This window comes from Marmota monax, unplaced genomic scaffold (assembly GCF_021218885.2).
Source record: "Marmota monax isolate L192 unplaced genomic scaffold, Marmota_monax_Labrador192_F-V1.1 WCK01_AAM20220418_F8-fsc00022, whole genome shotgun sequence".
NCBI classification, from domain to species: Eukaryota; Metazoa; Chordata; class Mammalia; order Rodentia; family Sciuridae; genus Marmota; species Marmota monax.
The window spans coordinates 15308748-16385965 of record NW_026695215.1 but is presented as its reverse complement, the minus strand read 5'-3'; the positions used below and the strand labels follow the sequence as shown (position 1 = coordinate 16385965).

General features: G+C 44.6%; 2 protein-coding genes, 2 non-coding genes and 3 pseudogenes across 5 annotated transcripts; 3 read left to right on the top strand and 4 right to left on the bottom strand.

Annotated features, from left to right (window-relative positions):
- Positions 1 to 231532: 231532 nt before the first annotated feature.
- Positions 231533 to 822086, top strand: Clstn2 (calsyntenin 2). 2 transcript variants are annotated; one of them, XM_058574797.1, is made up of 17 exons: positions 231533 to 231719; positions 460320 to 460442; positions 680720 to 680915; positions 681618 to 681826; positions 693449 to 693598; positions 714592 to 714777; positions 725449 to 725697; positions 732138 to 732259; positions 772447 to 772609; positions 785736 to 785902; positions 802342 to 802490; positions 804501 to 804718; positions 808156 to 808326; positions 808823 to 808968; positions 809097 to 809220; positions 809996 to 810180; positions 811999 to 822086. In XM_058574797.1, the coding sequence occupies exons 1-17, from the start codon at positions 231605 to 231607 to the stop codon at positions 812200 to 812202; spliced, it is 2877 nt and encodes a 958-aa protein (XP_058430780.1). In that variant the 5' UTR covers positions 231533 to 231604; the 3' UTR covers positions 812203 to 822086. The 2 variants fall into 2 exon arrangements, with proteins under 2 accessions (XP_058430780.1, XP_058430779.1); XM_058574796.1 differs by having other exon boundaries at positions 804501 to 804724.
- Trnaa-ugc (transfer RNA alanine (anticodon UGC)) lies at positions 384373 to 384446 on the bottom strand. Its single transcript has one exon. It is a non-coding gene; the product is annotated as a tRNA-Ala (tRNA).
- Trnaa-cgc (transfer RNA alanine (anticodon CGC)) lies at positions 662543 to 662610 on the bottom strand. Its single transcript has one exon. It is a non-coding gene; the product is annotated as a tRNA-Ala (tRNA).
- Positions 822087 to 907814: 85728 nt separating the features above from the next.
- On the top strand, positions 907815 to 931229 carry Trim42 (tripartite motif containing 42). The gene is made up of 5 exons (XM_046431776.1): positions 907815 to 908167; positions 911723 to 912420; positions 917303 to 918123; positions 921045 to 921269; positions 931143 to 931229. Exons 1-5 carry the CDS (start codon positions 907815 to 907817, stop codon positions 931227 to 931229), a joined length of 2184 nt encoding a protein of 727 aa, XP_046287732.1.
- An 83628-nt stretch (positions 931230 to 1014857) lies between these two features.
- On the bottom strand, positions 1014858 to 1015400 carry LOC124084471 (chromobox protein homolog 3-like; annotated as a pseudogene).
- Positions 1015401 to 1018010: 2610 nt separating this feature from the next.
- Positions 1018011 to 1018971, top strand: LOC124084618 (putative monooxygenase p33MONOX; annotated as a pseudogene).
- A 1765-nt stretch (positions 1018972 to 1020736) lies between these two features.
- LOC124084470 (small ribosomal subunit protein eS8-like) lies at positions 1020737 to 1021347 on the bottom strand (annotated as a pseudogene).
- Between the last annotated feature and the right edge of the window lie 55871 nt (positions 1021348 to 1077218).

The window sequence follows — 1077218 nt, the reverse complement described above, 5'->3', positions numbered from 1 at the left end:
TGAAAACATTGCATTCTGGCGCTCAGTGGATTCTGACTGGCGTCTACCTAGGCTTAATTGTCTACGGAATGCTCCAGCAGCTGCACCCCAGTGCTTCCGTTGTCTTTCCTAATGGAGCTTTTACATCCTACCCTTGCCTCTAAAACCTGAATGCAGATCTTGATGTTCATTAGAGCCTATTTGGTACAAAAGGGCTTTCTGTAAGTGATCAGAATTTTAAAATTGTTCAGAACGGTCACACTTACAGAATAAGCCATCATTTTATGATGAAGAGATTGTTACCCAAAGAGGTTAGAGGATTTTCTCAGGGTCTCACACAGCAAGCCCATGATGGGGATGGACTGTTAGGGTTTTGTTCATCTGTTTGATACCATCAACAAACACAGTCTCCGCTCACCCCATAGAAGAGGCTTTATTGGTAGGATTGGACCCCAGAACGCACAGGAAGATTGGAGATCAGGGCTTAGAAAGAGCCGTGAAAAGCTAGAAAGCAAGAAGCTGAGGAAGGAGCTCTTAGTAGAAATGGTCCAGTTGGGATGTCACTGCAGGGTACCGATCAGATCTTAGACATTCTTATGATCTCTCAGTCATTAGACAGTCCTGGGAGAGGCCCTCTGATTGACCACATTAGTACACACTCCCCTGGCTGTCCTGAGGGAGGTGTTGCCGACTCCTTTGAATTTCCTCACCTACTAAGACTCACATAGTGGAAGAGAGGCCACCCTCAGAAGGAAACCCCGAAAGATGCTATTAGGAGGGAGACAGGGATGCAGAGAAGCCAGAGGGTATTAAAATCCCCACAGGTGGATTCCTGGCAGCTCCAGGTGGCCATAAGAAGCAAATAGGAGTCTACTTGGGATAACTAGGTGCCGCAGCCCGGCTGGCTGGGCAAAATAGCTGGGGGGTGACGAATAACTTGTGTACGTTGATACAGCAGGAGTAGGAGCCATTTATTGCAGGACAGGAGCAGTATTTATACATTCCACACAGCTTATCTAATTAGCATAAACTAGATACATCAGTCAACCAATCAGGAATCTCCACACTTAATGGCTTGCTTTTGTTACTTCTCAAACCACTCCCTCTGGCATTCTGCCAGGCACCATCCAGACTTGTTTACGAACTTTAACATTCCCCTGGCAAAATGCCAGGTGTTATTTTGACTTGTTTACAGACTCTAACAACTAAGAAGGTTTTGCTTTACAAACACAGGAGCTCCCTGTCCCTCTCCTTCTTCTTTCTTTTGGTCTAGACTGTGGATATAAGACCAAGCAGCCATCTTGAGTCTGTGAGGTAGCAAGCCTGATGTCCAAATCCATCTGCTAAGGGATGGGTGAGTGGGTAAATAAAAGGAGCCTGATATGTTAAGTACATCATGGAGCTGCTGTACCAACTGCCTCCCCCCAGACTTCTTATGAGAAGAAAATTAAAATTTGATTTGGCCAAATACTGTCGTAGAGTATCAGAACACACAGTCTTGCACAATCCAATAATGCAAATTGGTCCTAGAGTGCTGTTCTTGCAGTTCTCCATGCAGCACGGTTCCTGTTCTATTTACAAAGCCTTGGTTTCTGTCTACAAGGACTCATCGTCAAACTGGGGCTTTATTATACAGGGCTCTCCCGAGGAGCAACCAGTAAGATAATATACTGAGATCATAAGAGGGGGAATCTCTTATGGGAATCGGATCCCATGATGGTGGAAGGAGGGAAGTCCCACGGTGGGTCTGTCTTCTGCTAGCTGGAGAAACAGGAATGCAGGTGCTGTAATTTAGTCTGAGTCTGAAGGCCTGAGATCAGAGCAGGGGTAAGATGGGAGCAGAGGGTTTGCTCATGTGAGTTCTAGGGGCAGAGGCAGGAGAATGGGAAACCCTTTCATTGAGGTCAAAGATAGATGTCCCAGCTCAAGGAGGGAGAGAGAATTCGCTTTCCCTTGCCATTTTGTTCTGTTCTAGCCCCTAACAGCTTGGATGATGCCCACTCAGATTGGCAGATCTTCTTCACTCCGTCTACTGATTCACATGCTAATCTCTTCTAGAAACATCCTCATTTCACCCAGAAAAAAATTGTTTTACCAACTATCTGGTCATCCTTCAGCCCTGTCATCATGAAGGTTAGAATAATATTCCTGACCAACGACAGAGCAAGAAGCTGATTGATGGAGAATTCTTAGCAGCCAAACACAAACTGCAATGACCAAGACACAGTTCAAAGGCCAGCCCTTGCTCAGGCCCTCACCCCTTCTTGCTGCCTCTTGGCCCTGTCCTCTTCCCTGTGCCTCCTTTTGTCCTAGCAGTAATCCTTGCCATATTCAGGGACTTCTCTAACAACCCATCATGCACCTCCTCTTATCTGTACTTCTCAAACAAGCACCCTGTCCCCACCTTCTCTCCTCCCAAGAATCCTGATCCCAGAGCCTCTAGCTTCTGTCTTCACCTCCACTCTGAAGCTTGCTCATGCCTGGGAGCAAATCTTCATTTTATGGGGCCTGCATTGGATGCTGGTGGCCACCTCCTTCAGAGAAACTTCTCCCTGGGCTCCTCCTGGTCTTCTCCTTCTGTCCTGGAGTGCACCATTCTGTCTGGCCAGGACTGTGTACCAAGGCATTAGACCATGCCCCAGCCAGTGGGAGGGACAGTCCTAGAAATGGAGCAGAGGAATGAAGACCCTAGAAGCGGTGGCATCCACCTGTTTTCAGAGCAGGGCCTGGTGGAACCGGGGAGGTGCTCCTGCCACGCAGGACCCAGAGCTGCTGGGTTTCTGACTGCCCTCCCGACTGGCTCTTCAGCTTCCCAGAGGTTTTCCTGCAAATCTCCTTTCCTTTTAAGCCAGAATCGGTTTCTTTTGTGGGTGTTCATAGATACCTTTGTATCTGTTTGTAACTGTGTCCCCAGGAAGCTCGTTATCAAAGCTCAGAATCAAGTCTCACCTCCTCCTCCAGGCAGCCCTCCTGATCCATGTCCTGGTGGTCAAGCCTTGTTGCCTGACCACCAGGACATGTGAGTGGTGGCCAGGTCTCCTTCCTCCACCTGCTGGCTCTGCCCTGCCCCACTTGCCGGCACCTCCTCTGCATGCCGCTCAGGCTGCAGAGCACCAGCAATCCTGTGCTGAGTCCTCACTGGCAGAGTGAGGGGAAGAAGGAAGGAGTTATGTATGAAAAGAGCGAAGGAAAGAATTCAGGGAAGAGCAAACTGGATGGAAATGTCATCAACAGAGCTATCAGCTAAGTCACCGAGGGATGAGATGACCATCTCCATTCCCCCAGGGATTCTTTGCCAAAGCACTTGACCACTTCATATGGTGGCAGAGGCAGTGTCTGCTTCCTCTCCCGCCTGCTTCCCAGCGATGACAGCTACTCATTTCAGTCTGAGCCTGCAGCTGGAGGGTTAAGTCACCGTTTCCCCTGGAAGGCAGAGTTGTTAAAGGCACAGAGAGCACAGATTGTCTATAAAGGCCGTGTGGCTCTCTGGCTCTCAGACCGCAAGGTGGTAATTGATGCACTACCCCCAGTCTCTCTTCCGTCCATCTTTATTGCTTCATGCTGTGCCCAGATGGCCCGTGAGCTTCCTGCCTCCAGTTGTGAACGCAGCTGGTGGGAGCTCTGTGCCCCTGGAGGGGAGGAGAGCGGGCCAAGCGCTCCCCTCCACATGGTCCCATAATGTCTCAGAGCCACGCGCTAATTGGCCTGCAGATCCAGAGCCCGTGATGGGGACGGATTCTGACAGCCTGTCCCGTCAAGAGAGCATGCTGTGGAAGTACACCCCGGAGGAGGAGATAATTGTCCCAAGATCATTTTCAGAAAGGACAAGTGGAATCTCATACTAATGCTTTGGTGAAATGCAGACGGCTCTCTTGCTCTGCCCTCCAGGATGGCGGACTAGGAAAGGCCCAGTAATTGCTTCTACATTTGCAGCTTTACATATATCAAGTCAGTCGGTGCAGATCAAGTCCCACAGTGGTAACAAACAACCCCACACTCCAGCAGCTTAGGAAAACAAAGGTCTAGTGCTTTCCCAGGTCACCTGTCCATCCTTCAACCCACGTTTGCACACGGATCTTCTTGGGGACGGTTTTAATCAGGGTTTCTGCTGCTGTGACCAAAAGACCCAATGAGAACAATTTTAAAGGAGGAAGATTACTTGGGACTCATCGTTTCAGAGGTCTCAGTCCACAGATGACAGACTCCATTGTTCTGGGCAGAACATCATGGGGGAAGGGTGTGGTGGAGGAAAGTGGCTCAGGACACAGCAACAAGAAAGGACAAAGGGAGAGAGAGAGAGAGAACCTCTTCACACCAGGGACAAAATACATACCCTGAAGGCACTGTCCCCAAGGACCCACCTCCTCCAGCTGCACCCCACCTGCCTACAGTTACCACTCAGTCAATCCCTATCAGGGGATTAATGCACTGATTAGGTGAAGGCTCTCACAGCCCGATCATGTCACCTCTCAACCTTCTCCCATTGTCTCACACAGGAGCCTTTGGGGAACACCTGATACTAAACCCTACAGGGACCTTGCCTGTGGCAGAGGAAAGGGAGGGACGGGGAGAAGTGTGAGCTGGCTCCTTATGTCATGTCCTCCCAAGTTGTTATTAAGTGAAACAAGTCACATTCCACTTCTAGGTTCCATAGGCCTCTGGTGAGGTCACCGGGGCCAATTCTGAGGTTGACGAGTATAGGAAAGTCGACCCCCAGGAAAGGCTAGCCTCCTGGGTTTCAATGTACTGAACCTCTCACATGTACAGTGGGGAGCCAGGCAAGGAAGTTCAGGCAACCTGGTAAGCTTTCAGGCACGTGCCCACTCTGCACCTGCAGGATGAGCACAAGCTGGGCTGCTGCACAAACAGCATGATTTAGTGGCTGAGGGCCTAAGGTCTAGTTTGATTTCTACATCTGCCTGTGTGACCTTGAGCAAATTGCCTAACCTCTCTGAACCTCTAAATAGGCATATAAATATCTCCCTATTAAGGCTGTTGTGGAGATTAAACCAGATATCAGGCAGGTTGCATATTACATGGGAGAATTTTATCATGATAAAGCAATTCATGCTGGCTATGGACAATTTGAAAGATTTAAGGAAATAGAAAGAAATAAATAATACCAAACTTTTCCTTGCCACCCAAAGGCAGCCAGTGTTAAAATGTTGGCATATTTCCTTTGAAAGATGAAAGCATGCTATTTTTAAAACAGTAGCTGTTTCTGCATTTGGGCAGAAGGACAAGGTGCCTTAATAGGCCTATTAGCTGTCCCATCCTTTGCTAGGCTGGATGGTAAGCATTGTTAAAAAAAAAAAAAAAAGTTTTCTCAATTCTTTGCATGCTAATCAAACAAGTTTTTTAAGTTCTCTGCAAAAGGGGTGAGAAAGGGGGTTCCAGTATTGGGGCTCCAGAAATTGTTAAAAAGACAGGCTGTGAGCCCAGTGGGAAGTCTAAGGGATCTTGAGACAGAGATACTCAGGTAAGTCGGAGCACAGCGGCTGAACAGTAGGCGACACAGCAAGACTAGTGGCATGCAAGGGACAGAGGGGACTGAGAATGCTCTTGCGCATGCGCACGCGCAGAACAGGACACCCAGAGTGCCATGGGTACCTGCCTCATAAGAGGCGCCAGGCAGTGCCTGGGGCTTGGCAGGTCTTATCACTCTAAAGGCTGAAGCTGGATCTTCCGTTGGCAGCTTTTCCTGCCAATCCTGCAGCCCCCCCCGCCCCCCTTTTAATTTCAAACCTTGAGGCTCAAGTATTTCCCAAATAGCCTGATGTTGCTGGTGCCCTGGGGGGTGCGGGCGAGGGAGGCTTGTCCTGAGAGGGATGAAGTGGCTTAGGGAGAGGAGCGGGCGAGATGGAAAGGTGCTGAGATCTCTCAAGGGGATTAATAACCCCGCTAAGAGGGTTTGCAGAAAAAAGGTGAGAAGCAGCTTCTAGAAAAAAAAAAAAAAGAAATCCTTTTTCTCAGGTTGTCCTTGAAAACTCAAGGAGGCGGCTTTGGATTCCTTCCTTTTGGTGAGCTTTTGGGCTTGAGTTCTTATGTTTGGATATTCAAGAATTCTGTAAGATGATATGTATTAACACTAAAATATCATAATGATAGATAATGGTATTCTAGAGCTAATACATCCTAATTTGCAGAATATAAATAAATATATTTGTGTGTATATACATATACATTTAACGTAGTTGAAATCACACTGTCTACCTATTGTATATCCTGCTTTTATTCTCCTACAACATTAAAAATGCTCCATAAACATCATTTGGGTTTTTTTTTTCCCTCTTAATAGGCATGGCTGTCGGCCTCCCGGGACCTCCTTCTGCTCCTGCCGCCCACCTGCTTTGTTTCCTGAATTTCTCGTGGCTGAGCCGGGGGAGGGGCCTCCGACAAGGTCCTTGGGGGGGCTCAATTATGGAAAACACGGACAGAGTCACGAGTGAGTGATCGTCGCCTCCCTCCTGCCTGTTATACAGGACCATCAGGAAGATGCTTCCCGAGTGCAGGCCCAATTTTGTTATTTGCCGGGGTGGTTAATGAAAAGATGAAATTGGGGCCTGTGAGTGCAACATGTAGGCAGCACCATAATTAGCCCTTTGGAAGGTGAAGGATCCACTTTAAAATAAAAGAAAATAGCTTTACTCCCACAATGAAATGGCTGCAATTTTCCAGCTAATGCAGAACCTGCAGAATTTCTGTAATTATGTCCCCTAGGTCTTTTATCCACTGTAATTTCTTCCTTTCTTTCTCTCTCTTTTCCCCCTCTCTCTCTCTTTTTTACTCCTAAGTAAATTTCCTTCAGTAAAAGAAGGCTAAATAATATTATTTGCAAACAGAAAGAAAAAGCTCTTATACACATGGTAAATGCATTTTGTTTTGAAAAATAAAAAATAAAAGGCAAAATAATTAAGTTCTTAACCTACTCAGCTGTTCTGTTTAAAGTTCAGCCATACGTGTATCCATGATACTTGGCAGTTTGTCTCTTTTTTTTTTTTCTTGTGGTAAGAGGCTCACTGGGAGGTGATTGACAGGTGCTACGGCATATCAGAGGCGGGATGTGGCAACAAGGTGGGTGGGGCCAGACAGTCTGGGCCATGCCCCAGACGGAATCTGATCTCTCTGTGCCCCATTCTCATCTGTCAAGTTCATAAAAATCCCCACTTTGCAGGCTGCTCCCAAGTACAAGTACGGTGCTTGAAACATGGTCAGGGCTCAACAGTAGCTTTTACCCTGGGGCCATTGTTGGCCTGAGTTTCAAGAACTCATTGGCTTCCAAGAACTTCAGGTTTTAGAAATCTAGAAGACAGTGAGAGGGAGAATCTTTTGATAGTCTCAAAGCAGCACTTTGAGGGGTTTTGCAGAACACAGGCTTCCAAGACCTGTGTGCTATCATCCCTGTTTTATATCCGAGGAAGCAGAGATCAGAAACTTGCCCAGGTTATGCATCTTTTAAGTCAAGCCAAGACTTAAATTCCACTGGATCCAATTCTACTTCTCTGCTCATCTCTCTGTGCCTTTGCTCAAATCCTGTTATGTCTTGACGATGTACTGTTTTTTTTTTAAATCTGTGAAATGGGCATGTAGTTTGTCAAAGTGGTCAAATGCCTGGTGTTGGTTATCAGATCTGAACTTAAGCTCCAGAACTTCCTTTGCTTAGTTGTGTGACTTTAGGCAAGAAATTTAACATCTCTGAGATAAATTAAAAAAAAAATTAAAACAACCCACCTATCTCATAGATGCATGTACTTAAAAGAGGCAGCATTTGTAAAGGCAGTGAGTATAGAGCTTCACATCTTGTAAGTGTCCAGTAAGAGAAGAGCTTTTGTGATGTCACCCCCTACGCTTCTGTGATGAGGATTCATTGAGGTCACAGACACAAAGGGCTTTGTAAGTTGGGAAGCCTCAGATCCATATTGGCCCATATCACAGATTCTGCATCACTGGTCTCCATACTCTTCTGGAGATACCGCTCACAGGGCCCCGTAAGCAGGGGTGACAGAATCACCCACATGAGGCTGATGCTCTCCACTCTGAACTGTTCCAGAATCAAGAGGACAGTTATCAGGTGCAAGTGTTTGCAGGAGGCTTTAGCAGCCTGCGTGAAGGCTTAAGCCACAGTCCCCCTTCCTGATTAGTTTTCCTACAGATTCTAGGCAAACAGAGTCCCTGTTCCCTCAGCACATAGCAGCCCTGGAGACCCGTCAGGGCGGCAGGAGGGGGAGCGGCTGATCTGTGATTAGAAATTCACTGCAGATCACCAGCCGGCAAATCGTGCCCTTCGGGAAGACTAAAAATTGACTGCAGTGTCAATTTACTGCCCCAGCTTGGGAAACTGTGCCCCTGATCTGGGGATAGAGAAGTCACTGTCTTTGTCAGATCTGAGGTGGGGGGTGGGGCGGTGGTGGCAGGTCAGACCTTGTAGGATTGGAAGAAAGGCCTGTGGCAGTCCTTAGGAGATGGTACCCCCCTTCCCTTCCTCCCACCTCCCTTTCTTCCTACAAATAATTCTTGAGTCCCAGTTGAGTCAGGTCCCAGTCCAGGATACGAGCTAAAGGATCAATCTGAGCTGGCTCTTGTCTCAAGAGGTAAAGAGAAGTAAAGGACATGACAGGTGAGTGGATGAGGGTGTCCAGGAAAGTGTTCTAGAGGAAATGACATCCACTAGAGGTTTTAGGAGTGCTGGCCAGACAGGGGTGGGACTTAGAAGAGCTCCACAGGGGTTCAGAGACATATGCAGGGCACTGACCATTCAGCAGGGGTGGAGTGTGGAGCGGAAACATGCTAGAAGCCAGGCTTATCATGTCAGCCACTGATGTCACATGTCCCATAGCCTTGAATCCTGGTCCTGCCATTTGCAGCTGAATAACTGTCTGCAGGTGTCCATGCAGAGAGTTTCTCAACCTGTTGATGGCAATACTCACACCTAACTTTTAGAGGTGACTCTCTAAGCCAGTGTCTGGCTCATGTCAACACCCATTCTTCTCCCCAGGTGTGATGATTGGAGAGATGTGGCACAGGAGACCATGCCAGCAACTGGCCAGAAATATATTTCCTCTTCTAGAACTATCTATTGCCAAGCCCGTTAAAGTTCATACTGTTGCTGGAATCAGAACCCAGCAGTCTTCCAAGTTCTTTCTGCTGGGTGTGGATGTGCAGGGGACCCCTCTGTGTGTGTGCAGCCCAGGTACAGCCAGCCCAGCAGCCAGTGTCATTTGGGGAGGCCCTGAGTAGAGGCCTTGGCCTTAGGGAAGATGCAGATATTTATAGTCTGATTGAATGCAGATATACTTGGTTTTTATTTATATACTCTTGTCAGAGCAACACTCTTGGAAGGGGGAAACAGGGTGCACCCCAGCATCTGGCAGAACTGCACAGAGCTCAGTGGAGGTGAGTTGAATGAATGCATGAGCCATCTGCTCGTTCCCATTTTCTCTTTCTTTCAAGTAATGCCTTCCCTACCCCACACTGTAGGAACCCTCAAACCATGGGGCTTGGGGAGGTTATCCTAGAAATAGCTCAGCCTGTTGCCCTCTAAATGTCCTGTTTCTACCCAGATAGTTGGTAGACTTGGCCAGATGTGCTAAGTGTGCTTCCTCGTTGAAGCAGGGGTGCTTTTCACATGTCAGAGGTTATTCTGTCGTGCCACAGAGGCCTGAGACAGACAGGCAATGGGTCAGGGGCTTCTTGGTGCCCTCACAGGTCACATCATGGGACAGCTATGGCTCCTAATATTCTGAAAGCCATCTTTACTTTCTGCTTCCAGCCAGTTCATCCTCCTCCTCCAGGAAGCCTGCCCAGGACTCTTCTGCCGCCCTGCCTTTCTGCAGTGTGGGTTTCCAGACACTTACGTTGGTCCCTGTAATCTTGGAGTTGGCTCTTTGGCAAACAGCAGTGGGGATGTGGACTTCTCTGTTCTTGCCCAAAGGCCAAGTTCAAGGTGTTATATTTACCCTCCCCATCAACCTCTTGTAAAGCACTCCCAAGTCCAACTCTCAAAAGCATTGAACAAATGGCTTGGCTTTTGCTGATGCTTTCATAAGGAGATGGAGCAGGGACAGCATGTATTTTATATTAAACCTTTCTAGATATTCCCTTTAAAAAAATCTTTCGGCAGCAGCCCCCTCCCCTGAAGTCTCTCCTCTTTAACCTTCACCTGTATGCTCTTCTCTCCCACTCCAGGGTCACCATGTCACACTACTCCAGGGACTGCATTCACATCATAGTCCCTGCATCTGGTGTCCCCTGTCCACTCTGAGGCTACAAGAAGGTGGTGGCCCTGCTGTACTTTCTTTAAAAACCCACACTAGCATACTGTCCCCAGTAGACCAAAGCTATATACCAGGACATGCTGGCTGCCCCAACCCTGGGCGTAATGTCTTCCCACCTCAAGATGGTCCCAGCCGGGACCATCTACCGCAGGCCAATACGAAGACTACCTCGCCGCACAGGAGCAGGACATCTGGAGGCCAAGCTCAGTGTCTGTGTTTCATAAACAAAAAGCAAACTGAGTCTCTGAGAGGCAAGTCACACTGCCAAGTTCACCCAGCTGCCCAGAGGCACCGCCTGTAATCCCTGTCCACAGGCCCATGCTCTCCACCCGCCCACGAGTCTTGTCTTTCTATCTGGATCATGGAGTTAGAGATCGTGTTCTGTGCTCTTATTTTACTATTCGTTTGAGATTTTTCATAATGCCACACACTTAGTAGGGACTGAATAAAGAAATCCAGAAAGATCAAAACCTTTCAGACCATGAATGATATAACAGCATGCTCTATTTCTATTTCATGCAAGGCCGTAGCCTGGTGATTTAGGACACAGACTAGAGCACTGCATAATCTGTGTCCCCAGCCCAGCTCCCCAACTGTTGTGTCTAAGAGCATGGTGCATAGCCTCTCTGTACCTCAGTTTCCAAATCTGTAATTTGGAGATAGTTACCTTATATAGTAGTTGTGATTAAATAATAGGTACAGACAACTTAGAAGAGAGTCTGTATTTCAGTAAGTGCTGTATGTCATAGTTATAGCTAAAAATGTTGGGCATTCAGTCTTCAGCCAGATGACTCTGACAGAGGTCAACAAAGTGAACACAGCATCTGGGTTCTGTTCATTCAGAGGCTCAAGACCTGGACAATGATTTTAAGGGCATTTTAACAACTTTGCTGATTAGTGTAAAAAAAGAAAAATTGATCGGCAGGCCAAATCCTTCCCATCTTGGCCCAGGTGTAGATTCAATTATAATGGCTCTGGCTGCCCCAAGAAGCACAGGCCATCCTCAGCCCTTGGGTGCATGCTAATTTGCATGCCTGCATTCAAGTAAAAAAAAAAAAAATGGAACTAGTCAAAGCAATGTGTGATGGAAGAGAAAGGTATTCTCTTTGTCCTCTCCTGCCCCCTAACTGAGAAGCAGATTGCCTTCAAGGAATAAATGAATTCAGTCATCCATTACTATAGGGCACTCACTAAATAAAAATCCAGATCCCAGGTCCCCAAGCAGAGCAAATCCCATTGGCAAACTTGAGCTGCACCAATAAGGAGGCCTGGACATCTAACTGTGCCAGAATTTTTGAAGTGAATGGATACAAAATGATACATTAGCTATGGAATTAAATACCCAGCTTCTACAAATGACTAGAAGAAATATTTCTCCTGTGATCTCGTTCCCTCCATTCCCCCATTGCAGTTAATTCATATCTGGGAAGAGGCCCAAGCAACCAGCCTTTCCGGGCTGGAGGACCCTTCCCCTCTGGGGGGGCTTCTCCACCCAGACCCATGCCACATTCTCTGTTTCTGGTATAAAAATAGCAAAAGTGATTATGATGGCTGAGAACAATTTGGGAATAAGTTCTAAGCTTAAAAACATCTGTGATGTTCACCAGGCATAGTGGCACAAGGAGGCTTGGGAGTAGGCTGAGACAGGAGGGTCACGAGTTCAAAGGCAGCTTCAGCAATTTAGCGAGGCCCTAAGCAACTCAGTGAGACCTTGTCTCCAAATAAAATATTAAAAAAAGGGCTGGGAACGTGACTCAGTTAAAGTGCCCCTGGGTTCATTCCCTGGTACAAAAACAAAAAAGAAGGAAAGAAAAAAAAAATCTGTGATGATCGTGCCACACTAGCCCTGCTCAGCCTCTAAGCGTGGGCACAGAGCCGGTCCTCTCCAGGAAAGGACCCTGCAGGACCATGCACCCAGTTCATCACAAGATTATGCACCATTTGTGCATTTGCAGAGCTGCCCAAACCCAGAAATCCAAACCAAGAAAGCGTGGTGGAAACTCTTCAGGGTGTGTGTGAGGATTTTCCTTTTACTAAAGAGAAGCCAAGATATATGCCTTTGCTAATACTCCTTCCCAAGTCAACAGAGCTGGGCCCGATTTCCAACTGGGTAGCTCCACGGCCTTAATGGGCTGTAAGGGCGTCATTTTTGTTAATTTTGTAACCGACAATTTCTTCTCTGGCTTAAGCGGCCTGCAGACTGTGATTTGTTAGTTCTCATTAGAAGGGAAAAGGTGTAGTCCCGCACTCCACGGCTTTCATAAATCACATTTTCAGGTGGTTTTAGCATGCTAGAACATTTCTGAGCACAGGGCCTGACATGAATAATCCTGAGGCCATGGATCTGTGCCGGGCAGCCTGCACTCGAAGCACTTCTACGATCCCATCTGTGATTCACCGAACATTCGTGCTGAGGCACAGACAAAGGTGAATTAGTTCCAGACAAAAATGCATCAATGCTCTATTGAATAGTCAATTATTAAACACATAATGGAATCCGTGGTTAGCAAGGCATGCTGAAGAGGTGCCATGTTTGCACAATTTCTAACAGGAAAGGAAGGCTGGCTCTGTACGTTTTGAAAAATGAAACAATTCAGTGGTATTGAAGGTAAACTTGGAAACAAATCTTTCCTTTCCTGGGGGGTGGGGAATTTCTTTACTCACATGTTCTTCCCTTAAATAGGCCTCGGGTGGTCCACTCCTGAAGCTCAAGGGCCAGCAATTGTGGAGAGAATGTAATGGGGTGGACTGTCCAGGGCGGTAGAATATCCAGTTGTCTTATGTTTGGGGCTTGTTTTGGCCTTTCTTCAACTTACATGTGAATACGGGGGTGCCCGTGTCCTGAATGTGCATGGTGTGGCTTGTCTTCCAGCCCTGTGTCCTTGGCCTCAAAGTCTCTGATGGATGCCAAGCCCTGACTTCAAGGCACTGTTCTGTTCAGTCTAGGTGTGTGTCTGCACCACCTCAGAGTGTTCTGGGGTGGAAGAAGCTCTTAGGTGGCTTGAATCCAAAGAGCCCCTCCCTGCCCCCGTATCCCCAGCTGGGTGATTAGGATGATGCTAAGCCCTGGTGCTTCCTTTAACCCTATCAGAAATTAGGCATGAGCTGTTCTGGGTTCTTCTGCTTGGGCATGTGTCTTGGGGTGAACCATCTTCCTTTTGTGATAAAATGGGTGGGTTAAATGAAAAGAAAAATAGGATGATTAAAGAAATCTTTGATTGCTCCGAAAAACATTGAAATCAGATTACAAATTTGTGAGGCCCCCTGTGATTTGTGGCAGTCTTAATTCACCTGGGGTGAAATAAATAAAAGTCGGGATTTTTTTTTTTTCTCTTATCATTACCTTTGCCTGGGCATGTTGATGCTTCTCCAGCCTCAGCAACTTCCTGGGTAGATGCCACCACTGTTCTGTCACCTTCACTCATTAGAAGATGAACCCAGTTTAAAGTTTCAATCTGAAACTCCATTCAGACCTCCTTGCCAACCTTCTTCCAGAGAAGAGCTCGACCCTGGCCCCAGGAACTTGTAGGAAGGAGAAAGCCATGGGCGGATCCCCTTCCTGCCTCCTTGGACTTGGGGGTATGGAGATTGCCTTTCAGACACCTGCACCCCTCTCCCTTTTGAGGGTCTAGGTCCTCCAGGGTTGAGGGCAAGGAGGGGGAAGAGAAGGAGCAGAAGTCCTCCCTCCTGAGAACTGGTCAGTCGTGGGGTGACAGGTGCTGCTGGCCTCCTGAGGTTTGGTGCAGGTCTGACTCTGGCTGGTGGCTCATATGGTGGTCTCATATTGTGTTGGTCAGCTTTTCTTCACTGTGAGCAAAACACCTGACAAGAACAACTTAGAGGAGGAAAAGGTTACTTTGATTCATGGTCTCAGAGATCTCTACCCATAGATAGCTGGTTCTATTGTTCTGGGCCCAAGTTCGAGGCAGAACATGGTGATGGCAGGACATGGTGGAGGCGTGCAGCTCTACTCAGGGGCCAGGAAGCAGAGAGAGGGAAAGGGAAAGGGATCACAAAAAAGATGAACCTTTCCAGGTCAGACCCTCAGTGATCCGCCTCCTCCAGCAACACCCTATCTGTCTGCAGTCACACCCCATCTGCCTGCCATTACCACCCAGTTAGTTAGAACAGACTGATTAGGTTACAGTTCTCAGAATGTAATCGTTCCACAAGGAGACAGCTCGTATCCAAACCCTAACCCACACCAATGGTACACGTGGACTTTGGAGGCAGTATTTAACTTCCCCGTAGCTGAGGACTTATCCGTAAAGAGGCAGTCAGGCTTTCCTTCTTTCTATTCCCCTAGTGCTCATTCCTAATCCCCTTTCAGGAGGAGAGAGGTTCTCTCTGGCGCCAGCTGTCGGCTGCATGTGGTAGTGAAGGTGGTGTTTTCTCTACCATATCCCCACGCTGCTTGCTTGTGTGAGCTGCTACAGCCAGCCTCCAAGCTTCAGAAAATCCTAAGAGAGATGCAGGCTCCAGCCTCTGTCTAGAATTTGCCCCAAACTTTAGGGAACACCTGTCGAGCTTTCTCTAACAGATACATACGCTAACCTGAATCCCAAGTGGCACCAACAGTAGAGGCACTGATGTATGCCAAGGGTACTGAGCCACTTACAGGCAGGTGAGGCCTGCCCTCCCCTCTTACAGCCTCCATCAGCCTCCAGAAGCCTCATGGTCTTGGCAAGGGACTGGGATGCTTTTCTCCATGGACCTCCCTTCTCCTTAGAATATTCTCCTACCCCCTGATCAGACAGGTAGAGAGAGGGTAGCCCAGGGCTGGAGGTACCAGGCCTGGTTCTGCTGTTTCCCCCTAAGTCTTAGGTGGAAAGTCTGGATGTTGGACTCAAATTGCTTTGGGCTTGCTTTCAAATATAGGATACATGGTGACTCCATTCCCAGTTCTAGAACCACTGGAGAATTCTACATTCAACACTTTTTTAGAAAACTAATATGTAGGTTGACGTTTTCCAATTTCGTTGGATCCTCACAGGCTCACATGATTCATAAAGGAAGAGCTTTTGAAACCTCTGATGTTTAAGGGACTTCAGCTTTTCAAAGTTGAGGACTTTAGTTGGAACCAAGGTTCCATGGTATTTCCACCTTAGTTGGGAAGGTTGGTCAAAGGTAGCTGTCCTTTCTGCACCTTTCTGCATCTGCCTGTGTGTCAGACACTGAGGAACAGTGACGGTGCAGCTCTAAGGAGGTTCCCAGAGGAGGGTCCATGTGAGAGGGAGATCTCACACCTCAGGGCCAGGGGCAGGATCTCTAGTCAGGGAGGACATGACTGATGTTGCTTGCTGGTCCAAGAAATGGGGTGGGCAGAAAAGGATCTTTGTGAGGCTGAGTTTCAGAATGGGTCTGAGAGATGGCACTGAGGGGCCTGCCACATGGGGGACACCAGGAGACAGAGAAGGCACCATGGTGCACTATAGTGGAGAGATTGTCCAAGTGAATATAAGAAATTCCACAATGTTTAGCCAAGCCCTGTCCAGGAGGGTCCTTCTGGTCTCAGCTGAATCTCCAGGCATGAACAGAAGGGCCTTTGCATCCAATTCATTCTTTCTCACCATACACCCCTGAATTCTACAGGGGAGCTTTTCTTAGCCCAAGCTTCTTAGCAAAGGCCAGACTGTATCTTTGTCACAAATCAGTCCCCAAATCCCAGTGGCTTAGTAAACAAGAGTTCATTTCTCCTTAGACAAAGCCTGGTGTGGGTCAGCCAGAGCTGGCTTCCACCTAGTGGCTCAAGGACCCAGACTTCCTCCATCTGGGTATCCCACCATCTTCCCACAAGTCCTCCAAGAGCTGCAGGGCAGACAGGAGCACTGGAACAGATCTATTCCTGGGCCAACCTTGGATGTCATGAGCTTTAATTTCCTTAATGAACACTACGTTTCTTCATAGAGACTTCTAGACATTTGTCTTGTCCAAGGGATATTCCATGCTCAAGGGACATTTCCATGTCCCCAGGAGATGACTGTAATGTACTTGCCCAATAATGTTACAATGAGTTAGGACTGGACTTGTCTGAACTGCACGAGGTGGTAGTGACACTGTGCATTTATATAGCCCTTTTATTTTCCAAGAGCTTTCCAATTTATCATCCCATTTCACTCTTCCAACATTTTTCTGGGTCTTGTAGTCTGCTGCTCCTCTATACTGTTCAGCTGAAGGAGCCAGGACACACCTCTACCTGCACAGGTGTAGCCAGCTCATTCAATGGCACCATGAAATGAGGGCGATGGAAGATGGACGGGACTCTCAGGTCCCTTTGGGATCCTCCCTCTCCTTCTCTCCCACTGCCTGTCTAGGCCTTGTGTCTCTTTCCCACGCGTATGGAACCCCTTCCTCGGTGCTCACTGCCACTCAGATCTTGCGGAGACCAAGAACCCAATTTTAATGATAGGGAACTAGCACAGGTGAATTGCATCAAATACCAGATGGCTGGACCTAAGCAAAGTATGTGGTCCCAGTGGGGGTGGGGGGAGCTGAATGTACCTGTTCTTGAAATTTCAAAAAGATAACTTCTTAGGGTTCTTGAAAATGTGTTAGAACTGTCAGAAGAAAGAGAATTGACAGTTTCAATTGTTAAATACAACAGCTCTGTTTGGTACGAAACAACGTTAAAATTGCAATTTTTTTTAAACAAAAGAAAAATAGAAAATTTGAGCTAAACAGGGTGATTTGCACATGCATTTTCCTTATTCTCTCCTGAGATTCCATTAAAATGGTAGAAATAAACATGGTATACATCTGCAGAGACAAAGAAGACAGTGGGTAAGAGAGAGCTGAACAATGGGGAGGAAGAAACGCAGGTGGTGGAGATAGCAGAGGGGCTCCGTCTGCAGCAGGGCCACCAGTGAGCACCTGGGTGGTCCACAGCCAGAGTGGGTGGTTCAGGGATGGGAAGCCCAGGTACCTCCCAGGCAAGGATTGAGACAGGCAGGTAAGACGCAAGTCTGCATAGGGAGCAGGAAGGCTCCATACCTCCTCTTCTCTGGTCCTAGGAGGTGACTCTGAGGTAATTCCTCCAGGATGCCGTGATCTCAGGACACACAGCGTGTAGCACAGGGAGCTCTGGGGGATGCTGGTGAAAGCAGGATCAAGTCAAAAGTCCACGGTTGACTGGGAAGAGCCCAGCCCCTCTCCCTCCCTCCACTCCCACAAGAACGCAGGTGGCCCAGCTTAACGTCATTATGTAGGGATTTTCTGAATGATAACTAGAACACAGAAAAAGGACAAAAAAGAAAAATGAAAAGAAAAAGAAGGAAGGACAGATGGAAGGAGAAAGAAAAGGAAGAAGGAAGGAAAATTATGGACTCGATCTATAGGTCTAAAGCTATCTAACGGGAGCGGCAGAGATAGAGAACAGACAAGATTGGTGGGAAATTATTGAAGAGATAATATAAATACATTTTCCAGGGCTGAAGAACTTAAGCTGCAGGTAGATAGAGAGGGCCTGCCGGGTGCTCAGCCCAGGGGATGAAAAACGACCCACACAGGCCAAGGATCCAGAGACCGTGCAAAGATCCGAAAGTGGGTAGAGGATATATCATATAAAATAAATGGGAAGAATTGGCAGCGGATTTCTTCACAGCAACCCAGGAGGCTGGTGGATAGAGCAATTCTTCAAAATCCTTAAAGGAAAAAAATTTCCATTCTAGAATTCTCTGTATGGCCCAACCTTCAAGAAGAATAAAACGGTGACCTCTCAGGCACCCCTTATGTAGGTACAAAACAGAGACATGGGATCCAGGAGACAGAGAGAGGTGACTGGGGTTTGCAAGCTGGTGACAAAAGTGACCTGAGAAGACAGATGTGCAGCTAGAAAATGACCTTCCAGACAGGGAGCAGGAGGTGGAGGGATCCAGGAGAGATGTTGCCAGAAAAAAAAAAGAGAGACTTAAAGATTTTTTCTTGCACCCTTGACTCTAATAAGAACCGTTTTCCAACTGTGTCTGGGTTGAGCATGAATTAATGACTGATGCTGAGGAAAAGCCAGGGAACAGAAAAGGGAAGGCAATTTCAACTTCAGGAAAAATCAAAAACATATTCAAGAAATTAAATGTAATTACAAGGTACTGTTTGTCTCAGCTTTGAACAATGTTTTCACGGTCCTAGAAATGTAAACACTACAATGATTCACCCAAAAATTGTGATGTGATGGAGACGAAAGGTCATATGTATGTGTGTGTGTGTGTGTGTGTGTGTACTGGGCCACAGGAGTGAGAAAAGGCTCGGTCACCACCTTTCATAGTAGAAATTGCTAGATACTGTTTAACACACTTACACTTGAAGCACTAGCTGTCTTTTAAGCATCTTATTTAGAAAGATGGACATAAAAGTCAGGAAAACATGGGCTGGGGCTGGGGCTCAGGGGCAGAGCACTTGCCTAGCATGTGTGAGGTCCATTGACAACTAATATATATATATATATATATATATATATATATATATATATATATATATATATATAAAATAAAGTCAAGAAAACATGCACCAGAGTTGGATTATTTTTTTTGCTCTGGGTTGGGGTGTGCGTGAGAGTGGTCAAACAGGCTGGGTTGGAGGTTTTGGTGCAGAGGCTTCCACAATTTTGGGAATCCCCTAAGAAGAAGAATTTCCAAGTTAGGAAACAAACTTTGGTGCAGTTCATTCCAAGGAGGGGCTCTGCAGCTTGAACACAGATTGCTTCCTGGTGCAGCCTCCACCAAGGTTGGGAGACACTGTTCATCACTGTAAACCTTAGGGTGTTATTTATTGCTTCATGCTATGGACTAACACACCATGTGTATCATTTCATATGCATTTAAGAAGAAGAAAGAGCACACCGCTGACATGGGACTCGATGCCACTTCAACTGAACCAGCTTCTAACCAGCCTTACGTAGCGCTGTTGGGCAAAGGGATCTGCTGTGGCTCCTTGTCCCCTCTTTGTATGGCTCAGCACATGTGGTCCTTTCTCTCCATTTGACAAGGGCTGAAGTGAATTTCTCATAGTGCTTTGTGCTTGCCTGAGAGCCTTAGTGCTAATAAGTTAAAAATATCGGTCTCCTTCTCTCTCCCTGCCCCATCCCCAAGGGTCAGTCATTCAGGGCCCCTTGAACACAGAGACAACTCACCTTAGTCCTAGCAACCATCTCAGCTGATAGATGAGCAGTGGAAGACCTAATTTTCAGGAGAAAGCTCCTTTCTCTCTCCGTCTCTCTCTCTCTCTCTTTCCTTCCTCTTCCTTTCTTGTGGCATTTGGGATTGAACATGAGTGCTTTACCACTGAGCTACATCCAAGCCCTTTTCTAATTTATTTTTTAATTTTGAGACAGGGCCTCATTAAGTGGCTGAAGTTGGCCTCAAACTTGACCTCCTCCTGCCTCAGATTCCTAGGTCACTGGGATTACAGGCGTGTGCCACCGTGTCAGGCTTTGGTTAGTACTTTAGATGCTCTATTTCAGGAGGCAGAGCTCAGACCAGAACTCAGGGTAGTGGGAAGAAAGGGGATTAAGATTGCTGCAAATTTGGGTAGGGCAGAGTCTCTCTTAAATGACTATAGCTGTCTCTCTTCTTGATCCCTTAAAGTCACATAAAATAGAGACCATCGTTCTATCAAAGTGGTGCAGCTGCATTGGATCATTCAGAATGTTCCAACCATATTCAACAGACGTGTGGTGAAGGCCAGCTGGGCACCAGACAGAGCTCTGTGCTGGAGGGAGCCCACAAGAGGGCACTTGGCCCTGCCCTTAAAGAGTCCATGGCCCAGGGTGCAGGCTAGCTTGGACCAGATCAGCTCTGAAGCTGCTCCCAAACCTTCCAAAGCTAACTGGACCTTTTTGTGTGCCAGGCTCTGCTTCCAGAGCTGGGGATGTGGATTTAGAAGAGAGACAGTCCCTGCCTTCTGGCAGAGCACTGTGTTGCTGAGGTCCATGGAAGGCAGAAGTGCAAGTTGTCCTTGCTTCTGAGAATACTCCGCCCACCTGTGAACAGGAAGCACACCTGTTTAAGTCTAGAGCTGGCTACAATGACATTCAGGGCAGGTGAAGAAGAAAGTGATTTTAACTAGGGAATTTCTTGTAGATTGGGGTTTTGTCCTTTTTCTTTACCTGGAATGTATTAAATTTATGAGCAAATGAATAAAAACCAAGGGCACAGATATTCTGTTATTAAAAACATATCATTGTTGAGTAAGCAAACTTGAACTTGAAGTCAACATAGGTTTTTTTTTTTTTTTTACCCTTCTGGAGTTTGTAGGAAGAGTATGTCCTGAGCCATGGATGTCTGAATAACTTCTAAACTCATTAAGAGCCATCCCAGGGTCCTTCTTCTAGGAAGTCTTTGAGGTCATCAGGCTGAGAAGGCTTCCCCCGCATGTCTCTTACCTTCCTCTATTAAAACTAGCTGTTTCCCCAGCAGATGTGATAAACTGAGGGCAGGGAGTAGTTTGATGAGCACAGCAGTGCCCAGCGCAGAACCTGGCCCGTGGGCAGATGCTCTGAGGGTGCTTTCCACAATGAAGGGGGCACCTGCTCTTGCTTACATAATGGACCCTCTTCAGGTTGGATGGGGTAGTGTGTGCATGTGGTTGAGGAAAACAGCTGTGGGGGGTCTGGAGGACACAGAAGTTTTCCCTCAGGTGTCATTTCCGGCTTCATTACCTCTAGGACAGTTTGGACACGGGTGCCATTTTTCCTCACTCTCAGGTATTTCCCAGTCTGCTGGCAAAGTTCTAAGAAAGACACCAGCATGATTCCCCTCTCTGCCCTGTGCAGGCCGGCTGGTGGGAAATGGGTATTCAGAAACCCTGATTTGAAGGATGGCCTGCTTAAACTGGTCTCCTCCGAAGTTAATGTCTATTCCTTTGGCTGTTTGACCATCTTTCTCCCCCATCTTTGGAATAATGTAAAAAATATGATATAATTGAGAACACTGAGGCCAAAAAAAACATTTTTAAATGAGTATTTCTAGATTTGACTAGTATGAAATATTTACAAATTCCTAACATAAATGAAAATTCATCTGTTTCATAGGAAAAGGGTTAAAATCCAAGTGGGCAAATAACACCATTTAATAACAGGCTATAAATCTGAGTAGGCAACTCCCCCAAAGAAGATATAAAGATGGCCAATGGATGCATGGGAAGAGGCTTAACATAATTATCAAACAGGCAAACAGAGACCAAAACCACATGAGATCCCACTTGATACCCACTAGCATGGCTACACTAAAAAAAGACAGATAATAAATGCTGGCAAAGATGTGGAGAGATTGGAACTTTCACTCATTGATGGTGGCAATGTAAAATGGCTCAGCTACCTTGGCAAATAGTCTAGCAGTTACTGAAAACATTAAATATTGAGTTATATAAAACCTGGAAATTCTTCTAAGTATATGCCTAAGAGAAGCAAAAACATATAGCTACACAAGAACTTATATTTTAATGTTTACAGCAACATTAATCATGAAAGGTAAGAAGTGGAAGCAACCCAAATGTTCATCAATGGGCCAATGGATAAACAAAAATGTGGTATATCCATGCAATGGAATATTATTTGGCCACAAAGAGAATGAAAGATGGATGACCCTTAAGCATGAAAGAAACTTGAAAGAAGCCAGGCACAAAAGATGAACCACGGTATGGTTGCTATTTGTGTGAAATGTCCAGGAGGCAAATTTATAGAGATAGGCTGTAGATGAGTGGTTTCCTAGGGGAATGATTGGTGATGGGCACAGCGCTTCTTCCTGGGATGATACAAATGTTAGAAAATTGATTGTGGTTTTGGTTGCGCAGCTCTGATTATGCCAAAAACCACTGAATCTTATACTGTAAACGGGTGAATTGAGTGGCATGTGCAGTTTTTTTCAGCTCTCCTAAAAAAAAAAAAGAAAGAAATCCGAGCAGGGAATCAGCTAGTCTCTCCAACACACATTGGGAGTTCTTTCAGGGCAAATCTGGCATCTTCTGCTTCTTTGGTTTCCCATGAAAATAAGCACAGTGCCAGGCCTCAGGAAGTCTGCTTGTTGGTTGATTGAATAATTGAAAAATATCTCTTAAAATGGAAAGAGGCCACGATTCCCCCACCTGTCATTATCAACAGATGTGTGTGTGGGTGGGGGGACTAGGTTGGGGTGTTTGCTCCTCTCCAGTCCTTCTCACCCTGATAGGTGGGTGAGGCAGCAGCAGAGGGAGGAATGGAGGGACTTCCATCTTTATTCCAGCTCAGCTGACTCCTGGCCCTCAGTTTGGGCTCTGGGACTCAGCTGTCTATCCATAAAAGAGGGGGCAGGCGGTTAAGTCTCCGAGACAGCTTGCTTCCCTGGAGAAAAAAGGGATTCTGACTGGGATCTGGTACACGAGCTTTGCCCCAAGATCTCAAGGTTCTAACTGCCCTCCTGTCCTGGGGAGTCCTTCTTCTGGGGGTGCTGGGTGGGCGGGACTCTGGGCCTCCTGTCATCCCCCCAGCAGAACTCTTCTGAGGGGGAGCACAGCCAGCTCCAGGCCTCCCCCTAGGGGTGCAGATGGCCCCTTTACAGGATGAGTCAGGGTGCCTGCTTTCCCTGTTACTTCTTAATCCCAACTTGACGTTTCACTTTCCCCCTGGGCCAAAGGAAGAAAAGGCAGAGCAGTGTGATTACAGTCGACAGAAGAAGATCAGGAGAAGGAGAAATAAGAGGAGGAGGAGGCAGAAGAAGAGGAATGGGAAACAGCCCCAGCGATGGGGGCTGCCACCCAGCAGGGCAGGCGTTCTGGCCGCTCTGATGAGGGCTTTGAGGAAGGACAGGGGCCGTGACAGCCATAGGGTTGTGGACATCAGTTAGTTGGCCTTGGAGCCCATTTGGGTGGGTGCCATGATAGAAGCGACTTTGGAATCCTGACTGGCAGCAGATCCCCATCTTTCTAGAATGGCACTCCTGCCCCCACCTACGGTAGCCTTTGTGGGCAGACTCACCGGCCTCCATGGGGGGTCTTATCTCCAGTGGTAACTCAGTATGGCAATGTCCCCATGAAATCATTATTATCCCACTTTACAGATGGCCCCGGAGATGGGCACTTCCTAACGCTCTGCAGAGTCAGATGCATCTACCTATGAGGGCCCAGCCCTTTCCACCCATGATGCTCCTCTTCATTGACAAGAGTCTGGGCTTTTCCTCTCTTCACATCCCAGCCCACACCAGCCCACTACTTACAGATAAAGGCATTCAGCCAATGTTTGCTGACATTTGAAGTTTGATCTGGGCTTGATTCTGCAGAGAGAAGGCTCCAAAAAATAATCACCTGGAGTATGTCCCTGAAGGTCTCTTTCACTGCTCCCCACAGAACAGTGGGCACGGTAGGATGAAAGTTGCCTTTCATTTGGTTAATCCCACTTCACACTCCCCGGGGAAAGAGGCATTTAGAGCTTTAACATCAAACCAATACCATATTTCCAGATGATTCTCTTGAGCCAGTCTCTCCACTGCCACAGGCCTCCATCCCTGGGAGAATGGCCATTTGGCTGGGGTAGGATGGATTTCATGCCTGCTGACTCTCTGTGGCTACACCCTCTGGTAGCCATCATGGAGTCTCTGTCAAGATGCTTGTTAAAGACTATTTTTAAAAAAGTCCCATTTAGCATCGAAGAGATGCCAAATATGCAGTCTATAAAGAAAGACGGCAAATGATCACTTCCTCTTCCAATTTTGTCCGAGACCCGAAGCTGGAAGACTTACTGCAGAGTCTATTCTTGGACATTCACAACAGAAGTTTCTGTTTCTATTATTTTTAAAAAACGTCAATCAAAATGTAATGCAATCAGCTTTCTCTGGGAGTCTCTGGATAGTGTGTGAGCCAATGAGGCCAGAACATTGCCAATAGAATTGTCATTGTGGAGGAAAAAGCAGAATATTAGAGAATAAATGCATCCAAATAGATGAAACCAATACTTTCCCAAACACCATCTTCCAACAGTGTTTATGGGGCAGCTATGGTGTACTAATGGAGCCCCACAGGAAGTATGTTATGAGGACCCTGGATAGTAACAGCAAACACTTCTGAAGCATGAACACTGGGCCAGATGCTGTTTTAAGTGCTTTGCATATTTATATCATTTAATCCTTATAGCCACTCTAGTAGGTCAGTACTATTATTATCTCCATTTTACAACAGAGTAACTGTGTCTCAGAGAGTTTCAGTGACTTGCCTGTAGTCACAGAGTAGAGCAGGAATTCAAAACTCAGGCATTCAGGTCCAAAGTGTGGCCTCTTAACCCCTCCCTTGACTGCCCTCTCAAATGCATGCTCAAGAAGGTCATGCTGGCAGGGTCAGGGGAAGCTGCCTGGAGGTGGTGGAAGAAGCTGGATTTGGCATTTGGAAGGGGGCCTCCTGCACCTCCTCTGGCCATTTCCCCATGTGTGACTGAAAGGCGCCACGTATTTCTCATACTATTTTGGAGAACATACCAGGTTTCCCAGTACTTTTGCCTTGTGCTATGGACTGAATGTGTCTCCAAAGTCCATATGTTGGAAATTTAACCCTCAATGCAACAGCATTGGGTGGTGAGGCCTAATAAGAATAGATAGGTCTTTGGGGCTCTGCTCTCATGGATGGATTAGTTATAACCCAGGAGGGGGCCTGTAATGAAAGTGAGTTCAGCCTCCTTTTGTTCTCCTGGTCTCAGCCTTTCTCATTCTTCTAATATGGAATGGTGCAGCATGAAGTCCTCACCAGAAATTAGTGCTATCAGATTTCCCAACCTCTAGACTTGTGAGCTCCCCAAAAGCTTCTGTCATGTGTATCACCCAGTCTTGGGTATTTTGTTATAGCAGCAGGAAGCGCACTAAGACTTCTTGTCTCACATCCACACTTGCTCCATGTAAGCAGGATCTGTGTCTTCATTACCTTTGTGCTTTTGACTCCCCCGCCCACACCCCACACCCCATGGACTGGCTCAGAATAAGAGCTCAGGAAACTTAGTCTGGATGGCATTGTTGACCCAAGGTAGAAAGAAGTGATGAGGAAATCTCAGGTTGGGCAGCCATATGAACAAAACGATGGCAGTAGGAGGGACTGGGGATCTGCAGAGCCCCTGGAGGGCTCATGGTAAGGCTAGATCAGAGGGTCAAGAAGGTAGAGGCCTTGAATGCAAAGGAGGAACACAATCCACCAAAGTCACTATATGGCAAAGAGAGTTTAGGTCTGACCAGTTCAGGAAATCTTAGTGAATTTTGGGATCATGGGGAGCACTGGAAGATCACGGACCCCAACAAATGCAGACAAGAGCATTGGGAGGGTTTCTGATGTCTGCAAGGGGGCAGCTTAAACGGATTGCATATGGGGGGGAGGTTCAGAGGAGGACTCAGAATCAGCTGATGGAGCTTCATCATACTGTGAGACAGGTGGCAAGCCCAGTGAGTGGTGTTGGGGACACACTCTCTCCCTCAGCCCTCTCTCCCTTTCCCTGGTGTTGCCACAGAAGGATTCCAGGGGCTCTGTTCAGCGTCACCAGTTGACTGCGTCCTATTGGACACCATCAGTTCTATACAGCGTTTCTCATCACAGTTATCTTTCCCGCCACAAGGGGTGAGCCTACAAGCCTCCATCTTTCCCCCAAGGCTGCAATTTCAAGCATTATTTTCCTCTCATGCAAGGAACTCGACTCTTTTATCCTACCCCATAATATAGGATTGGGAAAAAAAATAAGAATTGCTCCCTCTCAGCGAAATTGATGCAAATGCCAACTCTGATTTGAAAACAGCCCTGTCATTGGGAAACCGAGTTTCTCCCTTATAAGCTATTCTTGAGTTCCCAAGAGAAGCAGAATAATCATTTATAAGAATAATAAAATCATTTTCTCAGTTTGACAGTACCTGCTTTCCAGCATAGATGGCTACGAAGCAGGTGCTGATTCTTAGGACTGTGTTTTTCTAAAGAAATAATCTCTTTTAAGCACAGCCAAAAAATCAAAAAAAATAAAAAATAAAAATAAATAAAAAGTGCTGGTCATTTAGCACTAGAAGCCCCCCAGAATACCCTTAGCTAGTAACTCAAAGGTAGGAGTGAGGAAGTGATAGCTCCTGGTTGATTTTACACCCCTTATCTTTTCACCTTTGCACACTTAGATGTTTTTCCCCTAACCTAAATGTTCCTTTCTCTTCCTCAAGTTCATTTCCAGCTTCTGGTCTCTGATGGTTAATTTTGCATCAACTTGACTGGGCTAAGAGATGCCCAGGTAGCATTATTTCTGGGTGTGTCTGTGTTTCCAAAACAGATCAGCATTTCAATCAATAGATTTAACAGGGAAGATTCTTCCTCTCCAGTGTAGGTATGCAAGATCCAATCTTTTGAGGGCTGGAACCCAAACAAAAGGACCAGGGAAAAGCAAACTCTCATTCTTCTTGATCTAGGATATACGTCATCTCTTGTCTTTGGGTGTCGGAGCTCTGAGTTTTCAAGCGTTTGTGCTGGGACTTACATCAGGTCCCCTCCCTAGTTCTCAGGCCTGTAGATTTGAGTTGAATTACATCACCTATTCTCCTGGCTCTCCAGTTTGCAGATGACAGATTGGAGGACTCCTTGTCCTTGTGTGACCCAATGTCCACAATTTATAAATACCACCCCATCTCCTATAGTTTCAGTTTCTCTGGAGAACCTTGACTAATGCACAGGCCTAGAACAACTGACATCTGTTTGGTGTGGATGTCCACAGATTTCTCCTCATCTGCTGGAGACCTTATGAACTATAGTCTGAACCATTTGAATTACCTCTAGCAGATTCTTTGATGCTGCCCTTGGATTCTGTTAGTTTTCTCTTATCAAAGAGGAGGCCATTGGATGAGGGGTTAATAGCCAACCAGACCTGGCTCTACTATTTACTGTTTTATATTCATTTCTCGGAGCCTCAGCATCTGTATCTGTAAATGGGAATTATAATGATAACTTCCTTGGTTGCTGTATAAGAAAATAACTTGTATAAAGTTGTCATATGAGTAAGCTCTCAATTCATGGTATCTGTCATTATTACCTTGTTCCTCCTCCTTCTGCTCCTCCTCCACAGTATCATCATCCCGTATATCTCTAAAGAAATAAAAGGTCTGAAGCACACATCAAATGTTCAATATAGGGTTAACTCATTCACCAGGCTCAGTAGGCACAGAACCTAAGGCCCATGATAATTTCAGGGACCCATAAAAATAATTACAATTACTTTTAGGTTTAAAACTGAATCTAGCCTGGATTGTATTCATAATTATAACAATGTAGTGATGAAATACAATTTTTATTTTATTTATGGAGAAGTTGACCCACAAAGGCAAAAATTTTTACAGCTGGTCCATGAAAGTTATAATGGGGATCTACCTTGGTTAGGGTCCACCTTTGGGGCTGCTGTCAAGAGGACAATGTACTTCCAGAGGAGGAGGGTGTTGAAGCCTCAGGGGCCTAGTGCAGGACTGGGTACCTGGCAGGAGCCGAGGAAATGTGAGTTATTCTTCAGAGACAGAAAAACCTCCTCTCTTCCCTAGCAATCCAAGATATGCCATGTGACTGAAAGGTTTTCAGAATTTTTATAGATTCCAGAAATGTTAGCATCAGTGATCTGGAGGAATAAAATCCAACAGAAGAGAAGAATCATTGTTTGGCAAATAGACTTTAGGCATGAACAGCTTTGGAAATTTAAAACATCATTTCCTTGGGCAAGAGTGAATATTTGTACTAAGGTCAGAACCAGAATTCTCCAGAGGCTTTGATAAAGGGCTGCTTTAGAAACCGTGAGGGAAGCAGCCTACCTCCGAGTCCTCTCTGGCAGTTTGAATCCACCAGCAGAGGCTACCGCCCAACCCTCCCACTTGAAACTCCTTTCACTTCCCGTCGGGAGGTCAGGGAGGGAGTTGAGGGAGAGAGAATGCAAGCCTGTATCCATCCACTGAGCCCTGGGATGCAGGCACCAGAGGCCAGGGAGTCCTGCTACTCTCATAGATCCAAGAAGGATTTGGCGGTGGGCTCACTCATTGTGAGGCTTGTGTTTGGGTGTCTTGGGAGAAATTTACCATGACCCAAGGGGGAAGACTTTTACATGGAATCTTCTTCCTATTTGAAGACTCCTGGATGGGATTTTCACTGCTTCTAGAACAATATTAGCAACTAATATTTATAAAGTACCATTCAGGGGCTTTCTGCTCACATTTATTCTCCTAGCAACCTTGTGGGGATATTTTTATTTCCTGGTGGATCTAAAAGATTCCTGAGAAAGCCGATTAAAAGACCCATGTTTGTGCTCCTTATCAGGTCCTTTAGTTTTTTCAAAGTACATGGCATTACTATTAAATACAATTGGTTTAGAAACAATCTTGGCTGATGGTCCCCGAGTCCCCACCACTCATCAGGTGCTTCTCATGGAGACTCTTAACCTTCCACACGTCCTTTGATGGATCCTGTTAGCATTTCTGTTTACATCTGAGGAAGCTGAGGCAGAGTTCAGTGAAGTAACTCGCTGAAGGTCAAGTCTGTTAGTGACAGAGCCAGGACTAGAAGCCAGGCACCTTGCTCCAGAGACACCACTAGCTCTCTGGTTCTCTTGCTGTGTGCTTTCTTCTTCTGCTCTTTCTTTCTCCTTTGTGAGGACCGTGGGTACCACCGTGGAGCTCCTCACAACCCTTGGTTTGAACCCAGCCCTCAACTTCTGTCCACACAGGGCCACTCCTGTTTACCATTTATCTATTCATTTCTTCCCCCATCTCTGATCTCCACACTCATTCCTCCATCCTTCATAGTCTCCTATGCTAACAAGTTTTATAGAAAAGTTTAAATAGTGTGAAAGTTGTCAGAATGGATCTCCTGTGCCAAACCTGAGCAAATAAATCAAAAGGGTTATGGAGGAGATCACATGTGGGTGTGTCGCTGATAACAAAGACCATCACAAGAGACTTGACCAGAACCACCGCCTTGCACAGAGACCAGTATAACCTCACACAAAAAAATTCTTCAGCAAGGACATCTGCCTAGTATGCCTGTCCAACCTTGGACTGAGACTACTCTTATTATCGATCTTTGTGGTGAAGGATAATTGTTTCAAAACAACTTATGTAACCCTCCTCATTTTACCTTTAAAAACCCTTGTCTCCCTTCGCCTCCCTGAATACATCCATAATCTAGTATTGCACGCCTACTCCCAGAAGCAATGTTCATTCCTGATGAAATTCATTATCTTTCTCTATTTGTTATTTAGATTGAAAATAGCCATGTCACCTTAGAACATCTCTGGAAAGTTTTTTTTTTTTTTGTGTGTGTGTGTGTGCATAAGCTTAGGTTCTAATTTATATAAAAGGTGTTGACCTATAAAATCCATTCTGGTTCTGACTTTTTTCAAAATTTACTTAATTATCCTTCCAATGACCTCCAAATTTAACTTCTTGTGATTAGAATTAATAACATTGTTGATAAACATCCTCCTATTGGTTCCCTTACAAAAATTATGCACAATCTCCTGGGATGCATAAATGCAAGTAGAATTGGCAGTTTATAGACATAAATAACCATTATTTTACCAAGTCCTGTTATGTTGTTTTCCAAGACAGTTGTGCCAACTCAAACTTCCAGAAAGAGGCCACGGTGCTTTGAACTCTTCACATCCTCTCCTTGACAGCAAATTACTCACTTTTCCAATTTCTGCTTCTCTAATGGGTGTAAGCCACCACCTTATTCACGACGTAATTTGCATATATGGATTACTAGGTAGTAAGAAAATTAACTTATTATTCACTCAGCTTCCTACTTTCTGACTTGCCTATTCATATCCTTGTTCATTTAAAAGAAATTGGGTTTCTCATCTTTCCTCAATGATTCAGAGTTTCTGATACAGTCTAGAATAGAAATTAATTCATTATTGGCATTAGATACTGCAATATCTTCTTCCAGCCTGAAATTGATCTGTTAACTTTGCGGTGCTCCTTGTTAAACCCCATGACTATTAAGTTGTGATGTTTATCATTTTTGAGGATTTTTTTTGTCTTATGGCTTATGCATTTGAGGATTTGATTATAGGCATTCAAGTTTACTTTCTTCTACGAGTTTTATAGTTTTACTTTCAGTGCTTAGGTTTTTATTCCATTTGGAATATTTCAGCATAAAATAACCACCCAGCTTTCTCTTCCTTATAGCAGACAAATTCCTAACTCTGCTGACTAAACAACACTTTCTCATTTCTCTGTGGAAGCACCTTGATCTTCTTGTGTTCTTCTATATAAAGGGTACCATTGGTCTATTGGGTACCATTGGGCTATTTGGTACTATTGGTCTTCTTTGTTCCTATGCCAATATCATTCTGTTATCACTCCTATGGCTTTATAGTAGCTTTTACTGTCCTAGAGTATGTCTCTCCTCTTGGCTCTTCAATTTTTATTGACTTAGCTATCTATGAATCTGTATTTTTCCTAGAAGATTTTGCAATGGGTTTGTCAAGTTCTTACAAGAACAACTGCCGTTTTGTTAGAATTGCATTGGATTTTTTTTATATTCATTTGGGGGATTTAACTTGCTTACAATATTAAAATGTCACTGAACATGGTGTACCTTTCATAGTACTCATGTTTTTATGTATACCCTCTTATAGATTAAAACGAATCATCATATAGATTTTGTTAGATTTGTAGAAACTTTACCTTTTTTGAACTTTCGTTCTAGCTAATATCCTATTTTTAAAATTTATGTTCCATAATTGATGACTGTCTGTATGGCAGAATGCTATTAAATTTTGTGTGATTATCTGACATTTAGCAGCCTGGCGAAATTCTCTTAAAGTTGTAATAGATGGCTGTAATTTTTTTTTTGTTTCTTCTGTGTGTATCTTAAAATTTATTTTATTTTAAAATTTATTCTTTTGCCTCTTTTTTTCCCCCCTGGTCTTATGGCATAGTTGGGGATCTGAAGTGCCTGGTTAAATGGTGCTACAGATAGCAGAACTACCTTCTTTGTCCCAAAAGAGTAAGTCTCAAGGGAATCAACTCTTCCTGCCTCTGTTGGAGTCCACAGCTAAAAGGTTATAGGACCACAATTTGCCTTTTCTTCCCTTAAGATTTATTTGCACTATGCTTATGAAAAGTTTGCCATTTTTACTGGGAGAATGGAAATCATTTCGTTTTTGATTTAAAAATATTGGCCTTCTTTACATCTAAGCAACACAGCACATTTACCAAGAAGACAAAAGGACACATTCCTTTCTGTTGAAACAGCAAGTGTGTCCAATCTTTCTGCTTTGCTTCTATTTGCTCCAGATTCTCACTGTAAATTTGACTAAAGGCACCCAATAACACTCGTGCCACTACCTGCATGTTTTGCTGCCTTGAAATTTTCTCTACCAAATAAGTTAGACCACCACATCTCATGGTTTGTGGGAAGCCGAGTTTATCAAAAGTCTCAGGGAATGAATAAAAGCACATCCAAATTCTTTGCCACATAATAATAATAATAGTCTAAATGCTAACAGTCCTTATTTCCACCTGAAACCTCATAAGCATAGTCTTTACTGTCTGCATTCTCACAGAATCCTGGTTTTATGAGTCTGCACAAGAATCGCCCATTAAGTTCCACTTACATGATTGTAGGGTTCTTCTAGCCCAGTCCTCTGAATTTTCCCAAACCCCTTCTGCAGACCAATTCTAAATACTCTTCCTCATCGTCAGGCATATGGTAATGGCAAACATCACCCCACTTCTTGGAACCAATTTACTGTGCTAGTCAGCTTTCTATTACTGTAAGAAAGGTGAGATAATCAAATTACAAAGAGAAAATGCTAATTTCAGCTCACAGTTTTGGAGGTTGTACTGTTTGATATGTTGGTCTTATTGATTTGGGCCTGAGCATGTGGTGGGGCAAAACCTCATGGTTGGGAGCAAAAAGAAAGAGGAAGAGACTGGGGTCCCATAGTCTTCATTTGAGAGCACAACTCAGTGGCTGGAAGACTTCCCAGTAGGACCCTCATCTTAATGTTTCCACCAGTTCCCAGTAGCACCAAGCTGAGGACATGCTTTGAACATATGGGTCTTGGTGGGGGGAGTATTCCAGGTTCAAATTATAGCAATAAGGAAAGTTTTCATTAATTCTCCCTCTTTCATTAGAACTCACACACTAGTTAGACACGGAGTAATGCAGCTTCAACACAGTGGGTGGACATTCAACCAGAGGAATGAGTAAGGCACCCTGGACCCATGGAGGAGGGAATACAGGTGGCTGTGACCAGGGAGAGGAGCAGAGTGGCCTTGTAGAGTCAAGTTTTGGAACTGAGTCAAGTATGACATTGAAGGGTGAGTGGGAGGTTTGGAGAACACTTGGATATATGGAGTTATGAGATCCCATCAAGGGCTTAGGGTTTTTCAAGTCTGGCAGAATCAGGTGTGAGTCGACTCCTCACTTATAAGCTGTAGACTGTCAAGAAAGCAACTTAGGCTGGGTGCAGTAGTTTACGCCTATAATCCCAGCGGTTTGGGAGGCTGAGGCAGGAGGACCATAACAAAGCCAGCCTCAGCAAAGATGAAGTGTTAAACAACTCAGTGAGACCCTGTCTCTAAGCAGAATACAAAATAGGGCTGGAGATGTGGCTCAGTGATTTAGTGCTCCTAAATTCAATCCCTGGTACAAAAAAAAAAAATGAAAGCAGTTTAGCCTTGCTGAGGCTAAATAAATAAAGCAGAGTAGATAATTCTAACCATCTGAGTTTTTAAGTGAGATCAGAGGTGATATACGTAATGCATTCAGTATATTCCCCTCCCCCCCCAACTCACACTCACACACACACCACAGATGCATACATGTGCACATACAGATAGACATGCAGGCAGGCAATGGGAATAACTAGAGTTCAGATGGATCATCTGGTGAATAGATGATGGGACAACGATCTATGTACAAATCAGCAAGGTCCTAATTGTGTTTTGGAGAACACAGGCAGGGAGACGTGGCCTTAGCCTCCATCCTGGTGTTCAAAGAACAGACTGAGTAGATGCTGACTCTTAACCCCTAGTGTGAGGTGCCAAGAGCAGACAGTGTGGTGGCAGGACCTGGTCTTGACCTTCTGGTTATGCCTCCTAATGGCTCTCCCTGGAGAAGTCAGGAGTGGTTCTCAGGTGTACAGGGATTATGACAATGTCTGACAAGCAGGAGTCATCCCTTGGCAGAGAATTCCCTTCTGAGTGAAGACCAGCATTTCTGTGCCCTGCCCGGGTAGTTCCAGAGACAGCCAGACACTCTTGGTGTCTGTCCTTAGGAAAGATTGCTCTCAGGTGGAGTTGGTGATCTCTAGATCTCCATTCTGAAACTCATCAGGATGCTGGTGAAAGATGCTGGGGTGACCTTAGTTTTTGGCTCAAACTTGCTTCAGAGGAACCAGTCCACATGGCACATACGATTATATGTGGATTCAGGCTCTGATCACAATGGTCTGAGTTTAAAGTCCAGTGGTACCACGCAGAAGCTGGGTGATCCTGGCCAAATCATTTAATTTCTCTGAAACTTGATTCCTTACTTGTATGTGGGGCTACGAGTACCATGCCTGTGTTATAGTATTGTCAAGGGACTCAAATGGAGTCCTTTGCATATTTTCTGGCACACGGGAAATGCTTAATAAGTGATACATACCTGGGTGGAAAAGCTTTGTGCAAAAGGTGGCACTTGAAAGAGGAACAGATGTTTGCTAGGCGGCTCTGCTGGGGGGCTTTTGGGTGGGAGGGAGCAGATGAACAAAGGCCCTGAGGCGTGAAATAGCCTGACATTTCAGGACGCTTTAAGTGGTTTTGTTTGGCTGGGAACATAATGTAGGGGAGAGGAGAGACGCGTTGTTGGTGGCATGCACGGAGACAGTTAATTATAGACAGGCATAGGTGGCTCTCTAATTGCTTTGTGTGCATCTCTGGCTATTTCCCTAGCATTGGCGCCTCCTCTTTGGTAACTCTGCTTGATGGTCAGCCCAGGCTGGGCATCCATGAGAAGTGTCGCCCCTTCAGATTAGCACAGTGAGCCAAGGCGGATAGGAAACTTCAGAGGTTTGGGGCTAGGAGACCTGAATCCTTGATCCTGAGACCCTCCAGCCAGCCCCCCCGACCAAAGCCCTCAGCTGCCTCTCTGCAGGATGCAGGCAGGCTGCAGTTTGGGGACACCCGTGACCTTGCTACTTCTCCAGCCACTGGCTGCCAACGGGTCCTAAAGCCAATGTGACTTGTTTCCATTTTATTACAGCCGCATTTCACTCCTAGTAACAATTCTGTGTCAGGTACAGCTAGATAAAGTAGAGCGTTGTGTGTGTCATTGGACAGGAATTTATTATAAGAATTAGAGTTTTCACAATGGTGGAAGGAGTCGGGAGGGGGAGGTCTGTGTTATGGGATGAATGATGTCCTCCAAAATTCGTACGTTGATGTTTTATTCTACAGTGCCTCAAAATAGGACTGTGTTTGCAGACAGCATCTTTAAAGAGGAAGGTAAGCTTGAATGAAGTCACTGGCATGGGCCCGTCCCTCGAAAGCCCATAGGTTGAAGGTGTGCTCCCCCATGCAACAATGCCCAGGGGTGGGGTCTTTGGAAGTGATTGGATCACGAGAGCTCTGGCCTCACTGACAGATTAATCCATGGCTGGACTCATAGCTTCATAGGTGATTAGGGAGGTGGTAGGGTCTCTTGGGGGGAAGTAGGTCACTGGGGTTATCCCTGAAAGGTTTGATTTTGTCTTCTACCCCTTCTTCTCTCTGCTTCGAAGACACCATGAGATGAGCAACTTGGCTCCACCACATGCTCCTCGCCATGATGTTCTGCCTCACCACGGGCCCATGGCTATGAAGCCAAGTGACCCTGGACTGAAACCTCTGAAACCATGATCCGAAATAATCTTTCCTCCTTTTAAGTTGATTTTCTCAGGTATTTTGTCACAATAACGGAAACTGACTCATGCAGGTCCTGATCCAATATGACTGGTACCTTCATAAGAACAACAGTTTATTAGGACACAGACATGCACAGAGGAAGACCATGCAAATTCAAAGTAGAGAAAGACAGTCATCTACAAGCCACAGTGTGAGGCCTGGGAAAATCCCAGGCTTGATGGTGGACTTCTAGCTTCCAGAACTAGAAAATAAATTTCTATTGTTTGAGTTACCCAATCCGTGGTATCTTGTTTTGGCAACTCTAACAGGATAATGGGATCTGGAAGGGGAAGTTGGCAAACCAGAAAGAGTCACTATCCATCCCTCTAAAGCCCTGTCATGGATGGACAAGATGGAGTTTGCGGAGAAAATTCTGAGAAGTCAGGTAGATCCAATTGTAGAAAAATGAAGGTAGGATTAACGGAAAAGCACAAGGAAGCCTGTGGCACACCTGTAGCTGCTACCTCCGTGGTATCCAAGCATCTGGTGGTGGGTCTGAGCCACTGTTGGTGATTAGGGATAGAAATTAGAACAAAGAGCCAGGCACACGGTAAGGGAGGACAGGCTGGAACTCATTGAGTTTTTCTGCATCTTCCTCCATCTCTGACCTCAGACACCTTCAGGGAGAAATGGTTTCTGCCTTACCTCCACTTCCCACAACTCAAGCAAGTTCCACTTTCAGCCAAGTTGAACTTGAAACCATAGACAGAAGGGGGTTCTGGGAAACAAAGCTTCAAACGTGACCAAACAGCTACGAGAATGGCGCAGCCCACGAATGCTTTGAGATGGCTGGGGGGAAGAAAAAGGAAATCTAAGATATAACAAAATATAGGCCTATCAAAAACTATAAACCTCATCGTTTACACATTAATGGTTCTTAGAAGTCTTTTGAAAAGAAACCTATTTAATTTTGATCTTTTTCCCAAATTTCTTTGGCCTCCGAAGTCTCTTTCTCCTGGGGATGGTGATATCCATAGACTCAGAATGGATGTGGGAACTGCTACCAGGTGGAGCCTGCCAAGCAGGTGCCCACCTTCCTGCTCAACCTTCCTCTGGACCATGCCCCACCTCCTAGACAGCAGTCCTCCCTCAGAAGACTCTTCTGCATGAGAGTCCTCCTCTGTGTCCTCCTGCCAGCTCCTGTCCTGCTCCTGGGACTGCATAGCACCAACCTGGAACATCCAGCTCTCCTCCTAGTCACCCTCAGTGGGCTGAATGGAACAGGGCTAAGGGGCATGAACCTCAGCACTGAGGTTGTGTTTGGGGATCCTCTGTGGAATCTTGCCTGCTGTTTCCTGGCTGTCTGTATTTCAGCAAGAGTCTGTTCCCCCCAAATGTCCCTTGGGTGACAGATTCACTTTTTAAAGCAATTAAAGGTTGCCTTCTCTTTATCCCCACATAGTGTCTCACTCACCCTCTTACACAGCACGATGCTCCTGTTATGGTTTGGATGTGAGATGTCCCTCAAAATCTCACCTGTGAGACAATGCAAGAAGGTTCAGAGGACAAATGACTGGACTGTGAGAATCTTCAGCTAATCAGTGAATCAATCCCTGATGGGACTAACTGAGTGGTAATTGGAGGCAGCTGGGGTGTGGCTGGAGGGCGTGGTTCATTGGGGGGGCGTGACTATGAGTATATATTTTGTATCTGGCAATTGGAGATCTTTCTCTCTCCGCTTCCTGATCATCACGTGAGCCGCTTCCCTCTGTCCTACTCTCTTCTGCCATGGTGTCCTGCCTCACCTCGAGCCCCAAGGAATGGAGCCAGCCTTCTATGGGTTAAGCCCTCTGAAACTGGGAGCCCTCAAATGAACTTTTCTTCCACTACAATTGTTCTGGTTGGGATTTTCAGACACAGCAGCGAAAAAGCTGACTCAAAACAGCTCCCTTGAGCCAGACAGTGTGGAGCAGAGTTGATAGAGAGTCTCCTGGGTCCAGGAAGGGCCCCTGGGAAGGAAGCACAAACAAGCCTCCCGTTGGACACGTGGGTCCAAAGTGCATGCCAGACGAAGCCTGTGGTTTTAGAAAGAAGGACAGGGATTATTATTTGGATAACACTTTAAACATCAGCCAGATGTTTCTAAATCTATTGCCTCAGGGTCCAGGCTATTGTGATGTTTGCACTCTGCCCTACCAGGTCCTGTGGATCTGAACAAATACATTCTGGAGATGTATTTGAACAAATATACTGGAGATGCCAGAAATCCTGGCTGTCAGCCCAGACAGAAGCCGAGCGGAGGTGGGCTCTGCACGTGTATCCAGGCTCCTGTTTTTCTTTGTCAGTTCAAACATTCACCGAGGACTTTAAAGCTAAGTTTTCCCTAAATCCAACCAAGCCTTGGAGTTGGAAAAATAAAAAAAAAATGAAAAGACAGACATATTTCTGAAAAGATTACAGCCTTTGGTTGGCTTGACAGGGCTTTAAATAGCTGTTATTGGGAAAGCGCTGAAGAGTCTAAAAAGAGTGCATTCCGGTTCTCGCCTCCTGCGCCCCCCACCCCCAGAGGTCAGTGGGCAGAAGAGCTATAATTACACTTCAAGTGGTTTTAATGACACAGGAGGGAATTCTGAAGACTGAGGTTGGAACAAAAGCAGGCGCCTATCTTCAGTTGGGCATGGTTCACAAATCTCCTAGCCTTTCTCCAGATAAAAACAGTCCTGAGAATTCCTGAGAGATGAGGTTCCCTGGAGGGGGTCTGGAGATGGAAATAGATGAACTTATTTTAAGCAGCTTGTATCCCTGGCCTTAAAGACCACTTCTCTGTCCTTCAGCTCCGTGTAAACTAGGGCTTTGAAGACTGAAGTATTTGGGGGTGATTTTTCTATATTTATTGGAAGAAATTCTCCTGTGAATGAACATTCCTAATCTCTCCCTGAGGAAGCAATGTCCTCAGAAAGTGCTCTGTGTGTGTGTGTGTGTGTATGTGTATTTGGGGAAGTGGCTAAAAGGTCACCTTAGCTTAAAAACTGGCTTTCCCCAGCTTCCTGATATGGGAATGGCTAAAATACTCTGACCACTTGGGACTCCTGGGAAGAGCAGGTGGCAGAGAAGGAGACCATCCAGAGGACTGGCTTTCTAGCCTATAAGGCCTTCCCCACAGCCAGTTCTGTCTAGAGCTGACTCAGGCCAAGTAGCTGCATTTCCCCCCAAGGACCAGCAGAGGGCGCATGGAGTAGAAGCCAGTCCCCTCCAAGGGCCTCAGATGGGAGCCTCAACAATTCCCATTTGTTTCTCTGTTTTTGACACCAAAGGGACAGCCAAGGGTCCCTCCTTGAAGTTGTAAGTGGATTTATGCTCCTCAAACCACCAGAGACACCCAGAGTCCCCTTTGGACAGTGGACTTCCCACAGAGTGTGGCAGTCTTAATGAAGGGTATTCTGCTGCCTGGATCCTGAGTCCCACCCAAACCCCATGCATAGAAAGCCTTGGGAAAGTGGGAGCAGCTGCCCCCACAGCCGAAAAAACCCAGTGCACTGTCACAACCTGACACCTGGGAAGCCACGTGGCCTCTCAAGGAGGAGGCTACTTGAATAGAAATATTTTCCCAGGACTAATTTGAACAGAGCCAGGTATGAGAGACCTGGGCCCTCCTGGGAAGGATGACATCTTAGACAACTGGGTGGACTTTCTGGCTGGCAAAGGGGGACTTAGCATGGGGAAGAGGCAATGAAAACTTATAAGAGAGAGCTTTGTTTTATTGTCACCCATTTCTTTTTTATTTGAGTTCTATTCCTTACCATAAAGTGTCTCAAGCATGAACCTCTATGAGTCCTGACTGGGTAGACACCCATGTGGCATCACCTGGATCAGGATATTGGGCATTTTTGGCATCCCAGAAGTTTCCTTTATGCCAGTTCCTGGCTAGCGCCTACTGCCTCAGGATGATCACTGTTCTGACTCTTGTCACCATGGGTCCGTTTTGCCTGTTGTTAAATTCATATCGTATGCTCACGTTTGTGTCTGTGCCAATTGTCCACTTTGTGTTGGACATTGATGAGTCATCCTTGATGCTAGATGGTATGTCATTGCACGGGTATATGACAATTTGTTTATTTGTTCCTCTAGTAAGAATACTTCACTTTTTATCGGTTTTGGGCTATTTACAAGTAAAGCTGCTAGGAGCATACATTCTTGTACAACTCTCTGTGAGGACAGATGTAGTCACTTCTGTTGTGTATGTGTTGGGAAATGAAATCGCTGGTTGTAGGGCAGGTTTATGTTTAGCTCTAGTAGATAGATGCCACCTCACAGCTTTGTGAAGTGTTGAACCGACTCACATTGCTGCCAGCAGCGAGGGGAGCTACACTGGAGGGCTTTTCAGCCAGGATTGTCACTGCCTTGTGTCTGGTTTGATTCCACGCTGCTTTGCTGGTTCTTCCTGCAGATGCCACTCCCCTGCCCTGGCCATGACTAGGTTTATGAACGCATGATTATCTTAGTAGGACTTTTGAGTGTAGTCTGAGTTCAAGGCCAGGGTCAGTCCATGGTCAAGGGATCAGTCTGGGGTCAAAGAAAGAGGGAGACCACCTTCCAAGTCTGATGGTGGTGCCCGGCGGGCGCTCTTCACCTGCTACAATGCTAGTGTCTGTGATGGTGGTGGAGGGATAACCTACTGAGCCTTAGCCTGGGCCACTGTCTCCTCCAACCTTACAATAACCTGTTGCGGTAAGTAACATTATTCCTGTTTGCAAATCAATGAAACCAAGTCCCAGGGAGGTTAGCTGGCCCACCCTAGGTGGAAGGGCTTGGATGCATGCCCTCCTCTAACTACCAAACCCACCGGTTTCTTTCCTTTTTTTACATTACTTATCCTTTGAAAATATGCACTGGTTACAAATTCAAAAGTATACAAATATAAAGAAGAGCAAGCTGTCCTTCCAGCCCCTGATCCATTCTTTTCTTCTCCCCAGAGCCTACTACCATAACCAGCTTCCTGTGTGTGCTTCTGGAGAATGTCTGCTTCTACAAACACAGAACATCCAGAACAGTTTCCCTGCTCACGTAGGGTCCCACACCTTGCTTTCTTCATTTAACAAAACATGTCGGGTAGCTTTTCGCATTGGAATACACAATGACCTCGTTTTCAACAGCTGTACCAATTTATTTAAGCATTCCTATTTTGGTGGACATTTAGATCGTTTCCAATTATTTGTCATCATGAACCATGCTGCCACAAATATCTGCACATATGCTACTTTACTCATGTCAATATATCTGCAGGGTGAGCTTCTAGAAGGGGGGATTGCTGAGCATACTTATTAAGTTCCATAAATATTGCCAACCTCACCCTCCACATAGCAAAACCTGCAGGCCAACCTCCAAAAGTCCAGGAGACATCTGATCCAAGAGGACTTAAATCCTCATCTGCACCCCATTGGTGGACGGGCAGGATTGGCTCACTCTATTTGCCCAATGGGATTGAAGGATCCCCTCCTCCCTGCAGCAGGGCAGGTAGATCCTGTGAAGGCTGCTGCTTCTCACCCACGTGGCTTTGCCCTTGAGGGTTGACTCCCAGGTGAGATGGGAAGAGCTGAAGACAGAAACGTCTTTCCCACCTTTGTCCATTACATTTCACCTTTGCCAGTTTGAGGCTGGGGCTTCTGAATGAGTGTGAGATGGCTATTTAATTATGAAAGGATGACCATTTAGGAAAGACAAGTTCATCAGGCTCTCAGAAGAGTGCAAAGTCCCTGGAGTGGGATTTCAGGCACTCTCTCCGGGGGTGGGGTGGTGGTGGTGGCGAAGATCAGGGATAGGAGGGAAATGGGGCTTCTCAGTGCCACTCAAGCCTCACCTGTCACCTGCAGGTGGTTTCCTAGTCTCTGGGTTTTGTTCCCTCCTTCTCTCTAAGCCACTGAACAGGGCTGGCAGCAGGTGGGAGACACGCCTCCTCTTCCAGGACAAAAGGCTTCTGCCAACTGCCGTTTTCATTTACATTTTGTTGACTTATTAAAGTGAGATCCAAATGTTTCATTGCTCTCAATTGCATTTATTAATGGAGGCTAAAAGCTTCCAAGAGTGAAGCTTATTGGAACATATGGTCCACCTTCCACCTCTGAGAGCCTGGGGCCTAGGAACACAAGGAGGCAGGAGGCTGGGATTTTAGTAACCATTTGTTTTTTTCCTGTTCTCCCCACCCCAAATAATCACATAAAGATCTCACCTTCTTAGATTACTGTTAAAGTCAGGATAACAAAAGCTAGGAGATGTACTCAAATAATATGAATAATGTCTGTGGCCATAGTCATCAGAGGTGCGTATTTGCCTCATTCTCCAAATTTGCCTTATTTCGAAATAGTTTTAACACTTGATCAGAGAAGGCTTATGGACACCCAGCTCTATTAAAGACCTCATCAGTACCTGGCTCACAGAGGAGGACACTGAGTCTCAGAGAGAGGAGCAAAATGGCAGGTGACCATGAGCAGCAGAAGAGTTCAAACTGGGGAGGTAAAGAGAGAGGGACCCTTATGGATGGGGGTCACTAGGAACCCTTTTAGGGAGGGTGTGGGTTTGAACTTTGATTTGAAGAATGGATAGAATTTGGTCACCTGAAGAAATGAGGCAGGGACATCTGATGAACAAATGCCCCGAGAGAGGGATAGAGGGCACATGTTTAATAGACGGTGAGCATGGGATTGTGAAGGAAAAGGGTGGTGGGCCCTGAAGTGGCACGCGGAGGCTGGGACCTCAGGAGGTGGCACCTTAGATGTTTTGTACATTACCTTTGAGTGACCCTTGGGGCTTAGTGCTTGGAAGAGTGTTGGAACAGAAGTGGTGTTTCAGAGGGATGGTCTGGTCCTACCCACGTCCCACATGGGCAGTGGGAATGGGGTTCCCCTGGGTGGAATAGGCTGGTGAGAAAAAACAAACCCACAGAAAGTAGTTTCAGAGAGGGGGCCAGCTGATCAGACGGATCAAGCTTCTAGACCAAGACGGAGCTTGCACCTGCTTTATTTATATCAGGAGACATCAAAGAGATTCTATAGAATGTTCTTCTCCAAAAAAGGTTCAAGTTGTGCTGTTCAGTTCCTAATGGGTTACGCCCATCTCCAGAGCTAAACTATGAGGAACCTTCCTAGCAGAGAGGAGGGAAAGGTCACATGGATTGGGCAATCTATTGCAGTGGGAGAGTCACGGAAAGGTCCCAGTGCCAGGCAGGCTACCTCTCCCTGACTATATGCTAGGAGAAGATCCTCACGTATTTCTCGGATGGCTTCCTGCAGTCTGGCAGCTCTGTGGGGTGTGGCTCTCACGCTGGCCCTCCCAGCATTCACCTGGCACTTTTTGTATTGTTGATGGGCATTGGGACAGGGGCTGAAGATCCATGGAATAAAGTGCCATGTCCTGATCGTGAGGGGATCCTGGTATCATGGGGGAGCGTTGGTCCACGGTGGGGACTGAAGATCATCAGGATGCAGAAGAAGGTCCCAGGTGTGAAACGATGTAGGGTTCAGTCAGGACATTGTGACAGGGCGGGAGGAAGAACACAGGAGGAAAAGATGTTGTTAAGGAAGCCAGGACCCAGGGAGACGGTGGGATTTTGATGACCAAGTTGGGAGGAGCCAGCATTCACTGAATGCTCCCTGAGAGTCCCATGAGCGGAGCTTCTCCATCTCTGCACTGTTAGCAGTTTGGGCTGGGTTGTTTTCTTTTGTGGGGACAGAAATGTGCATTGTAGGATGCTTAGAGCATCGTTAGGACCCTCTCTAGTAGATGACAATAGCAGCACTCTTTTGTCATGAAATTAGATAACCAAAAATGTTTACAGACACTGCCAAATGTCCCCAGGAGAGCCACTGCTCCCCATTGAGAATCATTGCCCTAAGAAGTAGGAGTGCTAGAGTCCTCACTGAGTCCCAGGAAAATGGAGTAACTTCCCCTGGGTCCCTCAGCTGAAAATGGTTGCAACCAGGTTTTAAACCCAAGCAGGCTGGATGAGTTGGGGAGGGAGTTTGATTCCCAGCTAGGAGGGGAAAAAAATGACTGCTGAGCTGGGCGCTCCTGGGAGCCCATCCCCATCCGTGCTCTTCAAAGGGACTGTATGGCAAGGTGGCCCAGCCCAGCACAGTAGAATATTCAAGAACTAAAGAGGGAAATGTTTATTTTTTCCATAGAGCGAGGTTCCCAGGCTCAGGTGATCTGTTAGTGATACGTTGCAATATTTTAGAAGTGATTACCCAGCCTGCTCTGGATTAAAATGCATTTTGTAGTTTAAAAAATTCTCAAATCTAGAGATGATGTTTGCTTCTCTCCAGAATCTAATTCAGGCCTCACCGTGCTAATATATATATATATATATATAAATAAATCTATTGATCTGTCAGTTTGTCTCACATTGGAATAAAGTAAATTTATAAACTCCAACACCTGGTGGATCTGTTAAAGAACCCATTTCTTCTCAGGGCATCTTCCCTGCTTCGTTTAGCTGATCTCATGCGGCTTCTTAGCATTCAGTGATTTATTTAACCAATGTGATGTTGGGAATTTTAAAGCACTGAGTTTGGAGCTGGGCCGTATTGATAAGATAGAGCTTCTGCCCTCAAAGAGCTCACAGTCCATGGTCAGTCAAAGGCAAGCTTGTGCACATCATGGAATGCTTCCAAGATCTTTGAAGTAGGGCAGGACTTAGGTACATGAAGGGGTGCAAGGCATTCCAGGGAGTAGGCACAGCCTAAGCAAAAATCCTGGAATCACAGCAGCTTGAAGTTTTAAAGAATTGCCTGTCCTTGAGCGTGACTGCAAAGAAGAACCCAGGTGAAGGCAAAGCATGGACTTCAGGCCAGTTGTATCCCATGGGTCCTTCTTTCCATTCTGGACTTTGTGTCTGTCTTGTGGACTCTCATGCCACCCTCCAGCACCTTACGTGTTTCAGGGGTCAACCCCCCTCCAGGAGGCTTCCTTCCTGTTCCCTGGCCCCTCTGTCCCCACCTCCATGGCGCGCGGGAGGCATGCCATCATTTTGGTAATAATTGAGCTTTTGTTAATAGGAGGCAGGAGCTCTGCTGATGCTTTGAGGTGTTTTGAGGGCAGGAGTGGTGTCTTATCATCCTGGATTCCTGCAGACCTCTAGGAAAGAGCTGGTCCTCAACAAACCTTCCATTGTTCGTTTCCCTTTGAATTTCAGAACATGGACTTCAAGGCCTGGTGTCATTCATTCTGGACAAATTTGACTGCTCTTTCACCTCCTGCTCTGCTTGGCTTCATTTTTCCATTCTCTCCCGCCCACTTCTTTTGTGAGTCCTTCTGGGTATCTCATTAGACCTTCTCTGCCTCTGTGCACCAGGGTGTCCCCGAGGTTATGATCTCGGGTCTCTGATTTCCTCACTGTCTGCATGCTGTGTGGCTGAATTCCTACCCCGTGGTTTTCATTACCACCTACTTGCTGACAACCTTGGATCCAGCTGGAAGCTCTGTCTGCACCCGGACCTCTCTTTACCCGAACTGCCTCTGCCCCTGGGGACTCCACACAGAATTCATCATCCTCACCACCCCCAAACCCAGCCTGCTCTTCCTGCTCTGTAGGCTGCAACCTGGTGAATGGCACCAACGCCGGCCATGGAGAACTTTAGACAACGTTCTAGAATTCTTTCTCCTTCCCTGATCCCATCAGACATAAAGCCCAGTAGAGTCTCCCATCAAATTACTGATGGGAGTAATCTGATCCTTCCCTCCATCTCTTTCCACTGTTACTCAGAAGACTGGCCCTTCACCGCCCTTCCTGTTTTAAAGGGAGTCCCACTGTCTTTCTAAAGTTCAAGGCTGATCCTGCCACTCTTGTATTAAATTATTAAGGATTTAAGGATAGTATTTAAAATCCTCAAGTGACACCTTAAGATACTTCATAACCTCACTCCCACCTCCCTTTCCAACAAGTTAATGGATGGCAGGGACTCCAAAATAAAGGGGATCCCTAGTGTTTGGTGAATGAATGAAATGCTTTTGACTCTTGTGGATGTGCTTTGGGCTTGGAGTTGGATGGTATAACTTCCCAGCCCGTGTCAGCGCAGGGCCTCTTGTTCAGATTAGCACTTCTGACGTGAGACCTCTCTCTGTGTTCTGACATTTCATTTTCTGTCCCAGAGAAGGTGAATTCCCTGTCTGGCCATTAGGTCATTACCTAATGCTCTGCCTTATCACTCAAGATATGTCCGGAATGAGTGTTCTTCAAAGGGAAACTAGTCTTCTTTTATTAACAGGCTTTGTTCACACCATAAAAAGAGGACTTAGAGCTTTGTTTCTGGAGTATTTGTTAGAGAATCAGATGCCTAAGAGGTTTTTATTTGGTAGGAATAAATCTGTCTAACCTGGCACTGCTTGCCGCACTATTTATTATTTTACTTGGAATACAATATCTTATGTGCTAATGCCTTGGTGATACAAAAGTGCTTTCTCATGAAGTATTTCATTTTTATTTTTTGATCTTGGGGAGGTTGGGATGGCAGATGTAGCTATCTGAGATGAAGGACAGGATTTCAGTGAACTCCCAGCCCAGTAGACTCCCAGCCCAGTGCTCATTGACAACAGTCACGATGTCCTCTTTTGGAAAATGACCCTCTCCATAATACTGTAGTTTCCAAAGTGGTCTCATGAATTTTTTCTAGTTTATTTTATTTAAAGGAAAATGTGTCCCTTTATGTCTTTGATTTCTATCTTAATTCAACACTGGTAAGATAACTGAATAGAACAGTAGCTAAGATTCTTTCTGTTCTAGCATTTTCTGAGGACTAACCAGAGAAAGAACTGTTGTGGACATTAGCATTTTTAGCACCTTGGACAGTGCCCACTTGGCTCTCCCCCGCACCTTGATACTCCTCAAGTCTCTGTCTTCAAATTCATAGCTGAGTTTTGATCAGGTAAGGTGGGAAAGTTCTAGAGATCCATACAACAATGTGTTTATAGTTAACAATGCTGTACCAAACAGTTAAAATTTTTGTTAAGAGGATAGAATTCCTGGGACAAGGGTATTCTTGCTGTGTTTGGGGATCAAAAGTGGATTGCAGCCCAAAGATCCAGGACAGACAGCTATGCTATCTGTATGGCCTTACACTTTTAGGTGACAAAGCTGGTTCTCTTGGAGAGCTTCCAAAGCAAGGGTCAGGTTGCACTGATGGTTGTCATCTCTGGTCACGTGGACCAGCGTTCTCAGAGCTGTGAAACACAGACATCATTATGCAATGATGAGAAAACCAATGCTTGCTATGATGGGGAAGGATTGCGTCTGATCGCTGGGCCCTCACTCCCCCTGGAAAGCTTCCTCTTCGGCTTTGCATACTGGATTCTACCCTTTACAACTCTGGAAATCCTTCCCAGCCCCTCTGAGAAATCCTCCCTCCTTCAATTCAGAGTGAACTACTCATGCTGATGGGATCCCATGATGCTTTGTATGCATTTTGATGATGTCTCTTAGATAGAGGTAGTGGAGCTTAAGTCGAAACTCCCGCTCTGCAGCTGGGCTGTAGAGTTTGAATCCCGACTCTGCCACTCACCAGCTGGGTGACCTCAGGAGTGCAAGTTATCCCCACTTCTTTATCTATGGTGTGAGGATGTTGCTGATGATAACACCCACCATGTGGAGCAGTTGTACTAGACCACACAGTGCAAATGTCCTGTGACCAACATGGCCGCTAGCATAGCTTGGCCACGGTTAGAGTTGCTTACCTTATCCTCACTGAGCACATAATCAGCTTTAGTATTTGTTGAGTTCCCAACTCTACAAATAATAGATACTCAATAGTTATGTGTTTATTGATTTTCACTGAATTGAAATTTATCAAGACATATAGGAAAAACCATATTGAATTAATCAACCAATCAATGAAGATTCTGTTAAGTGCCCACCAAGACACTAGCCTGTGTGAAGATTTATAGGCCTTTGTAGAGTATAAATCATAGCGCTCTCCATAATATAATATTGGTGTTTACTCTAATTATAATTAATAAATTCCTTTAAGTACCAAACTCAATAATCTAGCACAGAGCAGGATACTTAACAGATATTTTAACAAACATCTAGTGACTCAAATTTCCCTCCTGCATTTAAACAACAAGGAACAGTTTACAAAAAACTTCAATTACCAAAATTTTATTAGGAATCTGTTCACTGGGACAGGTAGTGACAGCTGAGCACACACTGTGTCATTTAAGAGCAGCCTGGAATATAGCCTTTAAAACCAGGTGCCTCCCTTTGAATTCATTTTAACTTCTTATTCAGAGACAATTATAGATTCCCAGGAAGTTGAGAAGGCAGTGGCCCTCTGTTCCCTTTACCCAATTCTTCTCAATGACTGCATCTTATATAACTGTGGTACAGCATGAAACCAAAGAATTGACCTCATCTGTACAATGTGGGTATACAGTTCTTCCTCTTTATGTTCTAGCATATGTTCTAACCCTGCCTCTCTGTGAGAAAGCAGGGAAGGGGCTTTGGTGGAGATAGCCCACAGGCCACCCTGAGCAGGTACTGGCCCAAGAGCCACCGGGCAGGGGTGTCAGACCCTCGCATCCACACCAGACTCCTAGCAGAGATGTAGCAAGGAACTTGCAAATCCTCTAGGTTCGCCACCAGCAGAAAAGCAGAAATACAGACGTGGGAGATTGAGATTTATGTGCAGGATTTCCCAAACATGACTGGATTTGCTTTTCCACTTAATCAGAGATTACCGCTACCCCAGGACATAACTCTTCGATGGATCCCCGATCCTAGGCTGGGCTCGGGGCCTCCCGCGGGGCTCATAAACACAACATTCCAAGGGTCCAATCCACATTTATGAGAAGGAACAGAGGGAGCGCCAAGTGCGGCCGAGACACCCACCATGTAGCCTGTTTATGAAGCTGCAAATAACCCACTTTACCGAGGTGTCGGCGATGGTATTTTACAGGGGTTTAGAACACCTCATAAAGGCCTTTTATTCAGCATGCTTAATTTTAAATAGGTCCTTAAATTGTAGGGCATCTAAATGCCAGTGTTCTTTGAATATTTATATGCTTTCTTCAAGGAGAAAAACAGCAGAAATGGCTAAGACAGAGGGAAGCAGACCCCGGCTACTTCAAAGGGAAAGGAATAGGGGGGATGGAAGGAGGGGTCTCTCTTATTAGCAAGGCTAGGAGGAGCTGTGGCCATTAGGGGCTCTCTGGCAGCTGTGTGCTGAGATGGCAGCAGACAGACCTCACGCTGCAAAGAACATGGGCAGGCCTCCCCACAGAATAGGCAGCAGACCTGGTCACTACGAAACGGCCAGTGGGCAGCCGGGGCCTTGTGTGTGCCAGAGTTCTTCCGGAACTTAATTTGATCCTCACTGCAATCAAATTAGAGAGAGGCTTTAATTACCATTCCAGAGAGAGCTGAAGGCAGGCTGGAGGTTAGGCACCGGAATCTAAGACACGGGGGCTGGCATACAGGGGACCCGGAATCTAATTTGTTCGCCCTTGTAGATTCACCCCACCCCCACAAGCTTCTTCACTGCAAAAGGAGGATGAGGAGAGAAGAAACACCCATGTCATGGGCAGATGAGATTATCCGCATAAACATGACTCACTGCCGGGTCTATAGTATCAGCTCCATGTTAACTTTCACTGTTATTTTATTTATTTGGACTAATAAACACTTACAGAGAATTTACTGTGTGTGCTAGACACTCTTCCAGGCACTTAACAGATCTCAACTCGTTAATCAGAAAAGCCCCAGGATGTGTGATCATAATTGTCTTACAGATGAGGGATGGAGGTACAGAGAGGTTGGCCAAGTCACCCAGGAATGCACAGCTACACCATGACAGGTTTGGGGCTCTACCGCAAGCAGTCTGGCTCCAGAGCTTCCGATGGGGACACGTTTTGGGCTTCCTCTGCTGCTGGGTGGTCTCTGGGATCCATGTGGGTACTGACGGTCTACACGGACTGCTGGGTCTAGTCCTGGATAGCACAGATGGATCTGTTTCAGCGTCATAGTGGGTGAGTCATTCAGTGGGGGAGTCATAGCAGAGTCATAGCAGACCCCTGGGCCCCACCCTGCAGTCAGGGTCCAGAGGACCTGGCTGAGATCTAAGAATGTGCATTTCTAATGGTCCCCAGGAGATGCTGGACCTGCCCGGCTGGGAGCACACTTTGAATAGGACAGGTTTAGAGCGAGACCAGGGTCCCCCTCTCCCATACTCAGCAGGACTGGTGGTAACAGCCTCCCTCAACTCTGCCCATCACGACCTAACCAGGCTTCAGTGAAGTTGGGGTTTGCCTCCTTCTTGATGTTGGCTCTGACCCCCCAGTTTCTCCTGCTCTTTTTTTCCTTGACCCTCCAGGGATCCTATGGTTGGTGACACCCTAGCCAACCCAAAGTCACTTTATGGGCACATGAGCAGTGCAGACACCCAGGCCCTGTGTTCAGAATACACCCATGCTTGGGGGTTTAAGGCTTTCTGGTTGTCGTCTTGAAATTCATAATCGGTGATCTTTGAATTTGTGTTTTGCAAGTTACGTTTGATAGGATGATGGCGCATGAGCTCAGGCTGAGCCTCAGCCCCCACATGGTGCCACCTCCTGCTGCCTCTCTTGGGTACATTCTCGGCTGCCTGCTCCCCCTTACCCTAGTGTCCTGGGCCTTGTCTGGTCTCCTGACTTCTCATTCTTGTCCTGTACTGCTCAGGGGGATGGAGCAGGTTAGAGGAGGCCCAGGTCTGTGCCTGGGAAGATACAGGGATTGGGTAGTGCCCTGTGGCATCTCAGTGTGCGGCAAGGTGGAAGCTGCTCTCCCTGGGGACCTGCAGGGACACTTCATGCTTAATGTGGAAACTTGCAAGGGCCTCTCCTTCACCTTTAATCCAGGTGTCAGACATGTCCATGTGTGGAGACACAGTCCCCTGGGGGTGACCCGCCTCTGTGAGTTGAGGCTACAAGTCTTGGGAAGAAGGTATGGTTGGTTTCCTAGCCAATGGCCAGGGCTGTGCATTTTCCTGTTGCTCTGAGAGCTGCAAGTCATGTAGCTGCCCTGATGTGGGCCCTCAATTGTGCCATCCTGCCCTGTAGCTGTGGCTCTTGTGTCTTCTCCTACATTGCTCAGTGCTCACGTGGACACCCCTAGCAGGACATCCGCACACTGGATGCTACCTCAGTGGTGTTTGTGACTGTGGTTACGGTGTGCTCAGCCTGAAGGGTGCATATGTCACTCTGATCTTCAAAGGAGGGCAGAATACATGGTCAGCTGTGTGCCCAGAAGCCACCATCGGCCAGCCTCAGCCATAGGTACTATGTGTGTCAAATGAGGTTAGCATGCATGTGGTTTAGGAAAACTGTCCAAGAGAAAATTGGTGATCTTTTGAGAATAAGTTCTGGAAACTTGAAAAGCACGTCAGGCATTGTGTGATGAGAGAAAGCAGCATCACTGGAAAGAAGGTAAGTTTAGGTTCCTGCCACCCTTTGCATTTACCAAGGCTTGGGCTGTCTTTGTCACCCATTACTTAGCTCATTTAAAGACTCTGGACTTGACACCTATACATGTGTCAAAACCCCTAACAAGTGTCAGGGATATGAGTCCTTTCTTGTCTTGTGGAGCACCCGGCCAGTGGGAAGAGTAGTATCTCAGGTATAGCATCTCAGGAGCTCTGCTAAGATTCTGCCTGGAGGATGGGTGGGGAGAGAGAGAGAGAGAGACTGACTCTTTTGGCAGGGTATACTATACTATACAGGGGTCAGGGCAGACCTCAGAGAAGAGAGGACAGCGAATTGAATTCTGAGAGAGAAAGGTACAGCATCAAGACATCTAATCTCTATAAGCATTGAGTGGGAACAGAGATCACATTTCAAAATCTCAGCTCTGCTATTTATTAGCTGTGCGTCAAAGGACAAATTAACTTTTCTAAACCTTCATGTTCCCTTCAACTGTAAAATGGGTACACTAAGCCTGATTTTGCAGCAATTTCATAACTGTTCTCACTGTACGGTACCTAATGGGAGGTCTTTGAGGGGTGGGGTGGAACAGCAAAGGCATTCCAGGTAGGGGGAGTGGCAGGTGCACAGGTGAACTGCTGGGAAGTGGCTGGAATTTTGTGAACTGGCTGAAGGTGAGCAGCAGGGCAGAGCTGGAAGATGACAGAGCTCGAAGGGCGGGTGCTTTTGAAGTACCCTGTGGGACAGGGGTGTCTTGGAGCCTGTGAAACAAAGGCATAGCAGAGCCACATGGAGCACTGCTCCCAAGTGAGCTGACCCTGTCTCCCGATAGCCACAGTCATGGAGGGAGGGTGCAGGGAGGGGAAGCTTTGCGTCTTTCCTCTCCACTGCCACTGACCGTGGGTGCCCCATTCATGGGGTGGCACATGGCTGTCGATCAGCACATCTCTGGAAGTTGCAAACAGCATCACAGCATTGACACACATGTCAGCAAGACCCTCTAAGGGAGCCATTCTGCTAGAAGTGAGCCAAGAACTGGCACACAGAGAGAAGTCAGGCCTGGTTCGCTCATTACGCCAACTTCAAAATAAACAGAGGATATGGGCTCAGCAAACGGCGTGGGGAAATATCAGCACCATAAACGGGAAGGCACAGGAGCCATATGTTGGCTGCTCTCCACCCACACAGCCCTCCAGACGAGCGAGCTCCCCCCGCGCCCCCCTGTGTCATCTGGGGATGATTGACAGGGCAGCGAACATCCAGATCAGACATGAACAGATGCTTCGAATCGACTCTGACGGCTGTGCGGGTGACCTCCGTCTGCTGTCCGTGCATCATGGGCGGTGGTGCCCGTGGCATCTTCTAGGCCAGGGGGGCGGCTACCCATCTCAGGGGCATTCGTGGTCCCCTCTCCTGGGAATCCTAGGATCTTGCAAGGGACAGCTCTGGGTTCAGAAGTGCTGCCCCTCGCTGGTGGGGTAGAAATTACGATTGCTTGTTCCTTCAGCAAATGTGTCCTAAGCACTCATCTGGCCTAGGCTATGTGTTCAGCCCAGAAAATGAGGACACATAAGACAGGTCCTCCAGGAATTCCCAATCTAGCTGGGGGGGGGGGGTGGTTGTCACAGCACTACATACAGCTGTCCATACCTAGGGCAGCCAGGAGGGGACATCTAAGCCAGCTTGAGAAAAAAGATTCCTGGAGGGTTTCCACATCTATGTGAAGCAGGAGAGAAGGTCATGCACTGTGAGCCAGGGGCATGTGTGATTGACAGGAGAGTATAAGAGGCCATTGACCAGGGATTGACAAATGGTGGCTGCGGGGATCATGGCGGCCATGGAAGGAGGCTGTGTGTAAAAGAAAGCAAAGGATGAGCAGCTAAGAGCAATGGTGTTGTCAGTGTTTGCCAACAGGTGCCCTGGTACCTACTACTACCTCTCCATAAGGAAGCTCCACCTGGTGCCCTGCTGCATCCCACAGTCCAAGAGCAGGTATGGTCAGTTCAATGCCACCTCATTGACTAAGGTGGCCTCTCAGCTCTGTTTCCTGACATGTCTGTGTGTATTCCGACCCTGTCTCTTTGCTCACGTGCCCCTGATTCTCTTTCTCCTGGCAAGGTGGGAGTCAGTGGCGGAAAGGTGTAACTGCCAGGACCCATGTTGGGGGCTATGACCACAATTGTGATTAGCCATGGCCGCAGAGGCCACCGGAAGTCACGTGGCAGGAGAGAAACACCCTGGATTCTCTCTTCCTCTTGCCTCCTGGTCAGCTGCGCCAGGAGCGGGCTGACCTGAGGGCTTGGCAAATGCAGGATGAGGTGTCAGCCCCTTCGTCCTGCAGAGAAGGGGATGAGCAATCAGTAGACCCACAGGAATGCAGTCCCAAGGCCAGCAGGGGGTGCTTCGTGACACCACCCTCCCACCCCCAAGGCTGCTCACGCATGATAGGCCCTTCTAAGGCAGATACCCTGGTTCTTGTGCTCTGGGCTTTTTGTGCCATCTTTGGGGACCATGGAGTCCTGGAGTACAGGCTGAGCAGCCTGGTGGTGTCCGGGGACACGGAGGATGACCTGGGGATCTTGCAAGGGACAGCCAAGGGGGGTAGGGCATTCAATGAGGACCTGCACATGGGCTCCAGGTTGACTCACCTCTGCCTCCGAGCTGCCTGCACCTCTCCCCGCTTTTCTGCCCCGTCAGCATTTTCTTACCTCTTCACAGTAATCACCATTGACAGCTATTGACTGGCAGTGACAGGGCAGAGAGCTGAAGGTGAGGGCATGAAAGGTTTCCTTATGCAGCAAAGACGGTGGTCAGCTCTTGTCCAGAACCTCAAGCCTAACACTCCCTTGCTGCCAACTCTCTCCCTTCAAAAGAGGACCCTTTGGAGCTTCATGTAAAGATCACCTCCTCCAGAATGACTTCCTTGATTGCTGCATCTCACAGTCCAAGAGCAGGTATGGTCAGTTCAATGCCAAGAGTAGCATATTCTGAAGCAGAGCTTCTCTAAATAAGCAGGCAGTAGCATCAGCTGGAGGCCTTATGAACCACAGATCAGGGGATCCCAATCCAGCATTTCTGACTCTGTGGGTCCAAGTGGGCCTGGAGGATTTGCATTTCTAACATGTGTCCACTTCTTTTTTGTTTTTTAAGAAAGAAGAGAGAGAGATAGAGAGAGAGAGAGAGAGAGAGAGAGAGAGAGAGAGAGAGAGAGAGAATTTTTTAATATTTATTTTTTTAGTTTTCGGCAGACACAACATCTTTGTTTGTATGTGGTGCTGAGGATCGAACCCGGGCCGCACGCATGCCAAGCAAGCGCGCTACCACTTGAGCCACATCCCCAGCCCCATGTGTCCACTTCTGATCTGAAGTGACAGTCACAGCTTAGTGGGCCTAGGTCTATTTCTTCAATGGCCCAATGAGATAGTTTGGCAGAGAAGGGATTCTCTTTACCAAGAGCCTTTCTTAGTGCTTTGATAAAAGCAAGTGCTTAATAACTCATTGGTCCTACGTGAACTGAAAACCTTTTGATTTTTTTGTTGTTTTTTACTTATGAGCAAAGGGAACGGAAGAGAGAAGTTTTAAAGTTACTGCATTGAATTTTATAATGATCTCAAATGTTGAAATTTAACTATAGAATAGCTCTTTCTCCTTTAGGTAAATGAATCAGGATATAAAATATTCTGAGCAATTCCTGCCATACATTAAATGCAACAGAAAGTGTTATTATTATTATGGAGGCACTATAATTCTGCCGAACCCCTTGGCTTGCACAATCTCTGTTCCAAGACACAAGAGGAGAGAGAGCAAAGACCACTAGAGGCTTTGTGTTACCCAAGATTTTCTCTTTTTGGAGGGGGAATAAAACACACTAGATTCAGCAGTTACCTTCTGAAGGGTAGATTATAGATGAGTTTTATTTTTTTCTTTATACTTCTACATGCTTTCCTAAGTTTCTTTTTTTAAAATAATATTATTTAGTTATGGAGTGTGGAAATTTTTTCTTTTTCACTCTCCTAGTTTTCTACTACAAATATGGATCATCACCATGATTAGCAGAAAGATGTTATTTACAAAACCCTGGGCATCTCCAACACAAGGTACATAAGACGTCCACTGGGTACCCTCGGTGGTTAAGAGTGCTGAGCAAGCTCTTCACCAGCCATGTGGGTGAGATCCATCTGGGGTAAGGAGCGGTTAATCACTCATTCATTCTTTCAGTTGGTCATTCACTTATTCACTTAAATATTAATTGGGTCCTTAGCACCTGTTAGCCCTGTTCTTGGATTCCAAGGTAAGAAGGCAGCATAGCAAACAGTTCAAGGCACGGATGCTGGCATCTGCAAGACCTGGGGTCCAGCCCTATTTCTGCCACCTTCTGGCTGCTGCCTGGACAATTAATTGACTTGCCCTCGGTGAGGGTCAGTGCCCTCATTTGTAAATGGGGATCATCACGCTTCCTTTATTACAGGGTCTCCATGAGGGTGCAAAGGAAAGCCCATGCCCAATACCTTGCCAGTACTTGCCAATCGGAGGCTGCTGTTCCTATAGTCATTGTTCTGAGATCTGGTTCCTATCACAGTGTCATAGCATCAGCAGCAGTCTCAGGACACCTACGTGGATGACTTTCTCACTCTGGTATACTAGGTGGGATTCAAGATGGAGACCATGTGGTCTAGATGATAGAGCACTGACTCAGTGTGCCACGGAAGTACCTAGAGTCTCACTTTGCCCTGATGGGACCTCTGTGTCACATTACTGGGCATGTAGAGTGACAGTGTGATCAACTGTCTCAGCTAATGGCTTTGCTTTGTGCTATATACATCAAAGCTGCTAAGTCAATTTGGCTGCTTTTGGAGTAAATTCCCCAGCCCCAACATCTTAGTCCATGTGATGCTGCTATAACAGGAGAGTACAGATGGGGTAATGAACAGAAATTTGTAATGAACTGAAATTGAGTTCCCATGGTTCCGGAGGCTGGCAAACCCCAGCATCTATCCAAGGCTTTCTTGCTGCACCATAACATGGTGGAGGGGAAAAGAAATGGTGAGAGAGGAAATAAAAGGGGCCAAACTCCTCCTTCCATAAGGCACCCGTTCCCATGGGAACATTAACATTCATGATAGCTGAGCCCTCATGACTCAATCATCTCCCAACACCATTCCATTGGAGATTAAGCTTCCAACACGTGCTTCCTGGGGTACATGCTTAAACCACAGCAGTGGATGTCCACTGCACTTTGGAAAATCTTTCAGGAATGAAGTCTAGAGGAGGTGTTCTAACTTAGATCACATGGGACATCTCACACCTGCCATGGCAGCCATAAAGCTCCCCGTGCTATATTAAGTGCATTGAGATGAAACAAGGCCTCTTAGGAGGTGAGAGCTTCCACCTGCAACTGAGTGCTTCTATCCAGGGAGCACGATGCAGCCCTAGCACTAATGAAAACATCCTTCAACATTAATAATATGATTAGAATCGATTAGACAATGATGGCATGTGGAATGAAAAGTGGGTGCCCTGGGAACATGGGAGTCAATGGATCTTAGGAGGTTTGCTTGCTTCATGTTGGATGAGTTATTTTAGAGACAAAGCCACCATTTTTTTCCCCCCAAGGGAGATACCTGGTGTGTTTATTAATGGTTGTTGGTATTCTTCCCAAAGAGGAACCACCAGGGATAGGTGAAAACCCAACGTCTTTGCCAGCAAAGTGGGAGACCCAGTCTGTGGTCCCAGCTTCGGGATTGATCCACTGTGTGGCCTTGGAGAAGCCATTTAGCCTCTCAAGACTCAACATCGTCATCTGTAAACTCAGAGTGATAATGGCATTCTCTCACAGAGATGCTGGGAAGCTAATATTAGAGTGTATAGAGAAGTTGTTTAAGAGTGAGGGAGTGCTATATGAATGGCACTTTAATAATAAACATAAACATTTAGTAAAGATTCACTGATGGGCTATTTTTGCTGGAGAGTCTGGTCTGGGCCATTTGTCTTCCAGAAATAAAAATTTTCAGAGAGGTAGAACTTTTGTGGGGTTTGTGGTTTATCGTTTTATTAAAAGGCTCTTTTAAAAAATATACTACTTTTTTCAGATGGTCCCTATGGCTTTATTTATTTAGCCTTTAAGAGGCTGCCCTTTGCTCTATATATTTTCTTTTTCATGATGGGAAGTTTCAAAGACATACAAAAGCAGAGAAAAAAAACTATAACACACCTCCATTCACACTTCACCCAGCTTCAGCAATTATCAGTATTTTCTATCCACTTTCTTCCCACCCCACTCCAGTTATTTGAGAATGAATTCTAGCTACTCTATCATTTCATCCCCCAAACCCTTCAGGTTATACCTCTTGTAAGAGAAGCTATCTTTAAAAAGCCATAGCTACAATATCATCATATAAAAATTAGCAATAGACCATAATTTTATGAAATAATCAATCTGCACTCAAAATAGTTCCTTAATTTTATCAAATCTCCAGTCTGCATCCAAACTTCCCTGAATGTTTTATATATGTGCTTTTCACAGTTTGTTTGAATTAGGTTATAATTAAGCTTCTTGTATTTTGATGGATTGATGTGTCACTCTTTGTTATATATATATATATATCAGGAATTAAACCCAAAGGCACTTAACCCCTGAGCCACATCCTCAGCCCTTCTTATTTTTTATTTTGGGTCAGGGTCTCTCTAAGCTGTTTAGTTATATTTAAACCTATAGGTTCTTCCTTCACTATTCTTTTGCTCCGTCATATATTTTTGCTGGAGAGTCTGGTCTGGGCCATTTGTCCTGAAGAGGTCCTCATGCTTTTGGATTTGCTAATTCGTGTGGTGTTGTTTTATAAGTTGCCTGTATTTCTTGCTTGTGTGTTTTTCTTAGCAAAATCACTTCTTTTGTGGGGGGCGGGGGCCGGGGTGCTGTGCAGGCACATCAGGAGGCATGTCGAGTTTGGTTGTCTCGTGCTGGCAGACGCTGATGCTCATTTTCTAGATTCATTAATTGATTGGGGCTGGCACGACGCTGAGACACCAGTACTGTGGTGCCACCTCTGTTTGTTCGCTAGAATACATCTATAAATAGATGATTCTCTTCATCAACCCTGCCGTTACCCTAAGGGAGGGTTCATTTTGGAAAGGCAAGATAAATGTTTGATTAGCTCCCCTCTTTTCACCAGTTTTGAAGACCATCCGTTGGTTAGTTTGTGCTTTACAATGAGGACTAGTTTATTTTTTGATTTTTTTTATAAACTCGTGGACTTACACATATTCGATATCTTTTAATCCATCTCAGTCATTGTTGAAGCTCAAATTCCCTGCTTGGCCTGTGAGCTCGACTTTGAGTGTGCTTTTCGGACCTTTTGACATGGCCCTAGGAATCTTTGACATTTTCTTTGCTTTTCAAGTATGACAAGGTGTTCCAGAGTTATCTTGTACGATTCTTGTCTTCAAACATTTTTTCTTAAAGGATTCCCGGTTTCATTGAGTGGGAAAATGGGTATGGACATTGACTTACCCCTAGTTTTAGGCATTTTTAGTGGCCAGAGATAGGGAAAAATGTATATATGCATGAAGGTTTAAGATTATATACATTGTGAGCAAGCACTACTGCTACCAATTTGGACTTAGGGCTATAGAACTGTACTTAACCTCATTGATCTTGCACTTATGTACCTTTTCTCGCTTACTGAAAACATCTTTCTTTCTGTCACCGCATAATTATTCATGTGCTTTATTGCATGACACATATGCCCCAGTCTAAGAACAACAATAGAACCATCACACGAGCCCTATGATTTAAACATTAAACACGAGTTTAAGAATTTTTTGCAGCTCTTTTTGTCCTTAGGGCATATTCCACTAGGGATAAATGTAGAGTTAAATTACTGTATTTGAAAATTGCTGGGAATAATTCTGCCCTGTGTGATTATTCTACCCACTGAATACAGAGTTAGGTTCACCTACTTCCTTTAGCCTTTGATTCCTACAAATTACTTATGTAAAAATTTAATTTCATTTTATACTTATGTAAAAATATTTTCAGGGTTCCAAAATTAAATCTGCAAGGCAAGGTATATATAAAGAAGTCTAGCACTGATCTACTTTTGATATAAGCAAATATGTTTTATGCATTTATAAGTCCTCCTTTTGTAGATTGTCGGTGGCATATTATACATTTTTTTTTCTACCTGGCCTTTTGCACTTAATATATCCTGGAGATTCTTCTGTCATAGCATACAGGCTTATTAATCTTCTTTTTTAAGTGCTGGTATTGTTTCTTGTAAATACTGCTATCCTGCTGAGCCTTTGTGTCTTGAAGAACAGCTCTCCCAGCTTACAAAGGATAGTGTGTTAACGAAGAGTTAACAGGTTCTAAATAACGGCTCAAAGAGCTCCACATAAGGAATGGGTCTGGTCTGACAGGTATCCTAACTGCTGATTTTTATTGTTCAATAAAAATTAGTTGAATCAAACTGCTTCGGGATATTCCAGACATCTTGAAATTGATCAGAACAAGCATCACTTTGTTGGCATGAGAAACACCCAAGGCATTTGGTCCTTTTTGGCAAAGACAGAAGTGTCTGAAAATCATTCCTTTGCGTTTGGAGTTTCTCCTGGGAAAGCTGCAATTTCTGGGGATCATGCAAGTTTAAGGATAAAGCATCATTTGGCAAGATCCATTCTAGGGCTTTTCTTCCATAGCATGATTTTCTTTATCAATTGACTGATTCACCCACTCATGTGTTCACTAAACTTATAAAATAAACATTTCTCGAGAATCTACTATGTTTGGATGCCATGCTGGAAATTGGAACCGAGGGAATCTTCCTTCCTCCTCTGAGCCCATTATCACCTTTTCTCATCTTTTCAGAACAATCCTACATGACATGATCATTTTCAGCCCCCAGATGCCAAATTCTCCTTCCACAGAGGCATCTCAAACCCCAGGCAGGTGGTAAGAATGGGCCAGGGTTTTCACACACCTGTTGAGATGTAAGGAGAACACTGGGTGCTTCCATTCATGTGTCCTTAATTCACCCATCTGAAAGCATTTGCTTATTTTTGGTAGGTAAATCTGGCACAGACTTGGGTCAGATACATCCAAGTAAATACTTAGATGTTTTGAAGAATGAAAGATTTTATGGGTTAATAATGTAGTTGTGTGTGGCATGAAAATAATTGGTCCCTTTTCTGAATATAAACTCTTCTCTGGTTTCTCAGTGCTGGCAGGCTCTTTGGTATTTTCAGTATTTGGGGCACAGTTTGCATTCTTTTCTGCAGAACCAACTCTTGTTTTCAATAAAGTTTGAATGGGTTAAGCAGAGTACCGCTGTGTAATGCTGTAGTTTTCTGCTTAAAACAATTTTCTTTTAAAGTCTTTTACAAATTGCTGTACACACACCTTCAGGCTGCGTCATTAAGCTACCTCTTGAGGTTACTGTGCACAAAGAAGATAATATAAGGAGTGAACCTCTGAAGGCGTGGACCAGCAGGAGGCATAGCACACTTAGGAGGGGTGAAAGGAAGGAGCCCTCAAAAGTGTCATACATATGCATGCATCTGCACGTACATTGACACACTCACATGCACACACTCTGATGCACACAGGCACACTCTGATCCATGCATGCACACGCACCACCCTCACATGCACATGCATATGCAGATGTACTAAGCATACATGCATACTCGTGTACAATCCACCTACTCACGTCTACACCCACACACGTTCACACAAACTGGGCCAGTGTTCACATACGCTTGTTCAGATGTAAGGAGAATATACAAACATTCATGCTCATCTAAATACTCAGTGTTATAGTTTGCATATGAGGTGTCTCCCAAAAGCTCCTCTGTTAGTGCAGAAATATTCAATGGTGACCTAACATTGGTTTGATCCATAATAATTTGAAAGAACTGGCTGGGTGGTAACTGTAGGCAGGTGTGGTGTGGCTGGAGGAAGCAGGGTGTGCCTTTGGGGTTTATATTTTGTACCTGGGTCTTACTCTTCTCTCCTGGCAAACATGAGCAGAGCAGAGAGGAAACTCCATCATGTCTTCTACTATAATGTTGTGCTTCATCTCAGGCTCAGAGCAATGATGTGGGCAGACCACAGACTGAACCTCTGAAACCGTGAGCTCACAATCAACTCTTTCTCCTCAGTTGTTCTTGTCAGGATTTTGGTCACAGCAATGAAAAGCAGACTAACACACCCACATAACTGCTAATCCACATTCAGACACAAACATCTTCACTCTCACTATTCACCCCCTCACATCGACACCCTCACACTTATGCATACTTATGCATAAACATGTATAAAAGACACACTCAGAAACAAATCTACACACACACAGGTTCAAGTTGACAAGTGCACTTTTGCCTTTCTTCGTTATTCAGAGGTTTGAAGTGATCATTTATGATGGAAGCTCTTCTATTCCACCATTGCTACCCTCCTTGCTGTGTATAAAAACCAGATCCATCAGGAAAGCTGGATAGTCACCTATTGCCATTAATCTTGTCCTGGATGTCCTAACAGGCAGCAGGTCTATTATGGTTCAAACCCAAGGGACTGTTTTTTTGCAGTAAATGTTGGCCCCGGAACCAAAATCTAAACCTCTAGGGGTAAAGTTTTGCAATCTCCGCTCCCTGGCTGGAGAAGGTAAAGCAGAAGGAAGCCCTGGGACTCTTCCAAGGTCTTCCAGGGAGGTCAAAGGTTTTAAGCACAGCCCAGAAGGAAGGTGCCCTGAAACCATGGCCACTGTGTACAAAGGTTACTGAAGTGTCTCGCTTGCTTGACACTCCCAGGCAAGGATGCTTATTTTTAGTTTCTAAACATTTTCTACCATTAATGAATCCCTTAATCAAACTCATTAATTGTGTTTTTCATTATCCAAAATGACCCCTGGAATAAAGCACCTTACATTGTTCAGAGGTAGTAGCTGTACATTTTGCATCTCATTTATAAGACTTTCGTGAAGCAGTAATTGTGTTCATGTTTCATGAGCCAAGCATGTCCTGAAACTGCTGGCGATGTAATTGTTCTGAGTACTATTCCATTGCTGCCAGTCTGAGTGACAGAAAATGAAGCTGATTGTACAAGTGAGATTCTGCTTTCAGAGAGGAAATTAACTGTTTGCCTAATGCAGGTCCCTTCCCTGGAAAGACCAGATTCACATTTAAGTTTTCCTTTGGATGAAAAGGACCTAAATTAGTCCCTCACATCCTGACATGTCCTGTGCAAGTTCGCATCACATAGGGCCTTGAGTTGTGGCCCAATCAGACCTGCCCCAGCCTGGGAAAAATCCCTTACCCTGAGCCTCTTTTTAACCTCTCCTTCCTAGGGGCTTTGGAGGAGCTGGGGATGTGCCATTGCTTTTTATCCAGGACACTTTCATGACTTTTGGTTTGCAGTCCTGCATTCGAGAAGTTTGGATATTACAACCCCATTCTAACAAGTAAAATTTGAACAAACAGAAAAATCAACACCTCTTCTCAGACATGTAAAGACATAAGTTTACAGGACCAAATGTTGACGCCAAAATGGGAAAGACCCACAAGTAAATACGGAATCACAACTCCCCAGAGCAGAAAGCCAAGAGCAGCAACCTTCAAGGGAACCAGTCCAATGTAAGGAGACCTGAGACTTAACTGATGGGTTGCTGGAGGCTCAATGTGGACAAATCCAAGAGGACCCAGTTATGGGGGTGGGGAGGCTCCGACACTTCTGTGAGTTTCATCTTCTGGATCTCACAGGGAGTACTGGAGGAAAATCCCATCAGGTTTCTGGCAGAGAAAAAGATAAAGGAATCATTTTGAACAGAGCCACATTCTGTTCTTCTTAACAACAACAATAACAAATTCCACAGGAGAAACTTTTTCAAGAGACCCAAATTTCCTGGGATCCTACTGGAGTCAAACTGACATGGTAAATGGGAAACACCCAACTCCAGCCTCCTCTAGCCTTCCGTTCCCCAACTGTAGGCCCTCTAGCCTTCCATTTGGGAGAAGGTCAGTGTCCCATTCCAGCCCCCTAGAGCCATCCTGTCCTACCAAAGGGAAGCTAAAAAGCATGTGAGGTCTAGCCAAAAGACACAGATCTAGCCTTAAAGCTTCACAATGCTTCTTCTATCTAAAAACCTCACCAGCACATCACTAAAGGATTATTTTTTTTTAACCTGGTATATCAGGTATAGCTGTCAAGAAAAACATACCTGACATACTAAAAGGAACAAGAACAATACAGTTTGAAGAGAGATGGTAAGCACTAAAACCAGACTGATACATGGCATGGATGTTGGAATTATCAGAAATTTAAAACAACTATGATTAATATGTTAAGGGTTTTAATGGATAGACAGTATGCAAGAGCAGATGGGCATTTAAACAGAGAGATGGAGATTCTAAGGAAATATAAGAAGACATGCTGAAGATCAAAAAATGCTTTAGTGGAAATAATAAATTTCTTTGATGGTCTTATTAGTAGACTGTACACAGTGGAGGAAGCAATCTCTGAGCCTGAAGCTATCTCAGAAGAAACTTCCAACACTAAAAAAGGACTGGGAGAGAGGGGAGAAATATAAGAGAATATTCAAGAATTGTGGGACAATTATCAATGGTATAACCTATATGTAATGAGAATGTTAGAAGGAGAAGAAAAAGTAGAAATGTTGATACAGCAATGACATAATTTCCTCCAGTTAACATCAGACACCAAACCGTGGATCCTGGAAGCTCAGAAAACGGCATGGCAGAAAAATCCAGAAAAACCATGCCTAGGTATGTCATTTCCAAACTACAGAAAATCAAAGATAAACCAAAAATCTCCAAGGAAACCAGAGCTGGGTGGAAACAACTTACCAATGAGCAAAGACAAGAATTACATCTGACTACGACTTATCCTCAGAAATCGTGTGAGCTGAATAATAGAAACAGAATAAAAGGGCAGTAGCTAGTCGCAGGTGGAGGGAGTGGGAAATGTGGAGATGTTTGTCGGACAAAGCTGTAGATTGTAAGATGGATAGGCTGAAGGACTATAATAAAATATTGTGTTGTGCACTGGAAAATTGCAAAAGGGTTCTATCGGAGGTGCTCTTAAGCACAAAATATCAGGTTGCTTTCTCTCCAAAGTTCTTCCATGACTTTGGGGGTGCTCTTAGACACAAAAAAGAGTAACTATGAGAAACGCGAATTTTCTTGATCATGGCTATCATTTTACCACGTTATATAAAGATCATGTTGTACAGTTCAAATATGTACAATCAAAAAAGGAATCATGCAATTAAGAAGAGAGTGAGGTATTTTGTGTTGAGAGCGAGCGAGCCCACCAACCTAGAATCTTGAACCTGTGAAGGTCTCTTTCAAAAGTTAAAAAGAAATGAAGACTTTCTCAGAGAAGCAAACATTGAAGGGATTTCCTTACATATATTTGGTCTGTTCAAAGTTTCTCTTTCTTTGTGATTCAGCTTTGGTAGGCTGTATGTTTCTATGAGTTTATTCATTCTTCTCCATTATCCAATTTGTTGGTCTATAATTGTTCAGATTAGTATTTGAGATCTTGTTTATTTCTGTGGCATAAGCTGTCATGTGGTCTCTTTCATTCTGATTTTGTTTATTTGAAGCTTCTTTTGCTTTGTCTAGATAGGTCTAGATAAAGGTTTGTTAGTTTTATATATTGTTGCAAAAAAACCCCAAGTTTTAGTTACATTGATTTTTCTATTGTTTTTCTCTTCTCTATTTGATTATTTCTGTTGTAATCTTTGATATTTCCTTCCTTCTGTTAATTTTAAGTTTAGTGTTTTATTTTTCTAGTTCTTGAAGTTTAAGTTTCTTTGAGATCTTTTATCTTTTTTTAATGTAGGTATTTATCACTATCAATTCCTTCTTAGTTCTGCTTTTGCCCCATCCAAAATATTTCAGTATATTGTGTTTTTATTTGTCTTTATGTATTTTATGACTTATTTTAAAATTTCTTCTTTGATACATGAGCTATTTAGTAGTGTGTTATTTAATTTACACATAGTTGTGAATTTTCTGATTTTCTTTGTTATTGGTTTCTAGTTTTATTCCATTGTGATTAGAAAAAAAATTCAATACAATTTCATTCTTAAATTAGTTAAGACTTGTTTTGATATATAATATGTGACCTACCCTGGAGAATGTATCACATACAATTGATAAAAATGTGCTGCTTTTGGATGGACTGTTCTGTATATGTCTATTAGGTTCATTTGATCTGTAATGTTTTCAAGTCTGCTGTTTCCTTACTGATTTTCAGACTGGACCTTCTGCCTATTATTAAAACTGGGATAATGCTTTCTATATTTTCCTTTAGTTCCATAAATATTTGTTTTATATATCTTTATATAAATATTTGTTTATATATTTGTTTTATATATGCTTCGATGTTGAATGCATACATATTTATAATTGTTATATCTTCCTGATGAATTGATCCTTTTAGCATTCTATAATGGCATGTAATATTTTTTTAATCCCTTCGCTTATTTTATGGCATTACAAATAACTTTTCCTATAGACAGCATTTGATTGGGCCTTATTTTTTTTTCCATTCAATGCCTTTGCATCTTTTCATTGAGGAGTTTAATAATTTAATTATTGATAGAATAGAACTTTCTATTGTCATTTTGTTAATTGTTTTCTGTCTTGTAGTTCTTTAGTTGCTCTTTTCTGTTGTTTTCCTTTGTGTCTTATTGTTTTTTGGTAGGAACGTGTTTTGATTCCTTTTTTTTTCTTCTATGTATAGGTATTTTCTTTGTGGTTAATGTGAGGCTTATATAAAACACATTACACTTCTAACGAAATATTTTAAACTGACACAACTTTACTCCAATCATATACCAAAATCTTACATTTAATATTATTTATGACACAACTAATATCTTTTTCTATTGTGTCTTCATTAGCTAATTTTATAGTTGTTTATTCTTAGTACTTTTGTCTTTTAGCTTTTATACTAAAATCAATAGTGATTTACATATCATTAGTACAGTATTCTGTATTGTTTTTATCTATATATTTATAATTACAAGTGAGTTTTATAATTTAATATGCTTTCATGACCTATTTAGTTCAACTTGAAGAACTTCCTTTAGCATTTCATGAAAGGCAGGTCTTGTGGCAGTGAACACCCTCAACTTTGTTCGTCTCGAAAGGTCTTTATTTGTTTATAAAATACAGTATTTCTTTGTTTATAAAAGATAGCTTTGCTGAGGATAGTATTCTTAGGTGTCACATTTTTCTTGAAGAACTCTGACTAGACTATTCAACTGTTTTCTGCTCTGGAAAGTTCCTTCTATGGAATCTACTGATAGTCTTGTGGATGGTCTTTGTGTGTGATGAATTGCTTTTCTCTTGTTCCCTTTAGAATTCTGCCTTTGAGAATTCCGGAAAACATTTAAAGAATTGATACTAATCCTAATCAAACTAATTCGAAAAAATGAAAGATTAGGGAACAGTTCCAAATTTATTTTTTAAGGACAGAATTACACATATACCAAAGCCAAACTACACATATACCAAAGCCATACCACACATATACCAAAGCCATACTACAAGAAAAGAAAACTACAGGCTAATATCCTTGATGAATATTGGTCCAATCTTCTCCTTCTCCTTTTTTATGCCTAGGATTGTGCATGCTGAGCAGGTGCTGTACTACTAGGTACACTCTTAGCCCTGGGAAAAACCTTCTTGACATTGATCTAGGCAATGCTTTCTTGGATATGACAGCACAGGTAACAAAAGCAAAAATAGACAAGTGGAACTATATTGATTTTAAAAGCTTCTACATAACAATAATCAATAGAGTAAAAAGGCCACCTACAGAATGGAAGAAAATATTTGCAAACCTTATATCTGATAAGGAGTCAGCCATCCCAAATATATAAGAAAATCCTGCAACTTAATTCAAAACAACAACCTGGCTTAAAAATGGGCAAAAAACCCAAATAGACATTTCTCCAATGAAAGCATACAAATGACCAACAGGTAATTAAAAAGGTATTAAATATCACTAACCATCAGGGGAATTCAATTAAAAATTATAAGGGATCACCTCAAACCTGTTTGAAGAGATATTATTATTATTATTTTTTAAAAAAGGCAACAAGTGTGGGTGAAGATATAGAGAAATTGAAACACTTGTACACCCCAAGTAGAAATTTAAGGTGGTAGAGCCACTATGGAAATCAGAATGGAAGTTCCTCAAAAAATTTAAAACATAATTAACTATTATATGTTCCAGCAAACACACTTCTTGATATATACCCTTGGAAATCAGGGCCTTAAAGATATCCATGTTCAGTTGATGTTATTCACAATAGCCAAGATATGGAAACAATGATCAAATATCCACCAAAGCAAATGTCCATTGCAGGTAAATGGGTAAAGAAAATGTAGTTACAGATATTCAATAGAATATCTTTATAAATCCTTCCACATAAAACCACATGCATGAACTTTGAAGGACATTATGGTAAGTGAAACAAATTGGTCCAGAAGGAGAAAAACCAAAGAATCACACATGTATGTGGTACTAAAATACCTCATGGAGACAGAATAAAATGGAAGTTATCAGGAGTTGGGGAAAGGAAGAAATGAGGAATTATTGTTCAATAAGTATAAGGTTTCTATTATAAAACGTGTAAAATATAGAGGTCTGCTATATAGCAGGGGGTTAATAGTTAACAATACTGAATTGTACATTTGAAGATTTAAGAGAGTGGATCTCAAGGAAAGTGATCTTACCACTCAGACACAAACATACACACACATGCACAAACACAAAGGAGGCAGAGGGGAAATTGTGAAAGGAATGTGTTTATTACTTTGATCATAGTGATGGTTTCAAGAGTGCATGCATTATGGTCAAGGCCATCGATTTATATACACTAAATATGTGAAGTTTTCATTAGAAAAGAAAAGAATTTAAAAACATACTCTTAGTCCAAAAAAAATGATTGAGGGAATTTCTTTCCAGAATATGTGTCTTGTAAGAAATGTCAGAAAAAAAGTTCTTTAGAGAGAAGGAAAGTTATGTAAGTCTGAAACTTGGATCTATATAAAGAAAAGAAGAACCCTGGGGAAGAAATAAGTGGAGGCAAAATAAAAACTTCCATCTTTCTTATTCTTTTAACTGATTTGTGTAAAACCGTTTATTCAAAATAATAGTGACAATGTATTTGGTTATGTATAAATGAAAGAATGTCATCAATGATACAAGAAGTGGAAGATAGAAGTTAGGATAATTTTGTTAAAATGGTTTTATTTGAGGGTAGACTTAGATTAGTTGTAAATCTTAGCTTAGTTGTAAATGAATATTGCAAATTCCAGGGAAACAACTGAAGAAGAAGGAGAAGGAGAAGAAACACAAATGAAGTACTAAGAAAGGAGAGAAAATTGAATCCTATAAAATAGTTGATTAAAACTGCGAAAGGCAGAAAAAGTGTGAATAAAGAACAAGGGCAGGGGCTTGGGTTGTGGCTCAGTGGTAGAGTGCATGCCTCTCACACGTGAGGCATTGGGTTCAAACCTCAGAACCACATAAAAATGAAATCAAGATATTGTGTCCAACTACAACTAAAAAATAAATATAAAAAAGAACAAGGGCAACAAATATAGGCCTTATTAATCCAATTATCTCAGTAATCACTTTGAATGACAGTGGTCTAATTGCCTCAATTGAAAGAGATTGTCAGAGTGGATCAAAAACAATCCCCAACTAAATTTTTTTTATATGAAATCCACTGGAAATATAAAAGCACATACAGATTAAAAGCAAACGAATATGAAAAGACATACCATGACATAGCTAACTAAAAGAAAGCAGGTATGGCATATAAAATTTAGACAGAAAAGACTTCAGAGAAAGGTTTGTTATCAGAGATAAAAAGGGCCCTACATGATGGTAAAGGGGTCAGTTCTCCAAGGAGACACCACAATCCCTAGCAGCACAGTGCCAAAGTGAGGCATAAGCTGATAGAACTGCAAAGAGGTATGAATGAACCCCCTATTAGAGTTGAAAACTTGGACCCTTCTCTATCAAGTTTGTGCCTTTGCAGGAAGAAAATCAGCAAAGGGCCCAGTTGAACTCAACAGCACCATCAACCAACTGGATATAATGGACATCTGTAGACTAATTCATTCAACAACAGAATCCACATTCTTTCCAAGCACACAAGGAGCATTTCTCATGCTAGACAATACTCAGGGCAATAAAGATATGTTAAATTTTGAAAGAATAGAAATCATACAATATTTCCTTTCAGCCACCATGGAATTAAGCTGGAACCAAGATTAATACCTAGAAAATATGAAACTACTTGTAGATTAAAACAACACACTTCTAGATACCATAAAGGTCAAAGAAAAATTATAACAGAAAATTAAAAACAAGTTGTATTAATTGAGAATAAAAATACAACTTGCCCAAATTTGTGGGATGCAGTGGAAGCAGTATTGAAGGGGGACTTAAAATATTGAAGACATAAGTTAGAAGAGAGATCTAAAAATCAATAACCCAAGTTTTCATGTTAAGAAACTAAGGGGAAAAAAAGAGAAAATCAAATCCAAAATAAGTAGAAGAAAAATCATAAAAATGAGAGCAGAAACCAATGAAATTGAGAATAGAAAATCAAGAGGAAACCAATAAAACTGAAAGTCTATTCTAGGGAAAGATCAAAAAAATTGATAGGGCTCTATTGAGACTAAGAAAATCAGAAAACAAAATTACTAATACCAGAAATGAAAGAGGGAACTACAGATCCCACGGATAGTAAAAGGATAGCAAAGGGGTGCTATGTATAATTCCATGCCCAGAAATTCTTAGACAAAATGCACCAATTCCTCAAAGACACTATTTGCCAAAATTTACCCAACGAGATACAGACAATCTGAATCTGTTAAAGAAATAGAATTAATAACTAATGACCTTCCCAAAGAGAAAACTCTGTCCAGACAGGTTCACTGGTGAATTTTGGTGAATTCTACCAATGTTTAAGAAAGAAAGTATAATAATTCTCTATGAGTTCTTTCAGAAGTTGGAAGCTCAGGGGAAATGTTTTCTAGCTCATTCTATGAGACCAGCAATGTGCTAATAGTAAAGATATAACAAGAAAAGAAAAATAGAGACTAATAAATAACCCTCACGATCACAGGTGCCAAAATCCCCAACAAAATATTGGCAAACTGAATCCGACGATGTGTAAGAAGGATTATACACTATAGCCACGTGGGATTTATCCTGGGTATTCAAGGATCACTCAAAATTTGAAAATTAATAAACATAATGCTAAAGAACGGGCTAAAGAAAAATCATACAATTTTATCAGTATAGATTTTTTTTTTTTTACAAAATTCAATATTCATTCATGATCAGTGAAGTAGGTACTAAAGGGTAACTTCTCTACGAGAAGCCTATAGCTAACATCACGCCCAATGGTGAGAAACTCTAGGCTTTCACACTGAGATCAGGAAGAAGACAAGGAGGTCCCTTCACTATTGAATGGAGCCTGGCACTCGGGGTACCTCATCCTATAATAGGACAGTCACAGTGAACTCTCAAGTGTCCCGGTCACCGTTCTTAATATTCCTTGTCAAGATAGTACCCATGACAGAGCAGCATCTTGAGAAGAAAGAAGACTTTGGGGTCCCACTGACCCTGGCTCCCACACTACTACTTCACTTCCCTGAGCTCCAGACTCATTCCTGCAGACATGAGGATAATAAAGCCCCCTCCTGTTTGTCTGGTGGAAGATGAGGATGAGGCCTGACTACATCTTTGGTGCACCTGGCTGGTTCCTCCACACCTGTACGTCATTTCTTTGCTCTCAGACTGGGCTTACCTGTGAAGCTGATCCTCACCAAGGTGTGGGTGTAGGGATTCTCACTCAACGGTACACTGGAAACACAGGAAGTTAAAAAACACTCGTGCCTGAGTCCTTGCTGCAGAGATTCTGATATAACTGGTTGTCTGTGGCCCAAGGTCTGTATTTTTAAACTCTTGTTAGGTGTTTTTACTTGAAGTCCATCAAAACATCATTGGTTTACCAAAGCATGACAACTTTCCCTGATGTGCTTTGCTCCAACTTCTGAGTGAGGACCCTGGGAGCCTTAGCCCACGGGGATGTGTAAGGGCACTTCTGTGCTCCGATGAAGACCAGGGGACAAGGAAGAGGGGGGTCATCCCTTCACACGCCCACCCCAATCCCAAAGGCAGTTGCCTCCTCTGCTGTTCCAGAAGGCCGGCCTTGGCTGAGGCATCTGAGCTGGTCTGATGCCCGACTCCCTACCCACGCTCACATTGCTCAGCTGTCACGGATTTATCTTCCTGGCAGCCTCAGCAGCCAGCTTTTCACAGGGTGCTGTTCCTGATGGGAGGTGCACACACCTCCGTCCACCAGGGTACCTGTAGCCTTGCCAAGTCTCCTCTTCTCAGCTGCCCAGCATCGGCCCTCCCTGGATAGAGGGGCACTACACCCCCTGTTTCTTCATTCCAGGATTAGCCATGATGTCTGCCTTTGGGTTGTGGAAGACCCAGCTTATTTAGGTCAAGTATCTGAAAGCTATGAAGTGACATGAGGCAGGATTTAATAAAATGACCTGGATGGAGACTGGCATGTGTGACAGGGGGTATCTTGGGTGGATGGGTGGGTGGGGTCTAGGGCAGCTTAAAATTAAAACAAGTCACTGGGCTGTGGCTGTAGCTCCGAGGTAGCGCGCTTGCCTAGCACAGGTGAGACACTGGGTTCCATCCCCAGCATCACATAAAAAATAAATAAAACAAGTCATTGTCAGAAATCTTGGACAATTTTTGGCACTTGGCATTGGGTTGGTCACAGATGTTTAAACAAGTCCTAGGTCTGAGCCTGAAATACAGGGACAGAGCATCTCAAAGTGCTGGTTCCTTCCCGACTTCCCAGCATGGTCTCAGATCTGCCCAGAGCAACCTATGCTGGGATCAGGATGTGGAGGGGCAGAGAAGGACATCCTGAGGGCTAGACACAGTACCTCACTTTACAATGAAAATTCTTCCCCCATTCTGAATCAGATTCTAAGGTTGGGTTTGTGTCAACCTTGGACATTTCAAACAGGTCATCACAAATGGCTTTGGAATCCATGAGTCCAACATCCACAGTCCTACATGAGTGACAGAGTGTGTGACAGGTTCATCCTGATGTGTTCAGGGCCTGACCATAGCAGATACTCAAGTCAACATTTGGAGGAATCGTGGAGGGTACCCGAGACATGCCAGGACAGAGGTGCAATGGCAAGGTCACTTTGTCAAGCAACTGATACTGGTTAGCTGGGCACTGGGCTGAAAATCAGCAAAACCCAACAAAGTCCATGCCTCCAGGCAGCTTCGAGCCCAGAGAGGGGGAAGGCAGTAGGCAAATCATCCCAAACATTATCACATGGATACATTTTTCAGGGTGGGGTCTGTCTGGTATGGGGAAAGGATATTAGGGGAGATCCTGGAATGAAGTATGAAGTGGGAATGACTTAGGCCAAAAGAGGAATTGGAATTTTCTTTGTCGAGGGGACAGCTTCTGTGAGGGTTGTGAGATGGCGAGACTGGATGGGTCCTGCAGGTTCCTCGTGTCCAGGCACAGACAGCAGAGGAGGAAGTAGGCGAGGCAGGACTGGATGACCTCAAAGGCCTCAGGTTGGTATCTGACCTGGAAGAGAGGTGTCATGGACAGCCAGCTCTGTCATCAGGACTTCTTCTGCAGGCTGCAGTGCTTACTGTCACCCATAGCTCTTCACTCATCTTGCGCCTAGGGCTTGAGAGTCGGCTTGTGAGAAGCCCCCTCTCCCCACTGACTTAATCAATGTGAGGTTGCAAAATGAAATGAATCGAGGCTGGTTGATTCCTCTTTCCCTCCATCTAGGGGACTGGCAGAAGAACGGCACACTCACAGTGAGTGGGTGGGTGGTGGACACCCTCTTGTACAGGGCTGAGAGCAATTCTCAAGGAAAGAGGCAGCAGGAGCCATTGCAGTCAGAGTTGGGCACATCCTCCTGCCTCCTGCAGCACATTCAGCCCCATCTTGAGGGCCCTAGGAGCTGGTGAACTGGTGTGCATTTCATGCTTCTTATCTCTCTCTCCAGGAGGGAGGACCTTGTTCTCTTTGGCACCAAACTCAGGGTAGTACTGGCCTCAGGAGGGCTCCTTCTTTGATCCCGAGAAGGCCCTAGTATTCCTCAGGATCTGGGTTTCTTTTAAGGAAGAGGTTCTCCAAGTGGGGTCTGGGGTTTCTAGCACATGACACACACTAGGGAGGCCCAACACCTCTATCTGGCATGGGGAGCAGGAGCCATTTAATTTTGCAACCTCACATTTCTTAAGCCGATGGCTCTTTTCTTAACCTCCTGAGTAAGACCTCGGTGGCCGTATGTACTTACTGTGCCTGTGCTGTCTCTGCCCAGTGATGGCAGTTTTCATTTTTGTGTGCCATGTTTTGATCAATTCGTTGTGCTTTTTTGGAGAAGTGCCATCCTGGGCTCTGTTGGAATGAATTCCATGGTTGATTATTGATACCCGCCATGGCGGAGGGAGGGAAGAGGTTCATGTCTAATGGCTGTATCCTTGAATGGACAGTTTTGAAGGTCTCTTTCAAGCTAAGGCATCAGTAAAATTCTACCTAAAACTTTCCCAACTCAATTCTTCTTCCCTTTCTTTCTCTCAGGAAGATTTATTTTTAAATTCCTATTCAATTCCATTGGAAGCTACAAAATATAGCCTAATGCTAGTTCCATTTTTGTTTTCATATATTACTGGACTTCAACATTATTATGCAAAGTCGTTACTTAACCACATCCTCAGGTAGATAATCAACTCCTCAAGGGTAAGTCTTCTGCACCGTACATTCCCTAGAGGGCTTCCTATGCAGATGGCTGCCTGTTGAGGAGGATGTGGAGAGGCCTTGATTTGATTTAATTTTATCTGCCCACACAGGGGTCGTTGTTAAGTTCTTGGCACCCTCTTGGTTCTGGCCTGTAGACTTGATTTATAATGTAGACAATTATCATGGGTGCTCTTGGTGCTCTGCCAAGATCTCCCCATTTACTTACATAGGGGTCTTTGCAGCGGCAGCTCATTTGAGATATTTTTTGTGACATGGTCTCTCTTGATTCTTGAGATGACTCAGGAACTTCAACACTTCTGCATCTTCTGGCTTGGACCTCCTAGGCAGCTCCTGTACACAAAATTAGCTCCCCAATTTTTTATCAGACCTGAGGCTACCATAGTTATTTCTTTAAATAGGGTCACTGTTGTGCATTTACTGAGCATATTAGTGCTAAACATGGGGGTAAAAACTTCAAGTCAGGACTGTTGAGGGAAATGCAGGGTGTACAGTCATGGTGAGCTCTGATCTGAGGTGTGGATAATCAGGAAAGCTCTGCTCTGGGTTCCCTGGGAAGTGGTGGGGCAGGCACTTGGGGGGCTGATTTCTGGGGGTGTAGGTCCTTTTTTATCTCTCAAGGAATGTCCTAAGCTGGTTTTGTCTGCAGCCACACCCTCCTCCTCTAACCCTCTCACTGCTGAGAAAGCCCCTGATTCAAAGAAATGGGACTGCCCAGTCCCCTCCATCAGAGGTGGATGGCCTACAGGAAGGGACGCCCATGTCACTGTCTTGGAGCCTGTTGGGTCCACATGGCCCCACACTTTGACGTTTGCATTGCTGACAGTCCTTGCATTCCCTGTGTGTCCCCCTGCTGTGGGCCCAGGAAAGAAGAATGCTACGGGAATGTGGGCAGACATATGACCCCCGCTCCCCTGCCTGAGGCCTGCAACAGCTGTGCCCCAATTAAGCATCCTGGTTCAGACGAGGCCACTGACCCTCGGTTCACCCAATAAGTCCAGTTCTTCAGGAATGCTGGGGATTTCACACAAGGCCCCATGGAGCTTTGGAGCTTTAGAGGCACAACCTGGCAGCACGGGGCATTGGGTGGCCACACACTCTGAGCCTCCAAGCCTGGGAGGGCAAGTGACAGCTTCCCCTTCGGGTAAACTGTGGTAGGCTGGGAGTGAACTTTCTCATCCCAGAGCTGGTCACCTTCTAGAGGGCTGTCATGACGACGTCCTTTTAGTACTTACTTCCTTATACTTAGTGTCCAGAGGAACTTCCTCTCTAACCTGAGATGCCCTACAGTAAAGCTTACCAAACTATGACCCAATGGACCAAACGTGGCCCGTGACCCATCTTTGTATATAAAGTTTTATTGGAACACAACCAGGTCTGTTTCCTTGCATGCGGTCTGTGATTGCTTCAGGCTACGGCAGCAGAGCTGAGTGCTTGTAACGTTTACTTTCTGGCCTTTAAAGCCTGAAATATTTCGTATCTGACTCTCTATAAAAAAAATTTGCTGAACCCTGTCCTATACCATGGAAACCAACTGAGCACCAAATCCTATGTTGGTACTTGAATAGGGAAGGGATTGATTTAGAGAGAGACTTAACCCAAGAGCTTTCTCTCCTACCAGAAGCCCCTTCTGGGAAATAGGAGCATATGACAGAGGAAAAATCATAGGCTGAATCTTCCTCCCAGAGAATTTCTGATGGGCCCTGGTTGTTTAAGATGTACCCAAATAAATAGGTTAGAAGCCAAAGATGTTTGAGAAAACCCATTCCTTCACCTCTTCTTGAAGATTCACAGCATATATAGTATACTGAGGGCTTTGCGAAGTCTCTTGGGTAACAGACTTTATTCACTTTGTCTAACAAAGTCTTTCTAACGGAAATTGATTTCAGAAATATTTTTTTTACGTATGCACCTCAAACATAACCCACAGAATCTAGAAACGGATTTGGGAAACTATAGTCTAAAAGGGAAGGTAAATTTCATGAAATGTAGGAATTATTTGTTCATTCCAGAGCACTCTCACTTAGTTCTAGAAGGGGCTGGCAAGACCACAGGAACAGCCTTCCTTGAACAAAGCAGCATTTGTGAGTGTTGCTCAGTCTGGGGTTCCCAGAGTTCTCTCTGTTTTCTCTTCAGTGGCTCCTGGCCAGTGAGTTGGGGAGAAAAACCAAACATTGGCATTCTGGAGGATTAGGTTGGCTGGATGAGAGAAACCTGTACTAGAGGTCATTTGGGTCCCCCTGTTCCTGCTTCCCATGTACTCTCTTCTCAGCACCAGCCATGCATATAAAGCGTGCCTCTACAGAATGCCCTTGGCATCTAGGCAAGGAGAAGTGCAGGCCTCATGAGGACAGAGAGACCCACTGGAGAGAATCCCAGAGACCAGCTGGAGCTGTGAGCCTACCCAGGCCTCTTGCCAATCTCTCTCTTATCTCACTCGCTGGCATGAGTGGCTGGGAAATAGGGGGGCAAGGAGATGCCTCTCTCCCTGGTACCTCTGGTGGGAGTTGGGGTTGGACATTGCTCTTGTGGGCCAGGGCTCATTCACACAGAGAGACTGAGGGAAAGGCACCCCCTCTAGCGAGAGTTCATGAATGCACAGGGGTCTCTCAAGGAACTTGGGAGGGACGAATGGAGCCCCCACAATCTGGTGTCCTGGCGTTCAAACCCTGCTATGTGAGTTTCATCCTGGAGGCTTTTTAACATTCCTAGTCAGCAAAGGAAAAGCAAGATAGACGGGCAAAAGTGGGCCAGTAATGGGAACATATGGAAACATGAGAACACGGGCTGGGGAGGAATTCCGGTACAGTCCATCACTATGGGCTCAGACCTGGACACAGTGGAGATTAGAAAGAAGAGATGCATTTATGAGATGGAAAACGAGCAATTCTGGGAAGCCAAGTTAAACCCACTGAGAAAATGAGCAGAATGCCTAACAAGTAATTAAAAAAAATGAACAAAGCAGCCTGGAAAATCTTTTTTATCTGAATCAGAATAGCAAGGCTTTTCAAAGGGGAGATAATTGAGGGATGGCAGGGCTGGGGAGGCTGGCCTGTCCCAAACTGCTGGTGAGGATGAACACTGCTGCCACATTTCTACAGTTGATACCCTTTGACCAGATGGTTTCATTTCTGGAAATCTGTCTAAGGCAACGATCAGATGTGTTCTTCATGAACAAAGAGGTTCAGGTCATGCAATTTACAGCATCAAAATATCAGAAGGCTTCTCCATGCTCAATGACTGGGGAAGGGTGAATTAGATGGATACCTGCATACAGTGGAGGATCTTATAGACTTTAAAAATTACGCTTGTAAAGATTTTCATACAGTTTTTGATACAGAATTAAAAGAAAAAGGAAAGTACACAAACGTCTGATTCACTTATATCTGTATACCATGTATCTATATGTTACCATGATAGATAACAAAATGTTTAAAAAATACTTTTATTGGCTGGGGATATAGCTTGATGGTAGGGCATTTGCTTAACATGAACAAGGCCCTGGGTTCAATCCCAGCACTGCAAAAATAGGGAAAAACATATTTGTAAATGGTGGGATTGTGAATAGTTTTTTTTTCTTTTATGTATTTTTCATATTTTTGTAGTGATCATACATTATGTTTATCACCAGAATTGTTGAGCAGATTCAAGTGTTCAGAGAGGGGAAAGGACACAGCCCTGAATAATCAGATGCTTCCTGAAAAAGGTGAGAATCGAGAAAGGCCCCATTTAAAGTGACCAGTGCTGCCACACGAGGTGTACCCGGTGGGTGTTACTCTTCCCACTTGACAGCCAGGGAGCCAGAGACCTGGGGTAAATATGTCACTCGAGCTTGTGCTGCCAGCTTTCGTAGTCAGGAGGAGAACCCAGCTCCCGATTCTGGGCACGTGGACTTTTCATTAGGCTCAGCTGCCTGGTGACCAGAGGAGCCCGTGGGCATCTGCTCATTATCTCTCAGCCCTCGTCCTCTGATTGCTTATCTGGAGTGACTGCAAAAGCGAGCCTGGGATGCCTGCCCCTGGCCAGGCTGGCTTGCTCCCTCTCCCACCGTGTCCCTGCAGACATTGCTCCAAATCACTGGGGCAGCTGCTCAGAGCTGGCATCTCTGCAGAGCCTGCGATTCTCAGGATCACGGAGACTAAATCCCCAGCAGCACGGGGACAGAGACACAGTATCTGCTCCACACAGCAGTGCCTCATGCAGGGGAGACTCTGCAGGCCCAACTGCTATTTTTTGGGAGCAAACACCTGATCAGACGTGCATTCTGGGTTATTTGAAGGTGTCCCAGGGAAAAACAGCAGCTGGGGCTGTTGCCAGGAAGCAAAATGTGTCATCAAACAACCCACGTAAAAGAGTGGGTCCCTTGAGGTGAAGCTTAGGAACCATGGTGTCAGACATACTTGGGATTGAGTCCTGCCTCAGCTACCTCCAGCTGAGGTGTCCTTGCCGAGTCAATGAATCCTTCCGAGGCTTAATTTTCCTTACCCGTCAAAAGGGCATGATGATACCTACTTCTCATAGGGAGAATAAGCAACATGAAAATGATGTTCCATAAAGGTTTGCTGCAACTCAAAAAGTGGTGACTTAATATTTCAACAAGCATCTACAATTTACCATCAAATATACTTGGACAACATTTTATTTAATTTAAAATATGTTCCCACTGAATGGTTCATCATGGGACATGGAGGAGCAGTTTGGGACAACTGGAGCTATTTGAGAACCTTCATGAAGCTCATGGTGGTGGCTCTTAGAAGGACAGTGTTGCTAAGCAGAGGACAGTGCAGATTGGAAGACCAAGTGTTCCATGACCCTGAGCTTTGTCAACATCAAGAGAAAAGTGAAGAGATCAGGGTTGGACCGGGCTTGGGTGCTTATACCCAGATAACATGGCCTCCCATGTGCTCAAGGGCTGCACCCATTCCAGTCCCCTGCCTCTGCTGCCTCTTTCCTGAGTTGGAAAGGCCCCTTGGCCTCCTTGACTCCTGTTCTTCTTCCTGCTCCACCCCTGCTTCTCCATCCAGAAGTCACACTTCAATCAACACACCCTTTCTCCCCTCTGCCTGCTCACCTGTCCCTCTGTCTAAGAGGCTGTGCAGCATAACCGGAAAAGCAGTGGCAGCCACAGAATCACACAGTTTCTGTCACATCAGTTCTGGGGCCAAGGGAAAGTGACACACAGCTCTGAGCATCAGTTTCCTCATACGAACCTGTGAATTGTACTGACTGTTACCAGCCCTGAGCACTTACTGTGTGCCAGGCATTCTGCAAAGAGCTATAAAGACATTATTTCCCTGCATTTCTGTGTACATGAGGTAGGCAGTGGTGTGCTGGTAATGTTTAACAACTGGCTCTCTCTCTCAAAAAAAAAAAAAAAAAAGCCAGCCGATGAGTAATTTGCCAGTTCTGTGGTGTACATGTTTCCACCCACCATGGTTAATTCCAACTTTGTAACTTGACATCAGTGACCAAAGTGGGAGAGAGACGTGCACAGCAACTCCCACACACCACAGAAGCCAGTATCTAGCATACCCTGGACCAAGGGAGGGAGATGCCATCGCTCTTAGTCTATGGGTGAGAAAACTGAGCCTCAGAGGCCTAAGTGACCTGACTGTCACCCAGAAGTGAGGGCAGAGCAGCACTCTCTCAGGCTAAGGACTTCTGCTTCACTCCACCATGGGACTCTTAGGAGGATCTTTATAACTAGGGTGCTCTTGACATGGCCTGGTGCCTTGCAAATAGTGGATGCTCCCAATGGCGGCTGCTATTGAAATCATTGTCAATGATAATGTTACCAGGCTTGGAAACTTCAGTGGAGACTCTTGGACTGTTCCTTCCATCTCTGTCCCTTCATATAAGTGATTCAGATCTTTACCTATTTCCCTGATGAGGAGAGCATTGGAAAAAAGTGTCTTCTCTATTAAGTAATGACCTCTGTAGCTGCCAGAGGACAGTTTGTTATTTCACACGACTTAACACAAAGTTTTAGAAACACATTCAGGAGGGTCCCATGTCCGAAAGAAAAGGAATGGTCAGTCATCCTGGGCTGGTCCTGTGGAGTGGAGAGGGAAGGGCAGAGCTCATGCTTCCTTGGTGGTTAGGAACAGAAGCTTCCAGGGAGTCTGTGTTTTTGCTCTTGGACATTGATAGAGAATGTCTCCCTCAATCCAAGAACAAGCCCATGAAAGTGCCCCACCCATGCTTGAAGTCCCAAACGCTGTGAAGTTAAGAATGCAGATTACAATGGGAAGGAGAGGGTGGTGGATGTGGACTGAAGGTTCCGTTGGGTGTCACTAGGGGAAAGGCTGAGGTGTTCATGTATGGAGGGATGGGTGGAGGGACGTAGCTTCCTTCAGAGCCCTGGACCAGAAGTGGGGTCATGGTTTCCCCATGACAGGACCAGCACTTTTTTCTCACATTTTCTCTGGGAGTAGCTTCTTCAGGGACATCAGTGCCGCAGTCTGGCTGGGCACAAAATAACCGAGCCGCCACACAGCCTTGTAGGTTCAAAACTGGAACTCCTTTATTCTCCGCACTCCCGCGAACGCCACACAGGCGGCCTTCCCCCCCACCACACACACACACACCCCACACCAACCAGAAATCCCTCCTCCGGCACTTCCCCAACCAATGGGAACTCTCCGGGAATCCCCTGGAGAACTTCAAAGTAGCTGGCCAAGGCAGACAGTAGGGGCCTAATATGCAATTGAATACACAGCTTAACATAATCATTATCATCTCAATGGCTTGCTGGCCTTCACCTCTCAACCACTCTGTTCTGGCAAAAATGCCATGCGTCATTCCGACTCAGCTATGGCTCTCAGCACATCAGTCTCAGCAATGGCTAAGACTTGGGAAGTCCAAGCAAATGGTGGAAACAAAAAAGTGATCACCCAATACTAACATTGTGGATCATGTGCTTTTATCCTCCCAGACACACTATGACACAGTAGCTAATTTATATCTCTGCTTCATGGTCCAGCAGACTAAGGCTTAGGAGGCTCAGCAACATGTTCAAGGCCAGGCTTTCTGCTAAGGGTCCACACGTATGATATCTCATTAAATTCATTCATGTTAGTGGTGATATTGGTTTTCCTTTTGACTCAAATGGACTCACAGAAGTTAAGCGAACTACTCAGAGTCACAGAGCAAACCGTGGTGGAGTGAATGGCCACTTCGGTGTCATTGACTGCAGGTCGGCACTCATAATGTTTACCCCATAAACCTGCTTGGACAACTTGAGATTATTACCTGCCTGAGTCCTGGCCTCTAGCCTGACTTCTGGGAATAGTTCTGGAAGTACTGCTGACCAGCATTCCACCTGTGGCTTTGGGGAGAAAGGTGATTTTATTTCTCAATATTAAAACTCCAAAAGCCATCTCATTGCTTACAGATAATACACAAATTCCTTCTCTCTCCTTCTCAAAGCATGCCACGTGGGCAAGAACTGTCATTTCTTGGTTGGTAGCATCATTCCAGCCTGGAGAGAGGAAAGTCAAGCATTTCTCTGGCCTCTGGACTCCTTCACTTAACCCACCATGGATTATACTAAACCTACAGTAATCAAATTTCTGCACTGCCAGCCTGTGTTCCTAACGGCTGGTACCCAGGACTCTGGAGAGCTGGAAAAGTGAAGGTTTCTTCTAAGAAAAAGGGTGGACCCTCTTCTTATTGTTACCACCTTTATTTAGACCTTCATTAGCTCTTGTCCAGGGATGGCTACACCATTTGTAGCATTCAGGGAAAAACAAAAATGGTGGTGGTGGTGGAGGAACTGGTTCCATAAGTAAAGAATTTCAAGAGTGGCAGCAGAGATTTAAATCAAAGTGTGGGCCCTCCTAAGTGTGGGGCCCTGTGTCAGTATAGTCACATGATCATGAAACCACCCACTCTCATAATCTAGATTATGGCCATCGCCTCCCTATTGGTTTCCCTGCCCCTCCTCTCAGGTGCCTCTCCAAGCCATTTTCCATGCTGCAGCCACAGTGACTTTCCTTGATGGTTGTTCTGTATAAATCATGCCCTAAACCACCCCTCAGGGAGTGAAGGCCCATGTGTACCTAGCAGGTGCTCTGGAACGGTTCCCTCCTGACCCAGGCTTCTCAACCTCCACACTATTGACACTTGGGCCAGGTCATCCTTTGCTGTGGGAGCAGGACACAGCATCTGTATTTGGCAGCATTGTTTGACCTCTACCTGCTAAAGCCAGTCGCAGCCTCAGCTCCTCACTCCCTCTGCAGCATGATAGTAAACAATGTCTCCAGACATTGCCAAATGTCCCCTGGATGCAATACAGTAATACCCAGCTGAGAGCCACTGCTCTAGGCCCAGAGACACTGAGCAGGGGCAGAGCTCGTGCAATGCATGGGCAGTGCTGAGGAGGGAGCCATACAGCACCTATCCCTCCAAGTCAGACTCCAGTTGGGTTTGGCTCTGTGGGGGCTATGGGAGTGAGGTTCCTGACATTTCTTTCTAACTCTTTCTTGAAACCTCAACATCCTCAGGTAAAATCTCAAGTCTGACTCAGGAACATATTTTATAAAACCAGTTTCAATTTTCGGCTCTTATCATTCTTGCAATATTTCAAAGGATTTTAGAGACTGCCCAGCCCAGGCTCATTGCCTATATTACAGATGAGGAAATTAAGTCCCAAGAGGTGCCATGATCTGTGTAGCACAGTGGATATCACTTGCTTTGGCTGGCCTAGTTTCCAGACCCCTCATATAAAGTAACATGGCTGTTATTTTCTCTGAGAGACCGCTCTAAACTCTCTAAGTCATGTCGTGGACTTGAGCAGACTCACCCTTCTTGCTTTGTGGGTTATCACATGACCCTAAACTGGCCAATCAGAGTGGGACCTGGGATTTGTGCTGACATTCTTAGGAACAGGGTCTCTCTTTTTTTCTGGAGTTGCTGAGTTGTTCAGAAGGAGGTCTGGAGATTTGGGGCCATTGTGCAGGGAGCCCAGTGAAAACAAGGGTTGTGTGGAGACAGGCAGAACTGAGGGATGGAGCACTGGGGTCCTGAGGGCCTGGGTGAGCTCTGAGTCTGCCCAGGTCTGCATGTAGACCAGCTGTTGTCCTTTGCAACTTTGTGAAACCATAAAGTCCTTCTTCTCTCGATCAACTTGGGGCTTATTTATAGTAAGGTGCTGCTCATAAACGATTGTGCGAGAGCTTCAACATGGCCAGTCATATGTGTGATGGCTCCAGGAATCGGCCTTTGCTCCTGGCGTGGATCACAAGAGATAGTGCCTAGTGGCATAGACTTACCATGCCACTGGGCGATTTCTTTACCACTCATTAATGCATTCGTAGGGAACATCCACCCAGAGACACAGCAAGGAACAGGCCTCATAAATCTTTTAAACTGACATGAAAGAAAGGCTTTGATTTTTCCAAATCCAGGGTAGAAAGGGTAGCTTCTCTGTTTCAAAAATGTTTATCTTTTAAGCATCTTCAGGCCTTGAGTTTATCAAGTGAGTCTTACTTTCACCATTAAAACAAGCTGTTGAAAGCAGCCAGAATGGAGATGTGTTTCTCTTTCGTTTTGCTACCTAAGGACGCTAACTTAATGAGGTTCTTCCTTGATAAGGCCAGATTCCTCCAGCCAGTGCTTTGGCCTTTGCATAATCTCATCTGGTTCTGGAGTGGCTTCCATTAGGTGGGAGAGACAGGAAAATAAGTAGGAAATTATTCTACAGGGCTGTGTGTGTGGAGGAGACGGGGGACTATGTGAAGCCAGCGGTAGTGTGCCCAGGCCAATGTGGGGATCAAGAAAGACTTCCTGGTGCTGGGGCTATGGCTCAGTGTTGGAGCACTTACACCTCTGAGGCTCTGGGTTCCGTCCTCAGCACCACATAAAAATAAATAAATAAAAACAAAGGTATTGTGTCTATCTACAACTATATATATATATATGAAGACTTCCTGTAGCAGTGACATCTGAGTCTTGAAGGATGAGTGGGGATAAGGTAACCAGAGATGGGGAGGGGACATTTCAGGGGACATGCAAACTAAATGGTAGGTGGACACAAGGAGGTGTGAGGAACCTGTGGTGCTTTGAGATGGTTCATATGCTTGGTGCTCCCTGTGCAGTCAACTCACTGGTCACCGCCTCAGACAGGCTTACCTTGGTTGCCCATGTAAGGAGTGTCCAGCTCCCATGGGTTTATACTATATCATACCAGTTGGAAATTTCTTATGGCATTTGTCAAATCAGAAACCATCTCGTTTTTTGGATAATTGGAGGGTTTAGTTTTCATTGTGTCTTTTAGAGAAGGAAGTCTGTCTTGTTCACTGTCATCTTCCCTAGTTGGGAACAGGGTCAGGCATACAGCAGGCCCTCCATCAAGACTCCTGCGTGGATGAGGTGGATGTGCATGTGTGTGCCCAAGAGATGGAGGGCCCCATGCAGAGCGCCTTGAAACCCATGTGAGTGGGCTCCTGTTTTAATTTAAAGAACCTGGAGGACTAGCTTAAAGAATATATGCAGGGCTCTTCACTTAGTTTAAACCTTGGAAATATCTCTCAGGTAGCAATGTGGAGGTTGGCTTGGAAGGAAGGGTGAGTTTAGAGGCAGGAAGAACTAATAAGAGGTCATTAGGGTGGTCCAATCAGAATAAAGGAGGCAGGGATTGGGGTGATGGTGGAGGATAGAGCAGGAAGGATGAATTTGAGTCAGATAGAAACCAGGACAGGGTGAAAGGAAGGATGCTACTGTTGGGCTATTCATCTTGGATTCCTGGTCCATGTCCTGGATGTGTGAGGTTGGGGGAGGAGCTGTTGTGAATCAGGTCCACCATGCACACAGGGATGGGAGGGAAGCCTGGGTTGGAGGTAGAGCACGGGCTCATTGGAGCCCTGCAAGTGGACCCTGAAATGGGGATGTGGATTGAGAGAAGCAGAGGCCATTGGGGAGAGCATCAAAATTTAGGTGACAGTAGAGTCGAGGGCCATGTCTTTCATCTGGACCAAGGCACCAACCTTGATACCATTATGTCCACCTTTCCCACAAAACATGACCAATGGATGGCAAAGTTTCCTCCGTGTGAGCACAGTGGGAAAAGTCTGTAAGTAGGAAACTGAGGCATGGGGGGAAAGAAAAATCCTGCCCTCCCTGTCTAAGATATTTTATGTATTACACAGCAAATGTGTCAGTGTGTCTATATGTACATCTGCTCAGGTACACACTCATGCGTGTACACACGTGCATATATAAAACGTGCATCCTGCAGAATTTTTGATATGGGTAGAGAGCTTCCTTATTGCCTTGGCAGTTGCCTACCTTCCCTGGTGTACATCTGCCATAATTTATTGCACCCAATCTTCTCTTGATGGGCATTTATATTTCCCAGTCTTCTGATACTAAAAACAATGCCACCACAAATAATTCGGGCATGCCTTATTTTGTTCAGTGCGTGTTCACGTGTGGGGTAGATTCCTAGAGGGGAAATTGCTGTTGGCATTTCCAGTTTTGACGCTCACGGCTGATCGGCTTTCCATTACAGGTGTGCCAGCTCCTGCTCATCTGGAGTGCAGGTGTGCCCACCTTCCTGCTCCCATCAGCAAAATGAGAGATGGAACTTTTTGATGTTTGCCAATCCACTAGGCAAAAAAATGTCATTAGAGTGTTCACTTTTTATTTAAAAAAAAATATATATATATATATACACACACACACACACACACACATATGGTGAGCCAACCGCTATTTTAAGTGTTCCAGAGCCATTTATCTCCTTTTGGGGGCGAGGATTACTTGTTTTCATCTTTTTTTCTGGGGGCTCTTTAGATATTAGGACATTAGCCCTTGTCCGAATTGCAAATATTTTTATCAGTTTATACTCTGTCTTTATTTTTTTAAAAATTTTATTAGAGCTTTATGGTTCTACATAGTAATTGGGTTCTTCTCAACAGACTCATACATACATGGGAGTTGGTCTCTGTCCATGATCCCCCACCCCCAATTTTCTCCCCCTGTTCCCTCTTTTCCTCTTTCCTCCTCCATTCTTCTCCCTCTCTTCTAATTGACTTCCTCTTACATGTTTATTAATTTATATTTGATGGTTCTTTATATTATCCTATATATTCTTCCCCTTTTCCTTTATTTTACTCTAGCTTCTGAATAGGAGAAAAAAAAATTCGACCTTTGAGTTTCTGAGTTTGGCTTATTTCACTTAGCATAACAGTCTTCATTTCCATCCATTTACCAGCAAATACCATCATTTCATTCTTTTTTATGGCTGAGTAAAACTCCAGTGTGTGTGTGTGTGTGTGTGTGTGTGTGTATGTATATATATATATATATATATATATATATATATATATATATTACAATTTCTTAATCCACTCATCTATTGACAGCCATCTGAGTGGATTCCATAATTTAGCTATTGTGAATTATATTGTTGCAAACATTGAGGTGGCTATATCACTATAATATGCCAATCTTAAATATTTTGGGAAAATACCGAGGAATAGAAGAGTTGGGTCATATGGTGGCTCCATCTCTAGTTATTTGAGGAATCTCCCTACTACTGTTTCCAGAATAGTTGTACTAGTCCACAGTCCCACCAACAATGTCCAAGTGTACTTTTTCCCCCACAATCTTGCCAGCATTTATTGTTGTTTGTATTCTTGATTATTGCCATTCGGAATGCAGTGAGATGAAATCTTAGTTTAGTTTTGATTTGCATTTCCCTGGTTGCTAGAGATGTTGAACTTTTTTTTTTTTTGTACTGGGAATTAAATCCCAGGCACTTAACCATTGAGCCATATCTCCAGCCCTTTTAAAGATTTTATTTAGAGACTGCTGAGTTGCTTAGATGTTTAGTTGTTTAGGGCCTTGCTAAGTTGCTGAGGCTGGCTTTGAACTCGTGATCCTCCTGCCTCAGCCTCCTGAACACTTGGATTATAGGCATACACCACCATGCCCGGTTGTTGAACATTTTTTCATATATTTGTTTATCACTTGTGTTTTTTCTTTTCCCCACCTGTCTTTATTCTTGATGAGCTCCTGGTGTCTTGTTGCCAACAGTACCTAGCAGGAGGCTGGGCCAATCATGGTACCCAGCAGAGATGGAGGGAGCCCTAAGCGTTTGGAGGTTGAAATTGAACGAAGAAATGGAGTAGGTAAATCCTTAGTAGGTTCCAAGAATTCCCATGGAGAAAGCTGCCCCATAACACTGCAGAGGCAGGCAGCCCTGGGGTTGTGCCTCGGTGGGGGCTGGGAAAGGAAAGCTGTGTTTATTCAGCCTCTTACAGAAAACTCCCCTTTCCAACACCCCTGGAGCCAAGTGAAATCGATATCCTTGAAATAGGCTGAGGCAAGCAGGGGTCATAGCCCCAGGCCCTGGGCCAGAAAAAGCAGGACACAGTCTTCAGACAAATCTGGTGGGGGCAGTGTGCGGGCAAAACGGACCAGAGGCAGCTGGAGGTGCAGGTGGGTGGCAGGTGACTCATACGTTACCACTGCCAGCCCACATTTGTCACTGTTCACCATGAGCCAGGCCCTGGGGACACGAAGATCCTGCCTTCGAGGAATTCACAGACCAGATGAGTGAACAGATGATGTCAGAACTGTGTGACAGGAACTGTGGCAGAGACAGCAGGAGGAGGCCCGGAGCCCCAAAGAGCGTGGCACAGTCTGTCTGGAGAAGTCTTCTTAGACAGACAGGTAGTAGTTAGGAGTCAAAAAAAGAGTGCACCAGGGATAACCAACAGGTGGAGGGGGGATGGAGGGTGAAGTCCTGGAGGGAGAGAAAAAATTGTCCTTTACCCGGTATAGCCAGAGGGCAGGTATTGGGAGATGATGGAGGAGGTAAGATGCACCACCCAGGGGACCTGGAGCAGATCTCGAAGGACAGTGTGAGGGCAGAGATGGGGAAAAGGACTGAGAAATGATGCACAAGTAGCATCCAAAGGATTAGGTAGAATATGCTTGATTGTGGGGAGATAGGGATTTTGGAGTGAGAGACGAGTCTGTGACCTCTATTAAGTAATGACAAGTGGGGTAGAAGTAGCAGTAGATTTTGGGAAAAACTGATGAATTCAATTTCACCATGTTGAGCCTGTGGGGTATCCCCACAGTGGCAGTTCGATCTGTGATTCTGAAGCTCTGTGGATCCTGGGGGTGAGGATGAGTCACTGGCCGGTTGGGGACTGAAGGTACGGAGTCAATGGTGTTCACAGAGGTGGAGAATAAGAGCTGAGAAGTGTACAGGACAAGGGGACCATGGGACTGGACACAGATTTTGGATATTAAGAACTGGCCAAACATTATCAACCAGACGGAAGGAATGGGGAAGGAACCAGGGCAGGAGTGGTCAGCAGTGACCCCAGCTACAGGGAAGGGTGGTGGGGCCTGGGTTCAGCATAAATCTGCTCAGCTGGCCCTTGGAGCTCAGAGGGTCCACGTCAGGGAGAGAAGACCTGGTCATAGCCTGGGACTTGATCAGGGGACAAGAGCTGGCTTCTAGAATGTGCAAAGGTAGGTGGACGGCCAATTCAGAGCTGAGTCCCTGCCTGACCTGGTGGGAGGATGGCAGTGGCTTTTGTGGCAGTGGGAGGTCCTACTTTCCCTCCTCCCATCGTCCTTTTCTCCTGCATCATAAACAGGACATCCTGGTTCTCGAGCTACTTCATTTATTCGTTAGGCAATGCTTAGTGAGAGCTAAGAAAAGTGACTTGCATGTTGTAAGAGCTCAGTAAGTGGTAATTTTTATTCTTCTTTTTTAATTTGTCATTTTGAGTTGTGGTTGGCTAGCAGACCACCCTCTGGTGACCCCAATGAGTCCTTTACTTCTATAATCTCCTCCTCTTGGGTGAGACAGAAGCTGTGACTTGCTTCTCACCTGGAGAATGTGGAAATGGGATGCTCTTGTAGGATTGCATAGCGAAGGTGTTGGGCTACACTCCTGTCGTCACGTGATGTCTTACAAGGCTCTTCAAATGCGGGGGGGGGGGGGGGGGCAGCTCTACTGCTGGTTGTGACGGTGCAAGTTTCCCTGAGGAACAGAGGCCCTCAGCCCTGCAAACACCAGGACCTGAATTCTGCACAATGGTATGAGCTCACTGAGGGACCCCAGATCCAAAAAAAGAAGATAACCTGCTTGACAACTTTATTGCAGCCTGAGCACAGGGTTCAACTTACCTGAGCCCAGATTACTGACCCACCAAAGCTGAGATAATTGACATGCGTTTTAAGCTGCTCGGAGTTGCAGTTACTCACTCAAGTTGTATAATTTGTTAAATTAGTAATAGAAAATGAGTGCATTGATATTCACTTAATTAATAAATGCATAATAAGTGAGCTTTACTGGTACAGTGTGAGGACTGTGGGGACACTAGATGCATGAGATACAGTTGTTATCTTCAAGGGCTTCCAGTGAGTTCCTAAACAGTGGGTTCCCAAGCATGAGTTGGCTTCTGGGCAGTGAGGTAAGGAGGTCAGGAGGGGACTTCCAGGCAGAGGGACAGCATGTGGCAAGATCCACAGGCTTAAAAGGGTTGGAGCATCCTGGTGGGTAAGAACTTCAATAGAAGACTGCGTGGTACCTAGTGTAGATGGGAATGGACCTCTGTCCCCCAGGGCCATGACAGCCATACAAGAGAGGCTGTAGAATTCTGAGCTGAGGAGAACTGCAGACAATAGATGTGCTGAGGGCAGGTGGACTGGTCTTCACTGCTGTGAGGGCCATCGTGACACGGATGCTCTTTTCCTGAGATGTCGCTATCATCTCAGCTGTATCCGTGGAACCTGCTGGGTTGGAGGTGGCGCTTCTCAGCTTCAGGCTAAAATAATAACTATGGGTGTCCTCAGATCACCTTGTGGATAGGTTCTTCCTCCCAGAGCTGCAGTTGCAGCCTAGAATTCTGGGGTTTCTGATCCTTCTCAATTGCTAGAGAAAATGTTCCTGCCACAGAAGGGAGGGAGGCACCATTCAAAGAATCCTTCCAGAGGAGGTGGCACCAGGACATCTCCCCACCAGCAGATACCAGCAGTGCCTTCTCCTTGTGAGTTCTGCCTTCTCCAGTCCACCAAATGGAAATTCAGGAACAAGGCAAGTTTTCCCAGATAGAACCACAGTGGAACTTGTGAATCCAGCTTTTCTTCTCCATCCAAAGCCTCTTGCTGAGAGGAAACACTGATTTCCAGGTTTTGAAGTCCTGCATACTCTGATTTCCCCTGCAAGGAACATTCTACCTCTTCTCAGAACAGAGCTGGGTGGGGGAGCCAGCGTTTCCTGGTGAGCTTTTTACAGGAAGGAAGCGCTCTCTCCCAGGATCAGTGTCTTCCTCCCACCTCTCCTCCAAGGCAGCTGTGCACGGTGGTGTCTGGTGGATCAGCTGCCCCTGGGATTGCGATCCCCAGGGCCTGGGCTAATGGCCTCGGTGTTGCCAGCCCCTGAGAGTGACAGGATGTTGTCATTTTTGTTTGGAGGTCTCAGCACCGTGAGACTGGTTTCCCCTCCCATCTCAGCATGAGTCTTGGGAATCACATGCTCAGTGGCAGCTGTGTTGCTGTAGATGTGACAATAAATATCCAGAAAATTGAGTGCTTTCTGGTCTTCAATTTAAGAAGTCATTTGCTGGATGATGCTAACTAAGAACAGTCATTAAACTTAAGAAAGCGCTCGTCTGCCTCATTCCTTAATTAAATGGAAGAGAGAAACAAAAACCCGAGCTTTGTGATGCCCCAGGCTCTGCGTGGAAATGCCCTGGAGGGAGGAGGCTCAGGTGGAGGAGTCTGGCTGCAGCTGAGTGCCTGCGGGTGTGGGCATGAGGATTCCTAGACCTGAATCCTGTCTCTTGGCCAGAATCCAAAGGCAGGGGGCAGGATGGCAAGGGGGAGTCGGGAAAGGCCTGAGAAAAATTGACTGTCACAGATTGAATTGTGACCCCTACATTCACCCATTGAAGGCCCTAACCTCCAGTACAGCTGTATTTGGACACAGGACCTTTTAAAGAGGTAATTACACTTAAAGGAGGCCATTATGACTGGTGTTCTTATAAGAAGGGAAAGGTTCACCAGGGATGCATACCACCACAGAAAAAAAAGATCATCGAAGGACACAGGGAGAAGGCAGCCATCTACAATCTGGAGAGACCTCAGGAGGAATCCAATCTTCAGACACCTTGATCTTGTGGCTTCCAGAAATGTGAAAAGTGCATTTCTGCTATTTAAGTGGCCGCGTCTGTTGTACAGCCTTTCCTCAGTGTCTGAGTGTGACTGGTTCCAGGACCCTCCTCCCCCGTACCAAAACCCACGGATGTACAAGTCCCTTATGTAAAATGCTGTAGTGTTTGCACGTAACCTACACACATTCTCGGGTATTCTTTCCATCATCCCTAGATTTCTTAAAATACTTAATACAGTGTAAGTGCTATGGCACAGTTGTTATGCAATATTGTTTAGGGAAAAATGACAAGAAAAAAATCTGTACACATTCAATACAGACACAGCTTTCTTTTCAATTATTTTTAATGCAAATTTGATTGAATCCTTGGATGTGGAACCTGTGGATATGGAGGGTCTACTGTTCTTGGTTATGGCAGCCTGAGTAGTGACCATCCCCAGAGGTCAGAGAGGGCAGCGGGGCAGACAGCAGGGCAGCACTGAGAGGATCTGGCAGGTCCTAGAGGCTAAGACCAGTGAGGCTGCCCTCCCTTCACCATTTACCCAGAGGAGGGTGGTGACAACTTAGGTCCCAGGGACCTATTTCAATGTCCTAATTATGTTTACTTATTTCTAATGCAGTTAGACTTAAGTTGATGAGGGTTGACTTCCCTCCCTGGCAGTAAGTCCTCACTAGGGTGGTCTCTACTGGGTACTCTGCTCTGGCTAGTAGGATAGGAGAAGCCTAGAGTCCCTTCTTCTTGGGAAGATACCCTTCCCATTCTGTAGGGAGTCAGCAAGGACCCAATGCAGGTGTCACCTGTGTAGAGAAACCTGAGGTCTCTCTCTTAAGCCAGTGTCCTTGGGCTAATGGGAGGGAAAGAAGGCTCTGGTGATCGCCATTAGGCCAAAGACTAAGAGAATGAGCTATGGAGCTTCCTAGGCTGGCCATGAAGAGACAGGACTCAGTCCTACAGGGATAGAGGTCCCCTGCCTGTCTTCCTCAGGAGTCCTTGGAAGTGGTCAGCCACTGGAGGGTACAGGTTAGGGGTCTGCTATGGTGAGGCCCTGGTCTGAACCCAAAGGTTCATGCATTGAAATTTAATCCCAATTGAGAGGTACTAAGAGGGTGAAAACAGTCTGGCCATGATGCTTAGAGGTGGGGCTTTTGGGAGGTGATTAAGATTAGATAAGGTTATCAGTGAGAAGCCTCCATGATGGAATATAGTGGCTTTTAAGGAGAAAGAGGGAGAGACTAGGGGACGTGAACTCATGTGCTCCTTTTGTTCCACTCTATGACACCCTGCTCCATCTTGGGGCTCTTCCAGCAAAAAGGCTGTCACCAGGTACGGCCCTCCACCTTAGATGAGAACGTGAGCCCAAATGAACTTTTTTTCTTTATAAGTTATCCAGCCTCAGATACTTCATTATAATAGAAAAGAGACTATTTCAAGGTCTTAATTATGTTTATTTATTCCTAATGTAGGTAGACTTGAGAGTCTAAAGGAGTCCAAAGGCCCTTGGGTTTCAAGAACCTTGTAGAGCCCAGCAGTGTTTGCCCCATGGCTGGAGCATGGTCAAAGGAACTCTGTCCACTACCTCAGCAGAAGCTTCTGGAGGTGACGTGTCCTCTGGCAGTGGGCTGCTTGTGGCCAGTGTCTGATCTGAACTCCCCAACATTCCCAGGGCCTCTGCTCCTTCTTTCCTGACTCCCAGCTTTAAGGGAGCTGCCTAAGACTCACCTTCTCACCTCTGCCTGCACCCAGGACAAGACCCCTCCACAGCTGTTAGAGTCTATAAACAAGTCTGGATGGCGCCTGGCATTTTGCAGAGGGAGTGGCTTGTGAAGTCACGCCAGCGAGCCATTAAGTGTGGAGATTCCTTATTGGTTGACTGATGGATCTAGTTTATGCTAATTAAGATAAGCTGTGCAAAATGAATAAATACCTCTGTTGTCCTACAATAAACGGCTCCTACTCCTGCTGTATCAATCTACACAAGTTGCTCGTCAGCCCCCTGGTTATTTTGCTGCAGCCGGACTGCGGCACACAGCCATGTGGGAGAAAGGGAAGAGCATGAGACCAAATGCTCTGGGCTCATCCTGTAGTGTGGCATGGGCAAACAGCTGGCTCTCCCAGTTATATGAACCCATATATGTATTTATTTTTTTGTTTTGACCAAAGTTGTTGGAGAATAGTTTCTACCAGCATCCTGACAAGTATCATGAATTGGGCATTTTCTTCATCTTGACTCCTTCTCAAAAATGAGGGTAATGCCATCCATTTCCAGATGTTGTGGGGTTAGGTAAGTAGCCAGTCCCCAGGGCAAGGAAGGAGCTCCAGGAGTGATGTCTGGCTATGTTGCTGCATCTACAGAGCTGGGTTTCTGTTCCGCCCTTCCTGCTCAGCCTGGTCATCTCTCTGGTCTTGGAATTCAACATGGCACCCATTCTACTGGAGCCCAGTTGTTGTATCACGATGGCATCATACTCTCAGAGGGGGCAAGCAGGCGGCCAGTGCTGACCCTCTGTCCTGTCTCCCTTCCCCAACCATGTCCCCTCACCACCTAGGGCCTCCCCAGCCTCTTGCACCCCAGCGAAGGACAGACACTCCTTTGTCTTATGCCTACTGCATCCCTGAAGACTTGATATTTGGATCTCTTTTTTTTTTCCTAGTAGAGAATCGACAATTCCAGTGCATCTGAAAAGATTCAGTGTTCTCTTTCAAATTGTATTGAGTGAAAATTTGGTAGTCAATACTCCACGGGCTGAGGAACGCAACACATTGCTTGTGGAGTCGTCATAAGTGAGTTTTGTGCTTGTCATAAATATGCTTCTGGAAATGAAATAAAATTTTCAAAAAAAAAAAATCAAAAACAATTGGTATTGTTTGGTGGTGAAATGCCCTGGTGTCTGTACCTAACTTTCAAATAGTTTAACCAAACCACTGGAGAGAGAGTGTGTGGCCATATGTGATGAAATTAGGTGACAAAATCATGTTCCCAACACAGATGGGTTTTTCCAACACTATCTGTTTCATTTTCTTCAGGATTAACATTTCCTAAATAACATTTCTGAATAACATTTTCAAAATATTGGGAGAAAGGGTAAAAGCCAGCTGCTGATAAGAACACAAAGAACAGTGGGTAATATTCACTGTCAATAAACTCTCTAAGTCAGGCACACTTACATTTTGGAACTCACACGTAATTTATTAGTTATTTCAGCTGTGTTGGTCAAACCGTCTGGAATCTTTAATCAGGTTCTCAGGGTTCACCGTTTCAGTCCTGAGCAGCCTGCCCTGACCCACTTCTCATGCCTGCTGTGTTTTGCCTCCTCGTACCCCTGACCATGACCTGACAGTTCATCCTCCCTTTTCTACCTCTTTCTTCCCCTTGCCTCTGAAGGTGGCTGCTGGGGAGAGCAGATCTGGTTCTCTAAGCTGACCACACGGTCTCTGCTGGCCTTGGATAAATCTCTCTCCTGGTGGTAGAGATTCCCCTATTCCTTGGAGGCCTCTGATGCTCCGACAGAAATTGAACTAGAATTTATATAAATGAAACCAAGTTTCCCTGTGCTTATCTGTTATTGCAAAACATAAAAGCATTGGGTTTGATTTCCACAAAGCTTAGAAAGTCTGTGTGGAATGAACTGTCTTAAAGTATAGGCCACGTGGCCTCTGTGAAATCCTTGGGGGTTCCCCGGAGGCATCTCAAAGCAGTTAGCAGACGGCTTCACTGCAGCCGAAATGAGGCATGAGGGGAGGCCAAGGGGTTACCAGCCAGAGGACAGACGGCAGGCGTATTAACAGATCACGGATCTGCAAAACAAACAGGGCTTTCCAACATGCACCCCTAAATCAAAGATCCCAAGTGTTGGTTCTCCCTGGTTCACAGATTGACTTGCAATCTGGCTATGTCTCACACAGGCAACTTCACATGGCCTGTTTCCAGGTGAGGAGAAGTAGGGATTTCATTTACTGAAAAATCATGGCGGAGTCCCAAACGACACTGGGTGAAAACTAGAGGGAAATGAATGTCCTGCAGCACCTCTTTCTGCAGTTCCCAAGCCCAGTTAAGCCCCCTGACTTCCAAGAATCCTTCCCTCCACTCTCTACTGACCAGGAGACATGCTCAGGGCTTCTGGCTTCCAGGGTCCCCTCCCACCTTTCTCTGTGCCCTGCTCTGCATTGAGTGATCATTCTGTGATTTCCAACCGCTTAGTGAACTTCTGGCTGTCCATGCCATGTCCTTCACCTGGTGTAATTTCAGGGGGTTCCATTCAAATAAAATATGATATTGGAAGAGAAAAGAAATGGGTCGAAGTTATCATGGGCAATGTGGCTGGTGAAGTGGGGTAGTCCTTGTCCTTGAGGAGAAACATCTTACTGCCTGCATATTGTGTACGATATCCAAATATTTTAAACCACCAGTGGGGATCTCACATTGGTTGAGGGGATTACTTCATGCTATGGGGTGGATAAATGTTTCCCAAAGGTCCATTGGTAAAGCTTGGTCCCTGGAATAGTACTATTGGGAAGTGTTGGAAATTTTAAGAGGCGGGGCCTCATGGGAGGTCTTTAGGTTGTTGGGAATGTGTCCTTAAGGGTGCTATTAGGACCCTGGCCTTTTCTTCTCTCTCTCTCTCTCTCTCACACTCTCTCTCCATCCCTGCCATGAAGGGAGCAGTTTTGCTCTGTCATGTGTTCCTGCCATGATGAGCTGCTTCAGGCCCAAAGCAGTGGTGTCAACCAGTCATGGACTGAAACTTCTGAAGCCATGAACCAAAAATAATCTTTTTTCTCTTTATGTATAGATTATCTCAGGTATTTGTTCTAGTAGTAAAAAATCTAACAAACTTCAGTATCTCTCCATCAATAAATTCAAGCTAAATTAGGTAAGGACCATCTTCGATGGGATCCCAGAAAGAGGACTATAATCTGTCAGGAGGTCAGAGCCTGGGACTATAGTGTTGCCTACTTCCTCCAGCACTGGCCTGGATTGTGGTCCACTAGGTCCCCCTGATCAGAGCCCACCACCCTTCCAGAGGCAGATAACCTTGGATTGGGATAGTCTTATGGGACCCTCAACTGGAGTCATGCTGAAGATCAAATGTCTGCACAGTTGGGCCCTGTGACATTTTGGGGGAGAAAGTATAAATGTTGATGGGACTGGAAACAGGTTCACCTAGTAGCTACATTTTGGAAGAATCCTTTCCCTGAGCAAGGATAGAGAGAGAATTCTTTCCCCTCCAGAGGCGTGTATATTACAGAAGTTTATTCTGATCCACTGGCACTAGTTCTAAACCCCTTCTTATCTGCCTTCAGGAGAGACTCCTGTTTTTTTTCCCCCAGGGAAATGCCTGAAAAGACTCATGTCCCTGGTCCCCAGGAGTTTCTGGAAAGGCTGACTGTGACATTTCCTTTGTTAGGTGGTGTGTTAGTTTCTGTGACTGCTGTAACAAATGACCACAAATCCAGTGGCTTAGAACAGCATGAATCTATCCTGTCGTAGCCCCAAAGGCCAGGGATCTGAAATCAAGGTGGCACCAGGGTCACACTTCCTCTGAAGGCTGTCTGGGAGAATCCTTCCTTGCCCTTCCTATATTTGGTGGATCCCGTCATCACTTGTCTCTGACTCCTTCTCTTCTGCATCTCCTCCTCTGTCTCCCTTACCAGAATGTATGTACTTGCATTTAGAGATCACCCCATAACCCAGGATGAGCCCCTCAGAAGATCCTCATAACCTAATCACATTTTTCGCCATGTAAGGTGACAATTCGATTTCTGGGGGTTAAGACACAAATATACACCATCTTTTGAGGACCCATCATTCTACCCACCTCATGTTGTTAGCTGCTGGAGGGGTCTGTGTCTTACCATATTCTCCAAAAGTGAGCACAATTTTGGCAGGTAGGGTTGGCCCCTTGATATCAGTGGGGTGGAGGGCCAGGTGCATGGAGGAAATGCACACATTCAGAGGCCATGAATCTTAAGAGGCATCAGTGGTTGGAAAAAAGATGGCATAAATTCTGTTCCTGTCCCTGTTTCTGACAGAACAGCCTTCTCTCCTGGTAACAGGTTTAAGACAAAACATGGCTGAAGTCTCTCAGAATCGTGTCTGAGCCAGACAGTTGTGTTACATTCCATAAGTCATAAAATATTTGGGGAGCAAAATCGATTCCTGCAGGAGTAGTGGAGGGATGGTAAGTGGAATGTTTGAATTTATTCTTTGGGTCCAGAATGCGCACATTGGAACGCACTGTTTCTGCTGCTCTTCCCAGCAGGGGGACTGCTGTACTCTGATACAAGACAACTACCTGTGGCCACCTGAGGTGCATAGAGGACTTCCAAGGAGATGGGGCTTGATCTCCAGCTGAGGGACTCTTGGGGTGGTGATAGTTGGGGGGCTCATGTGAGCTACTGGCCCTCTTGCCTCTTCAGTGATGACCCTTGGTGGGGATCCACCAGGATTGGACTCCATAAAACAGAAAGCTGGGGAAGTGGTAGGCTTGGCACTTTTGGATCAGATTCAGCCAATTCTGGTCCATCTGGGGAGGAACCAGAGGGTGAGGCAAGCTGGCAGGGGCTGACAGGCACAGAAATAATTCTCCTAAGGCTCACAAGCCAAAAAAATAAAGTTTGACTCCTTCATTCGACCATCCTGGGTCTCTTCTATGCCCATAGTGGTGAGCACAGTTGGGAGTGCTAATTTGGGTTTCCTCCTGTTCCCCATATTGAACTGCAACTCGGATTCTATCAAGGTCTCCCCAGATTTGCCTCTGGCCTCCTGAGCCCCGCACAGGAGGCAGGACAGAAGTCCCCTGGAGGTCGTTTCCCCTCAGCCTATCTACAATCCTTTCTTCCCACAGAGGAGTTCGGAGCAGACTCTCACCATCTGCTTTTTCTACTTATTTTACTTTCCCCTTCTTTTTATCCACCAAGGGTGGGATTTCTACTTATGGTTCCTATTTAAAAGGGATTTCCCCATATGCCGTGTCCTCCCCCTCCTTCCCTCCCACCATCATGGCTGACTGACTGCTGAGAAACACCATTTATGTAGGAGAAGGTGAAAAGCCCAGAGTTTCATGTTTCCCAGATATTAACCCCATTTTTCTCATTTTTATTGTGATGTACGTAGAATTGCATCAAAAGTGATTTCTGTCCTTGAGGAGCTCATGTTTCCAATGGAAGGAAGGACTTGATACTTTAAAAAAATAGAAAGAAAACAAATAAATGACAAATCAAGAGTAAGGGCCAGTCGCTTCAAACAAGGAAGAAGGCAGAGCTCTGGAGGGCCATTTCCTCTGGGGCAAGGGCCCTCCAGGCTGGAGTTGAGAGTTGAAAAAAGATGGTCTTGGCTAAAGACTATAGCAAATATGTGCAATATGGAAACACAATAATCAAACTAGATATTGAGGTTTCGTTGACATTCCATTGGCAAGAGGAATTACGTATTTAGGTTCCTTGCATTAAACGCATTATTGCTGATGCATATTTAATTATGCACTTGTTTTTCTTAGCAAAGATTCCAGTTTAGTCTGTATTTTCTCATGACTCAAAGTCTGAAGTCTCACAGACTGACCTTAAGGGAAGTATAAACAAGATCCTGACTTCCATGTACTGCAATCATTCTTTCTAGAGATGAGCGTTGGATCATCATAGCAACCTTGACTCTAGACCCCTAGCACCGCAGATTAGCTGGTCTGCAGTTAATTCAGTCAGTTACAAATTCTTCATAGGCAAGGGCTTAGCTTTTAATCTGATGCCATATCCATCTCATGCAGTTTTGAGATGGTCCAGTGATTTTGCTTCCTTAAAGGTTGCACATAATTTGATTGATAACTCAAGAGCTCAAATGTTTTCAAAAGGGGGGGAAAAGTCATTCCACAAATCAATTTCCTCAACTGTTTGATTTATATATATATATATTTGTCATGAGTTCTCAATTTAACCACTGGAACTGGATCATTTTTTTTTTAAATCTATTTGAAGACCATAACAACTGAGAGGCCAAATATTCGTCTTAAAAGTAAATGTTAAAATAGACTTTTTATGTTTCTGACTATTTGCATTTATCTTAATAGTTTTTTCCTGACCAAAAGAAGAGCAATGAATGCACATTGTAGAAAAAAAAATTAACCATACTAAAAAACAAACAAACAGTAAGTTGAAAATCCTTTAGAAACCACCATGAATAGATAACCACAATTGGCATTTTGGTCTACATCCATCAGGCTTTTATTCCTGTTAATTTTAACCATGTGTGTTCAAGCTTCTACATCTATTCACAAGTAGGTTTATTTTAGCCTTATATATTCAGAACAATTCTCTATGCTTAAACATATATTTTATGAAAGTATCACATGTGCTTCATAATTGATTTAATTAGTTTCCTGTTGTTGGATATTTGAGCTATTCTAAATTTTAAAATTTGCTAGGAAGAGGTAACAACCTCCCCAGGCCAGAGGCAAACCTGAGGAGACCTTGATAGAGTCTGAGTGGCAGTCCAATATGGGGGACAGGAGGAGACCCCAATTAGAGATGACAACAAACATTTTTATACCTATCTGATTATTTTCTAAAAAAAAAAAATTCTTGAAGCAGAGTTTCTGAGTCGACAATTTTGAATATTTTGAACAGTATTGATGGTGCAGACGATAAAGGAAATCATGAGGGGGCGAAGAGCATTAGCCAAGGCGGTACCCATACCCAGACTGGAATCTTTCCACCTGCATTAGCCTAACTTGACATTATCCTTTGATAATGGTGTTTTATTGACTTTAAAGAACTGATATATAGATTCAATAAGATCCTATCTTTGTTTTCTGATGCTGTAACATAATAGCACAGATAATTTATAAAGAAAAGAAATTAGTCACCTCACAGTTCTGGAGGCTGAAGTCCTAGCTTCAATGTCTAGTGAGGGTTTTCATTCTATATGGTATGTGAGTAAAACATTAAAAAAGAGAAAAGGCAGGTGAGCAGATGCAAAGGAGGAAGCAGAAGGGAATTGGCTCAATTCTAAACAACTTCCACTTGAGATAACAGACCCATTCCAGAGATAGGGACCTTAATCCATTTCTGAGGGCTCCACCCTCCTAACCCACTCATTTCTTGTTGGGTGCTGCCCCAACCCTACGGCTTTGGTGATTAAGCTTCTGACACATGAATTTGGGGGGACACCTTCAAACCATAGCAGATATCATGAACAAAGTGTCTACTCCATTCCTGACTTAAGAAGTTAGCTGTGCTCATACTAAGGCTAATTAACAAATGACATGGGAGCATTTGTCCAAAAGACCCTGTGAAAGGACTTCAGACATCATGGAGGCTCAGTTTCTCAGAGCTTCTTCTCTCTCTTGCCTCCTAACCCCTCATCCCAGAGGATAGTTTGTTTCTCTGTCTCTAATTCTTGGAGGACCAAGACTTTCTCCTAAATTCTCCACCTCTCACATGACAAGAAGGAACCAAGGGACAGTTTGGTGTAAGATTCATAGCATTCTGCTCCCTGGAACTAAATCCTAACTTGTCCGACGGAAGCTTTGCCATCTTGGGGAGGTTAATCGAGTGTTCCATAATGAGTCTCCCCATTTACAAAGCAGGAATGAAGAAGAACAGTCTCCAGAGGACAAGGAGAAGTTCATGTAGGTAAATCACTTAGTGCACTCAGAAAATGCCAGCTGTTACCACTCCCCAGCACCATTCCTACCTCAACCAGAGTAACTCTGCAAGAGTACTTATTTTTGACTGTCTCATTCCCTGAAGATTTCTCAGTGCCAGAACAGTGCCTGGCATGCAGCGGGCCCTCTGAAGGCGTTTGTGGAACAAATGAACGATTCCCTGGACCTCTTCATCACCAAAACGTGACTGTGGGTACTGTTTGTGGCCACTTGTTGTTGCTGTTGTTTTTCACTCCCTACAGAGCCATTCTGGAGTTTGCCTCTAACTTCTTCCCCCATGGGAGAAAAGGCTACAGTTTCTTGGGCATAAATATTTAATGTGACTTTATCTGCAGAAACTCATTCCTTTAGTGCTTTTGGAGTGACTCCTGTGTCTGCACAATCTGGCAGGCACTTTCTCCATGCAACAAGTATTTATGGATCCAAATCATACGGCACAGCGGCCCAGGCAGCTTGCTGGGTAGTATCCTGGGGAGAGCGATCTCCAGTCAACAGACTCTTGGCTTTAGGAGAGCAGACACATACGTACACACACAGCCCACACCCCCTGCCCTCAGCTAGGGTCCCAGTCTAGTGGGAGTTGTTTCTTTCTCAGAACCATGAGTGGTGAAAGGATTGATGAGAGAAGAGAGAAATTAGGGATGATGCTGAGCAATATCTCAGCTCCATAAACTTCACTGAGCATAAGCTATCCACCAGGCATGGGGCTGGATATCAGGGAAAAGATGGGAACAAGTGTTATGGTTTAGATGTGAGGTGTCCCCCCTCAAATCTCATGTGTGGAAGAAGTGTCTATTTCTAAGGAATAGTGATGGAGCATTCTCATGGGTATCCCTGCAACACCTGGCTCTAAAAGGAAGTGACCCTGGATTCCAAAATCATTTTTCTACACCCCAAATAATTGGGATGGGTGGATTAAAACAAAAGCTGAATTGGAGCCGTGTGGTAATCAGAAGAATGACTCCTGAAAGAGAACTTATGAATAGTTTACCTTATACCCGTGAATATTTTACCTATATCTGCAAAAGGGATTTTGTTGATGCGATCAGGGGAAAGCTCTCAATATGAGAAGATGATCCTGGATTTCATGGGGTTAAATCCCAATGTAATCACAAGGGTCCTCATAAGACAGAGGTGGAGAGATCAATGTTTGAGCAAGTGATGAGAGGATAGGAGCAGAGAGAACACGACTGGAAGATGCCATTCTGCTGGCTTTGAAGACAGAGGAGGGGCCATGAGCCACAGGAAGCAGGGGAATCTAGAAGCCAGGCAAAGCAAGGGACTGAGTACCCTCTTGGTCTCCAGAAGGAATGCAGCTCAGCTAACTCCTTGACCTTAGGACTTCCATCATCCAGAACTGTTAGGAAATAAATGTGCCAAGTTTAATCCACAAAGTTTGCAATGATTTGTTACAACAGTAATAGAAAACCAGTAGAGGTCTTCTTGGAGGACCTTGGTATCACACTGATTGTTTCTCATATGCATCATACAAACCGATGCAGTTACATCTCATAGGTCATGAGGAGACACCAAGGTTTTTGCACTTGAACTTTAGGAAAAGACAACCCAGGGTTCTGGATGGAAGTGGTAGGTCCAAGGGCAAGAATCATGGTGGTAAGGTCACCACTATACTTTGTGCATGGAGGTCCTAAGCCAAACCATATGACTAGAGAAGATAAGATGAACACAGGAGGCATCCCAAAGTGGGATTAATAGGATTTATAAATCCAGGGTACAGAAGACATTGTTCCGAGGGGCAAAGAGGGTCCATTGTGGAAGAAACAGGGAACCCAGGGGGAAGACCTGATTGAGTTTGGCTGAAGGTGGCTTGAGTTTGTAGACCCCGAGGGACAGCCAAGTAAACAAGATGGGCAGAACACAGAAGAACATTCTGAAGCTCAAGGAAGAGGAGGGAGCTGGAGATTCAGGCTTGGGAGTTTCAGAGTATTGGGCAATGGTCCACCATAAGGGGCAATTGGGGGTGGGGAGCTGGAGAGGTGAGGTGGAGCACTCACCAGGCTCTGGTGGCCCTGTCCTCGTGGTTAGGAATTCAGGCTTCAATCCCAGCCCTCTCGAGGTTAGGAACAATGACTCTCTGGATGCTCACCAGAGGAAATGGGAGCAAAGGCCAGGAGACCAGCAAGGAGGTTGCTGCAGAAACTCAGGCCACAGGGACACACCAGGGAGAAACTGTAGGAAATGCTACTTGGAATGGGCACAGGGATGCAGATAGACAGGAGGAGTAAATTCGAATGTTCTACAGCGCAGTAGGATGGCTGCGGTTGACAGCAACCAATTGAATATTTCAAAGTAGCTACAAGAGAGGATTTCAAATGTTCTTAACATACTCAGAGAAATGATAAATGTCTGAGGTGACAGATGTGACAGTTACCCTGATCATACACTGCATATCCGTGTTGAAATGTCTCACTGTACTCAGTAAATATGTATAATTGCTATGTATCAATTAGGAAGGGAGGGACAGAAGATGCACTGGTTTGGCTCCAGCCTCCAGATGGATGTTCCGCTGAAGTACCTGTTTAAACAGCCTCCTTCTGAGCACTGTGATTGACAAGTCTTACCTAAAGCTGGACTGACAGCCTCCACAAGCCTGGGGAGGATCGTATGTACAGCACCTGAGGCTCTCTGGGGCCCTAGGACCCAAGGAGCAGCCCACCTTTGACTCTGCTGTGTCTGGAGGCCTGTGTAGCTCCCTTGAGCTCCACCTTTGAAGATGGGTCAGTCACCTCAGGCTTTGCATCTTTTAGCTACAGGGGTCAGAACGTAAGCTGAAGGGTCATTTCAGAGCCAACAGACATGCAAGGGGTAGGGTTTCTGTGACATGTCCTCCCTGGTCCATTATGAATGGTGAAGAAAAGAGGTGAGCTTGGGAGGGAAGGGGAAGCCAGTGGGTTTCTTCAGGAAAGGGCTGAGTCACCAGGTAGGGTAGCATGGGAGGGGCTTCTCAGTGGAGGCTGAATGAGAGAGGTCAGATGCAATCCTTATGGTGATTGAAAGAAGCACATTTATTTCCCCCCAAAGCTACTTATTGGCTGGAAATACAGAGACTGAAAATTCTACAGGAAACACAGAGAACACTGAGGGGGCTGGGAGGAACCAACTCTCAGTCCACTCCTGGCTCCTTCAGCAACTGGCTCCCTCTCCCCTTCACTCCTCAGAGGCAGGGAGATTCTAACTGCATGTTAGAAACTGAAAGGAAATCAAGGCAAGCCCTGCCACTGCTCTAAAGCATCCCGAGTGTGGTAGGGAAGAAGGAATAGAAGAGAAAACGGCATGATGGGAGGTGCCACCAGAGGATGCTTTGAGCACGATTGTGGATGCCTAACCATCTGGGCATGGCCAGAAATAGCCTGCTTCAGGAGCTTATGGCTGTCCAAAATCTGGAAGATGCTTAAGAGTCAGACGGGCAGAGACTAGGAGAAAGAGACCCTTAGTTATCTGTGCCTATGCAAGGCATTATCCCCGAACTCAGGGGGTTAGGCAACAGTGAACATTGGCCTTCTCACAGCCTGTAGAATTCAGGAGCATCTCATCAGGTCGCAGTCAAGATGTGAGCTGGAGCTACAGTTGTCTGGAAGGCTTGATTGGGGCGAGGATCTGCTTGCAGGTGGACTCACTCGTGGCTATTGGCAGGAAACCTCCTTTCCTTGCTTGTGGGCTTCTCCAGAGGGAGGCTCGAGAGTCCTCAGAATAGAACAGCTGGCTCCCTTGGTAGATGATGGAAGAGACAGAGAGGCAGAATCTGCGTGCCTTTTATGATCTGGTTTCAGAAACCACACACCCACTTCTGCAGTATCCTATTTGTTAGGATAGTCCACCCTATTCAGTATGGGAGGGGACTGTCCAGGGCAGGAAGAGCAGGAGGTGGGGCTCATTAGGGGTCATCTTGGAGGCTGGTTACCGTGAAGGTCCATCCATCCCAGGGGAATAGCATAAGCAACGTCCCAGGTTGAGACACTCACAGATTAGATGAGACACCAGCAGCAGTTTGCTTCGGGGACAAAAGGTACAATCGATGGAGAGATAAGGCACCAGGGAAGGACTTTGTACTTCTGAAGGAAGTTGGACAGCACTTAGGTGATGTGGAGGGCCAGTGGGGACCGGGGTGTGACGTGGAAGTATCATCCCACCTGTCACACAGAGGAGTCAAGTTTGAGCCAGACGGATCAGCAAGGAGGCAACCACCGTCATCTGGTCACAGCTGCAGGTGTTCTTTGGAGACCACACGGAGCATGATGCCCGTCTCACACTTAAGAAGTGACAGGCCCTGGGAACTAATGAGTGTGGGATGGGAAGAGTTGAAGGAGGCTTCCTTCCCTTTAGTTGGACGTCTGGGTAGATGGAGGTGCCTTTAACTGAGACTGGGGTCCCAGAGAGGTTCAGGGTGGAGTAGAGGAAAGCATGGAGATGGTGAGTCTGTTTTGACCATGTGGATTCTGAAGAACCTTCTAGATTTTCCCTGCAGGAATTGTGAGGCTCTTGAGACTTCCCAATTAAAGATAAGAGCTGCCACACCCCAAAAAAGCACAAAAGTATAAAATTCTCATTTGGGGTCTAATTAAAGTGATCTTTTTAAAAATATTTTTATTTTTTAGTTGTAGTTGGACACAATACCTTTAGATTATTTATTTATTTTTATGTGGTGCTGAGGCTCGAACCCACGGTCTCGCACATGCTAGGCGAGAGTGACCTTGACTATAGTTTGGGTCTTGCCCGCTCGGAGGTGTGACCTATTCTAGGATGCAGGGAGGCATAGAGGTGGCCTTTGTTGTACACCTACTATGTGTTCGGAACTGTCCTGGTTCTTCTTTTTTCACATGCATTATCTAATTTTTAAGACCCAGACAGCATTATCAAGAGCGTATTAATGGTCAGACAGTCTCCTCACTATTTTATGTGTGTTAAACCATTTAATTCCCACAGTGAAACCACAAAGCAGCTACTATGGATAAGGAAACAGAGGTCTCCCGGGAACTAAGCAATTTCCCTGAGGCTTTGGAAGTGGGAGGCGTTGTTGGTCAGGGTTTTGTGTTGTGTCCAAGGTCACACTGATATGAAGGACAGAGCCGATGTTGAGCTCTCTCCTTCACATCTACTTAGATGTGATAAGTGGAGGTACGAGGAGATGGCTTCCTGGGTGGCTCATGGTACCAAAAAGAAAAAAAAGAAAGAAATAATGAAGAAAAAACATGTGAACATAAAACCAGAGACATTGATAAAGCCCAGGGGCTCAGGGGTCAGGGAGCCTCCCGTCCTCCTCTGAAACCACCCTGGTCTTTGCAAGCAGGAGCCCGGCACCTCTCCTCTCTTCTCCAGTCATTTCACACTAGGTCAAGGGGAGGAGGGGACCTTCTATGTACTAATGAAAGAAAGGAGAGTAGAAGGTCACCGCACTTCACACAAATTCAGTGATATGTGTAACTGCTACCTTCTGTGTGTAACAAACATTCCCAAACTCAGTGGCTTAAAACATTTACTGTCCCTCAGGTGCCTGAGGGCCAGCTGAGTGGGGATAGGCTGATGGGCTGGGCTGGGCTGGGCTGGGCTCTGCCGGATGTGGCTCTAGGCTGTGCACCACCTGGAGCAGTTTCCTGTGTCTCTCATCCTCCTTGGATCTGTGGCCAGCCCAGGGCATGCTGCTCTCATGTGACGGCAAAGCATAAGGGGTCACAACCAGCCACCCATGCACACTGTCGGTCTCTGTTTGTACCAAGGCTGGTGACACCCCATTGACCCAAGCAAGCTATGCAAGTTATGGACTGCTAGGGTCAAGACCTGGGGAAGCAATTTCACCCATCAGGAGGCCCTGGTGACACAGATGTAATACTACTATAGAGGAGTGAAGAATGGGGGTGTGTACTTGTTGTGAGGGTGAGAGCACTTGGCAGGGACCCCAGTGTGGCAGTGTATGCCTGTGATCCTAGTGATTCAGGAGACAGAGGCCAGATGATCACAAGTTTGAGGCCAGCCTCTACAACTTAGTGAGACTATCTAGTAATAAAAAAAAAAAAAATAGAAAGACTGGAAGATGGAAGATGTAGCTAGGCGGTGAGCATCCTGGGTTCCATCCTTAGTAGTGCCAAAAACCGTACCAGGCAGAGGCAGGCTCCTCAGATCCGAGTTACTCACTTCCCACCTTCCCACCATGAGTGCTTTACTCCTGAGTAGGGTTGGGGTGACAGGAGGATGGGGACACAGGGGAGGCTGGCCGAGGCAGAGGAGCAAACAGGAGGTGATGGGCAGGGTGCTATGGATGAGACTTGAGCTGGGGTTCCCAGTTGCCATGACAAGGGAGCAGTCTGCCTTCTCAGATGGAGAAACTGAGGCAGGCTTGATTAGGAACAGGTTTGGGGCCACCATCAGGGGCTTCCGGATGCTTCAGTTTAGGATCATCCCACAGAGTGAAATCAGGGGAGGTTGGTTGCGGGCCCAACTTTGAGAGCAGGCTGCTTCCCAGCAGCTGCCCCTTTCCTTCATCAATGAGACTCATGTTTCCAGCCACAACAGCCCCAGATGGAGAACTCAGACACAAATTGAAAGGAGTTATTGGGCTTGAACCACAAATTCCTAATCTCTGCAAAGATCCCTGGGTCACATTAGGTGCCAAGAAACGAGCCAAAAGAAGAAGAAGAAAACCAAATGGCGGGGAGACTGGGCCACTGGCACCCATAAACTGCAGTGCGTGATCTTGTGACGGCCTGAGACCCTGGGCACAGTGACAGCGAACTGCCAGCCCTCGGGACCCCTCCACTGCCTAACTGCACTGAAAACCATTTCTAACCACAACCCTTGGCCTGAGAACTTGGCACAGAAAGGGAGAGAGGAAGGGTGAGCTGGGAGCAGACAGGGCCTGGCTTTGCTAGAGGGCGCGAGCTGTCTCAGATCTCCCGTGAGGCCAGGGAGGTATGGAGGTGTGGTGGGAGCTAGAGAGCTCATCCCCGTCAGAAAAGGGCAGTAGATATTTCTGGTGTGCTGCAGCCACGTGGATATGTGAGCTTGCCATTGCTGTCGCTTCCAGCTTTTCAGAATAATCTGGCACTCTGCTTATTAAAGTAATTTTTAAAAGATCACTAATAATACTAGCAAAAGAAAGCTGGTTTATGAGCCTAACTGGGCTCTTGGACCACAAATTCCTAATCTCTGCAAAGATCCCTGGGTCACATTAAGTGCCAAGCCCAATAACTCCTTTCAAATTAGGTTTCCTCAAAAAACAGCTACACGGATCCGGGGATGCTATGAGGTGGCTCTTGCTGTGATCCCTGGAGCCCCGGAGCTTCCTTTGCTGGCTGCCTCTGATTTCAGAGATCATGCTCGATTTTGTTCATTCAACCAACACTCATTGAGCTGAGCTCAGCACTGCGGTTACAATGGTAATAAGGACAGACCTGGTCTGTGCTTTCAGAGGTGCCTGGTGTACCACAGGGCATGCACAACAGGCACATAATCATGGGAATAAATACAGGCTTGGTCATGGATTCATGCAGAGAGTGAAGATCAGGAGGAGCAAGAGACGGTGTAACGGAGGAAGTCAGATTTAACCTGGGAGAGTGCTCAAAGAAGACCTAGGGAGACCCAGGTAGAGAGAGCAGGGAGCCTTCTCTGCCCTGGGGCAATGTGTGCAGGGCCACACAGACCTTGGAGCTTCTGAGGAACCCTGTGGAGGCTGCACAGCAGGAAGGCAGAGAGTGTGGGGAGAGGTCAAGAGAGAACTGCTTAACTATGATCTGGGACCTCACTGTCCGCATTGGGGAAGACCAGGGAGCATCTGACCTGCTCCTGTGTCAAAGCTTGCTCTGGTGCTACCTACGGAGGAAGCAGAGTGTATAAAGGGAAACAGTGAGAAGAGTCTAGAAGAGGGAGAAGGAGGATGGAGGATGGGCTGCGGGGCAGGGCGCAGGCAGTGTAGAGGGATAAAATAGTAGAGAGTTATACTTGGACGTGGAGCTAACCAGACACCTCATAAATGCACTTCCATGGAATACTACTACTGGGACAAACCAAGAGTTACTTGCTGCTACTAGCAGCAAAGTCCCTGGTGAGGCTGGATCTGGGCAGAGGATAATCATTATCTCTTCAGTTCTCAACTGCTGAGGATCATTCGTGCTTCCTGCACTGAGTCCTCTGGCCCCTGTACCTGCAGCCTCAACAAACATGGCTTACTGTCTGCAGATTAACAAGATGAGGCACTTACTACCTCTTAGCCCTGGGCTGAGTCCGAGGTGGGGGGGACATAGCAGAGATTCTCCATGCAAGCCTCCTACCAGATTAGCTATAGCAGCTAGCTTATCAGGTGCTTGGTGCTCCATACTGTCCTAAGTGCTTACCTGTAGTTAACGTAGTTAACCAATTTCACGGGTTTAATTGTTATCCCTATTTTGCAGATGAGAAGACTGAGGCACACACAGGGAGGGTTAAGTCACTGTATTTGGTTGCTTATGGAACAAATATCATTCTGGGAGATGAACCCAGTCTGTTCCTCGATCCACACACTCAAACTCTACTCTGTGTGGGAACACGACATAGTGGTCTCCGACAGAGGGGTGTCAAGTGTATGCTTCATTCTGTGTATTGTGGAAGGCTTTGCTTGCATTGTCCCCATCAGACTCAGCACTGCTGCCGGAGGACACGTCCATCTCAGTGTCTGGATGGCCTGTGGTGCTCTTTCCTGACTCCCGGTTCAAAGGAGCAGTGGTGGCTGCTGGTTCGACCAAGAGTCAGCCCTTGATTCAGGAAAGATCTGTATAAAGGGTGCCAAGAGTCCTGAGGTGGCCAGAAATGCAGGGCTGCTCCTCGAAGCGGGGTGTTGTGAACTGAGCCCATCAGCAGCCACCCTGCAGGGCTTTGCCTGGAGGATAGAAACACAATTGGTCCATAAATAGCCAGAGGCCAGCAGGGTGGATATGCAGAGTTTAGCAAGGAAGGTGGACAAGACAGCAGGTGACCAGGTGACACACAGGTAAACACAGAGACACCACAGCCCCACTTCCAGGCTGAGTTTCCATCTCACAATTGCCTCTGAACAGCAATGAATTTTGCTGATAAAGAGGCTTCCCAGGGAGGTTGTAAACGCCTCAGAAGGCATCTTCCTGATAAGGAGGCTATAGGGCAACTATGCTGCCGAGAAGGTGACAGAGGCTGGCCAGTTACTCTCAGTTTGCATTTCCAGGGAAGCTGGTGGAGGTGAATCCTGAGAAAGGGGGAAGAAACTGAGTTCTCTGCTGGCAGGCTTCCGGACAGAAGGGCCTGAGTTCTGTTATCTATGGGAGCAGAAATGGGTGAGCTGTATGGCTCAACTCCTTGGGAGACCCCAATTGCCATATTTTTTTCTGGGCAGAAATTGATTTGACAAAGTCTGCGCATTTTGTCATTATACTTTGCTTCATCTTTCAGATTCTTAAATTTGAGATGCACATTTCTGCAAGCAAGTCCAGGGAAGTGATTTTTCTAAAGCATGTGTCAGGAAACTGGTCATATAGCATCACCTCTTTCCATTTTTAATCTCCCTCTCCCCCCACCCGCAAATTTTCCAAGCTTAAATAAGTTTGGGGACACTTGAGATGAGTCTCCAAGTCTCCAGGAGCTGGTACAGAGTCCTCCATGTTGGAAATGTTTAACCATCACTTTCTAGTTAAGGGAGAGAAGCTATGGATTTTGTTTTTCAGCAAAAGTACCTTTAATGATTAAGCTATAGACATTTTTTCAGGCTCATTTCCTTTGTAATTGAGAAACTGGTGATTTGGAAGAGCCATGGAGGACCCCTACACAAAACTTACTGACCTGTTTCTGACTTCACTGGAGCATGCAGAGTTGACGTTGCCAAGGGCCAGTTTAGATTACACTGGAACAAACATGTCTGTCTACCTTTGCAGAAAGTGAGCAGATGGAGAGAGAGGCTTATGCTTTCTAGACAGTCATTATTAAGCCACTTAGAAACTGTATGCCTCCACTCTGCACAGAATCAATTCCTTGCAAGTGCGCAGGACAAGAGCTCCGATTTCTCAAAACCGACTGCGCACCAGCATGGGGCTGGGTGTTTTCCTGCGGGTTATCTCATTCAATCCTCTTAACAACCCCCTGGGGAAGAGGGATATATTATTCATTTTAATTATGGAAAAAATGAACTTTGGAGATTTAAAGTGACTAGGCAGGAGTGTCTTGTTGATGTTTGGAGACAGATCTGAGTGCCCAGTCAGATTATTTCACAGTGCCTCCTATGAGATGGAAAATGAGTGTTTTCAAAGATGGGCCTCCATTGACCCTTCCTCAACATGTGGATAGAGCACCCAGTGCTCCTGCCTCTGAACTATCATTCTGTGTATTGAAAACCCAGACATCAACTCAAATTGCTCAGTCATTTGTAACTATCTCTCAGAGAATGCACCTCTGAGAGATAGTTACTGAGCTGCTCTCGCTGGTAAGATAAACTTTATTCTTCACCTTCTCCCAAATTACCCGCTTTCCATCAAAAGATCATCTCCTCTTGTGGTTTATTGACTGTTTTCTCGGTAGATAGTGGAGAATGAAGAAAATATTAAGCACCCCCCCTTCAGTTCTCTCTTAACTTATCACGTCCTAGAGATGAGTGGTGTACCTTTATATTTAGCATGCTATTATGGCTAATTATACTTCTGAATTAAAAGAGTTTGCTCAAATTAAATGGGAAATGATTAAGTTCAGCCCAGTCTGATTTTTCTAGTGAGATAGGAACCAAAAGAAAGCTAAATGTAGAAGCAGGATTTCCATAACTGGAGAGTTGCAAGAGCAGGTCTCAGGAAGGTAGGGATGGAGGAGGGTGAAGCTGGCTTCTTCCACTAGGTAGCCCCTGGGGAGGAGCCAGCAGCTGCAAGCGCTGTCCTTGGTGCTGAAGCATCTTCCAGAGTGATTAGTGAACGGCTCAGAAACCACCTCGTGACTTAGCACCTTGGTTATGTTGGGTTCTTATTTCTCCTCTACAGTCACAGGGTTCCCCTTGGAAAAGGAAATCAGCTCAGTTTCTTATGAGCACTCCAGTGCTCATTAGCATGTCTGAATGGAGAATTAAAGAGGTCTGGTTGATTCTGGGGTTCATGGAGCCCTTTCGGACCCATGAACTGTCTCTATACTTCCAATGTTAAGTCACAAGCTTTGGAAAGCATACCCCAGGCTAGCAGACACACCCTTTTGGACATGCTTTACTGAATTCATTTTTTTCTCTCTCTCTGATGTTTTCAGATGCAAAATACCTGAGTGAAAATCTTAAATGGATTCTTGAGATACATAACAGATTAAAATTCACTGCTTTGGTTGAAGTAGAGGAAGTATCTGAAACTCTGGTCACATAGTCCTGTCCTGTCACAGGGGACATCCCCCTAAGAGTCTATGTGGGTACCCTCAAGGATCATGGTGCAAGCTTGAAGTCACTAATTGTAGTCCAACCCTTTGCTGGCCCTTGACTTCTAGCTTGATTCCAGTTTATTATTGGAAAAGAATCTCAAGTTACCTGTTGCAACTAGCTTTCCCTGTCCCCTGTGCAGAGTCAGGAGGTGTGTTCCCCTAGCCCTGGGCTCCATGTCAGTCATTCCATTAGATAATCATGTGTTTCCATCACTGGACCTAGAGGTCCTTGAGGGCCAGGAGCATGGGCCTGGAACATAGTAGGTACACAGCAAATACTAGAGGGTTTAGGTTTCATGGAACTCTCATACAGAAGACTTCCAACACCTCCAGGGATGGAGAACTCATCCCAAATCGAGGTGGCCCATTCCACTTTAAGTCTACTGTGATACTAAGAGGCTCCTTCTTCATTTTAAGCCAAAATATATCCCTCTGTAGTTCCCACTTGCTAGGGCTTATATGTTTTCTATAATTGGATCTGCAAGTACTTAAGGAGAGATAGCAAGCACATCCATAGATCCTAGGATTAATTTTATTCCTCATGGAATATCATATCTTCAGTCCTTTTACTTTCCTGTTTTCTTCTGCACACAAAACAGTTTTCTGTATCCTTCTTAAGGTCTGGAGTTGGGTTATAAAATTTGTATAATCATTTCAAATTTATTCGTCTTAGCCAATTAAATTATTCTTTAGTTTCATCCTACTACTCTGGTTTGAACTATGAGGTTTTCTCTTCTATACTTTCAGGATATTTTTATATCTAATATTGGAGAATTTCTAAAGTAAAAAAAAAAAAAAACTAAGGAGGTGCCCTATAGCCTTTGGCCACTTCTTTGAGCAGAATGACTGACGGTGTGAAGCCAGTATTTCTTTTCTATGGGTCACCCTGGGCTAGCATTTAAAAGCTGGAGGGCAGAAAGCTTTATCTGTTTTGTTCACAACTATATCCCCAGCACATGAGAGAGCTTTGACTAACTTAGGTGGTCAGTAAATATTTGTTGAATAAATGAAACAAGCCAGACTAATACTGGCATTTCCTGGACTTAGATACAATGGAGATACCAGACACATGTTGGAGGAGGGGGCCTCTTGCTTCAATATTCAGGGCCAGATTCCCTCCCACCTGCTGTTCATGTCTGCAGACTGGGATAGCCATAATCTATTTCTAATAAATGGTACCTAACAACACAGGAAAGTCAAATGGAGCCTGATGATAGGAGATAAAATGAGCTTCTATTGCTGATAAAAGTACCAAGATGAGTTTATATTTGTTGAAGGTTCACTATGTACTCAGCACTTTATGCACATTACCTCACTTAAATCTTACAACATTTCTATTATTTTAGAATGAAAACCACATAATTCTCAAGTCTACTGCCCATTTATAGGAAGGATCCCTTGAGTACCCACTCAAGTGGTGACCCTGGCCTTGGCTGAGTCATTGCTGGGTGTATGCCCAAGCAGAGCTTGGGAAAGAGTCACTGCCTTGGACAAAGAAGTTTGATGAGAGCGAGTACAATCAGAGACAAGGGCCAGTTGAGAAGCTGTTCTTAGTTATGACTTTGGAGATGATGGGGTAACGTGGCAAAAATAATACGTATATACATATGTGTTTATTTGTACATAAATGTATATATTTAACCGTAAATGCAAAATGTATTTTTAAACTATTTCTTTTGTTTTGTTAGTTCTAAGGATTGAACCCAATGCCTTGTGCATGCTAGAAAGCACTCTACCATGAACAACATCTCCAGCTATTTTTATTTTGAGACAGAGTCTCACTAAGTTACCCAGGGTGACCTCAAACTTGTGATCCTCCTGTCTCAGCCTCCCGAGTACCTGGGATCATAGGCATGTACCACCTACCTCCATTAAAACTAGTTTTTAATAAATTACATTTTAATGCTCTGAAAGCCAGGGTTTCCTTTCTTCATTCTTTTTTAAAAGTCAGTGATAATGAGATATAATTCAATAAAACAAAATTCACTCCTTTTAAGTGTCTAACTCAATGAATATGGACAAAGGTTTAGGCATAACCACCAATGTGATTAACATATAGAAGAGTTCTGCCACCACCAAAGACCCAAGTGCCCCTTTTTATCCAATCCCTACTTCTTAGCACCAACCTCTGACAACCACCAATCTGACTTTATTCCTTTAATTCTGTATTCTTCTAAAATATCATACAAATGGAATAATGCGACAGAGGCTGTTGTGCCTGACTTTTTTTGTTAGCATAATGCTTGTGTGTGAGATCCACCCATGTTGTTGCATGTGATTCCTTCTTTTTTATTTCTGTCTCTTCTATTTTCTGGAAGAGTTCATGTAACTGATATTATTTCTTCGTAAAATGCTTTGTAAGATTCTCCAGGGAAGCCATCCAGGACAGAAAGATATATTTAAAGATTCCAGTCAATCACTGGATATTTGGGACCCTTTACCATTGGGTGTAGGGTCGATGCTCCTTCCTTCCCTCGTCAGAATGGGCGGAGATGCCCACATACCCGTGGGAGACTCTCCTGGCTGCTCCTGGGTGGGTTATGGATCACAATGCACACGGGAGGAGCAGGAGCAGAGAGAAGGAGAGGGGTTCACCAATGGCTTGGGAAGAAGCTGCTGGGAAATGGCGTGCAGGACTTCCAGAGCACAGCACAGGAACCAGGAACCCAGGAAAGCCTAGTCCTCCCCATGGCCTGTTCATTTGGGAGAAAATTACAGCATGGGGATCACTTGTTGTTTGTTTGCTATTTCCACTCTCTTTAGAAGAAAAGACAAAGCAATCTCCAGAAAGAGGCTTCTCAGGAGATTTCCAGCTGTGTGTCTAGACCAAAGTGGTTTTGACAGGCTGTAGATAAATTTGGGGTTGCCTGTACAGCCTTGGTAAGGTGAAACTTCCAGACCCCAAGGAGTTCCTGATGCTACTGAAATTTTTCAGAATTTAACACCCTGGGATCTTCCCAATGGGAGAAGTATTGATTTTGTCATCTCTGGTCTCATATCCTAAGGAGAGAGCTCTCAAGCAGGTGTGCTGAACATCTGGCCCCCGTGAGGGCTTCTACCTGCTGAAGCCTGAGAGGACGTGGGTTTTAAAGAGACCCCCCTACTTGAGTGGCACAACACATAATGCTGATGTAAACTAAGGCACCACCATCGCTGATGTTCTGATGATTATGTGCTGCTGTTCCAGAAGGCTGGGACTTCTAAAAATCAACAAGGAGGGTTCTGGACAGAAGGAAAGGCAGACCATAGAGAATATGATGCAGAAGGCATTTGGGGTGCCAGGACCCAGGGTCCTGAGAAGGTTTACCATGGAGTGACCTCATCCCCTGTCCTTCTACTCATCTGTCACCCTAGCAGTGCCCCAACAGTATCCTACCGTCAGCCTGCCACCCACCTCACCTTTCCAACTCCTCTGTTGTTTTCTGGTTTTCTTTTTGTTGTTGTTGTTGAGTGGGGGGAGAGGCTCACCTAAAACAATTTACCAACTCTTTTAACAAACACTCATGGACTCTCCCTATTTGTCAAACCCATGCTGAGCTAGGTGTTCCCTCTTGAGCTCCTCAAACATCACTAACTGGTACCTAAGGTCTGACCTCCTTGGGTTTCCCTTGCCTGGTTGGTGGGCAGCCTATTAATGATGAAAAGAAAAACACACTTCACACGCAGTAGGATAGCTATTATTAAAAAAAACTCTCTTTGAAATGAGAAAATAATCAGTGATGGTGGCAATGTGGAGATGTGAACTCTTGTGCATTACTGGTGGGACTGTAAAATGGTGCCATTGCTGTGAAAAATGGTATAGTAGTGCCTCAAAAAAATTTTTAAAAACAAACAAAACATAGATTTAACATATGATTCAGCACTTTCACTTCTGGCTATATGTCCCCAAAAGTTGTATGCAAGGACTTAAACAGATATTTGTCCACTCACATTCGTAGCAGTATTATCCAATAGCCACAGAGCAGGAGCAATTTAGGTGTTCATCAATGTGTGGGTGAATAAACAAAATGTAGTTATATATACAATAGACTATTGCTCAGCCTCCCAGAGAAGGAAATTCTGATATATGCTACAACATGGAAGGTCTATGCTAAGTGTGAAATAAGTCAGTCACAAAGGGGCAAAAATTGTATGATTCCACTAATCAGAGGTATCTGGTGTAGACACATTTATAGTCATAAAATATAATGGTCTGGGGGGAAGGGGAGATGAGGAGTTTTTATTCAATGGGTGCAGAGTTTCAGTCAGTGAAGATGAAAATATCCTGAAGATGGATGATGGTAATGATTATAGAACAATGTAAGTACACTTAATGCCACTAAACTGTACACTTATTGGTTAAAATAGTAAATTTCAAGTTAAGTATATTTTGTCACAATAAAAAAGTAATACACTCAATCATCTCTATCTACTTAACAGAATATGAGAGCAGAATGCCAAGCTACTTCCAGACACGAGGTAAGTTTTATGTCAGTTCTTGACTATAAAGTACTGTCCATATATAAAGAACTAATGTGATTTTTCTGAAGAACAGGAAATCTTTGGTGGTTTGGAGGTCTAGGTTGTGGTTAATGGAAAAGCAAACAGACAGGTTTGTGCACTACAGGGGATTCCCTGGATTTCACAAGTAAAATGTGTAGTGGTGATCTTTTTTTTTCTTGCTCTGTCATTTATTGTCAGCTTCATCTTCTGCTAGGTTACACTCATTTATGATGGTGGCCACCACAAACCTCACATCTACACATCCTATTGTCCAGAGAGGTGGGAGGGGGGGCTCTCTTCTTTCAGCAACCAGAGGTTTTTTGTTTTTTGTTTTTTTTTTTTTCCCCAGGATTTTCTCTAATTGGGCCAACCTAGACTCCACTGATTGACTCAAGCCATTTGGGAACTAACATGCAGAAGGAATAAGGAGGCCAAGTTCACCCTCCTGTGGCTAGCCTCAAGTCAAATCTACATATGGAGGCTTAATTAGATGAGCCTTTTGTTCCTGTGGCTGGCAACCAAAAGATTCTGGAAGGACTTACACCCTTAACCATGGAGGTGGGGAGGGAAGAGGAAAAGGATGGGCATAAATAAAATTAGACTTTTATTAGGGGGAAAGAAAATTGAGGGATTGAGTCCCTTTGGATTCTTCACGTGGGTCAGATGGGCCTGGAATATCTTGTTACACCAGAAATCAAGGAAACATTTAGCCAACTAGAATGGGGTTTAAAGGACTTGGAAGAAAAATATTCTCCCACTGGCCTAACATGAAATAATTTGAGGATCCATAAGGGTAATACCTGAAGTGGATTAAAGCACACCACAGTCATTCTAAAAAGAAAGGAAAGAAAGAAAAATTCTAATTAGTGACTCATGAAAGATAAGTGCAGTGACTTAAAGTTGGTTGTCCACTTTTTGCTGCTCATCTGAGTCTTCTTTCTTGAATCTGGGCAGGTGCCTGTGTCCACCAACGGGAGGGGTTGGACTGAGGCTGTGTGACTTTCAAGGCTGAGACTCACAAGGTCTGTATATTTCACCACTCTCTCTAGCTGTCCTATCTCCTGTCCGAGGTGCCAGGACACCACCATGCTGTGAGGAAGCCCAATTCAGCCACGTGGGAGAGAGCCACCTGCACAAACCCCTAAGCATCCCTGCCATTCCAACTGAGGGGCCAGAAAAATGAGTGACAAAGCCGTGGTGGAGGATCCAGGCCCAGCAGACACCACAGGAAGGAGAAGGGCCACTGAGCTGAGCCAGCTCAGATTGCAGAATTGTGAGGAATTAAAAATTTGCCTATTGCTTTAAGCTACTAAGTTTTGAGGTTGTTGGTTACCTAGCAATATGTAACTGAAGCCCTTGGGAACGGCCTCATGATTTAGTCATTATTTTGAAAATAAAGGGAAAGAATTTACCTTCCCTTTCATTTGGGAAAACCAAATAGGAGATGAGGGTAAATTTCTCTTATTTGATACATTCCAACAAATAAATGGAGAGAAAATGATGGAAATAAAATGTCAGAATTTTGCGACCCCTAATGAATTAATGGACTTTGGCATTAGACAGTAACTGCTAAAATCCCAATAGAGAGAAACAGGCATTTATGGTTTGTCTGTCTGAGACAGGATCTTGCCAAGTTATGCATGTTGCTCAGGCTGACCTCAAGCTGCTAATTCTCCTGCCTCAGTGGCCTGAGTAACTGGGACTACAGGTGCAAGACACCATGCCCAGCAAGAAACATGTGGTTCTTGATAACAGAATATCCCACCACCTCCCATGAAATTGTCTTGCCAAAAATAAGAGGAAAGAAAGTCTGTATCTCATTATGCTATTTGATTTAATTAGCAATTTACAGGAAATGCAGAGAGCAGGAAAACATATTAATCTACACCAGATAGACACAATTAGAAAGATCCAGACCACAGTCAACTCTATAGCAAAATGACCCAGTTTTGTTAATGATCTCAGGAGGGAAAAATGAAAGAGATGGATGAGGGAGTGGTTTTTAAAACATATCAATTATAATGTATGGATCTTGTTTGGATCCTGGTTCAAGTAAACATATGAGAATTTATGAGCTTCTTGATTCTTTAAACACAGATGAGATATTGGTAATATTAAAAAAAAAATGTAGTCAGCCTTTTTATTGCTGGAACAAAAAGACCTGACAAGAACTATGTACATCAGGAAAGTTTTATTTTTGGTTCAAGCTTTCAAAGGTTTAGTCCATGATCAGCCAACAACATTGCTAAGGGCCTGAGGTAAGGTAGAACATCATGGTGGCAGCTCAGGATATAGCACTAGGAGTGGGGGGGTAGGGGGAGAGAAAGAGAACATGCTCTGCTCACCGGGGACAAAATGTAAACCCCAAAGTCACACCCCCAGTGACCTACCTCCTTACCACCTGGTTAATCCATATCAGTGGATAAATACGCTTGGACTCTCATAATCTAAGAATTTCACCTCTGAAATTTCTTGCATTGTCTCACACACGAGCTTTGCGGGGTACGCTTCCTATCTAAACCACAACAAAGAATTTTGGGGGTTTTTCTTAGGTGTGACAATGGAATTGTGACTATGTTTCAAAAGTATCCTGATATTTTAGGAATTAATAGTGAAGTGCTTTTAGATACAGTGATATGAAGCCTCGTGGTTTGCTTCCCAGTAGTGTGGGTAGGGCAGGACTGACCATGAGCTGAAGGTTGGTGTGGCTGGGTTCTCATTCCTGAGTATGTGTGGGGGTCATTATTCTGTCAATTTTAGCACATGGTTTAAATTTCCTGCAATAACATTTTTTTTTAAAACTCTGTAAACAGCCCCACCCAGCTCTCACTGTCTTTTGAAAGACTTCTGCTCTCACAGAAGCAGCCTCTGTCTCAAAGGTCTTACATGCTGTCCACAGTGCTACTTTATAAGTCTCTAATATGTGTTTCTGAGGTCACCAGGCTGACGGTGAGACTGACAGACAGAAAAATGTCTTTGTCTCCCCTGCTCCCACCTGCCCTCGAGGGACTTGAGCCCCTTCACATTCCTCCTGATTTCCTCTACACCTGTGTTGTCTTCTCTTTTGAGGGATGTGGACACAGGCTGCAACTGCTGTGCGTGTCCCCACTGGGCTGCCCACTGTTGCATCAGTCCCTGAGAAAAGCCCAGCTTCTGTACCCACAGACTATCTTTCTCCACAACCACAGTGGACAGCCGTGCCTCCTGCCCCAGCCAAAGCCTGGCATGGCCCTCATGTTTCTGATGCCGTTTACTCTCGGTGGGGCAGACATCCTAAGAAAAATAGTAGGTACCTGTTCCACCCACTGCTGTGGCCTTGATTATACCACTGAATCTGCCGAGATGACTAATCATGCTGATGCTGAGTGACTAATCTCCTTGGCCACAGACAATTGGATTGAGGGAGGCCCCTTAGCTTACTCTGAGTCAAGAGTTTTCTTGGAAATGTAGGATTAAGAGAAAGAGTATGGCTAGAACTATACCAAGTAACCTCAGCCCGCCATCTAACCTACAGCTACAAGGGACAGGGTAGCAGATGTTTCCAGTTTCCTGAGAAATAGCATCACCCTTGTGTTGAGCAAAGCAGAAAAGAGAATTGAAGAGACAGTACTGCTATTTTTTCCATCCCTAGTTTAGACCTTTTTGGTCTTCAACTGCATCCTGAACTTCGGGTACTAATATCCTTCAATTCCCATTTCCTGTTAATCCAATCTCACTGAGTTCCTGTTATTTGCAACCAAAGAGTTCTAACAAATATGCTAGAACTCCTTTAATTTATATATTGCTTTACAAAAAAGGATTGGAAGTCCCCTTTGGCGAGGGTTCTGAGTGAGTTTGCTCCATAAAAAGACCAGACTCCAAATTAGTTCCCAAACTTCCCATCCTGGCTGCCTGCCCTGAAACCACACCGGGCATGTTTTGGCCTGTCCTTTCCCTTGGGGGGATTGTTTCCCAGGCAGCTTCACATCAACAGGCTCTCGCTGAGCACAGCACAATTGCACTCCTGACACACTTGAGGGGAGTACCTTTTAGAATCAAGGTGTGGCCCTTACCAGCCGTGTCTCGTGTCTCCAAAATCCTATGGAAAATACCAGTGCAGGAGCTGAGTCAGCCATTTCCTGCCCCTTCCTAGGGACCCGCATAGAGTAAGTGCTTACAACTGTGCTTAGAGACGGATTGATTGATTGATGGTTGAAAGACAGCTTCGCATTTCCAATTTCGCACCGCAATTGTCTACTTTTATAAAACCTCCCTAGACATGATAAGAAGTTAAAGTAATTGCTTACATTGTTCAAATTGCTTGGCTTAATTGCTTTTAAAAGCAAATAGAACTCCAAAAGAGAAGCATGTAAAAACTGAGTCTGTTCTCTAGCAGGATCCTCTGGTTAACAAGACTGAGGGCAAACTAGAGTCCACATCCCTGACCCCAAAGTCATGGTAAAAGGGAGGTGTCTGTTCTGCACCAAACTTTTGGTTGCTTAGTTTTTGTTATGAAACTCAGTTCACAGAACACACTGGGCACATCTCTTCCCCAGACAACAATACTCAGGTTTGTGTTTTACCCATCCTACTGTTATGTTATTTCTGGTCCTCATGAAAGCTCTCTTGCTCTTTAATGTTTAATCAACTGAAATAAATTAAATATCTCCACTGAGCAGGTAAAATATGGGGCTTTCTTTAAAGGGGCAGGCATGCAAATCAGGAGAAGAATCTGGTAAATTTATGTGTGAGTCCAAGAATTCTCGATCTCAAGATGTGTCAGAGGAAAGTCGTATTTAGGAACACATGAGAAAACACCAATTACCTTCCTCAAATTGGACAGAGGGAGCTGAGGCGGACAGAAGACCCCCCTAGAAATCAGCCTTTACAGGATTTCAACAACATAACTTCCTTGGAAGTATATTAAGAAAATAGGCAGAAGTTGTGAGAGTGCTGGGGATGGTAATGTTTTAGAGAAGCATTAGGGAGACAGGAGCAATTTGCAGGCTTTTCTGTGTTGTCTGAGTAACACCTCAGATTTTCTCTGCAGAATGATCAAAGACTAGACTCAGGTAGGAAAGGCCCAACCACCCTAATCTTTAACAAAGACTCTGGGCTGGTGATAAAAGTTGCCATGGTTGGAAAATGTCTGAGGGGGCCAGCCCCCGCCTACTTCATCAAAGCTACTGCAGAGATATTGAGCAGAGGAGGGAAGAGGACCATCTGATGGTCATAGTCATCATTTTTCACTTAGAGAAGAGCCAGGCAAGGGGTCACCAGCCAGACTGTTGTTCACCTCAGCTAATGGGATGGCTGCAGCCATGCACAGAGGCTCCAGTGGGATTGTAACTTAGGATGGCCCTGGCAACATGCTGGTCCAGCTGGAGTGCCCGTCACTGTGGACCCTCCTGAAGACTGAAAGACATTGCCAGGGAGCTCAGGGTTTTGTGGGCTGATTTAGGTCTTTCCTCTTTCAGAATCGATGAGTGACTCCCAAATAAGAATTCCTTCCTGAGAAAGACAGGGCTCCAACTTTGAATGTAAGCTGTAAGTTTCTGTCACTTAAAATTTCAGGGTGTTAATGTGACTATTGCACAAGGTTGATTGGATTGGGAAAAAATGAAATTATCTAAAGTGTTTGGCACAATGCTTGGTGTATATAGATGTTCAGTAAATGTGCTGTGAGCATTAATATTAGTGTACGTATGTAAGATTTTCTCTGGGAAGCTATTAGTCAGGAAAACAGAAGGGACTCTAAATCTTTCAAATAAAGAAACTTACCACAGGGAACTGGTCATAATGGACGATCTGAGAAGCCAAACCATGGATCAGTGGAGAATCGCAGATATTTGCAACAATGGAAAATGCTGTAGTTTTAGTGCTGGAGGAACAACAGGCGGAGAGCTCAGAAACCAGGTCATCAAACTGGATTTGGAAGCATGGTGGAAGCTCTTCAGCAGGCTGTGGGACAATAAAGGAAGTGTGCCACTCCAGAACTAGAATTGCAGGAGAAAAGCAGCCATTGCTACTGTCCCTTCCTGAGACACCACTAGGGGCCATAAATGCAGGACAAGAAGATGTGCCCTGACTTTATTCTTCCCACTCTCCAGTCTCCCACTAATGTCTGCCGTTGACTGAACCTTCTTGGGAGGATGCTCAAGGGGTCCTGGGAAATGTAGTTCTTCCCACACAGAGTGGAGCAGGGATGGAGAAGGAAGAAATAGGAGAGCAAGAGCGCAAAGGGAAGCATGTTTTACCAAAGCCAGGAAGCTCACTTCCTGGAATGCACAGAAGTGATAGAGGTGGTCATTAGTTTTCCTAGACTTTTTGACCTTGGGCTTGTCCTTTGCTAAATATTCATGCTCATCTTGCTCCTTCAAGCTTGCTTCCAAAGAATTTTTTTTTCTGTCTGAGGGGGTCACTAGTGGCAATAATTTAAAGAGCTGCCTCTTAGAGAATTTTCATGTCACGGATACGAGCCCAGATGACAAGGTAGGGAAATGTTATGGTTTGGATGTGAGGTGTCCCCCAGAAGCTCACGTGTGAGACAATGCAAGAAGGTTTGGAGGAGAAGTGATTGGATTGTAGCCTTAACCCAGTCAGTGAATCCATCCCTGATGTGATTAACTGAGTGGTAACTGGAGGCAGGTGGGTGCTGTTGGAGGAAGTGGTTCATTGGGGGCGTGGGCATGGGGTGAATATTTGTATCTGGAGAGTGGAGTCTCTCTCTCTCTGCTTCCTGATCATCATGTGAGCCGCCTCCCTCTACCACACTCCTCTGCCATGATGTTCTGCCTCACCTTGAGCCCCCAAGGAATGGGGGCTATGGACTAAGACCTCTGAAACTGGGAGATCCTGAATAAACTTTTCCTTCCCTAAAATTGTTCTGGTCAGATCTTTGAGTCACAGCAGTGAAGAAGCTGATAAAAACAGGAAAGATGTTATAATGGTGACATTCCAACGTCATGAGCTTCAGACACAGGAAAATGTACTTATTTTAAACCCCAGATTCTGAGAATTACAACACGTGAGCTGTTTATGTGGATGCTTTGATTTGTCATCATAATCGTGACGGTAGATGGACTGGGTGGATGTCCCCCATTTTACAGGAAAGCACAGAGAGTCAAAGGCACTTGCTCAGTGTGGTACAGCTATAATTGGTAAAGATGGAAATAAAATCCAGTTTTCTCTAATTCTAAAGCCAGTTGTCTTCTCACTCAACATTGTGCCTTTCTCAATTCTGCCCAATTTAATCTATATATCTAGACCTGCCTGGGTATCATTCTGTTTAAGATAACTTTTGCTTTAGAGTATATTTTAATTTATGACAAAGTATATCATCATCCCTTCTATTTTTCCTCCTCTTTGCTGCATCTCTCAACGATTTTCTTGATACTTCTTGTATATTTTCTGTTTCAGCATCAACTTGGAATCTACTCACCAAATTCCAACATAAATCTGTTGGGCTTTTGATTAGGACTACATTGAATAACAAGTATATCTTGGGAGCATGGTCATCTTTGCAATGTTGAATCTTAATATAACCACATGAAGTAGAATTCTATTTATTCAATTCTTTTGAAAATGTCCTTTGACAAAGTTTTAAGGCTTACTTCAAGTGGGTCTTGCATGTGTCGCCTTAGATTTATTCCTGGGTTTATTAGAGTGTTGGTTGCAGGCATGAATAAGGTATTTCCTCCCATGACATTTTGTAATTGGCTATTGCTGATGCGGAGAAAGCTCTTGATGGTTGTGTTCCATTGTATCCACTCTCCTTCGTAAACTCACCCATTGGCTTTAATGGCTCTTGAGTGCACTCTCCTGGGTCTTCCAGGTAGGGAGTCGGGTTGTCTGTCTTCCCTACGGTATTTAAGCTGTTCTTCCTTTTGTGTTTTTGTTCCTCCACAAACACTCTATAATTTATCTTATTGCTTTTATATTCTTCTTGAATTATAGTAACGTCTCTGCATTTTATTGCCTTTAGTAGATTGTCTGAGAGTAGAAATTGTCTTATTTATCTTTGCGCCATCTCTCCCCATTCCCCCAAGACCTTGGCATATTACCTGGCATATAGTATATATTAGATGCTCAATAAATATTTCTGTGGTAACCAGTCATGCCTGTTAGTGTAGCAGATTGTGTATATTAAATACAGATTAGATTACGTGGTAAGATAGCATTTTTTTTTCCACTAACACATCTTAACCTGATTTCCTTGTATACCGCAGTTCTTACCAGGTCAGTTAATAGGAATCACATTGTTCTGAGCATGGAGGGTTTCAGAGTATAGCAGGGAGAAAAGATGTCACATTCTTGGCTTTGGAATTAAAAATTCAAGTCCAGATGAAAAGCCAAACTTTGTAGTACATTGAACTTTCACTCTTCTTCCCATCCCACCGAACACACACACACACACACACACACACACACACACCCCTTTGGACTAGACAAAGGTTCCACAATAAGGAAGGGGAGGAAATGTGGGGCTGCACCTGAGTCAGCAGGAAGAATCCCACCCCATGCCTGGAGCTCTGTCTGGGTGGAGGCCATCACCGACCCCCTGCAAACCTACAGTCTTGTGCACGAACAAGGAGCCATGGTAGTTATCTTCTAAGATGCAGCAAAAAAAAGGTTCACGCACCATTATCTGCCAGCAGGTCTATGTAGGTGCAATGGCAGGTGTGACATCTTCCTCCTCCCCACCCCATTCCAACACTCTGCTCTCCCTGGGCCAGGACATTCCTAAGTCTTGACACCTCAGGTTGTGGTGGTGGCAAAGCTCTCCACCCTGCCCTCACCCAGCCCTTGGCAAAGGGGGCCTAGGAGGACCCTGCTGTGGCTCCCACACTGGTGGAGGCAGAAGTGGAACAATTACCTGTTTACAATAAATCCTTTAGAGGCAGAGATTGGCTGAGTCCATGGTGACTCTTCCTCTGCACGTGTCATCACACTGATGGCCTGGCCAAGAGCCTGGTGCAGGAAGGATGTTCAGTAGCAGGTGGTTGCTCTGGAGATGCACAGATGCAGATGGGGGACACCTAGGACAGCAGGGTTAGAGAAGGGGTCTTCTTCTTCTTCTTCTTTTCAGACCAGCCCTCCACCCACCACTTCCACCTATGAGGAACCAGCTCGGGAAGGAGGCTGTGGAGGGGCTGCTGCAGGGGCCTCCTGGGGAGACTGGCGGCAATAGTTCCAGCTCCTCACTTCAGTGAGCTCTTCAGCCCAATGGAGGAACGAACTTCAGGGAACAGGCTGGGGTTTCCATGCATGGATTTGATGGCCCCGTGAGCTCCCTTGGAGTACACTGCCACATCAGACTCAGAAGCAGAGGAAATCCAGAACAGTGTCACCTGGAGAAGTGAGTTGGGCACTGTTAGGGAGCTTCCAGCTGAACAGCAGACCAACTATGGAAACTTTAGAAAACCAGAGCATGTCTCTATCAGGAGGGCTCCAGGGAGGCTAAGTCCAGCTTTATTCTTGTATTTCTGGGTTCCCTGCTGGAGGCAGCTGTGACCTGTGTCCCCAACAGCTGTTCAGTGTCACCTCCAAGTGCTACTCTAGTCCTTCCAACCCCCCACCCCACCCCCAAGCCACAAAATAGCCATGGCCACCTGTCTTTTCTTCCCAAACCTGTGCAGCTCCGTGTTTATATCTGCATTGCTGCCTTCAGAGAGAGGTCCCCCTTTCCTGGAATGCCTGCACGTGGGTTGGTAAACAGAAGACAGCTCATAAACATTCGTTGAGTGAATGAACCCTACCCTCCCACTGCTGAGTCAAAACAAGGAGCTGGAAGAACTTTCTACCATATCCTACCATAGCCCTTCTGCTGCGTACCTTAGGAGCTTCATTTGCAAGATTGGAGGAGTCATGGATCCTGCAAGGACCTGGCAGGATCATGCAGGAGCTTGCACTCTTCCACAATATCCAAGTGCTCTTCTTTTTGAAATGTGCTTGACTGTCTCTGAGCATGCTCTAGTTTCTAGGACTAGTTCCATAGCAAGGAACACAAATTGGGTGGCTGAACAACAGAAGTGTCTTCTCTCTCTCTCTCTAGAAGAAAGCCAAGAGTCTGAAATCAAGGTGTCACAGGGTTGTTGTTTTTTGAGGGCTCTGAGTCTCCTCTTGCCTCTGCCAGTCTGTGGTGGCTGCCAGCAGTCTTGGTGTCCCTCAGCATGTAGACACAGATCCAATCTATACCTCTGTTGTCATATCAGGTTTTTCCCTTGGTCTCTATATGTCCTTTTCTCTATATTTTATAAAGTCACTGATCAGATTTAGGGCAACTCTTATTCAATATTATCTCATCTTAATCCTTACCTTAATTGCACCCGACAATATCATATTTCCAAAAAGGTCACATTGTGAGATTCCAGATGGTCATAAATTTGGGGAGGAACTTGCTCAGTCACTATGGGTCTGTAATCCCATTAACTGGATTTAATTCTCTGTTCCAGTCCATCCAGGAAAATACCTCTTAGTGATAACTAGGTTCTCAAACAACAGCTCCCACATCCTGCAAAGGAGCAGGAGGGGAAAGAGAGAAGTGACTACTGTCAAGAGTCTGCATGTGCCCAGGTCCCATGAGGATCTGCAGGGACCTCAGTTTATTTAAATCCATCACAACTCCATGAGATATTCCTGTCCTTATCTTCTTAAAGAGAAAAACAGGCCCAGAAGGATTAAAAGACTTTTCTGAGAAAAGGAATAAAAAAGAGATCTCATGCAAAAGCAGAGGAAGGGGATGAAGAGGGAGGGAGGAGGGCCTAGGGAAGTGCTGGGAACCAAATCCACTGAATTATGCTATGTCCATGTACAAACATACCACAGTGAACCCCACTCCTATGTATCTAATTATAATGCACTAATTAAAAAGTAATAATAGGAGACCAGTAGAGTAGAGGAAGACAATCAGGGAGAGGAAGGAGAGGAGGTCCTAGGGAGTGAGATTGTACATGTGTAAATATGTTAGAATGAATCCCACTGTTGTGCATAAATATAATAGACCAATAAAAACCATAAGAAAGGACTTTTCTGAGATTTTGAATTCCATGCTAGGGCTTAAGCCCAAGGCTTTCCAACCCAGAGTTCTATTCCTTATCACATCCATTATACCCCTGGGAACACGGGGCGCTAGAGATACAATCGTGACAAAGGCTCTGTGGCACAGACCTTGTTTTGGTGGAGGAGATGGGCAATACACAGCATGGGACTACGATAGGATGTATATGTCTCTGATGAGGTGACAGCCCCTAGGAAGAGTGGGAAGAGTGATGGCTGGCAAAGACTTCTCTGGAGAGAGACACTTGCCCTGAGATTCAGAGTCGAGTGAAAGCCAGCTATGGGAGCAGCCCAGGCTAGAGAAGTGGAGAGCACATAGGCCTTGAGGTGAGAGTGAGTTTAGAAAGTTAAAAACAAAACAATCCTGTGGGGCTGGGGCCAAGTCAGGGAGTGGGATGGTGTGAGATCATAGAGGGGCCAGATCAAGCCAGGCCTTGTGAGCAGGGATGGAGGATAATGGAAGCCCTGGAACGTGACCAGGTGTACAATGTGCTTTCATGTGGACCCTTAGACTCTGCGTCAGTACTGATTGTTTCCGACCACGGGGAGGCAGGAGACTGGTTAGCGGGTATGGTGAGCTGGCCAGGTGAGAAGGGAGGAAAGATGGTGGCCTGGGCTGGGATGGAGGCCGTGAAGATGGATGGAGGGCTTGGAGTGAGGGAGTCTGGGGACCGAGTTAGGATGGAGGAAGGATGAGCTGGATTTGAAGGAAGAAGCAGGACGGGTTCTATTTAAACTTGAGCAACTGGTGGAAGGAGGTTCTTCTTACTAAGAAGGGGTGTCTGGTGGAGGCAAGAACTCGGTATGTGTGGGGTGTGTTCGGAGAGGGGAAGATATTCTGCCACTCTGCTTCCTTACCCCTCCACCACAGTTCACGTGGTAACATATTAACCACCACTAAACTCCTGGGGTCCAGGAGATCATCGTGTTGGTCATCAGTTCTTGTCAGTTACCTGAAACCCACCCAGGGCAGTCCAAATCGGTTTTGGGTGGAGGTGAAGAAGAAGAATCCTGGAGGCTGGCACTGCTCTGGAGGGTGGTGTGAGGGAAGCAGAGATACTGCTGGAGCAGCTTGGGGACAGGCACCAAGGTCTTCTGCAGACAGAAAAGCTCGAGGTGTGGAAGAGAGAGTCCAGGAGAGGGAAACTGAGATGGGGAGGGCAAACATACACACTGCTGGTGGCAGGAACAGGGCCTGAGCAATGGGGTCAGAAACTGGGACAGGAGGAGAGGGATGCCACCGGGCAGTGGGACAAGCAGTTAGATGATTGCTAACAAGTAACACCAAGGCCACTAAAGAGGCAAGATGGCGCCCTTTGGTGTGGCACTAGCAAATGGCATGGTGCAGGTGTGGTGTTACCATGAGCCCCTCAGGGTGGCCCCTTCCCTGTCACCAAGCCCACCCTCCTGCAGAAAGGAGCTAATTCAGAGGTCCACCAAGGGGTCTGTGTCTTAAACCAGCTGGCCTGAGGTGCTTCCCCTCTTTCACTTTCTACGCTCCTGAGGGATTTCAAGTTTAATAGATTCAGAAAATATTAATCTAAAAGGTGAGACCCAACTGTGCTGTACCAGGCGTCAGGCAGGAGTGGGGGAAAGTGTCATCTGACACATATGGGCTCTGACATGCCCCTCCGATCACACCCCAGAGCTGCCAGGTCCCACTCCACTGGAGAACGGGAGCCTGCTCGTCCCTATCCATGAGAACCTTCGGTTCATCAGAACATCTCACTCCCAGAGCCCAAGTTTTCTGTATCAAGCACTCTCATAGACAATGTCTCCGTTTAAATGTAAATATTTAAAAATCATAATTCATTCTCTATTCCTAGAAGGATCTGAGGCGGCTTACCAATGAGTTAGGGGAGCTTAAGCAAAGATTTTTAAAAGAGCTTGCGGAAGGTACTTAAAAGAAAGGGAGAGGAAATCACATCAGGAAATCAGGAGAAGAGGAAATGAGCACTAAATTTAGCTCAAAGCTCAGGCATCCCTAGTGGGGGGGGAAAGTGCACTCGTTTGTTTAGTCTTGCACACCTGAGAGAGGCGAGCTGCAGAGGTGAACATCTGGCAAAACACTGTGTCCTACTGCAGGGGGAAGTGCCTTGGTGACAGACACTAAGGCCAGGTGTGACCCTGGGCCAGGCATTAAATTCTGTGAGCACAAAAACTCTCTGTGGTAAGCAGGGTGCATAGTAGGTACACTCCGGGTTCCTGGCTCATAATTCTAGGAGGAATGTGTCATGGGGACTTTGTGTAACAAAGAGACAATGCCATCTGATGCCATCTGGTCAAATCTGCCTCTTCTCTGGCCTCCTGGCCAAAATCACTTGGAGGAACACGTTTCTCAAAGAAAGGGAACAGAGACACCTCTTGAGCCCTGCGAGTGGGAGCAGGAGTCCTCCTCTGCCCCAGACCGACTTCTCAGGTACCCAGCGGCAGCTGGGATCAGGTAACTTGGGCTGGTTTGCAGTTCCTAAAATCGTGCCTTGTAGCAAAAAGCTGGCCACCCTGGCGGCTGCAGAAAACGCCTCCATTCCTTAGAAAACCCAAGCACGCTGCTGCACGACGCTGGCCAAGCTTCTGTCTGGACCATCTCGCCGCGTGCTGTGGAATCCTCCTCCTTCTTCTGGTGCATTCAATGGGACCCGTGTCCTCAGGAGACCCCTTCCATCCTCTGCCCCAGGCCAGGCTTCTTAGAGTACAAACGAGATTGCAAAATCATTTCTGCCTGCTCACTTGTCATCCAAACTGCCCCTCCCCTGCCCTCAGCAAGACCTTGCTCCCTGCTGGGGACACCAGGAAAGGGAACAGAAACAAATTCTCAATAAGGTAACACTGATTATAATAAATAATGATGATGGTAGCAGCCAACATGGACTGAGTGCTCAGAGTGTACCGAGCACTGTGCACACTTATCTCATTGAACACTTGAGGTGGCTCAATTATATCTGCATAGAGGGAAATTAAGGCTCAGAGAATGTCAGCAACTTTTCTAGGATCATACAGCTGATACCTGAGGGAAGAGGGAGTCAATTCATGCCCAAAGTATTAACCACTTCTCTTATCAATGTAGTGGCTTCTCTTGGCTTTTCTGTTGGAATCATTCTATTTCAAAAGAGCTCAAAACTTTTGTCCTACAAAGGGATGCACTAATTATAAAAATCAGCTCTTAGTGGAAGAGGTGTTTTGAGTGAAGGAGTATCTACTAGAGCCCCTTGGATGACGTTATGGGTATTTAGTCTCTTGTGCCTCAATTTCCTTATCTATAAAAGGATAGTAAGTGATTGGCATGCTTTAGCTGTTGTTGTTACTGTTATTAATAGTAGTAGTCGGGGAGTAAAGTAGGTCAGTTTAAGCACATTTTGTTGGCAGATGGCCAGGAAGATTGCAGAGAAGAGGTGAGCTCTTGCAGAGTTTGGAAGGGAGAAATGCTGTTCATCAGCTCATCAAGAGGGAGCAGGCCACCGCAGGTGTTGAAATGAACATGCGCATAAGCACAAGTTAACACTCAACCCTGTGTTCAAGCAGACAGACAGCACCGTCCCTGCCTGCCCTGGAAGACAGATCACCTGACAGACTGCTCCACATCCTCAGGCCCGTGGAATGACCATATGGAAGCAGCTCCCTTTCTCCTTCCTATGTAGGACATGCCACATTCACCCAGCGCCCAGTGACTCCAGCACAGGACTGCTGTGGAGTTACTGCGCCAGGGACCTTTCTATTTGATCTGTGGCTTTGGCCAGCCAGGCCTGGAGGCCCATGCAGCCAGTTCGGGGGCGGGGGGGGGGGGGGGGGGGGGGGGTGGGGGGGGGAGCTGATTGGCAGATGAGCATGGCAGGAGGTCCAGTGTCCTCATCCCAGGCTGTCCCCAATGCTGCAGCAGATGGTTTGTCTCCCCCAGCCCTTCAGAGACCGCCCTTCGCAATTACCACTCCACAGCTGCCATGCGCAAAGGTGAGTTTGGTGCCTCCAGTGTGCGCCTGAAAGATTATGTCACCCCTGCTGGCAGGAGAAAGCCGCCACACTTGGCGAGTTTAGCAAGATTAAATGTGTCAACAGTCGGTTTTGAATATGAAATAATGCAAATGTCTCCTTATTGCATCTGAGTTTTTTTTTTTTTTAAGTCAAGATTGGTCATGTTTTTTTTCTAAAATGCTATAGACGGTGGATATGTTTAACTCATTCGTTCAATACCATGAATGTATGCCAGGGGCGTCTGCGGTGCCAGGCAACTGTGAGACATCTGGAGTCAAACACAGTTAATCTCTTCCTCTTGGTGCTTACGTTCCGCTAGGGCAAGACACACAATAAATAATAAAGACCAAGACGACATCTACTACCTAGTACGACAGACACTGAGAAATGTCACTGGAATAAAATAAAAAACAGCAGGGGAGAGGAAGATGGGGAGTCTGGGAGGAACAACGCAGAGTGCTAAACGGGGCCGTCAGATCTGACGGAGGCGGTGGGCTTGATGGATGTGCGCGGGCGCCTCTTCACTCTGGTTGATAACCCGCTCGGTAGGTAGGTCTGTGCAGGAGTGGCTGGAACTGCCCTGTTGTGCCTTGGGACAGAAGCTCTTGGGGGAAGACTGGAGAAACAAACCCCACCCCTGTCACCACCACCAAAGGTGACCAGCTGGGAAAGAAGGCGCTTCCGGGACATGGGAGATTCAAAGACAGAACCTGGTAATCCAGGCAAATGGGGACAAGTGGTCATCACAACCCCATACCTGCACCTCAATAGTGAGCCATCAGGCCAGCCGCTCAGAGAGGACTCTGGCTGGCCCAAAGCTTCTCTTGCCTGTCTTTCAAACTCCCCCAGTGCCTCAGTTTAAATGCATTTCTCACCTGAAATCCAATCATCAGAGATTTCATCAAGTTCCAACAACTTGATTCTCTCCCTCTGCGGTGAATTTTATTGGGTCCTGGAGGGAAGGGAAATAAACACCAATTTCCAGCATGGTTTTGGAGGTCTCCAGGGAAATTGTGCTTGAAGACACCAAAGAACTGAGACACATGCCTCAAGTGAGGTTGGGGGATTCTGCAAGATGTCAGCTGTTAAGGCTCTTCTGGAAACACAGATGGGTAGGGCCCCATGGAATCCAGAGCTCCTCCAGCATTGGAAAGTCTGGAAACGACATTACCCAGATTTATTTGCCAGCGCAGCATGGAGTGGTGTGGACCCTCTTCATACAGGGTCTGCTCAGAGGCAAGACAGGCAAAAAGCTCCAGTTTAAATTCTTTAAATGAGAGACCAGTGCCTGAGATTTGAAGGGCAAAGGGAAAGGATAAATCATTATTTACTTCCCGGAATGGTAGAGAGATGCACTGATAAATGGCACATGTCAGTGATTTTATTATTATTTTTTTCACTTTCTGATTTCTTGAAAGACTGCATGTCTATTACCACAAAGTCCTTAGCTCGCTCATCAGTTTGGTAAGGATTGAAGCTCTTGCAATAAATCCCTCTGTCTTGAAATGTGTAAAGCGGTTTCCATTCCCCTAACTCATATACATATCCCTTGCTTCCCCAGATAGAATTAGTATGTATATATCCAGGACCTTGTCCAGGATCTAGCACTTAATAAGTACTAAATAGTGTTGTTACGAAGTGAAATTGAATCATAAAAAGAAATGGAAACAGCATAGGTCATTTTATGTCCCAAGGCTACCCAATGAGACACGAGTGTGGAACAAAACACAACAAAGACAGGAACAGGAGAGCCATGCGTTCTGGTTTATTTAGAGGTGCACATTTATTACCAATTATCTGGGATCTGTAGCCAGTTAACGCCTCTTAGTCTGTTTTCCAATCTGTAGAGTGGGGGGTGGGGGAAATCGTGCTTTTCAGAGCACTTACGAAAGTCGATAGTCAATAATCATTGTTCCTTTCTCTTCCATGGAAGAGGAAACAGACGGGTTGAGATGTAAACAGCCTTAGAGGTCACTCATGACCTCATCCCCTCATTTTGCAGATGAGGAAATGGAAGCCCAAAGAGGGAAAGTAACTGGTGTAAGATTGCATCGTTCTTAAATGGTGGAGCAAGGGGTCAGTCTTAAAGACTGCAAGTGCAGTTCCTTCTAGACATGTCAATGATGATGATGACAATACAATTTCAGAAATGTAGAGATAGATCTCCCCTCATTCAAGGTCCCAAATGGAGAAAATGCCAGCAAGGCGCCCCTTTCCCCTGCCAGATGTCCTGTGACGTGAATGTAGTGTGATTGAGAAATAAGCATGTGTTTGGCTACTGAGGTTTGTGGACTTTTGTCATGGCAACATGATGTATTTCCTCATTGACACAGGTTGTGAACTGACTGGAGATCCAGAGCATTTGGCTGATGTGGGATACAACAGTTCAGACTGAAATTAGGAGATGCCTGAGATTCTAACTTGCCAGAAACATCCATGCTTCAATGGAAACGGAGAAGTAGAGTGTGAAGTAGGCCTTTGGAGTTCTGGAATGTTAGGGTTGGGCTGGCTAGCACAGCCTCACTGGTCTCAAATGCTATTTTTTGTATCGAGTGTTAAACTGCACCTAGAACCAAGAACAATATCTGTGGCCCGTCTGGGTGGGGTCCCTATATCTGGCTCATGGGTTCCTGAAGCCACCGCCTCCTTCTTGCTCTCCAGCTGGCTCTGGATTGTTCGTGCATACCATCTCAGCATTCTGGTTTATTCAGGGGTGTAAATATGGGGGTTCCCCTCGAGAAGGAATAGATTTTAATCCACAGTGGACAAAGAGGCACAGAGATTCTGGTTAGACAGAGTATATGCCGTTTTCCTTTATTGACGTGCCAGGAACTTAGATGGATTTATTAATCACTCTGTGGCTCAGAAGGGAAATAAAATCTTTATCTAGAAAGAATTCACGATAAAAGTGATGGGGGCACCCCTGCTTGAAGGCCAGAGTAGCTAGCTACACCTGGGGGCTACGGAGGGTTCACATAAATTTGAGAAGGGGAGATTTGAATGGCCCCAAGAGAACAATTCAAGCCATTAAGATAAATTTCAAGGTGAGACATTGAGCTTGATGGGAAAGCAGACCTGGCAGAAGCTTCTGAAATGTGACAGAATAACGTGAGGAGTGGGGACTGGAAGAGAAGTCAGGGAAACCTGGTAGGAACACCAGGGCCGAGTGAAGTCTAGGGTAGGTGTTGGCCGCTCCTCCTGAGCACAAGTCCCAGCAGGGCAGGGGCTGGCCTTGCTCACGGCTCTATCCCAACATACGGGACCGTTCCTAGAGCCCAGCCAGGCCTCCAGAGATAGTGGTTAAGTGAGTACTGTACACAGGATGCACCCTGATGGATTGCCTTTTCTCAGAGGGACAAAGGTAGGGAAGATATAATTAGACAAAGGATTCGTTTCCCTCTAAGTCTTTGGTTTTCTCTCTTGCTTTGGGGGACTGTTCCTGACAATTGCAGTTGAAGGCTAGAAACTTAGACATCTGAGCCAGGAACAAAGACACAGGAAAATGAAGAAAAGTCCTAGGATCCGGCCAATACTACAATCCTAGCCCTATGTTTGGTAGAGAAGGAAAGGGGCCCGCATAAGAAGCAGGTTATGCATTTCAAAACCTAGCCTAGCAAGAGACAGGGAACTACCTACAGAGGGAGTTGGACCTCCAGATGGCCACCCCCTGCTGCAGGCGAGGAGGGGCGGAGAGCAAGACGGCAAAGAGGGGAGCGAGGTTCTGGAGAGGAGCCCACAGCACGAAGCGATGGCCTTCTCCAGAAGCACAAATGGCAGCTTCAGTTCCCAGGATTCCTTCAGCAGAGTTAAAAAAAAAAAAAAAAAAACGAGGAGGAAGAAAAGAAAACTGCCCAGGTCTGAGCAGGAGGCAGAGCAGTAGCAAAGGAGGCCAAGGCTGGGAAGTGCCCAGGGATGCCCTGCCAATCCTGAGAAAAGTGGGGACGTGAGAAGATCAGAACCATACGCACTTGGCGCGGGCAGTGTGTATGTGTATGGATCACAAGAGGGAAGGGCAGGGGACACTGATCATTTGGGAGAGCCCCAGGGTGATAGGAACATTATGCTTAAAGGGAAAGTGGGAATTCAGCTTTATAAATATAGGTCAGATGCAGAACAGTTGGAACTTCAAGTGAAACCGTGTGGGATTGAAGCTGCACCTGGGCACGTGCCAGTCTTGTTGGGCAATTGTAGCAAGTCTGAAAGGATTCTTTTCCCCCTATATCTTAACATTTGTTTTCTCTATCTCCTTTCCCCCAGATGTCACCAAGCATCTGCTATGTACCATGGCTGGCAACAGAAACTTGGGTCTGAGAACATATTGTTGCTGGGCTAAATTTGGTGGCTTTGGGGCTGGAGCTGGGATATTCTGGTAGATTCTATTGACTTTCACGCTCTTTGCAAAGCAGGGGCCTTGGAATTGGAGAGACCCCGTGCCCCTGTTGTCTCAGCAGCCACACCCGGGCCCACTGAGTGGACAATACTAAGAGCAGCTGCTCTCAGGGAGACACTTGGGCTCCAGCTGGGAAGCTCTCCTGGCAAGTCTTTGGGGAACACAGACCTCAAGGGGTAGGGCTTTTGTTTCTTTGGATTTTAATTCACAAGAGGAAGGGAACCCCAGCTTTGAAGTTCGATTTCTACCTTGGAATGTAATCATGGAGAGGGTCCGCGGCACTCAAGCTCAGGGTGTTTTTAAGTGGCTGCTCTTGTGCCTCTTGGGGTATTTTTAAGCTATCGCATGGTGCTCCTGGAACAGCCTCCTCTGCTGAGCTATATTGGACAGCGTGGCTTGAAATTTGAGATGGGAAATACAAACAGGGTGAATTTTTGACCCAGGGCATGGAGGGGACTCAGAGTGACTTTACTGAATGACTTGTTTTGGCCATTTCAGAGACTTTTGGAGGTAGCAGCTGAGGCTCCTGCCCCCACAGCCCCCACAGGGAGGGCGGAGCTCCTCTGCTGGTCACCACCCCCAGAAAGGTCAGGCTTGCTCTGACTCCCAGTCTCCTTGGCACTTAGGCTCAATTAGATAAGTCGGCAGAACCTGGGTGGGATTCAGGCGGAACGCTAATCCCACCTGCCTCCTGTTTCCACCAAGAAGAGGCCTCTACTTGTCAGCCATCTACTCACTTCATTCCTTCCAAGGACAGCGGAGTGGCTAACACGCAGAAGGCCAGGTGTGTGGACTGGGAAGTGGAGTTGGAGACTGTGGTGACACCGCTCACAGACAGCAAGTGGGCCTATAAGGGGCCTCTGTGAGTTCAAAAATGACATCCCATCTGGGCAGGCCCCGTGGCACCGGGGTTGGTAACTAGATGCACGTGTGCCAAAACAAATATGCCTTTTGCTTTTGTAGGATGCTTGGGGAGTAGAGCTGGGCTAGGCTCCAGTTCTCACTCGTTCCCTTAAGGGAATGCTTCTGTGCAGGGCCCAAGCTGCACCGCCTCGCCTGCAGCCCTAGGTCCTCCCTCCCTCTGCACACCAGGGAAGCCCTCAGCAAGCCTGCCTGGGGGGGGGGCACCTGACCTCTGTTCTCTGGGTCCAGCCTGTGGCCCCCAAGTCCAGGCTGAAAATGAAGCAAAGTATCCTGTCTTCGCGTACCTCGTCCAGGGGCTCTTGTGCCTGGGGGTTATCAAGTAACTGACTGAACCAAGAGTAAAACACCCTCAGGTCTCTACTTAGCTAGCAACCACTGTGATGCCCTGTTTGCCAGAGCTTAAAGGGTAAAAGGGGGTTAAATGAAATAAATTCTACCCAAGTGCCTAACAATCACGATAATTCAGATTATCTGTTCCTTACATAACAACGACCTGAGGTCTTATGCTAGTAAAATCCCTTCCTTTTAAAGATAATTTTACATCATAAAATAAAGATTTTACATTGGACCCTCTGTCCAAAATGAATGATATATAAACCCACACTTTACTTGTTTGTTGGAGACAGGGCCTGGATATGTTGCCAGGCTTGTCTTGAATGGCTGGGCTCCAGCTATCTTCCTGCCTCGGCCTCCCACATAGTCAGGACTACAGGTGTGTGCTAGCCTGTCCAGCTTAAGCCCACACCTGCATCCGTTAGAAGAATTTCTTTTGCCTCTCTCTAAACCCTCTTGCTGTCGCCCTGTCTGTAGCTGTGAAATCCAATCTGTATAACAGGGAACAGTCACAGACTCTTGGAGCCTTGTTAAGACAGAACTCTGAGAGGTGTGGGGGTGGGGTGTGCGTGGAGCACAAGTAATTTAAGCAGAATTTAAACCAGCACGTACTCCGAGTAGTCAGGCCCAAGCCTGTTCCATGGAGGTATTCTCCTATGGAATCATTAAGAAGGATTCTTTAAATGAGGACTTCATTAGGTGGACAATGGAAAGTACTGAGAAGGACAGAGCCCAGCCCATATCCAGAGAGGAGAAATCGATATGTCCTAGGACATAGTTCCATATACTAGCGATATAAGCCACATAGTAGGTTCTGGTCACCGTGCTCAGGTCCAGCAGGGGACTTTCAAGAACCAGTGTGCCCACCTGGACTTGTCCTCTTACACGCAGGTACCTATGCTCGAGAGCTGCCAGCCCTGGGAAGGCCACATTTTACCTCCAGACACTCAGTGCCAAGTTCCTTGACTTCTCTGCAAGTCCTCCACATTCACCCTAAACGCAGCCTTGAAGAGCTCCCCCACCTCCCCCTGGGCTTTGCTGATCTGCCTGCTTGGGTTTGATGCAGGAACGGCCACCAAGGCTGCAGCATCTGCTTCTCTCCAAATGGAGTGCCCTTGTGCCAGGGTCTGCCTAGGACAAGGAGGTCCCCTGGGACATGGACTTTCAATGCTAATTCTGGGAAAGTTTGGGGCACACCAAGATGTGCTGGTCACCCTATGTGGTGCCCTGATTCTCTCGTTATTCTAGTGACTGCCTTCTCTGCACCTGATGGGAATCCTCCACCTCTTTGGACCTTCCCACCTTGCCCACCCGTCATGCTGTGTGATGGATCTTGGGTAGGAATACCAGTTACAATAGATAATGAAATTGAACTCTTCCCTTTCTGTGTGTCCAGAGTCAATAAGAGAGAAAGCTTAGGGACACAGGTGCTCCCCATCATCTGCAAAGTCCTCCCTAAAGGTTAATTCTGGAAGTGGGTCTCTCCTTTAGCATCCACATCATGCTTAGAAGTTCTGCTGTGTTTCTCTGGGTTAAAATAGCATCTCTGTTTCTTTTGGGCAGAACGGACATCTTTCTCATTTCAGGTTGATTCCATGCCAAACATGGAGACACTGGTCAGGGAGCTGGTCATTTCCTCAGTTTCTCTTGTTTTCATGGCACTTACATGGCCAGTGACCAGATCCTTAGGATGTTTCAGCTAGCTATTCATTCCTTCCTTCCTTCCTTCCTTCCTTCCTTCCTTCCTTCATTCATTCATGTGTTTCAAACAGACTGGGCTGCTGCTATGGTACTACAGCCAGATGGAGCCTTCCGGTGGTAATTCTGTGACTCCAGAATGCAATTTATAGGATCTGCTGGCAGAGTCATGTGACAAATCTGCACCCATGGGTTGGAGGTTAGGTGATGTGCCGATACCATCCACTCCAGGACAAAGGTAATCTGTTTGCAATTCCAAACTCATTAGTTCTTCATTTGTATTCAGTATGGCAAAGCCATTCATGAGAAACACATTTTTAAAACATCGTTACTATAAAATTTGCTAAGCTGAGTATAAACATTTTACCAGCAATACGTTCCAAAGAGTTGTTTTCTTTTTCTTTTTTAACAGAGACGTTACTGCCTAGCTGCCTAACTCGTGGGTTGGGTCACCCGTTAATAATGTCTCTACCTTGGACTGCAATGGGGCCGTCTCTGCCTGTCTCATGAATTAGGCCACAGTGAGGTTTTTATTCCCCGTGGCTGCGGCAGTCAGCTGTGCCTCATCATTATGAAGCTTTCTTTTTTACTTTGTCTCATGCCATCAAGTGTAATCAGAGGATGGGAGGGCCTGTGTTCCTTGGAAGGAGATTTCAGGCACAAAAACAGTTGGTTTACTGGTCTCAGAGGAGCTCTGTGTCTGTCACACCAGGGAGATTGCTCGGCACAAATGTTACTCAGACAACAGATACTCTTGAAGAAGGACCTTTCGAAGAGGAAGAGCAGATTCATCTTTGGCTTTTAAACTCTTCAGCGTCCTAGAGTCTACATGGCTTTGACCCTTGACCTTTTCTTTTATAGTTTTCAAGTTAAGGCTTACAAATCAGAATTGGGTTTGCCTCTTCTCAGACACATTGGTTGCAAGTGGATGCTAGGTCCCATCACATGAGCAGTAGTGACTTATGCTCAGAGCAATTGAGGTTTTTCCAGATGAGGGGAGAATGGAGAGGGAACAACCCTCATCCATTAGCTTCTTCTGAGTCTGAATCCTTGCTACATCTAGCTGTGTGACCTTAGGAAAGTTACTCAGCCTCTCTGCTTCATTTTCCTTCTTTTTACAATGGAGACAATGAAGCTTGCCTTGGAGACTCATTAAAGATTAAAAGGTGGACTACATAAAACTTTCAGTAGTAGCTATTTACTAGTGTTATTACAATTTCAGATATTTTAGAAGCTGCCACTTCTGAAGAGAGTCACAGTAATATGTAGCAAGAAGAGGGTGTTGAGCTGTGAGCAGGAGCATGTGCTGTCTTCTGACTGGGTTGGTAAGAGGTCGCGGCCTCTGTTCTGGTTTATGGGACAACCAGTGGTTCTTCTCTGATCACTCCAAATGAACTTTCCCTCACTCCATTCCCTGGGGGAAGGGATGAGCCAATCATCCAGATAAGTGTTAAAAGAAAAGATCACTTTGGGGAAGAACACAGACTTTTAGAGAACATTTGGAAAGCAGTTACAGCCCCATAACAGCTAGCATTACACTTTGCCTGCAGTTTTTAGCAGGGCCTTTGGAGACCACGTTCCTTACATGCATACCCTTTGTGGGGTGGAAATGGAATGCGGGTGTTCATGCTACCTCTGGAGTGGTGTGTGGAGGAGCACATCCAGGGGCCTTGTGCTTGGCTATAATCACCAGCCCTCCACGGAGACTGGCTTCACCTTGGGAACCCCATGATGGATTGCAGCATGTGGCCCCAGAGCAAGGGCTTTGTTCTAGGGTGGGCTGAATCCTTTTTATAAAATGGTTTCTGTCCTCAGAACCTTAATGACCATGCCACCTCCCAGCCACCAATCCCGAGAGTTCACTCCTAGGTAAGTTGTTCCAAATTTCAGGGAACCAACGTCCCTGCCTTCATGGAATAAAAAACTCATGATCTAATGGAGGAGACATGTGTGCCTCTGTCTAATTACCACAAGCACGGTAAACGCTCTGGGAGGGCTTGTTATATTAGGAAGAAATCTAACAAGGTCCTCAGGGATCAGAGAGTCTCTTGAAAGACAAGTTTCTGAAGGAGAGGTGAAATTTTCCAAGTGAAAAGAGAGGGAAAGAGGGTTTAAAGAGAAGCAATATATGCAAATTTCAGGAGGTAGAGAAAACCTGGCACATTGAAGTAGCTGGAAGTCATTGTCATAGTTGCAGGACAAGTGCCTGCTGTGGTCGTGAGTGGGCAAGAAGCAAAGATGTACATAACCGGGAGAAAAGCGAGAGAGTGAGATCATGCATGACCTCGCAGAACACCAGAAGGACTCGCAGTTTATCCTGAAGACGAGGAAGATCCACTGAATGATTTCATAAAGAGGATCCACAGGGTCAGATTTACAGAAGAGGAAGTTCATTCTGCAGTGTGGGGTGGAGATGCAGGGAAGACATGATGTCGGCCCTAATTAAGGAAGTGGCAGTGAGCATGGAGAATGGAGGAGGAGAGCTTTAACAAGCTGAGAAAGATGAAGGAATGAAAAACAAGGCCTCCATTCTGAGACTAAGCTGCCGAGAGGTTAACAGTAGAGAGGTCTTGCCTATTTGATATAAATATTTTAGATACAATTCACTGGCAAAATACTCTGTTTATCTATTTTCTTGGACATAGTGATTATTGTTATTTTCAAGTACTTAAAGAATGTGTCTGATAACTCCAATATTCGGCGTTGCATCTATTTATATTATTTAGAGTGACTGTTTTCCTCATGGATTTTGGTGATTTGGTCCAGTCTCCTGGTATGTCTGGTATCATTTTTATTGAATTATGAACACTATATGTAAGATGAAAACCTCAGCTGCTTTACTTCTGCAGAGAGGAACAGAGGAGTGAGTCATTGTCATCTTTTCCTCACCTCCTTCTCTTTTTGGTTTTGAACATTAAATGAGAATGAAAAAAAAAAAGTTTAATATTGAGTTCAAGAACACTCTCGTTCAGTATGTCCTTGAGTCAAGTGTTGGGAACATAGGTGACAGACCTAACAAACAGAATACATACCCACAAGGATACACACAGCCACGGAATGAAATATTCGCACCTGGCATGACTAAGTCTCTGTTTCTCAACACGCAGCAGCATGTCGGGGACCTCATGGCTGATGGAGAGAAGATGTTCAGATTCTAGGGATGGTAGGAGCCCCCCAGCCACGTCCTTCATGTGCTGTAGCCACTTCCTGCTGCCCACAGTGTTCCTCCTCATGCTCAAACCTCTGGATCAGCCTCATGATACTTCGGCCAGATGCAAGGTATCAGCCACCTGCAAATCACTGCCTGAAAGAAAAGTGGCATAGGACTGATCACAGACACATCAGGGGCCAGTAAGTTGTCTCCTCTCTCTCAGTAACAGAACAGGGAGAGACCGGCCAGTAGGTTTTATCTCAGCTACTTCCTATTTCTTGGGAATAAGAACAGTATTCATAAAGTGGGGGTGGGGAAGAGGAAGATGGTTGCAGTTGTGCTAACACTGCCCACTCCACCTGGTGGGGTTCATACCAAAGGGCGGATGTAAACCTCAGGGCTAGAAGATGGGGAGACCCATGGGGCCTCCCCACACTCAGGATCTCAGCTGGTTATGGCTGAGCAGCTTCATATTGCCACAATTGGTCTCCCCATGTTGGAACTGGAAGGAGAACAAGACTTCTTATAAACAAGCAGGAAACCACCTTGATTCAGTGGGGACTTTTCTGGTATTGGTTTTGTTTTATCCCTAGGGCCTAGTGCTTTGGGGTCTCAACTGAAAAGCTGGGGGTTCACCAGGGCCTGGTACATGGCAGGCCTCGCCTTCCAATTTTTGTCTCCTAACAATGACAATGACAGTCTTTACTCTCTTGGACACTGCTTTCCACTTGATTTCTCTGTACTTCGTCCAGCTTGTAGCTTGAACATCTCTCTCTCTCTGTACTTCGTCCAGCTTGTAGCTTGAACATCTCTCTCTCTCTCTCTCTCTCTCTCTCTCTCTCGTTCCATTTTCTCCAGTTTCTGGGGCTGCAAGTCCTGACTTCTTTGTAGCTTGAGTGGCCATATGTGTCTGTCCAAACCAATGAGACACTGTGAGCTCTAGACCACTGCTTCTCACTTCTGGTTCCAGGAATGGACAACTGGGTCAAGGACAGAACACCTTGTGGAATGCAGGGCTCGTCCCCACATGCTTCCCTTTCCTGGGGACCTTGACCCCTCAAGTCTTAGAAAGTTTGCTTGTTCTCTGGTGTCTTCAAACAGCTGCTTTTAGATTATTCTCCAGCTCTTACATTTTTTCTTAGCCAAGAGTTAGTCTGGTACCATTGACCAAGTGTAAGTCTGGACTGAAGATTAATATATTTCTTAAATGCATAAAAACTTGAAACTAGATTCAAATTCTTAGGAACTTACAAAAACAAAAAGGCCAAACAGATGAATAAATTTAATCTAATGTAACACATGTGATTAACACATTGTACCAATATGGTTCAACTTGTTAATCATGTGTTAAATTCAAAACAAAAACAGTCAAATTAAAATCATGGCTAACTTAATAAGATTAATGATGCATTTAAATATGTGACTGTCTCCTAACTGCAGCTTTTTCAATGTGCTAATGTGCTGTGTGATTCAGTATCAGTTCTCTTTTCTTTATCCCAGCATCTGAATAACTTAAACTATACTTCATAGCATGAGCCACGGCATTATTTGGCCTCCTATTGCATCAACATTATATTTCTTTTTTTTTTAATTTTGATTACATTTTTATTTGTATCTTTAAAGAAGGATTTTGATTTTCAGTGAATTCAATACAATATGTACATGCCTAAAATAGTTTTTTTTAAAGCTCCCTTTAAAAATATTTTTTTTAGCTGTGATGGACCTTTATTTTATTTATTTATTTTTATGTGGTGCTGAGAATTGAACCCAGAGCCTCACACATGCCAGGCAAATGCTCTACCTTTGAGCCACATCTCTAGTCCTCTAAAATAGTTTTTTTTTTTTCATATTCCACACTTTGATTCAAGTGGGTTATGAACTCCCACCTTCACCCCATACACAGATTGCAGAATCACATCAGTTACACATCCATTGATTTACATATTGCCATACTAGTGTCTGTTGTGCTCCGCTGCCTTTCCCATCCTCCACCCTCCCCCCTCCCCACCTCTCCCCTCCCCTCCCCTCCTCTCTCTCTACCCCCTCCACTGTATAACCCTGAGGGTCTCCTTCCATTACCATGCAATTTCCCTTCTCTCTCCCTTGCCCTCCCACCTCTCATCCCTGTTAAATGTTAATCTTCTTCTCCTGCTCTTCGTCCCTACTCTGATCTTAGTTACTCTCCTTATATCAAAGAAGACATTTGGCATTTGTTTTTTAGGGATTGGCTAGCTTCACTTAGCATAATCTGCTCTAATGCCATCCATTTCCCTGTAAATTCTATGATTTTGTCATTTTTTAATGCAGAGTAATACTCCATTGTGTATAAATGCCACATTTTTTTTTACCCATTCGTCTATTGAAGGGCATCTAGGTTGGTTCCACAGTCTTGCTATTGTGAACTGTGCTGCTATGAACATCGATGTAGCAGTGTCCCTGTAGCATGCTCTTTTTAGGTCTTTAGGAAATAGACCAAGAAGGGGAATAGCTGGGTCAAATGGTGGCTCCATTCCCAGCTTTCCAAGAAATCTCCATACTGCTTTCCAAATTGGCTGCACCAATCTGCAGTCCCACCAGCAATGTACAAGTGTACCCTTTTCCCCACATCCTCGCCAGCACTTGTTGTTGTTTGACTTCCTAATGGCTGCCAATCTTACTGGAGTGAGATGGTATCTTAGGGTGGTTTTGATTTGCATTTCTCTGACTGCTAGAGATGGTGAGCATTTTTTCATGTACTTGTTGATTGACTGTATGTCCTCCTCTGAGAAGTGTCTGTTCAGGTCCTTGGCCCATTTGTTGATTGGGTTGTTTGTTCTCTTATTGTCTAATTTTTTGAGTTCTTTGTAGACTCTGGATATTAGGGCTCTATCTGAAGTGTGAGGAGTAAAGATTTGTTCCCAGGGTGTAGGCTCCCTATTTACCTCTCTTATTGTTTCTTTTGCTGAGAAAAAACTTTTAAGTTTGAGTAAGTCCCATTTGTTGATTCTAGTTATTAACTTTTGTGCTATGGGTGTCCTATTGAGGAATTTGGAGCCCGACCCCACCGAATGTAGATCGTAGCCAACTTTTTCTTCTATCAGACGGCGTCTTGATTTGATATCAAGCTCTTGATCCATTTTGAATTCATTTGTGATGGCGAGAGAAGGGATTCAGTTTCATTTTGTTATAGATTTGTTCACAATTGTTTTTTTTTTTTTAATTTTTATTGTGGTTGTTCAAAACATTACAAATTTCTTGACATATCATATTCCACACTTTGATTCAAGTGGGTTATGAACTCCCACCTTCACCCCATACACAGATTGCAGATTCACATCAGTTACACATCCATTGATTTACAAATTGCCATACTAGTGTCTGTTGTGCTCCGCTGCCTTTCCCATCATCCACCCTCCCCCCTCCGCACCTCTCCCCTCCCCTCCCCTCCTCTCTCTCTACCCACTCCACTGTATAACCCTGAGGGTCTCCTTCCATTACCGTGCAATTTCCCTTCTCTCTCCCTTTCCCTCCCACCTCTCATCCCTGTTAAATGTTAATCTTCTTCTCCTGTTCTTCGTCCCTACTCTGTTCTTAGTTACTTTCCTTATATCAAAGAAGACATTTGGCATTTGTTTTTTAGGGATTGGCTAGCTTCACTTAGTATAATCTGCTCTAATGCCATCCATTTCCCTGTAAATTCTATGATTTTGTCATTTTTTAATGCAGAGTAATACTCCATTGCCAGCACCATTTGTTGAAGATGCTATCCTTCCTCCATTGCATGCTTTTAGCCCCTTTATCAAATATAAGATAGTTGTAGTTTTGTGGATTGGTTTCTGTGTCCTCTATTCTGTACCATTGGTCCACCCGCCTGTTTTGGTACCAGTACCATGCTGTTTTTGTTACTATTGCTCTGTAGTATAGTTTGAAGTCTGGTATCGCTATACCGCCTGATTCACACTTCCTGCTTAGCATTGTTTTTGCTATTCTGGGTCTTTTATTTTTCCATATGAATTTCATGATTGCTTTCTCTATTTCTACAAGAAATGCCATTGGGATTTTGATTGGCATTGCATTAAACCTATAGAGAACTTTTGGTAATATCGCCATTTTGATGATGTTAGTTCTGCCTATCCATGAACAGGGTATATTTTTCCATCTTCTAAGATCTTCTTCTATTTCTCTCTTTAGGGTTCTGTAGTTTTCATTGTATAAGTCTTTCACCTCTTTTGTTAGGTTGATTCCCAAGTATTTTATTTTTTTTGAAGATATTTTGAATGGAGTGGTTGTCCTCATTTCCATTTCAGAGGATTTGTCGCTGATATACAGGAATGCCTTTGATTTATGCGTGTTGATTTTATATCCTGCCACTTTGCTGAATTCATTTATTAGCTCTAATAGTTTCTTTGTAGAGCCTTTTGGGTCTGCTAGGTATAGAATCATATCATCTGCAAATAGTGATAATTTAAGTTCTTCTTTTCCTATTTTTATGCCTTTAATTTCTTTCATCTGTCTAATTGCTCTGGCCAGTGTTTCGAGAACTATGTTGAAGAGAAGTGGAGAGAGAGGGCATCCCTGTCTTGTTCCAGATTTTAGAGGGAATGCCTTCAGTTTTTCTCCATTCAGAATGATGCTAGCCTGAGGCTTAGCATAGATTGCTTTTACAATATTGAGGTATGTTCCTGTTATCCCTAGTTTTTCTAGAGTTTTGAACATAAAGGGATGCTGTACTTTGTCGAATGCTTTTTCCGCATCTATCGAGATGATCATATGGTTCTTATTTTTAAGTCTATTGATGTGGTGAATAACATTTATTGATTTCCGTATATTGAACCAGCCTTGCATCCCAGGGATGAATCCTACTTGATCATGGTGTACAATTTTTTTGATATGTTTTTGTATCCGATTCTCCAGAATTTTATTGAGGATTTTTGCATCTAGGTTCATTAGAGATATTGGTCTGTAGTTTTCTTTCTTTGAAGTGTCTTTGTCTGGTTTAGGTATCAGGGTGATGTTGGCCTCATAGAATGAATTTGGAAGTTCTCCCTCCTTTTCTATTTCCTGAAGTAGCTTGAAAAGTATTGGTATTAGTTCTTCTTTAAAGGTTTTGTAAAATTCTGCTGTATACCCATCCGGTCCTGGGCTTTTCTTAGTTGGTAGTCTTTTTATGGTTTCTTCTATTTCCTCAATTGATATTGGTCTGTTTAGGTTGTCTATATCCTCCTGACTCAATCTGGGCAGATCATATGACTTAAGAAATTTATCTATGCCTTCACTATCTTCTAATTTATTGGAGTATAAGGATTCGAAATAGTTTTTTATTATCTTCTGTATTTCTGAAGTGTCTGTTGTGATATTGCCTTTTTCATCCCATATGCTAGTAATTTGAGTTCTCTCTCTTCTTCTCTTCACTAGCATCACTAAGGGTCTGTCGATTTTGTTTATTTTTTCAAAGAACCAACTTTTAGTTTTGTCAATTTTTTCAATTGTTTCTTTTGTTTTGATTTCATTAATTTCAGCTCTGATTTTCATTATTTCTTGCCTTCTACTTCTTTTGCTGTTGTTTTGCTCTTCTTTTTCAAGGATTTTGAGATGAAGTATGAGATCATTTATTTGTTGGTTTTTTCTTTTTTTAAGGAATGAACTCCAAGCAATGAATTTTCCTCTTAGAACTGCTTTCAATGTGTCCCATAGATTCCGATATGTTGTGTCTGTGTTTTCATTTATCTGTAAGAATTTTTTAATTTCCTCCTTGATGTCTTCTATAACCCATTGATCATTCAGTAACCTATTGTTCATTCTCCAAGTGATGTATGCTTTTTCCTTCCTTCTTTTATCATTGATTTTCAGTTTCATTCCATTATGATCAGATAAGATGCATGGTATTATCTCTACTCCTTTATATTGTCTAAGAGTTGCCCTGTGACATAATATATGATCTATTTTTGAGAAGGATCCATGTGCTGCTGAGAAAAAAGTGTAACTGCTTGATGTTGGGTGGTATACTCTATATATGTCAATTAGGTCTAGGTTATTAATAGTGTTATTGAGTTCTATAGTTTCCTTATTCAACTTTTGTTTGGAAGATCTGTCCAGTGGCGAGAGAGGTGTGTTGAAGTCTCCCATGATTATGGTATGGTGGTCTATTAGACTCTTGAACTTGAGAAGAGTTTGTTTGACGAACATAGCTGCACCATTGTTTGGGGCATAAATATTTATGATTGTTATGTCTTGTTGGTGTATGGTTCCCTTAAGCAGTATGTAGTGTCCCTCTTTATCCCTTTTGATTAACTTTGGCTTGAAATCTATTTTATTTGATATGAGTATGGACACTCCTGCTTGTTTCCGAAGTCCATATGGGTGATATGATTTTTCCCAACCTTTCACTTTCAGCCTATGTATGTCTTTTCCTATCAAATGCGTCTCCTGTAGGCAGCATATTGTTGGGTCTTGTTTTGTGATCCATTCTACTAGCCTGTGTCTCTTAATTGGTGAGTTTAAGCCATTAACATTTAGGGTTATTATTGAGATATGGGTTGTTCTTCCAGCCATATTTGTTTATTTCTGTTACTAAACATGGTTTGTTTTCCTCTTTGATTTTTTCCCCCCCTTTACTGTCCTACCTCCCACTGTTGGTTTTCATTGTTATTTTCCATTTCCTCTTCCTGTAATGCTTTGGCGAGGATGTTTTGAAGAGATGGTTTTCTAGCTGCGAATTCTTTAAAGTTTTGTTTATCGTGGAAGGTTTTAATTTCATCTTCCATCCTGAAGCTTAATTTCGCTGGATACACAATTCTTGGTTGGAACCCATTTTCTTTCATAATATGTTTTTCCAGGATCTTCTAGCTTTCAGAGTCTGTGTTGAAAGATCAGCTGTTATCCTGATTGGCTTACCCCTAAATGTAATCTGCTTCCTTTCTCTTGTAGCTTTTAAAATTCTCTCCTTATTCTGTATGTTGGGCATCTTCATTATAATGTGTCTAGGTGTGGATCTCTTATGATTTTGCACATTCAGCGTCCTGTAGGCTTCTAGAATTTGGGATTCTGTCTCATTCTTCAAGTCTGGGAAGTTTTCTCGTATTATTTCATTGAATAGACTGCTCATTCCTTTGGTTTGGAGCTCTGTACCTTCCTGTATCCCAATGACTCTTAAGTTTGGTCTCTTAATGTTATCCCATATTTCTTGGATGTTCTGCTCATGGTTTCTTAACAGTCTTGCTGAGCTGTCTATGTTCTTTTCCAGTTGAAATACTTTGTCTTCATTGTCTGATGTTCTATCTTCTAAGTGTTCTACTCTGCTGGTAGTATTCTCCATTGAGTTTTTAAGTTGGTTTATTGCTTCCTGCATTTCTAGGATTTCTGTTTGTTTGTTTTTTATAACCTCTATCTCCCTGTATAGTTGATCCTTTGCTTCCTGGATTTGTTTGCGTAATTCATTGTCCAAGTGATCTTTCATTGTCTGATTTTGCTGTTTAATGTCTTCCTTGATACTCCAGATCATCTGAAGCATGTATATCCTGAATTCTTTATCTGACATTCCATCTGCTGCAGCTGTTACCTCTTCTAAAGTTGCGTTGACCTGCATTGCTTGTGGTCCTTTCTTTCCTTGTCTTTTCATACTGCTTGCGTATCTTTCCTGCAGGTGCGGGTGGCGGCTCTGCTCTCTCCTTATTCCAATTGGGGTGTCGTGGCTACCACGCCGGCAGGTCACTGGGCCTGTTCTGGGCGCTGGCGGCGGCTCTGTTCTGCCCCTACTCCAATTGGGGTGATGAGTGTACCACGCCGGCAGGCCACCGGGCCTGATCCGCTGGTCGGTTGCAGGTTTGCCTACCCTGCAGGTGCGGGCGGCGGCTCTACTCTGCCCTTACTCCAAATGGGGTGACGTGTCTGTCGTACCGGCAGGCCACTGGGCCTGTCCCGCTGGTCGGTCGCAGATCTGCCCACGTTTCGGGCACGGGTGGAGGCTCTGCTCTGCCCCTACTCCAATTGGGGTGTCGTGACTACCCCGCCTGCAGGACGCTGGGCCTGTTCCTGGCACGGGCGGCGACTCTGCTCTGCCCCTACTCCAATTAGGGTGGTGTGTGTACCACGCCGGCAGGCTCCTGGGCCTGATCCGCCGGTCTGTTGCAGGTCTGCCTACCTTGGAGGCGCGGGCGGCGGATCTGCCCTGCCCCTCCTACCACGCCTGCGGACCCCTGGGCCTGATCTTCAGGTTGGTCACAGGTCTGTTCACCCTGCGGGCACCGGTGGCGGTTCCGCTCCGCCCCCACTCCAATTGGGGTCACGTGACCACCACACCGGCAGGGCCTGATCCGGGCGTGGGAGAAGGATCTGCTCTGCCCCTACTGCAGTTGGGGTGACGTGTGTACCACACTGGCAGGCCACTGGGCCTGACCCGCCAGGCTGTCACAGGTCTGTTTACCTTGCAAGCGCGAACGGCGGCTCTGCCCTGCCCCTCCTACCACGTCCATGTACCACTGGGTTGCGGGTCTGCCCACCTTGCGGGTGCGGGTGGCGGTTCAGCTCCGCCCCCTCTCCAATTGGGGTCACGCGGTCACCACGCTGGCGAGCCGCTGGGCCTGCTCCAGGCGCTGGCGGCGGCCCGGCTCCTTCCCTCTGGCTCGACGACAAATTGAGGAGACTTGGGTGTCTGTGCCTCACCCCCCCTACCAGGAGACCAACTCTCAACATTATATTTCTGCATATGATGAAAATATGCTCTTTTCTCTTTGTGTCAAGTGCTGTCAGCACTTAGAATGGTGTTCTTCGGTGCCAACTTGTGTTCACAGAAATGAACACAAACACAGGCCCTGAAATCTCACTTCAGTCCCCACATCCGGTGGCCATCTTGACATGTCAGGATGTGTTTAATGCTGATATTCTCGGATGATCGTTGAGATGAAAACACAAATGTAAAGAACTTCCCTAATGAGGCTTCCAAGATTCTATGAGAGAGGACCCCAGTAACTGAGATGGCTGGACGGTGACACCTGGCAGGGTACAGTGGGTCTGCTTCAATTCTAAGTCTCCTACCTGTTTCTTCTCAGCCTTGCCACTTCCACAACTGAGAAGAGCACCAGGCCCAAGATCCCTTCCCTGAACTCTCCAGGATCCCCCATGAACCTGGTCCACTCGCCCTCCCCTCCCCAGTCCTGACCTGCAATAGTAGCAGCTTCTCATTAAGGAGCAGGTGGTGACGCACCTGAGTTTCTCTCCTTGAGAGAACCTGAGGGACAGGAATCCCCAGTGAGACAGGTGCAGCCTGCACCCAGTATTCACCTTCTTCTTCTTCAGTGGGTGTGTGAGAGAGTCTGCTCCAGAATGAAGTGTGCCCTGCCCAGGCTCTTACACGAGTGCCCTAGTCCTCGGTGCCTCGGGAAACCGGTGGTCTGTGGAGGCAGGGTCTTTGAAGTCATGGAGTTAGAATGAGGTCATTGAGATGGGCTCTGAACCAATATGCCTGGTTATATGGGCCTTATTGAGAAGGGGGAATCTGGACAGACCAATGGAGGGGAGAGGGAATGACAGGGACAACACAGCCATCCACACAAGCCAAGGAGAGAGGCCTGGGAGGACACCAAACCTGCCAACATCTAGATCTTGGACTTCCAGCCTCCAGATCGGCACAAAAATAAATCTGTTGTTTCAGCCACTCAGTGTAGACGGGTACTCACGTTTAGCAGCCCTAGCAACTAAGGAGGGAGGAGAGGGAGGAGGAGGGGAGAAGAGGACAAAGCAGAGGGAGGGGTGAGGAGAAGAGGGGCAAGGAAGAAGCCCAAGGAAAGTGCAAGAGGAGAGACACAGGTTCAGGGTGCGGCAAGCACGCAAGCGTGATCCTGGGGTTGGGGGGTGCGCCGAGGCTGGGGAGGTGCCAGTCTGACTGCCTCCCACTCAGTGAGGTTCTGTGCCTTCAGAGAAGAAAAGGCACCGCCTGGAGGCTTTTATCCTTGGATCTGTTACACAACAGCAGCAAAGAGCCACAGACAACATTGCTTTTCCTGAGCTCCTGTGCTCCTGAGGACTGGGCTGAGGATGGGGTGCAGCAGGCAGGATGAAACTGCTCCCAACCCACCCCAGAGCAGGAAGAAGCAGAGGGGTGGGAGGGGAGGAAGCCCAACAGATGAACCTGGGTGCCACTCAAAGTTAGCACACACACATACAAACATTAAAGCAACATTTCCACTGGAAGTCACTGTGAGATCGTAGAAAAGATATTGGATTTAAAGAGACTTGAGTTTAAATCTCTTCTCTGTCACTTACTTATGTACCTTGGGAAAGACAATCAAAACTCTTGAACTCACGTTTCTGAAAATGTAAAATGGAGACACTGACATCTGCTTCACTCCATTATTAGCAAATTGCATGAGGCAAGTATGGGGAAAGGGACCCAGCCTAGTGTCTTGCACATAGTGTCACCAGGTGGCACTTTTCCTTCAAGCAGAAATAAGCCTTTCCTTCCACAACCCAAGTGCAGGGTCCCTAATGTCCAGTGATCACTTTAATAAAACATTCCTGATGATGTCTTGAGTTTGAATTTGATGGGAGTGAAGGTGGGGAGCCTGGGCTGGGGTACCCAGCTGTAGGGGTGAGCATGGGGCAGGGACTGAGGCTGAGGAGGGAGGAGAAGTCTATAGAAACAGGGAAGTCACTTCATCAAACCTAAGGGGCATGCAATAGACAATCCTCAGCAGGAGGACCCTGCAGCAGTGTCATGGGGAGGGTTCACCTGGAGGCAGAGTGAGCGGAGGTGACCCAGGTGTGTGCAGGGCAGCTGAAGGAGAGAGGCCTGGCTGAGCAGCCAAAGTGGGCTGCAGCAGAAAAGCCTGATAGGGGGCAGGACCTGAGCTGGGAGACCAGCTGTGCTCCTGGCCAGCTTCTGAGACCTGGCCACCAAGTGGAAAGTAGAAACCAAGGGAGCCAGAGGCACTCTGGGGAAAGCCCGGCACAGAGCCCTGGGCCAAGTTTCTGTCTTGGTTACTGCTTCCATCAGAGAATGGCAAACCCAGCTAACCCAAGGGAAAACCCAGTGTTGGCAAAACCACTAGAGATTTGGTAATTATGGTTTTCCCTGCAGAAACAGTTAATAGTATCTGTGGCGCGGTGATGGACACCCGTAGACATTCATTGACTTCTTTGAATGCCTCGTTTTGCATCCGGGAGGCTGAAAGGCAAAGGCAGGAAAGCAAAGGTTGTGGGTTCCAAAGTTTTGAGCGTCAAGCAGCCGACCAAGGGCAGGCTCCACAGCCTCTAACCTCCATGGGTGACACAGCCTCCTGGATGAAGTGAGCATCATGGTGCTGCTCCTGACCCTATCTGAAGAAGACCCTGAAGCCTGTGATCAGCTGGAATTGTTTCTAATAGGGGCTTGTAGGTATGTGTGCTAGGGATGGCCAGTGGGAAGAAGAAGGAAGGAGAGATGCTTTGTGATTTTCATGTTGTGTCTGCTCCAATGTCACGACGAGAGCCAGCTGCTTACTCAATATTAGATACATGTGCACTGAAGGGAATATTGTTTGGGTGATTCTCATTGGTTTTAAGGAGGTAAGGAAGCCAAAGGAGGGGAAAAGAGCTATTGCCAGACCAAACTGACGGGTACGTAGTGCCTACCGTGGACCATGCTTTCCCTAAATGCCTTTTCATTCTTTCATCATCCTTCTGAGGTAAGTATTTCTTATCACCCCCACCAGCAGCAAGATCATTACGATCACCACCATTTTAGAGATCAAGAAACAGAGGCACAGGAAAATGAAGCAATCTGCCTAAAATCTAGGGTTGCCAACAGAATACAGGGTGCTCAATTAAATCTGAATTTCAGATAGAAATGAATATTTTAGCATAAGTGGGTCTTAGATATGGCATGGGGATAATTGGAAAATTATTTGTTACTTATGTGAAATTCAAATTTAACTGGGTATCCTATATATAGTATACTCTCTATATATTACATATACAATTTTTTTTCTAAATCTGGTAACAACACTAAAGTGACAAACTGAGCAAGGATTACAGCAAGTCTTTATACTCTTAAGCTACACTGCACATTTGAAATGTGCCCAGTGTTTTTTTAGGGCTATATCTAAAAATGGCTTGACTCTTTGCCTGTTTCTTGGTCTATTTAAGCTTTCTACTTCTTTTTGAGTCAGTTTCGTAATTAATGTTTTCTTAGAAAACCATCCATTTTGCATCTAGATTTTGAAAGTGATTGGCCTAGTCCATTGTCTTACACTTTTAAATCTTCTTAGTGTTTGTAATTTTACCATTTTAAAAATCATTCCTTACTGGCTTTTCTCCTGTCAAAGGCACACTCTTTTTATTGTCTTAAACTTTTTTGGAGGGACAATTTTTTTGTTTTATTATTTATGACCACTGGTGTCTCCACCCAAATATGGCTATCCATTTTCTACTGAATATCATTTGGGTGATTCTCATTGGTTTTAATATGTCATCTTCTCAATTTTTATTTTTAATTAAAACTCCAGTTTTGTCTTTTCTGTATTTCAGAGATTATTGAGAGTTGTCAAAATATCCATGTGAGTTTTCTATTTGTTTACTTTTTAAGGACAAAATTTTTCTTGACATCTTCTAATTTTAGTGTATGATTTTTATTTGCTTTGTAAGTACTTGATATTCCATTTGCACCCTAATACATAGCCAGATATCTAGGAATGTATGAAAAGAATGTGTATTTTTATCTGTTGATTATGAAGGAATGTGTATGTGCATCGAGCTTATCAATTATTATCCAACTACCCCCTAGATTTACTTTACATTTATCTAAAGGACTTGAATATTTTTGAGAAAAGTGTATCTAGGAGTACTAGAATTGCTTTCTAAAAAATTTGTTTAATAATATTGAATATTTATTAAAAGAAAACAGTGTGTAAAACATACTTACAAATAGTTCCATACAGGACTCATTCTTAACTTAGGATATGGATTTGCCAGTTTACAGTGCATAAGATTTTCTCTAGTGCAACTATGTAGCTGAGCTTTGTGCAAAAGAGAATTTGACTTTAGCAAATAGTTACATTGAGAAAAATGTACTTAAACATATATATATATATATATATATATATATACATGTATATTTTAGTACATTCAGAGTAAGGAAAGAATAGGGTTTTCTTTTGTGTAAGTTGCAAGAATTCCTGTTTTTTCTTTAGATAAAACTGTCTTAATATTGTATGGATAAGGAAAAAAAAGTTTCAAAGACCTTTTTATTTTGTTTTCAGTGAAATCCCTCTTCAATTATTTATTTATTCTGCTTGACAACTTTTTATTAATGTGGTTATGGATTTGATTTTCTTTTATATTTACTTCTGTAAATATTTTTATACATTGTGAAGTTATGTTATTGGTGCATTTAGAGCTATTTGACAGTCAGGGAATCCTTATGGATCTTATCTTTTATCATTCGAAAATATACATATTATTTTACAACAGTTTTAGGCTCAAATCCTCTTTCTATGCCATAAATATTGCTATCCATCCCCATTTTCTGTTTGTTCTCGCATCTCTCTTTTCAGACTTTGTTATTTTTAGATCTAAGCATAGGGCAGAGCATTGGAATTTGCTTTTTCCCAGTCTCAGTCTTTGTTGTTTTGTCTTTAAAGTAGCTTTCTTGGCTGTAATTGATGTACAGTAAAATGCACACGTTTAAAGGCCACAAATGTACATCCGTGACAAATTACCACAGTGCTTGCTTTCACCATTGTCTAGTTGCTTTTTCATCATTATTTGTAATAGGGATGTTAGATAGAGTTGTCTTCGTTGAAATAAAGGACGTGTTTGTATGTTTGTCCTTATCTTATGCTTTTTGTACTATTATATTGTTTTTGTATTTTTTCTCATGCAGTTTTGGTGCATTGAAAGGGTTTTATTTTATTACTCTTTTGACCCCTGTTAACTTGGAAGCTTTTCTGGATGTTTCTGGGGTTTAGTGGGTCCATATATTTGGAAGAGTATATTCCAGCTTGTGCTTCTCTATCAGTACATTGACCATCCCAGTGTCTCAAGAGAGACATTTTAGTGTGGTTTTCTTCAGTTCAATCCCAGTCACATACCCCACCCTGAAATGAAGGGTCTTGATGCTTTCACTTCTTCACTATGTTGGGCCCAACCCCCCAGCAACTCTCGGGGTTTGTGGACACCCTTTGAAGTTCTGGTTTCTAGGGTTTTTTTTTAATATTTATTTTTTAGTTGGACACAATATCTTTATTTATTTATTTTTATGTGGTGCTGAGGATCGAACCCAGGGCTTCGCATGTGTTAGGCGAGCGCTCTATACTGCTGAGCCACAACCCCAGCCCTTGGTTTCTAGTTTTAAAAAATGTTCATAGAATGTTCTGTCTCTTTTAGTCCCTCCTATTGCAGGTGTCGGTCCCCTGACATTCCTCTATTCCAGTTTAGCCATGACCTTCACCTGGACAATCCTAACTCCTGGCCTGACCCTCAGTCATCGGTCCCTCTAGCACCCACTCATGTCTCCTTGTCACCTCTCCTGCCATCATTCCTGGGCCTTCATGACCACCTTGGTGACATTCTATACCCTGACCTCTGAGGCCCCTGCCTTCCTGTCCTCCAGTGGCATCCAAGCCGCCCACTCAAGTGCCCATTGCTCAGACTTTGTCATCCTCACTATTACACTCTGTCAGCTACCATGATGTCACCCACGATCTTTCTCCCTGTTCCCCCACTGCTTTGCTCAGCTGCTCTCCAACCTGATGACACTGCTCTTCCTTGCCCGCCACCTCCCCATGAAGGACCTACTTTCCCTCCTCATCCGGATTCCAGGATCTGGAGTCTCTGCTGCAATTCCATTTAATTCACTTGCCTGTCCTTGCAGAGAACTGAGTAGTGTCCCTGCCACCAACACAAGCCCACCTGGAATCTGTGAATGGGACCTTATTTGATAAAGTTATCTTTGCAGATGTTGAGAGCCACAGCGGAAGGGGCCCCAGCAAACTTCCAGCTGCCAGCTGATGATTGGCCCACAGCGCCCCAGCAAACTTCTAGCTGCCAGCTGATTGGCTCCTCTGTGGTGATGCTCATTGGGCTGTTTCCCAGCCCTTTCAGACCACGGAGCTGCTCATTGGGGGACTTTTTTGGCTGCGCCCACGTGACCCAGCCAATCGGCCTCAAGAGCAGGAGGAGTGGGGGAGGTTGAGAGGCTTGTGGGAAGCCGGTGGTGGCAGTTGGGCTCTGAGGGAATTCCTGAAGAGCTTGTGTGGTGTGGTGTGTGTGTTCTAAAAATAAAGTTCGTTTCTGCTTGATAAGTGGTTGGTGAATTGTGCCCAGCCAGACTGCAGCAGCAGATGTCATCAATTTAAAGATCCAGAGATGTGGTCATCTGGATTAGGGTAGGCCCCAATGTAATGACAAGTCCTTAGAACAGAAAAGAAAACAGGCCCAGGGACATACAGAGAAAAAGTCAATGTAAAGACAGAGGCAGAGACTGATGAGTCTGCAAGCTGAGTAACACACCAGAAACCAGTGGAGAGGCACGGAGTAGATTCCCTTTCAGAGCCTGGAGAAGGATCTGATGCTGCCGACACGTTGATTTCAGACCTCTGGCTTCATAACTATAAGAATAAACTTCCATTGTTTTAAATTACCCATTCGCAATGGCAATCCTAGGAAACCAATACACTCCTGCTCATGTACTGAACCAGAAAAGGCTTGAACTACTTAAAACCAACTACTTACTAGTACTCCTTACTTCTACTCAGGACCCAAACATAGCTGGGGAAAATCCCTCCAAGCTCTTGGAATTCTGTGCGTTCTAGAGTTTTCTCCTGCTTGGTGGCACATGTCTCAGTCTCCACTGCCGGCTCACCCTCATCGACCAGCACTCAGGGCCCTGGGATCTGCTCTGTCTTCTCAGCCAACACTCTGCCCCTGAGAGAGCTCGCTTGGGTACAGGCTTCAAAAACAGGTACATTGGTGGTTTTCATCGTCCTTTCTCCAATTTTTAACTTGCTATTTGCAACTCCAGACTCATCTCTCTCACGTCTCCCCTTGGATGTCTAATTGACATTTCGATTTAACAGGAATAAACCGAAATCTGGATTTCCCATCTGACATATCTGCTTCTTATTGCAGTTGTTCACGTCTCAGTAAATTACTTCAAATTCATGAGAAATCCTTTTCCCTCTCAACATCTCCCATTTCAAACATGTCAGCTCGACCTCCAACATTTCTCCAGATGGAATTGCTTTCTGTCTCTCAATTTCCAAAACTTCCATCCATATCACTTTCATCTCTCTCCAAGATGGTGACAATGTCCTCTTCATTGATCAGGAACTCCACCCCCTAGATCCTCCAGTATAAAATTAATCATGTCTCTATACTGAGCTCCCTCCCATCCACACACACACACACACACACATATACCCAGTCATTTTCACTAATTTGGAGGGAAATTCAAACTCTGTACTATAGTCCCATGAGACCCTGCAAACTTGTAATGGTCAGAGTGTACTGTTAAAATAAATTTGCCCAGGGGATGGGGATCTAGCTCAGTTGGTAGAGTGGTTGCCTTGCATGCACAAAGCCCTGGGTTCAATTTCCAGCAGAAAGAAAGAAAGAAAGAAAAAGAAAGAAAGAAAGAAAGAAAGAAAGAAAAATAAATTTGCCCAGTAACCAACAATAGCTCAAACCATGCAGATTTTTGTTTCTTGCTTACATAACAGCACTGAGGTTGGTAGATTGGCATCTTTGTTCTGCACATGCTCATTGAAAGATACAGGATGGGCATGTGGCTCCCATTCAAAGTCTCCCTGGCAATATTTTCCATTTCAACCTGCTGTAGGGGAAGACACTCAGGGAGGAATGCATATGGGTGTTTTTTTTATGGGGAGAAATGAATGTAACTCCTGTTCACGTTACGCTGGCTAGACTGGTAAACACTTGGCTTCCAGGAGATCTGGGAAGTGCAGTCAAACTGTGTGCTCTGGAAGAAGAAGAAGAGCCTGGACTTCAGGGGGCCCATGCTGGTCTCTACCACACAGCTCCATGACACTATCCTCCTGCACACCTGCTGAAGCTCTCTATGCCCAGCCATGGTGGTTGGCTTTCCCAATGACCTAAACACCCCAAGCTCATTTCTTGTTCAGAGACCGAGTTTCTTCTGCCCAGCTGCCTCCTCCTTCCTGTCAATTCCCAACTGCCATGTCATACCTAACTCTAAGAAAGCAGCACCAACATGTCATCCCTCGCCTCATTAACACTCAAAACTTCTTCCTTATACTTGGTACCTGATTCTATGCTTTTGAAGTCCGGGGGCTCTGATATGTTCACCACTATATCCTGGTATAATATAGAGACATATTAAATATTTGCTTGACTTCTACTCTTTGAATATTATATCCTACCTTGAGATTTTTGTTTTGATTGTTATTTTAGTTATCCTTTTGAAACAGGAGTTTTGAGATGAAACTAGATTCTCTGCTTCACCAATTTCTTTCTGGGTTCTTGTCTTGCAAATTTGAAGAATAAAATCCACAGACAATAGTGAATGGGAAGAGTGAATGGAGTAGGGTTTATTTAAGGAAAAAAGAAGAGATAGAACTCCTACAATTCGGGAGGGGACCTAATAGCAGGAAAACCCATTCTGCTGTGCTAGCCTAGGGGCTTCTATGGTTTGGGGGGTATAAGCATTGAATAGAGTTGGCTGGAATATTCCCTGGGAAAGCCTCATGGTCTTGACAGATGAAGAAGACCTTAATTGGGTCCCCATTACCTTGATGGGCTAACTTGACTATTCATATTCACATTCAGTAATTTTTTTAGAAAGCATACTTGGGTGTCATACTTTAGGAGTCCGGTGGTCAAGAAAACTTTCTACGTGGGTATTTTATTAGAGTAAAATTCTCAGATCACAATTCTTTTCTCTAAAAACTAAATGCATTTTGTCCCATTGTCCTTGAGTTTCCAGGTCTACAGAAAAGAAATCTTTTGTTGGTCTAATTTTATTGAAACTCGTCTTTTCTCTCTGTTTGGAAGTCTATCAGCAAATTTCGTCATCCTCAGCATTCTAAAATTTCACCAGATATGAGAGTCTTGTCTTCTCTTTCTTCACTATTTCTTTCTGACACTCTGTGTGCCTTTTTAATTTGAAAATTTATCTTTCTTCAGCTCTAAGCTTTTCCTTCTTCTTCTTATACTTTAGCTTCTCCTAGGTCTGTTCGTTGATCTCCAAAAGCCTCTGCCTTCTGTATATGACATTTTCTGGATCTGTACCCTGTCTCTCTTTTTATTTTTACTTGTTTTTTATTTTCTTTGTATTTTTTGCTGTTGTGTGGGGAAATATCATGTGATGTTTTAGACGAGTCATTCAGGTCTTAGTTGAATCAATTCTATTTTTTTTTTCAATTTTGATTTTTTTTTAAAAAAAACTTAAAACTCCTGTTGTATAGATTTCTGCATTTTTATGGATCTTTGTCTAGGTTTGTTGTTGTTGTTTGTTTCTGGATTCAAGTGCCCTTGTTAGGCAGGGGTCTGGCCCTCTGCTTGGTCTTCCTCCATGCTCCAGTGTCACCTGGCTTGTGGTCATTCATTTCCTCATGCCTGTTGGTGGCTCTGGCTTTCTTCAACATGTCCAGGTCAGGCGGTCAGGATGATGGGTCTCTTGAGCCGTGGGGCACTGAAAAGCCAGAAGGAAGATCTGAAGGGCTGTGGTCTTCTCTCAGTGCTGAGAACAGAGATGGGGAGGGGGAGGTGGCAGCAGCTTTCAATGTGCCTCAGAGAGCAAGCAGCTCAGCATATGGGGCCTGCTCGGTGGTCAGATATCACTGGATCCTAGGTCCTCCATTGGCAGAAGCACGTCTCACAGAGCAGAAGCCGCCTACTGCCCTGGTCTGCCTGGGCCCCTTGTCATCTGTAACCACAGGTGTGAATGGTCTCCTCTTTAGGGTTCAGCACTAGGGCTCCCACCTTCATTTTTTTTTCTGCTTTCATGTAGAATTACAGCAGCAGAGGGCATCAGAAATGTGGGCCAAGGCTGCCATCTTCTCAGAATTTTTTCCTGATGCTACTTAATATTTCAGTTGTCTGGTAACTATCACCCTCCAACTGAAGAGTCACCTGTGAATCCAGTCCCTGGGCTGACAAGACCAGTCTGCATCAAGGACCTGATAAGAACAAAGACCCTCAGGGACCACCACATTCACCTGTCCCAGGGAAGCAAGGTGGGATAAGGGGGTAAAGCCAGAAATGGAAGGAGAAGATAGCAACCTCCATTATTGACCACCTAGGGACACTGGTCAGAAAGGGCTGAGGCTGTTTCCTGTTTCCTGGGCTTTATCCTAGAGGAAACAGAGAAGAAAAGTGGGGAAGGAACAAGATTATCCTGATAAGGTTAAATCAGAGGGACAGGAGAGGTTCTCACTCTTCAGGCCCACTCCCCAGGCTGGGGAAGAGTCGGTGAGCAGCATTTTCTCTGAAGTGAATTTTCCTAGAGTCGTTACCCTGCTATCCTGCTAAAGTCCCACTTAGAAGGCACGCATGGGAAATAGATTGGCTTGAGATTTGAGATCCAAATCTTGGCCATCTCTCCTCTCTTGAAACACAACTCACAGAGTTTTCTGGGTGCTGGACAGGATTGAGAAATGTAATGTACTTGGAGAGAAGATTTGAGTTCATCTAGGAAGAATAAATAGATTCTTCTTTCCTCTAAGACTTAGGCAGCCTCAAAAGCTTATCTAAGAAGAGAGCCAAATGCTTTTAAACTACAATGATAAAAATCAGAAGTTAAGGAACGACATTGGCAATAGAAGTTGAAGGAAACCCAGATGATTTCCAGTCTGTCCACACAGACTGGCAGGTCCTGCAGGTCTTGTGGTTCTACAATGAGTGAACTTTGGGGTCTTCTGTCTCCTATGTGCCTGGATCTGCACTGTAGGCTGAGGATATGGAGATGTGCAAGGTGAGGATCCTCTTCTCCAGAGCCTCCCTAGTTGGGAAAGGGATGTAGGATGGGGCAAGGCAAGAAACAGAGAGAGAGTGAAGTAAGAATAAAATGGCATCCAGAGGGAAGAAAGAACACCCAGCCAAGCCAAGGCAGTCTGAGAGAGGGAGGTTAGGGAGTGTCTTCAGGGAGATGCTCTGAGCCTCCTCTGCATATGGCCGCCATCTTCCCCATTGGTCAGGGCCATGGGGATGAGTAAGAGGAGATAGCAAAGGAAAGTAAGATCAGTGCCCTGAAGGCCCCTGTTCTAGCCCTCAGGAGAGAGCATTTTCCCTTGATAACCTAGAATAGTCCATGGCCTGAGAGACCCTCTGTTTTTAACTGCATCTAACCCATGATATCACTTATCGAGGTAAGAAAGCAACCCAGATGAAGCAAATCTGATCCTCCATTCCTAGTTCTACCCTCACCTTCTACAAAGAGGAACCTGGTTCAATCCTAAAACACCTTAGTTGGGCCAGAGGCCTACATGGGTGACCGGAAGTGGTGGGCCAGAAGACAAAGAGTATAAAAAGCCAGGTGCAACCAGCAGGCTGCAGGGCAGTAGCTGGCCAAGAATGGATGATAGAGCCAGGATTTCAGGAAGGGAAGCAGGTTGGAGCAGAGGCAGGGGTGTGGGCCAGGATGCCAATGTGACCTAAGAAGTCACGGCCATGCAAATGACTGGGAGTGGGAAAAGAGGGCCACGGGCTCAATGGCACTCCATCAAACACTCGGAAGGAGGGGGAGGAGCAAATCCCAGGTACCAGGTGCTTTCCAAAGATGGATCTTCAAAAGTTCCTTAAACTTTTAAAAGCCACCCGAAAGACCCACGATTTCCCAATAAGAATTTCCAAATCTGAGAAAATATTTTCGTACTTTGGAGCTTTTGAGAAAGCTGATTCTTCCTGTCCTAGAAGAATCAGTCAATAGGTGAGAATCACTGACACGGATCTCCTCCTCTGCCTCCTCCTCCCCCATCCACCCAATGCTTTAATGGAGTACAATCGGCATACAATGAATGGCACATATTTAAAGATGAAACTTGGATATGTTTTGCCATAGGTAACCATCACTCCCCATCATCATGCTCTCTTGTAATCCTTCCCCATTCATTCATCTCTAGACCACCATTGGTGTTTCTGCCATCATACATTAGTTGACATTTCCTAGAGTTTCATATTAATAAAGTCATGCATTTTTTATGTGGCATCTTTTACTAAGCATAATTATTTTGAGGTTCTTCCAAACCTTGTGTATTCATAGGATTTTGCATTTTATTGATGAGTAGTATTCCATTGTATGTATCTCCACAGTGTTTTATCAATTTACCTGTTAATAGGGATTTGGGTCATTTCTAATTTGGGAGCAATAACAAATAAAGCTTCTCTGAACATCGAGTACAAGTGTGCCTATGCTTTCCTTTTCTCTTTGGGAAATATCTAGGAGGTGGATCATGTGGTAAGTGTAAATCTGACTTTTTAAGAAAGTTTATCAAAGCTGGGCACAATGGCTCATACCTCTAATCCCAGCATCTGAGAAGGCTGAGACAGGAGGATCAAAAGTTTGAGGCCAGATCCAGCAACTTAGTGGGGCCCTAAGCAGTTCAGTGATGCCCTGTTTCAAAATTAAAAAAAAATATATTTTAAAAAGGGTGGGGTACATGGCTCAATGGGTTAAGCACCCCTTGGTTTAATCCCTGGTACCAAAAAAAAAAAAAAGAAAGAAAGGAAGAAAAAGAAAAATGTTGTCACTATTGTCCTGTGTTCTTCCATTTGACATTCCCATCAGCAGTGTATGAGAACACTATTTCCTCATCAATTCTTGCTGTAGTGAGGATTTTTCATTTTCTCCATTTTAATAGGCATGTAATGGCATCTGATTGTATTTTTAATGTGCATTTTCCTAATGACAAATGATATTGAGCTCCTCTTCCTGTTTCTTTGTGATCTACCCATCTTCTTTGGTGAAGTGCCTATTAAAATTTTTGTCCATTTTAAAACATTGTGCTGCTTATTTTCTTCCTAAGGAATTTTAAGATTTGTTTATATATCATAGATAAATGTTCTTTATGTAATTTGAATTTATTTTCTCCCAGCCTGTGGCTTGTTTTTTTTTTTCACTCTCTTACCAATATCAGCAAAAGCTTTTAATCTTAATATAGTCCAATTTATCAACATATTTCTTTTATGATGATACTTCTGATGTCAAAGGTAAGAAATATTTGCCTGGCCCAGGACATAAGCCTTATTTTAAGTCATTTCTGGCATTCAAGTCCTGTCCAAAAATTAGAACTCTGATGCATTATTTAGAAAAAAAATCTCAATTCTTTTATTTTTATTTTCTTTGAAACCATTGCATTCCCTCTGTTTGGACAGCTGCTGGGGTGGTCACCCAGAGTTACTGCCTCTCAGAGGCTCTGGACATTCCAGGGTATCCAGGGACTGTGTTCTCTCAGGATGGTGGCAATGGGGCCCTCATGGGCACTGGGCTTGCTTTCCTCCACTGCGCCCCTTCCCATCCCCGTGTGCCTGGTCATCAGGAAAGTATATCTCATAGCAGGGGTGTGTCAAAGTCTGGTTTTGGCTTTTCCTGCCTTGGATTTTCCTGGTGGGCACTTTGTTCAGATTCCAGGAACACGAGGAGACCAAGTGGGTTCCCTGCAATAGCTAGGCCCCTGAGAGTCCTCAGGAAGGAAAGCAGGCACCACCATCTGCAGAGAACATGCTCTGTGCACTAATCAGCTCCCAGAAACCTCGCCATGACGTGAAGACGAACATGACTGTCCTTACTTCTCAGCTAGGGCTGTGGCACAATCTGTCCAAACTACCCTGAAATGAAGTGGCTGGGCTGGAACTTGCACATGTGTCATTTTAACCACATGTCATTCAGACAAAGGGATATTTACTTAACAAGGGCATCCTTCAAGGGCATCCCTCTGGTCCCCATAGCTGTGATTTTCCCTCTGGTCTCTGATTGAGACCATCGGGGAGCTTGGAGATCACCTGTATCACCTACTTCCAGAGAATCTGGGTGAAGAACCTGGGCTGTGGAGTCAGAAAACTAAATTCCAGCCTCACAACTTATCAACTGTGTGACCTTGGGCAAGCATCTTGATGTCTCTGAGCTTCATTCTCCTTCTCAGATAGAAAATAGAGAAAAGAAAACAGATCTGGGAAGCCCTGCTGCTTACAGATATATCTGCCATAAAGCTGCCTGCTATGGAAGTGAGGGGCACAGACACAGACACAGGGAGGAGCCAGGCCAAGCTGTAATTTGGCCACCCACCGGTTTGGAAATGGCAAAAATATCACCAACGGACAAGGACTGTGAGCCACTGATATGAGTCCTCGTGCTGGAGAAAAGTTGAACTCAGAAGAGATTTTAAAAAGTAAATCTTCCTACTCAAGGTGATCACGTAAATAGAACTCCTAAAACCTAACAGAAACTCGAATGCTAAGAAAGATTGACAGTCGTGCGCTGAATCCACTCTAGATGAAATAAAAAGAACAGATAATGTGAAAATTACATATGTAAAGGTAGGTTTAGGATTCTCAAAGAGATAAAGAAATGGCATCACGAATAAAAGAGAACTTTATGAAATTGGCAACAAATGAAACAGGACCCACGGGTATTAAAAAAAGAGAGCAAGTTGAAATGCTAGAAATGTAAACAGTTGAATATTAAAATAAAAATACAAGTGGAAGCGACTTTAGATGGGAAGTTGCTGAAGAAGGAGGGATCATTAACTGAAAGGCAGTGGACATGAATTCATTTGGAACATAGCACATGGGAAGACTTTGAAGTGTGTTAAAGAGAATTTCCAGAAGGAAAGAATAAAGAAAATAATGGAGCAATTAAGTATACATATTAAAAAGTAAAACCAGAAAACACAGATGTAAAGCTTTAGGCAACAGTTTCTTAGCTGTGACACCCAAAGCACAAGCAACAAAAGAAAAAAAAGAGATAGATTTAAAAATCTTTGGGCTTCAAAGGACATCATTAAAAAATGAAAAGACAGCCCATGGTGGAGGGGGGATTTTTGCTAATCATATAATTAAAAATTTGAATGTAGAATACACAAAGGGTTCCTACAACTCAATAACAGAAAGATAAATACCCCATTAAAAACATTGGCCAAGGATCTGAATAGACATTTGTCCAAAGAAGATTTACAAATGTCCAAGAGGACATGAAAAGATAGACAATGATATTAGCTACTAGGAAACTACATTAGCCATCATCACCACACTGAAATATCCCTTCACACCTGATTGGCTCACAGCGGTCCCAGCAACATCTAGCTGATTGGCTCCTCTGCAGTGATGCTCATTGGGCTGTTTCCCTGCCCTTTCAGACCACGGAGCTGCTCATTGGGGGACTTTTTTGGCTCCGCCCATGTGACCCAGCCAATCGGCCTCAAGAGCAGGAGGATTGCGGGAGGTGGAGAGAGGCTTGTGTGGTGTGGGAGAGAGAGGCTTGTGGAAAGCCGGTGGTGGCAGTTGGGGCTGTGAGGGTTTTTCCTGAGAGGCTGTTTTGTTTGGCGTGTGTGGTTCTAAAAAACACCCACTAGCATGGCTACAATAAGGACAGACAATGAGAAGTATTGGTGAGAAGCCAGGGGAATTGGAGGTCTCATGCTCTGCAGGTGAGAAATGGTGCAGCTACTTTGGAAATAGCCCAGTGGTCCCTCCACAGACTAGACACAGAGCTCCATGTAGCTTAGAAAACCTATTTTTTAGGTATATACCCAAGAAACACAGGTGCATATCCATGCACATGGCTCGTATACTAATGCAAGTTTAGAGCATCTCTCAGAATAGCCCCCAAATGGGGACAGTATGATTCTTTGCCAACTAACGAGTGCACAAATCATAGGTTCTATGGTCACACAATGGAATATTATTGGGTAATAGAAAGGAATGAAGTTCTGACACATTCTATAGATCAATGAGCCTTAAAAACATCATACTGAATGAGAGTAGGCAGTCATGAAACATCATGTACTGGGTGACTCCGTTTATAAGAAGTGTCCATGTTTAAGAAAAATCCATAGAGGTAGAAAGTAGGTTCAGATTGCCTAGAGTTAGGGTGCAGGGGGCCAAGGAGAAATGAAGAGTGGCTGCTAATAGGTTTGGAATTTCTTTATGGGATGATGAAATATTCTAAAATTAATTGGGATCATGATTGCATACACCCATTAATATATTAAAAGCACTGATTTGTCTACTTTTGGGGTGAATTGTGTGGTATGTGAATAATATCTGTATTTTTTATTTAAGAGAATAAAAGTGAACATCATGTAACAATTAGTCTATAGCTTCCAAACCAGCTAATGAGAAAATGAGAATAATATATATTAAAAACCCCTATTAACTCAATAGAAAGCAAGAAAGGAAAAAAGAAAGAAAAGAGAGAGAAATTAAACACAGCAATAAAGCAAGTACATTTAAAATTACCCACTAATAATTAAATCTAAATACATCAACATTCTTAAGTTTAAGATCACCTATCGAAAGAGAGACAACAATAACTACTTCCACTGATTTAAATAATAAAGATTAAGCTTTTTGTTCCTTAAAGGCATCCTTAGTACAAAGTCAAAGAGAATGTTTTCAAATAAAGAGGTGGCCAAGCTGTAACTCTAAATACAAATCAAAAGAGAGAAAGCTTCGTGGCATTTCCCATATGAGAACATTGAATTTAATGGAGAGAGAATTATTAGAGTAAACAAGGGCCCTATGTATAGATCAAGGATTCCACCAAGAAAATATAACCATCCTGAGCATATAAGGCATGATATATTCACACAACAGAGTACATCAGAGCAATTAAAATGTATGCGATAGATCTTAAATGCATCAACATTGATAAATCTGAATAATGTCTTATTGAGTGAAAAAGCAAGATGTATCTCAAAACATAAAGAATGACACTTTTATGTAAATATTATGTGAGTTCTAGAACATGGAACAATGTATATTAGATATGAATAAATATATATATGCCATGATTTTATAATTTTATGACATATTTAAATAAATGCTTGGATCTCTCTTTCTGCTTCTTTGATATAGGAATTTCAGGGATCAGAGAAGGTGAGTTTTTACTCCCCATAGAATCTAAATCTGTAGTTTTCACCAATGCCTTTGAGGTGCCCACAACCTCCCTGGTCTGCTGTTCTGTACATGGGATAAGAAGATAAATAAGATCTAGCCCCTGCTTTGAGGGGTCTCCCAGGCATGAGGAGTGACAGAGAGATGAAATGCAGAGAAAGCACACTTCTTCCTCCCTATGGGCTTCCTGGAGGAGGTGCCTCCTACAGAGAATGTCAATGGAGGAGGGTCTCTCTGGGCAAAGGTGGTGGGCGAGGTTGCCATGAACCGTAGCACCCAGCCTGACCAGCACAAGGCAGGGAGAACTGTAGTATGAGGTTTGGTGTTTCTGATGTGGGCGTTGGGTTTCAGGTGCAGGTAGCAGAGGCCTGGGAGATACCTAGTCTGATAGATGGGCAGGGGCACATCACCAGGGATCACAGCACTATGCCAAAGAACTGGAGCTTGAACCTAGGAAAAGAGTGGAGGGTCCTTGGGGTTGATAACAAGAGCGTGGCCAGATCTGTGTCTTACCTATGACACTCAGGTTCAGACTCAGGGTTGAGAAGCGATTTCAAGAGATCAGGAAGGTCTGATCTGAACCTGGGGCTGGAGAAATATGTAATGTGGAGAGGACTAAGGAGATGGCACGAGGAGATGGGGAACCTGGAGATACAGCTAGATTGGAGCTTGGGTGACTTCAGCAGCCGGGTGGTTGATGGGTTCAGAGATGGTTAGGCAGAGGAGTGAAGAATACCATGGGTTCGTTTTCTGATGCTTCACAGTCCTGAAGGCCCCTGAGGAACTGGGTTGGCCTCCTTCATTTTCATGGCTGCGGGCTGTGTGCAATTTATTCGGGTTGGGGACAGAAAAGCCCAGTGAGAAGTGATCTGTACATTATTTCAGCTTGCAGCTTTTGGATATTTGCTTGTAATAATTATCTCGAATTCACGTTATCTACTTTATGACAAGGAACACGGGCACGGGGATCGCAGCGTGAAGTGAAGCATCGCTGAATTGTATTGAAATAAGAGGATTGCTAACGCGCGTCCCTGACATTTCGGCAGTATCGAATCTGATTCTGTCACATTTACAAGGTACCCTGAGCTGGGATCCAGAGGCGGTGTGTTATCGTCGCCTAACATGGTGTTCCTTAATTATCAGTGCTCACACTTCCTGCAGAGCAGATTGGAATCGCTAGAAATAGCACAAACTTGAAAATTAGCGTTTTTCTCTTAAATAATCAGGGTGCTATATTTATAGTTTTTTATGGGATTGGCATCTTAACGAAGGTAAACTAATTTCACACTCAAAGGTGAGGTTGTTTTTCTCCCCCCACGTTTACTGTGTGATTCTTCCCTTTTCTGGAAACTATTTTTTTTTCAGTCTCTCAAAATTTCTGTAGCTTGCATAATTCTCTCCAATTTTCCCCTCCCCAAAGGGGTGTTTCTGCACTTGGCTTGCCCTTGTGATCATTCACTATGTTGGCAAGAAGCCCCTGATCAAAGGGAAGGTTCTGCTTTCCTTTACAGTGACTCACCAGCTTGTGACATTGCAACACTTGATCACACCAATCGCACCATTTTTAAATTCTGATGAAAGCCTAAATGCCTTGTCTGGGTCACTGAATCCTAAATCCAATATAAACTACTGCCCATTAACTGGCAATTGAGTGGAAGAGGGAAAAAGAGGAGGAAGAAACTCAAACAAGGGCTAATAGATGGATAAAATTCTTCATGGTCCATGGCACAAAAGTGAGGCTTATAAAATCAGCATTCGGAGGTTCCCTCTCCATCTGGAGGTCCAGCCTTCCTCTGTGCTCACCTTTTCCTACATCAGAGGCCCAGAATGCCTTCTGGGGAGCCCTGTGCAGAAACCCAATATGGATCTCTATATAGATCCCTGCTCTAGAGTCCTCCACCCCCACCACTCACACACTGTAACTGCTATCCTGCATTCGGGTCGATACTGCCCATCTTAAGAAGGCAAATTTTTGGAGCTAATTAATTCTCCATTGTAAGTGCTTGGTGTATAGCATACTAGAGGTTCTCAGGGAGTATGAAGAGGTGACATGAGGAACTTTCAGAACCAGAGAGGGCAAGGTATTCTGGGGCTTGTCGGGCTCCCTGAGCTCTAGACTATCAAGCTACGCTGTGCACAAGGCCAAGCCTGGAGAGTGCAGCCGGGACTGTCAGCATCAGTCACAGAGACACTCACTCGTTAGACTTCCCTGGTAAGCTTTGCAATGAGTGATAGGTTCTTTTTGGCAAAGACATTGTAAACTTGAAGAAATGAGTATAAGTAATACATCTTTGTTTTTGCAGTGCTGTAGCTGTGCACAGAGCCTGACAGTTATGGGTGTTTGGTAACAGAAGGAAAGAGACAGAGAAAGAAGTGGTAAAAAGAAAGAAGTGGAAGAAAGAGAGAGAGAGATTTAGAATTCTAGACTTTTAGGCTTAGGAGGGGCTGGGTGCCATCTGAGAGGGCACTGAAATCTCTTCTCATCCAACGTGGTAAACATTGGAGGTGTTACTCGCTGGCCTATGATATAAAAGCTTTGCCCAGGGTATCATGACCCAGAAAGGAGCCTGTGGTGAATATTGACTGCTTTTGCCGTCTACCATCATGCCCTCTTCCTTCTAAAATTACTTCACTTCACTTTTGGAAGAGCACTCCTCTCTACTCTCAGGCTAGGTGCTGTGAGCAGCAGAAATTCCCCCTGGGACTCTGGGGTAGACCTGTGCTCAGGCCTGGCCAGTTGTGGTATTGCACCCCCCAGGACACTGTGAATGGCAGTGATGGCTGAGTGACCCAATCCCAATCTGAGACAGTAGAATACAACCTTGTCACTGGCTGGGACTCTTGAGAGAGAAGGCCAGCTCCAAACAGTCATAAGTGTAAAAAAAAAAAAAAAAATGATGCCCAGAGACTTCTGGTACCAGGGAGTGAAGAGATTGGTGACTCTTCTGTTCAAAACAAGAACATTCAGCCCATGTTGTAAAAAAAAACAACCATCCCAGAAGATCTGGAAATTGACCAGAGACAACATATTGAGCAGTTTTTATTCTTGTAAAAACGGCTGAGCTTCAGGTAAGAATGGTGGGAGGGTACAGCCTTCTAGCCTGGGACTGCTCTTGTTCTCTCAGGGTGGGGTGGTGCATGAACACCAGCAGCTTACTCATAACTGTGAAAATATTTGCAAATCATGCAAAGGATTTTTATCCAAAATATCTCAAGAACTCTTTCAATTCAATAAGACAAAAACATGGAAAATAGCCAGAACATTTGAATAGAGATTTTTACCAAAGAATGTATATGAATGATTAATACACACATAAAAAGGTGCTCAACATCACTGGTCACTAGGGAAAGGCAATTTTAAAGCACAATGAGATCTAATTGTACACCCACTAAAATAGCTATAATCAAAACAACAAAGTCAGTGCTAAGGATGGTGTTGTTAAAGAGAAACCTTTTCATTGTGTTAGGGGAAAGGTAGATTGGTACAGATACTTTGTAAAACAGTTGGCATTTAAAAGAAAAAAATTGAGCATGAACTTCTCATATGACCCCCAAATTCCATTTTTCGATATCAACCCAAGAGAAATGAAAATATTTGTCTACACAAAGAAGACTTGTACACAAATTTTCATAGCAGCATTATTTATAATAGGCCAAAACAGAAACAATCTAAATGTACATCAGCTGGCGAATGGATAAGCCAAATGTAGTTTATCCATCCAGTGAAAAATCATTTACCAGCAAAGATAAAGGATATTCTGATGCAAGTTATGACATGGATGAACCTTGAAAACGTATGCAAAGTGAAAGAAGCGAAACACAAAAGGTTTTTATATAATTCCATCTATAGAAAATGTTCTAACAGGAAAAATCTATTTCAACAGAAAGCAGATCAGTGACTGCCTGAAGCTGGGTGTGGGAGCAGGGATTGATTATTGACAGGCACAAGAAACTTTTGGAAGGAATAAGTTCTAAAGTTGCATGATGGTAATGGTTGCACAACTCTATCAATTTATTAAAATCATCCTTTTGTACAGTTACAATGAGTGAATTTTATAGCATACAAATTACAACCTAATAAAGCTGTCAAAAACATAATAGAGATGCCTGTCTTCACTAGTGGTCAGAGAGACATGTAAATTAAAGGATCCAAGAAATAAATTTGTTACCTACCAGATTTACAAAATATTAAAGAGTAAAATTATGAATCAGCCATAAATATGGAGGAAAAACTAATAATGATTTTAGCTTTTTATAGATAAATATAGAAATAACTATTAAAATTAAAATATCTATATTCTCTGGCTGTGGAACCCTTCCTTGAAATGAAGACACAGCATTTAAGTATATATTTTAAAGGATTTTATTGCAACATTGTATTGAATAGGAAAATTTTGAAATCACCTAGAAACAAAAGGAATGTCCATTAATGTGGAATAAATAAATAGCAATGTACCCACAATATGGCTTCAGAGTTCAGCTACCTGTATTTGAAGGATGATGCAAGTTGGTACGAGGCAATTAGGTAGGTGCACAATCCTGCTGAAGCAGAAGGGTCTAGGTGAGATTCTAGGGACAACCTGAGTTTCCAGGACACCAGCACAAACCTGGCCCACCAAGTTTTCTGGCACAATCAGCATTGGTAGTAGATTGTAATTATTGTTCTCAATGATTCATTCCTCTTACTTGTAAGAGGCTTATACTTCTCCACCCCACCCACATAAAGCTGGACCTCATCTTTATTTTGACCAAAGAAATGGCAGTGAGGTGATGTGTGTCAGCTCCAAAGAAAAGGTTTAATTTCCTTTTTAGTGTTCTGCAGCCTTTTCAATCTATTGCAATGATGATATGTCTTAGATAGGGGCTGTTCCTTCAGCCCGGGTCCCAGAATGACAAAGACAGAGGAGAAGAGGCAAATCAAACCCAGAGCCAAAGTGTAACTTCAAGGAAAAAATCATTCTTTGTTTTAACCATTAAATTTTTTTTAAAGCAGCATCATCTCACAAAAGCTGACCAATAAAGCTGGTGAGTCATGAAGCTGTAGCCTCAATTGCTGAATCCAAGATGCACTGCAGTATTTATGAACTAAAGCAGCTTCTATCCATGAAGCTAGGCATGTCATGAGGATTCCTTGGACAGTCCCATACAGCAGATTCTTTGACAGCAGCTGGATCAAAGAAGCAACCAAAGCAAAATTCTTCTACATATCTGACTTCCAAACTTATCTCAAATACCTGTTCAGTATGAGCACTAATAGGTCCAGGGGAGGCAGTAGAGGTAGTCCTTAATACTCAAGAACACACATCCCAGCAAGGGTAGAATGCAGTTGCATGAGCTCACCTGCAATACTTGCCACTCATATTATCGTTTAGACTTTAAAAAGAGAGTTGACCCTCATCACTCAAGTTGTGGTCTCCAGAAAGCATTTCACACTAAGAGAAGGCTATCAAAGACTAATGGGGCATGCCCAAAGAACACAGCTGTCAATCATAGGGGCTCTTATTGGCTAAAGTTGTGAGAAATTGAGTATTAAAATGAATAATAATTGCAAAAGGTTAAAATGCATAAAATGCATGCATGTGAGTTTTAAGTATACTCAAATGATGTTAATGGATTAAGGCAATTGATTCCCAGAAGCACTGGGTGAAATGCTTTGGGGGAACTTCATAATGAATGGATAGGCTGCCATCACCTGCAGCACCAATCTCTCTATCACTGGAAGTAGGAAAATCAAATGCAGAATAACAGGAAGCCAAAAAAGCTGAATCTGAATTCTATCAAGCCTCTGGCTCCGACTGCTAGTTTCCAGGAAGTAATGGAGGTAGAGGAACATGTTAATTGAAATCTTGAGGATGTGATTAGCTTTATTCAGAATGTGGTCAAATCCTTTGAGCAAATGAACAGTTCTCTTTAAAAAAAAATAAAGGTAAGAGAAAAAGTCCTGTTTAAAAGGGGAAAAGAGCAAACTATTATGAATTAAAGGTGACCTAAGAGAAACATCAATCAAAACTTGAGGACCTTTTTTAGGACCCGAATAAGTATACCAAGTAAAAAATTCTTCTTTTAGAATTTTTTAAAAATTTCCCTACATTGAACAATAGGGAAATTCTGAATCCACATTATTTTATGACATTAAATTATTGGTTATTTTCTAAGGAATGCTAGGTATTGTGATTATTTTAAACCCTTTATCTGTTAAAATGCATGGTGAAGTATTTATGGGTAAAATGCTATCTGAAGTTTGCTATAAAATACTCTAGCCTCCACCAAAAAGATAGGAAGAGAGCGAGAGGGAGAGAGAGGGAGGGGAGACAAGTATATTTGGATTTTGTTGTTATTGTTGCTGCTGCTACATGTAAGTAATTATCCCAAATTTAGTAGCTTAAAAGAACCATATATTTACTATTTTGCAGTTTTCTAAGTTGGAAATCTGACATGGGTCTCACTGGGCTAATACCAAGGCATTGGCAGGCCCGTGGCTGTGTTCTTTTCTGGGGAAGTTGGGGAGAATCCTTGCCTTATCCAGGTTTCTGGAGGCCCTAGTTCACAGCCCTCTTCCTCCACCTTAATTGCCTCCAAGAGTCATTTCTTTGGTCATTCTTCCATAGTTAACAATCAGGAAAAGTTCTCTGATTTTAAGGATTCACATGATTAGATTGAGCCCACCTGGGCAATTCAGGATAATCTACCCATATGAAAGTATTTAAATTTAAGCATATTTGCAAAATCCCCTTTGCCCTGTAATGTAACATATGCACAGACAATTCAGATGTGGACATCTCTATGGGAATGGTGGTGAGAGTATGGGTGGTACAGGAATTATTCTGCTTATCACAGGAGAAATTAATGGGAAAAGATTTGTAAAATGTAAATATTGATAGTTGTTGAAGTTGGGTGATGGATAAGTGTGAGTTCATTATATTTCACTCACTTCTTTTGTGTATGTATGAAAATCCCATAATAAAACCTACAAAGAATGCGTTAGGTCTACTGCAGCTGACTGCACACAATTTATATGATGAATTATAAAATGGGAAAAGTAAACTTCAGAGAAGTATAAGTAATATAATTCTCATTTTATAAAACAAACAGTGACTTAAATTCTGTATATTTATTTGTTTGCCTGTTTATCCCTCCTTTTGATCTCATTTTTCTATGTATGATGGGGTGAACCTGGAGAAAACTAGGCAAGGCTTTAACATGTTGGTGATGTAAGATGTATGCATTGGAAGAGGGAAGAGGAAAGCACAACCCAAAAAGAGTTCAACAAAAAGTCACTTGAATTAAAAAGTGAACATAAAAGCCCATTTACTAAACATTTGCAAATGGAAATGTATAAATATATATTTACATATAGACATATCTGTTTGAACAGTGGCCCAGCTCTAGTTATCTCACGGTAGAAGGTATGCTGTGTGACTGAAATTTCTGTCCCTTCTATCTTATAGTTTGAAGATGATTTGCAATAGATACATTGGTTAAAAATAGAACCAAACCAAAAAAAAAAAAAAAACCATGAAAAATATAAAAATCACTTTAATTGCAAAGAGTAAAAAAAAAAAAAAAGCAAGTGAATATTCTAAATAATCCTAGCACCATGAATGTAAATTTTGTCCCCGGTGCCTTTTCCTGTCTCACCTTCTCAGTAGAGGTACAACTAAAATATTGACACTGAAGATAATTCTGTGTGATTTAGAGGAAGGGGATAAGGTAGGATATCCCAAACTTTACACTTTGTTAGTAAATACAAGCAAGGAAAGATATATATTAAAAACTTTTGAGCAAGTATTAAAATAATACATAGAATAACTGTCAAATCAACAAAGGGAAAGAAAGGGGGAGAGGAAAGAGAAATAATACACTCAAACCAGTAGGGGTGTTTTAGTTGGCTTTTCTGCTGTTGTGACCAAAAGACCTGACAAGAACAATCAGAGGACAAAAAGTTTATTGGGGGGCGGGGCTCATGGTTTCAGAGGTCTCAGTACATAGATGGCTGACTCCCATGCTTGGTTGAGCCCAAGGTGAGGGAGAACAACATGGTGGAAGAGTGTGGTGGAGAAAGCAGCTCAGGGCTTGGAACCAGGAAGCAGAGAGAGAGAGAGAGAGAGAGAGCTTCAACTGAGCAAGGACAAAATATAAACCACAAAGGCACTCGCGCCTCCAGGGACCTACCTGTTCCAATCACTCCCTACCTGCCTTCAGTTACCACTCAGCTAATCCTTATCAGAGGATTAATGCACTGAGTAGGTTAAGAATCTCAGAAACTGATCATGTCACCTCTAAACTTTCTTGCATTGTTCCACGCATGAGCTTTTAGGGGACACCTCCTATCTAAACAAGAAGAGGGTGGGAGATAAAGTTTAGGAAAGAGAAAAATATTAACATGAAAAATAATTTTTAAGATGTCAATAATCACGTGTTTTCAATTAACCTGTTAAAATACAGGGACTTAAAAATTTAGAAAATGTAAAATTCATTTATCTACTGTTTATAGGAGTCAAAAATAAATAAAATCAATGTAGAAAGGTTCAAATTAAAGGATGGAAACCACATGTTAGGAAAATATTAGCCGAGGATGGTGATTCTATTTTACAAAATAGAATTAAAGGGGCAAAGCACTAAGACTCTGCATGATAAATGCTATAATTCATTGAGATAGAGTAAGTGTGACCTTGTACGACTAGTAATATGGCCCAGAAATACAGGATATGAGGAGAAATGGACACCCCCACCCTGGTGGCAGTTGTTAATACAGAGCTGTCCCACTGGTGTATTGACAAGACAAAAATTCGTCCCTGTCTCTAGGACCCAGGAGACCCAAGCAGAAAGACACAGATATAGGGCTACTGTGGTTGGCAGTGATGGGGAGGGGGAGCCCACATAAGACTCATATTTGACCTTTGCCTTGATTTCATTCTCCTCTGTTTCAGACAAACACATCTGTCATCCTGTAGTCGAGGGAGGTCAGCTGAGACTTTAAGTCCAACTGAAAACCAGTCCAGATTTTGAAATACCAATTGAAAACATTTGCTAACCAAATACATTTTTTTTTTGTCAAGTGTATGTATGCTTTGGACCAGGGACTGGTGAGGAATGTTTTGTTCTGAAAATGGAAGATTGAAAAAAAAAAACCCCAAACAATATTAACATGAATGATGTTTTCAATGTGCTGTTAACCATCCCTGAGTGAAACCCAAATGCTAGAGCGATTCCTCACGCTACAAACAGCTTTCTCACTTGGCGGAATGATTTGCCACAGGGCGCCTTTGAGTAATGAGCTCCTGGGTGCATTCTCTGCCCTGCACCTGTTTCCAAGGTGCAGCCAGCGGCAGTTCTGGGGCATGGAATCCTTCATAAGAAGGCGCTCCTAGCCAAATGGGCTTCCCTTCTTGTAATACTTTGGTAGCTGGAAACCAAACCACAGCCCAGGGGCAGGTGTGCACCAAGCTGCAACCTCCAGATGGAGTCGGGGAGCCAGGGGGCCACTGCTGCTCCAGTTCCCATCCCTGAACTATAGAGTTTCAGGGTTATAAATCCAGTGCCTGAGCATTTGTGATAATGAAACTGGAGAGGGTTATGGTTTTAATGCCAATCTTGGTCAGCCATGCCAGGTCAAAGGGATAGGGGCTTTAGAGTCCATTGTGGGAAAAAAAATTCCAGGAAAAGTTGTGAGCTAGAGAGACTTTCCACAGGATGGTTAAACTGCATAAACTGGCCTCATTGTCATAAGGCTTAAAGTAAATGGATAATATAGCCCAACACAGGAAAATAAGAAAATAAAGACAAGGACAGAAAAATCCCATAACCCAATATAAAAACATACAGTGACACCCTGAATCCATGAGTTCCATATCTGTGGATTTAACCAAATGAAAATTAAAAATATTTTCCAAAGAAAACGGCATGTGTACTAGATGTGTGCAGATTTTCTCTTAAAATTATTTCATGCATTTCCTAATGTTGGAATTCAACTCGTCTCCTGTTTCACTAGATGTACTTGTGCACCCATCTTTGCAAGCCCCTCTGACCATTGGCTTAGGATAAACCTTCTAGGTTAAGGGGACTGCACATTTGCCAAATTACCACACGTGGAGATTTACTTGATTCCGTTCCCACCAAGTATAAGAATATCCAACTCCATTTCTCCCAATTCATGGCTGGACATTGGAGTGAGGGAAACCCTGCAGTGAGGAAGAGGCTGGAACACACATGAGATGGAAGGAAGGCCAGTTGCCCGGGGAAGCCTCACTATGGGTTAAGAGGACAAACTCAGGTCCTGGCTTTGCCATTTGGCCAGCATTTGATCTTGAACAAGTCATTTTTATTCTCTGTACCTTCATAGCCACATGTATGAAGTAGAATAACAATAAAACTTGTGCTTTGAGGTTATTTTAGTTAGCTTTCTCACTGCTGCGACCAAAAGACCTGACAAGAACAACTTGGAGGACAAGTTTATTTTGGCTCGCAGTTTCAGAGGTTCAGTCCATGGTCAGCCAACTCCATAGCTCCGAGCCTGAAGTGAGGCCGAGCATCAAGGTAGAAGGGAAGGAAAAGCAACTAGGCCATGGCAACCAGGGTTAAAACTTTCATATGCGGATCATTTCACCTCCGAACATTCTTACGTTGTCTCATGCTTGAGTTTTTGTGGACACTTCAGATCTAAACCACAACAGGGGTTGAGGTTATAATGAAGATCCAATATGCTACTGTTTATAAAGCATTTAAAACCATATCTGGAAAAAATAACAAGAATAAAGATATTTGTTAAATAAAATAATTATAAGCTAAGTCCTAGGATCTTTGCCACATGAATTTAGTCCTTGTGGTAGTCCTGTATGGTCCTCCCTTCAGAGATGTGGCCACTACAGCTCAGGGGTCCATCAGGGAGGTGTTGCACACCTCGAGCCCTTAAATCCCCAACTGCATCAGCACAGAATGATTTCCCAATGGCAAACTGTGATGAAGGGAGGGAGATGTGGGGCTCAGTGAGGAGGCAAAGCAGCATTGAAGAAAGTCCTCGAAGACATTCAGGCCAAGGCTAGTGGAAAGAGAGAGCCGAGCCGGTCTCCCTAAAGAGGGGACTGCAGATGAGTCCCAAACCCAAGGTCATATCCAAGGTTCATGGATGTGCTACAATAGGAGACTGGGTCCATGGAGGGCTAAAGCCTCCGTTCTTCTCCAGCCTCCGAAGTAGCTTTTTGAATACAGGTGAAATTCAATCCAAGTACATCTTCTCCAGGAACTTTGCCCTTACTAAGTGTGTGCTTAGTATTTGAATCAGAATTAAGAAGCTTCTTTTTCAAATGAGCAGCTTTGCCCAAAGCAGAATGACATGGCAGTCCTCATTCCTGTCTGAAGTCTCCTTCCCATCTGGGAAGCTGAGAAGTGTCACCTCCACACTGCAGGTGAGAATGACTATTCTGGGAAGTATTAGCAGGAGTGAGGAAGGAGGGGGGCCAGGCCTGGCTCTGCACCACAGGAAGGACGAGCAGGCTCTTTGAGGGACAGCATCTCCACTGGGTTTTTCTGGCCCCTTACTTCACAGATACTCCAACCAATGCTGCAGACAGCACATAGTTTCCATTTTACTTTTTCTGTATGTGGTCTTATATTTTGTTTATATAAGAACATGAATTAAGGACTAGCAATATGTAATTGTTTATTGATTTTATTCGATAATGAGGATAATCTATTTTTTAAAATTCTGTTCTGAAGGATCTAGAAGAGAGTAGACTGGCCCCTATTCTTCACATCACTTACTTTTTCTAACCATCCTTTTGCTAAACAGAATTGGAGCACCCCTGGCCTGTCCTCTTCTCTCCTAGGGACTCCCCCATCTGAAGTGTTCTTTTCTTGCACCTCATGTCTTCCATTCAGCCACCAAAGGGCCATGGAATATGTGACTTTCAGGTTCTCTAAGCGGGAAGCCATGAACAAAGAGGAAATATGTCCTAATGCAATGGTTATCAAACTTCAGTATGCACCTGGGGTCCTTCAGTCACAGGTTCCCAAGTTCCCTCCCCGACTATAGTTTCTAATTTAGTAGTTCGGCAGTAATCTGCATTCCTTGCAAGTTCTCAGGTGGTGCTTATATGTCTGGTCTGGGAATCAAGCTTTGAAAACCATTGACCTAGAGCAGCCTACCTCCAGGTTCTCCCAGGAGCAACAGACACCTTAGTGACGAGAAAAAGAAGGAAGTCCTAAGTGTATCTAGGTGAGCACCTACTTATCCCCCAGCTATTCAGTCCATCATAAAGGTTATTCCTGATGGAGAAAAGACAGGTCAAAAGGCCAAATAAAGAGGTCGAACATGCCAACAACAAGTGTTACCTTCCCATAAGTTCAGGGTACTTTCTCAGTATCCACTGCATGATACTTTGGACTTCCTACCTGCTATGTATGCATAAAATGCTATGTTGGCATTTTTCACCCTTTCTGTTCCATGTCTCATATCTCATGGTGAGCTCACTGAGGACACAAGTGGAATTGATCATTCATTTATTCATCCATAAAAAAGATTAACTGAACACTCACTCGTATTAGCTATTATATATCTGATATTGTGCCTCATCAACTTGCAATATAACAGAGGGGGCCTCAGGCCCTCAGGGGGCCTCTATCCTGAGGCTGGCACCACAGATGCCAAAAGCTCTGGATCTACATTCTCACAATTTTGAATTAGAGGAAAAGAGACTTTAGACGTCCATTCCTCCCAATGCAGACTAGCATTTTTCTCCAGGACAACTCTTTCACCAAGAACAAGATAAAAAGCTGAACAAAATATTTATTTACACAACAATTTGTAAAGCTGAGGCAGGAATATCTCAAGTTCAAGACTGGCTTCAGCATCTTAGAAAGACCCTCAACAAAAATAAAGGACTGGGGATATAGCTCAATGGTAAAGCATCCCCAGGTCCAATCCTCAGTACCCAAACCAAAAAACTTCAAACATTAAAAAACAAACAAACACAAAACATATATTTAAAAATAATTTTTTGAAGGTGTTGAAAAGCTACTAAGTTAGAAAAGGCTTCAGTGGCCAAGGTTATGGAGAAACAGGAATTATAGAAAGGTAAGCCTGGTATCTGGCACTATTTTTTTCCTGGAAGCGTTTGCTAGGTTGAAAGACCAAATAGAGGCTAAGATGATCAGTAGAGCTTTAATAAGCCTCACAATGATGGATATGGGGACAAAAATATGAATTATGAACCCAAGATAGAGAAGAGGCCTCATAACCATTCAAGGTTTTTGCTTAGAACTCCTAAAAGTGTATACCCTGTGTATAAAGGTGTATAAAAATAGACCATTGTTCACAAAGATGTAAGCCCAGCTATGAATTATCTCACGTTCTGTTTAGGTGTAGGTAATCTGTGCCCCAGCTAAGTTTCTGGTAGAACGAAGACCAAATTATTTTTGAAGTAACATTGTTCAGGGCTTCAAATTATTTCTTCAATTATTCAAACATATTATCTGACATGCAAAGAAATTAAGCATAGAAAAAAGACAAAATCAAAGTGAGTCATGATCCAAAAAATCATAATATAAAATACCTACAAGGTATTCAGTTATTGTAGACCTTAAATTCATATTAGTACATTTTATAAAAATAAATATTTGTATCAGAGAACTGAAAACAATATGTGAAAAAGTATTAAGTGGTAATTCTGGAACTAAGAATAGTGATCAAGAACTTAATAATTGATTTTAGCATTTGGTTATATCAGCTAAAAAAAAAGAAAAGTAAGTTAGTGGAATAGAAGATACAGGTATGTTAGAAGAATATCACTAGAATGAAGTGTGAAAATACACACAGACATGCAAATTGTTAAAAGGTCTAACAAAGTGCAAGTGGAATCCTGGGATGAGAATGGAGACATATGGAAGAGAAATTATCTCAGGTTCAAATTGAGAATTTTCAAAAGGGATGAAAAATACTAAAGTGATCGATTCGAGAAATGCTACAAACCTTAAATGAGATACACATAAAGAAAACCACATTGAGGCACCTAAGAAACAAAAGACAAAATGGAGAACCTTCACAGCATCTGGAGAAAGGGAAAAGACACGTTATCTTCCAGGAACAGTGCTTCTACCAACAGCTGACTTCTCCACAGACTTTAAGGTAACGAAAGAAAATAAAAGCAAATCTAGAATCCCATGTCCTGGCAAATAATCTTCAGATATAAAGCCAAGAGGGGGAATTTTTAAGACAGATCGCAACTAAAGGAAATAATCACTATCAGAAGGGCTAAAGAGTCTACCAAAGGGAATTTTTTAAGATAGGATGAAAGTTATCCTGAACAAAAATAGGGAACTGAAGGAAGAAATGTAGACCAATAGGAACGGTAAATTTTTGGAATACCATCTAATTTGCTATTCACACTGTCACAGAGAACATCTATAAACTCTGAAAAAGTACAGCAGACAATCCCAGTGACCTGCAGGCAATAAACAGTAAACAAAAATAGGAAGACTGTGAAGTGTTAAAACACGAAGAAACCAGAGGGAAGGGACTGGTATGGGACCCAAAGCACCACACACACACACACACACACACACACACACACACACACACAGAAAAATAAAGAAAAATAAAATAAAGTAATAAATAACATTTGAGCTACCCAAGAGACAGAGTTTTGAGTCTAAACAAGTTGTTTGCTGAAACAAAAACAAGAGTTTTTCTTCAGAGGACTGTAACAGATGGGGTACACCCATCTTAAATGTATGATTCAGTGAATCTTCATATCATCTGATTCAAGTGTCCAGGATACTGCTCAAAATGACTCAATATATGAAGAAAAAAGAAATGTGACTCAGACACAAGAGAAAAGACAATTAACTAGTATCAGTGATGAGATGATGTAGATATTTGAATTAGCAGACAAAAGCTAAAAAGAAGTCATTATAACTATGTTCAATGAAGTAAATGAAAATATGCTCTCAATAAATGAAAATATAGAAAAAGAACTTATCAGAGAAGTAGAAACAATGAAAACAATAAAACAGAAAATTTAGAGTTAAAAGTGTATCTTATGTTAAAAATTTACTGATCGGACTTAGCAGCAGACTAGATATAACAAAGAGAACTGTGAACTTAAAGACAGCTCAATCAGAATTATTGAAATCCTAAAGAACACATACAGATGTGCCTCAATTTTCTATAGTGTTAAGTCCAAATAAACCCATCATAAGTTGAAAATGCATTCAGTACACTTCAACATGCTGCCCTTCATGAGTTAGCCACACAGTTCAATATCCAATGTCTACCCCTGGGACTGTGTGTCTGACTGAGAGTTGCCCACTGCCCAGCATTGCAAGAGAGCATCATGTCATAGACCATTAGCCTGGAAAAGATCAAAATTCAAAAATGGTGGTTATGGGCTCTACTAAGTGTGTTTTGCTTTTGCACCAGTATGAAATTGAAAAATCATAAATCAAACTATCCTAAGTTGGATACCATCTACATGTGGGTAAATATAAATGAATATTATGATGTGGACTTATAATATGTAGAATTAAAGAAGAAGACAATGATATCACCAAAGCAGAAAGGGATAAATAAATGTTTTAAAATCCTTTGTCTTTAGGAGTGACAGAAGTGCAAATTAAGATTAAGCTAAAAGGAGTCATGAATACATGTTAGAATCTTTGGAGCAATAATACAAGAGAAGTGATCAAGCACAAGTCCCAAATGTCACTCTCTTGTGTTTAAACAATAGCTGCAGCTGGAGAAAGGGGTAGGCCAGGGTCTTATGGCCTGTTCTGAGTGGCAGGCATACTCTAGAGAAGAAAGAGAGCCAGTCCCTCTTGGACCAATTGAGTAACATGGTGTGTTATAAAACATTCCTGTTCTTACTTTGGACCAGGCCATGTGACTTGTGTTAGCCAATAGAAAAAGGTAGAAGTGATAGTGTGCCATTTCTGAGCATAGGCATGGAGAGAGTTGGTGCATTTGTAATCCTCTCTACCATTGATATGAGAACCTATTCAGCCATGTGACAGACACACAGAACAGTCAAAGTAAACCAACTGCCCTAGCAGCAGGTCTAGGTATTTACCTAATTTACCTAAATTGGTTATTTGCAAATAACCAAATGGTCCCTGGAAAAGTGAGCAAGTCCACACAAGATGAACCCATGGCTGATCGTACTTATACAAGCAAATTAAACCTTATTTCTATAAATGTTGAAATTTTGGGATGAATGGTTGTGCAGCATTAGGACTGCAAAAAGAAGACATGACTAGTTGTAGTTTCTGCAAGAGAGACAGTCTGTACACAGTTACCGGAAGAGGGACAACTAACTGACTTCACGTGGCAAAAGCAACAAAGGCCCAATATCCTGAAGCATGGTCTCTCTCTTCTGCCCTTTGTTGCCTTTTAAATACAGAACCTGAAGGGGCAATGCTTACCACAGGAGTCATTCCCTAAGGATGGATTTCAGGAGTGCTGAAGGAAAACAACCCAGCCTTCTTTGGCAGACCAAGGGTGCGTTTTATAGCCAGGCAGAGTTCTCCAGGGCTCCTAATATCACCATTTAGTGGGGGGTGAAAATGGGTAGTGGATGTGCTTTTAACAGAAGGGCAATAAATTGTTTGAGAAACGATTTGCTCTTCTTTCCACCAAGGAATCTCTCCTCTTAATGATCCTGTCAATGGTGTCTCTTACAAGAGATACACAGTAAGTGGCATTTCTCTGGAAGCTGATTGCCAGCCCTGAGAGCTAGATTTCTGGGAGCTGGCTGGGATTAACAAGACAGGCATAATCACAATCCAGGGGGAAGTCTTCCATTTGAGCTGTGTAAATGTGTTATTTTTCCATAGCACTTTACCCCTTTATTTATTTCTCGACGATCTAGTATATTAGAGAAAAATGAGACAAGATTGCAGCAAAGAATACTTATGTCTAAAATAAGGATGGATTTCTTATTGTGATGGTTCTTAGGCTTGGCAAAGGGATTCTCTTAGGCATTTCTGTCCCCTGAAGCTCTGAGACATTGACTGATCTGGGCCTGGGGAAACAGGTTGGTCAGTTTGGTTTCATCTTTCCTGGAGGCAGAAAAAGAAAGATCAGAGAATCTAAGGTTCTAAGATTTCCTCTCTGACTCACACACCTGCTTTCTAGCCAAGGGCAATGTTTGACCTTCTCTACTGGCTTCATTTGCCCAATGCTCTCTTCCCCTATTCTGTGTGGGAGCCAGGGTGATGCCACCAGGGAAAGAACATAGATTTTGAGCTTAGACACCCAAATACTGAATGAGGGTACCATGGGCTAGGCATTGTGCCGAGCATACAGGTTTGAGTGGTATCCTGCCTTCATTCTAAAGTGGGAGAGAAAAACTAACAAATGAAGATAGATAAGGTGCTGTTGAATAGGAATCAGTGGGAGAAACAAAGCAGGGTAAGCCATTAAAAATTGACAGGGGAAGAAGATGGTGCATTAGAGATAAGGTGGTCAGGGAAGGCCTTCTCCGGGAGGTAATATTTGTGTGGACACCTCTGTGGAGTGATGCAGAAACCCTGTAAAACTGGAGGAAAGGGCTAGTGCCAAGACCCCGAGGCTGGAATGCTCTGGGAATGTTTAATACACAGCAAGAAGTTCAATATGGCTGAGAGAGGAAGGAGCCAGATGGAGCATGATCAGACATGAGCACGGGGGTCCAGACATCTGGGGGCTTGTGGGACATAGAAGCATTTTGGATTCATTCTCAATGCTATGGAACTGGGAAAGCCTGGAATTGTTTTGAGCTGGGAAGTGACAAGATTTGCAAGGTTTCTAAGGGGCTACCCAGGCTGCTGTGTGAATGCTCCTAGTGGCCCCCACAGGGCGTGGTGGGGGAGGCCGTCCAGTCAGGAGGCTGTGGCAATCATCCAGGCAAGAGATGATGTTGGCTTGGGCCAGGGTGGTGGCAGTCAAGTGATGACTCATTTGGATACTGAGTCTGAATTCTGGCACTGTTTTCCATAAATTGTGACCTTGGGCAAGTTGTTTAGCTTCTCTGAACTTCAGTTTCTTCTTTTAAGAAAATCGAGGATGCACATGTTTCTTTGTAAATTAGTGACTCTACAGCTCCCATTTTCTTTTCTGCATAATGGTCCTCCTTGTCCTGCGAGGGAAGTCCTGCAACAAGTGTTTAAGCCTTGGGTGCAGAAGGGAGGATTATTCCCCCCCATCAGTTTGGGGTCCATGCAAGATCCCTCTGTTATCTTACTTACTTCATTTTTCTCCATTCCCTACTTCCCTTTTCTCCTCCCTTTCATCTTCAACCCATCATTCCAAATTCTTCAATGTGTATCCTCTTGCAAATGGCATATTGTTGTCCTGTGTACTTGCATTTTAAATTTACTTAAATGGAATCACACCGTATATGTCATTCTTTCTTATTTTCCTGAGCTCTGTGTTTTCCATATGGAGCCTGGTTATCAGGTAGGTAATTTGGTCCATTGCTGCTAACTGCTGACTAGTACTACTCTACCAGTACTACCATGGTGAGCATACAGCGTGATTTACCTAGACAGACAGCCTGCAACTTGAGACAGCTCAACATCTCCATTCTTGTGCCTCTTGGCCTGGCAGGGACATGTCTTGGGGTGTATACCTGAGAAGCAGAACAGCAGGTCTAGGTATTTACTTAATTTGACTGAGTACCACTAGACTGCTTTCCAGAATGGCTGGAAGCAGCCAGTGGAAATTTCCATGCCCCCTCCTTCCCTCCAGCACATGGCATTATCCAGTTTTCCAGTTTTACCAGTCTAAATAAATCCTAAGCTCTTTGTTTTTTAATTAGCATTTCTTTGATTATCGAAGAATTTGAGCCTCTCTTCATATGCTTATTATCCCTTTGAGTTTCCTTTCTATAAATTGTTAAATTACACCCTTTGAATATTTTTTTTAATTTGAGGTTGCTGTCTATTTTTTTTTCTTTTGACTCTAAGAGTTTCTTATAGCTTCTAAGTAAATTCCTTGCTGATATTAAATGCCACGAATACATTCTTCCATTCTGTCATATGTTAACACTTTTCAAATGTCTTTCATTGAACTGAAAAATACTTAATTTTGATGGGATGGACCCAACCCATCTTCTGCCTTGTGGTTTGTGCTTTTGAGGTATTAATTGGAAGTGCTTCCCTACCTCTATGTGGCAATACACATGCTATATCTTATTCTGATCACTTCATATGTTTACCTTATACATTTAGATCTTTCATCTACTTGGAATACATTAATGTTAGGTTGGGGTACGGCTTTATTTTTCTTGTATCCCAGTTGTTCCAATAACGTTATTAAACTATATTTCCTTTGATTTGTGGTGCCATTTTATCATATAATAATGGGTCTGTTTTGGCTTTTCATTCTGTTCTATCGATCTGATTTCTGTTCATGGACTAATACTAAACTGTTTTTATTACTGTGGCTTCGGAGTGTATTTTATTGTTTGATGAAGCAAGTTTGTCCTCTTTGTTCTTCTTTTTAAGTGTTCAGCTATAGATTTTTGTGTCTTCCAAGGAAATGATTGAGGTCTAACTTTCACATGTCAAAAGGTAGACATAGTTTCAAGTTCATTAAACTGAGAACTTATGATCTTTCCATGTTGATGTCTCACATTATATCTCAATAATTTATACGAAAACATAAAAGCCTGTAAGTAGCTGAGACAACCTTAAAATGTAGCACATTTTTAGTCACCCCAGAAATTTTTCTTTGTGGTCTCCTGTCGTTTTTCTGTTTACTACTTCCATAGGTTGGGTTTGGCCTGATTTAAAACTTAATTTAAATGGAATTAGACAGTCCATAATCCTTTACATCTAGTTATTTTTAAAGTTTCTTCACTGTTGTAAGCATTAGCATTTCATTCCTTTTTGTTGTTGAGTAAATCCAGAATTTTTGATGCTGTGTCCAAGGTCATTAGAAACACGATTTTTGAAGTCTTTGTGAACTTTGCTTCTTTTCTCTTTGGTTAATACCCAGGAAAAGGATGGCTGGGTTTTAGGATAGGGCTATATTTAATTTTATTGAGTACTGCCGAACCATTCTTCAAAATCACTACAGTAGTTACATTTTCCAGCAATCTCTGGAGTTCCCGTTGCTCTACCTGCTCACCAATATTTGGCATTGTCTATATTTTAGGTGGGCACTATCCTTATGGGTGTGAAAGATACCTAGATGTGGTTTTAATTTGATTTCCATAGTGACAATGGTATTGATCTCCTGGACCTATGCTTAGTGGTTAGTCTTTTTTGTAGTGACTTTAGATCTTTTGCCCCCTTTTTATTGGCTTACTTATGATCATTTCATGATTGACATAGGAGTGCTTAGCAGTCTCTCTTTCCTTCCACTATTGGATATGAGTCTTTTGTTCAATATACAGAATCGACGAAGAAAATCATTAAATTCTTTTCTTAGGTAAAAATTCAATGTTTTGCCATCAAATGTGATTATAGCTGTATGTTTCTCACCAATGCCTTATATTAGATCCAGAAAGTTCCCTTCTGGGATAGGAAAAATAATGGCCTCCCAAAAAAATATTCCATAGTTCCAGGACTCTGGAAATATATTAAATTACATGGCAAAGGGGAATTGTTTGCAGATTGATTTAAAGATGCTAATCACTGACCTTAAAATAACCGATTATCCTGGATTTTCTGGATGAGACCAAGTCATCAAAATGGTCCTTAAAAGTGGATGGAGGCAGAAGAAGAGTGTCCAAGATACAATGTCAGTAAAACTGATCAGTGAGGTACAATGTCCCTGGCTGAATGTTGAAGATGGAGGAAGAGGGCCCTGCGCCAAGAACGTGGGTGACCTCCAAAAGCTGAAAAGTACTAGGGAACGAATTCTCCACTAGAGCTTCCCGAAAGTTCCAGAGCCCTGCCAACACCTTGATCCTCATCCAATGAGACCCATCCTGGACTTCTGACCTCCAGAACTGTAAGAATAAATTTATGTTATTTTTAGCCATTAGGTTTGTGATTATTTGTATGGCAGTGATAAACAATTAATTGACCTTCAATTCCTCGTTAGTTGAGAACAGAAGTTTTTTTGTTTGTTTGTTTTTTAATAAATAAGTGTTTTGTTGCTACCTTTCTTGACTGTGGCCTGTCACATTGTCTTGATGGCTTCTGTTTCTCACAATTTTTGAATATGCCCCAGAGAATTCCACCTTTCTGTGTATCTATAAAGCATCAATTAAAAAAACAACAATAAATAGATAGAAAGAAGACCAGTAGAATAGAGGAGGGGGAATGGGAGAGGAAGGAGGGGAGGGAAAGAGGAAGTACTGGGGACTGAAATGGAGCAAATTATATCCCATGCATGTATGATTTTGTCAAAATGAACCCCACTATTATGCACAACCATAATGCACTAATAAAAATGTTTTTAAAAAATGTTTTTAAAAATGAAACGTTTTGTTGACATGTACAAAAGAACAGTGGAGATGGAGGTAAATACTTTTATTCCCCTGAAAGAGGTGTGGTCCTTTAGCTCAGACTGCTAGAGTGGGGGTGAATTCATTGGAAATACCAATGTGCTGGGTCTGGGGCCTTCTTGTATTTTTAATTGGTTTCACCACGAGTTTCAGATATCTTGAGGGCAGAATCAGGATTTCCTCTTGGATACCTTGTGGATTTGAGGCTCTGCTGTCTCTTTATACTTTATAGCTCAACTTTCTGGCCATGGGAGCATTCTGTTGCTGCAGGGAGTCCACTGTGGGCTCTGTCCCCACCCTGTCTTCCTCTGCTTCAGGAGATTTTCTCTGCTCTGTGGCCCTGTAATGTCCCAGAGCTGCTGCACTACACACCTACTTATGCTCAGGAGGTTCTTAGCAACCCCGCTCTCTCCAGTAGACAGCCGTTCCTGTGTAGGAAGGCCCAGAGAAACTCAAAGAAAACCGAGTTCACCAGCTTCCACATAAAGGATAAAGAGCATTTATCAAGTTCCTTTAAGTTCCCCTTGGTATATTGCTTGGAATTGTATTGGCTTTATACAATAATTTGGGAAGATATGACACTCTTATAATATTAAGTTGTGCCATCTCTGACCTTGAATAGATCAATAGATCTCCCCTTATTCAGACTCATAATGTGTGCATCTTTATATATATATATGTGTGTGTGTGTGTGTGTGTGTGTGTGTGTGTGTGTATTTATGGTTTAGATGAGGTGTCTCCCAAAAGCTCATGTGTGAGACAATGCAAGAAGGTTTGGAGGAGAAATGATTGGGCTATAGCCTTAACCTAATCAGTGAGTTGATCCCTGATGGGATTAACTGAGTGGTAACTGGAGGCAGGTGGGGTGTGGCTGGAGGAGGTGGGAATTGGGGCGTGGCTATGGGTTGTATATTTGTATCTGGAGAGTGGAGTCTCTGTCTGCCTGTGAGCTGCTTCCCTCTGCCACACTCTTCCATCATGATGTTCTGCCCCACTTCAAGCCCCAAGGAATGGAGCCTGCTGTCTATGGACTAAGACCTCTGAAACTGTGAGCCTCCAAATAAACTTTTCCTCCTCTAATCAGGTCATTTAGTCACAGCCATGAAAAAAACTGACTAAAACATATATATATATATATATATATATATATATATATGACTAAATCATAATATAGGTGATTATGCATACACACACATATATATATATATAAATTATATCATTTTGAAGATCTATTTTCTAGTTAGTTATTAGTGGTGTTAAAAAAATGACACTCAATTTTGAGGTTGATTTTTAAAATCAGCAACTTTTCCAAGCTGTCCTATTCTGCTTGGTTTTCCTGGGATTTATAGGCATATGTTTATAATATTTCCAAATAGTGAGCATCTTATCTCTTTTCCCAAGTCCATTTATTCTCTCTTTTTTTTCTTTTCCAATTGGCCAGGACCCCTGTGTTCCTTTGATCCGCAGCATACAATCATTCCTAAACCACCTCACACTCCCCTGCCCTTGCTTCATGCCTTCCTGGCCACAGTAGAATTGAACTAGAAATGAATGCCTGACCCAAGCTGGGCCAGTCAGATGCTCTCCACCAGGAGTTTAGAATTCTAATGCAGAATTGGTGGTCAGACTCTGCTAGGCAGGTGAATTGGAAGATATTATAAAGGTTGCATAGAAGCAGATATGTTTGGTCACTTGCACACAGGAGCAAGGAGAGAGAAGGAAGCCATGTAAAAGAAGGTGGTTTAAGAGAGGGTACCACAGAGAGAGGAAAGAGGGCAGAAGCAGAAGCACAGACATTCATTCATTCCTAAGCTCATGAAAATAAAAAAGGAAGGAAATAACCACGCAGATGCAAGATCAAAGGCCCAGGGAGAGGCACAGACCCTTGCATGCAGGGTTTTGCAGAAAGAGACGGACAGGCAGGGAGAAAGAGAGACAGACAGACAGGAGACCAAACTCCATGGGGCTGTGTGGGATTCCAGAGATGCAGAGACAGAAAGGCTGCTTTGGCGCTAGGGGTCTGCAGGACGTGCTGGCTGAGAGCCTCAGGAGGCCAGCCTGCAATTTCTGCCTCAGCTTTGGTGAGATCATCTGCATCCTCCTACCAAAGCCCATTTTAAGCTCACTTGAGGGTCTTTTCCACATTAGATGCTTGGGTCACTTCAGAGCTCCTCCACACTCCAGGTTCACAGGAACCAGACTGCACCTAGAAGGTTCAAAGACATCACAAACCTAACCATTCCTAACTGGAACTCTGTACTGCTCCCTCCAGCACACACCTCATCTCTCCCTGAACTCCAAGAAGTGTAGGGCCAGCTTCAATTCCTCACTTGCCCTCAGCTCCTGCAAAAGCACGTCACTTGGTCAGTCATGCCTCTGACCTGCCCACATTTCTCCCTTTTCCCATCTGTGTCCTGGTCTAGCCACAGTTGTCTGTCTTTGGATCACTGTAGCCACTTCCTGACTGATCTTCCTGTTTGTGCTTTTGACCCCACTCGTCTATTCTTCATACAGTCGCCAGAAGGTTCTTCCAGAATTTTTGTTTCATAAACTGTCCCTGTTTAGAAACCATTAAAATTTTCCTATCCCATTCTGCACAAAATCCAGTGTCCACTGCAGCTAATGAGACCCACACAACCTACACGTATGCCCTCCCTTAGTCATTGGGCTCTGCCTCAATAGCTCATGTTGACCTCAGGGCTCTTGCACATGCAAGGTTCTCTGCCTTAATATTTTCCATTGACATTTTTTAAATTATTGGGTCTCACCTAAATGTTACTCCCTCAGGGAGAATGGAGGGACAATTTACTAGTGTGAGACCATCTAAGGTAAACACTGCTCCTCCGTCTTTTCTAGTTTGTCCTTGATGATTTCCTTCATAGTACTTATCTGGCTCATTTTAACCTATTTAACTTCCTACTCTTTGTCCTTTGTCCCCATTGCCTTTGACCTTTGACCCCATTGCCTCTGACCTTTGTTCTTTGTCCTTTGACCCATTGCCTCTGACCTCCATGGAGGAGTGGCCATGTCTTGATCATACGATCTTCACGCAGTGCCTGACACAGAGGCAGAGGACATAAATATTGATGGATGAATAAGGGGAACGAGGGGAGAATGGAGAGAAGGAATGATGGAAGGAATGCTCCCTGAGACGGAAAGTGGGAAAGGGAATGGGGATTGAATGGCAGTGACCAAAGCAAGCATGACATCCCACGGACACTGGTCCCACTTGACACTCCCCTACAGAAGTCAGCCTGGGCAAGGCTGGGCGGTGGAGGCAGTGGGCATAGAGAGCAGGAGCGCTGGACAGTGGTCTAGAGACCTCTCTTCCTCCAGGGCCAGCTTCAGATCTTCAGGTTCCCCTGCTCTGTCCATCCTTCTGGAAGGGCAAGTTGTAGAATTAGCACGGAGGGTCTCGGGGTGCTCTCCCTCGGGGACAACTCTTAAGCGCTCCCCTCAGCTGGCCTGGACTCAGGTCTGGTCATCTCTGAGGAATGGACTGCAGCGGGGAGACCTGAGCCATGTCCTTGGAGTCTGCTCCTGCTGGCTCCGTCCCTTGGGCTTCTCATACTCCTCCCACTGAAGGCCGCAGAGTCTGATGTCACAGTTGATACTTTACAGAGTCAGTTTCTGGTTTCGGCCTTTTAAAATTTAATTCAAATTACAGCAATTAGTAGCCTACATGTGAATATTTGAGTCCTTCATGAAGAAATAAAACCACATCTGGGTGGATGTTCAGTCCTCCTTCTGGTTTCTTGGGCACCAGGTGATTTCCCCTCATTAGAAAGCCCTTCCTTGTGTCCCAAGATGGATCCTGTGATCCTGGATGGCACAGCTCAAAGCCTGCCCCCAGGATGCCATCTGAGAACCCCTCAACCGTGAGGAGCCATCTTATCCTTGTGTGAATTCGAAGGTGGCCTCTCCTGAGGCCACACCAGCAAGGAAGGCGTATTTGGGTGGTGTGTCCACAGATGCCTCCTGTTTGGACAGACTGTCACCCCACAGACACAGGGAGAGTCTCTGGAGCTGTGGACACCAATGTCCCATCCCCACGTGTCTTCTCTCTTCCATCAATGGAATGAGGATGGGCACCCAACCCAGCAGCCTCCATACCACACCCATTCTCTGGGAACTTGGCTTCGGGCCTCAAGGGCATTGATTTTAAGGTGGTATTTCAAGATCCAACTGGAGCCAGGGCATCAGTGGGCAGCCACAGGACATGTGCAGAAGAGTAAATGAGCCAAGGGAGAGGGGCAGGGTGAAAGACAGGCACGGGAGTGCCCTCTCGTCTCTTGTGCTGGCCTTTAGAGAACCCAGCTGCCCTCCCCACTCACAGGGGCCCCTTAAGTCATGACTGTGTTTTTCTAATGAACATGTCCATAGCTTGTATCTGTAGCTGCTGTTAGCACATTTGCTAACAGCAAATAGCACAAGACCACAGAGAGTCTTCATTCAATTGCACATTTGTTGCCTAGTAGTGCCCATCTCTAATCCCAGCAGCTCACAAGGCCGAGGCAGGAGGATCACGAGTTCAAAGCCAGCCTCAGCAACTTAGTGAGGCTATAAGCAACCTAGTGAGAGAGAGACCCTGTCTCAAAATAAGAAAATAAAAAGGGCGGGGGATGTGACTCAGTGGTTAAGTACTCTTGGGTTCAATTCCTGGTACCAAAAAATAAGAAAATGCATATTTGTAGTATAGTGAATTATAGTTGCTATCTTTCCTCTGAGCTTTCAGCTTTTGAAAGGCAGAAATCTGATCCCACAACTTGTACCTTCATAGTGATTAATTCAGTGTGATATATTCAGTAGGGGCTCAATTACAATTTTCTCAAATAAACAGACTATTCAGGATGGAAAATATATTCAGATGACCTTATTTATACCATCTACAAAATACACCCAAATGCAGTTATAACATTTTCCAAGAAACGAAGATTAATCTTAAAAAAAGTGCGAAGCCTTCAAACAACAGACACTTAAGGAACTTATCATTTTAATGCGAACTCACAGAAAGAACCATGTTATGTAGGTAACTATTTTTGTCATTTCTCTGTCCAGAAACTCTGGTGGCTCCCATTGCCTGCGAGATTCTATCCAGAGTTTTGGCCCTGGCCTGCAGGACCCGCCACCATGTGTCTCCCTTCCTCCCATTCTGTCTCCTCCTTCACACTCCTGTCAAATGAGACCACTGCTCATTCTGTTGGTCAGAAGTTCGACGATTTTTCTCAGACTTTTACAACCCAACCAAGCCCTTGGTTCATCTTTACCCTCCAAAATATTGACTGGTTCTTGGAGGCTGGTTGGGAATTTCATGCTGTTTTTCTGATGAATACCAATTCTACTTTCTCTTCCTTCCGAACTCCTTGAAGGAGTGGACATAGGGCCAAGGGAGCGAGGGACATACAAATAACCAAGGGACAGGAGATGACTCAGGTCACAAATAAAACCAGTCCATCAACTGTACACTCTCAGGAAACTCTCCTCAGGTCCTTATGATCCGCCGGCATTGGACCAATTACTGAAGTTTTCCTTATTTTCCACTCATCCTTCCCAAGATTGTTGACATGATGATAATTTTTTCCCAATCCTTTAGGAATGGAGAGGGAACCACAGTTTCAAGTGGCCCTACCCCCACCACATTGAAGCTCATTACCCCATTCTGTAGAGAGATTCTGGGGCCCTCATTAAACAGCTTCAGGACTGTGAGCACTGGAGGCCCACAAGCTGCAGCTTGTAGAGGCTGGCTGGAGAGACTAGAAGGATCTCTCTCTGTCCTGACTTCCATCTCCATTCCCCTCAGGTCCCTGAGCTTAGGAATATCAGGGAGGGATTCCAGGTGGAGGTGCACAGGGTTAAATTCACAAGTTGCATGTGATTCTATTTCCTGGCATCTTTCTGAAGCTGCCATTGTGGTCTTCCAACTCTACGTTTCCCCTCCTCCCAAGCCTGGAGAGGCAGCTGAGATTTGGCTGATTCTCCTGCAAACCCTTTTAGATAGACCCCAAATACCCCCGTGACACATTCATAATGAACCCTTTGGCACTTTTTTTTTTAAAGTAGATTCCTGCTGCTGATTCTGACTTTCAGAGTCATGTTTGCTGAGGTGAGGGGGCCATCAGAGACAGGTGACAGTCAGGATCAGCACTGGCTTCTTCTGTATTCAGCATCTTAAAGCCGCTGGCAAAAATCCATACTGTGCAGCTTGCGCCTGCTGCCCAAGTCTCTTTGGGTCATAGAAAACTCTATAATATTCATTTTTCAGAAATCGAAGGTCTCCCTTCAGGTAACACATCAAGATTTACAGTACCTGGGACAAAATTAGGCATTGGATTAGGAATTCAATGCATGACAATCTATCTTCCTTCCGGAGGGATATTGTAGCACAAATCAGAAAATCATAGCCTGGCTGTATAATCAACAACATTTCATTCCAGAAAAGCGTATTAGAGCTGGAGCGATAAGGCCTATTGAAGCTGTGGATGGCAGTTCTTGAGGTTTCTGAACAGCCGTACTTTCTAGAAGCCCTTGTGGCTTTACCAAGTACATTTGGGGGATTTCAAGTCAGCTCTGTTCATTATAACGGGTTGATACAGCCAGGGTCCTGGGGTTCATTTCAGTGAGGGTCAGTTGTCCTCATTTTCAATATCTAAAGATGTTCCATGGAATCTATTACATGTCAACAAGCGAACAAACAAATCCTCCCTAGGCAAGGGGCAGGAAGGAGGAGAAAGAAAAGAGGACATACTGGGGAACAATATTGGCCAAATTATATTGTGATATTGTATGTATGGGTGACTATGTAACAACAAACTCCACTGTGAGGTATAACTAGAATGCACCAATAAAAAAAATAAGAAAAAAAATTAAAAAATAATTGGAATCGTGAAAACAAAAATGTAAAACAAGATAAAAAGAATTCTTCATGGAAAGCAACACCAATGATACGTGACATGTTTACCATAACTGCTATTTATGGCACACCTACTGTTTGTCAAATACACTATGCTTTACCTATTTTGACTAAGTTGCAACAACCCTGTAGGACCAGTATTAGTGCCCCTATCTCTGGGCTGAAAATGGGGGTTGGGAGAGATCCAGAAGGCTGTTTAAGAGGGGGCATAGCACAGGGGTGGGGGCATTTGGCTTTCTTCTACTTTCTACTCTCACTTTAACCTACTGCAGCTTGGTCTCCTCTTGCAAGGAGCTGCAGCATCAAAGGCACCGTGGCTCTTTATTGCTAAGCCCAATGGAAAGTTTTCAGCCCTTACCTTAGCTGACCTCTGCAGCATTTACCATTGTCCCCTTGCCTTAGCCTGCACTGGCCCGTGCCTTTTGATTTCTTCCTCTATTTCCTCTAGATGCTTCTCTGTCTCCTGTGGAGCTCTTCTCACCTCTGTCATTTCTTAATGAGAATCTGTGCCAGGTCCTTTCCTTGTCTGACAGAGGTGCCCACCCCTGGATGATCTCAGGCACTCCGGTGACTGTGGCAGCCTTCCGCAGCTTCCCAACACCAGCCCTCTATCTCCAGCTCAGCCTTTTCTTCTCAGTCTTAGACCTGCAGCTCCCACCACCCAGGGGACCTCAATGTCCAGGATGCTCTGCAGGCATGTCAAGTTCACCGTTCCCCAAAGAGAACTTAGGACACAGCAGTCCTAAGGGACAAGGACTAGTCCTGTCAGGCCTTCCACCACTGAGGGCCTCAGTCAGTGGGTCTCTGAACTCATCCACACAGCTCTGTGCAGCTGTACGGCTCAAGATGACCAACCTCCATCTACCTCTCTGGAGCCTTCTAGAATGCACCTGCCTCTTCTCTAATCCTCCCGCCTTCTTGCTTTCCTGGGCACCTGATTCCCCACCAAGGACATGACTCCCTCAGCAATCTTCACAGGTGGACAGCCTACTCTCAAGTAGACGTCCTCCTTGATGCTTCCCAACATGTTCTAATGATCCTAGACATCCTCCTTGCTGGACAGGCCTCCTTCCAAGTCTGTTTGACTTGCACATCATTGGCTTATCCACCCCCTGACTCTGCTGCCATTATATGCTGTCCTCTTCCTTGATCTTCTTTGGCTATGAGTCATCAAATATTTTAGTACCTGGCTCACAGTTTTCCTCTCCTACACTCCTCTTGCCATCAATTTTGGTGACTTGGGCATTCACAGAGATGAGTCAGCCACTGACCTTGCAGTTCCCTAACTGTCTCATCTCCAATGGCACCACGTCCTTTCCAGTGGGCAGCCCTGAGACCTTGTCATGAGTAACCACTGAACCCCGTGGCCTTGACTTTCAGCACTGCCAACTCTGACCCCTGCCAGCTTTCCAGCTTGTTCCCTGGAGTGCCCTGACTCAGCCACTTCTTGGGCTCATGTGGGGCCTGCCTCGTTTTCCTAGCCTTCACCACAACTGCCCTCATTTCAAACTTCTGATGCATTACCATATTTTCTCTTTTGTATACAATCTTTCTTTTCTCTCCTTTAGTCGTACTTTTCTGGGGAAAAAAAAATATATATATATATCTATATCTAATCCTGTTGATTGAAGCCAGATTCCCACCCATACTACACCTGCATCGAAGAGGATCATCACGACAGGAGACAAACATCAGGTCTCTTTTGAAATTTACCATCCCAGGTCTCAAGTATCCAGATCCCCAGATTTGGACAACAATTTCACATTTCTCTGTTTTTCTCCAACTTCCAGCATCTTCTGACTCTTGGTTTGGGAATCTTGCTTCTTATTTCGTGGAGAACGTAGAATCCATAAAAAGAAACCTGCCTCGGTTTCCCACCAGCACGTCCACCAACCTCTCGGCTTTTGTGTCCAAAGGCTCTGCGCCTTGTCACCATGGATGCGTTGACTCCTGAACCTCTCCAAGGCCGTCCTTTCCAGCTGTGTCCTGGCTTCCTCAAGAGCTCTTCGCCTATAGTGTCCCCTCTCCTGTAACCTCAGCATCCTCTCCTGTGTTGCCTGGTTCTCATCTACCTACAAACATTCTATGCACTAATTATTCTCCCATCTGAAAGACAGACTCTTCCTTGACCCCCAAGGCCTCTCTAACTGGCCTATGTCTTTATTCCTCTTTATAGAAATATGAAGAATAGAAACTCCTTGCCTCCACTTTCCTCACCCTCCATTTTCTGAGGCTGCCCTCAAAAGCTTTTTTTGATCTCCACCACTTTTCTGATTCTGGTCTTGTTGAGATCAATAACCTTCACATTGCCAAATCCAATAACCTGTTCTCGGGGCTTGTCTTAATCTCCCAGCAGCATTTCACTGTGAATCATTCCCTCTGTCCTGAAACCCTTTCTTCCCTTGACCTCCAGGACAGCGGGTGCACTTCTCTCCTGCAATCTGGATTTTGGTTCCTATTTGATTTGTATGTCTAATTAGCATTTCAGACTTAATAGTCCTTGTTGATTTCTACCTAACCCGTGTCTGAATCCTGGCTTAGCCACTTGTTCCTTGTGAGATATTGGGAAAATACCTATGTCTGTGCCTTGGTATGTTATTTATAAATGGAACATAATAATATTACCTAGTTTATAGGATTGACAGAGGTAATAGCAGCAAAAGCATTGATCTTAAAGCCTGGCATATAGTAAGTGCTCAGTAAATGACACTTCTTCCTGTGTCCCTGCTCTACATCAGTGCCTCCTGGTGTAGTGTTCTCCATGCAGTGAATGGCATCCCCCAACCCCCCAAATCAGAACCTGATACCACCCTTGCCTCCTTCCTTTGCACAACTTTACACATATAGCCAAGAGCTCTCAAGTCGATCTTTTAAATATTTCTCAAGTCCCTTTGTTTAGTTCCCATACCTGCACCCCTGCTGAAGTCCACCTCTCGCCCACCTGTAGCTTCTTCCTGGTTTTCCATTCCTGTCCCCTCCCTGCAGCCAGTGATCAGTGCATTCCCTGGTCATATCATCCCGCCCCCCTACCCCCTGCAATCTCTCTTCCTGGGCCTCAGGAAAAAAAATCTAAATTCCTTAGCATTGCCAAGTGCTACTCCTACTCACACCTGAGCTGCCAGTCCCCAGATTTCAATTTTGAAGAGGCTGGGGCGGATTCCCATGCTCTACGTGTGCTGGCTCCTCTTGCCACTGCTCACAACTTCTTACGTGCTCCTGGTAAAGGCCCATTAAAATGATCTCTTTCCCACCAGGGCTCGGAGATTCTAGAGGGAAAGACCCAATGCCCCAAATTCCTGGGAGAACACATTTTTAATTCCTTGTCCTCCTTAGAATACTCTCCAGTTCCTTAATAGTTGTGCATGTAATTGAATGCAACAGACGTGTACTTACAAGTGTTCCTGGACATTAGGTTTTTTGACATTTGAAACGAAGCTGTGGGATTATATGGTATCTAAGATTCTTGCTCATTCCAAAATGCCAGAACTTCCTGGTGTGGGGCTCTCTGGGACCAGACAGTGACCTACCAGACTGCTGAGGTATGGGGATCTTCTAAGACCATCCCTACTCAGTCAAAATAGTAGTTAGTGGACTAACTGTATATGTTTCCATCCATTTGTTTAGGAACCATGCAGACACCGTATAAAAGGAAAGTTACTAAACTGTTTTCTTTGGGGAATGAATTTTCTACACCAGCTTCTTAGAACAATGGAGACGGCAAGACAGAACAATTAAACAGTGCTGGTCCCCAAAGCAACCTGCTCCAGCGTATGATCCCATTCCTGCCCCACCATGGCAAGCATCCTGCTACAGTGACCCCTCTGCTCTTGGTTTGTTAATGGACCTTAGAGATTATAAACACATGCTACTCTATGGTGGGTCACCTGCATAACTCTGGGCCTAAGGCAAGGCAGCACATCATGGCAGAAAACTGCTTGGTTCATGGCACCAGGACGCTGAGGGGGTTGGGGAGAAGAAGAAGGAGGAGGAGAAGGAGAGGAGGAGGCGGAAGAGAGTCACTAGGCAAATGAACCCTTCCGGGCATGTCCCCAGTGACCCACCTCTCCCAGCCATGCTCCACCTGCTTACAGTTACCACTCAGTTCATTCAAATGAGGATGGGCTGATTGGGTTACAGTTCTCATACCTAATTGGAATATTCATGCATTAGCACAGGATCTTTGGGGAGACACCTCATTTCCAAGTCACAACCATAGCCTATCTATTGCCATGTGCCCACTCCTGAGTCTTCGTGCTGAATCAGTGACCTAAAGATGAGCAAGATGAGCAAGGTGCAGCTCTGGTCTAAGTGATCTCATTAGCTAGAGGAAGAGTTTTACTCAGCTTTTTCACTGCTGTGACTAAAAGGACAAGACTAGAACAACTGTAGAGGAGGAAAGGTTTATTTGGGGGCTCACAGTTTCAGAGGTTTAAGTCCATGGACAGCCGACTCCAATCCTTGGGGTTCAAGGTGAGGCAGGACATCATGGCGGAAGAGTTAATTCCTGATCCCTTACCGCTTCAGTTACTAGTTAATTCCTATCAGGGGATTAATTCACTGATTGGTTTAAGACTCTTACAACCCAATCATTTCTCCTCTGAACTTTCTTGCATTATCTCACATGGGAACTTCTGAAGACACCTCACATCCAAACCACAATGGGAAGAAAGCAAGGACATCAAGTGTGGCACGTGATGTAAAAGAGGGAAAAAGCCCAGGTGTGGGTGTGCAGAAGACAGACAGGTAGTTTTTAAGATGAACTCTAAATAATGAGAATTAATTAGTCTGTGGAAAAAAAAAAGATAAAAGATGTGTTATGGTTTGGATCTGTCCCTCCAAAATTATGTGTTAAGAATGATCCCCAAACCAGCAAAGTTCAGAGGTAAAACTTGTAGGAACTGATTTGATCATGAGGACAGTAACCTTATTAATGGGTTGATACATTTGATAGATTAAAAATTTGAATAATCTATTAATTGTTAACTGTAGACAGGTGGGGCCTAGCTGGAGAAAGTAGGCAACTGGAGTCATGTCACTGGGGACTATATCTTATCCTTGGCTTCTCTCCTCTGCAAGACCTTCTTTCATAGTATTTATGCCTTGGAGTCAGTCCACCATGGAACTAAATCCTCTAAAAGCATAAGCCAAAATAAATCTTTCCTCCTCTAAGTTGATCATCAGGTATTTCGGTCACAACAACAAATGTCTGACTAACACAAGGTAAAGGGGCATTAAGAACAGAGGGGGAAAAAAGGAAATGCCCATGTAAAAGTTCCAAGGCATGAGAAAGGATGACAACAGAGACCTTCCGTTCATATGCATTTCTCTGAGAAATGGCAATAGAGTGTTGTGAGGGAGGTGATGAGAGACAAGTCAGGCCCATACCATGAAGGCTTTTCCCAAATCAGGAAATTACCTGGTATGTAAGAGCTTTCCTACTTCGGAAACTCTAAGACACTCCAATGCTTGGCAATATGTGGGGTCCAGGTAACCCCCAACAGAATGGATACTGAAGGATAGCAAGAATACTGGAGAATTCTAAAAACCATCTCTACCCATTCTGAAATACCCCTGGTAACTAAGTGCTCTTGTTCCTTTTTTCTTTTCAGTTTTCTGAAAAAAAACAAACAAACATGTAGACACTCTGTGAGAACAGAGTTATTAAACCACCATGCTGAAGAGATTTACTTGAATCCTGAAGGCAACAGGGAGGCACTGGAGTTTATTAAGCAAGGAAGTAACCTGGAGTATGTAGCCTTTTAGGAAGGTCAAGTTGCAGGGACAGGGAGGAGGAGAATGCATTTAAGGGCAGGGATGGGAGTAAAGAAATTATCATGGCACCAGTATCATCTGCAAGGAGCAGACGAGCTGTGATGTCCTCACACTGCTGCAGACAGCCACAGCTGGGACCCAGATGGTATGGCAGAGGGTGAGACATGCACGGGAGAGCCGAGAGCAGCCAGACTTCAGCCCTCCAGTCCTGCTGGGAGCTCCGTCTGCCCAACCAGCCTCTTCAGCTTCCTTCACCCTTCTTCCTGATACCCGCACTCTGGACCTTTAAACCAGTCCAGCCTGACTTGTCCCAGATCCAAGTTGTGCACCCTCCTTTCCTAACCCACCTTCCTCCTGCTTGATCTCTTGCAGAGATTGGCATGACATCCACTTAGCCTCCCATGGGAGAAGCCAGGCCTGGATTTGTCGCTCCACAGTTGCCCTCCTGATGCCCAACTTCTTCTTTATCAAGTTAGTTTCTATCTGCTTTTTAAAGTAAATAGTTGCCCTCTCTGGGGGCCTTGCCTAGCTGCAGCCTGGATCCCAGGAACTTTCCTCTATGGTCTAGAAGCTTCTAGCTTCCCCTTTCATAGCATTCTTCTCTCTGTGCTAGAATTTCTTCACTCCTCTCTTCTGCTCTGGGATATCTGTTCCCACAAGACAGAGATTCCTTTGGGTCTATTTCTGTGCACCACAGAACACAGGGACTGGCACAGACTTCATAGGCACTTAATATACATTTGTTGAAGAAATGAATGAAATGATCATGATCGGTGATGTGTACTGAAGTCTTCTCATAAGCCAGACCCTGTGTGTAAATCTCACCAATAATCTCACGGGCTCCTTGCATTGGCCCTTTCCAGGATGTCCTGTTGTATGATCCCCCTTTGTAGATGATGAGGCCAAGGTTTATAAGTGTGGTGGCGCCAGAATTTAATCCCAAACATATCCACTGTGAAGCTTGAGGTCTTTATCACACATGAAATCACCCAGTCAGACAATGAAGGGGGCTGGGCCCCTGGCCATTACCACTATGGACCGTTGCCCTCTGGAGATGCAAGATGATGAGTCGAAGGGTCCTGGGGCTTTGCTTACTTGGCCACCAGTAGTGAGGGCAACCATTGCATTTCAACTCCCTCTCTCTTTTTTCCAGGCTGCAAGTCTGCTGCCTGCTAGGACCAAGTTCAGCACAGTCTCAACTTTCCTCTGTTCTGCCTCTGAATTGGGCTTTTAAATTGCCCAAATATTGTTTGAATGTGAGGTGTTCCCCCAAAGCTTATGTGTGAGAAAATGCAGGAAGGTTTAGAGGAGAAACCATGGTGATGGAGTCTGAGTGGTAACCGAAGGCAGGTAGTTTGTGGCTGGAGGAGGCGGGTCACTTGGGGCATGACTTTGGATATGTAATTGTATCTGGCAAGTGGAGTGTCTCTGCTAGCTGATCACCTGTGAGCCACTTCCCTCCACCACACTCTCCCTCCATGATGTTCTGTCTCACCCGCTGAGCCCCAAGGAACGGAGCCGGTTGTGAATGGACTGAGACATTTGAAATCGTGGGCCCCTAAATAAACTTTCCTCCTGCGAAGTTGTTCTTTTCAGGTCTTGTAGTCACAGCAGTGAAAGAGCTGACGAAAACAGCCCCTAATGTGCCTCATGTCCTGGGTAAATACTGATAGTTTTCACCTGCAGAAAGAAATCTGAAAGACTGAAACATCCCAAAGCCCACAACTGCCCTGAACTTGGGAAGCATTTGCCCAGCGCCTGGCTCATCCTCCTCTCTGGCTGGAGCCAGCCACCTAGCCTGACCCAGGGTGGGGGAAGGGTGGCTCTCCTCCATCCTAACTCAGGCTTGGGGCACAGCAAGGAGCTCCACAAGTACTTACTGAATTCAATTGAGAACCATCCCATAGCCTGAGATCTGTGATTTGCTGCTCTTCCCGCTGGGAGATGTTCAGCCATTCCCAGAAGGGGGGTTTTGTGTCAGCCACCCACTGCTTCTACTGCCCAGAGTCCAGGTGGGGAAACACCCCATGAGACCCAGAAGATTAACCTATAAGAACAAATCATCATAATACCTTTTTTTGTTCCTTTGGAAGGTATTTTCCCAGGCAGCGCTCTGTTAAGAAATAGGATTGAGTCCTGTTTATTTCCGCATCGGTGAATCAAATCTGTTTTTATAAGATGTGCGCATTCTGAAAAAATTTTTTTGCACTCGTGCACACATATTCACATCTGAATGCATGGTAAATATTTTAAGGCTAAAGGGATTAAGTTCTCTTGGAGCTCAAGATTCCTTGGGGGTTTTGTGCACATGAGCCTAAGAAACTTTGCGATACTGAGCTATGATTCTCTCCTCAATAGCTAATCAATTGTCTTCCCATTACCCCAATTGCAGACACTTGTCATTTAGTCTCCTGGATTTTAAATTTCTTCAAGAGAGCAAAAGCTTTCCAACCCGAGGAAAGAGTCCCCACATACGTCATCTTTAGCCTCCTTTCAAGTGACCTGCCATCCCCTCTTTGTTAGGAAGAGGAAGAGGCCAGCTGCCACACTGCTCATTTCTGTACTAGTATTTGTTTCTAGGCTGCCAAGTGGCACCAGTCGAGCAGTGGACATGAGGCCAGGCCAGGGCTCCACATTTGGGAGGGCGGAGAGCCTGGAGCTTGGTGAAATGCTCTCTACTGGACTTGGCCAGGCTGGCAAGACCTAGAGAACTCTGCCAGGCCAGGCCAGGAGGCACTGGGCAAATGGAGGGGTCTGATGGCCTGCAAAGCACAACATGGTCTGAGGACTGAGTAACAGGATGGATTCCAAACTGCCTACCACCAAGGGCTCCTGTGCAAATAGCCAAATAAGATACATCCTCAAGCATGGCCAGCATCTGGCCAGTTTAAGTCAGAGATCTCTGCCCAGGCTGCAGGAGCACAGCTTGTCCATAGAATTCCCACAACCTTTTTTTTTCCCCTTTATTTATTTCTTTTCTTTTTTTTTTTGAGTTATCAGTTTTTGCAGGATGTACCTCTGTGCCCTATGCTATGAGAGATATTTGAGCCATGTTCCATTGGCCAGAATTACCAAATTCATTCCTTTTCAGAAAACCACTTGCATTTCCCTCAATGGTAATTCAATTTTTATTAGAAGTAAAAATTCTGCGCTTCTCTCAAGCCCATTGCTCATTCATGGAAGCACATTTTCCACTTAAAAGTTTGGACAGACGTGAGATTGGGAGTTTTGTTTTTTTTTTTTTTCCCCACTCTGGCAGAGGGCATCTCTGCTTGAGGAGGAGTAGAGGAGATCTTAGCAGGAGTCGAGTTGAGTCAGCTCAAGGTGGTTCTCCACAACCCCCTCCATTCCTCTCCAGTCTCATCTCCTCGACCACCAGGAGAGGCCTCCACCTTCCTTCCAACCAATCCCATCTTGCTTGTGCAAATATCCCAGGTGGAAGGAAAACCGGGTTTCAGCACAATGACAACAGCAAGTTTCTAAACCGTGTGCCACTTTGGAGATTTCCAGGTTTCTGTCGTTTCATTTCCCTAAAACAGCATTTTGGAAAATTGATGAGATGCACATGGAGAGGTGGATACTAGGCCAGGAACTTGGTGCCACAGTATGTCTTCGACTGAAAACCAGTCTGTGGGGTGGAGACGAGGGTTGTGTTGACAAGAAGCCACACCCAATGTGCTTTGATGGCAGCAACATGGCTGCCAATGGAAGGCGACTGCTCTCCTTGGCATCTTACGAGGCTACCTGTCTTGGACTCCAGTTGATCATTATTTCCCCACCGTTTCTGTGTTGGTGGTTGGTTGTTGCTTCTCAAAGATCCCGTGGAGAGTCCTGTCTGGGTGACAGCAACACAGAGCGCAGCTGTGAAAACAGGGGCAGGATCGGCTGCCCCTGGGAATCTCTCCCTCAGAAACTGAGAAGGCAGTGGCTAAATTGGGAACATGCCCACACTGGCTCCCTGACCCGAGGATGATAGAGTAGGCCTTGGAGAGGGTTGCTTTAGCATAGTTCTCCCCCCCCCCCGTCTCCTGCGGAGCCGCCCACAGTTGTCTCAAATACCCTCAGAGATATATTTGGAAAAGAAATTTGTCCAAGCCCATCTGTCCTGTCTCGTGATCCCCCACAGTGACATCTATCCCCTGAGTTCTAGGGAAATGCTGTCTCCCAGTAAGAAACAGAGTCCCTCCGTCACCCTGTGCTGGCCCAAGAGGGGAGCACGGTCTGCTGCCCAGGAGAATCAGAACCTGCTCGCTCCCTCAATAAGGCCAACCTGAGGCCCTGTGGTTGGCAGTTCAAGGAGGCACTGGTGAGGGAAGGGGCAGCTGAGCTTGGCACCCCTGATTCCTGTCTTCTGTGTTTGGCGTCCCCTTGGAAAGTACTGGCAAGTCACCGCTGCCATTGCCACAGTGGTCTCACAGAGCCATACCCCTCCTAAATCCAAATGACTTGCAGCTCTTTACTGATTTCCCTGTGGACAGTGCTGGCAATAGGCAGGAATACTTAACCAAGACTCCACTACAAGCTACTTGGATAGCATTAGGGAAGTCAACAGGCGGGAGCTAGTGACAGCTCAATCCGTCAAGGGCTGTACAGGAGGCCTCCTGGATGACCTCCCCTAGACAAAGGCCATCTCCACCTACCACCTCTGGTCAGCATGTCCAAATCTCTGAAGCCCAGTCTTTCCCAGGGATGTCACTCCTCTTTGGTTCCACATTCTCCCTTCTAGTGCAATATCTTGCCAGGTGACCATTTGCTTCCGAGACTGATGTCCTACAGCCTCCTTCTCAGGATACATGACCCCAATCCTCATTATCAAAGTGCAACAGAAGGTTCCCAGTCTCTGGTGTGTACACCAAGTAGAAGGGGTGGGGGAAGCAGATGAAGGGTAAATGAAAGCAACACTTTTTTTTTTCTTTCTGGAAATAGTAAGTAGCAAGTAGTAGTGATAAGTAAAAGTGGTAAGTTTGGGAACCTCCAGCAAATCTCTCCTCCCTTCCTTTATGGTTGGCCACATTATCTCATGCAATCCTCCTCCTATGAGTGCCTAGCTAAAGGATTGACGATCCTTGTTAAAAATAACTCACTTTCACAAGAGAGACGGCGGGTTTAATCGTTAATGATTCTTTAATGCCCTCCACTCTTTTGCCAACATATCTTTCCTCACACCGCCCCTCCGTGATGCAAAAACCTAGTGGGAAAGATCTTTGGGTCTTTTTGTGAAAAAAAAAAAAGGCGATTGCTTAAAACACAGCACAGGCTAAAGCAACACGGTGACTAATAGTAGGTACTTGGATTCACACTGCACCAGGAGTCATGACCAGCAGGGACAGTTTTACGATTGCCCTGTGTGCCACCTGCAAACCTGGAATGGAGATAAGTTTAGAGCACAGAATAAGCAGCAATTGAACTTTTATAACTTATATTTTAGATACAATGACATCCAATAAAATGTCTTGAGGGCCAACTGTGTGTCTGGCTTATGCTAGTCACTGATAATAAAGATGAAAAAGGCTTGGTCCCTGTCCTCAAGGGGCCAAAGCTCCAGAGGTAAGCCTCTTCTGACTTCTGTCATGATCAGTTCTGCGCTTGGCCTTATTTACCATGTGTGTTTGCATTCATAGGAAATGTAACTACCCGCCAGCCATGGTGGTGCATTCCAGTAATCCCAGCAGCTCAGGAGGCTGAAGCAGGAGGATTGCAGGTTTGACGCCAGCCTCAGCAACTTAGTGAGGCTATAAGCAACCTAGTGAGACCCTGTCTCAATATAAAAAATAAGGACTGAGGAGGTAGCTCAGTGATTAAGCACCACTAAGTGGGTTCAATCCCTGCGAGGGAGGGAGGGAGGGAAGGAGGCTGGGGTAGTAGCTCGGTGGCAGAGCACTTGCCTAACATGCATGAGGCACTGGGTTTGATCCTCAGCACCACATAAAAATAAACAAATAAAATAAAGGCATTCTATCCATCTACAACTAGAAGAAGAAGAAGGAGAAGAAGAAGGAGAAAGAAAGAAGGAAAGGTAGGCAAATTCCTTGTGCCTGTGTTAAATTTTATAAAAGCAGAGGGCTACCACAGTTGGTCCGTTGTGTCTGCCTTGCTTTTCTTGCAGTTATGTGTGTGAGATTCACCCCTGCTAGTCTGTTCACTTTCATTACTCTATTGTAGTCCATTGAATGAAGGCATCACAGTTGATTTAGCGCTTCTGCTGTTGAATTGGCACTTGGGGAGTTTCCAGTTTGGAAGTATTGCAAACCATGTAAACACTTTTGTGTCTCTTTAAAAAAAATTTTTATTCGTCCTTTTTCGATATACATTACAGCAAAATGTATTTTGACATATTATACACACATGGACTATAACTGACTCTCAGTAGGATCCCGTTCTTGTGCTTGAACATGATGTGGAGTTTCACGGGTCGTGTATTCACATGTGGACATAGGAAAGTCATGTCTGATGCATCTACTGTCTTTCCCATTCCCATCCACCTCTCAACTTTTCATCATGTCAGCTTAGGAACTGACATCCTCAAAAAGACTCCTAAAGTGCAAGAATCAATAAATGGGATGGAATCAAGCTAAAAAGCTTCTTGACAGCAAAGGAAACAATCAAGGATGTGAAGAGAGAGCCTACAAATGGGAGAAAATATTTGCCACCTGCGCTTCAGATAGAGCATTAACTTAGAAACCTTTGCACTAAAAATACAAATAACTCAATAATAAATGGTCAAAGGAACCGAACAGGGACTTCACTTTTGTGTCTTCTGACCCATGTGTTTAAACATGGGATACTCTGATAAATATCTAGGAGTGGTACTGTTGGTGCACTATTAAGTGGTATCTTAAATTTTAGTTAAGTACCAGATTGTTAAATAATTGTAGCAATTTCTTCTCCCACCAGTGGGGTAAAGTAACTTCCACTGTTCCAAATTCTCACCAATGTTGGATACAATCAAGACTTTTAATTTTGGTCAATTTGATGGTCATAAGTCTCATAAATTTGTAAGTATCTATGTGTATTTAGGATACTAGAACCTTAGCCACTTAAATGTATTGCAAATACCTTCTCCAAGAACTGGTTCTTATTTTTGCTTTCTTATAGTACTGGAAAAATGTGAATATATTTTTAATTTAATGTAATAGCATTTATTAATCTTTTCATTTTATGGTTAATACTTATGCATTTTTTAAAAATCCCTTTCCACAAGATCCCAAAGGTATCATCCCATATCATTTTCTAAAGACTATAGTTTTCAGGCAGATTTTTCTTTAATGTACATAAAATTGGTGTGAGGCAGGGATTGCAATTATTATTATTATGTAATTAGCAAAGCTTTAATTCTATGAAGTTATCAAGAGATCTCAATTAATGCATTCAATTTTGCATGTCCATCTCATCTTCCTTGGGTCCACAGATATTTTCCCTGTCTTTCCACGGGCACCCTCCTCCCACCCTCCTCCTACTTAAAGGCAAAGCCTCTCTTCCATGATGGAGACTGAAGTGTCATTTCTTTCTGGTCCCAGCTACCCTTGCTGCCAAGTGTGACCATGTCATCAAGTCCTGCCCCAGAGAAAGTCCGTGTGGAGGGTGGATTCTCCTTCTTGGAGACCCATGGAGCTCCTCTCCTTGGGGTTTTCTTTCTTCTTCTGAGTTCCAGGGATGCCCCATCTGGTCTGCTTCTCTACCTGCACCAGGGGCTGTGTCTCTTACTCAGCTCACTCCAGTTTAGTTTTCTCCTTGATGGAGAGAAGTTCAGGTCTTCTGAGTCCTCTCTCAAAGACAACATTGCTCAGGCTCCGTTTTCCTTTATGGATATCGTTAGTCCTCCAGACCTTATCATATTGGTATTATGTCCTCATCTATCTCCAATATATGCATTGGTCTCTTTCTTCATACTCTCCTAGTTTGCTGGGCTACTTGCTTCTCTGTGATTCTTATTACTTTAGCTTATAATATTTATTAATATCCTTTATGGTATTCTGTCTCAATTACTGCAGCTTTATAATAAATCCTGATATAAGGAAGGCAAGATTTCCAACCTTGTTCTGCAAAAGTGACTTGGCTTTCTTATTATTTAATATTTATGAGTACATTTTAGATAAACATTAAAGCTTCACAAAAGAAGCAAAGCACTCATTTTGTATTTTTATTGGGATTCCATTGAAGTGACACAGCATTTTTTGGAGATATGACAGTGTTACAATAAATAATACTTTTGATTTTTAAGGTCTTTTAAATGTTTTTTGATAATGTTTCATAATAACCTCTGTGTAAATGTTTTGTTAGAGGTGTTGCTAATTATTTCCTATTTTTGATGTTTGCACTTAAAATTTTCCATTTTTAATTGTGGCTTGTGTGTGGAAAGGCAAAAGATTTTTGTTTATTGTTTTTTAAATAATCTTGCCGAGGGGCTAGGTATAGTGGCTCATGCCTGTAATCCAGTGACTCAAGAGGCTGAGGCAGGAAAATTTCAAGTTCAAAGCCTCTTTCAAAAACTTAACAAGGTCCTAAGCAACTGAGAAAGACCATTTTTAAAAATCTTTTATTGATTTTTTTAAATACATGACAGCAGTGCAATGCATTACAATTCTTATTACACATATAAAGCACAATTTTTCATATCTCTGTATATAAAGTATGTTCACACCAATTCATGACTTTATACATGTACTTTTTTGCATTACAATTCTTAATCCACATATACCACAATTTTCATATCTCTGTATATAAAGTATTTTGACATCCAATTCAAGTCTTCATACATGTACTTTGTATAATGATGTCCATCACATTCCACCATCCTTGCTAATCCCCTGCCCCCTCCCTTCCCCTCTCACCCCTCTGCCCTATCTAGAATTCATCTAATCCCCCCATGCCCCCCCTCCCTAGCCCACTATGAGTCAGCCTCCTTATATCAGAGAAAACATTCGGCATTTTTGGGGGGAGGGGGATTGGCTAACTTTACTTAGCATTATCTTCTCCAACACCATCTATTTACCTGCAAATGCCATGATTTTGTTCTTTTTTATTGCTGAGTAAAATTTCATTGTGTATATATGCCACATTTTTTTATCCATTCATTCACTGAAGGGCATCTAGGTTGGCTCCACAGTTTAGCTATTGTGAGCTGCACTGCTATAAACATTGATGTGGCTGTGTTCCTGTAGTATGTGAGACCATATTTTTATTAAAAAATAAATAAATAAAAATTTAAAAAAATGGCTGGGAATATGGCTCAGTAGTTGAGTTATCCTCAGGTTCAATACCTAGTGCAAAATAATAATAATAATAATAATTAATAATTACTACTATTATTATAGCCGAAGACTCATTGATTCTATCTAGCTACAGATGTTTTTTACTTTATACACATTTAGTCATACAATCTGCAAGCAATAATTACTTGCTTCCCATTCTTCCTAGTCCTCATACCTTCCTCTTTCTTTCTTTTTTTTCTTTTATTTTTTTCCTAAATGAATGTTTACTAATCCTTCAATGCAAAAATCCTTCAATGAAAAACTGAACAAAAATGATGATAGCAGAATCTTTGCCTTATTCCCAGTCACAGAAGGAAAACGTTTCAAAATTAAATATGATACTTAATACAAGATTAATATTCTGTTATGTATAATATATAATGCAGATTTGTAAAAACACATTGAGATATATAGATATATATGCAGATACACACATTTTCTTTATATGAGAGTGAAGAATTTTCCATCTATTCATAATTTTCTGAGACCTCAAAAATCTTGAGTATAGATTGGATTTTTTTAATATTTATTTTTTAGTTTTTGGTAGACACAACATCTTTATTTTTTTATTTTTATGTGGTGCTGAGGATGGAACCCAGTGCTCCCATGCATGCCAGGCGAGCACGTTACCACTTGAGCCACATCCCCAGCCCCTAGATTGGATTTTTTATTAATTTTTTAATTTGTTTTAATTAGTTATACATGACAGTAGAATGCATTTATGCACTTTGATATATCATACATAGATGGGATATAATTTCTCATTTTTCTGAGTGTACATTGCAGAATTATATTGGACATGCAGTCACATATATGCATACAGTAATAATGTCTGTTTCATTCTACTATCTTTCCTATCCCCACATCCCCTCCCCTCTCCTCCCATCACTTCCCTCTACCTAATCTAAGGTAACACTATTCTTCCCTAGTGCCCCCCACCTTATTATGAACTAGCATCCACATATTAGAGAAAGCATCTGGCCTTTGGTTTTGTGGGATTGGCTTATTTCGCTTAGCATGACTGTTTGACTCTTGAAATTGAGAAGAGTTTGTTTGAAGTACGTAGATGCTCCATTGTTTTGGGCATAAATATTTATAATTGTCATGTCCTGCTTATATATACTTCCCTTAAGAAGTATAAAATGTCCTTCTTTGTCTCTTCTGGTTAACTTTGGTTTGAAGTCTACTTTATCTGAGATAAGAATGGAAACCCCTGTTTGTTTACGATCCTTTCACCTTCAGCCTGTGGATGTCTTTGCCCATGAGGTGAGTCTCTTGAAGACAGCACATTGTTGGGTCTTGTTTTCTTAATCCAATCTGCCAATATATATCTTTTGATTGATGAGCTTATGCCATTAACATTCCAGGTTATTATTAAGATATGATTTGTATTCCCTGTCATTTTTATTTATTTCCTTGTCTTAGTTTCTCATTTGGTTGAATGTCCCTTTAGTGTAGATCTATCTCCCTTTGCTGGTTTTCACTTTTTTTTTTTTTGACTTCATCCCCATGGAATATCTTATTGAGAATGCTCTGTAATGTAGGTTTTCTAGTTATGAATTATTTTAATTTTTGTTTATCATGGAAGGTTTTAATTTCATTTTCAAATTTGAAACTTAATTTTGCTGGATATAAAATTCTTGGTTGGCATCCATTTTCTTTCAGAGCTTGAAATATATTATTCCAGGACTATAAATAATATATAATAAATATATTATTCATAGCTTTGAGGGTCTGATGAGATCCAAATGGTTCCCCCATATGTAATTTGATTTTTTTTTATCTCACAGCCTTTAAGATTTTATCTTTATTCTCTGTTTTAGTCATTCTATTATAATGTGTCTTGGTGTGGATCTGCTATAATTTTGTACATTTGGAGTCCTGTAAGCCTCTTGTATTTTATTTTCCATTTCATTCTTTAGGTTTGGGAAATTTTCTACTATTATATCATTGAAAAGATTGTACATTCCTTTGATTTGTATCTCTGCTCCTTCATCTATTCCGATAATTCTTAAATTTGGTCTTTTCATGTTATCCCATAATTCTTGGATGTTCTGTTCATGGTTTCTTACCATCTTCTCTGCATAGTCAACTCTACTTTCAAGATTATATATTTGGTCTTTATTGTCTGAGGTTTTGTCTTCCAAGTGGTCTAGTCTGTTGGTGATGCTTTCTATTGAATTTATAAAATTGATTCACTGATTTCTTCATTTCAAGGATTTCAGCTTGCTTTTTTTTCATGATCTCTAACTCTTTATTGAAGTGGTCTTTCATTTTCTGTATTTTTTCATTGATTTCACTCCTTATAATATTCTTTACTTCACAGGTCAATTTAACTATGTACAATTTGAACTCCTCCCTGGACATTTCTTCTACTGTGTTATCAGTGGCTTCTGTTGTTGAAGCATCTTGGTTTGTTTGGGGTGCTTTATTCCCTTGTTTTTTCATGTTGTTAGTGTGATTTCCCACCTTGAAGTATAGATCTAAGGCAGCATAAATTCTACCTGTAGACCTATAGTGTCCCTGAAGGATTCCAGCGTTTTGTCTTTAATGGTGAGACCAATATCAACAGCTCTTAGTGTACACAATATGTAGCCTTAAACCTAATAGCTCCCACTAAAGTGTCTTTTGCTTTCTTGTATTAAACCAAAATAATGAGTTCAATAATTATTTATAGTATAAACAGAATATTTGTTAAAACGGTTTACAATTTCAAATGGTGGGTGAGAGAGCAGAGGTAGTGTAGTATGTGATATTCGTGAGGGAGAAAGAGAGAAGCTAGAAGTAAAAATTCACAGGAAGAGTGGAAGAGGAGTTGACAGAGATTGGCTGTTGATTGGAAAAAAGTTGGAAAGAAAATAAACAAGAGAGAGGGAGAGTATGAACAAAGAGAAAAAATTAAAGACATAAGAATACAACAAAAATGTAGAACACCATTCACATATCATTGTTCTCTACACACTGATGCATAAAAAAATCCTGTTCCAAATATGATAGAGAGATTAGTGAATTAAAAAAATAAAATAAAATAAAACAAATCTTGCTGGAAAATCGAATTATCTCTGTGAGGGTTCAACAGTTTCTCAGCCCTGTCTCTGATGTCTCTCAGGATCACCAAATCCAGATCAGCCCTCAAAAACCCAGTCTCTATCGCACGGATTTGTGCTTCAGATACCTTAGGCTCAGCCACACAGCAGTCCCAAGATCTCAATGCTGCTCCTATTGCAGAGAGACCACTATGGAAACAATCACGCAAAGGAGCAACCCCGAGACGCAGCAGCAAGACAAGGGCCACCAGCACTCTCAACAGGAAGACCCCAGGTTCCTCCAAACCTATAGGCACTCCAACACTGGACCTGTAGGTCCCAGCTGGAGTCCCTAGACAGAGGTGCTTATAGTGGTAAACCTACTGGCACCCTAGCCCCAGGTCCTGGCTGGTGTCCCCAAATGGGTGCAGCCATGTGCAACCAAACCTGGAGTCTCCTTCTAAGCAGTCCTCTAGGCCATGATAGCAGTGGTAGTGGTGGTGGTGGTTGGCAGAAGGTAGCGGGTCAGCAGATGCTGCGGCTGCAAATGCAGCTATCGGGTGACGTCACCAGGCGATCTCCAGGGGTCAGCAGCAGTGTCTGCTTCAGTAGCATCTAAGACAATGGTGTCTTCTGTTGTAGCAACACCCAAAAAGAAGACCTCCAGGTGACCGCAGGCTGGCAGCAGAAGAATCAGAGACAGCAGCAATGGTGGTAGCGGTGAAGAGGCAGCTGATTGACAAGAGATTTCTGGTTCATTGGCAGAGAATCAGAAGTAGAGTCAGAAGTAGCTTCCAAGGTAACTGAGGCAACTGAGTCTGTGCCCAGAGAAGACACTTCCGGGCACAGCAGCAGCGTCTGCCTAGATTGGATTTTAAAGACATCTTTATGCATCTTCTAAATTAGCACTCCATTTATTTCTTTAAATATGTTAATGAAGTGAATTACATTACTCTATTTTATGAAACTTGGGTTTCTGAAACAAACGCTAATCTTTAATATCATTAGTTCAGCTTGGTAATGATTTTTGGTGGAGAGGAGTACTTTCGTGTAAGTTCATGAGTAAGGTTGTCTTGTAATTTTCTTTTTCTCTGTACTGTCCTTATCAGATTTGGTCATTGAGATTATATAAACTCAAAATGAATTTGGAGTTCTTTTTCTATTCTCTAGACCATTTTCAGTGAGATTGAAATGATCGATTTCTTGAAATTTTATGAAAACATTTGGTGAAAGCCATCTGAACCTGGCATTTTCCATGAGGTATGCCAAAATTACTGGATCAATTCTTTCATTGTGTTCAGTCAGTATTATTAATAATGTTTCATTATATCTGCATTTTGTGTATAATGTTTACACTGTGAATTTGAGTTTGAATTAGGAGAGTCTGATGAATTCCCACACACTTCACCTAGATTCGCCAGTTGCTACACTCATGCCACATTTCTGTTCTCCTGCTTGTTGGAATTCTTTCTCTTTCATTTCTCCGTCTCTCTTTGCTTTTATCTCACACACACAAACACAAACATAACTAAATCTACAAATACATTCTGTACCATTCATTAGTTGTAGATATAATGATATTGCATCCTTAAGCATTCATTCATTATGAATGGTTTTCCTCCTGCCATCTGACATTGATGTAACTGTATTATCTAATACATAGCCTCTATTCATATTTCATTATCACTGTCCTGATAGTGTCATAGGTTTAAAATTTTATCCATTTTTCAAGGCTCTAGGAAAATATCACCTGTTGTAATTTACATTTTTTCTTATTAGAATAATTCCCAAGCCTGCTAAAAAATATTTTTTATAACACTGACATTTTGAAGATGATTTTCATATTTTTTGGAATTTATTTCATTAAGACTTTAAATTTTTATCAGTATACATTATTGATAATAACCTTTTATTATCTTTTTATTGTCTAAGGCATTTTTGGTTTTATATTCCTTTGATTCCTAATAGTGCTTATGTGTGTTTTCTCTCTTTTTCCTCTGGATTAACAGGACAGAGTTTTGCTTATTTCAAAGCACTAACTTTGGCTTTATTGATATTTTAGATATTTCCTTCTTATTTCAGTAATTTACCTTTCATCTTTGTCATTTCTTTTATTGTATTTACTCATAGTTTCTTTTTATTGATTTCTCATAGTGAATGCTCAAATCATTAAGTGCAATTTTTTTTTTCATTTTCTGGTGCAAGCATCAAGACTAAATTTCCCTCTAAGCACAGGTTTTGCTCTAGGTAAATGGTTTGATATATAAAAGTTTTGTTCAGTTTCATAACTATAGTATGTTTTGTTCTTTGATTTATGAATGTTTTAGTTTTATATCTTAAAATTTCAAAAATATAAAAATTGAATAACATTTGTCCCCTATGTTTTTTTTTTTGCTTTATAGCAATCACATCATATACAATTGCATGAAGTATATACAAGTCTTTTGAACTGAATTGAGATTGTCTCTATTGCTTAATAGAAATGGGTATTATGTGTTTGAAAAGAATACATGTTCTCTAATTGTTGGGTGCATTGTGGTAATACTTCCTTTTATTCATCTTATTAAGTTTGCTATTAAATCTTCTATTTACTTATTTCTGGTCTACTTACTCAGTTGCTACAAGTTTATTAAAATTAAGTACTTATAAATATTAAATAATTATACTTCTTTAGTTCTGTCAAATTTTTATGGGTTTGGGGTCTTGTTAAGAGACCAGAAGGTTAGAATTTCTTTTACTTTCCTTGTAAATATAAAATTGGATATTTATGTATTGATTTTTTTTTTTACCATCAAACCTATTTGGGTCTGTATTAGTATAGCTACTCTGGCCAGTATGGTGGCACATGCCTGTAATCCCAGCAGCTTAGGAAGCTGAGGAAGGAAGATTGTGAGTTTAAAGCCACCCTCAGTGAAAGAAGGAACTAAGAAACTCAGTGAGACCCTGTCTCTAAATAAAATACAAAATAGGGATGGGGATGTGGCTCAGTGGCCAAGTGCCCCTGAGTTCAATCCCCAGTACCCATCCCCCCAAAAAATATGTATATGTATATCTACTCTAATTTTCTTTTGATTAGCTTGGCTTGGTATCTATTTATTCATCTTTTGAATTTCATCTGAGTCCTTATGTTTTGGATAGTATATTTAATTACATCTCTTAAAATCCTCATGCATATTTTTTTTTGCAATCAATCTCTGTCTTTCAAGAATAATTAAATTTACATTTTAAAAAAATTCTGTTATTTCCACCCTGTAATTATGTACTTTTTATTTATCCCAGTGTTTCTGCTTCTATTCTCCTCCACTCTTTTCTGGCTGCCTTCGGATTGAATTGGTGCTAATGTTGTTTTTCGTCTTCTAATGTTACTTTTTTTTTTTATTAAAGTTGTTTGGCAGTTATATCTTCTCTGTTGACTTTCTCGGTGGTTGCACTGCTATTTTAACATGCCTACTTATCAAATTATAACAGATTCTAGTGACTCCTTCACCTGATTTTCATCCAAGAAGCTGGCCTGGAAGCACACTGGCTAAAGCTGCATATGGAAGGTCACTAGTGTTCTGCAAAGGGTGGCCTCTCCAGCCCCTGGTTCCAAAGCAGCCTGCAGTTTCCCACTGCATCTCCTGAGTTCTGAGGGCTGACAGCTCCCTGACTGTGTTGTCTCTTTGCAGAGGGTGGATGCGAGCTGGCCCCACCAGCTCTGTACTTCAGTGCTTCTCTGACAGACAGTGAGGCAAGCCTTCCCTTTCCGAGGATGTTTGGATTTCAACCCTGGGAGAGATGAGAACCCTTCCTGGGGCACTCTGACCTCCCAAAAGGTTGCCAAGTTCTGAACTGCTTTCCTCTGCCATGTTTTCCACCATGATGCTCTGCCCTACCTAAAGCCCAGAGCCATGGAAACCGAGCAAAGACGGTACCTGTCTGCTGCACTTGTGTCTACAGCAGCACCCTTCACAGGTGGGAATGGGTTCCAGACTCCTGAAGATAACAAAACACCTCTGCGTTGTTATAAATTGTCAGGTATTTTGGTCACAGTGAAGCAAAAGCTCATAAACACTCGCCAATTTCATATTACTCCAGTTCCCTATTTATAATCGTTTATATTAAAATTTCCCTGTTGAAATCATTGTGGGATTACTACCTTCTGAAAACACCTGGACTAATATATTGCCTATAAAAATGTGTCATTGTTGTCCAGTGTTTTAAATGTATCCCATTTCCTTCAAAATGGACATTGATCTTGTTATTTTATATTGTAAATATTTATCTTTAAAGAGATATTTGTCAATAACTCTCATCCTCATTTGCATTCATTTTCTACTGCTGCTGTAAAAATTTATCAGAAATTTAGTGGATTAAAACAAAACAAATTCATTATTTTACAATGCTGTAAGTGAGAAATCCAAAATGAGTTTCACTGGACCAAAACCAAGGTGTTGGAAGAGCAGCATTCATTTCTGGATATTCTAGGGGACAATTCATGTTTTTAACCCACTTTCCAGCTTCTAAGAAGTCCCCACATTCTTTGGCTAGTGGCTGTTTTTTGCCATCTGCACAGTTAGCATGTTGGGCTAAATTTCACTCCTGGTACTGTCTTTCCTCCTCTTCCACCTCTTTTTCACATGGAAGAACTCTTGTGATAACATGGTGCCCAAACAGGTCCAGCATAATCTCCTTATTTCAAAATCAGCTGATTGGCAACCTTCATTCCACTTGAAAACTTGATTCTCCCTCGCCATGTAAAGTGGTACATTCACAGGTCCCAAGGATTAAGAAGGGGACAACTTTGGGGGCATTATTTTTCACTCTGGCAATTCAGATTCCATCCGGGATTATTTCCCTTGTTCCTTTACAATTTTTCTCACTGGGAATAAGAAAAGAAAGCCTCTCACTTTTTTTTTTTTTTTTTTGGTCATGAAAGTGACTTTATGTTATTTTCATTCTTGAAATAATTTTCATGGACTTAGAGCTCAAGTTGAAAGTGATCTTCTTTCAGCTCTTGGCGTTTGGTTTCCACTGTTACCATAGCAAAGTCATCATCAAGTCACTGTCAGTGACCTCCCTGGGTGCTTTTTAAGATCTTCTGTTTCTGTATAGGGTTCTGGGTTTTACATTGATGTATTTTGGTGTGGGCTTATCCTGTATTGAAATTTATTATTTATCCTGTATTGAAGTTATTAGAATTTCTTTACTTGAGACTTGGCAACTCTCAATAATTCCAATATAATCCCAGAATATATCTATTTTTATGTCATCTTTTTTTTTTCTTTTCTTCTGGAATTCCAGTTATACTGGATCCCTCTCTACTATTTATGTCTTTTGATCTTTCTTTTATACTTTTGAATCTCATCATCTCTAACCTGAATTTTGCAATTCAATATTTGGGAATATGCTGCGGTACCAAATTTCTCAACTATGTCTGACCCGTTGATTAATTTGCTTCTTTTTTCAATGATTATATTTTTATTTTAAAGTTTCTTCCTTCTAAAATCTGTTTGGTTATTCGTTATGTCCCCGCCTGCTGATATTTCCAAATTTCTCTTTTAATTTCTCTAGTTGCACTAAACAGAATTATTTATATTTTTGTGTCTTTAGATTCCAGTATTTGATGTTTAGTACATCTCTTTCTCTCTCTGTTGTTTCTACTGGTTCATATTCATGTACATGTATGTAGTTTGAAAATTCATGCTGTTTCTCTCTGAGCCTTCCTTGTGGGAGTTCTTTGAGGCCTATGTGAAGTTTCATTCCTCAATCCATACACTTTTTTTTTTGTTTGTTACCTGTAAGTGCTAAAACCTTGGGACTTCAGTTGCAATTTTCTCTTGGATTTTCTTGAAATACAAAAACAGCATTGATTTATTTACAAATGAATGAAGGTGCTGGTTTGTGTTTGTGGGAACTCAAGAGAGACATGTTTTCCATCACCCAGGATAAGCTGTTCATACCTATGTAGGAGGTTTAATCTTCATTCACTCTCACTGTAAAGGTGTCTTTTAGGTGGAATGTAGACTTTATGTTATGTACCTTGTGTGCCAGGCAGAAATTATAGGTGAAATTCAAGGTCTACAGGTTGGCGAAATTCCTCAAGACACAACCAGCCTTGGGACACACATGCTTCTTGGATTTCCTCATTTCACTCCATTTTGAATTTTGCAAAATCCTTGTTTTTATATTAGGTCAGTAATGTGTTTAAAATTGATCTATTTTGTCTATTACTCTAATCTGTTGTACTGTTGGAAATGTAAATGGAAATTCCCAGCTTGTACTTTATGTTTATCTGATGTCATGTATTTTGGTTTTCCAAAATATGGTTTTCATGATATGAGAATTTTTTTTCCTTTTTTATATTTTATTTTGAGACAGGATTTTGTTAAATTGCTTAGGGCCACACTAAGTTGCTAAGGCTGGCTTTGAACTTAGTATCCTCCTGCCTCAGCCTTCTGAGCCTCTGGGATTACAGGCAAGTGCCACCAAGCATGGTGAGAAATTCTATTGAACTGTTACATAATATTCTATTAGATGACTATATTATAGCTGAACTCATCTTCTGTTGAAACATATTTATATTTTCTAATTTCATAATTATGAAAATGCTGCCATGAACATTCTTGTACATATGTTTTGCATGCATGTAAAATTTTTAAAAAGATGTGGAAAAAAATAAAAATGTGTAACCAATAATTATGGCTAAATATTACGGTGGAATTTTGTCCCTCCAAAAATAGCACCTCAGGATTTGACCTTACTTGGAAAGAGTCACTACAGATATATTTAGTTAGGATGAACTCATAATGGTTGGTGTAGGGTGCGCTCCTAGTCCATTATGGCTGTGTTCTTGTAAGAAGATGGCCCTGTGAAGGCCCAGAAACAAAGGGGAATGAGCAATGAAGATACAGGCAGAAGCTGGAGTTAAGCTGCCATAAGCCAAGGATCCTCCAGGGCTACCAGAAGCTTGAAGAGGCAAGGAAACCTTCTTCTCTAAATTGTCTCAGGGACGTCTTGGGACAATCAATATCTTGATTTTGGACACTAGAACTGTGACAGAATTGATTTCTATTGTTTTCAGTCAGCTGTTGTGGTGTTTCGTTATAGCATCTCTGTGAAACTAATATGTTAGCTCATAGAGTATGTGCATAACAAGTTTTAGTAGATCCTTTGTAAAGTCTCCTAAAGTGGTTGTACCTGATTTCCTCTGACTATGAGTGTTCCCTGTGCTCTTCATTGTCAACAATGGATATTACTGTTACGCTTTTTAAATGTTTCTGATTCAATGTGTAAAATGATAAATGTTGTTTTTAATTTCTATTTCCCCGATGACCTGTGATATTGAACATCTTTTTGTAGGCTTATTTGTCATTCAGATTTTTTATGGATTATAGTTCATAAATTTTCTGTATTTTCTTAATTGCTTATTTTATTTTTATTGATTTTAGAAATTCCTCAGATATTCTGGGACCAATTCTTTGTTAGTTATGAGGGTTAAAAATATCAATCCTCAATTCATGACTTCATAATTCACTTTATTTTTGGTGTCAGATGAGGAACACATTTTTTTTTCTTTTCTTGGTGCTGGGGATTGAACTCAGGGCCTTGTGTGTGCGAGGCAAGCACTCTACCAGCTAAGCTATATCCCTAATCCTTATAAACACAAATTCTTAATTTCAATGTACTGGGTATGTCAACACTCTGCTTCAAAATTTGTGCATTTTGTTTTGTGTTCAAGAAATTATTTTCTATCTTTAAGTTATAAAAGTATTCTCCTAAAATGTCTTCTGAAATTTGTAATTTTGCAGGTTTCAGATTAATTATTCCTTCCATCTAGAATTCTTTCCTTACCATTAATTGAGTAGTCCATCTTTTCCTCCATTGACTTGCAAGCACTCATTGTGTTTCTGTGATGTGTTGTATTTCTTGACTCTCCATTCATCTCATTTCTCTATCTCTGGCTTCTGTAAAGCACACAGTCTTAAATACTATTGTTCATTTTCTCACTTTTGATGTTGCATGCTCAACTGAAAAATCTCTAGACTTTCATCTCTCCCAGATAAGCATTGAAAGCTATTATTTTTAAGAATCACTTTAGCTTCTTTCTGTGTGATATGTAGTATTTTCAGTTTTCAGTGTTTTCTAATTTTTATTTTCACTTTCCTTTTGATCCATTAACCTTTTATAAGCCTTCCCTCTAGTTTCCAAATATGTGAGCATTAAAAGAACATTTTTTTGTTGTAATTATATTTTAATAGAATGGTAATTATATATTGTCTACAAAATATAAGATTCCTTGGTATTTGTTGCTACTACTTTGCAAATATCCAACTTATACTTAACAATTAAATTGTACCCTTTAATTGTCAATTGCTGCACTTAAATTTGTCCATTAGAGTAGAATTACTGATAGTCTTGTTCTGATTTTCTCTATTGTTACAAACTTTACCAGTTTGACCTACAAATTGCAAAATGAAATACATTAATGTTTTTAATTGTGATTGTGAGTTTGAGTCTTTTGTACACTTTTTTTTATATATTTGAGATTAGGTTTTGAGTGTAAGGAAGATAAGAATTATTATATCTCCCTGGCAAATTAGACATTTTACCTTTATGTAGTGCTCTTCACTGTATTTAGTAATACTTTCTTACTTAAATTCTATTTTATCTGGAAATAAAAAATCAACAGGACCTATCTATGTGTGTAACTATATGTGTATATATACATATAATACCAGATAAGTATAAATATGTACACACTCCTAAATATTATTAATTTCAACCTTTCTGTGTACTTATGTATTAAGTGTGTCACTTGTAAACAGCATATGGCAGTTTTAATAATATATGTGGCTTTGAAATCTCTGTAGTATATAAATTTATTCCTATTCCATTTATTGATGGGGTATTTGGATTTATCATATCAGGCTTAAATCTGCCCTTCCTGTGCTTCTTTTTAAAATCCCCTTTTTTTTGTCATTTATTGTATAGATCAAGTTTTCTTCCTTGCTCCCTTTTTCTTCTTAATTTTTGGTAAGTTATTTGTTCTATATAGAATCTTCAACTGCTGATCTTTAAAATTTTCAACAAGAACATTAGCTCGAGCAAAGACTACAGTTAATTCACATCTCTGTTCTCCTTTTCAACAAAGTGGTGAACCTAGAATATTTTAATTCTGATGACTCCACTCCAGTTTCCATGCTATTTTTGTGTACTGTTTTGTGATTGATATGTTTTTAGACTACTCAATATTACTCCTTATTTTGACTGCTATTTTATCACACTGTCTAGCTCCTATGTAGATCTATAGCATATAGTGTTTGCAAACTTTTACTTTTTCCATCTCAAGGTTTCCTTCCATGAGGTCCTGTTGGCTATAAACTAGCATCAGGTGTCTGAAAAAAAAAAGTCTTTATTTTGTATTTACTTTTGAATAACAGCTTGGTTGTTAAAGAACTTCTTAATTACAGACCTGTCTTAAACACTTTGAAGATATATGTAAATTGAATCAGTTTCTGTGAAGAGTTTAAAAGAGGCCCTAATCTTTGTTTGCAAAGTACAAAGTTTCATATTTGTGTATATGAATTGTATTATATAAATCCTCAAAATCCTTAATCGCTGTTTGTGCAGGTGCTGTTTGAAAATGCCCCCCCCCTTCCTAGGTAGCTGTAGTATTTAAATCAACCTTTGAGCCAATTTTAAGGAAATATATTTAGTTTGAATTTTAGTAGTCTGATTTAAGAGTACTGATTCCCAAACTCAAAAAAAAAAAAAAAAAACCTGGGATATCTTTTACAATAAAGCCAGCTTCCAGTATTCAGTTACTCGTGGGCTAAAGCAGGAATGGAGTCACACTTGGCCATTTAGGCCCAGCGCTCGGTTGTTAATGTCCTTCAATCCCTCCGCTGGCGAATACACGCCATTTATCAAGTGCCATCCACTCGACACGGCTTCTTGACATTCCCAGGTGTTAGAGAACGTCATGAGAAGGTGATATAATGTACCCTGTCCCCTTTGGACGCATGATTCACGACACATAACCATGCCAACCTGAGGGAAAAAAACTTCTTAAATACTGAGAAATTGAAAGACATAAAATTTTAAAATTGCTTAGTTGAAATGGTTTCCTTGGAGCAGTCTAGCAGGTCAGCTAGTCATCTTTAAGGCTGGAGGGTTCTGAAGAGCAGGCCTGGGCGGCCTCTTACTTTGAACTGGGGAGGAAAATGGATGCTTATTCCTTCATTTCCCTTTCACAGGGGCCTTCCCACTAGGGTGGGAAGGGATTTCCTGGCTCAGCTTAGTCAGATCTGGGCATTTTAAACCTTGGTGTCTGCAAACTTATTGACCCTCACTATCTACCACGGTCAGGACTCAAGAGAAGTAGAAGCCAGTGATCTTGCTTCCATTTCCTCACATACGAATTGAAAGTGGTACCTGCCCTGCCTTCCCTTCCACATGCTGTCTTACTTAACACGCCTCCCTCCACCAGTAAGACGTATTCAGCACCATGCTCAAGCTACCTGCAAATACAAACTCTATAGACTTTTATAAGAACAATGCACATTTAAGTGGTTTTGCAGTGGAATGGGGAAAAGTCAAACAAGAGTGATGCAGAAAAAAATGCTCTGTTGAGAGAAGGTAAAGCATTCATTCATTCATTCAGCAAGCAAGCAACTCTCTAATAAGGACCTGTGCCAGGTGCATAAGTTTCTCTCCTATTCTACAGTTTACTTTCTATTGGGAGGACACTGGAAATCTTAGCAAGAAGAAAGGATCAGCAAGAGTGAGTCAGAGCATTAAAAGAAAGCAGGGGTATAGAAAGTGATAAGGTGGTGAAGAGGTGATGCTGAAGATGAGAGCTCACTGTCAGGTGATGAGGAGAGGGGAGTACCATCCCAGGAAGTGATTTAAGCCTAGGACAGAAAGGAGTTTGTATGTTCAAAGGCCCAAAGACCAGTGGGCAAGGAACGTGTTCAGAGAAGCAGGCAGGAGCCCCTCAGGTAGGTTATGAGTTAGACTGCAAGGTCTTCAGTGTGATGGAAAGCCTCTTGAGAACTTTAAGATCAACACGTTCTGAGGAGTTAGGAGAAGACTTGGAGGTAGTACTGAGTAGGTTGGGTGGGGAGGAAAGAGGAAAGACTGTAGATAGGTGGCTTAATTTTGGGGACTGACATCACAAGGTACCATAGCCTGATTGGCTTATGTATTTAATTTCCTCACATTTCTGGAGAGTAGATGTCTGAGGTCTAGGCATCAGTGGTCTTGACTTTTTCTTTTTGGCTTGTAGATGGCTGTTTTCTCCCTGTGCCTTTACACAGTCTTCCCTCTGTTAAATGTTGAGCGTGTTCAACTTTGCTCTTCCTATGAGGACACAAGTCCTAGCAGACTGAGATCCACTCTAATGGCCTCATTTTAATTTAAGTACCTCTTTAAAGACCTTATCTTCAAATGCAACACATTGTAAAGTACTGGGAGTTAGAATTTCAACACATGAATTTTGGGGCAGGGGCACAGGAGCAGCCAATAATAGTAGGAGCTATAGTGTGAGCAAAGGCTTATGGCTGAGTTGGCATGGTCCCTATTGGTGAACAGTGAGGGAACCATCCTGCCTGGGCAGAGGACATATGTAACAGAGACACAAAAGTAAGGTGATCAGTGGACGTGGAGGCCAGGCTGGTGAGGCTCTTGAGATCAGATTACAGAGATGTGACCATTCCTGGGGTGCCTTGGAGAAGAACTAGGAATGGATGGTTAATCTTCTGGTTACCTGAAAGCCACGCATGAGAGGACTGGGTCAGGGATAGTTCAGGACATAGGCCTTGACTTCAACCCGTAGGGCTAGAAAAGAAAGAGGAAGGAACATCTCCCAGGAGGAACTGCCAATACTGATAGAATAAGAGGAGACAGGACTCCACCTGGGAAACTGAGAATGAACCTGAGATAAGGATTGTCCTGCAAAACCTGTGCTGGGATGGCAGTCAGGGAGATCAGGGCAGCCCAGCGTGTCCCCAGCAGGCATGGTGGAGGCTGGATGTGTTGCCTTACTTGGATGGGAAGGCACTTCAGGGTGTCACCTCAGGGTCAGACAGACCTCAGTTCAGATCTTACCTCCTTCATTTGCAGGAATGAACTTGAATCTCATTGAACAAGTCACTTAATCTCTTTAAGCCTTAATTTACTCAAATGTCTAATGGGAGTAATAAACTAACATTCTAGACTTTTAGAGGGTTGAATGAGGGAATATGCATGATGCCTGGGTCATAATAGTTGCTCACTGAAGGGCAACTACATCCCACTTAGTGGATCAAAACCTTCAAAGCACAGAATGGATAGATTTAGGTGTTATGACACAGGACACAGCCTGGTGCTTCCTGCAGCAGTACTGAAAAATAGAGCTGGTGTGGCTGGTCCTAGTGTGTTTTCTTATCGGACCACACTTTACTGGCATAGAAAACAGTGGCTACCGAATGAAGAGTCAGGGAAAAGTCTAACTACAATTTGTGCATCCCGGGTGAGAATCCATTGCAGCTACCAATGATTCTATTTATTGTGTCCCTACCACCCACCAGGGAAGGATGTGGCTCTTTCCATTTCATTTAACTCTAAAAGCAACTTTGCTTCCTTGCTCCCAGATTGTAGAGAAGGAACAGATTCAAACCAAGTAAGAAACTTTTTCAAGACATACATAATTGGAAAATATAAGAGCTGGGTTTGCATCCTTAGCCTGATTCTAGAAGTGATCTTTTTCCACTCGGCCCTACTGCCTCCATTTCTTGGCCACGACAAGTCTCAACATTTGAGGTACAGATGGTACTAATTACACATGACTTATCAAATACTACCTTCTCTTCCCAAGTCTGTGTTGCAGGAAACAAATGAGAAGAAAGATGTTCTAGTTAATCTTGATGCAATTGTAAACCATCCCCAAACCTTAATGGTGTAAACAACCACTTGATTACACTCATGGATTCTGTGGGTCACAAATTTGGAAATGGCTTGACTTTGTTCCAGAATGTCCAAGGCTTCATCTGGGAAGATCCAAACAGCTGGGAGGGAGGTGACTCCTCAGCCAGCAAAATGGGATTATCTGGAGATTCTGGGATGACTCAAATGTTGGATTTAGCTGGGGCTGTCAATCATACCTACAGTTAGTTTTTCCAGGTAGCTTATGATCTTTCCAACATAGCAGCCTTACATAGCTGCACTTTTCCATAGAATATCCAACTTTCAAATGTGAGCATCCTAGTAAACAGGGCAGAAGCTACATTGCCATAATGATCTATCTGAGAAGACATGTAGCCTTGCTGACTGAAGTCTACTGGTAGAAGCAACATTCAGATTCAAGGCTGCTCAGATTCAAGGAGAGGAGAGATTCCATCTTGTAATGGGAGAATTGTCACTGAATTTTATTATAATAACCACCAGGGTGTAAAGGTACAAGAAAAATACATGGAAGTGTTTAAGAAAAAATGTATTGCTGCAATTAATGACATGTTTGTTATTTTTCTTTCTTGCTGAGCTTAAAATACTCAGGCCCAAATAATGCTGAACATGAACTGGATTTGATTGCGAGCAAGCTTTCCTTGCTCCTTCCTTAACAGAAGGCCTCAACCTACAAAAGTGACAGCAAGTTCCTGCAGCAGCAGCCACATTTCTGTCCTAGCACCAAACTTCTGAGAGCAATGTTGAAAATTCTGTAACCTACCCAGTCACCTGGGGGTCATGATGACCCAGTGATAGCAGCAGAGATGGTGAAGGGGAAGAACAAATGGATCCATTTGTTTAAAGATCAGCTTTTCAACCTTCCTTTTTAAAGTTAAGTGCTCTCAGTTGAATTAAATTTGGGTCACATGTAGAAAGTCTCAGTTTGATTTTCTTTTTAAAAATAAGTTTTCATAAGTAGGTGTAATTTATTTATTTTCTTCATTTATCCAGCTTAAATTACTTAGGGGCTGTGTTTTGTTGCTCAATCAGGTATTAATGACCCATGTGAAAATGAAAGAGAATGGTTGTGTTTGCGTGAGGCCTGTTCATTAGATTCTATTGTCTAGAAAGAAGGAGTTATTTACTTATTAAAAAGTATTGACCTAGATTAATTTCCTGGGAGTCATTATTACCTTGCAGGTGGGACCTTGGACTTGGAGCTTATAGTGACCGGTCCTAACATCATTCTGATCTCTAGTTTCTTGAGCAAGACCTTTAAAGAAATGTGCCCCAAGAACAAGTCAAGAATAAACATAAGCAGTGCAGACTCCAAGAATTTAGAGAATTCTATCACTGTGTTGGTGATAATTGTACATTTAAAGGGTCATTGCTCAGAGGCTATGAAGGCTAAAAAGTTTTTTAAAAATCAAATACCTTAAGCTACCTTTTCTGATTTGAAAATACTTTTTGTTGTTTATCTGTTGCTTATCCTTTATGCCACTCCCCAAACCATCATATATGGGAGAAAGACGGAGTTTGGCTGATGTGAATTGATGTTTTGCACAATTATGTGAATGTGGATAAGTTCCTCAAACTTCTCGGGCCAGTGGTCTGATTATAATAAAATTGGAAAAAATAGCACCTGGTGTTGCAAGAATTAAAGGAGATATGGAATATATGATCCTTGTTGCCAAGTCTGGCACTAAGTAAATGGGGATCCTTTAACTTCTGGGTTACTTGGTCTAATTTTTTGCATCTGGGTTGGGGGTGTAGCTTAGTGGTAGATGGTTGGCCTCCAATGCATGAAGCACTGGGTTCAGTCTCCAGTACTGCCAAAACAACAGCAGTAAAACACACACACAAAATCAAAACAAGCAAGCAAAACCCCCACCAATTTTCACATATGCAATAGTGCAAAAAAGCAGACAGCACAACAGTGCTCCATATAAATGATGTGGACCTGAAGCTCTTGTGTCATTCCTCAAGTGAACCAAATCAAGGTTGTGACTGGCATTTCAGAAACTTGTGAAGTAAGAGGAGGACATTTTTACATTTATCAAACATTATGCGCAACTGACTGTTTCATATACATTTTCTCCTTTTCTTCTTATACAATGACCTTACCCATAAACATCATACGACTTAGTCAATTGCTCCAAAACACAGGGGCTAAATGAAATACTCATTCATTATTTCTCATGAGTCAACCGGGCAGTTCTGATATGGACCAGAGTTGGCTGATCTTGCTTGGGTTTGCTTATGTGTCTTTGATGGGTTGCTGGGTCATAGGGCACTAACCAGGTTAGAGTGGCCATGACTGGCCAGGACAGTTCGACTCCAAGTGGTTTCTTACCCTCCTACAGGGTTGTTTTGTTTTGTTTCTTCTCATAGCAATAGCAGGAGTCCAGGAAAGAGAGGAAAACATACATGCTACTGTCCCCTGGGCCAAAGTGAATCATATTTTGCCAAGCTCTGAGCAGGAGGGCACTTCTACTGGAAATAGATGCATGAACAAATGGGGCCAGTAGGGCACTTTCACTGTTATAATAAGCATTGTTCTTCCTTATGATTGTAGGCAAGGAGATGGAGGCTTGCAAAGTCATGCTGTTGGTCAGGGGCCTGTTTCTTTTTGCTGTCTTCTTTCCCAGTGACCTCCTGCTTGGAGATGTTTTCTAATCAGTTCTGTCTCCCCAATCTTTCTCATGCATGAACTTGAAATTTCATGTAAAATACTTGGGATCAACCAAGTGATCTTAACAATACCAAGTATAATGACATCATGGGACAGCGAAGGTAAATAGGTAAGGTAGGTCTTACTACTTAGAGAAAATCAAGAGAGAACAGATATGTAGCTGAATGTAGTTTAAATGGAAGGAGGTGAGTTAACATTTATATTTATCCTCTGCATATTGGCTTCCCTGATTTTGCCTGGGTCAGCTTGCACCTTTCTATGACACTCTTCCTGGAATTTGATACTCAAATCTAAGAAATGCCAGGTCTTGGTGTGTGGTGTTGGCCTGAGACGCTTCCTAATTTGTTGTTCCTAACAGGTGCTGATTTGTGCCTTAAAGAGGACCTGCAGTGAAAAGCGCAGCCTGGTCAGAGCCCCATGCACTGTGAGGAGTCAAGGCTGTCCTCAAGCATCTCTTGGGTGATGGAAATGATAAGAGATTTGACTATCAGTGCTCTGCCAGAGGGGTGCAGGAGGGCTGAGTAACACAGGGCTGTTAATAGATTTTATGGCTTTTTGAGTACCCCAAACTTTACTTATTAATTATAAGATGTGGTTTAGTCACTGTTGAAATATGTACATTGTGTTAATTGATTTGTATAGGCTCATACCAAGAAACTAAAAGAATATGAAGGACTATAACTCGTACAAAGGGACTGTAATCACTTTACTAACTTTTCTTTCTCCCTCTTCAGGGAGAAAGGCTTTGAGGCCCAACAGTGTCCAGTCCAGTGTTCCCTGGAAGAGTGACACAACCTGTCTGGGTGTTCAGGAAATGTCTTGAATCAATGAATAAATAAATGATTTTGTTTGCTTCTATGTTTCCCTACCTACTTTATTTCCAAAGTACTTCTTATGGACCTTGAATGGTGGCATGTATGGAAATAGGGTTGGGGTTTCTTCTGAGCCATTGATTGTTGTTTATTAAGTACCTTTGGGATCCTTTAGAGTCCTACGTGTGGTTGAGGATGTCTAGGTGTGTATGGTCTCTGTGCTCAGGGATCTGACAGTTCTACCTAGCCTGTGTTTTATAAGGCATGAGGTCAGGTGGTCTGCTTAGAGATCCAAAGTGACAACATAAAGTGGTAACTTCTTGCAGAGAAGTTTAAGTGTGATCCGCACTGCAGACCCAAGTTTGTCTTTTCTGATTCAGCGAGTTCATCAGCTTCTGAGAACCACTGCTGCTCCTGCTTCTCCGAGATGGTACAGAGCCCGACTGCAGCCACCCAGGTCCAACGCAATGGACCCTGCAAGTCCAAGCAGCAGTTAAGTTTTTCGGTTCTGGTGTGCGGCTGGCGCCCTCCCCAGACCAGGCAGCGTAGAGCGTCCAGAGACCCAGCCAAGGGCAGGACCCGCAGCGACGCCCGCCGGGCCACTCCGCCCAGACGTCAATTCAAAAGGGATGGCAGGGCAGGGCCCCTGGGCCCCTGCAGGCGACCTGCAGGCGACCCCCAGGCGCCAGGCAATCACTTTCTAGGGGAGCCCATCATTCCTGGCAGCAGCTGTTTGGAGAACCTGACTGGGGACGCCGAGCCAGAGGGCTCCGGGGAGTCGCCCACCAGAGTCTTTTGGGTGCTGGCTCCTGACGGAGGCAGGAGAACGCGAGTGCCCAGTGTGGGGTCCGCGGGAGGAAAGTTGGGGGCCAAAGCCGCCAGGCTGGGAGCGCGGAACCCAGGGCCTGTGTCCGCGTCTCATGAATATGCACGAGCCACCTCCCTCCCTCCGTGACGTCACGGGCCGTCCCGGGGTGAGCGCCAGAGCCGCTCCGGGTCCGCGCCAGTGAGCGCGGCTGCTGCTGGCGAGCGAGCGGCGCGGCGGAGGGCACCGGAGGCCGAGCGCGGCGGCGGCGGCGGCGGCGGCGGCGCCTGAAGCGCACCCAGCGGGCACCGCGAGGCGGCCTGCGACGCGGCGGACACCGGGAGGCCAGAGCCGGCGCGGGCAGTAGGCGGCGGCGGCAGCTTGTTGGCGGCATCGGCGGCGAGGATGCTGCCTGGGAGGCTGTGCTGGGTGCCGCTCCTGCTGGCGCTGGGCGTGGGGAGCGGCAGCGGCAACGGCAGCAGCGGGGGCAGCCGGCGGCGCCGCCTCCTCGCGGCTAAAGGTGGGTGCTGGGGAAGTTTTCTCCTCTCCTAGCAGGGAGGCTGGGCAGGCTCGAGGGTGCAAACGGCGGGGACTCGGCTCACGCTGGATTTGCCCACGGTCCTTTACCGCAGCTTCTCCGGCTTCTGTGCTCCCGCAATTCCCGAAGTCAGCGCCCTATGCAGCGGACCAGGGAGGTTCCGCCCGCCCGCGGGCGCGCCGACCCCATCCCTGGGTGGGGTCCTGAAGCCAAGGAGCAGGCGAGGTCTGGGGAGTCCAGACAACTTTGGGGGCGGTCTGCGCCAGGGTGGGAGCGTCGCGGGCTCCGGCCCAGGGATGGCTTCAGCAGGGCGCTGGCGCTGCCGCGGGGAGAAGCAGGTGTCTGCTCCTGCCCCGGGGGAAGGACCGGCGGCGGTGTCTTTAAAGGAAGCTGAGCTGTGACTGGTCTCCCAGGTCGAGGATGGAGTGGAAACTTGGAGGCTCCAGGGAAGGCCCCGTGGCACTCCGCGTGGTCCCCCAGGGCGGCCCTGGCTCCCGTGGGAATGCGCGCCCTCCGGGTGGGCGGCAGAGTCCTGAAGAAGTGCGCGTTGTGATGCTCCCCAGTTTCTCCGACTCTGCTTGGGCTCCCGAGGTCCAAGGCGCCGAATCTGGTACCCCTCCCTCGCTCATCCAGTTGTTCTGAAGATGTTGACCTCCCCACCTCTCCAGCCCGGAAGGAAGCTGGAGCCCGGTGAACGCCTGGAGACGTCAGGCGAACCTGGGAGCTGGCGAGCCCTGTACTTTGCTGCTTCGGAGCATCGGGTAGGGGCTCCGGGAGGGCGGGTCTGAAACAGAAGGTCACGTGCTCGCAGGCAGTGTGGAGACATCAGAAAAGCAGGGCCGCGTGAGGGTGGGTGCAGGTGGGCGCAGGGGAGGCTGTGGCAGATCCAGGCTAGAGCGCTCAGCTTAATGATAACTTGTTGATTCTCTGCGCTGTCGACGAGGGCGTGCGTTTGGCTTGCGGGCTGTGGCCAAATTTGCCCGTTGACAAAGAAGAGGGTACATGACCCTTGGAATCTTGCCTGGCGGTCACCTTAGGGCGGAGGGCTTTGCACCAGCTGGAAAAGAGGCTCTCTATTAAGAGACAACCTGATCTAGAGGCTGGCTTTGAACTATAGTGTACCAGTGGCTCAGAGAAGGGAATGCGTATCAGGTGGAATTACTCTTGGCGGATGGAGAGATCCAGAGGCAGATGGTGCGTCTTGTCTGAGCTTTGGGAACTGCTTCTCCCATAACTTGAGAGTAATGAATTTGAAAATAGGAGAGTTTCTGTTTATTTGTAATCTTTAAATTTTTTATGACATGATTTCAAAAAAAAAAAAGCTTATTAGCAGGCTTCCTATTTCTTTCTAACTGCCCCCCCCTTCCCTGTGTATCTTTGACAGTTTTTCTTCTGCAAAGACAAACTCATTCCAGAAAAATGAAACGTCTTAAACATAGGTAAAGGTGACACTGAGATGAAGGAATCAAGCTAAGAGACTGTTTCCGTGAAAACAAGAATAATAAAAGAAAGAACTTCCCAACCCTTTGCCTTGGTTCCTTAGTATAGATACTTTGTTAAGCAGGCAAATTACATTCTGAGGGGAAGATTTTTCTATTTCTTTGTAGCAGAGCAAGTGACATATTTATAAGCAGATGTCTACAAACAGGGGAGGAGGTTCACAGCAAGTGAAAATCAGGGAAGAAGTCATTTGGGAAGAAAACCTGGTGTGCATAACACATTGCTGAGTTCTCATGTCAGGGTGGAAAGATGAGAGAGCGAGGAAGAGAAAAATAAGGCTATCAATGATTCACTTTATGTGAATAATTATGTGCATTTTAACCAACATCCTTCATCTCCCCCACTTAGAACATATCCATTTCACGGTTAAAACCAGTCATTTGTCTTCCGAGTATAAAAAGTTTATAGATTCTCTGAAGTGAATCCCCCTTGTTTCCGCTTCTTTCCCCTTACAACCACTAGGGGGCGGCAAAGAGCACCATTTGCTGCCTTTTTTTGAGACAAATGTGTAATATTTGATCACAGCAGAGACATTTATTCTGACACTTTAGTGTGTATTTACAGGACCGACTTTCTTCATTACAATGCACTTGCAGTTTATGTTTTCAAATCACATAATCTCTGAAGAACGTTTGAATTTAATAAAACTATATGCTTTCGGTATGATGCGCCCTGCCTCTGATTTTTTTGCCATTTTTAAGCTTCATGTTGTTATTTCCATCACAAAAAAAAAAAAAAAAAGAGAGAGAAGAATCAGGAGGCATGTGAAGAAGATTGAACAAAAAATTCTCTTTCTTCTTCCATACACTTTTGTATCTATTGTGGGAGAAAATCGGGAGGGTGACAGGAGCTGTCTTGCAGAGTTGATGTGCCCTCTGGACAATGACTGGAAGTGTGCGCTCTCAGCTTCGGGCTGGTGTGGGATGCCTGTGTCTATGGGGCGCAATATGCCTTCCTTGTTTCTTGTTATAGGAGACCAAATAGCTAATCCCCAGGAACAGTGTGAGGTTTTCACAGGATCTCTGCACTTTCAGGGCAATTTCAGAAATCATATAGTGTCTGGGCAGTTACAACCCTTTCCCTCCACCCTTCTCTATCTCGTCTATCAAAAAAGAAAAAACTCTTATTGGATTCCATGAAGAGACCAGATTACTTACCATGTGTTCTATGAAAAAAGCTGGGGAGGTATTTTGGACCCAGGGAGTCTCTGGGAAAGAGAAAGACATGTCTTGCCCAAGGGAAAGAAGACAGTACAATCTAGATATGCATCTGAAGGCTTGTGGTAAATCTGGCAAAATGTGTGGGTCTCATCATCTCAAAGACCACTAGTTACACAGTCCCCTTTCAGTGCCCAGCATCCAAGCATAGAAGTCACATGGGACAATCCTGAGTATAGATTTTCAGTGATTGGGGTGCTCACCTGTGTGCCCAGAGCCTGGACCAGGGCTCTGGAAGTTTCTGAGCAGATAGCTGAAGACCATCATTATTCCACCCCTACTTGTTTTGGAGGAGTTTTTGACCCACTATCAAGATAAGATTTTTATATGGAAATTTTAAGCAAATGGCAATAGACAGAATTTGTCCAAAGTGTAATACTAACTGAGTGTTAGGAACATAGGCAAGAGACATGGGGCTGGGGAGAGAGAGCTTGCCAAAGTAGCCTCTGGTAATAGGGAGGGGAGAGTACAGAGCAGAATTCTAATAATAATAGTGCAGTTGTAATTGTAGCGTTTGGAGCCCCTTTTTAGCATGTAAACAGGTGCTTTGCTAATCCCATTCATGGGCTGTCCTGAACTCCTCCGACAGCACATGCACAGCCTGTCTTAGCCCGTTTTACACATAAGAAAGTGAGTCTGAGAGAGGTCATGTGACTTGCCAAGACCTTCAGCAAGAGAGTGTGGCTCTGGGGTCAGAATATAAAGGGTTGCCACACCCATGCCTTATTTGCCAGAGGTTCTTCCCTTTGGATTTGAAAACAGGTTTAGGGATCACCAGAAACTGAGCTGTTTGTGTGTCTGAATCACCCAGGAGACTTTGAGGGTCCAGGTTGCAGTATTAAAGGGGCTGCAGGTAATGAGACAAGTGGGCCTTGCTTTCACCTGTGGAAACCAGGGTGCTTGCTCAGAGCAGTGGCCTCATCCTCCTTCCCACAGATTCAAAGCCTTTCTTGAATATTCCAGTCTGCACACTGTAGAACTTCCTGCAGGGGCAAAGATGGTATGGAATTGTGTGATGAATTTTCCTTAATCATCTTGAGCAAGTAGCAGGTGCCTCCTTGGGACATGACAGAGCTTTTTCCCTGCCTGCAACAGAAATGCCAGAAAGCCTTCAGCAATATATCAGAGCATCTGTCAGAGTCATCCTGAATCACCGGTGGTTCCTGGACCGGATTGTGCTTCATCCTTGCCCTGAACCCTCTGGCCTTCTGGCTAGAAGGTCATCTCCCTTAGCTTCATTTCCATGGTTACCCAAGATGTGGCCAGACGTGGACTTGGCCGTCCCTAGGAACCTTCCCAGGCTGGCCACCCAGGAAACACTGGCTGTCCCTCTGCCTGCCTGTGTTTCCTTGTCCAACTCCTGCACTGCTGTCTTCTGAGCCCTGAGAGCTGGAGCATCACCCAGGCTCTTGCCGCGTGTCCAGGCCTGACCTTGAGACATGAGATGATTAGTCAATGGTGTTTGGCTTAGTGAATGCACCTGTTTGTAATTCAGGGCATTATCATTTCTTATCCTAGGCATTTAAGACTTTTCTCCCCTCCTGTATGAAGTAAAATTTTGGCTTAATTGCTTGAGAAATCTGAGTTCCAGTCCAGGCCCTATCCCTTGTTCATAGATATCTTGGGCAAGTTAGTTAACCCTTTTGAGGCTCAGTTTCCTCATCTGTAAAATACAGGTACAGAAATCTACTTGCGAGTTTGTCAGAATAGTGCTTAGAAAACACTTCGATTTATTTTGTGGTATACCAAAGGCACTAACTATTGGGAGCTGAGGCCGGAGGATTACAAGTTCACAACCAGCTTCAACAAAAGCAAGGTGCTAAGCAACAGTGAGACCTTGTCTATAAGTAAAATACAAAATAGGAATGGGGAGTGGCTCAGTGGTTGAGTGCCCCTGAGTTCAATCCTTGGCTACCCCTCTGCCAATAAAAAGGTACTAACTCTACAATGATTGTAATTACTGGTAGCTTAAACATGTGTCTAATGTAGGTGACTGATGAAATTCCCTGTTTCTAATCTCTTAGCAATTCAGCACCTCTGTTCATACTTTCTCCTGACTCAAACTCGATTCCATTTCTCTGCCTCTCGGTCTGTCTTCTTGCTCTTTCTCTCAGTGTGTGAATGTGCGTGTTTGTGCAAATATCATATATAAGTATAAATGTACATGTACACATGTATTTGACTTTGTTTATAAAAGCCTCTTCTTCTTTCTCTGGTCTGTAAATGCCTTTGAAACCAGATCCCCCATTTATCACCTCAAACTTCCAGGAGCTTAATGTAGGGTCAGCATTGAGGAAGGATCAGCTGTTGTTGGCTATGTAAACAAATATACAAATGTGATTCCATGTGCAGACCAGGGGTGTGGGAGGTTCTGATCTTTGGAGGAAGAGCTCATATTGTGTGATTTGGGGTGTAAAGAAATGTTTCCCACCCAGTTAATGCTTTCCTCCCAGCTCTGCTGTCCCAGAAAGTAGAGAAACATTCTGTTTATGACCTTTATAGTGTTTGCAATTATGCATGTTTACATAGACAGGGATAATCCAAACTAGGACACCCAAATAAAAGACTGAGACAGATCATTTATTTTATCATTTGCTTTGTATCCCACCAGTATTGGGCCCTGTGGAAATGGTTCCCTTGGAAAGTCAGATTTTGAGGATGGACTGTGGAGACGACTGAACTTGGGGAAGAGTGTCAAGCTGAAGACACTGGTGCTATTTTAGCACAAAGTATCGCACTGCAAACTGTGGGGAAGAAACATGCAGAGGCAGGAGGGGGCAGTGGTCAGAGAGGAGTCAGGCTCATGAGCTCTGCTTGTTAGCCTTTCAGCCAATGGCTATTTTTTACTTCCTTTTATTCTCTCTGAGGGGAACAAAATATTAAAGTAAGTTCCAGATATCAAAGAGTTCACCCTCTGCCGATGGCAAACCTCACACATGACTGAACCCTTACAGAACTTAGTAGTTTATAGGAAAATGGTAGATCTTGCATCACAGACCTCAAAAGGTCTTGTAAGAAAGACATTGGTGGGGCTGGGGATATAGCTCCGTTCGTGGAGTGCTTGCCTGGCATGCACAAGGCCCTGGGTTCAATCCCCAGCAACCTCCACACACACACACACACACACACACACACACACCACAAGACATTGGCAAGGTAATGAGAGGTCCGGGGAGGCTTTATGGAGGAAATGAAAGGAACCTTGATGGATGAGTAGGCATTGGGCGAGCAGCTGGCCATGGGGCAGGACTGGTGAATGCCAGATAGTTAGAGTGCCCATGATTGGCACACAGGTGCCAGCGAGGGAGACTCAGCCAGCATAGAATATATTCTGCATACAGACTCCAGAGCTAACGAAATGGCAAAAGTTATTGAAGGCATACCCTGTCCCGGGCACCATTTTGAAGCACTTTCCATGTCATTTGGTTTAACTCTAAGGAGGCAAAGCTATTCCCCCATTCTTAAAGAAGAGGAAATTGAGGTCCCAACTACCTACTCAATACCTCACAGCTCCAAGGTGGCCGAACTGTGGCGCCAAACGCAGAACACTGTGATCACATGGATTGCTTCCCCTCACCGGGGCTGACCTACCAGAGTGACTTGCTGTGTGCCTCAGGGAGGCTCTGAGTGGATCAGAGAGGCTCAATAGGCCCCGAGGGCATCGCCTCCCTGTCTGATAATATTTGTGTGAGTTTCATGTCAAAACTGCTGTGAGAGTCCATTTCTCGGGAAGCCTCACTGTCTGATTCACTCCTTGATTCAGAGTGAGCAGGATTTGTCTCTTCCGGTGCAGGCATCTTGAAGTCCTCCCTGCTTCCTGTCATGTCTGGCCTGCACTGGTCTGCACTGATGTGTTTGGAGGAGTGTGCTGTAGCAGAAGACTGCCCCAGCTGGCTGGCCTGTGTGTCCTCGGTTCTGTTACGGCTCTTCATTTGGATCACACCTTGCCCTCTTCTGACTGTTTCTGAACCATGCAGGTTAATGGAGGATACCACACATATTTCCAAGTAGGTTAGATGGTTGGACACTGGAAGCTGAAGAGAGGATGCTAATGGGGTGTCCAGAAAGGCAAAACAGGAGGAGGTTTTTCAGAAAGAGAAGCAGGTGTCTGACTGTGACAGTTAGCTTGACTGTTCATCTTAGAGCAAGAGTTCATATATGTCAGTTGCATTTTTCACAAAGACTCATTTCACAGGTCTGTGAGTGGACATCACAGGACCCACAACAGCCGAGCCAGGAATATATCAAGGGGTCAGACAGACTGATTGTAGCTGGTTGTAATCCAGGGCCAGGGCACCAGCATGACAAGCCAGGTAACTTCTTACATGAAGCCATTTGTCTCATTGCTTTAGAAAATTTTCTAATTCTTGGAGCAGATGTCTTATCTCCAATACCTCCTCAGGACCTTGCTTGTCCCCAGCCCAGAGCACCCTCTGGTCCCATCCATCCTCCCCAGGGGCATCATTGGCCCTGACAAGAAATTTTTCTCCTTGTTCACTTTAAGCCCATTTTACCCACCTCTGGCTCACTCACTGCCCCTATTGGGGTGCTCCAGAGTACGACGCCCAGCCCCCTGTATCCTAACTCTCATCACCCCTCTGAGAATCTGCTGCTTGTCCCTATTTGGGCAAAAGGAATCCTCTCGCTTATTTATCTCCGTACATCCATCATCTCCTTTCCTTTATCATGTCCACCTGATTCTATCAGAAAAGATCTAGAACTTTTCCTCTATGAACTCCAGTTCTGCCTGGCCTACAAGAAATCCCATTCCCCATGAATTCCATCCTCACTAACCATTCCGGGATCTGAACTGGTCCTGGGATTATTCGATCCTGCACAGGTTGCTCCTTGTTATGAGCATTGTTCAAACAGCATGGCTCTTTGAGGTCCTAGGATCCTATTTCCACGGGTTCTGGGGTCTTCACTATTAGCACCTGGAATTATAGTCTCTTGCCACAGTTCATCGTCATGGTCCCAGAGGTACTATCACCAGTTCCTGTCCCTTCTCATAGTTTAGGTGGGTCCCCCAGAGCCTCTCATTTCTTCCACCTTCCACTTTTCTCTATCAGACCTTAATAAGGAGCTCCGTCATTCCCAGAGCAAAGGCCAGGACAGGAGGTGTCTGCAGGGACCTTCTGTCTTTGCCCGATGCTCAAATCCCTACTGGAGCAAGAATGCACAGGACCCTGCAGCCTTTTTAAAACTGGCCGCTGTACCCTGCTGACAACCCCCACAGAAGCTCCAGTGCTCTAAGATAGATTCCAAGCTTGCATTAAAATCTGTTGATGGTTTCACCCCTGTCTTCCTCTCGGTGAGCATTCCAGAAATTTCCAAATGGTAAATGGCTTCATCTTTCAAAAATTTACTACATGCCAAGCCCTGTTCTGAGTTCTCTGTAGATGTCAACTCCTAGAACTCTGGTAGCCAAACAATAAGGTGTAAACCCTTACTGTGCCCACTTTTCAAGTGAGGAAACTGAGGCAAAGAAGGCTAAGCTACTTGTCCAGTTCACCCAGCTAGTCAAACAGTAGAGCCAGGAATTGAATCCACAGTCTAGTTTCAGAGTCCCCTCTCTGATCTCGCCATGTGAAAGAGTTTTAAAATAACACTGATGCCTGAGCCCTGAGTGTTGTAGGGCAGGAGCTGGGATTTTGTGCCAAGCTCAATCTCTCTGGTGTTCTTGAGGTTCAGGCAAGATGGAGAGATGCACCCTGTGTTGTCCTGCTTCTCCTGATGTTGCTGTTCCTGCGGAGAGAGGGACTTGTTCCTGTATATTGCCCCCACCCCTTGTTTATCCACCCCTTCAGGTACTTTTTGCCTTCCTGTCTGCCCAGTGGATTAGGAGCCCCTGCAGTGGACATGTCCTGCTTTGGTCGCCCTTGTGCAACCAGTGCCCAGGACTGTCTGAGGCCCAGGATGGATGCTGGGTGCTAAGGAGGTGACTGTGTGTAAGGGTGCTGCCACTCACCCTGTAGGACGACTCTGCCCATGCATGTTTTTCTCCTGGTCCTGGCCAATTCCTGCCTTTGGTCACAGGGAGAAGCTACCCTTCTGGCCTTCCCCCTTTAGTGATCTGACTATCCACCCACACCAATTTGCAACATTCACTTTGTAGGGTCTAAAATGCTCAGTTCAACAGCTGAATCAGGAGAACAGTAGCTGCATCAAAGTGTGTGAAAGAGGCAGGTTCTGCACGTGCCACTGGAATTGGCACCTGGAGAGGTTGCAGATGGTTCTCTGAGAATGCTCCATTGACTACAATTTTGACTTTTTCCTTTGGAATCAGTGCATTCAATTGTCATGCAAAAATTGTCAATTTTTTTAAAAAGCACATCATTTTTGTACTTCTGTCACTTTGTATGTTCATGATATCTATTGTACTATGTGGTTAAATAAATTTGCATCCTCAGTCAAATGTGACTAGGAAATCCTGTGGAGTGTTAAGGAAAAGCCAAGGTTCCCCCCTCCCACCCCTTCCCTGGGGCCTGGATCCACTGATTGGCTGTGAGGTTTAAGCAAATCACTCAGTCCCTCTGGACTGGGGCTTTTTCACAGATTGGAAGGATCCCAGGGTATCTGCCTGCTTCCTTTTAGAAGTTTCCAAATGCAAGACACTCTGAACACCCTTTGAAGATACGAAGTGCCTAACAAAATAAAGGGATCAGACTTAAGAAATTTGTTTGGAGACTTTGGGACTCCAACCCCCCAAACAAAACCTTCCATCTTTCTTTATACCGTCATGTAAATTTAGTTAATTATACTTTCTGAAGTTTGAACTGAGCATTGAGACCCTTCCCAGCTCTTTGATATACAGTCACACACTGGTGGTCATCCTGGTTATGCAACAAATGCAGCAGTTGCGGACCCATCAATTTTCAGGAAGAACCAGTCAAAACAGTTAATATCATCAGGCTGATGTGTCGTTTTCCAATTTGCATGGATAACTGCATTGCAGCAAATTAATTAAAACAGATAAATGTTAATCCAATGCATGTCTCCTTGTAATTAATGAAATATAACCATTACGGAGATGTTTGATTTATTATTTTAATTTATAAAATGCGGAATTCTCCCATAAAGTGAGATATAGTAATAGGCGAAGCTGACCCATATAGAGCATTAGGAAAAATAATCACATTTCTATAAATTAATCACTCTCTAAAAGGATATAGTTCATTAACACCCTGAACTGAAAGTGTTAGATGTAAATTAGATTAACCTTTTTAGTGACACTTCCATTTATATTGCGCATTCTCTTCAAACTCAAAGCACTTTACATATATTAATTCAATTAACCCTCCCCAGACCCTTGTTAAGTAAGTACATATATCAAAGTTGGAAGGGCGGAGAAATGAAACCCTTCAAAAATATTGAAGTCCTGGTCTTAGGATGTATTATTTATGATTTCTTCTGCAGCAGTACACTTTATCTGGACTTATATAGCTTGAGAACATGGGTAGGTATTCACACTTTCTCTCTCAGGCTGCCAGGAAACATTTAACATTCCACTCCAGACCCGAAGCCAGAGACACTTCTGCCTGATGCTTAGACCCAATTCTGCTTTATTTAGTCAAGTGCATCCCAGCCATGCTGGGCTGGGTGGGTGTAGGGTATCTCTAAGCGGATGCAAGTGGCACAAAATTAGTGCTTGGGCATCCAGAGGTCATCTTCCCTTTGGGATGGCTGCTGAGCTTGGAAGACAGACTGCAGCTCTTGAACACTGTGTCCTCAGCAGCAGGGGACATGTGTTTGGTGACCCCTTGGCCTACATTTTCACGTTTCCAACTCTTTCTTATCCTTCAAGTTCTCAAACCCACAAGCACTCTTAGAGTATTTCACAGATCGGGCCCTTTTAGAATGCCCAGGGTCTCCTGTAATAGCTGGTCTTGTAACTAATGGCGCCAGACCTAACCAAGGTGATGGCTAACCCAAAGGAATGAACTGCTAATGGTGACAGGAGATTCAGTCTAGGAGAATAATTCTGGACTGCAGGGGATTCTTCTCCATGCCTCTGGAGTTAGCACATCACTTACTTTGGTCCTCTCAGCCAACAGACAAGGACAGATGAAGCCCCCGGAGTGCTAGCATCTCACTCCCTGTGCTCTCCAACACTTCTAGATCACTTGGCTGCAAATTAGTTCCAGCTTCTCCCCTCTGCAGCCCTGCCTTTGACAGGTCAAGAGTCAGGGTTCAGAGCCAAGAGCTGAAAGACAAAGCTATCACTCAGGAAACACAGAGATGCTGGAGTTTGGGACAAAGTACTGCTTTTGCATTTCGTGGTATTTTAAGAGTCTTCTTCTTTTTTTTCTTTTTGGTATTTTTGTTTGTCCGTGGGAGTATGGGTTGTCATTTGGAGAAGAAAAGGAGGCTCAGATCATTCATAATCAGAGGAAGATGAATGTCACAACTAACACCTAGACCTCACCTTCCCGGCTTTCTTTTCTGTGGTTGTCATTGTTGTTTTACAAACCAATTACTTCGGCTTTATTACACCAACTTCAGAAATGTCAAGATGGTTGTATTTTGCTTGATTGCCAATTTTAGAATTACATTTAAGACCCATCTAGTGATTTCCTCTTCTTTAATTGGAAGTCATTGATAAGGCATTTTTTTTTATTACACTCATATCTTTTTGGACAACCCCCCTGCCTCACTTCTACCCTAGTCTTCCAAAAAGTTAAATGCTAGCTCTCCTCACAAGAGGGACTCAAGTCAGGGACCAGTTGAGAATCTTTGCTAGAAGCTATAGCTTTTCCTGGAGTTTGGCCTTCAGATATGTCCCACCACCACTCTGTCCCAAAGCCCATTAGAGGATAAGGTGAAAGATGCCAGTTTCAGGACCCCTCTTGTTCCCTCATTCCCTCACCATCCCCATGCCCCTTGCATGGTCTCTGCCTGCCCTTCAGCATCTCTTTCCTCCTGTCCCTCATGCCACCAATAGTGGCTTTTTGGAGATGGGGCTCTCTTGCTCCCTGGAGCCACTTCTTAAAATACTGCTAATAATGATAAGAATCATCATTATTTAGCTTCACAATCGGTGTTTCCTCAAACCAGTGGAAAACATGAGTAAAGCATCTTCAGAAAATATTTCTGCGTGTATTGATCAGAGCCGGCCAATCCTGCCGGAGATGGGGGGGCTTGCCATGAGCCACAGCTTCAAAATAAGTCACCTGTTCACACTTCCAACCAAATGATCTCCTGCATAGAAAAGTTGGAGCTGCCATTGATTTGGATCCGTCTACAAGACACTAGGGCCTCTGAGCTCTTCTCTCTTCATCTTATCAAGGAGGAAACATCTCTGACCTTCATGCAGACTCTGGTAATGAGACATGATAGATGATCTCACCTTGCAATGTTTGTTTTGAGAGAGGGCACTGCTCACCCGTAGTGAAGCATGCTCACAGGACAGCATTTTAGCTAGCATGGCAGACTGTCTGGGGCAGTGTGGGTGGACACGTGAAGCAGATGAGTGTCTGCTGTGGCACTCAAGTTGTATTCAGGTAATAGCAGCATCTGTGTCCCCGTTGTGTGGCCCCCTCCAGGAATGAGTGTGTGAGACACATCTTCTAGTATTTAAAAGCTGGCAGTGAGTGGTCACAGATCTGTAGGAAACCGGGCCCAGGCTGCATGTCAGCTGCAGTGGGTCTTAGATTCTCATATGGGACAACCTTGTGCCTTTTCTGGGCAGCTTCTGTGACAGCAGGAAGACATGTGCGCTTCCATGTTCCCTCTCCTCTGGATTAAGGCAATTTCTGGGAACTTTGAGGCCTGCTGAACCCCAGTCTACCCACCTGAATGTCTAGAGAGACACCTTTGAAGGGATAGAAAGGCTCTGTCATCCAAGGGGTACAGGTGCCTCCTGTGTGCAGCTGGCAGTACTCAGGTCACAGAAGCCTCACCTGGACGTGGACATGGGGCATCCAGCCTGGTGTCTTCCCTTGTTGAACCTGGAGATGCCTGTTCTCCATCTCAACCATGTCTGCTGAAGGAAGGGCTCCAGGGACCCTGTCCTCCCCATCAGGAGCACGGAGTGTATGTTCTCTTCACTGTGTGGGCAGGTTCTGTCTCTTGTCTTTGGTGTCATGGCAACGACTGCATCCCTGACTCTTTCCCCCCTGTTTTAGCCCCTTAGGACCTGGGGAGAGGGTGGAAGGCCAGCAAGTGCTCTGTGGGGGCCTCATTGCTCAGGGAGTACTTGGTGACATGGATTCTCCTTGCCTGTGACTGTGGTCCTATATGTCACCAGCCTGTGGAGGGTTCTTTCTTCCATCCCCAGCCCATAGAGAGGGTATTCCAAACACCCACACCCGGCCACTCCCCTGAGCAGAATTCCTCTGTGTCACTTTTTGACTTTCAGAATTAACTCTGCCTGAGTTGGTTCATCTTAAAAGGCACTCAGTGCCCACCTGGGCTGGAAGACAAGCTCTGCTGAGCATAGCCCATCCCAGAGCCTGGTGCCTGAGTGAGAAAAGCGGGTCCTCCGTGTGCACCCCCCGTCCAGCTCACCTGCGTGAGACTCAGTTCCTGCTCATGGAACCCACTGGTGCTCAGCGCTCTGCACGCCCTGCTCAGTCTGTGCTTTGCCCTGCCTGGCTGTCTGGCCCCTCACACTACTGGCACCTCTTCTGGGACTCCTCCTGGCTGACGGAGCTCCCCACTATGTAGCTCCCATGCAGACCTCCCCAGTGGCTCTTTCTGATTATATCATCATTGTCCACCTGCTTCCCTTCACTCGACTGTAACTTAGCATTCCTGTGTCCCCAAACATAGTCTAGCACAGGGTTGGTGAGTGGGTGGTAGAGAGAGCTCCCAGGGACCCGAATCTTTGCTGGGGGTGATGTGGAGATGTGATAGAGGTTTTCCCTGATTGCTCTTTCTCCTCTGTGCCCTGGGATCCCCAGAGTCTTGAACCTCTGTGGCTGATGATTTAGAAGCAGTTTCCAGAGTGTGTACATATCGTTCTTGGATAATTGATGGAAGTTAACTTTGCCATCCGTGAAAACATGTAGTCAGGAGCTCCCCCTCTGCTCTGTAGCATCGGATACCCTCACTTCAGGAGAATACTTCCATCACACCCTGGTGAGAGTCCAGTTGTAATCACCGGCTGCTGCAGATGGGATGCTGTCCCTCATTGCTCTTCAAATCCTCCTTGTCCCCATCAGCATTCCGTTAAACCTCAGACTGTGCAAGTCTTAAGTGTATAAAGCGTGCTCTGCTTTCTAAACAGTTTGCTAAAAATGATTTGCAATTTATGATATCAGATGCGTGTAGAGGCAAGATGAGATTTTTAATTGGGAAAGATTTGTCATCGATTCAAGTGGGACAGCCACAGAGGATGAGACCTGTGGATTTCTGAGCCCACAGCTACAGCACTAGGAAGCAGGAAGAGGGGCTGACTTCTGGCTGTGCTGAGGTTTCTGGTTTGTGTGTAGATATAGCAAATGGGACTCTTTCTGAAGTCAGAACATTTACATCTGGATCTAAGGATATACTTACTGGCTTAGTTCTGAGCATTGAAGCTTTGACACTACTATGCCCAAGAAAACACCACCTTTCTCAACAACCTGAAATCCAGAACTTCTGAGACTCCTCGGGAATGGTCCTGGGTATGGGCCATCGCTGCTGGGAGTTGGTAGCCCTGGGAGTTGGAGTTGATTCTGCCCCTGAAAATCCCTTTTTCCTAGACCTAGGGTTTGTTTTTTTTCTCTGAATCATGCTGTTGTGACATGGGCTGGGTCAGGGCCCAGACATCTCTTTTGGTTTAGATTTAAAAAAAAAAAAAAAGAAAAAAGAAAAAAAAAACTGGTTGCAGTATTTGTTGCAGTCAATTCTGCTTTTCCAGAGATAAAACATTGTTCTATTGATGGAAAATTCTCCCTTCATGTGTTCATTGATAATTTAGAAGGACAAGGATTTTTGATTTTGTGTTGTATTGTTCTTCATCCCCAGGTATCTTTTTTTTCCCTCTTTGTTCACATACACTTGAGGTACTGCTAAGAGAGAGGCTCGTTCGCCAAAGAGAGTCTCAGTTACTTTGAGAAGAAAATGCATTTGAATATTTTTCTTTAATGGGGGATGGTATATCCCCTTAATACATGGCTTGGTGACCTTTGGTAGTTCTGTAATGTTTGACATGGAGTTGAGTTTATAAAAATCTCAGCCCAACAGTAAGTAACGTCGGGGCACTAAGGGATGTATGTATTTCTGAAATGAAAAGACCTGGTTGACATTCTGATTCGAAAATCAACATCATCTCTTATGCGTTACCATATTTTCAATTATACTGGACAATGAGCCGTGCATTTGGAAGTGGCTTTCCTGCAGGCTCCCGCGCAGACCCGATGTGCAATGAAGACAAGAGCTTGGGTGGGAGGGGGAGTTCTCACACCCACCCTTGGGACTCAACTTACTACATGCTTCCTTCTCCCCGACTGTCTCCCCGCAACTCTGCCATCCACATTGGTTCCTTCAGGATTTTATTTTAGAAAGAAGAATCTTTTTGCATTTTCAGGAAAATTGCATCCTGACTCCCCTGAAATAGTTGAACCCCAGAAAGGAAAAATCATGGCAGTAAATGCCTAATATTGTATGAAATACCTCTGACAGTCAGATGAAAGTACATCTAGCAAAAATTTAGGGGGTGGGGTAAGACTGTCAATCAGGGTATGATGCTTTTTTCATCTCTTCGGCATTTCAGGATAAATCCTGGTTGTTTTCCATTTCCTTTTCTCATGCTCTGAGCAGAAAATGTCTTAAATGGTGTTCCGTTCCCAGCATGGTTACTCTTTGTCACAGATTAAGGTCAGGGTTACACTCAGGCAGCCCTAGGATGCAGTGGATTTAGAGGGTACTAGATTTTTCTTTCCTTTCCTTTTCTTTTTTTACTAGGAGGTTCAGGAACAGGCCTCCTTGTCCAGAGGGTAGTCATGAAACCAGGTTGGAGATGGCCCCAAATTCTCTCCATGGCCAGCTGAGGATGGGGCAGGCCGGCCATCTTTCCCACTCCTCTAGGCCGAGCTGGAGGTGCAGAATGGGCTTAAGTTAGGTGGGACCTGCTTCTAGTGGCTTAGAAGGTGGAATCTCCTTCTCAGAGAAGAAGGGAGCTTCAACTTGGGCCTCACAGCTGGTTTTGTCCCTCTCTCTGGGATGCATTTTTTTCAGATTCAATAAAGTGCAAGTTACATGAGCACAGCGGTGGCCACCAGGGTGCGTGGGGGAGAACGTGTGGGCAGAGGGTGGGTGTAACAGATGCAATCAGTGCCCTGCCCGAGTCTCCTCTGCTTGGGCTGTTTTTATGCATGTCACCTGGCTTCTGTCACAAAAGCCTTTGCTGTTGGCTCTCACTGGATACTACAATCCTCTGTTTGCAAGTTGGGCAGGTCACAAGTTCCAGGGAATTAAATTCTTCTAGGAACTGTCCTTACTAATGGCTGACAGGAGTTGGCAGTCAGCATCCCAGCGACCTGTTCTCTGGGTGGCAGGACATCCCAGTTACTTCACCCAGGCCTCCAGGGCTCCACATGAGGACTTGCTTCCACCCCTTCCTGGCTTCCTTGCCTCCTGAGTAGCTTCTCCTCCCCTTCTGGACTTTCCTAAGATCATTCCCAACAACCTGCACTCACATCTTTGTCTCAAGGCTAGATTTGGGGGGAACTCCAAAAAGGATCCATAAAGGAGCAACCAAGAGAAGGGGTTTATGGAGAGTCCTTGCCGTGCCTCCTCTGCAGTCAGTCCATCAGGATGGGAAGACTGGGGCTCCTTTAGACATTGGATAAGATTTGGGGGACATCTGCAAGGCTTTGTGGGACATTTGGGGGGCAATCTGACCCCCTGACAGGTGTCTCCTCACATGGATCTGTCAGTCCTCATTGGAATCACACTGCCTTCCTTCACACCCATCTGAGGTTGGGAGACTTTGCTGGAAGAAATTTACTGTGGAGTGGTCTGCAGCTGTGGCGAATGGGTGGCCTGGTAGTGGTAGTGATTCTTCCCCTGGGCCCAGGGTTCAGGAGGCTTCTTGAGGGTGGGGTTGCCCCAGCTCCTTCCCTAAGCTCTGGGCTATGGCAAGCACCCACCTTCGGGCGGTGAAATGAGTTGAATTAGGCTGAATGCCTGCAGCCCACATATTCCAACTGTCTGGGGGAACATCTGGCACCTCTGATCACAGCCAGATTTCTGAGTGTCTATTTTCAGCATTTTTCTCAGAACACCTCTAAGTGAATTTGCAAAGCAGTTACCTTTGTCTTCAGCACCTCCTTGTATGGAACAGCTGAGGAGACTAAATATCCCTCCCAAGATTCAGATCACATTGCCCGCTCATCTCAATGACTGTGGTCATTCAGATATTTCAGGTAAGGCACTGGAAATCTGATTCATACAAATCCTGCCCTTTCTCTCAATGACCTAAAGCATTGAGTCATAGTCAGAGGAGCAGTTTGAAGCCCAACTCCAGTGGATGGGATTTAGTATTTTTAATTTTTTGACAGCCCAAATAACTTTGAGAGGTGAGTGTTATCAGCATATAGAGAATATGTAAATGGGCAATTGCAGGTACCAAGAACAACATCTGACTTACTTTAAATGTCCTCTTAATTCTGGGTGTCGAATGATGCATGGTGTGTGAATGGCACCTGGATCCTGATGATACCACTCCTGGGGGAAGGGGGGGTCGGGATCTCGGACAAATTGTACAACTCCTGCAAGACTCCAATTGTCATCTTTAAAATAGGTACAGTAAATCCTAGTTTAAGAGGCTTCTGTAAAGATAAAGTTAAGGATACAAATACTTGGACTAGAAGAGACTAGTGTTTTGGTTATCTGCTGCTGCCTAACAAGCTACCCCACAAGTTAGTGACATAAAACAGAAGCACTTTATTATGCTCATCGATTCTGTGGCTTAGGAATTTGAACTTGAGGAAGTGATCATAGCTTGTCTCTGATCCATGATGTCTGTGGCCTTAGCTGTCTGGGGGTTGGGATCATCTGGAGGCTTCTTCAGGTGGTTGGATGCTTCAAGGGCTGGGCCTAGCAGGGGCTACTAGCCTGGGCAGGGCTTCCACATATGCTTTGTCTTCCTGGCTGCAGGGGATCTCAGGATGGTCATACTTATTGTTTGGAAGCTCAGGGCTGCAGTGCACAGAGAGAAACTTCAAGGCTTCTTGTGGGCTCTACTAGGTCCCACGCTTAAATCATCTGCAGCGAGGCCCTTTGCGTCTCAAGTGTGTCTCTCCTGGCTGGTGACTTGCATTTCCTCTGTTACTCTTTGCTCTTGACCTTGGCTTCAGCTAGAGTTTTCTCTATGCCCCAAGAAAGGAAAGGTGGACCGAGGGCACTCATTTTCTGGGGAACGGGCCTCAAGTACACCTTAAGATGTGGGCAGATCACACAGTGGGTACTCTAGAGGAAAGATGGGGTGCTGTAGGAGGTCACACCTAATGAGTGGAGGGAAGTGGAGTGTCAAGGGGATAAGACTTAGGGATAGTTATACAACTTCATTGAGTTGTGTGCAGCCTCCCTGCAGCTCGCTCTTAGTGAGCTCTACCATGAACTAGCATTTCTAGAGAACTAGCTCATGTCATCTTCAGGCTCTGTCAGGTGGGTCTTGTGACCTCTGCATTTTGTTGTTGAGGAAACAGAGTCTGAGAGTGCTTCAGTAAGTCCCCAGGTAGTGGCACCAGAACTTGAACCCACATCATCGGACTTCAGAGCCTGTGTTCTTCACCGGGCTCTGGTTTGTGCCTCCCCACCCTTGGTAACATGGTCACATATTTTATTCTCTATTGATTGTGCATTCATCATTCCCCCAACTCCTTTCTGCACAAATTGAAGGCAAGAGCGCATCTCCTCCTCTTATGTTCCCCTCCTATGTGACGTGAGACCCTGGGAAAGCAGGTTTGGGGCTTGACCATGCAGCCACCATCCTTTGATGGCCCTAGCATAGCACTGGCTTGTGAGCCACACCAGCAGGTTGGGGTCTGTGAGAACAGGGAAGGCCTTGCTGCCCATGTCTGATCTCCAAAGGAAATTTTTTCTAGTTTCTTATTGAAGGGTTGATTTTGAAATTGATACGCCAAAGGTCTACCAAAGGGATGTCCCATTTTGGAATGGACTCTTTTTTTTTTTCTTTTTCTTTTTCCTGTTTTCAGGTTCAAAGCAATAAGCGTGAAGCAAACAGAAAGATAACCCTCCAAAGAGTATTGTGAATTGCTCTGACAGGTTAAAGCTGCTGCTGCTGGGTAAGTGCAGAATTTACATGACAAAAACTCCCAGCACAAAGCTGATTGTCATTCACCAGTAATAGGATTCCCTGAAAAGCTAAAAAATCTTAATTAAAAAAATACATAATTTATTTTTGCTGGTAAGTGTCCCTTTGCCTCAGGAATGTTCAGGCTAGCATATCTCTCTACAAACTTAGCCTTCCCAAGCCATGTCCATCTCATAACCCCTTCCCACCTCCTCTTCCTGGGTTTGGCAGGCTGCTTGGAACTAGAAGGCTTCCGTGAGTGTTGTCTATTTGAAAGACAGGTCTTTGCCCTCAAGATGATCTAAGTTTTGATAGGGAAACTAACAAGATGACAGAGTAAAAGCATTAAATGATGATGCTGCGCAGGAGGGCAGCAGACACTGTGTGAGGCTGGAGTCTAGTTGGCAGGGGTGACGAGGGCGGGCGATGCCTGCCTGGGCAAGAGGCCCTCCATGCCTTGGGACTTCCCAGCTCTCCCAGCCTCGTCTCTGCCACACCAGGCACTTAGAGCTTTCGAAGGTACCAGGTGTATTGTGGTTATTGTTCCTTCTCCAAGCAGCATCACTTCCTGCCCTTGCAGGACCTGCCTGGCATGTCCGCTATTGCCCCTGACCCTCAGCCTCCATCCCAGATCCTGGACATGCCTCAAATAGAGTTCATGCAATCCTTACTCTTTTTTTTTTTTTTTTAATTTGAAAATCCTGATTAGTCTACCAAATAGGGAAATCCTAGAAAGGGGCAGGGCTGATATCTTAATTCATCCCTGTGCCCTGGATCCTGGTAACCATTAACTGGCTGAGTAGACAAAGGGACGGCTGAAATGATTCAGTGAGATGGCCTTGGAGCATGTGGGATGCTGAGAGCCTGTGAAGTTGGAGAGGATTCCAGAGAAGGGAAATGAGGAAGACCAAGGCCCAGGTCTGCAGAGGGCATGTGTTACTCAACTGAGCACCTGTGGAGACCACCTGCTCACCAGGGCTCCCGCTGGAATGCCTGGGAGGAGAGGGACCCCTTTAGAATGTTGGGCCCCTTGGCCTTGAGCTGGGTGGGCTGTGATAGTGCAGCCAGCACCTCAGGCACCCAGAGCCTCAGAACCACCACCTGTGTGTGTTGGGCTCTTGCTTTGTTTTCCTGTTGGGTGACCGTGTATGTGAAAGCAGCAGTGGGAGCCCCTTTGTTTGTTGTTGATTCACCCTGCAGAAGAAGCCAGGTGCCCGGCTGCTTACTCTCCCTCAGGAGGAGAGCCTGGAGCTAACTCTCACTCCAAGTCCTTCCTCCTGTTTAATTTGAAGTGTGGATGCACTGTTACTCCAGAACACTTGCCCATAGTGTTGGATATTACTGGCCACCTTGACCTCTTGGCCCAGCTCCTCAGCCGTGTAGTGCATTTGCTGCACCTCTGTCATTTATCCAGGAGGTGCTGAGTGACTTAGGTGTGCTCATTTTCTTCCCAGTTCTTGCTTGCTGCTATTCAAGTCTTCCCTTCCATTGCTCGGTGATTACTGTCCCTTTTTGGCCCAGGATGCATGTAGACACAAAATATGGAAATGCATTATAGAATGTGGTGGGGAGTCAATGAATAAAATAATAAACTTGATTTCTGGCCAGGGTGACATGATGAACAGGAAAACATGGCTGGCTATAATACAGCAGGTGGGTTGGGGGAGTGAGCACCGGGGAAGGGAGAATAGTTAGGAACCTGCAGAGAATCACATCCAGCAGCCCCGTGCGCCTTCGAAGAGACTGGGACGTGTTTCTGTAGATTCAGGATTAGACAATAATCTTATGCAAAGAAAATACAATATGTCAGGAAAATAGATACGCCGGGAAGTATTATGCCATCGGATCCTGTCTCCAGAGGTATACCATATCTCACCAATGCCAGGGTGACTGTTTTCCCTCAAATATTAGCATTTCTGAAATCAGGATGGGTCTGTTATGGGTGGTGCCCTAGATGTGATGAAATGGGGTAGATGATTACATCAGTTGTTTTCCTGTTTGCTGTCAGATCTGTTCACACCCTTCTGATGCTCTGCTCTGTGTGGTGGGGAACTGTGTCCTACAGAGGCCACAGAGGCCTGGCCAACTGGGGTGGATGCTGCTGTCCAGGTTCAGCTAAGCTGAGGCACTGATGGAAGACTAGAGGGTGGAAGGAAGCCACAGCCCGCTCCCTCTCTTCCTCTGCCCTGGGCCATCTCACAGTGGCTACCTCTCCTCCTCCGTTGCTCTGCCTCCTGGCACCATATCCTGCCCCTGCTGGGTCCTCTTCTGCAGGGGAGGTGCCAGGGTTCCAGGTCTGCTGTGTGGCCTTCACTTCCTGGGCTATGGTGACCCCGTTTGCTCCTTCTGTCCCTCTAGCCCTAGTGGCTTCCTCTCTTGCCATTGGTTTTTTTGTCTTCCGGTTCTCCATCACTTGGTTCATCAATGCTTTGTGTTAAATTTCCTCTTCCAAGTACCTAGAGTGTTCCTGGTTTTCTGATTGGGTCCTGATGGGCACAAAGATTGATCCATCACAAGAGGAAACAGAGATTGAGGGGATGTTATTTCTCTTCCTCAAATCTCTACCTTTTGCAGAATCTAGTCTAGTTGGAGTCTCCAGTGACTCCTTCGATGCTCCTAGGTAGTAACTCTTTGGCAAGTCCCTTACAAGTTGGGTTCTGAAGAGTTCCCGAGTCATCCTCTGGTCCCCCCACCCGCCATTTTAATTCTAACTGTTACTACCCCTGGCTTTCAATCAACCTCACTCCGCAGCAGGGAACTGCCTCCCAAGCTTCCAACACAGAACACCTCTGCCCTCAAGTCACATTATTTGGGTTGTCTTACAGATCCCTCAAACTCAGAATGGTCTCAGCTAAGCTTGCCTTCTCTACCCATGAGCCTTACCGCCTCATTCTCTGGTGTCGCCTCTCTCCAGGGTTGGAGCCTTATCCAACCTGAGATTCAGACTAGAAATAGCACAAGAAGTTATCCTGGTCTTCACTCTCCCTTGACCTCACCAATCCAGCTAGTTTCTAGACCCTGTCCTCAGTGGTACTTGTAAATATTTCAAAACCCACTTTGGGGTGGGGAAGCCTCTTGTTTGATTTGTAACATTTTTCCGAATTCTTTATTGTAAATGTTCCCAGGATACCAGTGTGAAGATGGATTGCTTTTTGGGTTGATTCTGGAGAACACGGGCCATGACATTTCTCCACCTTGTCTGCCTCCCCCCACCACCCACCCTGGGCTTACGCTGGACTTGTGCCCCTCAGGGACAAGTGGAACATCTGTCCATGTAGCTGGCATTTGCCACCTTTTCCTTCTGTCACTTAATTGTTAAAACATTTGGTCACTGCAGAAGGTTTGCTTGGTGGGCTGTGGTGGTGACCAGGAGAGAAGCTAGGGTTGACTCAACTTTACATTTGGGGACTGAGAACAGTGCTGGGGGCCTCTTGAGGTAAGGGAGCAGATTTCTTCAGTGTGTCAATCACATAGGGATGCTGCAAAGACTCTTCTGAAATAAGTAATAGTCTATAGGGTCAAGACCTCAAGTAGATCTTGGAAAAAAGTGAAGATTTTCTTGGCTATAGGTTACAATAGAGAAAATGGAATCAAGTGCAGAGCCATTTGTTTGCAATTTCATGGTCATTCTTTCTATTTCCTTCTAGAAATCACTCAGCAAAAAGTTGTCAAATCCCCTCCTTGCACATTGGAGATACCAACATAGCAGGTCGTGGTACAAACTCACAGGCTGTGAGTGACTGCAGACAACCCATGTTTCTGTTTGTGGTTTACCCAGGGAAAGACTCTTGAAATTAGTCCCAGTAGCTTAGGGTCTGGGTCTCATTTATCTTTTCATAAAATGGGACCAAAGTACCACCGAGCCAATCACTCACCTTCCACCCTGCGATGCTGTTTGTTGAAGACTTGATTAAAAGAAAAAGGAAAAGGAGATGTTTTAAGAACACAGGACAGAGTGTGATCATTTGCTTATGTTCTCATTTGTGCACCTGTGACGTACGTGTGTGTGTGTGTGTGTGTGTGTGTGTGTGGTCCTCTACTCTTTCCTGGACACTCTGGAAGGCTGGAGTGGGAGCGGTGGGGGAAGCAGAAGCCAAGGGAGACATGGTATTTTTTGTCTTCAGGGGCTTATTCTCAAAATATGAATAGTTACAACAAAACATATGACAAAACTAGGTGACTGTGTGGCACCGATGAGTTGGTTCACTAGGTGGTTTCAATGCAGAAAAAGGAATGTGGTTTCGAGAGAGGCAGCTTGTAGAGAGAAGTTTCTCCCTTTTCGCAGATGCACGGATTAGAGCCAGGCAATCTGGCTCTTATCCTTACAAGGCCTTGCTTTTTCAAGGAACCAGAAAGATTAGAGGATTTCCTTGAATACTGTTATAGTTTAAAAAAAATATGTTCTCATTGTAGAAAATTAAGGAAGTGCATTAAAAATGGGAACATGGTTTTAAAAATTCTGTTAAAAGATTAAAAATCAGCCATACCCACCATCACTCAGAGATAATCCTAAAGGTATTTTGGAGATTTTTTTTTCTGTGCATATTTTTACATAATTTAGTTCATACCATATATGCAATTTATATCTTGGTGTTTTTCACATAACATTGCCACATAAGTATTTTTCCGGGTTATTAAAACTCTTCATAAGCCTTTCCTTTAATGGCTACATAATATTTCAATATGTGAGTGTACCATAATTTATTGGAGCAGTTCTTTTTTGTCAGATATATTAGTGATTTCCATTTTTTTTCACTATAAATAATCCTGCAGTGAAAGTTTTGTATCTCGTTTTATGCCCCTAGGATATAGTTCTAAAAGAAGTATCAAAGAATATGAACATTTTAAGTTCCTGATACATTTTGCCAAACTACTTTCCAAGAGGAATCCATGAGTTTATATGCATATTTATAACCTTTCAGAGCTTTCTCCACTACCATTTTCCCTAACAGGTATAATTAACATACAGTAAACTGCACATATTTAAAGTGTACATTTTGATCATTTTTGATGGAGGTGTACAACCCTTGAAGCCATAATCACAGCCAAGGTAATGAGCAAATCTATCACCTTCCAAAATATCTCCATCTTCTTTCGTCATTCTGCCATATTGCCCTGATTTCCCCCACGTTACTTCCCACTCCACGGGCAACCATTCTTCTGTTTTCTCTCAATATGGGTTAGTTTGCATTTCCAAGAATTTTATATAAAAGCAATTACACAAAATGTTCCTCTTTTTGTCTGGCTTCTTTTACTCGGTGCAATTATTTTGAGATTCATCTGTGGTTGCATGCATTCATACAGAGTTCCTTCTTTTTTTATTGACGAATAGTATTTCATTGCATGGAAGGCACCACAATTTGCTTATCCGTTCAGCTGATGGGCACTTGGGTTGTTTCCGGGTTTTGCTATTCCAAATAAAGCTGCTATGACCACATGTGTGCAAGTCTTCCATAAATATCTGCCCTAATTTGTGTAAATACCTAGGAATAGAATGGATGGGTCCTGTGGTAGCTGTAGGTTTAACTAGCATGTTTTGTTACCAGTGATCCCCTTTAAGGATAAAACACTGATGGATTATTATGACTATTATTTTAATTAGCTCATTAATGTTTCCTCATCAAAAATGAGAATGCTTTGAGGAGGACAGATATCCACACACTTCCTGCCACTATATACTTCAGTGAGAGTAACCAAGATGGATACTGTGACATAGGGACTTCATCCTCTGTTCCTCACACAGGGTCTGTTACCTTAGCTCTGTCCCAGGTACCTCCAGACCCTTTCTGTTTTTCCCAGAAGAGAAGACTTGGGTCTTTCTAGTCTTTGGTCTGAGCATTCTTTTTGGATCCAACTTCCTTTCTCTTTATAGTGAAATGTCCCTTTGACCTTTCTCTTGAAGGAGAAATGTTCTGGCCCTCCTCTGTCAGTCACATCACCTCTTTTTCTGTCTCTGTACCCAATTGCTTTCCTATTATGAAGAGTGGCATGGGTGCTGGTGGGTAGGAAAATGCGGACGGAGCTCACATATAACCTGCCTTGGAGGCCCTGCACCCCGGCACCTCACGTATTTAGGACTGAGGCAGATGGCCAGGGATTGGTATTGTCTCTTTGCTACACTTGCCTCTTTCTTCTCTGAGCCTTCTATTTGGAATCACATCACATTTTCCCTAAAGTTTCTGACATATGTAATAAATCAGGGTAGTTTTCTTCTTTGGATGTCAGTTTTGTGTCTGAAATTGCAGGCTCTCTAGAAGACCTATAAGGATGAAAGCTGTAGTTTGTGTGGCTCTCAGTCTGGCTTGTCAGGAGCTCTTCCTGAGCCACATCTTGCCTGGCCGCTGGACCAGGTGCTGCGCAGGACCTTGCCCTTGACCCAATGCTGAACACAGCATTGCACATGGTAGGAGCTCAATAGATGACCTGGGTGGACAGGGACAGGAGCAGTGCAGGTGGGGTTGGATGACATCCCCAGGGCAAGCTGGGAGTTGACTCTCCCATTCCCTTCACTCATCTCACTGTAAGTCTGGGTTCCCTATTTTTTTTTCTTATCTCACAGCACTCTTTGTGTATTGGAACTCTTTTTAGAGTGCTCATAGGCTCCTCCTCAAACACCCATCCGCTGATTATTAGATTTCCTAACATTTAATAAGTACTTATGTCCTAACAGGTTAAGCAGTGTAGATACTATAATGCCTCAGAATCAAGGTTAGACTGTCCTCCCTTCGTTCATCCCCGTGTTTACTGGGTACTGACTAAATTGGAGCCACGCAGGAAGCCCCCTCAAGGACCTTCTCATCCAGTGGGTCAGCGGGATGTGTGATTGATCCCAGTAGAAACCAACTAGGGCCATAATGGAGGTGCCTGCAAGCCTCGTAGGGCAATGTGAAGAACTCCCTGCATCTAAAAGAGAACATGGCAGGATAGGATCAGTGTGGGACATGGTGCAAACCTATCTGGGGTTCTAATCCAGCTGAGTCAGGGGAAGCTGTGGAGCAGAGGTGATGCCCTGACTTGGTCTAGGAAGATGGTGGAAGAGCCTTAGTGAAGGGAGGAAACTTCCCTTGTGTCCAGGCACCCAGTATAAGCCAGCCCACCTCCGAGGAGCTCAGGACAGGCTGTGGAGTTGCATCAAAGATCAGCACATGGGGACTGTCGTACCTTCCAGAGGGAGTAAGACGATATCAGGCTCCAAAGGGCTGAGTCCTGTGTCTCCTCCCAGGAATTCAGGGCGGTGCAACCCCATCCCTCTGCTGTAAGGATTTTTCTTCTCTCTCTTTTTTTCACTTTTGTTTAAATAAACGGAAACAGCATTTTGCCAGTGGCATATAATGCTGTTTCCAGGAGTTTTAATTTTACTTCCAGCCACGCATCTCTGGCCCGTGGCGGTTGCCTTACTTCTCTTCAGTGGGGGAATGACCTGCTTTGTCCTTCAGAACAGAGTTGACAAATACCATCTGATGGTTCTCCCAGGAACCCCCATTCATCTTGATGGCAGGCTTCAGACAACACCGCTGAGGTTGATATTTTCTACTTTGGGAGGTTTTTTTTTTTTTTTTTTCCCAGTGATTTCATTTAATGTGCTTTTGATTTCCGTGCCACCTTCCCTTGGTCCCCAGGAAGTTTACACAGTGTCATTTGGTGGAGAAAATGCTTTTTCCGCAATCCCGTTCAAAGGCTGTTTAAAAGAATTAATCAAAGGCTCTGTCATTTGCCCAAGAATGGTTGCAGGCGATGGTTCTGCAGGTGAAGGATTGGCATTGATTGATCCTTTGACAAGAGGCTGTGTCCACCTGCTTCCCTGCCTAAGTAGGCCAGGCAATCTCTCTCTCACCATCTTTGTGGTGGCCCCAGAGGGCACAGGAGGGGGAAATTTGTACTTCTGAGCAAGCCAGGGATCCTGAGCAGCTCTGCAGACAGAGCCCAGGAGGTTTGTCTCTATTCTCAGGCTGCATCCAGGTGTTCTGAGGGATTGGGACCCTTCACACCCAGGGCTTCTGAGTCATGGTCTTGGGGCCTCCACTCTGGTGACCATGGAGAGGGAGACAGAAGGCAAATAGAAATGCCCTGTCAAGATGCGAAACAAAAACAAGGCTGTCTTTGTTATATGGTATCCAGATAACCGCTTGCACTTTCTTTGGGTACAGGGGGACAAACACATTCCTCTGTGAGGTCACCTGCCTCTGGGCTGGCTCAGCCCTCTAGAGAATCAGATATGGCACCAGACCCTAGCCCTGCCGCACCTTCTTGCAGAGGGCTAGAACCCTCACAAAGCCTCCTGCTTCCTCCAGAAACTTCTGGCAGCCTTTGAGACCCTATCCCCAGTATGCTCCTCCCACCCCCCTGAATGCTCCCCCCGCCCCTCCCCCTGTGTGCTAAGGCACGCCCCCTCAGGTGCCAGCCAGGAAATCCATGCCCTTCTTCCTCTACTTCTCCCCTTCAAAATCAGCTTGCTCTATCAGCCTGCCGGATGGTGGTTCGGAGGTGAGTCCACCAAGGTAGTAGTGTTCCTCTGTTTGCTCCTGGGCTTTATCAACTCTGACCAGTGGAACACAGGCAGGTTCTGGAAAACTGGAGCAGGGCCAGGAGAAGGGACCTGCTAGTGAGAGGGATAACATCGATGCCAGGGGCTCTTACTTACTGCGACCAAGTGGTAAAGACCTGAACTCATCTGGGCCAGTGGCCACCCAAGTGGGTCTTACCTGTGAGTGGGAGTGGCATTGAATCTCCATGTCACCACCCCACCTGGGGTGACTGCAGGGGCTTCCTACCCCGTCTGCACCTCCTGTTCTTTGCATAGTCCACTCTACAGCCAGTGACGTCAGCCTCAAACCCCGATCTCCCGTGGCCACTCTCTTGTTTAAATCCCTCCTGTCATCAAGCCACATTAAGGATGTCGTCCCAGCTCCTGAACATGTCTCTGTGGTCCTTTTTGATCTAGCTCATACTCGGCTCATGGCCCTGTGGTTGATTGTGCTTCCACCCAGATGCCACCATGGCTGTCATCTCCTGCTCTAGGGGATGTCGTTTCCTCTGCCTGGGAGGCTTTTGGTTCCCTCCCTGCCCCCCTCACCCAAATCACCAATCTCTATTCAGGTTCGTATCCCTTCAGAAAGCCCTCCCTGGTGTTGCTGGGCAGGTCTGGAGCCCGTTAGCCTCTTCCTGAAGTCACCTGGCACCAAGGTGTCCCTTGAAGCACACACCACGCTGTGCTCTCATGGCCTGTTTGTTTGTCTCTCCCACTACAACATGGGGAGAGCTGAAGTTAACTCTTGCAATCCTCAGAAGCACCTAGAGTTTGTTGATGGACTGAATGAAGGGAGGGTGTTCAAAGTCAGGCCTGTGGCTAAATCACATTGGAGCCTTTGTGTGAAAGGTAGGCAGGACCCAAACCATCAGTTGAGGCATTGAGAAGGGTCACCAGAGTGAAGCAGGGAGTCATTACCCTATTGTGTTGCCAGGGTTCTCCTGGGAAACTGGAGTGTGTATCAGAAAAGAAAAACATCTAGGGGCACAGATGTGTTTAAACACCTTGGGGACAGAGGAAGCCTACAGCTCATTAAGGATGCCAGGTAAATTGCTACCATCCCCACATAGGACCTGGCAGGGCGGGCCTCCCGGCTAGTGCTTCTGAACACCTGCTTCTGATCATGGCAGAAATCAGGGACAGGCGGGAAAGCCACAGGAATGATGTCTGAACGGGATGTATTCTGAGATCAGGAGAATAAGGGCCCATTTAGGGGAGACCTCCTGCCATCTTGCTTTCTTCCCTGACTGGCCAAATAGTAACCTACAAGGTGGCCTTGTCTTTTAAAATATGTACCCATTAGGACATGATTAGTCCAATTGATTGTGACTCTAGCTTCCCTCCTGAGCATCAGGGTCAGGAAGAAGTTGTCACGCAGTGGACACTGCCACCTTCCAGCTGCCCCTTGGCAGCACCCAGGCTTATGAGAAAGGATGGCCAAGAAATGGTCATGGTTATCGGCCACGTTTGTCCTGGAGGAACAAGTGGAGGGAATTTGCATGTGGGATGCAGGCGGCTACTGGAAGCACCCCCTATATCCCTGGGAGCCTCAGTGTGTTTGTTTTTCCAAGGCCAAGTTGCCTTTCTGTCTTCCCTCCTGCTCTGAGAAAAGCTGTTTTGCTCTTGTAAGTGGTTGCCAATTCATTCCTTTTCTGAAAATGAGAACTCCCAGTTTCCCAGGAGTAAAATATTCCAATTGTGTGCTGGGTGTTTTGAAGTCATAGCAAATAGCTGTTTAAAAGTGGTGAAACAGCTCTGTGTTTTTACACGTCTACACGAATGTTTATGCATGGTGGTGTGCAGGCAGAAACTGCCCAGGTGTCAGGAGGCCCGTGCAACAAGTGGCCCTGCCTGTTCTGTCACAGGGAAGAGATCCCCCAGGAGATGAGTCACACCTCTTAGATCTCCTACTTAGGTCTTCTGAAAATGGAAGAGTGAGTGAAGGGTATTGGGAACGCTGAGGTATTTATAACACAAAATGTGTGGCCCTTGGCAAGTTATGTAACTTCCTCTTCTGAAAAATGGGCAGTAATTTTTAGTTGTTTGTGAAGATAAAATAAGGACATTACATTATATATCCTATATTATACCATAAGGATGTTATATAATACCTATGTGGGGTGTGTGTGTGTGTGTGGGTGGGTGGGTGTGTGTATACCAGCAAACATAGGTAAATATTTTGTTCAATCAATAAGCTTAGCAATTGGTTATTTGTTCCAGAATTGGTTGAGAAACTCAAATGAGGCTCTCCATTTAGATGACATATCTACCTCTTGAGCATTTAGAGTCCCTGAAAAAATTAGCACCACATATAATCCATTCCAGTAAACTGGAATTAACTAGAATTTCACAGTTGTAAGCACTGGGTTCCCTTGGAACTGTGAAGTAATACTAGTTAATGGAATTCTGGGGATAATTGAAGGATATGTCCTTAAATCTGTTCTCTTCTGTGGTCTCCTTTGTAAGTCCCCTGAGTTTCAAGATATATAATTGGTGGAGGACCTTCAGCCTAAACATCAGGAGCTTCATGATGCCATCTTCTATCAGCCCTAGTAACCAATTTCTTTTCCTTTAGAGGAAACCAGAAGGTAACTTTTTCATGACTGCCATGGTCTGAATGTGTCCTCCAAAATTTATGTGTTAGAAACTTAATTGTCAATGCAGCAATGTTGGGGGTGAGGCCTGTGGGAGTTCTGTATCATAACAGATTAATGCTTCTATCTAAAGGGCTGTGGGAGTTGGTCCACTGACTTCTGTTTTCTGCCATGTGAGGACACAGTGTCCATCCCATTCTTTGCCTTTCCTCCTTCTGCCATGTGAGAAAGTAGCAAGAAAGCCCTCACCGGGCACAAGATGCTACTGCCTTCATCTTGGACTTCCTAGTCTCCAGAACTGTGAGGCATAACTTCCTGTTCTATATAAATTACCTAGTCTGTGGTATTCTGTTATAGTAGCATAACAGGCTAAGCCAATGACTTTGTGTTCTGGTTAGTTTGGATCTTGAAGTATTCCAGAAATATAATATGTACAAGATATTGCTCCATAAAATAAGGGGAGAATATAAAAAGAAATTAAACATATTTTAAGAAACTCAAATAAAAGAATATTGACATTTTAATTTAAATTCATGTTGGTAAGTCCAGCAACCACAAAAGACATAAACTCTTTTTATTTGTTCATAACTTTGAGCTATAAAAGACATCATTATTAACACCTTTTTCTCATATGGAAGCATAGCCTTCAAGTTTAAGAGCATAGGAAAGTAAAAAGAACATGCAGAGTGTTATTGACATCATGAAACGGTGTAGGATTTTCTAATATAACTCTTTTTTATTCCTCTATTTTCACATGCATTGTCTGAGACTCTCAGCCAGCCTGTGAGTTGGGCAGAGAAGGTGTTATTCCCATTCACCAGAGCAGGATACAAGGCATAAAGGGCCAAATGACTTGCCCAAGATCACTAGCTAGTAAAGGCCAGGGCTGCTACCCAAAGCAAAGCTTACTGCTGCCAAGTCCTGTTCTTTCTGCCATCCCAGAGACTCTTCCTCCTTCTGGCCCTCCACTGGGTCAGCTCCAATTCCTGGGAAGCCTGCATCTTCCTCCTAGTTGATCTCTCACCTCAGTCCATCTGACCTGTCCATCTTTTTTTTTTTCAATGCAGTAGACCTAGGTACCTTTCCTGTTCCTCTTCCTAGATGACTCTTCCTAGCATGTGTCCACAATCATGTCATTGCTAGTTGGAGAGTCTCTAGGGGCTTTCTGTTGCTGTCCACATAAATCATGGCCTCCTCCTTCTAACCCTCAGGGCCTCTCCACACCACCCCCATCTTTCTTCCCTGCCTCAGCCCATGGCATATCTCAAAGCTCCAACCTCACTGCCTCTCTCCAGCCCCTGCTTAGTGCCTGCGCCCACCTATGACACCTCCCACCTCCACTCTTTGAGGTGCATGTGTGCCTCAGGGCCCTTTCAAATGAGACTTGCTCTCCAAAACCCATCAACACTTGCTCTCAACTCAGGTCTCTCTCCTCCCTTGAATTCTGGATCCCCTTGGACTCATCAATCATGGCATTGATGGACTCTCCTCTGGGACCCTCTAGACTGGTCTTACTTCCCTTGTTAGAGTCTGAAGGCAAGGGCTCTCAGAGTGACATACAGGAGAGGGCACCAGTTTTGGAGTGAGACCACCTGGGCTCAAGTGTCCCTGTTCCCCTTTTCACCAGCCAGGGGGACTTCAGCCATTCAGGAGGCCATTGCTGAAATCACCTGAGGGACTTATTAAACCAACTGTGTGCCTTCTGCTGTGAGAGGTGTTGACACGGTTTCTGCTGAGGTGCAGCCTGGGCATCAGAATTTTTAAAAGCCCCCTAAACCATTCTAGTGACTAGCAGAGCCTAAGAGTCATTTGTTTCATCGGCCTGAGCAGTTAGGTTGAAACTTACTCCCCAAATAAAAATCTTTGTTGCCCAGGCACTTGGCACTGTATGGACTGGTGACTGGTGGGGCTGCTCTCCAGATGTTGCCAGTAAATGGTGGGTCATTATGATTCTGATTTTTGTTTTATAACACGACACTTAGCATTGTGTTCTAGACAGTAGGTGCTCAGAGCCTCGTTCTAAAACATGGAAGATAAGAAAATAAGTGCTTTTGTGATAGACGTCTGATCTGTCAATAACCCTGCCAAGGCTTGTGAAGATCCCGTGAGCTCATCTATGAAAGCCCTTAGTTGAAGGCCCAGGCATCTCCTGAGTGTTCCTCTGTCCTGGGCCTCTGCACCATCTCAGCTTATCCCAAGTGGCCTGCAAACAGCTCTGTGTTGCTCTTCCTGAGCACAGCTGTACTGGATCGCAGTGGGCCCTTAGCCCCTGTGGATTCGTGCAGGATCCACCTGAGGCTGCCTCCTGCACTCCTGCTAGGAAGGAGCTGACTCGGCGCTGACGCTGTGGTTTCCAAGGGCAACTGTGACCTCTCTCAAGTCTCCAGTCGTGATGGGCCAGTGGCCAGGAGAGGATGCACACTTCAGAAATCACTCTTAAAATGGTAATGATGGAACTTAGCTTCCAGAAGGGCTGAGGAATGATGACGAGACCCATTGCACCCCTGCCCTTTGCCCTGTGTCACTGTGCTGCCTGATGTTATGGAGGCCCGAGAGTCCCTGTAAAAACTTGGGAAGGCAACACTGATTTTAATGGAGAATTTTTGCCTTGAGGAAGTCAATCAAAAGAAAGATTATGGCTTAGAATTATCAGGCTTTCTTCTTTGCATTCATTTGCTCGTCTCAGAACTGAATAGCTATTAGTAGTCCTTGCTAATGCCAGAGAAAAGAAATGACCGCTGAAGACATAGGGTCTTAGTACTGTTAAATGAAATGCTTATAGAATAAATAGTACCTCTGATTATGAGAGAGACTGAAGAGCCTGGGTGCTCTGCAGGGCTCGAGAGAAATGAGACGAGAGGCCTCATAAAATAGCAGTCAATTGTTTTAAAGATGAGTTGGCATCTTTTAATTCCTCACCACATAATGAAATATCTATTTGAGCCTGAGGCTATTGTATCATTTCTGATATATTCAACAAAATTTATCCAACAATCACTTATTAAGTGTTTCTCCATGCCAGGCCCTGGGCTCGGGACTGGAGGTCCCTGGGGAGTGGGCCACAGTGGCTGTCCTTGGGGAGGTCCAGTCTGCTGGGTAGAGATGTAGGGTGGTGGGCAGCACAGGCTTCCTGGAGGAGGTGTGGCCTGAGCCAGGCTTGGGGGCGGGGGAGGAGTTGTTAAACAGGGGAGGGGGCTTAAGCCTATGGAATGTACCTCCCTCTAATGTAGCACTGGAGTCTTTGCCCACATGTGGCTGCAGGTACAGACCAGGTCAAGCCACAGTTATAGAGGCTGGAGAGACCAAGCCTCCATGATGCTCAGCCAGTGGAGTGCAGTCAGGAGGAAAAGAGACGCAGACTCTGGCCCTGCTCTGCCTCAGACCTTCCTACAACATCAGCAGCCCTCGCCCACAGCAGAGTGCAAGCCCGGGTAGCTCTGAATGCCTGGCCACAGGTGTTGAGGAAGGTCAAAAGACTCCAAATCGGCAGAGGCGCCTTTAAAGAAAGGGTTTGATGGGACCTGGGGGATGGGGTTTCACCATTTGGTGAGTCCCCCTTTAGCCTTCTAGAAGCATTTCAGTCTTCTACCCTTAGGTAGGGGCTGCTCCTAGGAAATAATGATGTCATTATGAGCATCTCTCTGAGAATTTAAATCCTCTGTAAGTACCAAGTCTAGTGGAGGGGAAAGAGCAGGGGCGTGGGTCCAGTCCTGTCACCTGTTGACAGCACTGCCCAGCTCCCTCGTTATATTTTTTATTTATTTAAATTTCTGGTCATTCAAATGAAGGTGATCCACGGTGGTATTCAGAGACTTGTGAGGATTCTGCGAGATCATCTATGAAGGCCCTTAGCAGAAAGCCTACCGTATTGACAGCACTCGGTAAATTACACTCAGTGACACGGACAGCACCATGATGGTTCCTGCTGTGAAGGGGCTGCTGATGGGGAAGCAATGCTAGCAAGAAGCCTGAGGATTTCAGGACCCCTGCTCCCCTCCCCGGCCCACAGATAGCTCTCGGTATTCACTGAATGAATGGCCGAGTGAATGAATGAATGAATGAATGCATGCATGTATGCATGCAAAAATCAGAACTGGCCCTTCACTACTTTTTGCCAGGAATTTTGTCTATACATCTGCCTGTGTTAGAAATTAATTGCTCCTTCAAATATAAAAAGGATTCCTACAGAGTTTTATGTATGAGTAATATGTTGGGTAATTGGGCTCTCGATTAGGCTGACAGGAAAGGAAACCAACTCTTATTCAGTGCTCACTGTGAGCTGGGCTGTGAAGGCTTTCCTGATGGACACTTGGGGTGAGACCGTGAAGCCAGGAGCCTTGGTCCAGACAGCTACATCCCTAGGTGGGCTCTGGAAGGGTGTTCGGCCATCAGTCATCCCTTCATTTCTGCTAGGTTCCCTTCATTGCTGAGGAGTCCAGTATCTCCATGACTAGAGGGCTATCAGGGGGATCATGTGGGGGAGAAGCAAGGCAGAGTCTCTGGTTTTCCCCAGCACTGAGTTCCAGCCACAGCCTGGTCAGTGGCTGGCTCAGGTTAGAATTTAGAAACCTGGCCAAGGACAGGAAGGCCTATCTCAGAGGATGGCTTTAAAAAGCAAGGTGTGCAGAGAGAGTGGATGGATGGGGGAGACAAGGACTTTCCCCATCACCTGGTCTGTAGTACCTGAGATTGGGTGTAGGGCAGGGGGAGGCTAGGGACTTGGGGTTCTGGACCTTCTTGGAGAGGAAGAAGGGTACTTTGAGGAAGCTGGCATCACCCACTGTGACAGGATTCTGAGAAGGAAGGAGCGGGGCCCATGGGCATGTGGGGTTGAAAGACATCACCCCGTGAAGAGCTAAGACTTTGTGAAGTCTGCTCCTGGGACTGGAGTAGAAGCTGCTGAATTACCCTTAACAACCCAGTCTTGTGCCTGTCCCACGCTGCCACACCTGCACTTCCACTCTAGCTCATGGTGCATTGAGTCTGAGAGAAAGTGATGTTCATATAAACCTCCTGGGGGACCTTGAAATGACAAAGTGAGGCTGCAGGCTGTGGGGCCGCACGATGACCCTGCCTGACCTGTGAAAAACAGTTGGGGAATGGGATCCAGGGGATGAGGACTAAGATCACTTTCCCCTGGACAGGATGTGTCCATACATCTTCAGCCATAACAACCTCTCTCTGGCCAGGCACAGTGACATACACCTGTAATCCCAGGAGCTCGGGAGGCTGAGGCAGGAGGATTGTGAGTTCAAAGCCAGCCTCAGCAACTTACCGAGGCCCTATGCAACTAAGTAAGACCCTGTCTCTAAATAAAATATTTTAAAAAGGCCTGGGGATGTGGCTCAGTGGTTAATTGCCCCTGGGTTCAATCCATGGTACAAAAAACAAACAGGGGCTGTGGCTGTGGCTTAGCAGTAGAGCGCTCACCTACCACATGTGAGGCCCTAGGTTTGATCCTCAGCACTACATAAAAATAAATTAAATTAAATAAAGGTAAAAAGAAAAAAAACCAACAACACTTTCTGCACCACTGTTCACATCAGAATATGGTCCAAGATATGCCATTGGATGTTCTGCCCTGAGAGTGATATGGCAGGGCTACTGTGGACCACTTATCTCTGGTTTTCTAGAGGTCACCCTATGACTTACCCAAAGCCCTGCCAAGGAGAGATGGGACATCTGTGGAAGGACGGCAGCCTTCTGCAGGGAGCTGCATGGATGGGATTTATACCCTTGCTAAATGTTTTACAGTGTGTGGCGAACTGAGTAAATTGAAATTGGGCAGGGAGGTTTTTTTACCAATTCATCAGTCCAAGTTAAGAGGTAGAAATGAGCTCTTATGGGGATAATAGCCATAGGAAAACAAAGTACAATAATATTCTTCTCTTTCCAAATTACATATAAAATCAATGGCTGGTTCCCTGCTAAAAAGCCTAATGCCCTGCACTAACATTCACTGCAGGAGTTCAGGCCTGTGGGTGGGGGCATGCTGGCTGCCCTGGGGCCCTGCACAGAGGTCCAGGATGCTCATTTTAGAGTGAGGAGGGTCTCCAGCTGAGTGGAGAGAGGTGTGGCCAAGATGGCAGTGCTCAGAGGAGAAGGCAAGATGGAGGGTGCCACCTACCTCACCCTGAGGGCCTCAAGAAGTCCCAGAGGAGCGGTGGGGGGTCTCTTTTGCAGACAGGAAACTGAGAGTCTGAGGGAGGAAGTACATTCTGAGATGCTGCACAGCTGGTCAGAGATGGAGCCCAAGTGGTAACATTCACCTAGGGCCTCCCTGTGAGGCCCTAGGATGGGGATGGGGGACTTCAGGGCCTGACTTGACGGTGCACCCTCTCAGGGAGTCACATCATTCCCAGGCCCATTGTCTCCCTGTGTGTGAGCTGGTGTGGGTGCCCATGAAGTGAATGAGTGAATACCCTTACTCCCAATATGAACTGCAAATATGAAGTAGGACAGGGGATAGGAGTCATTTGACATACTCAGGACTAAGGGACTCATGGGCCAGGATTCTGGTTCTAAGAAAGGACCTGTGCTGTCTGACCCTTAGACAGGTGTAGAGTAGCAAAAGGCCTCAAGCTTTTAAAATCAGAGCTCCATGAAGACAGGGACTGGGTCCTGACCATACCTGTGTCCCAAGCACACCTGCTGGCTAGCAGAGCGGGACTCAGAGAGTGATTCTCCAAATGAAGGAAGGAGTGGACAACTTCCCCGTCACCTCTCTGCAGAGTGGGTGTTCAGGTGAGTTAGAATAGCCCCAGTGTTTTGTGTAGAGACCTTCTTCCCTCCTCCCTGGTGTCTGAGGAGATGACTGAATCAGGCCCCTGTCATTGCAACAGCTACCTCAACATGACCGCAGCCTCCCCGGAGCACAGATAGCGTGGCAGCACCATGGTGAGAGTTTCTGATCCCTTAGTTCACATAGTTCTCATGACAGTCATCAGTTTGGGACTAGCCCAGAGACACTGAGGCTTATAGGTAGCCTCATGGGGTCCATGAGTAATGGAAGTAGCTGCTTCTGCCTTGGTGCAGAGAGGAGGGAAACTGAGGCTTGGGGGACTTGAACAATTTGCTCAAGGCTGCTCAGCCCATAGATAGTAGAGCAAGGGTTCAAATGTAAGCTGCCTAATGCCAAAGTCTCCACCTACTGGGCCCACCATGTACCTAGCAAAGGACAGCTGGGTCAGAAGCAAGAGCAATGGTCTCTACTCCTGGCTCGGCATTCAGCTGGTACTGTGGCCTGGTACACATCATCTCACCTTTCCAAGCCCCTTGACCTGTATCTGTACTAGAAGGTGCTAAACATGCCAAGGTTTGATTCTCTGAATACCTGTGCACCACCTCTATGTGTATGAGAGAGAGAGAGAGAGAGAGAGAGAGAGAGAGAGAGAGAGAGAGAGAGAGAGAGAGAAACGTGCACACATCCACGTTTGCTGGCAAACTGGACACCTACAACCCTCCAAGGTAATCATACTTCCTAGAAGGCAAATGTTCAATCTGCTCCTTTAGAGACCTTCAATAATGAAGTGCCTGCCTCTCCGTCTGCCTCCTCTTCCTGCTTTAGCCAGTCGTCACCTGGGCTTGGGGTCTGGGGAGGACATCAGCCACTCTGCTTTGCAAATGGGAATCAGTAGGGGAGAAAAGACAAAATCTCGAGTCCTGCAGGTGGCTCCTGGCAGTGCTAATGTGGGCTTTGCAGGTGAGAAGAGCACAGTGGGACTTCTGCTGTTTCCTCCAGGGTTCCTGGTCCCTAGCTGACCTCCTAAGCCCACCATATACTTTACACCTCTGAGCCCCACAGGCAGGCAGCCTGAAGATTTGGAGAGGGTGAAAGGCGGGGGGGGGGGTTAAAGGAGAAGGGACAGGAACAGGGAGAAGGAAGGCCACAAAGAAGCCGCTGTTGGAGGCAGAAGCATGAGCAGGGATACCCCTTGACTGCCCCACACCTACTGAGCCTCTGCCCTCTGTTCTTTTGTCCTCCCAGAATCACAGATTGCCTTGAGTAAAATGACAACATTAGCCATACACGGTGTCAACTAGTGTGGACTTTAAACCTGTGTCTCTTTTTCTTTACCCATGAATCTCTGAGGAGCCTTCTAGATTAAGTGTTTTGGCATCAGAATGACCGGTTCTGTGCCAACATCATTCCAGTTCACATGCTTCGCAGCCTTTCCGAGGCCCTTCTTGCTTTGTGTTGACTTTGGGCCAGGTCTGGGTGGCCTGGAGGCTGGGGCTGGGGGTGGGGAATGACAACCAGGCAGCCCGGGCACGGTAGGAAAGCCGCTGCCTGGTGCGGAGCAGACTGCATCTGCTGCTGCACGTTGGCCGGGGCGGAGGTCAGCCCCATTATTTCTTATTCGTTATGTGCTGAGAAAAATATAGCTACAGAATTGAGGCTATTTTCCCATGTTCTCTGCTCAGCATGTTCTTAATGTTTTCCTTGCTGGTCTGTTTCCGTGACACGTGGTGACATGGGAGGGAACTGATATTTCTCGTTTTGATAGTTGGAAGGGGTCAGCTCTGAGAAAGGACCCCAAATAACAGCATCTCCTTCTAGGGAACTTTGTGTCAAGTACAGACACCAGAGAAATGGCTCAGGCAGAGGAGCAGGAAGAACAAAAGGGACAATCTGTCTTAATAGAACCAGATGCAGAAGAAATCAGGGGATCCTGAACTCATCTCTTTAATAGTTCAAAAAAATGTTTTGAGTCCAACCAAACCAAGCACCTGCTACTTCAAGGTGCTATGCTGGACCTTTGCCCTGTCTTACTGATGACAAAATTCTTTTCTCATACCTGAGATGTTTCTGTGGGGTGATGTCTCCATCCTCCCTGAAATCTCTCCAAAATGTGCATGGCACGGGGCAGAGGCAGGAGAATTGGCACGTGATGTTGGCACTTGCAGTTTCAGTTCAGCTTAGTTGTATTGTCTTGCTGGAAAAGAGCAAGATAGTGATGGTGAAAACTTGGGAAACACAAAATGTCAGAGAAGGGTGACCCTGGGCATCTCTGTGACTTAGCCAAGAGTAGCACCGAATATAGTCATGCTTGTGCAAATGCTGAACATGGAGCTATCTGCAGTGCATCATGACCAGCTCTGCTGGGAGGGTGATGGGCGGTATGCATGTGTATGTGTCTGCACGTGTGTGTGTGTGCACGCACGTATGTAAGTGAATGGGATAAAGAGAAAAAGAAATAAATAAATCTTTATCTTCCAAAGCAGAAAGTCAATAGATAATGCCTCTCAGGGACAACTGGGTGGAAACATAAGCATATTATTTATCAACATGCAGGAGGAGAGAATATGCAAAAAGAGTTAAAAATCAGTTGCCTCTCAGAAGTAGAAAATAGGACAGAGAAAAGATTTACAAGGACAGCTGTTCTTTGCGAGGAGCCCTATTGAATGATCTGACTCTTTTAACCAGCTACATGGAGAAGACCTTTGATGAAAGGTATTCACCAATTTAATAAAAGGTGAAATTAAAAATGGACATTTATTACTCAGTGGACCCCTTTGATGTCCAGGGGTACGTGGCCCCATGCTGGGGGTGGAAGGCCTCGGGGACTCGGAGTGCTTGAATCCCTGAATTCTGAGGCTTGTGCACCGCGAAGGACCAGGGTGCCAGGCCTGTTGCAGTGACTTTGTGGTCTCCCCACCTTTGCACTTGGGCGTGCCTGCGTCTCAGAGCAGCAGAGCCCTTCGATTTGTCAGCTGTTTGTGGAGAGTGTCCAGGGTGAATGTAGGGCAATTCTCTTATTTATTTTTAACATTTCTTTGTTCATGGATCTCAAAATAACTTCCATCCATTTCTTGTCAAAGAATAGATTCCTCTATGAGCTCCGGGGGCTTCTTGCTTGGTCCTGTGAGGACTTCTTTTTAATTTTCAATAATTGGGATCCATTCCTTACCATGCTTTCTGCTGTTAACCACCACCACTATCATCTTCAGCACTGTATATTTATGTTCCTAAATGAAAATGTTGGCTGCCCCCTCTCAAGCTCATTCCCTACCCCCTCGTGTTTCTTAGCTCCATAAAGAGCATTTTCAGGCATCCATTTGTTCAGGCCATCTTGCAGTCATTTTTGACTCTTCTCTTTTACTCTGCATCCCACCCTCCAGGAAATCCTGTGAATCCTACTTCTAAATGCATCCAGAATCCACCCACTTCTCTAGCTGTATGGTCACCACACTGGTCCAGGTCACCTTCACTTCTTACCAGGAATACTACACCAGCCTCCTCCAGCCTCCCTGCTCCCACCTGGGCCCCTAAGGTCTGAAAATGCATATCTTAGAACTCTGAGGGCCCTGGGAGCAGAATCCTTGGTCCTTTCAGTGATTGGCAACCTTCTGTGCGATGGGCCTGCTTCGGTGGCTTCCTTTCCCGTCATTCTGTTCCCACTTTTCCTTATTTACCCTTACCAGCCTTCCTGCAGTTTCTTGAAACCTTCAAACCTGCCCGTCTTGGGCCTTTGTACTTGTAGTGTCTTTCTAGATTCTTCTCCCAGGTGGCCACTCCTTCACTTCCTTTAGGTCTCTGCCTCAATGTAAGATCATTGGAAAGCCCTCTAATGATGATATTTTGGGAAATGAGACACCCTTTCTCTGTACACCACTGCCTAGGCCCTTCTTTTTATATTTCTTCATGGAATTTTGTATTTATCAACTATATTATACATCTAATTTTTTTTTTTTAAATTCTGTTCCCCTCAAGACTTTAATCTCCATGAGAGCATCTGTCATTTTAATCCTCTGATGGATTTACAGTGTCACTACATAGTGGGCACAGAGTAGGCTTTTGTTAAATGTCCCCGTGAATGCACGGTGCTATCACTGTAAGCAGAGCCCTTCCAGGCACTACAGGTTACAGGGACTTTGGACCTGTGCCTGCATCAGATTTTTCACATCCATAGAGAGTTAGGTGACCACAGGGAGCGGCCACACTGTCTTCCAACAGAAGTTGTGGAGAGAGCCTATTGCCTTTTTAGTTCCCTCTTAGAACTCTGGTCTTGATGGCCGGAATAAATGGTGTGTGTTGTTGTAGGGTATGGGGCAGGCAGTTCTCTGCAGCTGGGAATTTTATGTATGGGTTTGACTGGGCAAATCAAAGCTATCTCTGCCAATGGGTCATCTGCACATATTTAGGTTTTACTGATGTGTCTCAGAGGCATCATCTCTTTTCTCTCACCTTTTTGGAAAATGTCATTCTTTCAACTGACTTTTTGAGAAGATTTAGCTATGCACATGGGAAGGAATTCAGCCCCACTTCCAAATTGCCCTCTTTGTGAAAATGTGGTGATATTTAACAAATCCTTTAGAACACTGCTGTGTTCTTAGCTCTGCTCAAGGCAGTGGAGAAACAGGTGGAATATCAGCCCTGAGTTGAAACCTTTTCACAGGGGCAAGAGTGAACCATGAAACAGAGCACAAGTCTGCTGGGGTACTGGTGCCCTTTGAAAGTATGTGCTCTGGGTAACTTCCATCATTGCCTATACTTCAAGATGGCGTGCCAAACCTCCGTTACTTTGACTTTCTCCTTCTACAAATGGAATGCCAGACATTAATTAAATGTCAATGACTATTCCTGCCAGTTCAATTTTCTGGCTCTATCTAATTAGGATTAAATGGCGAGAGAGGTTAGGCAGACTAAATCAAAGAAACAAAGAAGAGTTCAGGCTTCCAAACTGGGTCCCTGCATTTGCTAAATCAATTTCAATTAGCTGCCTAAAGCCGTTTGGCTGCTTTGTGAAGCAAGATGTTTGCCTTTGCAGAGAGAATCTATGCTCTTCTCAGTTACCCACATTGACTTTGGGCCACCCCATGGCTCTGAGAGCCTGTATCCCCTCTGGGCCATGCTGCAAGGGTAGCGAGTGAACAGGTGTGCATCTACCTGGAGATTGGCAGGTGCACAAGGCGATTCTGTTTCCCAGGATGCTCCACCCTTCTCTGCCTTCTTCTGCTGATCAGTATCTGTCCTCGGCATTCAAATGTGGTTGGGTGGGGGAGCTGACATGATTTGTGTGTTCCCTTCTGTCTTTTGGCAGAGCAAGGAAGAATAGACCTGGGAGATGAGCAGCTTGCTAATTCAGCCAATAATAATTTATTTGCTATTCGGAAGAAGCCAAATTCACTGTGGGCAGCTTTTCCTAACTGAACTAAGTGTTCATTAGCAAATTAAAATATGCTACAAATTGGACATCTTTAATCCCAAATCCTGGAGGCCCCCAAATCTGAAACTTTTTGAGTACTGACATGGCACCCCAAGTAGCAAATTTGACATTATACAACTTTGTTTCATGCACAGAATTATTCAAAATATTGTTTAAGATTACCTTTATGCTATGTTTATAAAGTGAATGTGAAACAAACATAAATTTCATGTTTAGGCTTGGCCCCATCCCCAAGATAATTCATTATGTACATTCAAATATCCTGGAATGTGAAAAAATTCAAAGTCTAAAACATTTCTGGTCCCAAAGAGTTTGGATAAAGGACACTCAACCTGCACTAATTTCTCTTTGTATGTTTGGTTTTGGTTGAACTTTTATATTTTCAGGCATTATTGTTATTAATTTGTTCATAGATTACTGTTGTCCAAAGGAACTTAACATATGCTCAAGTTATATTTTGGGGGAGTCTTTTGACATGGACTTTTAATATACTTTTGTTGTGAATGACAGAATATCATATTAATGTTAAAACATCTCAAAGTATTACAAAATGTTCACTGGTTCTTGCATGACTGTGATACCCTTGGTATTTAAATACTTCTATGGGGCTTCATTTCTACTGACTAATAATTGTGGATAGATGCAGATGGTTTAGTCCCTTTAGCAGCACTCAGAGAATCTTCTTTATTTAGCACCTGCAACTCACAAACCTTCACAGATTAGAAAACCCTGTGCCAGGGCAAAAGCTTGGGCACTGTGCCCCACACTGCTATTGGGGTTCAGAACTTCACCTCTTTGTGAGGAGAGGCCCATCTACAGTTTCACTGCATTGCAACTGAAAACCCTCCTGTGGAGAGTCCCCTCATGGCTGACGCCTCAGGCCAGCTTCTGTTGCGGCCTGGGAAAATAAATGTGCATACAACATGGGTATAATAGGCAAAAAATTCATTAAGGACTTAATAAAAACAGAAAGTAGATGTGAGTAAATAATAAGTGAGCTAAAGTTGATACTGGGCAGAATGTAGGCGTTTGTTCACAAAAGATATCTAAATATATACACAAACATGTCCACACATACCTGTATACACACATACACAAAACACATATGTCTGTACACATATATGCACACATATTATATATATGCTCAGTATAAACATATCCACCTGCACATTCTCAAGCACACACACACACATGCATACGTTCATGTACAAACATGTACACACACATGCATGAACATGCAGGTATACAAACATATACAGATGTATACTCATGCATACACACATACACATGTACACAAATGCATATGTACATATACATGGCTGTGCATGAGGGCTCTCTAAAGAGACATACTCCAAAGCAATCACTGATATATTAGAAACAAAGCAACAAATGAAAACCTCAAAGATTTCTTTTTTCCTATGCAAAGTCCACCGCTAATTTGGTAATTTCCCCCATATGTTACTGGGAGGATTTGAGGCTGGATTTGGCATGATCTATCCACAGGGGCTGATCAATGCAACTTGCTTTTGTGCATGTTACTCACCTTTAATAAGCAGCGAGCCATGGGGAAATCTGTTTATGAAAACAGCAAGTGAAAGAAAAAAAATGAGAAGGATGTTTTTTATCTGATTTAATATAATCTAACCACATTAAAATCTTAATTAGGAGTTTTAAGCTGTGGGTCTCATCTGCAGAAATATGCCTGAAAGCACTCCTAAGAGGGAGTATGCCTGTGCTTTCACTCACTGCTGTGACTGGTTCATGTATTCATTCCAAGGCCTTGAAACGATCCTGTTTTAACCCACAGCCATGAGAATCCATGTGCCATTGTATTATGAACTTCAGGGAGAGATTATTTCACATTTCTAAAGACTGCTTTTCATTGGATTTTATGAAATGGTATGTGTGAAGCCTGTTTTTAATTAAATCTGTAAGTATCATATGACTTAAAGTTCTTGGTGCATCAAAATGTCACTTCTACTATGTTCTAGCATTAAACTATGTGATAATTTGATATGTTGCTTTTAGCATATTTAAAAAGTCAACTTCCCAGATACTGTAGATGGCGTTTTGTTTTGTGTGAGGAGCTTCACACCCTGAGTGGGGCTTACCCAATCCATAGTATGTTATTAACTTGGTGTATTTGTCATAACATGAAATTAAAATCTAGCAGACTCATGCTTCTAAAAATGAATGCAGCAATTGATTTTTACTTCTTCATCATTTCTGTTTGGATTCAAACTCCTCAAATGGTCTTCCTTTATCATATTTCTTTCTTTCTTCCTTCCTTTGTTCCTTTCACTTCCATTCCCCTCCCCTCCCCCTCTCTCTCCCCTCCCCCCCCCCTCTCTCCCCTCCCTCCCTTCCCTCCCCTCCTCCCCTCCCTTCCCTCCCCTCCTCCCCCCCCCTCCCTCCCCTCCCCCCCTTCCTTCCCCCTCCTCCCCTCCCCTTCCCCTCCTTCCCTCCCCCCCCCTCCCCCCTCCCTCCCCCTCTCTCCTCCCTCCCCCTCTCCCCTCCCTCCCCCCTCTCTCCCCTACCTCCCTTCCCTCCCCTCCTCCCCTCCCTCCCCCCTCTCTCCCCTCCCTCTCCTCCCCTCCTTCTTTCTTTCTGTTGATTTTGGTTCTCTCAGGGAACCAAAGGTAAAGCCTCTTGACATCAGCCCACAAACTGACCCATCTCCCCAGTCAGCCCAGTGAGGAATTATTTTCAACAATGACGTTTGAAAGTACTCATCACATCACGGGGGAGAGAGAGCTAGAGGGAGTGTTGTAGGGGGATGTGTTGTAAAGGCAGTGGGGAGGAGCTGCTGCCAGTGTCCACCGCAGTGCCACCACAGGGACTGGTCAACACTGATCCTCACCCAGAGCCTGGCTTCCTACTCCAGGAGCTGATTTCAGGATGGGCCTTGGTCTTGGAGACTGCGGGTAGGCAGTGTTCCCCACACCAAGGAGTGCCATCAAAGGTACTGCCCCAAGAGGGAAAGAGATGCCTCTAGTTGCTCTGTCTGCTCCTGTTGTCCCTTCACCCAGTTCCTGTCTGGTTCTGTAGCCTCAGGCACTGAACTGCCCTCTGCTCACCATGCCACTGGGTCTTTCCCCTTCTTACCTGACTGGCTCTCTCAGCGGTACTGAGCACTGAGCACAGGTGACCAGCTTTTCCCCCCCAGAACAGCCTTTTCCTAGCTACTGGCGCACCAGACCCCTTCCTCTTGCTCCTCCTGCACCTCTCCTTCCTGATTGCTCTTCCTCTTTCCCGTTCCTCTCCTGGTTTTGTTGGCCTTTCCTGGGGCTCTGTCCAAGCTTTCATACATTGCTCCCTGGATACTACCCCCCCAGTCCTGGGATGACACATTTTAAGTGTCATCTATAAGATGAGAGTTTCCAAAGTCGATTCCTCATTGCAGCCCAAATTGCCAGCTCTCTGCCTGATCCTTCCGCTTGGACACCAGTTGGCTGTCTCAGGTTGTAACAGAATACTTGTTCCTACATTCCCTGTCCCCGATCCCCAGCACATCTGTCCCTTTTCAAATCTGCACCACAGCTTCTCCAGCCCCAAAACTTTTCTCTACCTAATGCATCCAAACCAGCACCAGGGCCATCCGCTTCAGCACCAGAATGTGTCCCAGGCATGCCCAGTTCTCTGCATCCCTCCTGCCCTAGTCACACACAAGTCAATGTTGCCTGTCACCTCCTCCCTCTTCACCCACTGCGTGGCTTCCTGCTTCTGCCTTCTGTACCCTCTCAAGGGTTTGTCCTTCACAGGAAACTCTCCATGCAGCAGATTTTTAAGGCGAATAAGATCATATCATATCTCTGCCTAAAACTGCCCAGTGGCTTCCCGTGGTCCCCTGCCTAAAATCCAGATTTGACAGTGGCCTATAAGTGCAGAGAGGGGTGGACTGAGCCAAGCGCTGAAGAGCTGTCTAGGGAGTTGGCTGTTTCTAAATAAGAGCTAAGGAGAGGGTGCCTGGAAGAAAGTCACCTGCAGCAGGGGTGAAAGCTCTTTGATCTGTGTTCCCTCACACAAACTCTCAGACGTCCCTCCCAGCTTTGTATCAGCCAATAATTTGAGGCATGGACCTTCTGGGCTGTTCTCTAGATTGAGTTTTCTAGCTGAGGGTCCCTGGGTGTTCATCTACTGAAACTCTGACATCATTCAAAAGGTATGTGTGTGTGTGTGTGTGTGTGAGTATGTGTGTGTGTGTGTGTGATTGTGTGTTTCTCTTCTCATGTGTGCTGTTTTTCCTGGAAAGAGAGACCACTGTTTGCATCAGTTTCTCAAAGTCATCTATAGCTGTTTTCAAAAATATCCCATTTGAATATAGCAACTTAGGGTTAAAGTTGAGGAAAGGAAGGTACTGGGATCCTAGTGGCTCTGAAGTTCCTTGGGGTCTGTGTTTAGGGCCTGACTGCCATGAGGCCTAGTTCTTGTCATCCAGACTGTGATGGTAAGCAGTAGGCCATCCTGGGATGATGGGGCTGGTCCACATCTGTGCCGTTCAGTACAGCAGCTGCAACATATGCACTCGAAATGTAGCTAGTACAACCAAAGGGCCGAATGTTTAAATTTCACTTACTTTTAATTAATTGAAATCAGAATGCCCCACGCATGGCTACTGGCTACCATATTGGGTGCTGCAGACTCCAGCTTTGTTCTCTAGCTATAGCTGGGCATAATTATTTCTGATGCTCTTTAGCACTCAGATCTTTCCAGCCTCCTTAGCTCTCTCTTTTCAAGTCATCCTGACTTTGCGGATAGTTTGGATGTGTTTTCTTCTGTGGTATTATTGAAGAAACAGTCATGTTTGCATGATTTGTCTGGGTTTCCGAGACTAGAACTAAAGTTTTATAGAGCAAGTTCCAGAGTGTATTGGAAATTCTAAATTATTACATGTACATAAAGATTTTTGTTGTGAATAATTACTATGATTATTAATAATCACAGTAACCTTTTATTGCATGCCCTCTGTGGTACAAGGTACCATGCTTTGTTATCTTATTAACTTTCACCCCAGTAGCTTGCTCCTGGGCTCAGACGGGCTCAGACAGGCTCAGTGTGTTGGCCAATGTAAGAGGCAGAGCTGGGCTTCCCACCTCTGTGTGCCTCTACTCCTGCAGCCAGTCCTCAACTCCATTTCCCTCCACCTTCCACAGAGACCATCATACCATAGGGAGGCTGCTTGTTCAATCAAAATCTGCTGCCCTCTTCTCATGGAGCACATTAGGTCAAAGGGATTTTTCAAAATGGCATCAAGCTAGATAAAATGTAATGTGTGATCCATCTGGAAGTCAAGGAGAGGGCAGAAGCACTGTTGCTAGGGAGTACTAAGTAGTACTAAGTAGTACTAAGTAGTAGTAGTACTAAGACCATATCTAGTATAGGGACTCTGGTTTTTCCCTCTCCTTTAGCTCAGACTCTTCAGATCCTAAAGTAAAATTTCTCTGTTACTCTTGGTGGGGTCTCCCCGAATCCTTTTTGGATTTTTAAATGAAATTGTGTATTCCCATTTTGCCTTATTGTGCTCAGCCATGCTAGTTGGCAGTTGAAATGCATGCAGACATAAGGACATGGGTGAACACAGCTCCAGCACCAGGACCATGGAGCTGGGGTTGTTTGTACCATCCATTGCACACTTGAGGGCTGGCTCTGGGGTGGGGTTCCTGGGCTGTATTTGAAATGTGGCAGAGATGTCTGAGAGACTGTCGTGAAGGCTGGGTATCTGTAAGAGAAGATGCTTCTTGATCATTCCTAGCAACAGCGCTTCTGCCCTCTCCTTGACTTCCAGATGGATCACACATTACATTGCTGGGACCCTGCAAACGTCAGTGGCAGAGTGCTTTGGCAGTATGTGTAAAATGATTGTAATACATTCCTACCTTTACATTCAGGCATAGAAATGTGCCTGAAGGCATGAATATCAGAAATGGGTAAAACTTCTTGAAAATGTTAATGGTGGTAGGGTCTGCCACAGGAATTCCTGAGTTGCAAATGGAACCATGGGAAACAAGCAAGTCAAAGAGCAGGGCTCAGAAGTCCCACCTTTCTCACCATCAGGCTTTCTTTTTAAAAGCTGATGCTATTTCATCACTGGTTTTAAGCTTATATTTTAGAGGTAAGAGAAATAGGAAGTAAAAATTAAAAGCACTTCTTCCAAATCATGTTCTGCCAATCAGCAAACGAGCCCAAGGACACTGCTGTTGGCGGTGGGATTTATCCACCTTGGGTGGTCCAGGGTGTCCAGGTCTCCTGCCTCTAGTGTCCTTGATCATCCCTATGAGAACTGTCAAGGTGCCAGGTGCACAAGTTCATTTGCATACTAAAGGCAACAGGTTAGTCTGGGGCTGCCTGGTGAGCTCAGGCCCTGAGCTGCAGGAACTGGAATAATTTTAATAGGTTGCTTTTGATTTTGTTCTAGAAAATCTGTACCTCCTGTCTTCGCAGCTTCTGTTGTTACTTCACACTACAGTAAAAAGTGAGGAAGAAGAAAGAAGTTCTCATGGGGAATAAGGAAGGTCATCCTGGATTCTCAGAAACAGAGAAAGGGCCAGATTCTGGGTTTAGCATCAGAAGCCAAGTGTTAGATATTTTCCAGCTTTTCTAGTTTCACGAGCTGCGTTTTCTTTACCTTCTTAGGCCCAATTAGATGTTCCCTTCATATTTCATGCATTAAAAACAAATAACAAAGAAACAAGAAAAAAATGGTGCATTCACAAAGATAGGCAGTTTCCTGCTGGATACAACTTTCAAGTACAGTGTTGGGAGCCAGGCTCAGCATAATGAAGGGAACCCCCAAATATGGTGACCCCCTGGCCCCATATCCCACAGCATTTGTGGAGCTTCAGACACATAGCCAGTTCCCACTTAGCAAATGTTTATGGAGTTGAGTTTATTATGTACTAGTTTCTCTGCTAGGTGGCAATACACAAGGATGAAGAAGAGGTCACCTTTGCCTTTGAGATTGTCAGTCTTCATGGGGTCATTAAGGAGCAAGCAGCATCCAGAGGCCATGTGCACACTGGGAAAGTCAACTGCGCTGGTCTATGGGGTCAGGAAGACCTTCTGGAGAGGGAGGGTGATAGTGTGGTAGGGAGGGAGGGATGGGAGCGTATCTGAGCAGAGACAGATGTAAGGAGACATCAGAGAACTTGATAGAACTCCAGCATCAGGGATCTAAATATTGCCCCAGAGCAAATAAAAGTCCTCTTCTGGCTGCTGAATTTGGAAATTCTTGTATGAACAAATATTGTCAGGGGTCTGGGACTGATAAGACAGATGGCTTTGTACAAATTGACTAAGTTCAAGGAGAAAAAGTGACAGATCTTATGGATGTGACGTGGACAGGAGTTCAACTCCTCCTGAGCAGGGGCAGGGAAAGCTCTCTGCCCCAGGACAGCCCCCTCTCATCTGCTCTAGAGCTTCTGGAACACCCTGATTTGTGTTGTCCAGTCAATCTGCACAGCAGGCTTTGAGACAGGCTCTCCAAGAGCCAGCTCAGTTTCACAGGTGCAAAGTGGTCACGTTGGATCCAGGATGGCCCCATCTTGCAGCTCCGGTGTTGCAATCTCTGTCAGAGCCTCCTGCTCTGCCCACCTGTGCCTCAGGCCTGGTGGGGACCTCAAAGGCACCTTTGCAACCATCTACAGCCCCACCTTACCCTCTAGGGGCAGGGGCCCCTCTTCCAGAGCCCACCACAGACCCTGACTTGCTTCCTCGTCTACTCACCTTCTCCCATGCTCTCAGTAAGCGGTTCTTCCTCCCACTGACTTTCTGAGGCCTTCCACTCCGTCCCTTATGGCTTTCTGACTCCACTTGCAGAGACCTACTGCCCTTATCTCTGTGTGGCCTGTCACCAGGATCTCCCACTCTCCCTCCCTCTGGGTATGGCAGGGCCCTTCTCTTCATTCCTTTTGCCTGAAGTGAAGGCTGTCTTTCTTTGGCCCTGCACAGGTGGCCAATTCCCCAACTTCTTAGCTCTGAAAGGGGGACGTGAGAATCAGTTAACGTGATGTTTCCAACATTTTTGCACAGACCTTACTACATCTGGGATGCTGACGGGTGACCGGCCCCTTCCCTGTCCTGCACTTGGCCAACTTCCCTACAAGGGACCACTTTGAGGCCTCTCCCACCCATCCTGCCAGTCACTGGGACTTCTGAATCCCCTCTCTCCTGAAAGACCCTTGGTAACAGCTGTGTACTCCATGTGGAATAGAATTAGCGGATTTGAAAAGTGTAATGTGAATGCTTTAAAAATCTCACGTCACATACAAAATTAGAAATACCCTGGCCTTACCCCCTTTCTTTCTTTTTATTTTTATTTATTTACTTATTTATTTATTTTAAAAAACTACATGATTTCAAAGCCAGATAGCAAAACTATAAACTGTGCTCATCTTGGAACTGGTAAATAGAAATAATCCCTTCTGTATTCACGTCCTGTGAATTCTTTGTTGCTGGTATTCATTGGAAGTCTCAAGTCATTTTGGTAGCCATTAGTCTGTTATTTTAACATTCACTGTTATTATAATTGGAAATCTTTTTTTATTCCCTGTAACAGTGTCATCCAAGTGTTCATTAAGGAGCATTGCTTGTCTTAAAAAATTGCACCTGAATGCCAATAAGTTTGGTCCAGAAGGTAGAGTCGATAGAACACCATGAAAAAGGTCGGTTGGCTGCCATGATAAACTGCACCCTCGGAGGGTAGATGGAAAGACCCTGTGTTAGAGCAAGGCTAATGCTGAGAAAAGGAAAAGCAGCTTTAAAAGCAAGTCTGCAAGGTAGCTTACAAATTTAGGTGCTCCGTGATTGGTCTCCCTTCCTATGTATTCCCGAATCTTAAAAAAGACCTTTTTAAAATTGTTTGACACCTTCAGAAATGCTTTCTTTACCTAAAATGCAATTGCTCTGTAAGATCTAAGAGGTCATTCAATAATCAATTGCTTAGTGGAGAGGAAGAAGGCTCATGGCAGGGAGGCACAACGGAGAGGCCCTACCTGGGGTGTTTCTGCCAACAGGTAGATGTTATATGACGCAGGTAGCTCAAGGAGACGCTGGACAGGATGGCCTTGGAGTTCCCACTGGGATGGCTCAACTAGCATGCTTCCCCCAAATGTGCCATGACTACCATTGTTGGTACGATGACTTCAGAGGGTGCAGAGGGAAACTCTTTATGTTAATTGTCATGCCTTTATTTCAGTGTTGTCTTAAAGCATCGTTAGCATATTTATTTTTTAAAGTTTCCTTTAAAAAATAAAACTATTCAAATGAACAGAACAGGTTTACTTAAAGACACATTTAAAGGAAATCATAGTACACGTGGCACATGGCTCTAGCAGAAATGACTGGAGTATTATGCAAATGATAGACCGTTGGAAGATGTTGGTTTTCACTTATTTAGGAAAATATGGTCCCCGTGTTGATGGAAATCCTGGTGAGCACGTATTGTTCTTTTGGGACAATATATCACATAATTGGATATAGTGTTATTTTATATGAGGCTAATTTCGGAAGCTAAAACAACCATATCTATTAAATGCTATTTTATTTGATTAATAAAAATGCTAGATTGTTTTAGGATTGAATAAATATAAAATGTTAATTGGATATAAAATGCTTATTTATGTGATCATGGGCATTGCCATAAAACTATAAGACAGTTATTACTGTTTAATATTGCTTTAATTAGAAGTGCTCTTCCAAAAGTTAGAAGACAATAAGCTTCTCCTTATAACAGCTCCTGAGGAACCAAGATGATGCTCCCATAGATCATCAGTCAAAACAGAACAGGGCGATTTTCATTCTCCCAAAACCACGTAGGGTGAGGTGAAGTTGCAATTTTGCAGGCTGGTGTTTCAATCAGCCACCGTGGACTTGCTGAATTCAATGTAATATGTATTGGATGTGCATCACGTGCCAGGTTCCATTAGGTCCATGGGACTGGTTCAGGTGCAAGTGGTAGAAAAACCCTAACTTGACTGGCTGAAACAGGGTGTGTAGATTCACATGGTGAAGAGTCCAGGTGTGGGCCAGGCACAGGGGAGCACGCCCACAATCCCAGCTGCTCCTGAGGCTGAGGCAGGAGGATGGCAGGTTTAAAGCCAGCCTCAGCAACTTAGCAAGGTCCTAAGCAACTCAGTGAGACCCTAATCTCTGAAGAAAATATTTTTTAAAAGGCTGGGGATGTGGCTCAGTGGTTCAGTGCCCCTGGGTTCAATCCCCAAAGAAAAGAAAAAGTAAAGTCCAGGTGTGGGATTCTGTCATGGCGAGGAATCCAGGTGCTCAAGCAAATGTGATTGATCGCCTCTTCTGTCCGTCTCAACTCTTCTTTCATCTTGAGATGTGGCAGCCCTTGACAACTTGCCGTCATCTACTCGATTTCAGGGCTCATAAAAAGAGGATCTTATATCAGCTTCGACATCAGTCTTAGAATTGAGTCTCCTTCACCAGGCTGTGACACCTAGGCTGGGGTGTGATCACCTGTGTGGACTGAAGGTGGAAGGAAGACAGGACACATGTTGCCAGAGGAAAGGGAATGGATGATAAATATGGTCTTCCACAGACGCCCTGCCATAGCACGGTCAGTAGCTTGAGCAAAACTTTCAACAGCTGGACAAAGGTGCCGGGGGCGATTTGGAAGGGACGCAGGGGCTTAGAGATTTGAGCAAAGATAGGGCATTTGGGAAAGTAAAAATTGGAGATTGCTGGCGCAAAGAATTCTAGGGAGGGGGAAGGGCAAGATTCAGTCCTGTTGGGATTTTCTGAGAACCAGGAGAATGCATCCTTGTATTTGACAGGTCTTCCTTCTTACCTCCTGAGACATGGCAGAACTGGGGATGGTGGATGAGGGACCTCAGCAGAAAGCTCAAAGACAGCATGTACAAAGGGCCAAGGCACCTGCTTTTGTGCTGCTCTCCCTGTGGTTGGAACGGGGAACTTCAGCCATTCATTCTACAAGTGCTTACTGAACACCTGTCTTGTGTCAGGCACTGTGCTGGGCTCACTAATCAAACCAGAACTCTGATGCCCTGTATCTGGTGCTTTACTAAGCACCTCCCAGGCCCCAGGTATCCAAGAGGAAGATCAACCCATAGGGACAGGGTATCTATCCTCAGGGGAAAAGATGCATAGTGGGGTAGGAGCTTCAGACAGGAGAAGGGGACTCCTGAAGATGCAGAAAAATTGGGGTATAGAGGGGTAGACAGTCTGGAGAGAGGAAGGCTTTTCTCCTTTAAGCCTCCTTATCTCCTGCTCTTTGTTTCTCTCTCTATTCCTCTGCTTCCCTGGAGCAGACCAGGCTACACCTGAGAGATTTTTCAAAGGCACAGGGCACAGTACCACAAGTTCCTTATGATCCTCCTCTCCCATTGGCTCTGATGGCCTGTCTCAGAGAGGTTCATCTCAGAGATGGCCTGAACTCTTTGAGGTTCTCTCCCTATATCCTTCAGGCATGGACAACAGATTAATCATTTCCTTTTCTCTCCTTTCATTCCTGCCTCTCCTTCCAAGCCCACTTTCAATTCCTCTGTGAGAGAGGAGGGACAATTGGTCGGTGCTTGCGATCTTAATTGTGCCATGGTTTCTAGGGTGCATGTATATTTCTGTATTTCCGAACTCTGGGACACAGGTTTTCTCTCTCTCTCTCTTATGCTCCCTTAAGGACATCTGGCCTGGCCTTTCCTTCTTCCCTCCTTTCCAAAAACACCTCTTGGTGTATTTAGGTCCAGCCCTTCTTCTTGGGTCTAGTGGTCTCTCTTTATCTTTCTGATCCTACTTGCAGAGGTTCTTGCACACAGTGGTCCTGAGATTTGGATTCAGGTGGCTCTAGGTTCATGAGTTGTGTACTTGAGCCCTGGCCCAATGTGCACCACACACCTCTGATTAGGATACTGGGTGTCCCTTTTCTTCCCCTTAACCTGCTTATTCTTCTCCTGGGACCTGGAAGGTAGAGGAAGGGTAAGCAATGGCTGGTATCCAGCTAATTTGGGGGATGTGGCATCCAAACCTCACCTTAACCCCAAGGTGCCCTTTCCTGAAGGGTCTTTGCCCAAAGAGTACATGTCGCCATCCCAAACCAAAACACAACAAAGAAACTCCTAAACTGTGTCTGCCTTTTTTTCTGCACGTTGGTTTGATTAATTTATTAATGGAAATGCTCCAGTCAGTGGACACAAGTATGGGCTTTGTGGACAATCATTTATTGGTTGAAATCCTAATTTAGTTGCAAATCAATCATGTGACTTTAAGCCAATTTAAGTCTCAGTTTCTCATCTATCAAATGGGGATAAAAATTCAGACTGCTTTGGTGGGGTTGGGAAAAATCAATGAAAGTGTGTGACCAGTGAGTGTTAATGGCTGGATACTGCACAAATGGGACTTGTGACAGGTCCAGGGAATGAATGCTCCTGTCTTCAGAAGCTGCTTGCTATTGCCAGACCCACAGGACTCCTGTGGGAGGATCTTTACTGGGACATAGGGATGGTGTCCCAATGGAGCACTGACTTAGCCTAGCTCAGCCTTTGGGGATGATGGCTCTTCAGTTCTTTGTACCTGCCAGGTTAGGGATGGAGAATCAAAGGTCACTCACACAGCTCTTCTTATCAATCTGGTACTCCTCTACTGTGCCTGAACCAGCCTGTCTTGCATTTGAGCATTGTAATCTTTCTGGACTGATGCATGTCTATCTCCAAGAAATGGTGGCCACCTCTGTGACTTGGCTTAGCACCTGACAAGGACCTTTCCTTGCTTCATTCTTTTAGTCGGACTTCTGCATCAAAATCCCTCAATCTTATTACAACCTTGTTAAGTATTATACCCATTGAACAGATGAGGAAAAAGAATACATGATACCTTTCTCTAGATCTCCTAATTTCTAATCTTATGCTAAAGATCCACTGCCCTGAGCCACCACATATGGCCTTCTGTCTTCGTTATTCTCATGTGGAGGTGAGTTTTGGTGAGATTTTAATACTTGTATTATTCTAAACCATCAGAGATACGGCCTGCAAGCAAAACCTTTCAGGATGCACAGTTCCCTGGAGAGATCTGCTCCTCTTTGCCTCTCCCTGGCTAGCCCCTGTCCCCACCTCTGCTCCTGTTCAGTGCTTATATGACTCTTACCCTGGGTAAATCTTTGCCTTGCATATTCCCTGTTGCTTAAATGAGCCTCTTGGATTGGAGAAGCTGATTAAGAAGTCAGCTCCACTTACTGCGTGTGTGCTATGCTGCATACGCTGCCAGGCTTTGAACGTGCCATAAGGAATTAAAAGCCATTTTCTTTGACACTGAAGCACTTACAAAGGAAAAATGGACACCCTCCTTTTGATTTCTTCTCTCCCTTAGAATCCTAGCATCCTTTCTAAAGGACTCAGGTCTCGGGCTCAAAAATCTTTTGTTTTTGAACCAAAAGAAAGAGCCACGCAATCGCTGGTGTCTCAGACTTTATCTGCCTGATGTTCTCTGGGTTCCTGTTCTGACCTGTGGCTCTGGCTTTGGGGAGCTCTGGGGACATTTGGAAAGTTGGATCTGCTGACCTCAGCTCTGGAGGCTTCTTCAGCTGTCAGGCTAAGGTACTGCTTTCCACGAGCCTCCAGGGACGTGCCAGAAGAATCACATTTCTTTCCTGAGCTCTCAACACCCCGTTTTCTTTCAGGGTCCCCAAATCACCTCATCATCCATGAACGGAGCTATTTCTTCGGGAAACGGGTTCCCATTTCCAGCCTTCACACCTCATGGCAAAACGTATTTCTCACCTGTCAAGTTAAATATGCTGTCGTCTCTCCTGATTTCCTCTTTCTTTCAAGAACCAAGCAGGCGGGGAACCACGGCACTGTGGGGAGGCTCAGGGCCTTGTCAACCAGGGGGCCCCACGGCCAGCTGTCCCAGACTTGACATCCCTTTTCAGTCGCCGGCTCCCCTCTCTTCCCTGGCCTGGGATCCCTCCAGTTCTTCTTCTCCAAACTGTCTGCCATTCTGGGCATCCTGATGGAGCTTCTGTGTACAGAATGTGCCCACTGATCCACACGCCTCATTTCCAGGGACTGTGGAGGAGTTTGACATTTTAGCAGGTCTATTATGGATGTCTGCTGTGGCCAAGACAAGGAGAAGGGATTGTAGCGTTAAGTCAGCTGCACATCAATCTGCTCTCTGTGCTCAGATATGCAAGGGGGTCGGAGAGCGTCCTGGCTGTGGGTCTCTGATCTGCGTGTGTATACTAAGAGGAGCTTTTCATAGATGGAATTGTTTTGGAAATTGCCAATGTTCAATTGCACTTATGTTCGAGACTTTTTAAAATAGGATCTTAGGGATACAGAATTGAACTAATCACAATTCTTTTCCTGATATAGTATTCTTATAAAATCTTAGTTATCATGATATACTCTTTTTTTTAACTCAATAAATAGCAAATTTTTGTGTACTCACAACTTAAACCGAGAGTAGTGGATGACCAACAACTGTCTCCTTCTATGGCTCCTTCCACATTCCATCAATCACAGAGGTGACTGTGATCCTGAAGACTTCTTGTCTTAAAAAGGTTTTATCATGCATAATACTTCAACCCCCATTTATGTGGTTTGACTTGTCCTGAATGTTATAAAAAGCACTACTGGATATTGTTTTCTGGGACTTTGTTTCCAGTCTGCTTTAAAATGTTACTGTGTATACCTATATGGTACTCTAGGGTGTGAAGTATCCATGCTCTATTTCTCATGCTGCTGCTGATGGGCCTTTGAATAGGGGCCTATAGGAATTTATAGGTTAATGCTAAGCTATTGTTCAAAACATTTGGATCATTTCATACTCCTCCTGGCAGTGTATAAAATATCTGTGTTAAACTGCTTTCTTTCAAGCACTGAGTTTTGTCAGACTTCTTATTTTTCCAGTTGAATGAATATACAATGAAATCTCGTGGTCTTGGCTTTTCAGTCTCCTGATTTTCTTCAAAATAGAAGAAAAATAGGTGGAGGAGAGGGAAGGGAACAGGGGGAGGGACGAAGGTTGGGAAAGGGGAAGTCAGTTGGAGCAAATCATATTATATGCTTTCATAATTAAGTTAATATGAGTTCTAATGTTATGTATAACTAAAAAGAACTATTAAAAATAAATAAATCTAACTTTAAAAAGATATCTTTTTCTTTCCCAAAGTCAGAAAGATATATACGTGTGTACACATGTTTCCCTCCCCCGCAAGTACAGAGTTGATTTTTGTGAATGATATAAGCTGGAGATCTAATTGCAAGTTTTACACATGGAGAACCAACTTTTTCAACTCAAATCCATCTCCTGTACTGAGTATGCCATTTCTTTCATGAGTTCAATCCTGTGAGTATGAAAACCTTCTCCTGGGCTTTCTATTCTGGTTTCTTGGTTGGTTTTTCCAGTCGTATCTAACAGCATTCTGTTCTAATCATTCCGCATCTGCACTTAGTGTTTGAATCTTGGGTCAAGTTTCTCCATTCTATTCTTCTTCAGAAGTGGGATGACCCTGTTTTTGTCTATTTCTCTTCAAATGTACATTTAGAATCAATCTGTTGGGTCTGTTCAGAAAACTTGTTTTAAATTCATCAGCTTTTTGGTCAGTTTGGAGAACGCTGACATTTATCTAGTTATTCAGACCTCCTCTCCATGAATATGGTATACCTTTCCCTGAGTTGAAGATGTGGAGTTTATAGTCTTTGTAATGTCCTGCAATGTTAGGGCAGATCTCAAAAATAGTGCTAGTTTCCTTTCTCCTTGCCAGCTGCAGCTGTTAGATTAGACAAAGCCTTCATGGACATATGACCTGACTAGAAAGTTTTCTTTCCTACTCCCTGGGAAGTCCTGAGAATGTTCATGAAGTTGTGTCGTAGAGGATCTAGTGAAGTGTGTGTGTCCAGAGCTCTCCCACAATAGTCAGATCTGAAGTTCTGGAGGGAGATGAGGCTTCCTGGGCTGAAAAGTTAGACAGACTTTGTAATCATGCACTCACCAACTTGGAGGCCCAGAGTGGGGACTCCAGCTGCCCAGCTCAGTTCCTTTTATTTACTTTAGAGATATAGCACCTGCAGCTTGCAGCTTCTGGAAGGTTCCATGGAGTGTGCAGTTCAGCCTCATGCTTACTGCAAGGCCAGAGCTCAGTCAGGTATGGCTCCTTTCCCTAAGCCAAGGCCAAGCCAAGACCTTGAGGATTTCCCTTCCAACTTCAGAGGCTGCATGACCCTTCTTGTCAGGAGCCCCACCTGCCCTAGCCTGGACCAGAGTGGACTTAGAAGCTCATGGCCCCATTCCCTCAGCTGATTTCCTAACTTACATTCTAGTCACATGCAGAGACTACACGAGATCCAAATAGGTTTCTGGAAACCTTGAGGCCAAGTTTAAAATGAGATTACTTCTGATGGGAAGAGCAGGAGTGTCAGACCCCACTCTCTTCTCCTGCCTGGACTTTATAATTTCTTTTTTTCCCCTTTGTCTATTTCTTTATAATTTCTTTTTTCCCCCTTTGGTTCTAAATCCTTCAGTGATGCTGTTAGGTCTGCCTGTCCCCAAGGCCGGAACACCTGGGGGCAAACAATCTGCTGGTGCCAGCCCTTTGGAGAGGTGCTGTCTGCAGACATCAGCCACTTGGGCAGCCTTTGTGGCAATGGCTGGAGGTGGCCTGACTCCTGGGAACCTGGAGATGGGGAACAAATCCAGCATCCTGAGCCTATCTGCTTTAGGCCCCAGGGTCGTTCCTTTACCTACATATTTTTAAAAGATGCATTGGAATCTTGATGGTGACCCCTGCTTGGTCAGAGATAGGAAAGCTGCTCTGGGGTCTCAGATTTGCCTGAGATGGGTGGATTAATTAAGATAGCACTCCTGATACATCTCAGTAAGCTCTGATACTATAGTTTACAACCATAGTTTCTCCAGATTGAAGACACACAATCCTTTTATTTAACTTCCATTAAAGTACAGAAAAAAGTGCAACTATTAGAGCAGATGTTGGCAAGCTTTATTTTCTATGCAAATTATATGTATGGAACTTGTAAGTCCTTTCCTTCTATGTTGTGACACAAATGAAAGAGACAGATGCCTAAGAAGTGTTGGCAGTTGCTGATCATGGTGACGGGCACTTGTGATATTATCTCCTGTAAGATTCACAGAGGGACGTTCAATATCTTGGGACTAGTGATGACTCCAGTACCACCACACTTGTAGATGAGAGGTCAGAGTCTGGGTGGTTGTCATTTGGGTTCAGTGAGGCAAGTATAAAGGGTCTCTCACATATAGTGGCAGAATTGTATTCAGTAGCCAGTTTATCCATCCCTTGATGCTCCAGGTTTGACAAAGAACCTTGCTAGACAGGTGCCCTTGAAGAAGATGTCTCGCCATTACTTTTTAGAAGGTGGTTGTTCTGAGTTAATCAACATGTGGCACGTTAAGATGGGGGTCTGGCATACAGTATGCACTCATTAACTATTAATTATAATTGAACTAGTATGTAAGAAATCTTCACAGTCATTAGCTAACACAGTGTTGGAATCATTACCTAGTTTTATCCATAAATTGATCCAGAAAACAGGGATTGCCCGAATGGAGAGAGTCAGATGGGAGACTTCACAGAGTCAGGGCCCAGAAGAGTATTGTTCACCTTGCTCTCTGCAGATTGTGCCATCATAGGAGTCGTCATTGGACAATGGCAGCAAGAAGACTCCCTAAGAGCAGAGCTATTTCCACGGATCTTGAGTTCTAGCAGGGGTGTGTCTGCTGTAATTAGCAGCCTAGGTTTTACATCTTGCTTTCTTCTGGCCCACTTTATCTTTCTTTTCTCCAATTTCCTATCCTGGGTCATTGCTCATTTTTCTCAGGAAAAAAGAAAACCCACCACATGAGTCTTCATTTCTGTCTTTCCAGCTTTTACATTGACCAAGGCCTTGCTTGTGAGCCAGGAATCCGTTATGAGGGGGTCTTTATTTTACAGTTCTGCAGGTGTTGGCACTTGTCTTAATTCTGGGGCTAGTAAGATGAAGGGACTTGTTAGACTGCAAGGAGATGACTGGAGATGCACATAGATAATACTGCAAAATTATTTGACTTATTTGTCCCATTTTGCACATGCTAAAAAGGAGGCTCGGAGGAGTTAGGACACTTATCAAGAACAAGATTTACTGAAAACTACAGAACAGTATAGAAAGAAATTGAAGAAGACCTTAGAAGATGGAAAGATCTCCCATGTTCTTAGATAAACCGAATGAATATTGTCCAAATGGCCATAATACCAAAAGCACTGTACAGATTTAATGCAATTCCTATTAAAATTCCAATGTCATTCTTCATAGAAATAGTAAAAGCAGTCATGAAATTCATTTGGGAAAATAAGAGACCCAGAATAGCCAAAACAATCCTTAGCAAGAAAAGTGAAGCAGGAGGCATCACAATACTAGATCTTTAATTATACTACAGAGCTATAGTAACAAAACTGGCATGGTTTTGGCACCAAAATAGACTTAGACCAATAATACAGAATAGAGGACATAGAGACAAACCCACATAAATACAATTATCGCACACCAGACAAAGGTGCCATAAATATACTTTGGAGAAAAGATAGTTTCTTTAACAAATGGTGCTTAGAAAACTGGAAATCCATATGTAGCCAATTGAAATTAAACCCTGTCTCTCACCCTGTACAAAACTTAACTCAAAATGGATCAAGGACCTAAGCATTAGACCAGAGACCCTCTGCCTACTAGAAGAAAAAAGTCAGCCCAAATCTCTATTATGTCAGTTTAGGAACCTCCTAAAGCACAAGAAGTAAAATCTAGAGTCAATAAATGGGATGGAATCAAACTAAACAGCTTCTTCAAAGGAAACAATCAAGAATGTGAAGAGAGAGCCTACAGAATGGGAAAAAAAAATCTTTGCCACCTGCACCTCAGATAGAACACTAATCTCCAGGATATATAAAGACCTTAAATATCCTAGCACCCAAAACAAACAAACAAACAAAACCAACCCAATCAATAAATGGGCTAAGGAACTGAACAATCATTTCACAGAAAAAGAAATTGATTCGTAAACAAAAATATGAAAAAAGTGTTTAACATCTCTAGTAATTAAAGAAGTGCAAATTAAAACTAGACCAAGATTTCATCTCACTCCTGTCAGTAACAATAAATTTTGGCAAAGATGTGGGAAAATAGGTACAGTCATACATTGCTGGTGGGACTGCAAATTGGTGCAACCACTCTGGAAAGCATTATGGAGATTCCTCAGAAAACTTGGAATGGAACTGCCATTTGACCCAGTTATCCCACTGCTGAGCATATAACCAGAGCACTTAAAATAAGGATACTATGGTAATGTGGCCACATCAATGTTTACAGCAGCTCAATTCATAATAGCTAAGCTATGGAACCAACCTAGGTGCCCTTCAACAGATGGAAGGATAAAGAAAATGTGGTATATATACACAATGGAATATTACTCAGCCATAGAGAAAAAATGAAATTATGGCATTTGTGGGTAAATGGATAGAACTAGAGACTGTTATGCTAAGTGAAATTAGCCAATCCCCGCAAACCAAAGGCTGAATGTCCTCTCTGATATGCAGATGCTAACACACAACAAGGGGAGGGTGGTGTGGGAAGAATAGAAGTTGAATGGATTAGAGAAAGGAGAATGTAGGAGGGTGGGAATGAGAAAGGCAGTAGAATGATCAGACATTACTTTTCTATGTTTATATGTATGAATACATGACCAACGCAACTCCACATCATGTACAAAATGACCTATGTAACACAACCGATGTAATTCCATATTACTCCACAAAAATGGGAAGGCATACTCCATGTATGTGTATGATGTCAAAAGATACTCTAATGTCATCTATAACTAAAAAGAACAAATGAAAAAAGGAAACTCAAATATGTACAGATAGATGTAATAAATAATAAATATCTCTAAAACATTCAGAAAAAAAGAACAGCATTTACATATACAATAAGTGAGGAGGCTGAGGTTCAGCTCAGATTTATCTGAAGTCAAAACACAGTATAGCTCTCATCACTTGTACATGAGACTGTTTGGCCATTTCCCATATACCCCTGCTGTGCTTTTCTCTTTTTTGCCCCCATTTATTTTTCTCCCTGGCTTTAGTATTGCTAAGCAGTAATCTTGTCTGCTGCTCTGTCAATCCCGTTTGTGACTTAATATGCCTGGTCAGTTCTTTTTTGTGGGGGGCACAGTTACTGGGGATTGAACCCAGGGGTGCAAAAGAGCCACATTTCCAGCTCTTTTTAATTTTATTATTATTATTTAAATTTTGAGACATGGTCTTGCTAAGTTGCTCAGGCTGCCTTTGAACTTGAGATCCTTCTACCTCAGCCTCTGGAGTTGCTGGGATTACAGGCGTTCACCACTGTGCCCGGCTAATTATGCCTGATAAGTTCTTAGTGTGATACATTGCATATATTTCAGTTGCAAAATGTCTTTTAAAACTTTTATCTAGTTTCCAATTTGTTATAATTCTCCATCTTTTCATCCATTTGTTTTTCTTATACTTTATTATTAACCATGTTAATGACATTTGCTCTAAAGTTGTTCCATCTTCTGACTTCAATATCTAGATTACACGTGGGTCTCTTTCTAGGATCTTTCGTCCCTTGACTATTGGTCAAATTTTCCTGCCCTTTCACATGTCCAGTAATTTTTTTTTTTTTACTGTATGTTGGCCATTGCATATCAAAAACTGGAGATGTGCTGATATTATATTCCACCAAAAGGAGTTCTGCCTTTCCTCTATTAGGCAGTTAGAGTGAGAAAATTATAATTAGATTCAATAAGAATGCATACTCATATTGTGAACACCAATCATTGCCGATGCCTTCTTTGAGGTTTCCATGATCAGGTTGCCTACATTGCAATTTCTCTTATACCAATTAATTAAATAAGCATCTTCATTAATATACATGCCTCTTGTTTATCCATAGAATTAAGATGAGAGAGAGAGAGAGAACTAATCATTTTGAAGGTGACTTTCTTAATATACAAGGATGACTAATCTGACCTTGGTTTGTATTCATGACAAGTGCCATCAGGAGAGCCCTCCAGGGGAAATGCACAGGTGAGGGGTGGGAGAAGTCAGTGAAATCCACCCCCGGCGTCTGTATCCAACAGGAAAACCCCATACAGAAATCCACCACCACCAGTCATTTGCAGGGGAATCAGGGAAGATAAATATTTAGGAATATTTGAGAAATCATTCCTCAGGGAAACTTCCTGAGGCTGGAGCTCGTCCTGCTATTCACAGATTTCTACTGAGTCAATAACATAATGGGGTTTTTCAACATTAAGAGGAAAGCCATGGAAACATTTCCTGAATTGGGAAAAGAAGAAAATTGGTAGTCAAGAAGATCTAGTTTCCAACCCCTTCCATTAATAGAGGTGGAATCCAGTGTGAGAGGCTTCTTGTGATAATGTTTTTTGTTACTTTTAGCCATTTTACAATAAAATCCACTGCATTTTTTTTTCCTGAGCCTCTGTGGTATTTATTGGGTGCTGGACAAGATATAAAAATTCCAGTCAAACTCCTCTCTACCCTATAGTTGGCACACTGTTGTGACATTCTTTACACATTGACCGTGCAGTCTGCCTTTTTTATTGGTCAATTGGTACCAAAGTTTATGATTCATAAATAGGTGCTGTTACAAGTGGTCTGGATCCCCAAAGGCCATTGCAAGTGCTGGGGAGAATGGGGATCAGTGGACACTGCTGGATGTCATCATAACCAGGGAATAAATGGAGCTTCACCTCAGCCCCAGGAGTTTGATGGTGAAGGAGCTGAACCCTGTGGATTTAGGCTTGTGGATGGAGGAAGCTCATGGCAGGGTATCTCTGGGAGGACAGAGTTCCCTGATTTCTTAGCCATCAGGTAGTCCCCAACAAGAATAGCAGGCATGATCTCAGCCCTAAACCACATACCTGGACTGATTTATGTACTCCTCCATCCAAATTTAGGATTATTGGTTTCCCTGTGTTAAGACCCTCCCCATTTTCTGTGGCTCTATGATGATCTTGGCCTCTGTACATCTGTGGTGTGGATCTAGCCTATGAATACATTTCTTCAGACTGTTCCAAATAGTCCTACCAGTCCCCTTGGTCTTCTCCCACTCTCTGCCCAGCGGGACCTGCACATAGCACCCCATCTGCCTTGCTTGGTGTCTGTCTTTGGTCCCAGTAAGCCTTTCACTCAGTAGCCTAGTGTTGCACTCAGCCCTAGGCCAAGCATGTGGGAATAAGTAAAATAAGATTCCTGCTATCGAGTAGCTAATTCTACCCAAGGAGACAAATATTTCTCCATTTTCAGCACGATGGCCTGCATTTAATCAAGCACTAAATGCTTCTGCACTGACAGATGTTGGAGAATGTTAGATGAGAGATGCTAATGTTGTTTGAAGTAGAAGAAGAAGATCTTGACCTGGGACCTTCTGTCCACTTCTGGACTTTAGCCAGTGTTATCATCAACTGGCAAGGTGGGCAGCAACCACCCACACATAAATACGAGGTGATCCGGAGAGTTGTAGAAAGGTGCCAACCCACATGCAGCAGAATGGTGACAGCCATAGATCTCTCAGGTTGACAGATCAGTCTGAACACCATTGTGTATTTGATCTAGCCCAAGAATTAACGATATCTCAGCTCATTCATACTACTGTAATATTAGCAGAATCACACTTCAGAAGCCAGAGATGGTGCATTGATATTCGGCGTGACATGCACATGCTCATTGAAACACAGCTCCCAATTCAGGCTCTGTGGTTTCCAGTGAAGTTTGCATAGATCCCTGGGTGTTAACAAGAATGTGATATCTATGAACAGATGAAGAAGCTGACCTATGGCTTTAAACCAAATTAGACATTTGTGTGTGAGAGAGATAACTTTGTTTTATTCTTTTTGGGAAAAAAAAATTAAATCACAAGAAAAACACTTTTGGCTGCAGATTTCATAATAATTTTTCTCCCACAAATCTAAAATAATCTTGTGAAAAATTCAAAGCCTGGATTTTGAAACACCCACCAGTATGTGAATCCTCTAGCAGGGAAGCCTTTCCTTAGTCCCTATGCAAATGTTCATGGAAGCCGCTGGTCTCCACAGCCTCCTTGAGGTCCCTGAGAACCCCTGAAGGCCCCTTGGATTCCACTCTAGATCTCTCTGGAAGCCTGTATGGTGCTCCACCGCACATTCCCCAAGTCACTTCTCCCCTAAATAAGACCCATAGTAGGCTGGTGTTTTCTAACCAAATATGCCCCCACTACCTCCTACCAGCTGTTGTGATACTCAATGCCTGATTTACTTTCTGTGCCTCAGTTTCCCCATTCATCAAGCAAGGCCATTCCTCACCAAGTCTCACCAGTTGGTAACTCTGGTAAGAGCTGAGAGGAATGAGTACGTGAAAGTCATGTATTTTGTTTTTTTAAGCGAGTGTCTGGCATGTTATTGGGAGTTCATAAATAATAGCTCTATCCACAGGGATTACTGTGAAATGAGTACAGCATTCATCCCAGCTGTAGAAATTAAGGAGTTGCCAAAAAAAGAAAAAAGCCTTCAGCAATTAAGATAAATTATACATAGTATGGTATTTTAGAAAATCAAGATTAATGCAAAAATTTATGGTGAAACAAATATCCAAATTCTTTTCCATCTTTTTTATCGGTGTGTTATACATAGGAGCAGGATTCATTGTTACATATTTGAATGTTATGGTTTGAACGTGAGGTGTCCCCCAAAAGCTCACATGTGAGACAATGTGAGAAGGTTCAGAGGAGAGATGTTTGGGTTCCGAAAGTCTTAACCCACTCAGTGAATTAATCCCCTATCAGGGGATTAAAAGAGTGGTAACTGGATTGGCAGAGTGTGGCTGGAGGAGGTGAGAATTGGGGCATGGCTTTGGGAAAGTGGAGTCTCTCTCTGCTCTCTGATCACTATGTGAGCTGCTTCCCTCTGCCACGTTCTCCCACCATGATGTTCTCTCTCACCTCAAGCCCCGAGTAATGGAGCGGGCCTTCTATAGACTGAGACCTCTGAAACCATTAAGCCCCTAAATCAATGATTCTTCTGTAAAATTATTCTGGTCAGATCATTTAGTCATAGCAGCAAAAAAGCTGACTAAAACATCGTACATACACACAATAGGACAATATAATTTGCTCACTATCATTCCTCACTATTTAAAATATCGAAATTTTATTTCAACACAAAATCCGGGTTACTGATTTTCCTTTTGCTTCAGGCTCCAATGTGGCACTGGCAGGAATGAGGAACCTTACAGCCATGATGATGCTTGCCACTTTATTCCTGTTTGTCCCACGAAGAAGACCCTCTTCCTCTCTCACCCATAAGCAATAGCACTCCGTGGGGGTGTCCAGGAGCAGACAAGTTCAATACCACCTTAGAGCCAGTCAGAGGCTGATTGGCTGGTGTGGAGGTGGGACACAGAGGAGCAGGAGAGCCAGGGGTGCGGGCAGCTGGTTCAGCAGGTGTGGGGGTTACCAGCCAGCCCTGCAATCTGATCTTGGGGGTGGGGCAGCCTGCTCCCTTCCCCCAACCCTTACCTGTTTCATTTTGAGTTTATGATAATCCAGTTGCAGGAATGCAGTGGAGTCCCATGGGATAAGAATTTTACTCGTTCACTTACTGTTAACTTTGAAGAGGAAAGAAAGAACAGCGAAAATAAAGCTGGGAATCCCAGCTCCTGTTCCACCGCAGACGAGTGGACCCCGGTGTCAGCAGGAGAAGGGCTGGGCCTGGCCCTCCTATCACTGGGTCCAGGTTCCTATGGACTTACCATGGTACAAGGGGAATGCTGAGTGTGTCCTCGTGTTCGATGCTTATATGCAACTGGGTGAGTCTTTGGAGCCGGACGATTCCCTGAGCAAGGCACCCACTTCCTTTAACTTTGGAAAGAAGAACTAGTGACCTCATCCAGTGGTGGAAGAGAGATGGGGGTTGGCTCTGAATGTACCTTCTGGAAAATAAAGGGATTTCCTGGAGATAGTGTGCCCATCTATGATTATTACAGTGTGTGCTTACATAGAGCTTAGACTTTGGGTAAGATGCCCGTTTGCTAGTTTCAGTCTCATTCATCCATCACTCATTTAACTGCCAATAGTTACTGAAGAAAGGGCAGATATTGTGCTAGGTGCAGGGATGCCAAGCTGGTCAGTTCCCATCCCAGCTTTGGAAGTTCATGTTCCACATAGTAACGGCAGATTCCAGCACTGGGTGAGTAGTAGCATTGGGGGCATGGTTCCGTGGGGTGATGGCTTCTCTTCTTTCCCACATCTTTGAGTTTGTCCCTCGAGTGCCTCATGCTTTTTAGATGGAACAGCAGTGAGCTGTCTGGAGTTATAGCCTAGGTCTCTCCGGGGACAGGCACAGCCTGGTGTATGAAGCAGGCTCAAGAAGGTGGGAGCCACACTGCTTGTGCAGGGTCAGGGAGGCCAGGAAGAAAGCAGGTGACCCCTCTAGTGATAGAGGAGGGACCCTCAGGGCCCAGTGTCCTCCATTTGGCCAGCTCTTCAAAGCACCTGCTGCCAGGATCAGAGCCAGGACTGTGCCTTCATCAGGGCTTCCAGAGTTAACAGAATTTTCCTAATGATATGAACAATCAGAGGATTACAATTTGGCTGCAGGAGGCCATCAGAGAGTAGGTAGTGTTGTTTGCCCAGCACATGCTTTCAGTTATGGTGACAAGGGAGCTGGTGGTGCATGTGCCCGGCTTTGGCTTGATGGTTTGAGGCCACAGTCTCTATTTTGCTAAAACGTTAGAGGAAAATGGACAATACAACCAGTCACCCCAGAAATTGATCCAAATGGCATTTGTTTTGCAGATTTCCCCCAAATATTTAGCTGTTTGACACACATAGACTTTTTTAGCGTAATCTTTTTTTTTGGCATCGTACAGACATAAGCCTTGTTGACTTCATTTTTGCTTCAGTGTAAATGTTTTCCTTTGCTAATATTGAACTAATGTGCAGTGTGACAGTGGAATAAATAAGAAGTGTGAGATGGACCTCTGTTCAAAATGTTTTGCTGTGACATTGACGAAAGTTTCATCTCCTCTCCATGTTTGTAAGAGGGATATTTCCTGTCCATTGTACTTATCTAGCCAAGTTATTTTCTGTTCTCTCCTGAAGTCCCATTTTCTAATTATGAGTGTTGATCTTTAAAACTGACCTTGGTAAGTCATTGCTTGCTGTGTATAGATTTTTTTTTATTTATTCTTTTTTTATTGTGCATGTAATTCATATGCATAATGCAAAGAAAACAGATAGATCAGATAGGCAGATACAGAAAAGAATTTTAAATCACCAATAATCCCATTGCCTAGAAATAATGAATGTGAACATTTTGTTTGCTGTTTATCTGCTGATACATTTATTTTCCATTCATTCAGCAAATATTTATTGAATTTCTAACATGAAATCATCCTATACATACTCTCTGCTGCCTGCCTATTTCTCCCAGTGTACATCTTCCCACATCAATAAATGTGTGTTTACATTATCTTTTAAAATGTTTTTCAAGAGTCAAGTCCTATCGACAGACCTTGCTGTTAGTTTTAGGATTCCGTTGTACGTTTTTGTTGTTACAAACACTGCTGCAACAGAAATCCTTGTAAATATTTATTTGCTTGCTTATTTGACTAGTTTGGAAAGATCTGTATATGTTTTTATTTCAAAGCTACCACAGAAGATATAGGATGCACTTATATCCTGTCTGCAGAAATGTACCATTACTTGCGAGTGGCTAGTGATGAAATTGCTGTCTCAGGAATGGGTTTTGTGGGTATTGTGTTCCTACCCAGAAGTGCTTCTTGAGGTTTCAGGTTGGTTGTCCCTTCTGTTTCAATGTAAATGTGACTTTAGGAGAGAGTCTTTCCCGACCCTCCCTCTGACTAGGTTTGTATTATTGCTGCCATCCCAACCCCTCCAACAATGCCTGTTTCGGTCCTATGAAGGTCCCTGAGCATGGGGGACCTATCTTTTGGGCTCACTACTGTCTTTCCAACCAATTAACATCATGCTCAGATATTGCCCATAACTATTTGTCAAATGAGTAAAAGTAACTGTCTAGGGTTGGAAACCTATGCTTTTCTGTGATTTTAACTTCTATTTAGGGGGAGATTTCTGTGCCCTGCTGCTAATTAGGCTTACTCTTTGTTTTGGTATGGATACTGTTTATGTTTTAAGCAAGATGAGAACATATTGATTGACATTACTAAAAACTCCAGAGGTGGTACCAGCTGCAGGCACGGCTGGAGCTGTATGCACAGTAAAGTTCCAGAAATCCATCTCTGCATTTGTATAACTGGCTCTCTTCTAGGCCAACCTCAGTGCCTGGCAGGCAGGTCTCAATGCTGAGGGGGTAGCCTGCCTTTGTACCAGGCTGACATATTGCTCTTCCCTGACAATTCCATCGGACGTTCCAGAGAGGATGCAGAAGGGCCAGAGGAGAGCCATGGGCCCTTCCTTCCTGTTTTGCCTAATAAGGTGGGACACCCAGGGCACTGTGTTCCACGAGCACCAAATGAAAGAAGAGAAAGACATCACTGATTGCTTCCCATGTCCACTGCACTCTGGGATTGTGGTGAGGGCTTCAGCTGGCCAGGCCTCTGTTGATGTTCCCTGTAAAAATTTTTGAGAAGTCACATTGCCTTTACTGCTGTGAACAGCCAATGGAATAATACATGTGGAAAACTTTGGAAATCATAAGACAGTAGGAAAAGTAAAAGTAGGAAAAAGAAAGCTCTTTATCTCCACTCCATGGGGGTGGCTGTGTGGCCTGTGTGTTCTGGTAGTTCCAGTGGGCTCCAGCTAGCGGGGTGGTGTCTGAGGCTGGCAGAAGCCCAGCCCCCACCTGCACAGGGCATATCACCATGGTGTGATATGGTCAGGGTGTGAGCTGACCTTGGCAGCCAGGCTGCTTCCACAGTCCCTCCTGGACAGACCCAGGGACCTGCCTTGAGGGCTGTGGGCTCGAGCCACCATGCTGTTAACCTGGCAGCTTGTTAGGGAGCGATATCCCCAGGAGTCCACAATCTGCCTGTTGGCCTTTTGTCTGCATGATGACAAGTGTGGTGATGTTAGGGTTGATTTTGTAATTGATCCTGTGCTAATATTTGCTGGGCTTAAGGAGGGGTGTCAGCAGTGCTGAGGAGCTACTGGCAGTGGGCAAGGGGAGACAGCTGTCCTCTGCTCCCAGGACATGCAGTCTTTACCTGCACACCGCCAACTCCTCCAGCCTCATTGCTCTCTGTGCTGTGTCACTCTGCTCAGTCACTCTGGATCTGAGGAGCTCTTTCTCTGTAAAGCTACCCCAGTTGAGCCTTTTCAAATGAGATAACACACAGATGGTACCTGACCCTGGGCTTAGTATATAGTGTGTTTATGTACTGGGCATCTGTCCCTGGCCTTTGTCCCTACAGGGCTGTTTGGATCTTGTGCCTGAAGGCAACTCTGGTCCTTCCTAAGTGCTTTGACCACTGGGTCCTTTTCCTGGTACTGTCACCTTGCATCAGAGATGTGCTGAGTTCATGCGGGGGACAGTGGTGTGAAGTGTCTGGAGAGTGGCATGGAAGTGCTGAGACCAGGGTCTTGGTGACAGGCAGTGGGTATGGGGTGTGAGTGGGGCTGAGGAGGAGGAACCCAGCTCTTGGTTACACAATGGTCCTAGACAGGAGTGGAAGGCTGTGCATAGAACCCTCTAGAGGGAAGGCTTAGGAACAGACCTGATTGGAGAACACCTAGAGGCATATAGGGAACTCTGAAGAGGGCAAAGGTGATGGTGGCAGGAGACTGACAAGCTGGGCACTACCAGGGTAAGGAGCAGGGGACTATGGGGGCAGAGCCCTGGCCTGGGGGCTCCCTGCATCCGTTTTCTTTCCACCATGCAGTACCATGCCCGTCCAGAGGGGGCGCTCAAAAAGCATTTGGCAAAGAATTGCCAAGAGAAGGGAGGAAAGCAGGAAGAAGAAGAAGAGCAATCAGGTCCTGAAGTCTGTGTGGGAGTGGGGGGAGGGGGAGGAAGAAGGAGAAATAAAGAATAAACTGCATCTCCATTATCAGTAAGGAGGCTCTCCCTGCAAGCAGCAGAAGACAAGAAAAGCATGTATTTACTTCCCAAGATGAGCTATCTGGAGCTTGGGGAGAGCTCTTAGTATTTCTTCCTCCCTTTGACTCTTATCACATTACTTGCTGTCCCCTATCGTCTCAGGGTTGCAACAGCTCCAGAAAACACGTCTGTGCTGCGGTGCAGCGGGGGAAGGGGAAGCTGGAAGGAGGGGGAGGAACTGTGACATTTGTCCATATTTTCCAGAAAGCGGCAGCTTCCCAGACTCCCCAGTAGGCTTCTGTTTCCAAACCACTGGAGAAAAGACAAAGCCTCGTCTCATGACCACTCCCAGTTTGCAAGGAAGGAGAATCGCTGGCTCTTGCAGCCTCTGCAGAGGGGCTGGCCTGCAAGAAGGGTTGGAAATGGGTGTGGCTTGAGCCTATGCCTGGGACAGAAAGGGAGGACAGGAGGCAGGGAGGGCTTTGGAGGGGAATTGAGTCCCAAATGCCAACACGCATTTGAATAGAAACAGCACTGGTGTTGGAATTTCAGCCTGGAGGGGAGGTTGGACCTAGAGACATGGGGTGGCTGTTGCAAACATGGGGTGACAGCAGCCATGGGGAAAGAGTGCTGTTTTAATCCAGGCTGCAGGAGGAAGAGAGGGGAACTGTCAGCCCAGTAGAGGTCCCCAAAGGGAGGGCCCATCAAGGGATGAGTGAGCCAAGGAGCAACCCAGGGAGGAGTCTTCTCAGGAGAGCCTCACCCACTGGGAAGGGTGTGATGGGGTCCTGGATCCAGCAGGAAAACCAGGTCCCCCAAGCACATGTTTATCATGTCCCTCTGTAGCCAGGGGTCAACCCAGGCGTGCTTTAGAGTGAGTCTTGCTGGTATCAATAAATATAGATGGGTAAGGGGAAGTCTAAAAGGACCTGCAGCTCTGGAGACCAGGCTCGGGACAGAAGCCCAGGATGCAGTGTGTGAAGGGGAGGCTGAAAGGCAGCAGCTGGGCCTGAGAGAGGCCGTGCTGCCTCTCCACTCTTTGTTGTGGCTCCCAGGGATCTGCAGGTTGTCTCTGAGGGTGTGGGAATTGAAAGCAGCGCACGGAGAAGTGGAGACATGTGGGTGATGTTGGAAACAAGCCTGTTGAGTGCCAAATATTGAAATATCCCCTCGCTGAGGTTTTGCAACCCAAAGATATAAACTGCATATACGATCACAGCACGGTACATTATAGACAAGCCCATGCTCAGGTCTCAAGTTTTAATTTAAGAAAATTTAATTGCAAAAGACTAAAAATAATCAGAAACATAAATAGCAGAGCAGGCCTGTCAAAAATCACCAAAGTCATAACAGGAAGGAGTTGAAGATTCTGTAGAAAATGTAACAGTTGAACAAATAAGCTGACTCTTCCAGACGTCACCAGCCTGAGCTAGAGGTGGGGGTAGGTTTCACACAAGGCTTGAATGCCCAAATCACTGCAGCCTGAGCCTTCTTCTAGATGAGTGATTGGCACTCAGCCCTGGACCACAACATCTTCCCCAGTACTTCTGCAGCTCCTCAGAGATGCCGGGCCCTCCTTATATCACCTGTTCCAATCACCCGGTGCCAGCTCTCTTTTGGACTCCTTCTGCTTGATCCAGCTGCCATTGTGATCCTGGGTGCTCCTGGTTCCATGCCACAGCTGAGACCTCAAGTCTACTGATGCCCCATCTATCCCTCACTGTCCAGTAGGGCTGAAACTGGCCAGCACTGCCTGCAGTGAGGTGGTGCTGAGAGTTACTTAACAGCCCAGGCCACACTTGAGGAGATACTTGCACGGGTGGGAAGCAAATGGCTGTTTAGGGATCCAGGGGCTAGAGACATAGTGTTGAAGGCCTGGATGAGGAGGATGTGATTTTAAATAGGGTGGTCTCATGAGAGCATGACCTCCAATAAAGACCTGAAGGAGCTTATGGACAGTCAGGTGGACATGGGGGGGACGAGCATCTAATGCATGAAACAGCAAGTACCAAGTCTGCAGCTTGCATTTCTGAGGAACCCTGAGAAGACCAGCATGGCTGGGGCAGAGTAAGGGATGGGGAGAGGAGGAGGAGGGGTGAGCCAGGTGTCATGGTTTAACTGTGAGGGTCCCCCAAAAGCTATTGGTGAGATAATGCAAAAGCTCTCAGAGGTGAAATAATCCCATTACGAGAGGTGTGAACTAATCAACAGATTAATCTACTGATGTGCTTAAGCAGGCAGACACTGTGGGCAAGTGGGGTGTGACTAGAAGAGATAGTTCACTGAGGTCTTTGGGGTTTCCATTTTGTTCCTGGTGAACAGAACTTTCTGAGTTCTGATTACCGTGTCCTGAGCTGCTTTCCTCCACCATGCCCTCTGCCCCATGTCCTGCTTCATCTTGGGCCCAGAGCAACGAAGTTGGCTGTCTAAAGACTGAGACCTCTGAAACTGTGAGCCCCAAATAAACTTTTCCTCCTCCACATTGCTTTTGGTCACAGTGGCACAAAAGCTGACTAACACACCAGGCATCAGGGGATGAGATGGGGGTGAATTGTGCGAGGACTTTGGATTTTACTCTGTATGTGTGGGTGGTGGTGGTGAGGGGTTGTCATCATGGGCTTCTGAGTAGAAGAGTGATTTCATGTGACTTAGAAGGGAAATGTGCATGTTGCCAGCTAGGCATGAGTTGTGAGGGGTCTGCTGTCGTGCTAGTAGACACAGTTTAGCCTGACACAGTTTCGCAGGTGCTGGTTGGAGACCCAGGATTCCTGGTCAGAACTTTATTACTCATGGCACAGAGGTAAACTTGAACCCCTTATTCACATCATTCCTCTTTCTCCAGAAGTCCCATGGGGTCGATTTAGAGCAGCTGAGGAACCCCCAGCTTAGGAAGTCCTCAACTTCATAAAGGGTTTTTAGCAAATCTGTCAAAACTTCAGCTTGGATTGAGACCACATCTTTATTATCCTTTTAGGGAAGCAGCCTCCCCTGTGGCAAGGAAGGACACCTTGCCTCTGTGTCTTCCAGGGCTCTTTATATATAAACTTCCTCAAAAAGGTGGCCCAACTGTCACAAGACGTGTAGAAATGCCATGGAGACCTGCACCAGCGTGGCCGTGACTGTAAGCTGGGAGGAGGTGGAAAGTAGGGAGATGGGCCAGGAGGCTGTGCGGTCACCCTGGAAAGATGGTGGTGTTGGACAAGGATCATAGTGGTGGGCCATGAGAGAATTAAACCCAAATTCCAGGTGCATGCAAAGGTGAAGTCAACAGGGTTTTCTCCAGATCTCACGAGGGGTGTGAGAGAAGACAGTGACAAGGAGACACCCAGGTTTGTGTCTCAGCAATGGAAGGATGGTATTTCCATCAGCCCAGCTGGGGAACAGGACAGGAGGACCAGGGTTGGTAAGAAGATAGTAGTCATGGTCATGATGTTTGATTTACCTGTCAATCAGTGACTCAGAAGCAAGACTGTGGAAACTGGGCCAGAGGCCCATTGATCAGACCAGTCCACCTGAAGCAGCTGCAGGCACGATTGTGGTCATGACCATTTTTGTCAGGGAGGGTCCACCGAAGCGCTCTGTCAGCTGTTGCTGTACATTCTCGCCACTGGTCCTCTCAGACTTTCTCTTTGAGCTCCCCACTGCAAACCTGCTCAGCAACCTTGCCCAGCATCTGCCTGATATGGCCCTCTGGACACAGAGTTGAGGTCACATCACAGTCCATGAGGGTCCCCTGCACAGAGGGGTAGCCAGATCACTCATCTGCAGGTTTAAAGACAGAGAACTGAAGCAGGTGTAGAAGCAGAGAGGGCTCCTGACCAGGAGGGATTGTGTGGAGACTTGGAGGAGATGAGGCTTGGACTTTCCAAGGTGTTAGGATCTTTAGACTACTGGAGTGAAGGAGGTTGGCAAGAAATGAGGGGGGCTGGGCCTGGCCTTGATATCCCCCAACACACAGGCCAAGAAGGCCAGCAGACCAGTGATCTACAGACTACAGCCCAAGACCCACTGATTGGTTATACACTCTGTTTAATGGGATACAACCAATGTTATTTTAAAAATGGGACTGTATGGATTGAGATAGGATACGGTAAGATAGGATAGGTTGGGGGGCAGGAGAGACTAGAGTATCTGGGAGCACTGAGTATAGCAAGGGCACTCTTATGGAAGCTGTCTTTTAGTTAAGTGCCTATGTTGTGTCTTGGCCCTGTGTCATTGTGTGGCTATCTGTGGACCCTGCTGCATGTTTGGAAGCCCCTAATAGTGTGATCTCAGCTGATGGCATGCATACTGATTGGACTCCTCATCCCTTCATCTGGGCAAGTAGCCTCCAGACAGGACAGCCTCCCATGTACACCCTTGGCCCATGCAGAGGTCATTGTTTCTCTGTGCTGTGGAATGGGAAGCTTGGGTGGTGCTGGTGAGCCACTGAGGATTTGCAGGTAAGGGTTGGATAGATATGGCTGTGGAGAGAGGATGGTCTGGGAAAGGTGGGGCCCAGGTACCTGTCACTGACCTTCTGGGAGAACTGACCATGTGGCTCTAACATCTGTCCCCTCGGCAGAGTTCTTCAAGTGGCCTGTCCTGGGCCAACTTCTCCTCCATCTCCCAGGGGCACATGTAGAGCTGAGCATGCAGCAGAGCCCAGACAGGCTGGAGACAGTGTGCAGGGTGGGTTCCTTGGGGTGGAGTGAGTTCTTCCCAGCATGCCAAGGGAAGTGGCGATTCAGAGGTAAAACCTGGAAAAGAGACGTGGGGTGTGGTGCTCATCCTTGGAGCCTCCTGCACAAGTGAGGGCAGGCACAGGTGTGATTCAGGCTTTTCCTTCTGCCTGCAGGTGATGTAGATGAGTGTCCCAAAGGGGGACATTTTGCCAGGGCCTGGGAGCTGCTTTATTGCCTCCTGCTGGGATATTTATGAGCACATGGATTATGGCAGAGACTGTTTTTCCTAAATAACTCTGCTAGAGGAAGGAGATATCATCGTGGTGCCTGGGTAGACCAGATTAAGTACAGTCTATTTTTGCTGGTTTTGTCTTTTAAAGAAAGAGACAGTAGAGTGGGGTGCTCTTTAAGGCTGAAAAGTGCATCTAAAATTATAAAGTCTAACTAGAGAGGACCCCTTTTCCTCCATATTTTTTTTTAAGAAAACAGGCCTTCCTTCTGCCACCCCATCATGGCGGTCAAGCGACTGGCTGTGGCTCCTGCGTATGTATGTGTCTGGAAGATGCTTTTCCTCTGGCATGATGCTTCCGGGCACAGTGACGCATTGCCAGGTGAAAACCCACTTACCGTTGTAACGTGACATTCTGTAGATGAGTCCTCAGGTCTGAGGGGACACATTTTGCCATTACTCTGGGAACATAATTTTTCTAGCTGTCCTTGCTGATGGGAGTCCCTCCTTTGTGCAGGGGACTGGCTGTAATAAGTAACCCGTGCAGAAGCTGTCTGGGCCTGCGCCTCACCTGCACTCTGGGCAGAACACTGGTTGAGAGCTCAGAGACTTGGGGTGCATCGGTGGCTCTCTGGGGAGGAGATGGGGAAAAGGCAGAGGGCAGTCTGTGGGTTGGCTCAGGGTCCAGGCTGAGCTCCCAATTATTGCACATGAAATCTTGAGGGACCATTGATGTGAGATGTTCTTCATCTGCAGAGGAAGACCGTTGGTGTGAGAATAGTAGCACTTTCCATCTGGGAGGGTCTTAGAACCTTGTTCCTTTCATCTTCTTTGTGCTTTTCCCCAAATCATGCCAGATAAGGAGACAACCTAAGTAGAAACTGTGAGCTAGCTCGGAAACGTAACTTCAGGACAGGCCCCTGCTACCCAACCTTATCTGCTTCCAGCTGGATTTCTGCCTTAGGCCCTGCAGGACCCCCAGCCCCAGCCACAACACATACTCCAGATCAGATGTACAAGGCAGGGCCTGCCACTCAGTAGGGACTAGATTCTGATCAGTGATAACTGTGGATGCTCTTCAACTGACACCAGAGTTATGTCCCAGTAACCCATTGTAAATTAAAGCATCTTAAGTTAAAAATGAACTTCAACTACCGAGTATCACTGCCCACTGCAGAGTATTGGTTGTGCACCCTCGATTGCTAACTGGGAGCTGTGGCTTGCTGCTCTGCCCTGCCTGGAAATGGAGTATTGATAACCTAGGAAAAGATCCAACTTTAAGGTTTGAAGCATGGTTTCTACTGAGTGTGTATGATTTTTGTACCATCATAAAGTAAAAAAATTATCAATTGAAACCCAGTGGAAATTGAAGATGGGGTTGGGTAGCAGGAACCTGTCCCAAAGTTATGTTTCCATAGCTAGCACACAATTTCACAAGACAGGATTCCTTAAAAGTGCATCTCAATCTCAGTTTCAAATTCCTTCCCCCCCACCCCCTGTGCGTAAGTGTGTGTGTGTGTGTGTATGTGTGCGCGCGCACACACACACACACACATACACATACACCCTATTGATTCTGTTTCTCTGAAAAACCCAGACTAATACAGATGGCATAATCAGGTCTTTTAAAGAGATGTTTGTCAGATATATTCCCAGGCAAAGCAATTTGAACCCCATCCTGATTTTGGCAAGAACCACTAAAGAATTTAAAGCAGAGGAGGTGCATGATGGGATTTATGTTTTAGACAGATTCTGGGAAAGGTCAAATGATGTGTGGGGAGACTGAGAGCAGGGGACTGGTGTATTTATCCAAGTGGGAATTGATGAATTTGTGGCAGCTGTGGGGATGGAGGGGGGTCCACGTGGGGAAATATGTAGGTAGAAGAGCCTCAGGGAACCAGGACTCAGTGTGTGAAGGATGCAGGAGGGAGTCAGTTCCTGGCTCGGGTTGCCTGATGGTGTGAAAGCTGGGGAAAGCAGGTCAGAGAGGGCGGTGAGTTTTCTGCAGGGCATGTCACGTCTTGAAGGAGCTGCCCAGGAGCACAGATTTGGGAGACGGGAACAACTGGTGTGTGTGTGGAAGGGATCATCGAAACCCTGTGGAGTGTGCAGAACTCGTCTGTGTTTTCACAGAGCACATCTCCCGTGGGACAGCCATCGGGAGTGCCTTCCCAGCATGCACTCCTGCTGAGGTCTGTCACCCAAGAACCCACAGACAGAGTAGACTGGTAATGCCGAGAAGGGAACATTCAGCACCTGTCACCAGAACTCAGCAGAAGTGTTAAATACCATCTGGTGCCAGCCAAGAAAAACAAATAAAGACTGTGAAAGACCCAGTACCAAAGGGGAGAGGCTTTTTGCTTATGCAAGAGGGGTTTTTTTTCCATGGGTGCTGGAGGAACGTGACACACCCAGGTGCACGTGCGCACGTTCTTAGGTAAAAGGGACATACACCCGCACACGTGCACCATGTATCTCATTTTAGCTTCAAAATCCCTCTCTTTCCACCCACCGCAACAACTCTCTTATCACCAGTAACAGATGAGGAGAGTAAGGAAACTGTCTGCAGCAGGCTTAGTGTGCTGCTCAGGGTGGGCAGCAGCTCTGTCCCTGTGCCTACCCTTTGGGTGTAGGGTGCATGTCATCCTGGGAAGGCAGACCCCAAACCAGACAGACTCTGGGCTCTCTGCCCTAGCCAGCAGCAGCTTCATCTCCTCCTCCAGACTGACCAGGCTGAAGACAGGACTCTGACACCGGCTTATAAATGCATCTGTCTGGGTACATTATCTAAATTGTTATGGATCACCCTGGGTAATGGCAAAAGTAAAAACCGCTGTTAGCTCAGTGAATAAATCCTTGGTGTTGATCAATCATTGCATGGTGTAGACTCTTTTAATAGGCACAATTTACACGAAGCCTTGGCAGACTGTTCCGTCTACTAATTGCAGTTGGAAAACGGATGCTGATCTCTGCTGTGCCGTAAAAATGTAAACTATAAATGACTTAAATGCTCGCACACTCCCTTCTCCACCCGGTGCTCATTCCACCTAGTATTTAGATACAAATCGGAGAAAAAAACTACTCCCCTGCGAGACAATAACTTTGATGATGTGAAGCTTGATGCTTCTCCCATCTGATGCCCTCAATGCTTTCCGGAGCAGTGCCTTCCCAGGTCTCCATCCACAGGAGAGGCATCGTGGTGAGCTAGAGGAGCCCCAGCCTCCTGAGCGCCATGATGCAATTGCACTGTCTTTAAGTACCCTGAGTTACTGCCCCGGTGCTCACTCCTACTCCTCCAGGAAGACAGGATCTGGAGCTTCTAGGAAGGCCAGATCCAGCACAGAGCCCTGGGAGAAGTGGATTCCAATAGCGTGTGTGCACCTGTAGCAGGCACTCAGATCAGGTCAGGTCAACACAGGTGCAGCCCTGCCCACCCAGGCTTACTTCACCCTATACTCAGCTCTCAGACACCAGCGAGTCCCTTCCTGTAGGAAGCTTGTCCTGTAAAGTGGAGGGCTATGGGGTGTACCTGACATTATAATACCATTCGGGTGGGTTGTGTAGGAATGTGTCTCCGTAGATTGGGGTTTGTTTTCAATTAATGCTCTTGGGACCATGAAAGAAGCACATGTGCCTATTTCGCAATGATATGAGGGAGGTCCTCTCAGCTCCAACATTCTTACTCCTCACATGCCATTGTCCCTGAAATTCCACCCATAAGAGGTACATTTATTTGAGGTTTAATGCAAAAGGACCCCTGTTAAACTCCAGATGAGAGGGCTGTCCCAGGAGTCTTTCTCCATTGTTAATAGCTTTGTTCAGATCAGAGTGTGGAGTCCTGGGATATTGAAAGTGAGATGATGGTACCAGCACACTTTGGGAATACACAGCCCAGAGTGGACATGTAACCTGCCCAGTCAGGCAGCCCGTGGACAGCTCTTCTGGCAAGATGCCACCTAGAAAGGTGCTAGAAGAACGTGACATACCCAGGCAATTTTGATGGGAGAAAAAAGAATATTGGAAACTCTGGGTCCAGCCTGGGTGGGGGGGGCAGGTCACTGGCAGTGGTGGGATGCCCTGGGGAACTCTGACCGACATGAGAGAAGCACAGAGGTTCTGGAACCCCAAGATTCTCCACTAGTGGCCCTTCACTCTCCCAGGGGACTTCAAATGAAGCCTGGCAGCTTGCTGGGGTAAGGGGGAGAAGCATAGGCCACAGAGGGCTTGAGTCATCCTGTGGGCAGATAAGAGTCCCTGAGAGAACTGTTTCTCCTATATAAACAACATGCTGTCCCTGTCTCCTTGACCTGTGGCCCATGGCCTGCCTGCTGTCTGAGAGCTCCTGTGCCATATAAATACAAGGGACGGGGAGGAGGCGGCTTCTGTGGACTGGTCCCCTTTTGTGAGCAGGTGGCTTGCTTTCCCTGGGCTGATGGAACATGCTGTTTGAAGACTAGTAGCAAAAAGGGCTCCAAGTTATTTTTAAGTGAGATTTTTTAAAGTAAGTCTAGTGATTAGTCATGGCCAAATTGAGGAGCATCATTTAAAATTGTGATTGATTTTCTTGGCTATTTTCCATATTTTATAATGCCCCTAAATGTTTACAAAGCTCATTTCGTTCTGTACTCTGGCCCATTGGATGGTCTCAGAGAAAGCCTTGAAATAGGTTCATGAGGAGGTACCAGAAAGGGTCTCTAGAAGAGAATGATGAGCCCTGTGCTAGCTGACCAGAAGGGGCAGTAACTGAGCCAAGAACTTAGTGACCAGGGGACATCTCCTGCAGAGAGAGATGAATAGAGAGTTCCAGATGCGTAGCACTGGGGGTAAATACAAGCAGAGACCAGGAGACATGCAGCAGAGGCAGGTGAGTCTGCACTGTTGAGCTGGGCAGGGCTGTTGGGTAAGGGTTCTCGCGGGCCACTCTGGAGGTGATGGCAGTACCAGGGCCCATTAAGCAGGGGGTGGCTTCTGTCAGAAGGACTCATAGCACCGCTGTGTGGAAAGTGGGGTGGAAGTGTGGGTGGGGGTGGAGGTGATGGTACCTAACAGCAATGCTGGTGAGACTTGTAGAATCTTAGGAAGGGTCATCCTCAGTGTGATGCCGGGCTGGCCCCATGGGCCTAGGTCATGGACCTCTCCAGGCAGGCCCAGAACTGGCCTTTCTAAACAGATGCATCGGATGGAGCCCCTTCCTTGGGCAGAGCTCTCAGTAGCCCTCTCTGACCTCTGAATGTAGGAAAGGTGCTGGGAAGGTGAGGAAAGTGAGGTCGTATGAGGAAGAAGAGGTACAGCTGTCCCTAGAGCCCACTCCTCCCCACTGGGAGACATGTTCCAGAGGACCCTCCTCCTGGGCCCCTGGTTCTTCCACCTTGACTCCTGATCATACAACTCCCTTGAGTTCAGTGGGTCAGATTCTCGGGTCTCACTCTGTGGGGAAGGGGAGCCAGGCCCAGGACATCCAGAGGAGAGGTTGTCCTGCAGGTGGGGTCCCCTTCAGGGTGGGGACCACGAGGACAGTGGCTGCTGCTATAACCAGGTAAGTAATGGTGGGTGGGCATAACAGAGGGGGAGGGACAAGCCAGCTTCACCAGTGCAACCTCATGACCACTGCCAGGTGCACCGTGGGGGAGGAGCCTGGGGTCTCCTTGTGGGGGAGTCTTTCGCTTCTGTCTCAATCATGGTTCAAACAGGGAACCTGAATGTGGGGAGTAGAAAGAGAACGCAATGATTCAGAACGAGAAAAACTGACATGTCACCGAGAGCAGGCGGGGACCTCTCCAACCCAGGAAGCATGTTTTTTCTTGGGTCTTCACAGAAAATGGTTGGGTCCTGGATAGCCATGGTTCTTTCTTGGCCTGTTTCCCCATTTGAAAAAAAAAAAATCAGAAAGCAGACCTGAGGATCCTGCAGGGGTGGAGCCACCCTGAGTCCCTGACTTGCACTCTTACTCCCTCAGCAGGGCCCAGGCAGAGGAGGCCCCTGGGGCAGCTCTTGCTGCTAAAGCTGAGTCTGCTGCCTGAGGAGGAGCTCCCCCTGGCTCCAGGCGCCTCTGTGGCAGTTCAGAGCTCCCTGAAGACTCCTTGTTTACCAGGAGCGTCTCCCTTAATGCCCTGTGACTCTTTCCCACCTCCCCTGCCCTGCTCACCTGGGGCACTGCTGCCTCTCAGGAAAAGGAAGTCTCTCAGCCTGGACTCACTGAACCTCAGCCCCTGTAGGTCTTGGTGCCCACCTTCCTTGCTCTCTACAGCCCAAAGGGACCTCCAGGGGGAACTGTGGCTGCTCTGAGGCAGCCAGCAGGAGGTTCAATGTTGAGGCCAGACTGCCTGTCTTTGCCCCCTGGCTCTGCTAACTCCAGAACATAGTGTCTCAGGCTGTATTCTGCTGCTATGACGGAATACCACGAGCAAGGTAATTTATAAAGAGTAGATGTTTGCTTAATTCAGGGTTGTGGAGGTTGGAAAGTCCCAGAGCATAAGAGCAGCATCGGGTGGAGGCCTTGGTTATGTCATAACATGGCAGAGGGCACCACCTAGCTAGGTAGAGCAGGTGTAGCTGCTCAGGTCTCTCTTCCTCTTCTTATAAAGTCACAAGTCCCATTCAGGGCCTTACCCTAAAGGCCTCTCTAATCCAAGTCACATCCCAAAGGCCCTGCTCACAAATACCATCAGCACATGAATCTGGGAATTACAATTTCAACCCAAGAAATCTGAGGGACACGTGTCCACTATAGCACCTAGCCAACCTGGGCTCCAGTCTCATCTGCAAAGTGAGGATAAGTAATGATCAGCTTCAGAGAATGGTGAGGCTTCAGGGAGGGAGGACACCTGGGAAGGCTCACCATCCCGGAGGTACCAGCCGCATCCTGGTTGTTACTACCAAGATGGTAACGGCATGAAGCACGGTGGTAGGAGTGCACCACAGTGGGCGGTCCCACGGCACAGGGACATTTTCATCTGTGTGTGTTCCTTACACACATGTGCGGCCTGGGCAGTGGGCTTCTCGTCTTCAGGAGCCCTGGATTGACCCACAGGAAAGACCCCCCTGGATGTCCTTTTCCTTGTGAAGTGAGGTTTTCTTTTCCTAAGTGACATTGAAGATGTTCAATGGGTTTTGTGCAGCCCTCAGCCCCTGTGGGGAGGATCCTCACTAACAGACTTCCTGTGGCTCTGAATTTGGCTGGGCAGAGCTCTCTACAGCCGATCCTTGTCAGAACAGGGCAGTCCATCTTGAGTCTCACTGTGTTCCTGCTGGTGAAGAGACATGAACTATGATTTAGAGAGTTCTGGGCTCCAATTTCAGCTCATAGCCTCAAGACAGTCACTTAGACTCTCGGTTTTGTCATTCATATAATGAGGATGGAAATCCTGATCTGTAAGATCATCTTAGGACCCAAGACACGGCACATCAAGCACCTGGAACATATTTGGTGCTCACTAAGTACTGCCATTTTTGTTAAATGAATGTACCCAATGCCAAGAACTCCACTTTTTCAGGATTAACCTTGGGATTGTACAATTATTTTAACTAGAGTAAGAATTTTCAAGCTGGAGAAATCCATAGTCAATTTTGGACTTTTTTTTTTCGGGGGAGGGTGGATTTAACTCAGAGGCACTCGACCATGAGCCACCTCCCCAGCCCTTTTTTGTATTTTATTTAGAGACAGGGTCTCACTGAGTTGCTTAGTGCCTCACCATTGCTAAGGCTGGCTTTGAACTCTTGATCCTCCTGCCTCAAACTCCCCAGCTGCTGGGATTACAGGCATGTGCCACCTTTCCCACCCTGGGCATTTTTTCATTTTTCAAATGGTAAGGCCCTGGGTGAGCTGGTAATTTGTTTAAGGTCTCTCTGGACAGGAAACTTGCTGATTCTTTAGTTGATTTTCTTTAGCTTTCAATATTTTGGTTTGTAAAGAGGAACTTTGAAAGTGACTTTTTGTCTCTCAAGTACGTTGGTTTCTATTTAGAGCTTGGGTACATTAGAAATTTGCTCAGCAAGACTTTATTCCTGGCTATGCTGACCCACACCAAAGGTGTGTACATCTAGTGGAAGGCCTTAAAAACACTCACAAATGTGGTGGAAGTACAGGCTGGTGTCTCACTGACGTTGTTCGGGAGCACGAGTCTGGAGAAACTGGGTTTGAATCCTGGAGCTGCTCTTTATTGAGCTCTGAGACCTTCAGCAAGTTATATACCCTATCTGAGCCTCAGCCTTCCCATCTGAGGAAATGAAACAATAGAACAAACTAAAAAAAAAAAAAACTGGCTCAAACTTATAAGGCATTTGCAATTATTAATGTTGCAACTGGTTATTTCTGACCTCCCAGGGGTTATTCTTGATGGATAGATGGTGTGGAAGGTTTGCATCAGGAATAATGCAGGAGGAAGAGGAGAGAGAGGTGGAGCATCTGATGAGAGATACAAGGAGGATTCATAAGATGTTTTGGGTGTGACAGATACTGAGGTCCCCTCCAAAATCTGCAGTCATGTCTGTCTTGCTGGGTGTCCTCTCTGAGGCTAGATTTGCTTTATGGGGATAAAGACAGAACTCAGTCTTGCTTCAAGATGGGAGGGAATGGGGACTGAGACATTGATGGGGGCCAGGTAAGGAAAGGATGCTTGGCCCTGGGCTGGTTGCTGTGGAAACAAGGAAGCTTGGTGGGTGGAGTTAAACACGGTCCAGGATCCGTGGTTGCTGTGCATAATAGTGAAATTGGTCCCTTGTGTCCTTCCCTCCAGGAGGCCCAGTGACTGCTGGATGCTAGAGATAGGGGTGAGAGGAGCATTGGTGGGTCCTTCTGCTCATGGGGATCTCCCCTCACCCCTACCTCCCTCCAGTGGGGCAGGAGTCCATGAAGTTCCTGACCCCACTCTCAGGGTATTGATGAGTTCTGTTTGATGAATTCAGGCCTCAGCTCTCCAGTATTCTTGACATGAGGATATATTGCTATGGAAAACATAGGAGTTGGGGACTATTAAAGTGTTTTCTGAAGTCAGGCCGTGGGCCGTAGATTTATAGGGAAGGGTTTTGTGAGGGGGGAAAGTGCCCAGAGCATAAAAGCTGACCATACCCAATATCCTTCCCAGACAGAAATGATATTTCAGTAGGTAAAATAAATAGTATATGGAAGTGCTTGCAAATACATCACCCCACTCCGTCTGTGCTGTGTGGGGTGTGTATGAGCTGAATGTGTCCCAAGGCTCGGGAAGTGGAAAAATCTAAATGGACAAGAACATTTGCCTTCATAGAAGGGCCATCTTTTCTCTGCTCCCTCGCTGTCACCGAATGCCGTGGGCTTGAGGAATTGAGCTGTTCCTGTTCCTTGTCGGATGGTCACAGGGACAGAAAAGGAGGTGGTGGACACTATTCTTTAGAAGTCCTCCCCCACAGGGCCCTGAGACCCCACTGTGAGGGGACCCCTCAGGGCTAGTGGGCTGGGGTGACGCTCTCTGTAGACAAGGCCCCCCTTCTCCACTAGCTCACTCTTTCAAGGTCACAAGTGTCAGATCCAAGAGCTAACTTCTAGATTTATAGACCAAGGTGTCCAGAGAGGATTCTGTGACTTGTGTCAGGGCTGGCCACCTTCCTCCCACCCTCCGGGGCAGCCTAGGCTTCTGAGCCCAAGGTGTAAGAGAGACTCAGAAGCTGTGTCACACAGCCACTGAGGGCTGAATCACCTCTCCCTGGGGAATTACAGCCTATAGAATCCCAGCAGAGATTCAAGGCCAGCTGCAAGACTTCCCTTCAAGCTGCCTAGCTCAGTGGCTTTGCAAGACAGTAGCAGCCAGGGACAAGAAATGGCTTAACCTTGTGACTCTGTCCTGGGTTCAGTAGTGTCTTCTCCCAGTTCCCCAGCACAGAACCCCAGCATGTAGCCTAGTGTGGAAAGGGGGTCTTTATGGATGTAACTAGTTAGGATGAGGCCATACTGGATGAAGAGGCCCGAAGTCTAATGACCGGTGTCTCTATAAAAGGAGAAAGTGCATGCCTGTAATCCCAGCAGCTCGGGAGGCTGAGGAAGAAGGATTGTGAGTTCAAAGCCAGCCTCAGCAACTTAGAGAGGCCCTAAGCAATTCAGCAATACCCTGTCTCAAAATATATTTTTAAAAAGGTCTGGGGATGTAGCTCCGTGGTTAAACTTCACTCCTAGGTTCAATCCCTGGCACAAAAAAAAAAAAAAAAAAAAAAGTCACAGGGATAAGACCATGTGAAAGTAGAGGCATCTCCAAGCCAAGAAAACCAGGAGCCCCAGGAAAAGGCATGGCAAGATGCTCCCCTAGCACCTTCAGAGGGAGCGTGGCTCCACCAACATCCTGATTGCAGACCCCTGTCCCCCAGAACTGTTGGAGAATGAATTCCTGTTGTTGCAAGCCACCCATTTGTGACAGTTTTTGCTGCAGCCCGGGCATATCAGAGCAGACTGCTTGGTTGGGTTTGCCGGCCCCAATCCATATGGAGGCACCTTCCCAAGAACCTGGTGTCCAGTCTGGAGCCTGCTCATGGGTGAACACTGGGGCTGCTCAAGCCTCCAGAGCCAAGGGTTCTCCATGGGAAAGGAGCTGCTGCAGCTCATGTTCTTGCTAACAAGACCTGGGCTGTGGGAATTTTTGCCTCCACAGAGATAATTATCCCGGAAGGGAGGAGACAGAGGGGACATGGCAGGTAGCCCCTCACCAAGTGGTCAAGGGTAGGAGTCATGGCACGGCACGTCACCTGACTAGAATCACAGGTTTGCCACTGACTTGCTGGTTAATCCTCAAGCCAGTTGCTTTCACTCTCTGAGCTGAAAAGTGAAGTTGTTGCATCACCCTCCACAGTGTGTTGTAGGAAGTGAGGATTGTGCTTGGGTCGGCACAGGTGTGGGCGGTAGCAACTACTATGATCCAAGAGGCCTTCCCAAAGTCTCAGAGTCTACTCTCAACCATGATGATCATCCCCAGGACTCCTTGGTTTCCTGGCACAGGATGGGGACAGCAAGTGGAAGTGTGTACTGGCCTGTCCACTCCCAGCAGGTATGAGAAGAGGAACACTGGGACCTGTGGGCAGCTCCTGCAGGCCTGGTGACCCCTCTTCTCAGGTGATGGAGCCCCCGCCCTGCACAAGGGCAGCTGTCTTTAGCTTCATGTAGACTCCCAAACCCCAGGGTACCTCCCTGAGGAGGCTGTGTGCGTTGACCCCAGGACTGTGGGTGGAGGTGCAGGGCTCCGAGAGGGGAAGGCAGGCTCCTGTGTTGAGATGTAGCCCTGCGCAGGTACAGTGTACTGTGTCCTCCCAAGATCATCTCCATGTTCCAAAGACAAAGACAGAAAGAGAAATCTGGGGTAGAGGTTTGTGTGAGGGAAGTCAAGAACAGGAGTGCCAGCCTCAGCAGAAAGGCCGGGCAGATGCCCGCGGAGTATGAATGGGGGACAGAGGGCCCTCCACATCCCCGAGGCCAGGATGTCCTGCATGTCCTCCATGAGTGTATCTCCCAGGTTTTCTCATCCCAGAGCAGCCGCCACTGGGAGATGCAGGCGAGAGTGATATTCTGTTAACATGGAAGTCAGAGGACAGGATCAGGGAGAGCCAGGCTGATGGGTGACCCCTGGACTTTGACTGCAAACTGACCCTCAGTCCCGTGTTCCCGCTGGCAGTGCAGGGGTGCTTGGCCACTGGATAGCTCAGCAGGAAACCTGGGGTGCGTGCCTGATCAAGAACGGTGGGACCTTGGTTGCCTCTTTGAGGAGGGCTGGTGGCTTGTGGGGCATTGGCTGAGGGGAAGAGTTTAAGAATGTTCCAAATGGGGGCTGCTGTCTGGGCAGCTGTGATGAACTCCCAAAGGGTGAACAATGACACTTGAGGACACATTGGAGCCTTTGTCCTGCAATCGCAGCATGGGTCAGGTGGGGTCACTTCTGGTCCATACTGATGTTTTGTCTTAAAATCACCTACTTCCTCGTTTCTCTGCCTCCTCCAAAAACTCTCATAGGATCCAGGTTCTGAGAATCCAATACATTTTTCAAAATCTCTCTCAGGGTCTCTGGAGTGAAAATAAGGGCTGTCTGGAATAAATGGAAGATTTTTGAAAAGAAATTCTATTCTTTTTGATATTTTCTTTTACTTTTTTATATTTTAAGAGGAGCAAAAAAAAATGATGAGTTTTGAGACTAAAAGTCTGGGATACATATGGTATGTATGTGATCTTAAGTTAACATTTAAATTTAGATCGCTAAAGGATATGGGGGGTGGGGGGGAGAGAGGATCAGAGAAACCCATAGGGACCTCTGGCCCGTGTCTGCAAGGTCTGGGTCCTACAGGTGAATTCTTAACTTCAGTGTTTGAAATTTGAACTCATTTTTTTAAATGCACAGTGAAGCCTTCATAACAGTCTCTCCAAAACTCTTTGGCTGAATAGATTAAGATTTTGGTGAGGGGATCTGGGCTTGGGGAAACCTATATATATAAAGTGCACAGAAGCACAGCACACAGAGATGAGTGATACTAAAATTGCTGCTGTCTAAAATGTTACAAATTTTCTGTTGTTTTCCCCCAGGTTTTTGAGTCTGAGGGTATTGTTATCTCCTGTGTTGGCATCATGATTTCCCCTCAGATCCCTCTAGGATTACTTTGAATTTCTACTCTCCCTGTGCTGATCCCGCTGCGTCCAGGGGTTAGCCAAACACGGAGATCTCCAAAGACCCCAGTCAGAGACATCGTGGAGTTTCAGAGTTGCCAGAATGCAGCAGATGTCCTCAGAGGCTGAGTTCAAAAGAGCCAGAGCTATTTCCGAGAGGTCACGGTTTCAGCTGGTCCTCTTAGCATTTCACCTTGGCCCCACATTTTCTGTCTTTTGTTCAGTGATAAAGCTCAGTGCCGGCTGCTGTGTTTTCCAGCAGGGACAGCAGGCTGGGGGATGGCTAGAGGAGCTCAGAGAAGGAACTTCCTGTCCTGTCTGGAGGGCTTGCTGAGTGCTAGGTACCGTGCACTTCATGTGTCCCACCATCCTTGGCAGCCCTCCTAGGAGATGTGTGACATTTTACCCACTATAGACAGGGACATGAAGAGTCCCCAATAGTATCCTTCTAGTGTGAGGAAGAATCCACTCCCCGGGATGGCTAGGCCCAAAGCTCCTACTCTTTCTTTTTTCATTGACTCTTCCCAAGCTGGATCAATGATGAGCTAGCTGCATCTCAGGAGGTGAAGAAGTGGGCAGAGACATATGGATTATGGGGACGCCTCGCCCCCGTGGCTTTCATTTTCCCTGTTTTTTAATGAGTTCAGGGGACCTGCTCTAGGCTACCCAGCAGACAGTGGAAGAAAGACCCAGAGAAAATTGGGGTGGGGAAGGCTGTGGAGAACTTGTGGTCCCCCGGGTCTTTACATAGAGGAAGCAGCCCCAGAGGACACAGAGCCACTCAGGTACGTGACCTTCAGCACTTTCCTGCAGCTCTCTGCAGTTCCTTACCAAGAAAAATGGTTCCTTCACTTGGTTGGAGATAATGGAACTGAAATCAAAATTCCTTAACACCCTTTTGGAAATGTTAATTAAAAAATGCCTTCTCTGCCCCACAACATTTTAACTAAGTGACCAAAATGGCAGATCCTTAGTATCTTCCGCCTTGAATTCCCTTTGGTAGGACACATTATTAAAGTCAGAGAAATGGCGTACTGGCTCTGAGGCATAAATTAGGCTGAGGGACTGTTAGAGTCTGTAAACAAGTCAGGATGGCGCCTGGCATTTTGCCAGAGGGAGTGGTTCGTGAAGTAATGCCAGCAAGCCATTAAGTGTGGAGATTCCTTATTGGTTGACTGCTGTATCTAGTTTATGTTAATTAAGATAAGCTGTGTGAAATGTATATATACCCCTCCTGTCCTACAATAAATGGCTCCCACTCCTGCTGTATCAATCTACACAAGTTGTTCGTCACCCCCCGGTTATTTTGCTGCAGCCGGACTACAGCAGATGGTGGCCCGTATGGGGAACCCCGGGAATCCTCTGTCCGTTTTTTGATAACAGAGTACCCTCTATGGTGGTTTGAGAACGGCATTCATTAGCCCAATGTCTCCCTCTATGGCATCATGGGCAAATACCCGGTATTCTACTCCTTTGATACCTAACTTTGTTAAACCCTCCTCCTATGGGGCAATTCCTTTTAAAATGTCCTGTTTGTTCACAATTGTAGCATGTTTTTGGCCTGGCATCTAAAGCCTGTTGTACTGCAGCTGCCAAGACTTGCCCTTGTTCATTAATGTCTCCACATAATTTAATATATGTGTTTAAATCTCCATGTTTCCAGCTGCAGCAAAATAACCGGGGGGTAACGAACAACTTGTGTAGATTGATACAGCAGGAGTGGGAGCCGTTTATTGTAGGACAGGAGTGGTATATATACATTCCACACAGCTTATCTTAATTAACATAAACTAGATACAGCAGTCAACCAATAAGGAATCTCCACACTTAATGGCTCCCTGGCATTACTTCACAAACCACTCCCTCTGGCAAAATGCCAGGCACCATCCTGACTTGTTTACAGACTCTAACAAGGGACAGAGGAGCCCCAGACAAATGGATCCTTTGTTTCTTTGCCCTTTACACAGGGGCCCTGCAGTTGGGAGATGCCCCTGTCTCCACACTCCCTCTTCTTGCATCTATTGCCCAAGGAACATCTTGACCATGCTAGGCCCTAAGACATTCATGCACAGTGCTGTTTTTCAGGGACCTTAAATAAACAGAGCTGAAAGACTGGCAGCAGCACTCTTAGAAGCCAGTGTGGGATGGGCTCTGTTTCTGTTGGTTATATTATCGATCAAAGGGGTACTCACCTGGGGCACGTGAAGGAAGAGCCTTGGCTATCCCAGTCCTTGTGACCACTTGAAAGTCTTTCAGGGAAGTGACCCTCACTACCTGGACTCTTGGTGTCCAAACATTGGAGATTAATAGGGTTGTGTAAATGTTCTGAGACAGGGCTGGTATCCACGGGTAGCCAAATTCTTGCTGCCTTGCTGCCTAACACTCAGAAACTAAGTAGATTCAGATAATTAAGTAGCCTATGTTTTGGGAGACACATCCACATTCTCTTCTTCCCACCTGTCTGGGTTTGAATATGAAGGAATATTTGTAGTTTTCTTATTCCAGGCATTTGTTGACAGCAGGGACTGCAGGCGTGCATTGGAAGTTGGTGTGATGGAGAGGACACAGACTAAGAAGGTTTTAGTTAGAGCTAGGCTTGCTGCTATGTCTCAGTTGGGTGGGGCTCTCAGAAGCTAGCTGTGTGGTGGAGTCAGGCAGCTGGAAGTTTGCACAAGTTGAGATGATTCTGTCTCCAAGTGCTCTGCAGTATGCTTAAATTAGCCTGTCCAAAGTCAGACAGTTAGTCCAACCCAAAGATGGGATGCAGAGGAGGCTGTGTGCCCTTAGCCACTGCATGATTGACTGTGTGACCTTGGGAAAGTCCTTCCTTTTTTTTTTTGGACCTCAGGGCCCTTGTGGAAATGGGGAGATCATACTCCAGGATGCCAAACCACTGACCATTCTTAATGCTCTGTACCACTGGGGACACTGTGACAAGCTGTTCTGTACCCAAGTCAAACACAAGCTGAAGTGGGAGGGACACCTTGACCACCCAAGGAAGATGCCAGCCCTGGAAATATTGCATAGACTGGCCATGAAAATTCTATCTGTGCAAAATGAATCACTCGCTGGAGTGAGTGGGCCTATAAATTTACTCATGAGAAAAAAATAATTTATTAAAAATATATTTCACAGGTAGCCTTTTTTACAGGTCTGCCTGCTCTCTTTTGCATCCGTGAAGACTAGATCCTAGGGCCGTTAGCTATTTTTACCAGGTGGTCAAAAGCTGGTACAGGGATGCAGAGATGTGTGCACCTCTCCCTGCCAGCTGAGCATCTGACATCCGGTAGGATCTGCAGTAGCTCCTAGCTGCACAGTCACTGCTAGGTGTCTGCATGACCTTGGGCAAATCCCTCCGTCTCACTGCCCCTCCAGTTTCCACTTACAGGATGGCAATCGAGGGTAACAAAATACCCCTCCGGGTTTGTTGGTGAGAAATGAGTTGGTGTGTGAGCAAAGTGAAAAGTGCTGTAGGGACGGCAGAGGCAGCCGGGCCCTGGGGATAGAGCAAGGACATTGGAGTGAGAGAGTCCCTGTTGAATCTGGCTGCACCAGTTGTCAGGCGATGAGCCAGCGTGAGCCCCTCACCTTCCTGAGCTCCAGATTTCTTATTTTTAAAGTTGGAATATGATACGTACCTCGGAGAGTTGTTTCAATATTAAAAAAGAAAAAAAGAAATAGGACAGGCATACGGTAGATCCCACATAAACATGACAATATGCGCTGAGACAGCTTGAGGACAGTAATACTGCACAGCCCTCCTGTGCAGACTGAAGGGTCATTGCATGGTGACAGGATCAAACTAACTCACGGGGGAACATGTAGGAATTTGTCTCTGTGCCCCTCAAAACAACAAGTTCACAACGATAGCATGTTTATTGAACATCTATCGTGTGCCAAGAGCTGGCCTCAGATATGAGAGCACCTTCTTCTTCTACTATGCCTTGCTTTCGATGCCAAGAATGACATTTTTCCGTTTCAACGGTGCATTTCGCTAACTGTCTCCTCCAGAGGCCATTAGCACATTTTCAGTATGTGTGCAAAACACCTGATAGTTGAACTTGGGAGCAGAGAAGTAAACACAAATACCACTATCATTCTGCACTCAATACCATTCCCATCAGTGAAACAGGCGGCCATCAGTTAAATAAATAAATCAATGGACTAGAAAAAGAAGAAAGGCAGACATTCTTCAGGATTCTCAGGCTCTCCAATGGATTGGGAAATATAGGAAGTTATTTTTATGTGCTAAGTAATCTGTGTGTGTGTGTGTGTGTGTGTGTGTACGCACACATGCATAGGTAACAATATACATTTTTTTTTCTGGGGAGATGATCTATATTGCTCTGCACATTCTTAAAGGAATCAGGATCAGAAGGTTGCAGTGCCTAAGCTACTGAGCTGTTAGTCTTGTTTAGACAGAAGGAGGTTGGAATAATTAGCTTTACCATAACGTGTTGGTGAAGATGTCCCTTGTTTAACAGCTTGAAAGGATGCAGGCTTTCAAGACTTCACCGGCGAGCACTCTCAATTACTGTTGAGTAAATTTGCATTTTGTAAATGTTATCAAATGTATATGATTCCATATTAGAAACATTTCTAGGTTCTGACAGAAAGCATAAAACCAGTGCATAGGGGTTAGCACCAAGAATCCCAAGTGGACTCTGTCTTTGTTTTGGAGATAGCTTTGCAGTGCTTAGAAATTTATAAGTCATTTTCTTGGTGATGGCCTGAGGCAACTGCATAAGTTGCAGTCATATGTAGAGTGAAGAGAGCATGTGTGGGACCATGGAGGGGGAGGACAGTGCTATGGAGGGGCATCCAATGGGAATTCTTGATTCCAGAACAGGGATGTCACATCCTATAAGAGAAAGAGGGACTAAAAATCCCAGAATCCACAGGAGCTGAGAATGCCAAGTTGGAATCAAAGTTTGACATGGGGCTTGTTCTCTCCCTGTGCTATTCCTCACAGTTGGTCCTTGCCCTGAGACAGGCATTCCACGTGGGCAGCCCGCCCCCTTAACAGCTCCAGGAGCAGCCTTCTTCCTTCTCCTTTATCAGATCCTCTCCTTCAGCTGGATCCAGCCTCTGAAGGTGCAGGAGAGTGAGGAGCAGGGAGGAATCAAGGGTTTGGGTGTTTGCTATCCATTTATATCAATCAACCTTTTCCCTCCACCCTCTTCATTCTATAGTGTGAGATAGAGACAGGAATAGACCCAGATTTCAGTGCAAATTTCTCATCCATAAAATGAAGATCATAATGCATACTTCACAGGGTGGCCAAAAGACATATTATTTATGTACATTGGGGTTCATAGTGGATACATAATAAAATTTATGATTGAAGCATTATTACTCCATTACAGGGAAGAAGTGGTCTACCCACAAATCCTTTCTTGAGACCTGTTCTTGACAGTTCTCTTATGCCCCTAGTGGCCAGTATAGGGATTCCTGAGAGCCTCCTTTACCTAGTTTAGGGGATGACTGACACTCTTAATATTGTCTTCTGCTTAATTATACATATTGGAGCTTTTCTGAAATAAACATCTTTATTTAGGAGTTTTAAATCCTGGCCAGCTGGGATGCGATCTCAAGGGTCTATACATCAGGTAAGAAATACTTGCTGAATTGCTGCTTCCTTCGGAATTCTGATCCATTCCAAGGCTGGAAGAGAACTTGAGATCCCAGTGGTCCCTTATCAAGGGGATTGCTAAGTATCTGGTGGCCCACGAGTTGGAATGACTTCTTCATGGTGCTTTGTGTAAGGCCTATGTGGCAATAGAAATGGGTAGCTGCAGTTGCTTATGGGATTATCTTCCTTTCTATCCCTTCTCTAGTCCATTCTTGATGTGGCGGCCAGTGTGAGCTCAGAAAGCCAAGAGTGTACCATGGAGTACTGGAGAGTCAACTTTGGGGCCAGGACTTGGATCCCAGTTCTATATCTGCTAGCTGCGGGAGCTTGTAGATGTTTCTATAGATCCATCCAGGATAATGACAATATCTGTGTCACAGGGATGTTATGCAGATTAGATGACAAGATGCTATAAGCCTCAGACAGCACCTGCTTTGTGGGTGTGCTCGGTGATATTAGCAATTATTACTATTTTGTCAGTCATCTGCCTAAAAGACTTCATGAAGACCAGAAGCTTTACTGTAGACTTTGAGACCCTACAAGATCAGCCCTCTGCCCACCATATCAACCGCATGCTGAGCTCCTGGCCTGTGGTCCAATCAGATTCTTTTTCTTTTTATTCCTGGAAATTATCACTCAAAGATGGCTCTTTTCCACCTGATGTGTTTTCTCCCCAATTTACCTCTCTAGTTGCTTGGGTGACATTTGCTGTGTCGACATCTTGGAGAAGCCTGCTCTGACCACCGGCACTGCAGGCTTAGGGCCTGTTGCCATCCTCACACACCATAGCCTCCTCTTTGGCTTCATGGTATTTATCACCCCTGTCATGGTACATTGTGTCTTTATTTAAGAAAAAAACTCTTTGTACCAGTAATCTGTGAGCTCTGTGAGGACAGGGACAGTGTTCATTTCCCTGCACTTCCTGTTTCCCAGTACCTGGCCTGAGATCCCACACCACCCGGATGATGAATGCTATTTGTTGAGTGAGTGGTCGAGCACTTATGTTCCAAAACACAGCTATCAAATGCATTCTACTTACATACTGTCTCCATTTTAAGAATTGTTTCCATTCCTTTAACTAAAAACAATGAAATCCAACCTCCAAATCCTTAAGAGTGATTTATGCTGCTTTTAATTAAGGTAAGCTCTGAGACAGTGTGGCTCAAGCCCAGAAGAACCCCATGGCCTTGGCAGGTGTGTGCCCTGAAGAATCAGACGGCATTGTTCATCTCTACTTTTTCTAGTTGATACTTTTGTTTGAAGTAAGTGGGAAGTAATGATGTCCCGGGGTACTGTTTCAGCCTGCAGATATGCAAGTAGAAAAGCCCCAAATCTGAGCACAACTTGGGACATCTGGGAGCATTTGGATTTTGTTTTAAGATTTCACCTTTCTTCCAAATTGTGCATGAAGTGAATGTGATATCAATATCCAAATCAAAAGCATCCCATTATATGCTCTGGCCACCGCCCTTATTCTGACTGCATGGGTGGGATGCTAGATGTTCTACAGGGCACTGAGCATCAGATAAAAATGCAAGCATTTGCATTTATCAGAATGTCACCACTCTTTAGCATGTTGCTATTAATTTCTGACCTACATTTTAGATTATACTTATTTAGGAGGGTAGTATATTTAGCCTAATCCTTGAATGTTTCATATACTGTTAGATGTAAAAAAGCAATAACTTTTTTTTATTAAAACACATGTGATAATTATAAAGAAAGTGTAAAATACAGGAATGTATAAAGAACACAAAAATCTCGCATAATACCTACACCCTGAGATAATTGCAGTTTGCATTTTGAAGCATATAATTTTAGTTTTTTCTCTTGTGTTATGCATATAACTGTATTTACGGACCCAATTGGAATCCTACAGTGAGTGTATGCTATATTGTAGCATCCTTCTTTGAAGACTCAATGCATCAAGAGTACTTTTTCATATTCTGAATTATGATTTTCAACTTCTAAAAAATTTTTTAAGCCTGGAAAGTTTCAAAAATATATGAGAGCTGGACATGGTGGTACATGCCTGTAATCTCAGTGGCTTGGGAGGCTGAGCCAAGCCTCAGTAACTTAGCGAGGCCCTAAGCAACTTAGCAAGACCGTGTCTCTAAATAAAATATTAAAAAGGACTGGGTCTGTGGCTCAGTGGTTAAGCGCTCCTGGGTTCAATCCCTGGTATGGATGGATGGATGGATGGATGGATGGATGGATAGAATGATAGATAGGAAACAGAACGTCATAACAACTCTTTGTGTACCCATAATCTAGGTTCCACACTTTTGACTCATTTGTCACTCTCTTGTCTGCCTTGGAGCTATTTGGAAGCAACTCTCAACATCATATCACTTTCATGAATATGTAAGTCTGAATTTCTAAAAAATAAGGACCTCTTTTATTAAATACATACCCACAATGTCATTACATCTCACCTAAAAAAATGGTGATAAATTCCTTACTCTCATAAACATTTAGTCACTGTTCAATTTTCACCCGTTGGCTTATAAAAGGTTTTGTTTTTATCGTTTGTTTGAATCAGGATGCAAATAAAACCCATAAATTACAATTGGCTGATATGTCTCTTAAGTGTATTTTAATGGAAAGTCTCCCTGCATGCTTTTTTTTCTTATGGCAGTTTATCTACTAATTTGCAATGTCGAATTCTCCACCATCTGCAGATGCATCCCTGCAGCGTAGTCTAGCAGGCTCCTCTCTCCTCTGTATTTCCATTGCATTTATAAGTATTGCCTAGAACTCTTGCTAGGTGCTGATTAGAACTTTTAGCAAGATGACTTCATGTCTGATATAGCAGATTTCCATCAGATAGTATGTGATATCTAATTGTCTTTATTTTTGGGACACTGGCAGTCATCAATGATTATTGTCTGATTCATCATTTCATTGGGGGTTGCAGAATACTGATATTCCAATTGTATCATCCCTCTGCTCTTAGTTAAACTAATTCCAGTAAAATAAACTTCTCTTCATTAACCATGTGGTTGTCAGTTGTTGAAACAAGGTTATGGTTCTTTCTTTAATCTTTCTGCCTCAAAGGTAACTAATGTGTGTTTTGTGAACTAATGGATTTCAGCTGGTTTGATGTGTTTCAATCCATGTAAGTTAATACCGTCATTCAGGCTCAAATTGCCTCATCTTTGTTTGGTGGAAGCTTCTTCAGGCTGGTACTTGTGTTGGCTGAGACATAATTCCATAGTTTTTGTTTTAATGACATCCTTGCTTTCTATGGCAAGATAGTCTAGGCCCATTTTGTTCATCGTCCGACCTAGACCTAAAACTAGCTATTTCTTTTTTTCTTCGTACCAGAGAATGAACCCAAGGGTGCTTAACCACTGAGCCACATCCCCAGCCCTTTTAATTTTTTTATTTTGAGACAGGGTCTCACTAAGTTGCTTAGGGTCTTGCTAATTTTCTGAGGCTGGTCTTGAACTTGTAATCCTTCTGCCCTAGCCTCCTAAGCCACTGGGATTATAGGCATGCACCCACCATGCCTGATGAACTAGCTATTTTCTAAGGAGTCTTTCTTTCTTTCTTTTATTAGAAATTTTTTTTTTGCTCTGTTTTGGTTTTTTGGATATTAGGGGTGTTCATTGCTAGTGGGATATTCATTGTTTCTAGTCTTTTCCTTGGACGTAGATAGGAAAAATGGATTAGGTTAAAACTATATGAAATGACATGCTATTAAAGTGGTCCAATGTTGGCTATTTCACATAGTTAGACTTACTTTTAAGAGAAAGCACATTTTGAGTTTCCAGTGATAGATCCTAATGAATTCGTCTGTATTCAATTTCATCGATCCTGACGGTCTGCATCACTTATCCCCTGATATCGGTGGTGATTGTTTCTTCTTGTTGCTTTTCTGCTCTTAAGGGCTGTTCTTCATTTGGAGCCTCATCCATCCATCCATCTATCCATCCATCCATTCATTCATTCATCCAGGAGTTGTTTAGGAGTTCCTCCTTGGCTTTGACCTTATTATATCTTTTTCCTGGATATTTTGATTCTAATTTTTTTCTATTGTAAACGTGGCTGTGATGAACATAGTTGCCTACAAAGTTTGGTTTTAAGTCTTTAAATATTTCCTTTGATTATTTATTTATTAGATAAATTCCTAGAATGTGGAAATTCAGGGTGAGAGTCCCTTTTAAGGCTTCGATTCATTTTTTTTCCAAAATGCTTTCCTTCCCTGCTTCCAATGCTGGTTCACTGTTAGCTTTTTTGGAGGAATTCTGTCTTCCTCACCACCGGAATGTTTCCAGAATGTTTCCAGTGGTCTGTGCTTCCTTCACCTCCACGTTAACACTTATATCATCAATGCTAAAAATTTTAAAAAGCAGGAGGAAATGTTTGAACATAAATTAGAGTTTTAATTTTATTTCATAACCATGCCTGACATTCCTGAAGCAAATTCAGATTTAGATCCTTTCTTAACAATACTATTGATTTCTTCCCTAGGACAATACCCTGGTGTCTGTCCCCTGTCAGTTAGGTTATTTGTAGGACTGGGAACAATTTGAAAGCTGCAATTCTAGGCTCTGGGTGGGAAGTTCTATGTCATGTGTGTAAAGTAAATATATATAGTGTGTATATATGTAGTATATACATGTATTCTACATGGAATTTAACCTATTAAAATTATAAACAGATGTATTAAGCAATATCAATCAGAGTACAAGTTATATCAACTTCTTCTTCTTCTTTTATTTTTTTGGTATTGGGGATTGAACCCAGGGGTTCTTAACCACTGAGCCATATCTCCAGCCCCTTTTATATTTTATTTTTGAGTCAAGGTCTCACTGAGTTGCTTAGCGCCTCACTAAGTTGCTGAAGCTGGCTTTGAACACTCTGTCCTCCTGCCTCAGCCTCCTGAGCTGCTGGGATTATAGGTGTGAGCCAGCGTGCCTGGCTATATCAACTTGTAGTGTCAGAAATATTGGACAGATCAGGTGAGGTGGTGCACACCTATAATCTCAGAGGCTTGGCAGGCTGAGGCAGGAGGATCCCAAGTTCGAAGCCAGCCTCAGCAATCTATCAAAGCCCTAAACAACTTAGTGAGACCTTGTCTCAAAATAAAATGTGAAAAGAGCTGGGGAAGTGGCTTAATGGCTAAGTGCCCCTGGGGTTCAATCCCTGGTATCAAAACAAAACAAAACAAAAAAGTTCTACAATACCAAAATTATTTTGAGTTAGATAAATCTGACCTCTCCTCTTATTTTAAACTATTTTAAGAAATTGAGGCTCTACTATTAAATTTCATGTCAAACAATAGAATTCATTATCCATCTTCTGTGGCCAGGCATTGCACAAGGTGACTCAGGCAGTTTATAACGTTGCTTGCTGAGCTGCTAAAGCTATCATGTACTGAATTCACCGGGTCTGGTTCTCACATAGTTTGCACATTGCCATTCTCTGTAGTTGCTTCCCCACCCCCACCACCCCGCATCATCTATTTTGGTGTCTGTCTGAAGTAATGGCCCCTCCATATGGCTGAGGCAATTCTCACCCTGAAACAGACGGCACCACTCGATCCACATGCTCTTTAGTTCCTCTTTGCAATTTATCAGAGAAACACATTGCTAAAATCTTACTCAATACTTCTAGGGTGCTAACGGGAAAAAAAATAGGGAATATTTTCAGGAGCCATCCTATGCATTCCATAGGTTACATACAGTCAGATTGGGGCTGGGGGTGTAGCTCTGGGGTAGCGAGCTCAGCATGCATGAATCCCTGGGTTCAGTCACCAGCATGTGTACACGTGTGTGTGCGCGCGCACACACACACACACACTCTTTTTCTCTCTCTATGTGTGTGTGTGTATACACATATATACATATATATCCATTTATATATTTGATAAAATGAAAATATAAAGTATATATAATTGATGTTATTATTTAGGTGTGAGGCGTCCCCCAAAAGCTTATGTGTGAGACGGTGCAAGAAAGTTTGGAGATGAAATGATTGGGTATGAGAGCCTTTCCCTAATCCATGCACTAACCCCTTCTTGGGGATTAACTGGGTGTGACTGTAGGCAGGCAGGGTATGGCTGGAGGAGGGGGATCATTGAGAGGCATGCTTGGGGGGTATATATTTGTTCTTGGTGAGTGGAGCTCTCTCTGCTTCCTGGTGCCATGTCCTGAGCCACTTTCCTTTACCATAATCTTCTGCCATGATGTTTTGCCCACCTTGGACCCCAAAGAATAGAGTAGGCTGTGTATGGACTGAGACTGCTGATAGATACCGTGAGCCCCCAAATTAGCCCCCAAGTAAACATTTCCTCCCCTAATTGCTCTGGCCAGGTCTTTTGGTCACAGAAGTGAAAAAACTGACTACAAGGCTTATATATTTATTTGTATATAAATATATACACACATATATTTATGTAAAAATAAATAAGTGTACACACACATATATATTTGGCTCTGAGGATTTAACTCAGGGTCTCATACATGCTATGTTCTCGGCCACTGAGTTTATAATCCCCAACCCAATCTGAATGTGTGTGTGTGTGTGTGTGTGTACCTATAACAGATCCACATTTCACAGAATGGTTACAAGGCTTATAGACAGAAGTGGATTCTCATGGCACTTTCTTTCCCTTCGAGGTGGAAAGAATGTCAGTGGCCAATGTCCCTCATGGGCACCTGCTGGTGATCTTAGCAGGCAACCCGAGCCCACCTCATCCCGATTCTACCAGGGGTCTGAATATTTTGTTCAGTGCTGGTAGCTTTTCCCGGGGGTGAAAAGGAAGTCCGAGGAGCTAAGCAACTTGAGATTAAGGAAAATGGAACATTTCTTACTTGGTTTGAATCGGATGGCAAGGGCCAAAGAATCAAGTTGTGGCTCGGAGGCTGTTGGCACTGCAGTGTGAGTGACGGCCCCTCTGAGGGGGAGGGAGCATTTGTCACCATCACAGGGTGGGGTGTGTGGGTCTGGCTGTCAGGCGGACCCAGCAGTGAATCAGTCATGTCTGGTATGACGCGAGGACAAGGAGAGAAAATGGGGCTTTGACATCCAACTCGTGTGGCCGTCAGCAGTGATAAATGAAGGAAATAAGCGCCCTCCAAATCAGGCACCCGAGTGGAGAGGAGGCTCAGTAATAAAGACCAGCCTCTTCCCCCGGTGCCCGGGAGCCCTCCCTACGGTGTATTCCTTCCCATTCATCACAGTCCATCCCGAGAGCAGTGGAAACATGGAACTCTTCATTTTTATCGTCTTGAGACATACGAGCTATGGTCCCGACTTTAATTAACTGACTTAAAGCACGTTTATTTAGAGTCGCTTCCTAAAGCCATCTGAGTAGTCGCTGAGAGGGGCACTTGGCCACATCCGGCCAGCTCATGGCTGAGAGCCTACCACCTGCACCAATGGCCATTTGGGTCACACACACTGGTTTTCACTTTTCAGGGAACAGAGAGGTGAACAGAAGAGGCCTCCAGAGGTCCTGTTCTCTCCGTGTCCAGGGAGCTCGGGCAACAGGAGATCTCAGGCTGCCTTAGAAAAGACATTTACAGAGAGAGTCCCAGAGAAGTGCAGGTCACTTCCCTCGCACATTATGAAGGGCCCTTGGTAAGGACACGGGGATCTGGGCCTCAGCAGAGGTTTCGCCACAGAGAATCCATGGTTCCCAGGCCCTCCCTCCCGCTCCCAACCCTTAACATCCTGCACAAACTCCCGTAGTCCCTCAACTCCTTTTCCTTTCTAGCTTTGCATGGGCTACTTCTTCTGCCTGAAATGCATTTTCCCCGCCCTCTGGACTTCACCAGCTCCTGGGCATCTTTGAGGCACATCTGTTTCATTTCAGAACCTCAGCATTGATGCTTCCCTAAACCCCCCAGGCTAGGACCTGCACAGAGGCAGGGGCCTTGATATTTGGGCCTCCACTCTGTCTGCCACATCCTCCACCATAGCTCATGAAAGTTGGTGAGGCTTTGCTGGAGGGAAGTGGGGCTGATCTGCTTTCAGCTGGTAGGATCCCTCTCCCCTGTTCCTTCCACACTCTACCTTGTGTCGTTATATATTATAATATATAAAATTCTTAATTGTATATCAGCTTTATTGAGATAGAATTCACATGCCATACAATTTGACCACTTTTTTTTCTTTGGAGGGCCTTGAACCCAGGTCCTTGCCCATGCTAGGCAAGCAGTCGACCACTGAGCTACATCCTCAGCCCAGTTCAACCACTTAAGGAGTCTTCAGTGGTTTCTAGCACATTTGCAAGAGTTGTGCAACATTTTCATCCATGAAAGCCCATCCACAGCAGCAGTCAATACACAAAATAGATTTTAATTTTTATTCTTGGGAACCAAAAAAGGATCAGAATTCCATTACTCATTAGCAGTCTCTCTTTCCGCATCCCTTGGTCCCCATCACTAGTCTCCTTTCTGCCTCTGTGTGTTTTCCTCCTTTGCATATTTCACACAAATGGAATCATTTGATAAGTGCCTGGCCTTTTTATCCAGCCTGGTGCTGTCTAGGCTCACCATGTGGTAATGCTGTAATGTGGATCAGTTCTTCGCTCCTTCATTGCCAAGTAATATTCCATTGTATGGACATACCACCTGTTATTTCTCCATTTGTTAATGGATCCTAACCCTAATTCTTAATGATATCCCTGGTGTTACATCCTTCCATGGCTCTTCCTGGCTCACCTGTTTGGAAGAGTTATTCAGTCTCCCTTCCTCTGCTCATCATTTGAGTATGACACTATGAGAAGGCACTTGCCTTCCTTCCTGTGTCCCTGAAACTTGGGGTCACTTGTCTTCAGCTGTCCCTCTGGGTGACTACTGAACATCTGTTTATCATCTGTATTATCATTTATGTTGAGATATTTATAAAGCATAGGAAGAAGGTAGAATATTTAGCAAACCTTCAGATTGTCTTGATCCAGGTTGCTAACATTGTATTATATTTCCTTCAAGTCACTTTTCACTTTAACGATAACCAAAGGAGTTGAAACCTTTTGTAGATTTATGTCCCCTTAGATCATCAGTCTTTGTCACAGCCCCTCCTCTTCTCTTCCCCTTTATCTTCTGTGGGAAACACCAGCCTTCTAGTTAACTTTGTACATCTTTCCAGATAGTTACATGTAGTAATGAGAAATATCAGTAGTAGTATTTTAAATATATTTAATGCTTCCCATAATTTATGCCACAACATACATATAGCTCTACAGTTTTCTATAGTGATCCTGAGCTAAAAGAATAAAGCTAGAGGCATCACAATACCTAGCCTCAAAACATACTACAAAACAATAATAACCTAAACAGCATGGCATTGGCTTAAAAACAGATATACAGAGCAAAAGAACAGAGCAGAACCCAGAAATAAATCTGCTTGTTTACAGCCAACTGATTTTAAACAAAGATAGTAAGAACATACATTGAAGAAAGGACAGTCTCTTCAAAAAATGATCCTGGGAAAATTGGATATCCAGGTTCAGAAGAATAAACCTGCACCTTGTCTCTCATCATACAAATATCAACTTCAAGAAATGGATCAAAGATGTAAATGTAAGACTCCAAACTATGAAATGTCTAGAAGAAAGCAGAAGAAATTCTTCAGGACTTTGGGATAGGCAAATATTTCTTTTTTATTTATATATATTTTTTCTTTTTATGGCCTCAAAAAAAAAAAAAAAACATAAGCCACAAAGTCAAAAAATGGACAGATGGGACTAAAGTCAAACAAAAAAGCTTCTCTACCTGAGCTGTTTACTTACATAACATTTTCTTACATAACATTTTGTAACTCTCTTCTAATGTAAATTAATTTAAGGAAAGTGTTTGTCACCCACTGTAAGTGGGAAATGTTGACGCTTCACCTTAAATGATGAAACCAGGAAGTAGCGAAGTGTGTGGCTATGAACATTAAAATAGGAAGTATGAAGAAATGACCAGGATATTGTTCCCATGGTGACCGAGGGGAGAAGGCAGAGGAAGGAGCATGGCTAAGGACCTTGATCAAAGGGGCTGTAAATTTACGTCAGATGCCATCATTATTTATTTAAATGGAAAGCTGGGGTTTCTTGCCTTAATACTGATAAAAGGAAACTTTAAAAATGTGTGACTGTTAAGATTAAACCAAAATGTACCACGTAGCCCTAACCATCAGCTTGAACACCTTGAAGTAGGGGGACTGCAGGCTGCAGGCCAGTGACCAGGGGCGACCTGTGGTCAGGCTCTGCCCTGCTGCACACAAGATGACCCTCTGAGACAAGGGTCCTGCTAACAGTAACAGCAGCTAGCCCCCTACTCCTGGTGCCCCAGGAACCAGGCTCTGCTCTGTGTTGTAAATGTCCTAACTTTGGTCTCCCCAGTGGCCTGTTGGGCAGCAATGTTTATTACCATTCCCACTTTACAAATAAGGAAACAGAGGCAAAGAGAGGCGGAATGGATTGCCTAGGCTCACTGTCGTGATGGCAAAAGGTGCAACTTACGCAGTCGAGGGGGAGAGGTAAAAAATGTCCACGCACCTCTGCCTTTGTCGATGCTTTGTTCACTCAGATCACTCAGTGCAATTTCACTCTATAGGTTCTTAATCAAGAAAATGACAATCCTTAATGCTGGGCACTGCAGTAGACATCATCAATTCACAGCAAACAACTCTAGATTAATTAATTCACAGCAAACAATTCTAGATTAATTGTAAGCACTGTAAGCACACTTGAGCATGACAGGACCATGACAGACATTCCCTCTGCGTGCTAAGTTCAAGTGTCAGATCAAAAGTCTCAAGCCTTAGGCTCTAAGTCCAGCAGATGCACACTCACTCAGACCATAGTGATCCGGTCAGGAACCAAGGCAGGCTTCTCCTAGGGTGGAGCTGACGGCCAGTTTAGGAAAGGGTCAAAGGGAGAAGTTGCAGCTGTCACTAGGGTGAAGACATGGCTGTAGAGTTTGAGAGCCGTAAGGAAGATGCAAGGATCAAGCAGACGATGAAGAGTGTTGGGGTGTCATCAGGCTCTCAGTGTGAGGGCATCATTGTCAACTGGCTGAATGTCTGTTCATTTGCTCCATTATTCATACCAAATTTGGGGGCTTTTGACCCTGCTTTCAATCCTTATTTGCTGCCACCGGGTCTCCCTGGGGTTAAAACATCTGGTCTGGGGGTCCCCATCCTGATCTTTTCTCCTTTCCCCCTTATGGGGGAGGACAGCCTGCCAGAGGCTTCACTCTGAGTTTGTCATGGTGGGGAGAAGTGACTTGTTTGTGTGTAAGGGCCACACTGGAGGGCTCCTTGGGTGTGCCTGGTGAGCCTGCAGGCTTCAAATTGGAGTTTTAAAATGGAGTTGCTTAGGCTAGGCCCAAGGCCATCCACACACACACACACACACACACACACACACACACAGCTAGTGAGCAGAAGAGCTGGGTGTCATGTGCCGAGCCTTCCTCTGGAGGAACTTAGGGCCAGCCGGGCAGGGATCCAGCACCCTTCGTGCTCACATATAGAGGCTCTAGCTCTCCAGCTGCCCCAGGGAGCGCCTCAGGCCCACTGCACTCAGAGGGGAAGACCAGACCCCCTCCTGGCCAGGCCTGAGCTCTCCCACTCCTGTTCCCCAGCCCCACCTGCTTTGCTACCTCCTTTCCTCCTGCTGTGACCGGCTGTGCTGCTCTCTCTGGCCCTAGGGAGCACTGCTTGTGCCAGTCCTTGCCCCCTGGAGACTGTCTCTTGGGGAAGCACACGCAGGCAACACTGGTTGGAACCATCAAAGGGACCTGGAAGCTGGGAGTGAGGAGTTAATTCTGTCTGAGGTGGGGAGGCCTCTCCTCTGACCGGCAACCCTTCAGAGGGCCAGGCCAAGAGGTGTAAATGACCTTCCACTCCCATTCCCTTTGGGGGCCCTGACTGACTTCTTTGTCTTCCTGAAAGCTGTTGCCAAAGAAATCCAGGAATTTAACAGTGAAATCAAGAACACCATCTTTTAAGGTGAGTTTTCTAATCCCAGGTGCAGAAAATCAATGTGTGATAAACAGTTTTAACCTCCCTTCTGAAACCATTAGTTATAATCTCCAGATTAGAAATATTATTCCCAGAACAAAGGAACAGACCGGCTGTTTATTAAATGTGTATTCGAGATACACATTTTGCCTGTACTCAGTCTTTATTTCATAATCTCCTTTGCCTATGACCTCCCCCATAGGAAGGACCCTATCCAAGGGGTGGGGACAGAGGTGCCTGAGTTGGATCATGGTCTCTCTGGCTCAAAAGCTCCCTGTCTACCACATTGCTCTGAGAGAGGCACATTGAAGTCCCAGTGGCTGGACAGGAACTTGATAAGATCATGGAATGGAGAGGAGGTGACCTCTGGCCCTGCAAAAGGTTACTCGGTTTATTTTAACTGAAGAGCACAGAAGCTTATTATTCCCCTTTGGTCCCTCTAGACGCCTTCACCTTGTTTATTCTGGTTTGCACCCTGTTATTGTTTAGATGTGGTGCCCCCCCAAAGCTCATGTGATACAATGCAAGGTTTGGAGGAGAAATGATTGGGCTATAGCCTTAACCTAATCAGCGAATTAATCCCTGAATGGATTAATTGAGTGGTGGCTGGGGCAGGTGGGGTGTGATTGGGGGAAGTGGCTCATTTGGGGCGTGGCTATGGGGATATCATTTTGTATCTGGTGAGTGGAGTCTCTCTCTGCTTTCCGATCACCACATGAGCTGCTTCCCTCTGCCACACTTTTCTGCCATGATGTCCTGCCTCACCTCGCGCCCTGAGGAGGGGAGCCAGCTGTCTATGGACTGAGATGTCTGAAATCATGAGCACTCAAATAACTTTTTCTTCTCTACAGTTGTTCTGGTTGGGTCCTTTTGTCACAGCAGCGTAAAAGCTGACTAAAACACACCGTTGAGCTCAGCCTCGACAGACTACTGCATCAGAGCTCACTCACCTTCTTACTCTGGCTGGGTTTGACCAAAGGAAGCACTGGATTAGGTTCCAGAGCCTCTGTTTCTTCACTGGTAAAATGGGCATAACTACGGTCCATTTTGCCATTTGCAGAGTTTCAAGGATTCCGTGAGTTAACCTGTAGGAATTGCGTAGGTGTCTGGCTCTAACTCTCGACCTGTCAATTATTATTTTTTCAACACTATATTAGATGGCTTTGGGTCATTCCCTGGGGCTGTGTCTTGCCTATTTGCCATGGACAACATCTCTCCACACCTGCTGTGTGGGTTTGCAGGAATCAGCCTCCTAGAGGGAGATGGAAGAGAGTTTGAGGTCAGGGATATTTACTGGGTTAAGCCATCTTGAATTGCCATCAGTTGACTTATCAAAGTTTGGGGGAAAGTAAGGAACACCAATAAGAGGGAGGAATTATTCAGGGCTTGCAAAACGGAAGCCATTAGCAACCACAGGCTGAACGGGAGGAAGGGGCTAGGGGAGGTACCAGTGGCTGACCCTGGGCTTGCTGAGGGCTATAGTTTGGAAGAGGGGCTCAGGAGCTGTGTCCTCTGTAGAAGAACAGAGGCTCAGTCTCCAGGGCCCAGGAAGGAAAGTGGAAATGGATCTGGAGGGGCAAGAGGGGAATGACTAGCTTCTGTGCTCTTGGTTAAGACAGAAGGAATTCTTCTGCTGCTGAGAGGGTGCCTTCTGGCTATTCTTCTTGTTATTGTTGGGGTTTTGACGGCCAAGCAGGATTGAACAGAGATGCAAAAATTCATAACAATCAAAACAAAGAAAGAGACCTAGCACTGAGGTAACCATTACAAAAACACTCACAGAGGTCAGCCTGGAGGCTGTCAGAATTCTATAGCCTCCAAAGTTCCCTGGCTGGGCTCTGAGGCCATCTGCACCTCCCCCCCTCTCTTCTGCCCACCCTCAGGGTCTCCCACAGGTCCAAGGGAACAGGAAACAAGGCCTTCAATACCCATTCAAAGCCCAGGCCCTGCTGATGGTGTGAACAGCTTCAAGGTCTTTGGTAGAACTGGGGTTTAAACAGCAAATTACATCAGGGAGAAGCTGTTGGGAGAAGCCATCAATCTTGTGGCATGTGCAATTTGCACAAGTTTGCAGACCTTCAGGACTTTTTCTGATGAATGAGAAACAATCAGACTTGGATGAAATATCACGGAGTTTTATGGAGCCCATTAAAATCAAAGTCGAAACCCTTCCTGCCTTCAGTCCGTTCCTGATCCATCCTCCACGCGGCCGCTGTGCATCTTCCTAACAGTCCTGTCACCGTGGATCACGCCCCACTGTGCCCTTAGCAGGCTGCAAGGGGCCTGGAGCAGGGGTTGCTCACACCCCTGTTTATTCATGTGTTACCCCAGGTTCTTCCCTGTCCCTGAGAACCATAGAATGGGAGCCTGACTGCACCTGGGATCCCCTGGGGGGGGGGGCTCAAATAATATTCAAGCCTAGGTCTTACCTTTTATATCAGTAATGGTGAGGACTAGACCATGGCCCAACCCCTCCAAGTGATCTGAATGTGCCCCTGGGCATGCGCATCAGAGCCTTCTTAAGCTAGAGCAGAATACCCTGAAGGACTCAGGAATCACCATCATTGAGTCCCAGCCCCCAAGTTGCTGCTGCAGTAGAGCTGGGCTGCAGCCTGGGAATGTGCATGTCTAACACCTTCCCAAAGGATGCTCATGCTGCTGGTCTGGGACCATAATTTGTGAAGCCTTGCCTTGGTGGATCCAGAGACTCCAAGAGTTTAGAAGACTTGCTTAAGGTCAGATGTCCTCAGTGGGCGGACAGTTGAAGTCTGTGGATTCTTCAGTCCTGGCTGGGTGAGGCTGTGCAGAGGGACATTTCTTTCAAGTATTTTTGGTATTAATTATTAAGGGCCAACCCATGCTTTCCACCCCCATATAGGTTTATTCTCACAAGCCTGCCACCACCAAGAGGTGAGGTTTGAAATGTGCCTGGAGTGTCCGTCTCCCCTTGCAAACCAACTCCGTTCAGCTGGTCAGTGTGAAAAGGTTTATTGTTTTCTTGAGCCCTGGAGCCCAACAAAGTTGGGTTCTAAGCATGCTTATCAATTCACCAGCTGTGTAGCCTTGGGCATGTTATTTAACCTCTCTGAGCCTTTTTTTCTTCTCTGGCAGCCCTGAAGGAAAGTGACCACAACGGAGCAACCAAAAGATCTTTATTGCAGCAGTGCAACAAAGAGAAAGGAAAGAAGGAAAGAGAGAGAGAGAAAAGAGAAGAGATGAACAGGGAGAGAGCAAGAGCAAGAGAGAGACAGAGAGCGCGCGTAAGAAAGATAAAGAGCAAGAGAGAGAGAGCAAGAGAGAAAGAGCAAGAGAGAGAGGGAGGGCGGGGGGCGGCAGGAGGGAGTTTTTATAGCCCAAATCTAATGGGGCCTCTGGGTCTGCAAGCTGCCTTGTTGGCCCAAGGGGGGTTGAGTGCTCAGCCTTAAGCGGGACTTGACACAAACAGGTGATAAAGGACCAGACAGAGGGGGGTTTGAGTGCGTGGGCTATCTTGCAGCCAACATCTGTTCAGCCTGCCCTGCAGACAACACAGTTCAGCCTGCTCTGCACCCAACATTCCTCCCTTTTTGTTTTTCTAAGTGACATGGGGGATGGCGTAAAGTCCTCTGGCTTCTTCCTGCTTAATGGTGGGCGGCGTTAGACCTAGAAGGGGAAGTGGAGGAATGTTCGGGGGACAGGTCTGAGAACACCAGCGCAGCCAGAAATAACACTCAGTGGCTACAGACAACTACTGTGGTAGGGGTAAAGTCCATAAAATTTCCTTGAAGCCACAAGTCCTCGATGGCATCAAACCAGTCCTAGATGGAGGAGATTCTTGGTATCAGCCACTGGTCCTGTAGCAGGGATTCTAGGAAGTATTGGAGGTGGCTTGGTTGAATCCAGTAATGTTAAGGGTGACAGACTGCTTGCAGCCAGTGGAAGGGCAATAGCCTTGACCCATAAACTGAGAGTGGGTGGTGTCATCCTGGTGTCATGTCACATTGATGTAGAAGCAGTATCTGTGGTTTGAGATAAAAACTTGAGAGAGAATAATGATTAGTAAAAGAAGAAGAGGGTTGGCAAGAAATTTTGAGTTTGGTGGGCGTGGTGGAAGTCCAGGACTGGACATTTGGAACAAGTGCCTTTTTAAGGTGGGAGACATGGTGGTACCAGGGGGAGTTTAGGTTTGATGCTTCCTTGTGGGGATATTGTAGAGCAGACAGAATAAGCAGAGTGGACGTGCTGGAGAGTAGTTCTCATTCCTAGGAAGTGAAAGAGGGGTTGTGAAAATTGGTAAAAGGGTTAGAGAGGGTTTTAGATGGGCACAGAGTCTCTGGAGCCAGAGGAGTTGGTCATGAGTCGTAGGTGTCCATCTTAGGCATCAGGGCTGGTAGTCTTAAACAAGTAGTTGATTGACCAGCTTGTTGGTGAATTTGTGTATCTGATCTTGCATGAACTTCTGTAGGCAATTTAATAGACATGGTTCTATTAGGAGAAACAGAGAGAGGACTAATAGGGGTCCTGTGAGGGGGAGGAGCCAAGGCCATACTTAACTGATGTTGGCTTAGTTGCTGTCTCCTCTTTTCTAGCTGTTCTTGTCCTTCATTACTCCCAGGAATGACTGTGTTTTGGCTTAACTGGTTTTGGTAGGTGTTTAAGATCAAGTTGGTCAAAATTGACTTTGTTTCTATCTATTGTTAAGAGTCAGCTGAGTTCCCATAGGGGTCTCTCGTGGGGGAACCTGAGAGCAGCTTCTTAGTTCTGCTAGTGCCATTTGCTCTAGGATGGGTCCAGGTCTTGCTTGACCATGTGGCTTCCCTTGGAAGCATCAGGGATGTCTCCTGTCTCCAATGACCCTCCTATTTACAGCAAATGCACTGATTGGCTTTTCATTCTCCAGTGGTCTCATTAATCTCCCTGATCAGGAGGTTATGTGGCCCAGAGTTGCAAAGCTCTTTAGAGAAGTTCCCTGGATTCAGACTGACTCAGAGGGCCAGAGCCAAATATTGGTTTTCTTGGCCATTTTGATTTAACTTTAAGTCTTGATCATAAACATCCAGCAAAGTCAGTTTCACCCTAAATTAAGAGTATTGGGCTTTAGCTGAAGTCTGGCCTACTTTGGAGTCATTCTTACATGTAGTAAGATGGGAAGCACAGCCTTATCCCAGGTAAGGCTAAGATTTATAAATCTTAGGTAAAGTGTTCTAGTATTGAAGCTGATCTTTTTTTTTTAATATTATTTTATAAAATTTACATATATTGTTGATGTCACATGAATACTAGGTAATACAGTATATTACATTTAAATTGTACCCAGTGTATAGAACTTTATATTAATCTTATTGATAACAGGTCCAGTTATAAAACATTAAATGATATAAATAAGTCTCCAATATGTTATTTTTATAAGCCTAAAATAACCATGCAACCTTTTGGAGAACACCAGCTTGATATAGTTTTTTAAAGCTTCTATCTTAATGACATATACCTGGAAAATATGAGCACATTTAATATACAAAGAAGAGTAATAGTACCACAATTATTATTGATGTTTTTATATTAGTTAAGTTTAGCTTTTAGAGAAATAACATATTACAATATTGCAAAATAACAGTTGTTGTTTAACCATAGTTGTATAATGTTTAATTCCTTCAAGATTACTTGCTCAAAAAACTTACATATATAACCAACTTACGTAGACCTTCTTTAGCACTTACTTAAACCCTCTTATTTACTTAACAGACTCTCTTATCCAGAAACACATTTTCCTTCTATTAAATCCATACCTAGAACCTTCTAATTTCTCTTTCCTATTTCTTAACTCTTTCTTTTTTTATATTTTTAAATAATCCTTATAAATTTCTGAATTTAGGCAAATTATTTCATTTTAATAAGAGATATTTTGTTATTTGCAGCACACAGTTAATCACATCTGTTGACCATTTCATGAAAACATGAACAATGTTTAAGTATATAGAATTATATTGTTGTAGGAACAGACAAGGCAAGGCACCTAAGATAGCACTGAAGATAGGGAAATAGTTTTATTTGGTTGCAACCGGATTCAGAGGGCACATCTTCTGTTGTAATCAATTAATCCCCTGAACCCCAAGTTTAGGTTGTTTCAGAATTTTGTACCAAACATGTAAGGGAAGGGGCTCAGAAGTTCGCAGTCTGCAGAAGTTCACAAAAAGCAGTTTGTTTGTTTTTTTTCCCTCTGTTCTGGGCAAGTTAACCCTTTAAGAACACTTGGGAGGGGGAGAGCTTTTTCTTTTCCCTTTCTCTCCTCTTCTCCCCACCCTCCCCACCCCTGCCAGCTGTTATCATGGAGCCCATTTGGTAACTTTCTTATCTTAGAAATGTAGCCTTCTCTGTGAAGCCCCAGCTTAAAGCCAGAGAGGCCTTGTTCACATATTTTGTGAAAAAACTAGTAAGGGGGTGTCTAACTTTTTGAGTGCTGATTTTTCCAGCCAGTGACCACGTAAAACAGGGCAACAGGAAAATAGGAAGTTTATCTACATTGAATTCTTTTTGTAGAGATTCTTTTGCTGAAAGTCATAAAATCAGCCATGGTGAAGATTTCTGGAGAAGGTCAGTTAAGCCTTTTCTGTGCGCCTGGTAGGGAGGGGAAGACGGGAAGGTGGGGCTGAGAGCAGCTTGGTGGATCTGAGAATGAGGAAGGAGTGATGTAAAAGAATAGGATTTTCCCTAGCAAGGAAAACTTGAGCAGCAGAACAGGTAGAGCAGAGGGGAGGATGTGAGTGAATATCCCAAAAAAGCCTGTAAGGGACAATTCTTAGTAACCTGTTTTCAGTGATGACAAAGCAACTTTAAAGGTCATTTTCACCAGATCTCTGATAGGGGTCCAAGGGCTCTCCTCAGCTTGTTTGAGCTTTGGGTTAGCTGGTAAGAGGACCTGGTGGGACCTGGTGTGGGCGCTGACAGAAGAAGAGAGGAGTGAGTGGGTGAAGGGATTCCTTCAGTACTTGCTACCTCAGAAAAGAGGCAATGTTTTGAGGAAAGACGGTTGTTTAGGTTTTTGATCTAGTGAGTGGAGAGAAGTCACTTCAGGTGGGGGAGACAGTGGAGGGGCTGGGGCAGAAGGTTGAGGGTGAGGACCTATTTGAGCCGGGCGATAGGGTGGAGATTCATCAGTAGGGTCAAAAGTAGTGGATGAGTCCAGAGGAGGAGAAGATTGGGGATCAGTGGTTGTAGGTGTTGGTTCGTAAGCTAGAAGAATTTGCAGAGGTCTGCAAGAGGTGCAGAGAGCACAAGCAAGAAGAAAGCTTTGATATAGCAGCTTTTTACCCATTTTTTCAAATGCCCACAGTAATTGTAGAGATCCCTTAGAATGGAGGGATCCAGGGACCCCAAAGGGGGGCCATCTGCTTTGGTTGTCTAAGGGATAAGTGGGCCAGGCCTGGGTGCTATATTTGATCAATTTTGGGGGTTTGATGTCTGGTGTCAAGGAGAGGGTTTTGAGGTTATCCAAGAGGCATTGTAGGGGAGAATGGACTGGCAGAGAGGACACATTACCCATGTCGCAAAGTAGTATAAGGAGGAGGGAAGGGGATGCAAACAGTTTAGAGGAGAAGGAAGGGGACGCAACCGTAGTATAAGAGAGAAGGAGGAAACTGATTTATTGGCAAAAGGGGCGTCCCCGCTAGAGCCAAAAATCAGGAGTGCCTTAGTGGCAGGTTCGAGCTGCAGAGATTGGTCGTCACCGAATCCTGACAGTCGAAGCTCTCGTCCTGGACGGAGCTGGAGCCGTGGGAGACCTTGGCCAAGGCTTTTCTTTTCGGGACCCCTCCTGGAGAGGCCAGAGACTCGCAGGGCCGGAAAGAGGGGAAAGAGAGAGACAGGGGAAGAGAGAGGAAGGGGAGGGTAAGGTTCTCTCTAGCAGCTGAGTCTTGAAGGTGTGAGGACTAGGATTTTAGGAGAGCCACAGAGATGGTGAAGGTCTGGGTGGGATGTGATGTTCAGTTCTCTGTTACGTGTCCCTGGAGGTTACACAGTCCTTCGAGGGAGACCTACAAAGCCTATGCTGGTAAACTACCAGCTGGGAAGGGAAGGGAATAATTTTGAACCCAGGAGTCTATTCTGCCCTAGGAAGGAGTCCCTGAGGGCCACCATAGCCTTAAGGCTGTGGTGGGGTGTTTTCCTCCCCGCAGGTGGGCAAAGAGGTTTGCCGGACAATCAACGTCAAATCCTCTCCAGGAAGGGGAAACTCACCAATCGAAGGCTGGTGGTGGATGTAGTTCTGGAGATCGAGAAAATGGGAATTTCCGAAGGAAGAGGGACCCAAAAGTGGGTTTTAACCCTCTCCCGGGTTTCGGCACCAATGAAAGGAAAGTGACCACAACACTCGGAGCAACCAAAAGATCTTTATTGCAGCAGTGCAACAAAGAGAAAGGCAAGAAGGAAAGAGAGAGAGAGAAAAGAGAAGAGATGAACAGGGAGAGAGCAAGAGCAAGAGAGAGACGGAGAGCGCGCGTAAGAAAGATAAAGAGCAAGAGAGAGAGAGCAAGAGAGAAAGAGCAAGAGAGAAAGGGAGAGAGAGAGGGGCCCGGCAGGAGGGAGTTTTTATAGCCCAAATCTAATGGGGCCTCTGGGTCTGCAAGCTGCCTTGTTGGCCCAAGGGGGGTTGAGTGCTCAGTCTTAAGCGGGACTTGACACAAACAGGTGATAAAGGACCAGATAGAGGGGGGTTTGAGTGCGTGGGCTATCTTGCAGTCAACATCTGTTCAGCCTGCCCTGCAGACAACACAGTTCAGCCTGCTCTGCACCCAACAAGCCCCACATTTATACAGTGAGGATTTCAAGAGGCTTAAATAGCATATTTTGGGTGTGAATAGAGCCTGTTGCTTCTCCTGCCCCTGCGCAGAGCTGAGTGAGCCTGCCGAGAGAAAGCACAGATGACCATCATGGACTTGAGGGGCTGAGCACAGGCCTCTGCCATGTTGGACTTCAGTGCATCCACTTGGGTTCCCTACCACCCCGGGTGCTGGGAGGGCGGGACCTGGATGCAAACATCCTCCCACCCAGGAGGCACCCCTCCTGCCATCCCCTGAGCCCTGGGTGGGAGGTAATTTCACGCCCCTGGCTCTCTGCACCCTGGTGATGGATGTGTGTAAGTGACCTTGGCCCCTCCAGCCACATCGGGCACAGGGGATGATGTAATTGAATTTGTATACACCGTAAATTTTATTAGAGGAAAGCAATCTAGTTCCAATTCTGGTTCTCTGGAGTTACTGGATTGTGTCTGAGGATATACTCGCCGGTCAGCTGAGTGGGAACAGAGGGCAGGGCCACAGTTACTCTCTCACTAGCTTTCATCAAGCATGATAAACAAAAGGGTGCAGCGAGTCCCAAGGGCACCAGATGTCTCCAGCTGGGCTGGAGAAGGGTAGTGTGCAGAGCTGTGCTCAGGAAACAGTGAGCTGGGCTGTCTCTCTTACTGGATGCTGCTGCTCATCTTCCTCACACCCTCGTCTCCCTCCTCTCTCTCTCTTTCCATCCTCTCTTCCTGTCCATGATTCTGCCTTCATTCCTGCCCCTCTGAGCTGTGGTGCACTGGGGAAGCTGCTAGCTCACCTCCTTGGACCTCAGTTTCCTAATCTGTGAAATGGAGCTGACAACTCATCTCAGAGGCCATGCAGGCTGGAGGGAGATGGACATATGAAGGGCTCCCCCAGTAATGGTGACTTGGCACAGGAAAGGAGCCCTTGCCCCTATCTATAGGTACATGTCAACGAACATCCTGTCTGAGTTAGTTTCAGGCTCAACATGGGTACCACTGTCAGTCCTCAGATGGCTGTGGACTGGCTGGGAAATCCCAGCATGCACAGACTTCTGTCTCTCAGAGGACCAGGTGTTGAATGACCAGGGACCAGGGGCTGGTGTGACCAATAGTACCGTGGAACTCATTGGAGGGAGAGGTCCTCGGAGACTCAAAAGATCAGGGAGGGCTTCCTGGAGGCGGCGAGGTTGAGCTGGGTCTTCAAGAGTAGAGCAGAGCTAGGGAGGCTGAGCAGACCAAGGGGGCCAGGCACTTATTGTCACCAAAAGCTTGGTCCCTGTCCCCAGTGCCAATCAATGCCAATTTAATAATGAGGACAAGGTTTTGAGAAAAAAGAAAAAAAGAAATTTTATTGCTTTGCTAGCAAAGGAGAAGCACAGGGGACTCCCGTCCTACAGACTGTCAGGAGGGACAGGGAGCTTTTAAAGGAACTTCAAGGGTTACACTCCAGGTGTGCTCTGGTAGGGAGTCCCAGAATGCCCTGATGGTAGGTGAGGATTCACCTGTTAGTTTGGGAGATACTCATTTCCCAGATCCTCAGCAGGCATCTCCTTCCTGTAGGTGGGTTCCTTCAAGGGCAGTTAACTAGAGGAAGAAAAGATAACGCTGTCTCCCTAATCTTGTTAGGGCGAGGGGAGAGAGAGAGAGAGAGAGAGAGAGAGAGAGAGAGAGAGAGAGAGAGAGAGAGAGAGAGAGAGAGAGAAACATTATTAAAAAAAAAGCCTTAGAGCAATGAGAGCTATATTCAAAAGTCGAGGGACCACTGTTACATTATCGATAGCTTTCCAGTGCTCAGAACTTTATATTGTCATATAATCCTTATCTTAACCCTAACTTGTAGGCATTCTAATCTCTCTTTAGTAGATGCTAATAGAACAGAGCACCATAAAAGAAGGTGATTTGTTCAAGACCATGCAGTTACAAGGTGGGGAGGACTTTCAAACCTATATCTCTCTGACCTCACTAATCTAGCCCTGGCCATTGAACACACCCTCTGGTTCACCATTTCTACCAGAGGCCCTTACCTGTACACGTGAGGAGACAAAATTCACACGTGTTGAATAATCCATAGAAAGCACATGGGTTTGTCTATAGGAAAAACCACTGCTCATAAGTTTGTGTGAGTGTGTGTGTGTGTGTGTGTGTGTGTGTGTGAATGTGAGAACTTGTTAGAGGAGGTTGATTTATGGAACACTCTCTTGTGCAATTAAGAGTCTGTTGAGGCTGGGCATGGTGGTGCACACCTGTAGTCCCAGTGGCTTGGGAGGCTGAGTCAGGAGTTCAAAGCCAACCTCAGCAACTTGGTGAGGCCCTAAGCAACTCAGTAAGACTCTCTCTCCAAATTAAAAAAGAGAGAGAGAGAGAGAGAGAAAAAGAGCTGGGGATGTGGCTCAGTGGTCAAGCACCCCTGGGTTTCAATCCCCAGTAACAAAAAGAAAAAAAAAAGTCTATTGACTCTGATTGGCTGCTTATCAAGGGTGACCCTGTTTAGGGTGGGGAGAGGCAAGGGAGACAGTTTAGGAGAAAAATGTAAAGCTGATGTCCCAAGAGGCCCTACTTCCATTCCTTTGCAACAGAGGTGGCCCTTTCTCATGGGGGTATCAGGGACAGGTTTACCCCAAATTTGATTTCCACCCAACTTCTCAGAAATGTGGTCTATTTCTGGAACACACCTGAGAGATGCCTGTAGGTTTATGTACTATTGTTTCTGAACCTACAGAAGAAAAAAAAATTTGACTTTGATTTGGTTGAAGGTTTTCTGTTTTATTAATGTTGGGCTTCCCCCTAGATAGGAAGGCGGCTCAGTGATGTGGAAAGCTTCCATTTCTATCTCTTTTTTTCCCCTCAGAATTTCATTCCCTTTCATTACCTGCTACTTCCTATCTAAGACTTCCCCGAGATGGATGGCAGTGTCCGGAAACCATTTTCCTATTCAGCTTATGTTGTTTGCTTAAACCCTGGCATGGGTGGGGGGGGGGGGTCTCCCTGGAGGAAACCTGGGATTTTCACCTGATTCTGAGCCCCTGCCACACACCAAACAAGTCGTGCTGATCTTTCCAGGTGGCAGTGTTAAGCAGGCCTTTGGAGGTAGGAGAGGACATGTGTTTTTTGGAGGGAGCTTGGTGGTGGAAGGGGGGCTGAGATTCCAGAGCCACATGACTGTGTCTAAATCCACTTTTGTCATTGCTGGCTGGGAGACTGCAGACGTGTGAAACAGCCTCCCTGAGCCTTGGTTTGTGTTCATGCCACAAGGAAACAGCAACGCTGGCCTGCCAGAGCTGTGGTAGGAGTTCCAGAGGGGATGGAACGAAGGCCCCCAGCCCAGTACCTCGCACGGAGTAGGTGTTCTCTCGTCTTCTGTCTCCTTGAACAAGCAAGCCCCACCACGTGCTGTGGTTAGCTCTCCTCTTGGAAAGGTGGCAACTGGTAGGAGGAAGCTTCTCGTTTTTGGAGCCCAGTGAATCTGTCTCTCAGTCTGCTCAGTGTCTAAAGCCGTCTTTGGCACAATGAGGCAAAAAGAAGAAAGAAGCAGGGCCCCAGCTCAAAGAATCATAGCATCTAAATAGGAATGTAAGATGCCTCTGTGACCTAGCCAGGTCCCTGGCCAGCTGTGTCTAGCAAGGACGATGTGCACAGGGGCATGTGTCACTGATGCAGAGAGAAGGTTCGGGAATGAACTGGAGACTGCTGAGGGCTCTGGGTTGCATATGTGTGGGGAAGGGGACGTACTCGTTCACTAGGGAGGCTGGACCACATGGGGGATGTCATTTTGGGGCATCAGAAGAGTATCAAACAGATGCCAGTACAAGTGGCTAGAGGAAGCCATCGTGGCTGCCTGATTTGGGAAGTCACGTGGTATCATTCTGAAATGTAGCTTCAGCATCTAGCACAGCGCCTGGTATACAGTAGTTGCTGACTGATGGTTTCGTGAATGGTTGGAAAACCAAGGCTCAGCCCAGGCCTTGCCTCCTCCAGGAAACCTGACCTAACCCTCCTCCCAGCTCCCACCCTAGCTCAGATCACCCCCAGTCCCAGTATCTCTATGCCTCCTGGGTTGGCCTTGTCTATTTCTGGTCTGACTCCATATCCTCAGCCAGAGTGGGGCTCATGGCTTATGGAAATATGGGCTAAGTGCCCAAGGACATGCCCTGGAAGAATAGGGTGTACATCCTGGAAGGAAACTGAAAGAGAAACAAGAGAGAGAAAGAGAGTTTGCAAACTGAGAAGGTTTGAAAAACTTAGAGGCCCTTCAGGGCTGCAAAAGAGATTAATGACATTGTAACTGTGGGCACCTGTCGCTGTGCACTACAACCGAACTAAGTTGACAGTAAGTCATATTTGGAGAAATCCAGGCTACATAGTAACAAAACATTTGAGGAAAAAAAAATATGAATACTGTTTTGTAGCATTGAGCAACTGCTGGGTTCCTAGGAGAGTGCCTTGGAAATGGCTTAGTGAAATGCTGTCATTTTGTAGACATTAAAAGCATGACTCCAATGCCCAAGGTCACAAGACTTGAAAGAACAGGGAAGGGTGGAGCTTAGAATCCTGACCCTTGAGTCCCCCTTGTTGAAGCGCCCTGCTCTGTGCTAGAGCTCCCCCTGACTTGAGGGATTACTCATGCCTTCCCCACTCCACAGCTGTAACAGCAGTTTCTCTGGGACCTGCTGACCTACTCTTCTGTGTTCCAGGCACTTGACCTATATCAGCTCATGTGCATGAGCTCAGCATCATTATGTGTATTCACAGATGAAGAAACTGAGGTCCATTTCAATGGCATGGGTCATCCAAAGCCACTAAGCTGTAACTGGTGGAGCTGAGACTTGGGCCCACCACTCCTGACCCCTGAGTTAACGCCATTTTGGGGGCACCCTGTTGTAAACAATCACTGGAGCAGCGCACCCCAGGCAACCACTGCTGGGAACATTTCCAGCAGCAACTGCTTCATATCAGACACAGCAAGCTGGAAAGAAATGGGCCCTTTTCATGGTCCTGGCCCTCCCCCACCTTTGCTGACAGTAGCAATGTCCTTTCTCCTTAGATCCCTCTAGTCACTGATGCCACCAAACTGAATTTCTTAGCATGGAAATGTTATATCCCAGGGATTGATTTTTTTTTGTGCGTAGTATTTCTGGAAAAGCTAATCGCCTCATTAGTCATATTTACATTCTGTTTTAATTGCATCCTTGAGAGCCAATGCATTCATTTTTCTCCTATGTTGTAGTTCTCACTTTAACAACCTCTTCACAAAGCAAGAGGCAAGATCAGAGCACACGGAGGGACCTTGCCTTCTTAAAATATGCCACCTCCCCCAAATGGGGGGGCCCAATTACCACTGTGGCTATATGCTAATTATCAGATACAGAATATGGATCTCAACTCATTATCAGGATCTGACCTTAATTCGAAGTCATAGATTCCTGTAAACTAGGTTAACGTTACTGGAGAAGTAGAGATTTAAGTGGGAACTCGAGAACTCTGGTAACGAGCCAGAATGGATGCTCGTATTTCTGACAAATGGCAGGAAGGGCAAGAGATAATTTTCCTAGGCTTCTGTCTGGTGAAATTCTTCACAGCTCACCCTGTGCAAGTCCTTATTAGTGGGACACAGATGATGAAAAGTCCATTTCATTAGCATCCTGGAATTCTTTATCCTGGAAATTAAGATGACTGCTTCCATTTATCAAAGTCTCAAAAACTAAACCCTATATGCCTGCTGTCTCCCGAGCTCTGAACCAGGGGAAGGCAAAGATGATGAATGGATGAATCGACTAAGCCAAACATGGTCCTTGCCCTCAAGGGGTCAAACTGAGCATATGGAAATGAGATGTGGTCCCGAATTCCAGCAGTGACCGCTGGAATCCCATGTGGGTAGCTCAGATGAAAGCCTCAAGGGAGGGTCCGTCGTATCCATCCTCCAAACATTGGAACTGGGCTTCCATCAGAGAGTGGAATCTCATTAGGATTTCATGAATGAGAAGGGAGGTAGCATCGCGGGTGGAGGAAATGGTGGGAACGATGTTGAGAGGGACATACAGACATGCATCCAGTTTGGGGAATTAGGGGACAGTAATAAGGTTTGCGTCTATAGCAAGAGTCCTCATGGTGACATCTGGAGCTGGCAAAGTCCAGGAAGGAGGTGCTAACTCTGGAAAGTCTTTGCACAGCTTTATTTTCCTTGGGAGAAGTGGTCTCTCTCTCTTGTTAGCTACTCCAAAAGGCCAGTTATTCCTCTCCAAGTTTGGACCCATGGTCTTGGGGAGCAGCTTGTGCAAACTGGGCATTGGAGAACCGAGGGAGGGATTCGGAAATATCAGTTAGGACCCCTGTTGGGGGGGCCTTGAAGGTCAGGGTTACCCATGGAGATACTGTTGGGGAGTTGACCCACAAGGCCAGCGGGGTAGGGTGAGGGACAATGTGGAGGCATGAGAGAGAGCTTGCTGTCAGAGGTGCTGCGAAAGGCCCAGGTAGAGGGGGGCTGCTGGGTTTCCAAGAGAAGGAGTGAGCCAGGACCAGGGGAGGCAGCTGCCAGGAAGGAGAGCAAGAGCAGCCTGGAGAAGCTGAGGAGGATGGGGGAAAATGGTCCCAGCGCCTTATTAGGAAAGAGGAAGCAGGATAACAAGGAGGCAGCGGGGTGTGATGGCGAGTGTGGGCTCTGGCCCGGACTCCCTGGGTTTCAACCTCAGCTCTGTTGCTTCCTGTCTCTGCACCTCGGGACAACTTACCTGGCTTTCCTGTGCCTCGGTTTCCTAGCTGTCATACTTTCTTCTGCCTCCAGGTTTGGAGGGGAGGAGAATGAAGCGAGCAAATACACACAAAGGACGTTGTAGAGTCTATAAGTCCTTACTTGGGTAGCTTTGATTTCTAAGTGGTTGAGAGTCCAAGGAGGTAAGTCTTTTTTTTATGTCTGCACTGCTGTCCCCCAGGGCCTCAAAATTGCTTAGAATATAATAATCACTCTACAAATATATGCTCAGTGTGGCTTGCAGACCCAGATCTGCTCATGATTGAGACAGAAATGGTCAAGGGAGCTATGTGGAGAGGGTCCCAGGGGGACCGTGGACCCCACCAGGCCTCTCCCCAGGCCTATGTATCAAGGCCTTGCCAAGCCTCCTCTGAGGATGGCCCTTTCTAAGACACTTGGAAACAGTTGACAGGCTTGCTCCTTGGCACTGTGTCACCCCCATCCCATCTCTTGCTGCCTCCCAGAATCCTCAACTTTTTTCTTTGCCAGATCTCAGTGAGAGGGACTCATTTATTAAGAAAACAAAAATGTCCAAAGGAATGATTTTTCAACAGCAAAAAATTAGAGACTCAGTCGTGTAGAAAGAGCTCATTCAAGATGCAAATGCTGTTTCTCAATGGTGGGGTTGAGAGTGACACCCTGACACACAGGTTCTGGAGGAGCTGGGGTCACACTCTAGACCTGCCACTGACCAGCCCTGTGGCCTTTGGTGAATTCTCAACTGCTCTCAGTTTCCTCATGAGGCCTAGTTTCCTGGGCTATTAGCAGAATAAAATAGCATGTTTATAAATAGTTCAACAGGGTTCCTGGTGTCGAGGAAGAATCCAGTAAAGGTTTGCCATCACTCTTTCTTAACATCGTTATGCCTCATTTGTACCCATCGCCTGGCCCCAAGGGAATAATATGTGTCCTCAGCAGCGAGGGCTGGCGTGGGTGTGCAGTCACCAGGAGAAGGGAGGGTGCATCGGGGGTGGGCTCGGGGAGGAAGATGGCCCATGACCATGACCAGGGCTGTCCCACTGCCAACTGTCAGGTGTTAAAGAGCTGCTCCAGGCTTCTTACCCGTGAACTCCACAAGGGCAAGGGCAGCCTTGACCTTCCCAGGCACAGGGAATGCATAGATTCCAGAAGAAGCCCTGGCCTCAGGGCAGTCCTGCCTCTGCCACTCTCTAGCTGTCCAAGCCTTCTGGGCCTGGGCATGGGAGGGCCAAATGGGATGATAGAGGGGCACCATGGGAACCAGTGGAAGCCTGGCTAGAGGAGGTGCTTTGTGTCTGGCTGTCAGAGCGACCTCTAGTGTCTAGGCCCCTCGCCAACAGGCTGGCCTGATGTGGGATCTGGAGGAATGGCATGTGGTGACTTAGTGGATAACCAGTGTCAATCACAGTGGTGGGCGACACTGGGAAGCATCTAGGTTTGTTCACATCGGTGCTCTTCTAGATCTGTTTCCTGACTGTGCTGTTCTTGTCACTCATTCGTCATTTCCCGGCCATCTCTTAGGGCCAGGTCCTGTGCCAAGCTGAGGGACACTGGAGAAGGAGGAATGGTCCCTGTCCTCAGACAGCTGGCAGCAGGAGAGGGGGACAAAGGGGTCGACACCATAAGCAGAGGTGGCATCAGTGCTGTGGCAGAGGGCAGCAGGAGGACACACAGCCCACTTATCCTGGAGTGGGGGAAGCCAGAGTCTCTGAGGTTTTTCAGATTTCTCCTAATCCTCCAGGACTCTAGCCTTCCCGATTCCCAGGGAAATACTAATGTTGCTCATTTTCTCCAAGTGAGCCTTTCTGGATCACATTCTATTTTGCCACCAATACGGCAGGCACTTACTTAAATGGATGCATAAGGACACATTTCCTTTATCTGGAGCATTAGTTGGTTGCTAACACAGGGGCGCCAATCTGTTCAGGCCCCATGCTCTCTAACTCTGTGTTAATGAGAAGAAAAGCTAAATCAAACAGCCCAGCGCTGCAGAATCTCAATTTGTCCTCCCTCTTTCTCTGTCCCTGGCTTTCCAGGTAGGAGACTGCTCCAGGCTGCCCTGGGGAATCCCAGGGGTGAAGACAGTGCACGAGAATGGTCAAGGGAGCTATGTGGAGAGGGTCCCAGGGGGACCCTGGACCCTACCACTCTACCCTACCATCCCTGCTCCTTTATGGGTTTCCCAGAACTGGAGATGTGATTCTTGCATGGGCCTCGCTGTTTCTTCCCACAGTGCCTTGTGTGAGTAGTTCTCTCTGCCTGAAACTCCTGATGCTCCTATGCAACTTCTTCAAGACTTGGCTAAAAGGTCCATTCTTCCAAGTGCCCTGCGAGCCTGTGCTCACCTTACCTAGCATTAATGACATGTATTTAAAATGATTGTTCACATAGGAGCCTCCCTTACAGACTGGAATTCCCAACTGCTGGCAGTCTCCAAGCCATAGGAATTGCTACCCAATTGTTATTATTGTCGGTTCTTATTGTTATTTGCTAGTGGTGGTGGTGAAGGAGTGTGGAGAAGGAATTTCCGGTGAGGGTTCAGCATGAGCCGTAAGTGACATGAGTCAAGCAGGCAGAGAGAGGCCCCGGGGAAGGTGAGCCTGTGCCTTGGAGCCCCGGGTCCAGTTTACATACTACAGGACCTGATGATGTCAGTCCTCCCTGGATACAGGGGCAGCCTCCTCCAAGAGGCACTTCTGTGTGGTTCCAATTGGTTGATCTCCGTAAGTCTCAGTTTGCAAGAAAAAGAACTATACTTTGAGTGGAGGGCTTCCTGTTCTATAGGCAGCTTACCTGCCCCCGGGAGGGCATAGACTGAGGTATTCTATGATCTCCCTAAGCTGCTCAAATACAATTATAAAGGACACATAGGCATGATGTGGGTCTTAAGTGTAAAGACAAATCAAGCCCTGCTACCTTCTCCTGTGGCCACTGAAGGATCCTTTAATCTATGACTTCGTTCCACGTGAGCAGATTTCAGGAAAACAAATAATAAATATCTGTAACCACAGCTCTGAGGGCCTCTCTGGCCTCGCTGGTCACTCCGGTGGGCTGCAGCCTACATGGCTTGGCTTTTTATCTTCCCTTGTCCCATTCTGGCAGACCCCCTGCCCCCATCTGGCCAGCCACTCTTTCTAAGCACATAAGTTAAGGAGGTTGGAAAACTTGGGTTCTTGTTCCAATTCTGCTGTGTGACCTTGACTGAATCACTTCTCTGTTTCCTTGTCTGAAACCAGGGTTTTAACATGTTTTTGTACCAGGGACCTGTAGCAATCTGGTGAAGTATATAAGCCTCTTCTCAGAATAATGTTTTTTTTTTTTAATTCAGTAAAGTAAGACATTGTATTATAAAAGAAATTATATTGAAATGGTTCTCAAAATATTTGAAAATCTTGTGATTCGTTTGCTCACTTATTAACACATGAAGTGACAAGCCCCAGCTGTGGGTGGACTACCTATCCTAACTCTGAAGTGTGATGAATGTCGATATTTTGATATGTCTGGGGACAACCTTAAGTGCCATGTAGCTATCTCTGATTTCTATGGGTCACAAAAATCCCAAGGCCACAGTGAATGTTGCAATCTGTTGCCAACATGCAGCAATGAAGGAAATCCCACGTTCCTGTGAGGTTGAAGGTGTGTTTCCCATTCTCAGTTTTAGTACTGTCCCCGAAATCTACCCAGGAATCCTGGACTACATGTTGTCACTGGGTTTTTCCAGCCCTGACATATTAATGAGGTCTACTTTGAGAAGGAGGCTGTCATCTCCCAGCTAGAAACCAGAGGCTAAAAGGAAGGAGGAGTGAGCCCCGGCCCCAGCCTGTACTAGCAGAGCACCTGCCAACCTAACGCTTACATGTGTCCCCAGGGCTCACAGTCTCACAGTCACACTGCAGAGCAGCTGAGATCACCCTTCATCTTAGGGAACAAGAAGCAGCCATGAAAAGAATGTGCAAAAAAATTCATCTCAGAGTTAACGGTGTAAACAGTGACTCAAAATCCTGGCAAAACCCAGAGGGGTCCATCATGAAACCAGCCCCTTCGCTGCCCATCTGAAACAGGAGGGGCCAAATCTCCGCCACATCCTCCTGCAATACCTTGTCACCCTTCTGTAATAGGGACCATCCTCCACCATGAATCCTGATCTGAGGGAAGCTTCTGAACCTTTCTGAGCCTCAGTTTCTTTATCTGTTTAGGGAGCTGATAAAGACTTCTGCTAATTCAGAGGATTTCATGACACAATTATGGGTGTCGCCCCTGGAACAGTATGGCCAATTGGCTCCCTCTGGACACATCTGACTGTGACCTCTGGTTGTGCACCTGGAGGGCTTGTATTCAGCCTATGCCAGGGCCCTTGCTGGTCCACTCTGGTCCTGGTATGGAAGATGCGACAGTGGCCGCTGGCCAGCATTCACCCTGCTCAGTGAACAAGTCCAAACAGGCAGCAGAGCAAGTCTTGGAAGTGCTGTCTCAGACTGAGTGAGCACCTGTGTGTGCTGTTTTAATCTGGCCTCTAGCTCCTGAAACTTCTTCCAAAACACAAATCACATTTCTTCCCAGACTGAGAAAAGGCCGTTAATGGTTGTGTCAAGCCTGAAGAAAGATCTTAGGGAGTATCTACTCTTGCAAAAGGTTTTGACTCTTGTTTCCTCTTTTCTGCTTTCATTGCTAACTGCCCCTAAAAGTCTATGCTGGTGCCTCCCCCTTACCCCTTTAGCTTCAAGTTCTTGTCCTCTCCAAAGTGGAGTGTCTTTCCCGACTATGGAGGATCCTCTTTTAGCACTTACAGTTAAAATCAGTGCAACATCGAAACCTCGTCACTTGGAAAGAAAAAAGTATATAGCTTTCTTAAGTGACTTTAGGGTGCAAGTGAAAATTAAAACCATAATTACAAACTATTAAGAGAGCCAATGTTATAGACCAAGATTTATGGGATGTGAACAAAGCTGTACTAGAAGCTCATCCAAAGCCTTAAATGTTTTCATTATCAATAAGGAAGAATTAAAATAAATAAAACGGTCAACATAGGAAGTTAGAAAAAAGAGAAATCTGAGGAGACTACTAAAGAAATAAGCCATAAATATAGTAAAAATTAATGTGTTAGAAAATAGAAAAACATTAGGATTTATAAGTGAGTATAAAACTGATTCTTAAAGAAACTCATAAAAGGACCATGCTCATCTTAGAAATCATCAAGAAAATAAGAATGGAAACGTAAGGTACACAAGAAAGCGAACACTTGAACAAGGTGCGGTTTTAAGGAGGGTGAGGAGAAGGTCTTCCCTTTCTGCCACCCATTGGGAGGCTACAGAGCTTCCGCCAGGGTGTTCCCCCTACTCTCTGATACCCCCAATCCCGTTCACAGGCACCAAACCTTTTGCTCCACAATAAGAGGCCTAAGAAGCAAATGGCTTTAATGGAAGTGTGACTGGTTTCCAGGTGATGCTTCCTGGGAGAAAGATTATAAAGGAAGGGGATTTGAGTTGGAGGCACCAAACCATATGTTTTTTTTGGCAGGAATGTTTCAGAAAAGAATCAGCACAGACTGGGGGCTGATGCTTGCCAGGTCACTCTGTGCCTTTTACAGCTTTGCTACCTCTGAGGGCTCAGAGTGGGGATCTCTTCTAAGCCTGCTTACATAGTAAACAAAAGCAGTGTGTTGCCGGCTCACGTTATCTGTAACCACTCTGACCTCCAGATCTCCATCTAAAGCGTCAGCTGCCTTGCCCTCAAACACTCCCAGATGTCTGGGAGTCAGAAAAAGACAGAAAGTTGGTAGACTACATTGCTGCCCTTCCTTTTTCTGTGGCAATCACCCCAGACCTGCTGTCTCTGGCACTTCTATCATTCATGTCTCCTTGTCAAGGAGTTTGGTCATTTATCATGGGTGCATTTTAATCAGAGCAATAGATGCCTAAAGTGGATCTCATCAATCTTGAGGGAGGAGAGGTTTGACCTCTGACCCTCCCCCACCCCCAGTGGGTGTGACTCCCATGATGGATTAGGCAAGGTACTGTGGAGGGAGGGTCTTCCTCATTCAAAGAGGGGTACAGTGATGTCACGCAAGCTCTCTGGCCTCTGCCTCCTCCTCACCAAGAGGTGGACATTGTGACCTACTTGTCAGGGCCATTCTGACAATGACATGCATAAAGCTGTGAGCGCAAGAAGTATGTGGTCAGGGCTGAAGAGGTTTTGTTTTCTTGGGTCTCGCCAATTTTCTTTTTAATAACAGTTATTACTATAATTTTCTGAAATTATAAAGCTCTTGTTCAGTGACCCAGCTCTGTCCCTGGGGCAATTCCTAGCCTTCATCTGCTCCCGACAGTTCCCCGGGCAGATAAATGCACCCTGGTTTCTGCAGTTCCATGTCCATGCACTCCGGCTCCTGGGAGGAGACACCAGACTGAACACCTACTGTGTGCTGAGCATCTTCATGAACGATCTCATTTAAACCTCAAAGTCCAGGAAAGGAGACATCATGCCCATTTTTGAAAAGAGAAGAGAAGACAGAGTTTCAGAAAGGCTAAAAGATTTCCCAAACAGCCACAGTAAGCAGGTAATATCAATTTGAATGTGTCTGATGACACATTCTGCTGCCTTCCTAAGAAGGACTAAATAATAACAACATGCATTAAGAAACTTCTGGTCACTAGTGAGGCTCTGCCGTCCAGGCAGGAGCTGTGTTGGTACAGTGCTGGGCCTCTCTGTGTGAGGCTCTGACGGCCCTACTCCATGCACCATGCTGAGCTCTGTGGATGCAGCCCTGTTATTCTAGGACTCCCAAGTCCAGGGTGGTGTCCAACAGTTAAATCCAGGTGGTCCTTGGGTGATGGTTAAAGGGCAGCAAAGAGAGGTGGTCCAGAGCAGGGCCAGACTCAGGGTTCATTTAGGAAGAGGCAGACTTGGTCCTGGGCATCTACTGACATTGAGACACCAGATTAATGGCAGGAAGAGAATAGACCCTCTCTCCATGGACACATTGCATCCAGATGGAAGATGGCTCAGAAGTTTGGTGGAAGGAGCCCCAAGTTACTGCTTTTAAATTCTAAATTACCACTCTTTTTTGGCTCTAGGAATACAGACAATTCACTTAACATCTTTGGACCTTGAAATCTTTATATATAAATAAAACCAAGGAACCCAATTGGAGTTATCAAAAGGTCCAGACGAGCTGACATCTGATGTCTGGAAGTTCCTGGCACAGTGCTCGGCCCATAGTAGGCTTCCTAATACCCCACATAGGCTGTTGGCCCCCAGCCCAGGGCTTTTCCTCGTTTCTTCCATCCAGATGGAGTTACAGAAGCCCTAGATATGTGCATGTGAGAAGCACTTGGTGTTAATGTGCTCTGCTTCTCTGTCCACTTAGGAACAACACATAGGTTGAGCTGATGTCTACCTTGTGACAGTTTGATTCCTGGACAGGCATTAGCCGCAGCATTGACTTTCAGAGAAATCCTTATGAGATTTCCAGTTCCTAATAGAGTGTGGTGCCTGACGGTATCACTATTCCTGATGTGAGGCCGGTTCCTCACATCAATTTGTGTCTTCAAGAAAAAAAAAAAAAGACAACTATCATGCATGGAGCCTCAACCATGGACCCACAGGGAATTCATAAGTGCATGTTTGTAAAGCCCCCTAGAGATTAAGAACCCGCTTCTCACATCACTCCTCCTGGTTCTGATTTCATTTTTGCTACTTCAAGCTCCTGGCTTAGCCACTCTGTGCTCTTGGATGATAATAGACTCTGTCTCCCTGATAGGGTATTTGGAGACATTTTCTCCTGCTACACTGTGCAAGGATTCACTAACATTTAACTCTCATCCCTGTTTAAACCCACACCTTGCAGACAAGGAAACAAAGGCTTGTGAAATGTCAGTCAGAGAATCTTCTTCTTCAGGGAGAAAAATTCAAGCTTCAATCCAGCTTGAGATCCAATTTCAGATCTCAGAATTATTCTATCCTCCCTTTTAACTCAGGCCAGCCCTTTGCCTTGTGAATACAGGGCCTTCCTGCTCAGCACACACCCAACCAACCCCTACTGGAAGTATGTGACCGGTACCTACTAAGTGAGCAAGCACCCCATTTTAACTTGGCTGTGGAGAGCATCTTGGGTGCACCATGATACTGAGACACCAGATTAAAGGCAGGAGGAGAATAGACCTCTCCCATGTGTAGACTGCTGAGATGCTGAGACTCCTTGGAAAGCAGAGCCCCTGCTAGTGGTGAGGTCAGAGTGCAGTCCCAAAAGTCTCACGGGCAGAGACCAAGGCAGGTGGATGCCAGTTGATTGTATGAGAAGCGAACTATGAGCATCCCAGCACTGAATGACAAGCTCCATATGAGAAGGGTGGCTTTCAGCTCCTAATGCATTATCTCCTTTAATTCCTACAACTATTTTAGCAAGGTATTTCCATTGCCCATTTGCTATAAGAAAGCTGAGGTCAGAGAATTCACATCTTGTCTTATAGAACATGCTGCCAAAGGCATGTTTTAAACTTGGGTTTCCTGGACCCTGGGTCTATGCTTTCCCTCCATCCGTGCTTCTTCCCCCCCATGGGGATAGGACTGCAGGGCTGACAGTGGACCAGAATAGGGCCTTGGCAAGAAATTAGGGGATTGGGGCCAAGTTCATGATCCCAGTAAGCTGGGAGAGCAAGGTTCTGTGGGAAGACACCTCAGCCTGACAGAGAAGGCTTATCATGAGCAAGCTGGATGGCTGTGGGTCTTCTGGAATGTCTTATCCAATGCACACAGAGGCCATGATGGCAAAGGCTTCCCTGGACCTGGCCGTCACTCCCCCTGTCCGAGAGCCTGGCAGGTCGGTGGTGCTCACTCTCTTTGTTTCCTGAAGTCTGATTGTTCCTAGTCACTTACATTTGGATTCCACTTCAATGCTAAAGCTGTTGCATTTACCCACGTTAAGTCAGGGATCTCATGTTTTAGGAAGGGGAATGGAGAGTGGTCTTGAAATTCTGATGGAAGGTCTAGACTTTCTTTCCACTAGTGTTTCGTGTCAGCACTTACACAAGTGCCGTTAAGATCTCTCCCACCACCTCGGGGAATTCTGTTGACCTGGTTATAAGCCTTCTATTAAACTAATGGGTTGAACCCTGATCTATGAGCATCTTGAACAAAAATCAATGCAAAACGAACAATTCCACGTACAATAACAAGCAAACACAGAAATAGATAAAACCTCTCACACTAAGCTTAACAAGAAATGTGCAGAAGCTCTAAGAAGAAAACTTCAAAATCCTATTGGAGGACAAATAAAACTGTGAATAGGTAGAAAGAGTATATTCCTGGATGCTAAGATTTTAACATTTGACAATGTTAATGCTCCCACGATTAACCATTAAATCCTAAGCAATCTCAAGCAAGACAATAATCCAAAATAATTTGATTCATTGGGTGGAAAGAATTTAAAAAATGATTCAAGAGTTCACTAAGCACAGGGCTGAGCAATCTGCAGCTTGCTCAAATCCAACCCAATAAATTTTTTTTTTGTCAATAAAATTTTATTAGCACACAGTCACACTCATTTGGTTACATACAGTTTGTGGCTGCTTGCCTTCCACAAAGTCTTGGTTGAGTAGTTCCTACTGAGACCGCACAGCTCCAAAAGTCTAAAATATTTACTACATATCCCTTGAAGAAAAATTTGTAGACCTCCGATGTAGAAAATTAAACCCATGAGAATATCTTTGAAAATCTGAGAAAAGAAGATTGATGTGGGCAAATTTCAAAATGTTTCCTAAGTACACAATACTTAAATCAGTTTGGTATTGTCACTGAAGTAGAAGAACAGTTTATTGTAACAGAAGGGTTGGTCCAAATATTGGAAGAATTCATACCTAGTATATGATAACTTCACATTTCAAATAAGCAGGTAAAGATGGATTACTCAATCAACTATACTGATATTAAGGAAAAGGAAAAAAGTTATCAACACTTTTCTCATGATTTCCATAAAAGTAATTCTAGATAACTACAATTTTTAATAATAATAAATAAAATCATGAAAAGTTAGAAAGAAACAAATGCTACAAAGAAAAGAAGGTTGATGTATTTCACTGTGAGAAGAATTCTAAAGCTTACCCAGCTAATTTTCTACACAAAAACAAAGTTAGAGAGAAACATGACAAAATATCTGCTCTATGGAAGATGAAGAGATAATATGTAAAGAGTGCTGACAAATCAATGAGAACATAATAAAACAATCAAGCAGAAAATAATCAATAGAGGGTATCAATTAGCAGTTTATCTGCAGATACTAAAGAAATGAAAAATATCATGTAAATATATCAAAGTACTTAATTGTCTTTTGATGAAAGAAATGTAAATTAAGACATCTATTATAAATCTGTATTTACCTGCCAGATTAGCAGATTGACAAAGATTTAAAAAGTGTCAAAGGTAATTAGAAGCAGATATTCTCATACCTGGTTTGAGAGAAAACTTGCAATCTTGTCAGAGGGCAATTTGAAAGCATTTGTGAATGTTGTAAATTCATTCACAGTTTGACCCAGCATGGCCATGGTTAGAAGTGTATCTTACCAGCATGCTCAAACACAGAAAGCTATGTGGAAAAGAGATTAATTGCACATTGTTCTTGTTAGTAAAGTAACCAGAAACAACCTACAGACCCACGGTGGGTTTCATTATGTCAGTATCACTCAAAACTGAGCAATGTACGGATTGCACTTAAAGGAAAAAGAAACTCAGAAACCCTTCCCATTGAATGTAATTATTTTTATTGTCTAATATATGCAATTATTGACTAAGTATGAGTCTCATGAGCTTATAGTTCTGATAAATCAATAAACAAAAAGCAAATGCATTAAGTATATATAAATAAAATAAATACAAATAAATTTCAAATAGAATGTTAATTTTGTAAGATGTATGGTGTGTTCTACTGAAACTAAGGGGTGGATGTTGGGTTGACACAGGGGTTGTATAGACACAGATCAATTTTATTTATAAAGTCTATAGTTTTTAGTTCAGTAATGCTGGTGGAGAGAAGGGCTGTTTACAGAAATAGACTTTTAAATTATATTAATATACTCAGGCTTTGCTTGTTAGTTCAAGATTTTCAGATCCATGATTAATCAAAATCTTCAAAAGCCAGTTTTAATGAGCTATCATTGATAATTCTGTGAAGCTACCCGGTTTATTTGAAGATAAGGTTTGCATTGTGGCTTATTGAAATGTGAGTTAAATAGTATTTAATCTAATTATGCCTGGAACTGAGGGCAGAGGCGTCCTTTTCCGGTTGCTGGGCTCATTGCTAATGAACCGAGGCACTTTATCCAGGCTCAGAGTGCTGGAAAGGTTGTTTGAGTTCCACTTTTTGCTTATTCTGGCCAGAGGACTCAATTTCTCTTCTCATTTTTCCCTTTTCAAATTACTTGGAAACCTCTGTCTCCACAAACTGCCATGAGGTCATGTGATCTTTGTTCACCCTGACTCTGAGACACAAAGCAAGGTGGAAGTGTCAGGCGGTTCTTGGTTAAAAGACAACCATCTGGGTCACCTGAACTTGCCCTTTACCTATGTACTGGTGACATGTCATCGAAATGATGATGCACAACCAGCAAAGGCTTAAGTTTCCAATTGTTCTGTTTACCAGGAAATTTAAAGTTACAGAGAAGGAGTAGGAAGGAGGAGGAAGAAGTCCCCCCAACTCTTTGGCCACTTGGGCTACCCAGGGTGTTGTTGAAAATGCTCCTGAGCTTGAACTTGGGATAAGGTAAGTGCAGATCTGGGTTCAGTAACTTACTCACCAGCTGACTGGTGAGTAGGGGCTTGCAGGACAGTGAGAGCCAGAGCTGGTGTTGTGGGCAACTGGGCCCTCAGCTCAGGACGGACCACCCCTTCTGCCAGGCCTACTTGACCCTCCTTCCTCATTCATGATGCTTTATAGCCACCTGCCCCTGCAAAGCCTCTTCCTGTGGCCCAGGGTGGTTAAGTCGATTTTGGCAGGGAGCATTTAAAATCCTCACATCAGATGTTTTCATGCACTTCCGTGCCGAGAAGTGCAAAGGGCGCTGGGTTTAACTGTGGTTATTTACAACCAAAAGAAAGTGGCTGGCAGTTTGCAGGAAGCCAAGGGTTTTATTTCTCGCTCCTGTTTTCTATTTCTGTGATTTATGGTCCTTGAGGTTGGCAGAACTGGCCTGAAAAGATCTGGACTCTGTCCACTCAGGATCTGCCCCACAGAAATTAGGCCCTGCTCTGGCTGGCCTGAGGGCAGCCTAGAGACCCACACCTGGTGCTGCTGCCTGGGGGCCAGCCCACCAGCATGTCCTCCTCCATTTCTGGCCCTGGGCACAGCAGCACCATAGTGCTTGGCAGAAAAACTGAGTTCAAAGCTCTGACTCGCTACTGTTTGGTTTTTTTCTTTCTCCATCTGCCACTTGACACCTGATTTTCCTTAGGTAAAAACGTTTATTTTCCAGAAATTGCCCACTTCTGCTACTCCCCCTTTTCTTGATTCTTCAGTAACACTTTCATGTCTGGGACTATTCTTCATGAAATTATCTGCCACCATGGGGGAGGTGGACAGACAGCCATTTCAGGGTGTCCCTTGACCTGGCTGTTGACCATAGCTGCCCCCCAGTCTGGGAAAGACTGACAACCTGGTGGGAAGGGCAGTTGTCTTAGCTCATGGGAGCTGTTTAGTAAATTCCTGAGTAGATGGGATAAGGGATGCCCATTGCCTGTCCTGTCCACAGAAGTGCATTACTGGCTTCCTGCCCAAATTGGATCCTTAAACTAAGTTAATAGAGGTGTAATAATAACAATAATACTCAGTAATACTTAATGCGTTTGAACATACACTCAGTACCAATTTCTTTTAATGTTCATGATAACCTTATAAAGGAGATACTATTATTATTTCCAAACAATAGTAGAGACACGAAAATATTATCAATTTACATAAGGTCGCACAGCTCATTGGTTGCAGAAATGGGATGCAAACGTGGCTCCAGTGGACTTGGGAGCCTGAACTTGGAAACATGATAAATGTGGTCCTCTTTCAGATCATCCAGGTCCCCTTGGCCATGAAAGACTCTTCCTGGCCATGGAAGCATCTGGTTCCATGGATCTGGTAGGAGTTCCACTCCTCCCCACTCTGGAATACCTTTCATGGCTTCCCCTGTCTGGGCTCACTCTCTGCTGAACTTCCTGCCTCGAGCACTCACTTGTCCAAATTGCTTCCTGATGCTTTTGACGGACATAGGTCTTGTCCCCTCTGCCCCTTCCTGTGTTTTCTGGATCCTGAAGTAGGAGTCTGGCCTTCAACTCGTGATGTTCCAATCTTGTCTATAAAAATGGCTTCAGGAGTAATCCCCAATGCTGACTATTGGCTCTTCCCTTTTAAAATCAGCCTTACCAGATGTTATCAATTTTAATAGCCTTTTCAAAGAACCTGCTATTGGCTTTTTGTGCTCTTTCTAAATTACATTTATTATTTCTACTAACTGCTTTAAGCTTGATGGTTTTCTCTCTTCCACTTTCCTTGACTTGAGTTTGCTCTTTTCCCATTTAGGAAGATGGATGTTTGGCTCGTTAATATTTGTCCTTTTATAAGGCTATGCATTTTCCTCAAAATACTGCTTCAGCTGCATCCTATCTATTTTGACATGTGTATTTTAAAAATCATTGAACTGCTGATATTTTCCTACTCACACTATGATTTCTTGTTTGACTCCTGGTTATTCAGGGGTGTGTTTTTGAACTTCTAACACATGGGGGATTTTTCAGGTTTATTGTTGAATGATTGACTTCTCCTTATATAGCAGTACTCTTAATTCTCAGAAGAAATGCCCTCTCATTTATCACCGTCACTCCCATCATGACAGCCTCTTACACTGTCCTTGCTGGATGGTGCCATTTTCTCCATCTTATGGCTGAGGAAATTGAGATGGAAGGCTTCTGCTGGTGTCCAGCTCTTCCTCTGCAGGAGTAGTTATTGTACAGCTGGTGAGAAGGGCAGGGGGCTTTGACCCAGCTCTTCCTGGTTCGTGAGCTCATCTCTTGCCATCACCTCCCTTCGTGATGCAGCCCTGGGAACATGAACAAACCAGAGTCCTAGTGGAGGACAGGGAGGTGGAGGGCAGGGAGGGGTCACATCATCATCCCTCACATAGGTACCCACTTCTCCTGCCCCTCTTTACCTCTCCAGTACCTGCTGTGTGCTCATTAAAAAACGAAACAAAACTGTGATAACACTTAACACGAGATTTATACTGTTAACAACTTACGTGTGCAATACAGTGCTGTTAATTATAGACTCAGTGTAGTTCAGTGGATCTCTAGAACTTAATTGACTTGTGTTCCTGGAACTTTATTCATGTTGATTGGGGACTTCTTATCTTCCCCTCTTTCCAACCCCAACAATTCTGCCTTCTGCTTGTGAGTCTGGTTCTTTTAGATACCTCGTGTAAGTGGAATCAGGCAAGAGTTGTCCCGAGTGTGGCTTATTTTTAACTCTTGGCATGGTGTCTTCAAGGTCCATCCATGTTGTTGCATGTGCCAGGATTCCCTTCTCTTTTAAGGTTGAAAATATTCCACTGTATGTATGTATGTGTGTGTGTGTGTGTGTGTGTGTGTAGATATATCTACACACACACACACTTTCTTGACCCACCCATCCACTGGGGGACATCTACTAAATTCCACACCAGTTTTGTGCACATATTCACTCATTAAAAGCCTCCTCTTATATTTCCTGGATGAGTTTTAACAAACTCCAGCCTCTGATCACTCACTCTCCTTGATTCAATCACCCACAGCAAGAAGCAGTACTCCTGTAGTTACAGCAGGAAAGAGAGAGAGAGAAAGAGTTGTAAAAATGCAAAAATAGCTCAGAGGGAAGGGTCTGCTTTGGGATGTGAGTGACATTTCATTTGAGCCACGATGGGTGTCAGTGCCATCCTCGTACACTCTAGCTGATGGACAGTCCTATTGCCAAGTAGCACCTTGATGGTTCCTATCATAAAACAAGCCCATGTGGGTGGCTCATCCTTAGCAAATATTAAGGAGAATAATGAAGACTCTGGTCATTCTTTGGCTAAAGCTTTTCATTATTATGTTGTCCCACAGCCTGTTTTGCTCTGCACTCCTGGAGGTAATCTCTGAGCTGTCAAATTACCCAAGGCAGCTGGAGAGGGAATTTGCTTCTGCACATGTCCTTTTCGAGATCATCAATAAATAATAAATAACTTCGGGTTTTTTTTTTAGAACTTTCTGTTTTATAATGAGTTCATTTGAGCTTGAAATAGCATGAGGATATGTTCTATTAGGAGAAAGGGAAAGAAGTTGTGGTCTGGGTATTCTAAGTGTTAGAGAGCTAACCTGCCAGGTATCAGTTCCTCCCAAGTCTTTAAAAGGTGGTGTTGAATGCTGAATTGATTTACACTGAGTCGATAATTAACATTATAGACATTCAGGTGAATGAATGGTGTTGAATGCTGGAAAGAGCTTGCAGACAGTGAGCCAGCAGCTGGTCTGTCCCTAGGGAAGATGGCCTTTCATGCCCTTTGGTCTTCACACACTCTATATGAGCTGGGTGGGCAGTTCAGATGGTGATATTTACTCATAGTGTGTATGGGGAGGTGGAGTGAAGGGAATGTTTTTATTAAAATAACATTGTTACTCATGCAAACAATAAAACATGTTCATTCTAGATAAGAACAGTTAAATAAAAAGAAAGAAAAAGAACCCTATTGCAATGTTGGCATTTACAGACAATCACTTTAACTTTCTTGAGTATGTTTTTTTCAGACTTTTCATAGGGAAAATATATTTGTACAGAAATGAATGATACTGTATACATTTTTGAAAATCTTATATATTTTCAGGTAACTATGTATCACAGACCTATTTCCGTGTCAATAAATATTCTGGTACATTGTGTTAATGCTGCTTTGTATTTATTTGTATGAATGTATCATAATTTATTTAACCAATATTATATCATTGGTTTTTTTATTATTGTTATTTTGCTGTAATAAACAGTAATAACCTCCCAGCTAATTTGATCGAAATTGCTTAAGAGAGTTCCACTAGCATTGAACCCAAAATGTCCTCACATGATTTGAAGATGAGGGCTCCATGTCTTCCATTTTACATAAAAGACTCAAAATCCTGGAATTGCACTCCCAGGCCTGGCTGTGGCTGCGCATGTCCTGAGCAAGTGCGACTTCCTGATAGTACCTAATACATTACATCAAAATCATCGCCGCTTTTTCTGCCTTCCCCTGGACTGGGAAGCTGCTTGAGTTCAGGATTCTTCTATTTCTTTGTCACTCCAGCACACTGTAGGTGCAGAATAGGAGCTCAGTAAACATTTCTCCATGCATTTAGTAAATATCTATGGAGTACCTGGGTGCGGGCACTTTTCTAGGTGCCGGGGTACCACTGTGAATGAGGCAGCTCGGCATCCCCACTCTCACGGAGCCTAGTTGGAGCTAGTCTTCCTGGTCAGTGGCTCCTTTCTCCCCATCAGTGTTTTCTCCATCCCCCAAGGCCCAGCTTCTCTCTGAAGTCTTCCCTGACCACCCTGGACCACACTGTTCCGCTGGGAACTCCACAGCAGTAAATGTCTGAGTGATTTATTTGGTGCTTAGCCTTCACAGTGTGAATTATTTTCCATATTTTTATAGCTCTCTGTGGCCTCTCTGGCTTGACTCCGGACACCTGGCAGGGTGAGAACACCCTGAGAATGGAGACCACAGTTCTGCATTCTTGAGTTCACATCTCCAAACACTGCTTGGCACAGAGGGATGATGCTTGGCCCATGGGACCAGGCCCAGCTACACACTTAGGCTTTGTGGTTGCTGCTATGCCCATCTTTTTTAGTCTGGAAAATGCTTGGATTACATTTTCCCCACTCTGAATTTACAAAGATCAGTGGCTCTAAGATGAGTGAAGACCATTCAATTTTCTCAAAAAAGTAGAAAGCATATAGAATTTCTTAGAAGTAAACTTAAGCAAAAAATCAAAACAAACAAACCCCATTCTGGTGGTCAGTGATGCCCAAGAGAGCCTCATCATGAGCCCAAAGCCCTTGGAGGTATCCATAGCTAGACCTGGATTCCTGGACTTAGCTCCATTCTGAGTCTTCTCCTTCCTAGCAGTATATTGCCAATGGCTGACTCCTCCTTTGTTCTCCGCCAGGCTAACCCCACCTCTGTCCCCACTCGGATCTCTTCCAAGCCACTTGGGGCTGACTTTTTTTTTTTTTAATCACAGGGCTCTTATATACATGGTAGGATTCTCAGTCTTTTTTTCCTACACCTGCTCAAAATTCTTTCCTTAAGGCAAGGTTTTTAAAGAGTCTAAAAACTGTTGGTGTTTCTATTACTCCAGTTATTTCTGTTTCTGTTGGCAAAGAATGTCTTTGCAAATGTAAGAGATGTGGGAGTCACCCTTTTCTCAGAGGGCTCTGCCAGTGCCGGTACATTGGTGAAGTTTGCCTGCAAAACCCCACCATGCCTTCAGGGGGAGGGGTTTTGTTTACCTTCCTTTTATTTGGGGGTGGTTGAAAATGCTTAGACCTAGAATACTCTTTTGTCAGTTGCCCACAAAGCTATGTGGCAGGAGAAATCAGCTATGTGAATCTGCTGGGGTTGTTGGTGAAATTTCTCTGCCAAGGTATGAGAAGATTAATGTTGGACCACAGGGTGGAGGGAGAGAAGGGCAGATGGAAGGTGCAACAGGGATCAACATGTGCACTAATGTCATTTGAGATCTCTGTCCAGACAACTTGAGCTCAAGCCTTGAGACCCACAGAACAACCCCCCGCCCCCGACTTTTTTGTATGGTGCTGGGGACTGAACCCAGGCCTTGCCCATACTAGGTAAGTGCTCTACCACTGATGAGCTAGATCCTCAGCCCCTACCTCTTCCTCTTTAAAAATCTATGTCAGGAGATGCTTGTAGCAGCTCTCCTGCGATCAGCTCTAATTCTTACCTTTGCGTGTGTACGTGGCCCATTTCCTTGAGCTGGTAAGTATGGAAGCACTAGACTAACTTCTGCTGGTGATTGGTTGGTTAAATTGGATATTAGAAACTGCAACTGCTCAATGCACAGTATCTGGTCACTGTGCTGCAGAGGAGGTGGCCAGGGAAGAATGGTGACCTGTGTTTTTGCAAGTCTGGAAACCAAAGTGGGATATAACATGTGATTGGGAGCATAACAAAATTAAGGTGGCTCTTGGGAGCTTCGGAGAATGAGTCCATTGTCTCTAGCAGGAGGCCTCAATGACTGATAGGTGGAAAGCTGTGCCCCAGCCTGGAATTATGCTCACACACAAAAGAGGGCGAGAGTGACAGCGTGATGATCTATTAGAGCTGTCTGGAGGGCTAATGGTAAGCTTTCCCACTGCTAGTGGTCTATAAAGAGAGTAAAAGAAAGGGAAATGGTGCAGGGGAAAATCAATAGGGTTAACAGAGTCATGGTAATAAATGCAATCATTTATTTCTGGGATGGTTTTTATTGAACTAGTTTTGAACTTGATTTTTTTTTTCTTTTTAGTTTATAAATTGGAAAGAAAGAGATTGTGGGGGTGGGAATCCAACTTCTGATAGACACAGCAGCCATGTTGGGTTAACAAAAGCTACAGTTCTGAAAGTCTGTGAAAAGGAAAACTGAGAAATGAGTATCTATCCATAAAGAGAAGACCCTGGCAATGCTAGGGGATAGAGTGGCATTTTTAAAACTTTTTTTTTAGGTTAGAAAGACCTGTGTTTGTATCCTGGTTCTACTAGTTATAAGCTCCATGACCACTGGACAATTTCTTCCTCTGTGAAACAGGATTTTCCTAGCCAGGAGGTTATGAGGTTCCAATCTCATCATACATACATGGAAATATGTAACATGGGACCTGGTTAAAAAAAAAATAGCTACTCATCAAACCCTGGCTCTGATTGGCTGCTGTCACCGTTATCTTGCCTCACTACAGTCTCCCAGCTGAATGACCTCTCAAAGACCAAGGAAGATTTGTGCTGTTTTTTGTGGCCTTGTCAACTTGTAGATTAATAATAATCATGTAGTATCAACATTTTTAGGAGATTTCTTTCTACTCTAAGAAATGCAGAAAGTTATTCCAAATGATGACAAGCTCTAGAAATACCCAGATAGATGTGAGAGGGTCACACATCATGAACACTGTGGAAAAGAATGCTAGGGTGAATGGGAAGGACAAGTAAAATCCTACCTTTATTGACTGATTTTTATCTTAAATAAGTTTCAAGTCTTTTTTTTTTTAGAAGTTAGAAACAATTCTGAGAACTAATCGATTGCACTTTGTGTTTTGTTTTTTAAATGGTTTAAGCTTTTAAAACTTTATATGCATAAGTTATATGCTTTTTAAACTTATATGCATAAGTTTTATTATTTAGCATGGAAAAATTAAGATATATAAGCTTTGAGGAAGATGGGCTTTATACATTTTTTTTCTGTACTTTAGTGATGTACGACATTTTACCAACACCTCACAGAATTTCTTGAATTTACCAGAAGCAAAATACACATTCTGATCTACTACAGCTAATGCCTAAGAACTTCAGCCCCATTGTGAACCTGAAGTTCTCTCAGGCATCCTTAGCTAGACCTGGATTCCTGCTCCTAAGACCATCCTGAGTTTTTTCCTTCCTAGCAGGTCTCTGCCAATGTCTGTTTTTTTCCTTTCTGAGATTGAGAACAAAATATTTCATGAAGACTCAAGTTGTGTAGTTGTGAGCCAGTGTGCACTCCTCAGCCCCTGATCTTCTTGATGCCTCCTGGCAGATTGAGGATCCTGGCACCTTCCTCTTCTCCTTCCCTCCACAACCCAGTGAGAAGCCTTCTTCTGGGTTCTGACAGCAGTTGGGCCACTGGCCATCACCCCAGGTAGCTCACTGTACTGTGCTTATCTTTTCACTAGTCTTCAGATCTTTAAGTAAAATCCAAAATTAAAAAATCTGGGTTCTTTCCATCTCACAATCTCCAGAACCTTAGTAGGTGTGGCTGAAACATTGCAGGTTCACGGAGATGATTGCTTAAATGCATGAAAGATAGTACCCAGGTGTCCCTCTCCCGGGACTTCCTGGAAGCCATGGTGGGTCTCAGTCTTATCTAATCACGGTTGTAATTGGATTCATGTTCATCCCAACCCAACCTTCCTTCCATGAGTCTCTTTCATGCAGAGGAGGCTCTCGGCCCACCACCCCTGCAGTCCCTGAGCATGCGCTCCTGCTCCCCAGAGTGTGTGCTCTGTCCAAGGTGCTGTCGGCTTCCTAGGCTTCTACAGCCAGAGTTCTTGCCTTGTCTGACCTCTCCCATCAGTGAGGACTCCAGGAAGCCACTTTTCAAGACAGCGCTCTTACAGGACGTTGACAAGGCTAGAGGGGTAGAGACTTCAACCCCACTTTTCCCATTTATCAGCTATGAGACACTGAATTCTCTGAGCCTCCTTTTCCTCATCTCTTCAATAGTAATAAAGATAGGTATCCTGGGTTTCCAAAAGCACAGATTTTATTCAAGGACTGTGGAAACCTGTTGGTGGTGGGTCTCTAAGATGGCAGGGATGGAGGCTAGCCAACCTCCACAGCATGTGCAGTAATATAGTGATGTGACAGGTACGCTGCTGCTTTGTGGAATAGGGGTCTTCCAGAGACAGGAAGGTGCTTCTGTTGATGACAGGACGGGACCAAAGGTGAAGATGTGGGAGGAAGTGATGTCTCCCTGCAAGAAAATGGACTTTCAGTGGAGGAAATTTTGTACGGTGATGGAAAATTTGTCAATGTGGGTTTTTTTTTTTCCCCTCCTTAGGGCAAATCCCTTACAAATGTCAAGACACTACTAAAAATGAACAATGAAGAAAAGACAGAGAATACGAAAGTATTGAAAGCACTGGGAAGTTTCATTTGTTCCTTTGTGTTGAAAGATTAATTTCTCAGTGCCAAGGTTGATGTTTCTCCTCTTTTGCATGTTTGTCATTAGTATTCTGTGTGAAAAGTTAAACACCTGAAACGGATAAAGATTACCTGCCAATGCTTTCTCCATGAATCAGATTGAAAATGCAAACTGTGACGTGCGGCAGAGACATTTATTTTATTTAGTAGGGAAACGGGAGAGGAAATGGCTGGGTATCTGGGCTGCAGCCTCAGGCGCTGGTAGGTGACACTGGCATATTCCTCCCCTTTTCTCCTGTCCCCACCCCCACTCACATCCTCCACTTCCTGCTACTTCTCGCCTTCCACTTCCTTTTGACAGGCTGTGCCCCGATCCGATCCTGTGCTACCCCCTTCTGAACTCCCCAAAGCATCTGCCTGAGCTGGAGGTAGAGCGTCGCTCCTTCGGATTGACTGAATTTAGCCCTCATTCTACTCTGGAGACCAGAGAGCGCTTGAGGTTAAATTATCAAGTTCTGCCACTTAATAGCTGTTTGACTTTCAGCAAGTTGCTGAACCGCTCTGGATCTAGCTTACCTATTTATTACTGCTTTTATATAAGATGCAGCTCTAAGTTATCTATCGGCGGATTCCTTGGAGCAACCATAACACCTTCATTGTTCTCCACCCTCCACTTGCCTGGAGTTAATGTCAGGCAGGGCATCTCTCTCCAGCTGTTTGGAGACAACAGGTCTATTAGGAGACATTCAGTGACTCAGACACCTCAATGGAACAGCCGGAGAGGAGCAGGTCCAGCTCCCGACTCACAGCAGGTGGATGCCCACCCATAGGCAGCACCACTGTTGAGAGCATTGCTCTGTGCCCTGGGCAGAGGAATTTTGCAGGAATGCAATCCATTCTGCTCTGCTCTGTGATCCTTTTCCCAGTTATCTGACTGCTCTCGGCTCCTCTCTGGTGGTGCTTCTCTGGTGACCGGCAGCTTTTGCTTTCTGTTTCTAGAGCTCTGAGGGCCACATCCGGAGGGTTGGCCTGGGGAGGGTGGATGGTGGAAATGTGCATTGCTTTTTGCTATGGAGAAGCTGGGAGTGGGCCATCCTTCTGGTTGGCTTTGCAGGTGACAGGCAGCAGAGGCTGCCCAGTGCATCCTTGAAATGGGCCTATCTCCGTGGTGCCTCATTTCTGGGATCAGATGAATTGGGTCCACCCTGCAGTTCATAGTCTTCATCCCCTGATTCCTGTTTACTCTGCAAACCTCTAACTATGGTCTAATCCTCCCCACACCCTGCTTAAGCAGAAGAGTTGCTTTTTAGTTCCTCTCACACCCCACTCATGTGACTGCCTTCAAGCCTTGTTCTACCCCGTCCCCTTTCTGGAGTTACCTGGCTACTCTACTGTACCCCTTCAGATACTTTAGCCCAATCCATGAACTTTTTATCATCCACCATCATTTCCTATTTATTAGTCACTCTGAGGCTTGACCTGTGCCCACAGCTATGTTAGGGGCTGGGAATGAAGAAGTAGTGATGGTCCCTGGCTGCAGGGGACCCAACTCCCAGTGTGGCTATAGCTTTCATGTGTTCCTCATCTTTGTCCCATGGTAAGCACAAATCTCGTCATCCAGGTACATGCAGAAAATACCTGCATGGGGCTGGGGATATAGCTCAGTTAACAGAGTGCTTGCCTCACATGCACAAGACCACAGGTTCAATCCCCAGCACCACCACCAAAAAAAAAAAAAAATACCTGCATGTTCTAAATGGTACAGCCATGGACAACAACCTCATTTCTACCCCAGACCCTTTACACATGGATTTCCTCTGCCTAGATAAGTCTCCTCTTCCCCTTACCCGCCTCAGACTAACTCCATTAGGTCTTAGCTGAAATGTTAACTTCCTATGGAAGCTTTTCAATTACTGGGCACTACATGGGGTCATTTTTATTAAGCACTGTGTCATCTTGTGGCTTTCTGTCAGAATTTCTGACATTTTTACTGATTTGCTTATATGATGATTTGAACATTTTACATCTCCCTCTCAGGATCATCGGTTCTGTGGTTTAGTGTCCTCTAAAGGGCGCAGTACTTCATGCTCAGTATCTGGCACAGTGCAGGTCCTACTCCATATTGATTAATTGGTATCAATCAATGGATGGACATCTGGATGAATGAATGCATGGGTTAATGGGTGATTGGATGACAGAGTGATTGACAGGACAAAACCTGGCCATCCCAAGCAACTGCTGGCTCTTCAGAGCCATCCAGAGGTTTACCATGGACCTTCTTTTCCTCCTAGCTTCTGGCCCATTCTTTGCCTTCCAGTCTTCTTCACCCTGCGTCCCTTGCTCAGGGGTGCTCGCTCCTCCGGAGGCAGAGTGGAGAGCCTGAGCTGGACTCGATGAGCTGTGTTTGCAGCTCAGGCTTTCCTGTCCACAGGCTTGCAGCCCAGTGTGCTGGGGAGTCTCCTCCAGCACAGAGAGGCTATACAGTTCCAGTGGTAGCCCAGCCTGAGCGACATCTGTGGGCAGGACACAGCCAGGGACAATAAAGGGAATCGAGAACATCAGAATCAAGTGTCCTAAGCTCAGAAATCTTTTTCTGAGGTCCTTTCTTTCTTTTTTTAAGTGGTTAACTTTGATCCGGTGCCTCCATTCAGTGAGCATCAAAGGTGGACCCGATACTTACATTTTTGATGTGACCCACAAACCAGAGATCAGTTGGAGCCATTCTTCATTGCTTTTAGAAGAATCTTACCGAAGAGAAGTAATAGGTTCTCTTGATCTGGGAATGTAGACGTTTCGTGATGCTGTATGTGACCCCAGAAGAACGGGAGGTCACATCCCAGTGAATCAGCACGTCAGGGCTCTCTCTGCCTTTCTTGTGGCAAATTGGATGTATGTGCTTCTCACATCTGCCCTCCTGAGAGGCACTGACACAGACTCACAGCATCAGAACCCTGTGCTGATGATCAAAAGGCAGCAAGCTATGTACGCGGGGTTGAGAGGGGAGATGTGGCTGTATTAAGGGAATGTGAACAGTATCCTTTCTCGCGGAGGGAAGTGGACGGAGTCCTGGGCAAGGAATGGAGACATGAGGTTCCTATTCAGCAAAGCCCTTAACCACCTGTGTGAGCCCCGGCAAGTCCTTTAATATCTTTGCAGTTTCACTAAGGTGAGGAGTAAGGGCGTTTATGGGTATATGTGCATCGATATGTATTACAGCCGCCTGACAAAAATCTAATTTCCCACAGTAGCTAAGGGTCTGCTGCAGTCTGTCAGAAGTCAAGTCGACAGACAACTGCAACAGAATGTGCTGCTGTTTTTTAATGGTTATTTTACCCAATTCACAGGCTGATGGAGACAGTATTCGAGGTTTTTTCAGATGCACTGCATGGTGCAAGACACACTGATGGGGGATACAAACTATGGCTGAACTCCAGCAAATTCCAGAATCACGAATTCTAAGAGTTTGAGGGCATCCTAAAGGCATTTCTTGAGCAGACACTGGAATCCCTTTTCCAGCCTGTGCAACAAGTATTTTCTACTTCTGCTTACCCATATGTAATAACAGGGAAACAGCAGCCTCCTAAGGAATCCTGCTCACTCTCAATTTGGACTTGACCATTGTGTGTGTGTGGGTGTGTGTGTGTGTGTGAGCGAGCATGAATGTGCGTGCATGTACATGAGTTTGTGTGTATGGCTATGCATGTGGTGTATGCACAGGGTGCCTGATTCATGAGTGTCTTGCCAGGGTGTGTGAGGGGCTGGGGGGGTCAATCTCCTACCATTTACCTCTCCGATATTTCCACAGAGAAATCGACTTTCCTGGAATGTTCAGATACTAGGGATTCTTGCGGTTTCCCTCCACTGGAACAGTTGATTGAGGGTGGATTTTGTTTGCAGTTGTATGCATTATTCATCCAAGGTCTCCACGGACATTTCATTTCCTGCCTTAGGAAAGAAATCAACCAAGAGATAAGTATCATTGCTGTTGTGTTGTTGCACTTAAAGAAAGTTGGTGGGCTGCCACATTTTGTCTTCATCTGCACATTTGTTCTCTTTTCTGTCACCAACTGGAAAGCCTCGTTGACTCACGATGGCCCTCTGCTTGACCAGCCGTAGCCCCGCGTACTTTTCTCATCACATACACGGAAACAAAGCTATTGGTATAAGCTAATATTTGAACACACCAGGGGCATGGTTCCAAGTGCTCTCAGTCCTATCCTGGGGGCCATCCCCACCCAGAAGCAGGGAGGAAACTTACTTTGTCTAAAGACACAACTGATTGCCTGGGGCAAGGTGCTGGAGTTCATGGTGCAACTCAGACATCATCTTCATACATCCCGGCTGGGTGCCATGCCTCTTTGCCCCTCCTTCTGGTGTGGTTCTCAGGAGCTTAGCCAAGGCTGGCTGAATCCAGACTCAATAGAACTAAGACTGCACACTTGGCCTGCAGACTCCCTGGTATATGGAGCCTTGGAGAGTTTGCAACTGTGATCTTCTGTATGACGCAGTGATGTGGTCACCAGATCCCATGCTTTAGCTCTTTGTGCGTTTTCTTGGTCTCTGTTGCATAGAACCAGCTAAAGTCCAGGTCTCTTGGGGTAATTCCTGGACCTCCTGCCAGAGGGGTATTGCCTCATTACTATATTCAGCCACCTAAAAAATCTACCTTGGGTCTTTTCTTTCCATCTAATTCATAAGAGCATTGCAATAGAGGCTTCTGACTACCTTGTGGACATTTGGATGCATATGTCAATTGACAGGGATGGTAAAGGGCAATCCTCTGGTATGGCAATGCCAACAATTTAAGTGTGCTACCTCTGAAGTACAATCTTGCAAAGAATGTTGAGGCTGTGCCTGTTTTTAATGACATTGAGCGCTGGTATTGATTAGCAAAGTCTGCTGTGGGATTGGAGTCTCAGAGGGATGGTACACACACCCTGTAGGGTCTGGAGCTGGACTTCATCAATTCCAATCCTACATATCATGCTTACCACGGAAAAAGTCTCGGGAAAGTTACTTCAACTCTTTCTGCCTCAGTATCTTCAACTATAAATTGAGGGTATTGATAGCCTCAACCTCATAAAGCTTTTTTGTAGATTGAATCAATTAATACATGTATAGTGTTTAGAATGATGTCGGCATAGAATATGTGCCACATAAATATTTGCTGTTATTACAATTATTAATACGTACCTCTTCAATCCAATGAAAATCATTAATAAGTTCATTTTGGGTCCTTAAGCTTCCACTTTAATTTCTAAGTGCATATAAATCATCTCTTTAGGATGATTTGTGCAGCTTTCCTGGGTATCACTGTACACCTCTCAGACTTGTGGTTTGGGATCTATGTGTTCTGGGTGCTTCAAAACTAGGGCTTTCAGCTCATTTGCAGGTCTGGCTTTCATTGCCTGTTACATTACAGTTGTCTTGGACAGATCCTGGTGCCATGGTGAAGAAGACATTGTATATTACATACATTCTAAGAACTTCTAATCATCTCAGCTATTCTTTGCAACAGCCTTTTGAGATCGCCACTACGATCATTCCTGTTTTACACACAAGAACACCAAAGTTTGGAGAGATTATATACTTTGCTTGAGATTCCTCAGTCCAGCATATGGCAGAGCCTTAATCTGAACCCGGGTCCTAACCTACATGGAAAGGTGATTTGAAGACCTTTTGTCCTGCAGAGAGGATTTTAAAAATGATAGGAGGAGGGTCACAGCTGACATGCGAGACAAGACTGGGGAGCTGACGGGGAGGTTTGGCTCAGAATCCAATTTCTTAAGACCAAGCAGACCAGAATTAGGACATGTAAGGATGGAGGTAAAAAGAAGACCCTGTTCTTGGACTAAATTTTCCCAGTAGGTCAAAGGAAGGGTTAATGAGATTAGGACAGAATCCAAGTAGAGCTATGAGCCAAGGATCCAACACATGAGCTGATTAAAAGCTAACATAGGAATTATATTCATGTTTCACCTTGAATTTGTATTTCTAAAGTCCTAGGTGCATTTAGATCAACCCCTGATTTTTTTAGCTGCTTCTCGGTGTCCTGCATTGGAAGAGTCCAGTTTTTACCTTTGAGCATCTTTATCCATCCTTCTGGTCAACCAGGCATCCACCAACCCTTCATCCACCTGGCCATCCCTGAGCTAGATTCTTGTATTATTTATAAGCAGGTGAGTCAAATAGATGCCCTATTCTGAGGAATGTACTTTCAACATAAAGTCAGAAAAATAAAATAAAACAAACACATCAGAGTATAAAAGTAAGGCTGATAGATAATTAATAATTTCTAAGGAGTCCCCAAAGTAAACACCTAACTCAGCCTGAGACGGGAGAAGAATATTGCTGAGGGCCTCTTAGAGGGCATGAGTTTTTAGTTAACCAGGTATTAAGTTGTCTGTAGCTTAGCAAAGAATTGAAGAGCTGAGTTTAGGGCAGAGGAAGCAGCCTGGGGCAAGGCAGGGAGAGATGGTAGTGACTGGAACATTCCAGATACTTCAAAATGTTGTCAGAGTGAGTTGTCAGGGCAGCAGCGCCCGCAGGGTAAGACCGGGTCACATCCCTGAGGGTCTCAAGAGCAGGCCAAGGAAGGAGGACTTCAGGGAGTTTGGAGCTGCTCATTTCTGTAGCCTGGACAAAGGCTGGAAGCAAGAGGGTCTACCTCCATTGTGTCGTGACGTCGCTAACACACTGGATTCTTTGTGGCAGTTGTTCTTTCCCCCTTAGAAAACTAGATGCAAACACAATCACTTGGTTAAAATAAGATTTAGAACACTTTTATCACAGAAGAGATGGTGCTGTCATAAAAGTCCCCGTCCCATAGGCAACATTTTCTATTAACAGTGGAAGATTTAACAGATGTCCATTATCTGAGAATGGGATTTGTTCTGATAATGGTCAGACAATGAGTTCCAGACACAGTTTGTAATTCAGAGGCGCCTTTATTCCTGTGCAAGGCACATAAATCAAGGCTTACTTTTATGTGGCACCTGGACACACCATAACTTGTTAGAAAAGGTATTATTATTATTTTTTTTGCAAGTCTTGTATTTTCTATCTAGAAATCAGCTGAGCCACAGTCTCTAACCCCCACCCCAATGCACATTTATGGCCACCATGTTTACACTGACCTTTAAGGTCATTTGAACTGACCTTCGCAGCATTGGAACTGCAGAAAAGCCAAGAAGGCTGCTCTTTGCCGCAGCTGTCAGTACCAACTTCGTCCCCTCTTATAAGTCTCCCAATCCAAAGTCCTTCTGCCCATCATCTCTGAGGGTCCTGGGACATCTTCATCTTGGGGATGACTGGACCACCTGCACGCTGGATGTGGTGATGCTGTGCATCCTCCTAGGGCTCACTGGTACCTCTGGGAGGGACCTGCATGGCTTCCATTGGGGTATCTGTGGCAAAACCTGCAAACAGGAATTCTGGGTAGTTGTCCTCATCTCCTAGTTTGTCAGTCTTTTTATCTATTTCCCCAAATCCTGAAGATGTATCAGCTTAGGGGCCACTCATGGAAGACACAACCCAACTCAGTTTACCTCAGCTGATGGAGCTCTGGTCTCACATTGCCACTCTTAACCTCGTGTACTACTTGGGATTCTGACTTGGGGCTTGTTTTCCTGTGTGTGACCTTGTGAACCTTCCAGAAATCAAGGTTGTTCTTCTGCTCTGTCAGGATTAACTGACTTTGGCCAGGGTTGAGACTTGCCCTTGGATGATGTGGCTTCTGATGGCTCTAATTGAACACCTGAGATGGCTCCACCTTAGTGCAGAACTTCAAGTCTGTGTCCGTGCCCTGGCTTCTCCAGCAGGGCACTGTCCCAAGGGCAGCCTTTCTGTCTGCCCTTTGGAGAAAGCCACCTATTAGTTTTGCCGGCTCCAAGGCATTGAAGCAGTATTCTCAAGGTGTCACCTTCTGATGGTCTTCCTTTTCAACTTCTCTTTATATTGATGAATCTATTGATTAATCTATCCCATCCAGGATCAGTGAGAAAAAATGCATTACCAATGGATTAACAAGTGGAGGCCAAGTTCTTACTGGTGTCTAGCCTATGTCAGGTGGATCCGAGATGGAGTCGTGGGTCACCTGTGCTCTGGAAGCTAAGCCCTGTTGCAGATGCAATAGGAGACATATTCTAATCCACAGAAAATAATGAAGGACGGGGAATTCTAATGGGGGGAGTGGGCCATGGCAGCCAGGGATGGCTTCCTGGAGGAAGTGAGGCTGAATGTGATCCTTGACAGAGAGGGAAACCTTAGCCAAGTTCTTTTGAAGCATGAGATCAAGACTCAAAGAAGGCTGTACATAATCTGTGCAAAAAAGACAGGAAAGGGGTAGCGTGGTCTGGGAGTGAGACAGCTCTATGGTATAAACCAGAGACCCTCAAATGCCAATTTGGGAAGAGAGAACCACCCCATCCTAGGGGTGGGAAGCAATGAATATGGTAACAGGCAGGAGAATTCTGAGAAATGAGAAGCGTCTCATAGTATGGGGTACCCTGTGTGACTCAGTCACCATCTGTGTCACCTTGGGTCAGGCATTGGACTTCCAGAGTCAGCCCCCATTTCTGATGTTATATATGGAAGCCTGACCCTGACCCTGACCCCTGAAGTCTTCCTGTTGTGCACAAACATCGAGCACCATGCCCCGGGGACTGTCCAGTACTCGATCCACATGGGACCCCTCCCTGGGCAGAAGGTGGACAACACAGTGGAGCTGGGGAGGATGAGGCTGTGCTCAGGGCCTGGATGCCAGAGTCCAGGGCTAATGGACCTATCCTGGGTGATAGGGGAACTGAACAGATGCTCTTGAACCTTAAAAAACTGGGGAAAATTCAGAGACAGAAAACAGCTATCTTCCTGGAAAACTGTACCTCAGCTGTTCTCATCAGGCCACTGACTTCCAAGGAACCATGCCGGGGAACAGGCCTCCACCTTGTTAACCCTCTGGCTAGGGCCCAGCTTTCGTTGGGAGAAGGGATTCCTAGAAAACATGGAAACCTGCTGGGGACAACCTGTGACAGTCAGAGAAGCCAAGAGCATTTCATTACCAAAGTACGTTTCCAGTTGGAGACATTTTGAAAATGTTCATGGCGCCTGGCTGTAACTTCTCTATGGAATCAGTTTTTGAAATCAACCAAGAAATGAAAAACATTTCCTTATGTTTGGATGAAATGCCGCAGGCATGGGCCACCCACGACTCTAGGCTCTCTGTGGCTCCTCTGCAAAGTCCAAAGCCACAGAAACAAGCCCAAAAGAACAATGTCCCATTAGGGATTCCGTAGACAGTGCGCTTCAGTTACACTGTGTTTTAAAGTTTTATTATGAATAGGAAGAGTGGCGTCCTGGGTTCACCTTCATTACCCCGCCACACAATATTGCAATTGCATTTGCTCTACTTTCCTCCATTCACGTTGGTAGTCTCAGTCCACAGTCAGTGCCCATGTAGTGGGTGCTCAGTAAGTGTTTGTTGAATGAGCAAGGATGCTCTATGGAATGGAATGACCATGACCATTTGACCCAGTTATCTCACTCCTCGTTTTATACCCACAGGACTTAAAATCCGAATACTATAGTAATGCAGTCACATCAGTGTTCATAGCAGCTCACTTCACAATAGCTAAACTGTGGAACCAACCTAGGTGTCCTTCAACAGATGAATGGATAAAGAAAATGTATATACACTCAGTGGACTATTACTCAGCTTTAAAGAAGAATGTAACTATGATATTTGCCAGTAAATGGATGGAGTTGGAGACTATCATGCTACGCGAAATAAGCCAATCCCTTTTTTTTTTTTGTGGTGCTGGGGATTGAACCCAGGGCCTTGTGCATGCAAGGCAAACACTCTACCAACTGAGCTATATCCCCAGCCCAAAATAAGCCAATCCCACAAAACCAAAGATCAAATGTTTTCTCTAATATGTGGATGCTAATTCACAATGCGGGGGGCACTAGAGAAGAATACTGTTACCTTAGATTAGGTAGAGGGAAGTGATAGAGGGGGAGGGGAGGCGATGTGGGGATAGGAAAGAGTAGAATGAAGCACCCATTATTACTGTATGTATATATATGACTGCGTGACCAATCTGATTCTGTAACATGAACACTCAGAAAAATGAGAAATCATATCCCATCTATGTGTGACATATCAGAGTGCATAAATGCATTCTACTGTCATGTATAACTAATTAAAACAAATAAAAGATTAACAACAACAACAAAAAAGGATGCTCTAACTCAAGTCTGGCTGTGCCTGGAAATCATCCAGGGGACTTGTAAAGACAGCGTGTCCTGGGCTCCCTGGCCCCCAGCCTCTGGGCTCAGCAGCACCACTGAAGTCTACCAGAGAGGCTTCCACAGGAGGCTTCAGACTCTGGATCCTTGATGAGGCCGTGGGGCTCCCAAGACCCTGGAGTATGCCACTCAAGCCTCCTTGCCCGTTTGGAGAAGCTCGGAGCTGGGATGCTATCTTCCTGTTCGCTGGGCAGAGGGTTCCTCCTGTCATCCGGGGGAGGGGGGGTGACACACTTTTAGGGCCTGCTGCGTGGTCCTGCCAGGAACAGGGAACTTCTTTATGAGAGGGTTGTGTGGTTTGAGTCTCCACCAAAACCCACCTGGAGGCTTGGTCCCCATGCAGCAGTGTGGGGAGGAGGGCCTGGGGGGAGGGATATTAGATCATAGGAGGAGCCCTTCTCCATGGGTTAATGTCTTTCTCTCCAGAATGGGTTTGCTACCCCAGAAGTTTAGCCCTTTTCTCCTTTGCATGCACCCGTTTCCCCCTCTGATTTCCACGGTGGGTTGAAACAGCATGAGGTCCTCAGCAGAAGCTGAGCAGATGCCAGCACCAGGTTTTTGGAGTTCCCAGCCTCTAGAACCATGAGCCAAAATAAACCTCTTTTTCTAATAAATTACTCAGTCTCCGGTATTTTGTTACAGTAACAGGTAAACTTAAAGAGAACACGGATGTCTCAGTTCTGCTCTGAGCCCTAGGCATGCAGCACTCACAGCTCCTAGCAGGAAGCTGGCACTCACTCCACATGTGCTTGGTGTTTACACATGTCCCCAAGGTTGAGGGTCTTGCCTAAGGGGCAGAGATGGGAGGCAGAGCAGGTGTCCCCATAGCCCTCCAGGCTATATCCAGGCACTGCAGCGTGCCCCGGGCTGATGAGGTCTGGAAACTGTCAGATGAAGTGACGTGGTGGAGAGCCGTGATCTGGGAGTCAGATGATCTGTGTGCATTTCCTGCTTTCCAGCCTCACACCTGTGGCCTCACACAGCAAGGGAGCCCAGGATCAGGAAGGTTCCAAGTGCTCCCACCGTCAGCCACAGCCACATGGAGAAAGGATGGAGCGGCCTCCTGAGGGTCTCCTCCAGCCCTGCCCTCCACAGTGTGTCTCAGTGGTCCGTGGGGGCTGTGGGGGCTGTGGGGGGTGTTGAGTCACTCCTCCTGCCACTGGGGTCCTCCTCTCTGAGCAGACCTGGCCAGTAGGCCAAAGACCAGGAATCAGAGGTGTTCATCTGGACTCTTCTGGAGGCCACCAGGCTCCTCCTGTTCCCCTGTGTGTGCACAGCACCTGGGCTCCCGGGAGGAGGCCGGCTCTTCATTACTTGAGGTGTTCACATCGGACCAGAAGTCTGGCCCTTTTCTCCTTGGCATGAGCCCGTTTCCCCCCTGATTCCCTCAGTGGGTGGAAACAGCACGAAGCCCTCGGCAGCTCACAGGCTCTAGACCCCTGTGGCCACCTGTCTCCCAATCACAGCACTGTAGCTCTGGACTTCCTGGGGTAGAGGCTGAGTGCTTCCTGCTGTGGTCACTCCCCAGACCCTTCCTTCACAGAAAGCTTTAATTATAGCTTATTAAAGAATCTGAGTCTATTTAAAGTCAAGTGATAGTTGCAGTCATAGTAAAGGCGCCAGGTCACCCAGCCTGGAGGCGTACTCCACACCCACCTTGGCCTGAAGGTGTCTTTGCCACCTTCCTCTGTCCCTGTTCAGTCCCCTCTTACCTCTCTCCCCACAAGTACCCTGACCCCTTTCTTCCTCCTTCCTTCTCATTCTTAAGACAGAGTCTGGCTCCCTCTAGTCCCCTCAGGTTCCTACATTTCCCATTCTTGAGTGTTGAACCACAATGTCGCCCGTTTCCAATGACTGTGGGTTGGCCAATAGTGGGGTGGGCTTGGCCTCAGTGTCCACTGCTCTTCATAGGCCTCAAAGGGGACAGGGAGGGAGCCATAGTGGTCTCCCACTCTAACTGGCCCCTGGGCAAGTATTTCCCAGCAGCACTGTGCACGGGGTGAGCATGCTTATTTATAGCTGAATTTTTATTTCATTGTATATTAAAATGCATGTGATTAGGATGTCACACCTAATATTTCTCTGATTAAAGCAATTATATCTTAAGGATAAACCAATGAAGTAAGTTCATTCATAATCAAGTAAACAGTAAAAACAAGGAGAAAATTTTATATATATATATATATATATATATATATATATATATATATATATATATAGTTGAGGCATGGCAAGAACTCTTGAAGGTAGTGGGGGAGGCTCATGGGAATGCTGGAACACGGCCCCAGGGGATCTAAAAATAGAAAATCTAATGCCTAAAATGATGCATTTTCTTCTGAAACCAGCTCACCTCTTCCATGTAAGAAATCAACAATCCCTCTCATTAACAGATCTTCGATTTTGATTTTTTTTAATCACTAATATTCTTATTTTAAGAGAGTGACCAATTCTCAGTCCCCAATGCCAAGGTAAAGCAGAAGCACATGCTGCCTAAGTTTGGCTGTCAGGCCTTCCCTCTGCTAACGGATCTTCTTCCCAATCCAGTGGACAGGGGAGTGGGGCATGCTTGTCCTTGTCTAAGGTCACAGACTCAGGAAGGGGCAGAGCCAAGCTTCAAACCCAAGACGGTCTGACTTCAGAGACAATGCCCTTTCGCTCATTTTCCTGGAGGAGCTGTAAGTCTCTTCAACTCTACCAAGTCTATGACTTGAATTAAGAGTATTTTAATTTCTTTCCATGCCCTTTGAAAAATAAAATTGACCTTATATTTTCCCGAGGCCAGTTGATTCCTTTAACTCTCCTGGGCATTTTAATTAACATCAATTCCATGTATTCAAGGAAATGAATTTTTATTTCAAATGGTTCGGAAGCCTCTGAAGGGAAGAAAGGAAAAAAACATATTAGCAAATGAAATGTTCGGCATTCAAAACTTTTCTAATTTCAAAATGCAACCTCATAAGTGCCTAAATTAAGCAGCCTGAGCGCCGTGCAATATTAAAACTGCATCCTTTAGTCTGCCGCAGCAACAGCAGCTAAGAAAATGCACACAAAAGTCCCTCCCAGGATCTGTGCCCCCAAGTTGGACTGTCGAGGAGGCTTCCTTTAATGTGGAAATTGGCAATTTTCTGAGGTCTCTTGAACATTCTGTCTTCTCCTTCGCGTCAAACTAAATTCCCAAGAGCAATGTTGTACTTCAACAGTCACATTGTAGCTGAGGCTTCGAAGTCATTGCCAGAACCAGCCTCTCGATGCCCCTTTGAGGTCTTACAAGTGCCTTAAATGAAGACTGAGACTGATTATAAAACCTTCAGCAGATTTTAATGAATGTAGGATGATTTCACCTTAGGAGAGGTAGCCAGGATCCCTAACCCTACCAGAGATTTTATGAGCTAAATTTCCCTTTTCCCTTCTGATCAATGCCTGGTCTCCCTCCCAATACCATACCATATTAAGGTTCCCATATTAAGGATGTCTGGGGGTTCACAGCAGTATTGGTGGAGACAATATTAATAGAATATTAGTATAAACTTGCAACATTGACTTTTGTTTGGAAAGTTCTCCAGGAATGACTACCATGTGGGGAGAATGGTCTCTGAAAAGGTCAAGTGGATGCGTTCCTATTTGGATATTCCAGATTGCTCAACTTTATTCCTTGATGCCCTCAAGCCAAACATCCAAAACTAAAAATTATTAGCTATTAGGTATCTCAGGTTAACAGAGACATTTTCTATGGATGTTTAATACAGGACAACCCAGTGCTGTTGATAGAGACTTGGAGAAACTAGTTGACTATTTATCATTATTCCATTTCTTCTAATGCCAGCTCATGGAGATTGAGTAGCATGCATTTCCTCTCTCACGTGATAATTAGCATCGGGCCTGGGCATGAGTACTAATACGATGCAACTTCAGCTACAAATACCTCCAGTTCTCATAAAGTGTGTGGAGAGGATGGCTGTGTCCTGATCCTAGGCATCTATCACACTGTGCTCAACTTTCTGCACACAATGGAAGAGGAAGAGTGAGTGCCTGTGAACACCTGGGGGCTCAGGCCCACGTCAGTGACAAACATTGGTGTCCCTTTCGTGCTATGTGTCTTCCAGGGACAGTGGCAGCCTCTCCAAACCCTGTACATTAGCTTTCGGACTTGAGAGTAATTGAGTTTGAGGCCGCCCCTGCCCTGCTGGGAGTGGGCCCTTGTTTCTCATGGCTGCCCAGTTGTGTCAAGCTACTCTCCAAGGAGAGAGAGCAAAAGGGGGAGAAGAGGATATATAAGGACACTGGATGATGATTTAGTGAGCTTCTTGGAAGAACGAAAGTACCTTTCTCAGAGAAAAGATTCTAAGGGAAAGTAATTTGATTTTACCAAATGACGGTAGAGCCTAGTTTCAGGGTTCTCCGCTTCATCATTTCCATGCCTGCTTGCTCCACAATCTCATCCCCTCCTCCGTCCCCAGTGACCAGTGGTTTCATGCTGTCCCCAGCTCCCCAAGCAGCTCAGGACATAACTAACACTCCTTTTAGCTTCTTTCCTTTTCCTTCTCAAGCCACTGTTAGCTAATGAAAATCCTGTTCAGCTAGGAAGTTTCTTTGGAAGGTTGCTGATAATTCAATTGACGTCAATGGCTTGCACTCCATCACATCGCCCAGGAGAATTTGTGATGTGCCAGAGGATTCAGGACATCACTGGAAGGGATGGAAGTCTGATGGCAGACTTTGTGAAACTGGTGGTAGGATGCTGGAGCGAGCCTTGGGCAGGAGAATGTCCCTTCTGTTCTGTACTTCAGTTGGAAAATTGGTCCCTATTCCCTTGGCTGTTTCTTGGGATTGTTGGGTAGGACCAGTTTTCTAGGTCATGACTCAGGACCCTATCAGCTAAGCACATTAGCTGGCCACATGCTTTGGTGCAGATGGAAATCTATTCAGGTCTCCTTTGAACATGCTCAAAGCTAGATGTGGCCCATAGTGGAAGCTCAGTCATTGTCCCAGGCTCTGGATTCAGAGTTGGTTTCCTCCTGTTACACAAGGGGTCTGTGGTCTCTTAGTCTAGACTAGGAAGCTATGCTGAAGAAAGCAAGAAATGAGGGGGAATGTCTCATCCCCCTTGGACTTGAGGCTCTGTTTGGAGAGATGTGAAGTGAAAGAGGTAAGAGGGGAGGTGGAACCATAGTCTGATGGGAATTCTCTTCTTATAATGGCACTAATCCTGAGGGGCCAGTTCCTGGTAAACTGGTGCTCGCTGGATGCAACCCAACTCTTTTCTCTAAGCTTCAATTTCTTTCTCTATTGCAAGAGCGAGAACTCGAACCAATGGAGCCCTTAGACTTCTCCCAACTCCAATGTTGGGTACAACACATAGGACCATTGCTTCAGATTGGTGGATGCTTTTGAGTATCTCTAATATGCCCGGGCCTCTACATATATTTTTTAATAGAATAACAATTATATATCTTCACTTTATACATGAAGATGATGTGTGCAAGGGACTTGGGTGACTCATCCAAGAGGACAGAGTGGAAGAGCTCAAGCCAGGGCACAGGGCTGGCTGCCTCCAAGGTCAACATCCCCTCCTCTCTCCACCTTCCCTTTAAACTGGAGAGCTACAGTCGCCCTCTGATTCGCACTTTGCTTCTTTGCCGAAGCATCCCTGGCTTGACTTAGGAGCTGCTGTTTCTCTTGGGATCACCACCAACCAATACTCACAGCAGCTCACGTTCTTCAGACCTTACTGTGTTCTCTTGAGCAGTTTATAATTAAATCGAGCAGATAAAACACAGTAGTACATCACAATTAGGTAAAACTATATAAATTATTCAGATGGATACATAGTTTTATATTAAGCCTTATTGATTCCACTCCTTGTGCTTTCAGATTTTAGAGAGAGAGAGAAAAAAAAAGATGAGCTCATACACATCCCCCTCTTCCCAATTAGCCTCAGTCTGAATGCAATCACAGGAATGGAAGGTGCTGGTGTTAACATCTACAGATGGGATCCATTGAATAATTTGTGTAGTTGTACATTTTTATTGTCACAGGTGGTTGAGGTTTTCAGGAAGTGATTTAAGATCAGGAGATAAAGAATGTAATTATTTCCCTCAAAATGCAAATGGGCAGGTTTGATTACACTGGATGTGAGTCCTCATATTTTTGTTCTCCATCTCAAATACAATGAAACTTTATTTCCCCGCTATTCCTCTCAGAGAAATGAATTTCCTAAATGCTTAGCACAATGCAGTGATATAAGGCATTGGAGGGAATATTCCTGAAAACAGCATTGGGGAGATAATATAACCTGAATAAATTTGTCTGTTCAGCATACTGGCCAATAATGGTGAGAATATAGAGCGAGGAAGCAGGGACCCAGGAGACATTTTATTTTGTGCAAGTTTGAGAGCTAATCAGAAGTTTCGAGACCGCTATAAAGCAAACCACATTAAGTATCTCGGCTCAGGTGGAAACCTGCTTCTGCACACTGTGGATACCTACTTCTGCAAACTCCTGTCATTTTTACTACTACTCGGGGCCTTCCACAATCCAAGTTGTTATTTTCTACCCAACTTCTGCGAAGATGGTACAATCTGCAAAGTTAGAATAAGCCTTTTCCACACCATTAAATTTTAACATTTCACATTTCGAAGTATTTGGCTACTAACACAGCATTACTTTTAATGAGAAATCTCAAAGCTGATTTCTCGCCAGCTGTCACTGTTGAATTGTTTGACGTTAAATCCTTCAGCAAGACTAAGGGAGAGGGAGAAAGAGCAATAAAGTGACATTAATGACTTAATCAAAATATGTTTGTTTGGAAATGTATAGGCACTGCATATTTACTATTTTGAAGGCAGTGATTTTTTTCCTGGAGATTTTATTAATTCTTCTTGCTTTAGAGGCAATTACTAAATACTAAAACCGATTGTAATTCTCCTTGAATATAGTTCACTGTTTTATAATGGACATGAAGTCCCTTGTCTTCCTCCCATCTGGCTTCCAAATATCTTATTCTGTGGGCCCTGAATTACAGATCTAGAGCCTTTGTGCTCCTAAAATATTATTATTAGTATTATTCTCTGTGAAAACAATTATGAGTTTGAGTGCCATCTCCAGAGCAGAGGGAAGAGATAAAATCCACTGTCAGAACAGAACAGACTCTCTCCAGCCAGGTCATAAATCCAGGACCCCACGGAGGCCAGACTTAAAGGTGAGATCATGGGTACTTGAGATGGTGAGAGTCACGTGTTGGGGCAGAGTACCTAGTGATGGATATGCTACAGCTTCTTCTGGGGTGAGGAATGGTGGTTGGCTTTTAAGGGCCTTTCCCAGAAGTCACACTGTATTAGTTTTCTAGGGTTGCTATAACAAATTACTATGAGCTGGGGCGGGGGCAGGGGGGCTTCAAACAGGAATTAATTCCCTCAGGGTTCTGGAGAGCCAGAGTGTGGAATCCACATGTTGACAGGACTGGGATTCCCTGCAGGCTGCAGGGGACAATCCTTCCTTGGGATCATAACTCCAGTCTCTGCCTCCATCTGTGCACAGCCATCTCTTATCTTATGAGGACACTTGTCATCAGATTGAATGCCCACCTGGATTACCAGGGTGAGCTCATTTCTAGATCCTTAAGTACATCCTCAAGGACCCTTTTTCTAAATAAGGCCATGTTGCCAGGGTCCTAGATATAAAGGTGTCTTTCCGGGAGCCATGATTCAACTCTACACCCACTGACTGCTGCTGCTTCTCATTGACAAGCTGCCTCTACCCGCACAGGAAAGTGAGAAGATGCATTTTGAATTGGCTGTTTTTCTGCTGCAGAATTCCTCGTAATGTAATGCTGCAGGTTCGAGGAGAGCTGGCATAGCAGATAAAATCAATTTGCCAACCCTGAAGGAAATGGCTGTCACAGCTGAAGGGGTGAGATGAACACAGGGTTCAATGGTGGATTTAGGAGATTGGGTCAGTGTCTGTGGATCAGGCTGTGGGTCACCCTGTCAGGAGATGCTGCTGAGGTTGTAGCACACTGCCCTTGTGACCTAATTTTTCTGGAAATGGAAAGTCATAGCTTCCAGAAGCCTATTTAAAGGCTAGCAAGGCTGGTTTGCTGGCCATCTCCTGTCTCCTTCTTGCTCCTTCTGAGAGGGCACATGGTATGTCTCTCCTCCAGCCTGTCATAGACACACTTGCTCTAAAATCCCACATGACCATCTTTTGTAAATTGCATTTCTTTCTTCTTCTTGTTTTAGCCATCTGACTCTTATTTTGAGAAGTCTAGTGCTCTCTTTTACCACAGACACCCTTCTTATCCTTTGCTATGGACTCACTCCCTTCTTGACTTGAAACTGTTGTTTCCCTTCCCCTCCCCACCAACCCTGGAGTGTGCCTGCTCCCAACCCTTTGGCTATCTGGAGTCTTTACCCAGGTATTATAATTGCCATCTGCGTCCCTGAGCAATGCCACCCCCTTCTACTACATTTATTAATACCATGCAGTGATTAAGGTGGATACCTTTTTCTTAAGCAAAGGAAAATGATTTAAAATGTTGCTTTCAATATTCACTTTTCAACTCTAAAGATAGAAGGGAAGGCTGGAAACGATGAGATTCTCTTATGTTCCCTTCAAAACATGACCTTGTGATAGAAAAAATATAAATTCACAGTCACTGAAAAGCTTTGCTTTTATTTTTCCTTCTTAAATGTGTTTCTGATTAGCCAGCCTCCCACACAGCACGCTAAGGATTCAGCCCTGTCTGTGAATGGAGGGTTATGCTATGTCCATGCCCAGCCCAGGAGGGCTGTGAGGCTCCTGTTCATGACAGGAGAGCATCGTCAGCCACGAGGGTTGCTGTGGTGGCAAGATATGATAAAACCTGAAGTGAGACTATCTTCTCCTCCCCATACCCATATGTATCTACTCTTATCTTGTGCCCCTAGTGCTCCTAGAGAGGAGGCCCAGGCTGTCTTTACTGGTAGCTTTTGGGATGCCCCTTGTGGTCAGGATGTATCACTGCAGGTCCCCATGGAAGGCTAAAGGAAAGTTGAGGTTAGATAAAGGGCCACTGGGGCTCAGGAGTCAAACCCGGCTTTACTAATGACGTTGAGGACTTTTACTCTGTCAATTTTCATTTGTAAACTTGAGTTGATAATATCTACTTTGTTATTAGAATTTTAATAAGAATCAAATGAGGCCATATTCTTGGAACAGATACTCATTCACTAAGTATGGGTTCCTGTCCACTCCTCCCTGCCCAACTACTTCCCTGCCAATGGGCTGTGCTGCTTTATGCTGGCCACAGACTTACCTTTGTTTGCCACTTTATCAAACAGACACCAAACAGTAGTGGCTAGTGTCCACCATTTTTAAAAATACAGATATATTAAAACTACAACTAAAAAAAGTATATGTGTGTATGTGTGTGTGTGTGTAATTAGTTGTAGTTGCACACAATACCTTTATTTTATTTATTTATTTATTTTTATGTGTTACTGAGGATTGAACCCAGTACCTTACACATGCTAGGTGAGCGCTCTACCATGGAGCCACAACCCCAGCCTCAGTATCCACCATTTTTAAAGTATACAAACTTTTAATGTAAAATTAAGAGTTTTATATGCATCTTATGGGAATTTGGTAAGAGCTGAGCCATTGAAAGTGGCCAACTCTTCCAGAAACATCTCATTTTCAAATTTCTAGGTGTAACTGCATGTTTCTCTTCTTTCTCCCAGCTCCCTTCTTTGCATGAGGCCCATAATGGTTTTGACCCTGTGTATTAGTCAGAACAGGATAACTTACATTGCATACACACTAACCCCCAAATATAATGATGCAGTAAAAGTTTGAGCTTTTGCAAAGCTTGATGTGCATTGTTGGCTTTCTGGAACAGTGGTCTCCTGGTGAAGAGTTCAGGGATCCGGGTTGTTCCATCGTGTAGCTATGTCACTTGCAATATGTAGCCAAAGAAGGGGACAGAATAATGTAAAAGACACAACTGCTTTAAACTACGGTGGCCCCAATGTGAACTACTCAGTACTGCTCATATTCCAGTGGCCAGAAGTAGTCATATGGCTTCAACTCAGTTGCAAGGGAGGCTGGGGCACGGAGGAGAGCATGTGGATGTTTGGTGACCATGAACTGTCTCTGCCACTGTGGGTCTGCAAAGTCTTTCACATCCAGTAACCATAGGTCCCTGGTGACTTCTATGAGAGTTTCCTAGTTGAAATTTTTGATGGAACAATTTTGGGTGGGGGTTCTCATTTCAAACTAGACCATACTTGTCATATAGAAGTTGCTGCCTTCCTATAAATAATTGTCTGCTCTCGGGCTAATCATCTGTGACTAAGACGGTTATAGCCACATGCCCTGCTGCCTCCTTGGAAGGGAGCTGAGTTAGGAACATGTTCTCTAAGAAGATGTTGTGGATGGAGCTGACCTTCTCAAATGGAAATCAACCAATGGGCTTAGCATGATCTAAGGGACCAATTAAGACTAGCAGTCCATGATCTGGGATGAAGAAACCTATTGTCCTCAGGCATCATTTCTGCCAACCAAAATCTCATGGTCATTGCTTTAGTTCCCCATGGTGACTGACCAGGCCATTTCAGGCCCTGGAAAGCAGGGCTGGGGACAGATAAAGGTACATATTATAGAGAAGCTTGCCTCTGATTCCAAATAGAAGCTTCAAAGTCTTATTGTGTCTTGTCTAGCAAGACTTTCCTTACGCAGGAGGTAATTTTCTTGTATAGACAACAAAAATTCAACTGAAGATTTTATGTTCCCAGGATCCAGATAATTGCTTTATTATTTCACATTCTTAATTGCATTGATATTAAGGGATGGGGAAGAGAAATCCCAGCTCCTTCCAGTTGATGATGGAAGTATTTCTGGCGGAAAATTCCAACTGTGGTATCTAGAATATCACTTGAAAAGGTAGAAGAGTCACAAAATGACCAGTAGTTGAAAGAGCATTGAAGTCAGAAAGGTTGGGATCTAGTAGCCCAGGTGTGATACATCATTCACCCAACCCCTCTGACTCTCAATTTCCCCATCTATCAAACAGAAATATTAATATCTATTTTATTGTGAGAATTTTTTAAAAATATGTGAAAATCATGTAGCCCGTTGCCTGCGGGAGAATAGCTACTCAATGCAGCAGCTAGCCCTGTTTTAATAGTCCCTTCAGGGTAGACCTGTCCTGGGTTGGCCATGCTTAGATACCCAGGTGTCAGTCACAGCACGGTCTGTGGGGTTGCAGCTGCAGGATGGAACACGTAGAAATATCTTCTTTAGACAAGATATTGGCCTGTATCTTTAGCCAAGCCAGGGATTGTGAACCTCTGCCTTGCTTTCTGCAATGATTTAGATAAGAGTACCCCCAAAATCCAGGTGGGAGAGGCAGGGTTCCCAGCTCATGGCACTAACAGGAGATGTTGAAGCTCCTCAGAGGTGGGGCCTAGCGGGAGGTATTTAGCTCATTGGGGATATATTTTTGAAGGGGATAGTAGAACTCCAGCACTGCCTTCTTCCTCTCCTTCCCCTCCCAGCTATAAAATAAGTGATTTTGCTTCACCACATGCTCTGGCCATGACTTACTGCCTCTGCCCCTCCCAAAAGATCTGAAAGCAATAGGTCTGCGCAGTCATAGTCCAGAACCTCCAAAACTGTGAGCCAAAGCAAACCTTTTCTCTTCCTAAGACGGTTATGTCAGGTACTTGTGATAGCAACAGAAAGGCAAGCTTCTTCACCCGGCCTTCTGTACTCTGCTGAGACTGGGTGTGGCTCAGCTACCCTCCTGTGGGTGGAGAAGTGACTGTACCCTATACGATGTGCTTTCAGGGGAGACAGGACACTTTTCTCTACCTCCCACACCTGCGATACTACCTCCAATTCTATCCTCACAGGCTTTTGTGACTTCATTTAGAGATCATACATTTATCTTTCCATTAGCAGCACAGATAAAGGAGTTACGCACCTATGTATTTTTCAGTATTCTTTCAAAGATGGCATTTTAGCTGAGATCTCAGAATTCTGGCCACAATATATTAAAGTAAGATGAAACTGGCTGGTATGCTCAGCCATGTTTAGATTGTCAAAGGTAAAACACAAAGTAGATTTCTGGGAGATACACACACACACACACATGTATATGTTTATATGTGTGTGTTTGTGTGTGTGTGTATTTCCTTTGTTTTCTTGGCCTTATTGAAGTCCTAGGGAATCACGTCTCATGTGACAGGCATTTATAGAGCACCTACTGTGTACCCAGTCCAAGTTGGGCTTTCAAGGACTAGTTGGGGAAAGAAGATAAACACATGAAGAGAGAATTCATAGCACAAGGGCCGTGCACTGACGGAGAACAATATCTGCCCGTAATTGAAAAGCGATGGTATTCTGATCTCCAGAGAAGTGGGACATGATTGATGGAGAAAGCAGAAGGAACAGGGAAAGCTGATTAGAACTTTATCTTCACCTTGTTCTTATCAGGGAACAAGGAGACACCTGTTCACATTAAAAGCGGGCCAATTTCACTTAGAAAGGAAGGAATCGCACAGCTTTAATCAAATATTGCCAAGTGGTCCGATTTCCTATCATGCCGTTAGTGAGGATATCTGCCCCTGCTGACTCGGACTGTGATAAGGGTCCCCTGGCACACTTCAAAGGATGACCTGGATTTTTCCAAAGACAGCCCTTTCCACCTGCCCTCCTCATCACAGAGCAGCAAACTCGGGCCGGGAGAAAGAGACCAACCCTCTGAAGTGTACCACCCACACTTGGAAGATCATTGTTCTTCTTTAAGCAAGAACTACCAGCAGCAGAAGTTTTAACTCTGTTCTCAGTACAAATGTCAGGAAAATCTAGAACTCTCTCTTTGCTGCCACCCAAGCCATGTCAGCTGAGAGGGGCTCCTACTTTTCTCACCTCCCATCCTCAGGCTCACCAACTACCAGTAGGATGGAGTTCTCTGGGCTGACTCTACAGCTATGGTAACTATGCAAAATATAATAATTCCAACCCATGCCTGGTACCCATGATTTACCCCCAGAGAGTGTAACTGTTCATAATTAAAGGAAAAAAATGAAAACCATGTGGGATAAAAACAGACTATTGCTGAGAAAACAGGCAACAGTTAAATTCCTCATGGTGACATAGAAAGAATCTTATTCAAGGGTGAGGATTGGAAAAAAATAAATAACCCAAAACGTTCATGTCTTACAGTGTCTCCAGGTACAGGTGACACAATGGCTAATAGCAGTTAGGAATTACTTAAGTTCCAAGTTTATCATCCAGGGACTAATTTTTAAACATTGATCCTTTAAAGGTGTATCGTCTTTAAATACTCTGTTTACTCTGACTTCAGCTGTGTGGCTCAAGTTGCTGGTGATGGGCAGTCACATGCCTGATAATTGCCAAGCTTAGGACAGACCCTGGTTGAACTTTGAGGCTTTCTCTGTGGCTCATGCCCAGGGACAAATGTTGTGCCCGAAAGGAGGCATCATATCCTAGCCCATCCCCAAACTCTCGCCCTGAATACTAGAAGGGCCTGCCCCAACACACATCTTGTTCATTTTTGTGTAACTAGTAACTGGACCTCAGTCTCTGTTCTGCTGTCCTGGGCTGCAGACCTTCATGTAATGATGGCATATGTATCTTTCTCCCCAGCTACTCAGCTTTGTATCCTCTCCCCTCTTTAGAGTACAGAAAGCAGGTTGTCTGCCCAGTCCTACACCCTGGGCATCTATCTATTTCAGGCAAATTTCTTAGTCATTTTCTGGGCAAATATTTGTTAAGCATCTAATGTGCGCCAGGCTCCTGCTAGGATGCATGTGTGTTAGCTGAGAATGTGAGGTTGGGTGGGCTGCTCTTCCATCACCCCTGGGGCATCCTGCGCCCAAATTTCCAGAGACTATAAGATGCAGCAGGCCTCAGAGATACGTGGCATCAAATATCCTGTGTGCAGGACAAGCTGCGTAGCGTCCGGGACTTGCTTTCCCCAGTTCCTTGGCATCTGTCCCATACCCTGAGAGACACCGTGGATTGGTGTGCTGCTTGGCAGCACATACAGGCCCACTTGGATCAAAAGTGAGGCTCGGTCACCTAAGATGAGGTGGGGTCTGAGTCCACTCTCCTCGTGTGGAAGCCACCCTGTGCAATCTGTGGGGCCCATGGTAAGGATGTGGTCTGATTTTAACTCTGAAACATGGTAACTTCCATTGGAAAGATACATGGTGTCCTCATCTTTTCAGATCTCCCTGAATGTGGCAGGCTTTTGAGGTTGCCTTGTATCATGAGAGCAGTCTTTAAAGATCCAGTCTTTGACCTTCTGTTTCCCTTTACAAACACCTATTTCAGATCCACAAGTTCTCAGACTAACTGGTAAAGAGGGTCCATTTCTGTTCTGGAGAGAAGCTGGCCTAAGCGACGCACATCCTTCTTAACATATGCTTCCCTGACAGCCAGTTGCAGGAAACCTCTGCAAAGCCCACCTGTTAGATTTCTCCAAGGAGAGGACAGACTTGACCGGAAGGCCTTTCTTCCCACTGGCAAGTGAGCATAGCATTATGTCTGGGTCTTTAGCCTGGACCCTGCAGGCTAGGCACCCACTGCTTCTGCCTTCCCAAAGGGTAGCCTCTCGGACACACAGGGCAGAGCCGGATGTGGGGTCTCTGGTCCCCCAGCATCCCAAGACCTCATGCCCCTCCTGTGCTCTGGGGGTGGTTACTGTCTCCAGCACTGCATTGTCCATTTCTGTGTGAAATTCTAGGCAGTGAACCTTTTTCCAGGGTAATGCAAAGGAGGTGGGAAGGTCAATTGTGTCTCCCCAAACCATCATACCAAGGAAGGACAGTGTGCAGGGCTTGGTTCTTTAATCACAATTTTCACAGAAGGAAGGCCGCTTGCAAAGTAAATCTTCATAAAAGCAAGATAGCAAAATTTCCTGGTAGGTTTTCAGAATTGTTATGAAAACTATAATTAAAATATGAAAGCATGTTAATTTTATCTTATAGAATTTAGCAAAAAAAATCATAATTGCTCCTATGCTCTACTTAGGCTAACTCAAATGTTGAGTATGTTTCCTCAGCAACAATGATCAGCAGCAAGGGGAATATTTGAGTGGGAACTCATCTTACAAGTGATCAATTAAGGACAGAACAAGTTGCATTTTTTTTTTTTTTACAAATTTTTGGGACTAAAGATTCTTTTTAAGAAGACCACCAATCTATTGAATTCTTTTGCTGAATGCTGAAACTGCTAGGAAAAAAAATGCAGGTAGGTAGAAGGAGAGGTCCCTACACTAGATCTCTGCAGAGCTCACAGGGAACTTCCCCAACAATGTAACCCTGAGTGATGGCATATGCTTGGGAGCCCCTTTGCCCTACCCTGGCTTCCTGCTGTCTTTATTAAGGAGATTCTGTCCTTTGGGCTCTTTGACTCTCCACCCACTCTTCAGATTGCTCCCCACCTTCCCCCCAATGCTCTCCTCCTGTCTTTATTTGGCCATGTTGCAGGAGCAGATGTGGTTTTCCCGTTGCTCTTAGACACTCAGAATAGCTCTCAGGAAGAGTGTTTCAGGGTGAGTCCTCAGGGGAGGGGTTTCCTGCTGTCATATCCCCCAGACGAGTGCAGACTTACCTGGTCCTTTTAACACAGCATCTACTGAATCAGACAAAGTTGACAGTCATGTTCTGAGTACAACTGTATCTCAACTGTGGGAGCAGAAGGAAACAGCCCTGCGTGTCTCATTAGCCAGGGGCTACCCATTCATGTGGAGCAGGTGAAGTTCACAGCAGAGCGGGCGCAGGAATCACGTTGTTCTCTAAGGCTGCTCCTTCATTACTGCAAGAAAAATGCATTCACCATTCTATTGGGGGATTAATGGGAATCATTTTGTCCTCTTCAGTTTTTTTTCTTTTTTAAAAATTCTCACAAGGCTGCAGGGGCATTAGTGTCCACCTCCCAATTGGATAGCTAAGAAAAAGCTTAGAGAGTTCTCTGAGGCAGCCAGTGGCCAACAGAGGTCGATCAGGGCCAAGTGCATTGTTCTCATCATTCTGTTGAAACAATGAAGGTTGACAATGGACCCCTCAAAAAAGATGGCCTGCTATGTCCCAGGCATTATGTATCCCTCTCCCATTCATAGAAACTATAGAGATTAAGTTTTCAGACAGCTTCTTCTTCTGAAACTTTAATGTCTACTCTTTTAATAATTATGCAAATGTAGGTGGAACCACACTATATCATCCAGACCTGAAGCTGACACTGGCCATTGTAAACATTCCATCATAACCGGTTTGGGGAAATTGGAGTGTGTTTGGCATAACATATGCTTGCTCTTTAGATTATTGGACCTCAGGACTTAATAGTGTGCTGTGTGCAACTATGTACGTAGAAGTCAAAGTCCCTGTCATGCTTTATCAAGCCATACGGAAAGCCTCCTTGATGGATTCCTGGCACGAATGAAACCTGGGAAGCTCACCCTGGAGGCAGTGGGGCTGAACCCACCCTCCCTGCATGACTCCAGCCTTCCTCCTCCAGGTACTTCCTTCTCCTGTCTCTCTGCAGCTCTGGGTCCCATCTCTTCTGATAAGGACCATGCATCTAATACACTCACAAGGTTTCCTCTTTGGACAGTCACTATAGAAGATGAGCCCCCCAAAAATAGCCCTTCCCCACCAAAGGGGAAAGGAAGGAATCAACCTTTGCTGTGCCCTGCTAGGTGCCAGGCATGGGGAGAGATCCATCTACATCCTCTTGTCCAGGGGGCAGCTCTATGGGTATCAGGGTCCCTTTTAAAGGTGGAGAACAGGTGACACTAAGGCATCAGGTATCTTGCTCAAGCTAGACAGCTATGACATGGTGGAGTTTATTTTTGGACACACAGACTGGGGTGGGCAGAACTCCAGTGGTGGATTCCCAGGTGCTGTGGTTTGTGGCTTAGGGAGCTAGATCTGGGCATTGGGGTTTTTCTTGGATCTTAGCAAGTTATCCATGGAAATGACTACTTTGTCCCCCTTGCCTAAAGATAAAAAGATACCATCCTAACCATTGCCTCTTATCTAGTCTTTGGTTACTGAGCTGAGGATAGTACTCACTATCTGCTCTCCAGAAATCCAGGTTGTTACCATGGGCCACCACATTCGGCCCTGGCAGGGCCACAAATCTTAGCCACAGGCTGTCTTCAGTGTCTGTGAAGCTCCCTGGGAAAGTCTGAGATGTAAGCTGGAGGGAGATTTTGCTGGACCTGTGCTGTAAGCAGGAATATCTCTCTTACCTGATTGGAGGTGTAACTGGGTAGAAGAAGATGGAGAGTCTCCTTTCCCATTGGGTCTAGCAATGGGTGGGATAAGAGGCATGCATTGTTTGAATGAATAGACTGCTTCTTGGTCTTTTCCAGGATGTTATGGGGTTGAGGAAGCCCCCATAGTGTCTCTACACTGAGCTCTGTAGAGAACTTTAGAAGAGCTTCCAGAATTCTTTGGGGACTAAAGAAGTTCCCTGACTTGGTTCAGAGGTCCACTATTTCCAACAGCAGAATCCAAGGGCAGTACAGAAGTGGGATCAAAGGATTGGCCCAGGGCCCAGGCCAGGAGGACCTGAGTCTGGAATGATCTAGTCAGGAGCTGGGCTCCAGTTCCAGCTTTGCAACCCACACCCATGTGACCTACAGAAATTCTCGCTCCTCTCTGGGGCACATTTTCATCAGCAGTAAAGGAAAAGAAATTTGCTAGAGGCTCTCAGTCATACTTCCCACTTGGTCCTCTCAGGTCCACCATCCTGAAACTTATTTCTGCCATTATTTTATTAAATGTCTTTTCTTTAAAGGGTTGACCATTTCCACCCATATCAACACCTGTGTTAAAATCTGCAAATATTGGAACCGTTCTACCTTACTATTCAGGTTTCACGTTGAAATTTCTCAATTCTTTTATTTCCGAAGTTCATGACTAATTAGAAGGGCCAGGGCTTCTTTGAACTTTTTAATCAGAATGAATTTCTTGATTTCCAAATGAATGTTCAAATGACCAAAACCTTCTTTACAGAGCTGCCTACACCCTGATCATTAACACAGGAAATTCCAAAGACCTGGCCTGGGCCCTTTGTGAGGGAAACTTCAGATCCTATTTGAACAGTAGTATTTTGGAACAGCACCATGGGGCATCATGTTATTGAATTAAGAAATTAATTTCTACACTTCTGTAGAGAGGGTAGAACTTTGAATCATGAGGTCAGGACATTTCACTTTGCTGTTCCTGCGAAAGCTCTTTCATTTGTTCCTTATTATTAGAGAAAAATCAAAAAGCCAACTGTGGATGTTCTCAAATAATTCCCCTGGAGGTCACAATATGTTGCTGCAAACTTTGGGATCATTATTTTCATTATCCCTACTGTAGATCAAGGAGAGCTGAGGCTTCCCAAGGTCCAAGGCCTCGCAGGCATGCAGGGAGAGAGGGCTAGGCTTTCTGACTCTCAGTCCTGACCTCTCTGCTGCATCTCAACCTCTGGGTGACTCATAGATGTCACCTGGGTGCCCTGCCTCCCAGCAGATGGCAGGACTATAGGAGGTGGAGTGTTGGTTTCTTCTCTTGCTCTCATAACAGCCCCCAGATCAGGTGAGGATTGCAGAGCCATGTCCAGTTTCCAGATTGTGGAAACAGAATCCTCAGGGCGGGTCATCCATATTGTGCTCCTAGAGCTGTCCTGGGCTCCTTACTCCTGCTCTCCCTTTGTTCTCAGGGGAAGAGGATGCACCTTCAATAATGTCCAAGCCCATCTCCTGGGCTTTTGTTCTTGAGATGGCTGTTGATCCAAGGATGGGGAATGATACTCTTGTGTGCCATATGCAATTGTGTGCCAATTTTCATCTCCTCTGGCAAGAGCCAGAGAGCACAGTCTGTGCCAAAGAGCTCATGGCTGTGGGCTCCAAGTGTTCCCATCTTTGTTACCTAAATCAGAGAGGTGATCTCTCCAACAGAAGAGCCACCAGGTCAAGCCACCTGGGGAGATGTCTTCAACAAGGCAACCTTGAGACATACCCCGAAGCCACGTGCTAGAGGAACAGGGTCCCTGTTTAGGCCTGAGCCAGGATGTCTCATCTTAGCAAAGTGCCCCATTGCCACAGAGGAGGCCTCCTCGGCCCTCCTTGAGGTCACCCTTCTTATCTGGGGCTCGGCTCTCTTTCTTCCTGTCCCACCTCCTGATTCAACAGCATATCACTCTTTAAGACCTTGCTTTGTATCTACCCCATGTGTTCCTGAGACCTACAGGAGGAGAAATAATGGCCTATCCCTTCATGAAATCAAAAATATGTGTTTGGAGAGCCAGAGTGTCACCATCATCACAGACTGAGTGCCATACTGCACTGAGTGCATCACAGACTGAGTGCCATACCACACATCTAGAGCCACTGTGCCAAAACCTTTCTCTGTACCATCTCATCTAATCCTGAGAACTTCCCTGGAAGGAGCACCCACTCTATAGATGGGGAAACTGAGGCAGGCAGTACAAGGGACTTGTTCAAGGCCGCACAGATAAAGGGCTGCAGACTGAGCTTCAAACCCAAAGTCTGACCCCTGGCCTGTACTCTAATCTTCTTACATACAAAAGTATGTGGCTCCTGTGCAGGTGCCAAGTGTCACTGCAACAGCTCCGTTGAAAAACCCAGTGGAAGAAATGGAAGGAATGAACGGAAGAATGTGGATGAATCCAGTGTCTTTCTTCAAGAGAGGGTTTGCATTTATTTGTTTCCTGCTTCAGAAGAGAAAGGGTCATCTTGATGGAATTTTCTTTTCTGTTCCTTGAGGGGGTGAGGAGGGAAAGAGCATCCTTGAACCACTTATCTTCTAAGAGATTTCAGGAGCGCTGTTATTTTTGGAACTTATTTTGCTTTTGAAATCACAGATGAAGTGAGATTACAGAGAAGAGGAGCAAATATTAAAAGTGTTTTTCATACTACTCCAAATAATTACTTTTCTTCTAAATTTCCAGGAATAGCACACACATTTTTAAAGCTTGCAGCCACCCAGAGCCTTCTCACCCACCCGAGTGCGCCTTCATGGGGACCTCTCGATGAGCGACTGGTGAGCGTACAGACATCACTTGCTGATGGCTAAACACAGCACCATTATTTCCTTCCTGAAATTGTCCCATGTGAATGGACACGAAGGCTGGGATCACTCTCACCTCTGGCCTCTCCTGGTTGCAGACAGTCCAGGAGAAATGCAAAAGGAAGGACCTGTGCTGAGACTGTGCCTCTGATCTGCTAAGCACCACCATGTGAGGAAGAACAGTTGGTTGGTCTGCCTTCAGACCCCTAGGCAATCCGGCTTGTCAGCCCCAGGACACAGTAAACTTGAAGATGTCTCTCTGCTCTGCAAACAGACTTTGGAGACAGACACAGGAAAACACACCATAAACATCCCTTTGCAGCTGATTTTCACTTAACCAAACTGAAGTGCAAACGCTTATTACAGAAAATGGCTCCTCATTTGTTTGTGCTAATTTCCTGGAAAGGCTCTAAGAAGTCCAAACCATTCTTCTGCCTCCAGTTGGAGCTGGTTCCTGCTGGCTAGTGGGGAACAGGGGAGCAATTGTTGAATATTCCTTTTTTTTTTTTTTTTTGAGTCAATGGCTTAAAATTGACCGTGGTTGGAATTTTCACACCATGGAAATCAGCCAACACTGTAAATTGAGGTTTCTGCCCCATCCCTGAGCCAGTTTACTCACATTAGTGTGACCAACTGCTGTTGACTTGAGAGCATCCAACAGCAACCCAAGCTGGCCAGCTACAGAGCACCTGCAGAAGGGGTACAGACCCCAGCTTGCTCTCTCGGTAGCCACAGGGCTCCCTGGTCTTCCCCCAAGCTTCAGGATAAGAGCTGCATTCAAATAATCATCCAGGGACTGTCATTGGATGTTCACCAGAGCTCCTCTTCGGGATTGTGCCCCTCCCATCGCCCAGCTGGGGCACCTCTCCCCTCCAGTCCTGGTCTGGGCACAAGCCACGCTACTTTCTTCTTGCCCTGTGTTCGTACCATTCACTCTGATAGGAAATGGAGCTGTGGGGTTTCGGGGCTTAGTCACACAATCCCATGGCTCTTGTGTTAAACTTTAAAAATCTTCCTAGGAAGCATCTCACTTCGTATTAACCCTCCCAGTTAAGTTGGGTGTGATCATTTCTACTCCCCAGGCAAGGAAACCGAGGCAGGCCCGGGTAATGTCACCATCATGAAACGTGGACGGTGATAGGGCTGTGAGGCTGAGCAAAACGGTTCATTTTAAATCTTCAGATAAATGAAGCAAGTGTGAGTGTGTGTGTGTGTGTGTGTGTTTGTGGTGTTTTGTGGATATGAATATGTGCTACAACGTGTGGGAAGCTGTTTATGATGACGGGAAGCCACCAGCTCCATGAGAGAGCTGTTAGGTCAGGCTCTAGGTGCACACAGGGATGGCACGCTCTGGGGTCTGTGTGGCCTGCGGTAACTCACAAATGGCCTCTGAATAGACATGCACAGTTGCAATCACCGGTTTGCTCCAGATGTCTCCTCTCCAGCAAGATCTTGGGGTCCCCTCACCTGCCTAGGGAGTCCCCACCTCAGCTTTCTGAGTGACTCACTGTCCCCAGAATATGCTTGTGCACAGCTGCAGTTGCTTCACCTGTGTTGGGTCCTCACTGAGGATGCTCCCGGTACCAGTCCTCACCCAGAGCTGCCCTAATGGGCTCCGCTGTCTGTCTGTCTGTCTTGACCCTCTTCACACAGCATCTGGGCTTATCTTGGGGCTGTCCTTTGTCTCCATCACTGACCTGTAGCCTCTAGGGCAACAGACATGGGAGGCTAGTTCCTGAAGCTGTATCCCCTCGTCCAAGCTACTCAGTACAAAGGGGTGGTCTCAGAGGGACGATGACTCTCACAGGAAGATCCAGCCGGCTGCTGTATTCCTGTATATCCCTGGGTATTCAGATGAGCCCTTTCCTGTGAAGGACACTGACAGCTAACGCAGCCCCGCAGCCCCACATACCCAAGGACATACATTCTTAGAGACAGGATATACTACCTGTGTCATATCTATTCCTGGTTCCTGACACACAGTAGATGTGTCTTCTAAATATTTATTGGAGGAAGAGAGAGAAAGAATGAACAACAAGAGCAATGATTTTGTCTCTGTCCAGCTGTTTGTTTTCCCCCACCCTCTTCCCCCACCCTCCATCATAGCCTGGTCCAGGCTCTCTCATGCCTGACACTAGCCATGGTTGGGAGCCTCTTGGTGATAGCCACCTCCATCTCTCTTCTCCTGTCCACTTCTAACTTACCCCTCAATCCTCTCCAGCTCCTGCAGAGTATGTCTCCCTTCATGATAACAAGGTCTTTTCTTTGCCCAACACTTCTTCACGTACCGTGTACTTTCCAATGATTTTGAGTTTTTGCAAAAAACTGGCTCATCTTACATCGAGGAACCTGGGGCTGCAAGAGGGTCGCAGGACTTACTAAATCACAGGCTGTAGGTGAGACGTGGGTCTGAGAGCTGCGCCTCCCTCTTCGTCTTCTAAACCTGTTTCTTCTCATTCTATGTGATTCTGCCTTTGCCTCTCGGATTAGTGGGGAGCATATTTCCTTCAAGCAGACATAGATGTTCCTCTGTGTGTGTACACTCCAAGGCATAAGATCTGAAATGCAAAGTATTGTCTGTCCTCTGCTTGGTGCATGTGTGTGTTGTTCAGGGATCTTATATCTCCTGCTGTCCTTGTCCTCTCCTCTGGCTCATCAGGGCTGGAAAGAGCCCCCCCCCCAACCCATCCTTACTGGCAGAGGCTGAGCAGACATTGCCCTGTGCAGGACAGCAGAAAAGGCCCCACTTCTGATTACAGCTTCTCCCCTAACCAGCCTGTCCCCATCTCACCCCTGCCCTTCCAGGTCAAAAGCCTCCTGGCTCAAAAGCTTTTGTATCTGGAATTCTTCTGAAATCACCAGAACTAGGTCCTTGTCAGTCATTAAGATATCACACCTCAAGGATGGTTTGAAGCATTAAGGAAGACTTGACTGAGAAATTGTCCCCATTACATTGTTGTCCCTCAAAAGAAACCTGCTATAGGCTCCTATTGTTCAGGAAATGAAAAATGGCTCCCCAGGATTGGTGGGAAATCTTGTAGAGGTGCTGGCTGAAACCACCCCCGAGCAGGCTCAGCTGTCATGTGGAGGTGACCTAGAACAGAAGTCTCCCTGGAAACTCACAGGAATGTAGGCCCAGTGGTTTGCTGGAAATGAGAGCCTGCATTGGGTTTCCTAGGGCAGGAGCGGGTTCTGGGTTCAGTGGGCAGAATGTCGGTGCAGTGTGGCACAGGGAAGGGGAGCTGCCCTTCCTGGCTCTCCCTGACCTGACCAACTTTGGTCCACTTGTGGGGCAGCCAGCATGGGGGAATCTAGCATCTTCCAGCCTCGTCAAATGCATCCGCCTTCCCAAGTTTCCATTCATCTGCTTATCCCGGCTCTATTATTCACTTAATATTTTTCTTCAGATAAACTTAAAAAAACACTTAGTGAAATTTATCTTAAAAAGAAACTTTATATTTTGACTGCAAGTGGAAAGTGAATATCACTGGCTTTAAATCTGTAAAAGTAAATATGGTATTTACTTCTCATAAGTAGTAGTATTAAATTCTGGTGAGATGTTGTTGTCTCTAAGCCAGAGGGTATAAAGCCAGGTTATAAGACATATTTGCCTTCTCCTTCAGGAATAAGCAATGACTTTGAACATAAAGGGGGCTGTCTTTCTGCCCCCTGAGCAGGGCCAAGACCAGGGTAATATGAGTGAAGGACCTCACCAGCTCACAGTGAGGGCCTCCTTACATATTTCCCCTGGGCACCTGGCATGCCTTACCTGGTTGGAGCCCTCTGTGAGCAGGTGCCCTTCATCACACTTCATCACCAGATCTCTGCCCTACCTACATTCATCACCAGAGCACCAGCCTCCTTGGCAAATCTTCCAACCATCTGCCCAATCAGAAGAGAGCTTGCACAGGTGTGCTTGTGCTCAGGCAGCCGCGAGATGGCCCAGTACCTTCTAAGTGCTTGCACCCCTCAAGCCTAGTAGATCCCACTGCAAAGTGCAATGAGTAGTTTTACCCCACCTTCCAGGTCTAGGTTCCAGATAATTCCATTTTGTCCCATTAGGAACCTGGATTCTTTGTGTTTGGCCAGTCTTCAGGAATCTTGATTCCACCCTCTTGACGGTCCCTCTTCTTTCCAACTTACAGTTCCAGGCCGTGTGCACCATGCTGCTTCCTGGGCTGAAAATTCCAGCCCCATCCTATCTGCTTCCCATTCCCCCAAAGCTCTGCCTAGGTGTCCCCATCTCTCCGTGAGTGTTCCCTCACCCACCCCATGATAAAGAAAGACCTCTCCTCTGCCTGTCTGTGGTGGCCTCTCTGCAGCCTGTGACCTCCTGGGAGTTGAGGATGTGTCTTGCGTGCTCAATGCCCCAGTGCAGGCAGCTAGCACTCTAGTGGCTCAGGTCTGGGGTCAGAGTCCAGGGCTGTGTGCACTCACTGCACCATTGGACCTCTAAGCTATGTTTCCTCTGAAACAGAGCTAACAGCATCTCTTGTCAGCAGGCAGATCCCTGCACCTGGACTCAGCCTGTGACATGCTCCCACAACCACCAGCTCTGGTGGCACGGAGCCAGACAAGGCAGTGGGCCTGTGGGTGGGCTCAGAGAGGGGCAGAAGAGCTAAATTTTCTATAAACAGTACTTACCATCATCTGTTCCTTTTATTTCTCATGGGAATTTTAGTATCAATTGCTTGGGTCCATTTCTTTCAGTTTCTCAAAGACTTTTCCGGCCACAAACTTTTAGACTTACCTGAGCAACGTTGGACCTGGGCAGAATAGTTGTGCTTATGAGGCAAATGCAAAAATCAGGGAAGTAAAGTGACTTCCAAGTTCATAAGGGGAGCACGTTGCAGCTAGCCCTGGGGCTCGAGTCTCCAAGCTGGATTTCTTGTTCCTTGTATTTGGTCCCTTTCTCTCTAAGTAATCTTGTCGTCATGTGCCTTAATGCTAATTGCTTCCTTCTTAGGCTATCTTACAGGCCAAATTGTGTCACCCCCAAGATACGTATTTTGAAGTCCTAACCCCCAGTATATAAAAACATGGCTGTGCTTTAAAGATACGACCTCTAGGGCGATAATATGGTAAAATGAGGCCATTTGGATGGGCTCTACTCCAACATCACTGGCACTTTGTAAGGAGAAGATATTAGGCATAGACACACATAGAGGGAAGCCATTGGGGTCCCATTGAGAAAGCGGCTTCTGCAAGTAAAAGAGAGAGACCTCAGGGGGGTAAAAAAAAGCAACCCTGCTGTCACTTTGATCTTAGGCTTTTAGCCTCCAGAACTGTGAGAATGTAAATTTCTTTGTGGTGTGAATTACCAGTTCATATAGGTTATATGTTGTAACTGGAAGACCAAAAAATATGTGGGATATCTGAGCAAGAGGCATGATGGGGAACTTCGCAATTCAGAGAGTACTGCATCTTCATGATTTGGTCTCACTGTGGGGACTTTCTGAGATATGTCAAAATGGAAGACATTGGCAGTGCTGAGGTTTGGGGCAGAAACTGAGTTTTCTTTCCTAATAACCATGAGTGGGAGGGGAAAAATGGGCTTGGTTCACCGGGGATCCCCAGGGACCCCCACCTGGAAGATGGAATCAGGTAAAAGACCAAGGGGTATCAGGCCTCTAGTTCTGTTGGGGAGGATGGAAGAGCATGTGGTTGAATTTCAGATAATTCCTGGGTTTGAATTATAGATCCTGGGTAAGCTACTCAATCATTTCTAGACTCCGTGTTCTCATCCCTAAAATATAGGTGATGCACTCTGTACTGAGGCAGAAATGGGAATGTAGCATCTGGAATGGACAGTGGCTCCCTAAGTGGTGGTTGTCACCATTATTATCACTTCATTTATTAACAGTTGGTTTGATGTCATCCTTGTACTCCCAGGACACAGAGCGGGAATCGCAGGGCTGAAGATTGGGAGGAAGCTCCAGAGACCTGAAAACCAGCAGAACAGGCTGGCAGGAGCCAAGGAGGGCATAAGGGGGGAGAGAGACACACAGACAGTGAGATTAGCTCCCCACTAGCTAAGGGCCTGAAGGGTCACAGTGCCTGCCCAGAAAGTAGGGGTGCACGTGTCACAGCTCAAAGTCATAACATCTAATGATCACATTTCTTCCACTCTCAACTGCCTAGTTCTCCAAAGGTCTTTCTCCTGAACTAGAAGCAGAAAGACTCTATATCACTCCATGGCCCCCCCATTCAGCAGAATTCCAGAACATTCATCCCAGGGGCAATCGGTAGTTAGCAATGAGCACTTGTGTGTTCTCAGCCCTGCACTGAATACTGAGAAGTGGGAGGAATGGGAAGCCTTAGTTCCTGCCTTACTCCTGCTAGGCTGGCAAACATACAAGAAATTAAGTCAAATAATGGTGTGAACCCCATCCCCTAGTACATGTTCAGTAAATGCAAGCCATTAATTAGAGCATAGTTAATTAATTGCTAGAATGAATGGGAAGCAGAAAGGTACCTTAGTGTCCCCGAGGAAGCAGTGACTTGGGAGTCTCTGGACTTGAGGTGGAAATGTCAACTCCCACTTGGGTGCTGGGTAGCGGCTCCCTAACCCTTGAATGGGTGTCACAGGGCTTCCCCACAAGGCTATGAGGTGTTCCGAGTGGGTGTGCCATCTGTCTTCCGGGCTGGAGAATTCCTCCATGTAGAGGTCTGTCCTGTGCATTTTAGGTCACTGGGTGACCTAAAAATGCCCTGCCCACTAAACACCCTGGCAGTGAGCTTCACATATATTTCCAGTGCCCCTTAAGCGTTTTGAAATCACTCACCAGTTGAAAATCAAGACAGAGCTTCTACCAGTGGGGGTACCCAGTGGCAAACAGGTTATGGTAACTGAGTAAGTTTGAGGAGAGTTTAATAAAGGGACTAAGGAAACCCTAAGAAATAAGGCAGCATCTCAGGACTGGTAACAGAGAGCTGTTACTACCTCTGGGACAGAGATGACAGTGTGATGGGGAGAGGCTCCAGGAACCCCAACACAGATAGGGCTCTCAAAGGGACAGCGGCTTTCCACAGATGGATGCTGCCAGCATGGGTGCACCACAGGAAGAGAGTTGGGGCATATATGCTAGTCTCCCTAGGATTCCCTGAGGGTCAAACCCAATCAGAAATAAGAGACCAAGAGGCCTTCTCATGCAGGCAGATAGGTCAGCTTCCAGGCCCAGAGCCCAGGAGTGCAGAGTTGAAAGAGAATCTACAGGGGCTGAGAGAAGGCCCAACAGACACCTTGACATGAGCAGTATGGACTTAGCTGACAGCAGGCCCTTTCTCCCTAGGGCAGAGCCCTTGCAGGATGCAGAGATGAGGAAGGCAGAAGGAGCAAGAGGAGTTTAATAATAGGCTAAACAAGACCTCAGACCCCCCCCAGATGTAAGAGCCACAAGGGGCTAAGCCCCACCTCCCTCTCCAGTCCCCATCTCCAGGTTTTTACTTGTTCTGACATTGAGGAAAGAAGACACAAGGTGTGGCTCAGATACTGTTCAGAGAGGGCTCAGAGAAAGGAAGCGTGTCACTCTTCATTGAGATCATCCACAGCAGGGTGGCATCCATCTCTGCAGACAAGGCCTGAGCATCCTTGACAGAGACAGCACCCCAATACAAGATTGGGAAAGCATGGGGAAGCTCTGGCTTGGTCTTACTCCCCCTCCTGAGAAAACCAATCTCACTGAATCTGAATCTGTGTGTGTGTGTGGGGGGGGGGGGACAACTGACATTTGAAGTGGACACAGTAATAGCTACAGAGAGAGAGTAAATAAGACAGTGATGGGGAGGATCCTTAATTACAGTTTTGATCCAATCAGGGGCCCGAGAAGCCACACCATGGTTCTCTACCCTGTTGTCCATCAGCTGGACATTTCTCATGCTGCCCTTAGAAAGCACTCAGGTTGACCATGGTCCCACCTTCCACGGGTGCACACCCCAGCTTTAGTGCAACTTGGGCAGGATGGATGCCTCTCCCTGTGGCATGAGCTTGTCAATGCGCGTCCTTCATGGCACTAATCTATTAGCCACGCGGGTCTGGCATTTATGAGAAAGCAAGCCTGGATAGCCCCGCTCAACTTCAAAGCCAGAAAAATGCAGCAAATGGATGTGAGAGGAAGAGCCTTTGGTGCACAACAGAAGCTCAACCACGAGGGGTGGTGATCACGGCTAATGGAGTCACGTTAGCTGAATCATGGGCTCCTGATTCCCAATATAACTACTTTATTAGATAATAAAGAATGTCTTTACTCCCAAGAAATAGATTCTTAGAAAATCCCTATGAAGAAACCTCTCAAGCACTCTGCTCTGGACTACATTAGCTCCCCTAATGGGCTGGAAAGGTGGTAGTAATGGCGCAGGGAAAGGGTGTGCCAGTTGGGGTCACATGGGAAGAGCATCTTAGAGGATGGAGAGGCAGTGGGCAGGCCGCCACTGGTACATACTCTGCTTGTTATTCATCTTTTTGTGTCCTTTTCAGAGCTTAAAAACATAAAGCCATTTTTAGCTCATAAGATGTACAAAAACATGGCAGGGGATAGATGCGGCCATTGGGCCCAAGTTTGCTGGCCTTGTCTTGGAGCCTTGGAGAGGCAGTCATTCAGGAGTGCCTTGCTCTGCTCATGTGGCTATAAAGAAATACTTGAAAGTAAGAATTCTATAAATAATAGGAATGCATTTTTCATGGTTAGGCTCAAGATCAAGGTGCTGGCAGATCTGGTGTCTGGTGATGGCTGCTTCCAAAATGGTACCTCATTGCTGCACCCTCTGAAGGAGATGAAGCCGTGTCCTCACAAGGTGGAGGAGTGGAAAGGAGGAAGGGAATCGCTAGTTCCTCCAGCCCTTTTATGAGGTGCTAATCCCATCTCTGAGGGCAGAAGCCCCCATGGCCTAACCTCTTCCCACAGCCCCCACCCCTTTCAGTGATAAGTTTCAAGATGGATTTTGGAAGGACACATGCATCTAATGCATATCCTCAGCCCTGCAGATGGGGTGCAGCCCTGAAGGAGCCCCATGTGAAGGTCAGCCTCTCAGATCGTACATCTCCCCAAGGGCCTTCTACATGCAAAACACTGTATGTTCTAGGAGATAGCTCAGAGGGCACAGGAAATGGGGATCCCCGTGACTGTTCACCTAACATTCTAGGAGTATCTTAGTCAGCTCACATGGCCAAAACACAGTTCCATAGATGGGGTGGCTTCAATGACAGGAATTCATTTTCTCATAGTTCTGGAGGCTGGGAGTCTAAGATGGTCAGGTTTCTGGTGAGTCCTCACTGGCAGCCAGCTGCCTTCTCATAGTGTCCTCACAGGGCCCTCCCTTGGTGCATGCATGTGGAGAGAGAGAGAGAGAGAGAGAGAGAGAGAGAGAGAGAGAGTGAGTTGCGATATGCGGGCTCTCTTCCTCTTCTTATAAGGACACTGGTCCTATCAGATTAAGACCCCATCTTTATAACCTCGCTTAACCTTGATTAGCTCCTGAAGCCCTGTCTCCAAATACAATCACTTTGGGGGATTAGAGTTACAACATATATTTGGGGAACACAATTCAGTCCAGAGCATCAGTGAGAAAGTCAATTAAAAAAAGACACAATAAATAAGTATATCAACACATAAGTATTAAGAAGGATATAAGCAGAACAGTAGGATCTACAGAGGAAAGTGTATGGGGAAGAGAAGGTTCTGCTCCCCCTTGCTTCAAAATCTGCTCTGACCTATTCTAGGCTGTATGACCTTGGATAGTTTCCTTAACTCCACTGAGTCTCAGTTTTCTTATCTAGAAAATGAGGGTCATCTTCAAGGGCAGGTAAGGGTATGAAGACAGGGCCACTAGGGGAAGACATTCAACAAACAGAAGCAGATGCCACCACCGTCATCCTAAGTAATCATGTAGTGGTGGCAGAGTTAGTGGTGGTGCATTAATGACAGTAGCAGAATTCTCAGCCTCCGACATCAGAGTTGAACTCCCAAACCAGCCACTGATTCATGCCTGTGCCAAAGGTACCGATTATGGGCAGCACTGGAAGACTCATTGGAGTCATCAAGTTTTGAGTCCTTATTTCCCTAATGAAGAAAATAAAACCTACAGAGAGATGGCTTTGCTCAAAGTCACACAGCGAGTGTCGGAGTTCCTCCTATTCCCAGCCTCAGACACATCTCACCTCTCTGCTCCTGTGCTAATCACTTTTTTTTTTCAGTGTGGTCCCCAGGAAAGAAGAAGGGCCCTTGGACGGCATATATCCCAGTGTCTTCACCTGAACCCTGATGTCAGACCTTGGGAAAATTACCTAATCTCTTGTGTGTGCTAATATTTGTAACATACTTAGATTCTGGAACATAGTACGTATGGGTAGGCAATGAGATGCAGAGGAAAGCAGGGCCAAATCAAGGGCAGCTTCAGAAGAGTTAATTTTTTTTCTAGTGCCACCATTAAGCAGGCTCAGGGTTTTGGGCAGTGTGGTGGAGGGGTTGGCCTCTGAGGGGCGGTGATGAAGGCAAAGACAGCAGTTGCTTCCTCCTACAGGGGAACAGGAATGGGATGGTGGTCACTCACACAAGAGAAAATGTAGTGCAAGGTGGAGCAAAGTAGATGAACTTGTGAACATTTTGAAGGTAGAGCTTAGGACTTGATGATGAATGAGATGTTAGGAGAGGAATCAAAGATGACTCCCTGGCTTGGGGATTTACTGAATGATAGCGATGCCACGAGCTGGGATAGGAAAGACTGGGCATGGAGCTGGTTCAGGGGAGTTAAGCTGGAGTCCCAGCCGGAGCATGTTGAAATGCCCTCGGGACATCCAAGTGGAGGTGCCAGGCTGGTACCTGAGTCTTCAAATCTGAAGCATAGAGGAAACCTCAGGTCTGGCAATGAAATGGTGGATGGATATGCAGAGGTCTAGGGTGGGGTGCACTAGGTGAAGATGTGTGAAGTTCTGGTGGGGAGTGAGTGCAGATGAGAAGAGGGACGGGGACAAGGTCCTCGGGCGACATCAAGTCTAGGGAAGAAGAACCCAACAAGGAGAAGGGGCTTCAGCCATGGAACAGAGAGAACCCCAGGCGAGTGCCATGACACAGAAACAAAGAGAAGGTAGAGTCTTAAGAACGCCAAGGTGGCGCTCTCAGGAGTCGGTGAGTCCAGCTGGGGTGGGTGGAGGGATGGAGGAAGGAGAACAAGGGGGGGACCATGGGCATAGCAAGGCCATTGGAGATGCTGCAGAACAAGCATGTGAGGAGAACAAGATGGCGGCTGGAGGGGAAGGGGAATTACAGGGTGGGAGTGTTTCAGAGCATCAGTGTTGAGGCTCGCTTACATATGAAAAAAAGTTGACTGTTCAGGAGAGAGAGGGACATTACAGGGGCAGAGCCCCTAGGCATGAATGAGTAGAGGGCTCTGCCTCAGGAGCAGGGTGGGTTCTACCAGATGCCAGTGGGGTGGAGAATATGGAGGAGATTGTCAGCCATAGAGGCCTGGGAAAGAAATGTGGGTTTCTTCAGTGATTGACATGTAGCTTTGGGGTCCCTGGGGGGGCGGGGCGGCAGAGATTGTGGGGTTGAGAAGGTCAAAGAACTGGGAAGAGCCCATTCCCATGCACTGGGAACCATTCACCAAAATGAAGACAGCAGAACCGGGTATGGTGGCACTCAGAGTCCCAGCTACTCCGGAGGCTGAGGCAGGGGAATGATCTGAGACAAGGAGTTTGAGACCAGCCTGAGAGACATAGTGAGACCCCATCTCAAAAGCCAAACAAATAAATAACAAGGTCACAGAAAAATGAAGATGGCAGAGGAGATGCAGGCAAGAAAGGGAGCAGGTTTGAAGTCATTGATGAACGGAGGGTGGGAGGTGACTGGGGGGCTGGCAGATGGCAGCAGCAAGTGGGTCCACTTCAAGAGCTGGGGTTCCTGGGTAAGGAAGGCAGGGAACGGGTTTGGAAGTAGCCACAGGGACCCAAGAAGACATCTTTCAATCTCCAGATCCCCGACTATGGAAAATTAGCCTGTACCTCCAGGGGGCCTGTAAACTAGGGTAACAGTCTGTCCAGATGGTAGAACTGCCGTGGGGAGCAGCTGAGGTATCCCTGAGATTGGGGCTGGTGAATGAGGAGGTCTCAATACACTTCAGGTTTAATCATGATGACTAATATCCTACCCTTTGGGTCAAGTGTGTCACAGTAGGAAAGATGCTGAAAGTCACAGGTCTGAGGGCAGGGGATATACACACACAGGTGACTGTGCAGAAGGCAGAGATGGAGGCAGGGCTAAGAACCAGGTGCCCTGGAAGTCAGGGGAGAGGTCCAGGGCTCTCAGGCCCTTGTTAAGCTCCGTTTCATGGTCCCTGACCCTTATGGACAGGCTGATCCCAAGGGCTGGGGGAGTGTAGGGTGGAACGAGAATAGGACCGACCTTGCGGGGGTGCGGGGAGCATTAAATGAGTTATTTGTTAAGCAACAAGAACAGTGCTGGGGACACATGAAGGGTTATATGTGTCCTGTTATTTTTCTTTGTAATTTATGAGCTTAATAATGATAATATGTAAATGGGCCAGGGAGGATGTTGTGAAACAAAACTGACCATACCATACTAACTTATAAATCCAAGCACCATAACCACTTTAATGAAAATATCAATTATGAAAACAAAGCCTTCAGAGTTGACCAGGCCTTAGAATTAGGAGGCAAGCCCTCACATCCTGAGAGGGCTCTCTGCTTTAATGAATAATGGACTTGTTGCAGGGATTCTTAACCTCTGGCTTTGGAACTGCCTGGAAATCTAGGCAAATGCCTATGAAAACATGCATATGTGTAATCTATGCAAATGTTTATGATAGCAAGTTTGCATAATTTATGCAGATGTTTATGAAAACATGCAGTTGTATCATTTTGCAAGGCTGAGCTTTCATCAGATTTCCTAAGAGATCCATGTCCCTGAAATAGGTTAAGAGACATTAACTCCTCCCAGTGAAAATAATTCCATTTGCATGAAGGAATAATAACGCATCGAAGTAAATTTGCCATAAGAGTAACTTTTGGGCAAGAGAAGAAAGAGCCAATGAGACAGTCTCACTCTCTGTGGGCCTAATTCTGCTCTGGTGGCAGATTCCACAGGTAACAAAACAATGCATTCAATATAGTTGCTGCTCCCAAAGATCCAAAGATGGTACCTGACACAGCACCCTGGCAAGAAACAGGGCACCTCCAAATTAGGTAGTTTCAGGTCGTCCTTTTTTTTTTTGGTTAACTTCCGCATATGAGAGAGAACCTGAGAACATGTGATCTACCCATCTTTCCGTGTCTGGCTTGTTTTGCCTAACATGTAGAAGAGGGATAGCAGGCATGGGAGGGATGTCAGTGGAGGGAGCAGGGTTCACGTAGGAGTAGGCCTGCATGGGAAGGTCACGGTGGATCCCATTAATTTGTGCAACTGGTAAGTGTTAATAATTAAAACAAACAAACAAAAAAACATAATTGAGGTCACAAAAAACAAATTAGGTAGTTTGAGGAGAAGTTTGTAAGGGGTTATTTAGGAAAGCGTGGGCAGGGTTTTGTAGACTACAAAAGAGAGCACGATACTCTGGAGCTAGGTGTGGTGGGACACAGGGGGCAGGATTGTTAAAGAACCTAAAGGTAAGGGTGGGAAAGGAGTGTAGCCTTCCATTTGGTGGAGGGAATCCATCATGTTGCAGTGACCTTATGGGGAGGGATTGGGAGTGTTAATACCATAGCCTTTCTCTTTTTTTAATATTTATTTTTTAGTTGTAGATGGACACAATATTTTATTTCATTTTTTTTTAATGTGGGTGCCAAAGATCAAACCCAGTGAACCCAGTTCCTCACGTGTTCTAGGCCAGCGCTCTACCACTGAGCGACAATCCCAGCCCCAACAGCCTTTCTTCTCCCTTCCTGCATCCCTGAAACATTCCCCACTTGGAAGCCAGTTGGAAAGCCTGGAAGCAGAGCTCTTTGATATGGTCCACATGGCCTCTGGGGCCCAGATCTGAGTGAAGAATCTAGAGGAGCAAATGCATGATGTCCAGCTCAGAGACTGTGGCCAGGGAAGGGGGTAAGGCTGAGCAGATCATGTGAGATTCATCTAGGGGACCATCAGAGGTCGACGTGGTGTGTAGTTAAATTCATCTCAGCAGGAAAGAGTAGAGAGTGTGCCACAGTTAGGAGGTGGAGAGTGAGAACATGCCCAAAACACTTGTACTCCTGAGCTCCTGGAAACCCAGAAGTCATCTCAGTTTCAACCAGTGTTTAAGAGAGCTGAGCCCACTTTGGGGTGTTTAATAGGTGATTGTGACGTTGAGTTGATTCCTATCACTTCTTTATTTAACTTTATTTTGAACTTATTATAGACTTATAAGAAGCGGCAGAACAGCACAGAGAAAGCTGGTGTAGTCCTATTTTGTCATGAAAATAAAATCAGGTACAGTATGAAGAATGTCTGGCACCCTGGCACCCTCCTCTTAGCAATCTCCATTGTGTGCAAAACAGGTCAAAACTCTGAACAAAATACTCTGGGGTCAGATGGACTGAGTTCAAACCCAGGTTCTTTTACTAATTACCCGAGATGACCTTGGATGGAGTGTGAATCATTGTGGCCTTGGATTTTCAATGAGGAGTCTGCCTACTCCATGGGGAAGGGTGGAGATTCAGTGAGACAGTGTATATAATGTCTAGTGCAAAGTACACGCTCAGTAATTGATGTTTCCATTATTAGATGGCAGGTTAAAGATAAAGACCACATCTTCTTTCCATCTCTGCACCATCTAGCCGGTTGCTGGTTCAGACAAGGTGCTTAGTAAATTGTTGGTAAATGGATGAATGCATGAGGGATAGGATCTTCAATGAGCCGGTGTTCTTGAATCCCTAATCGGGAACCGGATCAGCTGGTTCCAGGGTGTTGGAGCTTGGAGCTGCCAGGAGCCCTTCCTCCTGGGGCTGCATTCATCACCACTGACTCCTGCATACCCACACTGAGAAGTGATTCATCGCTGAGCCCCTTATCACGTGGAGGAGGCCCGCTCTCCAGTCCCCCCACACGTAAATACAACCAGGACCCCATTCATCAAAGGGACACAGCATTCTCCTGGTAAACTAAGCTGCCTAATGTACAGTGAACTTGAATTCCACCTACAGCATACTGAGCATCTAGGCCATGCTCCTGGATGGACACTGAACTTGGCCCGATGACATTCAGGAGATAAAACTTCTACAGTGTTACAACCTGACTGTCTTTGACAATGGTTTCCAAGCTAGGGAGAGGGTGAGGGCCAGAAAGAGGAGATAGAGCCTGAACTTTAGTCAGAGAGATCCAGCTAAGCTCCCTTCCACCTTGTCCTTGTGAACTTGGAAATGTCACACTACCTCATGAGCCTAGGCTTCCTCCTCTGTCTCGTGGGTGTGGCAATCAGGAACTCTCAGAGCAGTTGTGAGAAGCATGGTGTTTTCTGGGTCATCTGAGATCACACAGCAGTAAGGCTATTACACAGCTCCTGGGTAACTTGCACCCAGCGGTTTTTTAGGGGACACTCCAAGGGAGCCTTCTCTGATGCTCAGAGTAGGTATTACATGCAGATTCCAGGAGTGTCCTGCCCAAGGAATCAGAGGTCATGCCCTTAGGGAAAGTTACCCAGGCTACTGTGAAAGATCAGATAGGATTTTCTCAATCATTTTTTTAATAAGTTATAGGTCTTTTAAATTTTTATCTGTTTTAATTAGTTATACATGACAGTAGCTTGCACTTATGCACTTGGATATATCATACACAGAGGGATATAATTTCTCATTTTTCTGAGTATACATGTTGCAGAATCACACTGGTCATGTAGTCAAACAGATACATACAGTAATAATGTCTGTTTCATTCTACTAACTTTTCTATCCCCACATCCCTTCCCCACCCCTTCCATCACTTTCCTCTACCTAATCTAAGGTAACACTATTCTTCCCTAGTCATCTCACCCCTCCCCGCCCAATCATTGTGAATTAGTATCCACATATTAGAGAAAACATTCGGCCGTTGGTTTTGTGGGATTGGCCTATTTTGTTTAGCATGATATTTTCCAACTCCAACCATTTACTGGCAAATGCCATAATTTCACTCTTCATTAAAAGTGAGTAATATTCCATTGAGTATATATACCACATTTTCTTTATCCATATATCTATTGAGGGACACCTAGGTTGGTTCCATAGACTAGCTATTGTGAATTGTGCTGCTATAAACATTGATGTGGCTGCATCACTATAGTATGCTGATTTTAAGTCCTTTGGGTATAAACCAAGGAGTGGGATAGCTGGGTCAAATGGTGGTTCCATTCCCAATTTTCTGAGGAATCTCCATACTGCTTTCCATAGTGGTTGCACCAATTTGCAGTCCCACCAGCACTGTATGAGTGTGCCTTTTCCCCCACATCCTCACCAACATTTATTGTTGCCTGTGTTCTTGATCATTGCCATTCTGACTGGAGTGAGGTGAAATCTTAGAGTAGTTTTGATTTGCATTTCTCTAATTGCTAGAGATGTTGAACACTTTTTCATATGTTTGTTGATCAATTGTATTCCTTCTTCTGTGAAGTGTCTGTTTCGTTCCTTAGCCCACTTATTGACTGGGTTATTTGTTTTTGTGGTGTTAAGTTTTTTTAGTTCTTTATATATCCTAGAGATTAATGCTTTATCGGAGGTGAATGTGGTAAAGATTTTCTCCCAATCTGTAGGCTCTCATTCATTTTTTAAATAAGCATTTATAGTGATAAAACATATGCCACTAAATTGGGTAAAGATGCAAATAGAAAAAAAATCCCTGCTCTTTAGAGACTCATGTTCTTCTTATGGCAAAGAAGATAGGAAACAAGTTTCAAGTGCAGCAATTTAGCTGAGTGCCCAGGAACATGGGGGGACCCTGACCCAGCCTGAGGAGTCCTGCAGGCTTTCTCAGGGGAAGAGGGAGCTGGCTGTGTTCTTCTGTGTGTAGATTCCCAAGTTATATTTTGCATCTTTTAAAACTTATTATTTTAGAAGTTTTGACATTTGCAGTTCTGTGGCCCAGTTCAAAACAATATTTGAAACATGTGTTCCACTGGCTTTGGCCATGATGGTCCTTTTACACCATAGCTCCCTGTCCCTGAGCTGTTAACTTTGCGACTCTTGAAGTGGATTGAACTGAGCTCGTTCCTCTTCGCCTTCGTCCTTACCATCACCAGAAGAGCACATCAGGTCTGTGCTTTCTGAGTGGTTACAGAAGGAAGGTGATCTTCCCACTGCTTTAATACATGCAGGACAGCTGAGTCCTCATATTTCCACTGGGTCACAATCACTTTGTCCTTCCAACTTGATCTTTATGTGCCATGGCAACTCAGCGTACTGAAGGAGAATCCCGAGGGCAGCGGGACTGGCCTTCTTTGGCAGCAAATCCATTTTATACCTTCTAGTTGGATAATCTATTAGACCCTATTTTGGCCTTTCAAATTCTTCTTTTTTTTTTCAGGTTCCTAAGAGTGAGTTTCTGCAATGATTTTTTTTAATATAATGATTATGTTAGGTCATTTTTTGGCTAAGCCAGTTTTTTTTCTTTTATGTCTTTATTTGTTGCATCTGCAGAATATACTCTCTATTGATGCTTTCTTCTGGGACCCAAGTCATGTGTATTTTGAAGGTTTGTGATGTTCTGTATCGATCGTCTTCTCCTTGGTAATTGTTTTCTTTCCTTTTCTTCTTTGTTCTGGGAGCAGTTGTCAAGATTGTAGTTCACACCTGGAATAAATATCCATAGCCTCTTGGAGGCAAGAGAAAGCCTGATCACTTCTCAGATTCCTTCCTTTCCTCCTCTCCTTCTCTCCCCTCTTCCTTCCTTTACTTCTTGTGTTACTGGGTACCAGAACCTCACACATGCTAGGCAAGTGCTCTAGCACTGAATTACACCTCCAGGCCTTGTTAAATTCTATTTTGAGACAGAGTCTAAGTTGCCCAAGCTGGCCTCAAAACACATGATCCTCCTGTCTCAGCCTCCAGAGTAGCTGGGATTCTATGTGTGCCACTGCCTGGCTCTCAATCTCAACTTCTGCTTGACCTCCACTATTTCCAGTGTGGTCTAGGATCCTGCTTATTCTTCAAAATGGCAGTGGTGTGAGATGAAGTGGGACAGACAGGCCATGGATGAATCATGAGGGGTCTGTGTCCTGTGGGTGATAGGAGCCATCCAGAGCATTCAGTGGGCATGACACAGACAGTTCATGTTTTAAGAAGCTCACTCTGGCAACCACATAGGAGATAGATAATGGATTGGAGGGAAAGAGAGGTAGGAATGCCAAAACAGAGAGGAACCTAAAACTGCCCTACAATTGACCAGTATCTTGTCTGAGCTGGCTGGCAGATGGGGAATTAATGTAGACATAAGCCGCACCATTTAAAACATCGAAGACTAAATACATCATTGCAGCTATACTTGTGTGTGATTTAAAAGCAAGTGATACAACACCCCCAAAGTAATAAGCTCTTCTCAAGAGATGAATTAGGATTCAGTCTGGCAATTACATTAAGGTTTCTGATAGATAGCTCACATGGAGAACTGCAATTATGATACATATCGCTATTCTGCATGGTGGGCTCACATAACTCATCATGTTGGTTTGAAGTTTAACAAGAGAGAAAGAATGTAAAAGAGTCCTCACTTTAAGGGGAAATGCCTTCCTCTGATTTCTATGATTTTACCGATAGCACTTAAATAATTAACTCCTTTTTCTGTGTTAGAAGGTGAATAATAAGTAGATCCAGATATACCTACCTTCCTTCTTATTTTCCCAAGCTGATACGGGTAACTTCACTTTGAAGGCATAAATCTTCTAAAACTACTTTGGAAACCAACATCATGTCCCTAGGCAGGAAAAGAAGAGGAAATTATTCTCCCGCACTACAAACACAGAGGAGAGAAAGGGTGGAGCAGGACAAGGCTCCTGGGTCTTGGGCTTTGATGGGACCCATTTCTAAGTCCCTGCTGTGCTACTTTCTAGATGTGGGGAGTTATTTTGTGTGTCTGAGACTCAGTTTTCTGCCTGAAAGTTGAAAATTCTGAGAGTGTCAGGAGAATTCAGTGAAATAACATGTGAAAATGTAGCACAAAATAGGTGACTCGAGGAAGCGAATTATTTTTAGACATGTTTAGATTTCTTAAAGTTGAAATGCGTTGTCCACAGCAAGGCCCATCCAAAACAGTTTTTAAAGGAGCAACTCAACTAACATCCACGGCTAGAAAATGATTACTGGCTTATAATCATGACTGTGTCCTTCTGGAGATGGCAAAAATCTATCCCTCAGTCCATCCTGGAGACCATATATATGTAAGATACTGTATTGAAAGTGTTCTCAATGTCTTTGGGAAATCTCTTCATCTTGGAGGGTTTTTAAATGGAGAAGGGTGTGCTTTTAAAATGTTCGCTCCGTGGAGCAGGCGTTTATCTGCTGACTTTGGATTCACTGAGGTCTGATTCTTCACTGGAGTCATGGAGAAGGTTCTGATGCAAACCCAGGCTACTTGTGTTTTATCACCAAGGGCTCTCCGGGAGACCAGGAGACAGCTGGCACAATCCCTATTACAAGGGACTGGGGTGAAGGCATGCCTGAGGTTGTGTTTTGGGAAGGCCCAGGGCCCTCCCAGAGCTTCTGAAGGCTGACTCTTAGAGAATGGCAGAGGTAGGCCAGCCAGGAACCTGCCTTCATTGCCAGGTTCAAAGGCATTCACAGATGTTGCTGGAGGCCAAGCCTGTTACACAGTACTGGTAAAGCTTGGGACGCAGGAGCAAGGAGATCCACATAGGACATTCCATGCAGGACAGGACATCTTGGATATTCTCTCTGACCATAAGAGTATACTTTCTTTCCTTCTTAACAGAATAGTTGCAAACTCCCTTGCTGGCAAGAGGACATGTTTGACTTTTTATTTGGATCTGGTGGTCATCACATCTTGGATGGGGCATCTTCTCCTCCCCACCCATGGTCTTTGGGTAACAGGTTGTAGTTATAGTCCAATGAGCAATTGACTTGAAATTAGAGTTAATCTCATCTGGCGGAGAGACCAAACGTCATCATTTACTTGTAGGACCTCTAAGAAATAATTCTACCTTCTCTGAATCATTTTCTCATTTAACAATGTGTCCTATAATGGTAAGGACTGAAAAGGCCTTCACCTGCCCCATCCCACCTCACCTAACCTTGTTTATACAGTTATACCCTGAGCTGGGCGTGTCCAGAAGGACATAGGATAAATCTTTCCACTTGTTTTGCAGAGTTCTCTGCTGCCTGAGTCTGCCCATCTCTTGTCTGGCCGGCTCTCTGCTCTCGCTGGAATCAGACAAAGCAACTCCTCTATAAATCAGGGCTGCTCCCCAGCCCCCCCCCCCTCCACCCAACTGGTTTCTTGGAAGAAGCGACCATGCACCAGAATCATAAGGCCAACTAAGTGGTCTGGAAAGCTAAATTATGACATTCCCTGTAAAATAATGTTTCCATAGAAACCCAGCCTGTGCCAAAGAGGAGAAAGCTTGGATTTTTAATCAGCCTCTTTGGGCTGAGGCTCTTCTCATTTGGGCACCAGCTTAGAAGATAGCTTGACACTTGCTGAGCATCCTCATTACAGATTTCTCCCAACACAATCCGGAAGCCACCAGGCAATACAGGATAGAGAGCTGGGCTGGGGGAGGGAGGGACAGGTGGAGGCAGCAGCTGTCACTTAGTGCCAAAGATGCATGAGCTGTCATTTTACTAATCCATCATGGAGAATCATATTCATCAAAGCTTTCAAATGCATGCAGGGACCCCCACCCCTACACAATGGCTTGTGGAGAATTTCCCAAGTTGGCTTGCAAAAAGATGATCAGAAGGTGAGCATAAGAACATTTCAGAATGAAGAACACATTGGAATTCCACCAAAGGATGTGGTTTACTTCGCAATGGGTGCAAGAAAGGTTTAGATGGTAGTGGTTTTGGGTTTTTGTTTGTTTGTTTGTTTGTTTGTGGTGCTGAGTATCAAACCCAGGGCCTTGTGCATGCAAGGCAAGGACTCTACCAATTGAGCTGAATCCCCAGCCTTTAGATGGTGTTTTTAAGAGGCTGTTCCCCACAATAGTCCAAGGTGATGTTTAATAGGATTAGATATATTGGAATATTCTGGATACCACAATCTTCTCATGGGGTTATAGAGTGCTTGCTCACTTACATATCAAAAGCTCAGAGTAAAGATTGCTCTTTAATTTTGTTGCATGTAATGCTTCTCAAATGTAGTGATTCTGGAACCCTTTGGATATCCCTAACAGCATCCCGCCCTCTGTCATGTACGGCCCACATGGAAAACCTTGGAAAGCTTCCGTCATACTTTCCCTCCTCAGGGCCACACTGGAAGGCTCACTCTGGAGTTTGATGAGAATGAAGTTGACACCACGAGTCACTGTGGCTCTGTTTATATTCTCACAGAAAAAAGTAACTTGAATAGGAGGAAGTCACTAGCATCAAGGAAAAGCAGCTGAAGTAGGAGCACAGATAACAGAGCCATAGGGACAACCGGTGGCACTTGCTTCGACGCTGAAAGTAGAACCAGAGCCAATCAGCACACACAAGCACGCACGGGACAGCACCATCTGGCTGTTCTGATAGAGAGATTAATCTGGTGGAAATGTTGAATGATGCCGAAGTTGGAGAATATGTCTCATACAATATTTTTCAGGGTGCCTTTGGTGGGTGAGTCTCTTCCTGTCTGGACTCCCTCCAGTTTAAGTAACTGACCTACGCTCTAATTTCTGAAATCTTATAACTCCCAACTGTTATATTTCTGCATCTCAAATTGAATACAGTGGTGAATGCAGATATATGTTTAGGAGATTTAGATCTCTATCTTGGAGCATTAATATGAGTAAGTCATTATTTATCTTAGACTTAAGAAGATTTGAAGGTTTTAGATCCAGGAAGGCTGCGTGAGGTCACTTTCCTTCTTAATGAGCGGCTCTTTCAGAGCTTATTAAATAGAGCGAGGCTGATTATTGTCTCTCAGCTACAGCTTCCCTGGAATGATTTGGATGGATAACAATGTTCTGATAATTAAAAAATATAGATCACTCTTATTCATCCTGCCTCAACAGGATCTTGGATTCCTATTGAAAACAAGAGGCAGATCTGTCCCTTGATTTTTGCTATGTTTGTAGTTGGCACTGATATGGTATTATGAAAAAAAAGAATACATTTTGAAATTAGGTAAAATTAACTCTCTAATAGCTGTGCCCTAGAGGAAGTGACAACCCCTTTTAGGACATCAAGCTTTATGTCTATAAAATGGGGACAATGATAATTACCTGCAAGGTATTGTCCTATGAATTAAGCAAGATGACAGACAGTACTGGGCTGATTTTGTTGTCACTGCTGTTATTGTTATTTGGTCCTCACCTATGTCCCCTGACTTCACCCCCATTGGAGCATGAATGAAAGTATGGCGAAAGCCGGGCACAGTGGTACACACCTGTAATTCCAGAGGCTCGGGATGCTCAGGCAGGAGAATCACGAGTTCAAAGCCAGCCTTAGCAATTTAGTGAGGTGCTAAGCAGCAAAGAAACTCAGGGAGACCCTGTCTCTAAATAAAATACAAAAAAGGGCTGGGGGGCTGGGGCTGTAGCTCAGTGGTAGAGCACTTGCCTTGCACATGTGAGGCACTGGGTTCGATCCTCAGCACCACATAAAAATAAATAAATAAAAAATAAAGATTTCACTCTCCCCTCCAAAATACCAAAACAAAAACAAAAACAAAAACAAACAAACAAACAACAACAAAAAAAACAGGGCTGGGGATGTGGCTCAGTGATTGAGTACTCTTGAGTGCAATCTCGGGGAGACTTGAGCGGGAATCCTGACTGTATTTGTCAACCACCTGTGTGACTTCAGGACTTCAGGCTTTTTCAATCTTGGGCTTCTTCATCTGAAACCAACAATGATGCTCAACTTTCCTGTAGAATTGTGAGAATCAAGTAGGAAAACTTGTAGACCCTTCTGAGCACAGTCCTGGCAGGGAGCAATGAATGGCAGCCATTCTTACTCTGGGTTTGGGGGAGGGGATATTGTGGATGGTTCAGGCAGAGGCAGCTGAGTTTAAGTTCAGGAAGAGTGGGTGGCAGAGAGAACGGCAGATCCCTGGAGAAGTAGCTCTTTTAGTCACAGCAGCAGAAAAGCTGACAGAAATTGGTAATGTCATGGTTTAGATGTCATGTTCCCCCCAAAGGTGTCCCCCACTCATGTGCGAGACAATGGGAGAAGGTTTGGAGGAGAAACGATTGGATCATAGCTTTGACCTAATCAGTGAATTAATCCCTGATGAGATTAACTGAGTAGTAACTGGAGGCAGGTGGGGTGTGGCTGGAGGAGATGGGCATTGGGGGCGTGGCTATGGGGAATATAGAGAGTGGAGTCTCTCTCTGCTTTCTGATCACCATGTGAGCTGCTTCCCTCCACTACACTCTTCTGCCATGATGTCCTGCCTCACCTTCAGCCCCAAGGAATGGAGCCTGCTGTCTATGGACTGAGACCTCTGAGATTGTGAGCCCTTAAATAAACCTTTCCTCCTCTACAGTTTTTCTGGTCCAGTCTTTTAGTCACAGCAATGAAAAAGCTGACTAAAATAGTAGCTTAAGTCAGTTTATAAATGTAATGGTTAAAAAATGTGGGGTTATTTGATACTTTGGTTACTTTTATCCTAATCAAAGCCTGCTGTCTTTACATTGGAAGTAGAAGATGTACTTATTCAATACACACAATTAACAATCAGCCACGTGCTGGGACCTGGGCTTGGGAGTGGAGATACCTTGATCTAAGAGAGCACCATTGATGAGAAGTGCCTCTGTGATCAGGAACAAAAATAATTCCATCCTCCTCCTGTCCTGGCCTCAGCAGGGCTCAAGAGCCCAAGACATGAAATCACTTAGGCAAGGGACTGAGGACCTTTGCAAATATCAGATTACTGGAATTCCCATATTAGTGTCCATAGCACCTTGGCTCTAGTTCATTGCCCATGGTTTTCTTCCTGGAAGGTCCTCAGCTTCCCCCATGTTCTCCACTTCCATCTTTCTAACATCTTTATGAGCACAGCTCAAGGGTCACCTCCTCCAGGAAGCCTTCTTGGACCACAGACTAGATTTGGTACCTGTTCTCTGGAACCCACCGTTCTTGCTCTGTGCTTCCTTCCCTACAGTTTGGCTCAGTATCCTCTGACTGTGAATGTCTTCCCTCTACACCATAAGATCTTGATATTAGAAATCATATGGCCCAGGAATTGTAACATTAGGGGTAGAAATGATGTTATTTGAATGCGTGTGACATGGAGTACTTGCAAACCACAAAAAAAGCTATAATAGTAACTGTTGCAAAAACTATGCTATTATTTACATAATGCTTTGCAGTTTACAAAGCTCTCTCAGCCTTTCCTAAGTTACTTCTCACCGAGCCCCATGAGGCACCTGCTATCAGTAGATAAGACACAGCTTCCCAACTCCTGTGTCTTCCAAAAGAGGAAGAGGAAGCAATGTCCAAGTGGTTGAGTGATGCAGGTTTGAGCAGTGTCAGGTCGGAACTCAAATCCATGTCTGTGTGATTCCGAATCCTTCTGCCATTTCTATTACAAAAGGCCTTTAGTTGGCTTATTTACTTGTTTAATAGAAAAGAAGGACATACATGAAAATATACCACATAGGTATGTGCCGCAGTCTGGCTGGGCACACAATCACGAGCCACCACACAGCTTGTAGATTCAAACAGCAACTCTTTATTCCCGAACTCACACCAGCCGTCTACAATCACGTTCTGGGGAAATCCACGTTCTCTCCCAAATCCACCTCCACTGGGCTTCTATCTCCCAAAATATACTGTCTGAATCCCGTGAGAACTCAAGGGGAACTCAGGCAGCAGGATACGCCCTATTCCCAGCAGGAATAATCTTAAACCTTAAACCTGGAACCTAAACTGGGAATGCCCTAAACACGATTATCTTAAAACCGGGAACACCCTAATCTGCCTTGGTCCTTGAGCAAGGTCACGTACATTCAATGTCACTGCAACATGGGGTACGCTGGCAAGGAAATTGTCATACCTACTTGGCTAATGGCTCCCAGCAGGTATGTGCACACACAGAATCTTGGTGGCTGGTGTAAGTGAGGGGATGCTTTAGAGTCTCCTTGTTTAGAACACACCTCCCCTGAATTATTTACCCCTGCCTAATTATCTGAGACTTGGCATCTGTCCATACATACAAAACCAAAAAAAATCTAATGATCCATCTGGGGTGAGGCTGCAAATATTCAAAATGGCAGATAGTACATTTATCCAGACAAGTAAGTGCTTAGCAGCAGGACAAAGCACCTTGCCAAAGGAGACAGGAATAGGTCAAAATGGAAAAAAGCGATGTTGTCTCTATGATACTGCTGTCCAGGGATCCTTTTCTGTGTCGGTTCACCAGTCTGGTTTTTACTAGGGTCAGCGAGGTGGGAGCCCCATCAGCCACCAGGCCAGTGCTCAACGAGGAACACCCTTCCCGGGTCAGAACCCACGTGAGGTTAGGTCTGAGGTAGCAAGTCAAGGCAGGAGTGTTTAGGTCAGGGCTGAGTGAAGCCAGCCTGAAACCCCAAATCAGAAGGATGAACTCACCAAGAATTAGAGGATGTGTCAACACGTTATTCTGGTGGTGAACCAACCCTGAAAGTGCAGAACTCCCTGTGAATGGCTCTCTGGGCCATTTCCCATGCCTGTACTGCTCCCTCCTCTCACCAAGATCCTCCTCTTTCCTGGTTGAGTCAGCACTTGTAGAAAAGATGGTGGAAAGTGAAAAATCAGAAGTTACAGAGGGTGTGCCTCTTTCTGGCTTTGAGTGATTTTTGTCATAATGGCTCCAAGTCCAAGTGCATTTGAAGAGGCGGTGTTAGCATCTCCGCTTGTCCTCTCTCCAAAGAGCGCTTTGTGGAGTAGTGGAGAGAGCACTGCAAGATCTAGGTCTAATGACAGCTCCGTCAATTACAACTAGTGTGGGACAGAACGAGGAAGAACTTCTCTGCACTTGGGCTTCCTTTTGGAGAAATGCGAACACACACCTCTCTGGCAGTGTGGTCAGATCATGGCATGTGGCAGCTCTCCAGCCATGACGCAGAGCAATGCATATCACAGTAGAGGGAGCTTGTGTTGTAGATGACTAGGGCCAGGCATCACGTCTCAGCTCAGTTCCTAACCACCCTTCAACTCAGACCAAATACTGAGCACCAGCAGGGATCACAGGAAGCAATGTTATTATTATTATGATTTTGTACCAGGGATTGAACTCAGGGGTACTCTTAACCACAGAGCCATATCCCCAGCCCTTTAAAATATTTTATTTAGAGACAGGGTCTTGCTGAGTTGTTTGGGGCCTCACTAAGTTGCTGAGGCTGACTTTGAACTCACAATTCACCTGCCTCAGCCCCCTGAGCTGATGGGATTACAGGTGTGCACCACCAGGCCCAGATGCAATATATTTTTTAATCCACAAAATTGAAGTCAGAACATTTGCCCTTCCTTTCTCTTAGGGATTTTGTGAGGTCAAGTGACTTCTAGCTCCTGAGCTGATTTCCTACCTCTGCAAAGAGAGAGCTTGGGCCTTTGGCCTGAGGGATGGGGAAGGAGATCATGAGAGGCTGGGCTCTACTCCTGTTGCCTGAGGGTCCCATCGGAATTTCACCAGCTGGGTTGTACCTTGGATGTCCTTACCACCCCTTGCCTGGAATCTTTAAAGAAAACTCATGCCTCCCAACCAGGGTGGAGCTGTGCTTTGTCTAGGGTGCAACCTGGGTATCTGGATTTTTCCAAGTTCCCCACGTAGTTTAAATGTGTAGCCAGGGTTGAAAACTATTGCTTTAGAAGAAAGCAGATCGAAAGAAATATATGTGGCAGCCCATATTTAACTAGCTCTGACTCTATCAGTGTGTATTGAGTGTCTGCTTTTAAGGCGAGTTCATTACTCTGTGTAATTGCAGCTGCTCAAATTCTCATTGGGCTAGATTGAATTGGACATGCTCTTGGCTCATATTGAAGTCAGGGGAACCACACTCTCCTCTTGCCCAGTGACTTGTCCTGAATGATCATGGTATGTCATGCCTGGTCTGGCCACTGGCCGTGTCCTTATTTCAGCTCTGTATCTGAAACTTAGCACAGATGAAGGTCAATTCTTCATCTCTGGCTGGCATTTACTAGAGCCTACAGATGTTCTCCAACTTCAGGTACATCAATATTGCCCAAAGGGCTTATTAACATGCAGGATTCTGAGCATCATCCCCGTGGTTTTTGATTCAGTGTTTGAGGTAGAGCCAAGAATCTATTTCTAACAAGTTTCCAGGTGATGTTGATGTTGCTGATCCAGGGACCACAGTTTGAGAACCTCTGGTCTAAACAGCCTATATCCTTTTTATCATTTATCTCTCATCTCCCCAAACTGCTTGAGTACCACGACTGTTGCTGATTCAGAGAACTCACTGAAGTAGCTTATTATTTTGTTTTATTCTTCTCCCAAGTCATTTTTTAAGTCTTTAGGTTGCAAGGTCAGAATTTTAGCTTGGGACTGCCCAGTAGCATAGCCCCTTTCTATGTGCTACTTAGCCTCTTCTGAGGTCACTATTTGGCTCCTGCCATATTCTCAGCCCTGTTCCAGGCACCACTGAGTGACAAGTGATCTCACTCAAATTCATTTCAAACCTCTTTTGTGGTCTCCATCAGGAAGGATGCTCAGAGACTTAGATACACAGTGGATTTTGCTACTAAGCAAATGTGTTCCTTCCCAACATCACCTGTTGGGTCAGTTGAGGTGAAGACGGTGGGGGCTGCAAGGTCAGGAAAGACTTCTTATTGTGACATGGGCTTTTAAGGGCATGGCTGGAGCTCAGAAAGGGGCATTTTTGGTTCTACTCCTGCTTTAATGGCTCTCGCACAGAGCAAGGCTGAGAGGAGGTGGGGGTCTCTACTTCTGATTAGTGGCCACTCCCTGGATATGAATTCTCATCCCTACTGGGATAGGCTCCTGGATTCTAGGGACCTGCCAGCTTAGTGCCTTGATGAATTGGAGACTGTCATCAGCATTCTTGGGACCAGGGACCAGGTTGGAGCTGCTCAGGGGAAGACACAATGAGGAGTGGCAGGCACGGCTCATTGCAGGAACTGTTTTAGAGGAAGAATTGCTGAAGCCTGTCTTAGGAGAATAATGGCAATAAAACAAGCAAGAAGACCCCTGACCTGGCCAGTGCAGGGGACAGCTACTCACAGAGGCCCCCACTGAACTCTGAGGTGACTGCCAGGTGAGGGGCATGCAGTTCCAGGAGTCAAGCCAGTCACTCCAGCAGCTTCTGCTGCCCAGAAACCTAGCCTCAAGCCCTGTTCAGACCACAGCATGTCTCTGCACACAGGGCTGGGCCTGTGTGCATGCTCTTGGCTTGGGTCTCACTACTCAAAGATGAGAAGCCTGTGTCTTCGCACTGCACAGACCTATGTCACAAAGGATTTTTGCTAGACTCCTGGAAGGACTTCCCTAGGAGGCTCCCTTCTGTCTACCCCAGAAGAGGTCTTGTCCTGAGTAATTTCCTACTTTGTCTCCCTCAGTTAATACAGAAATAACAATAAAAGAGAGAGGAGTCTTTCTTTCTTTCTTTTCTTTCTTTCTTTCTTTCTTTCTTTCTTTCTTTCTTTCTTTCTTTCTTTCTTTCTTTCTTTCTTTCTTTCTTTCTTTCTTTCTTTCTTTCTTTCTTTCTTTCTTTCTTTCTTTCTTTCTTTCTTTCTTTCTTTCTTTCTTTCTTTCTTTCTTTCTTTCTTTCTTTCTTTCTTTCTTTCTTTCTTTCAACTCAGGGGCACTCAGCCACTGAGCCACATCCCCAGCCCTATTTTGTATTTGATTTAGAGACAGGGTCTCACTGAGTTGCTTAGCATCTTGCTTTAGCTGGTGGTATTACAGGCATGTGCCACCGCGCCCAGCTAGAGAAGAACGTTTTTAATAGAATAAAATGAGACAAGGACCCCAGGTTCCAAAGCCCTCTTCATAAACGTTGGGGTTTTGGATACCTTACTTTATTCTTCCTGGCCTTGGCTACTTATTGGCCACATCAATAGCATCATTTATGATTTGCAAGAGGAGGTCAGTAGGCTAGTGGGGACATTCTTTAGTAAATCTTGGCATTCAGATGTGTGTTTGCAAAATCCTTGCCTCCTGTAGCTTCCTCTGTGGGGACTCAGGTCAGGACTCATGGTTCATTGTTACTATTCATCAGGAATAATGGTGGTAGCTGTTCAGGACAAGGGATGCCCAGGAGAGGGAGCAATTAGGTGCAGAAATGCTACCTGTAGGGGGACCCTGAACCTGAGGCAAGGCTCAGAGGACCACAGGGTTGTTTGGGCTGCCCAGGCTGAAGTGGGTCTCACTGAAAAGCCTTCCCCCAAGGGGTGTGAGGGAGCAGAGCACCCTTATCTAATGCTGAGCTGAGCAGACCTGGACCCATCTATTCCACCCCACCTGGTGCCATAGACTCTCACCAGCTGGGCACATGTCATGAATGACCACATTTTGCATGTGGCTTTGTAATAGCTATTCTTCTTGCTTTCAAATCCCCTTTCATGTGATGATAATTATCTTTCTTTGTCTCTAGGCCTGGGCTTCTGCTCAAGTAGTGACTGTCCTAATGCTGTTGGGCCCTTCTTTGATCTGGAGAGAAGCCCTAAGAAGAAGGAGGTAGAATCTTGATCCTGAGTTAGCCCATGGTGATCTAAGGCAGAAGCTCTTTATCTCTTTGAACCTCAGTTTCCCCAGCTTCACCCCTCACCCCTGCAGGAGTGTCGGGCTGCGATGTTGACATGTGTGCAGAGCATCCAGCCCAGAGCCTGGCACACAGAGTACAAGCTGCGGCTGCATCAGCTGTTATGATGATTATGCTCATCACTGAGAAAATATATAATCATCAAATGTATGAATACAGAAAGTTCTGCCAGGAAAGTCCAATTCTTTCTTGGAATTCCCTTCCCTTCTCTTTCACCTCCATTTAAGCCTTGCTGAATCTTCCTGTAGGCTGAGTGAAGAGAATTTTCTAGAGCCCCTGGGATTCATGCTCACTGCATTTTACCCCATTTGTATTAGTCAGTGTTCTCCAGGGAAACAACCAATGGGTATGTATATATCCTGTTAGCACGTGTGTATGTGTGCGTGCGTGCGTGTGTGTGTGTGTGTATATATGTAATTTACTATGGAAATTGGCTCACATGACCATAAAAACCTACGAGTCTCACATTCTTACAATCTGCCATCTGCCAATTGGAGAGCCAGGAAAGCTATTGATAGAATTCAGTCCAAGCCAAATGGCTCAAGAACCAGAGGAGTGGATGGTTAACTTCAGTAGACCCGAAGCCCTGAGGACTGTGTGTGTGTGTGTGTGTGTGTGTGTGCACATCCCAGTCTGAGTCCAAAGGCCCAAGAACCAGAAGCACCCATGTCTGAGCACCTCAAAGAGAGAGAGAATAAACTTTCCCCCTTTCCTGCCTTTTTTATTCTATCCATTCGCTCTACAGATTGCATGATGTCCGTCCCCAGCATTGAGGGTGGATCTTGCTGTCTCTGTGTACTGATTCAAATCCTAATTTACTCCAGAAACACCCTCACAGACAACACCCAGCAGCCAGGGCTTCCCAGCCATCTGAGCATCACTTAGCCCAGGCAAGCCGACACACACGGGAAATGAACCATCACCCCATTCTGTCAGTTTTAAAGAAATGTTTCTGGGCCCACCTACAGGCAACCGAGAATTTTCCTAATTATTTGTGTCGGAATCAGGAGGCTCTGATAACAAACTTTTGCCTGAAGTCTTTGAAAGGAGCGAGCAGAAAGTCGTGTTGTGGCTCCCGCCTTCCTGGCTTGGCCAAGGCATGTGGCGGGTGCAGTGCTAATTAGCATGTTGTATGTCCTCTTCCCGACAAAGGGCCTTTGAGCTGTCTGTCAGCTTCCGCTTGGTAGATACTAAACACTGTTAAGGCAATGATATCATGACTGACAACTTAATAGACGTCTCTTTAAGCTGAATGTGCTCCCCTAGTGCTCCAGCCAGATAAAATTAGCAGAAGCCGTCAAGATCGTCCTTCTCAGGCTGAGGCTGGGGGTTGGGGGGGAGGCATGCCAGAGAGCTGTGCTGGCGAGAGCCTCCTGAATGACATGAAAAGCATCAAACGGAGTGAAACTGAAGACCAGGGGTTGGAACTTTGTCAACAGGGTTAGGCCCATGACAGGTAAAAATTATGAATGGTGGAGACAAATGGGACTCCTGTTAGAGTGAGTGGGCCTCACAATGAGGGTTGATATTACAATGAGTCCCCCTAGGAAGGTTGCATGCTTATGCTGATTATATTGGAAGGATTCAAATATCGCTTTTTAGAAAAATGCCAAACGAGTGAAGGTCACATTGGCCAGATCAGGCCCAAAGTGCTATCTGTTCTAGAATGTATTGAGGCTGGGGTCCTCTCTACATCCCTGTCCCCTTCCTCCATTCATTTGAAATCCAAGTCACCCTAGATCACTTTTTGGTCACTCGGCAAGCTGCCTCTGGGCCCTTTGCACATGATATTTCTTCTGCCTGCAACAATGTGTTGTCTTTGAAGAGTCATTCCAGCTCATAGTTCCTGTGAAAGAAGTTGATATTTCTTCAAGAAGACAATTTCCTGCCCCTGCACCGCTGCCACCCTTTGTCCACTGCTTGACTCACTTTTACCAGCTTGGAGTTTTTAGTTTTTAGTGATTGCTTTAGTTAGATAAGCTCTTTAGATCTTTACCAAACCCTCTGTAATCTGGCCTCTAGCACAGTACTTGCCACATGGAGTCACCTAAGTAAACTTATTCAATGACTGTAGGCAGCTCTCAGTAGGAAGCACAGCAGATGTGCTGCCAGAGAGCCCAGACTTCAGATTCTTTTCCTGGCCCTCAAGAGGACATCTTCAGTGTCTCCAAGCCTAATATTTCCCCATGCGTGGAGATTCCTAAAAGAACACAGTTTGCTGGAGAAATGAATCTCATGGGTCAGAATCTCTGGCCAGCACACATGGGCCCATAGCTTCTCAAGGCAGCTGTCAGAGAGAAGCACCCCAAATGGGTTCAGCAGCTCTCAATGGTTGGAGCAGGAGTACAGGCTCCCAGGGGCTACTTAGAATAAACTTCCCTCAGCAGGCACTGGCATGTGGTAGCAATGCCATTTCATTACTAAAACCTAAGCTCATACACAAACAACACCCTGTCCCAAACTGCCCCAGTCCATAGCCTGAAGATCCTCGTGGCCAATTCCAACACATCACCTGCTTCATCTGCATTTTCTGTAGTTTAACAAGTTCTAGGCAAGACCCCAGAGTTTCTCTCAAGCAAAGGAGGGTTCAAAGAATATCATTCCTGAAGCCAGCAGAATTACCTTTCTGACATGTCTTACCTTGTGGGGACAGATGGCATTACAGAACACTCTGTCCAGTGAAAACCACTGCCCATGAGTGAGATGGCCCAGCCTCCGGGATGGCCTGCCATTTCAAAACATGTTCCCATAACATGTTTTCTAAGAGTCAGTTGGACAGACCTGGACATGAGATGACAGATGCTCACAGCCCAGGTTCTGGGAAGATCCTGACCCAGGATGTTCTGAGCCTACCTGTCACCTTCTACTGAGGTATAATTTCCTGTGGATCCTGCAGGTTTTGAAAGCTTGCTGTAAAATATGTATGAGGGGACTCAGACCCCACTACCGAACTGAAAATCAACAAAACTGGAAAGAAGTGGAATTTAAGATGTTCAGCTGAGCATATCATAACTCACAGTAGCTGGGGTGCCCTCGGGTTGCTGAACACACAATAAAGGAGGAGGGATTTGACTATAGCTAAAGATGCAGCATGCAGCACGGGTGGGTTTTATTAGGAGAAGGATATTATAGGAATAGCAAAAGCTCAGAAAAAGGCTAGATAATAAAGAGCTTGGACAAAGTGAGAGGGGGAGGCGGCAGGCAGGGAAAGCGTCAGGTGGAGTGGGCAGTGCTGTGGAGACAGACAGAAGCCCTTCCCTCCTCACTGGCTACTCAAGGCCTTGCTAAAGATGGCAAGCAGGCCATTCAGAGGAAGCTTCATCAGGGGAAAGGAAACCTTGGGAGAAATTGTGTGGCACTTAAAAAAGTGGCCAAAATTACCCAGTAAACACTTCACTAGCGATGCATGCAGGAGAATGTCTTCATCCAAAGGGTAGTTGGGCTGGGAATAGAATTTTCATGTTCTGAGATGGACCAGCAAGGGAGACCTTTCTAGTTAGTTGGGATATTTGTGTCAGTCAGTCCAGTGTTTTAGTCAGCTTTTTTGTTGCTGTGACTAAAAGATCTGACCAGAACAATTTTAGGTGAGGAAAAGTATATTTTGCATCTCACAGTTTCAGAGGTCTTAGTCCATAGAAGGCTGGCTCCATTCATCAGGGCTGGAGGTGAAGCAGAACATCATGGTGGAGTGTGTGGCAGAGGGATGCAGCTCTCATGATGATCAGAAAGCATCAAGAGACTCCACTGGCCAGATACAAATGTATGCCCCAAAGTCACATCCCCCAATCTGGCACCTCCTCCAGTTACCACTCAGTCACTATCAGGGGATTAATTCGCTGATTGGGTCAAGGCTCTCACAAACCAATTGTTTCTTCTCTGAACCTTCTTGTATTGTCTTACCTGTGAGCTTTTGGGGGACACCTCCCATCCAAACCATAACAGTCCAGAATCAGAGACTCATCACCATCCCCCAATCCTCTCCTTCCCCCTGCGTCACCTCCTCCCATCCCTACAAACAAAGGGACACCTGGGAATGCAGCCCTGTTTACAGAGCAAGTCCACAGGCATCTGTGCGTGTGTTTGTCAACATTTACCTCGTGCCTGTCTATGCCAAGCTCTGTTTCCAGGGCTGGAGACACAGAGACAACGTGAGCACCTGGCACTGGGAAACAAGCATGCTGACTCCCAATCTGTTGAGTGATTCAGTGAGTGGAGGGATGGAGGGGTGGATGGATGGAGGAACAGAGGTCACAGACAGATAGGTGGAAAGAGAAGTGCAGCAAGACTATGGGACCCAGGGAGTGGATTGCTCAGCCCCTGAAGTCAGGGAGAACATCTTAGAGGAAGATGCAAGGACCCCGAGAGTAAGCCTTCAGAGGTGATCTGCCTTCCTTATGCCCACCATGCACCTGGCCTCCAGCTCCACATGCAGACCCCACCCTTGAGGGAACCCTTGTTCCTAGGAATGAATTGGTACCTGCTGGACCCTTGGGCCACCTGCCTAGAGTTTGCTTCTGGCTCACTGACTTGATCTGTTGCTGGTCACTCCAGGATCATCTAATCCAGCCCTTGGCCAGAGACTCAGTCATGGTGTCAGCCTCTGATGCCTGTGACGGACCCCCTACTCCCATGGACAGGACAGAATCCCCCACATGTCAAGGGAGTAACTCGTGCACTGTTCAGATTCACCTTGTGTTAGTAGCTGCCTGGTTCATTGTTGAAAGTAAATCCAGGGGAAGTTAACGTAGCTCACAAAGAGATCTGCAGTAAAAACAAGGGAGTTGGAAACGGCAGGGTTAAAGATGGAGAGGAGGGCCCACCACAGTGATCATGAGATGGTTGCTTAACCACCTCTGAAGGACCCCAGGGCTGCCTGGAACCTTCTGAGGACCTTAGAGGATCCTCTCATTTGAGCTGGAGGCTGAGGGTCAAAAGGAAAAGACATGGAGTATTGCCACCGGCCGCCAAGGAGAGCTTAGAGAACGTGGGCCTCGCTGGAGAGAGAGTGGTGGACCTCTCCTTTCCACACAAGGCTTTTAATCGCTGACAACTTTGAGTGGGATTTATTGAAGCTATTCTTTGGGTTCCACCTTTTCTGTGTTCAAAGTCATTACTTACTGTGGTGAGTTTGGATGTTTGAGACGGCCCTGCCTGGCATATCCCCTATCATGGCACTTTATAAATGTTCATGCTGATTAGAACTTTTATTTTTCATAATGACTCGCTAATGTAATGATAATGCAAGTAATAGTCCATATCTAATGGCTTCTTGTCCAAGGGCTGAGGGAATTCATTTAATGTATTTAGTGCCAAACTCCTAAAAGAAAACTATTTAAGCTGCTGTATCCACTTATGCATTTTTATGAATCTCTGGGTAATAATGGAGAATGGCTGCTCTGGAAAGTTGGGAGAAAGGGAAGAGGCTTGGGTCACTTATGATAGCATTTTGATTGTCTACAATATTGTTGGTTTCCCTACACAGAGCTGCTAAGAAACTGCAGGTTCTAGTCCAACTCCAGGATGAGGAGGCTCAGGGGCTTTTGCAAAACTTGGCCTGTTCCAGAATCAGTGGCCCTGGGCCAGCAGACTCCTAGGTGGCCTACTAGCAGGTCATGGGTACAGCTGGCTGCTAGGGAAAAGGGGGTTACTGTGGGGGAGGGGACAGAGTGTTACCCTTCCAGCCAGAGAGGAGAGCCCAGGAGCGTTCTAGGCAAAGTTAAAAGACTGGGATCTCCTCTGCATAGAGTCTGACTGGGCAACATGGAAACATCTACAGGACTAACCTGCACCCCATCAGCTTCTTATTTTTCCTGCACCCTTCACCCCCATTGAAGCGCCAGGGCATCCTGGGGTTCTCTGAGACTGTCACTGAGATTCATCACATCTGTCCTCTCCCTGTGCCCTTCCCGCTTCCTTCCCTTGTCCCCAACAGGTGTTCCTCCCAGAAGCGCTCCTGAATAAGACCTTGCACATTAAATCCCGAGTGTCTGTCCCCCAGGAAGCCCAACATGCTGCAACGTGGCACAGTTCCCAGGATATAGCAGAGGTGCTCCCCCGCATTAGAGAACACCAGCGACAACAGAAGAAAGGAAGCAGCAAAGTTGGGTGGACAGTTGGTCTAATTTACACGTACGTGCTCCTTGACATCATTCTTGGAAACTGCTCCTTTCCTTATGGTGATGTCACTGACCTTAGATGTTCATGGTGAGAGGTCTGTGCCAGCCCCAGGCCTCTCCGCGTGGCTGTCATGGGGCTGTTCCACAGGACGTGCTTGATGAACTCTTGTGCAACACTTACCTTCTTGGCCATATGTAGGGATCAACTTCTTTTGGACATGTCATTTGGAGATATAACATTCCAGGAGGGTCTGTGTCCCCAGCCCCACTGACTGCCCAAGGGTAATGATGGCGATGGACCTAGAGGGAGTGTATGGAAAGCTAACTCAGAAGAGAGAGGTTTTTATTATATATATATATATATATATATATATATATATATATATATATATATATATATATATATAAATAATGTGGTGAGCAATGGTTAGACAGATGAGAGAGAAGGAAGGAATGTAGGTGGATTCCTAGGTTTTTGACCTTCCTCTGCTTCACTTTCTACTCAAATTATCATGCAAGATCCAGCTGAGGTCTGGCTCCAGCTCTTCACATCCTGCAAAGATGACTTCATCATTGACCTCCACTTCCTCTGGAGTCCCCATGAAATTTCATCTGTTACATTAACTATTAATGTATCATTACTAATAATTAATTCACTTATTAACTCAGATATTCCTAAATAACATGGAGTGCAAAATCCTGGTCTAATACCCTTGGGAGCTTCTCCAGGTGGAAGTTGTCCCTTGTCTCCCTTATACCACCCAGTAGATTACCTTTTATAGCTCTTTTTCAAATGGATAGTGCACCCGACTCTGTCTTTCCCGTGCAATCCTCTCTTCACAGAACACCTACTGCTCTCCCTCTCATTTGCTAGATCTCAGCCCGCCTGCCACTTTGAAAAGGCCCCTCTGACACTCTCAATTAGGTCTCTTCCCCTTGACATATATCCATATAGGATTCTGTCTTTCTCCTTCTTAGCACTTATCCTAATTATAATTATTAGTATAATTGCTTAGCATAATTAGGGTGGTTATTAGTGTAATTACTAGTGCTGTACCTCTAATACCTAGCATAGCCATACACACACCCACACCCACACACACACATACACATATACAGGCACAAGCTACTTATTAAATATTTGTTGAATGACATTATTGTTTGTGGACCCCACTGTGCATGCGGATATTGGTGTTCCCATCCTGGGTCCTGCCCTTGTTGGGGGTGGAAACCATTTTGAAAGGTTTTCCAATTGGGATGAAGTTACTGCTACCCTCAACCACCCAGCCCAGGATTGAGCATGAAGTTCCCCAAATTCTGCCTTCCCGGTAGTTCCCTTCCCTTGTGCTGTTGGAAACCCCATTTTTCCTAACCTGTGCTCTGTGGAATTGGAGATAATCAGCATACCCAAGACATAAATGCTTCATAGTCTCAGAGACATTTAAGGAACCTCCTATGTACAAGCCACACAGACAGGCTCTGAAGTCCAGGTCTGCCCCTGAATGCACTAAATTCAGCCCAGATATTACAAAAGGAAGCCAGATTTATCTGTGACTATAGCTGTGTTGGCTGAGGAGCTTGGGTACCTGCCTGGTTTCCGTGGTATCTTGAAGAGCTGTTTAATGAGACGTTGGATCATGTGCCAGGGTATTTATGTGAAGCTTGTAGAGGAAGGGTTGAGGTCTCATGTTCCACTGTTGAGGGAAGGGGGTCCTGGCACTTCCCCCCAATGATTCCTCTCAGCTCTTTTCTGTAGAATGTGGAGACAGGGGCTGCTTTAGAGGACATAGGGTCCAAGAACAGGTACACTCATTGGCAAAGAGAAAAATCTAAGGCTTCCAGGCAGCTAGAATTTTTAACCCTCCAAAAAAGCATGAGCATACTCTCCCTTTGACTGTGTAGCACTCCAAGCCTGGAGTACCCTCCCTGTGTTGGGAATTTGGCAAGAGCTCTGGTTTGGAGTTTTGGCATTCTGCCTAGCAGACTCGCAGAGCAGAGCTGCCTGTCAGGTGCTGGGGTAGGTTCTTACCATTGTTCTCCACTGACATGGGCAGCCAGTGGTATGGAAAGGGTTGTGAGGGCTGGGTGCACAAGTTTGTATGTTGTGGGGGTGTTGGAAAAGAAAGCAAGAGACAGGTGAATCAAAGAGGCCATTCTCAAAATGGTCACCTTGCCCCTGATTCCTTCTGAGAGCATCATCTCTCCTGAGGGACTTCTAGAATTCCACTTGGACAAAAAGAGAATTTTTTCATGGAGAATGTCTCAGCTGATCCACTATCAATACCTTGGAGATAATGGGAAGGGGACAGCAGAAGACTGTGATGGAAGCCATGCAGGTGAGAAGACTTGTAGGAAGAGGGCTTCCAGAAAGAGCCAGCTGAGCCAGGAAAAGGCTCTCCAAGAAGGGGGTGGTGGTGGAGAGAAGCTTCTCCGACCTTCCTGACAGCCCTGGTGGTTGCTATTTCATTCACTGGCTGAGCATATATTTATTGGTGCCTACCATGGGCCAGGCACTGTCAGAGCTCTAGGAAAAACAGATGAGGCAGCTGTTCTCAGGGCTTCCAATCTGCAGGGTCAAGATGGGTAATAAAAAAGGAAAAAACTTTCAAAAGGTAATTTCAGGTATGATCAGTGCAATAAAAAAGAACAGAGATGTTATCAGGTGAGTTGTGGGAGTTGCAGAGAAAGACTTCAGATGGGGTCTTTAGGAAGGAGTTCCTGGAGGTCTGAACAGAGGGTGATGATGAGGGAAAGTTGGTCATGTAACTAGGGAGGAAAGCACTTGAGAAACAGCTAGTGCACATACCCCACAGCAGGGCTGAGCTTGGCGAATTTGAGGACTAAAAAGGAAACTAGCATGACTTGACCAAAGTGGTGAGGGCTGAGTCAGGAGTGGTTCTGGGAGACCACGGGAAGAAGTTGGAACTTTAGTCTAAGTCTTTTCTCTAACCTTGAGAAAGTCCTAAGCAGATACTGCTCTGGCCTGCTTTATGACCAGACTTCTTTTTTGAAACTGTCACCCTGGAAGCTCTGTGGAAAGGGATTGCAGGAGATAAGCCTGAAGAGATGGAGGCAAATTAGGGGATTCTTGCACAGGTGAAGGTGGCTGAGATGGGATATTGGCAGGTGGGCAGAAGAGAAGTTCCATATTCTGTGTTGGAATCCAAAACTGGCACTTGTGTCCAAGTGTCAGCAAGAGGCCAGGAGTGTCCTGAATGCTTCAGTAGGAATGATTAAATTACATATGGCCAGGGGCTCACCTTAAGGAAAGAGTAGATAGCTCAGACTCCAAAGCAGGTTGAGCATCCTTGTCTTTCTCTCTTCCCAAAGTCAGGGATCTAGGATATATTGAGTATATCTAATAAGAAATCTATTTGCTGGGTGCCTTGGAAAATCTAGATGATAACATCCAATGACCACCATGAAAATATGCCTTCAATCCAGTGAAGTACACACTTCCTGGGTGCCCATTCTTAATGGCTTTCACCATCAGTAACCCCCTACAGTCCCAGAAAAACCTAAGTCAAGAGATCCCCAAATTCCAAGACAGTCATGAGAGTTCATTTCCTTGAGATCACAGTATATCTCCAAAACCATCTCTAATCTATGTGCGCCCAAGATGTAAGGCTAAGAAGCTAACTCTATGTCTTTAGCTATGCTTTATATCTCTGTTTTTTGTCTGTTTTTCTCTCTTTTTCCTTAAGATAGATTTATTCCCCGTCTTCTAGGGGACAATCTTGTTGATCTAGTTCTTGCCCTACTTTCTCAGTGTAGATACTTAATTTGAGTATGTAATGTTCTTCACATCCCTACCACACTATCCACCACTTATTCTAAGAGAGCACTGGCAAATAAGTTTGTTCTTAAGTGCTACCTCTTATTGATTAGTAGAAACTGCCAGAAATATAGTGTTGGGAAAGAGTCTGAGATCATTTCCAAGCTCAGTGGGATTGATTATTCATGTCTGCCATGGGTATGATAAGAAGACAGTTCCTGTGAGCTTGTTACAAGATGCTTTCATTACATTTTACTCTAAGTCAATCATTCTTAGACATTTCCAGGAATTTGCTTCTTTTCTGCTTCGTTGCTTATGCCTGGACCAGGGTATTGCACAATATAGTTTCCCAGTAAGTATTTATGGAATGTGGAAATATTATTGGGCAATATTTTTTAAAGTTAATTTTAAGGGGAATGAGGGCATGGCCAAGCACTCTTTGTCAGGCCTGAGAAAGTGTCTCACAGACTAGGATCCCAACCATCAAGCAGTGAAATGACTTGGCCCTGAGGCTATGCCTGCCAAGGTTGTTCCGGAACAGCCAATGACTGAGGGTGGGGTTACTCAGGGTCACTAAGGCAGGCTAGCTTCCAGGAGAGATGAGGCTCCTCTGGCGATGAACTTTGACTTCAGGGTGCTGATTGCATGACAATCTAAGAAGCCTTCACCCAGCCCTGCCTCCCTTTCTCCTCCACTGGAGTTATGCTTTCATCAAGGTCTGACTTTCTCACCAGCCTTGTTTTCTGTCACACGTCATTTCTCTAATAAAGTATTTGCTTGTTTGATCTCATCTTGGTGTCTGCCTGGTGGAGAACCTGGACTAATGCACCCTGCCAACATCAAAGGCAGAAGGGCTCTGTTGAGCCTACGTGATGCCATCTGGGCATCAGGGAGGACTCACCCCTGCCCTTTGTAGATGATACAGTGTGAAGTAGATTGGGTTGTTGGAAGTGTTCGATGGAGGAAGGCATAACTCCTTAGATATCCTTTTTATTTTAAGATGTGAGGAAATACATTGAGAATTAACATTTAACCATTTTTATAAATATTTTATAAATATTAGTAAAGCAGTCAATGGCATGGCACTCACTTAAACTCAATATAATGAGCCCTACAGAATTAATCCCATTTGCTGTTCCATGTTCATAACAATCTTTGAGATTCTCCCAATCCTAAGCCACCTTACCGTTGGTACATTTATGTGCATTATTGCAGATAATATGCATGTCTTTTTCTCTACTCAAACATCTGATGACAATCTAATTTCAGACTCAGGAATTACTCCTCCTTCTGGAACCGTCTCAGTTTTATGGAATTCTTCTCCTTTCATGTTGGACTGTTCTGGGCCAATGTTTATCATCTACCAGTTTCCTTTTATCTCCTCTGTCCATCTGTCCTCTTCATTATCTTTTTCCTGGATTTCTTCTGGTCTAATTATCCCCAGAAATGTTGATGTATATTCAATCCAAAATTTTCTTGATCAATCAAACGTTATTCAGAAATAAATATGTTCAAACCAGAAATCTTGGTGAACGTGATTTATAACTGGGGCAGAAATCACTCTCTCTGAGGGGTTGCCAGGTAACTGACATAAGCAGTAAGAGCTTATTCATTCATTGATGATCCTTTGACACACATTTGCGGAGCTGGAGCACCCACCACGTGCCAGGCCCCAGGATTGATACTTTCAGGAGCAAGGGTCTCCGTCATCAATTTTGGGAAGGATGCCTCAGGCCTTGAGAGTCTCTTCCAGCTGGCAAACACCTGTTCTATTTACCTCTATGAGAAATTGACACCTTCAACACCTTTAAAATTGCTAAGCTCATGATTTCTCTTTTGAGACATAGTGATTGCCCCTCAAATGCTCTAGAAATTCAGAGTCCAAATTTATTTCAGAAATTCATCACGATGCTTTTAACCTTTGATGCCTTGTACAAGGGGTGATTTATGAAGTTTGTTTCTTTTTATGGTGGTTCCTCCAACCAGGTGGCAAGAGATATACAGACGGTGGTTTCAGATACTTATTCTCCCGACAGTATTCACCCTGGATCCCATAATGAGGAAGAAGCTCTTCTTTCTCTTCCCAGAAGCAACTGGCTCCATCAGCTGGACAGTACCTCAGCAATGCTTGTGCAAACCACTCAGTCTGCCGGTTGCCTTTCCTTCACAACCAGAACCAGAAAGAGAACTGATCTCGTCCCTGCATTGATCCACTTCCCAGAGCTAAGCTGAATCTTCAGAACCATCTGAATCTCATCTTAATGACTTTAGATAGCCTTTCCTCTCTCCACTCTGCCCCCCTTCCGTCCCCCTCTGTCCACCCCATTCACAGTCTTGCTCATTCTTCTTATCTGAGTGGTTTGTACCATCTTTCAAGCCACCCACCAAGCTATATATCCAACTTATTTTTGTCTCAGAATACTTGGACATTCTTAAATATTATTGATAACACCCAAAGCATGTATTTCTGAGGATTGTACTTACTGCTGTTGATTGAATTTGTAATTAAAACTTTTTAGATTAATGTGTATGTATATATTTATTAATTCAGTTAAATATAATAATCATAAACCCATAACTTAAAGGTAAGAGTAACAAACTATTAAAAATAACTGTAGTGGGGCTGGGGATGTGGCTCAAGCGGTAACGCGCTCGCCTGGCATGCGGGGGGCTCTGGGTTCCATCCTCAGCACCACATAAAATAAAATAAAGATGTTGTGTCCACCGAAAACTGAAAAATAAATATTAAAAATTCTCTCTATCTCTTAAAAATAATAACTATCATATCAAAAATTTAGAAATAATGGGGAGTGGGGAGCATGCCATTGTTCCGCATTTTTGTAACTGTCATTAACGTCTGGCTTAATGGAAGACAGCTGGCTTTCCATTTCTACTTTTGCATTCAATCTGTTCCAGCGTCACAATCCTCTGGGAAACTCCTCCAGAGAGAATAAAAGTAAACAGAGCGAATTGTATCTTAGTACTTTTATGAAAATAGTTTTGATCTTCTGAATCACTGAAAGGGTCTGGGGGAGCCCCCAAGGGTGCCTGGCTATATTTTGAGAATGTTGTGCTAGGTTGGGGACACAGATATAAAAAGACACAGCATCTTTACCCTCCATCTGGTAGTGGGAAGACACAAAAGGGTCCAACACGGTCCTCGCTATGCTAGAGATAATCAGGGGGCCGTGGAAGAACAAGGACCCAATCCAATCCCAGGTGTGTATTTTTGAGGGGAAGGAATGAGGGAGGGTCAGAGTCCCTGGCTCAGTTTGTGCCTAAGCTGAGCAGAACAGAGCAGGCAGAAGTATACTTGAGTAGGAAAACGGAGGCTTCTTATCTGATAGACAGTGCTGAGCTAGACCCTGGGTTATGGCTGTTGTGACTGTGTTTTAGTGGGGATGGTAGGGAAGGAAGTAGGCTCTTCTTTCTTTTTCTTTCCTGCCTGTCCTCTGCCTCATGTTCTCTTCTTCCCAGGAAGGAAGGAAAGCTGAGGAAATGCATATAACAGTCGACGTAAATAAGAAGGGGAAATTGGCCTGCCAGTGCTTTCTTTCTGAAGCATGGAGAAGCAGGCTAGCGTTTTGCAGGGAATGTAGTGTAAACCAGATAATTGCCATCCATCGTCGCGAACATCTTGGGATCTAAGGCATGAAATGGAGTTCGCAATAAAAATGTATCACACACATTTGCTACCTTCTAGAACAAAGCGGATAGCATAAGTCAAAGGTTTTATTTATTGATTTGCCAGTACAGAAGGGAAAATATGGCGATTCCACCGGGGAGTAAGAGGAATGTATACCATTCCATTGTATCGTCTCAGGTCAATTTGAGCACAACATTTCAAAAGGCACTTCAGTGGGTGTGATGATTAATTTGTGACATCTCAGCTAACTAGCCAGTTATTTAATCAAACATTACTACAGATATTGCTATTGAGGTTGTTTTTTTTTTAATATGTGGTTAACATTTACTATTAGTTAATGTTAAGAAGATTACTTTCAGTAACATGGGGAACCTCATGAAATCAGGTGAAGGATTTTAATAGCCCAAACTGAGTTTTTCTAGATTTTTTCTTTTAGGAAACCTGGCTTTGAACTGTAGCTAACTCCTGTCTGAGTTTTCAGCTGCAGGTCTACCCTAGATTTCAGTTTGATCGCCCCCTCACTTGCATGATGTATAAGCCAATTCCTTGAAATCTCGCTTTCTCTTACATGTACACACACACACACACATGCGTGCACACACACATGCACACACACACATACATGGACATAGACATAGTGATACAGAATGTGGGTATATCCTGTGTGTGTGTACACACACCTAGCCTTAGACATAGGCATAGAGACACCCAGCTATGTTATAGCCTACGGTTCCTGTTTCTCTGGAGAATCCTGACAGTTGTCCAGATGTCGTCTCTCTTGCCTCCATTGTCCCCTTGTGCCTCACCAAACACTTGGCCCACAGGAAATAGAAGTGAAGGCCTGCTGCTGCCTGGCCTGTGGCTGGGGACAGAGTGACCACTGGCATGGGAGTCCTGGTTCTTCTTCAAAGGGCCATGAATGTGCATGAGTTCTTTAAGCTGTCTGACCCTCTGTTCCCTCCTCCACGAAGTGGGGCTAATGCCACCCTCTCAGGGGTGCTCGTGAGGATTGAGTGAGGTGGTGACGATAAAGCTTGGCACATAGTCAGGCCCCCAGGAGTGGCAGCTCTAGCTGTGCCACAGTCCCCTGGGCTGACAGTGGCAATTGCAAAAAGAGGTTTAGGCAATTACCTTCAGCGGCATAAATTCCAACGTTAAGTTCAGAGCTGGTTTTAGGGGTTAAAGATGTTTAAAATGCAGTGAAGTATGAGATATTGAAGTAATAACAATCTTGGGGAATTATAGATATAACAATTTAATGCACACTTCAGACCCATAACGTTTGTTGTGTAGTTAAGACATTCTGTGTGGGAAAATGACTTGGTTCCAGCGACTGAAAGGGAGTATTAGACACTGGCTGATTCTCCCCTGCACTTCCTGGTCTGATGATGTTTTCCTGAATGGCTCCCAGTCTTCTTTGTAGAGTTAATCCTGTTCTTCCAGTTGGAGGGAGTGAGCCTGGGGCTCTGTGAGGTCTTTGACCTGACAATAGGTTAGTTGGTCCATGGCATGTCTGTTGGAGGCATCCTAGGTCCCATGTGGATCTTGATCCCAGCCTGCATATGTGGAGGTTCAGAATGACCCTTTGCCTGGGACCTGTGAGCTGCTAGTCACCACAGGGTCAGCTCTGACTTAGGATCTCATTTTATCCTCCTCCCCGCAAAACCAGTGGGATCGGCATTGCTTCCATTTTATATAATAGAGTGGGGTTCTGGGAAGGTAGGAAGACTTGACTGGGACATCCTTCTTGTCCCCAGTGTTAAGACTTTGGAAAGAAGCTGATGCTCCTTGTGCCCAATCTTGGGCTTTGTCTTAAGGGGAGCTTTGGCCAATTGACTTTATCTTATGACTTATGTAAAAACAACTTGAAACCTCACTGTTGTCAGACCACATGGTTCCCCGGGACACTATTCGTGGTCCTCATGCCTCTACCAAGGGGATACTGATATATGGTTCATCCCCAGGCTGGAAAAATGGCGCTAAGGACTTTGAAAGTCCTCACACTCTCAGCAGTTATTTGTGGATGGAAAGGGATACATGGAAGAGAAGAAGAAAATGGGATTTTTGGATAGATGGATGGATGGAAATAAAGGAGAAAAGGAAGGAGGGAGGAAGGGACAGAGGGAGGGAGAGGAAAGCGTTCTGTACCAAGTGAAAGAGCCTATTGAGCAGCCAAAGATTAATGATTCGGTCATCTTTTTCCACAAATTCTTTTTGGCGGAATTAGAACAGTGCAAATAAGCCTCATCTTCTGTGAATTTTTGTGCATTTGAGTCACACACATGGGTTTTATCTTTAAAGCACTCTGATTGATACCCCCAGCAAGCTGCATACATTCCCTCTAATTCAGCAAGGGTGTCACCTCTTTCTGTTTGGGCAATGTGAGCTCCTTACTCACTGGACTCCAAGCATTGCTGATTGCTTCAGGGATCGGAAGTACCAGGAAGGCAGAGATGCACTCACCTCAGCGTCTTCCCATATGCCTGGCGCCGTCTGTGAGCTATGGTCATTCTCACGACTGGACTGCTGTCTCCACTCAAGGAAGCACATAGTTCTGTGAGGAAGAGGGACGAGGACAGAGCTAATGGCAATACAGTGAGCCTGTGCGTGAGGGTGGAGACAGAGGTATAGAAGAGGGCACCTGGGGGAGGTGGGGCTAGAGCTACACCCAAAAGGAGGAACAGGCAGAGTCCGGGGTAGGATGAAAGGAGAGGGATAGGGGCGCAGTGAGGGAGCTCAGGGCCTGGGGTCACCTCATCTATCCCCTAGGAGAGCTGTTGAAGAATCCAGGCTAGAAAATCCAGGAACAGATTTGCCTAGAGAGGGATCCCATCCCCTCTGCACTCTGAAACAGGGATTAAAACTACCTTAAAATATGAGATTGTAATTACTAGAAATCATTTTGTTGCAAAAAGAGACATCCACCCAAATGAGCACAAATAAAAATAAAATAGTGGTTGGGGAGACACTGTTGAAAGGCTTCAGGAGATAACCTCATGTACCCCATGGTGGGCTGATGAGTCCACCCAGGGCGAGCAGGGGCTGGGGCTGGGGAGCTGGAGTGGAGGTCCCGCCGCCATGTCTTTTGCAGCTGCCAGGGATGCAGTTCTTCTTTCTGCATGTCCACTCCCAAATCCTGCGTCTTCTGACAGATTGACATTTTTTTCATTTCAAAGGCTTTCTAGCTCTTCCCTAGACTTTGAGTGATCATTGCATGAATGCTTGCTCCAGCTCTTTAAAAGCTTGTATCTCAAGATCCCAAATTCCCATCACCAAACCAACTCCCCATCTAGTCAACAAATAATTAAGCTCATCCCACCCCACCCTTCAATTTTCTCAGGGATCCAAGATCCACCCTGGCCTCAGCAGCTCTTCCAGGGGATCAGGTTAGAAGGATAAGTTGGGCGTGGCCAGGAAAAGATCAGCTTGACCACTGGAATAATCAGTTACTAAAGTGTCCTTAACTCACTAAAGCATTTTGAAATCAGTAAAGCATATTTTTTTTTCTCAGAGCTTATTTTTACCCAAGTAGCAGTATTGGAGTTCTGAGGATTTAGGAGCTAGCAGTGGCCAGAAGAATGAACTTTAGGATGAAAGCAAAAAGAGGCAAAGGGTAAACCACCAGCCATGAGGTTCTGCTGCTTGCATCAGGCATTAACACACTTTTTCAGGGTGGAAGCAAAGAGAAGAGAGGCGAGGAGCTCTCCTGAGATGTGCCTCTGTGCTCTAGTTAGAGGCTCATTGGGTGGCAAGACCTAATTTCTCTGTAAATGGAGCAGAAATATCACACCAGTGTTCCCTCTGCATGAGTGCAGAGACACGCATTTTCCAGACACTGAAATATCATGGAGAAGAAGCAAGACAGAGGCAAGAAGCAGTCCTCAAGGGGCATGATACGACAGAGCTCAACCTCAAGAAAGGGTGTGCGGCAAAAAGGAGCATTGCCTTGTGAAGAACTGATGGGGGATCTGTTCTGAAATTCCATCTAAATAGAGCAAAGCATGAACCCCCTGACCTTAGTCCATTGGAACAAAAAGGCAAAACATTTTGTTCAGGGAGGGAGGGATCAGCACAGGGGGTGACTGAGTAAGAAATAACAGCCAGCCACAAGTATCAACACCGACTGCTTCTTTATGGATAAGACACAGCTCTGCAGAATCCCGTGAAGCCAAAAACTAAATAGCTTCTGGAAGATTCTGCATATGCCCATAAGCCCTGTTCGGGTGATGTGGGTGCTGCCTATCCATCAGCCTTGCGCTGGCCTTGCCCCCTCCAACATTGTTCTCCAGCCAAACATAACTACCCACATTTTCCCTGTAGCACATCAGCAGCTTCACCTTTGGGTCTTTGCTGGTCCACACTCCTCTGCCTGGAACCTGATGCATCCTTTGTATTTGCTTGATTCTTACTGCTCACGGCTGAGGAGCTGCTTCCTCCTGGAGGTAAATCTGCATTACCAAGGCTGGGGTATGCTTCTGCTCTCTTTTTCCGTAGCACTCTGCACCCCTCTTCTTACCTCCCTTTTGCCATACTGGTTATCATGGACCCCCCTCTAGTATAACAGGACAGAATTCACTCTTGCTTCACGCTCATTGAGGTATAATTTATACACCGTGAGATTCACTCTTTCTAGGAGTGCATTTGGATCAGTTGTGATAAATGCACATGCACAGGAATAACCACACCACAGTCAAGGTATAGAATAGGTCCCTCATCCCACGAAATTCCCTCATGACCCTTTGCAATCAAATGCTACCCTCATGGCTACTTATCTTTCCCTATATTTTTGCATTTACTACAATGTCACATAAATAGCACCAAACCACATACCGTCCTGTGTGTCTGACTTCTTTCATCTTATTTAATGAATGAATGCTTTAGAGATCCATCCATTTTTTTAAATGTGGATCAGCCATGGATCTCTTTTTATTTTGGAGTAGCATCCATTAGCTGGATCTACTGCAGTTTGCTTATGCACTCAAACTTGATGGCTATTCTAGTCTCCAGTTTGGCACTATTCTGAATTAATGCCCTTTGATCATTTATATAGAAGTCTTTTGTGTAGTTTATGCTTTCATTTCTCATGGATCCATTGTAGGAATGGAATTTACCAGTCATTCTGTAAAACAAAACAAAACAAAAAAAAAACAACTATGAGGCTGTTTTCCAAAGTGACTGTAGTATTTTGCATTCCTACTAGCAATGCATGACAGTTCCAGTTGCTTTGTCCAAACTTGGAATTATTGACCTTGCTAGCCATTCACATGGTCATGTGTGATATCCCACAGTGGCTTTCCTGTGCATGTCCCTCCTGATCCCTGTTGAGCATCTCTTCACGTTCCTGCTTGCTGCTCATGTATTTATTTTGGTGACAGATTTGTTTGATTTTTGCTCATTTCAAAAATGTAATTGTTCATTATTGAATTCAAAGAGTTATTTATATATTTTGGATGCAGGTCTTTTATGAGATGTTTTACAAATATTTTCTCGCAGTTTGTGGCTTTTAAGTTATTTCTATTAAACATGTTTTTCAAAGAATACCATTTCACAATTTTTATTTTTATTTTTTTATTTTATTTTTATTTTTTTTATTATTGGTTGTTCAAAACATTACAAAGCTCTTGACATATCATATTTCATATATTTGATTCAAGTGGGTTATGAATTCCCATTTTTACCCCGTATACAGATTGCAGAATCACATCGGTTACACATCCCCATTTTTACATATTGCCATACTAGTGACTGTTGTATTCTGCTATCTTTCCTATCCTCTATTATCCCCCCTCCCCTCCCCTCCCATCTTCTCTCTCTAACCCATCTACTGTAATTCATTTCTTTCCCTTGTTTTTCTTCCCTTTCCCCTCACTTCCTCTTATATGTAATTTTGTATAACAATGAGGGTCTTCTTCCATTTCCATGCAATTTCCCTTCTCTCTCCCTTTCCCTCCCACCTCTCGTCCCTGTTTAATGTTAATCTTTTTCTCATGCTCTTCCTCCCTGCTCTGTTCTTAGTTGCTCTCCTTATATCAAAGAAGACATTTGGCATTTGTTTTTTAGGGATTGGCTAGCTTCACTTAGCATAATCTGCTCTAATGCCATCTGTTTCCCTGCAAATGCCATGATTTTGTCATTTTTTAGTGCTGAGTAGTAATCCATTGTGTATAAATGCCACATTTTTTAATCCATTCATCTATTGAAGGGCATCTAGGTTGGTTCCACAGTCTAGCTATTGTGAATTGTGCTGCTATGAACATCGATGTAGCAGTATCCCTATAGTATGCTCTTTTAAGGTCTTCAGGGAATAGTCCGAGAAGGGCAATAGCTGGGTCAAATGGTGGTTCCATTCCCAGCTTTCCCAGGTATCTCCATACTGCTTTCCAAATTGGCCACACCAATTTGCAGTCCCACCAGCAATGTACAAGTGTACCCTTTTCCCCACATCCTCGCCAGCACTTGTTGTTGTTTGTCTTCATAATGGCTGCCAATCTTACTGGATTTTGGTTTTGATTTGCATTTCTCTGACTGCTAGAGATGGTGAGCATTTTTTCATGTACTTGTTGATTGATTGTATGTCCTCCTCTGAGAAGTGTCTGTTCAGGGCCTTGGCCCATTTGTTGATTGGGTTATTTGTTTTCTTATTGTTTAATTTTTTGAGTTCTTTGTATACTCTGGATATTAGGGCTCTATCTGAAGTGTGAGGAGTAAAGATTTGTTCCCAGGATGTAGGCTCCCTATTTATCTCTCTTATTGTTTCTCTTGCTGAGAAAAAACTTTTTAGTTTGAGTAAGTCCCATTTGTTGATTCTTGTTATTAACTCTTGTGCTATGGGTGTCCTATTAAGGAATTTGGAGCCCGACCCCACAATATGTAGATTGGAGCCAACTTTTTCTTCTATCAGACGCAGAGTCTCTGATTTGATATCAAGCTCCTTGATCCATTTTGAGTTAACTTTTGTGCATGGCGAGAGAAAGGGATTCAGTTTCATTTTGTTGCATATGGATTTCCAGTTTTCCCAGCACCATTTGTTGAAGATGCTATCCTTCCTCCATTGCATGCTTTTAGCCCCTTTATCTAATATAAGATAGTTGTAGTTTTGTGGATTGGTCTCTGTGTCCTCTATTCTGTACCATTGGTCCACCCGCCTGTTTTGGTACCAGTACCATGATGTTTTTGTTACTATTGCTCTGTAGTATAGTTTGAAATCTGGTGTTGCTATACCGCCTGATTCACACTTCCTGCTTAGAATTGCTTTTGCTATTCTGGGTCTTTTATTTTTTCATATGAATTTCATGATTGCTTTATCTATTTCTACAAGAAATGCCATTGGGATTTTGATTGGCATTGCATTAAACCTATAGAAAACACTTGACATTTTCAATTTGTCTTTCGTCATTCATTTTTTTTTGGTCCCCTCTAATAAGTCTTTGCCCACCCCAAACCACTAAAGTTTTGTTTTATGCTTTCTTTCAAAGGCTAAAAGTAAAGTTTAGCTCCTACATTTAGGGATTCTGATCCTTTTAGAGATAATTTTGTGAATGATGCACGGTAGAGTGGAAGTTGTTTTTCTTCTCTTCTTTCCCCTTCCTTTTCCCCCCAGCAGCATTTAATGAAAGGGTGATCCTTCTTCCCATTGAAGTGTTATTACACCTTTGTCAGAAATGAATTGACTGCATCCATGTCTATTTATGACTAGACTTCATTATTTAATGCCAATCTCTATGTCCATCTTTCTCTCAATTTCACACTATCTTGATTCGGGTGGCTTTGAGATGCCTTAAAAATCAGGTAAAGTTCCAACTTTGTTTTTCTTTTCCAAAATTATTTTGACTATGTCAGGCCTTTTTCATTTTTTATATAAATATTAGAATTAGATTCTCTTTTTTAAAAAGTCCTTCTGGCATTTTGATAGGAGTTGTCTTGAATCTGTGGATCAATTTTAGGAAAAATTCACTTCTTAATTATATTGAATCTGCCAAATCATGAACATTGTCTATCACTCCACTAAGACCTGTTCAGTTTTTTACATGCATTTTATGAAAGTTGTTACAAGTCTTTCATGACTTTTGATGCTACTATAATATTTTTGTATATAAGTATTCAATTGTTTATTGCTAATACATTCAAATGCCATCAGTGTTTACACATTGACTCTCTATCCTATGACCTTCCTAAATGCTCTTATTAGTTCTAATGGCATATTTATTGTATAGAATTTTTATGTTCTCTATGGATGAAGACAATTTTTCTGTTTGATTTCCAAACTGATTTTTTATTTTATTTTATTGCACTAGTTAGAACTTCCAGTGTGATGTAAATAGAAGCAGAGAGAGTGGGCAGCCTTGAATTCTTCCTTCTCTTAGGGGAAAAGCATTCAGTCTTTGAACATTAAGCATGCCATTTGCTGTCAGTATTTGTACAATTCTTTATCAGATTGAAGTCACTCCCTTCTGTTCCTCACGTTTAATTAGAAATGGAGAGGGAATTTTGTCAAATGCTTTTTTCAAGGACTTTTCTCTCCCATTTGACTTCAGGTCTTAGGATATTTTCTATGTATTTGAGGGCTTTCATAAATATCTATTGCATGAATGAAGCTGGACTAAATATCTCAGAGAGTAGAAGGCCACACTTTAGCTACCCAGGAGCATGAAACGGACGAGGGGGGCGTCAGTGTTGCAATGCCTGCTCCGAGCTGAGGTGCTAGATCTGTCCATATTATCTCATGCAATTTTCACAGGAGTTTTGAGAAAGAAGTATCTCCATTTTACAGAAAAAGAATGAGAGGGGGATGGGAATAGGGGAGACAGTAGCATGAATCGGACGTCACTTTTCTGTGTTTGTAAATGACTACACCACCAGAGAACTCCATGTCAGGCAGAACCCTAAGAATAGGATTCTAATTGAAATCAGTTTTACTCCTTGTATGTATAATATGTCAAAGTACACTCTGCTGTCATGGGTATCTCAAAAGAGCAAATAAAAAAAATGCCAACAAAAAAGAATGAGCAATAGGATGATTTAAAAACTAATACATGGTTGGAGAAGTCCTTTGTTTCACAACTCAATTATAAATAAGAGGGCAATTATTAAAGTCAGAAAAACGAAAAGATATACAAAGGGGGCTCCTTTCAAATATGATTGTATACACATCAAAATGTGAATCTTTGTCAACCTTGATAAAGCAAGAGTCCACCCAGGTCTGAGGGAAGTGGGAAGTTGGGAAAGGAATATGAAAACTTTAGGGATTTAGCATTCTTATTTTCCCATATGGGAACATTTATACCCCTTCGAGTCTCTGACCTAAAGAGGTTGTTGTGATGATTAATGAATATATGCGTGTAATCTGTAATAGGCACCCAAGGAACTGTAGCAGTGAGAAGTCAAGGGAGGTATCCCATAATAGCAAGAAATCAACCCATCTCCTCTGATGAGCTTTAGAATTGGTCCATATACCACCTCTGTCCAGAGATAGGAAGGAAGTCAGCCATAAAAGGGTAGAGAATGGGAGTCCAGCACAAGATGGGTGACAGGAGGGCCCTCTGAACGATGTCATCATCCCTGTTTTACAGTGGAGGGAACTCTGAGGGCCTGCCTAATTCACCTAAGCCAGGATTGAGACCAGGGATAGTGACCCTAGATTCCATTGCCTGCCCTGAGCCAAGTGACACAATGCAGCTGAAACCCTGGGCGAGCTCCTGGCGTATGCTTTGTACACATTTCTAATGAATAGGCCCCTTGGTTTAATTAAGGGGAAAAAAAAGAGATTAATTGATTCTCACAACAGCTGCAAATTATTTACATTGCATTTGTGTTGATGGCTAATAAAAGAGTAAAGGAGTGTGGGGACAGCCCAGGGTGGCTGTAATTCTTCCAGGGTTCATAATGAAGCACCAGTTTCCATGCCAAAATGCAAGAATGGATGAGCCTGCTGCCCCACGCACACCTGCAGCGGGCAGAGCTGCTCTCCGTCCTGGGCTTGATTCAAGAGACAGAAAGGGATCTCAGGAGCCAAGACCTGAGACTGGCTAGGCATATGTCCCTGCCCCACAGATTGCCTCCCAGTTAGTTTGTGATTGCTGGGGAAGGGATAAGGAAGAGGAAAATGGTGGTCCCTCCAATCCTGGGACAGCTGTTCAGTGGCCTTCTGAAGGATGTTGGGTTGAGAAGGCGCAGGGGACTCTGTGCAGAGCTGTTCTAAGTTATATAAGGTCTTGCTTTGCAAGTCATTGAAAAATTTATAATGAAATACATACAGTATGCGTATTGCACATATATCATAATACACGTGTGTGTGCATGGGTGTGTCTGGGATATCATAAAATTTGAAAAGAGATTTTGGTCTTCCCACTTAATAATTACTGACCACGTGGCCGTCCTGGGAAAGTCACACCTCAAGGCGTTAATTTCTTCATGGTCTTTACAGTGATCATGCTATGTATCAGGGTGCTCTGGGGAGTATTACTTTGAAACTGTGAAGAGGGGGTGAGAGTTGGCATTGGGATAACTGATTATCCTAGGTCTCCCTCTAACCTGTTATTTTGTTTTTAAATCATTTACTTTGCGCTTCTGTGAGGGTATGTGGGGACTGAATAAAGAGAGAAGAGTCTCAGTTGAGTTACCAGATGCAGGTTTTCAGAAGATCATTCCTAAGGCAAGTGTGGAGTGTGGACTAGGTGGACCTAGGATTTTCTACCATGAGACCACTCACAAGGCTACTGCAATGATCCAGATGGCATTTGACTCAGATGAAACATACCAAGGAGACAGAATAGACAGACATTGGATGTGCATCAGATAAGAGTCCGACATAGGCGTATTATACCAAATCCTGGCACAAGTCTAATTTCCATTCTCTATCCATCATTAGCAACTATTGACTATAAGCATATTATACTCATTTTCTAGGGTTCCATACAAAGTACCCCAAGCTGAGTATCTTAGAATAACAGAATTTATTGTCCTGCTCTTCTTCGGGCAGAAAGTCTAAAATCAAGGTGTTGCAGGACCACGCTCCCTGGGAAGGTGCTAGAGGAAGTTATAGTCCAGGCTCCTCTCCCAGCTCCCAGGAGGTCCCTGGCCTGTGACAGCATAGCTCCTGTTCTCCTGGCATTCCCCCTGTGTGGGTGTCTGTCTCTGCATCCAAATTTCCCCTTTTGATAAGGACATCAGTCATGTTGGATGAGGCCCTACCTAGGGCACTCATTTTAGCTTGACCATCTCTATGAAGACCTGTGTCCAAATATGGGTACTGGGATTAGGATGCTGATCTTTCTTTCTGGTAGACAAAATTCAACCTATAATGTTAGATATTTCAGTGTATTACTTATTCATCAGATAATACATCGTTTAGCTCATCAATTTATTGAAGAATGACTTAAATTGCTAGATAACTTAAGCCATTTAGATAGTCTTTAGATGGTCAGAAAATACTAAAATGTTTGTTGCATCATTACATACATATTGGTATATATATATATATATATATATATATATATATATACACATTATGTATACATGCATGTCAATAGCTCTTCAGGATGGGTCCAGTTAGGTTGACGTCAGAAATTCCAGCATACACAGCCACAACCTGTCAGTTTGTTGATTGATAATGGATTCTGAAACATCTATTAACAGACAGTGGGATTTGAAAATTTAAATTTTGTATCAATTCTTAATAATCTCTACACTGGGCATTGAGAAATCGAAACAATGGGATTTGATGCGTCAGAAGGCCCATAGTCTTAGAGATGAAAATGTTTGAGTCTTGGTACTGCTGTTTAGCTTAGAGGTAGCTGGGGTGAACTGTGAAGTCCTCTGTGCATGCTCTGAAGCTTCTCTGGGTATCCAGTGGTCTAACATGGTCCTCCTGGGGTTGTTGGATGGGAACCTGTAGTTGGGCAAATGTGCAATATGAATATTATTATGGGCTAATTGTTCACATGATGATCTTTTTGCTTTGTTCTGTTTTCCTCCATTTGTTCTCTAGTCAACAAACATAAGCCATGGATCGAGACCTCTTATCACGGAGTCATAACTGAGAACAATGACACAGTCATTTTGGATCCACCACTGGTAGCCCTGGATAAAGATGCACCAGTTCCTTTTGCAGGTAAGATGATGGTTTTGTATGTTGCACTTGACTTGCTTTGGAGATGTGTTGTGAAACCTCTGAGAAGCCAGGCTAAGGCCTTATAGCTATGGTCACCATGCTGTGTGTGTCCTAGATCTGCCCAAGGTGTCAATGCTGTGTGCCTCTTCTCACTTCTTGTATGAATTCTGTATCTCTTTGCAGTTCCCCCCATCATGTTGCCACCAAAGCAAAACGCTCTTTCTTCATAATGATAAGTTGCTGAAGTAGCCCCTGGAGTTGGAGTTAAACTAGTAATGTTGTTAAGAACACTTTTATCTTAATAACCCATAGACACAGTAAAATGTATGATGTGCTGTCACCACAACTCATGGATCAAGGATAAGTTGATAATTGTTGCTTATTACCCTGGCAAGAGAAAAAGATAAAGAAAAAAGGATCAGGAAATATTTGCTAAGGGTAGGACAAGGTCAGGCCCTTGAACTTAAATGTGTGTGTGGCTCTTGGAGGAGGAATCAGAAGGAAAAAAAATGTTTCCCTCTGTATCTTGTGGCTAGAGAGCTTTCCAACTATTATCAAGACTACTATGGCTCCCTTCTGACCTCCTGTAAGCATGGGGTCCCAGGACAGGTACGTGCAGGGTACCACTATTTCACATGTTTCTACAGATTTGGGCAAAGACAAGGGGATGGGTGATGGGTAGAAGGGATTAGACAAAGAATTTCTGAAGATCCCTGCATCGTGAGTAATACTGTTAACATTTTATAACTGTCAGAAGAAAGACAGGAAATTTAATGAAGGTATTCAAGACTTCCAGAAGATTGCTTTATGATGGATGGGTGCCAGGCAGAGGTTTTCACCATGATGAAGTCAATTTTTTCTGACAGTTTGTCTGCTTCACTATGAGCCACTTGGGCAAGAAAAAATGGGCTCTTTTGCACTTTTAAAAGATAAGTTTTGGGCAGGCCCCTTTTTCATTATGGAACATTATAAAGTAAGGAGGGGTGGGGTGGGTTCCAGTCAGCATTATGTGAAGACAAACCCAAAAGCATCCTTGAAGACAAAAGGGAGACACTCTGGACTCTCAGAGGCTCTATCTTACTTCCATGGGGGTTTAGAATCCGGGCACTTTCAAACCTCTTCCAGATGTCCTTCAACCAACCGCCTATGCAATCTTTTCCACTAAAGAGGAGGTTTCTTCCCAAAACCTTCTGGGCAGAGCCTCAGGATACTCCAACTCATCCTTTCTTGGAGATAACTAATAGATATTGGGATTAATCATCAATTCTTAGCAACCCTTGGAAAGGAGATTTTTAAACAAATATTATCCAAAATGTTTGGGTCATAGAAATGTCTGTGCATTTAAAAACTAGAGAAGACATTTAGAAATTGGGAGATTTAACATTAAAAAAAATGAGGATTCTGATTTATCTTGGTTAATTGGATCTGAAATACACAGCTGAGTTGTGGCTTCCTCCACACCATGTGCCCATTGCAGCAATGCCCCTGTCTCAGAGCTCCTATGCAGAGGCCTTTCAACCATTCAGCTCATTCAGCTTTTATCAAGTGTGTGACTCCTTGGAACATAACAGAGTAAACTAAAGGGAAGTAAACTGATGACATTAAGTCATTTCGGTGTAATGAGGCTAACGCTATAAAAGATGAGGGATGTGTCTGACTATTCATTATATCAACCCTTAATGCTCTCATCCAATACGGAGCAGGGAAGCTGAAGTCTACAGTAGTTATAAGCTCTCCGATGTTCAGACCAGAGTAGAGAAATAAATTTTTCAAGAAAATATGATATTTACAATCTTATGTTTACAAAAGATTATTTAACTTTCTGGGTTGTAGGGCTAAAGGACAATTAAGTTCTACCTGGAAGTTCACCAAAGGATTTGTTAAATCAGAAGCCCATCAAACATGAATTTGTATTCTGACCATTGGATGTGCCCACAGTTTTTCGGGTTCATCTTGAAACTAAGGTTCATTCCTAAGCCAAGCCCTGAGTAGTTATTTCCAACTAAAGACAATTTCTGTACTCCAGGTATTATTTGCAGCTACCCTAAAAAAAAAAATCTAGCTTAATGCATCAAAATGTAATCTCCTGAGTTCATAAGAGTAAAAAATAAAGGTGCTTTCTAGAATGGTCAAAGCTATTTTTCTCAATGTTATTTATGATAAGCTCCAAGACAGGACACAGGCACTAGCCATCCATCCATGCTGCAAGCATTTATTTTAAAACATTTATCTTAAAAAGAAAATACTGGAGATTTATTTCAGATCTCTATCATTCTCATAAAATTGAAAAATTCATATCTGTCGGCTCTATCACTCCTCCAAGTCAACAGAAGCTTTTAGTCTCCCCCCCAAAACCCCCCACCCTTATCAGCCGCTCATGCTTCGAGGGGCAGTTTTCTTCCCCTTTCCCTAGGGTCTTCATTTTCAATTTAGCCCACAAGGTGAGCCATAAGCTTTGTGGAAGACAGTAGCCTCTATCATTTTTGCTCTGTCTTGATTCTCTTATCCACTCCTCCTCTTTAAAAACTTATTTTTAGCAAAAAAAAAAAAAATTCTCACATATAGATTCTGCTGTAATATCATTTACAATCATCTGCAATCGCAAATGATTGTCATTTAAATAAAAGTTGTCATTGCATTGTGCACATAGTGCAAAATGCAGGGATATCAAATAGCCTTTATATTGCCTGCTCATGACATAATAAGCATTGAATACTGAAAATGTGAAAAATATAGTGAAACACACAAAAAAGCAAAGGCATTAACATTTCAGTGTATTTCCTTTCAGTCACTTTTCTAGTTTTTTAAAAATTATGATTCCCATCTCATAGTACATTAAAATTTCATATTAATATTCTATTAACATTATTTAGTTAAATAACACTAATAATACCATGTACCAAATGAAATGAAACAATTAAATCAATCAGTTTAATAATATTAATACTTGCCCTATTTTTCCCACTAAAATAAAGGGAATATATCATTTTATTAAATATTCTTCTGCAGCTATTTAAAATGGCTATGTGAGTTTTAACTTAATGAGTAATTCTAAGGCTTACCATCCTCTAGCTGATGGGAAATTTGTCTGCTTTCATTTCTTTGTTATGGCAACATGTGCCCACATCTCAGATTCTGTCATTTGGATAGATTTTTTTCATGATTGGAATGAATTGGCCAAGCGTTTTAAAGTTGCTGAAATGTGTTCAATTGCTCTCCTGAAAAGTGTGAGTCTTCGATCTTATTACACCCATATGAATCCTTGTTCCCTGAATCACATAGGAGTCATTTTGATGGTATGATTTAGGGATGGTACGGCAGAGTAGCCTCCCTGTCATTATCTGTCAAATAATACAGGCTTTCCAACATTGTTGGATGGAATTTAAAGCCTGTCTATGACAGGTGTTGCGATGATTCAAACGTGGAAATTTGACAACTTTGAGTTTCATTTTCCAGACCCTCCTCCCTGCTTATGTCACTGAGGAGACCCCTGAGTCAAACTGAGGCTGCCTAACTTGCCCAGTATCCCAGAGCAGACCAGCGTGGGCCGGAATGGATTCCCTGTCCCCTCGGATACTGCCTTTTGATCCCTGCCCCACCTGAACAGGAAAACCTCCCTCAAATTTCAGTCTCAATTCTCAGCCCAGAGTCTGAGCTCTATAGACTTGACCTTCTTAGAGAATCAGATACAGAAAAATCCTTGAGTAATAATGGAAATCCTGTCCACTGCATGGCAAAAAATGATAATGAAAGCCAAGCTGGGCACACCGTGAACTTATTAATTTCTACACGTGCCCCACTGAGGCCCGTTAGGATACTGTGGAGACTTTTAAATTTGAAGGGAATTAGATTGCCTTTCAGAGATAATAGAACTGCTCATTTGTCTACATTGGGCCGGTCTGGACTTGTCTTTTGTAAGGACAGGGCTGCAGAGAATGATCAGGCATAATTGGCTGGCTTCTCAGGCTGGGTGAGTCTCTGAAGGCTGCCCAGACAATTGCCTCGGACATGATTTGGCCTGGTTTGATTAGCTGGTTAGTGCTGGTTACAGTAGGAACGGCTCTTTCTTCCATAGTTAACTCTACTGTCTACCTGCCCTGCTCTCTTTGGGTGGGCCTACCTGGGGGCCTTGTTCCTACCTTAGACCCTACGGATGCCTAATAGCAGATACTCACCCAGGGTTCCAGGTAGCCATGATGTGTCATGGTGAGAGGGAAAGCCTGAGGTTTTAACTCTTTTTTAAAAATTTAATTTTGCTTTTTTATTAAGTTGACAGAAAATGTTATACATTTTTCTTATGTTCAATATGGTATTTTGAAGCATAGAGGCATATACTGTGGAATGGTTTAATCTAGCTAATTGGCAGATGCATTACCTCGCACAGTTATCGTTTCTGTATGTTTGCATGTAAGATCCACTCTCTTTACATTTTTTCCAAGAATGCAGTGCATCATGGTTAATGATCACCTTGCTGTCTAATAGAGCTCTTGAAATGTATTCCTCCTCGCTGACTGCCATTATATAGTCTCCTCCCTCGGCACCCTGGATTCTACCGCTGTGCCTCTGTACTTCTATAAGATCCACCTTTTTATATTCCACATGAGTGAGGTCATGTATCATTTGTCTTTCTGTGCTGGCTATTTTCACATACCAGACCCAGATTATTTTACACTTCTGCTCTGCCATCTCAGATAAGTCACCAAACTCCTCTAAGGAAGGAATTCAAAAATGGGAGGTAATCAGAGTACCTACTCCTGGGATTGATATGTGAATTAAATAAGATATTATTGCAAAGAGCCTAGAGTCCTCTCTGGCAGCCAGAAGATGCACAGTGACTCGCAGTTCTGATAGTCATAGCAATGGTAATAATGAGAATCATCAGAGCAATTGTGAGTCTTGTTATTATCAATAAGCCACAAATGTTTGCTTCATTTTCATTGTAATCAGTGGCACAATTATAATCTGTGATGATGATGCTAAAGAAAGGAGAAAAGTAATTTTGGAGTGTTTCTAAGTCTTGAGATAGTCATATGCTTGTAGCATTAAGCTAAATTTCCTTGGTATTTAGTTATGTGATGGTGCAGGGACAATCAGTTAAATGATGTAGGAGAAAGTAGTTTAAAAATTGTGTGCAACTCTACAAATAAATATTAGTTGGTTGGAATGAATTTCATTACATTCTACCTGTAATCCATCCTTGCGAAGTACTCTATTACTTGTGAAATACATTTTCAGACTGTCACAAACCATGTGCCTTCTGATTATAAACACATGAAAACACACACACACACACACACACACACACACACGATGCTTGCCAACTTTGAAACAGGGAGATCAGCTCTCACAAGCCTGATTTGCAAATGAGGACATTGAGACCAACCGAGGTAGATTTTGTGAACTCTGCAAGGTCACCTCCTCAGCATGGATCCGCCCTGCCACCCATTCCAGACTCTCAGCCTCTAGTGTTGGCCTCTGTCTCCTCTGCCAGTGGTCCAGTGTGGGTGACATGTGTCATTGGCATAGGCGATTGACCTGGTACCCAGATGACAGGAAAGCAGGCTGAATGCTACGTCCTTCCCCTTTAAGTTCTCTTTCCATCTTTCTGATTGTGTTCGAGAGAAAGATGCAGCTCGGGAGGGTAGAGACATCGTCAGGCACTTGCTGATGTCTCAAGAGCAGACTCTACCACAGAACCTTCTATAGGCAACAACACAACTAGAGTCTGAATGACATTTTATGTTATTTAGTTTACTTTTATTTAAGGCAGGTATTGCTGGTTATTCCTTTCAGGCATTTCTTATTAAATAAATTCATATGACTTTTAAAACATTTCAATTTGAAGGAAAAAATGTATACAAATAGATATGTAGTAGTTTATAGCAGCAGCAAAAACCAGGAAAGAGGTCTATGAGTGAGTACCAAGTAGGACAGGGTGGAACAACATACCCGGGGGTGAGCTCCCTCATCCAGTGCCCTCAGGTCCACCTGCAGGGACCCAGCTCTTCAGTCCCTCCTGCCCTGTGGCTCTCCCAGCTCCAGCCTTAGCAGCAGAGAAGCCACCTCTGTCAGCCTTTGCATCCTAGCTGGTTGGTGTGGGGATCGTCAGGGAGGCTGGAGATCAGCTCTGCTCTCTGTGCAGTTACTTGGCCTCAACCCAGGTCAACCTTTAGCCTTCGCTGCAGACAGTCATGTTCAGACCTGCCTGAAACCCCCAGCCTGGGGTGCTGCCCCAGGCCCCACAGAGCTGGAATCAAGATTAAGTCAGGAAAAACACGAACTAATGTCTGTTCATGCAAACACGTGTGAAAATCACTGAAACAGAAAAAAAAAAAGAAAGAGTAAGCCAGAATTCACCCATTCCCCTACAGTTTTCTCTTCACACACCTTTAATTAATACACACCTTTAATTAAATACACACCTTTAATTAATGTGGATCATGGTATATATGGTGCCAAGTCTTTGTCTTCTCACTGTCTACAGATATTTTCTAAACTTAATAAAGCATGTTCAAAACTGTGGAAGACCAGCTTTAAATCTATGGCACAGAAACATACCATAATTTATTTAACCAGTCCACTATTTCTAGACCTTTAAGTTGTTATACATGATTTTCCCTTTTTTTTTTTTTTTAAAGAATTCTTCCACGGTCAGCTTTGACTGAAAGGCCTTCCTTCGGTAAGCCTAGGAGTAGGAATTTTATTTTTGTGGTTTAGTTCATGGACAGTGACTCCAAACAGATGTGTTCTTCTTTCAGTGACAGACTGAGACTGTGCCCTCGAATGTTCTTGCTGATGAGATCCACCATGGCCAATTTCATGGCAGCTGGTGGGGTTCAGATTAGACAGAAGAGTAATGAAGGAGCGCACACTCCCACACGTGTCTGCCACCTGTCCCCATGTCCCAGACTCTGGGCCTCCCTCCCTGTGAGCAGGTCTCCACCCTAACTAGGGGACTCTGATCCAAGGGCTTCTGCTTGTAGCAAGGGGTGACTTAGGAGCCCTCGGGAGCAGAGCTGATGTTTCTTTAGAGCTGAGGACAATTGAGGGGGCAGAGGACAGCAGCCAGTGAGTCACCTGGACGACTGGTGAAGTTGGTGCTTGTGACCCCTGGAGAGAGGACACTGGAAGGTCATCTATAGCCCCCAGGAGCAGCAAGGCCCTGGCGACAGCCATTCCCCTGGCCTGATTCTGTTGGCGCTGGAGGGGTCACCGGGCAGACTGGGGGAGGGAGCCCTGACCCAGCCGTCACTCTGGAATGAAAAGTATCGATTTGGCTTTGGTCTCTTTCTCCTGCCAGTCTGACAGCCTCCAGCCAGTGATGGACATGGGGTTAAGGGGCACGCCTGGGACCTCTCCACCACTCCATTCTTTCCCTTCACACTTTATATTCCTCTCTCCTCTCTGCTGAAGGCCAGTGGCTCAGGAGGCCGATCTCTGCTCCCCTAGTGTGGTCTGGGCCATTTACACAGTCCTTGGGCCCAGAAGCCTAGGGCCCAGGGTGCTTGCCTTGCTGATAAGGGAACAAAACATGACCCCTGCATGGAGATCATGGGTGGCCCCTTTCTATGGGAGACAGGTGATGGCTGGAGGGAGAGTGAGAAGCTCCCAAACCCAGGCATTTGGGGACTTTGTCCTGCTCTTCTCCTCTCATCTGTCACAGATCCTTCCAAACCTTTCCTCTCGTGAACTCTCATCCTCTTTCCTTCCTCCCCAGTCATTGGCTCACAGAGACCCCGAAGCTGCCCGTCCGTGCAGTCTTTGCCACTGAGCTGCTTTTGATTTTATTTTGTTCTTCATTCTCTTTAAGTTCAAGGCCATTTGCGGTTTGGCTGTGTGGCAGCTCAGCCTTGGGGAGTTTGGGAGGGCTCATCTCACCTGGAAGACTCTGCCTGCACTTCTCCATTGTGTGCACCACCTGGGGCCTGGGGCTCTTCATAGGGCCCGGGTGAAGAGAGTTTGTTGGAAGCAGCTGCAGACCCTATGCAGTCTGCTCACACCAAGCCCCTCCTGCACCAAGTGGCAGAGGTGGCCTCTGAGGAAAGGAAGGCAGAGGAGAAAAGCTGAAGGAGCGTCCCCCCAGGGGACCTGGAGGAGGGACTCAGAGAAGAGCATGGTGGACCCACAAGGGCCTTGGCTCCATAGTCTCAGTGGTGGTAGGAGAGGAGGAAGGAGGCTATTGGGGACTGCCACACTCATCCACTAGGGGCCCTGACCCAGGGCCCAGGATCTTCTCAATGAGAAGTCTCCAGGTGGGTCCTGCTCTAGATCAAACTCACGTTCAAGGGATAACCAGTGAATATTTGTAGACCCTTCTCCATCACTAAGGTTGGAGAGGAAGGGGCATTTAGGGAGGCAGCCATCTTAGTTTGCTTGGGACGAAGGGGTTTCCTGGGATGTAAAGCTTTCAGTGCCAAAACTCAGAAAGTCCTGAGAGATATGGAGTCCAAGTGTAGAATACTTGGGCTCTGGCACTAGGAAATAGTTTGAGAGAAGCCCATGAATATAGGAATGTCACGTTTGCTGGAACCCCAAGTTAAGGACAATACTCTACTAAAACAAGATGAAAAGTGAACAATGAAATAAAAGATAATAGCCAGACTTCTGCCAGCCCATATGGTGACTGTGCAAATTGGAAACAGGTGCTCCTTCTTACAGATGGACACTCTCCCACGCCAGAGCGCACAGCTTGGCAAGTGGAGAAAGAGGTGGTTTTCATTCCCCACTTGTCCCCTCAGTCCTCCATCCTCGGATCAGAGACAAACTTGCATAAAGCAGCTCGGAAAATTAGCTAACATTTATTGTGACTCCACACAAGACACTGTGTTACAAACACTGAATCATTGAATTTTTACAGCAGTCCTCTAAAACAGGCATTATCATTATCTCTACTTTATAGAAGGAGAGACTGAGGTTAAACCAGATCATATAGTTTGATGAAAACACAGTAGTAATGAAGTTGTAATTCCAACCCAGATGTCTCAGTTAAGTATGACTGTGCCATCCCCACACCAAAACTTAGGAGCATAGCAAACGGCGGCCATTAATTCTCTCTCATTAGTCCACCTACTGATGGGGCAGCTGCGCTGATGCGAGCCGGGCTCAGCTGATCATCGCTGGCTACCAGCAGCCCGTGTGTGGGCTGCAGGCTGGTTGATTTAGGGTGACCTTGGCTTGGGTGAGACTGTATTCTTCTCGTAAGCTAGTGTGATGTCCCTATCATGATTGCTGAGAAGCCAGAAAGTAAAGAAATGTGCAGGCAGTTTTGCAAGCGGCAGCTGTAACGGGTTCATTACTGACCCCCTGTGAAAGCACTCCCAGGGTCAGTGTCGCGGTATGGTAAAGAGCACGGTGGGATGACATTAGGGTCACTGGCGTGATTGTTCTACCCAGTCTGCCTGTGGGCTACAAGTGTTCACATCCCTCCTCATTCAAACAATGCTTCTCACTACCCTGGGATCCCAGGAGGTTGCAACCGATCCTGGTATGGAGCTTGCAACCCAAGATTTTGTGATGTTCGTGAAGGCTGTATACAGCGAGTCTTGATTCAGAGACCTGTGAAAATTAAAAAAAAAAAAAAAGGTCATCTTCCCATACAGACTGACCAGGAGAAGGAAAAACTCAACTAACCCCTTTCATTCAAAGAAGAGAAGGATGAGAAGCATACAGCAAGCACTAGCAGTGTTGAGATTCTGCAGGAAAACATTGCCAGGTCCCCCTCCTTTTGAGGATGTTTGTGCCGCCCGGGGCGAGTGGACATTATCCATTATTCTCTGATGCTCCCTGTGACCTGGTCCTCTTTTGCCGTCTTTTAATTCTGCTTCCTCACAAGCCTGGGGGATTCAACAGGAGTTGACATCCTGCTCTTGCAGCCAGGATCCTGGACTCAGTCACTGGGGAAAATGTCAATTTTTGTCCCATGTCAGTGTCCAGGACTCTGTCTAGCCTCAGTGAAAGAGGTGGCCACACCCAGAACACTAAAGTCAGGACAAGAAATCAGGAAAAACAAGAGAACACTTTTTTTTTATTGTTGTTCAGAAAACAATTCAGAAGATCCAAGCTGGAAGATCCCAGAATATCCAGGCTCCAAATCTATAATGTAAGAATGACACCCAACACATTTAGAATGTTTTCTCTTTCATTGCTCATGCTGGGCAAATTCCAAGCCATGTGACCCAGACCCCCCTCTCCTGCGCCCAAGTTGTAGGGACTGCAAATGAGGCTTCCATAATACGTGAAAATCACAGTTATGGATGCTGGGTCAGCAGAGGGAGGGAAGGCAACTGTCCTAAAGAGAAGACCTGTCTGCAGGGGAGAGAGTGTAAGTGGCCCCTGTCGGGTATCCTTAGTTCCCAAGTGGTCCCTGTGTCCTGGTGATCCTGCAGACCCATGAAATCATCCTCATTCATAATTTATGCCTCCGGACGTCCTCTCCTGAGATGACCGTGCCTTTGTTCCTACAAACCAAGGAGGTCTAGTGAAACCACCTGTTGGCATGGTTACCGGATGCAGGGGGCCTGGGTACCATCTGAGCTACTGGAAAATAAAGGTGCTGAGAGAACAGGTAAGTGGGCCCCAAAAAGCATGAACTGAGAATTTGAAAACATTTAGGAAATCCTCTTGAAACATCCTGACTGGTAATCACAGCAAAATGAAGGATGATTGAAAAATCAGCACCAACTCGTAGTAACTGGACCATGTGATGGCCAAGCTTAGACAAGTTAATACCGATTCGGATCCCTTCTCCAGAAGCGGTGGCTATGGCCTGCAGCAGTGACCATGCTGAAATTGAAGCCCACCGCAAACATTAATTAGGAGCACGAACTTATAAGGTCAGTGGTTTTACTTTAATAGGAATTGGGGGCTGATGAACGCAAGTCCTAAATGTCTTAGGCTTGTTTGAGATCCCGAATCAAAGGACAGGAGTCTGAGCAGGCGTTTATGGGACCCTGTGCTTGGCAGAGTGCTCAGGGTGAGATCGCTGAATACCTTGGCGTGAGTTCAGAGCTCGATTTTATTATCTTGTAGCTGCCTGTAATCGCAGACGAGGCATCAAAGGCCAGCTGTCCCCCATGAACCTTGACAGTCTATATAAACTAATTACTTTTTTATGAGCTATCCTTTCAGAGGTTTGGAGAGAGGGCCTATTAAGCCAAATTCAATATGATCCACAAACTTTAAAAATTATTATTATTTATCTAAGTTCCAGCTGAGCTCCCCGGCAAATGACATCCCTTGCAATGGTTGGCTTGGGTGGCCCTGGACGTCATTAAAATACAATACTTTGCATCTTTTAATGGGAAGGTGAGTCCCGTGATGGCAGGGCTTCTTTATGCTCATTAATAATATCAAAGGCATATTTCTGAAGTGCAGAAAGAGAAGAACAAAACAACCCTGGGCATGAGCAGGGTGTGGAGAAGGCAGCCAGGAACTTTGCAGTCTAGGCTCCTCAGTCCAGAGCACACTCTGGCAGTTTCCCTTTTAGTATGACTCTCTTGAATGTGGCGAGCCACCAGATATAAACTCACTGCAGTGTGTCCCTCCTGGGGCCATTCCTCCCTGCTCTCTGGGGCCACCAGCTGTGAGGCCTGCTGTACTGACCTGCCTCCCTGTGATGAGACTCCACACCAGGTCACTTGCAATGGGAGGACCACACCATTGTGAAGTGTCCTGCCTCTGCCTCTGCCACTTGGTTGTCACTGACTGCACCATTGTCCCCAGAGGTCCACCAAGAGGCTGTCCTGCCTCTGGGTCAACCCACCTGACCTCTCCCCTCTACCCAGCCGGGAGAAAAAGGCCTTGCTCTTCTCCTGTCTATCCTTGCTCGAGGGCTGCATGGACCACCCCTGTCAGGACAGGTGCTCTCTCGTTTTCCTATGGAGTCCTTCCTTTCCAGAGCCGGTTGGGGGCTCCCAGGTTGTAAGAACGGGTGCTGTGTTCAGATTCAGGCTCAAGTCGCAGCAGCCGATTCTGACTTCCGCATCTCTTGTCTCGTCTCTTTCTTCCATGTTTTCATTTGTGCATGATAATTCTACACAGAGGTGGGTTTGCTGGACGTTCACATGTGCACACTACATCACGATATATGATGGGTCGATAGGGTTCCCCCGTAGTTCCCTTTTTCTCCCCCTCCTCCCTCCCCTGGTCCTTTTCCTCTACTTTTCTCCCTCAGATTGTCATGAGAATTCCCGCCACCTCCACCCCCCCACACACACATTTCTTTTCCTTTTTCCTCTGGAGCTTCCATATATGAGAGAAAGTAGGAACCTGGACTTCGTGAGTTTGGGATGTGGCTCAGTTGTTAAGTGCCCCTGGGTTCAATTCCCAGTACAAACACACACATACACACACCCCACATGCACACACACCACACACTACATACACACCCCACATACACACACACACCACACACATACCACACACACATACACACCACACATACACCACATATACACACACACCCCACATGCACACACACACCACACATACACACACACACCACACACACACACCACACACACATACCACACACACATACACACCCCACATACACCACACATACACACACACACCACACACACACACCACACACACATACCACACACACATACACACCCCACATACACCACATATACACACACACACCCCACATGCACACACACACCACACATACACACCCACCACACACACACACCACACACACATACACACCACACATACACCACATATACACCCACACCCCACATGCACACACACACCACACACACACACCACACATACACACACCACACATACACACACACACACCACACATACACACACCCCACATGCACACACACCACACACTACATACACACCCCACATACACACACACACCACACACATACCACACACACATACCACACACACATACACCACATATACACACACACACCCCACATGCACACACACACCACACATACACACACACCACACACACACCACACACACATACACACCACACATACACCACATATACACCCACACCCCACATGCACACACACACCACACACACACTCCACACATACACACACACACACACTCCACACATACACACACATAATTTTCTTTACCCATTCATCTACCGATAGCCATGTAGGCTGATTCCATAATTTAGCTATTGTGAACCGTGCTGCTATAAACATGGAAACGCATGTATTACTATAGTATGATTTTAATTTTTTAAAGTATGTATCTCCTAAGTATGTATCCTGCTCACCACCTGGTTTCCACTGTGTGCAGCCCCTCCCACCCCCGCCCCCTGCGTCATGTTTAGATTTATGAGTAGAATATCTTAACTGGGAAGATGTGAATTTGATTGACAAAGAGGGTCCTGAGTCACACGCTACCCAGTATGTGCAGCCGGATACAGGGGAGTGGCAGGAGAGTCTGTATAACTCTATCGGGGTCTTGCTTCGGCCCCAGGACTTGGCCCTGCCCTGACACATGTGAAGTGGATTCTTGCCCCCAGTGCTGTCCTCGTGGCTCTTGGCTACTGCAATGCTAGCACTTGCTACTTGACACATCAGGCTGCAGTCCTCTGTTCCTGAGCCTCTCTTCTCCCTGGTCTGGAGCAGGAGTGTTCCTAGGACTGAACAGGAAGTAGGTGCTCAGTTAGTGCTCTTTGATTGAGTGAATGAATGACTTAAGGTTAACTTACTACAAGCTCAAGCTGACCTATCATTTTTCTCTCACTTCCTTTGACATACTTGCTCCTGGGCTCAACCCCAGGTTCTACAGCCCTTTTAAGGCAGTGTATTTAATTGTCCATTCTTCATGCCACGGTGGGTTTGTTTATCCATATGTCCTCGCAAATCATCTAGGTTAGAAGTCCTCAGTGAGTTTGCGCTGATGTGACTTAGAAAGGCCTGAGTGGTGTATAAACTACTCCTAACAGCTCAGGAGTAGGGCTGGGCAACGCGGGAGCTCTAGGAGGTCTCCTCCATGCTCCTTATGTTGCGCCCTGCAGGGGCCAATACGGATTCCTGGTGGCCCTTCAGGGTAGGTGGGAGCAATGCCACCTGACTTAGGGTGTTTCTCAGATCATTAGTCACATGCTTAAAGTAGCCAATGAAAGAAGAGACCTTGCTAAAGGAAATCTGGAAGGGCTGTGGTGTTCCAAGAGGAAACAGCCTCAGGGAAAGAATGGCTGCTACATAGCAGCAGCTAAACTTTGGAAAAGAATGCTGGTTTTCTAAAAAATCAAATTCTTTATGTTTAGGAAATCATAGATTTACATGCAGTTATAAGAAGTAATACAGAGAGATCTGGGTGCCTTCTATCTCGTTTCCTTCAGTGGTAACATTTTACGAAGCTAGAGCCCAGTATCACAGCCAGGACACTGACACTGGTTACCTTGGCATCACCCCAGGGCCTGCATGTGATCTTTCTAAGCTCCACCTCCTTCCTACCTACTATCTTCTTAATCCCTGGCTCCCTCTTATTTGTTCTCCATGATTTACTCATTTCGAGTGTGTTACAGAATAGACTCACACTGTAAGCATCCTTTTAGAACTGGCTCCTTTTTTTCTCACTAACATCACTCTGGAAATTCATCGGGGCTGTTGCTTATGTGAATTTTATTCATCACACTTCTTTTTTATTGCTGAGCAGTATTCCACAGCATAGATGTACCACAGTTTGTTTAACCATTCATCTATTGAAGGACATCTGAGTGGTTTCCATTTAGAGTTTCAGTGCATAAAACTGCTATAAACATTCTGGTACAAGTTTTTGCGCAAACATAAGTCTTCATTTCTCTAGGATAAATAACAGGAGTATAATTGCTGTGATGTATGATAGTTGCATACATACATAGTGTTGTTGTTGTTGTTTTTTAAGAAACTGCTAAACTTTTTTCCATAGTGGCTGTACCCTTTTATTTTCCCATTAACAATGTATAAGTGACACAGTTTTTCTGCACCCTCACCAGCATTTGATGGTGTCACGATTTCTGTTGTAGTCATTCAGATGTGTGACGTGTTATTATGGTTTTAATTTGTCCTAGTGGCTAATGAAGTTGGATGTATTTTCCTGTGCTCGCTTGCCATGTGTCCATACTCTGCCATCAAATGTCTCCTGTCTTTTGTTCTAATTGCACTGGGTTTGGGTTTTTTGTTTGTTTTAAAAATATTCTTACCATTGAGTATCAAGAGTTCTTACGTATTCTCAATACTTGTATTTTTATCAGATTTCTGATTTGTAAGTATTTCTCCCATTCTGAAGTTTGTCTTTTCACCTCCCCAACAGCCTATTTCTCAGAGAAAACAATTTTTATTTTGATGAAGTCCAGTTATATGGATCACACTTTTGGTGTCAAATCTACGAACTCTGCCTAGCCTTACACTCTGAAAATTCTTTCCTCTTTTTTCCCCCTAAAACAGTTCTACTTTTTACACTTCATATTTAAGTGTAGAATCCATTTTGAGTTAATTTTTGCATCAGTATCAGGTAAGACACTTAGATGGAGACTACTTTCTCTCTCTCTCTATTTCTCTCTCTTCCTCTCTTCCCTTTCTGCTTATAAATGTCAATGACTCCCATGCCCATTTCCTGAAAACTTTCTCTCTCCTCCATTGAATTTCAACTTTGTCAAAAATCAGTTGGGCATGGTCTTAGTCCATTCAGGCTGCTATAACAAAATACTATATATAGACCAGGTGGCTTATGAACAACAGAAATGTATTTCTCATCGTTCTGGAAGCTTGGAAGTCTGAGATCAGTGTACCTGGTAAGGTAAACTGTCCCTACCATCTATGAACAGTCAGCATTGCGGTCCACAGATGTCACCTGCTGCCTCATTCCTCACATGGTGGAATGCAGAAGCCACTGTCTGGGGCCTCTTTTATTAGAGCCTTAATGCCATTCATAAGAGCTCTGTCCTCATGACTTAATCACCACCTACTATCATTACATGGGTGATTAGGGTTTCAATATTTTATTTCATAATAATAATAATAATAATAATAATTATTATTATTATTATATGAATTTAGAGGGAGCACAGACATGCAGACACTATGGGCATAGTTGTTCAGGGCTCTTTCTGAGTTTTCATTTCTGTTCTATTAATCTTTGAACCTACAGCTCCACTAAATCTACATAGTCCTGACTACTTCATGTACTTGATTCTCTATCAGTATAAAATGCCATGAAATTGGATAAATGGATTACTTTCAAATTATTTTTCATTTGCAAAATTGTCTTAACTATTCCAGTTCCTTTGCCTTTCCAATGAAATTTTAGAATAATTTTATATATAGCTCCCCAAAATCCTTCTAGTATTTTAGTAAGAACTGAGTTAAAAGTGTACTATACAATTTGAGGATAATTCCCAACTTTACCTTTTTGAGTCTTCCAATCCATGAACTTGGTATATCTCTCTATTTATTTAGATTTGCACTGAGTTTTTAATTAGTGCTATATCATTTTAAACACATATTTCTGCATGTTTCTTTTAAGATTCATACCTAAGTATTTAAATTTTTGAATAGCTATAAAAATAGCATATTTGCAGTTTTGTGGTTTATGCGTTCATTTCTAGAAGGTAAAATTGTTTTTTATCTTTATGTTTTCATATTTTTTATCATGCATCCTTTTTGCATTCAATAGCACTGGGAGATATTTTTTGGTACATTACTTAGGATTTTCTATAATCAAGTTATCTGCATTTAGGACAGTTTTATTTCTTCTTCTCTGATCTGTTGGGGTTTATGTCCCTTTGTTGACTTACTTCACTGACTAGAACTTCCAATATGATACTGAGTAAAAGTGATGAGAAAAGGTAATTTTGCCTTGTACTTGGTCTCATGGGAAAGCATTTAGTCTTTCACTACTAGGTATGCTAATCTGTAGAGTTTTAATAGATGCTCTTTTTCAAGTTGAGGCACTTTTTCTCCTCTCTTGTTTTCTGTTAGGCTAGTTGGTGGTATTATTATTATTATTATTATTATTATTATAAATGGTTGTTTGATTTTATCAAATACATTTTTCCTGCATCCATCAATATGAATGTTATTGTTCTTCTTTGGTTTGTTAATATGGTGATAACATTGGTTGATTTTCAAACATCAAACCAACCCCGCATCCCTAGAATAAATTTAATTTAGTAATAATGTAGAATTATCTTTATACACCACTGAATACTATTTGCTGACATTTTATTCAGAATTTATTTACCCAAATTCATGAGTGCTGTAGTCTGTAATGTGGTATGCTGGTTATTATTGTCATTTGTATCAACCTTGTTCCATTTTTATGTATTAGGGTAATACCACTTCACCAAATGCATTGAATATAGTCCCTTCTCTTTTATAGAAAAAAATTGTGTGGAATTGGTGTTAATTGTTCTTTAAATATTTGATAGAATTCTTTAGTGAAATTTTCCACAAATCATTTTGGGAAGTTTTTAAAATATGAATACAATTTTATTAGTATCTATAGGATGCTTCAAATTGTCTATTTCATACTGGGTGAATTATAGTAGGTTGTGATTGTCCAGGGATCAGTTCATTTTGTCTAAGTTGACAGACTTATATGTAGAAAATTGATTTTGGTGATCTTTTGGTAACTGTAGGCTCTGTGGTACTTTCTGCTAGTTCACTCCAAATATTATCATCTGTTTTCTCCCTTTGTTGCTAGGCTCATTGGAAGTTTTTAAATTTTATTCATCTGTACAAAGAAATAGCTCCTTATTTCATTGATTTATCATTGACTATCCATTATTTAAAAGTTTTTACTTCATTGATTCTTTGCTCTAATCTTTGCTCTTATCGATTCTACTTGTTTGGATTTACTGTGCTCTTCTTTAAGATAGACTTGAGGTAGGAGCTTAGATTATTTAATTTCATCATTTCCTCTTTTTCAATTCATACATTTAATGTTATAAAATTGCTCTCAGAACTACTTTATCTATCTGTCCTGCAAATTTTGATTGGTTGTATTTTTATTTAATTCAATGTATTGGTTATTTGTTTAGACTTCCTCAATGACTCATGAAGTTGGAAGTGTGTTACAAAGTGTCTGAATGTATGGAGATCTTCATGTTATCCTTCTGTTATTGATTTCTAGTTTTGTTCTCTTTTGGTCATGGTACAACTTCAATTTGTGTACTCGGTATGGGTTATCTTTGGACCTGTTCTGTGGGCACTTGAAAAGAATGCATGTGTGTTGTGTCAATTCGATCCTGTGGGCGGATAATGCTGTTGAGATTTTTTTATATCTAGATGATTTTCTGTCTAGTTCTATGAATTATTGAGGGAGGATGTTGAAGTCTTCAACTATTGCAAACTTGTTAATTCCCCCTTTTAACTCATCTTTTTTGCAACATTCTATTTAATGCATACACATGTGTGATTGCTTGTCTTCTTGATGGATTGACCCTTTAATAATTATATAGTGTCACTTTCTGTCTCCAGTGATTTTCTTTAACATAAACTTTGTTTATCTGACATTAACATAGCCATTCTCTTTTCCTTGAAATAATGTTTGCCTTATATATCTTACATATCTTTTCCATTATTTTATTTTCAATATTCGAAGTAAATTTCTCATAAATAGTCTATTTGATCTTTTTTTTTTAGTCTACTCTGTCAACTTTCACCTTTTACTTGTTGCATTTGTAACATTAAATTGAATGTAATAGGGGATATGGTAGGAATTTGCTCTGCCATTTTACTTATTGGTGTTTGTCTCTGGGTGTATTATTTTGTGTATCTCTGTTTTCTTTTCCCTGCCTTCCTGTCATTTGTTTGAACTTGTCTTAGAACTCCATTTTGATCTAAGTGTAGTGTTTTTAATGTATTTTTTTCATATAGTCTGTTAGTAGTTATTTCGAGTATTATATATGCACAATTTACCTCACTCCACTTGTATTGCCATTTGACCAAAATTATGCATAGAAAACTTACCTCTCATTACAGTCCTTTCCCCTTTTTTATTTATAATAGAATTCTTTCAAAGATCAGTTCTACATATGTTGAGAGCCGCATCCGTATAATATTTTTCCTTCCACTGTCAAATATAATTTAGAATACTCCAGAGGAGAAAGAAGTCCTATTGTGTTTACCCATAGTTTTGCTTATCTTGTTCTTTCCCCTTTACTGATGTTCCAATTCCCTTCTTTGAGAGTTTCTCTCTGTTTTGAAAACTTCCTATACTCATTCTTTCAGAGTAGGTCTGCTGGTGGCAATTTTCTAAGTTTCCCTTCATCTGAGAATATCTTGATTTTCTCTTCATTTCTGAAGGATATTTTTGCTGAGTATAGAATCGCAGGTTGCTGGGATTTTTTTTTTTTACTTTCAGCATTTGAAAAACATTCTTCCCTTCCTCCTGGCACACTTCATCTCTGATGAGAGATTCACTGTCATTCTAATTGCATTCCCCAGTAGGCGAGGTGTTATTCCCATTCCGGCTGATCTAAATGTTTTTCATTGTCTTTCATTTTCAGATACTTAATTATAATGTCCTGGTGTGGGCTTCTTTGAAGATACCCTGGTTTCGTGTTTACTTAACTTCTTGAATCTATAGGTTTGGGTCTTTCGCCAAATAGGAGGAGATTTTAGCCATCATTTATTTGAGTACCATTTTTCAGCCCTAATCTCTTTCCTCTCCTTCTGGATGCCAATGGCAACAATGTTGGATCTTTTGTGATAAGTCCCATAGGCTCCTGAGCTTCTGTTGTTTGTTTTAAAGTCTGCTTTCCTTCTGTTGTTCAGAGTGAGTCTGTTTTTCTCTGTTCCATGCACTGGTTCTTTTCTTCATTCTGTTGACCAACCCGTTCACTGAGTTTTTATGTAGTTCATGTTGCTTTTTTAGTTCTGAAATTTCTATTTGACTCTTCTTTATATTTTCTGGTTTGTAGCTGGGATTTTCTGATTCTATGCTTGGGATTTCTACTTTTTCTTTAGATTCATTAGTGTTAATAATTGACTACTCAAGCATTTTTATCATAGTTGATTTAAAATCTTTGTTAATCCTAGTCCATTTGGGATCTCAAAACAGAGTCCCATAGACGAGGAGACTCATAAACAGTAGACATTTATTTCTCACCATCTGGGAGGCTGGTGAGGTCAGGGCATTGCCAGATATGTCTGATGTGGATCCACTTCCGATTCAGAGAAGGCTCCTTTCTTACTGTGTTCCCGGCAGAAGGGATAGGGAGGCTCTCAGAGGTCCCTTGGACAAGGGCATCAATCTCCTTCAGGAGGGTCTTCCCTTAGGCCTGATCATCGCCCAGGTCTCACCTACAAACGCTGTTGCACTAGGAGTAGGTTTCTACGTATAAATGGAGCCTAGACATCCCGTCTGGAGAGAGTGGGTAGTTCTCTGTGATCTGTAGGGTGGCACCTAGAGATTATTTTCATTCAGTTTGAGATCTTCCTGGTTCTTGGCACAATGAGTGATTTTCTACCCAAATGAGAGTAATTTTGTATCATGCTCTGAGGCTCTGAATTGTATTCAAAACTGTTTCAGTTGACTTTTTCTGTCATTTGCTTTGGCAAGGGAAGGGGACAGTTGCTATCTCCTTACTGCCCGATGAAGGTAGGATTCCAGGTTCTCTACTTAGCCTTCGTTGATACTGGAGGGCAGGGCGGGTGGGGGGTGTCTCTTTATTAGTTCTGAGCGGTGATCTCCATCAACTCCATAGTGGCTCAGTTATGGGCAATATTGAAAGTCCTAATTTTCCACTAAGCTTTTTCCGGACACCACTCCAGGGTAGAGGGGAGCAGAGAACCTCGTGTGTGTCTGGTGAGGATGAACATCCAGGCTCCCCATGACTCTAGAGGGGGTGTTCGTTATTGGTCTTGGAGAATGAGAGTCCTTCCTCCCTACTTGACCTTCTCTTATACCACCCCAGCCACGTGTGGGGCACCTCACTTTGGCTTCATGAAGATGGAAGTCTAGGCCCCCTATACTGTCTTTGCCAGCACAGGTAGAGGTGAGACCACTATTCCTTACCTTGTGGTTGAGCAGGGTGGCTACTTGAAAGTTTTCGGTCCTGAGTGACTGCTAATGTCCAAGTCCTGTGGCTGGAGAGCCCAACCTTTCCTCTTCTGTGCATCAGCTGGCATTTCTAAGTTGCTGTCTCCTTCAGCTCCAGGTTCGAGATACATGAGATTAAAAGAAAAAGAAAACCCAGGGAACTCACCACTAAGCCATTCCTCAGGTCCCCAGGACCCTGGCTGGTCTAGCTTCTTATCTCCAATTCCGAGTCTTCTTAAATTTGTTTTATGGATATACCCAGAGTTTTTAGTTGGTCTGAGTATAAAAAATTGTTGGAGCTAATATTTTTCATCCACAAGGGTAAGCCCAAGGCTGCCAGATGGGATCATTTTTTCAAAGAAGCCAGAAATCCAGGAATTTTTTGCTATTGTTGTTGAATTTCCAATTGTTTTTTTAAAAAGTCACTAATTCAGGTTTATCTGTCAAGCTCTGAGTGTACACTCCATAAAAGAAACACCACCACTGGCTGAATTTGACCTTATGCACTGGCTTGTGACGCTGTGGAGGCGCTGTAGGTCTACACTGGGAGGTTCACATGCACCAAAGAAGGGCACTTGTCCTGTTGCCACACTTGTTCAGTCTTGCAGAATTGCTGGTGTGTGCTGCCCGCGAACCATTGTGGTGAATGGGAAGCTCCGGGACCTCTCACTCTGGGCTCATATGATCAAGCCAACAAAGCACCCTCTCGTAGTGGGTGTCATGGTGGAGAGGAGGTTTTGAATGGAGATCTGACTCTGTGGACAGCTCCTAACAGGCCATTTTCCCGACAGTTAGTCATAGCTGAATTTCCACCTGGAGGCAGGTGCCCTGGCTCCAATGATGGCCAAGAGGGACAGAACAGGAGCCTCTTAGCTACATCCGGTTCTGACATCCAGTCATTCTGTCTTAGCTGCTGGTCATTGTCAGAGATGGCAGAGCTTTTACAAATCTCATGGTAGGGGCAAAAAAATCCCGAGGCATATTGCTAAAGGGCAAGGAGACCAGAGGGCTAAGACCAGATGGAGGTTTACGGCATGAATTGTCCTTGCCTCGCATCCTAGAGATGAGAGCAAAGGCTGGGGACACTTGGCTTAGGACACACTTGCCTGATCAAACAAGGGTTGCTGAAAGGGGCTTGAAGGAATGGGAACCACTCACCATCTCTAGGGGATAAAGGAGGCAGGGTGGACCCAAGTCCCCAAATCCACATTCATTTGACACTTGTTGGTCATCCGAGTGAGAACAAGATAATGAGTCCTGGCTTGGAAAATGCATATGTGATTTCAAGTCCCCTGGAATCTCAGCCAACCTAATTATACAAAGAAGGGGTACAAAATTAGAGGGGCAGCAAGCAGGGAAAGCTGCTTCCATGTTCATTTATTGTACAGTTTTGAGCTTCTGCACACAGGTTTCATGGAGAAGCCACATTTTGAAAGCCCAGGAATTGACTTTTCTGTTTATATTCATATAACACAGTGTGATCACAATGGCAACGTGGCTGATGTGTTACTTAAAAAAAATTATTTCTCTTCTCCTCTTACACCAGGCCTTTACCATCTCCAAACCTTGAAATCTTCAGAGGCATTGGGCAATTTCACATTTTTTTATGAGTTTCAGCAATAAAAGCAGTTGACTTACTCAGCTAGGAGAAAGATGATAAATACTAATTGAATTTTACTTTGCAGAATTCTGCAGCTGGAGATAAGGAAGCTTAAATACACGACAAAAACAAATAGCTCCTAGTTTGTTTTCCTGCATGGGTAAATACAACCCCTCCTGGCCTGCAAGCTCTCTTCCCTTCCTCCAAATGTGCAAAGGCCACCATCTCAGCTTGCCACTGCCAAGGAAGCTGTCCCCACTATGAAATGATTGTTCAGTGGCATTTACAGCAGATTGCAGAGAGGAGAAAGGGCTTGCTGGGTATAGACGAACTAAACCCTGGAATCAGGCTCTTTCATCTCATTAAAATAATAGCTACCACCAGGCTCCTGTGGGCCAGGCGTTGTACTCAGGGGCTAACGTGTAATATTTCACGTACATTCATCAAGCACAGGAACTTGTAAAGATGGCAGTATTTTTGTTTGTTTGTTTTAAGGTTAAGGAAATCTTATCCTCAGAAAGGTTGTGAGACATGCTGAAATGACAGGTAAATATTGGAGTCATAATTTACATAGATTGGCATTGTTCCTTGTTCAGATCACTAGTCGTTGACTTGGGGTGACTTCACCCCTCACAAGACCTTCCACAATGCCCAGATACATTTCTTAATTGTCTTAATGGTGGTTGCTATAGCTTCTAGTGGGTGATGAGCAAGGATACTGTGAAATGTCCTACAATAGACAGACTAGCTCCCCACACCAAAGAATTATCTGGCCCAAAATGTCAACTGGGTTGAGGTTGAGAAAGCCTGGTCTAAGAAGCAGGATGGCTGTATCCGTTTCTGGTCTGCTTCTTGCTCGGAACATATTCCTTGGCAAATTACTTCCTCTCTGGGAACCTCTGTTTTCTCATGTGTAAAACAAGGGTCTCTATTGACCAGGTGATCACTAAGGTACCTCTGGCCTTTATACCCTCTCAACCCTGGGAAATTTTAGAATTTGACTTGTGGCTCTCAAAGCATTCTTCAAAATCCCTATGAATTGGGCTAATGCTTTCAAATAAAAGTAGAGGAAACTTTTTGGAAGGCATGAGATATATGGAGTCACTTTATATATACTTCAGCAGAACAAAAAGTCTTTACATCATATTGCATCTGGGTCTTAGTAGTTGTATTGATTTTGGCTTCTTACTGTAATTAAAGTACTTACTCTGAACCAGCCAATGACTGTCTCCATGGGCTGCCCCAGGAAGGTACTTCATGGTGTGTTGGGGCCTTTTGGGGAAAGTAACTGAGCTGAGAGTCAGACGAAGACAGTGTGTGGCCATAACACTGGGTCATGACCATGCAGATTCTGAAAAACACAGAGGAGACCCCATGAGCCTTACCATGGCATTAGCCTAGCTGGCCAGTGGTGTAGAGGAAAAACATGCCTCAAAGCCCCCAAATTATTCCTTAGTAATATGTACCTCAGAGGTACACACAGCTGAACCCACACATTTGGGAACACATTAGATCTTTCAATCACTTCATCTGATTATTTGATGAAGTTTCAACTCTGTCCTGGGTTTTTACATTGTGGAGAAAAGACCTACAGTGTAGACAGGATTCCTTGCTAGTGCTACTGGGAAGATAGTGTAAGGAAAGCAGGAGTTTGCTTGATGCTATGGTCTAAGCTTGTATTAGACAACGCAGGAATGATCAGAAGTGAAATGACTAAATTACAAGAGCTGTAACCTTATCAGTGGATTAATCCATTTAATGGTTTAATAATTTGAATAGATTACTAGGTGGTAACTGTAGGCAAGTAAGCAAGTTGGTCACTGGGGGATATTTTGTCCCTGGCTCCTCACTCTGTCTATCTGCCTATCTATCTACCTACCTACCTACCTACCTACCTATCTCTACTACCTGGCTGAGATAAACTGAACAGCTCTCCTCCACCATACCCTTCCACCCTGGTGTTCCACCTCATCTTGAGCTTGGAGCAATGAACTGGGCTGGCCATGGACTGAACCTCTGAAACCTTAGGCTCAAATTCAACTTTTCCTTCTCAAAGTTGTTCATGTCAGGTATTTTGGTCACAGGGATGAAAAGCTGACCAAGACCTTTGACTTTTAGAGAAGGTAAAGGCATTTGATAAAGTAAATTGGTAGGTTAGGTCCTCAACATTGTTTGAGTCATGGGGTAGAATGGCGATATGAGTGTAGTCAGTTCTTGCCTTGAAGGATCTGGCCGCCTCTTCAAGGGGAGGCATATCAGAGGTGGGTTGGGAGGGAAGTGACCTGGGGATGGCCCCAGCACTGCTGTGAGACAGGCCTGAGTAGCAGGACCGAGAGCTTTTAGCAGGCTGGTCACTTATGTACCTTCAGGGATGAGCAAGTGCCAGACACAGAAAGACCCAGGAACATTGCTCAGCGCAAGAGACCCAGGTGACTGGCTCTCCCAGTTCCACTTAAGCCATACCAAGGCCTTGCTGTGCCCTGCACTGCCCCCTGCTGGGAACTCCTGAAAGCGGGAGCCCTGACTCCATCCCAGTAGCCTCCATGCTGAGCACAAGGAATCCCAGAGAGGGATGGCCTCCAAGGCACCACCTTGTGTTTCAGGGACAAAAACTCCCTGAGGGCTGAGGTTTCACAGATGACAGGGGACCTGCAAGATGAGGCAGAAAGAAGTGAGAGGGAGACTTCAGGAACAGGGGACAAAGTCGCGGTGCTTTTTTCTCTGGTGAGAATGGGCAACTTTGGGGTGTCTGAACACCTACATGAGTTTTTTCTTGCAGCATAACAAAAAGCCACGGATTTAGTGGCTTAACATAACACTGCCTATTCTCCCACAGTTTCAGGGTATCACGAGACTGGCTCCCGTGTTTAGGGATTCGCCAGGCTGAAGTCAGGGTGTGGCTCAGCTGCCTTCTCTTATCAGCTCGGGTCCTTTCCTAGGTTCATGGGTTGCTGTGAAGTCCTGACATAGTGTTCGAGGTCCCAACTTCATTGCTGCCTGTCAACCAGCAGAGGTTTCAGCTCCTAAAAGCTTTGTAAAGCTAATAGCAAAGAGTATATGCCAGCCCTTCACATCGATTATCTCATTTAACTCTTTAAACCAGGGGTCAAAAAAACTTGTTCTTAAAAATCCAATAGTAGATATTTCAGGCTTTGCAGATTGAGAGGTTAGGCAAGGCTATTGTATAAGTACCTATGTAACCATTTGAAATGTAGAAACCACCCGTAGCCTGAAGGCTGTTTAAAAATATATAGCTAGCTGAATTTAGCCCCTGAGCCGCAGTTTGCTGATCCCCTGTTCTGAATATCCTATTAGGCCTAAGCTGATAGTATCCCTGCTTTAGAGATGAATAAAGTGAAACATGGGACCTTCGGATTGCTTGCTGGACTCTCAGCACCTAGACTGGCTCTAATCTGATTCCCAGGTCTAATTCTCCAAGGCTGGAATGCAGGGCTGCCCTTACCAGCTATCCAGATGTTGACTCCCTCTTTTTATTTCAAAGGCAGCAGGACCGGAAAATAGAACATCACAGTCTAACTGTTGCAGACAGCGATCCTGAGCTAGATGTTCTGTGAGCCCCGCTCTCCTCACCTTCTAAGTGGGCTGAGTATTACCTTAGACCCTGCCCTGATGTGGGGTGGGCAGGGTGACCAGGGCAATCCTGGGGAGAATAAAAGAGAAGACGTGGTCTATGGACAGGTTTTCTCCATCAGACTATTCTTCCATCTAAACTTTGATCGTTATCCTTGTCTGGACATCAGAATGCCCTGGGGAGCTTTTTTAAAATCATATTCTTTGGAATTCCTCCATGGAGAAACTGGATCCGGTAGGTCTGGAATGAATGTGGGAAGCAGAATTGATTTGAGATCTTCTAGGCGATTCTGAAACAGGGTGAACCCCAGAGGATCTTGTCTGCTGATGAGAATCTGCTAGGGTGCCAATCAAGCCTGGAGCAGCCCAGGCCCCTTCCTGGGAAGTTATCATCTTCAGGGATGGAGGGACACACAGGAAGTCTTCTCTTTCAATCTCCTCCTGCCCCAGAAGCCCCACACATGGCTTAGAGATAGGTCACAGCCTGGTAGGAACTGTGGCCAGCTAGACCACCAACAAGTACCCCAGGTTAATCTGATGTTCTCCAAAGTTTGGGAGCCCACTAGCATGAACAAACTCAGTGCACCTGGCCATCAGGTGGACTCTGTAGAATTTGCTTCAAGCAATCACTTAATTAGACTTTAATAACATTTAATCCAAATCAGACAGTGGGTGTTAGAAATTGAAAAGGTCTTTTAAATTTAGCGGCACCAAACCCAAACACTGCGCACAGATAGAGATCCGATCCTTGCTGCAGAGTGTTATTTATGCCAAGATGGGAGCAGCTGGTGGCTGTGTTTCCAGATTCTTCCTAGGAGGCCATTCGCCCAGACTGTAAGGCGGTTCAGCTCAGAGGAACCTGAGGAAAGCCAAGATTCCTTCCGTCCTTGACTGTGTCATGGTGCTGAAGTGGGTACACGTTTTTAAAATCACAGTCCCGTTAAAATGTGATGAGAAATATGGCACCTAGGCCCCGGGAAAATGCCTGGAAATTTTTACATAAGATCCAGGGGATTTATGGAGGCCCTGAACCATTCTAAGAACCTCAACCTTAGACTCCAGATAACGACCTCAAAATGTAGCAGGAAGTCGGGAGAGGGAGAGAGAGGCTGTGCTGAAAGACAGAGTTAGCACGCCTGTCAGTGGTCACCCAGCCGTGCGGCATTTCCAAGTTCATTTCTAAATCTGTGAAATGGCTGAGCTAATACCATGCTCTTTATATCTACAAGATAGTTGTGGAAAAACAAAATATATCATGGGTGTAAAAGTATCCGGGTGTGTTAACAAGGCCGTTCCAGCATTCAAGATCCTGTTATTAGGTTAAAATTTTTTTCTGATTCTAAGGCATCTGAGCTTTCCCTAGACCTCAGTAAGAAAGACATTGTGCATATATAATCAAGCATTAAAAAATACATTAAAGACCAAAAATTTTCAATGATCCAACTGAATTTAACAAACAATATGGACTACTCGGCTGGTCTTTAAGACAGCTCTGCCCTCTACCTCTCCTTCTTTAGGTCTTAGATCAGGCATCATCTCCTCACCTAAGCCTGTCCTTTCCATCACAAGAGGTACATCACTCAATTCGTACCTCTATAGGACCCTGACAGCATGACCTTGGAACTGCTTCTTCACCGAGGTATCTCCTTTCCCAATTGTTAAGGTTTGGATATTAGGTGTCTCCCAAAAGCTCATGTGTAAGACAATGTGGGAAAGTTTAGAGGTAAAATGATTGAGTTATTAGAGTTTTAACCCAATTGGTGCATTAATCCCCTGATAGGGATTAACTGGGTGATAACCCTAGGCTGGTGGATGTGGCTGTCCTTATTGGGTGGAGCATTCCCTCTCCCTCTCCCTCTCTCTCTCTCTCTCTGTTTCCTGGTGCCATGTCCTGAGCTGCTTTCCTCTACCAGGCTCTACACCCATGCTCTGCACCACTCTGGGCACAGAGCAAAGGAATCATCCATCTATGAACTGAGACCTCTGAAACTATGAGCCCCCCCCCCCCCAAATAAACGTTCCCTCCTCTAATGGTTCTTGTCAGGTCTTTTGGTCACAGCAGTGAAAAAGCTAATAGAAACATTGATTGTGAGGGTCCTGAAGTTAGGGAGAGTGACCTCCTTACCCCCAGGTCCCCAATTCTGGCCTACAGCAAAATTGACAGTTAAGTGGAAAGCCAAATCAGTGAACATAAAGCCCTGCACTGTGGCTTGAGATGACTGTAACCAAAGCCTTCCCCTCACTGGACAGACAGCCACCAGCCCACCCAGCTGGATTGCCACAGTGTCCTCCTGAGTGGCCTTGCTGATTCTGCTCCTGTCTCCAACAATTTATCCGCCACACAGGAAGCAGAGAAATCCTACTGGAATATAAGTCAGATCATGTCACTCCTCTGCTCAGGGGACAGACAGGAGGGACTCACACAGCAGCCTTTGGTGTTTAAGGACTCGTGTGGTCTTTGTTCACTTGGGGACATCAGAAAAGGCTTCAGTGTGGGTGACAAGTCTTTGTCCTCTGGTAGATGACTGGGCCCAGGGGCTGCCTTCAAAAGAAAAGGAAAGGCAGGATCAAGGACTCCAGGGGAGATGACAGTCTGCTTGTTCGGCACACAGGCCTCACGTGGGGCAAGCAGGGCTACAGGAACCAAAGAGCAAAAGTGCAAAACTGCGGGGGGACATTTGCTACCAGCGCACATGCATCCTCAGTGGGGGCAGGAGGTGTTGAGTGGCAGGACAGGAAGGAAAGCCCCGGAAACCCAGGCCTTTCTTGGTCACAAAGAGAGTCATTTTGAACACTTGATACATTTTCATGATGCAAAATACTAACTACTTATTTTTAAAATATTTATTGGGCACCTACTGTATGCTAAACTCTGTTCTAAAAACTTAGGAAAGTGAGTCAAAAAGTGTTCCCTGGCTGGACCCGGTGGCACATACCTACAATCCCAGCTGCCTGGGAGGCAGAGGCAGGAAGATCAAAAGTTTGGGGCCAGATCAGGCAACTTAGTGAGACTCTGACTCAAAATTTTTTAAATAGAAAAAAAATAAAAGAGATGTGGCTCAATGGTAGAGAACCCCTGGGTTCAATCCCCGGTACTAGGGGAAAAAAGTATGGGAAAGACATAGAAGATAAACAACAGCTATAGCAAATATATTAATGACAGTGGGTTAGATAAAAATTGAAAAGGGGATAAAACTTGGAGAGCTGGAGCAGGAAGGGGGAGAATGAGAGTTCAGAATGCAGAGATGGCATTGGGCAAAGACTTGGAGGCAATGGGGAAGTGCCCTGAGCCCCTTTGCAGAGGCCCAACTGTTCAGGGAGGAGCTGGGTGATGGAGACGATGGAGATGTGTTGCCACAGTGCAGATGGAGTAGAGCTGTGGGCACACTCAGAACTTTGACTTTTCCTCTGGGAGAAGTGGGAGCCACTGCAGAGGTTTGAGCTGAGGAGTGACATGATTGGCTCATATTCTGATAGGACTTTCCCACTTCCTTTGTGGAGGACAATTGTAGGAGTCAGGTGCAGAATCAGGCACCACAGCAATCCAGCTGAGAGTGCCGGTGGCTTCTGTTGGCCCATGGGAAGTAGTGGGCTTGCTGAGGGAATATTCTGCAGGAAGGACTTCCTGATGTCTGAGGTGTGAGAACAACATGGGGGTCTGATCTGCCCCTTAGGTTTTGGACCTAATCTGGAAGGAGAGAGTTTCCAGGGCCTGGGTTGGAGGAAGACACTGCTGGCAAAGTGGCTGGCAAGGCGACTGGACATTCCTTCTAGAATGTTCCATTGGCTGAGTCTTCTGAGCTCCAAGTGGAGATGTGAAGGAACAACTGGATAGCTAATTCTGGAGTCTGGGAGAAAGGTGTCACAGATGAATACATTAGGATTGTTGGGACACAGCTAGTCTTTTAAGCCAAGGAGCATTAATAAATGAAGATGTCCAAGGAGAGAAGTGAGAGAAGCCAAGGAGACTAAGAAGAAATGGCCAGTCTGTTAGGAGGGAACCGAGAGAGGCAGGGGACCGGATCAGCAGGAAGATAGCTAGAAGGAGCACCCGGGGGCTAGGCGGTGACCGCCAGGCCAAGTCCTCTTTATCCTGGGTGCATAGCTGGGCTACAAAAGTCAGGTGCATCCACATGACTGAGTTCCTGCGAGTGTGACGTGGTGACAGTGATGTGTGCAGCCCCAGACCTGGCCAATAAAATCTCCCGCCCCCTTGGAGCAGCAGAGAATCCAATGGGATCCTCTGGGTGGGAAGATCTGCTTCCTAAATGGTGACCTGCAGCAGTGGTCAAATTACTAGACTCAAGCCCCTGAGATCTCGTCTCTGTGGCAGTTAGCATACTCTGACAAAGATAAGGAGTCATCAAGTGACCCAAGCTGAGCAAGGATCATGGGATGTAGCAGCCTGGAGGTCATTGGTGACCTTGAAATAGTGGCTTCAGTGAATGAAATTCTGAATGGAGTTGGTTCAATAGAAAAATGAGAGGAAAGAAGAAGGTGACCGTGAACTGAGTCCCACTCTCTGAGGAGTGTGACTGTCAGGGAGAAGGGGGAATGGGATGGGCGATGGAGAGGTGTGAGTTTTGCTTGTTCGCATTTGTTGAAGACAGAGACGAGCGCCTGCTCGGTGCCACGCGTTGGTGGAAACGTCAGCTCTTTTCCGGAGACGGTGGTGCAATTTGGCACGCGGCTGCCTCTGCGGCACACCTGGGATGGTTATTTGTTTCCGCCTGAATGGCAAATGATATCGTTTCAAAAGGCCCCCTGGTGCCTGATTGATTTGTTAGGGAGCTTGACAGCCTTAATGGACTCTTCTGACAAGACAATGGCTTCTCCTGGCTTTGCTTGTTTTGGAGAGATTCCAGGATGGTAATGAAGGATTTTATGCACAAAGACGGAGGAAGAAAGGAAGAGGGAGGATGTGAAGATTTTAGTTAAGGTAGGACCTGGAGCATGGGGAGAAAATAAACCCCAAGGATCTGTCTTATTGATAGAAGAAGGAGAAATGTTCTCCAGGGTCTGGGTGAGACCTGGCCCTAGGACCCCACCCCCAGGAGGAGACATCCTCTTGCAGTGAATCTCCCTGGAACTCCCCTTTCCTCCAGTCCCCCACATTCCAAGCAGAAGCTCCTTTGGGATTTAGCGTGGCATGTCAGGACGGCTGGACCATCATTTCTGCTTCACCATTTCCTGTCTCTGTCGTCCTAAGTTGCTTAACTTTTCAAATCTCTAATGTCTCTCTCTGGAATATCCAAATGGTGACATCCGAAATAGCGTCGAGGCAGGGTAGGTGGTCACGGGTGGCAGTTGTCATTTGGAAGATCAGGAAGCTGCCAGGCCTGCAGGCAGGCAGGGTGCTGTCAGGAGCTCTCTGGCCTCCTGCAGCCCCCTCCCCTCTCTGAGCCCTGTCTCAGCATCTGCAAAGTGAGGGTGATGGTGACCACTGCCTCGGGCTTGAGGGCAGTGTGCATGAATGAACCCGTGTGAAATGCCCAGTGTCTACCGCATGATGACTTCTCAGTGGGATTAGAATCATCTGCATGCATGTGTGGTTTTGTGTTCATCTGCACCCGCTGGTTGTAAAAGAAGACTTTACTATCAAGGACAAAACTTGGGTGGGGGTAGGATCTGTAATGAAAGATGAGATTGGGGTACTCAGCCTGCCACTGCAGACACATCTGAGCATCTCTTCTTGGGGATGCTGAGGATAACGACCCATCAGAAGCCACCTTAGGTCCTTGCAGTCCTAAGGTCTGATTCCCCCTGGTTATTGCCCCATAGACAGACTGAAGTGGTACCCATGAGGGTCAGACCTGCGGACATGTCCCCCATTTTGTTTGCATGGTGACACTGGGAAGAGACTGGCATTCCCACATCACAATAATTGGTAGTCTTCGAGCATTATTGACCTGCTCATGCTTCTTAGAAAACTGAAAATCCTTTTTCTTTGAAAGGGAGTAGAGAAAATCAGGAAGGAGAAGGGAGGTAGGGACACAGTAGGAGACAGAGGCATGTGAGAAAAGGGCAAGCATTTCCTGGAAGTCGTGGTCCTTGTTCCACCCATGATAAGGTAAACCTTACTATTTGCATCTTAAAAACTCAGAGAGGTTAAGAAACTTTCCCAAGATCATACCGCATTCAAAAAGGTTTTCTAGGGTCTGATGCCCAAATCCTATGGTTTTATTTCTTTATCATCATACCTGTATGTGTACCTACCTATCAACGGAGTTCAAACACTTATTGAGCTCTGGTTGAGTCCTCAATGCTGGATGGGAGACATATTCAACAGAGGCAGCGGGTCTGATGTTGTCCATGAAGCATGCACAGTAAAGACAAGAAAGTAACCTGAATGTGAAGATGTGGTAAGTGTTCTGTGAGCCACACCCGGAAGCAGGAGTTTAGAGAAAGGCAGTTTCCAGGTGCTGCATGGGACGTGAGAGGTGAGAACATCAAGGCTCCATTAAACTAGGACTGGAAAGCAGTTAGGGCAAGTAAAGCCACAGGGGGAGGGGTGAGGGGGAGGAGGACTGGGGGCTGGGGTGCAGTTGCTGCGGGACCTGTCTCCCTACACAGCCATAATTGTGTGCATGCTCCAATTATAGATCTTGGCTGGTCAATGAGCCCATCATTCTAAATATCACCTCCGGCTGCTCCATGATGATCACTCTCCTGCTGTGTTCAGGCAACACGTCTGAGACTAGAGCCAGGGGCGGAAAGTCCAGGTTGCTGCCCTAAGGACCTTTTACTCTCTGGTCAGTGCAACCACCAGGCCTCACAAACCTCCAGGCCACATGCCCCTCCCCTAGAGTAGAGGGAGCTCACAGGAGCTGCACCTTCATATGGGCAGAGCAGGAGCTGGCATGGTGTTCCTGGGGGCCCGGGACTCTGTCTTCCCCATCTGCAAAGAGAACATACCAGGATGCAGAGGAGCAAGGGCTTTTATTACAGGTCTAACCTTGAATCCACTCCTATTTAAAAAATTAAAAAGAAATCATTCACTAACTTCAGAACATTTGCTTTTATTTAGTAACACATTTCTGCTCGTGGAAATAGGCTGCTGAGATTCGGAGCTGTAAACAACTCCAAATTAGTCTGTTCCTGAGAGCAGGAAGGCATGTTATCTGGTAATGGAGTCAGGGGAGTTCAGAGAGCCGAGGAGGAGCCAGACACTGAGAGCCTCTGCTCCTTGCTAGTGCAGACCTGGTCTCAGAAGGAGGCAGAACCATGGAAAGGGGACAGTCCCCAAGATGGGGGCTGGCCCTGCAGAGACTCAGCTTGGCCTCCCAGGGTTGGGGGCAGAGGCTGGGGGAGAGTGGCAGGGCAGGGATTTGGCAAAGTGGTCCTTGAGGACCTGATCAAGGAATTGCAGCCTGAGCCAGCAGGAATGAGCTCGGCCTGCTCAGGGAGAGCCTGGCTGCCTTCATGCCCGTCTGCTCTTATCAAATATGAGGGCTCCTGACACGGGAAAGCCAAACACCGCTCTTATCTCCCAGACCTGAATGAGCTCCCCAAACCAGCTCTTCGGGGCTTCCTCTTTTAAATAATGAAGTATCTGATAAATCTGCCAGGTGCATTCAGAGCAGCTGAGGAGAGAGGCGGAGACCAGGTTTAAAACCTCCTGGCGAAGCTGTCCTGGGAGGCATGTGTACTTGCCCTGTTAGAGTCTTTGGTTAGGGAGAGTCTGAGGGGGGTTTATTGTTGTCTGTGGTTTCTCCCCACTTGGATCAGGGAATCCTCAGGGGCTCGGGCACCTGGGTTCCTGCATTGGCAGCTCTGGGATCCACAACAGTGCTCTGGCACCTGCCACATCCGGGGATTCCCACTCCCAGGAGGGTAAGGGGTCTGCCTGGCCTGAGGAGCAGATGAAGCCTTTAGCATTGGTTCCCTTGTACCCATCCAGGTGTCCTGAAGCCCAGAGCCCTGAAGGGTGAGGCTTGGTGGCCAGGGAGATGCTGAGTCCCTCCTTCTCCCTCGGAAGGGACCCCAATGTTGCCTGTCCCAGTTGCAACCTCCTAGGTGCCTGTTTTACCCAAGGAACTCACAGACAGCAACGAGAAGGGCTCTAAGAGGAGTCCATGAGGGGCTTCTCAGGAGTGTTTGTGCTTCACAGAGATAGTGCCAGAGAAAGAGCATCCTGGAGCCACCTTGTGAACCTAAATCAGGAACGTCCCCTCTCTAAAATGCCAGTCCTTTCATTGGTAAGAGAAAGGAGTTGGTTCACCGTTTCCATCTAACACAGTGTTTTCAGTCTTTAATGCAGAACTTCAGACATCAGGAAAAACACCCTCTGACCTTTAACTCGAGCTACTTAACTTGACCTACCCCTTTTGTCTTCCAGTATCTTTTGGTGAGTATAAGAGTCACAATGGAATGCCAACGCCTTCCAAAGGCATTAGAGAAGGGGATGTTTGGGAACATGCTTCCCAAAGTCAGAAGTTCAAAACACCTGCAAGGGTAGATGATGATAATGGTTTTTTCCAATAACCCTGAGCAATAGGAACAGGGTGGAGGGAGCCCCCATGTTTGGGGGAACCCTCCTGCACTCATCTTAATGCACTTGTTTGAGGGGTGCATAGAGTAGATCCCTGGGAGTGGAATCACAGGACAAATGTAGATAGTGCTAACTAATTTGTGGTACCCAGGGCAGGGCTGGTTCCTCCAAACAGAGTGGCTGGCCAGCAGTTAAGAAAAGAACTGCTTGCCAACTCGATGAGCAACTCTGTGGCCACGTTTTATCTTGCATTATATTGGTGACCTGGGAGGGTGAACATTCCAAAATTGTGGTGGGGTATTTGTAAATCCCATATTCATGTATACTTATAATTAAAGTGGTTATTGCTTCTCTATGAACATATGAAAGTGTCTAACTTCCTCTTTTCCATGGTAACTCCATGGCCTGCTGCATTCCTGGACAAAATGTGCTATTTCTCTTTTGTACTTTTAATTTTTGATGGTGTCACTTTGGAAATAAATTTTAAACTGTATTAGTCTAAACTGTGGATGTTTTCTTTTGTGTGTTTTCTCTTTTTTTACCTTTTATTCTAAACAAAATGGAAAAGGTTCTCCACCCCAAAATCCCAACAGTGCTAATACAGTTTTTTTCCCCACTACGCTAATTTATGAATTGACTCTTTAATCTCTTGAAATTTCTTTTAATGTCATCAGATTAGAGATGAGGCTCCAACTCAATATCCTTTTTTTTAAAAAATAGTTTACTAATGGTCTCAAAATAAGTTTTACTAACCCTCAAAATTTCATAAATTTCACTGGATTTTATTTTTCACTGATCTTTCCTTTTGTAGAAGACCAAGAGATCTTTTAATCCTACAATAAGTTTCCCTGTTATTTTAGGCAAGAGAAAATTGCTACACCTTTGTCTACCAATTCTGTTCCCAGGGAATTGCAGATAAAGCTCAGGCTCCGTCCTCGGCCCGTGCACTGTGCTCTGGGGCTGCTGTTTGTTGCTTTGACATTTTCCTGCCTTCTCTGACATCTTCTCATTATAGTTTTTGCATGGCTGACTTAGTTTTCCAGTTGGTTTTCCCTTTCTGTGCACTACCAATGCAGATTTCCATTCTGAGGCTGCATTTGGGGGTTCTGTTGCAATCTCTTTTATTTCACTGTCTTTTGGGGTTCCGTCTGTTGGGTTTTCATAGGACCTGTCTTTTAACCCAGCTCTGTGACTTCAAGTGAGTCGTGAGACTTCTCTGTATTTCTCATGGGTACTGGAGAGAATAAAATGAGTCGATGCTCATCGAGTGCTATAACTGTGCCTGCCACATGGGAAGGGGCTCAGTCAATCTATTAGTATTAATGCCCTTCTGCACCACCACTCTCTCACGGTCTGAAAAGATAGTGTATAGAAATGGCAGTTCCCAGCTTGAAATGCCCTCACCCCATGTCCCTTGACATCTGTCCACTCATAATCCCCTTCCATAAGAACCATTTATTTGGACAAAAAGATGTCACTACCTTCTACTTCACACCCATGTTGCTTTCAGATTTGAAACCTGGGGATCCTAAGCATCTATAGAATCCCAGGCAGTGCTGTGTGCATTGTGGTGGCCCTCAGGAGGGGGGTGGAGAATATATGGACCAGCATTCTAAATGCTCAAATCAGGTTTTGCTCAGTAGAGAAAAAAAAAAGACATCCCTATTTGGATGGTGTTGAATTTGCATTTCTGGATTTTGGAAGAAGACAGGGAATTTGAATGGACTCTAACCCCTGATACTTTCAGGTCAGCAGGTTCGCTTCCTTCTGGCCACTTAGCTTTGGTGGCCTTTGATGGATTTTTTTTTTCATTTTCATTTTATGGATGGGAGAGAGCCCTCTCCTCTCAATTCTGGATTTCAGGGCTTTTGTAGATACTCTCAATGTGCCCAGGGAGCTCTGTCAGCTGCTGCTGGTCAGGGACTTTTGGGAGCCAGATGTAGCTCCCTGTTGAAGTGCAGCCCTGTCCGCACAGCTGCCTGAGCCTGAGGCACAGGGCTCCCTATTATTTGGTGGTGGAGAAGATCCACCACCTGTAGCCTCTTCTGTCCCATAGGCTGGCAACTGGGAAGTCTGGCTCATTGAAAGGGAGTGAACTCAGTTCCAGAGGTGGCAGGAGAGGGATTTCCAGCGATGAAACTTCAAAGTGTCTCCTCCTCTCTATGTTCACAGTAGAGCCTTACTTAATGGAGTTTGGCAAGCACAGGTTCAAGGACTTTTCTATGCACATCCTGGCCCTCCAGGTGTCCATGCATTCACTCCCCTATTCATCCTTACTGAGCTCTGGCCATGCACTGATGCTGGGGATTCACCAGCAAACCAGACAGAATCTTCCCAGTTTCTTCTGAGAAAAATTTGTCTGCATTGCACACCTGCTATGTCTCCTTCCTCTATCAGGAGTGTCACGTGCATCCCCACACCTGTGTAATGACTCTGGCAGGTGCCTCCCACTGTTCCCATTGCACAAATGAAGAAGGGAGGCACAAGGGACTTGCTTTCTGTGGTGGTAAAGACCCTCTGCTTGTCTGACTTTAAGGCCCTCAGCTCACACCCAATCTCACATCCTAGGAATGATCCGAATGTTTGTATCCTGAAGCAGAACCATGGAGTTCAACTTGAGAGAAGTGGTGATAGCTGGAGCAAACTGAACATCTGGTTGTTGCAGAAAACATCTGGAAGTAGTCCATGCTTTCTGGCAGGTGTTTGGCATCGTGAGCCAGCATGCTGCACACCCTGAAAGAAAGAGCTGTTCCCAACTGGGGCATAGAAAAGTCCTTGAACCTGTGCTTGCCAAACTCCGAACTCTGAGAGCAGTTTTCAGGTTTTTTCTTGAAATCCTCCTGGAAGCCATGTCCTTGCCTGAGCTGAGGTCACAGGGTTCAAGGAAACATCCAGGTGCTTCTGGTGGGTTGAGGGCAAGCCACGCTGTCCTGACCAGGTGTACGGAGGGGGTGGCTAGAAGAAAAAACTTGGATTGCAAGGTCTAATTGGCCAGGCTGAGGCTGTGGCTTAGCCATAGCACACTTGCCTGGCATGTGTAAGGCACTGGGTTCATTTCTCAGCCTCGCATATAAATAAATAAAATAAAAGTCTATACTCCCAAGGAGGAAGGCTCCTCTCCTGGATGTTCCACCGTGGGTGGATCTTGGTGGCCCTCTCGTCACAGTGGGTGTAAAGGAGTAGGGTCTTCACAGAAACCTACTTGCAGCTGTTGAGGTGGGTTTTGGGGCAGGGATGGGGTGGTGACAAGGGTCTCAATGGCCATAAAGTTGAGGATAACAACATTTGCTCAGCGTCCTTGGAAGCTTGGAGTCTTCTGTTTATAATATCATCTCTCCTTCCCCGCCAGGAGCACTCCATCAACAGTACCCAGAGAATCTGCTCATTATACTAATGTGAGCCTGGTTTTTAAGAGGTTTTAGGGATTTGGGGTTGATGGTGGAGCGGTGGTGTCTCATCCCTTGAACAGACAGAGCCAGGCACCCGTGGAAGGTCAGTGTGCTAGAACAGAAGGAGCAGGAATCGGCTGCCAGAAGGCTTGGGACCACATCCCAGTGAGCTCCCCACCAGTGTGGCTTTGGTACATCCTTCCATTTCCTGGTCTCAGTTTCCTCCTCAGGAGTCGAACTCTTCAGATTGGATTATTTTAAAGAAACTTCTAGCTTTATTATTGAAAATTCAGTTTAGAGTGAGTCATTGGCAGAGATGGGTAATCAGTTCTCAATAATCCATGACCAATAGACATAGGAGAGGTCCCAGCATAAGATGTGCTCAGTAACACACACACACACACACACACACACAACACGGTGCCTAGGCACATGTATGTTCAATACTAAAATGCAATTGAATCACAATACACATTTAATTACTTGAACGGAACCATATTTGGACAGTGGGACATCTTCAGTATGACCTGCCCCTCACCCTACTTACCATTTCTTCCTCACCTCTTCAAAGTCAACTCTAATCTCTAGTGAATTCATAAAATATGGGAAAAGGAAGGGGCGGAGAGGAAAAAGAAGGAGATGTTTATGGGCTTCCAAGGGCCTCCCTCGTCTTCACGAGTTAAAGAGGATTTCAGGGTTTGGAGTTGTTTGTCTTTTTGTTTTGTTTTAGTGTCATTTTGACTGGCACTTGGTTTTCATGCTCAGCTTTCCCGCTGACTTTGGACTCTAACTGTGCATAGATTCCCCTGCCTCGTCTGTGTTAGACATCAGATGAAGAAACTCAGGCCTAGGGATCAGGAAATCCGCCAGATACCACAGATCTAATGAGGCGCCAGAGTGAAGCAGCTTCGCCCAGTGCTGGCTGAGCTGGTTCCAAGGCGGGCTGCTGCATTCCTCAGGAACACAGTGGGCGCTGCCCCTGATGGGCAGCCATTTACCCCAGGATTTCTCATGCATTTGGTTCATCATTTCTAGCAGAGAATTACCTTCTGGATTTGGTTTGGCTCAGTCCAGTGGTAAAATGAGTTTGCAGACTTAGAGGAGCTGGTGACTGATGACAGAAAAGCAGCCATCAGTGTCCTTCCCGAGAATGGAAAATCAGTTCGGGATTAACATTTTTCATTTGCCACAGGTAATCCACAAGGCCATCAATCTGCATATAGGGAGTGAAGAGTTGATGTTATTGTGCTTCTTTGAATTCAGGACTGTGTGCATGTGAGTAGAACACTGTGGTGGTCAGAAGCCCTCCCCAAACCTCCAGCCAGGCAGCTCCTTCAACCCACTTATGCAGCACTGTGAATCTCCCTGTGCTTCTGCTCTTTGGTGCTTTTAAGCTGAAATAAATATATAAATATATAAATATATATATATATATATATATATATATATATATATATATATATATATATATTTTTTTTTTTTTTTTTCTTTTGTTGTTCCAGGGATTGAACTCAGGGGCACTCAACCACTGAGCCCCATCCCCAACCCTATTTTGTATTTTATTTAGAGACAGGGTCTCACTGAATTGCTTAGCGCCTCTCTTTTGCTGAGGCTGGCTTTGAACTCATGATCCTCCTACCTCAGCCTCCCGAGCCAATGTAATATAGGCATGTGCTACCATGCCCAGTGAAATCTACACTCTGACACGATCCACAGGGCCCACTGATCCACATTCTGCCTGTATCTAGCTTTTTCTCTCACCTCCAAGCAGCCACAACAAACTCACATGATTTTCTCAAGCAGGCTGTGCTCTTGTTCACCCTAGACCTTGCCACATATTGTCCCTGAAGCCTGAAGTATTCATCCCCTACCTAAGACCCACTGGGCCTTGTCCCCCAGGCTTTGAGACTTCCACCCAGACCCCCTTCCTGGGCTGTGTAATTCCCCACTGTCCCTTTCAAATTCTGCTGTATTGCTGACCCTTGCCAAGAGCTCCTGGGGGAAGCTCCATCTCTTCCCTTCTCCACCGTTGCTGTGCAGCGTCAGGAGGTGCCTGATGCATATTGGTGAATGGACAAAGCAATTTTCAAGCAATTAAACTTCAAATAGCCCCATAGCCATCAACCCTTTTCCTTTCATTTTTAATAATAGAGGTAATATATGAATATGTTATTCTTGTTTTTAAAAAAAGGAAAGAGAAACATCGCAGATGAAGCTGAACACTCCTCTTAGTAGCGTTTGCAGTCTCCAGATTTCCCCTGTATTGGGTGTCATTTCCTGGTGTGTGCGCGGCTGCATGATGTATTCCTGTGTCCACATGTCATTCAAAGAACACCTCTGGTGTTATATGGAAATCTCTCTCTGCAGCTTGCTTTTTTAAAAATTTACAGCATGCTGTAAACTTGGTCCTGTGTTAGCACCCATAGCTCTAATTCATTCTTTTTAGAGGCTGTCAAGATTTCAGAGTGTGGATGGAACAGTTTATTTAGTTACTCCCCTATTGTCTATCAATATTTAAGTACACTGTGATCCTGGCATCTTCAAGAGAGAAGAGACAGGAAGTCCTCTGAGCCTGGAGTTCCTCCTGTGGAGCAACCCGTGCAGAAGTCCCTGGGCCTGCTTCTATACAGGAGAACAAACACTCACTACCAGAGAAGGAAACTCCAATTGTGACATTTGGTTACAGTTTAAACCATCATCTTCTCCCTTTCAATTGCCACTCTTCTTTCTTCGTTCTGTCCTCTGGAACCCCTTCTACTAATTATTCTTCCTCCACAATGTGACAGGGACTGTTATGACTAATGTTGTGACATTCTTCTTACTCCTTCACCAATTCCTTTGCAATTTGGTTTCTAAACTCCGTTAATATCAGTGCACCTTTGCAGAGTCACCAGAGTGCAGAAGATCTTCTCTTAATGGCTGCTCTTAGGATAGGATGATGGAGTGTAGTACCCAGATGTGGCCTTAATTGTCCTGGGTATTTTGGGTTATCATCTCCCTCATTCTAGCCACTATACTTCTTGTAACATTATCCATCATCTGCAAAGTCCATGCCTCAAGGAAAAAGGACCAGTAGATGTGAACCATACTAGAAATAGGTCCTGGATGTCCTGGGGAAGGGACTTTTCTCTGGAGACTCAGGCTTCAGCAGGGGTTGGAGAGCAACAGGAGGATCCTGAGGCCAATCAAAGGGGCCAGGGAACATAATCCCTCCACCAGACCATTTGCTTGGTATGAGCTGTGGGGGAAGCAAGTCCTACGGAAGTTGGGGACTCAGCCCTGCCTGCCAATTCTTACCAAAGACAGCTGCACCTGGCCCCACAGGACTGAGCAGGGATGTCAAGCCTCGGCTGCCCAGCATGCAGAGCAGGAGGCCAAGCTGAAGAGCAGCCACTGGGTCCAAGCCCTCTGCTCTCTGCTGCACACAGGAGATGCCTTGTTCTGCCACTTCATGCACTACTGTAGGTGTGACCTGGTGATGTGGAGTGCAGAGCCTCCGGATGGACCTCATTTATCTTGCATAGAAGGTCAGTGTGTCCTTATGTATTGGCCTCAGCTAGACCGGGGCTCCAGCCCAACCCTGCCGTGCATATCAATCAACACACTTTGGTTGCAAGCAACAGAAACAGACCCGGGCAACTAAAGCAGAAGATTTGCTGGAAGGATGAGAGAGAAGAGGGAGCTTACCAGTCACATAGGAGGTTGAAGACTCAGATTTCATTTCAATCCTGGAGCCAATTTATTCAAAATTCAGTGATCTGAAAAGTTCAATTGGCCTGGCAGTTTGGTTTATAGTTCTAATCTAAAATAAGAAGCGATGAGTGAGGCATCCCCATGGCAACCATGGTAGCTCTATCTTAGATAAGGTTATCTAAGCCTCAGTTTCCTTATCTACATATATTTCTGAAGGATGAATATGTCTACCCATTTAAAAGTTCCTAGCCCAGAAGAGGTGTTCAGTATTCTTCAGCTTTAAGATGTCGCGGGGACCAGAGCCAGAGCTGGCATTACCTCTGAGTAGCCTCTGTATGCCACTAACCAGCTTGTCTGACTTCTTCCTAATACCTCCTCACTGCTCACAGACCTTCAGTAAAGAACCTCCTAATGATTTAAATAGTATCTTCAAGGCACACTTCCAGAGATCCAGGGAAAATTCCCACCCCAAGTGATTACTCATATGGCAGACAGCTTTGAGAACGGAGAGCACGGTGGAAGGGTAGAAATTCAATAACTGCATAATTTAATGAAAGCAATCTTTCTTTACTGTCTAAAGGCTTATCTGTTTCTTACTCCTTGGAAAAGCACAGATACCATATATTTTTGAAGTCTTTATACAATGCAATAACATTAGACTATTTATTATGTGTACGTTCATCAGAATGTATCAAATTTTTATCAAGCAACCAAAATAACTAACGCGCTAGGATTTGTGCATTATGATGTAGATCTAGGGCGAGGGGATGAATATTTTAGCAACTGCACTTAGTCCCTGCAATGACAGACAACTTGATCCCTGGTCAAAATAGAAGGCAGGAAGGTTTGGTCTGTTGCCTTTACTCTTTTGAGCGGCTGATAGCTTTTAGGAACAGAAATAGTCTGTGGTTTTGCAGTTTTCTTCCTCTTCTTGCCTCGTCCTTTTCTCCTGGTTCATCTCTCTTTGCCTCCACCCTACCCTGCTTCTACTATTTGCTGTCTCCTCTCTGCCTTTCTTCTCTCCTCCTCTGTCTCCCCTCCTTCTGCCTTAAATGTCAATACCCAACAGTCCCTGGGCTTCAAGACCCACCATTACAGGGTTATTTTTTAGAATAAAGCAGTTTCCTGGGTCAAATGTAAAAAGCACCTACAATAGTGGGGGAAGGTAACTTGTTAGTCGGGAACCCTTTAAGTGTGGGCATTTATCTGTCCATTTTCTCCGTGGTAGTTATCTCTCTTAAGAGTTTAGCAGAGGTTTTAGAGAAAGAAACATTGGATAGGAAGTCAGAAAGGGATGGGAATCCCTGCTTGGCTTTTGACTAGCTGTGTAACCTTGGGAAAACCCGAGGCTCCTTGTTCATTAAAGAACTTCATGCAAAGTCATTCATACAGCAAACATTTGGTAAATTGAGTCCCGTGAAACATAGTCATAATCAGGCATGAGTAATTTAACCTATCTGTGTCCTGGTTTCCTCATCTTTTAGATCAGAGGACTGGTGCCTCTTTTTGAACTGCACTGTTGTAAGGATTAAATATGCTCATTTATATAGAAAGTTTAAAACAACATATAGCACTTAGTAAGGACTGCATAAATAGTACCCAATATAAAGTGTGAATTTTGTCAGGAAAACGGAAAACACTCTGAATATTTCAAACAGGAAGGGATTTAATAGAGGGATTTAGAGGATCCAGTTCTATGGATAAAGGAACATACACCCTAGTGTTTGGGAGGTCAGGAACTATAGCCCCAGTCTGGATGGTTCTCAGGAGGAAGCTCAGATGCCTGTGGTCCCCCCTTTATACCATCTGCCTTCTGCTGGGAGCCTGGGTGGGTGCCTCTTGCTGCTACAGGAACAATAAGGGTGCAGCTTCTCCTCTCCTTCACGCTTCTCCTCTGTTACTCTTATGAACCCCAGAAAAAGATGCTGGCTAGAGTCTAGGAGATCCAGTTCTCAGGCCTTGTGACCCTGAGACTCAGGGGAAGTCACAGAAGAGAAGATGCTGCTGGGTTGCCCCAAACCCTCAGGCAGAGCGGGGTCTAACCCAGGGCTGGTGGGAAGGTGATATGGGATTTACAGTGTACAATCATGTGGTAAAGCTCAAGTTCCCTGTAGACACTAGATTTGGATGGTAATGGAAGTGAAGTGGGAAGAATACACCCAGCAGATCCAAGGCCAGGCAGGAAAACTTGGAAACGCAATGACAATGAGGTAAAGGCGGCCCCAAAAATGATGCAGCTCATGGGAGAATTTATGATAAGCCAGGCTCTGTTATGAATGTTGCTCGTGTACTACTCACTTAATCCTCACAATCCACCCCCCCACACACACAACCCACCCCCCCACACACACACACATACAGTAAGCACTGTTACTGTGCACATTTTCCAAGTAAGAAAACCATGGCCAGAGAAGTAACTTCCCCAAGTCACACTTCTGGTAAATGATCAGCTAGGATTTACTTAATCCCAGTGCTGGGACTCCGGGATGCAGTTTCTTAACTGCCACATTCTTGTGCATGGCCAGGACGCTCAGACTGAGGTCTGCTGACTCACCCTGGGAACTGGCTTTGGCCAAGCTATCCTGACACATGGTCCAGCCTAATCTCTGCATCCTTACAGAAGAGGTTGTTTGTTTAGAGCATGGGTTCTTATTTTACTCTTCTAGAGGCAATTATGTGCCATGGTGAGGATCTTCTCTCCTATTAGGAAGAATTGGACAAGGTAACAAAGCAATTATACTCATGGCTGGCTGTTCCTGAACTGCTCCCTGCCCTGGGAACCGACTTCTCTCATTAAATCTCTCTCATCAACCCACAGTGGTACCACCTCAGAAGTCTTCTGAGATCCAGGAGCCTGGTTATCATTCAACAGTTAATGTTATCAATGTTATCATTTAACAAAAAAGAAAAGATTCATTAATTACTATATGTACAGGCAAAACCAGGAAAACACATTAAACAAAGCCATCCTCATCTTAGACTGTGATTAAGATCTTTTCTGTGCTTTTTCCAGATCTGGGAGAAGTAGGAATGGTGGTTGTCTCAAGCAGGGGGCTGTGGCCCTAGGTTTGCGGCTAGATGAAAACCTGTCTTGTCACCTCCAGTTTCTCCCAGTCAGCTGCTTTTAGGGCGGGCAGGGCATATTTGCCTTAGAAAGCCACAGCACAGTTGTTGGGCAAGAAAATGAAACTATTAAAGAAATGTCAAGCGCAGAGGAAGCTTAGATCTGATGACATGAAACTTGAAGTTCCCTACAGCAGAAAGGAAGAAACCAAACCAAATGCCTCTCAGCCAAGAAGCTCATTAGCAGCCAGTGTGGTCTGAAATGAAGGGGATGCTCCCCAAAACTTTCAATGGATGACTCCCCGTTCATGGACTGATTGATCCATCTGCCTCAGGGGGCAGTCTTACCAAGAAGAGGACACTGGAGTCATTTTCCAAGAACTCATCCAGGGGCTGGCATTCAGGAAGTTAAAGCAAAACTAAATAAATGTTGATGGGAAAATGTAACAGTTGTCATTCTTAAAACACAGTGTTTTTATGTTGTTACATCCCTGTCAGCAGAAATTGCCCAATTCTTGTCAGAAATAACCATCCCAGTATCAGGAGCCAAACTCTCCTGAGTCACTGAATTTGCTGTTCTGAGTGTCATTTTTTTTCTATACTATGCAGGCAAAGATGAGGCTCCCCTGTCCCCTTAGTTGTAAAGCTGTTAGGGGTCTTGGGTGTTGCTCCCAAAACAACCCAGGCATTAAGAAGCCTTTGATCTCTAACTGCATCCTCCTTGAGTTGGAATGATCCATCCCTGGGCCAAATAGGAAGTAACAGTGAGTTACAACAGCAGGGCATCAATCAAAACGACCTCTGGGATTGTGAAACCGTGGAGGTTCTGCTCTCTCTGAAAGCAGAACCCAGCCAATGGTGGCTATGTGGGAATGTTGACCCCTATCACTAGATATTTGGAATTTTTTTCAAAAGGAACCTGAGTTGGTATGTAAATCCTCTTGATGAGCAACAACTAATTCAGAGTTGCTAAAACACAGTGTAGATCAAGCAAGCATGTCTTTGGGCCAGTTTCGCTCCCAGGAACTTTCTTCCCAAGACCCTTCCAGGTGGGTGGAAGCTTTATAAAATAAAGCCCTAGGAAACCTGGATCAAAGATACCATTTGGAACAGGACTTACTGAGCAAAATGATAACTTGGGGTTGTTTTTAATAACAGAGTATGTGCCATCCCCAGGGGAGGAAAGAATATAGAAACAACCTCAGGTATTCAGTCTCGAGAGACAGGATTGAAGGGTGCAGCCATTTGAACCGTTTCAGTGAATGACATGGGCAGAGGTGGCTCAGAGGGGGCACAGGGAAAGGCAACCCAGACAGAGAAGAACCCTGGCTGACAGCGTCGGGTTTGCACGCATGGTTATAGTAGGCACCACATGGAACGGAACTGTTTTTGTTGTGATTGCTTTTTCAGTATAGTTTAAGAATGGTAATGTTTTAATTCAGGTAATGCATCAACTCCAACCATGCCCTGGCCCACTTGGTAGCACCGCAGCGACCCTGCTACATGAACCGCAGGAATAATGGACATTCGGGTGCCCAGTGCATTAGCCTGGAGAGTAGGGTGCACGGCCTTTCTAAGGAATAGGGAAGGAGGGCAGAAAGGGCCCCGCATGCGCAGCAGAGGACTTTTAGAGTTTCTCATCAAAGACCTTCTATGACCCACCTTCCCAGGAGCACGCAGGGGACCTCTGGGCTCATACATTAGCTGTGCACGAGTGAGTTTTAATTAAAGCCCAGGGCTTTAAGAGCTCCAGATTTCCCGCAGGTAACCTTTCAAGCCACAGTGCCTTAATTCAGAGAATCCGAAGCTTCTTAAGAAAACAAGGTGGCGTTTTATCTGGGAGTGATCTTGTTTCCAGAGTTCTTTTTCTTGATGTATTTTTTAATATTTTAGGGTTTACTGCTCACCAGTCACAGTGAGCCCCACCGTGGAGTCCTGGAGGCTGGTAAATGCAGTGGGGAGGTGGCCCCCCTGTGGTGCCCAGCCCTTCCGCACAGCCCAGGGAGGGGGGTGGTCAGCTCTGGCAGGGGGCTGCAGGGCTTCATGCACATCCCATGTGGGAAGATGCATCCTGGAACAGGCGCACTCTGGGAAGCCCTGCTTCTTCCACGATCCCCAGTTGGTATGGGGACCTTGCTGTGTGTGCCATGTCAGGTGGCAAGACACAGCATAGTCACTGTCATGTGTACCGACTCCACATCACTCCAGTCTCAGGGTCAGTGGGCACTGTCATTATCTCCATTTTGTGGGTGGGGGATGTGGAAGAAGAAAGGGCATAGTTTACATTTGTAGTGGCTGAAAGTGGCAGAGCCCGGCTTCCCATCCCTGTTGTCCAGCTCGGGATGCTGTGCTCCAAACGTCTGTGTCACCCTGCCCTTCATGCTTTCCCTGCAGTCTGCAAGATAAGAGCTAAATGCAAACAATCAGACGCATCTGTTCAGCAGGAACACCTCTGCGCTGTCACCTGTTGCTGGATTCCCCAGAAAACTGCCCACAGCGCCCCCTGGTGGACCTGCGCCTTCCTGGTGGCATCTTCTAAAGCTCTTAAGGTTGCACTGCGTATGTCAGTCAGCATGATGAGGTATTTGGCCAGGAGCCTGGAACACTGGAGCAGGCAGGGAATGCAAGAGCCCAAGGAAAACAGAATTTGGGCATTATCAGAGCCACTGGTGGAATTTGGACTGTCTTCTTCCCACCTGAGCCCCATGGTTAATTTACAGACAGTTCCTGCTTTGGGTCTTAAATTCATCTAAATGTTCTTCAGCTTTGAAACCAGGCATCCCGGTCTGGGCAGCATTGCAAGCACTCCTCCCATGACTATTGTTATTAACTCCATAACTCATGAAGAAGATTCTGGATGCATTCAGAGGCAAACATGCCAAGAGACATTTCCATTCAATTCAATTCAAATGTCTTCAAGTGCCCTGAGCTCAGCATCCATGAACAGAATTGGCAACTCCTTCCACAATGTTTTCCATAGGATTGAAAATCCAAAAGCCAATGCCCAGTATCATCTTGTGTGGATCTGCAAGGGAGACAGGGCCATTCCCATCCAGAGGAGGGAAGGACAGGGAAAACTGCAGACGGATCTGTGTGCCAGGAAGGCTGTGCCCTCAGACCCTCCACCAGATGGGGGTTTAAATATTATTTTCTGATTAATAAATGTGTCTGGGCTGGGGATGTGGCTCAAGCGGTAGCGCGCTCGCCTGGCATGCGTGCGGCCGGGGTTCGATCCTCAGCACCACATACAAACTAAGATGTTGTGTCTGCCAATAACTAAAAAAGATTAAAATATTAAAATTCTCTCTCTCTCTCTCTCTCTCTCTCTCTCTCTTTAAAAATAATTTATAAAAAAAAATTAAAAATAAAAAAATAAAGGTGGCTGCTGGGGCCAGGAAATCAGAATATAAACTTTGTTTCTAGATCTGAGGACCCCAGGAGTACACTGTGAGGAGATCAGGTTGAGAGAGGGTGGAGAGTGAGGGACAGGTGGGAAGTTAGCCAGGCCAGTGCTGGACATGAGCTCATCTTACTGAGACTCACTTCAAATACACAACCAATCAAAACCGAGATCAGGGTCTCTGCCGTGTTCTTCCTTATATCTCCACAATGTTGGGATTTTACCAGCTACTGAAACACATTGCAAATTACTGGAAGCCATAAGTTAATAATGCTTTTGAGTGTTCCTGTACCAAAAACGTGATAAATGCTCAGAAAGAAACAGTCATGATAACTCTCCTCAAGGCCTCTGACCTTAATTCTCAGTGGTTACTCCAGATACTCCTTAGAATGTGTCAGAAGCAAAGAACTAAACTTCCCACCAGAATGTGGGGAAATGCTTGAGACTAATACAATCTGGAGGATGGGTGCAGGATGGGCTGGATTTGGAAGTCACTGAGTACCTCATTCTAATTCCCAAGGACTCTGGGCTTCTGGTGACACCCACATTCTGCATTCTGCATTATTTGATGACTGTGCTGAAGATTGGCTGCTGCCAATAATGGGACTCTTGTATCTCTGGGAACACTGGCCGGCACACTTCTGCAAGACTAGGGCATCCAGGACTGTTACCCCAGCAACTTGACATCACCAGTGCCCCAGAGTTGATCCAACATGAAAAGGCTGCCTCACGTGTGCTCCTCAAACACACTGAGGCTAATGGGGACACCAGAAGGGAGACAAATCATCATGAAGAAAATAAGCCATATGCCTGCCTGACTAGTAAGTTTTCTCCTTATAAAAAAACAATTTTTCATATATTTGTTGATAGAGTGTATACCTTCTTCTGAGAAATGACTGTTCAGCTCCTTAGCCCATTTATTGATTGGGTTGTTTTTTTGTGTTTTTTTTTTTGGTGTTAAGTTTTTTGAGTTCTTTGTATATCCTGGAGATCAGTGCTCTATCTCACCTGTGTGTGTGGCAAAAATTTGCTCCCAAAATATAGGCTGTCTGTTTACCTCATTTATGGTTTCTTTTGCTGAGAAGCAGCTTTTTAGTTTGAGACCATCCCATTTATTAATTCTTTTTTAAAATTTTTTTAAGAGAGAAAGAGAATTTTTTAATATTTATTTTTTTAGTTCTTGGTGGACAAAACATCTGTATTTTATTTTTATGTGATGCTAAGGATCAAACCCAGCGCCCCACACATGCCAGGTGAGCGCGTTACTGCTTGAGCCACATCCCCAGCCCCCATTTATCAATTCTTGATTTTATTTCTTGCACTTTAGGAGTCTTGTTAAGGTAGCCAGGGCCTAATCCGACATGATGAAGATTGGGCCTACTTTTTCCTCTTTTAGGCACAGGGTCTCTGGTCTAATTCCTAGGTCCTTGATCCACTTTGAGTTGAGTTTTGTGCATGGTGAGAAAAAGGAGTTTAGTTTCATTTTGCTGCATACAGATTTTCAGTTCTCCCAGCACCATTTGTTGAAGAGGCTATCTTTTCTCCAATGTATGTTTTTGGTGCCTTTGTCTAGTATGAGATAACTGTATTTGTGTGGGTTTGTCTCATGTCTTCTCTTCTGGACCTGCCGCAGTCTGGCTGGGCACAATCAGGAGCCACTTGTCAAAAGAAACTAACTTTATTTTTAGAACCACACACGCCAAACAAAACAGCCTCTCAGGAAAAACCCTCAGAGCTTCAACTGCCACCACCGGCTTTCCACAAGCCTCTCTCTCCCACACAAGCTTCTCTCCACCTCCCTCAATCCTCCTGCTCTTGAGGCCGATTGGCTGGGTCACGTGGGCGGAGCCAAAAAAGTCCCCCAATGAGCAGCTCCGTGGTCTGAAAGGGCAGGGAAACAGCCCAATGAGCATCACCGCAGAGGAGCCAATCAGCTAGATGTTGCTGGGGCCGAGGAGCCAATCAGCTAGATGTTGCTGGGGCCGCTGTGAGCCAATCATCAGCCGGCAGCTGGAAGTTTGCTGGGGCCCCTTCGGCTGTGGCTCTCAACATGGACCATTGGTCTACATCTCTATTTTTGTGCCAATCTAATGACATTTTTGTTACTATAGCTTTGTAGTGTAGTTTAAAGTCTGGTATTGTGATGCCTCTTGCTTCACTCTTCTTGCTAAGGATTGCTTTGGCTATTCTGGGCTTCTTATTTTTCCAAAATCTCTAGTAATTAGAGAAATGCAAATCAAAACTTCTCTAAGATTTCATCTCACTCCTGTCAGAATGGCAGTTATCAAGAATGTAGTCAACAATAAATATTGGTGAGGATGTGGTGAAAAAGGCATACTCATACATTGCTGGTAGGACTACAAATTGGTGCAACCAATCTGGAAAACAGTATGGAGATTCCTTAGAAAACTTGGAATGGAACCACCATTTGATCCAGCTATCCCACTCCTCGGTCTATACCCAAAGGACTTAAAATCAGCATACTATAGTAATGCAGCCACATCAATATTCATAGCAGCTTAATTCACAAAGCTAAACTGTGGAAGCAACCTAGGTGCCCTTCAATAGTGAATAGATAAATAAACTGAAACTGTAAGATGTATATATATATATATATATATATATATATATATATATATACACACCTCACAGTTTATTTTATATATATGTGTGTGTGTGTGTATATATATACACACACACACACACCACAATGGAATATTATGCAGCATTAAAAGAGAATAAAACTATGGCATTTGTAGGTAAATGGATGGAATTGGAGAATATCATGCTAAGCGAAGTAAGCCAATCCCCAAAAAATCAAAGTCCAAATGTTCTCTCTGATAACTGGACGCTGATCCATAATGGGGAGTGGGGAGGCATGGGGAAAAATGAAGGAACTTTGATTGGGCAAAGGGGAGGGAAGGTAGGGAGGCTCATTGGGGCAGAAAAGATGGTGGAATGAGATGAACATCATTACCCTCGGTACATGTATGACTGTATACATGATGTGAGGCTATATCGCATACAAACATAGAAATGAAAAGTTGTGCTGCAATTGTGCACAATGAATCAAAATGCATTCTTCTGTCAAATATGCCTAATTAAAATAAATAAATATTTTTTAAAGTTATTATGTATTGCTCAAAAACCAATGTTTTGAAAAAACAACAAATATATAATTAGACCATTGCATATCGAAGACCAAGATTAGGAGGAAAACTCAGACAACTCACCATTAATTCTGATATGTCTATCTTTACTCCAAAGTAGACCATTTACAGGGAGTGGACAAGACATGTCCGGGAGGGGCTCAGTCTCCTCTGGTTATTTCTTGGGTGGGCAATGCTATATCTCCAATGCTCTATCTCTACCCATTATTTTTATGAGAAAAAGCGTTAGTCCAATTAGTGGTTCTAGCTCAAGTTAGTGGTTCTAGTCAAATTAGTGGTTCAAAGCATTCTGTTATTGAGGTACGTTTTGCATCTCTCTGAGGGTCTAACAGGTGTTAGGGATGCAACACTAAACTAGCAGGAACCAGCAAGCAGATCAGACTAGACACTGGGCATTTGGGCACTTGGCATCAGACATGATGCACCAGTCAGGTCCTCACAGAATTGGAGACCCTGACTTCTGGGGACCACCTGCCTTTCCCAGGCACAATCAGGAGGCTCACTGGAAGCTCATGGACAAGGTCCCTGTAGGAGGAATCTGCTGCTGGAGCAAACCCCCACACTCAGCTAGGAATGAAGCTCAAGGGACCCAACTAGAAAAAGGATCTTTCTAGTGCAGACACAGTAACCCAGTACAGAGGTACCAGAGAGACAGGTCAGCACTCATTTATCCAAAACTCAAAAAGCTTGGAACAGAGAGCATACCTGATGCCCAACTCATTTGGTAGAAAAATTATTTATCTCACTTAATACAAATGTTCCTAGGTTTAGCCATGGAAATAACATTTGTGATTATGAGGTAGGGCCTTCAACTATGCAGGGGGTGCCACATTATATAAATAGCATGTACCACATCGCCTTGCTTAATTCCAAAAATATCCGAATCGTGGAGCACAGCTGGCCTCAATAATTTTGGATACATAAATGTAGACCAGGAATAGAAATACTGGAAGCTAACACTTCTATGTCGGGCCTTGCACCTAAATGCCTTACTGCTACCTTTCCTAAAGTTTATTATTTTCTTTTTTAATGGGCACATAAAATCACACATATTTCTGGGATACCATGTGATGCTTTTGATTCGCTTATAGATCGTGTGATGTTCAAATCAGGGCTAACATATCAAATATTATTCATTTCTTTGTGAGAAAAAATAACCACATTCAGAATTCTTCCTTGAAGTAACCAGCACTATCAGTCTCTATAGTCACCCTACTGTGTGATAAAACACCAGAATTTCTTTCTCCTATTAGCTACAACTTAGTACCTGTTGACCAAACCTTCCCATCTTCCCTGCCCCCTGCTCTTCCCAGCCTCTGGTAACCATTATTTTTCTTCTAAACTATTCTTTTAATCCTTGCTGTATAGAACTGAATGCTGTCATTTTTAACTGTTTTGTGCATATGGGGAAACTGAGACCCAGAGAAACAAAATGTGTTCAAAGCAGACACGGTAAGTGGCCAAGTGGAGAAGTGAACCCTGAGAAATCTGCCTTCTTACACCACTGTCCTCGGCTGGGTAGAGATACTGTTGGCCAGAAAATGTCCTATCACTGCCACCAAACAGCCCTGTCCTCCTGGGCCACAGCGGACATCTTTCCTAGAGCCAATAACAGGGTCTCCTGTTTATCTCACTCCATCTGCATGGAGAAACCAACCGGTCAGAGGGAAAGTCTTCTGTGAGAGTGTGCCTACATTACAGCACGACCCTACTAACAGCAGTTGCTGGCATCTGAACCCCAGTAGTGGCTGCTCTTCCTCAAGACAGGGACGGGCTTGGCCAAGTCTTGTTGACAGGGACTCCCTAAAAAGCACAGCAGCTGCTCCAGAGCCTGGGCCAGCCTCCTGCAGTGCCTGGGGCCTGTCGCGTTGCCAGTCTTTGGAGGAGTGCTGGTGCTGACTCTGCCCTCTGACAGATGCATTTCCAGTTTCCAGAGAGGGGTCCTAGGACCCCTTTTTGCACCTGGCTCTGTACCACGCCAACATCCACTTTCCTCGGCAGTGCTGGGGAGAAGACGCTGGGTCACACTCAGAATGAAGAAAGCTTGCACACCCTCCTTCCTGGGCCTCCGTCTTCTGTGCTTAAACAAATGCTTTTAATTTCCTGTTTGAAAGCCATAGCAATTACTGGTGGCTTCAAAGGCCTTCATCTTCTCCACCCCCATCCTGCACCCTGTTCCTGTGGCTGCTCTAGTCCAAATGCTAAAGTGTTCAGTGTTGACTTTTTTCATAAAGAATCACATGTAACTAAGTGAAGGTCAAATGGAGTATTGCTGGTGAATCTTATTCTTGGTGAAGCTTCCCACGGAAGCATGTTTTATCCTCGGAAGTGTGTGTTATTCCTCATGGAAGCAGACATTCCATAGTGCATCCATTAGCCCTGTGGAATGGGGGTGTCAGAGAGGTGATTAAGTTTATGCCCTTACTAAAATTTGTCCTTACGTGAGTTTAGGATTTGTGTATTTACTTATCCATCCCTTTCTGGAAGCCATGTAGTGAATCAGTTACCAGCCTGGGCTTTGGAGTCACGTACTCTGTGGTCAATCCCCTCCTATTAGCAGGACCTTGGGCAAGTTGTCCAACCATTATTAATACTCAGTTTTCTTCACCTATAGGAGAAGGTTGGACTGGAAATTTGTTCTCAGGATCATTTCGAGAATTAAATGAGATAATATCCAATAAAAGTTTAGCACACTTACTGTAACTCAAGACATTATTCTTTTTGAGTAATTTAACCAGCATTTAGTGACTGCCTGTCATGAACCAGGCACTGCCCTGGGCAGTGGAGACACAGAAGAGGATATAGTGGGCAACCTATCCTTATGTTCATGTGCATGCAACTTCTTAGACCAAGCAGATCAGAGTCCAGAAAGTGAGATTTGTCAGGACTTCACAAGAGAATGAGGCCTCTTGATCATATTAGCTGTAAAACTCCCAATAGCATTTTTATGATCAGTAATGATAACCATATACTTGTACTTAGAATAAACCTCGAGATCTAGCGGATCCCATGCTCCAGGGCTGAGCTGTCCTAAGCAGCTCTTCAGTAACTTTTATTAAACCAGCATTTCCCATACTTACATGACCACAAATCCTTGTTTGCTAATTCCTATTAGACTCTCAAAGACCTATGCTTTGAGAATCACAAAAAAATCACTGAGCTAGAGACTAGTGAGTAGGCAAGTACAGGCTACAGTGAGAAAATCAGGTAGTCTATTCCCAGGGCCAGGTAGTCCAAGGGAGGGGCAGCCATCGAGAGGACTTTCTCTACTCAGTAGGGCAGGGAGGCTTGCTGGCAGGTGCCAGCCAGCCCTCCTCATATCTACCCTGGGCCTACCCCAGGTTTCTCTGCCTCTGGGTGAATTCAGTGAAAACTTGCAAGGACACTCAATCCCAGCTCATCTGAGTCAGCATCCCCCCAGCTGAGGGGCACGGGATCACCCACCATCAATCAGATCACCCAGGGCAACCTCCTCCACCCTTCACTCACCTGCTGCTTGGTGGCAGGGTCTTGCCATCCCTGCAAAGAAGGGCTCCCCAGGCAATGGTCAGAGAGACACCCTCTTCCATCCATCAGACCAGGCTGCCGCCACGTCCCTCCCCCGAGGAGTCTTTTCTGCAGAGATGTGGAAGGCAAGATTTGAATGCTAACTGCTAAATTCCCATCTTCATGTGGAGAATTCCATAAATCTCTAACCGTTGTTTGCTTTCTTTGGAGTAAACTCTTAATTGATTTCTAAAGATTGCTGTTTGCAAATTAAATTACTCTTCCCTTCTAGGTTATATAAAGAAACAACAGCCAGTCACCTCTCCTGGGCCCAGGACTCCTCCTCAGGCTCCTGGACTGTGATTATATTACTGCCATTGGGCTCTTTCCATTCAACTAAAGCTACATGAATTGTTTCTCTTGCTTGTTTAATTGCCCATGTCTTATTACAGAGACAATTTATTGTTTTAGTGCAGCATAAAGTACAAATATTTCATGCAAGATGAATATGGCCACTGACATTTTTATGCCCTTCTCAAATTCACACATACAAAAATCATGCTGGAAACTTTTCAAAACACTTGTGGCCAATAACCACAAAGTGTCAGTACCTCCATAAGTTCATTGTTTAAAAAAAAAGAAAAAGGAAAGGCTCTAAATAAGATTTCCTTCCATAAAATTGCGAGGGAATTTGTTGGGTGACATTGACATATTGAGAGTGAACTGTTGATACACAAGAACCCGGATGAATATCTAGAGGTTTATACTGAGGCGACAAAACCAATCCCAAGAGGTTATGAACTGCATGTTTCCATTTATGTAACATTTTTGAAGCTGGAGATGATAAGCAGGGCGTAGAAACACATACCTGAAATCCCAGCTACTCCAGAGGCTATCTATGTTGATGTCAATACCCTAGTTGTGATATTGTATTTTAGCTTTGCAAGATGTCCTCACCAGGGAAACTGAGTACTCAGGATTTCTCTGTATTGTTTCTTACAATGTCATGTGACTATACCCGTAATTATCATAGCATAATTCATTTAATCACAGCCTAAGCTTAATTTAAGAAGCACAAGGATAGGGTGGATCAAAGGCTGAATCAGTGGGTAGACTGGTGATAAAGGTGGATATATGGGTAAGCGTTGTAGAATTCTTCCAACTTTCCTCTGTATTTGAAAATTTCCATAACACAATGTTGGGAAAACATCTTGGCAACGTGAGCAGAGCCTAATGGGGAACCGATACAGGACAGGACTTTGCCTGCTCAGTGCTGGAGATCAGAGCTGACCCTTCAGCCCCCAGCATGGAGCAGAAAGAGCAGGTACCCATTCTGTACCAAAGGGAGGAGGAGGAGCCTGAGATGGGAGACCAGGAGCTGGGAGTATGAGGGCTTCTCGCTGGTCCTCCCAGCAGCCAGAGAGGAAGCTGAGTCCATCACACAGACTGCTGGGTGGATTTGCCAGAGCCCAGCTGTACTGGTTGGGATAGCCCCAGGCAGGAGCCAGCTGCCTCTCTGCCAGGATTTGCTGGAGAAACCCTCAAGGTGCATTCACCAATGGTTAGAAGAGAGGTGCTGAGCATAACCGAGTTCCAAGTGTGTCTTCACAATGGCCACGCAGATGCTTCACTGTCAAAGTCATGAAATCCAGCAACTATCCTCCAGCCCCTCAGCGTCTCTGTTCCAGCCTGGTCACTCAGAGGCTGGAGCTGCTGAGGGGTCTAGAGGGTGCCTCTCCACCTCCCAGCGACACACAGAGCCAGGCTCCCTCCTGCCGTCTCTCCTCCTCCTCCTCCGCCCATCCACACCTCTGAGCTTCAGTTCTCAAAGGTGTCTTCCTTTTGACCAAACAAAAACCAAATTGATGCTCCTCACATGGCCAATCAAGAGAGCAGAAGCCACTGGGGCAGGTAAGGAGGTAAGTACTCCCCTGGGTGAAGGACTGTGGAGCTGCCCTGCTCCCACCCCACTGTCTTCACGGAGTCCCTGGGCCTCCTTTAGAGCCAGTTCTGCAGTCTTTCCTCTCTAGACACTCTCTCACAAAGGCAGATGGAGCTTCTGCTCTCTGAAATGGAAAGCGTTCCCAAGGAAGCTTCCTCCCTGCCCCATGGGGAGCAGACGGAGCCTTCAGTGGGCTAGCGTGTCTCCCCTGGTCTGCCATGATTGCCACTCAGAGCAGATCATGAAGCGGTAGCCCAATCTATTTTTGTTTTTGTTTTTGATGTACAGCTATTATAGAATTTCTAACACCGTGTTGAAATTATCCTTTTTCTATTTTTCTTCTCTAATAGCCTGTGAGCAGTTTGAGGCATGTGTCTGATTTATCCCCTGACAACCAGGGTAAGGCTGGATTTATATTTAGCCAGTGGATTACTGGGATGGATGCATGGATGGATGGATGGATGTATGAATGGATGGATGGATGGATGGATAGATCGATGGATGGATAGACAGACAGATGGATGGATGGATGGATGGATGGATGGATGGATACTAATGGAATATCAGACCTCAGAAGCAGGGTCAAGAGGTAGTTTTGGCATGGACTTCTGATGTATGGAACATTACATGTTGTAGTGACATGAGGTGAATGTATTCATTAGAAAGATTTTACACAGCCATGTAGTGTGGCTGAGTAGCCGCATAGAATAGGAATATCTGGGTATTTTAGACCGACCTAAAATGCACTCAGAAAATAGATCTAGTGCAGTGCCTAAAGCAAGCCTAAAACAGTAAATACAGCCTGCGGTGTTGGAATGCTTATGTGAACCCCTCACCCCCACCATATTTGTACATTGAAACTGAATCCCCAGTGTGTTGGCCATGGGAGGCCGGGCCTTCGGGAGGTGGCGAGGTTATGAAGCCAGAGTAGGATTAGTGTCTTATTCTACAAAGGCCCCAGAAAGACGCTTGCCCCTCTGCCATGTGAGGACACAGCAAGAACCTGTCCATTATGGTGAGCTCTCGCTCTCAGATCACCATGGACCTGCTGGCACTTTGACACTGGATATCCCAGGCTCCATAACTGTGAGAAATAAATTTTCATTGTTTATAAGGCTCTCAGCTTATCTTATTTGGTGACTGCCACCCAAATGGTCTAAGACTCAGCCATTTCAGAAAACACCTTGGGACATCACGTACACCCTATAGAGGATGCTAAGCTGGTGGTATCTGTAGCAGGGCATCCCTCCCAAGCCATCCTGGTGAATCATGGCTTCTTGGGGGGTCTTAGAAACACTATGAAGACGAGACCCTCAGAGGTTCTCAAGAGACTTCATTGGCAAGTGAGGTCAGCCTAAAATTCTAGAAGGCAGTGAGGTGTCTCAGACGAGGCTTATAGAGTGGGGAATAATTCTCCCATTTTTAAAAAATTAAGTTAACCACTTCTCTACCCTGAACCATCTGTAGACCCTCCCAAGCAGACCTTTCTATTACCATTACAACTGTGACCCATGTAGGAGATCATTTCCAAGAAGCAATAGAGAGCTCAGCTTCTCTGGGGAGCTCTCACGTCTCATGATGTCACCCAGAATCCTTCCTGTCTAAAGAACACGTCCTCTCTCTCCTTCCGGGCTCCAGAGCTAGCAGTATCCTCCCCATCGTCTGTGACAGGAATTCCACAAATTTATAAATCCCAACCCTCTGAGTTAAAAATGCCTACATTTGCTCTCATCACAAAAAGGGGACTGAAAAAAGCTTGAAGATTGTTTTTTTTAAATGGAGACTGACTCATGAGAAGCAAATTATTCACCCACAAAAATACCTTTCCCAGGAAAGCACACAAGGGGAGATAAATTCAGGTCAAGGCAAGTTTAAAATACCCACTGACTGTGCCCTTAAACTAGTTCACCCCATTAGAGCTCCTCTCAGGTCTAGAAAAGTACTCACCACTGAGGTATGCAAAAAAAGATCTGGAACTGGTCCCCAGTTCAAATCTCCTCCACAATCTCTCTCTCAGCTCCACTGTCTCTTCAATGTTCATCTTTCCCAAGTAAAATTGGAATCCATTCTATAAGGCACTGAACTGTAAGATCATTTGGGTAGGAACTGTGACATTTTAGCTCATTTTTTGAATTTTTCAACACCTAACATAATGCCTGGTATATGATAGTCATTTGGTCGGTTTTGCCCAGTGGAAGGCTGCCGATCCGTCTAAGCTATATGTAGGGTAGTGGTTAGAGAGGAGACTTGACTTTCTCTGTTCAAAACCCCACATCTGCAACTTTTTAACTGTGTGGCCTTCAGCAAGTTCATTGTACCTAAGTTTCCTCATTGGAAAAACGAGGAGAAAATGGCACTGGATTATTGTCACTGGATATTATTGGATGACTGTGAAGACTGAACAAATGAATGTATTTTAAGTGTTTAGAACAGTGCTTAGAGCATAGCAATACCTTAATAGGACGTCAGACTCTAGTTTTCTAGACAGTGGTATCTCTTGTATAATGGAAGCATGTAGATAGACTTCAAAGAAAAACAACTGTGGGTTCCAATCCCATCTCTACACCTTACTAATGTTATAAGCTTAGTCAGGTTTACTTGACCCGGATATCCCTAGGTGCCTTATTTATGAATTTAGGACAATCAGATCTAGCCACCAAGCTACTGGAAGCGTGCCGCAGTCTGGCTGGGCACAATCAGGAGCCACTTGTCAAAAGAAACTAACTTTATTTTTAGAACCACACACGCCAAACAAAACCACCTCTCAGGAAAAACCCTCAGAGCCTCAACTGCCACCACCGGCTTTCCACAAGCCTCTCTCTCCCACACAAGCTTCTCTCCCCCTCCCACAATCCTCCTGCTCTTGAGGCCGATTGGCTGGGTCACGTGGGCGGAGCCAAAAAAGTCCCCCAATGAGCAGCTCCGTGGTCTGAAAGGGCAGGGAAACAGTCCAATGAGCATCACCGCAGAGGAGCCAATCAGCTAGATGTTGCTGGGGCCGAGGAGCCAATCAGCTAGATGTTGCTGGGGCCGCTGTGAGCCAATCATCAGCCAGCAGCTGGAAGTTTGCTGGCAGCTGGAAGTTTGCTGGGGCCCCTTTGGCTGTGGCTCTCAACATCTCCCCCTCTCTGTTTAAACAACAAGCATGTGGCTTAGGGACCGTGCCTGTTAGGCAGTCCAATTCAACATATGGTCCTTACCCGTCATCGGATGAACTGACCTCTAGGCGTCAGCCTCCTGTCTTAGGTTGGTACCACTGCAATTGGATCATACCGGTCTAGCATACAGCCATACTTGTGGATAGGCCTTTGCACCTGTGGGGGGGTGAGGTTCTTTGCCTCACCTCTGTTGGCCCCCAAATTTTAGACCATCACTAGTAGAGGAGGATGCAAAATGCCATGACATTAAGCCAATTGAGGGCTCCCTTGAAAAATTGTACCACCGGTGACATCATCAGCAAAAATACCCCAACACTACCACAAGTCACTGCACCAACAGATAGTTCACAATGCATACAGGTGAGCTCACAATGTGTCCAGGCAAGTTCTGCAAGCAGTTCAGTGATGGCTATTGTAGAAGCTGTAGATTGGTTTTATCTTTGACTTCACCAGCACTGGGATGAAGATAGGAATTCTGGCAATAATGGCTAAAGAAAAAATTATGTAACATTACAGAAGGCACTAAAAGAAAACAATTTTCTTAACAATTTACATTGTCTTCACCGGCACTGGGATGAAGATAGGAATTCTGGCAATAATGGCTAAAGAAAAAATTATGTAACATTACAGAAGGCACTAAAAGAAAACAATTTTCTTAACAATTTACATTGTCTTTAAGAGAATTATTAAATATAATGAAAAGGAAAGGTGAAAGTAAACAAACAGATCTGTTAACCTTCTTTTTTGTTTACATATTAAAACAATCCTCAACAGTTGTTTACCCAATTTAAATTAAACCATATAAATCACGTGAAAAAAAATATTTGGATCCATTTTATCATGAGCGCTCATCATATATGATATATGGACATACGTACATTCAAACATATAACACAAAACACAAGTGTGCACACATAATATAATACATACAACACATAACATTATAGTAAAGGCCTTATAACTTTTTACAGGTGAAATCTCCATTGCAATGTTTAAAAACTCTATAGTCAAAAAATAGAACTGATCAGCAAAACATTAACCTAGGTCTGTATGAGCTCAAAAAACAAAATAGAACTTCATGATATGGCAAAGGGCAATAATAAAATAGATATTGAAAAAAGCACCCTGGTTCTGTTGCAGATGTAAGAATAGCCAAACTGGAGTTTTGGATATCAGTTGTTATGGATTTGAGCCAAATCATCTTCTTTTTGGTCTGTAGATATCGCTTTAGTTAATCTTTCTGGAATCCAAATCGGCTGCTGTTCTCCCTGTGGAAACACATAAACAGACCCCCGACTCCAGACAATCACTGGGTCAGGACCTTGGTTAATCTCTCTGGAATCCAAATCGGCTGCTGTTCTCCCTGTGGAAACACACAAACAGACCCCCGACTCCAGACAATTACTGGGTCAGGACCTTTCCATTGTCCTGTTAGAATATCCTTCCAAAGTACCTTGGGCTTATGTACATTTTTTGGACACATATGCCTTTCCGCAGCACTAAGTCCTGATGAATCCAAATTTAAAAAGTTTAGAGTAAAAAGGGTTATTTTAAGTTTATCTTTGGGAAATATATACCCCTTCCCAATTCCTTCTTTTTGCTTTAATAAGTACATTTTAATAGTTTGATGAGCTCTTTCAACTATGCCTTGTCCCTGTGGATTGTATGGGATTCCTGTTATATGAGTAATGCCAAATGTTGAGCAAAATTGTTTAAAAGAGGTAGAAGTATAACCAGGGGCATTATCTGTTTTTAACTGTTTTGGAACACCCACAGTGGCAAAATTTTGTAAGCAATGAGCTATAACATCTTTAGTTTTTTCTCCGGCATGAAGGGAGCCCATCAAAAATCCAGAAGAAGTATCAACTGTAACATGCAAATATTTTAATTTTCCAAATTCTGGCAAGTGTGTGACGTCCATCTGCCAAATATGGTTAGGTATCAATCCTCTAGGATTGACTCCAAGATTAACTTGTGGTAAAAAGGTCACACAATTTTGACATTGTTTTATTATTTGTCTAGCTTGTTCCTTAGTTATTTTAAAACGCTTTTGTAAAGTATTAGCATTGACATGGAACTTTTTATGAAAATTTATAGCTTCTTCTAGTGTAGAGAAAATATGTATGTCATGTGTAGTTTTATCTGCTAAATCATTGCCCAAACTAAGGGCTCCAGGCAATCCTGTATGTGCCCTGATATGTCCTATAAAGAATGGATCTTTTCTGTCCCAGATTAGACTTTGTATAGTGGAAAGCAAAGAGAAAACAGTAGAAGAAGGGGAAATCCTACCAGCATCTTCAAGAGATACTATAGCATTAACTACATACTGACTATCAGAAAATAAATTAAATACAGAATCTTTAAACATCACAAAAGCTTGTAAAACTGCATTAAGCTCTACCTTTTGAGCTGATTGTTTGGGTACTAAAAATGTAAAAGTTTGATCAGGGGTAACGACTGCTGCTGTACCATTATTTGACCCATCAGTGAATATATTTGGAGCATTCATGATAGGTGTTTTTCTTGTCATTTTTGGAAAAATTACAGGATGCAATGACCAAAAAGACAATAAAGGATTAGATGGTAAGTGGTTATCAAATGAAACATTACATTTGCACATGATTATTGCCCAAGTATTTAACTCATTAGCTAACTCATCAATTTGATTCATAGTATATGGAGTAATAATTTTATTGGGAGAAATTCCAAACACTCCCTTTGCTGCTTTTATTCCTTTGAGTATTAATTGTCCTACAGCCTCAGGATACCTAGTAAGAATAGTGTTAGGAGAATAAGATAAATGTATCCATAATAATGGACCTTCTTGCCAAAATACTCCTGTAGGAATATTTTTTGTTGGTAGTACAATAAATAATAAAGGCAAACTTATATCAATTCTATCCAAATGCATATTTTCCATATATGTTTCAATGATTTTTAATGCCTTTCTTGCTTCAGGCGTTAACATTCGGGGTGAATTTGGATCTGATGGACCTTTTAGGATATCAAATAAAGGTCCCAACTCTCCTGTTGGTATACCTAAATAAGGCCTTATCCAATTTATGTCTCCTAATAACTTTTGAAAGTCATTAAGTGATTTGAGTTGATCTACTCGTATTTGAATTTTTGGTGGACGGACCATGGTTGAGGATAATAGAACTCCTAAATAATTAATTGGAAAATTTAATTGTACTTTATCTATTGCTATCTCTAGATTATAATTTTTTAATAAGTTTGTAAGTGTGGCATAACATTCTAGCAATGTGTTTTTATCTTTGTGTGCTAATAATACATCATCCATATAGTGAAATATTTGTAGTTCAGGATTTTGATTTCTAAGTGGCTGGATTACTTTGTTAACATAAATTTGACACATAGTTGGGCTGTTAGCCATCCCTTGAGGGAGTACTTTCCATTCATATCTCTGATCAGGACCTTCATGATTCAGTGCAGGGATAGTAAATGCAAAACGTGGACTATCCTCAGGATGAATTGGAATTGAAAAAAAACAATCTTTAATATCTATAACTAAAACATACCAGGTTTTTGGCAAAGCAGACAACTGAGGAATCCCTGATTGAGCAGGTCCCATAATAACCATCTCATTATTAATGGCTCTTAAATCTTGCAATAATCTCCATTTACCAGATTTCTTTTTGATGACAAAAATGGGAGTATTATGGGGAGATACAGAAGGTTGTATATGTCCTTCCGCTAATTGTTGTTTGACCAGGTCATGGGCCGCTTGTATCTTTTCTTTAGTCAGGGGCCACTGAGGAACCCATACTGGTCTTTCTGATTTCCAAGTAATTTTTATTGTCTCAGTGGCCCTTTCTGAAAGTCCAACCCATGTCTGTCTGTTCCTTGATCTATTTTTATTGGTGCTGCTATAACTTGTTCTTATTTTTCTAATCTTTTTCCTTTCCTCAAATCTTGTCTAGTCATAATAGTGGGTGCATTTTTGTTGATGTTATTTGTTAATGTCAAACCTAATTGATCTAGGACATCTCGTCCCCATAAATTTATAGGAAGATGATCCAATACATATGGCTGTATAGTTCCTTCACATCCTTCAGGATCCTTCCAATCTAATACCATTGCACTTCTATGGGGATTAGTCGCCACTCCTAGGCCTTGAAGCGTTTGAGTGGCTTGTTGTAATGGCCAATGTTTTGGCCATTCTTGACGAGAGATGATGCTAAGGTCTGCACCTGTATCCAGTAGTCCATTAAATTCATGTCCTTGAATATTTAGTTTTAGCATGGGGCAAGAATCTAAATTTAAAGAAAGCATAGCCCAATCTACACCTGTGGAGCCTAATCCCTTGGAACCTCTTTCTACAGTACGACTGGAAAATTTATCATGTAGGCTGGATATTATTAGTAACGGTCCTATTCTATCTCCTGGTGAAATTACTGATATACCCTTTGGAGAACTGGCTATAATTTTTATTTCAACTTCATAATCGGGATCAATTACCTCAGGACTTATCATAAGTCCTTTTAGAGTAGAAGAGCTGCGTCCCAATAATAAGCCTACTGTTCCTTTGGGAAGAGGTCCTTTCACCCCTGTGGGAATGATTTGAATTCCCATCTCTGGAGTTAGTACTGATCTGGCGGAGGCGCAGATGTCCAACCCTGCACTCCCTCTGGTTTGTGTGATGAGGGATCTGATGGACAATGTGTCCTGGGTACTACCCTGATGGGGTTTCTGGGTTCCTCCAGTGCTCCATATATTTGTGGTTTTGGGCCCCTGAGCATTGGGCCCCCCTGTCCATTTTTTGGCAAGGGGGCCCGATGCCTTTCTCCATGATATCATTGATAAACACCTGGTCCTTGTTCGTTTTTTGATAATGGAGTACCCTCTATGGTGGTTTGAGAATGGCATTCATTAGCCCAATGTCTCCCTCTATGGCATTGTAGGCAAATACCTGGTATTCTACTCCTTTGATACCTAGTTCTGTTAAACCCTCCTCCTATGGGGCAATTCCTTTTAAAATGTCTTGTTTGTTCACAATTGTAGCATGTTCTTGGCCTGGCATCTAAAGCCTGTTTTACTGAAGCTGCCACAATTTTCCCTTGTTCATTAATGTCTCTGGCATCTAAAGCCTGTTTTACTGCAGCTTCCACGACTTGCTCTTGTTCATTAATGTCTCTACATAATTTAATATATATGTTTAAATCTTCATGTTTCCATGGTCTAATGATATCTCTGCACCAACGATTCGCTTGCTCATAAACCAGGTGTTTTAGTAATGGCATTTCTTGTTCTGTATTCCCAAAAACTCTGGTAGCTGTTTGAATAAGTCTATCTACAAATTCAGCATAAGGTTCATTAGCTCCTTGTATTACCTTAGATCATTGACCTTGTAAACCTCCATGTCCTTGTAAAGTCTTCCATGCCTTAATTGCATCTGCAGCAATTTGTGCGTATACGCCAGGATCATATGCAATTTGTTGCTGCTGATCCTCATAAGGTCCCTTTCCTAACAACATATCTAGATTTCTCTGAGGATAACCAGCTGCTGCATTTTTCCTAGCCGTCTCCTTGCAAAATTCCTCATTGGCAACCTTCCATAATAGGTATAGTCCTCCATTTAGCACAGTTTTACACATATTAGCCCAATCTGCTGGCGTCATGTTCAAGTTGTTAATGGATTCGACCATGCTTACAGTGAAGGGTGCTTGAGGAACTTAGGTTGTTACAGCCTCTTTTAGCTGCTTCACTGTTTTGAAATTTAAAACTTGGTAAAATCGCTGCCCTCCTGCCTCAAATACAGGGCATGTTAATATTTGAGATCTTGTCTCAGGATCCCAACTATCAACTGCGGGGATTGGGGGCCTCCCAGCATATGGAGGTGGCGCTGTTGGTTGGACACTTATGCCCTCTGGTGATAGAAAGGTGTTAGTAGCAGTCTCCTGTAGAGGTGGTGCTGTTGGTTGGACACTTACACCCTCTGGTGATAGAAAGGTGTTAGTAGCAGTCTCCTGTTGTAACTTTCCCCCTGATGGCTTTTTCTGTTTTACACTTTCTTTCTCTGTCTGACTAGCTTGAGAGGCCTTCTCTTTTACTTGAATCTTTTCCTCTGTCTGACTAACTTGAGAGACCTTCTCTTTTACTTGAATCATTATGTCTTCTCCTTCCTCTACCATTGTCTGAACTGAAGGCTTTGGACTAAGCAAACAAGATATGAACGTCCACAATGGCAATGTGCCAACTGGCAGAGTCCCTGGGCTTTTCTTTTCTATTCTTTTTAAATCTTCACCATGATGGTTCCATTGTGATATATTTAACAACTCCTCCTTAAAAAGCCATGGGCTACATTTTTGTATTGTATCAACATATGCCCTGATTGTTCTTGATTTTACTGAGATGCCTCCTTCCTTTAACAATTTACTTAACACTCTTTCAGTTTGTTTTTTACTAATTTCTGATCCCGTATTTCTACTATAATACAACCCAACAAGATGACGCCAAACAAAACCGAGACAGAATGAAATAAAAAGGGAACAACAAAAAGTCATTATAGCCTTTCTATCCTCCTGACATGTGCATCCGTCCTTTCTCCCTATCTGTTCCTCAGACGTAAATAGTTTTTCCTCAGATGTGAGCGGTTTTTCTTCCGTCTCACTCATCTCCAGGGACAGGCAACTTAAAACAAAAGTGAAGCAAAATAAAAGAGGAATCTTAAAATGGCTACCCATCCTCTCGCCCTGCCCTCAGGGGAGAGCAGTTTCACTTACCCTCAGTCGTTCCCCGTGCGAGCCACCAAATGCCGCAGTCTGGCTGGGCACAATCAGGAGCCACTTGTCAAAAGAAACTAACTTTATTTTTAGAACCACACACGCCAAACAAAACCACCTCTCAGGAAAAACCCTCAGAGCCTCAACTGCCACCACCGGCTTTCCACAAGCCTCTCTCTCCCACACAAGCTTCTCTCCCCCTCCCACAATCCTCCTGCTCTTGAGGCCGATTGGCTGGGTCACGTGGGCGGAGCCAAAAAAGTCCCCCAATGAGCAGCTCCGTGGTCTGAAAGGGCAGGGAAACAGTCCAATGAGCATCACCGCAGAGGAGCCAATCAGCTAGATGTTGCTGGGGCCGAGGAGCCAATCAGCTAGATGTTGCTGGGGCCGCTGTGAGCCAATCATCAGCCAGCAGCTGCCAGCAGAAGCGTACATGGCAGTGAACCTCAGGCCACTCTGGCTCTTCTCCCTCCCTCCTCATAGTGCCTTTCCCTTCCCTTTATGGTTCCCCTTCACTGCCCGGGTCTTCCCAGGGGTCCTCCTGGATCCTCTGCTCTTCCTTCTTTACTCAATCTCTTGTGTGATCTCATTCCTGCATAGCTTTGATCACAGGCTAAAGTTCCAAATCCTACCTCCCACCCAGAGCTCCCTGCTAAGTTCCAGCCCCATGTACCCACCACCTCCTCAACCTCTCCACTGGTCCATTCTCTTCCCCAGACACACATAGTCAACATGTCCTAGGCTGAACCCATCACCTCGGCTCCAATCCAGAGCCTTGTCCTGTATCTGATAACCTCACTAAGCAGTGCCGACACCCGCCCAGCGACTCAACGCATTTGGGTTTAAACTCCTTACCTTAAACTACATCACTGACATCTCAATGCTCCCCAGGCTTGATTGGTTCTCCTTCTACCATTGTTCTTTTGAATACCAACTGCCTTACCCTGACAGGTTTAGTTCAGGACACCAGCTCTCTTCTGGTGACTTTCACAGTTTTCCAAGTGGCCTCCCTTGTCTTTTCCTGCCTCCTCTCAGCCTCCCTCATTTCTACTTTTTTAAAGTTTCTCTAGATTTTTAAAAGAGAAATAGAGGCATAATGTCGCCAAGGTTTAAAAGGCTTCAGTGTACCCCTTTGCCCTAAGAACTGGCGCAGCTCCTTCAGAGGCTGGAAATGTCTTTCCTAATCTCACCCCAGCCTCCTCCTCACCAGATTCATGTCTGGTTCCTTACTTCATTACTTCAACTTCTCTCCATTCCTCCTATCTCTGACCTTGACCCCTTGATCCTTCTTGGGGGATTTGGTCACATTTGCATCCTCCAAACCTTGAAGTCAAGTTGCAGAAGAGACTAGGAAACTGCTTCTGCCTGCCCTGCCCTGGTCAGTGTGGGGTGCTTCCTCACATGGCGCCCCGTGGCTGTCTCCATCCCAGCATGCACTGCTCAGATTGGCTGTCTGTTTACAACTTCATTCCCCAGGAGCTCTGAACTCTTTGAGAACAGGGACGCTTCATCATCCATCCTATATTTTCCTACCTGCCATATAGTAGTCGTTCAGTGGAGAATGAATAAAAAGTAATTGACATTAGTTGACATTTCCTTATATGCTACTGAGCCCATCTACCAAGAATATGATATGGACGGGAAAATATCCTCCCAGTCATAAAAAGTCTACTGCTCTTCTTTCTACATCCTGTTGGAACTTGTGATATTCATCCCAGATGCCTAGAATTCCCAGCTTTCCTATCCTTACTGACATATCCAGCCTCTGGGTGGCTAAAGGATACCCATTTAGCTTGAAGAGTGCTTTCTCCTTCCATAGCTGGTCTTCCAGAGGGGAACAATCTGTCCCCTAGAAGGGGGAGTGGCCAATGGTGGCCTGAGGGCCAAATTCAGCTCCCCTACCTGCTTTTATCAATAAAGTTTTATTGGAAACAGCCATACTTCCTCAATTACATACTGTTTAGGGCTTCTGCTGCGCCACGGTGGCAGAGTTAAGCAGTCATGACAGCATTCTTATGGCTTGCAAAGGCTGAAACATTTACTCTCTGTCCCTAATGATGAAAAGTTGCAGACACCTGCTCTGGGCTTTATCCAAGAGCACAGAGGCCCACCCGGCTCTGAGCTGAGATTCAAATATGCAAAGCATCATGCCAGGAAGGGGCATGGTCTCAAATTCAATTTCCAAGGCTGAAACGCATTTCTAATACCTTCTCTTTGATAATGCTTCATGTTGTTCTAAGTACTTTAGGATCCATTAAGGGAAAGACCTTTAAATAGAAATGCCACCGCTCCCGGCTGAGGTCTCTCCTGTGGCACCGCAGACCAGTCTCTGAGTTGCCAGGCCCTTGAGGACATCTCCCGGCCTGCACCTCGGTCTGACTCACTACTTACCAACTGTGTGAACATGATCAAGTTAGGACATTTCAGTTGTCCGGGCCTCAGTTTCCTCCTCCATAAAATGTGGTTCATGGGATTAAATAGCCAACTACCAAGTCATAGTGGAGATAGATGGCTCACAGAAAGCTCTTATCAAATTTAACTTATTTAAAATGCTTCATATGTGTCAGCTGGGTTGGTTTTGTTTGGCTTGTGCTAGAAATTCCAAGGAGATCTGGATTTGGGGCTCCGTCTCACAGCTAAATTCCTAAAAGTTGCTTTCCTTCATATTTTTCTTCTGCACAGAATCTTGTGTGGATCTCATTGCCTACGTGAAAAGATTTAAATTGGGCTTCATCCGTTTTACCCATTCTGATGTCACTCAGCTATAAAATAGGAATAATAATAATATATACCTTTCAAGATGGTTGGAAGGATTAACTACAAAATAATACAGGCTTTTCTTGCACTTAGTAGTCTCAAATTCCTTTTCTCCTTCATGCTTTTAGGACATGGCTTTTGGCATACACACTTGGGCACAATGAACTGATGGTGGGGGGGGTGCATTGCCCAAGGGAGCACAATTGCCAAAGACTGACCTCTGAGGGCCACATGGAGAGCCCTGACAGTCCCTGTACCCTCCCATTTCCATGAAGTCTTTCTAGGTCAGCAGCCCTCTAAGTGGAAGGGTGGTGGTGGAGGAGAGCTTCAATGCTCCTGGGTATGGAAGCAGATCATCTGTCTGGGGAGAAATTTAGATATGTGCTTGGTGATACAGTGTTAATTGATGAACCAGGGCCTAAGTTCTGTCCAAGTTGTGCAGCTCTGGGGACCACTGTATGTCTGAGTGACTGTAATTAATCTTATTTTCTGTGGCTAATAGAGATTCTGGCCTTCCGTTCTCTAGCAGGGAGCCCTTGTTGGCTACCTTGTGGGCCATCAGGCTCCAAAACTATTTTGCAGGTGACACTGAGGGATCAGAATGGAAGCCTCAGAGGACATCCAGGACTCCTAAGCTCTCTCTTACAGTGCCTTCCCAAACTTGGGGTACAAGTGTGACTTGTCTTTACCTAAGGTTTAAACTCTGCTTTGAGCTAAGCGATTTAAGAAGATGAGGGCATTTTAGCGGGAGGGAAGAAATAAAAGAATCAATTCCTTGAGAAAAGCCACAGATATGGAGAGGTGGCCACAATGAAGAGCAGGGTGTGTACAAGGCTGGAGAAGTTCAAGGGGGTGGTTGTGGATGGTGACCATGCCAGATGGTGTCAGGGTGAACCAAGAGTCACAGGCTCCTGGAGCTGCCTCTACCTGCAAGCCCTCTGGGCTCCTGAGTAAGTGCCAGCCCCATTCTGAGGCTCAGTATCAATCCCGTGACATCTGGGGTTTGCATTTGATGGTATTTAAGGGCATTTCTAGGTACCTGAATTATCTGTGTCGCTTGGGATAGGACCCCTCTGATTGTAATTTATTTTTAATTTATCAAGCACTTAAAATAACATCTACTTTGAACTTTTAAAAAAATAATAAAATTTTTTATTTTTTTTAATAAAAATATTGTCTTTTTTTAAGCATTAACAGTGCCCTAAGAGTTGTAACTCCTAATTTTTTGAACTTTAAGAATGTTACTCTGCTGTCTTCTGAAATGTGTTACTTTTTCTCTTCCCTTTTTATTTCATGTTGGACCGTCTCTATTTCTGTCTTCAAGTTCATCACCTCATCTCCTGCAGTGTCTACTCTGGTGTTAAACCCATCCACTACATTTAATCTCAATTTTCTTAGTTCAACTCTAGAAGTCATATGTATAATTAATATATGTATATTACATGTATGTACACATAAAATTTCCCAAGTCTTTTCTTATCTCATTGTGCTTTCTTTTCTCTTTCTTCTTAAACATATGTAATATATTGATTGTGCTATAATTGAATGTTCTTGTCTGCTCATTCTATCATCTGGGTCACTTCTGGGTCTGCTTCTTTTGACTGGTTTTTTCCTCCTCCTTATGGGTCATGTTTCCCTGCTCCTTTGCATGCCAGGTTATTTTATTTTATTGGATTCTCAACATGGTGAATTTTATGTTGTTGGGTTGCTACATGGTTCTTGTTTTGTATCCCTTTAAATACGTGGGGAATTTCTTCCCAAAATCTTTTTGATTATTTGGAATCAGTTTGAACTTTTCATATTTGCTTGTAAATATCGTTAGGTTGGGAACCAGATCAACTATTTCCCAGGGATAATTGAATAATAAGGCAATTCTTCATGCATCACATATTACCAGGGTTTTCTTCACTGGCTTGTGGGACTATTCCTAGCCCTGTGTGAGATTCAGGGATTTTTCTACTTGCTCATTTTCATCAGTTCTTTCCTCAGTCCTGGTAGTGTTCTTATGAGCATTCTCTAATCAAAACCTGAGGGGAATCCTCTGGAGATCTCCAGAGGGTTCTCTCTCACTCAGCTCTATCTCCTTTCTCTCTGATACTCTACCCCACAAATCATAAAATTATAACTGCCTTGACCTTTCTGAATTTCAGACTCTGACTTCTTAACCCAGCATATCTGCTGAATTCTGTTTAGGTGCTCTCTCTCTGTGCTGGTAGCCCTAAAACTGGCCAGGCAGTTAGGGAAGGAATAAGGTGCCCTCATTTGCCCTGTTCTTTCTGTTATACAATATTTGAAAACCATTGTTCAGTACATGTCTCCAGAGTCCTGGATTTTTAAAGCAAAAAGTTCCTGTTATGTCATCATAGCATGAAGCATGAGTCCTATAGATACTGTTTTTATACTTGTTCCATAGATGCTGAAACTGAAACACAGAGGTAAATTATACCTGCTCATTCTATCATCTGAATGTCCCAATCTCACACAGTTAACAATTAGCCAAGGATTTGAAGTCATGTTCTCAAACTTTAGGTGCTGTCATCTCAAAAGCATTTCTGCAAATCTTAATAAAATCTATACACTTGATAATTGGGTATTTCCAAATTAGAAAGGAAGTCCACCCATGTTTGCATGTAAACCTATTCTGTATTCTAAGGGACAAGCCCACTTTGCTTGTTTATGTGCTCAGAGTTAAACATGGATGTTTTTCAAAGCATCAGCACTGCACTTGGACCCTATCTCAGATCTAAGGACAAAAGGCTTTTCTCTTGACACTTAGGGCCACAGGGTAGATTTTTCTGAACCTTCAGTTGTGACAGGTACTAGTATTGAATAGAAATATAATCTGAACTTTCAATGCTATCTGGAAAATTTCTGTTTTCAGAGCACAAGCCATTTACCCAACAGTGTAAAGAGATTATGGTTCACTGTCTATGCTGAATTATGCATGGTTCTGAGCTAGGTAAAGTTCTCTATGTTCTATTTTAGGGACATTTCCTGCATACAGAAAGCAGGAAAAGAAAATTCTATACTGTCCATAAGCAACTATTCTCAATATATTTTACTCTAGCATAAGGGAGTAAGCCTGAACCGCATCTGTTTTTCTTGCAACTCATTTTATAACTGGTAATCAGAGGTTTCTCTTCATTCTCATAAGTGGAATTTTTCCTTCGTGTTCCAAGACAAAATAATGGAAGCTAATTTGGCCCCAATTTTAAAGCATCTATTGAGGTATACTCATTATGACATCTTTTTAGAATTAGACTGACTAATCCTGCTTAATACATGAGGAGTGTTTGCTGTTAGGCACTATGCCTTCTCAGAACATCATGTCAAAACCATTTTAATTTGAGTTAGGGGTGATTTTTGAAATGTCAGCTCTAAAAGGAAGATTTCAGGAATGCCTCAGAGCCTGCAGTTCAGCTACAAAGAAATTGGTGATGCATTGAAATAATAAAACGATTAAGGCAAGGAGGGATTTGAATTCCAGAGTTCTAATTCGGCTTTCATGGTATAAAATACAATGGATGTGGGTCTAAAAGAAAAGTTAGATTGTCCAACTCAATTGAAGGCATTCATTTAGGAGGGAAAATCAAACTGACACATGGAAAGAATGTTTCTGAACATTTCTCAAATGTACTCTGCACCTCATCCTCTACCTAGCACAGTTTGCCACATGTGAGTTACAGGAAAGCCTCAACATCCCCAGCATCCCTGGTATTTGCTGAGAAGATGGGACAAGGTAGGTGGTGGCATGAAAAGCAAATGAGATGGCTTCACAATTTTTATGCAGACCAGAAGTGTAACTCATGTTTCTTTAGGGGCTCAGGATAGGCAGACACATGCCCACGTGAGTACATACATGTATAGCTACATACACACATTACACATAGGAGCTCTATTTCTTGAATCTCTAATGCCATCAATTGTGATATACACCATTGTCTTATGTACCCCTAGGGAAGTTAAAAGGCTCCCAATTGACCTTTGACACGCTGTCTTTTTAATATTTTGAATTTCTGTTTTATACTTTTAATTTTTTTAAAATAGATAAACGTTATTGCTTTATGCATAGTTAGATGGTAATGTAGTACAGGCAAAATTAAATGACTGTTGTGTTTCCAAATCCACTTCATGATCAGAGGTTTATCAACTCCAATGCAGACTTGTCCCAGCCCCAGTTTTTCCACACAGTATCATCCTCTGAGCCATGAAGAGTGTAGCTAATGCAGTGTTTCCCAAAAAGTGCTTCATTATTGTGTCCAGGACTTTCTTTGAGTGCTAAAAAACATTCTTTGAATTTTGATATGAATGCACTGACAATGACAACTGTATCATGGCGACACAGCCTGTCTAGAGATAGTGAGATGCCACTGATTGTAAGATATAGCCTGACATCATTTTTGTAACAATTTTTTTTATATTTATTTTTAACGGATGCATAAAACGGTGTGTGTGTTTGTGAGTAGCATGTAAGGTGTCAGCACAGGCATATGATGTGTGATGCTAAATCAGGGTAAACGTGTCTGTCTTCTCAAACACTGTTTCTCTATGGTGAAAACTTTCAAAACTCTTTCTTCTAGGTGTTGAAATGGACAGCACATTATTGGTGTCTGTAGTTACCCAATGGTGCAGTTCCACACCAGGACTTCTTGCTCCTATGTAGGCTAGTTAATACCCACTGGTCAACCTTTCACCATGGCTCTCTCCCTCCTCCTCTTCCAAGACTCTAGTTTTTTTTTTTTTAATGGTTTTCAACTTGTACAAGACAAACTCTGATAGATGTTGAGTGAGGGAGACCATGAGGTATAATCTTTCTGTGTCTGACTTCTTTCACTTAATATAATGACCTCCAGTTCCATCCATGTTGCTAGGACAGCATGCCATCACCCCTTTATGGCCAGTTAGTATTCCATTGTGTATTTGTACCACATTTTCTTTTGATGGACACACAGGTTGTTTCCATTTCTTGGCAATAACAGTGCTACAGGAAACATGGGAGTAGATGATTCTTCAACATACTAATTTCGTTTCCTTTGGGTATATACCCATTAATGAGATTGCAGAATTTTATGGTAGTTCTGATTTTAACTTTTTTCAGGAACCTCCATGTTGCTTTTCATAATACCTATATCACTTTACATTGTCACCAACAATATGTAAAATTCCCTATTTTCCACATCCTTGCCAGTATTTGTTATCTTTTGTCTTTTTGAAAACACAACAACAAAAAAACATTCTAACTGAAGTGGAATGACATTTCATGGTGGTTTTGAAATGCATTTGCCTGATGATTAGCGACACTGAGCATTTTTTCATATACCTGTCGGCTATTTATGTATCTTTTCTTTTGAGAAATATCTGTGTAAGTTTATTGCCGATTTTAAAATCGGATTACTTGTAGGATTTTGTTTTTCCTGTTGAGTGTTTGAATTCTTCATGGATTGGAGATTAGCCCTTTCTCAGAGGTATAGCTAGTAAACATTTTCTCCCATCCTATAGGTTGTCTCTTCACCCTATGGATTGTCTCCTTTGCTGTGCAGAAGCTTTCTAGTTTGATGTCATCACATTTGTCCACTTTTGCTGTGGATGCCTATGCTTTTAGGGTCTTATCATAGAAATTATTGCTTATTCCAATGTCCTGATGCATTTTCCCTGTGTTTTCCTCTAGCAGTTGCACAGTTTCAGGTCTCATATTTAAATCTTTAATACATCTTGAGTTGCTTTTAATATATAGTGAGCACTAGGGATTCCCTTGCATTCTTCTGCATGTGCATATTCAATTTTATCAGCATCCTTTATTGAAGAGGCGGTCCCTTCCCCAAGATGGTTCTTTGCATCTTTGTTGAATATCGATCTGCTGTAGATGGTATCAATGATGTTAAAGAATGAAAAATGTGCATTTTAGAAGAGTTAAAATGATATATGTGTTTGGGTGAATGCACATCTTTGTATCTATATACATTCATGCATATTTATAAATATCATTATGTATATGCATATATATGTGCGTGCCTGTATAGGAAGAGATAGAGACATTTAATGGAAAAGAAAATTTTGTCTTATAGAATTTCAGAGAGTAGGATAATAGGATAACCTTTCTACCTGTCCTGGGCTCAGGCATTCCATCTGGGTGCTTATGTCTGGCCTTGGCATTTCCCCAAGCCCTAGCCCCAGCCTTGCCCATAGAGCTCTACCTTAATTGCAACTGGATGTCCTGCTCTTTTATGGTAGTTCTTATTGAGCAAGTTATCAAAATAAAATGAGCATGAGAGATTGCATGGCATTGTGGAAAGAGAATGAGACTTGGAAACATGGAGATTTAAACCCCCTCCAAACTACCTAGTATAAGATGTGAGCTCTTCCCCCAACCTGAGAGAACATGAGCAAGTGACATATTCCCTGAACCTCCTTTTATCATGTGAAAATGACCATGCATTAATAATACTAATAATCTGAGAGGGTATATGAGATGACATTTATACAGAGGTAACTCATTATGCACATGAATTATGCTCATATTGCCCATGTACAGCCATGCTTCCCATGAGCCAAGAGGCAGGGATTTTGCTAACAGTAGATGATCCTTCACCTTGATCTTAAGCAACAGAATAGAGAGTTGGGGAGGGAGCAAAATTGGAACAAGCCAGCTTTAAGAGACTGAAGCAATGATGATGACCAGGAGGCAAGGGGGACTCTGGTACTGGGGTCAAAAACAAAGCCCAAGTTTTAAGTGGCAATACACTGTCCATGAGAGAACTGTCATCTTCTAAAATGAGGTGCTACCCATCATCTAGGAGGTTAAGAGTGGGTGAAATGATGGGTGTGCCCCTCCCATCAGCTTTTAATGTGCTGAGATTCTAGGAAACAAGAGATTGTAATTATTGACAAAGTGACAGCACATGAAAAATGAAATTAACTTTGAAATTGTGATTTGTTGTTACAGCTCTATGTCTTCTCTTCTCAATATTAGTAACAATATATAAACATTTAAAAAGAAAATGGAAAGCAGACAGATATAAATGGGGAAGGAAAGAAAAGAAAAAAAACAAAAGAGAAAGAATACTAAGAGTGCTATCTCACAGAGTGACTCACACCCATTGAGTCAAATTGTGCCTGCTCATGCCCACCACCTGTGGTCAGCATGACAGGTAGTTTTCACATCTCCTGTAATTTTCATTCAATTGCCAGTGACTGCTGGGAATGCTCTGGTGACCAATATTCTATAGCTATGTTCATGTTCAATAAGCAAGTGTGTGAAAACACATGACTACTTGCCATGGATAAAGGAAAAGAGAGTTGACTCCATGTTTGATGAATCCACTGACTTCCATCTGTGATCCAGGCCACTAGTCAAGATCTGAATGTGGAGAGCCACTGTGTAAGAGCTGGCTAAGGAGGGAGCTGAGCCTGCACTGTGCTCCACTCTTGATACCCATGTCCTATACTTGTTCCTAGGCATCTTTCCCTGATCTTGCTTTCCAAGAGACATTTAGCATAAGTGATTAGTACACCATTGATTCACTAATAAGTTTTGATTGGGTACTTGTCATGGACCACAGCTGGTGCTGGAATCTGGGGATATATTGGTAAACATGGCACATGGAGCCCATAGAGGCTGGCTGTCAGGAAAGAAAATAGACCTTCAACAAGCCCATATGTTCTTTATCATAGTCGCACCATGGGCTATGGAGGTCCTAAACAGCACAGTGTGAATACATAAAAATGAGAATAACCTGGCCTGACCCAATCCTGGAATCAGTGAAGGTTTCCTCAAGAAAGACTCATGGACACCAGGTTAACATTTTAAATGATCCTCAGTACTTCCCACCAGTACTTCTGTCTCACATTTCAAATGTGAGACAGAAAGCACATTTGAAAGCACCTTAAAAAAAAACAGAAAAGGTGGCCCCCACATCTACTGCGGGCTAACTTCTGAGGGTATTTTTTTAGAGAACCGTTGTGGGGGCCTGGCATGCTTCATCCAGAGCTTCCATTCTCTACGTGCGGCCTCCCAGGGCCCGGGGAAGTTGACGCTTTCTAACACAAGACAGAGACACAGCTTCACCCCAGATGATTGCACTTGGCTGGGGATGATGGCATTTTTATGGAGCTCCAGGGTTTTGACACTCAGCCACTGAGTTCCCGTGGGGATAGTTAACAAGCAGCAAGAACTCATGGGACTCTGAACTTTATGGGAGGACACGACTCCCATTCCCCAGGCTGCCCGTGTCTGGCACTCACAGAGGCACTGGGGCCTGACGGAGTCCTCACTGCCAAACTGCCTGCAGAGGAATAAGTGCTCCTTCCCCAAGTGCTTCTCTCCGAGGAACACTGCAGTCCTACAGCCCTCCCTGGGTGAAAGACCTGAGTTCACCCTTGCTGTCCCTCATTTGGGACTCACATACAAACCTCCATCTACCCCGCCATGTCATTGTACTCTCTACGCAGTGTTTCTCTTTATCAGCGCTCACCCTCGTGCCTCCTGCCTTACACACTGTTGAACTCTGATTCTTGCTAGGCCTCTGCAACTCCTAAGCTTTTCTGCTTCCCTGAAACTCCAAATCATGTGTTTGCTAATCCTGAGTCCTATTTTCCAAACCGCATCCAGGGTCAAAGGGCTTCTCTAGGGTCATAATTCACCTCTCCATTGTGGTGGAAGGCAGCACGTGGTCAGTGGACCACAAAGGAGGTGTATGCAATCGATCCAGGGTGTAATGGTTGGGGACACAAAATGCTTGGGTTTTCTCTTCCCAGGCTGGGCTATTAGTGCTCACTCTCCAAGGGCTATGCTTCCCCCTACGTGGCTCATGAAGGCGTCTTGGTGTCTGGAGACATCTAGGTAATGTTTCTTTCCTTTTCCCATGGTTTAGCAGATGAAGGGAGGTTTAGGAGAACACAGGTAGAGGAGAGGGAGGGCCATGGCATGTATACAGGCGCATGCATAATTCCAAAGGAACATATGCTGTGTGGGGCCCTGTTATTCCCCATGTGGCTGCCAGGATGTAGCAAAAGCATTACATTCGGGCCTGAGCACTGAGGGCCACCAGGAATGGTCGTGCTGCCTGTGTGCAGGGCTCCACCAGGAGTGCTGAGAATATGGACACAGTCCACACGGGGAGAGGGTAGGGAGTCAGTTTTCATGCTGTGACAGATGCTGGACAAAAACAACTTAAAGGAGGAAAGATATATTTGGGGTCCCTTTCAGAGGTCTCAATCCAAGGTCAGCTGGCTCCATTCTTTGGACCTAAGTTGAGGCAGAGCATTGTTTGAGTTAGGTCTTTGTTGCTATAACCAAAATACTAAACAAGAACAACTTACAAGGAGGGAATTTTTATTTTGAGCTCAGGGTTTCAGAGGCTCAGTCCAAGGTCGGCCAACTCCATCACTCTGGGCCCAAGTGAGGCAGAACATCATGGCAGAGGAAAGCTGCTCACCCTGGAGTATCCCAGAAGCAGAGGGAGAGGGAGGGAGGAGCCCAGGGGACAATAAAATCTCCCCAAGGGCATGCTCCCAGAGGCCTGCTTACTCCAGCACCCACTGCCTACAATTACCACCCCAGTTGGTCCATTCAAATTATTAATCCATCCCATGGATTAACCCACTAACTAGGTGAGAGCTGTCATGATTTAATCACTTCACCTCTAAACTTTCCTGCATTCACATAGGAGCTTCTGAGGGACATGTCCTACCCAAACTGTAACAAGCGTCATGATGGAAGGGCATGGTGGAGGAAAGCTGCTCACTTCATGCCTTCCAGGAAGCAGAGAAGGAGGGGGAAGAAGGGACCAGGGACATGGGATAGTCCCCAAAGGCATGCCCTCAAGAACCCACTCTTAATAAGGCCTCACCTCCCACAGCCTCCCAGAGGTATATTCAGCTACCAGTAGATGAATTCATTGCTGACATCAGAGCCCTCATGATCAAATCAGTTCCCAAAAGCTCCTCCTCTGAACATTGCTGTATTGTAAAACAAGTCTTTATCCCATGAGTCTTTGGCAGACGCTTCTTATCCAAACCAAAACGGAAGACTAGAGCCTTGCTTCTCAAAGTATGGTCCAGACCAGCACCATCAGCATCACCTAGAAGTTGGTTACACAGGCAAGAGCTGAGGTGATCAGAGATTACATTCTAGACTAATCTCTAGGTGACCTATAAGTTTGTTAATATTTGAGAAGCCCATGCTTACAGTTCATCTCCTTTCATTGAACAGGTAAACAAAAAAGATCTGGAGAGAGACCATGTCAGGGCTGAACTATAGCCAGGTCTGGTTATACAGAGTACACCTGCCCAGCCTGTGGCTCCTGTCCTTTCAGGAGCTAGCTCTCTTAGAAATGCAGAGGACTAGTAGATGAGAAGACTGTCTATGTTGAGTGCTGAGGGAAGAAGTGCTTGCCTCTGAACTCAGTCATGGCCAAGAGAAGCAGAGTTGTGAGGCCAGGATTATGGAGCAATTCCCAGGGTCTTCCTGATATTCTTGAAACTGAATGTGCCCCTCATACTACACCACCTGACTGATGTGGCTGATTGGTGGAATGATGGGTGCAGAGAGGAGTACCCTGTCAGGGGATGGCTTCTGCAGGGTGATAGTTAGCAGGAGGGAATTACTTTAGTATGAAGCCAAATTCAGATCACTGGCATCAGGACATATGCTATATGAGAACAGTCTGACCCGTTCAAGAAGTGCCATCTCCCCCTTTCTCTCCGTCACTCCATACCTAACTGCCTGATCATAATATTTCTGGGAAGGATGCTTGTGTTAGGCTGCAGGCATGCATGCATACACATGTGCACACACATGCTCACAAAGCACCAGGCCTCAGGCCCTGTGTCCGGCTCATCTCTGTAGCCCCAGCCCTAAAGCTCATGCCTGGCACATAATAGCTTCTTAATAAAAGTTTATTAATGCAAACTCAGGATTAAGACAATGGCCCGTCTACAAGACCAAGGCCTGATATATTCAAAGGAGAGGCCAGTCCCATCAGACCCCTGCTCAAACAGATTTTCTTTTGTACTTGTGTTTCCATTTTCTAGGTCTGCAGTTCCAGTTTGAAGTTTATTGTAATTTGTTCTCTGTAACACTTGCTCCTACAGAATGTTAATCTTATCACGTAGATAGCTTAGTCAATTTTCAAATGTCGGGATTTGAAAACACTGTAGCATGTCTTTGCTGTGGACTTCTCACACCTTTGCTGATCCTCTGCAGGAAGCCGGGGCTGTTCGGGTGAGGGAGATCCGGGGGCACTACCTGAACTCAAAACGGTTCTGTTTCACTATTGAGAGCCGCTTCTTTAGAGCGTTTTGGTTTCTCAGAAGACACTTTGAGAGACCTTGATCTTGCTGTTGTGGTATGCATATCATTTATCTCTGAACCCAAGAACCCTGCTGTGTTCGAGGACTGATGATGGGTTTTATGCTTGTCTGTTATTCCCCAAGGCTGAGGACTTCGTAGGTATTCAAGGAATGTCTACTGCATGAAGGAGTAGATGAAAGTATTCCTATGAGAAAGTCAGGCAGACATAAGCTCCAGGGTGAAACAAGTTCAATTTCATTTTCATTCAATGCAATGAGCATGTTCCAGAAACTGCTGCTGCACCAGCACTGTCTTAGGCATGGTGAACCCAGAAATGAAGAAAACTCAGTTCAATTCCTGAGAAGCAGCAAGGGTTGAAGGAAAGCCTGGCATTTAAATACAGAAACTGCCCAGCTATGAATAAGTGGAACAAATGATGGATGTACAGCCTCAGAGGTTGCAAAGAAAAAGGAGTGTTTCATTCTTAACCTAGATGTTGACTAAAATAGGTTTGTGGAAAGGTGACAGGGAGTTTACCAGGTTTGCAAGGAGTGAGGAGAGTTATCTAGGGAGAGGGTACCCTGTGGTCCAGGGCTTGGAGGTATAAATGCATCTCCATGTCCCATCGACCATTAACTTCCAGTAAAGAGAATACGGAGACTGGGAAATGGAGTCAAGATGTCCCCAGTCATGATGGGCACTTTCTTCTCTTCTCCGGGGTCTGATGGAGCTCTGCAGAGCAAGCTCTCGCTGTGATTAGAATCTCCAACTTCAGAGATTCTTGGTGGCTTTGGGCAGTGGCCTCACCCTTTCTGAGCTCCCACTTAGTTTCTCTTCTCCCAATAGTGAAACAGAACCGTTTTGAGTGCATCCGCTGCTCTAGTACCAATGGCTGGTGGCATCCACTTGGAACATATGTGTCACTGATTTTCTTGTTTGTTAAATTTTTTCTTATTATGCAGTACAGATATGTGTAGGGTTTTTTTTTTAAAGCTTGCACTCAATAAACTGTGAATCTGTGACTGTAAATAAGACAACTTGTAAAAATGCATTTACGTTGATACTTCGAACTAAAAATTTATTTTGCTTTTACTTTAGCTTATTTATGAGCCAGGGACGACACTGATGGAGAAGCTGTTTCCACACTAATAACACTAAAATAGATTTAGATGCATATCAGATGGAAGCTGAGTATCATTTTTAATTATGATGAAGGTGACGTTTTTGTTATTTTCCCCAGGAGAGCCATGAATTTTGACTCTGCGTGAATGTTAATTGAATACATCTCCGGCCCCTTCAATCAAAGGGTATTCCTGATAAATAATTGTGGTTCCTAGTGGGCAGTTGCCATGGGGGCAGTTATTACTACCAGGAGGTACACGGAAACCTCTAGAGATCTTGCTGCTCCCTTGCCTGGGTAAACCAGGTGAGGAGATCAGATGCATGCAGATTTGATGACTGACAGTGTCCCTTGCTAGCTGTGCCTGCTTTTAATCTTTCCCAGCCAGAGTTTCCTCACCTGTACAATGGGCATGATGCCATCCTCACAGGAAACAGTGTCATGAAGTGCATTGGAAAATGCCCAGCACAAAGCAAATGCTATTATTGCTATTACTGTTGGCATTTTATTGAAGACTTAATGCAAATGGAAAACCTCAAACTAATAAATTAGTCTACAAGGTGGGAGCAGAGTGATAAGAGAACATCTGGGCAGGTAGGAGGCAAATCTGGAGAAATTCTAGAAGGGAATGTCTGGCTCCTTAGCAGCTGCGGGGGGAAAAGGGTTGCTTCTATTCCAGGTCATCCTTGCCTGCTTCTGAGTAAGGGCTGTGAATTCAGATGGACTTGGGCTCTAATCCTAGAGTTAGAAAAAGGTGATTAATTATTCTATTATCAGTTATTGTGAGGATTCTTAATTATGAATGAAGGCATCATTGGAATTCTGGGTGCCAAATACCTGGGGGCCATGGTTATGGACTAATACCTAAAACACAGAATGAGGGATGCATATACCCTGACAGGCTTGTGAAGTTTCCTTTTCCAATTAAGAATGGATGCCATTGAAATGTGGGTTTTCCACTCAGAAATGTGAACTAAATTTCATGAAAGGGCTTTGCCATGGGCCTTGGGGTCTCCACTTAGCTGTCAGTAATAGCTGTCCTACAAGGCTCCAATTTTTAAACCTGTTTCTCATTTATGGCCCTCCTGAGAACCCAGCCAAATACCAGCAGCAATTAGGATCTAGTTTTCACTGGAATGACCAACTTGGCCAGTTTTCTTGGGATTTCCCCAGTTGTAGCACTGAAAATCCTGCATCATGCTAGGAAAACAGGGCAGGTGATCCTCCTGCCTGTCCCCCTATAGGTGAGAGGTGATCTTTATTATAGAGCCCACAACAGCCTTTGCATTAAGCCACCTTTACTTGAAGTCTAAAAAAATCTTCTAACTGCCATATTAGATAGAATTCTTTCATATATAATACAAGCTCAAGAGCAAGGAACACCTGAGTCTCTAAGGTAAAACCAACGAAGTGACTTATTTCCCTGGCTGAAGTCCTACCCTGCTGACAGTTTGAGACCTGCCTGTTGGTTCCTCTAGTGGGAAAAGCAGGCAGCTGAGTGGGTGGGGCGAGAAGTGATGCCACCTCTAGTCATCACAACCTCCCCAGAGAAAGCCTTTGCCCCGTCTGTGGCAAGAGATGAAGGCATAGAACATCTCTAGCACCCTGGAAGCCTCCCTCTGCCCCTTGGCAGTTAACAAATGTCCCCCAGGGAAACTTCCTGCCTATGCCTTCCTCCTTCCTGACTTACAGCTTTTCAACATGGGGATTCCTAGGCCACACCCACAGGGGTCTGATGCAAAGAGGCTGCAAAGGACCAGGCATCAGGATTCCTTAAATGCTCCTTAGGAGATGCTAACGTGCCACCAGGGTGGAGGTCACTTCTCTACTCAAGCAAAATGCAAGAACCATAGGAGATTCTGGATGCTGATCAGAGCTCAGACCTGCTACCTCCTGGGCATCTTAGAGCAGGAATTAATGGGCAATTGCCCTGTAGCTCACACAAGAACATTTAGTCGGTATGCACAGTGGAGAGTGGAAAAAGCCTGACAGAGCAGCAATTTGGGCCTGTGCTCTACAGAAGATTGATCTGCACCATGTTGCTTTGGGGAAATGGCCTCTTTGGAGGAAATGGCCATGGGGGGGGGGGTGTCAAGGAATATGTTTTCTGGTCTAACGAACAACCTGCCCTAAGGGAATATCTGCAAACGCTTCCATATTGGCCACCTACAGTGATCCAGGCACAGTGTAGGCATTTTTTACTTAACCTAATCCTCTTACCAATCCTATAGCATTATTATCTCTGTTTTACAGATGAGAAAATCGAGATTTGGGGTGACTAACAAGGAAAGAGTGTCAGTTTGTACTCCAGACTATGGAGTGAAAACCTATTTTCTTTCCTCTATTACATACTAAGTTTGAGCTAGCTCATTTCACTTACCATTCTTGGAAACTACTATCCCTCATGGGTCCCACCCAAGAAACCTTGGTACTACAGGAAGTGAGAGGTGTCAGAGAGGGGTTTGGAAAGGCACCAAGTGAGGTCAGTGGCCTAAGAGCTTTGCCCAGGAGGGCACCAGTTAGAGAAATCCAGCATGGTTTGTGGCCTGTGGAGGGCACAGAGGGACCAAAAACACAAGCAGTGTGACCTTGGGGTGCAAGGCAAGAGTCTTGTCCATGGAAGACATGACAAAGACCTCTTTTCTAGAGGCACATGCTTAATATTTTATCCAAATGTGGGATTCATTTTTGCTATGGAGCCATAAAGCCCAGGTTTATAGACAAGACGCTAGGAAGACAACCATTGTTCAGCAACCAGATGTTTGGTGCCAGCAATGTGTCTTGAGGGATCATGTGCTCACTCAACACAAGGTTCACTGGCATTCGCTCTGTGCTGAGCATGGTACCAAGGTCAGGGAAACTGAGGAGTGAGCCACCCCTGGGCCCACCTTACAGGAGCTCACACACATTCAGAGCCCTCCAAAGAATAGGCCCTCCCCTCCTGGTGGGATGGGGCTGGATGATCTGAGAGTAAGCTGGAGACCATTTCCATGTCAGTCACAGCTGAGAGTCACAACTGTTTGGCTGTGCTTCCTTTGGGGATTGGAACTAATGTCTCATGAAGATTTCATAGGGGAAAAATGAGAACAATCCATTTCAATTACTTTTTAGAAGTCACATTTACATAATCATTTGATGTAATGCTCTTTGTGATGGGCTTCCCCGGGGTGTCAGAGCCACTGTCCCTGCAAGAGTCTCAGCCCTGGAGGAGCTACCAGACGTTTCTCCACAAGGGGAGAGTCGGGCTGCAGTCAACTGCCACCAGATGGGCCCTTGGCCAGGGATAATTAGACCAAATGGGTGTGGAAACCCACGGGTGGGGGAGAGAAAGGAAAACATTCTCTTTCACTAATCACTCTTTTTTCCAAACTTCAGAGTAAAGCAGTAAAATTAAAATCCATTGTGATAATATAGTCTTTATTACCATGAAATGTAGTTTTAGGCAGACCTTAATTCAGAACTGGCTTTTTTTTTTTTGATGGAAAAGAATATTGCTTTCTGTGTGACCCTTAATAAATCCAAAATTGACAATATGGAATTGTAAAGGATTTCTTAAGCAGCTGAATTCTCAGCAAAGCCTTTACCCCACCGACTGGTTCTCTATGTGGCAGATGGGTCCAGGCTGTGACATTTGTGCCAAGCATATGTTGACTGTGTGCATGAGGGGAATTGTGAGTGCCTGGTCCCCTCTGTGGATGCTCTGAGGTCATATCTTCCTTGGTTGACTTTCTTTAAGACTAATCTTACAGATGTGTAGGTACCGTTTGTGCAAGGAAGGAAGGGACAATCCAGAAAGTGACTTTGTGGTTCTCTGTACTAAAATCGGTCACATCTTTTGGGGCAGAGGAATCATTGAGTTTGCCTTTTGTAAAAACAAACAAACAAAAAATTAACGAAATAAGTATCTTCTATTAGAAAATTGCTGTGTTCTGAAAGATGTATTCAGCGTCTGTTTCTGTACTTTGGTAATTTGCCTAGGTATTAAATGAATGTTTTGTGACTAAGAATCTGAAGAGCTAATTTGCTTTCCTGAAATCTTTGGCAGGAAGAGCTAAAACTGTTTCATGAAGATTGAAGACAATATCATAGTCTTGCCTGGTGATTGACACCAAATTCCTTGATGGGTATCAGGAGAAAAGGAAAACCTTTATGAAGGGCAGATGCTTGATTCCTTCCTTCCTTCCTTCTTCCAATGGTTACTCAGCACCTTCTTGGAGTCAAGCCCTGTGTTCTGGGCTATTAATAATTCATTAGGATGTAACAGAAAAAAAGCCAAAAAAGTGCTGTGGCCTTCATGGGGCTCTGTCAGTGAAGGAAAGAAAACTGGGAACAGACAGTGGAAAAGAATGGTCTAAGTACTCTGAGGAGGTTGGGCAGCGGCTGAGAAAGAAGACAGGGCGCTACAGTGAGAGGCAGGGCCGAGCTTATACGGAGCCAGGAAGCGTGATGGAGCTCTTCAGCCTCGACCCATTTAACCAAAACCAGGAATGGTGGAGGCTGTGCTGCTGTGTGTCTGTGGAGGCTAGGGAGGCAGTGTGTTCACATCTGTCCCCACTGAGTTACCTTTCTGCAAGCCACACACGTGCATTTCGGGCTAGACTATGATATTAGAAGACGGTGGATGCACGAGTCCATTGATCATGGGATCCAGCTGGCCACATAGTCTAGGTACACTGGGCAGCAGACAGTGGGAGCCCTACCAATGGCTGAGGCAGAGTGTTGGAGTACTAGAGACAAATTCAAATTCTAGATTTCAAAGTTCGGGTTGCAAAACAAGAGTCTGCTAATCACGGACAATAGGAGCAAGGTGGGGGCTGGTCAAGGTCAGCCTCATCACTCCAGCTCTGTGGCTCCAGAGTGGGCACCACAGGAGGGTCTCCAGCCGTTGTCAGCTCCCCTCAAGTCTGTGCACCATGCACGGGGTACCAGAGGGATGTGACGGTTCCTAATTAGAGTTGGCAGCCGTTCTATGTGTTTACGATGTTACATAATCAAATTTGTATAATTGCTCTTTATAACTCACTTGAAAAATACAAAGTGGCACAGAGCGGGCCAAGAAAGTGTAAGTAGGGGCCCTGACACATCGTGTTCCAACCTTTCCTGACACTAAAGAAGTGTGTGTTGGGAGAGAACAGCGAGAAAGGAGCCACGGAAGAGTGGTTTCCTAATCTGCCAGTATTGGGGCTGCCTCCAGTTTGGGACAGAACTGGGCCTTATAGAAACCTGAGTTTAATTCTTTTAATGAAAAAGACATAGAAGTTCAAGATCCAGGAGACAGAGACCCACCAAAGTGTTTGGATCTCCGTTGTTACCCATGCAGATAGAGAACCAACCAGATTCGACTGGAGTTGTTCTTCTGTTTGTTTGTTTAGTTTTAGTTTTCTAGTGCTGAGGATTGAACCCAGGGCTGCTTTACCACATCCCCAGTCCTTTTTATGTTTTCATTTTGAGACAGGAACTTGCAAAGTTGCTGAGGCTAACCTTGAACTTGTGCTCCTCCAGCCTCAGCCTCCCAATTTGCTGGCTGGGAAGACATTTGAAAGCACAGGAAGCTTTTAGGAGCAATGGTGAGCTGCAGAAAGGCAGACAGTGGGGACTTAATCATTTTTAAACAAATGAATTTATTCATGAAACTAAGTTCAATGTTCACTAGAACAGTTAGAAAAGTGCATAAAAGATCAGTAACTTTAAAGGCAAATATGTTCCATGATAAGTAAAGCCTTATAAATAAGCATATTGTCCATAAATAGCCCCTCGTGCATAGCACACAGGGAGAAGACTCTGGGGATCACTTTAGAGATTAAAAAGGTTTAGCAAGAGAAAAATGTTTCAGTGAAAAGTGGGAAATGGTGACCCGGTGGACAAGGCATGATCAACAGTAATGCAACCTGCCTGTGTAACGAGGAAGTCTTGTATTTGCAGGGCAAGAATGACTTGAGAAAGTGACGGAAGGGATTTACAATAGATCATCCATGTCTTGATGGCATCCTCTTGCACCTTACAGAAAAGAAAATTAAAACCGCTGATAGTTTCGCTAGCACGGAGTGGCAGGCACTGTTAGTCCTCTGGCCTGTTTCTTTCCAGGTGTGTGTGTGTGTGTGTGTGTGTGTGTCTGCTGAGGGATCACATGCCATGTGCAAAATTATTTTTTTATGTATAATGTTGAAGAATACTCATGTCATTAAAATGTCTTGAAAATGTGTTTTTAAATGGCTGCAAACTGCACTGACATATAGATATGTCATCATTTAATTAACAGTTCTTCTGCTGCTGGGCTCTTGGTGATTTCCAAACCTTTGCTAGTGTAAACATAAATATTAAAACTGCTGCAGGGAACAAGGGAATGCAGATAGCCCTTTGACACACCAATTTCATTTGCTTTGGATATTATGCCCAGAAGAAGAACTGCTGGATTATATCATAGTTATATTTTTAATTTTTTTAAAGCACCTTAATAACATTTTCCAAAATGACTGTGCTAATTTAACATCCCCACTCATCTGTATAAGCATTTCCTTTCTCCCACATCCTTTTCAACACTTATCTTTCAACTTTTTGTTAAAAATTCATCCTAACAACTTCGAGGTGATACTACATTATGGTTTTAATTTGCATTTCCCTGTTGACTAGTGATGCTGAACAATTTTTTTGTGTACCTAACGACTCTTGGTAATGTCTGTCTGAATCTTTTGCTCACTTTCTAATCAGGCTACTTTTTTCTTGCTATTGAGTTGAATTCCTTATATATTTTGGATATTAACCCCTTACCAGATGGATGGTTGGTAGAGATTTTTCTGCCATTCTTTGTCTTTTCACTTTTTTAATGGTTGCCTTTGCTCTACCGAAACCTTTTAGTTTGATTTAAGCCTATCTGTCTGTCTGTTTTTGTCATCTAGGCTTTCAAGATTATATCCAAATAAGGCATTACCCACTCCAACATCGTGCAGATATTTTTCTCTATGTTTTCTCCTAGAGGTTTTATAGTTTCGGATTCAATATTTAAGTCTTTGATCCAGTTTGAGTTAATTCTTGTGCATAGTGTAAAATATACACTATATAAAATATGCTATTTATTTTGTATGTTGCGTAATATAAAAATCTAATTTTATTCTTGGAGCAGGGGCCTATCTCAGTGGTTGAACACTTGCCCAGCATGTATGAGGCCCTGGGTTGGATCCCCAGCCCACAAAAGCAAAACAGAATACCAATTTCATTGTTTTGCATCTGGATATCTAGTTTTCCCAGCATTATTTATTAAAGAGATCATCTGTTCTACATTATTTGTTCTTGGCACTTTTGTCCAAAAAAAAAAAATTGACCATAAATGTGTGGATTTATTTCTGGGTGATTCTAGTCCTGATCCACTGGTTGACATTTCTGGTTTTAGAATTGTTCTGTGAAATCAGGGCACACTGTGTCTCAAGATTTGTTCTTTTGTTCGAGATTACTTTGGCTGACTATAAATTTATGGATTGTTTCATCCATTTCTGTGAAAAATGGCATTGAAAATTTGATAAGAGTTTCATTGAATCTATAGGTTGCTTTGAGTAGCGTGGACATTTTTACAATCCTTCCAATCCATGGACATGGGATATCTTTCCATTTATTTGTGTTTAATTTCTTTTGCCCATGTGGTATTTGTCAGAATGCAGATCTTTTACCTCCTTGCAACGTTATTAAGAATAGCCAAGAAATGGAAACAACCCAAGTGTCCACCACTAGACGAAAGGATAAAGAAAACATGATATATCCGTACACTCATACTCAGTGGAATATGGCTCAGTCTTTAAAAATGGGGAAATCTTGTCATATCTGAAAACATGAATGAATCTGGAAGACATTATGCTAAATGAAGTAAGCCAAAAAAATACCACATGATCTCACTTATATGTGGAATCTAATCAAGTTGAACTCACAGTAGAGAGTGGAACAATGGTCCCCAGTTCCTGGATGATGGAATGGAGAGGAATGGGGAGTTGTTGATCAAAGGGTACAAAATTTCAGATAGACAAGAGGAATAGATTTTCCTGTCTATTGCAGGTGACTATAGTAAATAATAGTTTATTGTATGATTCAGAATAATAGTGAATTTCAAGTATCTCATAAAAACATGACAGATGAGTGGGGTGATGAATATGTTAATTAGCTTTATTCTTCATGCCACTGTTATACATAGATCAAAACCTCACAGTATGCATCATAAATGCACACTGTCATGATGTGTCAATCAAAAATAATAATAAGATTATGCTAAGTGAAGCTAGCCAATCCCTAAAAAACAAATGCCAAATGTTTTCTTTGATATAAGGAGAGTAACTAAGAACAGAGTTGGGAGGAAGAGCATGAGAAGAAGATTAACATTAAACAGGGGTGAGAGGTGGGAGGGAAAAGGAAAGAGAAGGGAAATTGCATGGAAATGGAAGGAGACCCTCAGGGTTATACAAAATTACATACAAGAGGAAGTGAGGGGAAAGGGGGAAAAAAACAAGGGGGAGAAATGAATTACAGTAGATGGGGTAGAGAGAGAAGATGGGAGGGGAGGGGATGGGGGATAGTAGAGGATAGGAAAGGCAGCAGAATACAACAGACACTAGTATAGCAATATGTAAAACAGTGGATGTGTAACGGATGTGATTCTGCAATCTGTATACGGGGTAAAAATGGGAGTTCATAACCCACTTGAATCAAAGTGTGAAATATGATATGTCAAGAACTATGTAATGTTTTGAACAACCAACAATAAAAATTAAAGGAAAAAAAATAAAAAATAATAATAATAATAATAAAAAAATTTTGAAATATTAAAAATGGTATACGTGATCACTTTGGGCACATCATTATTGCAAAATGGTCACTTTTAGGCCAAAATATAAGTCTCCATTTCATATTCTTTCCTTAAAATGAAGTTGCAGTAGACAAATAACTGGGTCAAAGGATATAAACATTTTTAACGTTCTTCACATATATTCTTTTCAGTTTTTCCCACTTGACATTCCCACTGTGTTCAAATTTCCTCTTTATTTCAAAATTCTGCCAATACCATATATTCTTCTCTCTAGACAGATAGATAGATATTCAGGTACACCCGCACACACATACACATATATTTTGATTTCTGTTTTGGTGACAAAACTCTCTCATTTTGTTATTCTTTTATTATTGATTGAGTACTTTTCCCAATGCTTAATAACGTTTTAAATTTCCCCTTTTACACATTCTCTCTTTTCAGCTTTCTCGGTCTCCTTTATTGTGCTAAGCTCCCTTTAGTAGTTATTTAAACAGACCTTGAGATTATGAAAAGAAGGCCCTTTGTGGAAACTTCCATCTACCAATTTGCTAATTCCAGATGGACATTGACTTTCTCATAGACATATGTAGCTGAAATTACTTTAATACTTTGTGCTTAGGTCAAATATTTATACATGGGTTTTTTATTTGACAGCTAATCCATGGCCCAGCTTTGGGAAGGCATTATTTCCTCCATGTGTCCATAGATTATGAATGAGGTCATTTCCAATTCATTTGTCTTTTCCTTTTTCTTCTTCTATCCCTTTTGAGTCAAATCCTTGGAAGAGCTTTACGTGCATCACAATAAGAAGGAGAAGTTATGTTTCTGATGGGAGCTTTGTCATTTCCCATTGGGGATTGTGATATGTATTCTGCTCAAAGCTAAAGCGAGGGTGAATTTTTTCTTGTGGTTAAATTCCATTATTTCTTTCTTGTTCATCTTCCCTCACCCTTTTAATGTCTTTTGTGGAAACTTCCACCTTAATATCTTTGAACCATTTTCTATGGGGTTCAAGACCTCTGCATTTTAACAATGTGTTGGAAATTTCCAACTTTCTGACACTTTCCAAATGATTGCTAGAAATCATAAAGCTCTTTGATGACAAGAAGGACTGAAGAAGGGATTTATGCACATTTGTTAAACCTTTTCACAGTACCTAGTCCCACTGATGCACATCATGATTTGCACATGACATCATGACTGCTTAGGTGGAGGAGACACATGGATGTGTCCTTGACCTCCGCACCTTGGTATCTGTACCATGCTGTTGACTCACACATTGCGGCCAATCCATTTATTAATTTATTATGTATTAGCCTCCATGTAGTTTTATGGCTTATCTTAGCTACCAAAATGTTTTTAGATCTTGGTCAACCAGATCAAGTTATTGATCTGATATGGAGAGTTATTTCTAAGTCAGTGATACAGCCAGGCTAATTAGTATGCTGCTTATATAGCCTTAGAGTCACCTTCTTCTGTCTGATGAGAATGGTGGCCTCAGTTTCTCCATTTATAAAATGAAGGTCATAGTAAAAACTTTGCAGGGCTTTGTGTTTATGTTATATTTGTATGAATCTTTTTTGTGTGTGTGTGGCTGGAAGTGATCCAATAGAGTACGAAAAACTGTATAATATAAAAGCAAGAGGGGCCAATTGTTGGGGAAAGGCAAATGACTGGCCCTTGAGAAGATAAAGAGACATCTTTCCACATCACAGGACACCAGTTAGCATGGCCATGGGGCCTCCTATAGAATATTCACCTGCTCAGGCACATGTGTGGGAGAAGAGATGCTTTATCTTTGGCCTGGTGAGGATAGAAGAGAGAGCAGGTGTAAGAGCATTAAGGATGTCTCTCCTTACATCCTTCTTCACCTCACAGATCAGTTTAACTATGAACATTCTAAACTCCCTTCTCGGACATTTCTTCCACTGAGCTGTGGATGGATTCTGTTATTGGAGTCTCTTGGTTTGCTGGGGGTGATTCATTCCCTTGCCTTTTCCTGTTATTTGTGTGTGTGCCCATCTAACACTGTGGATCTGAGGCAGTAGAGTTTCTACCCTGTGGACTGATAGTGTCCCTGAAGGTTTCCAGTACCTCACAGTTTAGGGACAAACAAACAACCAACCACCAATGCAAACCATATGCAGCATTAACCCAAATAGTTCCTGCTGTGATGTCTACAATGTTAATTGTTACAATAAACAGATGTGATGTGATCAGTTATTCCCACAGTATTGTAAATGAAATTATTTTCATGATTCATTATGAACTCTCACGGGTTAAAAGTGGATTTGAAGAAGCAATCTTGGTGGTGGAGATTGAAAAGGTGGTAAGATGAGTGGATGGGGTCCCCAGATGCTGTGGTGAGAGAAGGCAGCTTGGGGTCTGCATTAGGAAGGCAGTGTGGCTATCAGGGAAGGCAGGATCTTTGGTATGACCAGGAGAAGAGAGAGCCGGGACAGGTTAAGAGTGAAGGGTTAGGGTGAGGAAGAGCAGGACATAGGGTGATCACAGCATGTTAGCATCTCCAGTAACAAGTGTGCTGAGGAAAAGAGTAAGCCAGGAGCTGACCTCTGCAAAGAAGTGGAGAAGTCACCCGGACATCCATCCGTGACGACCACAGGGTAGGTGGTGAGTTGTGCCATCCAGCAGGGTGAACTTGAAAGGAGCCAGGATATTGGAAGAAGGAAGGAAAACAAACAGTTTGGAATGACCTGAGGTCCTTTCCAGAAATAAATTAATTAATAACAAATGAAACTCCACAAAGAAGACTGATATGGAAATAGTGTCCTCAGAGGATAGCGTAGCTTAGAGAAACAGAAGAAAAGCATTGGCAAAGCCTTGTGGCAGAGGCGAGAGTGGTAAATGCAGGAGAATAGGAGTTTGGCTCAGGGCAGGAGGTGTGTGGAACCCACCAGTGAGGATTACTATGGGTGGTAAGAGTTGGCATGGGAAGTTTGGGTGGGGTTGCTCCAGGTGGGTTATGGGCAGCCGGCTGGAAGGTGGGGAGCGCCTAGTCCCTGGATCACCCTCATGGGGCTCAGAGTTGCTCCCTCAGGCAGATTGTGGGGCACCACTGCCCCAAAGTGGGAAGCTCAGGCCTCTATAGACTCATCTCTTAATAATTTTCAATTAGCCAGATTGAATCAGATAGATACACTGTGTATGGCTAACTACTACTTGTAACAGAGAATAGATGCTCAAAAAATTCTTACAGCTCTTCCCTTTTAGGCTACAACTAAATAAAAGTCACCTTTTTCTAGTGACTTAGAACAAATGACTCAATCTAAATACTATTTTGATAAAATTGGCTACTTTTATAAATACCATACATTCCTATTCACATGAACGGCTCATTGATAATTTCAGGAAAGAGAAATATCCCTGAAAGAAAGTTTAAATCTGAACTCTGATAGTCAAAGAACATCTGAAGCTATTGTCCTAGAAACTTTCGCCACAGTGGCCATGCTGTTTGCTTTCGGTAATGCGAAATCATATACAGCCCTGCTCACTTCTAGTGGATTCCATATTTGCCATTTTTACTATTTGATAACACGAATTTGTGACCCTGATATTAGAATCCGCAGTCCTTTCACAATCACCCATGGACATGTGCCGAGCAGTGAGAACTTTGAGTTGTCTGATGTTCCTGTCTCCAGCTGGGATCAAGCCAGGTGATGCCCTGCCTTCTGGTCTCAGTTCTCATCATGAGAGCAAGTGTCCTTTTTATTGCCTGATGACTGCCCTATGCTTTGCACAGTTCTGGTTTTTGTTGGTGATCGCACTGTTTAAAAGGAGCCCCAAGCCATTATTCTGAAATGCGGTCCCATGTTCCTAAGCACAGGCAGGCTGTGACCCGCTCTCACCTTCTGGAGAAAATCGTGTTAGCCGAGCTTCATGAGGGCTTGAGTGATAGGGTGCTGTGGCCCTGAATTCAGTGTTAACGCACTGACAATATGCATTGAAACAAAGTTACCTGTAAACAGAAACTCACGTGATAAATAACACAGTGACATCAAACAAGGTCCATCATGATCAGTTGACCAGTGCTGTGAGCGGTATCTGAACCCAGTTTTCCCCTAGGACCCTTGGTTCTGTATTTGCAAGGTCAGCATTTGCAATGACTCCATAGACTATAAATGCTACAAATAATAAAGTATTGGTTGTAGTTGGTGATGGTTTCCTTCCGTTGCCATCAGAGATCATCTCAAACCTCTTTGTTAGTGACCCTGGAGCACGGGACAGAGAGAGGAGTGATTCTTGGTCAGTGGTATTTTTATGGCCACTAAAACATGATGATTCCCATTGAACAGGACTATTCATTGAGAGATAGAGCCAATGGGAAAGATCAGGTACAGCCGGGCATCTAACACATGCATTTTATTTTTATTTATTTATTTATTTTTGCATCTGATAAATATTTATTGAACAGTTTGTTAACTTGGTATTTAACTTTTAAATACTGGGCCTCCATTCATACCAGTCCTCTTTGGGGGCCTTTAAAATCTTAAAAATGAACCCACCTCTACTTCCCTTTCACTGCTGAGATTCTGCTAATCTCTCACTCCAAGGCCCCTATAAACATCCCCTTGTGAAGAACGCAGGATTCTCACTGGGCACACGTTAGGACCCCCACACCCACCCGCAGTGTGACTGACTCTCACCAGACCTCTGTATTTCCAGCAGTCCATGGTGAGATACGGCCCTCCTTCCCGGCAAAATTGCTCATTTTTTCCCCAGGGATTTGTCAGACCCAACTGGCTTAGAATGCAGCTCCTGGCTTCTCAGCAGGGTGTTCGTGGGGCAGCCTCCACATAGGGGGGACTCACTGCAACCTGTGAGGGAACATCAACAAAACAGCCTGGGCAAAATGAGAAATCTGTTGGCTTCCAAAACCATCGGAAAACTCCCCCCAGGGACTCAAACCCGTGGGGACTGTCTTTCTGTCTCTTGCCTTGTGTTACTCTTTCTCTCTGCAGACCAGTTCACTCCACAGTGCAGAAAACATGGCCACAAATGTCTCCAGATGTCTTTGGCAGCTTTTGCTCCACGGAGAGACTGAGTTTGAGTTCTCCTGGGTTCCAAGTTCCAAATCCCTGGCCAGAGGACTCGCTGGCACATCTTGGGTCAGTACTTAACTTGACCCAGCCAACTGAGGGCTCCTTAAAAATGGCTGTCCTCAAAGAGCCATGGGGATGTGGGGACCCCAACTTTGTTGGGAGAAGAGGAGGATGGGCGCGTAGATAATCGTATACGTTTCTCCTGAGGCCGGACAATTGATCTCCATTGTCACAAGACAGTCAGACCGTCCCTCCCTCTCCACTTCCAACCCTTTTTTCTTCCTTTCTTTTCATTGTTCCTTCCTGCTTTGTTTTGTTTTTGTCAGTGAATATTTTTTTAATTGGTTGTTCAAAACATTACAAAGCTCATGACATATCATCTTTCATACATTTGATTCAAGTGGGTCATGAACTCCCATTTTTACCCCAAATACAAATTGCAGAGTCACATGGGTTACACATCCACATTTTTACATAATGCCCTATTAGTGACTATTAACACATGCATTTTAATTAGCGCATTACAATCATATATCAAAGTGGGATTCGTTATGCTATATCTGAACATGCATGTAACATGATTGGATCATTTTGTTCCCCATCATCTTCCCTTTCCGTTGAGAGTTTTCTCTGTGCTCAGCTGGACGTGGGGATCACAGAAGTGTTCAGAGAGGCCCCTGCCCTCAAGGACCTCATGATCTTATATCAACGCCTTCCCCTCATTCCTACAGATTGTTGGGTGTTGGCTGGCCAGTGGGCATCTTAGTCCACTACTAATATTATTATATAAAGCAGGTCACAGAGGACAGATCTCTTGCCTGAATTCACTGGGCACATGGAAGAACCGGGAAATGGGTCCATCCCATGGAACCTCCAACAGCCAGGCCCTTGATCATTCATCATAGTTGGAGAGACTCACGCAGAAATAAAGATGACTGCAATCTGTAGGTGCTTTCCCAGGGACCGAGGGAGGCTGGAGCAGGAGCCCCAAGCCCTGTCTCTTTATAACGGCTTCCAAAAGAGACAAAGGACAGAGATTGACTTTTCAGCAGAAGAGAGAAGGCTTAGAGACTCTGGGCACTACCTAGGCTCCCTGGGATCAGAGTTCTAAACCACAGCTGTGGGAGGTCCTCAGAGGCCACGTGAGGCCAGCTTCCAAGAAAACAAGATTTTTGTCAAAAAACAGTAATCACTCTGGTGGCTTAGACCCATTCGGTGTGATTAAGTGTGGTTTGAATGTGCTTTCCATTGGTGTTAACTTTTAAAAGTGATTCTCCTGCTGCCGCTATGCAATAAAAGCCAGTTTTATCTGGAAGAAAAATAAAACCATCAGGGCTTTGAGTTTTCTTAGGAAACGGCTAGATTTTCATCATTCTTCACACTCCCACGTAGAGCTCCTGAAGAGGGGAGTTTGTAAGTCAGCAAGAAAGTTACACATCAAAGAGATGTTAGGGCTGGAGGTTGAGAAAAATTAGGCAGAAGCGGTTGTGCCAGTCTGAGTCGCCCTCCTGTGATCTAAATGTTAGATTCAGAAAGTGTCCCTGCCCTGGGAAAGTGTTCTTGGGCCCCTTGCTAGGTAGTTGTAGCAGAACAGCCATCAACACTACCTATACTGCCCCAAGCCAGGTGTTGGGGCAAATGCCTTTAATCCCAGCAATTTAGAATATGGAGGCAGGAGGGTTACAAGTTCGAGACCAGGACAAGCAGCATAGCAAGACTCTGTCTCAAAATAAACTCAAAAGGCTGCAGATGTAGCTCTAGGAGAGTGCTTGATTGACAGGCGTGAGTCTACCTTGCCACATCTAGCCTCCTGTGGCAGACTAGACCCATGATGGTGGTTTTGTGGGTGTTCTTTGCAATCTTTCATTGGTGCTCCTGATGCTGGTAGTAGCTCAACACCAGAAACAGAGGGACTGGGTCCCTGGGGGTGACCGAGTCCATTTCAGTCTCTTCATATTCTCTGCTGCTCCTGCCACGGTCCTGTGATCACCCTGATGGGCGAGGGAATGCAGAGACAGGGTGCTCCCCAAGAAGAAGCACCTAAGTTCTTCATCATGTCAGTGAATCAAATCAATATAGAAGGATAAATAGGTCCAACATGAAGAGGTCCACATGGCCAATCCCACAGTAGCAGCAAGTTGCAAAATGACAACAGGAAACTTGGATTCACATTAGGAGAGAGTGGTTGGGGTATCGAGGAATGTTTTGCTGAAGGGCCACATCATGCGTGCCTAGAGGACAGTCGCCATCCTCTGCTACTAGGGAGCAATTCACACACGCTCCATTGGTAGCCTGTTTACACATCTATTCTTAAAGCTCATCGTGAGTTTTAAGTAGGTCGTTACCGAAGAAAGGAAAAACGTGCCTGGGTTTCTACTGGTTTGTTTTGGTTTCATTAATTTTTGTTGATGCCAGGCATTAAAGCTCAGACAAATTAGAATGGCACTAATGGTCACAAAGTAGGATCTTGATTAGTCTCACACGCTATCGTCCTTTACAGTATGTTTACACAGACCCAGTCCACAGACCCACTGTTTTTTCTCCTTGGCTGTGAGCATTGCCTGATTATTTGTCTTTAGTTATTTGACAGATGTGAAGAGAGCTTTGGCATTTCACGTGCCAACTCTGATTGTTAGTTATTGTCTGGAACGTGGTGCTGGAAAGAAGGCCAAGGCTGAGATCCGCTAGGCAGGGGACACGATCCATTAGCAATGTCTGCCATAAGGGCACCTGGAGAGGACTGGGACACCTGAGACCTGTGTTTTTCTTCCTTGGATTACAGCTGCAAGATTTGGAAACCAGATCTACCTGGGAATCCCTGGGTGGATGGAGAATGGACCATCAGGGTGAGAGCATCTTCCTGTTTCTTCCATCACATTAGTCCATTCTCTCCATCCTCCAAGGGTTAGGGTTAGGGTTTAGGTGGATGTCAATCATGCAGCTGAAGCCTCATATATTTCCTTGAGAAGGGGGATAAAGAGAAGCAGCTCACCACCACCACCAACTCCCCACCTTACCCGCTCTTTGCTCCTTTAGGAGCAAACACAGATAACAGAGACATGGGAGAGAAACCAGGTGTGCAATGCTGCTCCCTGAAGTGTCTCTGACGGAGAATGGCTCAGTCCTAGCCTCACACTCTCCACCGCAGATTCCAATTCCCAGGTCCAGTGCCAAAGCTCTGGGATTCAGGGCAAGATGCAAGTCCACAAGGAAGGCCCAGGCCTTCAGAAATGGAAAGGACCACCCAGCAGAGGGCCAGCCCAGGAATATGCAGGGAAAGGAACAGGAGAGGTGTACGTGCATGTGTCCCTTTTATGCATCGTCCATTTAGGGTCACGTGCCCCACGTTGGACGCTGGGGATGCAGAGGTGACTAAAGCTGGCTTCTCCCCCTGAGGAATTTCAAGACGTTCTGGAACCTGAATAATGAGAGACACGTGCACTTTATAGTGTTGTGGTGCTGTGATAGATCTAATGGGCAGGTGGGTTCAGCCTCCATGGGGCACATTAGAGAATGGTACCTCTTCTGAGAAGTCGCCACCTGCAGACAGATGCCTATCAAACAGACAAGTCATTGTGCAAATTAGGAAAAGGGGTTCCAGTCTCCCTGGCCAACTCAGCATCCAGCCATGGTTGGCCATTTGAGAGCTTCCAGGTGCCCTTGTGCAGTATGTAACCTGCACCGCTGCAAATGGCATCCCAGTGGCACCGGGCTGGAAGCATCTGGCCCCCATCCTGGCTTTGATGCTAGCTAATAATGTTCAACCATCTTGATTTCTCAGACTCTCTTCCTATTTGCGCAGCATAGAAATCATAGAGTCACCTTCCGGGGTTGTTTTAAGCAGCGATCCAATGAGATAATGTGTGTAATGTTGCTCTGAGCTCAGAAGGCTCAACAGAGATGTTAAATATGGCTATTCAATAGACATTTGTCCATTGATTAATTGATCAGGGAAATCTTTAATAAATCTGCTGGAGGGTAAACATTCCATAGCGCCTCTTCTGCTACTTGCTTCTCTCTCAACCTCTCTCTAACACACACACACACACACACACACACGCCCCTCTCTTCCACCATCAGCCCTGCCAACTCACCACCTTACCTGCTCTTTGTTGACAGACCCTGGTTTTCAGGGTTTTAGGCAAGAGGTGGGTTCTCCAGGGACACCACATAGGACCCAATTGTGTCTCTGGGGCCATACTTTGCTTACTTTCTTGCAGACACAATTTTTTTTTTAAAGAAGACACAGAGAACAGACAGTCAAGAAGTGTTTGTCCCCAATAGCTTTATTGGAAAGCATTATGGGGCCAAATGAACCGAGCTGAACGTCATTTGCATTAATTAAATTGACCATAAACCCAGCTTAATGTTTCATTTCACCTTTCTCCTGGCACAACGGTGCCTCGGTGTTTTGGAACTAAGCTACACACCCCCTGGCAGGGGTGGCTGAGAGATCAGCGACAATCGATGTTTGTAATCAAAGAAGATTAAACTTCATATTAATTAACAGAAATCTAATGGTCAACACTGATTTGGGCCAGATTAGCTCAAGCCTGTGGTGTTCTGGCAGACCCGGAGAAAATCAAATGGTGGTCCCTTCTGGAAGAAAAAGCTTTTGTTACTGTTGAGTTAAACTTCATGAGTACATAGACCCAGTTCTTGAACCAATGGGGAATCGCAAGTATTGTAGGAAATCAGGACTGTGTGAAATATAGCTTCCAACCTGTATCTCTGTGGTGCTTCTGGATCCAGGGTTTGAAGTTGAAGAGAAACTTTTTCTCTGGTTCAAATCCCAGCTGTGTGATCCCAACCAAGTTACTTAACCTCTCTGAGTCTTAGTTTTCTCATGTGTAAAATAGTGATCATAACTGTACATATTTACATATCTAAAAAATTTGGTGAGGATTTGTTGAGGTCTGAAGTGGCGGAGACAGAAACAGGAAGGAAATACAAACCAGTTAATTGAGCAACTGCTTGCTGGGTCCCCTTTTTACAAATAGGAGTGCATTAAGCCTCACAGCCAACATATGAGGGGAATGTTCTCAAGCTCGTTCTCCTGGGTGAACATGCCAAGGAAATTAGAAGGGTACATACTAGAGCTGCCCAAATTCCCTAGTGAGCGAGCTACCCAAGGGCTAACTATGTCACTACTGGGTTCTGCTCATTGGTTGTCTTGCTCGCTCGTGTGTAAGAAAGAGCTCCTGACACAGGTGAGGACAAGGACATGTGGAACAGGGGTGTGTAAGAGTCCAGGCTGGAGTGGGTTCACACCCACATGCACCTGGCCCCAGAGCTGGGGGGCTGCCCTACTGTGCCCTGGGCCAGTTGCTGGGAGCATCCAGGACAGGGAGGAGACTAAATGGGAGAAGGCAGCCGTCCATTTGGTAGGCCACCTTTGTGACAAAATGAGAGCAGGTTCCTGGTGGTGACGTCCCTGCATTCTGGTTGTACAGACAGAATTCACAAGCTGAGAATGAAAGACCACATGGGACCGCCTCTCCAGCCATGTCTCTGAACAAATGATTCAGACATCAGACCACTGAAGGTCCCGCACCCTCTCCTGCAAGACCCGGTGTGTGTACACAGGACGACGGTGATGGCCGGGCCAGGGTGATAGTGACCCACCTTGGGGGTCTGTGGATCTACAACTGGAAAGTCTGGTCCTGGTGGAAACAGGAGCCCAGGGACACTCAGTATTCCCAGATGATTTTATAACAGCCCACAGAATGACCAGAGCTTCACTGTTTCTTCAAATCACACGGTCCACCACCTGGTTGCTGAGAGCGGAATCCAGCACCTACTGTCCCAAGCAGCGTGCAGTCCCCAGAGGAGGGCTCGCTGCTCCTCCCCATCATTCCTCCCCGACAGACCCGGGAAGTTGTCTGCACTTGACCTCTCACCCAAGCAGGGAGACCACTTAGCATCGCAGGATAGTCTTGCCACAAATTCCAGAGGAATCCCTCCCTAAAGGGATCACGCCAGATGACACTTCCACAGTGCCCTTTCTGGGGAGCAGAATAACCACTTTGCACTGGCTCACCAGACAGCTGATGGCTCAGTGCATCATTGCCCCCAATCACGTCCATTTAGTGTGCCTGCGTCCTGTGATCATTTATCCCCAGATCCCGCAGAGGTCACCTCTGCTTACCAAGGTGCCAGTTTATGTAAAGCAGAGTTATTGGGTGGGCTTTTGTTTGCCCACGTCCCCTCCAGGATGATGAGTTTTTCATTGAAAGTGTCTCAATCCATTCAGGCTGCTGTAACAAAATGCCTCAGCCTGGGTACTTCACAAACAGCAGAAATGTGTCTCTTGTGGTTCTAGAGTCTGGGAAGTTCAAGGTCAAGACCAGCAAATGTCTGGTGTGGGCCTGTTCCTCACAGATGGTGCCTACTCTGTCCCCACGTGGTGGAAGAGGTAAAGGAACCAACAGGTACCCCCCAGGACTCTGTTAGAAGGGCACTAATCCCTTTATGCAGGGCTTCCCCCTCATGACCTCATCATCCCCCTCAGAGGTCCCACTTTCTGATACCATCCCTTTTGGAGATTAGGTTTTAACATGAATTTTTAGGGGAACACAAATGTTCAGACCCTCGCCAAAGATTGATGTGTTCATGAGCACCTGAAGCTACTTCCTGGACCTGATTAATTTTAAAAAGAAGGAAAGCTTGTGAAATTCAAACTAAGTGTCTCTTAAATAATGCAGACACTCAAATGTGTATAAGCTTGTTGACTTAAGCCAGTGAGCACAGCTTCCAGAACACAAGTACCAAGAGAGGCCAACTCCGGAATCCTCTTTCCTTCCTCTTTCTGCTGGGTTGTGATAATGGCAATATTTAGAGCAGCCCCCAGGACTGACCCTCCGCCTTCGACCATTCTAGAACCAGTTGGTGGGATGCAGGGGAGAGGCTGAACCTGGAGCAAGGGTGAGCTTCCCTATTTTTCTTGCTCACATCTAGATTCCTAAAAGGCTCTCGAGTAACATGGGGCAAGAAAACACGCAGTTGTTGAAGGAGTTGAATCTGGCTAAGTGACCTCGGGCAAGTCACAGAGTGTTGCTAGCCTCAGTTTCGTTTTTCTGACATGAGACAGAGTGGCATGGCAATGTAATCAATGGGTGCAGGGCATGAAGGATGGCAGCAATTCATACTGGTGGGGTAAATTTGGAGAGGAGAGTTTCCCTATGGGAAAGGAGAGTGTCGGACGCAGCAGCCTGTCAATAAGGCTATAATAATTGGAATGCCTCTTGTGGTCACTATCTGTCATTTCATTGTGTCGGTTACTGAAGGAGAATATCATAAATTGTCCAGGGAAGGCTGTGGTCGGTGGTGTCCCTCTCGGTCTTGACTCACTGTTGAGGGAAGTTGTCCGCACACCTTGAATCAGGTCCTTGGAGTGTAGACCTCACTCCCATGTCTTCCTTGACCTACTCCTGGTCATTGCAATATGATGAGATTCAGGCAAAGAAGCAACCAAGACGAGGGAGCATCTTCTTCATGTTTTGAGAGCAAACTTCCTGAAGGTTGACTGGGCCTTTGAAACCAGACTCCCCAACTTTGGATTCCTGCTGGTTAGGAGAGAGGGGAAAGAGAGTCCTTCCCCTCTTCTCAAGAACATGGGCCACTCACCATGCTGCAAGATGCTGTTCTCATGTGACATTCAGTGAATTCACATGACCTCTTATAGCTGAGAAAACCCAACACTTCACAGGTACATGTGACCTCAGGACGACCCCTACAGTCATATTTCATACCACATATGAACAGGGATATATCAAAGTGGGGAGGACACCTGGGTACAAACTGTGCCCCATGCCCTGGGCCAGCTGCTGGGAGCATCCAGGACAGGGATTAGCCACCATATCAGAGTTCGGGGCCTGGGATAATGTCCGTGCCTGCAATGGGTGCTGGTGTCTGATTGTCCTTTCCTCAACCCTAGCGAGGGCCTCCACAGAAAACCTGCAATCCCTCAGGGACTCACCACTGTTGACTCCCAGCAGTGTGGGCATCTGAGCACTGGGAGAGCTTTGGACAGGTGTTCAGTTATAGGAGGTGTTTTGGAGTTGACCATTCACATGGCTAAAATGGGCCTCCTCCACCACGTGGATATTTTGGAGTTTTGGTTTAATCATAGGAGGACACGGGACTAGAGCAGCTCAGCAGCCCTCAGAAGGTGTTGGATGGCTGAACTCACCACCAGCATCTTGACCATCCTCAAATAGCTCAGCCTCATGGGGGCTTCAGGGCAGGGCCAGGAGGAGCCCGCCTACCACATCACACCCTGGAAGATGTCTCTTGGCCCTTCCCATGTGTCCCTTGTGGGTGGGTCATAATGCACCATACACCCACTAAGGACAAGCCACATCCTTTAACACAAGATAAGGAGCTTCAAAGTCACAGAGGGCTCAGGTGTAGCTCCTCCTGAGAGCCTGGGCAGAGTTCTGAGTGAGGGCAACTTAGACCCCAGTCCCCTGCACCTGTGAGAGAAGCAGGAACAGCCCCCCCAGAGTCCAGCTGAAGCGCCCCAGCTCTGTTCATGCATCTCATCCTGGCAGTCATTATTCGTGGGAATTGGAGCTGTTAGGACTTACAGACCTGCCAAGCGTGAGCCAGCATCTTCAGAGACTAAGAGCAGAATAGAAAGGCAGAAGCACCTGTCATCGCTTGTGGCGAAGAGCCTGGGTGTTCAGGGAACTGGGGGGAGTTGACATCTGTTGTGTCCAGACAGGACAGACCCTTCAGGCATGGGGTGTGCCAGCTCTGGGGATGACGGCAGAGTGACCAGGCTCCAAGCGCTACAGTAAGTAGCATGTTATGCGGGAGCTGGGTGTTGACCTTCACTGGGAGATCTGAGCTCAAGAGGCACTGGTCTCCTCACATCTGAAGAGAGAAGCAAGGTTGTCCACTGTGAGCAAGTCCCGGAATCTGCAGCGTAAAGCAGAAGGCCAGGTAGGCTGAGACACGGGGGTCAGAATTTAATGCGGGATCCAGGGGAGAGTCCATACTGCTTCTGTGTGTCCATCATGGAGGCAGAGTGGGTAGGGGCAGGCCCCTTGGCTCTGGCTTCCAGTGGCCAGCCTCAGTACCCTCTGAGTCCCCTTCTTTCTCTTGAAGCAAAGACTTGGGTGCAGGTCATGTACAGGGAGGTGACCCTAGGAAGCTCACATGTGGGGTGGAGAAGGAGAGCGAAGAGCCAGTCAGTGGTGTAGGAATGAACTGCAGCCTTCTGGAACCTTCTGAGGTGTAGTCAAGATGGCCAACCTACCTACTGTACCCAGACTGACCCAGTTTATCTCTGTACGTCCCACTTCCTGGGACTCCCCTCACCAACTGGTACAGTTGGTCACTGGTATGTTGTGGAAGGCTCATGGTAGCACGGGGAAGTTGGGGATTTGTTGACACTTTGGTGTGGCCTCTGAGGATGGGCACTTCTGGGCGGTCATCTCCACATGCTACTCTGGCATGGGGGAAGAGAAGCAGGGAGATGCAGGCCACTGGCATAAGAAGACAGGCACATTTTGTGTCATTGCTTATGAACTCAGATGGGGCCCAGAGGATATGGTAATGTCTGTGAAGGGGACCTGGATTCTTCAGGTGCTTGGTGCATGCTAAACCATTTCATTGACCCTTGAACTCTGCAAGATAGGGATGAGTTAAGTCGCTTCCCCAAGGTCATTGGCTTTGTTTCCCTGGGGAGCCTTGTCCAGCCTAAACCCCAGGCTCCTTGCTCTTCGCAGCTGCTGTTGATCCTCCAGCAATCTCTGCATCTGGCCCCAGACAGATTCTTTCTAAATGGATCTGCAGACAACTGCTACAAAGGGATTCTATTGAAAGCCATCCTAGAATTTAGATAGTAATAGCTCACCTTGAAAAATAACAAGGTTAAGGCTGAAGAATGTTCTATTCAATTCTGCTGTAATTAAGAGAACTTTTCTGCATTGCATGCTGCATAATTGAATTATACCACTGATTAATTTTTTAAAATAATTATTTGTGGATTTGTTCCCCCTACCGGTGCACTTTAAAGAAAAAAATAAAGCAGATAGATGTTGAGGAGGAGACAGAGCTGGAGAGATTGTTTGTGTGGGAGTTCCATCATTGCTATTGATCGTACGGCCCTATTATTCACCTCAAAGACACTGCAATTAATAGGAATGGAAATGCCGGGCTATCCATGTTCCGTGAGGCTTTATTGAGAGAGGAAATAAACAATACATGCAGACGAGTCATAATTCTTTGTTGGCCATGACAACTGTGCTTTCAGACAATGGATTAGCCTGCATCTTAACCAGGCAGCCAAGGCCCTTCCCGCCAGGGCTGGAAGACATTCACCCTCCAGACCAGGAACTGGGGCCCAGGAATGTCCTACTACAAATCCAGCTCCCCACTGACCTGTGGAGTCCTGCAGAGAGAAGGCTGTGGGCAGGGCCAGGGCCATCCCAGAGGGCCCGTCCCCAAGTCCCTTCCTGACTTGCTATTCCAGGCTGATGTCTCTAAATTGGATTAGGGTACATCACAGATCCTGAGACAATGGAAGCCTGAATAGTGAGGTGACAGATGAGGCAGCCCCAGCCGAGACCAGGGTGCTGTTCTGCAATGTGCGTGGTCCTCACCCACCTTGCCCCTGCCTCTTCTCTGCCCACCTTTCTGGACACCTCTGGCTCTTCTGTCCTGGTGCACAAGGCCCTGGGCAGATTCCTGTGGCTTCCCATTGCACCTCTTGCTGCTCCCTTGCCTACAGAGCCCTTTGACTCCATTTCCCAGGCCAGCCACTGTCACCCTTCAGACTCAGCCTACTACTGCCTCTGATTCACTTCCAGCTGCCTCCTCTCAGAGTCCAGCTTTCACAGCAGCATCCCCATCACACCATGAGCTGTGCAAAGAACAGTGTGTCTCTTCATTACCCCACCCCCACCCTGGGGACCGGTAGGGACGGTGGCATGGGGCAGTGCCAGCAACTTTCCGGTGACTGGAGAGGAGTGATGTGAACTTATCTGTGAGCATTCATGGGGACTTATGTGATGTTGCCCTGAAGATTTTTTTAAACTGAAGCATAATTTACATGCAGTAAGATGCACTAATCCTCCAGGAACAGAGGATGGCTTCTATTTATATATATATATGTACAAGCATATAGTTATTAAACAGATGAAATCATAGAACATTCCCAGCACCCCAGAGAATGCTCATTCCTCTTGCTCATTCCAACCCCTCCATCGTGCTGCCCACTTTGAGGGCACCCGCAGTAGGCCATTCTTCTGATGGCCGCCACCCTAGATCAGCCTTGCCTGCCTCTACTAAGACTCTCTGTAATGGAATCATGCAGCTGAAACGCTGTGTCTGGCTTCTTTCCTTCCACTCCGTGGAGTTCTGCGTGTTCAGAGCATGTCCTCTGCGGGACTCCCCTGTGCCCCATTCCGATGTCTTCTGAGGACCCCTGACAGAGAGACAAGCCCAGGGCTTAGGTGGAGCTCTCCTGATTGCAGAGGACTCAATGGTTCAGCAGCAGAGCTTGGGTGCCTGGCAGGGATGAGTTCAGCATGGGTAACCTGGCTCCTGCTGGAAACCATGGCTCATTTTCATGAGCTGATGCAGCCAAAGGCCTTGGTTTGTTGAAGAAAAGCAGCCTGGATGCACCCCCGGGGTGGGGTATGTGAGCCAGGAGATAAACAGAGGAGAAACCACCTGTTGGTGATGGGATGGGGGGCGGCTGAGCCCTGGAATCCCCTGGCTTGCTCCACGTCAAGGCTCTGCTATGACCCATCTTCTTCATCTCTGCGATAATGCAGCTAGCTCTGTCTCTGCTCAGACCCAACAGGGAGTTACTGGGAAAGCAGGTGATTTACCTGCAGTGGATTGAGCATCTCAAGGTCAGTGACCTGCCATACATCCCTTGCATTCTTGGAACCCGTTAGATGCTTGGTGCCCAGGTATGTGCTTAGTAAAGTTTCTACCAAATGAACAAAGGAAGGAAAAATGGGCCAACAGTCTTATCTGTGCTCCTTCAAAACACCCTTATCTGAGATGAAGGTTGCCTCCTGGTCACACAGTCCTGGGAGATCTACACCTGCCAGCGCCCTCTTGGTTTCTTGGTCTGTTCCAGGGGTGAGTGTGACCTTGCAGGAGCACAGCAGGCCACCACCTGGGACTCATGCAGTCCCCGGATGACTCCACTCTCTGTTCTATCTGCTCCTGAGTCCAGGGCTGTGCTCTGTCACCTCTGTGCCTGCAGTACCAACACAGAGCCCAGGGCAGACCAGGGCAGCTCCCACTGAAATATGCATTAATAAATAAAGGAAAATGTTAGGCAAGAAAAAAAGAAATCTTCAAAACAGGTTATTTGTTGAAAGCCCTGAATCTTATCCGAGATATGTATGTGAAAAGAAATAGATGTCACCCTTTCAGTGTCCATGTTTACTGGCCCTGCCCTGGTCCATAATGATATGTTGACTCTACCGTTTGGGGTCTTGGGTCTTTTGGGGTGGAATCCTGGTAATGAGTGAGCTGGGGAAGCTGAGAAGAAAGTCTGCCGGGGTTTATTTGCATTGAAAAAAGGCATAAAATTAGTGCTGGAAACGGGGAGGAGATATCTATGCAGAAGGTTCAAGAAAAAGGAAGGGGAAGCAAGAGGCGGGGGGCCGGTTGGAAGAGAATTTTAAGAGAAGTGTGAGAAAAGTAATCGGGAAGCAGCTGCCATGCCTGTGAGGACAGAGGAAGATAAAGAGAACGAGCAGGATGTTCTGCTCTGCATTATGGATGATTTCCCCTTTGGGCAGATCCTGAGAGCTCAGCACACACGTGAATTTCTCTCAGTTGTTTGGGGTGTAGAACTGGAGCTTCCTCCATGAAGCAAGGTGGTGTCGTGGGGCAGGCTGGCTTTGCAGAGACCTCGTGTGCGATGGCCAGTGGCCGATGAGGTTTATGGGCATTGGGGACCGGGAGACCAGGGCTGTTTCCAGAGAACTAGACTATTTTGTTCTTAGGCAAGTACCCCAATGCCTGCCACCCAGAACTTTTGAGAAGTTGTTCAAGTGACCTATTGCAACCTGCATTGGGGTCAGTCCAAACTGGTAATGACTTTGGTATTCTGATCGTGATCTGAGATGAGAAATGACTTTTATCTAAACCCAATTCTGAGTAGTTGATAGAGTCTTCGCAAGGTGCTGCAATGAGGACTTTGAGGTAGGTTTCAGGCTTAGTAAGAAAGAATGGTACGATTGACATATGAGCTATATCTGTTCTGGATGCTGCAGAGTAGAGTGACCAGGGTTGAGTGTCTCTGAGCTTCTCTTCAGGGGTCAAGGTCTAAGCGTGGCCCATGTATGATCACGTGTGTGGCAGACAGCCTCATGGGGTAGCATGATGTGTCCTTAAATCCCAAAACTCCATTCATCGGGCACTGGAATACAATATGAACAAATGCTCTTTAATTTAATGAATATTAAAGGACAGTCTTCCTGACCTCAGCAAATTAACAATCTTTGAGGAACTTTCCAAAAATGAAAAAATTGAAAACAAAAACAAACACTTCACTGTGATCCCACGTCCTCGGGGCAGGGGTGCCAGGTAGCTTCTCATCTGTGGTGGGTAATGGCTCAGAGTTCTGTACTCGCTGTAAATTGCCTGCATCTCTTAATCTAGAAACATGTGGAGGGGAAAATATGAAACCACTCCCAGTCATCTCATTATGGAAATCCAGGAGGTGTTTCCCAATTCTGTCTCATTCATAGTCCACTCATTGAGACCTTCGTGGAAAATCAGATCTTAGATTCTAAAAACTTGATTTTCTATTCCTCAACCCTCTGCTGACTAGAAGCAGCAAGTTTTGATCAGGATGGGGGCAGAGCATCCTAGAGGGAGCCCTCCAATCGTGAATAGGAATGAAACTACCAAAGAGTGAGAGGGGTGCCTGAGACCGTGTGCGCCCAAAGCAGACATGAAGCCATCACGAGCCAGCCCTAGGGGTGACACCAGCCCTGCTCAGCTATTGACCCTCCAGCCACAGGCTGCTGGCTCAGATTAGTTGCCTGATCCACCAAGGACTGGATGTGAGGACCGGGACATTTTGTGGAGCAGCCTGACCATCAGCCATGCTAATGCCAAGGAAACAAAACTTTAGTAGTGTGATTATTGGGGACCTGAGGCACACCAGCCAGACAAGATGTTGAGTAGGGTAAACTGGTCCCTCCAACCACACCACACAGATGATGCTCTGCTTAGACCACGAGCCGATTCTGAATGGGTCATCCCCACACGACAGCCTGGCTCCATATCCTGGAGTGTCCCCTCTGGCTGGGGGACCAGAGAGTGTCCATTGTCCATAGAACCATGGCCTCCCATCCCTGCAGGCAGCCACCACATGTCACAGCAAAATTCTGGCGAGACAGACTTCTTATTCTCCTACCAGCTGGAAGTCAGCGCTTCCTACAAACCCTCCCTAGTGAACAACATTGGCAGTTCATTCAGTTTTTAAAAACACCCTATAGACAAAAAGAAATGTGTGTGTTTCTTCTGTTTGCTTCAGTGCCAGCATTCTCTCCTTTCCCACACACATCACCTGTGTGTGATCTTCTTGCCGGGTGTTGTATCCTCTGTGCACCAAGGACCCCAGCTCGTAGCATGGCATGGAAATTTGCCAAAGGTCCAGAGCGGGTAGTCAGGGAAACCGAGTTTGGCAATGATGTCTGAGTTCAAAAGCGACTCAGGTTTCTGTCACTGTGCTAATGTCCAGTGTGTGGATCACTTTAACATTTCTGGGGTCTTCTGGACTTTTGCCATTTTGCCCATCCTGGCCAAGGCGAACAAGGGAACAGATTCCTTTTCATGGTAAAAGAGCCTCCAAGCTCCTATTTGCAGAGGGAGAGCAAGGATCACTCCTCAAAATGGCTTTCTCCATTAGACCCAAGCTGCCTTCTCCCCGGCAGTGACATATAGGGGCTGCACAGAGGACCCAGTGATGAGGGACGGTCCCTACACCCCGGGGTTCGGAGTTCCTATTTTCTTATGGCAAGCAGAGCTTTGCCCCTTTGCCCTTTTCATTAAAATATAAGAAGAGGAAATTTTTCATAATACAGAATCTTCTAAAGATGAATACAGCAAATATGGCCTTTTGCTATCCAGCTTAAATAAATAAATAAGCAAACCAGCAAATGCCACTCAAATGAGACTTATATGCCCTTAGACCAAGTTTCCGGAGTAAGTCTCTGCTGGAGTTGGGTGTTTCCCTGCTTCCACACACAGGCCCCTATCTTTCTGAAAAGCAGAGTTTTTGAGCTTTTTGAGGTCACATGCCTGTGTGTGCACATCCTGGCACACCTGTGCAGTCGCCTTGTGCCCCAGCTGTGTGCAGAGAGTGGGCGATGTATGCTTCACGTTCAGCCCATCTGGTTCAGCTTGCAAGACAAGCCTGTGGGGTCCCTGGAACTGGTGGCATTACCACCAAATGGAGGAGGAATGTGGACTTCGAGAGGGGTTAGGAGGTGGGCAGAAGGTCATTCAGTGGTGGCCGAGTCAGACTCACAGCCTGGGAGCCCCCTCCGGACCCTCTGTTGTATCCTTGCCAGGTCTCAGGGCTCTGGCTCCCACGTGCCGGGAGTTGTTGAGTTCTGGGCAAAGACAGATGAGTCCTAAGGGAAATCCTTCCCTCCTTGGGCTGAAAATATCAAGTCTCAGTTGGAATTTGTTTTTTCCAATTTATTTAATGCATTCTCTTTTCCTCTTAACTTCTCCCATTAATTGATAGTGCTCCCTGCCCAATCCGTTTCTCTGATTGCTTGTCCCTGTAAAGCTGAGGCCCGGGAACTGGGTGGGTGGCATCTTAAGTTATGACTTGTTTAGGAAATTGATATTGGCATTTTCTGCATGACTTGCCTTTCCTCAGTGAGCTACTCTGCTCTGATTCTCGTTGTAAGCGCCAACTGTAAAGAAGATACCGGCTAATTAAAAACGGGAAGCTGCGAAATTTCACCTTGAGCAGCTCGAGTGTGCTTTTGGCAGGAATTGGTGCAATTATTGATCAACTAAAAATTGTCATCCAAAAGAGCAGCATTTTTTAAAAGAAAGCAACAAGATATTTATTATTGAAATAAGCCTTTTTTTGCCAAAGATGCAGCAATGACAAATGAAAGCCAGGTATGTTTTTGTCAAAATGAAGAATTATGTGTACTTTAAAATTTAAAAGCTGCCAGATTTTTTTAATGAAGGTAGAAATTGGGCTTCTAATTTATTGTTGGGCACCATGCTAGCCCCCCATCCAATAATTACTTGTCAAATTGAACTAAAATTGAAAAGATGTCAAAACATCACCCCCCTTAGCTTCCCCCCTTAGCTTAACTAGTCTTTAAGGTAAAACTGCAGATTGCAGAACTGTCCTGTGTGCAGGATATTGATGGGGTCCTAAAGAAAATGTAACTGATTCTCTTAGGAAAGTCACATTATTCACAAACTGCAGGGTCCGGGGGAGGAGGGCCCTTGAGTCAGGGCTCCCAATGCCACTGTGGACTTCCTACAGTGCTACTCTTCAGAGCCACTCCATAGGGCTGCACCCTGCCCTGGATGCCTGTATTTTGTGGTACAAAATGCTCCAAAAGCTCAAATCCTTCCTCAACCTCATTGCAAGCCCCTGACTGCAAGGGGCTCCATTCAAACATTTTGCCAACAACAACCTACCCAGGTCAATCTCAACCTGCCCAGGCCAAGAGCAACATGCCCAGGTCAACCCACTCATTCTCCCACCAGAGGCAGAGGAATAGACAGGGCTGGGACCCACACCAGGGCCAAGAGTCAGAAGGGCTTTGTCCCTCCCCAGCCCTCCCTCCTTTGTAGCTCCCTGCACTAGTCTGCCATCTGCCTCGCCCCCGATAAAGCTAACCTGAGGCCACGCTTGCCAGTGGGTTCCTTCCAAGACACAGGATTGAAAGGCTGGGTGGGGTTTAGCACAGAAGCAGCAGAAATCTGCATGAAGGCATGTTCTCAAGTTGGTCACTACTGCAGGCGGCTAGGGCTCTGTTTCTCTGGGCCCTTCTGAGAGCTACACAACTTTCTGAGAATGTTCTCTGTGCTGTCCAATTTTATGCCCACTGGTCACGCATAACTAGAGGCTCCTTGATTGAGTTTATGTTGATTGATTTTAAGTCTTCAGATCGCTATACGTGCTGCTGATACATATCGCACTCGACTGGTGACACTGAAAGAGGGCCTCTTATCCACCAGCATCAGCTCCTGTTGCTTTGTGAGGTGTTATGACTTCTGAGGGAGAGTTCTGGGGGTGCAACTGAGGCAGGACCGGATGGATCACTCCTGTGTAAAAAGGTTGTTCCATGAAGGGAGGAGCAGTCGGCTCAGCTTCCCATGAGACGTAGATGCTGGGAAGTGGGCCCTGGTAGGAGCTGGAGGAGCAGCAGGGGGTAATGGTGGAGATAGGATGGGCCCTGGACCAGAGGGCTGAGCAGGCTCTGTAAGAGTGGAGGTGAGAGGTGGTTTTCCAAGGCATGAGTGAGCAGCAGCCAGGGCATAGGAGCAAACGCAATCCTGGAAGGTGTAGTGACAGGCTGGAATGAGCAGCCAGCCTGGGTAGAAGGTGGGACAGTGGTTGGCCCAATCCACAGAGCAGATAATGAAAGGTCTCACCAATCCAGCTGAGGAGTCGGTATCAGCTATCAAAATAGAATACAATAGTGAGCAAAGGTTTCTGATAACTCGAAATGATAAGATCTTTCTGGCTACCTGATTTGGGGAGATTTTGTCGGATTTGTTAAAGGATGCCTTAACAGCTTAAAAATCCTAGATAATAAAATATTACTCAGCAATATAAAGCAGTAAATCGTTGATACAGAGAGACGTGGGTGGATCTCAAAATCATTTCGCTGAGTGAAAGCAGACAGGCCAAAAAAAATTATAAGACATTCTTGTATGATTCCATTTATAGGTAATTGAAAACACAAGGTAATACCTGGAGACAGAATACAGATTGGTGGTTGCCTGGGAATGGGACTCGCCGTGCATGGGTTGTAAAAGGGCATGAGGAAGCTTACAAGGGCAAAGGAAATGCTAGTTATCTGGACCATAGTGAGGATTTCACAGCATATGCACTTGCACATCTGGTCAACATGGGTCCTTTGAAAATGTACAGTTTCTTGTACTTCAGTTATACCTTATTAAAGTTGTGTGGGGAGGGAGTTGTCCATTTAAGCAGCACAGTATAAATTCCATTTTAAAAATTCTAAACAGAGGCTCAGAGATGTTCCCTGGCTCACCCAAGACCACACAGCCTGTGAATAATGGGCAGAGCTATAATTCAAAGTGATCCCCCAAATCCGTGTGCCACTTTATCTGTGCCCGTCAAACTTATTTCTCTGCTTTCAAACGTGACCTGGTGCTCAGGATGAATTGATGAGCCAAATAAAATTTCAAAACCTCAGAGGCCTCAGTGTCTCCTCTTTCACAAAGAGTTTGGGCTGGGAAAGGACTCTGCCTGTGGTTATCAAGGTGGTTTTGGTTGGAATATTTCACACCACCCATTGCTGTTCCCTGCTGTCAATCAACTAGGCACAGTCTTAGTTTGAAAAGCAGCCTTAAGAGATTGCTGACCCAGGAAGGTCACGAGTGGGTGTGGCAACTTACCTTCTGATGTGCAGTAGTCTTTGCATCTCTGAATGTTTAATTTGTCACATAAATAAAATATAAAAGTAAAAAAAATAGTCAAGTAATATAGAAGGGGAAGAAAAAGGTAGAGGAAAGAGGAAGAGAAGAAGAGGCATGGCTGACACTCAAGCCTATGCTGGGTTTAGTGTGCAAAAAAAAAAAAAAAGTACCCCTGATGGAGATCTTTGGTTCCCCTTGTATTTTAGCAGAATTCAGACTCCCGAGCACAAGACATAATTTCTGAGGTTTGTCTATTGATTTGCGGAAATGCTGATCGATTGTTTTGATTTTCCTTCTTCTCACCCTGCCCCAGTTAGTATCCCCTGCTTCCCACCAGCACCGCTGACTAATTGCCTCTTACGATGTTATCATCTCTGCCAGGAAGGTCCCATTAACACCTTCCAAGGGATTTATATTAAAATGACCATGAACCAGGCCTGGACACTAATGACTTAATCTATAAGTGGGGAACGTCCAGCTGATTCTGAGCGGCCTGTGGCAGCTGCCACAGCCCCCTCGGTAAGCTGGATCCCTTCTTTCCAGCTTGGATACAAACCTCCCGGTCCTGTCTTCTGGGTTACCTCCTCAGACACCCTCAGAATCTCTAGGCCTGCTCCTCCCCTGGGTCAGCTGCTGCTGCCCTGCTGCTGCCCTAAACCCACTGTGCTGAGACCCTCTGGGTCTCCACTAGCTGCTCCTGAGTTGGGGACCATAGCCATTCCCCTTTGGGTCCAGAGGACCCCATAGAGACTTAAGTAGCCCTGGTACACCTGATGGCATCACTGTGTACCAGGGACAGTTCCAAGGGTTCCATCTGCCTCTGATCCTTTAATCTTCAGAACTCTATGAGACAGGCATTTGCACCATTATATGAGGAAACTGAGGCACAGCACAGTTCAGTTACTTGTCCAAGGTCACGCATCTAGAAGTGGAGATGCTAGGATTCAAATCTAGCCAGCGTGGTTCTGAGCCAGATTGCATAGTTTTCTGACATCCATTCGTTGCATTTTTAGAAATTGTATTCTTTTCAGTTTATCCCTTGCAGGCAACTGGTCAAAAACTGAAGTTGAAGGGGAAATTGCCACACCTAAGGCCACAGCATGATTCAGTCTGTGGCACAACACTGTTGACACTTTGAACTTGTCAGGCCTGTCCAGAGCCCCTCTTCCCTTTCAGGGTCAAGGTCAATCACTGTAACAGACCTTTACACACTTCCTTCTGTAACAGACTATGGCTGACACACCCTGGGAAAATTAATAATTGCTGCATGAGGGAAGGAATGGATGTCTTCATGCTCCCAAAGACACGCTGAGCTGTAGCTGCCTTTCTAAACTCACAGCCCGGCCAACTTGATCGTGAACTAAAACTATAACCCTGTCACTCGTCTGATAGACGTGTTTCTTAAATACCAGACGAGGCTTGAAACCCCAAAACATAAGATCCTATCAGGATCCTCATATATATTAAATGATGACAAATTTTCAATATCATATCCTGCAAAATCATGTTTTCAGATTGGAGATAGGGCTTGAGACACATGTAAAATAGTCTCAGAAGTCTCTCTGACCAGTCTGCTAGGTGCCAAACAGCTATTTTAAAGACTTTTAAGGGCTGGGGATATAGCTCAGTTGGTGGAGTGCTTGCTTTGCACGCACAAGGCCCTGGGTTCAATCCCCAGCACCACAAAGAAAAAAAATAAAAAGACTTTTAAAATAGACTTTATGTAAAAGTTAGAGAAAGAAGGATTGAAATTCCCTTTAGTGCTCTAATCTTGCTCATAGGCACCTGGAAAGATCTTCATTATCTCATTGAATTTTTAAAATGATGATTCTGGAATTGCTTTGGAACACCCAAGTTTATGAGGTCTTAGAGCCTGGCTTGGAATGGGATTTTGTAGTCACTTAGGAAAGTGCTCCCATGAGTCTAATGCTGTGCTCAGCCCTGGATTGGGTGAACTGGGATAACCGCTCACTGGAGAGGTAAGAGCCCTGCCTTCAGGGAGCTTCCTGTTCATGGGGGGCAGGAACACAGAAGAGGGAGCCTGCAAAAGTGAGAAGTGAGCCCGTGAAACTCACGATCTACAGAGGACACATGATCACCATGTAACCAGCAGGTGACTGAGAAGGAAGGGGTTCCTAGTCGTGATCCTCCAGAGTTCTATTCACCCTGCACTTTGGAGTGTGGAGTGGGTAATTCTTGCACTTACTCTGCTGACCTCAACCCCCTTTGACCTTTGCCTTTTGACCCCACCCGGTACTTCATGCCAATAGAAGCTGTCAGAAGACATCACCCTGACCTTTCATTCTTCAGTGGAAGAGTGTCCTCCTGCCTCCCAGGGTTGACCCTGCACCTTATCTGCAAGTCTCTTTCATGCCCCTCTTTACAAGAGCCAACTACCTAATATTCAAGAAAAAAATATTTTTCACATTCTTCTTTTATCTTCAGCTACATCCAAAGCCTCCACCACCCGCCCTGGCCAAACATCACTCATTTCTCTGCATTCATTTCCTTATCAAAGTTAAGTCAATGAATCCACATAAAGCACTAGACAAAACCTGGCCCTGCTTTGGTTCACTGTGTGTGAGCTGTTATCAATCTCCCACAGTCACCTGCGCTCCTGGCTCCCCCACACCGCTCCTCACCCCCCTCCAGTCTGCACTCCCTTCCTAACGTGCAGCTGAAATTGCTTTTGTCAAGGTCACCAGTAAAAGACACAAAGCTAAATCAGATAAATGCTCCCCCATCTACTCCCCGCTGGACTTCTCACATCACTCAACGCTGACCGCCCCTTCCGTGGGAAGCCCATTTCTTTCTCAGACTCCATGATGTCATTGTCTTTCTGGAACTTTATTCTCAGTTGACTTGGCTCCCTCTTCTTCTATCAGGCAGACTCATATCAAAGATTCTCTTCTTTATCATTTTTACCCTTCGTCAAAAGTGTTCCTCTGCCCCATCGGTTCATCAGCATCTTCACCTGCTCCAGAACAGAACTCCCATGAATGGAGAGGCTCGTTTTCCTCTCCCTCCTTGACATCTCAACTCCACTGTCTCATGGACCTGGACCCAAGGTCAAGAGTGGAGCTGTGCCATCCTCCCACTTCAAGTGTTTGTCCTCAGTTTTCCCCATCTAAAAAGATGAGCTTCAACCACTCTGACGTAGATCATCTTTGATTTCTCCCTGCCTGTCCACATTACCATGCTCTTCTCCTGGCTGCAGCTTCCAGGTATATCTCAAAACCTGTGCATCCTTTCCACCTCCACGGCCATGGGGTCTCCTGCCTGGAGCCTTGGGAGGCTTCTCCAAAGTCTCCTGCTGCCATCTTGCCTTTCCTGTTCACCTGGCTAACCATGTCATTAATATGTTTCTCTTTTATCTGACCCACTAAAACAGAGCCCTCCATGAGCAGGAACATTATTTGCACTGAACCTCACTGTGTCCTGAGTGACTTGAGGGGTGATGGACATGCATGGAGAGACCTCAGCCATTAAACCAGTTGACACCCCTACCCATAGCCCCAGCATTCATGTCTACACCCCAGCATTTCCAGCTGCCTGTTAGAATTACTGCATGGAGAAAAGAATTGTACAGGATCCAGAATCAAAAGACATGGATGGAAATCTACTTTCCAAGTGACATTAAGCAACTTCCCCCACCTCTCTCAGGTTCAATTTCATCATTTGCTAAATGAGAGTAAGAATAACAATATCCCCCGCGGGGTTCCTGGGAGAACTATCCAGGATAACGTGTGTGCCTGTGCTTTAAAAATCCAGGGGAACTTTTCAAGCGGTCGTTCATGACTGAAGAAACCACAGCTTTTGACTTGAGGAGATTGTGAAAGTGGTTTCAGTCGTTTAGAAAACAATAAGGTTGAATCTCTGGTTGGTGGTTTCCTTGGAGTCACCCGTGTCCTGGATCCCCAGGCAGTTAGAAAACTGTCCCCATGGGCTTAGTGTAGACTTGAGATAAAAGCTATCAGAGCACAGAATCCAAATGACACAGGGGTAGGGGAGTCCAACAAAGAGCGAGGAGTTGAGCTTGACTTCTCTTCCCTCTTCCTCCATAACAGCTCTCTGGTGGATTGGTATAAGCTGAGTCTTCAGGGAGAGAAAATAATTAGGGTTTCCTGAAATTGATGGACTTTGAAGAGGTACTTGAAGGTGGCTCATTGGGTTAAGTAGGTGTAATCCTGCCATAGATGGAGAGATGGCAGCTGTTAAAGAAGAGAGAGGGACAGCACTCAGTGGGTGGCAGTGAGGGCACACTGCTTAGGGGGAGGCCCTGGAGGAGCCAGTATGGTGACCGGGAACCTGATGTTGACATACATCTCTCACAGATGCATACCATTGGGAATGTCATACACCAGAGCTGAGTGATGGGGATGCCCTGTGCTGCTGGTGTCTCGAGGGAGCAGTGGAGAGGATGAGTTGAGAGGTGTTTAGGTGGAAGGTCTCTAGACCTATGATGAGGGAGTAGGTTATGGGTAAGAGATGTTGAGAGAGGCTCAGGGCTGTCATCCTGAGAGAGAAGAAGGACACTGATTTACTAAATGAGAGGAACCCCAGTAGGGACACTGCCGTGGCACCCTGACAATTTGACTCTGGGATCGTTGGGTCAAAGCATCCATGTCCACATCTCAGGTCTTGAGCCAGTGCCTGCCTGGATCGTTCCTGTGGCTTTACTGTGTTCTCTCTCATAGGTAGGTAGGTAGGTAGGTGGGTAGAGCTAGGTAGGTAGGAAAGGGGCTTCTGCCCAGAAATGACACATCTCCTCTGCTCTCATTTCCCTGGGCAAAGCAACTTACATAGTCATCCCTAAAATAAGGGTCAGGAAAGTTCTCCTGTTCCAGGTGTCAAGGAGCCATTCTGGTGACTGTCACTGGAGTACACGGGGAAACTCTGGGGCACACCCTATGACTTTCAGATGGAAGCTGATCTTATTGCCCTACACACTGGCCATGGTAAAGGGCCACACACAACTCCAGATCCAGAACCCAGAAGTTTCCATCCCAGTTCCACCACTACCTGGGCGTGTACAAGTTACTAGACCTCCTCTCTCTACCTGGATTTCTCACTTGTAAAATGATGCTAATATAGTAGGGTCCAACTAAATGCTGAGGCTCTGGAAGAGTGTCTCGTTCCTTGTAAGTGCTCAGTGGAGTGTCGTCTGTAAGCCCTCCAGGGAAACCCTAAGTTCCTTGAGGAGCCCCCTCTGCCCACACCCCCAAGGGGTGAGAGCAGGGCTAGACTCAGGGAAGCATTCATTCCTGCAGGACAGTAACTCTTTCCCGTGGGGGAGGTGCCCTCCCTCACGGTTATATTTTGATCAAGGAGAGAGAGGAATCAGGAAGTGCAAAGACAATGAGGCTGAGATGAGCTTGACTTATTCATGGAACACGAAGAAAGGCTTTCTGGTGGTTACTGTGGGGAAAGACTCAATCCTGGGTCTGGCTTCTGCGCATGCTGTTTCTCCCCCTGCCCCCAGTACCAGAATGGCTCAAAACCTTGCTAAGCAAAGCACTGTACAGGTCCCCAGGCACTTTGACTCTGATTTCTCATGATAGTATTTACAGGTAGCTCTTGTCATTATCATTTTTAGCCAATGAGAAAACAGGAAGTCCATGAGGCCAGGTGGCCAGATTTGGTCACCCCTCTCCCCACAGTGAGTTATGTGCCAAATCTCTGCCATGGGGAGCACTTGATTTTTCTCTCAGCCCTTGCTTCTTCTGTCTTGTTAGCTGGGGCTGCTATAACAAAGTATCATAGACCAAATGGTTTATAAACAACTGAATTTATTTTTCCCAGTCCTGGAGGCTGGGTATCTGAGATCAGAGTGGCAGCATGGTCCAGTTCTACAAAGGACCCAGCATTCAGGTTGCAGACAGCTGTCTTCTCGGTGTATCCACCCGTGGCAGAAGAGGGCATGAGAACCCTGGGGCATCTCTGTAAGAGTTCTACCCTCATGACACTTTATCTCTGAAAGGCCACAATACCTAAATATTGTCACATTGAAGGTTAGGATTTCAACACAAATTTGGACAAAGTCACAAACATGCAGCACCTGTCTCTCACTAAAATTTTCTAGCCACACCTGCTTTTATACATATTATTTGTCAATATACTGGGAAAAATTGATACCTTGAATTTTTATACTCATTTTATTATTAAATGAGGATGACCGTATTATTGTATTTTCATATGCTTATTGGCTATTCATACTTCATCTATAATTCATATATTTCTTTGCCCATTTCTTTTTGTTAAGATAGTAAACTCTTGGGCTGGGGATGTGGCTCAAGAAGTAGCGCACTCGCCTGGCATGCACGGGGTGCTGGGTTCCATCCTCAGCACCACATAAAATAAAATAAAGATGTTGTGTCCACCGAAAACTGAAAAATAAATATTAAAAAATTCTCTCTCTCTCTCTAAAAAAAATAGTAAAATCTTCTTTATGACTTTGATATCATTTTGTGTTTGGGGGTTTTAGTCTTTTATTCTTCACATTCTTTTATCCACCTATATATTATGCCCCCCTCGTTTTACAATTTATCTTTCCACCTTATTGATCATCGTTTTTCCTTCCCAGGAAGGTTTCTGCCTCTCTTACTTCAAAACTCTTAAAAATATTTACCCACATTTTCATTCAATATTTATGTACTTGTGTTATTTACATATCCATCTTTGGTCTCCCTGAAAATCATGTTCACTTAGAAAGTGATGTAAAGACGGAGATTCATTTTCTCCCTGAAGAATTCCACAAGAGCCCTGGCTCCTCTGTCAAATGGTTCTCTCTGCCCTGTCTCCCTGTGATTTACACAGCAGTCTTTGCATCTGGATTTATTTACGAATTCTCCATGTAGTCTCCTGGCTAATTTGTCTTTTCTTTCACCTACAACCTACAATTTCTTTTTAAGTGTCTTAGGATCCAAAAGGCAATTTCCTTTCCCTGAGCTTTCTGTTCTAGTTGTCTGAAGTCCTTCCAGATTTATTCCTGAGCAGGATCTTTAGAATCACTGTGACATCCTTTCAGAAAGTCCATAGAGATGGGGTACGGAGATTTAAAATGTTGATAGATGCTGGTAAATTGCCCACTAGGAAGCTGAACTAATTTATAATCTCATAATTCCCTCACGCTGCTGCTCAAATCAGACATTGTCACACTTTACCTGAATTGCCATAGCAGTAAATGACACTCCATTGTCATTTCAATTTGCATTTCTTTGATTACACCAAGGTTGAGTATCTTTTCAGATGTTTACAGCTCACCTGTTACTGTCTTTTTGTGGATTGCCTTGTTCACTTTCTTTCACACTTTAATCGGGACACTCATCGTTTTTCCTACCCATCACTAAGATTTCTTCCCAATTAACGACACCAATGCTTTGCCCATAATATAGAATGCAAATATTTTAACATAGTTCCTTTTTTTTCCTTATAAAAAATTTTGAATTTTTATGTTGTGTCTGACCCATAATAGGAGCTTAATAAATATTAATTGAATATAGAATTAATAAAATCCAAACTATCAACTTTCTTTTATGCTTTCTACCTCTGATCCTCTCTCCCATGAGGGCTTCTTTTTTTATTTCTAATCATATACATACATTGACTTTTCCATTAGTTCCTCATAACTTCTCTGTTGCATAGAGAGAAAAGGTAAAAGGTTATTTACAAATTTAGAGCCCCAAATCTAGGAGGGACAATAGGAGCAAGCAGAGGCTGGGCCATCAGAAGCATCTAGACCCACACTGCAGGTAGCCTTGGGTCCACTCTACCGGATGGATGGTTGAACAGAGAGCTGGACACACAGACAGGCTCTGGACCTCCTGAGCTATTCCAGAGTATGCCTGAGCTCCTTCAGGTGAAATTTGGACCCTCTGCCTGCTGCTTAGTAAGGAACTCACTGGGCAATACTTAAAGTGATTAACTTCTTACAAAGTCTTCAACTAATTAAAAAACATTTGGACACAATTGCATCCATTCATTTGCCAAGTACATTCGGCCAGTATGGTGTTCAGTCAGTCAGTTCCGTCCTTCAAGAGCTCTCTGCATTAACTCTGAGTATTGATCTTGCAGAGGGAGCATGTGACCACTCTGGGTGTTGGAGATCACAGAATCTCATGCCCACTGCTTGGGAACAGATGCAAAGGACTTTGGGAAAGATGGCCACCTCCAGCAACTAAATCATAGCTCATGTAAATAACCATGATACTTACAATTGCATGTGTTAATAGGTCTTCGTTTTCAAGAGAGTTTTACCAACAAAATTCACTTGGTTCCCAGTATGAGTTCGTGGAATAATCAGTACATATAGCAGGGGGTAGCAAGCTTACTTTTCTGTAAAGGGCCAGATAAAAATTACTTCAGCCTTTACAGACCAAGAGGCAAACATTGAGTAACTGTTTTCCTGAAAGGCTAGAGTCTTTGTTTTAAATTTTACCAATCTTAGGTCACAGGTGATATAAAAATGAGCTTAAGGATGAATTTGCCTGCAGATTGTAGTTTTGCTAACCCTGCTAGGTAGCATTGTGACTAGTTAGCAGATGGTAAAGCTGAGGCTCAGGGAAGCTGTTACTCCGTATGAATGACCATCCGTTAGCATATAGGACAACATGTAGGACTTCCGGTTTCCATCATGATGACTCTACCTAATATTCATTCATCAGTAACTTACTAAGCTTCTGCTGAGTCTCAGGACTCATGCTGAGAGGTGGAATGATGCAAAGAACAGCTCTTTGATTTAGAGAGACCTAGACACAATTTCTGGCCCTGCTATATATACATGCTGGGTGACCTCAGTCAAGTCTCAATATTGATTTCCTTATCTGTAAAATAGGCTAATACAATTCATCCATCAAAATACATGTAATGCCAGGTGCACACCTGAAATCCCTGCAACTCTGGAGGCTGAAACAGGAGGATCACATGTTCAAGGTCAGCTCCAGCAACTTGGCGAGAACTTCAGCAACTTAGTGAGACTGTGTCTCAAAAAAATTTTTAAAAATTTTAAAAAGGGCCAGGGATGTGGCTTGGTGGTAAAGTATCCCATTGTTAAACCCCTGGTACCAAAAACAAACAAACAAAACATATAATATCTCATTGAACTATTTCAAACGCTTAAGGAAATAATCTGTATAACTAATCTATATAATGTCCTTAAAAATGCCAGGAAGAGTGTTCTCTAAGTGAACAGAAACAGGAAGAAGAATGGAAATGACTGTCATTTACATTGGCTCTGAACTATCAAGGAATTCACAGTCTAGAGACAGAGAGCATGGGACTGCAGGACATGGTGATAAGAAATGCTGAGGACACACAGGGGTCACATGAGAGGTGAGTAGGGAGAAGCAGCTTGGAGTTGGTGGAGAAGGGGTGGTGCAGGAGCAGGCTGTGCGGTGCAAGAAACCAGGCTGCTAAGAACTCTGGCTTGGAGCCCTCCTATCCCACACAGGGAGGCCTTGGTCATGGCCAGGCTTCCTGGATGAGGAAGCTGAAGCCCAGGGAGGAGAAATAACTTGCCCAGGGTCACACAAGGAGCCCCAGTCAGCTCTCTATTCATTCACAAAACCTTCATTTAGCTTATGAAGGGCAATGCACCTCCTCAGAAAGCTCATTGGCCAGTGTAGCAGCAAATGGGGCCAGGGGTGCAGCAGCGAGGAACACACAGGAAGCGGAACATAAGGCCCAACCTAGAGGAAAGGGCAAGGGAGCTGCACATGTGGGGTGGAGGGGCACACGTGGGTATATATTAGTGATGCATGTAAGTTTTATATTTATGTCTAGGAATATATCAATGCATATCAATTATACATTAATATATTGATATATAGGAATCTAGGCCTTGATGCAAATGTGGACAAAGATTATATATAATTATACACACACACACACATGTACACATTATATAATAAATTCTGTTCAGTTTATTAAAGCACTCTTCTTAGTTGGAATGCGCACATACTCTAAGCGTGTACCTGAATACTTATTCACAGAGATAATTCACATTCAATACCGCTGTGATGATGAGTTTGCATTAAATGCAACCCTTGCTCATCAGGGAAGTGGTGAAACCTAGAGCCAGGTGCAGGGAGTGTGTTTGGGGGGCTCATCCTGTTCTGATCCCCTTCTTTGTCCTCTCAGGCCACTGACCTGAATTCATCTGGCTTCGCTCTGCATCACCAAGGATGCTGCTTGTATAAGGCTGGATTTGTAGACATCTCAGGCTCCGTGTTGCCCACTGCCCCAAGTTCACACTTAGCCTGGTTTTCAGGTTTCGTGTCATGCCAGTGAGTTTCTCTGATTTGGTTTGGGTGGACGTGTGCCGTTCTAGACCTTCATGAAAGTTATGCAAATGTGTACCCTGGTGCTCTCAGTAAAAATTCTCTTTTTCCTCTCCTACTAATGTTTTTATTGAATGTTTGGGAGAATGCCACGTGCAAAGATAGTTTTGTGTGCAGCCTTGACTTTGATGGAAAGCAACAACTTCCAAATTGTAAATAATCTGAAAATGCTTCCTCTTGTTGCTCAGAAAACTACAGCTCTTGGCTTCCGCCCTGGGAGCTTCTGCCCAGAACGCAATCTTTCCCCACCCAAGCCCACACCTGTGCAGGATTAGTTATTTAATTATCTCCAGGGGTAGGGATGCCAAAAATCGCAGTTTAATAAATAACACAAGGGATCTTTTTGCATAATAATGTATGGGAACCCAGGCCTGATGCAGAAGTGGGCAGAGATTAGGCCTTCAGTGAATAATTATGATTGGAAAGTTTTATGGGCCTTGCTGAACCTTTGATGCTCATTAACACCCTTCAACCAAAACCTCTCCTGGGGCCCGCACTTCTACCTGCCTCATGTCTTTCCTTCCTTTCTTCCTTTCTTCCTCCCCTCCTTCCTATCTTCTTCCTTCATTCCTCCCTTTCTACCTTCCTTCCCTCCTTAACCTTCCTTCCTCTCTTCATTCTTTCCTGCCTTCCTTCCTTCTCCATTTACTGAATCTTCCTGGGTGCTAAGCCTTCTCTTTGGCATTAAGAGTGCAGAAATGAAAAGCACCTGGCCTTCCCTCAGAGAGTTGGCACTGAGCAACAGACAAAGGTGATACCTGAATATAACACTAGAGGATAGTGAATTGCATAGAGGGCCAGGGGCTCCGAGGTGGCTGCCCCAAGAAGATGTCTTAGAGATGCATCTAAGGGTGAGTAGGAGCAAGGCAGGCCCAGGAGGGGCTGAGGTGTGTCCTAGAACAGTGTCTCAAGCTCCTTGATCTCAGGACCTCTTTACATACTCTTAAAAATTACCTTCCAGCTGGATGTGATGGCTCATGCCTTAGCAACTTAGTGAGGCTCTAAGCAACTTAGTGAGACCCTGTCTCAAAATAAACAAGGACTGGGGACACAGCTCAGTAACAAAATGCCCCTGGTTCAATCCCCAGTATCAAAAACAAAAAATAAAATATTATATGTATATATGTATATAGACATATATATGTATATGCAGACGTATACATTTATATGTACATCTATATATAAAACTGAGGCCCACAAAGAACTTATTTGTTATAGTTTTATAGTTATAGGATTCTGCAGAGAAGCCAGTAGGGTGTGTGTGTGTGTGTGTGTGTGTACATATACACACAAATGTATTGGTATATACGTATATCTACATACAGAGACTTATTATGAGGATTTGGCTCATGCCATTATGGAGGCTGAGAAATCCCACTATCTGCCATCTGCAAGCTGGAGACCCAGAAACACCAGTGGGTAATTCCTGTCTGCATGGTATCAATCCCAGTCCAAGGATACAAGACCAACAGGCAGGAAGCCAAAGGCAAATTCTTTCCTCCGCCACATTTTCCTCCTATTCAGGCCCTCAACAGACTAGACGGTGGCCACTCACCCTGGAGAGAGCAATCTACCTTATGAGTCCACCCATTCTTCTCAGGCAGAAGCACCCTCCCAGCCATACCTAGAAACAATGTTTAATCTGGGCACCCTGTAGCCCTGTCAAGTGGACACATAAAATTAACCATCATGAGGTTTTATCTATCAGTTCTTAACCTTATCAGAAGTCAAAGCAATACATACAAAATATTTAAAATACTTTATTCATTTAAAAGTTGCTCATACAAACCCATTATATGTTAACACAAATAAAATCTTTTGTCAAAAATATTTTCTAAACCAAAGCAAATCTAATGAAAATTGTATTGCTTTCCATATTCTAAATCTCTTAAATGCCTACCTCAACAGGAGACAGCAGAATTCTTATTTCTGATTTTCATTTGTTCTAATGCAGTATTATATCTATTATGATTTTTGTAAAATTTCACTGTACATTTTTTAGAAATGAGTAAAAAACACAAAAAAAATCTTCATGTAATTATGAAAATCGTTTTGACTTCATCAGTCTTTCCCCTAACAGGGTGTGTGTGTGTGTGTGTGTGTGTACATGTACACACAAACCTATTGGTATTTACATATATCTACATACAGAAACTTATGATGAGGAATTGGGGTTCCTGGATTATGCTTTGAGAATTTCTATCGGAGACAAGAAGCTCAAGGATTCGTAATTGGGTAACTTGCCCAGCTTTGAGCGTCTGTTGTGTGGACAGGAAGCCCAGGTTCTTTTCCTGGAGGCCATGAGTCTGTCAAGCAGAAGGTCCTGCTGCTCCTTCTGCCCAGTTACCTACTGGGCAAATGGGAAACGTACAAGAGAAACTTCAGGGCAGAAGTGGAATTTCCCCAAACCTCACAGCACCTTTTTAAAGAGCCTTTACTATTAGAGTGCAGAGCTTTGTGCAAGAAGTTCAGGCCTCTATTGAAAGCAAATATGATTTTTTAAAGGTAAATAGGAAAGCACTCTCTGCATGGTTTGAACTTTGTCACAGGTAATGTGGTTTCTGTGCTGTTATGTAGAACAACATTAACATTTATTTGACGAAACCCCCTCAAAGCCCGCATCTTCATATTGGGAACATCGTGATCATTTGAAGCTTGGTTAGATTTTGCTAGTTTTTGTTGTTTTATTTAAAAAAAGAAAAGAAAAAGAAATCCCAGAACACTGATTCCATAATTGCAAGGCTGGGTGGGCTGTCAGAGGGGCCCCGATGTTGGGGACCACTTGTTAAATGTGCTGACATACAGGGGCCATATTTATGAGTTACGTAATTGAATAAAGATGGGTTTATAGATGGGAGAAGAAAGAACGAGAGCGGAAATGGTGAATAACTGTGTTCATTTGCCTCCCTTGGGGTCGGGCTTGTTTTCTGCTTCCTTGCTATTAATGAAAAGAAATCCAATTTGTTCTACATGGTGAGATTTGTAATTTAGATGCTTATTAATTCTGGGTTCGCGTAGGAGCTCTTTGAAAAATATGGTCTTCAAAGCATTCGCTCTCAAAGGCCAGTAAACCTTGGCTGAAAACAAGCCAAACATGTGTGGCTAAAATGTTTTCTGTGTTTAACACAAGTTTATTGAGTACCTGCCATGGGCAAACCCCTGATCTAGATGTTGGAGTGGTTGGAGGCATAGAAAGATCTCCTCCCTGTGGCCCACTGTGGACCTGGAGACCAAGCAGAGAGAAGACTGTGCCTCTGTCCTAGGCCAGGTGCTGGGGGTGGGGATGGGGAAGGGCGACTTGTAAAGAAGGACTGGAGTGGGCTCAGTGTGGGGCAGGGTAGGCTCGGGTTTTATGATGAGGGCCAAAGACGGGTCAGGCCAAAGGCAAGTCAGCCCTGGAGTTGGTGCAAGTCTGCGATCTCCCAGCCATTGCTGGGTTCTCGGGTTCTGTCCAGCTGGGTCCAGCTGAGAGCAGGAGGTCTTGTTGAGGGTGCCTGAGAATGAAGGGAAACCATGACAGGAAACCCTGAAGTAGTGTTCTGTGAATTCAGTTCTCAGGCGAGCAGTCATTCTCCAACTGTTCACAGGAGGAAACCAGATCCTGGGCACTGATGTGCTGGATTCACTCAGCTCACATTTCTTAAGTGTTTTCTTCTATGCCCGGCACACCTGTAGGCTTATAGAACCAAAGAAGACTGGTCCCATTCAGGGACTTGCACCTTCTCGCTCTCCTGTGTGCCCAACAGGATGTCTGTCAGTGGGATCAGTACAGTCCCAGGAGTGCTCCCTCCCTCCAGGACAAAGTCAGCCTCCAGTTCCTGCTATGTCGCTACCCAATTTGGGATCTTGGACGAGTCATTAGCTTCTCAAGACAGTTCTTCATCTGCTAAACAGGACTAATGTCTAAATCATGCTTCCACGTTTATTCCAAATGTAATTCCAATAACTTTCTCCAAACATGGAGGTCTCTAGAGTTTGCACAACACTTTTAACTTCCGAAATTCAGAATTTCTGGAAGAATTGAGAAATGCAATGTCTAAATCAGCTCTTTGTTGGGAAGGAGTATTTCTAGGCTGTATGAATGGAGCCCTTCCTGACTGGAGCTTGTATGGTGATTGCTTGAGTCCATTTACAGGATACTCAGCACAAGGAGGACGTTTCTCAGGGTGAACTTCCCCAGATGAAGTTCACATAGAACAAAGGAGGTGATGATGGTTTTTAGAAATGTCTGTAAAATGTGTCAGAATAAACTTAAACCTGAAGGGAACATTCAGGGGCCCACTTTGACCCTCAGCCATTGGACCTGGCTCCAATGACTCAGGGGCCCTTGAGGAGTCAGGCTCTGCCCCTAGGAAGAGACAGCCTGCTTTGGCCAGACTCAGGAGGACAACAGCTATGACCAATAATCCTGCTCTGGACTTTAACGGAGCCACTGTTTACTGGAAATGTCCTGTGGTTTTGACACTTTGAGAATCGGAGTAGAAAGATGAAGTGCATAGCAGTACCACTTATTCTCTGCGACTTTAAGCGAGTGGCTTCTTTCCCAGAGCCTCTTTGTCTTTGAAATGGTGATCAGAAAATCCACTTGTTAGGGTGGTTGAACAGATTAAATGAGACAATATGTATAACACTCAGACAGGGATGTGTGTGACCCAGGTGGCTGTCTCAGACATTCACAGTAGGAGATGAAACGCTTTCTGACTGAAACCACACAGAACTTCATTCCTTTGAATTCACTGGTAGCTGTGGCTAACTGGAGCCCAACGAGTTCCCTTCCTCATCACTGATAATCTGAAATGCTGGGTTCGGTTCCAAGTGGAGTCTTTGCTGTTGGCATGGCTCTGAATCCCTGGGTCTTAGCTGAGCCACCATAACCAGATACAGTCTCTTAACCACAAGGATATATTCCCAGAAACACCTCATTAGGCCATCTTGTCATCCAAGAGCACCAGGAAGCATACTCGCATAAACCCAGGTGCAGGGCCGACGGCACACCTAGGCTCTGTGGAATGTATGTGTGTTCGGGGGGGGGGGGGGGGGGGGCTCCATCTCCATGACGGGCAAAACAGCACAAGATTAAACCAAGTGCAAGAGAAAGTCACATGGTCCAGAGGTGCAGTAAACATATGCAGTTTGACGCTGTGGCTGGGGTAGCACAGTTTGCTGTTTTACAGAATTTATTTTATGTAAGTAGAAGAATACACTCTAAAATCCTGATAAAAAGTAAACACTACAGTAAAACAGTGGTATACAGTCCCATAGCTATTGACTGTCATTATCAGATATTATGGACTGTGCATAACCCATTGCTCTGCCTGTCATTTGATTAGTGATTGGGTTTCGTTTTGACATGACTACACATGCAACTTTTCCCTGTCTGTCCCCAGGGCTTACCCTTCTCCTCCCTTCCCCTCCAACTCTCCCTTCTTCTCTTCTTCCCCTACTCTGTTGTTCTTCCTCTATTCATTTATAATTTTTTTTTGTGTGGTGCTAGGGATTAGAACCCAGGGCCTTGTGCATGCAGGGCAAGCACTCTACCAACTGAGCTATATCCCCAGCCCTATAATTTTTTTTTTAATTCGTGCTTTATAGATACACATGCAGCTATGCTTTTATACACTTGGAAGCTCAGCATCACCACAAACTCATGAGGGACCCTCTTTGACTTTGATGGTGTAGTGGCTGTGATATCACCAGGTGATGTGAATTCTTCTGCACCACCATGGTCTCAGGAGAAGACATCATGCACGCAATCCACAGCTCATGGACACATCACTGTGTGCATGTGACCATTCAATAAGTCCCATCCAGGGAACCCACCCTTGTGATCTGAATCTACTCACTCCCGGAAGTCCCTACTTCCAAATACCATCACACTGTGGTCTAGGGCCTCAGTGTGTGTTCAGTCCATAATTCCCCAAGGGAACTTTGAATATGGCTCCCCAGGGCTGAGGTGGGAGGGAGGAAGGGAGGAGGCGTCTTTTCTCTTTTGGACCAGTGCATGAGGGTAAGGGTGTACTGTGGAAAGATAACTGGCTTTGGATCCAGGCTGATGTAAGTCCTAACCACAATCCTAACACTTTCTGACTATGTTGTCTTAGGCAAATTGTTCAACCTCTCTGTTTCCACTGGTTAAAAAAACCTGTCGATTACTCTTTCCTTATCAAAGTAAAATGACCTATAGCAATTGTCCAGCACCGTGCCTGTCATGGGAGAAGTGAGCTAGGCACACAAATTTGCTTCTTCCTGGAAGATAAAATCAAACTGGCTATCACACACACACACACACACACACACACTCACACACACAACACAGTATGGTGCTCTCTCTCCTGCTTCCTCCTTCTCACCTGGAGTCCTCATCTCTGGGAAATCTCCTCCCTGTGCCAAAGATCCTGCAAACGGATTCACGCAGTCACCGTATACATAGGCTGGGGTCAAAAAGGGCTCCATTCATACAGCCTGGAAATACTCCTTCTCAACCAGAAGCTGATTTAGAAATTGCATTTCTCAATACTTCCAGAAATCAGAGACAGGTTCCTTGAAACTCTATTACCTTAGAGGGTGTCTGTTAAAGCCCTTCAGTTGCTGTGTCTATGGTGTGGTGGGCTTGAAGGCATTTCAGTTCCCCACCTCCACATGCAAAGATGTGTTCCCTTACCTCATCCCCAGCCAGGACATTCCCACTGTGAAGGAGAGAGAGGGAGCATGTCCAGGCTGGAGGACGAGGTCACTGGGGCCCTTGGGAGCCAGCGGTGTTCCTCATCTCCAGGCACAGGTCACATGTTCACAGGACCAGGGAAGAATGTGGGAGGCCCTTGAGAGTTCCACCCTACCACAGAAATGCAGGCTCCTGAAAAATATGTCAGTAGAGCAAATACTCCCAATATTTTGTTGAGCAAAAAAACAGCAGGACATGGGTTTGTGTATACAATCCAATCACGAATGTGTTTTGTATTTTCAAAGCACGTGGAACAAAGCCCAGCAAGTCAGACACCAAACATGGATGGATCAGTTTTTAATTTTGTCTTTAGACTTTTCTGTCTTTCCAAGGATTTTTGCAGTGAACATATGTCACACTCATCATGGGGGTGGGAGTAGTATTTTGGAATGTCCACCTGTTTCAGAATGGACTGTGTCTACTAGGCATCCCCACCCTCATGCAGTACCCCCTGGACTCCCATGGAAGGTTCTAGACCTTTCTGCACATATGCAGATGCTGTGCTCCTTTCGGGTCCTCCAGATTGCCCTTGCCACAGGTGCTCACAGCACGCATTCTGGGGCCCTTCTTCCCTCCCCAGGACCTCTGCTGTGTTGGTGTGACCACGATGGTTCAGGACAGGTTTGTGCACACAGGACTTGGAATTTATGATTCACACACCATGAAGAGTCGCTGTCCTGGCTGCTTCCCTATTACAGACACTGACTGCCACCTTTCTCTGTAGAAGAAGCAATGCTTCCCCACAGGGCCACGGTTCTAGGAGGACAGCTCATGGCTTAGGGAAGACCTCAGTTTTCACGGCCACCTGATTCTGGCTGCACCACTCTGTGGGAGTGATGTTGGCCAAGTGAACCTGGGCAAGTTCTGAGTCCTAGGTTCCACCTCTAGAAATGGCAGTAAAATGTAGAAATGAATATGTAGGACTTGAAAGTTAGAGAAAAAGAACGTGATAAGAACAGCCTGTGCCCCAAGGTAGCCTGTCACCTCCCATCCTGTGAAGCTTGTCCAAACCCAGTTTACACCGTGTATCTCAGGCACAAAATCCTATCCCTGCTCTGAGGCTTTGGCCTCAGCACCCATATATGATATGGCTTTTCTGGGGAATTTATGTCTCTGACACTGAAGTGTCTTCCTGCTTACATAAGGTAGTTTATTTCATCACATCAGAGATCTGGTGATCTGGGACCCATTCCTGTTTTTATCTCTTTATTCCTTGTTCTCTGTTCTCCATGTTGCTTCTGCAAGAAAAGCTCTGAGTAACTCAGAGCTCATTGCCCTTAGGCCTTTTCCTAAATCTTCTCTAAGTAGCTCCCCACTGCAAACCCTGCAGTTCCAGGGCCTGCCCCTCTCATGCCCTCCTGGGGACCCTTGGCCCCTGATTTCTGTCCCTTTTCTCAGGGACATACAATGTCCCATGTCCATGTCTCTAAGAAAACCCAAAGAGCTGATCTGATAAGGCCTATTTCTCTCAGGATTTGGCATAAGGTATATGGCATATAGTGAATGCTCAAAAATCTCAGGGAGTTTGGAGGCTGTGCTTTGCTAGTCCTGCCGTGAGTCTGTGCTTCCCTTGTTGAGGACATGGCCTCTACTAAGTGTCTCTTAAATATTGTAGGACTGGATTTTTTCCAACATATTTTTAGTGGTGCACTATAGTTGTATATACTGATGGGATTTCTTATTCGTTCATGCACACAATACACAACATAACAACATAATTTGGCCAACATCACTTCCCGGCACTTCCCCTCTCCCTCCCCTGCTCCCACTCCTTGGTCTATTTCCTCTACTGATTTCCCTTTGATTTTTAGGAGATCCACCCCCACTTTTTTTTTCCTTTTTCCTCTCTGGCTTTCACATAAGAGAGAAAACATACAACGCTTAACCTTCTGAGTGTGACTTATTTCACTTAACATAATGGTCTCTAGTTCCCTTCATTTTCTTGCAAATGACATAATTTTATTTTTCTTTAGGGCTGAATAAAACTCCATTGTGTATATATATATATATATATATATATATATATATATCTCACATTTATCTATTCATCACTTGATGGACACCTAGGCTGGTTCCATAGTTTGGCTGATGTGAATTGTGCTGCTGTAAACATGGGTATGCATGTGTCATGTAATATGACTTTAATTCTTTAGGATAAAATACTAGGCAATGGTATACCTACATCATATGGTGGTTCTATGCCTAGGCTTTTGAGGAAACTCCATGCTGATTTCCATAGTGGTTGCACTAATTTACAATCTCACCAACAGTGTGAAAGTGCTCCTTTGCCTCCACATCCTCTCCAGCATTTATTTTTACCCGTATTCTTGATGACTGCCATTCTGACTGGTGTGAGATGAAATCCCACTGTAGGTTGGATTTGCATTTCGCTAATTGCTAGAGATGTTGAGCATTTTTTCATATATTTGTTGGCCATTTGTATTTCTTCTTTTGAGAAGTGTCTGTCTAATTCATTTGCCCATTTATGAATTGATTTATTTGATATTTTTGGTGTAAAGTTTTTTTGAGTTATTTATATATTCTGGATATTAGTCCTCTGTGAGAAGAGGAGCTAGCAAAGATTTTTCTCCCATTCTGTAGATTCTCTCTTCACATTCCTAATGGTTTCCTGTGCTGTGCAGAAGCTTTTTAATTTGACGTCATCCCATTCATTAACTCTTGGCATTATTACCTGAGCTTTAGGGATCCTGTGAGAAAGTCATTTCCTGGCCCTAAAATCTGGAGTTGCATTTTCTTCTAGGAGTTGCATAGTTTCTGGTATAATTCCTAGGTCTCTGATCCATTTTGAGTTTATTTTGGAGCAGGGTGAGAGACAAAGGTCTAGTTTCATTCTCTACATACACATAACCAGTTTTCCGAGCACCATTTGTTTTAAAAGGCTGTTGTTTCTCCAATGCATGCTCTTGGCACCTTTGTCAAGGATCAGATGATCCTTGACAAAGGTGCCAAGATGTAGATGTGTGCATTTGTCTGTGTCTTCTATTCTGTACGTTGGTCTATGTGTCTGTTTTTATGCCAGTGCCATGTAGTTTTTGTTACTATAGCTCTGGAGTGTAACTTAAAGTCAGGTATTATGGTGCTTCCAGAGTTGCTTTTCTTGGCTTTGAATTGTGTTGGATTTTCTGGGTCTTCTGTTCTTCAAAATGAAGTTTAAGACTTTTTTTTTAGTTATGTAAAGAATGTCATTGGTATTTTGATGGGAACGGCATTGAATCTCCACATTGCTCTTGGTAGTGTGATCATTTTAACAATATTAATTCTGCCTATCCATGAACATGGGAGGTCTTTCCATCTTCTGAGGTCTTCTTCAATTTCTTTCTTTAACATTTCATGTTTTTTATTATAGGGATCTTTAAGATCCTTGCTTAGATTTATTCCTAGTTTTTGTTTTGTTTTGTTTTGCTTTGCTTTGCTTTCTTGAGATTATTGTAAATGGGATTGTTTTCCTGATTTCTTTCTCAGCAGATTCATTTCTGAGATATAGGAAAGCTATTGATTTTTGTATGTTGATTGACTTCGTAGCCTAACTGGCCAATTGTTTCTTCCTTTGAATTCTTCCTTAGCATTCCCTGTATTTATCTTGTTGAAGTAAACTTCTCTAAAATGATTGGACCCTAGTTTGTGAATATTCCACTTCTCCCGTCACTCATGTGAGCTGAGGAATCTGAGATATTCCTACTTTTCCCACTTCTGGTTTATTAAGAGAGAGCAAAGCCAGATCTACTACAGCACCAGGACACATTTCAATGCTTTCACTTAACAATGAGAATTGTGCAGTGAAGTCTTCTACTGCCATCTGCTAGGGCACCCCTTTAATATGACCTTGAGTAACTCATAACCTATCTTCCTTAGGACATTGCCCAAATCCTCTCTACCTAGCTTCCTGATTAAAAAAAAAAAAAAAAAAAAAAACCTACACACACACACACACACACAAAACAAACAAACAAACAAAAAAATAAATAAATAAATAAAAAACCCTGCAGTCTCCAGTGGGAAGGATGAACCCATGACTGAACTTTGAACCTCTTAACTCCATCTCGGACATTTTGGGAAAGTGCGCTCCGGGCGGCCAGTGACCTTGGTATTGGCTCTTGGCAACCACAGAAGGCTCCAGATCCCTCCCTTCTGGGACACTGATCTATCAGTGTCAACTCAGGAGCCAGACAGAATGAGCACAGGCTTCAGGGCAGAGGGCCTCAGGTCTCCAGGCCAGTTTGACTCCATGTGAGGTGCTGGGACCCAGGCATGTCACTTAGACCCAGGGTAGATGCACATTGCCAACTCAGCAAGGGTCACTCAGTCCTAAGGAGGGTAAAATGTGGGTGTAGGCCGGCGGCAGTGCCGGCACCAGGACACTCTCCGTAAATGATCCAACTGCTACAAATCCTCTGCAGTGCCTTCGAGCACACCCTTTCCACTCTCATGAATAAATGTGTGGTGTTTCTGGAGGCTTCTATGTCTCCTTTGGGACAGACTACCTAGTTAATTCTAGCAAGCACATTTCGAAGTGAATGAGTGCAATTCCAAAGCATTGTGCGAGGCATTAAAATCAGATTAGTTGGCCATTCCCAAGAGAACTGGTGAATTTTTCAAAACCACCCCTGCTCATTTCTCAGCCAGCTGGAGTGCTGCGTGTTCCATGTTGACAGAAACCTCTCATCACGCGATGCCAAATTATTAAACAATGTTTAACATTTCAGAAGCGCAGTCTTCACTCCGGTTTTATGCGAAACCATCTAGTATTCTCAGAAAACTGACGTTCACTGACATGTTAGAATCCCTCCCGCCCTCCCCCCGCCCATCCCTCTGCTGCCCTTAAGGGCAGCTGCACTGTAGATTCCAGGGCAAGTTCTCCAGTATGAGTCCTTTCCTAATGGACTGACCTGAAGCCTCTGCAGGGCAGGTGAGCTGAATCCTGATTCAGCATCTTACTAGCCCCTAGTCTTGGAGCCATGGTTATATTCACCACCCATTCATTCATTTGTTTGTTGGACAAATATTTATTGAGCACCTGCTGTGTGCTTGGCTCCCTTTTATCTGGTCCCTGCTCTCAAAGAACTTACAGTCAGGAGGGAGGGTCAGACATTGAGCACGGGGTTCAATAACTAATGATTTGAATTACAATCTTGACAAGTGAGACAAATAAAAGCATGTGACTAGGGGCCCTGGCCCACCTGGGATCTCAGGGAAGGAGAAACTGAGGGTTGAGTAGGGGTGGGACAGGAGGGGATGAATACACCTGGGACCGGCCTGAGGTGGCCAGATGCTGGGAAGACATCTGGTGAACCTGCCGAGCCCAGCCCAGGAGGGGTCCCAGGTGAGGCAGCCAGATGTGACAGGCCTAGCCAGCACTGGGGATGGCCCTGGACAGTAGATTCTGGGGCTTTCTGACAATAGCAGAGGGTGAGAAAGACACCAGGAGTCTGAAGAGGACAAGGTGGCAGGTGCCCCAGAGGGCTCTGGGAGTGGAGGAGTGGAGACCAGACTTACAATGACCTCACAGTACCACGGAGGGCCAGTGCTGTCCCAAACAGGTCACTGGTGGTGATACAGCAAGCAGGTCAGGAGGCAGGGCCAAGGGATTCCAGCAGACCTGTGGGGTACACCAGGGTCCCTTGGTGACCAGGGCTGTTGGGCAGGAGCCTCAGTTGTGGCTTAAGAAACAAGCAGCCCCAAGGGCCACCTCCAGATGCCTTAGCAGTGGCTGAATCTTTCCTGAGCCTTCTCCTTCCCTGTGCTGTGGAGCCTCAGAGTCCTGAACGTGTGTCTCCTGCCTTGGTGCTGAGCCCTGCCCTCCTTTTCTCAGGCCAGGGTTCTGCCCTCTCCCTCCTCCCTGTGCTGGACATATAAACACAGTCCCAACGCTCGCAGGACAAAAGCCTGTGAGATTCTCCGGATAGCATTTCTCACTGTTGCTGTGTGTTGCCTGGTCCCTGTCTGCCTGGTCCTCTCCACATCACCCCTCTCTACATCAGGTCTGGTCCTGAGCTTCAAGTCTTCCTTTTCTCCCTCGCCTGCTCCTGCCTCTTATTGTAATTAGGTCCCCCTTCCCTTAATGCCACTGCTGCAGAAGTTCATCTCTGAACATCTGTCCCCTGGGCTCCGGGAGCAGTCTACCAACTTTTCTCCCTGTCTTCCGCCTGGCCCCATCTCACCTACACTCAGTGCAGTAGCCAGAGTAGTATTTAGGAACCATCAGTCTGACTGGCCATTCTAAAGCCTTCAGTGGACACTGGGGCTGGTCCTCTGGCCCTGCCCATCTCCCAGCTCAGCCCCCAACTCTCCCTGGAAGCTTCCCTACAACCTGGTCTCTCACTTGATTCCATTTTCCCTCCCCAGCCTTCCCCTTTCTGAAAAGGCCCTTACATTTCCTGCTCACCAGGCCTACAGGTCCTTTGAAGCTGGTTTCACTCTCTGGCCACCTCTCTGAGGACTCGACTGGCATCTGCAAACAGTTGGAAAATCTTTTCTGCAGAGTCCTCTGCTCACCTCTGTGATTGCCTGACTTGCTAACTGGGTGGTCCGTTAACAGGTCCCTCTCCCTCATTAGACCTCTGCTAGGATTCTTTTCCCTAGACTTTCCTGGTTTGTTCTAATCGGATCCATCCCATTCCTCTCTCTACCACCCCATCCCATTCAATGTGAAATAGATCTAATACAAGAAAAGTGCTTAGAACCACGCCTGGTACAGAGCAAGTGCTAAATAAATATTGACTGTCACTAGCCACTGTCTTACATATTAATACTTTCTAACTTTCATTCATTTCCTTATTCATGAGCTCAATGAATATTGGCTGTGCACCGAATACAAAACAGTCCTCTGTGTTAGGTGCTTTGGATTCAAGGGAAAAAAAAAAAAAAGGATGTTGGCTCTGCCTTCCTGGAGATTCCAGATTGAAGTAGCAGGCTCTGCAAAGGTCCTGTGGGGCACACGCAGCCTGGCTGGTCAGAGACTGGAGCCAGGCCAGTGCTGCAGAACAGAGGGAGGAGGGAATAGGTCAGTAAATGTGGCCAGGAGTCAATGGAATCTTTATTTTAAAGTAGTATGAAGCTGTCGACTCCAGGCGAATATCACCAGGTCTGCCTAGCCCCAGAGAGGAAATATCAAAAACACCTAATAAATGCTGTTTGAATGAAGAGATGCCAGCTGGGTGTGTCAATTAATAAATAACGACCACAGCAACACGGAGATCTATGAATATGACATTTAAGGCACTATTCTAAGGGTTTCATCTGTGATAAACCCCATAATCCTCATGACAACCCAGGGAGGTGAGTGCTAATTGAATCATCTTCATCCTCTGGAAGAGGAAAGTGAGACCCAGGGAGGCAGGACACTCGCTCATCACCCCCATGGTGAGTGCGGCCAGGATTTCCACCCTGGCACCCAGCCCCAAGTCCTGGGCTCTGGGTAGAGAGAGGGATGCACCCAGGAACAAACTTTTGCAAAGGAACCTCCAGGAAATGAGTTTCCTTGTCTCCAGAGGCATCGCTAATTATGCAGATTGTTCCAGTTCCTTCTCTACATGTGTGGCTTCAGTGTGGTTCCATTCTCATTAGAGTCACCTAATTAGAGGTAATCCAATTAGCTGGGTTCTGCAGCCTCTGGCTCCTCCCGCCTGGCAGTGCTTTCCCAATGACTGTCTCCCCCTATGCTTGGAAGCAATGCAGATGTTAATTTTCACTGAGAAGACCAAGAGTTTCATGGGTCTCCCCCAGGAAGAGCTGGGGTCTCCTCTAGGTCTCCTCCAGTGACTGGTGGCCATTCAATCTGTGCTAGTGTTGCTATCAAGCAATTGGTTTCAGATCTGTAGGTGGGCTTCACGTTACAAATCAGAATCCCCAATGCACAGCACAAGCTTCTCCCTCCCTCTTGGAATGCATGGTGCACAGCACAACCTTCGCCGGCACCTGACCTTGACCCACACCACCATCAGTGCATTTTTTTTTCCTCTTTATTTTTTCTTTCTGGAGTCCTCCCACCACTGCCCAGGAAATAAGCAAGTTGTCTTGACAGCTGAGGTTATCACTTCCAGTTTTACAACTCTTTCCGGAAAGTCTGAATCGTGAGCTCCTCTGAAGTAATCGCTCTGCATTAGAACATGCCAGAAAAGTCTAATAATGAGAGATAAGCAAGCCGGACACCTCCTGTCTTCTTGTTAGCATCCTGGGAGTCGGGATAAGCTGGTGTGTTGCGGTCAACAGTGAGGTGAGCTCTGTAAAAACCACAATGAAAGGGGAATTAATTGGGGTCAAGGAAAAACATGGGGAGGTTTAGGGGAAAGACAATTTGGTTTTTGAGGCTGGCTGAGGACAAGGGACAGAAATTTGCATTTGTTTTGAAAATTGAGAGCGGACCCTATGGAGGGTTGGCAATTGGATTATTCTTTAGCTTGGCTCCCAAGGTCTCTGCCCTAATCCTGGGCAATTCCTATTTTGCATTGCTGGTGCATTTGTTAATTCTTTTTGAACATAAAGGAAACACTTTAAAGCAGCAATGCAAGAATCCTTGGGGGAGAAAAGGTTGAGGCAATTATGTGCCACACTGTAGCATTGTGGTCCTAGGTGGTGGGACAGTAAAGATGGATAAATTAGGCACCACCCACACCACCCCCAAAACTCCAACTCCAGCAGAAAAACTGTAACTAACAGTTTTACAGCCCCTCACAGGGCCCTCTGCACCCCAGGTGCCCCATATTTCATGATGCTTAATCTTCCTGAAAAACCCTGCAAATTAAGAACTTCAGCCCCTTTTCCAGGTAAGGAAACTGAGGCTGTGGCAGACCAGGGTGACAGGGCAAGGGTTTTCTGACTCCAAAGTCTGTTGCTCTTTCCACTCCCCACATAGCCTCCAGGCCCTGGCAGGAATCCAAAAGGGTTCTTCCCTTCCTTCCTACCTGGGGAACGACTTCACAAAAGGCTCCACAGACACAATGGCAGTCCAGTGGAGCATGGCGTCCTATTGAATCATATGACAAATTACCACTGAGTGAGGGGAGAGCAGAGGAGGCCCAAGAGTGCCTAGAGGAGGTGGCAGCTGCAGTCAGCACTCTGGAAGGAGCACAGATGGGTTCTAAAGTTGTAGCAAAGGGGCATCGTGATTCCAGGAGTGAGGTGACGCCGAGATTGACAGCAAAGCTTTTACAGCTTTCAAGTGCATCTGTATCCGTTCCACAGAAACTATTTCTAGACTCGCAAAGTGAAGTGTGTCATTGGTAAAAAGTCTAGACAACATAATGGCTTTGCGACACAAAGCACAGTGCGCCCGTCTCCAATCCACAGCCCTACGCCTGCCCGTTGCTTCCCTCACCGTCAGTTCTCAGGCCTTGGAGGAGGTGACAGCTGTCAGTTGGGGAAGGTTGGGGCCTGATCAAAGTGCAAAGGAGAGTAGGGTCCACTTTGCCCTTTTACCCACCCACTTGGCCATGGGGCCAAGCGAGCAGAACAGGTGGACAGGTGGTTCAAGGGAAGGGTGTGCTTTGGGCCACTGGGATACCTGGCTGCACTGGAATACCACCTGCCCAAGGGTGCTACCTAGAGGGTGCCCTTGGGCAGGTGGTTCCTTGATGTTTCCCACCTGCCCCTGTGTCATGGACTCTCACAACAATCCTGTGAGGTTCCTTTTAATTTTTTTCTTCATTTTCTATTTGAGAAATTAACTAGCCAACCTCTTAGGAAAGAAGTGGGTAACGATGAAGTCTCACGAATTTGATTCAAAGCCACATGCTCTTTAGCATCCATGGAAGACCCCAGGTTCCCTGGCATTCAGGCCCCCTTCCCCACTGCCCTGGAGATGCTCCTGTGATCCTGGATTCAAAGCCAAGGTCCCTGGCCCGAGGAAGACATCAGGTTACCCCTTGGAACCCATGATTTTGAGTTTGTTGTTTTCCGTGCCTCCTGCTTGTCCCACCCTGAAACTCCTGGATAAGAGTTGCTCATTGTCAAGGCCTCTCCCCCTGGGCCATCTCCTTGGAGCCTCATAGGACTGCTCCCTGCCTCCCCTGTGACTCCATACAGTATCAACAAATGTGTTTTGATGAAACAAATCAACATTAAAACATAAAATTGAACAAACAAACAAACAAAAAGGGACTTTTGCATAAGAATGTGGAGAAAACCCAGAATCTCAAGGAACTGGGGCAGAGCCATCATGAAGCCTCCCCACTGGCCAGAGCTCCCCCTCCCCACCCATGTCCTTTGCTCCAGGCCCACTTGGCACTGTGCCTAGCCCAGCCCCAGGGGCACTAGAGGCACCGTCTCCATCTCCCTGAAGGAAGCCAGTCTGTGCTCCTCGGGTCCGGGGGTCCAGGCCCCTGTCCATTCAAGCCCTCTCTGGCACATCATCAGAGAGAGCCATCCCCGAGGGAGCCCATGGCTGAAGTAAGCCTCTGTGACCTCAGCTAGATGAGAGTGTTAGATCACTCTCCAGCCTCTGCCAAGGAAATTATTAGGATGGCCTGAAAGTTGTCCATGCTTTCTGGCAAAGGCCGTGACAAGTCGGGCGCAAGCACAGCAGTGGGGGACCAGGAAGGGGACCAGGGTATGTCCCCCACTGGCGTTCCTGGAGTCCACCCCAGAACTGCACCCACCAGAAGCAAAAGCTGTGGATCCATCCTGCACGCGGGAAATGACAGGAAACTCTTGACACAGACTTTTCCAGAAATCCAGCTCTGCACACACCTGGGATCTCCCGGCCAATCACGAATCCTGCAATGAAGAAAGGCATATGGAGAAAGGGGGTTGCTTAGAAGACATCACGTCAGGCCTAATTAATGACTCCAGGGCAACCAACCGGGCTCCTCTGATTTAAAGCCTCACAGGCCAATCCTTGTTAATTGGATTTGATTGTATTTGCTATTTTAATTAGTAAGCAAATTATGAAAATGTTTATTTGTTCATGTGGATGTGATTATCCTCACACTGCTGGGGCTTTTTGCCCTACCACATGAGCCCAGTGTGAGACCCTCCGTGGCCCCTCACTCAGGTTATGAAACAGATTTGCAATGAACAAAGGGAGATTCACAGATTCAAGTATCCCCAGGAGGCACCCCTGAGTGGCTTTTTCTTGAATCTAGGGGCTACCCCTAGCGATGTCCCCTCTGGTGCCATTTCTGAGTAAAATCCCCACGCTGGAGATGGTGTCTTTTAGCAAGATCAGAGCCCATCTCTTACCCTCAGTTGCTAGAGCATGTGCTACATGCTTATTGAGGTCCAGGTTCAAAGGTTGAGGTGGGGGGGATAGAGAACAGTGGGTTTGACCATTGCCTGCAAGATGATTTGTTATACTGGGGCATGGGTGGGGGAGGCGAGGTGCTCGGTATCAGGAGGGGCTTCCAGAGAGGACACCTGTGTCCAGGTTCTGGTCCTAGGGAAACTAGAAATCTTTAGACTCATCCAGTAAACACTGGCTAAGTGCCAACTGTGTACAGGTTCTGTGCTAAGTGCCAGGGCTGTGGAAATAAATGAAACCCAACTACATTCTCCAAAGCCCAGCTGGGGGGACAGATCAACCTCTAATGACAATCGGGTATGTGCAGTGACCTGAAGGAAGCTGCCACACACAAGGTAGCACAAGGGGTGGGATCCTGCCCTATCAGAGATCCTTGAGGGAGGAACCCCCAATCTCAGGTCCTGAGGGAGAACCAAGGTCATATCAGTTCCAACAATGTCAGCTATTTGAGTTTGAGGAAGCCTCCATTTATTTCAGAGAATCGTGGTCACCAGCTCAGCTGTGCACACTCTGCGACAACATCGCCCCTTTTGCCTGGGGCTCCTCTTCAGGCCACACCATCTTCTCAGTCTCTCTTGGTGTCTGTGTCACTTGTTCTGCCTCTCAGATGCCCAGCATTTTAATCAACAGCTAATTCTATCAGGACATTAGCTCCTGAAGGCCAGGGACAGTGTCTCCGATCCTTCAGATCAGTGCAGGTCACAAACAAGTGCTCAGCACACATTGGTGGGTGGGCGTGATCGACAGGGGCTCGCCCGTTTCCTGGAGCGGTCGTGATGTGTGATCAGAAGCCGTAATTGCCTTGGAAGCGAATGATATTCTGATCTGTCACTGTGTTTGTGAAGTTAATATTTCATTTCCCATAGTTAGTGGAAGCATTGCTAAATTTGTTATATCACTCAGCTTCTGAAGAGACACCTCACGTTAATAAAATCATCAAACCACTCCAAGTTTTAAACTCATGGGGAATGCAAAAAAGCCTTCTGTGAAGGAATGCAGGGTAGACTGTCAGGATGCTGATGGGAAAATTGTCTCACGTTAGAGATGATTCTGGGGAGTCTAGAAAATAAGTCCTTGGTGTTAGACAGAGTCATAATAAAGGGAATTATTAGAGGTATTTCCATTTGAGGGTTTCTTTGAATTCCCTAATTAGTGAATCCTGTGGGAACAACGATTCCTTATAATAAAGCTGAACTTCAAAATAATCTAGCAAAGAAAACAATCCTGTGGATACCAAAGAAGTGTCAGGTAGACCAGACGGCTCCATTAAAAATAGGGTTTATTTGTTTGTTTGTTTGTTTGTGCCAGGAATTGAACCCAGGGGTGCTTAACCACTGAGCCATATCCCCAGCCCTTTTTATATTTTATTTTGAGACAGAGTCTTACCAAGTCACTTAGGGCCTCACTAAGTTGCTGAGGCTGGCTTTGAACTCACAATCCTCCTCTCTCAATCTCCTGAGTCACTGGGATTACAGGCATTCACCACTGCACCCAGCTATAAACAGGGTTTTTGCTTCTTGCATTCTACTTTGTTTGAAAGTGCAGGTGGTAGAAGTTCAGGGGACAGCAAGTTGTGTCACATGGTCAGAAGTCACAGCTCTCTGGTACAACTTCAGCTACAACGACCAGGGAAGGAGGTGAGGTTTAGAGGACAGATACTCCTGCTAGCAGCCTCCCAGCCATGTCCGTCTCGCCCTAGGAGATCACTGACTCAGTTCCAGTCCATGTAGAGGAGGCGTCCTTCTGGAAAAGGCTATACTGCCCAGTGGCAACAGGCCCCCAATTCCAGTGTCAGACCTGGCAGTGACCAGATGTGCCAAGAGTCACCAACCTCCTCAAACTTGGTGTTCCTCACATGCAAAGCAGAAAATGTCTTTGTTCAATACTATTTAGGCTCAAATGAGAGTGTATACGAAAAATCTTGGGAACATTTATCTTCAAATACTGTAAGGGGTTGCTACTGTTTCTGAGTCAATGTACAATTGTTAGACAAAGGAGTCAAGGTTGAAATTCATATTAAAGATGCAACTGTGTCCTCCCTCACATGTAGCTGCTACTTCCATGTAGCAGCTCCTTGGAAAGACTCTCCGAACGTCTTTTGGTTTTGTAACTCTTATGATAGAGGCTTCTAAAGACTGCACCGCTGTTGGTTTTGACAGGATGGGATATGAATCCCTGCTACATGGAAGTTAGGAGCAGCGTGGGCGAATGAGCAGGCTGTGTGTCCTGTCTGTAGTGCCCTCCAGAGCTGTGCCACTGGTTCATGACCTTGTGACCGGGTATACTGCAGGGCACCTCCCTGTGGGGGGTAGCTATTACTATTCCATCTTAGATGAAGACCACCAGGTATAGAGAAATTAGGTGACCTGTCCAAAGTAGCCTTCATTGTAAGTGAGGACACCACAAGGCCTGGCCCCAGAGGCCATGATCTTAACACCAGCCCTGCACCAACTCTGGGGCAGTCCCCCAGGAATGGCGTCACCCTGGTAGTCATGAAGACATGGGGTCCAGTGACCAGCCAAGGGACCATGAACCCTGGAAAAAGCTAAGGGATGAATTTCAAGGGCTTTGAAGACAAGAGAGGGACAGCAGAGACAAGGCAGAAGGCTCAGGAGCTGGGTTTTCAAAGAAAAGATGGTGGCTGAAGGCTGGGCTTAGGCAGAGGTCTGCTCTGAGAACCTGGCAGAGCAGAGCCCCCGTAGAAGAGTCTATTTCTGAGAGATTATCAGGATCCCCTCAGATGTCAGGTGGTGACTTGGTATTAGTGATTAATTGTGAAAACTTTGCTTCTGTGGAAAGGGAATTTTTCTCTGTTGAATAGCAGACCTTGGCATGAATGTGTCCCGGTGCTGGAGTTCCGGGGACCTACTGTAATCAAGAAAGGACCCAGGAACCCAAAGTCTCTCTCGGAGCTCCCAGTTCCTGCTGAGGCCCTTGGGTCTATCTTTTAATAAACACATAATTAGTGCCTACTCTGTACTTGTCATGCACTAAACGTTGAGGAGGAATCTTAGAAAGAGTAGAAGAGACGAACTTTAAAATAATTTCTAAGAGCAATGCATTCAACAAAACAGCCTGTGTGAGTTCGTGGGGGACGATGTTGGCTTAATGTATTATGCTTCCCTACAAGGAAGATGAATTGGGAAATTTCTGTATATTATTTTAAGAGCCTATATGTCAGAGCAATTAAGAGTTTGGACTTAGGAGTTAAATTATCCTTGGATTTTACACTGTTTACTAACTATATTACCTTGGGCAAGTTAATTAGTCTCTTAAGCCTGTTTCTTCATCAGTAAAATGAGGATAATAATAGTCTTAGATCAATTAGGATTTTTTCCGAGTCTAAGAGTGATTCCAACTTACCCTGAAGTAAATGACTTGCTTCACACCACAAGATGCTCAGAGGCAGGTGGGTAGACCCAGCAGCTCTGTGCCAGCACCAGGGACCCTGTTCCTCTCCCCTCTGCTCTTGTTCTCAGCACAGGTACCATGCTAAGGGACGTGGCCCTGAGGTCACAAGGAGACAGCCAGTGACACTTGAGTCCATGTGCCTCTATTCTTCCCAGCCCGAAGGAGTGAGAGAATCAACTCCCCAAAGACAACACAGGTGTCCCTGCCCTCAGTCTATCTGGTCCTGGTCGCGAATCTCCTCCCAACCAAGTGACGGTGGCCAAGGGAATGGCTGGCATTACTTACTTCTTCAGTAACTAGGCTGCCCCTGTGGGGTTCAGGATGGGCGGGTTGTAGAACAAATTAGGAGATAATTGGGAAGTGAGAGAGGAAGCAGGTACCGGGAAGAAAGCCAGTGACAGCATCCTCCACACATGCCAAGGGAACATTTTGTCACCAACAGAGAGGTGACACCCTCCAAGTCCCCAGCATGTGCCCGAGCATGGTTGTAGATCACTCTAATAATAAGCAAAGGTACAAGCCCTTCAAGGAATTTCTATCCGTCTCTGTTTCACATAATCATCGCTCTGCTCTTTGGAAAAGTGCCCCAAGCTAGCATTCTGCTGACACTTTGGAGAAGTGGCAACTCAGTCACCTCAGAGAAAGGGCAGCTCTCAGAACTGCAAACTCTTCTCTGCTACTTTATGGCTTTTCTATTTTATCTCAAGTGCAATCCCAACAGCCTCTGAACACTGCGTTCAGTGTCCTAAACAAATGTCCTTGTCCCACCGCGAGATGCATCCGCATGTGAAGTGTCATCCTGGAGGGTGAAGTGTGCTCAGGTCTGACTGCAGGCAGCCATGCATGGCGCCTTTCCTCGGCTCAGCTGCTCTGACAGCTCTCCTGCGAGGATCCCTTCAGGAACCCTGCGGTGTGTGCCAGCACGAGCCCCAAGGACCCCCGAACTCCCTGCATAGGAGCCCTGTGGCCGGGGAAGCTGCCCACTTGGAGGTACCACAGACTCTGGGCACTGGAGTTCTTACTAGGGTTCACCCCCATTTGCAGTTTCCAGGTAGGGAGCCAGGAAACTGTGTAAGGGAGAAGGCAAGCAGGAGGCTCATGGGGTTCCCCAGCCCACACCATCCCTGGAAGTAATGGGATTACTCTCCATGAGCAGAGTTCTGGGAGATATGTTTTTCCATTCCTGCTATATGAATGTCCAATACCGATGGATGGTCCAGTGCCCTCCCTGCTCGCAGCTTCCCTGGGAGTCCGGGCTTCCAGGTAAGGAGGGCCATGACATTGTAGACTTGTCTAGTTCAGGAGTGGCATTTGCAACAGAGTGGCCTCCTCCTATTCCCCTTCCTGCTGCTATCACAGAATACCTGAGACAGGACAAGTTATAAACAAGAGAAGTTGATGGGGCTCATGGTTCTGCAAGCTGGGAAGTCCAAGATTGAGAAGCCATCTTGTGAGGAATCACAGGGCAAAAGGCACTGCCCACATGTGTGCAAGACAGAAGGTGCTGGGCCCCCATTTTGTAACTAACCCATGGCCTTAAGCCACTCAAGAAGTGGTACCCCTAAGTTCTCTTTGCCTTTTAAATGTCCCGCCTCTCAGTCCACCCTGTTACCATGGTGAGTTTCAACAAGAGTTTTTTGGGGACATTCAGATCTTACTGGACCCCAAATATTGTCCAGCTTTAGGGCAGATGGAGGAACCTCTCTGTTACCTTCTGTGGCCCCATCTCTGCAGACCCCAGACCTTCAGAGGAAAGGATGCCCTAAGACCATTCTTGGGGCCGAGTGTTAGTCACAGCTAAGTTCCAGAAAAGATGTTTTTCTGTGAAAGGAACGAGATGGAGGGAGAAGAAGAGGTGTCGCCCAGCCTGGGTCACACTGCGCTGGTCCCCGTCAGGATGCCTCGCCCAGAATTGGAGGTGACCAGGCAGCAACATCCCGACCTGAAGCCTTAGCAGGGACTAATAGTGAGTGTCCTGTGAGCTGTTTAGAAGTCACTGGATCAATACGTGCCAAGCCCCTATCCCCCTGGCACGAATGTGATACATGTCCCTTTAAAGAGCTCGGAGTCCAGTGGAGGAGACAGGAGGGGACACAGCCAGGTGTGATGCAGAGTGAGGTGCCGAGCGGGGACCATCTTGTGAGATTGGAGTACAGAGCAGGAGCCCCAACCCATGCCTGGGGAAGCTGCAGTCAGGGAAATGCCTAGCACAGATGGTGATGAACTGGGTCTTTCAAAATGAGCCCTTTGTGATTGTTTCTTGTCAAACCTTAAAAATACATTAGCAAAAAGATTTCCCCAAATGCAGCTTGTGAGGGAGATGGAGGGTGTAAAAGAGGAGGGATGGTGTATCTCAGACTCACACATCCATCAGGATGCTAGCACTCACGGAATCCCTGAGACCTGGTTGTGAAGCCTCCCAGGGATTTCTGAGTTTCAAAGTTCTAATGGAATCAGTGAATCAAAAAATAAATTCCCTGTTTGCAAAACAGCATCCCCGCCATGCAAAATCTTGTTTCCCTAAGCAGAAGCTTCTCACCCCTCTGAAAACCATGTACATTATCGGAATTAAAATCTAAGGGAGAAATAAAAAGCGCATCTCATGCTGGGTTGATTTTCTCTAATGATCTGATCCATGCCCCCTTTTAGGGTGGGAAGTTATTACAGCCATAAATATTTGTAATTCTCTTCGCTGATGTATTATATTTGTTAACAGCGCCACAGGGGTAGATGCTACACTTGAGAAAGTAAGAACATTGAATAGTGGCTTCTAAAGAGAGAAGGCCAGGAAGGGGCGGGGCTTGTTCCCACAGTGGGTGGGGCTTGTTCCCCTCAGTGGGCGGGGCTTGTCTCCCCCGCAGTGGGCTTCCTGGGTTCCCACAGGCTGTAGAGGAGGAAGTTCTGATCACTGGTCATGGAACCCGGGTTCTAATGCAGCCTGCAGCCTCAAAGATCATATTCTTGGTACTCTACACTTCTCTACTCAACCAGGCTCTAGACCCAAAAACATGGATCCAAATCCCAGTTCTATGATTTGGGGGTAAGTCGCATCACTTGGCTGATGTTCAGTCTTTTCATTTGTTTAATGAGGGGAGTTACTGTTCAATTAAAAATGAAATCTTAATAGACTTCATAAATGGTAGCCATTATTATGATATGTGTTGGTTTTACTTTATCAGTTAAAATACTTTCTGCTGCAATTAACAAAACAAAAAAATCTGACTCAAGTAGAAGAAACATCGAAGGCAATATATGTATTTTTTTTATTTAGTAAGAAGTCTGACCGGAGGACAGCATCAGGAATCAGGATGAGTTGAATCAGCATCTCAATCACATCCCAAGAATCTAGGTCCCTGTGTTGATGTCTGTCCTAAGACTAATCCTTTACTTTGGTTCCTAAAATGGATGCAACACTTCTTACCATCACAGCCTCACCCAACAATGTTCAAAGGCCATGCCCCAAAACAGATTGCTCATGATGTAATAGACAAAGAACTTATCTCAAAGATGAATAAACCTGTGAGGGGAAGTCCCATAAAAATCATCTTCCACACTTCTTCAAATAAAGCTCAAGAGTATAGACATGGGACTATACTGCCATGTCTCTTCAAACCATTGAAAAAGAACTAGGCACACACTAGGCCTACACTAAAGTATCACTATGAACCAAAGCAGTTGATGGCAAGCTCAGTTACTAAAAAATTGTCGTGCTTAGCAATATTTATTCTTTATGTAGAAAGTTATGCACTGTAGTGTAATTTCTAAAAGAAAGAAAAGGAGGTAGCTTAATTGTTTAATAATGGAAGAATGGCTGAATAATCAATGGCACCCTCTTCTACTTCTATAGTATTAAAAATAATTTTAAGTGTCTTGTAAAACTGTTACTGTGTAATACTCCGTGGGTAATAGGATAGATGCAGATATGACACATTATTTCCACCAAGGAAAGCAAATATATGAACAAAATAAAATCATGAATAAAGTGAAAATCTGCCCAAAGGAAAGTAGACCAAAATATTGACAACCATTTTTCTAGGATTGGGGAGGCCTGGTCAATTGGCTTTCCTTTCCTTTTCGGGCGATATTCCAGAATTTCTACAATTTACATGTTTACTCCTCTTAACAGGGAGAAAACAATTTTGAAAAATAATGGTGCTTAGCCTGACCGCAGAGAATGCCTTCCTGGCATGGACCTGCATGTATATTTATATCTTTTCTATTCTATCCAAATCAATGGGAAGAGGCAGTCCGGACTGTGTGCGAAAGTCCCTGCATCTCATGCATTTTAAACAGAGTTATTGAAACAAGTGGGAGATGAGGGAGAAGACCTCTCTGCCCCGAGAACAGGTTATATAAACTGGAAGTGATATTGTGGAGATGGCAACCACAGAAATGCAGTGGAGGGGGCTCTTCTGAGACTGCAAATGTGTTGCAAAAAAAAAAAAGCTTATGATTTGGGAAACCACAGTTAATATCTGTGACAAATTAAGGAGGATTGACATGCATCCTTATCAGGAGAAGATTTATTTTGATTACAAAGAGATTAAAGAGTTTAAGATGGCTCCAAACGGAGAAGTTAGATAAGGTGTGTCGGGGAGGGTTCCTTGGAGCTGGCAGAGGGCCAGCCTGCCGTGTACATGGAGGATGAGTTTACTCCATCACAGGTGGGCTCGAGGACACCCCTGACACCTTGCCTTGAACAAGGAGCCAAGCTTTTAAGAAGGCAAATGTATTCTTTCCCTCTTCACAGTTCTGCTCCTCAACTGTTAGAGAAAACAATACCGAGAAGAAGGGTCAGAATCCCAGCCTCCATAACTAAGATCTAAACTTTCCTCTGCGGCCTGATACTGGACCTGAAATGCCACCATTATGGCTTTATTCTCTGGAGGCTTCAATAGTTCCTAACTTCTTAACTGTCCCCAAACAACACTTTCTTATCAGGAATAAATCTTGGGACTGCCGTGAGCAGCTTCTCGTGAATTGGCAGTTGACTCCCAACAGGGAAGGCTCTCCTTGAGCAATTGGGGAGGTAGGGAGAGGAAGGAGCCCCCAAAGCCAAGTTCTTCTCATCCCTGGAGTGTCCTGTGCCTAAAGCTTCCAGAAATGATTGTTCTCACTAATTTGTGCAGAAATCCGAGGCCATGAATTACCTAATTCTTCCATGAGATCAAGGAATAAGGAACCTAAAATGGGTTGGAACTTTTTCATACATAATTTTATTTCATCACACCAGTTTTTCCTGATTTGCAGAAGAAAATTAGTCGTGATTCGTTCAGGGATTCAGAAGTTCACGTGTTAGTACATGGTGGATATGAGATGCAAGCAGATGGTTTATTTCTTCAGTTAAAATTCCTCCCAATGATCCAAGAACTGGAGAGATAGGATTCTCCAAAAGCAACCACCCTTTCTCCCCTCTGTCTGAGTAGAACCTGCCCTGGTATCGGTCACGGTCCTGAATGTCATGGCATTATGCCAATGGTAGGAACCCAAGGACTACAAGCTGGGGAGCGATGGCTTTCTTTTTGCTCCAGTACTTTCAGACAGAGCTCTTAGTGACCTGTGCAATTTGGTGACACATTTTCCCAAAGCGCCTGCTATAAATGTACTACTTGGCTTTAGACATCTCTTTTCAAAGTGAAAGGTCGATTTCCTGGATGTAAAATATTTTATACTTGACCTTTTATCCATCATCACTAAGATTAATACAAACTGTTTGCCTTGAAAAATCCTAAAAATGCAGTCCAATATGATTTTCCATTGCACAAGGGGAAAAATGTGACACCTCATTAAATCGATCATGTATGTTGCTGTGGAAAACAGGTCATATCATTAAAAGAATTCCAGAAAGCACACAGAAGAGAGAGAAGCCCGGCTTGCTTGCTCTCTCTCTTTCTCTCTCTCTCTCTCTCTTTCTCACACACACACACACACGCACACACACACTTTCCCAGTCACACGGGATGAACCAAAGCTAATTCTTGTTGGAGAAAAATTAAGAATCTTTACAGTTGAAGCCAAGCTTACTGGTACCCAATCGAAATCTGAGGCTCAGCCAGACACTATGGTAACAAATGCTCTTATTGTTCTTCACAACACGGTCATTATCCTGCACTCCAGAAGGACAATAACGGGAAGCATAACTCCAAACACTCACAACCTGCCCCCGTTGCCCTAGCAACTGCTGTTGATGAAGCACCTCTGTTTAGGAGAGGGACCCAGAGCCCTCTCGTAGCTAGACAGAATCCACATCCTGCCAGACTCAGGTTTGGCCTGTAGATCTCCCAAGGACTGTTCACAGACCTTTCTACAGCTGTCCTCTAACTTCAGGGAAGGGAGTTAGGGAAAGACTCTTGACATGCTACTTGGTGTACTCAAGACAACGTGGGTTTTGGAGTCAAAACAGAGAGCGTGCTGTGCAAATCCCGACTGGGTGATCGTGGGCAAGTCACTTCCCTGCGTGGACTTCAAACTCCTCATCTATCAAGTGAGTGCAGCTTGCAAAACCTGCCTCCTAATGTTCTGTGAGCATTGGTTGAAATGAGTATCTGGCACTCAAAAAAATATTTCCTTGTCCCTCATCCCTAAAATACTGTGGCATCTGATGAGTTTGATGTAATGGGATATTTTCCAACTAGTTTTCAGACATCTTTAGCCACTGGTACATTGGTTTAATGAAACAGAACTTAGAAACCCAACATGTAAACTAATTAAGAGCTGAGCTGTGGGGTGGGAGACCTGAGGTCCCAGGACCTTGAGCTACTTGTCCTCCGATGTCACATGCAGAGCCCCCCAGAAGCATGTGGGAATTCCAGGGAGATGCTCCAACAGTTGTTAGGGGCAATCGCTTTGACTTCTTCCACCCACACTGGCCTCACTACTAGTTGAACTTGTCCAGAAGGGAGCTGGTGACCTTGACCAACGCCAGTCTAAGAAGTTCCTGGAGGTGGACCAGGGAGACATATTCCCTGGCATCTTGGAAAGTGAACAACTCTCTGTCTGTGCACCTGCCCCACAGTTCCAGAGAAGGGCAACACACCAAGATCAGCAGCACAGGGACGGTCTCCTGCAGCCTCCCTCACCCTCCTTGTGGGAGTGCACAGAGCTTCCCACCCCCAGAGACCCCTCCCCTGGGTGTCCTCTTCACTGTGTTAGCAATAACCAGATTGTTTGCAATCAGTCAGTGGGTATTTTCCCGTGCTTCTCGCTCCTCTTTTTCCCTAATTTTGCTTAAGCTAGAGGCCCTGCAGCTCCGCATGCTCATGATGGAACAGCGAGGGTCTCTCCTGGTAGAGTTCTTCATACCTTTGGTGGGTGGGGAGCTTCCTCAAAGCACCAAATGTGGAAAATCCTGAGGGGAAGCAGTTGAACAGACAGAAGAAGACTGTGGATTCTGGAGACAAAGTCTAGATTCAAGCCCTGTTTCTGTCATTCAGTCCTATTGGCCAAGTTACTTACATTCTCCTCATATGTAAAATAAATTCTTTTCTGATAGGGTCATTATGATCATTTAATGAATTAATACATGGAAAAGTTTTGGAGCCACCTTGGCATGTAGTATGTGCTCAATGAACTTCTCAGTGACATTCTACCAGTGTTTCCTAATGAAGTGAGTTGACGGGGGATTTTCAAATGGGCACTAGACCAAAGAGTCAGGATCTGAATTCTAGCCTTGATTCCTACATCAGTATGATGCCTGACTTTAAGTTACCTTCTGTTTGGGGGGCCTCACTTTCCCACATGTTATCATCAATGGGTTAAAATAATCACCTATACAGTTTCCTCTCTCTTTTATATTGTGACTTATGACTTTATGCTTGATGAGACAGAAATGGCTGATTCTGGGATCTGCCACTCAGTCTCCTGGTTGGCACCTCCTCACCATATCTGTTTCCTGGGCTATGTACTAGATATTCGCAGAGCAATCCCTTCTCTGGGTGAAAGGATCAAAACTCAGCTTATAAATACACATGACAGGCACCTTAAATTAAAAAAAGAAATTCAGCTCAACCTCATAAAAAATATCTAACGTCTTCCTCTGATTTTATAAGCACTCTGGGTCATCTTTATAGGGTTAGGCTCCACTTTCTGATTGATGGACTCTCATCTGGCTTCCTGTCGACATGGCAGGACCCCAGCAAAACAAGCATGGGGAAATCTGTGGCGGGGCACTAAAATATAAATGTCCCTTCATTTCTAATGGATGCTGAAGAATGCCGCTTGCAACATTATTTCTACCATAAAATATTCAATGGAAGTCATTTAATGGTACTCAAGATGAAGAGCCAAGCTGGTACCTTTGCCCCCTGTTCAGGGAAGAATGTCCTATGGACCCATCCTGACCCCTAGATGCTAGTAGGATGTGATGGCAACATCTTGGTTGTGCATGGCTGGAGGTGGCTTTCTCAATGTCCTATTATGGTGGCTCCCCCAGGAGAATGACTTGGCAGAGAATCAAGCTTTTGAGCAGATCTTTGGCTTTTCCTGGGAAAGAAGGGGCCAGAGGAGCTGCCCCTCCTCCTGACTTTGATATAAGGAGGACACCCCAATGTCCTATTTGGCCTACAGATGATCAATAGCAGATAGCTTTGTGTCCCATGTCACGCCCCCTCCGCCCACCTGATTTTAGTACAATCCTGGTGGACAGATTAATGCATGCCCCAGGCATCTCCACATCCACAGAAGCCTTCTCAACCCACACTCAGGTACTTCGGAGTGTGTGGGAAGGTGACACTCCTCAGGCAACTCCTAACTGATGGATGGTGGGAGGAGGGAATGGTCAGTAACTGTCTCAGCAGCTGGCCTTTGGGAGGGACAGCTTTGAGATGCACTGTATGTTTCTTCAAAGCATCCCCTGCAGAATTGGCTTCAGTTTGTCCACATCAATAACCCCCAACGCCTCACCTTCCAGTGGTTCCCTGTCCTTGCTTTCCTTGATGCTTCCCGAGGTGGTGTCCCAAGTCAGTCACCCAGCCCAGGCCCTTGTCTCAGGCTCTGCAGGGAAACCAGATGCAAGCTCGCAACACAAGGAGGATATTCGGAGGGCAAGTGAGTTTTGGACACTTGGGGCCTGACACAAAGGCCTAGTGGAGCTGGGGTGTAGCTTTGAGGTACAGCACTTGCCCAGCATGCCCGAGGCCCCGCCTTCCATCTCCAGTACCATGAAAACAACCAACTGGCTCTAAAGTTCAGATTTCAGTCGTCCTTGTTCTCACCACATCTTCCTAGACCCTTAAGGTCAGGCAAGAGCAAAGGGTGGCACAGGTTGGGCCCTGTACAAGTCACCTCACCCTGGGGTTGGCAATGCGGTATTTGCTCTGCTCACCAGGTCACACCCTCAAGCTGCACCTACCAAAATAATCGTCTTTTTCTTAAAACACTAATACTGACCATGTTCCAAGCCACATGGCTTCAGGTTGGCATTTACACAAAAAGTTACCATTTTCCAGTCCACAGAAGGGCATCTGTTTTTTAAGGTTTCTTAAAGATTTTTAAAATTGTTTTTAATTTGATTTTTAGAGATACATGACAATAGAGTGTATTTTGACGCATTATACATATATGGAGTGTAACTTATTCTAATTAAGATCCTATTCTTGTGGTTAGACACGATGTAAAGTTATATAACAGCTATGATCCTCAGTTACTTGGGCTTCTGCTTTGTATCTGATTACTTTTATCCATAAGCCCTATCAGTATAATAAAATAATAGGTCTTTAACCCATGCCCCATCTGCCCTTTTTGTTTCTGCATCTATCCTAGGCTGATACTGACTCATTCACTCACTCTTCCCCCAAAAGATAAGCCCGCATTCTTCAGTGTTTAGTCTTCAGGTTTCCACTAATTATAGTTCACCTCCAAGCTCACTTGTGTTTCTTTCCTCCAAATCACAACAGTGCTTATTGGGATAGACCCTTTGCTTCTTTATTTGTGGGTTTATTTTTAGATCATCATCCAGTGCTTTCTAGGACCATGCTTCTCTCTGGGTCTGCAAACACGACTCCATCCAGTCCCTGTGCTGGTAGGGGAACAAAATGAGCAGAGAGACAAAGACAGCATGGTGACAGAGGGAAGCCCTTGGGGCGTGGAGGGCTCCAGAGTGGAGGCAGGCTCCCTCCCTCCTCCCAGGGGCCGGTGTCAACCTCATGGCAGCAGTGACAGGCTATTACAGGCGCTGTCCTAACACAGAAGTGGGGGGTGGGGAGCGGGCAGCGGAAGAGACAAGGAGACAAGAAACATACAAAGGATGCTGAGCTGTTCAGTGTTGCTGCAGGATAAAATCAGAGTCAGGGGAAAGAGCACCAGGAGGCTAGTGGGAAGGGTGATAGGGCCCTGTCCTAGAGGAGAAGCCCATTAAGAGTCACCAACTCAGCCCCCCAGGGAGTGGGGAGTCATGCGAGGAGTTCAGTAAGGGATTTGCTCTTTTGATTTTATTTTGCAAATAGTAAAAATGCAATGAAGAGATTTTTTTTTTCAAGTTCTGCATGTGTTTCTCTGTGGAAAGCAATGGGTTTTCTTGGTTTAGATGAGCACTTGATCTTAAGGAATGGGTGAGAAATGTTGTGGAAGTAGACTTGGCCTTCCAAACACGGAAGATGTGCAGAGTCAATGAAGGAGTTCAGAGGCAGGGATTGCCTCTGTTGACCCCCATCCCCTTCTCAGATTGGATGCTGGGTTTTCTCTTCTGCACATCTCTGGGGAGGAGGGGTTTCGATGGTCTTTTCTGGTGAGAAGATCTAGGAGAAGCTTCCCTTTGCCCGTCCGCTGGAGACAAGCACAGGTAGGAGGAGAGAAGGTGCCGCGGACAGCCATGGCCCTGGGGGGGAGGTCCAACCTGGTGCTCACCTCCGGATCTTAGAAGGACTTTGTAAAATTTTAGGGAGGCTCAGCTGAGCAGAAAGAGATTGGGTTTTGTTGTCTTAGCGACCTTTATTCAAAGCCAAGTTCATCCAAGCTTAGGCAAGTTATCAAAATTCTCTGAACCTTAAATCTCCTTCTCATGGGAGCTCATGATCCTTTTATTATTGGGCTCTTATGACAATTAAAGGAGACAAGATAGCGGGAGGCACCTAGCACAGACCACGGGGCTGGGTGTGGGATCTGTCCCCTCTGCCTGTCTCTCCTTTGGACGTCCCTATCCACTCCTCCCACCTCCCTTCTGCACGTGCCCAGCTCCACGCCAAGGCTCATCGGCATCTCTCCCGCCCACTTCTCCCTGCAGGTGAATCCACTTCCATCAGTGGGCTTCCTGAACCAGATCCATGATTAGCCACTCCCTTTGCCAGTGATTTACCATGTGGCTTTTGGCAAGTCACATCCACTCTCTGAGCCTCAGGGTGTCTATCTCTGAAATCAATGGCTGGACCGGATCCCCTCTGGGAGTTCTCCCAGACCTAACATTGAAGGAGACCATGAACTCCTGGCACCCACCATTCAGAATATAAAGCCCAAACTTCTCAGCACGACGTTGGCCCCCTGCCCAGTCCCCGCCCCATGGTCTGACTACAATGCCACCCCCACCCGCCACTCTGGTTTCTCTCCCCCTTCCATCCAGCCCCCGCCCTGCTCTTCCCTGTGGGACTCTACTCTCTGTGCCACCTTGGACCCCAGCCACCCTAAGCATCATCCTCACTCATCTCCAATGCCATCACAGTACTGGGCAGGGTGGAGACGGATGATATTTTTAAATTATTACATTGGAAATTTCATTATGAGTGGATGTTACTGAGAGGAGACGAAGCAAGCCTCAGCCTATAGCCAAAGATGTGGTTGTGAGTTCATTAGACCAGGACGGATGTTGTTAGGGCTGAAACACAGATTCCAGGAATACTAGCATCTCTGCATTTAGCCTGCTAACCAGGCTGTTAAGAGAAGATAGAAAAATGTAAAAAAAAAAAAAAAATTACCCATGGATTTTATGTCTGGATGGTTTTGTCACTTTGATCAAGGAGAGGTCACTGGGACTATGGACAGAGTCAGAGAAAAAGACAAGAGGTAGGAGCCTCACTTCAACTTCACCTTAACTCTCCATGGGACATTAAGTATAGCTGCTTTACTTCCTCAGTTTCCTCATCTGCAAAATGAAAATGTTTCTGCTCCTGGGAGAAGGCTATGTGCTGATGGAGACACTGCCCACCAAGGTGCCCTGGGAGGAGCACTCAGCTGCTGTCCCAGGGAAGGAGCAGGATCAGGAAGCCATTGCTTACCGCCTGTTAACAGAAAAGCTTCCTAGAGTGAGCAGAACCCCCCCAACCCCTTCAGCCTCTGTGAGATGGCTCATCCCATGGATGTGAGCTGGATCTAGGCAGGAAGCTCAGAAGCATTGAAATACAGCACAGCCTGGTGGCTTCATTTGTCAGTGCCCGCCAGAACATTTCCATTGTGTGTCACCTGTACCCACAGCAGCATTCCCTCAAGACCTGCTCTGTGCTGGCCACGGCTAAACTGTGCAGACTCCAATGGAAGCACAGGGTCCCCACCCTAGAGCCCTTCAGAACCACACAGGAGGCCCCGGATGAGAAGCATTGCAGTACGTTCTGCTGAGTACCGAGGGGCGTTCCGTGTGAGGTCAAGAGGAGGGTAAATAAATGGCAGGAGTAGAGGCAGCTTCACAGAGAAGGGAGCCTTTAAGAGGAGCCTTGAGAGATGGCTGGGATGTGTGCTGAGGAGGGTGGGGGAGTCAGAAGGCCACAGGTCAGATGAGCCTCCAAGGCTGGGCTGTGTCCACAGGCAGAAGTTGGAGAAAACACGTGGGAATCAACCAGCAAGCAGACTTAAGTCTGAGCGGGCAGTCTGGAAGCTGATCCTGGACATCGATCTTTTATCTCCTCCAGAAGCTCAGGAGGGCATCATCACTGTTCCCACTCATGAGCAGGTGGATGCAGGATCTGAGTCTCCAGGGCAAGTGGTCGCATGCAGGAAGGTCTAAATTGTCATGGCAGAACATCTAAGCTGCCTTCTCCAAAGCATGACCAGCTCCTGACCTTGACCACTTATTCTTTTGGCTGTTTCCCTGCTGGGGACAGAACAGCCTGGTAATCTGCACTGGCTAATCAGGGGAAGTCCTGCTGAGTCTCTCGCTCTGTGGGTAGTAAGTTGTATCCTTGTCTTGATTAAAAGCCAAGCATGGGACAGACCTTGGAGCCTGCCTCTGGCCCCCCCAGGACCTTTGGAACTAGTGACCCATTTGGTGGCAAGAAATGAAATCAAAACCCAAGATCGTTCATCATTGAAGGATCCTGTGCCATTGGGATGATAGTAGTTAAAGACATGAAGCCTTTGGGTTGACTTTCAATTCCTAAAAGAGATTGTGGGAGGCAGCAGGTGGAAAGGAGTTGCTGCAGAGACAGGAGCTGTGTGCACTTGCTCAGAAGACGTGGACAAAAAGAAAGCCCCCTTAAGATTTGGCCTGGCTTTTCTCTGACCTAAGTCAAAGGGCTCAGTGGCACCCTGGGACCCTCGGCCCCACCAAGCCTGGGTCTGCAGCACATTAAGGGACAGAAGCCTCAGTCTGGTTGCACCTGGGTTGAGACATTCACCATCTCAAAGATGGTTACGGACAGGATAAATCAGAGTGGAAACCTCGGAGACTGCACTCCTCTCTGATTGCGGTTATTTGTAATAAAGACAGAAGGAAGGCTACAGTTACTTAAAAAGAACTTTTCAGATGGCTGCTGCTCCCACATGCTGATATTAATTCAATCATACACCTGTAATTTGGGATTCATGTGCATAAAGAAGTCAAGTTCTCCACGAGGAGCAGAAAAATTGGACTAACCCAAGGCTTGAGAGTGTGTGTGTGTGTGTGAGAGAGAGAGAGAGAGGTGGGAGGCGTGAGAGGACAGCTCCTCTCAGGGAACTGGGGGCTCCGGGCCACACCAGAGTCTAAGTTAACCTAGTCTTTTACAGTGTCATGTTGGGGCTTCAGAAGTAATTGGAGAACTAGGTTGAAGGAGCCCACTACTGCTCTTTTGAGCATCAGTGAATCTGTCAACAAACAGCTAGTTTGTGGCTTGCACACTGGTGAATGGGGTCATTGAGGGCTGAGTTCATGATGACCCCTAATAGCTACCTCTGGGTGGGGTAGGAACCAGTGAGCTGCTTTAAACATCTCATGGATTTCTTATAACAGCCTCAGAGAATTGATATTTATGTCTCCATTTGCCAGAGATGGAAACCAGCTCACACAGCAGAGTGTGCTAGAAACAGGGTTTGCTCTGATGGAGCTCAGAATGAGGGAGACCATGAGGCTGGACCTCAGCTGGGAACCAGGAGGGTCTTAAGAACCATTCCAGGGGGGCTCGGGCCTCCTCCTTTCTAGTTTGTCAGGATCTACTGTGCGCCACCCCGCCCTCAGTGGCCCCTGAAGGTCCAGCAAGCCTTGTGGCATGGCAGGGCTCCTGACTGCTTAGCACCCAGATTTTGTGACTCTGTGTGTTACAGAGCCCCCCAGCACCCAGCTGAGGCCCAGCACCCAGCTTCCAGGAGCCTATCAGAGGCAGCGCAGATTTGGCAAGATTTTGTTGAAAATCAACTGCTTCCGAGTAGCCAAAGCTGAAGTCCGGTGTGAGCTCTACTGCAGAGGACTGTCCGCCAGAGACTTTGATTGTCTACATTTCCTGGACAGTGGGCTACGGGGGCTGCTGAGGACCCCGTAGTCACCACAAACCAAACTATACAGCTTCACAGGTGGTCACTAGCATGGTGCTCATTTTATAGACAGCAGATCCATTGGCCAGCAGCACCCGGGCTGGGGCTAGAGTGGAAACACAGGCACTCTGGCTGCAAAGCCTGGGCTCTGAACCCCAAATTCTTGAAAACACAGATTTCTAGGCTTTTCCTCCAGAGCTTCTAATTCAGTGAATCTGAGGTGGAGTCCAAGGGTCTGAATTTAAGAGAACCTGTGGCAACTCTGATGCAGAGGGCCATGACTGCAGGCCTCCGGGAAGCAGGAGTAGCCTGGTTTTCCTAACCCTTTCCTACAGTCTTCTGCGTAATGGATCCCAATCTGTATCCAGTCAGTGAGAGGTGCCCTTGCAGAACTGTCAGGCACGTATTTCTGGGGACCTTATTTGTGGGAACCCTATGAGGTTGATAGCTGTGCAAAGACTGGTGCCCCTACTCCACAGGCCTGCACACTGGTCCCAGGGGACCTTCCCTGCCTGAGAACAGGGGAACACAACCTTGGAGAAGAGAAAGGAAATGTGGACCGTCCTTGCTCCAGGCCTGAAGGTTGTCTGTGTACAGATGCTGTGCCCTCCCTGTCCCACATGGCCTGGCCCGTTGCTACCCTAATTTAACAGGCATGGAGCTTGTTGGCTTCTTCCAAACAGACAGTGGGGCGGGCTTTATGAGCTCTTTTCTAACAAGGTAGGGGGCAGAGATGAGGGTTCTGGCCACCAGACACAGACCCACATATGCTGCTCTATTAGGAGAAAATGTGTCACACTACGCAGTGGCTCATCACAGCAAAGCTGCCGTGTATCCACGGGCGTGACCGACAGCCACACCATCTGCTCCTTTGAGCTCAAGGTAGAGAGTCCAGCTTTGAACATGGCCTCTGGAACTTTGGTACCATGTCTGTACCAAAGCAGCTGGACAGAAAGATCACAGGATGTTTCTCCCTAGTGGATTGTTTATGCTCTCTTTTTTTTTTAAAGAGAGAGGGAGGGGGAGAGAGAGAGAGAGAGAGAGAATTTTAATATTTTATTTTTTAGTTATCAGCGGACACAACACCTTTGTTTGTATGTGGTGCTGAGGATCGAACCCGGGCCGCACGCATGCCAGGCGAGCGCGCTACCGCTTGAGCCACATCCGCAGCCCCTATGCTCTCTTTTTAAAAAATTTTTATTTTATTGTAGTTGTAGATGGACAGAGTGCCTTTATTTTACTTGTTTATTTTTATGCGGTGCTAAAGATCAAACCCAGTGCCTCACACATGCCAGAGGAGCCCTCTGCCCCAGCCCTGTTTATGCTTTTTTGAAGACAAAAGGCAACTAACAGGCTGTGGTGTTCTCTTTCTCTTTCTCTCCCTCCCTCATCACCTTTCTCCAAGGAAAAGGTATTAAGAAGAGCAGAAGAGGCCCTCTGGAATTACAGTGAGATTTGAGAAGAGTAATTACAGGGATTTAATTTGCTAATCAATTGCCCTTAGCATCTTAAAGCTGGAAGGGACAGTCCATCTCTGTGGTTTGCCAGTCTGAATATGCCTCAGCATCACCTGGGAACCTTAAAGCGAAAACAATTCCTAGTCATAAACTAGATCTACAGAGTGACAGCCCTGGGGCTGGGACCTGAGGATCTTCACATCCAGCCTTGCTCTGTGCTTCCTGGGAGCCACAGGGACCTTGAAACAGAGGCTTAGAAGTCTTGGTATACCTAGAGCCACATATACCAGGCAGATATTCAAAGAGTGCAAAAGCAATTAGTTACACATTATGTAGTTAATGGGTGCTATCCTAGTAACTCAGAGTGGTTACTCATAGGGCCACCTGGCCTTGAACTCTCACCTGGTCCAAGCAACAATTCTGCATTATGCAGAAGAAAGAGCCCGAGTTTTAGAGTTGAACTTGGATGTGTAGATGCTGCTATACCATAGATGACTGAGTGGAGTATGATTTGGGAAAGGCACAAATATCCTTCAGAACCTCAGTTTTCTTTCCTGAAAATGGGGACAGTAGGGTCTGTTGTGCAGGATTTCTGTGAGATGGAAAGAGAGGGTGTTTTTGCAGTGAGAGGCAGTGTCATGGTGGAACAGGCCTGGGCTCTTCTCCATGCCTCCCCTCTGCTGAATGTATCCTTCTAATCTTATTTAAACTAGTTCTTGCCTAGCGATGTTCACCTGGAACATGCATTTTTACCTTGGCCCAGGCCAATTCATGAGGTGTGCCTGACTTTCAGAGGTCTTAAGGTATTTCTCATGTCTATTTCACTTTCTCCTTCTTTTAGCCAGCCTTTGTGTTGCTGTGACCAATGTACCTGACCAGGACAAACAATTCAGAGGAGGAAAAGTGTATTGGGGCTCACAGCTTCAGAGGTTCAGTCCATGGTTGGTGGACTCCATTGCTGTGGGCCCAGGTGAGGCAGAGGAAGGCAGCTCAGGACATAGCAACCAGGAAGCAGAGAGAGAGAGAGAGTGCTGCTCATCAGGGGCAAAATATAAACCCCAAAGGCATGCCACCAGTGGCCTGCTCCTTCCAGCCACACCCTGCCTGCCACCAAATTCATCCCCATCACTGGATTAATCCACCAATTAGGTTTAGGCTCTTATAACCTAATCATTTCACCTCTGAGCATTTTTGCATTGTCTCATAGTTGAGCTTTTGGAGGAAACCTCATATCTAAACCCTAACACCCTTGGATGAGGAACATGGTAGTAATATATGCTGGACAGGGTGAACAGCCAGAGAATGGAAAAGAATAACTCTGTTTGGAATTAAAAAAATAAGATATATATATAAATGTATATTGTTATATATATAATATATACATATATGCATACAGAATAATTATAAACATGAAAAGATGATAATAAACTTTAGTAACAGTAGTTTTACATAGTAGACAAAATTATGGATGATTTTCATGTCTTTTTGTTGTTTAAAAATCCTTACTTAAAAAAATGTTTTAAATTTACATAGAAACTTGAAATGATTCTACATAGAACTCCCACAAATCCTACTCCAAGTTTACCCTATGATTAATCATATTACTATACAGCATTTGATACAATTAAATAACCAGTCCTGATACATTATTCTTAGTTTTTAACCAAGGTTCTTCTTTGATTCAGAATCTCATCCAGGACACTTATTGTATGTCGTCACCGTGTCTCCTGAGGTCCCCCTTCTTGGCTATGATAGTTTCTTAGACTTTCCTTGTTTTCTATAAATTTGGCAACTTCAGAGAGGAACTGATCAGATCTTTTGAAGAATGTTCCTCAAGCCAGGCACCGTGGCCTATAATCTCAGCAACTCGTGAGGCTGAGGCAGGAGGATCATAAGTTTGAGGCCACCCTGGGCACCTTGACAAGCCTTTCTTTCAAAATAAAAAATTAAAAGGGCTGGGGATGTAGCTCAGTTATTACGTGCCCCTGGGTTCCATCAATAAGAAAGAAAAGAAGGGAGGAAGGGAAGGATCTTTTTTTTTTTTTTTGGTTGCTCAAAATATTACAATGATCTTGACATATCATATATCATACATTTGATTCAAATGGGGTATGAATTCTTATTTTTCCCATGTGTACAGATTGTAGGATCACACACAACAGACACTAGAAGGGAAGGATCTTCAACTGAGATTTGCCTCATGTTTTCCTTGTGATAAATACTGAAATTCACAGTCTGGGGACGAAGAGAGCAGAGGTCAAGTGCCATTTTCTTTCTTTTTTTTTTTTTTAATTTTTTATTGTTGGCTGTTCAAAACATTACATAGTTCTTGATATATCATATTTCACAATTTGATTCAAGTGGGTTATGAGCTCCCATTTTTACCCCATATACAGATTGCAGAATCACATCAGTCACACATCCATTGATTTACATATTGCCATACTAGTGTCTGTTGTGTTCTGCTGCCTTTCCTATCCTCTACTATCCCCCCTCCCCTCCCCTCCCCTCCCCTCCCCTCCCCTCCCCTCCCCTCCCCTCCCCTCTTCTCTCTCTGCTCCCTCTACTGACATTCGTTTGTCCCCCTTATATTATTTTTCCCCTTCCCCTCACTTCCTCTTGTATGTACTTTTGTATAACCCTGAGGGTCTCCTTCCATTTCCATGCATTTTCCCTTCTCTCTCCCTTTCCCTCCCACCTCTCATCCCTGTTTAATGTTAATCTTCTTCTCCTGCTCTTCATCCCTACTCTGTTCTTAGTTACTCTCCTTATATCAAAGAAGACATTTGGCATTTGTTTTTTAGGGATTGGCTAGCTTCACTTAGCATAATCTGCTCTAATGCCATCCATTTCCCTGCAAATTCTATGATTTTGTCATTTTTTAATGCAGAGTAATACTCCATTGTGTATAAATGCCACATTTTTTTTATCCATTCATCTATTGAAGGGCATCTAGGTTGGTTCCACAGTCTTGCTATTGTGAATTGTGCTGCTATGAACATCGATGTAGCAGTGTCCCTGTAGCATGCTCTTTTTAGGTCTTTAGGGAATAGACCGAGAAGGGGAATAGCTGGGTCAAATGGTGGCTCCATTCCCAGCTTTCCAAGAAATCTCCATACTGCTTTCCAAATTGGCTGCACCAATTTGCAGTCCCACCAGCAATGTACAAGTGTACCCTTTTCCCCACATCCTCGCCAGCATCAAGTGCCATTTTCATTATGTCACCTCAAGCCATGGTAGACGTCCACCTCGATCACCTCGCTGAGGTAGTTCTTGTCAGTTGTCAGTTACTTTCCCCTGCCTTTTCCATAGGATACTCTATTTTTTCTTTATTTTTCCATATTATCTGAAGGGAGAAAAAAAGCTTTTATCATTTTGGAAAAAAATTGACAAAGTCTTGCAAGATTTCAGTGTTTCTTTGGATGATGTTGGCATGGGCTTCACCACAACTGCGCGCACACACTGCTCCCGAAGTCTCTGCTGGGAATCTGTCTGGACACTTGCCTCGGTTCCCACTGAGCGCCTCTGACCAGGGACCCCATGCTGCCTGGCTGGCAGGGGGTGCATCCTTCTGGGTCACTTTTGCAGGCACCTCTGAGCAGGTCCATAAATCAGCCCCGGCTCTGCCCTCACTGTAGAAATGAAGGGGACTTTCAGCCACACTCCCTCCTTACTGCTGAAGGGAAACAGGGAATAAATCTTGCTAAAGGATGTTCTCGAAGAGCCACTTGAAACACCCCAGGAGTTTGGAGGACAGTCTGCCTGGAACCTCCTTCTACTCAAAACACCCAGCACCCAGCACAGGGCCAGGCACACTGAGTTCAATTATTAGAGGGCTAAACATGTGAATCGCCATCCTCAATGGCTTCTTGACACAGAAACAAATGAGTGACACATGGAAAGTTGATAGCTCTTACTACAGAACCAGCTTCCTGTGCACCAAACACTGTCTTTAAATTCACTATCTATCTATAAATATAAATATATAAATGTGTGTGTGTGTGTTTTCTCCAAAAGAAGAGTTCTCCAGAGTATCTAAGAGCAGGTGGCTAATTGTTCTGCTTTAGAGAGTCTGTCGCAGAAGGCAGGATCAGAGGGGGTGTTGGGGGCTGGGCACAGTCTGCAGATGCTGCTTCACTTATTCAACACCAGAAAGAGAAGAAAAGGAGTCTTCCATCATAGCTTGTCATAGCTCTGTCTTCCTGGCCCAGGTGACATTCCTCTGTGAAATGGAACAGTCTTAGCAAATGATCCAGCTCCGAGTGTTTTCGGTCCTCTGAAGGAGAGTTTCTGAACCTCAACACTGCTGACATTGTGGATTTGGGGGCTTTTTGTTGTGGGGGCATCCTGTCATTGCAGGATGGTTGACGTATCCCTGACCCCTAGCCACTAGATGACAGTTTCATAATTCCCCCAAGCTGTGGCAATCAAGTATGTCTCCAGATGCTGCCAAATTTTCCTTGGGGGACAAAATCACCCTCAGTTGAGAAGCACTGTTGTAAAGGGTTGCGTGTCTTTCCAGGTCCTGTTGAGTGAATCAGACCCCCACTTCTGTCACATGCTAGTTTCTGATTCAGGACTGGACAATAGGGACACTTCCTGCCTGTGTAGGACAGACACCTTGCTAACTGTTGCCTGCACAGGTGGCCACAGCACTCCTGTTCCACTTATCTACTGCTGTGTGACTAAGCATCCCTGTTATGGTTTAGATGTGAGGTATCCCCCAAAAGCTCATGTGCAAGACAATGCAAAATTCACAGAGGTGAAATGATTGGGTTAGAGAGCCTTAATCCAATCAGTGCATTAATCCCCTGGTAGCGATTAACTTGGTGGTAACCGTAGCATGTAACTGGAGATGTGCCTTTGGGGGTTTATATTTCGTCGATGATTGGGGGAGCTCTCTCACTCTCTCTGCTTCCTGGCACCCTGTCCTGAGCCACTTCCCTCCACCACCCTCTTCCACCATGATGTTCTACCTCCCCCTGGCGCCCAGAGCAATGGAGCCAGCTATCTATGGATTGAGACCTCTGAAACTGTGAGGACCAAATAAAGTTTCCCTCCTCTAAAATTGTTCTTGTCAGGTTTTTGGTCACAGCAGCAATAAAGCTGACTGAAACAACCCCAAACTTACTGAGGCAAAGCAGCCAGTATTTCTGCATTGTGCAGATTAGAAGGACCATAACTGGGATGGCTTGTCCCCGTGTCCAATTGTCTGGCACCTTCTCTAGAAATACCAAGCTGAGTCGGTAGAGTGCTTGCCTCACATGCACAAGGCCCTGAGTTAAATCCCCAGCACTAAAAAAAAAAGAAAAAGAAAGAAAAGAAATACAGCAAGGCTGGGAACTGGTACCTGGGAGGTAGAGTCACTCCAGGTCTGGCAGTTGACTCTGGTGTCATCTGAGCTAAGCAGAGGCTGTGACCAGAACATGGCCTCTCCCTATGATCTGGGCTTCTCCACAGCAAGACCACTCCCTGACCCTCTGATGCTTCCAAGGATCTCAGGGCTCCCAAGGCAGATGTCACAAGAGAGCCATATGGGAACTGCTCTGCTTTTATGATCACACCTCTTGGCTTCTACTATAGTCCAAGCCCTCCCAGTGGAAAGAGAGTCAAAGCGACCTGTACAAACACGTCCTGCACATGGGCCAAGGTGTGTGGCTGTGACATCTGCCCCAGCTCCCTCCCTAACAGTATCTTTCCCACCCCACCCCAAGGCCCTGCTCTCTCAGGCTCTCTGCTCTGCTTCCATTCACCACAGAGGATCCCCCATCAAGCCTTGAGAGATTTACATTTAAAATTACCCTCCATCTCTGCTAGAATAAGATGGTGCTGGCATTTGGTTGGGTGTGTTCCCTCTGGATATCCTTAGTGGCTCTGATGACCTTTTCATTTTCACGGCTAGAGATCCTAGGAATGGCTACCTCCATCTCACACCAGGAAAGCCCATGGCAACATTGGTTACCGTGAGGTTAGCGCAACCAAGATTTGTGGTGCTAGTACACTTGAAAGAAAGTTACACATAAATCTGCACCGTTGAATGATTATCTCAGAGAGGCAACTTTTGTCTTCCAGGATCTGCCAATGCAGTGTGCCTACTGGGTAGGCTTAAAAAGTCTTTGCCAAATAAATGTTTCTGATCTCAGTAACTGGCATTTATTTTATGGTACCCAATATGATCTCAAGTAAAAGCTTGTGAGATTTTTCTTGAGCCTGGAAGTTCTAAGCAAAAGATAATTAGTATATGAACTTGGACTCATCTCTCAGATGCATATGATTATTTTACTAACTTGAGAGAGTTCTGGCTGATTGGACCAAACTCAGCTGAGATGGAGTCCATGTCTGCTCTACCCATACTTTATTGTTGTTGGGTCTAGAACTTTCCTACATATGGTATCTTGGAAAAAGGGAGGAGACCAAGCATGACTGCACAAGTGCAGATTAAGCTTCTGCTCGCATCATGTCCAATAATATGCCAGTAGCCCAGACAGGTCACCTTCCCAGTCCAAGGTCAAGTTGCATGCTGGGAGTCTCTACCCAGGAGCAGGGGAAGGGTCATGAATGTTTCTTGAACAATATATTCTTTCTGGCTTCTAGACCTTTGCAATGCCTTCTCCTCTACCTGAAAGATCTTCTCCTCGGATGTCAAACTACCCTGCACCCTAATTCCTCATCCTCTGAGATTCAAGCCAGTGGCCAAATCCTCTGATCTCTCTTCCCTGATAACTCACTTAAGCTTTTTCTCTCCTCTGGGTCACATAACAGTCCACACAGATGGACCCTGTTACGCTGTTCAAAATGAATTGATCTGTCTGTACCTGCCTCATCCTTACGTGTATTTGGAACCCTATTTTATGCACCATTACTTCTGCAGCATGCAGCACAGAGCTCAGAGGATGTGAAGAGCATATCCAAGCTGTGCTGGTCCTCCCGAATGAGGGGATCAGGTCCTCCCTGCATGGACAGCTCTGGGGCAGCACAGACAGAAGGGGGCTTTGGCACTTCCAAGTGGGCTGGCCATTTGGAATGAATCATGTGAGCTGTCTGGGCACAATGATTGTGTCTAACAAATGCCATCTGCTTTGGGGGCATCATTGAGACTGGGACATTAGTGTGAACCACGTGGCTTAGGTTGTGCTCTGGGTGGTATCAGATCCTCATTTGCCCTTTTGGTTTGCAGCCTCACTTTTTTGCCTTACGTAAGGAGAAAACCTGCTTTGCTGACAGTTTACTCCCCAAGAGTAATTTTTGGACCCACAACAGGGAGGCACTGGGAGGGTGGAGACTCTTATGCAGGATCTGTCGCTGATATTATGGATTTTGTGGTGAGATGGGGTGGGCCAGGCGGCAACAGGCCCTGCATGTGCTCAACTGCAGGAGCTTGTCACATGTCACTCAGCTCTGTTTGGATTTTTCCAGAGTCAGTAAGAAGGCTGGAGGGGACAGACTTGCTGGCTGCTTTCAACCCACCACTCTCCAGTTTCTTCAGAATGGGACTGGAAATGGGAATGTGTATGTCTGCCAGGCAGTACTTTAAATTTGCAGCTGCTCCTCATTTAAAGGAATCCAGAATGAATGATCATTCTGAAGGGCAACCCTATTATCTGCGTTTCCTGGTTCAATATGGTACTCTTAGATATAATAGCCCATCTCAGCTCACTGAAACCACACATGGCTTCGCAGGCTGGGTTGCCATCCATAGAAGTGAGTGGAGAGGTTCAGAAGTCTCTTCCAAATCAATACACAGAATGTAAGCGACGTGGTGAGGTGGCAGAACACCAAACCCTGCTCTCTCTTCTTGGGCCATCTCTAATTTTCCCATGCCTGCAAAGATGATTCTTGTCATTTCAAAGGTGTTTATTCTGTGCCAGTAGAATTAGTTGTAAAATTCATGAGCTATCATACCATTTTTCGAATTTAGAATTTTATATAATGACCCAAATTATTTTGGGTATTTTCATTTAGGGAAGTTAGAGAAGGATTACAAGGTGCTAGAATAAGAATATATGTCCCAGTGGCTCGGGAGGCTAAGGCAGGAAGATTGCAAATTCAAAGCCAGCCTTGGTAAATTAGTGATGCCCTAAGCAACTCAGTGAAACCCTGTCTCTGAATAAAATACAAGAAAAAAAAAAAGGAGCTGGGATGTGGCTCAGTGGTTGAGTATCCTTCCCTGGTACCAAAAAAAAAAGAATGTAAGAGGTAAGTAAGGGTGGGTGGCACTGGTACCATCATCTCGTTTTTTGGTGACCCATGCTCCAGTTCTTCCCACTCCGGGTCCCACACTCTTGTTCTGTGCTCCAATTGCCCATGTTTCCAGTTCTGACTGCTCAGATCTGCCAGGAATTAGATCCTACCAACACAAATTATTTGAACAGAGCAGATCAAATTGTGGGACTGAATTGAGAGAATGAAGAAATAAGTAAGTTTAGTAACGGAAGTCAAATACTCAGAACAGACCATTATTAATCCTTGTTTATCCAAAATTGGGGCTGAAAAGTTCCTCTGTGGAGCCCGCCTCCCTCTCTCCCCAGTGACTCTTGGCCAATGGCTTTATCTCTCAACACCTCATGCTGTTCCCCTAAAACATACGAGATAATCATGACCTTGAAGGTGACTGTGAGGATTGTGGGTAATGGACAGAGGTGTGCATCACTTTGTAGATGATCCAGACATTAGAAAAATGGCTAATATGGGGACCCTGCACCTACCAATCTTCTTCCCCTACCTAGGCTGATAGCATGAGCTTTCCCGAACTAGCACCTAAGGCCAAGGCCACCGTGTTTTTCTTTTCTTCTAACAAAGAGATAGTAAACACTGGAAAAAATATCTTTTCTCATCTTTACTTTTCACAACTTTTCTCTCCTGGGAAGGATTTCACAGCTCAACTGAAGTTTGGTTTTATTTTCTTAAAAAGGGCCCAGATTCTGTTTTCTCCCGAGAATCCTACACATTTTGAACAGAACTGTTTTTCCTGATGGTTTTCTCACAAAACACACTAACCAAAACTCTGACTGAACCAAAAACAAGAACAAAAAATTTATTTCGTTCTTGAACTTTTCCTTGTTAAACAAGAAATGATTAAACAAGGTCATTCCTAGGGATGCAGAGTCTAAGAGAATTGAAGGCCCCAAGCAGGTTTTTCAGGACTGCTGAACTTGAGTCTCCTGTAGTTTGGAGCAATGACTGTTTTCAAGGTGATGGTCCAAAGTGCACCATCCTCCTGGGCTCCAATCATCCTTCTGGAAGCCTCAACCAGAGAGTGAGCAAAGGTGAGTCACCTGGTGTGGATGGGGCAACTCCCCATGATTCTGCAGATTGGGGGAGTGGCTACCGGCAACTCATCACTGAGTTACAGACTGCATTTCCTTCTTGCTGAGCATGGCAGGAGCACTGTGTGGATAAGGCCTCCGTGGATTGCTTTCCTTCCAGACGCAACAGAGAAGGAGCAATCGTCGCAAATACACTCTTATGATCTCCAGGCAATGCATCCTTTCCTCTTACTCTCAGGGATTGTTGTTAGTAGGTCAATTGCGTGTTCTTGTTTTCACATGAATTTTCATCAAATACTCACAGGTCTACTGAATATCTACTCAAGTACCCTATCCTGAATTGCCTCTTCACGAGGGAAAAAAAAAGCATAGAGATGGAAGCTTTGAAGAATTTATATGTGAAAACTCTTTATTGTTTTTGACTAAGAAGGGAAAATAGATTTGGGAATCCAAGAGCAGAGTCCAGTCAATGAATTCTGGCAGCCTGGAGAGCAGAGTTAAGAAAGATTCTGAGGCTTATTATTGGTTCAGAAGGAAGAATGTTCTGATGAATTAACATTGGTTCTCACCTGGGTAGAAAGAAAGCCTGATGGCTCAGGTGTTGTGTCCTGGCTGTGTCTCCTAGACTGGCAACGCTGATGAGTTGCGGTCAAGTTCAAGAGCTTTGACTCTCAGTCTTCTCTCACAGTTGGAATGGCAGTGATCAAGGTGGATTGTGGCTCTACATTTTTTGACTTTCACCTTTCCAGTAGAAACCTTTCGGGGGGACAATGTCTCTTTGCAGGGTTCTTCCTGCACGGGGGAGTCCAAGCCACTCTAAAACGTACCATCTCAGAAAATTAGTCAGCAGCCAAGCATAAACACTCAGAAATAGATTTATAGAATGGGAAGCCTCTAATAGATCTAGTCCACTTGGGTTCCAGAACGAACTAGACAAAGGGAAAATGGCTTTGGTGATTTATTTAAGGGGGTACATCAAAGGCAGGGATAAGATTTCAAGGGCAGAGTCTTGCAGTCAGCAGGTTGATTGACATCTTGGCAAATCACACCCATCTCAGGTGCTGTGTGGGCCACGGCAAAGCCAAAAAGAGATTCACATTGTCCCTGGGCAATTGACCAGAGGAAATGTCCACTGTCCATTCCCAGACACCAGATGTCTCTGTTCATGAGGCTTCCTTGAGTGGTGACCCACATGCAACCCATGGATGGCTCCTAACAGAAACCAAAAGTTTCAGTCTAGTTCCACAAGGTTGGATGGGCTGAACTTGGCGGTTTCATTTCTCTGTGTACTGTCTCCCCCCAAAAACGTTTTTAAACTTAAAACACCCGTTTCAAGTTCAAAGGGATTTCTCCTGCTCTAATTTAGGGTCAACTAGCAAAGACTACTTTGGATTGTCTCGCACTCTCCTTTCTGTCTTGGTACCAAGGCCAGGGCCCTCTGCCCCTCCACCCATATGGGTACCACTCAGTCAGCCTCAGAAAGGATCTGCTGTCCGTCCTAGGCAACTCGGCATGAGTTCCACTGTTTTTCCTCTCTCTGAGAAATTGTTTGGAAATTTTCTGAGGATTGAATGTCTTTCCTCTGATATATGAAGGTAGCGCTCAGTAGCAGGTGAGGAGGCATAATTTCATACGAGAGCTCTATATTATGTTCCAAGTCATGCCACATATATAACACCCTAATCTACCTAAGGCCTGAGGCCAGCCTGGCTGCCTCTGTGCTGGTGGAAATCCCCTCAATGGTTCCATATGTTGACAACACGTGCCCATGTGCCCACACACAGGTGCATTCTGCATAGCTCAGCCACCCTCTCCCCTACCCTCCCAGACCCTTCATTCTGGCACACATAGGGTCCCAGGGATTTTTGTCAAGTCTGGCTGTCCATCATTACTGTGGTCGACTGTTTTCCTCACTTGACACTCAGGGTATGCTCGCTCCTTGTTGTTGAGTCAGGATCCAATTACTTGTAGATTGTGCAGATGGAATGTAGTGTAGGCAAAAAGCCCATGTTCCTTTTATAAAATGGAAATCCTTTTGCAACAGGAATAATCCACGTATTTATTCAAGAAACGGCCGTTAGTGACTTTCTCTACAGCACATAGATTCTCCAAGGAAATCGTAGCTGGCATCCCAGTGGGGGTCCAGTGTATGGCTGCAGGAGTGAGTGAGTCCTGACGGTGTGGAATTGCCAGACCTGAAATCCGTGGATCTGCAAAGTTTTTAAAACGCTTGCTCAGACATTTGGAAGGCCCCGTGTTTGAATCTAACTGCAAGGTGACAGGACCCCAGAATCAATGCAACAAATACCTATTTATCTTTTGCTCTTTCCTACCTGACGGAAGTTCAGACGTCCTTCTCTAACAAGATTTGAAAATGTGTGCCATTGGAAGTGAGTATTCATGCTTTCCCATCACTGCGCTCATGATTGACTTCTGGACAGAGGACAACCACTTAGCATCATGGTATCTCTCCTCAAGACCTTCTTGGACTTTCCTGCCTCTCATCCTGTTGACATCTCTCATGGACTGAAGGGATCCTTTGAATGATAGTATTTGAAACTTTGTCTGAAGTCCAAGAAGAAGAGTCAGGAATTGGGTGGAGGCTGAGGGCCAAAGAACCTCTTTTTTTCTATTCAGTGCACCCTGCACTCCCAGGGGAAAGGAGCTAGCTGTGACAGCAAGCCGTCCTGCCTCACCTTGGTGGCAGGCTAGGGTCTGGATGGGCAGAATGAGGGATAATAACTTTGAACAGCTGAAAGAAGAATACGCCTGAAAACTAAGTCTTTCCTAAGTGATGCCAAGAACATGACCTGCCAGAAAACCACTCTAATCCCAGAAGATAATAACTTCTGGAGGATTTCCATTCATGCAAAATGAACTTGCCAATGCAGATATGTATTATGTAGAGACGAAAGGCCAGGTGTTGATTTCTACTTCCCACACAAAGCTTTGCCGTGGCCATGAGAGCCCTGCAGGCCTCTTGAGAGTCCTGAAGAGTTGGAGATTAGGTGTTTGAGATGAAGAAAGTCAGGAGTAAAGTGGTCAAAGTCCAACTTGGTGTTTCACCAAGTCCTGGGCCCCCAGTGCCACCCGGGCCCACCCTCTGTATATACTCAAACACTCTTTCTCCTCCCAGACCTGTGGACCCCATGCAGCTGCAGATGTTCTCAGCTCACAAACTGGAATCGGTGCTGGAGAAAGCATGCTCAGACTTGTGCGGGTGCAGAGAGGGCGGCCAGTAGCAAGGACAGGATGGAGCAATGCCATCAGGAAAGATGTCCCCAAGAAGGAGACAACCAGCTATGTCATGAAGTGTCATGGAAAGTGGACAGAAGAGCTGGTCAAAATAAAATTCTCAAAATATGTGTGTTTGAGCATGCGTGTGTGTGAGTGGCAGATAGCACACTCCATAACTTTTTTCTTAAGAGAGGCAGCAGGATGAAAAAAATCAGTAAAAAAGAGAACATGAGAATCGGGATTTTCTGGAATACAAAGGAATGCAGAGGAGAGAGAGCTCAGGTGACAGCGAAGCTGGGTGACCTTGCAAGGCAATAAAAACTCAACTAACTCTTCCTGTTCTTTCCTATCAGCATTTCTCTTTGTCAGAACTCTAAGTTTGGGGTTTACCTTAGCAAACAGGACCTGGTCAGTAGTAAATTCGAAATCAAAAGCAGTCAGTCCCCTTGGAACAGGGGTAGGAAGCCATTTCTGTAAGGCCCACATTGTAAATATTTTCAACTCTGTGGGCCATAAGGTGTGTCTCGGTTCAGCCACTGTAGGGCAAACTCAGCCCTAGACAATATTAAAATGTGGCTGTGTTTAAATAAAACTTTTCTACAGATGCAGGTGGTTGGCTGGATTTGGCCTGCAGGCTGGAGTCCTGACCACTGTTCTACCCTGGTCTTAAGGGGACATATAATCATCTTTTTAATTTATTTCTGAGTTATGATATTTTTTTCTTAGTAGATTTAAAATAAAATGAACAGCAAATACAAAGGCATGGGAACGTGAAATCCTACACTGTATTTGGGAAACTGTTTGGGGTAAAAACAGGATAGATTTGCCATAGGGAGAGGGTCAAAGCCATCATCTTTTTTACCTGCAGGGGTAGGTGTACCTGCACAACACACCTGAGCAGGAGAGTAAGCAAGACCCCAGGGTGGAAGCTGAGAGGATTGAGCTAATGTTTCTAAAGCTTGGTTTTCCTGCTTCAAACACAAGGATAATGACCGGACCTCTCAGGTGGTGCCGTGACAGTTGAGAGGCAACTCATTTTCCAGTACTCAGGAAATGATAGCCTCCACTTACCAAATCATCCTTCCTGTTCCTTAGCAGGGGGGAAGGGAGGTGCCAGGGTTGCTACAGAGGGAAGGAGACCTACTGGTAGAGCCCAAGCTGCTGCAGTCTTGCAGGAAGGACTTCACAGGAGTCACACATAGTAATAGGCGGGAATCCATCTGAATAAAATAGAGAAATAAATGAACACTACAGGTGCTGAGTACCCTGGACCATCTCCAAAGAGAACAGCACCGTCCTTACAGAACTGGGTTTTTTACAGGGTTTGAGTTCCTTTGTCTTTGTTCTAGTCTCTTGTATCCCCTGAAGTGGTTAATTATCCCTTAGTGCATTTTGTACATGAGGGTTGTGATGACCTGGTCACAGGGGTGGTTGTGACATGGTTTCAGTGGTCTGGAACCAGTAGTTCCCTTAAGGGATTAACTATGGCTGAGGGACAGTCTGACATCCCAAGCCCCATGTTCCCAAAGCTTATCTGCTTGATTTCAAGTGACAGTTTTCTTAGGGAGCCATGATCATCTATGGGTTAGGGAAGGTTGGCCATTTTGTTCCCCATTTCCCGGATGTTTGCCTGTCTGATAAGACTCCTCGTGACTCCTGGATTTCCTTCATGCATAGGCCAACGTCTGCCCTTCATTGTCCTTTCCCGCTCCACCTGTTCATGGCTGCCTCGCCTACGGTGACTCCATGGTCACTTGTTGGAAAAGCTAGCAGCAATTTATAAACACCAAAGATTCTGGCAACAATTACCTTGTAAACAAGGACACAGCAAGTAAACTTAGAGAAAGCTGCTTGGCTAAGCAGCCACATTTCCGTTTCCAACAATGGATGTGCTAATAAACCAGGATTCCTACCTAGTCATTAAAGCCTCTAAGATTCCCTAAGAAATAGAGTGGCCCCCTTTCACTGAAGCCCATGTCAGCGCTGTCTGGTGCTTATACAGAGCCGCTTTATAAAATGTTACCTATTATTGGGTTTTTTTTTTTCCTAATTAGGACCAGTTGTCTCCTTTGGAACAGGAGAATTTACCTTATTACCCAAGCTCCCAGCATCTTCTGCCAGGCCCCATCTTCTCAGGAGGCAGTGTCTGGCTTACTGGAGTTGCCAGTAATATCCGCCCCAGTTAGCAACTCTAAAGCTTACTCAGAAGGCCATGATAAAATATTAATAAATAATGATGATATTTACTCGGGGCCATTTATGCATTTTTTTTTCATTTCTAAATAGTAGTACCCAGAGAGTAATGATAAAAGCTCCACGGTGCTGTTTCGGCCGGGATTTAACCAAGCAGACTGCTTTGTGACCTGAGCCGAGGGACAGCCCTGAAATATGGAGGTCACATCTGACTGCAGAGATGTGGCCCTACAAGTGGACCTAAGGCAAGTCTGAAGGTTGAGCCTTCTGAAAAATTCTCAGCCTGGGGAATTGGCCTCCTTATTCAGGCGTCATACCATTGAACACTCAGGAATGAGCTGGCTTATTTTGCAATGGCTCCTTGGGTTTGGGAAGTAAGTAGGCACATAGCCTTCATCTTCAGAAGAGGGGTAGAGGAGGTCAAGCCTCCTTAAAAAAGACCCTCCAGAAAATGGAAATGGATCTTCTCGCACCTGACCGTGCCCTTTCTCCATGTGACCCTATCAGCCAGCCACATTTGTATGGTTCAGGGTAGAACTTGGGGACACCCAAGGACACTCTTCCTGCATCTGGGAATAGGTCTCCTGTTTGTGTTCCCAGCTTTGTAAGATACTGGTTTTTGTTTGTTTGTTTGTTTGTTTTGTGGTCAAAACCACTCTGGGCTGGGGATATAGCTCAGTTGACAGAGTACTTGCCTCGCATGCATAAGGCCCTGGCTTCAATCCCCAGCACCACAAAAATAAATAAATAAAAAGTAAAAAACACTCTATGCAGCAGCTCAGGAGACTGAGACAGGAGGATCACAAATTCAAAGCCAGCCTCAGCAATTTAGTGAGGCCCTAAGCAACTCAGTGAGACCTTGTCTCTCAATAAAATACAAAATAGGGCTGGGGATGTGGCTCAGTGGTTGAGTGCCCCTGAGTTCAATCCCCAGGACCAAAAACAAAGAAAGATACTCTATGTCCTTATTTTTTTTTAACTTTGTTAAAATGAATTTATTCAGATAATCAGATGAAACTAATAAATCATGTATGGTAGGAAGAATAATACCCTCCCATTGCATCCAAATTCCAAAGGCCTGTGCATATGTTCAGCTTTTTAAACTGACCCTTAATATTGCACATATTTATAAGATGCAATGTGATGTTTTGATTCACGCATACATTGGGTGGTGATCCACAGGGTAATTAGCAAATCCATCTCCTTAAACTTTTATCACTTCTTTACGGTAAGTTGCAAGGAAGCTCTACACTCATTGTCAGTTTGTGGTACCTTTCTGCCCAACACATTCCCACCCTCTTATGACAACCATATGAACTATATTTCTGTGTCATTCCATTTGCAATTGTACCCATCTTGAATGCTCAGGCATATAGTTGATTTGGGGTCCACCTTGACAGATTGTCTACAGCTCCAGATGGCACTGTTGGTAAGAGGGCCCCTGCCCATCCCACAGTCCTCTCTGACTCTCCTCTGACTTCTAAGACACCTGGATGAACCTCTTCTAACCCAGGCAGCCCCAGCCTTGGTGGAAACGACAGGCACATCAGGGTTCCCACAGGGAGCCGGAGAGCCTGGAGTAGGCTTGGCCCATGGCTGGTAGAAATCAAGCACATCAAAATTACCCTTTTACTCTCTTCTGTATATAAAAGAATTGAAAAGAAATTTGGTTTTTCTCGCTGCTTCTCCTTGTCTCTTTTTTCTCGCTGTCTTCATGGTGGCCAGGTCAATATTTTCCAGTACAGGGCAGCACTTGTGCTGCCCCAACTGTCCCCTGCTGGTTGACAGGCCTTGTTCAGAGCATGAGCCAACTCTTTCACGCCTTCCTTTGCTCCATCCTGTGCCACTCTCTGTCAATCCTCACTGTGTTATCAGAAGACCATATAAACTATTACGTAAGCCCAGGGTCTTTTACTATCTAGTGGTGAATGAATATGAGAATTCCATTTCTTAAAATGACACACTTTTTGTTTAACAAAAAAAGCCTTCAGTGCCTGTTATTCATCCAGATCCAGGTGCACAGATGTGGGGACTGACCACAATCACCACAATCTGGAACGGCCCCCTCACCTCTTACCCGGAAGAACAACTCTCTAGAAGTCTAGCTGTAGATGGAAAGTGGGCTGTACCCCACTGTGGAGCATGGTGGATTGGAATCTCAGGGACCTGTATCCACTCTCTCAGGAAAGCTAGTTGGGCTGGGACAGGCCTCTGCCAAGGATGCATGTGGCATCCTGAATGCCCAGGCATATATTCTCAGAGCCCAGAAGGTCCAGGCAAAAGTTCTGAAGGGCCTACAGGCAGGTTTCAGAGTTTCTTGAGTCCAGTCCTAGAGAAGGGGGCACGGAAGTCCCTACGCACAAAATCACCCTACCTCCCTCGGATATGAGAAGTCCAGATTGCCCCACCCCAGAGCCTGGCGAGGGGAGAAACACTTGTACCTGTGCCTCCTACAGACACAGGGAAGACTCACCAGCACCACGTGGAGCAGGGCGAGGCCTCAGCTGAGAGGCTGCTGTACATGAATTTCCCCTCCCCTACTGGAGATCAGAGTTCCTGCTGCTCTGCTCAGATGTCTCCTCCAGAAAGCCTTCCCTGCCTCTGGCTGGGCTGGGTGTCCCAGAAACATGCCAACTCAGCATGGGGGCTTTTATTTGAAACCAGGAAGGGTCCATCATCATCTTGGGTGATGCCTTGCCTACTTGAATCTCTGCACAGAGCCAAAGGGACCCAAGAAATTGTTCTAGATGGATATTATTCTTGTTTTCACTTTAACACCTGCCTTGTTGACCCAAGATAGCCAGTGATGCTGGGAGAGAGGGGGAGGGGACACTGAGCCCAAGCAGGGATGCTGCTTGCAGGGGGAGAGCTGAGCTGATCTCCAGCATCTCCTGCTTTCTCAGAGTGCCTGCAGAATGAGGTTGAGGAGCAGGGATATTTGGAATCCAGATTATCTCATGCAGAGCACAAAGGACTGCGGTTTGGGAGCAGCTGGACGCCACCATTTGCAGCATGACCGAGGGTGCCAGGGAGCTCTGGAGACTCAGGCTTCTCCAGTTGAGCCGTTACATCCGGTACTGAGCTGATCAGTCTCAACAACTTAATACTTAGGAGAAAATGATGCGTTTCTGAGTTACATGGCAGAACTGCTGACTCTTTTATGGGTTCTGACAGCCTCAAGCCAATAGCCAAGGGGTAAGCGTGAAGTGCCCTGGCAAGCACGTCTCTCCCTGTTAGATCATGAGCTGGGCTGACGCGGAGGGAGGTCGCTCATGCCACGTCCTCGGGGTTAAGCTGTCTTTGATCCCCTGTCAGAGCTGACTGCTGGCGAGTGCCCACTGGGCAGAATAAGGCTCCTCACACTGTGTGACAGAGATGGCCCAGTGACAGGGCTCTGCCTGGAATTCTGTGAAGCCTGGCTTTCTGGTCTACCAGACTCTCAGGGAGACATGCCATACCCCGCCCCCCCATCTCTCCTTGGGGAAATTGTCTGGAAGCTTCCTAGCTCCAGGGAGCAGTTAGAGCTCCAAGAGGTGGCTCTGGGCTGAGGTCAGCAACCTGTCTGTGCCTTGTTCCCAGCATGTGGTTAAATAGCTGGTGACCTTGGGAGAGACTCTGAACTGTCCTTTTTTGGAAAAAAAAAATTTTTTTTTTCAGCCAGAAAATGTTTAATGCATAAAGTGCCTCAAATACCTACCTTGCTATAATATTAGTATTTAAAGATCATTCCCTTAATGAATTTGAAAGCACTTAGAAAAACATAAGACATTATCAAAGGCAAAGTATTAGAAACTCCTTTCAGCCATGGAAATGTAATTTGCGACCATGACCCTTTCTTGGGTGATGTCTTGCATATTTGAATGTCTGCACAGAGCCAGAAGGGACCCAAGAGATTACTCTAGATTAATACAATTCTCCTTCTCATCCCTGGCAGCTCATTGCCACCACCTGGGAGCTTTTATAGATGTCAATCCTCTACTGGCCCCCTCCACCCCACCATTTCGAATCCCTGACTCCTGTAGTTTGGTCCCGTTAGTTAGTCTGGATTGAGGTAACAGCATGGGTGGATTCATTTGCCCCAGATGGTGAGGATCTGGGGAGGAAAGGGCTGATTGGTTGAGTCTTTTGTTTGGTAGGTAATGATACCGTGGAGGTCAGACAGAGGCAGGGAGACCAAGGTGCATGGGATAAACAGGAGTGCAGAGGCCACAGCCAAATCACCCTCCCAGGAAGGGTTAGCATCCAAACCCTTTTCTGACATCCAGACACCTCCACCAAGAGCAAAGAACCTGTCCTCCAAAGGGGTCACCTGGGAGTCTGCAATCACCCCTCCACCTACCCACAACTTCTCCACTAGGAATCATCACCAGACCCAGCAGACGGCAGTTGGTCGGCTTGCATTTGTAGAAATGTGAAGACTTTGGCTCCCCGTCTAGACTCCGAGCTCCTAGGGGAGGACTTAATGTCCTCATCACTGCATCCCCTGATAGAGGAAATCAAACCAGAAAAGAAACTTTGAGTGGTTGAGTGAGTGAATGAACGAAGAAAAACATTTGAAGTGCTTTCAGTACAAGGCTTCCATTTAAACCGTGTGTGTCACATAATGAGATCATTTCTATGCGTAACTGCCCTAAATTTTAATTGAGTCAGCATACAAATAATTTTGATAGTTAGCCAAGGCTGCACTGATGCTAACATTATGTGTACTCACATTAAGAAAGAAAAAGGAAAAAAGGAGTGGGGCTTTGGATTCTCTGCCTGACTCCCAACCAACCGTCTCTGGCGTTAATTGTTTATAATAACTTAATGACATAATTATGCCCGTGTAGGTTCTCCAGAGCCAGGAAAATGCAGAAGCATCTCAAGTCTGTTGGACTAAGTTTAAAGGGAGGCAGGCTCCACTTGGGGTGAGGAGGGTGAGCTTGGTCACAATATATGTCCTTTGATGCGCTCACCAGACTTATCTTTAAAGGGGGTGATATATCTGCGTTTCTGAGTCATGAGAGCAAAGCGGTGACATCACATTTTCACTTCCAGACCTATCCCCTTGATCAGAGTTACTCACTAATGGCAACGTGCAGTGAAGGCCGGCTCTCTGCACCATTGAACTCTGAATATTATTTCTCCTTGATTTCCTCATCTCCCACCCTGGGAACACATTTATAATTTAGGCACAGGTACTAAATTTAGGCACAGGTTATCCAAGTGAGAGTGCTCCCCTCCTCCTGTGACCTTGGCTTTATTCTTTCCTTCATTTCCTCATTCACTTATTCATTGGCAGATACATCCTGGGACCTGGTGTGTGCATGGACCTTGAGAAAGGCCTCTGGTTTCATGACATCCTGGGACTGGTGCATGCAGGGACCTTGAGAAAGGCCTCTGGTTTCATGCATGACATTCTGGCAGGGAGGCTCAGGAGGGCGAGGAATGACACACAGACACAAATAAGTCAGAAAGTGACTAAATAAATGGAAAAATCTGCACAATGATAAGCTAGTGTGATGGTCAGTACCTGGGGAAGGCAAGACCCTGGCAAATTAGCAAGACTCTATCTCAGGATAAAAATAAATAAATAAAATGGACTGCGGATAGCATGCTGCTGGGCTCAATTCCCAGTATCAAAAAATAAAATTAAAATTAAAATTAAAAAAAAAAAGATATGTACCACTACCACGTTGGATTTATCCCTGGAATCAAAGTTTGGGTTAACCTCCAATGAACGATATAATATGTTATCTTATTAGAAAGCACAAAATTAGAAAGGGGGAAAAAAACTACATGATCATATCAATAGAAATAGGAAAATCTTGGGGAAAAATTCAAGACCCACTCGGGGATTCTTCAACCTGTCAAAGGACATTAACATAAAATCTATAGCTGACATCATACTCAATGGGGAAAGAGGAGGAACTTTTTCCATAAGGTGGAACAAGGCAAGGATAGCCCTCCCTACACTTCCATTTGACATTTAACTAGTGTTTCCAGCCAGGGAAATAAGACTGGAAGAGGAGGAGGGGGAGGGGACAGGGGAGGGGGAGGAGGAGGAAGAGGAGGAGGAGATAAGGAAGAGAAGATATTAAAGACACTCTTATTGAGAAGGAAGAATGAAATTGTACATTTTTTTTACTAGAGATGAAAAATCTGAAAGTGAAATTAAGAAAACAATTGCATTAAAATAGCATCAAAAATAGTATAAAGATGAGGAATAAATTTAACAAAATATGTATAAAATTTTTACACTGAAAACTATAAAATCACTGCTTAGAACAGATAGGAAACATCTAAGGAAATGGAGAATGCTCCTTCTTCATGGAGTAGAAGATTTGGTGTTATAATAATGGCAGGTCTCTGCAAAATCATCTACAGATTCAGTGAAATCCTTACCAAAACCCAACAGAGTTGTTTTGGAAAAATTGACATACTGATTTTGGAAAGGCAGCAACAATTTTGAAAAGGAAGAAAAGAGTAGAGACTTCAACTCTGAATTCAAAACTTACTATAAATTTGCAGTAATCAGAACCGTGGACTACCTGTGTAAAGATAAAAATACAGATAAATTGAACAGAATTACAAGGATAAGGATAAACCCGTATCCTTGTGTTCAAGTGATTTTTCAACACAAATGCCAAATTAAGTCAATGGGTACAGGGTAGTTCTTATAGAAAATGATGTGAGAATAATTGTACATTCATCATCATAAACTATGAATTAAGACCCTTAGCTCTCAAGAGACACATAAAGCAACTCAAAGTAGATCATTAGTTAACTTAAATGGAAAAGGTAAGACTATGTAAAACTTCTAGACAGTCCTAAGAGACAGTCTTCATGATCTTGGCCTCAGCCAGGAATTCTTAGATTTAAGGTCAAAAATATTCTTAGATATGACATATAAGAAATTGATAGAGTAGACATCATCCAAATTACAAACTTCTTTTGCATCAAAAGACACCATTAAGCACATGAAAAGATAAACCGCAGACCTACAGATATCTGCAAGCCACACATCTGATATGAATGGAGGATAAAGAATCCTTACAACTTGAGAGTAAGAGAATAAACAACCCAATTTTTAAAAATGGGCCAAATATTTGAACAGACATTTCTCCAAAAAAGATACGCAAATGTCAAATAATCTCCTGAAAGGGTACTCAACACCAGTAGTCATTATAGAAAAGCAAATTAAAACCACAGAAAGCTAACTACTTCAGGCTCCCTCCCGGGAATGGATATTATAATGGGGGGGGGGGGGCAGGGGGGGCAGGCAAAAGAGGGTGTTAACAAGGATGTGAGGAAGCTGTAACTTTTGTACATTACATGGTAGATGGAAGTGAGGAGAATAAAATCAATCACTGTAGAACAGTTTTCAAAAGCGTTGAACATAAACTTGCCATATGATCCAGAAATTCCATCCCTGGATATGTAAGAGGTGGGAAAACATATGTCTACATACAGACTTGCAGAGGACTATTAAGAAGAGCATTTTTTTTTAATAATAGCCTAAAACTAAAAGCAACCCAACTGATGAATGGATAAGCAAAGTATCCATATGATGGAACATTCCTTACCAATAAAAAGGAATGGATTCCTCACACACTATACACTGGGCTAAACAAAAGGAGTTCATACCAACAGACCACGTGTCGCATGACTCAATGAATATGAGATACCCAGGAAAGCAAAGCTGTGGATAGGTCTCAGGTGGTTGCCTGGGTGTAGGGGTGTGACTCCAGAGGGGCCTAAGGGACCTTTTGGTGGGAAAGAAATGTAAAACTGGGTTGGAAAAATACCTGCACAGCTCTGTAAATTTAATAAAAATCATTGAGATGTACCCTTGTAATGGTTGCATTTTAAGGTATATAAATGTTATGTCAGTGGAACTGCTATCAAAAAAATGAAGAGTCCAAAATATCAGATTTCTCAAACCAAGACTGATACAAGAGCAGAGGGGTGGGTTTAGTGACACCTGATAGTGTAAATACCTGACAATAGAAGGGACCTAACTGGCATTTTAGGGCTCTGCCTACATTTCTCCCTGACTCACATTCTACCCAGGCAGGGTAGAGGTGGGTTGTGATGGACAACGTTTTGGGGACTTTATCCTAAGGACAATGAATGGTCATCCAGGACTTGGATCTTTTATCCAAGTTGGGTTCCATAGAGGCCCTCTGGAAAGGGATGGATCTAGGGGTGGGAACTTGGGGTAGGTCACTCTGGCAATGGCCAAGATGGAGAAATGAGGACCTGTCAGAGGCAGGAATCCTGATGGGGACCTTGGGCTTCATGCTCCCAGCTCCATGCCCTCGGCTGACCCGAACCTCCTCAGATCCTCACATCTGCACATGGAGAGGGGCAGTCTACGGGACCCCAGCACTGTCCCTGTGCCTCGCACATGGTCACTGCGCTCCATATGTGTTCCATCAGTGACTATCCCTCGCATCCTTCCCGGCTGTACTTTCCCTGAGTCCTGTTCTGGATCAATCATCAATCAATCATGTTTTTCAGAGTCTGCCATCTCATCCGGGGTGGTCAATTCTAAGGAGAGCTTGCTTACTTTTGGTGTGGAGAAGGCCACCTTGGGCATCGGACACACTCACCCAGAGTTCCTTGAGAAGGCCTTCCGTGGGGACCCATGGAACCTGGACATATGAGTAGTGTTGGCCTGTCTTTCTGACCTAAGTGCCTCAAGGTAGAGGTCTGGGGTTGATGGGGTTCTTCCCTAAGGTATCAAAGGGCCCCATCTCCATCCTCTCTTGAGAACAGGAGTTTGGGAGAAACCAAGTTATCATGGAAAATGCCTGAGGTCACCTAGAATCCTACCTTTCCTACTGACCCTCTAATGAGTACCTTAAAACTTGTACATGCGGCCTGTGCTTGTTTTGAAGGCCGGTTAAGACGCGGCTTTGAGGAACAAGGCTGTCTGTGTCCAGGGAGCCAGGAGTGGGAGATGAGGGCCAGGCGGGGAGCGAGCAGCTTCTAATGGCATCTGGGAAAAGAGAACAGGAGCGTCTGATCTCTGGAGAAGGAGTAAGGGTGCAGGCAGAGGGACAGGACAGAGGCAGAGGCTTTGGAAGGGCATGCACAAGGTCCTCGATTCATCTTTCCTAAGGTCACATACCTTTGATAAAAACGTGGCTTACAACCAGAGTGAAATTTATTTATTTATTCAATGAACATTGTTTGAGGGCCCCTTATTGTCCAGGACCTATGGTGGGTATGTCCAGAACTCTGGATGAGTATGTCCAATGCCCAAGGTGGCCTGCTCCACACTATGTCACAATGATGAACAAAGGAGACAAGGGTCTGCTGTTACAGAATTTACAATCCCCCGAGAGAGGCAGAGAGTACCAGCATGGTGTGGTGCCCAGGGAGCCCAGGGCTGAAGCAGGAGGATCACTTACTCCAAATGTGAGGACTCCCTGGAACCTCCTCCTGGAGGAATCAGCAGGAAACCAAAAGGGAGGAGCCTGTGCCAGGCAGAGAGAAGACCCTGGGCAGGGACAGCTCTCAGAAGAGAAGGAATTCACCATGAACACACCCGTGCAGGAATCCATGATTGCACACTGCCCCCTTCTGTAGGGTGGACACGGAGGTGGGGATGCTGGAGTTCCTGGGGCGAGGGCAGCCCCAGCTCTGAGGCAGCAGCTTTGAACTAAGCAGGGATGGTGTGCTGGGGGAGGGTACAGCCCATCTTAAAGACATTCTTCAAAGAAACCCCCTGCAGAGTCCCCAAAGCAAAGAATTCTTAGAATCTTCAAAACTGGTTGTGACCTAGGGAGTTTCAGAAATCAATCGATCAATCAATACATGGTCTTATTTGCAGAGCCCTCTATCTGTCATCACCTTTGGTCCCGCCCACAGCGCAGGGAAGACACTAGGGCTGGAATGACCCTTCTTTAGTAAGATTATGTGGGGGAACCTGAAGGCCTGGGAGGGGAAGGGACTGACCCAAGACCATGCAGATGGCAGACCCAGAACCAGGACGTCATCATCTGCCTCCTGGGGCTGCTCTTCTCATGTGTTCACTCATCACTCACCGAGGGCCTGCAGCTCGCCAAGTTCTGTTCGAGGCCTGGTGATTTGGAGACAGATGGGGCAGACAGAGCTGCACATTTGAAACAGAATTTTTCTTCTTTTTTATGATTCACAAACGGCTCCGAGAGCCTGGGAAATGTCTAAAGAGAAAACAAGATGCAGTTTCACAGCCTGGGTCTGGAGAGGGGTCCTACTTGGGGACCACACCCAGGACGCCTCCTCTCTGTGATTCTTAAAGGGAAGCTGTCACTCACTGAGCCAGAAGGCTCCCTCTGTGTGCACAGCCACTGGTACTAGCTGGCCAAGGACACTCTGACAAGCTGGGAGTGCAAGAGACACGGTGCCCTTGCCGTGCCAACCTGCCTTGGGGTCCTCTGGTGTCAGTGAGGCGCATGCACAGGCTTCCCTGATTGTTCTGACCCACGGAATGTGTGGTCATTGTCCCCATCACCCATCCACTTCCAGAAGCTACTGGGTAGGAATCACGGTGAAGGAGCCTTGCTGGTCCCACGGAGACACCTTCTGGGTATGAGGGGAACACCCCAGTCTGGAGTCTACTGCTTTGTCTCTCCTGGAACCAATCTCCGGCCACTGCAGGAGGGAACAGGAGACAGGGTTTGTTCTGCCTCACGTGAGCATTTAAGAAAGTAGGCATTAAATATTTACAAAGAAAAGCGAGTGAGTCAAAACCAATCGCTTAAACTGCATGGGTCCTGGGCAGACCCCGCCCGTCCCCTGGGGCTGACTTGGACAGTGCTGAGGACCTCAGCAGTAAGGACTCTGCGTTGTCATTAGCTCACACTTACCTTTCCTCTCCCTCTCTCCTCCCCCACAGTGAGTGCCACCAGCCCTGCATCTGAGCCTCTTCCCTCTGGAATCACCCTTACCCTCTGCACCGGCTCAGACCCTGTCTTCCCAGGGGCATCTGCAGAGCCCCCAACTGGGAGTGGCCAGGTCCTTCTCTTTAACTCCAACACAGCTGGTTCCTATCCGAGGTTTGTCCTTGCACTTGGGACCTCTCATCAGTGTTTGGATTTTTCCTTCTCTGCCTCAGAGACAAGCTGGTGACAGGAAAAGGTTGAAAGTGCCAGTGACCTGAGTGCTGGGAGGGAGACAGGTGCTCTCACAGGGCCACCCAGAGAAGACGCAGCATTGGGTGTGACCTGGGCCAGGTCTACCGGACAGAAGGACTAGCCAAACTCAGGCGGACCCAGAGGAGGCTTGCTGTGGCCAGCTAGCGTGGGCCTAGTGGTCAAGAACTGAGCCCACCCCCTGCCCCAGATCCCACCCTTCCACCCCAGGCTGGATGGCCCACAGCTACCCTGAGGAGTGACTTAGGCACCAGCAGAGCAGGGAGCTCACCAAAAGGAGAGAAGTTCACCCACAGGAAGTGTACATGCAACTTTAGAATTAGAAAACCTTGGCCATTTGACTTCCACCATCTTCTGAGTTTTGTGTTACTTGTTTATATTTTAAATTATGAAGATCCTGGGGCTCCATAGTTTTTTAAAATACACAAGGTCCCTCGGAGAGCCCTCCCCATCCTTTCCTCCTTGCTCTGTGCCCTGGGCAGAGGACACCATCAGCAGACTCCCTTCCTCTGCTTGCAGTTGGTTCAACCAATGGAGCCAGGCAGGAGCTTGGGCGGAAGGAGAGCAATGTCATCTCAACATTGCCCTGCACCCTGGACATGCCCTTGACCAAGAGCCAGATGTCCTGTTAGGTGGTTCCCTCATCATAGCCTCTGGTTCAGGTCTTTTAAAAAAACAAATCAGAGAAATCTAATTAAGGCAGAATATCATGTACATGTGAAACGGCCAGTCACCTCCCCAGGCCTTAGGGTGATGGCTGTCCTGCCTATCCCCTGTGCTTTCTCTCCACTGAAGCCTCTCCCTCACTTGTCCTGTGACCTCCTGGGCCAGGGAGGCTTTACCAGGTAGAGACAGAGAGAGGTAAAGACCCATCTGGACTTGGGCCTGCCAGGCCTTCACACAGGAGCTGGTGAAGGGTTAGGTTGAAGAAGCAAGAAAGGCCCAAGGCGGGAAAGCTTTGGTGCTGAGCCCTCTTCTTGCAGAACTTTCATAGCCTGCTGTTATTCATCTGACGTGGAAACTTCAGAATTATTTTTATAGCTCATCATTCATGTTTTGGGGGTAGGCTTTAACATGGAAGTAGTTAGGAAGAAAGACAAGGAAGTGCCCAGTTGGCAGCCCCCTCTCAGCACCTCATGGAGGTATCTTAGCTCACTATTTCCTCTCCTCTTCTGGGATAATGAGGGGTCTTGAGGGAAGGGCTTGCTGGCCCTTCTTAGTCACAGTGTCCACTTCCTGCGGATGTAATAGCTGACTGGAGCCTGGTTGCACTGTTGCCCGGCAACACCTACCACCATATGTGTCAATGAAGAGGAAGAATTAGCAAAGCCATGGGTTGAATCCCAGGCTCTTCTTATTACTTAATTGCCAGCCATCATAAGTCCACACTGAGAAACTGAGAGGGAGTCTGTCACGGGTCTTTATGAACTATCCCTTGTGTTTTTTAGCAGCACCAGAGTGGAGTCCTCATAGGAAAGTTCAGAGTTATTTTTATAGTATCATTCATGTTTTCGGGTAGGAGCTTCCTGCCTCAACATTACAAATTAAACCAAGGGTCAGCATAAGCCACTGTGCTGATTCGTCACAGAGGGTCTGCACATTCTGCACATGGACAGATCCCCTCTTGGACAGAGCACTTTCTCTCTTCTTGGCCCAGAAATGAAATCTGATCAGTTGACACTTTTGGCTCCAATTGCCTGTTATGCTTTTTAAAAATAAATAAATAAAATAAACAGCTTTAATAGCTTAAAAAATGTTGATTTTCATTCAACATTTAAAAATTTTACATAAAAGTTTGCAAAACAACAACAGAAATCTGAAGATCTGCCAGTATGGCCCCTCATTTCCTGCTTGGCCACAGCAGTTGAACCTAATTGACGCGCCGTGCACTTTGGCCCCGTTTCCATGGATGGTATTTATGGCCCCGGCATGGTAGCTTTGTGGCAGAGCAGACAACAGGCCCTCTGCAAGTTATTTCTGGGGATCAATTCAAGTTACAGATGTGTGATTACTGGGTATCAAGATGTGAAGGTATGTCTTTTTTCCCTTCCATGGGGTTATGGAGTTAGGACTTCCCTCAGCGTCCCCACTTCAGAGCAGGTTGACCTCCACAGAAACATGCTCTCTTTATGATGGTTACGGGGAGAGGATGCTGAGCGGACTGTCTGACGGGGCTCCAGGGATCCAGAACAGCCCTTATCAGTGGCTGTGGGTTTGAATGCACAGCTGGGGCCGTCCACACTGCTCTCCATTGAGGCCTGGTATTAGAACTCGTGGGAGCGCCCTGGGTGATTCTCCTGTGCAGCCGAGGTCCAGGGCCCCCAAGGAGGCTGGTCTTCTTAAGGTCAGTGATCCTTAGATGGAAGTGCAATCCAGGATCAAAAGCTCGTGCTCTGCCTGCCCCACAGGAATGAGGCCTTGTGTTCAGCCTGTGTCCTTCACCCAGCACGGTGTCCTGAGTGTGGCAGGGGTGTGTGTGTGTGCACAGGGGACAGAGGGAACTGTCAAGCTGACGGATGCCGACCTGGCAGTTTTGGAACGTGGCTGCTGCGTCAGGTCTGAAGGAGGAGGAGGGAGGGCCTCGACCCAATGCCACGGGCCTGAGAGAACGTTATTGGGTCAGCAGGCCTCACCCAGGCGGCCTGGGTTTGAGCACAGTGAGAAGTTCACAGCGGCACAGAGGCAGCCATTCAGGCCTGCAGAAGAACAAACACTCATTTCAAGGTTGAGTTGGCTTCTGGGAGCTGAGCAGCTTTTCCCAGTGCTGGGCTCCCTGCAGGGGCCATGCCTGCCTGACCCAGGAGCATGCTGGATTTCCACCATCAGAATCCCAGGGCATACAACCTGACCCCGGCCAAACCACACCCTCTACACCCACTTCCGGCCACTTGGTTGGGGCCGCACAGTGACTCCAGATAACACCCAACTGAAGGCTTGTGATTTCCACAAAGTTTGTGTCTCATAAAAATTGGAACACCTGCTAAGTAGAGACAACGCTCTTTTTGTCTTCCTGGCAAACACTTTCTGTAGGAATTTTCTCACTCCCCAGAGGTGACATATTTCACTGGCAATGCTCCTGGCTCTGGGAGTCCCCACAGGCACCTCCTCGGGAGGCAGGAACCTGAGAAACCTTGAGAAGGGCAGAGGTGCAGGGCCACATGTAGGTCGGTCTTGAAGATAAGGGGCCATGACTAGTCTGGAACACAGGGTTCTGCAAGGGTTCTGCAGGAAAGCTACAGAGGATAAGAAGAAGACTTGCCCAGCAGGAGCATAGGAAGTAGAGAGATGGACAGGGCTTGGGAGACACGGAACCACCATATGCTAAGGACTGGTCAGGTGCCAGACATTTTATACATAAGCCACTTTCCCAGGCCACACCCATCTTTGACATACCTGGGACCCCTGCACTAGGACCATCTATCCACAACCCTCAGGCTGTTCCTGACACCGGGGTGCTACAAACTGTAGAGCATGTAATGTTGTGCAATTCTCAGAGTGTCTCATGAACTTATAGAGACATCCCATAAGCTCTGGGGTTCCATTGTGTCCCCCCAGATTCATACATTGAACTCTTAAACCCAAGGACCCCAGAATGTGACCTTATTTATTTTGCCATTGGGTTGTTTCAGACGTGTCCAGAAAAACACCAGAGAGATTTGGACACAGACATGCACACAGGGAAGAACAGGAGAGGAAGAGAACAGAGATCAGGGTGAGGCTCAAAATCTACCAGAAGCTGGGAGAGGGGTCCAGGGCAGGTTCTCCCCCACAGCCTTAGAAGGAACCCACCCTACCAATCCCTCCATCTTAGCTTCTAGCCTCCAGAATTACAAGATAATATATTTCTGATATTTAACCTACCTGGCTTGTGGTATTTTGTTACAGTAGCCCTAGTGAAATAATGCACACCTCATTCCTGACTTTCATCAGGTTGCCAAGTGACTACCCTGGAGCCTTCCTAAAATCAGTCCCCAAGCCCTGCCCCACTCCAGTTGGCCACCTATGCTGGGGCCCCTTGAGTCCTGGTCTAGGCTCAGATCAGAATCTTAGCACCCATACCCCATGCAGTCCTTGCTAAAGAAACCTGAGAGGGAAATTAAACCCTGACATTCAGGTGATAGATTGCCACTCCGGAGATTATAGGGTCATGGATTCACTAGCTTCAGTGTTTCCTAGCAAACTAGTTATGGTTCAGTGGTAAACATATTTTTTAAAAAAATAGGTCACCAGGGAGCTTCCCATTAAACAGTGGCACTGCCAGTAAATGACCCTGCTATCTGGCACTGACCCTAATCCTAGGACACACCTGCAGTGTCCACCTGTCCTCCCCGGACAGAGCTGTTGTTATATGCTGATGCTTCATGCTGGGCGTGGATGGACAGACCAAGCCAATAACTCCTGTGTAACAACAGGACTTGTAACTGAGGGGCCTGAGGGCCACTTGTAAGGACCTGTGATGAATGTGGAGAAGGCTGGATCCAAACCTGACAGGTCCCAGGGCTGGAGGGAGAAGCATGAGCTCTGTGGACATTGCTCTGCCTGGAATCTCCCCTTGAACACTCTCGCCTTGCCCTGGCTGCCAAGCTCCTCAGTTTCTAGAATGAAATCTACACTCTTTAGCCCATCTCCTCAGGGCATCTCTGGCGTGGCCTCTTCCTCCCTACTGACCTTACCTGTAGCCTCTTCTCTGTAAAAGTCATTCTGCTCTGTGACTTGCTGGCTGCTTATAGGTCTTCCTAGCACAGTGTGCTGTCCTCTCGCTTCCCAGACTTCATCTGTGTTATTTCTCCGGAGCACATCCCCCCAACATTGGGAGTCTCCTCTTTACACGGGCCCTCTTTACATTCTACCTGAGACGGGGTAGGTGTCCCTTGTCCACTCCCAAAGTGAATGGCATGTCCTGCTCTCACAGTGTGGCACCAGGAAGGTCATTTCCTTCTTAGTCTCTGCCTCTTCTACTTGATCCTCTCCCTGGCAGGGACCATCTCTTACATTTTGCTTCCATCCCCAGAGCCTAGCACTGAATATTTCTGAATGAGTGAATTAGTGGATAAAAGGAGGTGAACAGCCTTCAGCCATTTGCATCACAGTGTGAATTATTTATTCCTTTTAAAAAATATATAAGAACAAATTTGGAGGCAGAAAGAGTGAAGAACTAGGTGGAAAAGGGCAGGGAGACCCTTGAGGATGCATTTTGCTGACTTAATTATTTAATGTCATTAACTGTGATGCATTAAAAATCCCCCTGCATTCTTGAGATTCTGATCTTGAGGCAAGCGAGGGGGAGGTGAATCTGAAGGGCATGCTCAGAACACAGGTGGCTCCATCCCTGTGCCAGTGAGATGGCATGTGGCCATCTTTCCTAAGTGGACCCCATGTGAAGCTCTACAAGATGATTGTTTCAAGAACAGGTGATCTTGGGGACACTGGTTCTCTTGGAAACTTACAATACAGATTAGCATATTAAAGACTAAAAAGCCTTGCAATTAACCTGTTTTAAACTTAGCATTTTCCAAAGGTCTTTAGCCATTAAAGGAACAATAACTGTGCATATATCCATGAAGAATCAGCAACACTCATTGCTGGCAAGGTCATGGGGAGAAAGGTATACTTGTACATTTTTGGTAGGACTGCAAATTGGTACAACCACTCTGGAAATCAGTATGGGGATTCCTCAGAAGATGAAGAATGTAGCCACCATATGACCTGGCTATCCCATGTCTTGGCATTTATCCACAAAACTAAGATCAGCATATATGTGATCCATGTATACCTATGTGTATAGCAGCACAATTCACAATAGTCAAGTGATAAAAACAGGCTGGGTGCCTGTGCACAGATGAGTGAACAAAGAAAATGTTCTCCCCCCCCCCCCCCTCTCTCTCTCTCTCTCTCTCTCTCTCTCTCTCTCTCTCTCTCTATATATATATATATATATATATATATATATATATATATATATATATATATATAATTATACACACACTCACAATCACACAATGGAGCTTCATTTGGCCATAAAGAAAAATGAAATTATGGCATTTACTTGCAAAGGGATGGAACTGGAAAAACACCATACTACGTGAAAAAAGCCAGAATCAGAAAGTCCAGGGTCAAATGTTTTCTCTTATATGTGGATGTTAGAGCAAAATAAAGAATTAAAAAAGGTGGGGATCTTGTGAAGATAGAATAAAGAATAGTAAAGTAGAGGATCCTGGGAGGGAGGAGGAATGGAAAGGGGAGAAACTATGGAATAAAATGAACCAAATTATGCTATGTGCAGGTCTGACTATATCACAATGAATTGTGCTTTTCTATATGATTATAATGTACCAATTTTTAAAAAGGCAATCAATCAATAAATGAAAGACTGTAGAGGAAGGGGCTGGGGGAGGAAAGAGGGCAGGGAAAGTGGAAGTACTGGAGATTGAAATGGAGCAAAATGATGTTATATGCATTTACGGTTCTGTCCAAATGAACCCCACAATTATGCGTAACTGTAATGCATTAATAGAACATAAAAAGCATCAGCAACACATACACTGGCAAACATGGTTCAGGTCCCATTTCAGCATTAGTAATCGGAGAGCTAATCACACTGTAACTGTGAGGACTGTTCCTTCCTCTTGAGGGAAGGTTTGCTCAGCACTTAGGGAAAAATGACCTCTTCCCTCTGCTGCTCCTTAAGTGACCACTAGACACAAAAAAACATGCCCCATGTTAACAACTCCATTTCCAAATGGAAAATGATCAGATTTCTGCTTCACTGAACCCCACAAAAGGTCCATTCTGAGTGCTTCTGTGTGACGAGCTCTCTGCCAGGTTGAGCAGGAGAAGGAGCAGCCCAAAGCCCACAGCACATCTCTCTGCCGTCCCTTGGTTCAGGGCTGCCCATCCAGATGGAGGGGGTGGCTCTTACAGCCAAGAGCTCTCTAAGTGCAAAGGGCGCTGGCGATCAGCACTGCTGGCTCAGGAGTGGAGAGGCTGTATTTTAGGGCCAAGTAACAACCACGCTGACCTACATAACGTCACATGTGAACGCTGAGAGTTGGAAACTTGGGAAGGTGGAATTGTCTGTAGAGAGCAAGATGGAGTCAATCTTCCATTCACAGGAGGGAAGGGGGTCAGACTGAACTGGCTGGGAGCTCCCTGAGAGCACTGGAGTGCTAAAGTGGGCCGTTGACCCTTTCTGGAGGCCCCCTGAGAGGCCGGACACCACACTGCCCTCAGTCTTTCCCAGTTCTGGCCACACGGGCTCCCAAGGCTTCTCTCCAACTTCTCTGCAGATTCCTGCTGCAGGCCTCTCCCCTGGGTGTGGAGAGGGCTCTCACCTTCTAACTCTTCTTGTCCCAGCCTCTTCGCTACCCCCAGCCCCTGCTCCTTTGCAGAGAGTTCCTGCTACAGGACAGCCCCCTCCATCTACTGGACACCTCAGAATGTGCCCCAAATTCTTCCATCCACTTTCCTGTCACAGACCCTTATGTTCTGTCCCTTTCTCACTGTTTAATTCTGTGGCCTTAAATCCTGTAGCAGAAACCAGATAGACCAACCCGTGTGCTCCATGCCTTAAGCCCTCCCAGCCCACTTCCTCTTTCTCTTCTTACTCCTCTCTCCTTCCTCTTCCTTTTCCTCCTCTTCTTGGTCAGTTCAAATACTTCTATATTTACATCCCAACTCAAGTTCCATGTCCTGTCTGATGTGACTTTGCAAAGTAACCCCAGATAGGTCTTACCACTAAACATTGTGTGGGATATAGCCTTCCTCTCTATTAGTGTTAGGGTTTGGATATGAGGTGTCCCCAGAAAGCTCACATATGAGACAGTGCAGGAATGTTCAGAGGTGAGATGATTAGATTATGAGAGCTGTATCCTAATCAGTGGATTAATCCAATTTTTTGGATTAATCCATTTTGATGGATTAATACTTTGAATGGATTGATGGGTGGTAACTGTGGGCAGGTAGGACATGGCTGGAGGAAGTGGGCCCATTATCACTGGCTCCTTGCACTCAAGGTTTCTCTGCTTCCTGGCTATCATGAACTGAGTGGCTTTCCTTCACCATGCTCTCCCGCCATGATGTTCTAGGGACCCAGAGCTATGGAATCAGCTGACCAATAACTGAACCTCTGAAACTGTGAGCCAAAATAAATTTTTGCTTTAAGTTATTCTTGTCAGTTCTTTTGATCACAGTGATGAAAAGTTCACTAACATAGTTAGCTAATATTTTTGAGCTTTTGAATTTTTCTGCCCTAATGGTCCTTTCTATAGTTTGGTTATTTGCTATTTTATTAATTTCTATTTTGGGGGTTTGCTCTTTGAAAACATTTAAAAAATTATTAAACCTTTGCCGAAGATGAAAAGTTAAAAAGGAAGAATATGATCTAATCCTTGTATTATCTGTAACAGGAATGAAAAAAGAGAAAATCAAATGCCAAATGATGCATTTTAAATGAATTATGGAAATACATTTGAAAATTTAAATGACATGGGCAAATTTCATTTCAATCAAACTATGTCAATTTATTAAAATGTATCAAATTGATACAAGAAGAAGTAGAAAACTTAAATAATCCTATACTCTTAAATATATGAAAAAAGCAATTTTTCCTAGGTAGATATTTGCTTTCTGGGCTTGGAAGATTCCTGATAGTGGTCAGCTTCATCTTGCCTCAAAAAAAAAAAAAAAGAAAGATATGTGTATCTCCATATTGCCTGGTTGCCTTTGGTCTTCTGATCCTCATCAGCACCCTGGTGAGCCAAGGAAAGCACAGACACTCTTCCCCAGTTACCACCTCTGACCCCTCCAGCCCAGCTGCCATTTTTCAGAATCCCAGACTCACAAGTTCCTCAGCCTTTCCTTTTGTCCTCCCATCCGGGATCCACTGTGGCAGCTCTGAACCTTCCTGCCTGGACTCCGTGATGGACTGTATCTTCAGGCTCTGTTCCTTGTTACCCACCAAACATAGCTAAGGTGCTGAAGAAAACCAGGTGGTCTCACAGAAGTGGGCGCCATGTTTTTCATCTGGTCACTTAAAGGAGCTAGAATGGAGTGGGGCACACATTGGAGGAGAGAGTTCAAAAGGAAAACACAAATGTCCTGCTCCCTGACCCTTGGAGGTCTCTACCCTTGGAGGACCTCTGCCTGGGGTCCTCTGATCATGGGAGGACAGCCATGGGAGGTTGTGCACCAGTGGGGACCAGCTGGGCTAGAGAGGCTGTGATAGTGTATTCTCATGGACACTCATGTGCCTTGTGGCCTAATAACCTGTCTTCTATTCTATTTTGTTTTATGGCCTGATTACCCTACTTTTATAGTTTGTAGATTATATTCTTTTAGTATTCGCTTTGTTCTTTTATGCCTTATATTTTAATTGTTCTCCGCTGACTCGGAGCTTAATGACCGACTCCCTTTTATCTCTTTCTTTACTTTGTATCCATGGTTTATATTTTATCTGGTTCTTTCATCACGTTCAACTTTTATTTTGAGCTTTATTTTTATCGCGTTCGTTTTTATTCTAGCCTCGTTCTTCGCCTTTTCTGCTGTTTTAAATGATTTTTGTCTTGATCCACCTTTTTGTGTTGTTGTTGATAACACACTGCTGCTTTTAGTGTCTTTGACGCTCTTTGATTACAAAACAGAAAGTCGGGCAGAGTCTTGAGGGACCCTGTGCTGCAGTCTGGCCAGCATCTTGGAAACATCCTGCGTGGAAGGCAGAGCAAGCCACACATGCTTTCGCTGGGCAGCCAACGTGCTGGAAGGATACAGACACATACCAAAGGGACCAAGTGTGCTGTGGGAGGCCAGGCCCCATAAGACACAGAGAACCCCCATCCACGGTTTGATCTCCCCTGTCTCCGTCCAGCCTCCTATCTGCCCTTGAGCTTCATAATCTCTCTTTAAAGGGTCTGGGCTGCTCTCCCAAGGCCTTGCCTAACCACAAGCTCATCGGTGTGCATCCTGGTCCAGAACCCACTATCGTCCAGCTGGCTTGGTCCCTGTCAGCCAGGTCCCTGAGAGCCTGACTGGGCTGGTCAGCTCTGCTCATGTTTCAAGTTCAACCCTCACTCCCCCCGCCCCCCCCCCCCGTTCACTGTAGCAGGTGGGATGCCAGAGAGGGGCACTGATATGGCCAGTTGTAGGCTGGTTGTAGGCTACTGTGGGCTAGTTCCTAACCAAGGGTGGTGATGGACAAGGAAGGAAGCTGGGTATGTGCTCCCTTCCAGATGATTCTGCAGCAGCATCATGACCTCCTCCCAAAGATCCTCCTCCCTTCTGCATGTCCCTCTATCTCCTTCCACTTTAAAAGTAATAGTCACACAATCCAGTCCACAGCCAGCCAGGATTCCGAGTCCTCTTCCCACAGGGCAAACTGTCCATGGATTTTGTTGTAGGGACAAGGGTGTTTTTCACACGGTGTGGGGTTGAGTCTCTGCCGGAAACTGGGTTCTCGATCCAGCGCCTTATCCGACTGTGCAATCCCAGTGCTCAGTTGGCCAGCAGGATGGCCCTGAAAGGAGCCACCAGGCTAACTGGAGCCTTCTCCTGAGACCCCTTGCAAGGAGGCAGAATGGCAGGACCATCAGCTGGATGGCATTGTTCCTTCCTCAACGCGGCTTGACGAGGTCTGAGGGCAGGCAGGAGCCATGTTCCTGCCACCTGTCCACTCCTGCCCCAGGGCTGCTCCTTCTTCCCCAGCAGGTCCGAACAGGAGCAGGCTGGAGCTCAGTGACCTCCAACTGACCTCCAGATACTTGGGGCCTATTCTGGATGGCACACAGTAGATGCTCAGTGAAAACTGATGAGTGAACTGCTAAGCCATCTGACCCCACAATGGAGCCTTTCAAATGATGGAGCACTCTGCCGGCCCCAGGAAGGGCAGAACTCAAGACTCGGGGACCTTCACCTGCCTGCTTTTTGTTGGAGCTCTGATATCCATCTACGAGGGACCTGAGACCTAGATCATCTCACTGGCGCTAGGATCCTGTAGATTATCTGAACTCAGCTGTGGAGAAAGCAACATAGAGTTTGTGCACAACCCATAGGAAGGGCTTCTTTTTAAAGACTTCTCTTTAAAGGTCATGGCTGCTGACTCTTTAAAGACCCAGAAGGAGTATGCACATGGGAATGAGACAGGCTGGGCCACTTATTGGCTGTGCAACCTTAGGTGAGTCCCATAACCTCTCTGAGCTTTAGTTTATTTTTCTCTAACTAGTTCTCGTCAGTGTACCCAGGATTCAGTGAGCTGATGTTTCTGAGATGCCACATCTGGCACTAGATGTGTGGTAGATGCTCATTGCACACCCTTTCTCTCTCCTTTCCTCCCTTCCTATAGCAACCAGTGCGACTTAGATCAGAGCCTCAGCCCGCCTGCTGCTCACTGGCACATGCTACAGGAGGGCGGAAGGCTTCTGCTGTTGTCCACTGTGAGCATCAGCTCAGCCGCGGGCTTCCCCAGAAATACCCCATTCTGCTCCTTTCAGTCTTGCCATGTGGTGAGAGAGGTGCTAATTGAAAACCCCAAAGAGCCCCTACATTCTGGGAAGGAAGAGGCAAAAATGTGTGGCTTTCCTCTTGTTGCTGCTGGGTGTCTGTCGGCGGGAGCTCAGACCATCCCTCCCGGCAGGCAGGTGCCTTTGGCTTCTCTGCCACCGTCTCCTGTGCCAGCCTGACCGGAGACGGGAAGCCACCTCGGGACCCTCCTGAGCATGGTGTTCCCCCAGAGTGTCATAGGAGAGTCACAGTCACTGTGGTGGTGGCCTGGGAGGGAGGAGGGCACGTTGGCTCATTGGAGCGGCTCATGGGCTGAGATTTCCCGTAGATCACAGGACAATCACCCACTAAGGTCTTCCATCTAGGGCTTGCAGCCCCCTCCCCAGCGATGGGAAGGCTTGCTCCATCTCCTGGGAGTTTGACATCAGGGGTGGGGTGTTGGGTAGTGCACACTTACACTGGAAAAGTGAGGCCGGAAGTTTGTGTTTTTAAGTGAAATAGCAAAACAGCATGAACTTGAAAATGTTTGTGCCCAGTATATCTTCACTTTCAGAGCTCATCAACATTCTATCAATATTAAAAAAAAAATCATGTGAAACTGTTCATCTTGGTGCTATGCATGGTTGTTTAAAATTGGAAACAATCTACATTTCAACCATTTGGATACAGTTTCAATAGATCGGCTACATCCACAGACTGGAATATTATGCAACCATCAAAATGACGCGCCCAAGGAGACTTTAATAAGCTAAGAAAATGCTCTTATATTATTAGATAAAAATACAATATGCAGAATTGTAACATAAGGCAACATCTGTTTTGGACAATTTACTGAAAGAAGATTGGAAGTAAACATGTCTAGAATTTATGGTTGATTGTACCCTGGAAGTAGGATTACCATTCCTTTTGGCCTTTTTACATCATATTTCTAAATTTTATCTCCTTGGAAAAGCCAGGAGGCCCTGCCAGCATCAGTCTCGGCTGTGGTCCCTAATGTAGGGGGAGACAGAGCCCCTGCTGTTTCCTGAGAAAAGCAAATAATGTGTCCACGTGTGATCCCAGAAAGTTGGACCAGGTGTAAATTGGAATGCTTATCAGGTTGGCCCCTCGAGGGAGACACACAAAATGAAATAATAACAGGTTTATTTATAGCCCTTTTATTGAAGTATTCGTGAATTTCTTTCTTTAATACCACATTTCTTCTAAGTTTTGGAAACACTAACAAGGAGTATTTTCATTTCTCCTTGAGAAAATCTGACCAGAAATTTAAAGCTCACGTAAGTACCCTCAGCAAACTCTGGGGGGCCTTTCCCACTGACCCCAGCCCCACAGAGCATGTGGTGCCCATGGACCCCGAATCTGTGGCCAGCCCTGATGCTCATCCCTACCCCCACTCAGCAGGCCCTGAGCCGCGGCTGCTGGAGGCCCATCTGCTCCCTCCGAGGCCCTGGGGCCCAGGGGACCGTGGCGTGCGATCCATGGTGGACCATGGGTCAGACCCAGGCGGAGCTGAAGGACAGCTGGGGACAGGGCACTGCCATGGGTTGTAGCTCAGGAAGCAGATGCCAAGTCTGATCCTGCTGTGGTGCCTGGGGTTTGCTGGGGCTGCTAACAAGCACTGGGGACCAGGGCGCTTAACACCGCCAAGTTCATGGTCTCCGCTCTGGAGGCCAGACGCCTGAGATCAGCATGAAGGCCACAGGGCCAAGCCCCTCCTGATGGCTCCAGGGGAGGGCCTTCCCTGTCTGTCCTGAGAGCACGGGGCTGCTGCCACTCCTTGGCTTGGCATGATGTCACTTCATTACTTCTGTCAATCATCTCTCTGTCACCTGTGTGACTTCCCATCCTCTTCCTTCTGTGCCTGTCTCTCTGTGCCCAAATTTCCCCTTTTTATAAGAACACAGGCCACCCTGGGTTAGAACCCACCCTGAATGATCTCAGTTTGACCTCTAGAAAGACCCTGTTAATGAATAAACTCACATGTTGAAGCTGGGAGTTCCACATGTCTATGGTTGATTGTATCCCTGAAGTAGGATTACCTACTTGTTCAACTTTCAACCGTCACCAAGGCTGATCCCATCATTGTGTAGCCTTTGACACCACATAACTTCTCTGCACCTCAGCCAGCCACCTTCTAATATGCTAAGTGCCAGGAAGCAAGATGTCTTCAAAGAACACCTTGTGGGCAGACGAGAGCGCCTTGAATTGAAAGTGTGATATGACCAGATCCACTGCAGTTCTTTTCATGCCATCAGATCCCCTCATGGCGTTCAGATCCCCCCATCTTTTCCTCAAGAGGGGTTTCATACTCTCCTGCCTCAGGGCCTGTGCACTTCCTATTTTTTCCTACCAGGAATGCACTATCGACCCTTCCAACTTCCCAACTTGAATAAAGAATTTCTTCTCATTCTTTACTTATCCTCTATCTCCTCCCCTAACACAATTTAAAATCTTGTACCTATTCCAAGTCATGGCCCAGAATATAGGAACCATTTCACTTTCAGAATATTCTCTCTCTCTCTCTCTCTCTCTCTCTCTCTCTCTCTCTCTCTCTCTCTTTTCAATTGTGATGCTGGGGATTGAACCCAGGGCCTTGTGCATGCGAGGCAAGCACTCTACCAACTGAGCTATAGCCCCAGCCCTTCACTTTCATTCTCGATGGGCTACTCCATTCCTCTCTCAGATTCTGCACCGAGCAGGTGCTGGGGCCATATCATGGATGTGTAATGGATGGAAGTAGGACCTATTTCCCCGGATGTGTTGGCCCATGATCCCGAGGGAAGCTGATCATGCCGGGAAAATGAAGAGTTCATAGCCTTTGCTTTCAATGGAGTGGCTGAGACCCATGTGACTTGTAGGGAAGTCAGCTCACGTCCATCGAAGTTGAAGTCCAAGATCAGGGTGCCAGCCGGCTCAGGTTCTGGTGAGGACTCCTTTCCTGCAATGCAGGCTGCTGATTTCTTGCCATGTCCTCACTTGAGGAAGGAGCAATCAAGCTTCCTCTGGCCTCTTCCATGAGGACATTAGTCCCTCAATGAGGGCCCTACCCTTAGTGGGGGCCTAGTCACTTCCCAATGTCCCCTCCTAATCCACCACAGTGGGGATTCAGTTTGTGCATAAGCATTGGGGGGCACCTATATTCAGGCCCTAGCAATCACCCTGGAATAACATCTTTCCAAGAAGTGAGGTCACACAAAGAGGAAGCACCAGAGCTGATCTTCTTTGCACAAACTCCAAGTACACACACATATGCTCTTTGGAATTCTATTCCCTCTGGACGGGAAATGAAAATATCCAACTCTAAAGCTTAGGGGATTATCTGATATGTAACAGTCAGGTGACCAGGAAATGAATTCTTCCGCTCAGGAATGCTCCGTATGTCACGTCCAGCTTCCCTTCCTCAAGAAATGTCATCTTGAGGGATAGGGTGGAATCCTCATTCTTTGCTCCTCTGCAGTGTCTTCTATATAACTGGCACTCATTAATTATTCTGAATATCTTGTGCACAAGGGTGATTGTGAGATGAACGAGTAGCAAAAGGTATAAGCAGTTGAATTCCAAGCTTGTCATGGAAGTTCTGGGCCAAATACTCTTTGCCAAGGATGAAAAACCACTGCTGATAAATCAATACAGAAATATGTAATGCAGACTTCCCGATCAATAAAAACAGAGGAAATTCTGAGGCATTACCCAAAAGGACTGCATCGATTTCATAGTTCTGGGATATGCAGAATTTGGGATCTCACTACGGAATAGTATCATCATGTGACCTTCCCTGCTGGAGGCCAGGGAATTAAATCCTCTTGGGTCTTCTACAAATACAGAGAGAGGGGGAGGAATTCCACTTCTCTTCCCACTTCTACGCAGCTTTAAAAATGAACTGAACGCACAGATGCTTTGCACAGAAGGTTAAGCGGTAGCCTAAGAGTGTTTCCTATGCGATGAGATAGATCAGGAAGCTGTCATTTCACTTGCATGGGTCCAGGGGGGAAATGGAGCATCCTATTAGCATCGCGGGTCCATGCGAATCACAATAAGCAAATTAGAGCCGGAGCAAAGCACCTATAATACAAATATCCTTGTGCCGTGGAGGAAAATGTCAAAGCAGAGTCTGGCTCTGCTGGAAATGGGTTACATTTAGAAGACATTAGCTTCTGACACCCAGGGCTTGGGTAATTTACAGCTCTTTCAAGTTATTTACTGTAAACTTTGAAGCGGCCAACCTTTTACATTTGCATTGGCTTTCTGTTGCTAGGAAGAAAGAAAAGGTACATAAAAAGGAAATGAGAGAGTTGTTAGGAGTCCCTTAGCTGATAGGCCAGCGCCCAAGTGCTTACCCCTGTGTGGCAATAACCTGTCCATCATGGCTCTGGGCCCAGGGAGTAAGTGTGACCTGGCCATTTCATTCTTGCTCCAGCTGATTTTTTTTTTTTTTTTTGGAAAACAATGGTTTTATTTTGTTCCAAAATTAGAAAAGAAGGCTGGAAGCTAGAGTCTTAATTATTGCCCCTAGCCTTTTCTGCAGGAACCTAAAATTGAGTTTCAAATCTCTCTCCTGAGTTTGACTTATTGTAGAGAGTGGTGACTGGGAATGGGAGAGCAGTGTCTGAGACTGGGGTCTCTGAAGATAATGTGGCTTTGACAAGCCGAGTGCCTGGGAATGTTCCTGTTTAGGGGTGCAGGGTGCCTAGCTGCTGTGGCCATGCCCTGTGCGAGGAGGCTCTGCAGAAGAGTCTTATCAGCCTTGACCTTGATCTCAGGCACATAGTTCCTGGGAACAGAAGAGCTCTCCTGCTCGACAACCACAATGTTTCACCAGCTTCACTACTTCCAGAGCTGCCCGCTTAACAGTAAGTTTAAACAATGAACTTTCTTGAGAGCTACACAAAGCTCCTGACATTGCATCTTGCAACTGCAAGCTACAACTGCGGAAAAGCTACATGAATGTTTCTAGTTCTATAATTGTCTGAGTACAAAGAATAATGCTTGCATAGTCTTTAGCCTGATAATGAGATGTATATAAATAAAGACTAGCTCTTCAGATCTGCTTCTCCATCAGAGAGCAGTGCCCCACCTGATCCCAGCTATTTTATCTTCAAAATCTGCATTTTTGAGTCTTTTATTTTCTAATTCCCCCTAGCCAGAACCTTCTAGATTGGCCACACTGGTAATGGCCAGTTAAATCAGCATGTCTTCTGTGGGGGTTTGTGGGCTGTATCGGTGACAAGGAAATGAAGAATTCTCCAGCCACCTCAACCGAGCTGTCCTGGCCTTGATGACAGGGGTCACCTGGCCCCTGAAAGAGGAAGACTCTTGTTTCCCACTCACCTGGGTGAGGATGGAAGCCGGAGTCACACCTGACAGGCAGCAGACCTCAGAACTTTTGTTTGAAAGTATGAAACTGTCCCCTGAGAGGCTGACTTATTAGCTCCAGGAATTGATGGAACAGTGAAAGAGTCCATATACTTCTGTAATATCGATCGGGCTGCCATTTCTCTTTCTTCTGCAGCTCAAAATATGGATTTTTCCTGACACTTGCCTTAACTTGAATTAAACATGTAAAATATGTCTCTGCCCCTTTAGGGTTCCCTGGCCTGAACATCTGGGAACCTTAGTGCACAGCATGTGGCGTATGGGTGAGACTTGTCAACTTGTAGAAATAGGAAGCCTCAAGTACCCACAGCTGTTCATTGATGTCGGGGACTCTGCTGGAGGAAGAGACAGCTGATGCAGAGTGTGAGCCACAGAGCCAGAGAAACAAGAGGCCAATGCTGGAGGGGCAGTGGGCACGTCTTCCACTGCCCTGTGCCTCGTTTGAGCCATCTGTCTCTGGGGACGAGCCCCCGCAGTGGGATTGGTGGTGGATGGAGATCATGGAGTGTGCTCAGAGACTGGCCGTGAACTTGGAGAGGACTCAGCCTTGTGTCCAGCGGTGCCACTGAGGTGAAAGAAGCCAGCCAGCAACCCGAACTCAGGGATGGCATCACACATGAGAGGGACCCTGGGACCTGCGAACCCCAAGAGATGGCTCACTACACAAGGGCATCTAAGCCGGAGAGGAGACAGACCTTGAGATGGGGCTGGGTACAGGGTTGGTGCTTGACCAATGGCAGTGGGAAAGGAAGCAGGATCTTCTAGACTCAGTGGGAACCCGCTCTGTGGCTCCTCCTGAGTGAGGTCAAAACCAGAAGAACTCTAGACTCAGCCTCCACTGGACGGTGTCACCCTGAGGTCGGCAGCTGCTACCGTGCACTTTCCTGGGCCAGCTTTTTACAAAGCGCTCTATTGCTTTGTCTTGCTCATTTTTAACTTCTGCATACCCAGTGGTAAAATCCACTATGATTCCCACCCGGTGGACGAGGGAGAGGCTGCAGAAGTGAATGCACTTCCTCTGGCCCAGGTCACACAGTCAATTTGGAGCTGGTCCCTCAAGCCAAGTCACTCTGGTTCCAAAGACTCTGGTCCTAACCATTGTGCAGCACTCCCTCCGACTTCATGAAGACTTAGTTTCTTTGACACCCAATGAACATACCCTGAGCATCTGTGTGAAGTCAGGCCTAAAGTGAGGTGGGACGATCAGGGAGATCAGAAGTGCAGTCTTGCCTCAGAGAACTCTCAGGAGGATAAAAACATCCGTGAACACAATTGGCAATGTAGGAAGAAATGCCCAGGAAGGACAAGAGGCATGGGGTATGGTGGAGCATTTCAGCTGGAGGTAAGGAGGTGGCCCCATTTCAGGTGAAGAAGCCAGGGCAGGCCCCTTGGTGTGGGTCATGCTTAAACTGGGTTTTGAAGTTTGTGTAGGAGTTCTCCTGGTAGATATAAAGGTGAATTCTCTGCTAACGGAGCAAGAGCTGGTGGGATGACTCATTTGTTTTGGAAACAAAGTCAACAGATTATGCTTACTACCTGAGTAGCTTACAAAGCTTTGTTTCTACAGATTTTTTTTTTTTTTTTTTTTTTTTTTTGCAGGGAGCAGGTACCAGGGATTGAATTCAGGGGCACTTAACCACGGAGCCACATCCCCAGCCCTATTTTTTGTACTTTATTTAGAGACAAGGTCTCACTGAGTTGCTTAGCACCTCACTTTTGCTGATGCTGGATTTGAACTTGAGATCCTCCTGCCTCATCCTCCCGAGCTGCTGGGATTACAGGCATGGGCCACCGTGCCCAGCTGTTCTCAAAGACTCTCACCTGCAGATAAGCTACCAAAGCCTGCTTCTCATGCTGGTTTTTGGTTTTTTTCTTAACATGCAACTAAAAAATCTTGCTCACTTCTTTCCAGCTAGCTTCCTGATGGTTAGCCTTCAATCAGCAATTCCAGGACAGAGCTTTTCTCAGCCTGAAGTGACCTTCATCAAGCAGGTTCAGAGTTACCAGATCAGTCTGACCCATTTTCTTAGAGTGTTAATTCCACTCCAAGATGCAAAAGAAGTTTCATGCTGAAAATTATTTAGTCACGTTGATAGAGTAAATTGCAAAATTTGCACAGCTCACCAAGTAAGAGCTTCACTCGCTGAGAAGCGTCGCAGTTGATGTGGGTCACATTTGAGCATCTTCGTTTCTTCTCCATCATTGGGAGACAATGCAATGGCTGAGTGAGCCTAAGACTCAGCTTTCCTGTTTGTGGCCAGCCAAACACTTAATGCACAGCCTTCCTTGGGAGGGACCTGGGTCCCCCCTCTCCACTGTGCAATCCGGCCGGCTCCGGCTCTTGGCCCCTCACGCACCTCCTGCAATGGCTGAAATCAAACAGTAGTTAATGTCTTGCTTGAAATTAAAGTAATGGGAGACATGGCCGTCAGAAACCCACAAGGGGATGACGCATCAAGTCATAAAACCGTAATACTGTGAAATCGCGGCAGCAAGAAATCACTGGTGTTGTGAAGGCAGAAAACAAATATCCGCTGGGTTTTTAATTAACTGCCTCTAAATAATGAAAATGAGCAAATTAGGTTACTTTTAGGAGCAAAATGCCATTGTAATTTGAATATTTCTATTGATGGGGAAAATGGTGCCTTTGATGGAGAGGTGTGAATCAGGGCCTGCGCTCTGGCCCCTCCTGGGAACCTTGCCCTGTTTAGCCTGCATCTGTTCAGACCCTGGGGAACAAGCATCTGAGGTTATCTTTGCCTCTGGGCTTATGGGAAGGAAGCGGAAAGGAAAAACGAGACACAGAGGCTTCTGACAGCCTCAATGCTCCTGTAGTAATTATTATTCCACTGCTGAAAAGACACTTGTGGTTAAGAAGTAGACTCTCAAGTCAGGGCGATCTGAATTCAAATTGTGGTTTATGATTACTCCATGACATTGGGCAAGTTTCTTAACCTCTCTGTGCTTTGCCTCTTTATCTGGATGATGGAAGAAAGCTTGTTACTCATACAAAGGGTTGCTTTAAAGTCATTGGCACAGTTCCTGGCCCCTAAAAAGTGTCCGAGAACTATTAAATGGGGGGAACAGGCATCCTGCCCTGTTCCTGATCTTAAGAAGGAAAGATTTAATATTTCACTGTTAGGATGATGCAAACTATAGGTTTTTCTTGTATGTCTTTGATCAGTTTGAACAAGCCCCCTTCTACTGCTAGTTTATTAGAAGATTTCATTATGTACGGCTGTTGAATTTTGCCAAATTCTTTTTTGCATCTATTCAACTCATTTTTATTTTTCTCCTGTAGCCTGTTAATATGGTGGATTATATTGAGTGAATCTTGCATTCTTGGCATAAATTCTACTAAGCCATGATCCTTTTTATAGAATTGGATTAAATCTGCTAAGATACATTGTTGAGGATGCTTGCACCTGTGTTCACAGACAGAGGTCTCTGTCTTTGCTTATAATGTCCAAATCCATTTTTCTATGAGGGTAATGCTGGCCTCTTAGGAAAAAAAAATTTTTTTTTTTTGGTACCAGAGATTAAACCCAGGAGCCCTTAACCACTGAGCCACATCCTCAGCCCTTTTTAAAATTATTTTTATTTAGAGGCAGGGTCTCACTGAGTTACTTAGGGCCTCACTAAGTTGCTGAGGCTGGCTTTGAACTTGTGATCCTCCTTCCTCAGCCTCCTGAGTCACTGGGATTACAGGTGTGCACCACCATACTCAGCCTAGAAAGAATTTTTTTTTTTAGAGAGAGAGAGAGAGAAGTTTTAATATTTATTTTTTTAGTTTTCTGTGGACACAACATCTTTATTTTATTTTTATATGGTGCTGCGGATCGAACCCAGCACCCTGCACATGCCAGGCGAGCGCGTTACCACTTGAGCCACATCCCCAGCCCGAGAAAGAATTTTTAAAAAGCATTCCTTTCTCCTGTATTTTCTAAAAACAAATCCCTTGTAATTGGTGTCTTTCCCGTTTGGTCATATGATAGAATTCATTAATGAACCATATAGGCCTGTGGTGCTAAGCTGTGTGTCTGTGTATGCTACCAGCCTTTCAAGTGTTATATAATATTTAAATTCTTTTACATGATTTAAATACAAAAATAGGGTGTTTCAAAAAATCTACTTATCTTGGGCCTACTTTGCTCTTTTTCTAGCTTCTTGATTTTAGATTGTTCATTCTTCATAACCTGCTTATAAAGCTATATGTTTCTCTCTAAGCACAGAGTTCACAGCATCCAACAAATTTTGATGGGTGGTATCTGTGTTATCTTCAATTCCAATTATTTTCTAATTTCCCTTTTGATTTTTCTTCCATCCGTGTATTGATATGTAGCATTTAATTTCTAACTATCTGCGGTTTCTCTAGGTCTCTTGTTAAATGTTGATTTCTGGTTTAACTCTCCCATGGTCAGAGAACACACTACATTTTCAGGACTTCTTCGTAGCAGGTGGTCGGTATGAAGGAGACCTGAGGTTGAGTGTGCTCTGCGGTTGAATAGGATATTCTCCACATGTCAGCTGAGTGTGGAGGAGAGTGGTGTTGAGAGTATCAGTGACTTCATGGATTTGACTTTTGTCTCTTGCTCAATTCGTTACTGAAAGAGAGGCATCACAATTCTCCTGTTATGACTGCGGGATTCTCCATTTCTCCCTTGAACTCTGCAGTTTTCTCCAAGTTGGCTTCTGTTATCTTTTTTTCTTAATAAGGGGTCTTCTTTGGGGGATCTTCATATTGCCAAGGAAGTTGGGACTGTATCCTGGACACTTTGAACATGATGTTGAGAAGACTGGCTTGTTATATTCCTTCAAAAAGTGGGTTGGCATTTTCTTCCAACAGACCATGAACTCAACTATATTTAAGCTATAGCTTTCTCCACCCACCTTGGGCACCAGTTCCCACTCTATTCCCAGGACATTCCACCTGCCCAGCTTGTAGGGTGTAGACTGCCCCATCCCTAGTGGCCCCTTCCTCTCTGAGAGTCGCCTCTGACACTCTAGCAACCAAGACATGTGTTACCCCTCCTGAAGGTTTCCTATCAAAGTTTTGGCCCCTGCACCCCAGGGCTGCAGCCATCCTCAGGACAAAGGTTTGAACCAAAAAACTCACCCCAGCTGAGAACTTCCTACAGGATTCATCTTCTCTCCCAAATCTGCCTATTTTAAATCACTCTCCAGAGCACTTAGACATTTTGCAGGGTAGGTGGGCATTTTTCCAGGTCTCTGGTGCTATGGTGAGAGGGTGGTGTCTTAGGAGTTCACTTATCTAGATCAGAGACAGAACTCCCCAGTTCCCTCTTCTTGCCTCTAACCCCCACCGCATATCATTTAAACATGCATAGTACATATTTTGTGTGAATGTCAATCATTCTTGTTAGAAATAGTGCAACCAGAACACCAACAGAATGACTTGATATGCAATATATACTTATTTTATAAAATTATTGTTTTATCATTACAAATAAACTGAACAGCACTTAAAAGTGATTTTAGAATCTCAAAAGTTTCTTTGTTAAGAATTACCCAGTTTCAATTCTGGTGAATTCTACTGCTAGGATCCTATTGCAGAAAGATTTCTGCTTAGCTGATTGTCGAAGCCACTTCTCGGCACATACAACTCATTTCTACAAGTGACCAATATGCTATTATTTTAATATTCATTGTTATTACATTTGAAAAATATTTTCGTGTCCTATACCAATATGGTCCCAGCAATCATGAAGAGGCAATGCTAATTTGAGGCCTGACAATGCGCAGTTTGGAAAATGGAGTTAAATGTGACTTCTCCATCTGGAGCAGGTCAAATGGGCTGTCATTTTAAGAGGGAGCATTATTCTAAATATTAGCAATTATGCCAGGAAAATAAAATTCAGCAAAAAAGCAGAATAATTCTATAGCTATTTTGGAAGGCATCTTTTCTGCTTTTCATTTATTCTGGGTGGGAACATTAGCCTTGAATGATGTCCGCTATTAATTGTGTAGAGCTGCTCAATCTTACAGCAACATCATTTAAACCACAGGCATAATTGTGTGTTTTCTAGTAGCCACATTATACCAGTAAAAAGAAACAGGTAAAATTGATTTTAGTAAGATATGTTATTTAACCCAAAATAGCCCAAAATGATCATGTCAACATGTTATCAAATAAAAAATAAATTCTGTTCTTCATTTTAAAAGTCTTTCAAATCCATTGTGTCTTTTACACTTAGACTTCACTTCAGTCCGAGTCTCAACTTGGACTCTAAATTTTCGTCAGAAATGCTTGATCCGTATTTAGATTTCCTACTGTTTATAATTAAAAAAAAATTTGATCACACATACAAACATCCTTGAAAGTTTTCCAGTAGATGAGTTGAGTATCTGTTCTTAAATATGAATTGAAAAGAATAAAAATTATGCAAAATGGAAGAGCTGGTTCCTTGGTCAGCTAGGCCCAGGTCAAGGGTTGGAGAGCCACCCTAAGGGAGCGAGGACCTCGGTGGGACAGAGTGCAGGTGTCCTTTGCAGGAAGACTTCCTGGGCTGAGTCCTGGGGACACTGAGGATGAGCAACACAGACAAGGAAGTGGAGGACAAAATGTCATATTTTTATTTTAATTAGTTGGGGACAAACAAGGCCTCGAGGTCACTTCTGGCTGGTCCAACCTTGTGGTCCGACATCAGACCTGGACAGGAAGAGATTCCAAAGACTTCACTTCAGGCAAGATTCCCACCCATTCTGTCTGCATCCCGAATCGAATCTTCCTCTGGTTGACTGAGGAGGCCGTGAGAGTCGGCCCTGTACCTTGAGAGGACATCAGCATGCATTCACCTCCAATGGCTTGAATTATCTGGCCCTGTGTAGGCTTCTGAAACCCAGCTGGGACTCAGTCTAGGCTTCTGGGAACCTCCGCACCTGCTAAGGTCACCCTACCCTGCCCTGCAGGAGGCAGGTACTTATGGAAATCCTGTAGGTGGAGACATTGAACAGCAATGAAGGGCCATTATATGAGTAGGGGACCTTTCTGCAAAGGTGTGTCACCATTTGTCACTCTCCTAAAGGACAGGTACCAGTTCACTGGGATTCCTTCCAATAATGATCCTGGTGCGGGGCTGGCTTACCTGTCTCTCCAGAGCTGTGGGGGAACAAGAGGAGGCTCTCTACCCTAATGTGGCAGCCCCCATTCTGGCTTGACAGTGGGAAAGCTACTTATCCCCAGTTTGTAGTTGGCTTCCAGAATGTGACTTTTGAGGCGCTTAGGGTTTAAAGCACTCTCTCAGCAAATATTTAAATTGCATCCATTACAAACTCAGGCTCCATCCTATTCCATGTGGCTGCCTTGGTCCCTCCCTCCTCCATGCATTTCATAGCATCTGACTAGATTTGTGGGCTCCTTAGGACCAACCAGGCAGGCAGCAGAAGGCTGGGGACAGATCCCCCGGGCACAGGCACAAAGGTAGACTAGAAGTGCCTATCCTGGTCTATAGCTATTTTCTGCTGTCTTTTGCATAAAACTTTTGCAGGAATTAAATTATGTAGCTCTGCACAAATGATGGAACCCAGTTCCTGCTGTAGTAAATTCTCAGTTAAAAAAAAAATAAATCAAAATATTCTTTTCTGATTATATTGTGGTTAAAACAGGAGAAAGACAGTTGTGTTCCCACTAAGCAGATGGGAAAAATGGAGGTCTGGAGACGTTCTTTCTCAAGATTACAAAGATGGTGAGTGGACAGTGAGACTCTGGATCCAGGTTTACCTGACTTTGGTCTCTGAGCTGCCCCACCTGCTGTATCTTGGAACAGAAGCACTGAAATGCCATCCCAGACACACAGGACTGGGTTCACGCAGGATTTCAGCAAAGTTGTTGAGGCCGAAGCTCCTTTTTTCTTGGAGCTACTGGTTTCCTCCGTGGTGGCTCCATGATACCAAGCAACTGACTCTGGAAGTATTTATAAGAAGAGATTCACTCATCATTTCTGTTCTCCCAACACCCAGCAAATACACCTATTCCAGACTTTGCAGCATGTCCTGGCCTTCCCACCTCCTTCCATCTGCAAAGACAGAGCTGACTTCTGCTTCATTGGGGTCTCCCTCACTAGCCAAGCAGGTCAGCGCATTAGAGATGGAGGCTGTTCCCACTGTAGCCCTAAGTGCCTGGCTCGGTGCAGATGACACTCAGTAAATGTGAACCTCCATGATTGCTACAAACTAACATTATGATCCAGTTGCTTCTTACTATATTCGTTATGCCCGGGGAAGGCTTGCTGAGTACATGAGTACTGTGTGCTTTTTACCTGAGTCCCTCAATTCCAGAACCACTGTCCACTTAGCAGACCAAATGACCCCTGAATACCTGCTCTTGCTCTGCTTGACCTGGTTATGATGGGCTGAGCCACAGGGACCTCCCCACACCTCTCAGAGTATATATATGTTGCTACATCATTTATTTGTTCAATAAATATTGCCGAATGAGGAATAACGCCTTGTCTTTTGTTCAGAAACACATAACCGGGCTAGGTTAATCTTCCAGAAAGAAGGGGATTTTGATCTCAGCACAGAGCTTTGGGAGAATGACTTTTAAAAGAATGTTTTATTTGACTCAATTTTAAGTAGACAAAAAGTGATAAATGGTGACCCCCCCGTCCCCACCCACTTTGGCTTCTAATGGGAATGGAGGTAAGGTGACAATAAGCACAGGACCTTGTGGGCCAGAAGACAGCCTGTATTATAATTGTAATAATAAAAAGCCCAAAGACCTTTCTACTTCCCAAAGCACTTCCACATTAAATGTCTCACTATAGCTTCAGGGCACTTTCTGGATTAAACATGGTCAGTGTCCCCAGCTGTAGTGGAAAGGAACTTGGAAGTCACCCAAGGTCATAGACCTCAGAAAAGCTGAGATAGGACTCAGTGCAAGAACAATCCCCGAATCTGCCCGACACCCAGACCTCTGATCGTCACTCAAAGTGACAATACCCTTTTATTGTAGTTTTCTGCTTCTGAAGACTTTAAGTTCAATCTGAAGTGGGTGAGTTTAGTCAATTGTTTTAAGAGTAGATTTATTTTCTAATTTGATATTCTGAGCAGGATTACCTTTGGACGTGATCAGCATTTGTCCTTTCCCATTTTAGGATAATTAAAGTGACAACGGATGATTCTATATACAGCTGTACAGCCTGCCCCAAACCCTTGCTCTGCCCAGCCCTCCAGGGGGGCTGTCAGTGTTGACTGTGTGCCGAGCACACACTGGGGGTAGGGGGAACGTAGAGTGTGCAGGCCCAGAGCAGATGCCTCTAAATTGATCTGGAGGGACCTCCCAGCCTGGAGGAGAAGATCCCAGAGACCCCCCTCTTTCCTCAAACCTAAGAGCATGGCCCCAGCCAGGCGTTTTCTCCAAAAGAATAACTTCAAGCTTTTGGTACAGAGTTAAAACATCTTAGTATTGATATTATGGTCTTTTTAATTTTTGTGGACACCTCCCTCCATTAAGGGTCTTGTAGATGCCAGGTATCCACAAATTGCAACTTGAACAACTATTGTCCCGCAACCTCACAGTGACCCAGTGCTAAGTGGCATTAAAAAACAAAGAGGATCTGGCTTCAGCCTTTGAAGATAGTTCCTTACTATCCAAGTGACCTTCGATGACCCACTTCATCTTCCTAAGACTCAGTTTCCTCATCTAGAAAATGAAGAACATAATCTGTTGCTCAAGAGCATTCAAGCAGCTGGGCAAGGTGGCGCATACCTGTAATCCCAGTGGCTCGGGAGGCTGAAGGCAGGAGGATCTCGAGTTCAAAGCCAGCCTCAGCAAAAGCAAGGCACTAGGCAACTCAGTGAGACCCTGTCTCTAAATAAAATACAAAATAGGGTTGGGGATGTGGCTCAGTGGTCGAGAGCCCCTGAGTTCCATCCCCGGTACCCTCTCCCCACAAAAAAAGCATGCAAGAATAGAAACACAATAACATTCTGAATTAAGATGTTTCCCCCTGAATCCTGGTGAAGCCAGGTTCAGCCTCTGTAGGCCACACCAGGTACAAGGTGACACACAGAGGCCCAGCAGCCTTTCTGCCCTCTCAAACCCTTGCCAGCCTGAGGCACCTGCTCCATTGTGCATGCTCCTCACAGGAACCCCAGCACACAAGTCCCCACCCAAGCAAGCTTGTTGGAGAGCAAGATTCTGATAGTGATATTTTTATCTGGAAACTGTTCGGTCTGATTTTTCTGGTTGTAAGTACACCACTTTCCCACTGAAGTTCTCTATCAATGTTGACCAATTCCAGCAATGGCTCACAAAACATCAAGACAGCCAGGTGTGAGCCTCGGACGCAGAGAACTGCAGTTTTAAATATCCCTCTTCCTAGGACCCCGTCTCAGGAATTTCCTTCCACCTTTTTTTCTCTCTCTCAACTTGTGGTGATATTTTAAACTTCCTATTAGGTGTAGTTCTAAGTAAAGACAAATTAAAAGTTTAAAGTATTAGTCTGCATTTTAGGATTTATCTTGATATTTTGCAATTCCAGTTTTCGATATAAATAGAAGCATTTAACTGGTGTGCTGAATCACCAGAATGGTAGAATTTGCATTTTGTAGTTCAGGTATGCATCCATATTTAATTCACATCCACGTAAAGGCTCAAAAAAACAGACTTCGCAGTTTTTATTTCACCTCTTGGAATGTGCACCTTCTACCAGCTCTTTCTGCTTTGGCTCACGGGTGCAGGCAAAGAAAAGCAGCTCTCTGTTCTCGCCCTTCCCCTTGCTGATATCATTTTCAGCAAGGATACGACAGGGTTCCTGACGATCCTGCTCTCCTAACACCGCTGCCATCTTCTCACACGCCAAACAATTGTGGTTCAAAGTGAAAGCACAGCCCGTGAGGCTGCCAGCTTCCCACTCAGGCTACAAGGTCCCATGCCCACCTGTTCTGGCTCAGAGTCCTGAGTGTCATGGCCCATCCTATGCTCCTGGGGCATCCTGAGTGTTGTGTCAAAGTGGGGCAGCAGGACCCAGTGGGCACGCACACTGCCCATCTCTTCTCTTGACGTGCTCCATTGTCCCCTAAGACTTCGTTCACAAACTCAAGGTCAAAGGTAAAATTATGGTCAGGCGTGGGGGTGCACACCTGTAATCCCAGCAGCTCAGGAGGCTGAGGCAGGAGGACCATGAGTTCAAAGCCAATCTCAGCAACCTAGTGAGACCCTAAGCAACTCAAACAAGACCATGTCTAAAAATATTTTTTTTTAAAAAAGGGCTGGGGATGTGACTCAGTGGTTAAGCACCTCTGGGTTCAATCCCTGGTACCAAAAAATAAATAAATAAAATATAAAATTATGAAGAATTTCAAAACCAGCAACAGAGATTGAAAGCAACTCAGAACCCTTCTGAGCCCTTCTGAGTTGTGCAGCTCTCGGGTCACATGCCCATGAAGCTGGCCCTGCCCCAGGGGCTTCCACTCCTGCCACACTGGACCCTGCAGTCTCTGGGACTGCAGCAAAATGCCTTCCTGCAGGAGGTTCCTAAGCCCAGCTCCCTGGGGCCAGAGCCCCTCCCACTTCCTCTTCCAGTGGTCTCAGCCTGGCCCTCACATCCTTCAGCAACTGGGGTGTCCCTCCTGACCAGGCCAGGGCTCCTAACAGCCAACACCACTCTCTCTCACCACACGGGTCCCGACCATCACTGTCGCCTTAGGTAGGTGGCTATTTCAGAGCCTGTTTCCCTCCCCCACTTGGCTTGCCAGAAGCTTGTGGGCCAGGGCTGGCTCTGGTTCTGTTCATCACTGCTTCACGGGTGCCTGGCACATAGTTCCTAATAAATATTGATTAAGTGTGTTAGTAGGTTTTTGTCACTGTGACAAATACCTGAGGAAAACAACTTAAGAGGAGGAAAGGTTTATCTTGGCTCAAGGTTTCAGAGGATCCAGTCCATGGTCTACCGGCTCCATGGCTTTGGGCTTGAGCAGAGGCAAAACATCATGGCGGAAGGGTGTGGAGTAAGAAAGCTGTCAGCTTATGGCAGCCAGGAACCAGAGAGGGAGAGAGACAAGAGAGAGAGGGAGAAGGCTGGGAGGGAAAGGACCAGAGGTACTACCCTGTCATGGCACACCTATAGTGACCTTCTGCCTCCCGCCATGCTATCACCTGTGGTTTCTACCACCTCCCATGAGTCCATTTTGGCTCTCAGTGGGTTCATCCACTGATGAGGTCAGAGCCCTGGGGATCGAGCACTTCCCCAAAGCCCACCTCTGGATGTTACTGCATTGGGGACCAAGCCTTCGACACATGACCTTTGGGGGACATTCAGGATCCAAACCTTAACATTAAGCAAACGAATGATTTAACAACTGAAGGCTTTTGCAAAAGGCGCACAGAGTCAGAAGAAGAGGCTAAATAAACCAGGGTAACTTGAATTCTAGATTTTTTTGTTCAAAAGGGATGAAATCTTATTTCAGTCTGAGCTGGGGACAGCTAAGCCACTATTGCATGGCCTTGCCTGCCTGTCTGTAGGTAAGGAATGCTTGGGAATATTTTAAGGTACCTGTGTCATTTGTCTTCAAGTCTCCAGGGCCTGGGACTTAGTTACCTCTCAGGAGGAAAAAAAGTTCTATCGGCGTGTACTGAGGCTAAGCTCGATGGAAATATGTGACCCTGAAGTTTATGTGCCCTTGTGTTGTATCTCCTCTGCCATCTCCTCTTTCTCCTCTCCCGCCCTGTTCCCCTTTCTCTTGTTAAGGATTGCTGAGTCTTGAGAACTACTTTGGTTGTGATCAGATGTTTTCAACAGAAAAATTACTCTCATCTATTTTTGGTTTAACTTGGCTCTTGAAAGAGAAATGGTCTGATTAGCCTTATAATCATGGTGGTGCTGGTTGGACACTCCAGAGAATGCCCTAGAACAAGTCTGGGTACACGGGTAACATTTTCACATTGGCATTGATCTTGGGATAGAATCACAAGGCAGGCATTTTAGAGGTTCATCCGTTCAACTCCAGCAAACTCAGAGCAGAAATTAAACTTGAGAGCAGATGAAACCTATTATCCCGCCCTGAAGATGGCAGAACTAGACTCTTCAAAATACCCAGTGCTCCTGAGCCTGAGCCGTGGCAGCGAATGGAACCAGTGCTTTTGCAAGGACCTGGTCCATGACCTGTCTCTCTTGTCCATGATTCTACAACTGTATTTAAGAAATAGCCAGGAGGGGAGGTAGTAAAAATAGGTATTAGTAATGAAATGGAAGGTTGAAGAAATAATAATAATAATAAAAAAATAAAGCCTAAAGGTAAGATTGATATTGATTGAACATCTTAGAAATCTTAGAAAACATTGTTAGTAAGAGATCAGGGCACCCCTCCTGTATATAAAAACAGGGGATTTCTTTCCTGAGCAAGGCTTAAATAGGAATGCAGAATGTTCCTAGAAACATCCCCCAGGAGTCCACTTAGAGGTTATGGGGCTGTTTGGATATTCTATGTGGTGCACATATCCAAAGCACAGCCACACCTTAGCCCTGTGACCTTGGCCAAGTAACTAACCTTCCTGAGCCTCTTCCTCCTCCTTCTAATTTGCATAAGTTTGTGTAAAACACCTGCCTGGCAGGTTTGTTATGAAAGTCAAATGAGATAATGTAGATAGATGTACAAATCTCATTGGTTGAAGCAGGCAAGCAATCACGTTACCCCCTTGCCTCTGCGTCAGTGTTTATAAACAGCTGTGCCAGCCTGGACTAGGGAGAGATAAGCAGGTGCCTGGGTCACACCAGGGAAGGCCTCCTGGTGTATCCTGGGTACTTTCTGTCTCTCTCTGGTCCAGGAAGTGTAACTGGGTCAATGTCAGACCAAGGACATAGCATCTCAAGAGCAGATCCCTCTTCCCCAACACCATCTCCTGGACCATCTTACAGGTGAGCCAGATGAGACCCAGAGAAGCAATGTGATCTGACTTATGCCTACCAGTTAGCAAGTGGTGAACCTGGAATTTGAATCCAGTTCTCTCAACTCTGGGCCTGTTTTACTCCCCAGTAGCCTCTGTCCTGCCCACATAATGCTCACATGCCCCTTTGCTCTAAGAATGGTCTCTGTTTATACATGTGTGCACATCATTTCTCTAAAAAGCCCACGAATGCTCTCAGCACTGGAGGAGAATGTGTCTTGAATATTCAGCATATTGCAAGGCATTAGCTACAGGACTTGCTTGCTCGTTGGGGTTCAAGGCATAAATAACCACCAATGGAGAAAAAAGAGATATCCTCATGTCCTTCGAGTTTTAATGTAGAGAAACAGTTATGAGAAACATTAACACAGCTGAAGGGGTGAGATGCATTAATTTCACAACGTGTTTTGCTCTTTAAGAAATTAGCTCTTTGGGCTCCATGGGGAATCTTGAACTCACATAGACGCACCCCACTGTTTGAAAAGAGGAAATAGCCATTCCAAGTGGCTCCGAGTCTCCACTGGGAAGGGTGGGTGGAAACACATAATGGAGAGGTGGGGAGGCGAGAATCTGACTGCAGCAATGTGGGGTGTTTAAACCGGGAATAAAAAGAAGAGAAGAACAACACTGCTCAGAGTTCAGTGAGCAAATGGATCAATGGATCCAGATAAAACACAGATTCTGGTTCAGGTCTGGGTGGGACTCGGGATTCTGTAATTCTGTAATTCTTTTTTTTTTTTTTTTTTGGTACCTGGGATTGAACCCAGGGTGATTTACCTCTTGAGTCACATCCCCAGCCCTTTTTATTTTTTATTTTGAGACAAGTTCTCACTAAGTTGCTTAGGACCTTGCTAAGTTGCTGAGGCTGGCCTGCAACTTGCCACCCTCCTCCCTCAGCCTCCTGAGTCACTGCTCACAGGCGTGCCTGAATTCTGTATTTCTAATAAGCTCCACACAGTGCTGCTGCTTCTGGTTCATGCACCACACTTTCAAGCACGGAGGGCGTTGTCATGGGGCCAAAGATTGAGAGAAATGGTGGTGTTTTATTCCTTTCCTCTACAGTCAGTGTGTCTTTTGACTGTGGGTGAGTTCCTTAATGCCAGACAGGACTAAAGGCAAGTGGGAAACCTTCTGGGGAAATCAGCCAACTTCCCAGCACAATGACCATTTATTATTATTATTATTATTATTATTATTATTATTATTATTATCATCATCATCATCATATAAGAGTTCACCTGTTAGATGATGTTTCCTTGCATGAAACATTTTCATTTTACTCTCCCTGAAATAAACATGTGGCTCTGGATCCCTGGAGACCAGTCATCCTGGTTGGAGAATCCTATGTGGGAGTCAATGGCATCCATGTTTTGGGTTAGTGGATCTGGTCCAGCAGAGGCTCTGTCTGCAGTCTGGCCGTTCCCAGAATGCCTACTCACCTTCTGGTCTCCTCCCACAGGGGAAATCTGTGCATTCAAGATCCATGGCCAGGAGCTGCCCTTTGAGGCCGTGGTGCTCAACAAGACATCTGGGGAGGGCCGCCTCCGAGCCAAGAGCCCCATTGACTGTGAGCTGCAGAAGGAGTACACGTTCATCATCCAGGCCTACGACTGCGGTGCCGGGCCCCGGGAGACGGCCTGGAAGAAGTCACACAAGTGAGTGGCACCACGTCCCGCCCTGTCCCTCTGGCCTCCATTCACTGGGTTCAGGGCCTGCTCCTTAGATCTGCTTATACACAGGTAGCACCGGGGCCCTGCCCTGCTCATCTGCTCTGCAGTTCCCCAGCCCCTGCAGGCATTTGCACAAGCTGCTTCCTGGTCCAGGGCCACTCTACCTGCTCTCCTCCATTGGAAGTTACGCCTAGGCCACCTTCAGGATGGAGCTCAGAGTCACTTCTTCCAGAAAGTGGTCCCCAAGGCAGCTCCTGCCTGCAGAACTGGTCAGGGCTTTTCTCTGGGTTTCTGCAGTGCACAGTCCTCTCCCATCCTGGGGGCTCCTCTGTTCTCTCCCTTATGGATTTTGGCTCCGAGTAAGAGAGGTCCAGTCGGTACTGCCCGGGGGAGTGAAGGAATGGATGAAAGAGGCAGAGAAAGGGGAGAAGAGGAAGAGGAAGCCCTTTGGCTGCAATTGGGTAACAGAGAAGGACAAAGAACAGCGAGGAGTCTGGGGTGTTTTCATCAAGGTGAGGACAGATAGAGGGTCCCCTGGGGGAGGACAGAAGACTCAGCCGTGAATGGCCGCCTTGCTTCTGTTGCTCTGTCCACTTTGGCTTCTGCTGAGTCAGTGCCCCAGGGAGGGACGGGAGGACGGTGTGATTCTCTCTGACCACCAGCCCTTTTTCCCAATGTGCCGTCCAGGGCCGTGGTCCATATCCAGGTGAAGGACGTCAATGAGTTTGCTCCCACCTTCAAAGAGCCAGCCTACAAGGCCATCGTGACGGAGGGCAAGATCTATGACAGCATCCTGCAGGTGGAGGCCATCGACGAGGACTGCTCCCCCCAGTACAGCCAGATCTGCAACTACGAAATTGTCACGACAGATGTGCCTTTTGCCATTGACAGAAATGGTGAGTGTCCTGGGACGACCCCTGTAGCGTCAGGAAAACAAATCCACCATCCCCACTCTGCATGTCAGCGGGACCCTGAATATATACCTGACACTGATGCTTCCCCTGAGATCCTCCATGTAGGTTTTGTGACCCAGAACTCAGGCCTGAACTCAAAGAAATGAGCCTTATACAAACTGCAGTCCTTCCAAGGGGAGAATAAACCCTTAGAAACCTCAGAAACCTGCTCACTGAATAGTCTGTAGAACTCAGTGTCACATATGGACACTGAAGAGGGTCAGTTTCCTGGTAGAATTTTCCAATCATCACTCAGATGTCAGATGTGCCACCAGGTGGCCATGAGGTTCCTATTTGACAAGTTGTGACCTGATTCCCCCACCACAACCTGCTCCTTGTAAAAGAGAAACTGGGGATTTGAACCACCTCCCAAGCCAGAGATCCATTCCAGATTCCTTAAAGCTCTTGCCAGTATCTGTTTTGAGAAATTCAACCCCAATGGGAACTTCAATCCCAGACTGAACTGAACTGAAAACATTCCCATAAAGACATTTGGATATTTCTCCATAATCATTAATACGAAACTCATGGTAATGCAAACAACACAGCCAGACGCCTAATCAACTCAGCCCACTTTGGCTATGATTTTCAATACTTTGATTATAATCAAACAGGAATATTTGACAAGTGTATTATTTAATTATTGGCGTGAATGTGTGAGTGTCTGCATATTATCTCTGTTTCAAATAACACTTATGTACCACACAAAGATGCAGAAGTTGCAAGATCTGACCTTCACACACTCTATTTGCTTACTGACTTCTAGGAATGGTGCTGGACACTTGGAATAAAGACAGAGAGGAACTCGAAACAGAGGAGAAAAACATGAAGCAGTTGTTTTATATTTTGGTGTGCGTGTGTGTGTAGGGGGGACAGGCCACAGGGAGTAGTTCTAACAAGCTCCACTAATTAAACCTTTCTTCTTAGTCTTGCACCAAGTATTTCTTCCTTTATTTCCTTATGCACTGATCTTGTGCCCTGGACTATTAGGCCTGACCACAGGGAGCTTACCATCTAGTGAAAAAAAAAAAAAACCTGAAAATTGGGGGCATCAAGGCTGAAATTCATGCACAAACCCTGCCATGAACCAGAGTTGGGTAAAAAACTTAGCCATGCTTCTCTTGGTTACCAATGTCTAGAGAGGAATGCCATCAGTCACCTGCTTACAAGTCTCAACATCAAGGCCTGGAAGAAACTCACTGTCAGGCAGAACCTGCCACCTGAGAACCAGAGCAGATTCCACAGGAGATGCCAGCTGTATTACGCTTTGGGTTGCTGTGACCAAAGCCTGGTAAGAATAATTTTAGAGGAGGAAAAGTTTATTTGGCACCCACGGTTTCAGAGGTCTCGGTTCATAGTGGGTTGACGCCATTGGTCTTGGCCAAAGGTGAGGCAGAACACCATGATAGAAGAGTGTGAGGAGGTAGGCAGCTCAGGAGGTGACATCATCAAATCTTGCATTGTCTCACTCATGGGGGACACCTAATATCTAAACCTAACGGAAGCCAAGAAGATGCCCTCATTTCTAACCTTCCTCCCCTGAGAAATCTCAGCAGAGACAATCCATGCCTCTTTGTGGGGTTGTGAGGCTTCATTAGATTATTTCAGTCGACGATGATTTGTCTTGGAAGACAAAATAATATTCAGAAGACAGAAAAAAAATAGTATTGAGATAGCTTCCTTACAAAAGGCTAAAAGTCACAGGAGTGACAGCTGCACATCTGGACATCACCAGATGCTAATGGTCCAGGGCACAAGATCAGTGCATAAGGAATTAAAGGAGGAAATAGTTGGTGAAGGACTAAGAAGAAAGGTTTAATTAGTAGAGCTTGTTAGAACTGCTCCCTGTGGCCTGTCCCCACCACACACACACACACACATGCACACCAAAATATAAAACAACCACTTCGTGTTTTTCTCCTCTGGGCTTCTGTCCCCTGGGATCACTTGTGCTGTCTCTCCCTGTGAAAGCTTGGGAATCTGGGGAGTGAGAGATCGATGGTGAAGAGCAAGATCAGACAAGAGCAGGTATCTGTGATCAGTGGTCAAGCTCCACTTGGCCTCCTGCCCCTGTTCTGGAGAGCCAGAGCCCAATGAGAGATGAGATGCAAATTCTTTCATCTGAGGGTAAACTGCCCCAGTCCTGAAGATAATTACTCACCTTGATGAGCCATTTTGCTAACATATGCCAATTTATTTCCCTGGCTGTCTCATTAAAAGTGAGTAATGGGCCTTTGCCAGGCCTCTGCCTCCAACTTTGGTTTACCGCATAAGATAAAGGGGAGAGGGTGGGCACTCCTGGGGAGCATGGGCCCCCGACATTGAGGTTTACAAAAGCAGCTTTCCAAGTAATGAAGGTAGGACCTCGGGGCAGACACAGAAGCAGCATGCCTTCTAATGAGCTTCCCAGTTGGCCCTTCTCCGTCTCTTCCTGGGATGACCTTTCTCGGCTCCTCCAAGAAGTTCTTTGCTTCCATGCATATCAGGGAAAGTGCTGTTGAATTTCGGGTCTTCTCATTGAGTCCTAGACTTTCCACACCCGTTACCCCCTGGCTTCAGGTGGATGAATCCTGATCCCTTCAACCTGCCAGGCTCTTAGCTTTAGTGGAAAACAAGGGAGGCAGGGCGCCAAGAAAGACAGAAGATCCTATGTGGAGTCAGCCTGACCTGTCCATAACTGGAGACTCAGCCCCTTCCAACTAGAGGCCCTCAGCCTCCCTCCCTTTGAATTCCTCCCCTGAGAAAACTCAGCAGAGACAATCCCTGCCTCTTTGTGGGGGTTGTGAGGCTTCAAATAGAGGCAGTCGATGGGGATAATGTTTGCAGGGTCCTTGCTATAAATTGAGTGCTCAATCATGGCGCCATGATTATTATATATCTCCCTGCATGATTGGGATGTGAGATTTATTCACTCCCCATGGATTTCTGGACCGAGATTACAAACATGTAACTGAGTTGAGATATTGTCACAGTCTTGAAAGATTCTGGATTCATTTCAGATGGCATACAGGTCCCTATTGGTTGGCACTTGGCCAGTCTCTCTGAGATAGGCAGAGCCTGGATCCCTATTTCCATTGGACAAATGGAAAACCTGAGTCCTAGAGTGTGAAGAACTCTAGCTAATACCTCTTCACACTGGTAGCAGGGTTGGGGCTGGAACCCAAGTCCCCTGAGTGTTTGTCCCCAGGCCTTCTCACAAAATTACTGACCCTCAATGATAATGCACAGTACTGTGTGATGGTAGTGGTGTTTAAGTTCATAAACACAAAGTGTGGAATGAGGTCAGCAAGATGGCAGACTAGGATACCCCAGCTTCATTCCCTCCACAAAGAATGAGTGGGACAACTATCCGTAAATAACAATAGTTCTCAGGAGTCCAATGAAGAAGTAAAGCAACACACTAGGAAAAAATTGAGAATAACTACACTCCCCAAAATGGATAGGCACAACAGTTTTATTTTACCTGTATCATCCCATCCCCCAGTCCATTAAGCTGAAGCATGGAGAGGGAACTTCCCAGATCATGAATTCCTCTCACAGAGCAAAGGGGGATAGGTGAACAACCAGCTTCCCCAACCTTTCAGGACCCTCCCCAAATGACCCACTTTAGTGCCACACTAATCAATGGGTAGAGCAGCATGGCTTTGCTGTCTGGAGATAGCTAGAAGCAAATTATTTGGGCAAGAGCTATTGCAATCAGCAAGGTGGCAGGAGCCATCATGGCCCTAGTGGCCTGCTTTATGTAGGAGCCCAGTAGCCTTCCCTGTTATCACCTCAAAAGTTCTGTAGCCACCTCTCACCCCCTATAGCTTTCCTTGCCAAGGACCTCATGGTGTTTGCCACTGTGGACCTCAGCAGTCTGCTCTGCAGAGGTAGTTTTTGCCACGAAGGCAAACAGCAACCAGCAGAACTGCAGCAGATACTCTCTGCTTCCGCCACCAAGGACCCAGAGTTTTTCACTTTTGCAATTTCCAGTTGCATAAGCCACCATCTCTTTTCTTCCTCTCTCAGAGTTATCTCTGCTGCTGCTGCTGCCGCTACCATGAGAACCCAACCCAGACAACAGCATAGCTACTGGGTGTGTCCAAAAATGGCCTGTGTCCCCACGGCAGACACAGACCTCACCACCATATTTGCTGCACCTATGTCTGATCCCTTAGCCATGTGCCTGCAAGCAGCTAGCCTCAGCTCTTATTGCTGTGTCTCACAGCTAAGCATGTGCCTGCAGGTGGCCTATGCAGCCATGTGCTTGCTTGCCACTTGTCCTGGTCCCTGTGGCTGTACACATGTAAGCAACCTGCCCTCTCATCACCTGCCCCCACCACCATGCATACATACACAGCTGGCCACTGCAGTAATGCATATGCCCACTGTTAGCTCTGCTTGCTGCAGATATACATCTTCATGGAGCCACCATTCCCTATCATGGACACCCATTGGCTGTTGTGCCTGCAGCTGGTCCTAGCAGCTACACACATGCACACAAGACCCATCACTCCATCATGTGCCATTAACACCACGTTTGTTGCATGAAACAAATGTGATACATGAAATCTTATGCATCCACACTGCCAGTTGGAGTCTGCAGTTGTGCACATAGCAACTGGCCTAATCCCTGTTGCTGGTACCCACCACCAGTGGTTGCCTGAAGCTGGTCCCTACACCTTCACATGTGCACTTCCAGCCTTAACTCCTGTACCTTTGCACATGTACACTACCAGTACTCATATGCCCACAATTAGCCCTGCTCAAGCCTTGCCAACATGCACATACCTGCACCCAGATACACACACACCACTGACCTCATAGTCACACCCCTCTACACACACACACACACACACACACACATACACACACACAGTAGTAATCCCTTGACACTCTAGCCAGGGTCACTATTGAGAATATCAATAGCCCTCTCAGTCATCATAAACCTCCCATGGCCCTTGACACATGAAGGATGAGGTTATTACTGATATTGCAGATTACAGTTTCCTGAACCAGTAAGACACCGTGACTACCCTTTCAAACCTGGAGCCTCCACACACTAGGTACTAGGCATGGTGTCACAGTGCTCTGAGTGTTTCCTCTCAACCCACTCAGGTGAAGGTCTTTCCTTGCTCTACACAAGACCACAAGAATAATGAAAGATCAGGGAAACATGGCACAATCAAGGGAACACAATAAACTGCTTATAAACAACCCCAACAATCAGAGGAGCTACTGATTGCCTCAAGTTAAGAAATGATTGCATTAAAAAGAAGCTCAGTATACTACAAAAGAACACAGATAAGCAAATCAGAATATAATACAAAAACTAAATCAGGAAGATAATACAAAAACTAAGCAAGAATTTCAACAAAAAGACAGAAAACTAAAAAGAATCAGATTTTGAAGCTGAAAAATACAATGACTGAGTTAAAAATTCAATAGAGATTTTCAACAGCAGACTCAATCAAACTAAAGAAAGAATAAGCAAACTCAAAAATAGGTCATTCAAAATTGTCAAGTCAGAATACAAAAAAGAAAAGAAGAATGGAAAAAAATGAAAAAAGCCTACAGGATTTATGAAACAGCATCAAGAGAATTAGCATTTGCATTATGAAGAATTTAGCTGGAAAAGGGAGAAAGTGGTAAAATGCTTACTTACAGAAATAATGGATGAAAAATGCCCAAAGTTTTGGCAATATATGAATATTCAGGTACATGAATCTCAAAAATCTCTATAGTCAACTCAAAGAAGTTGACTCCACCAAGATACATTATAATCAAAGGGTTAAATGCTGGGAGTATAGATAAGTGGTAGAGTGCATATTTTGCATACATGAGACACTGGGTTCAGTCCCCAGCTACAACAAATAAATAAAACAAACAATAAATAAAACAATTAATAAAAGAATTGTGAAAGCAGCAAGAGAAAAGCATATCATACATGGGATCCTTAGTGAAGCCATCAGTGGATTCATCAGCAGAGACCTTACAAACCAGGGGACAATGGGCTGATACATTCAAAGTGACAAAACAAAAACACTACCAAGCAAGAATACATTACCTGAAAAAAAACTGTCCTTTAAAAATGACACAGAGATAAAAGACTTTCTCAGACAAAAATTGAGGTGGTCCATCACTACTAGACCTGTCTTATAAGAAATGTTATAGGGAATTTTTCAAGCTAAAACAAAAGCAGGCTGATTAATATGGAAACATGAAAACATTTGAATGTGCAAAGCTCACCAGTAAAGAAAAGTATGCATCAAATTTAGAATATTCTAATCCTGCAATGGTGGTATAATAAACCACTTTAAAATCTGTTTTAAATATCGAAACACAAAAGTGTTAAGAATGATTATATCCAAAATAACTTGTTAATGGATGCACAAGGTAGAAGCATACAAAGCGTGACACCCAAAACACAAAATTGGGAGGGGGAAAAGTTTAGCATTTTTAATGTATATTTAAGTTATCAGCCTACAATAGACTGACTCAACTAAAGACTTATTCAACTTTTATGTAAGCCCATGTTAACCATAAAGCAAATACCTGTAATAGGTACATTAAAGAGAAAGAGAAAGGAATCAAAACATACCACTACATAAAATCATCATATTACAAAGGAATAAAGAGGGAAAGAAAGGACTCAAGGATTGGAACAATACATATTATCAAAGTGTCCAAACTATCCAAAGCAATAACAGATTCAATGCTATCCCTATCAAAATTGCAATAAAAGCCTTCACAATTGTTAGAAAAAGCAATCCTAAGATTTCTATACATCCACAAAAGACCTCAGGCAATAATAGCAATCTTAAGCAAGAAGAGCAAAGATAAAGCCATCACACTTCCTGATTTCAAACTACATTGTAAAACTCTCATCATCAAAGCAGCATGTTGCTGTCATAGAAAACAGAACAGAGAACCCAGGAAACAATAAACTCGCACATACATAGCTAGCTAATTTTTGACAAAGGTATCAAGAATATGCAATGGTCAAAGGATAGACTTGTGAATAAATGGTGCTAGGAAAACCTGGATAAAAAAGGAAGGAAGGAAGGAAGGAAGGAAGGAAGGAAGGAATTGTACTCTTACTCTATACAAAATCAATTCAAATGAATTAAAGATTTAAATATAAGTCCTATGATCTTAAAGTTCCTAGAATAAAACCTAGGAACGTTCCATAACATTGGTCTTGGTAATCATTTTTACCAATCATTTTGACATGAATAGGATAGGCAACAAAAGCAAACATAAAAATGTGGAACTCTATCAAATTAAAAAGTTTTGCACTGCAAAAGAAAAAAAATCCAACAAAATAAAAGACAACCTACAGAACAAAGAGAATATTTCTAAGCCATATACACAATAAGTTATCCAAAATAGACAAGACAGATACAACTCAACAGCAGAATAGCAATCTAATTAAAAAAGGGCAAAAAACCTGAATGGGTGTTTTTCCAAGGAAGAGATAAAATGGCCAATGGGTACAACAAGAGATGCTCAATATCATTAATCATCAGTGAAACACAGATCAAAGCCTCAGTGTGAATCCCCTCAGCATGATTAGGATGGTTCTTGCCAAACATCAACCCAGCAAGCCCTGAAGAGGAGATGGATGTATGAGTTGGTGGGACTGTCAAACTGGTCCAGCCACTAGACACCAATATGGAAGTTCCTCAGCACATTCACAACAGAGCTACCATATAATCCAGCAATCACACTCCTGGGCATATAACCACAGGAAACAAAGTTACTGTCTTGAAGACATTCCCATAATATTACAGCTTAATTCACAACAGCCCAGACATGGAAACATCCAAAATATCCATTGATGGATAGATGGATATAAAAAAATGTGGGATACACACACACACACACACACACACAATATTATTCAGCCCTAAAAGAGAAGGAAACCATATCATTTGTAACAACCTGAATGAATAGACAGTAGAATGGTGGTTACCAGGGACTTGAGGGTGGGGAAAAATGGAGGACATTGGTTAAAGGCTGCAAATATGCCATTAGAAGATGATTAAGTGCTTGGGACCTAACGTAGAGCATGGTTGCAGATCCTCATCCATAAAATGGGACTAAGTCCTGCACCTGATGCCATTGCTACCTCAACTAATGCACACACAGGTGCTAGCTAGGATGTCTGGCTAAGCCACTGGCTGGAGTATGATAGAAGCTGACAGGAGAGGATGCCCAGGGACCAGGTGACAGATGCTCTACTTCTCAAGCCAATGTTTGCTCTCATTGGGCTCTTTGTCAGAAGACTGCCCCAGGGAGTCTGGGACTCTGTGGTTTCTGAGCAGAGTGTGTCCTCAAATCTGTGTATTCTTTAAGTCAGTGAAAATGCTTCTTTGCCACCTGAGTAGAATAGCAATGCAAGCCCTGTGTGGGGAACTTGGAAAGCACTCAGGAGGGTGGAGAGGAAGTTCATCACCATCCTCCTGCCAAAGAGAACCGCTGACAACAGTTTCCCATATTTCCAGTACTTTCCTATGATATGGAAATAAAATTAAGAGCCCACTATCCTTGCTTATTTTTGTCTTCTGATTTTCACTTAAAATCTGACGGCAGATACTTTCCCATCCTTACAGATATTTAATAATCACTATCTCAGTGCTGAACAAAGCTCCATCTTAGGTGTAGAAGACTCTTACACTCCGCTACCTATCAGACCATTATTCAATATGTAAGTAACACTTAGATGAACATATATGCACTTATATCTGCAGTTTTATCAATTTTCCCAGGATCTGTTTTTAGATGAGGGAGTCCATGTAGAAAGATAAGAGCAATTTCAAAGTGATAGGCTTGGGTTACCAAAGAGCTTTCCAGAAGGGTAATTCCCATTTTAACTCCACTGGAAGGAAGACAAAGTTCTCTCTCTCTCTCTCTCTCAGTACAGGGGATTGAACCCAGGAGCATTGAACCACTGAGCCACATCCCCAACCCTTATTATATTTTATTTAAAGACAGGGTCTCACTGAGTTGCCCAGGGCCTTGCTGAGTTGCTGAGGCTGTCTTTAAACTTGCAATCCTCCTGCCTCGGCCTCCTGAGCCTCTAGGATTACAGGTGTGCAACACTTCTCTCTTTATTCCCCCACCCACTTGCCCTGAGAGTAAAAGCAACTTCTTTAATATCTAAGTCTGGGACTAATAGTTCTGTAAGGATTTGCTTCCCAGGTACCTTTGGACCTGGAGAAACAAGCCCAGGTACCGCATCTCCCCTGAGTTTCCTGTGAGCTCAGGTCTCCTGAGAAGAGGACAGTCAGTAGGAAAATTCATCCAAATGTTAGGGAAACACACACAATTGCAACAGAAGCCAAGTGGAGGGCGTATTCTGTGCTTTCAAAAGATCTTAGTTGTGCGTCTGAGCCAAAGGTGACCTCCTCCCACACAGGGATGGGCCTCAAGACTGTGCCCTTATTTTTGAGCTAATGCTTCAAATTCTTGTGCTTTGAAACCCATTTTTCCAATGCATGAAGTTAGTACTGGCAGAGAAAGTCAATTAGTTTCTCAGACAGTTTCATTAAGACTTGTTACAGAAGTGGAGTTGAGACAAATTGAGTCAAGGATTCGGCTTGTGTGTTTATTTTTCGACCACAATCAATAGTGTTTGGTCTGCTTAATGTCACATCGACTGGGGACCCCGTGCCTTCCTCTTCTAAGAGAACCGTTTAACTTTAAGGAAAGAGAAACTTAAAAACTTTCTGTTCCAAATTCCATCTGATGCTGTGGAAACAGACTTTTTTGGTGGTTATATGAAAGTGCTTCCCCCCGACAGAACCCTCCCCCTGATGACAATAAGGACACAAGCCAGTTTGTTAACAGAATGTATCAGGAGTGTTACCAACCAAATACTGAGTGGTCCAAGGCCCATGCAGGCTCTCAGGACTGAGAAGAAAATAAACATTTCAGGGGAAATGAAGGCAATTTTGAATGCCAGATAAAAAGCCAGAAACCCATCATATCCATTTTTAATTCACAGATTTAATGAATTTATTAAATTAAATGCTCCTTCAAATCAATAGATGCAGTTGCATTTTTAGAAACAGTCTGGAGCAGATGAATCATTCTGATTCTTAGTTCAGTGTAACAATGACTTTGTCTTCCCTCCTTGACATTAGCCACCCCCTAGCTCCCCAGCCTGATTGTCCCCGCAGGTGCAAGACCAGCCTGTGACCCAGCCCTGAGCACTCTCAATGACACTAGGTGATTGATGGATAAGCTTTTCCAGTCTTTAAAACATTATTTTACTTTTCTAATTTTTCAACCTTTTTCGTTTGTTCTTTTTAGATACACATGACAGTAAGAGTGGATTTTGATATATTATAGCTACATGGATTAGAACTTATTCTCATCAGGATCCCATTCTTGTGGTTGTGCATGATGTGGAGTTTCACTGATGGTGTACTCATACATGAACATAGGAAAGTTATGTCAGATTCCTTCCTATTCAATATTTTTTTGTCTTAATTCCATGTTGTCTCAATTCATGTGAATAATATACATCCGTCAGAATGGAAGAAACTCAGGTAACTTTCCTATGGTTTTAATAAGACACAAAAATCTACCTTAGTCAGCCATTTTTTTGATGATTTGTTCCTTGGTCTGTTCTTTTAATTTCCATTTTCTTAATTTCACTTCTCATAAAAGATGATGATAACATTTCATGTCTAATTCGCTGTCAACTTCACCATCAAAAAATAAAATAGAAAAAATATTTTTAAAGCAAGAATGAAAGAAATTAGGCTCACCAAAGGAAGACTTTCATCTCTTGGAATTAAAAACTTTAAAGTGTTCAATGAGCTTTGGGTCGTTATTTGTTCTTTGGAACGAAAATTGTACTCCTGCAAAAATAGTCAATTAAAATTTTGCTCATTAATTAGCAAATATTTATTTATGAATCGTATTGTCAATCCCACAGGAACAAAAAACACACAAACGACTCCAAAAAAAAATTGTTTGGTCTCTCTCTCTCTCTCATAAAAGAAAAATGTCTTCTTCCTCAGGGCAAAGAATCTGTTATTCTGTGTAGCTTTCAGAAGGGAGGTCACACGTTTTTTTATTGATTTTACTTCCTATTTGGTAGCAAAATAATGTGAGAAGAGGCAGTGAACATTCCTGGCGACAAGCCCAGATGTTCAGAAATATGTGTCAGGACATTTTCTGAATTCCATCTTTTTCCCAGAAATTTCATGGCAGATGGGCTCCCTCTGCCCTAGGTCAGAGATGCAGCCACGTGCGTGCGTGCACTGTGGGAGGGAGCTCTGAAGGCAACTCATTTCTTACAAACCCAGGCCAGTGGAGTCCAGATGTGTGCTCAGAATTCCTGAGCAGCCCCACTGCATGGAGAGGTGGCTCCGGCCAGGGGTTCCTGGGAATCTACCACCACAGCATCAGCAGGCCACTGGTGGGAGCTCCTGTCTGGCCCCCATTTTTACAAAGAGGTGGGGAAAAGGCTGGTATCGTTCTTATGAAGGTTGAAGGAATGGAGAAGGGATTTGGAAGAGTGCAGTGTTGTTAACTTGCCCTGAAATTATTTTGATCTTCACTCTTCAGGCAACATCAGGAACACTGAGAAGCTCAGCTACGACAAGCAACGCCAGTATGAGATCCTGGTGACGGCGTATGACTGTGGACAGAAGCCCGCTGCTCAGGACACCCTGGTGCAGGTGGACGTGAAGCCAGTTTGCAAGCCTGGCTGGCAAGGTGGGCCTGGTTTCATCAGTCCTGCTACCTGAAGGCATCTTAGCCTGGTATAAAGGGGGTACAGTCTGTGTCCTCGAATCATTATAACACAATGGAAGGAATGTTTTAAATGTGATGGTTTTGCTGCAAGAAATAGTTTGTTTTCACACTTCTTAGACGATTTATTATCCCCATTTTACAGCTGAGAATCTCAGAGGAAACTTGTCTGAGGTTGATGCTCCCTTTCTCAAACCTGATGACATTTCCAAAATAATAGTAATTATCCCACAGCGCTGACGAAGAATTGCCAGTGAGCCCACCTACTTGATCCCCGGGGTGCTCAGCTGGGCTGGTGCACCTTAGATTTCTACCCCTGATGGATACCTTGGGAAGGTCGCCATGTTGCTTGCACTCAGATCATGGGTGGGGGTTGCAGGTGACAGCCTCTGGGTAGGTGGGTTTCTAAAAGGTTGACTCAGGGAATGGAGAAGCGATGGCTTTTGATGAAGTGGATTTTTGTGTCAATGTAGATCTTTTAGGGACAAAGACAGAGCGGGAATTCCAATTACCCTTAGGCTGTGGGCTCTGTCACTGACCTTAGGGTATGAAAAGAAGGCAAGGACAGCTGCTTAGGGGCATCTTGCAGAGAGCTGGGCAGCTCATGGTGTAAGGTCAGGCACTGGTGACCAAAAGGAGGCACATTAAAAGCAGCTGAACAAGGCTTTATTGAGCTTCGCTCCCAGGCGAGACCCTGCAGTCCAACAGAGTGGGTCCAGGGGAGTCGTACCCAGGCTCAGCTGGACTGGAATTTTATTGGGCTTGGGGCAGGAAGGAAGGGCTTAGGACAGGAAAGGGATGTTTTTAGGGTCCCCTGTCCTCCTGGGGCTGGTGAGGGATCTTTCTGAGCTCCATGTCCTTCCAGGACTAGTCAGGAGACCCCGCTGATGGACAGGTGGTTATCACTGCTTGTCTGGGCGCCTGATTGGTTGTTCTTTCACACGCATGGGTTGCCTGGTGCTTTGTTCCCTTAGCCACCGCAAACCGGCCTAACACGCAGAATAATGATAACTCTCTTGGTGATAGGCCTGGTGCCTGAGCAGGGAGGTCAATGTCCATCTCTGTGTCCCTGTGTGGGTGCTTGAAGGGACATCTCTTCACGTGTTGGTGATGCTCCAGGCTTTTGTGTCTTCCTGGATGTGTCTTTAGGTCTCTGGCCCCTTTTATATTCTTTCTTCTCTTTTAGGCAGACCATGGCCAGGCCACCCTATAGGTCCCTGGTTAGACTTCCAGTGGCTGCCTTTTAGTCAGGCATTCATTCCCAGTCCCTTTTCTCGGGGCCACGTGGGTCAGGTACAGCACAAGACACCTGAACCTCAGCCGCCTGAGTTCTGACTGGGCTTAAGGCACCAGACCTAAGGGCCCAAAAGGCAGGATTCTGTCACATTCATTTCTCAGGCTGAGCACAGTGACGCAAGCCTGGAATCCCAGCAACTCAGAAAGATTGCAAGTACAAGGCCAATCTCGGCAACTTAGCGAGACCCTGTCTCAAAATTAGAAAAATAAAAAGGATTGGGGATGTGGCTGAGTGGTGGAGTGCCCCTAGGTCCCATCTCCAGTACCAGAAAGAGAGGAAGGGAGGGAGGGAAAGAGAGAAGGAGGGAGGGAGGGAAGGAAGGGGAGGGGAGGGGAGGGGAAAGGGTCACTGAATGAGTGAACAAAAAACTATCTAAGTAAAGAACCCATCTTGTTTTATTTTTACATAAGGATCAGCAATATAGGCCTGGCCTTTCAAGAGAAGAGTCTAGAAAGAATCTATGCATTTCCAAAGGGTGGAATGTGCTCACAGTGGGATTTTAAATAGGAAAGGCAAAAAGCAAAGTCATATCTCGAGAATGATCCTAATGTTTTTTGGTCTTTGACAAATGAGGCGCCCACGGATTTGGGATTCCTTGTTTATACCTATATTTAAATGTAATCTTTACAGAGGTGTGGACTTGCTAAATCTATGCAAATGTAATGTTAAGTCTACGCAAACAAAATCTTGGCCACGATGTCCAATTCTGTGTGAGGAACGTGCTGAGTGCCCACCCTGCAGTGCCCAGTGTGGTCAGCAGCTCCTGGAGGTCCAGGGTTATGCCATGGGCGGTTTTATCTCCAGGGCTCAGCACAGGACCAGACACAGCATGGGCACACGCAGTGCAGAGCAGATGAATGAATGGGCAGCAAAACCTTGGTGGAAAAATGTACCTTTTCCTGCCCAGGAGGCTGAGGCAGGAGGGTCGTGAGTTCAAAACCAGCCTTAGAAATTTAGCGATGCATGCACTTGGTCATGGACAGGCCCTCCAGGGATTCTGACCTGTGTAGCAGTGGTCACAGTGCCTCCCTGCCTTAGGGGAGCTAGCCCACCCCCCCCCCAGCACCCTCATGAGCTCTTCCACTGCTTGGGCAGCCTTCACACCAACCTCCCATCCTGGGCCTATTACCTCCACCCTCCATCAGGGCTGCAGCTCTCAGAAGTGCACTCTTCTCCAGGAAAGAACTGACCACAGCTGGTCCCAGCCCTGTGTCTCCTGCCTGGCCCCTTCTCCCAGCTTCATAGGAGTAAACTGGGGCTGTGTGTCTGACTGGTTTCTTTGCTACCCTCAGGTAAGGCAGGCTGACCTGCCTGTGAGAGGGAGTCAGGCGCCCCAGTCAGGTGTGCCTGGGGTAGACGAGGCTCCTGCTAAGTCACCTCAACTGGATGTCTCTGTCCCCTCGTACCGTCCATCTCCTGCCACCTGGAGGAAATAGAGCAGGCCCCAGGGGTCAGCTGGCTTCATGCTGCCCCTTTCAAAAGTCAGATTAATTATTGATCAGGAAAACCCAAGAGCTGGCTTAGGTTTTACTCCATGAAAGACATTGATTTCAAATTGTAGGGTGATGAGCACAGTAAGGTGCCCTGATTTGCTTACGGAAATAGAATTGTCAGGGTCTAGAAAATGGAACTGTGTCTGTCAGGGGATGGGACGGCCGTGGTGCTCCTGCAGGCTGATACCCAGAGCCCTGCCGGAGAGAGAGCCTGAAGAAGAGCTGCTTGTCGTCCCTCTGAGATGCCACCAGCACAGAACTGATGTTTCATTTTAACAGATAATCCTCACTTAAAATGTAAATGCCTCTTGCGTTAAGCCAGGGGCCAGCAAAGCGCAGCACACAGACAAATCTAGTCAACTCCTTGTTTTTGTATAACTGTGAGCTAAAAAAAAGGAGACATTTTAAATGATTGAAAAAAAATCAAAAGAGGAATAATGCATGCACTTGAACTTGAATAATAAGAAATTCAAGTCTCAGTGTTCATAAGGTTCCCTGGAACACAGCCACGTGCCTTCCTTTACAGATTGCTTACAGTGCCCTGCAACAGAGAAGCTGAGTGGCCATGGCAGAGACCTCATGGCTCTCAAAGCCTAAATATTCGTCTTGGGACCCTTTACATGAAGCTCTTGATTGACACCTTAGCAAGAAGTAGTTTATTGGATGACATAGCGCAGCCTAGAAGCCTGTGACATCAAATGCACATATTTGAACAGAGACAAAGGAGTTATCTATAGATAATGAAAGCAAGGTTCCCTGAACAGAGAACAGGAGCAACCTGGGAGAGCAGCATTTCTAGTCCGTTCCACAGATAAGAGGAAGTTAGGCTAAAAAGACTAAGTGATGGCTCCAAATCTCAAGCTGTTAAATTACAAGGATGCAAGTCAAATTCTTCTCTGTCCATCACACTGGGACAGAAGACGGGAGAGGGGTTTGGGAGTTTCTAAGGGGCCACGTTACCAGCTTTGTAGAAAGCTGTGCCAGAATAACTGTTTGAGACCTGCGTCTGTCCTTAAGCCATGCATTTAACCCCTTGTTACTCCATCTATAAAGCGGTGCTGAGATTGGCCTCTGGGGGAAGCCAGAGCTCAACGCACCAGCTCCATCGTCCAGGAAGCAGCAACTGGAGCCCATGACTCTGCTCCTGTCTCTGCTCCCACCAGTGCACATGTCCTTGATTAAGCTGGTCTGGCAATTCATTCAAAAATAAACCCATGCCTCCAGTCTTCCATCCCTGAACCGAGAGTTGCCTCTGGTTATCTCATGGGCCAGAGGAAACAAGGTAAGCCCAAGGCTTGGGTGGTAAGCCTAAGACACAAAGATGATGTCCCCAACTGTGGCTCCTTACATCAGAGGAGGAAATCTCTACTTTCCCTCCAAATATAATTTAGTCTGAAAAATCACCCCCAACCACCCTTCCATTCAGGCTCTATTTGAGGGTCGCCAGGGGCTCGGATCCTGCATCCTGCAGCCTCTGCCCCCCCCTCCCCATGCTCTCCTTTTCTCCAAGGCCTCCCCTCTGGTTCCCCCTTATCTCCCAGGTCTTCATTCAGGATCCCATTTTCCAAGCAAAATGCCCCGAGCCCTGCCCTGGGAAAGTGGTGGAGCCCTGGAAGGTGAGGGGGCGCGGGGGCCAGGTAGAGACCTGTGAGGATGTGGCCGGGCTCCAACCTTTGCTCTATCATGATCTGGCCAGAGACTTGGCCAAAGCCATTTCTCTGGCTGTGCTTTGGTCTCCCCGACAGAGAATTAAGAATCGTACTCTTTGGAAAAACCATTTTGTGGGATTGTTAAGACCAAAAGAGGTTCTAGTGTAGAAGGACTTGGCAGAATTTAAATGATTATCAAGATTTTAATCACTCTGGCAATTGTCATAGCAGTATGACTATTGTCCCCATTGTCATAATGCAAGGGTGACAGTGGAGACAATAGGTGCTGCCATAGAAATGAATACTCGGGTAAATGCATAGAATTGCACAGGCTGTATGGCTTGAGATTGGGGCCCCAGGGAGTCGGTGGGGTAGGGTGGAACAGTCCTGGGGGTGGGACAGGAACCCAGGTTCTGGTCCAGCTTGGCTCCACTGCTCGCCACAAACTTGGCAAATTTATTCAGTCTGCCTTCAGCTTCCTTTAATGTAAACACAAAAATGTCTTCTTATTGGGGCTTGGAGGGAAGCCTACCAGGGGAGCACCCCATACAGAACCACACTCTGAGGCCCTGAGTGAATGGCAGCGCTTTTTAATTTTTTTTTTTTTTAAGTCTCTTTTATTTCAACTTTAAAACTCACAACGGAGCACTTTGCCACAAGCCGGCATGGAGACCTGAACTCCGCTGGCTGCAGTAGGGTGACCCTGAGCTCTGGTTTGCTCAAAGCCACCAGGGGAGTAGGCTGGCATGGGCCTCCAGGGACACTCCTCTGTGAATAACGACCTGTTTTGACATCCCTGGCATAGCCGGTCATTAAGGTAGAACAGATGCCTTGTACAGGATGCTGATTCACCTCCTGGAAGGCGTCTCAGTGTGCTTAAAGACCTGCTGTAGAAAAGTGCCCATGTTAAGCCTGCTTCCTTCTGTCTCTCCTGTGCCTGGAGAGAAATGGGCCCCGGAGGATACCTGGGTCCAATTTCAGCCCTGAGTAGGAGCAGGGTGGGGACAGACTACACTGCACCCAAACAGTACTCAATGATGATGATGATGATGATGATGATGATGATGATAAACAATAATAATAATTACTGCTGTCTGAGCACTAACTATTTGTCAGGCCCCATGTCAGAGTTTTGCACACCCCTGTTTGCACATATCTTCTTTACTCTCTGCCACACCCTGGAAGCTACTATTTTCCCATTTTATAGATGAGGACACTGAGGTTAAGACTCTTGCCACACAGCTGGTAATATCTGGGCTGGTCCCCTCTGTCTGCAGACATAGTGCTCCTGCCCACAGTGCATCACAGAGCAAAGGTGAGCTCTTGACATTTTTCAAGAGCATTGGAAGGAAGCTGTTTCAAGGGAAATTCTGCACTTAAAACCCTTCCTCACATTGTAAAGAAAATTTGTAATTGAACAAGGCAGCCTTGGGACACTGTGGCTTTCAGTGTGGTGGGGACCTGATTTCATCCAGGAGAGCAGAGCCATCCATCTCTCAGCCTTCTTAGATGACCTCTTGGGAACCCCAAGAGGTCAAGACTTACCCAAGAAAACATAGATTCAGAGAGAAGGACCATGGCTAGAATCAACTCCCCTAATGACAACCGTAGGCTCTACTTATCTCTCTGTGCCACATCTCATCTCTCAGAGCCACACAGTCAGCTGACTCCATCATCCTCTGACAGCTCTCTTAACTACGCATCTCTACAAATGAACTAAACAGATGCTTCTCGAAAGAAGAAATACAAATGGCCAACCAATCCATGAAGAAATGTTCAACATCTTTAGCAATTAGGGAAATGCAAACCAAAACTACACTGAGTTTTCATTTCATTCCAGTTAGAATGGCAGCTATCAGGAGCACAAACAATAATAAATGCAGGAGAGGATGCGGAGAGAAAGGAACGCTTTTACACTATTGGTGGGTCGTAAATTAGTACAACCACTATGGAAATCAGTATGGAGGTTCCCCAAAAGGCTAAAAATGGAACCACTATATGACCCAGCTAGACCATTCAGTATTGATACTAAAGAATGAAAGTCATCACACCCCAGAGACACACGCATACCCATGTTCAAAGCAGGATAATTCACAATAGCCAAATTATGGAACCTGCCCAGGTTGGTTCATTCAATGGATGAATGGACAGAGAAAATGTGATGTATAGATACAACGGAGTTTTATTCAGTCATAAAGAAGAAAGAAATGATGTAATTTGCAGGAAAATAGATGGAATTTGAGAGCATTATGTTACGTGAAATAAGCCAAATTCAGAAAGCTAAGGGCCATTTTTTCCCAAATATGTGGAAGCTAGAGAGGAGAAAGGAAAAAGAAAAGGTGGGGGTGGGTAACTCAGAAAAATTGAAGGGAAATAGTAGGATGGAGGAACAGGACCAGGGGGAGGCAAGAGGGGAGAAAAAGGGGAAATATTGGGGGACGATATTGACCATATTATATCGTTTTGTCATGTGCTTGTAAGAATATTGACTATGAATCCCACTATTATGTATCCTTATAATGCACCAAGAAAACATGGAAAAAAAGTATTTGCAGTCCCAGGATGTCTCCCTGCAGGGGTTCTGCAGAGGTTAGGGCTTCAGAGTGTTGGTTCTGACATCAGAAAGACCTGGGTTCAAATCCAGGCTCCACCAGACCTTGGCTTAGGGATCCTGGACAAGTCACTCAGTCTCCAATGTGGCATCTGCAAAATGAGGGCCAATAACAATATGTGTCCTGGGGACCTTCAGGGGCAGAACTGTGCCAGGCATGTGGGAAAGAAAAAAACTAAAGCTAGCAATGAAGGAAATGAGTGAGGAAGAGAATGCGGAGAAGCAACTGGCCACCTCTCCAGGCATGTGCTGGCTGTGTGACCTTGGGCATGTCATGTGATGTCGCTGTGGTGAGAGGAGCCTCCTGCTCATCCATTCCTCAGATGGATGCCATGTGGGTTGAGAGCCACATAAGAGGCCCAGAAAAGAGTCTAGTGAGTGGAGGCTTCCTCTCTGTTCTGCATCATCAAGTGACCAGCAGTCCAGACAGCTGGGGTGCTAATGTCATCTACAGAATGACTGAACTTGGACTCTACTGGTGAGCAGGCCCCACACATGTACCTTTATCGACTGGGCACATTGTCCTAGTCTCAAATGGGCAGAACTGCCCCCTTCTCCCCATATCCATGTCACATGACTCTTGGTAGAAGGAGGGTCAGGGTGGAGAGTTAGGAGTTATCTGTGGTCATCCTGAGAGCCCTGGATTCACATGTCATTGTTGAGTGACATGGGACCCACAGAGTGCCAGATGAGGAGGTGGAGCCCAACTCCACCCCAAACATGCAGAAGGGCAGCTGTGGTCCTGGCCCCAATAGGAAGCTCCCAGCCTTCTCTCAACTCAATATCCTTCCCCCAGAGCCTGCAATACACCAGGCCAGTGGGGGGATCCTGGGCCCTGTGAACTGCAGGATGGATGAGGGCAGGCAGGTAAAGGGTCACCCCAACACAGGGCCTTTGGGGCCAGCACCAGGTAAGCCCCAGTGGACAGGTCAGACACCAGGCAAGCCTGCCAGTGTCCAGGGGAGGCCACCAGCATTAGAAAGGCTTCCCAAAGAATCTGCATGGAGCTAGGGTCTAAAAGTGAATGCAATCAGCCAAATGCTCTGTGATGAGAAGGAAGAGCTCCCAGGAGGGTGTGTGTTCCCCTGCTGCACCTCCTGGGGGGTCTTTGTGCATCCACTCTGCTCAGCACCTCTTGCTTTATGATTAGCAAGAGAGAGAAGTTACAGTTGCAGAGGGGAGTTTAAGAAAAAGTTATTTGTTTCCCTATTAGTATGCATGAGCAATTCACTGAGGCTTTTGATGTGGACAGTGGATGAGATAGAAAGAACCTTCTAGAGAGATGTGGTGAAGCAAAAGGTATAATAAAGTTCTCCTGGTCTAAAGGGACAAGAATCCTCCCAGTGTGGAGGATTCTTTATGATAGACTTGTCATAGTCTGTTTTGTGTTGCTACAACAGAATACCTGAGGCTGGATAAATTATAAAGAAGAAAGGTTTCTGGAGGCAGAAAAGTCCAAAGGCAATGTGCCAATATCTAACTGGTGTCTGCTGAGGGGTTCATACTGCATCTCAACACAGAAGAGAAGTGAAGAGTGTGTGTGCAAAATAAGCACAGGGGAGACTGAGCTGTGTTATGACAACTCACTCTTGCTGTAACTAAGCCATCCCTGGGAGACCTAACTCACTCCCTCAAGGCCTAACCCAGTCTCTCAAGAAAAACATTCCTAGAGTGATGCCCCATGACCTAATCACCTCCCCTTAAGCCCCACCTCTTAAAGTCCCACCGTCTTTTAACACCATTATATTGGGACTACAGTTTCAACATGCAAATCCTGGGGGACAAACCATATCTAAACCATGTCCTATCTTTCCATGGCACCCAGTCAACCTCTATCCCTGTAGCCTAGAGGCCTTCAGAATATCCACCTGTCTGGAACCTCGAAAAGCTCGTACATTCTGAGAATTCATTGCTGATCACATGGTTGGTGGAGTTTCAGAGTCAGTTTTTAGAGTAAAACCTTGCTGTCAACCACGGTTTAAGACGAGCTGGTTGTCTGGTCCATCTTAGCTTCCCAATGAGGCTTCTGTTGGAGGCCCGAGACCAGAAGGCCTTTAATTCTCCTTTGCATACATCTGGCTCTGGCCTCAGACTCTGCACCCCTGGGTCTCTACATCCAGCCTCCCACAGGCAGAACCCCGTGAGGAGCAGGGCCCTGCCCACCTACTGGGAGTCCTCATTAAGGACACCCTCACATGCACTGAATCTCCCAGCTTCCTTGGGCTTCTTGGGCACAGCAGCCCTCTTCCCAGGCTGCCTGCCTGGAAGCAAATGTTGACAGTAGGCTGTCCCCTTGCACAGACTCCAGATTCCTGCTCCTCCGCTCTTGGCCTCCAGGGATCATATGCCCAGGCCACCAAATGCCAAAGCACTCCATGTGTGAGACCGGGACTCATGCCTGCCAACAGGGCCTCCTGTGACAAAGGGAAGAGGCTACCTCCCTGCCCAGGCAGACTAGACTGCTCCAGGCAAGGGGAAGGCTGTTTTCCAAGTGAGATTTGCAAGCTCTGCATTCTGGAGAAAATTTCAAGGCAATAAGTGGTGTTCGGGTCACTGCAGCTTTTTTTATGTAAAATCTTTCTTAATTACAAAGAGTTTATGTTCATTTGAAAATTACATATATATATATATATATATATATATATATATATATATATATATATATATATATATAGTAGAATAATAATCACAATAAAAATTCCCCATAATCTAATAATGCAGTATTTTCAATATTGTAGTATAGTTTTCCCCCTTTATTCAGTCATTTGAAAACTTTGTCTTCTTTTTCTACTTAACTCTATGTCCTGTGCTTCTCCCCACATTATAAGCCTCCCACCCCCTCCATTGCAGCATTATATTCCCCCATAGATCTGAAGACATCCCTGTATTCAGAGGTGCTCTGCTATGTCCTTGTGGTTGGATCGGGCTGTGGGCCATTGGTCACCAGAATGGTTCCAGTTTTCTTTATAATGCATTGAATACCCTGCAGAAGTCTTTGAATTTCAACTTCCTTTCTCAAGGTGCATGTGTGCAGTCGAATCCTCAAGTATTTTAAAGGTACCTTTTGCCCCACCACCCCAGCAGCATAGGGGAGGTGTCTCTCCCATCTTTCCCCCACCAAAAGGTCTCAAAGCATTCAGCTGACTCGGGATTTATACCGTATTTTCTCTTGATGAGAATTTGGTTCCAACTTCACAACATTGTTCAGTGAGAAGGGAAAGTCCTGCATACTGCACTCTAGTACCACCTAGAGTCAGGGTCCTTTTGTCTTGAAGTAAATAAATGAATTTACAAAGTATCTACCACTGCTAGATTAAAGAGATTTACATAACTAGAGTATGAAAAATTATGCACGCCTCATCTTTTCCAGAAGAGTGAAAATATGTGCATAAAAACTATCCTCTTGGATTGTAAATGCTATTCAAAGCCGTAAAAGTAAAGATTCTTAAAGAACAGCTGCTCCATCTTTAACGGATAATACAATTTGTCCCAAGATAAGAAAATTGCCTGGAAAATGCTCATGTTTATTGGACCTAGTGGAAGGCATTTCTATAAATTCAAGAGAAAGTAGCCCAGTTGGTGGAGTGAGCCAGGACCCCCTTGGGAGACTTATTCTTCAAATGGGCTGTTCTACGCTGCCTGGTTGCTGTACCTTCCTGGCATCCATCCTGCCAGACATGTTCTGTTTGACAGCTGAGCGTCTTCAGGAGTGACTGGTTGATCAGAAATTAGTGCGAAGAGGGTCTGGCTTCAGAACACCATAGGGTTCATTTCAGCCTTGGTTGTTGACCCAACTGTCCCCTGGAGGGCTTGGAGCAAGGACGTAAGGAAGGAGAGGGTTGTTACAGGCTTTGAAGAGGTAGCACCTGACATCAGCAAACTCAAAGACTTGTTGGGGGAACCCAGATGTTCACACTGGCTTGAGAGAAGTACACAGAACAAAATGGCCCCCCTCCCTGCACATGGAAGGACAGAGGCTTCCGGGTTAGGGTGCAGAATCTCAGCTGTCTGAGCCAGGTTGGCTGGTAGAGCAGAATTTGCACCAGGGCCATGGGCAGACCTGAGGGCCCCGGAGAATGGGTATGGAGAGTGAACCCCAAACCCAGCTCAGCAGAACAGCAATCGCCTCTTGAGTTCAGAAGGGCTGGGGCGAGCAGGGGAACCCACAGGAAATGCAAAGAGAAAAAAGTCCATCAGCACGAGAGGCCAGGAATCCCTGAGCCCCAGAACTGGGCACAAGCCGCCTTCCTAATACACGTTTGCCACCCTTCTTCAATATTTAGTGAGAACCTACTCGGTTCCAGGACTTGCTCTAGGAACAGTTCCTGCTCTTGTAGAGTTTGTGATTGGAGGTGGGGTTGACAGTTGCAGACAATCACAGAAATAAATGAATAGTTAAAAACCAGAGTGGCAGTCAGAGGATGCTAGGAAAAGGTGGGCGGGGTTAAATGGTGCAGACTGGCTCAGGGTTAGCTTCAACCACATTCCTGTGATCACCTGGAAATCAGTGTGCATGGGGCGCAGAGCACACCAGCTGGCTATAAAACTCAAAAGAGGCTCAGCAAGGGAGTTTTTTTTTTGTTTGTTTGTTTTTTCGTTTGTTTGTTTTAACCATCTTACCCCTTTGAGCCTCAGAGTTTGTGTGGTCAGGCTAAAGAAAGACTCTCAACCCCAGCATGGTTCTCTCCTCTGGTCTCTTATGAGGGCTTTTCCACCAGCCCACATCAGGATGCACAAAGTCAAGTGTGCAGGCTCTGAAGTATTGCCTTCTCTATTTGAAGGCTTTAGAAGTAGGTTTTAGGGAATAACTTTGATAGGGTACTGTGTAAAGCAATGCTTCTCGAACTACCTATTAGAAAAGGAACACAGCCTTTTGCAATCAGTCATGAACCAATACATTCTTCTAGAAGAAAAAATGAAATGAGAAGCAAAGACCTGCAAGATATAAGCCTAATCTTTCATCATTATTACATTCAACAGATATAAAATTACTATTGAATTGCTACAACAGTGTCCAGATGCTGACTCTCAATTTCTGGACTTACCCTGTAGCAGAGTAGTAACAGGTGGTCAAGGGACCAGGCCCGTCTGTGGACCTCAGTAAGGAGCAGGGCTCTGGTGCTTGCTCTTGCCCACACCCCATAGAACTGGAGAGGCACAGATCATCACCCCTGTTCAATTTGCCCCGAGCCATCTTTACATGTTGGCCTGGAAGTCAGGTGACAAGTGTGACCCTGCCGTCGTCTGGGTCAGACATGGGGCTCTGCTCAAGTGGAGGAACCAGGGATCCTGTCGTGCACCTGGGACCCAATTAAATCCCTTCTGTTATCAGGGGACTAGAGCAAACTCCAAACAAGGCAAAATTGGAGGACAAATTTCAGGTTATTTCCTGTGACATTTATTGAGAGTATCTAGGGGGACTCAAAGGGTCCAAACTCCATGAGGACTTGAAAGATTGGAGCCATTAGTAAAAGTGGTTGCCATACACACTGACCCTCAGACCATCACACTCAGGCTGGAGTATGTGTGTGTGTGTGTGTGTGTGATCTGTGTATCTAAGGTCACACACACACACACACACACACACACACCATCCATAGCCTGAATTTCTCTCATTTTGAAGCCTGGCAGTGTGGCATTTGAAGCTGGCCAAGAGCGACATGGGTGATAGGTAAGCAAGGTGTACGCCCCGTGTGGACAGCAGCCAGGACCTCCACCTTTAGCAGCCAGAACCGGTGTGTGTGCCATGTGGATGTGCACACGTGCACACATGCATGTTCTGATTTTCATCCACCTGATTGTGCACTCATTTCAGCAATGATTACTGAGCCCTGATTGTGAGCCACACAGTGCACAGAGCCATAGAAATCCTGCACCAGCCCAGGAAAGGAATGGACGTCAATAAATAAGGAAATGGCTCTCAGGAGCAAGAGGGCAGGGTGGAGTGTAGCAGACTCTTCACCAGGGTGACCCCTAGACAGCCTCCTCTCCAGAATCACCCGCGAGACGCAGAGGAGGAGAAGGAGCAGCCACAGGAAGAGCAGGTCTGTGCGCTGGGCAGGGGATCGGATCAGCAGGAGCCCCAGGCTAGAGGCTTAACCAAGGCTGCGGACACAGACCTATTTATCCCCCACCTCCTTTTCTTTGGTAGTTAATTATCTCCTCTTAGTAGAAATTAAAAGGTAATAAAATGTTGGGAAAATAAAATATAGTAAATGGAAAAAGGTCAGTAATAAAGGAAGAGAGGGATTCCTTATACTTGTAATTGAGTTCAGAGAGTCTGCGCTGGTTCCTTTTGAAATGGTGCCTGTGTGTAATTGTTTTTAATTGGAAGAGAGAAAGCCAAATAATTTAATGCTCAAAATGTACGTGCCTATTATGTGTCAGGCCCAGGGCTAAGTGGTTTGCATTTATTATCTCATAGAAACCCTGTAAACAACTCTGAAATACGTGTTCACGTGAATAAACCCAGACAGAGAAGGAAATGACCCGCCCACGTGCCCACAGCACCCGACTGCAAGTGACAGAGCTGGGATTCACACCCAGGTCTGAGGCCAAAGCCCTGGTTCCTTGGAGTTATACTCCAGCTGCTCCAAAGCTGGAGCTGTGAGCTGTCCCCACTTTGCAGATGAAGAAACTGAGGCACCCAGAGGTTCAAGAGTAACTTGCTTGCTACAGCAGCTAAGGCAGGGTCTGCACCCAGGAGCCTTCATGTCACCTTGGCCCTACCCAAAGTTGGGCATGGCTCTGAGGACCTCATCCCAAGGCGCAAGCAGGCAGATCGCAGGGGTCAGAGTTCACCCCTGCCTCCCACTAAGGCCTTAGGAGAGTGTTGTGAGCACACCCAAGAATCCACCTCCGGGCCACCACCTGCTGTCCTTGTCATGGGGACCCAAAACTCACAGCTCCGTTCTGGTATCACCCCACCACAGGTGCCAAGTGTCACCTGTACCTCCCTGTCTGGCCTGTGACAGGCTGCTGGGTTGTGCAAGCCAGGGGTGGGGGCGGGGGAGATCAGTCACTCATTGTCCACCTGAGTGGCACCACTTGAGGATGTCACAGTCACGAGGACCTGGGGAGACATCCTGGGTTTCTCGTCTGCCCTCTGGTATTCTGATGCTTGGACCTCTAGGGCCTGGCTGACCCCAGAGTGACTGTCCCCTGAGAGCTAACTGATTCTCAGGGTCAATGATGACCAGCTGTTCCCCTTTCAAAGACAAGCCAACCAACCCAGAACCCACCCACCACCCCACGTCCTCATCAGGATCTCATCCCACTGGCTACCATTCACCTGCCCAGGTCACCCCTGGGCCAGGTGTCAGGTGGCTAGGGATAGCTCCTGTGGCCTAGAGCCTCTGACATCATTGGAACTAGCCAATCCCAGCCTGTCCATCCTCCTCCCCTGTTCCTTCCCATGGAAACCACAGTAAAGCCTTTGGCATCCCCCATCTCTTTCTCCCTCCTGGCTGACCCTTGGTGCTCTCCTGGGTGGCCACCCCTGGTACAGCGTGTCCCCTTCCTAGGGCATCTGTGAGTGTAACCATCTCTTTAATGGCACTTATGTCCTGATCTGTTGACCTTATCCTATTTAATCAAAAGCATGATAAAACCTTTTTGCAAACAAATATCCAGGTCACTTCCTCCAGAGGCCCCCTCTGAGTGCCCTGGTCAGCTTAAATCACCCCTTCCTCTGCTCCCCGGAGCTGGTTATTTTTTTGTGGCAGCCTAAAAGCTTGCTGTATGCTTACCACAGCACTGAGTGGACTCAAAAAGTTAGGGGCAATGACTTCTCTGCCTCTCATGGCAGGCTCTGCCCAGCACATAGTAGGTTTTCAGTAAATCCATGGCCTCTGAAATACAGATAAGGACCATACAACAACGACGATATCCATGGCAACAATAGCCATCTGTCCTTCATGCTTTGCCTACCTCTTCTCCAATTCCCAGAGCAACTAGAACTCTGCAAAGTAGATTTGAGTTGTCCCATTCTGCAGACGAGGGTAACAAAGCTCAGAGAAGTCCAGTCACTTATCCAAGACCACACAGCCAAGAGCCAGGAGTCTGAACCTGAATCTGCCCTGCTGCAGAGTTAACACTCTTGAAACAAATTGAGCAGAACTGAAGTTCATATTCCTTTTGCATGACCCTGTCAGAGGTGACACCCTCCACAGATTGATCAGGGGGTGGCTATCAGGAGCATCTTAGTGTTCTGAAAATGTACAGCAGGTTCTAACTCAGCGGTTGAGTGATCATCCCAAAGCAGTCAGAAAGACCTAGGCATGGCTGTTATCTGGCCCTGAGATGACATCCAACCTCTGACCCAGCATTCACCCTCCGACCTCTGCTTAAGTCTGCAGCCCATCTTGACCTCACCACCCATCCGGCCTCAGACGTCCAGGAAGGCCAGTGGAGACCATGGTATCGCTGAGCCAAAGGACCACCTCAGCATCTCCTCATGGGAGGGCAAGGCCACCCGTTCCTTAGAGAAAGTCTTAGGAAGTGCCAGGTGCTCGGGCCTGCACAGCCTGGTTAGAATATCAGCCACCTGCACAGCCCCTATGCAGGGGACCCCTTTGCCATCCCTCCCACTGCCCAGAACCCAGGGATCCAGCCACTCACCTTGTGTGGATCTCCTAGAAAACCTAAGGCTCTTTCAGCTGCTGCAGGCCCCTGGCCATGCACCCAGGCAGGGAGGGTAGAATGGGAACCGCAGACCTGAACGTCTTGGATTACAGGAGCCCTGTGCCTTCAGAAGGCCTGATGAGCTTACTTTGCCTCTAGGCCTCTTGTATGGAAGTTCCAAGTGGTTAATATTCTCCTGATAAGAAAACATGTGTTCCCCGAATTTAACAGGAGTTATAATAAAATCATCATGTTTCTAAATCCTTAATCCACAACGAAAGGAGTTTAAATCCCGACGGCATTCCACTGTTAGCTTTTTCAGGAATACTTACGGGGTAATTTAGGCCTGATTATTAAAACAGCAGGCCGTCTGCTTCCTCTCTGTTCACTTAAGAAAAAAATTGAACCACGATTCATAAACGAGTCTCTAGGCCCTTTATAAATTGAAAAGATTTTCTTTCCAAGCAGAATATAGCTCAGAGATGTTTGGGAAGCCTGCAGGTCAAGAAGTGGGTTGGTCCTTCCTGGGGCCCGTCTCTGGGTTGGGCCCTTAGTCTACATTGTCTCCTTTAAGACTTCCCACCAGCCAGGTTTGGTGGTACTACGCCTATAATCCCAGCAGCTGGGGAGGCTGAGGCAGGAGGATTGCAAGTTCGAGGCCAGCCTCAGCAACTTAGTGAGGCCCCTCAGCAACTTAAGACCCTGTCTCAAAAATAAACATAAAAAGGCTGGGGGTGTGACTCTGGTTAAGCACCCCTGGGTTCAATCCCAGGTACAAAAAAAAAAAAAAAAAAAGACCACCAGCCCAGGAGTAAAAATAATGTCCCCAAATCCACAGATGAGACTATCAGGTGGCAGTGGCCTTGCCAAGTCCACCTGATCACATCAGGAGAGAGGAGATTCAAGTTCCAAGCTCTCCAGTCCTCAGTGTGAAGCAAACCCCCAGCCCCCACTGACTGCCCTCAAGGCCAGGCGTGCAGAGACCAGCAGCCCCCCCCCCCCCCCGGGTCTATGCCAACATCAGGATTATCTCTTTTTTAAAAATCAGCATAAAACGAGTATTCAAAAATAAACCTGTAAAAATTAAAACTTGTTCTCAGTTCTGACAAACCCTCTCACACACACAGACACCGCTGGAAGGACTGTTGTGAGAAGGCTGAGTGGCCTCGGGCAAGTCCCACCAGCCCCCAGCCCTGCCATCATTGTGCAGTTTAGATGCCGCTGCCCACCGCCTACTCTCCAGGAATCCAGGAGGAAGAGGGAGGTGACTGGCAAAGGCTGGATTTGGTGGCTTACCCTCTTCCCTCTTAATCCCCACCCCAGCTCCTTCTGGAAAAGTGGAAGGCGTTTGCAGGAACTCTCTCCTCCCCAGGACGCAGTGCTCACCAAGCCTGGTCCATGCCTCCTGAGGTCCACAAAGCCTCTGGCCTTGTGATGTGCCTTAAGCTCTCCTGTACCTGATTCCTCCCAGGCAGGAGTGGCCCAAGGGTGGAAACACATCCCACTCCTCGGGAAGGAGACTTGAGGTGGATTTTCTTAGCAGTGACAACCGCCTAAGAGGCGTCCGCAGTGGTCTCTCTCTAGGGAAGAGGCCTCTGGCGACTGTGAGCAGAGCAGGTGTGGTGACAGATCTCGTCCACACTAGCAGAAGTGGGGGACCCTGGAGAAGGGCGTGTCTCACATCGAGCCCTCAGACAGGAAGCCACTTTCTCCACTTTGTAATTTACATCTCTAAAGAAAGGGAGAGTCCCACCTGGGAGAGAGGAGAGAGGGCAGGAGCACAGGCTTCCCTTTCAACATGAGTTCTTATTATTGGGAAGCAGATTCCTCCCTCAGCAGTTTGGGAACAACTAATTGCCTTGCCAAAACTGAGAGAACCAAGCACATACTGGGGTGCTGTGAGGGTGGGTGGTTCCAGAGAAGCTGCAAACAGGCCCTGGATTCTGCTTGTAGCCCAAGAAGAACGGTGGCTCAGGAAGGTTCGGAGTCTGGGGCTCCCCAGATCCACCTGGCAACTATTCCCTGAACTCTGATGTCGATGTGGAGGCTCAACCAAACCGCACAACCCCTGATTTAAAAGGTTCACGGTTCCTGAGGGAGGTGGCACACAAGCGTATCATTCCAACAGGGCATCGTATAGGATTCATTCACACTCTCCTCACCAGACAGTGAGGGCAGGTTCCATGCCAGGCACCACGGGGCACGGTGGGCATTGAGAGCCACATGAAGCTGGGGATGAAATGCTTCAGTCCAGTGTTGAGGAGGCTGTGGGGCACAGAGGAGGGCATCCACCTAGACTGGAGACGTCCATAAAGGCTGCAGAGAGGTGGCAAGGGGGAAGGAGATAGAAAGGAAGTCCTTGAAGCAGCAGCCGTGTGTGACCACACCACTGTGGCATGACAGCTTTGCTATGCAGATATGAGGTGTCCCCCCAAAGTCCCTGCGTTAATGCAGGGAAACTCAGGGGTAAAAAGATTGGATTACAAGAGCTGTAACCTCATCGGTCCATCTGAGCTTGAGTGGACAGGGTGGTCAGTTAGGCCTTAACCTAATGGGTCCATCTGAGCTTGAGTGGACAGGGTGGTCACTTAGGCAGGTGGGGTGCAGCTGGAGGAGTGGGTCCCTGAGGCCATCTTCCCGGAAGCCCCTTCCCCTTGCTTATCTGCTCCCTGACCTCCGTGAAAGGGATGGCCTCCCTCCACGTCGCCCTTCTGCCATGATGCTCTGCCCCCCTTAGACCCAGAGCAATGGAGTCGCCCGACCTGGGACTGAACCTCTGATGCTATGAGCCAAAACAAACTTTTCCTCCTCTCAATCGCTTCTGTCGGGTGTTGAGGTCACAGTGGCAGAAGACAGACTAACACATCCCAGGGCACTACATGCCTGGCGAGCGTGGACCTCTCACCATGCCGTGACGTTCACATAGGCCCGATAAGAAGCCCCTTGTTTGCTCTAGAGGTTCGGCCTTAGGATTGAACCTGGGGCCTCTGGAGCATGGGCTGTAGTGACTCCATGATCTCCTCCTCTAGAGGGTGATGGCACTCGGCTCCTGGGCCCACAGGAGGTCTGTCCTCCCTCTTTCACGCTCTGTTCCTCTCGCCCATACATCCTCTCAGTATAACTCCCCTGGGGGTGAGCCCCCGACTGCTCATGGCATGCTTGAGAAACCCGGAAGGGTGCTAAGGGCTAAACCCAGATTGTAGTCATGTGGAACACGGTAAGGTTGTGGCCCAGAGAGGCATTGCCCCCTTCCTTACTGGGGCCCTACTATGCTCAGAGCCCTACTATGTGCCAAATACACATTGTCACACACGATCCTCACCACGACTCTGAGAGGTCAGTGCTATGGTCCTTATTTTACCAAGGACATTTCTGAGACTTGGGGGCCTCCAGTGACCTGCCCAAGAACATCGTGACATTACAGAGTCAAGCCACCTTCCTTGCTGCCTCAGCTTCTAGCCTGCTTTCCTGAGACCTCTGGGCCACAGGCATCCTTGGCATTTCGGTGTCAGCTCAGCTGGGAGCTCTGGATCCAAAGGAGCCCCTCTCTGCCCTGTCCCACAGCATGGCTCCTCTCTGACGGGACAGCACAGGCTTCTTCACCACCTGCTCCTCCCCTGGCTCCTGACCTGTTCACTCCCTTTCCTTGGTGCCCCAGAGCCTGGCACATGGAAATCCCAAACACACAGCTGCTGAATGAACCAAGCCATGTGGCCCTTCCCTCAGCCCAGTCTTATCACCATGATGGTGGCCAGTATCCCACTGGGGACTTATACAGATGCTAGTGGCTGCAGATGGACCCAGAGTCTCACAAATACAGGACTTCATGGGCTTCTCATGGGTGAGAGCAAGACATTTCGTAGATTTTCATTTCTACCCAAGCCAAAGGGTACCATCTAATCAGGTTCTATGTGACCAACATTTGGGACTTGCAAATGGATAGCACCCCTTCCTCCATGATTCCTCTCACTCATTCACACAAGTGTAGCTGAGGACGGTTGCACAGCCTCTCAGACAGTGTCCTTGCAGCATGCGGGATGCTCAAGGTTGTCAGCAGACACATATTATCAGTCTGCGAGCATCACCTCCAATGGGCTCTGACTTCTACTGGATGCTACAATGTATCAGTCACTTTCAGTGTGAGCTCAAGCTTCCTATTTATTTGTGTTGATTGCTCCGTTCACGTGTGGAACCATTTTGGTTGTGATTTTTTTCTCTCTCCAATGCTTTATTGTCTCCCAATTATTTTTCCACTTTAAAGCGATGACAAGATCATCGGCCATCCTTCAGCGAGTCACAGTCCCGAATGCTAGAGAATCCTTTCCCCCTCCCTCATGATCTCCTACAATCCTGGAGTGACCATGTCCTCTTTCACTTTGAAACAAGACATAGGCATTCTTAAAAATCACCATGTGAGGGGAAAGTAGGGTGAGAGGCACAGAACTCACAAATGTCACCAGTGACACATATAAAAGGGTCAAAGAGAAAGCGTGAGCACAGTTTTATACAATACTGCGTGAGTATGGCACTTGACCTTGAACAGACTTGGCGTTTGCTGGTTTAGGAGTGGACCCTTGCACACCTGCGGTTACAACTTCCCATCTGAGGCTGGGGATGTGGCTCATGAGGTAACGCGCTCACCTGGCATGCGCGGGACACTGGGTTCGATCCTCAGCACCACATAAAAATAAAGATGTTGTGTCCACCGAAAACTAAAAGTAAATATTAAAAAATTCTTTCTCTCTCTCTTAAAAAAAAAACTTCCCACCTCTTTCTGAGATTCTCCTTCCGCCTCTTCACAATGACACCCCAGCTGCACCCCTTCCCACATCCCTCCCACCACCAATGTCAGATCTCTTCAAGGTCCAATGCCATATCTGGCATAGTGCCTGTGTAAAAAGGTGGTCATGTTTTTCTCTTTCTCCCTTTTTGATGCATCCCAGGTGACGTTTTTGAGTGTGATGGCTCCTTCTGTTTTTCCCATGTCACATGGTGAAGTAGGAAGCTAGCCGTGTTTGTGGGGTGTGTGTGTGTGTGTGTGTGTGTGTGTGTTCTATTTCTCTGTGACTGGGTTCAGCTGGGTGCAATTTTCTATATTCGCCTGATATTTCTCAGGGGGCAGACGTTGCATCACCAAATGTGAAATTCCCATTATCTTCAGACGGCTCCTTAATATGTTGGTTGAGACAATTCATTTATTGGAACAGATTCTCATCTTCCAAACAAGTGTTTCGGCAAGACTCGCCATACCTGATTGACTTTTCATCCTGCTTCTGTTTATTCAGACTGGACCAAAAGGATCGAGTACCAGCCTGGCTCGGGGAGTGTGCCCTTGTTCCCCAGCATCCACCTGGAGACGTGCGACGGTGCCGTGTCCTCCCTCCAGGTCACCGCGGAGCTGCAGACCAATTACATTGGCAAGGGCTGTGACCGGGAGACCTATTCTGAGAAATCTCTTCAGAAACTCTGTGGTAGGTTTTCCCCCATGGGAATTTGTTAAATTGATTGTGTTTAAATGATATATGCAAACAAAGGCCTATGTTATTAAACTAGAAAATTCTCTGCCTGCCCAAGTGCTCATAGATGGACCTTTGCTTTGGTGGAGGATCAGAAGGCATCTCTTTTGGCATCAGACGCAACTGATTCAGGCTCTACTTGCCAATTGTGTGGCCTCAGACAAGCAGCCTGGTGCCGCAGCCAGGCTGGCTGCAGCAAAATAACCGGCGGGGGTGACGAACAACTTGTGTACCTTGATACAGCTGGAGTGGGATCCATTTATTGCAGGACAGGAGCAGTATTTATACATTCCACACAGCTTATCTAATTAACATAAACTAGATACAGTAGTCAACCAATCAGGAATCTCCACACTTAATGGCTCACTTTTGTTACTTCTCAAACCACTCCCTCTGGCATTTTGCCAGGCACCATCCAGACTTGTTTACAAACTCTAATATTCCCCTGGCAAAATGCCAGGTGTTATTTTGACTTGTTTACAGACTCTAACAGCCTGGCAAAGCCTCTGTTCTTGATTAGGAAGACAGAGATGAAATGTGTTTCAAAGCCCCTGGTGCAGAGTGTAAGGACACACAGGCTCTCTTGCTCTGCTGGTTTATAGAGGGCCAATAGGAACCAGTGGTATCAGGCACCTGGGCAGGGCGTGGCTCTTCTCCACAGGGCCAGCTACATGATTTGGAAGATCTAGTGCAAATGAAGACACAGACCCTTGTTCAAAGATGATTAAGAATTTTCAACAGCAAAGCATTAAACCAGGTGCATAAACTAAGCAACTAAGCCCTGTGCAATGGCTCAGGTCACCTGCCTATCAAACTGGACCCTGCCCAGCAGAGAGGAGCTTTGAGTGGGCTGAGGTGGGCTAATGGAGATACTCACATATGGGCAAGAGAGGACTTGCAGTCAGTGGGCTGAGAGAGGGAGCTACAAGAAAGGAGGCAGGCCTGGAACTGGGAGACCAATTGATGGGGGGTTTCTATGAAAGGAGGAAGCCTAGCTCTGTTGAACACCTACTGTGTGCGCTCTGCGAGACTCTCCATGTGCATTTGCTTAATTTAGTTCCCATCTTCTCTGTGGAGAGAATGTCTTTCACTCAGCTTTAGAGATGAAAAAATTGGGGCCCCAGAATGTGAAAATGACTCATTCAAGTTCACACAGGTAGCAAGTAGCACAATTTGAAGGTAGGTCTGTCTGCATGGTGGGGTCTTTAGCTCTGAATCCATCACGGCCAACCCTGGAGCTAGAACATAACTCTCCAGTGAGCTTGGGGGAGGAGAGGATGAGCACCCCTGAGGTGCGGACAGTCAGACTGTTCATGGGTTGGTGGGCCCCCTCACCCCACCCCTACCTGCAGTTCATTACTTCCTTGTTCTTTCCAAGAAAATCCAGGCCTAGTCTTGGACTCTTACACCACCCTGTGGGAGCTGGGAAAGGCTTGCTCCCACATAGGGCCCGTGTTAGGAGGGGTTAGCACCTCTTCAAGAGGAAAGGGCAGCTCTGGAACACCCAGTGTAGCTGCCAGTCCCTAGGAGCCCCCCACTACTATGGGGGTCCTGTTTTCCTCCTTTGACATTGATGTGCAGGAACACACACACACACACAATCTTTACCCCCACTCCTCTGCCCAAAGAGCCAAGTGCAAATTTTAGAACTGAAATACATCCTGCTTGGGCATCACCATGTCCCTTCCTCATGTCACCAGGCTGGCAGGGAAGGCCAGTGGGAATGTAGACCCCTCTGGAACAAAACAGGGTTGGGGGACACTTCAACTCCAGTGTTCCCAACCACTCTGGCAATATGCAGGAAACTGCGCCCAGCCTCTCCTTCCCTCTGTGTATGCAGAAGCCCTCAAAGTGACATGTTGCTTTGAACCAATGTCCCATTTGACTCCCTGTGTACCTGGATTATCAGGCAACTGGACCCGGAGGCTCCCTGTGTTGGAGTCATTTCCTTAATTCCTCCAGGCAAGAAGGAGATGATGGAATCTGTTGCTAAAGACCAGAGGGGCCCAAGGGCAGAGGCTTGTGAATTGATTTCGAACATTGCTGGCGAGAGATGGGAGACATGGAGGGCGAGAAGGGGGAACTTCAGAGCAAACCTGTACGTGGTATGTTAACACAGCTTCTTCCATCTGGGCTGCCAGCATCACCGTGCAGGAGGGCAGGCTACCTGGGCCAAGCAGGCAGCTCCCCACAAGTGCAGCTTCATCTGATTCTGGGAACTGCCTTTGAATGACAGAGGTCTATCTCTCTCTGGTGACCTTAGCCCTGGCACTGCCCACCACACATATGGGAAACTGTCCCAGTAACCTGGGTGGCCAGGCCAATCCTGCCTCACATCAGAAGCTTGACTCTTTTTTGGGGGGGAGGGGGTACTGGGGATTGAACTCAAGGGCACTAAGCCACTGAGCCACATCCCAGCCCTATTTTGTATTTTTATTTAGAGACAGGGTCTCACTGAGTTGCTTGGCACCTCACTTTTGCTGAGGCTGGCTTTGAACTCATGATCCTTCTGCCTCGGCCTCCAGAGCTGCTGGGATTACAGGCATGCACCACCGTGCCCGGCAGAAGCCTGACTCTTGATTGCATTGGGGGAGAGTTCAGGGGAAAAAGATCAAAAGCAAAGGAGTGACACCCCAGGCTCCAAGCTGTCTCTGAACTCCAAGGAGGATACAGGCTGGATCCCTCCTGAGACCCCGGCTGGGCGGCAGTCCCTGTCTCCTGGAGGTCAAAATGGGCTCTGGGGTAAGCTCTGTGTATTTTCAGTGGGCCGGAGATAGGCTTCTTGCTGTGCTTCCCAACTAGAGAGCTGCCAGGACACTTCAAGTCTGTGCGTTGGTGCAGCTTTCATTCTACAATCTTTATTGACTTTGGAGGGAAACAGGGAGACCAATTAGGATATTATTGCCATAGCCTAAGCAAGAGATAATGAGTTCTGAACCAGGGGAGTGGCTACGGGGATGAATCTAAGACAGGTTTAAGAGGCAAAATCAGCAAGATTCAATGATTGATTAGCTGCCAGGACTAAGCAAGAAGGACTCTAAGAAGGCCCTGTGTGAGCCTCTAACTGGATGAGGGTGCTGCCCACCAGGGCGAGGAATCCAGGAGCAAGAGCAGATCAAGAGCAAGACAGGAGCAAGACAGTCATCTGGGACACTCAGGGGGAGGTGCCTAATTCTAGCCTCCTCCACCTTATTGATCCATTATTGTAGCCCAGGACATCAACCTGGTGTCCTGTCTCCCACTTTGGTCCCTCCAACCTGTTGGTTCTCGTCCCTAAGCCTCTGCTCATGTCTCTCACTACTAGGACGCTCTCCCCTTCCCTCAGGTACTAGTCACCTGTCCCAGGCACACCCAGGCTCCCTCCTGGGGCACCTCCCTGGTGGTTGGACTTCAGAGCCTCCTCTGTGAGGCTACCCTCTGCAGGGGCCTAGCCAGCTTCGTTTCCCCTCTGGTCCTCATGGAAGACTGGTCCTTGCCCACCTGCTTCCTCCTCCTGCAGCATCAGCTCCACGGGGGGTAGTGAGAGGTTCCTGTTTAAGGGGAAGCCGGCGGCAGCCGACATCAGGCCTGCTGTCAGAGGTACCTGAGCAACGGCAGCAGCACTTGAAAAGCACCGATGTCAGGCATGCTGTTCCCTGAGATGTGTTAACGGAGACACTTCCCTTCTGTCTTGCACAAAAGCTCTGGAGGGCCCTGAAACCGTGTTCCCTATGTGAGCCAGACTTAGCCTCACAATGTCCCGCCACCCTGGCTTTACTCAGAGTAAGGCTTCTAGAAGAAGTTGGGCAACCGTTCATACTATTTTCAAATTCAGGGATTCAGGTGAGGGACCCCCTGCCTCAGTACCAGACCTTCCAGAGGCAAACTTGAGCATGAACGTGAAGATGAATTGAATGTAGAAGCCGTTAGCGAGACCCCTGGGATGAATTAAGTTTGACATTAACAACAGCTCACGGAGAGCCCACTTCAGTGACCCCATGTCACTACTTATTTCAGAAAATAGAAAAGGATTTTGTGATGCTTATACCCTGGGTAGCACAGAGGTCAAGGGCTGTCCGTCCCTCGAGGGGACCGCTGGACTCCTGGCAGCTGGCCAGTACCTATTGCACACAATGACAGGGACAGCTGCTTTGTTTGCAAGTCAAGAATTCCCAGGACAGGTCCTGCTGAAAGAAAGGCCACAGACTGGGTACATGCTATTCAAATCAACTCTTCATATGTTGGAGCAGTGCAGGTGACCAGACCTGTGAGTCTCAGGGCTGATACACTTTTGAGCCAGGAGATAGTCATGGAGGATTCATTCATTCATTCATTCATTCATTCATGTATTTATTAATCCCACAAATATTTGTTATCCCTACAAATGCTGTGCTAATTCTTGAAATAATATAGCTATTAATACAACTACCTAAACATTCAGTCTCCTGGGGAAGACAGGTAGGTTTAAAAAGTTATAAGGCAGTTCTCCAGAAGCTATGAAAGTCCCTGGTTTGCTACTACACCTTTCAGCTTAACAGAAATTGTTCTCATCAAGAATCGGCACTAGAAACTTTAGTACGCTCAGAATAGCCCAGCTCCAAGAAGAAGTCATCACGGGTTTCTCCAAGACAAGGAGAACTGGGGAACACCAAGTTGGGAATCAGATTAAATCACAAATCACGCATCACAAAGAGCCGCTCACACTGACTCTTGAATGACGGTGGTGAGCAGTGGCCTCTGATTTCCTGGGGGTCATTGAAGCAGCTCCCCATATCACATGCAGTGCCTGCAGTGGCCTTGTCCAAGCTGGTCAGCAACTAGGTAGATATCCATAGCCCAACCCTATGACTGGCCACACCTCATCCAAAGCCCAGCTGGCTTCACTTAGAAATCCAAGTTTCTATTCCAAGGCCCTGGAAGGACCCATCTTGTCTAGGATTCTAGAGGTCGAACGTGTCAGCTTTTCATTACCTTGTCAGATATTTTCAGAATATCTTAAGAGGACAACTTACAGAAGGAAAAGTTTTATTTGGGCTCATGATTCCAGAGGTTCAGTCTGGTGTGATGAGCTGAGTCCATTGCTCTTGGCCCAAGATAAAGCAGCACATCATGGTGAAGGGCATGGGGAGGAGAGCTGCCCAGGACAAGGTGTTACAGAGGAGATTCGCCTGTAGAACCAAGGTGGCCTGGGGATCCCTCCCTGGCTTCTTGGCATCATGCAGGGAACAACATTAAGCAAGTTGCATCAAGTGTAGACAGAAGTTGATTTAAAAAGATGGAAAGGAAGGCACCCAGGACAGAAACCGGATGGGTCACTTTAAGCCAGGACCACATGGCCCTTACCAAGTTAGGATTTTGAAGATTAGGATCTCTTTGTTCTTGTTTCATTTCCCCTTGATTGTTTATTACTTTTGAATAGTTCTCAGCAAACTTTCTTTGTGAGTGTCCTGATGTAGTTACAAAGGGTGATTGGGTGGTTGACCTACTTTCGGTGATAAGAGAGGAGACTGGTGACTGTAGTGTGTGATAGGATCTTGAAACAAGTTTCTTAAAGGGATGCCATTAACTGTGGTGGGGGGAGGTTTTGACATATGAGGCCCCACCTTCTGGGTGCTTGGCTGTCTGATAAGGTTTCTTATGATTCTAAGGAAAGATTCTTTTGAGAAATTATAATTACGTATGGCTTGCAGAAGGTTAGGCATTTCACTTTGATTTCTCCAGATGCCTGTTTGCCCAAAAAGATTCCCTATGGTTCGTGACTCATAGATTTTACTTAATAATATCTTTTTATGTCATTGTTTTAACCTGTCTTTCCCCTGCCCACCTTCTCATGACTGACTAACCTACCTAACAATGGCAGCCAGAGAGAGTGGTAAGGAAGGGCCCTAGAGAAGAGACACCCTTCCAGGGCACACTCCCAGGGACCCACCTCCTCCCGTCCCACCCACCTGCCTACAGTGACCAGCCAGTCAGTCCATTCAAAGTAGGATGGACAGCTCTCATAATCCCATCATTTTGACTCCAAACATTCCTACATTAACACAGGAACTTTGGGGAGCTGCCTCGTATCCGAACCATAACATAGAATGATATCTAATTGCAGACTCAATGGGGTGTGACTTCCTACAGACATCAGGAAGAAGTCCTCCATGTCTGGGCCCAGGTACCCAGGTCGCGAAATGGAATCATAACTGTTGGTATCCGTTATTTACATGAATTATGAGTCAAGCAAGGACAGGTTATCCTGCAGTAACAAATGGCCTCGCAGTCTCACTGTCTTAAAATGACAAAGGTTTATCTTTCCTATCCCACGTCCTTGGATTGGCTGAGACTCTGTTCCATGTGGTTTCCTACCTGGACCCAGGCTAATGAAATAGCTGGTATCTAGAACACTGTTCATGTCCATGCAGATTTAAAATAGGTGAACCATGCCTGTCTCTTGGGGCTTCTGCCTTGATATGACATATGTCACCTGCACTCACATTTCAGTCCTATGCCTGAGCTGAAATCCTGGGTCAGAGAAGTGTGTTGCATATAGATGTGTTCCCCTGCTAGACAGCCCTGGTGGTCCGTCAGACACCTGTAGAGTTCTTCCCTGGTGTCCCCTGAGACTCTCTTCCACTTGACTGGACCACCCACTGGACCACCTCAGTGAACCTGGAGGGAGATCATGTAACCCCCTGGGAATTTTGCAAATATGGACACTGAGGCCCAAAGAAGGGGAAATGACTGAACCAAGATCGCACAGCAACACAGCTGGCTAGGGGCACTTTCTGGAAAGTGAAAGGCTTACTGGGTCCCTGGAGGTAGAAACCCTGATCTGGCTCATGGATGCCCCTGAAGTAGCTTGAACATGACGTCATCATTTATTGAAATGATATGGGGTCTGTATGGTGCAGCCACCATGCTCACATGTGTCTTGTCCAGAATACTGCACAGAATGGTTCCTTGTTCATTGTGGCTCATCTCCCTAAAGCCCTCCCACTTCCATCACCCCCTTCCAACTTCCTGTGGTAGACCCAGAGGGTTCTGCACCCATCACCCTTGTGACAGGCCCACTTTGAAGTGCTAAGAATGCTGTCTGCTCACACCAGGGACACCCAGAGCAGAATGCACACCCATAAACTAGATTCAGAAACTGACCACCATCCCCAGGCCCTATGTGAATTCTTACACCATGGTGTGCCCCCAAAGCTGCCTCTTTCACCCCTGTCTGTATCTACTTACTGGCTCAGAGTGGCTTCCCCAAACTGAATGGCCCAGGGAGCTGGCATCAGACCTCACCTCTGGTTTGAAGCCCCCAGCACTCAAGCTGCTGCTGTTGTGTACCAGATCAGCAGGAACTCTCAGCTCCTGGTGGCCCCAGGGACTGTCATGGAGGATTCCAAAGGAACATCTTAAATACACCCTGGTGTTGAGATGATGTGCATCATCACTGCTAGTGAGACATCCACCATGCACCCTGTTCTGCTCTCCATGGGATCCCATGGGAAGAAGAGAGAGAACTTGGGAGAAAGTAAATCTTTCTCTGTTTGTTTAAGTGCACCTAGAGATGAAAGGCAATCTGTTACATTTGTGGAAGTTTGCACCATCTGGTTAAACACAACTTCATGCTCTCCGCGGGCAACATCGACAAGACAGGGAGGGTGGCCTGTCACGCCCCCTCCACAGGGAAGACAGGGGTTCCACATCGACGTCCTTGCCAGGATACATGTTGGCCTCAATAAGCCTCTCTGTGGCATCAGCCACCTGTGTGAACAGCAGGGTCCTTTGGCACAGGGCTATGCTGTGCAGGCCAACCAGATGGCCCCATGGACGCCGATGTGTGGTAGAAAGACCCTTGTCCATGTTTCTGAGCGCTGCATCTGCCCCTAGCCACCTGTGCTGCTGTGCAATCTTGGTTCAGTCATTTTCCCTTCTTTGGGCCTCAGTGTCCATATTTGCAAAATTCCCAGGAGGTTACACGATCTCCCTCCAGGTTCACCAAGGTGGTCCAGCGGGGAGCCTGGGCTTTGGAGCTCGCTGTGCTGATGGGCCCCCTCACTAGCTGGGTGCAGTCCTGGGCTTGCTCAGCCTGGGGCTTCTTCTCTGTAAACAGGACTCCTGGTAGTATTCACTACAGACAGGTAACTAAGAAGGACCATGTAAAGTACTTAACTAAATCAGATCTGATGCCAATCAGTGCCATAAAAAAAATGCTAGGAAAATAACAATTTCATAATTGCAAAACTATAAAAAGTAAAGTTCTGTAAATATCAGCTACATGTATAGAATATCACCATCCAGGGCTTGGGTTATTCTGTAATCAAACTTTCTTTCACGTCACCCCAAACCAGTCCTGAATTTTCAACTGATCCCTCCCCTAGTCTGAGGTGCCAAGTGCAGTGTGAATTCTACAGGGACAGCAGAGCCAAAAGAAGGACCTCATGTGAGGGAGTTTCAAGTCCTGCTGAGCCCTCCTCCAGACCCCCAGTATGGAGTCCTGGCTGCTGTGTGGATGGGAGAGCCAACCTCCACCGGCACCATGTGCTCATCTGTGCCCTGGGCTGTGCCCCACTGTGTGGCATCCTTGGCCTGAGCTAGCTGTCAGGAGCCTTGAGCAGTCAGCCCACATCTCTGTGGCCATCTCGGACTTCAGGAACCAACAGACACGATGTGTTCCCCAGTCACTAGCTGTCTTTATACTGGAAATCCTGATGTCAAACTGATGTCAGGTCATCTGAACATCGGGTGAATATCCAGAGCATCTCATGGGGGCACCAGGTGGGAAGGTGGGCAGTCAGGAGTAACTGAGGGCTGCTATGCCTCTGAGACAGGATAAGCGAGACCCCTGGGTAATACCCATGTAGATGGTGTCCCTACTGCCCACACTTCCCCTGCTGAGCACAAATCAGGCATCTCCCGCCTTCTCAGGCTCAGCAGTTCTAGAGCCCCTCAGGATGGACACCTCACAGGGCTATGCAGAGCATTTGGGCTCCCAGGAGGCAGATTTTGCACACAGAGCAGCCTTCCATGGTAAGCCAGTGGCTATGACCTGGTGATCTGCTCCTAGCCTGCAGGGAAGCTGTCTCTGCTGAACCTTTTAAAGAAGTCTTCTGGTTCCCAATATGGCACCTTCCTGAGGGTTTTCAGGGGCCATCTTAACTGTGGGAGATTGTCTGTGGTAGCTGACCTCAAAACCCACACCTAGGTAAGATGAGGCTCTGCTATACAGAAGTCAAAACTCCATGACGCTGACCAGCAGCAGGTACCTACAGTCAGCTCCATCTGAGTTTATGACTGGCTGGTCAGTGCTGGGAGGCAGCCCCTACACACTGGGCCTTAGACGCCCAGTTCTTATTTGTTGGACACAGCAAGGAGCTCCTGACCTCCATCCTTCCTGAGTGGCTGAGCCCTGCCTCTGTATGGACAGAAGGATGCAGAGCACTCTGCATCTGAGCCTTTTGGGAAACTGAGTGGGGCTCCGCCCAGTGGGACAGTCCTGTCTTCTCCCCCAGTGCAGCCTCGCCCTCTTACCTCAGCCCTCACTCCACTGAGCTGACCTGTGATTCTCGCTGAAAGCTCATCTTTCCACTGTTTGTCACTGCTCGAGTTATGTCCCCTTGCCGCAGTCTGGCTGGGCACAGAATCACGGCCTTCTCCGGGGCACACCACACCAACAGGAGATCCCTCCTCCAGAAATCCCTCCTACCGCACTTCCCCAACCAATGGGAACTCTCCGGGAGTCCCGGGAGAGCTCCAAAGTAGCAGGCCGAGGCGGACAGCAGGGGTCTAATCTCCAATTGAATGCACATCTTAACATAATCATTATCATCTCAATGGCTTGCTGGCATCACCTTTCAACCAAAAATGCCATGCTTCATTCCTACTGGGCTATGGCTCTTAGCATCCCCTGGCCTCAGCCTGGAATACTAGTGGTAGCAGAAACAATAGTGGAGCTGGTGACAAAGTCATAGCTGACACTCACCACGTGGCGAGCATGTTGCTCCAAGCTCTGGTGCATTATCTCATCCAGTCCCCAAACACAATGGGGAGAGGAAAGATAGAGGCAGAGAGGTCAGGTGACTTGCTCTCTGTCACAAAGCTAGCACATCATGCTGCCAGGTGTCAAATTCAAGCTTTACTGGCTTCAGAGCTCATGTTTTCAACCACTGTACCATTTGACCTCAATGAGTAGTAATAATAATTTAAAAAAAGCATGCTGAGAATAAAGGGGTTCACACTGCTTCTCAGGGGATCAGGCCCTGGAACTCTCCCCAGTCACAGTGTGGATCATGCTGGGTCAATGTGTGGGCTCTGAGCTCCTGCAGGACAGGGACTGTGTCTGATGCACCTTTGAGCCACCAGCACCTATCAGGGGACTTGGCACATAGTTAGTGCTCAAGAAACAGCAGATGGGTTAATGGATGGATGGATGGATAGATGGATTGCACCCCACCTGGCCACTGCCATCACTTACGTCTGATGCCAAAGTGACTGCTACCTCCCCAGGGATGGGGATGGCCTTGGACACTTCTGCTGCCAAGTCACCGAGCTCAGGTCTAGGCACAGACCTGACCCAGGAGCAGAAAAACAGAAGGTGAAGCTGCCCAACCCCTGAGGACTGACCCTTTGGCTTTCTGTCCCCCCCCCCGCCCCGCCCTGCAGGAGCCTCCTCGGGCATCATTGACCTCCTACCGTCCCCCAGTGCTGCCACCAACTGGACGGCAGGACTGCTGGTGGACAGCAGTGAGATGATCTTCAAGTTTGACGGCAGGCAGGGTGCCAAGATCCCAGATGGGATTGTGCCCAAGAACCTGACAGACCAGTTCACCATCACCATGTGGATGAAGCACGGCCCCAGCCCTGGCGTGAGAGCCGAGAAGGAGACCATCCTCTGCAACTCAGACAAAACCGGTGGGTCACCCTAGCCCAGCCCAGTGTCTGGGCACAGAAGTGGTCATGGGGGAAGGGAGAAGAGACGCAGTGTGGGAGGGGCCCTGGGAATGCATTCTGGATTTCTGGCTGTGGTTTACTGGGATTGGGGTGAAGTGGGAATAGGAAAGGGAAGGGGAGAAGGTACAGGTACACCAGGAATGCAAAGCTGGAACCAGTGATCTTCCAGCTGGGTTCCTCAGAACTCCAGCATCCCCAGAGGTGATGTAGGATGGCTCTGAGTGAGGTGGGGGGAGGAATCCTCACCGTGACTTCAAACAAGAAGCTCCACCTTTAGTACATAAAGACTCCCAAAGGACTTCTTTTGAATAAAAGGGTCCTGCAACTTAAAGTAGTCATTTGAAAATCACTGGCACTGGTAATATTGGTAGCTCACATTTCCTAGGCATTTAGAAAGCTTCACCTGGGCAAGACAGGACACAGGTTGGTTTTTAAAATCACTCTGCCTCTTAGTACTATGTGACCTCAGGCAAGTGGTTAAGCCTCTCTGTGCCTCGTTTTCCCAGTCTATATAATGGGCATTACAGTATCACCTCCCTTGTAGGGTTTGTATGAGAGTTAAGTAAATTAATACACATGGAGTGCTTAGAACAGTGCCTGGCACACAGGACTTGTGATTGGCGTTGGCTCTTACTAGTTAAACAGTTTCTGACTCCTTCACCAACAATTTTATAACAGCACTATTGCTTTTCCCATCTGAATGATAAGTACACATCCCTGAGAAGTTCAGCAGCTTGTCCCAGATAGTCACACAGCAAGCAAGCATCAGTAATGGAATGACAGCTTAGACCCAACCAAAGCCACGCCCCATGCTCTCGTCACTAAAGTCCCCATGCACACACACATGTGTGCACAGGTACACACATGCACAGATATTCTGAGATCTTATGCAAAATATATTACTCTGTCTTTACTGATAATTACCATTTCCCATTCAAATGCAACTTTTGTTCAAATGCCCCAAATAAATAAAAAAAACATGTCAGATGTAACAGTAAGAAGACAACATAGAAAAATGGCCAGCAGCTCAGCCTCTCCTTTTGGACAGCTTAAGTTCCACTCCTTCAGGTATAACCTTTGAGGAGTTGCTAATCTCTCTGAGCCTCAGTGTTTTAGACAGCTTTTGAGTCACTGTGACCAAATACCTGACAAGGACAACTTAGAGAAGGAAAAGTTAGTGGTTCACGGTTTCAGAGATTCAGTCCATGGTTGGCTGATTCTCTAGCTCTGGGTCAGAGATGAGATAGAACATCATAGAAAAAAGGGTGCAGTGAAGAAAGTAGCTTAGGAGTGACCTACCTCCTCCAGCCACACCCTGTCTGCCTACAATTACCACCCAGTTAATCTGTACCAGTGGATTAATCCACTGATTAGGTTATATCTCTCACAGTCTGATCACTTCACCTCTGAAAATTCTTGCATTGACTCACATATAAGTTTGGGGGGACATCTCATGTCTAACTGTAACACTCAGTTTCCCTGCATGTAAAATGGGAAAAAACAAACATGAAGTAAAGAATGAAATCACTTTGCAGCCCCAGATATATAATTAATACCTCTTTAGTTTACCTGGGGTTGCTAATGATGGTTACTATTGTTATTATTACTACTTCTGGATTTTTTTCCACTTTATGCTGCTACAAGAACCTCCATACTCCCTGTTTCAGTTGATCTTTACAGCCAAGTTAATGCATTTTCTGGATGTAGAAAGTGAGAGGGAGTGATCTAGATTTCCTTCCCCTCGTCACAAAACAAGCCTACCTGGGAGGGGTCGGTGCCAACATCAGGTTTGCTCTGGAACGTGCATGCAGGAAGGATTCCACAGACCTGTGTGAGATAGTGCTGAGATCCGGGACCAGGTTTAGTGGCCTGGCCCTCGCAGGACCTGGTGGTGCACTGCCATCTTGGTCCCAGATCCCAAACCACAGTGAAGTGGCAGCCTAGGATTGTGTAGACAGACATGGAGCAGCTGAGCTATGGTCAGTGGCCACACATATGGTGGTTTCTGAGATGTACCAGGTACCCCTGGGAGGCAGAGGAGACAGATGTAGATATTCCTGCTCAGAGAGGGAGCAACTGGAATCTGGAAGGTTGAGTGATGGGGCCTGGATGCTGCTGCCAATATCCAAGAACAGCAGGCTCGGACTCAGGAACTCTTAGCCCATGCCCAAGGGCAGACAAGTGCACCACAGGCGCGAGAGAGAGAGAGAGAGAGAGAGAGAGAGAGAGAATTTTTTTAATATTTATTTTTTAGTTTTCGGTGGACACAACATCTTTATTTTATTTTTTTATGTGGTGCTGAGGATCGAACCCAGCAGCCCGCGCATGCCAGGCGAGCACGCTACCGCTTGAGCCACATCTTCAGCCCATCTCTTTAGAATAAATTATTGCACTTGTAAAAATATGTAGTTGCCAGGGTCCCAGCCTAGGTCCATTCATCAGAATCTCAGGAGATGCTATTGGGCAGCCAAGCCTGGAAACTCTGCATCATTAGACAATGATGCCTCGGGTCATCAAAATAGTCTGCCAACAGGAGAGTCAGCACCCCAATCACCAAGAACTGGTGCTTTGCAACTTTAGCCTAGTAGAAAACCATACTTTACAAGCTCAAGATTGGCACAGAGACGATGGAAAGACTTTTTTTTTAACTTCTGTCTTTTAAAAGAAATTCTATAGATATATCTTTATCCTGAATAAAAATTAAAATATTTGCACTAAATTAAAGCCTGATTAGAGCTTTTGCATATCAGAAAATTTCCCAGCTGTAAATGTTTATAGTAGAAACGTGAAGAAGACAGAAAAGTATAAAGATATACAAACCACAAAACCCTAATACTCTGATAACACGAAGTACATTTCATTAAACACCTCTTTATTTCTCTCTATATGTACAATGTCCTTACCTTTTTAATCTATTTTTATAATACATGTGATACTATTATCTGTTTGCTTTATATAACTCTATTCAGATCACTTCTCTATGTGATGAAATATTCCTTTCAGAATGAATTCCATGGCAGTTTTAAGACTCTGTCATGTGGATTTATAATACTTCATTTCTCTGGCTCCCTTTTGTTGGGTATTTAGATTTTTCCTCTCAAATGCAAATAAAACAATCCTGTAGAGAGCATTCTACTATATAACTTTTGGACATTTCTGATGATTTCCTGACCAGAAGTTGAATTACTAAATCAAAGAATATAAATATTAAGAACGCTATTAATGTAAATTGTTGAATTGCCCTTCATGAAAATTGCATTAATTTCTGTTTGGTACAATCAGTAAAACTTATTAATGCTGGCCCACTATGAAGGAATTTATAAATAGTTGCACAACAGAATTGACTAGTCAGCAAAGGCTAATTGCAGGAAAATGTTGGGTGTTGGGGTGGCAACAACTGTTATCACTACCAAGAAACAGCATTCCCAGTGGCCAGCTCTCTCTTATCAGTTTTCCCTAGTGCGTTTGTCTAGTCACAGGTAGGCCTGGAGGGCAGGGGAGCTCTGTTTCTTCTAGACATTCTCAGACCACGGATCCTTCCACCCTCTGAAGCTGCCAAGCTCAGCCACAGATCAGAGAGCCAGGTTAGAGATGGGGCAAAAGGGTTTTATTGGCCAGGACAGAAGATCACTCTTGACCTCCCAGAACTTGGTCCCACTGCCCCACCTGACCCTGAGGAGGCTGGGAATGTGTTTAACTGAGTGTCAAGGTGCAAAGGGAACAAGGTCAGGTGAACACATAGCAGTGTCTGTCACGTGGGGCACTGTGTCTGCTGCAACCTGAGTTGGCCCTCACCTCTCTCTGCCCTGTGTGGGGGTCCCCTTCCACTGCTCTTCACAAGCTCAGCTCTGGCCCTGTCTCCCTAATCCTCTCCTACCCACCCTCCTGCTCCTGCTGCTGGGATCCCTCCTCCTGGCCTGCAGTCCTCTTGCTCCCTCTGAGATCAGCAGAAAATAATGAATGAAAAGTGGACACATGCAGAGCTAGCCACTTAGAGCTTTCCAAGAGAGAGAGAGAGGGCCAACCTGACCCAGCAGCCTCAGGTGAGAATGGCAGAGGTGTCAACCTGGTAGAGGGCTGGGATGGTCCCCACTACCTACTGGGAAAGGGAGGGGTGTGCCCACATCCCCAGCATGACCAGAAAACCTCTCAGAAAGATTCAGGTGTTGTGCTATGATAAGGAGGTGGGAACCTCCCTCCAGCCTCCCGTGGGCTGAGCTGCAGACCCTGTTCAGATGCGTGTGGACTCCAGGAGTCCAGAGCAGCAAGGCAGACGGAGGGAGCTGACCCCACAGAGAGAAATCTGTTCCTTCATTCTTCCTGATCCACCTCCTCGCCCCCAAACTGACTCCAAATAAAAAAACTGAAGGCAAAGTTTCTCTCTACCTGCACTTTCCTGACACTTATTAACAGAAACTACAGAAAAATCAGTTATATAGTGCAAAGGGAGACAGTAATATTTTTGAAGATGCCCCAAAACTAGGCCAGAGGGTTTGGCCAATCAGAGGCTCAGAGTGGTCACCCAGCCCCAGCCTGGGCCAGCGCTGCCTTGCTGGGTGACCGACCATCCTCTTCCCTGCCGTTCCCGGGTTGCATTCTGGAGAACAGCGATGTTTGTGTGCCAACAGTGTCCAACACTATTTTGCCACGTTGCCATGGTCGCGAGGCCGGGTAATGATCTCTGTGATAACAAAGTCATTGAGCGTCTGTTCCAGGCAGATGCTTTACACACATTTCTTCGTTGTGTCAATTAAGATGCTTTCAGTTCCAAGGAGTGGGAAGCCCACAGGAAACTGATATCAGACGTCTGAGAAAAGCAAACAAATGCTGGGTATGGGAGGTTCTTTTTTTTAATTATTTTTTTTAGTTGTAGATGGACACAATGCCTTTACTTATTTATTTTATGTGGCGCTGAGACTTGAACCCAGTGCCTCCCACATGCTAGGCAAGCACTCTACCACTGAGCTGCAGCCCCAGCTCGGGAGGTTCTTATAACTGAAGACACCCAGAACTGGGCTGGCTTCATAAAGTCACCCCAAAGGTAAAGTGTGATGGAGGTGTCTTTGAGTCTCTCAGATCTGTGTCCATGTATGTATCAATTCCATGTACATAAACAGGGCTGCTCACCCCCGAGGTGAGCATGGCCGCTCCCGGGGGAAAGGGTGAGCCTCTTCTACTCAGGTTCTACCAGAGTGCTTCCCAGAGCTGCCCAGGAAAACACTCATCCCTAGCCTGGACCCAGCCCCTCCCCCTTAGTGGTCCCCAGCAGAAGCTCTGTGGCCAGGAGAATGGCCTCCGTGGCTGAACTTGGGCACACCTCCTGAGCATGAGTGTCACAGAGGGGTTTCTTGCAGCTAACTGTTAGGACAGAGCCAGTGAGGATTCATCCCTGGGACTGGGATTGGTGTCCACAGGTAAGGACTGATTAGGATGCTGGGGAATCTGTCACAAGGCCACAGTCTTAGGCTACCTTAGGACCATCCAGCAAACCCATCATAATATAGTTAAGGAGACTGAGGTTCTGAGAGGCTCCACCCTAAGTCTCTATCTCTAGGGTCCCGCTCTTTCCACTACACATGGCTACCTGCTCATCCACTCAACCTTTATGATACATGAATCTTCTGTTAAGTTTCTCTGTGTACTACCACATAGGAGAATGTGAGTTCTCTGAGCACCTGTCCAAGAATAGCCCTCTTCTGATAGCTGGTAGTATCTCGTGGCCATAGGCATCATGGCCAGATTGACCTGAGAGTTCCTAAGCAGGAGAATAAGGTTTTACATGGAGGAGGAAAAGGTCCCATTGACTGATTGCTGAGTATGGGGGTGGGGGTTCTTGGCTTTGAAGAGTCACGGAATTTCATCTAAATGCTGGAAAATCAATTTGTCCCCTCCTCCTAGCCACTAAAAGCCGGGGAGCTCCTCTTAACATAGATTAAAGCAGGAGAACATGCTCTGTGGTCACCGTGTCAAGTCTGATGAAATAAAACAAACTCCAGGAGAAACCAACTAGGCTAAGGAGTCCACAGCAGCTGACATGATTGGCAGGAGCTCCCTTAACCCTCCAGGAAGTGTTTGTCACCAAAAAAAAAAAAAAAAAAAAAAGAATTTGTCAATCTAAGGAATTTTTGCCCTGGTTCTGATGCAGTGTCTGAGTATAAGTCAGGATTTGAAGGCCAGATGGCTCCCAGCAACAGTTTCAAGGTGGACTCTCCTGAGCCTTCCATTTGTCAGCACCACCATGGATGTTCCAGAATGTTCCTGGGAACCCGTTGGGACCCAGGAAACTGGAGGGCTCCTGTCCTTGGTCTTGGAGCTGTGCTTGGTCTTGGGGTGGCGGAGGCTTCTCGGTGGGGCCTGGCACAGCGACCCTCTCACTCCCACACCCTCCTTCTGGCTTTCAGAGATGAACCGGCATCACTACGCGCTCTACGTGCACAACTGCCGCCTCGTCTTCCTCCTGCGGAAGGACTTCGACCAGGCCGACACCTTCCGCCCCGCCGAGTTCCACTGGAAGCTGGACCAGGTCAGCCCAGGGGGCAGCCCTGCGCTTGCGGGGCCGGTGGGGGTTCGCTCCCGCGCTGATGGCAGCAGGTGGCTACTTCCAGGTTGTGGTCACTTGCTGGGTTTTGGAAAAATCAGACCCGGGAGGCGCATGGCATCTCAGAGTCCTGATGGAAACTGTCCCTTGATGCGCATTACAGGGGGAGGCCCGCTTCCCAGCAGGACACCGCGCATGGGTTGGGTGCGCTGTCCACCCTTTGCCAGAGTTGAGCGCAGGGAATTGGCCTCTCCTGATCCCCGGGTCCGGCTTATGATGGTGGTTAGCACGTTTCTGCATCGTAAATGCTCCTTGGGTGGCTCTGCCACCTCCTCTGCATGACGATGCCACTTGCTTTGGTGACAGGAGGTTGAGAACTGGGACCTGAGGACTTTAAAGCGAACAGTGACTCAGAGCACCCTGAGCAGTGCGTGGCCTTTTCTGAAATGGAAAATCCGACTTGCTCCAAGGCCTCGGGACTTTTGATGGCCAAGGCCACGGGGCCACGCTTGTCAAAGGCAGATTACGTGTCGGGCTTGAATCCAGGGCTTTGAAGTGTGTTTCCAAGGGCTGAGCAGCAAGCCCAGAGTTGGCCTTTGCTTAGATTCCAATGGGGGATGAGGAGAGTGTGCATATTTAAAAGCAGTTTTAAGGGAGATTGCCGTTAGCCAGACATGGGGAGTGTAAAGTGGTGATGCTTAAGGAAGCAGATGGAATGACACTCATCTTATGACCCTTAGTTCCTGAGGCCTCAGCCTCTTGTTTTGCTTTTACTCTGCCCTACCCTTATCCTGAGATGGGTGCTTCTGGGACCCTCAGTCTTCTTGTCGTCCTCCAAAGCCTATTGGGTATACTACCTGCCTCACCTTGTCTAGGGTGGAATGATTCAGTATCCTGTCCCTCCTCTTTTCTTATTGCTACATTTCTACCCCATCCTCTTCCTAAATCCCTAGGCCCCCATTAGGACTGATCTCTGCGAGAACTAATTCACACTGAGATGTGAGTGGTTGCTATCCCCTTGCATCTCCACAGAAATATACATACATACTCTTTAAAATAAACCCCAGGGAATCCCCACTGGTGGGTTCCGGGCAGTGTGACAAGATCAAGGCTTCCACACTTAGGAGAAAGAAGTGTGGGTGAGTTTGGTGGCAAGTGCCTAACCCTCTCCTAGTAACTCCCATGCTGCTGGCTTCCAGGACTCCAGGAAGATGGCATCTGGATTAGTGTGTGTTCCTCTGTGTTTGGAATTCTGGGTCTTGCAGGAACCGTGAAATCTTGACGTAGTTTATATGATTTCTCAGCAACCTCTCAGCTATGTCCTAACATGCCAGATGGCTTTTATGGGATGTTTTAAAATATATAATACAAATTGAAGTGAATCAAAATAAATTCCATATTGCAAAGGGTTTTTTTTTTTTTTTTTTTTTTTTAATAAGAACACTGCCATACTAGTGGAGATAATTATAGATACCCTGTGGCGCTTTCTGAAATGGGCTTGAGAAGAACGGATAGAGAAGTAAAATAAAGTTGAGGGGTTTGAAATTAAAATTAGGCAAGGAGGGAATTCTAGTTGTACAGATAAATATATAGTGAATCTAGCGATTCTGAAATCTGTTCCTAAAGTGGTAGGCTTAAGGGGGGGGGGGGGGGGGCAAGGCCCATGGAACACCTCCAGGTTGTCTTGATTTCACTGACACCATGTGCTGGTGCCTGGGAGGGGCCCCTCTCTGCTCTGCTGCAGGCCTTCCTGTGCCCTGGGAGCCAGGAGACCCAGGTTCAGTGACCCCGGGCCACCCCGCAAACCATGGTCAGCACCTTCCCTTTCCTTATGTTACACTGCTCCTTTGGTGAGTGGGGTAATTTAAAATTTAAAACATGTTGAGTTCTCAGATGTTTTAAATTTATGGATCAGAATTATCACTGAAATGCAAAATGTTTGCAGTCTTCGTGAAACCTCATAAAATTGTCGGATCTTGGCTTTGCTCAAGTTCTGTCTTCCTCCTTGACTTAGTTTGCACAGTCTGCTATAACAAAGTACCCCAGGCTGGATTTTTTTAAACAGTAAAAATTGATTTTGAGCCAGTGATGAAGGCCAAGAAGTCCAATATCAAGGTGCCTACCAATTCAGCTTAGCTCACAGAGGACCTCCTTCACACTGTGTCCTCACATGGGAGAGAGAGAGAGACAGAGAGAGAGAGAGTTCTTGCATCTGAGGTTAGCAACCAGCTATATCAAATTTCGGTCCCATGCACAAGGCCTTGGGTTTGATCCCCAGCACCACAAAAAAAAAAAAAAAAAAAAAAGTTACAGTCCCTCCCAGATGGCCTCCCTTAACCTCAATTGCTCCCTAAAGGCCCTATATCCAAAAATATTGGAAAAAGTGTTTCAAAATGTGAATTTGGGACAAATACAATTCAGTTCCCAGTATTTGCATAATAAAGAAATTAATAATCATAAATTTTATTTTTAATTTAGTTTATTTGTTCTTTTATTTATACATGACAGTAGTTTATTTTGACTTATTTATACAAACATGGAGTATGTCTTATTCCAGTTCGGATCCTAGTCTTGTGGATGTCCATTATGGGGAGATTCACTGTGGTGGATTCATGTACATGCATAGGAAAGTCACGTTAGATTCATTGCACTGTCTTTCCCAGACCAGAAATCCTGTACCCACCAGGAGAAAATGTAGGCCCAACACCCCATCATGTCAGCTTAGGAAACGGCTTCCTCAACAAGACTCCTAAAGTGCAAGAAGTAATATTCAAAAATTTCAGAGATTACCTATTGATAGATGCCCCAGGTCACCTGGACAGTTGTCTTCCCTCTGAAGAAGGACCCAGTGAAGAGCTGCTTGCAAGTCTAGTGATAGCCACGAACCAGCCCACAGATTCCTCTTTCTCCTTACTGAGCTCCCTGTGTTAGGGGACAGAGCGACATGAGCAGTGGGAACCCGAGGTTAAGAGAATGATTCTGTAAGCTGGGCCCGCTGTGCCGACCCTCGCATGCTCTCTTTTCCAAGAAGCAATTTACCTGCAGCTCTGGCTGGCCTAAGTGGACAGGATCTGTCACATTCCTCTGCACACTACCTGTTATCTGCAGGAGAGATGCAGGCCCAAAACAATGTCCACAGAGGAACCCAAGCTCCCCTGAAGGGGGAAGACTTCCATGCCCTTTACTAGACCAGATCCTGAAACTCAGGGAAATAAGGATGATTCCTCCTAACCATAAAATCTGTAAGAATCTATGGTTAAGAATCCAGTTAGAACTGGTCAGCATGGGCCACCGTGACCTAGAGTTGTCATGGCAGTGGGAACTTGGAAGTCTGATGTCACCCAGCTGTCAGTCAAAAGTCAAGAGATAGACCTGAGCAAGACTCTCTGGAAACTTCTCCAGGATCCCCAGTAAAACTGGAGTGCAGGCCAGGCACAGGGTCCCTCTCCTCTCAGAGAGGACTCTCTCTCCTTTGAGAGTGTCCCCATTCCCTTTTCCTATCCCTTCTATAAACTCATGCCTGCTTCTTTGAGCAACATGTCTAAAATCTTTCTGATTTGATCACAAGAATCAGGGTTTGAGAAAGCCTCTGTCCCCGAGAAGCCATCCTGGGGCACCCTCTAGAGGTTCCCCTCTCCCCTCTGCTCATCACACTGTGCAGAACACCAGCCTGATATCTGCTGCACGGTCCTTACCCCATTCACCCGGCCTGTCCATTCATGCTGAGCACGTGGGGCAGGACTGCGTCTCACAGTCCTCAAAGCTGAGTGCAGGTCCCAGCCCTGCGCACAATGTTCATGCCCAGTAAGTGCTTGCGTATCAATGAATGGGTGTCGAGATCCAAAGAAGGGAGACAGGAAGTGGGGCAGGGAGTCAGGGGAAGGAGAGAAAAAACATCTAGAGATGTTTTAAAACACCTCCTGCTGATTAATTGATCTTTTGATTCATTTGATTGAGCATTTTAATATTCTAAAATTCTGTCATTTTTCACTCTCTGGCTCTCTCATGTTGCTTATCTTTGATCTTGATATCTTATTTCAAAGACTCAGCTGTGTTTGCTAGCAGTGGGTCTCAGCCTTCACTAGAAAGGACTCAAGCTGGCCTAATACTGTGTGTATTTAAACCCCTGGTCCGCCTTGGACATTCCGGAGGCTGCATCCTGTTCTAACGCAGCTCCCTGAGTTCTTTACTGAGCAGTCTATCCTGATTACAAACTATGAGCCAGGCTCTGTGGTGGGAACTCAGGATCAGCAGATAAAATAGGTGCATCTGCCTTCTACAAGTGTCCTTCTAGATCAAACTGGATCAAACCAATACATTAACAGGTAGTTGACAGTCTGGTGCAGTCGGTAGGGGCAGAGGGCAGGGAGCCAGATGTTGGAGCCCATGCAGGAGCACAGATATGGATCTGGGGATAAGAGAAAGCCTCCCGGTGGGGACAGCTGGCCGTAGTGGAGGGCTTCATGGTGCCCGGCTAGGTGGCCAAGATGGCGGACAGTGGGCAGGAGGGCTGTCTGCAGGTGGGCATAGGGGGGAACTTTGACGAAAGTCAGGACCCAAATGCAAAGGAGCAGATGGGAATTAAATCACCAATGGCTTTTTATGATCATGTTATTGAGTTGTCTCTTTATCCCCCTAGAAATGGGTCAGAAGACTGAGAATATTAGGGATGCGGAAATGTGGAGAAGGCTAGTCTGACAGTCATCACATTGATCAAGTTTCAGCAAGTATAACTCAGGCCATTCAATGGGGCCAGTGGCAGGGGCCGGGGAAGCAGAATCTCCCTGCCTCCTGTATCCACACCCAGGCCAAGAGACCCAGCTCAGAAGAGGAGGGTTGGAGTAGGTGGGTCCTCACAGGCATTGAAGCCAGGGTACGGTGTACAGGACGGTTTCCACAGAGCTCTTCCACAGTGTGCCTGGTGAGTGCCACAGCTGTCACAGAAGCACTGTGTGCTCTTGATCCCGTTGCCCCACACCTTTTGCCAAGGTGCATGGACAGCCAGGGAAGTCCATTACCATCTGCTCCAGGAAATGCCTCTGACATCCAGTGCATCTTGCTAACGTGACCATAAGGACAGGGAGAATGTTATTTTAATGGGATTTTTACTTATGATCTGCTAATGCACATCCCTTGAGCCTGCAGTTAGCCACATGAAAACCCATTCAAAAGCCACGGAGAACACCCAACGGCCCCACCCACAGGAAAGGTATGTTACCTTGCAGTCCTCCTGGCTTTAACGAATCTGGATATGGTTGACTCAGTGTTGCTAATTCTGATCACCTTCCCTTTGACCTGTTGGTGCTGGGATGAAAACCCACTGACGTTGTATAGCATTTCCCACTTGGTGCGTGATACCAGTTTAAGTGACAGCTTCCGTTGACCAGTGAGAGCAGAGATGCACCCAGTAGGAAAAAAAAAAAAATCTCGGAAAAATTGCGATGATTACAAGATACAGAAGTCAAATTCATTTGGTTGACCTTTGTCCTGTCTGTGCCAGAATGTGTAATAGGCACCAGGAATAGAAAGAAACAGGCACAACTCCACGGTGGGGAAGCTCACAGCCCTGCCTAGTGACACCCAGTCCAGATATCCTGGGAATGTTCTCCTATGGGAGTCCTAGACTCTAACAATTGTGGGCTTCTGGAAAAAGCAGTAAGGACTTTGGGCCAGGTGGAGGCAGAGATACTTGGCAGAATGAATTAAAGGTTGAGCTTCCACATAGTTTCAATCCACACTCCAGAAGTTAGAAGTCTGGTTATCATGTAAAACATCCCAATTTTTAATATTTTCTCATTTTAAAAAAATGTATGGTGTATGTATACAATGGAATATTACTCAACCTAAAAGAAAAATGAAATTATGGCATTTGCAGATAAATGGATGGAGCTGGAGAATGTCATGCTAAGTGAAATAAACCCAAGGCCAAATGTTTTCTCTGATATGTGGATGCTAATTCAGAATAAGTGGGGCAGTGCTAGGGAAGAATAGAGGTACTTTGTATTAGACAGAGGGGAGTGAAGGGGAGAGGGAGTATAGGGGTTGGAAGGATAGAGAAAGAATTGGACATTATTACCCTATGTGCATATATGACTACATGACCAGTGGGATTCTACATCATGTACAACCAGATGAATGAGAAGTTATACTCCAGTTATGCATGATGTGTCAAAGTTTATTCTACTGTCATATATAACTAATTAGAATAATTTTTTAAAAATGTGTATCATCAGACATAACCAAGTATTTTTCAGTTCACCATTAGTTTGAGATGATTGATCAAAAAAAAATTATTTGGAGACAAGGCAACCACCCCCTAGTTTGTCTGAGGAGATTGGATCTTCTTAAATGAAGCACACTTGACTTTGTTCATGGTTCCCATTCTCCTGGCCCACCTCTGTGTCCCCTGCAGAGAATACTGGACTCCCTGGACCGGGGAGCATGCCTGGTCCCCAGCAGCCCCTCACCATATCCAGAGGGAAGGGGCTGACATGCAGGTGTGGGTGTGAGGGTCCCCTCACCCCAGGCCCTGGAGTTGAAGGTGGTCTTGTTCCTCCCTCATCACAGAGACGGGACTTGAGCACGCTCGTCTGGGGCTGTCAAGCCCACTCTGCATCCACAGGATTCTAAAGCTCCTGGAAGAAGATAAAAGCGCCTGGATCCTTTATTCTTGCTGAAGGGAGGGAGTTAGAATGAGGCCCCGTCAGGTTACTTGCATCTGCTCGTTCGGCCACATGGGGAGTCAAATAGGTTAGTTCGATCATTATTACAGCCAAGTGCCAAGGAGTTAATTAGAGAATGGCCAGTCCAGGCCAGACCAGTCGTCTTAATGAGCAAAATAATTGGGCACTGTCAGCACTCTAACCCCGCTGTTAAAGACCAACTCTTGGACACGTTGGCCGTGCTTCTCCGAATGCAATGTAACCCCCTACGCAGTGTCCCTGCCCACTCACTGTCTCAAGGTGGACCTACTTTCCTGTAGGGACCCAAGCGCTAAACAGAGGCAGAGGAATGCCCAGAACCTCTCTTTTCTCTCATCCAGGTAGAATCCCAAGTGACCCTTTCTGAGACGCCAAAATTGCAGGGTTATTTGGGGTCAATAACATACAGTGACTCTCATTTGCATCTCCAAAGAGAACTTAGATTGTTGACTTCTTTATAATATACACTGGGTCCCTAACAAGCCCTCTCGACCTCCCAGAGCCCCTGTCCCTGCCTCTTTGCATCTCCCAGGGAGCTTCTAGACCTTTGGGAAGAGGTGGCTTCTGTGGACCCCACTCTGGGACCTCTCAGGTCAGGCCTGTGCAGTGTGGATGATCTGCTCCCTGCAAATGTAACAGCTGACATGCTTAGCCTGTTCATTCTGTTTACTTTGAGAGACGGTGACAACCTGCAGCACCCACCGCTGCAGCCCACTGCCTGGGTTGGGTTCCTGTCACCTCCAAGTCCTTCTCATGCAGACATTCATCATGCCTAGACTCCCTGGTGCACAGCTGCCCCAATGACCTCTGTGCCTTGCCACCTCACCTGGGCACTGCTGGGTCCCCAAGCAACCACCTGTTTCAGACAGAATAATGGTACCTGAAGAGGTCCACCCCCTGATCCCTGAAACCTGTCGCCTTATCTATCAAACATGGTTATCACCCCTGTGATTGGTTAAGGACCTTGACGTGGAGAGATTCATCTGGATGGTTCTAATGGGCTCCAGCTGTCTTTTATAAGAGGGGAGGCAGCAGGAAGGTTAGAGCCAGAGAACCAGATGTGAAGATGGAAGCAGAGACCCGGGTGATGAGATGAGGAATGGGAGCCAGGGATCGAGAAACGTGGCAACTCTTAAAACTGGAACAGGAGGGAAATGGATTCTCCCCTAGAGCCTCCAGAGGGGATACAGCCCTGCCCCACCTTGAGTTGAGTCCAGTGACACTCATTTCAGCCTTCGGAACTCCCAAACTGTAAGATATTAAATCCGTGTTGTTTTAGGCCACAAAATTTGTGGTCTTTTGTTATAGCAGCAACAGGAAACTAATACATCACTCAGGAGCCTCAGGGAGGCTGGGGCTCATGAATCAAGCTGTGTCTCATCTCTCATACCTTACTGAGGTGACCCAACAGGACCATAGACTCCTCTGTACATGTTTGTAGGATGCCCCAGGCACAGGTCTCCAGCCAGCCCCTCCCCTTTAAGGAGCACCATGACTTCTGCTATGTCCCTGTACTGGCCTCTCCTCCTACCCCAACTGACTCTCCCACTGCCTCTCTTCATTCTTGGAGTCACGTCCCAAATAAGCCCCAGTTCTAGTTACCCCTGGAGCACAAGTTGCTGCAGTCCGGCTGCAGCAAAATAACCAGGCAACTTGTGTAGATTGATACAGCAGGAGTGGGAGCGTTTATTGTAGGACAGGAGGGGTATATATACATTCCACACAGCTTATCTTAATTAACATAAACTAGATACAGCAGTCAACCAATAAGGAATCTCCACACTTAATGGCTCGCTGGCGCCACCTCACAAACCACTCCCTCTGGCAAAATGCCAGGCGCCATCTTGACTTGTTTACAGACTCTAACAACAAGTAAAGTTCCAGATCACAGGTGGGCAGTTATCTAATGGGGATGGTTATGAAGACTGGCAAGAAAGAGACTTGGATGATCTGCTCTCTGGAAATGTGAACTCCAGAGGCAGAAGCAGGACTGAAAGGGGGACGTCACCAAGAGACCAGACGGAAGGGAATAAAGCAAAGTAAGGGCAGTTAGTGAAGTGTCGTGAGTGTTGACCGAGGTTGGTGGAGCTCTTTGCATACCTGACCAGAGGAAAAACCCAAGGTGTGGGTCCTTCCATTTCCATTCTCTTGTGGTCGTGGTCTCCACCAACCCACTGAAGGTCCATGGCCTTGTGTGTTGGCACATCCTAAGCCAGTTGCTTGATAAGCTGGTTTGCAGGGTTTTCTTGGATTTCCAGTATCATTTAAAGATAATTCTAGAAGTTTTCTTTAGAAGAGCCTGTGCTTCATGGAGAATTCAGACTCTTGGTGAGCATGGAGCCACAGGAGACATTCTCTGCTCTGCCCCATCCCTACTGACTCCCACTCTTTCCCTGAGTCTGTTAAATTTCATCATCCAAAAGACGCTCATTATTCTATACTGCTGAGAGCCACAGCTGAGTCGGAATGGCCCCTGACATTTTGCCAACAGTATTGGTTGACAGGCGAGGCATTACTATCTGCCTTGGCCACTACTTTGGAGTTCTCCCGCTACTTTGGAGTTCTCGTGGGGATTCCCAGAGAGTTCCCATTGGTTGGGGAAGTGCAGGAGGAGGGATTTCCGGAGGAGATATTTTCAGTTGCTGGTTCCTGGAGGCGCCGCGTGGCGGTCCGCATATTTCCCGGGAGCATGTGTGGAGTGTGCTGGTGGAGTTCAGAAATAAAGTTTGTTCCTGCTTGAGTGGCCCGTGATTTGTGCCCAGCCAGACTGCGGCACTATACCTTCCTCCCTTAGTTGGCAGACCTGTCTCTGGTCTCTCTCACCCCGATGAGCACCTGCTCACAATTCCTTTCACTCCTGTGAAATCATTATTTGTGTTTTAGCCTGTACATCTGCCCAGAGGCAAGGAGACCATGTTTTCAGTAGATATCCCTTAATACATATTTAAAATAAGTGTTAAAAAGAAGGAAATAATGATAACATTAAAAAGAATGTTGTTTTAATGTTAAAAGAGAAAACAGTGTCAACACAATTTTTTTGAAAGTGCTCAGTAAATCAAACAACATTTTCAATAATGAATTAGGATGCTGGAGCCTTGGGTCCTGACGGAGGCAGCATGGGTTTGCCACACTGGTGGCACTTCTTGGTTTCTTTGGGGAATGGGTACCAGTGGAGGGGAGGAAGATGGTTCCTTGGCATGGAACCCAAATGTTTGCTTTTGTTATATGCAAGACATTGTTCTCTGTCTCTTCCACAATGTGGAAAGACAAGAAATTGGAAAATATGGAATTCTAATGTAAAATGGCGATTCTAATGCTCACCCTCCTTCCTTAGACATGAGGTGGTCACTGTGAAACCCCTTAAATAGAATTACTTCAGTTCTTACTTTGTGTTGGGCCTTTCCTTTTAATTGTATCACGAATCTTGCAGTTTAGACATAATACCCAGCCTGGGGTTAAAGAACAAGAGACACAGCAAGGTGCCTCCTGCTGCTCTCACCTGACAGATGGATGGACCTTGAATATGACCTCAAGGTGTGCATCCTCCAAGAAAGTGAAAGGCGCCATTCTTGACATGGCAGAATTTACGCCCATAGTTAATACCAAGATGAAAAGAGTGAGCCAGTGCTGGTGTCTGAGGGTTTAGAAGTAGGGGTGGATGGCCATCCAGAAATAGATTCCAATTTCAATCCATCAGGAGTCATGTTTTAGCATTTTTGAAGCAATGATCAGCGTGCTCCTGCGGCATGGTGATCAGACAACCATTCACCCATAAAACAAGAGAAGATGGTGGAGTTGACTTCCCAGGGAAGACCACTCCTTTGAGGAAGTCTTGAGAAGCAATAACCCTGGAGGCCCAGCGGTGAAATTAATTTGTTCTACCTTCCTTGCTTCCTCCCAATCTCCTACGAGTCATCTGTTTCCATCCTTAATGTCTAAACATGCAAATATTGCTGCACTTACTGCTCATTAGTTTAGCTAAAGGAAGTGCCCTTTAATTATGCTTCTAAATAATGAACCTCCTCCATCACCTTGACAATCAGCGCATATTTAGAAGGAAGCCAGGCCTCATTATGAAGCAGCCACCGCATCCTTTGGTTACTTAGAAGATGGTAGCTTTCTTGAGGCAATAGAAAGAGGAGTCCAAAGACAAACAAGCCCTGTGATTCCATTAACTCCTTGTGGCCTTAGGTGCAAGAATGGCAAACAATTAGTAACATACCACGAGTGCCAGGAGGAAAAAGGAGATTAGCATTCTTAAGAAGCTGCAGCATTCCAGCTCCCAAACTCTTGATTCACGTGCATTAGGACAAAGCCCCGCAGTTCCTTGTAAAGTTAGATCTTAATTCCATTTTATAAATACTGAAATTGAGACTCGGAAAATTTAAGTAATTTTCTCATGAGGCTGAACTAAGTCCCTCATACTCCAAAGCTCACTGTTGGTTTCCATGTTTTGTCTTGTTGAGAAGATTTGCAGAGCTTGGCAGAGACTGGGTCTCCGCCAAGCCTTCGCCATATTTCATTTGTTGATCTAGCAAAAATTCACAGAAATGGCTTGCAACCGTACAATTCCCAATAACGCAGGCAGACTGTGAACTTGTCTGCCCAGCTTGGGAGAATAATGTATACTCTGTCACGAGCAGGCAAGTCATTTCCAGTATCTGACCAGTCAATTATCTGTTCATCTTTCAATACCACACTCAAGAGTCATGTTCTGGATAGACTCTCCTATAGCTTCACCTTCAACAGAGAATTGACCTCCCCTCCGTGGGGGGAAGGGGCAGAAAAGAATCGAATCACAGCCTTTTCCACGTTTTATAACATGTATTTTTTCCCACTACACTGGAATGTCACATCTTATTTGCTGATTTAATTCTTTAACACAAATAAAGGCTTCTTAATTTTTTGAAAAATTTCAGAATGGCACCATTTGATCTTCAACACTGTGGTTCCTAAACGCTGGGCCCTAGACCTACAGGTGCCAGCTTGGCTAATAAGTGTGGTCTGAGGAATGGGGTGGGGGTGCAGGGGAGAAAGCTCCCAGAGAAACCCAGGATGTCCTTTAAACAACATATAGGAATGAACCTCAAAAATATTTTGCTAAATGGAGGAACCTAGGCATAGAGACTATATATTGTTGGACTTCATTTCCATGAAATGTTTATAAAAAGCAATTTCATAGAAACAGAAGGCATCACTGATGCCTAGGGCTTGGTCAGAGTGGAAATGAACTGCAGATGGGCACAGGCGTCTTCGGTGATGAAAATGTTCTGAAACTGGATGGTGGTGACGAGCACACAACTTTATAAATCTAAAGACCACTGAATTGTGCACTTACAATGAGTGGATTTTATGATGTGTAAATCATACCTCCGTGAAAACTTTTAAAATAAGATTTGAAAAAAGATAGAAAGGAAGAATAAGAGGAAGGCAGACAGCCAGACACATTCTTTGAGCTGGAGGTTTTGGAGACATTGATTGAGCGATGTTAGAGTTGCCAGAATTTGAGAGGGTTGGTTACTACTAGAAAGGATGGAGAGGTGGGAAGGGGGCCAAAACTCTGAGCATAAACTCCCCTGAAGACCCTCTAAAGTTCTTGACTGCCCCCCTGAACTCCTTACTCATAGGGGAACGCAGTAAAAACAATATCAGGATGCACAGAAAAACTGAGTAGATATTTTAGCCACTATGTACTGCAAAAGAGACCCATTTCAGAATTCCTTAAAGTAAGAAGGGCTAGGGAAACATCTAGCATTTTCAAATGAAATGCCAAAGAAGCTGCATCTTATAAGTAAAGACTACGTACCAGGATTAAAGGACTGGCCCAGTATTAAGGGTAAATCCAACATGCCCTTATGAAATAATCCAGGTTTCTTGAGTACAAGGTGGTCATCTGGTAATTTTAAAAAAATAAATATTCTTAGAGCACAATAACAGAACCCAGAGTTTCCACTATGTATTACCCACAGCATCCAGTGTGTCATGGAAACTATAAGACCTGTGACGAAATACAAAAACACGAACAAAGGTCCAGAGTAGAAATCATTTAAGAGAAACAGACCCTGAGATGGCCAGATAGGTCAGAATCAACAGAAAATAACTTCAAAAAAGCTACTATAAGTATGTTTTAAAAGTAAAGATTGTCACAATAAATGAAGGGAAGAACAGAGGTATGGAAACTATACATATATGTAAAACCTAGAGTGAGAAATCCAACATCTAAGGTAAAAGGATGGATTTATAAGAAAGGAGCATAGAAGAGAAAAAGCTGAAAAAAGAGAAATTGAATGAGGCACAAAAGAATTAACTGAACCAGGGGTGGTGAAAATTTTTCTAACTATGATTCAGGATAGCACCTTAAAAACTGAATAAGATCAGCAAGCTCACGTTGAATAAAGGCAAAGAAAACCATACCTAATTCCATATGGGAGGAGAACAACAGAAATAACAATCAATATTTTCCTAAAAACTTGGAAACCAAAAGACAAAGGAAGAGCAAAGAAAGTCTGCAAGTAGAAAGGTAAAGATCAAGAAGCATTGGAGGGTTGGGGTTGTGGCTCAGTGGTAGAGTGCTCGCCTGGCAGGCATGAGGCACTGGGTTAGATCCTCAGCACCACATAAAGGTAAAATAAAGATATTGTGTCCATCTAAACTAAATAATAATAAAATAATAAATATTAAAAAGAAGCATTGAAATGGTGAATATGTGGATAAATACAAAAGAGAAACTTCCCTCTTAGTATCTTTAAGTGACCCTGACTATGAACAATGATTATAACAGTGAATTACAGAGCACATCATATAATGAATAGAGACGTAACAGAATAATAGAACAAACAGAATGAATACTGCAGCTGTTAAGTAGGTTATAAGGATGCAAGGTTCGTAGGTTTTATGGAAAGTGTTAAAATGTGGACTATAGACATACTGTGATGAGATCAGGATGCACTTAAGGAAAGCCCTCTTGAGGTGAGAAGTTGGGAGGTTGAGGGGTGTTCAGTGTTTTAGTCAGCTTTTTTTAAGCTGTGACCAAAAACCTGACAAGAATAATTTTAAGAGAAGAAAGTTTACTTGTTGCTCAGGGTTTCAGAGGTCTCAGTCCCTAGACTCCATAACTCTGGATGGAAGGTGAGGCACAGCATCAAGGTAGGAGAGTGTGGAGGAGGAAAGAGCTCAGGACATGGCACCAGGAATCACAGAGAGACCTCCAGCCCACCAAGAAGAAAATGTATACCCCAAAGGCACACCTCCAGGAACCCACCTCCTCCAGCCACACCCTACCTTCCTATAGATACCACCCATTTAACCCCTTTAGAGGATTAATGCCCTGGTTAGGTTAAAACTCACATAATCCAATTATTTCACCTCCAAACTTTCTTGCATTGTCTCACATGTGAACTTTTGGGCAACATCTCATATCTAAACCAGAACACGCTGGCAAAACTCCAGGCTCAGGAGGGTAGGTTTTATGAAGCAGATAGACCAAAAGATAAAGGTGGTGACCATAGCAAAGAATTGTTTCTGGTGAATGGGCCCCAGCTAGCAAGGTAGAAGTTGAACCTGGGATTTTGAAACTATGCTGAACCATTGTCTAGAAATTGAAAGCTCTGGAGGTAGCATGAATAATGGAAGCCCCATCCTCACCTCCGAACTCTAAACTGGAAGTTAGGCCCACTATTTAAGAATGTACAGTTGTTTCCTTGCCGTGAAACAGGATTCTAGGCAACCTAGAGAGAAAATTTGAGTTTGAGATCCAGGAGAGTAAGCCAGACCACTAAATGGAGGTAAGTTTAAGGAACTTGGAGAGTGACCTAAGACTATGGAACACCTGCTCCCCTGCATGCAATGACAACCTTATCTCCATGTGGACCCTTGCTAAAGCCCCAAGAGGAATAGAGGATGACCTGGGGTGGGAAGGTGTCCTTTTCCCCTTTAGGAACAGCATGATCATAGTGCATGATGGTCATGGGAGTGAATCCAGAGAAGAGGTCTGCAGAGGTGATGGCTTTAGCCATAAATTAGAGGTTTGTAGGGGAATTTATAAGCCATATTCATAAATAGGAGAATTCACAAAGATCTCAGAAATTATCCCTCATTTGCACTAAGAGTTTCTTGCATTTACTTGGACTCCTCATCACCTACCTCCATGTGTTTTGGCCATTTTCCTATCAAGAGCTAAACCAGCTTCTGAGAACAGCCCAGTGAGGCTGTTCAATTTCCTTATAATACTCTAAGCTAATTAAAGATATGGGCATAGTTTGGCCTTCCAGAGAGAAGCCGGTGTGGTTCCAACCCTGCCCTGATTCCAGTGTGCAAAGAGGAAGACAGAACAGAACTAGACAGTGGAATGAATCTGATATAGTCCTGGGGTCTGCTTCCATTAAGAGGGCCCACATATTTTTCCCTCAAATGCAACTTTGTCAAAAGGTTTTATTACAGACAAAAACATTCGGGACTGTGTGTGGTAATAGCTAAGTGAATTAAAAGCCAAGAGAAACTTTTATACCCACATAGACTCAGACACAAAGTCAACTGGTAATTGGAGTAAGAATGTGAATTGGAACTTGAACTACTTGAAGAACTCTCTGATATCATCCACTGATTTTTTCCATCTCTAAACATGAATGAAATGAGCCAAGAGTAAAAATACACCTTCGGATTTATCCCAGAATACTAAAAATATCCCTCTGCCATATCTAGCAAAAGTATGTCACATTGGCAACCAAAAAAAGAAGGAAAAGCATCCTTCAGTGGGGCCAAGCTCGGAGCTCAGCTGTGTTGACATCTGCCCACTGAGTCACACATCCATGCTGTTACTTACTGCTCAACAATCCTGAAAAAGATCATACTTAAAACAAACAAATTCATATTTTAGGGACAAACATTCATTAAGGACCAGTGAACACTTTGAAAGCTTTCAAATCTCTCAGCTCTGGGTCTGCACCTCAGCTCCGTCCCTTATCTGTGTGAACTTGGGTGAATCACTTCACCTTTCTGAGCTTTGGTGTCCTCATCTGTAAAATAATTATAAGCACCTCATGGGTGGCTGATTAAATGATATAATAAATGTAAAAAGAAAAACAAGTTAATAGGGTAGAGATAGCAGAACATTTAACCCATGGAGTATTTTGTTGAACCAGCTTGGTTACATATCCACACACATGCATGATGGAGAGATAAATGATAGATAAATGAATGAAATAGGGAGATGAATGATTGATAGAAGAGAGGTAGTAATATTAGATGATGGATGGATAGATAGACAAACAGACATATTGGGTAGGTCCCCTAGATGGAGTAGTCACTTTTGTCTGCTAAATTCATTGCTCACTGAATAATGTGCATCTACACTTATCTGCATATGGACCATATGGACCCATGCTAAAGCCCCAAGAGGACTAGAGGATGACCTGGGGTGTTCTACACTGTTGCAGACACTGACCAGCTGGGAGCAGGGCATATAACTGGTGTCTAGAACTATGACAGGTTTCTGCTCCCATAATCCAGATTGTGGTCTTCAAATACCATTTGCACTAAAAGAAAAAAAAAAGTAACTGATTCTGTTTGGGGGCAAATAATGAAGAAGGTGAGCCAAGATCCAGTTGCCTGTTTGCAGGAAATGTTGGGGCAGGGCAGAGGAGCCTCTTGGGCTGCGCATGAGTGTGCAAGTCATGAAATCCAGGCTGACAGACTCTACTGGCCAAATGTCCTGGGTTCTCCAACAGAAGAACTATAAGGAAAAGAGAATGATAGAGGAAAAATATGTAGATTTAAAAGGACTTCTTCAATGTAATGAGTTTCTAAGGGGCAACACTGAGCTCTAGTGACAAGGGACAGATTTAAGAGACAAAAGTATAGAGAAATGTAGACTACAGAAGTCAGAGGGTGAACCCTTTATGAGGAGGGGGCTTTACAGCTGGGAGAGGGCACAGAAAGTGGCTCTTGAGTAGCTGATGGGTGTCTCTTCTTGGCTTGGGTGTGGCCATAAGGACAGCCACTTCAGAGTACTCTAGTAAGTCCCACACTTATTTTCTGTGGTTCTCTGAATCTTGCTGTCTATTGCGGTAGAAAATAAATCCAAGAAGCAGCGTGTGTCGAGAGTTCCTCTGTGCCAGAGGCTATGCCAGACACTGTAAGAACGAAAGAGCTCAATTCTAGACCAGAAGCTTAGAGTTTAGTGGGAGAGAAAGAGGACTACAAAGCCATAATCAAGGCTGGAAGGGAGGGAAATAAAGAAGCCTGGCTGAGAAAGATCACCTGATCGGGGGACAGCAGGGACCGGACCTAACCGCAGGCCAGCCCATTCTAAGGACACAGGATGGATTGACCCTATCTTGCTGTGAAGGAGCACAGGCCCTTGGCGGGAGGAAGCAGATCAGCCAGAGAAGGCTGGGCCCCATGCTATACACTCACATCTTCACTTAGTGTCCCCGCTCATGCCTGCCAAGCATCATTGCCCCATTATTCAGATGTGAAGCAGCTGTGGCTTGGAGAGGTAGCAGGTCTGGGGTCCCTGAGAGGTGGGCAGCCCCAGCCAGCTCTTAGAGAAGCTGACAACAGAAAAGCACAATTTCTAAAAATTTTAAGACTCATTTTTATGAAATAGAGCACAAAGGTGATTTTTATTTTTCTTGGTGCTTTAATGAGAATGCCAAGTTTTGGCAAAGGTACATTATGAATAGGCTGCCAGGGGCAGGTATAAATTGACCCAGGTTGCCAGGGGGCATTCAGAGGCATGCAGTCCCTTTCCTAAGGGACAGGTAAGGTTTTATATTCAAACCGCCCTGGAAAAGTAAAGACGGTAGCACACGTGGTGTACCTGCAGAAAACAAAGAAAATGTGTAAAAGCGAAAGCCTGGCGTTCATATGTCACCAAGGCTGTTCTTTGTTTGTGGGAATTTAGGAATATTATCAGACCCCTCCCCCCAAGTCTCCATGGCCTCACCTTAAATGGGTCATGTAAACATTAGATAAGGTGCATAAAGTTTCTGATTTGTGCTAGATGATCACGGTTTTACCTTGTTTTGCCCCATACTGGAGATCAGAGTCTTGGCTTGATCCATTCCAACCTGTCCAGGAAGACTCTAGAATTCAGGGCATCACGGAAATAAGGATACTTGGTTGTGAATGGCAGCCTGGTTTGATGAAGCACCTGGGTTCTGGAGTCTGACTTCCTGGCTCTGAATCCCAGTTCTGCCCCTGCTCACTGCTCAGCCCAAGTTCACCATGTCTCAGTGTCTCCACCTGTAACATGGCATTAGCCCGCAGGCTTAGGAGGGTTGTACGCATTCCTGTAGCTGCACCTTGAGCAGGCTTTCTGCATTGAAGAGCCAAAGAGGAGTCTTCCCCCAAGTGTCCAGCACGGTGGTTCCCACCAGTCTGGCTGGAGTCACGGCTGCTCACACCTCCTGATGACTGCTCTGGGGATTTTGAGTTTCCACCTTGAGATCCTCCATACCATTGCACAGATTCTGGCCTGTGCTTTAGTGCTGATTTAGCACAATCTGAAGCTGTCAAAGATTGCTCCCTTCTGCTCAGCCTGTGTACTCAAGGACATGACCGCCTGGTCCCCTATGGATGGGGCACAGGGGCTCTGTACCCCTCACTGCATTTCTACACCCATCTCACCTTCACAGAGATGGGAAGGGGCTTTTAAATCTTCCTACCTGAATCATGACACCCCTCCCCACTATGCCTGTGTGTGACACTCATCCCCAGAAGCAGCAGCCAATGGACTACACTGTGAAATCATTGCCACCCAGGGTAGGGGCTTCCCACTGATTCTCATTCCAGAAACCTGAGGCTGGGTTGAGATGGCTGAGAAGGCTGCCTTCCTGTGGCCAGGACCCGCTGAGGACGTGGCACCTCCCCGAGGAATATGCTTTAAGCAGGCTCCTGACTTCCAGAGCAGGTTTCTGTGACTTCCCACCTTCCAACCATGGGCAGTCTGTTTACCCAGAGGCATCGCAGCTGCAGGTTGACCCCATCATCTGCTCAGTAACTGGGGACAGACCCCACAGTGTGTAAAGTTCCTGCCACCCAGCCTGCCCACCTGCGATGGCCATGTAGGCTCACACAGGGGGACGTCCTCAGTACATTTTATTGCTTGGGGCTGCTCCATTCTGCATTTAAAAAGCTTATCTAGGGAGACAGAGGCAGGACATTGAAAGCCTGCTCATTTAATAAGATTTTACATGGTCTTGACCCCCTGGAAGTCATTTGTCCCTAATACACTTAAAGCTTTTTATCTGTGGAGTGAAGCACAATTGGTCACTTAATTTTTTTTGAAAAGTGTAATACATCACAACCGGATTCAAGTGTCAATTTTTCTTTCCATTTCTCAGTGGGTCTTTCCAGCTTGGCGCCCCCTCCATCCATCTGTTCATTCCTCTGCCTCGCCTTGAAGAGATTCTAGAAACATCCCAAGGGCTGTAACTTGCCTAGACACATTTCCTGGGTCCCCAAGTCACCCCTACCTTGGGTTTACTTACAGGGGAGTTAATCAGAGCTAATGTCACCAGCGCTTAAACATTTCAAGGAACTCAATTCATTAATTTAGGGGATATTAATATATCATCAATGACACTGAGGGAGAGATATTAGAAATACATGAATGGACTTTTAAATTTTATTAATTATCTGTTGGTTTTAATGAGTGTGAGAAAAAGGGTTAACTTGCCCCTTACGACATGATTTCACTGCTATGAAATGACTACAAACTTATTTTGTTTGTTTAGATAAAAGTTGATTTGAATAAAAATGTAAAGAAAATGACAGCAGAACAGGCTTGTGAATCTGCTCATTTATTTCACAAATGCTTCCTTCGAGTGCCTGCCATCTGATGGGTGGTTCTGGAGTCCGGGAATAAACGCAATGCGCAGACAAAAATCCCTGGACCTCCAAAGCCTCAAACAGGTCCCCTAGGAAAGGAGTTATCCAAATAGTTAGGGAACACATGGAAAGGTGCCCGACTTCATTAGACATCTGGGAATTAATTTAAATCCATAATGAGCTAAACTAAACATCCACAGGGATGATTAAAAAGACAGAAAAAGGAAAAGAGACAATACCCCAACTTGGCAGGCATGCAGAGCCACTGGAAGTCGGTATACTGCTTGAGGGTGTGTGAACTGGTACAGCCACTTGGGAAAGTTCTTGGATGATATGTGTAAAGTAGTCCGGGCCATTTCTTTCCTAGTGGTCTATCCTGCAGAAACACACACACACACACACACACACACCCCTTCACTAGAAGACATGCACAATAATCAAGAAGTGACTAGGTTTCAGAAAATGCTCTTTGAATGCACTAAAGTCTATTCTCTAGCATTCTATGAAGAGGCAAGTCAGACATGGCCCCTGTCCTGGAGGAGAGTGGATTTCTGCCATGGATCACACTTTTTTTTTTTTCTGAGTGTATACTGTGTTCTGAATTTCATGACGGATCCTAGGAAAATAGGACTATATCCAAGACGGTCTCATCCTCTTAGGAAAACAATCACTTAGCTCAGCAACCAGAAACCTAGGCCTCTTGCACTTGGCTGAAGGAAATTTGGTTAAATCAATATGGACAACCCTGGGTTGCTTCTGTATGGTATATATAAGTAGGTAGTCTCCACAGGAAGAGGGATTGTTCTGTCTTATTTCCTGCTGTATCCCTTTGGAAAATAGCAGACTTTATAGTAGGGGTTTGGTAAGCATATGGAGGATGGTGAGTGGGTGACTGGACACATGGGTGGGTGGGAATGAATGCAGGTGGCAAAGCTTGGGAGTCTGCAGACAGCTGTCCCCACGGGAGGCAGGGGGTTCCCACCGAGAGTCTGACAAACCCTACTTCTCTCTGCCAAGGAAGCTCTCCAAAAGTTTGAATTATTATAACCAACCATAGACTTTTTTTTTTAAACTTAAGACATAGATTAATATTTCAAGAGAACAAGGTTCTAATTTACAACCAAGACCTCTGGTTTAATCAGCCCAAGGAAATAAGAAGAAGTCTGTGAACATCATCGCTTTGCTGGTGTTTTTCCGTGGCACTTGTGACTGGGTTTACCTCTTTGGCCTTTAATTATTCCATTCTCTCCCACGGCTTTATCTTCTGACACTTTGGAATGGAAATGTGATTTGCCATTCAGAGGTTTCAGCAAAAATCACGTTCAAGTCAGCAAATTGAGAGTCTGATAAAGGAACCGAGGGTGGTGAGGAGGCTTGGAAAAGAACGTTTTTCAAGTGTTTTTAATTAAATCCGTGTTATTATTTCGGATGGTGGGGAATCATTTACATGCGTTCCAGGGTTTGTTTGGGATCTCAGGTGTGCTGTTCCTGGAACTGTAGCATTAGTCATGCAACCTCAGAGCAAGTTTCTTCCTTAGTCAAATATTTTGTGAGCAGCACCTACTGGGTACAGCTCTTTTATAGAAGGCATTAAGCTAGGTTCTGTAGGGGTCAAAGACATACTTGGCAAAACTCCTGGCCTATCACATCAGCAACGGATAACATTATGGGGTCATAATATAAGAGAAGCGGGAAGAGGAGGAACAAGAACACAGACATCACTGACTCTCCCTAGGCCAGGATCTCCACAGGTGCTTGGCCTGCATGAGCTCCTAATCATTGCTCAGTCTGTGAAGAAGAATCACCTGAGGCTCAGAGAGTTCAACCAACTTGTCGTAAGCCACACAGCTCCTTAACTGGTCTCTCTAAAAATCTGCTCTTACTGGGGTATACCTGCACATTAACCTTTCAAACTACACTGAAGGATGTGATCAGAACCAGCCCCAAAACTTATTGTTAGATTAATAAAGAGTGTTGAGGACAATAGTTTTGACACTACAGAAGGCCCTCTTTTGAGGACCTGCAGAGAGATTTCTGCCCAGACTCCATACAAGAAAGAGCTCTGTTCCTCTCTAACAAGTTCTCCTTTCATTTTACGGATATGATAAAATGCTGTGATCCATCAAGTTTCCTCTTTGCATCGGCTGCTGTAAAGCTTAGAACCAACTGTCTGTCCTCTCTCCTAAGGAATGCAGACGCGCACTTAGGGCACAAACCACAAGCTGTCTTCTTTTGGTTGTTTGATTTCCCTGTACTGGGGATCGGATCAAAGGACTCTGCCACTGAGCTACCTCCCCTGCTCTGCAAGGCTTCTTCTTAATTTTTCGTCTTGTTCTGAGTCGCCAGAAAGCAAAGCCTAACACAGAAGTTGATGAGTTTCTCCTCTGCGGTTAGCAGTGTAAGCCCAGGAGATGAGAAGAGGAATAGGGAGTGAGACACGGAGCGGGGGCAATACCACAGAGGGTTCATTGTCCAGCCGGACACTGCTGTTAGCCTCTTCCAATGCAGTTATCTACTCATCGTCTTATGTGAGGGCAGAAATGAGGAAGAGTCCATCTACTGGCACCTGTCTCCCTTTAGCCCCAGGTTTGCGCCAGGAGCCTTATCTCCCCTGCACATCTGGATCTCGGTGGATGGGCATGAGTTCTGCCATGCCTCTTTGGGAAGTCCACCCCGGGCAGCAGCTGGGTGGATCTTGTGGAATTATTTGCAACCTGGGGACATGCCCAAAGCCTATCTCCTCAAATGTCACCAAGACCTGAGGTGACCCAGCAGAGTGTCTGAGACATTCCTACCCAGGGGATCCCTTTCATATCCTCCATTTCCTGATTTAAAAAAAAAAATTGTGTTGGTTTTATCCTCATAAGCCACATTTGATCTGTTTTGAATGAGTCGAGACACAAACAAAATACAGCAGGTATTTGCTGTCTGCTCATCTAGTCTCTGGAAAAAGAGTTGTACCCTCATGGCACCCCTTCTTTTTGATCCCCCGGAGTGCCCCCAGAGAGGGGCAAAAGTGAGTACCTGAGGACAAATTATCCTAACCACTGGCTGCTGTCACTGCCTCACTACATGACAAGGTAGCCTTGAACTCGCTGTCTGGGGCCAAGTCCAGACTTTTGCTTTTTGAAATATTTCCTTGCAGATTTGGTTACATGTGTCACCAGAAGCCCCCAAGATTGTACAAGGACAGCCTGTCTTTGGAATCCCCGACACTGAGCCTTCTTCTGGCATTATGGGCACATGATGAATGTTTCATCCACGAAATTAAATAATTGTCGATGACAATGTCTGACTCTTTGTGCCCAGTACCTGCCTGGCTTCCCTTGTTTACCCTTCACACAGCTCAACTCCTACCAACGTCGGTGCAGCTGAGTTATGTGATCCCAAGAGGAAACCTGATTTATATGGTTATGGATTTTGCTAAAACACCCACATGCGCGCGCAGCGGGTGCACACACACACACACATGCATGCATGCACACACGCAGTATCTGAGTCTGGAAAAGCATGCAGCCCCGTCAACCCAAGGTCAAGCCCTTGAAAAAGCCTTTGGCCTCTCCAGAAGCTCCTCTTCCTCCTGATTCCCTTGGTCTCAAGGTCCCCTCTTCAACTGCGTGACTCACAGCCCCATCTACCGACTGCAACAAAAACAAGGTACCTTTCTGAAATTCAGCCGTGAGGTGGCCTTTAATTACCTAATGTCTTCAAGGTCCCTAATGTGTAATTAGTTTGATTGGACCTTGTAATTAAATGGTCAGCCAAGGACGTGGGAGGGTGCCTTTGCAGGAGCATTCTTTTCTTTCTTTTTCTGGGCTGAGAACTGCAGCCTAAGAAACAAAGGCCCACCTGGGTGCCCTGAGCTGCCTCTGACCTGGGACCTGGGGGGGAGTATCTGGAGATAATGAGGCTGGTCTTTGTGCAGGGCAGCTGTGCTCATGTGCAAAATTGCCCGTGCTGGAGGTGGTGAGGGGTAAGGTCACCTCCATCCTCAACTGTTTCTCTCTGAGTGTCTTAATTGGCATGCCCAGTGCCTAATGTTGCACCTCTTGCTATAGATGGGGTTCACTTAAGCCCTTCTTAAGAAGGCAAAGGCTCTCAGGCAGGGGAAAGGCAAATTGGAAATCAGGGCTCTCGTGGGGAGGTCAGAGAAGCCCAGATCAGCCATGGACATGGTGTCCCGTATGGGAGCTCCGGGATTCCAAGTCACCTCATGAGCCTCAGGGATTCTGGACATCAGTGTCTCCCTGCCTGTCCAGGTCTTGTAATTCATAGCCATTTCTTCTAATTGGGTATGGGGGCCTGATTCCAAAATCAGCCTTGCAGGTAATTTTTCAAGGGCTCAGAAAATATGTGGGAATTGAAAACACAAACCAAGTAATGGATAAAATAAACACATCCATATGACCCCAGAAGAAAAGCACATTTAGAAATTAGGAATACAATCAGAATATCTGTGAGGGTAGATAAACTTTCTAATAGATGTGAGCCATCCTGCCATCAAACCAAAGCCAACCACCAGTCAAGATTCTAAAAGAAGGATTGTAATGGAGGAGGGGAAATTAGGAAAAGTGAGTGTTGGACAGTTTTCTCTTTGTGTCTCTGTTTTTTTGTTGTTATTTTGGGGGTGGGGTTTGGGGCCCGAATTTGATGATTTTTGGGGGGGGGGTATTTTTGTTTGTTTTTCATATTCGCTCCATATGTTGGAGAAATCAGACAAGGAGGAAATATCACCTAAAATTCAGTAGAGTTGGGGGCCCTGACCCCCCACCCCACCCCAGAATTTCCCTCTAATACAACCACTGCACTTTTACAGGACTTTTTTTTTATTTCCTTTTGTGAAATACACGTAACATTCGCCCACTCCTCCTCCTGGGGAGACGGAGAAGAAAGTGGGATAAGTTTTGCGGAGCACTTTGAAAATAATAAAGAATTATTTCATTAATGGAAAACGATGAGTGTTGCTGCCACTAATGAAGGTTGTTAAGAATCTATTATTAATACAAATTAATGTTAAATCTGATGAGGAATGAAGTCGGTATAAATAAATAAGATCTAAATTAATAGGTATAGAGGCAGTAATTACAATGATTGAGTACCAGGCTGGCTTTTTCTCTGACTTCTGGCAGAGGGGCGAGGGGAGGAACCCCCACACTGTTTAATGGGTGACGCTGGCTGTGGAGAGAGCAGCTCTTTCACACCAGTCACCTTCAGCCCCAGTCAGTCCCCACCACCACCCGGCTCTTCTCTCTCAGGGATCTTTTCAGGAGCAGTACAAGTCAGTCAAGTGTTTGGAGGCCATTGGGTTCATGGTCACTGGAGGAGGACACACACCCAGTGCCAGTGTTCCAACAGATACCCAGGTTTGGCTCTTCTGTGCCTGGACTGAAGGCTGGGTTCAGAGAGGACACCCCTACCTAGTCCTTAAGGATTGCATGGATTATTACTCAGGATCCTCATCTCCTCTCCTAAGACCCTCCCTCCACCTTCCTCCCCCAAGGTCCCTTTCCACTGGACCTCACCCTGCACAGGCACATTTCAGATTCACATCAGATGAAATGATTGTGTTTTTTCTTTCCTGAGTCAACATACCACAGTGGCTTAGAGCAGAGCAGAGCCTCTCAAGCTCTCACACCGTGCACACCTGCACATCACCTGCAGATCCTGGATTTAGAGGGTCTGAGGTGGGGGCTGAACTTCTGCATGTGACCAACTCCCTGCCCATGCTCTGCCCTAGCCACTGGCCCATGTGGTGCCTCTGGGGACAGCCCCACAGAAGGCCACACAGGGTCCCAGCGGGGCTCCAGACACAAGCTGCTGTGCCATGGGTCAAGTCACTAAATGCTCTGAGCTTCAGTTTATCTGTAAAATGAAGAAAATAGCAGTACTGCTTCCAAGAGGTGTGCTCCATGGCCCCATTCCCACCCCCAAAAGAGCCCCAGGAAAACAGCCCACCGGCAATGAGGACCTCGAGGACCTTGGAGAACCTGCCTTCCATAACCTCTCCTCCCCCTCCTTGGCCTCCCCTTGCCAGACATATCCATAGTGTCCCTAGGAACCCCAGGCTTAAAGACCTACACTCTGTGACGTAGTCTTGAGTCGGAGCATCTCCGCCACTTCTGCCAGATCATAAGAGAGAGACTTTTCAGGGCAGTGCTAGGGCTCCAGCCTCCCTGGGCTCTGTACCGAGCAACATGCCTGGTGCCAGGCAGGCTTCACGGATATTTAGCGATTATTTAGATGGACGGACGGATGGATGGATAGGGTTTACAAACCCTTTATTATTATTATTACTTAACATGGGATCCTCCTTGTAAAAGTGCAATTTCCTGAACACATCTCACAGATTACTATTATCATCATGTGAGATTCAAAGAATTTTCCTTCTTCCTACCAAACAAGGTGGCTCCCCACTCCTGCCGCCTCTTTTTCTGTTGTGTTGAGTGATGGGATTGAATGCTGTGCATCGCCACTGAGCGCTATTATGTCCCTAGCCCTGCACTGAGGGCCACAGGGGCAACAAAAGAAAGTCAAGCAGGGTCCTGGACTCTGAGACCTTCTCAGTCTCACTCAAAACGAAGTACAATCTGGTCCCTGCACAGTGGAGCTGGGATGGACGCTACATGAATGAGCCTCATGCATCACAGTGAATGCTGAAGGCCATTTGTCTGCCCATTTTCTGACATCCACAACCAGACTGAAGCTTGGAACCAGCCCTGCTTTGCCTGTGATTGACAATCTGCAGCCTATGCTGAGTGTCCCTCAGAGCCTGGACTCGGAAGTCAATGGACCACCCACCTCCTCTCCAAAGCCAGAGAGACTTGCTGCTTGGCATGTTTTTGTTTGTAGATTTTTTTTAAATTATTTTGTTTTGGTTTGGGAGGGAGACATTGCTCAATTTTAACCAGTTCCCACAGCTTTTGCATGGGACCAAAACCCAGGTGTGAAAATCCCCCTTGGCAAATATCCATAATATCCGCTGAAGCCTGGGCTTAAGATCTTGGATATTCTAATGGATTTTAAGCTGCAATCATTCCCCAAAGAGTCCTGCAAATTCCCCAAAGCTAATGGACTCACTTGGTTCAGAAAAAGTACCCAATTTCTTTGCTGTGGAGTCCTGAGCAGAGGCAACTTTGGTAAGCCTTCCCTGGAGAGGCCCCTGTGAAATGCAAATCAGACTCTCCAGGGAACTCACTCTGCTAGGGGAGCCGGGGAGCAGGGGATCAAGACTTGGCTGGAATGGCTCTTCTACTCAGGACACTGCCCACTGCCCACTGACAAACTTGAACGCAAACCCACCAAAGCAAGATCTGTTGAGGATGGGCATGTGGGGAAGGGTGTATGCTGGGGATTCAAGATGCCATTATACACACACTCTTTTCTGCTGCCTCCAAAGCAGACAGACATCCTCCCTCTCCACCTATAGCTCAGGAAGTCCCTGGTCCCCTGGAGTTTTGAGATGCAAGATTTCGCCCCAACACATGCAGTGTCTTTGAAAGTAGAAACACTTAACCAATTCCATTCAACACCCAGCTCACTTGGGGTTGGGGTGGGGTGAGAATTTATTCTTTGAATTATTCAGGGGAGGCTTTTTTTTTTTTTTTTGCTAGCACTGAGATATGAGATCTGTCAACTAAATTATAATTATGCTTCTCTACAGATATCCACTGAGATTCCTTTTTTTTCTATAACTTGCAAGTATTCCATACCTGTTCGCTTAGAGACAAGCTGTATTTATGGACAGCCAGATTCAATATTCAGAGTGGTAGCATGAAAAATTAATTTTCTTCAAATATGTTACTGAACAGTTAGCTGCATCTCTACAGCCGATTTGTTTAATACGCTCTTCTAAGAACTTAAAAGTAGCTCTTAGCTACTTTTTGAAACCCAGGCTTGAGAACAGGAAATAGGAGTCCTGGGCTCTGGCCCTGCTACTGACAAGCTGTCTTTCCTGGAGCAAGTCACTGTCCCTCTTTGGGACACAGACAAGCTGATCCAGCCCTCTGGAGACCCTCCCACCTGCGCTCCTGCAGCTGCCCACAGACCGGGGCTTTCTGGGGGTGCAGAGTTACTTGTAACCACTCTGTGCTGTTTATTTGTCCAGGAGAGAATGAAAGAAAACAACTGAGCAAGGAAAGAAACATTTTTGTACCAGAACATTCTCTCCTTCATCCCCTGGCTGATCCTTGTGTCCCTGCCAAGTCCCTAAGAACTGAGAGACACAGTGGAAGATCCCACCTCCCTCCGCTCTCTCTCCTGGCCTGAGAGCTCCTGACAGGTCCCATGTCTCCTTTGCATGAAATGAGTCCTTACCCACCTCCATCCTCCTGGACCTTAAGCTCACCCCTCACTTTCCCTTTGAGAAGGCCATTTGGCACTTGGGACTCAGGATTCCTTGTTGCTGAAAGACTGTGTCCCCAGTAACAGACCAAGAGCCTCATGGGGTCAGGAGCTTTGTAGGTGACTAATGTCCATCCATACGGACATCTTCTTTCTACTTTGTATAATCAGCACTTATTGAGAACCTACCTGGAGATACTGTGGTAGACACGGTCCTTGTCCTGGTGGGTCTCGGGGTCAATGGATGGGCTGACCAGTAGAACAACCGTTGGCCATGTGTGACTGTCAGGCATTTGAAATGTCAGAATTAAGAAGTGCTACAGGTATAAAATATACAATGGGTTATAAAGACTATGAAAAAGCAATGTAAAATTTCTTAATAATTTTTAAAATTGATTACAGGTTGAAATGACAAATGGATATACTGGGTTAAAGTCTAGGATTAAAATTAATGTCACCTGTTTGTTTTCACTTTTTTAATTTGGGGACAGGAAGATGGAGAATTCCACACGTGTCTTGTGAATTGTAAGGGACAGTCACAGGGAGATAGCAGGGACAATGAGGCAGGCACAGATAAAGCAGTCCAGCTGGTATGTTGAGGAACAGCAAGAAACTGGGGCTCTTCCTGGACGGGGCTGGAAGTCAGGACTGCAGAGGGCTCATGCGGGAACAGGGAAAGTCCTGTAGGGCCATGAACCCAGGACGCCTACCTTTTAAGTCAGTATGTCAAGCAGTGCTGAAGGTGTTTTACGTGTATTAACACCGTTCATCTCCACCACCCCATGGGGCAGTTACTTTTCTTATCATCTCCATTTTATAGGTGAAGGAATGGAGGCACAGAGAGGGATTGCAATTTGCCTACGTTCACACAGCTGGCCAGTAATTCAATCAGAACTTGAACCTGAGAGGTCTGGCTCCAGAGCCTCACTGGGGACCTGTCCTGTAGCTCCTCTCCTGAGTCAGAAGGGGCACCCCCACAGGTCTGGGGCAGTGCAGAGCCCAGACCGAGAGGAAAGAGGAATGCTGGTGGCCACAGGAGTGGTAGAGGGCAGAGTTGTCACTTTGTGGGCACCTGCTCTCAGGTCCTCTACCCCATACTGCAAGCCCTCCCTCCCTCTGTGCTCCTGGTCCCTCTGCCTTGAACGCTCTTACCCACAGGTCCCTTCAGCCTCCCCTTTCCATCACCACCCCCTCCTGACCTCTATAACGTGGCCCAGCCTCCCCATTATGGGCTCCTACAGCACCTTGTACTTCGTCCTTAGAATTTCTTAGAGACGTAATATAGACTTATTTATGTTCCTAGTTTATTCCACCAGGGAAGGAACTATGTCTACTTTTGCTCATTTTATATACTCAGCACCTAGCATATTGCTACCTTGTGATTGGTACCAACCAATATCTCTACTGAATCAATGATCAAATCTGTTCCTACAAGACAGGTCTTCTACCCATTTTACAGATGAATAAAACTGTGCTCGGCAAGCTTCAGAAACTAGCCCCAGGTCCCCTTCCCAAGTAAGCGAGTAGCAAAGCTGAAACTTCCCCTGAGGTGACTTGCTGCAAACCCAGGGCATTCCCACTGCCTCTCATGCCAGGACAGCTCAGGAAATTCATGAGGAAATATCCCCAGGTGAATTCTGTCGCTCACTCGTCCAGGAGGAGCCAGAACCCCCAGGAGGTGCATCCAAGCTGGAGGCTAGGGAGGAGACCCCACTGCCCCTCCTAGCCAGAGTGTCCCTGGGACTCACGGATGCCTGATGCTGTGCATCCTCTGTGCCTCCTCCCACTCTAGGCCCTGGTCTTTCATCCAGAATTCTCTGTGTCTGGCAGGGCTTCTCAACCCAAACTTTTTTTGTTCTTTTATGGACACACAGCACAGGAGAATTTGCTAGAATTCCATGTGTTTGGCTCAGATATGGCCCAATCATAAAGACCATGGTCCGGTCTTTTCCCAGGTGGACCCTTCTGTCCCCCTTTTCTGGAGCAACCAGTCCCAGAGTTCCTAGCTCTCCCAATAAGCAGTCTGTCAATAAATGCTAATTGTCAAGGGGCTGCCATGTCCCTTGCAGGGTACCATGAGAAACTCAGTCTTCCCTGACAGAGGGAGGCCCCATGGGTAAGACTCCACCTCACCCACTCTGTCCTAAAACAAAGAACTCACTTTGAAGACCTTTCTGTCTCGGGCTTGTGATCTGCCTGGTCTCTGCACAGTTGATTGCACTCGGGGTGGAAACACCGGAGGAAAAAATGTTCCCTTTCCTAATTGTCAAATTTAAGACATGTTTCCTGACCTGTTAAAATATTGAACTCGCTCAGTACATGGGCGCTTACAACCTTCAACAGGCAGACTGTGCCTCTGCGCCTCCTCGGAATCTGTGCCCCAGGGCCCTGACAGTTGTCATCCAGCTCAGGAAATTCATGAGGAAATATCCCCAGGTGAATTCTGTCGCTCATGCGTCCTGGAAGTGAAAGACTGGGAGGAGGAGGAGAGCATGGCGGGCAAAGAGAGGCGTTTTACTTGGGGGATGAGAGGAATCCTAGAGGAGCCGGGGCACCTCGGTTGGGCGGGGCCAATGTGTGGTGAACAAGGTGCTAGAAGGTGGCAGGGGACTGGCTAGGGTCTTTCCATTTAGTTCACTGTCACACTCCCAGTGCCCAGGAAGTGCCTGAGGCATCGTGGGACAATGATAAATGCATTGAGAGAGGAGAGAGAGGAGAGAGCCGCATAAATTTCACAGCACGCATCTTCCTGGGATTTTTATTTTTTATTCCAGATAATAGTCCTAGGTGCCTCGTAGGAGAACAGCACAGATGAGGCCCCAAAATTGAATAGATGGCCCACTCTGTCCCCCACCCTGCCATATGGCATTGTCCAGGCAGAGGTCGTGAGGCTTGGCCACACCAGAACCCTCTGGAGGGCTAGTTGGAGCACAGCTTGCCAATTTCTACACTGCAGTTTCTGACCTTGGCGTGTCTGGGGTGGGACTGGGGAATCTGAATTCCTGACAAGTTCCTGGGAGGTGCTGATGCCTCTGGTCCAGGGACCACACTTTGAGAAGCACTTGGGGAAGGGAGGGATCCTGATGAACTGTATTCAATGAGGCTTTTCCAGAGAGTTTTTGACAATGAACCCCTTTGTGCATCAGCAAGACGGTATTTTACAGAATCCCAGTTGAGAAAGGAAACCTGAAGGAGTCTGAGGAGAACATTTCCCTGGGTGGTGATGAAGGAGGTCCTGGCGTCCCCTGGCTGTGGCGTTCCCCTGCCTCCGTCCTGCCCTGGAGAATGAGACGGCACTGGCCGTGCACAACCCCAGGCTTCACTAAGAACAGAGTTTCTCAAAGAAACCTCTAACCTCTGACTCCCCCCCAACACAGCCAACCCTGCCTCCAGGGGACCCAGAAGGCTTAGTGGACCATCCCCAAGCTGGGTGAGGGAGGAGCTCTGAATTTGGGAAGAGAATGTTTGCCTGGGACTTTTTAATACATGAAAATGGTGATTAGAAGTTTTGGGGGATCTGCCATGGGTGTCATGGAAGGGGGAGTCAGGACACTGCGTGAGAGGCACTGCTATCAATAAATAAACCAGCTGGTCCCATAGAAATCCAAGCAGGGTGCCTGGCACATCACCACTGCCTGATAGAGGACTGGCGAGCTTTCTCTCCACCAGGAGTTAAAATCCTGGCTGTTAGGAAATCCTGGGTTTATAGGCTCCAAGCCTAACTTGGGATCTTTTGGGGGACTCCCCCAAATTTCAAATGGGGGTGGTCCTTTTGACTCAGGCCACCTTTTGTGCTTCCTGCTCAGAAGCCCTGAGTCAGCAGGCACTTTTTGACAGATGGCCCCTGTGGGCACTTCTGAACATCATGGTCACTTTCCAAGGAAGCACACTGCCCTCCCTGTAGCTGGCTGAAGTGCCAGTCAGCGATCTCCTGGCAAGATCTCAAATAGATTCGTAAATAGAAGCGGCATCCTTGCCTCAGCAGGAGGCTGATCTTTGAGCTAACCAAAGCCTCATGTTTCTACAGTTCCAAAACAGTGGTCTGAGCCAAATGGCCCTGTACGTGGGCAGGGAGACCTGGTTTGCAAGGATTCTTGGGTGAAATAGGGCTCCATTTCATGAGATGAACTTCAGTGTTGACCTACTCTTTAAATCCCTTCTGTGGAGCAGGGGCTCACGTAGCTCCATTATCCATTGCCACCTGAATGCAATACACAATAAGTCCATTGAAGTCAAATATCATTCTCTAGAATCCAAGGCATTAAAACAGAATAGCATTTCTTCACAAAGCACAGGAGGTTTTTCTCAAGCATGGCACCTTCCAGGGTGTTTGCTGGTATTTATCATCTGTCTTCTGTAGAATCTGTGTCTCTTAACTTTATCAATTTTTTCCATATAAATGCTCTATACTCTCATCTATCTTCCAATCCACTGTTTCTGTTTCCAGCTTTCCCATCTATGATTAACTTATTTTGTTGATTAATTTTTGTTTCAATAACCATGTGTCGCATCCCAGGGTTTTTTGTTGGGTTTCTTTGTAGCCTCTGCTTTCTTCCATTTCCTTTCCAATTGTTTCATTTTTCTGTATTTCCTGTTACATGAACTTGATCATTTGTCATGTCCGCTTTTTTTTTTACCCCACAGACTCAAAGGACTGTTCCTTCTTTGCTTTATGATTTTCTGCAGAGCTCATCTCTGAGAGGAGCTGGCTGGCACATGCCCCAAGTTATGGGCATCTCTCCACCTAGAGGCTTTGGATGAGAGCCAAGAGCCCTACGAACTTCATGGGTGCATTTCTAGGTTAATTTCTGTACCCAGGGTGTTTGCAGAATGTCAGCTGTGTGCATTTGATCTGATGCCTTTGCACAAAGCAGGCTTTGGGGACAAAATATTTGACTGTATCCCTGGGCTAGGGGTGGTGTTTGTCCTGGGACCCAGGCTTCAGGTGATCCCCTCAGAACACAGGCTTCATGCCAACATCCCAGGTGGAGTCCTCTCCGGGCAGAGAACCTGGGTGTCTCCTCCAGGGCTTTGAAACCCCCGCTGATGGAGTGGTTCAGCCCCGCAGCAGCCTCTGGTTTCAACTCCCAGGTGCAACTTTAGTTCTTTTGTGTTTGATACCCAAAGAGTACTTTTCCTAGCTCTCTTATCTTTGTTCCTTCTGTCGCTGTAGCTGTTACATTTCAGCCAGCATCTCAGCACATTTGCAAAAGGAAAGCCCAAACGTATGCACTCAACATTATAGATGCCTTAGCTCAGTTCACACAGCCCCATGGATAAACACGATGATCATTATTCTCATTTCACAAACGAGGCAGCAAAGGATTAGAAAATTTAATTATTTCCCCATAAATATATGAAGAATTTATGACACCCAATCTGTTACCCCAGACTTGGCCTGCAACAAATCTCCCCTGCCTGCTCTTCTGCTGCACCTGACCCTGTGGCTGGCTCAAACCCAGGGTGGCCAGTCCCTAGCAGGCTGCTTGCTCTGTCTGACCCACCCCACACCAAAGCTCTCTACCCTTTCCGCTGCCTTCTACCTTGCAACAGCCTGTTCCAGATACACTGTCCATCAAGCTCTCCGTCCATGTCTTTGCTTCCTCTAGTGTGCCCAGGGTTGTGACTTGGATGACAGATCATGTGGGGAGCAATTGCTGAGGCAAGAACACAGGGGAAGAAGCAAGCAAGGCTGGTGGAGGTTGGGGTGAGCTCACCTGGGGGCACCAGGAATTTGAAGTGCCTACAAAACTCCAGGTGAGATTTTTCAGGCACGAGGCAACACACAAGCCCATGACTCAGGAGATGAGTCTCGGCTCTGGGTTCTGACTTAGCAGTGTTGTGAAACTGAGCCACTGGTTGTGTGTGAAATGAAAAGACAAGGGGTTGGAGATTTAGCTCAGTGGCAGAGTGCTTGCCTAGCACATGCAAGGCCCTGGGTTCAGGGGTTCAGTCCCCAGCCCTGGGGAAAAAAGGATTAAAAAAGACTAAAAAAAACCAAGGTAACAGAAAAGACAAGAGGCCAGATGTGGTAGCTTGTGTGTTACTTTTCACTCTCCACAAGTTGTAAGTTCCTTGAGATAAGACACCATGTCATTGGGGATGGTGGCTCATGCCCATGATCCCAGCAGTTTGGGAGGCTGAGGCAGGAGGATTGCAAGCTTGAGGCCAGTCTCAGCCACTTAGTGAGGCCTTCAGCAGCTTAGTGAAGCTCTTTCTCAAAATAAAATATAAAAAGGGCTGCAGATGGGGCTGGGGTTGTGGTTCAGTGGTAAAGCGCTTGCCTAGCACATGTGAGGCCCTGGGTTCGATCCTCAGCACCACATATAAATAAATAAATAATAAAGGTATTGTGTCCAAGTACAACTAAAAATTACATTTAAAAAAAGTGCTGAGGATGTGGCTTAGTGGTGAAGCACCTCTGAGTTCAATCCTTGGTACAACCCCCCACCCAGAAAAAAAAAAAAAAAAAAAACAAACATGAAGAAACCAAGTAATTTCCCTTTATTTTTGGAAAGTGCCTAGGACAGAAATGATTCTCCTACTTTATACACTTGGGACAAGGACTGAATGGTATAAAGAATAATATGAAGAGCTGCCAGCATCAAATTTGAAAAGTGAGTCCAAGGTTGACTGTTATTGCGACTCCCATCCCCTCCTCCCACCAACGACCTCTGGGCCTTCTTTGTCTGCAAAATAAAAGCAAACCCTATTCTCAGCCCTCAGTTCCAAAGCCCTGGAGCCATACCTCAACTCCTCACTTCCCCTAACACAGCCCCCTGCACCCCAGCTCTGCATCTTTTTGCTCCTTCCCATCTTCCCTGTGGGTTCGACACCCTCCTCCTCCACATGGTTAACCCAGCACCTTGCACAGATCCATGACAGCTGTCAATCAGTCTGCTCTCAGCCTTTTTGGAGATACCATGACTGAATCGGAAGCTCCATAAAGGCAGGTGCTGTATCTGTGGTTGCTCATAAATAGGACAAGCGTTTAGCAAACGTCTACAGGAGGTATGGAGAAGGAGTGAGTCTCTGTATTCCCCCTGACAATAGAAAAGACGAATGAAGAAAGGAAAAAAAGAGGTTTCTGCTTCATTTGCTTGGAATGTAATTCCTAATGAAATCTTAACAGTGCTCTGATACTCACTCTAAATTCCCCCTTCTCCCAGCTGGAAAGCATCATTCCATTCCCGAGGACCTCACAGTGCTTCATACCTGGCCTGCAACACTTATCTCCATTCCCATTGATTTGAATATTTTGTGAACTCAATACACCATGTCCTCCTGTAGATTGGAAATCTTAAAGGCAAAGGACATATCTCATAAACTCTGCATCCCTTGCAGCCCCTAGTAGACATAGTGATTGATTCACGATAGTTGGTAGGTGAATGTGTCCCATGTTGAACAGCCATGTTCAAAAATAACTGATTAACAGGGGAAACCAAGTCAGGACTCCCCATCTGGCCCTGTGTCGGGCACGTGGATCAGCCTCTCAGTATCTGCAAAGAGAATTTTTTTTTTTGGTCTTTTTTATCTTTTCTTGTCATGAGCAGCTTCCCTGGCCCCTGATGGCTTGGAATGAATATCAGCCCGCTCCTAATTCCAACCTCCTTCAACTCTGTCCCTACTACCTTTCCTGGACATTTGTGTCTGGATTTGTGACTCACTCACTAGCTGGAGAGCAGCTACAGCCACCTGCAATGGAAACATTTGCAGATGTTCTGAGAGTAAAGTTTTCTGAGCATCATCTAAGGGGATGGTGGCATTGATGTGCTTGATGTCAGCTGGCTTCACCAGTGAGTGCCTCACAAGCAGTTAGGAATTCAAGTTCTTCTCTCCCCCTAGGAAAGGTCACTTTGCCTAATTTCCTTCTGTCTTGGTTGAACATTGACAAATTTGTTTTTGTTGCCTTCTGGCTCGATCATTTTTCAATTATAGTTTGTCCCCATAGTTCTAGCAGAAGGTCAATGCAGGTCTCTTCTTGATCATAGATCCACATTTATGAAACCCTAATTAGGCATTTCCTTTAGCTGCTAATACAGATTACTTGGTGGGATAAATCTACAGACCATAAGCTCAGTAGGAACTAAAAGACTGTTAGGAGGCCCAATTAGGAGCTCACCAGGCAGCTCCCAATCATTCTTACCTCTGAGTTTGGACTCAGGTTGTTCCTCTCACCCAGAATCCCTCTCTTTTCATTTTGGAGAATATAAATATTGCCATCTTTTGCAGCCCATATTAAAAGCAGATAAGATGTATCCCTTTTCAAATTTCAAATTCTGATGTTCTTTCCTTCTTGCTTTTACTTTTTAGTACTTAAAGTGGCAAGGAGACAAATGTACATCCTCATAGTCTGAGGATAGGAATATAAATAGTTACAATATTTTGCAAGGAAAAAAAAAGTTGACAATATGTATCAAGAGCCTTAAAAATAACCCCAATCTTTGACCTAGAAATTCCGTTTCCAGACATCTTTCCTAAGGATATCATCAGAAATGCAAACAAATATTTATTCACAAGAAATTAATTACAGCACCATTTGTCATAGTGGATATAAAATTAGCATCTGATACTAAAGGAGGAGTTAAGTATATTATAGTATTTCCATATCATATAGCCATTTGAAATGAATTCTGTGAAGGTATTTTCATGCTGATGTTAAGGGGTACATGTAAACTTTCAAACTGTCATACAGTGTGATTCAAATAGACCTTCCCCAGGCTGGGGCTGGGGCTCAGTGGTAGAGTGCTTACCTAGCATGTGTGAGGCACTGGGTTAGATTCTCAGCACTGCATATAAATAAATAAAATAAAGGTCCATCAACAACTAAAAAATATTTTTAAAAAAATATACCTTCCCCAACTGTTGCTTCCCAGGATGTTTATAGGAGTGCTATAGGTAGAAAAGTTCAGTCTCCAGCGAGGCTGAAGTTATCACAAGCATGAACTTTGAGGCTGCTGGGAGCCTTGGGTGTATGCTAGTGGGAAGGGGAAAGCCACTCCACCCACCCAAAAGTGGCTCAGCTCAGCACACAGGGTCACTCTTTTAATGCAGGACACCACAGCAGCTGCTGACAAGTGGAGCATGATTCAAAAAGCTGGAAGAAAAACACCAAGGAAAAAATTGTAATAATGAGAAGGATTACTAGTGCTGTGATAATATGAAATTATTCATATTGCCTCTTCCTGGGAATTTTTTGGTATTGTCTTATAAAAGTGCTAAGTGTTGTGAAATTAACGAAAACCAGAGCGACCTTCTCCATCCAGCTACTGGAGACAGGGGCACTGTAGAGTCAGGTGGAACGCAGAGGCAACCTGCCTATCTCACGAAGAATGGCACCGCCTTGGGGGTGACAATGGGCCCAGGATTGGGGAGCCCTCAATACTGCCTGTTGGCTTGTACCTCCTGCAGGTTGCAGGATATGATCAGGAGCACCTCACTGTCACGTGGACTTCCAGATGCCTCTGGGGACCTCCCCAGGATGTGAACCATAGTTTGTCCTCAATTGCCAACCCCACACCCAGGCTGCATTGGGTTTCATTGGATTGAATCTTTATTCAAATATTCTTAGTTCCCCAATCTTCCACCAGCCTAGACAGACTTCCCTTTGTGCCACCCCTACAACCCAAGATCACCTCTCCCTGGTCACATGCCCAGCCCAAGATTCCTGTACCAAATCAGGGTCTGGACCAAGACATCCTGGAGAAGAGGAGTGTCACCTGAGTCAGGGCTTCTCACTTAGTGTCACAAGACTTCAGAGTGATGCTTCTGGACCCTCCCAAAGCCTCCTAAAATATTCATCAGGCTTTATCAGGCTAATGGGCTTCAAAAGGAGTAATTTTCTGAGACATGAGACAGGACAATATAAAAAGAACATTAAGGGAAAAATTCTTATTCCAAAATGAAAGGAATAGATCATTTAGCATCCCTATTGGTGTTATCTATTCATGAGAAACAGCACATTTAATCCATAGTGGGATGTAGGGAGGGCTTTGAGCCTCACCTTAGGGTCACCTTCATGCGGAACTCATCTGTCTGCCCTGCCACAGACAGCAGGGGTGATGGAGACCAGGGGATGCAGACAAGATGTGTCAGAGGAGGACTCCATGGGGTGCAGAGGGAGAATGGCAGAGTCCAGCATGACTCCAAGGCACAAGGAGGGCAGAGGGAGGAGGGTGACACTGTCCCAGAGTCCTGCTGCCTTCATGCTTCCTGTCTCCTTCCCAGGATGTACTAGTCTTGGCTTTGATTTTGGATGATGCTCTAGAAGTTCAGCCTCTAGAGGTCAGGAATTATAACGGTAGCCCACTCCCCCACATTTCTACTAAGCCATTAAAACCAGTCCCCAAGCCTGAAACCAAGAGTCTTGCGTGCTGCAGGCTGTCAGGACTTATGTGACAGTGCCCTGCCCTGAGTTTAGGCCAGGAGGGTCCAATAGAGATCCTGCTTCCCTGGGTGCTCCAGGGTAGGGACAGCTGAGTGTGCTGGGAAGACTCTCCCCGTCAAATTTGATTTTGCTTGAGTTGAAAGGGCCAATGGATGGCAGCGGCTTCTCAGGGAAGCCCTTCAACAAAGACTGAGGTTCCGATTCTTCCAGGTCTTGCACTTCTTCCTCTTTCTGTGTTCATTGCCTCTCTGATCACTTGATTTCCATTTCTGTGGCCAATATACCTGTGATGAACAACTTACGGGGAGGAAAGGTTAAACTTGGCTCGAGTTTCAGAGGTTTCAGTCCATGGTGACTTGACCCTGTTGTCTTTGGGCCTGTGGAGAGGCAGAGCATCCTGGTGAGGAGCTCCTGGTGGAAGCAACTGCTCACCTCAGGGCGGCGAGCAAGAAAAGAAGGGCTGGGGTCCCTTCACCGGCATGCCTCGGGTGACCTACTTCCTCCAGCTAGGCCCCCCACCTCCTCCAGCTCCCACCGTCTCCCAAAAGTACCACCCACTGGGGAGCAAGCCTTTAACATCTGAGGCTTTGTGGGGGTGGACAAACCCTGATGTCTCTCACTCCCTTCTAATTCCTGATTCTTTCTTCATCTTTCCTTTTCTGGCCCCCCTCTCTCCTCCTCTCCTTTATCTTCATCTTTATTTATGCATTCAATTTAGCACCTTTTTAAAAAAAGAATCCCATCTATCCCCAAACTTAGACAAATGATTCCAACTGGACTTTTTCTCTACTAAAGAAGTAAGAGAAATTTTATTCAAAGCAATTTATGCTGACGCCCCTACCTGTCCATCAAAAATCTGTCAGCCCAGGTAGCTGGTAATGATATGACCAAGATTACCTGCCTTTAGCCAAATGAAATTGGCCTTATGTATCTGCAGGTTTTGCATGCGCAGATTCTACGACCAGCAGAGGGATCAAAGCTGTTGGGAAAAAATTGCATCTGTATTGAACAAAAACAGATGTTCTTGCTTGTCATTATTCCCTAAACAACACAGCATGACAGCTATTTATAGACCCTTTACATCGTATCGGGTATTATGAGTAATCTAAAAATGAGTTTCACTATGAAGGAGGATGTGTGGGGACCATATTTAAGTACTTGTTACGGTTTGGATATGAGATGTCCCACAGAAGCTCACATGTGAGACAATGCAAGAAGGTTTCTATGTGAAATGATTGAATTATTAAAGTCTTAACCTAATCAGTGAATTAATCCCCAGTTATGGATTAACTGAGTGGTAACTGAAGGCAGGTAGGGTATGGCTGGAGGAGGTGGGCATTGGGGTATATAGTCTGTATCTGGCAAAGGGAGTCTTTCTCTGCTTCCTAATCATTGTGTGAGCTGCTTCCCTCTGCCACACTCTTCCACCATGATGTTTGACCTCACCTCACACCCTGAGGAACGGAGCTGGCTATCTATGGACTGAGACATCTGAAACCATGAGCCCCAAATAAAGTTTTCCTCCTCTACAATTGTTCTTGTCCGTCTTCTAGATGCAGCAGCAAACAAGCTGACTCAAACAGCACTGCATCATTTTATATAAGGAATTTGAGCCTCTGCAGAGTTGGGTCCTGGCAGGGCACCTTGGAGCCAATCTCTGAGAAAACTGAAGGGCCACTCTACACACCTGAGGATTGGGTTCTCAGGTGTTCCTCTTCTCACTGTGTCTGACAATGAGTTTCTATAACCTCAAGCGTATGTGAACCGCCATGTTCCTTGAATTTTTTGCAATAACAATTGTTGACCCAGAAATGTCTTCCCCACCTTTCACAATTAGGATAAAGGAGGCTGTTTGATGTTGAGCTGCGTATTTGATTTTAACTCTTTTCTTTTTTATTTTTTCTCTTCATTAGATTTGTGACAAAGAGTGGCATTACTATGTCATCAATGTGGAGTTTCCTGTGGTTACGCTGTACATGGATGGAGCCACATATGAGCCCTACCTGGTGACCAACGACTGGCCCATTCACCCGTCTCACATAGCCATGCAGCTTACTGTCGGTGCTTGTTGGCAAGGTAACGCCAAGTGGAGTTCTTCTCCTGACTATGTTTGTGTGCAGTCTATGAAAGATGCTGATGGAAAAGCAAGTGGTGTAAGAGTTAGCTAGGAAAAAAAATGTTCTGCTAGCCCTGACTAATAAAATAGGTCTTATAAAACCTAAGTTTTAATCCAGACACTAAAGCTGTGTAATCAGGAAGCACTTGGCTTGAGACTAGATTTTGATTTTGGATCAACATGGGCAGTTTCAGGGTTGCCTCTGAATGGCTAATGCCATATATTCTCCTGGAATCTTATCTAGTTCCAAACTGAGGCTGCATAGAGCAAAGGCTAAATGTAGAATCTTCTATTGAAATTGCCAATTGGCTCTCTTTATCCCCACACAAGTGGCCCAAGTCCCCAACCCTCTGTCCAAGGGGACTTATGAATGCCCAGGGCTGTGGGGAGGAGTCGTCCACAGATCATAAGGCCATGGAGGTCATGCTCAAAGTCAGCTCAGCTCTAGCCCCTCCCTGGTGGGCCCTCTGTTCCCTCCTCATTTCCTCAGCTGTGCCTTCTAGTCCCCAATTCAGGATGTGGAAGCTGGAAAGCCAGCCCTCTGTGCATGCGTGCAGGTAACCTCCCTTTCACTAGATCTGCTGGAGTCTTCGCCTGTGCTGTCTCAAGGACTAGGATTCTCATGAGATAGCAGAGGGGAAGGAGGGTGCTCCCAGAAAAACAGATCAGCACTGTGAGATATGACCCGGCCTTGTGGCAAAGGATTCTGTGAAAATTCCCAAGATTTGTGACTTTAGACATTCACTGTAGGAGGATGAGGAGAGAGGTGGGATATCCTACGGTCGTCCCCTACTCTCCCCAGGGGACTGTTCCAGAACCTCATGCAGATACCAACATCTGCTGGTGCTCAAGTCCACCTAACCCATCAAGTCCCATCATTCCAGATAAATGTGGGGCTCGTATAAAAACAAATTGGGTGAGTTCTGGGCTGCTCCATGAAACAGGAGTAGGAAAGAGGTTCACATAGTACAGCCTGGGAGCACTTCGGAGGCCAAACCCAGGAAGGAGATGAAGCTAGAAAGGGAGAGGAGAGAAGATGGTTTTGAGCTAAAGTCACCTACTCAATCTGACATGTATCATCTGGTGGTGACATGCTCAATAGAACACAGGGATGAGAGTTTGTTCAATATGTGGTTTCCCAGGACACAGGAAAGGGAACAATATCACCAGGCAGGCTTCCATGGAACTCAATGGTATAGCAAGGCACTAAATTAGAGGGTGCATAGGAATCATCAACCACTGGACACAGCTGTGCTACAGTGATGGCCCTTGGTCTTGGTGTGGCTCAATGCTCCAGCTGGGATACTACTGTAGCTATGAGTGAACATAGCCAGGAGAATGCCCAGACGAAAAGAGGGCCCTAGTCATGTCGCCCATGAACCTTACCATGATGCTCCCTGTAGGCCCTCAAAGACCACATCTGGATCCCTGTCATCCTAACCTGCCACAGAAACCTGTCCCCAACTCTGCAAGGCCAGCTACAACCACCACTTCCTAGTCACATACCTGCTCCCCTGAGTGGGGGACCTGTCCCACCAAATAAAAAGTGGTTTTATAAATAATTGAGATGATCCTTGAATCAGTTACAGTAGGCTAAGTTGTGCTGCAATGATAAACAAGCCCCAATTCTCAATTAATTAAAATAATTCTAACTTCATAGCCACTGCAAATCAATAGGGATCTTCTCTTCTCTGCTCTATCCTCAGAGCAGAATCCAAGCAGACAGAGCAGCCATGTTGCTGAGTACCTAAAAAGAGGAAAATAAAACATAGCAAGTCGTAGAAAAGCTTTTAATGCTTCCAACTATCAGTGATCCCAATCATTTTTGTATTCCTGTTTTGTTTTATTGGCTAAAGCAAGTCACAGCTAACTTTCACAGGGCAGGGAAGTGACAGTGATGATATATCTGGAAGAAAAACTGAAAATGTTTTAGGAACAAATAATTTTGATAAACACGACAGTGTATCCACCTGGTCAACAAGTATTTATTTGACTCTCTTTCTCATGTAAGAATGCACCTACCCTTTCCTAAGACAGACCCAACGTCTCACCAGCTACTGTCTCCAGTTTTAACGTCCAGGCTGCCTGAGTGATTCCTGGTAATCTATCCAAGTGACGTGCAGAGGAGGTCTATAGCAAGCCAAAATATGTCTTCACTTGATCAGGAGACCTATAAACCAATAAAACAAATTATTTACAACCACCATGGCTACCACACCTTCCCCTCAACACACACACACACACACACACTGGAATGAGGCTTAGTGAAATGAGCATTTCCACTAAGAAGAAGAAAGTTAGAGAAACCAGCAGTGTTGGTCCATAGCAGTTCTGAAGTCCCTTTTGGCAAATGTGGTGAAGATGGAGAATATTCTTCACGGCCCTAGACACCATTCACTGAGAGATGATTCCTTTTCCAGTATTGCCACAGGCTACATCTCAAGAGGGTATAGTCACTCTATAAATACCTAATATGATACATGGTTACAATTTATTTAAAAGTCATGCCACAAAAGTTTTGGAACATGAAAACCAAATATGCATCTATTTTAAAAGAATATGGTAGAAAGAATTCATGTTGGGTATTCAAATATTTCTGGTCCTCTTTCCAGATATATGCTGGGACCACTCTTACTTGGAGTCAGGTGTGGCCACATATCTTGCTTTGGCTGCTGAACTGTGAATGGAAGAAGGGCCTTATGTCATTTCCTGGTGGAAAACTTCAGAGCCAGTGTTACAAGGTGGCCCTTTATACACAGGGGTGTGTCCACTCCTCTGACAGAGTGTTACTAGTCCCAATGAATAAGCAAGTGAACCAAGGCTCTGAAAAGGACAGAAGTTGACCCAAAGCCACCCAGTCGAACTTCCCCACCCTGGTCATATCATATACTCACATGTGCCTATGCTCTTGATTCTGTGGCTCATGGTCCCCTGTTGGTAGTTGATCATTTTGTCGATGTAATTATGTGTCTGGGAGGAGATGAGGGCTGATGTGCATTGATATAAATGCTGTAAACCCTTTACCTGTGGAGACGGGGACAGCCTTGTAATCAAAATAACATGGGGACTTGCATTGCTGGATCCTCCTCTAAGGTTCCCTGCAGTGAAAAAGGGTTCAGCCTTTGGAGTCAGAAAGAAAACTGACTTTAAGTCAAATTCCAGCTCTGCCACTTGCTAGCTATGTGGACACTGCAGGATCCTTAACTTCTGTGAGCTTCTATGTTCTAATCTATAAAATAAGAGTAAAAGCTGCCTCACACGGTTATCGTAAGGCCTAGATGCAGGACACATCGTGTATGCTTGCTGTGTACCATTTAATGCACAGATTTAAAATTATCTCCTGGTCTCTTCTCCACTCCCTTTTCTATTCCTTTCATCAAGACCCCACATTGCAGACCTGGCACATCTGAGCCGTGGTCCCCGTCTTCCTGTCTTCCTGCCTGTCCTGACTTTCCTCCTGCCCCCCAGGACTAAGGCTTACACACAGCTCTGCCCTCTCAGCTGCATCCATGACCCAGAAGCAAAACCAGGGACACTGCAGAATAACCAGTCAGAAGACAAATGTCGGAAGCAGGGGTTGAAGTGGGCAGGGATCCCGTCAGGCCGTCTTTTGGGCCATGGAGACTTGGATATTTTCTCTGAGAAGAATGACGACACATTAGAAAATTAAGATCCCTAAAAACCTTTAAAATTGGAAAACTGTGTTTTATGGGGGGAGTAAGTTCAGAGGGAAAGGAAGGGAGGTGACAGAAAGGAAGGCTGGCACAGGCATGATCAGGGTTGCCAGTCACCTAGGTGGACCAGAGGAAGTGGAGAAGGGGCAGGGAAAGGGTTGAAACTCAAGCCTGGCATATCATGCTGCCCGGATAAGGAGTCTCCACTCCCATGAATGCTTATGGCCTTCTTGGAGCCATATTTTTTCTAGAACGGAAACAACAAGGATCTTTCAGCAGGACGCAGTGCTATGAACTTAATGGCCTGCGATGTGGTCCTCATCTCCGCGTGTTTCCAAGCCTTCTGCCCCCTATTTATGCGCATGGTCCAAGCCCTCCGTGGACACTTCTAATTGCCTTTGGGCCTGCAATTATGGGGAGCTTTTCAGGTGCTTTTGAGGTTGGCAAGGAAACTGGTGCTCATTTGTGAAGTTTCCAATCAGAGTTTAACAATGGGAACAGAAAATGATGTAAGAGCAGCTCCTTGGTGGTTGTCCTGAGCCCTGGCCCCAGCACCGTTGCTGGGCAGTGTTCGCAGTCCCAATTAGCCCACCATCTCCTGTTAGCAAATTTGAAAGCCAGTGCAGTCGGTGAAATTTCATTTTCTTCAGTATTTTTCTAGTAATTAAAAAAAATGAGATACCATTTATACTTAAGAAATGCCGCCGAAGAAGCCGAGAACATGGAGCTTCTCATAACTGTAGGAAATGGCTTTCCCAGTCAGAATAGATCTTGAGCATCACAAAACAGCTTTCTTTCCTCTGCACCGCTGACACACACCACCTTGCCATCATCTCTGTGTTCAGAGTGCCCTGGTACTCTCAGGATGGAGCCAGACTCTCTCATGAACCAGCTCATTCTATCCCAATTCAGATACTGTTGGCTCTCTACGAATACCAGGGTCCTTGTTTCTCTATGGGTTATAAATGAGTCTGTTTTCTGTTCTTCTAATAAAATAGCTGAGGTTGGGTACTTTATAAAGAAAGGAGGTTTACTTAGCTCACAGTTCAGGAAGCTAAAAAGCCAAACAGCATTGTGCTGGCTCTGGTGAAGGTGGCTGTAGCCACGTCACCTCAGGGTAGATGTCATCACAGTGGTGGATCAAGTGCAGGTGGGCAAGATCACATGGCAAGAGAGAAAGGAGCTAGTCACAAGACCACTCACTTAAGCCCTCCCCCTCTTAAAGCTCCTACCACATCTCAGTATTGCCACTTGGGGTCCACACTTCCATCCCAGGAACCTGTGAAAGGCAAACTCAAACCATAGCAGAGCACAGCAGATCATTCAAAGGACCACCATCCTTTTCCTTATATTTCTAAGGACAACAATTTGAATTCTACTCATAAAAAATAAACATCATATACTCACCCGTGCTTGGTCCCTGGACCTCACACTGGGCCTGACCACCCAGGTGCCTGCAACACAGCTGGGCTAGGAAGTCAGCAAGGCTGTCCATGGGGCCAGACCAGGAGCCCCAGGGGCTCTGGGAGGTGCCACAGCCTGGGGCAGTGCAGGGCACCTCTGCCCACTCTGTCCCAGGAGCAGCTCTGTTTTACCTACTCCGTGTGGGACATCTGGCAGGAGCTCTTTAACTGAAATGTCTAAATGTGCTTGAAGAAGCACTGTTCCTGGCACACATTCAGGAAGTCACCGTCCTGCTCCTTGACCGATCCCCATCCGTTCTTGGTGGATCTCATCATTGACGTCTCCTACCTGGGGCTCTATCCCTTGTGACTGCCTCACCCTGTCTCTGCCAGGGTCTTTCCCCCAGGGTTCAGGTCACTGGTCTTCCTAGAATGTCCAGCCCTGCCTACTCCTGATGATGTCACCTGCTGTTCTTGGGCGAGGAAGGCGTCCTGTTCTCGTTAGATCCTACCCCTACAAGGCAGAGGATATAGAAAAGGGGATGTTTCTACAAATTAAAGGTTGGCAAGAAACAGAACCTCACTGCAGCTTGAGGAGGAGCCTCGGCAAAGAATAGAAATAGTTCAAAAGGGATAAAAAAGGCAGTAATTGCCCCTGGGAGTTGTAGTAATCAGTAGCATATGATCTTCAGATCCAGGGGAATTGGAGCCATATGTGGCCCTGGGATTTGCTACACATTTTCAGATCATTTTTCTTCCAGACACTGGTTCAGACACTTGGAGTACATGCCTTCACTTAATAAGCTTGGTCTAATTTAGTACAAATTTCTCTTAATAAAGTCTGTGTTGAAATCATCTCGCATCCCTAGGGTCTCTGCTGTTGGAAGCTGGGCACGTACTGGCACAGTCTGCCCTGCATTCAGACGGCGCTTCCTGAGGGGGGCTTCAGAAAGCTCCAGTCCCCCAGGACACCCCTACCACACGGAGGTCAAGATCAGGCCGTTTGGGAAATAGCCCACACCATTCTGAGTCATGACACACCTTAGCCTATTAAATGCGCTCAAAAAGGCCGAGGCAGGAGGATCCCAAGTTCAAGGGCAGTCTGGGCAACTTAGTGAGACCCTGTCTCAACACACAGTTTAAAAAAGGCAGAGGGATGAGGGAGGATGTAGCTCCACGGTAGAGTGTTTGCCTAGCATGCACAAGGCCCTGGTTTCCAACCCCAGGACTGGAAAGAAAGAAATCAGAAATAAAGAAAAATAAAGGAAGGAAGGAAGAGAGGGGGGGGTGGGGTGGATAGAGGAAGGGAGAGAGGGAGGGAGGAAGGTAGGTAGGTGGGGAAGGAGGGAGAGACGCAGATGGGCCAGAAGGATTCTCATAAAGCACTTCAGTAAAGCCACCTGCTTCACATTATTTAGCTCATATTTCTCCATGTTATTTCACCACGGAACTCACACGGTCCAGTGGTGTTCTGTTCGTAGGGCACCCTATGGCACACACCCCTGTTTTTAATGCAGATCTTCATCCCCTTCTCAGCGGAGTTTCCAGAGAATCAAGATTTGTTCTCACAGATCCTCAGCTCCACCCCCTTCCTTGACTCCAAGATCTAGAAAAACTAGATAGTGTTTGCTAAATCTCATTCTATTTTTAGACTGTTTTGACAAAGGTGTATGGCTCATTCACACACACACACACACACACACACACACACTCTCTCTCTCTCTCTCTCTCTCTCTCTCTCTCTCTCTCTCTCTCAAATAACAGGGTGTCTCAATTTAGCCGTATTAGAAAAGTTTGTTCTAAGGCTTGGTGTCATTTTGACAGGGGCGGGGAGGGGGTCATTTGTTTTGAAGATGACACAGACGGAATCAGGTTTAAAGTTCAGTGAATCATGTCTAAAATCACAGTATAACTGAATGAGAAGTCTCACTTTGCATGGTACTCTGAAGATTGTATTAATGACAAAATTTGATGGCAATCTTAAGGCAAAGCCTACCATTGCAAAGTCTCTAAGAGATACATGGCAGGAGGGAGGAAGAGACCACTGAGAGGAAAGACAGGAAACCCCCATGACACCCTTCATCTGAGAGTTCCTTGGCATCTGCCATCACTGTACCCAGCCGCCCCGACTAAGTTGTTGGCATGTACCATGCCCCATGCTGAGCCGTTGGCATGGGCTCTTCTTTGGACCTCCCTAGGACACTATGCATAGGCATAACTGTGCCTTAATTTTGCATATGAAGAAACAGGCTGAGAGAAGATAAGTGCCTTCCCAAAGTCACCTGTGGTCTGGATTGGAAGGCATATCTGTACCACTGAACCCTCACCCTGAGAGAGGTAGGTGGTGCAGAAAGATTCTCATAAAGCACTTCAATAAAGCAACCTGCTTATTTCATTATTGATGCAGCCATATCAATGTTTATAGCAGCTCGAATCACAATAGCTAAACTATGGAACCAACCTAGGTGTCCTTCAACAAATGAATGGATAAAGAAAATATGATATATATATATATATATATATATATATATATATATATATATATATATATATATTCAATGGAATATTACTCAGCTTTAAAGAAGAATGAAATTATGGAGATTATCATGCTAAGCAAAATAAGCCAATCCCAAAAAATCCAAAGGCTGAATGTTTTCTCTAATATGTGGATGTTAATTCACAATAAGTGTGTATGTTGAGGGGTGGGGGGCTAGAGAAGAATAGAGTTACCTTAGATTAGGTGAAAAGAGGGGAGGAAAGGGGATGTGAGGATAGGAAGGATAGTAGAACAAAAAGACATGATTACTTTATGTATATGACTGCATGACCAATGTGATTCTACAACATATACACTCAGAAAAATGAGAAATTATATCCTATCTATGTATGACATATCAAAGTGCATAAATTCATTCTACTGTCATGTATAACTAACAGGTAAAAATATAATCTCCAAAAAAAAAATAATGAAAGGGTCAAGAAAGCCTGCTGAGAATGTGTCATGGCCAGCCAGGATGACAGATCCTATTTCTCTGCAAGTCACCTGCAACCTGCAGCCATGTGCATACCCCCAGGACGGTGTGAACAGAGTTTCAGAGCTGCAGCAGATGGGGTCTCTGACACACTTCACTTAGTCTTTGCATTCCATGGGTGTCTCATCACTGAAATGAGGAAATAAAAGAAAGCAAGATTTCAGACAGTCTTGCCATTTGCATTGCTCAAAATGGATAGCCAATCATCCATGAAATTGTGTTCATCAAGGGCCTTCCCCAGCCACCACCACCCCCCCTTGCACAGAGCACCATGCAACTCAGGCAAGAGAGAACCTGCCCCTCGCTGGTTCCTGTGAGTTTCTTAGCCTAATCACTGTGGCAGTGACAGCAGGAAAGACCAGGAGCACCCTGAACACATTTTGCTCAGGGGGAAGATTTACTGCATTCACACGACGTAGAATATTTACTTCAAATTAGGCTTAGAGTAAAGTGACCATTCCTGATTCCAAAGCTGTCATCACAGTGAGCGGGTCTCTCCTCCAGATGAAGGCAAGCTGTGGTGGGGGGTGGGGGATGGGTGTGGAGCTCTCCATTCCCAATGCAGGCTCTGGCTCAGAATAAGACAGGCTCCATCAAATCATGTTTGCCAAATACAGCCATCCCTCAGTATCTGTGGGAGATTGGTTCCTGGACCACCTGCAGATACCAAAATTCAGAGATGCTCAAATCCCTTATATAAAGCATTTGAATAAGACCTACACACATCCTCCTCTGAATATTTCAAATCACCTCTAGATTACTTCTAATACCTAATATAATGTAAATGCTACATAATAATTTTCATACTGTAATGGTTAGGGAATGATAACAAGAGCCTGTATGTGTCTATTATAGACACATTTTTAAACTATTTTCAATCTGCGGATGTGAAACCCGAGGACACAGGGAGCCTACTGAATCCACTGTTGTTTTTGAAAATGACTGTTTCCTGGCAAACTGACACTTGCCACTGGGTGTCTCTGGAAAAGCCATGTGGAGTCCACAGAGCCCAGCATAATTGGGCATTCTCCCCCAGCCTCCCTCTGAGAAATCCTCCCTGCATCTCTCCAGCAACATCTCATTATCTGATGTGTAGGACAAAGACCAGGGAGCAAGTAAGACCCAATTAGCAGCTTGGCTTCACTCATTTCTGGCCTGTGGCCTTGGACAAGTTATAGAACTTTGTAAACCTCGTTTATAAAAGGAGATGTTAACTGCAGCAGGAAGATTCTCCTTCACAAGAAGAAAATGGCTTTCCCCACAGCCATAATTTTTTTCATTTCAAGCCCTTATTCCAAGTGAGTGGGGGAGATTTAGCCTCCAATGACTTGGACTTTTCTCCTTTTCTCTGAGTGCTGGATGATGGCAGAAGATGGATGGTGCTAGGGTGTTGAGGGGCCCTGGTTACCTTTCCATACAGGTGTCCACTGAAATGGTGCTCACCTCTTTTGGTCATCAGTCATGATGGCCCTTCAGGACTGTATCCTGGTATTTCCTTGCCTTACTTGGGGGGGGCACATCAATATTTCCCTGCATCTCATGATCTCTCTCAAAATCCATCTGTGGTCTACTGTCCTAGCCGGCCAGGCCAGCAGCCAGCATCCCACATCCCACATCCCGAGCAACTGCAAGGACCTTCACTCTGAACCTCTGACACTGTATCCCCCCACCTCCTCCTGCCACCCTCCTCCCCACCACACCTGGGGGGAAGTCAGCTTCTCTTTCCTTATTCTTCCCCCAAAGGTAGACCTATTCCCAGGTCTTCACTGCTCTCCTGAGGCTTTGGGAAACAGCATTTGGGAAAAGACTTCGCTTCAGCCTCTTCCCTTGATCCCCCAGGGAGCAAGTCGAGAGATGTGTTAAAATGGAAGTGAGATGGGAGAAATGTCACAGAAAAAAATAAAGCACAGAAGCAAAGATCTCCGAGATAGTACCCCCACTTAAGGATTAAATAAAATAGCACATGGAATAAAATAGCTTATTAAAGAATCCTCCATGTTTCAAGGACCTAATAAATGGTACCTATTTTTCTCCCCTGGACCTATTAATACAGACAGTTTGTCTATATAACTTGTTTGGAAATTAATCATGCACTGTTCAGTATGTTTGCTCTGCTGGCAATTGAATCTTTTATTTTTGTTTTATTTTGTCAGGGTCTGTACTCTATTCTCCTATCTAGTGTAAGTTCCTGTAGAGTGTGGTCCACACTCTAGGTTAGACCTATAGCAAGCACTTTAAAAATGGGTACAGATCTGGGCTCAGGAATCCAAAACCACATTTTGCAAACACTTAAAGAAGGTTGTTTGTGGGAACAAAAATTCAAGTTATTTTATTTTCTTAAAATGATTCATGACCTTGTTTACTCTAAATGTTAACAGAGGAGAGACGTGACCTATGTGGTCACCCTAGACATTAAAAATTTTAATGTATCTATTATTTTTTTAAAAATTCTACATCACGGTCACCACTGGGTACAAATATATTTCAGATTTTCACCTGGTCTCCTGTGGCAAAATGCTAATTGAATTGATTTCCTGGAGCCCCATCACTAAAAATAAATAGAGTGCAAGATCTGGATTCTTGAGTCGAAAATGCAGAACACGAATATGTTTTACTGAGAGAAAACAGTGTGTAGGAAAGTGCTGTGGCATCCGGGAGAGTCACAGAGGTTAGCCCTTGAGGACGGCCAATGGCAGGGTCACAGCTGGTTTCTCTCAGACTCACTCTGGACTGGGCTGGTGGCCCCACCGGGACACATTATTTTGTGCTGGGCGTGGGTGGGTGACCACCTGCTTCCTGCAGCGTGGTCTTGGCCTCTTACTTCAACACTCTAGGCCTACATTTGCTCAGCTGTGACTGTAGAAGGAGGACCTACCTCCCAGGGGCTTCGTGAGGATCCAGTGAGAGGATACGTGCTGAGGACCTCCCGTAGTAACGGGTACTAGTTCACGTCCATTAAACGATGGCTGTTGGATCTGCCGCTCCAGGGCAGGGCAGGGAAGACTGTCTCCACGCCTTGAAGGGTGGCCGCTGCACCAGAGACTCGGCTAGCTCCCTCCAATCTGCAGGTTGGCAAACACATCCCTTTGGTAGGGCAGGAGCATGCTAATGGCTCAGAGGAGCCCTTTATCTGGGGGGCTTTTAGGATCCAGATGAAAAGTCTCCAATTGACTTCTCCGTAGTCATGGGCTATCTCAGTCCATCCCTCCAAGCAAAAATCTGCTCACAATTCCCTTGGAAGTAAAAATTTCAAAAGGGACCTCGCATTTCCAAAGTACAGAGCCTTTGGGTGGCAGGGAGCATCACTGTGAGTCAAGAGGGTTTAACCCTTAAATATAGAAGAGTGGCCCCTGCAGCTGAGGACATCCTGAAGCACAGCAGCGAGGGCATCTGTTGAGACCTGATCCATCCTACCATGACTCTCTTGGCTCTGCTCTCCCCCCCACCACCACATGCCTTGGTTGTCCCTAGACTAATGGCAAGAAGCCGTGGCAGCCCTCAGCCTTCCATCTTGACCTGACCATCTGGGGGAAAGGCAGCAGGAGTTGCTTAAAAACTTTCTGGAAAGAAGAAAACCAAAAGTTTTTTTTGTTGTTGTTTTGTTTTGTTTTGTTTTGCATAATCTGCAAGCCAACATCCCTCTTGATCCTTGCCTAAATTTGGTCCCATGTTTATTTCTGGGCCAGTTCCTCTGACTTATTAAATGCCAGGTGCTGATTGGCTTCATCTTGGCACTGGGTCCCAGGTCCACCCTGAATCAGTCACTGGAGCTCAGGGATGGCATATTGTATTGGCTTAAATGAAGTAGAGTCCACCCCTGGAGACTGAGTCAACCCCCTACCCCTCAGGGCTGCCTCAGCAGGAGGGACAGAGTGAGACAGATGCCGCTTTACTGGTATTCACCTCACTGTCACCTTCAGTTAAGCAGGCAGTTATACAGTGTCTGTTGTGTGCCAGGCAGGGTACAGGCTGCCAGGAGGACACCAAGAGGCCAAGTGTTGTTGCGAAGGATAACCGAGCCTGCTTATGCAAAGTGCCTGGTGTAGCCCTCAGCCCCTGAGATTCCTCAGTATTGTCTTCATTAAAATGAATAATGCATGCGTGATCCTTGCTATCCAGGAGAGAGAGACTTAAACTAATAAATTAGAGCAGCATGCAAAGAGGAAGCCTGCGGGCAGCATCAAGGGGAGAGATCCCACAGGAGTACGCAAAAAACCCAACCAAGTACAGTCCCACGGCTCTTAACCTTGGCTTCACATCTGATTCACTAAGGAGGTACTCGACTCCCCGCTCCAAGTTAAGTCGGAACCCCTGGGTGTCAGGCGAAGCACGGGGCATCAGTTTATCTTTTTAAAGATCCCCCAGATGATTAAACCGAGGTGCTAAACCACAGTTTTAGGCTCTGGAAGAGAGAAAACACACAAATAGAGCATCCTCTAACAATGCCAGGTCGCGGCGGGGTGGAGGGGGGGATATGTTAACATCAACTGTCCCCTTGGGTTCCAAGGCTCAGGGCAGAAAGCACAGGGGGACCCTGAGCAAGGAGAGGGCATGGAGGACTGGGGACTCAGGGAAGGTTTCAGAGAACAGCAGGGGACAGGGAACCTAAGGGACTTCAACAGACTGTGAGATTTGCCTAATTGGAGCTACTGGAGGCGGGAGGGGTCTCTGTGTAAAGAGGAACAGGTGTAAGCACAGGTAAGTGGGCAAACCCAGAAGGTGTTATCAGTGGGTGGCCAATAGGAGGGAACCCCACCCCGTGGCCTCTATTATCAATGGGGAAATAAATCACTCACACACACACACACACATACACACACACACACACACAGATGAATCACAAGAGTTTGCTTTCCAAATCAGGCTTATGGGACACACAGTCAATGTAACCCTGGCTCCATAGCCAATTGGTGTCTTGACAGGGTCACTCGGACCCAGCCTCCACAGGGCAAATGATGGAGCCTCTGTTTCTTTCAGGGGGAGAAGTCGCTAAACCCCGGTTTGCGCAGTTCTTCCACGGCAGCCTGGCCAGCCTCACCATGCGCCCTGGCAAGATGGAAAGTCAGAAGGTGATTTCCTGCCTGCAGGCCTGCAAGGAAGGGCTGGATATTAACTCCTTAGAAAGCCTCGGGCAAGGAATAAAGGTAAGAAAGGAGCCGGTGTCGCCCCGTGAGACGTTGATTTATGAGGCTGAGGCTGCCCCACATCCGGGTCGGCCAGGAATGAGTTTATTTCTTGCACAGAAATGGTGCCACTGCAGAGTGGGGGAGGCTTGTGGCTGTGACTTTCAAGAGGGACTGATTTCTGCTGCCATCTCCCGAAACTCTGAGATCCAGTCCTCATGGACCATCAGCCCACGCCCGACAGTCAGCACGTGCTCTGGGTCTGCCTGGAGGAAGTGATTCGAGTCTGTGGGTTGAGCGTTTGCTTGGCTTTTCATTCGCCTGCAGGAACTGAAGCAGCGTGCAAGAGTACGCTCAGGCAGTGTAGGAAAAATAAATACACCCCCAAAAGGATCGAAAAACAAATAAATAAATAGGACCCAGAGCGACACATGAGAAAGGAAAGGGGAAACAGAGGGGGCAGAATTGGAGGTCATTGGGTCTGCATCATTATGGTGACGCACAGGTCATACTCCCAGCAATCTCTGGCCACCAAAAGGAATGTGAACAGATTCACTATTTTTATTGCCCGTGTGAAACAAAAATATTCAAGTGATCTGAGAGAATCAAAGCTATGTTCTGAGAAAAAGCATCTCCTGAAGGGAGCAGGGAAGGATGTGACCAGCTAGGGGGTTATTTTCTGCCTCACCCGGACTTACAGAGCTCCTGCTGCCAGTGGGTCCCTTGGGTGCTGAATAAGTGTCAGAGACAATATCATCGGAGCCCCTGTTCCATCAACATGGCCCCCAGTCTGGGAAGGCAGAGGCAATCTCTCAGCTCTTCTCAGGAAGTCAGGGTGGCCCAATCTCTGGGGACAATGATGGCTACCCAGAGCCCTAGAAGCTGTGACAGTTCCCCTCCCTGGTCATTTTCCAAGGGAGTGATTCTACAGAGAGGTTTCCCAGGTGCTGCCCATCCTTACCGAGGCTGCCACAGAGCTGTGTCCTGCTGTCCCACCCTGGGCCTGCCTGCCCTGAACAATAGAGTGACTGGGGACCTCCCTCTGCAGGGACCTACGCCTGTGACCCGCACACTGGGCAACCCTGGAAGGACTGTGGTCATCAAACCTTCCACGGACACTTGTATTTGCTCTGAGCTGTGTACTCGATTACCAAAATCAATGTCCCCAGCTTCCTGTGTTCAGGGGCCATTTGTAATGGAGCTTGATGACTTCTTCAATGATGGGGAGCCCTGGAATTCACCAGCCTCCCTCTGCCAGCCACTGTTTTGTTCTAAATGCTTTACGGTTATTATTTCTGAGAATTTCCCCTTGACAGAGGACCATGAATATTTTTCATTTTTCACAGTAGGAACTGAGGACTGAAAGAGAAAGTTCCCTAAGATTGGAGAATTAGTGATAGGCAGAGCCAGAATTGGAACCCAGGGAATCCTGATCCCAGACTCTGGACTCTGGGTAAATGGCAGTCAGAGAAGCCTCCCCAGAGAAGGTAAGGTCAGAGCAGGATGTCAAGGAAGGGTAAGTAGGAACCAACCTGGAGAAGAGCAGGAGGCAGGCGAGAGGACTGTCCTTCCAAGATCCTGAGCGGTGCCAGGGCAGGAGGCTGAGGAACATCACAGGGAGCACTGGAAAACTTTAAGGCCAGCACTAAGGTGCTCAGATTGCAGGGGGCAACCAGGGGAAAGTGGGACCAGAGAAGTAGACAGAGGCCACGTCTTTGTTTAGGTGTTTACATTTATTTTTTTCTATTAGCAACTGGGAGCCATTGAAGGGCCACACAAGGGAGCATGATCTTGGTGAGTGTGGGGTTTAAGGGCTCACCCATGAGACTGGGTCAGAGGGGAAAGATGGAAGGAGTGTAGGAAGCATCATAAAGCAAGATTGACTTCCCAGATCACTGTTTAACACAGCTGGCACACAAGCTCATGTGCATGCATGCGTGCGTGTGTGTGTGTGCGCACACACACACACACACACACACACTCTACAGCTAATCACTTGTCTTTGGACGAAGCTCACAAGATGGCCTCATGTTGGAAAGGCCAGTCTTGACCCCACCGTATGTGTTATTTTCTTAGGGTTTTGTCAACCAGTGATGCAGAGATCATTCTCCAAACCGCCTCTCTTTTTATCTGATTCTGGATTTACCCGCTGCCTCTAAGTGCATCTTCTCTGCTCTGAGCCACCGCATGAGGCCGCAGTTGCAGAGTTCCAGGCTCTTCCGAGCAAATAAACCAAAGATGCTGGACTTAAAATCCATGCATCTTTTAGAATGGTAAATTAAGAACAAGAGGAGTCCTGGCCTTTTGAAAAGCAGAAGCGTTGCAATAAGTGGCATCAAAAAATGGGGGGGTGGGGTTGCCTGGCTTTTCAGGATGCCAGCGGTTCTTAACCACATCACCGCAAATGATCCTGTTCCATCCCCTGGGCACGTCTGGTGAGAACTAGAGCACTGTGTAATAAGTTAATAAGACAATTTATGGAGCGCCACTGGGGGCGATTTTACGTTCATTATCCCCACTCTTCAAAACAGATTAAATATTATGACCTCATTTCAAAAATAAGGGGACTGAGGCTCAGGGACTTGTCCAAGATAAATCCACACTCTTTTCCTCTGCACTGGCAACTCAGATTAGAAGATGATCTTGAGAATTATTAAAACTAACTTCCTTCCTTCCCTGCATTTATCCCTCACATCATTTCTGAATAATGGCCCTTATTTTATTTGCTGGTTACTGGCCTCCTCCTGCTTCTCCAAATAGAAGAATTGAAGCCCTCCTGGGATTAAGAAAATTCCCTACCTGCTCCTAGGGCTGGACACAGGTCCCTCTCTTTTCTTCCTCTGGATCATGCACATTTCTGAGTATTTCTCCGGCTGTCTCAAGTCTTTAAATGGTTGTGGTGGTTGTGGTCTTCCATCCAGGTAAAATGCTGTGGAATAGCCACATTCCTGAAGAAGACCCTGTTCTGATTTTCACAGTGCAGTCCCCCATCACTATCATCTTTACAGTGTGAAAGAGCAAGGATTGTAGAGTAAGGCATACCTGGATTCAAGTCACACCACCAATATTTGTTATCAGGGTGACTGGACAAGATTTAATCCCTTCATGCAGACCCTGCATGTATACAATTGACTTAATATTAATCTTTTAGCTATAAAAATTGAATAGAAGAATATATATGTACATATACATACATACACACACAAGTGCATACACACACACATCAGCAAACCTAAGCAGGTCTCAACAAACCACAGGTCCCTTTGTCTTGGGGCAGCCTCTAGAGTAGCAGTCTTTATCTGGTCCAGCCCACAGCGGATAGTAGATGACAGGCATCCAGGGGAAGTGAAGATGCCTACAGAGCCCAGAAACAAGCAGAAACCTCACTGAGGGCCCATCCTGCTTGGTGGCTGGAGAAACCAGCTGAGCTTCTAGGAAAGGTGACCATTCTGGAAGGGCCATCTGTCCCCAGGCCATCTTCTGGGCTCACTGTGGCCCTGACACATCTTCCCAATGGAGAACAAACGCTGCCATGCTTTGCTGAAGCCCCAAGGATACCACCATCCCCTGCCCCTGGGGTGATGCCAGTGTGAACAGAGACCCACTCACAGAGCAGAGAATTGTGTAGCTGGAAAAATACAAGAACCTACTCCCTGGAGGGTTTTATTGATCCTGCAAGAACTGTTGGTGGCTAGGGCAATGCAACTTCATTCTCTGTGACGCTCTGGCAGGCAGAGCAGGGTGTCAACTAGAGATCCAGCACATTCCCTGGCCCGTGCTGTCACCAGGTGGCCACCATGGGAGTGCGCCCCCTGCTGATTGCCATGGGGTAGTGCTAGCACATCCCTCTGGGAGAACCTCCTGCTTTTCCTGTCCAGCCCTCATGCCAGGCTGAGAGCAGGCATTTTTGCAAGCCTCATGGTCCCTCTCTTGCTTATCATGGGATGGAAATTGTGGCAATGCTGAGGAAAAATCAGCAGACCCTTCCCTTGAGGTGCTCACAGCGTGCTGCAGGATGCAGACAGACAGACAGCAATAGCACCAGACTCTGCTCTAGGTGGAGTAGAAGGCAAAGTGGGGGTGAAGGGCAGAAAGCCATTTGGGATCATAAGTGATATTTTTAGAAGAATGACCTTGAATTTTCTCAAATCTGAAACAGGTGACTTGAGAAACATCTAAGATTTAATTACAACTCACCAGCGTGTGGCGGCTCTGGGGCTGAACACCCTACGCTGCCGGTGAAGCATCTGTGGCTAGAGACACAGCAACGCAGAGCTGATTGCCATGTGCCTAGCACACAGGGGCAGTGCTTGCGGCCAGAAGCACAGTCAGAGAGACCCTTTAAGGGACAAAAGAGAGCGGGACCATGGAAAAGGAAGAACAGAGAAGACAGGGTGGCCCCACGAGCAAAGGCTCAGCACAGACAGAAATGCAGTGTGATCAGAGCTATCGTAGGCCAGACACCTTGAAGATGCTAGAAACTTTACACCAGTCCAGCATTCCTAATCCAAAGATGTGAAGCACAAAATTCTCCAAATCCAAAACTTGTTGAGCACTCTTGTGACGTCACAAGTAGAAAATTCCCCACACAATCTCATGTGACAAGCCAGTCGAAACACAAGTGCATGAAAAACGTTGTGTGAAATTACCTTCAGACTATGCATCAGGGGTGTCTATGAAACATCAGTGAACTTCATGTTTAGACTTGAATCTCATCCCCAAGATATCTCATTATATAGATCCAAATACTCCAAAATCTGAAATACTTGGTCCCAAGTGAGTCCTCTAGATGGGTTAACCATTGTGGTCATGTCCTCAAAATCTCAATGGCTTAACACTTAAAATTTTGCTTGTCTCTTACACTTAGTCAGGGAGGTCACTGAAATGTCCTGCGAGGCATCTCTCCGCCTAGGCCCAGAGCACCACACCCCACCTCCTGAGTCCATCTTTTTGTGGATTTAAGGGAAAATCAGTGTCTCGTTGGCTAGGTGTGGTCACATGACCCTGGCAAGGACTGATAATGAGTTCCAATGAAAATTCAAGTGAATGGAAAGTCCCTTTGGGGATTGGCAGGGGTGACACTGTGTGAAATGTGGGCCCAGGAACTCTTCACTTGTTCACCCAACAGCGCTCTCAGAACGCTGGGGTTAGGTTCTGAGATTCAGGAGAAGAGTCAGGGTCTCTGGGCTCAGCAGCCCCTGTCACGATACTAGTATAATAAGTGTACTACCATTTTGTAAGTGCCACGGAAGGAAGGGACCAAAGCCCAGTGGAACCTCAGTGAGAGCCCAGAAGCCTCAAGGAGTGGGGAATGAGAAGACACACCCCTGATAGAAACGGATGAACATGGAGCTGTTGGCCGGGGAAACTAAGCAAGAGACTGACATGGTTCAATGTCACCAATAGTGCTCATGACACATCCATCTCTCGCTGGGATGCAGATACAGAACAGCGTGCCCTTACGACGTCAAGTCAGATCTGGAAAATGTGAATATGGACTGATTTTCCCTTAAATCCATAAAAAGATGGACTCGGCTTCCTTCGTGGTAAGAGCCATACAAAATAAAACTACACTAACATGGCATTTGTCATCTACCAGATTGACAAAAATCCCAGTCTGACAGCAGGCTGTGTCGCCAAGGTGCTGAGAAAAGAGGTGTTGTCACTCACTGTTGGAAGGAGTGCACACTGACTCGACCCAGCAGTGGAGAACTTGGCAATGTTGATCAAAGTTAAGTGTAGGTACTTGTTGACCTAGTCATCTTACCATAGGGATTTATCCGACAGATACATTTGCACACTCTTGAGTATGAGATTACTCACTGTGGCATTGTCAGTAAAAGACTTAAAATAACCCAACAATTCACATTAGTAGACTGATTTCAAAAATTACAGTTTATAAATGATGCTGGAAAAACTGGTAATCCATATGGAAAAGAATGAGACGAGACCCTTGTTTCTCAACCTGCCCCAAAGTCAACTCAAAATGGATCAAAGAGCTAGGAATTAGACCAGAAACTATGCAACTCCTAGAAGAAAAGGTAGGGTCAACACTCCAGCATGTAGGTTCAGGCAACGACTTTCTCAGTAGGACCCCAAAGCTCAGGAAATAATGCCAAGAGTTAATAAATGGGATGTCATCAAATTAAAAAGCATCAGTACAGCAAAGGAAACAGGAATGTGAAGAGAGAAACTACAGAATAGCAGAGAATCTTTGAAAGCTACTTTTCTGACAGAGGATTAGTATCTAAAATATGTAACTCAAAAAATTTAACAAACAACCTGATAAATACATTGCAAATGACGGAAACAAATACCTCTCAAAAGAAGAAATACCCATGACCAATAAATACTTGAAAAGATTCTCAACATCATTAACAAGTAAGGAAATGCAGATCCAAATGACACTGAGATTTTATCTGAGTCCAGTAAGAATGGCAGTCATCAAGAATACAAGCAATAATAAGTGCTGGAGAGGGTGTGTAGGAATAGGAACATTTTTACACTGTTGGGGGGATTGTAAATTAGTGCAACCACTGTGGAAATCAGTATGGAGGTTGCTCAGGAGACTAGGCATGGAACCACCATTTGACCCAGCTATACTAGTCCTCAGAATTTATCCTGAAGAATTAAAGTCAGCACACTGTGGCGAGATAATGCACACCCATGTTTATAGAAGCACAATTCACAATAGCCAAACTATGGCACTAGCCCAGGTATCTGTCAATGGGAGGATAGATGAAGAAACCATGATACATATATACATATATATACACATACACACGTGGTGTTTTATTCAGACACAAAGAAAAAATTAAACTATGTCATTTGCAGAAAAATGAGTTGAACTTAAGAACATTATGTTAGGTGAAATAAGTCAAACTCAGAAAATCCAGGGTTGTATGTTTTCTCTCCTATATGAAAACTAGGGAGGAAAAGGGAAAGAAGATGATGCATCTCATGAAAATCAAATGGAGGTCAGTAAAGTAGAGGAAAGGAACCAGGGACAGAGAAGAGGGAAGGGACAGGGAACTACTAGGGAATGACATTGGCCAAATTATATTTTAATATCATATGCATGTACAAATATGTAACAACAAAACTCACCATTGTATATAATTGAAATATACCAATTATAAATATGAGAAAAAAATCACAGTTTATCTATAAAAATAGTACACATCTTAGAAAAAGGAATAATGAAGCTGTTCATGTACTAAAACAGAAACATTCAAGAGATATGAGCTAAGTGAGAAACACAAAGTATGATACATCATGTAATATGCTACCTTTGATATAAGAAAGGCAAAGGCAAAAATCTGTGTTCAATGATAATATATAAGAGTGCTTAAGTATAACTGTCAGGATAGGCTAGGTTATGCTTCAGTAACAAATGACTTAACATCCTAGAAGCTTATACAATATAATTTTTACTACTTGTGCTTCATATGCACTGCAGATTGGCTGTGTCTCTAATACATACCACCTTCACTGTGAGACTAGGACCAAGGACAAGGAACTAAAGGAATTTTGCGGGTTTTATGGCAGAAAGAAAGAGACATGGTAAACCATGAATTGGCTATTAAACCTTCCATCTCAGTGTGAACCAAGTGATATTTCTGCTCACATGTCACTGAGCAAGCTAGCCACATGACCACTTCTGAGTGCAGCAGGGCAAAAATGTGTATCCTGTGGGGAAGGGTACCATCAATCACCGGGTTAATAGGATAGACATGTGTAGGCCTCTCTCTGGGAGAGGAATCAACTAACTCTGCCCAAGATTGCAATTTACTACTGAGAAATTAATATAAGAGTGATTACCTGTGGGATCAGATTGTGGAAACTAGATGGATGAGACGTAGGAAAAAGACCTATATTTTTCACTTAACTTATATATACATTTGAACAGAGTGAGTATACAATATATTCAGAAGTATATATGTTAAGTCAGGTTCCTATGTAAAAATGTATTGCCGCAGTCTGGCTGGGCACAATCAGGAGCCACTTGTCAAAAGAAACTAACTTTATTTTTAGAACCACACACGACAAACAAAATAGTCTCTCAGGAAAAACCCTCAGAGCCTCAACTGCCACCACCGGCTTTCCCCAAGCCTCTCTCTCCCACACAAGCTTCTCTCCACCTCCCACAATCCTCCTGCTCTTGAGGCCGATTGGCTGGGTCACGTGGGCGGAGCCAAAAAAGTCCCCCAATGAGCAGCTCCGTGGTCTGAAAGGGCAGGGAAACAGTCCAATGAGCATCACCGCAGAGGAGCCAATCAGCTAGATGTTGCTGGGGCTGCTGTGAGCCAATCGTCAGCCGGCAGCTGGAAGTTTGCTGGCAGCTGGAAGTTTGCTGGGGCCCCTTCGGCTGTGGCTCTCAACATCTCCCCCTCTCTGTTTAAACAACAAGCATGTGGCTTAGGGACCGTGCCTGTTAGGCAGTCCAATTCAACATATGGTCCTTACCTGTCATCGGATGAACTGACCTCTAGGCGTCAGCCTCCTGTCTTAGGTTGGTACCACTGCAATTGGATCATACCCGTCACTGACTACCGGTCCAGCATACAGCCATACTTGTGGATAGGCCTTTGCACCTGTGGGGGGGTGAGGTTCTTTGCCTCACCTCTGTTGGCCCCCAAATTTTAGACCATCACTAGTAGAGGAGGATGCAAAATGCCATGACATTAAGCCAATTGAGGGCTCCTTTGAAAAATTGTACCACCGGTGACATCATCAGCAAAAATACTCCAGCACTACCACAATTCGCTGTACCAACAGATAGTTCACAATGCATACAGGTGAGCTCACAATGTGTCCAGGCAAGTTCTGCAAGCAGTTCAGTGATGGCTATTGTAGAAGCTGTAGATTGGTTTTATCTTTGACTTCACCAGCACTGGGATGAAGATAGGAATTCTGGCAATAATGGCTAAAGAAAAAATTATGTAACATTACAGAAGGCACTAAAAGAAAACAATTTTCTTAACAATTTACATTGTCTTCACCGGCACTGGGATGAAGATAGGAATTCTGGCAATAATGGCTAAAGAAAAAATTATGTAACATTACAGAAGGCACTAAAAGAAAACAATTTTCTTAACAATTTACATTATCTTTAAGAGAATTATTAAATATAATGAAAAGGAAAGGTGAAAGTAAACAGATCTGTTAACCTTCTTTTTTGTTTACATATTAAAACAATCCTCAACAGTTGTTTACCCAATTTAAATTAAACCATATAAATCACGTGAAAAAAAAATATTTGGATCCATTTTATCATGAGCGCTCATCATATATGATATATGGACATACGTACATTCAAACATATAATACAAAACACAAGTGTGCACACATAATATAATACATACAACACATAACATTATAGTAAAGGCCTTATAACTTTTTACAGGTGAAATCTCCATTGCAATGTTTAAAAACTCTATAGTCAAAAAATAGAACTGATCAGCAAAACATTAACCTAGGTCTGTATGAGCTCAAAAAACAAAATAGAACTTCATGATATGGCAAAGGGCAATAATAAAATAGATATTGAAAAAAGCATCCTGGTTCTGTTGCAGATGTAAGAATAGCCAAACTGGAGTTTTGGATATCAGTTGTTATGGATTTGAGCCAAATCATCTTCTTTTTGGTCTGTAGAAATCGCTTTAGTTAATCTTTCTGGAATCCAAATCGGCTGCTGTTCTCCCTGTGGAAACACATAAACAGACCCCCGACTCCAGACAATCACTGGGTCAGGACCTTGGTTAATCTCTCTGGAATCCAAATCGGCTGCTGTTCTCCCTGTGGAAACACACAAACAGACCCCCGACTCCAGACAATTACTGGGTCAGGACCTTTCCATTGTCCTGTTAGAATATCCTTCCAAAGTACCTTGGGCTTATGTACATTTTTTGGACACATATGTCTTTCCGCAGCACTAAGTCCTGATGAATCCAAATTTTAAAAGTTTAGAGTAAAAAGGGTTATTTTAAGTTTATCTTTGGGGAATATATACCCCTTCCCAATTCCTTCTTTTTGCTTTAATAAGTACATTTTAATAGTTTGATGAGCTCTTTCAACTATGCCTTGTCCCTGTGGATTGTATGGGATTCCTGTTATATGAGTAATGCCAAATGTTGAGCAAAATTGTTTAAAAGAGGTAGAAGTATAACCAGGGGCATTATCTGTTTTTAACTGTTTTGGAACACCCACAGTGGCAAAATTTTGTAAGCAATGAGCTATAACATCTTTAGTTTTTTCTCCGGCATGAAGGGAGCCCATCAAAAATCCAGAAGAAGTATCAACTGTAACATGCAAATATTTTAATTTTCCAAATTCTGGCAAGTGTGTGACGTCCATCTGCCAAATATGGTTAGGTATCAATCCTTTAGGATTGACTCCAAGATTAACTTGTGGTAAAAAGGTCACACAATTTTGACATTGTTTTATTATTTGTCTAGCTTGTTCCTTAGTTATTTTAAAACGCTTTTGTAAAGTATTAGCATTGACATGGAACTTTTTATGAAAATTTATAGCTTCTTCTAGTGTAGAGAAAATATGTATGTCATGTGTAGTTTTATCTGCTAAATCATTGCCCAAACTAAGGGCTCCAGGCAATCCTGTATGTGCCCTGATATGTCCTATAAAGAATGGATCTTTTCTGTCCCAGATTAGACTTTGTATAGTGGAAAGCAAAGAGAAAACAGTAGAAGAAGGGGAAATCCTACCAGCATCTTCAAGAGATACTATAGCATTAACTACATACTGACTATCAGAAAATAAATTAAATACAGAATCTTTAAACATCACAAAAGCTTGTAAAACTGCATTAAGCTCTACCTTTTGAGCTGATTGTTTGGGTACTAAAAATGTAAAAGTTTGATCAGGGGTAACGACTGCTGCTGTACCATTATTTGACCCATCAGTGAATATATTTGGAGCATTCATGATAGGTGTTTTTCTTGTCATTTTTGGAAAAATTACAGGATGCAATGACCAAAAAGACAATAAAGGATTAGATGGTAAGTGGTTATCAAATGAAACATTAGATTTACACATGATTATTGCCCAAGTATTTAACTCATTAGCTAACTCATCAATTTGATTCATAGTATATGGAGTAATAATTTTATTGGGAGAAATTCCAAACACTCCCTTTGCTGCTTTTATTCCTTTGAGTATTAATTGTCCTACAGCCTCAGGATACCTAGTAAGAATAGTGTTAGGAGAATAAGATAAATGTATCCATAATAATGGACCTTCTTGCCAAAATACTCCTGTAGGAATATTTTTTGTTGGTAGTACAATAAATAATAAAGGCAAACTTATATCAATTCTATCCAAATGCATATTTTCCATATATGTTTCAATGATTTTTAATGCCTTTCTTGCTTCAGGCGTTAACATTCGGGGTGAATTTGGATCTGATGGACCTTTTAGGATATCAAATAAAGGTCCCAACTCTCCTGTTGGTATACCTAAATAAGGCCTTATCCAATTTATGTCTCCTAATAACTTTTGAAAGTCATTAAGTGATTTGAGTTGATCTACTCGTATTTGAATTTTTGGTGGACGGACCATGGTTGAGGATAATAGAACTCCTAAATAATTAATTGGAAAATTTAATTGTACTTTATCTATTGCTATCTCTAGATTATAATTTTTTAATAAGTTTGTAAGTGTGGCATAACATTCTAGCAATGTGTTTTTATCTTTGTGTGCTAATAATACATCATCCATATAGTGAAATATTTGTAGTTCAGGATTTTGATTTCTAAGTGGCTGGATTACTTTGTTAACATAAATTTGACACATAGTTGGGCTGTTAGCCATCCCTTGAGGGAGTACTTTCCATTCATATCTCTGATCAGGACCTTCATGATTCAGTGCAGGGATAGTAAATGCAAAACGTGGACTATCCTCAGGATGAATTGGAATTGAAAAAAAAACAATCTTTAATATCTATAACTAAAACATACCAGGTTTTTGGCAAAGCAGACAACTGAGGAATCCCTGATTGAGCAGGTCCCATAATAACCATCTCATTATTAATGGCTCTTAAATCTTGCAATAATCTCCATTTACCAGATTTCTTTTTGATGACAAAAATGGGAGTATTATGGGGAGATACAGAAGGTTGTATATGTCCTTCTGCTAATTGTTGTTTGACCAGGTCATGGGCTGCTTGTATCTTTTCTTTAGTCAGGGGCCACTGAGGAACCCATACTGGTCTTTCTGATTTCCAAGTAATTTTTATTGTCTCAGTGGCCCTTTCTGAAAATCCAATCCATGTCTGTCTCTCCCTTGATCTATTTGTATTGGTGCTGCTATACCTTGTTCTTGTTTTTCTAATCTTTTTCCTTTCCTAAAACCTTGTCTAGTCATAATAGTGGGTGCATTTTGGTTGATGTTATTTGTTAATGTCAAACCTAATTGATCTAGGACATCTCGTCCCCATAAATTTACGGGAAGATGATCCAATACATATGGCTGTATAGTTCCTTCACATCCTTCAGGATCCTTCCAATCTAATACCATTGCACTTCTATGGGGATTAGTTGCCACTCCTAGGCCTCGAAGCGTTTGAGTGGCTTGTTGTAATGGCCAATGTTTTGGCCATTCTTGACGAGAGATGATGCTAAGGTCTGCACCTGTATCCAGTAGCCCATTAAATTCATGTCCTTGAATATTTAGTTTTAGCATGGGGCGAGAATCTAAATTTAAAGAAAGCATAGCCCAATCTACACCTGTGGAGCCTAATCCCTTGGAACCTCTTTCTACAGTACGACTGGAAAATTTATCATGTAGGCTGGGTATTATTAGTAACTGTGCTATTCTATCTCCTGGTGAAATTACTGATATACCCTTTGGAGAACTGGCTATAATTTTTATTTCACCTTCATAATCGGGATCAATTACCCCAGGACTTATCATAAGTCCTTTTAGAGTAGAAGAGCTGCGTCCCAATAATAAGCCTACTGTTCCTTTGGGAAGAGGTCCTTTCACCCCTGTGGGAATGATTTGAACTCCCATCTCTGGAGTTAGTACTGCTCTGGCGGAGGCGCAGATGTCCAACCCTGCGCTCCCTCTGGTTTGTCTGATGAGGGATCTGATGGACAATGTGTCCTGGGCACTACCCTGATGGGGTTGCTGGGTTCCTCCAGTGCTCCGTATATTTGTGGTTTTGGGCCCCGGAGCATTGGGCCCCCCTGTCCGTTTTTTGGCAATGGAGCCCGATGCCTTTCTCCACGATATTGTGGATAAACACCTGGTCCTTGTTCGTTTTTTGATAATGGAGTACCCTCTATGGTGGTTTGAGAACGGCATTCATTAGCCCAATGTCTCCCTCTACGGCATCGTGGGCAAATACCTGGTATTCTACTCCTTTGATACCTAGTTTTGTTAAACCCTCCTCCAATGGGGCAATTCCTTTTAAAATGTCCTGTTTGTTCACAATTGTAGCATGTTCTTGGCCTGGCATCTAAAGCCTGTTTTACTGCAGCTGCCACAATTTGCCCTTGTTCATTAATGTCTCTGGCATCTAAAGCCTGTTTTACTGCAGCTGCCACGACTTGCTCTTGTTCATTAATGTCTCTACATAATTTAATATATGTGTTTAAATCTTCATGTTTCCATGGTCTAATGATATCTCTGCACCAACGATTTGCTTGCTCATAAGCCAGGTGTTTTAGTAATGGCATTGCTTGTTCTGTATTCCCAAAAACTCTGGTAGCTGTTTGAATAAGCCTATCTACAAATTCAGCATAAGGTTCATTAGCTCCTTGTATTACCTTAGATAATTGACCTTGTAAACCTCCATGTCCTTGTAAAGTCTTCCATGCCTTAATTGCATCTGCAGCAATTTGTGCGTATACGCCAGGATCATATGCAATTTGTTGCTGCTGATCCTCATAAGGTCCCTTTCCTAACAACATATCTAGATTTCTCTGAGGATAACCAGCTGCTGCATTTCGCCTAGCCGTCTCCTTGCAAAATTCCTCATTGGCAACCTTCCATAACAGGTATTGTCCTCCATTTAGCACAGCTTTACACATATTAGCCCAATCTGCTGGCGTCATGTTCAAGTTGTTAATGGATTCGACCAAGCTTACAGTGAAGGGTGCTTGAGGACCATAGGTTGTTACAGCCTCTTTTAGCTGCTTCACTGTTTTGAAATTTAAAACTTGGTAAAATCGCTGCCCTCCTGCCTCAAATACAGGGCATGTTAATATTTGAGACCTTGTCTCAGGATCCCAACTATCAACTGTGGGGGTTGGGGGCCTCCCAGCATATGGAGGTGGCGCTGTTGGTTGGACACTTTCGCCCTCTGGTGATAGAAAGGTGTTAGTAGCAGTCTCCTGTAGAGGTGGTGCTGTTGGTTGGACACTTACACCCTCTGGTGATAGAAAGGTGTTAGTAGCAGTCTCCTGTTGTACCTTTCCCCCTGATGGCTTTTTCTGTTTTACACTTTCTTTCTCTGTCTGACTAGCTTGAGAGGCCTTCTTTTTTACTTGAATCTTTTCCTCTGTCTGACTAACTTGAGAGACCTTCTCTTTTACTTGAATCATTATGTCTTCTCCTTCCTCTACCATTGTCTGAACTGAAGGCTTTGGACTAAGCAAACAAGATACGAATGTCCACAATGGCAATGTGCCAACTGGCAGAGTCCCTGGGCTTTTCTTTTCTATTCTTTTTAAATCTTCACCATGATGGTTCCATTGTGATATATTTAACAACTCCTCCTTAAAAAGCCATGGGCTACATTTTTGTATTGTATCAACGTATGCCCTGACTGCTCTTGATTTTACTGGGATGCCTCCTTCCTCTAACAATTTACTTAACACTCTTTCAGTTTGTTTTTTGCTAATTTCTGATCACGTATTTCTACTATAATACAACCCAACAAGATGACGCCAAACAAAACCGAGACAGAATGAAATAAAAAGGGAACAACAAAAAGTCATTATAGCCTTTCTATCCTCCTGACATGTGCATCCATCCTTTCTCCCTATCTGTTCCTCAGACGTAAATAGTTTTTCCTCAGATGTGAGCGGTTTTTCTTCCGTCTCACTCATCTCCAGGGACAGGCAACTTAAAACAAAAGTGAAGCAAAATAAAAGAGGAATCTTAAAATGGCTACCCATCCTCTCGCCCTGCCCTCAGGGGCGAGCAGTTCACTTACCCTCAGTCGCTCCCCGTACGAGCCACCAAATGCCGCAGTCTGGCTGGGCACAATCAGGAGCCACTTGTCAAAAGAAACTAACTTTATTTTTAGAACCACACACGACAAACAAAATAGTCTCTCAGGAAAAACCCTCAGAGCCTCAACTGCCACCACCGGCTTTCCCCAAGCCTCTCTCTCCCACACAAGCTTCTCTCCACCTCCCACAATCCTCCTGCTCTTGAGGCCGATTGGCTGGGTCACGTGGGCGGAGCCAAAAAAGTCTCCCAATGAGCAGCTCCGTGGTCTGAAAGGGCAGGGAAACAGTCCAATGAGCATCACCGCAGAGGAGCCAATCAGCTAGATGTTGCTGGGGCTGCTGTGAGCCAATCGTCAGCCGGCAGCTGGAAGTTTGCTGGCAGCTGGAAGTTTGCTGGGGCCCCTTCGGCTGTGGCTCTCAACAATGTATCCATCCCCCCTTATCTGTGACATGACCCCTTGAGCCTTGGGTATATAATCTGAATCCACAGGATGTTCTTACCGTCCTATTGACAATAATTCCAAATAATACTTACTCAGTGGATCAGAATCAGTAACTCACAGAAATACAAAAGCAGCTCTCCATATTCCCTTCAAAGAAGAGTAACTACTCAGGGGACCTGGGAAGGAGCAAGGATCTGGATGTAACTCAAGGTCCCAGGCCACTCAATAAGGGACGCTTGGGTCTCCACTACGTGTGGGACTCCAATGACTGGATAGATGAGGAACCCACACACAAAACTTGTGGGAAACCTTGAGGTCTGGAAGGGAAGGAAAGCAATTAACTGAAAAATGAGCCCTAAGTTTAGAAGCTAAGAAAATGTATGCTAGGTCATGATTGGAGTGCAGGATGGACTGGGGAGCCATTCAAGGCCAGAGACAAGAACAGCAGGAGGAGGCAACACCCAAGTTTGGACAATCAAGGACTAGAAGTTGCTGGACTAGACCACCCAGGAGTCCGGGCCAGGCTTCTGACTGGGTTTTCAGAATTCCATCCTGTGGCTCAGGCTGACCTTACTGGGAGTTGACAGTCCCTAGAGAGAACTCGGGAGGAGGTTCCCAAAGCTCAGCAGGGAGTAGCAGGAGCTGCTCTGCACCTCAGGAGGTTGAAAGCAGCCATTTGTGCTCACGCTTCACTTGCAGATGCTCCCAGGATGCCTATGGGGACCTCGATGGCCTTTTCATGGCATTGGAGAACTTCCAGGGGACTCTGCCTATGGCTGACCACTCTCTCTTGTGACCCCCCCCCACTTCTGTCTTCCAGTATCACTTCAACCCCTCGCAGTCCATCCTAGTGATGGAAGGGGACGACATTGGGAATGTCAACCATGCCCTCCAGAAGGTGTCCTACATCAACTCCAGGCAGTTCCCGACGGCAGGCGTGCGGCGCCTCAGAGTGTCCTCCAAAGTCCAGTGAGTGGACGCCAGTCTGTCTAGGACCCTGACCATCCTGGAGGTAGCAGGGATGTTGCTTTGGGAACATTCCCTTGTGAAACAGGATTTGCAGTTCTTCAGTGTCTCTGCTCTCGCTGGGAGGCTGCTGCGATGGATCTGGTCTCCTTTGTGCTTTCTTAAGGAAAATACTGTTTCTCCAACTTGCACCCACCTCTCTGTGCTTCATTCTACATCTAGTCTGAGGCCTGGGGTGGGGGGTGGTGGCTTCCTATAAATTCTCAAAGGACGGGGTTTGAAGTGGTCTGATTTGAAGACACACTGCCTGCCCAGGTACATGGTAGGCATTTGGCAAAGACTTATTAAACTGAATTAAACGAATCAACCCAGCCTCCCAGAATTCCTGAATAAAGCCAAAGGAAGAAAGGGCATGGTTCTTGTCCCCAGGGATATGTGTTAAATTAACAAAATGAAACTTGTACTGCAATCTTTGGATAGCACACTTATGGCCATCAAATCACTTCCCAGCCAGGACAGCCACCTGGGAGGGTCACTAGGAAGAAGGCCCCAGAGAGACTCCCGGGAGGAGGAATGGAGTCTCCAGGCACCTAGAGTAGAACGACTCAGAGATGAACAGTGGGGAAAGATGGGACTACCGATGACTGCATTGCTGGGGCCTGGGAAGGAGCAGTTACACTCAGGAGGCAATGGAAGGGTCATTCCCACCCCTGGAGGCCTGGGGGTCGGGTGGGCACCTCCAAGTCAGTTCCACATTGGAGCAAAGAAAGGGCTCAGACCGGCCAGTGAGCAGCTCTGAGACCGGCTTCCAGAAACTGCCAGGGGAGAGGAACTTTTATGCCTCTGTGGCCCAAAGACCCAGCAAGAACAATTTTCAAAGAGGAAACATTTATTTGGCGCTCATTTATTTGGCAGCGGTCTCAGTCCATAGATGGCAGATTCCATTGCTCTTGACCCAAAGTGAGGCAGAACATCATGGTGGAAGGGTGCGGAGAGTAAAGCAGTTCAGGATATGGCAGAAATAAACAAAACATAAACCCCAAAGGCATGGCCCAGTGACCTACCTCCTCCAACCACATCCCACCTGCCTGTAGGTACCACCCTGTTAATTCCTGTCAGTGGATCCACCCAGATGGCCCTTCCCTTGGGGACCTTCCCAATGCATGCAAGATGATGGCTGCCTCCAGGGGTACCATTTGACCCAGGGCTCGCCATTTGAGCCAAGATTTTGGCCTTGATGACATTGGGGAATACCAACGACACAAGGGCCACCATGAGGTCTAATGAAAGAGACAGACCCACTAAACTTTCCTGATCTCAAATCATGAGGCAGGTTCTGGGCAGCCTTTTTATAGAGGCTTCTAGATTCTTAATACAAGGACGATTGTATATATCCTCATTATATAGATGAAGAGACTGAGGTTCACAGCCGTGGAACACCCTACTCAGTCTCCCAGCCTAAGAATGGCAGAGTCGGGCTGTGGACCCCCATCTGTCAAACTTTTCAGTCTGTACTCTGTGGTCATGCCATTGAGCCTCTCAGATACTTTTGTGGCAATGCATCAGGAGAAAGGAGCCACAGCAGTCTGTCCCCACCCCTGGGAGAGGCACACTTGTGTAATTTCCCAGAGAAATCTAACACACACACTGCAGCAGGAGACGTTAGCTCTGGGCTCTCATGCAATAAGTTGGCTGCAACCAACCGGTGAGACAACAATTTGCTTCTAAATACTAATGCAATTAATATAGCAGTTGCTATCTAGTTAATGTTGCCATTGATTACTTTGTTAAAGGATAATGAAAGCTTTAATAGTTCCTTGTTGATTGCATAGAAAACACCCACTCCTCCCAGGAGCCAACCATTGAAATCCCTACATTGCTGGAAGTTGGGACTATAATGTAGCTTTGAAGCTCTGTCGATCTCCTCCGAGACTCCAGAAGCTCACCCACAGCTCTGGAGCAGATGGTTGGACCGTTTACTTGTCAGTGCTGTGACTGAAACTGTCTTTCCAGGTGCTTTGGGGAAGATGTGTGCATCAGCATCCCTGATGTGGATGCTTATGTGATGGTCCTGCAGGCCATCGAGCCCCAGATCACCCTCCAGGGCACAGATCGCTTCTGGAGACCTGCCTCCCAGTTTGAAAGCTCCAGAGGAGTGATCCTCTTCCCCGACATCAAGATCGTGAGCACCTTCGCCAAGGCTGAGGCTCCTGGGGACATGAAAAGCACAGGTACAGGTACCTATGGGGTTGTGGGGAAGGTGCGCCTTCATTTCTTGTAGCCATATAAAATCCTGCTTCAGGACAACAGTGCCATTCACCATGGTGGGGCAATGCACAGGAGCAAAACAAACAGTGCTGGGAAAAACCCCAAATGAACTATTGGGGGTGGGAGGGATAGATGGACTGGAGAATAATGGCCCACCCACACGAGCACCATCGATGCTAAATAATAAGTCAAAAAAGTAGGATCACACAATGTCTCCACTTAGCAAGGTGTCAGCTATGTAAGAAGAAAAACAAGAAAGGCCAGGCTCCATGGCACACACCTGTAATCCCAGCAATTCAAGAGGCTGAGGCAGGAGGATCTCAAATTCGAGGCCAGCCTCAGCAACTTAGCAAGACCCTCAGCCATGTACAGAGACCCTGTTTCAAAATACAAACAAAAAGGGCTGGGGATGTCACTCTGTGGTAGAGAGTACCTTGGTTCAATCTCCAGTACCAATAAGAAAGAAAGAGAAACACCAAAAAAGAAAAGACTGCCTAAGAGTGAGTGATATTCTCCAAGATGCACGAGGAGAGTCAATTTGTTTTGCTTCCCTTCACTTTTCTGAAACTGCAAAAAAAAAAAAAAAAAAAAAAAAATTGGGCAAGCATTATTCTGATGAATCATCAGAAAAAAAGCTAAAGATGCACAAGGAACAAAATATCATTTTATTAATATAAATGCAGTAGAAGTTAGAAGTCACTCAGCAACGTGGCTCTAATCTCTCGGGAAGGTTCCATTCTTGGGAGGTTTGCTCAGGCAAAGAGTAAATTATCTGCCAGGGAGAAAGACTTTGTTGCACTGAGAGCTACTGTGTGTGCAGGCAGGGAACCGGGGGAAGGAAGGAGGTAGTGAAAGCAGGAGAGGGGAAGAGACTTCCTTCTGTTACTAGAGGGGCCCAGGGTTCTAGGGAAAGCATCTGTTTGAGATCTGTTCTTTCTGCTTCTTCCAAGAGAACACTTTCAACCCTCCTCTCTCCCTCCAAAAGCCACTACTAATGATGTGTTGGTGCCAGTAGGCCTGAGTCCCTGCAGAACTGCTTCTATAATAATCCTAATTATCCACTGCCTTCAACCACACCAGTCCCTAGCGAATGGGGTGCTCGAGAGGCAGCCCTTCTGAGCTCATAAAAATAGACAATGCTTCACCACCGGTCCGGGCAGGGTGGCTTCCCAGTTATGTGCCAAGGTGCATTAGGTCGTGTGAACGTCCCTCTTGCCACTGCCCTCATTTGTGGCTAAAATCAGCCAGCCAGTCAAAGGAAGGCCTGATGACCTCAGTGGCTACAGCCCAAGAGCATCTGGATTTGCTGCATCTGACACTGACACCCAGGCAGCACGGGGAAAGCAATTATCTGGGTACACATTTCACCTTCTATTTATGACAGGTGCATGCAGAGCACACGGCCAAGTGCCCGAGAGCTATTATTAGTACTTTAAAATTTTTACTCTTATTGTTGTTGGGAATAATCGTGATTATAGGTGTCTTAAACAAGAAGGCTGATGGCACTTGCTGTGGAGCCTCAGAAACTGGCCCTAGTGTCATCTTCTGCCCTCACTGACTCACTCTTTATGTGATCTCAGTGCCAAGGACAGGAACTTCCTCCCAACACACACACACTGTTAGTTCACACCTCTGCTCTCCTCTCTGCCTGGAAGGTCCTTCCCTTCCTCAGCCCCATTATTGCTGGTAAACATCTCTGCCTACCACCCCACCTCTGTCCTCCACTGCCCTGAGCCCCAGGCTGGACCAGTCTCCGGCTCGGGACGTTGCAGACTGCTGGACCTTCCCTTTAGCACACAACATTTCCAGCTCTTGGAGGTGATGATCTGTCTATTAAACTAGATCAGGAGCTCCCCAAGGGCTCAGCTTGGCCGATTCACCTGAACCCAGTGGTCCCTTCAACAAAATGGAGTCAAGGGAACTGCAGATGGATGATACCAGCAACAGAGAGCACAGGAAATGGCAGTGAGGACACTTGCCTACCTTCCTACCTAGCGCTGGGGCTGTCACTCACACCGGGAGGGAGGAGTCGGAAGGATCTAACCCCCCTCTGCAAAGAAGCAGAAAAACTATGAGAAGCCATTTGACACTATTGTTAATGTTCGACTTGTCTCCCGTGGATATCATTGGGCTTTCAGATCTTGCTAGTGTTTCTTGAAACCACTGTGGTTGACGAATAGTTAAAAAGTAAATCTATAGAAATTATTTATAATAACATACATATAATGAGAACAATTTGGGGCCTATTGAAAAAATTAATCAAAATAAAAATTCTTTAAAAATAATTATCCTTTGTGAATCCCTGTTTTTAAGTTTCTATTTTCATGAATGTTTCATAAGGCACAAAATATAGCTAGCCTGCTTTGGGGATGAAGAAATATACTTATCCAAATGGACTCGGTTCACAAATCTTTCAAGAGCAGTTGAAGACCAACTCAGAGGTTACAAGTTTCCCAACTGGGATCAGAAGAACATGGTGTCTAGCTCGGTTCTCCCCCTGAGTCTCTATAACCTGGGGCAGCTCCACCCTGTGACCTTGCACTTCCCCATTGGTGAGCTGAGGATAACACTAGTACCCCCTTCATGCCTATTAGGGTTGCATTGGCATAGTTCCTGGCACAGATCACCCTCCATAAATACCAGTCACTTTTATCTTACGATGAGATTTTAATTTAGAACTTCCAAGCAATGTCCAGCTTTCAAATACTCAGGTGTTCCTCTGAGAAACTTGGAGTCATAAAATCAGGCAGGGGCCACCAGACTGAAAAACTGATTAACCCACAATTATTAATGAATTATCAATTAATTATTGGTTATATTGTGCTGACTTAATTGATTATGAATTAATAATCCAGCTCCATTTGAACCATGCCTAGTAACAACTGCTCCATGGCAGCTTCTGCATCAGACATGGGGGATCCAGTCATGTACTTCTGCCCTTGAGAACCCCAGAGCCTGGTGGGGGAGACGGACACACACAATGGCCACATGATGAAGCTGCGGGGTCAGGGTGCCAGGCCACTTAGCTCTCCCCTAATTGAGGGCTGTGGCTAATGGAGGCCCTGGCCTGAGCAGGACACTATTTTCAATACTCCCAAGACCCTAGCTCTCTCCAGGAACAAGGAAACTGAGTGGCAGGGAGTTTATCTAACATTTTTACAGCTTCTGGGAGGTAGAGCTACTTTCCAGTTTCTGACTATCGTATTCACGCCGTTCATGCCACTAATTCATGCCACCCAGCCTCAGCGCCACCTGACAGGTGCGCGATGGGCCTGGTATTTGGGATTGCACAGCTTCGTCTCCTGCCCCAGCCCTGGTGCAAACAGAAGAGAGATAAGGAGCAAGGGCTGCCGTCCCAGCAGTCCTCATGCCTGTGTCCCCCACCTCCACCTTCCCACAGCTCCCAAATCGGCAGTCCTAGAAGAAATGCTTCACAACTTAGACTTCTGTGACATTCTGGTGCTTGGAGGGGACTTGGACCCTCGGCAGGAGTGCTTGGAGCTCAGCCACAGTGAACTGCACCAGCGACACCTGGATGCCACCAACTCCACTGCAGGCTACTCTATCTATGGTAAGGTCCTGCTCAGCACCCCCCAGCCCAGAGGTCCTCTCTGCACCACCTCAACTGGGGCCCAGGTGTGGCGGCACCTGTAGGCAGCCCTGGGGCCAGCTGGAGACCCTGGACATCAAGGCACAGTGTCTAGACTCTCCTTTGGAGAGCTACTCCAGCATCTTGGGGTATGGTCCCCCATCCCAACTCCTGGCAAAATCTGTAGAAACCAGCAGGAAACTTCTCCTATAATGTTTGATCCCAATGTTACGGCAATATTTGGGAGACTGAGGCCCAAACATTCCAGTAGAAACGAGTCTTTGTGGAAACGCTCGGTCAGTTGCATTGGTCCCTTGGAACTTCTGCTCTGCACATTGTCTACCCCTAACATCTGGACCTCTTAACCCTGATTGATTCACAAGACCCACAAGTTCCAGCAGCCCCTGCCTGTCTCCCCCGTGTCCTCTTCCTCCTCTTTCTTTTGTTTCCTGATGATGAGTGCGGTCTCTTGGCACAGGTGTGGGCTCCATGAGCCGCTACGAGCAGGTTCTGCGTCATATCCGCTACCGCAACTGGCACCCGACTTCTCTTGACACCCGGCGGTTCCGGATCAAGTGCTCAGAGCTCAATGGGCGCTACACTAGCAACGAGTTCAACTTGGAGGTGGGGACACTCTGCGTTGTCGGGGAAGTCCTGAGTCACCTGTTCAGTCCCTCACGCTTTCAGGAGAACTATTACAATTGGCCCACCTGCCACTCCTGGTGACCATCACCCCTTCTTGCTCTTCCCAGGTCAGTGTCCTCCACGAAGTCAGAGCCTCAGACAAGGAGCATGTCAACCACCTTATTGTGCAGCCTCCCTTCCTCCAGTCTGTCCATCACCCCGAGTCCCGCAGTAGCATCCAGCGCAGTTCAGGTAGGACACCTAAGAGGAGCGACCTCAGGATGTGGGGTGGTCACTGTGACTCAAGATTGTCCACTAAACAGTTAGGTGGCAGCAGCTGTAGGCACTCAGAACTGTGGAAAGGCATCCTGCCATGGAGAAGATATGGGTCCTTCCTGGGAGGACCCGGCTGCCCTAGGGATCCAGTCAAGTAAGAGAGACATAACGCACAATACATAGTAGCCGAGGTTGCTACAAAATTAAACCAGTACCTTCAGGTCTAGCTCAACAACATGCCCTGGATGAAGCTTTGCCTGAAGCCCTTACATGCACTCACACACAGATAGCTTACATACACACACACACACACACACACACACACACACACCATATTGTAAAGTCTCCTGTCCATTCCACTGTGGAGCACTTACCATAGTGTGTCATCTGGGGCCATTTGTGTGTCTCCCTACTAAACTTTAGAGTGCCCAGGTCTCAGTGAGGGCTCCCTTGTAATCTGAAGGGAGAAGCCTGAGGTAGAAGAGATCTGGCATTTATTAAACACCTACTCTGTGCCTCTGCAGAAACTCACATGGATTAATTCACTTATTCTTTGCAATGACCCATAGACAGGAACTCTTGACTCTGCTACATAGAGGATGAAAGTATAGCCCAGACAGGGTCAGGGGCTGACCCAGAGTTCTGGGGGGAAGTGCATTTTAACCCAAGCATGGATGCTTGGTTCATGCTCCATCGCAGAATGCCCTAGGCCTTTGCTCATCCTGCCACGTGGGTTCCTCCCTCCTTACAGTGGTCCCGAGCATCGCCACAGTGGTCATCATCATCTCCGTGTGCATGCTAGTGTTTGTGGTGGCCATGGGCGTGTACCGAGTGAGGATTGCCCACCAGCACTTCATGCAGGAGACCGAGGCTGCCAAGGAGGCCGAGATGGACTGGGACGACTCTGCACTGACCATCACGGTCAACCCCATGGAGGTGAGACTCACATCCGGCTGGGAACTCCGGGTCGGGGGCTTCTCCCTCCACCCAGCTCAATTATTCCTGTGCTCAGAGTCTGTCCCTTCATCCAGCTGTCTATCCACCAGGTCTTCCTGTCTCGGCTTCTTCCTCCCTCTCGACCTGATCAGACCGTATTTTGCCACCAATTATATTCTCTGATTAAAAACGTGGGAATTGTTCTCACACCACAAATGGAACCAGAAATCTGTTAAGGCAAGGAACCACATGGTGTCTATTCCTTGCCTCTCCCGTTGGTTCAGCGCTGACTAACACTTCGGGACTTGCTATTAAATCCTTGATTAACTGGCAGTGCGAGTTACCCGGCTTTGCTCCAGAGTGGCTGCAGAGTTCAGAATAAGCTAAAAAATACAACAGCGAACCTGCCATTTATTAAGCTCCCCATTGTGCCAGACCCTGTATGAGGGGCTTCCTATATAGCAACCCATAAAGTAGGGTCATCATCCTCAGCTACCAAGGTGGGAAACACATGAGAGAAGAGAAATAGAGTGCTCGGGTTCCCAGGACTGGTATTCAAACTGTCTTGTCATATTCTAAAGTTCATTTCGTTTCAGTCAGTGGACAGCCCCCAAATCGGTCCATGATTGTGCAAGACCCCTGCTCTGCACAAATACCAAGGAAAGCTACCTGCTCATGCCCTTGGCCCTTGGGTGCTGAGCTCAGGGAAGTAGGAGACAATCAGGAAGAGTCACAGGAAATAACAAAGTGGTCAATCCAGCCTGGTCCCCAGTTTTGCCCTCTGCCCAGTTTTGGTCTCATGCTCTGATTTCAGAGCCACCATGCCAATGTGGCTCTGTTTCTCTAAGCACCTGCTGGGGGAACAGTGCTGAGCCCACCTCTGTGGGGACTCCAGAACACCATCCTCCGAGAGCTGCCTCAGATGTGGAAAGCAGGAACAGTCTGAGGACCAGGGAGCAAGGGCGAACCTGGTGATGTTGGTGCCCAGTGAGGTTGAGTAGGAAGAGCCTTGGGGGCTGGAGTATGCGGGGAAGAACAGAGCTTGAGGAGGCTGCCCAAGGGAGGCCTTGAGGAACAGGTAGATTTGGGGGAACCAAAGTAGAAGAGAGACATTCTAGAGAGAGGCTGTAGCCAAGCAAGGAGACACCTCTTCTATGACCTGGTTCACCAGCCCAAAATGAATCCAGAAACAAGATTTTGCTGGAATCATCAAAAAGGTAGAGGGAGGGAGGGAAGGAGGGAGGGAGGGAAGGTGGGGGGAGACTGGGACTGGAAAGATGGGGTACAATTTGAAGACACAAGCCAAGGGGTGAGTGCAGGCATGGGGAGTTAAGACCTGGTCTTTGTTCTTTCCAAAGTAATGTTTCTGAGGCACACCTGAGTCTCGGCTTAGAAGGTCTTCTGCTCCCAGCAACATCATATTTCATCCTGGAAAGGGGTGCAAGATTAAATGCTGTACTCTCACGGAGAAGCCAAGGATTGCAAAGCTCCATTTAGATTGGCTTTGGAAATACCAGACAAGTCCTGGCCTGACAGGTTCAGTCCCCACTGGATGGTACTCCCATCCTCTGCACTAACGCTGACCTGCAGTTCATGTCTGCAATTGGCTGATCTTCAGGCCCTTGTGTCTCCCCTAATTTCCCTTCATCCAAAGACCTCCTTCCCAGAAAGCCTTTCTTCGGTTCCCAGGAGTTAGCTTGAAGAGAAGGGAGTCCCCAGGGACCCTTAATGTTTCCTTAACAGAGTAAGAAAGGTAAGCTCCCAAATTGCCTCTGTTGGGCCCCTGGTGAGTGTCTTCTTTCCCTCTGTGACATCCAGAAACACGAAGAACCAGGCCACGGGGAAGAGGAGAGCGAGGGAGAGGAGGAGGAGGAGGAAGCAGAGGAAGATGTGAGCTCCAGCAGCAGCGACTCTGACGACAGCGAAGAGGAGGAGGAGGAGGGGATGGGCAGAGGCAGGCACGAGCGGAGTGGCGCCAGGCAAGCCCAGCTAGAGTGGGATGACTCCACCCTCCCCTACTAGTGTCCCAGGCCTGCTCCCAGCCCGCGTGTCCCTTTTGTAAAGCCCGACCCAGTGTATGCCCGAGTCTATCACGCTCGCCGCCGATTTCGATGACAGGTCTGGGTGGCCTTCTCCGGCTTTCTAGAACCTGCCCCACGTGCCTGGGGCATTGATTGTGTCCAAGCAAAGGGCAGCTCCAAGAAGCCCAGTGTCACCACCAGTGCAGACTTCAGGGTGGACTTTGTCCTGTAGTCCCCACATCTCCTGCCCTGGGCTCACCTGGCTCCCTGCCAGCCAAGCCTCAGAGTTCTGAACAGCTCGCTCCTTTCTGCACGGGAGAAGGTCCACCCTGGTGTCACTCCCTCCCCCAGGCTCAGTGTCCCCAAGGCCGTTGGGGTCCAACTCACTGTGCGCACACCTGACTAAGTGTCTCTGTCCACCCACACCAGCAGGTCCTCCCTGCGGTGACTCTCCAAGGCTCCTCTACGCAGGGAGGGTGGCAGGACTTCACATAACTAAGGTCCTAGGGCTCAGCACTTGAAAGAAAGCCCCTTGTTGATGAAGAATTGAGTTTATAGGGAAAGGGACACCCCCTACACACTCACATACACACAGTCCCCAGCCTGGAGACCCTTTCCTTTTGCTTCTTTCTGAGGCCACTTGAGCTTATATGACAAGTCCAAAACCAAGAGCTGGTCTTTGACCACAAGCAGAGCCTGTCCCCAGTTGAAGGGGCCAGCCTGCCAGGGGACAGCTGAGACCTGTGTGGCTGCCCTGCCTGGCTGCCCATCACTCCAAACCACCATGCTCAGGGAGCATTCCACCTGGACCCCACCCCCCAATGTCACAGTAAGGGAGGAAGGATGGCTGATGGAGGGACAGATGGGGCTTCATGGCAGACAGTCTTGGGAGACAAGTGGGTGTGGCTGGACTCCCTGGCCCAAGCGCAGCCCCCAGGTTGGCAAGGCTCCCTCCACCGAGCCTCGTGGTCCTTTATCTCCTGTGTCACAGGTTTTCCTCTTGAGAGCGTACACCCCTCTCCGATAGATGAGAAAATGTGTGAACTGCAACTGTCCAAGGTGACAGTTTGGAAGTTTAACTGCTGGGGATTAGAAAGATATTTGCAATGATAGAGGCTGTTTCTTTCTTCTCATAAAAGAAGGTCTAGGGGACAAATCTATCCCAAAATCCTAATTTCTTTTTCTTTCTTCTTCTTCTTTTTTTTTTTAAATAAGAAAGTCTTTTCCATTGCCACTCTATTGTGGACACATCGTGAGGAAAATTGTTGCTATAGTAACCAGGGGGTGATCTTTGTGACCAAAAGAATACCAGTCAAGAACTAAGGCTATTACAAGACTTCCACGAGGCTCTGAGGACACGTTTGCCTCAAACATCTCGGGTACCTCTTTGTCCTCAGTGTGTTCTAGCTGTCCCCTCTTCTCACCCCTCCCTGAGCCCTTCCCGTGTTGGTTTGGCACAGGTGCAGAGTGGGTACCTTTAATTAATCCTCTTGTCATCCAAACACAGAGCTTAAGTAGGGGGGACCATAGACAATGGCCTCTTATCCAGCCTCCACCCAGCCAGGGTCCATGGAAAGTCTCTGCAACCCTTTGAATGGCGAAAACTACTTTATACAGCTTTTTCTCCTGAAGGGCTTTTTAAATTTTTGGCATCCCTCATCCTCCGTCACACCTCACAATAACCCTGTGAAATATTTGAGACACCTGTTGTTAGACACATTTTCATGATGAGGATACCAAGGCTCAGAGATGCAGTGTCTTGCTCAAAGCCATTCAGAGGTATAGAAAAGACTGGATGCCTCACCCTCCACTTCACTTCCAGGATTCTAATGACCCTCCCACCATGCACCTAACAGGCATCCTGAGCACCTACTATGTGCAGGCACTCTACCAGGAACTGTGGGGAAGGGATGAAGTGCCCTCCCCTCAGAGAACCTGACAGTTGAGGAAGGGACAAACAGGCCCTATGCAGGCACATGAAGAGGGAGGGGCGGGAGAAATCACAGGAAAAAGAGGGACATGGTTGCAAACCCAGCCAGGGCTCTTAATTTTCCCCTTCTTGGGAAAAACACTAGAAGAAGCTTGAGTTTTGATATTCATTGTGAAGAAATAGATGCATCTCCCATGTGAATTATGCCAATTAAACTCCCCTCTGTTGTTTTATCCCCCCCAAAATCATGCCTGCACATCTACAGGGGAAAATTCATAGGATTGGTTAGGCCCCACAATCCCATTATTTAAATAAAAAAGAAATTCTTCAAACAGGCATTTAGGAACTACTGAATTCTCCCAAAGGGACGGCAATGAAAGGAACACTTTATATGTATAAAGCCAATCCTTTCTGAATTAGCTTTTCATTGCAAATGTTTCAGTCTCGGGTTTCTGAGAGCACTTTTCTTCCTGCTCTGTCTTTGCAGTTTGGTTGGGTGGGAAGGTGTTCCTCAAGGCCTCTGGCTGTCTCTTGCAGCCACATTACTTATTCATGGTTGGATGAGGCTTCATGGCAGACAGGTAAGCTGCTCCAATAGGGAGCACCGAGCAATCTCTATATGTATTCAGGGAGTTGGCACAGAGCATATGAAAGTGGCACTTAGCTAGGACAGCAAAGATGTGGCATTTGAGGAGCCATTTGGTGACCAGATTCATTTACAGAGAATCAGTAGTGACAGCAAACCAAAGCCCTTTCCTTCAACTTTTGCTACAGAAGGTCATTCTACATGCTGGCTCCAAAAAATGAGGCACTGGAATGACGGTGCCCAGCCAACAGGCATCCCCCTGCTCCCCATACTTACTCAGGACCACAGGTGAGAACAAAGTGGGAGTGGCTATATAAAAGCCGTAGAAGCTTCAGGAGGCTTCCAGATGAATAGTGGGTAATATAATTTGCCCTCCCCTACCAGATTTTCTGACCATAAGTGAAAAGTGTCATTAATCAGCCTGGCACTTTCCAGCCCCCATCACTAGCATTTTTGGAATCAAAACTCTCAGATGACCTAGATACACTGTGACCTCTCAATCAGACAGCTACAGCCCAGGAAAGTGCAGACTCATCCCCACAAGGACTCACTGGTTTGACCACTTTCCAGCCCAATGTTGCCCTCCAAGTAGACAACACCGTCTGGGGAACACAGCTTGAAAATAGATAGTCTGAGACTTCTCAGGTGACTCAGGTGGCAGGAAAGAGGAGAAAGTGGAGGCAGAGACTGGAAAAGGCCAATAGAGAATGAGTTACCCCAGCGGAGTAAAGCAATCACCTAGGTAGTGAATTGTCTTAAAGAACACGAAGCCTATATTCTAACAGATGTAATCAAATTCTGTATGGCTGACCAAAGCCCAAATTCATCTAGTTGCCCTAAATGTGATTTCTGTGGGATCTCTTTTCATTACCACTGTGTTTTTTTTTTTTTAATTTAGTCATTCATTTTGTCATGTAGCATTTAGACCAAATACCTCTGCATTTAACAAGGGCTGTCCCTTGTGGACATGGATACCCCAGGAGTAAGGTCCTGCTGGGAACAACATCCCCCATTCCTATATGCCAGGGATCAGCAAACTTCACCTGGAAAGATCCACATAGTCAAGGCTTTTAGTTTTATAGGACATATGGTTTCTATGGAGAGTACTCAACTCTGCCTTGTAGCTTCAAAGCAGCCATAGACCATGTGTAAACAAATGAGTGTTCCAATAAAACTTTATTTATAGACATCAAAAGAGTAGACAATTTGAATGTACATAAATTTTACATGACTTGATTTTTTTTCTTTTACTCTTTTTTTTTCATTTTTTTTATTGGTTGTTCAAAACATTACAAAGCTCATGATATATCATCTTTCATACATTTGACTCAATTGGGTTATGAACTCCCATTTTTACCCCAAATACAAATTGCAGAATCACATCGATTACACACTCACATTTTTACATAATGGTATATTAGTGACTGATGTATTCTGCTACCTTTCTTTTACTCTTTTGATTATGATGTTCATGCACTCAAAAATACAGAAATCTTTCTTAGCCCACAAGCCATACAAAACTAACTGCCAATCAGATCTGGTCCCGAGGCTGTAGTTTGTTGACTCCTATGGACATGCATGGAAAGCAGGCTTCCATTTCCCAGGCAAAAGTAAAATCCACGACCTTACCCCCAGCTCCACTCCCCATTGGCCTTTGCTCCAAAATCAGGAAAACTTTGTTGTCCTTCATTTTAAGATGTTTTAGAAATTCATGTTCTGAAAGTAAACAAAAACAAAACACACTTGCTATTTTTGTACTGACAAACCCATACACTTATTCCTAAGACTTGGAGGCCTTGGATCCAGGAACAGACTCATCACTGAGCTCTGACTCCAGAGACCAGTGTTGATTCCCCCAGGGCTCAGCACCTTCCCGGGGCGGCTCAGCCTTACTGATTTCTAAGCAGGACTGTTCATTATCTCAGACTGATTGTCACTTCATCCCCACTCATGCCTTTGCTCTAAAAATGATCCTGAAGACATGTGACTGCTTGAATCAATAGCAACATAATCAGCAGAAAGCCCTACCCAGCACACTTCAAAATTAGCAATCTTCTTGGTTCTATGACTTGATATTAGCAAGAAGAAGAAAATGAACATTTTTTCCTTAATCATCTCTTCACTTAAATTAAACAAATTGGTTTTACCAAAAAAAAAGTAAGAGGTAAATCTAATTCTTTTATATGCCAGTAAAAAAAGTAGATGATGTTCACATAAAAATCATTTTCCGGTCTCTGGGGGATCCCCAAAGCCTCCTGCGAAGTATCCTGGCAGCTATGATGGTACATGATCCTCTGTCTGCATCAGACATTTATCGAGGCTGACAAGCCAAAGCCCTTGGCACAATTTAATTTTCATGTAACCGCTTTCTGTGGTCCAGCCGTAGGCAAAGGAAATGAGCAATGAAAGTTTTTAAGTCGACTCCAGCACCCTCGTTTCCCTATCTTTATTTGCTTTACTTTATAAATTTATTCTCTATCTGCTCTATAGATCTTGCTTTCGTTTTTCCTTTTGGCTCCAACTGGAAAAAGAGAGTTGGCTTGACAAGCACTATGGATTAGGAGGTGAGCTTCACTCTGTCCCAGGGAGACAAAAAGAGACAGAAGTTACCTCCGCCAGCACCCCAGAAAGGAATCTGACACTTCCTGTGTGCAGTCAGCAGACAGATGGGAGCCTGCCTTGGCAGCCACATTCTATATTGGAAAATGTGGGTACCAGGCCCTGTGCCAGGGATGGGCAAGGAGGCGAATGAGACAGGACCCTTGCCCATGAGGGTCTCCTGGTCTCATGAGCTGTTGGGATGTTTCCCTGGACAAGTTTGAGAAGCTGTGGGTGAGCAGTCAGGACTGTCAGGGGCAGAAGGGTGGGGTCAGGGTGGTGGGATGACTTGCTTTGGCAGTTATCCACCCTAAGTCAGATGGTAGGTATGATTCTGTCAACACCTTTCTGAGGCAGACTGAGGAGATGTCTAGGGGAGTGGGCACGGTTCCCTTAAACGTTCCTTAATTGTTTCTGAGCCTGACTCTGTTCACTTAGAGAAGAAGGCCAGTCACAGTGCCTGCTGGGCAGAAATAACATGGCTGAGAGCTGAGATTCCATGAAACTAAACCACAGGGACCCCTTAGGTAAGAATAGCAGCCAGTTGGGAAGGCTGATCCTGGTAAACGGGCTATCATTAGTCAAGGCCCAAAGGCTTGATCTGCCTGGCGTGAAGGCCCCCTGAGGCCCAAATCCAGAGCTGAGAAGCAAAGGAGGCTCCACTCAGGAGGACCTGGGATGGCACGCGGCATGCTATGGAGCCGTGGTTCTTAATATTTGGCACCAGCAGCAGCATCACCTGGAAACCAGTGAGAAATGCCAATTTCCAAACCCCACCCCAGGCCTACAGAATCTCTGGAGGTGAGCTCAGCAATCTACCCATGAAAGACCTCTTTGATTCTGCTGCATGCAAAACCTGGAGAACCACTGGTGGAGAGGTTGAAGAGAATGGCTTATGCTGGCTTTATCAGGAGCTGCTTTTATGATTTATCAAGGTAAAACAGTCAATTGCTAGTGCAGTGACAGGCGAGGGCTAACCACACTCAGGGCCGCTGGACTGCAGTGGTTTCTGGACACACTGGTCCTAGTTCCATTTACCCTCCTCCCCTGAGGCGCAAGACAATTCCTGCCCTGTGCCCCTGCTATCCTAGAGAGAGACACAGCCCAGGAGAGACTATTGTGAAACCATCCACCCATGAAAGACCAAGTTCCTGTCCAATGAGCAGCTCCTCCAGGGCCATATTTTATAAGGAAAGAGTGAACCTGCAGCAATGAGTTTAGAAGGCTGGGAGGCCACTTGGTTCATAGCCTGTATGCTGGTGGAGCACCCAGGGCCTGGCAGAGGGTGAACGGGTCTTCAAGGACAGGTTACTACAGAATTGTCCCTCCATCATGGCCTGGGGTGCGCAGCATCCCAATTCAAACATTAAATTGGATGGGGAATGGATAGCTCTTCTTGGAAGGGCAGTAACTCACTGTACTAAAAGTAAAAACCAAAACCCAAAAACAAACCTGCAGTCTTATTAATTCTGTCTAGACTCTGCAATTCCTAAGGCCTGGTGAGGCACCAGGTTCCACCAAGACCATTCTGAGGAGTAGAGAAGGGAGAGTGCCTCTGGACCACTAAAGTGACACCTCCCTAGAGGCAGGGCCCCACCCCATGACAACTTCCAGTTGAATGAATGGAACCATAGCCCTCCCTTCCCAGGTACCTGATAGGAACCCCGGAAAACAAGATCACACAAAGCTAGTATGGATTCCCAACTCTTACCACCTCTGCGTGCCACCTCCCTAAGGCAAGAGGACTACCCAGTCTATCGCAGCACCCTGGGTGCCAAGCACCGTGCCTGGCTCATGGTAGGGGCTCCACAAATGTTGGGTTGAATGGCATCCCAGAGATCATGTGACCTCAAAGATTGGGCTTGGTTTGAAAAATTAAGATGCCCCAGTGGAGAAAGACCCTTCCATCCTGTCTCTTAATTTGTAAGTCAAGGTCCTTTATAAAATCAGATAAAAGCAGAAAGGAAGTTCAGATGACAATGCTCTTGCACTCCAAATGGAAGAGCAGGAGTGAGCTTGTTTGCTAAATGACCCTTCCTGGCTATAACCAGTGTACGAAGCCCTGTGCGAAGAGCAGGGGTAGATGGCCCTACCTGCTCCATCCTGTGGGTCAAGGGAAGCATCCTCACCGAGGAGAGAAAGCTCTGATTGGTTAATGACCCCCGCCCTATGCCTCTCTCCACTCCCTTTTATCAGATATACTGCAGAGGAAATTCATCAACATGAAGCTCAATTCCCAATAGTCTAATGAAAAGAGGGCAACAGATGAGAGAAGAGCCAGAACACAGACGGTGTGTATTAATCACAGGCAACAGACACGCGTTGGCTTTAATGTCTGTTTGCTTTTATCTTGAAATGAAAATGCATCTCAGTTACCTGGACCCTTCCCACTGAGCATCTCAGAAAAGAAACGGCACACACGAGCGCATACACGCACACACACACACACAGAATTCTTTTCCCCAGCAGAAAGAATTGTCAGAGAAATAAGCCCAGAGATTTTGTCTATTTGCACTACCCATGGTCTCAGCTACAGACCCCAGAACCTCTGTGGGAAAGAAAGGGACATAAAGGGTCAAGGAAGTAGCATCTGCCCCCTGAAAGGATTCCTTGGCGTCACACAGATGAGGGGTTCACCTGTGCCTGTGGGTCACAGATAGGAGTATAACGTGTGCATCAATCTTTAGAGGCAAAAGTTCAGATGTGGCACCACGGATCCCCAGCTCCCTCATATGGCTACACAGGAGCTGACGGATTCTGGATTGGGAAGAGTTCTCCTGTTCCCAGATACCTGTCAGGTAGTGGAAATAAGGAACAAGTTTTGCAGGAGGTGAGGGTAGATTTGGGAAGATCATTCCAAAAGTAAGAAAAGGGATATGGAGAGAGGAGATAACTCAGAGTTGGGGAGTAACCCAAAGGTGGATTGGAGAGGACCAATCCATCACCCAGGAAGCCAGAGAATTGCTCTGTACCTGAAGTTAAATTCAAGTTTCAAAGACATTGCGGCTAAGCCTGGTCATATGAGGCACAATTGATGTCAGAGCTGTTGGAGGGTGATTTCGGTTCTGAATTGAACTACCCCTGCTGGGTCGATCCACCTGGTTGCTTCAAGCTTGAGCTCAGTGGTTTCCAGAAACAGGATTGTGGATGCCCTGAGCTGGACAGGCTTGGCAGGAGATTGAAGATACCAGTCAGTGAGTTTAGAAAAGAAACTGTATGTGGAAGATGGTCGTTCTCAAGGGAATCTATAGATATCAGAGTTGGGTTTGTTATGTTATAAGCATGGACATTGTAATTTTGGTAAGGAGAAGAGTCAGAATTACTTGGTGGGGCATTAGTTGAGGAAATTAGAGTAACAAATATGAAATATGAGAGATAACCAGGCTAAGGAGAGTTGATAATATGTGTGTATATATATGTGCATAAACATGTATTCATGTCATATACACATCCACAATACCAAAGGAAGGTCTAAAATGAGCTCAATGGTACCAACACATTCCAAATTATGTTACGTGTCTTTTTAATTGCTGTTTACTCTCAGCCCTCAAAACACTGGCAATGGTGCCTGGCACATTGTAGGAGTTCAGTGAGCATTTGGAAATGAAAGGTCCAGCCTGTCACTACTTGGTGGAGACATAGAGGTATCCTTATACCCCAAACTGAATGAGCCACAGAGCAGCAGGCCAGCCACACCCCTCTTGGCCAAGGAGAAGCTTTTGTGAATTCGCAGGTCCCCTCTGGCTCTCTGGTAGTGAATCATAGTGGGTTTGTACACACCTTGGACCACATGGGAATAACACCATCATGTTATGTGTAGGAGGGGCTCTGGGACTCCCCTCCCACTGTGTCCGCCATTTCCTTCGGCCAGTCTGAATTGTCCAGGCTGGTCTCCTCTCAGCCCCTTCCTCCTCCCATCTCTGGAGATGCCTCCACCATTTAGAAGCGTTCCATTAGAAGCCTGTTCAATCCTAGCTGCTCAACCAAAGTGCACGAGGAAGGAAGGTCCGGCTGGAGCCCCAGGGATGTCCATACAGCCGGGGGCAGGAAGAGCAGTCACCTTCCTCCCACAGACACCTTCAGTCACTGTTCCTGGCCAGGCAGTTCCTGCCAGCCTGGCTGGAGTGTCCCCGAGGTTGACTTCACTCCAGGGAAGGGCCAGCGTGTGCCTGATGCGCGTCAGACCCTGGATTCCCTGGCCGCCTCAGAGAATGGATCTTTTTAGTTTAGAAAATGTGTTTGTTTGCTAAATATATTATCTTGTGTGTGTATGAGTGTGGTTCAAAGGAAACCTTGGAGTACGTCACCAGGATTGTATGAACTTAGAGAAAGTTGAATTTAATTTCAGAAGAGCTCACTGTCCCCTCTGTTGACAAGGGTGCCCAGCCAAGGGGGTCAGAGAAACTGCCCTTCCCATCCCCACCCCTCCCTGGCTAGTGGAGCTGCTGGACTCAATTCAAACCCATGCAGAGTGAGAGGTGCCGAGGGCCCCGTGTGTACATAACGAGGAAGCAAATGGGAGCCATCGCAGGGATCTCTCGGGCTTCTTCCCATGACTGTGATCTTACCCATGTTTGAGTCACAAACTTTAAATTTCTAACAGTTACAATTCTTGCAGTTTCTGAGTAATTTGTTAAATGCCTATTCAACACAGACAGATATTTATTTTCAGCCTTGGCTTGTAAATGCCTACAAACTGATTCATGTTGGTGGTCATCACGACACTTCTGTGAATTGGTGAATAAATATGATTTTAGAATTTCACAGTAAAGGTGACTTCTGAGAGTTTTTATTGTTCAGACTGTTTGATGAGGTGAGACACCAAGAACTGGTTCATCTGGGTTGATGTTCTCTTGGGTTCTATGTTAAATCCGTGCTTGGGCAAGAGAGACAGGTAGCATGTGACAGTGGTGACAAGGTAAATCGGCTCTCATCAGGCCGTGGTTGAAGTACTCTGCTACACCCAGAGCTGGACCAATGGAGACCAGTACAAAGACAACTCTAATAACATGATGCATTTATTGAGCACCTACATGATACCAGAGTTCTGGGTGTGATCTTAATCTGCACAGTAGGTCACTCTTACCACTGGCCATGAAAAACATTGAACCTGGAGGAGTCAGGCGCACTGGCCCAGACAAATGGATTGACCACACCACTACTTCCTCCTGCTCCTCCATGCTGACCTGTGCTTGCACCTAAATGCCACTCCGAGCCACCTTGACCCTGAAGCCCAAAGAAGTGGGCTCCTCTCACCATCCAGAGCCAGGGGAGAGCCAGAGTGCTTCTGGAGGATTCTGCATATTGCAGTTCCTGCAGCCTCTCTCCTGCTTCGTACTGAGCCAACTCGAGGGCTAAGCCCCAATTTCTTGGAAAATTTGGAATGGAACCACCATTTGACCCAGCTGCATGTCACAATAGGCATGTTTGCTTGGCAAGCTCCTGTTGGCACCCCTCCCCGGCCTGTGCCCTCTGCCTGCCCTCGTACCTTCCTCTCACTCATTTCTCTCCACCTTTCTCAGATGGATATTAAAAAACAAATTCTTTCCTTGTCACTTGGAAGAGCAGCTCCATCATCTTCTCCTCACTTCCTGGTCTTTGAAAACCCATGTCCCTCCTTCTATCCCAAATAGTGGGTCAGATCTTCTCCCTGAGATACAGGTCATTTTTGCACCACGAGGATTTTTTTCTGCTCCATGTTAAGACAATCTGTTTAGCATGCTCAACTGGATTTTTCTTTTACATCAGAGAGTCAAGAAGCCTTAGAAGCTTTGGTGTGTTCTGTGATTCTTCTGTGCTTCGCCTTGCTGTGCACCCATGTACATGTATACACACACACACACACACGCACCGAGCATCAATCCTTGGGCTTTCCCTCCCTCTGACAAAAGAGCTATATTATTTAACCTGAAAAAAACTCTGGTTTATGTAGTTTGAATACAGTGCTTCATATTAGGTTGACCTGATAGAGGTTTCATGGCAAAAACTTACAAACAATACCAAAAACAAACGTTGAAGCTATGGATAAAAGTTCTGGGCAGAAGTTTCACAGCAATCATACCTGCGTTCATGCTCCAAAGGAAAGCCTGGGATGTAGCAAGGGCTCAGAAAGCATTTATCAAGCTAAACTGAATTAAACCTCCAATACAAGGTCCTCGATGACCTGCCCCCCTCCCCATAAGCTTTTATCCAATTGCCCAGCATGAATCCGAGGGCCTGGTCTTCCCAAAGCACATGGTAAACATTCTCATCTCCATGCTTTTGCTCTTTGACCTTGAACGCCCCCTCCTGGCCGCCCTTAGACCAGGGAATGATGGGCCCACTGTGGAGATGCAGGACAACTTATCAGAGGGGCCATCTTGATTGCCCAGTGCAATGGGATCCTGCTGTCCTCTGCACCCCTGGAGAGTGTTCTGCCTTATTATTAAGTTCCCTAAGTGAAGAAGGTGGGAGAACAGGATACAGGACGTATTGTTCTAAGACAAACTCAAATACCTGCACAGGTAAGGCAGGCGGGGTAGTGAGCCCAGCTGCCTGGCTGGGGCTGAGGGTGAAAAGAAAATACATGTCAAGTCCAGAGGGGAAGCCTTTTCATCCCATGGCAGGGATGGTGGCCCCTTATTGCCAGATCTTCTGATTTCTAAGAAAAGTCAGAAACATGGATGTCCAGAATGGCAGCTATTATGAATACAAACAACAATAAGCATTGCCGAGAATGTGGGGGGAAAGGCACACTTCATACATTGCTGATGGGATTGCAAATTGGTGCAGCCAATATGGAAAAAAGTATGGAGATTTCTTGGAAAATCGGGAATGGAACCACCATTTGATCCATCTATCCCTCTCCTCGGTCTATACCCAAAGGACTTAAAAACAGCCACTACAGGGACACAGCCACATCAATGTTTATAGCAGCACAATTCACAATAGCTAAACTGTGGAACCAACCTTGATGTCCTTCAGTAGATGAATGGATAAAGAAAGTGTGGCACATATACACAATGGAATATTAATCAGAAACATAGGTTTTCATGTGAAATCTACCAGATTTTAAATTCAGGCAACTGATCCACATTTTTAAAACAAATTCTGTGTTGTCCAAATAAAATGGATCGGCAGGCTGAATTCAATACCCAGACAACTGGTTCTAGAGTACATTCATGTGGACCAGGTGAGTCTGACTAATCAGAAAAGCAAAATGACCCCAGCTCTTCCATTGGGGTTACTAGGTCTTGGGTGTGATGGGTTCTCTCACATGCCACTGGAGAGTGGCAGAAGGAACAAGATGAATAAAGCAAAGATTAGCCATGTGAGCATCTGGGGGTAACCAAGGTGGAGAGGTCTCTGGGCAGCAATATCTGGCAAATGGTTAACCACCACCTTTTAGGGAAGGGGCAGGTCTAATTTGTAACAATTGCTGACTCCTGTGGCTGATTTTAAGCTACCAACGTGAAGTCACTGAACTCAGAGTTGGGAAGGGACGCTAACAATTGGCTTTGTGAGCCAGCTCTGGCATACACCAGACCACACACCTGTGGCACACATCCGTGACCACCGCTCACAGGTCAGGCATCAAGAAAAAGCCAGCGCACCTTTAACCATGAATAGAGGAGACAGGAGACTGCCACCTTCCTAAGGACTCGGCCTAGCGCAGGAAGTCTTGTGACCCACATCAGAACTTCCTTCCCACACTAGGCGAAGAAGGCTGCTGCTTCCATTTGTGGCTATAACTCTTGCACACAGACTTGAGTGGGGACTGCCGGCCACATGAAGCCAGGCTTGGTCCCTGAAGACCCAGGGTGTGAGTGGAGGAGCCAGAATGGAGAGGCAGAGCACAGTCTGGTTGTGCTCAGGAAGGCAGAAGGAGCCCTGGCGGAAGAAGGGACAGGAGGCAGCCAGGCTTCCTCTCTCCATCACCAACCACACAGCCACCTCCTGGTTCCTTGGGATGGAGACATGAGACACAGCCAGGAGACGTGGAGCAGGAGGAGGAGATGGGAGGTACTGCTCCAAGGGAAGGGGAATTCCCAGTACCAGGTCCCAGGCTAAGGGACAGAGGTTCTCAGAAGAGGCTGGATTTTCAGTGTTTCCATTTGCTCTCCTTTTGGAATCTTTGGTGAACTTTAAAAATCTTCTCCAGAATCAGCACAGCCTTATGTAAGGCCAGGCTTGACAGGAGGGCAGTTGAGTGGACCATCCGTCCTGTAGAGAAGCCACCTGCTTTCATGAGCAGTTCCTTGGTGGCAAGCTGGACACACATCTAAGCCTTTGTTTTGAATCTTGTAACCCAATATTGAGAAGAGCTGACATGTGGCTGGGCCTCACCACTGCAAGCTTAGGACTTACTGACATGACATATATATATATATATATCATATGTAATATATACAATATATGCATAATGAGTACATAGAACCATATTTATAATTCTATACTTACATGTTATATATGTATTTATTAGGGCTTGCTAAAGGGATTTATATGTATCATTACCTATTAAATATATTAATTATATTTTATATAACATTCTAAAAGTATATTTTATATTAAATATAATGTTATAATAAATTTTAATGTGTTTTATTATATAATTATATATTTATATCATTATCTATAATATGTATTAATAACCTTAGCAAAACCTAATAGGTACAAATACATAATTATGTATTACATATTATGTAATTATCACTTAAATATTATACAATTATAAAAATATATATTAGTTATAATTATATATTATGTAATTATGATTATATATTGTGTAATTATAGAACTACAACTGTTACCTAATTATAGTTATCCATTATATATTATTGATCACATAATTACACATTGAATACTATTAATATGCTAATATTAACATATTATTACTATGCATAGTTTATTAGGCATTGATTCAGTACCTCTCATGTTGTCCCCTTCTTTTATCTTTGTGATTCTGTCTGACGAGCTTCAGGACTGGGAGGGATCATGGTTGCTGGCCCCTCTCAGTGTGCCTCTAGAAAGGAAAGGGCTCTTCTGCAACACCAGTTCAAAGTCCTGGATACGCATGATCTTGGCCAGCCTTGTGGCACGCATGTCCCCCGTGGCGAGCCTTCCTTTCCCCCCACCAGGAGCACATATTTACAAAGGGGGAGGAGTGTTCCTCAGAGAAGACACCAGAGAGAAGCTTCATCAGAGGAGGGCATGGCGAGATATGAGATATAACGCCCCATGCCAGCAGCTTCAATTCAAGAAGCCTTGAGCCTGGTTTCTTCATTTATGCTGCATGGAGTGTATATTTCATGTTGTTCCCACTATTCTTTTTAAAGTTTCTCTGATAAAATTCTGTTCTTGAAAATAATGGGCTGAACAGGTATCTTTTACTCCAGGAATTTTCAGAACGATCACTGGGAACCATCTAGAGACTGGGGAAGAGTGTTTCTCAAACTAATCTGATTACAGAGCCTTTTACTTTGTTCAACATCTTTGGGACAAGGGTTCACTCCAACCTCCTCTTGGGACTATTGCCTTAAACCTTAGTGGGGGACTTGGGACCGAGATGCAGGGTTCTTCCCTTTGTCAGTACCTCATCCAGGGGAACCACCTGAACCGGCAATTAAGTCATCTATCTATCATGACCAGGATGAAGACAAGAGCCATTTCCTTCAGGCCTTTCTGGTCTGAGAGCCCCCTGATTTTGCCTCATACTGTCCATCTGACTGCTTGCACATAAAGTTCAGATCATTCAATCAGTCCATTCCAAAGCAAGGAGAATTATGGAACTAGGAACATACAGGTTCACTGACAAGGTGCCAAAGCATGTGTGATAGCAGCCATGACTGGCACTGGTCAGCAGAGTACTGGCACCAGGGATGGCACACCAAGTGCCCAGCCACAGAAGGGAAACAGCCAAAGATGAAGGGCCCAACATTGCATTCCAATGAAGGGGTACACGGCAGCCCTGGGAGGTGCCTCCTCTCTCCCTCTCTAGGAGCTCCTCATAGTGTAGCTTAAAACTCACGTCAATCCCACCAAACCATAACCAGAGCAAGTTAGCAAAGTAAACCAAGTACAAACCTTCCAAAAAGCTTCTCTGTGTCATTTTAGTGACCTTAAAAGATAGACGAATGGACCACAGTTTGGAAATTTTTTTCCATGTGAAATTTGGTCATCAAAATCATTATTAATCTGTGTATTTTGTTAAGCACTAATGAGGTGCCAGGAAGTGTGCTGTGCTTTATATGCACAATTTCATTGTCACCTCACAAAAATGTTCTTATAGGAGCATATGCATACCTCCACTTACATACGAGGAGATGAAACACAGACTAAGTAAATTATCAGGGGCTTAGTGATGCCAGGGTGCACTGTAACCCAGCTTCATCCAACTTAGACTGGTACTTTTAAGTCACACAGCCACTCAAGACAGCCTGATGCAGATCATGCAGACACAAGTGTCTACATCCTGAGTGTTACCACTGTTGGAATGATACAATAGAGCTTCTGGCAAACCTTGAAGAGGGGAAGGTCTGGGTGCTGACATCCATTCCATCTCAGAGATTTGCTTACATGCCTATAGGTTTCCTCAGTGCCCTTGCCGGACACAGGCCCTGCACTAGGGCTCCATCTTCTGTGAGCATGGCCCTCTGATCTTGCCCAGAGCCTACATCAGTTCTCCCTTCCCTGAACATCAGGACAGTGGCCCTGGAAACCCTCTGACTATAAACTGAGCCTCTCCCAAGGCTCCATCATCAAAACCATTATCCTGTTCTACCCTCCACCCTGACTGCCTCCGCTCAAATCATCACCAACTTTGACAGCCATTCAGCATTCGCACAATCAGGTCACAGCTGCTTCTATTTCATACATTCATGTGTACACACATGTGTATCTGCAAATAAATGATGTGCACATCTATCTATCTGTGCCTTCTATCTTCACGGTCCCTTGGGAAGATCACTTACTAGTTATCCCACCACATCATGGGACAATCTCCCTGAGCTTTCACATTTTCATTCATAAAATTGTGGTCATGGTACCTTTCTTAAAGGACTTTTGTGATAATTAAATGAGATCATCTCTGTCAAGCGTCTACCACAAGGTCCAGCCCTTTGGGCACTCACTAAATAATAACTGTCATCATTACTATTCCAACACCCCCTAGTGATACATAGGTGGGTCACACCCTTATCCACTCAGACCTTCCTTTATTCAGTGAGTGAGTGAAGTCATTCATTCATTCAGTGGTGCTAGGGTCCAGCCTGGATGAAATTCTCCAAAATTCTGCGTGAGCCTGCTCTTCGCCTCTTCAATGCAGACTTACTTTTTTTCTTCTTCCAGAAAGGTCAAGGGCAGGAAGATGTACAAAGATTTGTTGAGTATTTATTGAGATTAGGACTTCACAGGTATTTTCCAATTTAATCCTTCCAATAACCTCATGTGGAAAGTATTGTCACTCTTATTTTATAAATGAAGAAACCAAGTATAAGACACTATGTCTCCTGTCCAAGGTCACACAGCTGATGAGAAGCAGAGCCCAGAATCCTTCATGGATGTATATTCTGAATACTGTGCTTGTACCACTGAGCCACAGGTGTGCCACACCACCAGGGACCAGCCAGCCTTGAAGAGTGAAATATCACTGTTGAAAAAATGGAGTGTGCAGGTATCAGAGCTCAGTGGCGATCATCGTTTTCCCTTTTAGCACCTTGGGCTAAAACACACCAGATAGGAACCGAAAAGCTCTAGTTAGACAACTGGAGTTCCAAAAATAAAATGAGTGTTAAAAAAACAATGTGAGCCAGGGAGAGACTAACAACCAGCAGAGGAGAAAATTATGTGAAAATACTCACTTAGAATCATGGACAAAAGGGTCTCCTGTCTTGGAACAGTAACAGGGTAATACAGTCCCCAAGGTCTCTGTTGACCTCGTGTCTTCAAACAAACCTACACCGAACCTGAAGACACAGAGCAACATGGAGCCTTCAGTCATTCGCTGATCTCTTCCTTGCCCAAAGACATTCTAGAACCCCTTCCTCAGCGCCTCTTCTGAACCTGCTGAGCACCAGGGATGCCTTAGCACCAGCACCTAGCCCTCCTTGGATTCACAGTCTCTGGGAGAAGATGGATGATGGTTACATAATCTTATAAGTAAGTGTTTAAGTGCACTTAGAACCAGCACTACAAAGGAAGCACATCTGGAATGATGAACATCTGTATTCAGGTGAAATCCCATAATCAAGGTGGCCAAAATTTCCTTTAAGAAACAAGGGGCAAGTTGAGGGTAGGGGGTGGAGGGGTGAGTGTTCAAATGTTCTTAGCAGCAGATGAGAAAGACACCCTTAGCTAGTCTACTTGTGAAGGAATGTGAGACAGCTCACAGAGTCATCGGGAGAAAAGAGAAAGTGAGTTTCTAGAAACACTTCCAACAGCACCCTTTCCAGCAGAAGTAAACGGGGCATGAGTACTGATGTGGGCTGATCATCTGGAAGGATCTTTGCCTTTCTTCTATTTCTTCCTCTAAGGCTTTCATGCCCAGACTCTCCCTGTGATTCCCCCAATCTCAGTGGCATGCGGAGAAGGCATGGCCATACTCACACATGGGCTCCGATTTCATCAGTCAAGGGTGGGCTGCTCCTCTGTCCCCCATCTAAGACAGCCCCATGATCTCAAGATCATGTGAAACCTACCAAGAGGCTGCTAAGGGTGTTAACGAGCTGGATGCCACCTACTTCCAACAGACGCATGCCCACCACTCTTGCCTATGTGAGATCCCGCAATCCAGATCTCATCCACATGTCCATCAGACTCAGCTAGGCAAGGGGTGGGGACAGTGACAAGCGACCAGTGGGAGCAGGCTGCTTTCTGGAAAATGTAGCTCTTTATCTTCAACACAGGTGATGGGCAGCCACACGCCTCCTCTGACAAGACGGTGTTTAAAATTTGGAAACCGCATTGGGTATTTTCCTTCTGTTAATAAATGATAAAGTAACTTCTCACTTTATAAAAATACACCCTCTCTCTCACTTGGTAGGAGAGCACTTTGATGGAAAAAGCCCTCTGTGCAATCTCCGGCTCTCAACGGGAGCTGGAAAGCTTTCACGAAAGCCCACTTCTAACGCGTCGTGACTCAAACACAACTTGAAGCTCTGTCCACAGTCGAAGATGCATCCCACTCAGAGACGGTGTCCCACAGCAGGGCAGGACAGACTTTTCTCACTGGTATTAATCTCTGATGGCGGGTTTCACACACGGGCAATCTGTGTGTGTGTGTGTGTCCAGCATGTTTGGACCAGTTTTGCTGCCAAATTTTCTCGACTCATTCAAGCAAGGGGAAAAAAAAAAAAAAAAGCAAACATCAAAGTAAATATCATGTCTAGACCCAAGGATAAAGGTGGTGTCGATGAGTGTGTCTCTCTGGGTGCACTGAAGAATAAATACTTCCAGCTGAGAAAATAAATTTAAGGTAACAGTTTCAGAACTGTTTGCCGCCTGGAGTTGAACCCCCCCACCCGAAATTCTCCTAGTGTTGGAGGAGTGTGTTCAGCCTGCAGTGTCGGCCCATCTCGAAGGCGACCTGGGATTTTGCAAGAAGAACCCCAGGAGGATTGGATCTGTTTGCAGTGAAAATCTTAACCCAAGACAGATAGATTTAAATGCATTCTTCCCCTGACATAAATGTCCCCTGGGGAGAGCTCAGGCACGCTAGCCTACAGGAGATTCTCTCCTGAGTGAGAGGTGAGGTGTGAAGGGGCAGCCCAAGGAGGTCCCACCCAGGAGAATGTCACAATTTATATGCATGTTGTGTGGCTAAAGGCTTTACATGTTCTGGGATGAAAACTATTTCTCTCAAACTTAATTTGTTTTAGATAGAATTGTGTGCCTTAAAAACATCCCCCAGATCACAAAAATTCAATTTCCAGAACACTTATTTTGACTAATATAACATGGACAGACAGAAGAAAGGTGGAAAGGAAGGAGGGAAGGAAGGAGGGAAGGAAGGAGGGAGGGACAGGTGGAGGGAGGAAGGGAAGTGGCAGGAGCAGAGTCATCCACCTTCCTCAGTTCCCTTATAGATTAAATTGACTATCAGATTGGGAGTTTTATCTCAAAAACAGTAGAAAACACTTTAAATTTTTGTCAATTTCATTATAGAAAAATTATAGTAAGCGCACACACACGTACACAAACCCAGTTGAAGTTAAATTAACCATTCCAAAGAAATTCTCAGTTAAAAACTAACTTGACAGATTGTTACATAATCAAAGTGATAATTTCTTTAAAATTACTTCATTCTGCACAGTGTGTGTGTGTGTGTGTGTGTGTGTGAGAGAGAGAGAGAGAGAGAGAGAGAGAGAGAGAGAGAGAGATAGTCAGGAGATACAGTTAGCTAACACTTGAAATATTCTGAACAGTGATCCACACTCCAGAGAGGCCTGCTTAAACTCTTCAGATATCATTATCAAAATCTATTTGAGAGGTTTGTTTACCAACTGAGAAAAATCAGAAATAGTATTTTTTTTTTCAGAACCCAACAGAAAAACTGACAAAGGAAACAAATAATTCACAGAAGAGGAAACTCGGGACGGACACACACACACACACACACACACACACACCAAAAAAAAACACACACACACATAAAGATATCCTCAAATTCATTAGTAATTGCAGAAATGAAAATGTAAGCCAAAATCAGACATCAAGGACCCATCAGATCGTCAAAAACTGGAGAACTGGGTAGCACCTGAATGGGTGGAGCCCAGAGCCTCTGCAGCTGGTGGGAACACAGACAGGGACAGCCATTCATGGAGTAGCCATGACTGTGGCCTTCTGAACAGCCCCATAGAAGTTTTCTCAGAAGCACATGATAAATGGGCATTTTTTGTTTTTGTTTTTTTATTTTGCAGTATCTTTGACAGTACCGAGGGGTTGGAGTCATCTGAGAAAACTGATGATACATAGCTATGGTAGGACATGAAGCAGAGACAAGAAGTAAGAAACCAGTACAATTCTTGATGCTTCCCAGCCCTATCACCTCTTTCTGGACTCAGGAACTCATTTCTCCCACTCCTGCAAGTGCTGGCCAGTAATGGCTCTCAGTTGCATCTCCCTCTGAAAGTTTCTCTGAGTCAAAGTAAGACCCTTCATGCTTCATCCCTCCAAGACTGCCCATGGCTAATAACTGGTTGATGCCTTGAAGCTAGCTAGATTCCTTCCCTGAAGTCAGGGCCACCTAGCTGGGACATCCCAGTTCCAGAGCCCACTGTGAGGTCCCCATGATCTGCAGCACCAATCAACTCCTCTCTATCCAGGCCTCTCTCCTCCCTTCATCCTGAGGGTTGATTCTGAAACACAAAGGGGTCCCTAAAGGTCTTCACACTAATCGATGTCTCAGGGTCTGTTTCCTTGGAACCCCAACACACAGCAACATGGGCAGACCATGTGAGGACGCTGACCTGCATCCAATCAATGGATGATGGGTAAAGAACCAGAGGACTCTTCCCAGGAAGTTTCTAAAGGCTGAGCTGGGAATGGTCAGCCTCACTTTCATGCACATTTCATGGCTAGAACACTGTCCCCAGGATGGCCCACTGGGTACTGCTGGCCAAGAAGATGGAAGATGGAATCTCTAATCCAGTAGTATTGCAGATTGTGCTGATTATTAAAGACCCAAATCAACCATGTGGCAGAGACAACTAGCTCTTCACCATAGTATAAGGAAGAAAAGAATTAAGCAACAGAAGGAAATCTTTAACCCAGTAGTATTACTACACATTAATAAAAGATGCACACAAATTATACCTGTTTTCAAGAACATATACATATAAAATAACCTACATGAACACACTGATGGATGGCCTGTGTGAGGGAGGTGGACATAGGAATGGAAAGGGGCCTTGAATAGAGACCAGCAATGACAACCTGACATGACCTAAGGATTCATTAAATAAACCTTCTTGTACCTGACGTCCAAACTGGTACTAAAAAGATAATAATTTTAATTGATGAAATGATGGGTGATTCAGAGTATGTAGTTGTCTACAGACATGGCAAAGATCTTTATGACACTTGTATTAACAATGGGTAAGAATTCAAACACAGAGAGGCTTTCAGATGGAGACAGGGGAATAGAGCAGGTCACTTTCCTGGCTACTCAGTGCCATAAAACCAAGAAAGCAGACAGGCAGCTTCTCAGCAAGGTGGGTTAAAAAAAAAGGGTGGGGGAACTTTATTGGAATTTAATATTAGACACTCAAAACACAACAGGAACTCAGGAGTTTGACCATAATAAAATAAGGAAGAAATCTTCAGTGCCACAGTCATGGCCACAGTTGAAGACCTAGAGAGATCCCTCTGGGAACACAGTGGAGGATAAGAGAATTAAAGGAACCCACATTCTTAGAAGGACTGAGATGCGTCTGGGTACAGAGAGTTTAGAGATCAAAGGCACTGCCCACCTAAACTCAAAGGTGCACTGTACAATATCCTTGTATGGGAAAGAAACTGCTTCTCTCCCAGTGGTGTGCAGAGGACAAAGGAAGGAACCATTTTGCAGATGTGGCCCCAGGAACTGGCAACTGAGGGAGTCAATTCCTAGCAAACCCATCTGGCCCAAAACAGAGGCCTGGCAAACCCACAATGCATGATGTAGAGTGTGCCTAAGTGACCAGGAGAAAGTCAAAGGTGGAGAGGGTTTACATGGGGGGAATAATGGTTGTGGAAACCCACCTGAATCTCCCTCTCCCCCTCCAATCCCGCTGCCTGCAGGACCCACTGGGAGAGATGTTGTGGCCTGGAATTTGAAAAGCCTGGGGCAAGAAAGATTGAGTTTTGAGACTGAACCAGAGACCAGGAAACTTGGGGTCCATAGGTGACCTTGTGGACTTAGAATTGGCTCCTCCACCACATGAGTAGAACCCAGGGAAGATTCCTGCAATGCAGTCTTACAACAGGGACCCGCAATTGCTGGGCCCTGAAGGTGTGCTGACTTAAAACCTCCAGACAAATTGGCATCCAGCAAGGAACCTGGGGTCTCACTGAGGCTACCCCCTGCCTCCAGGAGTCCTGCCTACTGGAGTGCCTCTCTCACTCTAGCAACCCCACCCTGAGGGTGGAGCAAGCATCACACTCTAGAGAACCCCACCTAAAGGGAAGTGAAGCTGAGAATGTTTTGAACTCCAATGGAAACAATTCTTGAAGTTTTCATCAAGATCATTTTTTTTTCTTTTCTCTTTTCTCTGCTTAATTGTGACCTTAATGGACATTAATACATATCCATATTTTTTTTCCTTTTCTCATTTCTAGCTTTTTTTAGCATCAGTTATTTTTTCATAGATCATTTTTTGAGGACTAGGAAGTTTGATTAGAATATTTCAGTTTTGTTTTGCATTTTTTTAACTTTTTAAAATTTTTACATTATATATATTATATCTCACTTATCTGTTTCCCTTGAATGTCTTTTTCTCTTTTCTTCTGCTAACAGCCAATCTCTATTGTCCTTTCACTCTTCCTTTACTTTTTACTTCTATACTCTCTCCTCCTCCCTCATAATCATCACCTCCTACATCACTTCTATTCTTTCCCTGTCCACCATTTGAAATTGTAAGCCTTTTGCAAACCTACTGTTTTTATGGTAGATAATAACTGGTCATACCACTTCTGTTTATTGTGACAACATTGTAGATGTCATAGCAGGAATTATTTGGTTTAATGCTGTGTATTGTTTGCATTGGTTGTTGTTATTTTTCTTCTCACTCTAAATGGTGAGGTACTGGAAATCTTCAGGCACACTGTAAATCTGCAGGTTAGAAACTTTACTGCCTCAGATCCACACTATTAGAGGGTGGACAGACAAACAACATGAAAAAGCATGGGAGCAAATCACCCCAAACAAAACAGGAGACTTCAATAACTGAACCCATCAATAACACAGTGGAAGAAAAGTCAGAGAAGGAATTTAGAATATACATAATTAGACTAATCTGTGAAGTAAACAACGATATAAGAAATTATATCAAAGAGAAAATATGGGTACTGAAAGACCACTTCAATAAAGAGAGATTCTGGAGGAAAAAAAGGCAAAAATCCTTGAAATGAAGGAATCAATAAACCAAATTAAAAATTCAATGGAAAGCATCACCAACAGACTAGACCACTTAGAAGACAAAGTTTTAGGCAATGAAGACAAAATATATAATCTTGAAAATAAAGTTGATCATGGAGAAAATACACTAAAAAACTATGAGTAGAACTTCCAAGAGCTATGAGATAACATGAAAAGACAAAATTTAAATTTCATTGGGATAAATGAAAGCTTGGGGATGCAAACCAGAGGAAAGCACAATCTTTTTGATGAAATAACATCAGAAAATTTCCCAAACCTAAAGAATTAAATGGAAAAATCAGATACAGGAGGTTTATAGGACTCTGAATATATAAAATTACAACAGACTAACATCAAGTCACATTATTGTGAAAATGACCAACATGCAGAACAAGGATAGAATTTTAAAGGCTTCCAGAGAAAAATAACAAGTCTCATTTAAAGGGAAGCCAGTTTGAATCACAAATGATTTCTCAACCCAGACCCTCAAAGCTAGGAGGTCCTGGAATAATATACACCAAGCTCTGAAAGAAAATGGAGCCAGCCAAGAATACTACACCCAGCAAAATTAAGCTTCAGAATTAATGATGAAATTTAAAAACCTTATACGATAAACAAAAGTTAAAAGAATTCACAACAAAAAAGCCTGCTCTCCAAACACTCAATAAAATATTTCATGAAGAAGAAATAAAAAATAAAAATGAAAACCAGCAAAGGGAGGAACTACACTAGTAGAATAGTCAATCAAAGAAGACACTAATTCCAATTGAAAACCAGAAATAAATTTAAACGACAGAAAATGAAAATCATATCTCAATAATAACATTGAATGTAAGTGGCCTAAACTCATCAATCAAAAGACACATATGGGCAGAATGGAATAAAAAACAAGACCTAACAATATTCTGTTTCCAAGAGACTCACCTCATAGGTAAAGACAAACAGACTAAAGGCAAAAGGATGGCGGGAGGTGGGGGGATCATTCATGTGGATCTTGTAAGCAAGCAGGGGTTTCTATCCTCATATCAGAAAAAAAGTGGTCTTCAAGCAAAAGTTAATCAAAAGGGACAAAGAAAGACATTTCGTACCACTTAAGGGAATTAAATATGAATAAGACATAAAATCATAGATATATATATCCCCCAAAATGGATCATTAAGTACATCAAACAAACTTGTCTCATCTTCAAGAATCAAATAGACCACAACACAATAATACAGGGTGACTTTAACACACCTCTCACACCACTGGATAGATCCTCCAAGCAAAAATAAAGAAGCTATAGAATAAAAACTCCAATGAATAATTTATACTTAACAGACATATATAGAATATTTCATCCACCTATTAAATCATAGTGGAATGAAATTAGAAATCAACAATAAAATAAAGAATAGAAGCTGCTCTAACATGTGGAAACTAAATAATATGCTATTGAATGACCAATGGATAGTAGAAGAAATCATGGATGAAATAAAAAAAAAATACTTAGAGGTAAATAAGAAAAGTAATACAACATATCAAAATCTCTGGGACACTATGAAGGCAGTGCTAAGAGGAAAGTTTATTGCATTAAGCTCATTCATTAAAAGAATAGAAAGTCAATAAGTAAATAACCTAACATTATATCTCAAAGCCCTGGGGGCGGGGGGGGGGGGGGGGAAAACAACACCAAAAAGTAGAAAACAGGAAATAAATAAAATCAGAGCTGAAATCAATGAAATTGAAACAAAAGAAACAACCCAAACAAATCAACAAAACTAAAAATTAATTCTTTGAAAAAATAAATAAAATTGATAAACCCCTAGCCAAGCTAATGAAGAGAAAGAGAGAGAAAAGTCAAATTACTGAAATTCAAAATGAAAAAGGAAAGATCACAATGGACACTACAGAAATGCAAATGATAGTCAGAAACTATTTTTGAAAATTTATATTCTAGTAAAATAGAAAATCTTGAAGACATTGACAAATTTCTAGAGACATATGACCTACCCAAAGGGAACCGGAGGACATAAAAGATTGAAACAGATCAATATCAGACAATGAAATTGAAGGCACCATCAAGCCTACCAACAAAGAAAAGCCCAGGACAAAATGAATTCTCAGCCAAGTCCTACCAGACCTTCAAAGAAGTATTAATGCAACTCTTCCTCAATTTTTTCCATGAAATAGGAAAGGAGGGAACCCTTCGAAACTCATTCTATGAAGCTAGTATCACCCTGATACCAAAATCAGATAAAGACACATCAAGGAAAGAAAATTTCAGAGCAATGTCCCTGATGAATGCAGATACAAAAATTCTTAAAATACTGGCAAATCATGTACAAAAATATATTAAAAAGATAGTGCACCATGATCAAGTGGGGTTTATTCCAAGGATGCAAGGTTGTTTCAACATATGTAAATGTAATTCACCACATGAATAGACTTAAAGAAAAGAGTCACATGATTATCTCAATAGATGCAGAAAAAACATTGACAAAATATAGCATCCATTCATGTTCAAAACACTAGAAAAACTTGGAATAGTAGGAACATCTCTCAACTTTGTAAAAGCTATCTATACTAAACCCAAGGACAACATCATTCTAAATGGGGAAAAATTGAAGGCATTCCCTCTAGAAACTGGAATAAGACAGGGATGCCATTTTAAACCACTTCTATTCAACAATAGTCCTTGAAAAACTCAAGCCAGAGCAATTAAAAAGAAGAAAGAAATTAGAGGGCTACAAATAGGAAATAAGAATTCAGTCTATCCCTGTTTGCTGATGACATGATTCTATATTTAGAAGAGCCAAAAAAAAAAAAACTCCACCAGAAAACTTCTAAAAATCATGAATAAATTCAACAAAGCAGCAGGATATAAAATTAACACCCATAAATCAACTGCATTCCTATACATCAGTGATAAATCAACTGAAAGAGAAACTCGGAAAACTATCCCATTCACAATAGCCTCAAAAGAAATACTTGGGAATCAATCTAACAAATTTACAATTTACAATGAAAATACAGAATCCTGAAGGAAGAAACTGAGGAAACCTTAGAAGATGGAAGATCTCCCATGTTCTTGGATTGGCAGAATTAATACTGTCAAAATGGTCATACTACCAAAAGCACATACAGATTTAATGCAATCTCTATTAAGGTCCAAAGGCATTCTTCATAGAAATAGAAAAAGCAATCATGAAACTCATTTGGGAATATAAGAGGCTCAGAATAGCCAAAGCAATTCTTAGCAAGAAAAGTGAAGCAGGAAGCATCACAATACCAGACCTTAAACTATACTACAGAGCTATAGTAACAAAAATGGCATGGTATTGGTACCAAAAAGGACATGAAGACCAGTGAAACAGAATACAAGACACAGAGACAAAACCACATAAGTACGGTTATGTCATACTAGACAAAGGTGCCATAAATATTCATTGGAGAAAAGATAACCTCTTCAACAAACAGTGCTGAGAAAACTGGAAATCCATATGTAACAAAATGAAATTGAACCCCTATCTCTCGCCCTGCATAAAACTCAAATCAAAGTGGATCAAGGACCTAGGCATTAGACCAGAGACCCTGCACCTACTAGAAGCAGGCCCAATTAGTAGACCCAAATCTCCATCATGTTGGCTTAGGAACTGAATTCCTCAACAAGACTCGTAAAGCACAAGAAGTAAAATCAAGAATCAATAAATAGGATAGTCTCAAACTAAAAAACTTCTTCATAGCAAAGAAAACAATCAAGAATGAGAAGAGAGCCTACAGAATGGGAGAAAATCTTTGCCACCTGCACCTCAGATACAGCATTATTCTCCAGGATATATAAAGAACTGGAAAAAAAACCTTAACACCAAAATAAATAAATAAACAAATCAATAAATGGGCAAAGGGACTGAACAGACACTTCACAGAAGAAGAAATATGATCAGTCGACAAATATATGAAAAAATGTTCAACATCACAAGCAATTAAAGAAAAGCAAATTAAAACTACACCAAGATTTCCTCTCAATCCAGTCAGGATGGCAATTATCAAGAATACAAATAAGAATAAATGTTGACGAGGATGTGGGGGAAAAGGTACATTCATGCATTGCTGGTAGAACTGCAAAAATTGGTGCAACCACTCTGGAAAGCAGTATGGAGATCCCTCAAAAACTTGGAATGGAATCACCAATTTGATCCAGTTATCCCACTCCTTGGCATATACCCAAAGGATTTAAAATCAGTATATTATAGTGATGCATCCACATCAATGTTCACAGCAGCTCAATTCATAATTGCTAAGCTATGGAACAAACCTAGGAGCTCTTCAATAGATGAATGGATAAAGAAAATGTGGTACATATACACAATGAATATTACTCAACCATAAAGAAGAATGAAATTATGGCATTTGCAGATAAATCGATGGAACTGCAGAATATCATGCTAAGTGAAACAAGCCAATCCCAAGAAACCAAAGGCCAAAAGTTCTCTCTGATATGCAGATGCTGACTCAAAATAGACAGGTGGGCAAGGGAGAGGGAGGAGTGCAGGTTTACCAGATTGGACAGGTGGGAGTAGGGGAATGGGAGTGGGGGGTGGGAATGGGAAAGACAGTAGAATGAATCAGACACAATTTTTCCATGTTCATATATGAATACATGACCAGTGTAACTACACATCATATACAACCACAATAGAAAGTATATAAATACATTCCACTGTCATGTACAACCATAAAGAACAAATTTAAAAATACAGAAAAAGAAGAATGCAAGCACAGTAGCCTACTTCCTTCTGGAAAGGCCTCGAGTTGGGCTGCCTCTGTGAATCCCCAACTACCATTATACCGCCAGGCTTCCAACTAAAGGGCTGGGCCTCAGATCTTTGGTTCTGCCCTGGGGTGACAGAACCATTCAAGGCTCAGCTAGGTCTACAGATAGAGCAGAGACATTCTTGTTTGCAAGCACAAGTTGTATAACTGTTTTTGTGACCACTGTACTTTTAGCAGAATTCAGTTTAGACTTTGTTTTTATTGATATTTCTGCAAAAAAAAAAAAACTGTGGAGGACAGAAAAATGGCTCCACCAGCCTCTAATTGCCAGACACAACTAGTTAAGGACCCAAATCAGCCACAAGGCAGAGATAAGTGGATTGGCTTATTTCACTTAGCATGATATTCTCCAGTTCCATCGATTTATCTGCAAATGCCATAATTTCATTCTTCTTTATGGTTGAGTAATATTCATTGTGTATATGGACCACATTTTCTTTATCCATTCATCTGTTGAAGAGCTCCTAGTTTTGTTCCCTAGCTTAGCAATTGTGAATTGAGCTGCTGTGAACATTGATGTGGCTGCATCTCTATAATATGCAGATTTTAACTCTTTACCAAACCTTCCTCTTTCTTCTTCCTGGCAAGCAGTTCCCAGTGTGTGGTCCTGGGAACAGTATCCTCGCCTTGGAATGAGCATAGAAGAGAGGCTGGCCTTTCCCAGCTCACCCCTTAGAATCTTCCTGGGAACAGTCCTCTGGTTCTTTCCCCACCACCCACTGGATCAGCATGTGAGCTTGGAATCTTCTGGAAAGGTCATAGAGCCTGACCTTGGAACCCCTTAAGGAGAGCTGCCTGCAGACCAGGAACACTTGGGTTGGGTTTACGAGAGCAAGTTCAAAAGGAATCAAAACATAGGACAAGGCTGGGGACCTGACATTTCATCGAGTAGCCCTTGGATCTATGTGCTGGGGCCTCTAGCATTTCATTTGTTACATCTGTTAACATCCACCTGCTTCTACTCCACAAATTAACCAAAAGAGTTTGGTAAAATATAATCAAAGTGTCTTTTGCAGGGCAGGAGTCCAAATACTCCAGTATCAAATATAGAAGATTATGAGAATAGAGGTGGGAAATGCTCTGACACAGCCCTCTTCAAAGGAGAAAAAAGAGAAAAGGTGGCCAATTATAAATAACACTTAATAGAACTCACATACGGGTCAGGAATATATGCTCATGATAAATGTTTAATTGCATGAGTACCTTCATTTGGCCTCCTGTAAGCTCAAAAGTTAACTCTGCTAATTGCCTGCTCCGCATCCACGCCCACTTTCTAGCTTACCACTCAGTCTCCAGTTGCCTTTGCAAACAAATGTGGCCACTAAACTCAGTTCTGGCCAGTGAGAGGTAGGCGGAACAATGAACCCTGGTTTTATATACAATTATAATGCACTAATTAAGATAATAATAATAATAGAAAAGAAATCAGTAGCATAGAGCAAGTGGATGGGGGAGGGAGGAGGGGAGAGAGGGACGTGAAAATAGAATGAGATTGATCAAGTTATGTGATGTGTGTGTACAAATACGGCACAATGAATTCCAATTATTATGCATGCTTATAATGCACCATTAAACAGACAAAAAAAAAAAAAAGATGTAGGAGGGAACACCCTGAAAGAAGATGCTGTTGTCTGAATTTAAAAGCAAAACTTTGTGGCCCCTCCCCTTCCTGGAGCATGGAGGAGATGATTTGGAGGGTAGTGGCCACTTGGGAACAAAAAGGCATCAAGCCTCAGGAAGAAGGTCTGCACCTTGGGGTGAACAAAATGGAGAGGGGAAGATGGCTTGACCCTTTACTGAGCCACTGTGACAGCCTGGTCTCCCTACTGCCCATCGCACCCCGTCTTCCTCTTATCTGTTGAACAAATATTAGTTGCTTTACTATTATTTGCAGAAAAATGGATTCTTAGTACTGTATTAATCTTTCTGCACACTTTCAAATATAAGAATTTGCTTCTTGTAAAAAAAAAAAAGCTGTGAACTTAGTGCTCTATAATTCATACACATGTCCTAGAATTTAAATTAATAATTTAAAAATGACCATTAGACATTATAAGTGAAGAGAGACAAAGAGAAATAGATGGATAAGGGTTTCTCCTGAAGAGCCAATATAAATTTGTAATTGGACATCTAAAACCCCATCTGGGAAAAAAAATGTGTCTTAAAAATTTCTTTAGAAAAGTCTGCTGGAAAAATAAATGTGTCTGACAAGGAAAAAAAAGAAGTATATGTGAGTGTCTGTTAAAAAATGTCAATTTCAAGATAAATTTTAAAAATCAAGAAAGAGGTGTCATTATAATTAAACTGTTTAATTAATGATTTTACTTTTAAATATGATCTTTCCATAAGAAAGAAACTTCTGTGAAAACTGGCAACCTTCTAAAATTATGCTAAGGAATAAAAATAAGAGCTTAAAATATATAAGAATATGGGAAATTCTTCTAGGGTTAAAAATTCTCCTTTAAAAATGAAGAAAAAAAAGTGTCACTTTCAATCATGCCTATGGAAGAATGAATTCCAAGCCAAGAAAAAAAAATTTTAAAAACCCTATTCCTTGACTTTTCTTTTAAGAAAATAAATCTTATATATCAGGCTTTATTTTATCTAAACAATTGGTAATTCCAGATTTGGAAACTTTTTATTGAATGCTTTTAGTTTGAAAGAAATAAAATTTGTATTGCATAATAAATCTAGGAAATTAAACAATTCATAGTCTAGTAATTTCCTTATAAATTGGAATGAGAAAAAAATATCTATTGGTAAATGAAGTTTTTGTTGCAACTCAACTCTTTAAAAAGAACTGTGGTTTTTATCTCTTTACTCTTTGTGCAGTTACTACAGAAAGCAAGGAAAGAAATATATCATGACATATTTTAATTCTGCCAACACTAGGTTTTATAGCAAAGGCAGAGTAGCTGAAAGTTTTTATGACTGTGATTTCTAAAAATTTCCTATACTTATTTTCATATAAAAACAATAATAAAAAACAGTTTAGTTATTCTTAATTATACTTATATTGGAAAATACAGAAATGTAATTCAATGTGGTATTATAACTAACATGGCAAATATCTCAAAATCCAAATACTGGGTTGAAAATAAGCAAATTGCTTCTGATGACGTCAAACTTTGGAAATTAATGTAGATGCATTTCCATGCTTACTTTGTTTAGATGATTTTCAAGAAAAAATATTTTAGTAATACATTATTAATATTAATTGTAAGGTACCTTATTGTTAATGTATTGATATTCTCTTAAAATGAGATATGTCCCACCTACCAGGTGCAGATGTGTTCTTCCATGCAGTTAGATGTGGCTGCATAATGAGGCCTGGCCATGGGGCTGGGGATAGAACTGTCCCTTCTGAGACATTGTCGAGTCAGGATGGGACACAGCATCTCTCTTTCCTCTGCAAAAGGAAGCCAAGTGTTCCAGATGATGCAACTTTAAGATGGTGGACCTTCTGTCAGCCTGGATCCCTGAGTAACCACGTGGAACACAACTCCACTGACCCATGGTAGATATGGACGGTGAGTGAGAAACTTTTGTTGTGTCAAACTAAAGAGCATCATTCTGGCTAATTAACTGAGATAATGAAAATATTTTTTTTCATATAAATAGAGTTCATCACAAAACTAGGATAGAACTTAGATAATAACAGTAAACACACATGTGTATGCAAAAGCTCAGTTTACATTTCAAGCTACAGGGATTAGAGAGTTAAGGGATAATTTTAGGCAAAATCTCAATATTTTGTACTTGAATATACTCTGTACTAATTGTCTGTACCGGATACTGAAAATCCTACAGTTTTGTGTTTCTTCAAGTTCCTCTGAGAAAAAAAATAAAAAGAAAGAAAACAGGATTTCACTTTAAATTACTAGCACTATAGCAGACAATGCCAACATGGAGAATTATCTGGAAGTGTCTATGGTAAACATGCCATTATTGGGACCTCACCAGCTCTGAAGCCTGCCTGGGGAGCTCTGTCTGATCTAACCTGCTCTAAGACCATGCTCAAACTCAGGAGCCCCCTGGACACCCACGCTGCCCTCCACTCTGACCTCAGCTTCCTAGTCTCATTCTACATACTCCCCCTCCTTCACCATCCATAGGTCTTTCAGGGTTGGTCCCAACTCTTTTACCCACATTGTCTCCTTTGGAGAGGTCATCCTTGTCTGTGGCTTCACTGGCTTCTGATCCTCCTCCATCACGGCAGACCTGGCCATAGCACTGCCCCTGGAATACCTCCACTCACGAGTCCTGCAGGAACCACAAGCAGTTCTTCCTCCAATAAACCTGCTCCTCTTCCTCCGTCCTCTCAGCCCCACACTTACCCCATTCCTGTCCAGCTCAACATCCATTTGGTGGTCTTTCTCAATGTGAATCTTGCCTATGTTTTTCAATACCTGCCCATCACCTGGAGACAGGTCCCTTAGCATGGCCTTCCAAGTCCTCTGTGATCTTGTCCCTGGTTTTCTATTAGCCTCCGTCCTCTCCACGGCTCTCCCTGGCATCTGAGTTCCAGCGATCCTGAGTCCCTTCTAGGCCCTGGAACTGTGTGCCCTCTCCTCTGGACCCCTGTTCCTGCCGGGCCCTGCATCTGAAGTGCCCTTCTCCTGTTCATCAGGCTAAACAGTAAACATCTTTCAGTTTTCACCTTGGGAACTACATCCCCAAAGAACCTCACTATCCTCTGGGAACGTCTCAGCTCGTGCCTGGCATGTGGGGCGTGCTCAGTACAACAGGGTTTTCTTGTGCTGTCTCCTTATTCTAGGCCTCTGTGTCTCCCTAAGCCACTGCACCTGGTCTCACTTTATTCCTCTGTGAACCAGAAGTCCTTTCTTGTCCCAAGGGCTACAGCACCAGGACTGAGGGATTATTCTGCTTCTGGTTCTGGGGCTCCATCATCAAACCTGAAGGGCGGCCTGCTCCTCACGGCGAGCACATGTCCCAGGGCGTTGGTTTTATGGGATCTAGTTCTAGATTGTTGTTGTTTATTTTTTTGTTTTTTTTTTTAAATCTTTTAAAATTTTTTTGCATTACAATCCTTATTACACATATAGAGCACTATTTTTCATATTTTCATATCTCTATACATACAGTATTTTCATACCAACTTATGCCATTATACATGTACTCTATTTTTTTTTCATTACAATTCTTAATACACATATATACCACAATTTTGTTTTTAGGACTTTGCTTTTTTTTAAAGTTAAGTTCACAGCAACATTGAATGGAAGGTACAAATTTTCTATAAACCCCTCCCTGACAAAGGCATGGCCTTTGTTATCGTCAATTTCCTTCAGCACAGGGACACGTTTGTCACAACTGGTGAAGCCACATTGACACGTCATAATTATCCAAAGTCCATGGTTTACTTTGGGGTTCACTTTTTATTAACACCTATTAAGAGGTGGTATTAATGAAGCTCCAGGTGATGTTTCCACACAAGCACACACACATGCATGATCCTGTCCACTCCTCTAGGGCCCTGGCCAATCCTTTAGAAATCACTATTGCACTTTCAGGTGAATGATTTTTTAACTTCTACATATAAGCGAGAACACACAGTGTTTGTCTTTCTATGTCTGGATTATTGCATTTAATATAAATGGCTTCTGGTTCCATCCATTTTGCTGCAAATAGCAGGATTTCATTTCTTTTCATGGTTGAATAGTACTCCACTGTGTGTATATACCACATCTTCTTTATCCATTCACCCATTGATGGACACCCAGACTGGTTCCATATCACTCATAATGTTGTGCACTATGGGTTTAGACACATGTACAGTGAGTGACATGGTCCAACAATACAGAATTCATACAGAATATTTTCATTCCCTGAAAAGTCCCCTGAACTCCACCCATCAATTCCTCCTCCCATCAGTCCCTGACAACCATTCATCCTTGTGTTGCCTTCTTAGTTCTGCCTTTTCCGGATTGTCTACAATTGGAATCATATGGGATGTAGCCTTCCTGACTGGCTTCCTCTGCTTAGTAAAATGCATTTAGGTTTCCTCCTCATCTTTTCATGGTTTGTTAGCTCATTTCTCTTTAGCACTAGGTAATAACACATCACCTGGGTGCACCATCGAGATCCATTCACTTACTGAAGGGCACCTTGATTGCTTCCAGGTTTGAGCAATTATAAATAAAACTGCTGTAAACACCGGTGTGCGGGTTCTGTGTGGACATAACTTCTAATTTCTCTAGGTAAATACCAACAAGCAGGATTTCTAGATCACATGATAAGACGATGTTTAGTTTTGTAGGAAAACACTGAAACTTTGCTTCTCATGTGCACAGCCAGCAAAGAGCCCCATCTGGAGGCGCCTACAAGACACTGGGAAAAGGGCGGCCTCTTCAAAAACAGTCCTGGGAACACGGACTCTCCCTACACGGAGGACTGAAACTTGACGCTGTCTCTCCCCTGTACAAAAATCAACTCAACATGGATGAAAGCCCTAAACATAAAAGCCACAACTATGAAACGGGGGAGCACGCTTCAGGACATTGAATGGATCAGAATATTTTATATGACCCCAAAGCACAGGCAACAAATGCACAAATAGACAAATGGGACTTCGTTGAACTACAAATCCTCTGCACAGCAACGGAAACCATCAACAGACTTAGGTGTCCCCCCTACAGCGGGGGGACCACACTAACCAGCTTCTCATCTGACAATAATAATGTCCAGAATATACACAAAACTCAAAAACAATAACAACGTAAAAATGGGCACGTGATATGAATAGGATAGGATAGGATGGACCTTAAGGACAATGCTGTCAAGGACATCAGCACTGAGGGACAGCCCTGCATTACTCCGCTGAGATGAGGTGTCTGAAATATGCAAACTCTGGGAGGAGAGAGTGGCAGGTGCCAGGGCAGGGGAAGGGCCATTGAGAGCCTCCATTCAATAGGTTTGAAACCTCAGCTGTGCAGCTGTAAAAATCTGCTGTGTAGCATCGTGTTTGTAGCTCATTGTAGTTTTATATATTTAAAATTTTTGTTACGAGGGTAGATCTCATGCTAACTGTTCTTATGACCATAAAAAAAAAATCAAGGGATGCTGGGTAAATAAAATGTGGCATATACATAAAACGGAATATAATTGAGCCCTAAAAGAAGAATTAGAGTCGTCCTGTCTTACCCACCGTTTCTCTGTCTCCCGTGTCAGTTACCACTGTCCCAGATTCACGTTTAATCTGTAAATTAATACATAATTATATTTACTGTGTAAATTAAATATGAGCATATTTAATATGTAATGTTCATAGGTAAAATTCTCCAAGGAAGAATCATAAGTTAAAAAGAAAGGCGCTCCACCTCTGCAAGCAGATGGTTTCCTGAAGCCGGTGTGATGGAAATGAACTGTCCCCTGTCCTTCAGGCCCCCGGTGCACGGCCCTGCCCTGTGGACGGTTTGCAGGCTTGTTCATTTGGAGACTGAACTCTCCTGTTTAGGCATAGACATCTCTAGCTCTCCCAGAGCCACTCAGGACAAGTGACGCTCAGCAAGGAGGCTCAGCTCACTTGGTCTCCACTGTGTATTTTCCTACTGGCCCCCTGAGTTGGAGGCAGGGGCTTATTCACCCTCCTCCTTTGGGAGTTTAGTAAACTGTTAAAGGTCTTTTTCTCGTCAGCCCATTTCAATGGACCCCGAGGGACTAGAATGTCTTACCTGAAATGGTACTTGCCAAAGGCAGTCTGCTTGGCTGGCTGACTTCCTTGAAGGTTCATGTGCTGCTGCCGATTGCCCCCACCCAAGTGGGGATCAGAACCCACGTTGGAACCCGACTTCCACCAGGGGACCAGACCCCGGTCCCAGCCAGAAAATAATGTTCATGTGGAAGGTGCAACTGTCGGAAGGATGTCAGCCTGCACACCGAGGGCGCCTCACGTGGTGATTTCTCTCTCTGTGCTATATTTTTATAGTTAATCCCTTCAACTACATATGAGGTTGTTCTATGCTCGACCCTTTTTGCAGATGTGAATACTGAGGCCCAAATGGATTTAGTGTCTGCCTGAGGACAAGCAGCTGGAGATATTAAAACAGACCTTGCTTTCAACTCTGTCTCCTTAATTGTAAAATAGTAGTTGATTATAGCAACATTGATTGATCACACACACCTTTGGGGGATCCAGACCCTGTGCAGGGAAATGGGAGTCAAAAATGAGAAAAACATGTTTTCTCCACTTCCTTTAATGAGCTGTTGGGGAGAAGTGTGGGACAGAGACAGATGTTTGAAGAGGGGATTTGTGATACAGTCAAAACAAGCACAATGTGTGTTCCCAGGTAAGAAAACTGAGGTTCAGAGAGGTTAAAAGACCAAAGCTGGGTCACAAAGCAGAGCCCAAGTCTGAATGCAGGCCTGCAGATCTGCCACTTCCATGTGCTCCCCAGAACCTGACACTGCCTCTTCTGGAACACAGCCATCACACATCTGAGGGAGCCCCATGCAGGACCGGGAATCACAGAAAATTCCAGACGTCGTGGGAGGTTTTGAGTCCTGTTCCCCTGCTTCTCTTTCTCCTCCTGCCCAACCACAGCCGTTTCACCTTACCAGGCTCGAGATTCATTGCTGTTGGTGTCCAGGCCTGAGCTCAGCCCTCCAGGGACCACACTGGAGGAGCTGGGTGACTCAGGGCCTCCACTCTAAATTCCTATTAAGCACTCTAGATTTAATAGCTGCTATTAATACAAACTATGCTTCATTAAGCATGAAGCTAAGGAGAACACGGCTCTGAGGCTCCAGTTCAATATGGGCTGAAGGACAAGCAGAACAGCTATTTTTAATGCTGGCAATGTCAGTGGGGAGAAAGCAGCCTGACACTGCATGTGCCAGGCGCTGCTGCTGCAAATTGAGTTTTCCGCTTTCTCAAATAAACAGCCCTCCTTTTCAGCTCACAGCACATGAGACAGGTGAACGTTTCCCATCCTTGAGGAATGAGAGCACCCAGAACATTTTTTCCTTCCCCAAACTTCTTCCTACAAACCTGAGAAGGTGCAGGCAGGGAGATGCTATCAGCAGGTCTTCTAGCAGGAGGCTCTGTTAGAAATCTTACTGAAGATCCTGCTCCCCACCTCTGGGGAGCCTCTGGCTCTCATGGACCAGGGGCTCCCACTCCTTGCCAAGCAGCCTGGGCTGTTACCTAGTGGGCGTTCATGGATGTGTTGTATCCACAGGCAGCTCAAGAGTAAGCAACACTTATAACCGAGAAGTTCTTCTAGAATAGGAGTCAGCAAACATTTTCTGTGACAACCCGGAAAGTACATACTGCAGGCTCTGTGGGCCTTTGATCTCTGTAGTGACTGTTCAACTCTCACTGTAACATAAAAATCACCCAGCCACAGATTTCACATCAAGGAATGTGCATGACTTCCTTCCAATAAAACTTTATTGACAAAAACTGGGTGAGGGCCACATTTAGCTTACTGGCCATTAACTCCCACTCTGTCTGATTCAAATTTTTGCCTCATAGCTGTTTCTGCAATGGGTACACCCTTAGTCTTTTAGGAACATCTTTACAACAATTATCTGTTTACTCACTAAGTTGTGACATTGTCCGTCTCTTAAAAAAAAAAAAAATTCTCAGTATGCGATCTCAGTGCAGGTTCATGCCATTGCTGTGTCTGGACTGGTTGACTTATTAGCCCCACTGTGCTCAACCAAGTCTGTGTTACGGTCATGGGGGTACAACTTGCAATTCATGTTTTTACAGAAAAGAGTTTGCATATTTTAATCTATTATGTAGTAGATAAATATGTTAGTCATCTTTTCATTGCTGTGACCAAAATACCTGACAAGGAAAAGTTTATTTGGGGCTCACAGTTCCAGAGTTCAGTCCATAAACAGCTGATTCCATAGCTCTGAGGCTGAGGTGAAGTAGAACATGGTGGAAGGGTATGGTGAGGGAGAGCTGCTCAACTCAGGGCTGCCAGGAAGCAGAGAGACAGCAAGGAGACAGGAGGAGGAGATATAGTCCCAAGGACACAGCCCCAGTGACCTGCAACCTCCAGCCTGCAGTTACCACCTTTCAAATTATTAATCCAACAAGTGGACTAATCCACAAATTGTGTTACAGGACTCATATGAGCATTTGATAACCTATGAACTTGGGGTGAGAACACCTCATATCCCAAGCATAACAAAGATCATTTTTATCTTATTTTTTTCCAAGAATTTGACAATGTGCATGATGAGTTCTGCTGATGGAACAGGCATTCATCCCCTGAAATAGTCTAAACATTTGCTTAGCTAATGTTCACCCCCACCTTCACTGAAGAAGTCCCTCACCCTTAAGTGTGATGTGATTGGATATTCAAGGTCACTAGGGAGGAGATGCTTGAATCAACAGGGTTGGGGTTTTGCACCATAAGTACATTTGAGTAAGATGGTAGAGCTCCTTCTAAGAGCAGGTGAGGAACGAGGTTTGCATAATCCCATGAATAAGAGATGTTTTTCAGCTTGGCATGGTGCATGCCTACAATCTCAGCAGCTCAGGAGGCTGAGGCAGGAGGATTGTGAGTTCAAAGCCTCAGCAAAAGCAAGACACTAGGGCTGGGGATGTGGCTCAAGCAGTAGCGCGCTCGCCTGGCATGCGTGCGGCCCGGGTTCGATCCTCAGCACCACATACAAACAAAGATGTTGTGTCCGCCAATAACTGAAAAATAAATATTAAAAAATTCTCTCTCTCTCTCTCTCTCTCTTTCTCTCTCTGTTAAAAAAAAAAAAGACACTAAGCACCTCAGTGAGACCCTGTCTCTAAATAAAACATAAAATAGGGCTAGGATGTGGATCAGGGGTGGAGTGCCCCTGAGTTCAATCCCTGGTACAAAAAAAAAAGATGTTTTTTAAAAAGAATATCTCAATAAGGTGGCTAAGGAAGAAGAGAGAAAGATACAAGGGAAAAATTGCCAGTCCAGATGCAAAAGTTGTTTGCTACTGGGCAATAAAACTTAGGGGGAGAGGGGAGAGGGATTATTTACTACTAAACAAGTATAAGTTAGCAGGTAACTTCCCAGTGCCTGGGTCTACTACCTGGTAAAGAGCAAGGCAAGCCATTCTGGTGGATAATTAATTCTTGCTGAGGCTGTTAACAATTGAAAGGACAGTGCCTGCAGGTTTGCCTGAAGTCATTTCTCTTTACAGTCCTCTAAGGGCCACAAAACAACCATGGGAGTGATCTAGAGGTCGCACATGAAAGTCAGTGTCCTGGATTCAAGTCCTGGGAACTTCTTAGGAACACAGACCTGTGGACACTCACTGATGCGGCCACTGGTGCAAATGAACCAAGTGGTTGTTGCGTCCTGATGCCTGAGTCGTTCCACCTGTTGGCAGGGGATGAACGGAGACAGACTATGAGACGAAACATGGCACATCTCATTCCCCCATGTGTGGCTCTCATGGGACAAGCTTAGGCTGAATGTCCATAGCCCTGCTGTATTCCTTGACCTTCGGCCACCAGAGGAAAGGACAGAATTCATGGGCATTAAAGGAAGATATTGTGCCATTAAGAATAGTAAAAAATATTGGTGCTGGAGATTAAACCCAGGAGCACTTTACCCCTGAGCCACATCCCAGCCCTTTTTATTTTTAGTTTGAGTCAGATCTCAGGATCTCATCAGTTGCTGAGGATCATGCTAAGTTGCCGAGGTTGGCATTGAACTTGCAATCCTCCTGCCTCAGTCTTCCCATTACTGAGATTGCAGGTGTGTGCCAGTGAGCCTGGAAAATAGCTTTTATCATCTGCATCTTTGTGAAAGTTTTGGGGTGTTGTCTTATTTGCTTCAGTGACATTCTGCTAGACCTACTAAGTCCAGTAACTGCTCTTGATGGCTCTTCTTAACATTTGGACATATTCACTCCTCCCTGGTGGCCTGGTCGTGGGGGAAGGCGGATGTAGCTCAGCGGAAAAGCGCTTGCCTAGAATACATGAAACCCTGGGTTTAATCTCAGCCTGAAATAAAGAAAGAAAAAAAGACTTAGTGAGAAAAGCTCAGACTAGAAATTTCCCTGTTTATTAGATGAGGGTGCTGAAGGCAAGGCTTGCTCCATATCCCCACACCTGATGAACTGGCCAGAGCCAGAAGTTGCATCCCTAGCCCTTCAGCCCAGTTCCCTGTCCTTGACCCTGCAAAGCCACCTACTACTGCAAGGGGGACACAGCTCAGATCTTGAGCACTAGTGGTAAGATGCTCACCTAGCTCTGTGACTTGCTCTTCCACACACCTGTGCCTCTCTAGGTAGCTACTTTTCCCATTTCAAGCTTGAACTTTGGCTTGTAACATGCAAATCAAAACTTTCTGTCCTTTTGCCAAATATTATCAATAGATCTGTAGTCAGGTAAATTTTTATTCACTGAATCTGAAGTTTTAGCTTTTGATTTCAGCTATTTTATCTTGAACCCTGAGGCCAGTACTGATTAATGAAGTTGTTCCAAGCAGGAGCAAATACCAGCCTTTTGCTTGAAAACTATTTTGCTAAGGCTGCAGTTTGGAAGACAGCCACTTCCCATTTTCCTCATTCCCTATAGGTTTTCTGGGTTGTATTTCAGACACAACTTCTATGGAACATAGATCCCCAAATGTCGTAGAGCTAATCGCGACCCAGATGACCATTTCTTCAGATGCCAGTCCTTCTGGATGTGACCGAGCATGCATTACATTGTTGATGGCCAAGGGACTACTCATTCAATCCATCCCCCTTAACCCCCAGCAACTGAACATGGAGAGAGAGTCATTGTCCTATTGGAGAAAGAAAAAGGAGGTAGGTACAAATTTGTTGCCTAGGAGGCCTAGGGTCACTCCCTTCATGGTGAGGATCAGCACCAAGGAGAATCCCTGATACCTGAAAACAGGTTAATTAATGTGAACAAAGTAACTGGGGCCACTCCAGACCTAGGTGAAGGTTTGTTGGGACAGAGTACCCCTTTTAGGCACTACCTAAGTCTGTTCAACACAACACAATAACTGCAAATTTGGGGACTTGGACTTGAAGTACCCTCTGGTGTTGAAACAGTAACAATACACCAATTCAAGTCAACCAACTCTACCCCAAGAATATTATAATCAAACTCTCTAAGGTTAAAGACAAGAAGAAGTTTCTTAAAACAGCAAGAGAAAAAGAAACAACACATAAGGGTGTTCCAATTTACCTGCCAGAAGACTTTCCCTCAAAAACCTGACTTGTAAGGAGAGAGTGGGATGAGATTTTCAGTGTTAAAGGAAGCAAGGGTTGGGGGGACAACCAAGATTAACATATCCTTTAGAAATGAAGAAGAAATGAAGACATTCCCAGACAAAACTGAAAGAATTCATCATGGCCAGACTTTATCTACTAAAAATGCTAAAGGGAGTCCTTCAAATGGAAGGGAAGAGACACTGATGAGTAAGAAGAAAATATTAAAAAGGATAGAACATACTGGTAAACATAACCATGGGGACAAATTCAGTATGCTCTAATATCATCAACATGGCAAATTAGCCATTCACATCATTAGTATAAAAACAAAATATTAACTATAATAACTACCTGAATATGTAGGGAGGTAATACAGAAAAAGATATAAAATCTGACATACAATATTCAAAATGTGGAGAGGAATAGAGTGTAGGTGTAGAGATTTTTTATTAGTATTTTGCCCCTTTCCTCCTTGGTTTTATTCCCGTATTCATGATCAATGTCAAGAGGCTATTATTTCAAAATAACTTGTTAAAATCAAAAGGTGTTTTTAGTGAGACTTGTTGTAACTCTGAAGCAATAATCTTGGAAGTTAAAAAGTTGTCTTTTAGAGAAACCAAAAATAATAATCAAGGAATCAAAATACACTTAGCCCCAAGGAAGGTGATAAAAGAGGGAGAAAGAAAGAAACTACAATAATATGTTTTTTTAAAAAAGCAACAAAATGGAAATAGCAAGGCCTTATTCTATCATGAATATACTAAATTCTCCAATTAAAGAACATAGAGTGAATGGATACTTAAAAAATGATCCACCATATGCTATTTGCAAGAAACTTACTTCACCTCTAAGGACATGCACAGACAAAATGTATTGTCACTGTTTTCAGATGACATGATTTTATATATACAAAGCCTCCAAAGACTCCATCAAAGAAAAAGGTAGTAGAATTAGAGGAGAAATTAAGCAAAGGTACAAGGAAAAAACAAAAATCAAATAGCTTTCTATATACCAATAGCAAATTATCTGAAAAAAAAAGAAATCAATAAAGCAATCCCATTTACTATAACTACAATATTAAAAGCCTAATAAAAAATTTAACCAATGAGATAAAATTTCTCTCCAATGAAAACTACATAATATTGAAGAAAAAACTAAGAAACTGCCCCTCCACACACAAATCAAAGGCATACAATGTTCATGGCATAAAAGAATCAATATTATAAAAATGTCCATACTATACAAAGTGAATACAATTTCAGTACAATCCTTATCAACATACCAATAACATTCTTTATAGAATAGGGGGAGGGAATCCAAAAATTTATATGGAACCAAAGAAAAAGTCAAAGCCATTTTGAAAAAATGGCAAAAAAGAAAGTGTTACACTCTTCAATATATACTATAAACCTACAGCAATAAAAACAGAATTGTATTAGTCTAAGAACAGACAGAGACCAAAGAAGCAGAAATAGAGCCTCCATGGCATCAGTAAGTACAGAGAGCTCAACTCACCAGGGACAAAATATAAACCCCAAAGGCACAAACCTCTGATCTACCTCCTACCACAACCTACCTGCCTAGAGTTATTGCCCAGTTAATCTGTACTAATGGATTAATCCACTAATTCAAGTTACAACTCTCAAAATCTAACCATCTCACCTCTGAATGTTCCTGCATTGTCTCACACATGAGCTTTTGGGGACACAATATATCCAAACCATAATAGGAACCCTTAAACAAACTGGTAGGAATGTAAATTAGTATAATCACTGTGGAAAATAGTATGAAGGTTCTTTAAAACTAGAATTACCACATGATCCAGCTTAGGTATACACCCAAAGCAAACATAATTAGTATGTTAGAGAAACATCTGCACTCCCATGTTTACTGTAGCCTGTTCACAACAGCCAAGAAATGGAAACAGCCCAGTGTCCATCAGCTGCTGATGGGTAAAGAAAATGTAGTTCACATACACAGTGGAATACTATTCATCCATAAGGAGGATAAAATCCTGCCATTTGCAATAACATAGATGGAACTGGAGGTAATTATGTTAAGTGAAATAAGCCAGGTACTGAGAGACAAGAACTGCATGATCTTATTCATATATGGAATCTAAACAAGTCGATCTTATGGAAGTTGAGAGAGAATAGAATGGTGGTTGCTAACTCTTGGGGAGAGTAGGGGGAAGAAGGGTTGGGGATGGGGTGATCAGTGGATCCCACATTATTGTTGGACAAGAGAAATAAGTTCTGGCATTTCACAGCACAGCAGAATGACTACAGATAATGATGATATAGTGTATATTCAAAAAAGCCAAAAGGCAGAATTTTTAATGCTCTCAACTTGAAGATAAATGTCTAAAGAGATAGCGATGTTTACCTGATTTAAACATCACATACTGTATACATGTATAAAAACACTACATAGTACTCCATAAATAGAAACAGTTTTGTGTTTTATGTTTTATTTACTAAAATAAATCTAAATTAAAAAATAAAGTAAATAAAAAGAAGCCCAGCCCCACCTGCCAAAACAGCCACACACATGATGAATCAGTAATGTGATACTATACACACTCAGTCATGTACATTACCAATCAAGATGGTTTAGAGTAGCATATCATGCACTAATATGATACAATACATCAGCTCTTTGAATTGGGCTTGTGGGAAATTCCTTTTTTTGTTTCTTGGTCTTCCACTAAGAGAAAATTGAGTAGACCAGATGCTGCAACCTTGTGAACCAAATCCAACATGCAGTGGGCTCAGTTAGACCTCGACAAAACTTTCATTAATTTTAAAACCATTCAACAATAAAGACTAGGATATTTCATGTTTAGGCTCACTTTTAAATTCAGATTTCCCCCTCTTTTGTACAAAGTCAAGGGAGCTGACCACAGGGAGGCTAGTTCCCCCTTGGCAAACCTTGCTGGAGCTGGAACTGCTGGTTTCTTTAGACAGGTCATACTGCCCCTGCCTCAGTTCCCCACAGCCTCTGCTTGCCTGATGGTCTGCTCCCCAGATCTCTCCCTCTATTATAGTACCTGCCTGGCCCCAAAGAAATTTGGGTTTGTGATCCTTCATGACAGAACAAGTACCGCCAAGCCAGCAGAAGGCTAGCCAAGAGGAAACCAGATGAATGGAATCTCACCTCTCTAAGGGCCTCCTGTGAAAGCCAGTGCTCACTGGCTGGGTGACTTCTGACAAGTTCTATCACTTTCAGGAGCCTCACTTTTCTCCTGGGTAAAATGGGGCTAATGGTATATGGATCCTGCAGGACGTTTATGAGGATTAAACTGTATAATGTTTGCACAGCACCTGGTAGCCATTATTATGATTAGTTTATTCAGACATAAGCCATACTCCATTTGGTTAAGATGGGCCTAAAGCCAGCTGGGGCCTCAAAGGGATCAGAAACACACCATGAATGCCACTTCATTGTGCAATGTGTGCAATATCTAGTCTGAGAACACATTTTTAGATCTCTCATTAATTTCTCAGAACAATCTTGGGAGATTGCAATTGTTATTACCTGTATTTAATAGGTGAAGTTGTTGAGGCTCAAGAGAGCCCCAGTTCCTCTACTATTCAGAATACATCTTTATGTCACAGCACTTGCCAAATGCATTGTAATAATTGTCTTTGTCTATGTCTGCTTTCCTTCCTGGGCTGTGAGATCCTGAAAATTGAAGTATCATGGAAAACGAGCTACCTAGCCCTGAGAATCAGCAAGTGACCACAGTGAGTCAGGAACAGCCTGGGCTCAGCTTCTGGAATCCCATTCTCTCCCCTTCACAGTAACGCTGATGTGTTTCCTTTCACTTCCTCCAACTGCAGTGGGGCCCACTGATACTTCTTCAGATCGGAGTGAGGATTTTCACCTGCACACTCAAATGCAGATCCCAGGTTATTGATGGGGGCTCCAGTAGAAAGAAATATGCATCCCTCATAGCTGCTAAGGAAGAAGGTTAGGTTCCTTCTGCTGAGCTGCAGACCCTGTGGCCCAGGCTGCTCCTCTTTCTTCATAATACTCCACCGGGTGTCTTAGCCCAAGCCCTCAAGCACTCTTCAATAATGTGGGAGCTCAAAACCAAAGCAACAGCAAACACTGCAACGAGTTTAAAGTGAGGTTTATTGAAGTCTAATTATATGCAAAAAGTGAGCCATTTTAAAGTAGACACTTTGACGATTCTTGACAAATTGTGGACAATCTTGCAACCACCAAACTCAGGTATAGGAAATTTTCATCATCACCAAAGTTCCCATTGGTGCCCATCCCAACTTCCTGGCTTTAGGCAGTGACCCCTCTGCATCCTGTCACTATAGTTTGGCTTTTTCTAGAATGTCATAAAATGAAAGCACAGAGTAAATGGTCTTCCATCTCCGGCTTTTTTCACTTAACATGATGACTTTAAGATTCACCTGCATTGTTGCACGTATTATTAGGTCATTCCTTTTTATTGCTCAGTAGTATTGTATTGCACAAATATACCCATTTTTACTTCACCTTCACCTATTAATGAACATATTTGTTGCTTCCTGCTTTTGTCTGTGTTGGATAAAACTTCTATGAATTTCCATGTACAAATCTCAAGATGGAATACATTTTCATTTCTCTAGAATAAATGTCTAGAGTCAGAATGGCTGGGCCATGTGATAGGTATATGTTTGACTCTAGAGGAAAGCACTAAACTATTTTCCAAAGCCACTGCTCAATTTTTATCCCCCATAAGCAATTCACAAGGGTTCCAGGTGCTCTATGTTCTCTCTTTGAAATCTGCCCTTGCTAATGTGGTGTCTCCCTGAGGTTTTAATTTGAATTTCCATTATGACAAATGATGCTAAGTGTCTTTTAATATGTTTACAGAAGAAAAATGGGGGGAGTGGATTTTTAAGTCTCAATTCTAAGTATTGAGAAAGGTTTCTAAAAATATATTTTGCCTACAAGACTTTTATCCAATACATGGTTGACAAATATTTTGTTTCAGTTTGAAGTTTGCATTTTCATTTTAACAGTCTTCCAAAGGATAAAAGGTTTTGGCTTTCATTAAATCCAATTTATCAAGGTTTTTGCTTTTTATAGTTTCTGCTTTTTTATGTTTTATCTAAGAAATTTTTGCCTAAGTCAAGATCATAAAGATTTTCTCCTATATTTACTAGTATAGGTTTTACAGATTTAGCTTTTATATTAAAGCAAGATCTACTAGGATTAATTTCTGTATATGACATGAGGTTGGGATCAAGGTTCATTATTTCCCATATGAACAGCCGATCAATTCAGCTCTGTTTGTTGAAAAGATTAACCCTTCTACATTGAATTATCATAGCACTTTTGTTGAAAAATCAATTGAGCATTATGCCTGGGTCTATTTCTGGACTTTTTATTCCATTGAGTTATATGTCTCTCCTTATGCTTAGCAAGTGTGGAAAACAGATACTGAGGGTCTTCTGCTGTCCTTCTTTCTTGATTAAATGGATTTCTGTATGCCACGTTCTTATAGAATCACTTTCTGAATTTCAGCAAAAAGTCTGTTAGGATTTTGATTGCAATTGTACTGGATCTAAAGATAAATTTTAGGAGACATCTTAGCAATATTAAGTTGACATCTTAGCAATTTTAAGTCTTCAAATTCATACAGACAGTGTATTACTCCATTTTAAACCTTTTAAATTTTTTCCCAGCAATGATTTTTCATTATACTGAAAACACATTCAGTATATGCAGATTTTGGGTATTTTTTTTTAATTTCCCTGAATATTTTTAAATTTCCCTAAATAACTTTATACTGTTGATGCTATTTTAGATGACATTTTTAACTTTGATTCTGAAGATTTTGTGCTAGGGTATAGAAATATAATTAATTTTTTGATATTGATTTCGTGTCTTGTAATCCCATAAAATCATTTAGCAGTTCTAACAACTTTTTGAAGCTTTATTAAGAGACAATTATGTCATCTGTCAAGATGGTTTTAATTCTTTCCAATCTGCCTGCCTGTTTTTTGTTTGTTTGTTTGGTTGTTTTTTGGGGGGTTTTTTGTTTGTTTGTTTGTTGTTCTGTTTTGTTTTTTTCCTGCTTTATTACACTGGCCACGACTTCCAGTACAATGTTAATAAAATGGTGCAGGAGTGGCTAGGCTTCCCTTATCTCCATACTTAGGAGAAAATAATTCAATCTTTTACCACTGATTATGATGTTATCTGCAGGATTTTCATAAATGCTGTATCAGATTGAAGAAATTCTATTTTATTCCTAGTTTTTATCAAAGAAGTACTATTGAATTTTGTCAAATACCTTTCTGCGTGTTTTTACATGAATAAATATTTTGTGCTAATCTGCTACTATGATGTATTATTTTGATAGATTTTCAAATAATCAAGACAACCTCTGCTTTATCCCAAACTAAATATGATCCACATGTCAGTAAGACAATGGTTCAACATTGTGGTTTACACATACCTTTCTTCTCAGTTTTCTGACAAAGATCAGAAAGAATAAAAAAGACAATGACATGGGCAAATCACTGACAGAGAACTTGAAATTGCTAGTGAGTATGTGAAGACATTTTCAACCTCACTGGTAATCAGAGAACTGTGTATTAAACTAAGAAAATACCATGTTTTACCTAGTCATCACAACAGCCACAAGCTTCAGACTGCTTGCTTTCCAGGGGACAAAGAAGAGCTGATACCATGATAGGACACCCAATTATTGACAGAAATTAAACAATTACTATCTAGTGCCTGGGTGGGAAAGGAGCAAATTGCTGTGTATTTAAAGTCAATTTGGCCGGTATGAGTGACAGGAAGCAGTCCCATGCTCTGTTACATATCTGGAAAAAACTCCTACACAAGCCCAAAGACAAGAAGAAAAGTGCAAGAATGTTTACCACTGTGTTGTCTGTGATAGCAAGAGAAGAAAACAACCTAGCTTTCCCTCTTTCTGGAAAAATGATTGTGGCATTTACCTATAATGAAATAATATCCTGGAGAAGGAATGAAAATGGATTTCAGTTTATATAGCAACATGGATCTATGTATAAAATAGACTGAGCAGAAAAAGTAAACAACAATATGAAGACGCTAGCACAGAACCATTTGTTTAAATTAAAACACATACCACATTATATATATTTTAAGAATAGACTTATCTGAATAAACATGTGGAAGGTGAATTGAAAGGACACGCATAAAATATTCTAGAATGAGCTTTTATGGGGGGAGGACACTGGAGTGGACTTGTGAAATAAATGAAAACAAAGTGAAAAAAAATAAACGAAAAAAGAGCCCTCACACCAAATAAAGGATGATAATGTGCTTTTAGCTGAAGCATATGATTAAATAACCCTGTATGCCTGCATTTTTAATTCTTTCTTTTTTTAAGTTTTCAATTTGAAATGAAATTTCAACTACTGAGACAGACCAGTGGGGGACACACATGGGCTACCAGGTGCTTCCATGGAGTTCTGCCAAAGACCAGGAAAAAAAAAGAAGCTGTGCCTTTAACCAGACCCAAAGCTACAAACTGCAGAACTCTCCAGTCTGGGTGATTTCTTGAACTGGACTGACCCCAGGACATGCTCAGACCTATTTCTTCAAGTGTGTGATTTTGTGGCTTCTGCTGATGATTAAATCCCAATGTCTACTAAACTGAAAGGGACTTTAAAAATCCAGGCATCTCAGAATCCTCTCATTTTCAGTCCCTCCAATATAAAGACGACTCTCTCTGCACCTGCAAGAGGAAAGGCCCGTCCTGGGGTCCCCTGAAGGAGACAGAGTCCAGGTCACCCTCTCTTCTGCAGGGCTGGTGCAATGAGGTGCCTCACCTGAGTCAAATCACAATCGAGAGCAAAAGCAAGCAAGGCAGACATGCTGCTTTTTAAATTAGCTCCACACAGCAAGATACTGGGCTCCAGTTTGGGTGGATAACTTGCCAGCATCAACTCTTCTCTGTCCCATCAAAAGGAAAGCTGCCAACCGCCTGTGTCTGTCAAGATCTCTGGGAACCATGGCAAAGGCAGAGAAATTAATTGCTTTATCTCCTTTCCCTCTCCCTCCCCCGCCCCCTCCCTCCCTCTCTCTCTCTCTCTCTCTCTCTCTCTCTCTCTCTCTCTCTCCTTTGTTAGCCAGCATTTCATTATTGTGACCAAAATACCTGACAAGAACAACTTCAAGAAAGAGAAGTTTCTTTTGGTTGATGGTTTCAGAGATCTCAGTCCATGGTCAGGCGACTCCCTTGCTCTAGGCCTGCGTGGGCAGAACCTCAGGGCAGAAGGGCGTGGCAGAGGGAAGCGGCTTAGTCCCTGGCAGCCAGGAAGCAGGGGTTGGGGTGAACCATTTCAGGGCTTGCTCCAGCAGCCTGCTTCCTCCAGCTAGGCTCACCTCCTGTGGTCGTTCTGCTATTGACAGATTAAGAGATTGACCCATGGATGAGGCCAAGTCCCTCAAGATCCAGTCTTGCCTAAGAGCCCTGCCTCTGAATCTTGCTGCACTGGGGACCCTGCTTTCCACATGAGACTTTGGGGGGGGGGGGCTTCCACATCAAAACTATCTCTCTCCCCATCTGTCAATCTATCTTGGTGACAAGGAGATGACTTGATGACTTGATGAGCAGATGACTGACTCTGTAATGATTCCCTGCAGAGAATGAAAAATCAAATGAACAAAGAATGAATGAATGAGAGAGGAAGGAAAGAGGATGTTATTTACTCACATACTTCATTTCATACTCCATCTTTGTCATTTACTTCAGTGCTCAGTTAAACACCTCCGCAGACTCAAATAATATCTTGCCTTTGGCAAATAGTAAGTACGTTTATAAACAATACTTCACAGCATTTGGGCTTATTACTATTTAATATGAATTTCTGGTATTATGCTTAAAAGGCAATTTATTAATCTCAAAAAGAACGATGAATCGTGCATTCCGATGTCATACCCATGCCAGCTGTGGCTCCCATCTGGGTGGTTGAAGTGGACCTGCTTTGTCTCGCCTGGTTTTTTCCCTTCTACATACTCACCACAGGGACACACTTGCTCCTTGCTCTGGTGAGAAAGTGACTATTAGCCCTGAGAGGCCCTTGGAGGCTGCCCTCTTCTCCCCCCATCTACGTCTGAACACCTCATTGTGTAGCAGGCACAAGATCTGAGTGAGATTAACCTCTTACCTCCATTGTGATTTGGGACCCCAAAGTTTTTGAAAAAAAACCCCTTCTCCTCACCGGAGTAATTTTTCCAATTAGATTAAAATTCAGGACGTCCAACTGTTTGGGAAAGGAGAAGCTCTCCTGCTCTGAATGGAGAATGGAGTAGTACGTGGCTGTGAAGCCCCCAAATTCCAAGTCAAGTCACTCTGACAATGCAGTAGACCCACAACACAACTGTGATAGTAGGAGCAAATGTGACTCCATTTTGTTTTATGACTTCATCCTGTAAAACAGCCATGCCAAGTAGAAGAGTCATGACTGGAGCAAGGAGTTCTTTTCCTTTTGCTATAGAAACCTTTAAGAACACGGAACTACCTAATGGGACATTGTTTCTGTAACTAGGGTAACGGGGCTCTGTTTCTGTAACTGGGGTGACTGGGCTAACTGTGATTGGTTAGGCTTCCCTCCCCTTGACTGACTGTCCCGCTTCTGTAACCTGGCTTGCTTGCATTGGCTAGACCCACCGAACATCCCTTTTGCAGTTTTCAGGCTTATAAGGAGTGCCCTTGCAATTGTTCAGGGCTGATCAGGGGAACAGCTTTATGTTCTGGTCAGCCACCACTGGTGTGCTTCAATAAAGGCTTGATTCCATTATATGTGACTGGTCTGGAAGTCAGTTTATGAAACCCTGGGACGAAGCTTTAACTGTAACACAACAAAGCAGAAAGGACATCAGAGAAGTGGAGCCAGAGCCCCCGTCAGACTCTCCTGAAGGCCTGACTCTCTACCCCTGGGCACTTTAGCTGTGTCAGCCACTATTTGTTGTGACCAGTTTGCTCTTTTCCTTTCCTTCCCTTGGAAACCAAATGCATTCTTAGCTTCCTATCCTCAGAGTGCTGAAGGTACCCCAGGAGCTGGAGGGCAGCGACTTCTTTCACAGAATCCTTTTTCCCACTTGCTTACCCAGCATGTCGTCTCCTCTTCAGGAGCCGCCTTTGCTCGTTTGTGACACAGACCCTAATAGGGAGTGACTTTTCCCTTCTAAACCCATCTTCCTCACTTCCAGTATCTCTTCCTCACTGGTGACCCGATATAAAGACTTAATGTGGATATAATTTGGCTATGGGACCCTCTTGTTCTTCTTCCAACAGATGGTGCTAAAGGAAAGGGGCTGAGAGCGTCACATCCTCAATCACTGGCCACCAGACCCTGAGACATCAGAAACAGGCAGTGGCAAAGCCTTGCCAGTAGCAATAATGGAAATGGAGCCCTGTAGGTGGGCCTGTCTGTGGAGGAGGCTAAGGAGACTGACCCCAAAGCTGACTACAGCAGCCCACCAGTCTTGTGTCTAAAGACTTCTGCTGCCACCACATCCCAAAGACAGAGTCCCTTCCTGGTTGCCATCACGACTTTCCATTACCACTACTCCAAGAGCCCCAGTCCCAGCACCAGAAGCCTCAATAACCTTGCCTTCCTCCATCCTTAGCACACCCAATGCTTCATCTCCTTATGTCTGTCCTTGCCCTTCTGCCCTCTGCTGAGTCCTCTTGTCCCATGCCTCTCCATTTCTAAATTCCACCTGTCCTCCACGGCCCTACTCCTGAGTGACACGTGTTTAGAAAAGGACATGAGCTTTGAACCTGGTCTAAATTCTATGTAAGACAGTCATGATGATGGAAAGAGTTAGGGTTAGGGTTAGGGTTAGGGTTGACACGTGTTTAGAAAAGTGACACGTGTTTAGAAAAGGACATGAGACTGACCCTGGTCTAAATTCTATGTAAGACAGTCATGATGATGGAAAGAGGCTGCATTTTTCTGGATCAAACGTACCAAAAACTCAGAACCTGCTTTTGTTCAGTCACCTGTTCTTGCTTCCACACCCTCCTCCACGGGATTCTGTATCTCAGGAAGAACGTCCCGAAGGGACATCATCATATGTGTTGCCATCAGCAGAAAGGTGGCCCCACTTCCACTCTATCCCAGGAAGGCAGACTGAGCCACGTGGAGGCTGCTTTTACCTGAGCAGAAGGTGACCATAAGCCAAGTCATCTAGGAGGCTTTCTCTCTAGAACTCAATTCTCCAAAGGGAAAAAAGGTAACCACAAAGGAAAACACCCTAAATATAGGAGAAAAGGAATTTATAACATCAAGAACAGAGTTTCTCTTTTTAGCATGTCATCTAGGCCTTTTCTGAAAGAAGCAATTTCTGGACAGCTAGGACCCTAATCTTTACATACAAGCCCACAGGACTTAAGAGAGTGGGGAAAGAAAGATAAAAGTCTGTTGGCAGATTGGGCCTTACTGCTCTGACTAAGACGAGACCACCAGCCTCTACTGCTTATTTCCTCCTTGACCATCTAAGTCCCAAGCTTATCCCTGAGAAGACCCCAAGACCTTCAGAGCAACCACTGGCCTTTTGGCAAAAAAAAAAAAAAAAATTTCAAAAAAGTAATTCTCATATGAATTTAATTTACAAAAAAAATTAAATTTAATTGGGAATGAAACCACCATTTGACCCAGCTATCCCTCTCCTCAGTCTATACCCAAAGGATTTAAAAACAGCACACTACAGGGACACAGCCACATCAATGTGTATAGAAGCACAATTCACAATAGCTAAACTGTGGAGCCAACCTAGATACCCTCCAGTGGATGAATCGATTAAAAAAAATGTGGCATTTATACACAATGGAATTTTACTCAGCAATAAAAGAGAATAAAATCATGGCATTTCCAGATAAATGGATGGAGTTGGAGAAGATAATGCCAAATGAAGTTAGTCAATCCCCAAAATCCAAATGCCAAATATTTTCTCTGATAAAAGGAGGCTGACTCATAGTGGGGTAGGGAGGCAGAACACGGGAGGAATAGATGAACTCTAGATAGGGCAGAGGGGTGGGAGGGGAAGGGAGGAGGCAGGGGATTAGCAATGATGGAGGAATGTGATGGGCATCATTATCCAAAGTACATGTATGAAGACACGAATTGGTGTCATCAACATACTTTATATACAACCAGAGATATGAAAACTTGTGTTGTATATGTGTAATAAAAATTGTAATGCATTCCACTGTCATTTATTTTTTTAAAAAAAACAATAAAAAATTAATTTAATTTACAAAAAGAAAATGAAAAACAAAGACCTTTCAGTCCAGTGATTCTGTAGGCAGGGGCCCCAAAGGACAAGTGCCCTAAGAGTTTATAGGTCTACTTCAGTTTTTATCTTTAATGAATTTGCCCCAATACTTCCTCTAGCTGACAGTGAGATCCTGCATCCCCTGGGACCCACATCCACTGCTGTCCAGTCTGCGCCAGGCTCTCTCACCTCACCACCGCCAGATCACTGACCTGACACAACTTCATTGTTCTGTATTTTCCCCTAAATATGTGCAAAAATGATAATGAATATTTCATGATTAACAATTTTGTTTGCCCTTTTAGAATTCTGAAGAGCTTCAGGGGAGCCACAGCCAGACCTAGTCTGTTAATAAAAGATGCCCACGAAATCTGTGCTGAGGTCTCTTCTATCAGTTTTGCTACACAAGCAGAGGCACACCAGTACCTTTGGAGGTAGAGGTGTTTCTCTTCAAGTTACAATGACAAAGGTGGCATCTCTGGCACTGAAGCCATTAGCAAGGAGCTTACTCAACATTTGGCCCCCTTACCCTACCCCACCTCCTTCCTTGGATCAGCTGCTCAGATTCAGATAGAACGGTAAGGTAATGTGAAACAATCATTTCTGTCTCTGTCAAAGGACTGAACTGACACTTTGTTGGCAGCCTTCGGAGCACTTCACACTTCTCTGGAAGATGTTGAAAGTAATTTATAGTTTCTCAGCACATATAATAAATAGGTTCTCAAAACAATATCTCTCAAAATTGCCAACAGTATCCAGGCAGAGCAAGATAGTATTTTTCCTCTGTTGGTTCTCCCTGGGAGATATCACCAAATAATTATAAAGACTATTTAAAGATTGAGGTAGCAGTTCAGTGACCATAAATCACTGATTTTCTGTGACAGACTTATCATTGCCCAAAAAATATGTCCCAGAAAGGACAAAGTCCTAGGATCATATTACCTCTCCCAACCTGGTTTTCTATTCAGAAGTTCAAAAATGCTTGGTCAGACCAGGAGGGGTGGGTATCTGGAGTCTTTGCCTCCAACCATCCATCAGCATTATGCTAATAACTTGTCCACTTCTTCCTCTGGAACCGCCTCCCTCCATAGTCCTGGTACGCTGGGTCCATGTTCAGCTCATGCCCAGGCTCCAAGGTGAACGTGTAAGGTGAGTTTAAGCCAATCAGCACATTGCATCCTCATGGATTGATTCAAAGATGTCCTCATGACTCAACCAGAGCCAAAAAGATGTGATAAGATGCTGTAAGGCTACTGGGAGAAAAACAGGGATCTTCATTGAAACCTGAAGGAGGACAGAGTATATGCCTGCTACCACAGGGAACCTGACCTGAGACCATGGCCAAGACAGCCACAGAGAGAAACTTGGTTTTGAGAACACTGATCCCTTAGATTCAGCTGTTCCTGAAACCATCTGTAACCCTGGATTCTTTCATTATATAAGCCAAAAAAATTTTTTTCTCTTGCTTAAGCAAGTTTTCATTAAGTATTCTTTTCTTCAAAACAAAACCAAAAATCATGAATACCCCACATGTACCTTGATTTTAGGTTTGAAAAACACTCAATGAAGGTAAAAATGATGGGACGAAGATTGCCTATTTTCATATCCCCTAGAGTATCTAGCATCTTGGGCACATGATAGCTTCCCAAGACAGCATATGTGTGTTTCACTAATTGAATGAATGTACACAGACAGAAAGTTAAGAATATCTGGGAACCCTGGATTTTAAACCAATGATCATTGAAATTAGGATCTCTAGGGTAAATATGCAACTACTGACCAATCAAAGAAATGGAACTCAGTAAATACTGAGTCAAAGGTTAAAATTCCTGGAGCAAGATGGTGCTCACTGACTGAGCTCTTGGTCAGGTCCCATGTTTCCCTGAAACAGGGAACAACTAAACATGAGGAAAGTCCCCTCCCCACGGACCCCCATTTGAGATGCACTGATGGAACAGGAAACAATCAGATTCAGGGCTTCTGAGTGTCTCCCATGGCAGAAGGTGGTGCAGGTGTAGACTGAAGGGGAAGCCTCCATTTATAGAAGAAGCTCATGAAGGTCCATGGCAGCCTTCGACTGACAGGAGCAAATCAGACATCCTGGAAACTGTGAAAACTCTTTTCAGACATGGAAGACCCAGAACTCCAAGAACAAAGCATCCTCATAAGATCCCAAAAGTAAGGAAGAACTGGGATCTGGGCAGGAAGGGCTTCACAAAACGGTTTTGTTCTCATCCACTGTGGCTAGTGTTTTCCCTCTGGGCACCTTACTCCTGGAGACCAGGCCTCTTGCACATCTTATTGGCCAGAGACCTTTTTATAAAATATTTGGGAATTTGTGTGAGTAAAGGGACACCAAGAATAGAAAACCAAAGAAAAAGAGAGATGCTTGGAATAAGGCCAGTGGTGAAATTTCCCAGGCACTGACAAGTCAACCCCAAAACCTCCATGCTATGATTTAGATGTGAGGGGACAGGTTCATGTGTGAGATGATGCAGGAAAGTTTAACAGGTGAAATAACTGGGTTATGAGAATCTTCTAATCTAATCAGTGTTTTAATCCCCTAATAGGAATTAACTGGTGACTGTAGGCAGGTAGGGTGTGGCTAGAGAAAGTAGGGCATTGAGGCATGCCTTTGGGGTACACATTTAGTCACTGAAGAGTCTCTCCCTCTGCTTTCTGGGTGCCATGTTTCCAGCTGCTTTTCTCAGCCAAACATTTCCGTCATGATGTTCTGACTCACCTGACACCCCAAGGAATGGAATTGGTTGTCTATGAACTGAGACCTCTGGAACTGTGAGCCCCCAAATTAACTTCCCCTCCTTTAAAGTTGTTCTTCTTCAATCTTTCAGTCACAGAGGCATAAAAGCTGACTAAAACATTTCTTTTTTTGAACAAAGTATGAGATTCCACTGCCACAGTTGTATTCTTTCAAACTTCTGGATTTTATCATTAAAATACAAATCTCTTTGAAGACAAACTGTTGAGACATTAACCACTTCAGTCATTTGCTTCTCTGTGTGAAAGCTCTGTGACTACAGAGGAAAATGTGAAAAGTAAGAATGCAGACACACCAAGAAGATGAGGAAATGAGACTCCACTGAGAGGGACTTACATTTGGACAAGTGGTACATGGAGGGGCAGATCATAGACTTGGGTCAAAAAGACCTGGATTCCAGTCTTAACTCCCCCACCTACTGTTATCCTGGCTAATTCCTTAACATCTTGGAAATTCACCCATTCTCTCTGTGAAGTGAGAATAAATACCTACGTCCATGACCTTGAGCATTGAATGCTCTCTGTCTTGAATACACACGTTCTCTTTGCCATTCACCTAACTCCTGTTGCTACAGGGCTGGGATTTCTGGGAAACTGAGGCAGCACAAGACCCCTCCCCCAACACACACACACTTCAAACTTCAATTCTTGCAAACAAGTCAGAAAGATTTCAGACAAGTCACTCAAAGTAACAGGCATGAGTTTATTTGAACGGATAGAAAAGAGGAAAGAGGGACATTCTCAAAGTAGAGAGTGGGGCCTTCTCAAGAAGAGAGGGACAGCACGCCTCTCTTGCTCTTCAGTTTTATTAGGGGTCCCAGAGAAGTTTCCAGAGTGTCTTCCCAGGTCCCCTTCTTGAGTTTTGACTGACAGCAGAGTGACATCAGACTTTTAAGTCCTGACTGCCATGATAATTCTAGGTCCCTTTGGCCCATGTTGACTGGTTTTAATTGGAACCTGTTCTTACAGAATTTGTGGTTGGGGCACTTATTTTTATCTTCCTGAGTCTGGGATCTGGTCTGTGTAAGGGTCACAAAAATTCATCCCCCCACCTTTAGAATAATTCGTGTTCTTTCTATCAGTATTTCAGGGCCTGCATTTCACCTGCAGATAACAGTTTGCTGAGGAATGTGACATATCCTGTCAACTTAAGCCAGTCAGGGCTACAGGTAAATTGGGAATCAGCACCCATTTTATAGAATGATTCCCTTAACTTTATGCTCCCACTGTTCATGTCTGTGTGTCCCTTACCACCATGAAGCTATCTCCATGTCACTTCCTTCAAATGACTGGATTGGGGAAGTTCCCCTTATCTGGGTCCCACAGAATCCACGTTCATAGAGCAGAAGTTGCATCAATTGTCTCTCTTCATGTTCTGTGCTGAGACTTCTTCCTGTCTCCACCAAAGTAAGAGAGCTTTAAGATGTGTTAGTAAGCACCCTGTGCTCAAGAAATTTTCTCTTGCCTATTTTTGTCTATATGTCCTTCTATTCATTCTGCTGCTTCTACTTTAGTGTGCATTATAATAAACAAAGTTATTGGGTTGGGGGGAAGCACTCAGGATATCATGCAGTGCTTTCTCAGTGCTTTGAAACCTTGAAAAAAACAAAGAGAGACTTGAAGGGCTCTCACCTAGCAGAGATAGCAACAGCTGGGTGTCAATGGGCCAAGGCAGAGCAAGGACACTCAGCAGGAGGCTCTCCCTCGACCATGCAAGGAAGAGTACAGGCAGGGCTGAGAGGGAGAGGGGCAGCCACATCACTTCTGTTTTTCTCAAACCAGCCTCCTCACCTGGAAGGGAAGTTTGAAAGGACATAAGATGGAATTGAGATGCTGTTATTAGGTAAGTTGAATTTAAGGTCAAAAGCATGGCATGGGGGTAGAAGCAGTCACTTTATAACGATAAAGGCTGCAAACCAGGAGCTAATGCAATTGTGAACCATTAGGAATCAAGGAACCAGGCAGCAATATTTGTAAAGTAAAACCACAGGAAGTAGAAGAGAACCTGACCAAAAATGTGAAAGTAATAAAAGGTTTTAATGTTCCTCTTTAGCTCTCCAACAGATAAAGCATATGAAAATAAGTAAGGAGATAAAATGTGTAAACAATGTAATAAAAATTATGTTTTCCTAGGTTGCTATGGTGCATTTACAAAAATTACTGTCTTTGTAGGCATAGATTCCAAGAAGCTGTTATAATACAAACCATATTCTGAGACTGCAATATAATAAGACAATAAATAAGTAGCAAACAGAAGCACAGAAAAACCAAGCACTTGGAAAAGGGGGAAAAAAACATCTTTCCTACTTAACTATTGGGTCAAAAATAATAGATACATTGCAATCGTTAAATATCTAAAAATTAAAACAATAACATTGCATGTTAGAACTGGAATACATCAAAATTATGCCCAGAGGAAAATTCTTATCCTCAGACATTTATATTACTAATCACAAGAGCATTCAAAATAGAAAATTAAAAAAAGGGAAACAATTTAAGAGAAACGTTCAAGGAAACTATAAACTCAAAAAATAATGAATCAGTAATGAACAAATAATAGAATAAAGTAATTTTAGAGCAGATATTTTTGTAGCAACAAAAATCAATACAACCAATAGAACATTAGTCAGCTAATCAAAAATAAGAGAGAAAGCATAAAATTGTAAAATTAGGAATAATTGTAAATCAGAAATAAAGGGAAATAACAAATGCATGGAAATCCTAAGACACAAAAGAAAACACATTGCACGACAATGTTAGTAGATTTGAAAATATGAATAAAATGTATGGTTTTCAAAGGAAAAATATAAAATAACAAAACTGAAAAAATAAGAGAGAAGAAATCATGGCAGAAAATGTGATGTCAAAAGCTTCCCTCTCTTATGTTCAAAACTCTAGAAAAACTAGGGATAACAGGAACATACCTCAATATTGTAAAAGCAATCTATGCTAAGCCTCAGGCTAGCATCATTCTGAATGGAGAAAAACTGAAGGCATTCCCTCTAAAATCTGGAACAAGACAGGGATGCCCTCTCTCTCCACTTCTGTTCAACATAGTTCTCGAAACACTGGCCAGAGCAATTAGACAGACGAAAGAAATTAAAGGCATAAAAATAGGAAAAGAAGAACTTAAATTATCACTATTTGCAGATGATATGATTCTATACCTAGCAGACCCAAAAGGCTCTACAAAGAAACTATTAGAGCTAATAAATTAATTCAGCAAAGTGGCAGGATATAAAATCAACACGCATAAATCAAAGGCATTCCTGTATATCAGCGACAAATCCTCTGAAATGGAAATGAGGACAACCACTCCATTCACAATATCTTCAAAAAAAATAAAATACGAGAGCCGAGGGCGCTTTGCTCCCATCTGCTTCCTCTTTCGCTTCGCTCCGGGCGGAGAAGCTGAATGTGCAATCAGCAGTGGATTGTAAGTACCCGAGGCAAAGAAAGCTCAGTGTGCCCCGCCTTTTTTTTTTTTTTTTTCTTTTTTCTTTTTTTTTTTTTTGAATATTTTTTATACAGGGAGAGTTTGTGGATTGGGATTGCTGGCGGGGCTGTGGTTTCTGTGCCGAAAATCCACTCCGCGGGAGCCGCCATTTGCTTTCTGCTTGCTGTCTTGATGGCTCTGTATACACTGTCCGGCAGCCGCACCTAGAGGTTGGAGCTGGGCTGCGTGCCGAGCCCTGTCCTCCAAAGGCTGGACTGCAGCCTCGAGCGTCTCTGTGGCCTGTTCGCCGCTGCACCTTCGGGCAGAGCCTGCTCTGGGGTCGTTCTGCACCCCCCTGCCAGGGGACCCGTGCTACGGAGGAGGGGGACGGAGAGCCGCGGCGGCAGCCGATTGGGCCCCTGGGGCCTGGCACCGGGCTGAAGAGCTGCGGAGGCCAGGGCGGCTCTGCTACGGTCGCAGACAAGCGCGGACGCTCGCCAGGGCGGCTCTGCTACGGTCGCAGACAAGCGCGGACGCTCGTCAGCGCGGCCCAGAGTTTCATTTCTAGAAATCTGGACTGGAAACAGAAGCAGCAGTTTGTATAATCCCAAGAACTTGCTTATACCAGGAAGCTGTAAGGGCAACATGAATATTACTGAGGAGATGTAACATGGTGGCAGGCGCAGAGAGATCAAGTCTCTGACATCTTCAACTGCGCGGGCATAGGGAGCCGTAAACTGTCTAAATGCTGTTTGCTCAGGATCACTAGGCAATGCTGAGCTGACGTGGATCTGGGGTGTACAGGCTGGGCCCCTCAGAACACACACACAGAGCCCGAATCGGAGGCAATTAAGCTCCGGTTCGCCTGCTTCGTGTGACTCAGCACTAACGATCCCGCTGAAATAATTGGCCGGCCCTTAGGAACTTACAGAGGTAAAAGCCAACCGAGCCTTCATAGGCAGTGGCCACAGGACTGAAACGGGGATTGGGAGAGACAGTCAGGACCCACCCGTTGCATTGGTCATCCGGCAAAGGGAACGAACGGTCACCATTTGCATGGGATATCACCATGGCAGAGAAATGGCGTCACGGGCGGAGGAGATAACTGCATTGAAACCAGCGCGACAGGTGTGTAATCCCCTAGCCATCTCTCTCCACACAGCGGGGAAACCTTAAGGGCCACTCCCAGCTCTCCTGTGAACGCAATAACCAGACCGAGGGAATCAGGAGTGGCGCGGGACTCGCGGCGCGGAACTCCCGGCTACCGCTCCCACCAGTGCTGACAACTGAGGTCTCTTGCACCAGCTACCGGGGGCGTGGCTACAGGAGGGCAAGCAAATTCGCTGGGGGATCTCAGCCCCAAGCTCTACAAACTTAGGGTCTGAGGGAGGCAAACAGGGAGAGTGAGCCCAGGTGTTCATGAAAACAGGGCTCCCAGGAGCAGCAGACCTGGCGTGTAGCCAGTATTGTGGTGAGCGCCACAGGTGAGCACGGCCTGGCTTGAGGAAACACAAGACAAGGCCCTAGACACTCAGGATTGGAGACCCGCCCAGTCTAGGAGAAAGAGCTGCTGCACAGTGAATGGTTCCCACCTATTGAGAGGAGAAGCTTGGCCCAGTGGGCACAGCTCCACCTACTGGAAGAGAAGTTAATAGAACTCTAGGACTGCATTTATTATTATTATTATTATCATTTTTTTTTCTTTTCTTTTTCTTTTTTTTTCTTCTTTTTCTTTCATTTTCAATTTTTATTTGTTGTTGTTCTTTAATTTTTTTTTCAATGTTTCTATTTTTTTAATTTTTTTTATTTTATTATTATTATTTTTTTTAATTTTAATTTTCATTTTTTATTATCACTATTGTTTTTGTTAAATTTTTTTTTCGTCTTTTCTTTCTTTCTTTATTATCTAATCTTTGTTATTCTTGTTTCTTTTGTCTTTTCATTTCTTTTCAATCTTCTTATTCCCCCTTCCTTGAATTCTACCTGCCTACTCTCATTCTCTTTAGTGACTTCTTCCCTTCCCTTCTAATATCTTTCCTCTCAAGCATCAAATAAATCTATAAGAGTAAACAGTAACTCAGCAGCCAAACAGAACAAGAAGTAACATGAGCAGCATAAAAAAGCAAGGAAGAAAAGGAGTACAAACAATGAAGGACAGCCTAAATATTCAGGAGGACCTAGAGTCAGCAGAAAAATGGTCATATAAAGAACTCAAGGAATACCTTAGACAGATGGAATGGAACCTTAAAGAAGATACGAGACAGCAAATCCAAACAGTGAAAGAACACTTTGAAAATGAATTACATACACAGATAAAAGAAGAAGTTAAGCATCTTTATCAGGAGATTGAGATTATTAAAAAAAACCAAACAATAATTCTAGAAATGAAGGAAACGATAAACCAAATTAAAAACTCAATTGAGAGTATCACTAACAGAGTGGAGCAAGTAGAAGCCAGAACGTCAGATAATGAAGACAAAATATATCATCTTGAAAAGAGCCTAGCCAACTCAGAAAGGCTGGTTAAAAACCACGAGAAAAACATCCAAGAGATATGGGATAACATAAAGAAACCAAACCTACGAGTCATCGGGATAGAAGAAGGTACAGAGATTCAAACCAAGGGAATGAGTAACCTGCTGAAAGAAATAATTACAGAAAACTTTCCAGAAATAAAAAAGGAAACGGATATACAAATTGTAGATGCATACAGGACACCGAGCACACAAAATCACAGTAGACCAACGCCAAGACACATTGTTATGAAGATATCCAATATACAGAACAAAGAGAAAATACTAAAAGCTACAAGAGAAAGGAGGCAGATTACATTCAGGGGTAAACCAATAAGGTTAACAACGGATTTTTCATCACAGACGCTGAAAGCGAGAAGATCCTGGAACAACGTATTTCAAACACTGAAAGACAATGGATGCCAACCAAGAATTCTGTATCCAGCAAAATTAAGCTTCAGGTACGATAACGAAATAAAAATCTTTCATGATAAACAAAAGCTAAAAGAATTTGCAGCCAGAAAACCAGCATTGCAAAGCATCTTGAGCAAAACACTACACGAGGAAGAAATGAAAAACAATAACCAAAACCATCAGTGGGAAGTGCCTCTATAAAGACAGAGGGCGGGGGGAAAGCTAACCATGGAGAAACAAACTAAATTAAAAAAAAAAAAAAGAAGATAAATAATCAAACATGGCTGGAAGTACAAACCATATATCAATAGTAACTCTAAACATTAATGGCTTAAAACTCTCCAATAAAGAGACATAGGCTGGTAACATGGATAAAAAAAACAAATCCAACAATATGCTGCCTCCAGGAGACACATCTGATTGGAAAAGACATACACAGGCTGAAGGTGAAAGGTTGGGAAAAAATATACCATGCACACGGTCCTCGTAAGCAAGCAGGGGTGGCAATCCTCATATCGAATAAAATTGACTTCAAGACTAAATTAATCAAAAGGGATAAGGAAGGACATTATATACTGTTAAAAGGAACCATTCACCAACAAGACATAACAATTATCAATATTTATGCACCAAATAATGGTGCTGCGACGTTCATAAAACAAATTCTCCTCAAGTTCAAGAATCAAATAGACCACAACACAATAATTATGGGTGACTTCAACACACCTCTCTCACAATTGGACAGATCCTCCAAACAAAAGCTGAATAAAGAAACTATAGAACTCAATATCACAATCAACAACCTAGACTTCACTGACATATATAGAATATATCAACCATCATCAAGTGGATATACTTTTTTCTCAGCAGCACATGGATCCTCCTCAAAAATAGACCATATATTATGCCATAGGGCAACCCTCAGTAAATATACAGGGGTGGAGATAATACCATGCATTTTATCTGATCATAATGGAATGAAACTGGAAATCAATGATAAAAGACGGAAGGAAAAATCCTACATCACATGGAAAATGAACAATTTGTTACTGAATGATCAATGGGTTACAGAAGACATAAAGGAAGAAATCAAAAAATTCTTAGAGATAAATGAAAATACAGACACAACATATCGGAATCTATGGGACACAATGAAAGCAGTTTTAAGAGGGAAATTCATTGCTTGGAGGTCATTCCTCAAAAAAAGGAAAAACCAACAAATAAATGAGCTCACACTTCATCTCAAAGCCCTAGAAAAGGAAGAGCAAAACAACAGCAAATGTAGCAGAAGGCAAGAAATAATTAAAATCAGAGCGGAAATCAATGAAATTGAAACAAAAGAAACTATTGAAAAAATTAACAAAACTAAAAGTTGGTTCTTTGAAAAAATAAATAAGATCGACAGACCCTTAGCCATGCTAACGAAGAGAAGGAGAGAGAGAACTCAAATCACTAACATACGGGATGAAAAAGGCAATATCACAACAGACACTACAGAAATACAGAAGACAATTAGAAATTATTTTGAAAACCTATATTCCAATAAAATAGAAGATAGTGAAGACATTGATAAATTCCTTAAGTCATATGATTTGCCCAGACTGAGTCAGGAGGATACTCACAACTTAAACAGACCAATAACAATAGATGAAATAGAAGAAGCAATCAAAAGACTTCCAACCAAGAAAAGCCCAGGACCGGATGGGTATACAGCGGAGTTTTACAAAACCTTTAAGGAAGAATTAATATCAATACTTTTCAAGTTATTTCAGGAAATAGAAAAAGAAGGAGCTCTGCCAAATTCATTCTATGAGGCCAACATCACCCTGATTCCGAAACCAGACAAAGACACCTCAAAGAAAGAAAACTACAGACCAATATCTCTGATGAACATAGATGCAAAAATCCTCAATAAAATTCTGGCGAATCGGATACAAAGGCACATCAAAAAAATTGTGCACCATGATCAAGTAGGATTCATCCCTGGGATGCAAGGATGGTTCAATATACGGAAATCAATAAATGTTATTCACCACATCAATAGACTTAAAAATAAGAACCATATGATCATCTCAATAGACGCAGAAAAAGCATTCGACAAAGTACAGCATCCCTTTATGTTCAAAACATTAGAAAAACTAGGGATAACAGGAACTTACCTCGACATTGTAAAAGCTATCTATGCTAAGCCTCAGGCTAGCATCATTCTCAATGGAGAAAAATTGAAGGCATTCCCCCTAAAATCTGGAACAAGACAGGGATGCCCTCTATCACCACTTCTATTCAATATAGTTCTCGAAACACTGGCCAGAGCAATTAGACAGACGAAAGAAATTAAAGGCATAAAAATAGGAAAGGAAGAACTTAAATTATCACTATTTGCAGATGACATGATTCTATACCTAGAAGACCCAAAAGGGTCTACAAAAAAACTACTAGAACTAATAAATGAATTCAGCAAAGTGGCAGGATATAAAATCAACACGCATAAATCAAAGGCATTTCTGTATATCAGCGACAAAACGTCTGAAACGGAAATGAGGAAAAACACTCCATTCACAATATCCTCAAAAAAAATAAAATACTTGGGAATCAACCTAACAAAAGAGGTGAAAGATTTATATAATGAAAACTACAAAACCCTAAAAAGAGAAGTAGAAGAAGATCTTAGAAGATGGAAAAATATACCCTGTTCATGGATAGGCAGAACTAACATCATCAAAATGGCGATATTACCAAAAGTTCTCTATAGGTTTAATGCAATGCCAATCAAAATCCCAACGGCATTTCTTGTAGAAATGGATAAAGCAATCATGAAATTCATATGGAAAAATAAAAGACCCAGAATAGCAAAAGCAATTCTAAGCAGGAAGTGCGAATCAGGCGGTATAGCGATACCAGACTTCAAACTATACTACAGAGCAATAGTAACAAAAACAGCATGGTACTGGTACCAAAACAGGAGGGTGGACCAATGGTACAGAATAGAGGACACAGAGACTAATCCACAAAGCTACAACTATCTTATATTTGATAAAGGAGCTAAAAGCATGCAATGGAGGGAGGATAGCATCTTCAACAAATGGTGCTGGGAAAACTGGAAATCCATATGCAACAAAATGAAACTGAATCCCCTCCTCTCGCCATGCACAAAAGTTAACTCAAAGTGGATCAAGGAGCTAGATATCAAATCAGAGACTCTGCGTCTGATAGAAGAAAAAGTTGGCTCCGATCTACATATTGTAGGGTCGGGCTCCAAATTCCTTAATAGGACACCCATAGCACAAAAGTTAATAACTAGAATCAACAAATGGGACTTACTCAAACTAAAAAGTTTTCTCTCAGCAAGAGAAACAATAAAAGAGGTAAATAGGAAGCCTACATCATGGGAACAAATTTTTACTCCTCACACTTCAGATAGAGCCCTAATATCCAGAGTATACAAAGAACTCAAAAAATTAAACAATAAGAAAACAAATAACCCAATCAACAAATGGGCCAAAGACCTGAACAGACACTTCTCAGAGGAGGACATACAATCAATCAACAAGTACATGAAAAAATGCTCACCATCTCTAGCAGTCAGAGAAATGCAAATCAAAACCACTCTAAGATACCATCTCACTCCAGTAAGATTGGCAGCCATTATGAAGTCAAACAACAACAAGTGCTGGAGAGGATGTGGGGAAAAGGGTACTCTTGTACATTGCTGGTGGGACTGCAAACTGGTGCGGCCAATCTGGAAAACAGTATGGAGACTCCTGGGAAAGCTGGGAATGGAACCACCATTTGACCCAGCTATTGCCCTTCTTGGACTTTTCCCTGAAGACCTTAAAAGAGCGTACTACAGGGATACTGCTACATCGATGTTCATAGCAGCACAATTCACAATTGCTAGACTGTGGAACCAACCCAGATGCCCTTCAATAGATGAATGGATAAAAAAAATGTGGCATTTATACACCATGGAGTATTACGCAGCACTAAAAAATGACAAAATCATAGAATTTGCAGGGAAATGGATGGCACTAGAGCAGATTATGCTTAGTGAAGCTAGCCAATCCCTAAAAAACAAATACCAAATGTCTTCTTTGATATAATGAGAGCAACTAAGAACAGAGCAGGGAGGAAGAGCAGGAAGAAAAGATTAACATTAAACAGATACATGAGGTGGGATGGAAAGGGAGAGAAAAGGGAAATTGCATGGTAATGGAGGGAGACCCTCATTGTTATACAAAATTACATATAAGAGGTTGTGAGGGGAATGGGAAAATAAACAAGGAGAGATATGAATTACAGTGGATGGGGTAGAGAGAGAAGATGGGAGGGGAGGGAGGGGGGATGGTAGAGGATAGGAAAGGTAGCAGAATACAACAGTTACTAATAGGGCATTATGTAAAAATGTGGATGTGTAACCGATGTGATTCTGCAATCTGTATTTGGGGTAAAATTGGGAGTTCATAACCAACTTGAATCTAATGTATGAAATATGATATGTCAAGAGCTTTATAATGTTTTGAACAACCAATAAAAAAAAATTAAAAATAAATAAATAAAATAAAATACTTGGGAATCAACCTAACAAAAGAGGTGAAAGACTTATACAATGAAAACTACAGAACCCTAAAGAGAGAAATAGAAGAAGATCTTAGAAGATGGAAAAATATACCCTGTTCATGGATAGGCAGAACTAACATCATCAAAATGGCGATATTACCAAAAGTTCTCTATAGGTTTAGTGCAATGCCAATCAAAATCCCAACGGCATTTCTTGTAGAAATAGAGAAAGCAATCATGAAATTCATATGGAAAAATAAAAGACCCAGAATAGCAAAAACAATGCTAAGCAGGAAGTGTGAATCAGGCGGTATAGCGATACCAGACTTCAAACTATACTACAGAGCAATAGTAACAAAAACAGCATGGTACTGGTACCAAAACAGGCGGGTGGACCAATGGTACAGAATAGAGGACACAGAAACCAATCCACAAAACTACAACTATCTTATATTTGATAAAGGGGCTAAAAGCATGCAATGGAGGAAGGATAGCATCTTCAACAAATGGTGCTGGGAAAACTGGAAATCCATATGCAACAAAATGAAACTGAATCCCTTTCTCTCGCCATGCATAAAAGTTAATTCAAAATGGATCAAGGAGCTTGATATCAAATCAGAGACACGCCGTCTGATAGAAGAAAAAGTTGGCTACGATCTACATACTGTGGGGTCGGGCTCCAAATTCCTCAATAGAACACCCATAGCACAAAAGTTAATAACTAGAATCAACAAATGGGACTTACTCAAACTAAAAAGTTTTTTCTCAGCTAAAGAAACAATAAGAGAGGTAAATAGAGAGCCTACATCCTGGGAACAAATCTTTACTCCTCACACTTCAGATAGAGCCCTAATATCCAGAGTATACAAAGAACTCCAAAAATTAGACAATAAGATAACAAACAACCCAATCAACAAATGGGCCAAGGACCTGAACAGACACTTCTCAGAGGAGGACATACAATCAATCAACAAGTACATGAAAAAATGCTCACCATCTCTAGCAGTCAGAGAAATGCAAATCAAAACCACCCTAAGATACCATCTCACTCCAGTAAGATTGGCAGCCATTATGAAGTCAAACAACAACAAGTGCTGGCGAGGATGTGGGGAAAAGGGTACACTTTTACATTGCTGGTGGGACTGCAGATTGGTGCAGCCAATTTGGAAAGCAGTATGGAGATTTCTTGGAAAGCTGGGAATAGAGCCACCATTTGACCCAGCTATTCCCCATCTTGGTCTATTCCCTAAAGACCTAAAAAGAGCATGCTACAGGGACACTGCTACATCGATGTTCATAGCAGCTCAATTCACAATAGCAAGACTGTGGAACCAACCCAGATGCCCTTCAATAGACGAATGGATTAAAAAAATGTGGCATTTATACACCATGGAGTATTACTCTGCATTAAAAAATGACAAAATCATAGAATTTGCAGGGAAATGGATGGCACTAGAGCAGATTATGCTAAGTGAAGCTAGCCAATCCCTTAAAAACAAATGCCAAATGTCTTCTTTGATATAAGGAGAGTAACTAAGAACAGAGTAGGGACGAAGAGCATGAGAAGAAGATTAACATTAAACAGAGATGAGAGGTGGGAGGGAAAGGGAGAGAAAAGGGAAATTGCATGGAAATGGAAGGAGACCCTCAGGGTTATACAAAAGAACATACAAGAGGAAATGAGGGGAAAGGGAAAAATAATACAAGGGGGAGAAATGAAGGTCAGTAGAGGGGGTAGAGAGAGAAGAGGGGAGGGGAGGGGAGGGGAGAGGAGCGGGGATAGTAGAGGATAGGAAAGGCAGCAGAACACGACAGTCACTAGTATGGCAATATGTAAATCAATGGATGTGTAATTGATGTGATTCTGCAATCTGTATATGGGCTAAAAATGGGAGTTCATAACCCACTTGAAGCAAAGTGTGAAAGATGATATATCAAGAACTATGTAATGTTTTGAACAACCAACAATAAAAAAAAAAAAAAGCTTCCCTCTCTACATCTCCCATCCACCCAAAATATCAGAGCTAGGTGATTTTACAAATGAATTCCAGCATATATTTGAGAGGAAGCTAATCCTAATATTAAAAAAGAAAATATGGCCCCAAAGAAGACCTAAAGAAAGAGACAAATTCCCTATCACTAGACAAATGAAGTCACTGGCTCACATTTTAAAAAGAGCACCTGGGACAGGAGACAGTGTTTTGGTCACAATCAGAAAATACAGTGTCCTACTCTCATGCCTGCAATTGTGGTCTTCTTCTGTATCGGTCCTTGTCCAATGCCAATCCAGTAATGAGGACTCGGTGTTGAGAAAAAGGAAAAGGTGGTTTATTGCTTTGCTAGCAGAGCAGAAACACAGGGGACTCCTGTCCCAAAGGCTGTGATTCTGCCCATCAGCAGGAACAGGGGGCTTTTAAAGAGGTGACCATGTGTTCCCTGTCTGGGTTGTAATTCACTTGTTAATTTGGGAGAGTCATTTCTGAGATCTTCTGGTACCATCTCCAAAGTCTGGGTTACTTCTTTCCTACGGTGGGTTTGTACTCAGGGACAGATAACTCTTCCTAGGATGGAGAAGAAAGGCAATCTTCCTTCCCCTGAGATTAAGGGGGGGGGGGCGGAGATTAGGGAGAGAGGATAAGAAAGAAACATGTCCATTTTAAAAATAAGTTGCAATGGCAGAGCAGCAAGGGCTATACTCAAAGCATAAAGTGGACCACTGTTATAGCTGGGTCATTAAAGCCAGGCTTAAGACACTTTAGAAGATTGAAACTTTGAAGGGTGTGTTCCTGACCACAGCGCACAATGGAATTAAATTAGAAAAACACACACATACATGCACATATATTATATATGCACATATACACATATATACATACATATTACATATTATAAATTAAATAATACATTTCTAATAACTCTTGGGCCCAAAAAGAAATCACAGGAACAATTAGAAATATTTAAAAGTAAAATAAAAATAAGATGTAACATCAATATTAATGGGATACAGCTAAAGAAGTTATTATTTGGAAATTTATAGTTTCCAATGTTCAAATTAGAAATGAAAAAAAGCTACAAAAAGAATAATCTAAGTTCCCACCATAAGAAGCTAGAAAATAATAAGCAAACTAAGCTAGATGCTGAAGCAAGTAAAAGGAAAGATACAATAAAAATAAAAATAGAAACCATTAAAAAATAGATAACATATAACAGAGGAAATCAACAAAACTGAGTTGGTTTAGAAAATACTCATAAATTTTAAAACCCCTAGTAAGACCTAACAAAGAAAAAAAGAAAAAGTTTACAATACCAGAAATAGAAGTAGGAAAATCAATACAGGTCTTGTAAACTTTTAAAAATAAGAGAATATTATGAATAAATATGTCAATATATTGAGCAAGTTAGAAAAAATCAAATGAATTCCTTTGAATACATAACATGGCACAACTGACAAGAGTTAATATAAAATATAAATAGCCCTATAACTATTCTCATTTAATTTGTAATAAAAAATTTTCCTACAAAGAAAACTCAAAGGATAGATGATTTCACTAGTGATTTTAAAAAGACATATCATTTGATTGCCTTAATAGAAACAGAAAATTATCTGACAAGATTCAATATCCATTCATAATTTTAAAACTAGGAACAGAAGGAACTTATGAAATTAATATATGAAAAACAAGGCAAAGTTGTCCAGTGTTCAACACCAGACTCCCAGGAGTCCTAGCCTATACAATAAAGAATGAAGATAGATGTTCATAAAAATTGAAAAGGAATAAGTAAAATGTTTATGCGCAGTTGACATGACTGAAATTTTCATGAAAAATAAATGAATTTAGCAAGATAATAGCATAAAAGTTCAATGCACAAAACAGTAAATATTGGAAAATGAAACAAAAATGCCAACTATAATACAGTCAGTAAACATAATTTAGTAATAAATTTAATATAAGGTGGGCAATACTACTGTCATTTTAATGGCTCCATTATTTTAGTAAAAATAATGGGATCCAGAAGCTGCAGAGGCCAAGGGGTAGAACTTAACTGTCAGAGCCAAGGTTGGTGTAGTTAATGGACCGGGAAACTGAGATGACATGGCTATCAGAATGTTTTGACTCCCCTGGACTTTGGCAGTGGCTAACTGATCACAGCATCTTCAGGAATAAGTTGACAGCCTACTAAAAAAAAAAAACCATTCCATCTATAAACTGGAAATGCTCTAAATCTGGCAAGAATAAGCTTGGTGAATTGCTCTCCTCCTTGAAAGCAAGATTGGGCCTCTCTTGGAAGGTCCCCATGACACATCCACCATGTATGATGTGTATGATGTAAATATTTGCACAAGTCTTACCCAGAAGGACTTGTGGTCATTTACTAGGGTTGCTTTGCCCTGGGAGGAAAACAGGTGGGACTTTCAGGATTAGTAGTCATGGGCCCTTCATTGAAGTTAGTAACGCAACCCTGCTGGCACAGCATTTAATACTGAGGCATGTAGAGACCTGGTGACAAGTAGGTGGGGCCTGGGAATATCTCAAAGTATGTCCAGTGGACCTACAAACACCCTATGGTTACTTCCCCATTTCCAGCACAGCACACTCAGCAACTGGCAGAAGCCCCACACTGACCTCCTGAACTACAGAGGGATGACTATCATGGTCAAGGGAGGTAAGTGGAGCTTCTGGAACTTCCTTGCTATACCCAAATAATTATTCCAAAAGAAACCTTGCACCCCACCAGGAGTCACAGAGACCTCAATACAGGAGTGCTAATCCCTTTATCATTCTCACTTAACTCCTTTGTTTGGCCTATAAAGCAAACAACTGGATCTTAGAAAATGAAAATGGATTCTTTAAAAACTTGATCAGGTGGTGCTCCAAATATAGTATGCTTTTAATGGAGCAAATCAGTACAGCCCTTGGCAACTGCAGGCAATTATTGATTTGGCAATGTTCTCTCTTGCCCTCCCTCTTGCCTTCAGAGGTCATTTGCTCTCATGTTAGGGACAACAATACACCTATCCTCTCTTGCCTCAAGGCTATTTTAACTCTTGCTTTCTGTCACAATCTTGCCATAGGGACTTAATCATCTTACCATTCTATAAAACACTGCACAGATCCAATACACAGGTGACAATCATGCTGATTGGACATGGTAGAGAGAAAGAGGAAAACACCTATTACTGCATACGCTAGTGGATAAGAAATGAAGGTGGAAAAGCTCAGGAACCGGCACACTTTCTAGGGACCTAATGGTCTGATTTTGTGGGATATTCCCTCCAATAAAAATTGTTTCTGCTCCTTGCTTTGCCTACCAAGGAGGAAGAGATCCAAAGCTTGATAAGCCTCTTGGATTTTGAAGGCAATTATATATGACATTTGAGTTGCTGCACTGAACTATTTATTAAGTAACCCACATGACCCCAGTTTGACAGAACAAATGAAGGCTTTTTAGCAAGTCCAGTGAAGTTCAAGTTATTCTGTCACTTAGATCATGCGCCCCAGCAAATACAGTGCTACTTGGAGCAACTGAGACAAATAGAGACACCAAATAAAGCCTATGATATTCTCCCAGAGGATCACAACATAAGATCCGGGGGGGTTGGTAGCAAAGCCATGAGCACTCCATGCAATTAACTGTTCAGCTTCTTCACAAACAACTTTTAAGCTTATAGCCCCAGAGAGATGGACTACCTACCCATGAAACAACAAATGACCAGAAATGAGCTGCTCTTCATGAACTTGGTGGCACCTGATCCAGGCTTGTGAAGGGCTCCATCATGTAGTAAAATGGTATATACTCAAGATCTATTTTTAGCAGGTCCTGTGGACACAAGTCAATCAAGCAAATAATTGAGATGCTTGTGTCACCTCTCCCTCAGCTCAAAGCTTTAGGATTATGGAAAATCCTCATGACCAGTTGACAAAGAATAAAAACTTAGTTCTGGTTTGCAGATGGGACTGCACAATATACGTGCACAAACAGACGGTGGGCTACTGCAGAATTTCACCCCAATCAGAACTATCCCCGAAGATAGTCATGAAGGGAGACCAAGAGGTACTTAGGCCACCGAGAAGAACTTTCTATTATCTATTTTGTCTGTACAAGATTGCTAGAAATTCCAGCCTACAGTGATTCATAGACAGTGTATGACGGTTTGGCGATGGGATCAGTGTTTAGAAAGCAAAAGGGTGGATGGGGGTCAGGGAATGGGCACGCATGGACTGCTCAACGTGGAGCCCAAATTGTGAATGCCTGCATCCTATCAGACTCACTCAGAGGCCACTGTTACAATCAAGTGGACAAATAAAATCTGTTGATGTCAGTCGACCTCTTTCCACAGCCACTGCAGGGCTTGTGCAAGAGGCACGGTCACAGGAATGGAGGCTGCACAGGAGATCACAAAGGAGCTCCCTGCAGCCAGCCTCATCTGCCTCCCACCTCTGCCTGTGACCTGCCCATAGCAGAGATCAATGCTGAAAGCCTCATGTGGTGCCGTTTCCTGGACAACAGTCGAGTCGCATGGGGGCAGACTGAGGGCAGTGGACCCCTTCCACTGAAAAGGGCAACAATTTGTCCTGACTGAAGCAGACCCTTCTGCTGCACAGGGACAAGCCCACGCTGCCCACAGCCATCTGTGAATGTACAAAAGTCTTATTCTGTCTTCTTGTCCCTCATGACACTGCTTCTGACCAAATAACTCATTTTCACAGCCAAAGAAATACAATGGTGGTGTGTGCTCATGGAATTGCATCTGGTCTTATAACATCCCCCAATCCCTCAAAGCACATAGACTGATGGACTCAGAGAAGGACCTGTTGAAGATTCAATGTGGAGCCAATTCAGAAACAGTCTCTTGCAAAGTTAGGGGCTATCCTAAAGGATGCTGTTGAACCCATATCCAATAAATGATACCATTTCTCCAAAACTAGTGTCCATGGATCTGGGTACTAGATGGGGAAGTGGGCAGAGCCTCTGTCTTTATAACTCACAATAATCCACTTAAAGTATTTATACTTCCTGTCTGTGCACTTTGGGGCTCTATTAGTAATAAAGTCTTAAATGCCAGGAGAAAAATCTTGCCACTGGACAACAGAACAACATTTTTTCTGACTGAAGTCAAAATTGAGATTGGTGGGGCTGGCCTCTGCATGCTAGTGGCCCAACAAGCAAAGAAGTGGATTACTCTTTTGCCTGAGATGATTAGTCCTGACTCTCCAGGGGAAGTTGGGTGGCTGCTGGGAATGTTCATATCTGCCACAGAAACTTCTACTCAATAAATTCAGGCCTTGAGAGCTGGTGAGGACTTAGATTATTTAAGTCAATAATGTCGACCAGTTATTATTAAGCAAACTCAGGAGTGTCATAGAATAGGTCTAAATAATAGGACCGATGTTCCCTTTCCTATAATTAACACAAGAGAACCCTGTGGTTTGGGGTGTAACTTGCAGCTAATACAAAATAAACATGTTTTTTTAAACTTGATTCAATCAAGAAACTACTTATTTTCCTGCATAATTCAAAAAACCTTTGATTGCAAGTTAAACATGTGGATATGTCACAGGAAATGATATAGCTTACCAGCTGGGAGTATGAAAATTGGTTGGTCAATAAAAAACAATTAAAATGATTTCATAAAAATAAAGCAATATTTCAAAGAACATGGTCCCCGGCCAAGGAATATATGCCCAAGTGAGTCTATGTTTCCTGAGGCTTTACCACATATTAGCTCAAGAGTTTCCCAGCAGCTAGAGAGTTCCCAAATCAAATTGAGAGAGGCTTCCTCAGGCAGAAGCTCCCCTTCAGCCCAGGAGTACAGGGAAAGGCTGGGGCCCAGGGGTTGCAGGAGTGTTCCCGTCTGCACCGGACCCTGGAGCAGATGACTACCACGGGCCATTCCAGGCCTGCCGGTGTCAGTGCTTTCTTGGGGTCCTCTCCTCCCCTTCTTACACAACTGCCCACAAAGTGTTCTAACCACTAATAAGAATCAGCCTGTGCTATGCCAAAGAGGTGGTAGGTTGTAGTCAGGAAGTCTAAGAAATAAATACTTTGACTTCAGAAAAGCTTCTAGAAACATCTTTCCTTATCCCAAACAAAATGTCCTATTCCTCTGTTTTCTTTACCATGGGCTTATTACATCTGAATGGTAGTCTCTGGAAAACCATAATAGTCATTTTAATCACATGCAAGACATAGGGGACTCACCAGCAGCTCATTTATATGTAAAAATGACCCATAAAGTAGATACTGTTATCGCTATTCTCCCTATTTCACAGATGAGCAAACAGCAACTTTGGGAAAATTGATTCATGCAACGCTACATAGCTAATTAGTAACCACACTCACTGAAACTTCACCCAGCCTAAGGGAATCAAAAGCCACACCAGTGTACCCTAAAACTGCACTCCAGCTGCACTTACAGGGTTCTGCCTCTGAACAATAGTGTAGGTCCCTATAAATTAGCACCTATGAAACTAGGCACTGAATAAGGTGCTACATAGATAAAGACCATTTGATTCCCACTACCGTCCAACAAGGTAAATACGACAATTTCCATTTTATAGAAGAGAAAACCAAGGCACAGGGGGCTTAAGTGCTTTCCCAACATAGGACAGCTCTCAGAGGCAGAAGGAGGATTCTCACCAGATGTGGCCAACTCCCTGATTTCCTTAACCTTCACCAAATTACCCTGATCTTATTTGTCACCCTAGGATGTGCGAAGGTTACTTACAGTGCAGTAATTCATGCATCAAGGAATGAAATATTCCCCAAGAAAATTAGGCAGTTGCAGACGATAGTCACTACAGAAGAAATACTGCTGCAAACTCGGTGCAATCCTGTGCTTTTGATAATTCTCTTAAGGGAAGACACATTGTGTTAGTTTATCATTTTAAATAAATTCTCAACGAGCTATTTACCTGTCAGTCTGCGTCTGTGGGAATTGTTTTCGTAACATCAGATAAATGAGCAATTAGAGAGTTTAAAAGCCTCTAAAATGTGGTGGAGCTTGTAAACCTGAATTCCCAGGGATGGTAAATGTCACATCAAATGTCTTTGGTACACACTTCTTGTCTACCCTTCATTTCGACAACTGTATCCTGGCACTCTTTACCCTAATCTGAGGACCTTCCCCTGTCCTTCCCCCAGCAGGATATAATGGGAAAACCAGGGACCTAGAACATAAGATTCTAGACCCAGCTGTCCTTGAGTGACCTTGACTGAGTCAATATTTTTCTCAGTTATTTTGCTAATAAAATGAGAAGGTTAAAACGAGATCCTTTTTGAGAGCACTTCAACTTCTAACATTTTATGGCTTTACAAATCTTTACTTTAACTATGTATAGCTTTGTTCTCTAAAATTTCCTAGTCAAGATCCTAAACCAAGACAAGTTTAGCCTCAGTAAATATTAGTTACTGTCATCATTGTCATCCTTGATGAAGTAGGTAAGCCTATGTAACCCAAACCCAGCAAAACCAGCAGGATCTAAACTTCTGTCATTAGAGACTCATTTCTTTGCTTTTCAGAAGGTTTAAACATATTTCAAACAAGAGGAGTGCTTTAAGACAATGGGTTATTTTTGATATGAAATCCATTATTGAACGTCTGTATGTAAATCACAGAAGTGAATTTTTGTGACTGAACCAGGAGATGGGGCAGGCGAGTGGGCAGGAAAATCTAAGTGCCTCCACTTCACATCTCCTTGCTGCTCACATGGGCCCCAAGAGGCTGCCTCTAAAACCCAGGATTCCTTAGAAGACCATTTAAAACTTGTTAATTTAAGCCAACACCAGCTCAAACTCTTGAAGGACTGAAGATCCAGCAGGGACCAAGATGAGTATTTGGGAATAGAGAAGGGAGGTGTGGGTGCAGGGGAGGCCCCTCCAGAAGGAAGAGAAAAGAAAAGAAACCTACCTTCATGGGGGGACCATCCATCCACAGGGTATTTTGCTAGACTCTTTAAATGTGCAATAAGAGGAAAGTATTTAAATTAAACCCTTCCACAGAGTCCTGGTAGCCAGGCCTTAGCTTTCTGAAGCATCTCCTTGTGCACCACATCCATCCCCCTTCTCTGCATAGGATGCTGCCCCAAGAGGCTGTCTGCTCTCTCCTGTCTCAGTCTCCATGAGGACCACAGCCCTGGCTTTCTAACGACTCCTCCACCCCATTTATAATGTATCCTCAAACTAACCACCCAAATCACCCTTCCCCAAGTTGGATCACATCTTGTCTCTTCTCCACCCAGAAACTGCAATGGCTTCCCATTTGGCTCAGAGTAAAACACAATGCCTTTCATAGGCCTCTGGGACCACAGGGTCTGAGACAGATGCTCACACCCTACTGTGCCCCCTCATTCTCTTCTTGACTCCACCAAGCCAGCTTTCTACTGGGGGACCCCAAGCTTACTGCCACCTCAGTGCCTTTGTATGGTGGCCCCCACTGCCTGGGTGCTTCTCTTGGATATCCACATGGCCTACTCTTGCTTCCTCAACTCTTCACCCCAGTGTCCCCTTCTCAAGGAGGCCTCCTCTGACTCCCCTGTTTAAGGCCTCTCCCCACCCACCTGGCCCTTCAATCTGTCTTCCTGTTGTGTGAGTTCATATGTTAAGGTACCCTCAGGTCCTCAGAATGAGACTTTACTTGGGAATAAAGTTATTGCCAATGTCGTTAATTGAGGGTTCATTGAAGTGGGTGTCCTTATAAAAAGAAGTATTTGGAAACACTGGGGAAAGATATTGATCAAATCATATCATTATATTTTGTGCATGTATGAGTAGGTAATGACAAATCACACCACTGTGTATGACTGTAATGCACTTATAGAAAATGTAGGGTGAAATAAAGTAGGGACAGACCCCCACACAGGGCCAGGAGTGCACTGCAGCCGGGGGCCACAAGCCATAAATGCCAGAAGCCAGGAGTGGAGCTTGGGACAAAGCCTCCCCCAAGTCTCAGAGGAAGCACTCCCTTCAGACACCTTGATCTCAGACTTCAGCCCCCAGAACCGGGGGATACATTCCTGCTCCTGGTGCCTCCCAGTCTCTGGTCATCTGCTACAGCAGCCTTAGCAGACACACATTTCCCCAGATCTGCTCTTCCCGTTTTCAGTGGAACATTCTACCTTCCTACATATGCTGGAAAAGACATTCATTTCAATGTTTATTACCTCTCTCCCCTTTTTGGTAACCGGGTCTACTTTGTTCACTGATGTATAAGATAGTAAGCATTAAATGAATGCTTTTGAATAGATGGATGGATGGACGGAGGATGGATGAGTTGACTTCCTTTCCTCCATGCTCTCAAGAAACCATCATAAAATCCTACCTTAAGCCTTTATGCCTTAATTTTTAGACTTGCTTTTCCATGACTTCTCCACCTTACACATTCCCATATCCAACCTCTAGAGGCAGAAAGAGCAAGTTGGTTTGCCCCTTAAGATGGGAAGAGGGTGACCCAAAGGGGTGCGGTTATATCTGTGTTGCACACATTGAATTCTCTTAATAGCTCTGTGAACTGAATGTTATCATCACATTTGATGTATGAGGAAACTGAGGCTCCTAGAAGCCAAGCAATATACCCATAGCATCCTATGCATAAAATGCAGACCTTAACATGGCAGCTTCTTAGGGGCAAGAGTGGCTTCTTTGCCTATGTATTATAAGCTCCCCAGCCAGGTGGGGCACCAGGCCAGGCACTTCACAAACACTGCTAAACTCACCCCTAGGTCACCCCAGGCATGAGGCAAATCTGGACTGGAACACAGCCTGACCCCACAGCCCACACTCTGGCCATACATCTCACAGGCCTGCGGAACACAGTCACATCACAGTCACATCACAGTTTTCTCTCATATATGCCAAGACTTTCAGCAGCCTCACCTCCCTGCCATTCCTTAAAACACCATCACACTCTTCCAACCCCAGGTCACCCAAGATGACCACCTGATGGGCACGCACATATATACAAATAAGCATGTGTAGGGTTCTCTCTTTATTTTTTTAATGGAGCCCCATGTACATATGTGCATTTTGCAATTTGGCTCTAGAAGATTCTCTCAAATGGCCACATGGTAAGAAAGGTCCACACTTTATTTAACCATATGCCATCATTTGCTATTCAGTTTACTTTCAGGGTTTTTTTTCTTTTTGTTAATGTAGCTACACTAAACAATCTTATAGAGATGACATGTATACATAGGTTACTTGGATTGAGGTTATCATATTAATTTTCTAAACAGCAGTAAAGAAAAGAGTGTACTAATCCCCACAAACTTACTGCCCAGTTTCAGCAGTTATCAACTCTTGGCTAATTACTTTTATCCAGTCCTCCACTCATTTCCCCATAGTGCAGATTATTTTGGAGAAAACAAAAAACAAAATGTTTTATAATTTCATCTATAACTTTATCTTTTTGTATCCCTAAGGTTGGGGATTCTTTTTAATAACATAGCCACAGTACATTACACAGCTTGAGCCTCCTAATCCAAAAATCCCAAATCCAAGACATTAATCTAAAACTTTTGGAGCATCAAAGTGATGCCACAAGTGGAAACTCCCACATAAAATGGTTTAAAATATTGGATAAAATTATCTTCAGACAATGTGCATAAGATATTTTGTGAAGCATAAGTGAATTTTGTGTCAACACTTGGGTCTCATCTCCAAGATATCTCACTATGTTTATGCAAATATGTTAAAAATTTTTTTATAAAGACTGCTAAATACTTCTGATACCAAACATCCTGGATAAGGAATACTCAGCCTGTATTATCTAAAAAATAAGCAATAATTTCTTCCTATCTTACAGTCTTTAGTTTTGAGATTAGCTCAAATGAATCATAATATTTTGCAGATTGTGCAAATCAAGATCTAAATAAGGTTCATGCATTATAATTGGTTAGGATGCCAGTTATCTTGGAGGTCTCTCTTACTGTATAAATTCCCCCCTTCACATCTCTCTGTTCCTCCTCTCTCCTCCCCACTCTTTCTCTCCCTTACTTTCTGCCCATATCTTTGTCGAAGAAACCAGGTCATTTGTCACATTGGTCCTATTCCATTTCCACAGTCTGAATTCTGGGAATTGCATTGTCACAGCATCATTTAACATATCCCTCTGACCCTGATGATTGGTGCTTAGATCCAGAATCTTGATCAGAGGCAGGTTAGACTTTTCTGCAAAAATACTTTACCAGCAGTGCTGGGCATTTCCAGCAGGGGGCGCAGAATGTCTCCTTGTCTCCCTCTGCTGCTGGTAGCAGGCCCTGATGACCAAGGCCAGATTCATCCTTTCAGTAGAAGTCACAAAAGGGTCATTTTTTAGTTCTGTCCTTCTTCGTTTATCAACTGGAATATTTCTAAAAGGAGAAAATTCCCTTTATCAACTCATTCATTATCCTAAGGCACAATACAAAAAAGTCTGGATACACTATCCTTTCCTTTTAGTTGCTGGGTTTCAAAATAATTTGTTTTCTATTATCCTCTGAATGAGGGTTGTTGGGAGTTTTGTGTTGTTTCAGTTATCTTTATGAACTCAGTTTTTTATATAGCTATTAACTCATATTATTTTTATAGATTAATGGGTCTCTGTGACATTTCCATGTATGTACATATCATGCTTTGTTCACAAATATGAACGGAGAATTAATAAAACTCACTCTCTTTCTCTATGGAAAAATGACCTTGAGTTGACTTTCCAGCTCTGTTCTCCTGGAAACTAATAAAGGTGGAAAGTCAGCCATGTTGCTAGGCAACATTGCCTATGGTAAAAATGACCTCTGGTAATTAAACTAATGTGATTCCGGAGGACCGTGAACAAACTATAAATACCCAGTGGCCATTCGTAGTTTGAGCTTCTCTGAGTACAGTGCATTTTTACAACTGAACGTGTCCCTTTCAAGGACCCCTGGAAGCTATTTCAATGAGATGAATGGATAAAGAAAATGTGGTATATATACACAACGGAATATTATTCAGCCATGAAAAGAATGATGTCCTATCATTTGCCGTGGAATTCATGGAATGGAGGACATTATGTTAAGAGAAACAATTCAGACACATAAAGACAAATATTGCATGGTCTGTCGTATGTGTGTGTGTGTGATGTTTTATTAGTTTGACTAAAAGTAGCCTGAAAACAGAATAGTGATTACTAGAGGTCAGGGAGGGCAGGACCGGGGAGGACAGAGGGAGGTCGGGTAAGGGCTATCAAAACACAGTCAGAAGGAATGATTTTTAGTTTTTTATAGCACAGTAGGGTGACTATAGTACAAAACAACCAATTATGTGTTTTATGAATGACTAAGAAGGGCCAAGGGCTCCAAACACAAAGTAACGATAAGAAGATGGAACTTGAAGCTGGGCACGGTAGCACTACATATATATTTATAATTTTTCTGCTCATGTTTATAGCACCTGAGTATTTTTGTTAGTTTTGGTCTTTGTTTTGTTCTCTAATATAAATTAGGTCTTTTAACATTGTGTGACTCTTTTTGTTTGTACATATAAAGGCTAATGTTTTTTTTTTTGTATGTTGGTTTTGTAACATGATACTTTACTAAACTTTGATATTGTTTATACTGCTTTTTAAATTAATTACTTTGAATGGAAATATAGTTATATCATCTACAAATAGAGATGGTCTCAGCTTTTTTTAAACTACTTCATGAGGTAAGATCGACATACACAAAGGTGAGGTGCACATACTTGTATGTAGAACTCGATGAATTTGGGAATAAGTGTCCAGGGGTGGAAACATCATCCCAAGCTGTGCTATAAGCATAACCACAACCTGCAAAAGTTCTCCTGATTTATTATTTATTATTTTTATTGTAGAAAAACACAATACCTACTCTCTTGGCATATGTTAAGTATGAAATACAGCATTCTTAATTACAGACACTAGGCATCATAATGCCTGTGCTTATATACTTTAATATGTAATAAAGGCAGCATCTCAAACTGGTGAGAAAAAAAGATGGAGTATTTACTATGTTGGGTTAGGAAGACTAGATAGCCTTATGTTAAAAAAAAAAAAAGAGATGGAACTATTCCTCATTCCATAGGCTCATCCGTCTTGTATAACTGAAACTCTATATCATTTAACTAAATCCTCTCTATTCTCTTCTTTCCCCAGACACTAGCAACCTCCATTCCACTCTCTGCTTTTATTAGTTTGACTATTTTAGGTTCATTCTATAAATGATGCCAGGTACAATTTGTTCTTTTCACTTAGCATAATTCCTCCAGATTCATTCATATTGTTATAAATGGAAGAATTTCCTGCTTTTGTAAGGTAGGATAATATTCCTGTGTGTGTGTGTGTGTATGATGTTTTCTTTATCCATTTATCAATAATGGACAGTTACACTTCTTCCATGTCTCATGAATGATGCTACAGTGAACATGGAAATGCAGACATCTCTTTGAGATCCTAATTTGAATTCTTTTTGAAACATCCCTAAAAGTGGGATTGTGGGATCATACAATAGTTTTCAAATAATTTCTAATTATTTGAAGAAACCATGTTATTTCCATAGTGGCAGCAACTATTTACATTACTGCCAACAGTGTGCAAGTATTCCTTTTTCTCCACATCCTACTGACAGTGGTTACCTCCTGGATATTTTATAATAGCCATCCTAAAAGGTGGAAGGCAATGTTTCAATGTGAGTTTGATTTTCATTTCCCTGGTGATCAGTGATATTGGAAACCCTTTCATGTGGTGCAGGTCATTTGTACATATTCTTTGAAGAAATGTGAATTCTGCTCTTTCTGCCCATTTCCAGTCATGTTATGGGGTGTTTTGCTATTGAGTTGGAGAAGTTCTTTATATATTTTGGATATAACCCATTAATCACACATATGGTTCGCAATTATTTTCTCACATTCTGTAGTCTGCCTTATTCTGTTGATAGTTTGACTCTTTGTTGTAGTCCTGCTTGTGAATTTTCCTATTTTACTCTTTTGGCCTGTGCTTTCTCTTTTTCTTTCCAATTTGCATTTCTTTAATCCTATTTGCTCTTATTTAGGTCTATTGACTAGTACCCTCCAGTACCAGGTTAAACAGTAAGTGGATGCTAAGTAAACATCATTGTCTTTTACTGGACATTTGCTGGAAAGCCTCTAGTAGTTTCCAATATCAAACTGACCTTGGGATTGAAGAATTTATATTTTATCATTTTAGGAAAGTAACCATGAATTCCAATTTTGGGTGTTTTTAACATTAATGGTGTTATTGTGTTAACTGCTTTCTCTGCACATAAAGATGATAATATGATTCCAATAGATTCAAAGATAAAATCTTATGATCATCTCAATAGATGCAGAGAAAGCATTTGACAAAATATAGCACCCTTTCATGTTCAAAACACTAGAAAAACTAAGGATATCAGGAACATACCTCAACATTATAAAGGCTATCTATGCTAAGCTCCTGTCCAACATCATTCTAAATGGAGAAAACCTGAAAGCATTCCCTCTAAAAACTGGAACAAGACAGGGATATCCTTATAAGATCATCACTTATATTTAACATAGTTCTTGAAACTCTAGCCAGAGCAATCACACAGACGAAAGAAATAAAAGGGATACGGATAGGAAAAGAAGAACTCAAATTATCACTATTTGCAGGTGATGATTTTATACCTAGAAGACCCAAAAAACATTCCACCAGAAATCTTCTAAAACTAATAAATGAATTCAGCAAAGTAGCTGGATTTAAATAAAATCAACACCTATAAATCAAAGGCATTTCGTATGTCAGTGACAAATCCTCAGAAAGGGAAACTAGGAAAACCACCCCATTTACAATAGCCTCAAAAAAAAAATACTTGGGAATAAAATTAATGAAAGAGGTGAAAGACCTCTACAATGAAAACGACAGCATGCTAAAGAAAGAAATTAAAGAAGACCTTAGAAGATGGAAAGATCTACCTTGCTCTTGCATAGGCAGAATTAATATTATCAAAATGACCATACTACCAAAAGCACTATACAGATTTAATGCAATTCAGATCAAAATCCCAATGGCATTCTTTATAGAAATAGAAAAAGCAATCATGAAATTCATCTGGAAAAATAAGAGACCCAGAATAACCAAAGCAATCCTTAGCAAGAAGAGTGAAGCAAGAGGCATTAGTATTCCAGACCTTAAACTATACAGCAGAACAACAGTAACAAAAACAGCACAGTATTGGCACCAAAATAGACCTGTAGACCAATGGTACAGAATAGAGAACACAGAGACTAACCCACCTAACTGCAGTTAATATGAAGACTCTAGTTATTGAACCAACTTTGTGTTTTAGGAATAAATGACAACTAGTTAGTTGTATTATTTTCATGAAGTACAATCCCAGTCTGTTGAATATTTTATTAAAAGACCTGCATTAGAGTTGCATTAAATGAGATTGGCTCTACTTTTCCTTTTTTCAGTGCAATGTTTGAAAGTTTAAGTTTTGTGACTTCATTTTGCTATGTAAAAAGAATTAGGAAGCTTTCCTTCATTTTATGATCTCTATAATTGCTCATGCCACATGAGATTCTGTAATCTTTCAAGGCTTTTAAAATTCTCCTGTAAGAAGTCATTTGAACTTGGTGCTTATGTGAGGGAACTCTTCCATTATTTTCTCTACTTACCCTATGAAAGTGGATTTTTTTGGATTTTCTATTATTACTAGGATCAATCTGGTAAGTTTAAAATTGCATTTTTCTAAAATATTGCCAATTGCATATATATTTTAAAATTAATTTGCATAGTTGTGTGCAGCAGCTCCACACAATTTTTATTTTATTTATTTATTTATTTATTTGTTTATTTATTTATTTATCTATCTATCTATCTTTTTAGTTATTGGTACTGAGGATTGAAACCAGGGGCACTTTACCACTAAGCTACATCCCCAGCTCTTTTTATTTTTTATTTTGGACAGGGTCTTGCTAAGTTGCTCAGGGCCTCTCCAAGTTGCTGAGAATGGTCTTAAACTTTTTCACCTCCAGAGAAGCTGGGATTACAGGTTTGCACCATTGCACCTGGCCCTCAATATGATTTTTAAATTTTTACCCTCTTAATGATTACTTCCTTGTAATTTTATTTTGCTTTTGCTTTATTTTTTATTTAGATGTATTTTTAACTTACAGATGACAAAAACTGTACATATTTTGGGATACCATATGATGTTTGGCTACATACAAATATTGTGTGATGTTTAAACTAACTAAACATTTTGATCTCCTTAATGATTTATCATCTCATTATGGTAAAACCTTCAAATTCCTTTCTTCTTCTAGATTTTAAAAAATAAACATTGTCATTATCTATACCCAATGTTACACAAGAACATTTTATTTCTATCTAATTGCAACCTAATACCCATTGACTGACAGCCCCCAATCTTTTCCCCACCCTCTACTGTTCCCAGTTCCCCTCTCAACTTCTGTGAGATCCACATTTTCTCTATTTTACACGAGAGTAGGACCATGAGGTCCTTGTCCTTCGGTAGCTGCTCACTTCTCTTCATCTAATGATCTCTAGTTCTACCCATATTTTCATGAATGACAAAATTTCCTTGTTTTGTACTCAACAGTCTTTAATATTAATAAGTACTAATAGTATGGTGTACATGTGCCACATTTTCTTTATTAATTCATCAATTGGTTGATAGTTTGTTTCCATTTCTTGGCAATTGTGCTGTGCCACAAACATGGGGCTGCAGATGTCTCTTCAATATATTGATCGGACTGCTGGGTCATATAGTAGTTTTATTTTTTATTTTTTCAGGGCCCTCCATGCTGTTTTCCCTAATGCCTAAATTTACATTCCCATGACCCTCTTGTCAGCACTTGTCATTTCTTTCTTTCTTTCTTTCTTTCTTTCCTTCCTTCCTTCCTTCCCGGGGGAAGGGAAGGGGAATACCAGAGATTGAACCCAGGGGCACTTAACCACTGAGCCACATCCCCAGCCCTTTTTATATTTTATTTAGAGACAGGGTCTCACTAAGTTGCTTAGGGCCTCACTAAGTTGCTGATGCTGGCTTTGAACCTGTGATCCTCCTGCCTCAGCCTCCTGAGCCTCTGGGATCACAGGCGTACATCACTATACCCAGAGTATCTTGTTCCTTTTTAATGACATCTGCCCTTACTAGATTGAAGTCTATCCCATTGCAGTTTTGACTTACATTTCCCTCATGATTACTGGTTTTTAGCCTTTTTGTTTTTTGCTATTGAGATTTTGGAATTTTTATATAATATGAATATTAACCCTTGTCAGAAGTATAGTTTGCAAATATTTTCTCCCATTTTGTAGGTGTCTCTTCATTCTATTGATTGTTCCCTTTGTGGTGGAGAGTTCATTAGTTTGATGTAATCCCAATTGCCTATTTATGTTTTTGGTTCCTGTAATTTTTTAAGTCTTATCCAAAAGATCTTTTTCCATTCTAACGTCCTAAAGCATTTCCTTTACACTTTCTTCAAGTAGTTTCATGTATCACATTTAAGTGTTTAATCCATTTGGAGTTGAATTTTGTAACTGATGAGAGGCAAGGGTTTAGTTTCATTCTTCTGCATGTGAATAGCCCGTTTTCCCAGCACCATTTATTGAAGAAACTGACCTGTCCCTACTGCATGAGCTTGACATCTTTGTCAAAGATCAGCTGGCTATAGATGAGTGGGTTTACGGCTCTATAATCTAGAGCTCTATAATCTAGGCTCTATAATCTGTCCCATTGGCCTTTGTGTGTGTTGTAAGGCTAACATCACATGTGCTTATCACTAGAGCTTGGCATTATATTTAGAAGCCAGGTAGTCTCCTGCTTTATTCCTTTTGTTCAAGACTGTCTTGACTATTTAGGGGCTTTAGTGTTTCCATGCAAATTTTATTCTCTTTCTCTTTCTGTGAAGAATATCATGAGTATTTTCTTGGGGACTGAATTAAATCTGTAGACCACTTTGAGTAGTGTGGACATTTTAACGATATTGATTCTTCTAATCTATTAACATAGGATATCTTCCAATTTTTTGTCTTCTATAATTTCTTTCATCAGTGTTTTATAGTTCTTACTACACATATTTTCACCTCTGTTTAAATTTATTCCTAGGTGTTTTTTAATATATTTTTTAATTGTAGGTGGGTGCAATTTCTTATTTTACTTATTTATATGTAGTGCTGAGGATGGAACCCAGGGTCTCACACATGCTAGGTGAGCACTCTATGCTGAGCCCCAGCCCCAGCGTCTCCTAGGTGTATTAATTTTGTAGCAATAGCAGTGGGGTTGCTTTGTGAATTTCTAGTTCAGATCAGTTTCTATTAGTGTACAGAAATGCTACAGATTTTTGTATACTCATTATGTGCCTTGCAAATTTCCTGAATTTGTTTGTTAGTCATAATAGTTTCTTTATGGGGTCTTTGGATTCTATTACATATGAGATTGGGTCTTCTGTAAACAGTGACAATTTGACTTGCTGTTTTCCAATTTTTTTGTAATTTAATTTTTTTATTTGTTCTAATTAGTTATACATGACAACAGAATGCATTTCAACTGTTTTCCAATTTTGATGCCCCTTATTTCTTTCTCTTTCCTGATTGCTTGGGCTACAACCTCCAGTACAATATTGAATAAAAGTGGTGAAAGTGGGCATCCTTGTCTTGTTCCAGATCTTATAGAAAAAGCTTTCAGCTTTTCCTCCTTCAGTATGGTATTAGCTGTTGGCTCATTACACAGGCTTTTGTTGTGCTGAGACATATTCCATCTGGAACTAATTTCAATAGGTTTTATCATGATATGATATTAAATTTTACAAAATTACCTTTCTGCACCTACTAAAATGATCATATGGTTTTTGTCCTCCATTCTGTTGACGTGGTATATCATATTTTTTTATTTGTGTATGTTGAACCATTCTTGCATGCCAGGATTCCACTTGATCATAGTGAATAATATTTTTAATGTGTTGATGGATTCAAATTGATAGTATTTTTGACAATCTATGCATTTATGTTCATCAGTAATGTTGGCATGTAGCTTAGTGTGTGTGTGTGTGTGTGTGTGTGTGTGTTCTTGTCTGATTTTGATATCAAGGTATACTGACCTTTAGAATGAATTTAGAAGAATTCCCTCTTCTCCAATTTTTTGAAATGATTTAGGAAGAATTGGTAGAACCCAAAGGAAAAGTCATCAGGTCCTAGACTTTCCTTTGATGCGAGATCTTTAAAAAAAAAAAAAATAAATAAATATATATATATATATATATATATATATATATATATATATATATATATATATATATATATTAGCTTTAGGTGGACACAATATCTTTATTTTATTTTTTTTACATGGTGCTGAGAATTGAACCCAGTGCCCCACATATGCCAGACGAGCACGCCACCACTTGAGCCACATCCCCAGCCCCTGATGGGAGATCTTTTTTATTGATTCAACTTTATTATTCATTAATGGTCTGTTCAGTTTTTCTATTTCTTCATGGTTCAATTTTGGTAAGATGTATGAGTCCAGAAATTTGCCCATTTCTTCTAGGTTATCAAATTTTTTGGCAAATAGTTTTTCAAAATAATACCATAATGATATTTCTGTGATGTCCATTATAATTTCTTAGTCTCCATTTCTGATTTTATTTGAGTCTTCTCTTAGTCTGGCTAAGGGTTCATCAAGTTTACCTTTTCAAAGAACCAGCTCTTCACTTCATTGATCTTTCATGGTTTCACTATTTCACTTATTTCTGTGCTGAGCTTTATCAGTTGCTTTTGTCAACTAATTTTGATTTGGTTTGGTTTGATTTTCCTAGTTCCTTGAGATGCTGTGATAGGTTGTTAATTTGAGGTCCTACTTTTTAATGTAGGTTTTAATTTCTTTAACTTCTCTCTTGGTGCTGTTTTGCTGTACTCCACAGGTTTTTGATGTTGGGTTTCCATTTTTATTTCTTTAAATAAACCTTTTATTTAAGTCCTGTTCTTCATTTATTCTTTGATCCATTTGTTGATTAAAAGTTGTTTAATTTCCATGTATTTGTATAATTTCCTAAGTTTTTTTTCTTATTGCTTTCTTCTTTTTCATTTTTAATTTTGTATATTTGCACTTTTTCCTGTTTTTTCCTATTACATATATCAGGTTTTGTCAGTGTAATTTATTTATTGTTGAAGAATCATTTCTTACGTTTATCTATGTTATTTTTCTTTCTCATTAAATTTGACTTTTTAATTGATTTATTCCCTGTGCTTTTTTGTTCACTTTATTTTGCTTTTAAAAAATTTTTTACTTTATCTGTTCACTTTTTATTTTGCTTTGACTTTACTTTGCTTTAACTCACTTTCATTTTTATTGATAGAGTTACACACTTTTCTTTGAAAACTGCCTCAACTGTAAACAATAAGTTGAATGTCATATTTTTTAAATTTTTTATTCTTAATAAATTCAATGCTTATATTGTCATTTTACTTTCATCTAATGTTATTTAATGCACATTTATTTTTTAAGTTCTCAGGAGAAGGGTCTTTGGGGTTTGTTTTCTAGCATTAATATCTATTCCTTGGAATTTATTAGATTTTGTTTACCAAATATACATAATTTTCACAAATGGCCTATGCACATTTGATAAGATTGTGTATTGTGTACCAGGATCTAGAATTATTCATTATGTTGTTTATGCCTACAGTTTCACAAATTTTTGCATAATGGTGTACAGTTAATGGTGTACAGACTTAAGTAGCCACATCAAAAAAAAACATTTGATAAGATTGTGTATTGTTTATCAGATCTTACATAATTAATTCAAAAAAGTCACTAAACAACAACTATAAGCAGCAACAATAATTAACCCTGGGGAGTGTGAAGAATCTGAATTCCAGAATTGTCACGTTATGTTATTTGAAATGTCCAGCTTACAACAACAACAACAAAAATCACAAGACATACAAAGGAGAAGGAGGAAGAGGAGACAAAGAAGAAAGAAAAAAATGTAACCTATTAATAGAGAAAAAACAATCAGCAGAAACTCCCTGAAATTCAGACATTGTATTTTTTTTTTCATTTTTTAACTATAAGGAAGGATTACAATTAGCAACTTTAAATAAATTAGACAGAAAAAGGAAATTATTCACAGAGAACTAAATTAAGCATGGGAACAATGTGGAAATATGAGTAAAGAGACAGAAATTATAAAAAGCAATCAAATAGAAATTCAGAACTACCGAAGTGCAATAACTACAGGACATCATCAAGTATACAGGTATAAAATGAGTCTAAAAGCAAAGAAGTGGGAGAATAGGGAAAAAAGAATATGTGAAGAAACAATGACTGAAATTTTCCCAAAGCTGATGAAAAACATTCATCTACCTATCAACGAAGCTCATCAAATTCCAATGATAAACTCAAATCATCATCAAACTATTGAAAGATGAAGAAAATGATAAAAATTTGAAATAAGTAATAGAAAAGCTACAAGTGTACTTCTCTCATTAAGAAGTGACTTGCAGACAAAAATTCTTAATAAGGTCAACAACAAATTTTTCCTCAGGAATAATGGAAACCAGAAGGCAGTGCAATGATAAATTCAAAAGAAAACAACGGTCAATCAAGATTTTCATACCCATTAAAACTATCCTTGAGAAATTGTGGCATTCCAAAATAAACAAAACCTGAGAGTTAATTGTTAGCATATATACCCTACAAAAGGTAGTGGGTTCTTCAGGCTGAAATGAGAGGACACAACACAGTAAATTAAATATAGAGAGAGAAATTAAGAACACTTGTAATTACATAAAGTAATTATGTGATATAAAGAAAAGTAAAAATACATTTTTACTTATAACCTTTCTTCCTATCTGGTTTGAAAGATAATTGCATAATTCAATAACTAGCAGTCTATGTTGATGGTTATATACGATACAAAGATATAATTAGTGATGATAACAGCATATAGGAAGGGAAAGTGGACTGTATAGAAGCAAGGTTTTACACATCCATTGAAGTCAGTAGGTGTTTTTCAGAATCACGTTGTTAGAAATTATATCAGTAATTGTAACCTACAGAGTAATCACTAATAAAATAACTATATGCATATTAAAAGAAGCAGCAAGAAATTTTAGTGGCACATTAGAAAGTACGTAAATAGGAAAAGAAGGGAATAATGGAGGAATTGATGAACGAAAAGGATTTTTAATAAATTTTTTATAAATTTTATTTTTAATAAATAGTAAACAGAAAAATGGTAGACTCAAATCCTACTGGCAACTCCATTAAATGTGACTAAATTAAACCCTCTAAGACAGATATGGGAGAATATGTGTTTATTTTTTTTTAAGATCCAACTGACCATAGTGAAATAAAATTAAAAATTAATAAAATAAGGAAATTTTGAAAATTAACAAATATGTTGAAATTTTAAAAACCCTCCAAATAATCAGTCACAGAAGAAATCACAAGGGAAATTAGAAAACAGTTTGATATGAATGGAAATGAAAACACAACATATCAAACTATCTCAGGTGGCTGAGGCAGGAGGATCTCAAGTTTGAGGCCTGCTGTAGCAACTTGGTGAGGCCCTAAGCAACTTAGCAGGACCCTGTCTCAAAATATATATATATATATATATATATATATATATATATATATATATATATATATTAGTATATAGAAACAAAATAGAGAAAAATCAGCAGACCAAAACTATTACTTGAAAAGATCAACAAAATTAAGAAACATCTAGCTAGAGTTACCACGAAATAAGAAAGAAAAGAAATGACTAAAATAAAATTTGAAAGAGAAGTCACTACCAATCTTATTGAAATAAAAAGGATTATTTAAAGATTCTATGAACAACAGTATGTTAACAAATTAAATAAACTAGATAAAATGAGAAATCTTAGACATAAACTAACAAAGCTAACTTAAGGGAAAATGAAAAATCCTAATAGGCATATTAAAAGTTCTATTAATAATCAAAATATTTCATACAAGAAAGAGCTCAGACTAGAGGGTTTCAGTAGTGAATCCTACTAAGTCTTTAAAAAACTTAATATCAATCACAAAGTCTTCCAAAAATAGAAGAAGAGGAATCCCTTGCTAAGTCATCCTACATGGTGTTACCTTAATACCAAGACTAGACAATGATATTACAAGAAAAGGAAATCACACACAATATTCTTTATGAACATAGGTTAAAAATTCCTCAACAAAACACTAACAAACTGTTGGTTCATCTTGTATTGCTATGACAAAACACCTGAGGCTGGGTAGTATATAAAGCCAAGAAATTTTGATTTGTGAGTCTCGTGGCTAGTGGGACCCAATACCATGAAACCTGGCTGCATCACAAACAAGGCAAAGAAGTAGAAAGAGAACCAGTCACATACAGAAGGGGCCAAGCATCTGGGTGGCCTCCTTTAATAACAACCTACTCTTGCAGTGCTAATTTTGTCCCACGACAGCTAGAACTCCCACAAGACAGCATTAATCTACTCATACCCCCATGGCCTAATTACCTCCCACCAGGTAAAGTTCCCAACCTAATTACCTCCCAACTCTTAAAGTTCCCAACCACTATCCCACTGCCACACCGAGGATCAGGCTTCCAGTAGATGAATCTTTGGGAAGCAAGCCATATTGAAATCACAGCACAAATCAAATGCAACAAATAAAAAACTGCATGATGGCCCAGTGGGGTTGGTGTTTGTTAGGAGTGCAGGATTACTCAACACCTGAAAATCAGACAATGTAATGCACCACATTGAAAGAAGAAAGGACAAAATCCATGTAACACCTGTGGAAAAAGAGCATCCAATAAAATTCAGTGCCCTGTCATGGAAAAAGAGAAGAAAAATCCCCTCAACAAGCTAGAGATGGAGCAAGCACTTGCACCAGATAAAGGACCTCTGTGAATAACCCACCCAGCATACTAGGGGTAGAAAAAACAGACGTTTTGTCTTAGGATTTGAAACTACACAAGGATGTCCACTCTCACCACTACTTTGAATGTTGGATACACACACACACACACACACACACACGAAGGATTTATAGTGATTAATGAGTTCAGTAAGGTTGCAGGACACAACGTCAATATAAAAAAAATCAGTTGTTACTATGCACTAACAATGCACAATTCAAAATTAAGAAAACAATTTTTGCACTATTAAAAACTATTTTAAAAAATGAAAAGACAACCCACAAGACAAAGAAAATAACTGCAAAACATGTATCTGGTTAGCGTCTAGTGTTCTGATTATAGAAAGAGCTCTTACAACTCAAAAATAAAAAGGCAACTTGATTTTAAAAATGGATAAAGAGACATTTCTCCAAAGACATGCAGATGGCCAAAAGGCATATGAAAAGATTTTCAATGTTTTTAGCCATCAGAGAATTTCAAATCTAAACCAGACTGAGTTCTCACCTCATACATGTCATGATGGCAATCAAGCAGGGTGGGGGACAATAACAAGTTTGAGTAAAGATATGGAGAAATTGTGCCCTTCCTATATTGCTGGTGGAAATGTAAATTTGTGCAGCCACTTTGGAAAACAATTTGGCATTTCCACAAAAAGCTAACACCCAGTTATCATGTGATCCAACAACTCCATTCATTCCTAAATACATAAACCCAGAGAACTGAAAGCATATGTTCATGCAAAAATGCGTATACAAATGCTCACAGCAACTTGTTCATAACAGCCAAAAATAGGAAACGATGCAGATGTCCATCAACTAGTAATGGATAAACAATATTATTCAGCCATCAAAACAAGTGAAACACTCATACATGCTACAACATGAACGAACACAAGAAACAGACACAAAAACCACATTATTATCTTATTCCATTTATATGAAATGTCCAGAATGGGAAAATACATAAAGATAGAAAGTGGATTGTTTGCTAAAGGCTGGAGGTGATGAAAAAATTTTTTTAATTAGATAATGGTGATAGTTATACAATTCAATGAATATGCTGAAAACTACTCAATCATTCACTTAACGATGGTGAATTTAATGGTAAGCAAATTATATCTCAATAAAAAAACTTATTAAAAAAATAAGAGGGGGCCTTCTAGAAATCAGTGTTGAAAATTCACCATACCTAGGAATGACACTCAAACTCTGTGCCTCCAGAATGGAGAGCAATAGTGATAAAACTGAGTTTGGGTAGACACACAGGGAAGGTGTCTCTCGCCTGTTGCTGGTATTGCATACACTGGCTCTCCATTTGAGTAAGCAATTTAGCAATAGCTTTCAGAAGAGGTAAAGCCCACGCCCTGTGATCCAGGTTTTTCACCTGTAAAAATCTAAACTCAATGTGGGGCTAGCAGTCAGCACTCGGCGGAAGTTCTTTCCTGTTAGAAAGGTGATAATCATAGGGAAAGAGAAATGAATTCACATGCAATGAACTAGTGCAGCCACATCTGGCTCTCTCTTCTGCTTCTATTTGGAAAGATAATAAGACAATGTTCATACTTATAGTGTGATATGACCTGGAAGTTTCTGCTCTCTTAAAGAGGAAAGTAAAATTCTCCCCTAAAATATAAGCTCTTATTCTAGGGTTCCAAGTAGCTACTGCCAACCCAGTTAATGATTCTATGTACATTTCTAGCCTTTTGAGAAAAGGAACACATTGGGATGGAGTGGGGGCAGCCTGTGCCTTAGCCAAACCCCCAAAAAGCTGGAAAAAATAAAAAAACAAGAAATATCCTGAGTGTCTTATGAATGTCACCTCATGAAAACGAGCAGTGGCTGTGTGGCAACTGACAAGATCAATGACTCCTGGAAGAGGTGCCCAAGGGAATCTGTATCTATTGGTCTTTTCATTCTTTCCCCAAATGGTGATGTCTCTTTAAATATGACTTGCTATTAATTGCAAACACTGTGTTCTGCTTTTCAAATAGAATTCTATTAAAGGAGAAAATGCCCAAGAAGAGGAAAATCATGTCAATCTGCTTTTCCAAGTCATGATACCCAGGCTTCGCCACTAAAGAAGACATACCTGAAGCAGGAAGAGCACCGAGCAAGGAGAAACAGCTTCTAAAATCTGCCCCGTAACCTGAAAGGTGACAAGTGACAGCTAAGCCTCCAGGATGCTTATTGCATCACCATGCTCTGGAGCTGGTCCAGGGGAAGCACGAAGTGTCCGTCAACCCACCTGCCACCCTCCCCCAGTGTCCCTGCTCCCTCCCCTGCATGGTGAGATATGGTGGGGAGCAGGGATTGTGACATAAGCAAATGCCCCAGCTGCTAGATGTGGATGCCAGCCCATGAGCTTCCTGTAGGGACACCACCTGTGAAGGTCCCATCAATAGCCAGCTTCTCGCAAACCCCAAATTGACTACCTCACGAGAGGACAAGGGACCTTGCATCGTAGAACGGACAGCAGGATTCTGGTAGAGGAGGTGTCAGGGCCCCTGGGGACCCGGTGACCAGCATGGCGGAAATCATAGACACCGCTATGTGCGTTTGCTCCCCGTGTTGCACATGGCAGAGGTGTTGTCCCCGGCTGTGCTCCTGCCTGTGCTGCAAGTTCATCTTCACCTCAGAGCGGAACTGCACCTGCTTCCCCTGCCCCTACAAGGACGAGAGGAACTGCCAGTTCTGCCACTGCACCTGCGCTGAGAACCCCAACTGCCACTGGTGCTGCTGCTCCTGGGCCAATGACCCCAACTGTAAGTGCTGCTGCACGGCCACCGGCAACATCAAGTGCTACTACTATGAGAGCCGCTGCTGCCGTAATGCCACCGTCACTTTCCACAAAGGTCGCCTCAAGAGCATCCGCACCTCGTAAGTGCTGGCACCAATGTGGGTTCCCACTGGCTCAGGAAAACTGGGGACCTCACACCAGTGGAGGGGTGCCCAGATAAGCCAGTGCCTCCCTGAGTCCATTTCTCTGTCTGGAAAGAGAAGAGCAAGAATTCTGTAGCCAATCAGTGTATCCTACACAGCCACTAACCAAGTGACACTGAGTTCCAAACCCAAGCTCTGTTAACCATGCAAATGGGTGCTGGCCCTCTGAGCCCCACACCCTCTACTGTACAGAATCCTCATAGCTAAGGCTGAGTGTGTGAGCAACCGCCAGCCACTGCCTGTGTGACCCCCCTAACCCTCCCCTGTGCCTCTGAATCCTGAGGAAAAGGAACCTCAGAGAGGTGGAGTTGCCTGGGATCACACAATTAGTAGGATGCAGAGTCAGGACTTGAACCCAGAGCCTGCTCTCTGCACTTTAAAGTGCTATACAGCAAAATGGAAACAGTGACAACTGTCATGTTGTGGTGGTAGGAGGACTAATGTATGTGCTTTGTAGTCTCTTATGTGACAGTCAAATATGAATTGCTGTTCCTATTCCTTGTATGCACTTTTGATATTTGCAACATATATTGGAAAAGTAAGAACTTATATGGGCCACTTTTGACCCCAGGAACCTAGATAAGAATCTTAGATGCTTCCATATGGCTTACTTCAAGGAGGCAAGTTCATAGTTCAGCACTGTAAGATGACAAGATCAGGAGGGACAGAACACTGGGAGGCAGATTCTAAGGCTTTCAAGGCTGGAAAAGCAATATTCTGTGTGCAAAGCTTTTGTGAGTCTGGGGGAAGAATATGATTCATTATGCATTTCAGCACTTAGTAGATGCTCAATAAATGTTACTCTTCACCAGGGCCTTCTCATGATATTTGCATGAATAGAGAATCTAGGATTCTGCATGCAAGTCCAGGAATTCTAAGGTGTGGACAGTAATGTGCATGCTCCTGTCTTCTCTCCACTGCCCAGCCTTGGAGAGTCCCTGAGTCCATTCCAACTGGAGAGGGATGAAATTGGTGCTTTGGGAAGATGCCTTAGGCATCAGTAGCTCCCAAATTTTGCTGTAAATTGATTGAAATCACCTGGGGATCTTTAAAAACTATCCCTGCCTAGTCCCCACCCTAAATATTCTGATTTTATTAATCTGGGATGGGACTGGGGCATCCAAAGCACCATAGCCTACTTGGCAAATGCCCTTCAGGTAATTTCAAGGTGCACAATGGCCTGGAGGGGGCGAGGGGGACACTGGGAGACTTGCCAGCCAGGTGAGACAGACAGAACCAGGTGCAAAGAGAGCTGGCCTGGGCTGGGGAGAGGCAGGGGGTCTATGCAGAGAGCAGAGGCAGGAGGGTTCAGTAAGAAGTCAGGATGCTGGGCTTGAGGACTTACTTTGACATGGAAGCATGGTCCCTGAATGTCCATTCCACACCTGAATCTTTGGGAGGGTGAGCAAGAGGCTATCAGGTGCCGGGGGCCTGGGGCACTTGTGTTCCATCTCCCAAGGCTCCTCTCCCAGCTTCTGACACCTGCTCAGCTGGCCATCCCACCTTATTCTGATTTCCTCTCCCCCTGGCCTTCCTCTCTTTCTCCCTTCCTTTTCCATCTCTGCTGCAGCTCTCTGGGCCACTGACACCTGTCCCCTAGCCTGGGCACACTCTTTCCTCTCACAACTCTTCCCTTCTTCCCTCCCTCTCTCTTTCTGATTTCTTACGCAGTTTCTCTGTGCGTCCTACCTCGCTTCTCAGAGTCCTATGTTTTTATTAAGTGAAGAAGGCCATCTGGTCCCCCATGTATGACTGGCCTGTACCTAGGGGCCCACACAGGAGGCTGCAGGGCACAGAGGAAAAAGAACTGAGGACAGTGGGGCCCCTAGGCTGGGGCCCAGTCTCCCAGTGCTCAGGGATGAAGCTCTAGGTGCCCAAGCCTGCGGAAGTGAGAGGCTCTCAGTCTCTCCAGGCTGCTTGGCAAATGCTCTGATTGCCTGGGCTCCCAGACACAGGCCCCTGACCCAGGGAAGACACAGACGCAGAGAAGGTAAGAGCAAAGGAAGCCCGGCCCTAGGGTCCAGACCAAACATTCTGTGAACAGAGAAAAGACAGGGACAGCCAGAGAGAGTGTCGCTGTCCCCACCTCCGTTCCCATAGCCAAATCACTTATTTTCATAAACTGCTTTTGCTCTGGCTGTAACTTCCTAAGCCTGTGCACTTGAATTTACAAGGGTGTTACCCCTCCTTTTGTAGTTCTTATAATTAAATATATGAACTTGAGATGTTAGAGAAAGAACCTTTACATGCACAATGGTAGATACGCATGCTTTCCTGGACCTAACCTCTAGTTCCTTCTCTACTGTGTACATTAGTGGGTGGTAGCAGAGAGGAGTCACTGTAGAGGCTTACTATCCACCAGCACTTAAGCACCTCATATAGATTCCCTCTTTTAGACTTCCTGACAACCTCATGAAGGAAGTAGCATTGTGAGCTTTAATTATAGAGAAGGAAACAGAGGATGAGATGTTCAGAAACCCTTGTCAAATGTGCAGCTCTGAAGTGGCGCCCTCTATCATATCTGATGTGCCCAGGAGCCCAGGCCCTGATCCTCCAGAGTCAGGCCATAGGGGTTCTAGGCCTGGCCCGGGTATTGACCTCCTGGTGTCATGAGAAGGACACTTAGTCACCCTCTCCTGTGTCCCATCCTACATACAATAATAGTGACAATGTCAGTGCCCCCCAGACAAAACATAAGTGTACACCTGTAACTGGCAAGATCGGATTTACTGACTCATTGCAACAGGTGAGAACACATCTCCTGGGCCAGTGTACGTTATCTTGGTAAGAAAGCATCAGTAAGTTATAATGGGATTTGGACTCTTCTTAGGATATGGAGGTAATTTTTCTATTGGTTATCTTAATAAATCTTATCTAGAAGGTGGGAAGAACAGAGTGAGCCTAGATCTGTAATTGAGAAAAAAAAAAAAAAAACAGCACTCATTCCCATTAACTCTGATAAGAAGATGCTGGGTCATTTTTGTGGTTTGGACACTGTTCTTGTCTGAGTTCCAGCCTGAGGAAGTGGTCTTGCTTCTGCCCTAATCTCTCACAGTCACACATGGGCCCTGTCTGATGCTGGTGTTCTGGGATAGTACCAATGTCCAGCAGAACGCCAAGGCCTACCTGTCAGTGCCAGGCCAGTGTCCTGCATTTTCCTTGCTCAAAAAATAACTGCAAGTAATTGGAGTGCTACAGTCCTATGGGGACTGCTCTAGGTCCTTACAGGTGTTAAATTCAAATTTAATCCTCTCAAGAAACTCAGTGGCCTGGGTACCAACTTCATGAAGTAACAGGCAGGGAGAGGTTACTTTCTTGCCTGAGGTCACCCAGACAAAAGGGGTGGAGGCAGGCTTGGAAACCAGGCTTCCTGCAGGAGCCCATGTCCTCCCCATCCCTCTCAGCTGCTGCCCAGCGACAGAACTGGCAGAGGTTGAGAAATGGAGCCAGCTCTTGAGCCTGTCTCCTGAAGCCCTGTGTGTCTTCTTTCAGGTCCAAGACTGCCCTGCGAGTGGGGAGCAGCGACCCACAGTTGGATGAGGTGAGGTCATTACCAGCTAGCAGTCACCTGGTGGATCACCTCACCTGCCCCATGTGCAACCGGCTGCGCCTGCACTCCTTCATGCTGCCCTGCAACCACAGCCTGTGTGAGAAGTGCCTGCGGCACCTGCAGAAACACGCCGAGGTCACCGAGAACTTCTTCATCCTCATCTGCCCGGTGTGCAACCGCTCGCACTGCATGCCCTACAGCCACAAGATGCAGCTGCCCGAGAACTACCTGCGCGGGCGCCTCACCAAGCGCTACATGCAGGAGCATGGCTACCTCAGGTGGCGCTTCGACCGCTCCTCGGGGCCCATCAACTGCCAGGTGTGCCGCAGGCGCCGCATCGCCTACAAGCGCTGCACCACCTGCCGCCTCAACTTATGCAACGACTGTCTCAAGGCCTTCCACGCGGACGTGGCCATGCAGGATCATGTCTTCGTGGACACCAGCCCTGAGGACCAGGACGAGAAGATCTGCATCCACCACCCATCCAGCCGCATCAACGAGTACTGCCGCAACGACAATGAGCTGCTCTGCACCTTCTGCAAGATCACTTTCCACAACGGCCACGACACCATCAGCCTCATAGACGCCTGCTCCGAGAGGGCCGCCGCCCTCTTCAGTGCCATCGCCAAGTTCAAAGCAGGTCTTGCTTCACTTCTCACCCCCTCCTAATTCAGGGCCTGATGGGGAGGTGGCTTGGGGCCATCTGTTAGCGAGAGCCTGGTCTCCACCTGGTGGAGGGATCCAGACCTGGGGAACCCAAGCTCCCTGCAAGTCCGGGTGCCTACACCTGACAGCTTCCACCAGCCACAGCCTCACTGCGGCTCGGTTTCCTCATCTATAAAATGGGATGAGCCTAGTAATTCCCTCACTGGGTTGCTGTGAGGATTAAGTATGCTTTTTTATAAGCATATCAAAAAAAACTACCTGGCATAGTGCATAACAATTCTATAATCTTGGTTATGATCTTTATGTCCTTTTGGCCTCATTTTTCCCAAGAAAAATGAGGAGTATGATCATATAGTGTCCTGAAGCTCTGTAACCCTATTCAAGGTGTTTTGTCAGTGAACTTAGATATTCCCCCTCCCCTTAGTCTGCAAAAGGGAAATAAATAAGCTAATGCTGAGAATCAGTTCAATTTAAAAATTCTCCTCTCCCCATGAACTTTTCCCCAGAGTTGCAGACAGCAAAGTAAATGAACTGATAACTAAGACATAATAATGGGGAAACTCAAAAATAGCCAAGAACATTCTGGTCAATGCCTTGTCTTTCCTTAGTATGCCTGTTCATAGTTGTTTATATTGGCTAATAGAATTTAGTTGTGGCTTCTATAAGGAAAACTGACCTTGGCTTCTGTCATGGAAACAAGTACAATAATAGTTCATAAAGGCCTGTAAAGTGCCCCATAATTTCTGCCTATATCTCCATCTGGTTAGGTCTGAGGAACCTGCATCCTCTTTTCCTCCAGGAACAGAAGGCAGATGTGCGTAAGCCTTGGGAACACGTCATGTCCCATCTCAATCATCCAACAGTACAGGGCATCAAAATCCTCTCCATCGAGAAGACAACTGTGCTTCAAGGAAATAATAGCACAAGGCAGCTAATAAGAGGCAGACCCCATAGATCTGACTCCAAAATCCACATTAATGCCACAGCACTCATTTGACAACCTACTCTGTATTGAACAGTGGCCATGATCTAAAATCTAACCTAACTTCTGTGGTCTGTTTCCTTAAGGAGTGGCCTACTGGCAGTGACCAGGGGCACCAGATCATGCCAGCCCCTTCCCTTTGCCATGTACTTTGCTGTCCACTGCAACAACATGCCCAAACACGGGGGGGGGGGGGGTGGCTTTGCCCTGAGCACACAGAAAGGTCCCACTAGGTATTAAGGGGAGTTGGAGACAGATTTTGCTCCTGTTCTTGTCGCCCAGAATCTCTCAGCAGCCTGGATAGTTCAGGAGTGACATGATTTTCTCAATTGCCAAACACTGGGACATAACTGACATCCTCTTCAGCTTGGGAACCTCCAACAGGAAAGTCTTATGTTAAAGAAAGCTTGCAGGAGGCCCATTGCTCAGAAAATGGTTGGCTCCTAGAGGATTTTCTTGAGGTAGGACTTACTGCCTGCCCAAACTAGGACTTGACCAGATTCTTTGGGGTCTCAATATGGGGAAGGAACTTCTGCCTGGAGCCTCTGTGGCTCCCATGCAGCTGTAGGTAACCTAGGTCCTTAACACAGGACAGTCAACACTAGGATAGTTTTTTCGGAGTCCAGAACACCTAAAAGTCAGACAGCCAAGTTCAATTCAAGGTTGAGGGACAATACCAGCACAAATTCCAGGGAGCCCAGCAGCTGAGAAGGTGGCAGGGATGATAGGTAAATTAGATATCAGATCTGAGTAAATAATTTAATCTGTTCATCAATGCTGAAGAAACAAAAGCAACATTTTGGAATCAGTTTGAACTTGTTCTTGACCACTGGGCTCACATATAGGGAGTACCATAAATCTGCATTTTTGAACACATCTCCAGGTTATTCAAAAGCAGGTTACTTGAGCACATTTGTTAAAAAAAAAAATCTGGGCCCTACAGAGAAGATCCAGTTCAGGAGTTTCACTAACAACTTTTGTGCCCTTGTCTAACCCAGTAGGGTGAGCAACAGGGATAATTTTAAAGCTCCCCATTGTGTTGTAATATGCATTTGAGACTGAGAACCACTGCACTGAGGGAGCTCAAAAATTTAGTTCCTTGCCACTCAAAATGTGCGGACCAGCAACACGGGCATCACCCAGGCTTGTTAGTAATGCAAGATCTCAGCTCGAACCCAGGCCTATTGCATCAAAATCTGTATTTAAAGCAAGAGCCCCAGGAGATTCCCTGGAGTAGATTCCAAATCTAGCTGGAAACTGCCTCACCAGGATTTCTGGGCCCCAACTTAGGCCAATTGATTCAGAATATCAGCAAGTGAGGTGAGAGTTCAGTCTTTCTAAAGCCCCCAGGGTGATTCTGGTGCTCAGAGAAAGCTGACAACAGGTACAATTAAGAACATAGCCAGGTGTGGTGGTGCACACCTGTAATCCCAGTAGCTCAGGAGGCTGAGGCAGGAGGATTAGGAGTTCAAAGCCAGCCTCAGCAACTTAGCAAAGCCCTAAGAAACTTAGCAAGACCCTGTCTCTAAATAAAATGTTTAAAAAAAATGGCTGGGCATGTGACTCAGTTGTTGAGTGCTGATGGGTTCAATCTCTGATTACCACCCTGCCACACACACACACACACACACACACACACAAAAACATAGTCTTTGGGACCAAAAAAGTAGAATTCAGGACAGGATCCAGTTTCTCCTATTTACTTGCCACATGACTCTGGGCAGTCACTTAACCCCTCTGAACCTTAGTTGCCTCATCTATAAATGGGAATAATATCTTACTGTATAGGAAGATCCATGTAATATATGATAATATATGGATCTGGTCCATAATATGTATAATATATGATAATACATGGATCTGGTCCATAATAAATGTTTAATAAATAGTAGTTAGTTTTCAGTGTGTTGCCTGAAAAAGACCTTGATTTGCCTTTGCTCTAATTCCAGCTCTTGCTAAGCCATCATATTTGTGAGGTTTGGGTCTGTATGGGGTCTATTGATAGATGAATTTGTTCTATATGGGGTCTATATGAAGGATGAATTTGTTCTCCTTCAAGTGTGACAACAAACCCTGTCTTTCTGTTTTTCTCTCCTGGTGCTGCCTCTTCTTGCTCATTTAAGACATTTTTATACTCCCTCCAGACTTTGCTCTAATCAACTTAACTAATTCCCAATAAAGCCAGGAATTTCCTACCAAAGTATCATTAGCAAAGGATTACTATTGACTAGTGAAAGAAAATAATGCATAACATAGAATTTCAGCTACCACAAGTCACAGTAGACTTGCATTTGGGGAGTTCAGGGAGCACTTTGAAGGCCCTGATGAAATTAGACCCCAGGATTTTCCCTTCAGCCTAATCTGCATGGCCTCATGTAAGGGAGAAGGGGGGCAGAGATGGGGGCTTTGGGGAATAGGCCAGAAAGTGACATTGCTGACATTCGCCCCAGAGGTATTACAAAGATATTACAAGCACTTTTGACCAACTCTCCCTTACTGCTCATGGTGGCAACTGTGGTCCCTGTTCTCATGCTCCAGTGGAACCCTATGTTTTCTGTTACTCCAATGCACACCATTGTTACAATGGCCACTATTCACAGAAGCCCAGCTTCCTGTGGACCAAGGATTATGTTAAGCCAAGCAAAATAAATCCAGTAATCCTCACTATTAAATAAAATGTGATGAGGATTATACACCCATTCCCTGTAGCAGTGGCCTTCTATGTGGAGAATCTTACCTATCATATAGACCCCTATGCCTACAACCCTCTAAAGTCAACAAATATTTTCATCTCAAAGGTTGGAGATGGGCCTCATGCTCACTCTCCCACGCATCCTCCCATGGCAGTACCATTGGGTGTATGAAGAGAGGTGCCCTCTCCTATTCACACCTGTATCCCTCATGCCTAGAAAGACAGCACGTAGCAGGGCTCCTAATGTTTGTTGACTGAATAACTAGGTGAACTTAAGATCCAAATGCCACATAAGAAGGTCCAGGGTGAATTTGTTCTCCTTCAAGTGTGACAATAGAACCTGTATTGAAAACGAATGGGGAAAAGGCAAGAAAGGGAACATAGCTGAATCACGAGAGAGAGAAAGGGTGTGTAAGAGAGCTAGCTGTCTCCATGGAGGAAAACTGTGGCTAATTTCCTGCTGTTGTTGGTTTGGATTCCTGGTGAATGAGACGAGGCAGCATTTACAAATAGTCATCAGATAACAAATCCCACCAGTATGTATAATTATAATGCACCTAAATAGATGAAAAAATAATAATACCAAGCAGTCATCAGAACTTTAATCTCCTGCCACTGCAAAAGCTTAGATTTCCTGCAGGAAAGGAGAAGGCCCAGTAACTTTGTGCCTTCACCTCATCTCCAGTCCAGTCTGCAACGAAGTAGAATCTGGTGGAAAGTAATATGGGGGGTGGCCTTGAACTTGTAGCCTCAGCTCCAAGGTCACAGGGATCACCCTGACTAGAGAAGGTGCCTGGAGAGGGTGGTTGTGCTTGAGGGAAGAAATGGAGGAGGAGGCCAGGAGGAGGGAGATTCCCTTCTTGAATTTTCAAGAAGGGATGATCCTGTTTCAAGCCAGCCACAAGTGACTACCTTCTCGCTCCCTCAGTCCTTGAAGCCCAGGGTGTTTGCTGCAGCCTGCTGTGGCTGTGCCATCTGGGGAGAGGAGCTTTTTTATTTTATTTATTTATTTTTTTGTAGTTGTAGATGGACAGAGTGCCTTTATTTTATTTATTTTTATGTGGTGCTGAGGATGGAGCCCAGGGCCTCATACGCACTAGGCAAGCACTCTGCCGCTGAGCTCCAGCCCCAGCCCCTGGGGAGAGGGACATTTTAACAGAAACTAACTTGGTTGTTTTGCAGTCCGATACGAAATTGATAATGACCTCATGGAGTTCAACATTTTAAAAAACAGTTTTAAATCTGACAAGGAGGCAAAGCGGAAAGAGATCAGAAATGGGTTTCTCAAGCTGCGCAGCATTCTTCACGAAAAGGAGAAGAACATCATGGAGCAGATAGAGAATCTAGAAGTGTCCAGGCAGAAGGAGATTGAGAAATATGTGTACGTCACGACCATGAAAGTGAACGAAATGGATGGCCTCATAGCCTACTCCAAGGAGGCCCTCAAGGAGACGGGCCAGGTGGCCTTCCTGCAGTCGGCCAAGATCCTGGTGGACCAGATCGAGGATGGCATCCAGAGCACCTTCAGGCCTGACCCCCATCTACGGCTGCACTCCTTACACTGCCTGCCCTTGGACTTCGCTGAGCTCTCCAGCGCCATGCACCAGCTCTTCCCCACAGGACCCAAGAAGGTATGCTCCTCGGGCGATTCTCTGCCCTCCCCCTACCCCATGCACTCTGAAATGATGATTGCCAGGAAGGTCACATTTAGTACCCATAGCTTTGGCAACCAGCAGATATACCAGCGAAGCTCCTCCTTACTGTCCTTCAACACTGCTTCAGAGAAGGCCAAGGGGGGTCCTGAGGTCTGTGGGAGAGCCCAGTCTGCTGCTCCCGCCAAAACCACAGATGGCCTCTACACTTACTGGAGTGCCACGGCCGACAACAAGCCCCCTCAGAACAGCAGCAGCTTCCACAACTGGTACTCATTCAATGACGCCTCTGTGAAGACCCCAGGCCCCATCATTATCTACCAGACCCTGGTGTATCCAAGAGCTGCCAAGGTAAGAAATGGGGAAGGATAGGGCACAGGATGGAAGTGGGTAGTTGGGAAAAGGTGTCCATACCAATCTGACCTCTAGGATCTGGTCAACCCTCTCTGCTTCTCTGGGCTGTGTGGTCAGCCCATTCAAAAATGGGAAGTTCCTGAAATCTTCCAAGGTTAGCTTAAACCAAACCGTGTATTTAGCTCATAGTCACAAATGCAATGGAAAGCCCCACTCCCCCTGTAAAGATGGCCCCTGTATTGAAAGAGATCCCAAGTTGGGAACCAAAGGAGTTTGAAGAGACTGCTTGAAGAGTGAAACATTTCCCAAAGGAAAGGTGCAGAAACAAGTCAGAAACCCAGGTTCCATTACCTGTCTACCCTGGATTCTTCCAAATTGCTACCTTCCCCCAAGAAAATAACCAGACTCATCATGATTTGGAACAACTGGAGCATCATCCCCAACAGAATTAAAATTCATATCTCCTGAGATATTTTTTGTTTATTGAGAGGAGAGGTGGAGAGTGGGGTCTTTCATGGTTCTCCACAACTGCCATGACCTGACCTCAGGAGACATGACTCCCCTTTGACCTTCCTGACCTGACATGGACAAATATTCAATCCAGCTGAACCTAAAGTGAATTGCTTATGAAATACTTTATTAAAATTCAAAGAGGCAAGAAAGAAAACATGAAGCCTGATTTCCCATTAGAGTATGTCTTGCCTCCTTTTCAGGGTCCCTGCAGGGCTACCTCCCTCGCCAACCTATGGCCTGCTTCCATGTGGCAGAGCCCATCTTTTGTCCCCATAATCTAGGAATACCCCTAAGTACGATTAGTATCCTCAAAGTCTAAACTAGTGTTTCTCAAACATTAATTGCTCCCAGAGATCTTGCTAAAATGCAGATTCTCTTTCAGTGGGGCCTGAAACTGTGCTCCTCAAAAACTTGTAAGTGTTGCCAATGCTGCTATCTACAGACTGCACTTAGGAAGGTCTAAAAACAAGAAAACAAAGGTCAGAAACAAGGCAAACTTATCTCCCATTCTCCTGAAGTGTCATCCTCTATGACTGGTGTCTATTATAACTGACACTTAGAATGACCATTCTGTGTGAGGTAGAACATGTCCTCCCAGATGCTATAAGAAAGCATCCCTGATTTTCCTATAAGAGGTGCACATAACTTAGCAGCTGAACTGCATATACAAATGGTACTAAATCAGCAAGGCCTACACTGTGATCCTACACATGATCCTGCTAACTCCCAACTTCTTTGGGAGTTAACAGGATCATGCTCTAAAGCAAAGGTGCTCCACCATGTAAAAGGCCTACACTGTGGGTGACATCAGCTCATGGATGGCAGTAGGTCTCATCTCCAAGTCCACTCAGACTTCTTTGGGAGTTAGCAGGATCATGCTCTAAAGCAAAGGGGCTGGGGGAGACTGTTCTCTATGTGGGCTTGGGATAGTCACCCCATGCCACCTATCAGTCCTCCCAGAATGAACATAGGAGAGGGCCTACCCAGAACAAGCAGTCAAGTCATTGGCAATCAAGAGAGGACACTACTGCCAGACAGTGATATTTGACGTAAAAAAATTCACTGATCCCTGTTAGAATTGTGGGATGGAGCTCATGTGTGAATCATGGTGTTCCATCATGTAAAAGATAAACTCTGTGTTGACGACTCTCTCAAATGTTTAAGATTCTGGCATAGAAAATACTCTTGTAAATTGTTAATATGTTTTGTAAAAACCCTAGAGATTTTTAAACTCAACTTTATTTCCTGAAATTCCTTTCTAAGAAATGATTAAAAATTCAGATGAAGATTCATGTCCAAACATGTTCATTGCAGTATTTATTATTAGAGTATAAAATTAGAAACAACCTAAATGTTCAACTGTAGAAGGAGTCAATTATTTATGGAGCAGTTTTTAAAGATGGTGGTTTGCTGAATATTTAATGATAAATAAAAATATATAAAATACAATAAGTGAGAGAAAGAAGGAATCAATACAACATAATCTAAATTAAAAGTATTTGCATATTTGTGTGTATTCCAATATTAGAAAAATATAACAGTGAAGTAACTGGATTGCAGGATTATGAGCATTACTTATTTTTTTCCCTTCCACTTTTTTCTGTATTTTCCAGCTACAATAAGTATGTTTGTTTTGATAGAAAAAATTATGTTAATTTTTATTAAGTTTTATAACTTCATTTGTAAAATTTGTATACCTGTAAAATGGTAAATTTTCTCTCATAACATTAAAATTTTAAGCATTAGATATCTGCTTTGAAAATACATTTATTATAAGATACTATAATCCCAGACACCATCTGCTAATTGAGACTTGTTAATATATATCTCTTCCCAGGAGTTAATATTTTGTGTTTTGAATGTGTTCATGGATTCACCATTATTGGATAAGTCATTTCACCACTCTGGATAGTTCCTTGGGTATAATATAGGGGTTGGGATAGTTAAGCTCTTTATCTTAAAGGATTCTGTGGTTCCACTGAAATTTGCTAAATGTATCCATTCTGGGTCTACAAAATGGGATAATACAGTCCATCTTCCTGGAGTTGTGAGGATTACGTGAATCAAGGATGGTAATGCCTGACACGGAATTTGATGCATAGCAGGTGTTCAGTAAATAGTAGCTGCTTTTGTTAGTGGTGTCTAAAGGATAATTGTCAACTCCATGTTGACTGACAGTAAAAACCCAGAGTAGCATTCTTCTGTTTCTGAAGGCCATCACAAGCACCAAGCCAGGCTCATCCAAGACTGTGGCACAGGGTCTAATCCAAAGCCCTCAGCAGCTGCAGGGGCTGGGGTTAGCTGCCCCACAGATCGTTAACAGTATAAATCTTTATGGGAAAGAAGGCTGAGTGGTGTGGACCAGTACAGCTAGCACCACACGGACATGTTCATTTCTCCCATAGGTTTACTGGACATGCCCAACAGAAGACGTGGACTCTTTTGAGATGGAATTCTATGAACTTGTCACTACCCCTCCTAACAATGTGCGGACAGAACTCTGTGGACAAATTCGGGACATAATGCAGCAGAATATAGAACTACACAATCTAACGCCCAACACGGAATATCTGTTCAAAGTGAGAGCCATCAATGACAATGGTCCTGGACAGTGGAGTGACATCTGTAAGGTACTGTGCACACTGTTTCTCAGATAGATTGTCTTGATGGCCTCTGGATGTGGCTCTGTTAGAATGGTTATGAGATCACAGAACCCAGAAGAACTCTCCCTCTAAGCTCAAGAAATCTGTAACTCACAGCAAATGGGGCTACTGGCCTCACCCAGACTTTGCAAATGGGGCTGAGAATTTTAAGTTCTGCTTTATTCATAAACCATTTGTTCCAGGTATGGCGTCAGGAGGCAGAAATTCAAAGGAAAATAAGGCATAACTCCAGCCTCCAAGGTGCTCAGGATATATCTAGTAAATGAATAATTGTTGTGTGAGAAAAATAAGAAATAATTGAAGTATAAGAAAAATTAAAATGGAGTGCTGTCCCTAAGCAAAGATCGAATGCTAAATTGAACAAATATAAATACAGGACACCCAGTTAAATTTGAATTTCTCACAAAACAACAGATAAATTTTTTAGTATAAGTTTGTCCCATATAAATTTTAAGACCATTAATACTAAAAATAATCATTTTTTTTTGTTTATCTGAAAGCTAAGAGTAGCTATTAAGCAGGTCAAGTAGGCCCCACCCTCAAAAAAAGTACCAGATTGCTACTATCTGCTTTATGATGCAAGGCTGATTCTTCTTTATATTCCCAGGGGACACACACTTATAATTTTATTGATATTAAAAGGAGAAAGACAAGGCAAAAAATATCAAGACTGCCCAGAGTTATGTTGCTGGAGAGCCATGATGGTATTCTTTGGAATTGGACTAGCTTGTGTCTTAATCAGAAATTCTTTAGAAGGAAAAAGGGCAAGTCCATTCATTTCAGCTTTTGCAAACAGGAAACTGATGCTGTTGAAAAGGAAGTCTCATGAGACCCCTGCCATGATTCCCAAGGGGACTGGAAAGTCATCAGTCAATCCCCTCCCCCACTCCCTTTCCCTCTCCCTCTCTCTGCCTCCTACTTATCTCTGCTTCTCTCTGAATCTGTACCATTTTTGCCTAGCCCTTAATTTCTGCTCCCCTAAATTTTGCTTGTATGTGGTTTGGGACAGTCTTGGTCCAATCTCTGAGTGGTCTCAATTCCAGGGCCAGACAGCATCTCCAGAGCCCCACTCTGTCTCCTTGGTCAGATGTTTGAGGAAATGCATCTGATTGGTTGCTGCCTCTAGGCATGGGGGAATACAGGAAGTATGGCGAGGCAGGCTTTGCTCTCTTGGGTAGCAACTGGCATCATGCATGGCTTCTGGAGCCCAGCACCCACATGCACATCCACCCCAACTCCAAGGTCAGACACTTGCATGGGAGGGAGATGAGAGAACCCGCCTGGTCCTTCCACCCCTGCAACCCGGCCATAGCCCTGCCTGGTAGTTGGCTCCCCCTTATCCTTGGTACCCCCCTCTTCAGAGCGTGGAATGGCCCCTAGCTGACACCACATTTTGCACTGTGTCCTCTTCACTATGGATTTTTCCTTTAATATCTCTGCCTTCTCAGAGTTTTTAAGAATCCCTCCAAAATATCTTGCCCATAAAGAGCATTTGGTGCTGTCATGACATTTTTAAAAATGCATCTTCTGTCGTTTCTAGGTGCTAGGAATAGAGGGGCAGAGGAATAGGTGCATGTCCTCCATAGGCCATCTCACCCTTCTGGGTCTTTCTTAGGTGGTTACTTTGTGGCTCCTCTGAAACTACGAACTCCTTGAGAACAAAATTCACAGCTAATCCATCTTTCTATTTCCCACGATGCTTACCACAGCAGTTTGCATCTAGCAGTTCTTAATGGTTATTGAGTGAATACATGAGTGAAAATGTGGCCAAACAAATGAATATATGAATGAATGTCTACATTAAAAAGTGAAGAAATAAATTGATAAATAAAATTAATAATTACAAAGTACCATAAGATGCCCGAAAGCTAAATGTTTTATATAATCAGTCGAGAAATAACATTCCCCTGAAATTGTGTTTATGCGATTTAATTTACCCTCCCCCATAAGAGAAGGAAATGCATTTCAGTCCCTTTGCTTTTTAACACAATATCTAAATGAGTGGAGTCCTAATTAATGAGGTTTTCTGGAAGCTTCATTTTTATCTGACTCGAAGAGCTGCAATATAGATTTTCCCTTTGGCAGTCATCTTCCTCCCTTCTTGGTGGTGAGATTAGCATTCCGGGGGAAACACTGGTTTCCTTAACATTTGTCATGATTTGCATAAGTAAAGGCTTCAGAAGCAAATGAAAATAAGATGGTGTGTTTGAATGACATTTACAAAGCTTCATAAAAGTAATGACTTTAGCTCTTTGCTATAAAATCGAAAATTTTTCCTTTGGCATCAGGACGATGCAGGTATTCCTGAAAGGTTTCATTTAAATGCTGCAAAGAGGAAGCAGACTCATTTCTGATCCAAAATGCAATATTTCCATCCATATGCACTTTTGTAAAAGAAACGAAATAACACCTTTTATATTTGATTTGCATAGTCTAAGACTTTTTGATTTTTTTAAGAGGTTTTCTTTGGAGTATAGGGCATGCAATGGGAAGATTAACCTTAAGACTTTCTTTAAAGGTCCCAATTAAAGGTCAACTCTGCATCAGACTCTGTAGACTCATTATCCCCAATCATCCAAACCACTTAGCATGGAGGGATTTACTGCTTCATTCTACAGATGAGGAAAGTGAGGCTCAGGAAAGGAAAACGTCCAGCCTCCTGTAAGATCAAGGATGGACTGACTTGGAACCTGAGTCTGTATCCAAAGCCAGAGCCTTTGTCCACCTATGCCATAAACAGATGCAACAAGGTCTGGGGCGGGGTGGGCTCACCCCTGGGGACATACTCCAGAAGAGCGTTGTCAAAGTCAACAGCAGGGAAAGCCAAAGTTTTATTTATATGAGAGCTAGAAGTTGCATGGGAAAGAGCATCAGGTTGGGGCTCCTGTATCTGGGTACAAGTCCCAAGTACAATAGGTCACACATTCCATGGAGATGGGCACCATGCTGGTCTCACTCAACCCTCTTTGCCCATGTCCCCAGCTGACAGCTCCTAACATCAAAGAGCCTCATTGTCAACTTGAAGGGTAGAGAAACGCCTTCTCGGAGAAGTCATGCATTCTTTGGCCTCAGTTTAGCTCCAGATCTTCCTCCAGTCCTGTGCACACCTGCTGACCACCATTCACACTTTTGTGAACGCACTGTCTCACTTGACTGGCTCCTGCTCATGTCAAGCCTCAGCTAACTTCCATGAAGTCTTCCCATGACAAAAATCAAACTGTCCATCAGTGTATTGGTTTTCTATTGCTGCCTTATACAAATGATATATGACCTTACAGTTGTGAAGATAGAAGTCCAAAACGGGTCTCTCCGGGTAAATGAAAGCATCAGCAATGCTACATTCCTCCTGGAGAGTCTAAGGAAGAATCCATTTCCTCCCCTTTACCAGTCTCTAGGGGCCACCTGCACCCCTTGGCTCATGGTCTCTTTCTGCATCTCCAAAGCCAGCAGCATTGGTCTGAGTCCTTCTCATGCTGCATCCCTATGGCTCTCCTCCACCTCCACCTTCCACCTGAAGAAGCCTTGCAATGACCTGATCCACCTGATGGCCCAGGAGGATCTCCCCACCTGGAGACCTGCTGCCTAGCAATCTTACTTCCCCTTTGCCGTCTAATATAGTGTATTCAAAGGTTCTAGGACTAGGACGGAGACATTTGTGAGATTACTCTGCCTACCACAATCTGTAAACTGAGTTCCTAGATGACACCAGATTTGGAGGTAAAACTTCAAGGCCAACAAAAGTCTCAAATTGGTGCTTTCCAGGTCTTTCCCAATAGCTCTTCAGGAAATGCAGCCACCCCTGTTCCCACCCAGCATCTCAAAGCCCTTCCCAGTCTGTCAGCCGGGCAGTGTCGGGTGCTCAGGAAGTAGTCCTTGGGACTCTGCGTGCTGCTGCTCCTGTTGGAGCCACGGCCTCAGAGCAGGGGTTCCTGGCCATCGGGCCTCCCCGTCCAGCTCTTTCTCTTTCCCTGCTGCAGAATGTCTCCCCAGGCTGAGCCACTCATTGTCAAGTGTTGAGGCTGAAGGACAGTTTGAGTGACTACCACCATTCCACAGTCTAAAAACTACCCCACAGCCACCCACATGCTCACAGTGGGTCTGAAATGATACCTACGTCCTTTGCACTCCCTGTCCCCTTAGAATTTATTGTTTTCTAAAGAGCCTCTGACACATGTCAATCAAACTTTACTGGTCCCTCCCTACCTGCCCTGCAGAGACATTTGAACCCTGGAGCGCATATAACTTAGGCTCAGTCAAGCTGGACCTGAGTTTTATTTCATCTCATACACAAAGGGTTTAATTAATAATAGACCTCAGTTCATGGTCCATTAACACTTGTCTATGCAAGGTGCTTTTCTTATTTTACATATTCCTTTTTGTGACATCTGTTGTTTTATGTGTGTCTTTTTGTTTTTATGTGTTCTTGCATGAGGCGTATTGTGTTTTAATGCGTTACTGATTTTCACAAATAGCAGGTAGAGTGTCGCATATCTTGCTTTGTTTCTTTCCCTCTTTTTTCTCTTAATACTGTGTTTTTATGATCCATCCCTGTCTTTATGGCCATCTTGTCCCTTTTTTTAATTCTAATTTTTTAATTTGTTCTAATTAGTTATACATGACAGTAGAATGCATCTTTTAATTTGTTCTAATTAGTTTTACATGACAGTAGAATGCATTTTGACACACTGTACAAAAATGGGGTACAAATTCTCCTTCCTCTGACTGAACAAGGTATAGTCACCCAGGGAGTATAATCATACATGTATATAGGGTAATAATGTCTGTCTCATTCTACAGTCTTTCCCATCCCCACATCCCTTCCCCTCCCCTCTGCACAATCCAAAGCTCCTTCAATCTTCCTTACCCATCCGCCCTCATTATGGATTAGCATCCACATCTCAGGGAAAACATTTGAGGGGTTTGGCTTATTTCACTTAGCATGATATTCTCCAGCACCATCCATTTACCTGCATATGCCATAATTTCATTCTTCCTTAAGGCTGAGTAATATTCCATGGGTATATATACCACAATTTCTTTATCCATTCATCCTTTGAAGGGCATCTCAGTTGGTTCCATAGTTTAGCTATTTGTGAATTGAGCTGCTATAAACATTGATGTGTCCCTTATTTTTGATGTGGTCACCTACTCATCCAGGATGGACACTCAGGTGACCACCAGTAATGCTGCAGTGAGCAGCCTTACCTGGGACACCTTGAGGGTGGCATGGGACAGAAAAACATCCCTGAGTTATCACATGGATTTCCTAGGGCTCCCATAACAACAGGCTTCAGACTGAGTTGCTGAAACAGAAATTTACTCGAAGTCCAAGAGCAGTGTCAACAGGGCTGCTTCCTCCCGAGGCCTCTTCCCTTGGCTGACAGATGGCTGCCTTCTCACTGGTCCTCATAGTCTTTCCTCCAGCAGGCATATCCCTGGCATGTCTCTGTGTACCCACTTTTCCTCCTACAAGCACATCAGTCAGGCAGGAGCAGAGCTCCCTCTAATCACCTCACTTATCACTTCTTTGAAGTCCCTATCTCCAAACAGAGTCACATTCTGAGGTACAGGGTGAGGGGTGGGCAGGACTTCAACATAAGAATTTTGGAGGGACCATTTAGCCCATGTCAGAATATTCAATGGGTGAAACTCCCCGTCATAGATAGTGGGGTGTTTAATTTGCCCACATTCATGAATGCTTCCATGAGGAATAGATGAGGCCCCATGATTTAAGCCCCACCCACATTCAGTGAGATCTAGCTTTCTGCTCTTCTGCTAACCCAATTGTTATAAAGTGGTATCTCCTTAAGGTTTTAAATTTCATCTCATAGATAAGTTTTCAGGATTTCCTCTTCAGTGAATAGTCTGTGAATATCCCTTGCCAGTTTTTCTACTGTATTTTCCTTTTCCAAGTGATTTGCAGGATGTCCCTTACATATGCTAGACAATGGCTTTAGACATTGCTAATACACTCTCCCCTTTTGACATTTGTCTATTTCCTTTGGTCATAGTGTACTTCATCAAACAGCAGAAATCTTCAACTTTCATATAATCAAAGTTAATTATTTTTTTTCCTTATGGTTTGACCTTTTGAAGTTTTGTTTTAAAAGTATTTCCCTTAGATCCAAAAGGTAATCTTCTATATATTCTTTTATTAAATTTGCTGTTTCACCTTTCAAATTTAGTTCTTTAATCCATACAGACTTCAACTTTGAATGCAATGCTAAGTAGAAAGTTCTTGTTGTTCCATCTGGTGAGCCAGTTTCCCCAAAACCACCTACCAAGCGATCTTTTCTCTGTGAGTCTAAAACCAAGGTGCCACTTTAACCTTACATTAAGTCCCCTTAAGTCTCTATTATGACCTGTTCGTCTAAGGGCTGTTCTTATGTCAATGCCTGTTATGGTTTGGATGTGAGGTGTCCCCCAAAAGCTCACGTGTGAGACAATGCAAGAAGGTTTGGAGGAGAAGTGATAGGGTTATAGCCTTGACCTAATTAGTGAATTAATCCCTGATTAACTGAGTGGTAAGTGGAGGCAGGTGGGGTGTGACTGGAGGAAGTGGTTCATGGGGGCATGGCTATGGGGTATATATATATATATATATATATATATTTTTTTTTTTTTTAAACCGTACAATTTTTTTTATGTTTTTTAGTCATACATGACAGCAGAATGTATTTTGACATATAATACATACATGGAATGTACATACATCAATCATAATGTCTACTCTATTCTGCTGCCCTTCCTATCCCCCCCACTCCTCCCCTCCTCTCCCATCCTTTTATGGGGTATATATTTTGTATCTGGGGAGTGGAGACTCTCTCTGCTTTCTGATCACCCTGCGAGCTGCTTCCCTCTGCCACACTCTTCCTCCATGATGTTCAGCCTCACTTGGAGCCCAGACTAATGGAGTTGGCATTCTATGAACTAAGACCTCTGAAACCATGAGCCCCTAAATAAACTTTACCTCCTCTACAGCTGTTCTGGCTGGATCCTTTTAGTCACAGCAGCAAAAAAGATGACTAAAAAAAAATGCCACACTGTGTTATTGTTTTTTAACTTCAGCTTTGTACCTTGTCTTGATGAACTGCTCAGTTAAATATCTCCATTACCCTTCTTTCTTTTTTATGATCTATTTAGATAATCATAGAGCTCTATTCTTTTACAAAAGTTTTGGAGTAAGTAAATTTAATCCATTAAAAAACACTCCAGATAGAATTTGACTAGGAAGACACTGAGTCTGTAATTAGGAGAAAATTAATATTGATATTTTTGAAGAATATCTGGACATTTATTCAAACTATCTTATACGGGCTCTGCTAGGGTTTTTTTTTTTTTTTTTTCCTGTATCAGTACTATGTATTCCTGGGTAAACCATATAGTTTAGAAAGCTAACAGTGACATAAAAACTATAGTTCACTATGTTGTATCGTATACTAGAAATTTGCTAAAAGTTTAGGTGCTCTGATCACACACACAAAAGGAATCATTATGTGAGGTGACACATATTCTAATTTGCTTGATTTTTATAATTATATTTCACTATCCATATTCACATCAAAACATCATGCTGCATACCTTAAATATATCCAATAAAAATAAATAAAACTGTTTACAAACTTTGTTTATATTATAAATGTTGTTTTCTATTTCATTATTTATCTAATGAATTCCTGGTTTGGAATTAAGACTGTTGCTGTCTGTAGACTAATCTTGATTTGAGAAATCTTTAAAAATTTTATATTAACATTCTGAGAATCTAACCTGTTGATTCTTTTTTTTCCCCAAACATTTGATCATATCATCTATAAATTATGATGTTTTTTATCTCTTGCCTTACAATATTTAAACCTGTATTTCTTTTTCTTTCCTAATAGCTTTGGTGAGTGCCTTGAGTCATACATAAAATGGAAGCAGAGATAGCAGGTCTCTTTGTCATATTCCTCATCTTTAAGTTACTCCAATGAATTATTATTTTTGATTTTGTGGTATGTAAACCTTAATAAGTTAAGGAAATTTTCTTCTAAGTTTCTGAGAACATGTGCATAGTGAAACATTCATTTTTTGTGTGTTACTTGAGACAGTTTTTCTCCTTTAGGCCTTTTTTGATAGCGTAAATTACAATGACTGATTTATTTTTTATTTTATTTTTGTTGTTGTGGTTGACTGAGATTAAACCTAGGCCCTTGTACAGGCTAAACATACATTCCACCTTTGAGCTATAATCTAACCTTCAATGAAGGATTTTTCTGATGATAAATTCTACTTGCATGCATGGAATAGACCCTACATGATCATCATGTGTCATTTTTAATACACTACTTCAATAACTACTTCAGTTAGCTCCCTTTTAATTTAGATTATTACATCTGTAATAATAAGTGAACTGGGTTTATAATTTTTTGCTTGTATTATTTATCTGATTCTAGAATCAGTATTTCAGTGACTTAATAAAAGAAGCTGTGAAGCTTTTGCTCTTCTCCTATTTTTTAAAGCAGCTCTATCTTACAAGTTTGGTAGGATTCATTTGGAAAGCAATATGAGCCCAATGCATTTGGGACAAGGGAGGGGACGTCAAGTATAATTCTCAGTGACTTATTCCAATTTCTGTCTTTCTGCTTCTATCTTCTGTTTATCTGGTCCCCTTGTTCACAGACACAGCTCAGCTCTCCCTGTCCTATTCTCATGCCACACACAATCTGTCTTTGTCTATCTTGACTATTGTATGAGGCAAAAGTTCAAATCCTCCTTTTCCATAAGAGTCAGATCCTAGCTGCTCATACCATGTGACCCTTTCCTTATTGCCCTGATGGTTCTGTGTGCATATCTTACCTTACTTTTCTTTTTTCAAAGTTATTTTATGCATTATTTCCATTTTTACCCAGCCATAGATAATGTCATGTATATAACATGACCTTTACCTCCCATGAAACTTTGTTTTCTCTAAAACCAAAAATAAATTTTATAAAAGTAGAGAGCATAATGCTAGTAGGTATCTAATTTATTTTTGCCCTTTTCCTTTGTATACAAATATAGAAAGGTAAAAGCTTTGTACATGAATGACTCTGTGCTTAGTATAAACGTTCCTCTTCACCATGTACATCCCACCCTACCCCATCTGTCCCACAAGCCCTCATTCCAGGCAGAGCGCTTTACCCAGTGAAATCTTTCCTCCCAGGGTCTCAACCTGACTCCCTAAATGTGTCTTCAGTGAGTGAGGATCAGGAAGGAATGAGACTGCTGCCAGACTGGAGAGGTGGAGAAACCACCACTTTTTAAAGGCAAGGCGTGGAGTCCACATCTAAGCAGAGTCAGGGAGATTTCTAGGAGAGTCCTGCTTAGCACTCACACCCAGGGCAACCTTTTCTAAGATGTTTTCCCTTTTCTAAGAAATATCTCTTTACCATCACCAGTGTTAGGACTATGGAGTTGAAAAACAGTCATTTCTCCCATCCCCCAGTCACGGTGCTCTCAGTCTGGTAAGAAAATCAAACATATCAGGCAAGTTCCAGGTGCTGGTGGAAGATGCCGGAACTACTCTAGGGTGAGCCCACCTAGGGTGTAGCCCCGACGCCCACCTTCAAGGCACTTATGTGAGCTGCCTTGAAGGAAGCAGGACCTGGTCTGCGGAATCTAGGCCCCAGCACACTGTGAAAGCTGTCTGGTCCTCTGAGCCTGGGTTTCTTAGTCTCTGAACTGGGGCTGACAGCACGTGCTCTTGAGGAGGACCTGAGGGTTTCAGAGCTGTGTGTGCAGTGTCTGGCATGGTAAGGCTGGGCTCATAGGAACTGCTGTTCCTCCACAGCTGGTGTCAAGGCTGTCTGCTTCTCCCTGCAGGTGGTGACACCCGACGGGAGTGGGAAGACGCAAGCTAAGTGGGGCCTGCTGAAAAACATCCAGTCTGCCCTCCAGAAGCGCTTCTGAGTCCTGCAGAAACCCTCCGAGATGCGCCACAGAAGAGACATATATATATCACACATGGGGATGTATTTTTCTCACCATTTTCTTTGAGGAGGTGGCGGATGAATGTCCCCAGTGCCTCTGAGTTTTCCAACAGAAGTCTTCTAAGAGCTAATAAAAGGACATGCCTGACCTCATGGCTGGCTGTTTGTTCATTATGATGAAACTAAGATTTCAAAACAGGCAGCAAGTCATCTGGTCTCCCTCGGCTCGGGGGCAACCCTGAGCCCCAGCTGGGAGGTGCTGTGTGTACAGCAAGAGCCAAGCCCCTGGGTAACAAAAAGAACATCATCTATGGTGGTATTATGATTTTGGTTAGGTGTCCCCTCCAAAAGCTCATGTGTGAGACAATGCAAGAAAGTTTAGAGGAGGAATGATTGGGTTCTAAGAGGTTTAACCTAATCTGTGAAGAAATCTCCTGACAAGGATTAAGTTGGTGGTAACTGAAGGCTGGCAGGATGTGGCTGAAGGAGGTGAGTCACTGGGGCTGTAGTTTTATACTTTGTCCTTGATGAGAAGAGCTTTTTCTCTGCTTCCTTCACATTCCCAGTTGCTTTCCTCTACCACACTCTTCTGCCATGACGCCCTGCCTCCCCTGCAGTCCACAGCAATGGAGTCAGCCATCTATGGACTGAGAACTCTGAACCCAGAAGCTCCCAGATAAACTTCTCCTCCTCTAATTGTGCTTGGCAGGTCTTTTGGGCAGAGCAGCAGGAAAAGCTGACTGGAACAGGTGGGGACGCCTGGGTGGGCATTCTGAGGCTGGCCTGACCAGCTATGGGGAAGTCACCGATTGAAGGGGAACTCATCACCTCACCTTGCAATCTATTTCAATATTAAGCAGCCAGCATTGTGAGAATTCTCTTCTTAATTATTAAGCTTTAACGTGTCTTTCCATGACTGTCACCCCAGGGTCTGAGGCCTGGCTCTGGACTAGAGAAGGAGAGTAATCCCTCTTCTCCTCACTCTTTCTGTGCCCCACAGCAAAGGAGAAGCAGCACAATGGCTGGCTTTATTACAGTACTGCAAGAATGGACACCCCAGAGAGCTTTGTTATGATCCTATTACTGTAAATGATGGCTTGAATCCACCATCAGATTTGGTATTACCATATAATCATTTCTGTAAAAAGCTTCAGAATCATCATTAGCATGGAAAACAAATTAAATGACATGCCAGCGGGGATTTTACCACTGATAAGCTAAAATGAAACTAAACTTAAAAAAAGTTTTAACTGTATGAATATTGCATTATAATGATCACACCTCCTTGTGGTACCAACGATGACTGGGCCATCATTTCATAAGCCACAGAACCCTGATCTTGCTTCTCTTGAGAACAGTAAACTTGCCTTCAGGGACCACAAGAGCTGGATTCTCTGCCAAGACCCTTATCCAGGACTGAGCCACTCTACCAAAACCAAGATGGGTCTCCAGCCAGCACAAAGATCCCTGGCATGTGGTGTGGACCCAGGCTAGGATTCCAATGGAAACACATACACACCCACACCCAGGATCTTCCTCAAGGTACAAATACATATATGGATATAAGTAACATATGTGGGTATGCTAAACATAACCAGGAGACTCTAAGTCCATGTTTACACCATGTTGTATACATATCCCACCATGCTGAGCCATAATCTCTCTACCTAGCTACATATTTCAATATCCCCAGCAGCTTTTCTTTAGAGAAGATCTGTGGTTGTAGTAACACATGATTAGTGGCGAGTCTACTTGAGAACATCTCACAGTGCAATAGAACAGTTGCTAGTTCAATTAATAGTGGGGGTTTACACCTCTCTCTTTTTTTAATCCATCCTAGATTCATTCTTTTGTTGAGTACATCTGTAATGAAACCTGGGATTGTGGGGTCACAGCAATGAATTAAACAGACAGTCCCTGTCCTGTGGGCTTACTTATAATAAGTGGGACAGATCAAGTAAGTAAAAGTTCAAACACAGAGAAACCGGAAATGGAGAGAAGTTCTGGGAGGGAAAGGGGCATGGAACAGGGACAAGTCAACCCAGAAGGAGGTGTCAGCAGAGGGCTCCCCAAAAACATGAAACTTAAGCCAGTTCCTCCAGAATGAGAAGGAGCCAGGATATGTTCCATATGATGTTTTTGGTGTGTAGCCAAGGCTGGGAACCAGCCATGTTAGGGTTAGTCAAGGCCAGAGACACTCTGATTTAGTGTATAGTCTCACCATCATAAACGTCAGCTTGTGAGCATGCAGGCCCTCGTGTAACCTGTTGGCAGTGTGCCTTGTTTGACCTGCATATAAAAATGACCACGGAAAATACTTGGGGCTAAATGGGAGCCAAAAATGGACTAGCTGATGACTAAAGCTGAAGGTGGAGGCCGGATGCTGTTGCCACCTCTGAATAAAGCATGTCTACTACCCTTAACAGTGTCTTGCATCTTCTTCCACCTGCTGGGATCCCAAAGCTACTTCCTGGGTCTGAGCCCCGCATGACACACTCTCACCCCTACCTAGGGTTGGGGGAAGGGAAGAGGGAGGGGTTATCAGAGGCAGATGCTCAGAAAGAGAGGCTCTGAGCTGGGACTTAGATCTCTAATGGGGGTCACTGCCTGGCTAGTGCAGGTGTATCTGAGGCCTTCCCAGGGGCTGGTTCTAAGAATGCAAGGGAAAACTGCCAAGAGCTGAGCTGCAGGGTGAGGCCACACAGGATTGTGTACAAGCAGAGAGGACTTGTCTTCTCCCCTCCTGGGCTTTCTCTGATGTCCTCCTAGTAGTTGGGCCCAGTGGAGCCAGGGGCAAAGGAAGAATGCCCTCGGTCACACTCCAGCCCCACACAGCCTGAGAGCAGCTCTGAGGCTAAGAGTCAACAGCTTCATAATCAACACGATTATGCAAGGTTGGGCCTCCAAGGACAGCCCTGGGCTGGACACACAGAGCAGGACATGAACACAGTTGTCAGTGGACGTGACTGTGATGTTCTAGAACACTAATGAAAGGGAGGGCCCTGAACTTAGCTGGGCTCTGCAGGGTAGACCAGAAAGGCACAAAGCTACTTTCTGTCTTAAGATGGCTTCTTAACCACAAAATAACCACCAGAGCCAGGTACAGCGGTGCACACCTCTACTCTCAGCAACTCTGGAGGCTGAGGCGGGAGGGTGGCAAGTTTGAGGCCAGCCTGGGCAACTCAGTGAGACTCTGTCTTGAAAAAACTGTTTTCAAGAGTGGATATACAGCTCAGTGGTGGAGTATTTGCCTAACGTGTGCAAGACCCTGGGTTCAATCCCCAGTGCTGCAAAATAAACAAACAAATGTAAATAAAATACAAGAATAACTAAACAGCAAATCGGCACTTGAATACGTGACTTTGTTTCTAGTCTCAAACTCAGATGAGCATTGCCATCACCTACGAAGCTTTTAAAAATACAAAGGCCCAAGCTCCACCTCTGGGCCCCTAATCAGGTTCGGCAGGACAGGGGCCTGGGGGTTTCTAAATGTTTCTGAGTGATTCTGACAACCAGCCCTGAACCAACCCAACAAGCACCCAGGTGGCCAAAAGATAGCTCCTGGCAGTGTTCAGACCAAGTTAGGTTTGAAGACTGAGCAGGAATTGGATAAGGAGAAGGCCAGGGTGGGCTGCCAGTGAGCGGAGAGCACCTTGAAAAGGACAGAGAGAACCAGGGGCAGGGATGCTCAGGAAACGCTCACTGACTGAGTGGTCAGACTCTTAGCATCCACCATGTCCAGTGCTCCCCTTTTTGTTTTGAGGGCTTTTGAGAAGCAAGGTGTGTGGGGAAACATTGGTATTTTTTAAACCATTGCTATCATCTTCAGCTGCTCCCCTTCAAGATGAACCCGTAGATGAATCTCAGATTCCACCCCACGCGTGTCTAACAGGTACCAAGAGAAACGCATGCATTTAATCTGAGCCCTAGGAAGAAAGAGAGGGGGAGCCCAGAGCCAGGCAGGAGGTACACAAGAGGCAAAAAGTCAACGCAGCTCCCAAGGAGGATGGACATGGCCGCCCACAGCCATGGCTTCTGGGACAGCCATCAGCAGCGCTGGGCCCCTCTCCCCAGGGGGGAACACAAGCTCAGACTCACACACACGCATGCACAGACGCACCATACACACACACACACACACACACATCACTGACAGGCCACCCACACTGCACCCCAGACATGCCTGCAGGCCCTGTCCTTGTCCACTGTGATGTCTGCACAGGTGAGCACAGGGGGAGGGGACAGCCACTGTGGTATAAGGAGAAGGAGGGGGTATTTTTCTGGTTTTTCCAAATGATCTGCAAAGCCATTTTGGCTGAGAATATGGTCTGGTTGCCAGTGAACAACCAAAAGGATTGGGTTGTACAGAAGTTCTCAGAAAAACCAACATGTTCCAAGGCAAATAACTGACTAAATCTAAGGGGGAAACGCAAATTGGAGAGATGCCCATAGGGTGTGTGTTGCTGAAAAGCTAAACCCAGCCCAGAGGCTTGAACTGTTTACACCAAGTTGTAGAAGTTAACAAAATAGGTTCACAACAGAGCTTCTCAGATTCTGTGCATCTGGGCCTGGCTTCATTTCCATTCCTTTGATTCCACCAGGAGCTATAATTTCTAAATTTTCCTTCAGGAAAAAAAAAATCATTTAGCTCAGAAATAATGCTTTCTATATAAAACTGTGGCTGTCTCAGGGCTTAATTCTTTGATTTTTTTTTTTCTTCCAAGAAACCCATAATAAGAGAGTCTTTCATCTTAATAAAGCCAGACATGGGAAGTTTCTCTCTGAGCACAAAGCAGACAGCAAATTTACTCAATAAAAATTGACCAAGTGCTGCATGAGCCAGGCCCTTGGCATGTGGAGAAATAAAGTAATTCTGCCCTCTGTGGGCTTCCACACAGGGAGTGGTGAGGAAAAGTCAAGTCTTACCTATGCAGGCTTTGGAGTCCGGGCCAAGCTTCAAGGAAGGAGTGGCGCTTTCTTGGCTCATGAAAATTGAAGGGAATTCAGGAAGTAGGGAAACAGGGCTTGGGCATATTGGGTAGAGAGCCAGCCTTTAGGGGCCAGGCTCACATGTTAGATGCATGAATGAGAAGTCCAGAGGTGCACTGGGGGCCAGATTGCAGGGGTCAGTGAGAAACAGATTTAGAGTTTATCTTGTGGCTCTTGAGGATCATATACAGACTGCTGAGCTGAGAAAAAATAATAGTAGTGAGTATAAAAGCAGTAGCCGACACCACTATGTTCCTGGCACATATCCAAGCATTTTATATATATATATATATATATATATATATATATATATATATATATATATATATATATATATATAGGCTCATTTGATTTTCCCAATAACTCTATGAAGTAGGCACTATTGTGTCCATCTTACTGATGAGGAAAGTGAGGCACAGAGAAGCTAAGTAACTAGCCCAAGATCACATGGCTTATAAATGGCACAGAGAGGTTGAAATGGAATGCAGACCTTGATCCAGAGGCTGTGATGGGTGAAGTTCCACCCTGCCTCCACACTGGGCCCTGTCTCAGAGATAGTCTAGAGAATGAAGCTAAAAAGCAGATGCTCAAGTGAGAGGTAAAAGGGGACCTGGCCATGTTCCTGCTTCTGCACCAGAATCTACCACCACCCTCTCAAATCCTCCTTTAGTGTCTTACACTGGTTGGAGCAGGGGTTCGGCCATGGGCAAAATGCTTTCTCTTCACCCTTATTATTAGCAGATTGGGGATCTCCTCAGCTTGAAACTGCCTTCCTCAGCAGCACCTGACCATGCCAGGCACAGTGATGATGCTGGGGGACACCACAGTAAGGGAAACATTGTCCCACCCAGGAGTGAAGCCAGAGCCGCCTCTTCCACCAGAACTCTGCCCCACCTGCATGCTGTGGCCTTTTTTGCATGATTTCTGGGTTTTCCAGACAAGCCCCTCCTTACCTCCTTTGCAATATTTCCTCACCTCAGTTGCAGGCTTTGCTGTCCACTCCACCATAACCACCATAAAAAACAGGCCACCAAGATTGCAAATTGGTGCAGCCAATATGGAAAGCAGATAGAGATTCCTTGGAAAACTGGGAATTAAACCACCATTTGACCCAGCTATCGCTCTCCTGGGTCTATACCCAAAGGACTTAAAAACAGCATACTACAGGGATACAGCCACATCAATATTTATAGCAGCACAATTCACAATAGCTAAACTGTGGAACCAACCTAGATGCCCTCCAGTAGATGAATGGATAATGAAAATATGGCATATATACACAATGGAATATTACTCAGCATTAAAAGAGAAAATCATGGCATTTGCAGGTAAATGGATAGAGTTAGGAAAATAATGCTAAGTGAAGTTAGCAATCCCCCCAAAAAACAAATGCCAAATGTTTTCTCTGATATAAGGAGGCTGATTCATAAGGGGGTTGTGGGGGGAGTGTGGGAGGATTAGACAAACTCTAGCTGGGGCAGAGGGGTTGGATGGGAAGGGAGGGGGAAGAGGGATAGGAAAGACCATGGAATGCGATGGACATCATTACCCTAAGTACATGTATATAGACACAAATTGGTGTGAATATACTTTGTATACAACCAGAGATATGAAAAACTGTGCTCTGTATGTGGAATGTGAATTTTAATGCATTCTGCTGTCATATATAACAAGTTAGAATAAAAATTAAGGAAAAGAAAAAAGAAGGACCACCAAAGTCCAAAGCTGCCATGTGGTACCTCTGACCAAAGTACTGGTTTCCCAGTTTAAAACGAGCCACATATCTGGTGTGGGTAAAAACGAACAGCTATGTTTTAGAGCAATAAGAGCATCACCTTCTCCTGGGACAAGCCCAGTGCCTCCCTGTGTGAAAGGCGAGAATGTACCTGTTGGGTAAAGGGACCTCACCTCTGCCCTTGCCTGTAAGAAGTAGGTGTTCACAAGGAACTGGTGTCAACCACAGAAACTGGGTCTTCCTTCCTGTCTCCCCAGGAACATGGCTGATGGGAAGGGGAAGTCCTGGATGCATCTGCAGGATCCCAGGGGGACACCTCATTTGAGCAGCTATCACCTTCCCAGAGTGGTACAAGATCAGACCCCCTCCCAACGAGTCGATGACCCTGTCTCCAACACACTCTGTAGGACTTTTTCAAGGTTCCTGCACTCCCTTGACCAGAGGCTTCACGACAGGAACAGTCATGAGTCCCACATGGACACAGAAGGAGGACCTATCCCCAAAGCACAGTGCCTCAGGGTGGCGGGTGCCCTATAAGGACAATGGTTCCATTAATAACCCATGCAAGGTCATCACTCAGCACACCTGGGTATGACCTGCCTCTGTCAAGGCAGAGGTGTCAGGGCAGAGGTCAGCTTAGGGACTCTCTTTGAGACTCTGGGGAAATGACTGGTCCTAGAGGAAAGAACACCCAACAAGACTTTATGCAGGATTTCAGCAAAGTCAGGAAGCCCTTCATTCTACCTTCTGCTGCTCCGGGGTCCAGGGGCTCCGGGACCAGAGGCCCTGCCTTCAGGAGAACTTGCCCCATCTCTGAGCTCATTTGTTTCCATGCGGACCAGAGTGAGCTGGCCTCTTTGCATGTTTCCCCAGGGCAGCTGGGAGGTCTATCACTGTCTCCATCAAGAACAGCTTCTCGAGCTCTCCTGCCCCTGGGAGCCCAAAATCCAGGCTTCAGAGCACCTGAAGAGCTCCAGCAATCAGCCTGCACACCAGGCATCAGGCACAAATGGAAACTGACACCTCTTTGCCCACCCATGAGCTTGTTTTTCAAAGGCAGGAAGAAGCCACTGTGGCAATGAACAAATACAAAGTCACTAAAAGCGCAAGCATCAGCCTATGGGGACACCAGGAATATGTTGACATTTAAGGAGATTCTGAGTCTTGACAGGGTCAAAAATTCCTGCTGAGGTCCAGCCGCCCTCTCCCTGGCCCTCGTGCAGGGTGGGCATCCCTGACAGAGGGTTGCCTAGGCAATGCCTGAGCAGCACGCCTCTGTCGCAACTGATGTAATTAAAACCGAAACCTTTCAGAGCAAGGTTTAATAGAAGCGAATCATGCCACATCCAGGGGTCCCTTTACTTAACTCCTACAAATGAATCCCATCTCTAGAGATCCTGGGTCACCGTCTCTGCTCCTAGCCACTTGGCCAGTTTTCCATACCTTGACTCTCATACACAAAGAGAAAGGTTTGGGTTTAGTTTGTTTTTGATTCTTTCTCCTTTATCTTACCCTCTGAAAGACACAGAAACTGAAGTTACATTTTTCAAATTCCTTTGCTAGATTTTCAAATTTAGGGAGCCTGTGCTCCAGTTTGTTCCTACAATGCTATTCCACCAAAATGGCAGGATAGAACTGTTTTTGATGGACTGCAAATGAAAACTTTTAACAATAGTAATAAGCAAGCGTTTGAGTAAATGAACCTCTCTGAAAGGCCTCGCCTTCACATCTATGTATTCCTCTTATAGTTCTAAGACTGCACTTCTCCCATACCCTCTCCTCCTCTTCCTCCTTAAGCTTCCAAGGGCTTCTGTCTTGATTTAAAGAAAAAAAAAAGAAAGTGATTAAGTTTATCATTTCTTTTTCTCCTTCCTCCATAAACAATTGATCACCAGGATTACCTCAATTCAGAAAACTCTATTTCTGCAGACCCAGCAATTACAAGGTCATCCCTCCCTAAAAAAGAACGGTTCCAGGTCCTACCCAGCCCACTTTCTCCCTCCCTGCAGATACCAAGATCTAAAGATTCTCCAATCCCTTATGCAAATTGTGTAGTATTTGCATATAATCTCCCATAACTTTTATCCACCTCTAGATTATCACACCTATACATTTACATCTAGTGTAAATGCTATATAAATGGATGTTATATTGTATATTTTAGAAAATGACAAGAAGAAACTATCTATTCATGTTCAGTACAAGTGCATGTTTTCCTAATATTTTCAATCCACGGTTGGTTGAATCTTGAGACGCAGAGACTGTGGATACAGAAGGCCAATTCTATTTGTATAATGTCAGATCCAGAACACCAACATCTGCACTTTAAGCTCCTAGGTGGTGGGATTATTATTAAATCTTTTTCTGTCTCTTTATGCTTTTCCTCTTCTTTCAAAAGAGAATATATTCATTTGATAATTAGAAAGGAAATGAGTTGAACACATTTTCAAGTTCTTACAATACAACAGTATGATTCAACTAGCAAAGATGCAAAATGGATGCTTGGACATTACCTTTTGTTACCATTAAATATAAGGGGATGTGTTCCATAGTGCATATTCCATATTCAGGGACTCAGGATGTGATCAGCCTAGGGTTCTCCCTTTCTGCTAGGCGGCTGCTCCTGGTTTAGATGTCCGTCCTTGTCCCCACCTTCATGTTAATTTGGCTCAGGGGATGTGCAACAGCTACTGATGCTGAGGCAGAGCCTGCATCCTGAGGACTCCTGGGACTGGTCTCTCCCTTGACTTTAAGATGTCCTTTCAATCTTTTACCATCAGTCAGTGTGACAACAAATTTAAAGGGAGGAGAGGCAGAGAGGGAGCAACTGGCATGCTTTTCCTGCCTTTTATCTTTTCAACTCTAAATCAGACTGTTGTCATGAGCTTTTTCACCTCTGTGACTAAAGGATCTAAGCCAAACAACTGGAAAAGAGGAAAGGTTTATTCAGAGGCTCAGGGTTTCAGAGGTCTCAGTAATAGTAGGCCAGCTCCATTCTTCAGGGCTCGAGGTGAGGCCAAGCATCATGGTGGGAAGAGTGTGGCAGAGGGAACCAGCTCACATGGTAATCAGGAAGCAGAGTCTCCAATCTCCAGATTTCCGTGGCTATATCCCCCATAGCCACGGCCCCAAGGAACCACTTCTTCCAGCCACACGCCGCCTAATTTAACCCCTTCAGGGATTAATTCACTAATTAGGTTGAGGCTATGACCCAATCGTTTCTCCTCCAAACCATCTTGCATTGTCTCACATGTGCGCTTTTGAGGGATACCACATCTAAACCATAACACAGACCTACCACTGGGGCTTTCCATTTTTACACTAGAATTGCCAATCTACAAAAATTAAAGAGTGATAATGTTGCCTGCAATAGTGGGTATAAAGAAATGTTATCTGCAAGTATTATATTGAGTCTGAATTTAGCCATGAAAAATAAAAATTGATACAATCTGTGTTAGAGTTTATTGCTAATCCAACAATCCCACTTTTAGGAACATGTTCTATGGAAATAAAACAGTGTAGAAAGATATATATCAGGGATGCTTATCACAAAGAGGAATAGGATCTTAAATATTAAATGAGTTAAATTATTTTAAAGTACTATAAGGTCATCATCCCAAGCAATGAGAGAAGCACATATGTGTTGGTATCCTCTGATCAGTATCAAATTGGGGAAGCAGATAAATGGAGAATTACAGCATCATCCTATGGAAAAGGACTTTTCCTTTGGTTAGAAAGCCTTAGACCAGCTAAAGCCCCAAAGCTGAGAACAAAAGGTGATGCATAGACAACCATCCTAAAGAGAATCCCTAGACACACCCAGGCAGGATTTGCTGAAATTTAGCAAAATTTCACCAGTCCAGTGACTGCTACCCCTTCCCACTCTGTATGAGAGGAGTCATTCCAGCAGAGTGCATTGAACCCAAGTAGAATCTCTCCTCCCCTCCTTGGTGATAGAGGGGAAGGAGCGCCCCCTCCAGGTAGGAAGAAGAAAATCACTTGAAGACATGGAGATGGTTGGAAACTGAATTGCAGAAGTTGAATACCATCTCCGTGACTGTGGACTAGATTTCTAATGAGCAACAATTCCCTCCCATCTAGCCATCTCCATGGGAATGTTCTTTCCCATTTCATTGATGTTGGGCTTGCTCATGACTCTCAGCAGAGCAATCCTGCTGCTCCACCTCTGGACTGTGGACTCAGTCATCAGCTTGCTCTAATTAGTGAGATATTACCAGACAAGGTGCAAGCACAAGTTTAAAGTGTGCATGCATGGTTAGGTCATGTCTGTCATCTCCTTGGTGTTGCTTCCCCCATATAGCTGCTTCTCCTTCCCCTGGTCCAAAGGGAATATACATAAAGTAAATATGAGCCCAATCACCAGGGGTCAAGACTAACTTGAACCACAGCTTGTAGCCATGCTGCCAGGCAGGCCAGGTGGCATCAGCTGAGCTGCAGCTCCATGGTGGTGAGAGTAACTACTTAATGCTGCAGGCGCAGAGTTTGGGGTGGTTTGTGGAAAAGCATTATTGCAGCAATGGCTAATCCATGTGACAGTGAGAGTTCTTCAAACACCCTGACAATTTCCTCTGGGAGTTTGTGACACAGTAAGTCTAGGGAACTCATAATTGATTTCTACTGGAACAATCACAAGCACAGAGCCTGGGTAAAATGCTATTATGGTTTGGACCTTAATGTCCCCTAAAGTCTCACATGTTAAAGGCTTGGTCCCTAGTGCAGAAATGCTCTGAGAAGGGGCTCTTGGAAATGACTGGATCATAGGGCTCAGATGACATCAATGGATTAATCCATTGGTGGGTTCATAGCTTCTTGCTTTACTGGAAGATTGTGGAAACTGTCATTGGTGGGACATGGGTGGAGGAAGCAGGTCACTGGGCGCATGCCTGGAAGGGTCTATCTTATCCCTGCCCCCCACCAGCCCCTACTTCCTCACCACCATGAGTTTAACAGCTGGCCTCCACCATGCCCTTCCACCATGATGCTCTGCCTCACACAGGCCCACAGCAATGAGTCTAACCAACCAAGGAATAAAACCTCTGAAACCATGAGCCAAATAAATCTTTCCTCCTTGACATTATTTTTCTCAGGTGTTTTGTCACAGTAACATAAACACAAGTGCCCATAATTTCTGAACAAAGAGAGAAAAGACAATTGGACAGGCTGCACTGCCACTATTTGGTGGGGCAAGGATGCGTGAGGTTCGTCAAGTGGACACTACAATCTGACTACTCTGAGACCCCCACATGAAGAGAAGGTCAAGAAAGTTACTGAGGCTCTGGGATGAGGCACCATCATGAAATTGAATCCTGCAGCCCTAAACTCTGCAGTAGAGACGGATCGTGCCTCCTCCTCTGCTTAGTTCCCTTGGCTCCAACAGCATGGCTCTTCCTCAGCAAATTTCCCTTTAAATGTTCAGCCGGTGGCAATGAGATATTTTTATAGCTTTTTATTTAATATCCCCCTGAGAATTATCTTTGGCTTTTACAGAGTACTACCAAAAAATAAAGGCAAAAAAACTATCTTAATTGTTCAAGCAGGTTCAGATATTGAAGGAATCAGAATCTTGGAGGGAAGAGAACTGGACCCAGGAGTCAAAAGATGGGATTCTTGTCCAGTCAGTGGCTGAGAGCAACTGTGTGACCTTAAACAAGTTCCTCAACCTCTCTGGGCTTTATTTTCCTTCAAAGCAGATATTCTGCAGGAGATGCCCAAGCTTCCTACATACCAGAACATGGTTTGTTGTAGAAGAATCCTGAGCCAGGCTGGTAATCAGAATCTTAGTGTTCTAGCTCTTCCTACTCCACCAAGGGCACTAACATCCCAAGAAAACCATCTTTGAGCATCTTTTTCCTTAACAAGAAGCAAGTAGGCCATGTCTTCCTACCTCCCAGGTTTTAACGTGTGTTTATATTTTCTCTAACGCAATGTAACACCACCACAAAACACAGCAGCTGAACCCACCATTTATTTTGCTGCTGATTATGGAGGTCAAGAACTTGGGGAAGTCACTTCATCTGAACCTGTGTGGCAAGGGCTGGGCCTCTGGACTGCAGGATCCAGATCTACAATGGCACCTCATCCCAGGGCATCCCAGCTCTCTTGGCCATCTGTTATGTTTTAGATGTGAGCTGTCCCCCAAAAGCTCCTGTGGGAGACAATGCAAGGAGGTTCAGAGGTGAAATGATCCAATTATGAGAGCCTTCACCTAATCAGTGCTTTAATCCACTGACACAGATCAACTGAGTGGTAACCGTAGGCAGGTGGGGTGTAGCTGGAGGAGGTGGGTCACTGGGGATGTGCCTTGGGGTTTATATTTTGTCCCCAGTGCCTGGAGCTCTCTCTCTGGTTCCAGATTGCCGTGTCCTGAGCTGCTTTCCCCTCCACACCCTTCCCCCATGATCTCTGCCTCATCTTGGGCCCACAGCAATGGAGCTGGCCATCTATGGACTGAGACCTCTGAAACCATGAACTTTTCCTACTCTAAAATTGTTCTTGTCAGGTCTTTTGGTCACAGTGGCAAAAAAAAAAAAAAATGGCCAACTACAACAGCTTCTCTCAGCAGGCTCTTTAGGAGTACACTGATTATATGGGGGGGGCTGCCACCCAAGGGGCAGATTGAAAGCAGAAGCTGCCAGTCAATAAGGGCTCCTCTGTTCATCAAAGTCATCACCGCCCATCCAGACTAGAGGATGCAGAGTCAACGCCACCCCTCAAGAGTGGCGAGGTCCCATTGCAGAAGAGCCTATGGGATGGCCAATACTGTCAAGGCCATCTTGGGAAAAGAGAATTTCTCACATATTGTTTGTGATAGATGCAGAAACTCTTTGAAATCTCCACTAAGTGCCATTTTGATCCTCAGTTTGATTTTCCATTTTTGATCTACTCTGGCTAGCAGGATTTTGAAATAAGCAAAATGTCCCATTGAAATCCAACTACAACAGTTTCCTGCACATTATCTGTCCTTTAGATTAACTGCAATTAAGGATCCAAGGTAATTCCTTCAATAGGGGAAGGAGGGACTCTTAGAGAATTGGTCCATCAGTCACAACATGATAGATTATGACCTAGGAAGTAACAACCCCAAAATCAAGGCTACAAGATAATAAATGTGTTTGTCTCTCAGTCCATCACAGGTTGGCTGAGACTGCTGTTCTGAGACACAGGGTAACAAAGCATAGACCGTCTGTAGCTTTGCTGGGTATCATGGCAAAGGCAGGGAGCAGCCAATTGTATACCAAATGCACACCAACTTTTAAAGGCGCTTGCCCAGAAGTGAGCCAGTTCCCCCAGGCTCCCACACAAGTCACATGGTACACTTGGTCTCAAATGGGGCAGGTGCATGCAATCCCACCACACCTGAGGGAGGAGACATCCTGACATATTAGAGGACTGCATTCCTACCAACCAGAGTGGGGTTGGCTTTTTCATGATCCTGCTCAAGGTCAACGCACAAGCACCTTCATAAAGATGCAGAGAGGAAAGCGCATGCCCCACTGCTATATTCTCCTATCCCAATATGCTCTAATGGTTTTTGCTACTGTTGTAGGGGTTTGGGGGTTTGGGAGTTTGGAATTTTTTTCACCAAGCTTTCCTTTATGTTTCATGCATGACATTTCTCAGAGTAGTGACAGTGGTGGAAATGCCGACCCTGCCTGAGAAGTCTTAGAGAACAAAGTGATCCCAAGGGAAAAGTCCCAATAGTCTCCACCCACCAGGTGAATCTGCACCCCCTAGTGCAAGCCCTTTCCTTCAATGTGGTGTGTGCCCAAGGGTCTGCACCACAGAGTAGACAGCAGGATTCATGCTGCCTGGGCTCAAGACCACCACTCTCTAGTGAGTGACCTTGAACCATGTGCTTAACTTCTTTAAGCCTGAGGTTCTCAGCTGCAAAATGAATATACTATTTGCCTTCTGCAGCTGTTGTGAGAGCCAAAAGAGATAACGTTTATACAGCACTTAGAACCATGCCCAGAAAATTTTAAATGGCTATTCATGCTGACGCTGGTGGAATAATCTAGCCCAACTCTGTGAGCCTGTGACCGGGTTGAACCTGTGGTTGGTCTGATGGTTGTGCTCCTGTAGCCAGACCCTCAGTGCTCACCTAGGATAGCATAGCAATAAGTATTATGAGCATGAAATTTAAAGAGACATAAAAAGCAGAGCCCTTACATTTAATTGACATGAAATGAGATAGTTTTGTGCTGAGTACAAGGAGATAGTTACACTTCCTACCCCAAAAATCTTCCTACTAAACTGCCTAGATGGCTGATATTTTATCATTAGAAAGTCATTCCTTTGTCTTCACCACTGCCTTGTCTATGTAATTCATAAATGTTGATGGAGTGTATGGGGGACTCACGGAAAGGACTTAACAGGAATAGCCAAGGCTCTTCTAACAACACTTTCATGAAGAGGACCAGAATCTTCTCCCAGAAACTCAGCAGGAGTGGCTAAAATTCTGCCACATGTGATGATATTTAAAATTCTTACTAAAATGGGTTTTTTTCAATGGCACCACTGAAATCGTTTGAGCCAGCATTGCCTCCAGTCAGCCCCTCCAATCCAGACTCTCAGTTACTGCCAAAGATATTATCCTGCCTTGCCCTGTTTTTGTAGCATTTGCTCCCAGAAAGACACTGGCGCCCCCGCGTGGATGGGGGCTGCCACCACCCCGCCAGGGCCGCCCCCAGCTCCCTGGCTCCACCCACCTCCCCAGGCCTCCCACAGTCTCGCCTGCCCCTAAGCCTCTTGTTCCTTACCAGTCGCCCTCAGAGGCTCAGTCCCCTGCCGGCATCACAGGTAACGGCCAAGCCACCGTGGTGGTGAAGGGGGACTCTTCCTCCCTCAGCACTCTCAGGTGACTCCTGAGGAGCCAATGATCACAGCACTTCTTCCTCCCAGACCCAAGCATGGGCATGTGACCCAGGCACAGCCAATCAGAGGACTGCTTTCCTTGGGCCACGTGATCCAGATGAGCCCAATCAAAGCCTTTCTTCCTGACTTTGCTAAGTGAAGGGAGTCGGTCTGGTCTTTGGGGCCTCCTTGCTCCGGGATGTGAAGTTAAGCAGAAAAGGAGGCTGAACGGAGGGAGGGAGGGAGTGCACCTCTCGCTTCACCCCCTGATCCAGCCAAACCTAAGGTGCAGTTAATTTTTAAATAATTTAAAATATACCCACAAATCAATCATTTGAAGCTCCTCCCTTCTAATGGAGAGGCTGATTCCCTTGCCCTCCGTGTGGACTAGATTTAATGAGCAGGATGTGGTAGAAATTAGAGTGAGACTTTTGGGGGGTAGGTCCTTAAGGCTTCGCTGCACCAGTCTTGTTCTCTCTCGGATGACTTGTTGTGGGAGGACTTTCAGGCAGCCCTGCCCAAGGAGCCACGTGCTCCTGCCCATAGCCTTGGCAGGGACACCCCCCTCAAGTACAATCTCCACCCCTGGTCAAGCCTTCAGATGCCACAGGTCTGAGGTCTTATCTGCAACCGCCTGAGAGACCCTAAACCACTACCATCCAGCTAAACCCCTGAGAGACCCTAATCCAGTACCACCCAGCTAAACCCCAGAAAGACCCTAAGCCAGTACCACCAAGCGGTTCTCAAATCTTGACCCTCAGAAATAATGAGATAACAAATGTTGTTTTGAATCACAAAGTGTTGGGGCAATTTATTTGCCAACATTAAATAACAAATACCTGAAGCAGTTCCAAGTTTGTGCTGGAACAGTCTGTATTTTTTTTCTTAAACTGAAGTTTCTATCTTTAACATCTATAATTTCCTTGAATACCACCCTTCCTTTCCTCTCCAGCTTCTTCACCTGGCTCTGTCCCTCTGAACTCTTAGATCCTTACTGGGGATCTGCCCCTGGAAAAGCTCCATCCCCTTCTTCTCAGCATCTACTCCTGCATGTTGGGTAAAGGTCCCTTCTCTGAATTCTCAAGACCCCCAGAGCCTTCTTCCACTCAGTGCAGCCATGGTCATTGTCATGGATTTCCCATCTAGCCTTTGGGCCCCTGAGGACAGGGATCATGTCTTGTCATCACTGACCACTGCATCCCCATGACCAGGAAGAGTTTACACATGTCAAGACCCTCGGTCCATGCAGTAGATGGTGTTGGTGCCCTCACTTGAGCCAACCTCACCATCAGTGTAGACAGCTCACTCCAGTTTGTCCAGGACTCTCCCCGTTGTGGCACTGAAAATCCTTCATCCCAGAAACCCCTCAGTCTTGAGTAAATTCAGGTGGTTGATCACCTTGCAGTGTCAGTTACACCCAGCCCCCAGCTCCTACCGGGAGAGCTGGTGCCATGAGCCCATGTCAGCAGCCTTCTCCAGACATCGTCTCTGGCTAGTGGGAGCTGCCTCCCTCACCTGCTAGAAGACTGCAGCACCACCCAGGGGACCAATGGCTGAGTGATACAGGAGCACAGAGAACAGCTGTCACTTGGGATCTCTTGTAGGTAACTGTCAGTGGCTAGGGGCTGGAACCACGAGGCTTGAGTCAACTGAATGTCTAAGACGGCTCAGTCACATGACTGGCAGTTAAGGCTGGCAGGTGGCAACCATAGCACCTGCACAGGTCCTCTTCCTGTGATGGTGGCAGCCAGGCTCTGAGGGGGTTGTCCCAAAAGCAAGCTTTCCGATAGGCCCTGGAGAAGCAGCGAGGCTTCTGCTTCTAGAACCTGGCCTTGGGTACCACGGAATGCCTCCTCCTGCATCTTGTGGGTCAAGGCCAGCCCACATTCATGGTGTGAAGGTCAGGAGTCACAGCTGACTGAGCGCCATCTTTGGAAATCAGCTTCTGCAACAGTGTGATCCAGGAAGGATGGGAAGAGGAAGATCAGCTCTCACCAAGTGCCTGCCCTGGGCCAAGCCCCTCAGAAATGTCACCCTGAAGTCCTCACCACAACCCCATTTAGGTGTTTCTGCCCCTCATTTCAAAGAAAAGTCAACTGGGGTTCAGAGAGATGCCTGTTTATGCAAGGTCATAAGACCATAAAGTGGCCAGACCTGAACTCAGGTCTGTGGCCCAGCTCAGATCAGTCCAGGCTGCAGAGCTTCCCCGAGCAGCCACTTCCTGGCCTTTCTGCCTCGAGCAGCTACAGACTCCACATGCTGATAATCCCCCTCCTCTTTCCACTGGGACAAGTTGCCCTTTCACTGGAAAGGGAAATGACTTCCAGCTCCATCCAGCAAATTCCCTGTCTCCCTGCTCTGCCCTTGGAGACAGTGAGGCCCAGCCATCCATCACTAAGGCCTGCTTGCCAGCTCCTTCGCTGCCGTATGGGCTCACAGCCCTGGGGGCTGCAGGAGCAGATGCAGCCAGAGCTGCCTCCTTTCCCCTGCAGCTCCGAGACCCCGGTGCTCTGCAGATCTCCCGGCCAGCTGTGCAGACTGGCTTAGCTAAGGTTCCCTGACTTTTATAGACATGAGTGAAAGCTGGGTCATTAAGCCTGAATCTTCTGAAATCCCAGAGATTCATAGTCCAATCTAAAGTCTGCAGTGGGTGAGGGGGAAAGTACATACGGTCTGGCCCCTGGGGTTCAGAGCCTGTAACTGGGCACCTGAGAAGCTGAGAAGGCCTAGGTTAACTCCAAAGGACTCAGAAGCAGAAGACCAAGACAGGCCTCAGCTCTGTTGGGGACTTGTGTGGAACCAGATACAGGTCAGGGCCTACAGGCCCAAGATATGGTAACTCTGCCCCTAGTAAAGGCCACCATCTAACCAGGAGCTGAATAATCACATCCCCAGAGGAGGTCAAAGCAAGATGGACAGTGGGTTTGAAATGTCCCCACTCAGTTCCTGCCTTATAGACAAAGCCTGAAATATGGATGAGGGCCAGATTCCTCTGCACAGAAGTGACCTCCATTGTAAATACCACAATACTGAGGGTTTCACTTACTAACGTGGTCCTCCTCAGATGGAGACCATGGAGCATGCGCCGGGACTGAATGTTCTGCCTGGAGACCTGAATGATGAGCACCTCCAAGCAGTGTCCCCATCGTCCATGGGGAAGGCCCCATCGGTCCTGGTTCCAGGAATCACTGTTTTACCCAGAGTTAGGGCACTGATGTCCCTGTGTCTTGCCCCTGAGGGCCTGGGGGAGGAAGCTCACCTCTTCCCAGCCTCTCTCTCCCAGGAGCACAGAGCACCCTCCTCATTACTGAAGCAAGTGTGAGTCTTCTTCACATTATCCCTCCTTTATACTAGAATCAAACTGTTTTAGCTCACTTTCTGCATCTGTTTGGTGAGAGGCTGAGCTAAATAAAAGCTCCTCCCAGGTCTTCAATCTGTGATTTTCATGTCAGAGCAATGGGGTGAAGTTAGGTGGATTCGTCCGTAGACAACTGCCTATTGCTCTTTTTTATTAGTGCTATCTCTGCTGTTTTCGATCCCAGGAGTCACTATGCTTTCACCGCTACTGCTTTCGACCCCTGATCTGCGCCTGTGTCACCTTGGGCGTGTGACTTAACTCTTCTGAGGCTCTGTCTCCTCCCATGGAAACGGGGATGAAGTTCACTGACTCAATATCATTACGAAGATCAAATGAGATAACGTCTGCCAAGCACCTGGCTCAGAGTGTACTCAGGAGACACTTGGCACATGTAAATTGTCCTCTGGTTCCTCCAACAGGCCCTGCTCAGGAGAAAATCCCTCGGGAAATGCCCAGCCTCACCTGCCCAGGCACTTGGGTCGGGAGTGAAGTTTCTCCTGTCCCAGCCCTGTCCTTGCGGAGGTGGCCTCCAGCCTATGAGAGCTGACAGTGCCCATCTCTTCCAACTCTGCGTCCAAGAACCTCATGCTGGCAGCCTGCCCTCGGCCATGGTGGGCGCATCACACTACAGGTATCAGCAGAGGCCTCAAATCAAACGTGGCTCTCCAGCACACCCTGGCTGGCGGGCTACACTTCTCCTCCATCACCAACCACCCTGGCCCCTCAGAGCCCACGCAAACAGGAGGCAGGACATTGCGGGGAGCGATGGTCTGAAAGCACAACTGCCCTCCATAACAGCTTTGCAACAAGTTCCCCCGGGCCACTCAGAGGCCCCCTGGTAGCCAGCTGCCATTGATTTCCCACAAGAGGGGAAAGCAACATAAAGAGCACGTGCTGAGAGGACGGCCCGTCCTTTACACCATCAGGCGAACCCAGTTGAACAGAAAGCTTTTGGCCAGGACAGGATAATAGAGACTGTTTCTGAAATAAAACCACTGCTCAGAGGGTCCTCTATACACGTACATGGATAAACTTGTGGCATTTTTTCCCCTCTTTGTGAACTCCAAACAAAACAAAAAAATGTTTCTAAGAAAAATTTTAAAAACAGATACATTATATATAAGTAAATCCCCCTTCCAATATTAAAGGCCACGGTTTGTGCCTCAGAATAACAATAATAATAATATTGATACATACATACCTAGAGCCCTTACCATCTGTCAGGCCCTATAACACTTTATAAATGTGTTATTAAATTCTCACAGTAATTCTCTGAGATATGCACTAGCATTATCCCCATTTATAGATGAAACAACTGAGGCAAAGAGTGAGGCCAGATTCACAAGCTTTGACATGGCAGCCCTCAGCAGGCCTTCGGGGGTGCCAAGAGCTGCTTGCATCTCACCCCTTCCATTTGTTCCTATTCCGTGACCACCTTCTCTACCCAGATCATCCTCTCCTTCCTCAGTCTGATAGACTCCCGTTCCCCCTCAACCCTGCATTCTCAAAGGTGTGCAAGAGGGTTGCTTTTTCTCTAGCTCTCTGTCCTTCTCCTCTCCCCACTTCCTGGAAAGACATTAATATCATGATGTCCACTAAAGTACTGCTGGGCAGTGCGTGAATACGAGGAAGAGAAACTCTTACTCATCTTGCAGAGCTTCCTGGAAGGCACTGAAAACTCCAAGCCTCCGCAGGATGACTTGGGCTCCAGGTTCATCAGCATGACCCTGGAGGAGAGGGCGGAAATTCAGAACAGATTACGGTTGCCCTTCAACTCCCACCATCCCCAACCTGGGAGACTGCTCTGTGACTCACTGAGAAGAGTAGGGGGACATTCTGCATTGACACCCCAAAATCTCAGTGTAGACTCCCCAGCTAAGGCAGTGACTCACAGGTGTGGCGCTAAGAGGTTACGGGACAAATTAAACAGCACGGCAGGAAAGTCGAGAGTGTATTCAAGTATTATTTATGTCAAATGGGAAATATGGAGGAACAAAGATTAAAAAAAGAACATCAAGCTTTCAAATCCGGCCAAACGTTGATTTTTTTTTTTTACATGAATAGGGAGATTAATCTAAAAGAAAAAGAAAATGGAAAAACTAACATGTGATCGTGACTGAAAGCTCTATTTTAAATCCTGAGCCATAAGTCGAGAAAAATAGAAATGAATAACCCCATGTAGGCTTCTAGCTGATGACTCTACTATTTTCATGAAATTAGTGGTGTCACATAAGAATCAGATTTTGGAACAATGACATTAAAACTGTGTGGGACTGTTCTTTTCTTATTTTCTTTTCAGAAAATGTTACTCCTTGTCACCTTTTTCTTCCCATTCACAAATGCAATATTCTCTCATCTGAAAGAAAACCTTAAGTCCTGTTTAAGCTTGTCTGGTTCCCTTCCAGGCCCAAGTCTTCATTCACATATATAAATGTCCACCATGTTTGCTGTGTTACTAGGACCATAGTGTATATGGTATCCTGTGGTTCAGAGTCTTCGAAAATCTCCGTCAATACATACAAATTGACAGAGGTTGGGTTCCATTCCATAAAGCGATGTGCTCATTCCCTAATGTACAACAGGGAGATGATTCCCAATTTTCAACTAATACAAACTGCCGCAATGAATCCTGAACATATGTGTGCTCATTTAAGTATTGCCGAAGGGCAGACTCCTAGAAATGGAATTGCTAGGTCCAACGGTATGCGAGAGTGGAAACTGACAAATTCCTTTCCCGTGACGAGTTAGCAGTGAATCTCACACTAATGATGAATATGAATTATGGAATTTATAAGGTAATTTGAGAAGAAATGCCATATTTTAAAGAGTGTCTCTTCCCATTCGAAACATGGTATGTCTATCTGTCGCCTTGAGCCTTCTCCATGTAGATGGTGTTCCTCTCTCCTAAACATTCAGACTTCCAAACACACTTCTGATTCTAACGGTTGCTCAAAACTACCCATTTTATTTCATTTTTTCTTGTACTATTGTATTAAACTATTTCTTTTTGTTTTTTCCTCCCTGTGCTGGGGATTGAACCCAGTGGCAAGCACTCTACCACTGAGCCACAGCCCAGCACATGACTGTTCACCTTCTCTAGGCAGCCTCCACTCACCCCTCACCTCACTGCCTACAGGCAGAACTCAACCCAGTACATAGGCATCCACATGCTCACATCCTCCTTTGTGAAAGTAGCTTTTAGTGACCGCCATTTTAAATACGTATCATGTGCCAGGGACTGGGCTATGCAGGCTATTTACACTCATAATATCCTTGTGTTCCCTTATCTTAGCTCTGGAGAAGTTGCTATCATCCCCATCTTGCCAATGAGAAACCAGGATCAGAGAAGCAGAGTGGTGATCCTGGGTCTACACAGCGGGTTCACTGAGGAGCTGAAATGGATTCTAACCCCCATCTGTTGGCACAAGACAGTACTTCACACACCCATTGAGCTCCAGCAGCTTCTTAAGGATGGGAACTTACCTCATCATCATCTCTTCAGGCCTTCTTCTAGCACAGTCTATGATGTATCTTGGATCCTGGGTCTATGTCACTCTTGGTATGATGATCAGCTTAGAAAGGTTCTAGACAGTTTCCAATCCTTGGACAAAGCTCATCAGTCTCTACCTGTGACCTGTGATGTAAAGAAGATGCTTCTAATAATGCTATAGGATTGAGGTTTCAAAAATGAACAATAAAAAAAGTCTGGTATAAGGATATATCAGACACCTCATGTGCCTCATTTCACATCCTCTTTGCCTATGTTTCTATTCTACCCATTGGGAAGCCACCAACTGCAAGAAAATGTTAAGTAGACAGCCCTTGGATGCCTAGCTTATCTCTCAGTTTCTGTGCTCCTCCACCCTCCACCTATGAAATGCTCATGGCAACACGCTCAACCTCTGTATTTGTCAGTCTTGCATTACTATAATGACATACCTGAGATAATTAACTTACAAACAGAAAAGTTTTGTTCTGACTCATAGTTTTGGAGGTTCTCGTCCAAGATTGGATGAACCCATTGCTTTGGGCCTCTGATGGAGGTTCCAGGAGGTCATGAAGTGGAGCATGTAGTGACACAAACTGCTCACTCGGGAAGCAAGTGAAAGAAGAAGCAACCAGGGCCCCACAATTCCCCCTTTAAGAGTAAGCCCCCAGTGACCTAAGGACCTCCACTTGGTTCCAACTCCTAATGGTGACACTACCACCCAACCGCTGTACCCCATGAACCACACCTTTAACGCATGGATCTTTGGGGACATTCAGCATCCAAACAATACTAGCTAGTCTGAAGCATGAGCAAGTGTAGGGGCAAAGGCTGGTAACACCTCAAGTAATTCCTCCCTCTCCCCTAGCTCAAGGTGGACCATTCTGAGGCACATCCTAGACAGTGCCACAGAAGGTCCACACAGAGTTAAATGGCGGTGGCAGTCCATGACACGTCTTTGGATCAGCTCTCTCACCTTCTGTTTTACTTCTCTTGAGCCTCATTCCCATTCCCCGGAATCACTTACCAAGGAAAATGAAGCATTAATCCTTCCAGCATCGGGGGCTGTAGCAGATGACATCACTAAAAATCCAGCGTCTGCTGACCTAATGTCAATAAAGCCTATGCCAAACCCATTCGAGATCAGTCACTTTTTCACTTAACATTTTGTCCCTAATCTCTGGCCTTGCCTCCTCCCACTGATGGGAGGAAAGAAAACTAAAGGACAAAGAACAAGTCATGGATTGTTGTCATTGATCATACGGGAAAGAAGCATTAGATCATCTCATAATACATCTCACTAATGGTAAAGAGCACTCAACTGCAATCTCTGACTTGTGGCTGGACCCTCGGCAGGTCATTGTCATGTCAATCAGTTCTGCTCTCAATAAGAATGAATTTTTTTTTTCCCTAAACAGCATAGACTTCCCATTTTTTTCACAAATTCAGAATTCTCTCCCCAGTTACCAAGAACCATGGATACCTTGTGTATCAAGGGGGAGGAGATGGGGGAACCCAAGACAAATGGGCCAGTCACTGAGATGACTGTGACTTCATCACACCTTACTTCATTTAATGTTCACAGCCACCTAAATTCTTCACTTCCTTTTATGGGATTCAAGAGTTCAAGTAACACCCTCAAGGTGGATCAGCTGGGGAATGGCAGCACCAGGTCTTGGACTCAAGTTTCCCAGCACCTGACCCCCTTTGCTACTCCCATTCAAGACAACAATATTGTATATGGTTAGCATTCAAAGATTCCTGTGGGATGCATCTCGCCTCCTGTGTTGGTTGATTTAGGGTGTTCTTAACTGGATGGAGGCTTACTCAATGGGGAAAGCATTATTTATCCCCAGTGCATCAAGAGACATCGAACCCATTCCTCTTCTGCTGAAAGGCAACTCGGGTGCTTCCCCTCCAGTCACACTTGGGCTGCCCAAGTGTGTCTGTGAGGGTGCTTCCTCGGGAGATTGGCATGTGAGCACCACAACCAGCTTCCTGGTTCTCTGGCTTGAGGACAGCCCAATCCTGGGACTTCTCAGCCTCCATAATTGAGCTAGCTTCCAGGAGCCCATGTATGAGAATTCTCTCCTGAGCTCAAATACTAACTTATAATTCCTACTTTTAAAAAGGAAGGAAGGAAGGAAGGGAGGAAGGGAGGGAGGGAGGGAGGGAGAGAAGGAAAAGAAAAGACGTTGGCAGTCTCTCCTCTGCGGAAGCTGTAGCAGGGGACATCTCCCTGCTTTTCCAGCCTCCCCATTTCTTGGATCATGGTTCTTTCTTCCATTTTCAAAGCCAACACCTTCTGACTGATTCTGCTTCTATCACGTGGCCTTATTCTCTTCTGTCAGTAGCCAAGTCTCCTTGATTCCTCACATGAGGACACTTGTTGATGACATTTAGGAGCCACCTGGATAATCCAAGCTAATCTTCCTATCTCCAGATCCTTCATGTAAGCCGACCTTCAAAGACCCTTTTTTTCCATATGTGAGCATCATGGGTTCCAGGCCTGGGCATCTGAGGCCCATTATTCAGCCCGTCACAGGCCGGTTTAGGGATATTCTGCATGACTTTCTAAAGCCAGATGTAGCCCAAGTTCAGAGCCACTCTAGAAAAGCAATGCAGAAAGCTACTAAACAAGTCAAAAGCTACAGCCTAGGCTGTCACAAGCAGAGACTTTAGAGCTGTGGAAAGAAGACCAACTCAGAACACATTCATGAAACACATCAGCCAAATGCCAAGACCTCCTGAAGCCTTCGCCTGCCCTGCGGCCTCTGCCTGCTCACCCTGGGTGCCCAATTCCAGTCCTCTCCTCCTTTTTCCACATCAGCTGATTCTCAGGAGAAAAGGAGACCAGCAACTTACTCTCCCGAGGCTTTGCAGTCTCGGCTTCATTTCCACAGTAGTTGGGAAGCTCTATTCCCCTGTAGAAGAGAAGACTGGGAGAGGGGACCAGGGAGGCCCTTTTACTTTTTCCCTCATCAGGGGAATATTCGATGTGAAGCCAGAGATTTCCTTCCCGAGGAAATGCATTTCCATGGTTGGCATCTTGGGCCGAGTGAAGACTCGCCTTCCCTCCTCCATCTCTAACTGCTCTAACACTTGCTGTGATTGCTAAGCTCACCACTCATCTGGGACCCCAGCTGCAGGAGTGGCAGCTACAGACAGGCAGGGCGCACAGAGTGGGTGAAAAGCAGAGTCCTCAAGACATTGCTGTCCAAACCCAAAAGCTGGATTCTCCCTGCCATCCTTGTCTCTGCCTCTGCCTTTCAAGGGCCCTTTGGTGACCTTCTGCCTGCCTACTGGCCTCACGAGCTAGGGACACAGAAGGGACCAGCCAAAGCTGTCCCAGGCCCCTGCCCCTTCCAGGTTCCCATCCTCCTCCCAGATGCCTCTCCACTCGTCTCTTGCTAGTTTTGACAGGTCATGGAGGATGTTGAGAAACTGAAAAACATTTTAAACTCAAAGGAAATAAGAACTAATGGTGACATTTAGGGTTCCATAACAGGCCAGGGAGGGAGATATTTGGGGGCAGGAAAGTCTTCCAGGCAACCCTGAAATAGTACCCAATGGTCAGTGGTCCCTTCTTTGCACATGCTCTGCTGGACCAGTACATTGTACATCAGGCTTTGATTGGTCCTTAATGAAGGGCAATTTGAGGAATTCACCTCAATCTAAGGTTCCAAGATGCTTGCGTCCGGCCATTCCCCCAGGCTGCTGCTCCTCCAGCCATATTGCAGGGCCCCTGACCCTTCGAGAGTCACATTTGACCAGTGTTGCTCTGCTTGACCCCATAATCTGTTTGGACACTGCTCCCCTTGGGTGGGGATCCCGGACAGCAGCTTGGGTTTTTCACTTCCCTAGAGCTCAGCCAGGACTCATCTGGAAACTCAAACAGGTTACTCAGTCTTCCTGAGCCTTACTCTTGCCCATATGGAAAATGGAAATGACACCTTGCAGGGTTGTTGGGAAGCCTAAATGAAGCATATATGTAAAGCCCATAGAGCACAGTGACTCCTGTATATGAGGCATTCAATAAACGCTCCCATTATTAATGTTATTTTGAATAATAACAATACAAATTCACGCTGCTAGTTTATAGATTATGACCTAAAGTCATAATCTATAGCTATCTGAGGACAAGAATAATGACCCTCACACTCTTCCTTTTTATGTTTTGCTATTAAACATCTCCCAGCCCTTTGAATATGGAGCAATATGTTTTACTATGTCTTCAACATCCATAAATATCTACTGAGTTCTCGCTGTGAGCAGGAAACACCACAAGTGTAAGGAATAGTGCTTAATCCCAAGGGAACCGCCGCTTCAGTGAGGATCGAGAAACAACAGGTAGGGGGGAAGGAAGATGGCGGCGAGGGGAGTGCATTACCCCCGTGTGCTGCTTCACTGTGTGGGAGTATGACAAGTCAGGACGGCTAAAGGATATCTTGTTAGGAATTTCCAGCAATAGTGGGGTGCGCCGGAACCTGGAGGAAGGATTTCCATCGCACGAGGATCGGCTACGGGGACTCAAACGCGAGAGGTTTGTCGCACGGAGGGTAACACTGCTTATTCAGCAAATCGCCCCGCGGCTAGAGTCTGCAGCGCGCGCTGGGATAGAGACGCAGGGTTACAGCGCTGCAGTTTCTGCCAGCCGCGCAAGCACCGCACTCAGGGCTGAATTCTGGGTTCGAGACGGGGGAAGGAAGCGGTCCATCTCGGTTCTCCACACCGGTCAGACCACAGAGGAGGCCAGCAGCCACCATGTTGGTAAACTGACGTCACCATACCTGTTTTCGACTGACTGCAGCTCATTCAGCCATAGAACAGGTAATTTCAGGCTGCAATTCGCCTGCGGCTTGCAGACAGATTGCTAGGGTTCAGCGCCTGGGTGCTTCTTAGAATCTGATCTTATCGGAGTGAACACCAAGCGCGGGGCGGCCGAGTTCTGGCTCCCGGAACCGTCCCGGAACCGCCCTGGCTCAGGGCTGCGGAGCCTGCGGAGGCTCCTTCTTGGACCCTGCTACTATCAGAGCATACACCAAGCACTAAGCAGCCGAATTCCGGCTCCCGGAACTGAGCCCGCGGGGACTGCTTCTTGGAGCTTACACTTATAGGAGCTTACACCGAGCACGGAGCAGCTGAGTTCCGGCTCCCAGAACTTCCCTGGACCGGGGCTAGGAGCCCGCGGAAACTGCGTCTCCGTCCGGGTCCTGCTGAGGGCCGGTCAGGACTCACCCGTTGCTTGGGTTGCCCGGCAAGGGGAACGAAATGCTGCCATTCGCATAGGATACCAACATGGCAGAGATCTGATGTCAGCAGAAAGCGGTGGAGGAGAGATCTTCATCAATACCAGCGGTGACATAAGCAGTTGGTCTCCTGGTAAGGGGGGTGAGGCTCAGTCACCCGAGTCTCCTCAATTTGTCCTCGAGCCAGAGGGGAGGAGCCGGGCCGCCGCCAACCCCCGGAGCAGGCCCAGCGGCTCGCCAGCGTGGTGACCGCGTGACCCCAATTGGAGAGGGGGCGGAGCGGAGCCGCCACCCACACCCACCAGGTGGGCAGACCCACGACCCAGTAGTACATGGGCGTGGTAGGAGGGGCAGGGCAGAGCCGCCCTTCGCGCTTGCAAGGTAAACAGACCTGTGACAGCCTGGCGGGTCAGGCCCAGTGGCCTGCCAGTGTGGTACACACGTCACCCCAACTGGAGTAGGGGCAGAGCAGATCCTTCTCCCACGCCCGGATCAGGCCCTGCCGGTGTAGTGGTCACGTGACCCCAATTGGAGTGGGGGCAGAGTGGAACCGCCACCCGTGCCCACAGGGTGAGCAGACCAGTGATCAACCTGCAGATCAGGCCCAGGGGTCCGCAGGTGTGGTAGGAGGGGCAGGGCAGATCCGCTGCCCGCGCCTTCAAGGTAGGCAGACCTACAACAGACCGGCGGATCAGGCCCAGGAGCCTGCCGGCGTGGTACAAACACCACCCTAATTGGAGTAGTGACAGAGCAGAGTCGCCTCCCTTGCCAGGAACAGGCCCAGCGTCCTGCAGGCGGGGTAGTCACGACACCCCAATTGGAGTAGGGGCAGAGCAGAGCCTCCACCCGTGCCCGAAAGGTGGGCAGATCTGCGACCGACCAGCGGGACAGGCCCAGTGGCCTGCCAGTACGACAGACACGTCACCCCATTTGGAGTAGGGGCAGAGTAGAGCTGCCGCCCGCGCCTGCAGGGTAGGCAAACCTGCAACCGACCGGCGGATCAGGCCCGGTGGCCTGCCGGCGTGGTACACTCATCACCCCAATTGGAGTAGGGGCAGAACAGAGCCGCCGCCAGCTCCCAGAACAGGCCCAGTGACCTGCTGGCGTGGTAGCCACGACACCCCAATTGGAATAAGGAGAGACCAGAGCCGCCGCCCGCACCTGTAGGAAAGATACGCAAGCAGTATGAAAAGACAAGGAAAGAAAGGACCACAAGCAATGCAGGTCAACGCAACTTTAGAAGAGGTAACAGCTGCAGCAGATGGAATGTCAGATAAAGAATTCAGGATATACATGCTTCAGATGATCTGGAGTCTCAAGGAAGACATCAGACAGCAAAATCAGACAATGAAAGATCACTTCGACAACGAATTACGCAAACAAATCCAGGAAGCAAAGGATCAACTATACAGGGAGGTAGAGGTTATAAAAAACAAACAAACAGAAATCCTAGAAATGCAGGAAGCAATAAACCAACTTAAAAACTCAATGGAGAATACTACCAGCAGAGTAGAACACTTAGAAGATAGAACATCAGACAATGAAGACAAAGTATTTCAACTGGAAAAGAACATAGACAGCTCAGCAAGACTGTTAAGAAAACATGAGCAGAACATCCAAGAAATATGGGATAACATTAAGAGACCAAACTTAAGAGTCATTGGGATACAGGAAGGTACAGAGCTCCAAACCAAAGGAATGAGCAGTCTATTCAATGAAATAATACAAGAAAACTTCCCAGACTTGAAGAATGAGACAGAATCCCAAATCCTAGAAGCCTACAGGACGCCGAATGTGCAAAATCATAAGAGATCCACACCTAGACACATTATAATGAAGATGCCCAACATACAGAATAAGGAGAGAATTTTAAAAGCTACAAGAGAAAGGAAGCAGATTACATTTAGGGGTAAGCCAATCAGGATAACAGCTGATCTTTCAACACAGACTCTGAAAGCTAGAAGATCCTGGAATAACATATTTCAAACACTGAAAGAAAATGGGTTCCAACCAAGAATTGTGTATCCAGCGAAATTAAGCTTCAGGATGGAGGATGAAATTAAAACCTTCCACGATAAACAAAAGTTTAAAGAATTTGCAGCTAGAAAACCATCTCTTCAAAACATCCTCGCCAAAGCATTACAGGAAGAGGAAATGGAAAATAACAATGAAAACCAACAGTGGGAGGTAGGACAGTAAAGGGGGGGGGAATAATCAAAGAGGAAAACAAACAATGTTTAGTAACAGAAATAAACAAATATGGCTGGAAGAACAACCCATATCTCAATAATAACCCTAAATGTTAATGGCTTAAACTCACCAATTAAGAGACACAGGCTAGTAGAATGGATCACAAAACAAGACCCAACAATATGCTGCCTACAGGAGACGCATTTGATAGGAAAAGACATACATAGGCTGAAGGTGAAAGGTTGGGAAAAATCATATCACTCATATGGACTTCGGAAACAAGCAGGCGTGTCCATACTCATATCAAATAAAATAGATTTCAAGCCAAAGTTAATCAAAAGAGATAAAGAGGGACACTACATACTGCTTAAGGGAACCATACACCAACAAGACATAACAATCATAAATATTTATGCCCCAAACAATGGTGCAGCTATGTTCGTCAAACAAACTCTTCTCAAGTTCAAGAGTCTAATAGACCACCACACCATAATCATGGGAGACTTCAACACACCTCTCTCGCCACTGGACAGATCTTCCAAACAAAAGTTGAATAAGGAAACTATAGAACTCAATAACACTATTAATAACCTAGACCTAATTGACATATATAGAGTATACCACCCAACATCAAGCAGTTACACTTTTTTCTCAGCAGCACATGGATCCTTCTCAAAAATAGATCATATATTATGTCACAGGGAAACTCTTAGACAATATAAAGGAGTAGAGATAATACCATGCATCTTATCTGATCATAATGGAATGAAACTGAAAATCAACAATAAAAGAAGGAAGGAAAAAGCATACATCAATTGGAGAATGAACAATAGGTTACTGAATGATCAATGGGTTATAGAAGACATCAAGGAGGAAATTAAAAAATTCTTAGAGATAAATGAAAACACAGACACAACATATCGGAATCTATGGGACACATTGAAAGCAGTTCTAAGAGGAAAATTCATTGCTTGGAGTTCATTCCTTAAAAAAAGAAAAAACCAACAAATAAATGATCTCATACTTCATCTCAAAATCCTTGAAAAAGAAGAGCAAAACAACAGCAAAAGAAGTAGAAGGCAAGAAATAATTAAAATCAGAGCTGAAATTAATGAAATCGAAACAAAAGAAACAATTGAAAAAATTGACAAAACTAAAAGTTGGTTCTTTGAAAAAATAAACAAAATCGACAGACCCTTAGCGATGCTAGTGAAGAGAAGAAGAGAGAGAACTCAAATTACTAGCATACGGGATGAAAAAGGCAATATCACAACAGACACTTCAGAAATACAGAAGATAATCAAAAACTATTTTGAATCCTTATACTCCAATAAATTAGAAGATAGTGAAGGCATAGATAAATTTCTTAAGTCATATGATCTGCCCAGATTGAGTCAGGAGGATATAGAAAACCTAAACAGACCAATATCAATTGAGGAAATAGAAGAAACCATAAAAAGACTACCAACTAAGAAAAGCCCAGGTCCGGATGGGTATACAGCAGAATTTTACAAAACCTTTAAAGAAGAACTAATACCAATACTTTTCAAGCTACTTCAGGAAATAGAAAAGGAGGGAGAACTTCCAAATTCATTCTATGAGGCCAACATCACCCTGATACCTAAACCAGACAAAGACACTTCAAAGAAAGAAAACTACAGACCAATATCTCTAATGAACCTAGATGCAAAAATCCTCAATAAAATTCTGGCGAATCGGATACAAAAACATATCAAAAAAATTGTACACCATGATCAAGTAGGATTCATCCCTGGGATGCAAGGCTGGTTCAATATACGGAAATCAATAAATGTTATTCACCACATCAATAGACTTAAAAATAAGAACCATATGATCATCTCGGTAGATGCGGAAAAAGCATTCGACAAAGTACAGCATCCCTTTATGTTCAAAACTCTAGAAAAACTAGGGATAACAGGAACATACCTCAATATTGTAAAAGCAATCTATGCTAAGCCTCAGGCTAGCATCATTCTGAATGGAGAAAAACTGAAGGCATTCCCTCTAAAATCTGGAACAAGACAGGGATGCCCTCTCTCTCCACTTCTCTTCAACATAGTTCTCGAAACACTGGCCAGAGCAATTAGACAGACGAAAGAAATTAAAGGCATAAAAATAGGAAAAGAAGAACTTAAATTATCACTATTTGCAGATGATATGATTCTATACCTAGCAGACCCAAAAGGCTCTACAAAGAAACTATTAGAGCTAATAAATGAATTCAGCAAAGTGGCAGGATTTAAAATCAACACGCATAAATCAAAGGCATTCCTGTATATCAGCGACAAGTCCTCTGAAATGGAAATGAGGACAACCACTCCATTCACAATATCTTCAAAAAAAATAAAATACTTGGGAATCAACCTAACAAAAGAGGTGAAAGACTTATACAATGAAAACTACAGAACCCTAAAGAGAGAAATAGAAGAAGATCTTAGAAGATGGAATAATATACCCTGTTCATGGATAGGCAGAACTAACATCATCAAAATGGCGATATTACCAAAAGTTCTCTATAGGTTTAATGCAATGCCAATCAAAATCCCAACGGCATTTCTTGTAGAAATAGAGAAAGCAATCATGAAATTCATATGGAAAAATAAAAGACCCAGAATAGCAAAAACAATGCTAAGCAGGAAGTGTGAATCAGGCGGTATAGCGATACCAGACTTCAAACTATACTACAGAGCAATAGTAACAAAAACAGCATGGTACTGGTACCAAAACAGGCGGGTGGACCAATGGTACAGAATAGAGGACACAGAAACCGATCCACAAAACTACAACTATCTTATATTTGATAAAGGGGCTAAAAGCATGCAATGGAGGAAGGATAGCATCTTCAACAAACGGTGCTGGGAAAACTGGAAATCCATATGCAACAAAATGAAACTGAATCCCTTTCTCTCGCCATGCACAAAAGTGAATTCAAAATGGATCAAGGAGCTTGATATCAAATCAGAGACACGCCGTCTGATAGAAGAAAAAGTTGGCTACAATCTACATACTGTGGGGTCAGGCTCCAAATTCCTCAATAGGACACCCATAGCACAAAAGTTAATAACTAGAATCAACAAATGGGACTTACTCAAACTAAAAAGTTTTTTATCAGCAAAAGAAACAATAAGAGATGTAAATAGGGAGCCTACACCCTGGGAACAAATCTTTACTCCTCACACTTCAGATAGAGCCCTAATATCCAGAGTATACAAAGAACTCAAAAAATTAGACAATAAGAGAACAAACAACCCAATCAACAAATGGGCCAAGGACCTGAACAGACACTTCTCAGAGGAGGACATACAGTCAATCAACAAGTACATGAAAAAATGCTCAACATCTCTAGCTGCCAGAGAAATACAAATCAAAACCACCCTAAGATACCATCTCACTCCAGTAAGATTGGCAGCCATTATGAAGTCAAACAACAACAAGTGCTGGCGAGGATGTGGGGAAAAGGGTACACTTGTACATTGCTGGTGGGACTGCAGATTGGTGCAGCCAATTTGGAAAGCAGTATGGAGATTTCTTGGAAATCTGGGAATGGAGCCACCATTTGACCCAGCTATTCCCCTTCTTGGTCTATTCCCTAAAGACCTAAAAAGAGCATGCTACAGGGACACTGCTACATCGATGTTCATAGCAGCACAGTTCACAATAGCTAGACTGTGGAACCAACCTAGATGCCCTTCAATAGACAAATGGATAAAAAAATGTGGCATTTATACACAATGGAGTATTACTCTGCATTAAAAAATGACAAAATCATAGAATTTACAGGGAAATGGATGGCATTAGAGCAGATTATGCTAAGTGAAGCTAGCCAATCCCTAAAAAACAAATGCCAAATGTCTTCTTTGATATAAGGAGAGTAACTAAGAACAGAGTAGGGACGAAGAGCAGGAGAAGAAGATTAACATTTAACAGGGATGAGAGGTGGGAGGGAAAGGGAGAGAGAAGGGAAATTGCACGGTAATGGAAGGAGACCCTCAGGGTTATACAGTGGAGGGGGTAGAGAGAGAGGAGGGGAGGGGAGGGGAGAGGTGGGGAGGGGGGAGGGTGGAGGATGGGAAAGGCAGCGGAGCACAACAGACACTAGTATGGCAATTTGTAAATCAATGGATGTGTAACTGATGTGATTCTGCAATCTGTGTATGGGGTGAAGGTGGGAGTTCATAACCCACTTGAATCAAAGTGTGGAATATGATATGTCAAGAAATTTGTAACGTTTTGAACAACCCACAATAAAAAATTAAAAAAAAAAAGAGAGAAACAACAGGTATAGAAAAAGTTATCTTTTTTTAATGCCCATGTGTCAGGCAGCTTTCAGAATGTGGAGAAGGTCTCTGTCCAGGGCAGGAGATGGACAATAGTCCTCTTTGAGAGCTGGTCCTTGAAGAAAGATAGGACATGGACATGTAGGGAAGAGTAAAGAGGCATCCTACACCAAGAACTTGGTGCCAAGAGTGCTGGAGAAGGAATGATAGGAATTTAGATTGGGTAGCCAGGCTTGGTGGGGCAAGTTTCTAATCCCAGTGTCTCGGGAGCCTGAGGCAGGAGGATCACAAGTTCAAAGTCAGCCTCAGCAACTTAGCGAGGCCCTAAGCAACTTAGTGAGACCCTGTCTCAAAATAAAAATAAAAAGGGTTGGGGATGTGGCTCAGTGGTTAAGGGCTCCTGAATCCATTCCCTCTTACCAAAAAAAAAAAAAAAAAAAAAATAGAACTTAGATTGGGGACATTTATTTGTCCCCAGCTTTTTGTGGCAGTCACCAAGATGGTGCACAGATGCAGAACACTCGGTGACTCTGCAGTTCTGTGAATGGGCTCAGCAGTAAGCTGTGTGGGAAGTTCAGCCTGCAAGTTTCCCACTGGTTTGTGAAAAACTGTCCCTAGGAACACGCTGGGCCCCTTCAGCCGGCTGAGGGAAGGAGCAGTCTTGGAATTTTGCTTTCTGAAACAGATTTTTCTCAAATTAGCTACGGTGTTGTTGCTAATCCCCTTGTTAGGAGATGAGAACGTATGGCTGCACTGAGACCAGAGCCTGACAGGTACCTTGAAGGAGGCTGGATTCACCTCCTTAGAGTTCCAAGCAATGCAGCCTTCTCAGCCAGCTCTATAGTCCTTGGCTGGAACAATGGCGCCACCTGCTGGCCACAAGGGTCTCTGTTTGGAAAGGTCTCCTTTTCATTTCCTCAAAGGCAATAGTAGGCAAACTCCTCCCTGAAGTGCAGGCTGGTGGGCCCCTGGGTTGCAGGTCCCTGGATTCTCTCAGCCACAGTCCCTAGGAATTGCCTGGGGACAGGCAGAGACTTCTCGGCTCCTTACTCATTCATTCCACGTGGATTTACCATTTGCCTCGATAGACCAGACACTATGCTTAGGGCTGAAGACGTAAAACCGTTAAAGGGCCAGCCCCTGCCTTCTCTACGAAACCAAGAGATAAAGATAAGACCTGCTACCATCCCCTGCACAGACCATGTGGCCCTTTCCAGGTCAGCAGAGCCTGCCTTGCCACCCACATCTCTCTCACCCTGACAGATGTGCCCCTCTGCCCGTCCCACTCCTGCTGCTCCTTACAAACCCTCACCGGGTCCTGCACCTTTTCCTGGAGGAAACGCCTTCCTTGCACCTCAAGATGCTACTCCTGGAGGCTCCAGGCAGGGAGGGCTTGGCTGGTGATGTTGGAGGAAATGACTTCTAATAGCAGATACCGACGTGAGCAGCTACAAATGTTGGTGGCACCTACAGGTGGACAAACAGAGATGGACCTGGGGAGAACAGAAGCTGCAGCCCCTGGAGCAGAGAGAGGAGGGAGCCCTTTACAAACCCCTCACTCCCGTCACCCAGAGGCCAGAAGAGGGGCTGGGAATAGCGAGAGGATTTGCATTGAACAGCTTGTAGCATGAGCAGATGGGAAGGCTGCGTGTTTTACCCTGTGCTCTGGTTTGAATATTTGTCCCCAGCTCATGCTGACATTTAGTTACCCTTGTAATAGTATTAGGAGGTGGGCTCTGCCCGCTTGGGTAGGGTTTGTGAATTATAAAAGAATGGCCTCCTCTGGACCTTCCCCCTTCCAACCATGGAATGAATGACAGGGCAGGAAGGCTCTCAGCAGACGTGGCCCCTCCGCCCTGCACGTCCTGCCATAGGAACTGCAAGCCAATACATTGCTGTTCTTTATAAATTACCTGGTCTGTGGTGTTCTGATACAGCAGCACAAAATGGGCTGAGACACCTTCAAACTCAAAAGAAAGAGGAAAAGAGGAAGAGAGGGGAATCCTGGAGATGGTGAGAGGCGAGGGACTCCATGAGGTGTGGAGTGAGTGGAAACGTCCCTGGATGTGGTGACTGTAAGATAATTTAAGGGGGCCCATGTCTAATTTAAACTTAGACTATCTGCATGGATATATGGAAAGCTCCAAATTCTCAGGAAGCCTGCAACCTTCACTTCAATGGAAACATTGTGTGGTTAGAGTTTCTGTTAGGGTCAGGGCATTACCCAATGAAAGGACTGTGTCTCTGGGCCTGGGGCGTACTGCGCAGTATGGAGAATGTGAGCCTCGAGGAGACCATGGGCACAGAAGACCCCTGGAAATTCACAACCCCCTGGGTGGGGGCTGTTGCCTTCTGCATGGCTCTGAACAGGGCTCTAAGCCAATTGGGTCACTGGAGCCAGGAATCCCAGCTGATCTCTGATCCATTCTTGATTCCCTATTTCCTTTCTCATTACAGACCCTGCGTCTTGGTCATTGTCCCTCCATTTTCTCCTTGGGAACCTGATTTTTTTTTTTTTTTTGGTTTTGTTTTTATGAGATAGTCTCAGTGTGTTAGCTAGACTAGTTGGCTAGCCTTGAACTCCTGGGCTCCAGTGAGCCTCCCAACTTAGCCTCCCGAGTAGCTAGGACTAGGGGTGCACACCACATGCCCGGCTCAGCCTGGCTGGGAGATGTGTCTCTACAGGAGAGGAACAGAATGTTATGAAATGAAGACATTAGAGGTGGTAATATGTGAATGCCAAGTCCCAACTCCCCTTCTTCCTCTCCATGTGACCTTTGCAAGTTGTTTGGCCTCTCTGAGCCTCAATCCCACATCTGTAAGATGTGTAGAAAGAATGTCTTTGAAGGTCAGCAACTCCATCCATGAGATCTGAAGTTCCCAGTCTTTAACAAATATTATCTAGTTTGGGTTTTTTTTTTTGTTGTTGTTGTTGTTTGGTTGGTTGGTTGGTTTGGTTTGGTTTGGTGGGGGGATGTTTGTTTGGGTTTATTTTTTATTTTACTGATTTTTGGTTCCCCGCCTCCATGCTCACCCCTACCAGTGCTGGAGATGAAGCCCAGGGCCTTGCCCATGCTAAGCAAGCATTCTACCACTGAGCTACACCCACAGCCCTAGATGTTACCTATTGAGGAGTAGGTGCAAGAAGAGGAGAAGGAATCAGATTTGGGTGTAGGGGGATCAGCTCCCAAGACTCACTCAATAGCACAACTTCTGAGAAGGAAGTGACAGGTGTCTGGGATTGACACCTGGCCACAGCACCACATTATCAGAAATACATGTTCTCTGTCTTCCATAAGCCTCTTGTCATCTGTAGGTATTTTCAGACTTCATTGTCAGTGAGTGCCAGCAGAGCTGGAGTCTCTGAGATCATTAGCCATCTGTGGAGTGAATCTGGACTCTCATTACAAACACAATGGACACCTCCTGGATCATCTGCCTCCTGAGCTTGCTTTCTCCCCACCCACAGACTGCAGCAGAAGCTCCATGGGATAGCGTGGCCCATCCCTGGTTCCCATGGACCTGTCCAGGGTAAGGCACTGCATTCAGGATGGGGAAGGAAGTCAGACTCTCTCTGGCTGGCTGCTCTGCCCAGCATGCAAATTTGGTAGCAGTGACCACATTCTACAATGAGAACCGGGAAGCAGAGAAGGCCGGGCCACAGCAAGGCAGGAGAACACAGAGAGAAAGGAGGGTAATTGACAGAGTCACAGGCTCCCTGGCTTGGAGCCTCACTCAGGCGCCTCTGGTCCTGCTGCCTGCCTTCATCTCCAAGGCTGGACTCGGACACATCCTGAGAGTCTTCCCAGCGGTCCTTCTTCACTTCAAACAGATGGAGTGGAATTTCCAGCGCCGACATGAAGAAGAGGCCCAACCAACATGCAAACCGAGGGTACCTCTGGAGCGGTGGAAGGACAAGGATGGAGAGTGCCTGTCTCCCGTGGTGATGAACAAACTGCCCCCCAGCTCTGCAATCTGGGGAAACGTACCCCGGCATTGCACACCTCGGGAGCCCCGGTGCCCCCCCCCCCAGAGGACGACTGCACTCAGGCGCAGCAAAGCACTTGATTGTTTAATGTGCTGCTTGTAAAGGTTTCCTTCCACAAAGAGAACCTTCCCTATGACAGGAGCAAAATGAAAAAGGAGCCATTCATTCCACATGAAAAACAGGGACTTTAGAAAATGGAAACGGTGTCCATCAGGCTGAGTCACCAGCGGTGATTAAAGCCCCAGACTGTTTGCCTTGGTGCCAGCGCCGTGGACTCTCAGCCCAACACGGAGCCTGCCCACCTCAGGACGGCTGAGGCACCCGGCCCTGGATGTGATGCCAACATGCTGTTATCTTACAATTCTTATCAGTCAAGTTCAAGCAAATTTGGGTCTTTATTCAAGGAACAGTCACAACACCTCACTCAACAGCTTAACTCAAAACGAGGCTTCGCTAATCAGGGAGAGGAAGTCAGGCTGAAGCCCATCACCACTGTTCTAGCGGGGCCTGAAGGATGGCTTATGGGAGAGAAGCCAGAGCCTCTGGGAAAATCCAGTTTCTCTTCCTAGTCCGCTGAGGCTGCTGTGACCAGCGGTGGACCCCTGTTGCTGTTTCCATCCAAACAATAACCGAGTCCCCTGGGCTCGGGGCCAGACATGTAAATGAGATGTGGTCTGTGCACACAAGGAATTCACCAGTCCCTGCAGGATGACTGTCCGGCAAAGGGACAGTTATTATATTAACCAGAGGCTGCGGGTATAAAGAGAGGCCGGGGGGATGGGAGAGCTGTGGGAGAAGGCTCCTGGGTGGTGTTGCTGTCTCCAGGGATGAGCAGAAGTCAGTCCTCAGAGGAGGGAAAGACCTTCCAGGGCTAGAGAACAGCATGGTGGGGCACAGGTGGGAGGAGCCTGGTGCCCTGGGGCACGTGTGTCCACCACTGCCCATGCCCACCAGGACAGGCAGGGACTCTGCTTCCAGAGACAGCTCTGGTCCCACTGATGGGACAACTAAGGAGAAGGTCAGAAGGAGTTGGCCCAATGCTCAGATGAACTGGAGGGAGTGGTCAGGAGATGTCCTGGCTCGATACCTATCAACTGTGTCCTTTCTATCGTAGGTGCCACCACTGACCCTAATCTGGGGCCTCCGCTAAGCTCAGACGAAGCCAGATCACCCTTTCAGAGGAAGTTGGGACTTCTTCCTGAAGTCCATTCCTTCCTTCTCTTCCTTCAATATTTGTCAGCAATTCCTCTTGGCTCTGCCTTCAGAATAAACCCCATACCTGCCCATGCCTAGTCCAGGTCATTGTCATCCCTTGTGTGGACAACTGCAACAGAGGGACATTTTATTCCATTACTAATCAGATCACAGTGTTGTACTCGACCCCCTCCAGAGAACTTTCTCCCACTTAGAATAAAAGCCGGCGCTTTCCCATGACTTACAGGTGCTTGTCTGGGTAGGGCCCCAGCCAGGCTCTCCAGTCTCACTTTGGACCACCGCATCCACACTCAGCAGGTCACTGTTCTTTGTGACATTTGCCCAGTGCTTCCTTCTATCTGGAATGTGCTTCTCACTGGACATTACTGCCCCAACAAACCAACACAATGTCCAGCTCACTGTCTTCATGGACCAGCGGGCTCTCTTCATGGACTTGATACTATCTCCTTCTGGCTTCCTCTCGCATCCCTGCCAGATGGTGGGCTCCCTAGGAGGAGTGACACAGGACTCTGCCTCCTCATGACTGTATTCCTATAGCAGGGTCCATCCCACAAAGTGTGCTGGAGGTACCTCTGCTGAATGAGCATATCAGTGTACTTGCCAATAGCCCTCAAAGCTTTGGACACTGTGGACACCACGGCCCCTGGAATTTTCCAGGCCAGGACAGTGCCGGCCTTCTGGGGGCTGCTGTGATACCAGGGTGGGGAATGACACACCCCCAGATCTCCTAGCAATGGGGCTGAAGGCCCACTTGCCTGGTAGGGCTCTGTGACAGAGCACTCAGACTCCTGCCACCCTGCTAGTCACGCCACTGCGTAACTCTGCTGTGTTCATCAGGATTCTCCAGAGAAACGGATCCATAAGATGTCTGTGCACACACACAGAAAGATTCTGATTCATAAGGAGCTGGCTCACATGATTCATAGATTGCTACTCAATAAGGAAAGAGAGTGTCACTTCACAGTGCACCGGTGGCTGGAATTCTGTCTTCCACCTGGAGACCCAGAGCAGATAGCTTCAGGGAGCACCTACCTGGGAGTAGCCCATCAAACAACTGCAATCCCAACTCCACATCAGTTCCTCAGGACCATGGGATGTGACCTGCATTTTACAGGACAAAAGCCACACCTGCTAAAGTATATAGAGCACTTACTACATGCAAGACCCTGCCCCCTGTATTTTGCATGCATCCCAGGGCCATTTAGAATCAAGCTGCTGGTGTTTTCTAGGTGACTATTTTGGGCAGGTTTTGTTTGTATATTTGTTGTTGTCTTGCTGTGATGGAACACAGCCTTATTTACTGACTGTGGCTGTAGCTTCCTGAGAATAATGTCCAGGATGCTCCAAAAGTAAAATCTTTGAGTGGGAACAGGTTGGTTGCTTTGAAAAAGATAGGACTTTCTCTGGAATATACAATCTTCACCTCACGGATTCTTGTTATCTGAAAAGTTCCTTCATTTCCTGTGATCATTGGATCTCACCATCAGCCACAGCAGGGGGCTTTGATGAGTGAGGAATCCTCTAAACAGGAGCTATTGTTGTGAAGCAATTCGAGGAAGACGATCAAACTTTTCCACTAGGGTTTACTGGAAATCCCACGCACCTCACTCATCTTAATCACCCACGCCCTTACATCATGTGTATCCACTGAGCATCTACTACGTGTGAGACATCACAGAGGGAAGAAAACATGATCCCTAACTTCACATCTTATATTTTAGTAGGAATACCGACATTAAACAGATGCATACACTGAAGTTTCCACTGCAATTAAGGAACTTACCAGGGAGAAAACTCCCATGTGCTTCTTCATCCAGAAGCTATTTACTGAGCACTGAGATTGGCAAACTCTGTCTTAGACACTTACAGGCAATGTGCCATGACAAAATCTGGGAGGTAAGAGACGGACCCTCCCCCCAGGGAGATGTTTTTAGGAGTTCACCTGGCAGAGAAGAGACTGGAAGAGCCAGAGAGTCCAAGGAATATTATGGGGGGGGGGGAGGGGCAGGACTTGCCTTTAGGAAAAGAGAAGGGAGCTCAGGGGCCAGGGGCCAGCAGGACTCAGGGAGGTTGGACCCAGAAGCAGGGCCAGGGCTCTCCAGGCTATGGTAGGGTCCACTAAGAACTGTCACTTCTGGGCTGGGGTTGTGGCTCAGTGCCACAACTTTCCTTGCAGGAAAAGTGATCCCTAGCACTCACCTAGCATGCGTGAGGCACTGGATTTGATCCTCAGCACCACATAATATTGAATAAATATAATAAAGATATTGTGTCCATCTACAACTTTAAAAATTATATAAAAGAAGAAGAATTGTCAGTTCATCCTGAGGATGGGGAAAGCTTCCAGCTGGCTTTAAGCGGAGGCAAAAGTGTCACCATTAACACTGCAGAATGCTGTATTCAGCTTACCAAGGTTCTAGATCCTACCAAAGTTCCTCACATCATCCATCAAAGACACTGTCAAGCAAGTTCACATTTGAGGCACAGTGGGTGCCTTGGTGCCTTTCAATGTGATTTTTTTGTCTTTTCTCCCTGGTCAATTCTATTCATACTTCCACATGCAGCCTGGCCATTGATTCCTCTATAAAGCCATCAGACTTTCCCAGGCCTGGATAGCAACTGATACTCACCTCTAGACAGCAGTAGGTTCAGAGTGAGGGCCAGGGTGGCCACCAAACTCTTAGCCACCCAGGGAAAGCAAGGAAATCCTGGAGAGTGAGAGTATAGAAACTTTTAGAGCAACTGCACAGAACGATTTTGTGACTATTGAATCTAAAAATAAGGAGCTTGGATTTTGTGTGTCTTTTCATTTTGTATTTCTATGACTCATTTTTATGCATTGATCCATAATAGATTGCAATTTATTAAAAACGGGGCCATCACTTCCCAAAGCGTGACTTAAGAATCCTGTTGAGAGTGTCTCCTGCCGAAGGCCTCTCTCTCTACTGTTTCCTCTCTCTTCCCACCTTCCTGACTACTGCAAACTCACTACTGCCCAACACACACACAGTGACCTTGCAGGAAAAGCGACCCCTAGCTTACCTTCTCTTCTTTTGTTAGAAGTGAGCTAACTGAAGTGAAGAGAGGTAAAGCAACATAGCCCGTATTCGTTTCCTCTTGCTGCTGTAACGAAGTACCCCAGACTTAATGGCTTAAAACTAAACAGCATCATCTTATAGTTTTAGAGATCAGAGAGTCTCAAAAGGCTCAATGTGTTAAAATCAAAGTGTGGGCAGGACTACACATCTCCAGAGGCTCCATGGGAGAATGCATTTCCTTGCCCTTTCTAGGTTCTAGAGGTTTCCTGCATCCCATGGCTCACAGCCCCTTCCTATATCTTGAAAGCCAGCAGTGTAGCCATGTAGCATCCCCTGCCTCTCTCTGTTTTCCCTCCCTCTCTCTCTTTGTCTCTCTCTCCTGCTTCCATTATCACATCACCTTCTCTGGCTCTGCCTCCCTCTTATAAGGACCTTTATGTTTGCAATGGATGTACTTGAATAATCCTCATCTCAAGATTTTTAACTTGATCACATCATCAGAGTCCCTTTTACCAAGTAATGTGGTATATTCAAAGGCTCCAGGAATTAGGACATGGATATCTCTGCAGGGCCATTATTCTGTCCACCATAATGATCAAGATCACCCAGCTACTAGGGCAAACCCAGGTCTTTCCCTAAGAACCCCTGTGTTTTATTTGGTTTTTTCCCCAACTTTGCCTTCTATTATACATGCATATTAGTTAAAATATATATATATATATATATATATATATATATATATATACTTTGCATTAGAAAACAGCACACTATGGCATGTGTGGAAAAAAAAAATTTACGCAGTCGTCCTCTCTTCCCTTGGCTGTACAGACATCAGAGGCACCTGCAGACCACCATGAAGACACGAGGAGCTGCCCCCACTGAAGCTGTTACCCACAGGCAGAGAGCCAGGAGTGCAGCTGCAGCTGTGGCCCAGGAAGACCTGGGATAGGTCAGCTGGAGAGCACGCCTGCACGTCTCAGGAGAGGAATTTCTCCAGCAAGGACAATGCTCCCTGGCAGTGTTGTCTTTTCATTCCCTGGCAGATAGATAAATAGATACGTGATGCTTATTAGCAAGAAAAATAACCTGCACAGAGTTTCTCCAGCAAGTCATTAAGATAATCCAGCAGCAGCAATCTACTGCCAGCCCCCAGCCATTCCTCATGATAAACTCTTCTAAACCAACACAGAAGCCCTCAAGAGCTTCTTCAGGGATGTCTTGGTTGATGATTCTACCAGCGTCCCCTGTGTGAGGGTTGTTAAATCAGTGTCGCCCCTACCCATCCATGCCAGCTCGTCCACCTTGGGCCCCAAGACTGAAGGCTCCTCTCTGCAAGGACTGCAGAGCTGTCACCCCGGTGGTGTGTGAGAGGTGGGGGTAGGGACCTCAACAGGAGCAGATGCATGGTGCCTCCTGTCCTCAAGGGCAAAGGTCCAGAGGCAGATGGGAGGGCCCACCTGACAAGGGAGAGCAGCCATCCTAACTCCTGAGAAGCTCTTCAGGAATCTGGAATTTCAGCCTGTGCAATCCAAAGCATTTAGGGGGCCCAGGAAGCAGCATCAACCCCTCCCTCAGCATTCCTCTTCAGCACCTCACTCACCTGTCTTCTTATGTCAAGTTGTTTATATCTGTGTGTCTTTCCTTGTCTGCATGGCTGCCATCTGTGGGTGTTCAGATTGTCCAAGGGAACCACATCTCAGCAACATCACTGAGGTCTTAGGCACACACATACCCATTCACTGAGAGCACACCGGCCAGTGTGAGGACTCCAGTCCTCCAAGCTATGTGTGTACAGGGACAGCAGCAATGGACCGCCCTCGGCATGAACCTGCCACGGCGTAAACCACTGGCCATGTGCACACTCGGGAGAGGGACCCACAGGCTCTCTGGCTCCCTGCATGCAGCTGCCCCTGTCCTGACCACACCCCTCTCACCCACTCGTTGCTCTTGGAGATGCACTGCTCTCCCAGCATCCTGCTGCTGACCCCAGGCCTGACTTCTTTGCCTGAGCCAAGGGGACGGGGACAGGTAGGGACCTTGGAGTGTGCACCCCACACCAGCCCCATCCTGCCCACCAGCCTCTACAGAGCTCTCCAAGCAGACATGTGGCTGTCCAGCACAGCTGTTCAAACAGAACAGTGTGCGAGCTTACTGGGTTTTTTACCTAAGAAAGAAGCACAGTTAATTTTTTTTTTCAGAAAGGCACCTCATGTTCCAGCTTGATCATCCGTGTCTCCCACTTTTCCAGTGTGACAGAGTCCTGGAGAATTTGGTACCTCTTTGCACCCCTAGCAACCAGCAGGTGATACGCTCTTAGTCTGAATGATTGATTGGAGAATAAGAAAGGAAAAATGAGAAGAAGGAAGCAAGTGGGGGAGGAACAATATGGAGATGGATGGAGGGATGGATAGGTGGACTAATCAGTTTCCTATGTTGGTTAGACACAGAAACTCTTTTTAATTTTTTTTTAACTGTAGTTGGGCACAACAGTTTTATTTTATTTATTTATTTTTACGTGGTGCTGAGGATCGAACCCAGGGCCTCGCACATGCTAGGCAGGCACTCTACCGCTGAGCCACGACCCCAGCCCTTGGACACAGAAACTCTTCCTGCTCTCCCTTACCCCTCTGTTTTGACCATTTCTGGTCACCTTCCACACTGTCCTCCTCTCTCCTGTCTCTCACATGTCCTCTGGGTTATACCAAAGCCATGCACACCTTCTGGAATAAGCCACCATTGGAACCCATGTACTGTCTCTCCACAGCTTTACCTGAGCCTCTACCCTCTTCCCACCTCTCTCCTCTGCTGAAGGAGCCCAGCCCTGGGAGCTGGAGCCCTGGCCAGAGGGCATCCCAAGGGCTACTGTGCAATGTGACAGTACTCACCCCCAGGAAGTGAGTGGGGGGTCTTCCTCACCTCTCTTCCTGGGCAGCAGGGTGCCCGCCCTAGCAGGATCTTGCTGCTGCTACCTCCCTTCTGGAAGAGCTCCCTCTTCTACCCAGCCCAGTCTCTCCAAGCTCTACTGTAATTCGGCTTCTTTTTTATTTGAGAAGATTTTTTCCCCCCTGCTATTCTTAGTGCCTAGTTCTATGAGGTTTCCTGTGTGACCCTTACTCCAGGGAGAGCATTCTCAAAGCTCCAAGATGCTGACTCCAAAATGAATCCCCTCAGGAGGCTCCCATAGAGACTCAACCATGTGAAGGTGGGGAACATACATTTCGAGCCTAGCATTGTTCTGTGCCCTGGGGAGCTGCTGCAGACAAATGGGTCCCTGTTTTCATAGAACTTCCAATTCAGTGGGAGGAGGGAGTAATGAATCATGAAACCTGCTCCGTTATACAGGACAGACAGGAGCTAAGGAGGGGGTTAAGAGGATGGGTTGGTGGTGGAGGCGCTTTAGCTCAGGTGGCCTCTCTGCAGATGACTTAGACTTGAGTGATAAGAAGGAGCACCCACCAATGGAGGCAGATGAGGGAAGAATGGGCTTGGAGAGTTGGGGGAACAGTCAGAGGCTAGAGTGGATGGAACTGCATGAGTAAGGAGAAGCGTGGACAGAAGGGAGCTCAGGAAGGTGGACAAGGACCTGATCAAACACTTAAGATTAATGATCACCCTACCATGCTAGTCAGCTTGCCATCACTGTGACAAAACACCTGAGATAAACAACTTAATGGAAGAAAGATCAATTTTCATTCACAATTTCAGAGATGTCAGTCCACGGTCACTTGGACCAGCTACTTTGGGCCTGTAGCAAGGCAGAGTGTCAGGGCAGGATCATGTGGTGGAGCGAAGCTGCTCACCTCATGGCAACCAGGAAGCACACAGAGAGACAAGGGTCTGGTTCCAACATCCCCTCAAGGGGATGCTTCCTCTGACCAGGCCCCATTTTCTAAAGACTCCTCCACCTTCCAACACAACCATCCACTGAGGACCAAGCCTTCAACACAGAAGCCTTTGGTGGGGAGTTGAGATCTAAATCAAAGCACCTACATTAAGGACTTACTAGGTGCTTGACACTGTGTTAAGTTCCTCTAATCAACACAACAACAATTAAATCCCAGATGAAGGTGATCAGCCCATTTGAGCAGACAGGGATGGTACTGGCATGTTTTGAGCTCTCTGAGGGACACGCCCTGGGCAGAACCTTTCGTGCACAATATCTCATTAACTCCTCGTGATAATGCTTCGTGATGCAGCATTCTCATTGTCCCTGTTGTCCCAGGTGAGAACACATATACTTGGAGCATTTAGATGACTCGTTCCATGTCCAACCCCTGAAAATCAGATCAGATTGACTGTAGGTTACCTGCCTAGGGCACATGGGCCTTCCCTGCAGTCTACCTGGATGTTGGATGCTTGAAAATATCAAGGGCATCATTTCTGCCGGTGGAAAGTTTCTGGGGACATGTAAGGGATTTTTCCTTTCATCTTGGCTCTTCCTGGGGCCCTGGACAGGAAGCTGTTGGAAGGCCAGAGAAGCCGGTGTGTGGGAGGCTCAGGGTCCCTCTCTGGGGGGGGTGACATCCTTAGACCTCCCCCAAAAGTGGACTTGGTCCACACTTCATCTCCAGAGGCCAGTTCCATCTGCTGCCGCCGGTAAAACTTCTGCTGCATTTGAAGAATATTCTGCCTCTGAACTGAACCTCCTGAGAAAAATATTTCCATTCTTCTCTGTCATAGCCCAGACCAAGCCCAATCGACTTTAAAACGATTAGCCTCCCAGAACTCTCCCAGGCCTCCCCAACAGCCTTCGGGCCAATAGATCATTTGAAATGTTTCTATAACATAAAAATCAGATCCTTTATAGCAGGCAATCAGCTATCTTAAAATAATTACCCATAACTAAAGAGAAGCTAAAGTAACATCAGATGAAATCTGATTAATGGACGGTAAGAACTGGCATTTTTAAGTAATTCCTTAAAATAAATTTCAGTGGAATAATCTCTCCATGAAGATATTTCTTTAGGGACTTAAGATAAATAGACTTTTTTTCCCCAAAAAACCCCTCATAACTAAATTACATAGCATTTTTAGGAGCTTTCTGGTTATTTTTCCTAAGTAGAGAATTTTCTACGTGCTTCTATTTTCCCTCAAGGCCATCACAGATAGAGAATAAAAATTTCACTTTCTCCCTGCAATTATGTAGCTGTATTATTTTTGTAATAGGCTTACAAAGAACAAGCTTCCCAAATGCAATTCTCCAGCTGAAGTTTACAGGGTCGGAATTGAAAGACAAATCCTCTTTGCTTCTTCCTGGACTTCTTTTGAAAAGGTCAGTGTTAATGACAATTCAGAAAACTCAATTTATCCTCAGATGCCAAGGTTTTGAAGATACATTCGGATGGAAATTTGGAGCATGAGTGAAATGGGGGGGTGGGGGGCCGGAGAGACTCAACTCTCACCCCAGTCTTGGGCCCCACTGGCCTCATGTGTTGTTGGGCTTATAACATCATAAAACAGAGTGCATGGGTCTGTGAAGATGGAGGACCTGGGAAGAGGTCTTGCCCAGCTAAAGAGGAAGGGCGGAGGAAGAGCAAAGAGCCCTCCAAGGGAAGAAACGGAGTGGTGTTGGTCAGCACGAGAGAACAGAACATGCAAACACCAGGAGAAGAAACTGAAGATCCAGCTACAGCAAGTGGCCTTGTACAAGAAGAGGGATCTTCCCACCCCTGGGACCAGAATGAAGGAGGGAAACTGGGAGGGGTGCAGGGAGTTTGGGAAGGTGGGGAAAGAACTCCCTCTGGAAGGAAAAGAGCGGCAGACTTCAAATGATCTTCTGAAAGGTACAGAGAGCACTTCCAGGAGACAAGTTCTTCTCACAGAGCTGAGCACCTAACTGGGGTCTAGACCATGAGTTTCTGGTGGCCCGTCAGCAAAACAGAGTGACTGACAGCCCGGCAGCATAGGCAGCAGAGCAGAGATGGTGGACCTCAGAGGGATCCAGGGTGGAGGGAATTCACTGTATGGGTGACACTGAAGGGCAGATTTAGTAGAGAGAGGGAAGATGTTGGCAAGAGAGAGAGGGAAGTGATGGGTCCCCAGGTCAGGAGTAGACAGGGAAGGAGGGAAGGAAATGAAAAGAAGACAAAAGGATCAAAGGATTGGAAGTCAAAGTGGACAAGGAAGAGATGTGGTGGGGGACGAGGAGCCGTAGGAAGACACAAGCATAGTCTGAGTATAACCACAGTCCAAGACGCAGAGAGGAGGAGAGCCAAGTGACAACAGGGCATGACCCTGGGAGTGACATGAGAGGAGACAAAGGCTTCTTGAATTGTGAAATCAAGACTCTGAAGGGCAGAGCAAGGATCTGACTGTCAGGAGGATGCTGAAGTCCCCAAGAACGACAACAGGATCTTTCCAAAGAGAAGATTCTGCCCGTTGAAATAATCAAGCCTGGGACGGTCCAATGCGAGGGACTGGGATGCACCCTCCTCCCACCCCCAGTCCAGAGAAGCATTTTTTAAACAGAATTTTATCCCTTTGATAACAGCCTGTATTATTCATGACCTGAATCTATAGGTCTTAAAAGCTGGAGGACATGAACAGATAACTAGGTCGGGAGTAGAATTTAAAAGCAAGTGTTTAAAATGTACTCTTCCAAATATTTCTTAAACTCACAAGCTCCTCTTACTTTGTATGTCCCCGGGTCCCTGGTGCAAGTGATCACAATCCCCTGCTCTTTCAATGGGTTCCTACTGAAATTTCACCCTCACCCAAAAATCCATCTCCGTAGTTCAGTTCTCTGTGTCTGGCTGTGTCCCACCACCCAGTGTTTCCCAAACACCTCCTCCCACCCCAGTGACATCTTCTGGATAACTTACCCGGATGAACATGGGGCTTCCTGGCTGAAAGGGATGGACACTTTAGAGAGCTCTGCTTATTTGGCCTCAATCTCACTTGGCCATCTGAATCCCCATGAGTTTTTATGGTTATTTTCATGTCATTTACATGAAACGAAAGACCCATAAGATGAATGGCAATAGCATTTGTCACAAAATAGTGGAGTGGGTACCATTCTATTAAGGATACAGTATAATGCAGTAGTTACGAAGGGAGTTCAGGATATCCAGGTGCTGGGTTCAAAACCCAGCTCCCTAATTTACTGTAGGATCCTGGGGAGTTATTTCGTCTCTTACCTCTCCATGTTCTGCTGTGGTTAAGTGAGGATAGTAACAGCATTTACTAATTGTTCAAAGCTTCCACCAGTCATCAACGCTTGCTAGGATTGCTACAGGTGCCCCTTCCCAGCAGTGTCAGGAAAGCCCTGGCAGCCCCTCTTGCTCCATAGGATGAAATGTGTGTCCCAACAGGGGCCTGTCTGGGTGACAGGGGATGAACCCCACAATCCTGGCCTCATCAAGCCTCAGACACTCAGGGTCACCTGGAATATTTATTTGATCATTTTGAGAGGTTTCACCTCTGATCCGCTTCCCAAAGCGCAGGGCTGTCAAACCTTGACCACATCACCCCTGACCTATGCCGACAGCCCACAAAGCCAGGCTGCCATCTAAGAGCTAGAATCTCCTCTCGGGTCAGCATCTCCTGTCTTCCCTATGACATCAAGACATGGCTTTTCCCTTCTCTATCTTCTTCCCCCTCAACCCTTTTCTGGTGAAGACCACCAGAGGAATGAGTTACTAAGCTTCAAATTCTCAGAATAGCTAAAAAAGGCGGGGGAGGGTGAAGAAATAGCAAGTTCATTCCATAAAGTATAAATACACGGTAGGAAAGGCATAGTCACAAGATGAGGCTTGGAGCTACTAGCCAGTCTCCTCTTTGGAGTCTGTTCCCCCCCCTGATGCAGGAGACCCTGCCTCCTAGGGTCTCTATGAGGAGAATGAGTTAGTTTTTTTCACATAAGGTTTAGAATAGCACCTGTCACACAGTAAGTGCCAGATACACACTCCACTGTGTCAGGGCCATGTGTGAGCCATTGCAACTGTTGGTGGAAAATCGACACAAGCAGAAAGCAAGTAGGTAAGGTTAACCCAGTCCCTGACCCCCGAAAGGTGCAACACCTGGGAAACACAGGCTAAGGAGGCCAAGCCTTCCACTTGTCCTGGTTTGGATGGCCCCAAAATCAGACCCTGAGCAAAATATTGCAGGAAAAGCCACCCTTAGGGAGGGGCAAAGAAAGTGGTGAAAGGGAGTGTCAGTGGACTGGGAGACAGAGGCATCCAGGGACAGGCACCTAGCAAGCCAGCCAGCACCATGGAAGAGCAATGCCTGACCCCCCCAGGAAAACTGAGAATTGGCACAAGATTATACCCCATTTATCCTGGCAAGGGAGCTGGGAGACGCTCGCCTCTTGGCACCCAGTGATCAGGGCTGACTCTAGAGGGAAGTCAGTTCAGAGGCACTTCCAGGTGGCCATGCACAGGAGCAAAGGGATTCCCAGCAGCCCGAGGGCAACCCTGATAAAGATGCAGGTGCTGGCGACCAGAGAGCAGGCTGGCACAGGTGAAATGGCAGTAGGATTGTCACTTAACAAGAGCTAACTATGTGCCCAGCGCTGACCCAACACTTCACCCACCTTATCTCATTTAATCCTCCCAATGGTCCTACAAGGTGGGACTGTACCCATTTTGTAGGGGCTAAAGCCAACGTGGAAACTAGGTAAGGTCATTGCTCAACGTCATGGCCACTCGTGCTGGAGAGGGATTCTCCAGTCATCATACATGTCCATCTTCTATCAGCTCTTCACTGGGAGGATGATGATGGTGCGATTGCAATGAGGTAATGTGGTAACGAGGCGATTGTAAGATGGTAATAAGGAATGTCCTCTTAGCCCCCACCGTCCCCTCCCACTTCCCTTAAGGCCTGTGGGATTTAATTCAGTCAGTTTTCTCATGAGAGCACTAGTTCTGCCCCAGGTATATGTTCTGCTGAGGATGCTCAGCGTGGAAGCTCCAGAAGTTTCCATCAGTAGAGGTTAAGGACCTGTGAAAGTCTAAGCGGTGAGGCCTGGTGGGAGGTTTTAGGTCACTGGGAGCATGCCCTCGAAGAGGACTGGGGCACCTTGGTCTCTTCTTTCTCCCTTTCACACCTGACCAAGAAGCGAACAGGCTTCCTCTGACACACGATGCACACCAGATATCCAAAGGCAATGGAGCCAACCAATCATGGACTGTAAGCTCCGAAACTGTGTGATAACCTTTTCTCTTCATAAACTGATCATCTCAGATATTTGCTACAGGAACAGAAAGTTGATTAATACATCTCCACCCTCACCAGCCTTCCTTTTGGTGCCCAGGGTGGCAATTAATCCATCTCTGTGTTATGTTACTTGAGCTGCTCTGCTTACAAATGAGTTTGAACAGCTTTTCATGTTTATCATTCCCCAGGCTTTTAACTTGAACATAATCTCCTCCCTCGGCCTGTGTAGACCACGTCTCACCTGTTCATATCATTGTTCCCCCTGGGAAGTGAATCCCCTATCCAAGACACAGTTGAGTCGTGTCCCCAGCCTGCCTGTGCTCACAACAGAACCAGATACAAAGGGCAGAAAAGAGGGGTCAAAGCATTTACCCCAGTGTCTTTGGGGTGGATCCCTTCCTGCCCTTGGCTCTGAACTTGAAAATGACAGCCCGGATCATTCTGCACTTCCTGCCACCCTCCATTCTCTGCCTTGAATTGTGCCAGGAAATGTCCTCTGGGCACCATGTCACCTGGGGCTCCCTTGCTTTCTGGCTTCTAGTAGGGTCTGGTGAATGACAAACACCGTCATGAGAGAGGGAGGCAGGAGGACTGAGCAGAAGGAGATTTTCCACCCCAGCCTGCATTAGTCTCCCGGGGCTGCCACACAGTTCCCACAGGCCTGGAGAGCTTCCACCAAAGGAATGTGTGCTGTCACAGCTCTGGAAGACAGAAGTCTGCAACCCAGGTGTCGGGGCTTGGTTCCTCCTGGAGAGTCTGAGCAGGGGCCTGTTCCGTGACCCTCTCCTGGCTTCAGGTGGCTGCCTGCAAGCCCTGGCGTTCCTTGTCTTGTGGACAGGTCACCACCCTCTGCCCCCATCTCCACGGCATGTTCTCCCTGGGTCTGAGTCTGTCTCTTTTCTTCTTCTTACATGTACTTTAATCATATGGATGAGAGACCACCCCAATCCAGCATGACCTCATCGCAATTCATGATATCTGCAAAGTCCCTACTCCAAGTGAGGTCACCTTCAGATACCAGGGGGGTTGTTGGACTTCAAAACATTATGTGCAGGGATGTCATTCGGCCCCTACCACAGACCCACCTGGCCACTGCTGTGTTTTTCATACCTGTCTAGTGGCCTGTCACAACTGTAGTATTGTTCTCTCTGCCAACCCTTTCAGGACACAGTTCTAGTACCTATAAGCCTCACCACCTCATGTCCACATTCTGCCATACCTCTGTGCAGAAACCCTTCACAGAACCCTCCTCCCCTGCACTCTGAGCGCTCAGCCTTCCTGGCTGATCCCTGGCCCCCTGCCAAACCGTGAAGTCAAGACCATCCACGAAAACACGGAGAGCACCATTGACTTGACCTGTGTCTTTGATGAGTGACAGGCACAGAGACAGCCGAGATGCTGAATGTGAAGGAGCAAGAGGCTGACTGAAGTAGCCCAGGCCAGCCACCCGTCACCCACAGCACTGCATCCCCAGTGCTCCATCACGAACCAGTCGGGCCCTTCGATGAGACAAAGACCACGCTCTATCTTAGGAAAGAGATCCCAGCCACAAAGAGCTTTCCTCCCCCATCTCCCACCCTCCTAGGAAGGAGCAAGAGGTGGTTTGGGGAGGAAGCTGGGGGTGGTGAGAAGAGCAATTCAGAGGAGAAACTAGTTGTGCCCCCAGCTCCACACGGTTCCTGTACTGCAAAGGGCTCAGAGCTGGAGAAGCGTTATCTCAAAGTAAGTTCTGAATTTTAGTGACCGCTCAGGAGTAAATATTACAACTATTACGATGAAACAAATATCATGTGCCAAAAAAGGTAAACAAGGACGGCTTTACCTAAGAGGGACAAGAAAAGCCACGGAACCTCATAGTGACTTCATTCAAGAATGGTCCACCGAACAGGTCTGATGGGACATTGTTGGAAAAGAATAAATACATCTAAATACTTGCCTCTCCCAAGTGCCCTGTAGGGTTCCAATCATGTCGTGTGTTTGAAAGAAGAAGCTAGCGCAAGAGATACGAATATAAATATAAACCCCAGACAACATCAAAACGAAGGGTGAATAAAAATAGAAATGATCTGAGAGACAGCACTCATAAATTCGGGGTTCACAGGGTCATACGCTGGCAAAAAGCCAGACTGCACATATGCCTCTGAGTTTCCTGGTAGCCAAAGGAAGACGATCAATTACGGAACTGAATCTGTCCACAAAAAAAAAAAAAAAATCAAGCAGAGGAGCTTCCTGGATGAAACAATACCTTTCTCATATTCAAGCCCTCCATTTTTCATGCCGTTCTTCAAACAGGGCCTGCTGATTTAGTGGACAATATCCTCACCAACAAGCTACGATAAATACTGTAGAGAGTTTCACCCATCAGTTTCTTACCCCATCCATCAAAAGAAGCAGAAAGCAGGGCAGAAAAAGCACATTTGTGGCAAGTTAACACCATCCGATACAAGTAGTAGCTCCCCACCTGGTCGGGCCTGATAGGTTTGTTCCCCGTTTGGGTTGTGGGGCCATTAGAACAGGACTCACACACCGAGAGAAGGGGGCAACAGAGGCCGAAGGAAGGGTGCTGTGCAAGCAATAGGGTCACGATTTTTCATCATCCACCTTCCCTAGGAAAGAAAATCCATCCATCACTCACGGAGCCAATGCTGGCATGAGAGGCCCAAGCGGCTCAGGTGCAGAAGCAATCTCAAACCTTCTAGGACACTGACCCACAAGGCATCATAGAGAACAAACACACTGCCTTTCTGAGACAAATTTTTAAATTTTTTTTCTTTTTTTTTTTTTCCTGGGTTTCTGGATTCACCGAACACAATTAGGAGCTCCTTCGTGTTAATCGCGACTGCGATTGAACCCTGAAGCTGAATGATGTTAGCAAATAGAGTGACATTCCATCCAGATTGAACATGCGCACCCTGAAAGAGTGGGTTTCAGAACTATAACTATTCTTACAGGGAATTGATTTGGATGTACAAGTATACGGTTATTCAAATAACTTTCAAATATAACGGAGCTTAGAGAAAAAAAATGCCATTTTCTACCTCAGCAGAGCATGTAATGGTTTGTCACTACATGTAAAGTTTAATTTGTACAAAGACACAATATGTCTTCCTGGAGGCCTCCGTCTCTGAGAGCCAGGCTGGGCTGTCTGGGCCTCCTTTGTCCTCTTATGTCTTCGTCTGAAGTTTTAGGAACCCATGTCTGGATAGAAGAGGGTATGTTGTTACCAGCTGGGCTGCTTTTAACTCCCACAAAACCGAAAACAAGGTCGAAGGGGGTCTCTGGAAGGACAGTCCCAACCAGCAGAGCATTACCTTGGGTGGGAACTAGGCTGATCAGACAGAGAGAGGGACACCTGGGGGCAGGTTGGCAGGTAGGTACATAAGGGCATCCATAAGGCCAAGTCACAGCAGAGCCTGAGGGCAGATGTGTTAGGGACCCTTATTAGGGTCCTATGTGGGGAGGGTCCTGAAGCACCCAAGGGCCAGAAAATGGGGCTAGAGCATTGGGCAGGTCCCTCGGTGACTAGTGCAGTGTCAAAGCCATAAGAGCACACAGACATCGGATGAATGATTGCTCAAAGTCCCTCAAGCCCATACAGATGGGATGCTCTTGGGGGCGGAAATGTGCTTTATTTGTGGTTTGGATGTGAGTTTATGTGTACATTTAAAAAAAAAATGGTCAGGGAGGATACAGAGCAAACTGTTAGGAGAGGTCATCCTGGGGAAGAGAGTTTTATTTCATTTTGTGGTTGTTTTTCATAACAAGCATATGTTACTTTTAAAATGCAATATTTTAAGCTAAAAAAAAAAAATCCTTCAAGGCCCAACTCAGGGCCCAACTCCTCACGTTCCCAGATCCCGAACCTCTGTCCTTTCCTATCTCTGAACTCCTGCTGGGCAGAACAGACCCCCAAGCCCAGTCCGGTGCCACCTCCAGCCTGATGCCACCCATCCATCCATCTCTCCATGAACAGAAAGGGAACCAAGATCTTCCAGGTTGGCTCTGAACCATCCCCACTGCTGAGAGACTTAGGTGCTCAGTGTCCCTAATTATAAAGAGAGCCCCAAGATGCTGGTTAAGAAAGAACCAAGCGGCCCTGCTGCCCGTCCCCACCCTCCCTGATACAAGACAAGAAGGCCATAGGAGGCCATGGGTGAGGCCATGGGTGGCGAGACGGTTGTGTGAAGGGAGGTGAGTATCCCTGTCTAGCCTGGGCCAGGTGAGGAGGACTCTTGGAGCCCCACTCAGAGAGGCGGAGGATGCTGCAGAAAGGGAGCCTGGACACCCCTCTCCAGTGGGGTGCTTGCTGAGTTCTAGAAATCTCCATCCTGCCCCAAGACTGCTGCTGCGTGAGGAACATCGAAGAAGCTGGACAAGGGTTGCCTGACATTTTCAGGAGACAGGCGGTCATTTCCTGGATCTCACCAATTCTGAAGACAGGACCCTGAGCAGAGCAGCCCAGCTCCCTCCACAGAGTTTGGAGGGCCAAGGGTGGACCTCCCAGAGGCCAAAGTGGCCAGTAGAAAGAGAGCGTGTGATGGGCAGGAGCTGGGGAAAGGCCAAGAGGCCATGCAGGGAGGCACAGCGGGAGGAGGCCAGGAGTGCAGAGAAGACCCCCTTCCCCAGGGCCTTCTGAAAACCCACCCAGGCGCCTCCGGTGAGTGACACCTTCCTGCCTGACACCAGAGACCATTACAACCAGCCCCTGAGCCCAAAGGTGACCATGACAGCAGTGGGAGCTGACTTTGGTGAATGGACTTTGGCCCTTTCCTTCTAACTCACCCCCTCCTGCCTACCCCAGAAGATTCCCAAGATGAAGAGAAAATGAAGGAAGACCTGAGGCCCAGGCCCATCCTGAGCTGGGGAGGAAGGAGCTTTGCACAGGAGAGAGGCCGGAGCTGTCATTCAGCTGGAAAGGACCTTCTGCTAACCTGAACATGAGACTCGACTGTCAACATGACCAAAAGGACCACAAAACGACAGGCTGTGCCTGAGCCGTCATCAAGGGGAGGGGAAAGGAAAACATCGGAGCATTCCGAAGGCTGCAGTTGGAGAGAAATTTTTAAAATTTTGCACTCCAGAGAGCTCTGAGAGCCAGTTGCAGGTAAGTCTGTGCATCTCCAAGAAGTTGCCATCTCTTTACAGGAAGGGATTGCACAACCTCCGTCCATGGCATTACCTCACCCATGCTAGGGAGCCTGGAAACACCTAATAAATCTGCATGAGCCAGTGGGTGCTAGTCTGATGCAGGAAGCTCACTACCCAGACAGCCTCCCCCTCATCTGGAAACCCTGACCTCAGCGGGAAGGAAAAAAAAAAGTTGAATTTTTTTAACTAGAAGACCTTGCTCTTTACTATAGCAATGTGCATACCCACTCTGTGCAGGACGATGAAATACGTAACTTATTCCAGTGCATACCCGCCATGCATTCCTATCATTAGAACCTTTAATGATAAAATCTCACAAAACCAGTTAAGGATGCTTAGAAACTACTGAGCTGACTCAGCATCTGCCAGGGGCAGCCCCACCTCCACCCCACCCCTGCCAACCTTGGGATCCTCTTTCTCCTATTTGACCTGAAAACACTCTAGCAGGGTACTCTGCACCCAACAATGCTCTAGGTGCTGCAGACAGGCAAGGACAAAGCAGGAACTGTTGTTTTCCCTCTGCACAGGAACGATGAGTGGGAAGGGAGACCATGCAGACGGCAGGATCCATGGGGGCGGGGGGAGGGGGCGGTCAGGGCAGATGTCCCTGAGAACTGGAGGTCCAACATAAAGTAGAGTAGAGGAGAGAGAACTGGAGGGAACCCCCAGCTGGAGAAGCAACATGCAGAAAAGGTAGGAAAAAACTTGTATACCTTCCAAACCCAGGTTGCAACCCCCACACCCACAGTACAAGACGCTTAGGAGGAAAAAATACACCAAAAACCAAACTGCACTTTAGAAGGTCATTGAAGGCTACAGTATGCACCAGTGATCTCTTTGTTTTAGAGGAACCACTAATATTCCCCAATTCCCCATCCATGCAGTGTCTGTGGACAGGAAACTACTCTCTGGCACTCTCTCTGACCAGTCTGGGCATCCAACAGCTCATCTGAGGAGGTGGCATTGATGGATGTGACACAGTTTTCCTTTATTGCATGACCCAATCTATCATAAGACGTTTTATAAATTAGTATTCTTAAATTCCCATCGTATGTCAGTGTTCTTTGATTTATATAGTATAAGTCTGATTTATGGATCATTGCAATAATTTATGGCCCAGATAACTAACTTGTCGACCCTAGCACCAAAACGTGTAAGTCACCAAGCACTTTTCTGAGTGACATGGATATTTCCTAAATGATTCAGGTAATTTAATAGCAGGGGACTAATTCATAGCATGAGACCATGGAAAACCCAAACTTCAAGTGGGAAAATCACTCTTCTCCTTAAAATTTCCCAAAGGATGGTCAATGCCCTTTAACCCACACACTCCATTTCCAGAAATTTAACCTAAATGAAATAAGTAGTTTAAAATTAAAAAATGGCTTTAAGAATGCCTCCTGTAGTAGAGTTTATAATGGAAAATGTTAGAAGCACCCTAGATGTTGAACAAGAAGAAATAATTTGTTCATGTAATGAGTCATCAATATACTAGGCAGTGAATAAAAATGATTCCAAGAATCCAGTGGCTCTAAACTAGGAAATACTTTACCTCCAGTGGAACATTCAGCAATATTTGGGGGCATTTTTTTATTGTCCATACCTGGGGGATGGAAATCTACTGGAATTTAGTGGGTAGAGATCAGGGGTGCCACCATACCTCCTATAATGCTCAGAACAATTCCTCACAACAAATAATTAGCTGGTACAAAATGTCAATAGTTCTAAGATGAGAAAACTTGATATAATTTTATGCAACATAAACAAGCTGTTTTATTGGTATAAGTGGGCTGCCAGAATGGAAAATCATATCCATGCTATCTACAGCTTCAGCTATAAAAAGTTCACATGCATGTGAACCAGGACTATGACAGGGATGGGGCGTGTAAAAAGATGGCAGATGTGTTGTTATGGGGGTGGAATTCTATAAGTCTCTTAAATCAGTTTATTATTTTTTCAAAGCAGTTTTACAACAGACAAAAATGAAAAAAAATACTTCGTAGCAAATGAGTGATGTCAGAAAAAAAAGGAAATAGATAAGAAATGAAAGGAGAATGAAAAGTATATGTTTCAGAAACAAAACAGGTGTTCTAAGCAATGGTTCTCCAATCAGTCTGAAAAGCAGAATCTTTTGTAGAGATGTTTAAATCACAATGCATCCTCTCACTATGAAATGACACTTTTATTTCTCATATGTCCCCTATATGATCTTAATTAAGCCATTCTAGTTTTATTATACTTAGCATTTTTAAGGTATGTATATTTTTCTTATTTTACCTCAACCAGTTTGTTGCTTATTATGCACATTTCAAGTGTGTATCTTTGAAACAACATAGGGTTGGTTGTTGCTTTCTTATCCAGTCTGATAATCTCTGCCTTTTAAACAATATGCTTGGTCTGTTTACATTTAATGTAATTCTTATTTTCTATTTATTTTCTCTGCTGTTTTTTTCCTGTTGTTTCTCCTTTAGCTTTGGTTAATCCATCAGTTTAAAACTACATTATATTTCCTTTATTGGCCTTTTAACTATAGCTTTGTTTCCATGTTGTGGTTACTCTCATAATTTAAATATGCATCGTTATCATAATCTGCCTGAATTAACATCACATCACTTCCTGTATAATTAAAAAAATGTAAAACATCTGATTCTATTTATATTCCCCTCCTTCCCTTTGTTCTATTATTGTCTATTTTACTTCTGCATATATTTTAAATTCCTGACATATTGTTGTCACTCTTGCTATAAACAGTCAATTGTCTTTAAGGAATAGAGAAAATAAAGAAAACTAATATTTTCTGTGTACCATACGGATTGGTTTTCTTTCTTTTCTATCCCCCACCCCCAGTACTGGGTATTGAACCTAGAAGTGCTCTACCATGTAGCTACATCCCTAACCCTGTATTTATTTATTTCATTTTGAGACAAGGACTCACTAAGTTGCTCAGGTTGGCCTCAAACTTGTGATCCTCCTGCCTCAGTCTCCCACGTAGCTGGAATTACAGGCATTTGTCGCCAGGCCCAGCCTTCATTCCTTTCCATAAATCTGAATTTCCATCTTCTCTCATTTCCCTTTCACATTTTTAAATTTGTTCTAATTAGTTATACATGACAGCAGAATGCATTTTGACTCCTGGTACACAAATGGAGTACCACTTTTCATTTCTGTGTTGTGCACAAGGTAGAGTCACACCATTCGTGCAATCATACCCATATGTAGGGTAAGAATGCCCGTCTCATTCCATCATCTTTCCCACCCCCATACCTCTTCCTCTTCCCCTTCCTTCCCTCCCCTCTGCCCATTCCAAAGTTCTTCCATTCTTCCCTTATGGATCAGCATCCACTTATCAGAGAAAACATTTGACCTTTGGTTTTTTGGGGGTTCCCTTTAGCATTTCTTATAGCAAAAGTATTCTGTTAACAAATATTCTCATCTTGTGTTCATCTAAAAATGTTTTATTTCACCTTAATTTTTTACCAATTATTTATTACAAAAGTTTTCAAATATGCAGGAAAATTGAAAGAATTTCACACCACATATTCACTACTAAGATTCTACAATTCACCTTATTTCTATATAAGCAAGCTGTAGACATAAGTACATTTTACCATAAATATTTTAGCATTTATATCAAAACTGTAGTTCATATTTATGCATATTTTTTTCTTTTGAGATAAAATTTACATACAGGGAAATGCATAAATCTTAGTTATACCACTTTATGACATCTGACATGTACATACTCAACCCAAAAGTTTTTCAAGATCTAGAACATTACCATCACCCCAGAAATTTTCTTTATGTCCTTTCCCAGTAAATCCCTGCCCACCTCCCACTGAGACCATAACTGTTGTTTTCTTCTACCATAGATTTATTTTTAGTGCTTACTAATTCATATAAATGGGATTATACAGTATGGGCTCTTTTTTGAGGCTTATTATGGATGCATGTATTAATGATGCATTCATTCTATTTCTGAGTAGTATTTAATTATTTCCTATGTGTTTGCTACTTGTCTCCTCTGTTTATCATTCCTCTGCTCCTCCTCTCCTGGTTTCCTTTGAATTAAATAACTTTTAGGATTCTTCATTGGATTTTTAACGATGCCTCTATGCATTGTATATTTTCGTTGTTGCTATAGGGAGCACAATGTACCTGCTTAATTTTTTTACAGTCTACTTAGAGGTAATATGCTATCATCTCATGTAAAATGTAGACATCTTGCATATTACAGGTCCATTTATCTTCTGTGACAAGCAGAATCTTAAAGATGCCTCCTGAAGATTCCTATCTCCTGGTTCTTCAGTCAACACTCATCTAACTACAGTGGTGGGGGGAATCGGTACATGTAATTGAAGTCCCTAAACTCTTCACTTTAAGATACAGAGTTTATCCAGGGAGAATTGACCCAATCAGATGCTTCTTTTAAAAGCTGAGTGTTCTGCAGCTCATAGCAGAGGAGAAAGTTACTGAAGTACAAAGGGAATTTCAAGTGCCCCTGCTGGCTTTAAGACAGAGGGGACCAGATGCCAAAGAATGTGGGAAGTCTTTAAAAATAGAGCAGCCCTTGGCTGACAACCAGCAAAGAGACCTCAACTGATGCCTGCAAAGAACTGAATTTCATCAACAAACCGAAGAAGCTTGGAAAATGGTTCCTCCCCTGAGCCTCCAAATACAACCCCAGCCCAGTCAATCCCTTGACTTTGAATTTGTTCTACCACAGGCAGAGAATCTAGCTTAACCGTGCCGTACTTCTAACTAAAAATGACAAGATAATAAATTTGAGATGTTTTAAGCCATAACATCTGTAGTAATTTGTTACACAGCAATAGAAAACAACAAATAGACTCATTCTCCACCCTCTACCCTGTAGTTTTGCATACATATTATGTTAGTATGTATGAAAAGCCCTACAAGATCTTGTTATAATTTTGACTTGAAGGCTCATGATTATTTTTTACTCAAGAAGAAAATAGGGTTTTATACTTTACTTACCCACACATTCAACATTCAGTTCCTCTTCGCTTCTTCCCGAATATTGGAGTCTCCATCTAGTACAGTTCTCTTCAGCCTAAAGAAATCCCTTTAGCAGTTTGTATAGTACAGGCCTAGTATCCATTCCTTCCTTAGGCTTTCCGTGTGTGTTTGTGTGTGTGTGTTTGTGTTTATAATCTGAAAATGCCTTTATTTTTGCCTCCACTCATGAAAAATATTTTGGATGGACACAGAATTCTGTAATGATCTTTTTTTTTCCTAATGTTTTTAAGGTTTGTTCAGCTGACTTCTGGTCTCCTTGTTTTCAGAGGGGAAGTCAGTGCTCCTCTGGAGCATTGTTACTCTGTGGGTCCTGCATCATATCTCTCCACATGCCTTCTAGATTTTTCCTTCAGCACTCTGACCATGTCGTGCCGGGATGTGGTTTTTCCTTGTCATTATCTTGCCTAGAGTGTTTTTAGCTTCCTGGCTTTGTAGGTTGTTTGTTTTATCAACTTCAAAAAATCTCCAGCCAACATTTCTTCAAGGAATTCTTCTGCCCCATTCTGTCTCCTCTCCTTAGAAATAACAATTTGTGTGCCTTTTATATCACTTGGTCACTTAGTCGCTGTTTATCTTCTTCCCAGTTTTTTCCGCCCTGGGCTATTCTGTTTAGACTCCTTTTATTGCACGTCTTCATTTTTAATGCTCCTGTTTCAGTTGCATGTCTAACTGGCTCTTTCATCTAGTGAAATGTTTTTAGGATATATATTTTGATGTTAGAATTTCCACCTGGTTTCTTTTGTAATTTTTATATCTTTTCTGAAATGAAATGTCCCTGTCTTTGTTTTTCCTTTTAGTACCGGGGATTGAACTCGGGGGCACTCGAACACTGAGGCACATCCCCAGCCCTATTCTGTATTTTATTTAGAGATAGGGTCTCACTGAGTTGCTTAGTACTTTGCTTTCTGAAGAGGCTGGCTTTGAACACACCATCCTCCTGCCTCAGCCTCCTGAGTGCGAATATCCTCATCTTTTAACTCACTACACTCATCTTCTCCTGTTCATTTTGACTGATCTTTCTTTTTGTGTGTGTGATTTCCCTTCTCCTGCTTCTTCCTTTGTCCCCTAATTTTTATTATATGTTGAATAATGTTTATAAAATAACAATAGGAACCAAAGTTATGAAATGCATGCTTTAGTTAGGCAGTTAGGATAAAGTCCAGCTCAGCTGAAACTAACAGGATGGGCTAGTTTGGGGCAACAGAGCTTCCTTAATCCCTCTAGAGGGTCTTGAAATGTAAGCACTAATACTCTATGGAAATCTCTCTTTGATTTTCATTCCACATCTTTCAGGGCATCCTGAGTGGTCCCACTGATTTCATCAGAAGTTGTATCGGGTGAATGTTTGGTGATGTCTTTGATTAGGCTCTGTTCATATCTGTCTTCAAATACATAGGCATCTCCCTAAATTGCAAGACTGGTAGATGTCTGAACTGTGGAATCATAAGACTGGACAATGGATAGCATAATAACATGGGACCTCCATGTTGCACATCCAGGAAATTACAAAACCGCAAAATCGAGAGACCACAGGACTTCAAGATCATACGATTTCTAAACTACAAGACTCTGTGATCACAAGATTTCTTTCTGCTTTCCCACCCTGCTCCCCATCTCTGGTTATTCCACATATTTTCTACATGAGAGAATTACTGAGAAGAGTTGATTATTTTTCTTTACAATTAAGGTTCCTCCAGATTCAAATCCAAGTGCCGGCCATACACTTGTCAAAACTGTAGCAATATGAGCAGAGAGCCTACAGAATGGGAGAAAATGTCTACCACCTGCACCTCAGATAGAGCACTAATCCCTGGATATACCAAGAACTCAAAAAACTTAACATCAAAAAAATAAGTAACCCAATCAATAAATGGGCAGAGGAACTAAATAGACATGTCACAGAAGAAGAAATACAAATGGTCAAAAAATATATGAAAAAATGTTCAACATCACTAGCAATTAGAGAAATGCAAATAAAAACTATGCTGAGATTTCGTCTCACTCCAATCAGAATGGCAGTTATCAAGAACACAAGTAACAGTAAGTGTTGGCGAGGATGTGGGGGAAAAGGTACACTCATACATTGCTGGTGCCACTGCAAATTGGTGCAACCACTCTGAAAAGCAGTATGGAGATTTCTTAGAAAACTTGGAATGGAGTTACCATTTGACCCAGCTATCCCACTCCTTGGTTTATACCGAAAGGACATAAAATCATCATACTACAATGATGCCACCACATCAATGTTTATAGCAGCACAATTCACAATAGCTAAGCTATGGAATCAACCTAGGTGCCCTTCAATAACTGAATGGATAAAGAAAATGTGGTACTTACACACAATGGAATAAAGAAGAATGAAATTATGGCATTTGCTGACAAGTGGATGGAACTGGAGGTTATCTTGCTAAGTGAAATAAACCAGTTCCAAAAAAATAAAGGCTGAATGTTGTCTCTGATATGTGGATGCTAACACACAACAAGGAGGGTGGAAAGAGAAAAATAGAAGTTCATTGGATTAGGACTGGGGTTGTGGCTCAGAGGTAGAGTGCTGCCCTGGCATGTGTGAGGCACTGGGTTTGATTTGATTCTCAGCACCACAAATAAATACACAAATAAAATAAAGGTCCATCAACAACTAAAAAAAAACATTTAAAATATTTTTTAAAAAGAAGTTCATTGGATTAGACAAAAGGGTATGGGGGAAGGGAGGAGGATATGAATAAGAAAGACAGTGGAATGACTTGGACATAACTTTTCTATGCTCATTTATGAATAGATGACCAGTGTAACTCCACATCATATACTACCACAAGAATGGGATCAAAATTGGAATGGGTTGCACTCCATGTATGTACAATACGTCAAAATATGCCCTGCTTTCTCCAGGTGCGGTGGCACATGCCTATAATCCCGGAGGCTCTGGAGGTTGAGGCAGGAGGATCTCCAGTACAAAGCCAGACTCAACACGGTGAGGCTCTGAGCAACTCAGTGAGACCCTGTCTCTAAATAAAATACAAAATAGGGCTGGGGGTGTGGCTCAGTGGTTGAGTGCCCCTGAGTTCAATCCCCAGTACCAATAAATAAATAAATAAGCCCTAAAAACAACAAATAAAAATAGATAGATAGGTAGATAGATAGATTAAAAACTGTGACAGTTCTCCTCACCCCAGCCAAGACCCTGGGCTCACTTCTTTCCCATAATGCCCCTCACTGGCCCCAGAGAGGAAAGTTTCCTCGATCCCTTGCCCACCTGGAAAGAACGGATTTCTCTGCCATTTAAATATTTTTTTTCTATTTCTTTGCACCTTAGGCTTTTTGAGATGAATTTAAAGATATGTATGATTCTGAGGCTTATCCAGAAATTTCTTTTTCACAGTGAGATGGAAGTCGTTTTCATCTTTCGCCATTCCAGTACAAGGCAAAACTCTCCACCCTAATATTTTCTGAAATATGTAGTACACCTTTCCCATCTTTTCTTTCCCTCTGTCAAGAAAACTTTCTGGAATCTGTCTTAGGAGAAAGTTCTCAGGTTGAGCTGATCAATGTGTGGCTTACACCTCCCCAGAAACCACAGGGCCCAAATAATGGTGGGACGGTCCTTTCCTGAGAAGCCAGTTGTTCTCAGGACCCCAACTCCTCAGGCCACCCTCCCCTCAGAGCCTCTCTGGAGTCTGTGATGCAATCATTTTACTTCTTTTAAGATGAACTGTATCACTGGCCTCAATCAATTGGCTCTCTGTGTTTCTTCTACTGCTAAATTTATCTCTTTCACTTTTTTGAAGAAAACTCTCTAATCCCAATATATTACATAATATAAAAGGTTCTCATTCAGACTCCTGGTTATGGTTTGGATGTGAGGTGTCCCCCAAAAGCTCACGTCTGAGACAATGCAAGGAGGTTTAGAGGCGAAATGATTGGGTAATAACCTTCACCTAGTCAGTGAACTAATCCATGATGGGATTAACTTGAGTGGTAGCTGGAGGCAGGTGGGGTGCGGCTGGAGGAAGTGGTTCATTGGGGGCGTGGCTATGGGGTATATATTTGTATCTGGAGAGTGGAGTCTCTCTCTGCTTCCTGATCACCATGCGAACTGCTTCCCTCTGCCACACTCTTCCGCCATGATGTTCAGCCTCACCTGGAGCCCCAAGGAATGGGCTTGGCTGTCAATGGACTGATACCTCTGAAATTGTGAGCCTCAAATAAACTTTTCCTCCTCTACAGTTGTTGTGATTGGGTCTTTTAGTCACAGCATTGACAAAGCTGACTAAAAACTCCCAGTTCATTATAGGAAAAGGGTTGATTCAGATGCAAAGCATGTACCCCCATGTCTCACTCCATTCCCTCCCAACACTGGTGGTCCCTGGCCTGTCGTGGGTCACTGCCACAGGAACTGCCTGGATCTGAAGATCTGGCTCGGCCACTTATAGGCCATGTGACCTTGCCTGGCTTCTTAACCTGTTTTCTTCTTAACATCAGTTTTCTCATCTTCCAAATGAGGATTAAATAATGAGGCCTATCCCTTGAGTCATCCTGGGGATTGAATGGGTTGCTATTTGCAGGAGGTCTTTCGTGGCTGGGGTACACTAATCGCTTCCCATCCATTTTCTCATTTAAACTCACAAAAAACCCTTGGAGGTGCACACAGTTATAATCCCTGTTTAGCTGATATGAATCCAGTTTAGACAAGTGAAGTTACTTGTCCAATGTCATAAAACTAATATACGAAAGTACTGAAACTCAAACCCAAGTTTGACCAGACCGAAGCTTTTAGCCATTCTGCAAATGTTCGCCAGAATGCCAGAGCTGTAGAAATGACAGACTCACAGACCCAAACCCAGATCTACGGACGAATTCTCTGGGGTGGGGCCTAGGAATCTGCATGGGCCTGAGATGGCTCCTGTTAGTACAGTCTATCCAACAGCCCTCTCCTCTGTTCAAACACCTTGTGCTACATGTGGAGTCCTGGAAGACCAGCCAGGTACACGTAATTCTGAAAAATGTTGTAGTTCTATTTATAGCACTAAGCATGGGCACTTGGGGAGCACTGAGAGGATATCGTGTCACCATGTCAAAGGTTTTCTTTCAACTTGTAAATGGACAGAATCAACAGGCTTTATTTCTCTTGCACAAAACTCAAGGATATGTATGTTCACTCCCAGGAGGCACATACTGCAAATGCATCAGGAAAGAAGGATTTGATGTAGACAAAATTTATGCAAGTGGTCCCTCTGTGTAGAGAAAGCACACTTGTTTGTGTTTTAATGTTTTTATCATATAATACCAAGGTGGGGGAAGTACCCTTCCCAGTGTTTTAAATGCAATAAGACAGTCATGATTAGATGTCACATGCAAAGTTCCCCAAATGAGGTAGCAGCGTTTCAATTGCATCTCACTGGTGATCCAGAATTTCTACCCCGGGAAAGTAATAAGAACAGGGCCAACCTTCCCTGCTTTGACTTAACCTATGGCTGTCCCCGTGTGCTAGCAGAGATCCAGAAGACACCAGGCACCCACTCTGTCACCCACCCTGAAGACCGATGGCAAACCCATACAAAGCACTTACTGCACACCAGCCCTGTTCTAAGGGCTTCACAGGTAACTCACTGATCTTTTCAATGACACTATGAGTGGGTGTGGTGGTCTGAATTTTGTATGAATCCCCCAGATTTCATGTTGAATCTTAAACCCCAAGGTGACAGTATTGAGAGAAAGGGCCTTTGAAAAGTGACAAATCAATGATGAATGAGATGAGTGGCATTATAAAGAAGACCCCAGAGAGCTGTTCCCCATGGGAGGTTAAAGGGAGAAGACAGGCCTTCACCATTCAATGAATGTGCCCTGGACTTGGACTTCCCAACCTCCACAACTGTGCAGAGTAACGTGATGCTGTTTTATCCATCTATGCTATTTTGTTCCAGAAGTCAATGGACTAAGATACCAGGTGTGAGGTTAAGTACCTGTATTTTACAGACAAGGATATGATGAGACAAAGATTAAGTGACAATATCACCACTACTAAGTGGCAGAGCTGGGAGTGGAGTCTGGGCTGTATGAGTCCGAGTCACTTCTCTGGGTCCCCCACTAACTGGGCAGCATGAGTGTGAGTGGTTATGAGCCACCAAAGCAGATTGTTGGTGTCTGCCCCTTGGGATCCTCAGACTTCTGTCTCGTAGCAATCCCAAGGATCAGAATGTGCCACGTGGCCAGAGAGGGAAGCCCAAAGACCCACGCTGAGAGGTAAATGATGCACTAGGAGTGGAGCATTTGCTATTTAGCAATAGTGAAGGAAGAAAGCTGAAGGCATATCAAAGATTTGGAGTTGAGGGAGGCTGTCTTCCCAGGTCTCCCGGGTCACTCCACCCAGGTGCCCATCTACTCAGTCTACAGCCAGGCTGATGCCAAGTTCACGTGGCTGCCTTTATGGAATTCTTTGAGTTCAATTGACTGAATTCCATTTACGGAGCGTCTACCATATTTTAGGAGCTGTTTTAGGTCCTATGAATACCAAAGTGAATGTAGCCCTCAGGGAACTCAGAATCCAGCAGGTGAAGCAGACAGGGTGATGGATGCCATGTGTTTGTAGCAGCCAAATACTGAGAACTCATCACATTTCCATGAACAGAGCATGTTATAGTTTAGATGTCCCCCTAAAGCTCACATGAGACCATGCAAGAAGGTTCAGAGGAGAAATGATTGGTTGTGGAAGCCTTAACTTAATCAGTGAATTAATGCCCTGACAGCAATTAACTGAGTGGTAACCCAAGTGGTAGGTGGGCTGGAGGAGGTGGGAATTGGGGCATGGCTTGGGGTATATATTTGTATCTGAAGAGTGGAGTCTCTTTCTGCTTCCTGATCATCACGTGAGCAGCTTCCCTCCGCCACACTCTTCCGCCATGATGTTCAACCTCACCTTGGGCCTTGAGGAATGGAGCCAGCCTTCTGTGGACTAAGGCCCCTAAAACCATGAGCCCTCAAATAAACTTTTCCTCCTCTAAAATTGTTCTGATCAGGTCTTGTAGTCACAGCGCGAAAAAACTGACTAAAACAGAGCATCAATGAAGTTTGGGTCGTCCATGGAGCACCAAGCAGCTATAATGAGGATCTGGATATTCCTATAAACAGGTGTGGAAAGGGCTTCAAGATGCACAGAGCAGAAGTAAAAGCAAGGTATAGCAGCAAGTATGTTACCTGAGACGTAAAAATGGAGGAAACTAGAGTGTATGTTAATATGCATCGTGTGAGCACAAAGACACCCCAAAAAGACACTGAGAACACTAACAATGCTTCTTGTGGTTGGTGTTGGGGTTCAGAGAAGTCTGACCAGGGCTAGAGGTGGAAAAGTCTTCCCTGTTACATATGCTATTTTTTATTTTATTTTTATATTTATTTTTTAAATTTTATTTTAATTTTATTTTGGTAGTATTTATTTTATTTTGGAACTTAGAACTGTTTTCAAAATTAAATTACTATCTGGGATGACTGGCAATAAAAACCATCTCAGTATTATACACTCCATCACACTCCAGTGCTGGGTCCCTGCAATGTGATAACAAACAGTGGTGAGGAGAAACAGTGGGTGCCTGGGAGCCTCCCTTCCCCTGGGTGAGATCTGACCCCCACCAGCCTGACACCCAGAGTGACCTCATGAGCAATGACGTCACACCAGCTCCCTCAAGCCCATCCCTGCAACCCCAGCCTCCTGCCCCATCAAGAGCATAAGAGCATGATTTCAAAGCAAACCCTTAGTGCCCACTGGATTCTCAGAGGCAGGGGTGGGCTCTGAAGGCATACTCAGCTAAATGTTTGTGCTTCTTGCCTCTTTCCTCTTTAATTACAGCATAATTTGCATTTATATGATTTCATTCCGCCATTGGGTTGTGGGGAGCGTTGTGGGGAGCGTTGATGACTGACATTCCATAATGTCCCCTCCTAGCTGGAGAGCCGGGAGGGCAGCCTGCATCTCCAATAAAACCCTTTCCAATTAAACAGTTCACTGGACATGTCGTGGTTTGAGGTACTCGTTATCCTCGGATGTGCACATCTCACGGATATTTCCTTACACCCATCATCATAATAAGGTTTTAGCACAGATGACACTCAGAAAATTATGCTCCCCCACTGAGTGACTGTAATGACATTGACTTAAAAATGGGTCTCCTTAGATTTGCATGAGAAGCAGAGCATCTTCATCTAATTGGACTGCTCTGGGCTTTGCTCTCCCAGGTCTTTTGTCTAAATGGTATCAGATGCTTCGCATGATGAAACATGCCAAAGACGTTGACAAAATACTGTGGGACAATTAACAGGGTACAGCTCCGAGGGGGGAAAGGCACGTCCAGTCAACACTCCAGCAGGCGCTCCGGGCTCCAGATGGTGTGGCTCACCTGGCTGGTACAGTCCACCTGGTCAGCAGGGCTCACCTGATGGCTCACCTGGTTGAAATATAAGGTCACCCTTCAAAGTCCTGGTAGGCAGTGTAAGTCTCACCCAGCTGAGATGACTGTAAACACATTGCCTACTCCAAAGCCGCAACCCACCCTGCTGCCAGGTACCTACCCAGAGCATTGATCCAAACACATCACTGTAGCTCAAATCTCCGAGGAAAGCAGTATAGTTACTTGAAAATACCAAAGACTTCAAGAAAGACGGGTTGAGGTAGACTTCTGGCTTCATACTGTTATGGTGTAGATGTGAAGTGTCCCCCAAAACACTCAAGTGTGAGACAATGCAAGAAAGCTGGAGGTGACATGATTGGTCATGAGAGCCTTAACCTTTGGCAGCATGTCAGCAAGAGAGGACAAAAATCTTGTCTTGTTCCTGCCAGACATAACAATGCTTAGCACAGCACGGAGCACACAGTAGGGCCTCAACTGTAGTTACCACTGGGAAGTATGATGACTGATACATTTTTATTTCTTTTCTCAATTCTCTCGTGTGCTTTCCAAAATTTTATTTGTTGTTTTGTTTTGATTGTTTGGCACATTTAATGTTCTCACAAAATAATACTTACAGCAATTTTTAAAAGTTTAAAAATCTTTTTTATCACTGATTCTGTGGCTATACTGTGATCAAAGAAAAAAAAATAAGTGCCACAGAGACCTGTGTTTGTCACCTTTTCATTGCTGTGACAAAATACCTGACAAAAAATAAATTGAAAAAAAACAAAGATTTATTTTGACGTTTCAGTCCGTGGTCAGCTGACTGCAGCACTTTGGGGCCTGTGGTGAGGCAGAAAGGTCATTGGCAAAAGGCTGTGATGGAGGAAAGCTGCCCACGTCATGACATCCAGGAAGCAGAGGAAGAGAGGAAAGGCTGAGGACACTATATAGTCCCCAAGGCCACACCCCCAGAGACCCACTTTTTCTGCCACCTCCCAATAATCCATTCAGCTATGAATCCATTTGTGGTTTAATCCATTGATGAGACTGATGCCCTCATGATCCAATTATTTCTCAAAAGCCCACTTCTGAACATCGCTGCACTGGAGACCAAGCCTTCAACACGTGAGCCTTTGGGGTACATTCCGAATCCAAGCTCTAACAAGACCTCTTCAATAGTGGCTGCCCACACCCTGTGCATTTAGGGACAACTAACATACCTATATGTCTGTCCCCCATGCCCATCACATCCCACTCCCCGCTAATCTACCAATGTGAACTTGAAGTTCACCAACATCAGAAATCACCCAAGACCTCCCACTTCATCCCTGAACCACGCTCTGCCTGGCTCGCCATTTTTCAGTGGGGACCCCTTTTCTTCCCCACACTCCATGCCATGTTCTTGGCATTGATTTTGATTTTGACTTAGACACTGGTCTCTGATTGTTTCTACCCTAGACCACTGCAAGAAGCCCCTTCCCAGTACTGGTGCTTCAGTTGGCACTCTGATCCTTGGGGGATAGGGTGTGAGGTAATCTATAGATGTCACTGTGACAAATGGCTTCAGCCATGCTGTGTGGGACCCTAAATAATAAGCTGCTTGGTTAAAAAAAAACAAAAAACATGAATATAGCTTTCCCTAGACTTCCTCCTCCAAACACTCATTATGGCTCTTCTTTAAATTCAAGATCTCATCACGGATTACAGCAAGAAGTAGTTACCTTGAGAGAGACCCCCAGGTGGGAATGAGATGTTCATGAGGTTCAAACAGATGTGTCCAATGCTCTATGGTCCACCAACTCTGGGGCCACCCCTCTCCCTGGACTAAATGGTACTTCGATTACTTTAAATTAGGATAAAATGAAAGTGTTCATAGGTAATAGAAACTGGCCAAAGGGTTTCACATGTTTTTTTGTTGTTGTTTACTTTGTGCAAATGCAAAATTTGAGGAATGTCTTACTATTACCTGCATTCTACCCAAATGTTTCCCTAAATCACAGAATGTTCCCTGATCTAAAAATCCTTGACCCCAGATCTGACTTCCTCTCTCAGTGACAGAAGCCAGTGGCAAAGGAGTTGCCTGCAATTTATAGCTTAATCCCATTCGGCCCAAGCAAACTCTCAGGACAAGGGGAAGAAAATTGAATGTAGTGACCTTCTATATCACTTTGGCTGGGCAAAACTTGGGTTCAAAGCAAACTTCAGTTACAATTTCCTTTTGCCTTATTTGGGCGTCAAAGAAACAAATGCCTCTAATTTATTTATTACTGTCTGGAGTTTCTAATTCTAAAAATTTTTTTAAGAGAGAGAGAACTTTTTTAATATTTATTTTTTTAGTTTTCGGTGGACACAACATCTTTGATTGTATGTGGTGCTGAGGATCAAACCCGGGCCGCACGCATGCCAGGCGAGCGAGCTACCGCTTGAGCCACATCCCCAGCCCAGGAGAGCAAAAATTCTAAGTTTGTAGCAAAAGCCAAATCAAACTCCTTTTGATAGACACTACATACATATCAAAAGATTAAATAAACAGAATTGCTAAACCAAGGGATTTTAACTCCCTCTCCAGTTCGATTATATAGCAAACTTTCTCAGCCAGGGTGCAGTGGTATTGGCCTATCCTACTTAAGAACAGGGAGTCTTTAACTATTAATCCTATTCTCATAAGAAAGAAAAATCATTATCTGGCTATGTCAGGGGATTCAAATCCCACTCAGGAACTCAACTAAAAAAACTTATATAAGACTAATAACATCACTCTCCTACCACTAGCACCAAATGCCACATGCACCCCAGCAGACATCATATATTAGGCAAAAGGCTCATATTTCCAAAGTATCTGGGAGCAAATAGGACGCCATGGTAAGTTCCAGAAACAATAAGTAATTTGCTCATGGATCAGAGAGGAAATCACTTTGAGCCCTTTTTCATAGAAATCCAGGCCTTCTATTTCTCCATGGCACATTCAACTCCGGTTCTCAGTCACCAGCATGATTTATTCTCTAGTTCACTACTCGGGGACATGAATGAAGCCACTCAGCTGTCAGGCAGCGTACTCCAATGCCCTGGCAACATCTCTAAAGGCATGTCCTGCCAAGGAAATCTAGGGCCAGCCCAAACGGAGTAAGCCCACCTCAACCCTCCCTCCTACTGCTCATAAATGAAAAGTGAGGCAAAATACAAAAAAGAAAATATGTGTATACTCTAAAAAATTAACCACTGTAGACAGATTAGGAAAAGGAGGCAAATCTAACAAAAAAAAAACACTGATCCATTTCAAGAAGTGAGTTCCCTAATATTTTTTTTTCTCTTTTATTTTCTCATTTTGACCCAACAGTGAACCACTGCAGAGCTATGCAGCAGACAGGGATCTGAAAATACTGAGAGAAAATCAGAGCAGAAGCCCTAGGGAAGAGGTCCCTGGGAGGTAAATGATATGGAAAAATCCTAAAGTGGAGACAGTGATCCCTTACTTTGGCCACAAGTTCCAACATCACCCCTCAGCACCAATTCAATGCAGGATAACAGAGACTTTGACATCTGAACTGCACTAGTATCCACTGCCCACGTCTCCGAGTGGCACGTGCATGGAACAGATTCAAAAACAACATAACAAAGGCTTTGCAAGCTCGACTTACCTGGGAACCGCTGCCTGCAAATGGCAAGAGACAACTTGCACTTTAAACCTAATCAGGTTGATTGGCCACTACTAACATCAACATTCTCCAGAAAATTTAATGAGACTTGAATATTTATAACATATTTTTCAAAATGTCCAGGATATGATAAAAAAAGATCCAGGATCATGTGACCAATTCTCAGCGGAAAATATATTCCTTAAAAGCCAACTGTGAGATGATCCAGATATTGGAATAATCAATACTTTAAAAAGCTATCGTGACCATGTTCCATGAAGTCAAGGTAAACACTCTTAAAATCAATAGATATGTAGACATTCTCAGCAGAAAAATAAAAACCATTTCAAGGTATAAATTTTACAATTAAAAAAAAGAAAATATGAAGATGTAAAATTAAAAATTCACTGAACAGGCTCAATGAAATGGAGATAAAGAAGAAAGAATCAGCAAACTTGAATACATCAATAGAAATTATTTGATACAATCAAAGAAGATTAAACATTTAGAGAATGGATATAGCCTCAGGGATATATCAACAATACCAAAAGTTCTGATGTTTGTGACATTGGAGTACCAAAATTAGAAGAGAAAGAGATTGGTTCCAAAAATTTTTGCAGAAATAATGACCAAAAAACTTTTCAAATTTTGCAAAAGTTATGAGAATGAACCTCTATGAATGGCACAGGATGGAAAAATAGTTCTGTTCCATGTGACGACCCAATAAAGAATATCAACTGCAGAGGATATTCTTCAAAACATGTTCAAGATGCAATGTTTTGGGGATACCAATCACCCTAATGTTTTATCATAGAGCGTTATGAAGTGGCCATGGTGGCAGAGAGGACAGCTTTACATGGTCTCAACAATAAGGGCCTCCCCTTACCAAGGCTATTACTATTAGCTATTACTGTTGCCAAGGGTCTAAAGGCCAATAACAAAGTCCAGCCATGATTCCTTGATATGGTATAGTCCCCTAGGTGGACTAGCCAGCCACCTACTAGCAAGCTGATTGTATTGCATCCATTTCATCATGGAAAAGGAAACTCACTGGATTAGGTATATATTTTGGAGTTGAATTTTTCTTCTCTAACTGTGCTTCTTTGGGTACTGCCACCCATGGAATTGCAAAATGCCACATCAACATCAAGCCATCCTACACTTATTATCTCTGATCAAGAAACTCATTTCATAGCAAAAGAAGTGTATCTGTGGGCTGACGTCCATGGTACTGCAAGCTCCATCTCTCTAAAACAGTAGGACTGATAGAAGGATGGAGTGGTCTGCTGAAAATTTTAGTTCCAGGAGCAGATGGCAGACAACACCACGAAAGGGTGGGGCTCTGTCACAGGATGCAGTATACAGTGTGCATTGGAGACTAACATATGGTGCTCTTTCCTCCTCGGCCAGAATACATTGATTCAGAAATCCAAGGGTGGAAGGGAGATTGGCTCTTTTCACTACTATACCTAAAATACAGTAGCATAAGTTTTCATTCCTGTTCCTACAACTCTGAATTTTGCAGGTGTGAAAGATCTTCATCACCCAGAGCACAGGAATACTTCCACTACTGAATAATGGTTTCATTTGTTAAGGGCCAGGCTATATGGGCAATGACCAAACAGACTCCATTTTACCCTGAGACTCCATATCATATAAGAAATGCTTCTCCTGTGGGAAAGCCCCACCTCTGTACCCACTAATAGTTACCTAGCACAGCATACTTGGCAACCCAAAATGGCAATTCTTATACAATGTAAAATTATTCTCTTTGGTTCCTATTTTTCTTGAACAACATACCCTGTCAGAGATTGATTGTCTAGATGTTAGTAACCATTCTCTAACTTGTATTCAACTAGGGTCATTTTGATCCACTTCCCTTCTGCTTGCCTGCTGCTATGTCAACCTGGAAAGTCCCATGAGAAATACCAAGGTACCCATTACCTGGTCTCACTGACTGCCCAGTCCAGCTTCTGTACCTGCTTGCTTGTAGCTGGGTCAACCCGGATGTGGTTTTTGCCTTTAAAGACCCCGAAATGCTCAGGCTCAGAGTTGTTCCTTGCAGAGACACTTATGGTTCCTGCAGGGGACAGTCAGCAGCCAACCAGCTAAATAAAGACTCTCCAATTTAGACAGAATGGACTTAGTATGTATTCCGAGCAGTCTGCCCCACAACACATGGAATTGGAAGTTGAGACAAGTCACATGGTCATTTGGTTTTTCCTCAAATCACTGAAAAAAAAAAAGTGGAATAACCACATCCTGTAGAATCAGTGAGCTTGAGTATGTGGGGGAAATCAGGCTCCTGTCACTCAGTGACAAAGAAGATTATGTCTAAAACACAGGCACCTCTGTTGTAGACCACCATTTAACAGTTTTATGTCCAACAGTGAAAGTTAATGGAAAGACTAACAACAACAACAATAATCACCAAAGATTCAGGACCTTCAGGAATGAAGGTTTCTCTCCACCAGAGAAAGAACATGTAGCAGCTTAGTTTTCCTAAGGGCAAAGGAAACATGGATAGTAAAAGAAAGAAGTTATAAATAAATATCAGCTATAGCCTGGTGACCAGTTATAGAAACATGGACTATAGCAGCTGTGCATGTTTTTTCTTTCTTATTACACATTACATTGTGTGTGTGTGCACGCGCGCATGTGTGTTCTTTCTCTGTCCTTCTTCTTATTATTATTTTTGCAAATATTGGTCAAGATGGTTGATTTGACAACTTAGTTTTAAAATAGATGATTCAAAGAAGATTGTGTCTGAATTGGGTTGGCTGAATACATTAGAATTGACTTCCAATGTTTGCTAAAATTTTATATCTCTTCATGTTCAAAAGAGGAAGAGAGACTCTTTGTTTGTACAAAGCATAATTGAATCTTTTCAGGTGAGTGTTCATAGCAACTTTACTAACAATAGCAGAAAGGCCAGCAACTGCTCAAATACACATCAAATGTAAATAGGTAACAAATAATGTGGCATTTCCATACAATAAATTATTACTTGATAATTCAAGGAACAGCCAGGAACTTCCACTTCAAAAAGATGGACTTGATGAGATTTTTCCCTATTGCTCTAAGTATGACTATAAAGTCCATATATTTTATATATATATATATATATATATATATATATATATATATATATATATAATAAAAATGAGAAGACTTTGAAAAGTATAAAAAAAGAAGAAGAAAAACTAGCTGGAGAACTTAGCATCCATGATGTCATCTATGGTGTTAGAGGAGACTTAGCGGAATATCAGGAGTTTCGTCACCACCCAACAGGGTTATATAAGTGAAACAAAGATGGTCTTTCTATATGACCCCTAGATTGTTTACTTCTTGACAGCAGGCTGAGGTTCATTAGCTCAAAAGTTCAGTATTACCAAACTTATACGTTTGCAAATCCTATTGTTTTAACAGCTCAAATTAGCCTCTCAGCCAGTTGCATCCTGTCTACTTTGCACACTACGAGAATATACTAGGTATAGATAAGATAAACCCTTAGCAGAAATAAAGTCCTCAAGCCAGTGCTACCCTTCAGAGTTCTCCAAACCAGAGACTCCCCAAAAGACCACCTAGCTACATGAGTCCTCTCTGCCCTCTTCCCAGGAGTTCCTTCCTCTTTCCTTTTCTGAGTAGTGACCACTGCAATATAGCCTCCGTAGAGTGTCAGGCTATGAGGGACTTCTCCTGTGTGCAAACTTGTCAAAACATCATCCAACATATAAAGAACTCAAAAAACTTAACACCAAAAAAATAAAAAACCCAGTCTAAGGAAATGGGCTAAGGAAATGAACAGACATGTCATAGAAGAAGAAATATAAATGGTCAAAAAATATACAAAAAAAAATGTTCAACATCTCTAGCAGCTAGAGAAATGCACATGAAGACTACACTGAGATTCCATCTCACTCCAGTCAGAATGGCAATCATCAAGAATACAAGCAACAATAAATGTTGACAAGGATGTGGGGGAAAAGTCACATTCATGCATTGCTGGTGGGACTGCAAATTGATGCAACCACTCTGGAAAGCAGTATGGAGATATCTCAGAAAACTTAGAATGGAACCACCATTTGACCCATCTATACCACTTCTCAGTTTATACCCAAAGGACTTAAAATCAGCACACTACGGTGATGCAGCCACGTCAATATATATAGCAGTTCAATTCACAATAGCTAAACTATGGACCCAACCTAAATACCCTTCAACAGATGAATGGATAAAGAAAATGTGGTATATATACACAATGGAATATTACTTAGCCTTAAAGAAGAATGAAATTATGGCATTTACAGGTAAATGGATGGAACTAGAGAATATCATGCTAAGTGAAATAAATCAATCCCAAAAAACTAAAAGCCAAATATTCTCTGATAAGCAGATGCTGATCCATAGTGGGGGGGGGGGGCGGGATAGGGAAAAATGAAGGAACTTTGGTTTGTGTAGAGGGGAGTTAGGGGAGGGGTGGGGCTGCAGGGATAGGAAGGACGGAAGAATGAGGCAGACACTATTACCCTAAATACATGAGTAATTACACTACTGGAGTGACTCTGCAGAGGAATGAGAAGTTGTGCTCCATTTGTGTACACTATGTCAACATGCAATCTACTGTCATGTATAATGAATTAGAACCAATAAATAAAATAAAATAAAACCTAGGGGGAAAAATGGAAAATTTTGGCTAAGAAATAAACACATGAAAAAAGAACCAAATGAAATTATAGAACTGAAAATTACAATAATTGAAATTTAAAAAAAAATCAGTGGATAGTCTTAATAGCAGTATGAAGGGAAAATTAGTAAATGGAAAGACAGATCAATATAAGATACACTATAGAATTACACAGGGAAAAATAGAATGAAAAATACATGAACAGGGCCCCAGGGACCAAGGGAACTATAGCAAGATCTAACATTCATGTCCCAGAATGAGAGAAGAAATTGGGCAGGGCTGAAAAAGTACTCAAAGAAGCAATGAATGAAAATTTTAACTCATGAAAATAGTGAAAGAGAAATAAATTATCTTCTCCAGAAATAAAAGAGGGGTTAACGCTTTCCAATTCACTCTACAATGCTAGGATTGCCCAAATTCTGACAAAGGGCAAAAACAAAACAGAACAGAAAAAGAAAATTACAGGTCAAAATCTATAATGAAATACACATGAAAATCCTAAGTATTGCTTTGGCTATTCTGGGTCTTTTATTTTTCCAAGTGAATTTCATGACTGCTTTTTCTATTTCCATGAAGAATGTCATTGGAACTTTAATATGGATTGCATTAAACCTGTATAGCGCTTTTGATAGTATGGTCATTTTGACAATATTAATTCTGCCCATTTAAGAGAATGAGAGATCTTTTAATCTTCTAAGGTCTTCTTCAGTGTCTTTCTTTAGTGCTCTGTAGTTTCCATTGTAGAGGTCTTTCACCTCTTTTGTTAGATTCACAAGTTTTTTGTTTTTGTTTCTGTTTTTGGCTATTGTGAATGGGGTAGTTTTCCTAATTTCTCTTTCAGTGGAATCATCACTGATGTATAGAAATGCATTTGATTTATGGGTATTGATTTTATATCCTGCTATTTTGCTGAATTCATTTATTGGCTTTAGAAGTTTTCTGGTATAATTTTTTGAATCTTCTAAACATAGACCATGTCATCAGCAAATAGTAGTAGTTTGAGTTATTCTTTTCCAAAAGAGTAACTCTTTGTATCTCTTTAATTTCTTTCATCTGTCTAATTGCTCTGGCTAGAGTTTCAAGGACTATGTTGAATAGAAGTGGTGAAAGAGGGCATCCCTGTCTTGTTCCATTTTTTAGAGGGAATGCTTTCATTAGCAAGCATAATCCTGCAAAATATTTTTTTAAAATTATTTGCCATGACAAAATTGGTATTATTTCAGGGATTCAAGTCTGCTTCAGTACTCAAAAATCAATGTAATAAAATTTAGATGTAATGTTGTATTGTGTTACTTGTCAAGAGCCCTGCCTTACCTGAGATAAGACTCTGCCTCCCACTTTATGCCATGTTAGAATGGCTCCAAAATATGCTAGAACTGAGCTCAATTAGAGTTGTGTTCAAAAGATCAAATAAACAGGGAATATAATACATAACTAATTAAAGGTTTAAGATCATAAAAATCATTTTCTTGGTTCATAACTATTACATAAACTTTTTTTGCTCTGTTACTTTAATTTTGTATTTTTCTTATAAATTTTACTACCGTTGCCTGTTTGTGCTTAGCAGAGGCACTGCGTCTAGTAAAACAACTTGTGTTCATTTGGGATAATAAGACATACAGATAGGATATGATGCTGATTTCTAGTCCTGATACTGACCCAATGAAGTGAAAGGGGTAACTGTAAAATTATAGATACTGAAGTGATCTATAACTACTTTAACTACTGTATGCTGTAACTACTACTGTAACTACTGTAACTACTACTTTAAAACTGGGAAACTGGCCTGCTGGGTGTTTAAAACCAAAAATTTGGAAACCAAAGTCAAAGAAGTAAAAGGGCCATGGAAAGAGCAGCCAATATTTTGGTCCTTACCCTCTAAGGTCAGCTGGGACCCAGAGAATGATGGAATCCCTCTCTGGACTCTGCAACTCAGCTGAGTCACCCTATCTGCTGATCAGGGAGATGGAGAGGACCCTAGAGAACAAGAAGCCAACCAGTGCACATTCTGCAAAGAGAGAGTCATTGGAGAGGGAAATGTCCCTGATGCTTGCAAGAGAAGCCACATATGGTCAGCCTGACCCTGACCCATCCTGGCAGATGGCACCACTGGTAAAGGAAAGCTAAATGAGTCAGGAGGCTTCACAAACATCCCCAATAGTGATCTCTGAGGAATCTCAGCTGACTCTTGAGAGTAGATAGGAAAAATGCCAGTTTTGACCAACTTGGTCCTAAATACCTGGCAGGAGAGTACAGCCTAAGCCCAGTCCTACACGGACATTTAAAAGGAAAACAATGTTTTTATTTTTGTTTTTTTTAATGTAACTTAAGATGTACACTTGTGGGCTGGGGATGTGGCTCAAGTGGTAGCGCGCTCGCCTGTCATGCGTGCGGCCCGGGTTCGATCCTCAGCACCACATACAAACAAAGATGTTGTGTCTGCCAATAACTAACTAAATAAATAAATATTTAAAAAAAAAAAAAAAAGATGTACACTTGTGTCAGCCCTACCAAAAGTAAGTAAAGCTGGAGGCTATAGAGGAAGGGTTCTTGGGTGGGAGTGTCTAATAATGATGAACATGAAGGACTCTAGAGTTGCAAGTTCATCCTGAGTTAATTTGAGCCTTATCTCATAGACCTAAAAATCTACCTAAACGCCTACATTAATAAACTTGATCTGTTTTCCACTGATATCATTATGAGTTACTGTTTTTATGGTTTTCAGAGACCAGGCTGAAATACCAATTGCTTTTGTGCTAATTGTTTACAAAAAAAATAATGATTGGCTATCTTGTTTACTGTTGTCTTGCATGATCCCTGCCCTGTGTGATCCTTGTCCAGTTACCTGCCATCTGCCACTGTGGACCTCTGGACTGCTCTGGTGCTGAATACTCTTACCTTTAAGTGTTCATGCCCCACCTGATAGAGAACTTTGCCCTCTTTCAGCTGGAAGCAGCTTGGAGATCTCGTCACCCATTTTTCCATGGAAATGGAATTTGGACATTGACAGTGGGGAAATATTCTTTGAATGTAGCCCTTGCTGCTCTGCCACTGCAACTTATTTTTTAAATAGACATGTTTCTTTCTCTTCCTCTCCCTCTGCTCCTCCCTAATGTCCCCCTCCCTAATCTCAGGGGAAATAGAATTATCTTTCTTTCCCATTTTAGGCAGATTTATCTACCCTTGAGTACATGCCCACCATAGGAGTTAAGTCACCCAGACTTTGGAAATGGTGCCAGAAGATCTCAGAAATTACTATCTCCCAACTTAACAAGTAAATTACAACTCCAGCAAAGAACACATGGGATGTAGCCTTTGAGTCACCTCATTAAAAGCCCCCTGTTCCTGCTGATGGGAAGAATCACAGCCTTTGGAACAGGAGTCCCCTGTGTTTCTCCTTTGCTAACAAAGCAATAAACCTTCTTTTTCCTTTTTTTTCTCAAAAAAAGAAAAAAATGTAATCCACCATTTGTCAGACTAAAGAAAAAAAATCACACGATCATATACATTGATGCCAAGGATGCTTTTGACATAATTCAATATTTGTTAACAGCAACATTTTTTCATTTGTTCTTTTAGTTATACATGACAGTAAAATCGATTTTGACACATTTATACAAGCACAGAATATATCTTATTCTAATTAGGATCTCATTTTTGTGGATGTACATGGTGTCAAGATTCACTATGGTGTATTCATATGTGTACATAGGGAAGTCATGTCAGATTCATTCTACTGTCCTGTTCCTATCCTCCTAGACCTAAAAATCTACCTAATCCTTTGTTGCCCTTTGTCCAATCCACTGAACTTCTATTCTTTGTGCTCCTGCCCCATTGTGTGTTAGCATCCACATATCAGAGAGAACATTCGACCTTTGGTTTTTTGGGGATTGGCTTATTTCATTTAGTGTGATAGTCTCCAGACCTGTGCATCCATTTACCACAAACGTCTGTAACATTAAAAAAAAAAACTTTCAGCAAAGAATAGATAACATCCTTATCTTGATAAGAAACACCTGAAACCTACAATTAACATCATACTTCACCAGGCAAGAATGGATGTTCTCTTCCTAAGATTCAGAGCAATGCAAGTTTCATACTTTTGTCACTCGTATTCAACATGTGCTGGCTATTCCAGCCAGTGCAATAAGACAAGTAAAAGAAATAAAAGACATATGGGTCACAAATGAAGAACTACAACTCTCTATATTCACAGAAAGAATGATTGTTGATGTAGAACATCCCAAATAATCTTTTTAAATGGAATACAAAACTGTTTATTTGATCACTGCTCACCAGTATTTACAATAAATAAACCATATACAGTTGTATAACATTTTGATTACTATAAAAATTACTTTTCCTGGATTCTGCTCAAATACTAAAAACTCAAATATTGGAAATATTGAGTCTACATGTAAGGAATGAGTTGGGATAAAGGGAAAAAATGCAGGTCAATGATTTGGATTAGAGAAGTTTGTTGACTTGTTTATGCAGCAGGTCCTAAACTGCCAACCTCTCTGACTAGACAGAATATATCTTATTCTAATTAGGATCTCATTTTTGTGGATGTACATGGTGTCAAGATTCACTATGGTGTATTCATATGTGTACATAGGGAAGTCATGTCAGATTCATTCTACTGTCCTGTTCCTATCCTCCTAGACCTAAAAATCTACCTAATTCTTTGTTGCCCTTTGTCTAGAAACCTTTGGCTAGGTTTCCCTGAGCCAAGTCTTATATATTCCATTAATCATGCCCATTCAGTCAAATTGCACACAGAGTTCAACTTTTTATAAAGGAATGCTCACTGGAAAAATCTTTAAAAGTCCACCTAACTAAGTCTTGCTTAAAACTAATTAAAACATAGCAGTATTTGTCTAGCTTCCTCATCTGGGTGGGAGATTGTTTTATAAATAAACCTTTGCATTTATATAACTAGATGTAAATATATATTTTGATATGGTTGCTTTAAATTAAACAATTTAAACTTTCCAATTAACTACAGAATCAACTATTTAATTTTAAGTGTTATAGCTTCAGGAAATTTTTTAATTTAACTTACATGATTTATTTCTTAGTTTGCTCAGAATGATGGCATCACACACACACATCACACATCACACACATCACACACACACACTCACACATACATATATAGCATACAATCATTATTGAGCTTCATCTTCTGGCAGGAATACTATGTTAGCCTCTTTTAATAATAAGCAATTATCATGTCTCTTTTGCCAGCACCAAGCCTACCTCCTCTGGTTCTTTCCAACTATCTCATGAGAATAATAAGTTCTCCTCTGCTGTCTGTGGCCCCTATTATTGGTTCAGGACTTCTTGCAAGGTTTCTTGGTTCATCTGCATCTCTTTTCTTTTATTTGCTAACATCTAATTCACTGCCGGGTATCTTCTTTTTGTGCCATCTTTTTCTTTACCAGCTTTTGGAGAACTAAGAAATGTTTCCCTTAACTCTGGGCAATCAATGTTTTTAAGTTCCTAAGCATTATCAGCATCTGTAAATCATTTTTGCTTCAGGAGATACACCACCTTCCCATTCACTTATGTTGGTCCAGTAATTTTTTCCCCACAGATTCTTCAGTCTCTGCCTCTTCAACTTTTTTTCTCTTTCTATTCTATTTAGTCCCATTTTTTTCAGTGTTGTTGTATTGGAGGGCATTTCTATTGCAGATTGAAGAGCTTTGATTTACCACCTACAAGAAGCTCTGGGTCACAGATCTGCAGTGTCTCCCCCAAATAATCCTTTAAAAAAGAAAAGACTCCTGGAACTAATAAATAAGCTCATCAAAGTGGCAGGATACAAGTTAAACACATAAAAATCAAATGTATTTTTATACATGAGCAGTGAATAAATGGATACCAAAAGTACAAATACAATACTAAAAAATATACTTAGGTATGAATCTAACAACACATGTACAGTAGTTTATGCTGAAAACTAAACAGTAGTGAGGAAAGAAATCAAAGATCTAAATAAATAATGTTCAACATAGTAAAGAAGTCAATTTGCCCAAATTGATATAGGATTAATGCAACTCCTATCAAAATCTTGACAAGATTTTTTTGTATAGACAAGATACCTCAAAAATATATATGGAAAGCCATAAAAACACAAGAGTGAAAAGACAATTTTGAAAAAGAGAAAAAGAAAGGAGGAAAAAAATTCAGTCTATTTGATTTTGTGATTTATTATATATCCACAGTATTCGAGACCATGTGTTATTCACACAGGAACAGACACATACATCATAGAACAGAATTAGAATTCAAAAATGGAGCAACACAAATATTTGAAAATATCTGATTTTTGATGGAAACACAAAAGCAATGCAATGGAGAAAGAATGGTCATTTTGACAAATGAATATTGGAGTAATTGGATACCCATAAGCAAAAGGCACACAAACAAAAATACTTAACCTAAGTTCATAACTTTATACTAAAATTAATTCAAAATGTATCAGGGTGGTCTTAAATGGAAAGCATGAAACTATAAAAATTCTAAATTAGGCAAAGAGTTCTTATATGTAACAGCAGAAAGTGTAACACAGAAAGGAAAAAGTTGGTTTAGTGGATTTCCACAACATTAAAAACTTTTGCTCTGTGAAAGACTCTGTTAAGAGAAGGAAAAGAAGAAGCAGCAGCAATAGTCGGTCGGGGGGTGGGGGTGGGAAATATTTGTAAACCATACGTCCAACAAAGAACTACCACCTATTATATATAAAGACCATTCAAAACTTCACAGGAAAAAATAAATCCAAATAGAAAATGGACAAAAGACATGAAAGGACATTCACTTAAGAGGCTATAAAGATGAAATAAGCACCTAAGAAGATGTTCAATATCATTAGTCACTAGAGAAATGCAAATTAAAACCACAGTGAAATACCACTGCAAATCTATTACAATGGCTAAAATTTAAAAATAGTGACTCTTGGCCACCGTCTGCATGGGGAAGGAGTAGGCAACCCTCAGAGGTGTGGGTGTTAAGAAATAAAGCAAAAGACGCATCAAATTATTTTTTGAAGCAGGGGCTTGACGGGTGGAAGAGACCTGATGGGTCTGATCCTAAGAAAGGGAAAAAGCCCACAATGCTTTATTTATAGTGAAACACACCAAAGGAATATATAGTGAGGAGGGGTTCTTCAAGGTAAATAAGAAGAGAGAAGCTGGGGGAGATTGGCCAGGCTGGAGACACCGCTTGTGCTTGCACAGTAACTCTTTCTCCTCCAGGCAGCCGGATCACGGGGCTAGTCAGGGCACTGGTATCTCTTTCCACCTTCAGGGAGTTGCCTTTGAACCTAGGGTTGTCTGAGCCAATAAATTCCACCGCATCACAGAATTCTTTCTGAGCAGAAGGTCTGCCAAAGCAATGGAGCAATCTCAGGTGAAATTGTGCCAAGAGATTTCCAAAGGGACTTTCTCTGCTTCAGAGTTGGCTCAGACATGCCCACAGTGACAAAAGCAAATACTGTCAAGGATGTGGAGAAACTGGATCAATCCTGCATTGCTGGTGGAAATGTAAAATGGTATAGCCATTCTGGAAAACAATGTGAAAGTTTCTTTAAAAAAAAAAATGCAACTACCATATGATGCAGCAATTGCACTCCTGGGCATTTATCCCAGAGAAATGAACTCTATCACAAAAACATATACATGAATGTTTGTAACGTCTTTTTTATAACATCCAAACACTGGAAACAACCAGAAGTCTTCCAATGAGTAACTGGGTAGACAAACTATGATACATCCATACCATGAAATATTATTACTCAGCAATAAAAAGCAATGAATTATTGATAAAAGCAACAAGTTGAATGGATTTTCTGAAAAAGTAAAATAAAGACATGTCCAAAGGGCATATACTGTAGCATAAATTATCCTATTAATATGCGACTCTTGGGGGCTGGGGTTGTGGCTCAGTGGTGGAGCGCTCGCCTAGCATGAGTGAGGCATTGGGTTCGATCCTCAGCACCACGTAAAAATAAAATTAAAGATATTGTGTCCACCTAAAACTAAAAATTAAATTTAAAAATATATATTTTAAAAAATATACGACTCTTGAAATAACAAAATTATAGAGATGGAGAACAGGTTAGTAATTGCCAGGGGCTAATTTGCAGCACCTGGACAATGTTCCTCATTAATACCTGTCTGTCAGCATAGTGGTGACATCATTTCACTGTGGTGGCGGGGACTCAGCTCCGAATTATAAATTGAAAAAACACCTGGATCCCAGTTTATCAATGGCTTCAAGACAATCAGAAGTACCTGCTCTTGGGTCTAGCGGGCCCCTAGGCAAGATGTCCCTGCCCATCGGGATGTGCCATCGGGCATTCAGCTAAGATGATGCCCTTGAGGACCCTGCCCCCATCACTCCTCCTCCATGGGACATGGGCAGCATCCCCTGGAAGCCAGTGATTCCAGAGCACAAGTATCAGCACCTTGCAAGGAGGAGGAAGGAGAGGCCAGTGTATCCCCCCCTGCCATGACCCTGTCAATGGTCACTGACAGTACAAACAAGGTCCCGGTGGTGAAAGCCAAAGCTACCCATGTCATCATGAATTCTCTGATCACAAAACAGACACAGGAAAGCATGCAGCGTTTTGAACAACAGGCAGGATGGAGAGATGCTGGCTACACACCCCACAAGGGCCTTACCATCGAGGAAACCAAGTACCTCCGAGTAGCAGAAGCACTCCACAAACTAAAGCTGCAGAGTGGAGAGATAACAGAGGAAGAGAAGCAGCCTGCAGCAGCCCTCACTCTTCCCCTAAGCAGAGGCCCAGAGGCTGGTTTTTCTTTTGGTTCCTCTGTAGCCTTACCTTGTCCAAGTCTTAGCACCATGGATCCTGGAAGTGGAGATAAAGACAGAAACTCATCAGATAAATGGAGCCTTTCTGGTCCAAGACGCCTTCAGAAGTCTGATTCTGGAGGTTTTGCATCCAGGCCTACAAAGGCACCCAGAAGCCCTCTCACATGGAGCTGATCCATGCCCAGGCCACCCGAATGGCTGAAGATCCAGCAACCTTCAAGCCACCCAAGATGGATGTCCCAGTGATAGAAGGGAAGAAACCACTGCCGCGGACCCATAATCTCAAACCACGTGACTTGAATGGGCTCACACCCACTGGCTTCTAGAGTGCATCTATTCCAGGGACTTGGGACAGAGGGTTTCTTGTCCTTTATTCCCCTTTTACCTTAGCTCTGACATAGGAATGGTATATTAAAACAAACAGAAAAACTGAGGCTAGAGGTAGAGACATAATGAATTCTGAGAAACATCAGTGCAAAGCTTGTCCTTGTGTGGAAGAAACTGTTTTGTAGTGTTTTAGAGTCAAACTAAAAAAATCTCAGCAGTGATGTTTGGGGGACTTCATTACCCTTTCTTGTATCATTTACCCCAGACCAGGACTTTGATCATTGCTTACTAGGTAAATGTTTATGCTATTCCAAAACCTAGGCTTCTTTTTACCACCATCAGCATAAACACATCTTGGTGTAGAGGTGTCCGTCGACAAGTTTGGCCTTTTTGACTCCGCTGATGCTATGCTCCAGCCTTGTCAGGAAGGGGGACCTAAGACCTGTTTAAGGTCTGGGTACAGTTAACAGCCAGACTTCGCAGGGACCCCTGTTTTCTAGGCTAAATCTGGTCTCCTTGCTTTTTGGTCAGTCTAATGGATTGCTTTGTCCTGTAACCAGTTCTTCATGCTTGTTGGTACCTCTTGAGCTGCTGCTGTTGGAAGGATGCTTCTCATTTACATGTCACAGATAAACACTAGTCTTGCATAGCCTTTCTTGCACTTTAAAGTAAGATTAGTTTAACTCCAATTTGGTTTAAACTTCCTAAAATAAGAAAATTAAGTCTATTGATTTGGAGATATATTTTGTGGTGCTGGGGATTGAATCCAGGGCCTTGCACATTCAAGGCAAGTGCTCTACCATCATTGAGCTATACCCCGCCCCCCGCCCTAGGATGGTAAGCTTTTAGAATAAGTGAAATTCATTTGAAATTAGGGTCAATTATTTCAGTTTCTTTGTATAGGTCAGGGCTTAACTTTTTGGAGGGGAGGTGGAAGTATTCAAAATAAGAAGAAAAGCATTTTTGACCAAAATGAGCCCTATGTCTTTACACAATATATCTTAGAAACTGCATTTTTATATCTCCTCACTTTGTACATTTGTCTTGAACACTGTCTCAGATACTTGCCGTTTTTGTTTTGGTTAGGATTTTTGTTTACATAAGAAGCTGACCCTCTTATAGAGAAGCCCTGAAGTCTAAAATTGTCAGAACAATTAATTTATTTGTGTCTTCTGTTATGATCTTTTGTTTGGACAATAAAGATCCCACTGCTTTCTCAGAAAGAAAGAAAGAAAGAAAAGAAAACACTGTAACAGAAATGGAGAATACCTGGCAAGGGTTCATTAGTAGATAGGACATAGGAAAGAACCTCTGTGCTTGAGGAGATCTCAACAGAAGCCTTCAAAGCAGACAAGCAGAGAGAAAAAAACTGAAGGAAAAAAGAAAACAGAATATCCAAGAACCACAAAAGATTAAAAAAAATGTAATGAGAATACAAAAAGAAGAGAGATGAGAATAGAACAAATAATTAAAACAATAGTGTCTAAACATTTTCCCCAAATGTCAGACACTTAACCACAAATCCTATAAGTTCAGAGAGCACCAAGCAGTAAAATACCAGAAACATTACACTTAGTCACATCACTTTCAAACTACAGAAAACAGAAGAGAAAATCCTGAAAGAAACCAAAATGGGGTGGGGGGACAACTTGCCTATAGAAAAGAGAAGATTAAAATTACATCTGACTTCTACTCTGAAACCATGCATTCAAGAAGAGAATGGAGTGAAATATTTAAAGGAAAAACCATCAACCTAGAATTTTGTACTCGCAAAATTATCCTTCAACAGTGAAGAAGAAATAAGGACTTTCTCAGAAAAACAAAAATTGGGGGAATTTTACCAGAAGACTTGCCTTACTCCAACTCCTTGCCTTCTAGAACATAGCCATCTGTTCGGCCACACTGTCCTGGTCTTGATGCAATGCAAGCAAGAAGCTTGCCCTGCCGGAACTGCTCCTCCAGAAGAGTGCTGATTTTAGCATTCTTCTTCCTTTCATCATACTTCTTTTGAATTTTCTTAGATCGCTTTTTGTTTAATATGTCTTCCTCCTCAGGAGTCAGCTTGGCCCTCTTCTTGAGGCCCAGGGGGGCAATGCATAGTGGGACTCGTCCCACTGTCTGAAAGGTGTGCTATCAATGAGCATAATGCAGTTCTTCACCGGGGTCTTGATGCGGACTAGCTCATTATTGGAAGCATTGTAGACAACATCAATGATCCTTGTTTTCCGAGTACAACACTCACAGCCCCAGGAGAAGTTCCCCACATCCAGCTTCAAAGCACGGTACTTCTTGTTGCCTCCTCGAACTCTGACAGTGTGTATCCGACGGGGTCCAATCTTACTGTTGGCAGCAGGTCGTCCCAACTCATACTTCTGCTTCTTGTGGTAGGGCTTTCTCTTGCCCCCAGTCTTGCAGCGCTTGTGCCAGTTATCCCGAGAGATGTCCATCTCTAGGCGCCGGCTGGAAAGAGCTAAACATTTTTTAGTGAAAAGGAAAATTGCATAGATGGGAGACTCAGATCTACACAAAGAAAGGACGAATACCACAGAAAGAATAAGTAAAGGTGACATAATTTTTTTGTTTTCAATATAATAGTAACACTTTATTTGATCATGTATTCATAAATAAACATGTTATATTTAATACATATGCTTATATAAAAGTAAAATGAGTGGGCTGGGGTTGTGGCTCTGTGATAGAGCATTTGCCTAGCAGGTGCGAGGCACTGGGTTTGAACCTCAGCATCACATACAAATAAATAAATAAAATAAAGGTATTGCATTCAACTATAATACCTTTTTTTTGAGCCAGAGTGAATAAATTTTTTTGGTCAGTAAAATTAATATTTATAGTAAATATTTTTTTTCTACTTAAAATGGAAAAAATATATAATAGATAATAAGCTACACACTGACTTTAAAAATGGATCCTTTAACATTTATAGTTACTCTGTTTGCCCTTATATATAGGTAAGCTCTATATGAAGTAGCCACAACCTTTCATCTTCAAGTCTGTTTATTAGGCAGTTAACAGACTGATATCACCATTAAATATGGGCAGAGAGCAAAAGAGAACACAACACAACTTAGTAGATGGTGGCATTCTGGCTAAATTTAACATAGCTTACATAACCCATGTTCATCTGAAATTCAAACATACTTTGATGTTTCATATAACATCTATATTTTTTAAGATTTTCTTTTTTATTTATTCTAATTTGTTATACACGATAGCAGAATCCAATTCATTTTATATTACACATATAGAGCACAATTTTTCAAGTCACTGATTGTGCACAAAGTATTTTCACACCATTCGTGTCTTCATACATGTATTACTAGGGTAATGATGTTTAACTCATTCTACCATCACTTCTACCCCCTTCCCCCTCCTTTCCCCTCCCTTCCCTTTGCCCTAGCTAGAGTTCCTCCATTCCTCCCATGCTCCCCCGCCCATCGCCATTATGAGTCAGCATCCTCATATCAAAGAAAACAAAAAATACATTTTAAAAAAAAGTAAAATGAGTAACAACAGTAACACAAGGAAAAGAAGAGGAGCATTAGGATTATTATTACAAGGTACTCACACCACCCATGAAGTATAGTGTCATTTGGAAATGAATCTGAATTAGATGTGAATGTATATTGCAAGCTCTAAGACATCCATTTTAAAAAAAATCAAAGAAAGAAAACGCACAATTGATATGCTAAGAAAGGAGAGAAATTAAATCATGTTTTTATAATGCTCAGGCTGGGGGAATCGCTCAGTGGTAGAAGCTTACCTAGAGTGTGCAAGGCCCTGGGTTTGATACCCAGCCCCCCCCCACATACACACAAAAATTAATAGAATTTCAAATGCTCAACAAACAAACCACAAAAGACCGAAAAGAAAGGGGAGTAGATGATAAAAATAGGAACAAAGAATTAAGCAACAAATAGAAAACAGTAACAGATATGACAGATTTTTTGAAGTTATTTATTTATTCTAATTTGTTATATATGACGGGAGAATGCAATTCAATTCATATTACCCATATAGAACACAATTTTTCATGTCTCCAGTTGTACACAAAGTAGAGTCACACCATTCATGTCTTCATACATGTACTTAGGGTAATAATGTCCATCTCATTCCACCGTCTTTCCTACTCCCATACCCCCTCCCTCCCCTTTTCCCTATCTAAAGTTTCTTCATTCCTCCCATGCTGCCCCGCCATCCCATTATGAGTCAGCATCCTCATATCAGAGAAAACATTTGACATTTGATTTTTTGGGATTGCTTACTTCACCTAGCATAATATTCTCCAACTCCATACATTTACCTACAAATGCCATGATTTTATTCTCATTAAATGCTGAGTAATATTCTATTCTCTATATATATATACCACAGTTTCTCTATCCATTCATCTACTGAAGGGCATCTAGCACAATTTAACTATTGTGAATTGTGCTGCTATAAGCATTGATGTAGCTGTGAATATAACAGATTAATGTAACAGATATTAATCAAATATTATAGATATTAATCCAACTATCCACTCTGAATGCCAATGGCTTAAGTATACCTATTAAAAAATAAAGATTGGCCCAGCGGCCCGACGGCGGTAGACAGACCACCCCAGTTGGAGGAGCCCAGCCTCCCGCCTGCATGGTAGGCAGACCGCGCGACCCGGAGAAGGGGCCCAGCAGCCCACTGGGGCGCAGTAGACAGACCACCCCAATCAGAGGAGGGGCCCAGCCGCTGCCTGGGCCTGCACAGTAGGCAGACCACGCGACCTGGAAAAGGGGCCCAGCCGCCGCCTGCGCCTGCACGGTAGGCAGATCACGCAACCTGGAGAAGGGGCCCAGCAGCCCGCCTGTGAGGTAGACAGACCACCCCATCTGGAAGAGGGGCCTTCTGACGGAGCTCTTGACAAACACAAGGTTTCCCCAACACCCCCACCTCATCAAATACCTTATGAGAAAAACTGATGGAACTCATCTTGGAAAATCAACGGGAACTCAAGGAGCGGGCGCCTGAGGCAGCAGGGTACGCCCTATTCCCAGCAGGATCCACCCTAAACCCTGATCCACCCTGGTCCTTGAGCAGGGTCACCTTTCTCAAACATTCATGCAATGTCACTGCAATTGACCTGGGTCCAAGGCAAGCCCATTTCCACAATGGAGAGTCCTCCCTCTAAGCAACATTGGGTAGGCTGACAAGGAAATTGCTATGCGTCATTCCTACTTGGCTATGGCTCTCAGCAGAAAATCCCACCAACACTTAAAACCCACCAACTGGTGGGCGTGGCTACCAGCTCGGTTCTGCAGCGGATCAGGCACCTGGTTTACATCTCAGAGAATAAGAGTAGAGAGGCCACAGGTGGAAGCTCATGTCCTCTCACACTGATGACCACCACCAGCCTGAACCCAGAGACTCAAGCTAGGAATAGACAACGCCACCAACTGGAAGAAATGAAAACAGAGTTCTGAGAGACATTTTTTTGTCTTTCTTTTTTTCTCTTCTCTCTCTCTTTTCATCCATTCATCCAGTCTCCTCTACCCTTCCCCCTCTGGTCCTCACAACCTCAACATATGTGAAACCAAAAATTGTGCATGAAAAAGGTCTTTAACAACTGAACCACCAGAATAATATACTATAGAGGAATTGCATATGCCCCACCTCCCTCCCCCCTTTTTATTTCTTTTCTTTTTTCTCGTATTTTCTTTTTCCCGCTCTCTTTTTTCTCTTCCTTTCCTTGTTATTTGTTTTCCTCCCTCTTACTCCCTCTATCCCACTTGCAACCCCCTAAATTTTACTATTCATAAGTAGGGTAATCTTATAAATACAGATAGGAATTTGAATCTATACATTCTTCCATAAATTACCCATCTATTGGTTAGAGCTCTCCAAAGTTACTAAGTTAAATTAACCCCATACCCTCACTCCTTTCCCCCTAAACATAATATCCTACACCTGAAATTCAGTTTTCTTAAGCTACCAGAAACGGTATGCCTTTCATGAAACTAATGACTATATTTGTAAACGATAATCGAAACCAACATTTGTAGACATAGTCTAGCTATAAATGTAGTAATAAGGAAAACGTGTGCTTAGATGATGTTCTATTGATATTGAGAACTGTTAACATTGTCTTTCTCCACAAAAGTGAGACTTTGCAACTATACAAGAGCAATATAAATATATAGGGGGGAAATTCAATAACACAACAGTTTCACAAAGCAGAAAGAAACGTGAGCAGTATGAAAATACAAGGAAAGAAAGGACCACAAGAAATGCAGGTCAACTCAACTTTATTTTTTTTAATTTTTATTGTTGGTTGTTCAAAACATTACATAGTTCTTCATATATCATATTTCACACTTGATTCAAGTGGGTTATGAACTCCCATTTTTACCCCGTATATAGATTGCAGAATCACATCGGTTACACATCCATTGATTTACATATTGCCATACTAGTGTCTGTTGTGTTCTGCTGCCTTTCCTATCCTCTACTATCCCCCCTCCCCTCCCCTCCCCTCCCCTCTTCTCTCTCTACCCCCTCTACTGTCATTCATTTCTCCCCCTTGTATTATTTTTCCTTTTCCCCTCACTTCCTCTTGTATGTACTTTTGTATAAAGCTGAGGGTCTCCTTCCATTTCCATGCACTTTCCCTTCTCTCTCCCTTTCCCTCCCACCTCTCATCCCTGTTTAATGTTAATCTTCTTCTCATGCTCTTCATCCCTACTCTGTTCTTAGTTACTCTCCTTATATCAAAGAAGACATTTGGCATTTGTTTTTTAGGGATTGGCTAGCTTCACTTAGCATAATCTGCTCTAATGCCATCCATTTCCCTGCAAATTCTATGATTTTGTCATTTTTTAATGCAGAATAATACTCCATTGTGTATAAATGCCACATTTTTTTTATCCATTCGTCTATTGAAGTGCATCTAGGTTGGTTCCACAGTTCAACTCAACTTTAGAAGAGGTAATATCTGCAGGAGATGGAATGTCAGATAAAGAATTCAGGATATACATGCTTCAGATGATATGGAGTATCAAGGAAGACATTAGACAGCAAAATCAGACAATGAAAGATCACTTTGACAATGAATTACATAAACAAATCCAAGAAGCAAAAGATCAACTATACAGGGAGATAGAGGTTATAAAAAACAAACAAAAAGAAATCCTAGAAATGCAGGAAGCAATAAACCAAATTAAAAACTCAAATGAGAGTACCATCAGCAAAGTAGAACACTTAGAAGATAGAACATCAGACAATGAAGACAAAGTATTTCAACTTGAAAAGAAGATAGACAGCTCAGAGAGACTGTTAAGAAACCATGAGCAGAACATACAAGAAATAAGGGATAACATAAAGAGACCAAACTTAAGAGTTATTGGGATACAGGAAGGTATATAGGTCCAAACCAAAGGAATGAGCAATCTGTTCAATAAAATAATACGAGAAAACTTCCCAGACTTGAAGAATGAAACAGAATCCCAAATCCTAGAAGCCTACAGGACGCCGAAAGTGTAAAATCATAAGAGATCCACACCTAGACACATTATAATGAAGATGCCCAACATACAGAATAAGAAGAGAATTTTAAAAGCTATAAGAGAAAGGAAGCAGATTACATTTAGGGGTAAACCAATCAGGATATCAGATGATCTTTCAACACAGACTCTGAAAGCTAGAAGATCCTGGAACAACATATTTCAAACGCTGAAAGAAAATGGGTTCCAACCAAGAACTGTGTATCCAGCGAAATTAAGCTTCAGGATGGAAAATGAAATTAAAACCTTCCATGATAAACAAAAGTTAAAAGAATTTACAGCTAGAAAACCAGCTCTTCAAAACATCCTCAGCAAAACATTACAGGAAGAGGAAATGGAGAATAACAATAAAAACCAACAGTGGGAGGTAGTACAGTAAAGGGAAAAAATAATCAAAGAGGAAAAGCAAACCATGCTAAGTAACATAATGAACAAATATGGCTGGAAGTAAAATCCATATCTCAATAATAACCCTAAATGTTAATGGCTTAAACTCACCAATCAAGAGACACAGGCTAGTAGAAAGGATCAAAAAAAAAAAAAGATCCAACAATATGCTGCCTACAGGAGACGCATTTGATAATAAAAGACATACACAGACTGAAAGTGAAAGGTTGGGAAAAATCATATCACTCATATGGACCTCGGAAACAAGCAGGAGTGTCCATACTCATATCAAATAAAATAGATTTCAAGCCAAAGTTAATCAAAAGGGATAAAGAGAGACACTACATACTGCTCAAGGGAACCATACACCAATAAGACATAACAATCATAAATATATATGCCCCAAACAATGGTGCAGCTATGTTCATCAAACAAACTCTTCTCAAGTTCAAGAGTCAAATAAACCACCATACAATAATTATGGGAGACTTCAACACACCTCTCTCACCACTGGACAGATCTTCCAAACAAAAGTTGAATAAAGAAACTATAGAACTCAATAATACAATTAATAACCTAGACTTAATTGACATATATAGAATATACCACCCAACATCAAACAGTTACACTTTTTTCTCAGCAGCACATGGATCCTTATCAAAAATAGATCATATATTATGTCACAGGGCAACTCTTAGAAATTATAAAGGAGTAGAGATAATACCATGCATCCTATCTGATCATAATGGAATGAAACTGGAAATCAATGATAAAAGAAGGAAGGAAAAATCATGCATCACTTGGAGAATGAACAATAGGTTACTGAATGATCAATGGGTTACAGAAGACATCAAGGAGGAAATTAAAAAATTCTTAGAGATAAATGAAAACACAGACACAACATATCGGAATCTATGGGACACATTGAAAGCAGTTCTAAGAGGAAAATTCATTGCTTGGAGTTCATTCCTTAAAAAAAAAAGAAAAAACCAACAAATAAATGATCTCACACTTCATCTCATAACCCTAGAAAAAGAAGAGCAAAGCAACAGCAAAATTAGAAGAAGGCAAGAAATAATTAAAATCAGAGCTGAAATCAATGAAATTGAAACAAAAGAAACAATTGAAAAAATTGACAAAACTAAAAGTTGATTCTTTGAAAAAATAAATAAAATCGACAGACCCTTAGCCATGCTAACGAAGAGAAGAAGAGAGAGAACTCAAATTACTAGCAAACGGGATGAAAAAGGCAATATCACAACAGACACTTCAGAAATACAGAAGATAATTAGAAATTATTTTGAATCCTTATACTCCAATAAAATAGAAAATAGTGAAGGCATCGATAAATTTCTTAAGTCATATGATCTGCCCAGATTGAGTCAGGAGGATATACACAACCTAAACAGACCAATATCAATTGAATAAATAGAAGAAGCCATCAAAAGACTACCAACTAAGAAAAGCCCAGGACCGGATGGGTATACAGCAGAGTTTTACAAAACCTTTAAAGAAGAACTAATACCAATACTTTTCAAGCTATTTCAGGAAATAGAAAAAGAGGGAGAACTTCCAAATTCATTCTATGAGGCCAACATCACCCTGATTCCTAAAACAGACAAAGACACTTCAAAGAAAGAAAACTACAGACCAATATCTCTAATGAACATAGATGCAAAAATTCTCAATAAAATTCTGGCAGATTGGATACAGAAACATATCAAAAAGATCGTGCATCATGACCAAGTAGGATTCATCCCTGGGATGCAAGGCTGGTTCAATATACGGAAATCAATAAATGTTATTCACCACATCAATAGACTTAAAGATAAGAACCATATGATCATCTCGATAGATGCAGAAAAAGCATTCAACAAAGTACAGCATCCCTTTATGTTCAAAACTCTAGAAAAACTAGGGATAACAGGAACATACCTCAATAATGTAAAAGCTATCTATGCTAAGCCTCAGGCTAGCATCATTCTGAATGGAAAAAAATTGAAGGCATTCCCTCTAAAATCTGGAACAAGACAGGGATGCCCTCTCTCACCACTTCTGTTCAACATAGTTCCCGAAACACTGGCCAGAGCAATTAGACAGACAAAAGAAATTAAAGGCACAAAAATAGGAAAAGAAGAACTTAAATTATCACTATTTGCGGATGATATGATACTATTTCTAACAGACCCAAAAGGGTCTACAAAGAAACTACTAGATCTAATAAATTAATTCAGCAAAGTGGCAGGATATAAAATCAACACGCATAAATCAAAGGCATTCCTGTATATCAGTGACCAATCTTCAGAAATGGAAATGAGGACAACCACCCCATTCACAATATCCTCAAAAAAAATAAAATACTTGGGAATCAACCTAACAAAAGAGGTGAAAGACCTATATAATGAAAACTACAGAACCCTAAAGAGAGAAATAGAAGAAGATCTTAGAAGATGGAAAAATATACGCTGTTCATGGATAGGCAGAACTAACATCATCAAAATGGCAATATTACGAAAAGTTCTCTATAGGTTTAATGCAATGCCAATCAAAATCCCAACGGCATTTCTTGTAGAAATACATAAAGCAATCATGAAATTCATGTGGAAACATAAAAGACCCAGAATAGCAAAAACAATTCTAAGCAAGAAAGGTGAATCAGGTGGTATAGCGATTCCAGACTTCAAGCTATACTACAGAGCAATAGTAACAAAAACAGCATGGTACTGGTACCAAAACAGGTGGGTGGACCAATGGTACAGAATAGAGGACACAGAGACCAATCCACAAAATTACAACTATCTTATATTTGATAAAGGTGCTAAAAGCATGCAATGGAGGAAGGATAGCATCTTCAACAAATGGTGCTGGGAAAACTGGAAATCCATATGCAACAAAATGAAACTGAACCCCTTTCTCTTGCCATGCACAAAAGTTAACTCAAAATGGATCAAAGAGCTTGATATCAAATCAGAGACCCTGCGTCTGATAGAAGAAAAAGTTGGCTCCGATCTACATTTATGGGGTCGGGCTCCAAATTCCTTAATAGGCCACCCATAGCACAAGAGTTAATAACAAGGATCAACAAATGGGACTTACTCAAACTAAAAAGTTTTTTCTCCGCAAGAGAAACAATAAGAGAGGTAAATATGGAGCCTACATCCTGGGAACAAATTTTTACTCCTCACACTTCAGATAGAGCCCTAATATCCAGAGTATACAAAGAACTCAAAAAATTAGACAATAAGAGAACAAACAACCCAATCAACAAATGGGCCAAGGACCTGAACAGACACTTCTCAGAGGAGGACATACAATCAATCAACAAGTACATGAAAAAATGCTCACCATCTCTAGCAGTCAGAGAAATGCAAATCAAAACCACCCTAAGATACCATCTCACTCCAGTAAGATTGGCAGCCATTATGAAGTCAAACAACAACAAGTGCTGGTGAGGATGTGGGGAAAAGGGTACACTTGTACATTGCTGGTGGGACTGCAAATTGGTGCAGCCAATTTGGAAAGCAGTATGGAGATTTCTTGGAAAGCTGGGAATGGAGCCACCATTTGACCCAGCTATTCCCCTTTTCGGTCTATTCCCTAAAGACCTACTACAGGGATACTGCTACATCGATGTTCATAGCAGCACAATTCAAAATAGCTAGACTGTGGAACCAACCTAGATGCCCTTCAGTAGATGAATGGATAAAAAAAAATGTGGCATTTGTACACAATGGAGTATTACTCTGCACTAAAAAATGACAAAATCATGGAATTTACAGGGAAATGGATGGCATTAGAGCAGATTATGCTAAGTGAAGCTAGCCAATCCCTAAAAAACAAATGCCAAATGTCTTCTTTGATATAAGGAGAGTAACTAAGAACAGAGTAGGGACGAAGAGCATGAGAAGAAGATTAACATTATACAGGGATGAGAGGTGGGAGGGAAAGGGAGAGAGAAGGGAAATTGCATGGAAATGGAAGGAGACCCTCAGGGTTATACAAAAGTACATACAAGAGGAAGTGAGGGGAAAGGGCAAAATAATACAAGGGGGAGAAATGAATGACAGTAGAGGGGGTAGAGAGAGAAGATGGGAGGGGAGGGGAGGGGAGGGGGGATAGTAGAGGATAGGAAAGGCAGCAGAACACGACAGACACTAGTATGGCAATATGTAAATCAATGGATGTGTAACTGATGTGATTCTGCAATCTGCATATGGGGTAAAAATGGGAGTTCATAACCCACTTGAATCAAATGTATGAAATATGATATATCAAGAACTATGTAATGTTTTGAACAACTAATAATAAAAATTTAAAAAATAAAAAATAAAGATTGTGAGACTGGATCAAAAAACAAAACCTAGATATACAATCAATCAAGAAATATATGAGAAAATGTTCAACATCTCTAGCAATTAGAAAAATGCAAATCAAAACTACTCTAAGATTTCATCTCACTCCAGTCAGAATGGCAGCTATCAAGAATACAAACAACAATAACTGATGGTGAGGATGTGGGGAAAAAAGGCACACTCATACACTGCTGGTGGGACTGCAAATTGGTGCAGCCAATATGGAAAGCAGTATGGAGATTCCTTGGAAAATTGGGAATGGAACCACCATTTGACCCAACTATCCCTCTCCTCGGTCTATACCCAAAGGACATAAAAGCAGCATACTTACAGTGACGCAATGCTGCAGGATACAAGGTTAATATACAAAAGTCAATCATTTTATATCCCATAGATAAACAAGTGGGATTTAAATTTAAAACATACTGCCATTAACAATGCACCTAAAAATAAAATATGTTGGTATAAATCTAACAAAATATGTACAAGACTAATATGGGGGAAACAAGAAAATTCATGAACGAAATCAAATAAGAACTAAATGAGTGGAGCTATATTCCATTAGTCTAGGGAGACAATATTGTTTTCTTGATCCTGTAACAAATTATGATGGGCTGAGACAGCAACATTTAGGTCTCATGGTTATGGACTCTGAGAAGTCCAAAATCACAATGGCAGCAGATCCAATGTCTGGGGAGGACTCACTTCCTGGTTTGAATATAGTGGTTTTCTGGTTGCAGCTTCACAACCAGTCATTGCAAAGTCCACAATCATCTATATTATGGTAGAAGAGAAAGAGAGTGGAAATAAGCTTTTCGTGTCTTTTTTTAATAAGTGCACTACCCTCACTCACGAGGGCGCCACACTCATGACTTGATGAACTTCCACCCATGCCCCCTCCTAATAGTACACTTTGGGATTAGGATTTCAACACATGGATTTGAGCATACATTTTTATCCCAACTTGATCTAAAGATTCAATGTAATCCCAATCAAAATTCCAGCAAGTTATTTTGTATATAATGACAGACTAACCCTACGCTTATACAGAAAAGCCGAAGAACCTGAAGAACCACCAGAATATTGAAGGAGCAGAACATAGTTGAAGGATTGACACTACCTGAGTTCAGCACTTACCCTAAAAGTGAGAAATCTTGGCAGTATGGAGCTGGTGAAAGAATGGACTAAACAGATCTGTAGAACCAATAGCCCAAAAATAGATCCACATACATAGGTCCACAGTTGACTGATCTTTGAGAAAGAATCAAAAGAAATACAATGGAGGAAAAAAAGTCTTTTCAACAAATTGCACAGATCAACTGTCCATCCGCATGCAAAAAAAAAAAATATTTAGATACACATCTTATACCATTTGTAAAAAATTAACTGAGAATAGAGCACAGACCTAAACATAAAACACAAAACTATAAAGCTCCTAGAAGATAACATAAAAGAAAATATAGTTGATTGTGGATGTTACAATGACTTTTTAAGATATAACACCAAAGGCATGATTTATGAAAGAAAGAACTGATAAGTTGTTCTTCATTAATATTAAAATATCCATTCAGTGAAAAACATCATCAAGAGAATGAAAAGACTGAGAGGAAATGTGTAAAACACATATCTGATAAAGGACTCAAAATAAATCAAAACCCCTACCATTCAACAACATGAACATAAATAATCTGTTTTAAAATGGACCAAAGATCTTAACAAACACCTCACCAAAGAAGGCACAGAGGGCAAATAAGAAAAGATGCTTCGCATCATATGTCATAAGGGAAATGAAAATTAAAACAATGAGATACCTCTCCACACATCCTAGACTGGCCAAATTCAGAAATGCTGGTGAGGATGGAAGCAACAGGAGCTCTTGTTCCTTGGTGGTGGGGATGCGAGATAATACAGCCACTCTGGAAGACAGTTTGTCAGTATCTAACAAAAGTCGATAAACCCTTGCCATATGATCCAGCAATCAAGCTGCTTGGTATTAACTGAAACAAATTGCAAACTTGGGTTCTCATAAAAGCCTGCACACAGATGTTTATAGCAGCTTTAGGTATACCATCAAAAATGGAGGCCACCAAGATACCCGTTAGTAGGTAAATGGATAAATAGACAGGTACTTCCAGACAGTGGAGTGCTCAAAATAAATGATCAAGCCATGAAAAGACGTAAATGAACTTTAAATACATATTACTAAATGGAAGAATCCAGTCTGGAAACATTGCATCCTATACAAGTTCAATTATATGACATTTTGGAAAAGTCAAGACTATGGAGACAATAAAATAATCAGTGGCTGTCAGGGGCAGGGCTTAGGGAGAAACAAATATGCAGAACAGAGGATTTTTTAGCGCAATGAAGCTATTCTGTGTGGTACTGCAATGGTGGATATGCAGCATCATACATTTTTCCAAACCCATAGAACATAGAATACCAAGTGTGAGTTCTAATATAAATTCTGGACTTTGGTGGGCAAAAATGTATCGTAGGTTCATCAATTATGACAGATATGCAACCCGGGTAGGGGATGTTGGTATTGCAGGAGGCTCTGCTTGTGTGTAGGCAGAGTGTGCATGGGAAATCTCTATATCTTCCACCCCGTTTTGCTATGAATCTAAAACTTCTCTAAAAAAATCAAAATTCATTTTTAAAAAGCAAAGGTGTTGGGTCTGAGGAAGGTGAACGTGACTAGAAAAGGGCGACACAGGGGACCTCCTGCTGTAGCAATGCACTCACTCCATTGTCAACATCTTGGTTTTAATCCGCAGTGTACTATTTTTGCAAGAAATTGCCCCTGGAGAAAACTGGGTACGGCACACAACGTTGCTTTTGACATGAATTCTTACAACTGCATGCAAATCTATAATGATGTCAAAATGAAAATTTTAATTAAAAAAAGGATTATTAACATACTTAACAACATAGTGAATCTCAAAATCATGATGCAAAAGAAGTCAAATGCGGCTTCATCCATATTGTGTGATTCCATTTTTATAAAACCCAACCTATTTTAGCTTGAACTTTGTAAAATGCAAACTACAGTGAGAGATGAGTGGTGATGTGGGTCCAGGGGCAGGAGGAAATGAAGTGCAAAAGGGGACACAAGGCTGTCCTGACTTGACCATGGTGCTGAAGGCTTTACAGATATGAACAACTGAGGAACTCACTGAGTCCCACACTTTAACCAGATGTGGTTTATCTCACATGAGTTATTTCTCAATAATGTTGATAAGAAAAAGAAATCAGTGAATGATCCAGAAACGAAGGTCTACAGGTAGTGACATCCTTCACCGGGAAGCCCTTAGCCCAACCAGGGAGGACTGTCTATGGCTCGCAGCATTCCCAGAGAGATTAGGAACCAGCCTAGTAACGAATCCAGAAACACTTTCCAATCCCCTTTACACCTGGAGCTCTCCACAGAGCAGAAAGCAGCACCATCCCTTGTAAAGATGCAGCCACATGAGAGACCAGGACTCTGCTGGGCGGAGTGCAGCTGTGAGCCCCCGACAGGTCAGGAGGAGAGACCCAGGAGAAGAGCAGAGCGGCAGAGGCAGGTGTAGGAGAATGGCAGACGCGAGCTGGAGGTGGCTGCAATTCCCAGGAGAGAAAATTAACAAGTGAAGATTCCTCCTTCCATCAACAACTGGGATCAGCCCCTGTGCTCTGGCTCACCTGGACTTGAAGCATCCATCATGTTTGTTTCCTTCTTTACCTGGCTGGGTCCGGAGTCTTGGCAGGTCCACCATCCTGATCTCTTCTCACTGCCTCTTCCCCAGGTCACAACCTTGTCATCGTGTGCCTGAGCCATGGGAGAGCCTCCTGCCCATCTCACTCCATGAGGTCCTCCTACTCCTGTGTGTAACAACGGACTTCCGTCACGTTTCCCAGGCACAGGGCCTAAGATGAGATTCTTGTTCAGTAATTTATTGTAGGGATGCTACAAGAAGAAGCAGGAGGCAGAGGGATTAGGCAAGGATGTGGTCAATAAGTTCAGGGGCACCAATCACTAATTGTACCAGAGCTCGTCCCACTTGGAAGCAAGGCAGGTGGCCTTCTTGTGTCTGCTGGCCATGGACTTGAGGAGGGGGAGGAGTGGACATCGTTTTTTAGGCAGTTGCAGATTGAAGACAATTTGGCCAAGGACAAATCTTTGGCCGGGGGGACAGCTGTGAGCTGTGAGCAGCAAATACAACAGCTAGGAATGACCACTAGCATGAAAAAAGGAATTTGAACAGGGCACCATCCGCCTCCACTACAACGACCTTTCCTACAAACACATCTAATTGCATCACCTCTTTGATTAAAGCTGTCAGATGATTCTGTCTGCACCGTGCTGGGGTGGGGGATGGGGGTGGGGGACATGGCCTAAAGTCTGTCTTCACCACAATTCGATACGAACCAAATCAACGTTCATAATGTCTCTCCGGATGGTGAGTGGAAGCAATTGCTCAGATAATTTCTTTTCCTAATCCACTTATTTTGGAGCATCAGAGTTGGAATGATCCAGATAACCTCTATGGGTGGATCAAACAAGACTGACAACAGCATCCCCTCGTCTGTCACTTGGGCTCTGAAGATGCTGTCACTGAGGCCATCTTTTCTTCCCTCCAGCCCCGAGGTACGTAGAGAAGGTGGCCTGGCACGTGGGTAGACTGTCAGACTGCCTGCTGTGACATCTCAGCCCACTGCTCTTTGATCCCTCATGTCTAATTGGGCTTCGTCACCATCACTCCCTCTCAGGAGGGTGGAGTTAATGCAGTCTGATGGAAATCTGAAGGCTCTGTCAGCTGTGTCTCTGGGGACCCTGGGGGCCTGTCAGCACACTGATCTAGATCGAGCCGCAGCCTCACAGAAGAACTGCAAGCAGAGAGGGTGTCAAACCAGCAGAAGTACCACTTAAAGATGGCAGATGCCACACAGAAATCTGTGGGTGCTCTGCATCAGCAGGAAAGTCGCATCCCCTGGGGGCCAGCAGAGCTGGCCACTGGGCCCAGAACCTCTGGTAGCCATGGCCCACACAGCGCTGCCCAACTGTAACCACCTCGGCTTCCCTGTGTGTATCGTGAATTCTTGTGCTACTGTGCTGAGGTTCTGTTATCCCCATACACAGGACAGGAACCTGAGGCTTGGGACAGTGTGGCCACCTGCCAAGGGCTACCTGCTGGCCACCGTAGGACCCAAGATTCAAATGCAAACCTATTTTTCTCCTCTGACCATGAAATTCCAGGGAAAAGAAGACATGACAGAAAAAGAGAACCAAAAGCCCTGATGAGAAAGACTTGGCTCCTATGACTCTCCTTAGCTCAGCTGAGGGAGCACTGGTAGGGTCCAATGCCCCCATCCCTGCCTTTTCCACGTTGTTCTTCCTGAAGGATGGAGGGGAAGGGGGTCCCAGTGTACAGCTCTGAGCATGGGGAGGGGTGGCGGGGAGGGCCCACGGAGGGCAGAATGTGCCTGTGCCTATTCACTGGGTAGAAGCCTGAGCAGAAGGAAGCAGGCCAGGTGACTGGCCCTGAGGGAAGTCGAGTCTGACAGGAGCCATCAGGGGTTTGGAGATGGAGATACTGGGCCCTGCTCACTTCCCACCACCTAGCAGAGTGCCTGGTACACAGAAGATGACACAAATAACACAAATGAATAAGTGAATGGCACGTGCAGGGAATGGAGATACAGAGAAAGGTGTGGCTGCCAGAAGTGGTCCCGCTGAGAGCTGACCCCATTTATCACCATTTACAGAAGAAAATTCTTCAGCAAATAAGGCAGAACGGAGGCTGTCATTCTCCAAACCAGTAACTGGTCCTACAAGCCAGGGCCAGCCAGCTGCCTGCTCAGGAGTCCTGTCGGCTGCCTCCTACCACCCTTAATGAGATGTGATTGCTGAAGGCAAGCAACTAATTGCGTGATGTTTTATTAATCTTTTCTCCATGAAATATTAATTGTGAGCTTTCACAAATACAAAGATCTGTCTCCTTTTTAATGGTCGGGTTTGGCGGGTCTCTCCAGGTAAATATTCCAGGGTTTCCAGTTAAGGGACCAGAGTGACAATCATGATGCCAGGTCCTGTAGAAGGCGAGCAGCTGACAGCCCAAAATACACAGGATGTCAAAAAACACCTCCCTGGGTTAGTTGCTTTGCCCAGAGGCCAGGGTCCTGTCCAGGGAGGAGAGGAGCACAGCTATCTTGCTGTGTGCAAGGAACTGAACTAAGGAGAAATCACTTCCAAACCTCCCTCCCACTGTGAGTACCAGGAGCCGAACAAAAAGCCACTAATGACTGGAAGCCATGGGCACCAGCACAGCAAAGATCCTACTGTGAGACTCGTCCTTTCCTTCCCCCTGTTTCCCTGAAATTGGTTCACCTTGGAAGAAAAGCATCAAAAAGAAACCTGAGCCTTAAGCCAGCTGTGTGGACTGAATTCTAGGGGGAATTCCAGAGGGGAAAGACTGGATTCCAAAGTTGGCTGGGACAGATGGAGAGACCTTTATAAGGGACTTCAGCCCCTTCTACCTTGTCCGAGAAGGCTGCAGGGGAATGGCTGGTGTCCTGGAGAAAGGACCCGTGCATTGTGCTCCTCCTTGGAGGATTTTCTGCATGAGTGGGGGGAGAGGAAGGACCATCCCTTAAACTATGCCTGGAGCCAGCCCCAGTACCAGTATAGACCGAGGGACCACAGGTATAGGACAATGGGTTCCAGGACCATGTGAGAGGATACCCAGCTTGGTGAAGGGGCAGTTAGGATTCCTCCAGGAACCAGAGGCATCTGGTAAGTTCCTAAGAGATAGAGGGATCTTGGTGAGCAATGCCCTAAAACCCCACAGAGCACCATAATGAAGACAACCAGCAAAGACCCCCAGCAAAGGAGCCAGCCTCAAGCAGAGAGGAGCCTGAGACACTTCCAATGGCTGGCATGCAGGAGAATAAGGAGGGAGATTTCACCACCTCCCCATTTCTCTTCCCTGTTCCCAAATCCAATGAGATGCACTTGGGGAAGTGGGATGCATCTCAGGGCCACAACACTCACTCCCCTTCTCGATCTAAGAGGCGGGACCCAAGCTCTAACCTGCACTGGACAAAAACAATGGTTCAAAAACATTGAGACTGAAGTTGTTTCAGTAATGAACAAGAAATAAGCTTTGACTTCCAGAATGAGCAGAATTTTCAAGTGTGAGAAAGTTGCAGAGTAGAACGAGGGCTGTGTTGACAGAGAGACAAGAGGCAAGAGCATCCCACAGGTCAATTTCCTTGCTGCTCCAAGTGGGGAAGGCAGACCAGCAGCACTGGCTTCTCATGAAAGCAGAATCTCTGCCCACAGCCCAGACCTGCTGATTTAGCACCTGCAGGATGTCCTTGGATGTCATGCACATTACAGTTTGAGAAACACAGGTAAGGCGGATGAAACGAAACATTTGATCCTTATACTCCGGTGAATTAAGATTCCTCCATTATTTGGTTACATTAGACAGGATCCATTTCTGTGGCTTATGATCAAAAATCTTATACCAAACATATATGAATAACATGCCTTCCATGTTCAGCCCTTCTCAAATTGGTGAAGCAAAAGCTCGGTCTTAGGAAACGTTGACCCTGTCCTTGAGCCTTCCTAACACCCGTGCTTACATCTCGTTCCCAGCAGAGGATGTTTGGCACTAACCCCACCCAGAGCCACCTTCTGTTACGAGGGTATCTCCTGTACACCTCCGGGAACCATGGTCTGAATCTACATGGCGGCCTGCTTCTCCCTCCCTGAAGTCTATCTTCCCTTAGCCGTTCCCTTGACCATAGTGAAAACCAAAGAGGAAAACCGGTGTTAGAATAAGAGCGCTGGACTGTACTTCTCAGCTCAGCTTTTGTCCCCATGCAGATATGCAATCACTTCCGCCTCCCTTCAGAGCAGCCTGACAGAGTGGCTCCTCTGAGCTTGCCCACATGCTCCCTGCAGAGAGCACAGCGGTCCAGCTGGCTCTGTGGAGCTGCACTGGAGGTGTCACTCACAGCTGCACCCTCTAACCTAGACACAGGCCTGCCGGGAGAGGCCAGAGGACACTTGGAATTACAGATCCTACCCAGGTGTTCCTAATCACCACCACCCAAGATTTCTTCCCCAAAGGAGAATTTGATATGTAAATATATATATATAATATATACACACATTTATAATACACATATATGTATATACATGTGTACAAATATACAAACACACACATACATATACAGATATATAACTTGACCAATCTTCCCCCCAAGATCATAAACTTTACAGGGCAGGTCTAGTTCTCCTTGGTTCTCTGCTGTTATTCAGTACCAAACACATCGACTGATACAAAGTAGGTGCTTGACAAATTCCTGGATGGATAAACAAATGAGTGAATTAATCGAATAAATAATAACTTTCTACTTTCAGCAAGTCCCAAACTACTCCAAGCCTGAATTTCCTTACCTGAGTCATGGAGGTCAGAATATCCACTTCAAAAGGTTGACAAGAAGCTAACCTCTCTCTAGAAAAGAGCCTAGTATGGGCTTTGTGCCTAGAAGAACTTCAAAACTATATTTCCTTATTACCTGTGTACTGATAGCAAAGTGATATTCATGGAATCTCTTAGTGTTCATTAAAGATTTGGATAAGCACTTTTCTCTTCCCCTTTCAGCAATTTCTGCAAGATGTCACCTCCTCATTGATGCCTTCCCCAGCCACTGTTTCTCTCTCAAGCACCCTTGATTCTGCCTCCTCTGTGTCACCTGGTCATGCTAGTCCCTTTGCAAGAGCACTACCATACCCTCTTAAGTGCAACTGTGTTGGAGTGTGACCTCCCTGAGGACAGGGCCTGGCATTTGCACCTCTGCAGGCCCCTCACTGGATAAATGAATGAACACGTGACTGTTTCCATCTCTAACTGGGTTGCCAGATAGACTTAAGGGTGCCTAATTAAATCTGAATTTCAGATAGATAATGACTAATTTTTTAGGATAAGTATGTCCTATGTAACATTGAACTGTGTGTTGTGTATTTTTCTCAGCTAAATCTGGCAACCTTACCTTCTAGATATAAGAGAAATTCAGAGAAGGCAGAGTGAGTGTAGCTTAGAACAGAGAAACAAGCTGTCGTGGAAGAGATGAGGTTAAGAAGGAAGTACCATAGAGCAGCAGTCTCCAGGACTGGGCTACCCAGAGGCTCTGAGAAATGGAGGGCATTTATGATGTGACAGCGAGATTAAGGCCTAATGCAAGAATGGCAGGGTGAGGACAGTGAGAAGGACAACTGCTCAGAGCACCTACAGCCCAGCACCCCAAACATCTGCCAGGCCCACAATGCCCCTCCCCACCCCCATGCTCCCACCACCATCCAGCCATTACCCACCTGAAACTCCTTCCCTCCTCACTGCCTGGATACCTCTTGTGCACAAAAGGGCTCTGGTGTGTTTGCACTCGCCTCTGCCCCAAATCCTTATGCATTAACCCTAACAAACCTCCCAGTGTGGGTGTGTCTTTCCGATGGCCCCAGCATGTCTCCACTGACAGCTGGAGGAAGTAGAGGGTGAACTTGTGTTGACCACGTATGGCCATCTTTTGGGGTCTTGTTCCCCTGTGTGAAGCCCCCGCCCCCAGCCTGAGCCTACCTTGTAGAGTTATGGCCAGATGTCACCTGTTGGAGGTAGAGCCCTGCTCTCTGGACATGAGACCGAGAGCAATAGGCTTCAGTACCACCCTGGATGTCCTTCAAAAACGTCCACCTCAGGGGATCCACACACCCGAGGTCTGACTCACCGGGGTCAGTGCTGTCCTGCAACATTTCGGCTGGACTGTTTTTAAGTTCACTTCCCTCAAGAGGCCCTTAGGGCTGCCTCATCCCTTTATGGTTCCCTCCCACCCTGAGAGCTGACCCACACCTTTCCCCTCTGCACACACCTCCTTCTCCACCTCACCCTCGGCTGAAGACCCAGCTTCTCACTTTACTGAGAATCTTGAAGCCATCAGATGGAACACCCCAGGCCACCCACCCACTGTCCTCTTGATGCAGGGAGGAGCTGCCCCAATCCTGGTCCATGTGGTCACAGATGCCCTGTCCTCTCCCCTACTGGAGGTCATTGCCTGTGTGTGCTCCTCTCTCTGCACCCTATTCTCCCACTCTGCTGGATCTTCCCCTGTGCACGTTGCTTTTTCTCATCTTAGCATCATCCTCCGCTGGCTCCACAGCCTCTACCAGCTGTAGCCTCACGGCTCTGCCTCTCTGTGGCAAAACTCCATGGAAGAGGGGACTGTCACAGCTGTTTCCACTTTCTTCCTGTCGTATTCTCTTGATCTCCCTCCATCAGGACTGTCCCCACCATTCCATCAAACCAGCTGTGGCAGGGTCCCCAAGGACCTCTGGCCTTCATCTCCAGTGACCTCTCAGTAGCACTGACAGAGGTGGCCGTTGCTTCCTCTTGAAACACCCTCTTGGCTTCCACTGCTTTTTCCTTCTTCCTCCCCAGCTGCTCCCTCCCGGCCTCAGCCTCTAAACCACGGAGGCCCCAGCACACAGCCTTCCTACGTCATCTCTTCTCTCTCCAGATGTGCCCCTGGTGGTCTCAACCTGCCACTTTCAGGCACACTCTGCCTTGGAATCCACATCCTGAGCCACCATTGACCTCTTTCTTCTCTTGCATCCCATCCAAATCATCTGCACCCCGTCCATCCTCTCTCTCAAATAACTCCAAATACCAGCCACTTCTCCTTCCCTGGCCCTGACATGCCCCATGGCCACCTGCCTGGACCTCTGCAAAAGTTTCCTGATTGATCTTCCACCTCCCTGTTGCCCTTGACTGTCAGAGCTCACACAGCTGCCAGGGAGAGCCTCTTAGAGACAGAGCTTGCAGGGGGACAAGGCCTTACTGCCCCAGGCCACAAGCACCTCCACCACCTCCTTCACTCTGTGTCCTCCCTGAGCCCTCCCACCTGACCTCACCACAGTTCCCTGAACACACGGAGCATGGCTCTTCCAGAGAGCCTATGCCCCAGTCCCTCCTCTGCCCCGAGTGCTGCCCCCAATCCCAGAAAGTCATATCACTCACTCTTGCGATTCATCAATTCTTTCTCAACTGTCACCTTCACAGAGAGACCCAGGCCTCTCCCTCAAAACAGTGCACTCTCACACACACGTGCAAGAGCATACACTCCTTCTCCCTGCTCTGCTCTGTTTTTTTCCCATGGCAATAACATATTATATTCTGCCTATTCATCCATCATCTGCTCCTTCCTAGAAGGTAAGCCCCCTGAGGGCAGGTGCATGTCCCGTTCATTTCATAGCTGAAGCTCCACAGCCTAGAACTCGTTTTATATCATAGAACTGCTCAAGAAATATTTAATGGGCTAAATAGCCTGATTTCCTGTCAAGAATGAGCAGGCCATCAAAAAGCAACCCAGAACCTTCGAGGGCTTGGCAGCTCCCCGGCTCAAGCAAGGGAGTCCTTCGCTGCCTTAGGAGGATTCAGAACATCTCTGCTCATCCTTTAGGTCTCAGCTTATATGTGGCTTATTTTCAAATGCCCTCCTCCCCTTAAAAGCATGAGTGCCCTTGCTCTCTGCTCCCAGAGCAGCCTGTACTTCTCTCTTGCCACATCTATTTTAAGTATTTTTAATGATCCTCCTTATAAGAGTGTATATTTTCTGAGGATGAACATGGAATTCTCAAGAGCTACCCGTTCAATGAATGAATAAATAAAAGAAGCCAAGGGAGCAGTGTGCAACCAGGAGCCAAAAGGAGGGACCGAGCTTGGCGCCCAGAAAGAGGAGGAATTGAAGAAGCAAGAATGGAGACAGAAGCTTGAACTATTATTTCACAATAAGAAAGGGGGGAAGGGAAGAGGGAGAGAAAAGGGAGAGAGGGAAGCTCATTTCATCTCCCTAACTCTGGCCCTGGAGCATCCACACACACACCACCCGGCAGGCACCATCTCGCGGAGTAACCAACCATCTCTATGGAGACTCCAGGACTTGCTAATCCAGCTCCCCTCCTCCACTCTGAGGAGGTGCTCCCACAGGAATTCTCTTCCATTAGGCATTGGCTCTGGTGACAGAGGGAGGGCAGAAGGGCCAGGAGGAGGAGCACGCTGAGTGAACTTGGTGTGTCCTGGGGTTCTGCTGGCCACTCCTGCACCTCCTCTCTTGTATCCACCTCACTTCTCATGTAATCTGGGAGAGGCACCCACTCCCCTCTCTAAAGCCCTCCCACCACGGAGACCCGGTGCAGGCCTGCCTCAGTAGGACCCTAGAGACTACTCCAGCCAGCACGTCCCTCTTCTTTCTCTGAACTTCCGGCATTTATCTTTGAATCATGTTCATGCGTAATCTCTTAGTGTATTCAATTGGTATGTGTTTTAGTCCATTTTTCACTGCTGGGACCAAAAGACCTGACAAGAACAATTAGAGGAGGAAAAGTTTATTTGGGGCTCACAGTTTCAGAGGTCTCAGTCCCTACAAAGTCAACTCATTGCTTTGGGCCTCAGGTGAGGCAGCCCATCATGGCAGAAGGGCATGGTGGAGGAGAGCAGCTCAGGACATGGCAATCAGGAAGCAGAGAGGAGCTCCACTCACCAGGAACAAAATATGTACTCCACAGGCAAAGCCCCAGTGACCCACTTCCTCCAGCCACACCCTACCTGTCTACAGGTATCACCCAGTTAATCCCTATCAGGGGATTAATGCACTGGTTAGGTGAAGGCTCTCAGAACCCAATCATTTCACCTCTGAACTTTCTTGCATTGTCTCACACATGAGCTTTTGGGGGACACATAATATCTAAACCATAACATGGTCCTTCTTTGAATTTAGTGAAGACTCAGAATTCAGATAACAAAGATTGCTGGCATTCCACATAAAGTAAAAGTAAATACATACAACATGAGGGATTTTCCCACAAAAAAAAAAATGATACCCAGTGCACAGATCTTGTAATAAATATCTGCTTCTGTTACTTGGGAATCCCATTTCCTGAATCCCAGCAAGTCCGGGGCCAACAAAAGACATTGGATTTCTGACAGAGCAGGTGTTTCTGTAGTTGTGATTTTATGTATGCTTATTAATATTATATTATTGTCATTGAAACATTTGACTATAATTTAAAACGCCCCTCCCCATTTAATCTCTTTTCTGTGAGAATATCATGGAGAGTCTAAGGAAAGCACTGCTGTAGCCTCTGTTGCCTTGCAGAGAAGGTGTTTTGTGTTCTCAGTGCCCAGCTGTTCTGGTGTCTGGGGGAGGCGGACGTTTACTATGCAGGTGGAGTACATCGGGAAGGTTCTAAAGTTGTTAAGTGCAAGCTGCAAGATTCTAAGATTAATTGTGCTTCACTCTCCAGTGAGATTAGTGTATTATAAATCATAGAGGCATATCCCATCAATCTGGCGCCTGGATGCAGAGCACATGATAACCCCTAGCTCAGCAGAAACATACCTCCCATCCATTACGGCACCTCCCCTGGAATACACCATGCACCCTCAGATACAGCCAGGGCAACGGACAGCATTTTAAAGACAGCTTTAAGATAGCTTTGCTTTTCTTACAACGGGGAAAACCATTTCTGTGGCTCCTTGGGTTTTTTCTACAATAATTTTAAACAAGACAGGTTCAGAGTAGTGTTTTCTAGGTACTTAGTATCTGCTTAACCCTGGGATAAGTTCTCTGGGGGGGTACAAAAGAAGGAAAATAGATAATCCCTACTCTTGATGAACCTACCATTTAGTTAGGGAGAAGAGACATAGTAATACGTGATTTTGATGCTAATAGCTGTTGTTTATCTGGCACTTACTATATGCACATTGTTATTATTCAGATATTAGGTGTCCCCCAAAGCTCATGAGAGACACAATGCAAGAAAGTTTAGAGGTAAGATGATTGGGTTATGAGAGCTTATCATCCCTATAGGGATGGATTGGGTTTTAACCTGTGGGCAGGTAGATGTGGCTGGAGGAGATAGATCATTGGGGCATTGCCTTTGGGGTACATATTTTGTCCCTAGTGAGCAGAGTTCACTCTCTCTCTCCTTCCTGATTGTCAATGTCCTGAGATGCTCTCCTCCACCACACCCTTCTGCCACAATGGGCTGCCAAAATGGACTAAAACAGACTATAACAGGCAAACACAGTAACTGCTACAAGAAAGGGCACCCGAAGAAAATCTATTCACAAGATGAAAAGGGAAAGACACTATCCATGGACGAAAACGAATTACCTTTTGAAATCTTTTCATGTGGAAGTGAAGACCCTCCACTCTTTAATGGAATAACGGTATTTTAGTCCAATACTGTCATAGTAACACATAGTTTCCACTCATCCACACACAGCTGATTCTTTAAAACCCATGAATCCAAGAATATGGTAGTGTTTAGGATTGCCTTCTGAAAAGGTTCAGATGGAAAAGTATAGTACCTAAAGTTTTAACCCCAAGCTAGCTAAAAGAGCTTTCTATGAGCCAAGGTTATGCAGGGTGCTTTGTGCGTTGGACAATCCCCTTTATTATTAATTGAAGGGGGGTCTTGCAAGGGCTCTCAGATTGCAGGAAACGCCTAGAATGGAACATAGATAGAGTCACCTCCGAGCTTCTGGAATGGACGAGGCTGTGACCACCACCTTCTGTGTCCATCTTCTCTGTAAAACCACATAAAAGGAGCAGTAATCTTGAAAACAACCTGCAAACTCCATTTTCGGTGAAACTAGGAACCAGATAAAATCTACAGGCTCCCAAATATGCTTAAATGTGGACAAAAACAGCTGGAATCAAATAGAAACCTCATGGGAAGATGGAGGAAGGAAGACTGAGTCGTGAGAGAACCTCATGCTGCCAGATCTGGGCAGTGCTGGGAGGGAAAATGGAAAACAGAAAAACCCTGAAGCCAGGGCTCACCCTGAAGTGTGGAAATTATATTCTCCACTTTCAATAGGGTGCAGGGACGGAGGGAACCAGACTCCCAGGGGGACGCCCCAGAGTCCAGAGGAGCAGGAGGAAGAGCTGCACAAAGAACAGCAGAGACAATGCTCATTCCTACCTGTCAGTCTTTTTTTGTGAACAACAAGGAAAGAGAAAGCTCTGGGCTGTGAATCGTGCCATCAGAAATCAGCAAAGGTGATTGAAAAGGAAAAATGCAACCAGTTAAAGAAAGTAAGTTAAGCGAAATGGCACAGCATCTGCAAAGTAAGGTAAAATAAAAATTTGAAAAAACTTGCAGAATTTACCAATAAATGAACTCATCCCCCCAAAAAATGTTGCTATGAAGAAAAATATATATCTGTAATCATGTCACCACAGATTTTTTTTTTAACAAATTAAGCATCCATGCCTTTAAAAGAATATCACAAAATGTAAATACCAGAATTCAGGCACGTCAAAGCAAGAAAACAAGAGGAAATGAACTCTGAACTAGCAGAACTCCAGGAAGTAGTTACCAAAAAGTAAAAACAATCAGAGAAATGAAAGTGACATTGGGAAAGGGCATGAGGCAGATCAAACATTGCCGAAAAAGATAATGAAGGTTATAAAGGACAGAGACAAGAAAAGCAACCAAAATGAAATGAAATGAAGATAGAATTAAAGGAGATTAGAGAGAAAATAAGAGTAACGGCAGCGAAAGCCAACACACACATGATTAGAGAATAAAGCTGAAACCACGGAACTGGGTAAATAAAAAGATGACTTGATTCTCCATATTCAAAGGTCATGCCATGGACAGGGAAAATTTAATCAGAACAGTCAACAATGAGACACATCCTGTGAAGGTGGAGAGAGACAGACGGAGAGAGCACAGGATGGAGACAGCGAGGAAGGAAGGGTGAGCTGGGGAGGGGGAGAAGAAATTCTCTCTGGCCATCCAAGCCAAGACTCACCCCATTAGGTAGGAGGTGAACTCCGACACGACTCGACTTGGACATCACAAAGCAACACAGAGAACAAGGAGATAATGGAGCTTATATCTACGACCCAGCCAAAGCAAGAGATGATGAGCCAAGGTCTTCATATCCAGTAAAGAACACCCTTCCCAAGCAAAGGAGGCCACTCACGGTTTTGAAATGTGTGGATGTATGTCATGTTGCCCCAGAAAGAAGCTACAAAGATCAAACATCATCCAACCAAGAGAGAACGCAGGACACAAACTACAGCACAAAGGTGACCTTGTAGACCTTGATGTCAAAATTAAGTTTAGGAAAAACTGGGGTCAGGGGACACAGAATATAAGTGCTCTACATCCTGACCATGTATAAGTGGCCCAGCACATCAAAACTGGAGAGGGGAAAATGGGAGAGACAATGTATTATGGTGTGGATTTAAGGTGTTCCCCAAAAAGTGCATGTTAGACAATGTAGAAATGTTCAGTGGTGAAATGATTAGATGATGAGACTGTAACCTAAGTAGCTGATCATTTCATGTGATGGATTATAGTTTGGATAGATAACTCACTCAGTAGGTGGGGTGTGGCCAGAGGAAGTAAGTCACTGAGGGCATGCCCTTGGGGGAAATTATATTTTAGCCCTGATGAGTGCTCCTTCTCTCTCTCTCTCTCTCTCTCTCTCTCTCTCTCTCTCTCTCTCTCTCTCTCTCTCTCTCTCTCTCTCCTCTTTCTCTCTTTCCTGGATGCCATGAGCTTAGCAACTCCCCTACCACCACCACCACCATGTCCTTTCACATGATGTTGTACTTCATCATGGGCCCAGAACAATAAAGTTGTCTCTCCAGGGACTAAACCTCTTAAGTCATGAGTCAAAATAAACTTTCCCTTTTCTAAGTTGTTCTTGTCACATCTTTTTGGTCACAAAGGCAAAAAAAAAAAATGACTAAAACAACATTTCAACAAAGCTATTGCTAATAAAAACAATACTATGGAATTTGAAAATGGAGATACATAGCAGTATCTATGTTATCCATCTATATGGTAAGAAACCAGCCTCTACCTCAGAACAAAGCTTGTCCAAGGAAGGAGGCTTGACCCTTGTCCTTGGAAAGACCCGCAGAGCACTCCTAGGCACATACCCACCCTGCTGAGTTGTTTGTCTGCAAATAACAGGAGAGATCTTTGGAGCCAGGTGTCCCTGACTCAGGAAGGCTAGGTGAGGACCCATAGCAACCCCCTAGCCACCACCAAACAGCATGAGACAGGAAAATACCTGGGATGCCAGATGACCCTCCCAGGAGTTTATGGTGGCTGATAACATGTTGGGAAACCATGTAGTTCAGCACGTACTCCCCTCATGGCTTAAACCAATCAGTTCAAACGAATCCCCCTCTTGTACTCACCAATCACCCCTACCCAACTTGTTCCCACCAGTGAATGTGCTAATCATGTTTTAGAGTTGTTTTATGATTTTCCCGCGGTGTGAGATGATTTGCTAAGAGATGCTATGATGTATGTGAAGTCCCTGCCTTCCCCAAAGAGTGTATAAACTGCTGCAAACCCTGGGCTCAGGGCCTCTCAGCATCACCAGTTGCTGTGTGCACTCGGAGGACGGAGCTAGTTCGCAATAAATGCCTCTTTGCTGCTTACATAGATTTTGGTCTCTGGTGGTCTTTTGGGGGGGTCTCGAATTTGAGCATAACAATGGGAGTGCTCTAAATGATTTGTAAATTGTTTCAAATCAGACAAATACTATAAAAATAATGGAGTCACTAATATTCACCTGCAAATGAGCCAGACAGGGGTCTAATGAAAGTACATGATGAAGTCTAGAGAACGGGAACCTACTTTTAGTATGATTCTGAACATACGATTTTTTTTTTAAATCTTACAGTCTCAATTACTTGACTCAAACTAATACTAATTTTGTACCCCACTGTAGCAGATAGTTCAGTGAGGGCAGATTTGACACTGACTGTAGATAATCCTCAAAGGGGAAGAGAGAATGTGAGTGAGTTTACCCCACAATCAAGTTAACTTGGGTTAAATATTATTAAAATTAATAATTTTTACTTTAAAAATTTTAACAAGGTATATAGGGTTCTCCAGAGAAACAGAACCAATAGGATGGATGGAGAGAGAGAGAGAGAGAGAGAGAGAGAGAGAGAGAGAGAGAGAGAGATGTATTAGGGATTTGTTTTGGAATTGGCTTGTGAGACTGTCATTAGGAGTAATATTATGGGATCCCTCACATTCTATATACCTCTGCTGATAATTAAAATATAATGCAAGCCACAAATAAAATCCTTGGTTTTCTAATAGCCACACGTGATGGTTAATTTTATATGTCTCTATGCCTGGGTTAACAGATACTCAGATAACTGGTAAAACATTATTTCTGGGTGTGTCCGTGAGGGTGTTTCTGGAAAAGCTTAGCATTTGAATCAATTCACTGAGTAAAGAATCTGCACCTGGACCCCTGTGGGCAGGCATCCAACCCCCTGAGGCCAGATAGAACAGACAGCAGGGTGGAGGAGGGAGAATTCACTCTCTCTCCTGGAGCTGGGGCACTTTCCTGTTCTCAGATAGGAGCAGCCTTCAGGGCTCAGACTGAATGACTCCAGGGTCCTCCAGCATGCAGAAAGAATAGCCAGGAGTTCTCTACCTCTGCAGTCACCTGAGCCAATTCCAAAATAAAACCCCAATACCTCTCTCTCTCTCTCTCTCTCTCTCTCTCTCTCTCTCTCTCTCGACTCTGCTTCTCTGGAGAATGCTTATAACCATGTCGAAAAATTTAAGTAAAAATTAACAATATTTTATTTAACCCAATATTTCAAAAAAATCAACAAGCAATTGATTAAAAACCTAATGAGCTATCTTGTATTCTTTTGTTTTTCTTTTGTACTGGTCTTTGAAATCCTATGTATATGGTACACTCACCACTTAATTCAGAGTGGCTATATTTCAGGTGCTCGAGAGCCACACATGACTGGTGCCTAGACTCAAGCTGGACTTCATTCTACAGACAATGCGGGCTGTGATGGATTTCTACCAGAGAAGCAAAACGCAGAGAAAAGCAGTCTGAGAAGACTTCATCTGGCCTCGTGCAGGAGCAGGGCTGTTCTGCCTCAGTGGTCCAGGCACTAGACCAAGAGACAGCAGCTCTATTTTCTGTCTCCCTGGCACCTACACCGGACCTGACAGAGAGTCCTTGGCAATTTGGTTGCAGGAACAATCATCAATCAACAAATTACCAGGACAGAGTGCTACACTTGCAAAGCAAGTTCAAGAGAAAGGTCAAGATGAGTCTGAAGGTCACAGTCTGGGATCCAGGGGAAAGGACAAGGGTAGAAAGATGAGAAATGAAAAAGCTGAGCCAGGTGCAGCAGCACACACCTATGGTCCCTGCTTCTTGAGAGGGTTGCAAGCTCAAAGCCACCCTGAGCAATTTAGGGAGACCTGTCTCAAAATTAAAAAAAAAATAAAAATAAAAATGAAAAGGCTTGCTGTTATAGCTCAATGGCAGAACGCTCCTGGGTTCCATCCCCAGAACTACAAAAAGAAATTAAAAGACTAGATTAGGAACCGTGAGGTGGCAAAATGACTTCCACTTCAAACCTCATAGTGTTCAACATGACAGGAGTCTACTGAAACTCAATTACCAGTTAGGGACAACGTGGAACTGGAATTCAGAAGACCTAAGTCACCCACCAGGCACTCTGAGACACTGGCACAGGGAAGAAATTAGACTGGCAAAGTTTTAGATGCATGTAACAGCTAGGGGGGCACCTGAAGTTTATGTGGGCATTTTCAGGTCTCAGATGTTTCAAATGGCTGGGAGGGGACAGCTGGAAATGGAGAAGGTTATTGGAGAGGCTGCCAGAAGCCAGGCTGTGGATGCTCCATATTTGCTGCGCAGCCTGGGCATCTCCACCAGCAGAGCCCTGGTCAAACTGTTTGCCTTTCATTACCCAGTTGCGTTCTCAGGGGACCCCAGAGGAGCCTGCTCAGCAAACCCAGCTGCTTTCGCTTTCAACAGTTTCAGATCAAAGCCTGCTCTGTGTGACACTGTTAATGAAGAAGAAAGTCTCCCAGCAGCTCAAAGAACAAAAAAATAATGAAAATAAAAGGCTCTGACACTCCTCCAATAGAGGCCTGCCCCTCCATATTCACGATTTCTGCGAACAAGCGTGTCAAGGTCAGGAAATGTCAGGGGTAACGAGCAAACGGAGCGTGGCCATTCCAGGACCTGAGTGTGCTCAGGGAGCTGTCCACGACAGGGACCTGAAATAAGTCTCCTAAATCACACAGCCGGCTGCTCATGCCAAGTGCAGAAACCCTCCTGGGAGAAGAGCAAACGTAAACTGCACCTGTCTATGATGAGGGACAAAATGTGCACATTGTCCTGATCACAAAGACGGACCTCAGAGAAGCTGCGTGGACAGTCTTTCCTGCGAGCCTGGTGAGAACTCTTGAAGTCAAACACTAGAAAACTGAGGCTCAGAGAGGTGGGGTGACTTACAGGTATGCTCTATTTGTTCTTCCTCTGTAAGTGCAGAAAGCCAAACCCCACCCCAAAATGAGGATGGGTTGATAGACCTAAAGAAGGGCAGAAGGCACTGGTCCTAGAGCGACCACACCCAGGGCTCCAGCACCACCTCCTCTGCCTCTCACCTCTACTCTAGGGACCTGGCCCTACACTGAGGCACACACCATCTAATGAGAGGCAGACAATGAGCAGGGGAAGAGATAAATGAACAATGACTAACTGTGACAAGCATCACAACAGGAACCAATAGGGTGAAGTGGCAAAGGAAATCAGGCAGCTCTTCAGATGGCATGTGCAGAGGTTGCAGAGAGGATGCCACTCACCTACGACTGAAAGGCCAGGAAAGGGAGGGACTGTTCCAGGCTCAGAGAGGAAGCTCCATGTGCAGAAGCCTGTCTTTGAGCCTGTGGGGACCTTGAGCAACCCAAGACCCAACACAGTGGCAAGGGAGGGTGGACAGACCCACACCTGGGAGCTGCAGAGTCCAACCCCACAGGGCAGGGCATGCCCAGGAAGGGACTTGACCTTGACTCCAAGGCAATGCAAGATCTTTAAGCCTCAGCGTTCAATGAAGTGATTTATAGTTTTAAAGATTTATTCATGGAGAATAATATGGAGGAGAGCAAGAATAGGAAGAGAGATTGGCTAAGAGGCTGTGATGACAGTGATCCAGAAAGAATTGATGTGACCCAAACCACAGTAGGAACAGCAGAAGTGAAATGACCGGGAAGTCGAGAAAAACACTGAAGAGGAGGGAAGAGACGGGGCTTGCAGGATCAGGTGCTCAGTTTGAGGGAGAGACAAAGATCAGGGAAAGTTCTGCATGATGGCACGTGCCTGTGATCCCAGTGACTCGGGAGGCTCAGGCAAGAAGATCACAAGTTCGATGCCAGCCTCAGCAACTTAGGGTGGTCCTCAATAATTTAGCAAGACCCTGTCTCAAAATAAAAAGGGCTAGGGATGTAGTTCAGTGGTGGCCTGCCCTTGGGTTCCATTCCCAAAGTCACAAAAAAATAATGATAAATCAGAGAGACTCCCTGGACTGAGCAGGTAGCGGAGTGGTGCGTTAGTTTACCAAGGGAGGGAGACTGCAGTGACACCATTTGAATATGGTAAGGATGGAGGTCTCAGCTGTGGGTAAATAATTTTGAATTGGCTGTGAGATATGAAATGTAAAGCAGCCACATGGCTTTTTAACTCTAGTTATTCAGAAACTTGGGCTGGAGATAGAATTTAGAAGATAACAAAATATAGATGATATTTAAAGCCAAGGGCATCGACCAGACTAATTAGGGACTGAATTGGGAGAGTAATGGAAATAAGACGTAACAAGGCCGAATCCTAGGAAACTCCAACATGTAGGAGAGCCAAGGGAAGAGACTAAGATGTTGGAGAGGTAGGGCAGATGAGGAAAGGATGCTCCCAGGAGGGCAAAGAGGAGAGCATGTCAAGGAAGACGTGGTCATGTGGAGGCCGCAGAGAGGTCATGTACAATGAGAACAGAAGCGCGCCACTGGATTTGTTGACACGGAGGACACTGGGAACTTTGCCCAGAGCAGTTCTGATGGAGGGCTGGCACCACATCAGACAGGCAGGACCGGGTTGGAGAGGGCTGGAGGGGCGCTGAGCTCAGAGACTGTGTGTTCACATCTGCTCTAGTTTCGCAGAAGTAAGAGTAGCAGCTGCAAAGAGATTGGCGGTCAAGAAAGTGCAGATAGTTACAACAAAACTCTGTTTTTCTTAATCCACTTTATAAATTGGCTGCCAGCAGTAAGTTCTCATTTGAACAGTGTTCTTGCACTTTAAAAAGCACTTTCCGTGGCACTGGCTATATTCCTCAAGGTTCCTGCCACCTCGGTCCTTCTAAAATTCTACAGATATTCCTTAACAAAGGTCAGAAAGAAAACATCCACCAGGACAGGTATCCAAGCGTCTCTTGAGCCTTGTCTTCCCAATCCATTTGGTTGTGAATCATTCATTTATCTCCCAGAAGGTACATGCCACAGGATAGGGCGGTTATTGTCATCACAGATGGACACATAGCAGGTGGACAATCAATATTTGCTGAATGAATTAACAAATGGATGGATTCAGTGAGTAGGCATGGAGTGTCTATACCCGCAGAACTCACTCTAAGCCCACTCAACAGTGAGCTCCCAACACACACACCAGGCCCAGGGCTCAGCACGCCTGAGTTAGCTCTGTCTTAGGGAGGGAAAAATAAGACTTGGAGCCACCTGCTTCAGAAAACCATTTCCGAATCAAACAAGAGAAAGAGGCTTTTAAAAAAAATGCAAATACCATAGTGGCTTAGAAAGATAAAATATCATTGATCATGGCATTCTTATATCTGAAAACTTAAAAGGCATAGAATCAATGTTTGAAGGGCACCAAGGGACACTAGCTCTGGACTGCCTCACCTGCACCTCTCACCTGACCTCTCATGACCCAGAGGAGCCGTGATTACCCTGTCGTGCAGATACAGACCCTGATGTCTGGGAGGTCAGATATATTACAGAAATTACTCAGGCAAAAGTGGATAAAAAGCTTGGAATGGCTATTTCCAAAACCTCTACTCTTCCAAAGATATTTTCTTTCACACAAAAGCAAATCTTAAAAGGAATTTAAAGTCATTGTTCCTGAATATTAGAAAAAGGATGGGTTGGGGAGAAGGAACTATCATTTACTGCCTGTTCGCTGAACACTAAACTCTGTATATATGCATTGCTCCATTTAATCCTGTCTGCTGATATAGGGTCTACACCCACTTTGTTCACTAAAACAAATGTCACCTGAAGTCCTGAATCCACCGATATTAAACTAAAGTTTGCTTAAGCACCCCTGTTGTTCTGTAAAAAAATCAATACTATTTTCAATTTTTGAAAATTCCCAGGAAGTTCATGTTCTTGAGGCAAATTCCAGCTCCAAATGCATTAACCTCACTATCCTCACCGCCTGCAGCGGATCTCCTTCTGCTGGGCACAGTCCAGACCTATGATGCAAAGCCTCTGATGACCCAGATCCCCCACACAAGGCATTTAAAAGCATGTGGCAGTCTAACCAAATGGGGGGGATTATTAAGTAAAAAATCAGAGGAGGCCATTGTTTTGGACTCAGCTCCTGCACAGATCTCCAATAGACCAGGCTAAACGTCAAAATGGGGTCACTCATGCTAAAGGTCCCATTTATCTGACCTTCTGGGAAAACGGGATTAGAGAGATAACAGCTAAATTCCCCCCAAAGAGGCCAATTTCAATTGGCATTATAATGAAGTTCTCTCTGCTTCAACCCTTAAACCAGCATTACCTTCTCAGTTGTTTTCCTATTTTCCTGTCCCTCTCTTCCTCCTTTACAAAGAAAGTAACTTAGAAATGGTCAATCTGCTTTTTTTTTTTTTTGGTTTTTTTGTTGTTTCTGCTTTCTTTAGCCTTTTTCTGACTCTAAAACCAATCTTCTCTGTTCTCCCTATCAGAACATGATTCTATTTTATGGAATAAAATGTTTCTTGATTCTAGAATCAAAACGAAAGCCAGAGAGAGATTCAAGATAGTGAATTACAGGCACCCAGCGCTTGCCTGCTTCTCCCCAAGACAGGATGAGAGTAACTAGAAAGCAGTGCATATGGAGGTGGGGGGCTGTGGGAGAACACTGAAGTTCCATAGTAGACAGACAGAGGTCTGGAGAGACCCAGAGGTTTTGGATAGTAGAATAGAGAGTGAAAGTGAGTGACCCAGCACCACACAGCAGTAGTGAGGTTCGGGATAGAGGTGAAAGAGGAAGTGTTCCAGTGAGTGAACGGGCACCTTGCAGTCTAAACAGTAAATAGACTTGGATCTGCTTGAGGAGCTAGCTCTGGAGAGTTCTCTGTAAATGCCAGCGTCCTCTCACAGTGCTGTGATGGGGAGCCATCTCAAGGAGGTCTGGTCCCAGCTTACTGGTCTGAGAGTCAAACGCCCTGTCTCTTTGCGTCTCCAGATGCCCACAGTAATAGTACAAAGCCCCCCGTGGGTAGCTCCCTTGAGGGTTAATTTGAGCCCCGGGGCAGAGCCTCTGACACACACTGGATAAGAAGCCTATGTGGGAAACTGAACTGCAGGTGCCCCGCGGAACACCAGCACTTTGCAGGAACAGAGGAGGGGCAGGGCAGCGGCAGGTGCCAAACCTCAGCACACAGGGTCATCAGTGGTGGGTTGTTCGCAGCCCACCACCACCGCTCCCAGCCCAGACAGCTGTGCCCCCATAGCCTCCGCCTGCCCTTAGAGAGCACAGCACACAAGTCGCCCAACGTCAGCCCGGGGCCCCAGGTGAGCCGCTCAGGACTCCAAGAAAACCTTGGCCCCAGCTCACTCTGGCCTGCAGAGCAGCAGACTCCAGCCACCAGGCTGTCACCTAGCACTTACCAGGGAAAGAAGAAAGGGGAGTGCTGGGATTGTGGCTCAGCTCAGCGGTAGAGTGCTTGCCAAGCATGGGCAGGACCCAGGTTCGATCCTCAGCACCACATAAAAATAAAATGCATTGTGTTGTGTCCATCTACACCAAAAAATAAATATTAAAAAAAAATCTTTTTTAAAAAAAAAGAAGAAAGGGGTGAATAACCCCTAGGCATTGCTGCCTCCAAGGGGCGCACAGCCTCAGAACCCAAGAATTTGAGTGGTAGCAGGCACAGCCCCCGTGCCTGCACACACACCTGAGCAGAAAGCGCATTTCCATTTTTTATGGGTACTTTTTTGTTATTTTTTGTTCGTATATATTTTCTCTTTATTTTCTTCTCTTAATATTTAATTTTTTCTTTTCTCCTTTTTCATTCCTTTTTCTACTTGTTTCACTTTTTTTTTTACCTTTCTCCTGATTTCCCCTTTTGCCTCTTTTTAACTTTTCTTCTTTTTTCCTTTTTTTATTAATTTTATTTGTATTATTTTTTAACTTTTTAGTTTGTTATTTTTGCTCTTTTATATAGTTTAACTTTTCTGTTTCTGATGGCATGGCTGCTGCTAAGCTACACTCTCAGCCCAGCCACGACCCAGCCCCACTTGAACCTTGATGGATGTGGTGAGAATAGAGGAAAAGAAAGCCCCCAGCCATCAATTTTGGCCCCAGGTAGGCACAATTGGGGGGAAACTGAACATTCACCCCCATGGAAACAGCAGAAAAGTAACACAAGTGTTGTGGACACTGCACCTATAAGGGAGCTCAGGACAGATCACACCCTTAACCTACCAGACCATACTTGGCTGCCCAGATTGGGGGAGTAGCCACAAAGGCTGTGTCCCATGTATTCTGCCAATGATACCACACCTGCCTGAAGTACCGGAGGGACCCTTCAAAGACCAACAAAGAGAGCAGCTCCTTCAGTCTTGGACACAATACACATGTGTCAAATCCCACTGATCACAGCCAAAGAAGCCACAGGCAAAGTCCAATGGGACCACACGTCCAATTGGAATTCAACTCAACATGACACAACTAATGTCCCAGATGATGTTATCAAGAGAAGGCTGCTTACTAAGAAGGCTTTCACATGAAAGAAGAAGAAATATCCATCCTAACATATGCACAAACCTCAACATAGAAACACAGAATTATGAAAAATTACAATGTGACGTCTCCCAAAGTTTCTATCTAGTAATGAAGACATTGAAGTGAATGTAATGTCAAAGAATTCAAAAGAACGATTTTTTTTAAGCTCAATCAATTCCAAGAGGACGCAAGTAAACAGCTGAATGAATTAAGGAAGACAATGCAGTATGCAAATGAACAATTCAATAAAGAGAGAGAGAGATTGGGGGAAAATGAGAACAGATAGCCAGGCACAGTAGCACATGCCTATAATTCCAGTGACTTGGTAAGCTGAGGCATGAGGATCCCAAATACAAAGCCAGCCTGGGCAACTTAGTGAAGCCCTGTCTCAAAATTAAAAAAAAAAAGCCAGCACAGTGCTGCACACCTGTAATCCCAGTGGTTCAGGAAGCTGAGGCAGGAGGATCCCGAGTTCAAAGCCAGCCTCAGCAAGGGCAAGGCACTAAGTAACTCAGTGAGACCCTGTCTCTAAATAAAATACAAAATAGGGCCAGGGATGTGGCTCAGTGGTTGAGTGCCCCTGAGTTCAATCCCAGGTACCAAAAAAATTAAATTTTATAAAAAGGCTGGGGGCATAGCTAAGTGAAAAAGCACCTTGATTTCAATCCCCAGGAAAAAAAGAAAGAGAAGGAGAAAGAGAGAGAGAGAGAGAAACCAAGCATAAACCCTGGAGATGAAAAGCTCAGTTAAAAGTCCTATCAATAGACTACAGCAAGTAAGAGAAAGACTATCAAGATATGAAGACAATGTTGGGGAATTACCACATTCAGATGGTAATAAGAAAAACAGAATCAAGTGTGGACTGAATATGCAAGATCTCTGGTTCACCACCGAAAGACTACACACACACATAATTGTGAGAGGAGATGAAAGCATAGAAAAACCTATTTAGCAAAATAATGGCAGAAAAATGCCCAAATCTTAGGAAAAACATGTGCATCCAGGCACAGGATGCATTGAGAACCCCAAGTAGATACAACCGGAAAAGAACCTCTCTATAGCATAAAATAGTTAAACTGCCAAATTACCAATTTAAAATAAAAAAGAATATAAAATCCAAAGAAGTATTAACTCACATTTCAAGATAAACCCTTCAGAATAGCAATGGATTTCCGAGAAGAAATGCTAAAAAAAAGAGGAGAGCATGAAATGATATAATTTAAGTCCTGAAAGAAAATCACTAACAACCTAGATTATTATTATACCAACAAAGTTGTCCTTCAGAATCAAAAGTAAATGTAGATATATCATGACATGAATAAACTAAGGGAATTAATGATCGCTAAACCTGCATTATAGAGACACTTAAGGAAACCCTACACCCGGAAGAGGGAGAAAGATTAAACACATTCATGAGAGCACAGAGAAGAATCTCACAAGAAGAATAGACAAGAAAATGAGAATTAGAAAAGAATCAAATATTATTAATACAGAAAACCACCAAACTCTAAGATGCATGAGAAGAAATGACATAGAATTTTCAACTGGAAGATAAATAAACAGAATGTCAGGAGCACATTTATGCATTTCAATGATAACCCTGAATATAAGTGGTCTTAATTCTTCAATTAAAAGATACATATTGGTTGGATTAAAAAAAAATAAGACTCTGAGCAATTTAGTAAAGCTTTAACTTAGTGAGTCCATCTTACAAAATAAAAAGGACTGGGATGTAGCTCTGTGGTAAAGCACCCCTGGGTTTGATCCCCAACACGAAAAGAAAAGGAAGAGATAATTACAGAACATTGAAGAAAGAAACTGATTGAAGAAGACACTAGAAGATGGAAAGATCTACCATGTTCAAGGATTGGAGGAATGAACATTGTTAAAAAGCAACTTACAGAATCAATATAACCCTATCAAAATACTAATGAGATTCTTCACAGAACTTCAAAAAAAAAACCTTAAAATTCACATGGGAACACTAAACACTCAGAATAGCCAAACCAATATTGGGCAAAAAAGTATTGTGGAGGCCTCACAATACCTGATTTCAAATTATACTATAGAGCCATATAACAAAAGCAGCATGATATTAGCATAAAATAGACATTTCAATCAATGGAATGGAATGAGGACCCAGAAATGTTAGAGTCTATAAACAAGTCAGGATGGCACCTGGCAAATGTTAGAGTCTGTAAACAAGTCTGGATGGCGCCTCGCATTTTGCCAGAGGGAGTGGTTTGTGAAGTAACGCCAGCGAGCCATTAAGTGTGGAGATTCCTTATTGGTTGACTGCTGTATCTAGTTTATGTTAATTAAGATAAGCTGTGTGTAATGTATATATACCCCTCCTGTCCTACAATAAACGGCTCCCACTCCTGCTGTATCAATCTACACAAGTTGCTGGTCACCCCCCCGGTTATTTTGCTGCAGCCAGACTGCGGCACAGAAATAAACCCACACATGTACAGCCAATGGATTCTTGACAAATGTACCCAGAACATACATTGGAGAAAAGACAGCCTCTTAGACAAATGGTGTTGGGAAAACTAGACATCCACATAGAGAAGACTGAAATTAGACCCCTCTCTCCCACGCCCTCTTCAAAAATCAATTCAAGATGGATCAAATGTAATACCTGAAACTTTGAAACTACTAGGAGAAAACATAAGGGAAATATTTCAAGATATTGACACAAACAACTGTTTCCTGAATAGAACTCCAGTACCTCAGTTAACAAACACAAGAATTGACAGATAGGATTTCATGAAATTGAAAAGCTTCTTCACAGCAAAGGAAATAATCAACAGAGTAACAAGTTAATCTACAGAATCGAAAAAAAATATTTACAAGCTATTCATCTGACAGGGGACTAATATCCAGAATATATGAAGAACTCAAAAAACTTAACAAAGTAATCCAATTTTTAAAATGGGCATATGATCTGAACAGGCACTTTTTAAAAAAAAAATTTTTTAGTTGTAGGGGGCACAATAGCTTTATTTTATTTATTTATTTTTATGTGGTGTTGAGGATCAAACCCAGGGCCTCTCACAAACTAGGCAAGCACTTTACCACTGAGCCACAGCTACAGCCCCAGGCACTTCTTAAAAGAAGATATACAAATGTCAAATGTACAAGTAAATAAGTAAAAATACTCAATATATTTAGCCATCAAGGAAATGCAAATCAAAACTACACTGAGGGTTGGGGATGTTGCTCAGTGGTTAAGTGGCCCTGGATTCAATTCCCGGTATCAAAAAAAAAAAAAAAAAAAATTGAGATTCTATCTCATCATGTCATGATGACTACTTAACAACAACAACAACAAAATTCTGGCAAGGATATAAAGAAAAGGGAACACTTATACACTTTTCATGGGAATGCAAATTAATATACCTACTTTAGAAAAAAGTACAGAAGTTCCCCAGAAAACTAAAAATGAAACTACCATATGACCCAGCTACACCAGTCCCTGGTATTTATCCAAAGGAAATGAAGTCCGAATATAAAAAAGGCCCCTGCATGCCTGTATTTATTAATCCCTATTCACAATAGCCAAGATAACAAATCAGCTAGGTGTTCATCAACAGACAAGGATAAAGAAAGTATAGTCTTTATACACAATGGAATATTACTCAGCCATAAAAAACAAAATCATGGGGCTGGGGTTGTAGCTCAGTGGTAGAGTGCTTGCTTAGCACTGGGTTCGATCCTCAGCACCACATAAATGTAAAATAAAGATATTGTGTCCACCTAAACCTAAAAAATAAATTTTTTTTTTAAAAAATCATGATAGTTGCCACAAGCTGGATGGAACCGCAGTATATCGTGTTAAGCAAAATAAGCCAGATATAGAAAGACAAGCTTCGCACGCTTTCTCATATGTGAAATTCTTTAAAAAATTATCTGAAAGTAGAAAATGTGCTATTAGGGAGCAGGAAGGGAACCGGGGGAGGGGAGAAGCAGAGGAGAGAGAGGGAGGGTAAAAGAGACCATACATGTGACAAAAGCATGACACAGGCTTGTATGGAAATGTCACAGTGAAACCCGCTAACTAGTACAATTAATCTGCACTGATGACTATAACTAAAAAACGAATAAGTTAGCTAATTAATAAATAAGATTATTCTATTAGAAAAATAATAAAGCCAATTAAGATCTTTATTTTAAAAGTGTCTGTCAATCTGTCAGGTTTTGTGGTTTTGGGGGAAGGCAGGGGACAGAATAGTTTTACTTCCCAGCAAAGCAGCAGCCTAAGCCTGCCCATCAGGCACCCCCGCTCATCACTTGCTTTGTTCAGGTGTTTCTGAGGGTCCCTCGAGATCAATCCTGCCAGGAATGTGTCTCCAGCCTTCCTCCTGGGGACACTGCTCCCGTGTGAACTCCCCCAGGGAATACCCAGGGAACTTCCTGACATCCCTTAGTCTAAACCCCTACCCTTACCCATCCATATAGATTCTGGGTACCGAGGGTCCTTCCATGGCCCCAGCTGATGAGTCAGGACATGGCCATCTAATCTCCATTCAGCCAGAGATGCTCCCCTGGGATCTTTGGCATTGGGACCAGAGAGGCAGTGGGCCAGCACCCTCTGGTCTGAATCTGTGGTGAGGCTGTAACGTCTGCATCTCTGAAGTGCAGGATGCAATGTTTCAGCCGGTGGGGAAAGAAGAGCTGCCGATTTGCGGGGACAGAATGAAGCATATTTACAAAGAGCCAAGAGGAGGAAATACAGAGAGATGAAGCTTGTGATGGTGCCCCAGATGCTGGTTTCAGAGCCCCGGAGCCCAGCCACGCCTGCTCTTCAGCTCCGTCTCTTGATCTCCCATATCCTAGCAAAAGGAGCTGGTAGAAGAGCTGCAGGTTGGCCTCCCCTCTCTTCAACACTAGGCTTTGTATGTAAATGAAATTAGTAGAGGATGTCTCCCCTCCCCCTCCGCTGTCAGAATCACGCCAATCATATTAGAAGACAGAATCGGTTTACCCTGAGCAAAGAACTCAGCAAACAGAGACCACCCTGCCCAACACTGGCTTAAGCCAGAGCGTGCTTTAGATGCTTGCTCCAGAGCTTGGAGAGCCAGCCCCAGGGAGAGTCAGAGTGTCAGGGTTCCTCCCACCACCCCCACCCCAGCTAGGGAACTACAGGCTGAGCTGGGCTGCATGCTGAGGGGAAGCCTTGTCTATTATTCCACCAGGCCCAGGAAGGAGTCTACTGGAAATTTAAAAGTAAAGTCACAGCCAGTAAAGAAGCAGAAGCAGAATTTGAAGCTGGGTCTCACCGGTCACGATGGGGCTGAAGAACCACCCCAGGAAAGCAGGGATGGAGTGGGGGAGGAAGAAACCCACCCACCAGAGTCTACAGGATTTTCCATTGTTACTCCTTTTCCTCCTCCCTCCTTTCCCCTCCTCCTGCCACCCTTTTCTTCCTCTTCTGGGCTTCTCCTCCAGGCCTGCTGGGTCCCCAGGACTCTTGCTGGCCTGAAGGGACGAAGGTGGCTCCACTATGATGCTGAGCATCCCTCTGAGCCCTTTGGGGAGACTCTGGACAAGATGATCTTTGTGCAAAGGATGGTGAGTTCTACTGATAACAGATCACAGCAGAGTGTGGCGGGGGGAGAGCTTCCTTTTGCTCACTGCAGGCCCCAAATGGCCCTCCCTGGTCTTCTGTGAATCCTCTCTTCTCATTCTTTAGAACATAAAAGCTAATAAGGTACACTACCATCTATTAAAGCCAAAGAGTTGTTCTTAGTTCACACCATAATCCCAGCTTCTACCCTGGTTTCTGCAGTAGCAATCAGTGTGACCTTTGGGAAGTCATTAAAAAAAAAAAAGTCAGCTGGGCTCAGTGGCACATATCTATAATCCCCATGACTTAGGAGGCCCAGGAGAGAGGATCACAATTTTGAGGCCAGCCTCAGCAATTTACTGAAGACTTAAATAACTTAGTGAGACCCCGTCTCAAATTTAAAAAAAAAAAAGTGGGGGGGTGAGGGGGATGGAAATGTGCTCCGGTGGTAAAGCACCCCAGGTTCAATTCCTGTTTAAAAAAAAAATTCAAATCATCCCAGAGAGTATGATTCAAATTTTGTAAAGTTGTGTGTGTGTGTGTGTTTGCACAAAGGAAAAAGACCGGGACAAAATGCATCAAACTGTTCTGTAGAGGATATTTCAAGTAACTTCTTATTAATACTTTTCTGTATATTTTCCACTGTTTGTGCAATAAAAATGTGTGGCTATTATAACTAGAAAATCCCTTGCTGAACATCTCTGGGCTTTGGCCTCGAGGGTGCACACCTGCTTGTGTCTGACATAGAGCTATTTTGGGAATGAATGAGATAATGCCTCAAACTGCATGAGGCACATCACCAGCTGAGGTCACTAACGTGAGCATGTTTCTTTCATTTTTTCCAATTAATCACTTGAGTAGCTGCATCCCTCGTCATTAAGCCGTACAGTACCTACATCCTGAGGCCTCACTCACGAAGCAGTTAGGATCAGGTCACATTACAAACAACAGAAAATCCAACTCACAGTGGCTTAAACACTTAGGGGTGCATTTTCTTTCCATAAAAAGACATTCAGCATTAGGCAGCCCAGGACTATCTCAAGGAGCCAGGGTCCTAGTCCAATATCCTTACTCTTGTGGTCACAGGCAAGGTTGCTGCACCTCTAGACAGGCAGAAGGAGGAGCCTGCAAAGAGATTTTGTCTTACAATTTGAAATGGGAAATATGCCTTCATCCTATTGGCCAGAACTAGATCACATGACCACCCCAATCTTGCAAGGGGAGCTGGGAATTGAGTAAGTTCATCTCTCACCCTGTATCATGGAGAGAAGCAAGCAGGGAGAACCTGCGAATGGCTTTTGGTTAACCAAGCCCCTGAGTCTACCTCATCACTGCAGTTTATTCACCCTGAATTTCAGTTCCTCTTGTAAAGGCCAGGTGAGTAAGAATTCCAGAATCTCTTCTGTCCACAAGGAACATCCACTTTCCATCTGCCATTGAATGTGTTGCTGCAGGGCAGGGTCATTGGTAACAACCGGTCCCACACAATGAGTCAGCTCCTCCTCTACTCTACAGACAGTGTGATTTTTGTTCCATATCCCTAAACAGGGCCTGCTATCATGCTTGGTTCTCATTTTAAAATTATTTAAGGTTACTCTCACATGCATAGCCATCATCCCACAAATATAACTCTCAGGCAGGGGAGGCAGGGTCAGAAAGGGCTTCTTGTCTCATCCACATCATGTCAAAAATGGCTCTTCCATCATCCTTTGAGCCCAGAATACTAAGCCTGATTTCCCAGAGAATGACTTATTGTGAACACCTAGATAGAAAAACAACTATGCAAAAAATATGTTGCATGCTTAGTGGAATACTCTTCTGCCATAAAAAAGAAAAAGATGCTGTAATTTACAGCAACATAGATGGAACTAAAGGACATTTAAGTTAAGTGAAATAAATCAGATACAGAAAAACTAATATTTCATGGTTTGACTCATACATAGAACCTAGAAAAGTTAATTTCATAGAAGTAGAGGGTCTAAGGGTAGTCACTAAAGGCTAGGAATGGTAGAGGTAAGAAGGGAATGAAGGAAATCAGATAATGGATGCTAAAATATAGTGGAGGAATAAGGTCTAGTGTTCTGCAGCTCAGCAGAGCAATTATAGTCCACAATAATTATTATATATTTTCTAAAGAACTAGAAGAGAGAAGTTTGAAATCTCCCAATATAAAATAATGGTAAATGGTTGAGGAAATGGAAATGCTAATTACCCTGATTTGATTACTTCATATACATGTACCAAACCATCACACTGTATCCTGTATATATGTACATTTTTTGAAGTAAAATAAATAAAAAGAAATAAAATAGGTTGTGTTTTACTCAATGAATTACCTGTTACACACGTGCAAAAACTATTTCTGTCAAAAGAGACTCAGGACTCCCAGGTCAGCCACGTGGCAGACTCTAAGAGCCATGCTCAAAGTAAGGGCAGGGGTTCCGGGAAGCATCACAAGTATCCCTTCAGATTCTCAGCTTAACTCACAGAAAAAGAGTGCAAAGTTTGCAGGGCTCAGAAACAGAAATGCTGAAAACCAGAGAGGCAAATGTTAGCCACCTGTGGCTGCTTGGGGTGGGGGGTGGGGGGGGGTCTTAGTTTTTATTTCTTTGTTTACTTATTTGAAGTGTAATTAGTATACAATAAAGCACAATTCTTAAGTATAGTGCTTAATGAATTTATATATATATAGACACATACATAAAACAATTTACATATATAAAACACACACATATATATATATATATATGCACACACATGAACACACACACACACATGAATACATATACATCACCAGCTGAGGTCACTAACGTGGGCACATTTCTTCCGTTTTTTTCCAATTAATCACATACACACACAAAGCCATGTAAGCTCCATCCACATCTGAATATAGAGTATTTCCAGAACAGCAAAAGACCCCCATGCCACCCACAGCTCTCTAGTTAAAACTCACACTCCTGTGGACTAGGGGTGTAGTTCAGCAGTAAAGTGTGTGCTCAGCAGGTATCAGGTCCTGAGTTTGGTTCTCAGCACCAGAAACAAACAAAACAAGTTTACAATAACAGTTGGGTCCAGAAAATGCCAAGCTGATGAATTCACAAAGAAAGTTGTTATCAGTCAGTGACATCGCTGGGCCCTGGCAGAAGGAAATGAAAAACAAGGGAGGAGGGACACAATTGCTTACTACACTGGGCTCAATTCCAGCAGATGAATGTGGAAGAAAAGCTCAAATTTCTAAAAATTTGAGGAGTCAACCCACTTGAGCAAGAATCAGCAAAATGAACAACTTGAACAAAAAACACACTCACAACTGCTTCAGATAATAAGACGGTGTAATAAAGATTTTTAAAATAACAACCCAAAATAAAGAAATCAAGACTGTAAGAGAAGAACAAGGAATTATGGAAGGAAAAGAACAGAGGGACTTTTAAAATAAAAGGAATTCCTGGAAATTAAGATTTTAGCCGTTTATAAAAATCATTTAATTATACACTTTTAGTGGGTAAACTGTGTGATGGATGAACTACGTCCCAATGAGGTCTGTGTTGAAAACTCAGCCATTGAAATCATATTTTTAAACCTAGACGGAGGTTTTGCAAACTATTACTAGACAATGCAGAAGAGAAAAGTGATGAACTGGAAGTTGGACGTGAGGAAATCCCAGACTTAGCACAAGGAGATCAGAAGAGGTGGAAATAATGAAGAACCCTAATGAAAGCTGAGGATAGAACGATAATTCCCACCTCTACCTAATAGGATTTCCAGGGTCAGGTGGAGTGAGCAGGGAAGTAGTATTTGAGGAGACAGTGGTTGAGAATGTTCCAGAACTGATGAAGACATGGCTTCATCAGATTAAGAAAACACAAGGGGTATGAAAAGATTAGATCAAAGTAAATCTCCACCTGGTCAACACACTGTGTTATCAGCTTCCTGTTGCATACCAAATACCTGAGAGGATCAACTTTGAAAGAGGAAAGGCTTGTTTTGACCTATGGGCTCAGAGGCTTCAGTCCATGGTCACGTGGCCTTTGGGAGAGTGGTGGCACCGTGGTCCATTCCAGCAGAATAGCCCACATGTAATGGAGGAAGATGCTCACCTCCTGGCCATGAAGCCAAGAACCTGACCAAGGAAGGCACCAGGATCTGCTATCCCCCTCAAGGGTGCAGGCCAAATGACCTACCTGCTTTCCACCAGACCCTGCCTCAAAGGTTCCACCACTTCCCACAGCACCAAGGGCTGGGAACAAGGCTTTAACCCAAGGGCCTGTGGGGAAAAACACAAGATCCAAACTATAGCACACCCATCATAGTGAAGTACAGAGTACCCAAGACCTGGGGAAACTCTTATAACCAATTGGAGATAAAGATGAATTTCTAATAAGAATTAGTCTGTGCAAACTTCTCAAGAGAGTCAACAATGGAAGACTATGGGCAGATGTCTTCAAAATGTTGACAATATGATACAACATAGGACTCTAGATACTAGTTAGACTAGTATTTCACAGTGAGGTTATCTCAAACAAATAAGGACTGAGTCTTCCAGGCCAAATCCAATTTGAAAACCTACTAAAGATGAAAGAAAGACAGAGCTTCCAATCACTCCTGCAAGGTAGGCGGGCCTGCGACCCGCCGGCAGAAGAGGAGCAGCGGCCTGCTGAGAGGCAGAGTCGCCCCGTCCCCCTGCGCCGGCAAGGTAGAGGGAACTGTGACCACCCACAGAGCAGGCCCAGCGGCCTGCTGAGGGGCAGAGCCGCCCCCCACCCCCCGCGCCTGCCAGGTAGGCGGAACTGTGACCACCGACAGAAAAGGCCCAGTGGCCCGCGGCGGGACAGAGCTTCCAATCACTCCTGCAAGGTAGGCGGGCCTGCGACCCACCGGCAGAAGAGGAGCAGCGGCCTGCTGAGAGGCAGAGCCGCCCCCTCCCCCTGCACTGGCAAGGTAGACGGAACTGTGACCACCATCAGAACAGGCCAGACCTGCAACCAACAGACAGAACAGGCCCAGTGGCCTGAGGAAGGGTAGAGCCGCCCCCCCCCCCCCCCGCCTGCAAGGTAGGCGGACCTGCGACCCACTGGCAGAACAGCCCCAGAGGCCTGCAGAGGGGCAGTGCCGCTGCCTGCGCCTGCAAAGTAGGCAAAACTGCGACCACTGACAGAACAAGCCTAGCGGCCCGCAGAGGGACAGAGCAGCCGCCCGCGCCTGTAAGGTAGGCGGACCTGCTACCGACCGGCAGAGCAGGCCCAGCGGCCTGCCGGCGTGGTAGGCACATTGCCCCAATTGGAGGAGGGGCAGAGCTGCCGCCCGCGCCTGTGAGGGAGACTTTGCAACTATACAAGACCAATATAAATATATAGGGGGAAAATTCAATAGCACAACAGTTTCACCAAGTAGAAAGGAATGCGAACAGTATGAAGAGACAAGGAAAGAAAGGACCACAAGCAATGCACTTCAACTCAACGTTAGAAGAGGTAATAGCTGCAGCAGATGGAATGTCAGATAAAGAATTCAGGATATACATGCTTCAGATGATCTGGAGTCTCAAGGAAGACATCAGACAGCAAAATCAGACAATGAAAGATCACTTCAACAATGAACTACATAAACAAATCCAAGAAGCAAAAGATCAACTATACAGGGAGATAGAGGTTATAAAAAACAAACAAACAGAAATCCTAGAAATGCAGGAAGCAATAAACCAACTTAAAAACTCAATGGAGAATACTACCAGCAGAGTAGAACACTTAGAAGATAGAACATCAGACAATGAAGATAAAGTATTTCAACTTGAAAAGAACATAGACAGCTCAGCAAGACTGTTAAGAAACCATGAGCAGAACATCCAAGAAATATGGCATAACATCAAGAGACCAAATTTAAGAGTCATTGGGATACAGGAAGGGACAGAGTTTCAAACCAAAGGAATGAGCAATCTATTCAATGAAATAATACGAGAAAACTTCCCAGACTTGAAGAATGAGACAGAATCCCAAATCCTAGAAGCCTACAGGATGCCGAATCTGCAAAATCATAAGAGACCCACACCTAGACACATTATAATGAAGATGCCCAACATACAGAATAAGGAGAGAATTTTAAAAGCTACAAGAGAAAGGAAGCAGATCACATTTAGGGGTAAGCCAATCAGGATAACAGCTGATCTTTCAACACAGACTCTGAAAGCTAGAAGATCCTGGAATAACATATTTCAAACACTGAAAGAAAATGGGTTCCAACCAAGAATTGTGTTTCCAACGAAATTAAGCTTCAGGATGGAAGATGAAATTAAAACCTTCCACAATAAACAAAAGTTAAAAGAATTTGCAGCTAGAAAACCATCTCTTCAAAACATCCTTGGTAAAACATTACAGGAAGAGGAAATGGAAAATAACAATGAAAACCAACAGTGGGAGGTAGGACAGTAAAGGGGGGAAAAATAATCAAAGAGGAAAACAAACCATTTTTAGTAACATAAATAAACAAATATGGCTGGAAGAACAACCCATATCTCAATAATAACCCTAAATGTTAATGGCTTAAACTCACCAATCAAGAGACACAGGCTAGTAGAATGGATCACAAAACAAGACCCAACAATATGCTGCCTACAGGAGACGCATTTGATAGGAAAAGACATACATAGGCTGAAGGTGAAAGGTTGGGAAAAATCATATCACTCATATGGACTTCGGAAACAAGCAGGCGTGTCCATACTCATATCAAATAAAATAGATTTCAAGCCAAAGTTAATCAAAAGGGATAAAGAGGGACACTACATACTGCTTAAGGGAACCATACACCAACAAGACATAACAATCATAAATATATATGCCCCAAACAATGGTGCAGCTATGTTCATCAAACAAACTCTTCTCAAGTTCAAGAGTCTAATAGACTACCATACAATAATCATGGGAGACTTCAACACACCTCTCTCGCCACTGGACAGATCTTCCAAACAAAAGTTGAAAAAGGAAACTATAGAACTCAATAACACAATTAATAACCTAGACTTAATTGACATATATAGAATATACTACCCAACATCAAGCAGTTACACTTTTTTCTCAGCAGCACATGGATCCTTCTCAAAAATAGATCATATATTATGTCACAGGGAAACTCTTAGACAATATAAAGGAGTAGAGATAATACCATGCATCCTATCTGATCATAATGGAACGGAACTGAAAATCAACGATAAAAGAAGGAAGGAAAAAGAATACATCAATTGGAGAATGAACAATAGGTTACTGAATGATCAATGGGTTATAGAAGACATCAAGGAGGAAATTAAAAAATTCTTAGAGATTAATGAAAACACAGACACAACATATCAGAATCTATGGGACACATTGAAAGCAGTTCTAAGAGGAAAATTCATTGCTTGGAGTTCATTCCTTAAAAAAAGAAAAAACCAACAAATAAATGATCTCATACTTATCTCAAAATCCTAGAAAAAGAAGAGCAAAACAACAGCAAAAGAAGTAGAAGGCAAGAAATAATTAAAATCAGAGCTGAAATTAATGAAATCGAAACAAAAGAAACAATTGAAAAAATTGACAAAACTAAAAGTTGGTTCTTTGAAAAAATAAACAAAATCGACAGACCCTTAGCCATGCTAGCGAAGAGAAGAAGAGAGAGAACTCAAATTACTAGCATACGGGATGAAAAAGGCAATATCACAACAGACACTTCAGATATACAGAAGATAATCAAAAATTATTTTGAATCCTTATACTCCAATAAATTAGAAGATAGTGAAGGCATCGATAAATTTCTTAAGTCATATGATCTGCCCAGATTGAGTCAGGAGGATATAGACAACCTAAACAGACCAATATCAATTGAGGAAATAGAAGAAACCATCAAAAGACTACCAACTAAGAAAAGCCCAGGACCGGATGGGTATACAGCAGAGTTTTACAAAACCTTTAAAGAGGAACTAATACCAATACTTTTCAAGCTACTTCAGGAAATAGAAAAAGAGGGAGAACTTCCAAATTCATTCTATGAGGCCAACATCACCCTGATACCTAAACCAGACAAAGACACTTCAAAGAAAGAAAACTACAGACCAATATCTCTAATGAACCTAGATGCAAAAATCCTCAATAAAATTCTGGCAAATCGGATACAAAAACATATCAAAAAAATTGTGCACCATGATCAAGTAGGATTCATCCCTGGGATGCAAGGATGGTTCAATATACGGAAATCAATAAATGTTATTCACCACATCAATAGACTTAAAAATAAGAACCATATGATCATCTCGGTAGATGCGGAAAAAGCATTCGACAAAGTACAGCATCCCTTTATGTTCAAAACTCTAGAAAAACTAGGGATAACAGGAACATACCTCAATATTGTAAAAGCAATCTATGCTAAGCCTCAGGCTAGCATCATTCTGAACGGAAAAAAATTGAAGGCATTCCCTCTAAAATCTGGAACAAGACAGGGATGCCCTCTCTCACCACTTCTGTTCAACATAGTTCTCGAAACACTGGCCAGAGCAATTAGACGAAAGAAATTAAAGGCATCAAAATAGGAAAAGAAGAACTTAAATTATCACTATTTGCAGATGACATGATTCTATACCTAGCAGACCCAAAAGGGTCTACAAAGAAACTATTAGAGCTAATAAATGAATTCAGCAAAGTGGCAGGCTATAAAATCAACACGCATAAATCAAAGGCATTTATGTATATCAGCGACAAATCCTCTGAAATGGAAATGAGGACAACCACTCCATTCACAATATCCTCAAAAAAAATAAAATACTTGGGAATCAACCTAACAAAAGAGGTGAAAGTCTTATACAATGAAAACTACAGAACCCTAAAGAGAGAAATAGAAGAAGATCTTAGAAGATGGAAAAATATACCCTGTTCATGGATAGGCAGAACTAACATCATCAAAATGGCGATATTACCAAAAGTTCTCTATAGGTTTAATGCAATGCCAATCAAAATCCCAACGGCATTTCTTGTAGAAATAGAGAAAGCAATCATGAAATTCATATGGAAAAATAAACGACCCAGAATAGCAAAAACAATGCTAAGCAGGAAGTGTGAATCAGGCGGCATAGCGATACCAGACTTCAAACTATACTACAGAGCAATAGTAACAAAAACAGCATGGTACTAGTACCAAAACAGGCGGGTGGACCAATGGTACAGAATAGAGGACACAGAAACCAATCCACAAAACCACAACTACCTTATATTTGATAAAGGGGCTAAAAGCATGCAATGGAGGAAGGATAGCATCTTCAACAAATGGTGCTGGGAAAACTGGAAATCCATATGCAACAAAATGAAACTGAATCCCTTTCTCTCGCCATGCACAAAAGTGAATTCAAAATGGATCAAGGAGCTTGATATCAAATCAGAGACACGCCGTCTGATAGAAGAAAAAGTTGGCTACAATCTACATTCGGTGGGGTCGGGCTCCAAATTCCTCAATAGGACACCCATAGCACAAAAGTGAATAACTAGAATCAACAAATGGGACTTACTCAAACTAAAAAGTTTTTTCTCAGCAAAAGAAACAATAAGAGAGGTAAATAGAGAGCCTACATCCTGGGAACAAATCTTTACTCCTCACACTTCAGATAGAGCCCTAATATCCAGAGTATACAAAGAACTCAAAAAATTAGACAATAAGAGAACAAACAACCCAATCAACAAATGGGCCAAGGACCTGAACAGACACTTCTCAGAGGAGGACATACAATCAATCAACAAGTACATGAAAAAATGCTCACCATCTCTAGCAGTCAGAGAAATGCAAATCAAAACCACCCTAAGATACCATCTCACTCCAGTTAGATTGGCAGCCATTGTGAAGTCAAACAACAACAAGTGCTGGCGAGGATGTGGGGAAAAGGGTACACTTGTACATTGCTGGTGGGACTGCAAATTGGTGCAGCCAATTTGGAAAGCAGTATGGAGATTTCTTGGAAAGCTGGGAATGGAGCCACCATTTGACCCAGCTATTCCCCTTCTTGGTCTATTCCCTAAAGACCTAAAAAGAGCATGCTACAGGGACACTGCTACATCGATGTTCATAGCAGCACAATTCACAATAGCAAGACTGTGGAACCAACCTAGATGCCCTTCAATAGATGAATGGATAAAAAAATGTGGCATTTATACACAATGGAGTATTACTCTGCATTAAAAAATGACAAAATCATAGAATTTGCAGGGAAATGGATGGCATTAGAGCAGATTATGCTAAGTGAAGCTAGCCAATCCCTAAAAAACAAATGCCAAATGTCTTATTTGATATAAGGAGAGTAACTAAGAACAGAGCAGGGTCGAAGAGCATGAGAAGAAGATTAACATTAAACAGGGATGAGAGGTGGGAGGGAAAGGGAGAGAGAAGGGAAATTGCATGGAAATGGAAGGAGACCCTCAGAGTTATACAAAAGTACATGCAAGAGGAAGTGAGGGGAAAGGGAAAAATAATACAAGGGGGACAAATGAATGTCAGTAGAGGGGGCAGAGAGAGAAGAGGGGAGGGGAGGGGAGGGGAGGGGGGATAGTAGAGGATAGGAAAGGCAGCAGAACACAACAGACACTAGTATGGCAATATGTAAATCAATGGATGTGTAACTGATGTGATTCTGCAATCTGTATATGGGGTAAAAATGGGAGCTCATAACCCACTTGAATCAAAGTGTGAAATATGATATATCAAGACCTATGTAATGTTTTGAACAGCCAACAATAAAAAATTTAAAAAAATGAAAGAAAGAAAATGCAAAAGGTACTTATGCTAACTATATTTTCCCATACACTTTAAAATGTTTTATATTTAAGGTTAAATTGTGTGTGTGTGTGTATGCAGAGGAAGAGAAAGAGAGTTCAGTGTTCTATACATGAAATGCACGATGATTAATTAATATTATCCATTTGGAGAAGTCGTCCTCTTCCAGGCCAGACACTGATCACACATGCATGCATGCACACGCACACACACACACACACATACATAATGGTAAAGGGGTATAACTTTGAAGACAATAAGCAGCCACATAGGTGTGTTTTATAGTTTGAATATTTGGTGTCCCCCAAAAGCTCCTGTGTTAATGCAGAAATAGTCAGAGGTGAAATAATTAGCTTAGGAGAGCTGAAATCTAATCAGTCTCTGCTTATTTGAATGGACTGGCTGGGTGGTAACTGCAGGCATGGGTGGAGGAAGGGACTCACTGAGGGAGTGCCCTGGTAGGTGCATCTTCCTGGTGGTCCCTTCCCCGTTCTCTCTCTGCCTCCTGGACACCACAAGCAGAATAGTGGTTCTCTACCACGCCCTTCCGCCATGATACTTGGCCTCACTTTGGGCCCAGAGGAAGTATTCAGCTGACCATGGATTAAACCTCTGAAACCATGAACCAAAATAAACTTCTTGTCCTCTAAAGTGTTCTGGTCAGGTCTTTTTGTCATGGTGACACACTGACTGGCACAGGGTGGTAGGAGGAGAATCAGTACCAAGCCCATGATTCCAAGATGTGGATAAACAAAAGCAATAGGAACAGGGCGAAGCAACCCTAAGAAAGAGCTGGTATGCTGAGCTACCGGGTGGAACGGCAGGTGCCAGACAGAGACTGAAACATAATTTGTCATCTCTGCCCCTCACAGAATGAAGTGACTGGTAAACTTACTCCATCTAGAAGGCAGAGGCTCATGGAGTGGAGGCCACCATCCATGTGTCATTGAGGCACCTGAGACTCCAGCCCTTGGTTGAAAAGCAGCCAGCATCCTTGTTATCCTGGCCTGATACCTTTTCCCAGGCTCAGGAAGAGAGGCGAGGGCATGTTGGTGGTTGAGGGTTTGCTCTGTCCTGCGGGATCAAACTTCTACAAGGGAGAGCTGAGAAATCTGAGCGTCCATCTCCCTCTAATGAGAAAATCATATCCAACCAGGAGGAAGCTTCAGACCCATCTCCTAGGACCCAGACGCACTTTTATAATTAAGATGCTATCTGTGACATGATAAGAATGTTCTAGTTTGGGAACTAAGCAAAGAGCTTCGGGTTGCCTGATTAACAGAGGCGCAGATCCCAGATAAGACCAGGCAGAAGCATGCTTTGTTCTGTAGTTCGTGCAAGATTTCCTTTCATATGTTGCTGAGGTTTTCTTTAATTGTCTAAATGACACCCCTTTATTTGCATAGATGTATAGTATGAAACTCATACAAGGAAATTGTGGCATGTCATAAAACACTGAGAAGAAAAGATAACTTATGGTTCAGTCACAGTACTTGTAACTCATCATAAATTAAAATGTTAATTCAAAATGAACCTTTTAGAATTATTTTCCTGCCTCTCTGTTTTTTTTTGTTAGTTTGTTTGTGTTTTTTTTTTTTTTGAAAATACAAAATCCCCATTTGGGAAAAAAAAATCTCAGCAGTCTTCCTTGTGAGATGGGCCGTAATAATTTGTGATCCCTTCTGACAAAATTTATAGTAAATTTAAATAGAATTGAAAGTGCTCTATTTTCCAGATCTAAACACAATCAAAGCTTTCAAAATTATCTATTTCTAGCTGGGCACAGTGGCACATACCTGTTATCCCAGAGGCTCAGGTGGTTGAGGCAGGAGGATCATAAGTTCAAAGCCAGCCTCACCAACTTAGTGAGTCCCTAACCAACTCAATGAGACCCTGTCTATAAATTAAATACAAAAAACGGGTTGGGGAGATGTGACTCAGTGGTTAAGTGTCCCTGCGTTCAATCCCCAGTACCACAAGAAAAAATGAGGGGGGAAGAAATATATTATATATATTCCTTTCCATGGCTTGGGGTGTAGCTCAGTGATAAGCACTTACATAGCGTAGATAAGGCCCTGAGTTTGATCCCCAGCATCACAAAGAAAAAAGAAAAAACTCCTCACTAGCACGTCATCTGAATCAGGCAGACCTGTCTGCTAACCTAGCTCTAAGTCAGGCAACCTCAAGGCTGAGATCCCTCGTGCATCTTCTCACCCTCTCGTGGGGCAGAGGTCGTGGGGGAGGGGAGACCTCTGGCATCCAGGCCAACCTTGCAAGAAGGTGGGAGAAGCAGACTGGGTGGCAGGTGAGAAGCCTCTGAGGGTGTCTGTCAAACCTCTCCACGCTCCCCTCCCCCTCACTGCTGACCCGCTTTCCCTACCCAGGAAATGAGTCTGCCCTTCTCCAATTAGAGAAAGCAGAGCCTTAAATTCATATATTAAATTATTCATTGAGAACAAATTGTAGTGGGGATGGAGGAGGAAAAATTGAGCACTTAATTTGTCCAGACTCCAAAATAGGCAAATAAGACACGCGTGCTATCTGTAGATCCCACGGGCCTGTGGCGGAGGCAGTGTTAATAATCCCATTTTACAGATGAGCCCGGAGCTTAGAAACGCCCAGTGGCTAATAGAGTAGGATTGGAAGCCAGGCAGCAAATCCAGTTAGAGTGCCCTCAGGCCTGCAGACGGGCCCTGAGAAGGACTTGGGAAGCACGTCCCCTCCCCCCCACCCTCCTAGAACAGCAAGGATCTCAGAGCTGAGAAGGTGCAGGACAAACCTATGGGGGCTGACTGCTGTGGCCTTGTCCCCTGCTGACCCCAACCCTGGGAAATCCTTTCAGACATTTTTACTTGTCATTCAGATTTATAATCATGGAGGCCACTGGTGGGTTTTTTGTTGTTGTTGTTTGGTCTTTAGGGGTTTTGGTTTTGGGGGGTCTTGTTTGTCTGTCTATCTGTCTGCCTAGCTGGAGTTTCCTGAGAAGCAACCCTTCCTCATCCCACCCAGGTGCTATGGAAAGCCTCCTCCTGCCCCACAGAACAGGAAGTCCTGAGGTTGGTGTGGACATTGTGGTTTGAGGTTGGTGTCCCCCCAAAGTCACATGCTAACCCCAAAGTGATAGTACTGGGGGGGGGTAGATGAGAATGTCAAGCAGAGCCCTCCTGCTTATGAGAGACCCCTCACCCTTCCCACTCGGGAAGGCACCATGGGAGATCACACCTGCTGGTGCCTGGATCTTGGACTTTGCCTCTGAACTGGGGGACACAGGTGCCTGGCCGCATCAGCCCCTCAGTGTGCAGGTCTGCTTAGAGCAGCCACATGGATCGGACAGCAGGGTTCCCTCCTTCTTTTTGGAAGCACCACTGAAGTCCAAAACTAAGGGGGTGTGGAGGGATCAATAAACTTCTCCACATTCTGAGTTCAGAAAGCCCAGCCATGGGTGATGCACTCCTCACAGGACCTCTGAGGGGCTTCAGTCCCCTACTGGCCTCTCCCCTAGCCCCCACCAGCCCCATTCCAAGGAAGAAGAGCTGTCAAAGAGAGAAGTAGGGCTTTGGCCCTTGAAAGCCCTCAGTGATCAGACACCACTTGCTCCCTGACCTTGCGTTCCTCTCCATCGGGGTCCAAGGGAGGAAACTCCAACCATCGGGAGTGGAGGTCAAAGCTGAAGATCTGCATAAATGGGCCCCAACTTAGGGTGTCTTTGAATTCAGATTTCTGATCTCTTCTTGCTGTTGGGTGGCTGCACCTCAGCTCCCCGCCAGCCCCCTG

Bases quoted from the DNA above. Each gene is read 5' to 3' on its own strand.
- Clstn2 (XM_058574796.1), top strand. From the start codon at position 231,605: ATGCTGCCTGGGAGGCTGTGCTGGGTGCCGCTCCTGCTGGCGCTGGGC. The intron at 681,827-693,448 runs GTGAGTGTCCTG...TTCACTCTTCAG, and splicing joins TTTTGCCATTGACAGAAATG to GCAACATCAGGAACACTGAG. The intron at 725,698-732,137 runs GTGGGTCACCCT...TCTGGCTTTCAG, and splicing joins CTGCAACTCAGACAAAACCG to AGATGAACCGGCATCACTAC.
- Trim42 (XM_046431776.1), top strand. From the start codon at position 907,815: ATGGCGGAAATCATAGACACCGCTATGTGCGTTTGCTCCCCGTGTTGC. The intron at 908,168-911,722 runs GTAAGTGCTGGC...GTCTTCTTTCAG, and splicing joins CTCAAGAGCATCCGCACCTC to GTCCAAGACTGCCCTGCGAG. The intron at 921,270-931,142 runs GTACTGTGCACA...TTCTCCCTGCAG, and splicing joins AGTGGAGTGACATCTGTAAG to GTGGTGACACCCGACGGGAG.